At 44.1% G+C, this 1,153,433-nt stretch overlaps 1 protein-coding gene and 1 non-coding gene across 2 annotated transcripts; one reads left to right on the top strand and one right to left on the bottom strand.

The window, feature by feature from the left end:
* Positions 1-52,076: 52,076 nt before the first annotated feature.
* Positions 52,077-890,542, top strand: LOC121289338 (dihydropyrimidine dehydrogenase [NADP(+)]-like). Its single transcript, XM_041208692.1, has 23 exons — positions 52,077-52,183; positions 189,214-189,324; positions 231,244-231,326; positions 363,131-363,218; positions 376,156-376,317; positions 390,683-390,879; positions 400,312-400,393; positions 401,160-401,247; positions 446,286-446,393; positions 447,282-447,451; positions 458,979-459,189; positions 499,395-499,579; positions 545,316-545,531; positions 664,772-664,936; positions 688,583-688,651; positions 691,607-691,690; positions 707,892-708,012; positions 708,307-708,426; positions 748,587-748,729; positions 796,811-796,990; positions 855,887-856,030; positions 861,452-861,592; positions 890,174-890,542. Exons 1-23 carry the CDS (start codon positions 52,145-52,147, stop codon positions 890,330-890,332), a joined length of 3,066 nt encoding a protein of 1,021 aa, XP_041064626.1. The 5' UTR covers positions 52,077-52,144; the 3' UTR covers positions 890,333-890,542.
* Positions 646,343-646,502, bottom strand: LOC121289478. Its single transcript, XR_005945577.1, has one exon. It is a non-coding gene; the product is annotated as a U1 spliceosomal RNA (small nuclear RNA).
* Positions 890,543-1,153,433: the final 262,891 nt, after the last annotated feature.

Consider the following 1,153,433-nt stretch of genomic DNA (forward strand, 5'->3'; position numbering starts at 1 on the left):
AGAGGACATTGAAGGTTGCAGATGGATAGCGATAGGTTGACCGAGTAGGCAAAAATCTGGCTGCTAGAGTACAATGTGGGAAAATCTGAAGTTGTTCACTTTGGCAGGAAGAATAAAAGTGTAGAGTATTACCTAAATGGAGGATGACTGCAGAATTCTGAGGTGTAGAAGGATTCAGGTGTTCTGGTGCATAATGTCACAAAATGTTAGTATGCAGGTACAGCATATAATCAAGAAGGCTAATGGAATGCTATCCTTTATTCCGAGAGGAATTGAACATAAAAGCAAGGATGTTATGCTTCAGTTATACAGGGCATTGGTGAGACCACATCACGAATAACGTTTGCAGTTTTAGTCTCCTTATTTAAGAAAGGATGTAACTGCATTGGAGACAATTCAGAGGAGGTTTACTAGATTGATAACTGGAATGAATGGATTGTCTTATGAGGATAGGTTGGACAAGCTGGGCTTGTTTCCACTGGAGTTTAGAAGAGTTGGGGGTGACTTGATTGAAGTATATAAGATCCTGAACGGTCTCGTCAAGGTGGACACGGAAAGGATGTTTCTTCTTGTGTGTGAGTCCAGAACTGCGGGGTGGGGGGCACTGTTTTAAAATTAGGGGTTGCCTTTTTAGGACAGAGATGAGGAGAATTTTTTTCTCTCAAAGGGTTGTGCGACTTTGGAACTCTGTCTCAGAAGGCGGTGGAGGTGGGGTCATGCAATATTTTTATGGCGGAATTAGATAGATTTTTGTTAGGCAAGGGAATCAAAGGTTATTGGGGGTAGAAGGGAATGTGGAATTTGAAACACAAAACAGATCAGCCATGATCTTATTGAATGGCAGAGGAGGCTCGAGGGACTGAATGGCCTACTTCTGCTCCTATTTTGTATGTTCATATGTACATTTGTGCGTTCAATGTTGTAGAAAAATTCTCATACCTTGGCAGAGTTTTCTCTTGGGATGCCGCTATTGATGAAGATAGCAGTGTGTGCATCCAGAAAGTACTCCCTACAGCCAAGTCCATAATTGTGTCTGAAGCAGCATGGTATTAAGCTGAAGACTAAGGTCAAACTCTACCAGGCCATTTTCCTTACCATCCTGCTGAGTGGCACAGAATCCTGGGTTGCTTTCGACAACACCTCAAAGCTTTGGCATGCTTCCACCAAAGACCTCTGACATTCTTAATGAGAATCCTGTGATGGGTCAAAATCACAAACAATAAGGTCCTTCATCATGCTGGGCTCAACAGCATGGAGACTGCCATCCAGAAAATTAAGATGACCTTAAGTTTATTGAGAGTAGAAAATTGGAAGCTAGCCAAGAGTGCATTGGAATGGCCAAGTCTGGAGATAACAAATGCATAGATGAGGATTTTAGCAGCAGATGTGCTAATGCAGGAGCAGAGTTGGGCAATGTTATTGTGGTGGAAATAGGCAGTCTTAGTGATGGCATGGATATGTGGCCGGAATTTCATCTTGGGGTCAAATACAACATAAGGCTGCGAACAGACTGGCTCAGATAGTTGCCAGCTACAGGAATGCAGTCATTGCTAGGACACGGAGCTTGTGACAAGGACCAGGAAATGGCTTTGGTTCTCCCAATATTTAGTTGGAGGACATTTCTGCTCATCCAGTACTGAATGCCTGACAAGCAGAGATTAATTATAGAGATCAATATCAGTTAATTTAAAATCAGTTAATTTAATCTCATTCTTATATAGCTTTTATAAACAATGCAGGCTTTAGTTTCATGATTATAATGTTACTCATGTTGCGTTAACTAGGATTCTGTGCTTTGTAAATGCATTCTACAGTTCCAGAGGATGTATACAGTAGATCAAGCATGTCCAAACTTTGCGCCTTTGTAGGTCACTATATCAAACCTCAGGTCAGATATAAAGTTCAAGTTCAAGTATTTCAGCTAATTTATACAAAATGCAAGCTGTGGATAATAATCAATGTCATTGTAATGACTTGATGGAGTGGACAGGTTTCAATAAGAAACATATAAACTTTATTACAGAGAGCTTTTCAGGTGCTTGATCAGGACTCTCATTGGAAAGCACCCTCCACACCACCCCCCACCCCACCCCCAGATTGCCTGCACTTTGGGCACATTGGGTGGAGCCTCCCAGAACATCATGTGATCCCTGATAGACAGCAGGAGAGGCTATACCCACAGTTACTACATTTCCTCCCCCTTTAGGTTTTTTACAATTTCTATGTACAGGGAAACAATGAATATCCAACAACATATACATGTATACAATTTCAGGTGATTAAAGATCAAGTCTCTGAGGTGTTCTCCTCAGTCAGCTAGGGTGGCCTATCTCTACCACTTGAGGTTCCTCAGGATCTGGAACTCCAGCATGAGACACATCATTAGAAAGTGGCAATTCTGGGTTTGGCAACTCTACAGAGACATTGGGCATGTCTATTCTAGATTGATCTGTCACCACAGGAATTGACGGCTCGACATTAGTCACAGGCAGAATAGTTGATTGTTGGAATGCCTCTTGAACATGAACATGATCTACATACTTTCAGACAATTCAGTCTTCCACTTGTATTTGGAAAGATAATGGACCAGTCTCTGAGACAATGGTTCCAGGAACCCAACAATGTCCATTTCCAAAATTTCATACGAATATCATGACACCTGCAGTGAATGTTTAAGCTTTGCCGTGTATATCGTGATTCAATTTTTGATTACTCTGATTCCGCTCCACCTTTCCCTCTAAATTTGGAAACACCAGGCTTAACCATGTACGTAGGTGGTGTTTCATCAATAATTCAGACAGTGTTGAACCTGTGTTCGAATGTGGCATTGTTTGATAACTGAGAAGAAAGCTGGGAAGTCGAGGTTCTCAAGTACCTTCTGATAACCTTTTCATACCAGACTTGAAAGTTTGTACAGCTCTCTTGGCTAATCCATTCGATGAGGGAAGGTAAGGGACTGTTTTAATATATCTGATTCCATTCAGATTCATGAATTTCTGAAACTCGGTGCTGGTAAAGACTGTACCATTATCAGAGATGACAATTTCAATTAGGCCATGTATGCTGAAACAGTGATGCAGCTTCTCAATAGTTGCGCTCAGTGTTGGCAGTTTGACTTTGTAAACATCCATCCATTTAGAATGTGGATCTACAATCTACAAAAACATGGCACCTAAGAATGGTCGAAGATAATCGATATGTAGTCTAACCCAGGGTCGACCAGACCACTCCCATAGATGCAGGGGAGCGGAAACAGGCAACTTCTGTTGTTGCTGACAATGGAGACAGTGCTTGACTATTCTTTCAATGTCAATGCCTGGCCACCAGACATAGCTTCGTACAATCATTTTCATCTTGATATGCCTCTATGCACACTGTGAAGCTCTGTCAATAGTGGTTCTCCAACTTGCGATGGGATGACAACTCTTGATCCCCACAACAAAATTCTATTTTGAGAGCTCTGTATTTCTGGCATGGAATGGCCCCAAAGATTCAGATACAGGCGAATATGACCATCCTTGCAAAACAAAGTCTCTGACTTTCAAGAATACTGGATCTCTGTTCATCCAACTTCTAATTTGCTTCACACACAGGCGAAGATTCCAGGAACTTCAGTAATAACACAACTTTTTGTGGAACAGGAGCATGTACAATGCTGCCTGGTAATGGGAGATTACTGAATATGTCCACATTTGCAATGTGTAAGCCAGGATGGTATATAAAAGTATACTCATATGTAGATCATATCAGAGCCCAACATTGTATTCTTGCTGATGCTATTGGCGGAATGGCCTTAACCTCACTGAAGATGGTTTATGGTTAATGGTTTAATGGTTTCTGGTCCGACACAATGTGTCGGTGAAATGTCGTCCATCCTGGTACTGGTGGAATTTCTTCACTCCGAATACCACAAATAAACCTTCCTTTTCTAGCTGGGAATTACTCTTCTTGGCTGTGGAGAGGGTTCCCGAGACTTGGCCAGAGGGCCTTTTCTGATCCATTTTCCATTCTGTGTGATAACACGGCTCCTACACCATAAGGAGAGGCATCACATGTTAATACCAACTCTGTCGATGGGTCATAGTGCGCCAATAAACACGACAAGTGCAACAGTTTCTTTACTTTCACAAAGGCTTCTTCCTGTTGTGAATTCCACGACCAATGGTGATTCTTTTTTAACAAGTGTAATGGTGCCAACACCATTGATGAGTTAGGCAAGAAGCAGCTATAGTAATTGATCATGCCCAAAAAGGACTTAAGTTTGGTTACATTGGATGGTGAGGGTGCACCCTTTATTGCCCTAACTTTCTCTTCTACCAGATGCAAACCCATGGTGTCCACCCTGTAACCCAGAAAAGTAATTTCTGGCACTTGAAATGCATATTTTCCTTCTTTAACCATACGCTGGCTTCCATGAAACTCCTTAACGCCTCCTCCAGGTTGGCCAAGTATTCAATCTTGGTTAACCATGTGATCAAAACATCATCGAGGTATACTTGCACTCGGGAAAGTCCTTGCATAAGGCTCTCCATTGTTCTCTGGAAGATAGCACATGCAGATGATAATCCAAAGGGTATGCAAGTATACTTTTCTTTTATTATTCATGGAATGTGGGCAATGCTGGCTAGGCCAACATTTATTGCCCATCCTGAATTGCAGAGGACATTTAAGAGTCAACCACATTGCTGTGGGTCTGGAGTCACATGTAGACCAGACCCAGGTAAGGGCAGCAGATTTCCTTCCCTGAGGGCATTAGTGACCCAGATGGGTTTTTACAACAATCAACAATGGTTTCATGGTCATCATTAGACTTTTAATTCCAGATTTTTATTGAATTCAAATTCCACATCTGTTATGGCAGGATTCAAACCCAGATCCCCAGAGCATTATCCTCGGTTTCTGGATTATTAGCCCAGTGACAATACCGCTGCGCCATTGCTTCCTCTAAAAGGATCCTTAAAAAGACTGATAAAGAGACTTGTGTGTGTCTATAGTCATGTATTATCTCTTGGTAGGCACGGCTCATTTCCAAATTTGTATAGGACTTGCCTCCAGCCAGCTTTGCATATAAGTTGTCTATCCTTGAAATGGGGTACTTATCTAGTTTTGCTGCCTTATTTACAGTCAATTTATATTCTCCACAGATTCGTATGGTTTGGTCAGGCTTAACCATTGGAACTATGGGTGCTACCATATTGAATGACGCCTAGCTTTTCTAACCGGCACAGTTCTGCATTCACCTTCTGCTTCAATGCATAAGGCACAGGTCTGGCCTTAAAGAAACATGGTGTCGCCTGAGGATCCACATATATCTTGGCCTGCATGCCGTTTAACTTCCCTAATTTATCTTGAAATACCATGTCAAATTTCTTTAGCCATTCAGGAACTCCTCCTGTTTTCAGGTGAAATATCTCTGACCAGTCAAGCTTGATTTTCTGAACCATCTTGGCCCAAAAGACTGGGTCTTTCCTCTTTCAATATTATCACAAGCACCTGGGCTGCCTGTTGCCTGTAAGACACTGGTACTGTGGTGATGCCCTTTACCTGAATAGGTTCTCCAGTGTATGTCTTTAATTTAGCGGTTGTCCGCTCTAGATTTACTGGCTTTCAACGGATCCTTTCACCCGCCTCCAATATTCTCCCTCCACCTGGACCACTCCCTCTGGATTCTTACCTTCTCTTGATCTTTACATTGAGAACTGTCGGCGTGACACTAGTCGTCTCAATTTCTCTGCTCCTCTCACCCACTCTAGCCTGTCTCTCTGTGAACTTGTTGCACTCCGTTCTCTCAGGTCTAACCCTGACATTGTCATCAAACCTGCTGACAAGGGTGGTGCTGTTGTTGTCTGGCGCACTGAACTCTACCTCGCAGATGCTGAGCGTCAACTCGCAGATACTTCCTCCCACCTCCCCCTGAACCATGACCCCACCACTGAACATCAAGCCATTGTTTCCAGGACTGTTACTGACCTCATCTCCACTGGAGATCTTCCTTCCACAGCTTCCAACTTCAGTCTCCCAACCTTGGACGGTCCGCATCTACCTCCTACCCAAAATCCACAAACAGGACTGCCCCAGTAGGCTGATCGTGTCAGCCTGTTCCTGCCCCACGGAACTCATTTCGAGCTATCTTGACTCCATTCTCTCTCCCCTTGTCCAGTCCCTTCCCACTTACATCCATGATACCTCTGACACCCAAGTAATATTAACAATTCCCAGTTCCCTGGCTCCAACTGCCTCCTCTTCACCATGGACGTCCAATCCCTCTACACCTCCATCCCCCACCAGGATGGTCTGATGGCTCTCCGCTTCTTCCTCGAACAGAGGCCCGAACAATCCCCATCCACCACTACTCTCCTCCGTCTGGCTGAACTTGTTCTTTCACTAAACAATTTCTCCTTAAACTCCTCTTACTTCCTCCAAATAAAAGGTGTGGCTAAGGGTGCCTGCATGGGCCCCAGTTATGCCTGTCTCTTTATGGGGTATGTGGAACATTCCTTGTTCCAGTCCTACTCCAGCCCCCTCCTACAACTCTTTCTCCAGAACATCAATGGTTGCTTCAGTGCTGCTTCATGCTTTCATCTGGACTTGGAAAAATTTATTAATTTTGCTTCCAATTTCTAACCCTTCATCATTTTCACATGGTCAATCTCTATCACTTCCCTTCCTTTCCCTTCCTTGACCTCTCTGTCTCAATTTCTGGTGTTAGACTGTCCACCAATATTCATTACAAGCCTACCGACTCCCACAGCTACCTCGACTACAGCTCCTCACACCCTGCTTCCTGTAAGGACTCCATCCCATTCTCTCAGTTCCTTCGCCTCCGTCGCATCTGTTCTGATGATGCCACTTTCAAAACCAGTTCTTCTGACGTCTTCCTTCTTCCATAACTGAGGCTTTCCACCCATGGTAGTTGAGAGGGCCCTCAACTGAGTCCGGCCCATCTCCCGCGCATCCGCCCTCACACCTTCCTCTCCCTCCCAGAACCATGATAGGGTCCCCCTTGTTCTCACTTATCACCCCACCAGCGTCCGCATTCAAAGGATCATCCGCCGCCATTTCCACCAACTCCAGCATGATGCCAACACCAAACTCTTCTTCCCTTCACCCCCCTGGCGGCATTCCACAGGGATCATTCCCTCCGGGACACCCTGGTCCACTTCTCCATTGCCCCCTACACCTCAACCCCCTCCCACAGACCTTCCCATGCAACCACAGAAGGTGCAACACCTGCCCCTTCACTTCCTCTCTCCTCACCGTCCAAGGGCCCAAACACTCCTTTCAAGTGAAGCAGCATTTCACTTGAACTTCCCTCAATTTAGTCTACTGCATTTGTTGCTCCCAATGCGGTTTCCTCTACATTGGAGAGACCAAACGCAGACTGGGTGACCACTTTGCAGAAGACCTTCGGACTGTCTGCAAGCATTACCCAGACCTCCCTGTCGCTTGCCATTTTAACACTCCACCCTGCTCTCATGCCCACATGTCCGTCCTTGGCCTGCTGCATTGTTCCAGTGAAGCTCAACACAAACTGGAGGAACAGCACTTCATCTTCCAACTAAGCACTTTACAGCCTTCCGGACTGAATATTGAGTTCAACAATTTTAGATCATGAACTCTCTCCTCCATCCCTACCCCCTTTCCGATGCCCCTTTTTTTCCAATAATTTATATAGAGTTTTCTTTTCCTACCTATTTCCGTTATTTTTAAATGTATTTCCATCCATTGTTTTATCTCTGCCTTTTAACCTATTTCGATCCCTTCCCCCCACCCCACCCCACCCCACCCCCACTAGGGCTATCTGTATCTTGCTTGTCCTGCTTTCTACTCTTAATGTCCCCATTAGCACATTCCTTAGATAATATCACCACCTTCAACACCTCTTTGTCCTTTTGTACATGACATCTTTTGGCAATCTCCAACTATCACTGGCCCTCTATCCAGCTCTACCTGTCCCACCCCCCCCCCCTTAATCCAGCTTATATTTCACCTCTTTTCTCTTTTTCCTCAGTTCTGTTGAAGAGTCATACGGACTCAAAACGTTAACTGTGTTCGTCTTCGCAGATGTTGCCAGACCTGCTGAGTTTTTCCAGGTATTTTTATTTTTGTTACTGGCTTTCTATTTTTGTTAAGGTATTTGAAAGTGTGCTCTCCTGCCACTGTAGTTTGGGTACCCCTATCCAACTCCATTATTAGTGGCTTCTCATTAACTTGAATTGTAACATTGATAGGTTCAGTTTTTACAGCGGTTACATTACAGGGAATAAATGTCAGTGTCGGCAGCTTCAGGTTCTGTTGTACTCTTTAATTCACTCATGTTGGTTCGCTGCTTTATGGGCTGTTTCAACTTTACCTGGCGTTACCTTACTATGTGACCTTTCTTATGGCAGTAGTGGTGCTCTGCCTCCTTGAATTTACAGGTGTCTGGTCCATGGTCACCTCCACATCGATAACAGTTTAATTTTGAAGTTGCTGCTGAAGTGTTTCTGCTCAGCCTTTCCCTGTTTCGGCCAGCAGACATTGCATCTCGTTTCAATGCTGTGTCTCTGGTTTTCGCACCACGCTCGGTAGTGGGTTCCTGCCCCACATGAAGAACAGCGTCATGTTGTACATGTTGCAAAGCCTGAAAGTCTCTCACAGCACTTTCCATGGCGAGGGAGATTCCTAGAGAGTGCTTAAAGTCGATGTTGAACTGGGGTGTAAACAGTGCTGTGTGCATCACCCTGAACTCCGCAAAACTAATCGGTCCCGCAGCATACCATTTAAAGTGTCCCTGAAGTCGCAGTGCCATGCCAACTGCTTTAGGTTCACCACATAGGTTGCGATGGACTCTCCTGGGGCCCTAATTCTGGAACTAAACTTAAAACGCTGCATTATTATGATGGCTTCAGTTGGAAATGTGTTTTCCTGAGGTCCACCGATTCATTAGAGGACTTATAACTGGGCACGCTCGGGGCCATCAGGTTGTGAATGAGATTATATGTCTATAGCCATATACACTCAAAAGGATGGCTTTCTGCTTTTCCTCTACGGTAATTTTGTTCATTACGAAATAAAACCCGAGGTGCTCTATATACTGGCTCCAGTCTTCCACAGTTGCATCATAAGGATCAATTCTGCCAAAGCGTGGAATGACAGGTGAGTAGTCTTTCCTTTTCTTAAGATTCGATGTACTCATGGTAACCAGGCAAGGTGCGGCGTCGGAGCTATTTTACCCTTGTTGCCAAATGTAATGACTTGACGGTAATAGCAAAATTCTGTAGGTGCCAGATATCTGAAATAAAAACAGAAAATGCTGGAAAAGCTCAGCAGGGTCTGGCAGCATCTGTGGAGAGAGAAACAGAGTTAACATTTTGAGTCCATAGGACTCTTCTTCATAAGAACTCAAAATATTAGCTCTGTTCCTCTCGCCACAGATGCTGTCAGACCTGTTGAGTTTTTCTGGCATTTTCTAATAATAATAATAATGACTTGACAGAGTGGACAGATTTCAACAAGAAACAGATAAATTGTAGCGAGCTTTTCAGGTGCTATATGCGTGATCAGGACTCTCATTAGGGAGCCCCCCCCCCCCTCCATCCTGGATTGCCCGCGCTTAGGGCTCATTGGTCAGAGCCTCCCAGAGCATCACGTGACCCCTGATTGGCAGCAGGAGGGGCTGTACGTGCACCATTCAGTTTTAGAATTTGTTTGCAGCGTGGAATGACAGGCAAGTGGTTTGGCAACAGCACCAAGCCTTTCAGCCTTTCCCAACTTTCAAACCCTGAGAATTCAGAAAGGATGTATCAGCAAGTAAGAAAAACAGAGGCAATTATTGTCCAAGTTTATATTGGTGGCATTGAGCCTCATCCACCAATGCGTGTCAGGAAAATGCAAATACATTGCTCACGATTTTGCATTCATTTGTTTTAATATATAAAAAAATTGATGGCAACATGTTTGTAGTTTTCCAACACGTACCACCAGGTAGACAGTATAAATTCAGAAAGTCGGCCTTTAAAGCGCAAATAGTAACAGAGTAGCTTTGACTTTATCAGCTGGATGCTTCTGCTAGGGCTCAATGGCTGTTTCTAATCAATGGGCCAAAGTTTGAACATCCCTTCCTCCAGTGACACCAGAGAGTAAGGAGCCAATAGGCTTGGAACTGTTAGCGAGAGAAGTACAATGTCTCTATGTTATTAATGCATTAATGTTTGTTTCTCTGTGTCTCAATTTGATTAAAAGAATCCACGTAACCACATGGTGGCAACTGGTGTACTTTTACAAAAAAAGGAAAAATTAAAAAGAAAGGAACAATGTGTATCCTAAAAAAAGAGCCTTTGCTGGAATACACCTGAGGTTGTGCTGAATAAAAAATGAGAACAGAAGTATAGAGAGCAGGAAAAATACTAGAATACCGTTAAGTCAATTCGTATCAAAAAGCCTGAAGATGAAGCTTCATCAAAAGTTTGAACGGTACAGAAAAGTCTGACAAGGAGGGGGCATTCATAGCTTCTCATTGCTTTAGGTCATTGTGAATTTAAGAATATTACTATTTATATCTTTCTCAATATCATTGATAAAAATAATTAACATTAAAGGATTCAACACGGCTCCAAGAAACTCAAGCTATCACAAGACCCCATTCCTTTAATAATTGACCTATAGTTACATAATTACAACCACATCCTAATCTATTCATCAATTGCTCCATAACATCATATCTAAAGTAAATTTATCAATTCTGCACTAACAGTGGGGAGTCACACTTGAAAGATGCAAGGAACAGAGTCAGGATTACAGTGTTGTAAGCCGATATCCAACCATTTTTTTTCTTTATTCTTTCATGGGCAGCACTGGCAAGGCCAGCGTTTGTTGCTCATCCCTGGTTGCCTTTGAACTGAGTGGCTTGATAGGCCATTGCAGAGGGCAGTTCAGGGTCGACCACGCTTCTGTGGGTCTGGAGTCACGTGTAGGCCAGACCGAGTAAAGGCAGCAAATTTCCTTCCCTAAAGGTAATTAATGAACCAGATAGGATTTTTATGACAATTGATGATCCTTTCATAGTCATCACTGAGGCTCGGGGCAAAGTCTTCGGGCTCGCCGATGGGTAAAATGCTGTGCGGTGATGTCGGGCGGGCATCCCAACATCACACGCATCATTCAGACCTTCAGTTCGGCCGGAGTGCACTGAGTCGGCTGTGCGCCCACCAAATGGTCAAAGGCCTATTAGGGCCATTTAAAAACTAATTTAAATAATTAAATGAGCTGACCGCCCAACCTTAAGGTTGGCGGGCAGGCAAAGAGCCCAGGCGGCCTTCCCATTTATCATGAAACCTCATCCACGAGAGGGATGAGGCTTCATGAAGGTTTTTAAAGTTTAATAACAATTTCTAATAAATTTCATTGACATGTCCCAACACATGTGAGGGGACATGTCTTAAATTTTATTTTTCTTTATTAAAATTTTCCAAAATCAAACTAATCTCCCTGAGGCAGCTCTGTGCTGCCTTATTTGACCTGCCCATGTAAAATGGTGGTGCACAGCCAATCGGCTACGCACCTGCCTATGCCCGCTCCCATCCAACCTCCCCCCCACCGCCACCGACGGGGAGAAAATTCTCCCCAGCTTTCAATTCTATGTTTATTAATTGAAGTTAAATTCCACCAGCTACCTTGGTGGGATTTGAACCCTTGTCCCCAAGAGCATTAGTCTGGGCCTTGAGGTTACTAACCCAGTGATGGCATCACCACTACACCACCATCTCCCCCTGTACATTGAGCACAGCTGCCCATTGGAAGGTTTGGATGGATGAATTTGTTCTCTTATTCTTTTGTATGGCAATCGATGTAAAATCTTTCTGAAAATTGAAAAGTCGACAATATCTACAGGACCATCTTCATCCATTCTTTGTTGATTCCTTAGAAATCTTGGCCAGGATTTTTCCTATGGCAGGCAGGCTGGGCGGGATTGGGCAGGGGCGGGCACGGAGCCGATCGGCGCCCGCAATTGGCTGCGAGCCGCCATTTTATGCAGGCGGGCCAATGAAGGACTGCCCAGCGTAATACGTGGTCGATAGAGCTCAGCTCCACCTGTGCAGGCGGGGGGAGGAGGGAGAGTCGGGGGTCAGCTCTGTGCATCAGGGAGATTGAATGGATATGAAATGATAATGAAAGAACCAACTCAAAAATGTATTCAAAGACGTCCTCTCAAGTGACACATTTTTATACATGTTTTTATACTTATGAAAATTAATTAATTCATTAATTTATTTATAAAAGCTTCAGGAAACCTTATCCTGCCCGTGGATGAGGTTTCCTGAAAAACAGGAAGGCCTCTTGGGCTTTTTGCCTGCCCGCCAACCTTAAGTTTGGACGGGCAGCGTTCTTAAGCTTTAATTCATTTCTTAATGACCTTAATAGGCTGTTAACATTTCGGCAGGAAGCACGACCGATGTCATCGCGGGTTATTTTATGCATCGTTGTGTTGGGCCCACCCCCGCACTCCAGCTGGAAGTTCCTGCCCCTTAATTAAGTTGAGACATGGGGGCTGGATTTTCCTTCCAGACATGGGGAACGGAAGTAAGGACCATTTCTGGACCCCGACCCGACCACTGGGTAAAACAATAATCGGTTCCAAATTTGGTGTTTGGTGTTAGAGAAGCGCTTGCTGAGTACTACTGGCAGTGGGGATAGGAACAGATGCAGGACAATTCAAGTGTGGGCCCAATTTAAACTGATCACAGCTGCCATTATTGTGGCTGCCATTTCACTGCTGTTGCTGCAGAGTGAAGAATCACAGATGTGTCGAATTCCAGAGTGGGCGGAGTTTTCCGTGCCCGTTGGCAGCAGGAGTGTTTGGTGGTGTGAGTGGACAATATAACAAGAAGGCCAAAGATCGGTTTCACAACGGCGTGAATCCAGTTTGCGATCGTCTGCTCAGCCAGTCAATAGCAGGCTGCGTTTTCCTCCATCAGTCGTTGGGAACCTCATTGTAATACGTCTGCGTATCATTATAAGCCCAGCTCGCTGGAATCATCCTCCCACACTGGGTCATCCGAGTACGCTGGCATGTTTCACAACAGCACATAAGCAACATGCACCTGGTGAGCTGCACCTTGCTCAGGACTTCAAGGTTTATTTGCCTACCTTGCTTTGGGCAGCACTCAAGGTCATCAGTGCCAGGCTTCACAGGCAGCACCACATCACTTTTAGGGAGGCTCACAGGCTACCAGACCAGCCATAAGGTGGGGGTGGCTTTTTCAATGGCTGCAGGGCAGGATTTGCTTGGGAAAGGGGGAGAAGTGGCCTCAGGCAAGGGAAGAGGCTGCAGGGCGAGGGTTGTACTGGGAATGGGGGGTCTCCCAGGGTGTGTGTGGGAGCACAAGTTGAGCTGTGCGAATGGCCTCAAGATGGTGTGGGCTGAGGGGGCAGTCTCCAGAGGAGATGAGGCCAGATGGAGAGGTATGCATGAGAAAGTGAGTGAGTGATAATACTCCTTGAGCTGACAGTGAGTGAGATGCCAGTGAATGTGTGATGGGCTTGAATGTCTGAGTTTAGAGTGATGAGATGGTTGCCTTAGCTTGGCGGCATGGATGAGATCATTCATCTTCTTTCTGCATTGGATGGCCAACCTCTTCTGTGCAGCATTGGCACTGATCACTGCTGACATCACCTACCAAGCCAGAGTGATGTGATTGCTGCCCCTCCTGCGGCCAGAGTGATGAGCCTCCACACGTCCAAAAGGCGTTCCAGTGACGTATCACTGAATCGGGGGGCTACAGTCTTTTGTCTTTCAGGGCCATGTGTTCTGTGCAGCAGTCCTGGGCTGGAAGCACTGAGAGGTGTGCCTGCGACTGCATTTTAAATATGGCGACCAGCGTGAGGAAGTGACAAGGTGAATGCATGACGGGCAAATGAGATCCCGCCCACCCCGAAACGGGGTGTTTCCTGGGAATGCATGATTAATGAGGCGGGATTGGGATGATACGACGTGAGAAGCTGCCACTGCGGCCGGCAGGTAAAACGTTCTTTTTCCTGCCCGCTACCACACTTAATGCAAATCTGGGACAAGTCTGTCCAACGTCTCAGCAGAGCCAGAGGTCTCGAACCCAGGCCAGGGCAGCCGCTCGATTTGTGGATTTGTTTCCGTTGTTCACCCTTTTATGGGGCCCAGCCATTTTGCTGGGGCAACCATGACTGGCTCCATGCCCCATTCACATGTCCACCTCCATTCAGCTGGTCTGCCCTAGACAGGGGGTGCAATCCATTCAACCCTCCCCCAACATCCACACAAGAAAATCACAACATCCCCCATTAACAAGCTCTTAATCAGCTTTAACCAGCTCAATTGGCCTTCAATCATGGATTGGGTGGGATTGCAGGACTGCTGCCCTCCCCATCCTGATAGAAATGGTCAGCATAGAAAACAACATCAGGACTAGTATTTTTGAACACCGCCTACCTCCATTCCCACTCCTAGCGGGATCTGAAAATTCAGCGATAGCTGACATCTAAGGACATATAAGGCATTCCAATTATCTGCCAATACTCTATATCTATATCTTTATAATACCATGTACATTATTTTGTAATGTCTTCTCTAAAATCGATGTTAAGTTTGTGTGCTTAAGATTTTGTTGCTTTTTGTATAAAGCAACTTAGAACAATCCAGAAGCAGTTCACGATAAATTGATCTAGACTATCAATGTTTCAATAACTCCAACAGCTTTGGCTAATACCCTCTCAAATGGGAGCTTAACTTTTATGTAAACACCTTCTTATCTATCTCAGTAAAACTGAGATTGCATCATCAATCACCTTATATATATAGCTTTTATTGATTAAAATATTTAGGTTACACGACAAATGCAGGCATGCTTTCACGATGAATTTTTTTGAAGTGGATGCGATGGCTGATAAAAAGGAAAGCAGTCCAGTTCAATGTCATCAGCAGAAATAGGGCCCTTTTAATTTAACCGAGAAAGGTTTATCCTGAAAGTTCTTTGCAAAGTTAACAACCCCAGCATTTAGCATTTTGGATAATTTTACTTTGCAAGTGATTGTGAGCAAGTTGAAAGGTCTTTTCTGATTAAAGGGAAATTTTCATTCTGTGTCCAATTCAAGAAAGCAACCTTTAAGCTTTTCTGCAATTATAATGATGACAGTTGTCCTTTTAAATCTGTTCCAGCTTAAGAGTTTTTTTTTTGCTTCTATTATGCTAACCCAAGAATTGAGCTTTTTTGAATGAGACCTGAATGTATTTCTATGGTCTTTCCCTGCCTTTCTCACTGAATTCTTTGAAATGGCATGCTTTCTTGTGAAATAATGTATCCCACGGTATGAAGTAAACATTGCATTTGATCACAGTTACTTATTAAATGCGCCACAATAGAGGAGATTGCATTAAGATAATATTTTAATGAGGATCTGTGTTAACAGCTACATTGACAGAAGAAATTATTTTCTTTAATTGTAATCTCCTTTCTGACCTTGAATGATCATCAGCCGCAGCTATTTTTCTTCTTATAACTCTTAACGATAACTAAAGTTAAGAAGATGTGGAGGTTCTCCTCCAAGGTTAAGGGACTGATGTTCTGCCAAACATTGAAGCTAAACCACCATTTCGGTGGATGTTAAATGCCATGACAAGAGGAGGAAGATTAGGTTTGCCTCTGTTGATATTACCAACAGAATGGCTGTAGCTGAAATTTAGAGGGACTGAAATGGAGCAAGTTGTTTACATCTTATTTTCCTCTTCCAAAAGCCTGGGTACCATCCATGAATAGCAGCAAATCTGTGAAAATTCCTGCTTTGGATCTCCTTCGTGCTACAGTGAGCTAAGAATACAGTAATGAGTCAAATTCAGCCCATTCAACTAAGCCTGTTTTAAAATATGTTTCAGTTAGCTTAGTAAATGTGGGTAACTCCTTAACATTAATTAAGGAATAACTAAGTAACATTTGCACCACACAAGTGCCAGGCAATGACCATCTCCAACAAGAGAGAATCTGACATTCAACGGCATTATGATAGCCAAAGCCCCCTCTGTCAACATCCTGGGGGTTACCATTGACTGAACTGGATCAGCCATATAAGTACTGTGGCTTAAAGAGTAGGTCAAAGACTGGGAATTTTGCAGTGAGTTACTCACCTCCTGACTCCACAAAGCCTGTCCACCATCTACAAGGCATAAGTCAGGAGTGTGAAGGCATACTCTCCACTTGCCTGGAGTGCAGCTTCACCAACGCTGAAGAAGCTTTACACCATCCAAGACAATGCTCTCTGCTTGATTGACATTCCATCCGCCAGTTTAAACATTCACTCCCACCACCACCGATGCACAGTGACAGCAGCAGTTATAAGATGCGCTGCAGCAACTCACCAAGCCTCTTTAGACAGCACCTTCCAGACCCATGACTTCTACCACCTAGAAGGACAAGGGCAGCAGATACGTAGAAACACCATCACCTGCAAGTTTTTCTCTAAGCCACGCACCATCCTGACTTGGAACTATATCGCCATCCATTCAGTCATCATTGGGTCAAAACCCTGGATTTCCCTTCCTAACAGCACTGTGGGTGTACCTACACAAGATGGACTGCAGTGATTCAAGAAGGCAGCTCACCACCACCTTGTCAAGGGCAATTAGGGATGGGCAATAAATGCTGGCCTAGCCGGAGATGCCCACATCCTGTGAATGAATAAATTTTTTAAAATTCGATTAATCTGTAGGAAATCTGAAACTCAATAAAATATCTCCACATCTTTTTTCTGCTTTCAGCAACCAATGATATCAAATTTGTGAGGAATTCCTCCTGCTCACAATTGCCTCCAGTTGCACATTAGAAACTATATATTATAATGTGGGTTAACTGTTGTTATCCCACCTAAACAAACAAAAACCTCAGGTCATTTTCAAGCTCAGTAGAAAATATTGCTTACAGTTCCAGTTTATTCATTCATCAATAGTTGACTTCTTGAACACAAATTCATACAGTTATTTGATAGTGCAGAACTTGAGTATTGCTAAAAAAGGCACATATTGTCAAAGCTTTTCATCTTGCACTCACATCGGGACAATTCACTAGAATACCAAGGGGAGAATTGTCTCCCCGTCGGGGATGGGGGGGTTGGGTTGTGTGGGGGCGGGCGGGGGTGGTCGCGCTGCCGATCGGCGCCCCCGATTAGCTGGGGACCACCATTTTACATGGATGTGCCAATTAAGGCACACGAAAGAACGCACAAATCTCCCTGAGCCACAGAGGTTTCACGTATAAAACAATGAGTAAAGGGAGAAAAAAAATTTAAGGGCAATGTCCCCTCATGTGAAACTGTCACATGATCTGGGACATGTCCATTAATGTTAATAAAAATTTTTCCAACACTTTAAAAAGGCTCATGAAACCTCATCCCACCCATGGATGAGGTTCCATGAAAAACGTGAAGGCCGCCTGGGCTCTTCGCCTGCCCGCCAGCTTTAAGGTTGGACGGGCAGCTCAGGTCAATGATTTAATTGATTGTTAAATGGCCAAGCTGAAAATCTGAATGACACGTGATGTCGGGACGCACGCCCGATGTCACCCTGCGTCATTTTACGCCACGGCAAGCGAGACCCGCCCCCACTCTCCAAGCCGAAGATTCTACCCCAAATGAAAACCAGACAACAATTTATACTGCCTGAGAGTGCAGGTTGGTTGGCACTTGGACTCTGATTGGTAGAGATGTTGCCATGGAGAATGCACCAGTTAACTGATGACTGGCAGTTAACTGCCAAGCTTTGTTTAAATTCAAACCAGGCAGGTAGACTCTGATTGGTCAAGGCATTGCCCCAGGGAATGAACCAGAGATGGCAGTTGCCTATTTTGTTTAATTAAAAAAGGTACAATGTATATGTTCTTTCCGTCTGTAAGTGACAGGGCCATGTGTATTAATATATGTAACTTCTAGCACACGTAAGTGAGCCATACTGCAAGCCTGACTGAAAATCTTAAATTGGTTGTCAGTGTAATTATTAGCACAGTCAGGATTGTTTAGCAAATGTTGTCCAATCATGGAATCAGATCTAATGTTGGACACAATGTCCAACTTACCAACCAATAAGTACTCTCTTCCCATGCAGCATAAATTGTTGTTCCCTTTATATTTGGTATTCTTGCAAATTGCCCTAATGAATGTGATATGAAAAGTTTCAACAACATGTGCCTTTTTTCAGGAATACATAAATTAATGTATTAATTTATATCTAATAAAATTAATTAACATAAATAAATCTAAGTAAAAGTTCTGTTTATCACCTGAAGTGAACATCTTAAAGGATAACAAAACTTCCTTACAGTATAAAGAAAATAAATGACACAGGTAACGATAAGGAACACCCAGTACATCGCTGGCAAATGCCCGAAAATTGTGGCATTTCAACAATTTTCATCTTAATGCTTTAGAAGAAAATGGATTGCTATTGAACTAACGGGTGAAAACGGAGAATGTTTGACTTAACTAAAACAATTGAGTAGGTTTATGCCATGTTCTTCACAGTCACATATCCATTAATGGACAGGATTCTGCCCTTGGCGGGAGTGCTCGGCTGGAGCAGACGGGGGTGATCGGGAAGCCAACTGCCACCCGCGATCGGCTCCGCACCACGATTTCACACTGGTGGGCCGATTAAGGCCTGCCCAGCATGGAATGCAAGCAGCAGCGCTGCCTGTGCAGGCAGTGGGAGGAGGGTGAGCAGGCCTAGTACGATCTTTGCGCATGCGCGTGAAAGAGTGCTTCAATTTCCCTGAGGCTGCTCCGTGCCTCAGGGAGATAAAACACTGTTTAAAAAAAAAATAAAGAAAATAAAATTGTCATAAACCATGTCCTCTCGGGTCACATGAGTTGGGATATGTTTTTAATTCAAAAATATAATTTTTATTTGATGTTTATTTGCTTTAGGAAACCTCATCCCACGCGTGGATGAGGTTTCCTAGAAAATATAAAGGCCGCTTGGCCTTTTCGCCTGCCCACCAACCGTTAAGTCGGACAAGCAGTGTAACTTTGAATTGAATTATCTTCTTAACGCCTTAAAAGGCCTTTTAATTGTTGGCTGTGCACCCGCCAAATGAAATATCACAAGACTGCTTGATGACACTCACCCAACATCGTTGCGTGTCATTTTCGTTTGGGTGTGTTGGGCGTGCGCCCGCATGCCAAGCATAATATTCTGCCAATGTTTCTGAAATGGACGTATATGAAAAATCATAAAGCTGGCTAGTAACAGGTGAGATGGTGGTGTAGTGGTAATGTTGCTGGGCTAGCAACCCTGGGGACATGAGTTCAAATCCCACCATGACAGCTGCAGGAATCTAAATTCAGTTAATAAATTTGGAAGTGAAAGCTAATCACAGTAATGGCAACTATGAAAATATCATCAATTGTCATAAAAACCCACCTGGTTCACTAATATCCTTTAGGGAAGGGAATCTGCCATCCTTACCTGGTCTAGCCTACATGTGGTTGATTCTTAAATGGCCTCACAAGCCACTCAGTTCAAGGGCAATTAAGGATGGGCCACCATCTCATGAAAGAAAAAAAAAACAGGGGTGGGCTGCATGGGACAGGGGGTGTTAGTGAGGTATGATGGAAATCTGGTTTTCCTTGCACACACTGTGGAATTTTAATTCTACAGAGTGCAACTTGTCTCCTTGACAGATTCTCTGCAGTGTGTAGGCTGCAGACACTGTTTTGAAGTTCTAAGTAGCAACCAAAAAGTGTGCATAATTGATCCCAAATTCTTGCCAATTGTTTTATACGGAAGGAAATCTAGATACAATAACATGAATTTAAAAAGGGGTAGTGAAGGAAGTAAGTAAGGAAGGCAGAGTACCTGCTACATGAGCATAAATATGGCGGATAATAAAAAAAATTCTGGCACAAATTGTGCCCAAATTCACAGCTGTTTGGAATGTGTTTCTTTTCTCCCAAATTTCCTCTTAAACTCATTTGTATATCGTCAATGCAAAATCTGTAATGAACCAGTGAGGCTGGGTGTTTTCTTTATTAAAAAATGCTTTCAAACATATTCTGAGATTTATTCATGAGCAGTAACGTGGTAGTGTTTGATTAATACACTAAAAAACCATTTATAACAACCAATTAAATTTTTTCTTCAAAGTTTTCATTTACTACCTGTGAATAACTTAATTTTAAATTAGAAAATAGCTTTTTGTTATAAGATTGGGGTACAACAGTGAGTTCTTTAGTTAATTAGAAAAGAGCTGCGCTTACCGAAGTCAAAACAGCAGAGGGCGCACTCTCTGTAAATGCAGTTGCCGTGCTTGTGACATCATTAACTGTGATGCCCCAGGCAGCTGCCTGTATCAAAGATGGTGCAGACCAAATAGACAGGGAAAACAATACACAATACACTCTGCTCCTGACCTCATTATAGCCTTGATTCAAACATGGACAAAAGAGCTTAACTCCAGAGATGAGGTGAGAGTGATTGCCCTAGACGTCAAGGCAGCATTTGACCAAATGTGGCATCAAGGAGCCCTAGCAAAACTGGAGTCAATGGGATTAGGGGGAAAACTCTCCGCTGGTTGGAGTCATACCTAGCACAAAGGAAGATGGTTGTGATTTTTGGAGGTCAATCATCTCCGTTCCAGGACATCACTCCTCAGGGTGGTGTCCTAAGCCCAACCATCTTCAGCTGCTTCATCAATGACCTTGCTTCCATCATAAGGTCAGAAGTGGGCATGTTTGTTGATGTTTGCACACTGTTCAGCACCATACTGAATTCCAGATACTGAAGCAGTCCATGTCCAAATGCAGCAAGACCTGGACAATATCCAGGCCTGAGCTGACAAGTGGCACACAAGTGTCAGGCAATGGCCATCTCCAAGAAGAGTGAATCTAACCATCACCCTTTGATGTTCAATGGCATTACCATCACCCAATCCCCCACTATCAACATCTTGGGGGTTACCATTGACCAGAAAATGAACTAGACTAGCTATATAAATACTGTGCCTACAAGAGCAGGTCAATAGCTAGGAATCCTGTGGCATGTAGCTCACCTCCTGACTCCCCAAAGTCTGTCCACCATCTACAAGGCACAAGTCAGGAGTGTGATGGAATACTCCCCACTTACCTGGATGAGTGCAGCTCCCACAACACTCAAGAAGCTTGACACCATCCAGGACAAGCAGCCCACTTGATTGGCACCCCATCCACAAACGTTCACTCCCTCCATCACCGGCGCACAGTGGAAGCAATGTGTACCATCTACAAGATGCACTTCAGGAACTCACCATGCTCCTTAGACAGCATCTTCCAAACCCACAACCACCACCACCTAGAACAACAAGGACAGCAGATGCATGGGAACATCGCCACCTGTAAATTCCCCTCCAAGCCACTCCCTACCTTGACTTGGAAATATATCGCTTTTCCTTCACTGTCACTGGGTCAAAATCCAGGAACTCCCTTCCTAACAGCACTGTGGATGTACCTACACCATATGGACTGCAGCGGTTCAGGAAGGCAGCTCACCACCACCTTCTCAAGGGCAATTAGGGATGGGCAATAAATGTTGACCTAGCCAACGATGCCCACATCCCATTAATGAATTAAAACGATACTGTTTCCAATCTCTTCACCACTCTCTCCCACTTACCCCTGCTCTCTTCACTGCTCCCTCCCACTTACCCCTGATCTGTTTGCCACCCCCTCCTACTTCCCCCTTACTCCCTTCCACTTCCACCTGCTCTGATCACAGTTTCCTTCTGCTCCCTCGGCTGCTCTCTTCGGTGCTCCGTCTTGATTTGTTTTCCCTGCTCTCTACTGCTCCCTTTGCCACTCCCTCCTGCTTCCTCTGCCACCTTCCTCCACTCCCTTCTGCTTCCCACGTACACCACTTCACTGCTCACTCCCACTCTCCTCGCCACTCCCATCTGCTCCCATTGTTGCTCCCTTCTGCTGTCCACTTACCTCAGCTCTCTTCACCACTCCTTTCACTGTTTCTTGCTGCCCTGGTTGCATGCCTCCCACGTTGCCCATCTCCCTTCACCACTCACAAGCGGCATAGGGAGGGAGCGGCAAAGGGAATGACAAGAGAACAGGAGTGAGCAAGAAAGCAGGAAGAGTGGCGGAGCAGATGGCAGGGAGCAGGAATCGATGGAATGGACAGCAGGAAGAATGGTGGGCACTGGAAGAGGGCAGAGGATGGGGAGTGAGAAGCTGGGATTGGGTGGTGGGGAACGGGAGGCAGCAGGGAGCAGCCGGCAGCATGGCGGAATGGAAATGAAAGCAGGAAGTTTTGGGAAATGAACGGCAGGTGGCGAACGCACAATGGATGTCAGCAGCAGGCGAAACCGTGCATGTGCTAGCGGAAGAAGTGGAAGCTGACTTCCTGCTCCTTTATGGCAGCAGGCATTACAGTTTTAAAAATAAATCAACCAACTCCTTCTAAACTTTAGTGTCCTTGCGCCCAAAAGTTCCAGTTTAACTTTGGAACCAATTCGAATGCCCGCAAGCAAGCGCATTTAGCCTAAACACCCAATAGCGATTAGTTCACTCAGGAGGTGTGGCTATATTTTTTTGTGGGCCTGCTTCTGAAGCAATGTTTGTAAATGAGTGCAAACGATCACAGAAACTCCAGTTGCATTGAATGCACTTTGCACTTAAAATTCTGCCTATTTTTGCATCTGTAAAGCCAATATCGGGGGGGCTTGTGCTGCCAAAAATAGTGGAATTGAGTAAAGCTTTCAGTCAAGATGGTTTTGATTATATTTTAGAAAGCTTGAAGTAACAGTGATTTTTCTCATTATGTGACATACACTGCTGGTGTAGTGGACATGTGAATGACAGATCCATATCAATATGGCAATGGCAAACCAACTGCAGCCTCATATTCATTTTTTCAGCAACTTACTCACCACATTTCCTATTCCTTAATGGATTTGCTTCTCTTTTGTCATCCACCTTGTTGATTTTTGGCTCTGTATTCTCGGTGCACATTTCTCACTTTGTTCCCTCTCACTTCTTTTTTGATTCTTTTTAAAACGTTGACTTTGCTCTCTGAATGTGGTCTTCTTCCCCATATTAGCTGTTTTGCTCTGGCTGCATTCTTTCTTATTTCAGTCCTATTGTTTCTGTTTTCCTTTGGCACTGTGATTATCCTCTTGTTTCCTGCGAATGCATCATTGTAAACAACAATCCTTTTCCTGAGAGGGGTTCTTTGCAGTTATAGTTGAGAAAATTCTAACATATGCAGAACAAAAATGAAAGCACACATTCACAGTAGCCCGCAAGTAACAAATCAATAATGAGATGCTGCTAGTTAGGAGTGAAACACAACACTGATGCCAATAAGAGAAGTCCATAACAAGGTAAGAGCATCAGTGAGATGGTGGCTAGTGGTAATATCACTGGCCTAGTAATCTAGAGGTCCAAACTAATGGGTTAATGACTAATAGAACACAGGTTCAAATCCTACTGTGGCAGCTGGTGGAGTTTAAATTCAATTAATAAAATCTAGAATTGAAAGCTACCTTCAGTAATGGTGATCATGATGCTAACATTAATATTTGTAAAAAACCATCTAGTTCACTGATGCCCCTTAGGGAAAGAAATCTGCTGTCCACACCTGGTCTGGCCCACATGTGACTCCAGACCTGCAGCAATGACATTGACTCTGAAATGGTATGACAAGCCACTCAGTTCAGGGGTGATTAGGGATCCCCACATGCCATGAAAGAATAAATTAAAAGAAAACAGTACACTTACCAAGCTGAATAAATTCAGGAAAAATCTTAATGACAGATAGCTACCTGGCACTCCTCAACCTTACTCTTAAACAAAAGCGACCCCCTCTTTTATAGTGTTCCAACTGAACATCGAGGTTCTCCAATGGCCCTCCAATTGAATGTTCCAATCACATCCACACCACACTGGCCAATTACGCTGATTTATGTCCATATTTGCGTGCATGCTAATGAGAGGGCAGGACCTTGGAATGTAACTTGAACTTGGCAGAGTGGATATATTTTGGGGTGCAGCTCCCAGGTTAGGTTATGTCCTCACTTGAGACTCCAGGCCCATTATCTCAGTTAGTAGTCAATTTTTAGTAATCCCACAACTGTCAACAAAAATAAGTGCTACAGTAGGAAATATATTTACATTTTAGGGGGGTAAAACCTAGAAAACAATACTTAACAGGGCATTTTCAATTTCAATTCAGAATTGGATTAACAAAATAGGATACCCAAAAAAAGCAGGTTTTATGGTATCAACTCTCTGATTAATAGTGGCCCTCCCACACCTTTTGAATTGCATCCATGAGTCTGTGCAAAGTATAGCTAACCATTTCAACCTTCACAGTGACCTTTATCTTTCATAGGTGCAATTTATGAAGCTGTGAAAAATGAAATCAGTTGCCAAATAACTCAATAAAGCTATGTTAAAATAATAGGCATATACTGTACATCTATCAGAGATACAGTACTTTAAAATGACAACATAATGTGACTTGTGGTGTATCAATAACGCATTGCCACATGGATGACTCTGCATGTGTGTGAACGCCTTTGCTGTTTATCATTGAAAGTAAATAGTCTTTCTGATTCGAGCTGCATTCCTCATTTGCATTATGAACTACGGACACCATGGGATTTGAAGTGTTCATGGAATTATCTAATATTCTAGAATTTCTTTTAATTAGAATGCCAATCCAATAATTACAAAGTTAACAACTAGATATATGAATTAGATTAAATGAATACATTTACTTCAAGTCTTCTTAATGGAGTATTTTGTTACAATTAAAGATGAAACAGTAAGTACATGCAGAAGTGAATTCATTTATGCATTTGAAACTTGAGCTAATCTGACTACAGTTTACATATTTTTATCTGCAACATTTATAAGCAATTGATTTATAGGCACTCAGGAAATTTTACTATAAATTATATGTACAATTATTTTTTTATTTACCTTGTCGTCATTTTTGCCCTTTTCACCTTTGGTGTTTTCTTGTATTATGGACCTCAATATTTCCCTTTGATGTCTCAGTGAAGCAAAATCTTAATTTAGAAATTACTGTATTAGTAAATTTGAACTTCTCTGCTATGACTTATCTATATCTGAAGAAAAATCGTATGTCTGCACAAAATCCTTATCTACAAAACTTTAATTCCTGTTTTCAGGTCTTTTTTGGTCACACTTTTGTGTTGGCATTTTTCCTTTATAAATGCCTCTGTCCATATTATATTGGAAATACCTATGTAAACTTGTCATGCGGTGTAATTGTGTAATCTAGCCACCAGGAGATGTTGTGGAGTGAATTTGTGCACTTTCTCTTACATTAGGCCTGTTTTACTTTTCAATTTGGAGTCCGAATGCATGTTTCAGGTTCCTTTGTTAAATTTGCTTGTGACTTATCATAGCATACACCTTGAACTTTGCAGACAGTTTTCTCAGATATGCAGCAGCCATAATGGCTGTTCTTTAACTGAACAGCTGGACGCTATTTCCACAGGTGTCACTATTAAAGGAACATTTAACTGAATTGGATGATTAGGGTGGAAGGTTGTAGAAAATGGAAGAAAAGGCTCTCACCTTCTCAGCCCTTGCCCGCTCCCTTCTGCCCCTCGCCTTTGCTTACATTCCTCCTTCTCCAAATTGTTTCCATGCTTTCCCTCCTCCTCTGTTAATCACATTCCCTCTTCCATACATTTCTTATTGGTTCCAACTCCATTTCATTGTCCATTGATCCTCTACTCCCTCCTAGCCTGTAACTCTCCTATAGCCACTGAATGTACTTTCTCTCCATCTACTTCCTTACTCTTACCTCCCACTCCAGCCCCCAATTCCCTCTTCCTTTAACTCCTCCCTACCCATTATCTAATGCTGCTCTGCTTTGTGCCTCCCATACTTCTAACTTTCTTCACTCTTCCACTCCCGCCTATCCAGCATCCAATCTTCCATTGCCTCTCAACCCTAATACTCGCCCTGTGTTACCTTCCTCCTCTCCCATTGGTCTCACTTACCACATTCCTCTCTCCTCTTCTGGATTCCTATGCCACAATCTTCCTTTGGTTCAGGATCAGTTGCTCCCTGCTGTCTAACTCCACTGGGCCGAAAGATACGACAGGGTCGTGACTTGTTGCCTAATCACAGGCTATCTATTAGTTTCTATATTGAATGAGAACAGTAGTTATTTGTATGATTACAAGTAATTAAAAGACTGCTTGACTAACTTGAGACCATCAGATGACTTTCATTATTGCATTTCAATAATCATACTGCTTTTTGATGATGTGAGGAAGAAAGAGTGAGAAAGAGAGAGGCAGAGACCTGGAAGTTAACATAGAGGTGGTTGGGGGGGTTGTGGGGAGGGAATAGTGTGCACGGAAACCAGAGGATTTTTTTAGATACAGTCATGGGATGTGGGCATCACTGGCTAGGTCAGCATTTATTGCCCATCCCTAATTGCCCTTGAGAAGGTGGTGGTGAGCTGCCTTCTTGAACTGCTGCAGTACATGTGGTGTAGGTACACCTACAGTGCTGATAGGGAGGGTGTCCCAGGATTTTGTCCCAGCGACAGTGAAGGACCAGTGATATATTTCTAAGCCAGGATGGGGGGGTGGCTTGGAGGGGAATTTCCAGGTGGTGGTGTTCCCATATGTCTGCTGCCCTTGTGCTTCTAGATGGTAGTGGTTATGGGTTTGGAAGGTGCTGCCTAAGGAGCCTTGATGAGTTCCTGTGACGCATCTTCTAGATGGTACGCACTGCTGCCGCTGTGCGTCGGAGGTGGGGGGAGTGAATGTTTGTTAATGAGGTGCCAATCAAGTGGGCTGCTTTGTCCTGGATGGTGTCAAGCTTCTTGAGTGTTGTTGGAGCTGCACTCATCCAGGCAAGTGAAGAGTATTCCATCACACTCCTGACTTGTGCCTTGTAGATGGTGGACAGGCTTTGGGGAGCCAGGAGGTGAGTTACTCATTAAAGGATTCCTAGCCTCTGACCTGCTCTTGTAGCCATAATATTCATATGGCTGGCCCAATTCAGTTTCTGATCAATGGTAACCCTCAGGTTGTTGATAATGGGAGATTCAGTGAAGGGAATGCCATTGAATGTAAAGCGGTGATGGTTAGATTCTCTCTTGTTGGAGATAGTTATTGCTTGGCATTCGTGTGGCATGAATGTTACATGCCACATGTCAGCCCAGTGGATATTGTCCAGGTCTTGCTGCATTTAGATAAGGATCGCTTCAGTATCTGAGGAGTCGCGAATGGTGCTGAATATTATGCAATCATCAGCAAATATCCCCACTTCTGACCTTATGATGGAAAGAAGCTCTTTAATGAAGCAGCTGAAGATGGTTGGGCCTAGGACACTACCCTGAGGAGCCCCTGAAGTGATGTCCTGGAACTGAGATGATTGACCTCCAACAATCACAACCTTCTTCCTTTGTGGTAGGTATGACTCCAACCAGTAGAGAGTTTTCCCCCAATTCCCATTGACTCCAGTTTTGCTAGGGCACCTCGATGTCACACTCGGTCAAATGCTGCCTTGATCTCAAGGGCAGTCACTCTCACCTCAACTCTGGAGTTAAGCTCTTTTGTCCATGATTGAACCAAGGCTGTAATAAGGTCAGGAGCTGAGTGGCCCTGGCAGAATCCAAACTAAGCATCAGTGAGAAGGTTATTGCTAAGCAAGTGCCACCTGAAAGCACTGCTGATGACCCCTTCCATCAGTTTACTGATGATCAAGAGTAGACTGATGGGGTGGTTATTGACCGAGTTGGATTTGTCCTGCTTTTTGTGGATAAGACATAGCTGGCAATTTTCTACATTGCCAGGTAGATGCCAGTGTTGTAGCCATGTTGGAACAGCTTGGCTAAGTGAGTGGCAAGTTCTGGAGCACATGTCTTCAGTACTATTGTCGGAATATTGTTAGGGCATAGCCTTTGCAGTATCTAGTGCCTTCAGTCGTTTCTTGATATCACGTGGAGTGAATCTAATTGGCTGAAGACTGGCACCTGTGATATTGCGGCTCTCCCAAGGAGGCCGAGATGGATCACCATTCAGCACTTCTGGCTGAAAATTATTGCAAATGCTTCAGCCTTATCTTTTGCACTGATGTGCTGCGCTCCCCCATCATTGAGGATGGTGATATTTGTGGAGCCTCCTCCTCCAGTAAGGTCTTTAATGTTCCATCACCATTCACAACTGGATATGGCAGCACTGCAGAGCTTAGATCCGATCCATTGGTTGTGGAATCACTTAGCTCTGCCTATTGCTTGCTGCTTTTGCAGTTTGGCATGCAAGTAGTCCTGTGTTATGGCTTCATTAGGTTGACTGGTGCTGCTCCTGGCATGCCTTCCTGCACTCTTCATTGAAGCAATGTTGATCTCCTGGTTTGGTAGTAATGGTGGAATGTGGGATATGCCAGGCCATGATTACAGATTGTGGTTGAGTACAGTTCTGTTGCTGCTGATGGCCCACAGTGCCTCATGGCTGCCCAGTCTTGAGATGCTAGATCTGTTCAAAATCTATCGCATTTAGCACAGTTGTAGTGCCACACAACACAATAGAGGGTATCCTGAATGTCAAGATGGGACTTTGTCTCCACAAGGACTGTGCAGAAGTCACTCCTATTGATGCTATCATGGACAGACGCAACTGCAGCAAGCAGGTTGGTGAGGATACGATTAACTATGTTTTTCCCTCTTTTTGGTTCCCTCACTACCTCCCCCAGACCCGGTCTAGCAGGACTTAAGTGTTTGGCCAGCTCGGTCTGTAGTGGTGCTACCGAGCCATTCATGGTGATGGACATTGAAGTCCCTCACCCAGAGTACATTCTGTGCTCTTGCCACATTCAGTGCTTTTTCCAAGTGCTGGTCAACATGGAGAAGCACTGATTCATCAGATGAGGGTTGGGGGCGGGGGGGGGGGGGGGGGGGGGGGGGGGGGGTGGCGGGGGGAGGTGGTGGTGGTGGTGGTGGGGGCGCGTATTGGTACATTGTAATCAGCAGAGTTTTCCTTGTTCACTTTTGACCTGATGCCATGAGACTTCATTGGGTTCAGAATCGAGGACTCCCAAGGCAACTCCCTCCTGACTGTATACCACTGTACTGCCATCTCTGCTGGGTCTGTCCTGCTAGTGGGGCAGGACATACCTAGGGATGGTGATAGTGGTGTCTGGGACATTGTCTCTAAGGTATGTGCCTGTGAGTATGACTATGTCAGGCTGTTGCTTGACTAATCTGTGAGACAGTTCTCCCAATTTTGCCACTAGCCCTAAGATATTAGTAAGGAGAACTTGGCAGGGTGGATGGGGCTGAGTTTTCCATTGTCGTTTCTGGTGCCTAGGTCGATGCTGGATGGTCCGTCAGGTTTAGCAGGTCAGCAAGTCCAATTTCACCATGTCTCCAATTATAATTTTAATTCCAAATTTCCTGACTCCAAGCTGCAATAGTGGGTGTGATGTATATGTGCGTGGTGCAATCTAAACTCTATTCTTTAAGGGCAAATGTAAAAATGGCATATTTCGAGGAGTTAGGTTTAGGAAGGAGCCAATGAGAGTTATTCAAGGTGTACCCAGGCCAAGCAAGTGCAGTACTGAGATTTAACAACACTTCCATTGAGTTACTGTTGGCCACAGTCAGACAGGAGGAAGATTATATTCCCCAGCGATAGGAGGAAGAACCCTTTTGCTCTCACCGAAGGTGTGGTTGGCGGTAGCTGAGAAGGTGAACAGCAGGAGCATTATATCCTGTTCTTAAATGAAGTAGAGAAAGTGGGTTTATGGCCACAGCAGATCAGGAAAAGTGAGTACAGTCACTGCTTCACATTCATCCATACAACACCAGCCCCCACCCATCACCTTCACTCTGATTTATCAAGCATACTAAGGGGAGGTGGTGTCATAGTGCTATTGTCACTGAACTGGTAATCCAGAGACCCAGGGTAATTCTCTGGGGACCGGAGGTTGAACCCCACCACAGCAGATGGGAGAATTTGAATTCAGTTTACAAAAAATCTGAAATTAAAAGTCTGATAATAAAACCATTGCTGATTGTTTTGAAAACCCATCTGGTTCACTAATCTACCATCCTTACCTGGTCTGGCCTCTGTATGACCCCAGACCCACTGCAATCAGGGCAATAAATGTTGGCCCAGCCAGTGACACCAACATCCCATGAATGAATTAAAAAAAAAATACTCTATCACATCATTCCTCACACCTACTTAAGAGTCAGGAACACTCATTTTCTATTTCCTTCCTCAGTTTTCACTTATCCATTCACCCCAATCCTGATGATGCATCTGCCTCATAGTCACCCTCACCGAAAGCACTGCATCCATTAGATGAATAAATGACCTACAGTCGCTCAGTTTGTTCTTTTCAGAGAAGAGAGCACAAAATGCAGGGGAGAGGGAGTGAACTGAAATTAGCCCGCTACTAATTGTGTGCGCTTGACAGATGCATAGCAGGATTCCCGGGAGATAAGTGGCACCTTCTGCATTTCTCTCAGTCGGAGATAGTGAGACTAGGAACTCATGGATACCTGGTGACAGAATTAAAACTATCTTTGACACACATGTTGGCTTTATTTCATAAATGGCTGAACTATGAGAAAGCTGAGTATGCTAATTGGCAAGTTTGTTACTTTGTCAGAACTGATTCATTTCCATTTCTTCTGTTCCTCCAGGGCCCTCACAAGTAGAGCAACAGTCTGTGGACACACCTGTGATGATTCCTCAGAGAAGCTCAATCAATCTGAGCAAGCACTATCACAGGACAAACAGCTATGCACCAGTACAACTACTCACACTTCACTGGGTCCAGTTTGACAGTTAGCTGGTGATTCAAAATTAACAAGTGAGCACGGGCAGATATTGATAGGAAGGATAACATTATTTATTCTTTCACAATGATATCAGCAAGGTTGTAAAAACCAGCGTTTATTGCTGATTCCTAATTGTCCTTTAGAAGGCAGTGGTAAGCCATTTCTTGACAACTGAGTAGCTTGCGAGGGCTGTTTCAGAGAGTGAAAAGTCAACCACATTTATGGAATTTGGAGTCACATGTAGATCAAACCAAGTATGGACAGCAGGTTTCTTATCCTAAAGGACATTAGTGAACCAGATAGGTCTTTATGACAATCTGATAGTTACCTGGCCACCATAGCCAAAACTAACTTCAAATTTCCGATTTATTTAATTAATTGAATTTACATTCCCACTTGCCACACTGAGATTTGAACTCATGGCCCCAGTCCTGAATCCAGGCCTCTGGATTGCTCGTTTTGTAACATAATCACTGTGCTAGTGTTCCTGTTATACAGAGAGCCTGCATGAGGGAGCTCAATTCTCACCAAGCTCTGCTCAGAGGGACACCAGTAACCATCATTGAAAAGGTGAATGATAGAGATAGAGCAACAAATTTGTGAGGTAGTTGCAGGTGTGGCACACACACTCTTTAGCAATGGAGAGGACAGAGGAGTCCAACTTCAATACTAGTGGATTGGGGCTCCAGGTAGCTACGAGAATGTTTGCCATGGAGAGAGTGGTCACCTCCATGGAACTTCAAATTAGTCCACGCAGGACATGACCAAGTTGCCCAGGAGATATCTGCTGCTTTAATCAGGATGTCAAATACCTTATTCTTGACCTTATAATGCATCACTTACCTGCACCTGCCTGCACTCCAGAAGAGTGGGAGAAGTGATATGGAGATTGTCTAAGAAAGGAATGAGGGAAAAAGGGGTCATGGAAGTGAGAACTTCACTCAATGACCTCACACATCATCTCATTGCCCCCTCTTGCCACCTCAAACAGTACTTAACTTGCTGCCTTGTCTCCTGATGGCTGAGTCTGCTTCTGCCTGGGTGCCAGTGGAGCAGCCTTCACCAGGGCCCTCAGGAGTGCTGAAACCCAGAGGACACAGGCCAAAAACGTCTCATCCACCAAAGCAGGATTCTGAACAGCAGCCTGTGCCTCTACTGAAATCCAAAGGGATACATGTGGCAGTGTTAAGAAGTGTAAGAAAAAACAATTGTAAGTGCATGCACATGGGTGTTTGACAAAACATCATGTTGCTAAGTTCCTTTTTTAACTGCGGCACATAAAATTTAATGATTTGTAATAAGTCAGCCTCTTTCTCAGCAATCGTTAATGATAAACAAGAATTCATGAAAGGACCCATTGGGGGATGTGGAAAGGGTGTATAATTTGTTGAATGGCTCTTTTATACATAGTGGGATGGAGGGTGGTAGAGGTAGGAGGGTAGGTGGGCAGAGAATTTCATTTTTTTTCTTTTCTTGTCTGACCAACTAACTAAACATTCAAACTTTGAGGGTATCCCTGGCATCCCAAGTAACAAAGAACGCAGCTGGACCTGGCGATGAGCCATTACTCATCATTCTCCTCCTCCACTTCTTCAATGGTCCCCTCATTGGAAAATTGTTGATGAGCGTCTTGGCTGTCCTCCACCTTCAAACCTTGTTGCTGTGCAATATTGTGCAGAACACAGCAGGCCACGATGATTCTGAGACCCTTGCTGGCGAGTGCTGAGGAGCACCTATTGACCTGTCTAGGCACCTAAAGGACATTTTCATTACATATCTGGCAATCATGTAGCTCCTTTTGTACCACTCTTGTGCTTCACTGGTGGATCGAGCAAACTTTAAGTGGCTAATCCTTATCTCCTAAGAGCCAGACTCTAAGTTTGTTTCCTGGAATGACGAGGTCCGGGCTGTTGGACTTCTGCAATGTAAAAGCATCATAGTAGCTCCCCTAGGGAACTAGCACACACATCCATGAACTTTGTCTTAAGGTTGTGCACCTGCTGTACTTTGATGAAATGAAAGCCCTTGACGAATTCTCTTGTTTGCTCTGGTGGTCCTCAGGTTGCCACTTTATGAGAAGCCAGTCAGAGAAGCAAATCTGACTGTCTGCTCATTTTGGTTATTATCATCACAACGTTGACATAAGTCAAAACCCTGAAAAACAATCCATCTCAGACCTGCCTTATACATTTATGTGCAGGTAACTGAGATCCTTGAGATGGTGGTGCCCTGGAAGGAGCCAGTGGCAGGGAGGAGGACTGGGATGACTTTGACAGTAACTGGCAATACATTGCATCTTTTTGAAGGAGGCTGTATAGATCTGTTACCACCTGCCATGTCAATTAGAGCGTGTGGAGGCACTATTCTATAGATAGGTCCAGGAACTTGGGCTTCTCTCTCTGCAAACCACCTGGTAGTGCCTCCTGCGATCTCAGTACCTGTTATTCTCCTATTTGCTGTTCTCCACTCTGTTCTCATCTCTGGTGCATCTGCAGCTCCCACCTCAGCATAAGGTTGCTGGCGTTGATGATGATTGTATTCCTCATCTGATGTCCAATTGATAGCACTCTTTGTGGCCCCCCAACCCTGATGTACATTTGAAAACCATGAAACTTCAGCAATATATATTTTATCACAGGAACTGTGAGCACAATGTTGGTTAGAAGGAACTGAGAAAGCAATTGTAAACATTCATTTCTGGGAATCAGAAGTTTAAACATTCTCATGAGTTTCTGTTCATTGCTTCACTGCTGTGTTTGCCAAAACCCAGGAAATCCATGCTGGAGACTTTAATTTTAAATCCCTGGCAAAATGTCTGCAGATTAACCTTATTGACACATGATAATCATCGCCTCACCTCTGGCAGCAGCTTACTCGCTCGCACCCAAATGAGCCTCTGTGCACATGGTGTTGGCTGTGAGAATTTTTGAAGTTTTAACTTCCTACTTGTCCCCGCCCGCAATCCACCTGTCTTTGGAGGTTAAAATTCCCCCCAGAGATAGAGAATCAGAGCTGCTTTCAAAACCAAATTATTCCAATTGATGCTTCAAAGGAGTAATCTTCATTGAAATCCATAACTTCACTCAGATATGCCTTCACGTGAGATAGTTAATGCATGGGGAAGGAAAGACTTCCTCTGTGTGCTCCAAGTAGCAAAACCACAAAAACCTATGGGTTCCAATTCCTTTATACCTGTTGCCCTGAGAAAATCTAATTCCAGGGTTCCTTTGTTTTGTTGAAAGAAATTGAATAATTTTTCCAGGAAGACAATGCCTCTCTGGCATCCTTTTGTCTAGGTGTGTCCTTTTTTGGCTAATTTTTAAAGTATGCTTAACAGCGAAAACTAATAATGTCATCAGAACTGCTAGTTTGGAACAATTACGGAACATGCTTATGTGAAAGGATGAAAATAATATGAGTAGCAGTTGCTGAATCATCCTGTTAATTTAATGACCCTGCAGTTGCACTCAGCAGCCTTTTTAAGCCAGTTCGCCCACCCTCAAAACAATAACACTAAAATGTTGGCAGGAAAGTCATAGTAAAGCAAAGCAAAGTTGTAGATTGTTAATCAGAATTATTTACAAATATTTCATAGCATAGTAAACATTTGGCAGAACTTACATGCATCAAAGTTAGTTCATTGAACAAAAGAATATTTTATTCATACAACATTGTTTTTCTCCCAATTTTCTCCTCTATTCCCTTGAAGGTACAAACTCCTCCTGAAGTCCAGTTCCTTTCATGCTAACAGCTTCCCAATAACCTGCTAGTGTGGCCATTCTTCCTGTGTAATTGTAGGTACTGAGGGAGGAATCATCCCTGATTTTCACTAATTGTGGTAGCGGGCATAGAAAACACTGTTTTACCCTCAGGCTGCAATGGCGGGTTTTCGCACCGTGTCATCTGTTTCCCACATCATTAATTATTCAGCCACAGGAAACATGGTGTCTTGCTGGCGGGTGGCCTCTGAACCTCACACCACACTTGCTCACTCCAGGTGCCATATCTAAACTGCAGCCGCGCACACAGTTCTCAATGCTTGCAGCCCAGGACTGCTTCAGTGAAGACATGGCCCTAAAAGCCAAGAAGCTTTCAGTGACCCTTCACTGGAACGCCTTTTAGAGGCCCGGCCTGATGTTCTCCAGCTCTGCTCTGGCCACAGGAGGTCTAACAATCTCACCACTCTTGTTTGGGAGGCACAGTGCACAGAAGCCTGGTGCTGATGACCATGACTGCTGCCCGAAGCAATGTTGGCAAGCAAACTTCAAAGTACCGAGCAAAGTGCAGGTCGCCAGGTACACATCGCTTACATACAATTGTGAAACACATCAGCATGCAATCACGCGGATGTTCCCAGATGATCCAGCGTGGGGGGTGGTTTTGGCGAACCTGCTCTGCCATCCAGTAAGATCATGGCTGATCTGATTTTGGCTTCAACTTTAATTTCCTGCCTGTTTGCCATAATCCTTGACCCCCTTATCATTCAAAATGCTTATCTGTTGCATGTTATGTGCAATCTTCTCCTGCAAAACAAGTGGTGTGTTATGATGTCCTTGTGAGATGTTTTGAGAATGTTCCTGAAATAGTTTGTATGCAATGTGAAATGCGTAAGGTGTGGGGGAACAGGGCTGGAATGGTGGTGAATGCAGGAATTGTAGAGATTGTAATTGGAGGAGAAGGAGCTGGTGTGAAATATGGTGCCTTGATTGTAAGAGTAAAGAGAGGTGAGAGTGGGGAGTGTTGCGAGTTGTTTGGCTGCTGGTGTGAGGAAAGAGCAATTCAGGTTAGAAGTATGACTCTTATTTTGACAATTTTAGTTAGATTACTGAACACTTTGCTGCATTGCAGCCATGTCTTGGGAGAAGCAACTGCTATTAACCTCCTCTGCAAACTCTTCTCACTGGTAATGGAAGTGTTGTCTTGGGGGCTGGTTGCCCCCACCCCTCTGATGGAGCAGGATCTCCGTCCTCCTGTTAATAGCCTGTGTCAGGGCCTTGAAAGCTGAATTTGAAAACCTTGGTGTCATTTCTATACCGTTTCCTTATATTTTTTCCCTTTAAAAATATTTTCCTGAAGTTCGAGGCAGAGTGCAGCTGCCCTTTAAGTCTTCTAGAATTCTATCAGCAGCATCAGCAAGAACCATTCCCCATTGAGGCAGGCAGCCAATGAATTACCAGCCAGTACTGGCTGCATTCCTGACTAATGGTACTGGTGATACCAATTTCATGTGGCCTCTGCAATTGAGAACAGGTGTATACAGCACAGGCCCCATCCCCTGTGAGCCCACAATCAAATTTAGAAGCCCCTGTGTACACAGATGCACATTCTCTATGATAAGCTATTGGCAATGAACAATCCAAGCAGGGAGTCCAGCAACTTTTCTTCACCGTCATCCCAGTCCTGGACACTGAAGCCAGCTGTGGCACTCCAACAAGCCCAGAACTGACCAGAAATGAAACTAGGTTCACGTTGGTCTGTGTGGCTTGGCATGTTGGTGCTTTTATCTGACTTGAGAGTGAATGCTGTTCAATCTCACATCTGTTTTCACACAAAATGATGAAAGGTGACTGTAAATTTTCAGTGGGAACTAATATGAAGTCCAGTGACATAGTGAAGTTAATTTTTTCCTCCATCTTGTGACATGTTTTCAGTTTTAAATCAACTTGATGTTATAAACAGAAATTCCGATAAAAACAACTGGATGAGAAGCCAAGTTAACATGCATTATTCTCATGCAGCTCCTAGAGTCCAGCTGAACACTGGAAAGATCTGAACGGATTGGAATGTAAGTTTAACTGCTCTGATTCAAAACACTTAGATAAGTAAGACGAGTTACCTCCTTAAAGAATGTAAAGTAAAGCTTCTCCCCCATCTTCTTTGTCTAGTGAAATTAATTGCCTTGAGTATGAGTGGAATAAACAAGGTTGAATAGCTAAGTAGCAATTTCCCTGTTGTCCAATAATGTGATATTTGCCAGTCTGAGGTGAACAGCCTCTGATGCTAACTAGTGATCATTAGTTTGAGCGCTCAGCGCAACATTAGGTCCTATTAATTTTACCAATCCCAGTCTGACATTAGTTTCCATAGTTACTAAATTTTGCTATCTGAATTCCTTTTTTTTGAAATCCACTTAACCATTTAAATGCACGTCATTTCACTTTCAGAAATATGTTTTTAAAAATTGATTAGATATTGAATACTTTTTTCACCAGTGAGTTGTCACTGATTGCAGTAAAGATGTCATACAGCAAAATATCAAATGTGGTGCTTGGTAGTAAATGAGCTAAAAGCATACACTAAATGTGGCATAATTTTGCTTCATTTTCCACATTCAGTTCCAATGAACAAATATGTCTGTAAAGTACTCAACTACTATTGTTGTCCCAGATATAATAACACAGCTAGTTCAGGCAGAATTTTTATTTTAAAGTAGCACTGAGTTTCAGATAATAACACATTAGAACTTTCATTCAGCAAGTACAAAGAACCAAATGAAGAGGCTCAATGGAAAGCTTGAACCATCAATGTCCTCTACTGCTCTCTTAGGTTGACAGGTTGCAGTTGAATGCCAATTTAATGGATATCGATTTAGTGGAGTCACCCATTTAACAGATTCAATTGGTGGCACTAGAAAATTCACATCTGATTTGTGAAGCGACATTAGGATCTAACATGTGAGGTAAGGTGATGTTACTTGGGCATTAAGTAGATATACTGAATGGGTGGAAGGAAGGTCAAAATCTACAGATCTTTTCCCTTTAGTCTACAGTTTATAGTTTTGCTGCAAAGTTTAGGATAGATAACTGTATAATGATATAATATTATCCATTTGCTTTAAAATCCTTGTATACAGATTAATGCTACTATTTATTAGTAATGGTTTTACATGACAAGATACATTAAAATATAGAAAAACATGAGATGAGTTGGTCAGGTGACAGCTGTGGCTAAGTGGATAACTCTTCTACCCTTGAGTCAGAATTATGGGTTCACATCCCTCTGATATGACTTGAGCACAAAATATAGATTGCCTGACTGTTGCAGTACCCAGGAGGTGCTGCACTGTAAGAGGTTGGGTTTTTAGTAGGTGTTGTTAAAGCATCAAAACAGATTATCTGCTTATTATCATTAAGATAAAAGCAAAAAACTGCGGATGCTGGAAATCCAAAAAAAAACAAAAATACCTGCCAAAACTCAGCAGGTCTGACAGCATCTGCGGAGAGGAACACAATTAACGTTTCGAGTCCGTATGAAGAGTCATATGGACTCGAAACGTTAACTGTGTTCCTCTCCGCAGATGCTGTCAGACCTGCTGAGTTTTGCCAGGTATTTTTGTTTTTGCTTATTATCATTGTTGCCTATAGGATCTTGCTGTGCATGAATTGACTACCATGTTGCCTACATTTAACAGTGATTAAAATCCAAAGAATAAAAGCAAAATGCTGCGAATGCTGGAAATCTGAAATAAGAAAATAAAATGCTGGAAGAACTCAGCAGGTCTGACAGCATCGGTGGAGAGAGAAACAGAGTTAATATTTCGAGTCCGTATGACTCTTCTTCTGAGCTTCTTCTTTAGCTCTGAAGAAGTGTAATATGGATCAACACATTAACTCTGTTTTCAGCATTTTCTGTTTTTATTTTTCTCTTTAAATTGGGAAGGCATTACTTAGGCTATTTGATGCTTTGGAAATACATAAAATAAGGCGTGTGGGCTGTTCTTGTGTAACTTCCAGTGCTTATGTTTACATTATGCAGTTGAAGAACAATGCAAGTCCACAGAAACATGTCCAACGACCAAAAACATGAATCAATAGGTCCAGTGAGAATACCTTTTACAATTTACTGCTGACATATGCATGTTACATACAGGTTAGCTCCAGATGGCTGAGGCATTGATATAACCCACATTCTCAGAACTTTATGTCTAATTAGTTTTAGAATGATGATGATTGTTACTTTCTTAGCAGAGGTAAAAGCCAATTTTCACAGAGTGAGGTCTACTAAATAGGAGTGACCAGTTCGCCTGTTTTTGATAGCATAAGCCATATAAGAGATAAAAGCTGGCCAGGAACCCAGGAGAACTCATCTGATCTTTAAATAGTGTCATGGCATCTATTACCTCTACCTGATCAAGCAGACAAAATCTCAGTTTAATATTTCAGCTGAGACAACATGTCTGAAGATGCTGTGTTCCTTTAGTACTACACTCAGCTCAATGCGTGGAGTGGACTTTGAACCTAGAGCTTTCTGCATGGGTGATACAACTGAGCCAAGAGTATCCAAGAACAATTTATGATGCAAAATGGGCAACAATGAAAGGTGCCATATAAATTAATAATGTGTAGTGCTAGAAATTTCATTGTGCCGCGAGTGCTCCACAGGAAGGTTCTTGTCATTGAGAAGAAGTATTGAGAGAATATGAAGTCATTGTTTAGAGGTGAGAGAAATGAATTGAATTGCTTTAGGCCAATAAGACCCCATTTTCTTATTTCCAGTGACAGAGACCAGGGAGTAGATCACTGTTATTTATACATCATTTACCAGTCAACAAATAATTCTTTGCAATCAAGATTTTACTATAAAACTGGCTGCTATAGATTATAGCTTATTTCTGAGAACACCACATACTGGAAGAAAACTGATTAAATCACCATGGGATTGTGAAGATTTTGGGCGGTACTGAAAAATAGGCAATAGCGAATTGGCAACCTGTTCTGCATGTTTTTTTACCATTGACAATTTGCTATTTCGCTTTATGTACTATTGCCCAATTGAATATCACCCTCCCTGATTGCACAGTTGGTTCCATGTTTATTATATTGCATAAATATTCAATAACCTACAGGACTCTTGGAGATCACTAGAAAAGAATGAACTGGCTGGCCTAGACTGCGAAAATAACAAAAGCTGCCAAAAAAAGTATAGTTGTAGTCATGGGTGACTTGAATAACCAAGTATTAAAGTAAGTCGAGCCATGCAATGGAAGAAGAAGTAAATTTCCTTAGGAGGCAAGAAATTATTTCAAATAAAAACTGCTTAACTTTCCCTTTTTTGGCTGGTCCTGCCACTCACAATTACTCAACCAATAGAACAGGAAGGTAACTTGTTCCCAGGCTACTGCCAATACTCTAGTAGAAGTGCACAACTTGAAATGAGTGAATGCAGTCTGGCTCCTTTATAGTTTTTATTAGTCTGTAACCTTAAAATGGTTCTGGCCTCCTGACACTGGCTTCATTCAGGCAGGCAGTGATAAAAACATTATATATATATATATATATATATAAACAAAAAACTGCTGATGCTGGAAATCCAAAACAAAAACGGAATTACCTGGACAAACTCAGCAGGTCTGGCAGCATTGGCGGAGAAGAAAAGAGTTGACGTTTTGAGTCCTCATGACCCTTCAACAGAACTGATCTTTCTTTACAAGGAGAGGGAAATATAAGTTGGTTTAAGGTGTGGGGGGGTGTTAGGATAGGAGCAGATCATCAAAAGATGTCACAGACAAAAGAACACAGAGGTGTTGAAGTTGGTGATATTATCTAAATGAATGTGCTAATTAAGAATGGATGGTAGGGCACTCCAGGTATAGCTCTAGTGGAGGTGGGGGAGCATAAAAGATTTAAAAATAATGGAAATAGGTGGGAAAAGAAAAATCTATATAAATTATTGGAGAAAAAAAAAACAAAAGGAAGGGGGAAGAAACAGAAAGCGGGTGGGGATGGAGGAGGGAGCTCAAGACCTAAAGTTGTTGAATTCAGTATTCAGTCTGGAAGGCAGTGAGGCCACCCTGCTGATTTTGTTTGGCTAGCACAAGAACAGATCACAGGGAACTCTTGGTATGACAGTACAAGCCTGGAAGAGAAACTATTTGTGTGCAATTGGACATATAAATGGGACAAAGTGAGGACCATACCAGTAAGCTGGACAAAGGAGAGAAAGCAATGGAGGAGGATGGCATGATCAGCTGTGTTGAGAGATCAAGGAGAATGGGGAGGGTTAATGCATCAAGATCATAACAGTAAAAATGATATTTGTGACTTTGATTAGACAACTTCTTTGCTATGGGAGGGTCATAAATTTTATTGGAGCAGGGGTTCAAATGGGGTATAGCAGGGCAGAGGTCTGAGATGTGAAAACATGTCTAAGGACCTTGGACCCGAGAGGATGGAGATCTTAACCATATTTAAAGACATCCATTTCAAATAGCTTTTCTCTTGTGAACACATGCTTAATTTATGATATCTTTCTTAAATTAAAGACAGATATGGTATGGTACTGAGAAGATTGATGAAAGCTTGATGTACTGATGCCTGAAGATTGGCTAATCAATGGACAGTGACTACATGCTTTACTCCCACAAAATGTGTTTTTCCAATAACAGATTCTTATTGTAAGAATAACCTTGCCTCTGTACTGCTAGCAAGCCTACTTTCATGCAAACTGATGCATGTTGTCAATGCTTATTATAGAATAATAACAATGATCACAGTTAGGAGATATCCTTTGCGTTTTTGAAGCAGTATTTCATCAAACATATCCTGATCCATCTGTAAATCATTCTTGTTAGGCTGTAATCAATAGCTGCTAGTGAACATGCTCCATAACAATTTTCATCTTAGAGAGGCGTATCTGCTTGCATGAGATCTTGGTCTGGCAATAGCTATGAAGAGGCGATTTGCAGGATTATTCTTCTAGGGTACGACACCGTATAAAACAATATAACAAGAATGTAAATACTTTGCATTGTATGTCCATAAACATTTTTTTAATGTTAGCCCTTTGATTTTTTAGCAAAGAAACCTATCTCAATATTTTCATTAACTTAAATGCCAATTATAATTAAAAATTACTACAACCTGATCTGACTACACTTGAACCTTTTCTACTAACATGTTCTTAGATACCAACAGAGTTTTAAGAATATTTAGAATATTTTGTGTATGCTTAAAATGTCTGTTCAGTTTTGCAATACTTGTTGGAAATGGGTCTGTAAGAGGCCACTGTAGAGTTAAAAGCTGATGGTTCCTTTATCTGCAATCAATGACCGTGAACAATTGAATCAAGAGCTGAATTGAAATATCAGAAATATTCTGTAAGGTACACTATTTGACTCCCCATCCTAAGTTTTTAATTAGTCACCACTTTTAAGATGATTTGTTGTGCTCAACACCACTAAGATGGTCCTTCCTATTGCATATGACTGTGTACTCTGACATGTATAATTTTCATACTGATAATGATACCAACAATTCTGTTACATTGCGGAAGCACTTATGGACTTATCGTAGATTCTGATGAGTTGACGGTCCATGAATGAAAACATAATGAACAGCTGACATTTCAGATATTGCACTATGGTTGCTCTGAGTATTTATATATTGTGTGGAAAGGGATATGTTGCCACTTGTTTGCGTTAGTTTCACATTCGGACTCCAGTGCAATCTGGGCAGAATTGGTGGATCTGCGTAAAGCATCAAGAATATTAAACATAGGTAAGCTTTGCACAAATCACTTTTCCTCAGGTTTTCCTCAATATTTTATGCTGGTTCAAGATTCAATTCACTCAAACCAAGAGCTGGTTATAAAACTGGCTATGTCCCCAAGTTGAAATTGTGAATCTCTGCTCATTGTTGTTCTAAGAAACTGACAAATATACACCAATAAAATTATTAACTGGTTCAGTATAGTGTTTTATTCCAGAGTCATTTTATATCAGGTTACTCAGACTGGACACCCTTTTTTTTGGTGACAAGCCCATTTTCAATTGTATTAAAACAAATGGTGACCAGGTTACCACTTTCAAATACATAAGGAATACATTTTAATAGAAAGAGAATACAAGAAATAATTATATTCTATTATTTGCTGTCTGATTGCATTTTTTTTACATTTGTAATTATGCAAATAGTTCATGGTGGAAACTTGAGGTATATCCTAATCAGCACATTTTTGTGTGCACTTCTGATGCAATTCTACCCCAAATGGTTACATTTTAAGAATGTGCTAGTCACCAGTGCAAGTTAGTGATAAGTCCCAGCCAATCAATAAAAACATGACCAAAAAGGTATTGTTTATATGGAAGATAGTGGATATGAAGTTATTGAATACTATGTTTATTGCAGGAGTGAAGAAATTAGCTCATGAGTGGTTGTGAGTGGTACAGGTATTCTTCTCAAAAGGAATTGTAAAGGGCTGTTCAACTGCTTCTGTTCAACCCCTCCTATTTCTTCAGTACACTTTGTTGACATCACCCAAAAACAATCAGTTTCCACTACATTGATTACACCTAGCTCTACTTCACCACCATCTCTTTAAATTGTCAGGTAGTGTGTCCGATGTTCGTAGAAACCTAGAAACATGGAATATAGGAGCAGGAGTGGGTCATTTGGCCCTTCGAGCCTGCTCCACCATTCATTATGATCATGGTTGATCATCCAACTCAATAGCCTGCTCCCGCTTTCTCCCTCTATCCCTTGATCCCCTTCGCCCCAAGAGCTATATCTAACTCCTTCTTGAAAACATACAATGTTTTGGCTTCAACTACTTTCTGTGATGGCGAATTCCACAGGTTCACCACTCTCTGGGTGAAGACATTTCCTCTCTTCTCAGTCCTAAATGGTCTACCCCGTATCCTCAGACTGTGACCTCTGGTTCTGGACTCCCCTACCATTGGGAACATCCTTCCTGCATCTACCCTGTCTAGTCCTGTTAGAATTTTATAGTTTTCTATGAGGTCCCCCCTCATTCTTCTGAACTCCAGTGAATATAATCCTAACCGGCACAATCTCTCCTCATATGTCAGTCCCGCCATCCCAGGAATCGGTCAGGTAAACCTTCTCTGCACTCCCTCTATAGCAAGAACATCCTTCCTCAGATAAGGAGACCAAAACTGCACACAATATTCCAAGTGTGGTCTCACCATGGCCCTGTATAATTGCAGCAAGACATCCCTGCTCCTGTACTCGAATCGTCTCTCTATGAAGGCCAACATACCATTTGCCTTCTTTATCGCCTGCTGCACCTGCATGTTCACCTTCAGCGACTGGTGTACGAGGACACCCAGGTCTCATTGCACATTCCACTCTCTCAATTTATAGCCATTCAGATAATAATCTGCCTTCCTGTTTTTGCTATCATAGTGGATAACCTCACATTTATCCACATTATACTGCATCTGCCATGCATTTGCCTACTCGCTCAGCTTGTCCAAATCACACTGAAGCATCTCTGCATTCTCCTCACAGCTCACCCTCCCACCCAGCTTTGTGTCATTTGCTAATTTGGAGATAATACATTTAGTTCCCTCATCTAAATCATTAATTTATATTGTGAATAGCTGGGATCCCAGCACCAATCCCTGCAGTACCCCACTAGTCACTGCCTGCCATTTGGAAAAAGACCCATTTGTTCCTACTCTTTATTTCCTGTCTGCCAACCAGTTTTCTATCCATCTCAATACACTACCCCCAATCCCATGTGCTTTAATTTTACACGCCAATCTCTTATGTGGGACTTTGTCGAAAGCCTTCTGAAAGTCCAAATAAACTGCATCCACTGGCTCCCCCTCATCAACTCTACTAGTTATATCCTCGAAAAATTCCAGTAGATTTGTCAAGCATGATTTCCCTTTTGTAAATCCATGCTGACTCTGACCAATTATGCCACTGTTGTTCAAGTGCTCAGCTATTAAATCTTTTATAATGGACTCTAGAATTTTCCCCACTACTGATGTCAGGCTGACTGGTTTAATTTAATTCCCTGTTTTCTCTCTACTTCCCTTATTAAATGGTGGGGTTACATTAGCTACCTAATCTGTAGGAACAGTTCCAGAGTCTATAGAATCTCCGAAGATGACCACTAATGCATCTACTATTTCTGGGGCCACTCTGTTATGTAGTCTAGGATGTAGATTATGAGGCCCTGGGGATTTATTGACCTTCAATCCCATCAATTTCTCCAACATCATTTCCCTACTAATACTGACTTCTTTCAGTTCCTACCTTCAGCACTGGAAAAAGCAGAAATTTACTCCAATTAAATATTGGGAAGGCCGAAGTTATTGTCTTCAGTATCTGCCACAGACTGCATTCCCTCGCTTCTGAATCTACTCCTCTCCCTGGCAACTGTCTGAGGCTGAACTAGACCGTTTGCCACTGTGGTGTCATATTTAATCCTGAGATGAGCTTCTGAGATCACATCTGCACTATCGCTAAGACAGCCTATTTCCACCTGCAAAACATTACTTGACTCCAGAGATAAAAGCAAAAAACTGCGGATGCTGGAAATCCAAAACAAAAACAGAAACAGAAATTCCTGGAAAAACTCAGCAAACCTGCTGAATTTTCCAGGTATTTCTATCACTTGACTCCAACCTGCCTCAGCTCACCTATTGCTGAAAGCCTCATTCATGCTTCTGTTACCTTTAGACTTGACTATTCCGACACGCTCCTGGCTGACCTCCCATTTTCATTAACTTAAGATCATGCAAAGCTTTGCTGCTTGTGGTCCTAACCGACATAAAGTCCAGTTCACCCATCACGTATGTGCTCAGTGACCTATATTGGCTCCTGTTTAAGCAACACCTCAATTTAAAATTCTCACTCTTGTTTTCAAATCTCTTCATGGCCTCACCCTTCCCCCTCTCTGGAACCCCCTGCAGCCCTTCAACCCTCCGAGATATCTGCAGTCCTCCAATTCTGGCCTTTTGAACACCCACAATTTTAATCGTTCCACCATGTCAACTGTGCCTTCAGCTGCCATGGCCTGTACTTAGGGAAATTCTATCCCTAAACCTCTCCACCTCTTTTTCTTCTTTTAAGATGTTCTTTAAAACCTACCTCTTACATCTACCCAAATATACCTTTTTGTGGCTCACTGGGACATTTTACAACATGAAGCCACAGTATGAATGCAAATTATTGTTGTTTTATACAGTATTTTATTTCCCATGAGGACATCCCATGGGGAATTCACAGGTGGCACAGTCCTTATTTGTTACTCCATCATTCAAAAAGGTGATGAAAACCACTTTTTAACTTGGGTGTCACAGAAACAATTACCACTGGGGAGGTGAAGAGACCAAAAAGTCAACTGAGGATATAGTTCACAATGGCCTGGTACCACACATATAGTTTAATTCTATTCCATATATGGTGAATATGCTGTTTAGGTTACCCGTACAGTATAAGATACAGGCCAAGTTTTCAAAATTGAAGGACCTCTTTGAAGGAACCCATGTGAATCTCAGGTCCCCACATATTAACAGAAAAGCATTCCAATCTTTAAATGTGCAATTGCTCACCACATAAACTCCATCCTGCAGGTCAGTGCTCCTTTCCCTCAATTTAATCATTAAACAGCAGCCTGGGATGCTGCAATTATTTGTGGGAGAAGAGAATATATGGTTACTATGGTAGATCTTGATGAGGAAAAAGGAAGGAGGCTCAAGTGAAACATAAGCACCGGCATGGACTAGTTGGACTGAATGGCCTGTTTCTGCACCCTATATCCCATGTAACCCTATGTAAAAGAATTAAAGTGATGCCAGCTCAGTTAGGAACTTGTCCAGCTTCCTTTTGAACATTTGTAGCAATCCTACACTCACCACATGAGGTGACAATTTGTTGCAAAGTGTGGTAACCCTCTGTGAAAAGAAAAGTCTCCTGACATCTAACCTAGCTCTATGCCTACATTCATTCACATCCCTGGTCTTTTCTTAGCTACTTAACACAAAGCTCCTACCACATTTATCAAATCTAACCCTTTCATTATTAAAAAAAAATACAATCAAATCTCTTCAAAGTTCACATTTTTTTACAGAAACTAAAAGCTCAGGTATAAATCTGATCTTTTCCAGGGCCTCTAAATCAGCCATGACAGTTATCTTAGATGAGCCTTAATTAACCAAGGTCTTACTCAAGGGAAGTTAGTGGTTTTTGTTTTGTGTTTCATCATCTTGTCAATAAATTCTAGAATTCTATTTGCTTTTGCCTTCGCAAATAGTACATAATGTGAACGCTACTATAACATCCAGTTTTTTCCCTGGCTCAACTGCCTTAAATTCACAACCCAGGATGATGTACACATGTTTGCCATTAGCCCTACTCATATGCATAACGTTGCATTTATTTTTACTAAAAGGTATCTGTCAGATACAAGGCTATTCCCCACTGTTTACAATCATCCAAGGTCCTAATACATGGACAATTTTTTTATATCATCAGCAAGCTTGCAGATAGTTCCTCTAATACCTTTATACAGATTATTGATAAATACTGTGAAGATCAAGAAACCTAGGGCAGAATTTTGCCCTCGTTGGGCAGGCTCGGCGGGGGCAAGAGGGAGTAGTTGGGTAGCCCACCGCCGCCCGCGATCAGGTCCCGACAGCGATTCCACGCGGGCAGGCCAATTAACGTTCACCCAGCGTGGCATGCATGCTGCAGTGCTGCATGTGTGGGGTGGAGGGAAGAGGGTGAGCAGGGAACTTTGCGCATGCGTGCAGCTGCGCGCAGGAAAGCTCCCTGAGGCACAGAGCTGCCTCAGGGAGGTGAAACGTTTTGAAAATTAAAAATAAAGAATTTTAAAATGTTAAAATACATGTCCCCTCACATGACTCTGGCTGACCCGAACGAGTGTAAAATGACGCGCGGGAGTTGGCAACATGCCTGCCAACAATTAAAAGGCCCATTAAGGCTATTAAAGTAATAATTAAGCTCAATTTTCCGCTACCCATCCAACCTTATGGTTGGCGGGCAGGTGAAAGAGCCAAGTGGCCTGTGGATTTTTTACAAAACCCCATCCATATGCGGGATGAAGTTTCGATCCATCATTTAAAAAATAACATTTTCAAACTAATTTCTAACATATCCCTGCTCATGTGAGAAGCAGTGATATGTTAGAAATTAGTTTGAAAATGTTTTATTTTTTTAAAATGTCGGATCGAAACCTCATCCCACTCATGAATGGGGTTTCACCAAAAATCCAAAGGCTGCCAACCGTAAGGTTGGACGGGCAGCGAAAAATTGAACTTAATTATTACTTTAATAGCCTTAATAGGCCTTTTAATTGTTGCCGGGTGTACTGCCAGCTCTTGTGCGCGTCTGCCTGCCAAAATATTACACGTGTGCGCGATGATGTCGGGACGCTCGCTCGATGTCATCCACACGTCATTTTACGCTTGCTCAGGATGGGCATGTGCCCACCCAATGAGTGAAAAATTCTGGCCCTAATACTGACTCCCGCAGGATCGTACTAGCAATAAGGCAGAACCAATCTAATTCCTTACCCAACCCAAAATAACACCAACAATTGAAATAGATTCAATCTTGTTAAATGGCCTATTCTGTGGTCCCTTTTCAAAAGACCTTTGAACATTTAGGTGCACAATACCAACTAGGCTATGGACATCCAGCCCAGTAAACTTCATCAAAACATGCAGCCAGGTTAGTGGCACATGGCCATCTTTTCCAAAAGCCATTTGAGAGGTTTTAACAAAAATACATCTCTGTCTGAGTGGTCATACAAAGTAACTTTAATGATTCTTGCTAGCAATTTGTCTCTAATCAAAGTCAAACTAAGAGGCCTACAACTTTCTGGTTCTGATTTATTGCCCTTTTTAAATATTGGCACTGCATGGGCGTGCTTTCCAGCCCTTGGGAACAATCCAGACCCAAGAAAACAGCAAACTGTTAAAATATGTGATCCAGACCCAAGAAAACAGCAAACTGTTAAAATATGTGAGCAGGGGGCTTGCTAAGAACAACTGCTATTTCTTTGAGCATCCATGGGCGAATGCAGAAGTGATATTTAACAGCTGTATAGAAGTCAAAGTGAGAAAGACCATTATTGAATGCGGCATGATTCACAATTTAGCAATCTAAATAGTAGACATGTAACAGGCTGAAGACGATCAGTAGACTGCAGTCCCTAGGAAGAGGAGGAGGTTGAATTACAGGGAGCTGGTGTGCAACCGGATGCATTGATGAGAATTATTACCAGTCAGTCACATGTCCTGCTAGTGTCTGGCCAGTGTTCTATGAAAGAAAACACACTGCAGCCCCTATGACATTCCCAGACATTCCCTCCACTTAAATAAAATCAAAATGCACTGGAAATATTCAACAGGTCAGTCAGCAATGGAAATTAGGGCTAATATTTCAGGTCTATGTCCCACTTTAAGACCGAAACACTAACCCTGTCTTCTTTCTCTACAGTTGCAGTTTGACCTTTGTTGCTGAAAGTTTCCAGAATGTTTTATTTTCATTTTAGATTTCTAGCAACTGCAGTATTTTACTTTTGTTTTGTCCTTTATTATCCTGCATTGCCCTTCCGTCCTGTACCAGAACTTGTAACCTTTACATGACCCTGTCCGGTATTAATTAAATAAATATTATTGCTGTTTATTTGTGGTATTTTTATTATACTAAGTTCTCCAAATTCTATATCCTTGCTTTGTATTGATGACCTGACATGAAGTACTTGCCAGGATCGTAAATCCACGAATGTGTTGAGCAACTATGCTAGCAGGTTTCCGTTAATTACTGCAGCCATGTTGTGATAGTTGCAACTTTGAACCCCCACCTAGGTGATGGATCATAAGATGTGCTGCACTGATTAACAGTTCTTGTCTATGCTCTGTTGCTTCTTCATTCCTTTCAAAAACCTGGCTAGAATGGGAACTTGTGCTGACTATTTGAGATTAAGATTGCCTTGGATTCTTTTCCAGCCCTATTTTGGGTGCTAGGTCTCCCAGCTGGATGTCCTGAAATTGACAGATGAATGATCCATACAGAACCTTTAATGTGGGTGGAACCGGTCATCACTACTCTCTCTGAATGATTGTCTATGTATTCTACCCTGTAGAGATGGCCTTTAATCCTGCCCTAATCAAGCTCCAAACACGTCTCTTGTTTCTGCCAGCAAATCTGCATCCCCCAGTCTGAACATTGACTCAAGAAACTTCAGCTCTCCCATCTCTCATTTATTTTCTGGGAGTGTGGGTTGGGTTTGGCCAATGGGGAATGGTGGTCAGCTGATACTCTAAGGGTAGGTTCCTTATCAAGACATAGTGAAGATTCCTGCTCTGGGTTGTTGGCCTGTGTTCCCTCTGTGTTTCCAGAAGGTTCTATTTTCATTTTAAATCTCAAGCCTCTCCCATCTTTTTCACTCTTTAATTCTTCGAATGTCTTTTTTAGTACAGGGAAATGGTCTTTTAAGTTCCTGCTTAGAAGTTTCCATCTCATCCACTCTGTGCTAGTATTTGTTGGCTCATTTCCTTCTCATGACTTAATTTTCACTGTAAAAGGTTTTTTCTGTTTTACTTTCATTTTTGAGGGATTCAGGCCTGGAACATTGGGCCGTAACCTCCGACAAACGTCACAGAGCGCTGGTCCTCAGGGATTAGAAGAAATAAACACCTACTTACCTGCTCTTAAAATTGCGTTGCCACTTCCGTTCGCCGGAGGTGTTTGGGGCCTGCATCGAAAGACTCCTCACGGGCCCCAGCGAAGTGTCACTCCAGTGGACTCAAGGAGGCCACACCCCCGTTTTTTACAGCACTTGCTGCCATCAAGCAGGTAAGCTTAAAGGGCCAGGGAAATTGACAGGCCAGGAAGAAGGTAAGTGCCTAAGGTAAGTCAGGTGGGGATGTCCAGGGGGATGGGGGTGGGGAGGGTGTCAATCGGAGGTCTGGGATGGTGGAGGGTGTTGGCCAGAGGTATGTGGGCAGGGTGTCGGAGGTTGGATGGGGGGCTGTTGGATGTCATTGTGGCGGGGTTTTTTTTATTTATTCATGGGATGTGAGCTCTGCTGGCCATTGCCCTTGTTAAGAGGGGATTTAAGAGACACCCACACTGTTGTGGGTCTGGAATCACATGTGGGCCAGACCAGGTAAGGATGACAGATTTCCTGCCCTAAAGGACATTTGTGAACCAGGTGGGTTTTTACAACAGTTAGCTATGTTTTAATCATCATTATTAGACTTCTAATTCCAGATTTTTATTGAATTCAAACTCCACCATCTGCCATGGCAGGATTCGAACTCATGTCCCCAGAGTCCTGGGATTCTGGCTTACTAGTCCAGTGACAATACCACTAAGCCATTGCCTCCCCTTGAAGGGGTGGGGGGTGTCGGACATCAGGGGGCGGGGTGGGTGGTGTCAGAGACCAGTGGGTTGGGGGGTGTTGGAAGTCGGGGAGTTGGACATGTGGGAGGTCGGGGGGGTTGGGGGATGTTGGAGGTCAGGGGGTGGGGGGAGTCCCATGTGGGGCGAGGGAATCGGGAGGGGATGGGGGGCAGTCCCATGGGGCTGGTCTGGGTCTTTACAATAGTTACTCGGAAGTTAGAAGAGGTTTTAATTCTAACATTTTCTGGGTAGCTATTGGCGGAACCATGCAAAGTTTGCGATTTAAACAGCATTTTCAGATGGTTCCCAGTGCAGCACAATTGTCCAGAGGAAGTGTGCACTTCTGAGCAATTGCCATGCAGACCCTTACCCGGGAACTTCCTAGAGGGATTCCCAGCGCTTCTTTGGGGTGTCCCCAAAATTCGACACTGGGGAGCTCAGAAGTTACGGGCCATTAAGTTGCTTTCTCTCTTTAAAAAGTGCTGACAGAGTTAATGTTTCTGTTTTCGATTTCTAACATTTGCAGTTTTTTTTTACAACCACAATGAGTAAGAGGGAGTGGATTCATTAAATCCAAGGATACATTCACTCAAAATGGGAGGAAATTAATTTTGTGTTGACTAATTAAAGAACGCTCACAGCAAATCAAGGAAATGTGCCAGCGAATGTTGGCATAATGGCCCGATCTTGTTGTCCAGATAGGCTGGCATTGTTTTAATGAGTGCCACAGTGCTGAACCTACAGATACACTGTGTAATGGTAGTGCACTCATCAGTATAGCATCTTTAATATAAACTGCAAAACGAGATCAATCTAAACAAACACTTTCAACGACCACTTGACACGTTCAGCTTTATGCTGTTATTTGTGCCAACACTAATATAGCCCATATTTGACATCTCCAGGGCCTCACTATGATTTAGAAATATTAAAATAAACACAATAAGCTATGCATCTGTTTTATTATTTGTCCCTAAAAAAAATGAAGCACAACCTTTCCCTTTCCATACAAAACAAGGCTTATCTGACGTTAGGCAGAGCGTGACTGTCGCAAGTCTGCGGTAAAGCGCTGTTGCCATTCGCTAAATTGCTGGCAGTTAGCGATCAATCACCATTTTAAGATCACGAGTTGATCTCGCGAGCAAGAAGCTTTTCCTTAGAAGTTTTCGTTTCTGTTCAGACTCGCAGCCTGCATATCGCAATGTCCCGAATGCTGAGCATTGATTTGCCAGATATTGAGGTAACAGTACTTTAACTCACCCAAGAGTTGCGATATCCGACTCTTTTTACTTCTTTGCCGTTCCTACAGTATGTTTTTTTTAAAAAATACAGCAGTGTCCATTTTATTCCTGGAAGTTTAGGCTGATGAGTCACGCAGATGTTTGGACCGGACGGAATAATATCAGTTCAGATGTGTTATGTTAACTTCTTGTGACCCACTTGCCCCAACTCCCCTTCGCCTCTTCTTCATACCGAGTCATAATGGAAAGTTAACTCTGTTTCTCTCCACAGATGCTGCCAGACCTGCTGAGTTTTTCCAGCATTTTCTGTTTTTATTTCAGATTTCCAGCATCTGCAGTATTTTGCTTTCATCACTCCTCTTTGTGATGAGTGTCTTGTTCTGTTGATAATTGGTTATGACTGTATTTGTGACTGTTACCTCTCATCTACATGCTGCCCCTCCGTGACATAATCCTAAAACATAGGTTTAGGGTACGCTGAGGACACCAGCTCTACCTGTCTGGCACTTTTCTCCATTCCCCAACGTTCCTCTCCCCCCGCACCCCCCCCCTCCCCCTCAGTGTTCAACCTGCTTGTCCGACATCCACTTCTGAATAAGCTGCAGTTTCCTCCAATTAAATATTGGGAAGACTGAAGCCATTGTTTATAGCCCTCACTACGAATTCTGTTCTTTCACCACTCCAATCCTTTCCCTGGCCACTCTCATGGGCTAAAGCTTGACTGTTCACAATTTCAATGTTTCATCTGACCTTAAGATGGACTACTGAGCCCATATCCTCTCCTCTACATAGACCATCTACTCCCATCCCTGTGGTATTGTCTGAGTGAAACTGAAGTCAGCAGAGATCAGGGGGCAAACAAACCATTGGTTGGAGTCATTCTTAACACAAATGCAGCTGCTTATGGTCTTTGGAGGACAATCATCTCAGTTCCAGGATGCCACTGGAGGAGTTCCTCAAGGCAATATGGTTAGTCCAGCCATTTTCAGCTGCTTCATCAATGACCTTCCCTCCATCATAAAGTCAGAAGTAGGGATGTTCGCTGATGATTGCACAATGTTCAGCACCATTCGCAACTCCTCAGATACTGAAGCAGTCACTGCCTACATGCAAGATCCAGACAATGTCCAGGCTTAGGTTGATTAGTGACAAGCAACATTCACACCACACAAGTGCCAGGGAATGACCACCTCCAACACTGAGAACTTAACTACCTCACCTTGTCATTCATTGGCATTAATCCTTGCCAAATTCCCCCACTATTAACATTCTGGGGGGTCACCATTGACCAGAAACTCGATGAACAAACTAAATAGATGTTGGGAGCAGATCAGTATAGTGACTATTTTTGCGATTGACACACCTCCTGACTCCACGAAACCTTTCCAACACTTACAAGGTACAAGTCAGAAGTTTGATGGAAAGGTCTCCGCTTGCCTGGGTATGTGTAGCTGCAATAACGCTTGGGAAGCTTGACACCATCCAGAACAAAACAGCCTGCCTGGTCAGCACTTCCCCTATCAGCCTAAACATCCACTTCCTTCATCTCTGTCACACTGTGGCTGCACTGTGTACCAGCTACAGGATGCACTGTGGCAACTTGACAGGCTTCCTTGACAACAACCGTGTCAACTCCTGACCTCCATTACCCAGAAGGATAAACGCATTAGATGCATGGAAACAACATCATCTCCAAGTTCCCCTCCATCACTATGACTTGGACATATACCATTACTGTGTCAAATACCTGGAACTCCCTAACTAACAGCAATGTGGGAGCACACTCACTACATGGAAGCGGCTCACCATGATCTTCTTTGGAGCAATAAATGCCAGCCTTGCCAGCAGTGCCAGCCACAGCTCAAGCACAAACTAATAAAATCTGTATTTTACAGGTGATGTTAAAATTAGAGTTTGAGCTGTTAATTTGCATTCATCTCCACTACTGCTGACATAAAAAAGGAAATGGGAACAAGTGTCTTCGAGCTGTTGTTGAGGCGAGTCATGTTTCATGTTGACTGGGTCATTTTTCAAAACGTGCTAGGAATTGTTTGTCCCATGGATACTGTACCTGAATACCTTACAGAGGAATCCATGTACAACTGACTAGTGGTTCAATAATTTTCTCATTGGAGAGGGCATGGGGATCATTTAACACCAGAAATTCTAACAAAAATCTGGTATCTAGTTTAACACCAGTAACGTGTGACAACATCTGCTTCAAAATGTGATCCCAAGATGTGTGATTAATTGATCCTGACCAGAACATGTGAAAGTGTGTGTCACTTCTCTAAATTCCCTTTGCCACTGCTCTGACTTCCACATATCATAATGAAGCATTGTTTGAAAGTGGTATTAATCAGCTGAAGGGCTAGGATCATTTGTAGCAACCTGCGTGGCCGGTGTTGTTCTGTTGGGGTAAGGATGTAAGTAGATGTGTGCACTGTAAAGGTCTGATATGGTGCTATCTGGATAAAGCCCAAGCGGCTGTTGTGATGCCAGGATGGTGTTGTGGCAGTTAGGAGATGAAGGTGCAATTACTGATGTTGACCATCTGCATGAAGTCATTAGACATCTTGTGGCACTGCTGTCGGGTTCTCGGGTCCAGGCTTCAGGATTGGCCTCCTTTGGCCACCTGCTTTCTCTCCCCTCTGTGCATGTTCCTTGAGGCCCTCCGTGGACCTATGGCATCACTCCTCCTGCCTACCTGTGCCACTAGTACTTCCAGCACTACATTCAGTGGATTCCTCCATCTACGTCGGTGTTCCCTGTGCAATAAGTTACATTGTGACAATATTTGTGCAGCTTCTCATTAATATACAGCCGGCCTTTAAGAATAGCAAGGTGGCTGTACCATGTGGTCTTCAAGCAATGCTATTGAGCCCTCCTACTGTGCACAGAGGCCTCATGCAGCAGTGCTGGGACCACTTGGGACAACACAATCATTCATATGAGGTGGCTACGTGCAGTTCACATTTTACCTACCTCGGTCTGAATGGGCACGAGCAGGTTGCAAATCATGTTTCCCAGCCTCCAAAAAAGGGGGCTAACCAATATCTTTTGTACGGACTTATTCAACAAATCTTTTACAAGTGGTGTACTTGTAGAAATCCTCACAATTGATTCTGTCTGCAGTACACATAGGCCTTATTTTTGTTCATTTGTGTAATGAACGTTTATTGGTATACTGATGATTAAACTAAAGGCTTAAATCAGGACCTCAATTCTGCCAAACTCTGGGGCCACATCCCCTATGGAGATTTACATGTTACCATGTTAACAGGTTGTTGTGAAATGTCTGTTTAAACTAGTTTCACATTTGACCACGAACTGAATAATGACATTAAGGAGAATATGGTTACTGGATATGACCTAGGTTTTCTTGCCCTTTCCTGTTCCAAAGTTAAACTTTTTTCAAAAGTAAACTGTAGCTGGTATTAATAGGAATCCTCTTAACTCTGACTAAATCATGTGTACTATTTACTATAGCCAATCAGTGAAAGCATGAGAGTCCACCCAATCACTGTGTTTGAACTTTGAACTAAACATGCAAGTTTCCGGCAAAACACGATGCAAAACCTATTTATTATTTGAACAAAATGAATTTATCCTTTCCATTTGTTATTTAATGAATTCCAAGTTTCCTTGGTGCACTTTACTTCAGCTATCAAGAGGCTGAAAATAAACAGTCAACGTTTTGTATTGTTTGTAGCTTTAACATGTAAATGGATTAGACTAAGTGCACTTTGCAAGAATGTATTTATGCACTAACAGCTATCTGCAATCATTTGCAAAATAAACATTGTAAGTCAAAGGAAAGTGTAGTAGGTCAAAATACAGTTGGCATAGTCAGCATCAAACATATCAGGTTATGTATAATATAACAAGATAGAATTTAACAACATTGTACTTTGCCTGTTTTTGTTTTCACCTCTGAAGATTTCTTATCCTATTTATTGTAATAGTTTGTACCTAAAGGAAGGTCTAGAAGCTCCTTCTGATCCACCCGGTGAAGCCTCTGGTTGTTCTTTTCTTTGTGTGAACAACATGTTTGGAAGCCTTATGTAGTAAATATGGATTTGTTAAATGTTGGACTGTACATTTAAGAATAGTCCTGTGACATAAAATCACATGTGTAAACCAATGTGTTAGCAGTGCTGGCTACCTCCACAGTCAGTATAGAGATAGAGATGGAGTTGAATACACATGTGTAGTTGTTGCTGGCTGTATTGTAAATAAGCCTAATGTTTTCACTTAGAAAGTTGTCTGCAGTTCAACTCTTACAAATAGGTGACTCGGTCACACTATAACAAACTGGCAATGAGGATAAATCAGGATAAATTGGAGTTGATACTGTACCTCGCTCAGCAATTGTGAATATCAATGTCTGTTTAAAATAACAGAAGATATACTCACCCAAAATGCCACAGTTTGGTGGAATCGATCCCCTTGAGCGAGCCACAGATGATTGGTCTCAGTATATAGAACACCTTGTGTTCTTCTCTTCCCCCGTGACTTTGTTCGCTTGGAAGAAGAGGCGAGTGATCCTTTTGAGTACTTGTGGGAGCAAAACCTACAGTTTGATTCATAGTTTGATTTTTGGAGAATTGGTGGACCTTGTGAAGGGACGTTTTCAATTCAAGCCCTCAGTCACGATGCAGATGTTCTGGTTCAATTCACGAAATAGAGCCCTGGGTGAGACAATTGCAGGCTACATGGCAAATTTGAAGCAATTAATGGAACATTATGAGTTCGGTGAGACTGAATGACATGCTCAGAGATTGTGTGGTGTGAAAGAAGACACTATTCAGAGAAGATTGTTGGCTGAAGTAAATCTGGATTTAAAGAAGGTGGTAGAAATAATGCTAGCCATAGAAAGCGCTGTAAGAGAATCACAAGCAATACAAGGGGCACAAAATGGTGTGTGCTCCAAACTGGGTGGGTGGGTGGGAACAGTCAGCCGAAAGTGGCGCGAAAAAGTGGGAAACAGTCCCTGCTAACTGGAAAATGAGAAGAAATAACTTAGCAGCTAAATCGAAAAACAATTTTAATAGATGTGGAAACAAGCAGTCTTTTAGTGATTGGCAGTTTTAAAAAGTAAAATGCTACTTTTGTCACAGAAGTGGACATATAATATGAGAGTGCAAAGAGGGATTTAAACAAGTTTGCAAACAACAGAAGACACCTAATGAAATCTACAATGTAGAAGAACCTGAAACAACAAATTCTGATATTTATTCATTGTTTAACATGAGAGTTGGGAAGCCAGAGCCAATATTTGTTACAGTACAAGTGAATGGTAAACCATTAAAAATGGAAGTAATTGGAGAACACACTTACAGATATTTAAATAATGGTTAACATCAATTAAATTTGGAACAGATATCTGCCAAGTTGAATACATACCTTTTAGTTGGATTTCTTCGCCTGTGTATCAGCAGAGCACTTGTCCATTATAGAAACCAATCAGCACAGCTACCCGTGATGGTTTTGAGAGGCAGAGGACCAAGCCTTCTAGGGTGAAACTGGTTAAGAGAAATCAACCTTGATTGACCAGTGAGATTTCAAAAGAAAGAGCCTGGAGAGTCCAAGGGCCGTAACAGGTTGAAAAAGGAATGTGTCAGGACTTGATAACCTGAAGAAATGTAGTCTATCTCAAACAAAAACATGGAAGAAACTCAAGGACACCCTGCTGAATGACGGCGTTTAAGACAAAGTGAGTAACCTTCGCAAGGAAAAGGAACTCCTGTTGAAAGACCTTCACACACTTCACACACTACAAGATTCCCTCAGATCAAAGTTTGTGCCTCTGGAAAAGTATGAAGAGAAACAGAAAGGATTCAGCACCTCTCTGGACAAACTGAAGAACCAGTTGGCAGAGAAGACATGTCAATGTTCAAGTTTCCAGGAGGCAGCCAGCAAATACAAAAAGAGACAAGAGCGAAGTATTAGCTAGATGAAGCCAAAGAGGCTTTGAAAGCAAAAATTGGAGGGCTTTCCAAGAGCTGAGCATATAATGACGTTTTGGGAGACTCAGCTATTGAACTAAGACAAGTTGAGATTCCACCTCCGAGAAATCTGGTTGACAGTGAAGCAAAATGAAGGATGGGACTAAACTTTGTATAAAGACGACAAAAAGGAAGAAGGCTCCGAAAAGACAATAAAATGATCCTGTAGCACCTATAAATACTTGAAGGAGGCTATAAACAAATTATCGAATTGTGCCTACTTTGATATTATTCCAGGCCCTCACAATGGTTTGCTGAAGATAAGGCCTTATCTGGAAGGAATTCTAGATGCTGTAGACAAACATGAAGAAGCTAGCGGGGGATTCGTTGGAGACCAAGCTTGCACGCTTTCTTTTCACTACAGGATAACTCCCCACGTGACGACAGGAGCAACGCCTGCAGATTTGTTGATGAGATGCCGTCTTAGGACAAGACTGAGCTGAATATTTCCAAACTTGGAGGGGAAGGTGGAGAAGGGTCAAGGAAACAAAAAAGCTCCGCATGACTTGCATAGTCGTGAGAGACAATTTACTGTTAGAGAAGCAATATTTGTAAAGAATTTTGGTGGAGGACTGAGTGGTTAACTGGTAAAGTAAGCTCAGTGACCGGACAATTATTGTACCACATGGAAGTGGAGGGCCGGATCACCCGTAAGCATGTGGACCATTTAAGAAAAAGAGAGAAAACCCAACAAGGTATGGTACCACCTGTAACCATTACTGAACCAGTGTTTCCTGTTGAAGATGCTCAACCAAGGACTGACATGCCTGATGTCTCTATCAGAGCGGAAGACATTGAACTGCAAGTGCCCACCGAGGTACCTGATGTTCATGCAGTTCCAGAGAATGTGGTTCCTGAAAATGAATCTGAAGTCATGAAGCTGCAACGTTCCACGTGAACCAGGAAACTATCTGAAAGACTGAACTTGTGAATTTCATGACCTGTCATGAGATAAATATACTTGTAAATGCAATATGTACAGCAAAGTTAAAGGGGGAGGAATGTGGTAATTATGGATTTGTTAAATGTTGGACTGTACCTTTAAGAATAGTCCTGTGACCACATGATATGTGTAAACCAATGTGTTAGCAGCATGGGCTACCTCCACAGTCAGTGTAGATAGAGATGGAGTTCCATACATACGTGTAGTTGCTGCTGGCTGTATTGTAAATAGACCTAATGTTTCCACTTAGAGTGGATCTGCAGACAACTTCTATCACAAATTGGTGACTCAGCCACACTACAACACCTTGAAATTTTTTTTAGATTTTTCGTGGACCAAAGAACTGAGAAAAATGTTATTTTGCTCTGAATCAACTAATTGGGGAACACTGACTGTTCAGTAGTTAGGAACACACCTTTACCAGTGCGCCAGGTCTCGGAACTAGAAAGGGTTACCTGAAGTGAGAGTATGAGGAGCACTTGCACTATTAGTGGGTATTAATGGTATTTCTTTTCTGCTTGATGGCATATCTGGCCCTAGGTCCAAAAGATTGGATATCTCTGTGCTTTATCAGCTGTTGAAAAGCTACATTGAGCTATTGATGATGCAATATTCCAGCTGATCTGGCATTCAAATTAGTTTCTAGTTTCTAAAGCAATACTTGATAGTGCTTGTAAAAAGTGAATTCAACTTTTTTTTAGAAAAATTGGTTACCTGGGGAAACATCACTGTCCTTACAGTAGCTTTAAAGGATCTTGAATGTCACAGTGACAAAGCTGTAGTCATCCTGCTTTACTCCCACATTGAGAAGCGACATCCTTTAATCCCATTCTTCCTACACAAATGGCAGGCTGGGTACTAGCTGCATGTCCTTCTATGATTACTAACGTTAACTCAATCTTTCTGTTTATCAGATGTGATTACTTCACAATTCTATAGAAGATTAATTGAAAACTATATATGTAAATGCAGGGAACAAAACTCTAAGCATTTTACAAAATTAAGTATTTGACAAGTATTCACCAAGAAATAAGATAGACATAGACAGGATTTATTTATTATCAAAACTGGTGGAGACCTTGCTACTGTAATTTATTCCCAGCCCAGTACAATTTGTGCAATTTTTACTGCATTACAAAACGTGTCTAAGCCTGTCATTGTCAAGTGGGAACAATTAGTTGAGAAAAATTAGTTTGATTACTATTTTTGTTTACCAGTTAATTATACAGTATTTGCAGAGAATCTTATCCTTTTGTTGGAGGTGATGTTAAGAATCTCATCTGCGTGCTCACTTTATATAGTCAAGACCCTGTGGCATGATTTGAAGAAGTGTAAGAAATTTTGTCAGGATTCCGGTCAATATTACTTCGATGAATTTCATGAAATAATGAAAGGTATTATTTATTCAGAATCAAAGAATGTTACAGCACTGAATCAGAGGTGGGTGGCCTGAAAGACAAAGATATTTAGGATCCAAACCATGCAATTTCCCAGGAGAAGGAAGGATGGAGAATCCAAGGCTAGAATTATGAGAATACCAGCTACGCTTTACATTGCAACAAGTCACTGCACTTCAAAAGCCATTTGTCTTGTGAAGTGCTTTTGAGATATTTTGAGATGCTATTTATATAATTGTTGTAACCTTTGTGTATACATATTGTATACATCTCAGTAAGTAGTGGTTCTGGCAGTGCTTTAGTCAGGCTTGTTAAATTACCTTTTAAACTTCAGGCTTTTTTTTAAAGGACCTTCCTAACGTGCTGAACATAATTTTGCTGTAAAGATGGATTGGATTTTTTTTAAAGTGCTGTATAATTTGACTTTTTCTAATGATTTAAATAAAAATCCAGACCGCTGTACTCCATTTATCTTATGGGGAGAAATTTTCTCCCTGTCAAGGGGGCAGCGTGGGTGGGTGGGCTTGCAGCCAGTCAGCGCCGCCATTTTACATGGGTGGGCCAATTAAGGCCCACCTAGTGTGACGCGTGCCTGGTAGCGCTGCGCACTGCCTGTGCGGGCAGGGGGTTGCTTGAGTTGGGAGTGCGCTCTTTCGAGCATGCGCAGGAATCTCCCTGAGGCACAGAGGTGCCTCAGGGAGATTAGTTTTAAGGTTGAACAGTTTACTAAAGTGTTGAAATTTTTTTAATGACATGTCCTGTCATGTGACACTGTCACATGAGCTGGGGCATGTGCATTAATTTTAATAATTTTTCTGAAAATTTTAAATCATTCATGAAACCTCATCCTGCCTGTAGATGAGGTTCCATGAAAAACGTGAAAGCCGCCCGGGTTCTTCACCTGCCTGCCAACCTTAAGGTTGGACGGGCAGCTCAGCTGATCGCTTTAATTGCCTTTAAATAGGCCTTAATAGGCCTTTGATAGTTCGGCGGGCCCCACCCCTGCTCGCCAAGCTGAAGATTCTGCCCTATGTTTCTAACTGCTTCTACATCTCTTGAACTGACACCCTGGTTTCTTTAATCAGATGTAGCACACCTGAAGCTCAAAATTAAAAATGCATAACAATGAATCTTGTCCAATATTTATTGTGAAGCGCGTGCACATTTAGCAAATGAAATGAGGCAATGAATATGAATAAACCAAAGTTTGAGGAGTTTTATCAGCACCTGTCAGCCACTTCACAACCTAAAGCATTCCTTGGGAAAGAATACCCTTGTTGGAGGGTATCAAGCATCCTTAGATACTCAGTGATTTCATTCCACCACGGCCATCTCTTGCATTTATTTTAACAAATTTGTAACCAGTCTAGTGGACTACAAAAAGATGACCATCTAGTGAACAGAACACTGCTATTGTTCAATGAGCTAGTCATGAACCAATCCACTTGAATTGGGAATTCCTTTTGCAATGAAACCTGAGTACAATGAAATATTTTACACAGTATCAGAAGAGGTAGAGGAAGGTACCATGAATTCACTTCCTGTGAATGCAGATGTAACCATTTTTAATTTCTGCTTCAAATTAATGTCAGCAGAGATTTTCTCCGTTGGTAAAATTTAGGTGCATCTAAATTTCACCAATTTTTAAAAAAATAAAAAAGGCCCTCCTGACACAGGCTATTTTTTTTCTGCCTCAGCATTTATTATTTTTAGTGAGATCTCCCAAGGGATTCTGCCTGGAGTGAGTGGAAATTGGCTGCTCGGGAAAGGGAAACTGGTGTGTGGTACAGCATGCTCAGACGTACAAAATGTAAGCTATTACAAAGCTTGCCTGACTTCAATCTACTGTACGGATTATGCTAACAATGAAAATGCCTGCACATGTAATACTGGAAAATTGGATGAAGGAATTGGAACCTCAAAAGGGCATGGTGGCATACTCTTCTCACAAAGAAGTGTTTGAACTCACAAGTTCAACAAAAGGATTGATATGTGACCCACAATGCCAAAGTCACAATGCCAAAATGCATGTCTGTTGGAGACAGGAGAAGGATAAAGGGAAAGGATACTGCTACTCAAAATTACAGTGCCCAGTCCTACTGGCACTGAGCCACCTTTCATCAGCAAACTGAGAGTCTCGCTCTTGCTGCTGCATCAGTACGTAACTGATATTGATTAATGCAAGTGGTACCTCTAACAGCAGCCTGGGGTGATCCACTAATAATAAAAAAAAAAATCAGGGTGGGAATTAAGAGTCCTGGTGGTACTGTTCCAATGGTGGAGTTTATTACAGATCAGGGTGTAGCATGCAACACGATTTTGCAGTGTGTAACAGTGGCAGCATGTTAGGCTGAGAACCAGTCTTCTTCCACAAAGTACAGAGAGGTATGAAAAAAACGTTGTGGCCTCTATAAAATGCCTCTATAGAATGATTGAAGGGGAAGAGTAAGGTTCTCACTGAAAAATAGCACATAAGTAGGTATTGAAATTGCGTTTTGTTCTGCTGAAAGCAATGATGTTACAAGACTGTTACCTGGAACTCCTGTGGCCCTAAAAAAAAGTATATCTGCCTTTAAGTTGGTGCCTGGAAATGCTGGATGTCCATTTCACGTGCGTACGATTAACATCAGTCAAAATAGCGAATATCATTGGTGTGATTCACTGGAAATAAGCATCATGTCATTACTGCCTTATTTAAATACGCGGGCAGGTACATCAGCAGAAGTGGTGATCCGGGAAAATTCACCAATGTAAACCACGTGGGGTATGCCATAGTGTGTCTTCGCCATATTCTCTGCCTCTGCCTAAAATTGGTTTGCAGTCAGATAGTTTGCTGATGTTTTTTTTCCCCCTCAATAATGAGAAAGTAATTAATATTTACCCTCGGAATAATTGCCATCGGAGATAGTGATTAGCTTGTTCAATTTAATCCAAATTGGCTACAGCTCATCAAACTCTTAAGTCAGATCCAAAATGCTAAAATTGAAATCAATAACACAAATGAAAACCTGTCCCCATTGCAGAGCAGACGTATGCTCGGATGGTGTGTATTTTTTTTATCAACTGGCTTCCACTGAAGGAACAGCTTAGAAAGCAGCATTTAAAGTAAAAGGATCTAGTCAGATCTGAATTGTGATGTTTCTTTGTCAGGCGTCCAGAAAGAAATTTCTTCATCGAAATGGCATCATTAAATTTACTTTAGGATATCTGTTGCATTGCATGGCTGATTGCGCAAAATGATATATTGATCACGTATTGTGAATGTTGCATTAGTTCTCTTGTTTCTCGTCCTTGCTCTGCTGGGATTGCAAATCCACAGTCTTTGGCAGTTTATCACTGTGACGTGTGTGGTTTGCTGTGAAAATTTTTCATCCAATAACTTGGAAACATTTTAGATCAAGATAACGACACTGGAAGACCGGCTGCTTAATGGCACTGAACGTATTATAGACAACCTGCTGGGAAAAACGGTAGGCCCGAAACCCCTACTGGAGAAGGAGCTATTTAGCATTCTGTGTGCACTTCTGCGAGTTGTCAACTAGCTGTATTTCAGTTCAGCTGAAATTTTACCACAGCTTCATATTCTCTGCAGTCACTTATTACAGTCTGTATTCTTGGATACTTTGGACAGTGCTGATAGCAACTGTTGTGCATACTATTTTGTTTTGGATGGATGGGAGAGGTCCCATGGCACCAATTGAAATGTGCAGGGGAGTTCTCCTGATATCCTGTCCAAAATGTATCCCTCAACCAACAGTACCAATAACAGCCTGAGCATTTATCTAAAAAATGACCTAATAAAAGGCGCCGGAGCCTCAGGTCACAGGTAAATGATGTGGTGGGGAGAGTTTCACGGGGTAGGGGTTGTGGGGAGAGGGGTGCAAGGGTGCCAGCAGCAAAGACAGGAGGTGGCTCTCAGTAACCCTTCGTCCTGATATCCAGTCCCTTGATCAGACACTGCCTTTGAGGGACCCCGCCCCACAGATGTGACAAGCAGACTGCACAGTTTTTACCGGTTGTGCATGGCACACGGCAACAGGCCTGACTGCAGCTGGGTTAAGGGATGAGGCCCTTAACTGGTCAGTAATTGGCCACTAAAGGGTCTCAACTGGCAGTGGGGTGGCAAGGTCAACCATGGGCCTCCCTGCCCAGAACTTGCAGAGGCAGTGTTCTGGTATGCCACCATCCCTCCTAAGTAAATGCCCTACCCACCTCCAAGCTCGCCATGGGCGAGAGCACAAGATTCTGGCCAAGATGTGCTGAATATATTCTGATTAGTACTCACGGCTATTTTGCGCCTTATTTATAATTAGATTGTTAGAACGTTGAATCACTTAAAATGTTATTGCCCATAGCGAGGTATATTGGATGAAGTTAACACTTTACTTGTGATAGCAGGTTTGGTAAAAATTGTGATCATCTGTGCCCAGTGGACTGCTTTCAAATTGCAGTCTAGCGGATTTCAAAAGACAACAATGGCATTACCTAATACGTGCTCCATGGCCTGAATTTTACCCTTGGTGGGTGCGTGTGATTGGCGGGCCTGGGGCTGGTCACGAAACAGGCCCCCGCCCGCAATCGGCCCGCGGTTGCGATTTCACGCTGGCTGGCCAATTAAGGCCTGCCCAGTATGGAATGTGGCTTCCCAATGGTGCGGAGGGGCTGGGCGGGGTCGGGAACCTGTTGTGCACCGGGCCCAATGGCCGGTGGTCGGTTTAAAAGTGGCACAGGCAGCTCCTTGAAGGCTGCCAGGGAAGAACATTCCTTAAGCGTTCCGCAGAGTGAAGCTATGGCCTCAGCAACGGAAGGAGATGCCAGGCGGGAGGGCAGGTAGGATGGCCACTCCTCCTCTTCCCCCCCCCCCCAGTTTTCAGACGAATGCCTCGTGGTGCTGATGGAGGAAGTGGCTGTCAGGAGGGACACCCTCGTCCCCAGTGATGGAAGGAGGAGGCCACTGCACCAGAAGAGCCTGGGAGGAGGTGGCAGCCAAGGTCAGCAGCCATGGCGTTGTGTGGCGCACATGAGTGCAGTGCCACAGAGGGTTCAATGATCTGCTGCGCTCGGGAAGAGAGTACCGTGTTGGCATGGGTCAGTGTATTGAAGCATTAATGTCTGGCTGTCCTCCCGTGAAGTTCAGGGGTGTTAGAGTCTGAGTGCCAACTGTCATTGACATCGGAGCTGGCCAAGGGGGTGAGCCCTGGCTGTTTGGACTGACTGCCTTGCACTTTGAGGGCCACTACTCGCATGTGCCCTGCAAGGTGGGGTTGGCCAGGCTGCAATGGTGCTGCAGGTAGAGAATGGACTAATCAATGCTGCTCTGTCCTTTCAGGAGAAGGTGATCCATAACAACATTGATGGGTCACAGATAGGCGGAGACCTCCAAACCTCCAAAACCTTACCAGATTTGAGCAGGATATCTTGGAGCTGGAGAGGCTGGGATGTCAGATGAAGATAAGAATGCAGTGCACAGAGGTAAAAGTTCAGATGGTGGAAACATTCTTGGGTAGTCTCTTTGATGAGAGTCTCAAACCTGGAGTCCCCATTGATCATTGAAAGACGACGGCACCATGATGCAGATCTCCATTGTCTCACCAGGGCGCCTGGCATGCACAGTGACAGTGTGATGGCTTAAACTAATGACATGCCTTTCTTCTCCCTTAGATTCACTAGCAGGCCCCCTTTTTCAGGATCTCAAAGAGCCACCCCTCACGCCAGAGGATTGCCAGGCTTCACAGCCACCTGCGTCACACCCGCTCTCTGAACCAAGCACCAGTGCAGCTACCAGCATGTTGATGGGCGTTGGATCTTTTGGCCAGAATGACAGTGCACAGCAATGAGGGCACTTCACATGCACTTGAGGTGCAGCAGAGGCAGAGCGCTGGCATTTGGAGGACTGCTGGAGATGAGTACAATGCTGGAGATGAGGATGTTGCTGAGACGAAGGCAGATGATGAGCCCCCGGTGTTGCCCATTAGGCAGCAGTTGCTGGATGTCCAACAGGATGTGAGGGAGGATCTAGCAGAGATCCAGGAGGGTATGTGTGCCATGGTCTCTGTTGTGGAGGAGTCCATGCAGAGCACAAGCACTGCATTGGCCCTCATGGCCGAGCGCACTGCCTCCTCCATTGAGAGTGGTGACTCTTATGGAGAGGCAGCTCCAGGGACTGAATTAAGGGTTCCAGTGGTTGCGCTGGGACCTGCAAGCCCTCACGCAGACCACCTTAGATGGTCAGTGCAAGTGTGGGAGATGGATGAGGCACCCAATATCTCAGGTAGGTGCCTTCCATCATTGGCAAGCAAGGATGGCAAGAGCGACCTCATATTGGCGCATGAGCTGCTTGTCATCTCTGCAGGCTCCTCTCAGGGCAGCAGCTCCTCTGCCAGTGACCATTGCATCTGATGAGGCTGTGATGACTGGAGAGATGCCAGCCATTGCACTGGCTGCTCTCTCCCAGGCAGAGCCAACACAAGCTCCACTGCCCAGTGTATGACTGCCAAGGTCAACAAGACAGCAATGTCAGCAGGCTGCCTCCAATGCCACTCCCAGCGAGGGGGGCATCAAGACCTAACACTTGCAAATGTAAATTTAAGGCACCATGAGCACAGGAGGGACTGGTCACGGGTGATCTTCCGTTCTGTAATGTTTTGTTTATGTTTACTGGTGTGAAAATGAACACCAGAGATGATCATGTTAATTTTTTTTGATTGTGTAAAGTACATAAATTTTATTTTTGTCATAATGGCTTCACCTTTTTTTTCTGGCACAGGGTACGCCAGTATGTAATGCTGGAAGTGAATGGCTCTAAACTTTATTGCACAGGCACTGAGCAGACTTTGGGTTCAAATGAAAGGGTCGTTTCAGACATCCGGGTTGGAGGCAGCAGCCCTGGCATGAGCTGGAAGCAGATCTTTAGCAGACTAGCTGAAGGAGTGTTGGATCAAGGTGTCCCTGATGTTCCTGCCTCCCTGAAGGATTCAGAGGTCTGCCTCCATGCCCTCAGCATTCTCCTCACCATGCTCCTCTTCTGGCTCACTACTGGATTCATCCTCTGTGGACGTGCGTCATGATCCTCTTCCTCCAATGGGTCTCCCCTTGTCAGTGCCAGATTGTGGAGAGAGCAGCTTGCAACTACTATCAGTGACACCTGCTCGGGGGGTATTGTCGTGCTCCCTCTGAATGGTCCAAGCATCAGAAGCACATCTTCAGAAGACCTATGGTCCTCTCTATCACTGCCCTTGTGGAGGCGTGACTCCTGTTATACCGTTGCTCTGCCTCTTGTTCTTGGGTGGCGGACAGATGTCATAGGGCGCCTTTTCAAGGGATACCCCTTGTCACCCGACAGCCATCCATCCAACCGGGCTGGAGCATTGAAGAGCCTCGGCACCTGGGGGTGTCTGAGGATATTGCAGAATCTGTGTCCTGTGGTCATAAACTATCTGTACGTTCATCGACTGGAATCCCTTCCTGTTTATGAAGGCATCCAGCTCACCCGCTGGCCATATGTGCGCAGTCGACTGCACCCTGGTCGCGGGGGAACCCAGCAATCATGGCAAACCCACTGGCTCACTCAGCCTGGCTGGTCTCGTCTGTACGGAAATGAACAGAGCTTCTGTCACCAGCTCGATGTAACAATGAACAGCTGAATGGGAGACTCCACAAAGATCCCCCACTGACCCCTGGAAAGAGCCGGAGGCATAGAAGTTGAGGGCCACTTTTAACCTTCAGGGCATGGGGTTTCCACACATACAGTCGGAGCTGATCTCAGGCCTAATCATCTGGCAAAGGGAGGTCACAATCTCCCTGGAGAGGCGGAGCCTCCTTCGGCATTGTACCTCAGAAATATTGAGGTAGCTACATCGCCGCCTGTAAACCCTGGAAGCAGGATAGTGGTGTCACCTGCGGCCCCTTCTGCCTAGGATTACCTGTTGGCTCTGTGCACCTTGTGCCTGTGCCTCTCCTTGCACAGGTCGCTCCCCTGGAAGCTGAATTGGGACACCTGGCCCCGTCCCCCTTCTGCCCCTCTCTTCTTCCTCAGAGGAGTTGCCTCCAGCGGAGACCACAATCCCCATTACCAGGCTTTCAGAAGGCTGTCTGATACCTGGAAGGTTCCACATTGTCCAAATCCTCTGGCAGCCTTGGAGACACCAAGGACCCTTATAATGAAGCCTAGAAATGCTAAGACTGAAGCTCAGAATGGAAATGAAGCTGTCAAGTTGAAATAAGCAACCAGCAGCAAACTATATCCTAATTCACCAATGCTCACAATGGCAATGCTGCTGACCCTTTTTATCCCGCCCTTGGGTGAGGTTTTGCAAAATGTGGGCTGCCCACCTGCCCGTTTTGCCCATGTAACGAACACGTTGCTCAAGCAATGTAAAATCTCGACTAATTGGCTTTTTAGTGGACTTAAGCAGCCTTTTAATTGATGGCGGGTGTGGCTCTGACACCCGGGTGTGCCTGCCGAGCTGAGAATTTCGGTAAGATGTCGGGGTGTGCACCTGGCGCCTTCTCACGATATTTTACAGCCCATCGGGTCAGCCGCACGCCCGTGAGGAGTGAAACTCTGCCCTTAGATTTAACTTTTCTCTACTCATTCATGACGCCCTTATAGTCTTGCATTGTGGGTTTCGGCACTTCACCTGAATAAATAAGCTTTCTTCCTGAAACCTGTTCAATTCTTGGCCTGCTGTACTCTGCTTCTCTGGCTGGTAGAAATACAGCCTTTTTTAAAAAGAACAGTTTTTAGGCTTCTCTTGTAAAAATAGTGATACACAAGTGGTGGGATTCAGAGTCAGTGGAGCTATTAAGCACATCTTATTTTTGAAAGGATTAATTCAAAGATTCTTGATAAATAATGCTCTGTGCTGTTTATATTACAACTGGATTCGTAGCATGGATAGTGTAGAACTGAAGATGTCAACTGGAAAAGCAAGTGTAAAGCACAATAAGTAGCCATTGTCTATGAGATATAGACAGGGAGAGGCAATGGTGATGGTGTACTTATATTGTTGCTGGACCAGTAATCCAGGGCCCAGGGGACTTTTCAAGGGACATGGGTTTGAATCCCGTCATGGCAGAGGGTGGAAATCTGGAATTAAGAACTCATCTGGGGTTCGCTAAAAATCTGCTGTCTTTACCTGGTCTGGCCTATGTGTGACTCCAGACCCACAGCAATGTGGTTGACTCTTAAGTGCCCCTCAGAAGTGGCCTAGCAAGCCACTCAGTTGTATCAAGCTGTTACAAAGTCTCAAAAAAGGATTGAGGCCGGACAGACAACCTGGCATCAACTTAGGCACTGGAAACGACAATGACGGTCTCAGGCCTGTTGCCTCTGCAAAGTCCTCCTTACTAACATCGGTGGCTAGTGCCAAAATTGGGAGAGCTGTCTCACTTATGAATCAAGCAACAGTCTGATGTAGTCATCCTCACGGAGTCATATCTTACAGATAATGTCCCAGACACCACCGTCACCATCCCCATCCCTGGGTATGTCCTGTCCCACTGGCAGGACAGACCCAGCAGAGGTGGCGGCATAGTGGTATACAGTCAGGAGGGAATTGCTCTGGGAGCCCTCAACATCGACTCTGGATGCCATGAAGTCTCATGGCATCAGGTCTAAAATGGGCAAGGAAACCTCCTGCAGTTTACCATGTACCGCCCTCCCTCAGCTGATGACTCAGTGCACCTCCATATTGAACACCACGTGGAGGAAGCACTGAGGGTGGCAAGGGTGCAGACTGTACTCTGGATGGAGGGACTTCAATGTCCATCACCAAGAGTGGCTCAGTAGCGCCACTACTGACCGAGCTGGCCGAGTCTTAAATGACATAGCAGCTAGATTGGGTCTGTGGTAGGTGGCAAGGAAAACACCAAGAGGGAAGAACATGCTCGACCTTATCTTCATCAACCTGTACGCCGCAGATGCATCTGTCCATGACAGTATCGGTAAGAGTGACAACTGCATAGCCCTTGTGGAGATGAAGTCCTGCCTTCACATTGAGGATGCCCTCCATCGTGTTGTGTGACACTACCACCATGCCAAATGGGATAGATTTCAATCAGATCTAGCAACTTAAGACTAAGCATCCATGAGGCACTGTGGGCCATCAGCGGCATGCAGCAGAATTGCACTTGAACACAATCTGTAACCTCATGGCCCGGCATATCCCCCACTCTACCGTTACCATCGAGCCAGGGGAACAATCCTGTTTCAATGAAAAGTGCAGGAGGGCATGCCAGGAGCAGCACGAGGCATACCTAAAAATGAGGTGTCAACCTGGCGAAGTTATAACACAGGACTACTTGTGTGCCAAACAGCATTAGCAGCAAGTGATAGACAGAGCTAAGCGATCCCACAACCAACGGATCAGATTTAAACTCTGCAGTCCTGCCACATCCAGTTGTGAATGGTGGTGGACAATTAACCAACTCACTGGAGGAGGAGGCTTCACAAATATCCCCATCCTCATTGATGGGGGAGCCCAGCACATCAGTGCAAAACATAAGGCTGAAGCATTTGCAACAATCTTCAGACAGAAGTGCCAAGTGGATGATCTATCTCGGCCTCCTCTGGAGATCCCCAGCATCACAGATGCCTGTCTTCAGCCAATTCAATTCACTCCACGTGATATCAAGAAATGGCTGAAGCCACTGGCATCCACGCTATGGACCCTGACAATATTCCGCAATATTACTGAAGACTTGGGTTCCAGAACTTGCCGTGTCCTTAGCCAAGCTGTTCCAGTACAGCTACAACACTGGCATCTACCCGGCTATGTAGAAAATTGCCCAGGTATGTCCTGTCCACAAAAAGCAGGACAAATCCAACCTGGCCAATTACCACTCCATCAGTCTACTCTCGATCAGCAAAGTCATGGAAGGAGTCATCAACAGTGCTATCAAGCGGCACTTGCTTAGCAATAACCTGATCACTGACGCCCAGTTTGAGTTCCGTCAGGGTCACTCAGCTCCTAACCTCATTACAGCCTTGGTTAAAACATGGACAAAAGAACTGAACTCTCGAGTGAGGTGGGAGTGATTGCCCTTGACATCAAGGCAGCATTTGACCGAGTATGGCATGAAGGAGCCCTAGCAAAACTGGAGTCAATGGGAGTCAGGGGGAAAGCTCTCCGCTGTTTGAGTCATACCTAGCACGAAGAAAGATGGTTGTGGTTGTTTGAAGTCAGTCATCTTGGCTCTAAGATATCACTGCAGGAGTTCCTTATGGTAGTGTCCTCAGTCCAACCATCTTCAGCTGCTTAATCAATGACTTTCCTTCCATCATAAGGTCCGGAGTGGGCGTGTTCGCTGATGATTGCACAATGTTCAGCACTATTCACGAATCCTCAGGTACTGAAACAGTCCATGTGCAAATTAAGCAAGACCTGGACAATATCCAGGCTTGGGCTGAAAAGTGGCAAGTAGTATTAGCGCCACACAAATGCCAGGCAATGACCATCACCAACAACAGGGAATCTAACCATCAACCCCTGATGTTCAATGGCATTACCATCACTGAATCCCTCACTATCAGCATCCTTGGGGTTACCATTGACCAGAAACTGTACTGGACTAGCCATATAAATGCTGTGGCTACGAGGGTAGGTCAAAGGCTAGGAATCGTGCAATGAGTAGCTCACCTCCTGAGTCCCCTAAGCCTGTCCACCATCTACAAGGCACAAATCAGGTGTGTGATGGAATATTAACATAAAAAGGGTCATGAGGACTTGAAACGTCAACTCTTTTCTTCTCTGCCGATGCTGCCAGACCTGCTGAGTTTTTCCAGGTAATTCTGTTTTTGTTGTGTGATGGAATATTCCCCACTTGCCTGGATGAGTGCAGCTCCCACAACTTTCAAGAAGCCCAATAGCATCAAGGACAAAGCAGCCCACATGATTGGCACCCCATCCACAAACATTCATTCCCACCACCACTGATGCACAGTAGCTGCCGTGTGTACCATCTACAAAGTGCACTGCAGGAATTCACCGAGCCGCCTGAGCATCTTTCAAACCCACGACCACGGCCCTATAGAAGGACAAGGGCTGCAGATGGATGGGAACACCACCACCCGGAAGTTCCCTTCCAATTTTCACTCACCATCCTTCACTGTTGCTGGGTCAAACTCGTGGAACTCCCTCTCTGACTGCGCTGTGGGCATGCCTACAGCACATGGACTGCAGTGGTTCAAGAAAGCAGCTCACCACTACCTTCTCAAGGGCAACTAGGGAAGGGCAATAAATGCTGGCCCAGCCAGCGAAGCCCACATCCCATGAATGAATTTTTAAAAATGGAGAGTTATCTTCAAATTCAGAAGTATTGCATCTGTAAATGGTGCAGTAAACATGACAGGTTTTCCTACCTAAATAACCGTCTTATTTATGCACTTCAAGCAACTTCAAGTGAGGAGAAAATGTCAACTCAATTATACAAATATTGCTGTCTGAGTTACGTCTTTCTGATAACTTTGTGGAAACAGGACCTTACTGTCCAGCTTACCATTGAAACATATTGAATGGCATAAAGTTGCTGTATTTGGACAATAGATATGAACTGAACACACCACAAAATCTTGTCCATTTCAGTCTAAGTATCCTTTTAACAATGGGAAACACGGGAATTCACTAACAAGTTCCTTGTGACCACCCCCATCTGTTGAATGGCTGGCTTTGAACTACCATGGTAATAGTGGTGCTTGCTAATTGGGTTCAGGGCAGGCCAGGGCCTCTGTGGAGCCAACCTCCACCACTGGGGCCTCAGTACAAACCCCTTATGCACATGTGGAAAGACACAAACAATGCTGCACATTACTGCACCCTAAGTAGTGGATTAATCACCTTAAACCTAGCAAATGAGAAAGCTATCGCTTGGTTTCGGGGGCCTGCATTCACTAAATAAATAAATAACAAGGTGATAAGTATTAGTTGCCACCAAAAAAATAACTTCCTGGCACTAAAACTTAATTATGATAAGTGTGGAGTCTCATTCCATCATGTTTTAGTTCTGGAAATTTAAAAATTGTAACATTTTAAATAAAAAGCTTTTGTTTATTTTTCCTTTCTGTTTCTCCTGTTTCTTTTTTGCTCTCTTTTTCTCTCACTCTCTCTCAATCCAATCTTTCTTTCATTTTTATTTCTGCTTCTGTACCTGATTTGACATTATACTCACTCGCTCTGATTTACACTTACTTCTCAGTCCTTGCACTGTTAATTTCATACTCCTTCAATCAAACTGGTTTCCAAAGATTACACAGTTGCTTTCCCTTTTTCCCTACTGCTCTATTATCCCTGACACTTTCAGCAACTTGCTACATAAAAATTTAAAAGTCTGAAATACGCAAGAGAAAGTCTAATGAAGATATGCACTGCTGGATGCCCTGCAAAATTTGGTCCAAAGTTCCATGACCAGTTGTTTTGCACTGGGGTCGTCGGATCCAACATTGTGTGATGCTCCCAACTAAACACAGGACTCAGCTATCAGCCGCTTGAGTTAAAATTGGATTCTTCCTGCACTGGCTGAAAATTTCATCCCCAACTCCAGCTGTTCACTGGATACAACTGCCTCTCACAGGAATTGTTACTTCTACAGTAACATCATGCCCTGATGGTTATTTTTCTTCTCTGCCAATGGCTAGTTGTTATATGCCTTAGTCCTTTATTTCTGCAGATCTGAAATCCCCTTCCTTAGAACTGCTCTACTTTCTTTCCACCCCTCCTGCACCTCCCTCAGTGCCTTCTCCTCCTCAGCTCTTCCCTTCCCCCCCCACCCTCACCTTTTTGCTGCATTCACTATCCTTGCTGCCCCATATTGGTTGCATTGGGCCAGATATTTGCTCCTGAAGCGGATAGCTCACGACGCAAAATTTGCTGGCTTGGTGCACCCATCTCTGGAAAATGTGCCTCAAATGGCGTGATTTTCATTCAAGGGGAGGGGAGGAGAGGTAATGTGGGATGGAATTGGACACAGATCATAGGGCTACCAAGAGCCAAAGTGGGCTGTTCAAAAGACCCACCTCATTTTTCTGGGACTTTCTCCCAGTTACTTGATTGAACATTAGGCCCTCTAGCCCATACCCTTCACATCCCTTCAACTGCGCTCCCCACCCGCTTCCTATGCCTATGCATACCAACTCATTCCAACCCATGCACCCTCACCCACCCCGATGGCCCCTCATACCCTCCATGCCAACCCATGTGCTCCCACCCACCCCCAATGGCTCCTTATAGCCCCCATGCCAATTTAGTGCTAAATCATTGCCAACCTATGGCCTCCCATTTTCTTTACACCCATTTTCTCCACTCCAACCCACCCAGTATCCACTATAAGCAGATCTCAGGAGCAATGCTGAGATGAAATAAAATAAAGTTCTAAATATCTATTACAGACTTCATTATATAAAAAAGGTCCTCACTCGTGAAAGCCCATTCAATACATTTAAATCCCCTCAAGTACTTAATCCCTTATAAAAACAAACATTTGATTCAAAACTCCACATCAAAGGCAGCTAATCCTTTAATAATCTCATTGAGCTATCAATCCCACTGTGAATTTACTACACCTCACTGTGATAATGATAGGTTGTGAAAAGCAGCCAAGCATTATTAATGCTATAACGATGGCTTTTAGAATTATGTCAACAAACAGCTATTAAAGCTGCTGCAAAAGATTTTTTTATCAGCTTTCTCTGACATGGGCAGGCTGTTTTTTTTTACAATTTTTAAATAGCCGGCCATTCAAATAACTTGGCAGCTTGACAGATCTATAGACCTTATATACACCCTCAAGAGCACTTACGACTTCTCTAAAGATTTTTAACTCCCACTCTATAGTTTAAGAGGCTTGTTCCATTGAAAATGGGGTCTGTTGAACTCGGCACTGAGTTCAAATGGCCTTGCTGAGTTCAGGTTTTCTTTACATGGGAGTCATGTTCCGCCACCATTACTTTCACTATTCCCCCCAACCCCCAGCAAGAATAAGATCTGTCAGAAATGGATGTGGGACTTCTAGACCCAGGTCCCACCCACCATTCTGAAAGGTCCCAGGAGACTCCACGAAAATCTGGCCCATTATCTTTTTCCCCACCAACACCCCCCCCCAATCAGCTCTGCTTGACCTTCTCTAATTGGTCATGACTACTTGTGTGCAAATTCACCAGAGATTGACTAATATATATTTCTTTTCTTCCCTGTACAGATTCTCAGCTTTGGCTTTCTACCTTCCATAGTCGTATGGCAGAGATTGAGAGCTTGCTGTGTGGTTAATTGTGTACAGCATTCTGTTAATCTGTGGCAGATTATCCTGTTGTAGTTCACTGTTTCAGGTTCTTTGAAATCCTTCCTTCCTTTCCTGTGTGTGCATGCGTGTGTACGTATCAAGGAAACTAGCAAATAGTCCCAAAAAAGCTGATAAGTAATTGCACAAAATACAGTTGGACACCGGCTTATAAACTAACTGGTAGGTGTACTTAATATTCCTTCACTTATATTTGAAGAAGGACAAAACAAATACATGAAAATGTGAAACAGGATAGAAGCATTAAAAGCACAATTCATTCTGATTTTTGATTCACTATTTAGGACTTTTCTAGCATTGTGGTCACAATAAATATGACCAATGCATCATTTTAAATCTAAAATTGAATAAATGCCCTTTTTTATGGAAAAGTCTGCTGTACCATTTAGAAATTAATTATTTTTCTCATATTTTAAAACTTACTTCCCCTCCCCCACCCCCCAGGAAGAACATGTAATTTATTGATGGGAGGGCACAATGTTTATTTTAATAGCTAATAAATTCAAATGTGATTTTTTTTGTTATTCCAGTAAGGGTTGCAGGTAAATTTGGAATAGTACACATTTCATCCCAATATTATCTTCCGTTCCACTCACTCCCACTGTGGCTAAAATCTGAGAATTATCTGGGACATCGTCCCCTAAAAAATCTTGAATTTTGATATTATAGAGGTACATTCTGGTTAATAGATTAATGGAGTTAAAGGAATGCTGGAATCATGTAAGAAATAATTGGGAACTTTAGATGCTTGTGGATTGATGAAACAAGGTGGACAGAATTATCTTCTTCATTCTTAATTATCCCGTGACATGTTGTGCAATACTCCTGAAGAGATGCTTAATCTCCTGTATGGAGCCTGCATGGATGCTATCATTATGTATGTCCTGGAAATAAGTTGAGCAATTTATCATGTAATTCTGTTGTGCAAGAAAGAGAGGCTATGTAACATGGTAAATTTGTTGAATTATAACTTATGTTCAATACTTTTAGTGCAATAAGATTGCCCTTTTCCAAACTAAAACAGATTGTTGTCAGCATATCTTAAGATTTATTTATGGACCAATTTCTGTGATCAACATCAAAATACAGTCCACCCTTGTTGATGGCATTGATGAGACTGAATTGAAACATTGGGGTAGAATTTACCGGTGACAGATTATTTGCGCCTCCCCACAATACCAACATAAAAGTTAGCCTGCCCAAAAACATGGCTGTCCCACAGTACTGTTACACTAAGGATGGCCTTAATAGGGTGAGATTAGAACTTCCATCAGGGTGGACCCAAGAAATCTTTCAGCCAATTTGGTTGGCCAGCAGCTCTGTAGTCCCAGTAGTGCCACAAGAAAGTAGTGGCCGCTGCTGAGACTGCAAACAATCCCAAAGAAGAAGAGATGTCTCCCAGACTTGAGGTAAGTCCAGGAATTTTGGGCAGGCCCAGCTGGGAGACACCAGTGAGGTAGGAGAGGAAGGTGGGGCAGGGCTCAGGTTAGAAAGGCAATGGGAGGGATGGGGGGCTGTACGACTTTGGGGTGATGGTGGGGGCTGCCACAATGGGCACAGGGGAACCCCCAAAGGGGGCACCGCTCCCCCCAACTTCCCGTCTGCACAGTCAAAGTTGCCCTTGTCCCTGCCTTTCCCCTGCAGACTGAAAAATTGTGGTGGAGGCAGATTGAGGCCCTTAAGCAGCCCTTAATTGGAAACCCAGAGGTCTCAATAGGCCTAAGGGCAGGTGGGCTGACCTGATGCTTTACCCACCCTCCACCACCACCCCCCACCCCCATGTAATATGGGGAACAGGGAGGGTAGGTGGTGTGCTGGCCACCCACTTTATTTTACAAACCTCCCCACTTTTAAACATGTCGGGTTGTCAATGAATGTGGGGACTCTGTGTCTATCCTTCAATGTGGCTATTCGCTACAATATTTACTATCTCTCTCTTTGAATATATTTTGTGAGGCAAAATTTGAACAGGCTTTATTTTATCCTTACTAAAACAAAAAGATCAGTTGATGTTTTGGACTGAGCATGGTGAACTTATCTTGAACAAGGACTGCCTGACAATTTACACAAATTCTCATTCTCAAGTCAAATTAACTGGTATTTGCTCATGCTTACAATTCTTTGATATGGCTTGAAGCACTTAACCATTACAAGTTAATAGTTTACTTTTATTGTTTAGTGTCCCAGTGTCCTCAGCTCATCCATCTTCCAGGTGCCTCATCACTGACTTTCCCTCCATCGTAAGATCAGAATTTAGGATGTTTGCTGTTGAATGCACAGTGTCCAATTCCATTTGCAACTGTTCACAAAATGAAACAATATTTGCTCACATGTAGTAAGATCTGAACAATATTCAGGCAAGTAGCATTCACACCACAAAAGTGCTAGGCAATGACCATCTCCAACAAGAGAGTTTCTAACGATCTCCCTTTGATATTCAAAGGCATTACCATCCCTGAATCCCCCCAGCATCGACATCCTGGGGATCACCAGTGGCACAAGTCACGATTACGATGGAATACTCTCCAATTGCCAGGATGAGTGTAGCTGCAACAAACAACAAGAAGCTTGATATCATCCAGGACATAGCAGTCCATTTGATTGGACCCTATCCACCATCTTAAACATTCACTCCCAACACCACTGGCACACAGTGGTAGCAATGTGTGCCATCTATGAGATGCATGGCAACAGTTCACAAAGACTCCTTCAATATCTTCCAAACCCACAACCTCTATCACCTAGAAGGACAAGGGCAGCAGGCACATGGGAACACCACTCACTTCATGTTCTCTCCAAGTCACACACCATCCTAGCTCGGAACGAGATCGCCATTCCTTCTGTATTGCTGGGGCAAAGTTCTGGAATTCCCTTCCTAACAGTACTATGGGTGCTCTTACACTTCAACTGTAGCAGTTCAAGAAGGTGGCTCACCATCACCTTCTGAAGGGCAATTAGAGATGCACAATAAACGGTGGCCTAGCCAGTAATTCCCACATCTCATGAATAAATAAATAAAATTAAAAAAGGATTTAATTTTTCTCTCCATTAAAAACACGTTTAATTCCTTTTCAATCACATCCATGTTCTGGCTTGCTTCCTGGTACATAATGAGAGGCAGTTCTTCTGTATTTAAACCTGCCTTTTAGTTTACCAACCCAGTCAGGCCTCAGGCCAGCATTTTCTGTTCGGCAAGTGGGAGTGGGCCCCGCATGCACCGTGATTGTGTATGCAAGTGTGCTAATGCCGTTGGCCACCAACCGAGCTAATTGCAAAGCCCGGTGTCAGGTTAGTGCTGCACTGTGTCATGCTCCATGTCATTGGCTGCAGGCTTTCTGGCTGGCCTACCAATGCACTAAGCATTTCGTTGTGCGTAGCCATCAGCCCTGTTCTGGGCACCGCTCCATCAAAGTCCTCATCTGAGTCCTCTGCAGCAGAACCCGTGTGTGATTTCGGCCTCCGGTGAGCTGACACCTATTCTATCCCTGTCCCTTGCACTGGCTGTGTGAAGGAATCTAGCCGCAGTATGGAGTTATAAGATTAAGAGTGATTCTGTGGATTAAAAAGCGATTCTGTAAAGTGCATATTAAAGATCAAAAGCAGAGTTCATCTGCTGGACAAGGGTTAAGGAGTTCATAAACGTACCTGGGCATAATTGTGGGCTCAAGAACACCTACAGCCTGCGGCATAGGATATGTTATATCCCCTAACACAAAGCAGCTCATGAAAAACAGAACTGGCCTCTGCCATTCATGGATACATCACTTCGGTAAGGCACTGATAAAGATATATCACCTCAGTAAGGCATTGATAAATTGTAAGTTAGCACAATCTAACAATGGATAACTTTAAACCAGATGAGATTGTGGAATGATTGGAAAGGGGGATGTGTGAAGGAGGGTTAGGTATGAGGATACCAGCACATTCAATGGCCTCATCCCCACTGCTGGCCACAGACTCAGTCATAGCCATTTCAATGATGGAACCATTGGGGTAAGGATGTACAGCCGTGCTGATTAGGTGCTGCTGCCTCTAGTGATGTTCCACCTTGTCCTGAATGAGAGAAAGAGCAAAGTGTCATGCAGACTAGTGGGCTGTTGTGGCTGCCATGGTTGAATAGCTGTCAGTGGGTGGGATTTTCCACACCTGCCTATTGCCACGATCTTCCGGTCCTGCCGCAAGTTGATGGGCTTCTGGCTGGGGCGCCGCCTCGCCCTCAACGGGACCAGAAAATCCCGGCCTAAGTGTGTGGGAGCTGTGAGATGTGGCATAATAGAATTGCCAGTATGATAAAGGCTCTTCTTCAGCCAACAAAATGCAAGATAATTTTGTTGAGAAAGCTTAAGTCGGAATTGGGATGAAATCCATGAATTAAATTTAGCATTTCGTACTACCTTTTCTAGAGATTGATTTGAACAGCAATGTGCAGATAATATGTATTCTTTAGCCTGGGCTGCCCCACATGTGGCTCAGAAGCAACTAAAACAGTTGCTAGCAAAGGATCTTCCTCCCTAGTCACAAATCTTCCAGTTCAGAGAGGGTAAAATTATGAGGCAGTGTGCAGGTGGGACGCCTGCAGTGAGTTGGCAGGCTGTCAGCAATTTTGACACTTAACCAGTGGTAGGTTTGGCACGCTGCCTGGCGATCAATCATGGTTGCACAATGGATGTAGCTGGAGGCAGTTGGTAAGCAATTTGGTAATGTTTACATGCCAGTCACATCACAGATGAGTTGGGCAGAAAAGGTAACTGTTGGATGGATTGTGGGATCTAAGAAACATTATGATTCTCTGTATGTAATGCTCAGCTTATAAACCTCTTTATGATTCTCACCTGTGGTATACACTGAAATGTCATTCATCTGCCTACTCTAACAGCATGTGTTCTTGCAGTTGGCAGATAGATTCCTCATGGTGAAAATTATAATCCGCTTGTATATAGAAAGCCCAATATCAGCTGCAACAATATTGTGACCAGCCAAGCATAGGCTTGAGTGTTAATTGATAATTGGCACATTTAGCTTAGTCGTGTAGTCAGAAACAGTTGGTGGTTTGGTTAATTAAAAAAAGAAAACTGAGAAATTAGTTTTTCAGTGCAGTAATGTGAAAATGCAAATTTAGAATTAATGTTCTAAATCATTCAACTAACATGGCTTCAAAATATCCTAAAAACGTATCATTTAACAATAGTGTGTAAGAGTTATTAATTAGAGAATTGTTCACACTTTTAGCTATCTTGTGATTTATTTTATTCCCAATAAAATGCAATTAAATACATTGCTGCTTGCACACTGGGCTGGATTTTCTGGTGGGTGTCAGAACCCTGACGTCGGGCCCATATGGGGGTCATGTGCCTTCCCATGTTGTCAGTGTGCATGCTGGCACAACTGTCCAGGAGGCAGCCTCCTAATTGGCTGCCTGCGCGCTTGCCATCTTATTAAAGACGGCGGGTGAGTTCCTGAAGCTGGAAGCCCAATCAAGAGGCTTTGCAGTGATGAGAGGCCAGCAGCCCCACCAGGATAGGTAGGAACTGCTGAGACAGGCAAGCGAGCACCCTTGGGTGCCTGCATTACAATCATTGCATAATGAGGCCTGAACCCAGTGCGACCATCAGAATGGAGGACAAACTCCTCTTCAGTGGTGGTTGTGGACATGGTTGTGACCTTTCATTCCTGTGGCCCCCATCATTGGGGGTTAGAGCCTCCAGCTCTGATGGCCACTTGGCCAGCCGTTTGGAGGCCGCCTTGAATGAGCTGGTGGCCACTGCAGACAATAAGGGAGGTGGGGGGTGGGGCAACCCCACTGGTGGGAAAATACCGGCACCGTCACAAAACGGCCACTAACTGGGGCCTTACTTGCCCTAATTGGGTACCTTCTCCGTGGAGCGGGCAACCAGCCCCATTCCCAGACTGCCCCTGGGTAAGTTCCCAGGAAGCAGGGAGTCGTCGTGATGTAGCTCCCCATCATATTCCTGACTCCCTCCAACCCTGTCTCCAGAAGGCTGGGAGAACTCCATCCAATGTACTCCCCAAAGTTACCAGCCCGTCTTCAGTTTTGATTCCTCAAGCCCAGGATCTCCTAAGCAGTGAGTCCAAAAAGTCCTGTGCCAAATGGGGTTTGGATTTATGACTTTTCCTTTAATTAAATTGATGTCATCTACAGAGATTACAATGGGCAGCACAACTTGCTGCTTTAATTACAATTGTCTGTTGCCCACCCACAAACAGCCTGAATGATGTGCTCTAGAGTTTTGCTACAGCCTGTTCCAAACAACAGAAATTGATTTAATCCACAGTTTCCACCTCCAAATTGGCACCGGTGCTTCCTCTAAATAGAAGATAGAGAATAAACAGTTTTGCACACAAATCTTTCCGAACAGTCTTTTTTGCCCTCTTTCATTTGAAGGTTTTTTCTTTATTTGTTTAGCTCCCCAGACCATACAACAGCTACAGCTGAGGGAGGAGGTGAGCTGTCTGGGTATCAGTCCAGACCATGCTGATCTGGATTGGCCTTTAAACAAAATTTCCCTCTCCCTATGTGGAAGCATCTGGTTTTGGCTTAGCCCCTTTCCAGTGTCCAGATAGGAATGCAATGGAGTAAATGATCAATCTGCATCTTGCTGCTGTTTGGTTCCATTGCACTGCATCCATATGCCCCATTATAGATTGCATGAAAAAGCAAACTTTATAACAGCACCAGGGTGTCTCAAGGTGCCTCCTATTGAATAAATTGCTTTCTTTTAGCTTTTTTTTGGCAAACATGGCAGCCAGTTCACACATTGCTGTGTTTTCTACAATTATATGTATTTTTATTTTACATACATATGAACATACAAATTAGGCACAGGAGTAGGCCACTCGACCCTCTGAGCCTGCTCCACCATTCAGTAAGATCATGGCTGTTCTGATTGAAACCTCAGTACCACATTCCTGCCTACTCTCGATAACCTTTCTTCCCCTTGCTTATCAAAAAAACTACCTACTTCTGCCTTAAAAATATTCTGACTCTGACTGCATCGCCTTTTGAGGAAGAGAGTTCCAAAGACTCTCAGCCCACTGAGAGAAAACATTTCTCCTCATCTCAGTTCTAAATGGGTGACCCTTTATTTTTAAACAGTGGCCCCCAGTACTAGATTCTCCCACAAGAGGAAACATCCTCACCACATCAACCCTGTCAAGACCCCTTAGGATCTGATATGTTTCAGTCAAGTTGTTGCTTACTCTTCTCAACTCCAGTGGTTACGAGCCTAGCTTGTCCAATCTTTCCTCATAACGCAAACCCGCCCAATCCAGGTATTAGTTCAGTGAACCTTCCCTGAACTGGTTCTAACATATTTACATTCTTCCTTAAATAAGGAGAACAGTACTGCACACACTACTCCAGATGTGGTCTCACCAATGTGCTAAGTAACTGAAGCATAACCCACTTTAGTATTCAATTCTCTCACAATAAATGATAGCATTCTATTAGCTTTCCTAATTACCTGCTGTACCTGCATACTAGCCTTTTGTGATTCATGCAGTAGGACACCTTGGTTCCTCTGCATCTCAGAGCTTCACAATCTCTCAACATTTAGATAATATGCTTTTTTTATTTTTCCTGCCAAAATGGACAATTTCACATTTTCTCACATTATACTCCATTTGCAGGTCTTTGCTCAATCGCTTAACCTATCTATATTCCTTTGTAGCCTCCTTGTGTCCTCTTCAGATTTTTCTGTCATCAACAAATTTAGCAACCATACCTTTCGTCCCTTCATCCGTCATTTATATAACTTGTAAAAAGTTGAGGCCCCAGCACTGATCCCTGTGGTACACCACTTGTTACATCTTGCTAACCAGAAAAAGATCCATTTATGCCTACCGCCTGTTTTCTTTTAGCTAGCCAACCTTCTATGCATGTCGATATCTTACCCCTTGCACCATGAGCTTTTATTTTTCACAGTAACCTTTGATGTGGTACCTTATCAAATATCTGGTGGAAATCTAAATACTGTACATCCACCGGTTCCCCTTTATCCACAGCATATGTTATTTCTTCAAAGAACTCCAGTAAATTGGTTAAACATGATTTCCCTTTCACAAAACCATGTTGACTCTGCCTGAATACCCTGAATTTTTCCAAGAGCCCTACTATAACCTCTTTAATAATAGCTTCTAATATTTTCCCTATGACAGATGTTAGGTTAACTGGCCGGTAATTTCCTGCTCTCTGTCTCTCTCTCCCTTTTTGAATAAACGAGTTACATTTGCTATTTTCCAATCTAATGGAACCTTTCCTGAATCTAGGAAATTTTGGAAAATCAAAACCAACACATCAATTATCTCTCGAGCCACTTCTTTTAAGACCATAGGATGAAGTCCATCAGGACCTGGGGACTTGTCAGCCCACAGCTCCAACAATTTTCTCAGTGCCACTTCCCTGGTGATTGTAATTTTCCTGAGTTCCTCCCTGCCATTTCCTATTTCTGGGATGTTACTCAAATCCTCTAAGGTGAAGGCCGATGCAAAATACCATTTCAATTCATGTTTTCTCCTTATTTTCCATTATTAATTCCCCAGACTCACTTTAGGGCCAATGCTCGCTATAACTCTTTTAAAAAATATTTACAGAAACTCTTCCTATCTGTCTTTATATCGCTAGCTAGCTTTCTTTCATATTCTAACTTTCCCTTCCTTATCAATCTTTTGGCCATTCTTTGCTGTTTTTTTATATTTGTCCCATCTTCTGACCTGCCACTCATCTTCGTGCAATTATCTGCTTTTTCTTTAAAGTTTGATACTTTCTAACTTGGGGACTTCCTAATTTTGGAAATATATAACAGTGTATATGCATTTAGGGATGTATTGTGAAGACAAATGAAATGATTCAGTCTAAAGGTGTCCAACTTTTTGGAGCAGATGGAAAGAGAAATTTGCATTCAACATTTTTGAAAAAACAAGCCAGGCTGGCAGTTCAATGTCCTAGTTCTAAAGTTCTAATTCCCTCATGTTGGAACTCTCAGTATCTGTACTAAAGATCTAACCATTCCCCATCCTAAAGATCCAAGCCCCCAGAACCAAGGGCTGCATCGTCTGGTCGGCGAGTGGGTGGTGGGGCCTGCTCGCTGACACGTATAGTGACCCGGGGTGACGTCGGGCGGGTGTCCCGACATCACCCCACATCATTTACATCCTCAGGTCAGTGGGTGTGCGGCCGACCTGTCAACGGCCTATTAAGGCCAAAAAAAAAATAATTGAAATCATTAATGGACCTGCCTGTCCAACCTTAAGGTTGGCGGGCAGGCCAGGAGCCCTTGCGAGCTTCAGAAAAAAACATGAAACCTCATCCATGGGTGGGATGAGGTTCATGAGGGATTTAAAAAATTCAGAATATTTTAAAATTAAAGTTATGGATATGTTCCAACTCATCTGACAGTGTCATGTGAGGGGACATGGCATCGAAATTTTTTTCTCAGCTTTATTTAATATTTCAAACCTGAGCCGATCTCATGCATGAAAGAGCGCACTCCTGGCTCAGGGAATTCCCCCCACCCGCATAGGGAGCGCATAGTGCTTCCTGGTGGACGTCACACTGGGTGGGCCTTAATTGGCCGGCCCACGTAAAATGGCGGTGCACCCCAATTGGGGGCGTCAGTTGGAAACCCACCCGCCCATGCCTGCTCCCACATAATCGCACCCCCCCACCCCTCCCCCGATGGTGGAGAGGTGGGGGGGAGGGAGAGAGGGGTGGAATGTTGCCCCAAGTGTAACTCTTCAATTAAAACCCAGCATTTGTAAACTAAACTTTCAGTGCCTCCATATGCTAAACATGGAAAGAAAAGAAGAAAGATTTATTTAGCATCTTCCATGACCCCATGAAGTCCCAGTCTGCTTTACAGCCAATGAATTACTTTTGAAGAGTACTCACTGTTGTAACGTAGGAAATGCAGAAACCTATTTGTACACAGCAAGCTCCCACAAAGAGCAACATGATAATGCTGATTATTTGTGATATTGATTGAGGGATAATTGGCCAGGAGACTGGGGTAATGCTCTTCTTCTTTGAAATAGTGCCATCCAATCTGCATTCACCTGAGAGAGGAAATGGGCCCTCAGTTTCACATCTCATCTGAAGGGTAGCATATCTGACACTGTAGCACTCCATCAGTGCTGCAGTAGAGTGCCAGCCTACATTTTAGTGCTCAAGTCTCTGGAGTGCTACTTCAACTCACAACCTGTTGACTCAGACGCAAGTGTCAACCTATACTAAGCCATCACTTACACACCTCCTCCTTCCTCCCAAAAAATCTAACCTAAAGATAAAAAGGAGGGGGCAAAAATATCAGCCCAGCTATGCAGTAAATGAGCTTTCTTTAGGGAAAAAAAACCTCTGCTAGACTTGATACCGACCAGCTTTTTGATTGTCCTGGCATGCATGGTTCGCCATCATTTTGTCTTTTCTGTTATCGCACAGTTCACAAGGCTCTTTCAACCCCCTTAAATTTCCTGAGCGCAGAAGGCGTTTAGTCTAAGAAAGGAGCAATGTTTTTGAATCAATTAAGAAGCAGCTTTTCTAATCCCCAAGGCCCAGACAATTTGAACTGCTCGAGGAAATCTTCATTATGTACAAGTGTTCAAACAGAAGAAAGGAAGCATAGCCTGCATTAAAGGAGTTTGTATGCTGGAATATGTCCTGTGGGCTTCATCTTATATACAGCATATCTGATATATCTGCTACTTTGTATTTCAATACTCTTGAGTGAAAATGCATGGGGTGCATTGATGGGGTAAAGTTTTACCTGCATCACACGGGCAGTGATCTGGTTGGGCAGATCACAAACCCTTTTATAGAATCTGCCTAATTTTCAATCCATTGGCATTGATGAAGCAAATATGTGGTGGGCTCTATAAAGGGTGAACAACATGGTTACTGTTCAGGCACTAAATATAAAATACTAGCCTGCAGACTCTAACTGTTACATTGCTATTGGAATCCTGAATTAAAAATTGAACCTTTCAAATATTTATTTGTGAAATTATAGAATGTTTATTCTGTACAAGATGTGTTAAGAAGTTGCCACCAGCAAGCCATTACATGGAAAATACAAATTTTGCTTTATTTGACACATTTTGCTTTCCAGTATATTTAGCTTCGGAATTTTTATGAGTTGAAGTTTTATTATGTGCATCTTCTGATGGTGCTGAGGCTGTATCTCTTTAACGTGCATAAACCCAGCGTTTAATGCTTCCTACTCTCCTTGTGCTTGAAGCCATGCAGATGCATACAGAGCCAGAGCTTTCTCCGAGAAGTGGTTGACACATGAAAAAAGCCTGCCCACTGCATAACTTGGAACTGTTTAGCTTCACTTGTAGTCTCTAGTCTCTGGCTGATCTAATATAACTGCAACTTGAAGTGGCCTTCATGTTGTCATATTTTGGATACTAATACAAATTGCACTATGTAGCTGGTGGTGATGCATATGTTAAGTAGTGATAGCACTTGGAGGTTAATTTGATGGAACAACACTAGTTTATCTCCCTAGTTTGTTTGACAAATGGGAGACATTAAGGGTGGTGATGTGAAGTAAATATTATGAATTCTAATTTATGGCATTAACGTGAGAAGGTGGCACAATATTTATGGCACAGTTTCAGGACAAGGTGCTTTAACAGAGAAGCATTGTACAATATTTATGCTTTTGCAGGAAACGCCTTTTTTTGAACAGCATTTATATCTGTCACACTTATTTTTCACCACTTTTTCTTGGATAAAGGTTTGACTGATTTGTCGATTTGAACAAGTACAGGCTGATATTTTATCTGAAGTTCTTGTTAAAATTGAGGATTTGGTTGGAAGCAGTTGTGGCACTGACGAGGAAGCTTACAACAACGGCTTGGATTTTGTGGTAAGAATAACGATGAGGCTAGTCGTGCTCGATTATTAAAGAGTAAATCAGACAGCAACCTGCTACGTCTGCACGCGTGCATTTAAACATGGAATAGGAAGGTTGTCTGGCTTTCTCTGCTTCTCCACAAGTTTACCTACACCATATCTTACTGAGAGATTCAGTATTCATAAATATGGAGGAATAAAGTTCTGGTTCTTACCCAAAGATATATAACCTTGCCAGAAAAGGTTCGGGATTGTCCATTAAAATATGTGAAATTTTAATGGTGTGATAAGCCTTAGCTATTACCAAAGTGACGAGTAATTTACCTCCTCAATCCCCAATGCCTGTCCATCATCTACGTAGCACAAGTCAGGAGTGTGATGGAATACTCGCACTTGCCTGGATGAGTGCAGCTCTCACAACACTCAAGGAGCTTGAGGACCATTCAGGACAAAGCAGCCCATTTGATTGGCAACACATCCACAAATGTTCACTCCCTCCATCACCGGTGCACAGTAGCAGTTGTGTGTACCATCTACAAGATGCACTGCAGTAATTCACTAAGACTCCTTTGACAGCACCTACCAAACCCACGACCACTACCATCTAGAAGACAAGGGCAGCAGATAGATGGGAATATCACCAACTGGAAGCTCCCCTCCAAGTTACTCACCGTCCTGACTTGGAAAGAAACTGTCACTGGAACTCCCTTCCTAACAGCACTGTGGTTGTACCTACACCACATGGACTGCAGCAGTTCAAGAAAGTAGCTTACCATCACCTTCTCAAGGGCTATTAGCAATGGGCAATAAATACTGGACTAGCCAGTGAAGCCCACATCCTGTGAATGAATAATAAAAAAAAACGCTGCTAGTGCAGAAAATTTACTCTTACAAGTGTGGCATACCAATCTTACAGTTTTTAATTATTGTTGGAGATTTTTAAAAAAAATTAAAGCAAATATTTAAAAAAAATTTTTCCTGTCTCTTATCTGTTTCTTTTCCTCTTAATCCCATCTTTCTTTCCATCTCTTTATTTCGCCTTCTGTGCAAGATTTTATATTGAATTAAGTATTCTAACTTGTGCTTCCTGGTTTCGACTCTGCATACTACAGTCAGTATTCTTAAAATGATTGGTTGAAGAGACACATTGTTGCTTGTCTTGTCTACATAGGTCCAGATCCCCTGTGGAGGGCACTGCACTGTTTAACACTCCCAATGACTCTGGCCCAGATTTTTGCCATAACAGGGAGGCTCTCCATCATGGTGAAAATGGGGGAGGAGCCTGGAAATCATAAGTCCCATTCCAAACATGACACTCTATTTTGCAGAGGCAGGACTGGAGTCAAGCAGTGGTTTGCACAGACAGGGTTTATGGAGTCGGCTGGGCACATAAATCATCCGCTGCCTCCACTGAAGTGGTATTTTGGTTAGCCAGGAGAATGAAACCTGGTGTGTCTGGCTGGCCTGAAATTGGTGGATTGCTTGGATAGCCAGGGTACCTTTTTGAGATAATTACCCATTTGAATAGGGCCCAAGGACACATTTGGAAGAGTTCCAACCATTGAAATAAACACAGTCAGCCCTTTGGGATTGCTAAAAGAAAACATGTGTTTAAAAAATGTGTATAAACTCATCGGAACTGTGCTGGAACTATCCAAGCTCTGCCCAAGCTGTCAAAGAACTGTCAAAGGGTAGTAGGTGAGTTGGCATGGAGGGGGTAAGGGCAAAGAGTATGGTGGGTGGGGGGCATGGGTTGGCATAGAGGGTATGCGGGACCAGGGGAGATGTATAGAGCTACACGGGTTAGCATAGGGGGTTTGAAGGGCCATGGGGGTGGGTGGGAGAAACAAAGTCAGATACCCTAACCAACCCCTGCCTCCAATGAAAATTGGAGCTTCAGGCTGCCATTTTTAAAGGCTGGCTTTGCAGAAACTGGAATCCCCCCGTGAAAATCCAGGCCTGTAACAAAAGCCCACATGGGCAGCTGTAAACATAGTGAACGGCGAGTGCTGTTCATCTGTGGATAACTGCAAAGTCCAGGCCAATGTTTTTTTTTATGGCTGGCTGCACAACTTCTCCTATACTCTACCCACATGTATACTGACAATTTAGTGACATGACTCCTATATTCCTTTCTTATGTTTTCCAAGCACAATAATGACAAATTAGTAGAAACATAGGGGCAATGGAGGGGTCGAAAGTTGACAGTAAACTAGCAGGGGCTGATCTAGTATTCGAGTATTGTACACCAGATCCTGCACACCAGCCCATGAATGAAGAGCAATGGGACCTAAACTTCGAAACCAAAAGTAGTCAAATCCAGGGAGCTACGAGAGGGTGACGGGTAAACCTGTGGGATCAGTGAAGGAGGTGAGGAACACGAGACTAGGAATAGCATCAGGAGCTTAAGCGGCTGGTCCAATTCAGCTCATTAAAGGGTGACTGAGTTTTGAAGGACGCGTGCAGTCAGTAGTCACGGGAATTAAACAGAAAGCAAAAATGATTCAGCACCAAGAAGCAGAATCCAGAGCAGAATTGGCACAAGTTCAGTGTTGAGTGAAAAATTCCCAGTGGAGCAGAAAATTGAGTGTGTAGAAACAGACAAGTTACTTGAATAGAGGTAGTCCAGCAGTGAATATTGTCATATCAGAAAGTGGCAGTGGGATTAAAGTTCAGAAGCTATCGGAGAAATGGACTTTGGCTCAAGAGAAAGTGGGTTTCTTTCCAGGACTGACACAGCATTATAAAGCTGAGAGACAAGCAGTGCACTGAAGTACAATATTGAAACTCAGCAGGGAACAGCTGCTCCAGCTCCTGCTACTATTCCTATTCTGCACTCGCTATCTATAACAGTTCATTGGACCATCTCCCTCATCTTCACTGATCCTGTAGGTGGGTGGGAGGGATGGATGGTGTAGGCTGGAGGAGGTTACATTAGACTTGAAACAATTGAGTGGCAGGGCAGCATCATGGTGATCGGGTGCACAGCGTATTGAGCAGATGAGTGCAATCCTGGTGGCGGCAATGTCCAGGAAATCAATTGCAAGCAGAGTTCCAACCATTGAAATGAATTAACCCATAGAATGGGGTTATTAAAATGCTGAAAGTCAGATATTTGCTGGTGATTTAAACTGGGCTTTAAGCTCATTACGAGCGGATGCGAGTGTAACAGTAAGGCATACACTAATAGCATTTGTATTTATTATAGTGCCTTTTTGGTAGCAAAACATCCCTAAATGCTTGGCAGAGGTGTAATCAGATAAATCTAGGTGTTGAGCCAGAGGACGTGTGATATGAAAGTGAAAGTTTGGTTGAAGATGTGGGTTTTAAGGATTGTTCAATGAGATGAAACAGTGGATGGGTTGAGGGAAGAAATTCCAGGGCACAGAGCCTAAGCACCTGAAAACATAGCCAGGAATGTTGAGTTGAAGGGAATGGAGGCGGTTGGGGGGGAAGGTGGGGGCTGTGGTGCACAGAAAGCCAGAGTTGGAAAATTGGAGAATTATTGAAGGGTTGTAGGGCTGGAAGAGATTATGGAGATGGGGAGAACCAAGGTCATGAAATGATTTAAATATGAGTGGGAGAACCCGGAGCTAGTATAAGTCAGCAAGGACAGAGGTGATGGATGTGCTGGATGAGGAGTGGATTAGGATATGAGCAGTCGAGGTTTGGTGAGATAACATTTCCAGTGGGTGGAGAATGGGAGACTGGGCAGGAAAGCATTGGAACAGTCCAATATGGGGTTGACAAAGATATGGATGAGGGTTTTAATGACAGATGAGTTAAACCATAATGCCAAGGTGAAAATAGATAGCCCTTCTAGGTATATGGGGCCAAAAGCATTTTTTGAGGTCAAATCGGGCCACTTTCTACTGGGAACAACCTTACTCAGCCTCAGACAATGGCTGAGGAAAGGGATAGCTGAGGATATGGGCCCAGATTTTACAGCTCTGCTGTGGCATGTCTCCCATTGGCGGATGCAACGAGCCATTTAAATCTCCATTCATTTCGGTGGGACCGTAATATCTAGCCAGGCGGGAGAGGCCATAAAATCTTGGCCATGGATTTTATGGACCAGAAGTGATGGCATCTATCTTCTTAGTGTTTAATTGGATGAAATTGCAGCTCATCGAGAGCACTCTATCACTTGCTTTTTACGATCTTGCCTTGTGCATTTGTTACTAGCTCTCTCAAGCTCCATCTCTCTATATGTCATTTCTATATCACTTGATCATCTCTATCTGTATCTCTTTCCCCTGCAGCACTCTGAATTGAAATTTTCCATAACGTTTACTACCTTGTATACACCTAAAATCACCTTCTTTCTGGTTGAAATTCCTTTATCTCTCCATTGTTTTGTCATAAATGTGACACTTGCAACGAGGGACAAACCTCTCCTCTGCATTGCCTTCCACCAAATAAATATTTAGTTTTATTTTTGATGAATAGAACAGGGTGCAGTAGTTAAGATGTGGTCTGACCGGAGCAATGTACAGTTTGATCCTCTGACTTGAATTCTACAGTTTTGGCCATGTGCTTAAATATTCTCTTGTTGTTCTATTGATTGTCGCACTGGATTGGAATGACATTTTGAGCATTGATGGTACCTAAGGCTCCTTTCCACTCCTCCTTGGCGATTTCAACACCTTTCATTAAATATACATGTGGCCCATTTTTCTTTTCTATGTGGGACACTTTACACCTTGCCTGTCTATATTAACTTTATTTGCCATTGATTGGCACCCAACACGTTTCATTTTACTATTCCTGAAGTTTCTGGGCTGGGTCCTTCGATTACTCTTCCCTTCCTGGTTTAGTATCATCAGCAGATGTAACCATTTTGTGTTTAGCTTTTGAATCCAGTTCTTTGATATAAACTACAATCAATAATAGTCTCACACTGAGCTCTGGGGCAGCTTACCCAGCATGCTGTCCACATTGACTTTGCCCATCAAACCCATTCCTTTGGATTTCTATCCTTCAGTTAACTTATCGATGTCAGAGTTTTGGACTAAATCTTAGCAGCTTTCGGCTTGATTAGTAAACTTTTGTAAGGAACCTTATCAAATTCCCTTTGAAAGTCTAAGTACACAATGCTAATAGGATTTACCACATTTGCCTTGAGTTATCACTTCCTTAAATAATCAAAGAGGGTGGTCAAGCAATATCTTCCCGATGTGTTTTCTGAGCTGATAAATGACCAATGATTGTATTAAATTGCACTAACCCTTCAAATGCTCCCAACAAGAACCTCAGTGACTGTCTTTTACCCGATTCGCTTTCTTCACCCTACACCTTTAGCAAGAAGCAAGAATGAATATTTTGCATAGAGGACTATGTACGTGAGCAAGGGAGAAAACATGACCATGTGCATGACAATGGTACAATGAAATACATGGTCTGGTTCTGAGGCAGTGAGAGGACCAGGAAAGCCTCTGAACCTGACTGACTCCAGTGGATACTGAGAATGTAGGAACATTGCAACATAAGAGCAGGAGTAGGCAATTCAGCCCCTCAAGCCTGCTCCAGCATTCAACTAGATTATAGCTGATCATCTACCCCAAGATCATCTCCCTGCTCTAACCCTGTGTCCCTAGATGTCATTGGTATCCAGAAATCTAGCAAGCTCTGCTTAGAACTTAACTCAATGACTGTGCCTCCACAGCACCCTGGGGTAGAGATTTCCAAAGATTCATCACCCTCTGACTGAAGAAATTCCTCTTCATCGCGGTCCTAAATGACCTACCTCTTATTCTGAGACTGTGTCCCCTGGTTCTCGACCCCCCCAAACCAGGGGAAACATCCTTCCTGCATCTACCCTGTCAAGCCCTGTAAGAATTTTGTACACTTCAAAGAGGTCACCTCTCATCCTTCTAAACTCTAGGGAATACAGGTTCAGTATCCTCAATCTCTCCTCATAGGACAATCCCACCACCCCAGTGATTAGCTTGGTGAACCTTCATTGTACTCTCTCTGTGGTCAGTACATCCTTCCTTAAAGAAGGAGACCAAAACTGCACACACTACTCCAGGTGTGTTCTCACCAAGGCTCTGTGCAACTGCAGCAAGACTTCCTTACTCCTGTACTCAAATCCCCTTGCAATAAAGGCTAACATACCATTTGCCTTCCTAATTGCTTGTTGCACGTTAGCTTTCAATGACTTATGAACAAGGACACCCAGGTCCCCTTTGGACATCAACACTTCCCAGTCTCTTGCCATTTAAGTAATACTCTGCATTTCTGTTTTACCTACCAAAGTGGATAACTTCACATTTTACTACATTATATTCCATCTGTCATTTTCTTGCCCACTCACTTAGCCTGTCTAAATCCCCTTGAAGCCTCTTTGCGTCCTCCTCCCAACTCACACTCCTGCCAAGTTTTGTGTCATCAGTAAAACTTGGAAATATTACATTTGGTCCCCACATCCAAATCATTTATATAGATTGTGAATAGTTGGGGCCCAAGCACTGGTCTTTGCAGTATCCTACTAGTCACAGCCTGCCAACCTGAGAATAACCCATTTATTCCTACTCTCTGTTTTCTGTCCGTTAAGCAATCCTCAATCCATGCCTGTGTATTGCACCTTACCCCATGTGCTCTAATTTTGTTTACTAACCTCTTGCGTAGGACCTTATCAAAAACCTTCTGAAAATCCTATTCGACTACATCCTTGTCTATTCTGCTAGTAACGTACTCAAAAAAAGTTCAGTGGGTTTGTCAAACATGATTTCCCTTTCATAAATCCATGTTGACTCTGCCCGATTCAACCATTAATTTCTAAGTGTGCAGCTCTTACATCCTTTGTAATATATTCTAGCATTTTCCCTACTCTTGATGTCAGGCTATCAGGTCTGTAGTTCCCCATTTTCTCCCTCCTTTTCTAAATAGAGGGGTGACATTTGCTATCTTCCAATCCCCAGAATCTAGAATTTTGAAAGATGATCATCGACTATCTCTACAGCCGCCTCTTTCAACAAGCTAGGATGTAGATAATCAAGTCCAGGGGATTTATCAACTTCCAGCACTACTTTTCTCCAGCATGTCTTTTTGCCAATACCAATTTCTTTCAGGTCCTCAATCTCTCAAGTCCCTTGGCACCCCAATATTTCAGGGAGGTATTTTGTATCTTGGTCTCTGAAGATGTAGGGCAGGGTATTCCCGTCGGCGAGCGGGGGCTGAACTCCCAACGTCACCCTGCCTCATTTAAATTTTCAGATAGGCGGGGGCGCAGCAAAATCAGCTGTGTGCCTGCCAACCTGTCAGTGGCCAATTGAGGCTATTGCCAAAGTCATTGAAGTAATTAATGGACCTGCCCATCCAACCTTACGGTTGGCGGATGGGCCAGGAGCCCTGGCGGACTTCAGAAAAAGCATGAAACTTCATTCACGGGCGGGATGAAGTTTCATGTAGGTTTTAAAAAATTTAATAAAAGTTTTTTAAAAAGTTATGAACATGTCCCAACTCATGTGACAGTGTCACATGAGGGGACATATCAGGGACTTTTTTTTTTCTATTCTTAATATTTTTGACAGTAGTGCCAATCTCCCTGATGCAGCACTTAGCCTCAGGGAGATGCGTGAGCTTTTTCGTGTGCAAACACAGGGAGCGCGCAACACTTCCATGTGGGTGTCATGCTGGGCGGGCCTTAATTGGCCTGTCCACGTAAAATGGTGGCTTGACGCCGATCAGAGACATGCCTCTTGCGCGCCAGCATTTCAACTTCACCCCCCCCGATGGGGGGGGGGAAATCCTGCCCATAGGGCAGAATTTTACATTAGGTGTGTGGGCGTGCAGCCGACACGCCGGAATGTAAAATGATGCGCGATGACATCGGGCATGCGTCCTGATGTCATCGCAAACTCGTGCGATATTTTGTTTGGCAGTTGCGCGCCGGAGTTGGCTGTGCACCCACCGATAATTGAAGGGCCCATTAAGGCCATTAACTATATAATTAAGTTGAATTTTACATTGCTCGTCTAACCTTACAGTCGGCAGACAGGCGAAAAGGCCAAGCGGCCTTTACCTTTTTTAGGAAACCTCTTCCACGAGCGGGATGAGGTTTCCTAAAGCTAATACTGACGAAATGAAAACTTTGTTTTGAAATAAAAACATGTCATATGAGGGGACGTGTTTCATTAAATTTTTAATGTCCTTAAATATTTTTTTCAAAAGTGCTTCAATCTCCCTGAGGCACGGAGCTGCCTCAGGGAGATTGAAGCACACTTTTGCGCACATGCGCATAAGAGTGCTGGACCCGACTCCCTCTCCTCCCCCTCTGTCCACACAGGTAGCCACTTGCGGTCCACGCAGGACGGGCCTTAATTGGCCTGCCTGCGTGAAATTGTGGTGGGGAGCCGATCGCGGGCGGCGGTCAGCCCTGCAACTGCCCCCGCCCGCTTCTACCGAGCCTGCCCAACGACTGGAAAATCCTGGCCATAGCTTTTGCTTTGTTTAGTAGAAATGTGGGTCGGGATGTGGAAGCAGCAGAAGGCCACAGAGGGGATCATGAACGGGCACCAATATGGAGTAGACAGTTTCCTGTGCCAAGGCTATACAGATAGAGGGTGAGCTACCTTCAGATGTTGGGGAGGCAGTGAGAGTTGGTGACCAAAGACTGCATGTCTCCCGAGAGGCTGTGACAGATCTTTGCGCTATGAAGGCGGATGGGGTGACCTGTGGCAGTCACCCAATGCCGGTGATCATGGCCCTATATCTCTGTGCTTCCCATTCGTCCTAGAATCCCACTGGAGACCTGTGGAATCTCCAAACAGCGTACATCACTGCCTTAAGATGGTAACGGATACCTAGAGGAGGAACATGCACTATCGAATCGATGTGGACAGCCAGGCCGAGGGAGCCAGAAGATTCAAAGCCATCACTGGATTGCCCAGGTGTGAGGTCTCCTAGACTGCACACATGTGACCATCAAGGCACCCACAGGTCCGCTAGTGGACTTCATCAGCTAGAATGGATTTTATTCCCTCAACTTGCGATTGGCAATGACCACCACCAGCAAGTCCTGTAGGTGCATGGTACCCTGCAAGCAGCAACAATGCCTACGCACTCAGGCACTCCCAGGAGTCACAGCTTTTCACCCCCCCACCCCCACCCCCACCCCCACACCCTTCCCAAATACCTTCAAGGATAGATTCTTGCCCACAAGGGCTGCAACTGAAGAAGGCTGATACCTGTGAGGAATGCTAGGTTGGAGGCAGAAGAATGATACAACACGAGCACCATCAAGCAGGCCATAGGTCTCCTAAGATGAAATTCCGGTACCTGGATTGTTCTGGTTGGGCGGTTCTGCAGTATGCCCCCAGAAAGGGCCTCCCTGATCATTGGGGTCTGCTGCACTTCACACAACCTGATGCTGCGGAGGGAAGAGGCTGTGGTCATTGAGGAGTCAGTGGAGCACGAAGTGTTCTCAGATGAGGAAGATGATGACCAGCTGCTGCACCTGGAAGGACATGAGGGGCCGCATGGAGGGACAGAAGCACCAGAGACGCCAGGGTGGCGTTTATACACGTTTGATTTGGATGACCTTCCCCACTGCAGCCATCCAATCAATTTAAGGTCCACATTCAGCCTCCACTGTTGCCAGTCAGCTGGGTCCCAAGCCCAAGCTTCCTTGCCCAGTGCCACCTGTTTCTTTTATTCTTTCTTGGGATGTATGCATCATTGGCAAGGCCAGCATTTGTTGCCCATTCCAAATTGCCCTGAACTGAGCGGCTTGCTCAGCCATTTCAGCGGACAGTTAAGAGTTAACCACATTGCTGTGAGTCTGGAGTCACATGGAAGCCAGACCAGGTAAGGGTGGCAGATTTTCTGCCCCTAAAGGACATCAATGAACCAGATGGGTTTCTATGACAATAGTTTCCTGGTCACAATTACTGAGAATAACGTTTAATTCTAGCATTTAAATTCCAGCAGCTGCTATGGTAGGATTTTAACCTATGTCCACAGGCCTCTGGATTAATAGTCCAATGACATTACCACTATGCCACCATCTCCCCGTGGTGTTTTTGCATAATCCAAAAGTCCATGGTCCTTCCTAGCACAGGGCCCCCAATCATACATGGATGTTTGCAGAAAAAAAATCACACTTTTGTTACAGACATAATCAGACAAAAGCAGTAATGCCTTAACTACCTATTCACCTGTGATGCCCATGTGCATCTAATGTGTTTTCTTAATTCCTTTAAGTGTGCTCCTACTTGGTGCTCCGACACATGGGAACACCACCACCTTAATTTTATGGGGGGTAAAATGTGGGAATTCAGTCAGAAATGCATTGGGATAATCAAGTTCGGAGGTAATTAAGGCATGAATGAGGGTTTTGGCTGCACATGAGCTGAAACAGGGGAAACGCCAGGCAATAAGACCATAAGACATAGGAGCAGAAGTAGGCCATTTGGCCCATCGAGTCTGCTCCACCATTCCACGAGATCATGGCTGATCTGATAATCCTCAACTCTACTTTCCTGCCTTTTCCCCATAACCCTTGATTCCCTTACTGATTAAAAATCTGTATATCCCAGCCTTGAACATACCTAATGACCCAGCCTCTACAGCCCTCTGCGGTAAAGAATTCCACAGATTCACTACCCTCTGAGAGAAGAAATCCCTTCTCTGTCTTAAATGGGCAACCCCTTACTCTGAGATGATGCCCTCTGGTCCTAGACTCTGGCACAAGTGGAAAAATCCTCTCAGCATCTACTCTGTCAAGCCCCCTAAGAATCTTATATGTTTCAATAAGGTCACCTCTCATTCTTCTGAGCTCCAATGAGTATAGGCCCAACTTACTCAATCTCTCCTCATAGGAAAATCCCTCCATGCCTGAGGTCAACCTAGTGAGCCTTCTCTGCACTGCCTCCAGTACCAGTATGTCTTTTTTTAGATAAGGGCAATGTTATGGAGATAGAAAGAGGTGGCCTTAGGAATGGCATTAATGTGAAATCAGAAGCTCATCTTGGGATCAAATGTGATATGAAGATTGAACCGAAATGGCTTAATCTCAGACTGATGCCGGGCAGAGGGATGGAATCAGTAGCCTGGGAACGGAGTTTGGAGCAGGGACTGAAAACAATGGCTTCAGCCTTCCCAAAATTTAATTGGAGGAAATTTCTGCTAATCCAGTACTGGATTTTGGATAAGCACTCTGATTAATAATGCTGTGTTTTTTGTAAGATGTCGCCAAGGGGCAGCAGGCAGATGAGAAACAGGAGGAGCCAAGGATAGATTTTTGGGGGACACCAGAGGTAAGGGTGCAGTAGGAGGAAGAGAAGCCATTGCAAGTGATTCTCTGGCTATGATTAGTTAGATAAGAATGGAAATGGGTGAGAGTAGTCCCAGCCAACAGGATGGCAGTGGAGGGGTGTTGGAGAAGGATGGTGTATCAAAGGCTACAGGTAATGTAAGAAGTGAGAATAATTTAAAGTGGTATATTATGCCAACTCAGAATAAAGCATTTTGGGTTCCATGCGCTATAGGCAAAATTTCATTGATCCCAGTATGTTAAATTGGTCTAGAGATAATACATCCCCAGATATCAGTTGTATTCCTGTCTGCATTCCAGAATATTATCAAGGATCTCGTCTCAATCTTACCTTTGCTATTGTTTTTTGTTACTGCTACCAGCAACCACATGTGCACCATGTGTTCCAGTCCTCTGACTGTTCCATCTGCCACCATGTATGCCAGGCTCCGCCCACCAAATCAACCAACCGACCAATCAAAGCAGTCCAGACAGGCACAGACAAGTATTATTATTACAGATTAGACATTTTGCCAGTAAATATCTCCAACTCAAGTAATAATAAAATACCTACTATACATTATAATGCTCCTATACTTTATAAAACAGCTTATGTTTGGAATTAGCATGAACACCTATAACAAACGTGGAACATATTTTAGTTCCATGTTTCAGGTCTTTTTGTTAGGTAGTGAATTTTTAGTTTAAAAATACATTTATTTTAAAAAAAAACTTCCCAAAATACTTCCCTCAAATTGCGAGCTGTGGGATTAACTGGTACTTCCCGCAAAGCCAAAAGAATATATTGGAAAGCAGCCAATCAAGCCAAGTCTGTTGAATGTTTTCCCAGATGCTTATATCTATTAGTAATTGTTGAACCTACTCAAATGTTAAGAGACAATTAACATGTATCACAAGGCTATGAATCAACAATACAATCTAATTGGGATAGCCTCAGTATAGACAGCACTCATCATGGGAGCATGTATTTCAAAAGGTACAGCATCATATGGGTATAAAGATTGGACACTGAATATAGCAGGCAGTTGATATAGCTGTAACAGATGCTGAAAAAAACAAGGTTTTGTGGATACGACTCCTACATAATTCTGCAAAGCACTGTAAACGATATATATTGGGTGGCTACTCTCCTTCCGAGTGTAGTTATTTATTGTTTGGCTTTCTTTGTGAAATCATTCATTCGTGGGAACTCAACTGACTGGTTTGTCATGCACTGTTTCAAAGGTGCTGTGTTATTTGCACACAGCAGATTTAAAGGCATGTTCATGAATGGGTTCAGCAACTTGACTGCTGCTGTTTATTTCTGTGACTGATTATCTGTTCATAAACCTGTTTGGTAGTTCCTCTTATGAATGTGTCTGGCGTGACTGATACTAATGCTCTTTTCGAAGTGACGGGGGTGCATAGTGCAAACCTTATACTTAATCCAAGCAAAATAATTTGTTTGTCCAGAGCATACTAACCCAAATCACTTTATACAAGTGGTCACAGTTTCTTTCATAAATTGAAGCAAAATACTGCAGATGTTAGAAATCAGAAATAAAAACAGAAAATGCTTGGAAATACTCAGTAGTTTATGAATATCTGCGGAGAGAGAAATTGAGTTAACGTTTCAAGTCGAGTATGACTCTTCAGTTTCTTTTCTGATGATAGGTCACAGACCCGAAATGCTGACTGTTCCTCTCCACAGATCCTTCCACCACGTGCTGAGGATCCCCACCATTTTCAGTTCTCATTTCAGAATTCCAGTATCTGCAGTATCCTGCTTTTCGATTACTGTTTCCTTTCTCCACTTCAAACTGTCTGGAGCACCTCTGCAGCGTACACAAGGCTTACAGATCTATGTCACCAACTTTGACAGCATCTATTTACTGGCCTCTGGCGCTTTGCCCACCAAACCAAATCGCCCTACAAGTGCCTGCTTTCCGTAGTCCTGACCCAATACCTTCCCCTAATTTATCTTCCATCGCCCTTCACGCCTTCCTGGAGCTCATCTTGCTCATCAGACCCACCTCTTTTATTTTGACCTGTTGCATCTAAACTACTGATCAGGCAATTTTCCTTCCTTGCACCCATGCTGGCTAATATTATAAATGGTTCCCACTTCCCTCATATTGTACCATTTCCTTTCCAAGTTACTTCCATCGACCCTCTTCGGAAAAAAAAAACCTTGATCCTATTGCCTTTGCAAGCTACCCACCATTTCTAATCATGATTTTCTCTCAATACCTTGCATCATTACTTCCCAAATCTGACTCATTTTCCTGTCATCCAGGATTGATCCTGTACAGTTAGGTTTCCTTTCCGGTTGGAGGCCTTATTCAAAATAACTAGGAGCATAGAATGGATACGGCACAGAAGGAGGCTATTTAGCCTGTCATGTCTGTGCTAGCCCTCTGAAGGAGCAATTCACCTACTACCGCTCCCCTGCCTTTTCCCTGGAACCCTGCAAATTATTCCTTTTCAGATAATGATGGAATTCCCTTTTGAATGCCTGAATTTACCCTGCCTCCACCACATTCTCAAGCACTGTGTTTCAGATCCTAACTACTCTGTGTGAAAAAAGTTTTTCTTCTTGTTGGCATTATTTATTTTGCAAATTGCCCTGGTTCTTGATCCTTCCGACATTGGGAACAGTTTCTCCCTATCTACTCTGTCCTTACCACGCATGATTTTGAACACCTCTGTCAAACCTCCTCTCAACCTTATCTTTTCAAAGGAAAGCAGCCCTAACTTCTGTAATCTATCTATGGTTCCAAGGATGGGGGAACTTCAGTTACATTCATTCTCATGAATCTTTTCTGAACCCTCTCTATTCCCTTCATACTCTTCTGAAAGTATGGTGCCCAGAACTAGACACAATACTCCTGTTGAGACCAAACCAGTGTTTTATACAGGTTGAACATAACTTTGTTGCCTTTGTTACTAATTACATCCCACGTGACTGTGACCATTGTACAACTTTGCTTCTCATCTTCCTTGATCCCTGTCTGCTATTTCAATGGCTGACCCTACAAAACCACTTCAAAGCCATTGTCCATTCTAGTAGAATTTCGCTCCCTTGGTTTCACCCTAGTCTGTCCTGCCCATACTGGCACCATTACCTCTGCAATTTCCCAATGTACCACCTTCTTTCTCATCCATATTCTGCTCCTTGGAAGCAGCAAGCTTCTGCTTGTACACTGATGATGTCCATTCTACCCCTTCACTGCCTGAAGTTGTTAGATTGGTTACATGAGCAGCAATTCCTTCCAGTTAAACAGTAAGAAGAGCAGCCCATGTTCTTTGGCAACTGCCATGAACTCTCTACCTTTGCCATTGATTCCATCTCACTCCTTAGTCATAATCAAGGTTTGAATGGTACTGTAGAAAAGAGCGATGAGACTGATTCCTAATATGAAAGACCTTATAAAGAATGTTGGATGTCTGAGAGGTGATCTAATATAATTTTTAAAGAAAAAGTAATGGGAAAATGAATCTGTAGTATTCTGTTCATTTAAAATGCGAGAACAGGTCTCGGGTACAGCTGCAAATGAGTACAAGGTAAATTGTGACCTGCTACTAGGAAAGAGACAGCAACATGAAATGGATTTTGTGATTATGTAAGGGAGACAAAAACCTAGAATCATAGAAAGAAACAACTGAATGCTATAATTGGATGAATTTAGTGTCTTTCTGAACGGATGAGTTTACTTGGGCAGAATGGTGAAATTGAAAACAAAACAATGCTGGCAAAACTCAGCAGGTTAGGCAGCATCTGTGGGGAGAGAACAGAGTACATGTTTCAAGTCAATAATCTATCATTTGAACTTTACAGCATTTCCTGTTTTTTTTAGCTTAGATTTACAGCATCTATAGTATTTTGCTTTCTTATTGAATGGAATGGTGTTCATCTGCTAACCTCCTGTTGATATGTAAGGGTGGTATTTGGCCATTGTTTGGGGCACTGTATTACATGAAGGTTATAAAATCAATGGAAAAGGATTCATTATCCTGTTACCAGACATGATTGGTATAGTGGTGCGAAGAGACTTGAGAAGCAGGGACTTTCTTCACCAGAGCTAAGCTGGTAAACAGTGACTCAAGAGGAGTTTTTTCTCTAATCACAGAAAATGATTCATTTTCAAGGACTAAGAACATTCTGGAAGGATTTGTGTTTTAAAAGACACCATCCCTTAAATGTTTAATGAAGAACTCTGATCGCTATTCGTAGGAAAAAAAAATCCTTTTATGAGAACCGACAATTAAGCAGTTCTAAAGAAGCTGGAAACCTCGTGGCTCCAGTGGACTGTGTACAAAAGATAGTTCATGGCCCTGAAAAAAACCATGCCTGGGAAAGTTGTTTAAAAGTTGGTTTTGGTTTTGCTTTGAGAAGAAAAAGGACCAACTGCTTGTGAAAGGAAGAATCAGCGTTTTTGCAGTCCAGAGCCAGTGTACAACCGGAAGTGAATATAAACTGCTCCTAAGTTGCTACGTGCTAGAATTGAGTATCTGCAGGTGTTCCTTGAGTCCGCCTGAAAAGCAGTGCAAGGCTCATCCAGTATTTCACAAATCAGCACTGAGCTATCCAACTGTATAACCTGGATGCCATTTCAAGGACTCCACCATCTATCCTTTTCCCTTGAAACACTGACTTTTAACCTTTGGCAGAGTATACTTTCATATTCCATACTGTATGTCAATAAGCTTTTCCTTTCTATTCAACAATGCTGGTTTTATAGTAAACTAAAAAGTTTGTTGTTTATTGAAAGAAGCCTGGTTAAAGTCTGTTTTATTCTGGGTAATGGTAGCGAAGGTAAATAATTGGCCATTTTGCCGAGTCAATTAAACTTTTAAGCTATTGGTGCGACCTGTGGAGTAGTGGGATTAATCAAACTGTACTCTCCTCCTACCATTGTCATAACAAGATTATCAAGTGTTAAAGGGTAATAGATTGTGTCAGTTGGCTGATGAGATGGTAGCACCAAGGCACAAAATTAAGATGCTCACAAGTAGAATTAAAAGGGAGGTAGGAAGAAATTTTAGTGGATGGTTAGAATGTAGAATTATAGTTGAAACAGAATCCATCTTTCCTTCTCAATAGAAAGTGAATAAATGTTGGAAAAATAGGAATGTTAAAGATGTTTTAAAGTTTTTTTTTAAAGAGGTTGACCCAGATCTTCCGATCTTTGGATGATCAGAGACCAGACGTATCCCGAAAGATGTGCAACAGGACCACTTTGAGAAAAATACTAACATTTTCTGACAATGCAAAATAAAGGCTTGGCAAATAGTGAAAAGACTATGAAAGATCTCAGGATCACTGACAAGTTGGTGGAATGGGCAAGCAGATGGCATATGCAATATCATGTGGAGAAGTGTGAGGCAATACATTTTTGGTGAAAAAGCAAGGGATAGAGGTACAAATTTCATGGAAAGATACTGAAGGATATGGAGAAACAAGAAAACTAGAGATACTGATTGATTAATTCCATGCAATTGTGCATGTGAGTAAATAAAACCATCAAAATATAACAATGGCATCTTTGAGTTTTATAAATAGGGACACGGAATAGAGGTAATCCAATTGTAGAGATATTTTATAGAAATAACACAACTGCAATAACTTGCAGTCATATAGTACCTTTAAAACATCCAAGGCGCTTCACAGGAGTTAATCAAACAAAATTTGACACTGAGCCAAAGAAGGAGATGTAGGGCAGGGCATTGAATGGCTATTAGTTATATTTGCCTCTTAGCTCAAAAGTCTGTTGCTGACAATGGTGCAGCAAAGGAAATGGGCATCTAGAACATGGCTGAATAGGGCAACCAACATCATGGGGGAGTATTATGCCCTCTCTCATGGCAGGGAGGGCAATGGTAGGATGGTGTGCGAGCTATCCACCTTCTTCCTGCATCCACCAAAATTAAGTGCAGGGTGGGAAGACCTGGGTTTGGACTTCCCATCCAACCATGAATTGAGGCCTTAAGTGGGCAGTTAATGACCACTTAAAAGGGCCTTCTCCCACTGCTGCTAGTATCAACCCAATGACAGGTGGGCCTGTCAGAGCATGACAAGCAAACCTGTGCGAGCTGCTTGTGCCCTCCCAGGAAGGTCCCTCATTCAAAGGCACTCAGTGCCTGGTCGAGGGACCTGGCATCAAGAAAGGGGGGCTCGCTGAAGCCACTCATGCCCTTGCTGCTGACTTCCTCCCCTGTGATTCCCATACTGTGAACCACCCTCCCTGCCATGACTTACCACTGGCCTGGGTTGCTCCTCGATCCTGTGCCCCAGGTAGCTGATGTTCCCCCAGCAGCCACCACCTCCCTGGTGATACAGGTAAGCAAAAGAACTGCTGGCCTCTGGTTGACCAGTAGGTCGTGATAGGCGGGATTTCTATGGGAATGAGAGCCCTGACAGGTCCATCATTGGGTTGATACTAGCAGCAGTGGGAGGAGGCCCTTTTAAGTTCATTAACTTTCCACTTAAGGGCCTCAATTGGTAGTTGGGTGGGAAGTCCAAAACCAGATCTTCTTGCCCTGGACTTAATTTTGGTGGGGGCAGGAAGAGGGTGGGTAGCTCGCACACCATCCTCCCATTGCCCCCTCCACCATGAGAGAGGTTTTGATCCTGGGAAAGGCCCACCAGTGGCCACTTTACTGGAGGAGGCACCACGGGTCTCCTGTTGGCTTTCCCTAAAATCCTACCCCAAATCTCCTTGACCAATGAGATTTGAGGATTGGAAAATAAATAGCTGAAGTATTGAGAAAAATATAAATTCAATATCAAATTGGGTACAAAGGCAGTAACAAAAAGAAGGAAAGAAAAATTAAATAGTGAAATTGAAAAAAGTGTAAACATTTACATCTTGACATTTGTAAAATCTCCTTAAACAATTCACAACCAGAAGGAATGAGACTCCACAGATAATAGTTAATGTTCAGAGCGATTATTTGGCAATAATGAACACTTATCAAACCACCTGAATGATATTTGCAGTTGTAATTACCAGGCCTGGGATGAGAGGGCTATCCTGTGAGGAAAGATCAAGCACAATGTTGAAGTGATGCAAGCAAGTGATGCAAAGATATATGGGTTTAGACATCTGGCTGCAGAATTGCTGAGGCACTTGGAATGTATTGATGCTGCTATAAGTTGCTCTATCAAAGAAAATGTATTTCGCAGTACAGCCGATACGTTGGTAAGCAGAACATGAAATTCCTATCTATTGGAAGGTTCTTTAGCTTTGCATTTACCAACAAATAAACTTGCAGCTGAATAAAGTTCCAGAACTGCTCAATGAGATTCAAGCGTCAGCCAAGCCACAACTTCAATTTTACACTCCAGTTCCTGCCACCCACATCCACACTGAAAAGCTGGTTGAATATCTGCCTTTACTTCAACCCATACCACAGAGCGTGGGAGTATTGTGAAGCAGCAGCACATGTCTAAGGGTGACCTTTGCAGGGCTCGGGCAATTTGAATTCTCACTGATTTTCATCCAGCAATGAACACTGCCTCTGAAATGCCTGTTCTTTGTGGGGTGGGTGGGTGTAGTATATGCTTATTGTATGAATACTCCTAAATCATGACCAGCCATTGTATTTTTTTCAGCAAAACTAATATAAATATTGGTTTCCCTGAACATAATGCTTTGGACACCTTGATTCTAAATTTGGCAAATACTTGTGAGCACAACCAGAATATATCATAAAATTGTGAGTATTGTGCAAATTCATGGGTGGAAAATTTGGCAATATGTGCTGGCTTTACATAAAACTCTTATGGTAGTACAGTATATCTCAGAATTTATTCTTCTGTACTTTTTTTAAATATGCTGATGCTCTGAACTATCAGTGATGTTAAAGGGCAACTTTACTTCTGAGACATTGATTATGGTGCTTTGTGATACGCTGCAAATGTCATCCTTAATTAACAGAGCTACCCCACTACCTTTCCTAGCTTCCTCTCCTTCAAAAGTGTCAAATACCTTTGAATATTAAGGTCCTAGCCTTGGCACAGCTCCCACTTTCCCCAGTCCTGGTGCTAGTGCTCCATGAAGTAATAACTCATTTCTCCCACACCAATATTTAGAAATGTGATGATGGCTTGTCCATCTTTGCTGATGACTGCCTATATTCAACTCCAATTAATACAGATTGTGGTTTTTCATATGGAGCCAAAGTCAGATTTTTATGAGGAATATTTTCCCACAGCCAGAAAATGGTATGTTCATTTGATCTAAGGCTTGATCTTTGCTTGGGCTCCCTTTTCTTCAGTTAACTGGATATGATTTGCTTCAAGCTTTGCCATGCCATCATGAATCATCTTTTGCTGAGATACTGGATGAGATAAGAATAGACGAAGATAAGGTACTGGGAAGGCTGACGGTACTTAAAGTTGATAAGTCACCTGGGCACATGGGATTGCTGAGAGAAGTGAAGGGCCCAAAAGTTTCAGAAATGCTGGTCAAAATCTTCCAATTCTTCCTAGATACAAGGTGGTGCCAAAAGACTGGATGATTGAAAATGTTATACCCTTGTTCAAGATGCCATGCTAAGGTCTTGGGATGTTGGTCTTGATTGAAGAGTGGACCAAAATATCATGGAAGGAACCTCCTGCCCAGACCCACAATATGGTTCCCTTTATCCTTGCCTTCCAACCCACCAGCCTCCATATTTCACTCTAGTTTCTTCCACATCAGCAAGATACCACTACCAAACACATTACCCCCCCCCCCCCGCCCCACTTTCAGCATCCTGAAGGAACTGTCTGCTCCGTGATATCCTTGTCCACTTTTCAGTCAGCCCCAACACCCTTTCCCTTCCTGTAGCACTTTCCCATGCAAGTACAGGAGATGCAACACCTGCCTTTTTACCCCCTCTCTTCCCAGCATCCAGGGCCCCAAATACTCCTTCCCGTGGAACAGTGATTTATTTGTTCTTCTTTCAATTTAGTATACTGTATTTGCTTCTCATGATGCATTGACTGCTTTACTGAATACCTCCATTCAGTCCACAGTTTCAATCCTATGCCCCATACCCACACTGACCCCTCTGACTTTGGTCTGCAACACTGTTCTAATGAAGTGCAGCAGAGGTCCAAGGAGCAGTACCTCATCTTTCGTAGTCACTGAATATATTTAAGAAGGAAATAGATAGATTTCTGGACTTTAAAGGTGTCAAGGGGTGTGGGGAGAGCGTAGGAGTATGACGTTGAGATAGGGATCAACAATGATCATACTGAATGGAGGAGCAGGCTCGAAGGGGCAAATGACCTACTCCTCCTATTTTCTATGTTTCTTAGATGTCTGTCTTAGACATTTTACAGCCCACTGGACTCAATATTGAGTGCCACAAGTTCAGACCGTAACCACTGCTCCGTTATTTCAGACAGCAGCTGTTGTTAATGATTTTGCTATTGCCATTACACCTCCTGCTGATCCTTCTGGCCCTTGACTTGCCTTATTACTATCTCCCCTTACCTTCTATCATCATCCCATTTGCAATTCAATTTCTCCTGCCTTCCACCCTATCACAAACATCCCCTTTTGCTCTCTCCTCTCTCCCCTCATGTCTCTTATACTCTAGAAACCCAGGTGATGAAGCATAGAACAGAAACTAATCTTTATGCACTTGTAAGAGCATTTATTTACAAAGATACACGCTACAGACATGTAGCTCCTCCCTCAATAAGCACCAATTCAGGCTGTTCCTTTTTATAGGAGCACAAATGAATTCCCAGTACCTGAATAAAATTAAAAACAATTAATATATAATTAACAATGCCTGCTCTATATTTGCTTAAAACCTGTAACATCTATAATTATTTCCAGTGCCAAAAGGTCATGAACTCTGTTTCTCTCTCCCTGAATGGTCTGTGGGATTCCAGCATTTTCCATTTTTATTTTTATTTTTTAATTAGCTGAATGGAATCCCCAGTTAGAGCATTATGTACTTGAATTATGGTAGCTTATAACTGTTTTTTAAGCTTGACAGCTGCAAATAATTGTAGCAATATAGGAAGTAGGCAAAACAATGGGGTATGTTTTCATTATGCCTGAAGATATTTGACATGTTTCTCACTTTTTTGATCATAACTGGAATTTTATTTAACGTAGACTATTTGCCTTGAAGATTTTTCAAGGTACAAATGCTCAAAAGTCGAAACAATGGGAACCACTCTAAATCAATCACCGCATTCTAACATTTTAATGTTTAGTGACAACAGCCTTCCTAAATATTTTTAAGAATATTGTTTTGTATTGCAATACAGTTATAATGAAAGTGGTATGAACCTATGGCCGGGATTTTCCAGCCCCGTTGCGGGTGGGACCTGTCGCGGGCGAGACAGCACCCCAGCCAGAAGTCCATTGACTTGCGGCGGGACCAGAAGATCCCAACGCCGGGCAGGTACGGAAAATCCTGCCCTAAGTGTATCTGGGGAATGAGATGACTTCCCTCCACTTAATGGAGACTCAAAGTGCATTCCCACGACTGTAGGAGAAACAAATTCAGAGCTCTGTGGGTGATGAAAGAGATAGAGGGCCAGAATATTACCGTCGGCGTGCGGGGGGGGGGGGGGGGGGGGGGCTGGACATGCCGACGCGTAATATGACGTTGGACATGCAACCTGACATCATCGCGTGTCATTTCGATCTTGTGTTTGGCGGGTGTGCGCTGGAGGCGGCTGTGCGCCTGCCGAACTGTCAAAGGCCTATTAAGGCCATTAATAAAGTAATTTACATCAATAACAACGCTGCCTGTCCCAACCTTAAGGTTGGCGGGCAGGCGAAGAGCCCAAGTGGCCTTTGCGTTTTCCGGGAAGCCTCATCCACGGGCGGGATGAGGTTTCCTGAAGGTTTTATAAAATTAATAAATAAGTTTGGTAAACTTGACAAACGTGTCCCAGCTCATGTGACACTGTCACATGAGGAGGCATGTTTAAATAATATATTACTTGAATTTTTAAAACTTTTATTGTCCACTCAATCTCCCTGAGGCAGCTCCGTGTCTCAGGGAGGTTGCTGCGCTCTTCCAGGTGCATGTGCGATAGGAGCGCAGGCCCCGACTCTCCCTGCTCCCCCCGCCTGCACGGGTAGCGCTGAGCGCTATGGAACGCATATTACGTTGGGTGGGCCTTAATTGGCCTGCCCAGTTTAAATGGCAGTGCACAGCCAATCGCGGGTGGCGATCAGCTCCCACCAGCTCCCGCCCAGCCCGTCCGACATAGCTAAGATTCAGTCCATGAAGTAGAAAAATGTTGCATATGACAGATATCAGGTGGATAATACAATTTAGAACCGGGATTAATATAGGAGGTTCAGAGGGAAATTGAAAAAGCAAATCGCAGAAGCAAAGAGAGAGTATGAGAAGAGACAGGTAGCTCACATAAAAAGGGAATCCAAAAGGCATATGAATAGCAAAAGGATCGTAAAAGGAGGAGATTAGGGACCCAAAAAGGGGTTTAATAGATGGAGGCAGTGGGCATAGCCAAGGTGTTAAATTAGTATTTTGCACCTGTCTTTACCAAAGAAGAAAATGCTGCCCACGTCATAGTGAAAAAGGAGGGAGTTGAGACACTTGATGGGTTAAATATTCATAAAGAAGAGATAATAGACAGACTGGCTGTGCGTAAAATTGTTAAGCCACCAGGACGAGATGAGATGCCTCCAAGCATATTGAGGGAATAAGGGTGGAGATTGCGGAGGCACTGGCCATAATCATCCAATCCTCCTCATATTCCGGGGTCGTGCCAAAGTACTGGAGAATTGTTCAAAATAAGCGTGTAAGGGAAAGCCTAGCTATGACAGGCCAGTCAGTTTAACCTCAGTGGTGGGGAAGCTTTTAAAACCATACTTTGGGACAAAATTAACAGTCACTTGGACAAATGCGGTTGTAGTATGGAAAGCCAGCATAGATTTGTTAAGGAAAAATCATGTTTAACAAACTTTCTTGAGTTTTTTTGATGAGATAACAGAGGATAGATGAGGGTAATGTGGTTAATGTGTGTATAGATTTCCAAAAGGCATTGGATAAAGTGCAGTACAACAGACTTGTGGCCAAAGTTAGAGCTCATGGAATGAAAGGGCAATGGATACGAAATTGGCTGAGTGACAGGAAACAGAGAATAGTGGCGAAAGGTTGTTTTTCAGACTGGAGGAAGGTTCATAAAGTTCCCCAGGGGTTGGTTTTAGGACCCTACTCTTCTTGACATATATTAATGACCTAGACTTGTTATACAGGCCACAATTTCAAAATTTGTAGATAACACAGAACTAGGAAGTATTGTGGACTGTGAGAATGATACTGTTAAACTTATGTAGGGCCATCTCCAACAAGATGGTCAACCATTGACCAGACACTGAACTAGACTAACCATATAAATACTGTGGCTAGAAGAGCAGGTCAGAGGCTGGAAATTTTCTGGCTTGTGACTCACCTGCTGACTGCCCAAAGCTTGCCCGCCATGACTAAGTCACAAGTCAGGAATGTGTTGGAATACATGCTCGGTTGAGTGCGGCTTCAACACTCAAGAAGCTTGATACCATCCAGGACAAAGCAGCCTGCCTGACTGGCACCCCATCGAGAGACAACATTCACTGCCTCCACCACTGATGCACAATGGCAGCAGCGTGTACCATCTACAAGATGCACTGCAGGAACTCACCAAGGCTCCTTAGACAGCACGTTCCAAACCCATAACTGCTGCCATCTAGAAGGACAAGGGCAGCTGACACATGGGGATACCACCACCTGGAAGTTCCCCTCCAAGCCTGACTTGGAAATATATCACCATCCCTTCACTGTCACTAGGTCAAAATCCTAAAACTCTCTCCCTAACATCACTCTGGGTGTACCTACACCACATGGAATGCAGCGGTTCAAGAAGGCAGCTACCACCACCTTCTCAAGGGCAATTAGGGATGGGCAATAAATGCTGACCTAACCAGCAGTGCCCACATCTCATGACTGAATGAAACAAAAGGCAAGTTAGTGGGATCGGTAGACAACTGGCAGATCAAATGTAATGCAGAGAAGTGTGAGGTATTTAATTTTGGTAGGAAGAATGAGGTTAGGCAATATAAAATAAAGGGTACAATAAAAGGTACAGTTGTAAAGAGGGTGCAGGAGCAGAAGGACCTTGGGGGTGTATGTTCACGAAGCATTGAAGGTGGCAGGGCAGATTGAGAGCACAGTTAAAAAAAAAAGTATTTGGATCTTGGACTTTATAAATAAAGTCATAGTGTACAAAAACAGGGAAATTATGATAAACCTGTATAAAACTCTGGTTCGGCCTCAACTGGAGCATTGTGTCCAATTCTGGGCACCACAGTTTAAGAAGGATGCTAAGGCATTAAAGATGATGCAGAAAAGATTCATGAGAAAGGCTCAGTGGGTAAGGAACTTCAGTTATGTTGACAGATTGGAGAAGTTGGGGTTGTCTTCCTTAGAGAAGAGAAGGTTGAGGTTGAGATTTGATTAGAGGTGTTCAAAATCATGAGGAGTCTAGACAGACAAGATAAGGAGAAACTGTTCCCATTGGTGGAAGGATTGTGAACCAGAGATACTGAATCAAGGCATTTGGCAAAAGAAACATTGGTGACATGAGGAAAAATGTTTTCATGCAGTGAGTGTTTAGGATCTGAAATGTACTTCCTGAGATGTGTGGTGGAGGCAGATTCAATCATGAATTTCAAAGTGGGATTGGATAATTGTCCGGAGGGAAAAAAATCACAAGGCTACAGGGAGAAAGCAAGGAAGTGGCACTCGGTGAATAGCTCTTGCAGAGAGCGGACACAGTGGGCTGAATGGCTTCCTTTTGTGCCTTAACCATTCTATTTTACATTTCTGTGATACGCCACTTGCCTTTGATGTATGCTGAGTTTGGATAGGAACCTATATTTGTATTAGTGTACACCTAAAACAGCTAATGCTAAAGTGGCAATCTAAGTGAAGCAATCTATAGTCAATATATATGACACATATTCTATCTATATCCAGGAGAGCAATCTGCCAATGTGCTAGTATTCTTGGATCTGATTCAGAAATGTGTTTTTTCACATAGAAGTTTGTTTCAGAATAGATGTAAGACTACATTGATTAATATTTACAGGGAGCAGTGATGAAAAATAACCATCAGATACCAGCGTGAACAGGATGGGAAGCTAGGTCTCTGAGGCAAAATATTGCTGATTAATTGCACAATTCAGACCAACTTGAGTTAATCATTTTTAGCAGGATTTTTGAAAATGTTATTTTAAGAATCATTTTTTCCCTTATGATGATAATTGGAATTTTGCAGTTAGTGACAAAGCAACAAAGTTTGCCACTAGCCATGAAGAATGACCACAAAGATCTAACAATCGCTGTGACATGTATTTCGCTTTTTCAGCTTTTCTGATATCAGTTTGTTTCTGCCGCCAAGTCAAAAGGCTCTCCAGGTATCCAGCAACAATAATGGCATCAAGCAGGGTAACCAGCCAATCACATTAAGATAGTCACAAACCAGGCAATTCATTCACTTTTAGTTTTAAAATTTTGCACATAGGAAAATAAATGATTGAGACATGCTGGGACATGCATATATAATTAAGATAGAAGATAAAATATAATAAAACCAACTTAAAAAACAATCACTAATATTTTGTTCTAGCAGAAAGCTGGCACAGGCACGAGGGCTGAATAGCCTCTTTCTGTGCTGCAAGCAATCGATGATTCTACAATTTGGAATTTCTTATAATGGAGAAATTTGATATTGACAAATATAAAAATGCTTTTTCAGAACCAGTGAGACTGTTGAACAGTATTTATAGTCTTAGTGCACTATTTGAAAATGCAGTTATCTCTCATTCAACGAGGTATAACCTTTTCAAGGGTGTTTACGGTGAGACTAAAGGCTGGATTTTGGCTCAAATTGGGAGGTTTCCCAAATTGCTGGACTGGCCTTGGTAAAAATTACCCTGAAATGCATGATGATTCCCCTGGATTGTGGATACAGGGTAAAGCCTGGCCCACTGACTCTAGAAGCAGATGTTAGAAGGACACTGGGATGGGTGAGTGCTGAGATGGGCTGGTTAGAAGGATGGCCTCGGTTTTCTGCAACTTTGTTGCTGTTGTTTTAGAAGATCCTAGGCCCACTGGCTCTCACTCCTCACATTGGCTCACCCCCATGCCCAATCATACAAACTTATGCTGCCCACCCACCACCCTTGGCCCCTGATGCTCCCATGCCAACTCAATAACTCACCCAGAATGCACCACATGAAGATCTTAGGAGCCATGTGAAAATGGAAAAAAACTTCTACAAATCTAATACAGCCCTCGTTATACAGACTTGATAGTGATAAAAACTTCCTATTTATGAAAGCATCAAAGCATTCTAATCTCCTCAAGTGCCAAATCTCTTATCAGGACAAACCTTTGTTTGACCCTAATCCTTTATTAGCTTCTTTAAGCTGTCAATCAAATTGTGAACTCAGAGTCCCTTGCTGAGATAATTGTTGATTTTGAAACTCAGCCAAGTTTTCATAAGGAAAATGTCAACAAAGAACTCTATTGGAACTGCTCAAGCAGCTGCTACAAGCTGTCCTGAAAATCAAAGCAGTTCATCAGAGGATTTTTTAACAATCACTGATAGCTGTAGCCAGTCTTTTTAAACAGCTTAGAGAGCAGGGGATTTAAAAACCTTCACACCATCACAGTTAGACATATTGTATCTTGCATGCCCTTCAACAGCATTTACATCTATTCCATCAATTTGTGACACCCACACTTATTGCAACAACCAAAATGGGGTCTTTTTGAACCCAGCACTATGTTCAAGTGGTCCTGCTCAGTTTGGGTTTCACATCCTGCTCCTTTCCCCTACTGGCAAAAATTGGATCCGTTGGAAATGAGGATAGGACGCATCTAGGACTCGCCTGCCATTTTCAAAGGTCCCAAGAGTCTTCACAACTCTATGAAAACTTGGCCCTAAGAGTGTAAGGGTGGAACTTCCACCAGTTCAATGATTTCCAGTTGATTGCATTTTCATGTGACCTCAAAAGCGCAGTCTCTGGAGAAGCGATGAATCACTGATAGTAACTACTGGATTTAACTGTTCACTTGTGAACGTCAGAAGTCAGTTTTAGAGGAGTAATGGCAGTTTCACCACAATTGCCAATGAGAAATTTGGGCCAGTACTTTGTAATGCCTTACAGGTGACAATGTAGATAGGACTATAGTTCCAGGATTTTAGCATTTTGCTAAAATGGTCATTCTTCATTTTTTTTCTTAGATGGTGAGTATTAGACAATTTGACTTAGGGAGGCATCAGAATTGAGACTGTTTTCTAGCAGGAATCATTGGATTGCAATCAGAAGTACCCAGTCTTCATACTTTTTTTTTTACCTATATCTTAAAATCACCCAAAATTTTCAGTGTTCTACTGCTGAGAGACTTGAGATAAAACCAGACCCATGTGACTCAGTACCATTCTTCTCAGTGAGCGTTCAAAGTGACACATGAGTTTTAATATTTTAAATTATAGAAAGCAATTTTATTTTAGTCTAAGAAATTCTGTCCCATTTTTGCTTCTGTTTAAGAATTTTAAAACTCTTTGGATTTGAGGAGTATTTTTGAAAATGTTCTTGTTTCATAGGTTGCTCAACAGCTATTTAATTGAAGACTGAAGTGACATGAGCATTTTTAGGTTCAGGATTATCTTGTTGACAAGTAGTAGTGTGTCAGACAACTTAAAAGAGCTTCAAAGGAGTTCCCAAGAAGGGTAATATTGGATTTGAAACATTGGGCAGAATTTTGCCATCGGTGAGCAGGAGGCGGGGCCCGCTCGCCAATGCGTAAACTTATGCGGGATGATGTCGGGTGGAACCCCCAATGTCATCCCGCCCCATTTAAATTTTCAGGAAGGTGGGGGTACAGCAAAATCAGCTGCGGGCCTGCCGACCTGTCAATGGCCAATTGAGGCCATTGATAGGATCGTTGAAACAATTAAAGGACCTGCCCGTCCAACCTTAAGGTTGGCGGACAGGCCAGGAGCCCCGGCGGCACCTAGAAAAAACATGAAACCTCATCCACCGGCGGGATGAGGTTTCATGTAGGGATTTAAAAAGTTTTTAAAAATTTTAGTGTAACTAATGAACATGTCCCATCTCATGTGACATTGTCACATGAGGGGGACATGTTAAGGAGTTTTTTTTCTATTTTTAACATTTTTAAAAGTTTCAGCGATCTCCCTGAGGCAGCACTTAGCCTCAGGGAGATGTGTGCTCTTTTGTGCGCATGCGCGAAAGAGCGCACTCTCGCTTTTGGGGAATTCTTCCCCCCCCCCCCCCGCCCACACAGGAGCTTCCAGGCAGACGTCACGCTGGGCGGGCCTAAATTGGCCCGCCCACATAAAGTGGCAGCAGAGCCCGCTTCTCCGGCGAGGATCGGCTCCCTGCCCACCAGAGATTGGGTCGGTCCCGCCCGCCCGGCAGACAGAAAATTCTGCCCATTAACTCTGTTTCTTTCTCCACAGATACTGCCAGACCTGCTGAGCCTTTTCAGCACTTCGTTTTTATTTCCACAAGTCCAGCGTTCGCATTAATTTGCTTTTCACTTAAAAGAGCTGTTATTCCTACTTATGACCAATCTTCAGTTCAGGCATCAATTAAGAGAAAATGTCACCCTGGAAATTAAGAAATTACATCCGTAGTGTGGATTATAACCAGTTCAAATGCTTCATGCAGATGGCATTGTTTTGATATTTTTGCTATTCTGGCATTGTGACAATTGCACGTGACTCTTTCTGGCTCATTCCTGTATTAAATGTGAGTTTCTATTTGTAATTTCCTACATTTGTTTTATTTTGCACTTAAGTCAGTTCTAGTTTTGCTGACATTCTCCCCCAGTGATCAGCAGAAACAATTTGGTAATTAACTCTTGCGACTTTTAACTTTCCTGCCCAACTGATCCTGGAACCCTGAAAAAATTAGTGGGTTTTTAATGTTGGTAATAATTTTGCTGAAAAAAATTCAAACTGTTGATCATCTTTGCAATGCGCTTAGGGGATGAAGTAAGCTATATTGGAAAATTTACACCAATTGGTACATTGCTTCTTAGGGCCATATATTGGAATATGATTGTATTGTTCTTTCTCTGCATTTTTTTCCCATGTAGGTCAAACCATATAGAGGTGGCAGGTTCCATTTATGAAATAATAGGTTTTTATGGCCCTCTGGCAGTTTTCCCGGTTACCTTTTCTTTTGATATCTGTCCCACAAATTTACAGACTTATTAAATTTAAATTTACAACTGCTAAAGGTCGGACTGGTACTGTGGAGCCCTGGGTGGTTAGTCCAGCATCAGATCTACTAAGCGCTCTTAAGGATTTAGAGCTCATAATTTTGTATAAATTAATCCCTGTACCAGGGATCTGTGTGTTACAGTACTTTTGAATGAGTTATGTTGATTCAGAATGCCAGGAGACATCATTTTGAGCTTTATTGTGTATTTCGGAAAACAATTCTAGGGGCCTGAATTTTCAGCTCGGTGGGTGGGTGCGATTGGCGGGCCTGAGAGCAGTCGGGAAACAGACCAATGCGATTGGCACCTGGACCGCGATTTCATGCTGGGAGGCCAATTAATGGCCAGCCAATGTTAAACGCTCGCTGAAAAGCTCAACACTGCCGGGGTGGGGGCGGGAGGAGAGTGGACGATGACGCTTCTGTGAGCGAGCACTGAGAGAAAGCTCTCTGAAGGCAGAGAGCTGCCTCAACAGGCTGCAGACCCGAAAACCAAGAAATAAAGTTTTGAAAATCAGGGTTAAAAAATGTCCAAGCATCACAACATGAACATATGGATGATAAAAATGCTGTCCACAGGTTTTTATTTTTATTTTACTTAACAACGGAACCCTCATCCCGCCCTTGGGTGAGGTTTGATGAAAAATGCAAAGTCCGCCTGGCCGATTTCACCTGTCCGCCCACTGTAAGGTTGGACGGACCATGAAAAATCCGGGTCAATTGCACCGTTACTGGGCTTAACTGCCCTCTTCGTTGTTGGCGGACGTGCTTCCGATTTTGCGCGTGCCCGCCGAGCGAGATATTACGCAAGTGCGGGATGATGTCGGGCTGTCGTTTTACACCCGATCGGGTCGGGCATGCATCTATCTCCCCATGGGATGTAAAACTCTGCTCCTGGGAGTAGAGATTTTAAATAAGGTGCAAGACATGACATGGTATCACGAGCAGAATTGAGAAAGTGTTAAGAACCAGAACTTGCAATCAGCCCGGCTGCATCATCTGAGAAAAATAGTGTGGATAAGCAAAGTCATGGCACTTGGTCAGTTTGAAATCAGCCATGACCGAATTGGCATCACATGATGTGTTTTTTTTTTCAAATTTCCTGCAAATAGTGAGTTCCTTCCCATTTTTATGTGCTTGTGGGAAGATGTAGATCAGGCAAGTTTCTTGCCAAATCAGGAAAATATGAAGTGTACAACGGACAAGTGTGGCCAACTGGAACTCACCCAGACATCTGGAGTTATATGTGCATGACTTGCGTTAAAATGGATCCTTTGTAAACCAGATTGATTGTCACTGTGAAGAGTGACACTTGGCAGTTCCATGGAAAGGAGAAGGAACAGAAAATAAATCCTGTAGGGACAAAAAAAGTCACTTACAATCTTTGACAGGAAGTACACAGACCTACAGTTACATAGAATTTACAGCGTAGCAACAGGCCATTTGGCCAAACTGCTCTATACTGATACCTATGCTCCACATGAACTCCCACCCTCTTCATTTCACATTTTCAGCATAACTTAATTCTTTCTCCTGTATGTACTTAGCTAGATTCTACTTAATGGCATCGATGCTGTTTGCTGTAACTGCACTATGTGATAGCAAGTTCCTCATAATGCTAGAATTTTCTATTTTTGTTACAGTTTCCACTACGATTGGAATAGAATTAGAAGAACTAGTGGTTGAAGCATCATTTTGTTGGCAGTATGTAACATTATTAATTTTAATCAGGTTGCATTCCCTTTTCTCATGAATTATTATGACATTTCATTACTTTTCATATTCTGCTCCTTATACAGTGTCTTTCATTTCTATTAAAGCTATGAGTGTAGGTACATTTCCTGTTGTATGGAAATAGCTGTGTATATTTTTAATAAATGTACTGTACTCCTGAATTAAAGACCATGAAAAGACAGGGTTTTTTTTTTTGCAGTACGATTATAAGTAACAAGACACGGGGGAAAATTTGGATAAGGCCCAAAATTTGGGAGTGCCCGTTCATTGCAATGCAGACAGCAAGTACACTTCTGCTAATTTAAAGGGCAATAGCATGAAACCCAGCACTTAAAGGTGTTGCTGAGTGGCTGCATGTCTCAGTAGTGGCCCAAGTTCATGCAAGGCTAGCATCACTTAAAGCTAATCTGCACTACTTTAAAGTCAGTCAGCATGGCCTGAATTTCACACATGACGCGGGTGCCAAGTTGGCGGGAGTGGGAGCGGAATCGGATGTGGAATCCGCTCCGGGTCACTGTCGCCTTGCAAAGGCGATTTCACACAGGATGGCCAACTAAGGTCCACCCAGTGCAAAAGGTGTCTCCTCAATGGTCGGGAAGGGCTGGGCGGGGGTGGGAGCCTGTCAGGCACCAGGTCCAATGGTGACCCGGCGGGCCCTTTATAACCAGCAGAGGCAGCTCTCTGAAGGCTGCCAGGGCAAAATCTTTGGAGTCTGTCCACTCAAGCAATGGCCTCACCAGCAGCTAGAAACATTAGGCAGGCAAGTGGGGTGGACACCCTGCCTTTTGTTTCACTGGCCAGTGCCTCACGGTCCTTGAGGAGATCGGTGTCAGGTGGGACACTCTAGTGCCCAGGGATGGCAGGAGGAGGCCACCACACGTGACCAAAAAAGCCTGGGAGGAGGTGGCTGCTGAGGTCAGCGGCCACTATGTGGTGTAGCGCATATGGGTGAGTACCGAGTTGGCATGGTTCAGTATGGAGAAGTGGAGGGCTGTCCCCCCTTGGAGTTCAGGGGTGTTAGAGTCTGAGTGCCAACTGTCAATGACGCCGGAGCTGGCCAAGGGGCTGAGCCCTGGCTGCTTGGACTGAGTGCCTTGCAGATCGAGGGCCTCAACTTGAGTGTGCCCTGTAAGGTGTCCCAAAGGGGAGGGTTTGCCAGGTTGTAATGGCGCTGCAGGTAGAGAGTGGGCAAATCAATGCAGCTCTGCTATTTCAGGAGAAGAGAAACCATAACACCAATGAAAGAACTAAGACAGTGGAGGCCCCCAAACCTCCTCATTCTGATGAGGTACGAGATGGATTCCATGGATTTGGAGCGCTGCCACCCATCTTGGTCAGCCGGTTGTGGAGAGGCAGGAATCTCTGACAAAGGTAAGAGCGCAGTGCACAGAGGTGAGTGTGTCAGATTGTGCAAACATTCCTGTCTCATCATTAATGGGAATCTCAAACCTGGAGTCCCCATTGATCACTGAAAGATGATGGAACCATGATGCAGATCTCCATGGCCTTACCAGGGTTCCTGGCTTGCACAGTGACAGTATGGTGACTTAATCTAATGACATGTTGTTGTTCTCCCCTAGAATCGCCAGCTCACCCTAGAACGCTGGACCCCAAAGTGCCATCCTTGATGGCAGAGGACCACTGGGCTTTAGATGCACCTGTGTCACACTCGCCCTCTGAACCAGGCACCAGTGCAGATACCAGCACCTCAGTGGGCATTGGATTGTCAGCTAGAATGTCAGTGCTTGGCAGTGAGGGCACTTCACACATGCATGAGGAGCAGGTGGAGGCAGAGAATGCCCAGGGCGCCGGCAACCGGAGGACTGCTGGAGACGAGGACGATGCTGAACCGAAGGCAGAAGATGAGCCTCTGGAGTCGTCCATTAGTTGGCAGATGCTGGATGCCCAGTGGATGTGAGGGAGGATCTGGTGGAGGTCCATGTTGGATGCGTGTCATGGTCTCTGTTGTGATGGAGTCCATGCGGATCATGAGCACTGCATTGACCCTCATGGTCGAGCACACTGCCTCCTCCATTGAGAGAGTGGCGACGCTCATGGAGAGGTAGCTCCATGGACAGAATCAGGGGTTCCTGGGGTTGCGCTCGGACCTGCAAGCCCTCACACAGGCAATGACCTCAGGTGGTCAGTGCCAGTGTGGGAGATGGATGAGGCACCAAGTTAATGCCCACCATCTGTTTACAATTAAATGTAATTATTATACAACTATACAGTTAACAAAAAATGTACTCTAAGGTTCTCTGACTTACACTGAAGGCCTTGGGTTAGGAGGAGGAAAGGAGGAGAGAGGTTCACTAGCCACAAGAGGCCAGGAGGGCCTCCAGACAGATAATGGGCAGAATTTTACCCCAGTGGAATTTTACAATCCCGCTGAAGTCAATGGGCTTTTGAATAGCTCACCGCATTTAAGGCCTCCCACCCCAGCTGTGACTGAACCATAAAATTACACCCACTGTAAAGGCTGTACAACTTGATAGCCATCATTGTCAATGCAAGCAGTGTCTAGAGGTCTTCAGTATAGTGCAGGAAGAAGCTTAATGACCTCACGCAAATAATCAAGGTCGGTGAATGCATCTTACAAACGTCATATCCATTCAAAGCACCCACTCGTCTCATACACTTTCATTCACCACCTCGCCTTCACTTACCTATAAGCATTCTCCATCAAGTATGACTCATATTTTATATTCATAGCCTCACTTCACTGCTGCTTGCCTCAAATTCATACCTCTCAGCTTGCATACACTGTCACCTGTTCAACAATGACAACACATTAACCAAACACATTTCACCGTACTCACTGATCCATATCTCTTTCTCCTTCAGGGCAAGGTGGCGTATAGCCGCAGACAATAACATCTAACTGATGGGAAGCAGGCAGCTGCATGTCTTTTCTCTTTGGAGGAGTTGGTACAGGCCATCATGCAAGCATCCACAACTGAAAGCATGACCAATGGTGGGGGTGCAACCATTGAAGATGGAAGTATGGTCCTACCTAATCCACCTTCTCAATCCCACCTTTCCCTCATCTCACGATCTATTCTGCTTTACAAGCCATAGATGGTGTAAGCTTGCAACCTTTGCATTCCGAAATTCCCATCATGACAGGCCTATCCTTGTAGCTTTTTCCTTTCCGATACCTAAGAACTGCCACCTGACAGGCACTGGCGTGGGAATATGAAGTCCAAGAGAAACAAGGAAACATCTTCTCTCGATCTCACTCTTACAGCAACCAGCTCAAATATTGGCACCGTGCGCACTTTAGAGGATAGTAGAGAGGTAGGATCTCCATGTGGTGAGTCGCCAGGCATTAGTAGGTTGTAGCCAGAGCCGAGGGAAAGGTCTCGCAGGTGCCAGTTCCTAGAGGGTGAAGCCACACATGGGTTCTGCTCCAGAGGACTCGGTTGAGGATTTCAGTGTGGTGATTAAAAAGCTGATAGGCTTGTACAAGGCAGTGCTTGGTATATTGGCAGGCCTGCTTTTAAAGCCTGCTGTTGCTGTCAAGGAACACAGAGAGGTCAGGCACAACTTGGCACAGGGCTTTGCAAAAAGCTTGGAGCCCATCCTTTCTAGTGTGAAAGTGGTGGCCAACTCCATAAGAACACCATTGGACCCAAGCAAGATGCAGCAGTGATGCCTCAGCTTCCATAGCAGCATAAGCAGAAGCCACACACTCCTGTGTGTTGAAGTGAAAGCTCAGACTGGGGTCCTGTAATCCAACTTGTTGCCATGCAAGCACAGCTTGCTTGCATCATCAGTGCGGATGCCAGTATTCCAATGGGCTTGTGAGCTCCCACACGGCAGCCCTGCAGCCTGTGCACCAACAGATCACCTGGTTTGCTGAGGTACCACCCCAGGGGCGTGGCAGTTGTCCCATGGAGCACAAACCTGCTGCACTCTCTCGGGAAGACAGTTTGTGCTGCCACCACTTGCTGCTCTGCCAGAACCCCTGCTGCTCTCTCTCAGCCAGCCAGCACAGACTGCTGCCAACACACGCTGAGAGGAGGCAGTCCTTAGCCGGGGGGTGGGTCGGGGGGGGTGGGGGGGGTCCTTCAAGGGGGCAGAGCTGCTTGAGCGCACCCTGCATGGTCATGTGCAGCCTCCGCAGCAGACCCCACCCACCGTCCCGCTGTGTTGCAGCCCCATTGGGATAGTGCTCTACAGGCCAGGCAAAAGCGCCCGTAAGACAGGCAATAAGAGAATGCACGAGGGTGTTTAGTTGATTTTTTGTATAGAATATTGGGCGGCATATTTGATAAAGTTTGCTTGGAATATTTGTTTTGTGGTGGCTTTTATTTCAACATGGTGGCCAAAATGATGCTATGATGGTGATGATGATGACTATCGGGGGAGGGTAAGGAGTGGAAGGCAAGGTGTAGAAAACTCATTGCACTTCTACAAACCCGGATGGAACCAGTAGGAATCGATCAGCAACTAAGCTGAAAGTAGTTGATGATCCCTTTAGATTTTGCAGGTAGGTGGATCCTGCTGACTGCTGTTCGGCTGGGTGTATTTAAGAGAGGGCATCAGCTGGAGCAGTGAGGTTGAACATAACAGTGGCAGAGTCAAATTGGCCTTACAAGCTGATTGAGGTCACAATCTGCCTATTCGACATACTTCCAGCGAACGGTCCTAATGCTTGTGCAAACACTTGCACCATAATGGCATCTGGTGGAGGCCATGCCAGAAGTGCACGCTTCCCAGACCCCATTTTGGTATCAAACCACCCACAGCGCCAAAGCTGCAGGTGCAACAAAGCTGAGTTTTGCTGCCACCAACTTGATATACGCCTACACTGCATATCTGAACTCAGTGTTCTGTGCTAACTGAAAATCTAATGGAGCAGTTATGTAACTCCTGTCACTGATGCAAAAATGCACTTTTGTAGCTTTTAGATATATAAAAAAAATTGTGTAAGAACTATAAATTTCCACCTTTCATTTTCTTATCTGGTTTATTTGTAAACTTTGAATATTCACTCGAAAAGAATTCAATCTAATTTTTTTTTCTTGTTTAAAAGGGTTGTATGTGTGTTGTTTGTACGAGTTTGAGTTTATTCCTATACTTGCACTGATCCTTTTGAAGGCTAAGGCTGGAATTTTCCGGCCCTGTTGGCGTCAGCCCTCTTGGTGGGCAGCCGGCGGTCAATATGGTGGGAAGACCAAAACTTGGCTCTGCCCCGGTATGAGGGCACAGTGGGATCATCCAGTGGTGTCCAATCTTGCTGGAAGCTGGCGTGAACTCACTTTGCATCCTTCTTAATGACGTGCAAAGTAAGGCCCAAACAGAACTGTCCCCCCATGCCAGATTTTCCATAATGCCGGCAGGTAAACACGCCGGCCCAGCATATATTTGGACAAGCGTGATGTGCAGAAGTTGGGACTGACCTTCAGGGCTTTGCTCAGATCGTGGACACCCAGGGAGCAGAAGGTGCTGGAGCCCTCCAGCTACTGGATGCTGGAGGAACATGTGCATCGCATGCTGGGTGGATTCTCTTGAACGTGGCTCTGCCGCGAAACAGCTCACGGAAGGCAGGAGGGCTCCATTGATGTCTCAGGTCTGCTTCCGAACATCACGGTCTTGGTGATGGGCTGCTATGGATGATTGGCAAGCTGGGGGGAGGGGAAAGCCCAGCTGTGAGTGGGAGAGGAAGGTATAATGAGTGAGGGGTGGGAAAGGAATGCCTATGTTTGACTGGGAAAGGAAGATGTACTGGGCAGGGGTGGGGGGTGGGTGGCGGGGTGGAGGGAACAAAGGTGTTGGTGGGGATGGTGAGGTTGGGAAGGGGGAGGAGGCAGTAGGGATGGAGGAGGATGTAACGGGGTGGAATGCGACAAGTGGGGATGTAGGTGTGAGGGAGCAGGAAAATGTAGGGGAAGGAGCCCGGAGAGGGGGGAAGGAGCCTGGGAATTGGGGGGGGGGGGGGGGGAGGAAACCGGGGGGGGGGGTAAGGAGTCTGGAGGGAGTAAGGTGAGCGGGTGGTGGAAGTCCAGATGAATGTGCAAGGGAGGGGCCTGTGAAATCAATGGCTGCTTCTTGGGGAGTGAACTGAGGATGGGCGTGGAAGGAGGGAATGGTGAGTGTGAGAGGGGGCAGAGTGAGCCGGAAGGGTGGGAGGGTGAGGGTGCGATGGTAGCAGTAGAAAGGACGATGAAGGTGGTTGGTGAGGAGTTGGAGGCAGACACGGACCCTGGGGGTGGGAAGGAGGAGGGCTGGGAGGCCAGTGTGGATGGGGTGGGATTCTCAGGAAGGTAGGGATCATGCGTGTTCACCTGGACGTCCTGGAAAGAAAAGGGTTTTGGTTGGAGAGATGGAAGTTGATGCCAGGGAGTCGACAGTGATGGGGGAAAGGGGATGGGTGAGGGGAAAGAATGGTGGAGCTTACGAGAAACTTGACTATGACCAAGTTTTTCCAATCGAAAGTGAGCGGAGCCTCATGTTGGACAGGTGCTGCATGGGAGTGTGATCAGTGGGTGGGTGGAGATGCAGGTCAGCTCAGATGGACAACTGAAAGTGAACCCCAGCAGGCAGCATTGAAAGTGAACCCCAGCAGGCAGCATTGAAAGTGACACATCGAGATGAGTGTGACAGAGGAAGGCTCCATGTGTGTGGGAGAGTGCTTACACAAGGCTTCGAAAGGCTCTGCCACCCACACACACACTTCTCCCTCCAGAATCAATCTTGGTCCGGCTGTGTGCAGCCGAGCTGCTAGTGGAGGGACTATAGGGGGAGGACTCATGAAGCCTGTAAATGAAGCTGAAAGACAGCATTACGCTTTATTCAGCGAAAGTGAATATATTTTCAGATTATAAAGTGACAAAATATGTTCACCTGTGCAACCACATGTGATCAGAAATTCTTAACTTTTCTAGGCCGACCACTTCTTCTAGGTGCTGTCCTGACACCTGAAACAGGGGTGGGGGCAGCCTGTGCAGTGGTTGGCCCTGTTGCCTCTGATGATTTTGTCATGCGTCCTCTGGAGAGCCAAGACCTTGAGGGCCCTGGCTTGCTTTGGCTGTCCTCCTGTGGCCCAGCTGCTACCTCTGCAGTGACAGGTGATGAGGTTGAGGGGGTCACAGGCAAAGGGGACTCAGAGGGAGCGGACAGCCTCTGAGATTCCTGAGTGGATGATCCAGGGGTGTCCAGCTGCTGCTTTTCCTCTCTTTGGGTGCTCTGCATTGCCACTGCAGGAACTCACCCATGGGCCAGGACTTTCTGTTCGGGCGTATGTCCAGACCTCACTGCGCTTCATTTTGATCTTTCATTTTGCGGGCGCACACCGGATTCGGCTACGCATCCACCGAACTGTCAAAAGCCTGTTAAGGCCATTTATAAACTAATTAAGCAATTTGACAAGGCTGCACGCCCAAGCTTAAGGTTGACTGGCAGGCAAAGAGCCCAGAGGGCCTTCACATTTTTCATGAAACCTCATCCATGGGCGGGATGAGGTTTCATGAAGGATTTATTAAATTAATAAATATTTATTAAACATTTGATAATGTCCCAGCTCATGTGACGGGGGCATGTGTAAGTGATTTTTAACTTCTTTTAATGTGAAGTTTCAAATTCAACGTAATCTCCCTGAGGCAGCTCCGTGCCTCAGGGCGATTTCTGCGCTCTTTTGCACACATGCGTGAAAAAGCGCAGGCCCTGACTCTCCCTCCTCCCCCCACCTGCACAGGGAGCACTCAGTGCTACTGAGCGCGCGTCACACTGGCCAGGCGTTAATTGGCCTGCCCACATAAAATGGCGGCATGCAGCCGATCGCGGGCAGCCTGCCCGATGGGGAGAAAATTCTGCAGTGGAGTGCAGGTCCGTACGCATCTCTGCATTCTGCTGGATCAGGGTCTCCATGGCGCCTGTCATCCTTCCCATGGAGACCTCCATTTGCACACTTCATCAGAGAGCATATGGACGCACTCATCCGACTCATGTGCTACTCTGTTGAGGGCTTCCAACAGCTCTGTGTGGTGTTCCTCTGCCTCCTTCTGACTCGCCATGATGAGTTGGAAGGCCGAAGCCAAAGGCTTGTCATCTGAGCCCAACCTCACATATGCCTCTTCCCCAGCAGTCCCCTGAGTGCCGGGGAGCTCAGCTTAATTTACCTCCTCCTGCTGTGGACACATGTCTGTACAGTGACCATTAGATTGCGAACCCGAGCATGCTCTAGATCTAGGTCCCACTGAGGTGTGTGCCTCTGTACTGGTGCAGAGTGTGGGTAAGCATAGTGATGGGATTTCCAGGCTGCTTATTTCCACCTCTTCAATGGAGGAGGTGTTCTCTTAGCTGGAGGTGAGGACCTGGATGGAGCTGAGGGCATCAGTCGCTTGGCAGAGTTCCCTGTGAAACAAAGTAGAGATAACTAATGCATGGCAGCAGAGTCAAAAGCTGGAGAGAGAGCACTCACAGTTGCGTTGAGAGAGGGATGATGGGCTGCAGGATCTTCACGTGGGTGTTTGCTGCCAACCTCTCACCACTGCTGCAGGCAAGGTCCATGTCCTCACTGGTTAGCACAATGGCACTCTCCTCAAAGTGAGTGATTGGTGACTTTGGTGGACCTCCTGTGGCCAGAACTTGGTGGAGGACATTGGGGCTGCCTTCCACTGTGTCCAGCAGGCGCCCCAGAGAGGCATCACTGAGTTTGGGGGCTGCTTTCGGGGCCATTTGTTGCCTGGAGCAGTCTTGGTCCGTAGACATGAAATAGGCTGCGCCCTGGCCGGCTTTAAACATGGTGCCCAGAGCGAAGAATGGCTGAGGTCACAGTATGGTGGGCAAATCCGAGCCCATCTGCCAGTGATCTGGCATGTTACCCGTGGATGCATTACTAATGAGGCGGGACGCGCTGGGACTGGGATGATGCGGCGTGAAAAGCCGCCATTGCGGCAGGTGGGTAAAACTTGCTTTTTCTCGCCCGCTTCTGCATTTGTGCATATCTGGGACGATTCCACCCTCATATTTTTGTGTGTGCTCTTTTTTGTTTATTATTTTGAGTTTTGAGAAACCTCTGTTCTGCAGCTTTAACCTTTCCACTTCTTGGCATCTGATATCAACATGAAAAATTCTGAATTGAATATTACGAGTCAGATGTAGAATAAAACTCTCTTTACCTTGCTCCAGCAATATGCGATTTTTGCCTCTGCTTCAAGTGCGGTACCAACCCACTTAGTGATTTTTCTGTTTCACATTGCAACCATCCTTTGGCCTTTTGGAATAAGATTCCCACTTCACTCGCAGAATTGAATTGTGGCCAGATTTGTGCTGTGAACATGAACTGACTCATAAAATGTGTATGGTCAAATTTGACCCATTCATGTGGGTTCCTTCCTGCTAACATGTGTAGAGATTTTCATTCCAATGTTTGGCCTTGATTTTAAATCCAGATCTCAGCAGTGGCATAACTTTCCCTTCCCTCTGCATTACCTAGTCTGTTTCATTTTTTGTCCTGGATGTTTTATTGATCAACCATACTGTTTATTTATCTTTTAGCTATGCATCTCATGTCTAAGTTATATTTATTAAATATCGGTCTAGGTTTTGCAGGACGATTGCATCTTGTGGCATGCCTCTTCAGTTAGTTGTTTGTGCAAGTTTATTTACTGTTAAAAAAATTTTGCCCACAAAGCCATTGGAAGAATGAGCTGACAAAGCAGTGGCGAGGGCAACTGGGCATCTGAGACCTCAGAGGGCAAACAGGGTAAGAAGTGTATCTTCTTAATCAATGCGACTTAAAAATTGAGAATTGAATGGCAGAAGGATTGAGAAGGAGGGTGAATCAGAACGGGTGAATTCAGTGTAGATTTGGGCACAGAAAGAGGGTAAAAGAAAGATTTGACTGAGAGGCAGAAAAGAGACAGAAAGGAACAGTAGGAGAAAGAAATAGAATTTGACATGTTTAAAATCTTCAACAACAATTCACACCCTAAAGGTATGAAACTCCACACATATCAATGTTCACTTCTGGGAAAGAAAGATTGAGTGACAGTGATTAAGAATTATCACATTGTTAAAAGTGTACTCAAGCTGTTAATTGTTAGACTAAACAATTTTTGGTGAGTTTATTGGGAATCAATGTGTAAATGCAGCAACTTCAGAAAAATCTTCCAAGATGAGATGTCACTTTCACATAGTGAATAATACAAGTCGGCCAGCTTGTGGCGATGTGCAATTCGCTGGTATTTTTTCCTCATCACAATTTGCTGGCCAACTTGTAATAATGTTGTGGGTTGTTCACATGCCATTGTATTTTCAGCAAATTCTGGGTAAATTATTTAATTACTTTCAAGGAGCAAAATAATAAACTCATTTCAGAATTTAAAAAAAACACGAAGTAGAAATTTGAAAAATTGAACTTTTGGAGCTGGTGCATAGTTTTAAAACACGCGTCCTTCAATGTAAAGAGAAACAATACAGCATCAGGGTATTTCATTACATAACGGGGAATAGTATAATGGGGACATTTTTTTAGAGTTTAAAAATTATTTTAAAGAACTTTGGAGCCTCTATACTTGCTATGGGATTGATGAGGTATGTCCTACTTACAGGAAATAGGATAACCTAACCTAACCGGCCAATTATCATTCTATCAATCGCTTTCCAATCATCAGTTAAGTAAGGGAATGAGTCATCAAGTGACACCTACTCACTAAAGTGAGCATTAGAATTACCTGACTAAAGTGTTTGGCATCAAGGCAACATTTGGTTGAGTATGGCACCAAGGTGTTCTAGGAAAAGTGGTCAATGGAAGAGGGGAATATGTCAAAAGGAAATCTCTCCATTGGCTAGGATTGTATCTAATGCAAAAGGAGATTACTGTGGCCATCAGTTCAGGGGATCACTACAGGAGTTCTGTAGGAAAATGTCCTTGACTCAGTTGCTTCATCATCACCATTTTTTGCTCAAGGTCAGGGTGGCTGTTTCCTGACAATTAGTGTTTCTCTGTCTGAACTGGACCAGCCCCATCTAGTCATGGATATGGGCAGGGTGAGGGTTGAAGCAGGATAAAGGCTGAATAGTCTCCTGACCCTGCACTGCTTGTGGATTACTCAACACTTGCCTGGATTGATATAGCCACAGCACTTAAGAAGTTCAATGCCAGCTCAGCCAGACGCACTAACTTGATCAGTGCCTCTGCCACTGGACTCAGTGTACACCCCATTCATCACTAGTGGACAGTAGCTGCATTGGTACAATCTACAGGACGCAATACAGAAAACATACCCAAGTAGATCTGAAGCACCTTCCTTCAGATACAGAAAGAAAAAACAAGGGAGTATTTGGGGGAATATTGTGCATGAGATTTCAGATCAAAATGAATGAAAACCCATTTGATGATAAGGCAATGGCATAATAGTATTGTCACTGGACTAGTAATCCAGAGACCCAGGGTAATGGTCTGGGGACCTGGTTTCAAGTCCCACCATGGCGGATGGTGGAATTTGAGTTCAATAAGAATCTGGAATTAGAAGTCTAATGATGACCATGAAACCATTGTCAATTGTTGTAAAAACTCATCTGGTTCACTAATGTCCTTTAGGGAAAAAAATTGGCTGGCCTACATGTGACTTCCGTCCCACGGCAATGTGGCTGACTCTTAAATGCCCTCTGAGCTAGGGCAATTTGGGATGGACAATAAATGCTGGCCTAGCCAGTGATGCCCATCAATGGATTAAAAAAGTGTGGTTGTTTTTAATGATACTTTGCAAGATGTTTGGTCTATAAAGACATTTAGTGACCCTTATCAACTTTCTGAATGGGGCTACAAGCTAGAGAAAAAAATGCTTGCAACCTTTGCTAATAAGCCAAGAGCAGGGTAAATGCAGCAATCAAGCAGATGGCACTCGCTCTTGTGCTTCTACAGAGATCAAGAGAAAATCGGCAGATACCTTACACCTCCACATAACCTTCTGTTAAAATTTTGGGTCTTTTGTATAACTATTATTTCTCTTATTGGTCCAACAGCACTTCCTGTGAGCATCCCTCACTCCCTGCAATCTGGAACCTGTGACTTTCAGTAACCAGCTACTCCAGAAATATATACCTGGTGCATTGACAATTGCCCTGCACACAATAAAATGGTGAATATGAACTCAGGCCAGATTACATCTCTTAACATATTTATAATTAAATGGAAATATGAAATACTATAGCCAACTAAATACTTAGCCATTTAATATGTAAAGCCAAGTAAATTCAAAACAAGTTTTCATTTGGGCAGTTGCACTTTGTAAGAATCTGTTGCAAAGAAATGTTTGACTTGAAATACATCCTGCTTTATTGACAAGGAGAGTTGAGCTGCTTTCACCTTCTAGCGCTATGGTATTGGCATATCATATCACACAGACTCCCCCAAAACCCAGGAATTTACAGAGGACCTTCTTTCTGATAAATCACTAGAAAATGCAAGACATCCAGCTATGTTGATGTGCTTTTAGAAATGAGCTTTTAAACTAGACTTTAGGACATTCGAAAGTTTTATGTGTAGCACTAAAGTGTTTTTAGGAAACTGGGGGTTTTACCCATGAAGCAATAATTTCAGTCTGCAAATATTCACTCAATTCGCCCACTTGCAGATAAATGGCTCTTCTATCAAAGGTGCAACCAAAAATTCATTATGACAACAAAAAATAGATCTTTCAGCTTACTGGTATTGCCTGCAGTTTCCGTCAGTTCAGCTGGCTACAAGTTAAATTAGTGAACTAATCCGATCTAAATTCAAAAATCCCTTTTGAGTAGTCAGATTTACTGAATGCAACTTTTTTTTTACCACTGAGAATCCACTTTCCCAAACTCTAATTAAAATGAAATAGTCATCACACCTTCTTGCAATTCCGAGATTGATTCACAGATCTTAGGCTTCAATTCACAGCAGATCAGAACCAAAATTGAGTGTTATAATTCAGGTATTCTCTTTTTATTTCTTATGATAATGGATAATAATATAGATTGGATAATATAATGGAGAATAGGGAAATGGCGGAGAAACGAAACAATTATTATCTGTCTGTTTACATGGAGAAAGATGCAGAAAATCCCCCAGAAATATTAGGGAACCAAGGGACTTGTGAAAATGAGGAACTGAAAGAAATTCGTATTAATAAAGAGATAGTACTTGAAAAATGAATTGGATTGAATGTTGATAAATTCGCTGGACCAGATGAGCTACATCCCAGAGTGTTGAAGGAGGCGGCTGCAGAGGTAGTGGATGCATAGGTGGTTATCTTTCAAAATTCTGTAGATTCTGGAAAGGTTCCTGCAGTCTGGAAAGTAGCAAATGTAACCCCACTATTTAAGAAGTGAGGGAGAGAGAAAATGGAGAACTACAGACCTGTTAGTTTGACATCAGTAGTAGGGAAAAATGTTAGAATCTATTAGAAAGAATGTGATAACTGGAAACTTTGAAAATAATATGATATGAAAGGCAGAATCAGCGGGGATTTATGAAAGGGAAATTATGTTTGACACATCTGTTGGATTTGTTTGAGGATCTTACTTGTAGCATTGATAAAGGAGAACCAGTGAATGTGGTGTATTTTGACTTTCAGAAGGCTTTTGGTAAGGTCCCACACAGGAGGTTAGTAAACAGAGTTAGAGCACATGGGATTTGGGGATAATATACTGGTATGGACTGAGAATTGGTTAGCAGACAGAAAACAGAGAGCAGGAATAAATGGGTCATTCTCAGGATGGCAGGCTTTACTAGTGGGGTACCGCAAAGGATCAGCGCTGGGGCCACAGCTGTTCACAATCTACAAAAATGATTTGGATGTGTGGACCATGTGTAATATTTCCAAATTTGCTGATGACACAAAACTAGGTGGGGATGTAAGTTGTGAGGAGGATGCAAGAAGGCCTCAAGGGCATTTGGACAGGCTGAGTGAGTGGGCAAGAACAAGGCAAATGGAATATAATGTGAATAAGGGTGAAGTTATCCATTTTGGTCGAAAAAAACAGAAACGCAGGATATTTCTTAAATGGTGAGAAATTGGGAAGTTTTGATGTTTAAAGGGACCTGGGTATTCTTGTTTACGAGTCACTAAAAGCTAGCAAGCAGATGGAGCACGCAATTAGAAAGGCAAATTGTCTGTTGGTCTTCATCGAAAGGAGATTTGAGTACAGGAGTAAAGATGCCTTGCTGCAACTGTATAGAGCCTTGACGAGACCACACCTGAAGTACTGTGCACAGTTTAGTGCTCCTTATCTAAGGAAGGATATACTTGCCATAGCAGGAAGTACACTGGAGGTTCACCAGATTAATCCCTGGGATGGTGGGATTGTTTTATGAGGACAGATTGAAGAAACTGGGCCTGTATTCTTCAGAGTTTCAAAAAAATGTGAGGTGATCTTATTGCAACTTACAACATTCTTACAGGGCGTGACAGGGTAGATGTGGATAGGACGATTCCCTGGCTGCTGAGTCTAGAACCAGGGGACACAGTCTCAGAATAAGAGGCAGGTCATTTAAGACTGAGATGAGGAGGAATTTCTTCACTCAGAGGGTGGTGAATCTTTGGAATTCTCTATCCCAGAGGGCTGTGGAAGCTCAATCATTGAGCATGTTCAAGACAAAAATCGATAGATTTCTGGAGACTAATGGAGATAGCAGGGTAAAGGTGATGTAGAGGTGGATGACCAGCCATGATCTGTTTGAATGGTGGAGCAGGCTCAACATAATGATTGACCTATTCCTGTTCTTATGTTCCTATGCTGCGCATGTTCCATCCATTTGTGCACAACAGTAAGTGACTTTGAAGAGACCACTGGGGGTTAACCCAGAAGTGGCCTCTTGATGCTGGCTTCAGGTAGTGATGTAACCTCTGTGCTGGCTCCATAAGCCCATTTTGGGTGAAGTTAAAATTCGCCTTCCATATCTTAAGCAAACAAATACTCCCACTATCCTTCCAATTAACTACTCTCGTATATTAAACAGACTACAGCTACTAATTACATGTGTATTCATTCCATATAAGCGAGTACAAATAATGATCTATACTTCTGGACTGCTGAAGCTATTTATGTGTAATTAGAGAGATTCATTCCTTTCAACAAATTTGGTGTTTTTTTTTACCTAGTTGGATAAGAGACAAAAGAAGGAAATTTAAAAAAAAGCTCATTATGCTTTTGAGTAAGTTCAAGCCAATTTTTCTTTAACAAGTTTTGTCCTCTTACTATGCTACATTTATTTCCTCCTGTTATCAGCATCCAATGCAACGTGTGTGAGAGAAGCAAATTGTTTTGTAGCAATTTTAAAAGTTAGGTTCAAGCTTTTCTCCCCTTTAGATTTATTGCATTGCTTTATTTAAATAGAATGTAGAAAACATTTCCCAGTGATTGATGGGGAGAGTATTAGCTGTCTTCTTCAGCCATAAATGTGTAATCTGCAAGCTTTGACTGAGTGTTTCAAACACAGCACAAAAAAACAAGATACTTAACATTATCAAACTTAAAATGGTTCAGGCACCTCTATATGCAAGTAAAGGATGGACATAAATGGCAATGATCCTAAAACATTTTAGTTTAGGGAGCTACTGGTGTACACTAAGCTATAAAGCGAAAAAATTAGAGAGTGGGCTAGAATTACTGATCATAAACGGAAAAGCTGCTGATACAGTGACCAGTAGATCTGGTAAATACACTTTTGACGTATTAACCTGAGGAAAGCTACTTCCAGTGCATTACATGGAAAAGAATTAAATTTAATTGACTCGATGATTTTCTTCTAAAGTTTCTGGCATTTGAAACTCCAGCAACGGGTGTAGCTTTAAAATAATTATGGGCTGAATTTTACACTGATTTTCACTGCGTGCCCGACCCAATTGGGCATCAAATCGTGCGAGATGACATCATCCTGCACTCGCGCGATATTTCGGTTGGCGGACAGGTGCGAGTGTCAGAGCCACACCTGCCAACAACTAAAAGGTAATTTAAGGCCATTAAAAGGCAATTGACCAAGATTCCACGTTGGCCATGTGATTTCATGCTCGTCGCACAGGCAAAACAGGCAGGCAGGCAGCTGACATTTTGCAAAACCTCATTCAAAGGCGGCGGGATAAAAAGGGCCTGCAGCATTGCTGTTGTGAGTAGTGAGGAGTTTTGGAGATAGTTTGCTGCTGGTTCCTTATTGGTACTTGGCAACTTTATCTCTGTTCAGGGCTTCATTGTTAGCATTTCCAGGCTGCATGTGAGGACTCAATGGTGTCTCCAAGGCTCCCTGAGGATTTTGACCATGTGGTATAGGGATTGTGGTCTCCGCTGGTGGCACCTCCTCTGAGGAGGAAGAGAGGGGCAGAAGGGAGAGGAGGCCAGGTGTCCCAATGTAGCTTCCAGGTGAGCGACCTGTGAGAGGAGGCACAAGGGGCATAGGCCCAACTGTGTGGGTGGACACCCCATGCCACTGGCTCTGAAGGTCACATTGGCCCTCAACTTCTATGCCTCCGGCTCCTTCCAGGGGTCAGTGGGGGATCTTTGTGGAGTGTCCCAATCCAATGTCCACAGTTGTGTCAAGCTGGTGACAGGATGTGGGTAATGCCATTTATTCATTTCCGTATGGAGGAGGCCAGCCAGGCTGAGTGAGCAAGAGGCTTTGCAGTGATTGCTGGGTTCCCCCGCATCCAGGGTGCAGTCGACATCACACATGTGGCCATCAAAGCACCAGTGGGTCAGCCTGGAGGCCTTTGTCAACAGGAAGGGATTCCACTCCATGAACGTGCGGATAGTTTGTAACCACAGGACGCATATTCTGCAAGTCTTTGCAAGGTACCCTGGCAGCTCCCATGATGCATACATCCTCAGACACTCGCAAGAGCCAAGGCTGTTCTGTGCTTCAGCTCGGCTTGATGGATGGATGTTGGGTGACCAGGACTATCCGTTGAAAAGGTGTCTTATGACGCCTCTCCACCAGCCAAGAACAGAGCAAAATTATGAGTCATGCCTCCACAAAGGCAGTGATAGAGAGGACCATAGGTCTTCTGAAGATGCGCTTCCGATGCCTGGGTCATTCAGGGGGAGCACTACAATACCCCCCAGAGCGGGTGACACTGATCTCCACAATCTAGCTCTGGCAAGGGGTGGGGGGCACTGGAGGAAGAGGATCTTGAGGCAGCTGCACAGGCCCAGAGGATGGATCCAGCAAAGAGTCAGAAGAGGAGCATGGTGAGGAGAATGCTGAGGGTGTGGAGGCAGACCTCAGTAACCTCCAGGGAGGTAGGGACACCAGGGATGCCTTGATCGTACGCTCCTTCAGCTAGGCTGCCAAAGATCTGCTTCCAACTCATGCCAGGGCTGCCGCCTCCATCCAGGATGTCAGAAATGCCCCTGCCATGCGAACCCAAAGTCCACTCAATGTCTGTGCAATAAAGAATCCAGCCACTGCACCCTGCACCAAAAATAAAAGGTGAAGCATACTCAGGCCATCACAACAAAAGCCAATTTACTGTTATTGCCACATTTGAATCACATTGACATGACCATAACTGGTGTTGATATAAACCAAACGTAACTGAACAGAGGACCACCCAGTGAACAGTCCCTCTTGTCCTCATTGTCCCTTAAACTTACAAGTCTTGGTGACCCCCACACCCCTGCACTGGCACCGGCATTGAAGACAGCCTGCTGACTCTGCTGTCCTGTTGGCCTTGATAACTTGGCAGTTGTCCTCTGGCCTGTGGAGTCTGTGCTGGCCCCACCTGGGAGGGAGCAGTCAGTGCCAGGGCTGGCATCTCCCCAATTATTGAAGCCTCATCAGATGGCACAGTCACTGGCAGAGGGATGGAGGAGCTGCAGCTGTCATCCAGAGTGCCCTGTAGGAGCCTGCAGAGATGGCAAGCAGGTCGTGCGTCAATGTGAGGTCACTCTGGACCTCCCTGCTCACCATTGATGGATGAGTACCTAGCTGGGATACTGGGTGCCTCATCCATCTCCCACACCGACACTGACCACCTGAGGTCAGTGCCAGTGTGAGTGCTTGCACGTCTGAGCTTAATCCCTGGAACCCCTGATTCTGAACCTTGAGGAGGCAGTGCGGTCAACCATGAGGGTCAGCGCAGTGTTTATGCTCCGCATGAACTCCTCCACAAGAGACCATGGCAAGCATACCCTCTTGGATCTCCACTAGATCCTTCCACACATCCAGCTGGATGTCCAGCATCTGCTGCCTAATGGACGACTCCAGGGGCTCATCAAATGCCTTCGACCCAGCATTGTCCTGGTGTCCAGCAGTCATCTGGCTGCCAGCGCCCTGGGCACTCTCTGCCTGCACCTCAAGTGAGTGTAAAATGCCCTCACCAATGTGCACCGACAATGTAGCCAACAACCTAATGCCCACCAAGGTGCTGGTATCTGCGCTGGTGCCTGGTTCAGAGTGAGGGTGTGATGCAGGTACAGATGAAGCCTGGCGGTCCTCTGATGTCAGGGGTAGCTCGTCACGGTCCTGAGAATGAGTGTGTACTGGCGAATCTAAAGGACATGTCATTAGTTAAAGCCATCACACTGTCACTGTGCATGCAAGGCACCCTGGTCAGACAATGGAGATCTGCATTACGATGCCATCATCTTTCAATGATCAACGGGGACTCCAAGGTTTGAGGCTCCCATCAATGATGAGACTACACAAAAATGGTGGCACAAGCTGAAACTCACCTCTGTGCATTGCACAGTTACATTCATCTGACACCCCCCGCCTCCCTGCAGCTGGTTACATGGGGAACATGCCGACTCTCCAGTTCCGGGGAATCCTGCTTGAACCTGGTCAGCCGCAGCAGTTTGTGGGGGCCTCCACAGGTCCGTGACCTCTCCAGTTAATTATGGCTGGTCTTCTCCTGAAAGGGCAGAGGAACATGGGTTAGTCCACTCTCCACCTGCAGCGCCATTGCAGCCTGGCCAGCCCCACCGGAGGAACACCTCGCAGTCGTGGCCCTTGAGCCGCAAAGCACTCAGTCCCGGCAGCCAGGACTCACCCCCTTGGCCAGCTCTGGCGTCATTGACAGTTGGCGCTCACACACTAACATCCCTGAGCTCCAAGGGGGGACAGCCAGCCCTTAACGCTTCACCACAATGATCCATGCCAACATATAGGATTATGAGCCATTTCCCAATTTAGAAAAACCTAGGCTACTATCTAGTTTTGTCAGTATTTCTTTACAGATTTTTTGTAATGAGGAGTTTTTTGTCTAATTCTCTCTCTTTCGACACCCTGTTGTTCAGGTGACATTTTGCAGTTGATTAAATATGTGTTCTAGCTCCTTGTGAACGCTGTTACGTTTTTCAGCTGGATTTCTTAATGCTATTAATGTATTTCAGTTTTAGGTTTGCTGTATCTTTCATCTTTGCTGCTTTCCTGTGCATTCTCTCCTTTTGATGCTTTCAGAGGACGTGCGTTGCACCTTCATTCTTGTGATGAATATACATATTGATTCTTTGATTCGATCTGAATTGACATGTGCGCTCATCTGCCGTTTCAAATTAAAGCCAGGCCTTGTGAGACCCCCCTCAACCTTTTCAAATTTGGCTTAAAATCTTTTGTTTCAGATCCCAAATTAACATTCTACAAATCCCAAGATTCAACCGTTTGCACAAATCCTCCTCAGTTGGTGGAAGATTGACATCTTCCCCCATTGGATCCCACAAAATATTGACAGAAATAAGTGTTCACTTAGCTCTTTGCTTCCAAAATCTCCATGTTTGAACTGACTGGCCTACTAATATCAATAGTGATAGTGAAGTGTTATGATCCCCAAAGAGAACTGTAACTTTTAAAAAGAAATTTGAACTTTCAGTTAGTAGCTGAAAGGATGACACAACGAGATTTCACATTTTAAGACCTTTATTGTAACAAGCAAGCTCGGATCAAGGTTATTATTATTTGCGTAGGCAACTTATACTTTAAATTTGTGAACAGAATTGTCTTCCCTTAGTCTTAGCACAAATAAAAATCTGTTATGACCGGTGCAGTTGGTAAATCTCAGAGGGTAACTTTAAACAACTATCATAACCTATAATTTTAAGTATTATTTTTGAGATGCAACTCTAAATTCAGGAATCATACCCCCAGTTCTCGAGGTTTTACATGAAACTAAACAAAACATTTTATTAACTTACACAGGTTAAAATATATACACGCATGGCGAAAAATTACCATCATAACTTTCAGCAAATTCCCAAACTAATCACCATTAAGGCAATAGCAACCCATAAACTTAACCAGACACCAGGCAAAGCATTTTCACATTACAAATTCAAAATGAGGTTCTTTCACTTTGGTTTCTGTGGAGCCAGTTGGAGGCTTGCAGCTGCCTTTTGATCTCACATTGCCTCTGCCCTGCACAACTGAAAACTGCTGAAGTTATACCTACCACCACTGTTTGAATTCAAATTCTCACTGTCTCACCAGCCTCTTTGAACTTCACCTTTTGACAGTGAAACCCCTTTCATAGTACCAATTTTATTAGTGATAAAAACATGTTGCTTGGTAGCTGCTAGAAAGGTATCAATTTTCAGCCCACTCCTTGAATGGTCCATTCAAAAAATGCAAATGCACGCTATCTCCTTTACATATCAAAGCTAGTGCCCATCAAAGAACCCAGACTAGCTGGCTTTAATCCAATTAAGACACACCAACAGACTAAACTTCTATTTTAAAAGAAAAAATATTTTCCAAAATATTACATACATTAATAGCTTCATGAAATCCCCCTCCTTATCAGAAAATGAACTGTCATAATTCTAAAAGACGGATTTTAATAAGCCAGACACACTATTACACTACCAGATGCATACATTATCATAATATATATACACAAGTCCTTGGTATCAACAAAAATTAGTCCAGTTCAGTGTCTGGGTTCTTTTTAAATGTCCCAATTCCCTTTAAGCTTCAAACTCTTGATAATGCATCTGCGAACAGATTTTCTCTTCCAGCAAAATGTATACTATGTAGATTAAATGGTTGAAATAATAGACTCCATCTAAAAAGCCTTGCACTTTTATCTCAAAATTTGTCCAAAAACTTCAAAGGATTGTAGTCTGTATAAACAATTGTATCTGATGGATTGTTTGCAATGTAATTTTCAAAATGCTGCAATGCTAACACCAAACTCAAAGTCTGTTTTTTGATCGTTGAATCTCCACTGTGTTGGACGTTCAACTTCCGTGAAAAATACCCAATCGGTTTTTTAATTCCAGTGTCATCTTCTTGTGACAGTACAACCCCAATGCTTATATCGCTTGCATCAACAGCCAACTTGAATTCTTTGGCATAATTGGGTACGGCCAACACTGGTGTCATAGTTATTACAGTTTTCAAACTATCAAATGACTTCTGGCACTCGAGTGTCCATTGAAACTTCTTGTTCATTTTTAATAGTTTAGTCAGTGGAGCAACCACCTGGCTAAAATTTGGCATAAATTTCCGGTAAAACCCACTCATGCTGAGAAATTTCAAAACTTTTCACTTTGTTGTAGGCACTGGGAAATCCGCGATAGCCTTGACTTTCGCATCCCCTGGAGCCACCTTCCCATGTCCAGTGGTAAGGCCTAGATACATAACTTGCTCTTTTGCAAATTCACTTTTAGCCAAGTTGATCACCAAATTAGCTTCTTGTTGCCGAGAAAATAGTTCTTCCAGATGCTGTAAATGCTCTTCCCATGCCTGGCTGAAAGCAATTAGATCATCAATATAAGCCACACAATTGCTTAGACCTGCAATTACTTTGTTTCTCAGTCTTTGAAATGTCGCAATTGCATTCTTTATTCCAATGGCATGACTTTAAACTGATATAGTCCACTTGGCATTACGTAAGCTGATATCTCCTTTGCTCTCTCCGACAATGGTACCTGCCAATATCCTTTTAGCAAATCAATCTTTGTGATAAATTTTGATTGTCCTACTTTCATCCCGTGGTATGGGATATGAATCCTTTTTTGTCACCACATTCACCTTTCAATAGTTCACACACGGTTTTCCATCTGGTTTCGGTACCAGTACAATAGGCAAACTCCAGTTACTGCAACTTGACTCAATGATATCATTTTGAAGCTTGAAATCAATTTCTTTTTGTACTTGTGATAACTTTGCCAGATTTAATCTATAAGGTGTTGCCTCACTGATATTTCTATACATAGATCAAGTAAAGCTAAATGTGTCTTTCCCAACTTATTTCCACAAATAGGTTTGTGTGACTGCAAAAGCTTTACCAAGTCACTTTGACACTTGCTTGGAAGGTAACTCAATATTTCATTTAAATTTTCAAGCAACCCCTCATTATCCAATTTGATTAGAGGAAAATCAATTTCAGAGTCCTGCACTTTTACCTGTTTCTCATTATCCACCATCACTAACATCTCTTTTTATTCCTCTTCCTTGTCAAAGTACTTTTTAAGCATATTTGCATGACACACCTGCTTCCTCCTTCGGCCTGGGGTATAAAATAATTTACTTCACTCAATTTCTTTTGAATCCTGTAATGTCCACTAAATCTTGCATTTACTGAACCTCTTCGCACTGGTAACAAAACTAGTACTTTCTCTCCAGAAACAAAACTGCGAAATCAACTTTCTTCTCTGCTTTCACTTTCATCACTTGCTGTGATATCTTTAAACTGTCCTGCATTCCTTCCTCCTGAACAATGTTATGAAATACAGTGCCAGCGAATTGGATTTCGACACCCACTTCTTGCCTTTGAACTGCCTGCTTATCTTGTTTATTTTGTTCTTCTTGATGGGCCTTTGATCTCATTATAACACAATCGGGAAACAATCCAGGGTGTTCCTTCTGTAGTACTTCTGTTGAAAACACTTCTACAGGCTGTTCAACTGCCATTGGCATCATCCAGATTTGTGACCCAGCTACATCATTACCCAGAATAAATTGAACCCCTGCAACGGGCAATTTTTCCACCACTGACTATAACTTCACCAGTCTTCCATCTGCTCTTTATATTTACCTTCCACAATGGAATAGATTTAGCATCTCCATGAACCCCACTTATTGTTGCCTTCTCCTGTAACACTCGCTCTGATCAACGAATGTCACTATCCCACAACATTATGGGTTGACTAGCCCTTGTGTCTCTTAACATTTTAACATCTTTACCTACTTCACCCTCTACATTTGGAAAGTCTTTCCCTTCGCATACAAAGTCTTTAGACATTTCTGCAACCTGCTCCTCAGAATTCTCGAATAAACTGTGAACACATTCCCACTTCTTTACCTTTCATTGATATTCCTTGTTTCGCCTGTACACAAACCATTGGTTTTTTCTGTGCCTGAACCTCAGAACCCATAGGACTTTTACTTCCAGAATTTTCTGTACCCGAATAATTCCTACAGATTTTCCCTACAATCTCCAACACACTGACTTTGTACGCCCCCCTTTATTACAATAAAAACACTTCAATTTTCGAATGTCACTTCTGCCTTCAGCACCTTCGTTTTTATTCTGAGGGCAGGGTTTTCCCGTCGGCGAGCAGGGTGGGGGGGGGCCCGCTCGCTGACGCGTAGAATGACATGCGGTGACACCAGGCAGAACTCCTGTTGTCACCACACCCCATTTAAATTTTCCAGTACGTGGGGGCGCAGCAAAATCAGGTGTGTGCCCGCCGACCTGTCAATGGCCAATTGAGGCCATTGAGAGAGTCATTTAACTTACAAATGGACATGCCCCTCCAACCTTAAGGTTGGCGGGCAGGCCAGGAGCCCCAGCGGGTATTAGAAAAAGCATGAAACCTCATCCACGGGCGGGATGAGGCTTCACGTAAGTTTTAAAAAATTTTATTAAAGTTTTTGTAAAAATTATGGACATGTCCCAACTTGTGTGACAATGTCACATGAGGGGACATGTCAGGATTTTTTTCTCTATTTTTAATATTTATGACAGAACAGCCAATCTCCCTGAGGCTGCACTTAGCCTCAGGGAGATGAGTGTGCTCTTTCCTGTGCACGCGCAATGCGCGAAAGCGCGCACTCTCAATTCAGGGATTCCAAACCCCCCCCCCCCCCACCACCCTCGCTTGCATAAGGAGCACAAAGCGCTTCCATGCAGATGTGGCGCTGGGCTGGCCTTAATTGGCCCGCCAATGTAAAATGGCGCCACACCCCCAAATGGGGGCGCTGGTCGGAGGTGCGCTTGTGCACGCCCGCAATTCAACCTCACCCCCAACGGGCGGCAAATCCTGCTGTGAGAAAAAAACTTCCTGGGAACTTCCAGCTACTCCTTCTCTTCCCTGAATGCCTGCCTTCCTTTCACCTCCCCAGTTTTCATCCTTTTCCAATTTGAAAGTGTGACGAAAAAATGGTTTAGCTCTATGAACTAACTCAATCATCAGTTACCTCTGCTGCTTGTCTTACAGAATCAACCCTCTGTTCCTGCACATGAGTTCTCACTACTGAAGGGTTTGAACCTTTAAATTCTTCCAAAAGAATGACTTCCCTAAGAGCTGCACATATGTTGTCTCTATTTTTAGTGCCCCTATCCACTAGTCAAAATTACTTTGTTTTACTCTTTCAAGCTCAATATAAGTTTGCCCAGGCTGTTTTCTCGTATTCCTAAATTTCTGCCTGTGTGCTTCAGGAACCAACTCGTGCATTTTCTATTGTCTACTGGATCCTGGTGACTGCCTGTGCCTGTATGTTTCGAGGGACACCTCCCCTCTTAAAGTCCATCTACATGGCATCGTAGATCACATGGGCCTTGATTAGCTATTCTTGAAACCCCCAACTTTCTTTCATCTTGGAAGTAAATGGACAATTTAAAATATAAATGTTTACAGCCCAACATTCTCAACACCTTCCTGGGACTTTGAAGACTAGTGGTCTAACGACTATTAATCCAGATGTTCCTACAATGCAGTTCTGTTGAAGGGTCATGAGGACTCGAAACATCAACTCTTTTCTTCTCCGCCAATGCTGCCAGACCTGCTGAGTTTTTCCAGGTAATTCTATTTTTGTTTTGGATCTCCAGCATCCGCAATTTTTTGTTTTTATCTATTTGTTCCTACTATGGTCTCCAGTTGTGAACACTATACAACCATCTCTCCAGTAAAGAGCCTGTACCTCCCCTTAATCTTTAACAGGCATGTCACGCAGGCCTATTGTTAAGCAAACTTCAGAACAGGTCGCATGACCCCCTTCATTTTATCCTAAATTAAAAACACAGTCCCAAAACATAATGATCTTATAAACCTCATATTTATAACAGAATGCAGACTCAACCAAGCCAGGGGTTGATAATTCTGTAGTGAGTAACTCACCTCCTGTCTCTCCCTAATCGGTCCACCACCTACAAGGCATAAGTCAGGAATGTGATAAAATACTCTCCACTTGCCTGGATGAGTGCAGCTCCAACAACACTCAAGAAACTCGACGATGGGAATCAGGGGCAAAACTCTGTGCTGGTTGGAGTCACAGCTAGCACAAAGTAAGATGATTGTGGTTGTTGGAGGTCAATAATCTAAGTTCCAGGACATCACTGCAGGAGCTCCTCAAGGTAGTGTCCTAGGCCAACCATCTTTTGATGCTTCAGTAATAACCTTCCATCAAAAGGTCAGAAGTGGAGATGTTCATTAATGATTACATAATGTTCAGCACCATTCGAGACTCCTCAGATACTGAAGCAGTCCATATCCAAATGCAGCAAGATCTGGACAATATCCAGACTTGGGCTGATAAATGGCAAGTAACATTCATGCCACACAAATGCCAGGCAATGATCATCTCCAACAAGACAGAATCCAACCATTGCCCTTTGACAGTAAATGGCATTACCATCGCTGAATCCCCACTGTCAACATTGTGGAGGTTACCATTCACCAGAAACTAAACTGGACTAGCCATATAAATACTGTGGCTAAAAGAGCAGGTCAGAGGCTAGGAATCCTGTGATGAGTAATTCACCTCCTGACTCCCCAAAGCCTGTTCACCATCTACAAGGCACAAGTCAGGAGTGTGAGGGAATACTCTCCACATGCCTGGATGGGTGCTGCTCCCACAAAACTCAAGACGATCGACACCATCCAGGACAAAGTAGACTGCTTGTTTGGCACCCACCATACAGTGGCAGCAGTGTGTATCATCTACAACATGCACTGCACCAAGGCCTCTTAGCACCTTCCAAACCCACGACCACAACCATCTAGAAGGACAAGGGCAGCAGGTACATGGGAACACCACCAGGACGTTCCCCTCCAAGCCACACACCATCCTGACTAGGAAATATATCACTATTTCTTCAACGTCACTGGATCAAAATATTAGAACTCCCTCCAAAACAGCGCTGTGGGTGTCTTGCACCACATGGACTGCAGCGGTTCAAGGAGATGGCTCACCATCACCTTCTTAAGGGCAATTAGGGGTGGGCAACAAATGCTGACTTTTTGAGCAACATCCCGTGAAAGAATATTTTTAAAAAGTCTATATTACACCCTCTGCATTTTGATAGGAAACATACACAACGTTTCTGGACACACTTTACAAAGTAAAATTCTGTGTTGGTTGTGGCATCATGTTGTAATGGGAGCTTTGTATCACGGTAGAAATGTTAGCAACTTAATCCAACTTCTCTCTCTTCCTCACTGAGAGAAACCAGGCTTTAATGTGGCCAATTGAAGATGTTGGTTGTCTACTGGTGAACTGGAAATTCTTGACTCTTTCATGTGGAAGTGGCTTAGACTCTGATAGATAAACCCTGTTCCCACATTTGAATAACTCTTGAGAGCAACTGAATTATCTTCACTTCTATAGTTTCCAAACTACTGACTGATGTCAGATTTGAATCCAGATTTCTCTTTCATGATAATGGAGCCAATGCAAGTATCAGCAGTCTTACCTGACAACTTTGTGAAAATAGATCAGTAGAACATGCATCATTAGCATTTAACCCAGCAACAAAATTTTGCTTGCTCATCACAATATTTTGCTTTAAAATAATTGTCTGATTAATTATTAATCTTTTTATGTGGATGTATCACAGAGTTGAATTATCCTGAGAAATCTGAAAAGTTGATCAAGTTTGCTTTAGAGAATAGAATGACCTTGAAGCTAATTTATTGTAACCACCAACCAAAATGTTGTTTACAGTCATTATCTTTACCTACAGCAAGTCGATAATCACTAATTGTGACATTTGGTACTAAACGCAAGTTGTGCATGTCCTTTTGTGTTGCTGTCCTGTTTTAGCGAAGCCTTTACTTTCAGGCAGATGTCCCAAAATCAGTTTGAGGATCTTCCTCTTCATTTCCTTTCCCCCACCCCGCCTCCATTGGTACATGATTCCTGATTGCCAAAAGCTTCTTCAATCCTCCCTAAACCCATCAATGTGAATGGCTGTGCTGTCTGCATCTTTGAATGGTATTTTGCAACAGAATGATGGGATAGCCTTATATTGAACAATTGGGGCCTGATATTTACAGGAAGGTAGGACAGGGTGCGGGTGAAACCAAAAATGCCTGAAGAACCCAACAAGGCCAGAGATAGGATGATCCTGTCGATCCTCACAGTAGGGCCTCTTGTGCATCTTCCAGCTCTGTTTGCCATTGAGGAGCCAACCGAATGCAGAGCCTGATTGATGGGCGGGAGAGAACACTAGCAGCAGGAGGCTGCAGCTAGAGACCTTTGGGAATGATTCCTGCTGGGAGAGGCGTGGATGGTGAAGGTCAGCAATCGGGGTGGAAGCAGGAAGCTAAGTTTGCTTAAGGCAAAAATACTGTGGATGCTGGAAATCTGAAATAAGAACAGAAAACGCTGAAAAACCTTAGCAGGTCTGACAGCATCTGTGGAGAGAGAAACAGAGTTTCGAGTCTGTATGACCCTTCTTCAGAGCTATGTTTGATAATTGGGGCTGGAGGGAAGGAAGCTCCAACTGGGAGGTGTGGGTGGTGGAGGCCAGAAATCAGGAGGACTGGGGGTAGGGGTGGAAGCTGGAGATAGGGGCTGTGGGGGTTGCTGAAGGTTTCCTTGAGTGGCCTTGGTGGGAAGTACTCCTGCTTCACCTGGGCCACAAGGAGTGCTAGTTACTTTTGAGGAACCATCAGCTGTTGCAACCCTTTCAATGGCGTGATTTCTGACCACTGTGAAACTGCCAGCCATGAGTTAATTTGAAAGCAGGTTCCCATTTGCACTGTAGGATTTAAATATGTTAATAACAGCCCAGCCACTGAATGGTAGTACAATCAAATATCTGGATGGGTGTACATGTAGTGTTGGGGTTGGCTTCCATGAATTTCACTCCTAACCCCCTCCCACCAGTTGCGAGAGGGGGATTAATACTGAGATCATAATTTCTGGGACTGTTGGGGGGTATTGGGGGCGGCGGGGGAAAGCGGGGGATGAATTGCAAGGTTTACGGATCAGTCTACACATTGAACGTACAAGCTGTTCCTGTGCTGCAAATCTGTTTTCAAGGAATGCAGAACGCCTGTCAGTCAACTGATTTTCTACAATGCGAAAGTTTAATTATCGAAGTCAATTAGATTTAATTCAATTTGTGATAATTATACTGCAATAAAATTACTTTTATGTTTTAACAGTTTAATTATCTATATACAGTGGGCATGCTGGGCCCTCAGTTTTATAAGTTTTTTTCTAAAATTTTGGACCCAGCCTTCATTTTGATCCCTTGTCTTTTTGTTGTGCAACTCTGCTGATTTAAAAAAAAAATCTATAAAAGGACCTGCACTTTTTCTATTATGAGCTTGGGTTGACACAGGGTGATATTGCATGTGTCAGTAGATCAGTTTGATAAAGGTCACATATGGCCAAGAGACAGAAAATCCTGTTAACTGTTGTGTTTTTGACGAATGTTTTAATGGGTATTTCAGTATATCAGGAGGCTTGGTGACCATAACTAAAATTAGAACTTTAAATTCCATAGGTATATAGATTGCTCCCTATAATTGACAGACTTCAGAAACTGAAATGAGGGTTCGACCACTGAAGGGTGCCGTAATTATCCAAAATGTTCACACGTGATTGACAATTGCATTCCAAATGCTTGCAAATCAAAACATCTCGGGATTTAGCCTTATTTTTGTATACTTCTAAATGTAGCAGACTGGCAACAATAAAGGAATGTCACACTGGTGAGAGTGCATTGGGCAAACCTTTTTGTCAGATACAAGATACCAAAATGACTGGCTAAGCACATTTTCATTTAAAACAGTTCCTCATTCTGTATCGTCCAATGTTCTCAAAGTAAATAGTGGCCTGGAATTGCTGTTCTGTTGCATTGCTTCTGTTGGTGCAATTTGCACAATTTCGGCATAGCTGTCTCAATATTTTGCGGAAATTTAAGTGCAAAATGCGTTCAGCGCAAATCAAATTTCTGTGCTCTTTTGTCTGAGAAGCTGATCCCTTGCACAAAACTGGCCACACCCCTGGGGTGAATCAATCATTATTGTGAGTTTCCATTAAGTGTGCTCATTTACAAACCTTCAAGCAGGCTGTAAAAATTATGGTGTAAGGATATTAATAGATATGTTTTGAAAGATTTTACTGGAAAATAACGGCGCATTTTTCTTAAAAGTCATATTCAGCCGTTTGAAGTCAGGTTACTCACAAGCAGTGAATTGACACTGATTAAAAAAGCTTATTTTCTTTGCTAAATCCACTCTCATCTGTATTAATAAAACTTTACCAAACTACAGCACAAGCATATCAAGGAATATATTTTAAAGCAAAATTTAAATAAAAACATTTTAAAATGCTGCCCAATTGAGCTGATTCATTGCAGACTTTGTGATTGACAATATGCAATTAAGTTAGGAGGGGAATCTTTTCAAAATAGGCTCCTTTGTGGGCACAGTTTATACTGGAAATGTCGATTGTGCCCATAGTCTGCCCTATTTTGCAATTGAAATTGTTCAAGTAGACATTATTTTTTGATAAGAATAGGTTGTGGTTTTATATCACTAATTTGTAGGTTTATTTCTCATTGTTGAATTTGTGTGCTAATCATAGTGAGAAAGACTGGTCTAGTTTGGCAGAAAGTAACTCTTTTCTCACTGTGCAGCCATCAAGCATTCAGGTTTAAATGAAAACATAGGCTGTTGCAGGGGAAAGCTGCATGCATTTCAGAAACGAGTCTTGAATGTTTAGAGAGAGGACTTTCATCCATTAACCCTGGTTGAATTTAAATACAAGTGCCAGATCTGACAAGATGATATTAAACTACAACTACAATAAACTAAATTTATAAAGTATCTTTAAAGTAGAAAATGTACCAAAGTCATTAAGAGGTACAGTCAGAAGAAATGGATGTCAAAGCAAAGGAAGAGATATTAAGAAGGGTGACCAAAATAAAGACAGAAAATGCTGGTAAAACTCAGCAGGTCTGGCAGCATCTCTGAAGGGAGAAACAGAGTTAATGTTTCAAGTCCGTATGACTCTTACTCAGAGCTAAAGAGAAGTAGAAACGTGATGTGATGGATTTTGTGCTGTTTAAGAGGGGGTAGCACAGGTGGAACAAGATAGGAGGGCAGGACTAGGTGACAGCTATGGTGAGATTGATAAAGATGTCATAGACACAAGACAAAGGGTGTGTTAATGGTAGTGGTAAAGAGTGAAGAACGTGCTGATAGTGGCATAAGGGGAAGAGCAGAATGTGTTAATAGTAGAACAAAGTCAGTGCTCTGTGAAAGCACAATATATAAACAAGTGACAAATGTGCGGGGGAAGGTGGTTGGGGAAAAAGGATTTAAAAAATAACAAATAAATAAAAGAATAAAATAAATAAATAAAATTGGATTAAATAGGGGGTCAAGATGAAGGAGGAGAAAGTTCATGATCGGAAGTTGTTGAACTCATTGTTAAGTCTGGAAGGCTGTAAAGTGCCTAATTGGAAGATGAGGTGCTGTTCCTCCAGTTTATGTTGGGCTTCACTGGAACATTGCAGCTGGCCAAGGACGGACATGTGGGCATGAGAGCAGGATGGTGTGTTAAAATGGTAAGCGACAGGAAGGTCTGGGTCATACTTGCAGACTGGGCGGAGGTGTTCCGCAAAGCGGTCATCCTGTCTTGCATTTAGTCTCCCCATTGTAGAGGAGACTGCATTGGGAGCAGCGAATGCAGTAGGCACAGGATTTCAGGGGTGACCAAAGCTTGGTCAAAGAGATGGGTTTTAAGAATGCTCTTAAGGAAGAGGGATTGGGAAAGGCAGTGGGATTTAAAGAGGAAAATCCAGAACTAACTAACCTATCTACAGCCCAGTTCTTTTTAAACCTGCTTTAACAATTAATCGGGAAATATTTTGTTTAGACATATGCATCACGTTTAGTAAATTCGTCTTCTGATGATTATTCATTTGCAAGAAGGAAGATTAGAGTTCAGAGTGCAAGGAAAAATGACATGCAATTAAAATAAAAATTAATATTTTGAAGCCTGTTGGTATCAAAAATGATTGTCTGTCCCATCTGTCAAACTAGTCTTAATTGTCTTCTTTAACTGTGCGCTTCTCTTTATTTCCCTAAACAACCACTAGCGTATCAACTCCTCTGTCTTTCCCTATTGAACCACAGAATTGTTACAATGCAGGAGGAGGCCATTCAATCTTAATGAACATTCCACTTAGTGTCATTCCCCTTCCTTCCCCCTGTAACCCTGCACATTGTTCCTTTTCAGATAAAAGTCTAACTCATTTTTGAGTGCCTCGATTGGGCCTGCTTCCACCACACTTTCAGGCAGTGCATTCCGGACCTTAACCACTTGCTACGTGAATTTTTTTTTCCCCTCGGATTGCTTTTGCTTCTTTTAAAGCAGTTTAAGTCAATGCCCAGTTGTTCTCGATCCCTTTTTGAGTGGGTGGGAACAGGTTCTCCCTATCTATTCTGTCCAGACACCTCATGATTTTGAATACCTCCATCAAATCTCTTCTCAGCCTTTCCTTCTCCAAGGAAAATAGTCTTAACTTTTCTAATCCATCTTCATAACTGCAGTTCCTCATCCCTGGAACCATTCTCATGAATATTTTCTGCACTTTCTCTAATGCTTTCACATCCTTCATAAAATACACTGCCCAGAACTGGACCGATTAATACCTCTACCAACTGAGGCTGAACCAGTGTCTTCTCAAGTTCAACATAATCTCCTTGCTCTTGTACTCTATTAATAAACCTGAGGATAGTGTATGCTTTATTAACTACACCCTCATCCTGCCCTGTCTTCTTTAATGGCTTATGCATATATACACCCAGGTGCCTCTACTCCTGCACCCCCTTTATAAATGTACCCTTTATATTGCCTCTCCATGTTCCTCCTACCAAAATGAATCACCTCACATTTTTCCACGTTGAACATCTGCCACCTGTCCATCCATTCCACCAACTTGTCTGTGTCCTTTTGAAATTGTACACTACTCTCCTCACAGTTTACATTTCTTCCAAGTTTTATATCATCTGGAAATTTTGAAATTGTGCCCTGTACACCAAGGTCTACATGAAAAAGAGCAAGGGTCCCAGCACTGAACCCTGGGGAGCTCCACAACAAACCTTCCTACAGCCCAAAAAACATCCATTAACCACTACTCTCTGACTAGAATCTTCGGGTCGGCAAGTGGGGGGGCGGGGCCTGCTTGCTGATGCATAAAATGACGAGTGGTGATGTCAGGCGTGCGTCCCGACACCACCGCGCGTCATTCAGATCTTCAGTTCGGCAGGCGTACACTGGAGTTGGCTGTGCACCTGCCAAACTGTCAAAGGCTTATTAAGGCCATTTAAACAGCAATTAAACTAATTGACTGAGCTGCCCGTGCAACCTTAAGGTTGATGGGCAGGCGAAGAGCCCAGGCGGCCTTTGCATTTATCATGAAACCTCATCCACGGGCGGGACGAGGTTTCATGAGGTTTTTAAAGTTTAATAAAAAATTTTAATAAAATTCATCAACATGTGCCAGCTCAGGTGACACTGTCACATGAGGGGACATATCTTAAAAATTTTTTTTTTCTTTATTAAAATTTTCAAAAATCACACTAATCTCCCTGAGGCAGTTCCGTGCCTCAGGGAAGAACGCAGGCCCTGACTTGGCCTACTCCCCCTGCCCGCACAAGGACCACACGGTACTTCTGGGTGTGCATCATGCTCGGCCCGCCTGCACCCGCTCTCATCCAACCCCCGCCACGGGGAGAAAATTCTCCCCTCTGTTTCCTGTCACTCAGCCAATTTTGTGTCCACGTTACTACTGTCCCTTTTTATTCCACAAGCTATAACTTGTCACACGAGCCTATTGTGTCGTACTGTATGAAATGCCTTTTGAAAGTCCATGTACACCAAATCAACAGCATTGCCATCATTGACCCTCTCTGTTACCTCCTCAAAAAACTCCAGCAGGTTAGTTAAATACAAAATAAATCCATTGCAGGTTTCTTTAATCAACCCATATTTGTCTGTGGGACTGTTAATTTTGTCCAGAATTATTGTTTCTAGAAGTTTCCCACCATCGAAATACACCAGCCTGTAGTTGCTGGGCTTATCTTTACACCCTTTTTTGCACAAGGGTGTAACATTTGCAGTTCTCCAGTCCTCTGGCACCACCCTGAGTCTAAGGAAGACTGAAAAATTATGGACAGTGTTTTTGGAATTTCCACCCTCACTTCCCTTAGTATCCTTGGATGAATTTCATCGGCCCTGGTGCCTTATCCACTTTAAGAACACAAAGTGTAAAGGAGAGATCATTTTTTTCCCAATATTACTGTAGGATACTTTAAAGCAGGCTTGTGGAGGCTGTGTTGTGTGTGTGTGTTTGTGTGTATGTATCTAGTTTTATTAAACTGCAGACAGTCAGACTGCAAGGTTTGAATTATCAAAAGGGATTAGGTATAAAACAGACACTTGAAATGGGGATGGGTAAGCTAGGATGAAGTATCAGTAGAGAGTATGAATGGAATTTGCATTTTTGGATGAGTGTCATGAAGCTATTAATGTATAAAATATTGTGGAAGATATTTTTCTTTTGAACTAAAGGTTTAGTCTGCAGGTGTTTCTTAACTGGATTAAAGCCAGCTAGTCTGGGTACTTTGATGTACTAGTTTGAGATGTTAACAGAGAGGTAGAGTATATTTGCATTTTTTGAATAGAGCATTTAAGAAGTGGGGTGAAAACTTGACGCCCAACTAGCAGATGCCAAGCCAAATGTTTATATTACTAATCAAATTGATACTACAAAAGGGTTTTCATTATTAAAAGGTGAAGTTGAAAGGGGATGCTGAGAAAATGAGAATTTGAATTCAGTCAGTGGTGGTAGGTATAATTTCAGTAGTTTTCAAGTGTGCAGAGCAGAGGCAGTGTGAGATCAAAAGGTAGCTGTAAGCCTCCAACTGGCTCCATGGGTAAAGGAACCTCATTTTGAATCTGTAAGGTGAAAATGCTTTGCTTGATGTTTGGTCAAGTCTATGGATTGCTGTTGCCTTAATGGAGATTAGCTTGGGAATTTGTTAAAAGTTATGATAGTGGTAATTTGTAACCATGTGTATATATTTTTTACCCTGTGTAAATTAATAAAATGTTTCAATTAGTTTAATATAAAACCTCAAGAACTGGTGGTCTGACTCCTGAATTTAGAGTCACATCTCAAACATAACACTTAAGATTATAGGTTGTGACAGATGTTTTAATGTTTCCCTCTGGGGGAATTGGTTTACCAATTACATCGGTCATAACAATTGGGGGCTGTGCCAGGATAAATTATATTTCTAATTCCTTGATCGGTTAGGAATTGGTGAATCTTAATTTGAATTCAGGAGTGGTGAGGTATTTTAGAAGTGGTGAGACTGCAGGATGGCTTTGGCAATTGCTAAGTTTTGTCTGGGAGTAGAAGAGATAGCTCTCATTGGGTTGGAGAAAATAACCAAAAGTAAGTTAGCAGAGTTGGCGGATAAGTTAAGATTGGGATTACCTGAGAGGGCCAGGAAATCTGATATAGTTAAAGGTATAGCACAGCATCTGCAATTGGGAGTGAAACCTGACACTAGTGAGTCACAACTGGAGGTAGTGAGACTTCAGTTGCAAATGAAAAAGCTTGGATAAGAAGCAAAGGACAGAAAAATGGCTTTTAAAAGGGAATTAGAAATTATGAAGATCAAGAAGGAGGAAAGAGAAAAAGAGAGAGAAAGAGAATTCCAAATGAACATGTTGGCAGTTAGAAAAGGGACTTCAGTTGGTAAGGAAGGATTTATCTCCAAAGTAGAACCCAGTGAGGATATGTTTAAATTTGTACAAGCTCCTCCAAAGTTTGAGGAAACAGATATTGAAGCATTTTTAATTTCATTTGAGAAGCTAGCTAAACAGATGAAGTGGCCACAGGAAAATTGGACATTATTATTACAGTATATGTTGTTGGGATTTGAGGTGTATGCTTCACTTTCAGAAGAAATGTCAGTGAATTATGATGTGGTGAAAAAGCTATTTTGAGTGCATATGAGTTGGTTCCTGAAGCATATAGGCAGAAACATAGGAATGTGCAAAAACAGCCTGGACAAACTTACATTGAGTTTGAAAGAGTAAAACAAAGTAATTTTGACTGGTGGATACGGGCATTAAAAATAGAGACAACCTATGCAGCTCCATGGGAAGTTATTCTTTTGGAAGAATTTAAAGCTTCAAACCCTTCGGTAGCGAGAACTCATGTGGAGGAACAGGGGATTGATTCTGTAAGACAAGCAGCAGAGATAGCTGATGATTATGAGTTAGTTCATAGAGCTCAACCTTGATGGGATGGTGAAAGGAAGGCAGGTAGCCAGGGAAGAGGAGTAGTTGGAATTGCCTAGGAAGTTTTTTTTTAGAACAAAAAGGAAGGTGCTGAAGGTAGAAGTGACATTCAAAAATTGAGGTGTTTTCATTGTAATAAAGTAGGGCACGCAATGTCAGTGTGTTGGAGATTGCAGGAAAAATCTGTAGGAATTATTGGGGTACAGAAAACCTCTGGTAGTAAAAGACTGGTTTCTGAGCTTCAGGCACAGGAGAATCCAATGGTTTGTGTACAGGTGAAACAGGGAGAATCAGTGAAAGATAAAGAAGTGGGAGGTTCTGAGGAGCAGGTTGCACAAATGTTTAAAGATTATGTATGTGAAAGGAAAGTCTTTCCATGTTCAGAGGGTAGAGTAGGTAAAGATGTTAAAATTTTAAGAGACAGAGAGGCTAGTCAATCCTTAATGTTGCGGGATAGTGATATTTGTTGTTCAGAGGGAGCATTGCAGGAAAAGGTAATATTAAGTGGGATTCATGGAGATTGCTAAATCTATTCCATTATAAACGGTAAACTAAAGAGCAGATGGAAGACCGTTGAAGTTATAGTTGGAGTGGTGGAAAAATTGCCCATTGTAGGGGTTCAATTTATTCTGGGTAATGACGTAGCTGGATTGCAAATGTGGGTGATGCCAATGGTAGTTGAGCAGCCTGTGTTTTTAACAGAAGTGCCACAGAAGGAATACCCTGGATTGTTTCCTGGTTTTGTTACAACGAGGTCAAAGGCCCATCGAGAAGAATAGAATAAACATGATAAGCAGGCAATTCAAAGGCAAGAAGAAGGTATTGAAATGCAATTAGCTGGCACTGTATTTGACAACATTGTTCAGGAAGAAGGAATGTGGGACAGTTCAGTTGACGTGTTTAACTCAAAGTGATTATGGAGTTACTGAAAAATGATTTGCAATTAAAACGGTTACATCAGAAAGCTTATTTAGAAACCAAAGCAAAATGCATTCCAGTATGTTACCTTCGAGAGAATATATTAATGTGGTTGGATCATATCTCAGCAAATGAAAGTTGGATCAGATTGTTATCCCATTCGGGTAGAGAAATGAGATTGTGTGGATTGCTCATGAAATTCCAATGGGGGGACATTTAGGAATTAGGAAAACACAGGAAAAGATAGAGTTTTTTTTTCTTTGGCCAGGATTGCATAGGGATGTAGTCAAATTCTGTAGAGCCTGTCATATATTACAACTAATAGGAAAATCACAAGCAGTGATTAAGCCTTTAATCCCAATATCAAAATTTGAAGAACCTTTTGCTATGATTAATTGTTTAAGACCTCCTCTCTAAGGCTAAAAGTAGAAATCGGTATTTATTAACATTAATGGATGTCTCTACTAGGTTTCTTGAAGCGATACTTTTAAGAAATATTACAACTAAGAAAATTGTGGAGGTATTAGAGCTTTGGAAAGATGGCATCAAACTTTAAAAACTATGATAAGAGCATACTTTCAGAATTATGCACAGGATTGGGATACGGGAATTCTATTCTTGTTACTTGCTATTAGAGACACTCCTAATGCATCAACTGGCTTAAGCCCTTTTGAACTTGTTTATGGTCATCAGGTAAGGGGACCACTGAAATTGATTCATGAGAAATTGGTGGGTAAAAATTCAGAAACTACTCTCCTGGATTACATATCAAATTTCAGGGAAAGATTGAACAGAGCATGTGAGTTGGCTATGGAACATTTAAAGTTATGACAGCAAGTGATGAAAGTGAAAGCACATAAGAAGGCTAGAATTTGCAGCTTTATTTCTGGAGTGAAAGTATTAGTTTTGTTACCAGTACTAGGAGGTTCATTAAGTGGAAATTTAGTGGACCTTACAGGATTCAAAAGAAATTGAGTGAAGTAAACTATTTAATAAATACTCCATGTCGAAGAAAGAAGCAGAGGGTGTGTCATGTAAATGTGCTTAAAAAGTACTTTGACAGCGAAGAGGAACAAAAAGAGATGTTAGTGATGGTGGATGATGAGAAAAAGGTAAAAGTGCAGGACTCTGAAACTGATTTTCCTCTAATCAAATTGGATAATGAGAGGGTGCTTGAAAATTTAAATGAGATACCTTCCAAGCAAGTGTCAAAGTGATTTGGAAAAGCTATTGCAGTCACACAAACCCATTTATGGAAATAAGTTGGGAAAGACACATTTAGCTTTACATGATGTATGCATAGAAATATCATCTTCAGTGAGGCAACAGCCTTATAGATTAAACCTGGCAAAGTTATCACAAGTACAAAAAGAAATTGATTTCATGCTTCAAAATGATATCATTGAGTCAAGTTGCAGTAACTGGAGTTCGCCTATTGTACTGGTACCGGAACCAGATGGAAGACTATATGTGGACTATCAAAAGGTGAATGTGGTGACAAAAGTGGATTCATATCCCATACCACGGTTGGAGGCTTGCATTGAGAAAGTGGGACAATCAAAATTTATCACAAAGATTGACTTGCTAGAAGGATATGGGCAGGTACCATTGTCAGAGAGAGAAAAGGAGATATCAGCTTTCATTTTGCCAAGCGGACTATATCAGTTTAAAGTCATGCCATTTGGTATGAAGAACATGCCTGTGACATTTCAAAGACGTCAAACAAAGTGATTGTTGGTCTAAGCAATTGTGTGGTTTCTTTTGGTGATCTAATGGTTTTCAGTCAGATGTGGGAGGAGTATTCACAGCATCTGGAAGAATTATTTACTTTACTACAAGAAGCTAATTTGGTGATGAACTTGGCTAAAAGTGAATTTGCAAAAACCCAAGTTACGTATCTACGCTATGCCATTGGACATGGTAAGGTGTCTCCGAGTGATGCTGAAGTCAAAGTTATCGTGGATTTCCCAGTGTCTACAACAAATTGAGAAGTTTATGAGATTTCTGGGTTTTACTGGAAATTTGTACCAAAATTTAGCCAGCTGGTTGCTCCACTGACTGAACTATTAAAAAAGAACAAGAAGTTTCAATGGACACTCGAGTGTCAGAAGTCATTCAACAGTTTGAAAACTATATTAACTATGACACCAGTGTTGGCAGTACCCAGTTATGCCAAGCAATTCAAGTTGGCTGTTGATGCAAGCGATATAGGCATTAGGGTGGTACTGTTACAAGAAGATGCCACTGGAATTGAAAAACCGATGGGGTATTCTTCACAGAAGTTGAATGTACAACAGAGAAGGTATTCAACGATCGAAAAAGAGACTTTGAGTTTGGTGTTATGTTGCAAACAATCCATCAGAAAAAATTGTTTATACAGACCATTATTCTTTGAAGTTTTTGCACAAACTTTGAGACAAAAGTGCAAGGCTTTTTGCATGGAGCCCATTGTTACAACAATTTCGTCTTCGTATTATACATATTGTGGGAAGAGAAAAGCTGTTCGCAGATGCATTATCAAGAGTTTGAAGCTTAAAGGAAATTGGGACATTTAAAAAGAATCTGGACACTGAACTGAGTATTTTTTGTTGATACCAGGGACTTGTGTATATATATTGTTATGATAATGCATGCATCTGATAATGCAATAGTGTAGTGAGTATAGGAAATAGTGTGAGATGGGTTATTAAAATGAATCCATCTTTTAGAGTTATGGCAGTTCATTTTCTGATAAGGAGGGGAATGTCATGAAGCTATTAATGTATGTAATATCTTGGAAAATATTTTTTATTTTAAAATGGAGGTTTAGTCTGTTTGGTGTTTTTTAATTGGATTAAAGCCAGCTAGTCTGAGTGCTTTGATGAGCACTAGTTTTGATATGTAAGGGAGATAGCGTGCATTTGCATTTTTTGAATGGGCCATTCAAGAAGTGGGCTGAAAATTGATACCTTTCTAGCAGCTACCAAGCAACATGTTTTTATTAAAGGGGTTTCACTGTCAAAAGATGAAGAGGCTGTTAAGCCAATGAGAATTTGAATAAATTTGTGGTGGCAAGTATAACTTCAGCAGTTTTCAGGTGTGTGCAGAGCTGAGGCTCTATGAGATCAAAAGACAGCTGTAAGCCTCCAGATGGCTCCACAGTGAAAGGAACCACATTTTGAATGTTTAAGGTGAAAATGCTTTGCCTGGTGTTTGGTTAAGTCTATGGGTTGCTGTTCCCTTAATGGAGATTAATTTGGGAATTTGTTAATAGTTATGATAGTAGCAATTTGTAGCCATGTGTATATACATATATTTACTCTGTGTAAATTAATAAAATGCTTCAATTACTTTAATGCAAAACCTCAAGAACTGGTGGCCTGATTCCTTAATTTAGTCACGTCTCAAACATAACGTAAGATCTTTACAACAGGCAAGATAAGTAAGGCAGAGTTATTAAGTTTATTTTTCACAAAAGTGCTGGCCATAATGACAACACGAAAGATTTTCATATTCTTGGAAAAGTAACTTCCAAAGCAAGAGTGAAACAATGGGATTTACAGATCAAAAGGGTGAAAATATATTTAAAGAAAGATGGAAAGGTGTCTGAAGAGTGGCTGTGTGAGATCATGAAACTGTGTGAAACTGACTTGTGGGAAAAGTTTCCAGTTACCCTGGAGTAGTTTGCTGTTCCAGTTACCAAGGTTGTGTTAAAAGCCTTTGGAGTTCCATTTTCGAGTGAGAGGGAGAACGAAACTGTGAAATACCTCCCTTGCAGCAACAATGGGTGCTTGTGGCAATACTGGTGTATGTTTTATAGATTAAGCATCTATTTGGACCCTGGCTTGAAAGGGGTATGTAGTTGGGAGTCTAGTTAAGTGGAAATCTTGTGGGACCTGTTATAAAACTAAATGTAACTGCGTAACTGTAGTCTTGTGTGTTTAAGTTTTCTTTTTTAATGTTTTAATTTCATTTTTAAAATCTCTAATTGTGGTGGTGGTCTCATTACTGCTGACTTCAGTGTACAAACCTTCTCTTAATAAATACAAATTGCAAAATCATTGTGATAGCGTGACCAAGTTTCCCTTTGGGATTTGGTCAGTTTGGCAAATATCACCTGCCATATCTTAACAACTTATTCAATGCCTCTTCCTTATCAGTTGTAAACATTTCTAGTATATGAATTGCCTTCTCTTTCACCATGGACTAGGCAGCATCTTCTTCCTTGGTAAAGACAGATGAAAAGTATTCATTTAATATTTCAGCTCTTCCCCCTGCTTCCAGATGTCAATCACTTTTTGGTCCCTAATCTCCTGATTCCTTCTTTTCCCATCCTATTATTTATATGCCTGCAGAAGTGTTTGGAATTCCCTTTTATGTTAGCTGCCAATCGCTTTTCATACTCCCTCTTTGCTTCCCTTATTTGCTGCTTCACCTCTTTGTGAACCTTCTATATTCAGCTTGATTCTCATTTGTATTTTCTACCTGACATCTATCAAAAGCACACTTTCCCTTCTTTATCTTAATTTCTCTTTCCTTTGTCATCTAGAGAACTCTGAATTTGTTTGCCCTACCTTTCCCTTTTGAGGGAATATACCTTGACTGTGCCTGAACTAGCTCTTCTTTGAAGGTAGCCCATTATTCAGCTACTGTTTTTCCTGCTGATCGCTTAAAATTAATTTGTTTTTATGTAGTATTACATAGATATTAAACCACAGAAACTGGGCATTTGTCCCAGACAGTCCATTTTGTACAAGAACAGTCGTCCCAATCTCATGTGCCCACCCTGTCGCATGTCCCTCAAAATTATTTATTATCCTGCCAAGTAGGTATTAACTGTAAGTTTAGGCACTATTCTCTCCTAACAATAGTGGTGGGGAAAATGCTAGAGTGTATCAGAAACGATGTGATAACAGGACACTTAGAAAATATCAACGAGATTAGACAGAGCTAACGTGGACTTATGACAGGGAAATCATGTTTGACAAACCTACTGGAGTTTTTTGAGAATGTAACTAACAGAATAGATAAGGGAGAACCAGTGGATGTGATGTGTTTGGATCTTCAGTAAGCTTTTGATGAAGTCCCACATAAGGGGTAAGTGTGCAAAATTAAAGTACATGGAATTGGGGGTAATGTATTGGCATGGACTTGAGAATTAGCAGACAGGAAACAGAGAGTTGGAATAAATGTGTCTTTTTTGGAGTGGCAGGCAGTGACTGGTGGGGTATCACAAGGATCAGTGCTTGGGATCAGTGCTATTCACAATATATATCAATGATTTGGATAAGGGAACCAAATATAATATTTCCAAGTTTTCTGAGACATGAAACTTGGTGGGAATGTGAGTGGTGAGGAGGATGTTGAGAGGCTTCAAGGTGATTTTGACAAGTTGAGTGAGTGGGCAAATACATTACAGATGTAGTGTAACATGGATATGTGTGAAGCTATCCACTTTGGTAAGAAAAACAGAATGGCAGGGTATTATTTAAATGGTGATAGATTGGGAAATGTTGATGTACAAAGGGCCCAGGGTGTCCTTATACACCATTCACTGAAAGCAAGCATGCAGGTGCAGCAAGCAGTTAAGAAGGCAGATGGTATGTTGGCCTGCATTGCGAGAAGACTTGAGTACAGAGCACGGTCTTACTGCAGTTGTACAGTGCCTTGGTGAGAACAGACCTGGAGTATTGTGTGCAGTTTTGGCCTTCTTACCTCAGAAAGAATATACTTGCCTTAGAGGGAGTACAGTGAAAGTTCACCAGACTGATTCCTGGGATGGCAGGATTGTTGTATGAGGAGAGATTGGGTCAATTAGGTCTGTATTGACTGGAGTTTAGAAGAATGAGAGGGGATCTCATTGAAGCATGTAAAATTCTGACAGGGCAAGACAGACTGGATGCAGGAATGATGTTTCTTCTGGCTGGTGGGTCTGGAACAAGGGGTCATAGTCTCAGGATATGGGGTAGGCCACTTAAGACTGAGATGAGAAGAAACTTCTTCACTCAGAGGGTGGTGAACCTGTGGAATTCTGTACCACAGAACGCTGTGGAGGCCAAGTCACTGAATATATCTAAGAAAGAAATAGATTTATGGACTCTAAAGGCATCAAGGGGTATGGGGAGAGAGCGGGAGTATGGCGTTGAGATAGAGGATCAGCCGTGATCATATTGAATGGCGGAGCAGGCTTGAAGGGCCAAATTACCTACTCCTGCTTCTATTTTCTAAGCTTCTGTTTATATACATAGCAAACAGAAACAGTCCCAGAACAGAACCTTTCCACCATCTACCTGCCCTTAGCTCCTATTCTTATTTGCCTTCTTTCTAACCAGTTTTAATCTAATTTATTACCCTGTCCCTATTTACATACCTCTGAATTTTCTCCAATAGTTTGACTGCTTGTTAACTTGCCAAATGCTTTGAAAGTTCATGTATATCATGTCCATTGCAAGTCCTCATCCGCCATATCTATCACATCTCAGTGCCAGTTCCTAGCCTAGATACCTGTTAACAAACCACTTCAAATTCTTTCCACAACCTTGTGGAATTAATGAGGCAATGTGAAGGAAGTTGATGCAGTCTGATATAAGATAAATGTCTAAATTCTATAAGCTAGAACAATGTTAAAGCCAGAGCAAATGATGTAGTAAATGTTATGCTGGAATAGAGTATGAAACAAGAGCAAACTATGTATGATTGGCAACATGGGTGTCTAATGGGGAGCTTAAGCCTTACTGTACCGACACAAAATGGTTTCTATAGACAAAGCGTTCTCAATTATGTACACACTTGTTTGTCTGGTGAATAATTTATACCTTCCTCATCTTATGAGTGTGATGAATTTCTTTGAATAGACAGAGGTGGGGTGAATTTCCACAAAGGCTCTCCTTGTCCCCTGCTAGAACTTCAGTGGAAGAGTGGCAGAGCCAGAGAAAAAGAAATTATGGAACCATTGTTTTATGTTGTTTTTCTGGAGTTTCTGCAGCTCAGCAGGAGAACTAGCCCCCCCGCCCCGCTGCCCCCCCACCCACCGATTCCTTTCAAGGATGAATATGCTCAAAGTCATGAATGTATACAGTGTAGCAATTCATAAAACAATCATCAATTCTCTCCATATAACTTTAAAATCTTTTAGATCTTAACCACACTTCGTAAGCGACTTCTTACTAGATGTTGGCTCCATTATTAATTGACACAAGAGCTATTACTGTGCTGATTTGTCATTACATGTCCACATTTGTTTTGTGAATGCCTGATGAAGCTACAAAGTTAGGTAAACTTATGAGAAAAAGGGTCATAAAAGACCATCGAGCATGCCCCAGCCAGACACGATGTTACCATGCACCCTCATCACGCAATCTTCTGGGCAAAAATCACAGAGGAATTGGCTACTTTTTGCCCTTTTTCCACTGAAGAAAATCCCGGTCAGTGGAAAGGGTAAAAACATGTGTGTTTGCTATCACTCCCCTCTGCACCCAGTTCCTGCACATTCTAGCATCAGTTTGAGGGCGTACAGGGAGGGCATTCCCAGACTACCACTGGAATTCTGCCCACCTTGCTCATATTCAGTTCAGTGGAACACAAACTTGACTAAAGATAAAAAGAAGTGAAACAGCAAAAGTGATCAATTCCACAGAGATCCTTCTCTGGTCTGGGGTGTACAGGAAGCCAAGGGGAATTGATTTACCACCAGAATGTAGGGAATTAAGACATTTAGGTCCATAAGTGCGTCCAACAGTGCCCGTTTATTGAGGCATAACTAATTAAAAAACTATATGCTCTGACGTTAAAACAATAGTGTTTAACTGCAGGCAGAAAGCTTGGCATATATCCAGCTGGGAACTGTGCTGTCTGCCTATATTGGGTCGGGAACAAAAATTGTCGTGCCCATGCCTGAGACATGCATCAGCCCTTTTCCATATGTGAATGATGGGGCCTCATGGCAGGATGGCTTCATCCTAATGTGCCTGTGCCAGCTTCTGTCAGTAAAGCCGGACCCCAGATTCAAACCACGCAAGCCATTGCTTCCTGCCCACTACACCCCTTTTCAATGCCGCTTCCTCTGAACTGACCTCCGATTTCTCTTTCCCAGCCCTATGATCCTCCTCCTCGGATCATCCCTGCTGTCTGCCACTATCCCCCTCCTCCCCTTCCAAAACTTTCCCTGACCTCTGAGTCACAGATTAGGATTTTTCTTGGTACTATGAAAGTGGCTTCCTATCCTTTGTTCAAGATGGGTTTTTTTATTGTTTAATAAAAGGTTGACTACAGACCTTTTAATTGCTACCTGACAGTACCAATATTTTTAAGAAGGAACATTGGCATAGACTGGACTTCCCATGCTGGATGTGCCACAGGGAGTGTGGTTGAGGATAATGTTCCAAATCAGGCAAATGGTACTCTGTTTAGTGGGAGCTATGTTTTCTCAGTACAGCTGCTCTGTAGCTGTACAGGCCTGTGGCGTGTAATCTAAGCTTTAACTTGCATCTTATCCAGCTTGCATTTTTTTAAAATAATGTTCTTCACAGATCATGCTGGGTTGATACTTCCTCAAACTACTTTCACTTCAAAACCTTTGGCACATCTTGTGAATATTCTGTACCAATTACTTTTGTTGCTTTTTTAAAATGTATTCATTCATGGGATATGGGCAATGCTGGCTAGACCAGCATTTATTGCCCATCCCTAATTGCTCTTGAGAAGGTGGTGGCGAGCTGCTTCCTTGAACCACTGCAGCCCATGTGGTGTAAGTACACTCACAGAGCCTTGGTGAGTTGCTGCAGTGCATCTTGTAGCTGATACACACTGCTACCACTGTGCATTGGTGGTGGAGGGAATGACTGCTGAAGTGGTGGCTGGAGTGCCAATCAAGCAGGCTGCGCTGTCCTGGATGGTGTCAATCTTCTTGGAGCTGCAGTTATCCAGCCAAGTGGAGATCATCCCATCACACTCCTGACTTTTGCCCTGGAGATGATGGACAGGTTTTGGGGAGTCAGGAGCTGAGTTACTCGCTGCAGGATTCCTAGCCTCTGATCTGCTCTTTGAGTCACAGTATTTATTCTCTTTCTACAAGTTTATAAAAAAGCTTGGAAGCACTTCCATGCAGAGAACACCATCACATAATTTACCTCCACATGGCATGAGTAATCCTTTGTAATCCAATTCTGAGCAGCAGGTAGTCTTAGTGGCTCCAAGCGCCATCATAAAATGTTACAATAGGAGCTCCAGAATGTAGTCAGAGACATATAACCATTCCAGTTTAATCTATGAACAAGACAGAGCACCCTACAGGTTGAAAAGAATGCCGTTAGTAGAGGGCATATTTAGCAGACAATATGGCGAGAAGGCCAAAAGTCGGTTTCACGATGTCGTGAAACCAGTTTGCAATTGTCCGCTCTATCTGTCAGCGGTGGGCCGCATTCCCCACCATCAGACGTCGGGAACTTCACTATAATACATCTGCATATCATTATAAGCCCAGCTCGTTGGAATCAACCCCCTATGCTGGATCATCCGAGATCACGCCGACGTGTTTCACAACTGTTCATAAGCGACTTGCACCTGATGAGCTGCACTTCGCTCGGGACTTCGAGGTTTGTTTGCCCACCTTTCTTTGGGTAGCACTCACGGTCATCAGCATCAGGCTTCGCAGGCAGGATCACATCACTTTTAGGGGGACTCACAGGCAGGTCTCTACCTACCAGACCAGCCATGAGGTAGGCTGACTTTTCAGTTTCTGCAGGGCAAGGCCTTGCTTGGGGAGCAGGGAGAAGTGGCCTCAGGCAAGGGAAGAAGAGGCTGCAGAGCAATGGCTGTACTGGGAAGGGGGCTATCCCAGGGTCAGGGTGTGTGTGGAGGCACAAGTTGACCTGTGCAAGTGGCCGCAAGATGATGAGGGCTGAGGAGGCAGTCTCCAGAGGAGATAAGGCTAAATGGACATGTGAGGGTGTGTGTGTGGAAGAGTGAGTGGTGATGTCCCTTGAGCTCATGAGTGAGATGCCAATGAATATCTGATGGGCCTGAGTGTGTGAGTTTAGAGTGATGAGTTGGTTGCCTTACCCTGGCAGTACCGGTGAGATCATTCATCTTCTATCTGCATTGGATGGCTGACCTCTTGCACTGGCACTGACCACCACTGCCATCGCCTACCGAGCCAGAGTGGTGAGATTGCTGTACCTCCTGCAGCCAGAGTGGGGTTAGGGAACATCATGACAGGCCTCCATGACGTCGAAAAGGCATTCCAGGGATGGATCAGTGAATCAGGGGGGCTGCAGTCTTTTGCCTTTCAGGGCCATGTGTTCTGTGCAGCAGTCCTGGGCTGGAAGCACTGAGAGGTGTGCCTGTGACTTTAAATATGGCAACCGGCGTGAGGAAGTGGTAAGGTGGGCATGATAGATAAATGAGGGCCCTCCCTCTCTCAAAACAGTATGTTTCCTGGGAATGCATGATTAATGAGGTGGGATTGGGACTATGCGATGTGAAAAGCTGCTGCCACAGCCGGTGGATAAAACTTCCCTTTCCCTATCTGCTACCACACGTAGTGCAAATCTGGGATGATTCTGCTCAGAGTTAATTGGGCATCAGTGGTAAGATGACACAAACCATCTTTTTTATTTTTCGTTTAATGTTAATTCTAGGAAGGAAAGATTGAGGGAGATTAGGTCTTCTTTAATTCTGAGGTCAAGGAATGAGCAGGAGATGGTGTGATGACTTTTCATTCCAATGTGAGAATAAAGGGAGGAGGAAGAACATGCAGATCATTTAGAAATTAGCACGCCTCAATGTTTAGCTTTTGCCTATTTTTTTGAAAAAATCACTATTGGTATCGAAACTTGTTATAATTAAATGCCTTACAGGTTGATACATGAATGTAGAAAAAGCAATGTATACCAAACAGCCAAAAAATCAATAATTAGTTACTTAAATTTAGCAGCTGTTGCATTCACCAGTGATCTGTATTTATCACAATGAAAGACCTTTGTTGCATTAAGGTGGAATTTTTCACCTCTCTTGGCAATGTTTTACTCTATTGAAAAACATGTTTGCAGCTACTCTTTAATATATATATGCATTTCAATGTACTGTTGACTCACATTTTTAATCTTACTGTGCATTTTTTTAAACCACTGGGCATTGCTTTGTGCTATCGATTGTAATAATGTATTAACACCAGACTTTATATATATAGGATGCAGTAGGAGAGGCTAAACAATGAGGCTTCTTGACCATTTCTTGGACCCAAAATAGATAATCCTGAATTCCTTGCCCCCATTGAACTTAAACTCAGCTCTGCAGTACATTTTAACCAAACAGGGATTATTTTTAAGACCATGCTACAACTGTTGCATAGTTTGCCTTTCTAATGACGATTGGGTGAAAGTGTTACATCCATCGGAGGGTGCAGATTTCCAGCCCGGTGATGGTGGGGGTTGGGGAGGTGTGGTAAAGTGGAGCACAATGTACCTTTAAGGGAATGCAAGTGGACTAACCATGTGACAGTACTGACCCATCACTCTACAGACTGGACTACTGGTTAATTGTAAGTCTAGAGCTAAAGGTGGTTGTGGAAATATGCAAGGATTAAGTGCTCTGCCTTCTGTTGCAATAAACAATCACAGTTTGTTCTTATGTCGGTGTCTCCCTGTTGTTGATAGTGAGCGATCAACTAACAAGTATATATTGTTGGGGGGGGGGGGGGGGGGGGGGTTGCAATTCGACTTTTCTCGACTAGTGAACTCACAGATCTAAGACATAAAACTGGCGACAAGGATGAAAAATTGTAAGACCCCTGAGTGAGAATCCACAAGATGGGTAAGCAAAACGTTAGAAAGAGAATCTGTACTTAATTATAAAACAGACGGCAATCAGAGCAGAAATCAGTGCTGCAGTTTTAAATTTTAAAAAAGAGAAAAGAAAATAAACCATGCAGAATTGTGATCGTGGGGATCCTGCCAAAACTCAACAAGAGCGCGAACCCCAGCGCAGGAAAGCTGACAGCTGCAGATACAGAGTTGAAAACAAAACGTGACTGCTCTTAAAGCGACAATACATTTAAAGAGCTACATGCAAGGAAAATGGCTATGGAAAGAAAACTATAAGAGACCCCAGAGATAGGGCACCTCTGCGGAAGGCAAAACATGAATCGATCGATGGCAGTCAAGAAAGCCGTGGTAGGCCAAACACGTGAATTCGTCATTAACTGGAAAGCCCATCGGAAGCGCAGTCGCCTTGCAGTTGTTCATGATTTCACAGTTTGGGAGTGTCGATCCATTCAATCCCGTTTCAGATGACTGGTCTCAGTATGTCGAACGTCTAACGTTCTTTTTTATTGCTAACGGCATCATGGGGGAGGAAAAGAAGAGGGTGATTCCTTCGTCGACATGCGGGAGCAAAACGTATGGGCTGATCCGCAGCCTCACTTCACCTAACATCCCCAACTCAAAGACTTTCGAAGGGTTAATAAATATTGTACAAAGCCATCTGAGTCCAAAGCCCTCAATCACTAAGCAGCGCTTCAAGATAAATTCAAGGAATAGGCTTCCAGGGGAGACAATAGTTGACTATGTTGCCATTTTAAAGGCATTAACTGAAGTTTGCGATTTCCAATCATTATTAGTGATATATTGAGAGACCAACTGATATGCGGGATTGGAGTTGATACTATTCAAAGCTAGTTTGCTAGCCGAAACTGATCTAGACTTCAATAAAGCATTAACATTAGCCTCAGCCATGGAGAGTGCTGTTAGAAATTCGGAAGCTATAAGAGATGCACAAAATGGCACTGTCCATCTGGTAGGGCGGGACAGCCAGGCAACAAAAGGCACAAAAACATTGGACCCCACAGAAAGGCGGGAAATGTTCCCTGTGTACAGATCAGTAAAAACCAGCAGTACCACACTGAAAACCCACAAAATGAATGAGAGGTATGTATCCAGTGGGTGATTGACAATTCATACAAGTCAAATACTTTTTCTGCCACCGCTATGGTCATATAAGGTGGCACTGCAGAGATCGGCTGAGACAGTATTTTAAAGGTAAAAGGAGAAATCATGACATATGCCTCACAGAAGAACCAGAAGAAATAGAATCAGATATATATCTTGAAAGTGGGTAGAACCAAGCCAATCCAAGTAGTCATTATAGTCAACGGACAACCCATTAGGATGGAAGTTGATGCTGGAGCGTCATGTCCGTCATTGGAGAACATACATTCAGATACTTGAATAAAGGAGCCTATCCTTTAACATTGGAAGTTTTGGACATTAAACTGAGAACATACATGGGTGAAGAAATAAGACTGAAAGGGTTATGTCTAGTCTTGGTGACAAATGGAGATCAATCTGAAAGGTTACCCTTTGATACTGATAGTTGGAGAGAGCCCCAGCTTAATGGGCTGCAACTGGCTCGAAAATATTAAGTTGAAATGGGCCTAAATTTTTCAAATTGCAACGAAAGGCTTACAGGAATTGTTGCTAAAGTATGCTTCCATTTTCAACAAATTGGGAAGGATTCGAGGGCTACAAGCAAGATCCATGTAGCCCCAAATACAACCCCCAGATTTATAAGAGCCATACCAGTCCCTTATGCTCTATGGGACAAGGTTGAAACCGAACTGGACTGACTGGAAAAATTGGGCATCCTATAACCAGTGCAATTTCCTGAGTCGGTGGCACCCATTATACCTGTACTGAAGCTGGACCAAAGTGTGCATTTATGTGGTGACTATAAGCAAACTGTCAATAAGGAGGCTAAACATGATAGATACCCGATAGCCAAGATTGAGGAATTATATTAGAAGTTGGCAGGGGGCAGCACATATTCGAAATTAGATGTGAGCCATGCCTACTAGCAGGTAGAGTTGGAAAAGGACTCTAGGGAATTCATCACCATTAATATACACTGAGCATTCTATCAATACACACGTCTACTCTTTGGGGTCTCCTCAGCGCATGTTATTTTTCAAAGAACAATGGAAAACTTGCTCCAGGGATTGCTCTATGTTATCACTTACTTGGATGACATATTGGTCATGGGACTGATCGACGATGAACACTTCGCAAATCTAGAAGAGATGCTCAAACCTTTCCCACTAGCTGGGGTATGTTTAAAATGAGAGAAGTGTCTGTTCCAAGCTAATGAGGTAGTTTACTTGGGGCACAAGGTTAAGAGCCTGCATCCTGCGGAAGAAAAAGTCCAGGCCATTCGCTCGCACCTGCCCTGAGAAATACCACAGAGCTTAAGGCCTTCTTAGGCATGGTAAACTTCTAAGGCCGATTCATGCCAAATCTCTCGACTGTGCTGGCCCCATTGTATGGGCTGGTTATGAACAACTTGAAATGGAGTTGGCAAGCCCTGCACCAGGATGCCTTCCTGAAAGTGAAGCAATTGTTAAGATAATCGGCCTTGTCAGTCCACTTTGACCCCAAGAAGGAATTAATTTCAACACGTGATGAGGCCCCTTATGGAATAGGGGCTGTCCTTTCACATCAGATGGTGAATGGCTCTGAACAACTCATTGGTTATACACCTCACACACTCAGCATTGCAGAGTGATGAAATTCCCAAATTGAAAAGGAGGGCTTATCTATTGTGTTCGGCATCCAGACGTTTCATCCATATCTCCACAGTTGCCATTTCCACATTATAACCAACCACAAGCCCCTGCTGGGATTATTTGGAGAAAATAAAGCAATAAGCCCCATCACATTGGCTCACATCCAGAGATGGGCACTAATATTAGCCGCCTATGAATACACTTATTCACTGTTCGGGTAGTCAAATCGCACATGCCGAAGCACTAAGCCTTCCCCTGCCAGCTAATAACGGGGAGGCTCTGATTTCCCAGGAACTGGTCTTAGTGCTAAATTTTCTGGATTCCTCCCCTGTTCAGACCAGACAAATCTGTGAGTGGACAAGCTGGGGCCCACTATTGTCTTAACGTCCGGGAGCAGGTCTTGAATGGTTGATCAGGTGGATCTAAATCCGAGGAGGTGAAGCCCTATTCTGATTGCAAATATGAACTGTTCTGCCAGGATGGCATATTACTCTGGGGAGCAAGGGTTATCGTGCCCCTGAGGGGGCGAAGGCTGTTATTAGCCGAGCTACATAGCACTCATCCGGGCATTAGCAGAATGAAGATGATCGCAAACAGCTATTTGTGGTGGCCAGGCGTGGACTTGTTCAAAATCTGTCCTCAATGCCAGCAGGTGCAAAAGCTCCCCCCCCCCCCTTAGCTCCATTGCACCCATGGCAAAGGCCAGGGGGCCATCGGTGCACTTCCATGTCGATTACATGGGGCCCTTCTTGGACACAATGTTCCTTTTACTGATGGACTCTCACTCCAAATGGATGGATGTCTGTGAAGTTGTCGCCCTCATCAGCTGGAACCATAGAACGTTTGCAGCAGACTATTGCAGTGCATGGGTTGCCAGAGGTCTTCATGTCCGACAACAGGACCGCTTTTACCAGCAGGGAGTTCCTCAGGTTCACAACCCCTATCAAAACCTCACCCCACCACCCAGCATCGAACTGAGTGGGCAGTCCAAACCTTCAAATCTGGGATGAAAAAGGTGGAATGGGATTCCATCGGCACGAGATTGTCCCGGTTCTTGTTTGCACACTGGGCCACATCACGCACAATGATCAGCTTTGCCCTTGTAGAACTACTAATGAAGGGACGTCTCCACACCCGCCTGACCCTTACCCGGCTGAATTTAGAGGGTAGTGTGGAGAAAAGCCAAGAGGCGCAGAAGACCAGGCATGATGGTCATAGTGACGAAAGAACTTTCACGGTGGGAGATGCGGTCCTCGCGACGAACTTTGGAGATGGGCCCAATTGATTGTTAGGTGAGGTGAGTGCAGTAACTAGACCCCTCTCCTATAATGTATCAGTAAACGGCCAAATAATTAGACGATGCGTGGATCATCTCCGCAAAAGAACGCCAATCCCACAAGAAGAAATGCAGTCTTCATGTATGCTTGAGTCTGTTCCGCATGTAGAGGACAGGTCACATGATTTGGAAGTACCGGTGGGGCCTGTGGGACCCGAGGGGGTCGGGGAGACAAACTTGCCAATTTCCACTGAGGAACCTAGTGGACAACTGTCCCCTGAGAAAGAGGTCTCGGAAAAACCAGCCAGGTTGTTGAACTGCGACACTGAACACGTCCGAGATAGCCTCCTGAGAAACTTGATTCGTAAATAGTTATTATTGTAAATAGTTCACATGTTAATTTTGCCAATTGTATACTTTAAGTAAAAGGGGAGGGATGTGGTAAAGTGGAGTACCATGTACCTTTAAGAGAATGCAACTGAACTAGCTATGTGACAGTACTGACCAATCACTGTACAGCGTGGGCTACTGGTTAACATTAAGGCTAGAGCTGGAGGTATTGTGGGAGCATGCAAGGTGTGAGTGCTCTGCCTTCTGTTGCAATAATCAATCATGGTCTGTTCTTATGTCCCACTCGGTGTCTCTCCGTTATTTATAGCGAGCATCAACTAAGAAGTGTTTATGGAGGCGTGCAATTCGAGTTTACTCAACTAGTGAACTCATAGGCTCAAGACATAACAGGGGGAAATGGCAGTTTTGGGCAGAAACTAAAATCCTGCTTGGTGGAGTAGGGAAGAAACAGGAGCATCACGACCCAGCAGCAGTTTGGGGGATGTTTTGGTAGGCAACTCCCAGACAACCACTGGAATTCTGCTCACCTGTTAAGCTCAATGGAGCCCACACTTGCTCAGGGCCAAAAGGCACAGAGGTAATTGATCCCAAAGGGATCGGTTTTCCCTTTGGAAATTAATTATTTTCCTTTACATTTTGAAATGTCTTTCTCCAGGTAGCAACAAATAATCCATTACTGGGGAAAAGCACATCACATTAGTATTCTTTTCTGTAAAAATAACCAAGTAGCAAATAGAGAATTCTAACCCAAGCTTATTAGTCATAGGATCATTCCCGTCAGCACTGGAAGCACCAAAGCTGAAATTGTACACGTTCCTTACAATTATTCTTCTCTTTGCTCTTATTGCACCGGCTTGTGGTATATCCCCAGGGAGACTTGGGGCTTATTACCTTGCAAAAATGTACTTTAAAAATGATGCACTTCTATTAACTTTTTTAGTTCACCATTTATGGAATTTAACCTTTGAAAAAGAATGGAAAAATTATATGACATATTTGTGTTTTCAACAGAGTAGTTCAGTTTCAGAGGAAAATACCCAGTGCCATTAACTTGTCTTCCTCACCACTCCCCTGGTCAGAGGCATTCTATTTTTCCTGGATCCCATGTGAGAGACAGTGGCCAAGATTTCATGTGACGGCAGTGGCCCTGCCAACCAGCCTGAAAGTTGGGGGCAAGCCTGCCTCCGCTGGCCCTGGAAGCCATGATGGAATTTTACACTGTTGATGCAATTAGTTGCCTTCAGCCATGGCTTCTGCCCCTTTGAGGCAGGGTGTCCCGCCTCCAAGAGCTGTCAGCCAATCAGAGGGCCGCAGCTCTTCAGTTCCAGCAACCCCACCAGGGGAAAAAAAAAGCAGTGGTATTGGAAGACGCCCTTAAGTGACTGCCTACCACCTATCCCACCACTGGTAAAATCCCAGTGGAGACGAGAAGGCGACGATACCAGCAGCTTCCCTGATTTTACGCCCCCTGCCTCCCAGCCTGCTCCTGTCTTCAAATTGTTTCCACGATTTACTGATGGCAGCCGACATGGAAGGTGGGTTTCACACACTGGTGAGACGGGAAGACAAGTAAGATACAGTTATACTGGCTAATTGACTGCAATTTATGGAGCTTTTCAAATTTTACTGATGGCACATGAGCAGCATGGGGATTCAGAGCCAGGCCTAGTTAAGGGAGGTGACAAGCAAGCGGGAGCTCAATGTTGGCTCTCCAGCAGCCATCGAGGGAGCCAATGTGCCGTGCCAGGGAGGGTGGAGCAGAGCGGGCACTGGCAACCAAAGGCAGAAGCGGGGAAGAAAGAGCCAGCTCTGCCAGAGTTTTTCTTCATTTCTTCATGGAATGTGGGCATCATTGGCACGGCCAGCTTTTGTTGCCTAGCTCAAACTACCCTTGAACTGAGTGGCTTGCTAGGACATTTCAGTTCCGAGCCATCCACATTGCTGTGGGTCTGGTGTCACATGTAAGTCAGACCAGGTAAGGACAACAGATTTCCTTCCCTAAAGGGCATTAGTGAACCCGATGGGTTTTTTTGCAACAATTGATGATAGTTTCATGGTCACCATTACTGAGACTCACTTTCTATTCCAGATTTATTAATTGAGTTTAAATTCCACCAGTTGCCATTGTGGGATTTGAACGCGTTTTCCCGGATTATTAGCCTTAGCTTCTGGATTACTAGTCCACCACCAGCACCTCCCTACCTCCCCTCCCGTCCATTGGGACAGTGGCGCTTACTTAAAAGAAACGAGTGAGGGGAAGTGGGGGAGACATCTGGATAGAAGGCTGTGCACAAGTGGAGAGGCCCTGGGCCTTAACCACCAGGCTTCAGGACCCGGTTGAAGAGGAGGAGCTGCAGAGAGGGAGGGAGGTCCAGGATCAAAAGTGGAACATCAGCAACAAGAGGACCAGCCTCAAGGTGGGGACATCGGAGAAGGGCACAGAGTGGGGCACCCAAATTGCCTCCATGTGGAGAAGAGGCTACCCTCATGGGAAGGCTACTGTGTGAGGCTCAACTACTTCCAGGTGTCCAAGTGGCCACGTCAGTGAAGACTGCGGCCCGGATTCTCTCCACGACAGAGAGGCTGTCCGTCATGACAAAAATCCCGGAAAAGGCAGAAGATTCTAAGCCCTGACCCTGAACCTGCCATTCCCCATTTTTGAAGTGGACGGGGGGGTGGGGGGTGGGGGGGGGAGGTGGTGGTTGCGGTTGTGGGGGGGGGGCAGAACTGCCGTTGAGCTGGGTTCTCATCAACAGCCTCCACTGAAGTGGGATTTTGAAGAACAGGAGTGTGGAATCTGGAGTGTGCAGATTAGAACAGGTAAAAGGAGGCCTGACCTTGGTGGATTCATTTAGATAGCCTAGGGCACGCCTTTGAAGAGGTAAAGTACCCCTTTGGATAGAGTCCTGGGGCATCTTTGGGAGAGGTAAGGCACCCTTTTGGAGAGGTAATTCACCGTTTGTGGTTGTTAACAGTGGACATGAATATGCACTTTTTAATGCACAACATCATTGAACCTGTCAAGCTGTCAAGGAAATGTTAAGGAGCTGTCCAGCTGTCAAACCGATCAAACCTGTCAAAGCTGTCCAAGCTGTCCAGGAAATGTCAAAGCTTTCAAGGAATTATCCGAGGATACTTGGGGAATTGGGATGGAGGGGGTAAGGGCAAAGGGTGGTGGGTGGGGAGCATATGAATTAGGAGCAGGAGTGGACCACTCGGCCCCCTCCAGCTTGCATGGGTTGACATGAGTTGACTCTACATTGGCATAGGGGGTATGAGGGAAATGGGGGTGGGTGGGGGGCATGGGTTGACATAGGTTGGCATGGATGGGGCATAGGGAGTGTGTGGGGGGGAGGCGAGGGCTGGAAGAATATTTTTTGCGTTATTAGTGTTATTTAAAAACAGTACCGGAGCACAGAGGCAGGCTTTACCCCCAGCCCGCCTCCTCACCTGGGAGCCTTTGCACTTGTTCCAGGGTTGCCTGCCCCGACTGCTGTTTCAGCCTGCCCTACACCCACCCCTCCTCTCCCCCGACTGAAAACCCGACCTGTGGGCGGACATTTTTGAAGGTTGGGTAGAATCTGGGCCTGCAACTCTCCAGGGAGGCCGTCACTGATCTATGCAGCATGCTGTAAGAGAAGCTGAGACTCATGGGGTTGGTAGACACCCAATGCCAGCAGTGCCGAAAATGACTGTGGCTGTAAACTGCTATGCCTCTGGATCTTTCTAGAGACATATGTGGGATCTCACAGTCTGTAGCTCACCAGTGCGTCAAGGAAGTGACCAATGCCCTGTTCAAAAGGGTTGACGAATATATGCGCTACTGCACCGATCTAAACATTCAAGTGGAGAAATCCTTTGGGTTGGGGGCTATTGCTGGATTCCCCCAGGTGCAGGGTGTGATCGATTGCACACGTGACCATCAAGATTCCTACAGACCAGTCAGTGGCCTTCATCAAAAGGAAGGGTTCCACTCTTTGTAGAACTGCTCTGCAACCATGGAAGATGGATCTTTCAGGTGTGTGTGGGCTTTCTGGGAAGGCAGAAGGCAGTCTGGAGCACCTGGAAGGCTGTCGGCAGTACACAGCTGGCATTCCTTTAAATATGACACTGGCACCTGCCAATCGAGACCTGCGACCTAGCTGTATCATTCAGCCCCAATTGTTCAGCCCATAGAAGAGTGAAAGGAATTTTCCTCTATAGGTGCTGGGTATCCTATGCCTGACCCAATACAGAACTAGGTGATTGATTGGAAAATGTTCTATTCAGCAGTATTAATGTTCATTGCCATAATGTAAAAAAAAATTAAAAATCTAGGACTATATAGGAATCAGTATTTACTTTATGCCAACTCAACTGCAGGATGGCTCAATAAACAATGGCCATTGATTGAGAAACTCAGGGAAAGGCCAAAGTAAGATTTAGAATTTGTGAAAATAGACTCTTGGAATAGTTATTACAATGGTTACAGGAGGAATTATAGCAAAATTAAACAGGAATATGAGCAGAAAGTTGATTTTATACTATCAGTTCCATCATGTGCTTCAAATATGTGGAGGCTGATTTTAATGGGAGGTAGGATCTGTGAGAGGGTGGCCTTAAGAAGATACCGACCCAGAAGCCAATGTTAATGGCCGGGTGCATTTTTTTGGAGCTTGTTGGTCTCTTGCACAAACCTGGTCGAACCCACTGCCTTTCTGGTGGGCGGGAATGGGTTATCGGTTGGTACGAGGCCACAGCCAGATTCCCAAAGGAACAGTTCCTGTCACAAAGATAAGGGTGGTCAGATGGAGGGTCAACAGGCCGCTGGAGGAAGCACAAGGCGAGAAAGCCAAGGTTACCCTGTCAAGCCTGAAAAAGACACACGTGCCCCTCCTGGGAAACAAGGTAGCCTTACTTGGATTTTTCAGGCACTTGTTCCAGCTGCTGGCAGATTTGACTTGGTGAGGACACTGACGTTGCTCGTCCTGCTCAGTCCTGGGGTCTGCTCAGTACTGTAGTCAAGCCCCAATTGCTGCAACCAGAGCCTGATCTGTGTACTTGGAGAAGTTCCTTGCTAGCTTTAGACCAATGCCCTTTCCTCCTATGACTTTTAAACTGCCGTCAACCAGACAGAGGAAGGGAACCAGCAGACAAATCCATCATCTCAGTGTAATTGTCTCCCCCTCCTAATTTCTGGAGGGTTTTAAAATCCTACCCTCCCCACTTCAATGTAACATCATGCTGGAATGTAGCCACAACATCAGCATATCCCACTTGTTAATCATGTTAATCTGCATAAAATTTGTAAAAGGCTGGTTCTGACTTTAGAACTTATTACATGCTTGGCCATTTGATCAAAATAAAACCCTCTTTGATCGACAAGTAAACAAAATGCTGCGGATGCTAGAAATCTGAAATAAAGACAAAAAATGCTGGAAAAACTCAGCAGGTCTGGCAGCTGGAGAGGGAAACAGCGTTAATGTTTTGAGTTCACGGCCAGAATTTTACGTCCGGTGGGTGGGCGCGTGTATGACCCGAACGGGCGCAAAATCATGCGAGATGATTTGGGCGAGCGTCCCGATATCATCGTGTGCGATATTTCACTTGACGGGCACACAAGTCGGAAGACTGCCTGTCAACAATTAAGAGGATGATTAAGCCCATTAACGACCCAATTGTCAGCGATTTTTCGTTCAACCTTACAATTGGCAGATGGGCCAATCGGCCAGGCGGGCTTTACGTTTTTGATGAAACCACACCCAAGGACGGGATGAAATCTCTGTTAGGATATAAAGTAAAAATAAATATCTGGGGATTGTTTTTTTTTAATGAGGTCTGCTTTCAGGTGCTTGATTGTGCTGCGTAGACATTTTTTGCAGCATTTTTGGACTTTCATTTATCTTGTGGAGGCAGCTGCCTGCCTTCAGGGAGCTCAGTGGAAGTGCTTACCAGCATCTGCAGTGACGTCAGCGTCAGTGCTGAGCCTTTCTCTGGGCACATTTCCCGCTGGCTAGCCATTGATTGGCCCGGAAGTGGACGCGAAATGTGCTTCCGCCTGCGATCGGCCCCCGACCACGATTTTACACTGGCTGGCCAATTATTGGCCAGTGCAAGATCGCGGTCGGGGGCCAACTGCAGGTGGAAGCACATTTTGCGTCTGCTTCTGAGCCTGCAGATCGCACGCGCCCGATGAGCGCAAAATCTAGGCCCATATGACACTCCTTCAGAGCTAAAGAGGCTCTGAAGAAGAGTCATACGTACTCGAAACGTTGACTCCGTTTCTTTCTCCACAGATGCTGCCAGACCAGCTGAGTTTTACCAGGATTTTCTGTTTTTGTTCCCTTTGTTATATAGCCCAAAATATTTTAATTTGTCTCAAGCTTGGAAATTAATATAAAGTGATCACCTCTCATTTGCCCCTAATCTTTGTTCTTAGGTTAAGAATTCAAGAACATAGGAAGTAGAAGCAGGGGTAGACCATTTGGCTCCTCTTGCCTGCTCCACCATTCAGTAAGATTGTGGCCTTAACTCCTGCCCACCCCCCATAACCCTTGACTCCCTTGTAGATCAAAACTCTAACTCAGCCTTGAACATATTCAATGACCCAGCTTCCACTGCTCTCTGGGGTATAGATTTCCAAAGATTAACAATGCTTTAAAAGAAGAAATACCTCCTAATTTCCGTCTTATATAGGAGACCCCTTATTTTGAAACTGTGCCTCCTAGTTCTGGATTACCCCGGGAGAGGAAACATCCTCTCAGCATCCACCCTGTCAAGCCCCCTCAGAATCTTATATGTTTCAGCAAGATCACCTCTCGTTCTCCTAAACTTCATTGAGTATGGGACTAGGCTGCTCAGCGTTTCCTCATAAGGCATTCTGTTCATCCCAGGAATCAACCCAGTGAACCTTCTCTAGACTCAATGCTTCTAATGCATTCCTGGCTGGCTTCTCACATTCTACATTATCCAATACTCTGCTGCTCGTGTCTTAGCTTGCACAAAGTCGTGTTTATGTCTTGATTTTAAAATTCTCATCGTTGTTTTCAAATCTCTTCATGGCCTCACCTTTCTTTATCTCTCTAATCTTCTCCATCCTCACAACCTTCCAGGGTATCTGCGTTCCTCTCATAATGGCCTCGTCAGCATCCCTGATTTTAATTGCCCCACTGTAGGTGGCGGCGCCTTCAGTTGTCTAGGCCTGAGCTCTGGAATACCCTCTCCGACACCCCTCTGCCTCTCTACCCTGCTCTCCTCCTTTAAGGCACTCTTTCAAACTTACTTCTTTGACCAAGATTTTGATAACCTGACCTAATATTTCCTTATGTAGCTTGGCGTCATACTTGGTTTTATAATGTGCCTGTGAAGCGCTTTTACATTAAAGGAACTACATAAATATAAGTTGCTGCTGTTGTCAAAGGCATGTAATCTTGCTTCATTGAAATTACCTGCCACACAATTGAATGGTCTTGTTGGTTTTTTTAAGTTTCATTGATGGCCAGTTGTGGTGCAAAACAATTAAACTTTTAATTATTTGTACTTCAAAGCCATGTTGGTGTGTGAAAGCTAAGAGCACACATTTCTCATTTGATTTATTTTCATACAATTTTTGTTCTGTGAAAAATTGCCCAACTCTCTCTCGCGCTGGTTATGACATTTTAATTAATTCCTGGATTGAATATCCTGCACTGGTTTACGATAAAATATTATTCTCACCTTCTGACAAAGATCAATAATACCCTATAAAATTTTGCTACCGTGTTGAACCAGGTGCAACAAACCACTTCTACATTGAGAGGAGCCTGTGAATGTTGGCAAATTTTACTTCAATTTTTAAAATGGGTGCCTTATCATCCACTCACTTTTAAAAACATAAATTACATTTCAATTTAGTGGTCTTCACACCCATCCCCTCCAAAATATTGCCTTTTGATGAAGTGGTGGGGACTAGTGGATTAAGCAGGAAAACTGGTTTGCAGACTTTAGTGACTGACAAGTGTCAAAACTAAATCAGATGTATAGAAATGTATTTTTCACCACTAACTAATATTGTGGAAAAAAAATTGGCAAGTGAAATAATATACTCGTACTGACCAGCAACTCAGAATATAAGGATGCTACACTCCAAACAAAAGGTGTTTCAATAAGAGCCTTGTTAGTATTTCTGCCATGCACAGCCTGGCCCGATAATCTCAACATTGTGTTCCTGATCTCATCAAACCACCTTATTTCAGTAAAATACTTTCCCAGAAATACTAAATTGTGCCATAAAATCTACCGTACAAGTTGTACTCTGCAGTCCTTTCTCTGGTCAGCATTTGTTTCAATTTTTAAATAATATTTATGATCCATTATATTTAAGGGACATAAAATGGACTTGAAGGTTTAATTTGCATACCAAATTACAATTTTTTTTATAACCGTTCAGTTTTATAAAGGACTTTAAATTACAATTTGATGACAGATGACATCAATGCTGCTGTAATTTGTACTTTTTTCATTTCAATAATATATTTTAACTCCTGCTCATACCCTTATCCAAAAGCATTTCTCTGCACTAAGGAGAATCTAAATTAGAATACTAATTTAGCAGAAAGTGGACCAAATTTTCATTATGCAGGAAAATTAAACAGAACCAATGCTTTTCATTACTTATTCCCATTTCAATCTTCTTTCCCACAACATAATAGAGTTTTTATTTGCTTATGGCCTCTTGCTGGTATCCTAAAGTAGTTGAATTTCCACTGTTCGCCCTAAAAGTTGAAGTCACCTTTTTCTGTGTCATTGGAGAAATTGAAACAATTAGCTGTGACAAAATGAAGTTGCTGCGCTGTTAGATGCCTGGTGGTTATTTCAAATCCCTGTTTGAGCTTTGAAATAATCTTACTGATTGTATTAATCTTCTTACCCACTGTGCTATAATGTCAAGACCCCCTGATGTGATGCCTTTTATTTTCTGCTAACCTTTTTAAAAGAAAAACGACATGTTGCCCTTTACTGCTCGTGATTTGTTGTCACTGAGTAGTCTTGCGCTCTAACTGTATAGGTATGCACATTGTTTTGGTCTATGCTTTGAGGGCAAAATGTTTGTCCATTAGTGAAGGCTTCGACAAAAATATAAGATGGAAAGTTGATTTCCAATATTATACAGTGAGAGAAGAAAGATCATGCATTTATATAGCACCTTTCACAACCTCTGGATGTTCCAAATCACTGAACATTCAATGAACCACTTTTTTGAAGTTTTATCAATTTGTAATATAGGAAATATGGCAGTCAGTTTAAGCACAGCAAAATTCCACAAATTGCAATGTGATAAAGGCCAGATAATCATTATTGTGATGTTGATTGAGGCCTAAATATTGGCAATAAAATTCTGGATAATTCCACTGCTGTTCTTTGAAGTAGTGTTGTGAGATCTTTTACAGAAAGACAGCAACTCCGATCATGCAGCACTCCCTCAGTCCCACACTGGAGCATCAGCCTAGATTTTTGTGTTCAAGGCTCTGGAGTGGACCTTGAAGCCACAAACTTCTGATTCAAAGTCGAGTGTCCGTATTATGGCTGACATAGAGATGGGAAATGTTTCGCAGCTGGGGCACAATGGTACAGGGGTGACATATGAACATCTTGCATAAGATGAATGTACTCTACTAAATCTGTTAACTATTATCTTTAATACCTCCTGTCAGAAAGAGCTTACCTAAAAATAATGTCCTCTTTGATCTTTGTAATCTTATTGCCGGAACCATTTTTATGATAGTCATCTGAGTACAGAAGTTTAGTTGAAGGTTTTGGTTGGCTTAAATAATAAGGACTGTTGGACAATATGATTGAAAGATTTATGTTAACTGGATACTTCTCCTAAAATATTAAATTGTGATGTGTCTAAGTCAGTGTCCATTCACAAGCCATTGAACAAAGTTACTCGGACAAATTGAACATATTGATCTGAGAATTATATCACTGTATGAAATCTCCCTTTCTGTAATTATTGGAGATTTTATTGATATGAAAGATTTTTGTTTGGAATTTTACTGAATTCCACTGGTAAGAAGAAATGATGCAGTACATTTTTAAAGAGGGAAATATGCTCAAAATAATAATTATTTTCTTAATAGTTAAAAATAACCAAATGAACTAAAATAAGCCACATACTCTTTCTGTTAATTAATATATTACTATTACAGTTCAGACTTTGTTTCAACAAAATAGAACAATTTCAGAATACCATGTTAAATATTTATACACTGGTATCCCGTGGTGTAATTTCAAGATCCTTGTTGTTCTTGCACCCCAAACTCTTGGCTCTGGTTCCTGTATGATAATCAACCACTTCGGCAAACCAGCCATATGTTACCTGTCACTTGGATTAGAATATCCACAGGAACTAGTCGAAATTCGTGCCTGAAAATGTTTTGAATTTAATCTCCTGCAAAAGAATTACATTTCCTGTGACATTGGAGGTAATTTCAACATACCTGCCTGGCAGGAAACTAACGCCATCAGATTGGCTGCCAGTTTGCACCCCACCCAGTTTTAACTTACATTGCCCACAATGGAAATTTAAAATCAGGTAGGGTATAAAGCAAGTGCCTGATCGAGTTTAAAAATGTATTGTACCGTTTCTTTTCACCAGATTTCCCGCTGGGTGGGTTAAGTTAAAGTTACTGCTAAAATCTCTTGACAAAGTTTGACTAAATCTATGATTTTGGAGCTCAAGTATGCTACTTCTGTGGTTCATTTGAACTGGTTAAATTACCAAATGAGCAGAATTTTTACCTCGACGAGTGGTTGTGGTTGTGGGGGGGGGGGGGGGGGGGTGCAGGCCTGGGATCGGCTGCACAACGGTCCAGACCCCAATTAACGGGCAGCCAATGTGAAATGCGCGCTGATAACCTCAACGCTGCCTAGGTGGGGGCGGGAGGAGGGCGAGCGCTGAAGTGTGCGCCTGTGCGTGGGTGCGTTCGGTGAAAGCTCCCTGAAGGTACAGAGCTGAAGATTTTTAACATTAAAAATAAAGATTTCAAATATAAGGACCCGAATCTTCTGGTTGGCATGCGGAAGCAGGCCCCGCTCACCAATGCGTAAAATGACGTAAGGTGACATCGGGCGTGTGTCCCGACGCCATGGTGTATCATTCCGATCTTCAGGTGAGTGGGCGTGCACCGGAGCCGGCTGTGCGTCCGCTGAACCGTCAAAGTCCTGCTAAGGCCTTTTAACAACCAATTGAAACAAGTAACAGAGCTGCCCCTCTAACCTTAAGGTAGGCGGGCAGGCGAACAGCCCAGGCGGCCTTCGCACTTATCGTGAAACCTCATCCATGGGCGGGATGAGGCTTCATGAAGGCTTTATACATCAAGTAACATTTTTTATTAAAATCCATTGACATGTCCTAGCGCATGTGATGCTGTCACACGAGGGAACATGTGAAAAATGAGTTTTAAAATTTTTTACTGTGGATGAGGTTTTGCAAAAAATGCAAAGGCCGCTTGGCCTATTCGTCCGCCCGCCAACCGTAAGGTTGGGTGGGCAGAGAAAAATTCACTTCAATTAATGGGCTTAACAGCCTGCCGACTCCTGCGCGTGCCCGTCGACTGAAATATTGCGCGAGTGCGCGATGATGTTGGGATGCTCGCCCGACATTATCGCACGCTATTTCACGCTTGTGAGTGTCGGGCGTGCGCCCACACGCTAAGCTGAAAAATCCTGCCTTCTATAATTTTGTCCCTAAACAATGGGTTTTTTTTGGGGGGGATCATACATCTTTCCTTGTCAATTTTTATTAATTCTCTGGATGTGGGCATCACTAGCAAGGTTGGCATTTATTGCCCATTTTGCCCTGAGATGGTGGTGGTGGGCTTGCTGCTTTGAACCACTGCGGTTAGTGTGATGAAGGTGATCACTAGTTTTGCTCAGTTGTGAGCATTTTGCGAGGCCACTTCAGGGAGGCAGTTAAGAGTCAATCACAAAGGGACGGGACTGGAGTCATGTAAAGGCCAGACTGGGTAAGGATGGCAGTTCTATTTTTACATCAATCAAACAACATTTACTGTTACTAGCTTTTCATTTCCAGCATGTTTTTTTAAAACTGAGAATTCAAAAATTTTTGAACTACCGTGGTGGGATTTGAGCTCTTAGAGCTGGATTTTCTCCGACCTCGGGCTCAATTCCAGGTTGGAAACCCAGAATTGGCTGTTGCGGCACATTGCTCAAGATCTTCCCAGGAATAGTTAATTATGAATCCATCTCTTGGAACCTTGTCCAATTCAGGATGCTGGGCGAACAAAGGAAGCAGGAGCAAAAACAAAAACAGCTGGAAAAACTCAGCAGGTCTGACAGCATCTGCAGAGAGGAATACAGTTAACTTTGAGTCCGTATGACTCTTCATCAGAACTAAGGAAAAATAAAAATAAGGTGAAATATAAGCTGGTTGAGAGGGGTGGGACAGGTAGAGCTGGATAGAGGGCCAGTGATAGGTGGAGGCAAAGAAGAGATTGCCAAATATGTCATAGACAAAAGGACAAAGGCATGTTGACGGTGGTGATATTAGCTAAGGAATGTGCTAATGGGGACATTAAGGGTAGAAAGCAGGATGAACAAGTGACAGATAGCCCTAGTTGGTGGGGGGGGGGATGGTGGCAGTGGAAGCAGGAGGCCCAATTAGAGGTTTTACAGTGAGGCTCCTTTAGGAGACGTGAATGCTGCTGGCTTTCACACAGCAGGGGCCCCAGCAATGAGATGTTCTGACCAGATGACCTATTCTAGCTGTGGGCAGGATAAATGGACAGAACACTGAAGGACTCGCTTATTCCTTTTTGAATAGGGGTTGTTTATATCAAATTGAATAGGGCAAACAAGGCCTCAGTTTAATTTCTGTTACTGCAGGTCTTCATCATGGGCTCAGACATGAACTTCCTGCTCAGAAGCGAGGATTCTATTATCTTGTCAAATGCTCAATGAAGCTAACCCTAAGATATTCATTAAATTTTGATTTTCTATAAAATGGGCATTTTTTTTCTATACTACTGCCTATATTAAATTGTAAATATTATAACTGATATTAATCCTAACATCCAAAGGTAAGTGAGTGACGAGGAAGTTAGATTCTCTATATTTGGCTCTGTTGTCATTGTGGCCAGCCTCCCACCTTGCACCCTCTGTAGACTTGAGCATGCTTAAAGCTCTGCCCCTAACTTGCATCCAGTCCTGTTCACCCATCAGCCCTTGTGCTCACTGACTTACATTTACTTCATGTCCCTTGATTTTAAAATTTGTGTCCTTGTTTCAAATCCCTCCATGACCTCACCCCTTTCAACTCCCAGGACCCAAACTCTGAATGCCCTCCCGAAACCTCTCATCCTTGTAGGAAATCCCTGAAATTTACCTCATTGACCAAGCTTTTGGTCATATGCCCTAAAATCCCATTAAGTGACTCCTGTAAAATGCCTGGGGTTGTTTTGCTATGCCAGAGGTGCTATAGAAATGCAATTTATTGCATTCATCACTGCTTGGGTGCAGGGAATGTCTCTGCTGTGAAAAAGACATACCTTGAAGAGGTACTGTTCACTCTGCCTCTGTCGAAAACAAAAGCTGAAGATTGTAAAATTTATACACTGTGAATTGGAAGGATCATATAGCTCTTATGAAGCTATCATGAACAAAGCTCTTATAAGCTAGAGTTATACTGCATATATCGGTCTCAGAACAGCATGTTGTGTGGAATGCTGTTCAACCAGCAAGCCTGGGTTACACTGTTCAGTGCACATCACATTAAACTTGCTGAGTATCAGGCTTGAATACTTGTGCAGAGGTTCGTTTCTCCCGACAGCTCATTTTTAATGTTATACAAGCAAAGGCAAGGGCATCGTTTCTGCCATAATGTTGAAGAATCAAAGTAAGTTGATAAATTTCCCAGGAGGTTTAATGGGCTTTTAAAGTATGGCTTTCCAAATGGCTGGTGCTGTACAGTGACTGAGCGAACGAGATGTGTTGTGAAACTACACATGGGAGGTTATCTTAACTTTTCATCAACAAGCTTGGAAGTAAGACTGCTAACTTGACTTCTGAATAAGACTGCTACCCTTTTATTTTTGTTCATTTGCACCCATTACCTCTTCATGCCAGTACGAAATTGGTAGGATAATTGAGTCAGGCGTCACGGGCTGAATTTTTGCCATGGAGGCGGGAAGCAGGAGCCAGGCCTGTTTTTGGGGTGGTCAGAAATCTGTCTCGAAATGGAACCTGAAAATCTGAATTTTGCATGGGGAAACCCTTACTTGATATGGAGATGGATTCCCTGTCCAGCTGGAGCCAGTGGGGGCAGGAATGGACAAAAACTAAAAACTGCGGATGCTGGAAATCCAAAATAAAAAATACCTGGAAAAACTCAGCAGGTCTGGCAGCATCGGCGGAGAGGAGCACAGGTGACGTTTTGAGTCCTCATGACCCTTCAACAGAACTAAGTAAAAATAGGAGAGGGGTGAAATATAAGCTGGTTTAAGGTGTGGGGTTGGGGGGGGCGGTAGAGAGAAGGGGGGTGTAGTTGTTGGGACAAGCAAGCAGTGATAGGAGTTAAGCAAAAGATGTCACAGACAAAAGAACAAAGGTGTTGAAGGTGGTGATATTATCTAAAAGAATATGCTAATTAAGAATGCATAGCAGGACAAGCAAGGTACAGATAACTCTATTGGGTGTGGGGTGAAATAAGACTAAAAGGGCATAAAAGGTATAGATAAATGATCGGTGGAATATATTAAAAATAATGGAAATAGGTGGGAAAAGAAAAATCTATATAAATTATTGGGAAAAACACCAAGGAGGAGGGGGAAGAAACGGAAAGGGTGTGGGGATGGAGGAGGGAGTTTAAGATCTAAAATTGTTGAACGAACAGGGGCAGGAATGGAGTTAGGTCAGGTTAGAGACCCCACAGCAGTCATCGCTGAGACTGCTGGTTGGCCAGAAGGAGAGATCTGCTGATTGTGCCAAAGTCTTCCACAGCACCAGGGGGAAGCAAGCAGGGAACATGAGAGCAGGAGGCCTGGCACCTGGAACAGAGCAGCCTCTTGCTTCATCGATGCTTACCTAAATCTAATGCTGGAGGCCATGAGGGGGAGGAGGAAGGCCCATTTCCCAGAGTGTGGCAGGAGGCAGACGCCTTGTCATGCAGCTTGGGACACTTATCTTTTCAGTATCATCACCCTCTGCCTCAAATTCCTCCTCCTCTCTTACCTCCTGCTCGTCCCTCGATGAGCTTTCTCCTTTTAGGGCCTGACCATCCTCAAGGTCCACAACTCTCTGGAGGGCCAGGCTACCGAGAATGCAGACTGCCGCAATCCCCAAGAGCCTTGCAGGAGGCTATAGGAAGGTGCCATTTGAGCAATCCAGGCAGTGGAATCATATCTTCAGAAACCAAATTGCCTGCTCAGTGGTTGGCCTGCTGAGCAGCTGGCACTGTTTGTATCTCCTCTGTGCCTTTATCTGGGGCTATTGTAAAGAGGTTAGTAGCCATCTCTAAATTCCTATTCCTTTACTCCCTTGGGTCCAACCACACACTTTCGGGCCTTGGTATGTATATCTGACATAGCCTGATGGAGGACAAAGGAGTCATGGCGAGCAAAAATAGAGGAAACTCTTGTTGTCTCAGACCAGTTGGACATTGAGGAAGTGAAGCCCTTCCTGTTAATAAATCCACCTGGCCAGTTGTTGGGTGCTTTGATGGTCACATGGTTCAATTGGTGATGCTCTGCATCTGAGAAATTCCAGCGATGGTGATAAAACTCATGGCCCTGTGTCCCTAAAAGGCCAAGTCTTTCATGAAATGAGCATACTGTCCAGCTCTGGCAAAAAGAGCACCAATGACCAGCAAGATGCAATGGTGTGCAACCATTTTTGAAATGCTGCTAAGATCCACAGTTGATCCTTAGAAGGAGACAGAAAAAATTCAAAGCCACAGTAATACTTATGGCCACTTGCAGGGCATGGTGAGCTGTGCTACAAGGTGTGAAGTCTTCAACAATGAGGGCATAGATATCTCTGTCCATCTACCTGGAGAGTCGCAATCTCCCGTGGCATTGGTTCTAGGCTATCTCCAGGTAGCTTTGTCTTCAGTGGTTGATCCTGTGCAGAGGGTACAGCCTCCATTGCTTTCCTGCCCTTCCTTCCTCTCCCATGCCTTCTTGATCCTGGGATTCTGTCCTTCCCGTGAAGGGCGTTGGCCCTCATTACCACAAGGTCCAAAATGAAACACCCATGCCCCCAATGCCAGCTGGAGGCCCATTCTTAATTTCTATAAACCTGATTCTTCAGGAGGATCTTAATAATACTAGAAAAACTGGGGTCAATGAGAATCAGGGGAAAAACTCTCCGCTGGTTGGAATCATACCTAGCACAAAGGAAGATAGTTGTGGTTGTTGGAGGTTAATCATCTCAATTTCAGAACATCACTGCAGGGCCAAACATCTTCAGCTGCTTCATCAATTCCTTCCTTCCATCATAAAGTCAGAAGTGGGGATGTTTGCTGATGATTGCACAATGTTCAGCACCATTCATGATTCCTCAGATACTGAAGCAGTCCATGTCCAAATGCAGCAAGACCTGGATAATATCCAGGTTTCAGCTGACGAACGGCAAGTAACATTCATGCCATACGAATGCCAGGCAATGACCATCTCCAACAAGAGAGAATCCAACCATCACCCCTTGACTTTCAATGGCATTACCATTGCCCAGTCCCCCACTATCAGCATCCTGGGGGTTTACATTGACCAGAAGCTGGACTAGCTATATAAATTCTGTTGCTACAAGAGCAGGTCAGAGGATAGGAATCCTGTGGCAAGTAACTCACCTCCTGACTCCCAAAAGCCTGTCCACCATCTACAAGGCACAAGTCAGGAGTGTGATGGAATACTTTCCATTTGCCTGGTTGAGTGCAGGTCCAACAACACTCAAGCAGCTTGACACCATTCAGGACAACGCAAGCTGATTGATTGGCACCCCATCCACAAACATTCACTCCCTCCACCACCAATGCACAGTGATGGCAGTGTGCACCATCTACAAAATGCACTGCAGGAACTCACCAAAACAGTACCTTCCAAGCCCATGACTGCTACCATCTAAAAAGACAAGGGCAGTAGACACATAGGAATATCACCACCTAAAAGATCCCCTCCAAGCCACCCACTATGCTGACTTGGAAATATATCGCTGATCTTTCACTGTCACTAGGTCAAGATCCTGGAACACCCTCCCTAACAGCACTGTGGGTGTACCTACACTTTGTGGACTGCAGCAGTTCAAGAAGGCAGCTCATCACCACCTTCTCAAGGACAATTAGGGATGGGCAATAAATGCTGGCCTTGCTAGCGATGCCCATAGCCCATGAATGAATCAAAACATTTGTAAATCAATAGTTATTTTGTATTATGAACTTTAAAGTCTTAAAATGGAAAACTATACTAATTGCAACATATGTTTTTAATAGAATATACTCACGCTAAATCCACATGTGAAGACTTGTGCATCTCTGCGATCTACAGCAGCAACAAAGGTCATTAAAACTCACTGGAAACGAAATTCCAATATAAATTGCTCGGTAAGTACAGCTTCCAAATGTAAATTTAATGCTTCAGTCAGTTCTGCTGCTGAAATATTAAATTATAGAGAATGTGATTGTGATTTTTTTTTGTTTAACGTAAGGGGTATATATAAGTGGAAGGGATTACCAGAATTTTATTTGACTAAAGTATCAAGATTGCATGAACAAAATGTTTGCAATTTAAACTTGTGGTTAGAAACTATTATTTATACTGGATTAGATCTTTGAATTCACTGGTATACGTTATTTTATTTCTGTATTGAAGTTTATGGAGTGATAACAACAACGATATCACAGATCTTAATAAACATTGATACCTGAGTATTGTCAGGGCATTCAGGTACATTGGGCATTAATTACCCACTTAAGGGCCTCAGTTGGGCCATGGGTGGGTGACACAGCCAATGCCTCCCCACTGCACATAATTATCAGTACTGAAAAAGGGGTAATTATTTTACGATCAGTGTATTTACTCTTTCTAAATATTTATTGGCTGAATTTTACTGGCCACCTGCGGGTGGGAAGGCAGGCAGGTGGGCCCATAAATTAGGGTGCTGTGCCATTGGTGGAATTCCCTTCACCCTGCCCATTCCTGACTCCACTGCGATTTTATGAGCAGCAGGGAGGCATTGGGTATGTCACCCGCCCATGGCACATTTGAGGCCCTTAAGTGGGCAATTAATGCCCAATGTGCCTGAATGTCCGGATCCATCGCTGAATGTAAACTGCTTGCAGCAGCAGCAGTGGCCACAGCTCCTTCTGGCACTGCTGGTGTACAGAGCTGCCAGCCTCCAATTGGTTGGCAGCTCTATGAGGCGGAACTTCCTCCTGAAGACAGATAGAAGTCCTGCTTTATACCAATTAAAGGGCTATTGCCTGAAAAATTAAAGAACGTCAAGCCGGCTAAGCAGAGACGGACTTGTTCCCGATATTTATACTGGGGTGCACAGAGCCTGCCCTATTATCCAGACATGGTAATATTTGTTCTTCAGTACCAATATCATTGTGTTTGATTAGAAACTTCCCACATTCCTGCTCATTATCTTCCCTTCAGTGGTAAAGCCAAATTTGAATTTTAGGCTAACAAAACTATGTTTGAACACTACTGTTCACAGAACAAACAGTTTGATCCAAATTTTGTGGTAAAAGTAACAGTGAGGCTATCAGCATTCACCGTTATAAAGAATAAATCCAAGAGCAATTTCATGCGAGCGAATATGTAAAATTAAACACAGAAATCAGGAGGTTGCTGTCCCAGTTCCCTTGACCTTCCAGAAACTCTGCTAGACCAGTACCTCACCCAAAGACTCAGTATTGAAACACCTGAATGGCGTGGACTTATTATACAGGCATGATAGATACCCATTAAATTCACCAGAGAAATATAGGGACTTTCCATTCCATTGTAGGTAAACTTTTAATGGTAGTATAGGCCTTAATTACTGCCAAACAGGTTTTCTGTCACTAAAATTAGCTTTTACAAGTGTGGAGGTTCAATCCTTCAGATTTTAACTATTGTAGGTGATTTTATTTAACTTTTACATTCTATGGGCAGAATTTTACATTCGTTGGTCGGGTGAGTGGCCGATTGTCGCTGGCAAAACGGGCCGCACTGCCATTTTCCGTGGGAGGGCCAATTAAGGCTTTGCGACTCCCATGGAGAACAGGAAAATAGTCGTGGGGGCAGGTGGCCTCAGACTGCCAGTTCCAACGGGGAGCCGGCAGCCTGTTTAAAGAGGGGCCAGGCAGGCTGCTTGAAGCAGTGCACCATGGCCACTCAGAGGGGTAGAAATGCTCCAAGGAGGGCAGAGGAGGAGGAGGTGGAGGAGGAGGGGGGCAGGCTGCAGGAGAGGCCACTGTGCACCCAGATTCTCGGACGCATGCCTTGCTGTCTTCCTGGAAGAGGTGGGCCTGTATGTTCTGTATTCTGAGGATGGGAGGAGGAGGGCTGCCCATGTTACCAGCCAGGCGTGTGAGGAGGTAGGCGAGGCTGTAAGTGCCCATGATGGTGTCAGATACACTGGCACACAGTGCTGAAAACGCTTCAATGATTTGCTGCGCTCCGGACGGGTGAGTACCATGTCTGTCTGGGCTATTTGAGACAGAAGGCAGCCTTAGCCTTTGCCACACCCCACCTCCCCCCCACCCTCCCACCACCATGTATGGCTGCCATTACTGCATAGGGTATCTGTCACACGCTGGGTGGGCAAATGGGTACTGACAATGCTTACATCAGCCTTAGTCGTTGAGGAGAAGGGTTTTCTGCGCAGCATATGTTGGTTTCTGTGGCATTTGAGTAGTTTGGGGGCAAGCTGCAGAGGAGGCCGGTCGACACATACTCAGAACTCCAACACATGTCATATTGATGGTAATGACATGATCCAAGAGGTGCCTCAAGGTCTTTTGGACAAGTCACATCTGCTGGTATCGGTGCCGCACCTATTTGATCCTCCTTTCCATGGGCACTGGGACCCGTGTGCTATTCAAAGTGATGGACACCGAATGTGTCCCAGGGGACCGTTGAAGGAGGGGTTTGGGACCAGCCATACTATCTTCTGGGGACTCATCACTAGTAGCGTGGACAGGAGCCGCTGGAGGCCTCAGATGGCCCACCACTGTGGTTGGGGTGCAGCATGAGCATGCAGAGTACATGAGCGACCTGCCCCACTAAATCCTCTAATGTGTTTTGCAGGCAAAAAGTAACCACAATGCCCGGGAGCACCTGAGGACTGGAGGTGGGTGTACCCTCCTCCAGCGCCTCACCCCATTCGAGGAGCTGGGCAGGAGACAGGAGGCTAGGGCGGCCGGGGCGGCGAGGCTGGGGTCCAGCGGGCAGATATTTGAGGTCCACAGTATCATCCACTCTGTCTGCCCACCATCCAAACCACTGATGTTTGATGCAATTGTTAATGCTGCAATAATGCTCATTCACTTACTGAAGCATTCTGACGTCTGGGTCATACAGGAGGGACCCTCGTCCCTTTGAGGAATAGCCTCTCCACCACCTTATCCCATTTGTGACGACTATCACCGTGGTCTCACTTGCCATTGGATTGCTGCTGCACACCCAATGACTTATTCCATTTTCGGGGGTTTGGGACCTCCACCACCCTTTCGGCCAGTGCGCCCCACATTACTCTGTCCAGGAGGTCCTCAGCACTTCAGCTGTGAACCACATGGCACTCAACTTAGATGAATGACCCCACGTTACTCACCTCTGCGCCAAGGGGAAATGATGCCTTCTGGCCACCCAGTCTATGCCCCTCTTTACGGAATGAAGAGCAATAATATGACCTCTCAATCTCCTGAGTTAGGTGGAAAACGACACAACTGTGCAACTATCCAGGCAACAATGCATCCACATCAGATTCCTCTGCACTCTCCCCACCCCTTTGGTTCTTTACAAGCCAAGTGCTATTCAGAAGGCCCTCTAACCAGCCTGTTTGCATGTGCATTGAATGCTTGGGGCCCGTTTTGGCTCATTTGGACCTCACCAATGTTCTTCTTTTAAGGGTCTTTAAGGGTGAGCTACTTATAAGGGTGCGGGGGAAAGGGATGAGAGGTTGAAGTGAATGAATGCTAACTGATGGGCTGTCCTTGTTGTTAATTTAAGCATCACCACCACAGCGACCCACATGTCCTCAATGCAGCCCCCCCCTCCACACCTGAGGAGCAACATGTGCAACTTGCAGCACATCATTTCAGCCAGCCAGGCACCAGTGCAGACACACACACCTCGGGGATTTTACTGTTGGCTAGTGTCCCAGGTCACAGTGGAGAGGGCACATCACGATCGCTGGAGGAGATGGTAGGGGCAGAGAGTGCCGATGGCTCCAGCAGCTGGAGGGCTGCAGGGAATGAGGCACATGCTGAGTCCGGCACTGACGACTTGCCTCTGGAGTTGTCCCCATTGCAGCAGCTGCAGGAAAGGCAGCAGGAAGTGCGTTTGCATCTGGCAGGGTTGCATGAGGGAATGGTTAAGTTGCTCCCTGCAACGGAGGAGTCTAGGCAGGGTGCATGCGAAGAATCCGACCTCAGGGCAGAGCGTCAGGTTTCCTTCAATGAGAGATTAGCGACTCTCATAGAGAGGGGCTTCCACCAAATGGATCAAAATATGATTGGGTTACACTCTGACCTGCAAGCCCTCACAGCGGTTCTGGCCACAGGTGGTGTTTTCCATTATGGGAGATGTTGTGGACACCAAGCGCCAGCACTCAGTGCCCATGCATCTGCGGTGAGCAGGGAGGTAGATTTGGACCTCACATCGGTGCAGCAGCTGCCTGTTGTCGCTGTGAGCTCCTCTCATGGTGCTCCGGATAAGGGCAGCAGCTCCTCTGCCCCTCTGCCAGTCAACGTTTCTTCCATTGAGGCTGCGACAACTGGGGAGGTGCCAGTTCAGGAGCTGGCCACTCCCTCCCAGGTGGGGCATCACAGGCTCCACGGGCCAGAGGACGCCCGCCAAGGTCACTGAGGCCAACAGGACAGCAGAGTCAGCAGGCTGTCTCTCAAGCCACTCCGAGCGATGGGGCGGCACCAAGATGTAGCACCCGGAAACGAAAACATAAGGCACCTTAGGCACTCCCCGGGTATGTCACTGGTGATTTTGTGTTGGCCTTAGAATAGGGACCCCTTTTTATAACATTGTCGAATAATCATTTGGGCTTTAATTGTGGACAGAATAAAGTCCACCATTGTTACCATGGCTGAGCATCTTTTCATTGTGGTGCTTTTTTCATTTTCACATAATTATCACGAGAGTTAGAGTGGAGATTGATGTTTCTGTACTAAGGCCTTAGTTGCAGCTGATGAGGTGGAAGGTGTAGCACCTAAGTGCCACTTGTGAAAGTTCCAGGCAATGCTGCTCCTGCTGATCCATGTGTGTGGAGCTAGCTGAAGGTTCTTTGGATTAAATTGTCCCGGGTGTCTCTGCTTCCTTGGTGTAAACGCGGGTCGGCGTGCTGCCTCTCATCATCACCCTGTGCTTCCTCATCCTCTGAGGCACTGCTGGATTCATCATGTGCAGCCTCATCCAGGGCGTCAAGGTCTTCATCATCAAATGCATCCCCCTTTCCAGCGCAAGATTGTGCAGAGCGCAGCATGCTACCACTATCACAGAGACACGATCTGGGGGGTACTGGTGTGCCCCCCCGAGCAGTCCAGGCAATGGAAGCGCATCTTAAGAAGACCAATGGCTCTGTCCACCACAGCCCTTGTGGTGCCCTGGCTCCTATTGCACTGCTGCTCAGCTTCTGTTCCTGGACGGTGTACTGGCATCATGAGCCACCTTCGCAGGAGATAGCCCTTGTCACCCAGCAGCCAACCATCCAGCCGAGCTGGAGCACTGAAGAGCCCCGGCACCTGGGAGTGTCTGAGGATGTAGGCATCGTGGGAGCTGCCTGGGTACCTTGCACAGACTTGTAGAATCAGCATCCTGTGATCACACACTACCTGCACGTTCATGGAGTGGAAGCCCTTCCTGTTGATGAAGGCACCGGGCTCGCTTGCTGGCACCTTGATGGCCACATGTGTACAGTCTATAGCACCCTGGATGCGGGGGAAGCCAGCAATGGCCATAAATGCTCTGACTCACTCTGCCTGACTTGCCTGGTCGCAGCGGAATTGGATGAAGGTGGATACCTGTCTGAACAGAGCGCCTGTAACCTGCTTGACACAAGTGTGGACAGCTGATTGGGAGACACCACAAAGATCACCCACCGAGCCCTGGAAGGAGCTAGAGGCAAAGAAGTGGAGGGCAATTGTGAGCTTCAGAGCCGCTGGCATGGGGTGTCCACCCACACAGTTAGGGGAGATCTCAGGGCCAATCATCTGACAGATATAGTTGTCTCCCTTGAGAGTCGGAGCCTCCTTCGGCACTGCATCTCAGTCATATTGTGGTAACTGCTTCGCCACCTGTATACCCTGGCAGCAAGATAGTGGCGTCTTCTGCGGAACCTTCCACCTTGGACAACCTCTTGGTCCTGCGCCCCTTGTGCCTGTGCCTGGACACCCAAAGGTGACACCCAAAGGTGACCCCCTTGGAGGCTGATTGTCCAGTCATGGCTGCCTCCTTATTCTATCCCTCCCTTCCTCCTCAGGGGAGCTGCCTGCACTGGAGAGGTCAGAACCCATAGCCCCAGGCTAAATGGAGGCGTCCGGAAAGCTGCAGGGCTGAAAAAGAATGCTGTCTGCAGAATGCTTTCACTTTACACAAAAACCTCTTGGACATCGAGGAGAACTACTAACAATCACACAGGTATGTTTTAAACACTTTCATTAATTATAACTTAGTGAAAAACATGAACAACCCCTCTTGAGTCCACATATCCCGACATTGCAAAAGTTTTCTTAACTAATTTTCTATCCGCCTTCCCGATGGGCCATTGAGCCGACAGGAAGTTCGCATGAGCCCCTCAAAATCGTACACAATTGGCAAGTTAAGGGGCTTAACGAGCCCTTCAATTAATGGCAGGCGAACTGATGGTGCCTGCCCACGTTGGCGCGTGCTGACGTCGGCACGCTCACGCGACATCAGCGTGCGTCATTTTACACGCTGATGTGTGGGCTACACCATCTGCACATCAGCCGGAATATTCTGGCCTATGTCTTTTATCTGTCAACTCTATCTTTCTTACTCTCTGTTTATTTTCCTTCCTGTGCATGATTTTATATTGAATTAAATATTCTAACTTACACTTTCTGGATCAGGCTCAGCATGCCTCTGTAATGATTCTTTAGTTTGATTGGTTAAGGAGCTTTCTCTGTTCACACAGGTCCCAGATCCCCTGTAGAGGACCACTACACCAAAATGGATTTCTACTCACCACAAGTTTGAGTGCAAATGCCCATTGAAAATCTGTGGTCAAGTGTGACTTTAATGAATGGCTGGCACCATTCATTCGTCATTGATCACAAAATATGGGCTTTGGTTTACATGGCAACAATGATCTTCTTAGATTTCCTGCTTAATTTTTACTCCTTCCTCACTCTAATTGAGTGTCATAATTTATGTGTATATTCATTAATGTAGTATATCTTCGTCATTCAGACTGGAATTGAATTTGAAATATGGTAGATATAAATTCCTCTTTGTGCTGTATTTAATGGACTTGTTTAAATGTTGGCATTACATTCCAGTCTCTGCTATTCTAACCCAGTCATTAATTTGCTTTGTTTTAAATGGATTCATGACTATACTAAAATAGTGCAGAGAGGAACTGATCACTCATCAGCATGCATAGAAGAAATCAGACTGAACTGTCTGGAAGTCCACTGTCCAATGCTGTGTTACTTCTGTGTTTGAACTTTAAAGTGATCTGCATTCGAATATCATTGGCACTTGGTATCAAATAAGCCAGCGGAAAGTTCAGTTATATTTAGCCACTCCAAATTGCCAATCTGAATTTCAAGGACATCATCAGCAAAGCCTCTAGTAAACTAGACACTATTATGTAGAGTTGAACTAGATTCAGATGTATACAATTCTGTCAGCTGATGTAGGAAATAGAAATGTCAAATTGATACAGTGGGGAATATGGCTCTAAAGTGGTGAAACGGGATTATTCACTGTGCTTTGTTTCCCATTAATTGACTTCCCTCAACTAGATGAATAGAAAGATCACCTAAAAACATGCTATTTTAAAAAGCACCACTGCAGGGTTTATTATATTCACATATTGACAAGCACTTAGCTGGATTCAAGAGTGTACACGCTTGTAATTTTTGCGGTCACCCAGAGGACAGAAAGGTTCAATCCTGAGAAAATTTGAACGTTGAAAAGCAAAAGCTAATCTTAGTGCCCATCATGATCTAGATTTTGAATTAAATCATTGACATCAACTTCCATGCTGTGCCTAGCATGTAGTATCAGTACACGGTACTTCTGTTTCATCCAGCATCTTCACCAAAGGCTGCTGCAGTAGCTTCAGGTATTTATCTTCTGGCTAACTCAGCTAAGGTCCACTCTTAGACAATACTGCTACAACATACAAAAGCAAATGCCTGTGGATGTTACATTCTGAAATAAAAACAGAAAATACGGAAAATGCTCAGCAAGTCAGAGAGAAAGAAAGAAATTTAATATTTCAGGTTGATGACTTTTTATCGGAACTGAAAAAGGTAGAGATGTAACAGATATTAAGGAAGTACAGAGGCAGGGAAAACCAGGAATGGGGAGAAAAAAAACAAAAGGAAAGCCTGTGATAGGGTGGAAGGCTGCTTAAATTTAAAGACAAAAGGGGTCAAGGTGCAAGGCAAAAAGGAGTAGTAAAGAAATAAAGGATAGGTCAAGAGGCAGTTTAAATGATAATAACAAAATCATTACCAACATTTACAGTTCGAAAAAATGGGAGTGCTGAACCGAAGGATGAGGTGCAATGTGTTACTAATACGCTCGGAACCTTGGACTGTGTTGCTAATGCACATTTTTTTATGAAACTAAAATGCCCGAAGGGAGAGATGGTGGCTTGGTGTTAGTGTCACTGGACTAGTAATCCAGAGGCCCAGGCTAATATCTTGGAGACATAGGTTCCAATCCCATCACAGCAGCCAGTAGAATTTGAATTTGATTAATAAACCTGGAATTAAAAAGCTAGTCCCAGTAACAGTAAAGGTAACCATGAAATTATTGTCAGTTGTTTTAAAAACCCATCCGGTTCACTAATGCCCTTTAGGGAAGGAAATCTGTCATCCTTATCTGGTCTGGCCTATATGTGACTCCAGACTCACTGCAATGTGGTTGACTCTTAACTGCTCTCTGAAAGTGAGTGACCGAGTGAGTGGCCTAGCAAGCCATTCAGTTCAAGGGCAGTTAGGGGTGCGCATGAAATGCTGGCTTTGCCAACAACACCCATACCCCATGAAAGAACAGGTTAAAAAAAAACTCTGCTGGTTGAGCCAATCAGCAGATCAGACCAAGGTACAACAGCAGACTGGGGAGCTGGTTAGATTTGCTGCCAGTAGTATAACCACACAGGGAGCTGGGGGAAAACCAGCCAAGAGTTTTGCGTTATTTTTTTTGCTGATGCAGCTTTCACATTTTTTGAGAGGGCCGGTGTTTTGCATCTAGGAATGGGCCAGATTGGTCATGCAGCTGCAAAAATTGGAGCTAGGTCAATGTGACAAGTGACACAGGGTTATTGAGCTGCAGATGTGGTGGTAAATCAAGGCCTGTATTGGGATTTCGGATACAAATTCAGTGGCTGATTGGAAAACAGTGGCACAAAAGAGTAGGATTTTTCCTATGGTGGGTGGTCTGGGCAGGAGCCAACTGGTGCCCGTGATCAGCTGGGCACTGCCATTTTACGTGGGTGGGCCAATTAAGGCCTGCCCAGTGTAATATGCTGCCGGTAGCACTCAGCGCTACCTGTGTGGGCAGGGGGAGGTGGGAGAGTTGGGGCCAGTGCTCTTTTGCGCATACATGCGAAAGAGCACAGCAATCTCCCTGAGAACTGTGTCACATGAGTGGGGACATGTTTTTATATATATCAAAATTAATTTATTTATTTAATAACAGCTTCAGGAAACCTCATCCCGCTTGTGGATGAAGTTTCCTGAAAAACACCAAGGCCGCCTGGGCTTTCCACCGAACAGGCCCATCCCCTGCACACCAACCGGAAAATTCTGCCCCAGGTTTGGAAGCACAAAATTATTCAATCAGCATTGGAAGAAGAGACTGAGGAAGAAAGCCAAAAAGAGGAAAGTGAGGAGGGAATAAAGTTAGAGTTGGTGAGCTAATGATGGAGAAGGGCTCAAGAGAAATGGGTTCGGAGCAGAGAGAAAAAGCCAGAGATTGAAAAAAAAATTAAATAAAACATTTTTAAAATACTTCACTATTTTTTGAGGATTGTGAAGGCAATGTGCACAGAGGCAAGTATTGAAGCCAGACAGGGCTGAATTTTTCCAGTTTAGTCATGATCCTGACATCAGCCTAAATTCTTGGTCGGGAACCTAAAAGTGGCCATGGTGGAATGTCAGTTGTGACCTTCCTGGAGACTGCCAGTTAAGAAGCCACCTGTGGGAGCCCTCTCTAATTAAGGATAGTTGGCAGACCAGGTAGGTGGGAGGCCCAATAGGAGGGCTTGCAGCAATGACCAGTTGGAAGCCCTACTGGAAGAGGTGGGTACCACTGAGGCAGGTAGGCAACTGAGAGGGCATCTCAAAATGGAGCAGTATTGCAAAAAATTAAAATCATGCATGGCCACAGCTGTCAGGCCATCATTGTTAATTGTATATTAATTGTGTTTAATTGTATGCAGGTAAGGAGTGTTAACTGGTGATACACTTGAATCCCTATAATTAGATTCAGTCTGAAACTGTGATTGTTGGGAGAGGAGGTGTATGCTTGTACTTAGTGACTTTGTAAATACATATAAAAGTGTGGAAAGTTTGGCTCCATTTCCATCCTTCACCAACTGGCTTTCTGGATTATAACAGCCACCAAGGATGGTGTATGGCCATGACTTTGGCCATCGCATTCCTGTGGGTCCATGCTGGGATAATCGAGTGGAGTTGTTGATGGCCCCCCCACCCCAATTCCTCAGGCCTGGTGCCTGGTGCCTTTAGATATCTGCCGGGCTCTGGCCTCAGTGGGAGGCGGGGGCATCCGCCATTGGGAAGATCCCGACAGTGCCATCAACTCTCCTCCTACTACCTCAGTGATGGGCCTAATTGCCTACTTGCTGCTGACAGGCATGTAGCCTCTGCCATGTTGATTCCACTTCCGGCAAAATCGCTTGGCTGACCTGACGTGCTATTTTCCAACTTTGTTCCTGGTCCCACCACCTAACACACCTCATTGGGACCGGGAAGATTCTACCCACGGTGTCACCAGTGATAGGAACACTCACTAGCAGGTATTACTGTTACCTATTTAAAGTAACTGAAACAAACAGTACCTCTGGGCATTACCAGTATTGCAAAAATCATCACTAAACTATGAACAAGAGGAAAACTCACAAACTTTACCTGCCCATTTCCCATGGTATTGTACATGGGGAATCAAGATCAAGTGTAATCTTCAGGTGAAATCAGGTTGGAAAGTGGTTTAATTAGACCAGGACGTACAGAAGCATTGGGTCCTCATGTTAAAATATTTCAGTATGCCCCAATTCTTATGTTTCCGGTATAATGGGAACTGTCTATCTAGATGGTCTAATTACAGCCCCCTACAGCACCTCCACTAGGAGAGGGTATCATTCTGGTGTGACAAGTTCATATAGGCAATCTCCATTATAAATCTGGACATAGGGCTTATTTTAGGGGGAAAAAAATTGACAGGAAGTAAATGCGAATTTAAGTTTGTTTTAATACAGAACTGATGTTGCTGAGGAGGCGGAGAAGGAAATGTATGTTAGTATGATCTTATAGTTAGAATGGGTGCACTACTGATTTGGGCCAATTATACTAAAGTGTAATTTTAAGTTTAAATTAAATTGGTGCTAAAATGCAGCCAGGAATACAACTGACAGGGTAATAAGGGACCACAGTGACAATTTATCATATTATTGGCATTCATGTTAACTATTTATTGTTGTTTCCTAGACCTTCTGAAATGCACACAAAAGCTGTGATTTTAAAGATAGCTCAAAGGAAAACTTTAGTCTGCTTGATTTTTAAGAGTTGAGCTGCATATCTGCCAGTAGGATTTGAATTAATTGCTGTGTTTTAGCACACAATGTTAAATAGCTTCTTTTGAATTAACTTTAAACAAGTATCGCAAAAAGATATTATTACAATTTTAAAAAATGCCTGCTAGAGAATGCATTGAAAATTTCAAGCCTCTGGCTAGAGTAATCCTTTGAAATCAGTAGCAATTAGATTATTGGAACCATTTCGATTTCCTTCCAAGAAAGTAGTGTTATTTTTCATCTGTGCACTTCTGAAGATCCATCACGAATATGTATTTGAATTGATATGGAAAATTATTATAGCATTCTGAGAATGTTGTTTGTCAAATTTCTTCTGAGGAAAACTGCAAAGCTTTAAATATAACATTTTTATTAGAAAGACGGTAGAAAATTCACAAAGAACTACAAGGCAACAATCCTGTTCGTCCTAAGCAGGCGGAAGAGATGTAGATTGATCGGCAAGTTTGTAGACCCATTTGCGATGAAATGTAACTCTATATAGTGACAGTGCATAGTAAATGAGATTATTGTTGAGTGCGTTTAAATCATTTACTTACCAATGATATCATAGATCACATCCAATTGAGAGTTTTGATATATCAGATTTATTTCGCAAATGATGAAGTAATGAGTGAGAGAGGTATTCGTAAGTGGAGCAAATCCTATTTCTTATGCTTCTTTATTGTTGGATGCAAATAATACATGATGAATGAATAAAACATTTGTTTTATTCATTAGCTATGCATTTTTATGTAGCTTTAATGAGGGCTATTAAAAATGTGGAGGGCTCATTTATACTCATTAGGTTCTGTGAGCTGCATCTAGTTACATGGAAATAGTCAAGACTAGAATAGGCCGCTTTGGTCAGTCCTAGCACTGAATTTTCGAGGCCTGAATTGGTATAGAATGGAGGTGGGTGGCTGTGAAAAATGGTGTCATAATCACATGTCTGGATGTGCCACCTCAGTTTCTGGCATCACCAATTTTTGTGAGGTGAGTGGGTGGGGAGCTCAGGTCTGTGCTCCTTTTCAGTCCAATTAGTATTGTTACGGGCTTGTTAAAGGTCCATCTCTGGAAAGAAAGGTTTGGATTTTCCTGGAGGCACCCAGTGTAATGCAGCTGTTTGCTATAGACCAGCTGAAGGCAGCAAAGACCATGTTGGGGTGAGTCATGGAGGCCAGGAAAGTTTAAAAAGGTGTAAAAGTTCATGTTTTTCATAGTTGAAAGGGCTTACCCCTTTGAAGTTAAAGTTGCAACAGCCCATCTCAGATCAGGGGAGGAGACAGCATTCAGAACTTTGCCAGTTTAGGAGGGGTCATCACCCTCCTGGCGTGGCATGGGCATCGAAGCAGCGGACAAGGCTATTGGACTCCACCTGAGCTCCAGGAAGGCTGAAGATGAAAATGGATGCTGCACCCTCAGAAATTGAGGCCTTTGGAGATGAGCAACAGCCTGCACAGGAAGGGCAGAGTGCCAGGCATCAGGAGGCTAGAGGAGAAGGGCCGAGGGGCACAAAGGAGAAGGAAATACTACCTTGAGCATAGGATCAACTGACAGAGGCAAAGTTATGAGGACATAACTGAGAACTAATGCTGAAGGAGACTCCGCCTCCAGGAAGAGGAACTCCCTTCTCTCCCTTATGAGTGCGAGGCCTTGGCTCCCCTGTGATATCTCGCTTTCCTCTGGTGCAGTGGAAAGCTTTGGCACAAACCTTCTCCCTCAGGACAGCCAGCAGCCTCAGTGATGGCTGCTGTGGATGTCTGATAAGTCCCCACTTCATCTGACCTGCCTCTGTTTCTGACCTCACTAGTTCTAATTGGAAAGGAAACCTGACTCCATATCAATTAACGGCTCATCCGCATGAAAATCTGGACCAGCCATAAAAATAATGTGGCTACGAGAGCAGGTCAGAGGCTGGGAATTCTGCAGCGAGTAACTCACTTCCTGACTCTCCAAAACCTGGCTGCTATCTACAAGGCACAAGTCAGGAGTATGATGGGATACTCTGCACTTGCCTGAATGAATGCAGTTCCAACAACACTCAAGATGCTCGACACCATCCAGGACAAAGCGGCCTGCTTGACCAGCATTCTATCTACCACCTTAAACATTCATTCCCTCCACTATCGACACACAATGGCAGCAATGGGCACCATATACGAGATGCACTGCAAAATTCACCAAGGCTCCTTCGACAGCACCTTCCAAACCCATGATTTTTACCACCTAGAAGGACAAGGGCAACAGATGCATGGGAGCACCACCATCTACCAGTTCCTCTCCAAGCCACACACCATCCTTACTTGGAACTAAATCACCGTTCCTTCACAATCGCTGGGTCTAAACCCTGGAATTCCCTTCCTAACAGCACTGTGAGTGTACCTATACCACATGAACTACAGCGATTGAAAAAGCTGGCTCGCTTTCTCAAGGGCAATTAGGGATAAGTAGAGTGACGGTGGCATCCCATGAAATGGTCATTTACAAAAGACATTTATCAAGTATGGGGTTCAAGCAGTGCATTTTTACTGAAACTTTAACATTGCTGAAAAGCAATGTCGATTTTGGCCAGGCTTTGGGAAGTCAGCTGGTGAGTTACTAGCTGCAGAATTCCTTGCCTTTGACTTGCTAATGTATTAATGCAAGAGGAGGAGGGATGTGAGTGCCCAGAACAGACAGACCCACTGACCTAGTCCATCATTGCTTTGATTTTGAATTTCTCTTTTTTCCAAACTCTTCCATGGGCAGAATCTTTGGCTCGGCTATGCGCCCGCCGAACTGTCAAAGGCCTATTAAGGGCAGTTAACTATCAATTAAAGCAATAAACTGAGCTTCCCACCCAACCTTAAGTTTGATGGGCAGGCGAAGAGCTCAGGCGGCCTTCTCATTTTTCATGGAACCTCATCCACGGGCGGCATGAGGTTTCATGAAGGTTTTTAAAGGTTTGAAAATTTTTTTAAATAAAATTCATAGACATGTCCCAGCTCATGTGACAGTTTCACATGAGGGGACATGTCCTAAAAATTTTTTTTCCTTTATTAAAATTTTTTAAACTTAAACTAATCTCTCTGAGGTAACTCCGTGCCGCAGGGAGATTTCTGTGCTCTTTCGCGTGCACGCATGAAAGAGCACAGGCCCCAACTCAGGCAACCCCTCTTCGCAGGTAGCGATCGGCTGCACGCACGCCGACACCCACTCCCGCACAACCCCCCCCCGATGGAGAGAAAATTCTCCCCCCTGGCTTCCCCCTTTCCTATCTCTGTAAGCACCTCCGGCTTTAGTACTCTTTGAGATCATTGGCTCTTCAAATTCTGGTCTCTTGCACATCCCCAATTTCCATCGCTCCACCATTAGCAGCCTAGGCCTAAGCTCTGGAATTTCCTCCCTAAACCTCTTCACCTCACGGCTCCTCTTTTCTGCTTTAATCAATCCTTAAAAAGTGCCTCTTTGACCAGATTTTTTGGTCACCTGTTCTAATATATTCTTCATTTGGTTTGGTGTCAAAACTTGTCTGAAAGCGTCCCTGTGAAGCACCCCTTCACACCCACATACTCTCCATCTCCATCCATGCCAACCCATGCCCCTGTACTCAACCCCATTGACCCCCATACCCTCCATGCCAACCTATTCTCCTCATACCCCCTGTGCCAACCCATGTCAACCACTTATTCCCATGGCCCTTTATAGCCACTATGTCAACTGAGTGCCAACTCATGCCATCCCCCCATCCACCACCTTTTTCCTTTTCCCCCTCCATGCCAACTCACCTGGTATCCACCATGGACAAACCTCAGGAGCTATTCTGACATAAAATAAAATTGCCTATTGAAGATGTCACTATTAAAAAAAAACTCATTGATTCAATAAATTCAATACATAGAAATTCCTTCAATTAATCTCTTTTGAAAACAAACATTGCACTTGAGTACTTAATCCCTTCCATTATGAAAACAAACATTTCACTTGAGTACTTAATCTCTTATGAAAGCAACCTCTCTGTTCTATAACCGCTTGGAGATGTCAATCAAACTGCTGACTTAACAGGCACCCCACTGTGATAATGTTAGGTTGTAAAATCAGTAATGCAGCATAAATCATATAATGATACTGCTTAGGCTTATCTCAACATATAGAGTGAAATAGCAAGCTCTGATTTTTTTTAAACCCCACACTTTTTTAAAAGCCCAGCAGAGTTAAATTCATCGCTATCTTTGACAGTTACAATGAGCTTTGACATTTCCAATGAGTTTATGCACTTTTTATGCACATTCATCTCTACTTTAAAAATTCCAAATGGCACCTGACCTCTCACATATGGGACCTGACCTCTCTCAAAGGATATCGGACACCTCCAAAAGGGTATATTACTTACCCCAAAGCCTTACCCCTCAAAAAGAGTACTTTACCTCCACCAAAGGGATCCTGATCTCTCCCAAACAGCACCTAACCTCTCCCAAACAGCATCTGACCTCTCCCATAAGGGACCTGACCTACCCCAAAGGGTACCTGACTTCTCCAAAAGAGAAATTACTTCCCCAAAGGGGTACCTTACCTTTCGAAAAGGGTACCTTACCTCCACAAAAGGGCTCTTGACCTCTTCCAAAGGTATCCAAGGACCATATCCAGAGGGGTATCATACCTTTCCAAAAGGCTTCCCTGGCTTTCCAAATGAATCCACAAGGTTCAGACCTACTCCTACCATGTCTAATCTACACACTTTGGGCTTCAGGCACCTATTTCACAGAAATCACACATGAGTGGAGGCAGCTGTTGATTTATATGGGCAATTTAGGACCTGACCCCATTTCCCCTTGCTGCAAAAATGGCGGAGGCTGGGTTTTGGGGTGGGATTTCCAGACAAAGTCTCTCTGTCTGCATGAAAATTCAGGCTCTGGTCTAGATAAAGCCTCATCAGTGGCCCTTAAAGATAGACCTGCCAGCTGCCACTAGCACAGTATGATTTTTAAGAACATACTAACCTGAATATGGTATCAAGAAGAGCAGGACTGTTGCTCCCGACTCCATTGCAGTCTTGAAGACTGTAACCAACTCCTGATCAGCAACCTTCCCATATTGCTGTACCTCCTCCCTCAGGACCTGCTCAATGGTTGCTTCCAGCGAAGCAGCAGCCCAAATTTGGAACCTTATTCATTGGGCGAGCTGTCAATGGATGACCAGCAAGTGTCTGCAGCGCAACTGGCGTCAAGTGAACAAAGCCAATGCCCAATAATGGGGTACTGTGAGGGGAAAACCACTTGATCATTCCTGTGCAAGACTTGTTCCCAGTTCCCTGCCAGCACAAGCCAATTTCTAGACCTGTGGCCCAGTGTTGCCCTTTCGCACTATTCTCAGAGCATGTTTTGTGTTTAAAGCATAACTGCAGCTTGTGCCTGCGATGCACCACAAACGCGCTCCTTTTTTTTTCTTTAATCACCCCTTTCACAAACATTCACTCCCTCCACCACCAACGCAGAGTGGCAGCAGTGTGTACCATCTATAAGATGTACCGCAGGAACTCATCAAGGCTCCTTAGACAGCACCTTCCAAACCCACAACCACTACTATCTAGAAGGACAAGGGCAGCAGATGCATGGGAATACCACTACCTGGAAGTTCCCCTCTAAGCCACTCACCATCCTGACTTGAAAATATATCACCGTTCCTTCACTGTCGCTGGGTCAAAATCTTGGAACTCCCTAGCAGCACTGTGAATGTGCCTACAACACATGAACTTCAGTGGTTCAAGTAGGCAGCTCAGCACCACCTTTTCAAGGATGATTAGGAATGGGCAATAAATGCTGCCCTAGTCAGCAGCACCTACATCCCATAAATGACTTTTAAAAAAAACTTACAATGACATAGAATTTTGTTAAATTGGGTTCCTTTGTGCAGTACATCATGTGGACGTGATCATTGGGAAACGTCATCAGTTTTCCGTGACATTTAGTGTAAGATTAAAGATTTTGCTAATGAAGAGATGTGGAGAACAAAATCTAATTTTAAATGCATGATTAACAAGAATGGTTATGGTCTGGGCAAATAACTTGCAGCAATCTTTCAGTCCTGATGGGTTTCATTAAATAAGCTTTAAAAACTTTATGCTGATGTGCAGACAGTTATGATTGGATTTTGAACATGTGAAAACTATTCTGGAAACAAGGTGTCATGTGGGAAGTTAAGAAATCATTTCTGGAATCAACCTGTATTTCTTTCGGATGTTTTTATTGAGGCATGGTAGAAAGGTGTAATAATAATGCAAGGTGCTTGTCAATTGACTGAAGAAGAGAGCTTACTAGTGTAGTTTGTAACTAATTATAACTTTTCTATTTTGTTTTGTGTCGAAATGCTCATAATAATGTAGACAAGTAGCAAAAGCTGACAAATGGCTTTAAAGTAGCTGGCAAGGGGGAATGATATCCCTATACTTGAAACAAGTAGATTTTGCAACTTAACCTGTAGGCATATCCAACAATCTATTACTCATATTGGAAAGAAAAAAAAAACATAAGGGCAGAAAAGCCTGAAGGGAAAGGGGAAAAGGTTGCAGGGATAACATTAGCAGCATTTTTGTAAGGGCATCTGAAGACCTGCTTCTCTATAAAATCTTGAACTTTAATATTAAAAGAGATGCATTCTGATAAATTCAAAGTACTTTTCTATTCACATTTGATAGATTTTGTTTTTAACCTTTATTTAATAAAGGAAAATATAGTGACATTTGGATTTCCATCAACTTGCATTTATTTATAAAAGCTTTAAAATAAAATTGCTTTGTAGAGATGATTCCTTAACTTCCCAAATGACAATTTGACACAACGGCCTGAATTTTGTGGATGCAGGGGTCTCGCTTCCAGCGATCCGAAGAGTCAGCGGCAACACATCCCCGTCGATTCCAACAGCCCCATTTCATGCTGGAAAGAGCATTAAGTGGCCGCAGGTGGGACTTGCACCCCTCTCTTGGGAGGAAGCCCCGCCTCAGAGAGCTGCCAGTCAATTTTATTGCCTCCAGCTCGCCAGCCCCTGCAGCGACAGCGCTGGAGTGGACTGAAGAAGAAATGCAGGAGAACGCCTGTGACTAAGTCCAGGCATTGGAGGCCCAGGTAAGTTCAAGTGGTCCCAAGGTGGGAAGGGGTGAGGAAAGCTTGTGAGGGTGTGGAGGCGGCAATCAGGGTCATAGATGGAGGATAGAGATCTGGGGGCCACTGGACCTTAAGTTGGGGAGGGTGCCCGACTTCAGAAGGGGGCTTCTGATGGAAGCGCCCCCCCCCCCCCCCCCCCCTCACCTCTTCCAACTTCCCACCTGGGATCTAACTGTTTAAATTTGGCCTTCCCGCCCCCGAGTTCAATCCCTCCGCCGGTTTCACACCACGATTTCATGTGGGTGAGCCAATTAAGGCCCGCCCTGTGTGGATCGTGAGCGGCAGCGATGAGCGCTGCCTGTATGGGCAGGGGGAGGAGGGAGAGCTGAGCCTAGCGTGCAGGTCGCGCATGTGTGAGAAAGAGCGCTTCAGTCTCCCTGAGGCACGGAGCTGCCCCAGGGAGATTGAAGCACTGTGTCAAAAAACAAATGAAGAGAACAAAAACTTAATAAAACACGTCCTGTCATGTCACTCTGTCACATGAGCTGGGACATGTTTATAATTCAAAAATAAAGTTTTTATTTAATGTTTATTTGCTTTGGGAAACCTCATCCCGCTCATGGGTGAGGTTTCCTGAAAAATATAAAGGCTGCCTGGCCTTTTTGCCTGCCCGCCAACCGTTACTTTGGATGGGCAGCATAAATTTAAATGTAATTAGATTGTTAATGGCCTTAATAGACCTTTTAATTACTAGCCGGCATGCAGCCGACTGTAGCGCATGCCTGCCGAACAAAATATCTTGCGTCATTTTACGCTCGGGTTTGTCGGGTGTGTGCCTGCACACTGAGCATAATATCTTGCCCCAAGAGGAGAGAGCAGGACCTTGGTCAAAGAGGAGATTTCAGAAATGTCTTAAGAAGGAGAGGGAAGAGAGGTAGAGCTGTGGAAAAGTTAAGGCAGGATCCCCAAAACCTGGGGCTTAGGTTTCTGAAGACACGGCCACTCAATGGCTGATGTGTGAAGGGCACAGGAGGCTGAGGTCAGAGGGATGGAGTGTTTGAGGAGGGTTTATAGCACTGAAGGAGGCTCCAGAGATGAAAATGGAGAAGACCATGGATGAATTTTAATTTTTAGACATTAGGGGATCTGGATACAACAAGAATGGGAATATTGAGTGAGTGGAACTTCCTGTGGCATAGAATTTTATCTTATTCATTGGATGTGGGCGCCGCTGGCTAGGCCAGCATTTATTGTTCATCCCTACTGCCCTGGAGAAGGTGGTAGTGAGCTGCCTTCTTGAACTGCTGCAGTTCCTGTGGCGTAGGTACACCCACAGTGCTGTTAAGGAAGGAGTTCCAGGATTTTGACCCAGCGACAGTGAAGGGATATATTTCCAAGTCCGGATGGTGTGTAGCTTGGAGGGGAACTTGCAGGTGGTGATGTTCCCATGCATCTGCTGCCCTTGTCCTTCTAGATTAGTAAAGGTCACAGGTTTAGAACGATAGAAGAAGAATTGCAGTGTTTTCGATGAGCCAAAGCTTGAGTATCAGCTGAGGCACTTCTGGGGGTTATCCACTAGATAGTTTCAGGAGGTCAAGTGGAGACTCAACCATGAGCCAGTAAAGGTTGATCTTGGCTCCATCAGTGGCTTCAGGTATTAGCAGTGTTTATCAGTGAACAGTAGACAGCAGAGCCAAGAAAGCAACAGTGGTGATGTCCAAAGACCAAAACCAGTGAAGACCAGAGAGCCAGAGGAAATCAGTGCAGATTTAGGAGTTGGTTTAAGGAATAACTGTTATGGTGTTCAATTGTTTAACTGTTCTGTGTTGACACTTGATGAGTTAAGCCTGGGTGTGGACTCAGAGAAAAGTAAAAGTGGTTGCTGGATGCTAGAGCTGTAAGCATGGAACAGACGTTTTAGAGCACTGTGAATAAATTCCTGTTATACAAATATATAAAGTGGTGTGTAATCTCTATATAGCTCTGAGATATAAAATATACAACAGCTGTAGTCTGGCGAGATGTGCAAAATAGGTATAACTTGCCCAGAAAAAGTTTCTTTTAAATTGATGGCTTAACTGTTTCTTTGGTCTTGCAAAAATGGCATTCAAAGCAGTCAGGTTTTAAGAAGAGGCTTCCTCTGATAAATTGATAATAATTTGGCTTGTCATTTGTCATTTAGATATATTGATCCTGCTCTTTTCAATTCGCCACATAAAATGTTCATTGCCATAGTACCCAACTAACTTCATCTAAAGACAAGAAATGTGAAACTTCCTAGAAGAGAGAAGTCTTAAAATTTCTCCTTGATCTCTAAAAGTTAATTAACATGACAATTTAAACTATTCAGCATGATTGATTGGCAGCATTTCTTTGATTGCTGCACGACTGGAACCAAAATGTTATATAGAGTATTCTCCGATCCTTGAATGTACTCTTGTATCTACCAATTTGTTTTTAATGCTGTATTTATCAATCACCTTTTTAAAGGACCCAGTCAATTGCTTTGCAAGGGAATCAACTCCATTTATATAATATTAATCAAGAGAAAAACTACATTTCTTTCAATTGGTAGATGTGTACCAATTTTACATTTATACCCTGAAATTATATAAACATATTAAATCAACAGCAACAACGTGCATTTTTATAGCATCATTAATGCAATCAATTAAATGATAATGCATATGTGTGGCTGTGTGTGTTTGTTCTATGATATTCTTTTGATTATGAAGTATAAACACAGTTTTGCAGCCTCTCTTAGAGTTCTCAGTCCCAGAAACAGAATCACAGAATCTTAACAGCACAGAAAGAGGCCATTTGGCTCATCATGTCTGCACCGGCTCTCCAACTGAGCATTATGACCTAGCGCCATTGTCCTGCCTTTTCTCCGTACCTTTGCACATTGTTTCTATTCAAATAATCGTTTAATGTCTTGAATGCCTCGATTGAACCTGTCTCCACCACGCTTCCAGGCAGTGCATTCCAGATGCGAACCATTCGTTGTGTGAAAAAGTTTTTCCTCATGTCACACTTGCTTCTTTTGCAAGTCACTTTAAATCTGTGCCCTCTTGTTCTTGATCCTTTTATGAACAGGAATAGCTTCTCCCTATGTACCCTGTCCAGCCCCCTCATGATTTTGAACATCTCTATGAAATCTCCTCTCAGCGTTCTTCTCTCCAAGGAGAACAGTCCCAACCTCTCCAATCTATCCTCATAGCTGAAGTTTCTTATCCCTGGAACAATTCTTGTAAACCTCTTCTGTACTCTTTCCAATGTGTTCACATCCTTCCTATAATGTGTTGCCCAGAACTGTACACAATATTCCAGTTGAGCTCTAATGAGTGTCTTATATAAATTCAGCATAACCTCCCTGCTCTTGTACTCTATGCCCCTATTAATAAAGCCCAGGATACGATACATTTTTTTAACTGCTTGCCCCACCTGTCCTGCCACCTTCAATGATCTATGCACAGATACATCCAAATCTTTCTGCTCCTTTACCCCCTTAAAATGCATCATCTCACACTTCCCCATATTGAACTCCATCTACCCACTCCACCAACTTGTCTATGTCCTCTTGAAGTTCCACACCATCCTCCTCAAAGTTCACATCACTTCCAAACTTTGTATCATCTGAGAACTTTGAAATTGTCCCCTGCACACCAAGATCTAGATCATTAATATATGTCAGGAAAAGCAAGGCTCCCAATATCAACGCCTGGGGAACTCCACTACAAACCTTCCTCCAGCCCGAAAAATATCCATTGACCATTACTCTCTGCTCCATATTTTTCAGCCAATTTTGTATTTGCGTTGCTATTGTCCCTTTTATTCCATGAGCAATAACTTTTCTCACGAGTCTGCTGTGTGGCACTGTGTCAGATGCCTTTTTAAAGTCCATGTGCACCACATCAACAGCATTACTCTCATTGACATTTTCTGTTACCTCTTTAAAAAACTCCAACAACTTATGAATGATCTGCAGTTGCAGTGATGGGCTGAACTTCAACCTGTTTCCAATTTTAACTGAAGCTGGAAGGTCAGTGGGTGATCAACTATATTCAAGGAGATGGCTTGCATATTTAACTATGCTAACAAGGCTGCAATCCATGTTTTCATGCTGCTTTTGGCCTCTTGTTATTGTCGCCTGGGTTTCCTGAGCTATGGGGAGCTTGGGAACTTCCTCATGCAGAGGGCTTGGTGGATTCGGGGGGGTTAGGGGTGGCAGTAAGTGTTTTTGCAATAACCCTCCGGATCCCCAGATGCCTATTTGAGGAACCATCATGTCCAGAACTCCACATAGTGTCCAACCTTCCCTGAGGCCCCCAACTGCCCTCCGCTCCCTCCTCTAGCCTCTCCCGGAGCAGCAGTTATCCCCCTCCACCCCTGCCACTTCCAATTCCCCACCGCCCTCAGTTTGCCCTCTCCCCACCTCTGGTCACCCTGGTACTCCTCCCCCTCCCCTCTGGTTAACCTCTTGCTTGGGTCTTACCCAGTATGACTGCATAATATGGGTGGTGGAGGAGAGGTGGGGTTTAATCCCAAATGGTGGGATTTCCCCCCCCCCAACCACAGGCTTTTTGACCGACTGGCTCTCTGCAGGTCTGATTAGTGAAAATCATATCAACGTATCTAAATGTTTGTTTACCATTTTTATGCATCTCATCCACATTCAAGAAGATCAGAAAAGACTCAGCAATGCTTCCCACATCCATTAATCAGTGCACTACTTTCTACTTGTGGGGTATGGTGGCATTTTATATATGTTCCTAGATGAGTAATCCATATAATGCAAATTCATATCCCACCGTAGCTGCTAGGGAATTTAAATTCAGTTAACTAAACAAAAAAGCTGGAGTTTTAAAGGAAGCTAGTCTCAGTGACAGTGACCATGAGGCTATGGGATTTTTTTTTTAAAAACCATCCAGTTCCCTAATGTTATGTTAGGGAAGGAAATCTACTGCCCCTTGTCAGGTTTGGCTTATATGTGACTGCAGGCCCACAGCAATATGGTTGACTCTTCATTGATCCCTGAAATAGGCTAGCAGACCACTCAGTTGTATAGGGGCGGGTAGTAAAAGCTAGCCTTGCCAGCGACACACACATTTTGTGCATAAAAAAAACCCTGTCCCCAATCACAAATGTTAATGAAGGGAATAAAATGGTAGAATTCAAACATGGAATTGCCGGACGGATAGGCACAGACCTTGGGAGGGGAGAATGCTTTTAAGAATTTTAGAAAAGAAAGGAAGATGCTAGTTATTGAGGCCAGAGGGGTTGAAGTAGCTTTGTTTTTAATGAGGGGGTTGATGATGATGGTTTTGAAGTAGAAGGGGATAGTGCCTGAGGAGATAAAGCCAATTACAATATCAGCTATTATAGGAGCTAGGAAGAGATGTTCAAAGCCTTAATATAAAAATATTCATTCTTTAATCTGTTATATCCACATAAGGGCTTAATAATAAATACATTCATACAATGTAAAAGATTCCTCATGAAACTTATTGTGGAAATATCATGTTTTTTTTTACTGTAACAAAACCAGTGTACATTTTGGTATTGAATTCCAGAATTGAATGGCATATTGATCCTGTGGAATAGATTCTTGTCTGTACTTCAGATCCACTGGATGATGCAGACATCCTCATTAGATTGTGTTAGTCCGACTGGCAGTGACATAATGGTTGCTTGCAACCCAAAGGACGTTACAAAGGTCTTGATTTTCATTTATGAGAGACATGTGTACATTGATTCTGAACTAGGTGATTGCAATTTACTGAAGTGAAGCGACTGAACTCAATATTGCTTTGAGGTGAAAACCAGAACAGACATTTGTGCCTCTGGCAATTCCTTGAATTCAAAGTGAAAAATTACTAAACAAGTGCTGTTGTACTGTTCTCTTGTGAAAACAAACATGACCGATTGATTGTCTACCAAAATAAATATTACTGAGTACTGAAATTCATATAAAACTTAAATAGTATGGGGCTAAAGTCAAACATTTTGCCCATAAAATTTGGGCTATTCATGTGTTGTCTGCGAAGTGAAATTCTACTTAAATTTCAGGTAATGGAAAGATTTTTTCCCATCCGTATTTGAAAATAAATGACTCTGTGGAAGTATGTTTTGTGGACGTGAAATATCTTTTGCTGTCTGCGAAAAATATTGCGTAATTATTATATTTTTCTAAACTGTCCTCAGTATAAACTGTTAAAACAAGCCGGAACATTTTCCCCCCATTGTGGGGGGAAGGGGGGGAAGTGAGGGAGCGGGCCCCGGTGGCCGGCATTCCGATCGGCGCCCCCGGTCAGGTGGGGGTGGGGCGCTGTCATTTTACATGGGTGCGCCAATTTTGCATGCACACAAAACAGCACACACATCTCCCTGAGGCAAAGTGCTGCCTCAGGGAGATCGGCTCCGAATAAAAAGTTGATAGAAAGGTAATTAAAAAAATTCCCTGACATGTCCCATCATGTGACACTGTCACATGAGTTGGGACATGTCTTTAACTTTTATTTAAAAATTTGATAAATATTTAAAAGCCCTCATGAAACCTCATCCCTCCCATGGATGAGATTTCATGCATTTTCCGAGGCCCGCCGCCAACCCTAAGGCAGCTCTTTTAAGCCAACCTAATAAACTAAATCAACAAAATGAGGGATAAAGGAAACACAGCCCCTAAGTCAGGTTAGCTGTAAAACCAAAGACAAAGTTTAAGGAAAACTTGCAAACATTAAATCAAAATGTGATTAAGAGGGTCGATAAAGCGCCCCAATCCTCGTGGTGCCCACCGGGCATGGAAGGCAACCAACCCTAAGGCAGGACGGGCAGGTCCACCAATCAAGTTCATTCGTTTTTTAATGACCTTAGTCGGCTGTTGACAGTTCAGCGGGCGCGCAGCCGATTCGGCTGCGTGTCCGCCGAACTGAAAGTCTAAATGATGCGGTGTGACATCGGGTTGCATTCTGGAGTTAATAGGAATCAGGGGGTGTTGGCGAGTGGGCCAACTGACTGGTAAAACCTACCCTAGATCTTGTATGTTGTGGAAGTGCTTTGCAAGCTAACATTTTCTGGCCGATTTCAAAGGTGCGTAAGATTGGACTGTTGAACCAAGCCTATAACGTTAGTGTGGATATTAGTTCAGAGGTAGGAAGGCAGCAGCAGGGGTTGCTGTGAAACACACAGTGTGTTCCCCAGTATTAATGTTTAAATTTATTTTCTGTACGAAAACCTGATTGAGAGATCGTAGGGAAGGGGTGATGGTTGGGAGGGTGGTGTCTAACCAGAGAGGGAACGGATAATAGGGATCAGGTCATTGGGTGGGAGAGCTGATTTTTAAGAATTCATTTCTGGGTTGTGGGCATCGCTGGCTGGGCCAACATTTAATGACCTTCCCTAATTGTCTTTGAGAAGGTGGTGGTGAACTGCCTTCTTGAACTGCTGCAGTCCTCAAAGCATAGGTACACCCACAGTGCTGTTAGGGAGGGAGTTAGGGAGAGGTGTGGAGGGAGCTAGGGAGGCGGTTGGTGGAGCAGGTTCGAGGGGCCCAGTGGCCTACTCCTGCTCCTAATTCGTATGTTCGTATTTGTATGTTCCAGGATTTTGAACCAGTGACATTGAAGCAACCTCGATATATTTCCAAAACAGGGTGGTGAGTGTCTTGAAGGGGAACTTCCAGGTGGTGGTGTTCCAATCTACCTGCTGCCCTTGACCTTCTAGATGGTAGTGGCCAGGGGTTTGGAAGGTGCTGCCTAAGGAGCCTTGGTGAATTCCTGCAGTGTATCTTGTAGATGGTACATACTGCTGCCACTGTATGTTGGTGGTGGAGGGAGTGAATGTTTGTGGATGGGGTGCCAATCAAGCAAGTTGCTTTGTCCTCGATGGTGCCGAGCTTCTTGAGTGTTGTTGGAGCTGCACTGATCCAGGCAAGTGGAGAGTATTCCATCACATTGCTGACTTGTGCCTTGTAGATTGTAGACAAGCTTTGGTGAGTCAGAAGGTGAGTCACTCACCGCAGGATTCCTAGCCTCTGACCTGCTCTTGTAACAACAGTATTTATATGGCTGGCCCAGTTCGGTTTCTGGTCAATGGTAACCCCCAAGATGTTGATAGTGGGGAATTCAGCCATGGTTGTGCCATTGAATGTCGAGGGGTGATAGTTAGATTCAGTCTTGGTGGAGATGGTCATTGCCTTGCGCTTGTGTGGCACAAATATTACTTGCCACTTGTCAACCCATGTCTGAATATTGTCCAGGTTTTGCTGAATTTGGACATGGACTGCTTCAGTGTCTGAGGAGTTGTGATTGTGCTGAGCATTGTGCAATCTTCAATGAACATACCCAGTTCTGACCTTATGATGGAAGGAAGGCCCTTGATGAAGCAGCTGAAGATGGTTGGGCCTAGGACACTACCCTGAGGAACTCCTGCAGTGATGTTCTGGAACTGAGATGATTAACCTCCACCAGCTACAACCATCTTCCTTCATGCTAGGTATGAGTCCAACCAGTGGAGTGCTTTCCCCCTGATTCCTATTAACTCCAGTTTTGTTAGGGCTCTGTGACGCCACACTTGGTCAAATGCTGTCTTGATGTTAAGAACAGTCACTCTCACCTCATCTCAGGACTTCAACTCATTTGTCCCTGTTTGAACCAAGGCTATAATAAGGTCTGGAGCTGAGTGACACCGGCAGAAGCCAACCTGAGCGTCAGAGAGATTGTGGTTGTGGAGGGGTTGGGACTAGTGTTATATGAGAAGTTCAGTGGTCCAAAGGGAAACACTCCTGTTCCTCCTGGCCCATAAGCAGCACTGTGAAGACATTTCCCTCATGGACTCAATGCTTTCTACCACCCTTGCATTTCCCAAGGCCAGGAAAATTCGACCTCTTGTGGTTAAAAATAGAATTGCTGTCAAAATGAAGGCATGCAGCCTCATAAATGTTTTTAAATCACCAAACCCCCATCTTGCGAGCATATTTGTCACCTGTCCCTTGTCCTGGCTCCGTTAAAACCAGATGGGTGGTTTTCAAGTGAGTTGGGTTCTTGTTTAAGATTTCTGGGGCAGGGTTTTGGGTCATGGTCAAATGGGGTCCCAGTGCTGACTTCACCTAAATTGGCCAATTATTGGCCGGAGGGTGCGCTCACCATTTAATTAAGGTCGGTGCATGGGCTGTCGGAACTAGGGAGCCAATAGAAAGCCTTCCACTAGTGGAGGAGCTGCAGCCTACCAATTTTAGCTAAAGGAGGGAGAGGACATCTTCATTTTGAGGCGCCCTCCCAAAAACTGTTAAAAATTTTGAATTAAAAAATGACCACTACTGCGAGGCTACTGATGTGGAGGGGTAAGCCCCCCCACATCGGGCAGCTTCGTACCGTAGCTGTGGCCAGAAAGGCGGAGAGTGCCTTCAAGCCTGTTTGGAGTGATGCCCCAGCTCCACCCTGGTTTGCCACTAGGAGGCCGCTGGAGGCATCTGGCCTGGCCACAAGGAGCCTGCAGGCTGACTGGAAGATTCCAATCTACCTCTGATAATAGGCCTTAAACTTACCTTAATTGACCACCTGCTGCCAGTGGATGGGCAGCCCTTCCGCCCACAATCCAACACTGGGAATATGGCCTGGGGTGGCATGATGCCGCCAAGCTGGCATGCCAGTCCGCAACGCAAAGTTATACATCCGTCTGTCTCTGTCCTCATCCAAAAATTCTGCCCCTCACTTTTTAACTTACCATCTGAACCAAATCCCAACAATTTCGGGAGGTTAAAATTTTTCCTGTTGATTCTGTGGGTAATTCTGGAACAGCCACTTCTAATTAGTGCTCAGAACGCTAGTTAAAACTGGATGTGACCTGTTTCAGCTGTTAGAACATTTTACCTCCTGGCAAGTATTCCATTATTAAGGAAAACGATTACTTCTGAATGTGTCTTAGTTCAAGCAGACTATAAGAAAAAGCAACAGCCATGCTCCTTAGAAATTGACTGAGGATTAAAAAAATAAATTGTTTTAGGATTAGCCATGAAAACTGGCAAAAGTTATAACATCATGGGAAATTACTATTGTCCTAACAAAACAAAACTTCAATGCTTATTGAAGGTGTTTGCCAGTTTGGTAATTTTTTTTTTTTAGATACTTACTCTAGGGGAAGAAATGGAATAGGCTGGTTCTAATTTAGTTTGCCAGAGTAATCAGGCCCTTCTTATAAAAGTAATACTTGTTTTGTAGCTTAAGTGGTGCAGCAACCACATGGTACACACAAAATGGTGGAAGTCCTTCACAGATTGTGACTTCTTTCATTTGAGTGCCCCATACAACCATCACTTGCTCATAAAGTATAGTATCCCACGTGAGGTTTGTGCTGGGAAATGTACAGATACATGGATACAGACTTGGCCAAACATTAAAGTACGATGAATTAAGATACAGTCAGAAATCAGCTTTGTATTCTTTATTTTGAAGCAGTTGAAGGGCTATCCAGATCAAACACATTGCCTGTTTTTTTTTCAAGTTGGAACATGAGCTGAAGGGAACTGCATACTTCGCAGAAAGAACTGTTGCCCCAAAATCTTTTTAGTAGCTTAAACTGAGTGAAGCACACCATTTCACTTTTTAGAAGAGTTTAATTGGTTTCCAGACAGAGCTTTGAAGCTTTATGACTGGAGGCTGTGCTATCAATTCATCTGAGACAATTTCTTCTAATCCTTTATGAAAAAGTGCCAAGAACAAGTGTAGAACATTCTGGTAAACTGTAAGGAAGTGCATACAGTACAGTTCAGATGCAAGTTCATGCCGGCAGGTATCCCAACAATTAACTTGGTTTTCAGGGCAGACATTACAAGGAGAGAAAACTCTTTTCCAGTGGGAGAAAGTACCATTTTCATGCACATCCGACCAATTGTTTAAACAATTCCCAGGTTTTTTTCTCAGTGGCAAAGGAATGACACTCACAGTCCCATCAGCCTGGCAGAGACCCATGGACTTTTTGCAGGCTTGTCAGTTAAGATTTCCTCCAATCCAGTGTCTGTTCCAGCACAATGTCTCCTACAGGGGATCTATGGCATTTGTGATCAGGGAAAGTGACAATGAGACTCTTCAACTAATAAAATTGAAGTATCCTCACTGAGCTGATTTCAAATATATTTCAGGAGATATAAAGTGGATTTAAATGATATACAGAAAATGAAATAAAGATTGAGAAATGCAGATGAAATTAAGGGAGTGAAATAAATGAGACAGACTAGAAAAGTTTTAAATATGTTAATTTGTATTTCTTTTATATCTCCAAAACTATTTTTTTCCTCTGAGAGACTGAGACTGCACACTTATTAAATTGACTTTTTCCACAACCGGGGAGGTTGTTCAGAGGTAATTATCACTCAGTCACTCCTAAATGCATCAGCCTCAATGTTTTCTTATATTCTTCTTGCAGAGCCAATGGGCAAATACAGCAAGTTTACGTCATTGCAGTCAGTTAAATGCTGAGTCTATCAATGAGGACTGTAATTGCCCACCATGTGCAGGGGCAGGGCATCTCTGTAGGCAACTTCTAGATTGCCTCAACATTATTCTCATTGCAAACTTTTGACCAGTGACATTGACAGAAGCCTGAAATTCATCTTTACTTTCCTTACTAAGCATAGATGCCAATGCAAAGGCGAGAAAAAGTTAACCAACCACTGCTTAAAAAAAATCATAACTTATAATTGTTCCCAGATAAAAGCCAAGTGAAAGCAAGTAATTACATTCAAAGTTGGCTTGTAAATTAGGTTGCAGGTGTACTCCATGGCCAGGATTTTCAACAGCCCGTGAGGTGAGATTGGTTTGGACATGTTTTGAAAATTGCACGCGCGGATGGCATGTCAGTATCCTGACGCTTCTGGGACACGCTGTTATTTTCAATGCAAGGGGCGGGAGCCAAAATCTACTTGCCTCCAATTAACTGCCTGTTAAACTCCATGAGGAGTTTGTTAACAGCATGGGCAGGGCTAGAAGATCATTTTGAAATCGCAGTCTGGTACAACATGGGGAGTTACCCAGTCATGTTAATACTTTTTAAAAAATGCATTCACGGGATATGGACTTCACTGGCTGAGCCAGCATTTATTGCCCATCCCAAGTTGCCCTTGAAAAGGTGGTGGTGTTTTGCCTCCTTAAACCGCTGCAGCCCACGTGGTTTAGATACACCCACATTGCTGTTCGGAAGGGAGTTCCAGAATTTTGACCCAGCGACAGTGAAGGAACGGCGATACATTTCCAAGTCAGGATGGTGAGTGACTTGGAGGGGAACTTCCAGAGGGTGGTGTTCCCATCTACCTGTTGCCCTTGTCCTTCTAGATGGCAGTGGTTGTGCGTTTGGAAGGTGCTGTCAAAGGAGCCTTGGTGAATGCCTGCAGTGCATCTTATAGATGGTACACACTGCTGCTACTGTGTGTCGGTGGTGGAGGGAGTGAATGTTAGTGGATGTGGTGCTAATTAAGTGGGCTGTTTTTTCCTGGGTGGTGTCAAGCTTCTTGAGTGTTGTGGGAGCCGCAATCATCCAGGCAAGTGGAGAGTATTCCATCACAACCCTGATTTGCTGAAGAAAATATTTTGCTAAAAAGGGTTGTTGTGTCAAAGTGGATGTAGTACCTTCTCGTTGGCTAGTTGGTCACTCCTGTGAGCCATGAGGCTGCTGGCCCAATGAGGGTCCCGACTCCAATTTGAAAATCAAGCCCATATTCCCCTAATTCTATTGGAGGAAAATATACATGAAATATTGTAATAGAAAACAGGGTAAAGACATTTTTAAAAGAAGCATTTTGTACTTATCTTCACAGCAGAAGAATATAAAACCCCACTGAAAGACAGAAGACTGAAAATGATTGAAGGGGTAGAACTTACTGCACTCAATATAAATTTTAATATTGGTAATGGAGAAAACAATAGTACATAGAATAAATGAAGCTTCAGCACCTAATAGAGTATTGAAAGACATCGGTGAGGAAATTGCAGAGTCACAATCTTGTCTCAAGCCAACATTTAGCAAATTGAGTTGGTTGTCTGGAAAGCTAATGAGAGGACTCGCTCTACTTTTGAACAAATACACAGTGTTTGAATTGTTCAGTGGAGTGTCTGACAGCAAGTTAATTTTGAATGTGATCAATAGTTATTCAAATCCAGCAAGTTCTGTTAACTGTTTCTGAGGATATTTAAGGAACAGTAATTGCTCTACGCATTTGGAATTTCATGCTACCTGGGTGCTGCTGTTGGAGTAATAAAAATTACAACAAAGAAAATAAGCATAGTATAACCAAGTTATTTACAAAAATTACTTGCATTTAGGATGCAACTGTTTATTGTTTTCCTTATAAGGAACTATATTTATTGCTACTATATTTGAAACAAGGGGGTGAGTTTTACAAGCCTGAAAGACTAATTCATCTCTGCGTGCCTATTTCATCGTGGCAATCTATGGGAAAAGTGAATTATCCAGCATCAGTTTTCAACCTGCCAACTCTGTGAAGGAATACACCCTGGGACTTGATTCTGGGTTCTGGGTTCAATAATTCTTTGCTCTGTGGTCTTTCCCCTGTAAATTTTTCTTTCTCTATCCCTCATTTTTGTACGAAAGCATAGGCGGCTACATTGTGATACCCAATCCTGCATTTTGAGTGCGTGCGAATAATCTAATCCTCTGAGTTCACCCTATCTCCAGTTTGCTGTGGGGTTATTAATAGAATTCGGATCACACCAAAACTGAGGGGTTTGAAAATATGTCACCGTTTATAAAGGGGGAAATCAAAAGCAAAACATCTTTCTGTTTACGGACAGGTGGTGAGAGGAAAATTCAGGGCTGTTTAAATTAAACCACGTCTGGTCCATAACACTTACCATAGACTGGAGAGATCCTGCAGGGATATAAGGTAATTCCAGTAACTAAACTAATTATAAGAAAGGTTGATGTGTTCACTATCCTGGGCATGTTAATAAAAGCATGCCAAAATATCAAAGTTAGTGAACATATATTTGAAGACATTGGGATCTGGGACTAGGCCTGACCCATATTACAAAAAGATATACACAGGCTCAAGGACAAAATGGTTTACAAGAATTATACCAGAAACTGAGAGGGAACAGCTAGCAGAAGTGACTGAACAGGTTGAGGCTCTGCTGTTTAGAAACAAAGCCTTTAAAATTATGAAGTGGTTTGAGAGGAGAGAGCTAGGGAAGGTTCCACTGTTGGGGAGTCCAAAAATAAGCCCCATAAATATAGGATAGTCACCATTGGATTGCTGCTCCACTCAAATGTTTCCTCACCCCAATGCTGCTCCGTATTTCTTGCTATATCTTCAGAGCCCGGCTTCTCCAGAAATGCGGAGTGCAGCATCCATCGCGTTGCTGTAGTGTCTCAGGGGAATGACTGGACATATCCCCTTTTTTTTACGGTACTACCTGCTATATGGTAAGTTTAAATGTCCAGTGTGAATTTGGTTGAATGGATGAATGTCAGTGGATGGGCAAATGAGTGAGTCAATGAATGGTCGAATGGCTAAGGTGGTAGGATGGATAGGTGAGTGAGGTAAGTGGACATGTGGGTGAGGTAAGTGGATATGTGGGTGAGTTGCCATGTGGGTAAGGCAGCATGTGGGTAGGGCGACTATTGGGTAGGGTGGCAGGTGGGTAAGTGAGTTGGGGGGGTTGGTCGTGTTGAGAGGGTAGTCGATCATGGGGAAGTCAGAGGTGGCAGTGGGAGGGGTGGGGAGGCATATTGGGCTGGGAGAGGGCAGCCAGATCTATAGTTACCTGGAAGCTAGACTAGGATTTTTCTGTCTACCATTTCCTGGGTAACTATTGAGGTAAGTCCCACAGAACTGTCTGAAATCTCCGACTCTGGCTCACAGTCGGAGACATTCAAGGAGGGTCCCAGGGCATAAGGAATTGTCCATAGGAAATTCAGACTTCCCGGGCAATTCCCACGGAGGTCGATGCATTGAAACTTCCTCGGGGTCCTGACGTGCATCTTGGGTCGTGTGTCCAGTCTCCAATGATTTGGAGACTGGAAGGTCAGAGCCAATAAATCCAGTAAGGACTTCAGGAGAAACTTTTTTACTTAGAGAGGTGAGAATATAAAATTTGCTACCACAAGCAGTGCTTGTGATGGAATCACTCAGATACATTTACGGGCAAAGTAAGTACATGATCCCTCACTAAAAGGATGTGTTGAAAGGGTCAAACAAGTTAAAGTAGGAGGAGGTTCATGTGGAGCAATAACACCAACACAGACCTGTTGGATGAATAGTTAGTTTCTGTGCTGTAAATTCTAAGTAATTTTATGTATTGTGAAAGATTTGGGAACAAAAAAAGTCTAGAGTGGGAAGGGTAGAAAAGATGCAAAACATATCCTGCACATTGAAGGAAAATGAAGATGTATAATGCAGCCATGTTGTGTTCTCATAATGCTGACAGATTATGTAACATCTGTGGCTGCTCACTTTACATTATGAAATCAAAGTAGGGCTCTTGAAATTTTGCATATGCATATTCATGTGGAAATGTTGCAGTCACAAAACTTGCATCTGTATACAAAATTGTCATCAATTTTCTTCTTTCACCTTTTCATAAAAGTAAACTTGGGACAATTGAAATGTAATTGGAAGAAATTATTCCACATATGGTACATAATGTTCCCCAAGTTTTAATAAATGCTATCTCTTTCGAGAACCTTCCTTTATTTCCTAGCTGCTTTATCCCCCCCACGCAAGTGATTTTCTGCTCAAACTGTGAGCATTATATTGAACTGGTTGAGTTTGCTGATACCCAATGTGAATATAATTGTGTAAAAGAAATTAATCCAGGGATCATGATTGACTACTGACAATTTTCAGATAGACTGTGTTACACTTGTACTGTAGCAAAATGAAGATGATGTCAGGTCAATGCAGCCAGAATTAGTGTTTTATAATGTATACCGTTAGCAATAACTTACATTGTATACAACACCTTTAATGTAAGAAGATATTTGAAAATGCTCCACTAGAGAGTTATAGAGAATTCTAAAGCTTTGGGCCCAGATGGTTGAAATCATGGCTGCCACTGGTAGGTCAAAGGGCATGGGGAATGCACAGGAGGCCAGAGTGGAAGTTTGCATAGTTACTGGCCTTAACTATTTTCGGTTGCTACATTCAACAATTTATTAATATCTATATTCCCAGATCTCTCTGCTCCTTTTACTTCAATGCCTTCCTAAGATTAAATGGCTTCCTTATTTCTCCTATATTGAATTTCATTTGTCATGTATCCGCCCACTGAAGCTTGTTTATGTCTTTATATATTTTGGGTGTTTTCTGCCAGTCCAAAAAATTTCCCTTGACTCCTACCAGTTTATTGTTTTGTGACTGCCTTTTAATGATCTAGATGGATTCTGTTTCTATTTCAGTTATGTCCTTTCTTGCTTTCGTTATGCTATTTCTGATTAACACAGCAACCAGCTACCCTTTCTTATGGAAACATTGAACAGTACAGCACAGGGGACTATATGGCACATTGAGTTTCTGCTGCCTCTTTCAAAGAGCAATCCAGTTAGTCCCGCTGCTTGGCTTTTTCCCTGTAGCCCTGCAGTTTGTTCTATTCCGTCCCCTTTTGAAAGCTACTATTGAATCTGTATCTGCCAACCTATCAGGCAGCGCATTCCAAATCCTAACCATTGTTTGCATAAAAGAGACTTGTTTCTTCCCTTAATACATTTAATACTTTCTTAATACATTGTAGACTAGAATATTTAACTGATAATCCGGATTAAGGATTATCAATGCCTTGGTGTTAAGGCATTTAAAAAAAAATTCACTGGAACAGGCAGCCAGGCTTTGGTTTTAATGTATTTTCTGAAGAATGAGAGAGCCGAAGGAGAAAAAGCTGGAAATAATGGTAGGACATAATGATGTTGTGAGAGATGATTCTTTACCAAGATAGTCAAGGTTAGGTTTTTCAAAGAGAAGGAAATCTAAAAGATTATTCTTCCTTTAGGAGAACCAGCAATTGTACCACTGAGATGCAAAGATGTAGTTGGAAAGAGTCATAGTTTACAATAGGCGGCTTTGGCAAAGGGCACAGTAACAATTTGTACAAATTTGGCAAACTAAATGTTAGAGAAGGAATTTATTTCCTGGGAGATGGATGTTGGAATCTGGTTTCAAATCCCTCAGAAAACTTTTGAGTTTTGCCATATTTGAGCATTTTGGAGGAGATATATTCTACATACGAGTAAATATAAATAATTAGATCAGTAGACATTGTCGCTTGTTAACATTTCCTTCTGACGTTTTCAATGCCAATTGTGTCCACATCAACTTACATTTATGACCGCCTGTGATAAGGTGGGTGACATTGTAGCGGGTTTGAGCAGTCCACCTTTGTCACAAAAGTCTTTGACTTTGCAATTCCCTAAAAAGGCAATCATCAGCAATTTTACGTGGCCCGTGCAATTTAGCGGTTGGCCACAGGCCACTCGGCCAGGCAGTCTTCCCATTTTTAATTGAAACTCAATTCAGGGTGGGATAAACGTCCACCAGAGCCATTGCAATTTGAGTATGTGCGAGTTTAGGCGTGAGTTGGTTGGAGGTGGTTTCAGACAGTTCATCGCATTTTCTGTGTTTTCTGGAGGATTTTTTGGCTTACAAAGTTTTCTTAAAGGCTTTCTGTTGAGTGCCTCCTTCAGTTCATTGCATGTGCCACCTGTATTTCAGCAAATGGGTATTGTCTGCTGTGCTGGAGGGATCTCCTCTGAAGAGGAGGAGAGAGCCAGAAGGGACAGGAGGTCACAAGTCCGCAGGCAGCATCCTAGAGAGCGATCTGTGGGAAGAGAGGCATGGCCAGAGTGGGTGAAGGGCCAGCAGGAAGTGCAAGGCAGAAGGGTCCATTATCCTGCAGTGAGAGTCTACAAGCAACGCTGCAGCTACCCAGACATGTCGGAGGCCCAATGCTGAAGGACTCTCCAGAGACACGGTGGTCTTCATTTGCTAGATGATTGGCCAGAAATTGCCTCAAATTGTGTAGGTGGCCACCCTATGCCAGTGGCTCTGAAGGTGACAGTGGCCCTGAACCAATCTGCTGGCCACAGCTACATCAAGCTGGTCACTGATGCTCTGTTCTAACGGGTCGTGAACTTCATTCATTTCGGGACTGACGAAGCCAGCCAGGCCTACCGAGCCAGGGGCTATGCTGTAATTGCTGGGTTTCCCTGCGTCCAAGGTGCCATAGATTGCAAGCATGTGACCATAAATGTGCCAGCAGGTGAGTTGGGTGCCTTCAGCAACAGAAAGATGTTCCACTCCATGAGCTCCCAGCTTGCTTGCGACCACAAGACACAGATTTTGCAGGTCTGTGCCAGGTACCCTGGAAGCTGCCATGAAGCGTACATCCTGAGAAACTCACAGGTGCCAATACTCTTTGTTGCTGCAGCTCGTTTGAATGGTTGGCTCCTGAGTGACAAAGGCTATCCCCTGAAAAGGGGATGAAACCACTCGGACGCCCAAGGACAGAAGCGGAGGAGAGGTAAAATAGAAGTCATGGCTCTACAAGGGCGGTAATTGAGAGGACCATTGGCCTGCTCAAGATGAGGCTCCACTGCCTGGACCGATCGGGGGAGCACTGCAATATCCTCCAGTGTGCGTCTTGCTTATTGTCATTGTGTGCTGCCCACTGCACACTCTGGCTCTGTCAAGGGGGGGGACCCATTGGAGGATGAAGACAGCGAGGCAGCTCCCCAAGCCGCAGAGGAAGACTCAAGTAATGGGTATGAGGAGGAGCCGGAGGAGGCCCGGGGTGAGGACCTGGATGCGGAAGTGAGGAGCCTTATGGGAGGCATTGAGAGCAGGGAGGCCTTGATTCTCCATTCATTCAGGTAGGCATGCAATGTATGGCTTGAAAGTGAAGGCATGGGTGATGCCACCTTACTGAACGTGCTTGATAAGGCCACCCTGTGACCTTTATATCAAATAACGACCTCTGAAGTAAAGTTTGCAGCCCTTCCAGTCTGTCAGGAGCCACACCCATGCCCAGCATCTATGAAAGACATGAAGTGCATTCAGACCATGACACATAATGGGGAGAGTCTCCACGTCGGCGTGTGGGGCCCGCAGTGATGTTGGGCGTGTGTCCCGACGTTATCGTGCATCATTCAGATCTTCCATTCGGCAGGCGCGCGCTGGACTCGGCTGCGCACCCGCTGAACTGTCAAAGGCCTGTTAAGGCCATTTAAAAACCAATTAATGAATGCTGCCTGTCCAACCTTAAGGTTGACGGGCAGGTGAAGAGCCCAAGCGGCTTTCGCGTTTTTCATGAAACCTCATCCACGAGCGGGCTGATCTGGGAAAAAATTTGGAGGCAGCCACATGTGCTGCTGGGTGCAGAGAGGGGCTGTTAAAAGGCCCATCTCAGAGCTGTGGGCCGTTATCCCAGTTAAAATAAAAACAGAAGGGCCCCCTGCCCTCACCACTCACACCCTCTCAACCCCCCTACACCCTCCCTATGCCCTACCCATGCCACCTCCTGTCCCCCTCTCACCCTTATGGCCCTTGTACCCCCAATGCCAAACTATGGCACTTGCATTCCCATTCACCCACTGTACATTTTACAGAGCCCATGAACGCTATCGTGACTTTATGATGTGCTAAACAAAATGCTTTAAACACAATCATTCATTGGTAACTACACTTCCTTCAAAAAAAAACTCCTATTTACTGGAGGGGAATAAAAATGTCATTCATCCAGACTCTTTAAAGTTTCAATAGCTGAATCTGCAACCGCTTGAAACCTCTTTGTCTTGCGTAAACATTGTGGAATTGACAGAAGAGACCAGAGAGCCAGAACTGTCAACCAAGCAATGTGTTCCCCGGGGCTCAGGTGTTTCAACAGGCGAATGGAATTCTGGGCTCTCAGCCGAGCTTCGTTATGTATTCTTGGCTGAGAGTAGTCCAATGCTACCTTCGGACTATGATGATTGACTCTAAAAATCACAGTAACCATCTTTGATACACCTCCAGTCACTAAAAATCACAGTAACCATCCTTGGTACACTTCCAGTTACTTTGACCAACCCCCCATCCATACTCCTCCCCCTTCGGGTCCCATTGACCTCAGCATTATTAGAGTTCCTTTATGTCTTAATAGTGATTTTTAGTACTTTAAAATAAATGAGCATTGTAATTCTTAGCTCAGAATATCCAACTTGCAAATAATAATTACTACATACCTTTAGCTTTAAATCTCCATTGCGTTTCTCTAATTTGGTTGTTTCCTTGATGATCCGCTCAGTAAAACTCATTGCTTCCCCCCAACAGATGAACATGTATTCCAAATATTTTTGGCCCCAGTGTGAAGAACTTTGCATTTATCCACATTTAATTCCATTTGCCTTCCGTCTGCCTACTCCCCAAGCATTCTCAAAATCTCCTGTAGTGTATCCTGTTCAGCTTTGCAGTCTACCACCTTCACTGGCTTTGTGTCAAAATTTAACATCGAGCAACATAAGGAGGTATTGGAGCAGCTGACCAAAGGCTTGGTCAAACTGGTAGCTTTTAAGGAGCATCTTAAAGGAGGTAAGAGTAAAAGAGAGGCAGCAAGATTTAAGAAAGGAATTCCAGATCATAGGACATTGGCAGCCGAACACCAATGATGGAGTGATTAAAATCAAGGATGCTCAAGAAGCCATAATTAGATGAGCGCACATATCTGACAGTTGTATGGCAGGAAGTGATTACAGAGATGAGGTGGGGCGGGGTGGGGTGGTGGTGGTGAGACTATGGAGAGATTTGAAAACAAGGATGAAAATTTTAAAATCAAGACTTTGCTTGACCAGGAACCAGAGTAGGTCAATGAGCATGGGTTGATGGGTGAACAGGACTTGGGGTGGAATTTAATGCCCCACCAGATGTGAGTTAAGAGACAGGGGGGCCATTTGATCGGGCAGGAGGGATCCTGCCATCTCCCCCAATTAATTCAGGGGCAGGAAGGCTTGAAAACAATGTTCCTGCTCAGGCACCAATTGAGCCCCTCAAGTGGGCAGATTCCTGCTGCCAATTCAGGAAGTAATTCCCCTGTGGTTCCCAGAGATTGGGTTGGTGGGGGTGTCGCCAATTTTGGGTTTGGACTTCGGGCCTCCCACCATCCTTATTAAATTCCACCCTAGGTGTGAGTAATGACATGGGGAGCAGAGTTTTGGATGACCTCAAGCTTATGGAGGGTAGAATGTGGAAGTCCAGCCAGGACTGTTAGAATAGTCAAAAGTTAGAGGTAACGACTGAGGGTTTTAACAGGAGATGAGCTGAGATGGGGGTAGAGTCAGACAATATTATAGAGGTAAAGATAGGTTGTCTTACTGACTGGATATGTGTTCAGAAGCTCCTCTCAGGGTTTGGGAATAGTCTGATCTAGCCTCAGAAAGTTCCCTAAAAAGGGATGAAGCTGGAGGCTAGGAAATGGAGTTTGTAGCTGGGTGAAGACAATAGCTTCAGCCTTCCAATGTTTATTTTGAGAAGATTCTTGCTAATTCAGTACTGGATGTGAAACAAAGCCAGCCTGTAATGTAGAGATAATGGAGAAATCGAGAGAGATGGTGGTAAGGTAGAGCTGGGTGTTGGCTGTTTTTGGATGATGTCCCCAAGAGGCAGCATATAAGTGAGAAATAAGAGGGGGTGAAGGATGGATCCTGGGTGACACTTGAGGTAACAGTGCAGGAGCAGGAAGAGATTGCAGCAGATTCTCTAGCTATGATTGGATAGATAAGGATGGAATCAGGCGAGTGCAGACCCATCCAACTGGATGATGGTAAAGAGGTGTTGGAGCAAAATGGTTTGGTCAACGCAGATACTAATCCAAATCTGTGGGGTCACATGTAACTTTCTACCAGTCTAATGACAATAACTATATAATCATCCTCTGGATACCAATTGTAACCATGATAAAATATTTTTATTGATTCTCACTTTCTTTATTTTTCCTAAAAGCGTGCCCAGGGAACTGTACCAGAACCCTTACTGAATTCCAAATTCCTGCTGCTTGCGAATAAAAACCTTCTGCCGTATCTGACCTTCAGTGAATAATGAAGGAAGAGATGGCAAACATGCTTCTATTTTTGTTTGGTGGTTTCTTGGGTTAATGCAAGTCAAGTTTATGTTCTAGTAAAGATGAAGAAAGTAAGATTGGAAGCAATTTCTATTATGAATATAGTGATAAGCCAGATGCTGCAGGTCATTGTGATTGCTGTGTACAATTCATGGGAAGTCATGATTCAGCAATATACAAATAAATGCAACAATTCATCCAGTGCTGCCCAAGCAGTTGTGGAGGATGAGGAGGTGGAGAAGGTGCAACAAGGTGCAGTAAATCTGAATAATCCTCAAAATATCCTGAATTCACTGTGACCTAGCTGTAACCTCGCATGTTTTACTTTCTTCTGCTGTGAAATGTTTTTGTTAAATGTGCTGTTTCTTTCTCTTGCTGTCTTTTCTTTACCCTCTCTGTTCAGTTACTTACATGGTTTACAATTTGTGCACCATACCTTGATTCTGCTTCTCCTTTTTGGGCTCTGCTTTTACAAATTTTTTCTAATTTTCTTCTGTTTCTATTTTCTCTCTTTTTTTAAAAAAAACTTCATTCAAGGATGAGTAAAGCAGCATTTATATGGGGATTTATATTCACCCAATATTTTTAAAGGTAACTCTCTTTTATCCTGAAACTCAAAACAGTGTGCAAGACAAGAGTATAATCATGGTTATGTATGGGTGTTTCTGTTTACAATATCTTTTAGATTTCTGTGATTTATCTGGTCCTAAGGATATTTACATCTTAACCAGAGTACAAATACTTATTCTGAAGCAGCTAGTCTTTCCAAGTTACCAGACAAATGCCTCAGGGAAGACAAACTATTTAAATGAAAAGTAAGCATAGCATAAATGGTTTTTATGTTTCACACATTAAGGTTTGTATTAGAATGGGGTATTTGCAATCAGATATCTGTGGCTCGCTTCTTGTGTGCATCCCTCTCATACATGGCGAGTTAGTGATAAGATTTCCATGACAACCACATTGTGAATAAGATTGACTTTTGGCAGGTTTATAATGTCAATTTTGATTATGCAACGGAAGCACTTGACAGAATATGTTGCTTGCAAAAGGATCTGTTTTAATGTGTGAGTATGAAAGTAAACACTTACAAGAAAAATGTCTTTACCTGGTTTATTCCAGGGCTATGAGAAACTGGAGAATAATTTTGATGACATCAAACACACCACTCTCAGTGAGCGAGGAGCACTTCATGAAGCAATGAGGTAAGTCCAAGTTGCCATGGCAACAATCACCGATTGGTAAAGGAAAAAGCCATTCTTTATTATTGGGAGGAAGAAATGAGTTCATTGCCACCATTCTGATCTTTTCTCTAAGGTATTAATTTGTCAGTAGAGTATCTTCCCTTGGGGTTGTGCTTAGGTTGCAAGGATGCAGCTAGTTCAGCTTGTGTGTGCAATCAGAATTTAAATAATGTTTTCACTTCAGCTCCCTGCCTCCACAAGACAAAAAAGCTTTTTTTTTGCTGGTCTTCTGCCACTTAAAAGGAACTCAATCATTTTAGCCCAACAGCTGATGGGTATTATGACATTTTCTTCACCCTGGGAATTCTTTATGTCCTTAGAAATATTCTAGTCTAAAGTAATTTTGTCGCAAATTTTATCAATTCCAGTGCTCTGAATCGTAAATTTCATAAAAAGAGGATTATTCACGTTTAAGCCACAATATACCATTTTTATTAAACTTATATATGTGTGGATCATATTATAACTCAAACGCCAAAGTGATGTGTGATTCATAGGTCATTCAGTTACTTAGTGAAAGTGATATTCAGTGCTTTCATGCATAGGTTGATGTTTAATAATCAGTCTGTTGTCACTTTTTTCCTCAAGCTTTTACTAAACTGCAGATATTAGTTTGAGACAAAATTCAGTCGAGCCAATGCACAGTCTCCAGTGAGGAGTAATACTGATTGTTCTGCATTCCTCTCTTGTCAGGGAAGCAGAGGTCTGCACATATATTGAGTTTAATTAATTCATGTACATCTACTGGTTAAGTTATAATGTTAGCTGAGGTGTGAGGAACCATTTATCTCTGTGCTAACACCAAAAAGTTTTTCTTTTAAAAGTTCTCTTTGGTTGTGGTATAATTGCTAGAGGTGCAATGTAAATTTAAAGCAGTGTCACATTACAGAACTTTGAAAGCATTCACACCACTTACCCAAACACATTGCAGCAAGTCACTTATATCATCTTTTTTTTACTGTTGATGTGACTCATTGCATTCGCACAACAATTATGGTATAATTGGCCCATAAGATTAATAGGGTAGGTAAGGTGCGATATTTAAAAGCTCAGCATAGACTTGAGTTAAATTTTATAGCATTGAAAATAACTCAATCTATAAAATGTTATGTTAATGATAAAAATACATCTGTAAATGACAATATTTATAATATTAATATGTGTATCTAAGATTTGTTCATCTTTTTAATTTTCTAATTGTTAATCACTTTTGTCTTTCTTTTTTAACAAAGATTGTAAATCTGTATCTGATATTTTTAGCCTTAGGGGTGAAATCCAAATTCAGCAGTGAGCACAATAGATAATAATGAATGGGCAGCCCTTTTTCCACTGTACCCTGTCATCAATGGTCAAGAAAATTTGGTAGGACGTAAAACAGATTGCTATTCGTTAGTAACCATTTTGCGATACGGGGGTCAGATTTGTATTTCATCACATTTGCATGTCTTTCTCTACTCCCTTCCCTGATACTGGGAGGGTCAGCAACTTAGCGGGTGCAGCGAGGCTGTTGGTGGCGGAACTGGACGTGCGAGGCACTTCCTCTTGTAGGCAGAATGTCTGGCCTCATGAGGTTATGTGGCTGCCCAAATTAGGCATTCATGCGCGAGGAGCATAGGGACTCATGAGGTGGGGACAGGCGACACCTCCACTGTTACCTCACGGGGGTCAAAGGTCTGGGTACCATATTTAAAGGGCACCTGGACTGGAATTCATTCCCTGCAAGCCAGGAGCATTATTATTGCTGCCTAAGAGGAGGATTTAGGAATTATAGCTGCAGCCATCCCCTCTCCACCTGCCACCTGGATCCCTATAACTGCTGCCGCCCCCTCTCCATCTCCTGCCATCTGTTGATCCCTGGAGCTGCTGCCACCCCATACAAAAACGGGCAAATGTCTGAATGCAGACAAAAAGTGGCCCCACAGTTCAGAAATGCCTCCCTGCAGTTTCCCCCCAAGGCCTTCCGGGCAGTTCTGTTTCTCAGGGATGGCATCAGGAGGCCCACCCTCCTGTCCTGAATACTTTTAACCCATGGGAAGCCCTATACCTAACATCGACCACACCGTGGTCTCCACCCACCCCACTGTGATCAGCTTCATCCTCCAGGTTCACAGCAGAGAACTCTCTTGTTGACGCAGCAATGTCTGTGGATGTTTGCACAGTGACTCTGGAGCTGGAAGTCATCAACCTGCACCCTCCTTCAATCACATTTCCCTCAATCACCCTTGACTCTCACTTCATCATTCTTGCCCTGCCTTCATTGACCTTTGACCCACGTCCATCACACCTGACCAGCTATCATTGATCCTTGAGCTCCCCCCCCCCCCCCCGCACAGTGGAACTGCCCCTGGTTACCCTTGATCCACCACCCATCATTCTCGACCCTTCCTCTACCATCCTTGACCTTCCCTCTGTTACCCTCAGCCCTCAGGACTTCAGCAGTAACCTTCCCTGTATAACCCATGATCACTACACAATCATGTTTGACTTACTATCTTTCAAATTGACCTTCCCTGTATATTCCAACTTCCTCTGTCCCTCATGAGACTTTGTAGAGCTGGCATCTGTCTCTCTCCCTCTCTCCCTCCCTCGGTCAGCCATGATCCATCCCCCTTTAACAGCCAGACCTTGATCTTAATCATCAATGCCTCCTCTTTAGCAGTTGAACAAAGCTCCCCAGAGGGAAATAGCAGCTCCTGTGCACTCCAAGTTCATCAGGAAGACTATCTCACCTGCTGCATATCACAGTTAGGTGGTTGTGAATCTAAAGGCAAGTGTTTCTCGTTTGCTGATTACTTCATTGGAAAGATACTCTTAATTCTGGCAATGTTGACTTTTAATGAGCATGCATGACATTAAGATGTATTAAAAAGATGTTCTCACGCTTGCTGTCAAGAAACTCGATCCGTCATCAATCCACTGCCAATTTACTTGCATAGTTTAATCCCACTATCAGGAAGCTGACATTTGGCCTGCTGCACAATGAAGTGCCTGTGCCCACCTCACTTCCCACTCCTTCGAGCTTCATAAGATTCCACTCCAAGACTTCCATCATTTTTTCCCCAAGATTACCACTAGAGTTTGTATATTGTCTGATTTTTTTTTTGTTTTAAAAATAAATAAATTATATCACCACTCTCAGGAGAAAACTGAAGCGCACAGTTTGCATCTCTCGGACTAGGTTCTAAGAGTTGGGAAGAACCTATGTTCTTTGATGATGTGGTGCTAGGTATTAATATTCTAGTGCTCAGTCAGGATGGTGCGTGAATTTGGTCCGTTTTCATTTTCAGGATCTTATGCATGTTTGATTATGACTAAAACATCTCCCCTATATCTGCAGGGAGGATTTTTTTTAACCATGAAAATACTCATAACTTTAAAAAAACCTCCCCGTCTCAATAAAAGTTATTTGCAAAATAGACCTTTTATTTTTTACTTATTTATTTTGCCATATTATTTGTGTGTCCCCATGTCATGTTTACATTGCCAAAACAAGCAGGAAAAAAATATCAGGCACCAGGGATTAAAAGGAAAGTAATTTAAGTTTCTGCAAGATCTTTGTTTTCTGTGAATGGCCGTTGATGAAAATCAAGTTTACAGAGATATGGAAAGAGGAAAGCCAACTCCATTACACAGACCATGTGCATTAGGCATTGTTTTGGATTCCTCCCAATTTATCAAAAATCCTGTCTGAGTGTAATATCCACAAGTAAAACTTCCAATGTGATGCTGTACCTGGTGCCTACACCTTTAAAATAATTCGGTGAAAATTACTGAGTATTAGTCCGACAGCACAATGCACATTATTCAACCCAAATTGTGTTCGTCAGATGGTATTTTCCTTCTTCTCAACAGGGCTGCAGTCTTATTCTGTAGAGTATTTAATCATCTATGCCTGTACCTATTCTTATGACCTTGAATCTTCCAGCTCATTTTGTCCCTACTTCTTCTCACAACGTAGCTTGTACATAAGTATGAGGAATTAAATTTGGATAGAGCTGACTACATGTTAGCATCTCTCGGCTTAGGTTCCAAGGCTGGGATTTTCCAGCCCCGTCGTAGGCAGGGACCTGCTGCGGGAGATTCAGCGGCCCAGCCAAAAGTCCATTGACTTTCGGCGAGACTGGATGACCCCGCCCCTCCCCCCCCTGTGGGTGGGGCCGGAAAATCCCAATTAAAGTGTTGTGAAGACCCTATCTTCTTTGACAATGTGGTACCAAGTATTAACATTCTAGTGCTCGGTCACAAAGCTATGCTAATTTTGGTCCATTTTAATTTTCAGGATTTTTTGCAAGTTTAATTATAACTAAAAACATCGCCCCTATATTTACAGCATCATTCTATTTTTGAATATAGGCACCAGGTAATTTTACAGGTCCTATTACAGATACTTTAACTTGTTAATTGGATAGAGCATACCTTTTAGATTTGAACACTCTGTCATGAAAGGACTTTCACAACCTTTCTCGTTATATGAAATCTGTAGGTGCAAGTAATCTCTGATTATGTATTAGTTGTGAAGCGATGATCCCTGTTCATGAGTCAATTCTCCAGTAATATGGGAAAAATGTACTTCAGAAGACAGTGGTGTTGATTTTCTGGCTAGTGGGGTCTGTACTGCTGATGTGGAAAGGGAATGTAAGGACTGCAAACTTGGGCTGGGATCCAGATTTCTAGGCAGCCTCTAAACCAGACTAAATCACTGTCTTGCAAATTTACATGCATGCTTCATTAAAGTTCTGATTTTTATGCAAATTAAGAAGATGGGTCCAAATTATACCTGTCACTTTATGGGGCATGTGGTACATTCTTTGTTCCAGTCCTACTCAGGCCCCTTATCATGACTCTTTTCGCATTCAAGGGATCATCCTCCGCCATTTCCGCCAATTCCAGCATGATGCCACCAGCATACATACCTTCCCCTCACCATCAGCATTCTGTAGGGACCATTCCTTCCGGGACACCCTGGTCCACCCCTTCATCACCTGCAGCACCTCATCCCCTTCCCACAGCACTTTCCCATGCAATCATAGAAGGTGCAACACCTGCCCTTTACCTCCTCCCTCCTCACCATCCAAGGGCCCAAACACTTCTTTCAGGTGAAGCAGTGCTTCACTTGTATCTCCTTCAATTTAGTCTACTGCATTCGCTGCTCCCAATGCAGTTTCCTCTACATTGGAGAGACCAAACACAGACTGGGTGACCACTTTGCGAAACACCTCCGGTCTGTCTGCAAGCATGACCCAGACCTTCCTGTTGTTTGCCATTTCAACATTCCATCCTGCTCTCATGCCCATATGATCATCCTTGGCCTGCTGCAATGTTCCATTGAAGCCCAACGTAAACTGGAAGAATAGAACCTCATCTTCCAACGAGCTACGTTACAGCCTTCCAGACTTAACATTGAGTTCAACAACTTCAGACCAAGAACTCTCTCTTCCATCCTCACCCTGATATTTTTATCTCCTTTTTTCTACATTCATTTTTATTTTTTTTTTATCCACTTATTATTATTTTTATTCATTTATCTGTGGTTTTATCCCCTTTTTTATCCCCCTTCTATCCCATTTTCTATCCTTCTTTCCCACCACCGACCCCTTCCCCCACCCCATCCCCTACAGGGCCATCTGTTACTTGTTCCATGTTGTTCTTTCATACAATGCTACCCTTGTTCTGCTATTATCACATTCTGCTTCCTTACCTTTATGCCGCTATCAGCACCTTTTTTAGCCCTTACCATAACCATTTACACTCCCTTTGTCCTTTAGTTCATGACATCTTTGTCAGTCCCTCCTTTGCCCCACTGGCCTTCTATCCAGCTCCACCTGCCCCCCCCCCCCCCCAACTTAAGCAGCATGAATTTCATCACATTTCCACTTCAGCTTTAAAGAAGGGTCATACAGACTCAAAATGTTAACCCTGTTTCTCTCTCCACAGATGCTGCCTGACCTCCTGAGTTTTTCCAGCATTTTCTGTTTTTGTTTCAAATTTCCAGCATCCGCAGTATTTTGCTTTTATCAATGTTTAGATGCAGCACACTTTTTAAAAGCTGTTCTGCTTTTCTGTTTTTATTACAAAGTGAAAAAGCTCACACTTAATTCTCCCAGTGTCCTGGCCAATATTTATCCCTAAGATGGGTGATCTTGTCATTATCTCTCTGTTTTTGTGGAGTTTGTGTTCCCTATGTCACAACAGTGAATACAGGCCAAAAGTTCCATATTGGCTTTGGGATGTCAAGAAGTCATAAAAGGTTCTATATAAATGCAAGTACTTTCTGCTTTCATTCTTTTAACAACATCATCTTTTTCAAAGGGACTAACACTGGAAGCTAAACTGCATTTGATCTGCCCAAAGTAAGGCTAAGCCTATAGTTTTGCAGAAGTTGAACCCTATGTTCTCCAGTCCTGTGCTGACAGAGGAAGGCAGACAATGTCCTTATGTCTGTGCCTGAACTTATCTTCATAACTTGATATCCTTCAGATATTAGAGTTTTGAGGGATTTTTTTTTGGTGCGGGCAGGCAGGGTTGGGAAGCGCTGTGGAGAAGGGGGTGGTACGCAAGGAGAAAAAGACCACTGCACAAGCCATACACCAGCTGTCGGGAACAACCTGCCAAAGGCATTGTATGCGACAGTTAAACCTGGGCAATAATGTTTAGTAAATATGTGAAAATAGTTCCATCTGGCAATCTTGCATATGTTATCAGTTGGAACCAGAGGAGAGATATCTAAGAAGCAATCATGGAATGGGAAGAAGTGACTGTTGCCTTTTTCCTTCGACTCCTTACCTGTCAGATATATTGTCAGATTGTTTAATCCTCCATTTGGATTTCCATTGCTTTCTTGCTGGTTTGCCTCGAGTCTTTGCGCTATCGGAACCGAATGACTATCAAGACTTTGTAAGAAATTTTCTTCTCTGTAAATATCTACAGAGTAGAAAGGACATTCTGGTTCTGACATTTGTCAGCAAAATACCAAAAGGAACAACAATTTCTTTACCACAACTGAAACTGGGAAACTGACCTTAGGTTACAAAATTCCAAGTGAATCCTCAGGACTGCCTTGTCAGAATGCCAAGTCGTAGAATCTCACAGCACAGAAGGAATCCATTTGGCTTATTGTTCTTATGCCAGCGCTTTGATGGGTCAATCCAAATAGCTCTTCCTTTAAAGCCCTGCACATTCTTTTTTTCGGGTATGTATCCAATTCGCTTTTGAACATTACTACTGAATCTGCTCCCACTGCCCTTTCAGCAGTGCATTGCAGACCACACCAACCCCTTGCACATTTTATATTCACCTTCTATCCCCTCTGGTTCTTTTGCGGATTAGCTTAAAATTGTGCCCGCTGTTTATCGGCCTACCCACCATCTATGAATTATTGATCATAATTCACTAATTCAGCGAATTGAAACTACTGACAATTGTGTAGTTTTTTTTCTTAAACTCTCATATTCAGAGGTTTCAAACAGTGGGACACATTTGCTTTGAGGAAGTGTAGTCAAGGTAGCTGTGGGAGTCAGTGAGCTGATAGTGGATATTTGTCAATAGACTATAGACATGAGACAGAAAAGTTGAAGAAAGGAAGGGAAGAGTTGGAGATGAACCATGGAGATGAAGAGTGGAAATTGAAAGCAAAGTTGATGACATTTTCTTGTATGGGATGAGAGCAAAACATGGCACTGATACAGTCATCAGTTACTGAAAAAATAAGTGAGGGAGGTGACCTGATTGGACTGGAACAAAGAATGTTCCACATATCCCACAAAAAATGCAAGCGTATAAAGGTTTAAATAGTAAGCCCTTTATTTTTTTTCTTTTTACTCATTTACAGGATGTCTGCATCACTGGCTGGGCCAGCATATATCATCCATCGCTAATTGCCCTTGAGAAGGTGGTGGTGAGCTGCCTTCTTAAACTGCTGCGGCCCATGTGCTATAGGTACACCCACAGTGATGTTAGGGAGGGAGTTTCAAGATTTTGATCCAGCGACAGTGAAGAAATGGCGATATTTTTCCAAGTCAGGATGGTGAGTGGCTTGGAGGAGAACTTCCAGGTGGCTGTGTTCCCCTGTGTCTGCTGCCCTTGTCCTTCTAGATGGTAATGGTTGTGGGTTTGGAAGGTGCTGTCTAAGGAGCCTTGACGAATTCCTGCAGTGTGTCTTGTAGATGGTACACACTGCTGCTACTGTGCATCGGTGATGGAGCAAGTGAATGTTTATGGAAGGGGTTTCAATCAAGTACGCTGCTTTGTCCTGGAAGATGTCAAGCTTCTTGAGAGTTGTGGGAGCTGCTCTCATCCAGGAAAGCAGAGGATATTCCATCACACTCCTGACTTGTGCCTTGTAGATGTTGGCCAGGCTTTGGGGAGTCAAGAGGTGAGTTGCTCACTGCAGGATTCCTAGCCTCTGATCTGCTGTTGTAGGCACAGTATTTATATGGCTAGTCCAGTTCAGTTTCTGGTCAATGGTGGCCCCCAGAATGTTGATAGTGGGGGATTCAGCAATTGTAATGCCATTGAATGTCAAGGGGCAATGGTTAGATTCTCTTTTGCTGGAGATGGTCATTGCCTGGCACTTGTGTGACGCAAATGTTACTTCCAGTTGTCAGCCCAATCCCGGATATTGTCCAGGTCTTGCTGCATTTGGCCATGGACTGAGGAGGTGAGGGGTGTCAAAGAAGTAGTTGTTCAATGTAAGAACTGTTTCAGCCAGTCAAAAGATGGGCCTTCATTCAAGGAAGAGGTGGAGAGCCCTCAGGCTGTCCTGGTGGAGAATGATGATGCAGAGGGATTGGAGTTCCATGGTGAAGAGGGTGAATGCAGATTCAATAGTCACCTTCTAAAGAGAACTGGATATCACCTGAAAGGAAAACATTTACCGGGCTAGTGGGAAAGGGTGGGGGAATGGGACTAACTAAATTAGTCTTGCAGAGCACCGGCTCGATGGGCCAAATGGCTGACTTCTGTGCTGTAACCATTCGATGATTCCATGATAGGGCCAGGGAAAATGTGGAGGAGGGGTTTCTAAATAGTTTGTGTAAAGTGGTACACTCTGTGGATGATCCCTTAACAGCATGATACAATCCTTGTGGCTCCCCCATTTCGGTTTACCCCACCCATAACGGTCGTGTTGTCACTGTTGAGACTCAAAGTTCTGGAATTCCCTCCCTAAACCTCTTCAACTTTCTATCCTCCTCCTATACTTTTTGATGAAGCTATTGGTCACGTGTTTTAGGGCAGAATTTTCTGCCTGCTGGGTGGGCGTGGCCCGACCCAATCTCTGGCAGGCAGGGAGCTGATCCCCGCCGGAGAAGTGGGCTGCGCCGCCATTTTATGTGGGCGGGCCCCCAGCGTGACGTGTGGCAGGAAGCGCTATGTGCTTCCTGTGCGGGCGGGGGGATTCCCCAAAAGCGAGAGTGCGCTCTTTTGCGCATGCGCAGGAAAGAGTGCTTATCTCCCTGAGGCTAAGTGCTGCCTCAGGGAGATCGCTTCCACTTTGAAAAATATTAAAAATAGAAAAAGAAATTCCCCAACATGTCCCCCTCATGTGACAATGTCACATGAGATGGGACATGTTCATAATTTACATAATAACTTAATTAAAATTTTAAAACCCTGCATGAAACCTCATCCCGCCGCTGGATGAGGTTTCGTGTTTTCTCTATTTGCCCGCTGGGGCTCCTGGCCTGCCCGCCAACCTAAAGGCTGGACGGGCAGGTTCTTTAATTGTTTGAATGATCCTGTCAATGGCCTCAATTGGCCACTGACAGGTCGGCGGGCCCGCAGCTGATTTTGCTGCGCCCCCGCCTTCCTGAAAATTTAAATGGGACGGGATGACGTCAGGGGTTCCGCCCGACATCATCACGCGTCATTTTATGCGTCGGCGAGCGGGCCCCGCCTCCTGCTCACCGATGGGAAAATTCTGCCCCTAATGTCTCCTTCGACTTGCTGAGAATTTTTGTCTAACTAAGTTCCTGTGAAGTACCTTGGAATGTTTTATTATGTTAATAGTGCAACGAAAATGCAAGTATTTTGTTGTTATTGATTGTGGAAGATTGAACTATTGAAGATTTAACGTGAACCCTATTAGAATTAGGTTTCAAACAGTTTCCAGTGGACATGTGTGATATGCCTATGCAGAAAATCACATGAGGTCAAAGCAACCAACTTGGTATTAATTTGAAGAATGAAGAAAACGTCATCAAGTAGGTAATCAAACTTTGAAGAAAGTAGATTAATTATGATAAATTAATCAGTTAACTTACATCTGAATTTCATTAGAACACTATTCTTTCTATCCTTTTAGAGTATGTTTGAAGGAGGTATCCTGCAATCTCAGTGCAAATAACAAAGATTATGAACAAATATGCTTTGCATTGTCAAATATGCTGCATTATTTCTGCATGTCAAATATTGAGAGAAATGTGCTATGAATTCATATATTTGTCCTACTTGAAGTCTTCATTGAATTACAGTGATATATTTCATTTGATAACTGAATTTTTCGCCTGGATATGAATTGCTGTTCCAGTCCGCTTGACTAGGAAGTTTTTCTTAAAGAACTTACCTGTTTAGGTCTTGAGTGTTCCCACTTGTCTTCCCCAGCACAGATGTTTAAAATGGCACTTGGGGAATTTAAGAATATAATGAATTTGGTTAGAAAAGAATCACTGGCAAGAAAACTGATGCTTTTCTTAAATCTTGTGAACGACAAACATTTAATTGCATGTCCATATATGGCCCTTATCTCTGTATGCAGAAAAAAATGGTTATTTGCTAGTCATGGAAATGCATTCATTTGTCAGTGTGAGTGCAACATTACTAATTTAGAAGCCTTCCATGTTTTGACTGCAAATATAATTTCCACACATTTCATAACCACATTAGATGTGGATACTGCAACCATTCTGCTGCTGATCAATAACACATTTAGGTTTAAGACTGGTTAGTTGGTTTATTATTTGCATTAGAATTGTGAAAAACTACAGGTATATGCACTCATTTTCTACCATTAATTTTAAACAAATTTCTGTATCACAAATTCAGTGGTGAGAAAATGGTTACCAGCCACCTGATTAGACAATGGATATTAACATCTGAAAAAAATAGTTTTCTTCCACTGAGAGAATTTACGCTGGACCTCTCTAAGAATGATGGAGAGGCTATGATTAGTGTTGTTAGGAGCTGCACTTGAGAATTACCATATGTTATCACAATATTCAAAGGGGAATCGGGTAAGAAACCAGTCAACTTAATATATATCCAGGGGAAGATGTTTGATAACATGAGATGAGCATTGGTTGTAAGAGAACAGAGGCCATAAAGATAAGTCAACATGCATTGAAAAACAACAGACTTTAGCTCCCTGATCTGGTGGAATGTGGAGGCAATTAAACTGGCACATAAGAGTTTTCATTGCATACAACTAATTGAACTTTAAGAAGACATCTGGTAAAATTACCTGTAAGAGGCTTTTAGAGAAATTTAAGGCTCGTGAATTAATTGCAAAATGAGCTAGTTGGATTGAAATCAGGTTAGGTAAAAAAAAAGTGGTAATAAATTGATAAAACTAGAGCAGTTCTCCCAGTGTCCTGGCTAATATTTATCTCACAACCATCTTTACAAAAAACACAAACAGCTGTTTGTGGGACCCTGCTTTCCTACCTAGCAACAGCGATGATGGCAAAAGTTACTTAATTGCTTGTAAAGTGCTTTGGGACATCCTGAGCAAGTGAGAAGTGCCATTTAACTGTAAATTAATTTGTTGCTTTGGGAATTTTTAATGCATGGCTTGTCACTTCCCTCAGGAGATTACATAAATTGGTGAAACCCAAGATGGCGCAGATTTTACACAAGAGACATTTTTCATCTCTCTACAGCCCCATCGTTCAGTGCAAACGGGACAATTGTGAGATGAAAATTGCAAAAATAAAGTTGCCCCTGGCTTCCTGCCCAAGGTCTATCAAATTCAATTGTTGAATGGGCCTCTGTACGATTACATAGGAAATATGGCACAGAAACAGGCCATTTGGCCCAACCAGTCCATGTGGGTCGTTAGTGTTCCAGCTGGAAATGGGCTTGGTGTTCTGCAAATCCTTTGTTGCATTTAAGGCCCCCAATCAGCAACTGTCAAAAATGGCCAGTCCAGCCCAATCAATGGAGCACTATAATTAGTTACGTGGTGTTGTAATATGGTTCTTTAGATATCTCCATGATAAGATCTTGAGACTTGTATATTTAAACATGAACCTTAACCTTTAACTATTTACAGATCCCAGATTACTGTCATGCATGGTGCTGTTACCTCCATGCAGGCTGATTCCAGAGTGTTCTTGCTAGACTGTTCTCTCAGTCTATTACCATGTAACTCTATACATCATACTATGGGTGGGGCTATTCTCCAGTCCCACATTAACCCTTGCTCTGCTGAGCACCTTTACAATATAGTGGCATGCAAGTACATACAACAACCCCCCTTTCTTCACCAAAGAAAACTTTCCTTTCCAACAGAGTATAACTATTTGTAACACAATCTTTGCTTGCTATCCCGCTCCCCCATCTCAAGTCTCTGACTTTATAAATTCAGACAGTCCTTTTTTAAAATTAATTCATGGGATTTGGGCTTTGCAGGCTAGGCCAGCATTTATTGCCCATCCCTAGTTGCCCTTGAGAAGGTGGTGGTCAGCTGCCTTCTTGAACCTCTGCAGGCTTGGCAGTTCTTCCACATCTCAGTCTGTCACATTTGGAGGAATAGTAGCAGTGTCCTGTATTTCTGGTACTTGGCTATCACCTTTTGATTCACTTTTTGTGCTCCTTCGAGTTGCGTTTCTCGTTATTAACAACTCGTCTGCTTTTCTCGGGGTTTGTCCTATTCTTTCAGAGGGGAATGTGCACTCCGTTCATCCCTACAGTGTACTCAAATTTTCTTTTTCTATGGTGGCCGCCATATTCTTGCGCAACGTATAAGTTCCGCAAATGGAACCTTCATTTCCACTTGTTTCACGATTTTAGCCAAACATTTGTTTGCTGTTTTATTTTCAAATCATTTTGCAAACTTATGAATCTTTTCATTCAGCTCAGCTTTTCCTCCTTCTAGTGCCTTGAACTTCAGTGTCGGATTTATGTTTTCTGATCTTATTTCTGTCCTTCCTTTCTCTGCCTGCAACAGAACTTTGTCCTTGTCCTGCATTTTGGTTTCACTGTTGGCCAGGTCTGTCTCTGGCAAAGTCTTAACTTGTTTCAGTTCTGTTATTGTGCAATTCATGGCTTTATTATCCGCTCGTAGCTTGGAAGGTTTTTCCATTCAATGTCTCCTCTTTTCCATTCAACTGCTTCTTTAGCTCTTCAGTCTGTGTCTTGTAGCTTTTAGCTTCCTCATGGAATAATGTACATTGCTGGGTCTTCTCTGCCAACTGGTTCTTCAGTTTCTTCAGAGTGACGTTAAATTTACTTTTTTTCTCTTCGTAATTTTCCGGAAGAATAAACTTTGATCTAGGGGATTCTTGTAACATGTGAAGGTCTTTTAACAGGGTTTCCTTTTCTTTGCAAAGCTCACTTGTTTCATCTTGAGCTTTCACGTAATTGAATGTAGTTTAAGACAGTCTTCATTTCTTCCTGTTTCTGAATGGTTATGCATGCCTTTTGTATTTGATCTTGAAGGACAATCAGTTGTTATTTCAGCTGTTCATTTTCTTGTTGACCCCTTGCTAAATCACTCTGCGCTTCAGTGCATTGTTTCATTGCTACTGATATTTCTAATGCAGCTTTTTCTGAAATAATATTCAACATCCTTTTCTGCTCATGTTTTCCCTTGGCTACATATTGATTATTCAAGGAGTCTTTCAGGTCTGCAACTTCTTTGTGTGCCTTTTTTGCCTGCTGTTTTGCGTAGCTATACATCTGGTTGAGTTTCCCCAACCCTTGCTTTGATTTGCCAATTGTTCATTAGTCCCTCCTGATATCTTTATATCATCTCTGAAATGTGTTTATTCAGATCTTGAACAGCTTGGTTTATTGAAGACTTCAGTTTAATTGTGCATTTTCAAAGGTATATAATCAGCTTGAGTCTTGCGCTTAACGTCTTCCGAACTGGCTGAACTAGCTTTGATGCAAGCATTTCCTTGTAGAACAGCTTCATTTACTCCTTGCAGGTTTTACATCTTTTGAGTTATCCAACACGCTCTGGGGTCTTCTGTTGCCCTTCCTCTGTGGTCTTTTGTTGTCCTCTCTCTGGGGTGATTTGGTGCCCGCCCTCTGGGGGGGTCTCTGCTTGCTGTCATTCTGAAGTCTTTTGAGGCCCTCTCTCTGGGGTCTCTTGTTGCCCTCGGTGGAGTTGCCCTCTCTGGGGTGTCTTCCAATTTTCTGTCCATGGCTGTTTTCTTTTCTTGTAGTTACAGCTTTAAGTTGTGTTGCCTCTTTAAGAGCTGTCAGTGCATTAACCGTTTTTATATTTAGGCTGTTTCTGCAGCAGCCGGTTTCTCTGTCTGTGATTTTCCCTTGCTTTTATGAGTTTGGAGGGCTCCGTGGCAATCATGACTCGTTTTTAAAAAAAAACTTTCTAAAACTTCTGGAACTGCAGCAACTCTTTTCTGGGTGATTCTTTTTTTTTTTAAACTCTGCAGGTCCTTTGAACTTTTCTCTTTTTTGAATGTCCCGCACTCTGGGAGACTCAGCAGGGTCACTTTTTTGAACTGTGCGTTTTGGGAGACAGCCATTCGGCGATCAGTCTTTTTTGTTAACTTAAAGCCACAGCACTTTTCTCCTCTACACTGCCCTTTTTTTTTAGGTGACTTTTTTTTCCAGCAGCTTCTTCTTTACTCTGCAGGTTTTCTTCTTAAACCTTTAACTCTGCCAGCCGATTTTTACGGGATTTTCTTTGAAACCTTCGTTTTTTACTTGCAGCTCTCTATCAGCTGTCCTCTGGTCACTGAACCCTGGGACTGCCACCTATTCTATGATGTGCGTACAGCTTTTTTTTTGTATTCTTGCCCACCGTGTTGTGGACGGATCAGGTTCCTTGACTCTGCACCATTCCAGGTCTTGCAATTTTTGTTATGTTGCTAACTAAGTGTCTTAACTCAGAGTCACTTGGGGGTCTCGCAATGGACTTCCACCTCACTCTGGTGGATTCCTCACTTCCAAGTCTGTAGTGAAGAGTCTTGAACCTTTTCTTCACGTTTTCTTCTTAGGTGTGCATCTCTCTAGTTGGGCTTCAGTTGCTTTGAGTGTTTCATACTTTTGGTTGTTCTTCTGGGTTCATGCATTTACCACAGATCACCATGTTGGATTACGTTTCTATCTCTGATGTGACATCTTGTAGAAGCTCCCCACTACCAACCATGTTGTAGTATGGTTTGTGGTGTTGCCTCAGTGATGAAGTCTTGAGAATTGTATATTTAACTATGAGCCTTTTATTGTTAACCTTTCACTATTTATAAATCCCAGGTTGCTGTTATGCTTGGTGCAGTTATCTCCATGCAGTCTGGCTCCAGAATGTTCTCTCTAGAATGTTCTCTCAGTCTATTACCATGTGACTCTCTGCTCTGCCGAGCACCTTTACATTACAGTGGCATGCAGGCACATACAGCATCAAGCAACATGTGGGAGACATCTTGCTTTTTTGTTGCTTGAAAATTGTTTGTAGTTTCTTTTTATAGTTTGTGGTTCCCGCAACACTTTTAAGAAGCTCAAGGTGTTATTGGCTACTGCAGAAATTAGGAATAATTTTGAATGGTGGAAGAGAAGCGAGTCGGAGAATCTCATGGAGCTGTAGGGAGTTGATGGAGGAGGCAAGCAGTTTGCAGATGTCCCTATGCTACCCTTATGGCTCAGAGTCATCAATCTCCAGTTTACTGAACTCCAGTATGAAAGGAGACGGTGCTTCTCCAGGGAGGCTGTCACAGATCTGTGTCATCTCTCTCAACAAGATATATCCCACTGTCACAGCCGACAATGCATTTGCCTGTTGCAATCAAAATATCAATTAACCTGCAACATTTTTGCCTCTGAATTCTTCCAGGCAGCAACATAGATTATTTACAGCTGCTGTGTGATTGTCCCCAGTGCATCATGCAGGTCTGAGCCTGCTGTCCTGGCAGCTGTTATGTTCATACTCGACCAGTCCTCCATCACCTACATTCTCTGAGGCTACACAGCAAGTCAGAGGCGGTCTGCATAAGCTCAAGGGCTGGCCTCTCCATACCTGGCTTATGACATTCCTCCAAAACCCATGCTCATGGGCTGCACAGTGAGACAACAGGATCTGTGGTCCGCTAGAACCATCATCAAGCAGACTGTTGGAGTACTTGAGTTATGTTTCTGCTGCCTAGATAAGTCCAGTACCTATGTGTAATATTTTGTAATACAGCCCAAAGAGTGTGTTAAAGTTTACGATTGCTGCACTCTTCACAACTCTGCTCGATCTGGAATAACACATAGAGACATGCACTATTGGATGTAAACCTTAAACCTCATAATGAGGAAGATCCGATTAACAGCAGTGGAAGGGCACTAAGTCCAGCAAATAACTAAACTTCTTTTGCAGTTGCTAATTATCTAATACTTCAGCTGAGCTTTTATTGATTTCTTCTCCTCCACCCCCTTCCCACATTAATAATATTGAGCAACTTCTCTCCCAATTCTTACTTCAAACCAAAGATCAATATTGATATACATGACATTGACACCTACAGTTCCATACCTTCCCTTTGCCTATAGAACCAATGGCAGTGCCCACCATCAGAATAAAGATATCGATTATGACTGCACCTCCCCCAGTTATGGTTTACTGCCTTCTGTTGCTTGCCAGCTTGTCCTGCAAGAAGGATGGGCGTGGTTTAGAGTATGGCCCATGAAATAATTGTGAAGCAGCTTCATATAATGTGCACACTGAGAGGGAGAAGCAGCAAGTTGTAAACAAGAGGTACAAGTGATTGTCTGCCAGAATATGCATGCATTGGGAAGTGTGGAGACTGCAGAGCAGCGAAGTGCATTCCAATTCTAACCAAATAAAAGCAGAATGTTATTTATGTCAGTTCCGAAGGCAGTCACAGTTGGGAAGTGTGAGATAGTGAGCAAGAGGAGATGTGGCGAGCTGTCACATTGTGATGTGGAGTGGGAATGTACTGATGGGGAATGCCGAGGAAAAGGTGTGGTATTCACAAACGAAAACAGGTGAGGATACATTTCTCATTGGCTGCCCCAGTAAGGTTAAATCATTGGTGTGTTCATGATGCCTTCACCGGTCTTGCCAATGCTACTGTTTCTTTATCTGACTAATGTTCATTTGTTTCCCCTTGACTAACTTAATTGCTGTAAACCATATTGTTTATCAAGTTAGTGGTGTGGTTCAACAGGAGGTCCTGTCACCATGATAACATGCTGGCAACGTTTAGCTGTGTCTCACCTGTGTAAGCTAATTTGAATCTGACAAAGCAAAACTGATTGCAGCACGTTTGATATGCACATTGGGTGGAATGTGGCGGCGGTGGTGGTGGTGGGGGGTGGGGGGGGAAGGAGAGGGGGGAGGGGAGGGGGGATTGGAGTGGGGGGGATTTTTCCCCAGTTAAGTTGGAGGCAGGAAGGGCCTGACATGGAAATCTTGCCTGTAGCTTTGTAGGAGATGTATCTTGTCAGGTATCAGTCCCTAATCGGGGGAATTGCTTTGAATGGGGGGAAGCGAGGTGGAGGGTGTGGGTGGGGCAGCAAGTGGGTTCAGAATGCGGATGTTTGAGTTGGTGCATTCCCAGGCAGCAATGTGCGGTGGTGCCATGGCAACATCATATTCTCCTCTTCTTCCGCACCCTCTGAAGAGACACTGCACAATGTGTTTTGCTCCTCCTGCAGCTCCAATTCTTGATGCTGTGCTGCATTGTGCAGAGCACCGCACAACACACTAATTCTTGAGACCTTGGTTGGGGTGCATGAAAGGGCACCTCCAGATCAGTCAGGTGCCTGAATCTCACCCTCAGCGCCCCAATTGTTTGCTCAATGAGATTTCTCATCATCACATTGCTTCGATTGTGATGCTTTTGGGCCACATTGCTTGGGCTCCTCACAGTGTCATCAGCCATGCTTTAGCCAGTAAGCCTGTTCCAAGGTGCGAGGAGCTCAGGAGAGGTGAATTGTGTGCAGGATGAATGCATCATGGCAGCTCGCTAGACATCTTTATGCATACATCTGCATAATTACCCTTCTGTAGTCACAGATGAGATATACATTGTTGAAGTTACAGTTCATGAGCACTCCTAGGTGAGCTGGGGGCATCTTGATTACTACATGCCTGAGCCGGTGACGTCCTGTGGGAAATCAACCAGAGCCACAGACCTGAGCACCTGCTCATTCTGACTGGCATCATTGGCTGTAAAGCAAACATAATTGCCTGCCCTGGTAAACATAGCATCAATTACCTATGTGATGCCTTTGTGGAAGTTTGACTGCAAGATCCTTCCAATGCCTCTTGCAGATCCCTGGAAGGAGCCTGAGGCAATGAAGTTGAGGGCAGTGGTCACATTGGCAGCCAAAGGCAAGGGTGTGGCTACCAGGTCTGGTTGCAGCAAGTCTTCTTCCAATAGGCTGCCAATGTCTATGATAACCTGACTGGCACTCTGAACCTCCTGAGGCACTGGTGTTCTGGCATGAGCAGGCAGCTGATCCTCTGCCTGTATGCCCTATGTTGTGGGTATCGCCTCCTGCAAGCTGGAGAACATAGGCCAGTGGAATGGGGGGAGACATGATAGATGAAATTTAGGGCAGAGAAGTTGAAGTGATCCATTTTGATACGAGGAAAGGTAATATAAACTAAAGGGTGCAACTCCAAAATAGCTGTAGGAGCAGAGGGACCTGAGAGTATTTGTCCAAGAATCTTTGAAGGTGGTATGGCAGGTCGAGAAAGTGGTTAATAAGAATGTGGGAATCTGAGCTTTATAAATAGAAGCCTGGAATTCAAGAACACGGAAGTTATGGTGATCATTTCTAAAAGACTAATACAGCGCCAACTGGAGTATTGTGTCCAATTGTGGGCACTGGACTTCAGGAAAGATGTATAACCTTTGAAGAGGATGCAGAAATGATTGACAAGAATGGTTCCAGAGATGAGAGACTTCAGTTATGTGGATATATTGGTGAAGCTGGGAATGTAGAGAGGAGATACGATAGAGGCGTTAGAAATCATGAGAGGCTTGGACAGAGTAAATAGGGAGAAAGTATTCCCATTGGCAGAAGGGTCGAGAAGCAGAGGACACTGATTTGAGCTGATTGGCAAAAGAACCTGGGGCGTCATGAGGGAAAACTTTTTTATGCAGCAAGTGGTTAGGATTTTGATTGGACTGTCTGAGAGGGGAGGCAGCTACAATTGTGGCTTTCAAAAGGGAATTTGATAAGTATTTGAAGAGAAAAATATTGCAGGGCTACGGGGAAAAAGTAGGGTGGAACCAGCTGACTGGCTCTTACCGAGAGCCAGAATGGACAAGATGGGCTAAATGGCCTACTTCTGTTCCGGAATCGTTCTATGATTCCATGGGCTGTATTTTATACCTACCCCCTGCCCCACTATTTGCCACGTGTGTTTTCGATGAGAGGGCATGTAAAATATGAGGGGTGGCAGGCCCACCACCCTCCTGCCCATCCCGACCCAGCCCCATAATATGGTAAGTGGGTGGGTGCCGAAATTGGCAACCTGTCCTACTTTTAAATAAATAATTAACAGGCAATTGAGCTTGTTATCAAGCCAATTGACCCATATTTCATGCTGCTTCATGCCATAAAATGGTTGGCATGAGCAGGGTAGTGGGAGTGGGGATCCCACCTTTGAAAAAAATTCTAAAGGTGGGACAGTTGGGGGTGTGGGGAGGGGGGGGGGCACAGCATTTGTGAAGTGCCTTTTGCACATCAGAGGCACTCCCCCAAGATCAATCAATCAGATTGGCCAGCAGGTCTTGAGGGCGGGACTTCCTCTCAACGTGTGAAGTCCCACTGTCAACCAGTTTAAACTGCCGGCAGTGCATTATTGCTGAGGGACGGGCTTTTTTTGTGCCTATCAGCTGCCATGCAACAGGGGAGGTGAGTGAGCAAAATGTGTCGCTACCTCCATGAAATTCCGCCCATTCTAAGCTGCTCCTTTGTGCACATCCGCTCTTGTGGGGCTGTAAATCTTTCAGTCGAATATGCTGCTGCTCCTGCTGATGGGCATCCCTGCTGCTGCACATGTTGTTGCTGCTCTCATCTTGGTCCCTATCTCAGGTCCAAGATGAGAGGAGCATAAGTGGGCTGCATGTTGATCTGAAAAAGGACAGATGAAAAATGGAGATCAAATGCACAAACCTCTGTTTCGGTTCCAAAGTAGTCAAAGTAAACGCTCAGAACAAGGACTGTAGGTAAATTGGGGAGATTGGAGAGATAGATTGGAAAGTTGGTGATGTAGTGGTAATGTCACTGGACTAGTAATTCAAAGACCCAGGCTAATGCTGTAGGGGCATGGGTTCAAATCCCACCATGGTAGCTGGTGGAATTTAAATTGAGTTAATAAAAAGCTGGAAATGAAAGCTGGTTTCAGTTATGGTGATCATGACGGCTTTCGTTGATTGTCATAAAAACCCATTTGGTTTACTAATGCCCTTTAGGGAAGGAAATCTGCTGTTCTTACCTGGTCAGGTTATCGGGAGTTGACAGGAATTGGAGCTGAGGTTGCATTCAGATCAGCCATGATCTTACTGATTGGCGGGGGAGGCTTAAGGGGCCTAGTGGCCAACTCCTGCTCCTAATTCACATGTATGTGTGACTTCAGATCCACAACAAATGTGGTTGACTTGTTAACCGCCCTCTGAAATGGCTGAGCAAGCCACTCAGTTCGAGGGAAATTAGGGGTGGGCAACAAATGCAGGCCTTGCCATTGACATTCGCATTCTGTGAAAGAATGAATTTAAAAATCTTTCACTTAGGCAAGGAAGCAGGTGTGAGGTCTGAGTACTTCAGAGATTTATTTCCCAGCCATTTGTTCAGCCTCCTTAATTGCTACTGTGTTCTCAACTTTCTTTTGCTGATGAGTTCCAGAAAGCCCAGGAAACCCATGCATCCACAGTTAAAGCTGAAAACTCCTGTTATAATTGCTGTTAATTACTGCTCGACATCGTTTAATGGCAACCCACAACTTTGGAGGGTTTGTGGCACACAGCCGAATGTGCTGCAGTTAAATGTTTAAGTTAATGGGCTGGAACTTCTCAAAATGCTGCCAATTTCAGTGCTTTAAACCACCCGCTCCCTCCCAAACCCACTTGCTCTTTGGATTTTACCGGCGGGATTTTCTGCACCTGCCTGCCGCTGCGATCTTCTGGCTGGGGCGCCGCCTTGCCCGCAGCGGGTCCCACCTGTGATGGGGCCGGAAAATCCCGGCCCTAGATGCCATCATGTTTACTATCCTGGCCTATTTTCTCCCTCTTCTAATCTCAAGACTTGTCAACAACACAAAATCGGCAGAAGCTAAACATCACAGTCTGCTAAAATGTACCCGAACACATTAAACCCTAAAGCATCCTGCCAATTAACAACTTTAACTATTTCATTAGTTGTAGCTATAATACAAATTCACAAGCCAATTATAAATAAAAAGTATGACATTAAACGAAATACTAATCCTATGTATATTTGTACACATGGCTGATGTGTCCAACACCTGTTTAAAAAGATCACCAGCTGCTACTGCATGTACTATTTTAAAGTAATACTCAGCTCCATTGTAAACTGGAACATCATGAAAATGTGTTGCAAGCCAGAAAAACAAAGAATTCTTAGAACTCAAATCTCAGAAACATGTTTAAATTGGATACCTAGCGCTACGAGTGTTTATTCTAATCTAACATTAATCTGTACTATATACAAATTGCATTTGTCTCTAAATGGCTATGAATTTGAAAGCACTCTAGTCATTTAAATGGAATTTCATATATCTAGTAGGTGTATTTTATGCATCATAAAGTCTATTTATAGGTATTTGAGGGACTGTAAATACAAAAAACTAAAATAGAAGTAAAAATGCAGAAGATTTCATGTCCTTTGTGTATCTGGTTAACAACCAAATGGCAAAAAGCAACTTTTAAAAAATACATTGAAAGTATTTTACAGTTGATTCAAGAATAACATTTTGGTTAGCATCATCAATTTGACTTGTATTGTAGTGGTGAAGTTGACATGAATCGCTTGATTAAAGACAGCTGTTTTTTTCCCTATAATTGGAATTATCTGTGGTCCCTGCAGTCTTGCAGTGATATACTAATCAGCACAAGACCATAATGCAGTTTACTATTTGATCTAATAAGAAAAGCACAGCAGGAACTATAATGTTTTTCTTAGATAATGTATTTTATCCAACATACAAACTATAGTGTTGTTGGAGCAAAAACTTAATTTGCCTCCTTTTGGCTGGTTTATTAAAGAGAAAACTAATAATCAGAGCTATAAAATGTGAGCATATTGCTAATAGTGTCATTTTTAAAAATGTACTTTTTTGCTTAAATATTTCCTGTTTAATAGCTCTAGTATTGTATTGGAGAAAAATATTTTCCCTGTAAAATCAAATTGATATGATTCCTCGTCACTTACTGCTTTGTCTTTCCCACTTTCCTCCTGTCTGTTTATCGCATTTTTCTGTCTCTGCACCTCTTGTGATCATCTTTCTCAATTTCTCTTTCTCATTTTGCCCTTTTCTCCCTCTGGCATTCATATTTTCTCTTGCTCTCTCTTTCTCCCATTGCCTCGCTTCCTCTCCTGTGTCCCTTTCTCCCTCTTTTCTTAGACCATCCCCTTCCTCTCTTACTTTTCTTCCTCTCTCTTTTTTACATTCTCTCCTGTATCCATTTGCTTCTTTTATTTACTTTGCCTCTCTTTCATTGCTTCTATCTTGTGATCTACTTCCTCTCCCTCCCCAGCTCTCATCTGTTCTCTCTGTCTCTGTGTGCTTCTTGCTTGGCCTTCTTTCCCACTTCCTACCTGTCCAACGCTCAATTTCTCACACACCACCATCACTTGCTCTCACTCGTGCTTCTAATTTCTTTCTTCCTTTGCCTTTGTTAATCCTTACATGATTGCACCATTTTATTTCTTTCTCTTCCTTTCGCCTCTTCCCCAGTTTCTCTTGCATGTGTATTTCCTTCTCTTCTTCTGTGTGCCTTGATCATTGTATCCTACCCTAGCCAAAGTTTTACACCTCCACTACACTCCTGGGAGTGTGTCAGGAAGCACAGTGGGTTGGGATACCAACGAAAGCCGTGCCCTAAATGACCTTCCCCATGCTGGTATTCCACCAACGGTGGAGGAGTTGTTGGGTGCCCTGCCCACCCTTGGGCCTGTTGAAGCACTTAAATTGTCAATTCATGGCCATTTAAGGGTCTCTTCCCTCTGCCAACTTACCAGTGATGTGGTAAGTTGTGCCCACACCTTGTGATGAGGGCATGAGGGCTGCCACCCCTGCTTGAATGTCCGCCCATTATCCCCTCTGGCCTTCTGGTCACCACTTCCCCTCTTCTCTGGCCTGGTGAGGCTGCCCCACTTACCTTGAACTTTGACCTCCAGCAACACTCCTCCTTAAGGACTGGCCAGTGGCGCTGTTAGGACTGGAGAGCTGCTAGACCTCTGATTGGCCACCAGCTCTTGGAGGTGGAACATGCTGCCTCAGGAGGGGTGTGGGACAGAAGCCATGACCTCATGCATGACAGTAAAATCAGGCCATGGTTTCCTGGGATGTTACAAAAATAGGTGGGAAGGCAAGTGGTGAGGATGACACAAAGAATAACAGAGGGATATAGACAGGTTAAGTGAGTAAACTTGGCAGATGGAATATAATGTGGGAAAATGTGAGGTTATGCACTTTGGCAGGAAGAATAGAAGAGCTGAATATAATTTAAATGGAGAAAGACTGCAGAAAGCTGCAGCATAGAGAGATTTGGAGGGTCCTCATGCATCAATCCCAAAAAGCTAGCATACAAGTTCAACAGGTAATAGGGAAGGCAAATGGAATGTTGGCTTTTATTTCAAAGTGAATGGAGTATAAAAATAGGGAAGTCTTACTAAAACTATACAAGGCACTAGCTAGACCACACCTAGAATACTGTGAACATTTTTGGTCCCCTTATCTAAGGAAAGATATACTGGCAGTGGAGGCAGTCCAGAAAAGGTTCACTAGGTTGATCCCGTGTATGAAGGGGTTTTCTTATGAGGAGAGAGCGAGTAGGTTGGGCCTGTTCTCATTGGAGTTTAGAAGAATGAGAGGTGACCTTATTGAATCAGATAAGATTCTAAGGGGGCTTGACAGGGTAGATGCTGAGAGATTGTTTCCCCTTGTGGGAGAGCCTAGGACCACAGGGCGTAAACTCAGAGTAAGGAATCGCCCATTTAAGACAGAGATGAGGAGGAATTTCTTCTCTCAGAGAGTAAGTAATCTGTGGAATTCTTTACCACAGAGGGCTGTGGAGGCTGGGTCGTTAAGTATATTCAAGGCTGTGATAGACAGATTTTTAATCAGTAAGGGAATCAAAGGTTATGGGGACAAGGCAGGAAAGTGGAGTTGAGGATTATCAGATCAGCCATGATCTCATTGAATGGCAGAGCAGACATAATGGGCCAAATGGCCTACTTCTGCTCCTATGTCTTATGATCTCTGACTTTGCAGCCCCATGGGTGGGGCCACTGTCTCTGTGTAAAATTTAGCCCTTCTGTCTCTTTCTTGCACTGTCTTTCTTTGTGTACTATCTTTTTAATCTTATAGACACACCCCCTCTCATCGTTAGCTCACTCTATTTGTCTGTATTTCTCCCTCTTTGGCTTCTTAATCACATCTGTGTTATTCTAAAACAAAGAAATGTTAAAGGTAACTATAGAAACAGGCAGGGAAATGAAAAGTTTTAAAGCAAAGACTCCATATTGAACTTGGTATCCCTATATATATCCAATGGAATTTTAAAATCTTCTTTGGCATAGGTTGTTTATTAATTCAGCTCAACTCATTTCAGTCTGAAACCACCAGGACCAATGGAGTAGATGTGGTTGCACCGTTCATGCTAGAATCCATCTTCTTTAATATTGAGCTGTGACATATGCAAGTCCTCTGAAAAATTATGACACTGTTGTTAATGTTTAAGCTAGACTTGCACGTTTAAGCATGGATATAATAGCACCTTAGCTTTCTGTTTTCTGAAGATGTTAGCTTGTGCTCCTGCACATTTCCATCTACATTCTGGTACTGCTCCCAAGTGGCTATTCTTCAAAATGTCCCTAAGAGGGATCAGCAGCTTTCCCAATCCAATATGCTGCAAATGTAACTCGGGACTGTACGAACTGCTGGGACTCAAATCCTAGTCCATGTCAATGACTGTTAAATGAAAGGTGACCATCAGACATGCCATTGAGCAGATGAGAAAGAGAAGAAATTGCATTTATACAGCAGTATTCTGCCCTCAGAATATCCCAAAGCGTTTTACAACCAACAAAGTGGTTTTGCTGTTCAGGCTGCATAGGCCTAATGCAGAGGCAGCTTTTGGGTTGGAACGAATAGGATTATAACTGCTAGGGAGGAGAGAGCTTGTTGCACTAATCTTTCCAGCGGAAACAATATACAACAAAGTACTTAACTCTGTTATGGTATAACCCCCTTTAAGGGATCTGCAACAGAGGCTTTCAAGAGTTCTAAAAATAGCTAAAGACATGCATATAGTAATTAGAGATGAATTGTAGATGTGAATGGAGTTAACTCTTTGCCATTTGTTCTCTGTGAGTGATAAAGGCAGATTTTGTGCAAATTTCGAACCGTCATGCAACACACCCATAAAGTGGCTTGACTACATCTTCTGTTTAGATAGGTTTTGCCACCTTCTATTTGTGGATGTCAGCCAGTAGTAGGTAGCAATGAAAATTGCACTAATAAAATGGTTGTATCATAAAATGGTGATATTGGCCTAGAAATTTGTTTACGCTCATTTTCAGGCAGGAACTAAGCCAACAACTGCCATGGTCAAGCTGATGAGTGAGTGGACCACATGATATTGGATCTTGAGTAATGAGAAAGCAACCATTCTTCTGTGAGAACCAGTCAGACACCAAGAGCTGGATTTTCACCAAGTCCGAATGACTGAGGAACCCTTTAAAAATGGCGGCTGGGGCCTGATTCTGGGCTTCCTGACCCCATTCCTGAGGTTCCCAATTTTCAGGGGTGCCTTTTAAGAGTGCACATTTGTTTGGGCCAGAAACCCGCATGCTGCACTCCTGATCTAGCTGTCTCCATTGCAGAGATAACCATGTCCTACCTAGTCTTCCACAATGTTCATGGAGTCGAGCCAGGTTTTAAGTGAGTCATGGTTCATGGCATCCCAGAGGTGTCATGAACCATAGTCTGCATGAGGGAACTTTAAAAGGTAAGTTCAAACGGCCATCCTCATGCCTCTCATGCCACCGTATCCCATCCCCCAGCAATCCTTCTAGCCCCCTATGACACCCATCACACACCCATCCACCCCCCCATGGCCCCTCATGTCCCCTAGGCCAATCTATGCCAAGAGACCAGACATCCATTAGAGTACTAAAACACCTGAGCTGCAGATAAAACATTGCTTGAATGACAATTTAAGCTCTCTGATCTCTGATTTCACCATGTGTATTTACACAAGGTGAAGAGACTTCAGGTGTCTGCAATTTCAGCCATTGAATCTTTAAAGTGTCTAGATGATTGACACTTTTACTACTATATAGTAAAAGGACTTTTTAACAGAGTGGAAAGTTATAAATGAATGATTTTATAAAGATTTTTTTACACATCCTTTTGTCGCTACAGGGCACATTGGTTCGATAGTGTATCGTGGCTCAATGGACATGGAAGTGCCACAGCTTGGCATAGGGGGCATGAGGGGACATGGGGATGGGTAGAAGTGCATAGCTTGGCATAGGGGCCATGAGAGACCATGACGAGTGGGTAGCGGGCATAGCTTGGTGTAGGGGGGCATGAGGGGCCATGGGAGTGGGAGGAGGGGCATGAGTTGGCATGGATGGGGTATGGGGATGGTGAGGGAGTTTGAGGGATGAGGGCTGAAGAGCCTCTCTGTTTTGATTTTAACTGGGATGAAGCCCCGCAGCACAGAAGCGGGCCTTTGACAAAGCCCACCTTGGAATCCAGCTGCCCTTGTCGCCAACTCCAAACTTTTTCCTGGGTCGGTTGGCCCGACTGCTGTCTGTACCTGCCCCTCCCCGACAATGAAAATCCCAATCCTTGTGGGCACTTTTCCCTGAGGGGGCTGAGCAGAGCCAGAAATTTTCCCAACTCCCGCTAACTGTCTCGAGAATGAAAATCCAGGCCCAAGTGTGTCAATTGAAGTTAAGTACATACAGCTGGAGGACATTGATTGAATAGTACTTGTGCAAATATAAAGAGATACTTACTGACACAGGAGTAGAGTAGAGTCTGGAGATTATTTACCTGTGATGTTCCACTCTGTGAAAAAATCTATTCCAAATGAAGACTGGCTCTGGTTTCTTCCTTCACCAACTTGCTGTCAGTAATGTAACACAAAGGGTGAAATGGTCTAAGGTTTGCACTAAGTGTGGTAGCGGGCAGGTAAAGCGAGGTTTTACCTGCCAGCCACAATGGTGGCTTTTCATGCTGTATCGTCCCAAATCTACTGCGTTAATTTTGCATTCCTAGAAAACATGCTGTTTCCATGTCGGACAGGCTCTCATTCGTCCGCCATGCCATCATCTGACCGCTTCATCATGCCGGGCGCCATATTTAAGGTGCAGCCGTGCGCACACCTCTGATGCTCCCAGCCCCCCAACTGCTGCAAAGAAGACATGGCCCTGAAAGGCAAAAAGACTGCAGTCCCCAGGTTCAATGACGCATTCCTCAAGCGCTATTGGATGCAGTGGAGGCTCGCCGTGATGTCCTCTACCCCCACTCAGGCTGTAAGATGGTCAGCAACCTCACTAATCCGGCTTGGGAGGCAGTGGCACCAGTGGTCAGTGCCAACGCCCTGCAAAAGAGGACCGCCACCCAGTTCCACGAGAGGATAAATGATCTTCGTTCCGCCAGGGTAAGTCACTCTTCTCCTCACTCTAAACTCATGCACTCACAAACCCATCACACATCCACGGGGCCCTCACTCACTGCCAGTTCAAGGGACATCACCATTCATTCTCTCACACACGCCTTCATTGTCCTCATCCCATCCATGGGACCAATCACCACCCACAAATGACAGGCATACTTATCATCTGGCCTGGCAGGCGTCCTGCTTACATTCTCTCCATCTGTATTCACGCAGGACAAGCTGGCACACAACAAGAGAGAAAAGTCGCAGACTGGTGGGAGAATGCCTGAAATCAAAGTCCTCATGGGCTTTGAAAATAGAGCCATCCAGCTGGCCGGCAAGGGCCTAGAACGTTCCTGTGCTGATGATAAGGTCGTCAGTGCTCTACCAAGTGAGGATCCAGCAGTGCAACATCCATTAGACAACCATGCTGTGAGTGATGCGTCCGCTTTCACAGGTCACTGCCATGCACTAATTATCTTTCCTTGCTTTTGCAGGCACATCTGCCAAACAGCCAAAGGAGTCCATGACCCAGGGCCTCCAACAAGCCCTGAGAAACCTCTGACGAGGAATCTGAAGGCGCCCTCAATGAAGTCCCATCACAGCGCACACCCACACCCTCCACCAGCGCAGAGACACACACCTCAGTGGGACCTAGCTTTAGAGTAGTCTTGGGATCACAATCTGATGAGCACACCACACTGTGATCCACAGCAGATGGCGGCAGAGACTTCCCAGGTGCTGGCATTCGGAGGACTGTTGGAGGCCAGAATTTTGCTGAGTCTGAGTCAAATGATGAGTCTCTGGACTCGGTCATGTCACAGTTGCTGGAGCTGCAAAGGCAAGCTCGAGAACATCAGGAAGGTTGTCCGCTACACTCCTCAGATTGCAAGGCACGATGGAGGAGTCTGTTCACCTTCACCCTGAGGTGATAGTGCAAACTCACCAAGGGCAACACTGGTAGGATGACGGCCACCGTGGAGACCTTGGTCCAGGATGTCGCTCCTGCACTACTGCAGGGGCTGAACTCCATCACTGATGCCATAGTTAGCCTCCAGCAGTGTGTACACGAGAGGGGTGAGGGGCAGCTCGATCTCACTCCAGCTACCCCTTCTCCTCATGGAGTCGGCCAGGGCCCCTTGGGCATCCAGAGGGAGGAGGATCAGCAGGTGCACACTCTGGGGCCATCCACTAGTGACTCCGGGAGTGTCTGGCCCATCCAAATCCCCTCTTCCTTTGACGCCAGCAGCTCCTGCTCCACAGCTCAAGGAAGATGCTACTGCCATACAGCAGGTCCCCGAAAACAGGCCGGGGCCCTCCAGGTCTCGGCCCTGCAGAGTACACCTGTCAAGGTCATCACAGACAGGGCATAGCAGTTAGCAGGCTGCCTCCAACTCCGCTGTGAATGTCCGGGGAGCACCAAGATGTAGCAGCAGGGATAGGAAGGTTAAATAGATGTAACTCTTTCGAGTACAAACACGTTTCCATCTGTTCCTATTCAGATGAAGTTACATTGTTTCATAGTTTGCCATGGTGAGATTTGAACTCTTGATCTTGGGGTTACAAACCCAGTACCATAACCACTTGGCTATTTAGGCCAAGCAGATAGATGTAACTCTTTCGAGTACAAACACGTTTCCATCTGTTTCAGATGAAGTTACATTGTTTCATAGTTTGCCATTGTGAGATTTGAACTCTTGATCTTGCAGTTACAAGCCCAGTACCATAACCACTTGGCTATTTAGGCCAAGCAGATAGATGTAGTTGCACAGCCAGGACACGGGTGTTCATCACTTGTACATAATGTTCACTATTGTCAATTAATTTCCAAGAATGTCTCCCTGCCTATGGCTCCTTGTTCTGATGAGCAGTGTTCTTGTCACTCAGATATGAAAACTTTCTGCACATGATAAAGGCAGATGTCACAGTCCAGGGCCTCTTCCCTGTGCTTTGTGCAGCCCTTTAAACCAAAATGATGGTCTGGCCTCACACTCTCTGAACACATTACTGATACCTGCACCTCGATGGTGCTTGTCATTGCTGCCAGAATGTTGTGGATAGGCATCACAGAGTTCCGTCATTCTCTCTGCGTGCTCTCAGCACCTTTAAGGTGGGGCTGGCTCCCATCTCTTCAGCATCTGTGACCAGTGATGCTGTGCTGCTAAAGGGGTCAGGTGCTGAAGGCCGACAAAGGATCAGATGTTTTTAATGTTTCATGGCTGTGACTCTATGATATGACCCTGAGCACAGAACGCAAGCGAGCTGCCCACGTCCAGACAGGAGTCAGACTTTCTCAGAGGCTATATGAAGATCTATGGAGTGTCCTCACTGCATGTTGTCATCATCCTCCTACAATTGAGCGACTATTAGGGCCTCCACTGCAACTCCATGACTGGAGCATTATCACAGAGGGTATGTGGGCTGCCATAAACCAGACTGTAGTCAAATATTCACAGGTGCCATATGAGGATCTTATGGTGTCTACTCAGTGCATGTCATCATTATCCTCCACAAATCTAGCAGCTATGAGGGGCTCCCGAGCTTGACTGCCTCGTCAGTGCGAGGACCTCATCGCCGTTGTAGTTGCCTCCTCACACACATCACCGTTGACACCATCCTCATTGAGGAGAATTCCAGCTCCTCTTCAGCCAGCTGCTCTCCCAGTTGCCAGCGCCAGATTGTGAAGGGTGCAGCAGACAACGACGATGCGTGACACACTCTGCAGTCTGTATTGCAGGGCTCCACCATACTGGTCCAGGCGCTGGAACCTCATTCTCAGCATCCCGACAGTTTGCTCCACCAAGTTGTGAGTTGCAGCATGACCCTCATTATAGCGTCGCTCTGCTGCAGTCTGAGGCCTCCGCACGGGTGTCATCTGACACAGGCTCTGCGGGTAGCCCTTGTCCCTGAGAAGCCATCCCTGCAGCCTCTGTGGACCCTGGAAGACGTCAGGGATCTGAGACCAACTGAGAATGTAGAAGTTGTGCACAGTCCCTGGAAACTGTGCACAGATCTGTAGAATGTGTTTGTGGTGGTTGCACACCAGCTTCATATTCAGCAAATGGAATCCCTTGCAGTTGACATGGTTGACCGCTTGTTGCGACAGAGATCTGAGCGCCATGTGAGTGCAGTTGATGGCATCCTGCACCTGTAGGAAACCTGAGATCTAGGTAAATCCAAATACTCTTGCATCCTGGTTTTCCTGGTCCCAGGCAAAATACACAAAATTGTGTGCCCTCACGAAGATGGCATCCATTACCTCATGGATGTATTTGTGGGCGGAGGCTTGTGATATCCCACAGAGGTCACCTGTGGAGCCGTGAAAGGAGCCACTGGTGTAGAAATTGAGCGGCGCTCTCACTTTCACGGCCACTGGCAGTGTATGCCCTCTATGTCCACGTGGCGCCTAATCCTGCAGTAGTTGGCAGATGTGACTGACCATTTCCCTAGACAGCGCAGTCTTCGGTAACACTGGTTCTTGGTCATCAGGAATGAAAGGCGGCATCCATAGATCCTGGGTCTAGTTAGGCACTGACCAACATTGGCTCGCTGTGGATCTTCGGCAGCATGTGCAGGAGCCCCGGCCTCCCCTTCTTCCAGAGGGTGCTGCTCCTCACTCTGCGCAGCCAGATGCCTAAGTTGCTCCCTTCTCTGTCATCTTCGCCATCTGCACACCATGAGGCATACAGCTAGTTCACCAAGCTCCATGATTCTGATGTACTCCTCCTGCACTCCTCTTGGGTGGCCAGAGATTAATGCGCTGCATGGCTGCCCGAATCCCCACTTCCCTCTGTTCCACTCCACCTGACCAATTGTTGGCAGCTTTGCCCATTGGACTGCATGCTGTGCTCTCAGCTCAGGCACAGGCATTCTCCTAACCCGCACTGTGTGGCTGCACTGTTAGCTTGGACCATTGGGGAGATTGGTTCAAACCGGATTGATGACATTTCAAGGGGCTGTGAACACCTCAACAAGTGACTGCTCCACAGCCAGCATTAGCAAGGAGATTGTACAATGTGCCCAGTTGTCCAACTGTCCTGCACTCCTCAAACGCTCATTAGTTTGCAGTCTGTGCCTGAGGGGTGAAAGCTCTGGAGCATTTAAGGTGACTTTGGTATACCTGTATTCCTTGAGTGGGCAGATAAGCTAGAGGCCAGACTCCATGCATAACAATGTGGCTGCGCCTGAACTGTCTCAGCTGCAGAGAAATGATCACTTTATGTAAGGTGTCCCTAATGCGTGACTGAGTTGGTACAATAGGCAGCGTTGATCAGCAGACACTTATTAGATGAAACACATTCTGTTTATTTACAAAGGTACTCAGCAGCTACACTTGTGTACTTTCACATCAAACCCTGTCTCCATATTACTGACCACTAACTACAGACTACTGACTCAGAGGTAGCCCACGCTACTCCTCTATTGGTTACATAAGATCATGTGATCTTCCTTTATAACATCCTTCTTAAAGGTATACTACACATTACATAAAACCATAATTACGACATCCCTCCCCCTTTACTCAGAAAAGCATTTTATATTCACAAGTACAATTTTCTCAAAATAGCAAATTATTTACACAGGCAAGTAATTTACAAATTCAGTCTTTCTGGGGGTTTCCCTATGTGTGTAGAATGTCTCAGCTCTACAGCTTCAGATGCTTTGTCAGGAACCTCCTTTTCTGGAGTTGTCTGAGCATAAGCTTCTTCAGTGGGCACTTGCAAATCTGTTTCCTCAACTCTTGCAGGTACAACAGGCACATCTGATACATCTGTACTGGTTGAGTTCTCTCATAAGGAAACGTTGACCTGGCCATGAATACTGGTGGAATAATTTCTTGGTGATTTGTTTCTCTGTTCCTTAGATGATCCACATGTCTCTGTATGACTTGGCCTTCCACCTTCATGTGATAAGATAGTCACTGCACTTATTTCACCCAGTAACCACTTTGGTCCTTCTCCAAAGTTCTTCACATATACCGTCTCTCCCATGGTAAACTTTCTGTTGTAACTATGCCAGTCATATCTAGTTTTCCGACTTCCCTGACTCCTTTCCACCTTCCTTGCTAAATTTGGCATTATTAAGTTCAGTCTCATCCTGCGACGGTGTTTCATCAATAATTCCGCAGATGTGACACCTGTTGTTGTTTGAGGTGTGACCCTCTAATGGAAAAGAAAGCGTGCTAGCTTGGTTGCCAAGGAATCTCTAGTTAACTTTTCCATGCCTGACTTGAACGTTTGAAGCCTGTCCATTTGAGGAAGGGTGGTACGGTGCAATGTTTACATGAGTAATACCGTTGAGGCTGATAAACCGTTGAAACTCAGTACCCATAAAATGCCATTATCAGATACGTCTACTTCTGGTAATGCAATAATTGCAAAACTTTAATGTAGCTTTTCAATTGTGGCAGAAGACGCTGGTGACTTCACCTCTTTTTGTCCATCCATTTTAAGTGGGCATCAAATTGAGCAGAAGCGCTGTTCCCATGAAAGGACTCACATAGACAATGTGTAACCGCACCCATGGCCTTCCTGGCCACTCCAAAGGGTGTAACAGAGCTGTTGAAGATAACTTTGGCAATTGCTGACACTGTACACAATTCTTCACTAAACTCTCTATTTCTCCATCCAGGCCACCATAGATGGCTGCGTGCCATGATCTTCATTCGGGAAATTCCTGACTGTGCACTATGTAGTTCAATTAACAATGTCTTTTTCCTTTTGGAGGAACAATCACTCTAGCTCCCCACAATAAGATACCATCCTGGCTGGTTATTTCATGTCTTCTGTTAAAGTACGGTTTCATTTTGTCAGATACGTGCTCTTGTGACCAACCATGAAGTGCTTGTTCTTGTACTTTGGATACGACTGGGTCTTGACTTGTCCAGTCTCTGATCTGTCCAGCATATACTGGTGATGCATCTAAGAAATTTAACAATGAAACTAGTTCTTATGGAACTGGAATGTCCTCAGCTTTTTCTTGTAAAGGCAAACGACTCAATGCATCAGCATTTGCAATTTGGTTTCCAGGCCGATGTACAAAAGTATACTCGTATGCTGCCAGGATCAATGCCCATCGTTGTATTCTTGCTAAGGCTATGGGTAAAAAAGCCTTGTCCTCGCTGAACAGTCTCAGCAATGGCTTGTAGTCTGAAACGATAGTAAAATGATGACCGTGTACATACTGGTGAAATTTCTTGATGGGAAGATGATTGATAGGCCTTCTTTTTCTATCTGTGAGCATCCCTTTTCCACTGTGGTGAGCATTCTTGAGACATATCCTATAGGCCGTTACGTGCCATCATCCATTCTATGGGAGAGCACTGCTCCCACTCTGTAGAGGATGCATCACATGTCAATACTAATTCTTTCTTCTGGTCATAATATACTAATAGGTTGGTCAAGTGCAACAATTGTTTCACCTTCATGAAAGCTTCTTTCTGTGGTGTCTTCCAAGACCAACGTTTGTTCTTCTTAAGCAGAGAATGCTGGGGTGCCAGTTGTGTAGACACATTGTGTAAGAACCACCCATAATAAATGATCATTCCTAAGAATGATTTGAGCTCAGAGGTGTTCTTTGGCGCAGGTGCCTCACTTATGGCTCTCAACTTTTGCTCAACCGGGTGGAGGCCATTGAATCTACCCGGTGACCCAAATAGATAACCTCCCTCGCTTGGAATGCACACTTTTCTTTTTTTAAACACACTCCAGCCTGCAAGAAATATTCCAAGGCTTCTTCTAAGTTCTCCAAATGCTCCTTTTCAGTGAGTCCCGTCACTAGAACATCATCTAAATCAACTACAACATGGGGCAGTCCCTGCAGTAAACTTTCCATTGTTCTCTGGAATATGGTGCAGGCTGAGGAGATGCTGGAAGGCAAACGGATATATTGGCACAACCCTTTGTGTGTATTAATTGTGACAAATTCCCGGGAGGCCATCCCAAACTCTAATTGTTGATAAGCATGACTCATATCAAGCTTCATATCAAGGCTGTTTCACCTGCCAGCTTAGCATACAAGTCTTCGATTTTTGGTATGGGATGCATGTCCAGTTTAGCAACTTTGTTAGCTGTCAATTTGTAGTCTCCATGAATTTGAATGCTTTGGCTGGGTTTAAGGGCGGGGATTATTGGTGCTGCTAATTCTGAGAACTGCACATGTTGTATAACACCCAGTTTCTCTAATCTGTCCAGTTCAGTGTTGATCTTTTCCCAGAGTGCATAAGGTACAGGTCTTCATGAATTGTGGGGTTGCCTCTGGATCCACATGAATTTTTGCTTGCAGCTACTGGATCATCCCAAGTTCATCCTTGAAGACTGAGGCGTACTTTTGTAATAGTTCTGGTAACCCACTTGCTCTCAGCTGGAAATTTTCAGCCCATTCTAAATTAATCTCCTTTAGCCAGTTTCATCCAAGGAGGCTTGGCCCCTCACCTGCCACCACCATCAAGGGTAGGCTTACCAATTGGCTTCCGTAATGGACAGTAACTCTGCTAATGCCTTTGTCTTGGATGTCTTCGCCCATGTAAGTTTTTAATTTGGCATCAGTTTCTTCCAAATTTAATTTATATTCATCATAATTCAAATATTTGAAGGTGTGTTCACCAATTATGTAGTGGAAGTTCCTGTGTCTACTTCCATTCTAATAGGTCTGCCTTTTATCTTCACTGTTACATATATTGGTTCTATCTCTCCAGCCTTCAAATTAAATAAAGAATACATATTCTAAATTTGTTAGTTCAGGCTCTTCTACATTGTAGATCTCACAGGGTTTTTCTTTTGTTTGAAAGGCTATCTAATTCTTTCCTTGCACTGTCTCATTACGTGTCCATTTTGATGACAATAAAAACATTTGATTTTTTAAAACTGCCAAATGTTATACAGTTGCTTGTTTCTACCACTGTTGCAATTATTACTTGTTTTCGCTGCTAAGTCATTTATTTTTATTTTTCTGCTAGCGGTGGCTGTTTCCTGCTTCTCGGCAGAGTCTTGCATTTTTACGTCCATTTTGGCTGGGGCTTCTTGCCCAATATGGAGTACGGCACCATTTTGCACTCCCTGTATGGCTTTTGAATCCCTTACTGCACTTTTCATGGCCAGTGTATCTCTAGCGCCTTCTTAAAATCCAAATTTGTTTCAGATAGCAATCTCTTCTGAATCATGTCCTCATTCATACTACACACTAAACGATCTCTGAGCATGTCATTAAAAGATGTACCAAACTTGCAATGTTCTGTTACCTGTGTCAAACTTGCCTCCCCTGGGGCACTATTTGTTGAGTTAAGTTTGAACCATTGCATCATTACCGAGGGCTTTGGTTGGTAGTGACCCTTCATAAGGTCTACCAATTCATCAAAACCTTTTGAATCTGGGGCACTGGGTGCTATCAGACTTCGAATCAAGGAATTATTCACACATGTAGATAAGAGGATTGCTCGCCTCTTCTCTTCCCCCTTAAGGTCATTCACTTCCAAAAAGAATGTGAGGTGTTCAATATAATGAGATGAATCATCTGCAGCTGGTTCAAAAGGATCAATTCTTCTGAATTGTGGCATTCTGTGAGGTGATTGTTTCAATAATTAGGACAGAAATTCTACTTACAATTACCATGTGAGGAAAAGCCCAGTTTCATTTCTCATGATTTCTTCCATTAGATTGTTTTATTCTTGAAGCCAGTTTATTGTACCTTCGCTTTATCCTCACCTTTTTCTTGCTTTTACCTCATTGCCAGTTTGTTGGACCCTAGTCACCAGCTTGTTGTGGGATGGCCGTGTTGGTCTGCAGACACTTCTTAGGTGGAACACATTCTGTTCATTTACAAATGTACACAGTAGCCACACTTGTTTGCTTTCACATCAAACCCTATCACAATGCTACTGACTACTAACTACAGACTACTGACTCAAAGGTAGCCCGTGCTACTCCTCGATTGGTTACATAAGATCATGTGATCTTCCTTTATACCATCCTTCTTAAAGGTATACTACACAATACATAAAACCATAATTACCACGGCCACCCTCCCAATGCACCTCAACCTTGAAGTCCAACAGGCGTCCCTCACGAGCGTTCTGCAATGTTACTGTGTACTCACCTCCGAGTTCCCCTCAAACTACGGCCCGCCAACTGCACGCCTTTTATATGCTGTTGTGAAGTAATGAAACATGCAATCACGTCAAAGTGGGCGGATGATTCAGCCGGCAGTGGGAGAGTGGGGGGGACGGGGAATGAGTCTGGCCGACTAGCTTTAAAATGATATGCTGATGTGTTGCAATGAGGTTCCTGACATCCGATGGTGGGAAATGCGGCGTGCCATCGATGGGCTGAGTGGACGATTGCAAACTGGTTTCACGACATTGTGAAACCGATTTTTAGCATTCTTGCCGTATTGTCTACTCACGTTGCCAAGCACGCCCGATGCCAGCGGGCATGGACGATTCCGACCTAAGAGGCACTTCCCCAGTCACAGAGGGAGCAAACTTATGCAGATATGGATACTGGCTGAGGGCTAATGGCAAGTCTGGTGAAAGGGTGGTGGAGGTGAGAATGAGAGGGGATGATATGTGGCTGACAATGGCCTGCAGTTTTAACGTGGACCCAGGAGGAGCCATCCTGATTTTCCTGGCTCCATTAATCCAGATGCGGAGAAATATTTTTATTTTTACTGGTCGTTCCACACATGATTTGTTTTTAAATTGTAATATTTTGCTGCTGTTTAAAGAGCAAAGTCTTTATCTGAAACAAATTTAGTTAAGTGTGTCTTGTGTGGTTGATTGATCTGCTCATTGACCATGACATTATAGATAATTATTCACTGGAAAAAAATTATTCCTCAATGATATGCAGTTCATGTTGCGATCCTGAATATATTGAATGTTGGGGGAGCTGGCTATCAAATCATCGACAACGATCAAAGAGAAATATTGTAGGTGTTTGTATTGATAGAATCTCGCTGCTATTTGACCCTCTCTACCATTGCTCACAGTGAATCTGAGCTAAGGGTATTGAGGTTATTTCTTGAATGCAACCCAAATTCGTACATGAAGCCATGCCCATTTAGTTAATGTTATACCCCACTATCATTCCAAATGCAGTACAATATTCTGGAACTTAAAATGGGTGTAAATGGTCATATGTCAGGATATATAATCAGGGCCCAGGGATAGGCTGAACCCACATCACTACATTTCTCCTTTCAGTCTTTAAACTTAAGCTTTATTTTAATTAATCATTGTTCATGTACATCAGTTGCTTATGAATGTACAATTGGGAAAGCTTTTCAATTTTTAACATGACTTATACTTACTCTATAAAAAAAATCAAAAGAAATAGAAAATAGACATAAGGCAGAAGGGAACAATTGAAGGTTAGGAAAGAGGTGTGCATTAAGTACATAGACAGCGGAGGAGTGCATGATATGGTCGAATATGAAGAGATTAAGAGAGAAGTAAAAAAAACTAGGAGGGTGTAGAGGAGCTATGAAATTAAATCATCAATTAAAATGAAACAAAATATTTTACAGGCACACCAATAAAAAAAGGAAGGCTGGATATGGGAATAGGACCATTAAGCGATAGGGAAGATAATACCACAGGCAGCAACAGAGATGGCAGGAATATTAAAAAAAATTACTTTGCTTTGATATTTACCAGGGAGATAGAACAGGTGTGCATGACATTGAATGATGAGATGAGTAATGAGATAAGTGCATTTAATTAAAAAAGGAGATGCATTGAATAAACTAATCAAACTCAAAGAGATTAAGAGTTACTATCTTTTATCAAACACCTTACTTGAAGTTCTTTTGACCCACGAATTACAAAAAAATAAACTGACTCACTCAAAATGTTATACTTAATCAGGTTTGTTTGTACCCATAATTATAGATTTAACATGGACATAGATTTGAAATGGTTACAGGGAATAATTACAGATTTAACAGGTTGTGAAAAGAAAATAATAATAAAAACAGCAGCTGCTTTGTTACTTTATTCCCAGCAATTCAACTCTTCACTGATATCCAGCATCAGAATGCTCAAATATGTTACTTTACTTCCAGCAAGTCAACATTTTGCCCATATCTAGCTCAAGTATATTATTATCTGTGGTCATACAATCACTAGCAGTGGCCTTCTTCTGTGGCCGTAGATTTTTCTCCCATGTAGTGATTAGTCAGGGTCTCTCTCTCTCTCTTGCTTTCTTTCTCTCTCACATCTCCCTCCAATGATTAGCGGGGTCTTCTTCCTTCAGTTGCAGTGCAGGTCTCTGAAGTGTTCAACCTTTTATAGCTATTTTGGGGGGATGAGGTTGGGGTTAGATTGTTATATTGACACGCCATGCTGTCCTATGAAGCTTCTTTTAAAAGCACAATATCCAGTTATATTCCGTGGCTTTTGTTTAAACCATGACTTGCATCTACCCAGAAAGTTGTCCATCTTTCAATTTGCCAGGAAAAGATGTTTATATTGTGTTGGAACACATGACTTCACGTTATCTCTATTCAAGGCCTAGTCTTCATAACTAAAACACTAGTGTATTTGGTTGGCCTGTTACAATCTCTCTTGTTTTCCTTGATAACATTTGTTGACGCCGCTTGGCTTGCCGAGCCTTATTTTAGAAAGAAGTTGCACAGAAGTTGCTTTCTCAGTCCAGATCATTTCACTGCAAAGTGTGATGGGATATGTTGTCAATCATTAACCTGAATTTGTTTTGAAGGGTTTTTTTTGCCTACAGAGAATAAAGTTCCCAGTCTGATTAGATTGCACATTGTAAAGGAATCTAGGGAAGAGATAGCAGAGGCTTTAACTACACATATTTGCTAATTCTTTAGAAAAAGGTATAATGCCAGAGGGCTGCTGAATAGCTAATGTAATTTCTATACTTAATAGAGACAGAGCATACTGAGGAAATAATATACTAGTCAGCTTAACATTGGTAGTAGGAAAAATAATGGAATTCCTACTAGAGAGGATAGAGGAACATCTAGAAAAGAAAAAAAAAATAAATAGTCAGCCTGAATTCCAAAGGGGAACATCTTTCTTGACCATCGCTATTGAATGTTTTGAGGAGGTAACAGAGAGCGTAGGCAATAGTAATGTAATTTATTTGGATTTTCAAAAGGTCTTTTATAAGGTACCCCATAATAGGTTAACGAATAAGGTCAGAAAATACAGAGTCAGGGGACAAGTGGCAGAATGGATTGTGAGCTGCCTTCAAGCTAGAAAGCAGAGAGTGGGAGTAATGGGTAGCTATTCAGAGTGGCAGAAGTTAGGAAGTGGTGTTCACAAGGATTAGTGCCAGGACCGCTGCCATTCACAGTTTACATTAATGATGGACTTTGGAACCAAAATACAATTTTAAAATTTGTGGATGACACCAGATTGGATGAGATAGTCAATACTGAGGAAGACTGCAACAAATGACAGGATAATAAACTTGCAGAGGGGAAAATATTGACAGATGTAGCTCAGTCCCGATAACTGTGAGGTAGTACGTTTCATGAGGAAGAACAGGGAGATCACTTATTACATTGAGTCTGGCTAGGGTAGTGGAGCAAAGGGATATCTGTAGACAAATACATCAATCACTAAAAGCTGCACTACAAGAAAGCAAAATAATTAAAAAAAAAAGTAAACCAAGCACTAGGCTTTATTTATAGGGAGACAGAATTGAAAAGCAGGGAAGATATGCTAAACTTGTACCGAACCTCCGTTAGGCCACATTCAAGAGTAATGTGTGCTGTTCTGGTCACTCTTTTATAAAACAGATATAGTGGCACTGGAAAGGGTGCAGAGAAGATTTAAAAGGATGATACCAGCATTGCGTAGCTATACAAATTAAAAAAGGATCAACAGGCTAGGTCACTTTTCTCTTGATAGAAGAAGGCTGGGGTGACCTAAGTAGAGGTCTTTAAAATTATGAAAGTTTTTGTTAGAGTGACTATAGAAAGAATGTTTCCTCTCATGGGGTAGAGGATAACTAGAGGCCATCAATACAAGACAGTCACCAAGAAGCCCAAATAGAAAAAAACTTCTTTACCCAAAGAAGGTGAGAATGTGGAATTCGCTACCACACCGAGTGGTTGAAGCGAATAGTTTGGATGCATTTAAGGGGAAATCAGACAAGCATATGAGAGAAAAAGGAATAGAGGGATACGATGATAGATTTAGATGAGGAAAAATAGGAGGAAGCTTGAATAGAGCTTAAACACTGGCATGGACTGGTTGGGCTGAATGGTCTGTTTCTGTGCAAGTACTTTGTGTAATCCTACGTAATTGTGTAAGTACTTTGTTTTCTGCTGCGACTGAAGCTCCAGTTACAATGTGGGAACTCCACCCTGCTCCTCTCCAGTACAAGCACCATTGGAGGATTACTCATCTTTCAGAGTCTGGGACCATGGCCAGTTTTGTGAGTGGAGTTGCAGTTAGTTCGTGGTCTTGACAGCTAGATGTAAACGAACAAGGAGGTGTGTGTGTATTGTAGTTACACACACAATTCATTTATTCCCTGCAACCTTTTAAGACACATGAGTTGTGTACCCCTAAGTTACAGGTTTAACCTGGGCACAAATGTAGAAGCACTCCAGGCCCATGGTGCTTTTCGAAAGGAGCTCAGCAGCATGTAATGAACAATGTATTCCCCCTCATTTGAGTAGGCTGTTCATGGTTAACATGCACAAGGAATCTCGCCTGAAGGCTGCTTGGCTGAATGTTGAAAAATTGGGTGAGCCAGTTGCTCTTGAAGGGCTGCTACGCACTCTTAAAGAGCAGTTGCCTGCAACTTTCCTGTTGAAGCTGAAGGGAACAATAAAATTGGTTGCATCACATGAGTTGGGAGGACAGTGACTTCAGTCATTGATGGTGTTGCTGAAGGAATACTTTCACAAGTAAACCGAAGTTTGCTGATTACCAACTTTTTGCTTTATTTGTGACCAAAGAAAGAATGTATTTGCTTATGACTGGCTTCGCCCAATTTTCATTGACCAGAATTCAACAAAAGAATCAAACCCAAAAATTAGATGGCTGACTTATAGTGTTTCTAAACCAAAAGTGGGACACATCATATATTGCTAAAATTGAATGGAAATTCTTTCATGTTAAAATGTATCAAAACGTTCCAGAATCTTTATGTGCTTTACACATAGGGCGGAATATTGCGCTCGTTGGGCAGGTGTGCGCCCGATCCGAATGAGTGCAAAATGACGCCTGAGCGTCCCAATGTCATTCGCACCCGCGTGATATTTCAATTGGCGGGTGCACGTGGGAGTCTGCAGCTCATCCACTGACAATTAAGCAGCCTATTAAGGCCCTTAATGAACTAGTTGATCAAACTTTTTTGCTGCCTGCCCAACTGTTCGGTTGGCCATGTGGCCTTTGGATTTTTGTACGAAACCTCATCCATGGGTGAGATGAGGTTTCGACCAGCGATTTAAAAAAAAACTTCTTGCACTCATCTCTAACATGTCCCTGTTCATGTGACAGAGTCACGTGAAGGGGCACGTCTTTTAACATACTCAAATTTTTTGTTGCTTATTTTGCTTATTTGGAAAATCTTCAGCTCCCTGAGGCAGCTCTGTGCCCCAGGGAGCTTTTACTGCCCATACTTCCACGCCCGCCCTCCGTTAATTGGCCAGCCAGCGTGAAATCACGGAAGGGGGTTGATCACAGTTGGCGGTCCGTTTCGTGGCCGCTCCTGCTAGCCCCCACTGAACCCACCCGATGACCGGAAAATCCTGGCCATAGAAATGCATGAAATAAATAAGAAACGTTCCATCAGTGGCTTCAGAGAATACCTGACCTCAGCATCACAGGACAAAATGGGTAGCTGTGATTGTAGTCTAACAGCACTGTTCTCAAGAATAGGTCATCAATCTACTATTACCAGCAGTAGAGGCCCACTAATGAATGCTGCTGCATGTCTTCATTGTGACAAGCAGATATTGCATATTCAAGCTCTTTCATATAGATCAATTGGCTTGACTGGAGAAATGTTAGAAAAGAGCATGCAGCAAGGGGCATTTGTGATTGATGGGTGTCATTGCATGATTGAAGACATGTGCACAAGGCGCTGTATGTAGCCAAAAATGGCTACATTCACAAAACTGTGGAAACTATCAACTTATATATTTTCTTTGTTTTCCACAATGAATCATTTTAAAATAGAAAAAAAAGTTGTTTGGTTGCTTTGTGGCAATAACCTGATGTTTTCCATTGCCATAATGTTTTATACATGATGGATGTGGCCACATTTTGTCTGACTACAACAACATTCATGTCTCCGTGCACATCTGCAGAAGAACAAGATGTGCTCGGAGAAATTCTTCATCTCTTTGTATTATAGGAAACATGGAAAGTATTTTGAATAAAATGAGCATTCTCTGTAATAAAACATAAACCTTTATTTTCTATTCATGGTCACATCTGTTCTGTCCTTTTCAAGTGCACTTAATGTAAGCACACATTCATTTAAAACAAAAAGCAGTTTTAAAGCCTGTCTTTAGTCTGAGCCTTTCTCCCAGGAGGGAGAATATGACGCAAGGCTATTTGATCTTTCAGACATATCTGCTTAGTTTTTAATCCTCATTTTAAGAGCCATCTTTGTGCAGTCATTATTTTTGTGACAACTGGATTTTATCCCCGTTGTACTGCACCTTTAGTGTTGATGCAGCATATTGCTTTTGCTCTGTCTCAATGCCAAATGTATAGTAATACTGCTGCGGATTTCACAGCAATGTGGGAGTTTTGGCACTTGTAGCAAGACCACCTGGAAGAAGCAATCTTGAACTAGTAATGCATTCCTTTCTTGCATTTATCTGCAGCTGTTGGGAAGCTTGCTAAAAAGGTGAAATATTTGTTCAGAAGGAACTAACTTGCTTTACCATAATTTTGTTTATAATAATTGATCAGTGCTGAGTAGTCTGTCAGCTCTCCTCAATCATTGGGAATCTCAGGGGCTTTCAAAGGGCATAAACAAATCTTAATGCATGTATTTGAGTACATGTGCTTAAAGGTTTACCAGCATCTAATCCACAGTACTGTAAGAAGACAATGCACCTGTGGCTATTTGCTTGAATTTCTGCTAAAATTATTGTGCCAATTAGCTCAGTGTAACAACTGAAATTGGCCTTCTCTTGAATATCATTGTTCCACCTACAGCCTGTTGTGTTACTAGCTCCCACTACAGGACAGTGCTCCTAACACAGGGGTCTCTAGCAATCAAAAACTGTGCCTGTAAGATGAGGTACAAAATGATCCCTTCTTGTGTAAATTAATCCTGAAAAAGTGGCGATACTGTATATAAAATGTTGAAGTTCTGTCCTTAACTGATTGCTTTACACATTGTTGGTAAACTAATGATTCAAATTCAGTAGCTCCTTAACTTCAAGCTGTTGAAGTATTAATAAGGCTATCAAATTTGAAACATTATTTAGAAGTCAGGTGAGGACAGAACTACCCTAGTTTGTTATGCCCTGTACACCTGGAATAACTTGCTAACATTCACAATACTAGTTTGCAGTGGCTGCTTTGGTAAGGATTAAGTTTCAGCTTGACTTATTTAGTAGATCACTTGCCTCTGGATCTTGGAAATTCTGGGCTCGGATCCCTATAGATTTGAGAACATAATCTCGGCTGACACTAACTGAGTGCTGCATTCTTGCAGATGCCTTCTTTCAGCTGGAGGCAATGCCAGCCAACATAGGTGGATTTAAAAAATATGGTAATAAATTAACAGCTGTTTGGGGACCTTGCTGTACTTAAATTAACTGCAGTGTTTGCCAAATAATAGCAGTATTTCAGTGGCTGCAAAGTGCCTTGCGATGCTTGAGGACATATCGGAGAGCTATGTAAATGTTACTTTGTTTTTAATTTCTCATATTTACTTATTTGTTTCTGTTATTCCTTCGTTGTTGGACTGATGATCCCCATTGAATTGTAACCTTTCTATGTGACCCTCTGTTATGATTAAACTTGCGGGCTAGGATGTTGATATTACTTGTATTCTATTGGCACTTGGTGGAGAATTATCTCTTGGACAGTAAATCTAGAAATGTAATTAAAAGAACAGGGAACCTCAAAAGTTGTTACTGTTTTGCATACCTTTTTGACCATGGGTGAGTTGCAATGAATGCTTTATCATGCTTATATGAAATTCCTTTGTCCACCGTTTTAATAACAACAGTAATTAATTTATTTTGAAAAGGTTAACACCCGTGTTAAAATAGCAAAGGCAAGAATGTTATACAAGCGCTTCAACATATTCATTACTGATATTGCACAGTATGAGCTTAACACCAAAATAAGGGTGCTATTCAAGCCCATCTGGGGTGGAGTTGAAGAGCTTCCCTCTATGAAAAATACTTGCCAACAAATTTGTGATGTAGCTTCTGATATTGTTGGATTTAATTCTAAATAACCATGCTGCAAACACAGATTTTTAAAGAATATAGTTTAGAATCTGGGTATAATGAGTAAAGTTAATATATGTATACCTAAGTAACTTACATGAATGTAATGACTGTCAATGAATTACCTGGTACAAGATGCACAACTTCGTATGTGCGTATCGTGAGTAAATAAGGGCTCAAAATGAGAATTTGCTATAGGTGCCAAGAAGTAAAAGCGTAAGACCACCAGTAGTTCTTTGCTTTCCATTTTTTTTAAAGAAAGAGATGGGCCGCAAGATTTGATAACCCCCAAAACAAGCACAGATCATGATGCAGGATTACCCTGTGCCTGTTGCTTCCAAAGCAGCTGGTGTGCAAATGTTATGCTGCCTGATAATTTAAATGACTATAGAGTGCAGTAAGTGCTAAGCATGCTGTTGTGTGCCTGCAAACCTGAGCAATGTTGCAAAATCATGAGAGGGTAGTATGAGTTAAAGCGAGTTTACAGTAATTAATGCCAAACAGTGGTTCTTAAAGGGGGCTGCATTCTGGCTGGAGCAGGTGCTGGAAGAAATTCTACAACTGATTCCGACCTGGGAAAGACAGAAGAATGCTCCAACATGGTGGAGTGTGGAGTCCAAGATTTTCCAATGCTACATTGAAGGCTTTGAAGTAGGAGGTGAAGAAGCGATGTCATCTATCCATCAGGGGGCTAGAAAACCCTTCCAGATAATCTTTGCAAAGGCAGCGAGACCAGGTAGCCATGACAGTCAATAATAGGAATCTTACCCTGAAGGCCTGAATTAGTCAGTGATCTCACACAAGTGGTCACTATCAATGAATATATCTTCAAATGCCATATCCCACCTATAGCCTCGCGCATTGTTCAATGCATCGCACCCCCAATCATCTACCAACAGTCTCTCAATCGCAACTTATTCCTAACATTCATCTTTTATTTATTCTTTCATGGAATATGGGTGTCGCTAGCAAGGCCAGCAGTTGTTGCCCATCTCTAATTTCCCTTGAACTGATTGGCTTGTGAGGCCATTTCAGAGTGCAGTTAAGACTCAACCACATTGCTGGGGGTTTGGAGTCACGTGTAGGCCAGACCAGGTAAAGATGGCAGATTTCCTTCCCAGAAGGGTACATGTGAACTGGATGAGTTTTTATATCAATTAATAGTAGCTTCTTGGCCACCATTACTGAGGCTAGCTTTCAAGTCCAGATTTTTTATCAATTGAATTCAGATTCAGATTCCACCAGCTGCTGTTGTGGGATTTGAACCCTAGTCCCCGAGCATAACCTGGGCCTCTGGATTATTAGTCCAGTGATATTACTACGGCACCACTGTCTCCCCCACCTCACCTCTCATAACAGTGGATACCAGTGTTCAAAGGGTTTTGCAGGATCATAGCAGTTCAGCAATCTGCCCTCCAACACTTGACTAGGATTGTTGGGGCACTGCCCTGGAAAAGTGACAGTGACTCTGTGGAGCACAAACCTGCTGTCCTCTGTCACTGGGTGACAGCACTTTTCCCCTGCACCGGTGTCCTTGCTGTTGTCTGTCAGCCAACCAGCCCAGACTGCTAACGCCCACGCTGAAAGGGTGCAATCCAACATTGGGCTGCATAGGGCCGGAGCTGCTTGAGGTTGTCCCTGAAAGGTCACGTGCAGTCTCCCCCACTGGAAGTCAGCAACCTTCCACTACCATGTCGCAACCATTTGGGTAGCAATGCATAGAAACTAGGAAAGATAAATGTGTGTGGAAGACAGGCACTAAGGGAACGCATTGGATGATATTAGATGTTTGTACGCAGTATGGCATGATATAATTTATAAATTTGATTTAGAATGTTTATTTTGCTGCTTTTATTGTTACATTGGGTCAAAGTGGACTCTATGATGGTCAGTTGCAGAGAAAAGGTGAAGTGTGGAAGTGTTGGTGAATGGATAATTAGGCTTGTGTTAATTGGTATCTCCACCAGGCAAGTCAATCGTGGGCAGCCCAGCCAGCCTTTTTTTTATTCTTCCATGTGATGTGGGCGTTGCTGGCTAGGCCAGCATTTATTGCCCGTCCCTGATTGCCCTCGAGAAGGTGGTGCTGAGCCATGTTCTTGTTTCACTGCAGTTTGTATGGTGTAGGTACACCCATAGTGCTATTAGGAAGGGAATTCAAGGATTTTGACCCAGCAGGAGTGAAGGAATGGCGATATAGTTCTAAGTCAGGGTGGTGTGTGACTTGGAGAGGAACTTGCAGGTGAATCTGCTGTCCTTGTACTTCTAGGTGGTAGTGCTTGGAAAGTGCTGTCAAAGGAGGGTGGGTGAATTCCTGCAGTGCATCTTGCATATGTTAAACACTGTGCCACTATGTGTCGGTGGTGGAATATTTAAGGTGGTGGATGGGGTGCCAATCAAGTGGACTGCTTTGTCTTGGAATATGTTGAGCTTCTTGAATGATGTTGGAGCTACACTGGTCCAGGCAAGTGGAGAGTATTCTGTCACACTCCTGACTTGTGCCTTGTAGATGGTGGACAGGATTTTGGGAGTCAGGAGGTGAGTTATTTGCTGCAGAATTCCCAGCCTCTGACCTGTTGTAGCCATAGTATTTATACAGCTTGAGCTCTGGTCAAGGGTAACCCCCAGCATGTTGATAAGGGGGATTCAGTGATGATAATGCCATTGAATGTCATGAGGAGATGGTTAGATTCTCTCTTGTTGGAGATGGTCATTGCCTGGCACTTGTGTGGCGTGAATGTTACTTGCCACTTATCAGCCCAAGCCTGGATATTGTCCAGGTCTTGCTGCATTTAGACATAGACTGCTTCAATATCTGAGGAGTTGCAAAAGGTGCTGAACATTGTGCAATCATCAGCGAATATTCTCAGTTCTCACCTTATGATGGAGGGAAAGTCATTGATGAAGCAGCTGAAGATGGTTGGGCCTAGGACACTACCCTGAGCAACTCCTGCAGTGATGTCCTGGAACTGGGATGATTGACCTGTAACAACCGCAACCATCTTCCTTTGTGCTAGGTATGACTCCAACCAGTGAAGAGTTTCCCCCCGATTCCCCAGTTTACTAAGGCTCCTTGAAGCCACACACGGTCAAATGTTGCCTTAACCTCAAGGGCAGTCACTCTCAGCTCATCCCTTGAGTTCAGCTCTTCTGTCCATGTTTGGACCATTGCTGTAATGAGGACAGGAGGCAAGAGGCCCTGGTGGAACCCAAACTGAGTGTCAGTGAGCAGGTTATTGCTGAGTGAGTGCCACTTGATAGCAATGTCAATGACCTCTTCCTTTACTTTGCTGTTGATCGAGAGTAGACTGATGGGGCCATAATTGGCTAGTTTGGATTTGTTTTGCTTTTTGTGGACAGGACATATTTGGGCAATTTTCCACATTGCTGGCTCAATACCAGTGTTGTAGCTGCTCTGGAACAGCTTGGCTAGAGATGGAGTTACTTCTGGGACACAAGTCTTCAGTGCTATTGTTGGAATGTTGTCAGGGCCCATATTTGTGCCTTCAGCCTTTTCTTGATATCATGTGGATCGAATCCTGAAGATTGGCGTCTGTGATGTTGGGGACCTCCTGAGGAGGCCAAGATGGATCATCCACTCGGCACTTCTGGCTGAAGATTCTTGCAAATGCTTCAACCTTGTGTTTTGCGCTGATGTGCTGGGCTCCCCCATCATTGAGGATGGGGATATTTGTGGAGCCTCCTCCTCCAATTATTCATGTAATTGTCCACCACTGCTCATGGCTGGGTGTGGCAGGACTGCAGTGCTTAGATCTGATCTGGTGGTTATGGAATCACTTAGTTCTATCTATCACTTGCTGCTTCCACTGTTTGGCATGCACGTAGTCCTCTGTTATAGCTTCACCAGGTTGACACCTCATTTTTAGGTATGCCGGGTGTTGTTCCTGGCATGCCCTCCTGCACTCTTCATTAAACCAGGGTTGATCCCCTGGCATGCTGGCAATGGTAGAGTGGGGAATATGCCGGGCCATGAGCTTACAAATTGTGGTTGAGTACAGTTCTGCTGCTGATCACTCAAAGTGCCTCATGGATGCCCAGTTTTGAGTTATTAGATCTGTTCAAAGTCTATCCCATTTAGCATAGTGATCGTGCCACACAACACACTGGAGGGTGGCCTCAATGTAAAGATGGGACTTCGCCCCCCCCAAGGTGGTCACGCTTACCAATACTGCCATGGATAGATGCATCTGCGACAGGTAGATTGGTGAGGATGTGGTCAAGTATGTTTTTCCCTCTTTGTTGGTTCCCTCACCACCTGCCACAAACCCAGTCTAGCAGCTATGTCCTTTAAGACTTGGCCAGCTTGGTCTGTGGTGCTGCTACCAAGCTACGCTTGGTGATGGAGATGGAAGTCCCCATCCACAGCACGTTCTGTGCTTTTGACACCCTCTGTTCAACACAGAGGAGTATTGATTCATCAGCTGAGGGGAGATGGTACGTAGTAATCAGCAGGAGGCTTCCTTGTCCATGTGTGACCTGATGGCGTGAGTCTTCATCGGGTCGAGAGTTGATGTTCAGGGCTTCCAGGGCACTTCCTTCTTTACTGCATACCACCGTGCCACCATCTTTGGTGGCTCCGTCCTGTCAGTGGGACAGGACAGAATCAGAGAATCACAGAACTGTCACGTTGAAGAAGGAGGCCTTTTGGCCCATTGTGCCTGTACTGGCTTTCCGAATGAATATTATGACTCAGTGCCATTCTTCTCCCATTTCCCGTAACCCTGCCCATTGTTTCTATTTAAATAATGTCATGAAAATAAAATAGTTGTCAAATATTGTGATCTACTGTAAAGGTAGGTTAATAGTGGTGTTTGGATAATGTGTGTGTGTTGGGGGCGATTTAATTGAATTGGAGACAACTGGTCTGGAAGCTTTGAGTTATCAAGAAGAAAACTAGATTTGAAATGCTAAGTACGCAAACTTGGCCGAAGTTTTAGAATGTGAGGTGTAAGGAAAATTTGCATTTTTAGATAAACCAGAGTAGTTGGAATTTCAAAGAGATGGTAAGATGTTACACTTAGCCAAAAGAAGCGAAGCCAAACAGGGTGTTTATTCTTCCCAAAGGCTACTGATAAAATTAGTACAATGGACAGAATTTTGCGCTCGTTGGGTGGACACAGCGGGGATGGTTGGGTAGCTGACCACTGCCCATGATCGAGCCGCGACCATGATTTCACGCTGGCGGGCCAGTTAAGACCCGCCCAGTGTGAAATGCGCACTGCAGTGCTCGATGCTGCCTGTGTGGAGGAAGGGGAGCGTGTAAGTTCACGCACACGGGCAGGTGCATACAAAAAAGCTCCCTGAGGCACAGAGATGAAGAGTTTTGAAAATGGAAACTAAAGAATTGTAGAATGTTAAAAAACATGTCCCCTCATGTGACTCTGTCACATTATCAGGGATCTATTATTAATGAAATGTTAAAATTTAAATTTTATTTTTAATTGCTATTGGAAAGCTTTCCTAAAAAGTGCAAAGGCCTCTTGGCCTTTTTGCCTGCCCACCAACCGTGAGGTTGGACAGGCAGTGGAAAATTACATTGAATTGGGACTTTAATTGGCTTAATGGGCGGGTACGTTGCTGACTCCCCCATGTGCCTGCCAACCAAAAAATCACGCGATGATGTCTGGATGCTTGCCTGACGCCATCGCGCATCATTTTATGCTCGTTTGGGTTGGGCGTGTGCCCACCTAACAAGATAAAAACTCTTGCCTCTGTAAAGACTTATATTACGAGAAAAGTAAAGTTACAAAAACATATGGGAACAATGGAATTTGCATTAAAAGGGAGAAACATGTATAAAGGAGATGAGGTTGTGTGTCAGGGCGAAGGAATTCTAAGATCTAACACAAGTGTGAAAAGCCTCCAGCCTCTGTGCATCAAGTTGCTGTCTACAGGAACCTAAGCTGAGAAACTCATTTTGAATATCATTGCCCAGGGTATTGTGTTGCTTTGCCTGGGTCTGTTTAAATCTGCTTGTTTTTACTGATGCCTTAATGGAGGTGTAATTGGGAGCCAGATTAATTAGAGGTTTTAGGAGTTATTATAGTAGTAATTTGTAGATCTATATATGTGCTTAAAACCTTTTCTTTTGCTAATAAATGTTTAATTTAGTTTTCTAAAACCTCTGAACTTGTGGTAATCTTATTACTTCTGAATTCAGGGCATTCATCTCAAAGATGAATGGCAAAGTCGTTGTGATCAAGTTTCCCTCATGGATTTGATCATCGTCTGCCATGTCATAACAATAATCATCTAATGCCCTCTTGAATGTCTCGAATGAACTCTTTAGGACATACCCAAGGATAGTAATGGTGGTGCCTGGGACATTGCCTGTAGGCATAATTCCATGAATATGACTATATCAGGCTGTTACTTGACTAGTCTGCAGGACACCACTGTCAATTTTGGCACAAGTGCCCAGATGTTTGTACAGAGGAGTTTGCTGTTGTCATTTTCAGTGTCAAGGCCAATGGTGGATGGTCTGTCCGGTTTCATTCTTTTCTGACTTCATAGCAGTTTGATACAACTCAGTGGCTTGCTTGGCCATTTCGGAGGGCATTTCAGACCGCATTGCTGTGGGTCTGAAGTCAAATGTAGGCCAGACGAGGTAAGGACGGCAGATTTCCTTCCTCTTTAGCTGGTCATAGTGGCTAGGGTTGTGTCCTCATGATAAGATTGTGCAGCCTGCAAAAAATACAATGAACCTTGACATGTTTCCTGCCAAGTAACGTAGGGCTCCTCCAGAGTGGTCCAGGCAGCAGAACCATTGTTTTAACATCTCAGTGACTTTGTGTGGCAGCTTGGTTTTTGTTATATGCATGTGGCCCACGTGTCGGTTTTGCACTAGACTCGTAAGCCCATTTTGTTAAAGGGTAGCTCTTGTTGCTCAGTAGCCACCCTCTAGTTTGGTTTGTCTAGATGGCACAAAAGCAGATGGCACAGTTACCATTACTGCTGCCAGGCTACTGTTTATTGTCCTACATGATACACTGAATGTGGGTCACACACCAGCTGGACATTGAGGGAGTGGAATATCTTCAAGTTGTGATATATCTCAGATTTGACATGAAGTGCCCACAAAGCTTATGTATGCAATCAGTGGACACCATGGGGAAGCCTGCAATCTTTACAAAGCCAGGTACGCCCTCTTCCTGCCTCTTACTTAGAAAGAATGAAATGTGTTCCCCTCTCTTGGAATGCAGAGCTTCAGTGACCTCCATTATGCAACTGTGGATGGCAAACCATGGCAGATGGTGGAATTTGAATTCAATAAAAACCCAGAATTAAAAATGATGACAATGAAACCATATTTGATTGTTGTAAAAAACCCTTCTGGTTCACTAATGTCCTTTAGGGAAGGAAATCTGCCATCTTTACTTGGTCTGGCCTACATGTGGCTCCAGACCCACAGCAATGTGGTTGACTTTTAAATGTCTTCTGAACAAGGGCAGTTAGGGATGGGCAATAAATGTTGGCCTAGCCAGCAATGCCCATATCCCATGGATGAATTAAAAAAAAACTGGGAGAAATTGAAATATTACCTACTTCAGCCTGGAAGGAGTCAAATGGATAGAAGTTAATTGCAATAGTTACCTTCGCAGGCACAGACAATGCCATCCTCACCCTGCACTGAGGCTGCAATTGTGGCTTCAGCAGATGCCAGATTTCATTGGGGACCTCCTTAGTGAAGTGGAGACATCTGATGGATTGTTCTTTGCTGAGTTTGAGAGAGGAGAATTGTTTCTAGAAAATCCTGGGTGCAAATGACCTCCCGCTGCAAGCGCTTCTATCCTTCTTCCTCCATCTTCCAGCAGCTCATCCTACTCTAATACCCCCGCTGCTCATCCTCCTTGTCATGCTGTAGTTCAAGGGGGATGCAGCTACTGCGCTTTTGTCAGGGAACAAATGGTTTGTGCTGAATCCTTGAAGTCAGGGCAAAACCCGACAGCATGTGCCACACCACAGCCTGTGGACTTAAGTAATTTCTAACTGTGGAATCTGCCAAACACTTCAACAATTGCAGATGGAGCCAGCAGAAATCAATCAGAAACCAAGCTGACGGTAGTTGATGATGACTTTAAATAGCACTGGTCAGTGATCTTTCCTGTTCCTGAACATGGGTACAGCTTGGGGGAGGTGCTCGCTGCAGTGTTGAGCTCCAAAATGTCAGCGTTGACGTCAAATCTGTGGTAAATCAAAAAAATGCATCAAGTTCAGCTAGCAGCAAATGTGCACATCTTGTGGATACCATTTTGGAGACAAAATGATGCTCATAGCACCAAAAAGTTAAGCAGTAAGAATCTAAATTCCCAGCCAAACTCTTTTCTCCCATTAATGTAAGAATAAAATCCCTTGATAAAAAAGAAATGGTATTTTGGCTTTTAATTCAATATATTCAGTATAAAAGTAAACAATATTTTTGTACAATTTAAAAAAAAGATTAACATTACACTGGATACTTCATGATATTTGTAGAAAACTTACCAGCCACTTAAATCAAAGCGCTGGGGACAAGGTGCTCATTCAAATGTGATTCCTCCAGTCTGCCTGGGAGAGGAGAATGATGTTCAAAAAGAATGGCACTAGGACCTGACTTGCTCTGGCAACCATGCCAAGCTAACTGTCAGATGACTCAGAGGAGGTCTGAAGGGCAAATTCATTCACGTTGATTGAGGAGAATGGTAGTACGGCAGACCAGTGTAGTCAGCAGTTTGAGCCCATGTAACTGGTATTCTGAGATGCAAAGTTATGTGATCCAATGGTAGGTGTCTAGATTACATTCTGGCATCGAAAAAGAATGAATTTCTGTGAGGGTTTCCCCCACCTGTCCATCATTACCGTGTTTCCTGAGTCTCATCTGCCAGAGGCCTGGACGGTTTCCAAGTCACGAACCTGCCCCTGGGGCAGAAGGTCATTGATTGTGATTTTCCCTGGGGCATCCCATTAATTAGCCCAGAGATAGGCTCACCACCCAATTAAGGATGGCAGGCGGGCCCTCAAACCTGGAGGGCCAATAAGACATCTTCCAGCTTGAAAGGAGCAGGTGGCTGCAATGAAATGTAAGTAAGAGGGAGGGTGCTTCAATATAGAGGCACCCTCTCTCCAACTGTGGATAAAGGGGAACTGTATTTGGGTTTCCAGAAGGAATTTGATAAGGTGCCACATCAAAGGTTATTGCGGAAAAATAAAGCTCGTGGTATAGGGGGTAACATATTGGCATGGATAGAAGATTGGCTGGCTAACAGGAAACAGGGAGTAGTCATAAATGGTTATTTTTCTGGTTGGCGGGATATAATGAGTGGTGTGCCACAGGAATCAATGTTGGGGCCTCAACTTTTTACAATTTATATGAATGACTTGGATGAAGAGATTGAAAGTATGGTTGCTAAATTTGCTGACGACACAAAGATAGGTAGGAAAGTAAGTTATGAACAGAATGTAAGGAGGCTAAAAGTGACATAGATAGGGTAAGTGAGAGGGCAAAGATCTGGCAAATGGAGTATAATGTGGGCAAATGTGTAATTGTTCATTTTGGCCAGAAGGATAAAAAAGAAACTTATTATCAAAATGGTGAGAGACTGCAGAGCTCTGAGATTCAGAGGGATCTGGGTGTCCTACTGCATGAATCACAAAAGGTTAGTATGCAGGTACAGCAGGTGATTAGGAAAGCTAATATACTGCTATTGTTTATTGTGAGGGGAATTGATTACAAAAGTAGGGAGGTTATACTTCAGTTGTACAGGGCACTAGTGAGACCACATCTGAAGTACTGTGTACAGTATTGGCCTCTTACTTAAGGAAAGATGTAAATACATTAGAAGCAGTTCAGAGAAGGTTTGCTAGACTAATACCAGGGTTGTTTTATGAGGAAATGTTGGACAGGTTAGGCTTGTATCCATTGGAATTTAGAAAACCAAAAGGTGACTTGATTGAAATTTTTAATGTCCTGTGGGGTCTTGACAGGGTGGATGTGGAGAGGATGTTTCCTCTTGTGGGACAATTTGGAACTAGGGATCATGGTTTAAAAATAAGGGGTCACCCATTTAAGACAGAGATGAGGAGAGTTTTTTTTCTCTGAGGGTCATGAGTCTTTGGAACTCTCTTCCTCAAAAGGCAGTGGAAGCAGAGTCTTTGAATATTTTTAAGGCACAGCTTGACAGATTCTGGATTAACAAGGGGGTGAAAGTTAGCATGGGTAGGTAGAAATGTGGAGCAGAGGTTACAATCAGATCAGCTATGATCTTATTGAATGACGGACCAGTCTCGAGAAGCCACATTGCCTATTCCTGCTCCTGATTCATATGTTTGTATGTATGTTTGCATGTAACTTAAAAAAAGTAACTTTTCTTTGGAACAGGAGCAGTAGTAGACTATAGGCCTCATAAGGTTGTTCTGCCATGCAGTACAGTTATGGCTGATCTTCAGCCCCAACTCCATTTTCCTGCTGCTCCTCATATCCCTTGATTCCCTGAGAGATCAAAAACCTCTCTTTCTCAGCCTTAAATATATTCAATAATGGCTCAATCCTTTAAGGTTGCGAATTCTGAAGATTCACAATCCTCTGAGTGAAGAAATTTCACCTCAGCTTAGTCCTAAATGATCAGCCCCTATTCTGAGATTGTGTCCCTGTGTCCTAAGTTCCCCAGTGAGGGGAACCAACCTCTCAATATATACCTTTCAAGTCCCTTCATTATCTTGTATGTTTCAATGAGATCACCTCTTATTTTTCTAAACCCCAGAGAATATAGGCCCAATTCATTGTAGATCACTCTCATCCCAGTGAACCTTTTCTGTACTGCCTTTAATACAAGTATGTCCTTCCTTTGAAGGCCAAAACTGTGCACAATGCTCCCGGTGTGGTCCTACCAAAGCCCTGTACAATTGTGGCAAGGCTTCCTTATTCTTGTACTCCAGTTCCCTTGCAATAAAGGCCAAATTGCCATATGCCTTCTCAATTGCATGCTGTATCTACATGCTAACTTTCAGTATTCCTTGTAAGAGTACATCCAAGTTTCGCTGAACATCAACATTTGAAAGTTTCATGCCTTTTAACAAAATATTCTGCTTTTCTATTCTTACAGACTAAGTGAATAACATCACACGTCCCTGCATTATATTCCATCTGCCACCTTGTTGCCCACTCACTTACCTGTCTATATCTTTTACTCCCACCTAGCTTTATATCATCAGCAAACTTAGATACATTACTCACTGTCTCTTTATGTCATTAAGGTAGATTGTAAATAGTTGAAGCCCCAACCCTGATCCTTGCGGCACTCCACTAGTTACAGCCTGCTAACATGAAAATGCCCTGCCAATCCTTACTCTGCTTTCTGTTCATTAACCAATCCTCCATCCATTCTAAGATACTACCCTAACTCCATGAGCCTTTATATTGTATATTAACCTTTTCTATGGCATTGTATCAAATGCATTTTGGAAATTAAATATAGCTTAAAAAATGGATCTTGCAGCCAGGACACTACTGTAGGTATGGTGGTGGAGGGGAGAATCACTTCTACAGGGTGGCCTGCTGTTACTGCTGCACCCAGGCAGGCAGGGAGTGTTTATAGGTCTGCCTGGAACATTGACCCTCTTGCCTACTGCCTTCCAGGCAACTAAGCTGACCCCCACCGTCTGCAGTAACCTGGAGGCTAACTGGCAGATCCCAGTCGGAGCCCTTTAATTCACCTTTTGTGGCTCTTCATAATCCACGTCAGCTACTGATTAAAAATGGCCCAGAGGCATGATGGAACCGGGGAACCTGCAGGGGTATTTTCATATTCCGCCTCCCTCTGATCCTAACCCTGGCGGGGTCTGAAAATTCAGTCTATCGAGTTTTTTTTGTGGCCTGAACTCTTAGGACATTTCCTACTCTTGCCTTCAGATGTAGAGTCTGTTTTTTGGAAGCGTTATGATCTGTTTAGAGACCAGTAACTTTCTGTATAAAGTAGATACAGTTTGAAATCCCAATTAGCCACAAGATTCCATGGTTTTAAACAAACAAACAAATAAATAAACTTTACTATACAAAGTCAGAAAAGTAAAACATAATATCTATACTATACTCTAACATTCAGAATTCACATGAGGTGAATAGGAATTAATAGGCAAACTGTGGTCGAACACACCATACTACATGTTAAATGGCAGATGCAACCAAGACAGAGCCCATGGATTTCTCAGCTACCCACCCAGACATCAGTGACCACTGTGGTTCACAAAATCTTGTTAAAACCTTTTTGTGTCTCTGACAAGGGATTCCAGTCCTTCATTTTCAAAGATTTAGTCTCTGAAATTTCTCAAAATCCATTCTGACTTAAGAGTGTCTCCACTTCCAAATGTTTGAGTCATTTCTCCTGAGAGTGAATTCCATGGGATTCACAAAGCTGTACTCCCACTCTTATTACCAACACAATTCCAACTCTTTTGCAGACTGCTAGTTTCACTAAACTGGCACTGTTCCTGGGTTTCCCCGAACTCCAGTCTCTCAGCAAACCGAGCGAAAAATGGTTTCCAGGGCTTCTCTGAACCTTAACTGCCTAGCACGGAATCAGTGACCTTCCGCTGCCACTTTCTCATCTCTCCAGGATTTCTGTCACCCCTAACTGCCTGGAGCCTGCTAACAACTCCCAGGGCTTTCCTGTGGGCTGCAAACCACACAAGTTCCAAACTGCAACCCTCAGCTGCATGGAACAGCTCCCAGGGCTTTTTTGAGCCCTAAACAGCTGAAGCCTGCTAAGAGCAGCACCTTTTAGGTATGGAGCCTCTTTGCCTGCTGCAGAACACTCAGATAAATTGAAACCAGAGAACCTTCTTAAGCTCTACCTATCTCCATGATGATGTAGCCTTTCAGGGTTCACTGAATGCCTTTAAACTAATTTAGGTCTAACTCCTAAAACAAAACATCTCTCTGGGCTGCACTTCTTTGCAAACAGTGTCGACATCACGACCCCAGCCCTCCAGCTAAGAAATTCACCTGCTGTTTTATAGCTCTTACCTTTTTAGCTGTTAATCCTTAAGCCAACATGGCCCCAACCTTCTAAGTGTAAAAGACTCCTAGCTGCTTTGGTTGCATTTATCCTATTTTGTACAGTTAAATGTTAATCTTCCCAGAACTAAACATTACCTTTTTAAATATTAACATGAACCATGAACTAGATAATTGATCACAGGAGGCATTTTCTAACCCCTACTGCAGAAAAATCCAAGTTAAATAACTTGTTTACTTCAACTATACCTTCCATTATTTTAATGACATATACTTCTTTTCAAACTTATTTGAAACTAATTTTCTGTAAAACTTTTTGCCAAATATTTTCTTCAGTGAATATCCTTGTCTGCTATCTTGGGTGAATTGTTAAAAAAAAAAAATCCCGTGACGCTGTATTGAAAAGAGTTCTTCCTGGGCCAGGAATTTTCAGCTGGGTGCGGGGGTGGGCCGGACACGCTGGTGTGTAAAATGAAGCGCGATGATGTCGGGCGTGCGTCCTGACATCATCGTGCTGTCTCGTGATGTTTCGTTTGGTGGGCATGTGCCAAAGTTAGCTGCGCACCTGCTGATATTTATAAGGACTATTAAGGCCATTAAAGAAGTAATTAAGTTCAACTTGACGCTGCCCGTCCAACCTTACGGGTGGCAGGTAGGTGAAAAGACCCAAGCGGCCTTTACGTTTTTTAGGAAACCTCATCCACGAGCGGGGTGAGGTTTCCTTAAGCTTTTATGAAGTAAATAAAAAGTTTTTCTGAAAAGTAAAAACACGTGCCATCTCATGTGACACAGTCACATGAGGGGACGTTTCATTAAATTTTTATTGATTTTATTTATTGTCTTCAAAAGCGCTTCAATCTCCCAGAAGGCACGGAGCTGCCTCAGGGAGATTGAAGTGCTCTTTCGCGGGCATGCCTTAACTGGCCCACCCGCATAAAATGGCGGTGCGGAGCTGATCGCGGGCGGCAGTGAGCTCAGCGACCTCCCCCGCCTGCTCGCACCGAGCCTGCCCAACGCCGGAAAGATTCAGGCCCTGGTATCTTTGAAAATATTTATCTCTCAACCAACAGCATTAAAATAGATTATTCAGGCATAACTTCATTTCTGTTTGAGGCACCCACTGTGTCAAATTGCCCACCATGACTACCCTTCATTGACTGTAAAATGGTTAGGGGCATCCTGAGATCATATAAATATATGCCATATAAAAATATCCATCTACCTGCCTGGAATAATCTGGTCACAGGGACGTTTAAAGCAACGGTGATCTTGATGTTCACTGGCAGTTCTCTCCTTGCCCTCGTGTCAGGCTGCAAGTTGTGTTGAAGGAAGTGGCATAGTTCTGTGACCACACCCTTGATGAATCTCTGGCATCTCAGTCTGCTGGGTGAGGTGGAGGGAGAGAAATGATTGCATTCTGAGACATCCAGATGTGATAGAGTTTTTTAAAGGCAAAAGAAGAATTGAGAGCTGTCTCCTTGGAAATAGGGACAAGGTGCTTCAATCGTGGCTGATGATACCCGCACAAAACAACTGTCACTCGCAGAGATTGTTTACAAAATGTAAATGCTTAAACCAATTACCTAATCAAGAGCACAAATTGAGGGTTAGGGCAATGTTTCAGATTGGACTTCGGAGAAGGGAGCTTATCATATGCCCCAAAGAGGTTGGCTGGCTAAAGATGCACAATATTTCTCAGATCTTAGAGAAGGGCCAGGAGGACGGCGCAGATACCAGCAGCAGATGAATCAGTGCAGTCAGGAAGATTAGTGTAGGGAAGGTATTACTGCTCAATGCTTCTATCGAGTTCTACACTTGGCTAGTATAAATTTATATTGGGTATTTATAATACTAAAAATGTCAGTTGTTTTACCTATTTATTTTAGCTAAGAACTACACTATTGGAAACTCTTTTCTGCAAATAAATTGATAGAGCAGCAGATATATTCAAAGTGACAATTTAATTTACTGAATGCTTGTGGTATAAGCCCTTTGTGCTCGTGTTGGTATGAACTTGCTGTGATTCTTGCACTTCCTTTGCATGCGTAAGCTCTTCATAACTGATTGCCTTACTAAGCAGTGTTGTGTGATAAAGCCAACTAATAAGTGGCCTGTGATTCAGAAAGCCTGATACTTGTGCCCAGCACTAACACTGAAGCATCAATGCATTGAATGCCATGTCGTGTGCTTTCTTTGGGCTCATTGTATTCTGATACAATGCCTACAGTATCTTATGCCAGGCTGTGAAGTGGCCCAGAACTGCCAATGACATTATTGTCATTCAGCTGCTTCTTTGCTTTTTCCTGTGTGCCATCACCAGCAGTGGGAGTGTAGCTCCCACAACACTCAAGGAGCTTGACACCATCCAGGACAAAGCAGCCAGCTTGATTGGCACCCCATCCACAAACATTCACTTCCTCCACCACCGATGCACAGTAGCAGCAATGTGTACCATCTACAAGATGCACTGCAGGAATTCACCAAGGCTCCTTCGACAGCACCTTCCAAACCCACAACCACTGCCATCTAGAACGGCAAGGGCAGCAGATGGAATTTGAACACCACCACCTGGAAGCTCCCCTCCAAGTCACTCACTATCCTGACTTGGAAATATATCGCCATTCTTTCATTGTCACTAGGTCAAAATCCTGGAACTCCCTAACAGCATTGTGGGTGTACCTACACCACATGGACTGCAGCGGTTCAAGAAGGCAGCTTGCCACCACCTTCTCAAGGGCAACTAGGGAAGGGCAATAAGTGCTGGCCCAGCCAGTGAAGCCTACATCCCATGAATGAATTAAAAAAAAGTTGTCTTCCCTTAATGTCATCTAACATGTTTGCTTGTAGGACAGTGAATCGCTGCTAAGTTGAATAATCCTTCCCTGACTGTTGTCTATAAGTGCCGTATGGATGTTTTTGTGCAATTCGTGACTGGCTCTGTGTGCTTGGACACCACAGTATAAATAACAGCAAATGTTCCCACCAAAACAGTTGGCAACTCCCCCTCGTGTCTATTCAATCTTCAATCCCAAGGACCGAAAGCTTGACCTAGATACTAATAGGCAATCTAGTTCAACCACACTAAGTTCTATTATTTCACTCTTTTTATTTAGATCTTGCTATTATTCCAGGATTATCCTGGCAGGCAAGGGCAACTCCATCTCTCAGTGAAAATATTTTCCTCTTCTTCTTCCACACTCAACTACATAATACCGCATGAAGATTCATGAATTTCTTCAAGATTAAAGGCCATGGGCTGGATTTTTGTCTGCTGGTGGAGGTGGGATTCAGGTGCAAACCACTGAACTTAGTTTATTTTTACTGGAAAAAACAATTTTCCTCTGCCGTCTGACCCCACACCATTTTTGTGTGGCCTTTTGCGGATAGGGAAGGCCTTGGTTGCAAAATGTACACACACCTCTCCTGAAGTCAGGCTTGCCTTTGTGAGGACACTAAGAAGTTTGGATTTCCTTGCCCATGCTATTTTTATGTGCTGGTGCAGGTTTTGGAAGTCCCAAAAAATGCACCTCCTTGGAGAGTTTGTCACCGCTGCAGGAAGCCTGTTGAGGAACCTGGAATATTCTGACAGGTACATGTTAAATGTTTGGACACCTTCAAACAATACTATTAGATTTTGTATCATAATGTAAATGTGTTTTTAATGCAATGGTTCATCACGGGGCTCTGTCCTGCAATGGTAAGTTGACCATTGCATTTACCATCATTGTGTAAATGTTGATATGGATTGCAGCACTTTTCCCAATGGAGAAAGTGCCACAATGCATTCAAAACTGAGAAAACTATGCTGGCAAACACTCCTGTCATGTATTCGACTGTGATTAAAATGTCCAGTGAGCTTTTACTTTTAAAAAAATTGCCTGATGTTGAATGGTACCACCTGCACCACTCCATTGATTGACAGGCAATTTGCTTTGAAATGGAAAAGTCACTATCTGTTCATTCAGTTTCAGAAGGTACTGGAGCTTAAAGCTAATGTTTTGATAGTCTGGCTATTATGAATTCTTGGCTGTGTTCCAAAATCTGTTGAGTACTTGGCTCTGTTGATAGCTGCTCAGGGGAGTGATTGACAGTTTTAAGAGGTTGTAGTAACATGGGGCAGCATTTTCACGTTGGCGAGTGGGGGATGGGGGAGCATGTGTCCCAACATCACCACATGTCATTTAGATCTTTAGTTTGGCGGACACGCAGCTGCATCGGCTGTGCACCCGCCAAACTGTCAACAGCCAGTTAAGACCTTTAAAAAAGTAATTAAACCAATTAATGGACCTGCCTGTCCAACCTTAAGGTTGGCGGGCAGGTGAAGAGCCCAGGCGGCCTTCAGAAAAACATGAAACCTCATCCACGGGTGGGATGAGCTATCATGAGGGATTTAAAATGTTTATAAAATTTTTAAATAAATGTAATTGACTGTGTCACAGGAGGGTACATGTCAGGAATATTTTTTTCTCCCTTTAATAAATTTTTTTAAATTGAGCCGAGCTCCCTGAGGAAGCACTTTTCCTCAGGGAGGTCAGTGCGCTTTTGCGCGCATGCGCATCTGGGCATTAATTAGCCCGCCCTTGTAAAATGGTGGTGCGCCCCCAATTGCACCTGCACAACCCCCCCCCCCCCCCCCCCCCAGATGAGGGGAAAAGGCTGCCCATAATCTGTCAGTGCGGTTCCTGAATACATGGTTAATTATTTACACAATGTAATGGTCCCTTAGGGGATTCACTTTTTTTTCTATGGGACTGCAGTTTTTCTCTTTGTGGTATCAATGACAAATTTTTGAATGTGAGTTTAATTACATTGTTACAGGTTTATTTATTTTGTTCACTTGCGCCCATTGCTATTGCATAGCTCCTGTTAACTGCATATAGTGGATACTGGGCGACTGGTTAAGGAGGATAAATGAGGGGACATTGAGGGAGCATGGGGAGTTTAAGGTGGAATGGGGGGACGCATTGGGGGTGGGTGGGGACTGAAATTTAGAGGACGATATTGGGAGCTGGGCTGCTGTCCCCAAGAACTGATGTGCCAGCCTGCCTATGCACCAGCAGTCCCTCCACACTGCAATGTGACCCACAAAAAGTAGGTTGAAACTGAATCTTGCTTGAAAACATGCAAATCCCAGGCAAAGTCAGGCATCAGTAGGGCGTGCATTTTGGAAGCAGCAGAAGGGCTAGCCCCGCATTTCGCGAACCTGAGAGGAAATTCCAGGCCCATATGTGCCACTGCCTCTACTCTCTGCTCCTGACTAGCCTCAAGCTCCTGCAATTTCCTGTTACTCTTCCAACTTGTAGATTTGTAGATTGATATTTTTTACTTATGATGGTAAAGATAGAGGGAAACATAGGGCAGAATTTTGGCCTTGATGGGCGGGCGGGCTCCACCAGCTCGGTGGCGGGTGGGAAGCCAATCGCCGCCGCCAAAACAGGCCCCGCTGCCATTTTGAGTGGGCAGGCCACCCGACGGGAAACGCTGTGCGCTTCTTGTGTGGCGGGGGAGGGATTCCCCACTGTCAAAGTGTGCTCATGCGCACGAAAGAGCGCACGTCTCCCTGAGACTAAGTGCTGTCTCAGGGAGAGCGCTGAAAGTTTTATAAACTTAAAAAATAGAAAAATAAAAAAATTATTAATATGTCCCCCTCATGTGACAATGTCACACGAGATGGGACATGTTGATAAATATCACATAGAGTTTATTAAAGCTTTTTAAAGCAGACATGAAACCTCATCCCGCCAGTGGATGAGGTTTCATGTTTTTTCAGAAGCCCGCTGGGGCTCCTGGCCTGCCCGCCAACCTTAAGGTTGGACGGGCAGGTCCTTTAATCAGCTTAATTATCCTCTCAATGGCCTCATTTGGCCATTGACAGGTCAGCGGTCAGACAGCTTATTTCGTTGTCCGCCCGTCTTCCTGAATATTTAAATGGGGCGGGATGATGTCAGGGGTTTCCCCCAGCGTCATCCCATGTCATTTTTGCGTCGGCAAGTGGGCCCCGCCCCCAGCTCGCCGACGGAAAAATTCTGGCCATATTCTTTACAGAGTTTATTTTTTCAAACAGGAGTCTCAATGTTCCTGCCTTTGGCATGAATACATCTCTTCTGAGTAGTATGAATTATTCACCATATGCCAGTCAAAGTCATCGTGTGGTGTGAAATCAGAAGCAGATCACCCAAATATAGCAAAAATACACTGAACATGCCACATCCACGATACCCATTGTATTAATCCAAGTTGCTGCAAAATAAATATTATTCCAATATATGCTAATCTCAGGGGCGAAGCAACAATTTTTACTCTATGAAAAGAGTGTTGATTGGTTGGCAAGTGGCATATTGGTATTCCTGCAAATGTCCTGATGAGTGCAAGACGAAAAGCTTAGACATGTCTCTTTTCTCAACAATGCTCAAGTTCTGTACTACCAAACGACTATGAATATGGATTGATTACACATGATTAAATTTGTGCAGTTAAATCACTTAGACTGCAACAATTCATACTGCAGAGGCAGGGCATCATTCTAACTTGTATTCATGTTCCATGAAGGTTCACTGTACACTAATAGGGAAAGGCTTTCAGTTATATAGAGTCATTCATGACCAAAGGCCATCCCAAAGTAATATCAGCAAAATCAGCCAATTGAGGCCATTGACAGCATAATTAAGCCACTTAAAGGCCCTGCCCGTCCGACCTTAAGGTTGGCGGGTAGGCAAGGAGCCCCAGCGGGCTTCTGAATAAACATGAAACCTCATCTACTGGCAGGATTAGGTTTCATGTCTGTTTAAAAAATTTTTAATAAAGTTTTGTCATATTTATTAAAATGTCCCACCTCATGTGACATTGTCACATGAGGGGGCACGTTAATAATTTTTCTGTTTTTCTACTATTGAAGTTAATAAACCTTTCACCGATCTCCCTGAGACAGCACTTAGTCTCAGGGAGCTGTGCGCTCTTTCACGTGCTTACGCGAAAGAGTGCACCTTTGACAGTTGGGGAATCCCCCCCCCCCCACCCCCCCCCCCCACCGGCACAGGAAGCACATAGCACTTCCCGTCGGGCAGCCTGCTGGGTGGATCTTAATTTGCCCACCCACTCAAAATGGCGGCAGCGCCTCTTTTGGCGGCAGTGATCGACTGCCCACCTGCCGAGCCGGTGGGGCCCGCCCGTCAAGGACAAAATTCTGCCCAATGTGTTTAAGTTTGCTAATGGTACAAAGCTAGGTGGGAAAGTAAGCTGCAAGGACAATGCAGAGACTACAAGGGGTTCATAGAGAAATTAAGTGAGTTGGAAAGAATGTGGAAGATGGAATGGAATGCAGAAAAATGTGAAGTTAACTACTTTGATAGTGAAAATAGAAGAGCAGAATATTTTTTAAATGGTGACAAAGTGGGAAATGTTGGTATTAGGTGGGATCTGGGTGTCCTTGTTCATGAATCACAAAGTTAACATGCAGGTACGGCAAACAATTAGGAAAACAAAGGGCATGTTACCCTTTATTGCAAAAGGATTGTAGTATATGACTAAATTCCTATTGCATTTACATAGGGTCTTGGTAAGGCCATACCTGGAGTAATGTCTACAGGTTTTGTCTCCTTACTTATGGAAGGATACACTTGCCTTAAGAGGGGATTCAACTAAGGTTCACAGACTGATTTTCGGGATTAGGGGATTGTTATATGAGGATAGATTGTGTGGGTTAGGCCTATATTCCCTAGATTTATAAGAATGAGACGTAATCTCATTGAAACATTTAAAATATAAGCTGCTTGGCAGGATGGATGCTGAGAAGATGTGTCCCCTGGCTGAGGAGACTTGATCTCGAGGCTATTGTCTCAGAATAAGGGTTTGGCCATTTATGACTGGAATGAGAAAAAATGTTCAGAGTTGTGAATCTTTGGAATCCATTAACCCAGAGAACTGTGGATATTCAGTACATTCAAGGTAGAGCTCGATAGAAAATTAGATACTAAGAGAAATGGGGAATAGGGCAGGAAGATGGAGTTGAGGTTAAGGATCAGCCATGACCTTAAGGGATGGCAGAGTAAGCTTGAAAGGCCAAATGGCCTATTCATGCTCGTACTTCCGATGTTCTGATGAAAGGTGGCAGCCACTTTGCAGCACAGCAAGATCCCACAAATAGGAATGGGATAATGAATAGCTAATCTGATTTTAATGGTGTTGCTTGAGGGAGAACTCTCCTGCTATTCCTTGAAACAGTGCAGTTAAATCTTTCGCATCCACCTGAGAGAGGAGATGGGGTCTCAGCTTAAGCTTTCGTCTAAAAGCTGACACCTCCAACACGTGGCAGACCCTCTTCAGGATGAACTGTTAGCCTAGATTCCGTGTTAAAGTCTCTGCCATGGGCCTTGAACCCACAAGCTTCTGACTCGGAGGCAGTGTTACCCATTGAGCTGCGGCTGATGTCTCAAAGTTAAACTCAAGAGTGATGGCATCTGACGTTACAGGTTGTGATGTTTATCTGTACAGAAAATAACAAAGTTACACAGATACCTCTTACTTTAAATGAGCTGCTGATTTTGAGAATGGAGATCAACCATTTATTCCATTATTTCTGAATTGGCTTTATTCTGAGACCTAGAACTGACACAGGGTTGAGTCAATTTGGAAAATGTGTAATTCTTAGGGGAGAATTTTCTACCCGTTAGCATGGGGGGTTGGGTGGGAGAGGGCGTGGGCGTGTGCGCAGCTGATCGCCGCCCACCATTGGCTGTGTGCCACCATTTTACGTGGACGGGCCAATTAAGGCTGGCCCAGCGCAATGCGCGCCCGGATGCGCTGAGCTCTACCTGTGCGGGTGAGGGCGGGGGTTGCCTGAATCGGGGCCTGTGCTCTTTCGCTCATGCCCGCAAACGAGTGCAGTTTAAGTGCAAAAAAATTTAGTAAAGGAAAAAAAATTTAAGACATGTCCCCTCATGTGAAACTGTTTAATGAGCTGGGATACCTCTATTAATTTTATTTAAAATTTTTACAACACTTTAAAAACCTTCATGAAACCTCACCCCGCCCGTTGATGAGGTTCCATGAAAAATGCGAAGGCAGCCTGGGCTCTTCGCCTGCCCGCCAACCTTAAGGTTGGACAGGCTGCTCAGTTTATTGATTTAATTGATAGCTAACTGGCCATAATAGGCCTTTGAGAGTTCGGCGGGCGTGCATCTGACTTGGGTGTGTGCCCACTGAATTGAAAATCTGAATGACACGTGGTGATGTCGGGACACACGCCTGACATCACCGCGCGTCATTTTATACCTCAGCGAGCGGGCCCAGCCCCTGGTCACCGAGCCGAAGATTCTGCCCTTAGGAATTTTGAAATCTGCTGCAGAAAACCCTCCAGAAATCAGACTGTCTCTTGTTCATGATAATCCAGCAGCCATTCTGTATATTAAATATGCTAGTAAAAGCATGCCAATAACAAAACTACCAACTTGACATAAAGACTTTTGATACCTTCATTGCCACATTAAGTATTGCTTTCTTTTCAAAGGGAGAGGAAAAGATGTTATTAGTTTAGATTTGAAATGGAATAGATAGTGACAATACTGTGAGTGTTGACTTTCAGAGACGGTCTCATTATCTTGGTATTGGCATTGACCATGTGAAATTTAGTACACATTCTCCAATCACTATGCAGCTTGTAAATATTGCAAGATTTATATAAGATGAAGACTATAGTTCTCAAATAGGGCTTGATACTGTTCAATTAGTTGGAGGAAGTGATTGGGCCATTACAACCATAAAGCTGAAGAATCCTTCAATGTTACAAGTGAGAATGGTATAGTTAGAGAAGGAATATGGACTTTAAAGTATGGCGATGCATGAAAGATTGATTACAAAAATAGTTCCTATTATAATCATATCAAATGTTACTGAAAAAACTAAACTTCACATTTACATAACGACCTAGAATTTGTAGTTGAAACTGTCAGTATTTACTGTCATCACCGTGTAAAGCTGACAACAACGTCTCGAATCCACAGGTGAACAGGTAAATGCAAAAATCAGGAAGTTGCTGCTAGTGATAGCTTGGTCCTCAACCAGGTGCAATGTTGCGATCTTCGCAGATGCAATTAACTCCAAACCGGTGATTTGAAGTGAATTTCAAATTTTTACAACTATTCTTGCTATAAAAATCATTGAAAAAGTTAAGCTTTGTTGAATAAGATGTAACTGACATTTTAATGGTGTACTAAGACATTAATTACTGCTGAGCAACCTCTCTGGCCCTGCAAAGTTAAGTTGAGAGGTCTGAAATGTCATTTCTTCCATTCAAGGATAAAAAATTCCTTGACAAAAGTTCCATAGATTTTTAAAATAATATATTTTTAAGTGTCTTTGTGTTATTTTAGCCCTAGCTTAATCCCATGTGTATGTCCCAAACTTTATTTCTCACTCCACTAGGAGTATGTTGATGTCCACCATTGTTTTTGTGCAATTTTGTAACTTGTCTATGTTATTGCTATGGTAACTGTTCATTCTGGTGAAGAGCATGAGATGTTAATGACTCAACAGGATCTGCATTCTGTAGTTTCACATTTGATATTGCAATCACTTACTCTCACCTCTGAATCACAATATTGTTACTGAAGAGGACTACTAAGAACTTGGCCTGGATTTTTGCAACAACAGATAGCCTGGGAAAATAGTGGAAGAGGCCAAAGTCTAGAAGTCTACCCCAGAAACACAGCACCTTCCATTTTTTCGGGGTGGGGATGGGAATGGGAATGGGCCTTGGCTAGGGTTTCATGGAGGCAGCTGCCCATATAAATCAACAACAGCCTCCACTTATGCCTAATTTTGGTAACCTGGGTGTGTGAAACATGATGTGCGCAGTTTAAACCTGATAGGAGCAGGTCTGGACTTTGTGGAATCTTTTGGAGAATTAGGTTTTGGGGTACCTCTTTGCATATGGTCCTTGGCTACCTTTGGGGAAAGGTCAGGTGGCCTTTTGGGAAGGTCAGGTGCCCCTTGAGAGAGGTAAGGTGCCGTTTGGGATTGTTAAAGTTAAGCATGAATGTGTATAAAAAGTGCTTAAACTCATTAACTGTCAAGTTCACTGGAACTGTCAGAAGTGTCAACATGAACTATCAGAAGCAACTGTCAAAAGGTTCAAAATTAACTATCAGAGGTAACTGTCAAAAGTGTCAAAATAAACTGTCAAAGACAGCTGTCAAGCCAGTTAAAACTTCTGCCCTTTTAATCTTTGCAAAAAAATGTCTAGAGTGTTTTAAAAAACTCATTGCTTGCTATTTCATCCTGTCTGTTGACATAAGCTGGATAGCTTCCCTTACTGGGTTAGTGCTGCTTGACAGATTTTACAACCTTCCATTATCACAGTAGGATAGGTAGGGTGCCTTCCCTTTCACAGTTTGATTAACAGCTCCAAGTGGCTATAGACTCTTTGAAGTGGAGCTATGAATTCCATTGCATGTTTTATAAGGTATTAAGCACTTGAATGAAATGTTTGATTTTCTAAGGATGCAGTTGAAGGAATATAAATATAAGTGAATGGGTTTTCTGAATGAATTTAAAAAAAATAAACTCTGAAATAAACACTTAATTTAATCTTAGAATGGGTCCTGAGGTCTGCTCATGGTGGATGCTGGGTGAGTTGGCATGGTAGGTGTAAGAGCAAAGGGTGATGGTCAGGGACATGGGTTAACATGAGTTGGCACAAAGTTGGCATAGGTGCTATAAAAGGCCATGTGGGTGGGTAGAGTGGCATAGGTTGGCATACATGGTATCAGGCAGCATGTGGGTTGGGTAGAGGGGCATAAATTGGCATAGGAGGGGCCATGTGGGGTGTTTAGAGGTACATAAGTTGGCCTGGAAGGTATGAGAGGGCATGTCGGGTGGGTGGAGGGGCATGATTTAACATAGAGGGTATGAGGGGCCATGGAGGGTGGGCAGGGGCATGAGGTGGCACAGAATGGCATGCATTGAGCATGGCAACTGTGTGGGCAAGTGAGGGAGTGTGAGGGCATGAGGGCTGTATTTTTGTTTCAGTGCTTTTTAAAAAATCTTCGGCACGCGCTGGACCACAGAGGCAGGCCTTCCACGCAGCCCACCTCCACACCCGATAGCCTCCGCACTCATTCCGGGGGTGGTGCACGTGTCTTCCAGAGGACCTGCTCCTGTGGAATGAAAATCCCAAGTTCCAGGACACATTCCCCTGGGTTGGGTTTGTGGAGCCGGGAAATGTCCCAACTCTGTGCTCCTGACCCGGGAGTGAAGGTACAGGTCTGTGTCCTTGCAAGAGAGGGTAGATCAGCTTGATAAGTATAAAGCTGAGCGGGTAGGATGAATACATCTCTAAACCAAAAAGCTCAAACTGAAGAAATGACCCTAAAGGAATTAACAACGAAATTAAGAAGTGAGAAAAAGTGAAAAATACCTACATATGTGCTGCAGGGAGAAAGGAGATGACCTTAAGAGGAAAATAAAACAGCAAAGTGTGGCCTAGAATATAGCTTTGAGTTAAACCTTGATTTGAGCAAGGTTTAAATTAATACAAGATAATTTTAGGACTGGTATTAGGAAATTCTTCTTCACACAAAGTGTGATGAATGTGTGGAAAAGACTTAACAGATGGAATTTAATGACCCTCCCCACCAGGGGGGCAAGATCGGAGGCGGGGGTGGGGGAAGCGCTTGATCGGGCAGGATGGGGACCAGCACGGATGGGGACCTCCCCTGATTAAGTCTGGGGCAGGAAGGCTTGTGGGCATCCTTCCCATCCTGCCGCCAATTGAGGCCTCTTGCCCTCCCCTCGCTGGTGACCTCCTCCCCAAAACCACCATCCTGCCCTCACTTAACTTTCCCTTGGGATCTAACAATGATCCCTGCTCAAGGCCCAAGGGTATTACCGGTAGCAGCCACCACCCCCGTTGTTGCTGCTGATAATAGAAGGCTACTGGCTTCTGATTGGCTGCCAGCTCTCGGGGTTCGGGGTGGTGGCGGGATTTCCAGATTTAGTGCAGCAATTGAATGTCCCCTCTGGAGCTGGGAGCCCCACGTCAGTCTTCCTGCTTACAATCATTGTCTTAATTCCCTTGCCCAGAGATTGGGTTGGCGGGGGTGCTGCCAGTTTTGGTGGTGGACATAGGGACCCCTGACCCAAAGCTAGGGCAGTGAAGGCAAGCACAATGGAAGGGGCTGCTAGCGCCTCTGCTGCCGAAGCTTTCAGAAGCTTGGTGTAGACACTTCTGTCATCAATGATGACATGACCCTCCAAGGGAGAAAATCTGCTGTACATACACAATACATATACCAACGAGACGGCAGCAGTTTGAAAGAAAGCTCCATGTGGTCTTGGAAATGGAGCCCCACTACAGTGGCCAGTCATGTTGGAGTGGCTTGATTTGGCTTGGCTGAATCAACTGTAACTTGGGGGTAATGTGTTGCTCATCTCCCTAATTACCCCTATTCCCAGGTCAGTTCTTCAGCTGGCACCAGATCTGTGAGTGCACAGCCTAGGGGATGAGAGTGTCTGCGTTGGACCTATTGCCACTCAGCAGGGGCCTTTAGCACCGGACTACCTTTGTACAAGAGCAGGTTAAGCCAGCAAAAGCAGGTGGTCTCCTTGGCCTGGAACTTTTAGGTAGTAGAGAGATAGCCAGATATTAAGGATGGCCTAGTTCTGCTGACAGACTGTGACTACCTGGGATCAGAGTTTCCTAAAACTCTGCATTTGCATCATCTCCATTCCCTTCAATACACCACTGATGCCTGGTGCAGATGACCACTTGGAGGATGCAGTCATTATCATTAACTTAAACGTGGAGCAGAATCGTCCCAGATTTGCACCAAGTGCGGTAGAGGCCAGGAAAGAGGTTGTTTTACCTGCCGGTCGCAATGGTGGGTTTTCGCACCATATTGCCCACTTTCCACCTCATAAATTTTGCAATCATGGGAAACATGCTGGATCGCTGGGCGGCTGGCCCCTGATTGGTCCACCGCACCATTACCTCGCCGCTTCCTCATACTAGGCGCCATATTTAAAATGCAGCTGCACTCACACTTCTCAATTCTTGCTGCCCAGGACTGCTCCGCTGAAGACATGGCCCCAAAATCCAGCTTGGGAAGCAGTGGCAGTGGTGGTTAGTACCAATGCTGTACACAAGAGGTCAGCCATCCAGTGCAGAAAGTGGGTGAATGATCTCATCCTTGCTGCCGGGGTAAGTCAGCCACCTCATCATTCTCAACTCACCCACTTACAAACCCATTACACATTCACTGGCATCTCACTCACTGCCAGCTCAAGGAATGTCATCACTCACTCTCTCACACACACCCTCACATCTCTCTCTGGCCTCATCTCCTCTGGAGGCTGCCTCCTCACCCCATCCATGGGTCCACTCAGCACACACCCCTGCCTGCCATCTCTTTCATTTGGCCTGGCATGCACCTTTCTCACACTCTCTCCATCTATCTTTATGCAGGACAGTATCATGCACAATTACCGGGAGAGGTCCCAGACAGGAGGTGGAGTGCCGGACATCAAGGTCCTCACTCCATGCAAGAGTCGAGTGTTAGAGCTGGCTGGAGGGGACATCAACAGTCATTGCGGTGATGGTGAGGTCGGTGGCAAACATCCACATGAGGATCCTGCACCATATCATCCTTCTGTCATCGTTACGCTGATTCCGCTGCTCTGTGTTCAACCCGGCGGCCAAACACTAATAATCACCACTTTCACTCCTAGGCATATCTGACACATCGCCCTCAGGCAACTGTGACCCCAAACACAGTGCAGAGAGCACCTCGGATGAGGAGCCAGAGAGCAGCACCATTGAAGACCACCTACACCCTCCATCAGCACAGCAACACACACCCGGGGGGACCAAGATGCAGAGTAGCCTCAGGATCACAATCCAGTGAGTACACCACACAATCTGTTCCACAGCAGGTGGAGGCAGGGATATCCAAAGTCGCCGGCACTTGGAGGACTGCTGGAGGCAATGAATCTGCTGAGTTTGAGTCAGATGATGAGCCTCTGGTCTCAGCCCTCAATCATTTGATGGAGCTGCAAAGGCAATCAAGGGAACATCAGGAAGGGATGTCTCGAGTACCCCTCAGATTGCAAGAGATGATGGAGGAGTCTGTCCACATTCAGTCTGAGGTGATAGTGCTGGCATGCCAATGCATCAAGGTCAACACTTGCAGGATGGCAACTGCCATGGAAACCTTGCTCCAGGACATTGGTCCTGTACTGCTGCACGGGCTGAACTCCATCGCTGACGTCATAGTTGGCCTCCAACAGTGTCAATGAGAGAGGGGCGTGAGGCATCTCGATCTCAGTCCAGCTACCCTTCTCCTCACGGCATCAGCCTGGGGTCCTTGGGCACCCGTAGGGAGGAGGATCAGCAGCTGCACGTGCGAGTTGACACTTCCTCCTACCTCTCCCTGGACCATGACTCCACCACTGAACATCAAGCCATTGTTTCCAGGACTGTCACTGACCTCATCTCCTCTGGAGATCTTCCTCCCTCAGTTTCCAACCTGATAGTCGCCCAACCTCGGACGGCCCGCTTCTACCTCCTACCCAAAATCCACAAACAGAACTGTCCCGGTAGACCGATCGTGTCAGCTTGCTCCTGCCCCACGGAACTCATTTCTCGTTATCTTGACTGCCTTCTCTCTCCCCTTGTCCAGTTCCTTCCCACCTACATCCGTGATTCCTCTGCCACCTTACGTCACATCAACAAATTCCAGTTCCCTCTTCACCATGGACGTCCAATCCCTCTACACCTCCATCCCCCACCAGGATGGTCTGGGGGCCCTTAGCTTCTTCCTCGAACAGAGGCCCGAACAATCCCCTTCTATCACTACTCTCCTCTGTCTGGCTGAACTTGTTCTCACACTGAACAATTTCTCCTTCAACTCCTCTCACTTCCTCCAAATAAAAGGTGTGGCTATGGGTACCCGCATGGGCCCCAGCTATGCCTGTCTCTTTATGGGGTATGTGGAACATTCCTTGTTCCAGTCCTACTCCGGCCCCCTTCCCACCTATTTCCATTATTTTTAAATCTTTTATGCCCCCCACCCCCACTAGAGCTATACCTTGAGTGCCCTACCATCCATTCTTAATTAGCACATTCGTTTAGATAATATCACCAACTTCAACACCTGTGTTCTTTTGTTCTTTTGTCTGTGACATCTTTTGATTATCTGCTCCTATCACTGCTTGCTTGTCCCTACAACAACTTGTCCCCCTCCACTTCTCTCCCCCCCACCCAACCCCCCACCCCCACCTTAAACTTGTGCGTGGAGGCTTGCAAGATCCCACACAGGTCACCTATGGAGCCCTGGACGGAGCCACTGACATAAAAATTGAGCACCGCGGTCACTTTCACAGCCACTGGAAGCGGATGCCCTCCAAGGCACCCTGGCACAAAATCCTGCAACAAGTGGCGTATGTGACTTGTTCGCTGGACAGGCATATTCTTCAGTGACACTGGCTCTCAGTCATTTGCAGGAATAACAAGTGCCGTCTATAGACCCTGGGTCTTGCAAAGCGCCTAAGAGCGATGACTTTCTGTGGATCTTCAGCTGCATGCACAGCAGGCCTTGCCGCCCATTCATCTTGAGGAAGCTGATCCTCCCTTTGTCCAGCCAGGAGCCTCTGCCACTCTCTTCTTCTTCTCTGCTCCCTGTAAGCCATGAGGCATATCGCTAAATCACCAGGCTGCATGATCCTGACGTTCTTCTCCTGCAGGATCAAAGAGAGAGACGTGTGGGTTAGCATATGTCCTAAGGACCTCCCTTGGTTAAGTCTGAAGGCCCCTTCACGCGCGCCAGAGTGTGTTGGCCACCACTTGCATGGCCAGTGTGTAGTGCATTTCATGGCTGTCCAAAACCCCTCCCACCTCCAGCCCACTCCACTTGACTGATTGGCAGTAGCTTTGCTCATTGAACTGCATGCTGTGCTCTCAGCTCAGGCATTCTCCTAACCCGCACTGCAAGGCTATGCTGTTAGTTTGAACCATGAAGGATACTGGTCCAAACCTTAATGAAGATATTGCAGGAGGCTCTGAGTGCATCCCCCAGTGAATGTGCCATAGCCACCTTTTGCAAGGGGATTCTACAACTTGCCTAGTTGGCCAATCGTTCTGCTGTCCCCTAAACTGCACATTTACAGTCTGCACCCGAGGAGTGAAATGTTCTGGAGCATTTGGTGGCACTTTCATGTTTCTGCGTTGCTTGCGTGGGCAGAAAGGCTTCAGAGGCTCAACTGCAAGCACATCAATGGAGCTGCAGCTGAACGGTCTCAGCTGTGGAAGAATACTCACTTTTGACAAGCTTTTCCAAGTGCGTGGCTGCTTCTCTCATCCCCTCCCACCACACCCGCGGCATGTGCTTGTGTACTTCCTTCAGTCTGTGCTGCCTTGCCCCTATGACCCCCCCCTCCCACTGACCCCCAGCTTCACACGCACTGGACCTCTTGCCCTGGCACTGCACTGAAAGCCAGTGGGCGAAAAGTGACTTGACTGTGCACCTCCCGCCATGAATGCGCCTCTTCCTTGATGTCCTACGGGCGATGTTCGCGAGCGCTGTGCAACGTTGTGTGCACTCACCTCTGAGTTCCCCTTGAGGCTGAGGTCTTCAGGTGCATGCTTTTTGAAGGCAGCCATGAAGCATGCCGTTTTGAAGTCACGCCCACGTGGGCGGTAAATTTGACGTGGGCGGGGCGGGGGGCAGTGGGGGATGAGTCCAGAGAGCCGGGTTATAATGAGATGCTGAAGCATTGAAATTAGGTTCCTGATATGTGGCAGGAAACACAGCCCGCTATTGATGGGTGGAGTGGACGATCACAAACTGGTTTCACGATGGCTTAAAACCGATTTTTGGCCTTGTCGCCATATTGTCGGCTCACGCCCGCCTTGATGCCCGACGCCAGTGGGACCGGACGATTCCACCCGTAGATATTGGATGTACCTGTGCTGAGGAGGGAGCATGAAGACCTAAGACTCTTATTCCTGTCTTTATCTTTTTTATTCTCTTTGGCTGTGATGTTGGCGTTCCACTGTAGCGACACAAGTCGTTATATTGCTATGTAATTCTTTCTTCTTGGTTACGTGTAAGCAATTTTGCCCACAGTGAATTTCCATCAGGGCAATAAAGTGTATTGAAGTATTGAAGAGACAATTGGATGCTGCAAATGGCGAAAATTACATTCTTCTGCAAATTGATAAATTTCTTTGCACTAAATGGCCTTTCTCATCGACAATTACCTTGTGAAGTGAAAGTTTGAAAAAGTATGATTCAATATTGAACTTTGTTTTTAATTTAATAATACCTAATAACATTTGATCATAAATGTCTTGAGTAAAATCGGGTTCAAAAGGTGACTGGATTAAATTACATTTTATATTTTCAGATATAGTGCTAACAGAACAAGAGTTTTCAATTTGGTCAAGGTATAAGGGAGATGTGTACAAGAGATCTTGTCCTAGATTAGGAAAGTGTGGTGGTATGAAAGCTACTGGTTAGGCAAAAGAATGGCTGATGCACGTATCTCTGGAAGAGAATGGAACAAGTGAGTATCAAAGCTGCTGAGGGTAGAAACTGAAATTAGTTCATGTGTCGTGCTTGTCACTGAGAAAAATACAGGAAAAATATCAAATCTGCAATATTTGCAGGGATCAGATCCACTTTTCAGAAAGCAACAGATTTGGTGTACTACATGTTGTCATCCTGGAACTGTTCATTTTTTATCTGTCTGTTATGTGAGCTCCTGATAATAAAGGAAGAGACCCGTGTGCCCCTCCTTTCAAGTCAGTCACTGGCAGGGATTGGGCTAGCAGGTAGGGGCGCAGAAAATTGGAAGGGATGATGGGGGCTGCCGTGCCTATCACTTACCTGCCTGTGCTAATATTTTACCAGTAGCGTGGTAGGTGTCAGACAGCCTGCCCATCCTTGGGCCAATTGAGTCCCTTAAGTGGTCAATGACTGGCCACTTAGGACCTTTACCTGCTGTTGTTATTTTATCTGAAATGGTCGGGGGGGGGTGCTGTTGGAGAGGCTGCCAGGATATGTACCCTGTGGGTTCAGGGGTGACTGGGGGAGGGTCCCTCCTTTTTAGGCACCCTTTGATCCAGAGAAGGGGCCACCCAGTAGCCAGGGATATCCCTGCTAGATGAACCTACTCTCACGCTTTGACTGCTACCCCCACCCTCCCCTGGCACCCCCTTGCTGGGGCCTGGCTGATTAGTCCTGTTGAGCCTGCCTAACTCACCTTGACTCAAGGCCTGCAGCACTGCTCTTGGTCCAGAAGCTACTGCAGTCCCAACAGAGGCCACCGTGCCCAAGGGTCTCTGCTGAGACTAAAGAGTTGCCACCCTTGTAGGTGGAACATCCAAGGAATTGCCTGAACAGGGCAGAAGGAGACTGGCTTGCCTCCAACTTTTCAGCCAGTGGGTGGCCTCCACAATAAATTCCAGCTACTATTTCTCTGGATGGTGGATTCTGCTTTGTTTAACGTTATGGGCCCCATCGGTCCACCGTGATGTGATGGAAGGGGCCATGAACAGTGCTATCATGCGGCACTTGCTTAGCAATAATCTGTTCACTGGTGCCCAGTTTGGGTTCTGCCAGGGCCACTCAGCTCCTGACCTCATTACAGCCTTGGTTCAAATATAGACAAAATAGCTGAACTCCCAAGATGAGGTGAGAGTGATTGCCCTTGACATCAAGGCGCATTTGACCGGGTGTGGCATCAAGGAGCCGTAGCAAAAATGGAGTCAATGGGAATCGGGGGAAAAACTATCCACTGGCTGGAGTCATACCTAGCACAAAGGAAGATGGTTGTGGTTGTTAGAGGTCAGTCATCTCAGTTCCAGGACATCATTGCAAGAGTTCCTCAGGTTAACGTCTTCGGCCCAACCATCTTCAGCTGGTTCATCAATGACCTTCCTTCTACCATAAGGTCAGAAGTGGGGATGTTCGCTGATGATTGCACAATGTTCAGCACTATTTGTGACTCCTCAGATACTGAAGTAGTCCATGTCCAAATGCAGCTCGACCTGGACAATATCCAGGCTTGGGTTGACAAGTGGCAAGTAACATTCTCACCACACGAGTGCCAGGCAAGGACCATCTCCACAAACATTCATTCCCTCCACCACTGACGCACAGTATGAGCAGTGTGTACCATCTACAAGATGCACTGCTGGAATTCACCAACACTCCTTATGTAGCACCTTCCAAACCTATGACCACTGCTATCTAGAAGGTCAAGGGCAGCAGATAGATGGGAACACCACGACCTGGAAGTTCCCCTCCAGGTCACTCACTATCCTGACGTGGAAATATATCCCTGTTCCTTCACTGTCGCTGGATGAAAATCCTTGAACTTGCTTCCTGCCAGCACTATGTGTGTGCCTACACCACATGGATTGCAGCGCTTCAAGAAGGCAGCTCACCACCACTTTCTCAAGGGCAACTAGGGATGGGCAATAAATGCTAGTCCAGCCAGCGAAGCCCACATCCTGTGAATGAGTACAAAAAAGGGTTGGTTGAAATTAGGTTCTGGCTATCTTCACTTTGCAGTAGCTCACTTCTGTAGTGTGTACTCCCGTGTCTCTGGTCCCAGATGAAAATCTGCATGCAGTTTGTGATGTTAATTAAGAGATATAAATATGTAATTCATGTTTAAAGTTATATGTATCAGATGCAATAAACTTGAGTTGCAAATCACTTGCATTGCATTGAAATGTGCTAAGCATTCACATGTTCTTTCATATAAGCTTTGAGAGAGTCTTTACTTTTTTTTAGGAGTTCTTGTATATTTTGGGAAACCCTTTTATTTTCTGTGAAGTCATGGAATGTGTCTTCTACAAACCTTGATCTTATGTTATGGGTTAAATGTAATTTCTGTCATGTATAGAAATAAAAGTGCCAGATATAGTTAAGCTAACAGGGTATCCTGTAAATAATGTATCAGGTAGAGTCAGAAAACTATAATTTAAAGAGCAATAAATGAAAAATGTGGACAATGTAACCAGATTATTCTGTGCTTGGAAGGCTTTTGTGAATCATGTCTGTAAGGTCTACAGGGATCAAAGGATATCAAACACCGTATAACAGCTGTCTCATATTTGATAAAGACTGTAGTTGTGTTAAATAACGTAATGAACCTGAAAAATAAAACCTCCCAGAGTATTGTTGGCATAGTGTGGTTAGACCACAACTGCTGGGGTCGGCAGATGGAATGAGGGCTTTTGGCGTCATTGAGAGTGAAAAGTAATGATCACTCATTTTGCCACAGCAAGTCAATCATCACACTTGATTACTTTCACAGCAGTATATGTTTTGCTTCCCCAGAGTACCTTTTTGGATGAAATAAATTCTCAGGATAAATCTAATAATAACCTTTAACAAAGCAGACAGGTTCAATTAGACATGGACTGGATGGTTGCAAGGGGGAATCCATGCCATTAGGTCAAGGAGTTGTTGCTTGTCTTAATGCAGAAACCTGCAAAATGATGCTACATTCATAGAATAATTCATGAGTATGTTGCAACAAAAAGATCTTTAGTTGGGGTTGGGGTATTTGAGTTAATCTATATATACATTGTGATAACCAAGAAATGATTTGCAGATGCACAGAGAGGTTTGAGTTTGTATTGTTTGACAATCATGAAAGTTTACATTTCTTCAGGTTCAGATTCACTGATAGTCTGTCAAAGCATAGCACCGTTAATTTAACATGTAAAATTATGAGAGATTTGGAGCAGAATTATGTATATGCACAATATGAGGTGAATTTTCAGATTTTAGGGACAGGGCTTCATGTGAGAGCTAAAATTGGGGCTTCAACATTACTTGCTGCATTCTTCCTGTCACCAGTTTTCAAATGGCTCATTTTTGCTAGAAAGGAATTAGTCTCCTCTTTCTACACATGCAGTCCTCCTTTTATTTGTGCAACTTCGGATCCCAGGATGAATTTTTGGACTTTGAGATTCTGTCCACATTGTGAGCTTAAGCTATAAAAAAACTACAGGTGCCAGGCTTTTACCAATAGGGCATTTTTTAGTAGACCTTGTTAACAATGGAAGGTCGCTGTTCATTTTTCCTCTTTGCAGACATACTTAGCTTCATTGGTCTCCATGGGCAGGATTTTCCCCCCATCGGGGGGGATTGTGCGGGAACAGGCGCGGGCGGGCAGGTTCCCGACCAGCATCCCCAGAAGGGGGCGTGCCGCCATTTTATGTGGGCGGGCCAGCTAAGGCCCGCCCAGCGTGACATCTGCCCGGAAGCGCTGAGCGAAAGAGCGATCAGATCTCCCTGAGGCAAAGTGCTGCCTCAGGGAGATCGGCTCAAGATTCAAAAGTTCATCAAAGACAGAAAAAAATATTCCTGACATGTCCCCTCATGTGTCACATGAGCTGGGACATGCCAAATTATTTTTATTTAAAACATTTTATACACATTTTAAACCCTCATCCCGCCCGTGGGTGAAGTTTCATGTTTTTTCTGAAGGCCGCCTGGGCTCTTCACCTGCCTGCCAACCTTAAGGTTGGACCGGCAGCTCAGTTGATTGTTTTAATTGCTCGTTAACTGGCCTTAATAGGCCTTTGACAGTTTGGCGGGCGTGCCCACAGAACTGCAAATCTAAATAACGCGGGGTGACATCGAGACACATGCCTGACGTCACCCCCTGTTATTTTATGTGTCGGCGAGTGGGCCCCACCCTCGCTCGCTGACCAGAAAATGCAGCCCCATATGGTTGGTTGTTTTGTTACATCTTTGTGTAAATTTCCCTGCCAGTATGTTCCTTCATGATTTATTTGTTCTGCTGGTTTTGAAAGGGCATTTTACATAGAGGTAAGGATAGGAATTAATTTGAAGCTTCTGATCACAATGCATAATTAAGGAGAGGAAAAGGAGCTTGTATTAAGCCAACAAATGCAAGTGCAAACAGAGCCTCAGGAAATTTAACCACAGGTGACACTACTTCAGGACCAGCACCTGGATATGCCCAAGGAGTGTTGTCTTTGCAGTCTCTATAATGTGCATATCTGATGGCTCTCCTCAAAGCAGTGAAGGCTAACGCAGCATGAAGCTTTGCAGCTACCCTAGGAAGCAGTCTGCAGTGCAATACAGGTATCAAGCAAGCGACAACTGCTATGGTTTCAGATGTTCATCACTTTTGCTGTGGCAAAGAGGCATCAGCAGGATAGGAAACAGCTTGGATCATCAGGTGCAGAGATGCACATCAAACCCATGTAAACAATAAAGCTATGCATTTTGAGCACACGGCCATCATTAACAGAAAGGCCTGTACTCATACGAACATATGTACAAACATACCAGTTAGGAGCAGGAGTAGGCCACTCGGCCTATTGAAAGGTTTTGCTTCCACCACCTTTTGAGGAAGAGAGATCCAAAGGCTCACAGCCCTCTAAAAGAAAAAAATTCTCTTCATCTCTGTCTTAAATGAGTGACCTCTTATTTTTAAACAGTGACCACTAATTCTAGATTCTCCCACAAGAGGAAATATCCTCTCCATATCCACCCTGTCAAGACCCCTCAGGATCTCAAAAGTTTCAATTAAGTTGCCTCTTTCCCTCTAAATTCCAATCGAAACAAGCCAACCTGTCTAGCCTTTCCTCATAAAGCAACCCCACCGATTCTTGGTAAACTTTCTCTGAACTGCTTCGAGCACATTTACGTCTTTCTTTAAATATGGAGGCCAGTATTGTACACAATACTCCAAATGTGGTCTCACCAGTGCCCTGCACAACTGAAGCATAACCTCCCTACGTTTGTAATCAATTCCCCTCACAATAAATGATAACGTTCTATTAGCTTTCCTGATTACCTGCTGTACCTGCATACTAACTTTTTGTGATTCATGCACTGGGACACCCAGATTCCTCTGAATCTCAGGGGTTTTTGCAGGATCTGTTAATTTAATGGCATGTCATCAATTAATTTGCAGGTGTTATCTAGTCACAGAAATGTTATTATGCCAATTGAGTACCTATATCACAAATCAGATGCCATGTGTAACAGCAGTTCATGGTGCCAGCATTTCTGGAGGTAAAGGGAACATTGGATTGGGGTGGGAGGGGGAGTGGTCCAGGGAAATGGGGGGCATGGTAGGGAGATTATTGGTAATGCCTATGTCCATGGCTGCTGAGTCTACTGAGAAACCAATTCCTTACAGAAGACGATGTCAGACTCCAAACCTGACTGTGTGCAACCTCCATCTGGAAGTACGTCATGCAGCTGAATGTCAAACAAAAGGATAATTTTAATTTCCAGGTAGGGAGATAGTGGGTCTTGTGGACTGCTCACGCAGTAGTTTCTAGCTTCTAACTGCCAGGCCTCATTTACATTCTCTGGACCCAAAAGGTGCATGCAGCTGTAAGTTTACTATGTCACTCAGTGAAGTCCCTGGGGCGGCAGCAGCGGAGTTCAGCAAGGTCTCGCAAGTGGGAAGGGATGGGAACCAGGGACAACAGAGACCCGGGGCTGGGATTTTAGCCCATGCAGATGCCAGGATCAGAGGAAGGTGGGCATTGCATTTTGCTCTGCCTGCCTCCATGCCGGTTCCCTGGCTCCAGCTTGCTGCGGGGCTATTTTCCTGGAGACAGGATAGAAAAGCAATGGGGCTACCCACCCACAAGAAGCAGGTAACCAATTAGCCAAATTAAAGGCCTACCATTAACGGAGGCCGACTGGGATTTTCCAGTTGGCTGCCAGGTTCCTGCTCGCAGTGGGGAACAGTACAGCTGCTAGGAGGTGGCCTCCTGGTGCCGGGCCTGGGGTGGTGTTGATGCAGGGTGACAGCGCTTCAGGCAGGCATAGAGGCCTTTCCCACCTGCCTGGGTGCAGCGGAAGCCACAGGTTGCCCGGTTTTGATTTCAGGTTCGAAAAAGTTGTAGAGAGGGCACTTCTAATTTGGGGTGCCCTCACCCTTACTTACCTGCTATGGCAACCTGCTGCTACTTTCAAGCTGGACGGCCTCTGATCAGCCCTCCATTTTCAGCAGCTTTTCCACAATCCTTAATTGGATGGTGAGCACATCCTCTGGTCATTATTCATTGGCGGCTTTGGGGAAAATCACTGAGTGACTGTCTCACACACAGAAAAATCCTGTCACCAGACTTCTGCTTTCCTGGCCCCACAAGGAAAATTTTAAAACTTAACTTTCAGGGCCTCTGCTTCTTTCTCAACTGTTGACATCATATTTGCTACACCAAATCATTAATAAACCATCAAGGGCCTATGTGTGGCATAGCAACCCAAGTAGAGCATAATAATAATATAAATATTATATAAAGCTCAGCTTTCAAATCCTTTTCTGCCCAGTTTCCACTTGCCACTTATCAACACACACAATATATACTAAAAAAATCTATATGCACATACATTGAAATTATTCTGTTAAAGAAATGAGAATATTTATAAAATAAAAACAAAGTGATGGATATAGAACCTTGTTGCTTACATTACGTAAATTTAGTGTTCTGATCACATTGTTGGATTGTTAGCGTGTAATTCATTTGCTTAGTTTCAAGTCTTCTTTAAGAAGAAGAGTAAAAGTGGAGGCTAGGAAATTAAGCAGACAGTAGCTCTATTGGACATACTGTGGAGTCAAAATCATAGCTGATGAAGAAGGAGAATAGAGGTGACTCACAATTTTATATTAGTATTTTCCATTACTCCTGAACACTCATGCAATATAGATTCATGGATTTAATGAGTATAAATTCAAAATGGACTCATTACCTTAAAACAGAATGAAGAATGGACACATTGCTGAAACACAATAGAGTTGAGAGGTCAGGTGACCTTTTTGCTTTCCTGTCAATATACATGGAACTACACAAGGCTGTGGAGCTAGCCGTCAAGTTTGGTCAAAACATTAAAATGCAAATGCAATTTTGGGACATCTCATTGCGAAATCATTAAAATGCAACAAACCTTTCCTGTGGTTAGTGACAGCCCTAACTTAACCAAGTAATTTAAAAAATGGGTTAATAATACCTCTTGCAGACTTTTTGGCTTTGGAGTGGAATGAATAGCCCTATTCTATCATGATAATGTGTGAAGGGGTGAAACTCATACCCCAGTGTTTGACAACGGCCAAGTTATCAGATACCATTTGTGAGGGCAATGACAAGCAGATACTCTGGCTACCTGACAGAAACTAGGGGCAGAATTGGCCCAGGATTGCACTAAGTGCAATAGCAGGCATGAAAAAAAGATATTTTACACATTGGCTGCGATGGCAGGTTTTCACACCGTATCGTTCGCTTCCCACCCCATTAATTATGCAGCCGCAGGAAATATGCCTTCTCGTTGGTGGACAGCCTCTGAATTGCCCGCCACGCCATTACCTCACCATTTCCTCGCTCTGGGCGCCATATCTAAATTGCAGCCGTGCACACAGTTCTCAATGCATGCAGTCCAGGACTGGCGCAGTGAAGACATGGGGCAGAATTTTACACCTCACGGGTGGGTCCACGCCCAACCTGAGCAGATGTGAAATAGCACACGATGACATTGGGTGAGCATTCCGACGTCATCCCACAGGCCAGCAATCTTCAGGTCAGCGTACGTGCGTGGGTGTTGGAGCTGCGCCTGCCAACAACTAAAAGGCCACTTAAGGCCATCAAAAAAGGCAATTGTTTGTGATTTTACACTGCCTGTGCGATTTTGCGCTCATCACACGGGCAAAATGGGCAGGTGGACAGCCCACTTTTAACAAAACCTCATCCAAGGGCAGGATAAATAGGGTCAGCAGCATTGCCATTGTGAGTAGTGAGGAGTTTAGGAGATAGTTGCTTATTTGAACTTGACAGCTTCAACTCTGTTCTGAGCTTCAGTCTTAGCATTTCTAGGCTTCATTTCAGGACTTCTTGGTCCCTCCAAGGCCCCCTGAGAATTTTAACTTTGTGGACCCTTCTAGGTATCAGACAGCCTTCGGTAACCCTGGTAATGAGGATTGTGGTCTCTGCGGTGGCAACTCCTCTGAGGATGAAGAGAGGGGCAGAAGGGAGAGGAGGCCAGGTATCCCAATTCAGCTTTCAGGGGAGCGACCTGTGGGAGGAGAGGTGCAGGCACAAGGAGGGCAGGGCCAGCAGGTAGTCCAAGGCAGTAGGGAAGAAGATGCCACTATCCTGCTGCCAGGGTTTACAGGTGGTGATGCAGCTACCTCAATATGTCTGAGGTGCAATGCCAAAGGAGGCTTCGTCTCTCCATGGAGACTGTGATCTCCATTTGTCATATGATTGTGCCTAAGATCACCTCCAACTGTGTGGGTGGACACCCCATGCCAGTGACTCTGAAGGTCACAATGGCCCTCAACTTCTATTCCTCTGGCTCTTTCCAGGGGTCAGTGGAGGACCTTTGTGGAGTGTCCCAATCAGCTGCCCACAGTTGCATCAAACTGATGACAGAAGCTCTGTTCAGGCAGTAATGACATTTATTCATTTCCGTACGGAGGAGGCCAGTCAGGCTGAGTGAGCCAGAGGGTTTGCAGCGATTTCTGGGTTCCCCCACATTCAGAGTGCAATCGACTGCACACATCAAGGCACCAGTGGGTCGGCCGGGTGCCTTCATCAACAAGAAGGGATTCCACTCGATGAATGTCCAGATAGTGTTTGACCACAGGATGCAGATTCTGCAAGTCTGTGCAAGGTACCCTGGTGGCTCCCATGATGCTTATAACCTCAGACACTCATAGGTACCAAGGCTCTTCAGTCCTCCACCCGAATGGATGGATGGCTGCTGGGTGACGAGGGCTATCCCTTGAAATGGTGCCTCATGACGCCTCTCCGTCACCCAAGAAAAGAGGCAGAGCAATGTTATAATAGGAGTCATGCCTCCACAAAGGCAGTGATAGAGGAGCATAGATCTTCTGAAGATGCAATTCCGATACCTGGACCGCTCAGGGGGAGCACTACAATACTGCCCAGAGCGGGTGTCACTGATAGTGGTTGCTTGCTGCTCTCTCTACAATCTGGCACAGGCAAGGGGGACTCACTGGAGGAAGAGGGTCTTAAGGCAGCTCCACAGGCCGCAGAGGATTAATCCAATAGTGAGTCAGAAGAGGAGTGTGGTGAGGAGAATGCTGAGGGTGTGGAGGCAGACATCTGGATCCTTCAGCGAGGCAGGGGCACCAGGGACACCTTGATCCAATGCTCCTTCAGCTAGGCTGCCAAAGATCTGCTTTCACCTCATGCCAGGGCTGGCACCTCCATCCCGAGACGTCTGAAGTGACCTTTTCCTTTGAACCCAAAGTCCACTCAGCGCCTGTGCAGTAAGGTTTAGAGCCACTCACATCCAGCATTAGATACTGGTGTCACTTGCACCTACAAAACAAATGAAGTGCAGTTAACCAATAAGACAAAAGCAAAATTTATATCATTTTGACACTGTCTTTGGTGTTAAGGGCCACACCAGTAAACATAGTAACAAAACATTACAGAGCAGAAGATCACCCATGAACTGTCCATTTTATGCACATGGTGCCTTAAACTTACGCTTACGAGTGCTGCATCTTGCTGCCCCCCAACCCTCCTCATTGGCAGCGGCATTGGAGACAGCCTGCCAACTGTGTTGTCCTGTTGGCCATGGTGACCTTGGCGGTCGTCCTCTGGCCAGTGGAGCCTGTGCTTGCTCCATCTTGTAGTGACCGGCCAATGCCACGACTGACATCTCCCCAGTCATTGTAGCCTTATCAGATGCCACGGTCACTGGACGGAGGAGCTGCTGCCGTCATCCAGAGCACCTGAGAGGACCCGGACAGGCAGCTCATACGCCAATGTGAGGTTGCCCTGGACCTTCCTGCTCACCATTGATGGATGGGCACCTAGCTGGGATACTGAGTGCCTCATTCATCTTTCACACTGGCATTGACCACCTGAGGTCATTGCCAATGTGAGGGCTTGCACGTCCAAGCTCAACCTCTGGAGCCTCTGATTCTGTTCCTGGAGCTGCCTCTACATGAGAGTCGCCACTCTCTCATTGGAGGAGGTAGTGCACTCGGCCATGAGGGTCAAATCATGCCCTGCATGGACTGCTCCTCAGTGGAGACCATGGCACACAGACCCTTATGGATCTCCGCCAGATCCTTCTGCACATCCCGCTGGACATCCAGCATCTGCTGACTAATGGATGACTCCAGAGGCTCATCATCTACCTTCGACTCAGCATTGTCCTTGTCTTCAGCAGTCCTCCGTCTCCCAGGGCACTAGGCACTCTCTGCCTCTGCCTGCTCCTCAAGCGAGTGTGAAGTGCCCTCATCACCGTGCACCAACGATCTAGTGCCCATCGAGGTGCCAGTATCTCTGCTGGTGCCTGGTTCAGAGAGGGGGTGTGACGCAGTTAAAGCCCCGTGCTCCGCTAGCATCAAGGGTGGCTCTTTGGGGTCCTGCATTCGAATGCACGCTGGCGAATCTAAGGGAGAACAACAATATGTCATTAACGATAGTCACACTGTTATTGTGCATGCCAGGCACCCTGGTGAGACAATGGAGATCTGCGTCATGGTGCCATCATCTTTCAATGATCAATGGGGAGTCCAGTTTTGAGGGTCCCATCAATGATGAGACTACGCAAGAATGTTTGCACCATCTGAAACTCTCACCTCTGTGCACTGCACTCTTAATTTCGTCTGACACCCCAGCCTCTCCACGACCGGCTGACTGTGGTGGGCGGAGGCTCTCCAGTCCAAAGCATCCATTTTGTATCTCGTCAAGATTAGGAGTTTTGGGGGGGTGGGGGGGCTCTGCCTGCCCTTGACATCTCGATGGTGTTATGGCTCCTCTTCTCCAGAAAGGAGAGAGGAGCATTGATTAGTCAACTCTCTACCTGCTGTGCCATTGCAGTCTGGCCAACCCCACCTGAGGAAAAGCTTGCAGGGCACATCTGAGTCATGGCCCTCAACCTGCAAGGCATTCAGCCCAAGCAGCCATGGTTCTCCCTCTTGGCCAGCTCCGGCATCATTGACAGTTAGCACTCAGACTCTATTACCCCTGAGCTCCACGGTGCGGTGGGGGGGGGGGTGTTGTGGTGGGTGGTGGGTGGTGGTGGTGGTGGTGGTGGTGGTGGAATGGCCAGCCCTTGACACTTCACCACAATGATCCATGCCAACTTGGTATTCACCTTTGCTGAGCTCAGCAGGTCATTGGGCCTTTTGCCGCACAACGTCATGGCTGCTGATATTGGCGGACATCTCCTCCCAGGCTTTTTTGGTCTGGACCTCCTCCTGCCATCCCTGGGTACAAGCGTGTCCTGCCTGACACCGACCTCCTCCACAAGGACCGCGAGGCGCTCACCCAAGAAACGGGGGCTGAGTGCCCACCTGACTTACCCTCCTGCTTGACGTTTCCTGCCACTGGTGAGGCCATTGTTCCAGTCTCCGGACCTACTCTAAAGATTCTCCCCAGGCAGCCTTCAGGGAGCTGTTTCTGTCAGCTTTAAAGTGCCCATCAGGCCGCCATTGGACCTGGCCCCTGACAGGTCCCCGCCCCCGCCTGGCCCTTACCAACCATTCAGAAGACGCATTTCACACTGGGCAGACTTTAATTAGCCACCCAGGGCGAAATTGTGTTTGCAATACGATTGCGGCCAGGAGCAGATTCCAGATGTGCTTTAGCTCCCAGAGACATGGCACCCGTGCCAAACATGAAATTCAGGCCATGGCCCTGAAAGCCAAGAAGAGTCCAGTGACCTATCACTGCATGTCCTCCCCACAACCCCCCCCCCCCCCCCCCCCCCCCCCCCCACACCAGTCTGGCTGCAGGAGGTTCAGCGGTCTCACCACTCTGGTTTGGCAGGCGGTGGCACTGGTGGTCAGTGCCAACGCTGCACAGGAGAGGTTGGCCATCCAGCGCAGAAACAGGATGAATGATCTCATCTATGCAGCCAGGGTAAGGCAACCATCTCCTCACTCTAAACTCACACACTCAAGCCCATCACACATTCACTGGCATCTCACTCACTGCCAGCTCAAGGGACATCACCAGTCACTCACACACATCCTCACATCTCCATCTGGCCTCACTTTTTCTGGAGATTGTCTCCTCAGCCCTGCCCATCTTGAGGCCACTTGCACAGGTCAACTTGTGCCCTCACACAGACGCTGGGATACCTCCCCTCCCCAGTATAGCCCTCGCCCTGCAGCCTCTTCCCTTGCCTGAGGTCACTTCTGCCCCTTCCCCAAGCAAGTCCTAGCCCTGCCGCCATTGAAAAGTCACCCCCGCCTTATGGCTGGTCTGGTAGGTAGAGACCTGTCAGTAAGCCCCTCCATCACTTTTAGTGATGTGGTGCTGCCTGTGAAGCCTGGCGCTGATGACCGCGAGTGCTGCCCGATGCAAGGTGGGCAAACAAACCTCGAAGTCCTGAGCAAAGTGGAGATCGCCAGGTGTACATTGCTTCTGTACAGTTGTGAAATACGTCAGCGTGACCAGATGATCCAGTGTTGTTGGGGATGATCCTGGTGAGCTGGGCTTATAATGAGATGCTAAAGTATTGAAATTAGGTTTCTGACGTGCGGCGGGTGGAGCGGAGGATCGCAAACTGGTTTCATGACAGCATAAAACTGATTTTTGGCCTTCTTGCCAAATTGTCTGCTCATGCCGCCAAACGTGCCCGCCACCAACGGGAGCAGAAAATTTCACCCTAGGTTTCTGATAAGAGACATTTAATAAGGCACACTTTTGGAGGAGCAGGGGAGAAAGATCCAGGCCAGCAGAGGAACAGGATGCTGCCTAAGATCTACCAGCTGGCAGAGAATGTGGGTTGGCCTGTACCTACCTATTTGAATAACCAAACCAGGTTTACACTACAGGGGTTCAACTGCACCTCGACTGGAGTGAAACAAGAGAAACCTGCTACTGTCGGTAGTAAATCACTGTGAATCCATCTTCATCAACCTCCAGACTCTATATATTTCTTCAGTGGACCAGAAAGGAATTACAGGCCTGCAACATTTCAAGACTTCATCTCAGGAGAAGCAAGTGTGACAGTGAATTTTTGGACTTTTAAAACCTAAGTGCATACTGCCTCTTCAGTAATCACCATCTTTTGAGAGAGTGTCTGTGTGTCTGTGTCTATATTAGTGTGTGTCTGTGTCTGTGTCTATATTAGTGTGCGACTGAGTGCAGTTATGACTACATTTTGGGTGTTGAGTATAAACATTTTCTTTCATTTATCTATTCTTAACAGTTGCAGCGCTCTGGGTTAAGACATTTTTTTTTAAAAAACATATCTGTCTTTGGTCAGTCAAGAGGTGCAAAGGGGGGAACCATCCTACCATCTCCCCCTGTCCATAACAATGTTTAAGAATGAATATTTGGTTAAGCATATTTATTACTTTCTGAATCTCAGCTAATGAAAAGAACAAGTGCTGTGTTCAACTAGGACAGTGATGTGGGATGTTCAAAATGCTTTTGATGTTGACTTAAAAAAGTGTAAGTGGCAATTTGAACAAAAATTTATCTAATTTGAACATCAACTTTTTTGGCAACAGAATTAGTAAGAACATCGTGCACTAAATTTAAAATGTTATTGCTAAGTATTGTTCTGTGTGCCATTATAAATTGCAGTGACCTATAGCAATTTTTAAAACAAATTTGTCTCCTTTGTGTCTGCATATTCTTTTGTTGACATTTGCTAAGCACTTGCAAAGTTGAGCCAAGAGATAAATAGGCTCCCAGAATGAGACGGCATCATAAACAACCTCCAGTGTTATTTGTAATCGAAAACAAAAATGCTAATGCACATTTTTAGCTGACATTGGAAACTTCTTAATTCTTGTGTAATAAAAAGAATGTGGCCCAAAAGCAGTGTTACTGTTCTATACACTTCAATCTTATCTATGAATTAGGTGGCTAAGAATGAAATATTGATTGCACTGTCAAATTTTCTAAGATAGTTGTAACTTTGTGAAGACATTTTAAATCCCCAATTGTGTATACTGATCTCTTGTCTTTTAGTTTCAGAGAGTGCTACAATTCTTGGTGTGTTTAAGCTAGTACATGCACCAGTGCTGCATTTACGAAGTAATAATTCTGTGCTCTCACATTAATGGACTGAATGCTACTTTCCCTGTGCTCCTCAAATTGCTCCTTGGGGTAAACAAGTCCAATACACATCTCTGACATTGATTATTTTTTTGTTCATGGAATATTTAAGCAGCAGTTAATGGGAAATGCTGTAATTTACATGAATTACCTGATTCACATCCACACATTAAATTCACAGAATTGACACTGTCATAAAAGGGCCAGGAGGACAGTAGCAGAATTCAAGAAGTGAGAAGGAGAAAGCTTAGAAACATTGCTAAAATAATCAAGAGGAATGGGGATGGAGCAGGAAAGTGAAGTCAAGCATAAGGTCGGCCATGATCTTACTAAATGGTGGTGCAGGCTCAAGAGGCAGTATGGCCTCCTCCTCCTATTTCTTACATTCTTGCAAGTAATATTTCTGAACACAGCATTATGACTGCAGCATGAAGGGGTTTGTTAGTCACTTTGGAGGGGGCAGGAACAGTGTATGCTGAGGCTGCAGTTCACATGTGATATAATCTCAGAACCATTTCAATCCCTAGGATTAGGCCTATAGCCAGTTCTGTCGAAGGGTCATGAGGACTCGAAACGTCAACTCTTTTCTTCTCCGCCGATGCTGCCAGACCTGCTGAGTTTTTCCAGGTAATTCTGTTTTTGTTTCACTCTTAGTAATGTGCTTTCTTCCATCAGGTGTTAGGTTCAACAACAGTGTGAAGCACCTGCTGAAGAAGCAAAGCCGGTTTTTTGATTTTGGGGTGGGGGGTGGGGGGGTGGTGCAGGAGCAATGTACATCCCCAAAGAGCACTACATCCAGAGTCTGGGGGCATGCTGATCTTAATAACAAGTAAAGGGAAAATAAAGACCTCATGGTTGTTTATTGAATCAGGATGCTGGGTATACCGTGGGATGTAGAAAGCCTAGCTTTCTTTGTTTGGCACCTCAGCACAATTTCTCTATAGCTTTTACATTCTCGACAATCATCAGTCAGTTTTGTTGAGGCGCCTGCTGTAAATACAATCGGATGAACATACACTCTTATCCTTATGCTGCTTCATGTACTGTTTCTTCCCAAAAACCATACTGTTCAATGCTGGAAAATCCATTTATAGTGGCCCACAACTTTGCTCACAAAAAGCACAGAAATTCCTTGTTTATGTAGTGGGAACTCTTCCAAGAGAGAAAATTAGACTGGTAAACATTCATTCTTTTAAGTCACCAGGATACATCGTGTGCTTTTTCACTTTTACATGCATGCATTTCTTGGAATTCTAAGTAATGCTGCACTTTTATTATTTTCTAATTGCACATTAGAATTTCCACTGCATTTTGGTCAGAGGATAATTTATTGCCAAATAAAGAAAAAAATAGGTCAGCACTTACGTCACTTGATGATCATCAAACACAAGAGCTTAAAACCTACCCATCGTGCATTCCTTAACAGCAGCTGATATTTTACTAGGGCTACATAGGTATAGCACTAGTGTAATTACCTAGCTGTCAGTATGATAAGTGGGATTAATGCCAGGCTGATGCACTTTAGTCTGCAGAGTGGTTAGAGAATTGCAAAATGGGATTATTATTATAGGTGCTTGTCTGTACCAAGGTAATCACAGCAGTGGAAAAATGGCTGCAATTTACTATAGCATTGCCCTGCCTCATTAACATTTGACATTTTCAACAGCTGTTTATTTGTGAACCAGTTCAATAATAAAGGTAAAACAAATTGGTAAAGACTTTTGCTGGTATGCTGCTATTGTCTGCATCTTATTACAGAGCACTTAAAATATTTGACCATGTCTAATTACACATTTTGATTATTGAAACAATTAATTGATACTCCAGTACATTAAAAGGAACAGCTCTCTTGGCATCAGGATGACACAGTGCCATGCACTGGTGGACCTGAGGATCATGCCCTTGATCCCCTGCCCTCTCTGGGCCATTGTTAGCTGTAGCCTCGTGGAGAGGTTCTAAAAGGTACTTTTGAATATGACACCCCAGGAAAAAGGAATTTAAACAGAGACATGTGGCTTTCATACTCAGCTTGCCCGATTTGTTTGATGGTGATATCACTGCTTGTTTGTCCCCAGAAGATGCTTCCACCTGTGGAAGAGACCAAAACTTAGGGCCATAAACAGAAGTTAATATTTAGCACCAATATGCTGTCTGATCCGGAGTTGGTTGGGGAGGAGGTGAAGGGTATCGCTGTTGTCTCTTGCTGCAGCCAAAGCGAGGTATCGGCCAAAGATCTCTGCAGAGGATAATTTAAGTTCCACAAGTAATATCGCAAGTAATAGTTGAGGCGAATAACATAGATGCATTTAAGGGAAGCTAGATAACTACCTCAGGGATAAAAGAAAAGATGGTTATGCTGATGGGATTAGATGAAGAGGGGTGGGAGGATACTCATGCCGTGTATTAACACCAGCATGGACCATTTGGTTTGAATGGTCTATTTCTGAGCTGTACATTCTATATAATTTTATGTAACAGAGACCATTGACTCTCTCAAACCAAGAAATGACAGCCTCCAAAGCTGTCTTTTCAAGGTCACTGATTTTATAGTGGCCCATCAGTGAAGTTACAGAATTGCACTGAAAGAGAAGGAATTGCCGAACGAAAGCCAAGCCAGACTGCTTTTTTCCATTTCCTTGTGACTGATTTGAGTGCAGCATTGTCAAAGGCTCTTTCAACAGGAAATTATGCATTCTGCAAATCAACAAGGAAAGGAATTGAGTACCAGCCCTGTAATTTCTATGCTCTGGAGATACAAAGCAATTATTGTCTGGATACATCGGGACAAATTTGGGACAGGACCTAAACAAGCCAGATTATTTTTTTAGCTTGTTCCAAATTGCTCCAGAGATGGGGGAGCCTCATTTTTTTTTGTGGACAGAGCACAATCAAAGGTGGATTAGTGGGACAATGCTGGGGAGGGGAGTGGAGGTGGAAAGTTAATTTCTTCATGAGAGTTGATTGCTATCAGAAATTAAGCTTTTACAAATTTCTGCAGGAACCTTTGGCCAATGCAGATCCAAGACCCTTCACCCCTCCCCTACCACCATCCCTTGCTGGAACAGGCAGCTCGCTGCTGCTAAATCTGGTGCACATGCTCACCCAAAGTGTGCAAATGATCCTAGCCACTGGATATTAGACAGGTCCAGGGATGCGTCCAGGGGGCAGACAGAAGTTTTTCTCGGTCCCAGGAGGCTGCCTCAGTAATTTCCTGACCACAATTCCCTGATTCATTAGTAATTCAGTATTTTACACAGCAGTGTTAGTCTTTTGCTAAAAGCACGTATTGGCAATTATGCTTTCCAGACAGTGGATAGATTAAAAAACAAACTTACATTTTGGCATGCTTATCACAACAATGTCACTTGTATTCTGCAAAAACTGCATCTGAATAGCCAAATCAAATATGCATAAGTACTGAACCCTGCTAATAGTGGCTGGGTCGATGACTAGTTGAATAAAGCTGTAATGTCTAGAACATGTAAATTTAATAATACAGTACTTTGATTTTTTTTGGCCAAGTGTTGGAAATTGCAATGTTTTTCATTTCACTTCTGCATGATTTGAAAAAGCATTTAGCCATTCAGCACTTCATACTAAGCATTTTGTTGACAAGATTATCCTGCCAATCATAGTGGCAATATGAAAGGTGAGTAGAAGCCTGAGACACTGAACCTTCTACATATATTATTAGAATGTTTGCTGCTTGCTGACAAAAGGTACAAATTAGTAGTCAAAACGAGTAAAATTGAATTTCTGTGCAAATTTGCATTACTGAAACGTCCATAATAGCATTGTAACAGCAACCACTGAAGCATGTGCAAGCTATTCTATTAGAAATTGCATGCTCTCGCCTTTTAAAGCCTGATCAGATAGATATTCTTATGATCCACCTTTTACAAAATATGTTTCCTCTTCTCCACTCCCAACCCTCTCTCTAGTCAAATAATCACCATCACTTACAACCTAGGCTCTCGAAAGGAAATGGCTATTTTAGTGAGTTACAGCAGTGTTACCCACAACAGGGACCAAAATGCTCAGAAAAAGGTGAAGGAAAGCGAGACACAGGCAATTTGAAAGAGACATTTAAGAAAGAGATAGATAAGACTCTCTCCAGACACTTCTAACATGTATACTTCTAACCTGAAACATTAACTCTGCTCCTCTGGTCACAAATATTGCCTGTCCCACTGAATATTTCCAGCTGTTTATGGTTTTATTTCATAATTTCCAGCGTCTGCTGTAGTTTGCTTTTTTATTAATACTTTTAACTTGTGTTTCATAGCAAAGAAGAAACTTCCGTAAGTGGGCTGATTAGTGTATGAAATGAAATTCCTGCATCTGTGTGTGTCCTGAATAGGAAAGCAGGACCAAAAATTATCCTTTCCTATAGGATCACACGTTCAAGGGTATATGAGTTACTCATCACGCTTGCATGTCATACACTATAAAGTCGTGTCATGGTGATGGCACATCTTTGGCCATGTGCAGTTACCATGATGCAGAAATTGCACTAATTTATGGCGTGACTGGCATATCCCATTACATTCGCCATGTCAAGATTTGCTGGTACTTTTGCACTGCTCCACAGAGATCATCACTGAAAAAGTTGAAGTCATAATTTCATTAGAATCAATGGTAAGTTCGAGTTTGCTGAATTACTATGATCAGCCCAATCACTTAAACCATTACAGAATAGCTCTAGAAGGTTCTGAAGCAGTAAAGAATTCAATCGCTCAGCAGGTTCCTTGAGGGTAGGATTTGTTTTGGGATCTTTAAAAATCTTCAACCTCAATTAAATAATAAACTAAGTCCTTCGATTTTTACCTGATTGATACTATTTTCATTTGAATATTAATGAGCTTGTGCACTTAACATAGTTTGCAACTGATAATGAAATACATTAAGGATTGCATGCCATTTAGAATACAACCCAGTGCATTAGGTCCCATTTTAATGACATATTTTACCATGGATTCGGTATAGATTTAGCAAACAAATTAAACTTAAACTGGACATTCTATCCATATATATTGTGATCCATTTCCACATGAACAGATTGGAACCAGTGTTCCTAAATGTTGTTAAATAACCTGTTTTGTTCTGTGTCGGGCTCAGGGTATGTATCAGTCGTTCGTCACAATGGTCTCGATTCCCCCCCCCCACCCCCCTAACAGTGTCAGCTGTGGCTTAGTTAGCAGCACTCTCACCTCTGAGTCAGAAGGTTGTGGGTTCAAGGCACAAAAATCATGACTGACATTCCAGTGCAGTACTAAGGGAGTGCTGCAATGTTGGCGGTGCTGTCTTTCAGATGAGACATTAGACTGAAGTTCAGATAGATGTAAAACGTCCCTTGGCACTATTTCAAGGAAGAGTTGGGGGGGTGGAGGTGGTTGGGTTATTCCTGGTGTCATGGCCAATATTCATCCCTTAATCAACGTCACAATAACTGATTATCTGATCATTATTACGTTGCTGTGTTATGAGAGTTTGCTGTGTGTAGATTGGCTGCTGCGTTTCTTAATTAAGAACAATGTACTTCAAAAATACTTATTTGGCTGTAAAGGGCTTCGAGATATTCTGAGGCCAAGGGAGCTGCTTTTTCAACTCGCACTGCAAAATATTTAAACCAATTTTTTGAAATATTATGGCAGAAATTCACCACAGGAGGGTGAGGGAACACAAATGTCTAATTAATGATGTTCACCACTAACGTTACCATTGCACTGAATAATAATTTATATCATTGACACAAGTTCATGAGAACCTAAATGCCTGTAGTGGGGAGGGATGGGGAAGCTAAGAAACTGTTCAGATTTACAATCCTTTGTATGTCTGTGCCCTTGCACCACCAATTGCAGGACTGGCATGATCCAAATTAATATAGAAAAGAAATTAGCCAGATAGTTGAGGAGGTGGTACTTTCCCCACAGTTTGACCTGATCAGTGTAAAATGTGTTGATGTGCAGTTCTGGTGCACTTCTTGCACCAGGTTGAATTGGCGGCATTTTATGGGCCCGTCACAGTGGGGGCAGGGCTATAAAGTGCGGCAAGCCGTTCAAAAGTCCATTGGCTTAGGCGGGACCGGGAAATCCCACCAGCAGGTAGGGCTGCAAAATTCCGCCCACCACCTGTATACCAAGCAGCTTAATTGAGGAGAACCTAGGCTTCTTGTGCTCAATTTCTAATTCTTCAACCCTGCACCCCCACCCCCACTGGTTGAAACCCACGCTGCTGTTAGCTAACCTTTAGCAGCTAGGCAGCTGCTTCCTACTGACATCTTGGCCATTTTACTGGGAAATGCACACACTTGTCACCCAGCTCATCTGCCTTTACTGTTAGTAAACTCCTGTGATCTATTCGACTATACCTCTCCGCTTTTCAAATTGTTGCTATTTAGTTTTAAACACAGTCTCCACCACGTAAAGTGTCCATGTTTAAATAAGTATTCCATACATTGTCCAAAAAACAATAAAGCATTATCCATTTTGCATTGATATCAAAGTTGCACCTTATATGTTTTGTTTATTTCAGACAGGAACAGCTGTACTGAGAGTCTCTCCACAATTTAGTTGAAAGCAAAAACTAAGAAAAGAAACCTATCCACTTCTAAGGCACCCAACTACTACTGGAGACAACTCCAACAACAACTTGCATTTATATCACATCCATACACACATCAGTATCACAGTGCAGAAGAGGCCCTTCGGCCCATCGAGTCTGCACCGACATGTGAGAAACACCTGACCTACCTACCTAATCCCATTTACCAGCATTTGGCCCATAGCCTTGAATGTTACATCACTGGATAAAATGACCCCCTGTCCTACATGCCTGTTGCACTTAGGAAATCAGATTGCACACAAATGGGAAAAACCATTAATACCCAGCACCTGCATCCCAATAGCCACAGATGCTTTAGCTACAGATGCCAATAAATTGTGCAACACTAGAGCATCACAGCACAATTGATTGAATACTACTGAGGAACTCTGATATCCCGGGTGACAACTTCCTTTCTCATATCAGCAAAGTGTCAAAGAGAACTTGTCTTACCTCACAACATTGGAAACATTAAAACAGATGTTTATGAAGCTCTCAAGATGACCTTTACACTTTGTAAATATGTCTCCGAAAACAAATGGGAGGTTACTACACCCATTGGGAAAGTCAAGCATTGTGAAAGTATAAAGTAGAAGTATTTATTTTTGCTTTAATCTTAGCAGGACTTAGCACCATTTTGTGGTAATGTACATCAGGGGCCACATTTTTTGGACTCTGGTAAGTAGTATCATAACTGTAGCTGTATTCAAAAGAGTCTGACAGTCCAGTATTATTGTTTTGAACTGCAGATTTGAGACGATCTACTCCTTGGTAAATGAGAGAGTGATTGAGTTGTATCTATATATGGCATTGCACATAACACAGCACTACCCTATTACACCAGCCAATGCACATAGCAGGCATATTGTGTTGGTATGAATACATTTGCTTTTAAGCTGTGGGGCTTGTAATAATGTGAAATCTTGGTACAACATGGAAATAAGAGCAGAATGCTTGGCTTTAAATTGGGAGCTGCGTTACACCTGTGTACTGTGGTCCAGTTATCCCCAGCGTCTAATACTGCTACACCTTAAGACTGCACTTGTGAGCAGCACCATGAGAGAGCAACCTGTAATAGAGATTTTTTTCTGTTTGAAGCATGAATTTTCATGCAATTTTTTATTCACCAAGTGGCTTACTAAAGTTTTATCAGTTTACTATTTTTTGTTTGTATTCTATTGACACAGTTCGGCTGGAATTTTACCCCGCTCCCACCTTGGAAGTGGGCTGGCAGGCATGGAGTGCGATAAAGTTCGGTGGAATGGCGGGAGACGCTGTTCCTGTCGCCTACCGCCTCTGCTGGAATTTTACTAGCAGCAGTGGAGGTGTTGGGCATCCCACCCACCCTTGGGCCAATTAATGCCCACTTAAGAGCCTCCTCCTGCTGCTGGTGGTACTTTATCATCATTTATTTTAGCATGTGGCCAGGTCACCAGGTATGCCCTGGCTGTGGGGTGAGGGGAAGATGGATCCTTTCTATCCAGGCACTCTGTGCCCCACAGAGGACCAATGGGCCACCACCGCTTGATTACCCCTCCTCCTGACTCCCAATTTCTATCCCACCAGCCAAGGAAGCCCGGTGGAGCTTGCCACACTTACCTGATTTTCTGGCTCCATCGATGCTCCTTGTGGAGGAATGCTGCCGTCCCAGCATTGGCCAGCACTCCCAGTGGTGCTGTCGGGACTGAAGAGCTGCCGCCATCTGATTGGCTGTCAGACTTTGGAGATGGAGATCGTGGGGGCAGACTTTAGGCAATTAACTGCCTGACGATTGGAAAATCTGGTTGTGGCTTCCTGGGCTGGAGGGGGGGCATCAGCCCTGACTTTCCAGCCATCTCCACATTAAAACCTGGCCTTAGCAATTTGGTTGTCCAAATTTTATGGAAAATTAATGATGCCACGTATTGCAAGAATTTTTCATCCAGCAATTTCTGAACCTACACAGCTAGCTGAAGTACAAAATGTCAGTGAAGGAAAATTCAAAAACGTACTACATGTCCACTCCTGTTATGACCATAATATGTTGCCCTAATTTCTTCTTTTAAAAATAAAACAGCGCAAAACGTTGGGTTGCCAAAGGTCTTGCTCAATGTGTAGTGGCCTTATTTATTTACTGAATTCCCCTTTCTGCGCTGTCTCAAGTGAGACATCAGATATCCTGACTTTTCCTGTGGCGAATACTTTTGTTCTTCCCTACAGAGCCTGCTCTCCTGCTGATGGAGCCTGAGTCAAAGCCAAACAACAATGACCTGTGTGTAACTCAAACTGCTGGAAGAATTTGTCACCATGACAACATTCACAGCTGTCACAAGTCCCTGGAGAACATAACCCAGAAGCCACATGCAGTATCCCACCAGATGTCTCCATTTGAGGTTTTCAAAAGGTTGCAAGTCTTACCCTCCACAGTGGTTTGTGCAGAACGTTTATTGTCTTCCACTGGAGGCCTGGTTATTATTCTTACTATTCCCTTTTTCTTGCCTGAGAAAGACTTCATTTTCATGATATATGGCTGAGCTTGAAGACTTAAAAAAATTAGGTTGCTGTGTATTCAGTGATGTTAAGGATGATTAGTTAGAGACTTGATCCATAGATAACGCACCCAGAAGGTGTGATTAACAATTGGCAAATGTACAGAAATAATTAAATGGAAAATCAACTGGACCAAAATAGCTAAATGATTTTTTTTAAAAGGACAGAACATTCAAAGATAAATCACTGACATTGATCATTAATGTTTAAAATTGTTAAATTTATTTTTGCCCTTTATGCATTTTTCTATATGTGTACCTGTTGGCATTAGCACCTGCTGTACTGGTACATTCTTGTGTTTGTTATTTCACTTCATTTTTAATTGGTTTAAAATTAAAAATTAATTCCATATTTATAAGCCTAATCAAACAATTGCCTATATAGGTCCCTATTCCTGTTTTCTGGAAACTATATCCCTTAAGATATATTAAGGGAAACGTTGGATAAGACCTGAAAACGAGGCTGCGATCGCAATAAGTAATTAACCTGCAGTCAGCAGGCAAACTTCATGTTGCTTGATAATTTTAATGCTTGTCGCATGCAAGCCAGTGTTAAATATTCTGCTGAGTGACTGCAAACCTGAGCAGGTCTTTCAAGTGTGTGCGAGGCTACTAAAGGCTGCACCACTTAAAGCCAGCCTGCACTGCTTTGAGGGATGTGTATTCTGGCAGCAGAAGGAACTGAAGGTGGCTAAGGAAGAGTGTGTGACCTGCAAGAAGAATGAATATGGCTAAATAGCATGTTCAAAGGCTCCCTGATGCAGCACTGGAAATTTTGGTTCAGTTGGAGAGATTTGGTATTCTTGCGATTCTGTCCTGATGAGTGCAAGATGAAAAGCTTTGACAGCATGTCTCTTTTCTCAGCAATACTATTTGGGGTTGTGTTTATCCTGGCTGGAAAAGGGATGTGCTGGTCACCTCTTCCATTCATCTTGCTCTGCCTCTTCCTCCTCCTCTGTCTCCTCCTCCTCCTCATGCACCTTAGCTGCCCACTACATCCCTCATAGTGATGCAGTTGTGCAGAATACAGCAGATCACAATGAATGATGATACGTGCTCTGGCGTGTACTGTGGGGATCCTCCAGTCTGGTCCAGGCAGCAGAATCATTTGTTGAACAGCCTGTTGGTCAGCTTTATGATATTTTGTGTGGCAGCCAGGTTCCCATTTATATGCATTCGAATCATGTATGGTTGGGTCACACACTGGAGTCATGAGCCAGGTGTTAAACAGAAAGCCTTTATTTCCCCATTTGCCATCTTGTGCTTTGTAGTGATGTCTCAAATACTGAAGGAGCGATGGACTGGCACTGAAAAAAAACACTGAACTGCTGCTAGCAGGATAGTGGGCCAGCATGATGAGTATACTGAGCATGGCTGCATACCAACTACACATTCAGGGAGTGAAACCTTTTGCAGTTGCGATACACCCCAGTATTTTGATGCAGTGCCTGCAAAATGACGTGTGTGCGGTCAATCGCATGCCATACCATGGGGAAGTTTACTATCCTGGCAAAGCAATGCACATGAACTTCCTGCTTCTCCCTAGTCAGAGAGAAACTATCGACTACCCCCATCTGTTGACATAAAGAGCATCAGTCACCACCACCACCACCACCACCACCCCCCCCCCCCCAACCTACTGCTGCAGTGGATGGCAAACTGGGAGATATTGGAGATGTCCCCTACTCCAAGATGATGCAAATAGGTTTATGGCCACAGCATAATTTGCAACTCCTCAGATACTGAAGCAATCCATATCCAAATACAGCAAGACCTGGACAATATCCAGGCTTAGGCTGACAAGTGGCAAGTAACATTCATGTCACACAAGTGCCAGGCAATGACCATCTCCAACAAGAGAGAATCTAACCATCACCTCTTGACAACTGAACTGGACTAGCCATATAAATACTGTGGCTACAAGAGCCGATCAGAGACTTGGAATCCTGTGATGAGTAACTCACCTGATGATTCCCCAAATCCTGCCCAGCATCTACAAGGCACAAGTCAGGAGAGTGATGGAATACATGCCACTTGCCTGGTGAGTGCAGCTCCTACAACACTCAAGAAGATTGACACCATCCAGGACAAAGCAGCCTGCTTGATTGGCACATTTACTCCCTCCACCACCGACGCACAGTGGCAGCAGTGTCTCCCATCTACAAGATGCACTGCAGGAGCTTACCAAGTCTCCTTAGACAGCACCTTCCAAACCCACAACCATTACCATCTAGGACAAAAGCAGCAGATACATGGGAACACCACTACCTGGAAGTTCCCCTCCAAGTCACACACCATCTTGCTGTGGAAATACATCGCCTTTCCTTCACTGTCGCTGGGTCAAAATCCTGGAACTCCCTCCCTAACAGCACTGTGGATGTACCTACACCACATGGGCTGCAGCAGTTCAAGAAGGCAGGTCACCACCACCTTCTCAAGGGCAATTAGGGATGGGCAATAAATGCTGACCTAGCCAGTGATGCCCACATCCCACAAACAAATAAAAAAGCCACCTTCATAGCAAGTGGCCGCGCTGCCCTCACCCTATTTTGAAGCTACAGATCTGCTTGCAAGGGTTGGCATATTTCCGCATTTCCTTTGTTAAATGAAGATGGTGCACACGCTGCTCCTCACTTAGGTCGTGCTATGGGAAATGTTTGGGAAAGACCCTTGATGGAAAGAGTGCTGCTGCTAATCCTTCTCCCTTTTTTTTGTCTTGTCCTTTTCTGCATTGCCTCTGCTCAATCTCCCTGTCATGCTGCAGGGAAAGGGAGGGTTGGTAACTACAGCATCAATGACTGGGAGCAAGTGGCCTGAGCAGAACCCTTAACCTCAGAATCAAGGCCTTCTCCGTGTACACCAGCACCCCCTAACATCAATTTTAGATAACTCTGGCAAGAAAGCTTAAAGCATTTCTACAAACTCAGATAGAGCCAGTAGAAATTATCAGCAAGTCACCTAGGTGGTTGATGATTCCTATATAAGGTAGAGGGACCTTCTTGCTTCAGAATGCATGTTCAACTGTGTGTATGTGTGTGTGTGTGTGTGTGTGTGTGTGTGTGTGTGTGTGTGGTGTTAGCTGGAGCAGTGAGTTTGAAAATCACAACACTGGCATCAGATCAGTGTTACACACTGGCTGCACACTAATGTCTGCAGTGAAACGATGAATCAGGCGTCATATTATTGATCCACTTTGATGTAAAAGCTCTTGTGGCATTCTGTATGGTAAGCTAAAAGACGTGCTATTTTCTAAGGACAGGAACATTGACCAAAATTTTCCTAGTGTGCCTGGAGCCCCAATGACAGGCCAGAAAGCAAAGGGCAACGCAGCTTCAGCCATTTTGGGGGCTTGCGTCCGCATTTTTTGGCCAACCATCAACTAATTTGTTTGCTGCCAGGGCTCCAATCCCTTTAAAGGACGAGCGCCTGCTCCCAAGAGCTGCTGGCCAAAGGTTCGACCGGCAGCTGAGCATTCTCAATGCTGGGGCTGCACCTAGCTGAGAGTACACCAAGGGAGACCTCGTCCCAACCACAGAAGTGGGGTGTGGGGATGCTAGGACTAGTCAGGCAGGCTCTAGTGAGGGTTGTGATGGGGTCAGGGTGGGATGATTGGGGTGCGCTGCTAGAGGCCCTCTATTGGACACTTAATTGGCTCAGCTGGCCCTCTGGGCGGGAGGCCCTTCCCTGACGCTGGTAAAAGGCCATGGTGGCGGGAACACAATGGGCATTCCATCCCTGGCCTTTTCTCACCATTTTACCAGCCCCCCACCCATCCACACCACCACGCATCCCACTCCGCCCCCTCCCAGCCTGTTATATCATGTAAAATGGATGTAGATGGAAGACTAGAATTTGTATTGCCCTGCAGAAGAGTATGATGAGTTGGGTAAAGTGGAATGATCTTTCAAAGAGCTGGCATACTCTGACTGGCTGGCGAGTACAATTTTATGGATACATTAAAAGTCTTGCTTTGGGTCTATTTGTCTTTTATTTCTTGTAATGATACAATATTTGCCTTCACCCTTATTTTGACCTTATTTACAACTATATTGATTTTTTTTTTTAAATCAATGAGCTTATTGAATCCCTTGCTCCGAGAGCAGTTCTATATCATAATAAATGATTCATGAGCAGTATGTCAAACAGCAACCTGATTTGAGTATACCCTTTATTAGTCATTTACCGATATATGTTATGTTGTAAAGTTGTATCTAATTTGACAATATTAACACACACTATCTGTTTCTGTGTATATTTTGAAGACTCAACTCATTACGAGTCAAAACTATAATCAATATTAAGCTACCATTTTGGCACTGCATTTGTGGGATATCTGCACAGGAAAATGCACAGCATGCACAAGGCAAGCAATCGGATATACGATTAACATTGTACATTTGATATCTTTTTAAATGTTTACATGTCATTTTAATTTGGAGTTATATACAATGGAACTAGTCACAGGCAGTTAGTTATAATTTTGAGGCTGACGAATAGTCAAGCCTCAATGTATTAGTAAATTTAGTAACCTCACCAAACATTACATCTGGTTATAAGGTTGTAATGTGCACAATTAATATTTTAATGTTTTGTTCATAATCAATACAGGACTAATACACAATTTTTGAAAATGCATCATTCTGGTGTTAGCTGAGTTGTGATGATAGCACTTTTATTTTTGAGTGAGAAGGTTGTGGGTTCAAGTACTACTCCAGGATTGGAGTATAATCTAGATGACACTTCAATGCAGTGCTGAAGAATTGCTGCATCGTTGGATGTGTCATCTTAAATTGAGGCCCTGTTTGCTTGTTCAGGTAGATGTAAAAGTTTCCATGGCATTATTTGAAAAACTCCATGAGGTGTCTTGTTGACCAGGCCAACAGTCCCCCCTCAACCAACGCCACCATGAAAAATAAATTGCTAGTAACTTATCATCCTTCCCATTTGCTCTTGTCGGATCGATCTGTGTGCAATTGTAGCATGAAATTAGGCTCATTAGCCCTTTTTTTTTGAACGCCGTGAATGCCCTTAGGATTCCAAAATAGCTGGTGTGGTGTTGCATGTACACATTTGGGGTGAATCATACTGGATGCCATATTAGTGAGGGCAGTAACGTGTCCAGCAGCTGGAAATATGCAAAGCAGGTAAACCATGACAGCAATCAGTATTCCGCACTGATTTGTCACCAGAGGTCCATTTTGGAGCTTAGCGCTCTAGGGAATGGTGTGGTAGGTGCTGAAGGACTATTTTGCTGATTTCAAGGCTTTGGCATAAATCACTTGTGGCCAGACATCAGCACAATAGTAGGCATTCCTCTTGGAATACAGCATGACTTAAAGAATGAACATAGGCCACACAGAGCAGGACAACCTGCTGGAAAGGAGAGTAGGAGGAAGAGAAGAAGGAGAAGAAGTGTTCTCATCAGGGGGCCATATCTACCTGGAGTGTTCAGGAAGAGATTCTTCTACCTGAACCTCAGCAATGAACAACGTGTGAGACATCTGTGCCTCAGTGAGAACATCCTCATTTAAAACTGCCACATGCTGTAAGCGCAACTGCAACCTCAGAGTAGGGCAAGGAGCACGTTGCTGGCGGCTGTGAGGATGATCAGGCTGATGAACTTCTATGCGTCTGACTCCGTGCAGGTTGGAGCTAGAGATATTTACAACAGCTGGCCAGTGAGAAGCAGATGGGAGTAGCACACAGTTTCAGTAGGATTTCAGGTTTCCCCATGGAGCAAGTTTCCAATGCCTTGCACGCACATCGATTTGCAAGTGTCGCACGTCAACCCTACCCTATTCTGGAACCAAAAGGGATTCAACCCTCTTGACAGCCAGCTGGTGTCTGACCATAGGCAGGGGATCTGCAAGCTAATGCCAGGTATCCTGGCAGCAGGAGGATGCATTCATCATGCTGTGGTCTGCGCTTCCAGCTGCATTTGAGATGCCATGGGAAACCGCAACTGGGCCATAATGGCTATTCGCTGGCCAACGGCCCCTCTACACAGATTGTGTACAATGAAAGCCATGCTGCACACAAAATGTGATTGAGGAGACCATGAGTGCGCTGCCTGTGCCACTTTGGAGGAACCTTGCATTACTTGGCAGAGCAGGTGCCAACGTTTGTGATAGCAATACTTTGCTATCATGAGGGCACATCTGTTGCCACCAGTTGCAGAGTGAGCAGCAGAGGAGCTGGAATATGAGGAGGAGGAGGAAAAGGAAGAAGGGAGGAGGCAACCTAGACAGCCCCTTTCTCCTCAGACAGCGTGTGAAGAAGTTATCTGAGTGTGATACACTCAGTAACTGCAACTCACATTCACCATTCAGCAAGACCCACGCCCAACTTTCCCTCTTTCACTGACCATCATGTCACAATGTAAAAATAAAAGCCAGTGCAAAATAAATCCAATTTATGAATGAAATCATGCCATATTGTATAAAAATGTCAACTATGTATCACCTTGATACATTCCCTTAGTGCCTGTTTTCCATGTGCCTTTGTCTGTCCCTGCACACCTATGCAGTGCTATCCCAGTATGGCTGGTGGGAGGCTGCTGACTTCAGTGGGGGAGACTGCAGATGGCCTCCAGCAGCTCTGGACCTAGAAGACCTATTTGTGGATTGCAACATCTCAGCATTAGTGGCAGCATTCTGGGCTGGGTGGCTAACAGGTAATAGCAAGGGGGTGCTGATAGGGTGGCGAATGTTGTCTTCCTGAGAGAGAACAGCAGGTTTGTGCTTTATAGAGACAGCGGTCATAGAAATCTGTTGGAGGAGGGATAGATGGGCTGTTGCAACACCCTTTTGCACACTGCGGCCTGAATTTAATGGCGACACAAGTTGCCCCGTGTAATAACTGCAAAGCCATTGGGAATCCTGCCTTGGCCGATTGCAGGAGCCCCGACGGGGATTAAATGTTTCTCAGGCAGTAGTCTACCTGCTGACGGGGTTCCTGGGCCTCTTAAAGGTGAGGGGCCTGCCTCCAAGAAGGCCTCCAGCTTTTCAGTGTGAGCGGTGGCCACTACTGAGATTTTAAGATGCCCTGGACCAGGAGCCTTGAGGAGGCCTCAGAAGAAAGGTGCCTGAGTCTGGCTCACCGGTGAGTCACATGCCCGGTCAGGATTTTGAATGGGGGGTTGTGAGGGGGTTTGCGGTTAAGGGTGGGAGAGCTCATGGTGGAGGGCAGGGGATCTCTTCCAACATGGGTGCCACTTGCTGCTGGGGGCACTTCATAGGGCACGGGATGGCTGATTAGATGCCCCCCCCCCCCGGGAGGCCATCAGGGTGTACCAGCGGAGATGTGTGCGGGGAGATTAAATTCCACCTTGTAATCTACAGCTATGATGACCTCAGTCTACGCTGCCACTGTGGCACTCAGACAACGAGCGGCTACTGCCTGTGCTTCATTGGAAGCTGTGACATCAGCCATCAGGTGCTGCATCATCGTCCACAAGTGTGAGAACAGAATTAGTCACCATTTCCACGCAGGAAATGGTGGGCACCAAGCTCTGTGCAAAACCCTGTTCCAAGTTGATGCTGAACTCTTCTGTGCCCCTTGACATTGACTGCACGCTTTCTGGCAGGCTTCGCAATGCACCAAGCATTTCAATGCACATACCTATCAGCATTTCTCTGTAGGCCGCTCGATCAAAGTGCTTATTCGATTCCTCGACAGGGAACTGTGTGTGACCTCAGCCTTGTGTGAGGTTGTTGAATTTCTTGCGTCACCGAATCCATGTCCTTAGGTGAGCTGGCACCTGACTACAGGCCGCTCATGTCCCACAATGCCCCTGCCACCCTGTGCAGAACTCGCCTCTATACTATCATCTAAATTACATGCAGTGTCAGTATCTGAGCTGGTGGCTGCCAGTGAGAGTGACAGTCCATCTTCATCAGCACTGTCTTTTTCCTGCTCCACCACTGCATGGCCAGGTTGTTCTAGTTGGTATCTAAAAGGAGAAAGGCAGAATGGTAAGAATGTCATGCGGGAAAAGTAATAGGTGCTTATTTACACTATCTACTTACAAATCAGAGGACACTGTGGGATGAGGGGAAGTGGGACTTGAGAAGGAGAATTAGGTATGAGGATATCGTCGTCATTTTCAATGATTTCAGTCTCACCATTGGCCATGGTCTCTGCAATGAACATCCCAACAACGACCAGCACTGTCTCCTCCTGCAGGCACTCTTCTGGTTAGCACCTACTAAACAGTACCTCCATTTTAAAATTCTCACCCTTATTTTAGATGTTGAATAGATTTTGGAGGAATCCAGATCCATGGACAGAAACTTCGACTTGGCAAGCGGAGGCGGGGCCTGCTCGCCGAGGTGTAAAGTGACGCGGGGCGTGCGTCCCGATGTCACCGTGCGTCATTTAGATTTTCAGTTCGGCAGACGTGCAGCCGAGTCAGCTGCGCACCCACAGAATTGTCAAAGGCCTATTAAGACCTGTTAAAAAGCAATTAAGGCAATCAGCTGAGCTGCCCATCCAACCTTAAGGTTGGCGGGGGGCAGGTGAAGAGCCCAGGCGGCCTTCACATTTTTCATGGAACCTCATCCACGGGCGGGATGAGGTTTCATGAATGATTTAAAATTTTCAGAAAAGTTTTTCTTAAAATTAATGCACATGCCCCAGCCCATGTGACAGTTTCACATGAGGGGACATGTCATAAGAAAACTGTTCAAACTTAAAACGAATCTCCCTGAGGCACCTCTGTGCCTCGAGGAGATTTCTGTGAACTTTCGAGTGGTCAGGCAAGCCCCCCCTCCCCGCCCGCACAGGGAGCGCACAGCGCTTCCGGGCACGCACCACGTTGGGCGGGCCTTAATTGCCTCATAAAGTGGCGGCGCCCAGCCGATCGGGGGTGCTGCGCGCCCGTCCCCACACAACCCCCCCTTACAGGGAGAAAATTCTCCCCCGTGGACCACGGTTTAAAGAAAGGCCTCTCCCATTTAAGACAAAGATGAGGAGGAATTTCTTCTCTCAGAGGGTTGTTAATCTTTGAAATTCTCTTTCCCAGGGAGCAGTAGAGGCTGGGTCATTAAATATATTGAGCACTGAGTTTGGTGGATTTTCAGGACTATAAGGGGGTGCAAGGGGGGCAGGGGTGGCCGGAAAATGGAGTTAAGGCCACAATCAGATCAGCCCTGGTCTTATTGAATGGCAGAGCAGGCTCGAGGGATTGAATGGCCTTTTCCTACCCCTAGTTCTTATGATCTTATTCTTCAAATTCCTCTATGGCCTCACCCCTCCCTGCCTTTGTAATCTCCTCCAGCCATACAAACCTCTGAGCTATCTGCGCTCATCTAATTCTGGCCTCTTGAGCATCCTCTTTAATTGTTCCGCCATTGTTGGCTGTGCCTTCAGCTGCCTAGGCCCTAACTTTTGGATTTCCCTCCCTAAATCCTCTCTGCCTCTCTACCTTACTTTAAGGCGCTCCTTAAAATCGATCCCTTTGACCAAATTTTTGGTCATCAGTCCTAATATCTCCTCATGTGGCTCGGTGTCATACTTTGTTTTTTCTTGTCTCTGTGAAGTGCCTTGGCATGTTTTATTATATTAAAGGTGCTATAGAAATACAAGGTATTGTTGTTGCTGCCTCTGGTTGTGTGCCAGCTTATCCTGCATAAGAAAGGGAAGTGTGTCAGTAAGTGTCATGTGATCTGTTTGTGTGAATGTGTCTGTCATGGTTGAATAACTGGCAGTGTATGTAAGCTGTGAGTTGTACGTCTGAAACTTCCAGCAGTGCTGAGTATGTGAGGGTGCAGTAAAGCATATGAATGTTAGGAATGAATCCAGACTGATAGTTTGATGGAGACTAATTGATAGAGATTGTTGGTAGTTGAGAGGTGGGTGTGGTGAATTGAAGCAAGTGGTATAGTTGATGGTTTATAGCATTTGAAGGTGCATTCGCTGACCTCGAGGACCTGTGTGAGATCATTGAACTCCTTGTATCACTGAATCCATGCCCTTAGGGTTTGACTGCTGGCATTGGCCTCCATGGCTATCTGCCTTTTGAGTGTTTAAATGGAGGATCTTCTGACCTCTTGCAGACAGAGTACATGTCTCCTCCTTTTATACCTTCTCCACCAAGGCCTACTTGGCAGCACCCAGAAGTCTTGGAACCCACTCTTTCCCATGTTGTGCCATTCTTCAATGTTTCACAGGTCAGAATTATCTCCTGCATGACTGGCAGCGCCTGTTCCAGCCTCAGTGCACACCCCCTTTAAGAGGTCTAGATTAGCTTTAAGTGGTGCCAGCCGCTCACGCTGTTTGGTCCCCCTGCTGATGATTCCAGCCAATGAACAGCATGGTTAACATTGGCTGATTGCTGAAGACATTTAAATAAACAGGTAGCACAATATTAATAAACTGCCCACTTTGCAATCAACAGACAGGGGCTAATTCCACAGAGTGACCCTCGCATTCATTTTTGGAGGCTATCCAATTCAGTCTCCACGATCTTCATGAAAATAATTTGTATGCCAAGGATTTTGTAAAATAAGAGCCATGTTTTATTATGGTTCTAACAACAACATGCACACTGATGTAACCACTTGTTGGTGATTTATGTCAGTGCCAAATACCTTTTCATGGAGATGCCCCTCTAACGTAATGTAAATGTTAAAGAGTGTTACAGTTTTAATTAATCCTACTGATTACTGTTTTTAACTGATCAATTATCTGGAGCCTATTACTTTTCACCTGATTGAAAATTGTAGATTAATTGCCTTTATCCCCTTTTCAAGACTTGATGCCAATTATGTTCATGCAGAGAATTTCAGGTGGACTTTGAATGATTGGACTAATTGACTGGAGTAAAATAGGAACACATCCACTATTTCATTAGCATATTAACAGGTACATATGCATATCCAGTTGTCAGTTACTAATTCCCAAATGAAGTGTTTTTCAAAAATATACTGCAATGGTTTGATTGCTCATTAAAACAGATCTTTTCCAGAGAACTGCATGAGCCACAAAAGCAGGCCCACTCACTATTCAATATTCATACAGCATGTCACTTAAAATAATGCATGGTCATTGCTGGTTTATTATGTACCACTGGTGCTGCCTTTACAATGTTTCATGTGAGATGTCTCAACTGTTAAAGCTTTAATAAGCTGGACCTTTACAGTCTTCCTCCGAAAAACAGTTCAACCCTCGCGTAACGCGTGCACAGAATTGAACAACTCGTACAGCACAACATTTTTTAAAAATTAATTCCTATTTCAGCAAAGCCTTTTTGAGGCTGAGGAAAAATCTATTTAGAAAGAAGTTTTAAAGCTGTAAATCAGCAATAAAATATGAGAATCTGTTTTGCATATGTTTTAAATAGTTTATTTCCCTAGATCTCTAATGTAAGCTTCAAGCTTGGAATTATTTCTCTATTCATAATCTATATTCTAGCAGTATGACTAAACCTGTATTTGGATTGATATTTATATATTTAGTCCTGTTATTAGAGAGACTATTGTATTTGGAGAGAAATAATCGCACGATACATTTAGCACAAAATAATTATATAAATGGCTAAGATGTTTCATACTGAGTGTTTGGATTTTTTTCAAAGATTGTACAATACAGATTATCTTGGATAAACATGTAAGACTTATGGCCAAGTGCTTTGATCAGGCTTAGTAACATGTCAGTTTGTCAAATAATGTATAAAAGTTTTATTAAATATAAGGAGTTAGATAGTAAATTATTAATTTTACATCAAAAACATAGCATGAAATTATATTAAAGCATTTTATTACACAAAAACCTTGTGCCTCACCTATTCTTTAATTATGCTACATTAATGTAAGCTATTGCATTGAACATAGATTGGAATGTCCAAAAATATGTGCAAGTGGATTTTTTATTCAAGAGAGCCAAAATCTTGGTTTTGTAGATTAAGTGGAAATAAATTAACATGTTACATAAGGTAGGAAGAAGAAAATACCATTCAACCCACTCACTTCGCCTCGTCGGGTCTGCATTCGAAAATGGTCAATGCAGATTCTATGACCTTTGCATCAAGTCTATTTTCTTTGACTGGCTATTACTGAGGAATGTTTGCTTTAAATTAAGTAGAATACATTTCTCTAAACGGCAATCCATTTCATAAACTAAAGCCAAGTAAGTTTGAATTTAGCTTGTGTTGATTCTAGCTGATAGTTTTTCTTTCTGATGCTGCTAAAATTGAAGAATTCGGGGCCAATAGGTATGCTTCAAAATAAGATGAATCCAAGGAAAAGGAGTTAAGAGATAGACAAGGAAAGTAAGAAGGGAGTATAAGGAATTTTCTTTTTAGAAGCTGTTGGTTAAATTTCAGCTTTATCTGGTTTTCAGAAACCTTTTTCATACCGAAAACCCTTAATCAGCATTCCATTGTCTTTGATAACCTGACAAGAAATCACAATTTCTCTCTCATTCAATTGGTCTTCTCAAATATCTCCACATATTGTACTGGTTCGTGCAGTCCAGGTGTTGCAATAAGATGCTGCACAAATTATAGCATTTCATACAGCTATAGGGTAGCCAATTTTTGTCTGGACTGGCAGATAAAGCTTCAGCATTTGACTGTTTGGGATTTGTTTATTCTTCTTGGGGTCAGATTTTTATGAAGGAGACGGGAATCGGAGGCTGGAAAGTTCCCAACCACGGAAACTCACCTCCATTAAAGAGGCCCCAGTCTGCTGTTTGTTCTTTCTGGGGAGGTGGGAGCCGGGTTCACTGCCCCCAGAGGCAGGCCTGAGGTGGCAACGGAAGCAAGCACATGGCAAGACTGGCACGCTAGCAGGCCTGTCTCCTTTTCCTGGGGTATCGGTTCAGTTGCAATCATGACTGTCAGGCCCTCAAGCCTTCACCCCCACACCTCCCCACCATTCCCCACCCATTTCCCATGCCCCCCCATACCCCCTTGCCCGTTCCATGCGCCCCATGCATCCTCCATATGCAATCTTCAAGTATCCATTATGTGCAGAACCAATGAGCTATTGGCAAGTCTTTGAAATAACCCTGAAACTGACAACACAAGCAGAGGCTTTGAAAAAAAAACTGTTCCGCTTACAGCCTTTTAAAATGTAAATTAACTATAGCCATTCATAGAATCGATGGCAGAAGCTTTCATCCACTTCATATCTCTTAATCCTGTGTAAATAAACATACTGGCATTGAAAAAACCATGTCAAAGAAAAAATAACTTATTGCAATGTAATAGAGATGTCAGTCAAGCAAAGCTTGCACTCCCCTCTCAATTTGTGTCAACATTGCATGCTGAGCTAAGTGCCTAGTCATTCTTGGAGTTCAGCCAAGCTTTCAGAATGAGGTCACTGGGGAAAACATTTTTCTGGCCATCTGTTCAGCCTGCTTCTGTTGATAATAGTATGAGGGACTGATCATTTGGGACTAAGATGAGGAGAAATTATTTCATTCAAAGTGTTGTGAATCTTTGGAATCCTCTACCTCAAAGGGTTGTGGATGTTCTATCGTTGAATACACTTAAGGCTGAGATAGACAGAGTTTTGGTGTCTCAGGAAATCAATGCATATGGGGAGCAAGTGGGAAAGTGGGGTTGGAGCCCAAGATCAGCTATGATAACATTGAATGGTGAAGCAGGCTCGACGGGCCATATGGCCAGCTCCTGCTCCTATTTTTGTATTCTTGTGAATGATTATTGGCAGTGGCAGCATGGAGCATGAACCTGTTTTCCTCTTGCAGGATGACAGCATTCCTCCTCCCATTACTGCCTCTCTGCCGGTATCTTTGTTGTGGCTTGTCAGCTAGCCAGCCCAGACTGTGGCGTTGCAGCCAGACTTTCTAGGCGCCAAGCTGCTCAAGGCCACCCTCCAGGGCCATCTTCAGCCCCATCCACTGAAAATAAACAGCTTTCCTCCAGCCACTTGGGAAGCACTGCCTAGGAACACTGGGAAAAAGGCACATGGTAGACCGGCAGTAATGGAATGCACAGGGGTGATTAGTTGAGTTTTGTATGCAATATGGCATGATTACAAAGACGAATTTGGTTTGTAATGTTTATCTTGAGGTAATTTTTAATTTTGCCTTGCGGCCGAGGTGTCACCATGATGTCAGTGACGGAGGAAAGGTAAGTAGTCGCACTCTTTTGTGGTTGGATCGAAGTTACCAGAATCTCACTCAGATGAGTTCTTTACAGCCAAACCAGGCCAAAGGGGTTGTCCTTCCTCATCCCCTTCCTTCCTTTTCCTCCTCCTCCTCATGCTCCTGCTCGCTGTACAGTCGGGGTCAAGGGCTTTCCACCTATGCTGGCGAGATTGTACAGACCCCCCACAAATCTTGATACCGACTCTGCCAAGTAGTGCAGGGCTCCATCAGAGAATTGCTGGTAGGGGAAGTGTAGTTTCAGCATGCAAATGACCTGCTCTATCACATTTTGTGAGGCAGCATGGCTTTCATTGTATACATGCAGTGCTTCAGTACATGGGTTGTGAACATAAAGCATGGCATCAGCAGTTAGCCTTGTTACCCAGTAGTTTACCGTGGTGGGTTAAATGCAGCTGTTACAGGCACTGGCAGCATGACTGCTGCCAGGATATTGGGCATTGACTTGCACGATCCTCTGTCAACGGTCACACACCAGCTAAATGTTGTGGGAGTGGAATCCCTTTTGGTCCTGTTTTAGGGCTGTGTTGACAGACAGCACCCTCAAAGCGACATGCATAAAGTTATTGGCATCCTGTGGCACGAGGAAGCCCACATTCTTACTGAAGCAGCATACTCACTCCACCTGCTTGTCTCCAGAAAGAGAGAATGAAAGGTAGTTCGCTCTCAATGAGTAGAGAGTCTCAGTGACCTCCCTTACACAACAGTGCGTGGCAAACCGCAGGATGTTGCAAATATCTCCATCTGCAGCCTGGAAGGAACCAGACACATAAAGGCTCATTGCCATGGTCACCTTCTCAGCCAATGACAATGCAGTTCTTACACTGCCAAGCCGTTGCTATTGTGGCTGCAGCAGGTGGCAGATTTCGATGAGGGGTTCCTTACTAAAGTGCTGGTGTCCCACACATTGTTCATCGCTGAGGTGCAGGTAGGACAATTGCTTCCTTAAAACCCTGGGCAGGAATGGCCTCCTGCTAAGAGCCCTCCTCCCATTCTCTTCCTCTCCCTTCTGACAGCTTGTCCTGCTCTGATGGTCTCAGTTCATTTCCCAAGTTGTGCTGCATTGCAAGGGGAATGCCCACTTTTGCAGCCACGCCTGGGAGAAACTAGTTTGTGCAGAAGCCTTGGAGTCAGCAAAAAGCCCCTCAGCTCCTGAAACCACCACTCCCTACAGACTACTGCAACTTTAAGCAACTATAGAGAAAACAAAATAATTGTAGAATCAAAGCAGTGGCCAGAAGAAAGGAATTAGGAAACCACCTGTAATAATTTGATGATCCCTTTAAACAGTCTTGCTGCAAGGTCCTTCCTGCTGTTGAACGTGTGTATAGCCGTGCAAGGTTAAGAGGAGGCAATAGCTGGAGCATTGAGCTCCAAAATGGCACAGCTGGTGTCAAATCAACATTGCATGATCTATCTGCTCTGCATTCTTCCACCAGCTATTCACCATTCATTAACACCCTCACCAGCATGATAGCCAGCATAATTTGCCCTAAAACTCACCAAGGCTCCTTCGACAGCATCTTGCGAATCTGTGACCTCTACCTCAAAGACAAGGGCAGCAAATACATGGGAACATCACCATCTGTAAGTTGCCACCAAGCCATACAGCATCCTGACTTGGAAATATATCGCCTGTTGTTGGGTTAAAATCCTGGAACTCCCTCCCTGACAGCACTGCGGGTGTACCTACGCTACAGGGACAGCAGCAGTTTGAGAAGGCAGCTCACCATCACCTTCTTGAGGGCACTTAAGAATGGGCAACAGATGCTGGCCTAGACAGTGACGCCCACATCCTGTGAAAGAATGAAAAGAAAATTGTGTGCGAGACGCCATCTTGCAGCTTTAAGGGAACTCATAAGGCAAAATATTTAGCTTGGCAGTCGGGCACGTGCCTGACCCACTCGAGTGTAAAATAATGTGCGTTGATGTCGAGTGAGTGTCCAGACGTCATCACGTAGTCACGCGATATTTCGGTCAGCAGGCGCACGCCGGAGTCGGCAGTGTGCCTGCCGACAATTAAGAGGTCTATTAAGGCCATTACTAAGGTTATTAACTTAAATTTTTCACAGTTGGTGGGCAGGCAAAAAGGCCAAGTGGCCCTTGCACTTTTTAGGAAACCTCATCCATGGGTGGGATGAGGTTTCCAAAAGCAAATAAAAATAAAATAAAAAATTTAAAATTTAATTAATAACATATCCCTGCTCATGACATAGTCACATGAGCGGGGACATGTTTTATTACATTTTCCATTTCTTTATTTTTTAAAAAAAATTCATCCTCTTCTTGAGGCAGCTCTGTGCCTCAGGGAGATTCTCATGCGCACACTTGTGAAGTACACACTCACCCCGTTTGCTCTCCTCCCCCCACCCGCACAGGCATTGCCTCCGCTCGTGTTCACGCTGGGCGGGCTTTAATCAGCCGGTCAATGTGAAATTGCCTTCCGGCCTCGATCGCGCGTGGCAGTCGGCTTCCTGACTGCCCATGCCTGACCCTGCCGAGCCTGCCTGATAAGGACGGAATTCTGCCCATTGTGACAAAAAAACAGGCGCTTAACAAGCCTAATTTCTCACCCAAAATTTAAGAAGGTTTAAAATATTAGACAAAGCAAATATACAAAATAAAGGCTTTTCAAATGACTAAGAGGTATTTCAAACTTACCTCTTGGAAATGGGGAGGTATTGATTACTCACATTAACCTCAGGTAATAACCAGTTTCCAATGTGATGATGACAGAGAACTAAGTGTTGAAGAGGCTGCTACACTAATCAATCGCCTAGCACCTACAGTACTCAGTGGGGCAATTACAAATCCATTACTCTGGCCCCAAAGGTCTGGAAGCCAACCGCCCCAGGAGAATAGCAAGGTAAAGGCAGGCTTTCCTGATAGATTTTGATTGATGACCCACAGCAAAGCTGAAATTCACTCTCAGAGATTCTCTCCTTTCCCTGTTTGCCTGGATTCTGGTCTCTCATCCTCCCTGGTATGAACTAAAAATATTTATTCTGTATTATTTAATTCTACAGTAAGCAAATGCTAGTGGTCCCGTCAATCGCAACTAATTTTTGAATCGCCAATTGAATCTTGAGCTCCAGCAGTGGGAAGCGGGGCAGCTGTCATATTTAATTTGGAGCAGGAGCACATTTCTTATGGCACAAACATTGTCCTGTGTATCCCAAAACTGCTTGTCAAGTCACGCAATCCACCAAAGCCGATTTGACATTTTAATATCCATTTGTAATATTTTCCAAAAGTAGGCAATGCTCATTTTTGTTAACCAATCCCAAACCATCATCTTCTTTTTCTTCATGGGATGAAAAGTACTTTGTTCATGTACGCAATCAGTGATGAGAACCAACTCCCCCTTCCCTGCCCTTCTGCTCAACCTTTTTAAGCAGTGTTCAATTTTATGGGGACTTTACTCCAAGTCAAGATTAAAATCTTCTCTTGCTTCACTTGGTCCATGTGCTGCTATTATTGATTCTATAGATGAGGGAAAATCCATGAACAGTAAGTGTTTTGTTTAAAGTACTCTTTTTTTTTGGAATGTGTGAAATAAATGATAGTTCAGTCTTTATTTTTGTTGAACCTACATAAGTTCTTTATCATTTAATCTCCTTGTTGTTAGGCCTCTGTGATAATGACACTACTGCACGCTGCAACCATAGTGGACTGGGCTTTATGCCCCACTGGCGGGCTTGAAGGTGGAGGGGCTCGTAAAATCAAGTGGGTGGCCCGCCCACCCCCCAACCTGTCTCAAATCTTGCAGGGGGCAGTAGAGCCATCAGGTGGCCCGCCCACCCTTGGGCCCATTGAGAGTCTTTAAGAGCCTTTTCCTGCCGCTGCCATTATTTTACTGATAGTGGGGTAGGTGGGCGAGAAGTCCACCTCAGTAAGGAAGCCCAGCAGCTTTAGCTGCATGGGCTGGTTGGGTGAGGGAGGGGGCAGCTCCTTTGCTGGTCTCCTGGGTCCATCAGAGGCACCACCACCTCACACCCCCCAGGTCCTACTTCACCCTCTCCCCATGACCTCTCAAATCCAGCTTTCCCCCACCCCTTTCACCACCCCCTCCTTCCCCCACTACTCTCTCTGGGGCTTGCCAGCCTGGCTTCTGCGATATCCTAGACTTGCCTGTGAGTCCAGGCTCCATAAGCTCAGCTTGATGTTCACGGACTGCCTGAAGTCCTAGCAGTGGCCACCGCTCGAACCTGCCGCTGCTGGGACTACAGAGCTGTCAGCCACCCGATTGGCCAGCAGCTTTCCAAGGCAGGACTTCCTCCAGAGACAGTGGGAGAGTCTTGCCATGAAGCAATTAACGCTGATCCCAGCATTAAGTTCCTGAGGGGCAGCCAACAGTATCATTGTTGGGCACCCCCCCAACCGCCGATTTTTAATGGGGGTGGGGACCACGGTGCCTCATAAAATCTAACCGAGTGGTTCCATAGAAACCTTGGATGGTGAAGTGGGAGGGGGTGCAGTCTGCTGCACAGGCCTGCGAGATGCATTTGAGCTGATGAACCAAATATCTAATAAGAAATATGGGAAATTTTCACCCTCAATCTACAGCACCGATTTCTTGATTCTTGTGGGTCCTGGGCATGCTTTAGGTTGTAGCCCTTTGTGTGTCCAGTCAGGCTGCTCAAACTCACAAACATGTTGCTTTTCAGTGACAGAAGCATCCATTAACAAGGGACTGCATGGTCTCCATGTTGCTTAGAAACTGAAGGTTTTTCTTGTGCTTGAAAAGGTCTGTAAAAGGAGTGAGGGAAAGTGCTTTAAGTAAAATCGGTTTCTACTAGACTTTCCTTTCTCTTTAAGCAATCTTACATTGTTTGTGTGGCAAAGCAAGCAACCTATGATGAGATTTCCAGGGAATGAATTCCCCAAAGGACAGAGAGACCTTAAATCCGGCTTACCTGAAAGTATACTATTGCTGCACAGATGTCACACTTTACCATCTGGCGTGTACAAACCACAATAGCTTATGGCTTATCATGGAAAAATAGGTACGCCAGAAAAAAATCTCTTTGTTCAACTTCCTTCTAACAGTCTTGCCCTCCCCATGCATTGCCTGTGGTTAAGTTATACCCAGTGGTTGAACTCACTATAGGGTTCTGGATGCAATGTGAACTGAATTTAATAATCCTCAAAGCTATGTTTTACTCTCTATCCCCGGTGTTGTTGCCGCATCGGAAAACCCTTCATTTCAAATCTGGCACAGCATGCCAAAATTATTCAATATGTTGCTGTACGATATTACCTTGACTTGCAGTTGAGGTCAAATCTCTTTCACTAGGATACAGGTACATTCATTCTGGATATATTCAAGAAAGTTGTAATTGTCTTTACCTTGGTTGACCTTAAAATTTGTACAATAAATAAGCACGTAATACCAAACTTGAAAACGTGTTTCCAATAAACAATAAAACATTGACCATTCTGCTACATTTAGGCTAGTGAATTCAATTGGCCCATTCGGACAAAGGATTAAGAGCTCTTCAGCTTTCTTGTGTATATTTGGCAGTGAATGCAACTTTTAAGTTTTTGTAACATTGACTGCATTCTTGCATTTAAAATAAGTCTGCACCGACTGCCACTTGCAATTATGTCCTCCAACCATGTCAAGATATTCCACTCAAGAACAATTCCTTTCCACTATCGCCCAAAAAACTTTTGGTATAACCCTCCTAAATTGTCAGGAAGAGTTCCTGGACTTTCTGGTTTAAGAGCGTTTCTGTGGGCAGAATTTTTTGTCCTGCGGGTGGGGGCTGGGCACCTGAACGGGAGTGAAATAGTGCCCGATAATGCCGGGTGAGCATCCCGACATCATCGTGCGCTCTTGCGATACTTCGCTGGGCAGGCGCATGCAAGAGGCGGCAGCGCGCCGGCCGACAATTAAGAGGCCTATTAAGGCCTTAATCAGTTAATTAAATTGAATTTTTCATTGCCTGTCCAACTGTTTGGTTGGTTGGTGGGTGGGCGAATAGGCCAGGCAGCCTTTGCATTTTTAGCGAAACTTCATCCATGGGTGGGATGAGGCTTCGGACAGTGAATTTAAAAAAAAGCAATAAAAATTTTAAAAACGAACTTTCCACATGTCCCTGTTCATGTGACAGAGTCACATGTGGGGACGTGATTTCCTTATTTTTGAATTCTTTATTTTTCAGGTTAAAAAATCTTCAGCTCCCTGAGTCAGCTCGTGCCTTCAGGGAGCTTTCACTTAGCGCACACCCGCACGCACACACTTCAGCGCTCGATCCTCCCGCTCCCATCCCGGCTGTGCTGTGGTTATCAGTGCGTGCTTCACCCTGGCTGGCTGTTAATTGGCCAGCCAGCATGAGGTTACGGTCAGGGGCTGAACTTGGGCAGTGGACCATTGCGCGGCCGCTCCCAGAACCACTTGCCGCACCCGCCCGACAAGGGAAAATCCTGCCCTATGTGAAGAACGCAGTCCAAAACTCTTCTGGATATTTGTCCTCCACCTGTGCCTTTTCCATGGACATTGAGAGTAACCACTGTGGGGGAAAGGTTTGTTTGGTTAAGTACAGAGAAAGGAAGGTAACAATCTGTCATGCCTAAAGATAAACTCTAAACAAATTTCCATATTTGTGCACTGAATGCAACACTAATATTGTTAGTACAACAATAACGCAATCAGAAATAGGCACTTTTAACTTTAAGTATTGATTTTTTTTTAGTTTATATTAAACATAACGTAACTAGTTAGTGGTTACTGAGCTGTTTATATTCTATTGTTGATTTGATGCTCAGTTCAAAGGGCGGATGCTGAGGTCGGTGAGAAGGGGGCTGGGTCCACTCGCCGACGCGGGATGGTGTCGGGTGGAATTCCCGACTTCACCCCGCCTCACTTCAATGTTCAGGTTGGCGGGGGCGCAGCCGAATCAGTTCTGTGCCCGCCGACCTGTCAATGGCTAATTGAGGCCATTTAAAAACTGATTGAACTTGTTAATGGACCTGCCCATCCAACCTTAAGGTTGGCGGGCAGGCTAGGAGCCCTGGCAGGCATTGGAAAAAGCATGAAACTTCATCCATGGGTGGGATGAGGTTTCATGTCAGTTTTTAAAAATTTAATAAAAGTTTAATTAAAAGTGATGGACATGTCCCATCTCATGCGACAGTGTCCCATGAGGGGACGTGTCACGGAAATTTTATTTCTCTACGTTTACCATTTTTAAATTTGAAGCCGATCTCCCTGAGGCAGCACTTAGCCTCAGGGAGATGAATGCGCTCTTTTGCGGACACGTGCAAAAGAGTGCAGTCCCAGCTTAGGGAATCCCCCCCGCCCGCACAGGTGGCGCATAGTGCTTCCTTGCGGACGTTTCACTGGGCAAGCCTTAATTGGCCCGTCCACATAAAGTGGCGGCGCACTCCCAATTGGGGGTGCCGATCGGAGATGGGCCCGCACCCTCCCGCTCCTGAACTTCCCTCCCGAAGGGGGGACGATTCTTGTCAAGGTGTTTAATTGTCACAACTTGAAGAGGTTGATCCAAAAGATTGAAAATGGGGTTTTCCAACCTCATCCTGGCGGGATCTGCTGCGGGAGATTCAGCAGCCCAGCCAACAGTCCATTGACTTTCGGCAGGACCAGATGATCCCCCTGATGGGCAGGGCCGGAAAGTCCTGCCCTATGTCAAAATCATCCAGATTGTAAGCCTTTATTAAAACTATTTTCATAACATGAAAGTGTAACTGTGACCAATTCAATTTAGGTCCACATGAACAGTTAATAGTGACTTGACTCCTGTAGCTTGCAAATCGTTCCTAAGGAACAGACAAACCTACTATCCTGATTACTAAAACAAAAGTAGAATTACCCAGAAAAACTCAGCAGGTCTGGCAGCATCGGCAGAGAAGAAAAAAGTTGACGTTTCGAGTCCTCATGACCCTTCAACAGAACTCCTGATTACTATCCTGACTTGAACAAAATCTTTCAACAGGAGATAAAGCTGAATGCAGAATTCATGTCAGGTGAGCAGTGTAGGTAGTAAAATCCTAGTCCTCATACATTGACCCAGAATTTTCTGGAACACGTCCGTTAGACTTTTTTGCCGTATTGTTGAATTTGGAAACATTTTGCACTGCTCAAAATGTGGTGGCAACAGGGCATCTGAGACCTGGGGCAGAATCTTTGGCTCGGTGAGCGGCGTCAGGGCCCACTTGCCAAGGCGTAAAATGACACGCGGTGACGTCAGGCATGTGTCCCGATGTCACCGCGTTTCATTTGGACTTTCAGTTTGGCTGGCACACAGCCGACTCAGCTGTGTGCCCGCTGAACTGTGAAAGGCCTATTAAAGCCATTTAAAGAACAATTAAACTTATAAACTGAGCTGCCCGTCCAACCTTAAGGTTGGGGGTGGGCAGGTGAAGAGCCCAGGCGGCCTTCGCATTTTTCATGGAACCTCATCCACAGGTAGGATGAGGTTTCATGAATGTTTTGAAAGTATTTTAAAAGTGTTTAATAAAATTAATGGACATGTTCCAGCTCATGTGAAAACTTCACACAAGGGGACTTGTCCTTAAAATCTTTGTTTACTTTCACTTATGAAACATTGATTTAAGGTAATCTCCCTGAGGCACTCTCGACCCTCCCCGCCCCCCCCCCCCCCCCCCCCCCCCCCGCACAGGGAGCGCATAGCGCTTCCAGGTACGCGTCACGCTGGGCGGGCCTTAAATGTCTCGCCCAAGTAAAATGATGGCGCGGACCTGATCGGGGGCGCCAATTGAGTCCGCGCCTGCCTCCACACATCCCCCCCGATGGGGGGACAATTCTACCACTGGTGACCAAATGGGCCAAAAGTCTATCCCTTTAAACCAATGAGATTTAAGCATTAAGAAAGAAATAGAGGAATGATGAAACAGGGTATCGGGCAAATTAATGTCAAAACAGGTATTGAAAGAGAAATAAAGATGGGGAAAGAAGGATTAGATTAAGAGAGAAGAAAAGAGACAGAAAGGATAAATAAGAAAAATTGTAAAAAATTTTAAAAATCGAACAACATTCCTGTAGGACTGAGGCGCCACCATTTCAGTTGCTCCCTTCTGGGCCAGACAGGCATGAGTGCCATTGGAGGAATATAAATCTTGCCATTAAATTGTTAAACTCACCACAGAAATTTAGGGCTTTTAACTGGTAATTAGGAGGCAAATGAAACAATTTTTTCAAACACACGCGGAGGTTGAGGACGAGCTGCCATTTTTGCAAGGCTAATGGCAGTGCGACAGAAATCGTTATTCAGATTTGCAAGTCACATGGCATGTCTTCCTCACAACAAGTTGACAGGCTGAATGGCTTCCTGTGTTGTAACTATTCTATGATTCTATGTACGTGTTAATAAGGCCTTGCTCATTAATCTTGCCATTTATCTGGCAGCCTGTTCTGGCTCATTGTATGATTGGGTTTTCCCTTGTAGTTGTACAATAACTTTTACAATTCTCACTTCTTATCAACTGTAGATGCTGGTGGCATTGATCCCTCCGTCATTACTTTAATCCTTTTTTCAAAGACAAAGGAAGATCCTGCCCCTTGTATACAGTGACATTTTAGTCAGGCTACTTTGGGTAACATTAATAGCAGTTCACAAAATTGCAACAGGTTAATTAAAAACACCAGTTGAGCTGTTGAGGTGGATCCAATTAATTAGTTTTGCTGCAAATTCGTTTTATTTATTCGGCATCAAGTTCAAATTCACATAAGACCATGGGCTGGATTTAATGCTTCCCCGACAGTGGGTTTGAAGGCTGCTGAGTGTGTGGGGGAGAGGCCGGGTTAAATCCAGCGAGTGGCCTGACACTGTCTTGCTTCCCACCTCTGCCTCACCGCCATTTTCTATTTACCAGTGACAGGGGTGAAGTCGGATGGCCTGCCCCCTAGTGGGCCAATTGAGGCCCTTAAGTGGGCAGTTAGGTCCTCATCCTGCCGCTGCTGCTAACCCATTAAAATGCTGGAGGGAGGCTTTCCCAATGCTGCCAGAATTTAGCTGGTGACGAGCGAGGCTCATTCCAAATACCCAGGCCTGCATGGGCTGGTGACGGGCGGGTTGGGAGACGGGTGGTGTCCCACCTTAACAGACCCCCTGGGCACATTGGAAGGCCCACCCAAGGTGCCAAGGTGTTACCCACCCCAGGTTGCCCACCCCGTACATCCCCCCACCCCTCCCTGGCCAATAGCCTCTCAAACTTTGCCCTACACTCCTTGTTCCCACCCCGCCCCCATGGTGGGGCCTGCCAATGTGGCCGCAGAGAGAACCCCCAAACACACAACAGTTCCGATCTAATGTCGTATGTCTCCTCCTGGCCCAAAGTACTGGAAAGCCGCCGGCTTCTGATTGGACGGCAGCTCTCTGTTGTAGGGCTTTCCCTGAGGGGTGGAAATCCTGGCCCCAGTCTATTAATGGGTGATTATCGATTAATGGCTGCGGGGCAGTCATTATTCTGCTGGACAGGCTTCCCCCCGCCACCGATATTATAATTGGGGTGGGCAGGAACCACAGCATTCCGTTAGATCCAGCCTCATGAATTTATACCGGCTGATGAAATTTGAACTTTTTAAATATGTTAGAATATTTAAATTGGTATGCATATCATTCTTAGGAATGAGGCGCATTGATACCATTAATCCTGCGCATACTGGTGTTCAGTGCAATGTGTGCAAATAACCCTTTGGGCTCAATGAATGTTATTCTGAGTTCATACACTGTCATATGAAGGGTGTTAGAATTCTACAACCTCAATTAATTTCTATAGCACATCCTATTAACCTATAGGAACATATTAGCAGCAGTAGGCCATTCAGCTGTCTCAACCGTTCAATGCATGGCTGACTGATACCCAGAGTCCATTTCCCCACATTTAAAACATATTGGTTTATAACCTTACCTCAAAAGACTCCATCTCATTCTTGAAAACCTCAGTTTATCCCTCTATTTAGGAGAGAACTCCAGTTTTCCACTACTCCTTGAATGAGAAATATGCTTCTGATTTCACTCCAGAATGGCCAAGATCTAATTTTAAGATTCTGCCCCTTAGTTTTAGATCTTCCCCACCAGAGGAACCTACTTCTCTGGATTTTCAGGGCCTCCCCCAAAGCTGGCAACTGAGTCTGGGGGCAGGAGCATGGAAATTACCAGCTACCGGGCAGTGTGTCAGTTTTTTTTATTCATTCAAGGGCTGTGGGCTTCGCTGGCTAGGCCATCATTTATTGCCCATCCTTAATTGCCCTTGAGAAGGTGGTGGTGAGCTGCCTTCTTGAACCGCTGCAGTCTCTGTGGTGTAGGTACACCCGCTGTGCTGTTAGAGAGAGAGTTTCAGGATTTTGACCCAGTGACAGTGAAGGAACGACGATATATTTCCAAGGCAGGATGGTGCGTGGCTTGGAGGGGAAGTTCCAGATTGTGGTGTTTCCATCTAACTGCTGCCCTGGTCATTCTAGATGGTAGTGGTCATGGGTTTGGAAGGTGCTGTCTAAGGAGCCGTGGTGAGTTTCTGCAGTGCACCTTGTAGTTGATAAATACTGCTGCTACTGTGTGTCAGCGGTGGAGGGAGTGATTGTTTGTGGATGTAGTGCAAATCAAGTTGGTTGCTTTGTCCTGAATGGTGTCAAGCTTCTTGACTGTTGTTGGAGCTGCAATTATCCAGGCAAGGGGAGAGTATTCCATCACACTCCTGACTTGGGCCTTGTAGATTGTGGACTGGCTTTGGGGCATCAGGAGGTGAGTACTTGCCACAGGATTCCTAGCCTGTAACCTGCTCTTGTAGCCACAGTATTTATATGGCTAGTCCAGTTCAGTTTCTGGTCAATGGTAACCCCAAGGATATTGACAGGGGGGATTTAATGATGGTAATGCCATTGAATGACAAGGGGTCTTGGCTGGATTCTTTCTTGTTGGAGATAGTCATTGCCTGAAACTTGTGTGACGCAAATGTTACTTGCCACTTGTCAGCCCAAGCCTGGATATTGTCCAGGTCTTGCTGCATTTGGACACAGACTGTTCTTGGCTCCAGCAATAATTGCCAGGGCAGGTTAAAGGAGGGACAGGAGTCCAACTTTCCTCTCAAATAAGGTCAAATAAAGTAGTTGAAAAACTTTTTAAGAACTCGTCAAAGTTTGAAGTTTAAATGTTTAAAAGAGAGTGTGGGTTACCTGCACCTTCAGAAACAAATGAACTGAAGAGAGGTGGGTAAAGAATGGGGAGCCAGTCATGGCTGCCCTAATTCATCACCCCAGCCCCATAAGAGTGTTTGCTGGGCAGTGGGGGCTTGGCACTTAGTAAGAGGTGCTCTTGAGACTGCGCAGCTGACAAAACTGCTGAGGACAATTGGGCAGTCACCTGCTCAAAAGGAAGGCCCCAAATGGCTGTGAGGGCATGATTGTCAGGTTTTAGGCAAAAAGGCAATGAGGGGAAACACCCTCTATGGGAAGGGCAGAACCCCAGCCATCAGGAGGGCATGGGTGAGGAAAGAGGGCAGGAAAGCAACAGAGGCCAAATCCTCCCCATGGGATCTACCACCAAAGGTGGGGCTATCGCCAAAGGTGACCAAGACCCAGTGTCACAGGAGATTGTAACTCTCCAGGCGGATGGTCACAGACATCTGTGCCCTTGTCACCAAAGACTGTGTACCTCACAGCACTGATCTCCATGCCCTGCCAATGACTGCCACAGTCACTGTGGCCTTGAAATTTCTTTGCTTCCGGTTTCTTCCATAAATCTAACACAGACCTCAGTGTTATTTCAAAAGTGAATTTATACCATTGCATCTTGTTTGTCACTGATGTCCTCTTTGCCAGAGCTGGACTGCACACTCATTTAACAACAGACATGGCCTCACAGGGTCAGAGGGCATTGGCATTCACCTCCATTGCTGGGTTCCCCTAGGTGCAGGGCAGCATCAATTGCACTCATGTGGCCATCAAAGCATCCAGTGATTGGTTAGTGCGATCCATCAACAGGAAGGGCTTCCACTCCCTTAACTTGAACTGGTCAAAACACAAGCTCCCTCCATGTATGCACTTGCTTTCCCAGCTGCTGCCATGACTATTTCATCCTCTGTCAATCCAAATCTGAGACCTTCACCCCTAAAGTATGTGTATGGATCCTAGGGGGTAAGGGAAACCCCTTGAAAACATGGCTATTCATCCCTCTGCAGGCGCCCCATACAGATTTTAGTTATTAATGAAGTGTGCTCAAATTACATAGCGGCAGATTTGCTGCTATCATCTATGATGCCTTTTGGTTACCATTTTAGGAGCTGAGTTCAACCCACCAAAATGAGTGGATTTGGGTCAAGAAGTTCAAAAAGTTTCAAATTCAAATTCAATCCTCCTTTACCCCTCCCACTTCCGGCTTTGATGACCAACCTGCTCCCAGGAGCCTGGTCTCCCATTTAAATATGTTAATGAGGTTGCATGTTCAAGACCATTTCTGTGTTCCAGCTTTAACAGTGGCTGGGCAGGCTTCCTGGCCCTTGGGCAACTGGCAAGACTACTGCTGGAACAGCTAAGTGTCTTTCTAGCACTCCTTGTGGGCCAAGAGGAGCAGGAGTACTTTCCTCGAGTCCACCAAGCTACCTTATTAACCTCCTCCCCACAGTGATTGGACCCACCCCCTTTAGTCTGCCATCCTCCTCGACCTACACTTTCCTCCCTGGCTCCCAACCCATACATCCACCAAATCATGAACAAATCAAATCATGTTCTCCTCCCACTCACCCCTATCCCCGGTGATCTTCTCCCCTTATCCCCGCTCTCCCCCTCCCTTCTCTGCACTTCTTAGTACTGTGAGCCTATCCTCCTGATAACCAACCATCCGCACAACCTGGCTGGCTGCACCAAGAAATGGATTCCAAAAATGGTTATCAGGGAAGTGAGGGAAACCTGTACTCCTGGTTTTCCTGACTGCTAAACTGTATCCTCTCCCTCCTCCACTCCACATAGCCCCCATCCTTCTCTACCTCCCTTTAACCTGGTTGTAAATATCAGGCCCTATATTTGCTGAAACCTGCAGAAGGTTTTTGATCACCAGCTTTGGAAGCACCAGGCGTAAACAAGGCGCAGCAGTAAAGGGTAGAGGCAGAAGTATAATTGTTGCAGTGTTGAAGAGGAAATCAAGGGAGGAAAAGCGGAGGCATTTTTAACCTAACCCGCCTCTTGGGAAACTGATAGGCTTGGGTGCAACCTTGGTTATACACCCTACATGGTTGAAGTAATATTGATCAGGGAGCGGCATTTTACTCATCAGGCCTAATTTTCATGAGTTGGGACGCAGAGTTAGGAGTTTTCCTGACTCCGCAAATCCAACTCAGGAGAAAATGCCCTGAATGGTCGTATTTTTATTTTGGGGCTGGATGCTAACTGCAGTTGGGCCCAGAGCCCCGAAAATGGTGCGGAGGCAGCCATAGGAGTTGCCAGATGCTAAGGTGGGCTGGTTAAAAGGCTGCTCAGGGACTTCATCCCAGCTGTAATAAAAACAATAAAACAAGAAACAGCTCTCTAGCCGTCACCCCCCACAAACTTTTCATGCCAACCCATACCACTTAATGTCCCTCTATCCACCCTCCATGGCTTCTCATTCCCTCCATGCCAGCATAGTGCCAATGCATTGCAACCTACTACCTCCCACTCATCCCATGCATTTTATTATTCCTATGCCAACTTAATGCCAACTCATGACAGCCCATGCCCCCACACCACCACCCATTGCCCTTACACCCTCCATGTCAATTCATCCAATATCCACCGTAGGCAGATCTCAGGAGCCAAGCTTAGATTAAATAAAATGAAGTTGTATTTATCTATTACAGGCCTCAATATATTAAAAGAACTCTTATTGATAAACCCATTTGATACATTTAAATCCCTTCAAGTACTTAATGTTTTGTAAAATAAACAAACATTTGTATCCATTGCCCCACATCAACCAGAGTTAATCCATTTATGACCACTTGGAGCTGTCAATCAAACTGGAGCGTGCAGACCCACCCCCCCACCCTCCCACTGTGATAATGGTAGGTTGTGGATGCAGTCAAGCACCACTAATCCTATAATGATAGTCCTCAGGCTTTTGTCAACAAACATCTATTGAAATTGCAAGCACCATTTTTGTTTCATCTGAGAGTCACAGCAGGCTTTTTTTTCAAAATTTAAAGGACAGGGGGTTTAAACGATATGACAGCTTGACAATTCCACACAGCTTATCCAGCTTTAATGCACATTAACATCTGTTATTAATAATCCCAAAGGATAATTGAACCTCTCCAAAAGGGTACCTGTTCACTCCAAAGAAATCCGGTAGGTTTATATCTTTCTCTCAAATGCCTAAAGCCCACCAATCATGTTTCAGAAATTTGGATGACAAAAGTTTGTTCAGTGTGAAGCAGCTGCACTTTTAAATCTGCTCCCTGTGAACCATGGATGTGTGAAATACCTTCCACCGCTTCCCTCCACCACCCCCATCCCCCAGCTAAAATGTTGGATTCCGGCTTCGAGGCCAGGACTTCCAGAATAGGGGCTCCAGTGTCGTTTTGGGGGTCAGAGCCCTTCTGACTCGGTGAAAACTTGGGCTACTCTGTACATTTCCCACCCAGTTAGTTGGGTTCAAATTACTCTGTAAACCTTGGGAGAAGTGAGACAAAATAAAATTGACTCTGTGGCTTTGGGAAGTACAAAGGTGATTTCTTTTAAAATAAGAAGCAATAACAGAACTTGATTAAATCTTAAATCTTAATTAATATTTGATGTAGCCAGTTTGAGGAGACTTGAAATTTATAAAGTGAGCAAAAGCACAGTGAACCAGCAATACAAATATGGCTAATTTTTAGAGCAAAAGATTAAGGAAATTTTGGCCAAAAGTGACTTTTTTTTTATTCATTCATGGGATGTGGGCTTCGCTGGCTGGGCCAGCATTTATTGCCCATCCCTAGTTGCCCTTGAGAAGGTGTTGGTGAGCTGCCTTCTTGAACCGCTGCAGCCCATGTGATATAGGTACACCCACTGTGCCTAGGTCGATGCCGGGTGGTCCGTTTGGTTTCATTCCTAAATTCTATTTACTCTATCCCTGAATTTCCTTGATCTTTTATGCCAAATCTGTAAAACCTCTGCCAAAACCCTCTGGCACTTATTAACACAGTTCCTTCCATATACAGAAGTATAGCTCTGGCAAAGTTCCAGAATTTATGTTAGTTCTTAACCGACTGGAAATTTACACCTGAAATTTTATGTGCAACAGGACTTAGTCATAGTTTTGATGTTCTATGGTGTCTTTTCCCCACTTTGCTGAGGCTTAAAATGTGTTTTCTGTATTTGAAATGCATCAGAAATATTCCCGTTAAAAAGTCCTAAGACTGTGTTTTCTTAAACATTCTTCCACTCAATATGAATGAATGATGCTTTGATTTCTTTATACTTTAATTTCATGCATAAAGAAAGCCTTGAAGGGATATGGCTTAAATTGAGTGCTTTTCTCAGGGCCCCAATTATTTACACTGATATCCACTTATCTTACGCCGCTTTTCCAGAAAGTTTGATATGATCCAATGAAGGCTAAGGTTTTTGTAAGTTGGGCCGTAAGGTTTGTCCTAACTTTCTGGTCAGGCCATTTCAGGACAATATTTTTGTGTTTTATGGTGGCTGTAGATGCAATCCATTTCCTTTGTATTCTTTAAACAGGCATGTTGGTCATTTTAGTTTACTATCTTTTTCCCTGATGAATTTCACTGCAAGGATGAAAAATATTGCTTTTGATTTGCTTCTATTAGTGAAATTTTTTAAAATATCTTTGCTGAATTTTATGGCTGCAGAAATAGTTCATTCTAATTTGTGGCTCGATGGAATTTTCCAATTTTTCACTTGAATGTGAATTCACTTCTTCGTCTTGCTCAGATGGTAAGAAGGGTAATTTTATCACAGCTGGGTCTAAACAATTTTTGTAATTGATGTTTCTTGACTAGATTACTTTACCTTCCAGATGCTTGAAGTGCGCTGATGCTCCTTGTCAGAAGAGCTGTCCCACTAATCTGGACATAAAGTCATTTATCACCAGCATTGCAAACAAGGTAGGAAATGACTCGTATTTAGGTCCATCTGTAAAGGATAAATGATGTGAAATAGGGCTTACCAGAATTAAATCCCTGAAGCAAAGCTGCAACCAGTTCAGGAGGCTTGATTTCAGATGCCACAGGATGGTAATGGGGTGGTAAACCCCAGGTCAAACCCATCCATTTTATTTCTGTTGAATTGAGGATTAAAAATTTTTGCTCATGCTATTCAGAATTCTCATTGACTTGTAAGCCTTGTGGTATTAAAGAATTTACTTCTGGATGAAAATCTAACCAGACATGATTTCTTCATTTACATGAGCAGTGTGGATTGTATGTTACTTCACATTTATTTGTCTAAGCTGATACCACATGTGAAATCTAGCATGTATTAAACAAAATCCTTGATTCAGACTGTTCCAGTTGACAATGTGATTAAGTGTTCAGAAATCACTGATACAACCTATTTTATTAAAAGTAAAAAAAAAGGCAAAATGTCAAAAGGACAATTTTTAGAGTACATAACCACTACCAAATACCCCCACCCCCGCACCCACTGCCCCCACCCCTGCACCCACCATCCAAACCACATCCCCCCCCCAACCCACCCCACTAAATAATGTCAGATACCCAAAATCTTACCTTTCAACTTACAAAGCTCATGCTATAAAAGAATAAGTGGCTCAATACCAGGCCACTGTAAAAATAATCTTGGCCAGCCAAGAAAAGTAAGTATGGTCCAGTGAAGATTCCCAGCCAATTTCTCTTCACTCCCTTCAGCAAGCTTGACCATCCTTTCAACCTAGACATCAGGTTACATAAGCACATTAATACGCCCAGCTCCACTGTACCACTACCTTTCTCAACACTTCCACTTTCTTTGTGATACCAGACCACTTGGTCATCTAGTGTTGGATAAACAAAAAATCCCTCATTAAATATTAAATAAAGCCATTGCCTTACTTTTGTTAATTCCTGATTTGACTATTTCAGTGCTCTCTTAGCCAACCTTCCCTCTTCCTCTTCTAAAGCCGATGCACATATCTTGACTTGCGCCAAGTCCCATTCATCCTGACTTACATTAGCTTTCATTCAACCAATTAATCCGTTTTCTTTTTATATTTTCATCCTCATGTCAAATCCCTCCATGGCTTCACTGCTTCCTATCACTGTAACATCCTGCAACCCTCCGAGGACGTTGTGTATCTTCCGCTTCTTTTTCCCCAGCCTTAGTGGCAGTACCCTCAGCTGCCTAGGGCATAAGCCCCGTCATATCCTCCCTAAATCTGTCTACCCCTCCAACTCTCGCCTCCTTTAAGATGACCCTTCTACCTCTTTGATCAGGCTTTTGGTCATCTGTCCTAATGTCTTCAGCAGCTCTGTGCCAATATGTCTGATTACACGCGCATGAAGTGATTTGAGATGTGGTTTGGTGTTAAAGGATGTTAAATGTAAGTAAGTTGATATTTTACTAGACTAGTAATTTAGAGAACATGAGTTCAAGTGCCACTGTGGCAGTCTGAGAGTTTGAATTTATATTTTAAATAGTTTAGAAATTCAATAGTTCCGTTTAGGTATTCGTAAAATCAACTATAGGGGTGTTGGATTGCGGAGAACCCATCTTGTTCACTAATTCCATACATCAAAAGAATTCTGATCCCCATGTGACTCCAGTCTTGGCCCATCCCAATCATCCAGCTGTCTCCTTGGAGAAAAACAGCAATTTTTTTTTCATGTTTATTTTTTTCTTTATTCTCCCATGGGATGTGGCAGGGTCAGCATTTGTTGCCCATCCCTAATTGCCCATAAGCTGTATGGCTTGCTGGGCCATTTCAGAGTCCAGTTAAGAGTCAACCATATTGCTGTGTGGCTGGAGTTACATGTAGGCTAGACCGCGTAAGGATGGCAGATTTCCTTCCCTCAATTACATTAGAGGCTGAAACCCTTACAACATTTAAGAAGTATTTAGATAAGCATTTGAAAAGCCATAGCATATAGGGCTACTGGCCAAGTGCTGGGAAATGGAATGAGAATAGATAGGTCCTTAATGGGCAGCACAGACACGATGGGCCGAAGGGCCTGTTTCTGTGCTGTATAACTCTATGACTAGTGAACCAGATGGGTTTTTACAACAATCGATGATAGTTGTCATGGTCACCATTCCTGACACTAGATCTATATTCCAGAATTATTAATTCCCTTTACCGAAAGAATCCTGATCTATGTGACTTTAATTTGATTTTTAACTGTTATCTGTTGTGGCCTAATAAGCCACTCACTTCTATCAAAATGCCATACTGTGATTTAAGAAGGAGGTCCATCACCATCTTCTTAGGACAACAAGGGATGGGCAATAAAGACCAGGCTTGTCAGTGACACCTATGATCCAAGAACAATGTGAAAAAAAAACACCCGTCTTGGATAGAGTTTGGCTTTACAGCCATTTGTTGATGGGCAAAGGAGGCAAGCAAGATAAAACTGAGCTCCTTGCAGGCAATTTCATGGAGTAGGTGTTGAAGCTCTATTTGAGGTCAAAGAAGGTAAGGAGGCCAGGAATACTGATAAGAGAATGTAACCATCAAAGGTAAGAGGCATAAGCTTCCAAAAGGCATGAAGAAACCATTACTTTGACAAATTGAAAGAAGTAAGATTTGTGTTTGCTTAGTGGATCACCTTTATGTTCTATATGGAATTTATTTTATGGCTCATTACTATTTGCATATAGTACTGTAATTTTAAGTTAGTTATATTTTCTCCCTGTATGTTAGTCAGCTCACTGTATATCATTAACAACATTTCTGACTCTTATACTGGTAGGTGTGATCTCCCTTTCTTTTTTTTTCACATTTGGAAAGCTATCTGTTCAACCAAAATTTTAAAAGGCTCATCTTACCTACTGTGACTGTTTTGACCCGTAGCAAAATAACTTCTGCAGCAGATCAAAGTAAGAAAAAAATCACAATGCTTTGAATATAATTCAAAGCAGGATTTTGACACCCTATTATTACAAGGGACTCTATGTATATAGAATTCTGCAGTAGTATTCTTGTTAAATCATTTAAATGTTATAAAGGAGAATTACCATCACGATGCCAACCAGTTAATTTTTTGAAGAATTATAAGGAACTTTATTTTTTGATTTTTTTTAATGATTTCTCTGAAACAATGGCGATATTGTAAACCAGGGATGCCGAGAGCAAATATGATGCTTCAAGTACCACTCTTGCTGAGATTTCGTGCTGTAAAGGAATTAAATATTGAACCTGCCTTATCTCGCCAGCTCAGTAATATACCAGGTGGTGCTTTTATCAATTATGCTATTAAAGGAGTTTCAATTTTTTAATAGATCTGATGATGAAACACCCTATTTAACAAATATTGAACATTATTATGAATGCAAAGAATTGAAGAATAAAGTGTTGGAAATTCATACTATTACAACTGCTCAGTCAGCCAACATTTTCGACGTGTTAACCATGATAATCACAAAGCCCTGCCATTGCAGCCCAGCCAACTTGCCACTTTTCTTGCAGGTCTCCCGCAGCAGTCATATCTTCTTGTACTGGGCTTCGACACTGTCTTTTACCAGCTGAAACCCATTAGATTTTCATCAGAGGGTACCTGTCTTCAGCTATGCAGCATAAATAACCTCTTTTATTGCAATCTTTGAGATATATTTAATGTGCAGAGGCCTTGTTTCATTAATTCAGTGTTCATCACTCTCAAGTCACCTATATATTCTCCTTGCACTATGAATTCCAAAGCACCGAGCTTATTTTATGTGCTTCTGTTGGGGCCTGTGTTCAGCATTATCCAGAAGTGTTAATTGAACATTGCCCTCGTACATTTTACTTCTCACGTCTGGGGGTACACCTCTCCATCTTCAACCTTTCTTAGTCAATCAAAAACACTCCCAGCTTAAGCATTATGGCTTTTCATTTCTTTCTCTCAACTCCTTCACTCGGCATAGAATTTACAGATATATTAATGTGTCCATACTTCCACTACCTCACAATTAAAGTTCATTGTCTAAACTTTACCATCATAGTCTTATGCTGTTTGCTTTTCTAAAGACATATACTTGGACTTTAGAAATTTAATATGGAATCTGACCTTTTCCTGCCATGGAAAACTAACATTGATCCTTAACATTTACTTTTGTGTTCTGTTACAGTTGTACATGTATGTTTGTTTTTTTTCAAAAAATGAAAACCACCTTGCCATCCAAATATTGCAAAGCTTAAGGAGCAGTGGTGGCGTAGTGGATAAGTACTCCAGATGCCCAGGATAATTCTCTGGGTACCTGGATTCGAATCCCACCAAAATAAATAGCGGAGTTTGAATTCAATATTTAAAAAAAAAAAATCTGGAATTAATTGATTGTCATAAAAACCCATCTGTGTCCATGTGACTCCAGACCCACAACAATGTGGTTGACTCTGCAATCACCTAGCAAGCTGCTCAGTTCACAAGGGCAATTAGGGATGGACAATAAATGCTGGCCCAGCCAGGGATGCCTATATCTAATGAACAAAACAAAAATAAGAGAAAGCAGTTCACATTATGGCAATAAATGCACAGAATACTCATGAGTATTAGTATATGATTTCTTTGCAACTTGATTACTGTATTCATATAACAACATTTTAGTACATATGGAAACTATCTACAGAGTGTACAAACTTTGAATATCACCATTCCCCCACACTGCAAGCTACAAGGTTTGTGCAATAAGGTTTGTATTTCTCTTAAAAATGGAAAGGCTTAGTAATGAAGCATTTTAGTTTCATTACTTGATTCAACTTGCTAAATTTGTGCCATTATATTTAAGGCTATCTGTTGCTCATTTTGATGGAGCTGTAGCTTTTCAGCATAGTCTGGCAGCCCCTGTATCCAAACATTTGGGACAGCTGTCCAAAGATCACAAGGACCATGAATGCACCAAGAAGCCATTCAACTCACTGCTTGGTGGACATGCCCAGTGAAGTGAAAGACTCAGGCACAACAAACAGGCTAGCATAATTCTCACAACTAGCTTTCAAAAAACACACACTATTCTATGCTGAACTCTAACCCTGCCCATGACAAACACATAGAAGTGATACACATGAGACATCTGGCAATCAGAATGAGTGACGTTTGACTTCTGCTACATTTGGGGAAAAAACAAGCAGTCTGGGGGCCAATTTTGGAGGCTAGCAAACTATGCCCCTGGCATAGCAACTGATCATGACAGGCACCAGTTGCAACAAACAATACCACCAGTTTTCAGAAGTCTCCTCGATCAGCCCTAACCCTAACTAACCCAGAACCTAGAGCCAGCTAACACTGGGCACGACTTTTCAGTTGGCGTGTGGGGATGGGCCCAACACGCCAACGCATAAAATGGTGTGTCCCGATGTCATTGTGCCATCCCGTAATATTTCATTCAGTGGACACGCCGGAGTCGGCTCAACGTCCACCTATATGTAAACGGTCAATTAAGGCCATTAAGAAAGTAATTCATGGCATTAGTAATGCTGCCCATCCAACCTGAAGGTTGTCGGGAAGGCGAAAAGGCCAGGAAATCTCATCCACAAGCGGGATGAGGTTTCCTGAAGCTTTTATTAAATAAATTAAAAAATTTCTCGAAGTATAAAACATGTCCCATCTCATGTGACACAATTACATTGAGGAGACATGTTTAAATAACTTCTTAAATCCTTTATTTAATTATTTTAACTTCGATTCAATCTTCCTGTGGCAGCTCCGTGCCTCAGGGAGATTGAAGCACTCTTTCGTGCACCATGCGCGAGAGACCGCTGGCCCCGACTCTCCCTCCTCCCCCTGCCCGGGCAGGTAGCGCTGAGCACTACGGCATGTGTATTATACTGGGCAGGCCTTAATTGGCCTGCCCGCGTAAAATGGCGGCGTGGAGCCGATCGCGGGCACTGATCGGCTCCGCCACCGCCACCACCTCTGCCCGCTCCTGCAGTGCCCGCCTGCCACCTGAAAAATTCAGGCCCTTGTTTCCCCCTCTCCCCAAATAACACTGCTTCCAGTGCAGGCAGGCCTGATCAGGTAATGCGTTTCCCTCTCTCAGGCATTGAGGAAGTCAGGACATGCAGTGACTTTACAATTTATGGGATTAGGCACTGTTAGGCAATTTGTGTGTTTGTATACCTGTATATACAATAATTTGAGAAGATTTCTATTTCAAAGCAATGGATTCATAAATATACATAAGTAATAGCTTCATAAATTGAGTGTACATTTTGTGAACCAAAATTAAGTACCTGTCAATTACCAAGTCGGTTAGCATTTTGGATGTTGGAACTGTCATCTATTTAAAACACCCCGAAACAAGTGTGCTACTTTCTCCAAATTAGCTATCACTTTAAACTTGGAGAACAAAAGCATTTGATCTCTGATTACTCGCTCCATGTGAACAAGGCCTTCATTATTAATATGGAACATAAAAGATATTAGTTAATATGATACAGTTGCAGATATGAATTTAGTTGCACTGTGATGTGACTGGTAAAATGCTGGTTTCTAATTCCAAAAACCTGGGGCAGAATTTTATGTATGAAGTCTGGGAGGCGAAGCCCGTACGGCAGCGCTTAAAATGTCGCGTGCTGACGTCGGGCGAGCGTGCCGACAACAGCACGTGCCATCTCAATGTTTATCTGGGCAGGTGCGCGATGAAGCACGATGCACGCCCGCCATTAATTAAAGGCCTTGTTAAGGCCCTCAACTCGGCAATCGACGCTGATTTTGAGGTGCCCGTGCGATCTTCGGCTCGGCACATGGGCGCAACGGGCAGGCGGGTAAGTGATTTTTTAACAAACCTCATCCACGTCCAGGATATGTGGGCTCAGAGGGGTCGTTAGTGTTTTATCTGAAGTATTTATTGCAGAAAGTGCTTTAAACTTCCTTGTGTTGGCAGTTCAGATCAATTTCCAACAGCTTCAGCTCAGCAGTCTGCAGACAGTAATCTTTACTGGGCCTGCAGCTTTCCGGAGGCCTCCATTTAGCCTGGGTACGGCTTCTGACATCTCCACTGGAGGCAGCTCCTCTGAGGAGGAAAGGAGCGATAGAATAAGGGGGAGGCCAGGCGTGGACAGTCAGCCTCCCGGGGAGCCACCTTTGGGAGGCCAGGCGCAGGCACAAGAAGGTGCAGGGCCAAGAGATTGTCCAAGGTGGAAGGGGCCGCAGACGACACCACTATCCTGCTGCCAGGGTATACAGGCGGCGAAGCAGCTACCTCAATATGACTGAGGTGCAGTGATATAGACTGTACACATGTGGCCATCAAGGCGCCAGCAGGTGAGCCCAGTGCCTTTGGCAACTGGAAGGGCAACCACTCCATGAACGTGCAGATAGCGTGTGATCACAGGATGCTGATTCGGCAAGTCTGTGCAAGGTACCCAGGCAGCTCCCATGACGCCTGCATCCTCAGACACTCCCAGGTGCGGAGGCTGTTCAGTGCTCTGGCTTGGCTGGATGGTTGGCTGCTGGGTGACAAGGGCTATCCCCTCAGAAGGTGGCTCATGACGCCTCTCCACCATCCAAGAACAGAAGCTGAGGAGCACAACAATAGGAGCCACGCCTCCACAAGAGCTGTGGTGGAGAGAGCCATCGGTCTTCTCAAGATGAACTTCTGTTGCCTGGACCACTCATGGGGCACACTCCAGTACCCCCCAGATCGTGTCTCTGTGATTGTGGTAGCATGCTGCGCTCTGCACAATCTTGCGCTGGAAAGGGGGGATGCAGTTGACGATGAAGACCTTGATGCAGTGGATGAAGCTGCACATGATGAATCCAGCAGTGGCTCAGAGGGTGAGGAAGCACAGGACGATGATGAGGGGCAGCACGCCGATCCGCTACTACACCAAGGAGGCAGGGACACCTGGGACAATTTAATCCAACGAACCTTCAGCTAGCTCCACACACATGGATCAGCGGGACCAGCATTGCCTGGCGCTTCCACACGTGGCACTTAGGTGCTATATCTTCTACCTTTTCAGCTGCAACTAAGGGCTTAGTACAAAAACATCAATGTCCACTCAAACACTGATGACATATCTGTGAAACGTACAAATGCAGCACAAAGGAAACACCCTCAGCCATGGTCCGAAATGTGGACTTTATTGCCACCAAAAAAAACTACAAATGTCGCTCAGACGCTGATAATGAAACGTTCCCTAATCAAGGGCCAACACAAAATCACCAGTGACAAACCCGTGGAGTGCCTAACGCGCCTTATGCTTACGTTTGCAGGTGCTACATCTAGATGCCGCCCCATCGCTCAGAGTGGCTTGTGAGACAGCCTGCTGACTCTGCTGTCCTGTTGGCCTCGATGAACTTGGCAGCCGTCCTCTGGCCCGTAGAGCCTGTGATGGCCCCGCCTGGGAGAGCGTGGCCAGTTCCAGAACTGGCACCTCCCCAGTTGTCGCAACCTCAACGGGTGCAACAATCACTGGCAGAGGGGCGGAGGAGCTGCTGCCCTCATCCGGAGCGCCTTGAGAGGAGCTCACAGCAACGACAGGCAGCTGCTGCGCCGACATGAGGTCACATTAGACCTCCCTGCTCACCGCAGATGAATGGGCACCGAGCAGCGATACTTGGTACCCAGATCATCTCCCACATTGGGAATGACTGCCTGTGGCCATTAGCGCTGTGTGGGCTTGCAGGTCAGAGCATAACCCAATCAGAAGATTCTCAATCTGTTGGAAGCCCCTCCCCATGAGAGTTGCCAACCTCTCAATGGAGGAAGCCTGAAGCTCTGTCCTGAGGTTCATGCCTTCACTGACACTCTGCTTGGACTCCTCCACCACAGAGACCAACTGAAGCACACCCTCATGCAACCCTGCCAGATGCTCCTGTGCACCCTGCTGCTTGTCCTGACATCTCCAGAGACACACCATCACTGCCGGACTCAGCATGTGCCTGGTCCCCTGCAGTCTTCCGGCTGCTGGCGCCATAGGCACTCTCTGTCTGTGCCATCTCCTCCAGCGATTGTGAAGTGCTGTCTCCACTGTGCCCTGGGACACTAGCCGATGTCATAATCCCCACTGATGTGGTAGTCGCTGCGCTGGTGCATGGCTCACTGAAAGGATGTGACACAAGTTGCAAGTGATGCCCCTCAGGTGTGGAGTAGGGCTCTGGACTTGTTCCTGGCAGTCATGCGGTGGTGATGCTGAAATTAACAACAAGGACAGTGCATCAGTTAGTGTTCAGTCAGTAACACCATTCATCCCTTTCTCCCCCAGGCTCATAATGCGCTCAACCTTCAAGAACCTAAGGAGATGAACATTGGTGGGGTGGTAAATAGTCAAGAGGAGGCCCAAACATTACACGCGCATACAGACAGGCTGGTCAGATGGCCTAAGGAATGTCACATGGAATGTTATGTGGATAAGTGTGAGGTTAAGCATTTAGGCAAGACAAACAAGGTACGGGAATACACGAGTAATGGTAGGACCGTGGGAAGTCACGACGATTACAGGGACCCTGCTGGGCAGATCCGTTAAGGTAGCAGAACAGGAACATAAGGTGTTTAACAAGGTCGAAGCCAGACTTGCCTTTATTAGCTGAAGAATAGAAAGTAGGAAAAGGGAGGTCATGTTGCAAGTGCAGAAAACTCTGTCGAGGCCACATCTGCACTTCTGCATCCAGTTGTGACCTGCGCTTCATGGGAGGGATGGCATTGGAGTGGGGAGAGTGCAGAGGTTCCTGACCTGGATGCATGCTGGCCTGGATAGTTGGAGTGATGAGGAAACATCGCAAACACTTGCAACATTTGCCGTGGAGCACAGCAGATTGACAGGTCACATTATTGACCTTCATACCGTTATGAGGGGCATAGAACGGGTGGACACAAGGCAACATTTCCCCTTGGCGCAGGGATGACTAACGTGGTGGCATTTATTTAAGTTGAGTGTCATGAGGTTGACAGGTGAGGTGCTGAGGACCTTTTGGACAGAGTAATGTGGGACGCACTGGCTGAAAGGATGGCGGAGGTACAAACCCTCCAAAGATGCAGTAAGTCTTTAGATGTGCAGCAGCGATGCCATGGCATGTTAAGCCATGAGGATAGCGGTCACAAATGGGATAAGGTGACTTTGGAAGGTGCTAGAGACGCGCATCCTCAAGGGGCCGAGGGACCTTTGTGTATGACCCACACGTCTGACTGTATCAGTCTGTGAATAAGCAGTGTTGCTGCATTAACGATTGCAGCAACCATCAGTGCTTTGGATGGCGGGGAGACAGAGTGGATGGGACTGTGGGCCTCAAATACCTGGTCGCTGCACCCCAGCCTCACCGACACCTGCTGACCTGGCTGCCTGCCTCCCCCCAGCTCCATGGCCTGCTCCTCGTATGTGGTGACGCACTGCAGCAGGGCGTGCCCACCTCCAGTCCTCTGCTGCTCCCTCATATTGTGCTCTGTTTTTGCCTGCAGAACAGAGAAGAGGATTTATTGGGGCTGATCGCTCATGTACTCTGCACGCGCACACTGCACCACAACCACAGTGGCCCATCTGAGGCCTCCAGCGGCTCCTGTCCACACCACTGGTGATCAGTCTCTGGAAGATAGTACGGCTGCTCCCAACCCCCTCCCCCAACAGACACCTTGGTCACATTCGTTGTCTGTCACTTTGAATATCACACGGGTCTTAGCGCCCATGGCAAGGAGGCACAACTAGGTGCAGCGCCGAGGCCAGCAGATGGCTCTTAGCCACGACACCTTGAGGCTCCCCTTCCACCATCTCATCACCATCAATAAGACATGTGTTGGAATTCTGAGTATGTGTCTAGTGGCCTCCCCTGCAGGTTGCCCCCAGACTACTCAAATGCGACAAACACCAACATATGCTGCGGGGAGAGCCCATCTTCTCCTCAGCCACTAAGGCTGATGTAAGCATGGTAACTATCTGTTTGCCCACCCAGCGTGCGCCAAATGCCCAATGTAGTAATGACACTAAGACGTGAGTGAGGGGCGGCCTCAAAGGCTAAGGCTACCTGCTGGGTTAAATGGCCAAGGTCGACATGGCACTCATTCTTCCAAGGCGCAGCAAATCATTGAAGCCTTTGCGGCACTGGGTTCCAGTGCACTGCACAGCATCATGAGAGCTAACAGCCTCCGCCATCTCCTGCCATGCCTGCCTGGTGACGTAGGGGGCCCTCCTCCTCCCATCCTCCAGAAACAACACTTCCCAACGATGTGACACCTCTTCGAGGAGGACAGTAAGGCAGGCATCAGAGAACCGAGGGGCACATTGGCCCCCCGCTGGCCTACCCTGCAGCCTGCCTCCCTCCTCCTCTGCCCTGCCCTCCTCTAGAGCCCGCTGTGCAGACTGGTTGCTGGCCATGGTGAACAGCCATTGGAACCGGTGGTCCGTACACACCCGCCGCACATTTGAAATTCCCGCTGTATGCGGGAGTCTACAACATGCTGGGCGGGCCTTAATTGGCGGCGCAGCCCGTTTCGCCGGCGGAGATCGGCCAGTTGGGTCAGAGCCGCCTGCCCGACAAACATAAAATTCTGCCCCCGATATCCACTGAAGATTTTGTGTGCTTTAGTTTATTGGCTTTTTCCAATGTTATACTTTTGACATACCTTCCAAAGTTACAGGTAGGGATTTTAACAGCAATTACATTTGGAAAAGGAACTAGGGTTTTTTTTAATGGTGGAGTTGTCAAGCATCAACATTTACTTTTTCAGCAGTGATTGCCCCTCTGAAATATTTCTTGACTGAAATGCTTTGGGGTGTTCTTAGAGCATGGAAATTGCAATATAAATGCGGGTTCTTCCTTTTGCAATGCGCAAGCACATTTGAATATATGAACAACCCGACCTGGATTTTCTGCTCATCGGCGGGCACGGCAGGCTTCGTTAAAAATGCAAAGGCTGCCTGGCCTATTCGCCTGCCTGCTAACTGTAAGGTTGGATGGGCAGCAAGAAATACAAATTAATTAATTGCTCAAGGGCCTTAATAAGCCTCCTAACTGTCAGTGGGTGTGCTGCCAACTCTCGCGCGCACCCACCAACCAAAAGATTGTGAGAGTGCGCGATGATGTCAGGATGATTTTGCGCCCAATTGGGTCAGTCGCACATCGCCCGATGAACGTAAAATCCTGCCCCTGTGTTTATCTTGCACTTTGGCCGATCCCAATCATCCAGTTGTCTTCTTGGAGAAAAACACCAATTTGTTTTTTTCATATTTATTTATCTTTTTCTTTATTCTTTCATGGGACGTGGGCATCATTAGCAAGGCCAGCATTTGTTGCCCATCCCTAATTGCCCTTAAACTGAGTGGTTTGTTAGGCCATTTCAGAGGGCAGTTAAGAGTCAACCACATTGCTGCGGGTCTGGAGTCACATGTTGGCCAGACCAGGTAAGGATGGCAGATTTCCTTCCCTAAAGGACATTAGTGAACCAGATGGGATTTTACAACAATTGATGATGGTTGTCATGGTCACCATTACTGAGACTACCTTTACATTCCAGATTTATTGAGTTTAAATTCCACAACTGCCGTGGTGAGTTTTGAACCCATGGCCAGAATTTTACAGCCTCGCTGTAATCCTAAACTCCATTGACTTTGGCAAGAACGTAAAACCCCGCTGCTGTAAAGTTCTGCTCCATATCCCCAGAACATTATCCCGGACCTCCTGATTGCTAGCCCAGTAACATCGCCAATACACCACCGCGTCCTCAAGTTATCTTATTTTCCTGATGAGCGACTGATTCAACTTCCCTATTTTAAGTTGCTAAAACAATTCTTTACACTGCAGTTTATTTAGCAAGACTTTTTTCCTGTGCTGGTGATGGTTTCTTTAAATATCTATCTTTGCTTTAAACATTATTAACAAATAATGGATTAACATGTCTATTCAAATCATTTATGTATGCTAAACTAATTTAATTCTTGTACATTTTGCTGAAGCTTCTGTTTTTATTGATTTATAGAACTACTATGGAGCTGCCAAAACCATTCTGTCTGACAACCCCCTCGGTCTAACTTGTGGGATGGTTTGCCCAACCTCTGACCTCTGTGTGGGAGGATGCAATTTACATGCATCCGAAGAAGGAGCAATTAACATAGGTGGATTGCAACAGTTTGCCACTGAGGTATGTGCAAAGTATCTGAATATTACATACGTCAGTATTCAGTGACCTTTTATGAACTTGTGTTGATGTAAGTTTATATTTTCATTAGCTATGAATCATTTTTTTCAAAATAGCCGATTAATTCATGCAACCGTAATAGTGACTTTCACACGGTAAAAGGTTATGAATGTTTTCTGACGTCATTTTGTGACATGGGCCAGAGTCTGTGAGTCGGCGTGCAGGGACGTGCCTCGCTCGCCGGCACGTAAAATGACGCGAGGTGACATCGGGCGTGCGTTCTGGTGTCACCGCATGTCATTCCGATTTTCAGCTCGGCGGGCATGCACCAGAGTCGGCTGCACGCCTGCCGAACTGTCAAAGGCCTAGTAAGGCCATTTAAATATCAATTTAAACACTTAACGTAGCTGTCCGTCCAACCTTAAGGTTGGCGGGCAGGCGAAGAGCCCAGGAGGCCTTCGCATTTATCATGAAACCTCATCCACAGGCAGGATGAGGTTTAAAAATTTTAAATAAAATTCACAGGCATGCCCTAGCTTATGTGACACTGTCACATGAGGGGACGTCTTAAGAATGTTTTACTGTCTTTATTTAAATTTTTAAAAATCAGACTAATCTCCCTGAGGCAGCCCTGCGCCTCAGGGAGATTGCTGCATGTGCGAAAGAGCGCAGGCCCCGACTCAGCCTACTCCCCCCTGCCTGCACAGGGAGCGCTCAGCGCTTACGGGTGCATGTCACGCTGGGCGGGTCTAAGTTGGCATAAAATGGTGGTGCACCTACCTGCGCCTGCTCCGCCCAGCCACCCCAATGGGGATAAAATTCTCCCCATGGGGTTTGATCTCACAGCATTAAATGTTTACTATATGCTGTATTGTGACCATAACTCAGTAAGTTTCAAGTTTCTGGTGGATAAGGATAACAGGAGTCCTCGGGTTAAGGTGCTTAATTGGGGGAAGGCTAATTACAGGCAGGAACTGAGGAATCTAGACTGGAGGCGGATGTTTGAGGGCAAATCAACAACTGACATGTGGGGGGCTTTCAAACATCAGTTGATAAGAATTCAGGACCAGCATGTTCACGCTAGGATGAAGGATAAGCATGGCGACTTTCAGGAACCTTGGATAACGAAGGATATTGTGAGATTAGTCAAAAAGAAAAGGGAAGCTTTCATAATGGCTAGAAGGTTGGGAACAGATGAAGCCCGTGGAGAATATAAAGAAAGTAGGAAGAAACTTAAGCAAGGAGTCAGGAGGGCTAAAAGGGGTCATGAAAAGTCACTGGCAACCAGGATTAAGGAAAATCCCAAGGCCTTTTATACATATGTAAAAAGCAAGAGGGTAGCCAGGGAAAGGGTAGGCCCACTCAGGGACAGAGGTGGGAATCTGTGTGAAGCCAGAAGAAATGGGAGAGATACTAAATGAATACTTCTCATCAGTATTCACCAAAGAGAAGGACTTAGCGGTCGATTTGTCTAGGGAAGAGTGTGTAGATAGCCTGGATCATGTTGAGATCAAAAAAGAGGAGGTGTTAAGCGACTTGAAGAATATTAAGGTGGATAAGTCCCCAGGGCCAGATGGTATCTACCCTAGAGTACTGAGGGAGGCAAGGGAGGAGATTGCTGGGGCCTTGACAGAAATCTTTGTATCCTCACTGGCCAAGGGTGAGGTCCCAGAGGACTGGAGAATGGCCAATGTTGTTCCATTGTTTAAGAAGGGTAGCAGGGATAATCCAGGAAATTAAAGGCCAGCGAGCCTTACGTCAGTGGTAGGGAAATTATTGGAGAAGATTCTTCGTGACAGGATTTACTACCATTTGGAAGCAAATGGGCGTATTAGTGAGAGGCAGCATGGTTTTGTGAAGAGGAGGTCGTGTCTTACTAACTTCATCGAGTTTTTCGAGGACGTGACAAAGATGATCGACGATGGAAGGGCAGTGGATGTTATATACATGGATTTCAGTAAGGCCTTTGACAAGGTCCCGCATGGCAGACTGGTACATAAGGTAAAGTCGCACGGGATCAGAGGTTAGCTGGCAGAATGGATACAGAATTGGCGTGGTCATAGAAGACAGAGGCTAGCAGTGGAAGGGTGCTTTTCTGAATGGAGAGCTGTGAATAGTGGAGTTCCGCAGGGATCAGTGCTGGGACCTTTGCTGTTTGTGGTATACATAATGATTTGGAGAAAAAATGTAACTGGGCTAATTAGTAAGTTTGCAGACGACACTAAGGTTGGAGGAGTTGCGGATGGTGAAGAGGATTGTCAAAGGTTACAACGGGATATAGATCGGTTGGAGACTTGGGCGGAGAAATGGCAGATGAAGTTTAATCTGGACAAATGCGAGGTAATGCATTTTAGAAGGTCTAATACAGGCAGGAATTATACAGTAAATGGCAGAACACTTAAGTGCATCGACGGGCAGAAGGATCTGGGTTTACAGGTCCACAGGTCACTGAAAGTGGCAACGCAGGTGGATAAGGTAGTCAGGAAGGCATATGGCATGCTTGCCTTCATTGGCAGGGGTATTGAGTATAAAAGCTGGGAAGTCATGCTGCAGCTATATAGAACCTTGGTTAGGCCACACTTGGAATATTGCATGCAGTTCTGTTCACCACATCACCAAAAGGATGTGGAGGCATTGGAGAGGGTGCAGAGGAGGTTTACCAGGATGCTGCCTGGTCTGGAGGTTATTAGCTATGAGGAGAGGTTGGAGAAACTCGGATTGTTCTCACTAGAGCGACGGAGATTGAGAGGCGACTTGATAGAAGTTTACAAAATTGTGCGTGGCATGGACAGAGTAGATAGTCAGAAGCATTTTCCCAGGATGGAAGAGTCAATTACTAGGGGACATAGATTTAAAGTGAGAGGAGAAAACTATAGAGGAGATGTGCAGGGCAAGTTTTTTATGCAGAGGGTAGTGAATGTCTGGAATTTGCTGCCAGAGGAGGTAGTGGAAGCAGGTATGATAGTGGTGTTTAAGAGGCAGCTTGACAAATACATGAATATGATGGGAATAGAGGGATACGGACCTCGGAAGTGCAAAATGTTTTAGTTGACGGGCAATATGATCAGCGCGGCTTGGAGGGCTGAAGGGCCTATTCCTGTGCAGTAGTTTCCTTTGTTCTTTGTTTTTCTTTGTATTGCTTATTCTGAAGAGCTACATTGTAGGAATTGATTCCCCAGATGCATTCCATGCCATTCCTAAAAAAGGCTCACATGATAAGTGCAGCAGATATAAAAATGTAAGATACTTTGTACATTGCTTTATTGATTCATATTTATTTGTAGAATGGCCAAACCTAATGAACCAGTGACTTTATGAAGTTAATGTAAAAATCAAGTTCGTGAATTCTAGCACCTGTTTTACCTGACTGATTATCTTTTGAGATTTAGCTAATTGACCAGCATTGATTGCATGTATTTCCTACTGACTTGCTTGAAGCAGCAGAAATAAAGGCCTGAATGGGGATTACTGTACCCTGAGGAGTGATGTGCTGAAAGCATTTTCTTCTCCTTTTTAAACAAGTGCACAGTGAGTAGAATGGATAGTGAAAGTTTGTGGGGCAGTTGCAGGTAACTCTTGTGTTGGGGGGGTGGTGTAAAAATCCTCCATATATAATTTTGGTAAATCATTGTTGAAACAGTCTGGCTTCACTGGTCAATAGGTAAAATCAAAATACATGTAATCTCTACATGTACTGTAATCACAATGTAGAGATTAATATTCTGAAATTGCTGAGTATACAGCATAACCTGGATTGACTACACTTAACTAGTACTCTGCATTTAGCTTCAGAATGTGTAATATTGTGCACAACAGGATAGAAACTAATGTTGACAAAGTGACTGAAGGAGTGCTTATCGCATTCATCCAAATTTGTCTTTCTATTTTAATGGAGATACTAATGCATTTAAAACAAACTGGTTAAAGCCTGTGCCAAATCATTTACTTGGAACACATTAAGCATTCACATACTAATAATCATCAAAAATAATTTATGCCCTGATATATTTTGACAGAAACTAATTTCACTGTAAATTCTAGGAAAAGGTGAGATTAGACAGTGTTTTTAAAGATTACTACAACTGCTGCAATATTTCTGCTGTTTAGAAAGCCGTGCACATTTAAATAAAGGTCATAAGGTAGTTCAGTCACAATAAAAATTCTCTGCATGAATTTTGTAGTAGTTTGTGGCAAGATTGAGTATATTTATCTAGTTTATTATTGGTTATACTTGTGTTATTGATGGCAGAGGAAAAAAAATAGCTTTCTGCAGAATATGCTGACATAACATGTGATGGAGTACTTCACACCAAAACCAGTGATAGTATTAATGACAACTGTAAGGTGTCTGTTATTGCAGACGTGGTGCTTTTGACAGTGAACGTCTGTCACCCAATACTGGTAAAGTAGTGATGATTGTGGCTGCCTTTTGTGCAGCTAGTCCGTCTGCATGATAAATGTCAGATTCAGTATTAGAAATATAGGCTTACATAAAGAAAGAAGATTAGGCTTATAATAGGTGTCATGGTTGTGATAAATCCAATAGCAAAATGAATAGTGTTTAGAGAACAGATACAAGTAATAACTTGGGACTTGATTTGTGACTTTAGTCTGTCTTATAATAAGGTTTGTGTAATAAGGTTTGTATTTCTCTTAAAAATGGAAAGGCTTAGTAATGAAGCATTTTAGTTTCATTGCCTGATTCAACTTGCTAAATTTGTACCATTATATTTAAGGCTATCAGTTGCTCATTTTGATGGAGCTGTAGCTTTTCCACATAGCCTGCAGCCCCTATATCCAACCATTTGGGACAGCTGTCCAAAGATCACAAGGACCATGAATGCACCAAAAAGCCATTCAACTCACTGCTTGGTGGACATGCCCAGTGAAGTGAAAGAGCACAACAAACAGGCCAGCATATTCTCACAATTAGCTTCTCTGGTTCTCTATGGTGAACCCTAGCCCTGCCCATCACAAACACATAAGTGGTACATATGGGACACCTGACAATCAGAATGAGTGATGTTTGACTTCTGCTATATTTGGGAAAAAACAAGCAGTTTTGGGTCCAATATTGGAGACTAGCAAACGACACCCCCAGCACAACAAGTGATCGTGAGAGGCACCAATTCCAACAAGCAATACCACCAGCTTTCAGAAGTCTCCTCGATCAGCCCTAACCTTAACTAACCCAGAACCTAGAGCCAAGTAACCTTGTTTCTCCTTCTCCCCAAATAACATTCCATCCAGTGCAAGTAGGCCTGATAGGATAATGCGTTCCCCTTCTCAGGCACTGAGGAAGTTGGGACATGCAGTGACTTCACTATTTATGGGATTATGCACTGTTAGGCAATTTGTGTGTTTGTATACATGTATATGCAATAATTTGAGAAGATTTCTATATCACAGCAATGGATTGATAAATATACATATGTAATAGCATCATAAATTGAGTATACATTTTGTGAACCAAAATTAAGTACCTGTCGATTACCATGTCAGCTAGAGGGCAGGATTTTCCTCCCATCGGGGATGAAGTTGAAATGCGGGCGCGCACAGGCGTGCCTACGATTGGCGCCCCCAAATAGGGGCGCGGTGCGTGACGTCCACACGGAAGCGCTTTGCATTCCCTGTGCAGGCGGGGGGGAAATTCCCTAAACCCGAGAGTGCACTCTTTTGCGCATGCACTCAAAAGAGCGCACTCGTCTCCCTGAGGCTAAGTGCAGCCTCAGGGAGATTGGCTGATCTGTCACAAATATTAAAAATAGGAAAAAAATTCCTGATATGTCCCCTCATGTCACATGAGTTGGGACATGTCCATAATTTTTAAAAAAAACTTTAATAAAATTTTTAAAAACCTACATGAAACCTCATCCTGCCCGTGGATGAGGTTTCATGCTTTTCCTAATTCCCGCCGGGGGTCCTGGCCTGCCCGCCAACCTTAAGGTTGGACAGGCAGATCCATTAATTAGCTAAATGACTCTGTCAGTGGCCATTGACAGGTCGGTGGGTGCACAGCTGATTTTGCTGCGCCCCCGCCTACCGGAAAATTTAAATGGGGCGCGGTGGCATCGGGAGTTCCGCCCGACATCACCACGTGTCATTTTACGCGTCGGTGAGCAGGCCCCGCTCCCTTCTCGCCGACGGGAAAATTCTGCCCAGAATTTTGGATGTTGGTACTATCATCTATTTAAAACACTCCAAAGCAAGTGTGCTACTTTCTCCAAATTAGTCGTCACTTTGCAATTGGAGAACAAAAGCATTTAATCTCCAATTGCTCACTCTGCATAAACAATACCTTAATTATTAATATGGAATATAAAACATATTAGTTAATGTGATGCCATTGCAGATTTGAATTTAGTTGCGCTGTAATATGACTTTTAAAATCTGGATTTTAATTCCAAAAACCAAATCCACTGAAGATTTTCTGTGCTCTTTTTTATTGGCTTTTTCCAATATTATACTTTTGACATAACTTCAAATGTGAAAGTTACCATTAAGGATTTTAACAGCAATTACGTTTGGAAAAGGAACTAGGGTTTTTTTAATGGTGGAGTTGTCAAGAATAAACATTAACTTTTTCAGTTTGATTCCCTTCCATTATGGTTGATTTACTAATATGAAACGAGTAGGCAAACTTGCTGAAATAAAAGCAAAATACTGTGGATGCTGGAAATCTGAAATAGAAACAGAAAGTGCTGGAAAAACTCAGCAGGTCTGACAGCATCTGTGGAGAGAGAAACAGAGTTAAGGTTTCGAGTCTGTATGACCCCTTTTCAGAGCAACTTGCTTTATTCCTTTGTCCAGATTTTAAAGTCAGAAGCTTTTTTTAATTAATTAAGAAAGGCAGGAACAAAGTTATGTTTAATAGAAGTAAGACTTAAATGGGTGAAGTATGAGGCTTCATTGGTAGTATTCACCTCTGACAATGAACTGAGAGTGAACCAGTCAGATGTAATTTGGGTTTTGGGAGCCTATTGATACTGGTTTTTCCGAACTCAATCTTATTTCCTAGGTTTAAATTGAAGACTGCTGGCATTCAAATAGATGTTACCAATTCTGAAAAGAATAGGGAGTTTTAATTCATATTCTCCCTTGAGCGACAACACCAATCAGTATAACTAGCCATTATGTTGCAACCTTTGCAATTCCATGAGGTCTGAATGGATCCAGTGATACTTCTATCTCGTAAAATGTAGCTTCCGCAATCCGAACCTTTGTATAGGTTTCCCAAAAGCCCAATACTGCCCCTATTTATTTCAATAGCCTAGAATTTGCAGTAGCAATGATGCTCAGGCTGTGGATGCTCATCATTATTATTGTTTAAAACTGATACCAACTGCTACATGTGCGCAGTTAAACATGAACATCCAGACGTTGCTGTCTGTGGTCCTCTGCTCCTCCGTAGACTGCAGTTTTGCAGCCTTAGCAGATGAAATCATTTAGAAATCACTGATTTGACTTGGCTTCAACTAGTTACACACTATTCTTGCTGCACAGAACAATAATAGTTAAGCTTCGTTCAATCAGGAGTGACGGTATTTAACACCATGAAGTCTTAATTATTAGTGAACAACCTCCCTGGCCCTGAAAAACTAATTTTATAAGTTTGGAGTCTTATTCCCTCCGGATATTTAAAATTAGCAAACTTTTAATAAAAATAAAAATAATTTTTCAAAGCTTTTTTCTAATTCTCCTTTAATCCTATGTGTACGTACCAATCTTTATCTTGCTTTCTGTACAATGATTAAATGTGATTTATATTCTCCACTTTATACCTCTTGCTTTGTTGTCTATGAGAATTCTTCAATCTAAATCTCTAATCATATTACCTGCTACTGGCTTTGTTGTTGAATGCCGCAGAACCCCTACAGAAGGTGCCAGTTTGAAACAGATGTTAAAAAAGAGGAATTCTAAGCTCTTCAACCTGCTAAGTCTTTATGGTCCGTTTTCTCGGGTACAGCAGTTAGCAATGTTCCTTCACTGCTGACCAGAAAATCTAGACTATCACTATTTATAGGATGTTGGGCTGAATTTGATAGGGCCTCCAGGAGGGAGCAGAAGCAAGGACGTGACCAAAAAAGTGGAAGGGAGGGCAGCTGTGGTGTGCCTGCCACCTTCTGACCACCATGGCATTTTGTGAGCTACAGGGAAGGTGGAGGACAACCTTCCTGACCAGAGGGTTTCACTCAAGTGGCCAATTAAGGGCCTTTCCCCACCACCACAGGGATTTTACCAGTGCCGAATGAGCCCTCTGCCACATGGGGAGAATGCGGGTGAAGCCTGGCCACCTCACTTCTGGTTTGGGACAGTGGTCCCTTGAAGCTCAATAGTAATAGCCACCCTGGTGGCAACATCTCACCTGACTTTGCCAATCCATTCGCCCTCTTGTGATCTGCCTGACTGACTCTGGTGACTTTGACCCCACTTAACTCCTCCCAAGAGTGGCAAGCAGGTTGCGTCTCCCAGTTGGGTGCAGTCGCAGCAGTGGCCAGTGCTCCTGGTGATGCAGCTGAGATTGAAGAGCTGCCAGCCCTCGGCTTGGCTGGCTGCTCTTGGAGTTGGGAATTCGTCCCTTAAAGGGCCAGGAGCCCCGATGGCAGCTCATTAGCTGCCTGATTGCCTCAGAATCCAGTTGGGGCTCCCCAGCTGAGGTATGCGAGCCTGTTATCAGGACCACCGCCACCCCAAAATCCAGCTCTTTGTCTGCAAAATGGCTAATTGTGTTTGCTTGATGTACTTAAAATGCATGATAAGGTGTGATGATTGCAAGTTTCTCACCTAGACTATGGTGTGAAACATTGAATACGCAATTTTATCCCTAGCTTGGGAATTATGAACTTGTGTTCTACCATGGATTACTTCAAACCATGAATATAATTATCGTGTGTGTATATGTATGCAAGTTTTGAATCTACTACCTGTCTTTCACATTTTAAAATGTTTGCTTTGTTATAGATGCAAAACAGGTTTTAAAAAGGGAAAAAGAAAGCTAGACACTTCCAATGGGTTGTCCCTGACCTTGATAAATCTAGCATCTCCCCAGGGAGTGAAGTCTGGATGTACCTTTAGCTGTCACCTACAAAAATGTTCCTCCCTGATTAGCCTCTAATTAATCTACAGTATTGCCTGTTTGTTCCTCTTCCCCACTAGCAAGCAGCTGAGCAGCGGTCTTAAAGTGGCTCATTTAGTAACCAAACAACTTAACTGTGGGTAGGATTTCCCCGCAGTCTTCAGCCTCCCAAAGTCAGAGTCAAATGGGGTCAGAAGCCCCCAATGTGTGGGGAACAATCACCCAATTGTGATTCTCCACGAATTAGCCACTTACTGGCCAGAGGGGTGGGTTCGCTGTCCAATCAAAGATTGTGGGTAGGCTCTCGAAGTAGGAGGGACAAAGGATGCCCTCCTGTAAAGAAGCACCCTTTGTTCTTCAAACTTCGAGAGTCTACACACCATCTTTAATTGGATGGCGAACCTGCCCTCAGGCCATTAATTCGAGAGAGAGAGAGAGAGACGGTGACTCAAAATGGAGGTGCCCTCTCTCCAATTTTTTTAACTTTAAAATAAAACCTATTCTTAGCATGCCTCTGATAAAAGGTCTTAATGGGCTTTTAAAGGGCCTTAATTGACTACCTGTCATTTGCAGGCAGGTAGCTTTGGTACCACTCCACCCATCACCCTCCAATCATGCCTCTGGGAAAATGGTCTGGAGCAAGGCGGCGCTGGCCAACCAGCATACCGGCAGTCGGACAATATTCCATGCCTATCTGCCTCCATACTCGTCAAAGCCTAAATATCCAACCCTATTTTCTAGGTGCTAGTGTACATTTGAGCCATGCAACATGGAAATCAGCTTGTATTTTAATATTTAGACATAAACATATTCAAGTATGGTGATGAAACATGCAATTGAATTGCTATGGCAGTTAACCACTAGCTTAGAAATAAATTCCAAGAACAGTTACAACTTAAGGCCAGGCAGAGCACCTACTGTAAAATCAAAGAGTTGTTCTTTGAAAATAGAGTTCCTGACTTTGTTTTATTTTTTCACTGGGTGTTGGCATTGTTGGCTAGGCCAGCATTCATTGCTCATCCCTAGTTGCCCTTGAGAAGGTGGTGGTGAGCTGCCTTCTTGAACAGCTGCAGTCCATGTGTTGTAGAAATACACACATTGCTGTTAGGAAAGGGTTTCCTGATTTTGACCTAGCGACAGTGAAGGAACGGTGATATAGTTCCAAGTCAGAATAGTGTGTGGCTTGGAGAAAGTTGTTTCCTTGTTGTGGTATTCCCATGTGTCTGCTGCCCTTGTGGTGGAGGTCACAGGTGTGAAAGGTGCTGTCAAAGGAACCTTGGTGAGTTGTTGCAGTGCATCTTGTAGATGGTGCACAGTGCTGCCAGTGTGTGTCAGTGGTGGGGGGAGTGAATGTTGAAGATGGTGGATGGGGTGCCAATCATGTGGGCTGCTTTGTCTTGGATTGTGTCGAATTTCTCAAGCTTTGTTGGAGCTGCACTCTTCCAGGCAAGTGGAGAGCATTCCATCACACTCCTGACTTGTGCCCTTTCGATGATGGACAGGCTTTGGGTGTCAATGTCTTAACAGTTATATTGTTAAGGTTTGATTACATTATTGAGATTAAGAGAAACAGGTGATGGGTATTAATTGTCTTTGAGAACATATAAATAGGGGATAGCTGGGACACTAGGTTGTGGGGAGGATTTCTGTGAGACTGAACAAGCCAATAATCTCTCTCAATAAAGAAAGCCTCTGCGTCTTGGTTTCAGCTTCACCACCTAACTTGGATGTTATTAACAGTGGGGAGTCAGGAGGTGAGTTACTCGCCTCAGAATTCCCAGCCTCAGACCTGCACTTGTAGCCACCGTATTTATATGGCTAGTCCAGTTCAGCTTCTGGTCATTGCTAACCCCCAGGATGTTCCTATTTATGGGATTCAGTGATACCATTCAGCAAAACCATTGAATATCATGGGGAGATATTTGGATTTTCTCTTGTTGGGATTGGTCATTTCCTGGCAATTGTGTGGCGTGAATGTTATTTGCTACTAAACGGCCCAAGGCTGAATGTTGTCCAGGTCGTGCTGCATATGGACATGGACTGCTTCAATATCTGAGGAGTCGCAATATTATGCAATCATGAGTGAACATTCCCACTTCTGATCTTAAAACGGAGGGAAGGTCATTGATGCAACAGCTGAAGATAGTTGGGCCTAGGACATATCCTGAGGAACTCCTGCAACAATGAGATGATTGACCTCCAATAGCTGCAACCATCTTCCTATGTGCAAGGTATGACTCCAACCATTGGAAAAATTTTCCCTGGTTCCCATTGACTCCAGTCTTGACGCCATACTCCACCAAATGCTGCCTTGATGTCAAGGGCAGTCACTCTCACCTCACCTCTGGAGTTCAACACTTTTGTCCATGTTTGGACCAAGGCTGTAATGAGGTCAGGAGCTGAATGGTCCTGGTGGAATCCAAACTGAGTGTCAGCGAGCAGGTTATTGCAAAGCAAATGATGCATGATAGCACTGTTGATGATCCCTTTCATCACGTTGCTAATGATCGAGTGTAGACTAATGGTGCAGTAATTGGCCAGGTTGGATTTGTCCTACTTTCTGTGTACAGGACATAGCTGGGTAATTTTCCACATTGCTGGGTAGTTTCCAGTGTTGTGGCTGTACTAGAACAGCTTGGCTAGGGGCGTGGCTAGTTCTGGAGCACAAGTCTTCAGTACTATTGCCAGAATGTTGTCAGGGCCCATAGCCTTTGTAGTATTGAGCACTTTCAGCTGTTTATTGAATCAAATTGGCTGAAAACAGACATCTGTGATGCTGCGGACCTCAGGAGGAAACCAAAATGGATCATCCACTCGGCACTTCTGATTGAAAATGGATGCAAATGCTTCAGCTTAGCTTTTGCACTGATGTGCTGGTCTCCTCCATCATTGAGGAAGGGGATATTTGTGGACCCTCATCCTTCTGTGAGTTGTTTAATTTTCCACCACCATTCACGACTGGATGTGGCAGGACTGCAGAGCTTAGCTCTGATCTGTTGATTGTGGGATTGCTTAGCTCTGTCTATCACTTGCTGCTTCTGCTGTTTGGCATGCAGCTAGTCCTGTGTTGTAACTTCACCAGGTTGACACCCCATTTTTAGGTATGCCTGGTGCTGCTGCTGCCACGTTCTTCTGCAATATTCATTGAACCTTAATTGTGTAAAGACTGTATAGCATATGTTTGTTATTAATAATTCTTTGTTCATTTTTTTACTGATCAAAAATACCAAGGCTAACATATATCTAAAAATGTGACCATGTATTTTTTGTGGGTTGAGTTGTATTTGAAAAAAGTGCAAGACAGCAAGCTCCGTAATTCCTTTCTACACCCCTCTATCCTTTGCTCCTCCGTCACAGATACTCCTTACACTTAGCTCTTTAGCCACATCTCCTTTATTTCTTTATGTGGCTCAGTGACACATTTTGCCTGATTACCCTCCTGTGAAGTGCCTTGCTACATTGAGGGCAATATATTGATGCAAGCTGTTGTATTTTAACTAAAACCAGGGAAATATTTATTGCAACAGTGAAATGGGATTAAGTCTGTTCTTAGACCAATATCTGTATTGTTTCATATTCGGTTGATGGGTGTGAATTACAATACTGTCTGTGTCTTACACCGAACTTAGTAATAGGAGTGCTCTAGATGGCTTACATGTATGACGATACATGGACTCCTGCACCTTATGGTCAATGTAGTAAGGTTAACCAGTGGCAGTGATGGTTCTCTTATGTGGATGAAAGAACTAAGGATCAATTTATAAGATGTCCAGAAATGCCAATAAGATTACCTGAGAACTTTGGAAATGTGATTTTTACGGTCCTACTGGTGTGAAACTGTCTACTACAGAATGTCTCTCCATTTTTGTTTCAAGGTGTCTAATTTCCAACTTTACTCCCAATTTACAGGGCTATGTTAATGTCAATATGCACCCAACTTTATATTCCACTGACACAAAAGTGTTAGCATAGCTGCAGTCTGGGAGCTCGAATGAACATGAAGTCACAATTGTTTTTCACCTTAGTAGCTACTCATTACCATGGAGAGATCACGTACTATTTGACGGACTCACTCAGTTCCAATCAGCATTTGCCTCAGTAGAATCATGAATGGAATTATCAAAATGAGGAAGTTAACATCAGGTTCCCGAGAGGACCGGAAACCTCTCGATAGAACCTGGTGAAGCATGCTATTACTGGGGAGGCTGAGGGTAACATGGGCACTTTGTTCACTGAGATCAAATAATTCTTTCATGCTTAGGACTTAGAAGTTGCTGCTTGTTCCCTGAACCCAACATTCAAAGCGTAATTTACATGCTTGAGGTTACTTCAAAGCCTTTTGACCTCTGATGCTTAACCTTTAAAATGATCAATAGTTTTGGAGATATACTAATATAATGATACCTGCAAAGCTGCTCCCCAAAATACTTTCAATAATTCATCAGTTTGTATGTGTGTATATGCAAATGTGATTCATGCTCAACATAATATGCCCTTACATATATACAACCATTGTGGTTCTTGCTGAATATTAGGGCAGAGTTTTTAGCTCGGCACGCAAAATCACACGAAATGATCATCCTCCCGCTCCCGCGATATTTCGGTCAGCAGGCACGTGCAAAAGTCAGAAGCCACCTGCCGACAATTAAGAGGCTAATTAAGGTAATTAAAGGTGCAGTTGTCTCAGATTTTTCATGGTCTGTCCAACCTTAGGGTTGGCGGGTAGATGGATTGGCCAGGCGGACTTTGCATTTTTCATGAAACCTCATCCAAGGGCGGGATGAGGTTTCCATTATTAAATGAAAGAAAAACAAAAATCTGTAGACAGGATTTTTATTATCATGTATATGTTCAGGTGACTGATTGTGGTGCTTGCACATTTTTTTCCTGATTTTGAAAACTTAATGAACACTTTTCAAGTCTTCACCTCCCAGAGGCAGCTCTCTGCCTTCAGGGAGCTTTCTGTTAGCGCTCGCCTGTGCCCGCGCCCACACTGACATCAGTGCCCGCCATATTCCTGCCCCCCAGCCCAGCAGTGCTAAGCTTCTCAGTGCGCATTTCATGCTGGCTGGCCGTTAATTGGCTAGCGAGTGTGAAATCGCAGTCAGGGGCCTATCGCAACCGGCAGTCCGTTCCCCGGGCGATCCCAGGCCTGCTGATTGTGCCCACCCACTGACTTAATAATTCTGCCCCTAGATATTAATCAGAGTTTTTAAAATGTCTTTTGCTGAAGCAGTAAAAAAAACATGTTTTCGATTTTTCAATTTCAATATTTTTTGCTCTCATACTCAGGTGTTCAAAGGGATGAAAATTCCTCAGATTCGGAATCCATCACTTCCACCCCCAGAAGAATTACCTGACAGCTTCCATGCTAAAATAGCCCTGATTGGATGTGGACCTGCCAGTATCAGTTGTGCTTCCTTTCTAGCTCGATTGGGCTATTCAGACATTACAATATTTGAAAAACATGAATATTTCGGAGGTTTGAGGTATGTTTTGCGTTTTGTTTACATGACCGTAGTTAAATTGAAAATGCAAAGTTGTGCATTCTGCCTGCAGTTTCATATTGCGCTTTTATCAACAGATGTCACTTTCTTTAACTAAAACGGTGCACTGCAAATCTAAACATCTTGCAGTTGACAAAAATGATTCCCTGTGCTTTTCTACCAGCTCAAGAATATAGTGTTCTGGAATTAGGGAAAAAAGAATCTCCTTATTACCCAATCATCACATACTCGTTTGTTTGGAATTGTGTAAATAGCTGCAAGTTGTACCATATCACAGATACATTGATGCAATAGTGTAGTGTTCGAAATGAGCTATTTTAAGATGTCCATAAAATAAAGACTATATTGTAGTTGCTAAGAGGATATTATGTTAAATTTAAATCATATTTTCTTTCGCTTGATTTTCATTTTTATGAAGCTTACATGTGCACTACAGCGTCATTGGAGAAAGCAGAGCTCCATGTTTACCCACACGAAGCACTACTGACCAATCTCCAAATGCTGGTGACATTTTGGAAGATTGAAAAGAACAGATGCGCTTGTGTTTCTTCCCTGGTCACTTAAGACTGCAGTTATACAGCAGCTATCAATCTGAGACTCATCCTTGCCAGCTGCGATGCACAGATGGCAGAATAGATAAAGAAATCTGCGCATGTGGGCTACGACACAGGAACAGAGCTCCATTCCTCTAGTCACTAATTTTTAATGTTGGGAAAGAGAGGTCTACTTTATAAAAGTGTTAAACAGATTCCACGTAAAGTCTTCCTAAAAAAAAAGTTCCCGGGGCCCAGTAGATTTCTTGTGCACTTATAAAATGTGACTTTTCCCTGTTTTGATCTTATACTGAAGCTGATGAGACTCAGTGTTAGCTGAACTTTTGAAATGGGTCTTGTACTGTGCTTTGACATATTATCCAGCAAAAACCACTTTGTATCCATGCAAGAATGCAGAATAACTATCTTAAAATGTAGACTCGGCCGACTTTCTTTTACATTAAAACGTCCCTTTTCAGCAAAATTTCATAATGGCTGTTTATTTTAACCTGCACTTTTAACATGGGAATGATGCCCAAGAGAATGTCGCACAAATGTCAAAAGTGCAAAATTAAGCCCTCTTATCATTGGTGTTCTGCAAAATCTCCTTCACCTGGATTAGGGCAGAACCAAAACGCTTATAGATTCATCAGCTCGGTGAAATGGTGAAACATCAAGCTGCTTTGAATTTTAAACGATTGCAATGCCCGCAAATGTTTGCTGATGATTGCACAGTGTTCAGCAACATTTGCGACTCCTCAGATACTGAAAGTAGGACAAATCCAATCTGGCTAATTACTGCCGCACCAGTCCACGCTCGATCATCAGTAAAGTACTGGAAGGGATCATCAGCAGTGTAATCATGCTTCGCAATAACCTCCTTGCTGATGCTCAGTTTGGAATTCACCAGGGCCACTCAGCTCCTGACCTCATAACAACCATGAGGTCCAAACATGGACAGAAGAGCTGAACTCCAAAGATGAGGTAAGAGTGACTGCCCTTGACATCAAGGCAGCATTTGGTTGAGTGTAGCATCAAGCAGCCCTAGCAAAACTGGAGTCAAAAATGGGAATGAGGGGGAAAATGTTTTACTGATTGGAGTCGTACCTAGCGCAAAGGAAGATGGTTGTGGTTGTTGGAGGTCAATCATCTCAGTCCTGGGACATTGTTGCAGGAGTGTCCTAGGCCCAACTATCTTCAGCTGCTTCATCAATGACCTTCCCTCCATTTTAAGATCAGAAGTAGTGTGGTTCACTGATAATTGCGTAATATTGTGACTCTTCAGATATTGAAGCATCCGTGTCCATATGCAACAAGACCTGGACAACATTCAGGCTTGGGCTGTTAAGTGGCAAATAACAATCACGCTACACAATTGCCAGGCAATGACCATCTTCAACAAAAGAGAATCTAAGCATCGTCCCTTAACATTCAATGGCATTACCATCACTGAATCCCCCATCTAACCATATAAATATGGTGGCTACAAGATCAGGTCAGAGACTAGGAATCCTGATGTAAGTAACTCATCTCCTGACTCCCAAAGCCTGTCCATGATCTACAAGGCACAAGTCAGGAGTGTGATGGAATACTCCCCATTTGCCTGGATGACTGCAGCTCCCATAACACTCAAGAAGCTCAATGCCATCCAGGACAAAGCAGCCCCATTGATTGACACCCCATCCACAAACATTCACTCCCTCCACCAGTAAAGCGCAGTAGCAGCTGTGTGTACCATCTATAAGATTCACTGCAGGAACTCACCACGGCCCCTTAGACAGCACGTTCCAAACCCACAACCACTACCATCTAGAAAGACAAGGGCAGCAGACACATGGGTACACCCCACCTGGAAGTTCCCCTCCAAGTCACTCACCATCCTGGCTTGGAAATATATCACCATTCCTTCACTGTTGCTGGGTCAAAATCCTGGAACACCCTCCCTGAAAGCACTCTGGGTGTACCTACAACAAATGGACTGCAGCGGTTCAAGAAGGCAGCTCACCACCACCCTCTCAAGGGTAATTAGGGATGGGCAATAAATGCTGACCTAGCCAGTAATGCCCACATCCCATGAATGAATAAAGCAAGTTTTATGACAGTTTCCAGTGTGCAGTAAAGTATGGTTTTGAAAATTTTCCGATAACAACTTGCAAATTTTGCTAATCATGTTCATAAGCGTCCATTACAGTATTAAAATGAATGATATAACATAAAGGAGCCCTGCTAAAATGGGACAAAGCACATTCACGGCAGGGGAAGCACTTTCTACTGAAATGTTTCATAATCCTAAGAGATTACAAAAGGCGATATCCACACATTTACTGGCCCATTTTTAGATTTAAAATTCCAGACTCAAGGTTTGTCCAAAATTGGCCTCAAGCCTTATTGGCATATTTTTGGTGAAGGTGTTGGCTCCTGTCACTCGATCGGGGGCATTCTCCAGGGCAGAATTTTGCCCTTGGCTTGTGGGAATGGCAGGGGCAGTCGGGAAGTCAACTGCCGTCTGTGATTCGCAGCGCACCGCGATTTCACACTGGCGGGCCGATTAAGCCCCGCCCAGTGTGATGCGCGAGTAGCAGCGCTGAGCACTGCCTGTACGGGAGGGGGAGGAGGGTGAGTGGGCCGAGCGCGAGCGAGCGCTGAATAATCTCCCTGAGGCAGCTCCGTGCCTCAGGGAGATGAAGGTATTGAAAAAATTAATAAACAGCAGAAAATGTAATAGAGCATGTCCCCCCATGTGGCTGTGTCACTTGAGCAGGACGTGTTTGTAATTAAAAAATAAACTTTTCACTTTATTTGCATTTGCTTTTGGAAACCTCGTCCTGCCCGTGGATGAGGTTTCCAAAGGTATGCAAAGGCTGTTTGGCCTTTTTGCATGCCCGCCAACCGTTAGGTTGAATGGGCAGTGAAAAGTTAAAGACAGTTGATAGTTTAATGGCCTTAATAGGCCTTTTAATTGTTGGCGGACACGCTGCTGGCTCCGGCACATGGCTGCCAATTGAACTATCGCGCGATTGCACGTTGACGTCGGCACGCTTGGCTGACGTCATCACGCATCATTTCACGCTCGGTCGGGTCGGGCGCGTGCCCGCCTGCCGAGCTAACAATTCTGGCCCTAGTGTACAGGCAATTCTGAGGGCTGGCTGGGGAGGAAACAAACAGGAGGGAGGGGTTGGCATGAGCCAGTAGTACACGAAGATAAGTCTGAGAAAATGCATTTTTGTTGGTGGCCATTGGTTGGGCCTCAGCAAACGGAAGAAGGCCTGAGTAGGGCATGAAGCTGGTTTATCTCTGCCCCACTCTGACCAATTTAGTAGAGGGGTCCTGAAACTGTGCTGGGCCCATTGTAAACATATGCAGGGGCCTAATGCCTCTTTTATGCAATTGCTGCCACCAGGGACATCTGAATATCACTCCATACAGAGTCAGAAATATTTTGGGCATCCTTGAGCCACAGGACAAAACCAAGCAAAACTGGGTAATTTTTTCCACTTTATTTCTGAAAAATGTGGTCTAATTACCTGCAATTATTTAGATATTTAGTATAGGGCGTTATCTGATGATGTGATATCATGCACCTTTACTCTGTTGGCATTATCAAGCTATGTTCTGAAACCACCTGCATTTGCAGTGGGCTGATGAAGGTATGAAAATCTGTAGGAAGTACTCCCAGTTTCCCACTTGTTTAGCACCTTGCTTGTTGTTTAGCTCAGGAGTAGGACAGGAGTTTGAAGCCTCAATGTAGCTTCATGAACATATGCAGAAAGGGGCCTGCTGGGCACAGAGTCTGGAGTATGCCAAAGAAACCTGGCGGAGGACAAGTTCCACTTGGATCTGCAAGGCAGGAAGCTACTTAAAAAGCACTTAGTCTTTAAGGGTGAATCCTTGGCCAGGATTTACCGGTCCCGCCCATGGAGGCCCAGCCCAGGCTATAGATATTCTTGCTTCCAGCTGGCACTTAGGCTCTCGCGAGCCTTTGTACCAGATGCAGAAAATCATTGATTTTGCTCCCTTTATTAGTACCTGAAGGTTTGAAACCAGGGAACATTGGGGGAGATGCATTTGGAGGAAAAGGGGAGATTGGAAGGATGCCAAAAAGGTCAGGCAGCCCATGAGGTGCTCCGAGCCCTGCTGCCCACTCCTGCACCCTAACATCTGCAGAAAGAAGTAACAAATCTCAAATTGGCATATGTTGCTCACAGAGGCTTTTCTTCCCAATGATGGCTATGCCAGCAGCCCGAGGTGACATGTTAATTAGAAGCGAGTACCTGTTTCACCTTTATGCTGGAAGGCTCTTTAGAAGCATCATAATCACAGCATGTCGTGTTTTACATGGCATTGCATGAAAGAAGGCGTGCCAACGTGATCCGCTTTGCCTGTTTGGACCCACCTACCAAGCTGCCACTACCATTTCTGCAGACTCCAGAAAATCCAACAGGGAATGACTGCGGTACCTTTCCTTTCTCATGCTCTGAGTCATCAGAGGGGAGGATGCCAAGCTTTGCCATCTGCTGCAAGATCACCAGCGACTACCAGCAACACAAAGCTTGCATGCTTGCAGGGACAGTAACATGCCAACTGCAGCTTGAATCTTGGCTGCACCTTCTTGCAGGCATTCCGCAGTGATGACCAGCGGCCTGGTGCTTCAGCGTGGCACAGATGAATGCTATCCTTGCCAGCATCAGATGTAACACCATCCACCTTGACTTCAAAGCCATCGAAGTGCTGCATCGCCACGTATCTGCACACTCATGCCTGCACCTCGGGGACCCTTTCCCTTTATCCTGGCCACCACATTGTAATATCTTTCAGCCTTGGCAAGGTTTGCTAATGAATTACAGTGTTTATGGAATGCTTTCCAGCAAATCTCTAAATGTCTGCCCCCCCACTCTCCTTCACTTTAGTTGTCCCCAAACCTTTTCAATTTGTGTTGTGTACAATTTTTAGGAGCAAAGTTCGATAGCTCCCGAAAATGGGGGTGGGGGCTGGTTGGTGTCGTGATGTGCAATTAATCCACGTACATTGCTTTTGATGCGGGTAGCACCTGCATCTTCCTGTTGCATTTTAATTTGCATGATTTCTGAATGCAACCAGTGCAAAATGCACCATTTGAGTGGCTGCATGCCTTAGGAGGAGACTCAAGTATGTGTGAGGCTTGCAGCTCTTAAAGCCAGTCTGCACCCCTTAAAGAAGCGATGCATTCTGGTTGCAGTAGGTGCTGGAACTGTTTTTGGAAAAGAGTCCTAGCTGGAAGAAGAGTGAATTACAGTGCAACAGGTGAGAGAGAATGTTACAAAGTTCTTTGATGCTGCACATGATGGATGATTTGGAGAGGACGAGAGCTATGATCATTCACAGGTGGCCTGGAGGCCCTCCAGACAAGCTTTGCAAAGGCAAGGGACCAAATAACTGGTGCGGGACAGGCAGAGCTGCATGTCCTTCCCTGTGAGAAGTTGCAAGGACATGGATGCAATGCTGCAAAAAAGTGTAATGATGAGTGGGCAAGGCCAGTGAATATATCTTCAAATGCCACATCTCAATAACTGCACTATTCGCCTCAAACACTGTTCAATGCACTATGCCCCATTACTCAACTGTCAATAACCTCCATCAATCATGACTCATATCTAACATTTCAAAGCTTCAACTCACCCTCTCACACTGAGCATTGCTGCAACCCTCAAACCTACATCTCACAACTTGCAGAGACTCACAGCTATTCAACCGCGGCAGCCACATCACCCAAACATTTTGCATCACACTCACTGATCCCCTTCCCTCTTCCTTGCAGGAGTAGGTGGTACACAACCAGAGCAGCAGAGCCTAATCAATGGGGGACAGACTTGGCTTTATGCCCTTACAAATGAGTGAGAAAGTGCTCGTCAGTATTGGAGTGGCCCTTGCTGAACCTGTGGCTAGCCTTGCCGCTGAAACCATAGAAGAAGACGGTATGCTCACATCTAATCCTCCTTCACATGCCCCACTTCCCTCTCCGACCTACAATCTCTTCTGATTTGCAAGCTGCAGATGGTGGAGAAAATGACTCGTGCAGAATATTTGAACTGGGGGCAGAAGTCCTTAAACATTCCCTATAGAACTAGCAACTTTAAAGAACTCTATAAAGCACCAAGTAACTCTATAATCGCAGCAAGAGCTAGTAGAAATGATTCAGCAACTAACCTGCAAGTTGTGCTTTAAATGGTGCTGATGGAGGAGAGCGGGCAGGGCAAAGGGTGGCCTTCATGCTGCTGAGCGTGTGTTCAGCTGCTTGTGTGTTTAAGAGAAGCTGTTGAGCTCCAAAATAGCAGAGCTGGCATTACATGCTGTCTGATGTCATGATCTATCTACACTGCATACTTCTGATGAACGTCCCCTCAGCATGCACAACCATCTTTACAAAATGGAGTCTGGCGTGGTTTGCACCAGAAGTATACATGCATGGCATGGTTGGAGTTTTGGATGGCACTCATAGTGGCGAACGACCATGTGCAAAGGAGATGCACTTTGCAACCTTTGTCTCAAAGCAGTGGTGTCAACTCTAGAACGAACATTTTGCAACTAGCGTTGTAAATCATTAGACAAGTAAATTTAGACATGAAGTGTCAGCACTGTTTGCACTTGGGATTCTAGTTCGCAGTGCTAACTAGAACGCAGTTCTTTTATACCTGTGGATGAAAATTGCCTCCTCGGTTGGAAACAATGAGGTACTGCAATAACAGATAATTCATTTATTTATACCACTGGTATAAAGCCTCATGATGTACAGTTTTTGTACAAACAACCTGCTCTGATATTTCCTTTCACCAGCAATTTAATACAATAGTAAAGGACTAAAAATAATGGTAAGTATACCAATAACACCATTTCATAACATTTAAAAGTTTAGTTCATCATGCAGGTTAACATCTGTGTTAGTGTACAGCAATATACAGAATATGTTTAAATTCAAGCCTGTATAATGCAAATGTTTTGCAATCAATAAAATTTAGTTCTGCCTAACAATACTTCGGGATTTGTTATCGGTAACAGACAAGTTTAACACATTCACATGAACCACCTTTGGCGTCTTTGCAAAAGTGATAGCACTTTTAAAATAAACAAATTAATTCCTTTATTTATACACAAGACAAAAAAACCTTATACTAACCTGTTTCTACAATCACATAGCATCATTCATTCCATCAATATGTTAGTCGACTGGAGCTGTGCTGCTTTGCACTGCTATGTATGATCAAAATTTGACTGAACACTTCATCAAGGATGGGAATTGTGTGAAATGGGGAAAAAAAACACAGGGCAGAAGTTTGCCCTTGGTGGGCGGGTGTGCCCCTCCGGCTCGGCGGCGCGCGGGCAGCCGACCCCTGCCGCCAAACAGGCCCCACCACCATTTTGAGCGGGTGGGCAATTAAGGCCCGCCCAGCGGTCTGCCCGATGGGAAGCGCTATGCGCTTCCTGTGTTGGGGGGAGCAATTCCCCAACTGTCAAAGTGTGCTCTTTCGTGCATGCATGCAAAAGAGCGCACTGCTCCCTGAGACTAAGTGCTGTCTCAGGGAGATTAGTGACAGGTTGAAAAACTCTAAAAATAGAAAAATAAAAACATTATTAACATGTCTCCCTCACATGACAATGTCACACGAGATGGGACATGTTAATAAGAAGCATTGAAACTTTATTAAAGTTTTTAAACACGAACACGGAACCTCATCCCTCCAGTGGATGAGGTTTCATGTTTTATCAGAAGCCCGCTGGGGCCCCTGGCCTGCCCGCCAGCCTTAAGGTTGGATGGTCAGGGTCTTTAATGCTCTTAATTATCCTGTCAATGGCCTTAATTGGCCATTGACAGGTTGACAGGCGGACAGCTGATTTCACTGTCTGCCCACCTTCCTGAAAACTTACATGGACCTGGATGACGTTGGGGGTTCCTCCCAACATCATCCCGCGTCATTTCCCGTCGGCGAGCGGGCCCCGCCCCCAAATTACTAACAGGAAAATTCTGGCCTATATTGTTATCTCGCAGATAGACAGATTTTTGGCCTCTCAGGGAATCAAGGGGAACAGGCAGGGAAGTGGAGTTGAAAGTCAAGGTCAGCCATGATCGTATGGAATGGCAGAACAGGCATGACCGGCCATATGGCTCCTAACTCTTGTGTTCTCACCTGATAAACACCACCTAAAAGCTGAAAAAAGCATCGGCAGAACTGCTATAATGAAAACAAAAAATGCTGGAAATACTCAGCAGGTCAGGCAGCATCTGTGGAGAGAAACAGAGTTAGCGTTTCAGGTCGATGACCTTTCGTCAGAACTAAAAGAAGGCGGAAATGTAAGAGTTGTAAGCCAATGATGGGTTACTTCCTGCCCTTCCCTCTTCCACTGGCTTAAAAACTCTTACATTTCTATCTGCCTTCTGCTCTGATGAAAGGTCATCGACCTAAAACATTAACTCTTTGCACAAATACTGTCCGATCTGCTGAGTATTTCCAGCATGTTTTGCTTTCATTTCAGATTCCCAGCATCCACAGTATTTTGCCTTTGCTTCAATGGAGCTGCTTCTGAGTAGTAAAAATTAATTTAACAAATTAAGCCAATGATTTATGAAAGGTTATAACTGTATAAGGCATGAACTTCAAATATGTATTTTAACATAATTGCTGTATATTTTTGAACTTCTAAAGAGATAGTGAAATCTAAATCAAAATTTATTTTAGTTTTGTAAGATTTTAAATTAAGTTGTGAAATTACCATTAGCTGTCATTCTATCTTGACAGCAAAATATTTTAAAGGCTAAAAAGAACAGAAATGTGATAAGTGTGGATTTGCATTTGAATAAACCCTTTTACGGTCATCAAGGAACCATGAAACATGCTTTCCTTTTTTGTAGCACATCTGAGATACCTCAGTTCAGATTGCCTTATGATGTTGTCAAGTTTGAGATCAAGCTGATGAAAGACCTTGGTGTGAAGGTAATGGAACAACTCAGCCATCTCGCATGCAAAGAGAATGAAGAATGGCTTGAAGTTTACTGAAAATTAACAGCAAAATGTCACATACATTAGTAAAGTGCAATTAAAAGTCGCAGAATTGTCGCATTTGGGAAGGATAACTGCTTTAGTTCAGAGCATTTGTCTGTCTGCAGTTTGAATGCCACCAGTATGGGAAAGGGCAATCAATAGTTCTGTCTTGACTTGGCAGCATGTGATTAATTATCTGAAAGAAACAATTTTTTAAATTGTTGAGAGTATTCAGAATAATTAATGAAAATTTGTTTTCTTTTTAGCGAAGATGCATTTGTAGCTTTGTTTACCATTTTACATGCCTAATTGTGAGGAAGAAAATAACAGGACTTAATCCTTTAAAAGATCAAATTTGTTTACTCAAACAACCAAAAGATGATCAAAATCTGAATTTATAGCTGCTGCATGAAAAACAAAATCATAACCATCACCTTTTTCCACAACAAATTTAAAAATGAGCACCTGTGTCCTGAATATTCTCTGAGCTTGACAGAGTGTAAAACAAACTTTATGTTGAATATTGCAATGGCAAATTCTGCATTTTTAAAAAATTGTAGCAGAGTGTCGAAAAATGCTTTTCTTTAAAGAAAGAAATAAGGGTAACTACTTTTGGAAATGTTATAATGTGAACAAGTATCATGTGTATTTTTTTTAAAAAACTGCTATATGTGAATGCAAAAGTATATGATCATTTTTTATCTTTTGGTCTTGTTAGATTGTCTTTGGTAAAGGTCTGGGAATTGAAGGAATGACTTTGGAGACCTTGAAGCAGGATGGCTATGAAGCAGTCTTCATTGGCATAGGTCAGTGTACCAAATGTATTGACATTGCTGAAAAAAGAGACATGTCTAAGCTTTTCGCCAGATCGTATCAAAAAGCATGTCCCAGCAGCTGTTTGCAATGGGCAGGGTTCAGACCATACACAAAGAGCCCATGTTTGCAAAACTCAAAACACAGCGTCCAACATTAGATGTGATTCTGTGATTGGACAACGTCTACTAAATAATCCTCAGTGTGCTAAGAATTACGCTGACAACCAATTTAAGATTGTCAGTCAGGCTCACAATGTGGCACATCTGTGTGTACTGGGAGCTACATATATTAATACACAGGGCCCTGTCCTTCGCAGACAGATAGAACATGTACATACATTATGCTTGTTTCAGCAAAACAAAATAAGCGACAGCCATTTGCTGACTTATTCTTCAGGGCAATGCCTTGATGATTCAGAGTCAAGTTGCCTGGTTTAAATTTCAAACAAAATGCTTGGCAATTAAGTGTCAGCCACCATCAGTGGTGCATTCTCCATGGCAATGCCACTTGCCAACCAATCAGCACTCTCTTCACATACAGTTGTTTTCCTCTTATATTGGTATTCTTGCGAGTGTCCTGATGAATGCAAGATGAAAAGCTTAGAAATACCTTTTTCAGCAAATGCCTAAATGTATTGGTATTCTTTTTTCCTTCGTCGACAGCCTTTTCAGTATACAAGTGTGCAACTTACTGTCTTTTTTAATTCTTTGATGGGATGTGGGTATCACTGGCAAGGCCACCATTTGTTGCTCATCCCTAATTTCTCTTGAATTGAGTGGTTTACTAGGCCAGTTCAGAATCAACCATGTTGCTATGGATTTGGAGTCACATGTAGGCCTGATGAGCTAAGGATGGTAGATTTCCTTCCCTAAAAGGCATTACAACTATCAATGATAGTTCCACGGTCACCATTACTAAGATTAGCTGTCAATTTCAGATTTTGTTAATTGAAGTTAAATGCCACCAACTGGGATTTGAACTCATGTTCCCAGAGCCTTGGCATCTGGATTACTAGCCTAGTGCTATTATCACTACACCACCATCTCCTCATGGGTTCATTATTTTGAATTGGTATTTGATTGCTTAAAGCCACATAATAAACATTTCACTCCACAGGTAAATCAATTGAAATCTAAAGCCTAGATTTTCATCCCTTCTCACACGTTGGTGCAGAATCGATAGGCCGAAGGGCCTTGTCTGCACTGTGATTCTGTGATCCACGCATTGGGTATGCAGATTCAGGGGAATTCCCAACTCCGTAAACTCGTCTTCTAAAAATGTCTGACTGAACATCAGATTTTCTTTCCAGGATGGTGGGCTTTCCTTGGAGTTGAGCCAGGTGATTCTAGAATGAGTGTGGAGGATGCTGGGTTGGATGAAAGGCCTGCCTTGGTGTTCTGACACTGTATTGAAGTTTAATAAGATAAAACAGAAAAACATAAAACAACCGTCCAGCCCTCACCACATCCCCTCACCCACCACACACTCCCCATGTCCCATTCGTGCCAACCCATGCCACTTCATGCCCTCTGCTCACTCCCCATGGCCCTTTAAAGCCTCTATGCCACCTTATGCCCCACCCACATCCCCATAGCCCTTTATAGCAACTGTGGCAGCTTAGTGTCAACTCATGTCAACCCATGCCCTCCACTCAGCACCCTTTTCCCCTTACCATGCAAACTCACCCATTATCCACATTGGCTAGAGTTCAGCACCCATGCTGAGACTAAATAAAATAAAGTTCCAAGTGTCTATTGCAGACTTTATTTTAAAATATGCTCTCGTTCATAAAAATCCATTCACTACTTTTCATTCCTTCAACTACATTATCCCTTACAATAGCAAACATTTCATTCAGTTGCACAATCATTATAAAAAGATGCAGCAGAATTCATAGTCCCACTTCAAAGAATCAATAACCTTTTAGAACTGTCAATCAAATTGGAATTGCAGGTACCCTACTATGATAATGGATATTTGTGAAATCAGTCATGCAGCACTAATCCAGTAATATAAACCCTAACGCTTAAATCAACAGAGTGAAATAGCAAACAATTTTTTTTTACACTCCCCACAGTTTCTTCAAACAGCCAAAGGGCAGGGGTTTTAAACTCCTTGACAGCTCCTCGTGACAGTTAATCTTGATTTTTGACTATTGTTTTGACAGCTCGTCTTGACAGTTCATCTTGACATTTTTGACAGCTCCTCTTGGTACATCATTTTGAGATGTGTGACAGTTGTTTTTGATAGTTCCAATAAGTTTATGCACTTTTTACACACATTCATGTCTAATTTTAGCGGTCCAAACAGCACCTGACCTCCCCAAAAGGCACAAGATCTCCTCCAAAGTTGTCCCAGGACCATATCTAAAGGGGTACCTTATCTCTCTAAGAGGTACCCTGGATACCGAAACAAATCTACAAAATTCAGACCTGCTGCTAGGAGGTCTAACCTGCGCATGTCAAATTTCAAGTACCTCTCACACCAAAATTGCAGACTTGGGGAGGCAGCTGCTGATTTCTATGGGCAGCTACCAATGTGAAATGTGCATGCAAGAGCCCAACCAGAACCCATTCCCACCCCTGCAAAAACGGTAGGTGCCATGTTTGGGGGCAGGACTTACAGATTTTGGCCTCTTCCACCATTTTTGCACTGACAGGGAGGCTCTCTCCCTCCATAGTGCCAAAAATCCAAACCTAAGTCTGAAGTTTAACTAACAAAACATCTAATGTATGTTTTATCATCCCATACATTAATAAGATCCACTTCAGGTTTATTAGTGCAAACAGCCTACGTAGCCTGAAACAATGTAATATAAGTAGAAGCTCAGCCTTCCACTGCTGCCTGTTTTGATGCGTTGCACGATAGCACAATGGCATCATAAACATGCTCTGTGAATATTATAGAATTTCAATAATAAATAAGGACTTTAATGAATTAGCATATCCTGTTAAATAAATCTTTGGAAAGGCATTGTTCAGAAACTTTCATATTTTAAATTAACAATGAGCCCATTTATTTAAGAGAGCAAAAAATATAGGGCTCAATCACTGAAAATTGCACCACAGGTTAGCATCGTCATTTAAAAAAAGCAAAATAAACACTACACTTAATTTTTTTCTAGGGGGATAGAATTGAAAAGTAGGAAAGTTATGTTAAATCTCTATTGAACTTTGGTAAGACCACATTTAGAGGACTACATGCAGTTTTGGCCACATGTTATAAAAAGGATATAGAGTCCTGGAGAGGGTGCAGAGAAGATTAATGAGATAATGCAAGAAATGTGTGGGTATACATATCAGGAAAGGATTGTCAGGCTGAGCGTCTTCTCTTTTAAAAAATGTTTAATGGGAGTAAACGCTGACAAGTCACCTGGACCTGATGGTCTGCACGCTAGGGTCTTAAAATAAGTGGCTGCAGAGATAGTGGATGCATTGGTTTTAATCTTTCAAAATACCCGAGAGTCTGAAGAAGTCCTAATGGTTTGGAAAAACGCAAATGTAACACCTCTTTTCAAGATAGCAGCAGGACAGAATGCAGGACTATAGGCCAGTTAGCCTAACATCTGTCATTGGAAAAATACTGGATCCATTATTAAGGAAGTAGTCACAGGACATTTAGAAAATCATAATACAATCAAGCAGAGTCCATATGGTTTTATGAGGGGAATTACCTTTGACAAATTTATTAGAGTTCATTGAGGATATAAAGGGCAGGGTGGATAAAGGGGAGCCAGTAGATGTTGTGTATTTAAGTTTCCAAAAGGCATTTGATAAGGTGGCTACATAAAAGATTACTTTACAATATAAGAGCTCATGATGTTGAAGTTAATATAAAAGGATGGAAAGAAGATTGGCTAACAAACAGGAAACAGAAGGCCAGGATAAATGGGTAATTTCTAGGTTGACAAACTCTATCTAGTAAAGCACCACAGGGATCAGTGATGGGGCCTCAACTATTTACAATCTATATTAGTGACTTGAATGAAGAGTCTGAGTGTATCGCAACTAAATTTGCAGAGAATACAAAGATAGGTAGGAAAGAAAGTTATGAGGAGGACACAAAGAGTCTGCAAAGGGATATAGATAGGTTAAATGAGTGGGCAAAAAATTGACAGATGGAGTTTAATATGGGAAGCTGTAAGGTTGTCCACTTTGGCAGGAAGAATACAAAAGCAGAATATTACTGAAGTGGAAAGTGACTGCAGAATGCTGTGGGTCAGAGGGATCTGGGTGACCTCATATATGAATCAAAAGAAGTTAGCTTGCAGGTACAGCAAGTAATTAGAAAGGCAAATAGATTATTGGCCTTTATTGCAAGGAGGATAGAGTATAAAAGTAGGGAAGTCTTGCTAGGATACAATTCATTGGTGAGATACTACCTCGAGTACATGTAAAGTTTTGGTTTCCTTACTTGAGGAGGGATATAGTTGCATTGGAGGCAGTTCAGAGAAGGTTCACTAAATTGATTCCTGGGGTGAAGGGGTTGTCATATGAGGGAAAGTTGAGTAGGTTGGACCTTAACTCATTGGAATTGAGAAGAATGAGAGGTGATCTTATTGAAACATATAAGATTTTGAGGGGGCTTAACATAGGAGCATAGGAAAAAGGAGCAGGATCAGGCCATTTGGCCCCCCCGAGCCTGCTTTGCTATTCAACGAGATCATGGCTGATCTTCAACCTCCACGCTAATTTTTTAAATTCGTTAACAGGATGTAGACCTCACTGGCTAGGCCAGAATTTATTGCCCATTCCTACTTGTCCTTGAAGAGGTGGTAGTGATCCATCTTCTTGAACCGCTACAGTGCATGTGATGTTGGAACGCCTCAGAGCTGTTAGGAAAGGGAGTTCCAGGACTTTGACACAGCGACATGAAAGAACGGTGATATAGTTCCAATTCAGGATGGTGTGTGGCTTGGAAGGAAACTTGCAGATGACGGTGTTCCCATCCATCCGCTGCTTTTCTTCTTCTAGGTAGTAGAAGTTGCATGTTTGGAAGGTGCTCTCAAAGGAGCCTTGGTGAATTCCTTCAGTGCATCTTGTAGATGGTACACACTGCTGCTACTGTGCGTTGGTGGTGGAGGTAGCGAATGTTTAAGGTGGTGGATGGGGTGCCAATCCAACAGGCTACTTTGTCTTGGATGGTGTTGAGCTTCTTGAGTGTTGTTGAAGCTGCACTTAGCCAAGCAAATGGAGAGTATTCCAGTATTCCATTACACTCTTGAGTGTGGCTCGAGAATGGTGAACAGGTATAGGGGAGTCAATAGGTGAGTTACTCTCCTCAGAATTCCCAACCTTTGACCTGCTCTTGTAGTCACAATCCTTAAATAGCTGTTTCAGTTCAGCTTCTGGTCAATTGTAACCCTCAGGATGTTGATAGTGGAGGATTCAGCAATGGTAATGCCATTGAATCTTAGAGGGAGATGGTTAGATTCTCTTTTGTTGGAGATAGTCAATGCCTGACACTTGTGTGGTGCAAATGTTACTTGCCACTTATCAGCCCATATTGTCCAGGTCTTGCTGCATATGGATATGGACTGCTTGAGTATTTGAGGAGTCACGAATGGTGCTGAACATTGTGTAATCATCTATGATCATCTCCACTTCTGACCTTATGCAGGAGGCAAAGTTATTGTTGAAGCAGCTGAAGATGGTTGGGCCTTGGACACTACCCCGAGGAACTCCTGCAGTGATGTCCCAAAACTGAGATGGTTAACCTCCAATGAGTACAACCATCTTCCTTTGTGTTTGTATGACTCTAACCAGTGGAAAGTTTTCCCCCGATTAATTTATTCCAGTTTTGTTAGGGCTCCTTGATGCCAGTCTTGGTCAAATGCTGCCTTAATGTCAACGGCAGTCGCTCTCACCTCAACCTTGGAGTTCAGCTCTTTTGTCAATGTTTGGCTCAGGCTGAATTGGGGTCAGGAGCTGGATGGCCCTGGTGGAACCCACACTATCCCCATATCCCTTGATGTCTTTAATATCTAGAAATTTATTGATCTCTATCTTGAACATTCTCAATGACTGATGCTCCACAGCCCCATGGGGCAAAAAATTCCAAAGATTCACCACCCTCTGAGTAAAGAAATTCCTCCTTGTCTCAAACAGGATGTTTCCCTCTTGGGGGAATCTATTAGGTGGCACAGTTTCAAAATAAGGGGTCTCCCATTTACTAAGTGAATGAAGAGGAATTCTTCTCTTAGAAAGTCATTAATGTTTGGAATTCTCTACCCCAGAGAGCTGTGGAAGCTGGGTCATTGAATATATTCATGGCTAAGTTAGACAGATTTTTGATCAACAAGACAGTCCATAGTTATTATTGGGTGTTGAGAGGGGCAGGGTGGGGTGATGGGCAGTGGGGTTTTGGGGGGAGGGGGGGGCTGCATGTTGGCAGGCAAGAAAGTGGAGTTAAGGCCACAATCAGATCAGCCATCATCTTGCTAGATGGCAGAATAGGCTTGATGAGTCAACCAACCTATTCCTGCTCCCATTTCTAAGATGAATGGGGGAAGCAATTGATGAAAACATTCTTGTACTAAGAATATTTTTCAATTATACTGCCTTACAAGTTCCTTTCAGAACTGTTCAACACTTTCACAATATCCAGTAAAAGCTTCTTCCTGCTGAATACTTTATTCTATTTCTCTTCAGTGCTCCAGGAGCTGGGAACCTTGATTTCCCTGTGTACTTACAATGTGCCTATCAAGAAAATCTTGTAATTATTGAAGGTGCTACAGCATCTGGGCAATTTACAGATTAGATGTCGGAGTGAAATGTTGATTTCCACTTTGCAAAATCTTTTAATTGACCTAATTTTGAATATTTTTCTATGAAATTGGCTTTTTGTATAGCTGCAGCTTTTCTTAAAAGCATTCATTTCCAAGGTTATTTTGAGAGAAAAAAAGGGTGAAGTTCCTCCTGCCAAATATTTTAAGTAAGAAGTCCATATGAATAGAAAACCATGATATCCTGTAATCCACCTCTTTACGAAACTTGACGCCTCACTAAAATTGCCCACCTTCCAAATGTCTTGCTGTTGAAACCAAACGGGTAATTTTTATCTTGATTTTTTTTTTGTTGTGCCAACTCTTTGAAATGTGTTTGTAATGCATAATTCACAAAATATTTTGTGCTGTTGGCAGAGGTTGCCAGGTTGGCCCTGCATGTGGCGAGAAGGGCGGGGGTTGGTTGCAGTCTTCAGTACAGCCTGACTCCACATTTAGGTGATTATTTCTCTTTGAGCTTCTACCCTTTTTGAGGAGGTCTCTTTAAAGACCACTAGTTAAGCCAGATGTAAACTTGGTCACCCTGATTGAACCCAGTCCAGCACTGGCTGCATTCAGGCAATCTTGTTTTGGAAAAGGGAAGTAGACTCTGCATTTCTTTTTGCATATGCATAGGGACTAAAGACTCTTCCAGGCACATACACTGAATGTTTATACTTCAGCCTTTCCCATTCTGGGCATGGCTGGCACCATGCCACTAACATATTGGACATTTCAGACGCCTGTAAAAAGCTTGTCTTTCAGATAAGATGTTAAACCAAAGCCTTTTGACCCTCTTTGGTGGACATAAAAGTTCCCATGGCACAATTTCGAAGAAGAGTAGGGGCATTCTCCTCAATATCCAGGTCAACGTTCATTCATCACCAGACTCCTAAGATTCCTACGCCATTTCCGCCAACTCCAGCATGATGACACCACCAAACTCATGTTCCCTTCACTCCCCCCCCCCACCCCCGGGGGCATTCTGTAGGGATCGTTCCCTCCGTGACGCCCTGGTCCACTCCTCCATCATCCCCTACACCTCAACCCCTCCCAAGGCACCTTCCCATGCAACCGCAGAAGATATAACACCTGCCCCTTCCCCTCTCCTCATCATCCAAGGGCCCAAACACTCATTTCAAGTGAAGCAGCATTTCACCTGTACTTCCCTCAACTTAGTCTACTGCACTCGTTGCTCCCAATGCGGTTTCCTCTATATTGGAGAGACCAAACGCAGACTGGGTGACCGCTTTGCAGAACACCTGCGGTCTATCCGCAAGCATTACCCAGACCTCCCTGTCGCTTGCCATTTTAACACTCCACCCTGCTCTCATGCCCACATGTCCGTCCTTGGATTGCTGCATTGTTCCAGTGAAGCTCAACGCAAACTGGAGGAACAGCACCTCATCTTCCGACCAGGCACTTTACAGTCTTCCGGACTGAATATTGAGTTCAACAATTTTAGACCATGAACTCTCTCCTCCATCCCCACCCCCTTTCTGATTTTTCCCCGCCTTTTTGGTTTTTCCAATAATTTATATAGATTTTTCTTTTCCCACCTATTTGCATTATTTTTAAATGTATTTCCTTCCATTGTTTTATCTCTACCTTTTAATCTTTTTCGATTCCTTCACCCCACCCCACCCCCACTAGGACTATCTGTACCTTGCTTGTCCTGCTATCTACCCTTAATTAGCTCATTTCTTTAGATAATATCACCACCTTCAACACCTGTTTGTCCTTTTGTCTGTGACATCTTTTGGTTATCTCCATCTATCACTGGCCCTCTATCCAACTCTCTTGTCCTAACCCCCTCCCCTTAAACCAGCTTATTTTTCACCCCTTTTCTATTTTTCCTTAGTTCTGTTGAAGAGTCATGCGGACTTGAAACGTTAACTGTGTTCCTCTCCACAGATGCTGCCAGACCTGTTGAGTTTTTCCAGGTATTTTTGTTTCTGTTTTCGATTTCTAGAATCTAGTTTTTTGTTTTTTACCTAAAACAAATTGTCTGGTCATTTATTTTGCTGCGTGTATGGGAGATAATTGTGTGCAAATTAGCTGTCTCATTCTGTGCATTAAAACAGTGAATACATTTGCAAAGTACTTCATTGGCTGTAAAGCACTTTGGAATGTCCTGAGGGCATGAAAGACGCTGTAAATATACATCCTTTTAAATTGTCACAGCATCAACAAATTTCCATACCTCTGACTTAAAACTGACAGCAATGCTAAAGGGCACCAGGGCTAGGGAGGGAAATCATGGGCCCTGGTGTTTCCAGGTCCCTTATTTCACACTGCACCGCCATGCAACCACCCCCCCTCCCCCCGCCCACCCACTTCCGCAGCCCTTAATCCTTCCCCTCAATCACCAATCAATTCCCCATACATCACAGAAGGTCCTAGTAAAATGCTAACGCCTGTTGTTGGCATCTGTAACAAATATTGTAAGATATATATGCAGCTTGGTTAATTAATATTAAGAGCAGCAATGGTATAATGTAGTGTTAGTTTGCTTGCGTCTTCTAGGTGATCCCACTGTGGCAATTAAACAAACAAATTTTACTTTAACAGCATTATGCAATATTTTTAATTTGACAGGAGAATGCCTCATTAGTTATCAGTGCTAGGTCCTCAACTATTTACAATCTATGTCAATGGATTGGATAAAGGGAGCGAATGAATAGTAGCTAAATTTGCCATTGACATCAACATAGGTAAGGAAAGTAAGTTGTCAAGAGGAGGTAGGGAGTTTGCAAAAGGATATAAAGGGATATAGGTTGAGTGAGTGGGTAAAAATTTGGCAGATGGAGTATCATGTGGGTAAACGTGAACTTGTTCACTTTAGCAGGAAGAATAAAAACGCAGTATATTATTTAAGTGGAGAAAGATTGCAGAACTCGGTGGAACAGAAGGATCTAGGACCGGGATTTTCCAGCCCTCCCTGGCACAGGGGATGTGGCAGGCCAGCCAAAAACCCATTGACCTGGAAAATCCCGCCCTAGGTGCCCTTGTACACGAACCACATAGTATGCAGGTTCAGCAAGTGGCTAGGAAGGCAAATTGAATGTTGGCATTTATTGCAAGAGGAACGGAATACAAAAGTAAGGAAGTTTTACTGCAGCTGTACAGAGTGCAGGTGAGACCGCATCTGGAGTACACGTGCAATTTTAGTCTCCTTATTTTTAAAAGGATGTAATTGCTTTAAAAGCAGTTCAGAGAAGGTTCACTGGACTCATGAAGGGGTTGTCTTGTGAAGAAATGTTGGAGTTCAGAAGAATGAGAGGCGATCTTATTGAAACATATAAGATCCTGAGGGGACTGGGTAGGGTGGATCCCAGAGGACCATTCCTCAGGTTGGGGAGACTAAAACTAGAGGGCATAGTGAAAAAATAAGAGGTCTCCTTTTTGAGACAGAGATGAGGAGAAACGTTTTCTTCCAAAAGGTCGTTTGTGTGTGGAATCCTCTTCCCCAGAAGTAGTGGAGGCAGGGTTCTTTGAATTTATTCAAGACAGAGTTAAACGTTTTTTTGTTACACAAGGGGAGTCAAGAGTTGTGGGGAGCAGGCAGGAAAGTGGAGCTGAGAGCACAACCAGATCATCTTATTGAGTGGTGAAGCAGGCTCAAAGGGCCAAATGGCCTGCTCCTGGTCCTATGTTCCTATTTATAACACTGTGCAGACAACAACACTGATTTTGGCAACTGTCTCAACCCTCATTAACACGCACTGCACATTGTGCCACATGAACACAGTGACAGTAAATTGATATTTGGAGGCCAGAATTTTCACATCGGCGATTTGGGGGCGGGGCCCGCTCACCAACGGGAAAATGATGCGGGATGAACCATCAACGTCATCCTGGTCCCTTTAAATTTTCAGGAAGGCAGACGGACAGCGAAATCAGCTGTCCGCCCGCCGACCTGTCAATGGCCAATTGAGGCCATTGACAGGCTAGTTAAAGTAATTAAAGGCCCTGCCCATCCAACCTTAAGGCTGGCGGGCAGGCCAGGGGCCCCAGCGGGCTTCTGATAACACATGAAACCTCAAGCACCGGCGGGATGAGATTTCATGTTCCTTTTTAAAAACTTTAATAAATGTCATGTGATATTTATTAACATGTCCCATCTCGTGTGACATTGTCACATGAGGGGGATGTTAATAATTTTTTTATTTCTCCATTTTTTACGTTTTTGACAGTGTCACTAATCTCCCTGAGACAGCACTTTGTCTCAGGGAGCAGTGCACTCTGCACGCGCGAAAGAGCGCACTTTGACAGATGGGGAATCCCTCTTCCCCCCTCACACTGTCGGGCAGGCCACTGGGCGGGCCTTAATTGCCCCGCCCACTCAAAATGGTGGCGCGCCCCGTTTTGGCAGCGGGGTCAGCTGTCCGCCCGCTGATGAGCTGGTGGGGCCCACACGCCCACCAAGGGCAAAAATTCTGGCCGGACAAAATATTCATTATTTGCAGCCCAGATAAACTTCCCAAGATCTTTTCTATTCTGTAGAATAACTAGAAGACTTTCTCCTGCCTGTGTGCATGATATTATTCAATATAATTATTTCATTTATGAGATGTATTTGGATTCTATTTTATCAGTAATCTCACAGGGTAGAAAGTTCAAATGATGTCTGAGCAACAAAAGGGAATGATTGAACAACGTTGATTTTCACTGCCAGTGAGAAGTATTGGAACTCTCAGGTGTCTCTGTACAATGCAAATTTTAAGAGTCCCAGAGACAAAGACTGAATATTTCACACTTAAATATGTGTTCGCTTCATCAGCAAGCCTGAAAACTCTGCTGCTTATCAGTACGATATATTTTGAATATCTAGTATGCAACACAACTTTATCACGATATTTCATGCCTCAAAAAACTTATAAAAGCAGCAAAATAGAATGGGATAAGAGGTAAGTAGACAGAAGGAAAAGATTGAAGTCAAATGGAAAAGACTCTTGAGAATCGTGTAAAAGAGGTTATTGATTCACTATAAGCCCATTATGCACTCCTGTCGTGGCAATTTCACCTCATAAAGCCTGCTCACAGTAAACTTCCATTAGCAACAAAATAAAAGAAATGCAGCCGTGATGCTACACCCTGTTCACAAGATAATTATGGATGATAAAGGCCGCCTAGCCCAGCTCATCTCATCCATCCAGAATGACATACAAACATACGTATTAGGAGCAGGAGTAAACCATTCAGCCCCCTCGAGCTGGCACCACCATTTGATAGCATTGCTTACATTATACCAGTAACTACAACTCAAAAGTATTTAGTTGGCTGTAAAGCAATTTGGGACATCATGAAAGGTGCTGTATAAATGTAGGTTTTGTCTTCCTCTCATTACACCTGCCTCTGGTACATCAACACAGCATGTCATCAGAATTGTATCTACTTTATGGCATAATGAAAGTTTAGATTGCTATTTTTTATGGTACCAAACCTTAATAGTGACATCCTACCCTAATCCCAATTTCATTTAACTAATGGCGATGAGGATTTGGAGACATGCATGTTTCTGTTTACATTTGTTTAATATATGTGCACCATTAGGTGGAAGCAAAGTCACCATTTAATGTTTGCAGCCTTATTACACTTCATACATTTACGCACAATTCTTTAATAATGTTGATTGCTTTTCAGAATTAGCTGAAAGCTTTGCATTCTTGGCATTTGTTCAAGAAATTTGAAAAGTACTATGGTGAGGCGATGCAATGTTTTTATTTAACTTAGAATAGCAGTGATTTCGACTTAAGATTTCTATCCTGTCAGAAACCATACTGCTCATTACAATTAGTTTCTGCAAAGCATTGCAATAATTTATGTTGTTTTCTTTAAAAGACCCCATCTTGTTAAACTTTCAAATTAAAATCAGGACCTATTTTTTAATATATTTATGTCAAGATGTGTACAGAAAAATATTAATTCATCAACAATTTATAAAGTTTAATGTGCTGTGCTGAAACTACTGTATCCTAATATATTACAAGAATTAATTATGCAGTGTAGAGTTAATGAGTAATGAAAATCAGATATTCTTTAATCCTGGACAAATGGTTAGGTTAGGAAGTATTCACTAAATAAAAGCAAAAAACTGCAGATGCTGGAAATCCAAAACAAAAATACCTGTAAAAACTCAGCAGGTCTGGCAGCATCTGCAGAGAGGAGCACAATTAATGTTTCGAGTTTGAATGACCTTTCAACAGAACTAAGTAAAAATAGAAGATAGGTGAAATATAAGCTGGTTTAAGGGGTGGGGTGGGACAAATAGAGCTGGATAGAGGGCCATGATAGGTGGAGATAACCAAAAGTTCTCACAGACAAAAGGACAAAGAGGTGTTGAAGGTGGTGATATTATCTAGGAAATGTGCTAATTAAGGATAGAAAGCAGGACAAGCAAGGTACAGATAGCCCTTGTGGGGGTGGTGTGGTGTGAAGGGATTGAAAAAGGCTAAAAGGTAGAGATAAAACAATGGATGGAAATGCATTTAAGAATAATGGAAATAGGTGGGAAGAGAAAAATCTATATAAATTATTATATAAATATAAATTATTACAGAGGCCCGAACAATCCCCATCCACCACTACTCCGGCCCCCTCCCACAACTCTTTCTCCGGTATATCGATGATTACTTCGGTGCTGCTTCATGCTCTCGTCTGGACCTGGAAAAATTGATTAATTTTGCTTCCAATTTCCACTCCTCCATCATTTTCACATTGTCCACCTCTGACACTTCCCTTCCCTTCCTTGACCACTCTGTCTCAATTTCTGGTGATAGACTGTCCACCAATATTCATTACAAGCCTACCGACTCCCACAGCTACCTCGACTACAGCTCCTCACACCCCGCTTCCTGTAAGGACTCCATCCCATTCTTTCAGTTCCTTCGCTTCCGTCGCATCTGTTCTGATGATGTCACTTTCAAAAACAGTTCCTCTGACATGTCCTCCTTCTTCCTTAACCGAGGTTCTCCACCCACGGTGGTTGACAGGGCCTTCAACCGTGTCTGGCCCATCTCCCGCGCATCTGCCCTCACACCTTCTCCTCCCTCCCAGAAACATGATAGGGTCCCCCTTGTCCTCACTTATCACCCCACCAGCCTCCGCATTCAAAGGATCATCCTCCGCCATTTCCGCCAACTCCAGCATGATGCCACCACCAAACACATCTTCCCTTCACCACCCCCCCCCCCCGGCGACATTCCACAGGGTTCGTTCCCTCTGGACACCCTGGTCCACTCCTCCATCACCCCCTACACCTCAGCCCCCTCCCACAGCAACCGCAGAAGGTGCAACACCTGCCCCTTTACTTCCCCTCTCATCACTGTCCAAGGGCCCAAACACTCCTTTCAAATGAAGCAGCATTTCACTTGCACTTCCCTCAATTTAGTCTACTGCATTCTTTGCTCCCAATGCAGTTTCCTCTACATTGGAGAGACCAAACGCAGACTGGGTGACCGCTTTGCAGAACACCTTCGGTCTGTCCGCAAGCATTACCCAGACCTCCCTGTTGCTTGCCATTTCAACACTCCACCCTGCTCTCACACCCACATGTCTGTCCTTGGCTTGCTACATTGTTCCAGTGAAGTTCAACGCAAACTGGAGGAACAGCACCTCATCTTCCGACTAGGCACTTTACAGCTTTCCGGACTGAATATTGAGTTCAACAATTTTAGATCATGAACTCTCTCCTCCATTCCCACCCCCTTTCTAATCCCCCCCTTTTTTTCTAATAATTTATATAGATTTTTCTTTTCCCACCTATTTCCATTATTTTTAAATGTATTTCCATCCATTGTTTTATCTCTACTTTTTAGCCTTTTTTGATTCCTTCACTCCACCCCTATTAGGGCTATCTGTACCTTGCTTGTCTTGCTTTCTACCCTTAATTAGCTCATTCCATAGATAGTATCACCACCTTCAACACCTTTTTGTCCTTTTGTCTGTGACACCTTTTGGTTATCTCCACCTGTCACTGGCCCTCTATCCGGCTCCACTTGTGTGTGTGTGTGTCGTCGTCCCCCCCCCACCCCACCCTTACACCAGCTTATATTTCACCTCTCTTCTATTTTTACTTAGTTCTGTTGAAGGGTCATTCGAACTTGAAACATTGACTGTGTTCCTCTCCGCAAATGCTGCCAGATCTGCTGAGTTTTTCCAGGTATTTTTGTTTTTGTTTCACTAAATAAAAGTTTAGAATTAAAATTAAATGTCTTATTCTTCTTAGGAGAAGAGGTATTATGGCATGGATGCATTACTTGATTAATGATCAGTAGCCTCAAAGCTACTGGAGAGATTTGTAAGAAATGATTTATTATTCAGTTGGTATTGCCTCTTTGCTCTAAATTAGAGATTTAAGCACCTTTGTTTGAATTAACTAAATGAAATGCAACATGTGACAAATGGGAGTGCAAATCTGTTGAAAGGTTTGTCAGATACTGATAATGTATGTAGTTTAAAAAAATATGCTGTCAATGGGCTTTCCTGTGGTGCTTTATTAAAATCAACATGACTAGATTATTGGCATCTATCATCCGAGCCAGAAAATTAACATTCTGTGACTTGTGCTGATAACTCGTGTTCAAAACAAAATCATCTGCGAAATAGCAGGACACGCGTGTTATTTTATTACATTCTAAACTTAGGCTCTGTTGGATGAGCTCATTTATGATATCTCCAAAGCTAAGCTGTATGTATGGGCCACATTTTTATTATGTCTATATTTTAGTAAAGATGACCACGATCATGTAATTTCCAAACACAAAAGAAAGGGCATGTTTTCACATAACACCTTTCACAACTACAGATAGTCCCAAAGCAGCCTGCAGCCAATTAAGTACTTAGTGAAGTAAAGTCGCTTTTGTAATTGCAGAGAAATGTGGCAGTCATTTTGTGCACAGCAATGTCTGACAAATAGCAATCAGATGCATGAACAAGATAACTTATTGTAGTGATTTTGGCTGAGGGATCAATATTGGCCCGGACTCCAGGAGAACCCCACTCCAAATTGAATAATGCTATGGGGATATATCACATTCACTTTAAACGCCAAAAGGGGTTCCAGTTTAATATCCCAGTTGAAAGGCACCATATCAGGCAGTGCAGCATTCCCTCAGGATTGCACTATGGCAGTCCAGATTATGTTCTCAAATCTTCAGAATGGGACTTGAACTCACATATTTCTGGCTCATAGGTGAATGCATTGAGCTAAGCCAGATGCCTAACTAACAGATCTGATAGCCATGGATCAATTTTAGGGCGATAATGATCACTTTATGAAATAGAAGTCCACATGTATAATTTCAAAAGAATTTCATCAAAAAAGTGATTGGCTCAAAACTGAAACTTTTATTAAGGAAGTACAAGAATATCTTGTTTGTTATATAGTTGGGTGTAACAAACAAAGACTAATAGTTCATAAACAAATGAGAATACCATCCTGAATACAGGCACCTGATGAATTTTGCGTACAAATCTAAGAAGTTAAAATTATATTGTAACAGAATGACACCACTTTGCAAATTATAAATTCTAACTATGCTTATAAGAGCAAAACAAAACAAGGATTTGTAATTTCACTAACGTTCCCGTAGTTCAATGGGCCAGGTTTTCTCAGAGTTGGGAAGATTTCACGAACCTTTAAAAATGGCAGGTGGGACCTGGATGTGCAAGTCCTGCCCCTATCTCCAACAGATCACATTTTTGCTGGTAGGGGAAAGGGGTCAGGGCATCAATCACACATGAGGGATACCGGGGCAAGAATTTTCCTCTCGGCGAGTGGGGGCGTAAAATGACGCAGATTGACGTCGGGCGGAACTCCCAAAGTCATCCCATGTCATTTGCATTTTTAGGTCGGCAGGGGCACAGCCGAGTCAGCTGTGTGCCCGCCAACCTGTCAGTGGCCTACTGAGACCATTCAAAAAGGAATTAAAGCAATAAGTGGACCTGCCGGTCCAACCGTGAGGTCGGCGCGCAGGTCGGGAGGGCTGGTGGCCACCTGGAAAAGCATTAAACCTCATCCCGGACGGGATGAGGTTTCATGACTGAATTAAAAGATTAAGATTGACTTTTACTTAAAGTTATGTCCATGTCCCAACTCATATGACATTGTTGCATGAGGGGACATGGATGCTTAATGAAATTTTCGAAAGAATAACTTTTTCCCTTTGGGAACCGATCTCCCTGACGCAGCATTTACTCTCAGCATTTGCCATCCCCCCCACCCCCTCCGCCCGCACAGGGAGCGCACAGTGCTTCTGTGCTGATGTCACGCTGGGCGGGCCTTAATTGGCCCGCCCACAAGAAATGGCGGCCTGCCCCCAATCAGGGGCATCGATCGGGGGGCTGCCCACCCATGCTTGCTCCCATACTACCCCCCGATGAGCTGTTTTAACTAGTACCGAGTTCAAATCAATGTCATTTTGACTGTTTAACCCACAGCATAGGAATCATAAATTTGTGGAGTAGACATAAATGCTCTTGAAGGGTAGGAAAGATCCATTTCACTGTCATTATTTGAAGTTTTTTTAAATACCCTGCTCTTTAAATTGGTTTCAGCTGTTATTGATTATTTAAAAAACACTCTGCTGGGCTGCTTTGATTGACAGGGCAGCTGGTGTAGCATTAGCTGGGCAGTTCAAGTAGAGTTTTTTGTTGATATTTCCCTTAGGGAAATTCATGATGAACACCTGGCTAAGTTTGAAAAGTTAAAACCATCTCAGCAGGGGGCTCCGAGTTCACAGTTTGATTGTCAGCTTAAGAGGCTATTAAAGGAATTAGGATATGAACAGAAGTTTGTTCATTTTTATAAGAAATTTACCACCTGAGGTGATTTAGAGACTTTGATGCTTTCATGAATCCGAGCTTTTTTTCTCTTTTTCACTAGCAAGAGCTGTACTACGAACGTACAAAAATAGGAAATAAGAGCAGAAATTGGTCATTGGGCCTCTGAAGTCTACTCCGCCAATCAATATGATCACGGCTGATCTGTTTGTGTTTCGCATTCCGCATTCCCATCTACTTCCGATAACCTTTGACTCCTTTGCCTAACAAGAATCTAACTACCTCTGCCGAAAAAATATTTAATGACCCCGCCTCCACCACCTTCAGAGACAGAAAATTTCAAAGTCACACAAGCCTCTGAGAGAAAAGATTTTTCCTCATTTCTGTCTTAAAAGGGCAACTCCTGATTTTAAAACAGTGCCCCTAGTTCTGGGCTCACAAGAGGAAACATCCTATCCACGTCTAGCTTGTCAATATCTTTCAGAATCTTATATACTTCAATCAATTCACCCCTCACCCTTCTAAACTCCAGTCGAAACAAGCCCAGTCTGTCCAACTTTTCCTCATAAGGCAACCCACTCATCCCAGGTATCAATCTAGTAAACATACTCTGAACTGCCTCCAATTCATTTACATCCTTCCTTAAATAAGGAGACCAAAACTGCACACAATATTCAAGATGTGGTCTCACCAATGCCCTGTATAACTGAAGCATAACATCCTTACTTTTATTTTCAGCTCCTCTTGTAATAAAGGATAGCATCCCATTAGCCTTCTTAATTACTTGCTATACCTGCATACTAACTTTTTGCATCTCATGCACCAGAACACCTAGACCCCTCTGAACCTCGGAATTCTGCAGCCATTCTCCATTTAAGTAATAGTCTGCTTTATTATTCTTCCTGCCAAAGTAAACAACTTTACATTTTCCTACATTATACTCCATTTGCCCACTCATTGAACTTTTCTATACCGGCCTGCAACCTCCTTACGTCCTCATTACAACATACTTTCATACCCATCTTTGTGTCATCTGAAAATTTGGCTATCATGCCTTCACTCCCCTCAGCTAAGCCATTGATATAAATTGTAAAAAGTTGAGGCCCCAGCACAGACCTCTGCGGGACTCCACTCGTCATGTCCTGCCAGTCAGAAAAAGAGCCATTTATGCATACTCACTGTTTTCTGCCAGCCAGCCAATCTTCTATCCATGCTAGCATGTCACCTCCTACACCGTGAGCCTTTGATGTGGCACCTTTTCAAATGCCTTCTGGAAACCCAAGTACAGCACCTCTACAGGCTCCCCTTTATTCACAATGCATGTTACTCCTTCAAAAATCTGCAATGAATTTGTTAAATATGATTTCCCTCTCACAAGGCTATGCTGACTCTTCCCAATTACCTTAACTTTCTCTGAGTGCCCAGCTATAACCTCCTTTAATGATTGATCCTAACAACTTCCTCAAAACAGATGTCAAGCTAACTGGCCTATAATTTCCTGTTTTCTGCCTCCCTCCCTTCTTGAATAGAGGGCTAATATTTGCTACTTTCCAGTCTGATGGGATCTTTCCCGAATCTGGAGAATTTTGGAAAATTAACAACAATGCATCTACAACCTCATTAGCCACCTCATTAAGACTGTTGAATGAAGTCCATGAGGACCCAGAGACTTGTCAGCCTGCAGCTCCACCAGTTTGATCAGTACTGCACCCCTGGTGATTGTAATTTCACCAGGTTCCCCTCTCCCGTCCACCTCCTGATTTACAGCTATTACTGGAATGTATTTGTATCCTCTATGTTGAAGACTGAAGCAAAGTATTTGTTCCTTTCATCTGCCATTTCCTTATTATCTACTATTAACTCCTCATTATCACTCTCTAGAGGACCAACACACACTTTACTTACTCTTATTCTCTAATTTCTTTCACCTGATTAACCCTTTACTCATTCTCTACCGTTCTTTATATTCTGACCAATTATCTGACCTGCCACTCATCTTTGTGCAGTTATATGCTTTTTCCTTAAGTTTGATGCTTTCCTTAACTCCTTTCGTTAACCACAGATGGTGGGCTCGGTCCCTTAGAATTTTTCTTTATAGTAGGAACATACTTATTCTGAGTATTCTGAAATATCCCCTTAAATGTCTCCCACTGCTTCTCTATTGATCTATCCCTTAGCCTAGTATCCCTGATCACTTCAGCTAGCTCAGCTTTCATGCCCACATAGTTGCCCTTATTTAAGTTTAAAATACTAGTCTTAGACCCACTCTTCTCCCGTTCAAACTGGATGTAAATTTCAGTCATGTTGTGGTCGCTGCTACCTAGGGGTGCCTTTACTCTGAGGCCATTAATTAATCCTGTCATTACACAACACAAAGTCTCTGCTGGTTGGTTCCAGAATGTGCTGCCCTAAAAAAAAAATCTGAAAAGCATTCTATGAACTCCTCATCCAGGCTATGACTGCCAATCTGATTTCTCCAGTTTATGTGTAGATTAAAATCACCCATGATTATTGCTGTCTCTTTATCACAAGCACCCAATATTTCTTCTTGTATACTTTGTCCTACATTGTGGTTACTGTTAGAGGGCCTCTTGACCATTCCAATGAGTGACATCTTTCCCCCACTGTTCCTCATCTCCAAACAAACCAATTCTACATCCTGATGTCCTGAACCAAGGTCATCTCTAACTATTGCCCCAATGCCATCCTTGATTGACAGTGCTACCCCTCCACCTTTACCTACCCTCCTATTCTGCTTAAAAATCATATACCCCTCAACATTCAGGACCCAATCCTTGTCATCCTGCAGCCACATCTACATAATGGCTATCAGATCATATTTATTTACTTCATCGTGCACGATCGATTCATTTACTTTGTTATGAATGCTATGTGCATTCAGATACAGAGCCTTTACTTTTGTCTTTTGTTACCTTTGTAACATCTAGTCTTGACTATTGGTGTATTCTTAGGTTTTATCTCTCTGTCCCTTCCTGCTATTCTATAACTCTCATTTCCCGTATTACTATCACGGTATTCTGCCTTGAATCTACCCCTTGATTTGCCACATCTACTCAAGTTTGATCCCTCACCCCCTCCTTCTTTAGTTTAAAGCCCTCACTACTACCCACAAGAACACAGATCCAAGCACAGCTCAGGTGTAGACCATCCCAGTGATACAGCCCCCACTTTCCCCACTACTGCTTTCAGTGCCTCAAGGACCAGAACCTGCTTCTCCCACACCAGTCTATGCGTCATGTATTCATCTCTCTATTCTTATTTGCTCTTTGCCAATTTACATATGGCTCAGTTAATTCAGAGATTATTACCTTTGAGGTTCTGCTTCTTAATTTTGTACCTAGCTTCTCTTACTGACTATGGAGAACCTCCTTCCTTGTCCTGCCTATGTCGTTGGTACCTAAGTGGACCATGATGACTGGATCCTCCCACTCTAGGGCAAGTTGCTCTCTAACCCTGAGCAGATGTCTCAAAACCTGGCATCGGGCAGGCAACTCAGCCTTTTGGACTCTCGCTTTTTGCTGCAGAAAACAGTGTCAATACCCCTCAATATACTATCCTTACTACTGCTACATTCCAGCTTGCTACCCCTGCTTGAACAGCTTCTATACCATGGTGCCATGACCTACCTTCTCATCCATCTCGCAGACCTTGCTTTCGTACACACAGCTTGTGAGCACCTCAAATCTATTTGGCAATTGCAAAGTCTGAGGTTCCGCCACTACTGTCTGCTCGGTCCCATTACCTGCCTCACTCACAGTCACATCCTCCTGCCCCTCATTGCTGACCAAAAAAGACAACCCTATTCTAAGAGACATGATTATCTCCTGGAATAAAGTGTCCAGGTATTTCTCCCCCTCCCTTATTCTGCGCAGTGTCTGCAGTTCGGCTTCCAGATCAGTAATCCTGATCTTGAATTCCTCTAGCTGCTTACACTTCCTGCAGAAGTGTTTCTCATGGACCACCTTGGCATCCAAAACCCCACATTCCACACCTGCAACATTACACCTGTCCTGCCATTGTTAGTTATGTTATTTAATTAAGGAAATCTGCCAGACTTACCTGGTTTGGCCTACATGTGACTCCAGACCCACAGCAATGTGCTTGACTCTTAAATGCCCTCTGGGCGCCCACATTCCATTAATAAATAAAAAAATTTGCCACTCCGTCTCACTCCGGTTTAGTCACCTGTCTCCTTGTGTACCCCTTACTGATCTTACTGACTTTTATCTCATGGCTGCTGAGGTCCTCCCATGGTGGATATTGGGTGAGATGGCATTGAGTTGGCATGGGAGTGAGTGGGGGGCCTGAGTTGGCATTGCATTGGCAGGGTGATATCTGGGGCTATGGAGGGTGAGGGGGTATGAAGGGTGAGGGCTTGAGGGCCTAAAAGCTGCTGAAACAACCGGGGCTAAGTTAGAAGTCCTGCCTCGGCACTTGTCTGTTTCTCTTAGCATCTGCTCCCGGGGTTGGCAAACTCAACTTCATATTGTGTCCGCTGCCCCCTCCAGCACAACCCTCACCCCACCCAGAGCAAAAATCTTGTGATTTGGGGCACTTTTTACCGAGGTGGGTCCAGTGAGTCAGGAAATTTCTTGACCTGAGCTCTCCGCCTTGGTAGCCAGAATCAGGCCCAATGATTCTAATTTTCATGATCCTTTATTGTATCCATGAAAATCTAGTCAGACTATTTTAAATTGAATGTCAATTAATCTGCATTTTGTTTTGCATACTTGTTTTGCTTTTCAACCAATAGTCTTGTGCAGTAAATACCATATTCTGGTTGGTCGTAACAATGTGATTTATAAAGACTAACAACGAGGAGGTCATTATGACTAAATTAATTCAAATAGGCTGTAATACCATCAACAGCTTGAAAGCAGGGAATAACTTAGTGTGTCATGTTGCTTGCCAACCAGAATATCACAAGACTTTTGAAGATCAAGTATGTTCAGCTTTGTTTCCAATTTTAATGATTACAGCTAATCAGAAAAATCATTATTATTTTCGAATACAATATTGTACTAATTTCTCAGCTTTCCCCCAACAATTACAAAATGAAAGGAGCTGCAGCACAACCAATATATTTTGACTTCAGACTTTCAGTATGCAGATTTTTCTTTTTATCTAATACTGCAGTTTTTTTTAACCGTTGTTAGGAATCTTGCAGTTGATATTGTTCATTAAATGCCCTAATGCACAAATGTCCCAATGTGCTGGCTCACAAATTTGCATGCATTTACATAGATAGAAATAGTAGCATGTCAGTTGCATAGCAACAGATAATGGTGCTTTTTTTTTGCAACATGATGTAATATGCTATAAGGTGGTCACGTGGAGAGAATTTCGGACTCGGTTTCTAAATGCACTGTTTGTATTGTATTTGGAACAAAAGTGATAGCTTCCCAACCAGCAATTTCTGTTTTTTTTGTTTTGCAGGTCAGAATTGTTTGTTAGACCACAGTAGTAAGGTAGCACAGTATAATAAGAGCAAAATACTGCGGATGCTGGAGATCTGAAATAAAAACAGAAAGTGCTGGGAAAACTCAGCAGGTCTGGCAGCATTTATAGGTAGAGAAACAGAGTTAACGCTTCAAGCCCAATATGACTCTTCTTCATAACTCTGTTTCTCTCTGCACAGATGTTACCAGACCTGCTGAGTTTTTCCAGCATTTTCTGTTTTTATTATAGGTAACACGGTATGATGGCACGGGTTCAATACCCCCACTATACTGAATCTCGTTCTGATGCCGTGGGAAGGTATTGAATGAAGAGCAGGTGGACTGAATCTCGGATAGAAAACACATTTCCTGGTTTAAGTTTGTGTAAAGCTATATCTTTGTCATTCTTTTTGAGTATAATAATGCCAACTAATACAGTTTTATATCAGAATTGAGAAACTAATTACCAGAATGCGTTTCCTTATTGGGAATGTTTAATTATACCATGATTGTTTTAGAGCCTTGCACAATGTTATCTTTTATTTACACTGCTCCTATCTCTTGACGAAACTTCCCCAGGGCGTTTTGCAGGAGAAGCGCAAATGCCAAAAGGGAATTAGTGGAGAAAGAAGGGGCAGGCTTAGGAGACATTGTGAAAAAGTTTTGAGAATGCTTTTAAAGGGGAGAGAACAAGGCAAAGCGGTTTAAGAAAAGAATTCCAAAAACGCAGGTTTATGGTGCCTGAAAACGTTGCAACTTGTTGGACAGAATCAGAAGAGTAAAAGGTGGAGGGTGCAAACAAGAGGGCTGGATTTTTACGCTCCCCCACCTCCACCACACCCCCCCCCCCCCCACCCCCCACTGCCCCTCCAGACATGTTTTTGGCAGGTGGGACATGTAAAGCATGAGGGGTGGCAAGCCCACCACCTTCCTGCCCACCCTTGAGCTGTCCCCCATAACTGGAGGTAGGCAAGTGCTGAATTGGCAACCTGCCTGCCATATTTGCATAAATAATTAAGGGTAAATTGAGCATGCTAACAAGCCAATTCACCCATTTAATAGGCTGCCCACGCCATAACATGTTTGGCATGGCCGGGCAGGCGGGAGTGAGCAGGCTGCTTTTTAAAAAAATTTTAAAGGTGGGGAAGAAGGTGGGCACATCACCAGGGCCACACACCACCAAGGTGTTACCCCCCACTTTGTTCCTCCTGCCTGATCTTCAAAATGTGCCCTCCTACCACCAACCCCGCCCCCCCCCCATCCCCCCTCGCCTTCCTCCCTGGGCTGCCCAATTCTTTCCCCGTTCAAGACCCCCGCCTTACCTGGGTGCCATGGATCCCTTCCTCGTGGGCTTGCTTGCTGTCCCAGCAGCACCCACTACTCAATTCCGACGCTTCTGGGACTGTTAGATTAGCCGGCAGCTTCCGAGGGCAGGAATTCCTCCCACTGAGGGGCGGGAAGTCCTGCACTGGAGTGCTGCTTTGGGCTGCAGTAGGGTGCTTAAGTTGGAGTTTGGTGACTGTAGGAGATCATTGAGGAGGGAACGAGGTGATCTTTTGAGTACCATTAGTACGGTTGGATAAGTATTTACTACTTTAATCGCTTATAGTTTTTAAGCTCTTATTTTGTGGCTCATCCATTGTAAGGGCTATATTCTGTATCAACAAGGAGCAGGGAAGAAGGGCCCTAGAGTAATTGATATTATTTGATATTAAGTATCTTCCAAAGGTTTAATTTAATTTAAAGGGGTAAGTCATGACAGGAGAGCTCAAAGCCATGGTGTGCTCATCCTACTCTATGTGGGAAGCTGGGAACATTTCCAGTGCCCAGGGCCAGCATTTGTGTATGGGAAGTGACTCCAGCTGCAGCTCCTGGAAGCCCAGGTTTTGGAGCTGAAGTGATGGCTAGGAACACTGTGGAGCATCCGTGAGGCCGAGAGTATCATGGGTAGCACGTATAGAGAGGTGGTCACACTGCAGGCTAAGAGTCCACAGGTAGAAAGGGAATGGGTGACCAACAAGCAGAGTAAGAGGACTAGGCAGGCAGTGCAGGAATCTCCTGTGGCTATCCCACTGCAAAACAAATATAGCGCTTTGGATATTGTTAGGGGGAATGGCCTCTCAGGGGAAAGCAGCAGCAGCCACATTCGTTGCTCCACAGTTGACTCTGCTGCGCAGGGGAGGAGTAAAAAGTGTGGGAATGCAATAGTTATAGGGGATTCAATTGTAAGGGGAATAGGTAGGCGTATCTGTGGCCGCAAACAAGACTCCAGGATGGTATGTTGCCTCCCTGGTGCTAGAGTCAAGAATGTCTCAGACCAGCTACAGGACATTCTGAAGAGGGAGGGTGAACAGCCACTGGTCGTGGTACATATTGGTACAAACGACATACGTTACAAAAAAGTGATGAGGTGCTAAAAGCAGAATATAGGGAGTTAGGAAGTAAGTTGAAAAGTAGGACTTCAAGGTAGTGATCTCAGGATTTCTACCAGTGCCACATGCTAGTCAGAGTAGAAATAGCAGGATGTATTGGATGAATACATGGCTGATGGTATGAGGGGGAGGGTTTCAGATTCCTGGGACATCGGGAACGGTTCTGGGGGAGGTGGGACCAGTACAAACTGGACGGGTTACACCTGGGCAGGACCGGGGCTGATGTCCTAGGGGGAATATTTGCTAGAGTGGTTAGGGAGGGTTTAAACTAAAATGACAGGGGGATGGGAACCTATACAAGGAGTCGCAGGAGGGGAAATAAAGACAAGAGCAAAAGACAGAAAGGGGAATAAGAAAAGTGCTAGGCAGAAAAATCAAGGACGAGAATCTAACAGGGCCTCAGTGAAAAATATTGGGATTGGGACAAGTAATGTTAAAAAGACAAGCCTTAAGGCTTTGTGCCTTAACATGAGGAGCATTCACAATAAAGTGGATGAATTAACTGCGCAACTTGATGTAAACAGGTATGATATAGTCAGGATTATGGAGACATGGCTGCAGGGTGACCAGGGATGGGAACTGAACATCCAGGGGGGTATTCAGTATTTAGGAAGGACAGACAAAAAGGAAAAGGTGGTGGAGTTGCATTGCTGGTTAAAGAGGAAATTAATGTAATAGTGAGGAAAGATATTAGCTCCAACAATGTGGAATCTGTGTGGGTAGAGCTGAGAAACACTAAGGGGAAAAAAGCATTAGTGGGGGTTGTATGTAGACCCTCAAACTGTATTGGTGATGTTGGGAATGGCATTAAACAGGAACTTAGAGATGCATGCAATAAAGAAACATCTGTAATTATAGGTGACTTTAATCTGCATATAGATTAGGCAAATCAAATTAGTAATAACACCATAGAGGAGGAATTCTTGGAGTATATTCTTGGATGGTTTGCTGGACCAATATGTTGAGGAACCAACTAGAGAACAGGCCATTCCAGACTGGGTATTGTGTTTTGAGAAAGGAATAATTGGCAATCTAGTTGTGCGGGGCTCCTTGGGGATGAGCGACCATAATACGATAGAATTCTTCATCAAGATGGAGAGTGACGTAGCTGATTCTGAGACTAGGATCCTGAATCTTAATTAAGGAAACTACTGTGGTATTAGGCGCAAGTTGACTTTGATGGATTGGGAAAGGTTACTTAAAGGGATGACAGTGGATAGGCAATGGCAAACATTCAAAGAGCATATGGGTGAACTGCACCAATTGTTTATTCCTGTCTGGCGTAATAGTAAAACAGGAAAGGTGGCCAAACCATAGCTTACAAGGGAAATTAGAGATAGTATTAGATCCAAGGAAGAGGCATACAAATTAGCCAGAAAAAAACAACGGAGCTGAGGATTGGGAGCAGTTTAGAATTCAGCAAAGGAGGACCAAGGGATTGATTAAGAAGTGGAAGATAGAGTACGAGAGTAAGTTTGCGGAGAACATAAAAACTGACTGTAAAAATTTCTGTAGGTGTGTGAAGAGAAAAAGATTGGTGAAGACACATGTAGGTCCCTTATAGTCAGTAACAGGGCAATTTATAATGGGGAACAAAGAAATGGCTGATCAAGAAATCAGTATTAATAGGGAAATGGTGTTGGGGAAATTGATGGGATTGAAAGCTGATAAATCCCCAGGGCCTGATAATCTACATCCCAGAGTACTTAAGGAAGTGGCCCTAGAAATAGTGGATGCATTGGTGGTCATTGTCTGACATTCTGTGGACTCCGGAACAGTTCCGATAGATTGGAGGGTAGCTAATGTAACCCCACTATTTAAAAAGGGAGGGAGAGAGAAAACAGGGAATTATAGACCAGTCAGCCTGATGTTAGGAGTGGGGAAAATTCTAGAATCCATTATAAAAGATTTAATAGCTGAGCACTTGGAAAACAGTGGCAGAATCAGACACAATCAGCATGGATTTACGAAAGGGAAATCATGCTTGACAAATCTGGAATTTTTCGAGGATGTAACTAGTAGAGTTGATGATGGGGAGCCAATGGAAATGGTTTATTTGGACTTTCAGAAGGATTTCAACAAAGTCCCACATAAGAGATTAGCGTGTAAAATTAAAGCGCCTGGGATTGGGGGTAGTGTATTGAGATGGATGGAAAACTGGTTGGCAGGCAGGAAACAAAGAGTAGAAATAAACAGATCTTTTTCCAAATGGCAGGCAGTGACTAGTTGGGTAACGCGGGGATCGGTGCTGGGACTCCAGCTATTCACAATATATGTTAAAGGTTTAGATGAGGGAACTAAATGTAATGTCTCCAAATTTGCAGATGACACAAAGCTGGGTGGGAGGGTGAGCTGTGAGGAGGATGCAGAGATGATTCAGTGTGATTTGGACAAGCTGAGTGAGTGGGCAAATGCATTGCAGATGTAGTATAATGTGGCTAAATGTGAGGTTATCCACTTTGGTTGCAAAAGCAGGAAGGCAGATTATTATCTGAATGGCTATAAATTGAGAGAGGGGAATGTGCAATGAGACCTGGGTGTCTTCGTACACCAGTCGCTTAAGGTAAGCATGCAGGTGCAGCAGGCGGTAAAGAAGGCAAATGGTATGTCGGCCTTCATAGCGAGAGGATTCGAGTACAGGAGCAGGGTTGTCTTGCTGCAATTATACAGAGCTTTGGTGAGATCACACCTGGAATATTGTGTGCAGTTTTGGTCTCCTTATCTGAGGAAGGATATACTTGCTATAGAGGAAATGCAGAGAAGGTTTACCCGACTGATTCCTGGGATGGCGGGGCTTACATATGAGGAGAGATTGAGTCGGTTAGGATTATATTCGCTGGAGTTCAGAAGAATGAGGTGGGATCTCAGAGAAACCTATAAAATTCTAACAGGACTAAACAGGGTAGATGCAGGAAGGATGTTCCTGATGGTGGGGGAGTCCAGAACCAGGGGTCACAGTCTGAGGATACAGGGTAGACCACTTAGGAATGAGATGAGGAGAAATTTCTTCAGCCAGAGAGTGGTGAGCCTGTGGAATTCGCTACCACAGAAAGTAGTTGAGGCCAAAACATTGTGTATGTTTTCAAGAAGGAGTTAGAGAAAGCTCTTGGGGCGAAAAGGATCAAAGGATATGGGGAGAAAGCGGGAGCAGGCTACTGAGTTGCATGATCAGCCACAATCATGATGAATGGTGGAGCAGGGCTGAATGGCCTACTCCTGCTCCTATTTTCTATGTTTCTATGTAAGTCCCACTCTCAGTCTGCTTAGCCTGCCGGCAGCATGTTATGGCTGTGGGACGGGCTTCTTTTGGTGCATTGGCTGCTGGCTGACTCTTGCATCAGATGAACAAGCAATCTGTGCACCCCCACCCCTTCCTCCACCACCACCATAAAATCCAGCCCAGAGAAAAGTACATATACAGGCACAAATTAGGTTATGGCAGAATTTGAAGATCAACGCTGTAGGTATTGTGAATGGGATCAGGTCACAGTTATGGTTGAGTGGCTCACATATTGTTATCTCTAATACTTATAGATTAATGATTACATTAATTCAATGATTTATTAACCTGTGACAAAGGGAATTTGGCTTCATTGAAATATGGGCTGAATCTTCTGCTTGGCGAGCGGGGGCAGGGCCCACTCACCAAGGCGTAAAATGACGCGGGGTGATGTCAGGCGTGCGTCCCAACGTCACTTCGCGTCATTTAGATTTTCAGTTCGGCGGGTGCCGAATTAAGGCCATTAACTATTAAGAGTATTAAGGCCATTAATGAACTAATTAAGCATATTAAGAAAGCAGCCTGTGCAACCTTAAGGTTGGCGGGCAGGCGAAGAGCCCAGGTGGCCTTCGCATTTTTCATGGAATCTCATCCACCGTTGGGATCAGGTTTCATGAAGGGTTTATAAATTAAATAAATGTTTTCGTTAAAGTTCATTGACATGTCCCAGCTCATGTGACACTGTCACATGAGGGGACATGTCTTCAATTTTTATTTTCTTTATTAAAATTTTTGGAACTTAAACTAATCTCCCTGAGGCAGCTCTGTGCTTCAGGGAGATTTCTGCACTCTTTTGTGTGCAGGCCCCCGACTCAGGGAACCCCCCCCCGCCCGCCCGCACAGGGAACGCTCGGTGCTTCCAGGTGCGTGTCACGCTTGGTGGGCCTTAATCGGCCCGCCCATGTAAAATGGCAGCGCGGACCCGATCGGGGTGCTGATCGGTCCTGGGCCCGCCCCTGCACAACCCCTCCCGACGGGGGGAAATTTCTATCCCTAAAGTTGAAAACTGAGTGCAGAGCAAGAAAGCTATTTAGTTACACATCCAATTAATAAGTTATGAATGATTATACTTGGGGTGTGTCATCTTTGGCTCATTTGCTAACTCTCTCATCTCTGAGCTAGAAGGGTGTGGGTTCAAGACCTACTCAAGAGGCTTAGGAGAGGATTTTGCCCTTTCTCCAGGATTCTGACATCAAGGTCAAGTGACACCCTGTTAGAAAACAATCAACTGGCAGTGATTTTTCCCTGAATTGCCCGATTTAGTAGTCAGAGGGGCGGGCTCGCAATCCAATTAAAAGCGGTGGGTGAGCTCTCGAAGCAGCACTGAAGAAACAGTAGCCTGCAGTCAAGAAAGAGACGGCTCTTCTACTTTAGGGTGCCCTCGAAACGTTTAAATTGAAAAATGTCTTCGGTAGTTAGGCCGCCATTGTGAAAGGATCCGGGACGCAAAATCACACCCTCTCTCAGTACTTTACCTGTTGCACACAACAAAAGGGATGTGCTGCTTGATACAATCCACCAGTCATTGGGATGTACGGCCTACATACCTGGCATCATACCAACACTGAAATTCACTACCTCTATGACTGCAGGATTTTGAACAGCATTTACAGTTCCAAGAGATCATTCCAGCATGGCACCTTCAGCAGAGTATCTGTGGCATCTGTAAACAGGACAAACACTAGTGCGGCTCCTCAGATAATCAGATTGAAAAATCCTCATGGAGTAATACAGAGTCTAAACCAGGAAGTATGAGTTAAAATAATTAATTAATTCTAAAATCATGTCCAGAAAGCAAAATTAATGGGGAGAAAGAAAATTGGGATTAAAAGACCAAGAAAAAAAAGACAAAAACATTAAATGAAAAATTGAAATTATTCAATAATAATTAAATTCTGAAGGAATGAGACTCTATACTTTTAAAATATTTTAAAAAAATACCAGCGAGATTGTTTAGCAGTATTTAAAACTTATCACCATGTTTAAAATTCTCTTGCACATGCATTACCAGCCCTAACCCTTTCCATCATGTTTAGTGGGTATGTACTGCAATTTCATGTCCTTAACTGCCAAGTTCATTGCTGAGGCGCCTGTGTAGTGTAGCTTGTGGAGGAGCAGAGCTACTTGGACAGCAACTTCTGGATTTTTGTGTTTAACGAGGCATGTGAGGACTCCAGAAGTTGTTTCCCCGTGTATTTCATCAAAATAGTGCGTGCTGTTAGTCTCACTGTTATTCATAATGCAAAATCCGAGCTAATGCAGGCCTTACTGAGAAACGTTCCATTTACTGATTATGATTTTCCTTTCAAACCAGAATAGGGAAATTAAGTTAAATTTAGAATTTTTTCAGGTTTAGTCAAGGTGAGCATACATTCTCCAGGTTTCTGTGGATTTTACCGTAAATCGCAGCATACAAGCCAACCCAGCAAATAAGACAATGCCTTTTTTCCGGCCCCAAAAATCGTGTTTTTGCATGTACTCTGTGTATAAGTTGGCATTCCCCCCTCCCCTTTTCAGCAATGACATGCCGTACTCACATTAGTAGTCAGCCTCAATTTGTCACTTCCTCCAAATGCATGTTTTATTTACCGGTACCTTATAACTGGGCCCAAGGGATCAAGCAGGCGATACAGGTTGCCTTGCAAAGGTGCATGGGAGTTCAAGATTTACCCACTCTTTATGTCAGATGCCGATGACATCGCAAAATGTCGACCACCCACACTCACGCTGGCGGTTCACTTTGATACTCGCCGTATAAGTTGTCTGCCATTTTTGGAGGCCATTTTCGAGGCTTCAAAGGTGGACATATAGGCCAACATTTATGGTAAATTCTGTAAACATTTTGCAATTCAAGCTTTGGGTCTTTTTTCAGAATTAATAACATCACTAATTATGTGGCTCATAAAATAACTTTCTCTCCACAGATGTTTCTTTTTATCAGTATAAGACTGAAAATACCACATAACCATACCACATGAGAAATGTTGGACAATAGGAACAATGTGAAACTTGCTTAAACAGCACTATTTATGAAGCTATAGTACCATTAAAGCCCTTTTAATGATGCATTGTATGTGTGTAACATTAGCTGATCTCGTAGTGAGCCTTAAGGATGTTTCATTGAGCATTTTAGAATGGCAATAAGCCAAAATATATTTAGACTAAGTCCAAATGACACTCCAGTAATGAGGTAATGATTGATGACTGCTGTTTTGGTATAAAATCTATCTTGATGTAGCGAGAAATGCATAGCCAGCTGTTCTGCTAAGTTTTATCAAATTGTATTCTGGAATCTGATTAGTTGTATACAGGCTCTCTTTATTTCTGTTTCCAGACATAACTATAATTTATAAATATATGCATGTTAAAAATTTTCAGTTTATTCCGGGAAGCTATTAAAGAAAAAATGTTTACTTCACTGGGAGAATTTATGGATGTCTTTGGAAAACAGAAATGCATATGTGCTACAAAATGAGTAGTCGGCAAATTGAAACAAAAGAGAGTGCCTTAATTAAAACTCGCATCCAACGAAGGTGCTTACCAGCCAGCCAAACAGCTAATCTCTTTCTCTTTCTTTTTATACTTGGACAGAAACTATCTGAATTGATTATTTTATAAAGTGAAATTAATTAAAGAACACCGAATTTCATCTTACATTTCAATCACACAGACATTTAGCAAAAAAAGAATCATGTTGTGAGTTGCCAAATGAAGCTTAATTTTATAACTTGGACTATCAATAAAGGCAGTCTAAAATGCATTGAGGATAAGGAGAAGAAATAATAGTTTAAATGTATTCTTTCCTTGAATTACTGAATGAATTAATCTTTCCATTCGCACTGCAGACATAGAAATCTATAACGTCCTTTAGAAGTGAGCCTAGGACTGACGGTCTGTGTTGTTTCATTTCTGGTCAGGAAATTAAAATTGATCATACCAGACACAGGGGAGTACATTGTAGTATCAGAGCTCAATCTGGTTAACGAGGATAGGGCATGGCTTGTGTTCTACTCAACTGTGCACTTACAGGTTACAAATATTATTGATTGTGAAGGTTAGAGTTTTCTGGGAGGTGGTGTCATGAACTACACTGTTGCACGATTTTAGAGGGGCATAGTCAGGGACAGGCTGACTACAAGCCAGATGGAGCAGGTTATCCTTACACCTGGGAAGAGGGATTTATGCTTATGTGAGTAGGGCAAACCCATCACATAGAAATAATGAATGGAGTTGTGATAGGTTGCTTTATCACAGGTCAACTAACTGCTGCAGAGGAAATACTTTTAATTACCACCCTTGCTGAAAGGACTGTTGTTTAAAAAAAATGCATTAACGGATTTTAGCCTGAGATATGCATTACAGACCAATGCCTGAAACTCTTTAACAATTTAATTTAGTATTATGTAGATTTTTAGTGCAGTAAGACAATAAAATTGTATGGTCAGTTTAGTATCAGTGAGCAGAAGGTTGTTGATGCATCGGGCGGTCTCACCTGCTGGCTGCAGAGCTGACAAAAGACCCGCACTGCCGCTTTTCGGGAAGGCCTGCCAAACCATCTGCCAATCAGGCAGTGGCGAGGCCAGTGGCACGCCTTCCCCTGGAATCAAGGGGAAGTCTTGCCTACCAAGAGGTGCTGGCCAATCAGAGGCCAGCAGCTCTTGTGCTCAGTAGCGCCACAGGGGAGGGTGTGGCTGCTGCTGGAAGGGCAGGCACTTGAGTCCCAGGATCATGGAGCAAGCCAGGTGACAGGTAAGTAATGTGGCGGGCGGGGAGGCTTCGCAGACTGGAGGTTGCAGGGAGAGGGTACAGAAGGGTCGGCAGAAAGGGCAGGGGCCGGCTCTCAGTAGGCCCCCCTTTCCAATGTCGAATTCTTCAATCAGGCACTGAGTGCCTTTAATCAAGAGAGGCCCGTCGGAGGCGACAAGCTGGCTGCACAGTTTTAGCTGTCGTGCATGCTGCATGCGACAGGTCTGCCTGCAGCTGGTTTAGTACCAGTGGCAGTGGGACGAGGCCCTCAAACAGTCATTACTTGGCCACGTAAGGGCCTCAACTGGCAGCCGGGCAGAAAGGTTGACCATGGGCCTTCCTGCCCAGAATTAATTTGGGCGGAGGTGAGAAGGTAGTTGGATTCCGGTAGGTCACTATCTCCCTAAGTACATACCCTTCCCACCTTCAAGTTCGTCACCAGAGAGAGCAGAAGATACTGCCCAGATTGTGTGCTCAAAGCAATATTGATCATATATTATGGAAATGACATGAACTGTAATTATACAAAACGTACTTTAAACGTTTATGTATTTGAGAGTTGCAACAGTAACAATGAAACTTGTGATGAAAACAAGTTGTTTTTTCCCTTAAGATATTCTGACTTTTACAATCGAATTTGGAGATATTTTTGCTCTTCACTTGAAAGGACTGGAGAGATGATGGGGCTAAATTGAATAATCTCTGAAAACAGGCACCTGGATTGTTACAAGTGATTAACTCGTGTCTGATGATTGCAAAACAGACAGCAACTTCATGTTGCCTTTTCACTTGAATGGACTCCATCCAGCCAGCACCAACAGCACTGTTGATTGGCCAAACAACATCAGCAGGAGGCAATATTATGAGTGGCTTAAAGTGGTTTAAAGCTTGCCTGCATCTCTTAAAGGAGGCATTCATTTAGCTAGAGCAGGGCCTGGAAGTTGTGATTGAAGAGAATCTGACCTGGGAAAGTGTGAGGAATGGCACAGCAGGGGACACAGCCGGCTCCAAGGTTTTCAGATGCTGCACTGAAAGTCAGTGAAGGAGACGGAAAGGAGGATATGGGTCAAAGGAACCGTTCTGGACGTGGTCAAAAGGCAATTGGAGCAGATAGCCATGGGGATCAATGCCAGGAGTCAAGCCCCAAGAGCATGAATGCAGTGCTGCAAGAACTTCAATGACCTGTTATACTGGAAGATCAACGAATGCATTGTCAAATGCCATATCCAACCAACTGCACCAGTATCCTCAGCCACTTCTTAAAACACCACACCCCTTCGCTCAACTACCAAAATTCTCTACTACTCAGGATTCGTATCTGACATTCAAACGCTTTACTGCACCCTCACATTCTTAGCATTATCACAAGCCTCATTCTCACATCTCACTGCTTTCACACACTGCCAGCTATTCAACCTTGACAGTCACACCAGCCAAACAGATTGCACAACACTCAGTGACACACTCCCTTGCATGACAAGGTGGTGCACAATCAAAGACAGCAGGAGCTACTCAGAGGGGAGAGGCAGGCAGTCCTGCATGTCCTAACCCTGATAGGGGAGATGATACTGGCCATTATTGGGATGGACATTGCTGAGGCCATGGCCAACAATGGAGGAGAAACATTGTTATTACCTAATCCCCCTCCTCAGATCCAGCTTCTCCCTCATCCCGCATCCTATTCTGATTTACAAGCTGCAGATGGTGGGAGCATGTACCTCTTAAATTTCCTCCATCCCTGCAACACAGTTTTATCCTTGTGCCTTTTTCCCCAGACAGGCCAGGCAGTGGAGGAACACAGTGCCATTGCTTGATTTTGCACTTGCAGTCACCAGCTCAGATACTGACACTACAGGTACGTTGAAGGTAGGTTAGGGGAAAGTTTGCATGCGGTGAGATACCGGGAATAAGTGGGCTTCAGCCAGGTCAAAGGGACAAGGATAACATAGGTACCAGCTCACTGGAGAATGAGGTCGCACACAGGCTCTGCTGTAGAGGACTCAACTTAGGACTTAGATGGGGCAGTCTACAGAAGAACACTGTGAAATCACAACAAACTGATTGCCTCATTGAGAAACCGGCCAGAAAATCTGTGGTCAGTGTCAAAGAGCAGTGGTGAATGGTCAACCCAGCATCAACTTAGCACAAGGCTTTGCTTGGAGCGCACCCTTTCCAGCGTGGAAGTGGTGGACAACTTAATCTGTACACTGTTAAATCAAAACATGACGCAGCCTTTGATGGCCAATGATGCAGCTTCCATTGTAGCACAACAACAGCCACCCAGTGTCTGAATACTGCAGTGGAAGCTCAGCTTCCTATCATGTAAGGTTAACTTGCTGCCACGGAAGCTCAGACAGTCACCATCATGACTGTGGGTTATAGTGTGCAAAGGGGCTGTCAGAGTGTCACAGTAGTCCAGCAATCTGACCTTCAACAAATTGCTGTTGTGCTGCCCTGCAGAGTAGCAGTGGCTTCATGGAGCACAAGCCTGCTGTCCTTGCTCAGAAAGACAACTTCTTTCTTACATCTACTGCCTACAAGTGCCCTTGCTGTTGCCTGTCAGCTGAGACTGCTGCTGCCCCATGCTGAGATGGTCAACTCTATAGCCGGGCCCTCAAGGCCCAGAGCTGTTTGAGATCGTCCTCCAAGGATATCTGGAGTCTCCTCCGCTGAAAGCTGGCAGCCTTCTGACTAACCATGCTGCACCCACTGGCATAACATTACATAGGAATACTAGAACAGCATGCAGAAGACAGGCACTGAGGGAGCGTACAAGAATGTAATTGACTAATGTATGCAATATGGCAGGATTTTATTTATAAATTGGGTTTTTATTGTTGTATTGCGGACAAGCTGTGGTGGTCAGTAACAGAGGGAAGATAAAAGTGTGGTTCTGTGAGTGAATAGAAAATTGGAGTTATTGTTATCATACTTGGATGAGTTTTTCACAGATGGCTCAGCCAGAGAAGACTGCCTAGGTCACCTCCTCCCTACTCTCCCTGCTACAACATAGCTGATGGCAGAGGCTGATCCTCATGATGGTGAGGTTGTGCAACATGCAGCAGACAACAGCAAAATTTGAATGGGGAATTGGAATTGCGGTTTCTGGTGTTGCACTCAGTTGAGTCCTTTACAGGGAGTTTGGGCAGAAAGGCTCCTCCCTTCGTCTTCCTCCTTCCTCTTTTATACCTGTTCCTCAGTTGCTCACTATGTAGCTGGTGAGAAGGGCTGTCCACTTATGATGACGAGGTTGTGCAGCATGCAGCAAACTGCCATGAATCTCACGCACGTCTCCTCCAGAGCGATCCAGGCAGCGGAAGTGATTTTTCAGCATGCCAATTGTCTACTCTATCACATTTCCTGGGGTAGCATGATTTTAATTGTATGCATGCAGCCCACAGGTTCTTTGGTTGCGTACCAGAGTTGTCAGTGGATAGTATTTATCAGCAAGTGGCCACCCTCGCGATTCTCATGGTGGTTCAAATGCAGATTGCAAATGCTGCAAAATGAAGGCAGCATGATTGCTGCCAGGATACCAGGCAGTGACTTGCATATTCCCTTGCCTGTGGTCAGGCAAAAGCTGGATGCTGAGGGAGTTGAATCCCTTTCAGTTCCAAAAGAGGACAGAGTTGAAATGCAGTACCTACAGATCAACGTGCATGACACCCTGCTCCAGAGAATTCTGCAATCCCAGCAAAGCCAAGTGCTTTCTCTGCTTGCTTATCTCTGGCAGTTGTTAGCTTTCTTTGAATAGAGTCATTCAATGACCTCCTTTATGCAACAGTGGACGGCAACTGGACGATGTTGCAAATACGAGCAGCTCCAGCCGGGAAGGAGCCAGGTGCATATAAGTTCATCACCATAGTCACTGTCATGGTTACTGGCAATGTTGTCCCTACCCTGCTCTGAGGTTGCAGTTGTAGCTGCAATGGGTGATATTCCAGTGCCATATCCTTATATATGGCGAGTGATAGAAATAAGATTGAAGTAATCCAAGGATGTGCTGCATGATTCTGCATGAATCTGCATGGGAAATATGCCAGTGTCACATCCTTGATCAGAGATTTGGAATGGGAATCACTGCAGCAAAGGAGGGAGAAAGTAGACTGACCACGCTCCATAAAACACGGAATGGCTTGGTGGGAATTGACAGAAACAAGTACCCAGTGCCCTCTGGCAATGATAGTACACGCATGTGGTAGCAATCCACACAGATAAAAATACCATTTGTTTTCAAGACAGAGTGTATCAGCAATCTTTCTTCTCAAGGACAATCCCAGAGTGGAACAAGCTGCCAGAGGAAATAGTCACAGCCCCATCACTTGAAATCTTCAAGATCCATCGTTAGATTATTTCCATTTAAATGCTTTCCGTATCAGGACTACCATCTCAGCAAGTCATGCCTGGTTTAGTTAATGCTACCCATATAAATGATGGTGGGATATGGATATTAACCTGTGATGTCGACACAACTGAAGCAGAAGCAGTGAGGGGGTCCTTCCTGAAGCACTGACGTGTCACACGTTATTCCTTGTGGCGGTAGAGGTAATGGATTATCCTCTGAGCCACGTTGTATTCCAAGGGAAAGATCTACTTGTGCACTCATGTCTGGGAACTTTATGCAAGTCTTGAAGTCAACAGAAAGTCCTTCAGCACCTACCACATCACTCCCTATAGACTTTTGCAACTTGAAGCAACTATAGAAAACAGCAGACATGTAGAATTGAAACAAAAGCCAGAAGAAATCAACCAGCAACTAACTTGTAATTAGTTGAAGATCCATTTAAAGAGCATTTGGATGTTGGGGTTTCCTTTCTGCTGCTGAACATGGACAGCTGTGCACGGATAAGAGAGACCATTGGCGGCAGCATTGAGCTCTAAAATGGCACTGTTCTGGAATTAAATCAGCATGAGGAGTGAAGGCTGGAGGGCCTAACAGCTCCTAAAATAACTGAGGCAAAGTCTCAGAGAACCGAGGCAAGTCTCCTAACCAACCTACCTCGTCACTCACCTACTTACGTGGTCACCTACGATCTGCTTCTGGGTTTGGTGGGTCTGACTCTATCCTGCCCCTGTCCCCGCCTCCCCAGAGTGAAAATTAGGTCCAATGGGACCCTTAAACCAAGGCGGGTCTGCCAAGTCAAGAAATTTCCTGGTTGCATTCCTTTCGGCCCGAGGGTCTTGAAAAGATTACTGTTCCCTCATCCTTTTCTGCCCTGGCTACATTTCCCCCAGAGCGATTTCAATATTCTTGTCCTCATTTTCAACTTCTCACCAAGGCATCACATTATCATAGATCTGAAATTCTTACTGTGTGGCCCAGTACCTCTGATCTCCAGATAGTCGTACCCTGGAGATAGCCCCTGAGATGCGCTGGGGATCCCTCGGACGTCCCAACGCTTTGGCTACCCGGGAATTGCCTGGGAAGTTTGGACTAACCTCCTGACTCTCCCGGCTACCCTCCCTGACCACTTGACTACCCCCCAACACATCGTAGCCCCTCACCCACTTAGCTGCCATCCACCCCCCCACCTGCCTCCCTACTCTTTTGCCCACTTACCTTAGACACTTACCTTCTTTCCAAAGCTTCTCAAAGTGGTTTTGGACCTTTAAAGTTACCAGATAGAAAGGGGGCGTGACTTGGCTTCCTCCAACAATCCAGCACTTTGAGGAAGGGCTCCAAGAGCAGGACCACTCTGCATATCTGAAGAGGCCCACCCAGTTCGGAAGTCCGGGTGAGAAATGCAGAGCAAGGTAAGTAAATAGGAACGGCGTGGCAATCTAATGGTGATTGCCGCTCCTGGGAAAATTCAGCCCTATGTCTTCCTCTTCCCCTTCATTACCAGCTTCAGGCGAAGGGGTTGCAGTTTACAGCTCTTGCACTCTAAGTTTCTTCCTAAACTTCTTGCTACCTTCCTTGTTTTCCCCACTTCCAATTCACTGTGTCCTGTACCTCCATCTTGGTGTAAGCGGCAGTGTAGAAATGCATGATATCTTTGGTAGTTTTGTTAGGTGAAAAGTGCACTGCAACTGTCACTGACTTGTGATAGAGCTGTGTAAGAGCATGTGTTGATTTTCTTTTACTTGTTTTTGTTCTGTATATAGCCTAGCTTTGTCTTCTGGCATGATTACCAGTGGACACAAGGTAAGGTGTGCTTAGCTAATGTAAGAAGACTGATCAATCATCTCCATATAGTGTACAAACTAAACTATTCTATGTAAAGCACGGGTTGAGACTTGTTCAGTCAATTACTGTAGGTGTAATAGTGGATCGTGTTTCCATTTTCCCATGTAGTTTTGGAAGCCTGCTCTGTAGAGCTGGCTATATTTAATTCCTGATGGTGTTATGTATCCATTTCTTTAGTGTTGCAGTAGGCATGTTTTGTTGTTGCCTTGAGATTTCCTACTTCTCTGCAAGTAGTTATCAAGATTTGATTTTCAGATTTAGTATGAAATAATCACTACATTTGTCTCATCTCTAATGCTAAATCTGAAGTACAATGTTGAAGTGCAAATCCTAACCCTAACAATTTCATCAAAGTGGACCTATGGTGCATCAAATCTAGTGGTTGCGATTTTTTTTATGTCAAGAGGTTATAGTGATGCAAATAGAATCAGTGAAGCTTGCAGTTGCCTCTAATTGTTCAAAATTTAAAACCTTCTGAAAGTGGCAGTCAAAGTATGGAACAGCAATTATGAAATGTCACTTGACAGGAAGGCATATGAGATTGGGATATTAAAAATATATCTGGAGCACTTTATCCTGCTGTGTCAAATTTTGACTATATTTAGAAAAAAAAACAAAGCGCAGAGGATTTACTAATTATCCAACTTCTATTTTTGCTAGAAGGTTTGATGCACTGCATGAAAAAATACTCATATTTACATAAATGATGAAATAATTGAAATACCCCACAATAGTTCACACAATTAATAAGCAAACACAGCAGCCATTTTGCAGCAGGATAATACTACAAACAGCAATAAAGTGAACAACCGGTTGATCTGGACTTTACTTTTGATGGTGACCATTGAGGGAGGAATGTTGCTGAAGACATTGAAAGAATTTTCTGCTCCTCTTTCACTAGAGCCATCAGATTGGCGACACTTATCTGAACGAGACAGTTAAAAGACAAGCAGGGGAAAAAAGAAAATTATCATTGCAGCCTGCTGCACCAACCACTGGCAGCTTAGTGCCTGGAACAGAGAACAGGTACTCTGAGATTGGACAGTGTAGTGAGGAGAAGCTTCAGCAGAGGCGTCCTCCTGGTCAGGGAGAGGCCAGAGGAGCACAGCCATCAGGGTCACCGTTGCCCTGAACCTTTATGCATTTGGGTCATCCCAAGGATCAGCTGCAAATCTGGCTGGCATCTCGCAGATGGCAGCTCATTACGTCATCAGGCAGGTCACGGATGCCCTATTCCAGAGGGTGAGGGAACTGCACCTATTTTGAGACAGTCAGACCAGCACAAACTTAGGGGGCCTTGGAGTTTGCTGCAACCTATGGATTCCCTCAGGGCCGGGGGTCATCGATTACACCTATGTAGCCTTCAAGGCACCAACAGACCAGCCAACCAGTTTCCTGAATAGAAAAGGCCCCAGTCGCTGAATGTCCAGCTAGTCTGTGACCTCAGGCAGTGCATCTTGCAGGTGTGCCCAGTTCCCAGGCAGCTGGCATGATTCCTTCATCCTGTGCGAGTCCCGGGTGCTGCACCTTTCAGGCCAACATCCAGACTCTGTGAGTGACTGCTGAAGATAAGGGTTATCTTCTGAAGAGGTGGATCCTGACACCCGTCCAGTAACCAGACACTGAACCGTAGAGGAGTTAAGACAAGAGTCACCTACTTACGTGAACCTGCATTGAGCAAAACATCAGCATGTTGAAGATGTGCTTCTGCCTTGACAATGGTTGCGTTGATGGTGCCCTCCAGTACGAGCCAGCCAGGGTCCCATGTGTCTGCTGCATGCTGGACAAAGAGGCCTGGAGCTGGATGGGGAGAAGGGACTTGGAGTTCTTTGGAGGAGGTCATGAAGGAAGAACCGGAGGTCGAAGGAGGAACTGCAGAGGATACCAGTGCTCATACATTGGAGGGAAGCTGTCGATGCCGTCTCAGGTCTCACAGTGATTGGCAGGCTGGCATGGTCATAAGGGCCATGCTGATTCAGAAACGCTTCAACTGTGGGCTCCAGGCCCAAGGCAGATGACTGTAAAACTCAAATTCCATCAGAGAGATAAATGATCCAGCTAGCACACACATCTGGATGATCCCAATGCCACCTAGGCATGAAGCATGGGGTCTCCACCACTACCATAGCCCCACATCACAGAACAAGGCCATGGCTCCCTCCCCCCAACCTCCTGCGTTTCTCTCTTCCATCCCCCATCATCCTTCTCTTCAGTCCCCACCACAAGTCATTAATACACAGAAGACTGATAAATCTCATCAAACAATTTTATTGCAATAGTACAAGTCAATGGGAAAAGAAACAGAGATAACCTAGGTTAACTAATAACGTGCCACCTTGCACTCACACCCACTGCGACGAGGCACTCCCCCTGTGGTTGAGGAAGAGGTGGAGACAGCCTCCTTCGTTGCATACGTTTGCAAGCTCCGTGGCTTCCATCCTCATCATGGACGTGCCCATGGGGGCTGCTCCACAGGCTGCTGTAACTGCCACTCAATGCATCTCTGTGCCACCCGTGACACTAAGTGGTCCATGCTACAGAGAATCTCATTCTTTCTATACATATTAGCATGCTGCACCTACAATGCCTGGGTTCCTCCATTGTCGGCCCTTAGGTCTGCAAGTCTTCAGGGATCTCATCTGCCTATAATGCTCCTAAATGATCCTCCTTGCACGTGATACCAACGCCTAGCATCTTCGCCCAGCTGAGCATGGTTCGCCTCTGTCCTCCGAAGGGACGGCCCACAGCTGACTCTGCCTCATGCTCCTCCTCCTCCTCACTCGTGATGTGCCACTTATCCTGTGCTCCCTATTTTATGTTAGCAGTGAGCTTCTCTCCGCTGGTGGATGATGCAAAGCTATGATGTGACGGTGCTGACTCTGTAGAGTCTTGCACATGGAGGACGCTGGCGACCTCTGTGCTTTTGCACTCTGTGGGTCGCCGGCTGCAGGCCCTCTAGGAGTCACAAGAAGATGAGAACTTGTTGATGAGAACTTGAACAACTCAGCAGGTGCATCAGCACCACCAAGCCCAGAGGTAAGAGCGTTTGACAAGGTACAATGCATAATGGACATCTATGTCCTACACCTGAGGATTGAGTATCAAATAGACCCTGCTCTTCTCAGCTTCCAGCTTCACCATTGACTGTGGCCTGCTGTGATAACAGCAAAGCAAGGTTCAGCCCTGCATCCTCCATGTCCGTGAGCTAGTGCAGGTCTGACACTGCGTCTCCAGTTCACGGCATCTCACAGGTATTGTGAGCTCTCGTCTCCTGCAAGATGAGAAGAGAATGATGCGTGAGTAGGCTGGTCTCCCTCAACTCTCACAGCATGACATTGACTTGAGCTGTTGCACTCCTCAGTGATGCCCACTTCCCATTTTAGTCCCAAATGTGGGGGGGGGGGGGGGGCTGACATTTCAGTGATAGAATTGGGTGTTCACTTTGAAAATGTTAGGGAGCATTACCAGCATGCAGTCTGCTGAGCTTGTGTGCAGCTATGTACAGAATAAGAGACCTGTTACCTGGTTGTTGCTTGGCATTCACCTCCCCAGGCCTTATGACAACATTGACGAACTTGCAGCGCTGGAGCCCATATCCTCCAAGTCACTCTGTGAATGCTCACCTCCCCTGCCACCTTCAGCCATGCCTTTTTCATCTGCTGTGGAGGAGGGAGTGTGGGGAATGGTTTTTGGCTGGAGGACAGGTACAAAATATCCCTCCTTTAAGCCACAGGCTTGGTGAGCCCCCCCACCCTGGTAGGCATCTGTAAATATTGGGGCTGTTGGTGCCTGTCTGCCCCTTCCAGCACTGGCCCGATCCCAATCGACTTCCTGTGCAGACGTTTCCATAGCAAGCGGCAGGCCCAGTCGTGGCTTTTCAAAGGGCGCTCCTGTTGTACATGTGCCCCCTCCAGGTTGCTTTTGGTGCTGCCGTTTGGGCGCCGAACCCACCCCCGGGCCAATTAGCTCATCTGTATTTGAAAATTGCGTCGCGTCCATGAGGCTTGAGCGAGGCGGGGTCGGAACTCAAAACTGCTCTGGCAAGTGGGTTCCTGACCCAGAACTGAAAACCAGCCCAAGGTGCCGTCCCTCAAGCTTTTGTTGAGCTTGGGGAGAGGACAGAAATGTCAGTGTAAGAGCAAGGTGGAGAGTTAAAATGTCAAGGAACTGGAAGCTCGGGGTCACACTTGCAAAGTGGATTTCTGTTTGCTGTAATAGTTTGAATGTGAATGCCATTCATGATTACAGCTCTCATGAGTTATCAGGTTTTTCTTTAATTGTAAACAATGCCCACAAGCGCGAAGTTCCTTTGTCATTTAATAAAATAAGCATTCCACCACAATCTGTCTTTGTTCATCACAGTGATTGGAAGTCCACATTAGTCAAACAAATCTGATTACCAGTAAGATACTCATTAGACACAGGTCATGTATGGTCAGAAGTAAAATGCTTCCTGTAAATGCATGAACTTGGTAGTTTAAATCATGCTTCATATATTGCAAATGAGAGTGTATTCAATGATGTGACTTGGTGTAACTCTGGAATGAAATCCTGATCTGACTCTGGGAAGTTCTAATACCAAGTAACATGAGACCCAGTCAAAGAATGTATTGCTGTTTGGGATTGGCTCCTTATGGAGTATACCTCCTGTGAGGTGTGAAGCTGGGCTGTAACAGTGTTAAGTCAAGCTATTGGACTTTTGAAGGCATTTTAAAAACTTATTGCAGTCTTTTTATCATTAAACATTTAACAGCCAAGGAGTAGAACTTGGTGCTTGTGCCGTGGGCATGTATGCTTTGAGTACTCTAGAAAGATAGCAACCGCCAAGATATCAAGGTACCTTGCCAGCCTAGATAAATAATCCATAAATTAATTCTTGCAAATTTTCTACAAATTTGTTCCCAAAGTGCATGTTCCAGTTTTAAATAATGTTGCACTGAGATGTTAAAAAAAATACATTTAACTATAGTAAGAATTCTGTAAAATAATCTCTTTAGAAAGCTCATGTAGGGCTCTGATGTCAGATTCTAAATCAGTTTCCCATATCTAATAAATGGCATTTTAACAGTTATTATGCGATATGTAATTGCAGGAAAAAACTGCGGTTCAACATATACATGCAGTGAATGCGTTCTTTTGTCATGATTTTTAATGTGACATATCTTCACAAATTTAGAAATATAAAGGTCTTTTTAGATAAAGTGCCTCTTTTTATTATGGGAAATAGTCTATGTGAATGCTGTGTCATTGGCATTTTCAACATCTGCAGGCAAGAAGGATTGTGAAATCATCCTGTTCATTCTAAAAATGCAAAGGGCTATACAGATCTCATTCTTGGTGCATTATCATTTAATGGAGCAATCTGCGTTTCAACAGGTTTACCAGAGCCAAAGAGAGATCACATCTTTGAAGGCTTAACAGTGGAACATGGTTTCTACACATCCAAGGATTTCCTGCCTCTTGTTGCAAAAGCCAGCAAACCAGGTAGAACTTTCTGTTTAATTTCATTTAAATATTGCATAATTTGCTTTTGCTATAGGGAGGTCTGCTCACTATTAATTGTGTTGAAATAATTGATTAAAAATGAAATAAGTTGGCTTTAAGTGAAATAAGAGCACTGTATCTTAGATAAAAAAACATAATAACAATAGTTTACAATGTATTAAAACTCTCCTGTTTTGTAATTCTGTAATCAGCGATTTTGTATTTTCTCTATGCAGTATACAAATGTTTTTTTTCTTTCATTATTTTATAATGCAAGTGTCCATAACATAAACTTGTATATTGACAACTGTTGTAGCCTGTAAAGTTTTGTAATTTATGATTTGTCAAACTTGTTTACACTTCCAACAAATCCATTTATATGTATGGAAATATATCCTGCTTAATCTTAATGATGTATAGTCTTAAGAAAAAAAAATCCAAAAACTCAGTTTAATAGTGTAACGACATCGTCCTCAAAACAGTAAGGCTAACTAAATGCATGATCGCATAGTAAAAAGACATTATGATCACAGACTAATAGTATTTTTCTGATTTATTTAGATTTTGAGAGTTTTGATTGCTTCAGTGTAATGTATGTGATATCTGGTGCTGAAATCTGAACCATTCAATGTAGCCTGCAGTCATCCATTGAAGATAAAATAATAGGCCTCTGTGCTGAGGGTGCTGGGTGTGAAATTATGTATATGAATACATTTTAAAAAGGAATAAAAATGCCCTGCAATGAAACAGAATAATTTGATAGTAATATGTCTCATCTCTACCCTCTGTTGTGCAATTTTACATTGCTATAAATACCTCCCTGTGCCTTTGTGATGCCTGGTGTAAATAGCATATTTCTAAGAAAATGATGTTTTTTTTCTCTCCCAGGGATGTGTGCCTGTCAGTCTAGCCTGCCCTCACTACATGGCACAGTTCTCATACTTGGTGCTGGAGACACTGCCTTTGATTGCGCTACATCTGCATTACGCTGTGGAGCTCGCCGTGTGTTTGTGGTTTTTAGAAAAGGATTTACCAATATCAGGGCTGTCCCAGAGGAGGTAAAATTCAACAAGCTTTAACACTCAGGATTTAATACAATTGGGCTTGCCAGATGGAGCATAGATTGCAAGGTTTCAATCTATTAAGTTGTGTGTCCTGTCACTCCATATCTCAAGCTCAGCATTAGACAATTTACTTGTTTGTATAACAGCTGTATTCCAGATTTAATATTCCTCATTCCTTTTCCAACATTTATTAGGCTTTACAATAAGTCTTCATAAGATAGAAAGTAGGTAAATGCTGCTAGCTAAGTAATACATTGTCTTAATGAATTAACATGACGATTTATATTTAATTATCTGCCAGTGTCATAAAACTCATAGTACTGAAGAATTGCAGCATACTTGAATTTAACTTTGAAGGGGGAAATATCTAAATTAGAGCAAAAGTTTAAATATATGATCACAAGAAGTTCAAGAAGCATATTTTAAAGAAGCACGATTTAAGTAGAATTTAGATTTAGCAGTTTCTATTACAAGCAGTGCTGTATGACCCATCCTGCCTACATCTAGGGACAGCAAAACTCTTCTGCTGTTTTGGCAAACATTCACGATAATTTCAATGAGAGCTCACCAGATCAGCACAAATCCTTCTGGGACCTGGATTCACTGGGTTCTGTCTTGACTTGGCAATTTCTGCAGTTGCCTTGAAAACCATCCCTCACAAGATCCTGCTATGTTACAAGGCTTTGTGATGCAGTGGGGTCTTCCCATGACTCCAGCCTGGGATATGCTGCCTCCTGGATCATCAGGCGGCACAGTTCCCAAGCCACCAGAAAGAATTTCTTAATATCCACTCACTAACGTTTCACAGTTACAAACACTGATTGTGTGTTCATCTTGAGCCTTTCTTGCGCCCTTGCATTGGCCTAATAGTTCATTTATTTATGATCTACTAATGTTCTTTTTGTCCCTTGAACTCATTTCAATGAAAGTAGGATCAAAACTGGATATGGTTCTTCAAGCATAGTCTGATTAATTTTTTAAGTGTATGTATTATCTCCATGGATGCTTTTAGTGCTCTCTCTCTCTCTCTCTCTCTTGCCCCCATGAATTATATGAAATGGAACAATAGTGCTGAATCAATACACTGCTAGGCATTCGGATCATTAAAAATATTGAAGTGGAGGTAAATCAATAGTATTAGCAACGCTGCTCTGCTGCCATGATGCAGCCTGTCTTCCTTGACAACCACTGCCAACCCAATTCATAACATCTTCAATATTTGGTCAACTGGCACTGGGGCCAAAAGAAGAGAAATACTTTTGGATCATAAATCACTTCTTCTCCTGCAGATCTTTACGATGATGCCTTTTCTCTGAAAATGGCCAGGAAGATTATTATAAAATGAGCCAATTGGAGTCTTGCTTAGAAGCCCCACAATTAGATATCACAGCATGATATTGACAGGGACTTGGGAACTGATTTCAGGTATGACTTGCAGTTGGAGAAATGTTTGGCAAAAAGGGAAGAGAGTCACGAGCATGAGCTGTATGTTATTATTGGAGGGAATTAAAGTTGGATTGGATAGAGAGTAATATGGAATTGAGCTTTTTAAAGAAAATAATAACTTGCACAGCATATTTATATAGGATAATTCATTATACATCCAAAACCTTCCTTTCTAAAAAGAATTTGTAAATGTTTGTTTCATTATTACAATTGTATTGGAACTAATTTGGCTCCATATTCAATAACTTGTTAAAAATGTCTACTTCTGATAACCATTGAATTGAAGGACAGTTTGAGGAGGAAACTATTGATCTATATAATATAATTCAATTTTTTTTAACACCAGCATTTATAAAAACGTGGTACAATAATTATCTCTTCTGAGGATGAGCAATTTTAAATATTATAAACATTCATTGAACAAAGCCAATAAAGAATTGATCAGAGACAAATGGCTTGAGGTAGAGTATTTTCAACAACTGGTCTGGGCATAAAATGTTAGCTTTATCTGACAGCCATTTGCCCAGAGCTGCAATTTCCAATATTTCCATATACCTAATGCTACTGCTGAATGAGATTTAAAGTAACAAGTAATAAAATTAGACTATTGACAACACAATAAAACCCTCCTATTGTCATTTCTAATTTATCAGCCATAAAAGTAACAAGTAACAAAGTGTACAACTTCCTAGGACGATCCATCTTACAGAAAGGAAGTTTTGCCAATAGCGAAAAAGGATTATAAATGTAATAAAAATTCTTTAAAAATAGTGGGACCAAAATCTTCCGGTCTCCAGATCCTCAGAGACTGCACATGCAACTGGGATGCGCTTTGAGACTCTGTGTAAGTCCTGACAAATTGGCCTACGTGGGAAATGCCTGGGAAGTTTCAACTTCCAATGAGCAATTCCCCTGCTCCCCAGGATCCTCCGTAAATGTCTCCGACTCTGAAATAAGAGTGAAGACTTGGGAGAGTTCTGAGCTACTTACCTGGTTAGTTACCTGGGAAATGTTGGAGAAAAAAACTAGTTTAACTCCTGGGTAACTACAGAACTGACTGTAGTATAAAGGGTGAACAGATGGGATATGCTAATGTATGATGTAGATGATGATGTACCACTGACATCAGTCAATCACGGGCAGAAATATTTGCTTGGCAGGCACTTGACTGAGCCGCTCAAGCATGAAATGACGAGCGTGCCGATGTCAACGCGCAGTTGCACGATAGTTCGGTCAGCGGGCGCATGCCAGAGCCGGCAGCGCGCCTGCTGACCATTAAAAGACCTGTTAAGGCCATTAAGTAATCAATTAAATTAAATTTTTCATTGGCTGTGCAACCTAACACAGGCGAAAAGGCCACGCGGCCCTGGCATTCTTTTTGGAAACCTCATCCACGGGCGGGATGAAGTTTTGGAAATGAAATAAGAATAAAATAAAAACATTAATTTTTCATTAATATCATACCCCTGCTCATGTAACAGAGTCACATGAGGGGACATGTTTTATTACATTTTTATTTATTTATTTCATACCTCTTCACCTCCCTGAGGCAGCTCTGTGCCTCAGGGAGATTATGAAGCGCTCATTTGCGTGTATGCGTGAAGTTCACGCTCGGCCTGCTCATCCTCCACCACCACCCCCCCACCGCCCAGCACAGGCAGCGCTCAGCCTTAATTGGCCCACCAGCGTGAAATTGCAGTCTGCCGATTGCAGGTGGTGGGTTGCTTCCTGACTGCCCCCGCCATGCACCCTGCCAAGAGCAAAATTCTGCCCCATGGGCCGTTGGTGGTGGGCGGGGGGGGGGGGGGGGGGGGGGGGGTGGTTGCAGAAAGTTCAGGAGTGTGCAGGCAACTCTCCAATCAGCGCCCCAGTTCGGAGGAGTGCTGATATTTTACGTAGGCCGGCCAATTAAGGCCCACTCAGCGTAACGTCCACCAGGAAGCGCTATGCGGGCGGGGGAGGATTCCCTAAGCCGACAGTGTGCTCTTTCACGCATGCGTGCTGAAGAGCGCACTCATCTCCCTGAGGCTAAGTGCTGTTTCAGGGAGATCTGCGCCAAATTCAAATATATTAAATATAGAAAAATAAAATTTCCCTGACATGTCCCCTCATGTGACACTGTCACATGAGTTGGGACATGTCCATCACTTTTAATTAAACTTTTATTAAATGTTTAAAAGCCTGCATGAAACTTCATCCCGCCCGTGGATGAGGTTTCATGCTTTTTCTAATTCCCGCCAGGGCTCCCAGCCTGCCCACCAACCTTAAGGTTGGGCGGCAGGTCCATTAATCATTTCAATTAGTTTTTAAATGGTCTCAATTGGCTGTTGACAGGTCGGCAGTTGCACAGCTGACTTGGCTGCACCCCCACCGACCTGAAAATTGAAATGACTTGGGGTGACATTGGGAGTTCCGCCTGACATCACTTTGCGTCATTTTATGCGTCAGCGAGTGGGCCCCGCCTGCCGCTTGCCAACCTCAATATCCTCCCCCATGTGTTACACTCAAGAGAGAGAGAGATTGGAACCGCATGTCTAAGAGCAACGTGCCTACTCTATTCTGTTTACATATAGTACTAATAAACAAGTGTTTAGCAGATACCAAAGTATGACTCCAGTCTGTCTACTAACCACATACCATGCCTAGAGTCCAAGATAGGAGGACCATCTCAGGTAGCAGTGGAGGCATTGATGTAAAAAAACACATGGGTGTTATCGAAGGAACCGCAGAGTGAAGAACACCTTGATATCAGCAAGTAACAAATCGATAGAAGGAGTCTGGCACAATGGACAGAGGTAACGATGACTGTCCTCATGAGCAGTCCCTGCCCATTTGACTTCCTTCAGAGGCCATAGAGATGGCAGCAGGGAGAGTTATGGAAACGCCATTTTCCCTGGAATCAAGCTGCATCAGGACTTCTTGTACAAGAGCAAAAGTTTCAAGTCAGTTCCTTTATTTAAGCTGTAGTTCCAGTAGCAGATGACATTCTCCTAAGGCAGGGGATGAAGGAGTCCACTGCAGACTTTGATGCCATTCTTAAAGCCTTTGACATGTATTTTAGGCCAAAGCGAAACTTAGCAATCAATCTGGTCCGGTAAGGGAGGCAGGCTGAACTCAGGAAAAAGTCAGGTTCTAATGCAGTGTGACTCCAAAGCTTCACATGACTCTGTTGACTGAGTAGGCCCACAGGCAATAGTCCCACCCACAGGAAACCCCCGATAACCAGGCAAAAGATGGGAAATGCCACTTCAGCAGACATTTTGAGATGCTTCCATTGTAGTGCAAAAACTCAGTACAGATGCCTGGACTGCCCAGCAGGGTGCGCTAAATGCTTCTAGTGTGGTAAAACTGGACATTACAAGCAATTCTGCAAATCCAACAACTTTAATCGAGGTAGAAGACAAGGAAATATTTATGGGGCAGGATTTTTAGGTTGGCGGGCTGGCGCGATTAGTGGGTCCAGGATTGGCCGAGGAATGAACCGCTGCCTGCGATCGTCCCCCGACCACGATTTCACACTGGCTGGCCAATTAACTGCCAGCAAACGTGAAGCGCGCGCTGAAATGCTCAGCACTGCTGGGGTGGGGCGGGAGGAGGGCGAACGCTGAATGAAAGCTCCCTGAAGGCAGAGAGCTAAAGACTTGAAAAAAATTAACTAAAAGTTTTTAAAATCAGGAAAGAAATTTCCAAGCATCACAATCCGTCACCTGAACATATACATGATAAAAATGCTGCCCATCGATTTTCATTTCTTTTTTATTTAATAATGGAAACCTCATCCCGGCCTTGGATGAGGCTTCATGAAAAATGCAAAGTCCGCCTGGCTGATTCGCCTGTGGCCAACCGTAAGGTTGGATGGACCACGAAAAATCGGAGACAATTACAACTTTAATGACCTTAATAGGCCTCTTAATTGTCGGCAGACGCCCACCAACCAAAATATTGCGCGAGCCTGGGATGACATCAGGACGCTCGCCTGATTTCGCCTCGCACGACTTTGTGTCCGATCAGGTTGAGCGTGCGCCCGCATGCCGCCCTAAAAATTCATGATACACACTCCATCCAAGAGATGGGAAATCAAGATAAAAATGAAACCGCAGAATTCCTAGGGGAAATTGATAGTCTTAGTCCAGACCATTGGTCAGTTACAGTCCAAGTTGAAGACTTCAGTGCCACCTTGAAGCTGCTGTTAACATATCAGCAGATGGTCTCTACTGGCTTCAGCATACATCATTCATCAAACTTCAAGGTCCAGGAAGCATTGACTTTCCAATTGGAGGCAGGATTATTGCTCCTCTCTGCTACAAAGAGTGACCGATCATTGATTCTCTCTACGTTCTTCACAATCAACATGCGTCCTTATTGAGTGGCAATGTTAGCATACTTCTAGGACTCCTAGGAAAACCAGATGATGCCTACTATTTGAACAACTCACTGTCCTTCATGCAACAGTCTACAACGTTTTATTGAGAACCAGCGTAATGTCAGCCTTCAGAAGCTGATGAAGTTTATACACTCAGCAGCAAGTTCCTTTCTTTCACGGAGACAGTATCCACTAGGCCCTGGGCAGAGATTGAAACTATGAATGTCTCAGTTCTTCATGAAGTGAGGCCAGAGATGGTGGATACAGAAGGTGCTGCAGCAGTCAGTGACCATCACCATGAAGACCTGCTGGACATGAATTGGCTTTTCCTAGAAAATCACTTCTTTGCTCATCACGAGCAAGAAACCCTTGGAATACTGAGCGAGCTGTTGGATGTTGAGGCCCTAGAGGGTAAGTTGTATTTCTAGTTGATAGACGCACCACATCAAGTTTCTGTTGTCTTTTTAGATGAGTCAGCTGTGTGTAGTGGCTGAGCGGCATTCAAATCTTTGTTTCACTGAACCTACCAATGTATTGCCTATTTAATAGTGATATTTCATGAAACCTTATGAAGAATCTTCCAGTGGGGATGCCTTGTCTGAGTCCAGGTGACAGCCCATAGAGGATCACACTGCTAAAGAGCTGGTACCCTCCAGGGGTGAAAGCCAATTGGCACCCATACTTCAGTCCCAGTTGGAAGTCTTCTCTCCAGAGCTGGAAGTCATCACAGAAGCTGTGGCAGAGTCTTTAGCATTTCTGAAGCTGCAGAATCCTGTAGAACAATCTTGTCCCTGAGTTAATTGTCTACAGGAAATTAGTCTTATTATGGAAGATGATATGGCCTTGTTTCCATATCCTCAGCAGGTCTTCCTATTGCTCATGGTGGAGCAACCTCACACAGAGAGAAGTACGGCTCTCTGATCATTGCCTACAGAAAGTAGACAGTCCTCTTGAAATATTGGGAAATCATCCCTTCATCTTTTCCTGAACTTACAGGAATTTTGTTGTCTTTTTTTCCTTCGTCGTCTAATTTCATTGGAATCTTGGATCTTCAATGCATTTTCATTCTTTGATGCTGCAGTGAATGATATGGCTATTACAGTCTTCCCTGGAGTTGAAGATCATTCGCCTTCTGAAGATCTTTCCTTGCGTGCTTCTAGGGAGCAACAAGTTCCTCAGGAAATCCTCAATTCTTCTCTTCTAATCCCAGAGGATCCAAAGGTTGATGCTCTTCAGTCTTCTCTCTTGGATTCCAGTCTTTTGTTGAAAAGGCTTTGTTAAAACCTTACAGTTTAGTCATCCCCCAACCTACACTCTGCTTCCCAGCAGTGCTGCTAAAGTGCTGTCTGATTCTGCAGATGATGATGTCCTACCAGATGCAGAAGAAAGCCTCAGTGTTTCCAAGATGTCTCCCCTAAGGGCCGAGAATACGGTGGGAGATTGAATGCCCAAGAACTTGGGGAGGGGAAGATTAGAGTTAGAGTTGTGTGGAATCTGTGGTTGTAGAAATGGACTTACAGAAATGCAATGTAAATAGTTAATGATATAGTTTCATGCTATTGTTGAAAGTAATATAGTATTCTTGGGGGAAGGTGCAGTGCAAAGGGTTAACAGATGGAATATACTAATGTATGACATAGATGATGAAGAACGACTGACATCAGTCAGTCATGTGTTAAACTCTTACAAAAGAGGTTGGAACACCATGCCTAGGAGCAGTATGCCTATCCTGTAACCTGTTTAGAAGTAATACAAATAACCACGTTTTAAGCAGATATGAGAGTACAACTGCATTCTGTCAACTAACCAAGTACCATGCCGAGAGTCCAAGATAGAAGGGCCATCTCAGAATACTGATTCCCCTCAATCGCTCACTCTGACCCACCCCCAATGACCTCCTGACCTGTCTGTCTCCTCACCCACCTGCAACACCACCCACCTACCATCTCACCCACCAACCCTCTACCCATTTACCCACCTGCCACCTAACCCACCTGCCATCTCACCCACCTGCCACCCAAACCATCCGCCACCTAACCCACCTGCCACCTCACCCACCTGCCATCTCACCCACCTGTCAGCCTGCCCACTTGCCACCTCAAGCACTTATCCACCTCACCCATCCTACCTATTTACCCACTTACCTCACCCACCTACCCACCTGTCCATTCACTCACTCACCCATTTACCCACTCACTAACATTCAGACTGGACCTTTAAATTTGCCATACAGTTGCTGGTGCTGTAAAAAGAGGCATGTCTTCTCTTCCCCTCGACTATTATGCTGCGATAGAGCTCTCTGAGTTGACACTGCACTCCACATTTCTGGGGAAGCCGGGCTTGAAGGACAGGGAAGAAAAGAACAGCACCAGGTCAGGACAATGTTCTAGCAGAGCGACAATCTGATGACAATTGCCCCTCCCCAGGCGATCTGGGCCATGAGTTGGTATTTCTTATTCACTTATGGTCTCCTTTCCACAACGTAGGTTGATCCTTGAATTTTAAAAACTCCTGAGTATGCTTGATTCTCAATAAATTTGCTCATGACTCTCCCAGCTGCCAAAGGCATGTATATTTTTTCTGCTTTGCCACCAAGTTAGGTTTTCCTTTTCTGCCCATATCAGTGGCTGCATGTGTATTGTATTGTTGCATGTAGAATTCAAAATCACCGCAGCTGAAATTTAGGATTTTTTTTGCTCAATGTCACTGTGTTCCTCTAAGGTTTGAATCTTGTGACACTGTATGGCAGTTTCTTTTGACAAATATCAGTTAAAGAAATGATTCACCATGACTAGATGATCACATTAAACATCAGCTGTGCGATCATGGTGTTGGCAATTAATCCTATCTGCATTTTCGAAGGAAGCAGAAGAAATTGAACTGACAGAAATTGAGAAAAGATGGCTTCAACCAACCCATCACATCCCAAACTTCTTCCTTGCATTTCCTTTGGTTTTATTTTGTGCAACTACAGTGTACCAAGTAGCCATGGAGAACTCAGTGTTGGCTACTGTTAGGAGAAGCATCATTGAACTCCATGAACGCCCATTGTGTTATGCTGTATGGTAATATTAGCTGCAATGAGGTCAATGTGTAATCCAGTAGTTAGTCCAATTGGTTAGTACTTGCTATGTGTATTGTGCACAAACAGATCTGTAATATTATTTTGTTGGATCACTCCACTTTCATGGCTGCTGCAAATCCTCTTTTAAGCTTGTCACATTTTTCCCTTTATTCTTGAAACGATCATTTGCTCCTTCTGGGTTTCAACTGAAGTCTTTGAGGTTCTGTATCGACTTCCTTGGCAAGAACAGTTTGCTTACCCTTTCACCTGCTCGGATTTCTATTTTCTCATTGAGTCTCCAATGAATACCTAAGGTTAGTTTTGATGGGGAAAAACTCTGGGAGTACTGGTATAATCTTCTGACGGAAGGAATGAAAGCAACTTCAGTGTGAACTAATGTTGGAAATGAAAGAAAGGGACAAATGGACTGTCCTTTCAGAGCAAAAACACTGGTCGAGATTCCTTGGCTGGACCGGATTTGAGTAAGAAACATAACAAGCAGTAGAAGAGGTGTTTTCATACCAGGTGAAACTAAATGGATCATTGCTCCTTGGGATGCTATCCTGTGGTGAGTATATAGGATTGAGTAATCTCTCTTGCCCACTTTGATCATCAAGAGATGATCAAAACCAAAGCCTCCTTTCAGGAACAAAGTTTAGTTCCATTTATATATTATATAATGCATAATAAAATAGAAGAATCTAATTAAAGATCTCTCTGCTGTCAGGTGACAACTGTTCACATAAGACAGCACCACGCGCCATACATGATTTGCCTGATAATCCATGGCAGAGGAAGTTGGTGCTGACCTTTGGGTACACTTTCCATCAAACTAACTCTTAGCAATTGATAATTTGTCCTAATTTCCAGCAAGCTGAAGTAACCAAATTTCTGGCTGTGAGAGCCACTGTTGCATGGATCTCCATTGCAAAGTTCAGAATTGTAGCAATTTGCAGAGCAACTTGGATTTCACTGCCATCAAATTGCACCATAATGGCCAGCCACAAGGTCTGAGGCTCAAAGATTCATGAAAGCAATCAAGAAATGTGTTCAGACTGCTCAGTTGGACACTTTATCTTGGCAGTAATAGTGCAGGCAATTCCTGTGTAAATAACTACCATCTACGCCTCACTGCACTATGGGTGAAGAAACTGCAACAACTATGCTCCATCACAAATTAAGAATCACAGCACCTCATGCTGTCACATCCAAGTAAAACGATAAGATTGTGAAGAAAAATCACAAGGCTAAGGCAGAAGTGAAGGATTATGCTGTTTGGGATGCCATGCCCAGTCTAGTGAAATCAGGTTTGGTGATCATGCCCTGTGAGGAAAACAAATTCAAGCTATTTGTCTGCATTCTGATTTTCTGACTTAATTCAACTATAACAACTCAAATGACCAGAAATGTGTTTTTCAAATACTACCTTGACTAGATCTCATCATTACTGTTATTCATGCAGACTAAAAATAGTGTTAATTTTAGAGTCTCTGAAGCAGATAATCCAGCCATCTGTCTATTTGCAACATCCCTTTCAGAAATAGAGGAGACCTTTTTCATACCTAAACTGTGATTTTGTTGAAAATTCTGGATGTTTCGTTTTGAAAGTTTTTAGAAAATGTCAGTCTATTTTAAAGGAAGGGCTGAATGGAGTGTACTTATGCAGACACTAGAGGGGGAACTTGGGAGATTTTGTTGCAGAACAACAACCGTCGTGGCATCATATAACTTGTAGGAATCTTTCCTACAAACGTTCAGGGCGGGGTCAAATATGAGTCCTAACCCCACAGTGTCGATACCAGTCACCCGATGTTGATTTTGCTTCGATTGGCCAATTAGAGGCTACAGGGCACGCTCAACATTCAGTTAAGGACAATAGGTGGGCTCCCAAGGCATTGGGGCCAATAGGAGGCCCTGTAGCATGGAAGGTACTGCAGCCTGCCATTGCAGGTAAGGGAAAGAGAGGTTGCCTCTATCTTGAGGCACCTTTCAGCAGTCTTGAAAGGTTTTGAAATTTAAAAATGGTCGCAGTGGCCGTACCACAATTCTGGAGGGGGATCCCATGCACTGAGCGGCCTGTGGCCACAGCTCTGGCCAGATAGGTGGGGAAGAGCCTCCAAGTCTTTCTGGAATGCTGATCTCACCCCCCCCAATCTTCCATGGGAGGCCACCTCCAGGCAGCTGCTCCAGACACCACGAGGAGTCTACAGGCCTACAGAACTGGAAAATTCCAGTCAGCCTCTGACCAGTGGCCTTAACTGTAAATACTTTAACAAGCTAGCCACCACTTGCAGGTGGTTAGCTTGCTCTGCCCTCGAGCCAGCCTTCCCGAAAATGGCCCGTGCGAGGGATGGTGCCAGAAAACAGTCACACCAACCGGCTGTGTGAAGTAACAAGCCTGTCCCCTCGGTTCCTACCTGCATTGGTACCCGGAAATTCTCCCCTTGCTCTTTGGAAGGTCAAACAACAAAAGAAGAATGATAGCTTGGAACTAGTTACATTGCATTTCTGTAATCTTAGATTCTGCATGATGTCCAGAATTTGTAATGCGATGCTTGAGTTCGACATCACACACTAATATTGCCCTGAAGGTCAGAGTTGTCCTGAGCTTAACAATGTTGTTTCTGTCTCTTGTAATTGTCTATTAGATGGAACTAGCAAAAAAAGAAAGATGCGAGTTTTTGCCTTACATGTCACCAAGAAGAATTATTCTGAAAGGTCAGCGCATTTCTGCAATTGAGTTTGTTCGTACAGAGCAGAATGACGTTGGGGATTGGATTGAAGATGAAGATCAAGTTATTCGCTTAAAAGCAAATATTGTCATCAGTGCATTTGGCTCTGTTCTCTGCAATTCTTCAGGTAAGCTATTATAAACTACTGTACTTTCTTTCTAAATTATCTCTGAGAAGCTTTAAAAAGAAGTAAAACTTAATTGTGAGGTTTTATTTCCTCAGGCATTATATTGCTAGATTGTACATCCACAATGGAATATTCTTGACTATTAGTTAAACTGTATTTTCTTCTTTAGTGCCATATTCTACCACTGATGATAGGTTCTGTACTAATTGAGAACTACTGAACCCATGACTGAAATAAAAATAGGAATTGCTGGAAATACTCAGTAGGTCAGGTAGCATTCTGTGGAGAAGGAAACTGAGTTAACATTTCTGGTCAATGACCTTCCATCAGAACATGACTGAGATGTTTCCATTAGGAATGAACTCTCAGCAGGCGCAAACCTTTTCTTAGCACTTAAATTCAATAATCGCAAATATTTTCTGAACAGAAATCTTTCGTTCAATCATTTCTTCATTGGCCTCAGCCTGGTTGAACTGCAGAAAGGATGTGAAATTGGGCACTAAATGAGTGCCATTCATAAATCCTCTTCAACCAAATAAGGCCAGGATTCTAGCGTTAACCATTTACAATGGCCTAATATTTACACAAGATGATTGGATGTGCAGAATTTTTAAAATAATGATAGAATAAATACTTCCATGAATCAGTGAAATTGAAAACAACTTCAGGAATGGTTTATGAATAATCTAGCTGCTTAGCAATATTGTTCTATTTGCGCATTATATTGACCTTACACTAGAATTTTCTTAAGTTTGCCATAGTGATTGCACTGTTTGCATAATGTAGCTTAAACAGCAGCTGCAGGTTTCTGCAAACCTACATAGAAAAAATCTGTGATTTAACGTAAGTAATGTTTGACTCCCAGTTTGTGCTGACACAATACACTCACTCACACCTGTCATGTAACTGATTTTTTTTTCACTCTTGGACAGATAGTCCAAATTTCCTAATAATATAATCAAGGGTCAAATTGCCTCAGTAGAAATAATATGAAAACCCTTCATTTCAACCTGCAGTAAGAGGGAAAGGATTTTTAGAGCATGTTCTGGGACTTTTTTTTCTAATTAAGACTAATAAAAATTAGGAAAACATTTAGAGACTGGTTTATCACTTATAAAAATAAATTCTAAAAGCGTTGTTTGGGGCATTTTAATTAGAAAATGCTTGGCATTGTTTTTTTTTAATTTTCCTTAATGACCTTCTGAATAATTGGGCAACATTCCCATGTGAATAGCTGTTCAAAACGTTGTTTTACTGTAGTTCTGCTTATCTTTATTTGCCAGGTTTCTCTAATGAGTGATGTGATGCTGATTATTGTGGTAAAGAAATGCCTGTGCCCTGATTGGTTGATTGACAATAATAAATCCATGATAATGTTGCACTTCGGTGCACTAAAAAAAAAATCTAAATTGTGCAACTGTGCCCAAGAATTGCAATGTGTAGAAGTACAAGGCAGTGATGACTCTTAAGCAATAACTGTTAACCCTCTATTTTAGAGCTTATTTCCTTTGTATTTGAGTAGTCCCTAGTCATAGAAGTGAATCGTGACATTTTGTGGGGGGAGGGGTGGGGCGGGGGCGGGGTGGAATGAACGGTGTCAAATTGCAGTAAAATCATCTGTACACTGTCAAAAAAAACATTAATGAGCTGCTAAAGCTGAAATTACAAAGACTTCAGAAATTGGTTAAACATCACAGCCATTAAACTGTTTACTGAAGCATTACAGATATACTGCAGCTAATGAGCATCTCTGCTATTTAAACAAGTGCAAACTGAACACACGTTACATGGATGCATAATTAGTTAAGGCATTTTGCATTGATAAGAATTTTAGCCTTTCATCTGCTTTAAATTTTCTCAATGCCACACAGACACACACACACACATACACACAATAGTTATTTCAGTAAGTCTTGTTTAACTTGTAGATTTGAACCTTAACTTTTTCTTTAATTTGTTTTCAGTTGTTTTCCCCACTGAGTCCCCATCTCTTACTTCATGTTTGCTGCCATGAACCCCAATATTACAGATTAGGATCAAATAAGGATCACATTCCATGAGAGATGTATTACTGATCCAGTCACTGCATCAGTTAGCAGGAAGCATGGGGCCAATAGTTCAATTATGGCGCAGTGCCATTGGGACATCTGTTCCTTAAGCACTGAACATAGCTGCACACAAATGACAATACAAGGTTAGCTCATTTGAATATTTAAATTTTGCTCTTGGCACATTGTTCATTACTTTGAGTTGAGAATTCCTATGCCAGCTGCATGTAAACTATTCAGACCTTTAGGGGGAAAGAAATTGGCTGAACAAAATTGAGCCCCAACAGCTGCCTGTGAAAAGTCGGGCCAACTAAGAATATAATTTAAGAACTTGTTCACTGACCTTCTGGAAATGGATGTTGAACAACTGGTGGCCTTTTCTGATACATCAGCTGTACTTTCGGGACTAAGTATCATTTGCATTGCAAATTGGGCTTTGAAGCCGCTCAGGCTGCTATCCTTTAGGGTAGATTCACTAGCATTACCATGTACTCAGGCAATTGAGTACCAAGTAAATCTCAGACCCCTATATTTATTCTTACAAGACGCCACATTTGGGAACTACAGTACTTCAGGTACAATGGCTTTATATCAGTTTCCACATATGTACTGGAATGTAAATTCAGGTGAAGCAAACTTTTGCTATCCCAACACCAACAGCAGAAACCTAATGCTTATGAAACTTAGTATGGCAGGCAGATTGGAGTGGCAGTCTTCCCCGAGGATGTCCTATAAAAGTCTGATTGTGACTCTGACACCTCAAAATATTTAATTTACATGTTTCCTAATGATTTGAAGTTTGGTGTTGCACGTATTTAACTTGCATTCTTATCCTTGAGTGCTACATTATTAGAGGTGCATCCTTTGGACATAAAAGATGTAAAATCAGGATTGCATATAGCTGGACCAGTGGTTGTGAATGATTCCATAACACAATTTGCAGAATGTCTCCTGATATTGCAATTCCTCAAAACTATTCTACCAAAAAAGACAGATTGTCAGGTCATTTATTTTATTGACCTTTGTCCAGCAATCATGACAGAGCTTTAAAAGTAGTTGATTGATTATGAAGGGTTTTTGTAATATTTTGTGGATATGATGAGGCAAACTTATTGTTCCTTCTCTCTTATGGAGTACTTTTTCCAACACAAATTAATAGAATACCCATGAACTGATGTCTCTTATGCCTTATATATCAATTCCTTAAATTAAGATCTGTGCAGATTAAAAGTGCTGAAAGCAACTGGGGTGGAAAATTAGGAATTGCTACTAAAGTAATGAAAAGATTCATCGGGTATTGGATAGCTTCTACAAGTTTGGAAATTTGTCAGCAGATGTGCCTGAACTGTAAAAAGGAACTGAAGGAATTGTGTTATGACCGATGCAGTTGGTAAAGCGGAGTTATTTTTTAAAATCATGGAGGGAAACTTTAAACAGCTGTCGTAACCAATAATTTTAAATGTTATGTTTGAGATGTGAGACTTTAAACTCAGGAATCAGACCACTAGTTCTCGAGGTTTTACATTAAACTAAATGAAACATTTTATTAATTTATACAGGTTAAAATGTATGTACACATAGCTACAAATTACTACTAGCATAGCTTTAAACACATTCTCAAACTAATCTCCATTAAGGCAACAGCAACCCATAGATTTAACCAGATACCAGGCAAAACATTTTCACCTTATGAATTCAAAATGAGGTTCATTTCACTGTGGAGCCAGTTGGAGGCTTGCACCTGCCTTTTGATCTTACATTGCCTCTGACTGCACACCTGAAAACTACTGAAGTTATACCTACCAGCCCCGTTGAATTATAATTCTCATTGTATCAACAAGCTCTATGAACGTCGCCTTTTAACAATGAAAACCCTTTCATAATACCAATTTTATTAGTAATATAAACATTTTGCTTGGTAGCTGCTAGAAAGGCATCAGTTTTCACCCCACTTCTTGACTGCTGTATTCAAAAAATGCAAATACAGGCTATCTCTCTTACATATCAAAACTAATACATTTCAAAGCACCCAGACTAGCTGGCTTTAATCCAGTTAAGACACACCTGCAGACTAAACCTCTATTTTAAGAGAAAAATATTTTCCAAAATATTATATACATAAATAGCTTCATGACAATTGTTATCCCATTAGGTAGTGGTGAAGCCAGGATAGAGGGATTAGGGAGTGTGGAGGGTGGGTGTGGCAGTGGTTGAACTGCAAATTTGGTGGATTTAGCCTATAACAAGTGCCCTTTGTGAACAACTTCACCTGCCTGCCTCTCCCTTCCAAATAACTCTGCCTACATTTTTAAGGGAATAGAACTCAGAGTACTCAGAGCCAGACACAAAATGGGAAACACTTAAGAATAGAGGACTCAGTGGGAACAATTCCAAGAAGAGTCATATTGGACTCAAAACATGAACTCTGTTTCTCTCGCCATAGATGCTGACAGACCTGCTGAGTTTTTCCAGAATTTTCTGTTATATTTCAGATTTCCAGCATCAGCAATATTTTGCTTTTATTTTACTCAGTGGCTAGCATCGAAGGAAGGGCATGTGGCTGGGAACTGAGGAATGTTGACTAGCCCAGACTTACAGACTGAATCTAGAGGCTAAAGAGCTAAAAATGGTAATAGCCTAAGCATTGAAACTGTTTCCCAAAAACTGAAAAATACTTTGTTAGTTTGTCTCAGTAATCATTAAACATCTCATACTTATTGGCCAGGATTTTGCCCTCGTCGGGCAGGAAGCCAATCGCCGCCCGCGATCAGAGCCTGACCGCGATTTCACGCTGGTGGGCCAATTAAGATCCGTCCAGTGTGAAACGCACGCTGCAGCGCTTAGCAGGTGCGTGCAGGAAAAGCTCCCTGAAGCACAGAGCTTCCTCAGGGAGATGAAAGTTTTAAAAATTAAAAACAAAGAACTTTAAATTGTTACAAAACATGTCCCTGCTTGTGTGACTGTGTCACATGAGTAGGGACATGTTATTACTGCAATGTTAAAATTTTTATTTAATTTTTAATGGCTGCTGGAAATCTCATCCCGCCCGTGGATGAGGTTTCCTGAAAAATCCATAGGCCGCTTGGCCTTTTTGCCTGCCCGCCAATCCTAAGGTTGGACGGGCAGCAAAAACATTTAATTCAGTTATTACCTTAATAGGCCTTTTAATTGTTGGTAGGCGTGCTGCCAACTGTGGCACGCGCCCGCCGACTGAAATATCGCGCAAGTGCGCAATGACGTCAGGACGCTCGCCTGACACCGTTTTAGGTTTGTTTGGCTCAGGTGCGCGCAGCCCAACGAGCTAAAAATTTGGGCCATTGTGTTGGTTAGTTCCTAATCCTTGGTGCTTTGCAGGCTTTGGGGCTACATGGGTTAAATTATGATTGCATAGACTGCTTGTATTTCTTCAAGTATAGAATGATAAGGGCTAGGTAGGTAGAGAGAAATCATTTTCTCTGCTAGGGGAGTCTGGCACAATGGAGTATAATCGGAAAATTAGAGCTGGCTCATTCAATGATGATGCCAGGAAGCACTTTTTCACACAAATGAAAACCTGGAACGACCCATTGAAGAAAGATGTTGAGGATGTGGTCAAATGAAAATTTTAAAACTAAGGCTGGGATTTTCCGGACCTGCCTTGGTGGATGGTGAGCTATTCAAAAGCCCATTGACTTGGGCAGGACCAGAAGATCCCTTTGCCAGAAGGGGCTGGAAAATTCCGGCCTAAGACTCATAGATTTTTGTTCGGCAACCATAATAAAGATCATGGGCAGAATTTTGCCATCAGCGAGCAGGGGAGCCATTGACAGAATCATTTAAACAAGTAAAGGACCTGCTCGAACAACCTTAATGTTGGCGGGCAGGCCAGGAGCCCCGGTGGCAAATAGAGAAAACATGAAACCTCATCCAGCGGTGGGATGAGGTTTCATTCAGGGTTTTAAATATTTTAATAAAGTCATTCTGTAAATTATGAACATGTCCCATCTCATCACATGAGGGGTACATGTTAGGAAGTTTTTTTTCTCTATTTTTAATAATTTTCAAAGTGGAAGCGATCTCCCTGAGGCAGCGCTAAGCCTCAGGGAGATGTGTGCTCTTTTGTGTGCATGCGCAAAAGAGCACACTCTCGCTTTTAGGGAATCCCCTATGTGCTTCCTGCCGGACGGCACGCTGGCTGGGCCTTAATTGGCCTGCCCACGTAAAATGGCGGTGCAGCCTGCTTCGCTGGCGGGGATTGGCTCCCCGCCTGCCGTAGATTGGGTCGGACCTGCCCACCTGACAGGCAGAAAATTCTGTCCTATGTGTGGGTAGATGGAGCTAACGTACAGACCAGTCATGATCTAATTGAGTAGTGGAACGGGCTCAATGGCTGAATAGCCTACCCCTGTTCCTGTGTCCGGGATTTTCCCTGCCCGCCAGCGTCGGGCGTATTCGGTGTCGTAAGCAGACAATATGGCGAGAAGGCCCAGAAGTCGGTTTCACTTGTCGTGAAACCAGTTTGCAGTCATCCGTTCAGCCCATCGCTGGCGGGCTGCATTCCCTGCCATCGAACGTCGGGAACCTCATTGTAATGCATCAGTATGTCATGGATGGCCAGCCTGCCAGTCTGACCCACCCCCACCCCACTGCTCGATTAGCTGCCCACGTTTCACAACAGCATATATAAGTCCTGCAGTTGACAGGGGCTGCGTTTCACTCGAGACTTCAAGGTTTGTTTGCCTGTCTAGCTTTGGTCAGCGCTCACAGCCATCCACTCCAGGCTTCACAGAAAACACCACATCACTTTTATGATGGCTACTGGGCAGGCCTCTACCTACCAGGTCAGCTATACGTGGGTGGCTTTTCAACAGCTGCTGGGCTAAGGCTTGCTTGGGGAAGGGGCAGAAGTGGCCCCAGGCAAGGGAAGAGGCTGCAGGACGAGCGCTGTACTGGGGAAGGGGAGTATCCCAGGGTGTGTGTGGGGGCACATGTTGATCTGTGCAAGTGGCGTCAAGATGATGAGGGTTGAGGAGGCAGTCTCCAGAGGAGATGAGCCCAGATGGACATGTGTGGTTATGTAAGTGAGAATGGGTGGTGATGTCCCTTGAGCTGGCAGTGAGTGAGTTGCCAGTGAATGTGTGATGGGTTTGAGTGTGTGAGTGATCAGATGGTTACCATACCCTAGCTGCACAGATGAGATCATTCATTCTCTATCTGCATTGGATGGCCAACCTCTTCTGTGCAGCATTGACACTGACCACCACTGCCATCGCCTACTAAGCTGGAGTGGTAATGTTGCTGCCCTTCCTGCAGCCAGAGCAGGGGTAGAGGACATCAGAGCAGGCTTCCACGGCGTCCAAAAGGTGCTCGGTGGCTGCAGTCATCTTGCCATTCAGGGCCATTTCTTCTTTGCTGAAGTCCTGGGTTGGAAGCATTGAGCTCGGCTGTACTTTAAATCTGGCGCCTGGCGTGATGAAGCTGCGAGGTGACAGCGTGGCAGGCAGATTGGACCTACCCGCCATGGAAACAGCGTGTGTCCCAGGAATGCATAATTAATGCGGCAGATTTGGGACAATACAGTGTGAAAGGCCGCCATTATGGCCAGCGGGAAAAATGTTTCTCCCGCTTGCTACCGCATTTACTGCAAATCTGGGACCATTTCCACTCTGTTTCTGAATACAGGAAGATAAAAAAGAACACATTTATCGACAGCCAGGATTTTAAGTGGAAGATTATAAGGACAAGCTGTTCTGAGATTCAGATGCAGGAGATTATTTTGTCAATATCAAGCAAAACGGCATACTCATGTGGGGTAGCATGGTGTCTTCATTATTTTGTATAATAAAAGCTATTACAAATTGCTGTGGTTGAAATAAAGGAGTCTGATTGTAAATTTTAGACAGTGGTTCCTTGCCTTGAAAGAAATCAACTGAATAATTTGTACCTGTCCTTTCTTTGCCTTTGAAAAGACTGGAGAGATGCATGATTGAAAAACATGAATGTCCAGTTAAGATCACAAGAGGGTACTATTGTTACATTTGTTGGTTACACTATCATATTGTTAGATATTGAACAATGGAAATACAGACTAAAATGAGAGATACTCGGAACACTTACCAGTGCTGCTGTGTCCAAGAGAATATTGAAGACAAGAATCTAAGCTTGTAACAGCATGTGGGAGCTGGTGGAAACAAGGGAGATCCTGGGCAACCAGATCTGCATTAATGCCTGCAGCTGGGTGGAACCTTGGGGTGGATTTCACCGGGCACCATATTTCCCCGCCCCCCCCAACTAAAAAGTTGATAGGGAGCCATCCACCAAAAAGCAGGCTGCCCCGCAGCCATTTTATGCTGAAAGCAGCATTAATTAACTAAGATCAAGACTTCTATTTGGGGAAGAAGTCCCATTTTAGAGAGCTGCTGGCCTATCTCTTTCGGCCCAGCAGTGCGAGGTTTGAATGGTGGCCACTGCTGGGACTACAGGCAATCCCCAAACAAGAGGAGATTATGGAGCCAAGGTAAGTCTGGGGTAACGGCAAGACCTGGAGGGTAGGCCCCAGTGAGAGGGGCTGCTGGGGCCAGGTTTGACAGACTGGAGGTGGAAAGCGGTGGGGTGGGGGGGGGTGGTGGTGGTGGAGTTAAAGGGAGGAGTATGAAATTGGGTGGTGTCTCCAATGGGCACAGGGGCCCCAAAGGAGGTCTCCCCCCAACCCCTTGCCCAACACCAGCTCACGCAGTAAAAGCTGCTGGATTACGAACCTGGCCTGGGCCCCGTCCCATGGGCTTGTGACCCAAACCAGCCACACCCTTAAAAGGCATTCCTGAAAATCGGAAAATCAAGGAATGGGGTTGGAAATGCTGAAATCTGGACCCACCTGCCATTTTTAAAGTGCCCCCAAGTCATCTGGACTAGACAAAAATCCAACCCGTGATGTTCAAATAGGGTTTGCTATTCTGCACCAAAAACACATCCTACCCATTGTTAGAGGATTATTCCAATTAAATAAGCCATGTGGTCATTTTTGATCAATTAAGAGGAAGTGCACATGTTGTCTATAAATCTAATGATGATCTTTTGTATCACCTATTAAGCAGTTTGCAAGTAATTCAACCTATCAATTCCCTATCTGTAACTGGTGGATCAACTTTAATCAACTGACTTTTGGCCAATTGCTCACCATGGGTGACATTTTAACTCACTCAAAATCCATTCAGTTACACAGAGTTAAAAATGATAGATCCTGATGATAGATTTCAGTAACCTCCTCACAACTGATGTCAAACTGGCAGGTCTGTACTTTGCTGGTTCTTTCTCATCTCTGTCCTTTCTTAACTAGTTGAGCGCCACTTACACAGTTTCTGAATTTAGAGGGCTTTGGGAAACTATGATTAATCCATTTGTAATTTCCTCACCATTTTTTAATATACTGGTGTAGAAACTAACAGATCCTGCTCATTTGTCCCATTAAGTCCCATAAGTCCCATTATTTTCTCCATTACCATATTTGCATGTTTTAAATCCACGGTTATGTATTTTCAAGTTCCCTTGCACCATTGGTTTCTTGCCCAAATAGATATTTTCTTTATTCCTTATTTTCCAGAATAGTCTAGCCTGCATTCATCTTAACAGACCAACATGTCCCTTTACCACTTTCTTTTTGCTGATGTATTCATAAAATAATTTATTATTCGCCTTTATCCCCCTCCAAGTGTTTGTTTTTCATATTCACTTCTTGAGCCTTCTGTTTGCTTCTTTTGCATTCCATTGTTACGTGATATAGCTCTCCCATTCCTCTGGATTTTCACTTTTCTTTACACTTGTGTAGGCCTTTGCTTTCAACCTTATATTGGCCTGTAACTTCTGAGCTCTGGGGCATTGTATCTACGAGGTACCCCAAAGATGCCCTGGTTAACACCTGGAAGTCCACAGGTAAGGATACCATGGCAATTACCTGGGAAGTTCAAACTTCAAAATGCCCTGCAATGGGAACTACCTGAAACTAGGATATAAATCACAAACTTTGGATGGTTCTGACTGCCTTTCAGAAATATTTACCCAGAAAAGGTTGGAAGAATTAAAACCACTTCTAACTCCTGGGTAACTATTGTACTGACTCCCACCCTCCACCTGACTACCACTCTGACTCCCCATGGGACTCCTCCCACTCCCACAAACCTCCACGGGACTCCCGATTACCCACCCGCTGACTACCCACGGGACTCCCCTGATTCCCCACAGGATTCCCCAACCACCCCAAGCCCCCAAATCCCCCAACACCGCCATCCCCCCACAGGACTCCCCAACGACTGCCCTCCCCTCTCCCACACTGTCCACCTCTGACCACCCACTCCCCCCCCTGCCCCCACTGACCACCCCTGCAGTGAGTGCCCGACCCTCACCTGCCCACCCCCCCACCCCGCCCCCACCGAACCAAGCGATCACCCACCACCCCCCCCACACCCTCCAAACCCACCCACTTCCCTTACAATCTTAACTGCTTCAAATGGCTGGACCTTTAAGCTTACCTGCTTTATTGCGCTTAGTGCTGTAAAAAGGGGGCATGGCACCCTTAACTCCGACTCTGCGGAGCTCAGCACAAGGCCTCAGGAACCCGCTGCACTAGACAGTTCTCACTCGGCCTGAGACAGATGTTGGGCTAGAAAGGAGCAGCTGGATTTCAAGGTAAGAAACTAGGAGCAGAGTAGCAATCTGACTCCGATTGCCACTCCAAAGAAGTTCATGGCCATTATCTCTTACCTCATTTGTTGACCATGATTGCCTGTCCACAACAAGTGGTACACTTCCCTTATATAAATGGGTGCCAAGTTTTCATTCAGCACACCTGTCTTTATTGGTGATGAGTCCTGTTGGCTCAGAAAGCTTCAATCCTGCTGGAAAACATTGATAAGCTTACCTCAGCGCATGTTAGTTTGCGGAACTTCTAATACAGCAGGTATTCAGTGTTGCTTGGAAGAAACTATAGTGTTTTTATTTGGTTCCTGATTTGAGTGCTGAACACAAGCAGTACCTTTGTCAGAGGCTTTAATAATCACCAGAGAAAACAACTCCTGTCATGTTAAATGCTACAATTTACATGGACCTTGTGAAGAAATCTCTTTATCAGTGATAACAAAGAAATGGATTTAAACTAAATGTTTGGCGATGCGTGAAACTCAAGTGCGTAAAATGACATGAAAAGAAGTGGATAGAAATGTGAGCAGTAAATGCTAAACATTTCTTCACATCAATTTTGATTAAGTGAAGATTGAGCAAATTTCAGATCCAGTCAAACAAACATTTTCAATGTGCAGTGAAACTAAGCTAAATGGACAAGTGACTAGTATAAGAAAGAGTGATAGCGTTCAAAGCTACAACACAGGGCTACTTGCATGCCAAACAGTGGAGGCAGCATGTGATGGACAGAGCTAAGAGATCCCACAACCAACGGATCAGATCTAAGATAAAAGCAAAATACTGTGGATGCTGGAAATTTGAAATAAAAACAGAAAATGCTGCAAAAGCTCAGCAGGTCTGGCAGCATCTGTCAAGAGAGAAACAGAGTTAATGTTTCAAGTCCACATGACTTCTTCAGAGCTAAATAGAAGTAGAAAAGTGATGGATCAGATCTAAGCACAGCAGTCCTGCCACATCCAGTTGTAAATAGTGATGGACAATTAAACATCTCACTGGAGGAGGAGACTCCACAAACATCCCCATCCTCAATGATGGGGGAGGCCAGCATATCAGTGTAAAACAAAAGGTTGAAGCATTTGCAACAATCTTCAGCCAGAAGTGCTGAGTGGATGATTCATCTTGGCCTCCTGAAATCCCCAGCATCACGGATGCCAATCTTCAGCCAATTCAATTCACTGCACATGATATCAAGAAACAGCTGAAGGCACTGGTTACTGCAAAGGCTATGGGCCCTGACAATATTCCGGCAATAGTACTGAAGACTTGTGCTCCAGAGCTAGCTGTGCCCCTAGTGAAGCTGTTCCAGTACAACTACAACACTGGCATCTACCTGGCAATGTAAAAGATTGCCCAGGTGTGTCCTGTCCGAAAGGAGCAGAACAAATCCAACCCAGCCAATTACCGTCCCATGTGTCTACTCTCAATCATCAGCAAAGTGATGGAAGGTGTGGTTGAAAGTGCTATCAAACGGCATTTACTCAGCAAGTCTGCTCACTGATACTCAGTTTCGGTTCTGCTGGGGCCACGCAGCTCCTGACCTCATTACAGCCTTGGTCCAAAGATGGACAAAAGAGCTGAACTCAAGAGGTGAGGTGAGAATGACTGCCCTTGACATCAATGTAGCATTTGACTGAGTAGGCCAGGATTTTCTGGACCTGCCCGCCGCTGGGATCTTCCGGTCCCGCTGAAAGTCAATGGACATTTGGCTGGCCTGCCGCATCCCCTGCGGTGGGTTCCGCCATGGCTTTTGATTGAATTTTTTGAGGAGGTGACCAGGTGTGTAGATGAGGGTAGTGCAGTTGATGTATTTTGTATGGATTTCAGCAAAGCCTTTGACAAGGTCCCACATGGGAGACTTATAAAGAAGACAAATGCACGTGAGATACAGGGTAATTTGATAAGGTGAATTCAAAATTGGCTTAGTTGTAGGAGACAGAGGGTGATGACAGAAGGATGCTTTAGTGACTGGAAGCCAGTGTCCAGTGTGTACCACAGGGATCTGTGCTGGGTCCCCTATTATTTGTCATTTATATAAATTACATAGATGACAATGTGGGGGGTAGGATTAGTAAATTTGCAGATGACACAAAGATTGGCCAGGTGGTTAACAGAGAGGTTGAGTGTCTTGGGCTGCAGGAAGATATAGTCGGGATGGTCAAATGGGCAGATAAGTGGCAGATGGAATTTAACCCTGAAAAGTGTGAAGTGATACACTTTGGAAGGAGTAATTTGACAAGGAAGTATTCAATGAACGGCATTACATTAGGAAGTTCTGAAGAACAAAGGGACCTTGGCGTGTGTGTCCGTAGATCTCTGAAGGTGGAGGGGCATGTGAGTGGGGTGGTGAAAAAGGCATATGGAACACTTGCCTTTATCAATTGAGACATAGATTACAAAAGTTGGGAGGTCATGTTGGAGTTGTATAGGACCTTGGTGAGGTCACAGCTGGAGTACTGTGTGCAGTTCTGGTCGCCACATTATAGGAAGGATGTGATTCCACTGGAGGGGGTGCAGAGAAGATTCACCAGGATGTTGCCTGGGATGAAACATTTAAGTTATGAAGAAAGGTTGGATAGGTTTGGGTTGTTTTAGTTGGAGCAAAGAAGACTGAGAGGGCGACCTGATTGAGGCGTACAAGATTATGAGGGGCATGGACAGGGTGGATAGGGAACAGCTATTCCCCTTAGACGAAAGGTCAGGGGACATAAGTTCAAGGTGAAGGGCAGGAGGTTTAAGGGGGATGTGAGGAAAAACCTTTTTACTCAGAGGTGGTGATGGTCTGGAATGCGCGGGTTGGGAGGGTGGTGGAGGCGGGTTGCCTCACATCCTTTAAAAAGTACCTGGATGAACACTTGGCACGTCATGACATTCAAGGCTATGGGCCAAGTGCTGGTAAATGGGATTAGGTAGGTAGGTCAGGTGTTTCTCACATGTTGGTGCAGACTTGATGGGCCGAATGGCCTCTTCTGTACTGTGTGATTCTGTGATGGAATACTCTCCACTTGCCTGGATGATTGCAGCTCCAACAACACTCAAGAAGCTTGACACCATCCAGAACAAAGCAGCCCACTTGATTGGCACCTCATCCGCCACCTTCAACATCCACTCCCTCCACCACTAATGCATCTCTGCCACCTCAAAGGAGTAGGGCAGTGGGAGCATGGGAACACCACCACCTGTAAGTTCCCTGCCAAGTCACTTACCATCTGGACTTGGAAATATATCGCCGTTCCTTCACTGTTGTTGGGTCAAAATCCTGGAACTCCCTCCTTAACAGCACTGTGGGTGTACCTACGCTACAATGACTGCAGTGGTTCAAGAAGTCAGCTCACCACCACCTTCTCAAGGACAATTAGGGATGGCTTTGCCTGCAGCGCTCACATCCCATGAAAGAATAAAACAAAATTAAATAGCCGAACTAAGAAATGACTCATTGGCACAGGACACATTAACTTGAACAGAATGAAATGTTGCCCATTTATAAAATGGAAAAGGGAAATGTTATGTCTATGAGTATTGACCATTCCGTTATAGTACCCACTCACGTTACTCAGACCATGAATAGATTATTGCCTGTCTGTCTGTCTTTCATCTGTCCTCGATTTGAGGGCTGGCCGCAATATAAATAGATTATTAGTTTACAATTGATTTATATTGACAGGACTATTGTGCTGGCTTCCTTTTAAGTGATGCATTTTTTTGAGAGGTGTGCATAACAACCCCTTAAACGTATTAAACATAGAAAAAAGTTTTAGGAAGTAAGCGTGGCTTAATTAGGAAGTGGCATCCTGGAGAAATGAAACCATTTTTGATGCAATCCTCCTGCAGCAAAAGTATTCCAATCTGGTTGAACATCTGGTGTATCACTCAGGTGCTCTGGTTGGGTTATGTAGAGAACTCCTAATTTACAATAAAGGCCATAATAAGTACCAGGCAAATAAAGCTTACTCTTACTTCAGTGATTCAAAATACAAAGAGCTGGTGCCCGATATACAGCAGCAGTGTGGTAACTTAGGAACATAAGAAATAGAAGCAGGAGAAGTCCATGTGGCTCAATGCGACTGCTCCACCATTCAATATGATCATGACTGATTTTGGACTTCAACTCCACTTTCTCACCCACTCCCCATATCCCTAGATTCCCTGAGAGGACAAAACTCTTGGCTGTCTCAGCCTTAAATATATTCAGTGATGGTGCACCCACAACCCTCTGTGGTAGAGAATTCCAAAGATTCAGTCATAAATGACCAGTCCCTTATGAAACTAAGCCCCCTTGTTCCAGAATCCCCAAACAGAAAACAACGTTTCATTATCTACCCTGTCAAGCCCCTTTGTAATCTTGAGTGTTTAGGAAGTCTTGTGGTACCATGGTAGCAACCCTACCTCAGGTCCAGAAGCTCCAGGTTCAAGCCCCACTCTGGGACTTGTTAGCTACAGATGGTGTGTTTAGGATATGGGTCAATGGGCTGATAATCAGCCTGGAAATCCTTCCATCTCCTCCTCACTATTCCCCAAAGGGAAAACGCATTTCAAAAAAGCCCCTCTCATTCTTATAAGCTCTGGAGAATACAGACCCAATTTACTCAGCCTGTCATCACAGGACAACCCTCACACCCCAGGGACCAATCTAATGAACTGCTGTACTACCTCCAGTGCAAGCATATTCTCCCTTGAACATGGAAACCAAAACTATACAAAGTATTCCAGGTAAGGTCTCATCAAAGCCCCAATCAAATGTCTCTATTTATTTTATTTAGCCTCCGCTGTCTGAAATCTTACTAATAAAACCTTTTACAATGCATCTTGTGCCCTTTTTCAGATTATTTGCGGGGAAAAAAAACATCAGGCTGAATTTTATGGGCAGTGCGGTAGGGGAGAGGTGGGTGTACTGCTCCCCCTGTCCCATCCTCCAGGAATAAATGTTGACCCTGTTAACCAAGGCCACTCTGGAGTGATAACATACCTTAAGGAGCTGAGGGTGGGACTTCCGCCCCTCAGTGGGAGGAATTCCCACCCTTGAGAACTGCTGGAAAATCTGATTGGCAGGCAGCTTTAGACAGCAGGCATCGGGATGAAGAGGATGTCCTCTAGAATGAGGTAAACGTGGGCTTCCGGAGGGATCAGGGAGCCAAGGGAGAGGTGCAAGAAGGATGGAGGGGGTGGGGGTGGTGGGTTTTGGTGGTCAGGCAGGGAGTGACAAGGTGGGGGTAACATCTTAGGTGGGGTGGGGCGTTGATATACACAGAGCATCCCCTGAAAGACGTACCCCACCCCCTTCCCACCTGTTAACAGCTGTGCTGAACAAATGGCCTTCGCATTCCTGCCCGCTTGTCCACACTAACCATATTATGATATGGGCAGCCTAATATTCAGGTCAATTGGCTTGTGAACAAGCTCAATTGCCTGTTAATTGTAAAAAATGGCAGGCAGGCTGCCGATTTTGGCGCCTGCCCGCCTACCGTTTTATTGGGACTGGGTCAGGGGTGGGCGAAAAGGCAATGGGCTAGCCTCCCGTCATATTTGATGTGATGCCCATCCCCGACACCAAACCCACCGCACCCCCCACCTCCCCCACTGCCCCCAGCCAAAAAGACACCCAGTCTGAGGGCTGTAAAATCCAGCCCAAAGAGACTGAAAAATCCTGACTCGCTGCATAGGTCGAAAAATAAATGCGTTTTCAGCAATCATTATTTTTAAACTTGAAGCATTTTTCAAGAAACAATAATTGTTTTTGGCTTCTTATTATAATAAAATCACAAGCATAATTATATTGCCCTCTCTCTCTCTCTGTCTCTCCCTCTCTCTCTCTCTCCCTCTCTCTAACAGTACCTCTTCCTGGATATAATAAAAATATATATTTGTTTCCTTTTTTAAAAGCTGAAATAGATTTTAAAATTCTTCAGTTAAATGGTTTGAAAAAAACAAATGGGTGAGAAAGATGTGCTTGCAGTTGGGCATTGAAATAATCATGTTGATGCATACTGGCATCATCTCTACGCTATATATGTTCTAACCACAGAATTATAAAAGCTTTGGTTATAATATTATTGATATTTCCAGCAATCCTTGACTTGCTGTGTACATATGATTTTTCTGAAGATCCATGCACAAAGGCACCAAATTTGTTGGGGTATCTAACCTTGTAAAAGCCAACAGTTGTCTTTATTTTTTGTAAGCTGTATAAATAACATGTACTGTGGTCTTATAAAATATAAATATGCACTGCACCAAATAGTATTGACTCTATTAATGCAGATGCTTAATTTAAACTATTACAGCATGAAGTATTGTTAAAATAATTGAATGTTGGACTGCGATACAAAGCTGCATTCAAAGGAAAACCCACATACTAATTAAAAATAAATATATTGTAATTTTTGATGTATGTTTTCCAATTTGAGACATCTGAACAAAATAATAATGGGAAAAAAAACATGTCCTTGGGGACTGCAGTCAGAGCAATTAGCCAAGGAATTGATTATTACGAATACTTACAGTTTGCTTTTTGACATTTTTATTCATTCAGTCGAGCAACATCTGAATTCCAATGTTAAATTCTTTTGTTTCCAGAAGAGCAGGGCCAAGATACTAAAAGCAGCAGAGAAAGATTGTCATAAAAATGGATTTGCAAGGCTATTTGTGACATTACAAGTTGACCTTGTGACATTTGAGGCCCTGTAAAAACACTTTAAATCTGAAATGTTCAAGCTTATGTGGAGCTTACAAAATTAAAAGCCGGAGGCAAGATCTGACAAATTCAACTGTGGCCTTAAATTTGGTTCACTTGTAACAAATCCCTTAGGATAGGATGAAAAGCTTGTAGTCCAGTGTTGAGAACCCTCGTGATGCCCTTAGACATCACAGTGCTGTCTGAGAAAGAAGCATCAGAAAAGCTGTTTATTTATATTTTATAGTTTTAGTCCTATTAATATCCTTAGCAAAACAAGTTCCATATGGGCAATTACATATCTTTGTCACAGTAAATTTATTTCACATGGTCTGTGTCTCATTGCTAGAATTACTTCACCTTCTCTTACCCTGGCTTCATGCCTGATCTATTACCCAAAGTGTATTTGTCTGCGTGCATTCTCTTTTCTATCCCCATTCCATAATTAGTCTCTTGTTTAAAATCTTAGGCCTGAATTTTGCTCCCAACATACTGGGACAATTCCTGGCTCCGTCAATCCAATCCAACCCAGGAAAATGTGCCCTGGTAGATCAGATTTTTGGTTTGGTGGGGTGGGGGTGAAAATAAAAGTTGTGGCGGGTGACCCCAAAAGGGTTCGGAGGCTACCAGCTGCGGAGATGGGCTGGGAGGAAGGACAGCCTCGGTGCTCTGACACTTTGTTGAAGATGTAAAGGATAAATAAAACACAAAACAGCCCTCACCGCACACCCACCCCCACACAGCCCCATGCCAACCTATGTCCCTCCGCCCAACCCCAAGGCCCCTCTTACCCTCCATGCCAACTCATGCCCCCCATCCATCATCCTTTGCCCTTTTAGCTTCCAAGCCAACTTACTCAGTATCCATGATGGGCAGACCTCAGAACTGATGCTGAGGTTAAATAAAGTTCTTAAGTATCAGTCGGTGAATGCACTATTTTGGACATAGAACAAACTCATTGATAAAAAAAAAACATTCACTACATTTAACTCCCTTCAAATATTTAATTCCTTATAACAAGCACTTGCATTCATAGTCCCACTTCAAAAACTTTACAAGAACTTGGATCTGTGATTCAAACTGTGAACTGACAACCACCATGCTGTGATAATGATAGCCTGTGAAATCAGTCATGCAGTTCTAATGGTATAATGCTAGCTCCTCAGACTTATGTCAATAGACAGTGAAATGGCAAGCAATGATTTTTTATAAACTGAAGTTTTTTTTCAAATGTTTAAAGGGCAAGAGATTTAAACATTCTGTACATCTTGACAGTTCCCCTTGACGGTTCTCTTTGGCTGTTCCAATCAGCTTGACAGTTTCACTGAATAGATCCATTGTCACGGACATTCATGACTACTTTTAGCAATCCCAAAGTGCAGCTTCCTTCTCCCAAAGGGCACTTTACCTCTCCCAAAGCTGTCCTGGGATCCTATCCAAAGGGTACCCTACCTCTACAAAAGGGTACCCTACCTCTCTATATTAATGTGCTAACTTTAGACTTTCTCCTATTAGGTCTAAAGTGCACAAGTCGTGCTTTGGACGTCCCACTGGCCAAAATCAGATCAGCCTGAAAACAGCTGCATTTTATCATGTGTAGCTGCCTCTGCAAATCATGATGCACTATTTAGTACCTGTCCCCATTCCCCATCCCACAACACCCCTCCTCCGTCCCCCCCTCCCCACCCTGAGAAAATGGTGGGGGCTGGGTTTGGGGGGAGGAGATTTACAGACCCAAGCCTCTGCCACCATTTTCACAAAGGTGGAGAGCTTCTCAATCTGCTTGAAAATTCAGGCCTCAGCTTCTCTTTCCTTGTGAAGGCATTATTTCAGTTGTTTGTCCATTTCTCTCTCTTCTGAATTAACAGAGCTGCTCACTTATGGACCTGTATTTAGTGTTTGTATTGGTGGTAATGCAACATTTACATTAGTTATTGGAATTTCATATTCACCACAGATTATTAGACACACCTTTTCAGTACCACACAAAAATAAAGGAAGAAAGAGCTAATTTCTGAATCTCACAACTCGAAAGCACTTTCCAGGCAATGAATTGTAGTCATTGTTGCAATGTAGGTAATGCAACAGCTAATTTAAGCACATCAAGGTCCCACAAATAGCAATGAGACAATGACCAAACAACCTGTACTAGTGAAGATATTTGAGGGGTAAACATTGGCCATTTCTTTGAAATTGTGCCTGAAAGATGATATCCCTGACACTACAGTACTCCCTCAGTTTTGCGCTAAGAGTAATTGCCTGGATCGTGTGCTTTAGAAAGGAACTTGAAGCCACTTAATGGACTGGAATTTCAAAGCAGGGGTCAGGAACCTGACACCCGGATGAATTCCAGGTCTCAACCCCACACTACATGCAAGGCTATTTTTAAATGTAAATGCCCCTAATTGGGCAAGAAGCGAGTTTGCCTCACAATTTGTGGTGCCAAGAGGCAGGAGCTGTCTGCTTGTCACCAGCAAGAGAGGCAGATGGTAGCCATGTTGGGGCTTGTCACTGCTTTGCTGAAGAGAGTAGGCAGCTCCTTAGAAGACCAGCAGCAAAAAGCCATGAAATAGAGGACAACTGGGCAAAACTGAAGTACTGTGCACATTCCAGTGCAGAATATCGGAGGACCCAATGATTTTAAACATTAAAAAAAATTCCCCTTTGTTCCTCAGTAAACCCGACAGCTGTGCACTGATGTGCACCAGACTATTCGAGTTCATCAAAATTGCCATTAAAAATTGTAGTGCCACCTTTCTGGCCTATTTACAAGCTCTGAAAGGAGCCATTAATTGGAGGCTCGGGATCTGGAAACAATCTCCAGGACTGCGATTTTTATATCACATCTGTACTGGGTCTAGACCCCGCCAGGCATTTGAAAATCTGGCCCAATAACAGACTTAGTGAATGGTCAAATTAGTATTTTCTACTAAACGTGGGCACCTTAAATATTGGCTGTGGCATTTTGAAATAGGCTTTAATATCTCCCAGTAATTTGTTTTTTGGGTATTTTTCAAAATAATACAAATTAAGTGGTTTATACATTATGGAGACCAATTATCCTTTGCTATGCTGAAATAACCAATGCATTGTTGACAGTTTGAATAATGTTTGAAACTAAAGATATTTGCTTAAAGAGGTGCTAACAATTTGAATAACTTTTCGAATTATATATAATTACTCTCTAACTGAGCCTTAAATATGTTCAACAATGAAACATCCACAATCCTCTGGGGTACAGAATTCCAAAGATTCATAACCCTCTGAGTGCAGAAATTTCTCCTCATCTCAATCCTAAATGACTGAGCCCTTAACCTGACACATTGGCCATGTGTTCTCGATTCCCCAGCCAGGAGAAACAACCTCTGTATCTACAATGTCAAGCCCCTTCAAACCCAATATGTTTCAATGAGATAACTCCTCATTTTTCTAAACACCAGAGAGTATAGGTCTGATTTACTCAAGCTTTCAATCACAGGACAACCCTCATCCCAAATTTTCCGTAACCTCCTTTTGTTTGAAAGTACAGAACTTGAGTGTTGATGAAAAAATAGACATGTCAAAGCTTTTCGGCTTACACTCATCAGGACACTTCACAAGAATACCAATGTAAGTGGAAAACAACAATTTATACTGTATAAGAAGAGAGTGCTGATTGGTTGGCAAGTGGACTCTGGTTGGTATAGGCGTTGCCATGGAGAATGCACCAATTGATGGTGATGAGAGTTAACTGTCAAGCATTGTTTGAAATTTAGCACACAAGGCACTGTTCTTTGCAGACAGAAAGAACATGCACACATATTGGGCCTGTTTCAGTTAAATAAAATAAGTGGCAACCATTCGCTGACTCATTTCTCAGGGCAAAGCCTTGCCCAATCAGGGTCAAGCTGCTGGTTTAAATTTCCAAACAATGCTCGACAGTTAACTGTCAATCACCATCAATTGGTGTATTCTCCATGGTAATGTCAATTGCCAACAAGAGTCCACTTGCCAACTAATCGGCACTCCCTTCTCCTACAATATAAATTGTTGTTTTAGCCTTATATTGGTGTTATTGTTAAGCTTCCTGATGAGTGCAAGACGAAAAGCTTTGACATATCTTTTTTTTCAGCAATGCATGACCTTTTTGCTATAACTCTATGCCTTTATTTATAAAATGTAAACTGCTGGCTGCCTTCTTTGTGAATTTATCTGTCTGTACTCATACTTTCAAAGAATTATGGTCAGGATACTGAGGTCGGTAGGTGAGGGGCGGCGCCCGCTCGCCAATGTGTAAAATGACGCGTGATGATGTCGGGCGGAACCCCTGACGTCACCCCGCCTCATTTTAATTTTCAGGTCGGCAGGGGTGGAGCCAAATCAGCTGTGTGCCCGCCGACCTGTCAACGGCCAATTGAGGCCACTTAAAAAGTAATTCAAGTAGTTAATGGACCTGCCCGTCCAACCTTTAGGTTGGTGTGCAGGCCGGGAACCCTGGCGGGAATTAGAAAAAGCATGAAACCTTATCCACGGGCGGGATAAGGTTCCATGAAGGTTTTTAAAACTTTAATAAAAGTTTAAATAAAAGTGATGGAAATGTCCCAACTCATGTGACAGTGTCACACGAGGGGACATGTCAGAGACATTTTATGTTTGTGCATTGACCAATTTTGAATTTGGCACCAATCTCCTTGAGGCAGAACTTAGCCTCAGGGAGATGAGTGCTTTCTTTCGCATGCGTGCGTGAAAGAGCGCACTCCTGGCTTAGGGAATTGCCCCCTTGCCTGCACAGGGAGCGCATAGTGCTTCCTGGCCAGCGTCACGCTGGGCGGGCCTTAATTGGCCCACTGACATAAAATGGCGGCGCGCCCCCAGTTGGGTGCACCAATCGGAGGTGCGTCTGCACATGCCTGCTCCTGAAGTCCCCCCCCCACCCCCCACCCCCTGGTCTTCCCTATATATTGGAGCCCCTACGACTCTGTTCATGTTTTATGCTGTTTTATTATTATACAGAAAAAAAGGTTCATTTTTGCTTCACACCATCAATGTACTGCATTTGAGACGATGCATGCATATAGATAATGCGCACTTTAAAAATACAGTTGTGTGACAATGGTAGCAGAAACAAGAAAGGAATCACTGTACAGTAATTAAATTTCACCTACAACACTGTCAGTAGTTTATATTGTCATTAAGTACAGCTGATCCTTTAGTAACCTCTTTGAGCTGTTAATCAAACTGTGAACTTACAAGCCCTGACTGTGATAATGATAAGTTGTGGAAAGCAGTCAACCTCTAATAATGGTATAATGATAACTATTAGGGTTATGTCAATAAACAGATATCGTAACTGCTGGAACAATTTTTTTCAATGCTCACAGAACAGGCATCCCACATTTTTTTATTTTTTTCAAAGGGTTGGAGAATTAAATAACTTGACACCTTGAGATGTTTTTACCTCTCATTGACACAGGTAGACTGTCTTTCTCAATTTTTAAAGGGCTGGGCATTTAAATAACTTTGCAGCTGAGTTTGGTTTTGACCATAATTTGACTAATCCATTGTAGCAAACAGGGTCCAATGGCATAAATTTGTCGACAGGGCTGGCCTTAGGGAAAATGGCAAGATCATAAAGCTGTCACCTTGAAACTTTATACAAAGAGGAAATGATACCAAATTCAGTTGAATTAGCAAGAAATATAAGTCACAAAACAACATTAAAGATGAGTGACAAATAAATAGTAAACTAATAAATAACAATAACAATTAAAAGACTTTGTTCATCAAGATTCCAAGACTCAGAAGGTGAACCTTTGTGCTTTGGCTGCTGCAAACTCTGATGTTGTTTGCAACAGGTATATATCTTGATTCACATCTTTCTCTGTGGACAGTGAGGCCAGCAAAAATAGCCTGTCATCTCCCATGGTTGATCACTAGTATAGTTTTATGAGCTTCAACTTTGAGAATCTCCATTCACTACCTGCTACTGAGAAGGGCTTGGTTAACAAGATACATGTCGTTGGGACGTTGTCATGAAGTTTTTGTTGTAAATAAATTGTAGAACATCTTAAGGAGCAGTACAGTCCATTGACAGCAGACTTTGGCGATAGCCAAATCTTTCACAGAGGTCAACACCATTAATGTTGACCATCTCTCCCTAGCCCGGATTTTCATAGCATTGTGGAGACACCATGGACCTTCCAAAATGGTGGCCATGATCCGGAATTCTGAAGTCCTGCCCCTCTTTTCCAAAAGATCCCATTTTCACTGGTATGGGAAAGGAGGGGGTGTGGGGAACAGGACTTGCTTTATATGTGAGGGAGATCCAAACTCAGTAGGGTCATTTGGACTCATTGCTGAGTTCAAACAGGCATGATTTTTGCTATAACGAAGGCCTTAACCCACAGTGTTGGAGTTATGAATCTTTAGAGTAGTCACAAATGCTCTTGCGGGGTGGACAAGGTCTGTAGAACTGTCAAGCTACAAAGTTATTTAAATGCACAGCCCTTTAAAAAAAATAAAAAAGGCTGCCTTTATCTGTGAGAGTTGAAAAAAATTGTTCCAGCAGTTACAATATCTGTTTGTTGACATAACACTGATGGCTATCATTATATCGTTATTAATGGTTGGCTGCTTTCCATAACTTAGCATTATCACAGTGGGGGTTTGTAAGTTCACAGTTTGATTGCCAGCTCAAAGAAGTTATCAAAGGATTAACTGTATTTAATGTGAGTTTATGAATACAACTGTTTGCTTTTATAAGAGATTAAGTACTTGAGGGGGATTTAAATGTCTTGAATGCCTTTCATGAATTGGTGTCTTTTTATATAGTGAAGCTTGTAATAGATATTTGGAACTTTATTTCATCTCAATATGGCTCCTAAGATCCGCCCATGGTGGATACTGTGTGAGTTGGCATGGAGGGTATCAGGACAAATGGTGGTGGGTGTGCCAGCATGGGTTGCCATAAATTGACATTAAGGTGGCATGGGGACTATAAGGGGCCATCCGTGTAGGTGGGGGCATGGGTTGGCCTGAATTGCCATGGAGGTGGCATAGGGAGTGGGTGAGCGAGTGATGGCTAGAGGGCATAATATTTAACAAAACAACTGGGATGAAGTCACAGATAACTGAGATAGACCTTTTAAAGTCTTGGTGCTTGGCAACCCAATGGCTGCCTCCAATCTGCATCCGGGGGCAGTGAACCCCCTCCCCTGGAATGAAGATCCAGTCATTCGGGTGAGTTTCTCCAGAGGCACGTGAAGGATTTTGATAATGCTTCTAATTTTTAAGGTTTGTTGTTGGCCTGGAATAACATCTTTGGATTTTATTTTTAACCACCTTTTAAATGGTTCAGTTTGAATTTCTGCTAGCTGGGATACTTTACAGGATGGCAGCTGTTGCTTATGAGAAACTACTCCTAATGGATTTCATGGCTTTAAAGGTACCATAAAGTCTGGCTTCAAGCAGTTGTATGTTGTCTTAGCTGTATCATGGGCAATTAAGAGTCTTTTGATCAGCTTTGAAGAAATGGCTGAATGGTAACTTACTTAGGATGAGATTATCTTTAAACAAAATCCATCCATTGATTTCATTGATTAACCATATCTGTAAGGTGGAACATCTGTATTAGGGGGAAACTCTTATTTCTGTTTTGACATTATGTTCGGAAATGTTATTAACATTTGTTCTTAATGATTTTGGTATCTGTTGGACTTGGATTAAAATATGTTGAAGAGGATGCTACATTGTTTGTAACCACTCTGTATCTCAGCGAAATGTGTCATTTATTCATAATGGAGTGTAAATTCTGGGGGCCTAGGGAACAAGGGATGGACACTTGTCTTCAAAGACTCATAGACTTAGAGGGCAGAATTTTCTCTCCGACGAGGGGGAGGTTTAGGAGCGGGTGCATGGAGGCGCGCCTCTTATTGGCACACCCAATTGGAGGCACGCACCATTTTACTTAAGCGGGCCAATTAAGGTCCACCCAGTGTGACGTCCGCATGGGAGCGCTATGCATTCCCTGTGTGGGCGAGATGGAATCCCTAAACCGAGAGTGCACACTTTCGTGCACATGCGCGCAAAAGAGTGCACTCATCTCCCTGACGCTAAGCGCTGCCTCAGGGAGACCGGCGCTGAATTTAAAAATGTTAACAATAGAAAAAAAAAATTCCCCTGACATATCTCCTCATGTGACACTGTCACATGAGTTGGGACATGTCCATCACTTTCATTAACACTTTTATTAAAAATTTAAAAACCTACATGAAACCTCGTCCCGTCTGTGGATGAGGTTTCATGCTTTTTCCAATGCCCGCCAGGGCTTCTGTCCTGCTCGCCAACCTTAAGGTTGGACGGGCAGGTCCATTAAGTACTTTAATTACTTTGTCAATGGCCTCAATTGGCCATTGACAGGTCGACGGGCGCACAGCTAATTCTGCTGAGCCCCCGCCCACCTGAAAATTGAAATGAGGTGGGGTGACGTTGGGAGTTCCACCCAACATCATCCCACGTCATTTTACGTGTTGGTGAGCAGGCCCCGTCCCCTGCTTGCCAACCGGGAAATCCTGGCCATAGAGATTTACAGCACAGAAGGAGGCCATTCAGCCCATCGTGTCTGTACCATTCAACAAAGACCTGGCTATAATAATCCCACTTTTCAGCGTTTGGCCCATAGTCCTGGAGGCTATGACAACACAAGTGAATATCTAATACCTCTTAAATGTAACGTGAGTTTCTAACTCAACCACCCTTTCAGGCAGTGAGTTCCAGAGTCCCACCACTCTCTGGGTGAAAAATTGCTCCTCAACGCCCCTCTTAGCCTTCTATCTCCTAGCTTAAATTTATGTCCCCTGGTTATTGACCCCTCACTAATGGAAAAAGCGCCTTCCTTTTCACCTTATCTTTGCTCCTCATAATCTTATACACCTCTATCAGGTCCCCTCTCAACCTTTGCTGCTCCAAGGAAAACAACCCCAGCCTATCCAATCTTTCCTCATAGCTCAGACCCTCCAGCCTTGGCAGCATCCTCGTAAATTTCCTCTGACCCCTCTCCAGTGCAATCACATCCTTCCTATAATGTGGTGACCAGAACTGCACGCAGAACTCCAGTTGTTGCCTAACTAGCATTTTATACAGCTCCATAACCTCCCTGCTCTTGTATTTTATGCCTTGACTAATTCAGGCAAGTATCCCATATGCCTCCTTAGCCATCTTTTCTACCTACCCTGCTACTTTCAGGGATCTGTAGATACGCACACCAAGGTTCCTCTGATCTTCAGTACTTTCCAGGGTTCTATCATTCATAGGCCAGGATTTTCCCCTCGGCGATTTGGGGGAGGGGCCCGCTCGCCAAGGGGAAAATGACACGGGATGACATTGGGAGGAATCCCCAACGTCATCCCGCGCCATTTAAATCTTAAGGACAGCGGGCAGACAGCGAAATCAACTGTCCGCCCGCTGACTTGTCAATGGCCAATTAAAGCTCATTAAGATAGTTAAATGCCCTGCCCAGCCAACCTTAAGGCTGGCGGGCAGGCCAGGAGCCCCAGCAGCCTGTAGATTATTAATGAAACTTTATCCACTGGCGGGATGAAGTTTCATTACCATTTTGTAAAAATTTAATAAATTTTATGAGTTTGTTATCAACATGTCCCATCTCGTGTGACATTGTCACATGAGGGGGACATGTTAATAATTTTAAAATGCCTCTATTTTTTGACTTTACTTACCTTTCACTAAAGTCCCTGAGACAGGACTTTGCCTCAGGGAGCAGTGTGCTCTTTCGCACACATGCGTGAAAGAGCATACTTTGACAGTTGAGGATTCCCTCCCCCCGGAACAGGAAGGCCTGCCCACTCAAAATGGCGGCAGGCCCCATTTCGGTGGCGGGGTTCGGCTGCCCACCTGTCGCCAAGCCAGTGGGGCCCGCCCGCCAGCCCAGGGCTAAATTCTGCCCATGGTGTAATCCCTTGCCTTGTTAGCCCTCCCCAAGTGCATTACCTCACACTTTTCTGGGTTGAATTCCGTTTGCCACTGCAATGCCCACCTGACCAGTCCATTGACATCCTCCTGCAGTTTACGGCTGTCCTCCTCACTATTTACCACCCTACCAATTTTCGTGTCACCCATGAATTTCTTGATCATACGCACCATCCCGCCACCCCCCTCACATGACTCTAGTTATATGAATGGGTTGACACCAGATGACCCACGCCCTAATCCAGTGGAAGAGGTCAGTTTGGACTATTTCCAAATAGGGTCTTTATTGGCACAGTTTTACCATGGCTTCTGTAGTATGATTCTTCTATGACACAGTAGAACATCACTTCAGAGATAGAAGAAGATAAAGGCATCACCTGTGTTGGGAACACTCAAGGAATCCTAGGAACTTGAGGGATAAGAGGCTTCCATGTTGACTTCACTGCTTTTGTTAAATATATGTAAAAATCTTGCTTAATAAATTCTACTTAATTCATAAATACTGGTTATTCGTATCTCGTTAGGTCAGGCACAATTAAGGACTGTACTATTAGAAATTAAGAATTTGCAATTTAGAGAATTTAATTAGAAGGGTTTTATACCTTGAAACCCTAAAATTTTACACAGGTGCGACAAGCTGTGATTTCCCGACTCACGCTATCCAATTTGGGAGCGAAAATCTGGGCCCATATGTTAACACACAATGAAGATCCTTACAGTGCCACAACAAAGTTTATTTATGAGGGAGTTGCATCATGTCACAGAAAGCTGCAAAGCTTCACATGTTATTTCATTTTTCAAACAGTTCTTTCACAGACACTCACCATGTCACTGGTTTGAACTTGACTTCTAGATTGTTAACTGTTTCTGCTTTACAGTCATAGCTGAATTGATGCTTTTTATGGTGAGTACACTGAGCTGGTTTCAACAGCAGGTCAACGCTTTGGCTTTCAGCTATCACCATAACTATTGTCAGAGCTTCTCCTTATCCAATTTTCCTGTAGTTTATAAAGGGCCGTGACTTCAGATTGATTGATTTTTTTGTGGAGGTGACCAGGTGTGTAGATGAGGGTAGTGCAGTTGATGTAGTTTAGATGGATTTCAGCAAAGCCTTCGACAAGGTCTCACATGGGAGACTTATAAAGAAGGCAAATGCATGTGGAATACAGGGTAATTTGATAAGGTGGATTCAAAATTGGCTTAGTTGTAGCAGACAGAGGGTGATGACAGAAGGATGCTTTAGTGACTGGAAGCCAGTGTCCAGTGGCGTACCACAAGGATCTGTGCTGGGTTCCCTATTATTTGTCATTTATATAAATTACATAGATGACTATGTGGGGTGTAGGTTTAGTAAGTTTGCGGATGACACAAAGATTGGCTGGGTGGTTAACAGTGAGCCTGAGTGTTTTGGGCTACAGGAAGATATAGACGGGATGGTCAAATGGGCAGATAAGTGGCAGATGGAATTTAACCCTGAAAAGTGTGAAGTGATACACTTTGAAAGGAGTAATTTGACAAGGAACTATTCGATGAACGGCATGGCACTAGGAAGTTCTGAAGAACAAAGGGACCTTGGCGTGTGTGTCCATAGATCTCTGAAGGCGGAGGAGCATGTGAATGGGGTTGGTGAAAAAGGCATACGGGCCACTTGCCTTTATCAGTTGAGGCATAGATTACAAAAGTAGGGAGGTCATGTTGGAGTTGTATAGAACCTTGGCAAGGCCACAGTTGGAGTACTGTGTACAGTTCAGGTCGCCACATTATAGGAAGGATGTGATTGCACTGGAGGGGGTGCAGAGGAGATTCACCAGGACATTGCCTGGGATGAAACATTTAAGTTATGAAGAAAGGTTGGATAGACTTGGGTTGTTTTTGTTGGAGCAGAGAAGACTGAGGGGTGACCTGATCGAGGTGTACAAGAATATGAGAGGCATGGACAGGGTGGATAGGGAGCAGCTGTTCCCCTTAGTTGAAGGGCCAGTCATGAGGTGACATAAGTTCAAGGTGAGGGGTAGGAGTTTTAGGGGAGAATGTGAGGAAAAACATCTTTACCCAGAGGATGGTGATGGTCTGGAATGCGCTGCCTGGGAGGGTGGTGGAGGTGGGTTGCCTCACATCCTTTAAAAAGTACCTGGATGAGCACTTGGCACGTCATAACATTCAAGGCTATGGGCCAAGTGCTGGTAAATGGGATTAGGTAGGTAAGTTAGTTGTTTCTCACATGTCGGTGCAGACTCAATGGGCCAAAGGGCCTCTTCTGCACTCTGTGATTTTGTGAGTCTGGAGTGCCAATTGAGTCGGATTGCCACTCCGCTTGAAAGTGCTTACCTGGAAATCCTGGCGATCCTACCTCACCCAACCTTTCAATTCAGGCCGGGCGAGATCTGTGCAGTGAAGCTCGCTCCCAGGGCCAACAGTCGAGGGCAGCTCAGTCGCAGGGAAATAAGTCACACCCACTTTTATACAGCACTAGCTATCATAAACCTGGTAAGTTTAAAAGCCCAGTCAGGTTTAAAGAGCTTTGACAAGCCAGGGAGAATGTAAGTGTGTAAGGTAAGCAGGTAGGTTTTGGTGGCAGCGGGTGGGGGGCTGGTGGGGGGAGGAGGTGGAGGGCAGTTGGTCCAGGTTGAGTCGAGTTTTTGAGTGCTGGTGAGGAGGCCAGCAGTCAGGCCTGCAGGGGGGAGGGGATAGGTGAGGGGCCTGGCCTTGGGTTTGGGGGGGGTCGGGGTGGGCAGTCGGGCCTGGCTGCGGGTGCAGAAGGAGGGCTGTCTGGCCTTGGGTGGGGTGGAGGGGAGGTCAGCAGTCGGGCCTTGGGCCTTTGGGGATGGGGTAGCAGGGAGTTCGGCAGTTGGGCTTTAGGGGGGTGGGCGGAGGTTGGCAGTCAGGCCTTGGGGGGTGGAGGTAGGGAATCGGGCGTTGGGGTAAGGAGTTCTCGTGGAGTTGGGGAGTCCCATTGGGGTGGGATAGCCGTGGGTGGAGTACCCTGGGGGTGGAGGGGGAGAATCCCTCAGAGGTGAGATATCCCTTAGGGGGGGTTATTCGGGAACTGAGGAATCCCGTGGCAGGGTGCTGTAGCCTGATGGGGTGTGCACGCAGGGGTGTTGTGGGGAGGATGGTGATAGGGTGAATCCTGTAGGGTTGAGGGAGGGACTCCTCTTCGGGGTTTGGGGGGTGGTGATGGGCGTACCACAGGGGACTGGGGTGGGTCAATAAAATAGGTTCCCAGAAGTTAGAAGAGGTTTTAATTTTTCTAATATTTCCTGGGTAACTATTGATGTAACACATTCGGAGCAATCTGAACTTCATGATTTAAATTGCGTTTTCGGATGGTTCCTAATGGGGGGCAATTACCTATGGGAAGTTTGTACTTCCTGGGCAATTGGCGTGCAGTCCTTACCAGGGAACTTCTGAGCAGGTTCCCCAGGGCATCTCTGGGGTGCCCTCCAAGGTATACCGGGGTACACTGCCCTGGAGCTCGGAAGTTATGTTGTAATTTTGTCATGCTATTTCAGTTGTGTTTTCCGAGATAACATTATTATTTACCTTTATCCAAAAAAAACTTCTCACTTGCAAACACACTTGTACTTGAACTTTTCATCGAAATTGTTTTTTTTTTCATTTTTCAGTTTTCATTTAACACCCTCCTGACCAGGGCACGCTGGGTAGTTGCCCACTTTGGCCAGCCCTAGAGCGGGTCATGATATTTGGACCAGCTTGAGCTTCGTTTGCCATCCCAATGTAAAAAACTTGATTCCACTCACTGTAAAATTATAAGTGTATTGAAGAAAAATATTGCGTCTACAATTCTAGCTTTAAGTTGTGAATTCCGTGAACAATTATCTTTGTAGTCTCTGTGGTTAAGTGACACAGACATAGATTCAAGAAAAAGCAATCTACTGCACAAGATGCTGGAAAATCTCAGCAGGGTTCTGATGAAAGTTCACTGACCTGAAACATTAACCCTACCTACCTCGCTCCACAGATTCTGCCTGATCTGCTGAGTCTTTCCAGCATTTCCATTTTTATTTCACAAGATCTGAACCTAAGCCCAGTGCTGCAGTACACTTTAGCAGTGATTTCATACGTTATCACTGGATACATTTACTGTCAACTCATTGCTTTAGCCATTTTCTTGTCACCCCTGCTTCCATTTTCTTGTCACCCCTTATAATTCATTGCAACTACACTTTGGACACGCAATCTGCTTCTTATTCTCCCAGGCCCTGTTGAAGGAACAGTGCACTGAACCACATCTTATGTAAACTAGCTGTTGTAGTGTTAACCATCTGTAACCATTGCCAGTGATTTTCTGCAGTTCATATACATTGGTAATGATCCCAGAATAGTAGAGCAACATCAAAATCTTGTGCTAACAAGCCCCACAAATATATTCAGATGATAAAATTAAAATCTACCCTCATTTATGTGTTGCTATACAGCATTAGTTCCTTCGTGCACTTTTAGCAATGTTCTACAATTACTTAATGTACAATTGTTTATAAGATTATTGTGTTTCGGGACTCTAGCTTTAAAATTAGGGTAAATGAAGGAGGTCATGTTACCTGCTCTGAAGTCTGCCTGACAGTAAGCCTAGGTGAAAGCAAATCATGCGGATGCTGGAAATCTGAAACAAAAACAGAAAGTGCTGGAAAAACTCAGCAGGGCTAACAGCCTCTATGGAGAGAAGGGCAGAGTTAACGTTTTGAGGTCATTGGCCGGGCACAGTGGGCGGGACCGGGAGTGGCTGGGAAATGATACCCGACCACAGTTTCACGCGGGGGCTCTTAACTGGTCAGGAAGGGCTGAGCGGGGGCAGGTACCTGTTGGCCGCCAGATCCAATGGCGACTCGGCAGCTGGTTTGAAAATGGCCCAGGCAGTCCCTGGAAGAACGCCATGAGAGAACATCTCCTCTGCGTCTTCAGCATTCAAGTTATGGGGTCGAGTGCAGCTGGACACGGCAGGCGAGAGAGCAGGTCATGTGGACACTCGGCCCCCATTTTTTGGATGAGTGCCTCACCGTCCTGCTGGAGGAGGTGGCTGCCAGGAGGGACACCCTTGATCACAGAGATGGGAGAAAGAGGCCACCACACCTCACAAAGAGGGCATGGGAGGAGGTGGCAGCAGTGGTGAGCAGCTGTGACGTGGTGTGGCGCACATGGGTGCAGTGCTGGAAGAGGTTCAATGACCCGCTGCGCTCAGGAAGGGTGAGTACCATGTTGGCATGGGTCAGTGTGCAGAAGTATTAAGGTGTGGCTGTCTCCTTGTGGACCTTGGGTGCTAGAGTCTAAGTGTCAGCTGTCACTGACATTGGAGCTGGCCAAGGGTCTGAGCACTGGCTGCTTGGCCTGAGTACCTTACAGCTTGAGGGCCACTACTCAGATGTGCGCTGTGTGGTATCCCTCAGCTGGGGTTGGCCAGGCTGCGATGGTGCTGCAGGTAGAGAGTGGAATAATCAATTCTCCTCTGTCCTTTCAGGAGAAGATGAGCCATAACCAAGCAGAGGGGACATGTACCGGCAGAGGCCCGTCTAACCTCATGCTGCTTAGCAGGTCAGTTGCATAGAGGTGAGAGTTTTGGACTGTGGACTTTCTAGTCTTCATTGATGGGAGCCTCAAACCTGGGCTCCCCATTGGTCATTGAAAGACGATGGCACCATGAAGAAGCTCTCCATTGTCTCACCAGGGTGCCTGGCATGCACAGTGAAAGTGTAGTGACTTTAACTAATGACATGTGTTTGAGCTCCCTTTTAGGTTTGCCTGCATGCAATCCCTCTCAGAAACCCGAAGGACCACCCCTGATGCCGGAGGACTACTGGGCTCCACTTGCACCTGCGTCACACCAGCTCTCTGATGCAGGCACCAGTGTAGATACCAGCACCTTGTTGGGCCTTAAATCGGTGGCTAGAATGTCGGTGCACGTTGGTGAGGGCACTTCATACTTGCCTGAGGTGCAGGCAGAGGCAGAGAGTGCCCTTGGTGCCTGCAGTGGGAGGACTGCTGGGGACCAGGATGATGCTCAGTCGAAGGCTGATGATGAGCGTCTGGAGTTGTCCATTAGGCAGCAGATGCTGGATGTCCAGCGGGATGTGCGGGAGAATCTGGCGGAGATACATGAGGGTCTGCATGCCATGGTTTCCGTTGTGAAGGTGTCTATGCGGAGCAAGAGCACTGCTTTGACCCTCATGGCCGAGCACACTGCTCGACCATTGAGAGAGTGGCGACTCTCTTGGAGAGGCAGCTCCAGGGACAGAATGAGGGGTTCCTGGGGCTGCGTTTGGACCTGCAAGCTCTCACACAGGCAATTACTTCAGGTGGTCAATGCCAGTGTGGGAGATGGATGAGGCACCCAGTATCTCAGCTAGGTGCTCGTCCATCAATGGTGAGCAGGAAGGTCAGAAGCGAACTCAAGTTGGTGCATGATCTGCTTGTCGTCTCTGCGGACTCCTCTCAGGACACTCTGGATGACGGCAGCAGCTCCGACGCCCCTCTGCCAGTGACTGTGGCATCTGATGAGGCTGCAATGAGGGGAGAGATGCCAGCTGTGGCACTGGCCGCTTGCTCCCAGGTAGGGTCAGCACAGGTGTCCGTATGTCACCAGCTTGACGCAACTATGGACAGCCGATTAGGAGACTCCACATAGATCCCCCACTGACCCCTGGAAAGAGCCGGAGGCATAGAAGTTGAGGGCGGCTGTGACTTCATAGCCACGGGCATGGGGTGTCCACCCACACAGTCAAAACTGATCTCAGGCCCAATCATCTGACAAATGGAGGTCACTGTCTCCCTTGAGAGATGGAGATCCCTTAAGCATTGCACCTCAGAAATATTGAGGTAGCTGCATCACCTCCTGTAAGACCATAAGATCTTAAGATGTAGGAGCAGAAGTAGGCTATTCAGCCCTTTGTGTCTGCTCCACCATTCATGAGATCATGGCTGATCAGATAATCCTCAATTCCACTTTCCTGCCTTTTTCCGTTAATCCTTGATTCTCTTACTGATTAAAAATCTATGTCAGCCTTGATTATACTCAACGACCCAGCCCCTACAGCCCTCTGCAGTAAAGAATCCCACAGATTCACTACCCTCTGAAAGAAGAAATTCCTCCTCATCTCTGTTTTAAATGGGTGCCCCCTTACTCTGAGTCTATACCCTCTGGTCCTAGGCTCTCCCACAAGGGGAAACACCTCTCAGCATCTACCCCTAAGAATCTTATATTTTCAAGAAGGTTGCTTCTCATTCTTCTAAACCCCAATGAGTACAGGCCCAGCCCACTCAACCTCTCCTCATAAGAAAATCCCTCCATACCCAGGATCAACCTGGTGAACCTTCTCTGGACTGCCTCCAATGCCAGTATATCTTTCCTTAGATAAGGGGACCAAAACTGTTCACAGTATTCTAGGTTTGGTCTAACTAGTGCCTTGTATTGTTTTAGCAAGACTTCCCTATTTTTATACTCCATTTCCTTCGAAATAAAGTTCCATTTGCCTTCCCTATTATCTGCTGAACTTGTATGTTAGCTTTTTGGGATTCATGCATGAGGACTCCTAAATCTCTCTCTGCTATAACTTTCTGCAGTCTTTCTCCATATAAATAATATTCAGCTCCTCTATTCTTCCTTCCAAAATGCATAACCTCACATTTTCCCACATTATATTCCATCTGCCAAGTTTGTGCCCATTCAGCGTCTATATTAGTGGCATCTTCTGCAGCCCCTTCTGTCTTGGACTTCCTGCTGGCCCTGCGCCCCTGTGCTTGCGCCTCTCCTCATACAGATCACTCCCCTGGCAGCTGCATTGGGATACCTGGCCTCCTCTCCCTCCTTAACCTCTCTTCCTCCTTAATAGAGGTGCCACCAGTGGAGATCCCCATTACCAGGTTAACGGAAGGCTGTCTGATGCCTGGAAGGGTCCACGTGGTGTGAATACTCCAGGGGCCTTGGAGGCACCAAGGAGTCATGAAATTAAGCCTAGGAATGCTAAGAATGAAGCCCCAAACAGAGATGAAGCTACCAAGTACCAATATGTCACCAGCAGCAAACTATGTACCAAACTCCCCACTGCTGACACTGGCAATGCTGCTCACCCCTTTTATCCCACCCATGGATGAGGTTTTTGAAAATGTTGGCTGGTTGCCTGCCCATTTTCCCCATGCAACGAGCATGAAATTCCACAGGCAATGAAAAATCGCTGTCAGTTGGCTTTTTAATGGCCTTAAGTGGCCTCTTGATTAATGGCAGGCGTGGCTCCGGCACCCACTCATGCCCACCAACCAAAATTTTGTGTGAGTGTATGATGACATCGGGATGTCACACCGATGTCATCGTGCCCTATTTTACGACTGAATAGGTCAGGTGCGCGCCCGCCTGTGGGACGTAAAAATCTGCCTCAGGTTACAGGCTTCCCTATAAATCAATGAATATTACAACATACAGCAGTTCTGTGTTGCTGGCAGAGAGTAGAAGCTCCTTGGCTTTATGAGCTACCACAGCTAGAGGAAAGCCAGGAGGGAGACGGTCTCTAGTTGAAGACAGGCATTCTGTGGCCATCTAAAGGTTCCGGGTGATTCATCCTGGCATGGGCAGGCGAAGAAGAATCATTGGAACAGATTTTACTGCTGGTGGTAGATTTAAGAAACTCTCAGAAAACTGAGGGAAATGCCTGGAGGTGGTCACTCAAAGTTATTATGTGGTGAAAGGGGGACCTGGGAGCCTATTGGAAGCTGGGAGCAACTGTGAACTGTTTGCTAAAAAGACTGTAATTCTTTGGAGGGTGCTATGGATGATATAAATATACAAAAAGATTGTCACTCTCTGTGGTTTAAAGTATAAGTTTCTTGTTTAGTCAATAGGTTTTTTTAGTCATTTGTTACATTAAGTTCTAAAGCGTGAAATATTGTTGTCATTCTTTCAGCTAATAATTTGAAGTACAAATCTCTTTAAAAGTTATTGGTCTCTATTTGTTTTCTAAACAAATGTACCATTTGTTTAAAAAGAACCAAAACATAAAATACTGCAAATGCCAGAGATCTGAAATAAAAACAGAAAGTGCTGGAAACAGTGAGCAGGTCAGGCTGCTTCTGTGGAGAGAGTTAATAGATAGGGTTAATGTTTCAAGTCGGTGAGCCTTCGTCAGAGCATTTACAAACAGTCATAGAGCTCAACCATTAATCCTATCTTCTTCTCTCCACAGATGTTGCCTGACTGGCTGAGCATTCCCAGCATTTTATATTCGTAGCACCATTTATTTAAATTCAACAGAAATGTACATAAATATTGCACAAGCACATAAGTAATGTTAGGACAGAAAAATGTTGCATAAATCCAGCCAGATTTGGAACTCAGCAGTGAATCTCAATTCCATTTACTTGCTTTCATACTATTGCTCTCTGTTTGCCTCTACTCCTTCAGTTATTTCTTGATTTTATTTATAGGGGGAAACAGTGGCATAGTGGTAATGTTACTGGACTAGTAATCCAGAGGCTCTGGCTAATCATCTGAGGACATGGGTTAAAATCCCACTGTGGCAGCTGTTGGAATTTAGAGTCAATGACTACTTCTGGAATGTAAAGCTATTCACAGTAATGGAGATCATGGAGCTATGATCAACTGTTGTAAAAACCCATCTGGTTCACTCATGCCTTTTAGGGAAGGCAATCTGCCATCCTTACATGTGACTCACAGCAATGTGATTGACTCTTGCCCCTCTGCCCCCTAAAATGGTCTAGCAAAGCACTCAGTTCAGGGGTAATTAGGGATGGGCAACAAATGCTGGGAGTGCTCACATAAATATTGTGTTATTCCCTGTAACTCTACAAGCCTACTGGCTGATTGGGCAGCAATCCCCTCTCTGAGTAAGAAGGCTGTGAATTCAAAAACTTCCATTGACTTAATGCAGCAGCCACACAATTAAGTGCTGTAATGAGGAACATGCTCCATTATTGGAGGTGACATCTTTTGCTGGAGACCTTAAAGTTAAGCCTGTCAGGTACTGGTGGACGCAAAAGGTTCCATGGCACTCTTTAAAGAGCTGCCAGTTCTCTCAGTACCCTTCCCAATAGTCATCCAATACATATGACAATGGACAGAATGGGTTTTGATGAGAGGTCACAGACCTGAAACGTTAAATCTGTTTCTCTCCTCACAGATGCTGCCAGACCTGCTGAGTGCTTCCAGCATTTTCTTTTTTATTTCAGATTTCCAGCATCCTCAGTATTTTATTTTTGTGTCGACAGGACATGACAGTTAACTTCGTTAAAATTGTGGCTGATCATGGTCTGGTGGCTCTGGTGTTGAGGTAGAAACCTAGCGATTGTGAGTTCAAATACCATATCAAGTCTTTCAGCTGAAATCAATTAATCTGGTAAATTGTAGACTGGCTATGGATAGTTATGACGCGAAAGCTGCAGATTGTCATAATCGTCCAACCGGTACATTAATGTCCATCAGAGAAGGGAAGCTGTCATCCCTACATGGTCTGGCATGTGACTCCAGTCCTGTACTTTAGGTGGGATGTTACCAGCAGGGGTGGGGGCCACTCACCAACGCGTAAAATGACACAGGATGACATTGGGCAGAACCCCCAACGTCATCCTGCCCAATTTAAATTTTCTGGAAGGCGGGGGCGCAGCAAAATCAGCTGTGCTCCCGCCGACCTGTCAATGGCCAATTGAGGCCACTGACAGGATCAATTAAGCAATTAAAGGACCTGCCTGTCCGACCTTAAGGTTGGCGGGTAGGCCAGGAGCCCCAGCGGCTAATAGAAAAGACATGAAACCTCATCCACAGGTGGGATGAGGTTTCATGTAGAGTTTTAAAAATGTTAATAAAGTTGTTATGGAAATTATGAACTCGTGTGATAATTGTCACATGAGGGGACATGTAAGGGATTTTCTTTCTCTATTTTTAATATTTTTAAAAGCCGAGACGATCTCCTTGTGGCTGCACTTAGCCTCAGGGAGATGAGTCCGCTCTTTCGTGCGCATTCTGCCTTGCCCACACAGGGAGCGCATAGCGCTTCCCTGCAGTCGTCACGCAGGGCGGGCTTTAATTGGCCCGCCTGCGCAAAATGGCGGCGCTGTCCCGATCGCCGGCGGTGTTCAGGTCCACGCCCGCCCGCGATTGGGTCAGCTCCGCCCACTGAATGGAAAATTCAGCCCTATGTGGATGACCTTTAATGCCCTTGGAAAAACTAAGATGAAAAATAATTACTCCTTTCTTTGTTTCATCCACATCCCAAGAACAAATTTAAAAACATTGCAATTTTCTGCATGGTTTCTCCCTTGTGTCAGGTGTTAAGATGTTCCAGGCTGCAGGTTTTTTGGGGATTCAATTTTCCCAGCCCTGTGATGGTGCACTTGGAGGTGGGGGTGCTGGGAAAATAGCAAGGAGCCATGTTGGGAAGGCTCTCCGACAAATGGGGGTGCTTCTCAAGGGTGGGTAGATGCATTGGTTGGCCACGGTCAGCCAATTTGCATATTTAAGGGCCTAACTGGGGTCAATTTAGAGAGCCTGTTGGCATTTTGGAGGCCCCCACCGCCTGCGGTGGTTACCTGTTTAATGGAGGCGGGCTGTCTGGGGCAAACTGGGGGCCATTAGGGTTGAAAGCCTAAAGAGTGGCTCAGGGCAGGAAAGGCAACACCAAAGATGCATCTGGAGGGATTTCCCAGCTTCCTCCTCTGATTTATTAATTCTACGACTCCAGAGGTGCCTTCATGTTGAGCTGCCCTCATGGTTCCTGACCTACCTCAGCAATGTCCATTTTTCTCCCAGTGGGGCTGCCAAGGCTCTAGAGCTGCAGGCCCTATGATTGGGGTGGCAGGATCAGGAGTCCTCCAGGTTCCATATGAACATTCAAAGCTATGAATTAGGAGCAGAGTTTGGCTATTTGGTTCCTCGAGCCTGCTCCACCAATTGAGAAGATCGTGGCTGACCTCACTGTGACTTCAACTCTACTTTCTTGCAAAACCTATAACCTTTGATTCCCTTATCAATCAAGCATCAATCTAACTCAACCTTAAAAATATTCAATGACCATGCCTGCACTGCTCCCTGGGGAAGAGAATTCCACAGACTAATGACCCCCTGAAAGGAAACATTTCTCTTCATGTCAGTCTTAAATGGGACAGCTGTTATTTTTTTATCTGTGTCCCCTAGTTCTAGTCTCTCCCACAAGGGGAAACATACTCTCAGCATCCACCCAGTTAAGTTCCCTCTGGATCTTACATGTTTCAATAAGATCACCGCTCAGCCTTCTAAACTCCAATGGATAGAGGCCAAACCTGTTCAACCTGACCCATCCTTAATAGGATGTCCAGCACAGAGGTGGCTTCCTAGTTGGCTGCCTCCTGGGATATCGCCGGTCTCAGTGCCGGCAGGTGCAGGCTCGGGACCACTGTTTGGCCCCTATGCCAAGATCCTGAAGCCTACAGTAAAATCCTGCCCTTGGTTCAGAAATCCTTTCTTCCATCCCAGAATAGGGAATATTTGAATGTAAAAATCAATTGAGAACATGACTTGAACTCTGACTCTCTAATTTTTGTTTTTCAGCTAATTGATATGTCCCATTCAAGCTATGTATTATTAGTGAATTAGATTTATAATACTGGCTAGATTGACTAAAATTACTTGTGCGTACATGTAGAACAAAGTTGCCTAATGGCATTTATTTGTCATTTAATTTATAGAGTTCTACATTTATACTAAGACTCCCAACAACTTCACTCCCTAAGTTCAACAAATATACTAACAAGCTTTAGATTAGAAGGAGGCTAGCATCATTTTTATAGTCATCCAGGCTTGCTTTGTGAATGATTTTCCAGGTCACTTCCTAATTTTTTCCTGATTGTCTTTATTACAGTGAAAGAGGCCATGACCAACATCAGGTTTAACAGATGGGGCTCCCTGGATATTGATACAGAGACCATGCAGACTAGTGAGCCTTGGGTGTTTGCAGGTGGTGACGTCGCTGGATTGGCTAATACCACTGTAGAGTCCGTGAATGATGGAAAACAGGCTTCATGGCACATTCACAAATATTTACAGGTGAGTAAAAACTCTGCAATTTCTTGTCCTTTGCTGGCTTACTACAGAATCAACTGGTCTGTAAAGTAGTCTCTCTCAATGTGACATTTCAGCCTGGTTGTATCTCAATACTGTTAAGTAGTGGAATTTAGTTTATCAAATGCATTGAAATGTATTTGTTTTTGGTATGCTTCAATCATTTAAAACATAGAGTTAATAGTGCAGACCAAAATTGAAATGTTCAAAGCGAAATGAGTTTGTGCTGGTGCAAGGATAAGAAGTTATTTGTTTGATTAATTTAGTCCCAATATTATTACATACTCATGGATTTTCTGTAGCATTGCTTACAGTGAATCAGAGAATATGCTGTCAGCAACTGTCTCTTTCATTCCCAGTGAAGATGGAGATGCATCCCACAGCAAATTTCTGTCACCCTGGAACTGTCAGCCCGCAATGGATACAATTGAATTCAATAAACATTTGAAATTAAAAGTCTGATGATGCCATGAAACCATTGCTGATTGTTGTAAATATCCATCTGGTTCACTAATGTCCTTTAGGGAAGGAAATCTGCCATCCTTACCTGGTCTGGCCTACTTGTGACTCCAGACCCACAGCAATGTGGCTGCCTCTTAAATGCCCTCTGAACAAGGGCGATTAGGGATGAGTAATAAATGCTGGCCTAGCCAGCAACGCCCACATCCAATGAATAAAATAAAATCGATCACCTTATTAAACTCACTATTTATAGTGGTTTTGTACCTGCACCCCTAGGCTCCTTTCCTCCTTTACCCCATTCAGAAGACATTGCCCAGAATTTTATGCTCCCCCACCCTGGGAGCAGGCTGAGAGGCTGGGGAAGAGGGTTTGGGCAGGTGTATGTGAAATTGGATGAAATGGCAAGGGTGTTGTGCCCATTGCCTTCCTTCCTCTGCTGGTATTTTACCAGCGGTGGATGGGCACTTTGCTACCTGGGGAAGCCACCCAGTAAAGCATGGTGGCTTTCCGATGGGTTCAGGGTGTTTGTGGGGAATGTCCCTCCTGATTGGGCATTGTGCCCCACTGGCAAGGACTGCCCTGCTGGTAGACCATGTCCCTGCCCTTGCCATCTGCCCCATCATCTGCACAACCACCCCCCCCTCCCCCCCACCCCCATATCATTTCCAACCCTGCTTCAGGGTTGCTGGTGGAGAAAACTTCTGCAGTCCCAGCAGTGACCATTGCTCCCGATCTCACTGGTGGGACTGGAGAGCTGCTAGCGCTCTGATTGGTTCACAGCTCTTGGATGCAGGACATTTGGCCTCAGAGGAACGGACATTATGACTGAAGGCTACTAATTACCTGAACAATGTAAAATTGAGTCAGCGGAGGTGGGCTTGCCCCTGACTTTTTTGACTGGTGGGTGGGACCACCACTCCCTTGTAAAATCCAAGGCATTTTGTGAAACTGAGCTGAGTCCAGGACTCAAACTAATATCTTCAGTTCTAAATGAAATGAGTGAATCATGTGGACAGCTCACATGTACACATTATCCTTTCTCGCACAACCTGTTTCTTCTCCTCCCAGACCTTCTGACCCTCCACTGATTGATTAATTTCTAATATAGTATCACATTGTGCAGACTTGTGTGGGACTTAGAAACTGTAGCCTATTCTGTCTAAGGTGTACTCCTGAGCAGACAGATTTCCTTTGATATTGGACCCTTTATCAGTCCTTCTAATGTAGGGAGTCAGCTGACTGGGTTCTGGCACTGATCAGGAGAGAGGGGATGGTGTATCTAGGGTCCAGTGTACTCTGAAGTCTTGAAGTCTGTGTCATGATATTTTTGGAATGGGGTGGGAAGCTGTTGGAACCAAAACTTTGAGTGTGTTTTAACATTTTGTAAAATGTACTATGTACATGGTAACTTCAGGCTGGATTATCCAGTGGGCCACGGGACCCTGACGTTGGGAGCAAATGAGGGTCCTGAGCCCACACTTGCCAGGAGCCAGACTATTGCAGCTATTTTCCCAGAGGCAGCCTCCTATTTGGCCTCCAATTGCCTGTCCTAGTGCTCCCTATGCAGTACTATCCCAGTGGTTGCTGCATGGCTGGCGTGAGGCTGCCAAACTGCAGTGGAGGGGTCTGCAGATGGCTTTGGGGGATGACTCAGAAGGCCCAGGTGCAGTCTGCACCACCTTGGCTTGCGTGGCAGCAAAAGGGGTTGGCAGGCTGACAGGCAAAATCAATGTGTGAGTAACAGTGGTGGGTGGTTAACGCTGTCTTTCTGAGAGAGGACAGCAGCTTTGAGCTCCATGGAGTCACAGCGACTACCCAGGATAGCACCTCAGAAATCCTAGTACAATGTTGGAGGACAGATTACTGGACTGCAGTGAAACCCTGCAAGCTCCTTTGCACGCTGTATTCCATGGCACTGATGAAGGCAATCTCAGCTTCCACTGCAGCACTCAGACATTGGGTGGCTGCTGCTTGTGCTGCAATGGAAGGTGTGCCATCGTCCATCAGATGCTGCATTGCAGTTGGGACTACAAGTGCGCAGCCAGGGTTGGCCACTACGTCAATGCTGGAAAGGATGGATCTAAGCCCTCCCCAAAGCTCTGTGCCAAGTTGATGCCACACTTCTTGCCATTCACCACATGCTTTCTGGCAGGCTCCCCAACGCACTAGGCATTTTATTACGCTTGCGCATCAGCATTCTGCAGGCTGTCTATCGAGCTGCTCATCTGCATCCCCTACAGCAGAACTCTTGTGTGACTTTACTCTCTGGTGAGCTGGCACGTGTGCTGCCCTTGCCCATTGTCTTGGCTGCAGCCCCCACATGCCCAGTGTCACATCACCTGTAGACCCCACCTTTCTGTCATCCTCAAAATTATGCGCAGTATCAATATCTAAGCTGGTGGCTGCAGTGTGAAATAGTGTGACAGTGTGCCATCATCATCACTGTATTCCTATGTTTCCTCCATTGCCTGACCAGGTCACAGTTCTTGGGTATCTGAGAGAAGAAAAGCATAAGGGCGAGGTTGTGGTGCAAGGTAGGGGGAAATTAAAGAGGTGAATGCTTAGGCCATCTGCAGCTTGTGAATCAGAAGAGATTGTGGGATGAGGGGGAGGTTGGGTGTGAGAAGAAGGATCAGGTAGGAGGATGCCATGATCTTTAATGGTTTCCACCCTGTCAACTGGCCAGGGCTCGGGCATCCCAATAATGGTAAGCACCGTTTCATCCATGGAGTTAAGAGATGGAAGTGTATCTGTCTCCCTCCAGTTAGCTCCTACTGTCCCTTGCTGTGAACCACCTTGTCTGTGAGTGTCGTGGGAACCATGTGGATAATGTGGCTACCGTTGTTGACTAGCTGTTCACGTGTGAAAGCTGTGAAATGAGGGTATGAGGCTTGCAGCAGTGTTAACTGTGTGAGGTGAGGTGAAGCATATGAATGTTAGGCATGAGTCCTGATTGATAGAGATTTTTGGCTGGTGAGTGATGAGGCTGTAGTAAATTGAGTAGCATCCGAGGCTACTGCTGCAGTCAGTAGGATTTTGTGTTTGTAGTTGCGGCCAATGACCTACACCATTCATATAAGTCATTGAACATCTGATAGCACTGTTTCCAGGCCCTTGGGCTTGAGTCCTGACATTAATCCTCACAACTACCTGCTCCCACTGCCTTCTGTGCATGTGCCTTGAGGACATCCTGACATCCTGTGGATACAGGACATCTCTCCTCCTTTCCACCTCCTCCACCAAGGCCTCCACTGCAGTGGATGTCTTGGAGCCTGCTTTCCACCATGCTGTTCCATTCTTCAATGTGCCCCAGTTCAGAATCACTTCCAGCATGACTGCCAGTGAAAGCTTTCTCTAGCCACAATGCATCTCCCCATTAATAGGTACAGGCCTGCTTCAAGCAGTGCAGGCGAGCTTTGAATGATGCTAGCCACTCATGATATTGTCCCCCTGTTGATACACCCAGCTACTCAGCAGCACATTTAGAGCTGGCTGACATTCAAATCATTGAAATGAGCAGGCAGCACAAAGTTGGCAAGCTGCCTGCTTTACAGCCATGGGTTTATCAAAAATAACAATCCCCACACAATTTTCAAATACCGTTGAATTTACTTGCATGTGCCTTTCACAATAGGGGCAGAATTTTCTGTGCCCATTGGCGTCGGGCATGTTTAGTGGTGTGAGTGGGCGAGAAGGCCAGAAATCAGGGTCACGACGTTGTGAAATCAATTTGCGATCGTCTGCTCAGTCCGTTGATAGTGGGCCGCGTTCCCTGCCGTTGCACATCAGGAACCTCATTATAGAACATCTGCGTGTCATTATAAGGCCAACCCGCTGGAATCACCCCCCCCCCCCCCCCCCCCCCCACCACCACCACCCGCCAGCTGGATTGTCCACCCACGCCGGTAGGAAAACACACCAGTGTAGAACACACCTTGACAATTGTGCCGTGCAGGAGTCAGGACTTACCGTCAGGCCCTTGTTCACATTGTGGACATCTGAGGAGCAGAAGATGCTGGAGCCCGACAGCAACAGCACACTGGAGGAACGCCCATGACATGCTGGGTGGATTCTCATGTACATGGCTTCGCTGCGAAGCAGCTCACGGAAGTTGGAAAGTCACCGTTGTGGGTCTGTTCACACTGGATGATGGTTGAGGGGGGTGAAGATGAAGGTCCAGCTATGTTTGGGAGAGGAAGACGTACCGGGGGATGAGAGAGGAAGGTCTCGGATCGACTGTGAGAGGGAGAAGCGGTGAAGTTGGGGGGGGGGAATGAAGGTATCGGGGTGTGAGGCTGGGAGGGGGGAACAAATGTGTCAGGAGTGTCAGGTTGGGGGGGGAACAAAGGTGTCGGGGAGGTGGAGTTCGGCAGGGGGAAACTAAGGTGTTGAGGGGGTGAGGTTGGGAGGTGGGAAACAAAGTTGTTGGGGTCTGGGCTTGGGAGAGGGAAACAAATGTGTTGGGACCGTCAGGTTGGGAGGAGGGGAGGCGAAGGTGTCGGGGGGGAGGTTGGTGGGGGAGTTGGGAGTACAGGGGAGGGGTGTAACGGAGAAGATGGCAACTAGGGAGGTAGGTGTAGGTAAGGTGTAAGGGAAGGAGTGTGGAGAGGGGAGGGAGTCCAGGGGGAGGAAGGAGTGTGGAGAGGGAAGGGAGTCCAGGGAGAGGATGGAGGTGGAGAGGCGGAGAGATTCCAGGGGGCGGAAGGAGTGCAGAGAAGTGAAGGTGTCCAGGGGGAGGGCAGGAGTGCAGACAGGGGAAGGGAGTAAGGTTGGAGGAAAAATTAAGGTGGAAAAAGGGGGAAGGAGTAAGGTTGGAGGAAGACATGAGGCTGGAGGAAGGAGTTGGGAAGGACTAAGGGTGGCAGAAGAAGTAAGGATATGAGGAGCGGGGAAAGACTAAGGGAGAAGGATTTCTGGGAGGAACAAGGGAGGGGTTGTTCAGGTGAACTTGCAAGGGAGGGCTCTGATGCGTCCATGACTGCCTCCTGGGGAGCTAACTGAGGGTGGACATGGAACGAGGGAATGGTGAGAATGACCGAGGGCAGAGTGAGGTGGTAGGGTGGGAGGGTGAGTGTTGGACGGTAGCAGTAGAAGGGACGGCGAGGTTAGTTGGTGGGGACTCGGAGGCAGACACAGACACTGGGGCTGGGAAGGAGGAAGTCAGTGTGGAGAATCTGGATGGGGGTGGGATTTTCGGGAAGGTAGGGAACATGCACGTTCATCTGCACATCCCCGAAAGAAAGGGTTGTGGCTGGTGTGTCATGCAGGGCAATGGAAGGTGGTACCGGTGGCGGGGCAGGGTCAACCGTAGTACAGGAAAGGAAATGGATAACTGGGGGAGCAGAAAGGATGGGGGAGCAAATGAAATACCGTGCTGTCTAAATCGAAAGTAAAATGAGTGGCGTGATGGACGAGATCAGGTGCTGCATGGGAGTGTGATCATTGGGTGGCCGGAGATGCAGGTCAGCTCAGATGGACAATTGAAAGCAAACCCCCAGCAGGCAGCATTGAAAATGCTCAGGACTTTGAGATGAGTGTGACATGGGAAGGATCTGCGTGCGTGGGAGAGTGCTTGTATGAAGCTCTGAAAGGCCCTGCCATGTACACAGTTCTCCATCCATAATAACTCATCGGCCAGCTGTTCCCTATGCGGTGACAGAAGACGAGGTTGAGGGGGTCATAGGCAAAAGGGACTCGGAGGGAGAGGACAGCCTCTCAGATTCCTCAGTGGATGACCCAGGGGTGTCCAGCTGCCACTCCCCCTCCCTCCAGGTGCCTGGGGGCCCCAGCCTGACTCCTTGAGCGGAAGGAGCACCTGGAGCTACGTTGAGGTGCCCTGTTTCCCGCTCGCGTTGCCACAGCAGGAACTCTGCATGGCTCCAGTGATGGAGTACAGGTGTGCACACGTTTCTGTGTTCTGCTGGACCAGTTTCTCCATAGCATTGCTATTCTTTCCATGGAGACCTCCATGTGCGCAGATATAGGCACCACTTCATCAGAGAGCAGGCACATACACTCCTCTGACTTGCGAACTATTCTGTTGACGGCTTTCAACAGCTCTGCGTGATGTTCCCCTGCTCTCTGCTGACTCTCTAGGATGAGTAGGAAGGTCAAATCCAGAAGCTTGTCATCTCACTCGGACCTCACACATGCCTTTTCCCCAGCAGTCCTCCGAGTGCCGGGGAGCTCGGCTGAACCTGCCTCCTCCTGCTGTGGACACACGTCTGTGCGGTGACCATACCCTGCTCTAGATCTAGGTCCCACTGAGATGTCTCTGTGCTGGTGGACGGTGTGGGTAAGCGCTGTGATGGGTCTTCCAGGCTACTTATTTCCAGCTCTTCAATGGAGGAGGTGTTCTCTTGGCTATAGGTGAGGACATGGATGGAGCTGAAGGACTGGCTGGCAGAGGGTATCGGGTATTTGGCAGAGCTCCCTGTGAACCAAAGTAGAGATAATTAATGCGTGGCAGCAGAGTCAAAAGCAGGAGAGAGAGCACTCACATTGTGTTGAGAGAGGGATGATGTGATGCAGGATCCTTACGAAGGTGTTTGCTGCCAACCTCACTGTCACATCAGGCACTGCCCATGTCCTCACCAGTCAATGTGATGGCACGTTCCTCAAAGTGAGTGAGGGGCCTAATGCGGGCCCCTCCACCGCTGGCCTGGGACCTCTCCCTGCTGTTGTGAGCCAGCTTCTCCTGCATGAAAACAGATGGAGAGGGGGTGAGCAGGACACATGGCACTTGCGTGGAATGTTTGTGTGGTGAGCAGAGTCATAGGCAGGATGAGGATACGAGCTCAAGAGGATATGAACCTGATGGAGATGTGAGGGTGTGTGAGAGTGTTAGTGGTGTTGTCCTTTGAGGTGTGAGATCTCTGTGGATGAGTGTTGGGTTTGTGAGTGTGAGTTGAGAGTGGTGAGCCTGGCGGAGCAGATGAGACAATCCTTCCGTTGCGGCACAGGGTGGTCGCCCTCTTTTGCAGGGCATTGGTGCTGACCACCGCCGGCACCGCCTCCCACGCTGGATTGGTGAAGCTGCTGCCCAACCTGTGGGCAGAGCGGAGGTAGAGGACATCGCGGCGGGCGGCCATGGCGTCCAAAAACCGCTCGAGGAACGCGTCACTCAATGGGGTGGGGGGTGGGGGGGTTGCTGCAGCCTTTTTGCCTTTCAGGGCCGTCCTGTCTTCTTTGCCACACTCCTGGGCTGGGAGCACTGAGAAGTGTGCATGCAGCTGCGCTTTAAATGTGGCCCCTGGCGTCATGAAGTGGCAAGGGTGGCGGGCGAATGAGAGCATGTTTTCCGCGAATGGATATTTAACGCTGCGGGTTTGGGACGATACGGTGTGAGAAGCCGCCATCACGGCCGGCAGGTATAAAGGTTTCCCTGCCCATGACAGCACTTAGTGCAAATCTGGGACGATTCTGCCCTCGGTCTGTTTGGAAAGGAATTTGAGCATTTCCCATTGAATTTGTATTTAGAAGAGAATTGAAAGACTTGAAAAGTTTTCTCAGAGTTTTAAGGAGGAAAAACTGAGGACAGTTTTCAAAAAATGATTGGGGAGCAAAGACAAATAAATCAATATAAAAAATAAATACAATGTAAATTCCCTAAAGGACGGTGAAAACATATTTTATAATGTAAATATCTAAGAATAAGATATTTTCAGGGAAAATGTTTGCTTGCAGATTAAGTGTTGTAAGTTGGTAAGTCACTTGAATTACAATTACACTGTGAATTTTACTTTGTTTCTGTAATAGTAAGGTGTGCTGCTCAAGATGACAACTCACTAATACCTTCTCAAAATACAATTAGAGATGGGTAGTGTTACAACCGGGATGGGAGGCGTGCACATATGATCCAGCCCCACTACTCCGTAAGCTGCACCATTAATTAAAGGTTAATTACCATTAAAGGTTTAATTTTCTCACCAAAACAGCCAATCATCTATTTCCCCTACTGGTGCCCAGAATAAAAAAGTCAAAAGTCTTCAACCAGGCTTCTTTCAATAAACTCAGAATGATTGTTTATTATGAAACAAAACTTCTTTTTAACCTCTTATGGTTAGCACACAATTGTAATTGGAAAGCACAACTATCTATCTCTTCCTGAAGAATTCCCCCAGCACGCACGCGTGCGCACACACACACACACTCACAGACAAACAATGGACAAACAGATAAGGGTCTCTTTGCAGAGATGGGCTTTGGAGGATGGGTGTTAAAAGATAAAGGATAAAGTTCGCAGGGTCTTGACGCTGTCGACCTGAGTGGGTCGCTGGTCCCAGTGGATGACTGGAAGTTATTTCCAACTGGTATCAGTGTTGCAGGTCCAAATGCAGACCAGTTACACTCAGTTGAGGGTTTGCTGGCTACAGGTTGATAGCCACATACAATTTTAAGCAGGGTAAAGAGAGGGAGCCAGTTAGGGTAGCCTTCTTTCCTCAGCATGTTCCTCAACAAGGCTGCTTTCAAAGTCAGCAGGTTCACAACTTAAGCTTTTTTTTTTCTTTCCTCTGCCAAGCAAGCTTCTAGCCTTTGCTTTTCTTCATCTTTTTTCCCCATCAATTAAAGTGACTGCAGTTCAAAACAGACAACCAGATCTTCCTTAAGTGCCATAAAGATCAGGTGATTTTTTGGAAGAGGCTTGCTTGTTGACAGTTCCAAGGTGAACTCATGACCTCTTTTAAAAAAATCCCAGGTCAGCATCCAAATATATAGATAATGATAAGTCCTTCCATTTTGTAAAAGAAATGAGGAGAGTCTCAATAGCATGGAATCTCCCCAGAGTTCGAGAAGTCCTGAGCTGCTGAAGATGCCATTCGTGGTCTGGGTGGCAAGCTAATTTGCAGCTCATGTGTTCGAGTGGAACTAGCAACAGAAAGTCCATGAGTGCACCAGTTCTCAACTTTGTTTTTGCTGTGCTTCAAGTACTGTTTTAAGCCTAAAACGCATTTTGTGAAGAGTAGTTAAAAAAAAGGTTCAGAATCACAAGTCTTCAATCTGCTGAAAGCAAGCCATTCCTGCCTCCCATTGTTTAGCAAACAAGTCTGCAGCTGGGATTTTATGGTCCTGTCTGTAGTGGGAATTATCGCGGGAAGGAGGGAAAATTTGACGGACCAGCCAAAGGTGCGTTGACTTTGGGCGGGAATTTCCAGGACCAAAAAATCCTGGCCTGAAACGCCGCCATTTCAAAACAAGGAGTTGAACTCTCGACACTTGCTTTGTATTGGAACGTAAGGAGCTTGTTTCTTTAAGAGAAACTTTCTCATGTGTGTACTTATATGTTTGGCGGCAGTGGAATGAAGAGTCACTGAACTGGAACCTTCATGCGTTCCGTGTGCTTTTTTCCTGCTTAAAAAACAATGGGCATGTCACTCTCACACTTAGGTTTTAGTAGGATTATGGGAAGTGTGAGAAATTCTATTTCAGATCCAGGATTACCCATAAGCAAAATCACATGGCGTCCATCGATTTATTTTAATATCATGTTAAAAACCAGAAATCAAGACACTGACAGTCACTGCTGAAGGAGAGGGGTAGAGTTGAATGCCAAGTTATTACAGTAAGAATTAATGTGACCTCAGTGTTTAATAGTCCCATGGAGACTAATATATAAATAATAATTTATTTTAATATTACATTATTCATACGTGTAAAGCAGAACATACAATGGGGAATTTAGTCAATATTGAGTTATAAGGTCATCCAAAGAAAAGCCACAATTCTGATCTTTCCGTCTTCCTTATTGTAAATTTTGTGTCTACCAGAGTGTTGGTTCTTTGGCAAATGATTTTCATTTAACTGTTAGGTATATTTTACTCAGATGAAATATGTTTGCAAAAAGAAATGCTATGAATTTTAAGTTGCAAATTTCTTGCCTACCTTTCCTTATAATAAAGGGTTTACTGAAATGTAACAGGGGATTTGCTGAAATGTAATTTGCTTCATGTTTGCATTTTAACTTGTTGTAGTAAGATAATGTTACTTGTCAGTAAATATACCAAGGAGTGGAATTTTCCATTCTGGAAACTAAGTGCGGTGATGGGCGGGAAAGTTGGCGTGATTGTCACTGGACGATGGGGCGGATTTTTGCGTCCGATTTACTGCTTTTCCGCTCACTAATTATGCATCAAGAAGGAGCTTGTCGAATCTTATGGCGGAGTGGGCCAGTAAATTGTCCGCCTTGCTGTTAATCTCATGGGGTCAAAGGTCCTGGCATCATATTTAAAAGGCACCTGGACAGGCATTCACTTGCTGCATTACCATGGTGACCAAAGAAAATAGACCCTTGGCTCCATGGTTCAGTGAGGCCTATCTAGTGATTCTCCTCCAGTCTGTCCAGGAAAAGTGGGAGTTCCTCTTTTGAGGGAAGAGAGCAGGAGGTCCTCCCACCTGAACATGGCAACCTGGGAGGAGGTCACCAGGTCGGTCAGCACCCGTGGGACACAAAAAAGGACTGCCCTGCAGGGCAGGATGCGAATGAATGATCTGATGCATTTCGCCAGGGTAAATGAAACTTCTACTCACTCCAAACTCTCACTCTTACAAGAGCATCAGGCAGTCTAAGGGTTAGAATCCACAGGGATGTCACATACAGCCATCAGCACTGCATGTCTGACAGCCACTTTAAGATCACCATCTCATGTAAGATCCTCACAAACAACGTTTTGATCCCTTACTGGGGAGGGCACGCTCACAGTCAATTCATCTGTCTTTATGCAGATCGCCCACAACTGACAGGAGAGAGTGAAGACAGGTGAGGGGACCCTAGAGATGGGGTCCCACAAGGAGCAAGCAGCAGAGCTTGTAGACGAGGTCAGAGATCATTCCTGCGTGGAAAGCAAAATTGGCAAGAAAAAGTGGAGCAAGTTGCCAAGCATGAACCTCAGCTTCAGCTCCCAGAGGACCTCAGATGACAAGGCAGAGGAAGCATCCGAGGAAGACCCGTCACTGTGTTCATCTGCACCTCCACCTATGAAGATACACGCACCTCAGTGGGTCCTAGTTCTAGAGTAAGTTCAGAGCCACAGCCTGGTGACCACCTCAAGGACATGCATCCACAGCAGGCAGAGGCAGAGACAGCCGAGTTCTCTGACACTCAGAGGAGACCAGGCCCCTGCTGAGAATGCGGGTGGACTCCTCCAACCTGCATTCTGTCTGATGTTGTTGCTCCGGCATGTGAGCACATCGAGGTCATCTTGGGAATGGTGGTGGCTGCTATGGAGACCTTGGTCCAGCAGTTTCTGTTGGATTTGCATTCAGACCTGCACAACATTGCTTTAGCATTCCAGCAGTGTCTAGGTGAGAGGGAGCGGGGCACCTTGACCTCCTCCAGGTGCCCCTTCTCCTTAAGGAGTCAGGGAGGAACCATCGAGCACCCAAAGGGAGGAAGAGCGCCAGCCAGACACTCTGGGGACATCAATCCAGGACACTCCAAGGGTGCTTTGCCACTCCAGATCCCCTCTTCCTGTGACCCCATCAACTCCAGTAGGTCAGGCTGAGGAGGGTATACCTTCCCCAGAGCAGGAGACCCTTCGCAGGCTGTAGCCATCCAAGTGTTGGGCCTTCAGAGGATAGTGGCTAAAGTAATCTCAGACAACAGGGCATAGCAGTCAACAGGCTGCCTCCACTTCTGCTGTGGACATTGGGGCTGCACCTAGATGTGGTAGTAGAGTTAGGAAAATTAAGAAGCTTTGAATGCACAATGGTGGCACAGGTGTTTGTTCACCGTACATAATCTGCACTATTGTAAATATATTTTGCATTTATCCCTCTCCAAATCTCAGGTATTCAATGGCAAATTGATGTGATGCAAGTTCTCGCTTCAGTCAATTCGCCTCCCCCAATTATCTCCTATCTTGTCCCTCAGTTCCATTAAGTCTCATTCAATCTCATGACAATGAATCACCTTTCATTCCATATCTGCGATGTGAACGAAAGCACTTCCTATATGAAAATGAAGACTGGAAAGACATGTGTCCCCTTGCATTTCAGGCAGCCGTTATGTGATCTCATGAGAATTGTTTAAGTTCAACACAGTCAGTGCTTATCCTGATGCTGTCACACTGAAGTTTGTAGTTTGTGAATGTTATAAGTATTTGTCGTGATCAGTATTAGGACTTTTCCACCCAAATGCTCTTTGCAATGGCATTTATATTATGACGTGAGATTTTGGTTATGGCAGTATTCATCACTGAGCTTTTTTTATTCATTCAAGGGATATGGGCGTCGCTGGCTAGGTCAGCATTTATTGGCCATCCCTAATTGCGCTTGAGAAGGTTGTGGTGAGTTGCCTTCTTGAACCGGTGCAGTCCATGTGTTGTAGGTACATCCACAGTGCTGTTAGTGGGGGAGTTCCAGGATTGTGACCCAGTGACAGTGAAGGAATGGCAGTATATTTCCAAGTCAGGATTGTGAGTGGCTTGGAGGGGAACTTCCAGGTGGTGGTGTCCCCATGTGTCTGTTGGCCCTGTCCTTCTAGATGGTAGTGGTTGTGGGTTTGGTCGGTGCTGCCTGAGGAGCCTTGGTGAGTTCTTGCAGTGCATCTTGTAGATGGTACACACTGCTGCTACTGTGCATTGGTGGTATAGGATGGGGTGCCAATCAAGTGGGCTGCTTTGTCCTGCACGGTGTCAAGCCTCTTGTTGTGCTGGAGCTGCATTCATCCAGGCAAGTGAAGATTATTCCATCACACTCCTGGCTTGTGCCTTGTGGATGGTGGACAGGCTTTGAGGAGTCAGGAGGTGAATTGCTCATCACAGGATTCCTAGCCTCTGACCTGCTCTTATAGCCACAGTATTTATATGGCCCGGTTCAGTTTCTGGTCAATGGTGACCCCCAGATGTTGATAGTGGGGGATTCAGTGATTGTAATGCCATTGAATGTCAAGGGGAGATGGTTGTATTCTCCCTTGTTGGAGATGATCATTGCCTGGCACTTGTGTGGCGCAAATATTACTTGCCAATTGTCAGCCCAAGCCTGGATTTTATCCAGGTCTTGTTGCGTTTGGACATGGACTGCTTCAGTATCTGAGGAGTCACGAATGGTGCTGAACATTGTGCACTCATCAGGGAACATCCCCACTTTTGATCTTATGATGAAAGGAAGGTCATTGATGAAGCAGCTGAAGATGGTTGGGCCTAGAACACTACCCTGAGGAACTCCTGCAGTGATGTCCTGGAACTGAGATAATTGACCTCCAACAACCACAATCATCTTCCTTTGTGCTAGGTATGATTCCCATGGACTCCAGTTTTGCTAGGGAGCCCTGATGCCACACTCAGTCAAATGCTGCCTTGATGTTAAGGGCAGTTACTCTTATCTCACCTCTAGAGTTCATCTCTTTTGTCCATGTTTGAACCAAGGCTGTCATGAGGTCAGGAGCTGAGTGGCGCTGGTGGATCACATACTGGACATCAGTGAACAGGTTATTGCTAAGCGAGTGCTGCATGATAGCATTGTGGTGACCCCTTCCATCACTTTACTGATGATGGAGAAGAGACTGAGGGCGGGGGTGGTAATTGGCCATGTTAGATTTGTCCTGCTTTCTGTGTACAGGGCATACCTGGGCAATTTTTCACAGATGCCAGTGTTATAGCTGTACTGGCTAGGGAGTGGCAAGTTCTGGACCACAAGTCTTTGGTACTATTCCAGAATATTGTCAGGGCCCATAGCCTTTGCAGCATCCAGTGCCTTCAGTTGTTTCTTGATATCACGTGGAGACTGGCATCTAAGATGCTCGGGACCTCCAGAGGAGGATCATCCACTCAGCACTTCTGGCTGAAGATTGTTGCAAATGCTTCAGCCTTATCTTGTACACTGATGTACTTGGCTCCCTCATCCTTGAAGATGGGGATATTTGTGGAGCCTCCTCCTCCAGCTTAGATCGGATCCATCGGTTGTGGAACCGCTTAGCTCTGTCTGTTATTTGTTGCTTATGCTGTTTGGCACGCAAGTATTCCTGAGTTGTAGCTTTACCAGGTTGACATCTCATTTTTAAGTATGCCTGGTGCTGCTCCTGGCATGCCCTCCTGCACTCTTCATTGAACCAGGGTTGATCCCCTGGCTTGATGGTAAAGTTAGAGTGGGGGATATGCCAGGCCATGAGGCTACAGATTGTGGATGAGCAAAATTCAGTGCTGCTGATGGCCCACAGCACCTCATGGTTGCCCTGTCTTAAGTTGCTAGATCTGTTCAAAATCTGTCCCATTTAATTTGGTGGTTGTGCCACATAAGACGATGAAGGGCATGCTCAATGTGAAGACGGACTTTGTCTTCAAAAGGGTGGACAGTGGTCACTCCTACTGATACTGTAATGGACAGATACATCTGCGGCAGACAGGTTGGTAAGGATGAGGTCAAGTACGTTCTTCCCTCATGTTGGTTCCCCCACCTCCTGCAACGAACCCAGTGTAGCAGCTATGTCCTTTAGGACTCGGCCTGTAGTTGTGCTGCTGAGCCACTCTTGATGATGAACATTGAAGCGCCCCAACTTGATTGCATTCTGCGGCCTTGCCACCCTCAGTGCTTCCTCCAAGTGGTGTTCAACATGGAGGAGTACTTATTTATCAGCTAAGGCAGACAGTAAGACCATAAGACTGTAAGACGTAGGAGCAGAAGTGGGCCATTCAGCCTGTCGAGTCTGCTCCGCGATTCAATAAGATCATGGCTGATCTGATAACCCCCAAATCCACTTTCCTGCCTTTTCTCCATAACTCTTGATTCTGTTGCTGATTAAAAACCTGTCTATCTCTGCCTTGAATATACTTAACGACCCAGCCTCTACAGCCATCTGCAGTTAAGCATTCCACAGATTAACTACCCTCTGAAAAAAGAAATTCCTCCTCATCTCTGTTTCAAATGGGCGCCCCCTTCCTCTCAGATTATATCCTCTGGTCCTAGACTCTTCCACAAGGGGAAACAACCTCTCAGCATCTACCCTGTCAATCCCCCTAAGAATCTGATATCGTTCAATAATCTCTCATTCTTCCAAACTCCAATGAGTACAGGCCCAACCTATTCAACCTCACCTCATCAGTAAGTACCTCTATACCTGGGATCAACCGAGTGAACCTTCTCTGGACTGCCTCCAATGCCTGTATATCTTTTCTTAGATAAGGGGATCAAAGTTGTTCACAGTATTCTAAGTGCGGCCTAACTAGCGCCTTTTATAGTTTTAGCAAGACTTCCCTATTTTTATACTCTATTCCCTTTGAAATAAAGGCCATTATTCAATTTGCCTTGCCTATTATCTGTTGAACTTGTATGTTAGATTTTTGGGATTCATGCACAAGGACTCCCAAGTCTCTCTGTGCTGCAGCTTTCTTCAGTCTTTCTCAATTTAACTAATATTCAGCTGCTCTATTCTTCCTGCCAAAATTCTTAGCCTGACAGTTTCCCACTTTATATTCCATCTGCCAAGTTTTTGCCCACTCACTTAACCTGAATATATCCCTCTGTAGACTCCTTGTGTCATCCTCACGACTTGCCTTCCCACCAGTTTTTGTGTCACCCTCAAACTTGTCAATAGTACATTCACTTCCCTCATCTAAGTCATTAATATATTCGTAAATAATTGAGGCCCCAGCACTGATCCCTGTGGCACTCCACTAGTTACAGGTTGCCATCCTGAAAATGCCCCCCTTATCCCACCTCTCGGTCTTCTATTAGTTAGCCAATCCTCTAACCCACGCTAATATACTACCACCAACGCCATGGGCTCTTATCTTATTAAGTTCCTTTACGTGCGATACCTTATCCAACGTCTTTTGGAATTCCAAATATATTACATCTACTGGTTCCCCTTTATCTACCCTGCTTGTTACCTCCTCAAAGAATTCTAATAAATTTGTCAGGCATGATTTCCCCTTCATGAATCCATGCTGACTCTGCATGATTAGATTATGTATTTCTAAATGCTCTGCTATTACATACTTTATAATAGACTCCGACATTTCCCCAATAACAGATGTTAAGCTAACTGGCCAATAGTTACCTGTTTTTTTGTCTCCCTCCTTTTTTGAATAAGGGTATTACAATGGCCATTCTCCAGTCCTCTGGCACTTTTCCAGAATCTAAGGGTTCTTGGAAGATTACTACCAGTGCATCCACTATCTCTGTAGCTTCTTCCTTTAATATCCCAGGATGCAACCCATCAGGTCCAGGGGATTTATCGGCCTTTAGCCCCATTAGTTTCTTGGGTACCTTTTCCCTAGTGACAGTTATTGTATTTATTTGCTCCCTGCCTTTTGCCCTTTGATTATTTATTGTTTTTGGAATGCTATTAGTATCTTCTACTGTAAAGACTGAAGCAAAGTATTTATTCAGCTCCTCTGCCTTTTCCTGGTTCCCCATTATTATTTCCCCAGCCTTATTCTCTAAGGGGCGTATGTTCATTTTGGCTTCTTTCCTCCTTTTTACATATTTAAAGAAGTTCTTACTGACTGTTTTTATATTACTTGATATTTAACCCTCAACGTTTATTTTCTCCCTCTTTATTATTTTTTGATCATCTTTTGTTGGTTTTTTTAAACTTTCCCAATCCGCTGGCTTACCACTAATCTTTGCCACATTGTATGTTTTTTCTTTCAATTTGATACTGTCCTTAACTTCCTTGGTTAACCATGGTTGGTTTGTCCCCTCCCTTGAATCCTTCTCCCTCACTGGGATAGATCTTTGTTGAGAGTCATGAACTGTTTTCTTAAATGTCTGCCATTGTTCATCAGCCATCTCTTCTGCTAAACTGCATTCCCAGTCCACTCCATCCAACTCTGCCCTCATTCCATTGTTATTACCCTTATTTAAGTTTAGCACAGTTGTTTCCGACCCAAGTTTCTCACTCACAAACTGAGTGCTAAATTCTACCATATTATGGCCACTGATTCCCAGGGGATCTTTTACTCTGAGATTATTTGTTAAACCTGCCTCTTTAAAAATGACCAGATCCAAAATAGCCTGATCTTTTGTTGGATTCACAACATATTCTTCTAGGAAACTGTTCTGAATAAACTCTATTAATTCTTGTTTGTGTCTCCCTCTGCCAATTTGATTTTCCCAATCTACATTAAGATTAAAGTCGCCCATGATTAATATACTGCCTTTTTTACATGCCTTCATTATCTCCTGATTTATTCTCTGTCCTACAGTATAGCTACTGTCAGGGGACCTATAGCCTACTCCCACCAGTGTCTTCTTCCCCTTGTTATTCCTTACCTCCACCCATATGGATCTTCTGATCCAAGATTCTTTCTTGCTATTGTACTTATTCCATCTCATACTAACAAAGCTAACCCACCACCCTTTCCTTCCTGCTTGTCCTTTCGAAAAGTCACATGCCCCTGAATATTTAGTTCCCAGCTTTGATCTCCTTGTAGCCACATCTCTGTAATGGCTATAAGATCTAGGTTAACCTCTATTTGTGCTGTTAGTTCATTCATTTTGTTCCAAATACTACATGCATTTAAGTAAAGGACATTAATTTTGCCTTTTACCATTTTCCCCCCTTTGACCCTATTTGCTGCTTTTTTTTATGTTTGTACAGTCTGTCCCTTCCTGTCACACTCTGGGTATCATCATCTAAATAGCTACTCTGCAAGGCTGCCATACCCTTTTGCTTTGTAAGCTTACGTATCCCTTGTCCAGAATCTTTGCCATTTCCATTTGGTTTAAAGCCCTCTCTACAGCACTAGTTATTCAGTTTGCGAGTTCACTGGTCCCAGAACAGTTCAAGTGAAGCCCATCCCACCAGAACAGCTCCCTTCTACCCCAGTACTGGTGCCAGTGCCCCATGAACTGAAATCCATTCCTCCCACACCAATCTCTGAGCCATGCATTTACCTCTTTGACTTTATTCAAGTTTTAACGTGGCTTAGCTACTAATCCTGAGATTATTACCTTGGAGGTTCTGCTTTTTAATTTAGCTCCTAACTATTCAAATTTTTTCACCAGTACCTCCTTTCTTGTCCTATCAATGTTGTTGGTACCAACATGGATGACAAAAATTGGATCCCTCTAATCCCACTCCAAGTTCCTTCTTAGCCCTGAGGAGATGTCCTGAACTCTGGCACCGGGCAGGCAACACAGCCTTTGGGACAAATGCTCATGGCTGCAGAGAACAGTATCTATCCCCCAAATTATACTGTCCCCTACCACTACTATTTTCCCATTTCCTCCCCCCACTTGAATGGCTCCTTGTATCACAGTGCCGTGGTCAATTCGTTCATCCTCCCCGCTCTCATTCACACAGCTGGCAAGAACTTTGTAAATGTTTGACAGTTGCAAGGGGCCGAGATTCCTCGAACTCTACCCCTGGATCCCCAAACCTGATTCACCTGCAGTCACATCCTCCTGTCCCTGATCACAGACCAAATTTGAATTACCTAATCTGAGGGGTGTGACCACCTCCTGGAGTAAAGTGTCCAGGTAACTTTCCCCCTCCCTATGTGGCACAACGTCTGCAGCTCAGACTCCAGCTCCTTAACTCGGAACCAAAGTTCCTCGCACTGCAAACACTTGGTACAAATGTGTTCGCTGTGGATCAGCTTGGCGTCCAACAGCTCCCACATGCTGCAGCAGCAACACATCATCCGCCCTGTCATCCTATCATATTTTATTCAATTTATTAATTAATTACTCTTGTATCCCCATTTTTTACACTTTATTATAATTTTGTTTGTATACATCACATATACATGGGAATCAGCAGGAGATTTCCTTGCCTATGTTTGATCTGATGCCATGAGACTTCCTGGTGTCCGGAGTTAATATTAAGGACTCCCAGGGCAACTCCCTCCCAACTGTATACCACTATGCTGACACCTTTGCTGGGTCTGTCCTGCCATGGGACAGGACATACCCAGGGATGGTGATGCTGGTGTCTGGGACATTATCTGTAAGGCACTTAAGAGTCAACCACATTGCAGTGGGTCTGGAATCATATGTTGGCCAGACCAGGTAAGGACAGCAGATTTCCTTCCCTGAAGGACATTAGTACCATAGCCTTTCATGCCCCCCTTCAATGTTATTTTGTCTCTGCATTTAAGGTTGAACATTATTCCTTTATTTCACCAAGGTTCATTAGACAGCACTTTCCAAACCCACGACCACTACCATCTAGAAGGACAAGGGCAGCAGATAGATGGGAACACCACCACGTGGAAGTTCCCTTCCAAGTCACTCAACATCCTGACTTGGAACTATATCACCATTCCTTCACTGTCACTGGGTCAGCTCCCTTCCTAACAGCACTGTGGGTGTACCTACACCACATAGACTGCAGCGGTTCAAGAAGGCAGCTCACCACCACCTTCTAAAGAGCAACTAGGGATGGGCAATAAATGCTGGCCCAGCCAGTGAAGCCCACATCCCGTGAATGAATTTTTAAAAACTCTCCCCATGCATGATGCTGAGTAATGGAAGTTGGTTCCAAATGTGTGCCATTTGAAATGCTGGCTAGACGGAAATGAGTGTGTGCTGTCAGAGGCGTGTGGTCATCCTGATGAACCAGTCTACTTGCTTGAGAGGATCACAGTTTACTCCTGAACAGCTGCCTAGTGGGGATTCATGGAATCATTCTGTGAAGTCAGAGAATGCAAATTGGTATTGTATTCATTGCATGACTGTGCACTCATTAACCTAGGGTTCATAGAAAGGATTGGCCTTTGTGAGATGGTCAATGTCGAGGACTGTCATGGTATGAAAGCGATTCTCCAGCACATCTCCTGAGCACTCAGCAGTATCTATGAAGGGAATAAGTTAGCACTGATTGCTGTATCAAACCTGACTGGGCCTCACCTCTCCCAAATCCCAAGGCAATGCAGGATGTAAACTTAATAGGCTTACGATGAATACAGAGTAATGAGTGTTTGTCAATAATCACACTACACTATCGTCCTGTTGAACCACTCTCTGTGGACAATGCGAATATAATTGCCGGCTTTAGGTGCAGGCTGTCGTGTAACAGATCACTGTGTTCTGATGTCTAATGGCATCTTGGGGCTCAGTATCAAGATGTGGCCTCAGTATTAATCATGCATAAGAAGTAGCATTTGGAGAGATGGTACAGTCCAGAAGTAGCTCCCTCTTGAGATGGGCAAGCGCTAACCATTGACAATTGTTTTTTGTCTTAAAGCCGCCTTGCTAAGCTGCTGTCATACTGCCATGAGTGTATCCATGCGTGCAATGGCGTCTCAGCCTGCTCGTAAATACTTGCCTTCACCCTCTTCCTACTGGAATCTTGTAATTATGATGCTGTCATGGGCACACCTGCCACGTCTTGCCCTTGCATCCTCATGTGGCTCACCTGAATCCTTGCCTTCTTCAGATTCATGCCCTTCAACGTCCACTTCGTACAAGGAGACGTCTACCTCTTCCATGTCTCCATGTGGCAACAGATCCCCCCCTTTGCAGCGCCAGGTTGTGCAGGGTGCAGCAAACAACAATGATGCAGGATACTCTCTGTGGTCAGTATTGGAGAGCCCCACCTGAGCAGTCCAAATATCTAAAACGCATCTTTAAGAGGCCAATAGTCTGCTCTATTAAGGACCTTGTGGCTGAATGTGTAGCATTGTACCTCTCCTGAGATACGCTCTGTAGATGACGAATGGGCATCATTAGCCATGTCTGTGGGAGTACCCCTTATCAACGAAAGGCTAACCCTCTAATTGTTGAGGTCCCTGAAATATCTCTGGCACCTCTGAGTGTCTCAAAATGTATAAGTAATGTGAGCTCCCTGGGTACCTAGCACAAACATACTGGATCTGCTTTCTGTGATCACAAATGAGCTGGACATTCAAAGAGTAGAATCCTTTTCTATTAATGAATCTCACAGGCTGCTGCCAGGGAGCTCTCAAGGCCACATGTGTACAGTCAATTGCACCCTGCACTTGTGGAAAGCTTTCTTCATCATTGTGAAACTGCACACAATGGTGAGCTTTCTTGAAAAGGGCACCTGTCACCTCCTTATGTATTTGTGTGTGGCCGATTGTGAGATTTTGCAAAGGTCCCCAGTAGGCCCCTGGAAGGATCCACAGGCAAAAAAGTTCAGAGCAGCAAAAAGTTCAGACAACCAAATTCCTTAGATGACTGACCTTGCCCTGCACACCATAATATGCACAACCTTCAACAGCCCTGAGAGGCCTTCCCGTGCCCAAGACCAGGACCAAGACATGTGTGCCATGTGGAAGCCTCTAACATGTTTCTTGAACTGCGTGATTGTAAGGCAAGCTCTAAAATGGTGCTGCTGATCTTTATCTTCTAACCTCCCTCATCACCCAGCAAATTCCTCCCATCCTCCTCCATACTCACCACCTCCTAATTCCCCTTCCTCCCAGCACTACTAGCCTCCTCTTTTGACCTTGAATCAATCATTATCCATGTGGATATTCCTGTTCTCCCCTCTGAAGCCTTCAATGTTGATGTCCCTATGTCCTTTGTCAACCTGACCCCCCCCCCTTTTTGAGGCCACATTCACCTTGGCTTTCCTGGACCCCCCCACCCCCCACCACTATGAGACCATCCAATACCCCCTCATGACCTTTCAGCTACTGACTTACAGGATACAGATGCCTCGCCTGAACATTATAGTGCTCTCTGTCTCACAGTACCATGGCACTAACCCCTAGGACCAAATTCCTTAGGTAACTGACCATGCCCTGCAGACCACAGCATGCACAACTGTCACTGTCCAGAGAGGCCTTCCCCCACCCAAGACTGGGACCAAGATATGTGTGCCATGCAGAAGTCTCTAACATGGCTGGTACAGCTCCAGGTCACCTCTTCAATCTGGCCCTGCCAGCCCCAGGACAGTCTCAGAATCTCCCTTGGACAGTTGCATAGCTCTTGACCCAGGACAGCTTTTCACTACTCCACTCTGTTCCTTGACCCCCCCCGGCCCTGCATTGGGCTCCTCCTTCACCTCCTGTTTTCAGCACCGCACCCCACCCACCACACCGGCCCCCCCCCCACCCCCCCAACCCCTCCACCAATTCCCCCACCCCCAGTACTGTCTTGGCTTCCTCCTGCCCTTCTGTGCTCACCCCATCCCAGTACTGCCTTGGTCTCCCCCCTTCCCTCCCATGTTCCCTCCTCACCAGTCCTGCCTCTGTCTCCCTCCTCCCCACTGGTATTGCCTCCCATGCCCAGCCTTGGCGCAGCTTATGATACATGCACCTGAAATCTTGTAGCAACACTCTTAAGGATAAAGGAAAGCAGCGTCCACGTGCCTCAACATCATCATTGTGCAGGAGTGGCAAATTCCAGCAACGTCTTTATTTTGGCAGCAAAACAACAATTGATGAACAGGAACAAATAGCTAAACATTTAATTATTAAATATTTAGCTAACAGGATTGAATACAATGGCGGAAGATGGATTTTCTTTTAATTGAAAATGTTATTTCTCTCAACAGAAATGTTTAGCTATTTGCTGTATTTTTTTTTAAATGCAATAGCTAATAAGAAAGTTCAACAAGATTTGAATGTGTTAAACCTGTATGGTTTTTTTGGTTGCAATGTGTGAATTTTCTTCCACTTCTACTTATTTCTATATCAGAAGTGTTTTGCCACCTACTTGCTATCTACCCTACTGCTATATGAAGCTGTTGGTTTTTTTAAAATCAGGATCGTTATTAAAACTATCCTTCAAATAAACGATTCATGATACATACGGGTAATACTGTTTCTAATACAACAGCTACTGGAGTGTGGGTTTAAAATATTTAGGATTGTTCCATGTTCTTGTTTATAAATTATTGTTCAGACAGTGATCTGCCTTTTCCCTTTCATTCAACAAGAACGCTGATTCCTATTGTGCTCAGTTGTGATCGGGCTGAAAATGTGGGGAATGAGGAACAGAGTGGAATCGTGAAAGACTGTCCTGGGTCAAGAGTTATAAGACTGTCCGAGGAAGAGTCCGAGACAGTTCCTGGGGATGAAGCCACACTGTCAGGGGCATATTGAAGACACTGTCCTGGAGTGGGTGGGCTATGTTAAAGGGCTGTGCATGGCACACATGTCTTGGTCCCGGTCTTGGGCAGGAGGAGGACTCTCTGGACAGTTGCTGGTTGTACACATTCGCCAGGACCACAGTGTGTCAGAACAACTCATGAAGGTAGAGAGTGAGGAAGCCACGAAGGGACTTGAACGTCGGGTCAAGAAGAATGATTCACTGGGAAGCTAGTGGAGTTTGTCAAGGACAGAAGTAATAGAATGGTGACTCCAATTCAGATGTGGACACACAGACAATTGCATTCTAGATGACACATAGTTTACAAATGTGTGAAGCAGGGAGAAGTTGGAGAAATTCAACTACAAATAACATTGCGGGTTAGGTAAAAGCAAAATGCTGTGGGTGCTAGAGATCTGAAATGAAAAACAGAAGGTGCTGGAAAAACTCAGCAGGTTTGGTAGCATCTGCAGAGAGAGAAACAGAGTTAATGTTCCGAGTCCGTGTGACTCTCCCTTGTTCCGAAGAAGTCATATTGGACTCAAGACATCAACTCTGTTTCTCTCTCCACAAATGCTGCCAGACCTGCTGAGCTTTTCCAGCATTTTCTGCTATAATTGTGGGTTAGGTGTTTGGAAAGGGAGAGAAGCAGAAGGGTAGAGGTGGGAAGCACTGCAGAGGTGAAAGAAAGCAGTCTTGATGATTGACTGGGTGTGGATAGAAAGCTGAACTTAGATTAGTGAAGCAATATTCCAGGTTCCACAGCTCCCATCTGGCCCTCAGGTGACAGCTTGGAAAAGAGTTGTTTGTAGAGGTCAAAGAGGACAGCTTTGGTTTTTCTAACATTAAGATGGATTAAGTTAAGTATCAATATCAGTTAGGTAACTGAAGAAGGTGGCAATAACAATGGGGTCAAAAAAAAGTATTAAAGAAAGAGCAGTGTGTCAACAGCAATTATTGACTCCAAATGCCCAAAAATATCGCCAAAGGGGGTCATATAAATAATGAAGACGTAGGTGCTAAGGATGGAACCCAGTGGTACTCCAGAGGAAATTATCTAACCTCAATAAGAAAAGCCATTTGAGGTGATGTAGGGCTCGAATTTCATGGAGTTGGGGATAGTCTGCAGAATAAAATGGCAGCCGGGACTCAATTCTGGGATTCCCAATCCTGTTTCCAGGGTTTCTGATTTATAGTTGAGCCTTTCAATGGTTTGGATTGCGAGCCCACACCCTGCATTACCGACCTGGCTGGCTCGATTGAGGACATTGAGGCATGTCCTGGTGCTCTGCAATTTTCATGGAGTCAGGCTAGCTGTTTCAACACTCAGAATGTATAATGAGGCTTGGTTGAGAGCCCAGAAATCCATTAAACTGTTGAAACAGCTGAACCCCAGGGAAAACATTGCTTGATTGACAGCTCTGGCTCTATGATATCTTCTGCCAGTTGCACAGTGTTTACTAATACAGAATAAAGAGGTTTCAAGTGCTTGCAGTTTTGGCTTGTGATACTTTAAAGGGTCTGAATGATTGACACTTCTATTGGTATGTAGTAAAAGGGAGTGTTTTTAAGAAAGTGGAAAGTTATCAGTGAATGACTTTTATTAAAGCTTTTCTTACACATCCTATTGTCACTACAGGGTACATTGGTTCTATATAGTGTCTAGCGGGTGAATGAGCATGAAAATGCCATAGCTTGGCATGGGAGGACATGAGCAGCCAGGAGAGGTGGTTGGGGGCCATACTTTGGCATGGGGGACTTGAGGAGCCATGGAGATAGGTGGTAGGGCATGAGGTGGCATGTATTGGGCATGGGGAGTAAGTGCAGGGTGAGGGAGTGTGAGGAGCGAGGGCCTTACGTTTTCCCTATAACTGGGACAAAGACCCACGGCACAAAGGCGAACCCTTTAAACAGCCCACCATAGCACCTGGCAGCTCCTATTACTGCCTCCGAACTTTTTCCCAGGTCGGCTGGCCCAATTGTAGCCGGCACACCACTCCCTACACCCCACCTCAGAATGAAAGCCCCATCTTTCCTGACACATTCTCCCAAGGCGGGCGTGCCGAGCCTAGAATTTTCCTGCTACCCACCTCGAAAATGAAAATCCAGGCAGTAATATCTATAGTGTGGCAGTGGAATCAGCAAAGAAGGCAGATGGCGGAGGAGAAGTGTTCACTGTGAATGGAATTGTCAAAAGTGTTAGTGGGGATGGGGCAGAGTTCAAGGAGGAATAATGAGCTGTCATATAAGATGTCACCGATGAATGTGACCAATGCTGTGAGTGGTACAGAAGCTTGATTGGAGTGCTGAACAGAGTTGAAGGAGGTGGGTGCATTGTTGACAGCAAAAAGCATCTTCCAGGAATTTAGAAAGGGAAGGTTGGAGATATATCGATAGTTGGAAGGTATGGAGCAGTTGAAAATATATATTTTGACGGGGGATGTCAGAGGTTTTGAAAGATGGAAAGATTGAACCAGAGAATAAGAACAGGTTAATGTTAGTGATCATGGGACCAAGAAAGGGAAGTTACTTACAATTGTTTTTCACAAGCTGTCAACATGACAATAATGAAGGACAGTAACTAATAAAACACAGAAATTCTGGAATACCCAATTGAAAAAATGCTTTGATAATCTTGTCAGTAAAAGGTTTAAATATTTCAAATCATTAATTGTGATCTAATTATTGGTCATTTAATCAGCATTTGGTTGTTGCTCTCACAGATCCGGGTTGATACCCAGATTTTCACAGTTAAGTTCACTTGTTTCATTGTGCTATAAGGAGAGTGCTAGGCAGACACCAGGCATTAACTGTAAGGGTTTCCCTAATTTTAGAGATAAAAAGCTTGGAAACATGGGGCAAAATTTTCAAGTCGACAGGCGGGTGTGATCGGTGGGTCTGGGAGCGGCCGGAGAATGGACTGCTGACCATGATTGGCCCCCCGACCGCGATTTCACGCTGGCGGGTTAATTAATGGCCTGCCAGCATGAAGCGTGCGCTGAAAATCTCACCCCTGCCAGGGTTGGGGCGGGAGGAAGGTGGGCACTAATGTAATCGCAGGCATGGGAGAATACAGAATGAAAGCTCCCTGAAGGCAAAAGAGCTGCCTCAGGGATCTGAAGACTTCTAAAGTATTAAATAAAAATTTTTAAATCAGAACAAGAATGTCCAAGCATCACAGTCACCTGAACATAAAAATTCTGTCCATAGATTTTTTTTTTTAAATTTAATTATGGAAACCTCTTCCCGCCCTGGGATGAGATTTCATGAAAAATGCAAAGGCCGCCTGGCCGATTCGCCAACCATGAGTTTGGTCGGACCATGAAAACCCTGGGACAGTTACAACTTTAATGGGCTTATTTGCCCTCTTAATTGTTGGCAGATGCGCTTCCAACTTTTTCATGTGCCCGCCGATCGAAATATCACGCAAGCACAAGATGATGTTGGGACGCTCGCTCGCCCGACGTCATCATATGCTAATTTACGCTCAAGCGGGTCAGGCGCACACCCGCATGCCAACCTGAACATTCTACCCATGGAACCTGGAAGTTTCTCAGGTGGAAACCGGTGGATAGCCAAGAGATTTTTTTTTAAAAAGAGGGAACAAGAAAATGAACATTAGTTTGAAATAAACAGGTCATTGGGGTCACTGGGTAAATGTACTGTTTACTTTGAGAATGAGACTTCCTGAATGAGTGGCTCAATCACCAGTCTATACTGACCTCAACAAGCACTATGTGCTTCAGTAGCCTATGGCTGTGGAGCGAAAATACCTGCCAGAGTTCTCACTTTGCAATCAAGTTACAACTTGTGAAAAGTGTTGCATATTGGTATTGGATAAGGATAGGATACAGCTTGGCAGTGATGCCATGTTGTGAAGTACCCTGCCAGCTCTCACTGCCATACTCAGGTTATCATTGGCCAGCAGGAGGATGTACTGGAAGGCTGCAGGTGCCAATGGAGCCATACATACTTTGTTGCACATCTCATCAATCACTTTCTCATGCTTTTCAAAACTTTCTACTGCAGGAATCACTGGAACAAGCAGCTAAATAAGGTCGCAGGGCATGGCATCCAGGCATAGAGGAATCCAACATTTTATGGATTCCAAGCTGTCCTGAAGAATTAAGGGGAAATAAACTGCTGTGTGCTCCAAGGAAGAGTCATACAGACTCGAACTGCTTACTCTGCTTCTCTCTCCACAGATGCTGCCAGACCTGCTGGGTTTTTCCAGCATTTTCTGTTTTTATTTCAGATTTCCAGTATCCACAGTATTTTGCTTTAATGCTGTGTGTCTGTGTCAGGAACTGTCAGGAATTTCACTCCTGCTGTCTGGAGAGAGGGGGGCAATGTTGCTCAGTGCCAACTCTCTTCCTTGACTACAGAACAGTCATGTAAAAGGGCAATTACAAAGTCTTTACTTTCTTAAAGGAACTAATCCTTCAGAATGAATTATAGTTGAGGAAGAGGATTTAATTTGTCATCTTGCTTTATGGATACTACAAATTCTGAAGTGACTCTTGAGTCTACAGGTCTCATTTGTAGAAAAATAAGGAATGCCTTTTCTTCCTCACAGGCACCAATGGAGTGCGTGGCCGGTTCTTTAGCCTCTGTAACAGGCCTTCAGTCACGCCGGTCTCAAGGTTTCCCTCTTGCCAGCCGTTTGCTCCAACAAACTGGCATCCCTTCTAGTACTCCCAGGCTCCAGGGCCCTTTGAGTGCTGACCAATTCCATTAGCACAACCCCCAAGCCCCACAGTGCTCATAAAGTTTTGAACATTCCTTCTCAATGTTCCCAGAACACATTCTCCTCAGTGGTGCTGGGGCCTTGTGCCATCCCCAGTCCTGAGTTGCCAGAAACGTGTACAAAGTGCGACTGGATCCTGAAACCCCATTCCAGTGCTGAGGGATGAAATACACAGGGAATGCTCCAATACCGATATGCCAGTTTCCCTGATACTAATTCTCGGTGCCCAATTCTGACTCACTGAACAATACCACAGGAAATTTAGGTTGTATTTTCTGATTTATAAACCTCTTAAAATGTAGCCAAAATTACTCTCAAGACATTTGCTATAAGAAATGATGGGCTGGATTTTCTGGTAGGCATTGCGACCCCTGTGTTAATAGGTCAATATGGGAAACCAGAGCCCGTTCATGTCATCAGTGCGCCCTCTGGTGCAACCTTCCAGGAGGCTGCCTTCGTGCGGTGGGCTTCTGTTGCTGTTAGCCCAATCAGAGCGCCCGATGCAATGTCAGGCTGGCAGCTCCACAGGAAGAGGTGTGTGCTGCTGAGGCAGGCAAGCGAGCATGAGGCCACCTCAACGTGGCATGCCCTCAGTTGCCCGCATGGATGTTATAAATTAAGCTGGCCTGAAGCCAGTATGGCCATCAGGTTGGAGGGGAAACCTTTCCGCGGACCAATTCATGATGGGGCTGAAGCCTTTCATCCCCGTGACACCTTCAATGGGGCATGGACCCTTAGCCTCTGATGGCTCCCTAGCCTGCAACTGGGTGGGCTGCCTTGGTAAAGCCGGCAGCCTCCACACCTGGTTGTTGGGGGGTGCAATCCGACAGTGTACAATGTCAGCTCCGGCACAAAAATGTCCCCTAAGTGGGGCTAATTGGACTAATTAGCCACCTACCTCCCATGGAGCAGGCAGCCGACCAGGTTCCCAGCCGATCCCTAGGAAATTCCCCAGGAGGTGGGCATGGATCAGCCTCTTTTCCCAAGGGACTTGGAAAGCTCAGGTTGATGGTTCTAATATTTTTACCCAAGTGTTAGATTTGTGAATGAATAACTGATGCTATAAAATAAGAGGAAAAAGTTACAAGTACAGCAGTATGGTTGCATTTTATTTAATAAGCTTACTAGGGACAACCTGAAACTGAATCCTTCAACTTTATTTAGTCTCTTTTCACCCTTTCTCCTTCATGGAAAAAATGCCCTGCCATCTTAAACATAACTGAGTTCATTTCTGGTTAATTATTGAATTAAGACTGTCTGTATCAGTTGAAAGGAAGGCTAAGAATTTATTTCCGGATTAAATTACCTCTTGTACACTGCAGGGAGAGAAAGATTACACATCACTTTGCTTTTACAGTAATGGAAAATGGAAGAGGATATGAATCAATGGAGAATATCTAAACCATTTTTGAGTAAATTGAATGATGCATATTTAGATCAAATGAACTGCTTCTTGATAACTGAATTCAAATTTTCCATAATTCTTTCAGCACAGATGGAAAGAGAAACAACTTGCACTTATATAAACTGTATTGAGTATTTAATTTACGTTAAATAAATTAACCTTTGATACTTTGAGTTTCTGAACATGAACTATAATATTTGTATCATCATATCTAGTGAATTATTGCTTTTGTTGTTTCATTAGTTAACAGTGTAAGCACAAGTAGGTAGCAAACTACATTTGAATATTCATACATGTAGTCAAGTTGTCATTATTTTTGGTGATAGAACTGAGCACTGGTGTGAGGCATGCGGCACCTTCAGAGGAATGTTGGAAAGTGCAGGACTGGAAATGTCTTTCTGACCAGATCCAGATTTCAAAAACAGAATAGAATTCTATATACTACAAGTGATTTTTTTTTTAACCAAATGCCTGTTCAACTCTCTGGTAAAATAAATGGTATTATTAAACTCAATCACCTTCTTAGAGACCATTCCAAATATCGACCACCCTGTGGGTGAAGTAGTGATGAGCTCAGCCCTAGGTTTCTTTGTTGCTGTTCTTGGTGCCATGGGGAATAGTTTTTTGGGGTTCAATGTGCTGATATATTTACAGATCTTGAATACCTCAGGACCTCCTTTCAGCTTTCTTCTGCCCATGCCAAAATATTTTTCAACAAATACATTTATGAAAGAAGCCAAAGTTCACAAAGCCAAATACTTAAATGAAATAATGAGACACATTGTATGGGGCGACATCGACTTTACGATGTTTGAGCTACGACGAATGGCACTTACGATGTTTATAAATTGACACCCTGTTTTGAGTTTCCCACTTCAGTTTCGACTTTACGATGCTGTGTCAGCGAAGTCCCTGACTAAGATGCTCAGTTGCTGTACCGATGCCGTTAGTACAGCACTGTACTATATTTCCATATGTATTTTTAACTTGGATTTTTTAATGTCAATATGATTGCTATTTACAACATAAATACATTAATGTTGCTATATTACTCATCTATAATTGATTGAGTACAAAATTCTGGGTTATTTTGATAGAGTATCTGTCCTTGGTTCAGGTACCATTCCCCCATTTATAACATTTTTCTTATAGGAAAATCGGTTCCGAGTTACGATATTTTGACTTAAGATGTGGTTTGCAGGAATGAATTGTGTCGTAAGTCCGAAGACTGCCTGTATTACGTAAAAAGAATTTCAAGCTCTTTGATGAAGTACACAAAACCTGGTCTTTCTGCCTCCAACCCAGTTCATCTCTTCTTCATTGCAAAATATCTATTAGTTTACTTTCAAATATGTATTAAATGGTATAATAACAAGGTAAAGCTGAAGGGAAATTTAATAATGTCAAATATCTGAAGAATTTTGCCTCTAAACAACAACAACAACTTGTACTTATGTAGTGCTTAATTTTAGTAAAACATTCTAAAGACATTATCAGAAAAAGAAAATGAAACTGAGCCACACAAAGATTTTGGGGTAGGTGACTAAAAGCTTGCACTGAGCCACAACAAGAGATATTAGGACAGGTGAATAAAAGAGGTAGATTTTAGAGAGCAACTTAAAGGAGAGGGGTAAAGAGATTTAGGAAAGGAATGCCAGATTTAAGAGCCTGGACAACTGAAGGCACAGTCACCAGTAAGGAAACAAAGGAGATCAGGGCAAGAGGCAGAAAGACTTGGGAAAAATGTTCTGGCCTACCAACCGTCTGGTAATGGATTTCTGACAGTTTATTACATTCTTCAGCAGTGCAGTCTAGCAAGTGATGGTTAATTCAGACTTAAAAATACAAATTACAATATTCATGACAGAACACTTTTGGAATGGGGGGAGTTCCACAGAAATAAGCAGTGTTTGACGCTTCACCGGTGATGTAGTGCATTGCCTGTTTAGATTGAAAAATAATGCTGAAATACAGCTACAGCACCTCGTGATTTTAGCATAAACTTTGAGGTTTTCCATATGTACTCACCATTCTGTTGTGAGCATTGATATATGCCAAACATAGTGATTGTCCTAAGACATTTATTTGTATGCATTTCTTTTCTGAGCTGTAATAGAAGAGTTGGAGGAAATAACAAAACATCATTTAAGATAAGAGGATTTTAAGGTGGCTGGTGAGGATGGGAGTGCTGCAAAATAGTGAGGAGGATGTTATACCTTTGTGAGTATGGACTTGGATTTGGCTGAGTCACAGAAGGGCAGACCTCCATTTTGCATTTTTTACTGTCATCAACATAGGATATTGCACTCATGACTTTTCTTTAACACATATTACCTATCAGTCTATTGTAAAACTCTTTCATTTGCATACATCCTTCCTGTTATTTTAACAGATGGAAAGGCTGGAGCCATTTCAACAAAAAAGGGACCAGATGTTTCAATGGGTTGTCTTGAATCAAATGAGCCCGTCATTGTAATTGTTATCCTTAATGGGACATTAAATGAACCATTTAGAGAGGCCAAGAAGTTCACGTAAGAACTTTAATGAAGGGATTAAAAAACACAAGAGTCAATTCAGTTAATAAATTTAATTCTGCTGTTTTAAAAAAAAATTTGGTTATTCAAAATTTTAGTTACTGAGTAAAGAGGTGGCAGGGGAAAAACGTTTTGCTGGAACTGTGGGAACGCAATGGCCAGATTGTACAAACTGGTGGGTTTAGAGTTGACATTCTTGTTCAGAGCTGTGATGCTGTGAGCTGAATTTGGATTATGCACTCTCAGATGTGCAGTCAACCTGATTTCCCAGGATGCATCAGCACTGTTCAGTCAGCGATATCAGATATCTTCCCTTAGCTTCCGAGCAGAAACTGTCAGAAGCTTCTAAACATTATCTGAAGAGTCAGAAGACAAATTTCAAAAGTTTTACTGAGGTAAAATTCATATTGAGCATTTTTCTTTCAGAAACAAATGGTCTGTATGAGGAAGAAAGAGATGACTTCGGATAACACCCTTCTTTCTGTTGTGTTCTATAAACTATAGAAAGTGAGAGACACAGAGACTGGGATCGGAGGAGAGCGAACGCACTGAGAGAGATAAAGAGATATGTTGAAGGAGAGAATTAGTTTTATTTGTTATGTAATATCCTTTCAATTTTTTCCAAAAGCAATATTGAATTAAGAAAGCTGCTTAATTACCGCACCCATATTTTGTTATCTCAGAAAAGGTCAATGACACTTTATGAGACAGAGGGAGACAAAGACAAAAATAGAGGGAAAGGAAAGCTAGAAAATTCTTTCCTTACTACAACATGATTGTGAAAAAAAAATTGAATTTTGAAAGCAAACAAACCTGAAAGAGGCATGTGGGAATGTGGAGTGGGAAGGGGAGGGGAGAAGAGAGAAACTGTTGGAGGGTAAGGGGACATCTGGCTTCGCATGACCTTATCTTGTGCAGATTGAGTGGGGCTTGGGGCTGTGGATGGACGATAAAGAGTGCGGTGAGTGTTGGCAGAGTAAAGTAGAAAGGGAGAATAATGGACTAAGTAAGTAGATCGGGGGGGAAAGACAGGGGTAATGTTAAGAGTGAGAGTGTGGCATGTAGAAAAATGAGTACTGAAAGATGATGGGTAGAGGTACAGTGGGAATGGATAGGTGGGTAAACATAAGTGCTTGGTAGATGGAAGGTAAGTGGAAAAGGGGAAATGCTATGGTCACATTTTCTCTGCAATCCCTCATTCCCAGTGCAGCCAAGAAGTGTTGTTGGCTCCCTTCCTTAGCACACTATGCTATACCATCTGAAAGGAAAGGGAAATAAAAGGAAAATTAAGGGAAGACAGATGGAACTGAGGGAAAGAATCAGAAAATCGAGAAATAGCAGCACTGGGCTGAATTTTCCCTACCCTGGGGGGCGAGCTGAGGAGAGCGGTGGTGGGGGGAGCGGGGGGAATAGTGGGGAGCTGCAACGAAATGTCTCACTGATGCATTCCTTCTGCTGGGGACCTTTCTCAAGTGCAGGCTGGGAAGTGGATTGGCTGCCTATTCACAGAGGTAAGCAGCTGATTAAGATGCTTAAGGCTCAAGTTAGGGGTAACTTTGTGGCCTCATCGGTATTTTGTCACCAGTGGAGTGTCCCCTCCTCTGCTTTATGCAGAGGCTGCCAGCTCAACGGAGGCCACTTGGAACAGTTTTCTCTCTGTGCCCAGGGGCTTAATGGTTTCATAACCTGTTAATTTCTCTTTGCATCCACACATCTGAGGGCACCTCCATGTTGAGGCAGCCCTGCCTCTCCTGGTGGTACAGCCGGGCTCCAGTGCTGCTGGCTGGCAACATTGGGCTGATAGCATTAGGAGCATGCCTACCATCCCAAACAGCGTAGTGAGTGCAAGGGTGGCTAATTGGGAGGCCATCTCCCAGAAAATTGTGCCACCAGTCATTGCCAGCAAGTACAGTTCAAGACTCCCATTTGGTTCCGACGTCAGGGTTCTGAGGCCTGTGTGAAAATCCAGATCATTAATGAACAAGGACAATAACATGTTCTCAGCTTTGAATGAAATGCCGAGGCAGGTCAACAAGCAATAGAATAAAACGTGTTGTGGACACTGTACACTGCTGTAAGTTTAACAATTATTTTCTAGGGCATTTTGCTTTTTGGTAATACCATCACCCTAAACTTTGAGTTCTTCCAGCTCCAGGCCTGTAAGGTTGTTCTGCTCTCCACTGTGCCAGCTCTGTGAGGGCTGGAAGCGTCAGGTTTCTTGTCTAGCTCTCCATGCTGCTTTTTCTATCTTTCCCACTCCTGAGCCCCGAGGTGATTTTTCAGCACCCCTCTTTGCTGCACCAGGGTGAATAGTATGGGCCAGATTTTCGTCACTGAGGCAGTTAGCTTGAGTTTGGAAATTTCCTGACTCAGCGGACCTGCCTTGGTTTAAAGGGCGCCAATGCATTCAGATTTCCCTCCAGGGATTCGGGGGCGGAGTAGAGTCAGGCCCACCGACCACAGAAGCAGATCGTAGGTGGCTATGGTAGCAGGCCTACCTCAGTTTCCTGGGACTTCGTTCCAGATTTGTAGAAACCGTTAAGACCTCGATGCCTCACCTCACACCTCCTCACACCCCCACCCACTCCCCATGCCCCCTCCATGCCACCTTCTGTAGTCACTCACCCAGCATCTACTATGGGCAGACTTGGAGCCATATGGAGATGAAAAACGATGTACAATCCAACAGATCTCTCACCCATATACACTTGATCCTGAAAGAAAAAAGCTCTCATTCATGAAACCCATTCAAAGATTTTAAATTCCCTCAAGTATTCAATCTGTTGTAAAACAAACACACTTCTATTCAGTGCACACATAGGGAAGAATTTTCCCGTCGGCAAGTGGGGCCAGGGCCCACTCGCTGACACGTAAAATGACGCGCGGTGATGTCGGGCGAGCATCCTGACATAACTGCGCATCATTTAGACTTTCAATTTGGCAGGCGCACACTGGAGCCGGCTGCGTGCCCATCGAACTGTCTAAGGCCTATTAAGGCCATTTAAAACCTAACCAATTCAATTTAATGAGCTGCCCGTCCAACCTTAAGAGCCTAGGTGGCCTTCACGTTTTTCATGAAACCTCATCCATGGACGGGATGAGGTTTTATGAAGTGTTTTAAAATCTAATAAAAATTTATGCATTTATTCTTTGACATGTCCCAGCCCATGTGATAGTGCCACATGAGGGGACATGTTTTAAAAGTGTTAAAAACCTTTATTTACAACTTTAGCACTGAAACAAATCTCCCTGCGGCACCTCCGTGCCCCGGGGAGATCTCTGCGCTCTTTCGCACGCATGCGCGAAAGAACACAGGGAACCCCTCAGGGAATCTGCCCCCGCCCGCACAGGGAGCGCTCAGCGCTTCCGGGCTAGCGTCATTCTGGGCGGGCCTTAATTGGCCTGCCCATGTAAATTGACGGCACGTCCCCGATCAGGGGCGCTGATCAGGTTTGTGCCCCCGCCTGCCTCTGCACAACCCGCCCCCCCCGACTTGGGGAACTTTTTTGGCCATAGAGACCGATAATCCATTCATAGCCTCTTTAAACTATCAATCAAAATGTGTACGTCTCCCCACCACAGAGATAAGTGCTTTTGTTGCTATTGAGACTCAGCCAAGCATTCATAATGACTGTGGCTGCAATAACAGCTCTTAGGAAGTGTACTCTATTGAAACTGCATTAACAGATGGTAATGGTGTTCCCTAGCCTATGCTGGATTGCCTCTAAATCAAAGCAGTCCAGCAGAGGGATTTTTAAAAACTCTAACTGACAACTTCAGACTTTTATTTTTGTTTTGTTTTTAAAGAGCTGGGGAATTAAATAACTTCAGATCATGACACTCAAGCAAACTTTATCTGCCCTTCAAAAGTGTTTACATGTACTCTATGGATTTGTGACTCCCACACTGCGGGCCCTTGAAACAGCGAAAATGGGGTCAGTTTGAACTCAGTGCTAATTTCAAAAGGCTGTGGTCAATCCAGGTTTCCCACCTGTGTAGGTAACACACCCCCGCCCACCCCCTCCAAATGCCCGACACCATGAAAATCCAGCGCAATGACCTTCACCCCTTACTTTCCCTGCTGTCACCTTGATGCTGAGAAAAGATCACAAGCTGCGTTTTTGGCCGTATCCCAGGAACTGACTTCCAGTTCCTGAAAACATTTACTACCTTCTTTAGCAAGCTGGTGCTTTATGGAATTTAAAGCCAGCTCCCTAGTGACGGCCAGGAACTTGCCTGTAGACCTTGTCTTGCAAAAGTGGATTCCCACTAATTGCTTTTCTGGCATACAGCTTCTATTGCAGTCGGAGCTCATTAAGCATTTTAAATAAGTAGAGCAGGTTTCTTAGCTTAATGCCAGGAAAGCAATCATGGAAAACAGGCTTTGCTTTCCTTCTCTTCATCCCCTTAAATGTTTTTTTTTCAGATCGCAGGCCCCTGAAAGATTGTCGCATCCCAGTTTCCGACACTACATTCCTTCCCTGGTATGTCCGTGTGACTACTGGGCTTAGCTTACAAGCTTTGGCCTCCCCTACCCTTATCCACTCTTCCAAGCCCTACCACCCACCTCTCGATTGCTGCAAGGTTCCTAACACAACAGTAGTCCCAGACACCACAATCCCCCTTCCACAATTCCTATCCCACCAGAGATACTACTCCTAACTCTGTCCCCAGTACTTGTACAACCTGTTATCCTTATTTCAGTGATTTGTTTTTTTTTACTCTCTTCTTTCTCACCACCATTTTGGGGGGGCCTATTTTCACCAACCTCACCTCTTTCAATGTACCAGGCTCCATTAAAACGCAAAGTATTTTCAGAGCCAGGGAAGTGGCTCATGCCCCATTGACTTTGTTAGCCCTGTGTTGGGTTGTCAGAGATTCAGCTCCTTAAGAGCAATTAGAAATTCCCAGCATTGGCACGTCCTGCTTTAATTGGGCTCCTGCCATTTTGGAGTGGGGAGTCATAGCAAATGCCCAGAGGAAGCCTGGAGTAGTCAGGGCTTATGTATATACACACAGTTCAATCTCTGGGGGGTGTTCCAGATGGAGATTCAATGCAGCCTTAAGGTGAAGCAGGGTGAGAGAATGTGAAATAATTGGACCAGGGCACCACATGTTATTCAGTTCTCATTTTGAAATCATTCACCATGTTCTTATTTTTATATAATACTTTGAATTTATATTGTTACTATAGTTTCATTGGAAAGAATCCAATTAGTGTGTGCAAATATTGGTTATCAGCCTTTCTCTCTGCATATTTTGTCTTTCCCATTGCCTCTTTGGCATTTTCAACTAGAATTTATCGGCCTTGAAAATTGACATTACACACGTAATGAAAATCACTCAATCTCTCTTTTCTCTTGCCTCTCCTCTCTCTCTCTCTATTTTCTCTCACATCACCTTCCTCCCGGCCCCCCATCTGCACCCCACCTCCCTCTGCTTTTATATGATTATTAAAATCTACTAGTTGATTTCCTAGGACGTTGTACACATGGGCCTAGATTTTCATCCGCACGCCGGGTGTGCAGAGTGGGGAGAATTTCCAGCTTTGCGAAGCCGACTTCTAAAAATGTCTGACTGAACATCAGATTTTCGGTCCGGGGTGGCAGTGTTCCCTGGATGTCAGGCCAGGCGACCCTGGAACATGTGTGGAGGATGTCGGGGACAGAGGCAGGCTGAGCGGAAGGCCTACCTCAGTACTCCAGCACTGTCTGTATTGAAGATTAATAAGAAAACGGAAAAACATAACACAGCCCTCCAGGCCTCATCCCTCGCACCCCTTCACATCCCCAAACACTCCACAAGCCCCATCATGCCAACCCATGTCATCTCATGCCCTCTGTCCACTCCCTATGACCCCTCAATACCCTCCATGCCAATCTATGTCCCTCTTCCCACCCTTCAATGGCCCTTTATAGCCCCTCTGCCCTCCCCCATAGCCTTTCATTGCCGTCATGCCAACATAGTGCCAATTCATCCCAACCCATGCCTCCAACCACTAGCTTTTGTCCTTACACCCACCATGCCAGCCCACCGAGTATTCACTCACGCTGGGATTTAACAAAATAAAGTTCCAAGTGTCTATTGCAGGCTTTATTTTTTAAAAAGTACTCTCATTCATAAAAACTTGTGTTCCATATTTGCATTTCTTCAAATATGTTATCCCTTACAGCAACAAACATATCATTCAGTTGCATAATCCCTTATAAAAATAAGCATTGGAACCCATAGTCCCACTTCAAAGAGTCCTTAATCACTTGGAGCTGCCAATCAAACTATGAAATGGCAAGCAGCCAGCTGTGATATTGGACCACTGTGAAATCAGACTTGCAGTATTAATCCAGTAATGGAAGTACTAAGGCTCATGTCAACAGACAGAGTGAAATAGCAGGCAATCAATTTTTTACACTCCAGAGAGTTTTTTTCCTCAAAGAGTTGGGGGGGAGGGGGGGAGCAGTGGAACAGTCGTATTGTCACCGGACTAGTAATCCAAAGACCCAGGGTAATGCTCTGGGGACCTGGGTTTGAATCCCACCACGGCAGATGGTGGAATTTGAATTCAATAAAAATCTGGAATTAAAAGTCTAATGATGACCATGAAACAATTGCCGATTATTGTTAAAACCCATCTGGTTCACTATGTCCTTTAGTGACTCAGATCCACAGCAATATGGTTGACTCTAGCAAGGCACTGTTTAACCACCACCTTCTCAAGGGGAAGTTAGGGATGGACAAAAATACTGGCCTAGCCAGTGATGCCCACATACCATGAATGAATTAAAACAAGTTAAAGAGCAGGAGGTTTAAAAACCTTGACAGCACCCTTTGATAATTCGTCTTGACACTTTTGACAGTTGTTTTTGACAGTTCCAATGAACTTCACAGTTCCAATGAGTTTATGCCCTTTTTATGCACATTCATGTCTACTTTAAGAAATGCCAAAGGGCACTTGACCTCCAGCAGAGATGTTCTGGGAACATATCCAGAGGGGTATCTTACCTCTCCAAAAAGGTATTCAAATGAATCCACAAAGTTTAGATCTTCTCCTATCAGGTCTAATCTGCACATGTCGGGTTTCAGACACCTCTTACACCAGAACCACACATGAGGGGAGGGAGCTGTTGATTCCCGTGGGCAACCACCTCTGCAAAATGCACATGTGCAAATCCCGACCTAGGCCTAATCCAGACCCTGCAAAAATGGTAGGTGCCATATCTGGGGGTAGGACCTCTGGATTCGGGCCTCTTCATCGTGGCAAAAATCTAGGCCATGGAGCAAAGATGAAGCACTGTTTGCAGGTTGTGAAAGATAGAGGGCAGAAAATAATTAAGCCAGGGCTGAAGCAAAACTGTGAAGGTAGGATCTAGAGCAGGGCAAATGGAAAATGTACAGCAGAGTAGGGCAGGATTGGTTTGGTAGAGTGGGGATAGAGGCTGGTGGGCGAAACAAGGAAACTTATAGCAGGCCTTGAGGTTGGTGGAGGGATGGTGTAAATTATAGTTAGTTAGAGTTCTACAAGGATGGAGGGTCTGGAAAATCGGAGGTCACCAGAGTATGTCAGATCATTGGGAGGCTAAACAGCTGTCATAGGAAAAATGCTGGAATATATAATTATGGATGTTATAGCGGGGCACTTAGAAAATCTTAGTGCATTCAGGCAAAGTCAACATAGTTCTGTGAAAGGGAAATCATGGGGAGAATTTTCTCCCCGTCATGCGGGCTGGGTGGGAGCGGGTGCAGGTGGGCGCGCAGCCGATCGCCACCGATGATCGGCTGCGCGCCGCCATTTTACTTGGGCGGGCCAATTAAAGCCCGCCCAGCGTGACGCACACCCAGAAGTGCTCCGTGCTACCTGTGCCAATGGGGGGAGGAGGGAGAGTCGGGGCCTGCACTCTTTTGCGCATGTGTGTGAAAGAGCGCAGATATCTCTCTGAGGCACAGAACTGCCTCAGGGAGATTAATTCCACATTTAAAATTTGAAATAAAGAGAAAAAAAAATTATTTACACATGTCCCCTCATGTAACAGTGTCAGGTGAGCTGGGACATGTTTATATATTTCAATAAAATTTTTAATTTATAAACCCTTCGTGAAACCTCATCCCTCCCGTGGATGAGGTTCCATAATAAATGTGAAGGCCGCCTGGGCTCTTCGCCTGCCCGCCAACCTTAAGGTTGGACAGGCAGCCCTGTTAATTGCTTCAGTTGGTTGTTAAATGGCCTTAAAAGGCCTTTGACAGTTCGGCAGGCACGCAGCTGACTCTGGTGCGCGCCCACTGAACTGAGGATCGGAATGACGTGCTGTGACATCAGAATGCACGCCCAACGTCACCGCGTGTCATTTTATGCATCGGCGAGCGGGGCCCACCCCCGCATGTCGATCAGAAGATTCAGACCCATGTTTCACTAATTTATTAGAGCTCTTTGAAGAAGTAGCAAGCAAAATGCAAAAAGGGGAACCTGTTGATGTGGTATGCTTAGATTGCCAGAAGACATTTGACAAAGTGCCACATCAAAGGTTACTACACAAAAAAAAGTTCATGATGTAGGGGGTAACATATTAGCATGGATTGAGGTTTGGTTAACTAACAGGAAATGGAGAGTGGCCCTAAATGGGTCATTTTCAGGTTGGCGAGATGTAATGAGTGCTCCGGGGCCTGAACTATTTACAACCTATATCAATGACTCGGATGATGGGATCAAATGTATGGTTGTTAAATTTAGTGATGACACAGAGATAGGAAGGAAAGTAAGTTGTGAAGAGGGCATAAGGAGTTTGCAAAGGGATATGGATAAGTTAAGTGAATGGGCAAAAATCTGGTAGATGGAGTAAAATGTGGGAAAATATGAACTTGTCAACTTTGACAGGAAGAATAAAAAGCAGCATATTATTCAAATGGGGAGAGATTGTAGAACTGAAGTACAGAGGAAACTGTGTGTCCTGGCACATGAATCTTAAGGGGCAGAATTTTACAGCAGGTGGATTTTATGTTCCCGCTGAAGTCAATGGGGTTTATAATGGCTCGCTGCATTTTACAGCCCCGTCCCCACCGAAACAGAGCTGTAAAATTCTGCCCAAGAAGTTAGTATGCAGGTACAGCAAGTGATTAAGAAGTCAAATGGAATGTTGTTTGTTGCAAGGGGAATGGAATATGGAAATAGGGATGTTCTGCTCCAGTTGTACAGGGCATTAGTGAGATCACATCTCGAGTGTTGTGTACAGTTTTGGTCGTCTTCTTTAAGAAAGGACATAATTGCATTGGAAGCAGTTCAGAGAAGGTTCACTCAACTGATTTCTGGAATGAGCGGGTTATCCTATGATGAAAGATTAGACAGGTTGGGCCTGTATCTATCGGAGTCTAGAAAAATGTGAGGTGATCTTATTGAAACATATAAGATCCTGAGGGGCTTGACAGAGTGGATGCAGAAAGGGTGTTTCCTCTTGTGGGAGAGATTGAAACTAGGGGACACAGTTTAAGAATATGGAGTCACCTATTTAAGATGGAGATGAGGAGAAAGTTTTTTCTCTCAGAGGGTTGTAAGTCTGTGGAACTCTCTTTCCCAGAGAGTGGTGGAGGTAGGGTCATTGAATATTTTTAAGGCTGAATTAAATAGATTCTTGTTTGACAAGAGGGTCAAAGGGTTATGGGCATAGGAAGGAATGTAGAATTGAGGCCACAATCAGATCAGCCTTGATCTTATTGAATGGTGGAGCAGGCTCAAAAGGCCGATTGGCCAACTCCTGCTCCTAATCATATGTTTGTATATTTGTAGGTTTGTAAAGCATGTGGCAGAACTGTTGGAATGACTGGGATGGGGAAAGGTTGTAGGTAGAGCAGGGAAGGTGTCCCAAGGAGAGGAGAATGAATGGTCAGGGGAGAGTACAGAAGAGGGGGAAGGGAAAAAGAGATGGAAAGAACAGGAAAGAGACAAGAAGAGGGGAGGACAAAACGAGGTAGCCGAAAATAAAAATGAAATTGAAAGAACTGATTAAATGAAAATGGGTGATTCATCAAAGCAGCCTTACACAAAATGTGGAGAAACACAATAAATAACTAAATTAAGGAAAGTTGATTATGGTGGGGATAAAAGAATAAAATAAATTGGGGAGAAAGTTAGCATTAAAATTAAAGTATAGCGCGAATAGATTGAAAGGGTCTTTATGCATTAGCAATATTAATTAAATAAACATCCATGCTTCTGTCAACAAAATTAATTAAAGATAACAGATTCTCTGGGGGAAATTAATTAAAGATCGGACCTTCTCTGGGGAACTTAATTAATTAAAATAAGAGATTCTCTGGGGAAAATTAATTAAAGATCGGGGATTCACTAGGGAAGGTTAAATACAAGGCCGTCAATCGGCTCATTGGCAAAGCATAGGGAAAGGCAGTGCTGGAAATCAGCTTTTTCCTCTGATTATGGAAGATTGGCCAAGAATGATACATTACAGGTAATGCCAGACCAGCAAGGCATGTGGGATTCGAGAGGAGGTTCATCAGCAGGGGGAGATCATCAGCCAGCGGTGGCAAACAAAATGGCTCAGTCACCGGAGTAACCATTTGACAATGCTGGGGGCAGCAGCAGCAGCAACACCACTACCATTAATTAGGAGAGGGTGGTGAGTGGGAGGCATAAGAAGCTGAACCCATATAATTCATCAAAAACAGGAGCCGGGTACACAAAAACAACTGATTTTACTGCTCCCTAAGGCAACGTGCCTTTGACTTTACCATTTTCTGTGCACAGACTGTAGCGATTTTTAAGTGCTGTAGTTAGAATTGGCATAACAACAATCTTTTAATAAAAACAGAGTGTTGGAAATACTCAGCAGCTCTAGAGGCATCTGTGGGCAGATAAACAGAGTTAACGTTTTGAGTCCAATATGACTCTTCTTTGGAACTGACTCAGTAACTGACCCATGTGAATATGTTACCCTCTACACTATGAGCTCTTATTTTATGAAGCAGCCTTTAATGTGGCATCTTATCGAATGCCTTTTGGAAATCCAAATACATCACAGCCGCAGTTTCCCTTTTATCCACCTTGCTTATTACTTCCTCAAAAAGCTTTAATAAATCAGTCAAGCAATATTTTCCTTTCACAAAAGTGTGTTGACACTGCCTGGTTTAATTATGATTTTCTAAATGTCCTGCTATTACCTCCTTAATAATGGATTCTAGAATTTTCCCTGTGATGGACAGATGTTAGGCTAACTGACCTATAGTTTCCTGCTTTCTGTCTCTCTTCTTAGAGGTCACATTTGCAATTTTCTAATCCGCTGGGATCTTTACAGGATCTAGGGAATTTTGGAAGATCACAACCAATGCATCTACTATCTCTTCAACCACTTGTTTTAAGACCCTAGGATGGAAGCCATCAGGTCCAGGGGATTTGTCAGCCTTTCATTCTAATAGTTTTCCCAGCATCCTTTCCATTGTGTTGTGATTGTTTTAAGATCCTCCCTTTCACCTCTTGATTTTCAACTATTTTTGGTATGTTTTTGTGTCTTCTACAGTGAAGGCAGACACAAAATACCTGTTCAACGTTTCTGCCATCTCCTTGTTTCCCATTATTAATTACCCAATCTCGCCCTCTAAGAGACCAACACTCACTTGGGTCCACTTTTCCTTTTTAAATACTTGAAATTCCTACTCTGTGTTTTTATATTTTTAGCTAGCTTTCTCTCATGCTCCAATTTTCCTTCCAATTTAATATTGTCCTTAACTTCCTTAGTTAGCCATGGATGGGGCATTTTCTCATAGAGTTTTTCCTTCCTAATGGAATATACCTTTCCTGGGAGTTATGAAATATCTTCTTAAATATTTGCCACTGCTTCTCTACTGTCCTATCTTTTAACCTATTTTCTCCGTTCACTTTAGCCGACTCTTGCTTCATACTCTTATAATTGCCTTTATTTAAGTTTAAGACACTAGTCACCCTCAAATTGAATGTGAAATACTGTCATTTTATGATCACTGTTGCCTAAGGGCTCCTTTACTATGAGGTTATTAATTAATCAAAAAGACATTCTGCCTATTACACAAGTGAGTAATGTGGTATATGAATTTCAGTGCCAGTGTGATGCCAGGTGGCCATATGTGCCAATGACTGGTGGATCATTTCAAACAGCATATCCGTTCAGCTGTTCGCAATAGGCAGACTACTGACCATACTCAACCAGCCCATTCTTGCAAAACTCACAACATAATGTCTAACATTAGACATGATTTCATGATTGGACAGCATTGCTGAACAATCCCGGGTGTCAGGAAGATATAGTAATTTTCATAATGTTATTGAATTCATTGTAGAGCAATAGTGAGGTGTGTGTGTGTGTGTTCGTGTGTTCGTGTGTGTGTGTGTGTGTGTGTGTGTGTGTGTTTTGATGTGTCAGAAGGTAAGCTAGGTTTGAAATGTAGGTAAACATGGGTAAAGTTTTAGAATGCAGGGTATAAGGGGAACATATGCATTTTTAAATAAACCAAACTAGTTTGAATTCAAAAGAGGGCGTGAAATGTTTCACTTAGCCAGGAGAAGTTAAGAAAGAGTGTGTTTATTTTCCCCAAACTTTACTGATAAAATTGGCCCTGGGATAGATTTTTATTATTAAAGAGGTAAAGTCCAAAGACACAGTGAAACAATGGGAATTTGCATTCAAAAGGTAAATCTATATAAAGGAGATGAGGCTGTGTGTAGAAAAGAAGGATTTTTAAGATCCAACAACTGTGAAAAGCCTTTAGCCTCTAAGCCTCAAACTTGCTGCCTGCAAGAACTGAAATTAAGAAAACTCATTTTGAATTTGACTGTTCAGGGTTTCATGTTACTTTGCCTGGGTTGTTTAAAATATCTGTCTTTTGCTGTTGCCATAACAGAGGTGTAACAGGGAGTTAGATTAACTAGGGGAGCTAGGAGTTATCATAGTGGTAATTTGTAAACCTATTTATGTGCGTGAAATCATTTTTTTCTATTTAATAAAGGTTTAATTTAGTTTTATAAGAAATCTATAAAACTTGGTGGTCTTATTACTGCTGAATTCAAAGCATGCATCTTGAAATGTATGCAAATTGCAAAATAATTGTGACGGTTGTTTCGAATTTCCCTTTGGGATTTGAGCAGCTCAGCATTTACCATCAGCTGTGCCTTAACATGGGTGTACTAAGAATTACATTAACAATCAATTATCAGTCAGGCTTGCAATGTACACTTGCTAGAAGCTACATACATTCATACGCAGGAATCTGTTCTCTGCAGATAAAAAAAATGCCCAGACATTGCACATTTTTTTGAATTAAACAACAGCATGGGGTTCACTGGTGCATTCTCCAAGGCAATGCCTTGACCAATCAGCGTCATCTTGCCAATCAATCAGTACCCTTTTCTCATGCAGTATAAATTGTTGTTCCCTTTGAAATTTGGCATTCTTGCATCTGCCCTGATGAGTGCAAAGTGAAAAGCTTCAAAAGCTTGTGATCTGTTTTTAACAAGTATTTGGGAGTCGGTACACCATTGTATTATAAATAACAAAATGCTTTGTTTCTAAATTTAAATTATTTCAAAATCATAGTTTGTTAATTTATGTAACAAGTTGTTCTTTTTAAATGAATTAGTAATTTCCTTTTTTCCATTTACAGTCTTTACATGGTTGTCACATTTCTGAAAAGCCTGAACTCCCCCTTTTCTACACGCCTATTGATCTCGTGGACATCAGTGTAGAGATGGCTGGCTTGAAGTTTCTGAATCCTTTCGGTTTGGCCAGTGCCCCTCCAACAACCAACGCTGCAATGATTCGAAGAGCATTTGTGGCAGGTTGGGCCTTTGCTCTGACAAAAACATTCTCTCTCGATAAGGTAAGATAACGTAAGGCAGAAGAGTAGACAGTCAGCCTCCAGCTTACCTATGCGGCAGTCATGACATATATAGTTATGCTAAAGTTTGAGCATTCTTGATGGCACCAGACAATAGTTATAACTTATGTTAGGATTAGTCTTTTCAAATGTATTTTGCTTTTTATATTCTGAATATGTGGATATGAGCAATATCATAAACTATAAAACCCTGCACCTCAAGTTATTCAGGAATTTCTATTATTCCTAGTTCATAATATTAGTCTTAATTAACATTGCTCAGACCCCAGCTGGGGTATTGTGTTCAGCTCTGGGCACCATTTTAGGAAGGCTGCCAGGGCCTTGGAGAGGGTGCAGAAGTGATTTACTATAATGGTACCAAGGATAAGTGGATTCAGTTATGCAGAGAGGCTGGAGAAGTTGAGGCCGTACCTTTTAGAGCAGAGGTGATTAAGAGGAGATATGACAAGTTTGTTCAAAATTATGAAATTATATTGATGGAGTAAATAAGGCGAAACTGCTTCTAGTGGCAGAAGGGTCAGTAATCAGAGGACGCTGATGTAAGCTGATTGACAAAAAAATATCAAAGGCAACATGTGAGAACTTTTTTTTTACATGTTATAATCTGTAATGCACTGCTTGAATGGGTGGTGGGAGCAGATTCAATAGTAAGATTCAAAAGAGAAGGGAACATTTACAGGACAATGGGAAAAGAGCAGATTAGTTGGACTAAATGGATAGCTCTACCAAAGAGCTGGCACAGACAAGATGGGCTGGATTTTACCCTGGGCTTTGGGACACCATGCCCGCACATGCTGGCACACGCCAATGATAAATTCTTCCCTGAGGTAGCTTATTAAGGGTGGTGGGTGGTCTCACAATACTGTTGGCCCAATCAGAGAGCCAGGACTCTCTGTGGCCCAACCAGGAGTGGTGGACACCACTGAGGTAGATTGGAAGTGTTCAAAATCAAAATTGGTGAGGGGCAAAACCTGTAGGCCCCCTGGAACGGAGGGGAAACTCCTCCAGGGAAATTGTTTGGGCTGCAGATGCAGCCTTACCCATCTGCGGCCCCATCATTGGGACACAGAGCCTCTGGTCTCCATTAGGCTGACCTCCACACACAGCAGGGGGCAGTTTAGTTGGCAGCAAAAAGCCAGCGAGGCCACAAAATCGTTCCAAAATATAAAAATGGTCTGCCTTCCTCGGTGGCGTGGGCAGCCAGCCTGGTTCCCCACCTGCCCAGGGTGGTGGGAATGCATGAGGCAGCCTTCCCAATGTGGTTCTCCCCTATTTTCCGAGCCCCCGAATCTCCAACTCCATATCCACGGGTCTGGGAGAATCCAGCCCAGTGGTCCAAAGGGCCTCTTTTTGTGCTGTTTCATTGTACGATAATGTTAGGTTGCTGTTACAGAAATAAAAACAGCAAAGCATAGTCAGAAAGCACTGAGAGCTCAAAATGGATAATAAGAGAAGAGATTCTTTACAGTTATTTTGATTCAGTTTCAGATATCAATGTCTGTTGGTTTACTGTATCAGCATCGATAATATTTTAAACTAAACTTTTCAGATTTTTCATAATGAATATGGGCAGGCTTTTATGTTTAGACATTCTCTGATCAGAAGGAGGAATAGTGGCCAGAATTTTTTCGCTCAGCATGCGGGCGCGCGCCCAACACCCCCGAGTGTAAAATAACACACGATGATGTCGGGTGAGCGTCCTGACGTCATCATGTACTCATGGGATATTTCGCTCAGTGGGCGCACGTGGGTGCCGGAGCCGCGCCCGCCATTAAGAGGCCAGTTAAGGCCACTAAAAAGTCAATTGATGCCGATCTTTTGTTGCCCGTGCGAAGTCGCGCTCGTCACACAGGCAAAACGGGCAGGCGGCCAGCCAGCAATTTCAAAAACCTCATCCACGGGCAGGATAAAAAGGGTTAGCAGCATTGCCAGTAGTGAGGAACTTGGTAGATAGTTTGCTGCTGGTGGGTTATTGGTAGCTTCATCTTTGTTCGGTGCTTCAATCTTAGCATTTCCACGCTTCATTTCAAGATTTGTTGATGTCTGCAAGGCCCCGGAGGATTCAGAATGTGTGGACCCTTCCAGGTATCGTACAGCCTTCCCTTACCCTGGTAGTAGGGATTGTGGCCTCTGCTGGTGGCACCTCCTCTGAGGAGGAAGAGAGGGCAGAAGGGAGAGGAAGTCAGGTGTCCGAATGCAGCTTCCAGGGGAGTGACATGTGGGAGGACAGGCGCTGGCACAAGGGGCACAGGGCCAGCAGGCAGTTCAGTGTGGAAGGGGCCGCAGAATACGCCACTACCCTGCTGCCAGGCGGCAATGCAGCCATCTCAATATGTCTGAGGTGCAATGCTGAAGGAGGTTCCACTTCTCAATGGAGTACGTGACCTCCATTTGTCAGATAATTGGGCCTGAGATCAACTCCGACTGTGTGGGTGGACTCCCCATGCTAGTGGCTCTGAAGGTCAAGGTGGCCCTCAACGTCTATGCCTCCGGTTCTTTCCAGGGGTCAGTGGGGGATCTTTGTGGAGTCTTCCAATCAGATGGCCACAGTTACGTCAAGCTGGTAACAGAAGCTCTGTCCAGGTGGGTACTGACCTTCATTCTTTAACGTACGGACGAGGCCAGTCAGGTTGAGTGAGCCAGATTTGCAGCAGTTGCAGGGTTCCCCCAGGTCTAGAGTGCCATCCACTGCGCACATGAGGCCATCAAGGCACCAGCAAGTCAGCCGGGTGCCTTCGTCAACAGGAAGGGATTCCACTCCATGAATGTGCAGATAAGATGCATATTCTGCAAGTCTGTGCAAGGTACCCTGGCAGCTCCCATGACACGTACATCCTGAGACACTCCCGGGTGCTGAGGATCTTCAGTGCTCCAGCCCGACTGCTGGGTTACAAGAGCTATCTCTTGAAGGTGTGACCCATATTGCCTCTCCGCCACCCAAGAACAGAGTCAGCACAGCGTTACAATAGGAGCCATGCCTCCACAAGGGCGGTGATAGAGAGGACCATAGGTCTTCTGAAGATGCGCTTCCGATGCCTGAACCATTCAGGGGGAGCACTACAATATCCCCAGAGCGGTTGTCACTGATAGTGGTTGCATACTGCCCTCTCCACAATCTGACACTGGCAAGGGGGGACCCACTGGAGGAAGAGGATCTTTACGTAGCTACATAAGGCACAGATGATGAATCCGGTGGTGAATCAGAAGAGAGGCACGGCGAGGAGAATGCTTAGGGTGTGGAGGCAGACCTCGATAACCTCAAGGGAGGCAGGGACACCAGGGACGCCTTGATCCAACGCTCCTTCAACAAGGCTGCCAAAAATCTGCTTCCACCTCACGTCAGGACTGCTGCCTCTATCCCGGATGTCTGAAGTGACCCTTTCATTTGCACCCAAAGTCCACTCAATGCCTGTGCAATAAAGTATCCAGCCACTCACGTCCAGCATTACATACTGGCGTACCCTGCACCAGAAAGAAAAAATGTGAAGTATATTCAGGCCATCAGAACCAAAGCAAATTTAATGTTATTATCACATTGAAAGCAGAATGACTGGTGTTGATGTCCACACTAGCAGACATATAAACCAAACATAAATGAACAGAAAATCACCTGTGAACTGTGCCTCTGGTGCTCATGGTGCCTTTAGCTTACATTTCCGAGTGATACGTCTTGATGCCACACACACACACACACACACCCCCCCCCCCCCCCCCCCCCCCACCCCCCAAGCGGCATTGGAGATAGCCTGCTGACTCTGTTGCCTTTTTGGCCATGATGCACTTGGTGGTTGTCTCCTGGCCACTGGAGCCTGTGCTGGCCCCGGCTAGGAGCGAGCGGCCAGTGCCATGGCTGGCATCTCCCCAGTCATCACAGCTTCATCAGATGCCACGGTCACTGTGGAGGGGAGGAGGAGCTGCTGCTGTCATCTAGAGCACCCTGAGAGGAGCCCGCAGAGACAACAAGCAACTCGTGCACCAACGTGCGGTCGCTCTGGACCTCCCTGCTCATCATTGATGGACACCTAGCTGGGATACTGGGTGTCTCATCCATCTCCCACACTGGCACTGACCACGTGAGGTCAATGTGAGGGCTTGCAGGTCCGAGCGCAACCCAGGAACCCCTGATTCTGTTCCTGGAGCTACCTCTCCATGAGAGTCGCCACCTCTTCCAGCAGGACGGTGAGGCACTCATCCGAAAGCGGGGGTGGGGTACCAAGTGCCCATCCAACCTGCCCTCCCGCCTGGCATCTCCAGCCGCACCCGACTCCATTACTTGAATGTTGAAGGCGCAGAGGAGATGTTCTTCCATTGCAGTCTTCCAGGGGCTGCCTGGGCTGTTTTTTTAAACTGGCTCCCGGCTTGCCATTGGACCGGTGGCCAACAGGCACCCACCAAGCCTGCCCCTTCCCAACCAGCGAGGAGCCACATTTCACGCTGGGCAGGCCTTAATTGTCCCGCCAGCATGAAATCGTAGCCAGGGGTCAATTGTGAGCGGTGGGCCGTTTCCCCGCCACTCCCAGACCTGCTGACCCCACCCGCCCACCAACCTCAAAATTCTGGCCAGTGTTTCAGTGTTTTACATAGTGACAAATTGAGTTGTGACTATATAGATAGGGATAAGATTCATGTTGCATTTGAAATAAATTTAGATAATCTATTTGGAAATTTGGTAATCTTTTGGAACAATCTATGGTCTATGGTTCTGTGATTCTGTGATTCAATATCCTGCATTTTGCTTTGAAATGTGTATCCTAGCAAAAGCCAAGCAGCTTTGGGAAAATTTTCTTTTGCTGCCCATTTGTTAGGTTTCTGCAAAGAGAATGTTTCTGTTTCTTAGCACCAACATCACACTCCTGAGCATAAAAATATCATAAAAAGAGAATTATCTATACGGCAAAAAGTGAGGGCTGATTCAGCTTCCGATCTTAACAAAGGTGGAATGGGAGGTGGGGAGGGACATGAGCAACCATCTGCTTTCAGGAGATGGTTCAATTGCTGAAATCTTTTGAAGTGGCTTTGTGGCTCTATTTTAACAGTGTATCTGTTTTTAACCCACACCAGCCAGGTAAAAGGCAGTGTGAAGGACTTGACCCATTAGTTGAGCGCCTTTACAGCGATGCATATGGCCAGGAGGAACAGGAGTGTTTTCTTCAGTCCCAACAAAATGCCTGGCAAATTCCCCACAATCTTGCTTGCCTGGACCACCATCTTGGCCCTGCTGATTACCGTCTCACTCACCCCCACAACCAAAGTGTCGTTCCCCTTGACCACCATCTTACTCCTCCTGACCGCCATCTTGTTCCACCAACCACCATCTTGCTCAGCCTAATATCTATCCTCACACCCCAACTAGACCCCAGACCCCCAGCTCCCTGTGCCCGTTCCTCAATTTCTCCCTGCTTCCCTGCCTGCTCCCCCACTGAATCAACCTGCGCCAGGTTTCCTCACCAGACAGGCAGGCAACCCTATCCATCAGGCTGGCTGTCAGGTGGGAAACCTGGGGAAATCATTTAAAATATATCCTTGTTCTGCAAACCCGGTCCAGTTTCCATGGTAACATAGTGAGCCTGCAAAAGTCTTTAAAATGTTTTTTCTACAATTTGGTGACAAACATTTTTTTTTGAAAAGAGGTAAGCAATTTCAAATCCAAGCCTGTTTCTGTGTTTCATCTGGTTGAAGATAGCTTAAGAAGGTAATTTTGAAAAAAAATCCATTCATAAGGCAGAATGATCATGTGGAGCTATCACCCAAGTTCCCTGTATGTGATCCCATCTGATGAAGCTCTGTGCCAGCTGTGTAATATCAAAAAATTACTACATATACATAAAGGGAGTTGTTGTTGACCTGTTTGTTTTAAATGCTTTGATAACATTGTTGAAATAGCATGCGTAGAAGTTTTATGTTATAGCATTAGCAGCATAATTTAGCCCCTCAAAGTTTTAAATAATTCAGGTTGAGGGGGGAAAACATTCAAAATGTCTTGTGTCAGATGAAACGAGTTGGGCAGAGCCAGTGATGGATCAGATTATTCATTGTGTGTGAAATGAATAGATTAATTGAATAGGTTAAGTGGCCTAGTCTTATTCAAGATTTTCTTTTAATTCTTAAATTAGGCCATTGAGCAGTGAGATATTTTTTCCCTAATCAGCTAGAATGTACAGGTCAAGATGCTGCAGAGAAGATTGCAAAATATGAAAAAAAAAATGATTAAGAGGCATTTGGTCTTTCAACTCCACCCTATCTGAACATGGGGAAGCCCATATTCTTCATCTAATCAACCCTCACTCACACAATCTCTTGGGAGGAACGCAAAACCTGAGAATAAACAATTTAGGCTATTTTAGAAGAAACAGTGGAATTAACGTCCAATACCTAAAGCCAATCAAACAAGTACCAGGGGACCATAGTAACTCATGTATGTGACTTGAATCATAGAATAGTTTTTTTTTGAATTTGTTCATGGGAAGTGGGCATCGCTAGCTAGGCCAGCATTTATTGCCCATCCCTAATTGCCCTTGTTCAGGAGGAATTTAAGAGTCAACCACATTGCTGTGAGCCTGGAGTCACATGTAGGCCAGACCAGGTAAGGATGGCAGATTTCCTTCCCTAAAGGACAGTAGTGAACCAGATGGGGTTTTATGACAATCGGCAATGCTTTTGAGGTTTTTTAATTCCAGGTTTTGATTGAATTCAATTCACTATCTGCTATGGTGGGACTCAAACCCAGGTCCCCAAAGACTTATCCTGGGTCTCTGGAATGCTAGTCTAGCGATAATGCCACAATGCCACTAAGTTACCCACTGTACTCAGCAACTTGCATTTAATAATACAGGGAAATTAATTACTTAAATAATATCCAAATTTACTCACTTTTTCATTTAGTCCAAAAAAATCATTCCATATATAGTACATGCTTTACAGCACCACCAGATCCTCATTAGTTCTTATTTAATTTTAATCTCAAGGTCTAAACACTCCCACTCCACCCCCCGCCCTTTCCCTCCAATGTCTGGCCTTGTGTCCTGTTGAATTCCAGGCCTCACTGAAGCTACAGGACCTGCTGACCCCTCTTTCTCGGGCCTGCTGACCTCTCTCTCTTGGGCCCAACATTCCCTCTCTCAGGCCCACCGACCTCTCTCTTTCTCTTTCAGGCCCTCTGAGCTCTCAGGCTCACCTCTCTCTCTCTCTCTCACTCAGGCCCACTGAGCTCTCTCTCTCGGGCCCACCAACCTCTCTCATTCAGGCCTGGCAACCTCTTGCTCAGACCTGCCAACCTCTCTCTTGAATACCACCACCCCTCACCCCATCCCACCCACCACTCCAGACTTCCCAAATACTAAGCTGCGGCGATCCTTGCTGCTCCTGTGCCAACCAGAGAACATCGGCCACAAGATGTCACTTCTGGTTTCTGGCCAGTCTTGTAAACGGAGATCGGCGGTTGGAGGGTGGGGGGGAAGGCAGAGAAGAGGAGAGAGGGACAAAGGAGGAGAGAGTGCGGCAAAGGGAGAGAGAACAAAAGAGAGAGATAGGATAAAGAGAGAGGAAAAGGGAGAGGGGGTAATGGAGGAGAAGGGAGGGAGAAAGAATAGGGAGGAGAAAAACAGGGAGGAGGGCAGGGGGCATAGGGGAGGAGAAAGGGGAGGAGAAAGGGGGAGGGAAAATGTGGGGAGGAGAAAGGGGGAAGGGCTTGGGGGGGAAGAGGGGAGGGAGAGAGGAATAAGCAGGGCAGGGAGGGGAGTTGGGGGAGAGAGGAAGAGAACTGTTATAATCTGAGGGAAGTGGGGCAAATGGGGCTTTTTCAGGTTTGCATTTACTTTGATAAGTCCTAAAGTGCAAAAGACTGAGAGACCTTCCTGCCGGGATTTTCCGGTCCTGTCAGCGGCAGGCCCCATCACTGCTGGTTTTAGAAAATCCCACCCTCCTCTTCAGGCACCCAGGGCAGGATTTTTCCCACAAGCTTCAGGCTCCTGACATCAGTGTTAAATAGGGGCCAGAAGCCTGCATTGTGGGGATTGCTGTCTGTGATTTTCCCTAAATCTTTCAAATCCATTTACTCTCTTTGACCAAGCTTTTGATCATATGACCTAATATTGCCTAGGTTGGCTCACCCTACCTGAAAAGTTTGACTTTTGAAAGTTTGCGGAGTGGGGCAAGAGAGGGAGGAAAGAAAATTTCCCTGGGGTGGGGTGTAAATTGCTATCGGTGGGGTGGCAGGTGGGGGAAAAATTGCTTGGTGGGGAAGTACATTGCTCTGGGGAGGTGGGTTGATGGGGAGGGAACAGCTGCAATCTGGGTAGGAAGGGGTTGTGTGCATCGAGGGGGGTGGCGGGCATGCTGGGCAGGTTGTGTTGCACAAGTTATAGGTTATGAAGAAAAGCATAAAAATACCTCATCAAAACAGGGTTTGCTTTTCCTAAAGTTAGCTTGGTTTTCTGATGTTTGAAACCATCGAAATTCAGAAATATGGAAAATAAACTTACTGATCGTTTTTGGTGTCTGAATAAGTGATGCTGCTAATAGCAAATGTTTGGGGCAGTTGATGATGTTGATGTCAGTTACGATACTTGTAATGTTGAATGATAGCTAAGTGATTGGTTTTGACTGCAACTGATGTTAAACGGTAGCTAAATGATTGCTTTTGAGCACAGTTGGTATCAAATGAATGCCAATGATTGCTGTTAAACGCAAATGACGTCAAATTTTTCAGGGAGGGCAATAGGGGACGAATTTAAGTTTTATGTAGGTTTAGCATAAATTCTGATTTTTCAACCGTATGGCCTAGATTTTCGCAATGACGGAGAGCCTCTCCACCGTTGCGAAAATCATGGAAAAGGCTGCAAGTCAGAAATCCTGCCACCCATCATGGCACCTACAATATTTGTGGGGTTGTTAACGGGCCCGGGTTAAGATTTGCACTTCTGTGTTTCACCGTAGCATTTTCCCATATATATCAGCAGGTGACTCTACTTACATCTAATTTTGGTGACCCAGGCGTGTGGAACATGATTCTGCATCGCCAACCTCCTCACCTTTTCTCAGAAAAAAAACAAATGGGTTATAGTAAGCTCTATAACATGGTATCCTTTAACTGTCAAAATTTTTATTAAAGTACCAAGGGAAAGATTATTTAACAAATTCAAAGCTATGGGGGTTCAGGGGTGGGGTACAAAGGGAGGCAGTAGTGTAGCGGTAATGTCACTGGACTTATAAACCAGAGGCCCAGGCTAATGCTCTGGGGACACGGGGTCAAATCTCACCAAGGCAACTGGTGGAATTTAAAATTTAGTTAATAAATCTGGAATTAAAGGCTAGTCTAATGGTGGCCAACAAACCATTGTCAATTGTCGTAGAAACCTACCTGGTTCACTAATGCCTTTTAGGGAAGGAAATCTGCTGTCCTTACCTTACCTAGTCTGGGCTATATGTAACTCCAGGCTCAGAGCAATGTGGTTGACTCTTAAATGCCACCTGAAATGGTCTAGAAAGCCACTCAGATGTATCAAACTGCTGCAAAGTCTACAAAAAAGAATGAAACCAGACAGACCCATCAAGCATTGACCTAGGCACTGGAAATGACAACGGCCAACCCAACCCTGCCATGTCCTCCTTAATAACATCTAGGAGCTTGAGCCAAAATTGGAGAGCTGAACCACAGAATCATACCTTACAATGTCCTAGATACCATTATCCAACCTCTCTGTGTATGTCTCATATCACCGGCAGGACAGCCCCACCAGAGGTGGTGGCATAGTGGTATCGAGTTGTTCTGGGAATCATATGAGCAAGGAGCAGGAGTAAACCATTCAGCTCTTGAGCCTGCTCCGCTGTTCAATAAGATCATGGATGATCTGATAGGAACCTCAAATCTTCATCACGCCTATCCCCGATAACCTACCACACCCTTGCTTACCAAGAATCTATCCACTTCTGCCTTAAAAACATTCAAAGACTCTGCTTCCACCACTTTTTCAGGAAGAGAGTTCCAATGACTCACAGCCCTCTGAGTGAAAAAATTTCGTCTCACCTCTGTTGTAAATGGGTAACCCCTTATTTTTAAACAGTGACCCCTAGTTCTAGATTCACCCACAAGAGGAAACATCCTCTCCACATCTACCCTGTTAAGTCTCCTCAGGGTCTTATATGTTTCAATCAAGTCGGCTCTTACTCTTCTTAACTCCAGTGGATACAAGCCTAGTCTGTCCAACCTTTCCTCATAGGACAACCCGCCCATTCCAGGTGTTAGTCTGGTAAACCTCCTCTGAGCTGCTTCCAACATATTTACGTTCTTCGTTAATTAAGGTGACCAATATTGTACACAGTACTCCAGATGTGGTCTCACTAGTGCTCTTTATAACTGAAGCATAACCTCCCTACTTTTGTATTCAATTCCCCTTGCAATTAATGATAACATTCTATTAGCTTTCCTAATTACTTGCTGTACCTGCATACTAACCTTTCGCGATTCATGCACTAAGAAGCCCAGATCCCCCTGCACCTCAGAGCTCTGCAATCTCTCACCATTTAGATAATATGCTTCTCTTTTATTCTTCCTGCCAGAATGGACAATTTCACATTTTTCCTCATTATACTTTGCCCATCCACTTAACCTTTCTGTATCTTTTTGTAACCTCCTTATGTCCTCTTCACAATTTACTTTGCTACCTATCTTTGTGTCATTGGCAAATTTGGCAACCATTTCTTCATTCAAATCATTTATAGAAATTGTAAATAGTTGAAGTCCCAGTACTGATTCCTGTGGCACACCCCTTGTTACATCTCACCAACCTGAAAAAGATCCATTTATGCCTACTCTCTGCTTCCAGTTAGCCAGCCAGTCTTATATCCATGTCAATATGGTACCCCTGTACCATGAGTTTTTATTTTCCATAACAACCTTTCATGTGGCACTTTATCTAATGCCTTCTGAAAATCTAACTACAGTACATCCACCGGTTCCCCTTTTTCTACAGCACATGTTACTCCCTCAAAGAAGTCTAATAAGTTGGTTAAATATGATTTCCTTTTCACAAAATCATGTTGATTCTGCCTGATTACCTTGAACCTATCCAAGTACCCTGCTTCTTTAGTAATAGCTTCTAACATTTTCCCTATGACAGAAGTGGCGCTACTGAGCCATTCTCAGTGGCGGACATTGAGAACCACACCCAGAGTTACTTTGTGTCCTTGCCACCCTCAGTGCTTCTTCCAATGAATTGTTGTTCAACATGGAGAAGTACTGATTCATCAGCTGAGGGGGTGGGGGGAGGGGGGTGGTGGGGAACGGTGGTGGCGTTGGCGGTAGGTGGTAATCCGCAGGAGGTTTCCTTGCCCATGTCTGACTTGATGCCATGAACGAAAGAAAGCTAGCCAGAAATATAAAAACAGGTAGTAGGTATTCCAATAAATATTTAAAAAAGAAGAGTTAACAAATTGAGCGTTGGTCCTATAGGCCAGCTAACTGGCCTGTAGTTCCCATTTTCCATCTTCCCTTTTTGAATAGTGGAATTATGTTTGCTATCTTCCAATCTAATGGGACTGTCCCCGAATTTGGGAGTTTTGGAAAATTAAATCCAATGCGTCGACTATCTCACTAGCAACTTCTTTTAAGACCCTAGGATGGAGTCCATCAGGACCCGTGTACTTGTTAGCCCTCAGCTCCAACAATTTACTCAATACCACTTCTCTGGTGATTATAATTTTCCTGAGTTCCTCCCTCACTTCCATTCCCTGATTTGTAGCTGCTTCTTGGATGTTACTTGTATTCTCTGTAGTAAAAGCTGATGTAAAAATCCTGTCCATTTCATCTGCCATCTCATCGTTTTCCATTATCAATTCTCCAGACTCACTTTCTATAGGACCAATGCTCACTTTGTGAACTCTTTTCTTTTTTAAATATTTATAGGAATACCTACTACTTGTTTTTATACTTCTGGCTAGCTTTCTTTCGTTTATGGCATCAAGTCAGACATGGGCAAGGAAGCCTCTTGCATATCACCACCTATCGCCAATGCCACCACCTCCCCCACCCCCACCTCGTCAGCTGATGAATCAGTACTCCTCCATGTTGAACACCAATTGGAAGGAGCATTGAGGGTGGCAAGGACACAGAGTAACTGGATGTCGTTCTCAATGTCCACCACTGAGAATGGCTCAGTAGCGCCAATACTGACCAACCCCTCTGGAGATAACTGCTAGACTTGGTCTTTGGCAGGTGGTGAAGGAGGGTAAACCCACCTGACCTCGTCCTCACCAGTCTACTAGTCGTAGATGCATCTGTCCATGACAGTATCAGTAGGAGTGATCACCGCCCAGCCTTGTGGAGATGAAGTCCCATCTGCCCATTGAGAATACTCTCCATTGTGTTGGTGGCACTACCACTGTACTAAATTGGATAGATTTTGAACAGATCTAACAATGTAAAACTGGTCATCTATGAGGCGCTGTGGGCCATCAGCAGCAGCAGAATTGTATACAGCCACAACCTGTAACATCATGGTGTGGCATATCCCTCACTTTACCATTATGACCATGCCAGGAGAGCAACCCTGGTTCAATGAAGAGTGCAGTAGAGTATGCTAGGAGCAGCACCAGGCATACCTAAAAATGAGGTGTCAATCTGGTGAAGCTAAAACACAGGACAACTTGCATGCCAAATAGCAGAAACAGCAAGCGATAGACAGAGCTAAGCGATCCCACAAACAACGGATCAAATCTAAGCTCTGCAGTCTTGCCACACCCAGTCATGAATGGTGGTGGACAGTTAAACAACTCACTGGAGGAGGATGCTCCACAAATATCCCCATCCTCAACGATGGAGGAGCCTAGCACATCAGTGCAGAAGATAAGGCTGAAGCATTTGCAACCACCTTCAGCCAGATGTGCTGGATGGATTATCCATCTTAGCCTCCTCCGGAGGTCCCCAGTATCACAGATGCCAGTCTTCAGCCAATTCGTTTCACTCCACATGATATTAAGAAATGACTGAAGGCATTTGATACTGCAAAGGCTATGGGCCGTGACAACATTCCGGCAATAGTACTGAAGAATTGTGCTCCAGAACTTGCCACGCCCCTAGCCAAGCTGTTCTAGTACAGCTACAACAGTGGCATCGACCCAGCAATGTGGAAAATTACCCGGTATGTCCTGTCCGCAGAAAGTTAGACAAATCCGACCTGAGCAATTAACACCCCATCAGTCTGCTCTCGATCTTCAGTAAAGTAATGGAAGGGGTCATCAACGGTGCTATCAAGCGGCACTTGCTGAACAATAACCTGCTCACAGATGCTCAGTTTGGGTTCCTCCAGGGCCACTTAGCTCCTGACGTCATTACAGCCTTGGTTCAAACATGGACAAAAGATCTGAACTCCAGAGGTGTGGTGAGAGTGACTGCCCTAAACATCAAGGCAGCATTTGACCAAGTGTGGCATAAAGGAGCCCTGGAGTCAGTGGGAATCAGGGGGAAAACTTTCCACTGGTTGGAGTCATACCTAGCACAAAGGAAGATTTATTGTGGTTGTTGGAGGTCAATTATCTCAGTTCCAGGACATCACTGCAAGAGTTGCTCAGGGTAATGTCCTAGGCCTAACCATCTTCAGCTGCTTCATCAATGACCTTCCTCCATGATAATGTCAGAAGTGGGGATGTTCGCTGATTGCACAATGTTCAGCACCATTCGTGACACCTCAGATACTGAAGCAGTCTGTTCATATGCAGCAAGACTTGGAATACATTCAGGCTTGGGCTGATAAGCAGCAAGTAATATTTGCATCACACACGTGCCAAGCAATGACCATCTGCAACCACCTCTCCTTAACATTCAATAGTATTACCATCACTGAATCCCCCACTATCTACATCCTGGGCTTTACCATTGATCAGAAACAGAGCTGGACCAACCATGTAAATACTGTGGCTACAAGAGCAGCTCAGAGGCTGGGAGTTCTGCAGATAGTAACTCAGCACCTGACTCCCCAAAGCTTGTTGACCATCTGCAAGGCACAAGTGGAGTGTGATGGAATACTCTCCACTTGCCTGGGTGAGTGCAGTTCAAACAACATTCGAAGCCTCACACCATCCAAGACAAAGCAGCCTGCTTGATTGGCACCCCATCTATCACCTTGAGCACCCACTCCCTCCACCACCGATGCACAGTGGCAGCAGTGTGTACTATCTACAAGAAGCATTGCAGAAACTCACCAAGGCTCCTTCGACAGCACCTTCCAAATCTGCGACCACTACCACCTAGAAGGACAAGGGCAGCAGGTGCATGGGAACACCACCATCTTTGGGTTCTCCTCCAAGCCACAGTCTGCCCTGAGTTGGAACTTTATTGCCATTGCTTCGTTGTCACTGGATCAAAATCCTGGAACTCCCTCTTTTACAGCACCATGGGTGTACCTACATCACATGGGCTGCAGTGGTTCAAGAACGTGGCCACGCCACCACCTTTTCAAGGGCAGTTAGGGATGGGCTGTAAATACTGGCCCAGCCCACATCTCAGGAATGAATAAATTAAAAGAAAATCAGAATAAACCTTGGGAATAGATAAGAAAGGCTGAAGGGTAGGGAACAGCAATTATTTTCTCGAGAAGCTATGTTGAAATGAAGGGACAAAACACAATGGGACTGGATTATGACAAAGATTCTATGCTTCATTTGTATAAAGCCTTGATTCGGCCTCACGTGGAGTACTGCACAGGAAGCTCAGGAAGGTTATAGTGGCCTTGGAATGGCACAGCTTAGATTCTCCAAAATGAAACCGGGTCATAGAAGGTTAAGTTATCAGGACAGGTTGTATAAACATGGCTTGTATCCCCTTGAGTATAGCAGATTGTGTAGTGTTTCGATCAATAGCCTGTAGTTCAGCAGGATATCTGCTTCATCTGGGCAGAATCGAAAGAAACAGCACTATAGATTGAAGAAGTTTAAGTGTGACTGAGTTGTGCCCATAATCACTTGACACTGGTGTATTGCACGATCTTCGAAGCTGGTTCAATAGTGCACTCCCTGCCACAAAACTGGCCCCATCCCCAGGTCGCAATGGGGAGTTTCCACCTGTTGTGCCCGATCTTATGTGTTCATCACATTGCGCCCAGAATGTTGTGTGCACAGGCGCCTGCGATCACATGAATCCAGAATTAATGACCTGACCTGCAGTCACAAGCAGTTTATTGAAGTTTGAAATAAAAACAGAAAATGTTGGAAATACTCTTCGAGTCAGGCAGTTTCTGTGTAGAGAAAAACAGAGTTAATGTTTCAGGTCAATGACCTTTCATCAGGACATTGAAGCTTGACCTGGGTCTCTTCCTCCTGGTGCTGCTGCAATTATTTTAAGTTCAGTTTAAATTAGTTTAAATTCAGTCAATTGATCTGCTCTTGATGCATACAGCCTGTCACCAGCAAGTAATTGAATTCACACAGGTATGTTCTAGTCTTCTGCAGTAATTGGTTAATTGTAGACAGCAATGACTATTCTGTTGAAGCCATTGAAAAGTAAGAACAGGAGCATTAAATCAGTCAGTTGGTCTGCCTTGCCCTAGCCCACTTTAGATCAATCAGTTTAAGAACTTGAAGAATGAATTATTTCCTTATTCCACACTTCTGGATTCATAGATGATTTTATGTTCAGGCTTATATTAATAAATTTACCCAGAAACTTCCGTGTAACTTCACCTTAGTAAAACCAATGCAGTGTCCAGCACATTCTGGGTGAATTTTGCTGATTGTACCTCAGCGGAAACTGTACACGAGGTGTATAAAATGTTAGAAGATTTGATGGGATAGATACAGAGAGACTATTTCCTCTGATGAGAGAATCAAGAAGGAGGGGACATAATTTTCAGATTAGAATTAGACCATTCAGAAGGAAAATCAAGAAGTTTTGTTTCCACACAGAGGATTGTGGAAATCTGTAATTCTCTGTCCCAAAAGGCTGTGGGTTGAAGCTTTCAAGACTGAGATCAGTAGATTTTTGTTAAACCAGGGAATGGAGCCAAGGTTGGTAAATAAGGTGATCTACTTGAATGACGGAACAGGCTTGAGCAGCTGAATGGCTTACTTCCGTTCTACTGGTTTGAGGACTGAATGAGGTAACTCAGGCTTGGTGAAGTCTCTCATAAATTCTTATATAAATAATCTGGATTGAGAAACTCAGTATAAAATTGTCATATTTTCAGATGAGGGGCAGTGGAATTGGAAGATGCAGCTCAGGGATTTCAGAATGAGTTGGGCAAAACATGTAAGTGGGTCCAACAGAAACATGTAATTTAATTTCTAAAGTTGCTACACATAGGAAGGAAAATTTGGCACGCATGTTTCATAAATAATTTTGAACTAGCTACTTTTATAGTTGAAAGAGACTTAGGGCAGAATTGTCCCAGATTTGCAAAAGTGCTGTAGCAGGCAGAAAAAAGGACGTTTTATCCACTGGCCGCAATGGCGGGTTTTCACGTCGCATTGTCCCATTACTGGCGCATCCCGCCTCATTAATAATGCAATCCCCGGGAACATGCCTGATCGCTGGGCGGCCTCTGATTTCCCTCAGGCCTTCAGAGTGCCTATTGGACGCAGTGGAAGGCCACCGTGATGTTCTCTACCTCCATTCTGGGCGAAGACCAGCAAGCAAGGTTACCAATCCAGCATGGGAGACAGTGGCAGCTGTAGTCACCGCCAATACCCTCAGAAGAGGACAGCCACCCACTGCCGAAAGAGGATGAATGATCTCCTCCATTCCACAAGGGTCAGTCACTCTTCTCATCACTCTCAACTCACACACACACAAACTCATCACACATTCACAGGGATTTCACTCACTGCTACTTCAAGGGACCTCACCATTCACTCTCTCACATGCACCTTCATCCTCCCTGCGGACTGTGTCTTTATCCCATCCATGGCACCACTCACCACCCACACATGCCAAGGATCCTTCTCATCTTGTCTGGCAGGCATCCTGCTTATGCTCTCTCCATCTGGCTTTATGCAGGACAAGCTGGCACACAACAAAAGGGAGGGGTTGCAGACTGGTGGAGGAATGTCCACCATCAAGGTCCTCACGGACTTTGAAAATAGAGTCATCCAACTGGCCGGCAAGGATCTGGGCCATTCCTGTGCTGATGGTGAGGTTGGCGCTGCTCTACCAAATAAGGATCCAGCAGTGCAACATCCATCAGACAACCATGCTGTGAGTTAGTTCTCCCATTCCGCAGTCCCCTGCCATGCACTAATTTTCTCTCCTTGCTGTCGCAGGCAGGTTTGGGAAGCAGCCAAGAGGGTCCATGACCCAGGTCCTGACACAAGCCCGGAAGACACCTTGGAAGAAGAAACTGATGACACTGTCATTGAAGACCCATCACAATGCTCACCCACACTCTCTACTAATGCAGTGACACACACCTCAGTGGGACCTAGTTCTAGAGTAGCCTTGGGGTCACAATCTGGTGAGCACATCACACCATCTGCAGAGGCCGGGATTTCCCAGGTTTCTAGAACTCAGAGGACTGCTGGAGGCTGGAAATCTGCTGAGTCAGAGTCAGATGAGGAGCATCTGGGCTGGATCATAACTTAGTTGCTGGAGCTGCAGAGACAAGCTCGGGAACATTAGGAAGGGATATCCGCTGCACTCCTCAGATAGCGAGGCATGATGGAGGAATCCATCCGCCTTCAGTCTGAGGGCTGGTGGCTGCCATGGAGACCTTGGCCCAGTATGTCGCTCCTGCAATTCTGCGCTGAACTCCATCACTGATGCCATTTTTGGCCTCCAAAAGGGTGTATGTGAGAGGGGTGTGTGGCAGCTCGATCTCACTCAAGCTTCCCCTTCTCCTCAAGGAGTCAGCCAGCGATCCTCGGGCATCCATAGGGAGGAGGATCAGCAGGTGTACGCCCCAGGGCCATCCACCCAGGTGACTCCAGGAGCCTCCAGCCCATCCAAGCCCCCCTCTTTCTGTGACCCCAACAGCTCCAGCTCCATAAGCCAAGAAGGGTACCACTGCCACAGTCATCACAGACAGGGCGCCGCAGTCAGCAGGTTGCCTCCACCTCCATGTCTGGGGAGCACCAAGATGTAGCAGCCGGTTGAGGAAGGTTAAGAAGATGCAGTTGCACAGCCTGGGCACGGGTGTTAATCACTTGTACTTAATGTTCACTGTTGTAAATAAACTCCCAAGAATGTCTCCCTGCCTATGACTCCTTGTTATGATGAGCAGTGTTCGTGTCACTCAGATGTGAAACCTTGGTTCCTGTATAAGACAAAGGCAGATGTCTTAGTCCAGGGCCTCTTCCCCGTGCAGTGTGTAACCTTCAGAACAAAGTGATGGTCCAGCTTCACACTCAACGGACACATTACAGGTGCCTGCACCTCGATGGGGCTTGTCATTGCTGCCAGAATGTCGTGGGCATGTGTCATAGAGTTCCAACATTCCTTCTCTGTGCTCTCAGCACCTTTGAGGTGGGGCTGACCCCCATCTCTTCAGCGTCTGTGACCGGCTGACGCTGTGCTCTTGAAGGGCTCAGGTTCTGAAACCTGACAAAGGATCAGGTGCATTTAAAATTTCACGGCTGCGTCTCCATAATATGATCACCGAGCGCAAGCGAGCTGCCCTTAACCAGACAGGAGTCAGACATTCACAGAGGCTATGTGAAGATCTATGGAGTGTCCTCATTGCATGTCATCATCACCCTCCTGGAATCTAGTGACTATTAGGGCCTCTGCTGCGTCTCCATGACATGAGCCTGAGCACTGAGGGTATGTGTGCTGCCATCAGCCACACAGGAGTCAAACGTTCACAGATGCAAGGTGAGGATGTCAGGATTGTCCTCACTGCATCTCGTCATCATCCTCTATGAATCTACTGGCTGTGGGGGCATCCCAAGCATTCCTGCTTCGTCTGGCCAGTGCGATGGCCTCATCACCAGCAACCTCATCTTCGAGGCCTTCATCATCACCATCCCCTTTGACGTCCTCCTCATTGGAGGAGATGTGCAGCTCTTCCATCTCCTCCTCAACCAGGTCCTCTCCCCCAGTTGCAGCACCAAGTGGTGGAGTGCACAGCAAGCGATGATGGTGCGTGACACACTCTGGCTATTGTATTGCAGTGCTCTAGCAGATCTGTCAAGACAGCAGAACCTCATTTTCAAAATGATTTATAATTTGCTCCACCAAATCCCAGGTCGCGGCATGAGCCTCGTTTTACCGTTGCTCTGCTGCAGCCTGAGGCCGCTGCATGGGTGTTATGAGCCACGTCACCTGTGGGTAGCCCTCACCTCCGTGGAGTCAACCCTGCAGCCTCTCATGACCCTGGAAGATGTCAGGGATCTGAGACCTGCTAAGGATGTAGAAGCTGTAGACACTCCTTGGGAATCGTGTGCAGGCCTATAGGATGGGTTTGTGGTAGTCACACACCAGCTGAACATCCAGCGAGTGGTTGGCCTTGCAGTTGATATAGTTGATTGCTTGTTGCCATGGAGATCTAAGCACCACGTGTGTGCAGCCGATGGCAACCTGCCCCTGTGGAGACTGAGATCTATGCAAATCCCAGGGCTCTTGCTTCCTGGTTTTCCTGATTCCGGGCGAAATGCACAGAGTTCTGTGTCTTCATGACCTTCTGGATGCACTTGTGCGTGGAGCCTTGCAAGATCCCACACAGGTCATCTGTGGAGCCCTGGAAGATGCCACTAGTGTAAACACTGAGCGCCATGGTCACTTTCACGGCCACTGGCAGTGGGTGCCCTCCATGTCCCCGTACTGCCAAATCCTGCAGCAGGTGGCATATGTGACCCACCAGTTCCCTAGACATGCGCGGTCTTCAGCAGCACTGGTTCTCAGTCATCCGCAGGAATGTCAAGTGCCATCTATAGACCCTGGGTCTAGCAAAGTGCCTCCAAGCGACAGCTCTCTGTGAATCTTCAGCTGCATGTGCAGCAGGCCCTGCCACCCCTTCATCTTGAGGGAGGTGCTCCTTAGTTTGTCGAGCCAGGTGCCTCCGTGCTCTCTTCTTCTTCTCTGGTCTCTGTGAACCATGAGGCACATCGCTAAATCATCAGGCTCCATGACCCTTATCTTCTCTTCCTGCAGGATCAGAGAGACGTGTGGGTTAGCAAATGTATCCGAAAAACCTCCCTTGGTCACCCTTGACACATGCAGGAGAGTACTGGCCACCACTTGGATGGTCAGTGTATAGTGCGCTCAGTGGCTGTCCAAAGCTCCACCCACCTCCACCTCGCCTCATTTGACCGATTGGCAGCAGCTTCAGTCACTGGACTGCATGCTGTGCTCTCAGCTCAGGCGCAGGCCTTCTCCTAACCCGCACTGCAAGGCTGCACTGTTAGCTTGAACCATGAGGGACACTGGTCCAAACCTTAATGAAGACATTGCAAGGGGCTGTGAGTGCCTCCACCAGTGACTGCACCATGGTCACCTTTCGCAAGGGGATTGTACAACTTGCCCAGTCAGCCAATTGCTCTGCTACCCCCAAAAATGCACATTAATTTAAGTCTGTGCCTGAGGGGTGGAAAGTTCTGGAGCATTTGCTGGCAATTTCATACTTTTGTATTGCTTGCGTGGGCAGAAAAGCTTCAGAGGCCCGACTTCCACCCATGTTAATGGAAGAATGCTCACTTTTGACAAGCCTTTCCAAGTGCGTGGCCGCTTCCCTCACTCCCCCTCCCCGGCATGTGCTTGAGTGTTTCTCTCAATCTGTGTTGTACTGCCTCCAGAACCAACCCCCCCCCACCCCCCAACCCCACAGCCTAACTGGCGCTGGTACCCTTGCCCCAGCACCACACTGAAAGCCAGCTGGGATAAAGCGACTTTCCTATGGCCCCCCACGAGTACATGGTGCCTCTTCCTTGATGCCATCCAGGCGATGCTCACGGGCGCTGCTCAAGTTTGTGTGTAGTCACTGCCCAGTTCCCCTCGAAGTTCAGCTCGCCCGGGTGCATGCTTTTTAAACTCATGCCAACATTGGCAGGTATATTTGACGTGGAGAGATGATTCTGGCGAGCAGGGCTTATATTTAGATGCATATGTATCAAAATGACGTGCCTGATGTGCGGTGGAGGTAAACATGGCCCACCATTGACAAGTGGAGTGGACGATCGAAAACTGGTTTCAAGAAGGCATAAAACCGATTTTTGGCCTTCCTGCCATATTGTACTCCCCCCAGCCTGCCATGACGCCCGACACCAAAGGGGCTGTAACTTTTTGGAGTCAGTGGGCAGAACTTGTCCCCCATCGGAGGGGGAGGTTTAGGAGCGGGCGTGCAAAGGCCCTCCCAACGTGACGTCTGCACGGAAACGCTGTGTGCTCCCTGTGCAGGCGGGGGAGGATTCCCGAGAGTGCGCTCTTTCACCCATGTGCACGAAAGAGCACACTCATCTCCCTGAGGCAAAGTACTGCTTCAGGGAGATCAGCCGTACATAATAAAATACTAAAAATAGAGAAAAAAAAATTCCTGACATGTCCCCTCATGTGACACTGTCACATGAGTTGGGACATGTCCATAACTTTTAAAAGCACTTAAATTATATTTTTAAAAACCTACATGAAACCTCATCCTGCCCTTAAGGTTGGATGGGCAGGTCCATTATTTACTTTAATGACTCTGTCAATGGCCTCAATTGGCCATTGACAGGTCTGCGGGAGCACAGCCGATTTTGCTGAGCCCCTGCCTTCCTTAAAATTTAAATGGGGCACGGTGACATTGGGAGTTCCGCCCAATGTCACTGCGTGTCATTTTACACATTGGCGAACGGGCCCCCCCAGCCCCACCCCCCACCCTGCTCGCCAACAGGAAAATCCTGGCCAATGTTCATTTGCGAATTTAACTTTTAAAGAAAAATTTTATTTTGGATCATGCTCTGGGAGACCCTTTTATTGATATAAAAAGTAACTAGCTACAAGGATGTAGGGGCTCTCTCAGATCCTTATCCAGACAGCTTCCAAAGTCGTATGATCACATAGCTGTTACACAATCTGGTTCTGAATTGGTTACAGTCATCTTGCCTCTAATGTTCTGTCTGGTACTGACTCAATTCCTTTCCATGGCAACTGCTTGTGGCTGAGCTGGACCATTCACACTCCTGATGTTGTATTTATGATGAGCTTCTGACCACACATCAGCTTCACCCACTTCTGCCTCTGGAACATCACCTGACTCCTCAGTTCATTTGCTGCATTTGCTACCTCTAGACTTGACTATTCCAATGCTCCCCTGGCTGGTCTCCAATCTCCCACCCTCCATGAACTTGAGGCCATGTAAAACTTGGCTGCATATGACTTTATACACACCATGACCAGTTCATCCATCATTTCTGTGTTTACTGACTGACAGTAGCTCCGGGTCTAGCAAAGCCTCAGTTTTAAAATTCTTATCCTTGTTTTCAAGCCCCATCATGGTTTGTCCCTCCGCATTATCTCTGTAAACTCCTCCAGTCCTACAACCCTCTGAGATATCTGCACTCCTCCAATTCTGGGCTGTTCCAAATCCCCAATTTAAAAAAATCTCATTCATGGGGTCTGGGCATCATTGGCTAGGCCAGCATTTATTAGCCATCCCTAATTGCCCTTGAGAAGGTGGTGAGCCACCTTCTTGAACCGCTACAGTCCATGTGGTGTAGGTGCACCCACAGCACTGTTAGGGAGGGAGTTCCAGGATTTTGACCCAGTGATAGTGAAGGAACAGCAATATCGTTCCAAGTCAAGATGGTGTGTGCCTTGGAGGGGAACTTCCAGGTGATGGTGTTCCCATGTGTCTGCTGCCCTTGTCCTTCTAGGTGATGGAGGTTGTGGATTTGGAAGGTGCTGTCAAAGGAGCCTTGGTGAGTTCCTGCAGTGCATCTAATAGATGGTGCACACTGCTGCCACTGTGCATCGGTGGTGGAGGAGGAGTAACTCACCTCCTGACTCCTCAAAGCCTGGCCACCATCCACAAGGCACAAGTCAGGAGTGTAATGGAATACTCTCCACTTGCCTAGATGAGTGCAGCTCCAACAACACTCAAGAAGCTCAATTCGCCAATAGCAGCTCTGCCTGGGCCCTAAGCTCTGCAATCCCCAACCTGTCTGCCTCTCTACCTCTCTGCCTCTTAAAACTTACCTCTTTGGCCAAGCTCATCCATTTTAATATCTCCTTATGTGAATTGCTGCCAAATTCTTTTTGGTAACATTCCTGTGAAGCGCCTTGGAATGTTTTCTTTCATTAGTGCCACTATATAAATGCAAGTTGTTGCAGCTGCTGGATCCTCTTTCTCCATGTTCACCTCCGTGACCATCGCATTGACTGCCTGTGTGCCTGCCCCATTTTGTCAAAGTCACCCAGATTATTTTTCTGGCAACAAGCCTGCCCCATTTGCTTATGCCTCATTTGGGCAGACGTGTTGCTGAAACTTACCAGCTGGAAGCCCGCTTATCTTTTTCACTCAATTAAATAATGGAAATTGCTAGCATTTGAAAGGATCTGGCCCAATTAAGCACATGGAATCAGGAATAGCAGGTATGGATTAGTGTGGATAAGTGCAAGATAGTGCCTACTGGAGGAGGAAACGTACACAAAGAAAGGCCCTGTTTTGAAGTAAACCAGAGGAGAATGGGGAGCCAGGTAATGAGTCCATCAGGATATGATCAAGTGTCTCCCCTTGAAGGGGTGACATTACTGATATTTTCAGGGAGGAGTGGTGTTGAATGGAAGTGCCCCAGTTTCTGTTATGCATGATTGACATGGTATCTCAGTACAAAGTAATTAAATTCGTAGGTGACATCAAACTATAGGATGCTGTAAACTCTGAGAGGTCAGCCAAGTTCTCATTAGCTAATCTTGATACAGTTTGCATCTAGCTGACCGGTGGCAATTACAATTAGGTACCATATATGAAAAGTCCAAATAGGATCAAGGAACTTGTACACCATGAAAGTGATCAACATCTTACGAGGTGAAAGTTGAAAGGACGTAGAGCTGTTGACTTATCATCATGTCTAAACCATGTGTGTGACAGGAATAAACAAAATAAATAGGATGCAAGCTCAGTTAAGCTCAAATCCCCAGTGGTCATGCTGAAACTGAACAGTGTCTTGACCAGACCACAGAATCCATAAAGTTTTCTGGTACTCAAGACATGGGGCCACCTGAGACCTTGAAGCAGTAGAAAACCGAGCATTGCAGCTGCTCCTCAGAGTATAGCAGGGAGTTCAGAGTGACTTCCAACTGTGTTTACTTGCGACATTGGAATTTATGGCCCTAAAAAGACAGAAAAGCTCCTTCTTACCAACAGAGGACTATACTGTGCATTAGCTAGTTTAGTACTCCTGCCATTTTGAAATCCATTTCCACCACCTTCTCAAGGGCAATTAGGGATAAGCAATAAATGCTGGCCTAGCTAGAGATGCCCACGTCCCGTGAATGAATAAGAAAAATATAATCGCCGTTCTTTTAAAATGCCCTTTTAAAATTGAATGCACTGTCTGAAAGGGTGATGAAAACTCGTTCCCTTCAAAAGGGAACTGGACATATAAATTATAAGAAAGAGTTTCAAGGTCTATGGGGAAAGAACAGAGGAGTTGGCTTAATTGGAAAGCCCTTTCAAAGAGCCAGCACAAGCGGGTTTGGCTGAACGGTCTCCTTCTCTGCTTTATGATGCTGTGGTAAGTGTGTTTCCTAGTCTAAGCATTTTGAGAATATGTAGCTTAGTGGATTGTAATGGGAATTTAGAAGGTACGCTGATTTAAAAGGAGACAAGTGAAAGCAGCGGAAAATGTAATAGTGCGGTGTGAGGCTGATATTTGAAAAGCCATTTGCTAATGCTTTTCATCATGTTTTGTTTTGTTTGTTTTATTTCTAATCATGTTGGTTGTTTGTATATAATGTTTAGATTTGATTCCTTGTTGCTGGAGTGAAGTATAAAGTATTCTTGGGGAAAATGTGAGAGGCAGGATATGATGAAGGGGTGAGGTATTGAGTAGGTATGATTTCTAGGGTATATGGTTATTGTGCCTCTGGAAATAATTTGAGTTCAGGCCTATTGAATCAGTCACAGCAATCACAATAGTATACTCTCAGACAAGGGAACTCTGCTGGCTGAAAGGAGGATTGCCACAGTCCACTTTCTGGGTGGAGTCTCTTTTTTAAATCTTTCTCTTACTCTTCTTCTTAGGCAGTCCCTTGGGATCAAGGATGACTTGATTCCACTCCAGTTTGATGGGTTCTGAGTTGGCTGATAAGTCTAATGTGTGATCTGCAGATTCTGCCATATATGAGGCAGGTGGTGCTTGAAAGGTCGGTAGATGAGCTGCGTGAAGGTTTGTGTGCTCTCTCTGATGCCTCACCTTCTCCTTTGAGTATTTCTGATAAAGTCTTTCAATGTGTTTGCTGCTGAATGAATCTTCTCCATTTAGATCGGTCACAGGCCAGGGACTCCCATGAGTGTGTGGGGATGTTTGACCTCTTCAGGGATGCTTTGAGGCATCCCTAAAATATTTCAGCGCTCATCCTGGGTGACTCTTGCCATGACTGAGTTGTGAGTGCTTTGGGAGTCTGGTGTCAGGCTTATGAACGATATGTCCTGCCCATTAGAGCTGGTTTTGAGTGATTAGCGCCTTGAGGCTTGTCATGTTGGCTTGGGGAAGGCACTGCTTTTGGATCACCTTTCTTGCCACTGGATTTGGAGGATCTTGCGAAGGCAAATCTGGTGGTACTTCCCCAGTGTTTTGAGGTGCCTGCTGTACATTCTCCAAGACTCCAAAGCAGACAGGAGCACAGGGATCACTGCTGCCTCATGAACCAGGACTTTAGTCTTGGGCTTGAAATTCTGGTCCTCAAATACTTTTTTTGTCAATTGGCCGAAGGCTGAGCTGGCACGTTAGAAGCAATGATGAATTTTATTGTCAATGTCTTCATCGAGAGGAGGCTCTCAAGATATGGAAAATGGTCCATATTTTCCAGGATCTCACTATTAATCTTAATCAATGGGGAGAGGTTGTCCATTTGGAGCTGTTTGGAAGAAGGCCTTTGTTTTCTGGGTGTTTAGTAAAAGGCCCATTTTCTCCCGTGCTTTGGAGATGGAGTTGAGAATCACCATTGTTTCTTTGTTTCTTACCATTGTTCCCATGGGTATGCGAATGTCAATACTTCTCACGAGTTGTATCCCTTCCTGTTATCACACACTGTAATTCACAAACATGCTAAATAAGATGTTCCTGTTCCTAATAGTTCAGGTCTTATATCAATTGGTCCCAACACCATATTGCCAATGCATACTTTTTTGTAACTGGTCAATCAGCTATCATTAAAATCTGAGATAAAAGCAAAAAACTGCGGATGCTGGAAATTCAAAACAAAAACAAAAATACCTGGAAAAACTCAGCAGGTCTTGCAGCATCTGCGGAGAGGAACACAGTCAACGTTTCGAGTCCAAATGGCCCTTCAACAGAACTAAGTAAAAATAGAGGAGAGGTGAAATATAAGCTGGTTTTAAGGGGGGTGGGTTGGGCTCTACTTGTCCCACCCCCCCTTAAACCAGCTTATATTTCACCTCCTATTTTTACTTAGTTCTGTTGAAAGGTCATTTGCACTCGAAACGTTGACTGTGTTCCTCTCTGCAGATGCTGCCAGACCTGCTGAGTTTTTCCAGGTATTTTTGTTATCAATAAAATCTGGTAGCTCTGAAGTCTATTCCTTAATAGTGTATCCTTTGTAGCAGCAATTCGTCTCCTCTTAGCTCTCTTTCCACTCTTTCATGCTAACTTTACTTGGATGTTCTCAAGTTGGGTGCTGCTACTGCATGAAGCCAATATAGGCTCGGTTTTCTGAAATAAGATCAAATGGGCTGAAGGGCCTTCTTCATTCTAACTTATCTTGCAAAATAAATTGAGTATTATCCATGTTCAAGCAGATTATGTCCAGCTTGCACAGTTTCTCCTACCGTGTTCTCTAGGAGATGGCAGCTATCGTTGCATAATTCAGTGAGTACTTAACTGAAAGTATATTAAATTCCAATTTCACAACATTATGTAATGCAGAAGATCAGTGTTGTGTGTGTATGTATATATATATATATATAAAAATGGCAAACATCTGATCATATGTTACTGCAAGAAGTTGGTTGAGATTATTTTCGGTATTCCAATTTTCGAGCTAAGAACTGTCATTCTGCCTACGTTGTATTAGCTGGGGCAAATTGAGAGCATCACAACATCTGTGAACTATGGTACTTTGGCATTTTAAATTTTGATCATTTTTATATGACAAAGGTTGTTTCTTCATCAAAGTACTATAATATGAATTAGTAACATTTCAGAATACACTTTTGATGAAGTGTGATTCGCCTTGCTCGCATACGAAGACAAAATGAAATGCTTACCAAGGGACTTAAATGAGAATTAAAGCTCTGCCTGAACATCTGCTTGAAATTTTATTATCCTATCCTACAGACGTGGTTACTCCCTTGCCGTGCAAGTAGATTGACAGCTGAATACTGCAGTAATTTCTGGCTCAAATATGTTCCAATGAACTTTGCTTTTTTTTAGAAATTTAGTACATGTTCTTCAGTTCTTTTTGATAAATTCGTGACATTTGTATAAGAGAGACTGAATGGGTGGAGAGCATAATATACTGTTACTGATTATACATGGCCATCTTGCATTGAAATGCCAGCTGGTATCTCAGTAAACAGAAATGTTATTATTCTTTCATTATTTGTGCTCTATGTAAAAGGTGTACGAGTTATGAAAGGGCTTCTTGGGGATATACTAAGCAGGCTGTCAAATAGCAAAAAAGCAGACGGAATTGCTTTGCACCAGTAATTTGACCCATGGTAAATTAATTGGTTTAGATCTTAGGTTGAAATTTCTATTCCATAACATTTTTTTAAGACCCTAAATTTTAAAACTACAAAGAACCATATTTTCTAAAATTTAACAAAGAAATTAGAAGTCAGTGAATAGTGGAGTACCATCAATAGAAAGCAATTTCCTTCAATTTTTATTGCGATTCAGAGACATTCTTTCATGTTGAAATATGTTTATAAAGTTAACCCACTGAAAATGAAGCTTGTTAAAGACTGCTAATCATTTGTTAAAGGACACTCAATAAAAAACTGTGAATGGTGAATGGGAGGCATAAATATGAAAGTTGAGTTTATTAACTACAAACGCATGAAAGAAGGGCAAAATTTCAACAGAGCATTAACAAATAAATATTATAGCCATATTTTCAGCCCCATATAGCATATGTGCAGCCACTGTTACCAGCCATTGCATCCTGAGGAGAGAGAGGTCAGTCGTGACTCAGACTACCTCAGGCATTTGTTCGGGTTCAGCAAAGAGATTGTGACTCAAATGTACCATCTGGTCCTGCAGGAACAATCAGCCATCCACACTGTGCTACCAGTTGTCATCACTGCCCTTAGATTTAATGCTCCATTTATGCTTTTGTGCCATTCATCGCTGCATTAAACAGGTAACTGAAGCTATGCTTCAATACCTACCACCTGCATACACTTTAATAATGGCTACCAGTAGAAGAGGCCTCTACAGTTTTTCCAACTTGTTGGCTTTCCAAATTTACAGAATATCATTGAATGCATTATAGCTATTTCTGAACCCAAACCCATGTTGTGTCTAAATACTATCAACATGCAAATGATTTACAACCACAGGCGCAAAATAATGTTCATTTCCTGGGAAGTTTCGACAGTGCTGTCATTTTAAGGCAATTAAACTTAGAAGGAGAGATAGAGAGGCGACTCCTGGAAATGCAGATTGTGCGTTGCAACATGCTGATGATATCTTTGCACAACCTGTTTTTGAGCAGAAACTAGATATAAGAGTAGTCATATATGAATCAATACTGTCATTCAGCAAACACTTGGAGTGCTGAAGCAATACTCTAGATGCATGAGAGGTGGTGGGGTTCTTAAATTGTGCAAGAGTTGAGTAGATAAAGTTGCAGGAGCATATTGAATGCTGCATAATATTGGCCTGAATAGAAGCTTGACCATAAAGTTAGATGAGCAATTGGATTGTGTGGAAAACCAAAAGATGCTCATACCCAAAAGCTACCAATGGCATAAGACACCAGGAAGGGATATGTCTCACTGCTGTCTTTTAGTCACTTTACAGTTGACCACTATCTCTCTCTAATGGAACAGTTGAAAATTGTGGAACTCTTAGATGCTTTTTAACTGCATATTTTTAGTTTGATCGACTTTAGAATTGAAGACCAAAAATATATCTTAAGTGACATAATTTTATTATTGTGAGCATATGATAATAACAGTGTGTCTGCAAGATAATTGAAATACTAATTCATATCCTTTTATGTGCAATTTATTCTTGTGACCTATTATGCTGTGCCCTCTGAGAAAAGGGAGTAACAGTAGTGGTTGACTAATGGGCAAGCAACCTATGATTTGGAAGCTTGCACACCTGACTAACTGTATCTATATGAGGATTACCCTGTGCTGTTGGCAGAAAGGATTCTTTACTTTCTGAAGGAGTGCCCACAGCTATTTATATAAGTCAACACCATGGCCCCGAACTGCTACTTACATCATTGCCATATGATTGCTGCTGTTTGTCTCAGTGGATTCCAATGCTTACAGTCACCTTCTCGTACCACCACCCCCTCCCGCCAAACAACCTCATCCCACCACCACCTCCCACAGTGCACTGCCCTGAGAGTGGAACAAAAGGTCTCCACAAAGTTTTGAATCCTCCCTTGATTGAGACAATTGTCTGTAGCAATTGCCTAAGTTGGCCTTGAGTACTTCTTGAGACTTGAATTGCAAAGCATACATAATAGTGAGATATTCCGCCACTGCTGTGGTTATACTCTGTTTGACAATGGTCACCATTTCAATTGCTGCAATCTGAATGGCAGACTATACTGCTGACAATTGTCCATCCATGTATTGCATTGCCGTGGGTAGAGACCCAAGTGCTTACTCAATAAGAGTTGTATTTTGTTGCAGTCCCATTTATGTCTTTGTCATGTCATCTCAGGACAGCCATTCAGTATTCTGCGCACCTCTGCCCTGCAGCTGCTAGCCCCTCAGTAGGCATCTACCATATCTTATATTAACTTAATCCCTCACAAAATAAAGTACATTAATATTAAGTAAAGATTGAGAACCTGCCACAGCCATTTGCCTGTTAAATATACTTTTTTCTGGAAAAAATTCTCATTTTTTACTGGTAGGACTTCTACTTGACCAAACTGAGAGAGAGCTGCACCAACTCCTCATCAGTCCTTACCCCCTGGACGCTGAGCTGATCACGTGGCCCCTGTGCCTAAGCATTTGAAAAGTATAAACGATAAGACACATGTTCTAGGCCAGGGTTTGTGGAAGAGGACAAGTAGTTCTGACGTCAACGACCTTCCAGAAAAGGAGCTGATAAGAGGATTTTTTTTACTCTTCTGCCAGATCAGCCAGGTTTGTAGGCAAGCGGCTATCCAGTGCCACATTTCCCTACCCACACAGAAGGGAATCAAGATTATGTGGGTGTCTGTCAGCATTAAGCAGATTGCCTCCAGCAAGATCAAGCACTTGGATTACCCATGGGGCCCAAATCCTACTCTGTCATAACTACAGCAGAGGAGTAGTATTGTGGGTTTTCGGGTCCAGAATTTATAATTAATAACATGCCAATTAATTGCTTGAGGCAAGCGAAAGAAACATTATTGCACTTTGTTCCTGGATTGCTGGATTTTCTCTTGCTGCCTTTAACTAATTTGGATTTCATAGGAATTTCAGCAGTGAAATTGCAAATACCTGCCAACTTCATTTGGATTTATTTTCTACAATAAGAGAAAACGGTGTCTATAATAAATATACATGCATAAGGAGCAAGCAAAACTCTGGATGGTTACATTTAATCTGATTTTTTTTCTGGGTGCTTTGAAGCTAATGGAGCTATTACGACATAGTAAATTACATTAAATTGATAAAAATCTATACTTGAAAGAGCAGACATCGGAAATGTATCTGTTATTGAATTATTATACAGGTTAAATATATCAAAAGCTCCCTAGAATTTAAAAGCATGCTTAATTCTAAAATAATTTTATGGGTTGGGATTCAAATGGCCCCCACTGTGTTTTAAATTATGCAAAGGAGAATAGCCACTGAAGGATTTAAGTTTAGCAGCAAAAATATGTGACTTTAACACTGTGCAATACTTCAGCAGTGATGAACGGTGGACAACAGCATATTAAAACCACTGGATACCTGACTGCTAAATGTAAATATTTCCAGGCTTAAGCAAGGATAGCACAGCAGAACATTTATATTTATGTACTTGTTTTGTGCATTCCCCTTGCAATCTTGTTTTTACTTTATCATCATCACCGTGTAACATAGCAATGCTTAATGATCTGATGTCTCATTCTACAATTCCTGCCTTAGACTTAGGATTCATTCCTCTTTATTTTACTCCAATATATGCTTTTTAGTTCATGTAAACCATGAATTCTCAAGCAATCCTGATAACAAGTTGTCCGTGAAAGGTTTGAATCCTGGAAAAGAAAATTAGTAATACACAAGGCTAGAACAAAATGCATTGTAAACTCCAATCTGGAGGAAACAGTACTATATGTCACTGAAATGTTCTGGACTGCAGGCAGCACAATCCACTATTTAGTGTTGGAATGTGCAAAGCAGACATGGCTGTCACAGCAGTCAATAAGAACTGAGAGGTGCTGACTAATTGCCTGCTAATTACACAGTAAATTGTCTAATTAAGCTGATGGTTAATTAGGGTGTGCTAGCACACCAGCCTTGTGGAATTTTTGTCTGATGCCTGAGAAGTGCCTTATATGTAATTGGCACACAAGGAGAGACTGGCAGAAAACATAGCTCGAGTTAACACAGAGGCATTTTATGACAGAATCAGGGTGTAGTTCAAACAAAGAGTTGTCATGTGCAGTTGAGCTTACGCTGGATACCGGAAGCCAATCTGTGATCCTGGGCAACAGGAATATTTTCCTCAAAATCAGACAGCTGTGCCATTTTACACAGCATTTAGTGAATAGCCATTTTCATGGAAGCAAAAATTGTACATCACTATGAATCCCTGAGAAGCTAAATCACACAATCATTAAGTTCAGATACACAACTTACAGTTGTATACACATGCCTATTATAGTAATTAAAAATTAATAGCAGTAGTACTTCATATACTGGAAAAAGACTAGAATTCCAGAACTAGATGAATTTTAGTTATTGTTTTCTGAAGAGATGTGCAAAAACAAATAATAAAATAAATAAAACTTGCTTGTTGTAGACATCAAAGCTTTTATGATTTATTATGAAACATACTTTATGATTTACTTATATAGCTTTTTAAATATTATTAAATATTATATTAATATTAAATATTTAGAAGTCAATATTCACCCTCAGAAAACACATTTGCACCCTTTGTAAAGTAACAACTGAGGCAGATATATATTTACATATTTTGCTGAAGGATATCAGAATACAAATGTCTCCTGGTTGCTAGAAATTATCCTGAGAGAAACCATTTTCACGATTGCCTTTTGAGCTTTTTTCAAGCAGGCAAACAATTAAAATGAATAATATTTAAGACCAAATTGCTGAAATCCTTTACTGTTCAATAAAATTGAGCTGGCATGACATCAGTCTGAAATGGCTGACAGCTCAGCTGCATACCTCGTTCTTCTTTCAAATACAGCAAAGTTAAGCTGGAGGTATTATTTAAGGAAAATAATAACAATAATAAATAAGGAAAAAATGCGTTTTGTCCAGTTTCATGTGTAAAATGGCACAACAATGTCAAATTCTGGTGGGATGGTCTGCATGTGAATTCAGGCCGTTGCTAAATTTGACATGTCGTTTTGCGGGCATCCCTGGCAGCTGCGTACAAAATATTGTTTTGGGTCCTCTTGTCAAAATTGGTTACAGCAAAACAGAGCAGGGGTTGGATCTCCTACAGTGGTTGACAATGCTAAATTGTCATGAGGTTTGAAAGGGAACTGGAGAAAATTACATATTTGTTGATAAACCTAATTAGTCCCTATAGGTACAAAGATATTAATTTTGATTATAAAATAAATGTTCGTACTTGGGATTCTTTAACAGCCTCTGTGGCTGCCAATGAAAGGTATTTTTTTTTAATTAAGAAATTAATCATTAACCATTGTTATGCGGTGAAGAGAAGCAGGACTGGGATCGGTAACCCTACCCCCACTCGAGACTTATCGTCAGGCAGTTGATGGTAAGCTCCAATGCTCATCTTAATCAAATGGCCTTTGAAGGGGCAACAGGTTCTGGCAACTCAAGCAAAATATGTTAATGGGACTGGAAGACCAACTTTAGACCTTCTGTTTGTAGGACGTGCCATTGGCATGCTGCTCATCCCAGACCCAAAAAAAAGCAATAGGTCTTCTTCCTGAATTGCTTCAGTTATTTTTTGCAGAGGTTTTATATGACCTAGAGGCTTGTTGCTAAGTGGCTTCAGGGGTAAGTTCAGAGTCAACCAAGGTGGTTTGGGACTGGAGTCTCACATAGGCCACACTGAATAAGGACGGCAGGTTTCCTTCCCTAAGGGCCATGAGTGAATTAATTGGATTTTTACAGCAACCCAACAATTTGTACTAGCTATTTCTTTCCAAAATGAAGTCAAATTCTGAAATGATGATGGTGGGATTTGAACACACATGACAGGATTTGGGGTCAGGACTTGATGTTGGGATCAAATTAGGGTCGCAATGTCGCACTTTGTGAGGAACAGTCAACTGGCAGTGGTTTTCCATGAATATGCCAATTAGTGGCCAGGGGGCAGGCTCACCATCCAATTAAGGTTGGCTGGTGGGATCTGGAAGTTCCAAGGGGAGGTTCCCCAGCACTGAATTAACTAAGAGAGAGAGAGAAAGAGTGCAGCTCAAGATGGAGGTGCCCTCTCTCCAACGGTTTGAAATTTTAAATTAAAAATGTTCTCAGCAGCTGGGCTGCCATTATGGAGTGGGGGCCTCCAGCTGAAGCCAAGCAGGCAGGGAGGGCCTCAAAGCCTGCCTGGAGTGCTGCCCACCCCGATCTTCCTCTGGGAGGCCGCCTCTGAGCAGCTTGCTTAGTCCTCGATGGTTCGGGGAGCCCAGAGACTGACTGGAAAATTCCTGTCTGCCTCTGATAATAGGCCTTAAGTGGCTATGTAACCCCCCTTAATTGGCTATTCACTACTTACAGGCAGGCAGGGAAAAAGGATTAGAGATGGGATGTTGCTGGCAAAACAGTAAGCTAGTCGGCGGCACGAATTTTCACGCCTGCCTGTCTTCGCGCTCATCCCAGTCGGGGTCTTAAGAATACTGTCCAAATTCTCTGGATTATTAGTACGGCCTCTAAAATACTAATCCAGTAACGTAACTGCCAGTATTACTTTCGAGGCAATATTCTCATAAAGCCTCATTCATGGCCTTGTGTAATTAAAATCAAAGGTATTTAAAATCAGCTCCATAATGTTTTTTGGGGGAAGGTTAAAAAACGTCATCTTCTGGATAGTCCATAAATAGATGGGATACGTGTGAGCTGAGCCAGTGATGATGAGTAGCGTTGCCATGAATTGCTCTTTGGGCCTGTGCTGTTTACAATCTAACAAAGTAACCTTGCTGAAGGATTGAAAGCAGAATTTTCACTACAGTTGACAACAAAAATTGAACCTGGCTTTGGAAGGGACCTGGTGAAGGATAGCAGCTGGAGAATATTACTTGTAGTTAAAACAAAGTATTCACAAAGGTACAAAAATATTAATTTAAATTACAAAATAAATGCTTGGTTACAGTAAAGGAGGAAAAAAGGACTCAGCAACAGTTATAGAGCAGTCTTTAGAATGCCCCTGCAATGTGGAATGGCATTTAGTAAACCTAACAGAACACTACAATCCATTGCAAAGAACATTATGTTTATCCGGCATAGTGCGTTAGTGATTGATGCTCTTACAGTATTGCATACAGTTTTGGTCATGATGCTTCCAAAAATATATTAATGTAGTATACAGGTTGGAAAAGCAAGAGCAGGGGTAGTTCACAGACTTCAAACATGATGCAATAAAGGTAAACCAAAGAAAATAAGATTATCTTCTGCAAAACACGTTGTGAGGAATTGGACACAGAAATTCTATAGTAGTTGACAACAGAAAATTGAACAGAAGCAGGTTGCCCTTTAAAAAGTACCTGAATGAGCACTTGGCACATCATAACATTCAAGGCTATGGGCCAGGTGCTGGTAAATGGGATTAGGGTAGGTAGGCCAGGTGTTTCTCACATGTCGGTGCAGACTCGATGGGCCAAAGGGCCTCTTCTGCACTGTGATTCTGTGAAAATACTGCGGATGCTGGAAACCTGAAATGAAAACAGAAAATGCTGGAAAATCTCAGCAGGTCTAGCAGCATCCGTGGAGAGAGATACAGAGTTAACATTTTGAGTTTCTCTCTCCACAGATGCTGCTAGACCTGGACAGAATTTTGCCCTTAGCATGCGGGCTTGGTGGGGGCGGTCAGGAAGCCGACTGCCTGCCGCGATTGGCACTGCACCGCGATTTCATGCTGGTGGGCCAATTAAGGCACGCCCAGCGTTGAATGCGAGTGGCAGCGCTCAGCACTGCCTGTGCGGGGGGGGGCGCACAAGCAGGCCGAACGCAAACTTTGTGCATATGTGCGAGAGAGCGCTGCGTAATCTCCCTGAGGCACAGAGCTGCCTCAGGGAGATGAAGTGCTGTTTAAAAAGAATGAAGAAAATAAAAATGTCATAAAACATGTCTCCTCACGTGACTCTGTCACATGAGCAGGGACATGTTTTTAATTCAAGTGTAAAATTTTATTTGATTTTTATTTGCTTTTGGAAACCTCATCCCGCCTGTGGATGAGGTTTCCTAAAAAGTGCTGAACTTAATATTCTGCCCTTGCTGTTTTTACAGCATTTTCTGTTTTAATAACAAAGTTGAACCTGGTTTTGAAAGGGACTTGGAGAAGGCTAGCAATTGGAGAATATTACTTACCTGTGGATAAACCTCACAAATTCCCACAGGTAGAAAAACATTAATTTTTATTATAAATTAACTGTTCTGACCTCGGTAACAGTAAAGGAGGAGCAAAAACTCAGCTGTGAGGAAATGTAATGCTTACTTTTAATAAACGAGGAATGTTAAGGAGAAGCTACTAAGTTCTTTATTAATAACGGCATAGAGTACAAGAGCAGGAAAGTTATACTGAGCCTATGTAAGACACTAGTTAGACCTCAGCTGGGGTATTGTGCACAGTTCTGGGCACCACTCCATAGGAAGGATGTGAACGTATTGGTGAGAGTGCAGGAGAGGTTTACAAAAATGGTTCTAGGGATGAGAAGATGAAGAAGATAGATTGGAGAGGTTGGGACTGTTCTCCTTGGAGAGGAGAAGGCTAAGAGGAGATTTGATAGAGGTATTCAAAATCATGAGGGGGCTGGACAGAGTAGAAAGGGAGAAACTGTTCCCATTCATAAAATGATTGAGAACGAGAGGGCACAGATTTAAAGCGATTTGCAAAAGAAGTGAAGGCAATGTGGGAAAAAATCATTTTCACACAGCGCGTCGTTCAGGTCTGGAATGCACTGCCTGGAAGTGTGGTGGAGGCAGGTTCGGTTGAGGCATTGAAGAGGGTATTAGATGATCATTTGAATAGAAACAATATGCAGGGTTACGGGGAAAAGGCAGGAGAATGGCACTAAATCATAATGCTCATGTGGAGAGCTGGTGCAGACACGATGGGCCGAATAGCCTCCTTCTGCACCATAACAATTCTGTGATTCTGTGAGTTGGTAAAATAGGAACTCTGTGGGCTGGATTTAGTGGCCAGTGGCAAAACAAGGGCACTCACTGCTGACTTCAAGAAAAGCTCCTCACAAAGATCTAGTGATTTCTCTAGCATTGATTTCCCCTTTCCTGATGGGAGTTTAAATCTGGTGCCGAGTCAAGGGAGTCTCCAGGCGTCGCCGTTAATGATGTCAGCAAGCAGAGTAACCAGTCAGTCATAATGAAGTATTCTCGTAGGGCAGAATTTTCTGCTTGGCGCACTGGAGGCAAGGCCTCACACATCAGCGCGTAAAATAATGTGTGGTGACGGGCAAGCATCCCGATGTCACCGCGCGCCATTGCGATATTTAGCTGGGCGGGCGTGCAATGAAGTTCAATGCGTGCCCGCCATTAATTAACGGGCTAGTTAAGGCCCTTAATTCGTCAATCGACGGCAATTTTCAGGTGCCCGTGCATTGTTAGGGTCGGCGCATGGGCACAACAGGCAGATGGGTAAGAGACTTTTTAATGAGCCTCATCCACTGGCGGGATAAGAGGGCTCAGTGGGGTCGTGAATCTAGCCTGTGAAGTATTTATTGCAGAAAGTTTTCTAAACTTGCCTGTGTGATCTGCAGCAGTTCAGAATGAATTCCAGCAGCTTTCTGTGTACTTCGAACCTTCAGCTCAGCACTCTTCAGTCAGTAATCTTTATCGGGCCTGCAGCTTTCTGGAGGCCTCCCCTTAGCCCGGGTACGGGTTCTGACATGTCCATTGGCGGAAGCTCCTCTGAGGAGGAAGGGAGGGCTAGAATAAGGTGGAGGCCAGGAGTGCACAATCAGCCTCCAGGGGAGCCACCTTTGGGAGTACAAGTGCATGCACAAGGGGCGCAGGACCAAGAGGTTGTCCAAGGTGGAAGGGGCCACAGAAGACGCCACTATCCTGCTGCCAGTGTATACAGTTGGCAAAACAAAAACAGAATTACCTGGAAAAACTCAGCAGGTCTGGCAGCATCGGTGGAGAAGAAGAGTTGACGTTTCGAGTCCTCATGACCCTTCAGCAGAACAGTTCTGCTGAAGGGTCATGAGGACTCGAAACGTCAACTCTTTTCTTCTCCGCTGATGCTGCCAGACCTGCTGAGTTTTTCCAGGTAATTCTGTTTTTGTTTTGGATTTCCAGCATCCGCTTTTTTTTGTTTTTATCTATACAGTTGGCAAAGCAGCTACCTTAATATGACTGAGGTGCTGTGCCGAATGAGGCTCCGACTGTCAAGGGAGACAGTCAACTATATCTGTCAGTTGATTGGCCCTGAGATCTCCCCTAACTGTGTGGGTGGACACCCCATGCCAGTGGCCCTAAAGGTCACAGCTGCCCTCAACTTCTTGCCTCTGGCTCCTTCCAGGGCTCGGTGGGTGATCGTTACGGTGTCTCCCAATCAGCACTTGAGAGAAAGAGAAAAAGTTTCTTGTTGAGGCGTGGGATGAGCCGAAGGATAAAATGAAACTGGGGGCACACGCAGCTTTGAAAAAGGGTACGGCGGTGCTGCCGGAGGGAGAGGTCGAGTGTGTTCATATGGCGGCGCATGGCACTGAGTGTGGATTTCAGAATGTGACGGGAACAGCAGTCCGAGAAACGTTTTATGTCCCGGAGATACCTGTAATCAGGGGTGGGTTCGAAACATGAGGGGTGGAATTTCAGTTCAAATCCATGTGGGGTAAGTCGGAGATGGAGACAGTCACTGAGAAAGGAGATATGGCTGTGAAAGCGGGTTTTAGTAAACACCTTGTCAAACACCAGGAGGGAAATGGAAAGCAAGGAAGGTGAGCAGGGCAAAAGAGAGGAACGGAAATCTTGTCGCAGAAAAGAACAGAACTTCTTCAAGGAGGTAGGCATTTCTTGAAGAGCAGTGGCAGTCAATTAAACACAGAGATAAAAACAAACTATTTCAAGGTGTTTACAATGAGATTAACAGTACAAGAAAGAAAAGAAAAATTTGAATTCATGTGGTTTTTTTAACTATCACTGGATGTGTCAAATCACGACCAATGAAGTGCTTTTGAAAGAAAAACAGAAAATTCTGGAATAACTCAGCAGGTCTAACAGCATCTGTGAGAGAGAAACAGTTAACTTTGCGAGTCCGTATGACTCTTCTTCAGAGCCAAAGTCAGCCAATGTTGTGCACAGTAAAATCCCACAAATGGCAATGTGATAATGACCAGATAATCTGTTCTTTTGTGATGTTCGTTAAGGGATACATGTTGAGCAGGACACCGGCGATAACTTCCCTGCTCTTCTTTGAAATAATGCCATGGAATCTTTTACACCCACCTGAGCAGGCAGGTGGAGCCTCAGTTAGTATCTCATCTGAATGATGGCAACTCCAACAATGCAGCACTCACTCATTACCTTACTGAAGTGTTACCCTTGATTTTTTGTGCTCAAGTCTCTGTAGTGGGACTTGAACCCAGAACCTCCTGAGTTGGAGGCAAGAGTGCTATACCAATTGAGCCGTGGCTGATACCCTAACCTGCGATATGAATGATGACATGGATTTAAACTTGATATGTGAACTCCAATGCTTCATTGTTTGCACCTAAGTGAACCCCAATGACAAAAAGCTTGGGTACGCGTATACAAAAGTATTGTAAATTTCTAGGCAAAGCTGCTACCTACAGTAAGCATGGAGTCACCTTGTAGCTTATATGATAAATGAGCTTCACAGACTCTTTGCAGGAAAGTGGCAGAAAATTATTAGAATGGTTAAGATTTTGAAGAACAGAATAAAAGATTGGATTTGGAGTATGTCATGATTGCGAGGCAGAATGGCATTTAACTTCTTGTTGGATTGTTAAGTCCTCATTTTCTCAGGATCTCATTGTTATTTCACCATGACGTCTTTTCAGAGAAGCAAATATGGTTTGCATCTTTGTCAAATTTAACCAAATTTCATACTATTTTCTACTTCTTATGATGGACTTGATGGGCTGAATGGCCTAATTTCTGCTCCTATGTCTTATGGTATGTTTTTATAGCAGACTATATTGAACAACATTGATGCATTGAAGGAAAGAACCATCTCTAGGTACATTAGAAACAGCATTTTCTACCCAGTCAACCATGATTAGCATATTGGTGATTGATTGGCATCCGTCCATCTTCAAGAGATGATGGGAATGCCATCTCAGAATTTGGTGAGGTCAGATGAGATAATCTGCTGCCCTTTCTTTGAAGGCCGAACAAGCCGATTTTAGAAAGGCATAGTTTGTCACAAGTATCACACCTGAAGTTGTCCCTTTCTGGTGATGCGGGATGATCTCTGCTGACACCTTGGCCAGGATTTGCTGGTCCTGCCTACCGCAAGACCGAAATTCCTGCCCAAAGTCAACGGACCTTTGGCTGGTCCGTCAAGATTTTCTGTCCTGCCCGTGACAATTCCCACCGTGGGCTGGACTGGAAAATCGCAGCCCTTCTTTGCGGGGCTGCTGTCTGCTTTTGAAATCCTGAAGCCACATGTCGTGGCGGTGGTGAATTCCGGCCCACAGCTGGTGTCGCCATTTGTGCCGACTGTCAGCTTGAGTTTTCCAATTGTTGCGATTGATGTTGAGGGCTTCCATGTATTTTTTGACAACATCCTTGAGTCAGAGCTGTTGGTGCTCTGCTGGTCTCTTGGAACTGGCTACCTCCCTATTGCATATCCTTGCGAATGCAACCATCTTCCTCCCTATGCACATGCTCAAACCAGTTCGGCAGGTCTGAAGAAGTCTTCATAGTCCTACATAGGTTATCTGCAAGGTTTTATTGACTCTTAGAACTATTTACAAACATAAAGTAAAGGGCACAAGCTAGGAGTTGTCTCCATGCTTGAGGGCGCACATGGCTCTGTCCAATACTAGGCTGACCCTTAGTGCAGGTCATGTGCTGTCTTACATCACTGTTTGGGCAGTACAGTCCTACAGTAACCCTATATGTTTCAGACCCTTATACAGTTTTGGTTGTCCAGGTTTTGCTGCCATAGAGCAATGTGCTGAGGGCTTATCAATAAGCATCCTGGTACTGCGTGTCATTTTGTTGTTTCTCCATTCCCATTTTATTATTTGACCAAAGTTGGTGGCTGCCTTTCCAGTGTGTGCTGAGCGCTTCGTCAAGAAACAGGTTGTCTGTCACCGTAGATCCAAGGTTGCTGGATTTTCTGACTACTTCCAGTAGTGCGTTGTTGAATCTGATCACAGAATGGGGTGAAACAGGGCTGGGTCTTGGCATCTTTTTCTCTACCCTACTAACCTATGCTTTCCCTGCCGACATGGAAGGAGTGCACCTCCACACATTTTCAGATGGGAAACTTCTCAACCTGGCAAAACTGAAAACCAAGGCAAAAGTGTGGTATGTCCTGATCAGATAACTTCTGTATGGTGATGATGCCTCACTAATTGCCCCGACAGAAGACCAGCTTCAAAGGCTCATGGATCGTCTGCCCCCTGCTTGTATCATGTTCTGCCCCCTGCTTGTGTCATGTTCTGCCCCCTGCTTGTGTCATGTTCTGCCCCCTGCTTGTGACATGTTCTTCCTCCATATTGATGTCAAGAAAACTGCAGTTATGGGACAGGATTTTGTGTCTCCACCTGTGAGCGTATTGGTAGTGCTAATATTTTCTACATTTTGTACTGATGTATTGCCATTCACTGATCAATGTAACAAAACATGTTGTTCTTCCACATCTTTGATAAAAGATGAGAGCTTGAGACCTTATCCAAACATAGACCCAAATGAAGCCTTATAATATATACAATATACGCTCCATTGGAATTGTTTCCCACTTTCAAGTCATTTCAGCTTACTATTGCAGGAGGATTTGCCTTTAGTCAGGTACTTATCGTACACTTAAAATTGTGAGCATCATTTAACTTGGAAAGACTCTTTTTTCTGTTTGGAGTTAGGTGATATTTGTGTCCAATAGAAAGGGCTATGCAGTGGATATTATTCTAAAATAAGTTTAGATTTTTGGACGTTCAGAAAGTATCATACCTCACTTTGCACATTTCCGTAGCAGCCACCAGTTTTAAAACACATACTCGCTTACCACTGAGTGGTGGCATGAATATTAACTTATCAGAATTATTTTTATATTCAGATATTTCACAGAGCCTTACTTTTCTCGTTGAAAAGCATTTGACAGGCAGACTACCAAATAAGCAATGTAAAACAGCACACCACAGCATCAAATGGAATTTTACGGTCCAAGCAAAGATTCATCAGAATCTCAGTCTGGATTTAAGTTTCATCAAAAGCTAAAGGCTCATCATCAATCCAAACAACTGCGGGGATATGGTATAGCCGTGTTGCACACTTGTGTTCAGAGAAAACATTGTGGAACTAATATTATTGTTGGTGCACTAACGCATGGGGAAGAACTTTGTTCACATAATGCTATTAGAAGCAGCATTCCTCCCCCTTCAGGTACCAAGCTCTAAGAAGGCATTGGTGACCATGGACTTCCATTGGATTGGTCCACAATTATGCTTGTCAAAATACTGCAGCAGTTTACCCTTGCCTTCTGTAGTATGGCTGACCAGGAGACTCCCCTGCTCTTTTCCACCTGCTATCAGGCATATTTGAAGGATTTGCAGGCTGATAGTCAACCTCTTTAGCCATGTTATGAACACACCTTCCATAGTCATCAAGTCCTGAAGTGGGACTTAAATCCAGAGCTTCAGGCCCAGAGGTAGGGATGCTACCACTACACCTCTCTATTAGACAAATCACTCCATGAACAAATTCCTCCACTGTGGTTTTGAGACTAACGTAATGGCCCAGATCTTCCGGTCTCCAGGCCATCAGACTGGACGGTACCCATAAGATGCTCTTTGGAGCTCAGCTTGGAAGTCCCAATGCACTGACTCTGTGGGAGTTGTCTCATCAGAAATAGGGGTTCCAAACTTGATCGAAAGATTTGAGCCAATAATTTTCCTCTGAAGGCCGACTTTCTTTATCAGGTGCAATAAAGGCCCAAGTGTAGTGAATGCTCCCTTTACATTGAATGGTTTCTTAAATTATCTCCCATGCTAGCTTTTCAAAAAAAAAAGCTATTTTTGTCAGATACAAACTGAAGTAGTAACTGTGCCCATTGTAAAGATAAGATTCAAGATAAATTAGAACAGATAGCATGGCACAGGGAACCTATCCCTTTCTTGAAATGAACAAAATGATAGCTTCTCAAAAACTGCGTGGAAAAGGATCCAATTTATCTCAGTGAAAAAGAGGCTTATACTATATTCTCATTTAGTAGGTAAAATGTAATTGGAAATGGATTTGGGTCTGCAGCTTTCATCTGAGTGGAATAAGGTAGGCTGCAAGATTCTAATTCATAGCGCCACAGGGGCCGGTACTGTGGAAGACCTGAATCTCAAAATTATCAGCCAGACGGCATCGGCTCACTTCTGATGTGGCCCACACACTTGGGGCAGAATTTTTCGCTGAGTGGACGGGCGCACGCCCAACCTGCTCAAGCGTCAAATAGCGTATGATGACATCGGGCGCTAAATTCGTAGGCACGCCCTCCAACAATTAAGAGGGCAATTAAGCGCATCAACAGTGCAACTAACAGAGATTTCTCGTTGCCCATCCAACGTTATGGTTGGCAGGCAGGTGAATCAGCCAGGCGGCCTTTGCATTTTTCATCCAAGGGCGGGATGAGGTTTCCGTTATGAAATGTAAAAAATGTATGGACTGAATTTTCGTCATGTATACATTCAGGTGTCTGATTCTGATGGGTGGACACCTTTGTCCGGATTTTAAAATCTTTATTTATTGCTTTGAAATTCTTCAGCTTCCTGAGGTAGCTCCCTGCCTTCAGGAAGCTTTCATTCAGTGCTCCCCCCAGCGCCTGCGCTGATGTCAGCTCCCACCCTCCTCCTGCCCCCACCCCTGTCAGTGAGTGTGTTACAATGCGTTTGGGTGATGTGTCTGCCTTCCTGCCTTAGCTAAACAGCTGGAGGTATGTTGAAGCTGCTAGAGATAGCTGTGAGAGTGGCAATATTGGTAAGTGTGTGAGGGTGAGGTGGAGTATCTGAATGTTGGGCATGAGTCATAATTGCTGATGGGTGAGTGATGGGGCAGTTGTACTTTGAGCAACGTGTGATGGGTAGATGTCGTGATCAACCATGTGAGGTCATTGAACTTTTTACAGCACTGCAGCCATGTTCTCCAGACCAGACTCTGGAAATTGACCTCCATGACCACTTTGCCCTGTCACCTTCAAAGGGTATGACTTGAGGGTCTCCTCACCCTGTGGAATTATCACCTCTCTCCACCTCTGTCACTTAGGCCTCCACTGCTGCATACGAGAATACGGAAGCCCCCTGGCCTGTTACTGTGTTACCAGACTGCTCCCTTGCATCTAGGCCTTTTTGAGACTGTTCCACCAGTTGCCACACCCCTTTAAGAGGTAAAGCCTGTCTTTAAGAAGTGCAGGTTAGCTATATGTCATGTTAGCCATGCATGCTGTTGGACCCCCTGTTAAGCAGGCAACTGGTCAGCAGCATATTTCATGCTTGGTGATTTCCTCAGTGAGACCAGGAGCGGGGTAATCGTGCTCCGCAATCCCCATGGCTGAAAACTGCCATATTGAATTTTTCCTCCATCAACGTCTCCAAAATAATCTCAGCATTGAGTCTTTACGTGTTTACTTGTGCTGTGAAAGAAATTCAAGCCTTCGCCCCAACACCTGTCCAATTCAATATAAGAATGTGACAGTTTATAATATATTGGTGAATAAAAAGTTTTATTATCCTTACAAAGCTTGGTAGATAGTCTGAATGTTTTATGCATATTTTTCCTTTCACAATTCTGAATTGATGGCAATATAATTGAGCTCTTTGCCTAATTGCAAAGCTAATAAGTACTGCAAATGCCCTCTTTGGGAAAATGCAGGTGACCCTCTTCCTCTTTTGAGAGAGATGTACCAAGTTCAGAAATTACTTGTTCAATTAACAATTCATTGCCATTGATTGGCACCAGATGCAAATGGCGATTGCTGTTATCTGATAAATGAAAAACCTGGAACACTCTCTTTATAAATTTAAACCTCAGAAGACATTCTTGGCTTTATTGTCTATTAGGCGTGATCCATAGTTTCTTTTTACACTTGTCATTGGCAGCAAATCATTTCTACTTTGCTGCAGCTGAAAGAAGTTCCATTACCAATTATCAGTCTTCTTTCTATGATCAAACAATACAAATCCTCTAGCAAGGTTGGAGCTTTCTTTAATGTTTATCAAGAATGTTTATCGCTTAAGTGTGCAAAGTTCCCTGGCTGTCAGTTACTGAGGGCTTTTTGACAATAGATCTATCTTAATCAGGTTGACACTGGTTGATCTTCATTGTGGCTGTCAGTTTATGCAAGCTTTTAAATCTAAAAGTGATGTTGAGTGCTGTGGAGTTACTAATTCCCGTGACACTTATATTAACTGTGGTCTCATCCATCTTTTGGATAAGGTGTTAACCTGAGACCCCGAATGTCACCTGAGGTGCCAGTGAAATATCCCATGGCAATATTTTGTAGAGGAACAGGGGAGCTTCCCCATGTGTCCTAACCAACATTCATCCCTCAAACTATGATCATTAAAACAGTTAATCTGGCTATTTATCCAATGGTTGTTTGTGGGACTTTATTCTGAGCATATTGGCTGCTGCATTTCTTACATGACAGCAGTGACTACACTTCAAAATAACTCATTGATTGTGCAGCACTTTGGGATATCCTTTTTTAATCAATTTACAGAATGTTGGCGTCGTGGGCTCTGTGAGCATTTATTGCCCATCCCTAATTGCCCTTGAGAAGGTGGTGATGAGCTGCCTTATTGAACCGCTGCAGTCTGTATAGTGTAGATACAAGTGCTGTTAGGTAGGGAGTGCCAGAATTTTAAGCCAGCAACAGTGAAGGAACATCAATATATTTCCAGTTCAGGATGGTGAGTGTCTTGGAGGGGAATTTCCAGGTGGTGGTGTTCCCATGTACCTTCTGCCCTCGTCCTTCTAGATGGTAGCGGTTGTGGGTTTGGAAGGTGCTGTCTCAGGAGCCTTGGTGAGTTTCTGCAGTGCATTTTATACACACTCCTGAAGTTATATTAGGTGCTATATAAATGCAAGTCTTTTTTCTCATGACTTTAAAAAATGTAAAGCCTCCTCCAGGCTTGCTACAAGCGCTGGTGCAAACAATTTTTAGGCTTGATAGTGTTCCTGGTTAAAATGTGAAAGTTAGACTAATCTAAGTGCAGAGAGAATTCAAATCTAACTTGGCAATAGACCATTCTTCCACTTGCTGAAATTGGCTCAGCATACTGGGGTTGATTTCCACTCTGTGCCAGATGATATTGAACTAGTTAGGTGACCACAGGAACCCAGGTCTTGGCCAGCGCTCAAGCAATTGCAACATCTCCACTTGTGGCACCCGAAACAATCCACTGTAAAAGAGTTAAAAACAAAAAAACTGCGGATGCTGGAAATCCAAAACAAAAACAGAATTACCTGGAAAAACTCAGCAGGTCTGGCAGCACCGGCGGAGAAGAAAAGAGTTGACGTTTCGAGTCCTCATGACCCTTCGACAGAACTTGAGTTCGAGTCCAAGAAAGAGTTGAAATATAAGCTGGTTTAAGGTGTGTGGAGGGGGGCGCGGAGAGAGAGAGAAAAGTGGAGGGGGTTGGTGTGGTTGTAGGCACAAACAAGCAGTGATAGAAGCAGATCAACAAAAGATGTCACCAACAATAGAACAAAAGAACACACTGTAAAAGAGTTGTTGATTCAGACAGATTGTGAGACTAAGCCCAGGCTTTGGCGTGGGCTTGTGATAGCAGCGTTCTTTCCATAAGCAAAATATCAAAGCATCAATCTAATCATTGGGTTTCTTCAAGGAATCATTCAGGGTTATTACTTTACTGTCAATGGTCTGGATCAATATATGGCTAGCTCTATATCTAATGGATCCTGCAGTTTCACTGCCAGTTATGGCAAGGCACGTGGCCTACAGAATCCTGACCCCCATACTGTTGAAATTAGTGGGCAAAACCTGCTCCCAAGGGCAGTGCATAGACAGCAGTGGAATACTAGGCACTTGGGATATGACCACACATGATTCTTTATGGCTGAAAATTTCAGGCTTTTTGCCTGACTAGCAAAATAAAGGAACCAGCTTGTTTTTGGTGACCAAGTAGAAGCAATTCCACAAACCCTTAAGAGCTCCCCATCAATAGTAATATTTGTAAATTTAACAAAAATTGTGTGATGGTAGTCTTTTACCTTTCATGCACCAAGACTCAAAAATAAAAGTGGAATTTCCAATCAGTTGGCACTGGTCTTTTTAAAGCAACAATTCCCCCCCCCCCCCCCCCCCCCCCGCCACTGTATCTTAACTATAACTTCTAATCTGTGGCTATATCATTAACTAATGAAAGCTGCACATAACCCAGCTAATGACCCCAGCTAAATACAAATAACTTGGCTTACATCTATAAACAGTGTTACAGGGGTACACTGTAATATAGTAGTGATCTGCCCAAAGACAGTTCCTCTGCTCCGTACTCCATGCTTCACAGTCTTACATCTTCCCCTTCAGTTGCTTGCAGGAAACTCCCATTTTCAATTCCAATGAGCAATACAACTAAGGAAAAGAATACATTGAGGTGGTTTTCCAAAGCCTTCCATGTGTGTGCTTAAAGGAAACACAATGTCCTCTTCCTGAAGGACCTTCCGCCTGGAAGCAGCTGTTGTCCCTCGAGATTCTAGCTCTTCTGCCATCGCCACAAAAAATTCACTGGTTCTGCCATTGACCATGGCTCACAACCCTGAGTATGGGACCCTTTTACCCTGTGTCTGTTATAAGAATTTAGAAAATGTGAGAAATAAAACAATGATCCAGCTTCAATGAAAGTATAGTTCAACTGTTGGTGGATGATGATGATCCAGAACTTTGGGGCTAATCATGCCACCACCTCACCTTGAGGAGGAGTAAATGCAATGATGTTGTGGCCATAGCGCACTGAAACAACAAATAATCGATAATGGAGGACACCCTCTGTTGATGGGTAATGGGAATGTGTGATAATCAGGTGTTTTAGAAAATGCTTCAAGATATACCATTTATATAAATAGTGGATTACTGTTTAGTTATAACCAGTGATTTGAGAATGAAGGCAACAATTACCTTTAAAAAATTAATTGTGACGAGCACTTTGTACAGTAAAAAGAACCAAGAGGTGTTAGTTTTCTTCTGTCAGCTTGGTGTCTGGAATGCATGGCAACGTACCAGCATGCTTAGGCATTTACAAAATTAGTTTCCACTTGGATAGCATTTCTCTTTGATTGACATAGGTGGGGAGGGCCAAAGAATTAGGAGAAAAGGCAGGGACTGGAGTGCCCATCACCTTCCTTACTTCCCACAATTAAGCCAGGGGCGGGGAAGGTCAAGGGTGGCCTTTCCACCCAATGGTCTATTGAGGCCCTTAAGTGGCCAATTAATGGCCACTTAAAGGCCTTGTCCTGTTGCTGCTGCATTCTAGCATTCAGCAAAAGCTGGCAGCCGCTTTCTGGGCTCGGTAGAGAGCCTGGCCTGATAGTGTGCCCTGCAGCCCATGGAGGGCTGCCACTGCTGAAAGACCCTTCCTTTCCCTCATAACCGAACCCTCCCCCCCAGCCAGGCAGGCAACGCTGAGCACTACAAACTCACCTCAGTACTGGGACCTCCTTCCATCTTCTTAGGCCTGAGCCTGCTGCAATCCCAGCAGCAGCCATGGCACTACTGGGTCTGAACAGCTGCTGGCCCTCTGATTGGCCAGTGGCTCTTGGCGTTGAGATCTCTGCCCTTAAAGGAGCAGGAGCCCCAACAGCAGGCAGTTAATTGTCTGCTTGCCATTGAATTCCATTAGGATCCTGGAAATGGCTGCAGCAGGTTTGCCTCCATTTTTCTAGTTGGCAGATTGTGTCTCGCTACGTCCATTAAATTCAACCCACGGTGTGCACACATTGTCCATAGGAGTGACCGTTTCATTAATCTAGGCCAAGAGATCGAGGATTTGAGTCACCCACATATGTGCTGATATACTTCTGAAACTTAATCAGCAAAAACTTTAAAAGAACAGAGCATTGCAAATTTATACTATTTGTTGGATTATCAAGCACAAGCAGAAAGATTGCCAACCCTGTGATCAATCCACCATTCCAGATTCCGTTAATAAGTCAGGTTGGTAGTTTAGACATTAACGATGCTCTGCAGCACTGAAAAGCTGCCTACCTTAAAGCATCAGTCGACTGTGAAGGGTTATTGGCTTCTATTTTCCATACCTAGATGTGTTGGCATCTCAACCCCAAAGAAGATAGCCAATGAACAATACACTAAACATGAACATAATTACAGAAATAACTGAAGCCACAAGTTGCACGACAGCTGCATGGATATAACAACTTACTCTCATGCTTGTGTTGAAGGAATAAAAATCATTTTGTATTAGTTCAGTTATCCTTAACCCCATCGTGTGAACCTTATTCTGCAGCCTAACCTTGGAGCCACCTTCTACATGTTTTTCCGTACATTCTGTCATCTGCAGATAACACTGTGGAGTGCTGCCAGGAGGATATGATGCTGCAAAAGACATAAAGGCATTTTTAAAAATATATTCTGAAAACCCTGACTCCATTGATCTCCTGGCTTCAAAGAAATTCTCTAGCTAGTCGAGAATAGAAGCACGATTGATGATAGGGGCAGAGATAAGTCAGCTTTTTCTATAAATGCATGTAATGGACAGAAATGATAGACTGGGTATGTGAAAATTCCGAATTTCTGCCCCTAGTGTGTGCCATTAGTAACGGAATGGAAAATTTACCCTTTGTGTACCAATGAGTTTGCTAATATGTACTTTCTTTAATAAACGTACACTTAGAAGGACAAGGGCAGCAAGTGCATGGGAACACATTCACCTCCCAAGTTCCCTCCAAGTCACACATCATCCTGAACTGGGGATATACTACCATTCTTTCATTACCTAGCAGTGTTGTGAGACTACTGTGACCAGGTCTGCAGTGATTCAAGAGGAATGTCCTCCACCATCTTTTCATGAGCAGCCAGGAATGGCCAATAAATGCTAGCCTGGCCAGTGAAGCTCACATTCCAAGAATTTGAAAAAAGGCTAGTAACTAATGTCTTGCATGTGTTCACAATCGCCCCTTGCTGTTAAGTTTTACAATGTCAGGCTGTTGCTTGACTAGTCTCCGGATCAGTTCTCCCAACTTAGGCATCAGTTTCCAGACATTACTGAGGAGAGTTTTGCAGGTTTGACTGAGTGTGCCTCCTGGTGAGTCCTGATTTGATGCCTGGGTCATAGCTGAATGGTCTATTTTTTCTCTAGCAATTTTCTGCAACAGTGGCTTGCTAGGCCACATCAGAGGGCAATTAAAAGTCAACCACATTCAGTTGTGACTGGAGTTACATATAGAGGCCAGGTCAGATGGCAGCAGGTTTCCTTGCATACCAGTTTGGTAATGACAATCTGACAGCTTCATGAGCTGAATTTTCCCAACGTAGAATATTTTTGGAAGCCGGGTCCACTTTCAGGTCCATAGCCCAGTCACAAAAGCAGCACAACTTCTGGCTCAGTTTTCAGACAGGCAGCTCATTAACAGGTGGCCTCTGGGATTACTGTCCAGTTTGGGGTAACTGGTGGGTTGTGGAGGGGTGGAATTGATTGAGCGTTGGCCAGCAGCCTTCATTGTGTCTGCAGTGAGAGTGCTGATGAGGAGAATGCAGCAGGAGAGTAAGGGGGTATGAAATGGAACTGTACTAAGGTTGATGGGAGCAACAGTCAGTATCTGTGACATTGGTCTCCAGGAGCTAACCATGCACTGGGATAGCCTGTATGAAAGCAGTAGCAAGAAGCTTGGTGTCCAAAGATAGATAGAGATATTGACAAGTTGGTGAAAAATTGTGAAACGTGTCTCCAATTGGGAAATGATCCAACTAAGGTTCCTTTCATTCCATGGTCAAACAAAGGAAAACCATGGGAACAAGCACATGTTGAATTCATTGAAGTGGAAGGGAAAGAGTAACTTGATTTGGTCAATAGCTATAGCAAATGGATAAATGTTGAGTCTATGCCCAATACCACAAATGCAAAACTATTTGAGAATTTGGTTTGTAATTTATGGGTTGCCAGATGTGTTGGTGTCAGATAATGGTCTGCAGTTTGCATCAGAAGTGTTTGAAATATTTCTGAGTAAGAACGGAGTCAAACACACCTTAATTCCGCATAACACCCAGCACCAAATGGTGCTGCAGAAATAAGTGTGCAGATTGCAAGTAGGTCTTTGCTGAAGTATATGCTGGGTGACAAGCTAGGCAGTAATTTTCATTCTTCTCTTTGACACAGACTAGATAATTTTCTGTTCCCACAGTCCAAAACAGGTTGCTCACCTTACAAGTTAGTGTTTAAACACACTTATTGGAAGAGGTTTAGTTTGCTTAAGCCTGACATCAATAGCAAGGTAAAAGAAAAGCCAGACAAAGTGAAGATGAGTCATAATGCACGAGGCATGAAAAGGATGGTATTTTACTGTCCTGAGTGGGTTTGAAGGCGGTGGGGGGCCTGTGCCCTGCCCACCACCTACCTGCCCACCCCCAACCTGTCTCCCATTTAACATGAGGCAATAGAGGCATCGGGTGGCCCATCCACCCTTGGGCCAATTAATGACCAATAATGAAGAGTTAATTGTCTCATCTTGGAGCCGCTATCTTTCCACAACAGGGGAGGCCCACAACAAACTGGTAGCCCTGCAGCTTTAGCTGCACAAGTTGGTGTTGGGAAAAGCGGGGATGCCTCCTTTGGGGATCCCCTATGCCCATTGGAGGCACACCCACAGTCTTACCCCCTTTAGCCCTCCCCCACCCAGTCTCTTAAACCCAGACCCCCAACCTCCTCACTCCTGCCAGCCAGGCCTTGCCCATACCTTCACCCCCACCTCTGTAACCTGTTTCTTTGGCTTCTGGCTGTAGTCCCAGCTGTGACCACCACTCAAGCCTGGCACTGATGGAACACCAGAGCAGTCAACCATCCAATTTGCTGGCAGCTCTCCAAGGTGAGGCTTCTTCCCCAGTTGGGAAAGGAAGTCTCAACCTTAGCCAGTTAACGCTTCACCAAACATTAAATGGCTCCGGGCATTTGGTCACTGTGGGGAGGCATTCGGGTGGTGGGCGGGAAAACTCACCATCTGAAAAATCTTGCCCAGACAGTTCAGTGCTGGTCACAAGGTTATGGTGAAAATTCACCAAGATGGTAAGAGGAAGTATGTGATTGGAGTTGTTGGGAAGAGAATAGGTGCATTTGCATATCTAGTGAAGATTGGAGAGCGACCCCATCAATGTCATATAGATTGTTTGCTTGAAAGAGGAAATCTGAGAAAGGGAGAACATGAGAAACCACCTATAATCCAAATTCCTCCTAGAATCCCAAGCGAAAGTCAGAAAGTGAAAGTCACAAAGAAACTGAAAGTTTGGTGGTATCACAGAATCCACCAGTAGAGCAATGAGAATCGGGGTCTTTGATTAAGACAAATCAATCCATGTTACAATCCCAACCATTAAGTGGAGGTGGTAGTCAAAGTCAAAGTTCAGATTTGACACAGGAATGTTGAGACAGCAGAGTCAAGCTAATGGAAATGGAAGGAGATGCCCAGACAGAAAGAGAAAGAAGCCGGCTAGGGTAATTGAAAGTGTGTATTAAGGAAGAAAAAATAAGTTATTATTTCACAAGTAGTGACGAAAAGAATTATATTTTTGTTAAATGCTTATTGGTGTTCAGGAAATTTTTTTAACATGTAAATTAATCTGGTAATTTTGGATATATATGTTTTGGCTGTAATTACAGGGAAAAAACAAATATGCAGCCCAAATCTCAAATTCCAGTTATTGTTACATATGAACATTTGAATTAGGAGCAGTAGGCCACTCAGCCCCTCGAGCCTGCTCCGCCATTCAATAAGACATTGACTGATCTGAATGGAACCTCAACCCCACATTCTTGCCTACCCTCAATAACCTTTCACCCCCTTGTTAATCAAGAATCTCTCTGGGCTGAATTTTGCCGTCGGCGAGCAGGGGGCGGGGCCCGCTCGCCAATGGCAAAATTACGTGGGATGATGGGGGAAACCTCCAACGTCATCCCGCCCCATTTAAATTTTCAGGAAGGCGGGGGCGCAGCAAAATCAGCTGCGGGCCTGCCAACCTGTCAATGGCCAATTGAGGCCACTGACAGGATCATTAAAACAATTAAAGGACCTGCCCTTCCAACGTTAAGGTTGGCGGGCAGGTCAGGAGCCCAGGCGGCGCCTAGAAAAAACATGAAACCTCATCCACCGGCGGGATGAGGTTTCATGTAGGGATTTAAAAAGTTGAATAAAGTTTCAATGAAATTTATTAACATGTCCCATCTCGTGTGACATTGTCGCATGAGGGGAACATGTTAAGGAATTTTATTTCTCTATTAATGTTTATACAGCTGTCAGTGATCTCCCTGATGCAGCACTTACTCTCAGGGAGATGTGCGCGCTTTCATGTGCATGCGCGAAAGAGTGCACTCTCGCATTTGTGGAATCCCCCCCGCCCGCACAGGAATTGCATAGCGCTTCCCACCGGGCGTCACGCTGGATGGGCCTTAATTGGCACACCCACTTAAAATGACGGCGGGGCCCGCTTCTCCAGCGGGGATCGGCTACCCCACCGCTGGAGATTGGGTCGGGCCTGCCCACCCACCCTCCAGGCAGAAAATTCTGCCCTCTAGCTCTGCCTTAAAAGTAATCAAAGGCCAGAATTTTTCCGTAGGCGAGTTGGGGGCGGGACCTGCTCGCCGACGCGAAAATGACGTGTGATGACGTCGGGAGAAACCCCCGACGTCATCCTACCCCATTTAAATATTCAGGAAGGCAGGCAGACAATGAACTCAGCTGTCCGCCCGCTGACCACTGGCGGGATGAGGTTTCATGTCTGTTTTAGAAAACTTTAATGATCTTTATGTGATATTTATTAACAAGTCCCATCTCATGTGACATTGTCACATGAGGGGGACATGTTAATTTTTTTTATTTTTCAATTTTTTAACTTTATAAAACTTTCAGTGCTCTCCCCGAGACAGCACTTAGTCTCAGGGAGCTGTGCACTCTTTCACATGCATGCGCAAATGAGCGCATTTTGACAATTAGGGAATCCCCCCCCCGCCCCCCCCCCCCTCCTCCTCCACACAAAGTGCATAGCAATTCCCTTTAGGTGGCCTGCTGGGCAGGCCTTAATTGGCCCGCCCACTCAAAATGGCGGCGGGGCCCATTTTGGCGGTGGCGATTGGCTGTCCGCCCGCCACCGAGCCAGTGGGGCCTGCCCGCCCATCAAGGGTAAAATTCTGCCCAAAGGCTCTGCTTCCACTGCCTTTTGAGGAAGAAAGTCCCAAAGACTCACAATCCTCAAAAAACTCCTCCTCATCTGTCATAAATGAGTGACCCCTTATTTTTAAACAATGACCCCTCGTTCTAGATTCTCCCACAATAGGCAACATCCTCTCCACATCCACGCTGTCAATACCCCTCAGGATGTTAAAGGATTCAATTAATCGCCTCTTACTCTAAACTCCAGTTGATACAAGCCTAACCTGTCCAACCTTTCCTCATAGTAAAACCTGCCCATTCCTTGTATTGGCCGAGTAAGCCTCCTCTGAACTACTTCACATTTAGACCTTCCTTTAAATAAGGAGACTTACAGTACACAATACTCCAGTTATGGTCTCACCAATGCCCTGTACAACTGAAGCATAACCTTTTGTAATCAATTCCCTTCACAATAAGTGATAGCATTCAATTAGCTTTCTTAATTACTTGCTGTACCTCCATACTCACCTTTTGTGATTCATGCACTAGGACACCCAGATCCCTCTGAATCTCAGAGCTCCTCAATCTCTCACCATTTCAATAATGAGCTTCTTTATTATTCTTCCTGTCAAAATGAACAATTTCACATTTGCCCACGTCATACTCCATTTGCCAGATCTTTGCCCACTCACTTAACCTATCCATGTCACTTTGTCGCCTCCTGACATCCTCTTCACAATTTACTTACTATCTATCTTTGTGTTGTCAGCAAATTTAGCAACAATTCCTTTGGTCCCTTCATTCAAGTCATTTATATAAACTGTAAAAAGTTGAGGCCCCAACACTCATCCTGTGGCACACCGCTCATCACATCCTGCCAACCAGAAAAAGGCCCATTTATGCCAACTCTGCTTCCTGTTAGCTAGCCAAACTTCTACCCATGCGAATGTGTTACTCCCTACAACATGAGCTTTTATTTTCTGCAATAACCTTTGATGTGGCACCTTATCAAATTTTTTTATGGAAATCAAGTATAGTACATCCACTGGTTCCCCTTTATCCTCAGCACATGTGACTCATTCAAAAAAGTCCAATGGATTAGTTAAGCATGATTTCCCCTTTACAAAACCATGTTGACTCTCTGATCGAATTTTTCCAAGTGCCTTGCTATAACATCTTTAATAACAACTTCTAACATTTTCCCTATGACAGATGTTAGGCTAACTGGCCTATAGTCTCCTGCTTTCTGTCCACCTCCCTTTTTGAATAAAGGAATTATATTTGCTATTTTGCAATCTATTGGAACCTTCCCCGAATCTAGGGAATTTTGGAAAATTAAAACAAATGCCTCAACTATCTCATTAGTCACTTTTTTCAAGACCTTAGGCTAAAGTCCCTCCGGACCTGGAGATTTGCCAGCCGTCAGCCCCAACAATTTGCTCTATACCACTTCCCTGGTGATTGTAATTTTCAGAATTCCTCCCTCCCTTCCATTTCCTGATTAACAGCTATTTCTGGGATGTTACTTTTGTCCTCTATAGTGAAGACTCAAGCAAAATATCTGTTTAATTCAACCAGCATCTCCCTACTTTCCGTTATCAATTCCCCAGATGCTCTCTCTATAGGACCAATGCTCACTTTGTTAACTTTTCTTATTTAAATATCTGTAGAAACTGTTACTATCCATCTTTATATTATTAGCTAGCTTTTTCTCATACTCTAATTTTTCCCTCCTTATTAATCTTTTTGTCATTCTTTGCTGTTCTTTATATTCTTTCCAATATTCTGACCTGCCACTCTTCTTTGCGTAATTATATGCTTTTTTAAGTTTGATACTGTCTAACTTTTTTAGTTAATCAGGGATTGTGGGCCCTCCCCTTAGGATTTTTCTTCCTTATTGGAATGTATATATTCTGTGTGTTCTGAAATATCCCTTTAAATGTCTGCCATTGAACTTCTATTGACCTATCCCTCAACCTCATTTGCCAGTTCACTTTAGCTAGCTCTGCTTTCATGACCTGATAATTTCCCTTAATTAAGTTTAAAATACTAGTCTTGGATACAGTCATTTCTCCCTCAAAGTGAATGTAAAATTCAATCATATTATGCTCGCTGCTACTTAAAGGTGCCTTCATTAGGAGGTTGTCAATTAATCCTATCCCGTTGCTCAATACCAGGTCTAGTATAGCCTGCTCTCTGGTTGGCTTCAGAATGTGCTGTTCTAAGAAACTATCCTGAAAACATTCTATGAACTCCTCATCTGCTTCGTCATCTATGCTACCTTTGCCCATCTGATTTTTCCAGTCTATATGTAGATTAAAATTCCCCATAATTTTTGTTGTATCTATCTGGCAAGCTCCCATTATCTCTTCTTTTATACTCTGTCCTACTATGTAGTTACAATTAAGGGGCCTGAAAACCACTCCTATAAGTGACTTCTTGCCTTTATCATTCCTCATCTCAATCCAAACTGCTTCTATATCTTGGGTTTCCTCATCATAGTTCATCCCTCTCTAATGTGCTAATACCATCATTAATTAACAGAGCCACCCCTCCACCTTTTTCTAACTTCCTGTCCTTTGTAAACATCACATAACCTTCAATATTCAGGTGACCCTGTAACCATGTCTTAGTAATGGTTATCAGATCATATTTATTTATTTCTCTTTGCGTTATCAGTTCATCGGTTTTGTTTCAAATGCTATGTACGTTTCGATAAAGAGCCTTTAGTTTTGTCCTTTTATTATTTTTGTAGTGTCTAGCCTTATCTGTTGATTTACTCTTAGATTTGTACCCTCTGTCCCTCCCTGTTAGTTTATCATTCCCCACATTAATACCTGTCTTTCCTCTTTAGTTCACCACATCTTCCCAAATTTAATCCCTTGCCCCCATTATTCAGTTTAAAACCCTCTATTTCCCTAGTTAGGCAGCTCGTGAGAACACCAGCCCCAACACGATTCAGATGTAGACCCCACTTTCCCTGATACTGGTGCCAGTGCCCCACAAACCAGAACCTACTTCTCTCACACCAGTCTTTAAGCCACGCATTCATTTCTCTGATCTTATTTGTCCTATGCCAATTTGCATGTGGCTCAGGTAATAATCCAGAAAATATTACCTTTGAGGTTCTGCTTCTTAATTTGCCAATGTCTTTGGTACCTACATGGACCACGACTACTGGATCCTCCCCCTCCCGCTGCAAGTTCCTTTCCAGCCCTGAGCAGATGTCCCAAACTCTGGCACTGGGCGAGCAACAAAGCCACCTGGACTCTGACTCTTTGCTACAGAAAACAGTGTCAATCCCCCTTACTATACTGTCCCCTACTACCACTACATTCCTTTTCGCTCCCCCAACTTGAATGGCTTCCTGTGCCATGGTGCGATGGTTGGTTTGCTCACCCACCCTGCTGCCCCCATTCACCCAAATGAGCTGAGAACCTTAAACTATGGACAATTGCAGAGGATCACACTCCTGCACTCTTGCCCTCTGAGTCCCCTTAACTTCCTCACTTACAGTCACATCCTCCTGTCCCTGGTCACTGACCATATCAGAAGACCCTATCCTAAGTGGTGTGACTGCCTCTTAGTATAATGCATCCAGGTAACTTTCCCCCTCCCTGATGTGGTGCAGAGTCTGCAGCTCAGCCTCCAACTCAATGAGTCAGAGCCAAAGTTCCTCAAGCCACAAACACTTACTGCAGACGTGTTTGCCTTGGCTCACAACATTATCCAGGAGCTCCCACTTGCTGCAGTCTTGACACATCACCTGTCCTGCCATCCTTAATGTGTTTTAAATAATTATTTAATTATATTAATCACTTATTTATGTTGCTTTTTTATAAATTTTATTAACTTTATCACCAAATTATGTACTATTTTAAACCTTAAGGATAGAATAGAACTTACCAACTTACTAGATACTCACTAAACAGCTAGCTCCTTTCCCTGCAATGGAGCAAGAACCAATTTCTTTGCAGTTAGAAAGAGGAAATAAACAATCCCTTCTGCCAACTCCCCTCTCACCAAACTCCAAAGCTGCACTAAAGAAACCTGAATTTATAGTAAACTGAACTGGGGCTACAGTAACCAGATTCAGCCAGTTAGCTAATTGACTACTCAGCTCCTACAGTTGAGAGTGAGTTTACCATGTCTAAACTGCAAGAAAGAAAGAACTTAGCCTGTTTACTTTTTTTATAATAAAGCTCCTCCCTAGGAGTGGGGGGAGGAGGAGAAAGGTGGAAATAACCTCCCCATCTGAGATGTTAAAAATGAAGGAGAGGAGGGAGAGGGGTAGAGGACAGGGAGGCACAGGAGGGAAAGGGGAAAGTCTAGGTGAGTGTCTCTGGGCAGACGATGGACGATGGGTGGGGGCCTTGATGATCTTCCAGTAGGGGGAGGGCAATGTCTTCACCAGCCAACACTGGGAAAAGACTGGGCGGGGGAGGGGTGGCAGCAAGATTTTTTTTAACACAAACACACACACACACACACACACCCATTTTTCTTCCCCAAGTCCTTAGGACAGTCTTCTGCCCTCCCCCTACAAAACACAGTCTTTAGCAGCCCCCACCTGAACAAGTAGAAGGTCCAGACACCCACCTAGGATGTTATTATTCTCGGTCCTGGCCTCCTGGCCTTCCTGTCCTGTAGCAGCAGCAACAGCAGTTGTTCTTCCTCTCCCTCACTCTCCTTCTCTCCTTTGGTTCCTCCAAAAAGAAAGGCCCTCCAACTTCCCCAGGCAATGGAGGAGGAGAATGATGATGACAGCAGGAGCAGCAGCAGCAAAACACAGCCTCCTCTCCTCACTCCCTAGCTCCAACTGAGGCGACGATTCCAACAAGCTCGCTAAGGAGATGTAACTCTTTTAGGAGTCAACCAATTAAACTAAATGAACAAAATAAGGGATAAAATAAACATAGCCCCTAAGTCAGGTCAGCTGTAAAACCAAGGACAAAGTTTTAAGGAAACTTATGAATATTAAACCAACATGTGATTAAAGGGGTTGATCAAACACCCCAGTTCCCGTGGTGCCCACCGGGCACGGAAGGCCTCGAGGGTGCCGGCAGACGCCGCGTGCTCCCTCTCCAGGGACACCCGGCCGCAAACGTAGCCGTGGAAGAGGGCCAAATAATCAGGCAGGACAGCCCCCTCGATCGGCCGCTGCCTGGACCTATTAATGGCCAACTTGGCCAGGTGCAGGATCAGGTTCACGAGGAGATCCTCCTCCTTCCTGGCCCCCCTTCGCACCGGGTGTTAGCCTGTTTACACAGTACGTTCCAGTTATTGCTAATTACAGACCAGATTAAATTTTAAGAGCAAATTTAAGAACAGAATTAACACTTAAAACTCCCCAAAACAAAAACAGAATTACTTGGAAAAACTCAGCAGGTCTGGCAGCATCAGCGGAGAAGAAAAGAGTTGGCGTTTCGAGTCCTCATGACCCTTCAACAGAACTGAGTGAATATTAGAAGAGGGGTGAAATATAAGCTGGTTTAAGGTGGGGGAGGGGAGAGAAGTGGGGGGGGGGTGGTTGTAGGGACAAGCAAGCAGTGATAGGAGCAGATAATCAAAAGATGTCACAGACAAAGGAACAAAGAATTGTTGAAAGTGGTGATATTATTTAAACAAATGTGCTAATTAAGAATGGATGGCAGGGCACTCAAGGTACAGTGGGGGTGGGGTGGAAAGAATAGCAGGGCATACAAGATTTAAAAATAATGGAAATAGGTGGGAAAAGAAAAATTTATATAAATTATTGGTAAAAACAAAAGGAAGGGAGAAGAAACAGAAAGGGAGTGGGGATGGAGGAGGGAGTTCAAGATCGAAAGTTGTTGAATTCAATATTCAGTCTAGAAGGCTGTAAAGTGCCTAGTTGGAAGATGAGGTGCTGTTCCTCCAGTTTGCATTGGGCTTCACTGGAACAATGCAGCAACCAAGGACAGACATGTGGGCAAGAAAGCAGGGTGGAGTGTTAAAATAACAAGCGACAGAGAGGTTTGGGTCTTTCTTGCGGACAGACCACAGGTCGCCCAGTTTACGTTTGGTCTCTCCAATGTAAAGGAGACCACTTTGCAGAACACCTGCGGTCTGTCCGCAAGAAAGACCCAAACCTCTCTGTTGCTTGCCATTTTAACACTCCACCCTGATTTCTTGCCCACATGTCTGTCCTTGGCTTCCTGCATTGTTCCAGTGAAGCCCAATGCAAACTGGAGGAACAGCACCTCATCTTCCGACTAGGCACTTGACAGCCTTCCGGACTGAATATTAAATTCAACAACTTTAGATCTTGAACTCCCTCCCCACCCCCTTCTGTTTCTTCTCCCTTCCTTTTATTTTTTCCAATAATTTATATAGATTTTTCTTCTCCCACCTATTTTCATTATTTTTAAATCTTGTATGCCCTGCTAGTCTTTCCACCCGACCCCAACTAGAGCTGTACCTAGAGTGCCCTGCCATCCATTCTTAATTAGCCATTTGTTTAGATAATATCAACACCTTCAACACTTCTTTGTTCCTTTGTCTGTGACATTTTTTGATTATCTGCTCCTATCACTGCTTGTTTGTCCCTACAACCACCCCCCCATCACTTCTCTCCCCCCCCACCCCCCACCTTAAACTAGCTTATATTTCACCCCTCTTCTAATATTCAATCAGTTCTGTTGAAGGGTCATGAGGACTGGAAACGTCAACTCTTTTCTTCTCCGCCGATGCTGCCAGACCTGTTGAGTCTTTCCAGGTAATTCTGTTTTTGTTTTGGATTTCCAGCATCCACAGTTTTTTGTTTTTATACTTAAAACTCCCCTCTCACCAAGCTCCAAGTCTTCACTCAGTTAGTCAGCTGCACTCTGTTTTGTTAAGTATTCTTGGATGTTGGTTTAGCCATTTGTATTTTGGGAAATTATGCATTTGTACCAATTTAATGTTTCTTTTAAGTGGGGAGGGAATGCAATATATTATAATAGTTGAGCATTTTGTTCCATTGCCCTATCTGCTGCCTTCTCTGTCAAGGAGGTGGAAATAAAGTTGTTCAATAAGGGCTGCCTGTTGTTCAGCATGTGTTAGTCTTACTCAATGTGTCATATACAACAGCACAACCCCTTTTTGTGCAATAACTTCCTTGCTTCCCAACCCACCTGTGAATCCCTGAGAAAATTCCCTCCCCACCTCCCCCCGCACCCCACCCCACCCCCAACCCAAGTAACTTCTCTGACAGCAGCTTTTTCTTCAGGTTTATTTTCCATGAACTGAAGCACTTGAAAAACATTGGAGCAGAGAAAGTTAAAGCTAGCTCCAATGTAAGTGTTCAAATCTTAAAAGGGACAGAATGATTTCATAGTGTGTTGAAATTTCTGTGATTAAAATTTACGGGTTCACAATGGTTGGAAATGATGCCAGTGCAAAACTGTTTTTGAAAGCACTGAAGATGCTTATGCTGAGAATTATTTAATGCACCGAATAACTGGGATCCCCACTGTGGGTTCCGCCAAATTAACAGCTACCGATGGGAAAATCCCTGGTGTTAGTTTCTTGCAACTTTCCAAACTTATGAGAAAATGAATGAAGTGAATACTGGCTCTAATTCCTGTATGCTTCTGGTAACTTCAATCATGTTTGATATGCGAATATATGACGTGCACGAATGTGGATAACTAACAAGTCAGCTCCGTTAAAACATAGTCACCATGGTGAAAATGCACTTGTAATTTCAAATTCCCAACTAAAAATCAAAATGTGCATTTCAAGATAGCTTTCTTCTTAAAAGCAAGACAATGATGTACCTATTACAATTTTTGCTGCTTGATTATGCAATCAAGTTAATGGTTTTAATATAGATTAGCTGGCTCTCATCCAAAGTAAATTACGATAATTAAATTGAGGTAATAGAAAATAATTTAAACTCATAATGACAGCCCTGCTTGGATATACTTGGCTTGGTCCTCTATAACATGTACTATTTTCTCTTCACTTTTTGAGATGTCTTTAAAATATATATTTATGTTCTGTATATTGTGTCCAGTTTCTCAGGTTTATTCCATTTCTTTTATGCATCCATTTTCAATTAGATATACTTGCATAATTTTCTCTATCACTGTTTCTTAACTGGCACATGCTATGCTTTGTGGTTTGATAGGTTTCTATTTGATTCTGCTTTACCTTTAGATAATGGATCAGATTTTAACTCTGGATCAGCTTTGAGTTGGCAATTGAGTTCTATTTAAGACTCACCTGCTTTAGTTAAAAACAATAGACACAAAGTACTTTAATTTTTGGGCCTCATTAAAACTTCATTGATGGGTTTTGCTACTGAATTTCCTGACCCAAACAAAAACATGGGATATATTTCCACCAGGTATGTCAATTCAGTACTTCAGTTATTTGGATGGATTGGAAAAGTAGGGTTGTTTTCCTTGGAGAAGAGAAAGTTGAGAGGAGATTTGAAAAGAGATATTCAAAATCATGAGGGGTCCGAACAGAATGGATAGGAAGAAACTGTTCCCATTGCTGGAAGGATTGAGCACCAAAGGACACCAATCTAAGGTGATTAGTAAAAGAAGCAACAGCAGCGACATGAGGAAAAACCTTTGTACCCTGCGAGTGGTTGGGATCTGGATGCACTCCCTGAGAGTGTGGTGGAGGAAAATTCAATCATGGTTTTCAAAAGAGAATTGGGTAATTATTGGAGAGAAAAAATGACAGACCTAACAAGGAAAAGGCAGGGGAAGGATAGGTTAGTTGTTCTTGCAAGGAGCTGGCAGAGACACAGCGGGCTGAATGGCCTCTTCCTGTACTTTAACCATTCTATGATTCTATGATAGGGTCAGCCAAGAGCCTATTTTTAGCAGGAATGCACATCTCAAAGGCAGTCCTCTGTGTTCTATTCTGTTTTCATTCATTTGCAAAGTGCTGGAAGTGCACTGTACTGTTGGAGAAAGTAAATTGGATTTTTCAAGGAATCACTCATTTGCAGTCTGCCCCCATACAGATCAGTGGAAATGATGAGTTCCAGCCTCAAGGGAATGGCTGTGGCATAGGCGGTGTGGTATATGGTGCCCTCCCTCAGGGTGTCAGCGCATTTGCTCCTTCAATCAATACCCAGTAGAGTGTTAAAAACTAGCTGGGCCAGAGCGCCCTGTCAAAACCGAAGTGCAGCAGTCCACAGCCAGGCGCTTTCAAACTCAGGAACCCAGGAGTTGTCTACCTGCAATCATCTTCTGGGTCCTGAACTACGGGAGATTTCCTTCAACTCCGTTATAGCCTCTGGGCAGGACTTCATTGGGTTAATAGAATGATAAAACCTTCTGTTGGGAAAAGCATTACGAGCTGAATACTTTGATGTTAAGAAATTTTAGTTCAATCTTCTGCTTGTAAATCAAGTCATCATCTTTTTAGCATTTGGGAATTTGGTGTATGGTCACATTTTATTGCAGTTAGTTAGTCTGCATTGTCAGAATATCAGTGATGTAGAGGTTCATTCCATTGTATGAGTGCTCTTTAGTGCAGAATGAAGGGAGTGAAATTGATAACAAGGACTGTTTATGCTGAGGGTCTTTCTTGCCACTTTTTCACTGAGCAGGTCAATGAAAATGCTGAGAGATCAATTGCTCTCAGACCCCCCTGGCTGCCAGGCATTGGTGCTACTGTTCAACTTTCTGGTTCTTCCTCACCTCCACCGAATTCTCAGTGTTGCTTTGTCATCTTCAATTCAATTCTTCATGCGTATACATGTTATGTAGAACGCAGTACAGTATTATACCGGGCCCACTTTGTCTAGGGCCTGTTGCAGGGAGCCTGCAGAGCAGTCAAGGAACTGCAACCTTCGATTCAACATGTGTTTGTTCATTGATATTTCTGCTAATGCTATCACTATTACAGTACATGTGCTGCTCAAGTGTGGTGGGGAGGGGAGTCATCAGCCAGTGTGAACCTTGTGCCCCCAGCAGCCATGTTCTGACATTCGGGAAGGGTATAACAGTGGGGGAGATGCATAAATATCTCTGAATGAAAGCACTGTGGCAGCTTCCAATGAAACTGACACAGACTTGCATGATTCTTTGGCTGTGATTACGCACCAGTTAGACATAGGTGGAATGATGGCCTTGCCTATGGGGGGAAAAAAACTTCGGGTCATCTTCTGGTGTCCTGATGTCTGTTGGTGTCCATTGGGAGAGTATCCTAAAATAGTTGTCAGTTTTGACTGAGGGGAACAAACTGCACTGGTGCTCGCTGTGATGAAACCAGCTCTTGTGATGAAGAGCTGGGCCAGTTGTGCAGCAGGTACTTTTGGGTTTGCACCATTCCGATTTAAGGAAGCGGATCTGAGGGTTAAAAGAGCACTGATTGGCTGTTTGATGCAACCACACAGACTTGGAAATGCGGATGAAGTTTCCATAACATCCTGGGAGGAGCCGGAGGTGAGAAAGAGATGACTTTTACAGTTACTAACCAAACATGAAGCTCTGATCCAGCAGGCAGCTGCACAGATCTAGAACTGCCTACGTGGTGAGACACAGTTTCCTCATGCACAGCTCCCCTGAGATGTCCAGGAAAGTGACTTGTGGCTTATAGATCTTCTGGACTGAGGTAAAAGAAAGAAAAAACTTTCATTTGCGTAATTACCTCAGGATGTCCCAAAGCACTTTATAGCCAGCGAAGCACTTATGAAGTGTAGTCACTGCTGTAATGTAGGAAACATGGCAGTTAAATTGTGGACAGCAAGCTCCCACAAATAACAATGAGAAATGATCAATCTGTTTTAGTGACTTTGGGTCAATGGTAAATATTAGCCAGGACACTCAGGAAAACTCCACTCAAATTGTACCATGGGATCCATCTGAGAGGACAGATGGGGTTTAACATCTCATCTGAAAACACAATTCTGACACCTCTCAGTACTACACAGGGGCATTAAAAATGTGGTTAAGTCTTTGCAGTGGGACCTGAACCCACAATCTTCTGACTCAAAGGCAAGAGTGCTACCACTGAGCCAAGGATGACACCCCACAAACAGCCTCATTGCCCACCTAACAGACCCAGCTGCTGCTCATCCTGGTTGTTAGGGTGGCTGCTGCTTTTGCTATTTTTTGACTGTTTTGTCCATCCAGAATAAAGAAATAAAAATGGCACCCAATATTAGCTGAAGTACTAAGTCAGAGTAAGGCATACAAAATCAAGAAGACATCTCCAAGAACTGAAATGCCTTGGCAGTGACCCGAAAAGCACAGAGATCCTGTTAATCACGATGAGTGCAGGTGAGGTAAAAAAAATCAGTTTCTCAAGCCATGGGGAGAAACTGCAGAACAATGGCTGTGCAGGTCTTAGAACAGACAGGATTGAGAGGCTAACCTATAGGTATGAAAGGAAATCCATGAGCTCCTCTCAACTACTGAGAGGCACTTAAGCAGGCAGTGGGTTATGGATAGACCGAGTCTAGCTGGTTATGGATAGAATAAGTCCATGACTGTCATTGTCCTCCAGGATAATCCTAAAATAGTTGTCAGTTTTGACTGAGGGGAACAAACTGCACTGGTGCTCGGTGTGATGAAACCAGCTCTTGTGATGAAGAGCTGGGCCAGTTGTGCAGCAGGTACTTTTGGGTTTGCACCATTCCGATTTAAGGAAGCGGATCTGAGGATTGTTCTGGAGAATAGGTAAGGCTGAGAGAATAATCATTGATTTGCTGGGAACAGAGATGGTGAAAATGGAGCCATATGTGAGTTCGCCATCGCAGAGATAACATGATAAGGAGTAGTCAGGAATTTGAAGAGTAATATTATTAGCTACCTTTTACCATGGATGATTGGTGAATGTAGGGAGATTGAAGGATGCCTAGGAACATTAGTTAAACTTAGATCATTCGTATAACACAAATAAGAGAGTGCTAATAGCAACAATAATTGACATACCTAACCAATTCTAAAAGTCAATTAAAATTGAGAATGCAAAATTTAATCCAAGATGTGTAGTTAAAAATTAATTCTAAAATGTTATTTTGGTGATTGTGTTTGAATTATCTAGAAACGTTTATAGTTTTCCAGAACAAAATAGATGAAAAACATCAATTCTGAGTCAATGGGTTTGCTCTTTATTGTGAAGCTATTGATGGAAGTCTTCCTTATTAGCATTTGCAATGTTGTTAATGGGAAACTGAAAATAACACTTCATTCATAATTTCCTACCTACTTAAAAAGGTCCCTGAGAACATAACTGTCCTAGATTCTCCAATGTAAAATATTGTAATATTCAACTTTTCAATTAAATGTCAATGGTCTGGTAGTTTAAGATTTTTTGGAAATATTTTTTCCCCTAATTCTGACTGTCACCCTTCTTTGAATTACTCGTGGAGTTTTAATTGATTAAAGTTTCATTTGGAGGCACTGATATCATGTGTGCAGGTCTTCAGGAAATATCTTGTCACAGATGAGTAAGAGTAAGATTAAAAACTCAACTGCCAGCCGCTCAGTACTCAACATGAAGCATGTCTTCAGGCTTTGACTTTTCCCCTTGGTGTCATTAGCATTTTCATTTTGAAAAAAAAAATAAGGGTCTGTAGTGCACGCAGTAAAAAAAAATTCAACCTGTGGTTTAAATTATTGATTTTTTGAATATTGAAGCAGTATTTCAAATGAATTTTGTCAGACTTTGGGGAGGAGATTTCAAAAAGTAATTTGATATAAAGGAATGCTTGTATATCTCCCAGATACCCCATCAAAGTGTGTGATCTTGAACCATTTCCTATCTGGGTAATAGTAATTGAGGATTTGAGGTATATCATATTTTGATCAATAGCAGTATAGAAAGTTCAGAGCCAATGAAAAATATAACCAATATGTGTTTTCATGGTCCTCAACATACCATGGCCAAGTTCAGCTTACCAACAGGGGAGTACCAATAAGGTAAATGAGTAGATTTAAATTGTCAAAACTGAACTTACCAGTTTTGAAATATTAAATTTGAGTACAAATAGGTTGAATGTTCTTAATGAGGAAATTCATTTTCCTTCAAGGAACAAGAAACGTGAATCTGATCTCTGTCTCTCTCACTCTCTATGGGCTGGATTTTCTGTCCCTCCACCAGCATGTTTGAAGGTTGTGGTGGAGTTGGTGGGGGAGGGGGGGATCGTAAAATGCCGCTTCTGGCACCTTCCCGCCTGCCCTCAACCTGTCTCCCATTTTACAGGGCGTGGTGGAGACAAGGGGGCCCTGCTCTCCCCTGGACCTATTGAGGCCCTTATGTGGCCAATTAATGGTCACCCAAGTGGCTCATTCCACTCCCCACCATTATTTTACCGCAGCAGGGCGAGGCTTAGGCCAAATGGGTAGCCTGACAGGTTTTACTGGGTGAGCTGGTGTTGGGCAAGAAGGAGGGGGACCGGACCTCTTTTCGTGGGCCCACCATGCCCACCAGAGGTATCCCCTCGCAAGATCATACCCTGCCCTGTTTCAATCCTCTTCTCTGTAGCCCCCTGAAGCTCTGCATCCCCCCCTCCCTCATGCCCCTTGCTAGGACCTGCCAGCTGGCCCCCACTGATACCCCTGATTTAGCTTCCATCTGGCTTCCATAACCTCCTCTTCTTTGGTTTCTGGCTGCAGTCCCAGCAGTGGCCACCGCTTGAACCTGCCAATTGACTGGCAGCTAAGGTGGAACTTCCTCCTGAGATGGGGGCAGAAATCTCATCCTAAGCCAATTAATGTCCCTCTGGGCATAAAATAACTGTGGGGCAGCTGGCTTTTTCTTAAGCGGGCTTCCAACTGACTTACGTGGGAGGCGGGGAACATAGCATCCCTTAAAATCCAGCCCTCTCTTTCTCCCTCTCTCTATCTCCATCTCTCTAGCTCTATCTCTGTCTCTCTAATTTCTGTACCTTGATTAATAAATTCATATCTCAACTAAAAACGTCAGATCTAAAGACAGGAAACTAAGTTGCCATAAAGTCATTTGTCATCCGTAGAAATCAAAGAGAAGTAAGTACCAATAAATGAGGAGGCCATTTGGCCCATCTCATCCTGCCATAGAAATGAATGATCTTCCTGTCCTTGGAACAGTTTGAGCTTTTTCCTCCACTAGTATAATGGTAGACCATTTCAGATATTAATTACTCTGTATGAAATGCTTCTTGATATCAGTACTGAATTTATCTATTGCTAATATATGTTACTTATTATAAGCTTTTTGTTTACCTTCAAATTTGTACATTAACTTGAAATAGAGCTCTGGATTAAAGAAACAAAGCATTGATCCAGAATACAAAGGTTATGCTTCAGTTGTACAGGCACAGGTGAGACATTTGTTGTACTGTGTACAGTATTGGTCTCTTTATTTAAGGAAAGATGTAGATGCATTAGAAGTAGTTCAGAGAAGATTTACCAGACTAATACTAGGAATGGGAGTGTTGTCTTATGAGGAAAGGTTGCACAGGTTAGGCTTGTATTCTCTGGAGTTTAGATGAATAAGAGGTGATTTGATCAAAACCTTTAAGATCCTGAAGGGTTTTGACACAGTGGATGTGGAGAGGATGTTTCCTCTTGTGGGAGAATCTAGAACTAGGGGTCATGGTTTAAATATAAGGGGTTGCTTATTTAAGACAAAAATGAGGAGAATTCTTTTCTCCTGGGGGTCATGAGCCTTAGGAACTCTCTTCCTCAAAAGGCAGTGGAAGCAGGGTCTTTGAATATTTTTAAGACAGAGCTGGATAGATTCTTGATTAACAGAGGGGAAAGGTTAATGCAGTAGGCAGGAGGTCACAATCAGATCAGCCATGATCTTATTGAATAGCGGAGCAAGCTCGAAGATCTGAAAGGCCTACTCCTGCCCCTAATTCGTATGTTCACTTGTATTCCTAGATCCCTTTGTTCTTCTATTCCTTGAGTTTCTTATTTTCTAACATATGTACGTGAGGTTTCTCTTTATCCTATCAAAGTGCATGACCTCATTTATTTATTTTAAAGTTCATTTGCCAATTAACTGCCCGATCCACAAGTTTTCTAATGTCTTCTTGTGTTATGTTCCGTTCTTCCTTAGTGTTTGGTCTACCTCTCATCTGCAAATTTTCATATTAAGGAGGCAATTGAAAGCAATTTTTTGTGGCCTGTCCACTTTTATGGTTGGCGGACAGGCCAATCAGCCAGGTGGTCTTTACATTTTTGCTCAAACCTCGATCCAGGGCAGGCTGAAACCTGGGGACTTTTTTTTTACGAGGTATGCCTTCAGATGCTTGATTATGCAGCATGGACATATTTTGCAGCATTTTTGTTGTTTTGTTTATTCTGTGGAGGTCTGCAGCTCCCCGAGGCAGCTGTCTGCCTTCAGGGAGCTCAGTGGAGGCACTCACCAGCGCCTGCTGTGATGTTGGTGCCGGCCCTCTTCCCACCCCCCACTGGCAGTGCCAAGCCTTTCTCAGCACGTGTTTCACGCTGCTTGGCTGCTAATTGGCCAGAGAACATGAAATTGCAGTCGGGGGCTGATGGCGGTTGGGGGCCCACTTCCTGTCCGCTCCCAGGCTTGCCCATTGCACGCGCCCAGTGAACAAAATATTCAGGCCATTGAGTTGCCTGTTGCTAAGTCAAAATCCTTAATGCAAATGCAATTAGGGATGGGCAATAAGTGCTGGCCTAGCCAGAGACACCCATATCCCATGAATGAATAAAATAAAAGATAACAGCTGGGACAGCATTGATCCTTGTCAAACACTGTTTTCTACATTCCTCCAATCCGATTGACAACCCTTTACTCATACTCCTTGCTTCTTTTTTCTTAACCAGTTTGCTGTCCCTGACTCCACGTGCCCTAAATTTTGTTATGAGTCAGCTCATAACTGTAACAACATACTTGCAATTTAACACATAGTGCTCAACTCTGAGATCACGAATACGCATAATAAGTATCAAAGCACCACCTCTTTTTCATATCGATCATGCTTTTCATTCCTGTACAGAACGTCAGTGATCTGGCACATGTGTGCCTTTACTTCTCCCCAGCTTATGGTGCACAGATTCTCTCAGCTGAAGTGATCCTGAGATATAAAAATTCAGGGTAGTGGACACAAACCTTCATGGCCACAAAGAGAGCAGTGCTGCAAGATGATTGTCCATTGAAATCTTTATGCAGCACCTTACTTTATGCAGCCCAGTTGTAGCTTTTGAGAAGCAAACTGTTCTGACGTTGAGCTCCTTGGAGAAGTCCTCATAAGACTTGTGTTGCTAATAAATTTCTGTGGTGCATGTGGGATAACATCAGAAAAGCTGCATTCTTTTCGCACGTTGCTTGACTTCCTTCCTTTCAGTTAGTGCTGCTCTTCCCCTCTTCAATAATAATGCCATAGAGTGGAATGGCCAGGTAAAAAATCATAGCAGATGGTGTAGGCTTTGTTGCAGGGTAAAAAAAAAGTGAAAAGAAAAGATTGAATAAAGGTTTCCAAACAGTAACAATCAGCAAATAAAGTTTGCAGACTCTTCAAATCTTACAATTCCCTCACTTCTCACCTTGAGCAGATGACACAGGAGGGTGCTGCACAGCGATATTTGGGATAACTTATCCAGAGTGAAAAAGTGGTGGGGGGCTGGTTGTAGGAGGAGATCCATGAACTCACACCTACAGTGCTATTAGCTGACAGACTTACGTATGCAAATAAACTCAATTGGGACTTGGTAAGCAAGGCGCAGGAAGAACCAAAATCATTGAGGAAACTTGGCAAGTGCATTAAAGGCACACAAGTGGCACTAATGTCTTAAATCTGTCTTTACCCTTTTAGGAACTAGAGTGTGTTTTAAGTAAGTTATCTTTGTATTGGTGAGTGTTAGGAATAAGCTATAGCTTTAAGTTTAAGTTTAATTTATAGGTTTTATTTATGTGTTGGAAAGGTGAAGCCTGGATTTTTGGTTTCATTTTAGAATGGAGTCAGCAGGTCTGTGGGTTTGTTTGTATATCTGCATTTTAATGAGGTTTTATGATCCTTGAAGTGGTTTAGGGAAGTTAAAACAAAGTAGGGAAAGCTGCTGTTGCCTAGCAACAGGGGGCCCACAGAGATAGAGAAACAGAGAGCAGTTTGAGTTGTTGGTTTTTATGCTGTAAGGTAAAGGGAGCAGTTTAAGTTTCTGTCTAGTTGGACATGCTAACAGACCATTGAGGAAGATAAATCTAAGAACCTTAGATGAGTTGCTCTAATTTTAAAGTAATGGTAAATTTTGAGTGGGTCTGGATCTCAAGGCAGATACCAACTTGTCAGCAGTCTACTGGGAGAGACAGCTGCAGGGAGAAGGTCCTAAAGGTAAAGGAGAAAGGTCCCAAGAAGACCTTTAAGTTAAATCAAAGGACAAGGACAGGAATCTAGAACAAGACCCTGTTCCATGAAGTTAAAGTAAGGATCACAGGAAAAGGCTCCAAATTAAAGAGAGAAAGCTACGGGGAGCAGAATCAAGATAAAGTGGGCTTAAAAGACTCCTGAAGATCTGAGGAGACAGCCAAATTTGGTGACTCCTTACTGCGGGCCTGTGAAGTAGTGGTATTCTGTTGGCATGGCTGAGTATCTGAGACAGGGCGTGTGGAAGGCAAAGCTTGAATGTGTGTGGTGAGCCAGGGGAAAGGAACACCAGAAGGAGAGGTTGAAACCCTAGAGGTGGATGGTTGTGGAAGATAATCAAATAAAAGCACTGTTTGGGAGAAGATTCCAAAGTAAGTTCTTCAAGAGTGGAGATTGGAAACACCCGTGTGAATGACAGAGTTTCCATGAGGCCGATTGACTCACAGTGTGACAAGCATGTGGGGGGAGTTAATGAGAGATGCATAGCATCTGATTGGGGTGGCATCTGTCGCTTGATCTTGGCATGTGGTGTGTCTGACCACAGGTTGCCTATTGGTTTACATGGACTGTATACTTACTGTGAATATTAGAATTTTTTGTAACTTGTGTTATTCTTAAGAGTCTGTATATATCCGGAAAGTTGTGATTGTGGGTAAAGGAGTAAAGTGCAATGTCGTTCATCTTTTTCTTGTTTAATAAATGTTTTTTTTGTTAAAAATATATCAGCAGACTCTGTGGGAGGAATCGTCCCAGATTTGCACTAAGTGCGGTAGCGGGCAGGCAGGTAAAAGAATAAAAAAACAAAAAAACTGCGGATGCTGGAAATCCAAAACAAAAACAGAATTACCTGGAAAAACTCAGCAGGTCTGGCAGCATCGGCGGAGAAGAAAAGAGTTGACGTTTCGAGTCCTCATGACCCTTCGACAGAACTTGAGTTCGAGTCCAGGAAAGAGCTGAAATATAAAAGAATACTTTACCAGCTGACTGCAATGGCGGCTTTTTGTATCATCCCAAACCTGCCACATTAGTTATGTATTTCCAGGAAACACGCCGTTTCTATGGCGGGCGGGCCCTCATTCGCTCACCACGCCATCACCTCACCGCTCCATCATGCCAGGTGCCATATTTAAAGTCCAGGCACGCGTACACCTCTCAGTGCTTTCAGCCTACAATTGCTGCAGGGAAGATAAAAGGCAAAAAGATTGCAGCCCCTAGGTTTAGCGACGTGTCACCGGAATGCCTTTTAGATGCCGAGGAGGCCCACCGCTATGTCCTCTACCCCCACTCTGGCTGCAGGAGGTGAAGCACCGTGACCAACCAAGCTTGGGAGGTGGTGGCAGTGGTGGTCAGCGCCAACATCCTTCTAAAGAGGACAGCCACCCAGGACCGCAAGAGGATGAATGATCTCTTCCATTCCACCAAGATAAGTCACTTTTCTCACACACTCAACCCCATCGCACATCCACAGGGCCCTCATTCACTGCCAGTGCAAGGGACATCACCATTCACTCTCTCGCACTCACCGTCATTGTCCTCATCCCATCCATCGCACCACTCACCACCCACACATGCCAGGCATACTTATCATCCTGCCTGGCAGGCATCCTACTTACATCCTCTCTGTCTCTATACATGCTGGTGCACAACAACAACAGTGAAAGGATGCAGACCGGCGGAGGAATGCCTGAAATCGAGGTCCTCACTGACTTTGAAAAAAGAGCCATCCAGCTGGCTGGTGAGGATCTGGACCGGTCCTGGGCTGACGGTGATGTCAGCACTGCTCTAGCAAGTGAGGATCCAACAGTGCAACACCCATCAGACAGCCCTGCTGTGAGTGATGTGTCCTCTTTCACAGGCCACTGCCATGCGCTATTTATCTCCACATGCTTTCGCAGGCACATCTGCCAAACAGCTGATGGAGTCCATGACCCAGGGCCTCCAATCAAGCCCTGAAGAAACCTTCAATGAAGACTCATCATACTGATCACCCACACCAGCACAGAGACACACACCTGGCTGGGACTTCGCTTTAGAATAGCCTCGGCATCACACAATCTGGTGAGCACATAGCACTATCTAACCTACAGCAGGTGGCAGCAGGGACTTCCCTGGCGTCTGGCACTTGGCGGACTGCTGGAGGCACAGTTTTTTTCTTAATTGGCTCATGGAATGTGGGCATTGCTGTCTAGGCCAGCATTTATTGCCCTTGTCCCAAGGGTATTTAAGAGTCAACCACATTGCTGTGGGTCTGGAGTCACATATAGGCCAGACCTGGTAAGGATATTGGTGAATCAGTTGGGCTTTTATGACAATCAGCAATGGTTTTGTGGTCATCATCAGACCTTTGACTCTAGATTTTTGTTGAATTCAAATTCCACCATCTGCCTTGGTGGGATTCGAACCCAAGTCCCCGGAGGATTACCCTGGGTCTCTGGAATACTAGTCTAGTGACAATACCACTCTGTCACTGCCTCCCCCAGTTGCTGGAGCTGCAAAGGCAAGCTTGGGAACATTAGGAAGGGATGTCCGCTGCACTCCTCAGATTGCAAGGCACGATGGAGGAGTCCTCCGGCTTCAGATGGAGATGATAGCACTGGCATGCCAACATGCCAAGGTCAACACTGCAGGATGGTGGCCGCCATGGAAACCTTGGTCCAGGACGTCGCTCCTGCGTGGGCTCAACTCCATCACTGATGCCATATTCGCCTCCAACATTGTGTACGTGAGAGGGGTATGGGGCAGTTCGATCTCACTCCAGCTACCCGTCTCTTCAAGGAGTCAGCCCTTGGGAACCCATAGCGAAGAGGATCATCAGGACCCCGAAAGCAGGCCGGGGCCCTCCAGGTCTGAGCCATCCAGAGGACGTCCACCAAAATCATCACAGAGTGTAGCAGTCAGCAGTTGCCTCCATCTCCGCTGTGGATGTCCGGGGTGCACCAACACGTAGTGACAGGGTTAGGAAAGTAAAGAAGATGTATAGCCTGGACACGGGTGTTAATCACTTGCACATACTGTTTGCTTTGTCAATACACTCCCAAAAATGTCTCCCTGCCTATGGCTCCTTGTTCTGATGGGCAGTGTTTGTGTTACTGAGATGTGAAACCTTTCTGCACAAGATAAAGGCAGGTGTCTCAGTCCAGAGCCTCTTTCCCGTGCTTTGTGCAGCCTTCAGAACAAAGTGATGGTCCGGCCTCACACTCTCTGGACTCATTACTGATGCTTGCACCTCGACGGTGCTTGTCATTGCTGCCAGAACGTAGTTGGCAGGTGTCACAAAGTTCCATCGTTTTCCCTATGTACTTTCAGCACCTTTAAGATGGGGCTGGCCCCCATCTCTTCAGCATCTGTGACCAGTGACGCTGTGCTCCTGAAGGGATCAGGTGCTGAGGGTGGACAAAGGATCAAATGCTTTTAAAGTTTCATGGTTCCGTCTTTGTGATATGACCCTGATCACAGAGCGCAAGTGAGCGGCCTTCAGCCAGATAGGAGTCAGACTTTCTCAGGGGAATGTGAGTGTTTTTGGAGTGTCCTCACTGCATGTCGTCATCATTCTCCTGTAATCGATGGACAATTAGAGCCTCCACGGCATCTCCATGACAGGAACATTTATCACTGAGGGTATGCGTGCTGCCATAAGCCAGACTGGAGTCAAATGTTCACAGATGCAAAGTGAGGATCTACAGCATCTCCTCACTGCATGTCGTCATCAGCCTCCACAAATCTAGCAGCTTTGAGGGCCTCCCGAGTGCGCCTGGATCATCTGGCCAGTGCAAGGGCCTCATCCCCATCAACGCTGCCTTCGAGGAGCACCTCACCCTCATCCCTGTCGGCATCCACCTATCCGACGAGACCTCGAGCTCCTCCATCTCCCCCTCAGCCAGTTGCTCTCCCAGTTGCAGCGCCAGGTTGTAAAGGGTGCAACAGATGACGATGATGCGTGACACCCTCTGCGGACTGTATTGCAGGGTGCCTGACCGGTCCGAGCACCGGAACCTTATCTTCAGCATCCCAATGGTCTGCTCCATCAAATTGCGAGTTGCAGCGTGAAATTATAGTGTCACTCTGCTGGAGTCTGAGGCCGCCGCACAGGTGTCATCAGTCACGGCCTCTGTGGGTAGCCCTTGTCCCCGAGGAGCCAATCCTGCACCCTCTGTGGACCCTGGAAGACTGCAGGGATCTGTGAATGACTGAGGATGTCTGAGTCGTGAACACTGCCTGGAAACCGTGCACACACCTGCAGGATGCGTTTCTGGTGGTCACACATTCAGCGAAGGGAATCCTTTGTGGGTGATGTAGTTTCACCACGTGTTGTGACGGAGACCTGAGCACCACATAAGTGCAGTCGATTGCACCCTGAAGCTGTGGGAACCCAAGATCTGGGCAAATCCAATCACTCTTGCATCCTGGCTCTCTTGGCCCCGGGCAAAATGCACAAAGTTGCGCCCTCACGAAGGTGCCATCTGTGACCTCATGGATGCATTAGAGGGTGGAGGCTTGTAGGATCCCACAGAGGTCACCTGTGGAGCCCTGAAAGGAGCCTCTGGTGTAGAAATTGAGCGCCGCTGTCACTTTCATGACCACTGGCAGTGGATGCCCTTCATGTCCCTGTGGCGCCAAATCCTGCAGCAGGTGACAGGTGTGACCAACCAGTTCCCCAGACATGCGCAGTGTTTAGTGACACTGGTTGTCAGTCATCTGCAGGATTGAAAGGTGGCGTCTATGGACCCTGGGTGTCGCTAGGTGCCAGCCTGCGATGGCTCGCTGTCGCTCCTCAATGGCGTGTGCGGGAGCCCCAGCCGTTCCTTCTTCCTGAAGGTGCTGCTCCTTGCTCTGCGCAGCCAGGCACCTCTGTCACTCTCTCCTCCGTCGTCTTCGTTCTCTGTACGCCACGAGGCATACAGCTAGTTCACTAGGCTCAATGATCCTGATGTACGCCTCCTGCAGGATAAAAGAGAGAAATGCATGGGTTAGCTTGGATGGACTTAGAACCTGTCCTGGTTAAGTGTTAAGGCCCCTTAACGCATTGCAGAGAACGCTGGCCACCACTTGGATGGCCAGAAATTTGTGCGCTGCATGGCTGCCTGAAACCCCACCCACTTCCGCCCCACTCCACCTGACCAATTGGCGGCAGCTTTGCCCATTGGACTGCATGCTGTGCTCTCAGCTCAGGAGCAGGCATTCTCCTAACCCATGCTGCAAGGCTGTCCTGTTAGCTTGAATCATCAGGGAGACTGGACCAAACCAGGATGCTGACATTGCAAGGGGCTGTAAGCGCCTCCACCAGTGATTGCTCCATGGCCAGATTAAGCAAAGAGATTGTACAACATGCGCAGTCGTCCAACTGTTCTGCAGACCACTAAAATGCTCATTACTTTGCAGTCTGTGCTTGAGGGGTGAAGAGCTCTGCAGCGCGTGGTGACACTTTGATGCCTCTGCGTTGCTTGAGTGGGCAGATAAGCTAGAGGCCTGACTCCAATCACATCAATGTGGCTGCACCTGAACTGGCTCAGCTGCAGTTTTATATAAAGTGTCCCGAGTGCGTGGCCACTCCCCTCAGCTATCCTACCCCAAACCCTGAATGCTTGTGCGCTACATTCAACCCCTGGACTGCCATTGTCACCCCGCACCCCCCAAGTCACCTCAACCACAGGGCTGCCCTTGCGACGCGCCTCAAGCTTGAAGTCCAACAGGCGACCCTGGTGAGCACTGTGCAACGTTACTATGTACCCACCTCCGAGTTCCCCTCAAACTGCAGCCTTTTATATGTTGTTGTGAAACATGTTGGTGTGCTTTCTCGTCAGCATGGGTGGACCATCCAGCAGGTCGGGGGAAACAATTCCAGCAGGCAGGCCTAACAAAGATATGCAAATGTACTACAATGAGGCCCCGATGTCCAATGGTGGGAAATGCAGCCCGCCAATGGCGAGCTGAGCGGACGATTGCAAACTGGTTTCATGCTATTGTAAAACCGATTGCACCATAATGTCTGTCCATGCCACCAAGCATGCCCAACACTGGCTGGCACAGGAAACATTGGCCTGAGACTCAGTTCGGTCGCCACCCTCCACGTTTCTAAACAAAAAAATAAAGGTTAGGATCAATCAAGCCAGGTTGCACTCAGGGATCTGACTTGTCAATAGTAACATCAGCTGGGATCATAATGCCCACTAAAAGTAATTCCTACACCATTTCAGTGCTTCCAAGGAGGTCTGAAAAATGGAGGAATGCTCAAAAGGAGTTTTGATTAGAGAATCTGTGCTAAATGCCGCCACCCTATCTCCAAACTTCTGCAATCTTCAAATGCAACTCCTAAGGGAAGCATGAGACTGGAGATTTTACTCAAATTTAAGATGTGTCACAAATCATTCCCAGAAATCATTGTCCTTTCATTATGAATCTAACTCACTGTGTTATTTGCTCCAATTTCTCAAGCGTTTTGTGAGCTTTCAGTCAAATGGTTGCCTCTGATTGGTGTTAGAACTTCTGGCAATTGTGATAAACTGATTGCCTGTGATTCATTCTCAATGGAGCAAATATCAAATGAAGTTTTAGCCATCTTCAGCTAGGAACTTGTGCCCGAATTGTCCCATATTGTAAGCACGGTTTGAAAGTTTTTTGAGGCAAGAATTGATCACACATTTTCCAAATTCCTTTGGACAGAAGTACACCTCAAATAAAGTCCTTTTGCTTACAGTTCATCAAGCACCATCTACTGCTTTTTTTTTCAGTTTTTGCCTGCTTGTCAACCACCATAGACATAATTTGATGACCTAGGTGCACCAGGCTTCTACTCGTATTTTCAATTGTTAACCAGTAAACAGATGATATGACCACATTGTGCTTATTTGCAGTTTCCCAATGGTGTCACCCTGCTGCATTGCTGTGCAACAGGTATCATGCTACTTAGTTCTGCTATTGGCCCACTGGCCGGGTCACTTTAAGGCACTCAACAAAAACCCATGTCTGACTATTACTTAGTCATCATACGAGTGGTCTTCCAATGGTAAAGAAAAGACATAACTTGCATTTGTATAGCTTCTTTCATTGCCTTAGGATGTCCAAAAGTATCTTACAGCCTATTAGATATTTTGAAGTGTAATCACTGTCATAATGTAGGAATACAAACATGTATCTATATAACCAAGATTGGCTTTCTAATGTAGCCAGTAGTAAGCCCCAGACTCCAGCTGGGCTCAGGCCAAGAAGATCACATTTAATCCTGCAGAGCATCATGCCTAATCTGAGTATTTAGATATTGGATGTTTTTACAGCTCCAAAGTGTTTGACTAGATACAGAAAGTAGGCAGCCCAAAAAAAAAGGAAATCTAAGTGCCAAGTGCTTTAATGATTTTCCATGAACCTGAGGCAAAGGTGAAATCTAAGCTGCGTAATTCTTCAGTCCCAGTGATGGAGCATAGTTTAATGTTTCCAACATCAGTTCCATTATAGCACTGCTTAAAAAGGACAGAGTCAGCTTAAAGGCGAGCATTGTTGAGTATCACAGTCAATAACATCGCCTAAAGCCAGATACCAAAAGTCCTTTGAATTGTAATAACCCAGCCAGCTGAATGAGGATCTGGATGAGAAAATGTTAAATACCTGCATTCACAGCTTGAACCTGGAAAAATTTTGCCCAGTGGCCCTGGATCTTAAAGCCCATCCAATGATTTAGCTACTCTTTCTGGCTAATCTACTTCCTGTCAAGCCTCTGAGTGGAAAACAGCAAACGTCTGACTATCCATAATGCTGAAGTTAGAGTTCAATAACTGAAAGCCTGCATGATAACTGTAAGCCAGTACCCCCTCTGCCAATCTTGACAAAGATCATGGCAGTCAATGAGTACCTGTTGCAGCATTTCAATTGCAACTGCCACTTACGTTCAGAGGGGTGGTGTAGTGGTATTATCACTGGACTAGTACTCTGGGGACCTGGGTTCAAATCCCATTGTGGTATTGTGAAATTTGAATCCAATAAAAAAACCTGGAATTAAGAGTGATGATAACCATGAAGGTTTAACCTGGACCAGAAGGAAATCAGCTGTCCTATAAGTGACCTGGCTTGGCCTATATGTGACTTCAAACCCATAGCAATGTGGTTGACTCTTAAATGACCTAGCAGGCCTCTCAAGGGCAATTAGGCATGTGCAATAAATCACATCCTGTGAATGAATTTTTTAAAAAACCGTCAACTTAAAGTGATGGTTGCTGTTTTGAATCTGGCAACAGACGTAGGAATACAATTCGACAGAGATGTCCTAAAAAGATGGGCACTCAATGCAACAAAAGATGCAACAAATTTGGAATACTATTACTATGTTACTATGATGTATGGCAATATCAAAGAAAGGAAATGGCACCTTATTTCTTTCTGCTGTATTATTCTTCATTCTTTGTTCTCCACATACCTAATTCTCCATGCTCTTGCCTTCTGCATAATACCTAAGGATTGCTTACGTCACTGACTTTGGGTATTTCCATGTTTTGCACTTCATAGAATCATAAATTCGTTACAGCGCAGAAGGAGGCCATTCAATCCGTTCTGTCTGTGCTGGCTCTCAGCAAGAGCAACTCTGCTGGCTCCACTCCCCTGCCTTTCCCCATAGCCCTGCATTTTTTTTTTTCTCTTCAAGTGCTAATCCAATTCCCTTTTGAAAACCACAGTTGAGTCTGTCTCCACTACACTCTCAGGCAGCGCATTCCAGATGCTAACCACTGGCTGCATGAAAAAAAAATTCCTTGTGTCGCCATTGTTTCTTTTGTTAATCATCTAAAATCAGTGAATAATGGAAACAGATTTTCCCCATCTACTATGTTGAGATTCCTCATGATTTTGAACCCCTCTACCAAATCTCCTTTTAATCTTCTCTTCTTTAAGCAGAACAGTCCTGCTTCTTCAATTTATCACCACAATTAAAGTACCTCATCCCCAGAACCATTTTTGTAAATCCTTTCTGCACCCTCTGTAATGCCTTCCCTCCTTTCTAAAGTGTGTTGGCCAGAATTGGACACAGTACTCCGGTCCAGGTTAAACCAGTGTTTTGTAAAGTTTTTTCATAACTTCCTTGCTTTTGTACGCTATGGCCAGGATTTTACAGCCCTGCCATGGCATGTCTCCCTCTGGCAGATGCAGTGAGCCATTTAAATTTCCATTCAGTTTGACAAGAGCGCAGTATCCCACCAGGCAGGAGGGGCCCTAAAATCCTGGCATATGTCTCCGTTTATAAATCCCAGGCTCCCATATCCATTGTTAACCATCTTCTCAACTTGCCCTTCAACCTTCAATGCTTTGTGCGCATATACCCCCAGGTCCCTTTGTTCTGGCAACCCCGACCCCCCCCCACCTTATCCTGTGGGCTATATTGCCTGTCCTCATTCTGCCTACCAAAACATACCATTTCACACTTCTCTGCATTAAGTTTCATTTGTCACTTGTCCACCCTTTCCACCAGCTGTCTATGCCCTCCTAGGAGGCGGTAGTGTAGCAGCATTGTCACTGGACTGATAATCCAGAGACCAGGTTTGAATCCCACCATGGCAGATGATGGAATTTAAATTCAATAAAAATCTGGAATTAAAAGACTAATGATGATTATGAAATGATAGTTGTAAAAACCCACCTGGTTCACTAATATCCTTTAGGGAAGAGAATCTGCTGTCCTCACTTGGGCTGGCCTACATATGACTCCTGATCTTCAACGGTTCAGCAAGCCATTCAGTTATAACTCACCACCTTCTCAAGGGCAATTAGGAATGGACAATAAATGCTGGCCTAGCCAACAATGCCCACATCCTGAAAATGAATTTTAAAAATTCCTCCTCAGTTCACAATACTGCCAATTTTGTGTCCTCACGAAATTTTGAAATTGCTCCCTGTACAAGTCTGGGTCAAGAAAACTATGATCCTAGTCTGGTCGCCTGGGGAACTGCAGTACACACATTTGTCCAGTCCAAAAAAGCAACCATTCATCACTACTTTGTTTCCTGTCACTCTTTCACCCAATATGCTGCCACTGTTCCTTTTGTTCCAAAGGCTTCACCTGTGAAGCTGGTTGATGTATTATTATGTTGAAACATAATGACCAAAAAGAAGACTAATATCATGACAAGAGAGTACACACAGCCACTAACCAATTTTTAAAAATGGCGTTTACCGAGTTATTTATTCCTGGTCTAACATTACATATGCAGAAGCATGAAAGACATATATTGCACTTTTTTTTCTAAAGATCTCTGCATCACCTTCTTAGATAAAAAGATGGAGCATGGCCACATGAGGGTGCTGTATGTATATACATTTATAAAGGTATGGGAAAGGAGAGGTCAGAAGGTTCAAGATTAATAGGCCTTAAAAAGGTGGTCGTCTCTAGTTCTTGTTTTTCCCATAATGGCATGATGACTTTATCTGTGCCACTGTTTTCAGTATGAAGGATAACTTACTTTTATCAGTGAAGAACCTACAGGTGAGTAATCTAGTTTTTTGATGCAATGGGTCATTAATCACAGATATCGTTCAAAGCATTTTTAATTGTGTGTTAACCAAATTTAGATTAAGCATCATAATTCTAAGCATTATATAGAACAACTGCTAAATATTTACACAAATCAACTGGCCTTTTATTTTTAAGATGTGCAGGGACAAGACATTACCAGAAAATCTAAGTCACTGGTGATGCAATAGTTGAGTTATGGCGGGCTATTAGATTATCTTAAATAATTGATAGATAGCATCTGCTAGTGGAGTATAGCTAATGAGGCATGGATTGTGATAGTTTTGTCAAATACATTCATTTTTAAGTTCAAATCTGGATCACAAACAACTGTATTGAAAGTTATACGAGTTTTTTGCATAAAATGCAGCTCAAGTTTGTATCTGGCACACCATTTACGTAGCAACATGGCGTGCATTACATGAAGTACGAAAGCATATCACTGTATACCAACAGAGGATTTTTCCGTCGCATCTATTTATAACGATTAATGCTTGGTCTTTTCTAGGTCACTATAATTATATGCTATAGCGATTTACTGTTGGAAATGAATAATCTTACAGCTTCATGGAATTCAAATTGCTGGTGTTATCAGCTATATCAATTCTTCAGTTTCTAAATTGTTGTGATGTTTTGGAATGAACAAAAGGATTCTTTTAGCAGTGAATTAGCAAAAGATTGTACTGTAACATAATTGCTCTTAATATCACTACCTTATCAGTCTTCGTTAAGCAGAGGAAATTAGCGGTATTCAAACACAGAAAATAGGTCCTCCAGTGTTTCATAGGAAATTTAAAGCAATCTAATGCTATATGGATCTTTTAAAAAAAACTGTTGTTCGCTACTATGGCCAGGATTTTCCAGCCCCACTGTAGCGGGACCCTCCCCAGGAGATGTGGTGGGCCAGCCAAAACTTCAGTGGGGCCGGAAGCTCCTGGCAGTGGGCGGGGCCAGAAAGTCCCACCCCATGTCTTTTAAAATATGAAAAAATAGTACCGGTTGATTGGATAAATAGGTGGTCCACGAAGTTTTCAATTAAAATTGGCCCAGATCTTCTGAGGAGCGGCAACCATCATCAGATTGTCACTCCCCTCGAGCATTCCCCAGCTCGGTGCCAGCTCCGCCTTTCTGCTGGGACCTTCCGAGCCCAGCGCTACCAGAAATGCGGAGTACTGTGCCCCTCGGGGAGCTCTGTTGCGGTCAAGTGGAGTCGGGGAAGGCAGGACATGTCCCCTTTTCAGGACACTGGCTGCCATATGGTAAGTTTAAAGGGCCAGTTTGAAAGCTGGTGAATGGATGAATGTGCGAATAGGTAGGTAAGTGGGTAGATGGTAGGTGGGTAGGGTGGCAGGTGGGTGAGATGGCAGTCTGGTCTGGGGGATTGTCATGGGATCAATGTGAGTGACTGGAGGATGTTATGACGTGGCAGATGATATGTGCCTGGTGCACCAAATCCACAAGGGAAACTTCGTCACGCTATCACGGTAGTTTTGCAATTTGCATTTATTATGAGATGTATGTACTGAATTCAGAAGTAATAAATCCACAAAGACCTTTACAGATGAAAAAAAATAAAAGATGTCAAGCACATACATAAGACTACAATTACTACTATAATAACTCCTAGGGCAGAATTTTACATCCCGCGGGTGAGCGAGTGCCCAACCCGATCGGGTGTAAAATAGCATACAATGATGATGGGTAATCGTCCCAACGTCATCGTGCACTCACGTGACATTTTGGTGGGCAAGCACGTGCGAGAATCAGCAGCGCACCCGCCAACAATTAAGAGGTCTATTAAGGCCATTAATTTGCTAATTAGGAGAGATTTATCATTGCCCGTCCAACCTTACAGTTGGCAAGCGGGTGAATCAGCAAGTCAGCCTTTCCATTTTTGAGGAAACCTCATCCACGGGCAGAACGAGGTTTCTGACATTAATTTAAAAAAAAAATGTTTTGACATACTTTTTATTATATATCTGCTTATGTGAGTGAATCCTAGATGGGGACATTTTTTATCAGAATTTCCAAATCTTTATTTTTGATTTTAAAATTCTCTGCCTTCAGGGAGCTTTCATTGTGTGCTCCCCTGCACCTGCACAGACTTCAGCACGAGCCCTCTTCCCGCCTCTACCCTAGCAGCGCTGAGCCTTTCGGCATGCTTTTCATGCTAGCTGCCAGCGTGAAATCGCAGTCAGGGGCTGATTGCAGCAGGGGACCGTTTCCTAACTGCTCCCAGGCCTGCCCACCATGCCTGCCCGACGACCCGAAAATCCTGCCCCTAAAATTCCTAATTAACCTGACCCCCCAGTAACACTCGCTTTAAGGCAACGGTCCACAATAGATTTTAGATTTAAAACAAACTCAGCAAGTTAACACAATACCCTGGACCGTGGAATTCCAAATGACTTTTCTCCAGCTTCAGATTCATTAGGATAGCAGACCTATGCACAAATAAGGCTATTTCATGATTAGATCTTATTTCCTATTAGATCTTACTTGGCTTTCTGACACATAGGGCGTAATTTTCCCAGATTTGCACGAAGTGCGGTAGGGGGTGCGTAAAACGACGTTTTAGGGTTTTCATGCTGCAACGTCCCAAACTGACCATGTTATTTATGCACTCGCGGGAAACACACCACTTCTATGACGAGTGGGCTCTCATTCCCCTGCCTGCCATCACCTTGCCGTTGCATCACGCCAGGCGCCATATTTAAAGTTCAGCCGCAAGCGCACATCTCAGTGCTTCCAAGCCACCACTGCTGCATGGAAGACGTGGCCCTGAAACTGAAGAAAACTGCAGTCCCCAGCCCTCGAGTGCCTTTTGGATACCAGTCGGGATGTCCTCTACCACCACTCTGGCCTCAGGATGGGCAGCAACTGCACCCACCTGGCTTGGGAGGCGGTGGCAGCGGTGGTCAGTGCCAGAGCCCTTCAAAAGAGGACAGTCACCCAGTGCCGCAAGAGGATGAATGATCTCCTTTGTTCTGCCAGGGTAAGTCACTCTTCTCATCACTCTCAACTCACACACTCACAAACCCATCACACACCCACAGGGCCCTCACTCACTGCCAGTTCAAGGAACATTGCCATTCACTCTCTCACACTTACCGTCATTGTCCTTACCCGTCCACGGGATCATTCACCACCCACACATGCCAGGCATAATTATCATCTGGCCTGGCAGTTGTCCTGCCTACACTTTCTCCATCTGTATTCATGCAGGACAAGCTGGCACGTAACAAGAGGGAGTGGTCGTGATCGGTGACGGAATGCCCAAAATCAAGGACCTCGTGGACCTTGCCTGCCAGGTTGGCGGTGCTCTACCAACTAAGGGTCAAGCAGTGCAACATACATCAGGCAACGATGCTGTGAGTGATGTATCCTGTTTCACAGGCCACTGCCATGCACTAATTAGCTCCCCTTGCTCCCACAGGCACATCTGGGAAACAGCTGATGGAGTTCCTGACCCAGGGCCTCCAGTCGAGCCCCAAAGAAAGCTCTGAAGAGGAATCTGAAGGCACCCTCCTTGACGTCCCATCACAGTGCTCACCCATACCCTCCACCAATGCATAGACACAGACCTCCATGGGACCAAGCTTTAGAATAGCCTCAGAATCACAAAGTGGTAAGCACATCGCACTGTTTAATCCACAGCAGGCGGCAGCAGGTACCTCTCTGGCATCCGGCACTTGGAAGACTGCTGGAAGCAGACTCGGTCACGTCGCAATTGCTGGAACTGCAAAGGCAAGCATGGGAACATCAGGAAGGGATGTCTGCTGCACTCCTCAGATTGCAAGGCACAATGGGGGAATCCATCCACCTTCAGGCTGAGGTGATAGCGGCGCCATACCAACGCACCGAGGTCAACACTGGTGCGATAGCGGCCGCCATGTAGAGTTTGGTCCAGGAATTTGCTCCTGCACTGCTGTGGGGGCTCAACTCCATCACTGATGCCTTTGTTGGCTTCCAACAGTGTGTACGTGAGAGGGGTGCCGGGAAGCTCGATCTCACTCCAGCTACCCCTTCTCCTCAAGAAGTCAGCCTTGGGCACTTAGGCACCCATAGGAAGGAGGATCAGCAGGTGCGCACTCCAGGCCCATCCATCCAGGTGACTCTGAGAGTGTCCGGCCCATCTGGCTCCCCTCTTCCTCTGATCTCAGCAGTTCTGGCTCCAGAGGCCGAAGTGGGTGCCACTGCCACTGCCACAGGACCCCGAAAGCAGACCAGGGTCCTCCAAGTCTCGGCCTTCCAGACGACGCCCACCAAAGTCATCATAGACAGGGCATCGCAGTCAGCTGGCTGCCTCCACCTCTGCTGTGGATGTCCGGGGAGCACTAAGACATAGCGGCAGGGTTAGAACAGTTAAGGAGAACTAGTTGCACAGCCTGAGCATGGGTGTTAAACACTTGTGCATACTGTTCACTATTGTCAATAAATTCCTGAGAATGTCTCCCTGCCTATGGCTCCTTGTTCTGATGAGTAGTGTTCTGGTCACTCAGATATGAAACCTTTCTGCACAGGATAAAAGTCAGGTGTCTCCGTCCAGGGCCTCTTCCCTGTGTTCTGTGCAGCCTTCAGACCAAAGTGAGGGTCCAGCCTCACACTCCCTGGAAACATTACCAATGCCTGCACCTCCACAGTGCTTGTTATTGCTACCAGAATGTCATGCGCCTGTGTCACAGAGTTCCATCATTTTCTCGGTGTGCTCTCAGCACCTTTACGGTGGTGCTGGCCCCTATCTCTTCGGCATCTGTGACCAGTGACCCTGTGCTCCTGAAGGGCTCAGGTACCAAAGGCGCACAAAGGATCGGATGCTTCTAAAGTTTCTTGGCTGCGTCTCTATGATATGACCCTGATCACAGAGTGCAAGTGAGCTGCCTTCAGCCAGACAGGAGTTAGACATTCTCAGAGGCTACGTGAAGATTTATGGAGTGTCCTCACTGCATGTCATCATCATCCTCCTGCAATCGGGCAATTATTAGGGCCTCTACTGCCTCTCTATGACAGGAGCATTCTCACAGAGGGTATTCATGCTGCCTTAAGCTAGACTGGAGTCAAATGTTTATAGATACAATTTGAGGATCTATGGAGTCACCTCACTGCATGTTGCCATCATCCTTCACAAATCTAGCAGCTATGAGGACTTCCCAAGTGCACCTGCCTCGTCTAGCCAGTGTGAGGGCCTCATCCCCATCAGCATCACCTCCAAGGATCACTTCGCCCTCAACCCCGTCGGCATCCTGTTCATCGGAGGACACCTCCAGCTCCTTCATCTCCTCCTCAGCCAGCGCCTCACCCCGTTGCAGCGCCGGGTTGTAAAGAGTGCAGCAGATGACGATGATGCGTGACACCCTCTGCGGACTGTATTGCAGGGCTCCACCAGACCAGTCCAGGCACCGGAACCTCATCTTCAGCATCCCAGTGGTCTGCTCCACCAAGTTGTGAGCTGCAGCACGACCCTCATTACACCATCGCTCTGCTGCAGCCTGAGGCCACCACACAGATGTCATCTAACATGGTCTCTGTGCGTAGCCTTTGTCCCCGAGGAGCCATTCCTGCAGCGTCTGTGGACCCTGGAAGACTCCAGGTATCTGTGACTGACTGAGATGTGGGTGTTGTGCACACTCCCTGGAAAGCCTGAGCACACCTGCAGGATGCGTTTCTGGTGGTCGCACACCAGCTGCACATTCAGCCAATGGAATCCCTTGCGGTTGATGTAGTCCATCATGCGTTGTGATGGAGATCTGAGCACCACATAAGTGCAGTCAATCATACCCTGAGCCTGTGGGAAATCTGAGATCTAGGTGAATCCAATCGCTCTTGCATCTTGGCTCTCCTGGCCCTGGGCAAAATGCACAAAGTTGTGTGCCCTCATGAAGATGGCATCCGTGACCTCATGGAAGCATTTGTGGGTGGAGGCTTGTGATATCCCACAGAGGTCACTTGTGGAGCCCTGAAAGGAGTCACAGGCATAGAAATTGAGTGCTGCCATCACTTTCATAGCCACTGGCAGTGGATGCCCCCGTGTCTCCTTGGCGCTAAATCCTGCAGTAGCTGGCAGATGTGACCGACCAGTTCCCTAGACATGCGCAGCCTCCACTGGTTTTTGGTCATCAGCAGGAATGAAAGGTGACGTCTATAGACCCTGGGTGTTGCTAGGCGCCAGCCTGCAATAGCTCGCCATGGCTCTTGGGCAGCTTGTGCGGGAGCCCCAGCTGTCTCACAAGTTGCCTCAATGGCAGGGCTGCCCTTAACCCCGACCCCCCAGCACCCTTCAAGCTTGAAGTCCAGCAGGTAACCATGCTGAACACTGCCAACGATGCTGTGTACTCACCTCCAAGTTCCGCTCGAAGTGCCAAGTGCATGTCGCAATGCATTCCCACTGACGTGAATGGACGATCCAGCAGCGGGGGTGGGGTGTGGGGTTGGGGGGGGTGGTGGTGGTGGGGTGGGGGGGAGGGGAGAGGAGAGGGGGGAACGATTCCAGCAGACTGGCCTGATAATATGCTGACGTATGACATTGAGGTTCCTGATGTCTGATGGCAGGAAATGCGGCCCGTGATTGTCAGGCTGAGTGGACAATTGCAAACTGGTTTCACGCAGTCATGAAACCAATCGCGCCATATTGTTCGCTCACGCTACTGATCAGACCTGACACCAACGGGCAGGGAAATTTCCACCCATAACCTTTCATTCTCCTTTATATATGTTTCTCTCTTTTTAATATGTAAATTCTATTGTTCCATATGTCTTTGAAACTGTACCTTCCTCAATATAAAAACTTCCATGTTGCCACTGTATATTGTTAGTAACCTTGCGAAAATAAACACATCCCTTAGTCTTGCTTATCTGGCTAGTTGTAAACAGACTAAGATCCTTTTATCAAAAAATGCAAATTCCCTTCATACCTTACATGCTAAGCCAGCATCCATGTTTACTCATTATCATGTCAAACACATAGCTTCTTTTGATGATTTAAAGCTTGCATTCTACTTGACTACAAAATGTGATTAAATCACACACAAACCCAACTATACTTACCCCCATAAACCTACTTTACAATAAACCAGAAAAATATTATGAAAAAATGTTATTTTCATGACAGGGGTCATCTCTGTTGTTACCCAGAATTTAGACTAAAGTTTAATCTGTCCCAATCTTACGCAGGTAAGTACTGCGGAATTGTCCAAAGTCTCCAACTTTACCTCAGAGTCAGAGTCAGAGACATTCCTGGAGGGTCCCAGAGAGCAGGGGAGTTGCCCATCAGAAGTTGAAACATCCTGGGCAATTCCTATGTCATCACATCAGGACTTCCACAGGGTACATCTGGTCTCCAATGATCCAGAGACCAGAACATTTGGGCTGTATATTCTGTTTTTATCATTGTGAGTGTTGATATATTGTAACATTAGTGTTAGCTTAGCATAAATAGAAACTGTTGCAGACAATTAAGTGCCTGGACAAGATTTCATGTCAAGATGTATCAAGTAAAATATTTAAAAAAGGTATTTCTTAATTTCTATACTTTGAGAACTTAATTTCAACTACCTTATCATTTCCTTATCAATTATTAGAAAAGGTGAGTTATAACATTTATTAAAATATTAGACAAACATATTATAATATCTGCCCAATTTTTCCAGGACCCATTCATTTGCTCATTTAAAAAAAAAAAGCAATAATAGAATTGTTTTCATAATAAAGAGGATTGCAATTGTGATGTACAGGCTGTTAAAATTTAATTTAAATTTATTGCCCCATCTCCAACCTTTTTAAAGTCCTTGAATGTGTTGTCACCTCCCAAATCCATGTCCATCTTTCCTGCAACTCCGTGTTTAGATCCCTCCAATCAAGTTACTGCTGCTTCTCAGTACTGAAAAGGCCTTTAGCAAAGTCACAAATGGTATTCTAATTGACTATAACAAGGGTAATCTATTCATCCTTCACAACCTGTCTGCAGCCAGTTGACCACAAAATCACTCTCCATTGGGTGGAGCTGCACTCACCTGATTCCATTCCTATCTCTTCAGTCAAAGTCAGAGAATCATATGCATTGCTTCTCTTCCCACTCCTTCACAAATACCTCTGGAGTTTCCCAAGGATCTATGCTTCACCACCACCCCCCCCCCAACCAACCTCTCCCAACGTATTGATCATCTACACACTATTCCTTGGAGGCCTCAGCTGAAAACATGTCAGATTTCACACTGACAACACCCACCTTTACCACACCACCACCATTATCCCGTGACTACCTCTGATTTGTCACACTGCTTGTCTGGCATCCAGTATTGGATAAGCAGAAATTTACTCCAACATTTGGAAGACTGAAACCATTTTCTTGGGGCCCCAGCACAATTTCCATTCACTACCCACCAGCTCTCCCTAGCCACTGCCCAAGGCAAAACCAGACTGTTCACAATAATAGGCATCCTATCTGACCCTTAGCTTCTAACCCCACATCCACTCCATCATCAACACTGCCTGTTTCCACCTTCATAACATCATCTGTCTTTGCCTTTGCTTCAGTTGAATCTGCTGCTTAAACCTTCACCCATGTCTTTGTTACATCTAGACTTGACAACTCCAATGTTTTTTTGCCTGAAATCCCACCTCGTACCCTCCATAGAAAACTCAACTCATCTAAAAAGCAACTGCTCATACCCTAGCTCACACCAAGTCCCATTCACTCATCACCACTTTGCTCGCTGACCTACAGTGGCTGCTGATCTGGTAACACCTTGGTTTTAAATTTTACAGTCTTGTTTCCAAATTCCTCCATGGCTTTGCTCTTCGCTACCTGTGTAACCTCCCCCAGTTTCCTAACCGTCTGAGATCTTGGTGCTTCTCCAATTCTGGCCTCTTGTGCTTTACCTTTGATAGCCATACCTTCAACTGCCAAGGCCCTAAGCTTTTCAATTGCCTCCCTAAACCTCTCTGCCTTTCTGTTTCTCTTGCCTTCTTTAAGGCGTTCCTTAAAACCTATTGCTTTAACCAAGCTTTTGGTCATCTGTTCTAATATCTCCTTTTGTCGCTTGGTGTTAAATTTTGTTTTATAATCACCTGTGATGCATCCTGGAATGTTTTATAATAGTAAAGGTGCTTCATAAATACAGACCGTGTTGTTATAACATTCCATTTTTGTTTAACTGCTTTCAGAATTTCCAAAACCATCTAAAACATGAGGCAGTTTCAAAATCTGTGCTACATGAACATGTACATGACATGTATTCCTTTTTACATTACTGGGCGATGTATCCAGTTAGGCACAGACTTTTCATTTCTGTGATCTATGCTTGAATCCACACCAGACTGATATTGTGTCTATCTGCTGGCTATGTATGTCTGGCGTGACATACATTTGGATAGTCCCAGCTCTACTTCCTAGCTGGCATAAGCCCAAAGCACTAAATGATATGGAATTGACAATCTCACGCTGAGAAGCCTCAAGGTACCTGATGTAGAATTGGATAAATAAACAAGGCAGAGTTGTCCTAAAGTGGTTAAGACTGTGAGTTTTAATTGGGCAAAGTAGTGCAAATTTTACTGCACAAAATCCACACTACTACATCTGATCTTGAGGGTACTGGGCATTCACAAGAATAATCAGATTTGTAATGTATCTTTCAACAGAAAACATAAGTTCAAAACCTGGAAAAAAAAGACATTTTTACTGCTTATTCCCATACGGTTATGCAGAAGTTAAATAGGTGACCAGTGTATGCTTCTTAGCATCAGTGAAAAAATGAAAATGAAATAGATAAAAACCTGTACAGGACTTCAATACCTAAGAGCCATCAAAAAGAATTATCATCATTATATTTTCATTACTTTGTGTCGATCATTTAACGTAGAAGCATAAGGTAAACAAATGCAGGTAAAAGACAAAAGTGGCTTGAGACTCCTCTTTGCTGTTTGAAAAATGGCTGTTCAAGATCAGGTGAGCTCTCACAATTATGGACGTTTTCTCCCATTTAGCTTCTACTTATTTGCTGCTGATATTGTTGCTAGTGACGTCCAGCAGGAATTTCCTCAGGGCTTCTCCCACTTGGCTGTCATAATGTGGGCAGGGGATCAAGGAGCACCCTAGTTACGCTGTTAGTTCAAGGTTTCCACCACCTTCCTGTTGAAGTTAAGGTGTCTGATTGCAAGAGTCCCAACTCTCCCACTGATAGTTCTTATGCTGCCTCACAGTCAGAGCTTAATTCTTAAAAATACATTTGCAAAAACTGCAATATCAGTAAGCCATCAGAATATTCTTTTAAATTAAAATCTGAGAATTCAATTTCAATTCAGAAGTGGCATATACTAATCCCCAGTAAAGCCAAATATATAAATTTGCCTTCACATAACAGTAATTATATATGAATGAACCTTTTAAGTTTTTAAATAGCTGTAGTTCATTTCAATGAAATTGTGTTAATTGGGGAAAAACATTCGAAGGGTATTACAGCACAATCGCCCAAGAGCCTCATGATTTGCTAGTGTATAATCCCTCAGGGAAAAAGCCTCCATATCCCCATACGCCCACCACCTTTGTTACAGTATAGCAGATATAGCAGACTTCCTCATATTTAACTATAATATCCTTCCTGGCTATGATTGTCATATGCTGGAGGATGAAACAGGCAGCAAAAGTATTTGGGTAACTTCTTAGGACTGTACTGTGATATGTAAAAATATGCCACCTCTTGAGTTCTCCAAAAATCTGTCCTCATCTTCCTCCCCTTCCTCATCTACATGCAGCCTCCTGACAATGTCAACCCTAGGCAATGGGATCATCTCCCATATACAATGCTAATAGCACCCAGTTCCACCTCTGTTCATTTGAAATAGGGTCTCAAAAAGCCATAATTTCCTCTAGCTAACCTTTTGAAGAGTCAAAGTCATTGATGTCAGGCCCAGATCCTAACTCTGGTCATTTTCACAGTCACTGTTTGGGATAACCAGATTTTTTGCATCTTTGATATCCTGTTTGACCTCAGATGAGTTTCCAATCCTGTAGCCTCTCAGTCACAATCCTACCAACTTCCATCTTTGTAACATTACCTACTTACCTACCTCCGCTTTGCCTTTCCTACTGCTGCTGAAAGCCTCATTCATCTCTATGCCACTAGCGGATTTGTTCACTTCAGCACACATGATAGGCTTGCCTCCTATCAACAATAGCAACTTATGTATGTAGTGCCTTTCACAGAATAAAATATTCTAAGGTGCTTCTCAGGAGCATTATCAAACAAAATTTGACACCAAAATACATAAGGTGATATAAGGGCAGATGATCAAAAGCTTAGTTAGGGATCGGCTTTAGGAACATAGGAAATAGCAGGAATAGGCCATTCGGCCCCTCAGATTTGCTCTTCCATTCAACAAGATCATGGCTGATCTTTTACCCCATGCCGCTTTCCCCGTATTCCTTGTTATCTTTAATATCTAGAAGCATGCTTTTAAGGAGCGTCTTAAAAGAGGAAAGAGAGAGCGAACAAGGGAAAGGTTTAGAAAGGGAAGGCAGAATTTTCCAAGCCCACTGGCATTGGGCATGCTTAGTGACGTGAGTGGACAATATGGCGAAAAGCCCAAAAATCGGTTTCACGGCGTTGTGAAACCGGTTTGCAGTCATCCTCTCTGTCTGTCAATGGCGGGCCATGTTTCCCGCCATCGGACATCGGGAGCCTCATTGTAATATACCTGTTTATCGCTATAATCCCAGCTTGCCAGAATCATCCCCCACGCTGGATCATCCAGGCGAATCAGCGTGATTGCACACTGACTTGTTTCATGACATCGGGAGATCGCAAAAATCTGTTTCACGTGGTCGTAAAGCCAATTTGCGATCGTGCACTCCATCCATCAGTGATGGGCCATGTTTCACACCGCTGCATGCCGGGAAGCTAATTTCAATACTTTAACATCTCATTCTAAGCCCTGCTCACCGGAGTCACCCCCCACCACGTTGGATCATCCGGGCACATCATGCCGATGGGCTTCATAACTGTACTTAAAGGACGTGCACCTGGTGAGCTGCACTTCGCTTGGGACTTTGATGCTTAATTGCCTACCTTGCTTTGGGCAGCACTCGCAGTCATTAGCGCCAGTCACAGACAGCACCACATCAGTTTTGGGGGGCTCACAAGTGGGTCTCTACTTATGAGCCCAGCCATGATGCAGGGGTGGCTTTTGAACAGCTGCGGGGCTAGGGCTTGCTTGGGGAAGGGTGGAAATAGCCTCAGGCAAGCAAAGAGGCTGCAGGGCTAGGGCATTAATTGGGGAAGGGGAGTATATCAGGGTGTGTTTGGGGACACATGTTGATCTGTGCAAGTGGCCGCAAGATGGTGAGGACTGAGGAGGCCACTGTGATGAGGAGATGAGGCCAGATGGTGATGTGAGGATGTGAGCAAGAGAGTGAGTAGTGATGTCCCTTGAGCTGCCAATGAGTGAGATGCCAGTGAAAGTGCGATGGACTTATGAGTGTGTGAGTTTAGAGTGATGAGATGGTTGCCTTACCCTGACGGCACGGATGAGATCATTCATCCTCTTTCTGCACTGGACGGCGAATCTCTTCTGTGCAGCGTTGGCACTGACCACCTCTGCCACCGTCTCCCAAGCTGGACTGGTGAGTGTGATAGGCCTCCCGAGGCCAGAACAGGGGTACAGGGCATTGTGGCAGGCTCCAACAGTGTCCAGAAGGATGCCCAAGGATGCGTCACTGAATCAGGGGGCTGCACTCTTCTTGGTTTTTAGGGCCATGTCTTCATCGGTGCCCTCCTGGGCTGGAAGCACTGAAATATGTAAACGCAGCTGCGCTTTAAATATGGCGCCCGGCATGAGGAAAAGGCGAGGTTACGGCATGGCGGGCGAATCAGAGACTGCCCAGCAACAAATCAGCATGTTTCCCGGGAATACATAATTAATGAGACGGAATTGGGCCGAAACGGAACAAAAATCTGCCATTGAGGCCGATGGATAAAACGTCCTTTTTCCCGTCTGCTACCACATAGTGCAAATCTGGGACGATTCCGCCTGGAGTTCCAGGTCTGCAGACCGTGCAGTTGGAAGTATGCCTGCCAGTGATGGAATGATTAAACTCAGAGACGCTCAAGAGGCTAGAATTGGAAGAGTGTACATATCTCGGTGGGTTCTACGACTGGAGGAGAACATAGAGATAGGGGAGAGCAAGGCCATGGAAGGATTTGAAAATAAGGATAAGAATTTTAAAATTAAGGCATTGCTTAACAGGAGCCAATGTAGGTCAGTGAGCACAGGGGTAATGAATGAACTGGATTACATGCAATTACAACATAGGCAGCAGAGTTTCAGATAGTTTACAGATTGTACAACATGGTAGGCCAGCTAGAAGTGTATTGCAGATAACAAGGACATGGATGAAGGTTTCAGTAGCAGATGAACTGAGGCAGGGATTGAGTCGGGCAATTTAACAAGAGGTGAAAATAGGTGATCTGAGTGATAGCACAGATATGTGATCAGAAGTTCATCTCACATCAAATATGATACCAAGTTTGCAAACAGCCTGGTTCCCAATATTAGTCGGAAGTCAGTTTTGCTCATCCAGTACTGGATGTCAGATAAGCAGTCTGACAATTTCAAAACGGTGGAGGGGGATGGGAGAGGTGGTGATGAGCTCAAGGTGGCTGTTGGCAGCGCACATGTAAAAAGTGTTTTTGTTTTGGATTTCCAGCATCTGTAGTTTTTTGTTTTTATAAAAGATGCTGTGTTTGTGGATGGTATCACTGAGCAAAGCCTGTAAATCAGAAGTAGGAGGAGGCCAAGGATAGATTGCTTGGGGACAGCTGAGGTAGCAATGTGAGAGTACAAGTGATTCTAGAGTCTGGCTAAAACTTGGATAGCTAAGGATGGGTTCAGGCAGGCATAGTTCCATCCAGCTGGGCAATGAAGGAACGTTGTTGGAAGAGCGTGGCGTGTCAATCATGTCAAAGGCTTCAGACAGGACGTGAGGATGAGAAGGGATAGTTTACCTTGGTCACAGTCACATAAAGTGTCATTTGTGACTTTGATAAGAGTCGTTTTGGTCCTTTGGCCTGATTGGAGGGATTGAAGCAACAGCTCTGGGAAAGATGGACATGAATTTGGGAGGCAACAAGGACCTTGAAGAGGAATGGAAGGTTGGAGATGGGGCGGTATTTTACAGGGACAGAAAGGTCACTGGTTGGTTTTTTTTGGGGGAGAGAGGTGATGGATGGCAGATTTGGAGGAGAGGGGGACAGTGCATGAGGAAGCGAAGTTGGGAGTCAGCAGTTTAATGGGAACAAGGTTGAAGGAGCAGCTGGTGCAGGGATCTCACAGACAAGATCAGCACAAAGAGGATTAGCGGAGGTAGGAGAAAAACTAAGGAAAATGCAGGTCCAGGGCTTCAAGGAAGTATGGCCACATAACCTTCTGCTCACATCACATCATGCATCAGGCCTCACTCGTCACACCAGCAGTTCTGAAGAGAGTCATATTGGACTTGAAATGTAAACTGTTTCTTTCTCCACAGATACTGCCAGATTGCTGAGTCTTTCCAGCATTTTCTGTTTTTATTACAGGTTTCCAGCATCTGCAGTATTTTGCTTTTAATCATTTATTCTGTTCTCATTTACTTACATTGACACCCGGCGTCAGGGGCCCGAAATGTATACATTCAATTTCCACTTTCCTGAGTTTAAATCCCCCCACGAGTTGACTCCTCAACATCTATGTATCTCTTCTAACCCTGCAAACTTGCACATCCAGCCTGTTTCATACCCCTGAATCATATTTGTTATATATCCAATCCTCCTTCGCTCCATCATTGTCAGGGATGTCTGAAAAAAACCATCAGACCTGACACTCTGAAATTCCTTTGATAAACCCTTCTGTCTCTCCACCTTTCTCGCCTCATTTAAAAGATTCTTTGGGCAGAATTTTCCTGGCCCCATGGTGGTGGGCTTAGGGGCGAATGGGAGTGCAGAGAAAATAGCACAGAGCCAGGTTGTGACCACCCCCCACCAATCCCCCCGGCCGGAACATCCTCACTGCCCGATTTTCCAAGGCTGGGCAGGAACACAGATTGCTTTTTTTTTATTCACTGCGAGGATTTGGGCATCGCCGGCGAGGCCAGCATTTATTGCCCGCCTCTAATTTTGCCCTTGAGGAGGTGGTGGCGAGCTGCCATCTTGAACGGTTGCAGTCCCTGTGGTGTAGATAAACCCACAGTGCTGTTAGGGAGAGAGTTCCAGGAATTTGACCCAGCGACAGTGAAGGAAAGGCGATATATTTCCAAGTCAGGATGGTGTGTGGCTTGGAGGAGAACTTTCAGGATCTGCTGCCCTTGTCCTTCTACACGGTCGTGAGTCTGGAAGGTGCTGTTTAAGGAGGCTTGGTGAGTGCCTGCAGTGCATCTTGTAGGTGGCACACACTGCTGCCACTGTGCACCGGTGACTGCTGGAAGCTCCATCTACCATAAAGCTGGCTGCCCCTGTAGCCCAAATGCTGCTCTGAATTTTTACTTTAAATTGATGCCTCCGAGACCTCCACTGCCGCATATCGGAACCTAATTTGAATACTTTAGCATCTCATTATACACCCTGCTCAATGGAATCATCCACCCATACTAGATCATATTGAGTCGCTTTTGCATTCTCCAACCTGCCTCAGCAGCACCCAGCTCTCATGGTGGAACTGCCGAAGCTCTGGAACTCACAACCCTGTGACTGCAATGGCAGCATTGGGATCCCTCTTCCCACCCCACCCTACCACCACCCTTAATAGGATTTGAGCACAGAGGGTGCCAATTAAGAGCCATCTGCAGGAAAGTAACTTTCCAGCTTGGCCTCCGGCAAGGCTGGGCTCGGCACCCCACTCTGGTCCCATTGACAGGGCCTGAAAGCCTGTGGGAAAATTCATCCCCTTAAAACAGACCTGTTTGAGTAAGCTTTTGGTCACTTCTCCAAATCTCTACTTCTTCCGCTTGCCATCTGATATTTCTTATGCCTTTATGAAATGCCTTGAGACATACTTCCATATTAAAAGCCCTACGTAAGTGCAATTGTTGTTGACAGCTCCTGCCATCTGCACAAGCTGAGATTATTCATTCATTCATTAAAAAGATCACACATTCAGTAGGCAACTGAAAAGTTTGGATTAGTATCCTACCACACAGCCATCTACCATTCAGTTCCCCTCCTTTTACAATTTCCCCATGGGCTAGAATTGTGAATGATAAATGAGTTGTAGGTGATGCTTGATTAATAGGCACACACGATTGTTGTGATGCACAGCACCTGCACATTAACAGATGAAGCCTTTTTTGCAACGCTAATATGTTCTTAATAGGTGTATGTATGAGTACATGGCTGGAGTCAATTAATCTTACAATATTGTAGGAGTTTAAAGTGGCAAAGAATTATTCTGCTGCTCTTACAACATTGTTGGTATCAAGTTCCTGATAATTCTGGCCGGAATTTTCGGGTGCAATGGCGGGCAGGGGGACATAATATGGCGAGAAGGCCAAGAGTCGCTTTCACGCCTTCATGAAACCCAGTTTGCGATCGTCGTCTCCACCTGTCAATGGCGGGCCGTGTTTCCCTCTGCCGCATGTCGGGAACCTAATTTCAATACTTTAGCATCTCATTATATACCCTGCTCATCAGAATCATCCACCCATACTGGATCATCCGGGCACTTCGGTGTGATTGGGACTTCGAGGTTTTTTTGCCTTCCTTGCTTTGGGTAGCACTTGCAGCCATCAGCGCCAAGCTTCACAGGCAGCACCACATCAGTTTTGGTGTGGGGGTGCTCACGGGCAGGTGTCTTATCTACCAGACCTGCCTTAAGGCAGGGGTGGCTTTTCAATGGCTGCAGGGCAAGGTCTTGCTTGCAGAAGGGAGAGAAATGGCCTCAGGCAAAGGAAGAGGCTGCAGGGCGAGGACAGTACTGTGGAAGGAGAGTATCCCAGGGGTATGTATGAGTGCACATGTTGACCTGTGCAAATGGCCTCAAGATGTTGAGGGCTGAGGAGACAGTCTCCAGAGGAGATGAGGCCAGATAGAGATGTGAGAGTGTGTGTGTGAGAGAGTGAGTGGTGATATCCCTTGAACTGGCAGTGCGTGAGATGCCAGTGAGCGTGTGATGGGCTTGTGAATGTGAGTTTAGACTGATATGATGATTGCCTTACCCTGGCGGCACAGATGAGATAATTCATCCATTTTCTGCATTGGATGGCCAGCCTGTTGTGTGCAACATTGGCACTGATCACCTTTGCCACCGCCTCCCAGCCCAGAGTGGTGAGACTGATGGGCCTCCTGTGGCCAGAGTGGGGGCAGAGGACATTGCGATGGGCCTCCACGGCGTACAGAACGAATCCCAGGGATGCGTCACTGAATCGGGGTGGGGGGCTGCACTCTCCTTGGTTTTTGGGGCCATGTCTTCAGCGGAGCAGTCCTGGGCTGCAAACATTGAGAAGTGTGCGTGCAGCTGCAGTTTAAATATGGCACCGGCATGAGGAAGCAGCGAGGTAACCGTGTTGCAGGCAAACCTGTGGCTGCATAGTGAATGAGGCAGAAATGGGGCGAAGTGGCGTGAAAATCCGCCATTGTGGCCGGAAGGTAAAGTTACTTTTTTCCCTGTCTGCCACCGCACTTTGTGCAAATCTGGGCGATTCCACACTCTGTTTCTCCAGGCAATGGGCGTGGTAATGTTAATGATAATGTGTTTCATGACATCTTTGTCATTTAATCTCTTATGCCCTCCAACCTATCCCTGATCTTCTATTCTGCTCCACCTGCCCCTCCCATAGTCAACAGCATAAAATCCATCATATTTCTATCTCTCTCTAGCTCTGAAGAAGAGTCATGTGGACTCAGATTGTTAATTCTGTTTCTCTCTCCACAGATGCTGCTAGGTTTGCTGTGTTTTTCCAGCATTTTCTGTTTTTATTTCAGATCTAAAGCATCCACAGTATTTTGCTGTTATTTACAGGATCATTGCAATTACTCTTAGGCCCTGATTTTTGTGGAGCCGTGGAGAGTCTTCCAACCTTCCAAAATGGAGGGCGGGACCCGGGATCTGGAAGTATGGCCCCATTTCCGCTGGATTAAATTTTTTGCCTATCGGGAAAAATGAGTGGGCCCTGACTCACATGAGGGAAACCCAAACTCAGCTGAGCCATTTGAACTCCGTGCTGAATTAAACAGATCACAATTCTGCTGAAACAAGGGTGTTAACCCGCAGTTTGGGAGTTATGGAACTTTTAGAATAGATCTAAATGCTGTTGGAGGGTGGAGAAGCCTGTAGCGCTGTCAAGCTGTGAAGTTATTTAAATGCTCAGCTCTTTAAAGAAATCAAAATAAATTGGCTGTCTGTGTCGGTAAGAGGTAAAATAAAATCTGGTGTAGTAGTTGCAATAGTTGTTTGATGACATCACCCTAAGAGCCATCATATGTCATTATTAGTGCTTGGCTGCTTTCCACAACCTATAATTATCTCAGGGATGGGTGGAGGCATGGGTTGGCCTGGAGAGTGCAATAGCTCATTGAGGGGGTGGTGCTGGGGACAAGGGAGCACAAATTGGCTTGGAAGGTATGAGGGGCCATGGGGGTGGGTGGGAGTAATGAGTTGGCATGGATGGGACAGGACTGTGCGTAGGAACATGAGGGGATGTGATTGGTGAGGGCTAGAGGGCCTAAACTATGAGCAAACAACTGGTGCTGTTTAAACTAGAAAAAAATTGAACCTGTCAGTGAGAGTTGGAAAAAAAGCCTCTGCTGAACTGCTTTGATTGACGGGTCATCTGGTGCAGATTAGAAAAAATTTACCATCTGTATGTGCAGTTTCAACAGAGGTCTTTTGAATTGTAAATCAGGGGAGAGCGCAAACACAGTCCCCCACTACCACAAATTTTGCAGTCGCGTATCCCGCATTTGGGGACATTGCAAGCTTCAGCACACCCGAAGTGCAATGGGCTAGCTTTGTCCTGGGAGAACCCGAATGCTTCGTTGAGTTTCAAAAGCTACAATTATCTCAGCAGGGTGTTCTGATTTAACAGTTTGAAGAAGCTCTTAAAGGATTAGCTGTCTTTGATGTGGGGTCTCAAGAGACGTTTGTTTGCTTTTATAAGAGATTAACCACCTGAGGAGATTTAAAAGCTTTGAACAGGTTTCATGAATAGAATTTTTTTTTCACTATCAAGTAGGTATGAGTGAGAGCTGTATCCAATTGTTAGAATATTACTTTTCCATCTCCACATGGCTCCTAAGGCCTGTCCATGGTAGGTGGATACCTGGTGAGTCATTATGGAGGTGGCATGGGGGATATAATGGTGCATGGGTGGAGGGGGTCGGTGGCAGGGTGGGTGGGGTCATGAGTTGTTTCTAAAACAACTGGGACAAAGGCCCAGAGAACTAAGGCACCTCGGGTCTGCTTCCGGGGTCAGCAGGCCCAACTCTATTCCACACCCGTCTCCCCAGAGACAAAATTGCATCTCACAAGGTCCTTTAAATTGAGGCGGATTTGCCAAATCGGGGAATTTTCTGACTCGAGCTATCCACCTCGGCAGTGAAAATCTGGCCTTGGCCAGAATTGTGCCCTCATTGGGCGGGTTTGGCGGGGGGAGCGTTGAGAGTTCGGAGTTGAGAGTTTGGGGGTTCGGAAGCTGACCGCCACCCACGGTCGGCCTGCAACGGTGATTTCACGCTGGTGGCCCAATTAAAGCCTACCCAGCGTGAAATGCGTGCTGCTGCAGCACTGCCTGTGTGTGGGGGGAGGACAGCGAGTGCGCAAGTTTGTGAATGTGTGCGAGTGCGCACAATGAATGCTCCCCGAGGCACAGAGCTGTGAGTGAGGTTTCCTAAAAAATCCAAAGCCATTTGGCCTTCTCACCTGCCCCCTTGTAAATGAGTCCAGAACTAGGGGACATTGTTTTAAAATTATGGGTCACCCTTTTAGGGCAGAAATCAGGAGAATTTTTTTCTCTCTGAGGGTTGTGCGACTTTGGAACTCTCTGCCTCAGAAGGTGGTGGAAGCGGGGTCACTGAATATTTTTAAGGCAGAGGTAGATAAATTCTTGTTAGGCAAGGAAATCCAAGCTTATCAAGTGTAGAACTTGAAACACAAATGGATCAGCCATGATCCTATTGAATGGTGGAGCAGGCTCGAGGGGCTGAATGGCCTACTTCTGTTCCAATTCCGTATGTTCGAATGTTCGTATCTATATTCTCCTACAGTTTCTCATAATCATTGTCAAAATTTGCAAAATACCAACATGATTTTGGAAATTTGTGAAATTCATTGATGTATTAAATGGATAACATGGATGCCTGCAGCATCATACCATCTAATTTCAATTAACTTCTTTTGATTACCTACTCTTCACTTTATATCTTCTAATCATTTCTCTATCTATATGCAGTTCTAAATTCCCTTTATTGCCATATGCCATATTAGCTTGGCCATCAATCTCTTATTGGATGCTTTCGGAAAATCCATATATATTCACGTTTTTTTTAATTCTATCATGGGATATGGGTGTCCCTAGCTAGGCTAGCATTTATTGCCCTTCTCTAATTGCCATTGATGAACGTGATGGTGAGCCACCTTCTTGAAGCGCTGGAGACCCTGTGGTGTAGGTACACCCACAGTGTTGTTAGGGACTTCCAGGATTTTGACCCAGTGACAGTGAAGGAACGTCGATATAATTCCAAGTCAAGGTGGCGAGTGATTTGGAGGGGAACATGCAGGTGGTGGTGTTCCCATGCGTCTGCTGCCCTTGACCTTCTTAGGTGGTAAAGGTTGCAGGTTTGCAAGGTGCTGATGAGGGAGCCTTGTTGAGTTCCTGCAGTGCATCCTATAGATGCTACACACTGCTGCAACTGTGTGTCGTTGGTGGAGGGAGTGAATGTTTTTTTAATTTGCTCATGGGATGTGGGCATCGCTGGCTAGCATTTATTGCCCATTTTTGGAGGGCATTTTTAAGAGTTAACCACATTGCTGTGGGTCTGGAGTCACATGTAGGCCAGACCAGGTGAGGATGGCAGATTTCCTAAAGGATATTAGTGAACCAGATGGGTTTTTACGACAATTGACAATGATTTCATGGTCACCATTAGACTTTTAATTCTAGATTTTTATTGAATTCAAATTCCACCATTTCGTGACGGGATTTGAACCCGGGTACCCAGAGTCTCTGGAATACCAGTCCAGTGACAATACCAGTCCACCACTGCCTCCCCATGATGTGGTGGATGGGGTGCCAATCAAGTGGGCTGCTTTGTCCTGGATGGTGTCAAGCTTCTTGAGTGTTGTGGGAGTTGCACTCATCCAGGCATGTGAAGAGTATTCCATCACACTCCTGACTTGTGCCTTGTCAGGCTTTGGGGAGTCAGGAGGCGAGCTATTCATACAGAATTCCCAGCCTCTGCCCTGCTGTTGTAGCCACAGTATTTATATGGCTAGCCCAGTTCAGTTGCTGGTCAATTGTAACGCCCAGGATATTGATAGTGGCGGAATTAATGATGGTAATGCCATTGAGCATCATAGGAAGATGGTTAAATTCTCTTTTGTTGGAAATGGTCATTGCCTGGCACTTGTGTGGCATTGTTTTACGTAGTATTGACAGCAGAGAAATAGGCTATTTGGCTCAATAAGTCCATGTTGGTGTTTTTGCTCCACATGAGCTTCCTCGCAGCATCTTTCATCTAACCTCATCAACATATCCTTCTATTCCTTTTGCCTTCATATGTTTATCTAGCTTCCCATAAATGCATCTACACTAGTCGCATCAATTATTTCTTGCGTTGGCGAATTCCATATTGTAACCAGTCACTAGGTACATAAGTTTCTCCTGAATTCCCTGCTGAATTTATTAGCAACTATCTTATATTTATGGCCCCTACAATTGGAAATATCTTGGGCAGAACCTTGTTGAGCCGTTGGGGGTCTCGTCTCCCAGTTGGAGAGTGGCGAGAGACCCACTCTGACTCTTTTTGGGAGGGCCCACTGAACCACAAGCTATTCAGGCAGCGGCGAGGCCAGCGCTGGGCCTCTGCCTGGAATCAAGACCCCAGGCTCGGAAGTCTCACCTACTGAGAGTTACCCAGCCAGTCAAAGGCCGGCACACCTTGTGCTCAGCAGTGCCACAGGGGAGGTGGTGGCTGCTGCAGGTGGAACAGCTAACAGAGTCCCAAGATTGCAGAGCGACCTACCTCCACACTCGCCACCAGCGAGAGCAGAAGATTCTGCCCCTTCTCTGCATCTACACTATTAAGCTCTTTTATAATTTTCATGACCTCCAACAGGTCACCACTCAATCTTCTCTCGTCTAGAGCAAAGACCCCCAGCCTGGTCAACCTCTCTAAATACATGTAACCTCTCAGTCCTCGGATCATTTTATTAAAACTTCATGTACCTTCTCCAGCGCCTTGTTATCCTATTTTATACAATAGGGACCACAACTGTTCACAGTACTCCAATTTTAGCCATCGTCATTGTTTCTTTTTCAAAGCATTCTATAAGTTTGATCAAACATGAAATATCTTTCAGAAACCCATGCTGACTGGCCCTGAAGTACGATAATTCATTGTCTTATCCCATTCTCCCTTTTTTGATGAGAGGTGTCATATATGCCACTCCTCTGGCACAATGTTCCTTTCCACAGAAAAATAATTATAGGCAGAATCTGTGCTTATTTTTCCAGGTTTCCCTTAGAATCATTGAATGTTCACCATTTGTTGACCGTTGCATTCAAACTCATTACTTAACTCCTTCTATGTGGTATCTGCTTGTGACAGAGAGTCCAAAACGAGTCAAAATTGATATGACGTGTACATTCCGAAGGGGAATAGACCTTTCTAAACTTTGTGTTGCTGACAATCATTTTAGCAAATGTAAGAAGCATTCATTTTATGCTTTGTACTACAATTTATTTCAAAGTAGAAATCAGTACGACAGTTAATTTTTTAATCTAATAACAAGAAATGTATAATTTACATGACCACAAACTGTATCAACTCACAAAATATGGGATATGTGCTGATCCAGTAAAACAATAAAAATGTTTCCAAATACACATTTAAAACAAATTGCATGAAGACGCAATTGTATACAAATAAACCATAAGAGCATGATGACCAATAGTTGAAAAAGATTGATGATGTAAAGAATTTTTTTTTATGCAGCGGCTCAGTTTCCTAATCCTGGGCGTGTCTGGAAGGCAGGTGTCATGTGTAGGCTGTAGCGTCACCTGACAGGTGGCAGAAAAATCAGAGGGCATGTCATGCTCATGCCCTCTGGGGGCTGATTACAAGGCCACTCACGGTGCCCTTGAAACAAGAACTCTCTTGGCTGCAGTCAGATTAACCACAGCAAATGCAAGTATAGAAAATAAAGGGAAATTTACCTCAGCAGCTCAAATATGATTAGGCGAATATGTTTTATTGTTAACTAACACTTCTTCGAAATGAGTTTATCTCTGATGAGCAATGGTTGACACAATATTTTATCTGCATGAGTCAGACCAATATGTTCTTGCTACTGATGCAAAAGCAAAATACTACAGATGCCAAAAAACCTGAAATAAAAAGAGATGATGCTGGAAATTCATTTGTCCATGCCTTTGTTACCTCTAGACTTGACTTTTCCAATGCACTCCTGCCTTGTCTCCCACGTTATACCCTCTAAACTCGAGGGCATCCAGAACTCTGCTGCCCATGTCTTAACTCACAGAAAGCATTGTTCCCCCAACACCGCTGTATTCACTGACTTATGCTCGGTCCCATTTTGAACTTAGAATTCTCATCTTTGTTTTCAAATACCTCCATGGCCTTTCCTCTCCTTTTCTCTGTAATCGACTCAAGCCCCGCAACCCTCCAAGATATCAGTGTTTCTCTAATTCTGGCCTCTTGTGCGTTCACAATTATAATTATTCCATCACTGGTGGCCGTGCCTTCAGTTGCCCGAGTCCCAAGCGTTTGAATTCCCTTCCTACACCTCCTCCCCTTTCTACGTCGCTTTCCTACTCTAAGACACTCCTTAAAACTTACCTCTTTGACCAAGCTTTTGGTCATCTGACCTAATATCCCCTTATGTGGCTCAGTGTCATACTTTGTTTTATAATGCTCTTGAGATGTTTCATTACATTAAAGGCAGTATATAGATCTCTTGTTGTTGTTGTTGAAATACTCAGCAGGTCAGGCATCATCACCGGAGAGAGAAATGTTTCAGGTTGATGCATAGGCAGGATTGATAGAAAAATCTGAGCAAAATGAGAAAATTGTGGCTGGACTGTTTCTCAGATGCATTCCCACTTTCAAACATTCTTGACGTGGTCAAACTGGCACCAGCTACCTGCCTGGCAGTGGTAAGTAGCTAATTAGGACAGTCAAGCAGGGAGGCAGTGGCGTAGTGGTATTGTCACTGGACTGGTAATCCAGACAACCAGGGTAATACCCTGGGGACCTGGGTTTGAATCCCACCATGGCAGATGGTGGAACTTGAATTCAATAAATATCTGGAATTTAAAGTCTAATGAAGACCATGAAACCATTGTCGATTGTTGTAAAAGCCCAACTGGTTCACTAATGTCGGTTAGGGAAGGAAATCTGCCATCCTTACCTGGTCGGGCCTACATGTGACTCCAGATCCACAGCAATATGGTTGACTCTTAAAAATGCGCTCGGAACGAGGGTAATTAGGGATGGGCAATAGCCAGTGACACCCACATCCCATGAATGAATATATTAAAAAAATCAAGTGCCCACTTGGAGGAAAATTAGTGAAGTCATCCGGATCGTCCTGACATTGGATAGGCCCCTGCCAACTGATGCCATAGCCCAATGGGTGCCTGGAGACAACCTCCAGGCAGCAGGCTGGGAGGGACATCGACACTTCCTATGACTACCCAGCCCCCCCCCCCCACCTCCCCAATTATTGAGCCATGGAGATCAGAGGGCTCCAGGCACAACCAATCCTATGGAGGTGTTACAAACATAAGAAATAGAAGCAGGAGACGACCATATGGCCTGTCAAGTCTGCTCTGCCATTCAGTGCGATCATGACTGATCTTGGGCTTCAACTCCAGTTTCCCATCCGTTCCCATATCTCTTGGGTTCAGCAGCATTCACTTCCCCCGGAGTGGCTACTGGTTGGGCAATGCTGTAGGCCCTCTGATTGGATCACTTTCCTCAGGAACCTGCCAATTGTTCTTAATTAGAAGGCAAACGGGAAGGCAGCCAGTAAGGAGGCTGCCTCCCAGAAGATTGCACTGGCAAAAGCTCTGAAGACGTTTGAGGGTCAGGTTGACCATATCATCCACATTGCAGTCCCAACCCCCAGCTAAAAGTTCAGTCCATTAACTTCATTAGTCTCTCCAGAGCCTGACCTGCTGAGTATTTCCAGCATTTTCTATTTGTTTTTAGTTATTTATGGGATGTGGGCTTTGTTGCCCATCCCTCATTGTCTTTGAGAAGGTGGTATTGGGCTGTCTTCTTGAACCACTGCAGTTCCCATGGTGTAGGTACATCCACTGTGCTGTTAGGGAGGAAGTTCCAGGATTTTGACCCAGCGACAGTGAAGGAGCGGCAATGCGTTTCCAAGTCAGGATGGTGAATAGCTTGGAGGGGAATTTCCAGGTGGTGGTGTTCCCATCTATCTGCTGCCCTTGTTCTTGTAAATGGAAGTGGTTGTGGGCTTGGAAGGTGCTACCTAAGGAGCCTTGGTGAGTTTCTGCAGTGCATCTTGTAGATGGTATGCATTGTTGCTACTGTTCATCGGTGGTGGGGGAAGTGAATATTTGTGGATGGGGTGCCAATTAAGCAGGCTGCTTTATCCTGGATGGTGTTGGAGCTACACTGACCCAGGCAAGTGGAGGGTATTGCATCACACTGCTGACATGTGCCTTGTAGATGGTGGACAGACTTTGGGGAGTCAGGAGGTGAGTTACTCATTGCAGGATTCCTAGCCTCTGACCTGCTCTTGCAGTCACAGTATTAATATGGCTCGCCCAGTTCCGTTTATTGTCAATGGTAACCCACAGGATGTCAATAGCGGGGATTATGGGATGGTAATGGCATTGAATGTCAAGGGGTGGCGAGTTAGATTCTTTCTTATTGGAGATGGTCATTGTCTGGCACTTGTGTGGTGCGAATGTTACTTGCCACTTGTCAGCCCAAGCCTAGATATTGTCCAGGTCTTGCTGCATTTGGACATGGACTGCTTTAGTATCTGAAGAGTCGCGAATGGTGCTGAAGATAGTGCAATTGCCAGCGGACATCTCCACTTCTGACCTTATGTTGGAAGGAAGGTCATTGACGAAGCAGCTGAAGATGGTTGGGCCCAGGACACTACCCTGAGGAACTCCTGCAGCGATGTCCTGGAACTGAGATGATTGATCTCCAACAAACACAACCATCTTCCTTTGTGCTAGGAATGACTCCAACCAGCGGAGAGTTCTCCCCCTGATTCACATTGACTCCAATTTTTCTAGGGCTCCTTGATGTCACACTTGGTCAAGGTGCCTGGATGTCAAGGGCAGTCACTCTCACCTCACCTTTGGAGTTCTGCTCTTTGGTCCATGTTTGAACCAAGATTGTAATGAGGTTAGGAGCTGAGTGACCCTGGAGGAACCCAAACTGAGCGTCAGTAAGCAGGTTATTGCGAATCAAGTTCCTCTTGAAAGCACTGTTGATGATTCCTTTCATCACTTTGTTTCAGTCTTTGCCACTACTGTTTTAGATTGGGAGTCATGATTCTGAAAACTGGTTCTTGCCCTCAGCAGTTACCTTCCTTGCTGAAGTGATTTGATCTGGCTGCAACCAATTGATTCAGAATCAATTTAAGCTAGTGAAAACATTGAGTGACAGATTGCACAACCACTAGGATACCACAGTGCTATTCACGGGAAATTTAGTGTGAAGAGAATTGTTGTGGGATCAGACATGAAGTGCAGTATTATCAGACAGAAAGAGAGAGCAAAAGAAATAAAAAGACTCATTGTTTATCCAATGATAGTGTTATGACATAGAGTAAGGGAACAAGTCAGTTAAACATTATAATCTTAATACTCAATGGGAGCCTGCAGGTGTCGGGTGAGTCCAAAAATGGATGAAGAACCTGGAAAGGTAGGAAACACAAAGCTTCAGCTGAAGCTAACAGGAGGACACCAGTAGCACTTTCTAGCTACGTTTCCTGACCAGCAGTTTTCCCAATGGCAAGCTTGGCTAATAGACAGAAGGGAACACTTATGGCAGGAAGTCACAGCATCATTGGGATTCCCACTCCCCCACAGCACTGGGAAGTCTGGAAATTAGGATGGGAGTGGGAGGGCGGTGGTGGTTGAGGTGTACAATTTGTTCAGGAAGAAGAGGCCTGTGGTTGGGAGCAGCGAGGCCTAAGGCTTCTTTCACAGAATCACAGAATTGTTACAGTGCAGAAGGAGGCCATTCGGCCTATCATGTCTCCACTGGCTTTCTAAATGAGCATTATGACTCAGTGCCATTTTCCTGCCTTTTCCCCACACTCTTGCACATTGTTTGTCAAATAATCATCTCGTGCCCTCTTGACTGCCTCGATTGAACCTGCCTCCACCACACTTCCAGATAGTGCACTCCAGACTCAAACTGCTTGTTAGGTGAAAAAACATTTTCTCACATCACACTTGCTCCTATTGCAAATCACTTTAAATCTGTGCCCTCTTGCTCTCAATCTTTTTATGAGTGGGAACAGTTTCTCCCTATTTACTCTATCTAGCCCCCTCATGATTTTGAACATCTCTATGAAATCTCCTCTTAGCCTTCTCCTTCCTAAGGAGACTAGTCACACCCTCTCCAACCTATCTTCATTACTGAAGTTTCTCATCCCTGGAACCGTTCTTGTAAACCTCTTCTGCACTCTCTCCAATGCATTTGCATCCCTCCTATAGTGTGGCACCCAGAATTGTACACAATACTCCAGCTGAGGCCGAACTATCATCTTATAAACATTTAGACATATAAAATTGCCAGAAAAAGCAGCAAGCCTGAGGATTGGGGGCAGTTTAGAATTCAGCAAAAGTAGACAAAAAGATTGATCAGGAAGGGGAAAATGGAGTATGAGAGTAAACTTGCAAGAAACATAAAAACTGACTGTAAAAGCTTCTATTAAATATGTGAAGAGAAAAAGATTAGCAAAGACAAATCAGAAACAGAGGAGATTATAATGGGGAACATAGAAATGGCAGAAGAATTGAACACATATTTTGGTTCTGTCTTCACAAAAGAGGACACTAATAATTTCCCAGAAATGTTAGGGAACCAAGGACCTAGTGAGAGGGAAGAATTGAAGAAAATCAGTATTAGTAAAAAAAATGGTGCCAGAGAAATTAGTGGGGTTAAAGACTGAAAAATCCCCAGGGCCTGATAATCTACACCCCAGAGTACTAAAGGAAGTGGCCCTGGAAATATTGGACGCATTGGTGATCATCTCCCAAAATTCTATAGACTCTGAAGCAGTTCATACAGGAGGGTGGAAGATGTAACCCCACTATTTAAAAAAGGAGGGAGAGGTAAAACAGAGAATTACAGACCAGTTAGCCTAACAACAGTAGTGGGGAAAATGCTAGAGTCTGTTATGAAAGACGTGGTAACAGAACACTTGGAAAGCATTGGGTGTGTGGGCCAACACATGGCAGACGTAGTATAATGTGGATAAATGTGAAGTTATACACTTCGGTGTGAAAAACAGAAAGGCAGAGTATTATGTATATGGTGATATATTGGGAAATGTAGATGAACAAAGGGGTCTGGGTGTCCTTGTACACCAGTCAATGTAAGTGAATAGGCAAGTGCAGCAAGCAATTAGGAAGGCAGACAGTATGCTGGCCTTCATTGCAAAAGGATTTGAGTTCAGAAGTAGGGATGTCTTACTGCAGTTATACAGGGCCTTGGTGAGACCACACCTGGAGTATTGCGTGCAGTTTTGGTCTCCCTACCTAAGAAAGGATATACTTGCCATAGAGGGAGTAGAGCAAAGGTTCACTAGGCTGATACGGGGAAAGGCAGGACTGTCGTATGAGGAGAGATTGGTTTGACTGGACCTATATTCACTAGAGTTTAGAAGAATGAGAGGAGATCTGATTGAGATGTATAAAATTCTAACAGGGCTAGACAGACTAGATGCAGGGAGGATGTTTCCCCTGCTGGGGAGTCTGCAACCAGGGTCCACAGTCTCAGGATACGGGGCAGGCCATTTAGGACTGAGATGAGGAAAAAATTCTTTACTCTCAGAGTGGTCAATGTGTGGAATTCTCTCCCACAGAAGACTGTGGAGGTCGGGTCACTGAGTATATTCAAGAAAGAAATTGATAAATTTTTGGCTATTAGGGACATCAAGGGGTATGGAGAGAAAGCGGGAATATGGCATTGAGATAGAGGATCAGCCATGATCACATTGAATGGCGGAGCAGATTCGAAGGGCCAAACAGCCTACTCCTGCTCCTAGTTTCTATGTTTCTATTATGTAAGCTCAGCATATCTTCCCTGCTCTTGTACTCCACATTGAACTTATCTGCCACCCATCTGCCCACTCCACCGACTTGTCTATGTCCTTTTGAAGTTCTACACTGTCCTCCTCGCAGTTTACAATGCTTACTTGAGGGCCTTCAAGGAGCACTCGTACTCTTTCCGTGACCAGGAGGAGTGCTGAAAAAATCACTTACTTTGTGGAGCTGGCAGGTCCCACCTCACCTTTACTGCCCGGTTTCCAGACCACTGGGAAACCTGGGCAGCAACAGTGAATTTTATATCAGGCTTCCAATTGTACTTTTGGAGCCAGATTTAAATGTGTTAATTATGTGGGTGTACTCGAGCACCCGGATCTCCACAGCAGGAAAGAAGATGGCAGAGCAGCGCTCGATGTGTAAGAGACATGTTCCCCATATTTGATATTTGTCTCCTTCAACCACAACATCATCTCCATCTGACCCCCCTACCAGACCACCACCATCATTGTACCCAATTCTCTCTGCACCTGTTGTGGGTGGAGTGAACATCAAGGCTAATGAGGGAGTGGGAAATTTGAAAGTTTCCATGGGCAGGATTTTTCCATCAGTGCGTGAGGACACCTGACATGCCAAAGCGTAAAATGACGCGTGATGATGTCGGGCATTCGTCCCGACATCATCACTCACCATCGCGATATTTCATTGGGCAGGTGTGCGCCAGAGTCGGCTGCATGCCCGCTAAAATGTAAGCAACCTATTAAGGCCATTAAGAAATTAATTGAGGCACTTGAGAATGCTGCCTGTCTAACCTTAAGGTTGGCGGGCAGGCGAAAAGCCCAAGTGTCCTTCGCGTTTTTCAGGAAACCTCATCCACGAGCGACATGTTTAAATAAATTTTTAAATTGTTTATTTAATTGTCTTAATATCCATTCAATCTCCCTGAGGCACGGAGCTGCACAGGTAGCGCTGAGTGCGACTGGTCGCGTATTACACTGGGCAGGCCTTATTTGGCCCGCCCCCATAAAACGGCACTGGGCGGTGATCGGCTCTGTGCGCATCCCTGCTTGCTCCCACCCTGCCCGTCATAGGAAAAATTTTGGCCCATGAGTGGGTATTACTTGTAATGAATAATTGAGATTATTGACAGGGTGTTGTTGCTGTTATTTCAATTGTGTCAATGATGAACTCTAGTTCATGTTAGAACACAATATATGCACTCTATTAAGAATGTATATATTATCCTATCCCTGTCATATCTGGAGGTGTTAATCAACAGATATGAGATTCATAAAGAGAAAAGATATTCCTGTACAGGTAAATGGACACATATAAATTTCTTCTGCATAGATTCAGCACTCATCCCTGTTGTGATTGCATTATCCCTACAGATAATTAGGGTGATTGTTTTTTTCAATATATTAAAAAGTCCCATTCATTTGATACCAACTTTGATCTGTATGGATAATATTGAAGAATAGAAGGTTACCTACAACATACATTTGAGTTTAGGTAGGTCCTCATGTTGCTGCATATTAAAGGAGATGTGTAATATTTTGCAAGTAGCTTTTTTTTATCTGCAGATAACTTATACTGCTTTAGTTACACAATATGGCCCGGGGAAAAGCAACATCTTTTTTCTGTGAAAACTGGGATTTGTCAGGCTTTTTTGAGTTGCTTGTGCATGTGTGAAAACACAAGCTGTGACCTTGCTGATCAAATCTGTAACACACTATTTGCCTGGTAAGTCAAATTTTTATGCTAAAAGATTTATTCCTGTCCTACTTCTGGTGTGCTGAAATTATAATATATACAGATGTATGAAAGCTAAGATTCATCAAGTAAACAATAATTCAAGTTGCAATGCAAATACAGTGTAAAATTCGATTTCAGAAAAATTATTCTAGGTGCTTTATTTTTTAGTTGTTGGAAATATAATTTCAACTGTCTTTATATCACAATTACATCGCATTGAATTAGTGAGTCTGATAAATATATTGTATGTTTCTCTGTGCTGTATTCTGTAAAAATGATTCAAGTAAGCCCAGTATTTTATGTCCAATAAATGAGGTGAATAATTTAATTACGGTTAAAGTCTTGAGGTAGACTGGAATATTTAGTATAGGTGGTAATGGCAGTGACAACTATGTTTTTTCCTGGTCAGTTTAAAGACGACAGACAAATTTCATTTTATATGAGAATACATTCAGTTACCAAAGACCATATGATGTTTTGAAAATAGGTGAAATAGATTGAAGTTTCTTTTTAATGAATTTGCCACTGCTTTTCAGTCACCACTTTTATCTATAGAGCTTTCGTCTATGTTGATGGAATTTGGCTTCTAAATCTGAGGAATTGCAAATAAAATTAACATGGCTTCAACAAACACTTTAAACCACTTACCATGTAAATCTAGTGTGAAAATTATTTCATCCTATAAAATGCCAGCATTTGACAGATACAAAGATAAATAATCCTATATTATGGTAACTGTACGCTTTATCAAACATATGCAAATCAGTACTAATTAGCACTAATTAAGGTTATTTTTGCCTATCTCTCTGGAAAACTGTCTAAATGTTATGCAATCTAGTTAGCACACTGATTATCCTAATTGTTTTATATTGCTTGCTTCTTAATTAAAATATGTAAATTGTGGTTAATTGGTAAATAGTAAAGGAGTTAGGTTTGACTCGTCAGCAAAAAAGCAGGGTTTATGCACTCAATGGATAGCAATAGATTTTACGGGAAGTTAACAAGCAATGTTGATTTCTTTTCTAAATGATTCCTCGTGCAACTTCATTAGTGACCAGCTAGCTATAAGGTGAAATATTTAACTTTATAAATGAAAATGTAGGACAGCAAATGACCAGCTGAACCATTAAGCCTGTCCTATGTTGACGTGTGACATTTACACTATAAACTCCATTGCACTCCTCCCCTTTCCCTCCCTACCATTGCAAATTAAGGGCTATGGGACCAAAACTTTGGTGAGATAGGAGCAAAATGCTGTCCTGGCAAAACAAAAAGGATCATATTTTTTGAGTCAGACCTATTCTGCTTTCCACAGAAATTTCTGCTTCAGGTGGAAGTTGCCATTTTACATCCATTGTTCACTGGCACACATATGCTTATGATATACATGGCATATTTTGTCAGAGTTCCCACAGTTTGCATCTGCATTGGATATTATTTCTGTTTGCATAAGCTAGACACAGATACATGATAAATGAGGCCTAGCTTCTCATGGACAGACCCAGTTGGCAGAATTGCTGCACAAACAGGCCTATCCAGTTGAAGTGCTTACTGCCTAGAAAATATTTGTCCATTTCTCATACATGGGGAATTTGCTTGTTTTCTTTTTGTTTGCTTTGGGGAGTCATTGCCCTGCCAGAGTTAGGCACTTTCTGGTTCACAGCATATTTTTGACTCTCATCCACAGTGAGAGATATTATCAAGCAGCATGGAGTTCCTAATGGAAATACGTCCTTGAGTAGCATCAAGGAAGGATAAATCAACCTGCTATTACACTTCTGACCCCCTTTGACACCCTCCCCACCCAACAATGCATCCAGATGATCTTATGAGGAACTGAGGGAAGAACTTGACCTTCAGCAACTTCAGTTCACTTAAGGAAGCCCTTGATGATGTGTCCCATTTCCTGCCGAATGACCTGTAGCCCGTCATGTAATCAAAACTTAGTTTCAGTGATTGGAAAGTATGCTCCTCTAGAGTAAAGGGTTAACTCTAATGATGGCTGCTGAGCATGTGTGTAAGGAGCTATGTCACAGTGATGTCACTCACTGAGAGGAGATGAGTGTGGAGCATCTCCAAATGTAGCTCCAGCCACGTCTTGGTCTTACTTAACCTTTGTAAATAGTTATCATGTAAATAAATGTTTTGAGCAAAAGACCATTGCCTCGAGCAAGATCTCTTCTAGGTTACGAAGCCAATGAATTCCAAGATAAACCGATAATAACAGAGCTCCTATGCAAAACACTTATGTTGTGATCGCTGCAGCGCTTTAAGGGAAGTCTGGAAATGTAGTCCCAGTAGGAGGTGGGCTGGCTGCTGAGGAACATAGATCAGAGCCACAGGGGGAATCACTATTCAAAAGACTCTTCATTCATAGGAAGATCATCAGGACATTTTCCTCCAATAAAAATGACGCCTTTAACCATATTGTATCATAACATCGCCCCAACCTTTCTCCATTCATTCTGTACATAAACATCTTTCTTCCTGGGCCTTGTTATCTTTACCAGGCTCATTGGACAACAGACCAGTTTTCAGTTTCTCCTGGAACAATATTAACAGCAGTAAGTGCTTTCTGGCATGGCAAGAGAAGGGCAGAGATCAGACAAAACCAGAAGTACTAGTGTTAGAAAAAATAAAAACAGAGGAAGCTGGAAAGACTCAACAGGTGGGGTAGCATCAAGGGAGAGAGAAACATGGGATTACTGTCTCTGGTTGCTGATCTTTCATCTTGAGTTGTTCCAGAATTTTCTGTTTTTATTTTGGATTTCTATCATCTTTTGATTTTTGTTTTCTATTAGAAGGACCCTGTGACATAATCTTGTGTTGTTATGTGGTGCAACATGGAAGGAGGGCCTACAAGGGGATACTAAACATTGGTTCCAAGTGGAAGAATTAGAAAGCTGTTGCTTGCTGGTGCACTGTGAATGATGGCTTGTCATTAAATTTAAGTGGAGCTTTGTGCCATCTCACTAAGATACATTTTGCATATCATTAGCCAGTTTTCTCCCCTTTTCAGCTTTTCCAAATGACTTTTTCACTGGGTTTTCAAACCATTATCACCTTTCTTTTGGCATTCCGAATTCCTACCTGTTGTTCTTCGCCTCCACTGAAGCCAATGGAAAGGAAAGCCAGGCATGGTATATAAACAGTGGGAAATCAAGACTGTCCAGTGTGTATTCCCATCAAAGATGAATTGGATTTCCAGCATATTTGAACATGTAAATGTGTTCATAGCAAATTCCTAAATCTGCTACTTTAATGGATGTGCGAGCACATTCATTTTGAACGCATATCACACATCATGATTTTAACCCTATAATAGTTTCTAACAAAGATATTGGGCGGACTCATCTCAGAATCGCAATAAGTGCAGTAGCAGGTGTGAAAAACGATGTTTTACCTGCTGGCCACAAGGGTGGGTATCGTCCGCTTCCTGCCATGTTAATTATGCAGCCACAGGAAACACACCGTCTTGCTGGTGGGTGGCCTCTGAATCACCAGCCATGCTGTTACCTCATTGTTTCCTCACCCCGGCTGCCATATCTAAACTGCAGCCACGCACTCAGTTCTCAGTGCTTGCAGCCCAGGACTGCTCCCGTGAAGACATGGCTCCGAAAACCAATAAGAGTTCAGTGACCCATCACTGGAATGCCTTTTGGAGGCCCACCCTGATGTCCTCCACCCTCGCCCTGGTCGCAGGAGGTCCAGCAATCTCACCACTCTGGCTTGGGAGGTAGTGGCAGTGGTGGTCAGCGCCAATGATGCACAGAAGAGGTTGACCATTCAGTGCAGAAAGAAGGTGAATGATCTCATCTGTGCCGTCAGGGTAAGTTAACCATCTCATTGCTCTAAACTCTCACATTCACAAGCCTATCGCACATTCACTGGCAACTCACGCACTGCCAGCTCAAGGAACATCACCACTCACTCTCTCACACACATCCTCACATCTCCATCTGGCCTCATCTTGTCTGGATACTGCCTCCTCAGCCCTCACCATCTTGGGGCTACTTGCTCAAATCAACATGTGCTCCCACACAGACCTTGGGATACCCCCCTTCCCCAGTACAGCCCTCGCCCTGCAGCCTCTCCCCTTACCTGAGGCCGCTTCCACCCTTCCCCAAACAAGCCCTAGCCCTGCAGCCATTGAAAAGCCACTCCTGCGTTACAGCTGGTCTGGTAGGTAGAGACCTGTCCGTGAGACCCCCTAAACGTGATGTGGTGCTGCCTGTGAAGCCTGGCGCTGATGACTACGAGTGCTGACCAAAGCAAGGTAGGCAAACAAACCTTGAAGTCCCGAGCGTAGTGCTGCTCGCCAGGTGCATGTCGCTTATGCACAGTGATGAAACCCATCGGCGTGATGTACCAGGATGATCCAGTGTGCAGTGTTGTGGGGGGAGGAGGGGGGTGATTCCAGCAAGCAGGGCTTACAATGAGATGCTAAAGTATCGAAATTAGGTCCCCGACATGCCGCAGCGTGATATGTGGCGCACCATTGATGGGTGGAGTGGATGATTGCAAACTGGTCTAATGGCCACATGAAACAGATTTTTGCGATCTACCAATATTTTCCGCTCCCGCCCGCTATGACGCCCACCGCAAATGGGAGCGGACGATTCTGCCCATTATCTTTTATGAGACTCCCTTAACATGAGAGTAATTCATAACAGTAAAGAAGTCAAAATACAAACGGTGTGTATTTTGTGACATCGAGTAAAAATGGGCACAAAGTATTTTGGAGCTAAAATTGGCATAAAGTATATTCATTACAATGTTATTTTGTTACAAAATGCTTAATATTTTTCTTGTGTAATGTTAATCAATGCAAGATGATTGTGAGCATGTTATATTATGTTTCCACCACGGGCTTTAGGTATGTTATAGTTATTCTCCATGTAATTTTAATCCTCAAGATCTTTTGTTTCTACGACTAACAAATTAACTTTACTATGATTTACCAAGTAAGGTTAATGTTGAGGTTAATTTAAAAGTTAAAGTAGTAATTCTACATGCTATTTGGTCCTTTAACTGTCAAATTACAGCACTGAAGTGGATTGTATCGCAGTCTCTAACCTCTGAAATGTATGCAGAGCATCAGCATATTGGGAAATGTATAATTACATCTTCGCTTATTCATAGAAAACAGGTTCAAAATCATTTTCATCTTTGAATGCCTGCAGGTCTTTGAAGTGATTGCTAATGTTTGAACTTTTGTCTGTGATTTTATTATATCCTTTTATCTATAATTTTCTACATAATGGTAATGTCACAGTATATTATCCATAGATATATAATATATACAATCTTTTGAAGTGTTGAATTTTTAAAAAAACATACTTAAGCCTTCATTTCCTTATGATTCACCTGTTTTTTTTTAAATCTAAACACTGATTAGATAAAAACTTGTAAAGTTAATTGTACACAAAAGCTTATTAGGGTAGTAATTTAAGTGTTTTTTTTATGGTACAACACCCAACAGGTAAATCTAAAAATATGTTTTCTCTTAATGTTCCTTGCTCAACTGTCGTCAGTTGTGGGATCTTGATAATAGTATTAATTAAGGCATAGCATAGCAGATCAAAGTGCTGCCTATTACTGTATACTGGTTACATGAACTTCTAGCTCTGCGTCCACATGAAACCATGGGTCTGAAACCTATACTCCATCCTGCTGTAAATTTGGTGCGAGTTCAGTGGAAAAGTCACAAATTAGCCCACAGCCTAAATATTCCCCAGCAGTTTTCATGAAGTTTTGCTGGGGCCAAACATCCACTTGCACAGCTAAGGCAAATTTATCAGCATTCTTATGAAGGGGCCAAAGGCATTTCCCTTGGGACCCTTCAGAGCAATCCCTTCCACCCTGCCTCCAGGAACCCAAGATTTCACAAGCTACCATATTTTCACACAAGTTTGTTGCTTGGCCAGTAAATAGTCTAATGTGGAGGGGAAATAAAAAGACCAAATTATAAGGAAGAAATGCACAGCATGCTGATTGGCCTAGAATGTTTTTTTTTAAACCTTGATGATGGATTGCCCCTTTACTGATATGTATGTTCATATTTAACAGGATATTGTGACCAACCTTTCTCCAAGAATTATACGTGGAATGACTTCAGGCCCTGTCTATGGCCCAGGACAAAGCTCCTTTCTGAACATTGAACTCATCAGTGAGAAGACATGTGCATATTGGTGCAAAAGCATTAAGGAATTGAAGGCTGATTTCCCAAATAATGTGAGTACCATATCTAATTTGAGCTGTCCCTTTATAGTTGACCCTATGTTTATTTTAAGTGAACTGACATCGCACTTAACCATGAATTATCATCTTGGATAACAAACTGTGACTATCATTAGAATTCTTTATACTTATTTTTAAACAGTCATCTGCCTGACTTCAGTTCTTCAGGTACTTTTTCTTATGTGTAACACAGGAATCCTGCTCCCATTAGCAGACTATGTTTTCCAGGAACGTATTGTTACTCAATACACAAAATAATCTGGGATTTGATGCCAGGAATGAATGTTGTAAGGATTCCAAGGCACAAATCCATTTCTTGATAGTAGGTTCATTCACAGAATGCAGCATTACACATTTCTGCCTTCCATCTACTAACAATCCCAGTGTCCCAGTGGTCCCTTTTAATACTCTTTTGATAAAACAAAAAGGCGGCCTGGGAGTCTGTGAACCATCTTAACCATTTATTGCATGAGACTGCTGTCTGCAACACCCCCCATACTAAAACCCCAGTGGAAAAGAGGAGGAAACCCATATAGGCAGCAAGTGAAAGCACAGTGGAGAAACTGCTTCTTCTTCAGCGCTCCTAAAGAAAACCCTCTGCATCGAACGAAAAGGCACGGGTGATGATTCCACCAGGCAGTTCAAATTTTGAGCCGAAGTTCCCAAGGGCGGTATCAGGGCATGGGGTAAATGTGAAATTCCTTCCAAATGGGGCTCAGTTTAGATGGGAAAGTCCATTTTAATACTACTCTGAGTACCAATTAAAAATAAACAAATAGACAAATTAACTAATTAACTCATTGACAGCCCCTTAAAAGGGCACTGTGACAAAAAGGTCTCAAGCATGCCGGCGGACACCGCATGTTCCCTCTCCAGGGACACCCGGGTGCGAATATAGCTGGGGAATAGGGGAAGACAGGGTCTAACTACTCCCTTCACATCCCGCTTCCTAGACCTATTAATGGCCACTTTGGCCAGGCCCAGGAGCAGACCCATGAGGAGGTCCTCTGATTTGCTCACCCACCTCGCCCTGCCTCAACCCTGCCGTACCGGATCACCAAAGATCAGGAGCATGGGGCTGAGATGCATGCAGAATTTGAGGCGCAGGCCCTTCAAGTAATCAAAAAGGGCCTGCAGCTTCTGGCAACTCAGGTAAACGTGTAACATAGACTTCTCAAAGCTGCAGAATTACAGATGGCCTGGGAGTCCGTTAACCATCTTAATCTCCTACGGTACGGTACCTCTCCATGCAACACCCTCCACCCCAAATCCTTGATGGAAAAGGAGAGGTCTCCCGCGTAGAGAGCCCTCCACTGGGGAGCCCCGCCACCACTGGGCGACAGGATGGCATGCCATGGCATGTCCGGATGGGTGCCAAGGAATTGGAGGGTGTACAGCAGCAGCAGGAAACCCCTCTGCGCAGAATGGAAAGGGACGGAGAGTATTTCCATGAGGTGGCTCAAATTGTGGGGCCGAGGCTCCCAAAGGAGCTGTCAGGACACGGAACCAATGTGACGTTCTGTCGGAACAGTGGTCACTTCAGATGGGAAAGTCCGTTTTTATACTCTTTTGAGTACCAGTAAAAACAAATGGATAAATTAATTCATTGACAGCCCTTTAAAGGGACACTGTAACAAAAAGACAAGTCCCTTTTCTACACTTTTGAAAAACAAAATTAATAAATTAAATTAAAAATCAATAAATCAAAGGGGTTGACAGCCCCTGGTGGGGCACTGTAACTAAAACAAAAATCTGAAAGGAAACTTACAAAATTAAATCAAAATGTCATTTCTGGGAGGTGAAGATGTGCCCCAGCCCCCGTGGTACCCACCGATCACGGAAGGCCAAGTCTTTTTTATATGTGGTCAAGATACTGACTCAATCAATACCCTGCACTGTTTATCCTTGACCTTAACAATGCACTTGACACATTAACAGTGAGAATGCATATGTTCTTCGTCTCTGGTTTGCGCAGAGGATTTTCATAATGTCACCATGTCACTTCAGAAGATAATTAATAGCATTCGTACGAGACACTTGTTGTTGAGGTCAGTCAGACAGTTAGTGAACGGGTTAACTAGACAGACGTTTCAGTTAGCTTCCTTTGATTCATTGCAGAACTTTCAAATAAATGCTGCTCAGAAGGATTAGCTACCAATTCCTGCTGGATCCAATTCCAGCAGAAGCAGTTTTGCATATTCTGCCTTTCAGGCTGCATTTGATGTAACTAGTTTTAAAGCAACTACAATGCTTGTTAGTTTTGAAATCGTGCAAAGATATGCTAAAATGTAGCCTTTTATGATTTGAAACATGACCAGTCAACTTCTGTTATGCTGAAGTTATGCTTAAATATGGATTATCAGTTTGAGCAACAGCTTAATAATCATTTAGAACGTGCCTGCGTCTTTGTAAACGCAGTTATCTACTGTTAAAACTAAAGGCCTGAATTTCCCAATATCCCACCTTAACTTAAGTGGGAGATCAGCAGAAGACTCCAAGAAGTGTCAGAAATAACTATTTTCTGCCATTTCTCTAATACTTTTGTCAATGATAAGCCAGGAGATCGAGGCAGCCCCCAGGAAATTTCAGGGCCAAGATCTTATACTAAGTAGTAAATACAAAGAAAGTAATTATCCCCAATTTTTATTGTACAGAAATTGTGGGCTGTGTTTTTCTTATAGCAGCAGTGTAGTGGTGGGACAGGGAGTACTGCCTGCCCCTCAGACTCGGCCTTGCACTGGCCTCCATAGGCTAGAAGCTATGTGGGTATACCAGAAGAACCCCAAATATTGAAAGGGAAAAGATAATTGCAATGCTATCCCACACCCTTTCCACTGGACAATTTTATATACATATTGCATGCTCCTTTATTGCTTGTTCATTACAGTGCAACATGCTAACCAACTACCAGTAGGCTGATGCTCTACACCTTCTCCCAGTCTGTGTGAGGCAATCCTTCACCACCATTTAAGTACCTAGGTTTTCGTTATTTGAGGGTAGTACTTTTCTGAAAGATTGCGGGACTAATAATTCCAATGTGTACCACCAGCCCCACAACGTCCCTGTTCAGGGGAAACTGAGCAGCGTCGGAATGCTTCTAAGACTCTTGAACACTTAAAGGAAGAGTTGGCTCTCTGTTAATGTTTAGAACGATAAAAACAAAATTTTAAAAGTCTCTTGGCAGTCCAATTAACTAGCTGGGAACTTTTCATAAATTTTGCTTTACATTGGGTGCAGTTTTACAGCAGCAGGCTTTCAGTTGAAGCAGTGTGAGACTCCATCCTTTGACTGATCTCATCTCACTTGCATAACAATAACTTAATACTTGAATAGCAAGCACAGTTTGCTTCACTGCAAATTTGAAATTACTTTGGATAGACACAAAAATGCTGGTAACGTGGTCGCAGTGCCATGTCATCTGTACTATTGCTCTCTCGGTGCTTCAAGTGCCTATGTGCAAATGAGTTGCCGTCACAAAATAATCCGAGGTCAACTCATTTAAAAATATTGCTGTTGTCCTTTGTGCAAAACATGTGATGCAGTAGGAAAACCACAGGAATCAGACCTGATGTCAACCATCCAGCTAATGGATGTCATGCATGCTATAATTCCCACTCACTTGTTCAAAAAGGGGACATAAAGGAACATTATTTATCTGCTATAATGGAGGGAGCACCCTGGAAGATAATGGAAATTGGCCAATAATTCGGAGTGAGAAGAGGCATACATGATTTTTGTTTACATTTTGTTTTGTTTCAAATCCTTTATCATTCTTAAGGTGACTTAGCTTTGAAAATATAATTAATGTAAAGAGAGCCGTAGAAGTTTCTCCTTCACTCCTCTAACAGCTGATCAGTTTGCTTCTCTTGTTGAACCTAGTTCTCTTGCATCCTTCTCCTTCAGCAGCCATCTCCCAGCTGATTTGCAGACTGACTGAGAAGTGCGTCAGACGTGCACCTGCCAGTTTAAATCCCAGTGTTACCACATCTGTCCACCTACCTGTTTAGACAATTGCTTCTTGTATCAGCAGTATTATAAATACTGGCTCTAGCAGCATATGGAGCCTGAAATAACTGTTTTAGTTAAAGGCCAGCTAATAATCAGTGGTTTTATTTAATGAATAGTTAAAAGAAAACCTGTGCTACATACTTCTTCCATGTAAAGATCTATGCTGCACCTTGAGTCCAACCTGTTTGAGTTCCGATGTTCCAAAGATGCAATAATCAATTGAGGTTATGTCAAACTTCATTTAACCATGTCACATTTTATTTGATAACACTCCTATGCCTTTTGGACATTTTGTCATGTTTAAGGTACGATGTAAATGCACTCTGTTGTTGTCTCATTTGTATTCGAGGATATCTTATGACCACTCAAAGGTTTAACTCACTGATTAGTGTGGGAGGATGTAAATATGATGGGGATAAAGACTGGAGGGGAGACATAGAGTAAAGGGTTAACATCAGAAGCCTACATGTTGCTGATGTAATAATAATGTCAGATCACATGACTGAGAAGTAAGTGCGATCTGGAACCTTGTGTAGAGGTCCAAATGTGTAAATACTAACTTAAATAGAGAGTAATGGTTGTAATAAACTACAAACTCGAGCAGCATACCTTGGGAGAACAGACAATCCCTAAAACCCCTGTAGACCCCAAACACACCACGGAACAGTTAGCAAATTATTTTTGCACTTTGAATGATGGGAGGAAAGTATTTGCTTTTGACCCAGTGAAATTCTGCTTGCTTAGCGACTAATTCTTGGGTCTGCTTTCAATAAAGTTTTTTGGACCATTTGTGTAGGAGTAGCCTTCATAACAATAACTACACGTGTGCAGGTTTGGAAATGCAGGCAAATTGATATTTGTAATTAAGTCTTTCTAGTCACCCATTATAAGATGGTTTTTCTACCACATTGAATTAGCAGATATGATTTATTTCATTGAAGTAGCTAGAGACTTTTGAAGTGTTCAGGCTTCGACGACCATGGGGACTCTCTGCATCAGGTTACAAAGCCAGGGAATGCTTTCCCGTTCCTCAGCTGATGAAAGAACCTCCAGAGTCTCTAGGCAAGTGTAACTCAAAAGCAATTGAGTTGTTAAAGTATATTTTGTTTTACTCATGGACCAATATGTAACTGTTTGTATACAGAGTCCTCATTGTATAATTTTGTAATAGAAAACACATTATTGAAATTTCTGGTTTTAAAACAGACATTCCTCATTAGCCGGCTTCTGGAACTACCTGTTTAAAAAAAAATCAAGGCATTCACTCTTCTACTTTTCCCGAGAGGTTGCATTTTTTAGCAGCAGCTGTGCTCTATGCACTTGTGTACGGTTTCAATATTTTTCCCCATGAGGCACATGTATTCTTTTTTTCTTCTCATCATTACTGATGCAGCTGCTTTGGCAATGTTATAACTAACCTATAGCTACCTGTTTTTAACAGTAAACCTGACTGGAATTTTGACTTCTATTTCTCGCTATGTAGCATTATGCTCGATCACTTGCTTAATTGTTTTCCACTGCGTTACTCCTAGTTTTCAGCATAATTCAATTTCACCACAGGAGTGACTTTATCAGTATGTTTCTATTTGTCAGTACTTGGAACATTTATTTTAGTTCAGTAGTCAACTGAGCAATATTTTAGCAAGTCACTAATTACAGCAGGAGCAGTGTATATTTATTTTGCAATCTAGTTAGGAATTCCCCTCTCGTTTGTAATGAGTATGGATTTATAGGATTATTCCTCCTGAATAAAAGCTAATATTGCATATTGTATGCATCTTGCATTGTTACATATTACTGACATATGTGAATGTAAATTGAAGTTTGTTTAGCTTAAACACTCCACTACAAAATCTCCAAATATTTAAAGCCGTTGAACATTGACATCATTGACTACATGACTTGTTTCCTGGATAGTTTGAGGTACTAATGCTTTCATGAAATTGTATGCCTTGGCGTTATAAAATGTGGAGACAAAACTAGACAATGAGGACTATTTGCATCTTTGACATTTTTCCTAGCAAACTCACTTTCACCAGCAACTTTGAGTTACCTTCTTAGACTGATTAACATCTAAAGTTCCAGTGTCTTATCTTCAGTTTACTAAATTTCATCTTTGCAAGAATAGAAGTTCTGTTAAATGGATTTTTTTCACATTCTGTAATCTTAACAGTGATAATTTGTTGTAATCCAGTGCATTTCTTCCACCTGATCTGTGTTATCTTTGGAGCTGCACACAAAAGATTTTGAAGCTTTTTTAAATGCAAGCCAGACAAAATTGAAGGTCAAAGATTAATGTTTCTCAAAATTATTCATAAAAAGGAAAATCTTATATAATGGGAAGGCTTATAGGTCAAGGCTGTCAGCCGTTCTGCATTGATTGTCTTTATCATTTCACAGAATCTGCTTATTACATTGGCACAGAAAGAATAGATTTATGGGCTGAAGGTATATTGGCCTCAGTGCTTAATATGTCCATATCCACCTAGATTGACAGTTTCTACAGAAGAGAATTCCCAAAGAGACCTATGTTACTGGTGTCGGTGGATGGCATCACTTACTTCATGCTTCTGTTAATAAATTGATAACAAGATAATTCCTATGCCTTTCAGAGACATGACAGGATTTGGAACTGTTAACCCTCTTATTAATAGTACTTCCCATTCTGGGAATAGGCAGATGCAAGGGACTGTTACGTCTCCCATATTTTTGGCTGACTGAAACAGCAAAAGAAAAACTGAATTTGACATATTGGCAAAGTGGAGTAAAATAATATACAATGGTACCAGTTTAAAGTCATTTAACAATGTTCTTTTTATCTGCCTCTGTATGAAAGTGCACTGAATGACATTTTTAAAAACCATTTTCTTATCTTTTAATACAAGAAACAGCAAGGTATACTTCCCATCACATTTTATAAAAGCAAGTCTTCAGTTTTCAGTCCTTTATTTTGTGCTACAGTGTTTGTTCTGCTGCACTGTTTTCATAAGGTGGGTTAAATGAAAAGACTATCGCACCTCCAATGTGATTTTGTAATTGTTTGTGTTAATTTAAGCAACTTTTACAATAAATCAGAACAGTGAGGATATGAAAATAATACTTACAAGAAAATGATGTGCACAATTCAATTTTTACTACGTAAAGTTTTAAAACTGATACTTGAAAAAATTTAGTTAGTAAGAATTTAGTGACTTCAAAAGAAAAGTATTGCAGTTGCTCATTTTTTTCATTTTTACTTTAGCTCCCTCACAATATTTCCAGATCAGGCACAAGCTTTTATTAAATTTTCTCCAAATATCATTAAACAAAGACAGGATACACAGTGAGCCCCAACTGAGTCAGCCTGTTCAGTTAGACTGCGCAGTCCACATCACAAGTGAGTTATAAAAGTTCTTCTATTCAAGTGGAACAAATTTCCTATTCAATGAAATATTGTATTGTCCCTTCATTCATTCTACATGCATTAGTTATGAAAAAAATGAAACCTATTTTGGTCAAGATTTTCTCATTAATCCGGACAGGTCAAAAAACCTGGCCCCTGCTGCTGTCCAGGGAGATATTAAACTGTTGTGGCAAAAAGACTGCAGTGTTGCTTTTGAAGCATTTATTGATTCATTTGTAACATGGGGCAGAATTGTGCCCTTGGCGGGGGTGCTCGGAGGGGTAGGTCGGGAAGCCGGTTGCCACCTGTGATCAGCACTGGACTGTGATATCACACTGGCGGGCCAATTAACGCCCGCCCAGCGTAAAATGCGAATGGCAGCAGCTGAGCACTGCCTGTGGCAGGGGGGTGGGGGGAGGGGGGAGGGGGAAGGGGCGAGGAGGATGAGCAGGCCGAGCGCGAACTTCATGCATGTACGCAGGTGAGCGCTCCATAATCTCCCTGAGGCACGGAGCTGTCTCAGGGAGATGAAGAGATACAAAAGAAATAAAAATTTAATGCAATATGTCCCCTCATGCGACTCTGTCACATGAGCAGGGACATGTAAATAATGAAAGATTAAAGTTTTTTATTTGCTTTTGGAAACCTCATCCTGCCCTTTGTATTCTCCTGGTTTGAGCCACAACCATCAGAAGTACGTATTGGGAAATTGCAGGCCCATTGATCAAAAGTTGCCGGGGGGGGTGGTGAGTGGTGGTGGTGATGGGAACACAGGGTGGTGTGAGCTTGCCATGAGCAAACTAATGGTTGGTGGGCAGGCAAATAGGCCAAGTGGCCCTATTTTTGTAGGGTGGTCGAGTTGTGCTATTAGTGATGGAGTTGACCTGCAGACATTTCTTGGGTGGAAACATTAAGTTTATTTACAACATACTCAGCAGCAACTACACGTGTGCTTTGAACTCCAATGCTTTCTCTACACTGACTCCTGAGGTAGCCTGCGCCACTCTCCTGTTGGTTATTACAGATCATGTGAGCTTCTCCACCAAGTATTATTCTTAAAGATACATTGCACATAAATAAAACCATAATTACTACATCCATGTTGACTAATGAAAACTGAATAGAGTTGGCTCCCTGCATAACTTCATTCATGTTGTCTATTAATGGAGCTGCTGTTAGCTTCACTGGATTCCATAGAACTGAAAATCTGCTCCTTCAGAATCACAATGGCTTACTTTAGTTCTGATCCTAAAGGTGAAGGCCTGATTAATGTGGTAATATAAGAGCTCACAGCAAGCTCACATCACCCCCTTGTCCCCCACCCAACCCCAACGCCCTGCAACTTCTGATCAGTCGACCTGCAATTTTCCAATATGTGCTTCTGATGGTTGTGGCTCAAACCAGGAGAATACATTTGCTAACTCATCCTTCTAATGGTAAAGTTTGACTTGGTTTAACATAAGCAAGTGGAGAACAGGGGAGAAAAAACAAAACATTTGTAGATTTAAAATTTACTGATTTGCTAAAAGTGTAATTGAATTTACATGTGCTCTGCAATGCATACAATAAAGAATGCATTGATAGTAGTGAAACGAGACACTGTAAATTCTTCCCAACTCAATATTTCTTCTCTCTTGAGCTTTGTCAAGCATTTTTCAGTGTGAGTCTTTAGCATTTTGCAGGTTTTTTTTGGCTTGCCTTTTCAATCTGGATCATCGATATGTTATCTCCGCTTTTAGGGTTCTTAGAACTTCAGATATTTATGAACTTCCTTTGCAACAATATAGCAGCCCCTTGAGCAGCTTGCAACTGTAGGTGGTCGTATTTTCTACATGAAAATAAACCTTGACATTTAACAAACTGTCAATAATTTCAGCGACAAATTGGAAAACTTTACCAATTGTGCAGTCTGTCTATGTAGATGTCATTCTTTGCACAGTTTACAACCTCTGCAGCATAGGAAAAAGTAATTTCCCCAAGTCAAATGAGTCACTTCCAATAGTTAATGCTGTAGAATCTGTAGATTGATTGATTAGTGTTTTCACATTCAATAATTGCCTGAGCCTGGTTGAAAATACCCCAGCTTAGCTTTGCTTCTCCTCCCTTTTGAATTTTCTTGCTACAAGTTCACTTCCATTACCGCAATTGTTACAGACCCACAATATCCAATTATATTGAGGAAAATAACTGATGTATGTCTACTTCATAAATTTTTAGAGGTACAGGTTGCTAGCCAGCAATGTTCCTGTGGCACTTTTACATTCCTCTCTAGACCTGGAGTAATAGATTGCAGTGAAACTGAAATCAGACCCCAAAGTACAATCCTTTGGCCTAGACCAGTCACAAGAGCCAGTCTCATGACCCCTGTAGGTTATTGATATGAGCCATGAAATCTTACAGGTTAATGTCAGCTTCCTTGACTAAAATCATGGTTCCCTTAGCATGAATCAGTCAGCCTTGCCATGCCTGTTTGAACAAGGAGATTAAATGGATGGGCCCTTGGAGACTGCAGTTATGCACCTTTATTTTCATGTTCTTTAAAAAGAAACGTGCCATTCAGTGTGCATCCAACATGGGGAGATTTTTGTTATTGCAGCACAGAATTTCCAGGAAATTATGTGTAAGTGACACACACCATTTTCTTCCAGCAAGACAGAATTTTCTGGGTCTTTTTGCTTCACACTGCTTCCCTCACAGAGACAGTGAGAAATGAATCATCGTTGTTCCCCTTAAAGTCAACAGTCATTGCAAATTTGCTGCTTTGATCATTGCTGCCACTTGGACTGAACCAGAACAGTGCTGGTGACCTGGTAGTGACATGATTTATATTGAAGGAAAAGAACAAAAAGATATTTAATAAGCTCAAAGTTAAGTATTAAGCTAAATTCATGGCAATGTATTTGTCAGAATAAATACAAAAATATTAATAGAAGTCAGAAAGGGTGATTACAATGAGTGGTATTACTATCAACTGTAGGTTTTCAAGTGTCGGATGTTTCCAGGACTGGAAAATGTAGTACTCTCTCCTTTCTGCCCCTCTCCCTTCCTCCCCAGCCAAACAATCTTTTGATAGCTGCATTAAATGCCTGCTGTGGGACAAAGTAGTCATTGGCATGGAATGCACGGTCCTGGCTCCAAGCACCAGCAACCGGTTCCTGGTTGCCAGGAACCTCCTCAAATTTGGGAAACTGGGCTTTCATAGGGTTTTTAGACAGCTCCTGTCAGCTCCCTTTGTTATTTTTGACCAGCCAGGAACTCTTCCTCAGCATCTTCCATGGTAGGGTTCTATGGGCCACTTAGTACACCTGTTAGTCTTCTTAGCTAGGATGATACAGCCGTGCCTGGAAAGCCAATAGTGGGCTCACTGGCTATCAGAGGGATATTCCCCAGAGCCTGCCAACTGACTCCAGCTACCAGGAACATCAGCCCAACTCCAAGAAGACAACAACAGCAAAAAAGCTTCACGGGAATCCTGTCAAACTAAATTTGATAGCAGTCTACATAAGGAAATAGGGAACCAAAAACTTGGTCAAAGAAGTAGATTTAAAAGAGAGAGGTGGACAGAGGCAATTCTGGAGCCTAGTGCAAGACAGCTGAAAGGAGGCATTGCCGCCAATAGTGAAGTGATGAGCCCAAAATTGGAGGAGCAGGGAGATTTTGGAGGGTCGTAGAGCTGGAGGATGTTGCAGAGATAGGGAGGGGAGAGGCGTTGGAGGGGTTTGAAAACTAGGATAAGAATTTTAAAATTAAGGTACTAGCCTGGGAACCCAGGTAGGTCCATGAGCACAGAGGTGCTGGATGAATGGAACGTGGTGCGAATTAGCATGGGGGCAGCAAAGTTTTGGCTGAGGTCATGTTTACGAAGGATGCAAGGGCTACCTCTAATTTCTCCTAAGGTTTACATTACCAGGTTTTGTTCTGGATTATCACATTCACCAGTAACTGGGGCCGGGATTTTCCGTGCCCACTGGCGTGAGTGGACAGTTATGGTGCGATCAGCTTCACGACAGCATGCGGACCACGTTTTCTGACATTGGACATCAGGAACCTCATTGTAATACATCTACATATCATTATTAGGCCAGCCCACTGGAATTGAACCACTCCCACCCCCCCCACATCCGCCCTCAAACCACATGCTGGATCATCCGCCCACGTTGGTGGGAAAACATACCGACATGTTTCACAACAACATATATAAGGTGTGCAGTTGGTGGGCTGCAATTCTGTGCTTCACTCGTGACTTCAAGGCTTGTTTGTCTACCTTGCTCCAGGCAGCACTCTCAGTCATCAGCACCGGGTTTCACAGACAGCACCACATCACTTTTAGCAGGATTCACGGGTAGTTCTCTACCTACCAGATCAGCCACACGTGGGTGGCTTTTCAATGGCTGCAGGGCAAGGATTTGCTTGGTGAAGGGGGAGAAGTGGCCTCAGGTAAGGGAAGAGGCTGCAGGATGAGGGCTGTACTGCGGAAGGAGGGTCACCCAGGATGTACGTGGGGGCACATGTTGGTCTGTGCAAGTGGCCTCAAGATGGTGAGGGCTGAGGAGGCAATCTCCAGAAGAGATGAGGCCAAATGAACATGTGCGGGTATGTGTGTAAGAATGGGTGATGATGTCCCTTGAGCTGGCAGTGAGTGAGATGCCAGTGACTGTGTGATGGGCTTGAGTGTGTGAGTTGGAGTGCTGAGGTGGTTGCCATACCCTGGCTCCACAGATGAGATCATTCATCCTCTATCTACATTGGATGGCCAACCTCTTCTGTGCAGCATTGGCACTGATCAACACTGCCACCGCCTACCAAGCTGGAGTGGCAGTGTTGCTGCCCCTTCTGCGGCCAGAGCGGGGTAAAGGGTATCACAGCAGGCCTCCACGGTGTCCAAAAGGCACTCAAGGGCTACAGTATTCTTGCCTTTTGGGGCCATGTCTTCTTTGCTGCAGTCCTGGGCTGGAAGCGCTGAGCGTGGCTGTACTTTAAATGTGGTGTCTGATGTGCTGAAGCGGCAAGCTGATGACTTGGCAGGCGAATCAGAGCCCGCTCACCATTGAAACGGTGTGTATCCCGGGAATGCATAATTAAGACGGTGAGTTTGGGACGATACAGCCTGAAAAGCTGCCATTGCGACCAACAGGCAAAGCGTAGTTTTTCCCGCCCGCTACCACACTTAGTGCAAACCTGGGACAATTCCACCCTGGGTAGCCATTAACAAAATGAACCAAAAATAAACTATCACTAATACCACACATTCGAGCTAAAAGAAAAAATCTTTATACAAAAGATTTTGAAAAATACTGAATGTAGAATGATATTTGTAGCAGTTTTGTTATTAGGCAATCTGTCTATTTCAAGAATTACAGTAGGTGGAATTCTCAGCACACATTAAACAGTACTTTGAAATAAGAAAAGAGAAAGAGATGCAGAAACAGGTCAATCAACACTGACGTCTGATGAAGGAGCCCAGATGAAATATTACACTCTTCCTCTTCCAGATGCACTCCATTATTTTTTGGATTTTTTTTTCACATTTCCTGCATGCATGTTTTTCTATTGCACAAACATTCTGATGTTTGTGATTGTTTCATACTGGAAGGATGAAGGATGTATGTTTTTTTCCCCCCACCTTTTAAAGGTATAATGTGTGGGCAGGACAATTGGGAAACACACCCACTCTCAGAAATTTCAGACCAGGGCCCTATTTACTCCTTGGCCTCCACTATGTAAGGAGAAAGTGGCAGCTAGCAGGCAGTAAAGTCAGATGCCACACACTGGCAAGGAAAGGAAAAATTTGCAGGATAATGGGGAAGGACCAGGAAGTGGGACTAATTGGATAGCTCCATCATGACCTGGCAGAGGCATAATAGGCTGGATTTTCACACCAAGGATGGGAAACAGAGGTTGTGACTGTTTCCAGGTCCCAAATCCGCACCTCAAACCAAGGAGGAAACAGTCACTTATTGTGATTTTCAAGGGCACATCCCCTTAATTGGCCTGAATTCAGGTTCTCCATCCAATTAAGGGGCAGTGGGCCAACCAGAAGCCTTCCAGCTTGAGAGGGGAAGCAGGCTGAAATGGAAGAGCGAGGGTGCTTCAACATGGAGGTGCCTTCTCTCCAACTCATTAAAATCATTAACTGAAAAATGGACAGCAGCCAGGCCACCAGTGTAAGGGTTGGGGGGGTTAGTGGGAAAGGACCCCTCTACATTCTACACCCTACATGGCAGCTGCTCCTGTACCCAGGCAGGGAAAAAAGGGTTCCTAGGTCTGCATGGAATACTGGCCCCTGGCCTGATGACAAGTGCCCACCTCCAGGCCCTAAACCTGACTCTGTTGGTGTGGGAAACTGGCTGGAAAATTCCAGTCGACATCCTTTAATTGACTTCAATTAAGCTCTTATTGAGCCTGATTGGCTGCCTGCCTAGTATCGGCCAGTCACCCTGACACCCTCTATTCTGCCTCCAAGAAAATGGCCCAGGATGGGAACCTGTCTCTCTCTGAACTTACTGCACTCCATTCTCTCAGATCCAACCCTGACATTGTCATCAAACCCGCTGACAAGGGTGGTGCTGTTGTTGCCTGGCGCACTGACCTCTACCTCGCGGAGGCTGAGCGTCAACTCGCAGACACTTCCTCCTACCTCTCCCTGGACCATGACCCCACCACTGAACATCAAGCCATTGTTTCCAGGACTGTCACTGACCTCATCTCCTCTGGGGATCTTCCTCCCACAGCTTCCAACCTGATAGTCGCCCAACCTCGGACGGCCCGCTTCTATCTCCTACCCAAAATCCACAAACAGAACTGCCCCGGTAGACCGATTGTCTCAGCTTGCTCCTGCCCCACAGAACTCATTTCTCATTATCTTGACTCCCTTCTCTCTCCCCTTGTCCAGTCCCTTCCCACCTACATCCGTGATTCCTCTGCCACCTTACGTCACATCAACAATTTCCAGTTCCCTGGCCCCAACCGCTTCCTCTTCACCATGGACGTCCAATCCCTCTACACCTCCATCCCCCACCAGGATGGTCTGAGGGCCCTTAGCTTCTTCCTCGAACAGAGGCCCGAACAATCCCCATCCACCACTCTCTCCTCCGTCTGGCTGAACTTGTTCTCACACTGAACAATTTCTCCTTCAACTCCTCTCACTTCCTCCAAATAAAAGGTGTGGCTATGGGTACCCGCATGGGCCCCAGCTATGCCTGTCTCTTTATGGGGTATGTGGAACATTCCTTGTTCCAGTCCTACTCCGGCCCCCTTCCACAACTCTTTCTCCGGTACATCGATGATTACTTCGGTGCCGCTTCATGCTCTCGTCGGGACTTGGAAAAATTTATTAATTTTGCTTCCAATCTCCACCACTCCATCATTTTCACGTGGTCCATCTCTGACACTTCCCTTCCCTTCCTTGACCTCTCTGTCTCAATCTTTGGTGATAGACTGTCCACCAATATCCATTACAAACCCACCGACTCCCACAGCTACCTCAACTACAGCTCCTCACACCCCGCTTCCTGTAAGGACTCCATCCCATTCTCTCAGTTCCTTCACCTCCGTCGCATCTGTTCCGATGATGCCACCTTCAAAAACAGTTCCTCTGACATGTCCTCCTTCTTCCTTAACTGAGGTTTTCCACCCACGGTCGTTGACAGGGCCCTCAACCGTGTCCGGCCCATCTCCCGCACATCCGCCCTCACGCCTTCTCCTCCCTCCCAGGAACATGATAGGGTCCCTCTTGTCCTCACTTATCACCCCACCAGCCTCCGCATTCAAAGGATCATCCTTCGCCATTTCCGCCAACTCCAGCATGATGCCACCACCAAACACATCTTCCCTTCACCCCCCCTATTGGCATTCCGCAGGGATCGCTCCCTCCGGGACACCCTAGTCCACTCCTCCATCACCCCCTACTCCTCAACCCCCTCCTATGGCACCTCCCCATGCCCACGCAAAAGATGCAATACCTGCCCCTTCACTTCCTCTCTCCTCACCGTCCAAGGACCCAAACACTCCTTTCAAGTGAAGCAGCATTTCACTTGCATTTCCCCCAACTTAGTCTACTGCATTCGTTGCTCCCAATGTGGTCTCCTCTACATTGGAGAGACCAAATGTAAACTGGATGACCGCTTTGCAGAACACCTGCGGTCTGTCCGCAAGAATGACCGAAACCTCCCTGTCGCTTGCCATTTTAACACTCCACCCTGCTCTCTTGCCCACATGTCTGTCCTTGGCTTGCTGCATTGTTCCAGTGAAGCCCAACGCAAACTGGAGGAACAACACCTCATCTTCCGACTAGGCACTTTACAGCCTTCCGGACTGAATATTGAATTCAATAACTTTAGGTCGTGAGCTCCCTCCCCCATCCCCACCCCCTTTCTGTTTCCCCCTTCCTTTTTTTTCCAATAAATTATATAGATTTTTCTTTTCCCACCTATTTCCATTAGTTTTAAATATCTTAAAATCTTTTATGCTCTCCCCACCCCCACTAGAGCTATACCTTGAGTGCCCTACCATCCATTCTTAATTAGCACATTCGTTTAGATAATATCACCAACTTTAACACCTATGTGTTCTTTTGTTCTATTGTTGTTGACATCTTTTGATGATCTGCTTCTATCACTGCTTGTTTGTCCCTACAACCACACCCCCCCTCCACTTCTCTCTCTCTCTCTCTCTCTCTCCGCCCCACCCCACACACCTTAAACCAGCTTATATTTCAACTCTTTCTTGGACTCGAACTCAAGTTCTGTCGAAGGGTCCTCATGACGAAACGTCAACTCTTTTCTTCTCCGCTGATGCTGCCAGACCTGCTGAGTTTTTCCAGGTAATTCTGTTTTTGTTTGGGAACCAGGAAACCGGCATGTCAGCTGCCAAGGCTATTTTAAGTTCCCTCATATCTCTGATCCCAGTGGGGGCCGAAAATCCAACCCAATGGGCTGAATGGCCTCCTTCTGTGCTGTATGATTTAAATTAGAACAATTTGAACCGGAGCTGGTGCCATTTTTCCTTCTTGTGACCCTAAGGAAGGAAACCAAGCCCTTGTATTCAGAACTAATTTAAGATTTTGATTTGCAATTTGGAAAAAGGTCAAAAGTGACCAGTATTCTTTACTGCAGTCAGGAGAATGCTGAGTACTCACTTGGCAGATTTAGCAGGTTAGCCTCAAGGGCAGTAATCACTTTAGAAGACTGTAAGGTTAGCTATTTAGAGGGTGACTTATGCTGCAATATGGAAGATAAAAATTACGCACGCCCACAGAACATAGCAGAAGGATTGGAACACTGATTTAAAGGCAGTGGAAATAATTAATTTGCAGTGCATAGGGAAAGTGACCGAGTGAGCAAGTAAAGTGAATCACAGCACCAAAACAGAATAATCTAGCTGCTAAGTCAAATCTGATTGTTTTGCTTAGAGTATTAAACTCAATCACTGCACAATGTTATTGGAAAGCATACAGCATATGTACAAAAGGTGAATTTGCAATAACAACGCTACCCAGTGTCTTCTTGTATTAGGGACTGAGCAAATAATGGCAGTAAATTAATCAGAAGGTTGTGTGTTCAAAGAACCATGGAATACTTACAGCACAGAAGGAGGCCGCATCTCGTTGTCGCCGTGTTGGCTCTCTACAAGAGCGTCTCAGCTGGTTCCACTCCTCTCACTTTTCCCCGTAGCCCTGCAATTTTTTTCCTTTTCAGATAATTATCCAATTCTCTTTTGAAAGCCACAGTTGAACCTGAATCCACCTCACTTCCAAACCGTGTAATCCAGATCCTAGCCACCTGCTGCGTAAAAAAGATTTTTCTCATGTTGCCTTTGTTGCTTTTGCCAATCACCTTAAAGCAATGTCCTCTGGTTCCTGACCCTTCCAACAATGAGAACCATTTCTACCTACTCTGCCTAACCGCCTTTTCGATTTTGAACACCTCTCTTAAGTCCCCTCTCAATCTTCTCTAAGGAAAGCAGCCCCAGTTTCTCCAATCTACCCACATAATTGCAGTCTCCCATCCCTGGAAACATTCTTGTAAACCTTCTCAGTGCCTTCACATCTTTCCTAAAGTGTGTTGCCCAGAATGGGACACAATACTCCAGTTAAGGCTGAAGCAATGTTTAATAATGGTTCACTATAACTTGCTTTTGTACTCAATCCACTATTTATAAAGCCCAGGATCCTGTGTGCTTAGCTGCTTTCTCAATCTGCCTTGTCACTTTCAATGATTTGAAATTGTGCTCTGCACTCAAGTCTATGTCATTAATATAGATAAGAAAAGTAGTGGTCCTAATATTGACCCCTGGGGATCCCCACTATATACCATCCTCCAATCTAAAAAACAGCCTTTCACCACTACTGTTTCCTGTCACTCGGCCAACTTTGTATCCATGCTGCCTCTGTCCCTTTTGTTTCATGAACTTTAGATTTGCTGACAAGCTTGTTATGTGACACTTTGTCAAACACCTTTTGGAAGTCCAGATACACCACATCAATTGCATACCCTCGTCAACCTTTTCTGTTACCTCATCAAAACCTCAAACAAACACAATTTGCCCTTAACAAATCCCTGCTGGCTTTCCTTAATGAATCCACCTTCATCCAACTGGCTGTTGCTTTGTCCCCGACTATCGTTTCACCAGGCAGAATTTTCAGTTTGGTGAGCAGGAGCGGTCGGTGGGTCCAGGATCGGCCAGGGGATGGACCACTGACTGCGGTCAGCCCCTGACCACAAATTCACGTTGGCTGGCCAATTAACAGCCACCCAGCGTGAAGCGCATGCTGAAAGAATCAGCGCTGCCAGGGCAAGGGGCAGAAGGAGGGTGAGCCCTGAAGTCAGCACGAGTGCGGGCGTGCGCTCACTGAGAACTGCCTCAGGGAGCTGAAGACCTGAGCAACCTAAAATAAAGGTCACAGAAACCGAAAAGAAGTGTGCAAGCTTCATAATCAGTAACCTGAAAATGTAGGTACTGAAAATGCTGTCCACAGAAATTTATTTTAATTTTAATTTATCATGGAAACCTCATCCCGCCAGCAGATGAGGTTTCCTGAAAAATACAAAAGCCGCCCGCCCGCCAACCGTAACGTTGGATGGGGAATGAAAAATCTCTATTAATTGTGCTGTTCATGAGTTTAATTGTCGGCGGACGTGCTTCCAAGTTTAGCACATGCCCACCGACAGAAATATCGTGCGAGTGCACAATGATGTCGGATCGCCTGCCCAACATCATCACGCACTATTTCATACCCAAGCGGGTCGAGTGCTCGCCTGCCCGCTCAGCGAAAAATTCTGCCCATAGAGTTTTCCCACCATAAGATTAAACTGACTGGCCTCTAGTTGCTGGGCTTCTTTTTATACCCTTTTTTGAACAACCTTTTACTCTTTATATGGCTATAGAAGACATTGGATTCCCCTTCTAAGTTAACTGCCAATCTCTTCCTGTAATCTCTCTTTGCTTTTCTTTTTTTTTCACTTTCCCTCTGAGCTTTCCTTATTCTAGAAGAATAAGTACAGCAGATGCCTGGGACGTTATCACCTCCATGGCAGCGTTTGACTGAGTGTGATATCCACTGGCAAAGCTGAACTCAATGAGAATCATAGGGAAAACTCTCCATTGGTTGGAATCATACCTCACACCTTTCCTCCAAAGCAAGGTCAGAAGTGGGGATTTTCGCTAATGATTACACGTTCTTCAGTACCAGTTGCAACTCCTCAGTTATTGAAACAGCCCATCCCGCATGCAGCAAGATCTAGACAACATTCAGGCTTAGGCTGATGTATCATGTACCATTCGCACTACACAAGTGTGAGGCAATGACCATTTCCAACAAGAGAGAATTTAACCATCTCCCCTGGACATTTAACCTCATTGCTGTTGTAATGGTGTTGGTTAAAGAATGTTAAGTCTGTTTAGGAAGTCTTTGTGGTCTTCTGTGAATGTTAACAGCAAGCCTTTATTGACTACTTGTAACTATATACATATATGCAGTAACGGGTATAGGCCAGAAGCTATCTCCATATCTAGGCCTTAACATGTCTCTGTTCAACATCACAATGAATCTAGATCTTGGTAATGTGCCTTCTTACATGCCTGCGTGGATGGTACTGTACTCAGTCCCACATTAACCCAGTAAAAACCAGACCCTTATACTACAATTACCATCTCTGAATCGCCCAGCATCAACATTCTGTAGGTTACCATTGACCAGGTACTTTTCTGGACCAGCCATATAAAAACAAAAGAAGGTTAAAGGCTGGAACTTCTGAGGTGATTAACTCACCTAAATCCCCAAAGCCTGCCCATCATCTACAAGGCACAAGGCTAGAGTGTGATGGAATGTACCCCGCTTGCCTGGATGAGTCTGGCTCCAGAGACACTCCAGCAGCTCAATACCGCCCAGGACAAAGCAGCCCAATTGATTGGCAGCCCATCCGCCACCTAAAACTTTCAATCTCTCCACCATTGACACACATTGATAGCAGTGTGGGTGCACTGCAGCAACTCACCAAGGCTCCTTCAACAGCATCTTCCAAACTCACGACCTCTACCACCTAGAAGGACAGGGGCAGCAAACACATGGAACCATAGCCACCTGCAAGTTCTCCTCCAAAGCCACACACCACCTTGACTTGGAACTGTATCACCATTCCTTCACTGTCGCCGGATCAAAATCCTGGAACACCATCCCTAACAGCACTGTGGGTGTACCTACGCCAGTTGGACTGCAGTGGTTCAAGAAGGCGGCTCATGACCACTTTCTCAGGGCAATTAGGGATGAGCAACAAATGCTGCACTTGCCAGCAATGCTTCCATCCTTTGAATGAATAAAAAGTAAATTAATTAAAAGAACATTTTATTCTCACACCACAGTAAATAATAGATAGAAACTATAATTGACATTATTAATAGCAAGTTGATTATATCAAATGAGACTTTGGAGATAACTTCAGCACTAAGATAAATGCTATATTCTGGTTTTAATTGGTTATATGCTTTTTAAAAGTTCATTCATGTGATGTGGGCATCGTTGGCTTGGCTAGCATTTATTGCCCATCCCTAGTTGCCCTTGAGAAGGTGGTGGTGAGCTGCCTTCTTGAACCGCTGCAGTCCATGTGGTGTAGGTACACCCACAGTGCTGTTAGAGAAGGAATTCCAGGATTTTGACCCAGTGATATTGAAGGAATGGCGATATATTTCCAGGTCATGATGGTGAGTGACTTGGAGGGGAACTTCTGGGCGGTGGTTTTCCCATCTATCTGCTGTCCTTGTCCTTCTAGATGGTAGTGGCTGTGGGTTTGGAAGGTGCTGCCGAAGAAGCCTCGGTGAATTCCTGCAGTGCATCTTGTAGATGGTACACACTGCTGCTCCTGTGTGTCGGTGGTGGAGGGACTGAATGTTTGTGGATGTGGTGCCAATCAAGCAGGCTGCTTTGTCCTGGCTGATGTCAAGCATCTTGAGTGTTGTGAGAGCTGCACTAATCCAGGCAAATGGGAAGTATTCCATCACATTCCTGACTTGTGCTGTGTAGATGGTGGACAGGCTTCTGGGGGAGTCAGGAAGTGGGTTACTCATCACACTATTCCTCACCTCTAACCTGCTGTTGTAGCCACAGAGGGCAGGATTTTACATGTCGGCGAGTGGGGGCGGGGCCTGCTCACCGACATGTAAAATGACGCACGTTGACGTCAGGGGGAACTCCTGATGTCACTGCACCCCACTTAAATTTTCAGGAAGGCGGGGGCGCAGTGAAATCAACTGCGCACCCACCTGCCTGTCAATGGCTAATTGAGGCCATTGACAGAATCATTTAACTAATTAAAAGACCTGCCCATCCAACATAAAGGTTGGCGGGCAGGCCAGAAGCCCCAGTGCGAATTAGAAAAAGCATGAAACCTCCTTCAAGGGTGGGATGAGGTTTAATGTAGCTTTTAATAAATTTTAATAAAGTTTTTGTGAAAATTATGGACATGTCCAAACTCATGTGACATTGTCACATGAGGGGACATATTAGGGAAATTTTATTTTTCTATTTTTAGGTTTTTGACATTTACAGCCGATCTCCCTGAGGCTGCACTTAGCCTCAGGGAGATGAGTGCGCTCTTTTGTGCGCATGTGCGAAAGAAGGCACTCTCGATTTTGGGATTCCCTCCCCACCCCCACCTGCCAGGAAGTGCATAGCGCTTCTATGCGGACGTCACGCTGGGCGGACCTTAATTGGCCCGCCCACACAAAATGGCGCCGCGCCCCCAGTTGGGGGGCGTCAATTGGAAGCGCACCTGTGCGTGCCCACCATCCAACTCTCCTCCCAACAAATTCAGCCCAGTATTTATATGGCTAGTCCAGTTAGAAGTTTCTGGTCAATGGTAACCCCCAGGATGTTGGTACTGGGGGAATCAGTGATGGTGATGCTGGTGAACATCAAGGGGCGATGATTGGATTCTCTCTTCTTGGAGGTGTCATTGCCTGACACTTGTGTCCTGCGAATATTATTTGCCATTTGTCAGCCCAAGCCTGGATATTGCCCAGGTCTTGCTGCATTTGGACATGGACTGCTTCAGTACCTGAGGAGTCGCGAATGGTGCTGAGCGTTGTGCGATCATCAGCGAACATCCCCAGTTCTGACCTTATGATGGAAGGAAGGTCATTGGTGAAGCAGCTAAAGATAGTTGGACTGAGGACACTATCGTGAGGAACTCCTGCAGTGATGTCCTGGAGCTGAGATGACTGACCTTCGACAACTACAACCTTCTTCCTTTGTGCTAAGTATGATTCCAACCAGCGGACAATTTTCTCCCTGATTTCTATTGCCTCCAGTATTGCTAGGGCTCCTTGATGCCACACTCTGTCAAATGTTGCCTTGATATCAGGGGCAGTCACTCTCAACTCACCTCAGGAGTTCAGCAATTTTGTCCATGTTTGAACCAAGGCTGTAATGAGGTCAAGAGCTGAGTGGCCCTGGCGGTACCCAAACTGGGCGTCAGTGAACAGGTTATTGCTAAGCAAGTGCCGCTTGGTAGCACTGTTGATAACCCCTTCCAGTACTTTACTGATGATGGAGAGTAGACAGATGGGGCGGTAATTAGCCAGGTTGAATTTGTCCTGCTTTTTGTGTACAGCACATACCTGGGCAATTTTCCATATTGCCTGGTAGATGCCAGTGTTGTAGCTGTATTGATGTGGATGGTTGTATCATCAGATCAGATGTGATGCAGACAGGGAAATTGGGAGAATGGAATGGAATCCTTACAGGAAGCAGTATGTGAGGAGATGTAGTTAAGGTAGCTGTGGGAGCCTGTGGGTTTGTAGTGAACACTAGCTGATACCCTATCTCCATAATTGGATATAGGAAGTCGAGGAAGGAAAAGTCAGAGATGGACCAGGTAAAGGCGAGGGAAGTGTGGGAAGTAGAAGCAATTTCAATGAAATTTTCCAATCCATGGTGAGAGCAGGAGGTGGCACTGATGCAATCATCAATGTGGCAGAAAAAAAGTGTTGGAATTCCCATGTGGGACTGGAATAATGATTGTTCCACATATTCTACAAAAAGGCAGGCATAGCTAGGACCCATGCAGGTGCAGAATTACAGAATTGTTACGATGTAGAAGGAGGCCATTCGGCCCATCGTGTCTGCACCATGTCTGTACCCATAGTAACAACTTGTATTTTGAGGAAGTGAGTGGAGTTGAACCAGAAATTGTTTAGAGTGAGAACAGGCTCAGCCAGGTTGAGGAGCCTGGATCGGGTCTGGTTAGGTCCATGTTCAAGGAAGGAGCGGAGAGCTCTGAGCCTGTCCAGGTGGGAAATGGAGATTGGACGTCCATAGTGAAGAGGAAATGTTTAGGGCTAGGAAACTCGAAACTGTTAAAGTCACTTGGGGCATTGGAAGAATCACGGATGAAAATAGGAAAAATCTGTACAAAGGAGAAAAAAAATGGAGTAGGGATAGGAATAAATAAGTTCAATGGAACAGAAATAGGCTAAAATAATGAGTTGACCAGGGCAATCTTGTTGATGGATTGTGGGAACGGGGTAGAAGAGGGCTGTTCGGGATTAGACCATAAGACCATGAGACCTAGAAGCAGAAATTAGGCCATTCGGCCCATCGAGTTGGGGGGATTGTGCGGTTGAAATATTCAATAAAAACACCCCAAAAAGCTGGTTTACAAGCTACAGAATACATTTGTTGGTGTAAAGTAACTTTTTCTCCGATATTATTTGTTAACATTTCTGTAACAGATGTTCAATGAAATTTCTTTTTTTAGATTATTATTGCCAGCCTCATGTGCACTTACAACAAGAATGATTGGACAAAACTTGCAAAAATGGCAGAGGTAGGTATTTTATTTATACGCTTTCTATTTCACTACAGAATCACTTTGAACAGTTTTACTGAACTTCACAAAAACATTTTTGGGGCACAGTGTATTAATTATACATGAACTTTGAACATTTTGCGCTATTTCCAATTTTATTTTATATCGATCCATCAAAATTAGATGAATTTTAGTTTAAGCAGCTACTGTTGTTAGACAGGTTGGGAAGGACAACTAAAAAAATGGGAAAGGCTGGCACTACCCATTCCTAGTTGCCTACAAATGGTGGTGGACATATTTCTTGAAACCCGTGCAGTCCAGGTGCTATTCTTTGCCTGATACAACTGAATGGCTTTCTGGGCCACTTCAGAGGGCAGTTAAAAGAGTTAACCACCTTGGCATGGGACTGAAGTCATGTACACGCCAGACAGGTAAAGGACAGTAAGTTCCACTCCCAAAAAAGCACTGGTAGTCCCTTTAGAAAATTTCAACAGTTTTAATGTATGCCAACTTTTTATTTCCAATATTTTTTAAGATTGCATTTAATTTCTGCAACTTTCTGACAGATAATGATACTGCAATTTTAAGGATCATCATTTTGAGAATATGCCAGCCCTTATGTAGAACTACCAAATGTGACCCAATGTATTCCAGACCTGGTGATGAGTGGGGTTATATTATTCCGATATGATTTAGGAACTGTGCTGTCATGTGTAGGTTTGCATGTATAGTCAGAATGCCACACCACTCACTACTGCACTACAGTCAGTGTGCCAAGCAGTAATATATCACCAGTTACATGAGAGGTGCAAGAAATACATTCAGTGAAGCTTCAGCACTGGACTCTAAAAGTTTGATTATTTTGGACTTCTGGGAACCAAGCGACATAAGAAACAGCTAAGTTGGTTGTGTGCAATTAACGTTCACATCTGCTTCCCTTGGACAAAAGGAGGTGAAGATCGAGAATGTACCAAGCTGGAAGAGATTAAGGATTTTACTGAAGACAAGGTCAATAAAAGTGATGAGATGAGATGTTATTGAGCAGGCAGGTACCTGCAGAAATTTTGTGGTGATGGAGGGCTAAAGGTTAGAAAGGATTTTCAAAGCCCCATTTTTTAAAAATTCATTTTATGGGATGTGGGCATTACTGGCTAGATTCAGCATTTATTGTCCTTCCCTAATTGCCCTTGAGAAGGTGGTGGTGAGCTGCCTTCTTGATTTGCTGCAGTCCCTATTGCACCTAACTTGAGGTAGAACATTTTTCAGGGGTGGTTACGGAATCAAGTGAGGTTGGAAGGGGAATGTGGGTGGCAGCATATACGAGGAAGTCATCAGAGATGCTCTTGTCTGTGATTGAGATAATGGGAATGGAGAGACTGGGTGAGATGGCCAGGTCAAGGGCATGGCTGTGCATATGGGTAAAAGAGTTTAAATGGTGGGAGAGGGTAAGGGAATACAGCCATTAATTTTCCTTTTTAATGAAGGTAGAATTAAAATAAAATGAATTTCATTGTTCTCCTGTGGTGTGCATCTGATCACAGTAACATGAAATAGTAAATGACTGATTTCCTATATTTTGTTTCTTGCTACCACATTTCTCATGGATGTACAAAATCCTTGGGTTAGCATGTGATCCATCTGAAATGTGGGGTGCAATTTTAACACCTAGTTGGGTCAGGTTGGAAGTTAAAAATTTCAAATCTGAATCCAACCTGCCTCGAACTGCCCACTACTGGTATAACAGAAGCGAGTGTTTCAAAAACCTCGAATATCAGCTCCCTCTAGTTACAGCTATTGACTGCGAATTCTCATAATAATGATCCTTAAAATTGCTAGCCATTTTCTCTGTGAACCTTGCAAACTGTAGTACAAAATCTCAGATTTAAAAAGGCTTACTGAAGGGAAATTAAATTAAACATTATTAGTAATTGGTTTTGTGATCGTAAGCTCCAGATCCATTTTAAACCTGTTTGGCCCAATTGACCGTGAAAGCTGTAGCTAAATTCTGGCTTAACGTGAGCTTTACTGTCTAAATGCTGACTATGATGAATGACTTTATCATGCAGCTTGTTCCTTTGCTTTCTGTAAGGCATAAAATGCTTATGATTTTTCACATCTCTAATGGCTATCAGTTTGAGAAGAATAATAAATCTACACCCAAGCTGCCAGGGCATCATTAAAGAGGGGAGCCCCTGCCACTGGGAGGCTGCCTCTCAAGAGATCCATTGGGATCAGGGGGGAGGGGGGGGTGGGTGTAGAGGTGGTGGTGCCGGAGTGTCAGTAGTATTGTTACCCAGGAGTTAGAACTAGTTTTAATCCTTCTAACTTTTCCTGGGTAACTATTCTACTAAGTAAGTCGGAATCATTCGAAGTCTCTGACTTGAAATTGGAGTTTCTCAGGGTTCCAAACACAGGCTAATTGCCTTCCCGGGCAGTCCTTGCATGGAAACTTCCAAGGAAGGGTCCCCCAGTGCATCTTCCGAGGCACCGAGGAGAATTGGAGACCTGGGGCCATCAAAAATTAGTACATTATTTTTTACTGTGCCAGCATTTAAGTTAAATGACATCATTTTTCTTTACAAAGGAAAAAAATCTATTACCAGTGAGTTGAATTTGTTTTAGGATCATTGTATTTGTATTGTAATTCGACAATATTTTCCTTAACTGATTCTCGCTTGATTTTTAAAACTTCAGTAATCCAATAAACCACATGCTTTTTGACGGTGAACACATGCTTTCAGCAAAGGTGAGCAGTCAAAATTACAAAACCCGGAAATAGAATACAAAATTTGCTCTTTATTCAAACTTCCCATCCAATTGAAGTGTATCAGGCCAGCTGCTCTATCTTTCATTCTGTAGAAAAGATCTAATTACTTCTATCATATGTTGGCACAAGCTGCTCTGTTCAGAGAAACAGTTTGGCGCCTTGCATTTGTGACATTGCAGTGTACTCAAATTCTTCATCCTTGGTAGGATTCTGGTGCGGATGCCTTGGAATTAAACTTGTCCTGCCCACATGGCATGGGAGAAAGAGGAATGGGTGTGGCCTGCGGACAGGTACATCAGCTTTAATCACTTTTGCATTCTGTCAAAACCATAGACTGCTGTATTGCCGTGCTTCTACCATAATCTCAGCATGAGTACTCAGATGGGACTTAAATCCGGGTCGGGATCTGGGAGGCCCAAGCCCTGTGCTACAATACCTGGAGCGGCCTGTTGGGGGAAAAAAACCTCCATCTGTCCCTTACGTGGCCATTGATAGAGGAGAGAGGAAGCCCTGCAATTTGTTAAAATAAAAAAAAACAATTCAATGTGGATCCATTGCTAGAGAAAGGAGAGCCATCACAATGCCCCTCAACCCAGCATGCCACCTTCACCAGGCTTTATAGCCTGATGCCTATGGCTGGCATGCAGAATGGTGCAGATGCCTGCTATGGCATTGAAAGAAGGGACTGCCTCTTGACTGCATGAGTTTGGTGAGGTCACCAGCGGATGCTCCAGGTTGCCACATCCTGGCACTTTAGCTCATTTTGAGGCCTAGTTATTCTTTTGAAACATTTATTATGTTCTTAAAAACAATATTTTTATAAGGTGTAAGAATATATATAGCATTTCTCTGCTTTCCATTTATTTATTTTATGGTTGGTTGGTTGGTTGACAGTGCTTAAAACGCAAAACAAAATGGATGTGAACAGACATTTTCGATGCATTTGCAATGTTCAGCATACGATTTACTGGAATGCTTGAGAAAAACACTAGTTAAGATTAATGAAGGTATAATATTTAGTTTTACCATGTGCTACACTAGGAACTATTTTTATCCCTCATTTTAAATTTAAGAACAAATATTAAGCATAATTAAAATAAAATAGCAATTATTATGCCCTTTTATCAAACTTTTGGATCTTATTTGAATATATTTAGATGAATGATAACTGCCAGCAGTAATCTATTCCTTGTATTATCTGGAGGCAGGAACTAGTTATTCCTGTCCATGACCTCCTGTAATCACATCCAGTCCCCATGCCTTTTTTTCTGATAATCCCATAGTATATTTATCAGCATCCTTCAGCTCCATGCTGAGTCCTCTTGCAGTGTGAATCTCGGCAGTTCAACTTTTTCCCTGCTCTTCAAATGTCACTGGAAAATCTGAAGGACAGCTGCCTTTAATGGTTTCAATCTTAGTCCTTCATCTATGGACTATTCTGGCATCACTATTTCTGCCTGAAGTAAGCCCTCATACTTCATTGCTGAAACTGTCTCCAAGACACTTGCTGGTAGATTTTGCCTGTAAGAGGGGCTTGGGTAGCAAATGTGCTTGCCAATTCCCCAGTGATCACAAAGCAGGTCCACAACATTTTCAGGCCAGGCCTTATTAACACAGGACTAGTCAGCTGCGGGCAGAAAATGAATGCAGCCCACTGACTCTGAGCCACCATTAAATCAAGTGCTCTATGGGCTGTCGAAGGGTCATGAGGACTCGAAACGTCAACTCTTTTCTTCTCCGCCGATGCTGCCAGACCTGCTGAGTTTTTCCAGGTAATTCTGTTTTTTTTTTTGGATTTCCAGCATCCGCAGTTCTTTTGTTTTTATGCAAGAAGGTAGTCCTGGGGAACTGACTCTCGGGAGGGGGAGGGACCCACCATGGCATCGGTCCTCATTTTCCTTCTGTTTTCCTAATCCCACAAAAATTAACTCAAACTGACCTGTTGGGCTCTTCCTCGGCTGGAGAGCCAGCTGATACAGGGCAGTGCGTGTGCAATGTACACTCCTCTCAATACTGTCTGAAAATGGAATTAGGGGTTCTTCATGTGTGCTTGGACCTCGATTTGAGTATAACAGGATCTATCGCCTGCCTCAGGTGAGGAAGATAGGAACAGCCACATTGTCAGCAGGAAGGGGGCAGCAAGCCATTCCCCAGCAGGCAGGAGGCCTCAAAATTACCCTCAGGTTTACTTTTTCATACGAAGCACTTCTTATACTCTCAAATCTCCATTAGGCCCAAGACTGTTCAAGAACTAATGATGCCTCCAAATGTGGAAACTGCTTTTGCCACCCCCTGCCCCTTGTGCTTTTAGCCCATATCAGTGATAAAACTTCTGTTAGACGATCCTTCTCTCAACCCCAGTCAGCAACTTCTCTCTCTGGGATCAATAATATGGGCTGTCAGAGTCAGCACAATTAAAGGGCTCCATATGCTAGGAATTAGCTGACTCTACCCAATAGTACAAAGTCAACTGACTTGCATATTTTTCTGGCAGCTTGTGCAAATCAATAATGATGATTTAGGGACAGAGTCAAAACTTCATGCACCATGATTCAGTCAAGAGCTACTGGCTACCCGTAGAGTGCAAGTTCATTGTTGGAAAGCAGGAGCATCAGAGCAAGGGTGACAGCAGAGCAGTCATAGCAACAACTGCAAGGAAAGGGTGTTTTTTAAATTGAGACTTCTTTTTCAGCACCTATTTCCAACACATCATGTGACCTTTGTGTTGGACAGCCACACTGTGATGTGCTCAGTACCTTGGAAACGTTGTAGGCATTTCTCATCAATATTATGGGGAATGAGTCAAGGGCATTTGGCACTTAGCATCAGGTTATAGTGCTCCTCATGTTCAGTGACATGACTGTTGTATGAGCATGAAAAGCTCCTAGTTCAGATCTAATGTGGTTAAATGCGGTGAAAAACATTCTGCAGCAGCTTCCTTAATGAGCCAGTGTGACGTTTTTCCATGTCCCACACCAAACATTCTCAGACCTCTCTGCAGGAAATTGCCAATTAATTCAGAATTAGAGACACATATTGCCCATTGGAAACTGGTTGAGACTAACCAACTCATTTCACATGAAACCCTTACAGGCAGGGAATATAGCAAACGTTCATCCCATCCATCTAGGTTAGCTTTGATGCCAAATCCTAGAAGTAAAACAGCAACAGCTTGCATTTATACAGCGTTTTTAACATAGCCAGGTTGCCAAGGCACTTCACAGGAGTGTTATCAAACAAAATGTGACACCGAGCCAAATAAGGAAATGGTAGGACAGATGACCAAAAGTTTGATCAAAGACCAAGGTTTTAAGAAGCTTTGTAACAGAGGGGAGAAGGGTAGAGAGGCAAGGAGGTTTAGGGAGGGAATTAGAGAGCTGAGGGCCATGGCAGCTAAAGACTTGGCCGCCAGTGGTGAAGCAATTATAATCAGAGATGCTCAGGAGGCCAGAGTTGAAGGAATGCAGCAATCTTGGAGAGTTGCAGGCCAGTGCTGCATGTTAAACAAGTAGCCTGATAATTTAGAGACAGTAGAGGGATCAAGAGAGATGGTGATGAGGTGGAGTTGGATGTTATCAGCGAATGTGTTAAACCTGAAGTCTTTTAGGATGATGTTCCCAAGGGGCCGTATGTGGACAAGAAACCGAAGTAGACCAAGGATAGATCCTTGGAGGGCTCCAGAGGTAAAGGTGCGAGAGCAGGAAGAGTAGCTAAAGTAGATGCTTCTTTGGCTATGACTGGATAGATATGAAAAGAATCCTCCTGGACAATGGAGGGGATATGTTGAATGAGGTTGGTGTAGTCAATCCAATCAAAGGCTGCAGACAGGTCAAGAAGGACGAGGAAGCAAAAGAAAGACATGCAGCAGGATTTTCCCGTCAGCGATTTGGGGGCGGGGCCGCCTCGCCAAGGGGAAAATGACATGGGATGACATCAGGAGGAACCCCCGACGTCATCCCAGTCCATTTAAATCTTTAGGAAGGCGGTCGAGCAGCGAAATCAGCTGTTTGCCCGCCGACCTGTCAATGGCCAATTAAGGCCATTGACAGGCTAATTAACCTTGTTAAAGACCCTTGCCCGTCCAAGCTTAAGGCTGGCGGGCAGGCCAGAAGACCCAGCGGACTCCAGATTATTCAAACCTTCATCCACTGGTGGGATGAAGTTTCATATCAAAAACAAAAACAGAATTACCTGGAAAAACTCAGCAGGTCTGGCAGCATCGGCGGAGAAGAAAAAAGTTGACGTTTCGAGTCCCCATGACCCTTCAACAGAACTGAGTAAAATTAGGAGAGGGGTGAAATATAAGCTGGTTTAAGGTTGTGGGGGGTGGGGGGGAGAGAAGTTGGGGGTGTGTGGTTGTAGGGACAAGCAAGCAGTGATAGGAGCAGATCATCAAAAGATGTCACAGACAAAAGAACAAAGAGGTGTTGAAGGTGGTGATATTATCTAAATGAATGTGCTAATTAAGAATGGATGGCAGGACACACAAGGTACAGCTCTAGTGGTGGTGGGGTGGAAAGACTAACAGGGCATGAAAGGTATAGATATAGAAATAATGGAAATAGGTGGGAAAAGAAAAATCTATATAAATAATTGGAAAAAACAAAAGGAAGGGGGAAGAAACGGAAAGGGGGTGGGGATGGAGGAGGGAGTTCAAGATCTAAAGTTGTTGAATTCAATTTTCAGTCCAGAAGGCTGTAAAGTGCCTAGTCGGAAGATGAGGTGCTGTTCCTCCAGTTTGCGTTGAGCTTCACTGGAACAATGCAGCAAGCCAAGAACAGACATGTGAGCAAGAGAGCAGGGTGGAGTGTTAAAATGGCAAGCGATAGGGAGGTTTGGGTCTTTCTTGCGGACAGACCGCAGGTGTTCTGCAAAGCGGTCGCCCAGTTTACGTTTGGTCTCTCCAATGTAGAGGAGACCGCATTGGGAGCAACGAATGCAGTGGACTATGTTGGGGGAAATGTAAGTGAAAGGCTGCTTCACTTGAAAGGAGTGTTTGGGTCCTTGGACGGTGAAGAGAGACGAAGTGAAGGGGCAGTTGTTGCATCTTTTGCTTTTGCAGGGGGAGGTGGCGTAGTTGGGGGTTGAGGAGTAGGGGGTGATGGAGGAGTGGACCAGGGTGTCCCGGAGGGAACGATCCCTACAGAATGGGGGGTGAAGGGAAGATGTGTTTGGTGGTGGCATCATGCTGGAGTTGGCGGAAATGACGGAGGATGATCCTTTGAATGCGGAGGCTGGTGGGGTGATAAGTGAGAAAAAGGGGGACCCTATCATGTTTCTAGGAGGGAGGAGAAGGCATGAGGGCAGATGCGTGGGAGATGGGCCGGACATTGTTGAGGGCCCTGTCAACGACCGTACGTAGAAAACCTCGGTTAAGGAAGAAGGAGGACATGTCAGAGGAACTGTTTTTGAAGGTAGCATCATCAGAACAGATGCGACAGAGGTAAAGGAACTGGGAGAATGGAATGGAGTCCTTACAGGAAGTGGGGTGTGAGGAGCTGTAGTCGAGGTAGCTGTGGGAGTCAGTAGGCTTGTAATGGATATTGGGGGACAGTGTGTCACCAGAAATTGAAACAGAGAGGTCACGGAAGGGAAGGGAAGTGTCAGAGATGGACCATGTGAAAATGATGGAGGGTTGGAGATTGGAAACAAAATTAATAAATTTTTCCAAGTCCCGACAAGAGCATGAAGCAGCACCGAAGTAATCATCGATGTACCGAAGAAAGAGTTGTGGGAGGGGTCCGGAATAGGACTGGAACAAGGAATGTTCCACATACCCCATGAAGAGACAGTCATAGCTGGGGCCCATGCGGGTACCCATAGCCACACCTTTTATTTGGAGGAAGTGAGAGAAGTTAAAGGAGAAATTGTTCAGTGTGAGAACAAGTTCAGCCAGACGGAGGAGAGTAGTGGTGGATGGGGATTGTTTGGGCCTCTGTTCGAGGAAGAAGTTTCATGTCCATTTTTTAAAAATTTAATAAACTTTATGTGTTTCTCATTAACATGTCCCATCTCATGTGACATTGTCACATGAGGGGCACATGTCAACAATTTTAATAGTTCTCTATTTTTTGACTTTTCTTACCTGTCAGTAAACTCCCTGAGACAGCACTTTGCCTCAGAAAGAGCACACTTTGACAGCTGGGGATTCCCTTTCTCCCCCCGCACAGGAAGCGCTGTCGGGCAGGCCACAAGGCCCGCCCACTCAAAATGACGGCAGGCCCATTTCGGCGGCGGGAGTCGGTTGCCCGACCCCCGCCGAGCCAGTGGGGCCCGCCCACCCACCAAGGGCAAAATTCTGCCCATGCATTTCCATTACATTTTTTGTGAGCACAGGACGTCCCAAAACACCTTACAGCTAATGAAGTACCTTTGAGCTGCAGCCACTGTTGCGATGTAGGAAATGTAGTAGCTAAATTATGCACAGAAAGCTCTCACAAACAACAATGTAATATTGACCAGATAATCTGTTTTTGTGATGTTGATTGAGCGATAAATATTAGGCAAGACACTCCCCTGCTCTTCTTCGAAATAGTGCCATGGAAGCTTTTCCATTCATTTGAGAGGGTGGATGGAGCCTCGGATTAAGGTCTCGTGAAAGATGGTCACTGTCGCATATGATCTCAGTGATGACAGTGCAGTGGTAGGAATTCAAACAAAAAGTTCCGGGAAAGGTGGGCATGGGCATGGGAGATGGCAGCACATTCAGGAGCTTTGGAGAAGAAGGGAAGGTTGGAGGTGGTGTTGGCCAGGGGCTGCAGCCGAACTGCTGACATACAGGCAAAAGCAACTTTTGAACTGAAGTAAGCTGAGTTCAGTTGCTGTCCTGAGCTGGCTGGAACCAGTTTGAATTAGCTGTTTCATGAAAAACAAGGGAAATGTGATAAGGCACAAGTCCTTATTTAGAAAAGGAGTAATGAGATAATGCTACCTAAGTCCTTGGGACAGAGCCAATAAGGAGAAGACATGGGCTAGGCGAGCATGCCTAAACCAACGAGAGAGAGAGACAGCACAGCTTGAAGAGATAAGATTCAGAATAAGAATGGAGAATCTCGGGTGTGGAGCCAGCGAAGACTCCGGAGAACAACCATCGTGGAAGTGGAAGAAGCGATGTAGAGATGACGTCAAAAGAGAGCATCAGTTCTCCTTTTTGGGTATTAGCTTTTATATTCTGTGACCACTCAGGGAGTGTCAGAGAAACCTAGTGGGTGTGCATTTAGATCCTAGTTTGCATATAAAACTGTATAACCTGCTGTAAACTGCATATCTATTTCTAACCAGACATATAGGCTATATGTATATGATCCAATGATGTGAATAAAATGAATTGAGAGTTAAGAGAGAATTGACTCTTCTTCTCTTTGTACTAAGCCAATAACCGTTACTAGTGACGTCCGGTCAACAGTGGGGTAGTTGTTTGCAAGGACAGAGGGGTCAAGGTAAATAGCACACTGCACTGTTTGGTGTTTTAAAAATGGGCATCCATTGGTTGAGAACCAGCTTCCACATGCTGCCGGTGCTTTATTAGCTCCCTGGGCATGGCACCAGCTAAATAAGTAATCTTCTCCATGGAATCCTTAGGGTTAATTAATGTTTATATTGGCAGTCCAGATCTAATCTCAACTACACTTTGGTGAATTTGTACCATTTATTGTGTATGGGCGAGATACAAGAGCATCTTAAAGAGTCCTGTTGTGTTTGTGGAATGATTTGTGATAGATTTGCCAGTACAGCAACAGTATGTGCACTTTAAAAGAAAAGCAATTCATTGTACAAAGCATTTTTGAGATGTTTCTGCATGAAAGGTCCTATCCAAATATTATTAGGATATATAAGTATGGCGAAATCCTTGATGTCTCTAGACAGTTGATAATGACTGCCTTAATTGATGACAGACTAAATCAGCTCATTTAAACAGAAACTACTGGATGTTTTAGTTATTTAGAAAATTGTAGAAAGAATTGTGTTTGAGTTTAAGTCCTGTCAAAGAGCTAATTTATTGGTAAACCAACATTTGGAAGAAGTATTCAATGCCAGCTGTTTGGTTCATTATAATTTTGCACAACTTATCCTGTGAGTAATTTATTTTTAGCCATTATATATGAAATACTAATTTCATGTGGATTTGTGTAATCTACTTTTTAATATATATGTAGACAGATTTTTTCTTAGAAATATCCATCTTTAGAATAGTGGGAGTGTTTTATGCTTGATCTAAAATTTAAGATGACAGGTCAGTTTTTCTTTAAAACATAATTTAAAATGTATAAACACGATAGGACTGAAATGTTATAGTGCCATCCATCAATGCAAATGCTGGCTAGCAGAATTATGCACAACTAGCATAATATTAGAATATGTTAAAGAAAACCCTTTAAAAATGGCTGCCAAAACTTTCTGAACATTTCTGTTTCATTTGAATGAACCCAAATATTTGATTGATTCTGTTGCTTCGATGGATGAGAGTTCAGCAGAAGAAAAAGACCTGTTTGCAGCGTAGGTTGATGTCTCGTGTGATGTTAAGTCAAGCCATGGTTTGCATAACTAATTGCAAAACTGCATATGAAGTTAGGAAAGGAGGGATCGATGGAAGTATCGGCTTGGTGCCGCGCTCACATGTCCTGAACACACTTGACTCTGCTCTCCTTAAATGTCGAAATGACTTGATGACAAAGACTTTTCCATTTGGGTCAGTCCAAGGTTGTTTTTTCCCCTTGTATTGGGATCCAGCTTGCAAGCCCTGCAGTTGGCTTTCAGATTGCCTTTATATCTAAGTTTGGGATGTCCCTGTGGTGCAAGTTCCCGTGCTTAGCTACTACGGAGTACTACCCTTTGTGTGCATTAATTCTCCATGCTAACCAAATGACTGATCCAGCATTGCTGAACTCTGATGAGAATGCTCTTGATGCCAGGTAATGAGCACTTGACAAGAGCCTCAGTGTTGGGGATTTTGCCCTGCCACCTGATGTTGCAAATTGATCTCAGGCCGCGAATATGGAATACTTCTAGTCGCTTTATGTGATGCCAGTAGGTTGTCCAAATCTCGTATCCATAAAGAAGTGATGTAAGAACCATTGCTTGGCAGATTTTGACCTTTATTCTGGGGACAAACCCCATGCTCTTTCCAAAGTCCGTGAGCAGAATTTTACACTCCCGCTGTCGTCAGTGGCATTTATAACGGCCCGTCGCATTTTATGGCCCAGTCCCCACCGAAATGGGGCGGTAAAATTCTGCCCTGTTAGTGAGTCTATCTCCCAAATACTGAGCTTGCTTTTGCGAGGCAGTGGTTGATTTTGTCATCCAGAGCAGTGTTATTGGAGAGGATATTCCCAAGATAGCACATCTTTTGTACTGGAAGGAAGGGTGTGTTGTTGATAGTGACTTTGTGGTCTTGGAGTACTTCACCCAAGTATTTAAAGAAGAGCTTATTCTTGTTTTTAGCAAAGGTATTTACTTCTCGTGTATATAACCATAATATATTTGACTTCTCTTTCAGAACTGAAATATTTCTTTAAACAATGCATGTAGAATGATAATTATACTTAACATATGTACACAAACATTGATAACTTGTTTATTTAAGCTTTATACAAGTAGCAGTAGACCAGATTTTACTATTCTATAATTTAAAACAAATCTTTTTCTCATTACCCATTGAATGTAACATAAAGCAACAATTTAACTGCTAGATCATCTTGTGAGTTGATCTGTATAATACATTGATTGATATATGTAACTCTTTTTTTAATTGTATATACCAGGAATTAGTAGGAAACACTTCTTCAAAGATTTTTAAAGTTTTGTAAACAAATGACTGTTCAAAACATTACACCATTCTTCACACGACACATGACGTTTGTTCAGATCTCCAGTATGTGAGTGAAATAGCTAGCTTCTCATTTATCGCATTCAGTGCTAATACCTATACAAAAGACAGTCTAATTCATTTCTAGGACTGTTGGATATGAAGTGCTCAAGATGAATGATACAGCTGCATTATGCACACATTGGTCAGTATTATGCATATGGTTTGAGCAACTGATGCATTAAAGCGTTGGGTAGATAAACCTGTTGCACTTTACATTCTGCTCATGCATGTTGACAAACTGAAGTCACACCAGCTTGAATTGAAATGAGCAGCAGGATCGGGGAAAGAGAGGGGATTTTGTTTAGGATGAAAAAAATGCGTCTGCACCATTTTAAAAACAACTGTCAAAGCTTTTATTCACACCCAATTGGAATTAAAATATCTATTGTTAACTTTTTTGTCACGTGCATACATCAAAATGTATGTTCCTTAATAAATGACCATGTTTTTTTCACTCACCGTTGCCTGTACATTTGTGCAGTCCAAAGTGTAGTAGAGTGTAATTTTCATCCTATTCCCATGGTCATCCATAATCCTGGGGATGGTTTCCTTTTCATGTTATGCGGGACAACGTGGGCTACATTTTACTGGGGGAAGGGGGGGGGAGGTGTGCGTGGTGGTGTGAATGACTGGCTCCTCCTGGAAGGAAAGCCATAACATGCTGCGGGTAAGCTAACTTGACCAACAGTGGGACTTCCGCCCCTCACTGAGTCCTGCCCTCAGACTGGCTGGCAGTTTCAACAATCCTGGCAGTGCCAATAGCTCGTTAGTGGGTGCTGCTGGGACTGTAACCAGCCCCAAGCAAAAGGCCTAATGGATCCTGGAGTGAGGTAAGTCCAAGGTGTTAGGCAGGGAGCATTTGGTCAGCTTAGGGATGGGGGTGGGGGTGGTGGGCATTGGAGAGCAGGCGGGGTAGGAAGAAAGGGTGAGGGGGTGCTATCTTTGAGGGAGAGCTTCCCTCCCCAAAGCGCAAAGGGAGGGCTTCCCTCCCTAAAGTGCAAAGTGCATCCCCCAAAGATAGTATTCCTATTTCCTTCCCACCCTTTAAAATAAATTTTCTTAAAAAAATGGCCTGCCCACTGTCGCCTGACTGCCCTTGCCCAGCCATATTATGGCAGCATATTATCGGGGTCAATTGGCTTGTCAACAAGCTCAATTAACCCTTAATTATTTATTTACATATAGCTCGTGCCGAGTGAGCTCGGCGGTGGGTGGGATGGTGGTGGGCATCCTATTTATGTGGCACCCTGCTTCCCCCCCACTGCTGAGAACATGCCCAGGGGGGGTGGGGGGTGGGGGTGTGGTATATAAAACCCAGCCCCATATTTCCATGCTCAACTGGGCATCCACGAACCTGGTAGGATTTTAGAGCCTCTGTGCTTGGGGAGATTGCCGTGGGCGGGTGCAACATTCTGGTCTAGTTTAGGATTGCCAACTACAAATTAGGTGTATTCCTGGAAATTTCAACCCATGACTGGTCACATGCTCCAGGCATTAGTCAGCCAATATATCAATTCTTGTGATGCACTGCCTTCTTATGCAAATTGGAAACCAAAAAGACGCATTACCTAATTGGATGATGCTTAACTGTCAGCCAGACAGTCCCTTTTTTTCCCATTTTCAATGTTTCTATATCTGGCAAAGAGAAGTGTTGAAAGAAAATAAAAAAAAAACTTTTTTAACGTCCCTAAGATATTTCTCCAGAGTTGCAAAGAGCAGTGTCCTGGAGATTGATCTTAAATTCCTGGAGACATAGGTCAATCCTGGAGGGTTGGCAACCCTAGTCTAGCCAAAGATTCTAAGGCTGGAGATGCTCTTTTCTGTTATGCCCTTGCTATTGGGTTCCAAGTTCTAAAAACAACTGAGCTACCTATTTTCAATTGGCATTTTAGCACAGCTTTCAGGGGCCCACATTGATCCTGTACAGCAAGGACAACTTTCTACAGGTGCAATTGCTGACTGCTTAGATATGCAGCAGGATTTTCATGGGCCAATGGGGGCAGGAATGGAGGTGGGCAGGCATGCAATTTCGCATTGCCAGTCAGTGTGCTGGTATGCTGGCACCATTTCGACCCCGTGCCATTTTCCTGGAGGTGGGATCGGGGGTGGAAGGGCTACCCACCTCCACCATGGTTGTCCGGGAGCTGTGGCCATTTTTGATACAAATTTGTTAAATTTTCTGAGAGGGTACCTCAAGATAGAGGTGCCATCTCTTTCCCTTACCTGTGACGGCAGCTGCAGCTCCTTCCATGTTCCAGAATTTCCTACTGACCCTGCAGCTTCCAGAGCCCATCTGCTGTCCTTAAATGGATGGCAGGCATGTCCTCTGGACATTATTTGGCCAATGAAGGGAAATTCACAGCAAGGTGACTGCTCTTGGCACAGTCGGGACTCCCATTTGACCCTGATATGGATACTGACCCAAAACCCTGTCGCTGAAGTCAAGAACGCAGCTCCCCTGGCTTACAACCTGTCTCCTAGCCTGAAAGCACATGTCAATCTCATACTAGCCAAAGCAATTGTACAGAACACAGCAAGGTACTGTGCCAACAAGCATTAGGTAAACCTATGCAAGAAAATACAAACTGCTAGAGACAATGGTAATCATTGCGCTATGTCTGAGATATCAAAAACGCATCCAGCCCCAGCATCACCAAAGTTACTCCTTTGAAATCCACAGATGTGAAAGTACTCATTGTCAGGAACAAGAAAATGGTCTGCTGTATAGAGCACTACTCAGGACTATACTCACGTAAGATGAATATCTCTCTGCCTGAGCTTGATGATCTTCTGTAGCTACCTGTCATGTATGAGCTTGATGCAGAATCCTCATTACTTGAACTTGGAAAGGTTATTGACTCCTTAACAGAATGGAAAACACTTAGAAGTAACAGAATAGCAGCTGAGCTATTCAGGTATGAAAGTTTCACCTGCAGTCATACCTTCATGACCTCTCCTGGAAAGTAGGCTCTGTCCCACAGGATATGCGTGACGCAAACATCACCACCTTATACAAGAACAAAGGCGCTCAAGGGGATTGCAACAACTACCAGGGCACCTTACGCCTCAGCGTTACTGGGAAAACCTTTGCCAGAGTCATTCTAACAAGGCTCCATCAACTAGCCAACAGAATATATCTGGAGGCACAATGTGGCTTCAGAGCAGGCAGAACCATGGTAGACATGACCCTCTCCCTACATCAGTTTTAAGAGAAGTGCAGACAGAGCAAATACCACCCTACCTTGCTTTTATAGATATCACAAAACCATTTGGTGCCATGAGCAGGATAGGTCTCTACTGGGAACTGGAGAAAATCAGCTACCTTCCCAATCTCTGCAGTCTCGTATGGTCCTTCCATGATAACGTACACAGCACCATTCAGTTCGGCAGCCCCATCTCTGACAGTTTTGAGCTCAAAAATGGAGTTAAACAGGGTTAGGTCTGAGCCCCTGCTCGGTTTGGTACTTTTCCTCTGTCCTTCTGACCTATTCTTTCGCTGTCGACATGGAAGGAGTGTACCTCCCCCCATGACCAGACAAGAAACTCCTCAACCTATCAAGACTGAAATCTAAGACAAAGGGTGAGGATGAGGTTTCCGTGATGAAATAAAATTAAAATAAAAATCAAGGAGAGCGTTTTTATCATATATGTTCAAGTGCCTGATTGGGATGCTTGGACATTTTTTTCTGCTTTTCAAAACTTTATTTGAGGATTATCGGGTCTGCAGCTCCCTGAGGCAGCTCTCCGCCTTCAGGGAGCTTTCTCTCAGCGCTGTCCCATACCCACGTTGATGTCAACTCTTCCTGGCCCCACCCCGGCAGCACTGAGTTGCCCAGCACGTGTTTCATGCAGGCTGGCCGCTAATTGACCAGCCAGCATGAAATCGTAGTTGTGGCCGATCGCGGTCAGCCAATCGCACCCACCCATCGACCTAAAAATTCTGCCCAAGGTATCAGCAGAGATCTTTCCACATCGCCAGCAAGGGACAATTTCATGCGATACTTTTGGCAGACTATGCCCTTCCAGAATCGGCTTGTTCAGCCATCAAAAGAAATGCAGCGGATGATATCATCTCCCCACCAAAGTTCTGAGGCTGCATTCTCTTGCAGATGGAAGGATGCCAATTAAATAAAATCGACTCAAAACATAAAATTTTGTCCATGGAGTCTCTGGCTGAATTAATAGAGTAGACCAGGATCCTACCAGAGAGCATCCAAAAATGCTGATGTGACAAAGGGAATGTGGGCATAAGTAGCATCTGCCGTTCCATCAGAGCCTCCCAGTGCTGTGGAACAGGCAGAATCCTGGCAGGAATAAATTTTGATGTCGATATGGATTTCCGGGAGACATTCAAGAAAGTTCCGCAAAAGAGATTATTAGCAAAAATGGAAGCACGCAGAATTAGAGATCACCTTCTAATGTGGGTCAGTAATTGGTTTGCAGGAAGGTGACAAGATTGGAAATAAAGAGAACATTCCTTGATCGGTAATATGTGATAAGTGGGGTTCTCCAGGGATCTGCACATGGGCTTCAGATTTTCACTATATGACTTAAATAAAGGAAGAGAGAGTTGTATGTCCAAGTTTGCAGCTGACCTTGTGCCAGGAGACTCCTTAAGCTGTGCACATGAGAGCAGGAAGTTACAAAGGGACACAGCCAGACTATGAGTGGGCAAAACTATGGCAGGTGGAGCTCAGTCTTCGTAAGAGTGAGAGACTAGCAATTGTGAAGGAGCAAATAGATTTAGGTGTTCGTGTACACAAATTGCAAAATGCTTAGTGCTGAAATGCAAAAGGTAATAAAAAATGTTGGCCTTTATTTGAAGGGAGTTTGGAAAATGAAGTTCAGGAAGTGGTGCTTCAGTTATACAGAGCCCTGGTCAAACCTCACCCAGAGCACTACATTCATCTTGGGGCACCGAATCCCTAGAAGGGGTACAGCACAAATTCACCAGAATGATACCAGATCTTAAAGGGTTACTTTATGAGGATAGGATGTATAAACTTAGTTTGTCTTCCTTAATTAGAAAGTTAAGAGGTGATCTAATTGATAAAAAGAGAAACAATTTCCTCTTGTGGTAAAATCTGGAATAGGATGGCATATTCATTAAATCAGAGCTGGGCCATTTACGAGTCTAAGCATGAAGCATTTTTTACACATAAATGTTAATGTAAATCTGAAACTCTTTCCTCAAAAGGCTGTTGCTACTGGATCAATTGAAATTTCCAAAACTGAGATCAATAGATTTTTGTTAGATGAGGTATCGAGGGATAAGGAACTAAGGCAGACAAATAAAATTAAGGTATAGATCAGCCATGATCTAACTAAATGGCAGAACATGATCGAGGGGCTTAATGGCCTATTCCTGGACCTAAGTATTTATTGTTAAGTTGGGTGAAATGTTCTATGGTCCTGAAAGGACCCATATTCCTGCCACTGAAAGAAAGACTACTAATGTCACAATTGAAAAATGAACACCATGGCCTAGAAGTTAAATTGTGGGGTTTTATGGGAGAAAGGACCGATACGCATGCTACATGTGAGTCCTTTGTCTACACATTAAGTATACGACATACCATATTGGTTAAGGCACCAAACAGTTTTTGGGAGTACCCACTGAAACTGGATTTGGGTCCGTTGCTTATGCCTACTGTCTGTTTCAGGCTCCTTTGTACAATAGGTTTGCAACTGATTGCAACAAGCACTGTGCATAGCACAGAGTGCTACTACTAATTGTGAACATAGCAGTGGTACTTCCACTGCTCCTGGCATCACATTGAAACCATAGGCCCCTGCCGGCCATGCTTACCTTTCCCAATTGCCTTCTCTCACCAGTTGGGTGTTTATAATTGGCTTTAGTATGTGGGTAAGGAAATTTAATCCCTGTTGTTGATCACTGTGCAGTGATCCATGGTAGAAGTGTGCAAATAATGGGACAGGAGTAGGCTATTCAGCTCCTCAAACCTGTTCTGTGACTCAGTTTAGATCATGGCATATCTAACTGAACAACCAGTAAAGATGGGAATAGGCTGTACTGTGTTGTTGCTCTACCCTGGCTCCATCCCTTCCCATGGTTGAACACTCACTGTAAAGGCTCACATGTGAATAAATGGCACTTGAGCAAGGACTTAGAGGGTGATTAGTGTACATGAAATTGTAACCAAGAAGAGAATCCAAGCTTTCAAGAGATGGAAAAAAATTGGCAAGAGAAGAAAGGAGACGATTTAGTGTTTTTTTCTTGTTACCAGGACAAAGATGAAAGATGTTATTATTTAAAAAAGGCTTTAATATCTAAATAGATAATTCAAAGCAACTGATCTGTGCCAATCAGCATTAGCTACAGTAGGCAAGTAGTACTATTATTGCTGTAAATTCCATTATAAATGGAGGCTGAGTCATTCGGCTTATTCTGTACACAAGAAAAATGTAATTGCATTAGATGATATTATTACGGCTCTGCTGTTTGCTGCTGTGATCTGAGGATCAAATAATGAGATGGTTACAGTGCCTTCAGTGTCGCATGCAGTGTGGGCAGATTGGCAGCATTGAGCTGTGCCAGTCTCTCTGCACAGCTTTATCAGATTAGTTTCTCATCTAGTTCTGTAACTGACCCATTTGAACAGGATCCAAAGCTGGTGCGAAACATCTGCCGTTGGGTACGACAAGCTGTTAAGATTCCATTCTTTGCCAAGCTGACCCCAAACGTCACAGACATTGTAAACATAGCGATGGCAGCTCAGGAAGGTAAGAAGCTATAGTGGGGACTGACTGCGCAGGGATGCAAAATGCTACTCGGAGAATAATTGTTTTTCTTTTAATTCTTTTCTATTTCTGGCTTTTATATTCTTGTAAATTGTTTAAGTGCTTCAATTTTAAAAATACACCTTTTATTTTAATATTGTCCTACTTCGATTGTCCACCTGTGTCATTAACTTTGAAATGATTGTTGTCTATTCTTTAGCTATTGCAATTCAATCCAAGTCAAAAAGGTATCTTTCTGTGGATTGGAATTTAATTAACTGCTGCCTTTTCTCACAGGTGGTGCAAATGGTGTTACAGCAACCAATACAGTCTCTGGGCTGATAGGAGTACTTGCAGACGGTACACCAGTGCCTGCTGTTGGTAGAGACAGGCGAACCACATATGGTGGTGTATCTGGTAAGTATTGCCCTCATCACCGTACAGTGTTTCCTTAGAGATGGTAGAGAAACTGGGAGGCTCTTGTAGCAATTTATAACATCATCTCTCTACCAATGCACAAACCTTGCTGACTGATGGTCAACAAGGCTAATAGTCATGACAGTTGGAGGAGATTGAGTTTGAAATACCAATTTCTTTTATTAGCACAGCACTGCAGTAAAGTGGAGGGAAGAGTCACTGTAGAATTGAAAAGAAAAGCACCTTGAAGTCTGTGTTGCAGAGATATGTTTTAATGTACTATCCTTTCACATTTATGTTTTGCGTGCATATTAGAAAAACAAAACACACGGGGCAGAATTTTCTGTCTGTCAGGCGGACGGACCCGACCCAATCTCCGGCGGGCGGGGAGACGATCCCCGCCAGAGAAGCGGGCCTCGCCGCCATTTTAATGGGAAGGCCAATTAAGGCCCGTCCAGCGTGACATTTGGCAGGAAGTGCTGTGCGCTTCCTGTGCGGGCCGGGGGTGGGGGTGTGGGGATTCCCCAAAAGCGAGAGTGCGCTCTTCTGCGCATGCACACGAAAGAGCACACATATTCCTGAGGCTAAGTGCTGCCTCAGGGAGATCGCTTCCACTTTGAAAAATATGAAAAGTAGAAAAAAAAAATTCCCTAACATACCCTCCTCATATGACAATGTCACATGAAATGGGACATGTTCATAATTTACATAATAAGTTTATTAAACTTTTTTAAACCCTACATGAAACCTCATCCCGCCAGGGCTCCTGGCCTGCCCGCCAACCTTAAGGTTGGACGAGCAGGTCCTTTAATTGTATAATTGATCCTGTCAATGGCCTCAATTGGCCATTGACAGGTCAGCAGACCCGCAACTGATTTTGCTGCGGGCCTGCCTTCCTGAACATTTAAATGGACTGGGATGACGTGGGGGATTCCTCCCGATGTAATCCGGTGTCATTTTACATGTCGGCGAGCAGGCCCCGTCCCCTGCTCGCCGACGGCAAAATTCTGCCCATGTAGACTTTGCCTTTGTCATGTATATTGTGAGCCAAAAGAATCATTATCATCATCTACATGCTTTCATTTCTGCTAAGATGATAACTCCCTGTACTTCATCACATTTACTTAAAATTAACTACTTTGATAGTTTTATAAGATAACTATTACTGGAGTTTATATTCAGATAAATGATTAGAGACTGTATTTCTTTGAGTTATAGAGTGCAAAAGTGGGAAACAAAAAGTGGAAAAAATAAATTTTCTGATGCAAAAACAGAAAATATTGGAAATGTATAGCAGGCCAACCAGCATCTTTATCAAAGCCATTAAATATGCAAGGGTTAGTTAGCCCTTAATAAAAACAGAAAATGCTGGAAAATCACAGCAGGTCTAGCAGCATTTCAGCTAGATCTTGCTGCAAGACCTGCTGAGATTTTCCAGCATTTTCTGTTTTTGTTTCAGATTTCCAGCATCCATAGTATTTTGCTTTTATTTTAGTTAGCCCTTATTTTGTTTACACATGCCGCACATTTCCAGCCTTTTATTGCAGATTTCCAACTTGTGTGTTAATTTTCATATTTCCCCCCCACCTCACCTCCAACCCCCAGTGCCTACATTTCTCTGCAATGTGTTCTTCAATGGTCAATTCTTCCTGCAGGGAGCCCATTTGATTTTCATATCTGGCTAAGGCTGTGCAGAAACAAAAAACAAAATGTGCTGATTATTCTCCTGCTTAAGATGGTACTAGAATTCAAGCTGTTGAGTTTACTATTTAAAAAAAATCTGTTGGTATGAATAAAATGGAGCAAAACATGTTAATTTTGTTATTTAAGCAAAGCTTATCCCCCGCCATGAGCATATTGCTGTTAATGGAGGTGCTATATGTGTTAAGCTGTGATAATAGATCAGAAGTTTGCTGTTGCCTGCCCTACATTAATCTTCAATGTTCAAGTTTGCTTGATGACAACAGAGCAGACAATGGAAAATGCCAGGTACTGGCTTTGAAGTACTATACAGCCATGGCTTGACATTTCCACAGAATAGAAGTTTATGAGATGCATTATTTTACACTTGGGAGTTCCTGCCGTTTTCCAGGCGGCTTTGCATTTACTGACTGTCTCAAAATGGGGCAGTGATTTAAATCTTTGAACCACATTGTCTCCATTCTCGCTTTTAGAACAAACATTGCTCTTAGTCAGCATATTAAAAAAAATCAAATATAGATACTGTATTTCACTGTCACGGCATGCTTGTTGCTGCTTAATGTAGCAGCACGTTTCAGTTAGTTGTTGCAACAGCTGGTCACATTATAGACTTACATGGGGCCAGGTTACTGTACGTCAAATTAATTTTTTAAAAAAACAGAAAGAACCAAGATCTTAGTACTGTCAAGATTTCAGTTTTATTTTAAATATTTTCTAAAGGCCAGACCTTTAAATCTCAGGGGCTGTATCAAGCACTGAGCTGTGAATTTAACCATAGGGTAACTGCTAATGATAAGGAAACATTCCAAGATGAGGCTGCTGTAATACAGTCATTGGATTAGGCTATCAATCACCCTAGTCCTCGGGGAACAGGAAGGGAGACAAAATAGAGAAAGGAAAATTAGGAAAGGTGGGCATGACTAGAATGCAATTCCCCACTATCTTTATCTGATAAACTATACTATGTTCTGCAGCTTTTAAATTCAACCATGTCTAAACACTGCTGAGATTTTAAGAGTCGTGTTTCAACTGTATTCTGTTTATAAATTAAGAAAGTAACAGTTAATAGAACAGAAATGGAACTTAACCTAGTTTTTAAAAAAAAAACTTAGACTCTTTTGGAGGATTGTTTTATCGTGTATTTAAACGAATTTCCAGAAAGATTCATGACATACATGCCGGGAGCCAAATATTGACAATCATGCTCTGGTAAGCAAAATGGAGCTCGCTGAATTAACACAGTTCACGTCCTTGCATTCATGCTGCAACCCAAGCATGAAACTATTATCTCACAACATTAAATTGAAACCCATGTGTGATCTTTCCCTTGAGTTTGGTACTACGGACAAAATGGTTTGGTTACTCTGTCCATCTGCATTAGGGATTTATCAAGCACCTTAGGCCTTGGACATGTGTGGATTAATTTTTAAGACAAAAAGATTTCTGGTCTTTATCACTTCTGTTCCCTGTTGAAAAAAATTACAGGTAACCTTTTGCATAGCACATCCAGTTTTTGTGGAGCAGAAGGAAAGTGAACAAAGCTGATTCCTTTAGCATACTTTGCCTTGGGATATTATTATTACATCTTTATGAAGTCTTCAGCTTTAGCTATGAAGATCACAATCAGTGTATCTTTCAGAAGTGAGGTGGAACATATGGAAAGGGTGTTCCAAAGAGTGTGTTAGAGGGCCTAGAGAATGGCTGAACATTTAAAAGAAATCCCTTTTTCTGCATATATTTCTTAGAAAATTGTATGAAATCTTGTGTTACAGAATACATGTTGCATGCTGATCGGTCATACAGTTGATTGAATTTTATCAGATCCATCTCTTATTTTGCCCATCCATGAACACAATTATATTTATATTATATTCCTTGTTGCAGTCCTACTCCGGCCCCCTTCCACAACTCTTTCTCCGGTACATCGATGATTACTTTGGTGCTGCTTCATGCTCTCGTCAGGACTTGGAAAAATTTATTAATTTTGCTTCCAATCTCCACCCCTCCATCATTTTCACGTGGTCCATCTCTGACACTTCCCTTCCCTTCCTTGACCTCTCTGTCTCAATCTCTGGTGATAGACTGTCCACCAATATCCATTACAAACCCACCGACACCCACAGCTATCTCGACTACAGCTCCTCACACCCCACTTCCTGTAAGGACTCCATCCCATTCTCTCAGTTCCTTCGCCTCCGTCGCATCTGTTCCGATGATGCTACATTCAAAAACAGTTCCTCTGACATGTCCTCCTTCTTCCTTAACCGAGGTTTTCCACCCACGGTCGTTGACAGGGCCCTCAACCGTGTCCGGCCCATCTCCCGCGCATCCGCCCTCACTCCTTCTCCTCCCTCCCAGAAACATGATAGGGTCCCCCTTGTCCTCACTTATCACCCCACCAGCCTCCGCATTCAAAGGATCATCCTCCGCCATTTCCGCCAACTCCAGCATGATGCCACTACCAAACACATCTTCCCTTCACCCCCCTTATCGGCATTCCGTAGGGATCGCTCCCTCCGGGACACCCTGGTCCACTCCTCCATCACCCCCTACTCCTCAACCCCCTCCTATGGCACAACCCCTTGCCCACGCAAAAGATGCAACACCTGCCCCTTCACTTCCTCTCTCCTCACCGTCCAAGGACCCAAACACTCCTTTCAAGTGAAGCAGCATTTCACTTGCATTTCCCCCAACTTAGTCTACTGCATTCGTTGCTCCCATTGTGGTCTCCTCTACATTGGAGAGACCAAACGTAAACTGGGCGACCGCTTTGCAGAACACCTGCGGTCTGTCCGCAAGAATGACCCAAACCTCCCTGTCGCTTGCCATTTTAACACTCCACCCTGCTCTCTTGCCCACATGTCTGTCCTTGGCTTGCTGCATTGTTCCAGTGAAGCCCAACGCAAACTGGAGGAACAACACCTCATCTTCCGACTAGGGACTTTACAGCCTTCCGGACTGAATATTGAATTCAACAACTTTAGGTCGTGAGTCCCCTCCCCCATCCCCACCCCCTTTCTGTTTCCCCCTTCTTTTTTTTCCCAATAAATTATAAAGATTTTCCTTTTCCCACCTATTTCCATTATATAAAATAAAAAAAAACCCACTAGAGCTATACCTTGAGTGCCCTACCATCCATTCTTAATTAGCACATTCGTTTAGATAATATCACCAACTTTAACTTTAACACCTATGTGTTCTATTGTACTATTGTTGTTGACATCTTTTGATGATCTGCTTCTATCACTGCTTGTTTGTCGCTACAACCACACCAACCCCCTCCACCTCTCTGTCTCTCTATCTCTCCGCCCCCCACACACACACCTTAAACCAGCTTATATTTCAGCTCTTTCCTGGACTCGAACTCAAGTTCTGTCGAAGGGTCATGAGGACTCGAAACGTCAACTCTTTTCTTCTCCGCCGATGCTGCCAGACCTGCTGAGTTTTTCCAGGTAATTCTGTTTTTGTTTTACAATTATATTTAGACTTGGATAAAACATTCCTGAATACTTATAACATGGAAATCAGGCATGGTGTAAATTTCCTAATGTTAACGCTAAAAGTAACCCATTTATTTTAATTTATTTTTGTTCCGTCAGTATGACTCACTTTTTCATTCAAAGTTACAAATTAAGTATTGTGCCAGAAAGTAGTAAAGAAGATTCAAACTTTTGACTCACAAACCTGATTGTTGTGCAAAGTAACCTAATAGGCTAACAATTTAGCGATAATTGCTGATAACTTAAAAGCGGTTGATATTTTGATTAACATGTTTTGCTTTATCACTGTCTATCCCCTCCCCTCCTGAATGAAACCCTTACATTTACACATTCACTATTCTTCAAGATTAGAAAACAGGGCAATTTCTCACACCTCACAGCTGCCATGAATACCAACTTTCAGTTTTGCCTTGATCTCCAGATGGCCCACCAGAGACTAGTTTACTTGATCTCTATGGGGAATTTCAGCATGAATGTCAGTTGAGACTGGGATTCAGACTCTAGTTTTATAACCCAAAGCTTGAGTGATATAGCCATTAGTCTCTTAGCACATTTTATTTAATGTCCCTTTTATGGCTGAAAGAAATGGAAATGCAATTTTCCTTCTAGTTTAGTCAGCGTAACAATGTGCAAATTATGAATTTTATTAAGTCTCTAAAGTAAGGTTCACCATAGACACTTAATGGTGCACAGAATTGCTTACTTTATCTGCCTTCATTATTATTTCCATTTCACCTGCAAAATTCTCCCCTCCCTTCTCAATGTATTGACTTGTGCTAGGACATTTTGATTCATACTTCGTACCTCATCAAAGTGACTGTTCTTCATATGTGAGACAGTGTATGTCTAGGGAGCACCATAGATGAACATGATCCGGTCCTCATAACACGTGCACTGAATGGTTATGTGGAGTGGCAACCCTGGCCAATATTTTCCCCTCTCTACCCGAAGGAGACTATGGTGAACAGTGGCATTCCTACCAGAACCTAGTTAAGATCAGTTAGCCTCAGAACTGGTCACGGACTTAACCAGGAACTCAACCTGGGACTTTACAACTCTATAGTTCTTTCTATATTTTTTTTATAATACTTACCTGGGATTTATACAGAGTTATGTAGAATTCACTGAACAGAAACAAATCATTTGACCCAACAGGTCTATGCTGATGTTTGTGGTCCCCACCTTAGTTTACCTCACCATGTCAACATATTCTTCTATTCCTTTCTCCATCATTTACTCCCTAGTTTCTCCCTTAAATGCATCAATGCTATTAGCCTCAACTGCTCCTTGTGGTAGTGAGTTCCACATACTAACCTTCCAGGTAAAAAAGTTTCTCCTGAATTCTCTGTTGAGTTTATTAGTGTCTATCTTATGGGCGGAATTGTCCCAGATTTGCATGAAGTGTGGTAGCGGGCCGGCAAAACAACGTTTTACCCGCCGGCTGCGATGGCGGGTTTTTACAACGTATCATGCCAAACCTGCCGCGTTACTTATGCATTCCCGGGAAACGCGCCGTTTCCATGGCAGGCGGACTCTCATTCGCCCGCCACGCCATCACCTCGCCACTTCATCAGCCGCCATATTTAAAGTCCAGCCGAGCGCACACATCTCATTGCTTCCTGCTCACAACTACTACAGGGAAGATATCCACGAAAGGCAAAAAGATTGCCAGTTTAATGACGCGTCACTGGAATGCCATTTGGACACCATGGAGGCCCGCTGTGATGTCCTCTAACCCCACTTTGGCCGGAGGAGGGGCAGCTACATTACCACTCCAGCTCGGTAGGCGATGGCAGTGGTGATCAGTGCCAATGCTGCACAGATGTTGGTCATCCAATGCAGATAGAGGATGAACGAATCTGTGCATTCAGGGTCTGGCGACCATCTTATCACTCTAAACTCACACACGCAAGCCTATCACACGTTCACTGGCATCTCACTCACTGCCAGCTCAAGGGACATCACCACCCATTCTCATACACATACCCTTATATGTCCATCTGGCCTCACCTCCTCTGGAGATTCCCTCCTCAGCCCCCACCATCTTGAAGCCACTTGCACAGATCAACATGAGCCCCCACACACACCCTAGGATTCCCTCCTTCCCCAGTACAACCCTCACCCTGCAGCCTCTTCCCTTCTCTGAGGCCACTTCTCCCCCTTCGCCAAGCAAGGCCTAACCCTACAGCCATTGAAAAGCCACCCACATATGGCCGATCTGGTAGGTAGAGACCTACCCATGAGACCCCCCTAAAAGTGATGTGGTGCTGTCTGTGAAGCCTGGCGCTGATGACTACGAGTGCTGACCGAAGCAAGTAGGCAAACAAACCTTAATCCACGAGTGAGGTGCAGCCCACCAGGTGCAAGTCACTTATGTGCCATTGTGAAAGATGTCAGTTTTCCCACTGATGTGGGCGGACGAGCCAGTGGTGGGGGAGGGGGCGGGTGATGAGTCCAGCGCGCAAGCCTTATAATGAGATGCTGATGTATTAAAATGAGGTCCCCAATATCCGATGGCGAGAAACATGGCCCGTCATTGGCGGGCAGAGTGGACAATTGCAAACTGGCTTCATGACGTTGTGGAACTGATTTTTGCCCTTCTCGTCATATTGTCCGCTCACGCTACCAAACACGCCCGACGCCAGCGGGCACAGAAAATCCCGGCCTATACTTATGACCCCAAGTTTTGAGCTCCTCATAAATGGAAACTTATTGCCTATGCATACTTTGTCAAAACCTTTCATGCTGTTAAAGACCTTTATTAGGTCACACCTCAGCCACCTCCCAGGTCTGGTACTTTCACCATTTTCATCAGAAACTTCCCAAGACTTGTTGATTCCCTTAAATTCCTGACTTGAAAACAATCAGGTATTTAGGGTCATACTCTTTCTTTTTGTGCTAATCTTACTGAAATTAGATATGATCAAAAGGGAATTAATGTCAGTCAGAAGTACTAACCCACTGTTTACCCATGTTTAGTGCTGATATGAAGATTCCTAACCTTCAAAAATTGGATTAATAAAGATTAGCAAATGAATTTAGGAAGGCTGCAGCTGCACAGCCAAATAGAAACATGAATATTTTCCTCCAAGTTAAGCTAAAGTTATTGCATTAAAGAACTGGAGCATGTAAATGAGCCAGCAAAACAGATGCAGAAACAAATAGCTGAGAGGAGTTTATTTGTCTCAGTGGATGTGCGTTGGGCCATTTGTGGTTATATTGCACTGGAGGAGGAGGAGAAAAACAACCTAGATATGCAGAACCATATGAAACACATGCCTCTCTGCAATTATGACCACAGGGTCAAATCCATTGCAACTGAGAAAGCCCCCTAAACATGATAGAGGATACATGAAGGAAGCTAAGCTCACCAGGGAAGCTGCGACTGAGGTGTACTGTCTGGTTTGTGAAGTCTTGGAGGAACATCTAGATATCTGCAATAACCTACTAACGGCAGTGAAGATCCTCAACATTAATGCTATAGAGCCCTTCTATGTGTCCACATCATAGGGGATAATGTGGAAGCTCAGTGACTTCCTCAAGGCAACTACTGCTTTCTTTCCTGAAAGAATCACAATCCAGGAAATGCGGTAAAATTAATTCTTTTTTCAGTTCTGTAGTTATTGTAAATTGCAAGCTTGATGCGGGTTGACGCATCTGCCTCCTCGGAGCTTCTCTTTGTCTGGAATGCATGCCCCTGACTATGAATTGCTCTTCTAATTGGAAAAGTGGAATTGGTAGGTAGTTTCTATTGGCATGCTGAAGGAATTCAAAGATCCCGCAGACTTTACCTGTGACAAACCTGACACAGTGAGAAGCACCTGGCTTGCTGAATTTCCTGTAGGCTCAGATGTAATATGCATTCTAAAGTTTATAGAACTCAAAAAATGGACCAATATTTCTGGAGTTTTTGAAGACCTGTACTTGTCCCCTTCTATTTCTCATTTATGTGTTGCCCTTCAACACAGCTTCAAGTTTCAAAAGTATACTGATGGCCAGTTCTCCCTCCCCATTACCTTTCTTGACCTCTCCACTCTCTATGTTGTCAGACTGCTTGGGCAGGATTTTTGGCACCTTCCTGCTGCCGGGATCTTCCAGTCCCGCCGCAAGTCAATGGACTTCTGGCTGGGGCGCGCCTGGTCTGTCCGCAGCGGGGCTGGAACATCCCGGCCCTTGTCCGACATTCAGTCCTGGATAAGACATTTCCTCTGATTTAATATTGGGAAGACTGAAGCCATTGTCTTTGTTTCCCCCAATGCAAATTGCATTCCCTAGTTACTGATACCATATCATTTCTATGCCTCTTTCAGGCTGAACCAAACTGTTCACAACTTGAGTGTCCTTTCTGAGCCCATATACTCTCCATCATAAAAACTGCCTCCTTCCACATCCATCACATCACTCTCCTCCGCTCTGCATCATTCCATCTGCTGCTGAAACCCTCTCCATGCTTTTGTTCTTTCCAGACTCAACCATTGTAATGCTATTCCAGCCAATCACGCACCTTCCATAAAGTTAAGCTCATCCAAAAATTTGCTGCATGTATCCCGGCTGGCACTGAATCCTAGTCATCTGTCACTCCTGTGCTCACTGGTCTAGATTGGTTCTCGATCCACCAATGCCTCAGTTTAAAAATACTCCTCCTCATGTTCAAATCTCCCCATGGTCTCACAGCTTCCTATCTCTGTAACCAGGTTCAGCCCCACAACATACAGAGAACTCTCTGTTCTTCTTCTTCCTTCTTCACCTACCTCCATCACCTGCAAAAGGCAGTTGTGCCTTCAGCCATCCGTCCATTTAGTCACCAATCCCCACTGTCAGCTCTGGGTGGCATTTTCCGTGCCCACTGGCATCGGGCGTAATCGGCAGTGTGAGCGGACAATATGGCGAGGAGGCCAAAAATCGGTTTCACAACATTGTGACACCAGTTCGCAATCGTCTGCCCAGCCCATCGGACATCGGGAACCGTGTTGTAATAAATCTGCATATCATTATATGGCCAGCCCGCAGGAATCATCGCCCTCTTGCTGGATCATCCACCCATTTGTCGTTTCACAACATACATATAAGGTGTGCACTTGGTGAGCTGCACTTTGAGGGGAACTCAGAGGTGAGTGCACAGTAACGTTACGCAGCACTCATGAGGGTTGCCTGTTGAGCTTCGAGGTTGAGGTGGCTCGGTGCAGGGGGCCGGTGGGGGCAAGTGCTGCCTTTGCAGCTGAGGCGACTTAGGGGAGGGGTTAAGGGCTGCCCTGTGGTTGAGGTGACTTAGGGGAGGCGGGTATGGGCTGCCCTGCAGTTGTAGGTAGTGAACAAGCACGTGCGGGGTGGGGGGAAGGGAAGCGGCCATGCATTAGGGAAACCTTGTATACAGTGGCCATTCCTTCGCAGCTGAGACAGCTTAGACGCAGCCACATTAACATGCGTAGAGTTGGGCCTCTAGCATCTCTGCTCAGTCAAGCAGCACAGAGGCATGAAAGTGCCACCAAGTCCTCCAGAGCTTTTCACCCCTCGAGCACAGACTGCAAAGTAATGAGCGTTTTATTGGACTGCATAATAGTTGGATGACTGGACAATCTCCTTGCTATTGCTGGCCATGGGGCAGTCACTGGTGGAGGTGCTCGCAGACCCTTGCAATGTCATCATCCCAGTTTAGGCCAGTCTCCCCCATGGTTCAAGCTAACAGTGCAGCCTTGCAGCATGGGTTAGGAGAATGCCTGCACTTGAGCTGAGAGCACAGCATGCAGTCCAATGGGCAAAGCTGCCATCAATTGGTCACGTGGAGTGGGGCAGAGGAGGGAAGGGTTTTGGGCAGCCATGCAGCGCACTAATATCTGGCCATCCAAGTGGTGGCCAGCGCTCTCCAGGATGCGTTAAGGGGCCTTCAGATTTAACCAAGAGTGGTTCTTAGAATACCCAAGCTAACCCAAATGTCTCTCTCTCTCACCCTGCAGGAGGAGTATATCAGGAGCATGGACCCTGGTGAACTAGCTGTTTGCCTCGTGGTGTACGGAGAGTGAAGACAATGGAGGAGAGAACGACTGAGGCTCCTGGCTGGGCAGAGTGAGGAGCAGCACCTTCAGGAAGAAGGGGCGGCTGGCTCTCTCGCACATGCCGCTGAAAAGCCAAAGCGAGCTATTGCTGGTCAGCGCCGAGCTAGATCCTGGATTCTATAGACACCCCCTTTCATTCCTGCAGATGACTGAGAACCAAAGACTGCGTATTTCTAGAGAACTGGTTGGTCACATCTGCCAGCTACTGCAGGATTTGGCGCCAGGGAGAGCATCCACTGCCAGTGGCTGTGAAAATGACCACAGCGCACAATTTTTACACCAGTGGCTCCTTTCAGGGCTCCAAAGGTGACCTCTGTGGGATATCACAAGCCTCCGCCCACAAATGCATCCATGAAATCACGGCTGCCATCTTCACGAGAGCACGCAAATTTGTGTATTTCGCCCTGAATCAGGAGAGCCTTGATGTAAGAACAACTGGATTTTCCCAGATCTCAGGGGCAGAATTTTCCCATTGGTGTATGGGGGCGGGCCCCACACACCCACACGTAAAATGACGCATGGTGACATCGGGCGAGCGACCCGACATCACCACGTGCCATCGCGATATTTGGGAAGGCGCGTGCGTGCTATAAGTTCGGAGGCGCGCCCGCCATCAATTAACGGGCCAGTTAAGGCCCTTGAGGCAGCAACTGAATTCGATTTTTCACAGCCCATGTGATCTTCAGGACATCTCATGGGCACAACGGGCAGGCGGGTAGGAGACATTTGTATAAACCTCATCTACTGGTGGGAAAGAGGGGTGAGTGGGGTCACGAATGTGACCTTTCTGGTATTTAAGTGTGAAAGTTACTTACACTAGTCTGTGTGAGCAGGAATAGTTCAAAACTCATGCCAGCTGTTTGGACAGGAGTAAAAGGCTTGGTCAGGACTCTACAGTAAAGATCATTTCAGGGGCCTGCAGCTTTCAGGAAGCTTTCACTTAGCCTGGGAATGGAAGTTGTGCTCTCCACTGGAGGCACCTCCTCTGAGGAGGAAGAGAGGGTCAGAAGGGGGAGGAGGCCATGAGTCCACATTCAGCCTCCAAGTGGGAGGAGAGGCGCAGGCACAAGGGGCGCAGGGCCAACGGGAAGTGCAAGGTGGAAGGGGCTGCAGAAGATGCCACTTTCCTGTTGCCAGGGTATACAAGTGGCGAAGCAGCTACCTCAATATGCCTGAGGTCCAGTGCCGAAGGAGGCTCCATCCCTCAAGAGAGAAAGTCAACTATATCTGTCAGATGACAGGCCCTGAGATCTCTGCAAACTGTGTGGGTGGACACCCCATGCCAGTGGCTCTGAAAGTCACAGCTGCCCTCAACATCCATGCCTCTGGCTCTTATCAGGGGTCAATGGGTGATCTCTGAGGAGTCTCCCAATCAGCTGTCCACAATTGTGTCAAGCTGGTGACAGACGCTGTATTCAGGTGCGCACTGACTTTCATCCACTACCTCTGGGATGATGCCAGCCAGACAGAGCGAGCCAGAGGCTTTGCAGCCATTGCTGGCTTCCCCCGCATCCAGGGTGCTATAAACTGTACACACGTGGCTATGAGCAGGTGAGCCCGGTGCCTTCATCAACAGGTAGGGCTTCCACTCCATGAAGGTGCAGATAGTGTGTGATCACAGGATGCAGATTCTGCAAGTCTGTGCAAGGTACCTAGGCAGCTACCATGAGCTTACATACTCAGACACTCCCAGGTGCTGAGGCTGTTCAGTTCTCCAGCCCGGCTGGGTGGATGGCTGCTGGGTGACAAGGGCTATCCCCTCAGAAGGTGGCTGATGACGTCTCTCCATCATCCAAGAACAGAAGCTGAGCAGCGGTACAACAGGAGCCACACCTCCACAAGGGCTGCGTGGAGAGAACCGTTGGTTTTCTCAAGATGCGCTTCTGATGCCTGGACCACTCAGGGGGTGCACTCCAGTACCCCCCAGATCGTATGTCGCTGATATTGGTTGCATGCTGCGCTCTCCACAACCTGGCGCTGGAAAGGGGTGATGAGGAAGACGTAGACGCAGTTGCTCGTGATGCACACGATGAGTCCGGCAGTGAGTCCGAGGATGAGCACACACAGGAGAACGCTGAGGGGGTAGACGCTGACCCGGTCATACTCCAGGGACGCAGGGACACGTGGGAGGCTTTAATCCAAAGAACCTTCAGCTAGCTCACCATGGATGGACCTTCAACACATGCCAGGGCTGCAGGCTCCATACTCGATACCTGAGTGCTAAATCAGCCTGGATACTAACATTAACTAAGGCCCTTCTCAATAAAGCTCAATGTCAAACAACTCACTCATAACAACATGGGTTCCCATCCACTTGCAGAAGGAAGGAATCACCCTGAGACATGGCAACATGTCAAAATTTATTGAGTGAACAAATGTAACTTCATAAAGCAAAACAAAAACAGTGTAGAACATCATACCAAGTCCTCCAGTAAGTATTATGGCCAACGTAAAAGCACCAGTGAGAAATCCGTGGTGTGCCTAAAGTGCCTTAAATTTACGCTTACGGGTGCTACGTCTAGTTGCTGTCCCCTCACTGGCACTGGCATCTGAGACAGCCTGCTCACTGTGCTGTCCTGTTGGCCTCGATGACCTTGGCGGATGTCCTCTGGCCCACGGAGTATTTGATGGCCCCGCCTGGGAGGGAGCGGCCAGTTCCACAGCTGGCTTCTCCCCAGTTGCTGCAGCCTCATCAGATGCCACAATCACTGGCAGAGGGGCGGAGGAGCTGCTGCCCTCATCCGGACCACCCTGAGAGGAGCCCGCGTAAACGACAGGCAGCTGCTGCGCCGACGTGAGGTCGTTGACCAGCTGAGGTCAATGCCGCTGTGAGGGCTTGCAGGTCCGAGCGCAACCCCAGGAGGCCCTGATTGTTCCCATGGAGGAACCTCTCCACGAGAGTCACCACTCTCTCCATGGAGGAAGCATGGTGCTCAGCCATGAGGCTCATTGCATCGGAGATGCTCTGCGTGGACTCCTCAAGCACAGGCACCATGCCATACTTAGCTTCATGTATCTCTGCCAGATCGTTCCGCATATCCTCATCCAATTCCAGCATTTGCTGCCTCATGGACGACTCCAGAGACACATCATCAGCCACCAACCGAGCATGTACCTGCTTCCCAGCAGTCTTCCAACTGGCGGTGCCCTGGGCACTCTGTTTCTACCCGTACCTCAAGCGAGTGTGAAGTGCCCTCACTGCCGTGCCCTGGGACACTAGCCAAATATCTACTTCCCACTGAGGTACTAGTATCTGTGCTGGTGCCTGCCTGGCTGAGATGGTGTGACGCTGGTGTGTGGATTTGCTTGGGGGCTTCAGGGGTGAGAGGTGGGCCCTCTGCCTCCTCCTCCCGGTCCTGCTCCGGTGATGCTGAAAGGAAGAAAAAGGACATTTGATTAGTTACAGTGCTGACAATGTCAACTTGCATGCCGATCCCCCAGATTATTATGTGCTCATCCTTCTATAATCAATGGCAAACCCATGTTGCTAACTTCAATCACTGAGCATTCAGTAGTGCCATGGCTTCTGTGACACACATGGTGACCTGAGTGCTCGCCAAACATACCTCTCCATGGCACCCCAGCCTCATCACCACCAGTGGACCTGGGGGCACAGCACCTCTCCAGATCCATGGCCTGTTGCTTGTAAGGTGTTAGGATGGCCAACTGGGCCTGTCCTCCGCCAGTCTGCATTCATTCAGAGGCATTGTGCGCAGTCTTCTCCTGAAAAGGAGAGAGGAGCATTGATTAGTCCAGCCTGAACCTGAATTCCCATTGCATCCCTGCCAACCCAGCCAGAGTGGGACATTGCAGGACTCCAGTTCCTTGTCACCATGCAGCTGCCACACACTCACACAAAGAAACCAGGGCTGACCCCTCCGCCATTGCCCAAATGCTGCCTCCTTCACATGTGGCACCACAAGGTGTAACTTTGCTAAGCAAGGAGGCACAAGCATGTGGAGCGCAAAGACCAGCAGATGGATTGGTGCCCCGCCATCTGGAAGCTCCCCTCCCAGCATGTTAGCACCCTGACTTTGACATGCTTCCCAGTTTCAGCACTCTGCCTAGTGCAGACCCTTGACTTTCAACCCCATTCTATACTCTGGATGTCAGTGTCAGACGTGCTGTGGATGCAGAACCCATTCTAGCTCATCCCTCTTAGGGTGAACTGGGCATGGGCATTCTCTGCTGGTATGCCCAGCGAGGGATACATGCTGTGAGGGATTCACTGCTGTTACTGTACTCAGAGTTGCCGGAGGGAGGAGGGGAGTTGGGGGTGGGGGGGACGGCTGCATTAAGTGATTTGAGGCAACGTGGTACCCACCCTTCCCGAGCGCAGGGGATCGTTGAATCTTTTGCGTCACTGGAGCCATTATACCGCATCACATCATGGGAGCTAACACTCGCGGCCGCCTCCTCCCACACACGTTTGGTTGGGTGGGGAGGCCTCCGCCTCCTATCCCTCGGAAGAAGGACCTTCCGCTGTGCAACCACCTCCTCCAGCAGGGCAGCTTGTCGGAAAAATGAGGGGCACACTGCCCTACCCTCTGGCCTGGCCTGCCCCGATGGCCTACCCTCCGGACTTGCATGATGCACATTGCCCCTCTGCAGAGCCCTTCTCCCAGCCATTGTGAGCAGCCTTTCCAAGGCTGCCAGACCTTCATTTAAACAGGCTGCCAGGTCACCATTGGACCCAGCCACTCCTTGGAACACCCTTTCTATATGTTCCACCTCACTTCTGAAAGATACACTGATTGTGATCTTCATAGCTAAAGCTGAAGACTTCATATAGATGTAATAATAATATCCCAAGGCAAAGTATGCTAAAGGAATCAGCTTTGTTCACTTTCCTTCTGCTCCACAAAAGCTGGATGTGCTATGCACGGGAGTCGTGAACTGCGCTGGGTGGGCCTTAATTGGCCAGCCCACATAACATGGCGGTGCGGACCCGGTGGTGGGCGGCAATCTGATCTGTACCCACTCCCGCACTGCCCGCCCGACATGAGGAAAATTCTCCCCCAGGTTTCCTACTGGTTCAGGTTGCCATCTACTTCACTGGCATGGCGCTCAGGAGGTCCTCATAGCTGCTAGATTTATGGAGTTTGATGATGACATGCTGTGAGGTGACCCCATAGATCCTCACATTACATCTGTGAAAGTTTGACTGCAGTCTGGCTTATGGCAGAGTGAGTAATCTCTGTGATAATGCTCCTTTCATGGAGATGCAGTGGAGCCCCAAATTGTCACTCCACTGCAGGAGGATGATGTTGACATGCAGTGAGGACACCCCATAGATCTTTACATAGCCTCTGAGAATGTCTGACTCCTGTCAGAGGGCAGCTCGCTTGCGCTCTGTGATCAGGGTCATATTATCGAAACGCAGCTGTAAAACTTTAAAAGCATCTAATCCTTTGTCCCACCTTTAGCACCTGATCCTTTCAGGAGCACAGCGTCACTGGTCACAGATGCTGAGATGGGGGCTAACCCTACCTTAAAGGTGCTGAGAGCACACAGAGAGAATGACAGAACTCTATGGTGCCTGCCCACTACATTCTGGCAGCAATGACAAGCATCGTGCAGGTATCAGTAATATTCCCAGGGAGTGTGAGGCTGGACCATCACTTTGGTCCGGTGGCTGCACAGAGCACAGGGAAGAGGCCGTGGTCTGAGACGCCAGTCTTTATCTCGTGCAGAAAGGTTTCACACCTGAGTGACCATAATACTGCTCATCAGAACAAGGAGCCATAGGCAGGGAGACATTCATGGGAGTTTATTGATTATAGTGAACAGTATGTACAAGTGATTAACGTCCATGCCCAGGCTGTGCAACTACATTTTCTTAACATTTATCCCTCTTCCGCGGCTACGTTTGTGGCCGGATGTCCCTGGAGAGGGAGCACGTGGTGTCTGCTGGCACTCTCGAGGCCTTCCGTGCCCGGTGGGCACCGCGGGGACTGGGGTATTTTGTTGACCCCTTTAATCAATTTTGATTTAAAGTTTGTAAGTTTCCTTTAAACTTTGTTCTTGGTTTTACAGCTGACCTGAATTAGGGGCTGTGCCTGATTTATCCCAATTTTGTTAATTTGGTTTTAACTCGAAAGAGTTACATCTTCTTAACATTTCTAACCAGCCCCTACATTTTGGTGCTCCCCAGACATCCACAGCGGAGGTGGAGGCAGCCTGCTGACTGCTATGCCCTATCTGTGATGAAGTTCACAGGCTTCCTCTGGAGGGCTGAGTCCCTAAGGGCTCTGTCCTGCTTTCGGGGTCCTGCTGTGTGGCAGTGGCACCCTCCTCTACCTGTGGAGCTGGAGATGCTGGGGTCACAAGAAGAGGGGATTCGGATGGGCCAGACACTCCCGGAGTCACCTGGTTGATGGACCCAGGGTATGTGCACCTGCTGATCCTCCTCCCTATGGGTGCCAGAGGGCCTCAGGCTGACTCCTTGAGGAGAAAGGGAAACTGGAGTGAGATTAAGCTGCCAGCACCACTCTCACTTATAGACTATTGGAGGCCAACTATGGCATCAGCGATGGAGTCTAGCCCATGCAGCCATGCAGGAGCGACTTCCTGGACCAAGGTCTCCCCGGTGGCCATCATCCTACCAGTGTTGATCTCAGTGTGCTGGCATGTTGACGTGCCGGTGCTCTTCCCTCAGCCTAAGGCTGGACAGACTCGTCCATTGTGCCTTGCAATCTGAGGAGTGCAGCGGACATCCCTTCCTGATGTTGCCGAGCTTGCCTTTGCAGCTCCAGCAACTGAGGCATGACCGAGTCTAGAGGCTCATCGTCTGACTCAGACCTAGCAAATCTCTGGCCTCCAGCAGTCCTCCATGTGCAGGGGACCTAGGAAGTTCCTGCCTCCACCTGGTGTGGATCAGAAAGTGCGATGTACTCACCAGATTGTGATCTCGAGGCTACACTAAAGCTAGGTCCCACCGAGATGTGTGCCTCTGCGCTGGTGGAGGGTGTGGGTGAGCTGTGTGATGGGGCTTCAAGGAGGGTGCCTTCACATTCCTCTGATGTGCCTGTGAAAGCAAGGAGAGATCATTAGTGCATAGCAGAGGCTTGTGAAACAGGACACATCACTCACAGCATGGTTGTCTGGTGAGTGTTTTACTGCTGGATCTCACCGTCAGACAGGAATGGTCCAGATCCTTGCCGGCCATCTGGATGGTTCTGTTTTCAAAGACAGTGAGGACCTTAATTTCAGGCATTCCTCCACCAGTCTGTGACCTCTCCCTCTTGTGTGCCAGCTTGTCCTGCATGAATAGAGGTGGAAAGAGTGTAAGCAGGATGCCTGCCAGGCCAGCTGATAAGTATGCCTGTCATGCGTAGGTGATGAGTGGTCCCATGGACAGAGTGAGGACAATGAAGGTGTGTGTGAGAGAGTCAATGGTGATGTCCCTTGAACTGGCAGTGAGTGAGGGCCCTGTGGATGTGTGATGGGTTTGTGAGTGTGTGAGTTGAGGGTGATGAGAAGAGTGACTTACCCTGGCAGAACAAAGGAGATCATTCATCCTTTCGTGGTGCTGGGTGGTGGTCCTTGTTGGCAGGGCGTTGGCCCTGACCACCGCTGCCATCGCCTCCCAAGCCGGATTGGTGATGTTGCTTCCAATCCTGCAGCCAGAGCGGGGATAGAGGACATCACAGCGAGCCTCCACTGCATCCAAAAGGCGCTCAGGGGATGCGACATTGAACCTGGGGGCTGTAGTCTTTTTCCTTTTGGAGCCAAGTATTCCATGCAGCAGTCATAGGCTGGAAGCGCCGAAAGGTGTGTACGCGGCTGCACTTTAAACATGGTGCCCGGTGTGATGAAGCGGCGAGGTGATGTTGTGGTGGGCAAATGAATACCTGCCCACCATCGAGGTAGCGTGTTTCCTGGGAATGCATAATTAATGTGGTGGGATTGGGATGATACGGCGTGAGAAGCCACCATTGCAGCTGGCAGGTAAAACATTGTTTTTCCCGTCCACTACCACACTTAGTGCAAATCTGGGACGATCTGTGTAATTTTTTGTTTGATTTTCCTCCTTGTAGCAATTTGGGATGTTAAAGAAGCTATATAAATGCAAGCTGTTGATTTTGCTGTTTTCAGATTGAAGGTTTAATTATAACACTATGCCCCCTAATAAAAATAATCCTCCATGTCAACTGTGCACTAAAACTAAATAGTTAAGCACCTGAAACAGCACCATGAAGAAAATACCTGTATTTTAATCTGCATAACTGCTGTAGAATTTGGCGTTGCACAGAACAAAAAGCTTATTTCACAACTGTGGAGTTCTAAGGACTCTGAGCAGACACACTGCCCCTTTGAAAATTGTTGCCCTCACCCAAGAAGCAACTGGCACATCAAGTAGGGGAGAAAGACTCCTCAAGCTGGCAATAGCACTCAGTCACCACAGACTTGGATGGGGTTGACTCATACCCCCGGCCCTCGCAGTGCACAGCCAGAGGACTCCCAGCAGACTGCCATTTAAATCCTGCAGCCAGCGAATACACTTACTTCTTTCACTAGGGACTCATTTAGAAGGAGTGGCAGGTTAAGTGTCACACATCTGAAACAAAGCACATTCACCAACATGTGCCAATTCAAGCAGCCAATGCTCGCGCTGGTATGATAATGAAAATACATGTCTTGCACTTGACTTCAGTGCTGTGTTGCATATTTATTTGTCATTTGATTGCACTATAGCAGGAAGCCAGCACTGGATAATGAACACTTGAAGAACCAAATATGAAAGTGTGGGACAAGCTGGTTTGGACACAGTTATTTAGCATATGTGATTTTGCTTCTTAAAGATATGGTGCAGCTGAGGCACTATTTGGAAGGCATCTAAAGTTAAAGTAAAGCTCATCTGTCTTTCTCGCTGCATTGCTGGTATTGCTGATAATTTCTCATTGGCATTTTCACCCTCTTAATTTTGCCATTTTGCCAATCATGGAGCTACATTTCAGGGCAAACTTATGGAGCAGACAGCAATTGACAATTATTCAGGAAATCCTTAGGGTGAGAAATTGTTCTGTAAGACTGTCCTTGATCAGCCCAGACGTTGAAGCACTACTTCAAGATATCAATGGCATGTTTGATCATTGTGGTTGAAACATGAGCTTTGTTGCACTTGTTCTGGTTGATTTATGTGTTTCATAAGCCTTGGCTGCCATTCATCCATCTTTATTCCACTTCAAATAAAGGCAGTACAGATAAAGGCTTTGTAAGAGGTACATGATAGCCAACATGTAGCAATTTTAGAAAGGGTTCCTAAAACAGGTGTTATGCCCCTGATTTACATATGTTAGTGCCCTAACACCTGGTTCTATGTAACTACAAGAGCACTTGAAGTTGGAGTCAGAAATATTTCAGACTCCCATGGGCATGAAAGACAGCACCATGAAATTCATTTCTAGGTCATATGATGGAACAAATATTCTTCCCATTTTCTTATGGAATAAGTAAGTCTTACTGTAGTTATTATCGGGACTTGGTGAGGCCACTACAGAATTACTGTGTACATTTTATTTTCCTTACCTAAGGAAAGATATACTTACTGTAATAATTGTAGCTTTAAGGAATGTAGTGACTGTTGCTTTAAGACTTATTGTGCTGTATAGTATCACATGACAGTGTGAACGAATCAGCTCTAAGTGCAGGGAACCTTAGAGTGGGAGTTCTCCTTCTAGTTGTAGAGCTTGATGGAAGCATGTAACTGCTGCTTCAGCCTGTAAACAAAGTTCTATGTTTCTAATAAGAAACCAGTCTGGAAAATCATGTCCATTACAAACTGGCAAAGAGGATAAATTGGGTCCGGGATTGCCCCTTGCCCAGCTACTGTGAGTTTCTTGTTTAAACAGAAGAAAAGGAAGATGTACGCTCATCTGAGATGTACTCAGAAATGCCACATTTTGGCAAGATTGACCCCTTCGAACCGTCCACAGAGGATTGGTCTCGATATGTAGAAAGTCTCAGGTTCTATTTCCGGGCAGACAAAATAATGGGAGCTGAAAACAGGAGAGCCATTCTCCTAAGCAATTTGCCAGAGTAAAACCTATAATTTAACCCGAAGTTTAACAGCCCCGAACGCCCCCGATTCAAAGACCTTCGGTGAATTGATAGACCTCGTTAAGGGTCACTTTCAACCCAGACCATCAGTCACCATGCAGAGGTTCAGGTTTAATTCAAGGATTAGAGCCCCAGGGGAGACCATTGCTTACATACGTGGCAAAATTGAAACAACTGACTGAACACTGCAATTTCAGAGCAACCTCTAAGTTGCTCAGGGATCGTTTGGTATACGGTGCGCAAGATGATGCTGTTCAATGACGATTATTAGCTGAAGTAAACCTCAATTTAACAAAAGCACTGGAAATAGCGCCGATGTTGGAAAGCGCCAATGGATGTGCAGGGTGCACAAAATGGTGCAGTTTTCCAGTTGGGGCAGGGACGGGCAGCTGGAAGTGGTGCGAAAAGCCAGTACTCCACCGCAAAGTAGGAGACAGTCCCCGCTACCCGAAAATTTGAAATAAATACAGGAAACAGCTCAGCAGCAAATCTGAAAATGAATTGTTACTGATGTGGAAGCAATCATGCTCTTGAAACTTGCCGTTTTAAAGAGGTGGAGTGGTATTTTTGCCATAAAAGAGGGCAGATACTGAAGGATTGTAAAGCAAGATCGAGATAGACTCCCAGGCAGCAAGCTAAGTTAATTGAAGTACATAATGTGGAAGAACCAGAAACCACCAATTTTGATATTTACTCCCTATCTAATGTAAAAATAGGGAAGACGGAACCAATCATTGTTACTCTGCAGGTAAATGGAAAACCTTTAAATGATGGAAGTGGACACTGGTGCTTCAACCACTGCAGTGGGAGACATATTTAAACAAAGGTACTCAACAATTGAATTTGGAGCAAACTTCAGCCACATTGAAAACTTGTACTGGCAAAGCTATCCAAGTGAAGGGTATTACAACTGTACCTGTTTATTATAAGCATCAAACAGCACAACTCCCAGTGATAGTGGTAGAAGGCGAAGGACCAAGCCTTGTAGGTCATAATTGGTTGAGGGAAATTATCCTCCATTGGCTAGTGAGATTTCAAAAGCAAGCAGGAAGAGTTCTTGAGTTGGGAAAGGAACAAGACAAGGTATTTCAGAAAGAGCCTGGAGAGCCAAAGGACCTTAACAGGATGCAAAAGGCGTGTGTAGCCAATCAGCAACCTGAGGAAATGAAGACTGAAACAGCAGCAGAAGAGACTCAAGGAGATTCTGCTGAATTACAGAATTCAAGATGAAGCGAGTGAGCTTTTCAAAGAAAAGGAAAACCGATTGAAAGATCTTCAAAAACTACGAGGATCCTTCAGGTCAAAGTTTGTACCTCTGAAAAATTACAAAGAGAAGCAGAAAGAATTTACGTCACTCTGAACAAACTGAAGAACCAGTTGGCAGAGAAGACGCAACAATATTCAAGGTTCCAGGAGGAAGCCAACAGATACAAGAAGGAGACAGAAGAGCTGAAGAATCAGCTGAGTGAAACAAAAGAGGCCTTAGAATGAGAAGTCATGGAATTGTCCAGAATGCAAGTGGGTAATGAAGCCATGGGTAGCTCAGCCCCTGAACGGAATTAAGTTGAGATTTCGCCTGAGAGGAGCCTGGCCAACTGTGAAGTCAAAATGAAGGATGAAACGAAACTCTGTGGTAGACAGAAGAAGACAAAATGGAAGAAGGTTCAGAAAAGACAATGAACAACCACCCGCTATAGGTTCAACACCCTCAGAGTTACATATGAAGCGACACCTTCTAACGAGATTAAGCCTGCACTTCCCAACTTAGAGGGGAAGGTGAAGAAAACTCAAGGGAATCAAAGAGCGGCTGATGATTTACATAGCCATGAGCGAGAATTTACTATAGGTGAAGCAGTATATGTATGAAACTTTTGTGCTTGATCGAGTTGGTTACCTGGTGTAATAGTTTCTGTGACCAGACCCTTGTCGTACCATGTAGAAATGGAGGGCCAGATCACCCACAAATACATGGATCATTTGAAAAGAAGGGAGATACCCCAACAAAATGATATTCCACCTGTAACTAATGTAAAGCCTGTGGTCCCTATTGAAATTGTTCAACCAAGGATACACATATCAGATGTCTCTGTTGGAGTAGATAACACTGAACTGCCTATGTCTAAAGAGGTACATGATGTTGCTGTGGTTGCATATAATGTGGATTCTGTAAGAGATTCGGAAGTTGTGGAGCTACAATGTTCCACCCGGATCAGGAAACCATCTGAGAGATTGAATTTATACTTCCATGCCCGTGTATATATTTGTAATGTCATGAAGGTAGATGTTCTTGTAAATACAAACTGTACAAAATTTTAAAGGGGGAGGAATGTAATTGCAGCTTTAAGGAATGTAGTGACTGTAGCTTTAAGACATATTGTGTTGTATCGTATCAAGTGACAATATGACCAAATCAGCTCTAAGCGCAGGGAACCTTAGAATGAGAGAGTTCTTCTTCTAGTTGTGGAGCTTGATGGAAGCATGTAACTGTTGCTGTAAATAAAGTTCAGTTTTTCTAATGAGAAGCCTGTCTAGAAAATCAAGACCCTAACACTTACATTGGAGGGAATGCAGCGAATGTTCACCAGATTGATTCCTCACATAAGGGGATTGAGCAGAGGTTGAATATACTTGGCACAAATCCTTAGAGTTTAGAAGAATGTGAGGTAATCTCATCAAAACGTATAAAATTCTCAAGTGACTTGGCATGGTAGATGTTCGCAGGATATTTCCCTTGGCTGGAGAGTATAGAACCAGGAACATAGTTGTAGAACAATGTGTCAGCTATTTTACACTGAGATGACAAGTAATTTCTTCACTCAAAGGGTTGTGAATCGTTGGAATTCTCTACCACTGACAAAGTGTAAGAATATAAGAAAAAAGGTGCATGAATAGACCAGACAGCCCCTCAAGCCTGTGCCACCATTTTATTAAAACAAAAAAACTGCGGATGCTGGAAATCCAAAACAAAAACAGAATTACCTGGAAAAACTCAGCAGGTCTGGCAGCATCGGCGGAGAAGAAAAGAGTTGACGTTTCGAGTGCTCATGACCCTTCGACAGAACTTGAGTTCGAGTCCAAGAAAGAGTTGAAATATAAGCTGGTTTAAGGTGTGTCCGCCCCCCCCACACACACCTTAAACCAGCTTATATTTCAACTCTTTCTTGGACTCGAACTCAAGTTCTGTCAAAGGGTCATGAGCACTCGAAACGTCAACTCTTTTCTTCTCCGTCGATGCTGCCAGACCTGCTGAGTTTTTCCCGGTAATTCTGTTTTTGTTCCACCATTTTATTAGATCATGGTTGTTCTGATTTTGGCTTCATCTCCACTTCCCTGCCTGTTTACCATAACCATTGATTACCCAATAGTTCAAAAATCCATCCACCTCGACCCTTAATATATTCAATGACAGCCTCCACAGCTATTTGGAGTAGAACATTCCAAAGATTGATGATCCTCTGAGAGAAGAGATTCTTCCTCATCTCCATCTTAAATGAGTGACCCCTTATTCTGAAACTATGCCCCCTACTTCTGGATTCCCCCACAAGAGGGAACATCCTTTCAGCATCTACCCTGTCAGAACCTTATATGTTTTAATAAAATCACCTTATTTTTCTAAACTCCAATGCATTGAGGCCCATCTTTTTCAAATGTTCCCCATAAGACAAGGCCTTCATCCCAGCATCAGCTTAGTGAATTTTCTCTAAACTGCCTCCAATTTAGGTATACCCTCCTTAAATAAGGAGATGAAAACAGCCTCTTTAATCTCCTGTACAGTTGTGGCAAGACTTCCATGCTTTTATACTCCATCCCCATTGCAATGAAGGCTTACGTTCCATTTGACTTCCTAATTTCCTGCTGTACATGCATGCTAACTTTTGTGTTTCTTGTATAATCCCTCTGCACTGCAGCATTTTATTGTCTCTCCCCATTTAAATATTTGACTTTTCTATTCTTACAAAGTCTATTCTTACAACCTTCCATTCTCTCATATTATCCTCCAACTGCAAAATGTTTGCCCAGTCACTTAATCTATCTATATCCCTTTGCAGGTGCTTTGTGTCCACCTCACAACTTGCTTTCCCACCTTGTTTTGTACTGTCAGCATGTTTGGCCCCTTCTTCCAAATTATTAATATAGATTGTAAAAAGTTGAGGCTCCAGCACTGATCCCTTTGGAATACCCGACTGGTTACTAAGATGGAAATGACCCGTTGATCCCAACTCTCTGTTTTCTGTTTGTTAGCCAATCCTCTAATCATGCTCATATATTACCCTCAAAACTGTGGGCTCTTACCTTGTGCAGTAACCTGTTATGCCTTTCAGAAATCAAAATAGACTACATTGCTGGGTCCCCTTTATCCACCCTGTTCCTTACATCCTCAAAGAACCCTAATAAATTTCCCTTTCATAAAGGCATCTACTTGATTGTATTATGATTTTCTAAATGCCCTGCTGCTGTTTCCTTAATAATGGATTCCAGTATTTTCCCAATGATAGAAATTAATTGGCCTATACATTTCCGCTTTCTGTCACCCTCCTTTCTTGAATAGAGGTGCTACGTTTGCCATTTTCCAGTACGCTGGGGTCTTTTCAGAATCTAGCGAACTTTGGAAGATTACAACCAATGCATCCACTATCTCTGCAGTCACTTCTTTTAAGACCCTCGGATGCAGTCCAATTAGGTCCAGTGGACTTGTCAGCCTTTAGTCCAGCCTTTGTTGGTTTCTAAATCTTCTATCGTACCTCTAAGCTTCATAACATTGTATGCCTTTTCATTCAATTTGTTACCACCCTTAACTTCCTTAGTTAGGCACAGATGGTTCAACCTTCTTCTAGAGTTCCTTTCTCAATTTGTTGAGAATTATGAAATATCTCCTTAAATTTCTGACCCTGCTTATCTACCATCATACCCTTTAATTTATTTACCCAGTCCAATTTAGACAACTCTGTCCTTGTACCTTTGTACTTGTCTTGATTCAAATTTAACACACTAGTCCCAGAGCAAAATTTCTCACCCTCAAACTGAATGTAAAATTATATAATGTGAAAAACAGTAACATCGGCAAGTCATATTAAATTATTGTGGCACGGTTTATTGAACAAATCAATTATATAAAGACAGCTTTAACCACAATCAAAGCATTTTAAGACCATTAAATTCATTGGGTGGGATTTTCTGCACCCACTCACCACCAGGATCTTCCAGTCCCATTGCAAGTCAATGCACTTCTGGCTGGGGCGCCGTCTCGCCCGCAATGGGTCCCACCAGTGACAGGACCAGAAAATCCCGGCCATTGTCTTTGGCATCCAATGCAAAGAGCTCATTGACCTCATTCTCAGTCACTTTGGCTGTAGCATCACTGTAAGGATCCCACTCTGGATCAGATGTGGGCCTTTCACTTTCAGAATTATCGCTCCACAACGAATCATCTCTCTCTTCATTCATTGAGTTGGAAATTCTGCAATTTTTTGAACAATATGATGATCCTTGTGCACCGATGGTATGCCATGATTTGGTAATGAAGCCGCACAGAACATTAAGCGGGGCAGCATGCATATTTCAACTTTTTGCGAAGGTCTATTCTCTATTAACTGTTCACCTATTCCATTCAGCGTGAACATGATCCTTGAGTGGCTTGTTGAGGCAGACATCCTCACTATGGATGTTAGCCCCCCCCCCCCCCCCGGTATAACTGCAACATGGATGTTATTTCTTCACAGGTAACTCTTAGTCTCATTGGTTGCATGGAATCTGAATACGCCTCACACTAATAAGCTGCATTCTTTACATAGGCCACCGGGATGCTATTCCACGCAATATCAATCCATAACTTCACTCCATCCTCATCCATCTAGCTGTTGTCATGGACGTGCACAAAAACTCCTGTGGGGAACTTGATGTTCAGCATGGTTTAGCATTTGAAAATTACAGTAGGCTTTAATTTAGTTCCATTGGCTATTCAGGCTAGCACTGCTGTGAATCTTGTCTTCCTGCCCTGTCATTTTGGCTAGAACTGTTTGCAAAACTTTCCACTCCACAGTATGGCTGCTGGCATATCGAAATCCATGGGCATTTCATCCATGTTGCCAATGTGACTTAATGTGTACTCATGCTTTGTCTGATGATGAATCATTGGAAACTGGTCATTTTGGCAGCAAAATCTTCTGCTGTTCCATGAGTAATATTGGTCTTCTGTGGCAATACTGTTTAATTCCATAAAGCAGCTACAGCAAATAGCTGTTGGTGTGAAATTGTTGCTGGACTCAGCGTTTGATTTGGCCCACTTAAGTATGTCTATACATGTTGCATTTCTGGTGATAATTTAACCGTTCTGACAATTTTCCAGAACCCATTCTGATACATGCTCCTCAAGATCAGGTCAATGTCTGGTCCCGGTTCTCAGGGTTCATTTGGACTTTGGCAACTTCTGCAGAGCGGATTCCTTCTCCATTCCAGTTTTTCACTAACACCGAATACTCTCATACAGTACAGTTATTTGATGAGTTAGCAAATGTTATGACTTACAGCTTGAAAACAGCTTCATACTTCATTCGTTCTGCTGGAGCACTCATTTCTGTTTGTCATTCATGATGCCATGTGTGGTCTTCTCTCCGTGGGCGTGCCTTAAACTCCCGCACATTTTCTTTGCAACACAGCCTGCTTGAGCCCACGCATGGACTTACAGAATAAGGAAGTAGAACGTGCATTTATTGAGGCCAACTACTATTGTGAGTATGGCACTTTGGAGCTGAAAATTGGGAGGTCAATTTATATGACGAGTATATTCAAAAGCGTGATTTTTGGCACTAAAGGGGTCATCTTATATGCCAGCTCGGCCTAATACATGCTGATCTACAGTATGTAGGTAGGGCATTGTGAGTTACTCACCAATGCTAGTCTGGGTGTAGCTCTTTGAAGCCACCTATGGGCAGCAGGTGGAATCACAAAGTTTGGCTCAGCCTTGCACTGAGCATGATTTTAAATCTCTTTGCTATGACTAGAAGCCGAGCAATCCATCTTTCTATCATTAATTTCTTAACACTAACTTGTCACCTCTGTCATTTTAAAAAGATTTTTTAACAGCACAATTGTGGATGAGTGCTGGGGACCCAGATTAAAATCCTGCCCTTGACATTGGAATTCAGCTGTTCCCATCTTGCAGGGTCTTGCCTAGATTTCTAGACTAAATGCCTCATTCTAGTTGTGCCTTCCATTAGGTACTGTAAGAAGATAGACTGGCAGGATGATTTATCCCATCATTCTGTAAAATGTTGCTCCTGTTGGTGATGTAGAGGAGAGAGTAGAGCTAATCTTGGCTGAAAGACAATGGACTGAAATTTCCCAGCACCATTGGAGACAGACTGGGAGGTGGGAGGGCTGGCAATATGCCTGGGGAAGGTATCAGGGTGGGAGCTGGACATCTTCCTGCTGCTATGTCATATTGCCAGCAACGGGAACCTCAGTGGCTCAGCCACTCACCTGGCAGCCAATTGAGCCATTTATAATTGCCCAGTTATGGGGTACTTCCCACCTGAGCAGGCATTTTTCCCATGTTGGTAGCGCCCGCCTCCCCTTGTGAGTGGGTTCCCAGGATGGGGATGGCCTTCTTTGATGGGGACATCATGGTCCACAGAGGGTCCACCAGGAGCAATGGCCGCCCCAGCACCCAGGACGCCACTGCCATACAAACACTGCCTTCCCCGATTGCCAGAGCCTGTCAGCCTGACCTCAGTATCTCCAAAAAAGCCCACCTGTCTTCGAGGGCACCTTCCTTTTGATGCAGCCTCAGCAATGGCCACCACAAGCCATGACGATACAGGCCCTGTGAATGGGCTGCCAGTCCTGGGGAGCAGGCCGCTGCCCTTATTTGGATGGAAGCCCCACCACAGCCTGTTAATAGGTCATCACCGGCCACCCAGGGTGGGCTCCCGCTTTTATTCCCGGTGGAGGGGCTTGATCATCTTTGGCAAAATTCAGCTCAGAGATGGGACCACAGCTGAAATAGAAAAACAAAGAGACATATACGAAAATAGGAACTATATAGACACATAGGGCAGAATTTTTACATCGGCAGGCGGGTGTGCACCTGACCCGCTCAAGAATAAAATGATGCGCGTTGACATTGGGCAAGCGCCCGACATCATAATGTAGTCGCGCGATATTTCGGACGGCAGGCGCGCTGGAGTCAGCAGTGTGCCTCCCGCCAATTAAAAGACCGATTAAGGCCATTAACAAGGACGTTGAAACAAATTTTTCACTGCCTGCCCAACCTTACAGTTGACGGGCAGGCAAAAAGGCCAAGTGGTCTTTGCATTTTTTTTGGAAACCTCATCCACGGTAAGGATGAGGTTTCCAACATCAACTACAAATAACATAAAATTTTTAAAACTTCATTTATAACATGTCCCTACTCATATCACTGAGTCACAAGAGGGGGCATGTTTTCTCATGTTTTTCAAATCTTTATTTCTAATTTTCAAAGCTGTTCATCTTCCTGAGGCAGCTCTGTGCCTCGGGGAGATTTTCAAGCGTGCAATCACGCATGCGTGAAGTATGCGCTCGCCCTCCTCCTCCGTCCACACAGGCAGAGCTGGGCACTGCCGCTCGTGTTTCACACCGGGCGGGCCTTAATTGGCCTGCCAGCGTGAAATCACGGTCCAGCCTCAATCGCAGGCAGTAGTCAGCTTCCCAACCGCCCTCACCCGCCCAACAAGGGCAAAGTTCTGCCCATGTAAATCTATCCTATGGGCAGAATTTTTAGGTCGGGCGTGCAGGTAAGCCTCTGGCCCGATTGGACACAAAATTGCGCGAGATGATGTCGAGTGAACGTCCCAACGTCATTCCACGCTCGCACGATATTTTGGTCGGGCAGGTGCAAAAACCGGAAGCACGCCAGCCGATAATTCAGAGGCCTATAAAGTTGTATTGCCTCCGATTTTTCGTGGTCCCTCCAACCTTACGGTTGACGGATGGGCAAATCGGCCAGGGGGAACTTTGCATTTTTCATGAAACCTCATCCAAGGGTGGGATGAGGTTTCCATTGTTAAATTTAAAAAACGAAAATCTATGGACTGCATTTTTATCATGTATAATTTCAGGTGACCGATTGTGATGCTCGGACGGTTTTTTCATGATCTTACAAACTTTATTTAACTGTTTTCAGGTCATTAGCTCCCTACCTTCAGGGAGCTTTCATTCAACATTCGCCCGTGATCGCGTTAAAGTCAGCGCCCGCCTTCCTCCCACCCCCACCCCAGCAGCGCTGAGCGTTTCAGCACGTGCTTTACGCTAGCTGGCCGTTAATTGGCCAGCCAGTGTGAAATCGTGGTCGGCCGGTCAGTGGTCCTTCCCCGGCCAATCCTGGACCCACCGATTACACCCATTCACCAATGATAAAAATTCTGCCCTAGGTCTCTGTGCACACTGTTGTATTCTCTATTTTCATCACTTTACCTATTTACAATATATCTCATTTGTTTTTGGATTTGTAATCCTTTCATGATCCTTTTGCACAGCAGTTAACTAAGCTCTTACTTCTTACACAAGAGTTGAAGCTGGAAACCTGAAATAAAAACAGAAAATGCTGGAAGTACTCAGTAGGTTTAATGAAAGGTCATCGGCCTGAAATGTTAATTCCATTTCTCTCTCCACAGGCTGCCTGTACCTGCTGAACATTTCTTGCATTATTTGTTCTTATTGCTTTTTTTGCCCTCTGAGAAGAATAGTCAGCAGACAAATATCTTCCTGCGGGAAGGTTTTGGGATAGTGATGGAGAAGGAGGAGCGCCCAACTTATATAACTGTTATATCCCTGTGTCTGTTGTTGCAGATCCTCCAGTTTGTAGGGCATAAGAGAAGATCTTACAACCATGAGGAATCTAGGGAGTAAAACTGAACTTCAGTAGTAGGTAGCAGATTGGTCACTTATTATATACACTGCTTGGAAATGAAAATCAGGCTGGCATATGACAGGTGGATGGTTCGCTACCACCCAATTTTACGTTCCTGACAAAATTGAATTTTAACCCCATGGCCCCCGAGTTTCTTAGGTTTGTTAAATGCTTTGATTGAGATCAATATTTTCTGAATGTTATCATCTCCCCCAAATGATCACAACATGAGAAGCAAGTGCACAGAGCTAAATGACTATAGCCATCTGCAGAAACGTAATTATTTTCCCCCCATTAATGATTTTGGACTTGAAATGCACTGAAAATCCAATAGCACTTGTGCAGAGACGAGAGAAGCACAGAATAATTTAAACAGTTCAGATTCAGCTACATAATTATTGTGAATTAATGATTTTACAAACTGATGTTAGCAAGCTGAGAGATTGAACATTGGGAACAGTGGTTTGAAGCTATTTGTGCTTATATGAAAAGATTGTTTCCAAATGAACCATTACTCAGTTACTAGACTGAGAACCTATTACTGCTTTAGAGAGTACAAGGTAATCATTGGCATTGATGAACTCAAGTCACCTCAGCATTTGTGTTGCTTGGCATGTGATGAATTCATTGTTCAGCTGTGAGTCATATTTATCATATAGTACCATATCAAGCAGAACGACAGAAAGTCTAAGATTAATTGTACTCTTTGTATTCTGAAAATAGCATTTTTAAGAATGGAGATTTTACCCTTAAAGATTGTTGTCAAGGCAATGCTTTGGCCTTTAAAAAGAGCATTTTTCAAAGTCTTCTTGTTACTCCTGACAGTGGTGGCAGTATCTATTTGAGCATATGAGCCTAGAAATTTGACCGTGCCTGTTCCCTAGCCACTAAAAGGAGCTCCGAAGCCAGGAAGCGAGCCGCATGTTCACATTCACCACCAGCCATATTGATAGGAAGCAATAAATGTATGTGCTGTGCCCATGACTGAAACAGGTGGTCCATCCTCTGCAGGTGCAAATAAAGGGCCTAATGCCTGTGAGGCCCCTTTCGCAAGTTTGGTTAGGCCGCAGCTAACGATTAGGCTTTTAAAATAAAATTATCTTAATATAGAGCTGGAAGAAGCTGCCAGCTGCTTCCAGCCCCACCACCTTCTGATCACTGCCACTCTCCCCCTTCCTTCCTTCCTTCCTCCTCTCCCACACATCCTACACTCAGACTGCCACTGCTCTTTCTTCTCCAATAGCTGTCACTCCCTTTGACTATCACTGCCTGCATCCCCCCCCCCCCCCCCCCCCCCCCCCCCATCCCACCACGCACCCTCATTTGGTACAACTCCTTTCCCTCCAGTCACCTTATTTTCTGGCAATGTTGCATCCCCTGCTCCTGCTCTTATCTTCCCCCATCACCCCACTTCCCCACGAGGTCATCCCATTCCTCACTCACCTGAGGGCTGCTGCCGGTGTCCAGAAAGCCCAGATCATCAAGCCCACTAGGTCAGCAAGCTACCTGTTACTCTCTACAGGACACCAGCTCAATGGAAATCAGACTATGGGCTCAATATCAGGGCATCTCAAGACTTGCAACCAGGAGCACCACCCACCACCACCACCCCCCGCTAACCTCTCCCCGCTCCAAGGGGGCGGAATCTTCTACTCTGAAGCCTAAGTTAAGTGGCGGGCGCAGAAGTGTGAGTGATTCTCGCTGGGGGACAGATGGCTAAAAACTTGGGATCTTGCGCTGCTCAACTCATTACTTATGCATCTGGGCAGAGTATGAGAAATCTAGCGGCAGGGCTGGGCAGGAAGTCGCCGTCCCTGGCATTACTTCATGGGGTCGAAGGTCTGGGCACCATTTTTATAGGGCACCTGGACAGCCTCCCTCCTTACACCCCCCACCTTAGCCCCCCCTCTCAGGTCCAGCATCCTGCATCCTGTCCACCCTACATCTCGCACCCCCCCATTCTCCCAGCACCACCCACCCAGCTTTCAGCATGTGTGTAGCTTGTGCTACCAGTATCCGATATGAATGAAGTTATGATCGATCCCCAGGAAGGCAAAATCAGCATCTACTGACCTCATAGTCATGCAAGAGGTGAAACTCACCAGGTGCACGCCACTTATATACTGTCCTAAAGGTGATCATTCCAATTTCCTGCTGAGGGAAATTAATTTGGCAGGGGATCTTAATTCTGTGAGGTGGCCTTTTAATGAGCATGCATGACATGCTAATGAATGCAAAAGAGCTTCCCGACTTTGCTCGCCAGGAAGCTCGACACTCCTTCAACCCACCTTAAAGTCCTGAGAACAGAATTCCAACAGTTCATCCCAATGATTTTTGGCCTCCCACAAAATTAAGTTCCCTCACCTGCCACGTGTCCCACTGTTGGTGGGACTGGAAGATTCTGCCCCAAATTTCTGGGCCATGTTGTATCTAAAATGAAAACTCCTCGTTGAGTTTATTTCTTAAAGTGTTGAATGTTGACCTAATGTTGTGCTTCAATACTCCCTTTTTCATTTGGATACCTATGGGAGCATGAGGTTGAAGAATTGACTCTTTTATCTTAGCTAAGTGGCTTAACAATGTTTTGCATCTATAGCCGGAATTTTCCAACCCCCCCCCACCCCCCCCATGGTGGGTTCCCCTGTGTCAGGTACCCCGTGGCAGTGCCAGCAAACCATTGAAATCCCCATTCACATCAGCGGGACCAGAAGATCCTGCTGGTGTGAGGGGCTGGAACATTCTGACCTATACATGATTTTGTTTTAATGGACATACAATATTCTAGTAACCACCTATCAGTTATTAAATGGTGATCTTTTTGTACTTTTGCCACAGTTATAAATTATCTTGTGTGATCATGGTTTTAAAACTGCATACGAAATAGGAACAGAAGTAGACCATTCGGCCCCTTGAACCTGCTCTGCCATTCAATAAGATTATGGCTAATCTGTTTGTGCTTCAAGTTCCACTTTCCCATCTACATCTGATAACCTTTGATTCCCTTGCCTAAAACAAATCCATCTACCTCCACTTTAAAATTTTTCAGTGGCCCTGCTTCCACCGCCTTCTGAGGCAGAGAGTTCCAAAGTCGCACAACCCTCTGAGAGAAAAGAAATTCTCCTCAACTCTGTCCTATAAGGGTGACCCCTAATTTTAAAACAGTGTCCCCTAGTTCTGGACTCACCCACAAGAGGAAACATCCTTTCCATGTCCACCTTGTCAATACCTTTCAGGATCATATATACTTCAATCAAGTCACCCCTCACTCTTCTAAACTCCAGTGGAAACAAACCCAGTCTGTCCAACCTTTCCTCGTTTGACAACCCGCGCATTCCAGGTATTAGTCTAGCAAACATTCTGTGATTTACATCCTCCCTTAAATAAGGGGACCAAAACTGCACACAGCATTTGAGATGTGGTCTCACCAATGCCCTGTATAATTGAAGCAGTACATTCTTACTTTTATATTCAATTCCTCTCATAATAAAGGATAGCATTCCATTAGCCTTCTTAATTACTACTGTGCCTGCATACTAACTTTTTGTGACTCATGCACTAGAACACCTAGATCCCCCTGCACCTTGAAATTCTGTGGTCATTCTCTGTTTAAGTAATTCTCTGCTTTTTTATTCTTTCTGCCAGAGTGAATAACTTCACATTTTCCCACATTATATTCAACCTATCTATATCCATCTGCAACCTTCAATGTCCTCTTCACAACTTACTTTCCTACCTATCTTTGTGTCACCTGCAAATTTAGCTACCATGCCTTTGCTCCTCTCATCTAAGTCATTGACATGGTCCCAGCACAGACCCCCGCGGGACTCCACTTGTCACACCTAGCCAATCAGAAAAAGACGCATTTATGGGTAATTAAAGAGATGAAAGCTTCCTGCATCCTCCTTTCCCTTTCCTACCACTCCCTAATTGAACTGACATTGGTAATCTCCAAATGTTAGTAGAGACAAAAAACTACCATCTAGGAAACAAAGTTTAAATAGATTGGTACGAGTAAAATAATCTCGTGACAGATGTCGTCACATTTAATGAAACCTGACTCCCCACATACTCAGAAGTTGCACATTTCAAAGTGCTCGAGAGCAATTTTATTAGTGGGTTATTAATTAAGGAGGAAAAGAGTCATTCACAGTTTTTCATTAAAAGAGGCATTTACCCCATATATCAGTATTTTGGATTCCCTAAGGTAACAATGACCTTTTAGTTTCTTTCCTTCACTTTATCTACTCCTTTGCAATTTATAGAATTCAAGATTGTTGAGGGAAGGCATAAACTCTCAGTGCTTCTTCTAAAAGCAGACCCTGTGCTCACCAGGTTCAACAATGAGGCAGAATGCAAGCTGGTTCTCCACAAAGTGCATTCCTTCTCCTGCCTCTGTCACCACTTTCTGCCTGTGATCACAAATACCATGTTTCAGCCAGTGCAGTACATTTTAGTATGCACCAGTAGCTTAAATGTACTATGATGGATGTATCTGAACTCATGCTTAAAAGGAAGAGAGGCAGTGATGTTGTGTACTTTAGAGTGTTAGCACAGCCAGGTGTACTAGAGCCTACTTTCCTTTCTATGTCTTCACTTGAAAGAGCAACATGGTAAGAAAGGTTTTAGTGTGTGCTTCACTGACAGCGAATGAGGGAATAAAATGAGAAGAAAGAGTAGCCTAAGTTGGTGCAAAGAGCCATGAGTTGGGGACTGTGCTATTTCCTCACCTCCTGCACCCTCTATTGCCTAATGTTCCAGAATCTCAATAGCTTCTTTTCCATAGAAAGAAATCTCAAGTTCAGGAGTCGTCCTCCTGTAAATGACTCACTGTTTTTGTGGGGTGTTCCTCCTGCAAAATGCCCCAAACGTCAAGATGCAGCACAGTAAATAGCCAAGTATTGGCTTACAGTCCATTGTGGGTGTGATGTACATACAACAGACATTCATATTAAATTGAAGGAGTTCTTTGGACCACATGGATGCATTGATGTGAATGAAAGAATACTTCCAGGTGAAAACTTTCGAAAGCAAAAACAGAAACAGAAATACCTGGAAAAACTCAGCCGGTCTGGCAGCATCGGCGGAGAAGTGCACAGTTGACTTTTCGAGTCCTCAAGACCTTTCAACAGAATTGATGCAGTTCTGTTGAAGGGTCACGAGGACTCGAAACGTCAACTGTGCTCTTCTCCACCGATGCTGCCAGACCTGCTGAGTTTTTCCAGGTATTTCTGTTTCTGTTTTTGTTTTGGATTTCCAGCATCTGCAGTTTTTTGCTTTTATATTTGAAAACTTTCGAAATGTAGCCATTGTAGTGGCGCAAATAATTTGTATCAGATCCCACAGAAAGCAATCAAATAAGTGATCAGATATTTGTTTTGGTGAGCTAAGAGAGAAACATTGGTCTGGACACTTGGGGTGATGATGGTCTGCCCCGCCAGCTGGAGAGTCGGCAAGAACCCTACGCCACCTCTTCTCGAAAAGGCCCACTGCATTAAGTGCCAAATTGGGCAACAGTGGGTGTTCCCCAGGAAGTCCTCACTCTGAGAGCTGCTGGCCAATCAAAGGCCGGCAGCTTCTCATTACTCAGTAGTGCCACCAAAGAGCTGCTGGCGGTTGCTGGTAATGTACCTAACTGAGGCACAGGATTGCCGAAGGACCAGGCCACAGTAAAGTGATAGTGAGAGGGGGGAATTGTGGGGTTGGGGGAGCTGGGGGTCAGCAGCAAGGGCAGGGGGTGCTTCTCAGCACTTCCTACATCCCCCTCCCCAACCATCCGTGACGCTGGGTCCACCCCCTAGAAGCCCACAAGCAACCTGCCAGGGTTTGTTGTTTGAGTTTCCTGGATGGCGAATACCCCACCCACCACTGTGTGGAAAACAGCAATGGCAAGATAATACCTACTGAAGCACCTCAATTGGTATCTGGGTGGGAAGGCCTTCCGTGAGCATTCCTACCCCACACTTAATCAGGGAAGAGGTGGGAAGGTGGTGCAGTCCATGGCACTGCCCCCCCAAAAACTCACCACCAGTGCAGGGTATTAAATTTCACCCTTTGAGAATGTCTCTGCTTTTCTTCAAATATTAATATGAATATTAACATCCATCTAAGACGGCTAGTTTGGGAGAGGTTTGAAGTGGTGTCATGGTTTATCATCCAGAAGACAACACCTACCACACAACAGCAATCTCTCAGTGCTACACTGAAGTGCCAACCTAGAATGTTTTTTTCCTTTATTCTTTCATGGGATGTGGGCCTCACAGGCTAGGCCAGCATTTGTTGCCCATCCCTGCTTGCCCTTGCTGGATCATTTCAGAGTCAACCACATTGCTGTGGGTCTGGAGTCACAAATAGGCCAGACCAGGTAAGGGTGGCAGATTTCCTTCCCTAAAGGGACATTAGTGAAATAGGTGGGTTTTTACAACATTCAGTGATAGTTTCATGGCCTGAGACTAGCTTTATATTCCAGATTTATTAATTGAATTCAAATTCCACCAGCTGCTGTGGTGGGAGTTGAACCCACTTTCCCAGAGCATTACCCTGGGTCTCTGGATTACTAGTCCAGCGACATTACCACTGTGCCACCATTTCTACAGTGGGGCTTGAACTCTCAACCTTTGAATTCAGAAACAAGAATGAGCCAAAGCTGACGCCACAATGAAGTGATCACAAACTGTTACCTGGGCATGGGGTGGGGCAGAATAAGTGTCTCTCTTACCCCTCTGGATTAGAATTTCCTGTGTGCTTCAGAAGAAGTAGAAACTAATCCTGTTTCCTGGTTCTGCCCTGTTTATCAACAAAACCTTCCACTTCCCCCACCCACTCTTCTAATCGCCTCCAAGCTGGCATTACTGTGCAAGGGGTGTGCATTCGCAATATCTAGGTTATAATTTTCCCCCCAGAAGCTTGCTGCTAGTAAATTTCAAAAGTCACAATGCCCGCCCTTTAAGCTGTCGTAGAACTTTAAATCTTGTCACAGAACCTGAATTCCCAAAGGGCAAGCTTCAAATTACAGATGTTTTCTTTGCATGAAACTCACTCACATTGTGAAACTTAACTTGATCATGAAAATTGATGCAAGATTAGTACAGTATGGGTCATGCATGATTTGGGCCTTCTCCCATTTTAAGTCAGGTGTGCACTTGATCAGAGAATTTAAGCTTTTCTCTGACCATAAAGCAGTGGTCCAGCCAATATTGGTTAATTTGCCTCAACATTTTAGCTTCCTAGAAGAAAATTTTACTGGGGGAGGGGAATGGGGGTGGGGTGGGTGGGGTACCTCTCCAGTGTTTGAGCAACCAACCCTCCATTATTGATGCTCTGGGGGTGGAGAAATCAGGCATTTAGATTTAAATACTTGTTCAGAGATCTATTTTGGACCTCCTTGAAACAAATCAGTTCCACAGCCTTGTGGCACTCAATTGGACCTGCTTCCAATGCAAGTATATGCCTCCTTAACTAAGGAGGCCAAAACTGCACTTTAGGTGTGTTCTTATGAATGTCCAGTACAGTTGTAACAAAACTTCACTACTTTTATATTCCATTCCCCCTTGCAATAAATATCAACAGTCCATTTTCCTTCTTAATTACTTGTTTTACATGCATGCTAAATTTTTCTGATTTATGTACAAGGACATCCAGCTCCCTCTGTACTGCAACATTCTGCAGTCTCGCTCCATTTAAATGACATTCTGCTTTTCTATTCTTCCTGCCAAAGTGGACAACCTCACATTTTTCCACATTATACTCCATCTTTCAATTTTTTGCCCACTCACTTAACTATTCTATATCCCATTGCAAACTCTTTGTATCCTCCTCACAACTTACTTTCCTACCTATCTTTGTGTCATCAGCAAATTTGAATCCAATATGGTCTGTTCATTCATCCAAGTCATTAATATAGTTGCAAATAGTTGAGGCCCTAGGTCAGCTCTGAAGAAGTTCCTGGCATTAATGTTAACGGATGGTCTTGTTCTACTTTAAAGATTGGCCACATCCTGGGTACGACAAGGCAAGGCCTGCTGGCTGAACCTCATCTATGTTGTATTTGGTTCTTATTTTCACAGTGCTTTGAAAATGAGGTTTTACAATTCCATTGATTGTACCTTTTAGAATGTCAGTTGTTTCAAGGGGTTTACATGGCAATATTTGCATTCATTTTATTTGGTTCATAACCACTCTTCAGCATCCTTCAAACTATGCTGACTTTCCAAAATGGACACCCATAGATCTGGGAAGAGAAGAACTGTTCTCAAAGGAATAAAATGGTTGCCGTTTCAGATAACCTTTCTCCATATGTGAATACCTTGTTTAAATTCGATAACTTCTCTTAGTACAGTATAATCAATTTAAATTCCTTTATTAATTCCAGAAAAATGGATATGTTAATTATGTCCATCCAATGCAATTGGAAGTGCATTATGATAGGATTTTTCTGCTTGTCTGTTCCATATGAGGTCAGTTTAGAATCCTACACCCTATATAAAAGTAAAATTGGCACCATCTCATGCTGCGATACATGAAGCCACATAACATAATTCTTAACGAGAAGCAGAATTCCTGGGACTATGTTATAATATTGCACTTAAATTTCATTTAAATTATGACACTTTTTGTAAAGTAAGATAAAAATATTTCTCTGAACTTTATTGTTATAAGTGAATTTTTTTTCATCCTTTTTACAGTATCAAAAATAAAACTGGTGGCTTCAAAGTATAATGCAAGAGCATTTAAAGATTCAATACATTTGTAAATCAAATCTTTTTTGGAGAAAGATGTATTTTAATTTCATTTTTTTTTGTATTATGTTCTTCGCACATGCAGTGTAAAACATATCACATTGAGTTTAATAGAAAATGAATATGTTGAGAATCATCATAATACAAACACTTTAAATATCACAAATTACTTTGGTTACTATACATGAGATTCATGCTAATGTGCGATCTTTCTTTCTAGGGATTGCAATAAGGCCAATAGCTTTACGTGCCGTATCTTCTATTGGACAGGCTATACCAGGATTTCCAGTTCTAGCTGCTGGAGGGATTGATTCAGCTGAAGCAGGACTACAATTTCTGAATTGTGGTGCCTCCGTATTGCAGGTAAATTTTATTTATCCATTGGAGTCATACAATGCTCTTGCAGTATGATTGCTACTGCACTTCTGAGAAGTATCTGAGCTGCACTGTCATGCTTTTGAATTTTGGTATTAAGTCATTGGAGCAGTCGCTGTAAACACAGCAAATGTAAGAGATAATTCTATTCATTTATCGGTTTTGAGGTACTGCAAGCAGAACAGCATCAAGAGAGGCTGCCTGTGGCTGTTGTTAATAAACAGCTTGCACTCTACAATTGCAGCAAACACCAGCAATATTATTTTTCTGTTATGGATTTTCTTTGGATTTTAATCTTTCTATGCCGAATCAATTTGTGTAACTGAGCTAATTCTGCCCCAGGTACACCCGGGTTTGTGAAGTTAAAGAGGGTAGATAAGATTAACCGATCTGGGGGACAGTGATTAGTTTTGGAATGATGATCTCGAAGGCCGAGGCAAGGGAATGATTGAACAGTTCAGTCATGGCAGGAGTGGCATGGCGGGTAGAGTGCCAAGCTTACCTTCACGTTCTCCCACAAAGAATGATCAACACGTAGAGTGGACTTATGGATAAAATATAACAACAACTTATATTTATATGGCACCTTTAACATAATGAAATGTCCCAAGGTGCTTCACAGGAGCATTATAGAACGAAGTATGACGCTGAGCCACAGAATAAGTCAGATAATCAAAAGCTCGGTCAAAGAGGGAGGTTTTAAGGAGCGTCTTAAAGGAGGAAAGCAAGGTAGAGAGGTGGAGCGCTATAGGGAGTCAGTAGCTAGCGAATGGAGTTTGGAGTGGGGAATTAAAACAATGGTTTCAGTCTTCCTCTTTTTAAGTGGAGGAAATTTTTGCTCATCAAGTACTGAATGTCGGACAAATAGGCTGATAATAAATAGTCAAAGAATGATTTAAGAATTGGCAAAAAAAAAAAATCACATGAGCATCGTTTTTTTTTTATATGGCAGGTTGTTGTGATCTGGAATGCATGGCCTGAAAGAATGTTGGAAGCAGATTCAATAGTAACTTTCAAAATGGAATTGGATAAATACTTGAATGGGAAAAAAAATGACAGGGCTGTGAGGAAAGAGCAGTCAGTGGAGTGACATCAGTTGAATAGCTCTACCAAAGAGCTATCACAGTCAAGATGAATAGCCCCTTCACTGCTGTATCATTTTATAATTCTAACCAATTGAATGCTTTGATGGGGAAGAGACTTTCAGAGTAATTCTGGATAGATGAATGAATGTGGTTTTAATAGTCTTCCATATCCATGGGCAGAATTTTCCGGTCGGTGTGTGGAGGGGGCGGGCCTGACACGCCAATGCATAAAATGACGCACGATGAAATCAGACGCACGCACGCACGATCAATATTTCATTCCACGGGCGTGTGCTGGAGTCGGCTACGCGTCCGCCGAAATGTAAATGGCTCTCTTAAGGCCATTAAGAAATTAATTGAGCCACTTGAGAACGCTGCCCGTCCAACCCTAAGGTTGGCAGCAGGCAGAAAGCCCAAGACCCTTCACGTTTTTGAGGAAACCTCACCCACGAGCGGGATGAGGTTTCCTGAAGCTTTTATTAAATAAATTAATTCATTTTCATAAATATAAAAGCATGTCCCCACTCATGTGACACAGTCACATAAGGGGACATGTTTAAATACATTTTTAAATCAATTCTTTAATTATTTTAATATCCATTCAATCTCCATGAGGTAGCTCCATGCCTCAGGGAGATTGCTGCGCTCTTTCGTACATATGTGCAAAAGAGCACTGGCCCTGAATCTCCCCAAAGCCTGTCCACCATCTACAAGGTACAAGTCAAGATTGTGATGGTGTACTCTCCACTTGCCTGGATGAGTGCAGCTCCCACAACACTCAAGAAGCTTGACACCATCCAGGACAAAGCAGCCTGCATGATTGGCACCCCTTCCACAAATATTCACACCCTCCACCACCGACGCACAATGACAGAAGTGTGTACCATCTACAAAATGCACTGCAGGAACTCACCTAGCCTCCTGAGGCAGCACATTCCAAATACACAACCACTACTATCTAGAAGGACAAGGGCAGCAGATGCATGGGAACACCACCGCCTGGAAGTTCTTCTCCAAGCCACTCACCATCCTGACTTGGAAATATATCGCTGTTCCTTCACTGCCGCTGGGCCAAAATCCTGGAACTTCCTCCCAAACTGCAGTGTGTGTGTACCTACACCACATGGATTGCAGCCGTTCAGGAAGGCAGCTCACCACCACCTTCTCAAGGGCAACTAGGGATGGGCAATAAATGCTGGCCCAACCAGCGATGCCCACCTCCCACAAATGAATTTAAAAAATTGACTGAAGGATTATATTGTACAAAACACTGGTTCAGCATCAACTGGAATATTGCAACCAGTTCTGGGGCTCACACTTTGGGAAGGATATGAAGACTTTAGAGAGTATGCAAAAACGATTCAGAAAATACTTCCAAGGATGAAGAACTTCAGTTACAAGGTTTGATTGGAGAAAATGAGGCTGTTCTCCTTGGAGAAGAGAAAGTTGAGAGGAGACTTGATAGAGGTATTCAAATTTAGGATGGGGCTAGACAGAGCAGATAGGGAGAAGCTGTTCCCATTGGTGGAAGGATAAAGAACTAGATAGCACAGATTTTAAGGTGACTGGCAAAAGAAGCAATGGCGAGGTGAGGAAAAGCTTTTTTTATGCAGTGAGCGGTTAGGATCTGGAATGCAGTGCCTGAGTGTGGTGGGAGCTGGCATTCAAAAAGGAATTGGACCATTATCTGAAGAGGAAAAATCTGTACGGCTACAGGAAAAAGGCAGGAGAGTAGCACTGGGCGAATTGCCCTTGCAGAGAGCCAACATGGGCGAAATGGGATGAATGGCCTCCCTCGGTGCTCTAACCATTCAATGATGTTATTTTATGCATTTTTGGATTTTATTTAACTTGTTTTACTGGGACATGGTTGACAATTTTGAAGCCTGGAATATTGCCAATGGCCCAAAGGTGGATTTCAGTTAGAAGATTAAGTGGCAATTACTGCTGCTCAACATTTTTTCTCACTGTTTCTCTCATAATACAGTTGATAATGCTACTTGTTAGGAACTTTTGCAGGTTGGTACTTTGGATGCTTTGAGGAGGAGGAGCGGACATGGCAGAAGTGCATGGTTATAACTGAATTCTTGCTCCAGGTGATAAACTCAAATGGTCTGTTATTCAGGCAGCAGAAAATAACAAAACCACTCTCTAGAAGGGAAATTCAGGGATAAACATGTTCTACAATAAATTTTGGGGGTGTGCCATGTTGTACATTGAACTTCCCATTATTTTTGAGTGGGTCAGTGCAAGGCTTGTAAAAATTAAGAATCATATTATTTTAGTTTTCTTTGTACCATAGTTCTCAGGAGCTAATTTTGTTTTGGACATGGAGGATATTTTATGAAGTGGTCAAGCCTACTTTTAAACATGCACAACAATAAAGAAGGGATGGTCAATATTAGGGTTTGGATTTTTTTAATATATATTTCCCTTGGCTGAAACATGCTTGAATTCATTACACGTGTGCCTTTTTTTTAAATTAAACTCATGATCAGATTCCTACAAAACAGCTGCTATCTCAGGTGGTATTCTTGTGCACCTTTACTGATTCTTAATAGTTTTTCTCTTCCTGCTTCAGATACCATGCCCGATTAGGGCATTGGCGACCATGGACTTCCATTGGATTGGTTCATGATTAGTTCAGATCTGTTGAAGGGTCATGAGGACTCGAAACATCAACTCTTTTCTTCTCCGCCGATGCTGCCAGACCTGCTGAGTTTTTCCAAGTAATTCTGTTTTTGTTTTGGTTCATGATTATGTTTGGCAAAGTGCTACAGTGGTTTGCCATTGCCTTCTGCATATGGCTGACCAGGAAACTCTCCCACTCTTACCACCTGCCATCAGGCATATTAGAAGGATTTACAGCTGATAATCAACCCTGTGAGCTGCATAATGAATGCACCTTCTATGGCCATCAAGTCTCAGGGTAGGACATAAACCCAGAGCTTCTAGCCCAGAGGTAGGGACGCTACCACAGCACCACAACATGTTCACGCTCAGAATAATTTTACCCTTGGTTAACTCAATAATGTTTGAATTTAACTGGCAGCACTATTAATAGGTAAGATAGAGAGCAAGAGAGAAACAGAAATGAAGAGAGAGAGAGAGAAAGTAATAGAGAAAGAGAAGAACAAAGACATAAAGCTGGATTTAATGGTCGTGGCGATGGACCCATCCATAGGCTATGCATCTATTCCTTGGCGCTGCAAGGCGGTTAAACGTCAATCAGACACTTACCTGGTCAGCGTCAGGTTCTACAGGACCGGGCCACCGGGAGTGGTGGCCGTTGCCAGTACTGCAGTAGACCCCAGGATGAAGAACAGCCATGGAGCCCTGGAACTCCGGTAAGTGGGTTGGGCTGGCTGGGGCCAGTCAGGCAGACCCTGGATTGAGGGGGAGTTGGTGGGGGATAGGTGGTGGGGGGTAGGCAGGGGGGGAGGTTGGTGGTGGAGCAGGATCTGCTAAAGGGCAAGGGGCACAGGGTTTCTTCCTGCAGGCGTGATGGTTGTGCACAGGCTGCCCAAGCAGGAGGGGCTCATTCCCCCAGGCCGCTGACAGGTGTATCAGAGTATAAATGGTGTCTTGCCCATGTGGCATAACCCCCACCCATCACCGGTATTCTACCAGGCAGCAATTTGTCTAGAGGCAGGAAGGCTGTTTTTGACCCTTCCCACCTTGGAATTAATTGGAGGGAGTCAGGAAGGCACTGGGCTGTCCACCCTCTGCTATCCTGCCCCATAATACGGCCCCTCCCCTGCCTCCAGCCCACTCATGGGGAATTAAACTCCACCCATGGAGAAAGTTAGAATGATAAATCCATTTAGCTGAATTTTCTGGGCCCTGAAGTGGCAAGCATGAGGGAAGGGAAAATAGGTGGAAGCCATGTGAGGATGTCTCCCCAACGCATTCCTGCTGGTGAGGAAATTTCCCAGGGGCAGCCTGAGAAGCAGAATGACTGCCCACTCCAGCGAGGCAGACAGCCAATTCAGATGTTTGAGGCTGCAATCCCAGTCAGTGGCAACTTTATGAGCTTGCTGACATTTTCCAACAGGCAGACCAACCCCCATCACGTGAAGTGGCCACCAACTCAATGCTGGATGTTCTTCAGAGTTTGAAGCCCCATGTCTCAATGCAGAGCTGCAGGCATGAAGCACTGCACCCACAGGCAGAAAAGACTGCACCCACGGCCCAAACAATTCATCAGGAGGGCCCACCATTAGGGGCCTAATGGCTTTGCCTGCTCAATTTTATTTTAGATACACCCCTCCGAGGGTGCCTCCATGTTGAGGTACCCTCGCAATTGCTGACCTGCCTCAGCAGCGCCCACATCCAACAGTGGCTCTGCCAAGACTCCAGAGCTGCCTGCAATGGAGAGAAGTGAGATTCCTCTATGACTGTCGCAAGATTAGTGAGTTCCTTTCCACTTGCACAGGTAAGCAATGGAAGCATCTTTGTATTCTTGCACAATCGTTCCTTGCTAACATATAGACTGAGGGAGTTGCATAAGCTTCTTGACCAGGCATTGACCTCCAGCCTTGTAGACCTCAGCTGGAATAGCATCAGCTCCTGGAGCTTTACTGTTGGACAGGAGTTTGATTGTGTTTGTGGTTTCTTACAACGTGAGAGGATCATCAAGAGAGCAGCTGATGATTGCTGTTGATTGCTTCTTTATTAATGGATGAAGGCCGATTGAGGATGTGGTTAAATTGCTCTTCGCACCTTTCTAGAATTTGGGCTTTTTCTGTGAGAAGTGTTGACCCATTCGGCGCTGAGGATTGGTGATGAACCAGTAGACTGGTGTCCAAAAACATATTTCAGAGCATTATAGAACCTCTTTCAGTCTTTGGGGTCTGCATATGACTAAAGTTAGTCTGCTATCTGATTCAGCCAACTGTCTTGTAGTGGACAGTCCAGTGGATGTTCCAGCCTGCATCATGCTTGGATAATGATGATTTGTCATTGAGGTAAACCAGGGGAGGTGAAGTTTCTCCTTCAGTAGCTTTGGGATTACCTCACTGTGTTCACCAAACCCATCTTGATGCTTACAAGAGGTAAGGCCAGGGGGCTAAGAACACTGGAGTACTCTATATCCCTGAAAGTTACCCAGTCATCCTCAATGCATTTTCACTGTATGCAGGCAACCCTCGAGTTTCTCTGAGAGAGATACCTTCATGACTGGCTGTTTGAGCCTTGAGACCTTGCAACACTTTTGGACCTTCAGGCCCTGGAGGCATCCAGGGAGATAGATAATGTTTGGCTTTGAAATGATAAGATGGTGGTTAGTTCAGCAGTCAGTTCCGTACATGGCTTTTATTACAGCAAATCATGCCTGCCCCCCTGCCTGGTGATGTCCTGGTCGATTAGATGCCATTGCATAGAATCGGGGAGCATCCAAGACATCTTAACTACATAGGAAACTGTGTTGATGATGAAGAGCTCATGCTCAGCACGCAGTTGCAGGAAGAGGAGTCCATTGCTGTTACAGCTGCCAACCCCCTGTTTTTCCTGTTGTCCCCCTCCCATACCTGGTGACCTGCACCGACTCTTGCATTGAAGTCACAAAGAATGATTAGCTTGTCTGACTTTGGCATAGTAGCAGTCAGGGAGCGGCAGTTATCATAGAATTTATCCTTGACCCCATCAGGGTTGGTCAGGGTTGGCCATGGTAAGGGCATACAGACTGATGAGAGTTTCTTGGCTGTTGCAATGCAGGGGAAGTTTAAGCACCATCAGACGTCATTGCCAGCCCTTTGCGTTTCTTGGCATCTTGTTTGATTATCAAGCCTGCCTTTTAGCATCTCAAGCCCTCATCTTCCCTGGAAGGTTCCCCTGAGTATTGCAGCATAGTACTCTGTCATTTTCAAGGCACTGCTCCTCTGCATCCCATCAAATGGGGATAGTGTATTCTGCTAGTGTAATCTCCTCTGAAGAGGAAGAGAGGGGCAGGACGGAGAGGAGGCCAAGTGGGAGTGGGCAGCACCCCAGGGACAGACCTTTAAGAGGAGAGGTGTGGGCTTGCTTGGTGCAGGGCCAGCAGGGAGGTCAAGACAGGAGGGCACGCCGAAGACGCCATGACCCAGCATCCAGAGTGTTCAGGCAGTGCTCCAACTACCTCCAGATGTCCAAGGTCCAGTGCCGCAGGAGACTCCGCCTCTCCAGGGGCACAGTGACAGCAATATGTCACATTGATAGGTCCAGAAATTGCCTCCAATTGTGAGGACACGCTCAGCAGAGAAAGTGCTGCTGCTCTGGGGTGCTTTTATCCTGCCCGTGAATGAGGGAGTGATTAAGATGTGAATTCTGCCCATCCGTTTTGTCCGTGCGACGAGCTAAAAATCGCACGGGCAACATAAAATCATGCTCAATAGGCTTTTAAAGGGCCTTAATTGGCCCTTTAATTGTTGGAGGGCACTGCTCCAACTCCCGCACGTGCCCACCGACATCAATATTGTACACGTGCGCAGTGATGTCAGGGCACACGCCCGACATTTTTTCGCGCTTTAAAGGTCACAGTGGCCCTCAACCTATCTGCCTCTGGTTCTTTCCAGGGCTCAGTGGGGGATCTGTGTGGCATTTCTCAATCAGTTGCACACAGTTGTGTCAAGCTTGTGACTGATGCTATCTTTAGACACATCCACACGTTCATCCATTTCCGGACAGACGAGGCGAGCCAGGCGGAGACAGCACGAGGCTTTGCTGTGATGACTGGGTTCCCCCGTGTCTAGGGTGTAATAGATTACACTAATTGCACCATCAAGGCACCAGCAGGTGAGCCGGGAGCTTTTGTAAACAGAAAGGGCTTCCACTCAATGAACGTTCAGATCGTCTGTGACCACAGGACACAGATTCTCCAAGTTTGTACCCGGTACCCTGGGAGCTCACACAATGCTTACACCTTGCGGCACTCCCAGGTACCAAGGCTGTTTGTGGCTCCTGCACGAGCAGATGGATGGCTCTTGGGTGACAAGGCCTACCTCTAGATAAGGGACTGACGACCCCACTCCATTGCCCAAGAACTAAGGCCGGAGAGAGATACAACAGGAGTCATGCCTCCACAAGGGCGGTGGTGGAGAGGACCACCCATCTCTTGAAGATGAGCTTCAGATGTCTGGACCGGTAAGGGGGAGCATTGCAGTATCCTCCAGAGCATGTCTCCCTCATAGTCATCACATGCTGCACCCTACACAACCTGGCTCTGGCAAGGGGGCACGCACTGGAGGCTGAGGAAAGTGAGGCAGTTCCACAGGCCACAGAGATGACTCAAGTGATGGCTCAGAGAAAGAGCTGGGGAGATGCAGGGTGAGAACTTCGAGACAGGGCACAGGAACCTTCATGGAGGCAGGGACACCAGGGGTGCTTAGATCCAGCGAACCTTCTGCCAGACATCCAAGGATCAATGCCGCAATGCTCCATTGCTAACAATCAATAAATTAAATCAATAAATGAGAACCCAACCCAGTACGCGAGCACCACACAATTTTTACAAGCCTGTGCTGCATCTGGCACCTACTCATATCATCCAGCCAACTCAGCCCACTTAAGTCAAATAAATGTTAATGTCACTTCACATGAACAAACAAAGACCAGACAAAGTGTCCATCCCTAATACAAGCATCAAAATAATTAACGCAAATAATGTCACTCGTGAAATGCCCCTGTTGTGCTCAGGGTGCCTTCAACTTATGCCTGCGCCTGAGGGCCACTGTCTGGGTGCCCCCCCCGTTGCTGACTGTGGTGTTGGTGGCAGCCTGCTGACTCTGCTGTCCTGGTGGCCCTGATGACCTTGGCGGTTGTCCTCTGGCCTGAGCTGACTCCATCTGGGAGGGTGCATCCAGCCCATGGCTGGGCACTCCTCAGTCATCATGACATCATCAGAAGCAGTGGCCACTGGCAGACAGGATGGAAGAACACCCTGAGAGAAGCCCATAGAGACAACAGGCAGCTTGTCTGCCAGGTATTTGCACCTCCCTGCTCACCATTGATGGATGGGGCCTGGCAGGGAGACTAGGTGCTTCATCTATCTCTCACACTGACACTGACCTCCTGAGGTCACTGCCTGTGTGAGGGCTTGCAGGTCCTAGTGCAACCCCAGGAGCCTCTGAGTCTGCTCTTGAAGCTGCTTCTCCATGACAGTCGCCATTCTCTCCATGGAGGTGGCTTTGCGCTCAGTGTTCAGGGTTAATGCAGAACTCACGTTTCACATGACCTCCTCCATGACAGAGACCATGGCATGCAGACCCTCATGGATCTCTACCAGTTCTCCCCGTGCATCCCGCTAGACATCCAGCATCAGCCACCAGATGGAGGACCCCAGAGGCTTGTCATCTGCCTCAGACACAGCATTGTCCTGATCTGCTGCTGTGACCCCATTGTCGGCTCCCTGGGACCTCTCTGCCCTTACTAGCTCCTCATGCGATTGTGATGTGTTCTCACCACTGTCCATTACCCGCGGAGCCAAATAGCTAATGCCCACCGACGTGTGAGTATTTGCGTTGATACCTTTTGCTGAGAGGCGGTGTGACACTGCTGCAGGTGCGATGTCTTCCTCGGAGCTCAATGGGGGGTCCCTGGGGTCGCCGGCAGGCCCTGTGGATGGTGCGCCTGAGGGAGGAAGGCCAAAGATTTAATCGTAATAGTCACTATGCATGCTAGACAGGCTGAGGAGACAGTGGAGACCTGCTGCATGGTGCCATCTGCTTCAATGGGCGCTCTGGCTATGACAGTTCAGTTTCTGATGAGATGAGCCAGTTATGTTTTCAGTAACCACCGCACACGCATCTGTCACCTGCACTCTCACCTTCATCCGAAGCCCCCGCCTCACCACGACCGGAGGAGTGAGCTGACCGGTGGCGTTCCAGCTCCAGTGCCCCTCTTTCATGCTTCGTGAGGATGTACAGATTTGGCACTCCTCCTGTGGTACTCCGCAGCGTTATGACTGATCATCTTCTGACAGGGAAAAAAATAGCCTCATTATTGCTCCATCTCCCTCCAGGTTCTTTCCTGGTTCCCACCCACTCAGGCATTAGGTGGGCCATGTCACTGTGACACATCTCACCCTGCAACACACTGAGGCTAGTTGTGCTGACATCCCAGCCGTGGCAGGGCGGACTTAAGTGCCAGTTGGCATCCACACTCTTAGGCCCCTGAACATTCTGAGAAACGGGCACCCGATTAAAGTTCTCCGCACAGGTTCATGCCATTTCTGTACTTAGCCTTGCTGACCACTGCAGATCATTGAACCTTTTGCGGCACTGAAGCCACGTGTGGCACATCACGTCGTACTCTCTGACCTGGGTGGCATCCTCCGTCCAGGCCTTCTTGGTCAGGTGGGGCGGCCTTCTCTTGCTGTCCCTGGAAACTAGGATATGCCGCCTGGCACTGACCTTCTCAACCAACATTCCCAGGCGTTCATCTGAGAAATGGGTAGTGGGGGGGGGGGGCGCGGTGGTGGGTGGAGAGTGCCCACCCGACTTTCCCTCCAGCCTTCCATGACCGTCAGGTGCTGAGGCCATGACTGGACACCAGGACATTTGTTGGATAGCTTCCAAACAGCTCCCTCAGCCTCCCCCACAACTCCTGGAAGCCTTCAGGGAGCTGCCTCTTCCATTTTTTGAACACCCCGCCGAATACGCATTGGACCCGGTGCCCGATGCATTACCACCCCCAGCACATGGGAAACAAATCAGACAGTTGTGTTTCATGCTGGGCGGGCCTTAATTAGCGTAAGACCACATTGACAGCGCAGACTGGGCAGGGAGCGGGTTTTACATCCGCGCCAATTTCAAGGGTAGAATTCAGGCCATGATGACCATGGCTTCTGCGTGAATTGCATTATAGCAAGGGAGAGGTGCCCAACATCAGCCTTTCTCATTTGTCCTGACTTACCTTAGCCCAATAGCAAGATGAGTCTAGACAGCTGGAGATAGATCCGGATGCATAGGGTGACCAGACTAGGCACTTGACACAAGTGAAGAGGAAGAAAAAGTCAGTAGTGTTGCTTCACAATCCCCTGAGAATATTCCATCTAATCCTCTCCCTCCTTCCCTCTGTCTTCTCCAGTTTTGTCTTTCCCACTGTCCCTTTTCCTGTCTCATTCTTTTTTCACTCCTTGTGTCTCTCATTCGCCCCATTTCCACTCTGTCGTTTCAGGATTGCTCTTACTTCCTCTTCCTCAGACCATAATGACTGTGCAGTGCCCCAGGACCTTGAAGGTTCAAAAATCTGTTTGACTGTTTTATCTTGTTTCTAATATTAGAACTCACAGCAACGACATCACGTAAGAGGATTTGTTCCCAGGATATTTTATCTGGGACCTAATTGCTGGAACATTTACCACACTCTTGTTTATAATAATGGGCAGAATTTTGAGTTCGGTGGGTGGGCACGGTCGGTGGGCCGAGTGCGGCTGGGAAACGGGCCACTGGCCTTGATCAGCCCTTGATCGTGATTTCACGCTGGCGAGCCAATTAAGGTCTGCCCAGTGTGAAACGCAGCTCCTCGCTGGTCGGGAAGGGCCGAGCTGTGAGGGTGGGGGCCTGTCTGCTGCCGGGTTCATGGTGACCCGGCAGCTGGTTCAAAAGCGGCCCAAGGAGCCCCTGGAGAGCTGCCAGCAAAGAAGACATCTTCGGTGGTGTCAACAGGAAATTATGTCTTCCAGTGCGGCTGCAGACACCAGGCAGGAGGGCAGGTTGGGTGGGCACCTTCCCTCTGCCACCCCCCCCACCGTTTTCTGATGAGTGCTTTGTGGCCCTCCTGGAGGAGGTGGCTGCCAGGAGTGACACCCTTGTCCCCAGGGGTGGAAGGAGGAAGACAGCACACCTAATAAAAACAGCTTGGGAGGAGGTTGCAGTGCTAGTCAGCAGCCATGATGTTGTGCGGCAGGTTTAATGCCCCTCAGTACTCAGGAAGGCTGAATACTGTGTTAGCATGGATCAGTATGTTGAAGTGTTAAAGGTTGGCCGTACCCCCGTGGAACCCCGTGTTAGAGCCTTCGTGCCTACCATCAATGATGCTGGAGCTGGCGAAGGGGGTGAGCCCTGGCTGCTTGGACTGAGTGCCTTGCGGCTCCAGGGCCACAACTCAGATGTGCCCTGCGAGGTGTTCCTCAGTTGGGGTTGGCCAGGATTCAGTGGCGTTGCAGGTAGTGAGTGGATCAATCAATGCTCCTTTGTCTTTTCTGGAGAAGGCAGCCCATAACAACATCGAAAGGTCACGGACCAGCGGAAGCCCCCCAAACCTCCTGATCCTCACGAGGTACAAGCAGGATGCCTAGGAGATAGAGAGCCAGCACACAACTCAGTCAGCCAGCCACGGGGAGGATGGGATGGGCGTTAGATCCTTGGCCAGGATGTTGGTGCACAGCGGTGAGGGCACTTCACACTTGCTTGAGGTGCAGGCAGAGACTGCCCAGGGCGTCAGGAGTCAGAGGGTTGCTGGAGACCAGGATGATGCTGAATCGAAGGCAGATGTTGAGCCTATGGAGTTGTCCATTAGGCGGCAGATGCTGGATATCCAGCAAGATTTGCAGGAGGATCTGGCGGAGATCCATGAGGGCCTGCATGACACGTTCTCCTTTATGGAGGAGTCCATGTGGAGCATCAGCATTGCGTTGACCCTCATGGCCGAATGTACTGCCTCCTCCATTGAGAGAGTGGCGACTCTCATGGAGAGGTAGCTCCAGGGACAGAATGAGGGGTTCCTGGGGTTGTGCTCGGACCTGCAAGCCGTCACACAGGCAATGACCTCAGGTGGTCAGTGCCAGTGCGAGAGATGGATAAGAGACCCGGTATCCCAGCTAGGTGCCTGTCCATCAATGGCGATCAGGGAGGTCCAGAACTATCTCAGGTTGGTGCACGAGCTGCTTGTCCTCTCTGCGGGGTCCTCTCAGGGGGCTCTGGATGACAGCAGCAGCCCCTCCGCCTCTCTGCCAGTGGCCGTGGCATCTGATGAGGCTGCAGCAGCTGGACAAATGCCAGCTGTGGCACTGGCCACTCCCAGGTGGGGCCAGAGGACGACTATCAAGGTCATCGAGGCCAACAGGACAGTAGAGTCAGCAGGCTGCCTCCAATGTCGCTGCCAGCGAGTGGGGAGCACCTAGACATAGCACTCACAAACTTAAGTTAAAAGTATCATGCACACAAGAGGGGCTGGTCACGAGTGATCCCCTGTTGTGCAATGTTTTGTTTATTTTAACTGGTCTGGGGTTGAAGACCAGAGGAGGTTCTGTTAATTCCGTTGGACTGTCAAAATGAGATCAATTTTCCTTGGTCGTAAAGGCCTGAGTGTGCTTCACCTTTTTTATTTAATATGGTGCAGGCTGCGCCAGTATGTAATGCTGGATGTGGGTGGCTCTAAACTTTACTGCACAAGCACTGAGTGGACTTTGGGGTCAAAGGAAAGGGTCATTTCAGACATCCGGGATGGAGGCAGCAGCCCTGGCATGAGGTGGTAGCACTTATTTTGCAGCCTGGCTAAAGGAGCATTGGATGATGGCATCCCTGGTGCCTCTGTCTCCCTGGAGGTTACAGAGGTCTGCCTCCTCGCCCTGAGCGTTCTCACCATGCTCTTCTCTAGACTCACGACTGGATTCATCTTCTATGGTCTGTGGAGCTGCATCAAGATCTTCTTCCTCCAGTGGGCCCCTTCTTGCCAGTGCCAGATTGTGGAGAGCGTTGCATGCTACAACGATCAGTGACACCCACTCTGGAGGGAGTATTGTAGTGCTGCCCCTGAATGGCCCAGGCATCAGAAGCGAAACTTCAGAAGACCTATGGTTCCCTCTATCACCGCCCTTGTGGAGGCGTGACTCCTGTTTTACTGCTGCTCTGCCTCTGTTCTTGGGTGGCAGAGAGGCATCATGAAGCACCTTTTCAAGGGATAATGCTTGTCACCCAGCAGCCATCCATCTGGTTGGGCTGGAGCACTGAAGAGCCCTGGCACCTGGGAGTGTCTGAGGATGTACACGTCATGGGATTTGCCAGGGTACCTTGCATAGACTTGCAGAATCTGCATCCTGTGGTCACACACAATCTGCACGTTCATCGAGTGGAGGCCCTTCCTGTTGACAAAGGCACACGGCTAAACCACTGGCACCTTGATGGCCACATGTGTGCAGTCAATTGCACCCTGGACGCGGGGGAACCCAGCCTCTGGCTCGCTCTGCCTGGATGGCCTCTTCCATAAGGAAATGAATAAATATCATTACCCAGAGCTTCTGTCACCAGCTTGATGCAACTGTGGCCATCTGATTGGGAGACTCCACACAGATCCCCCACTAAGCCCTGGAAAGAGCCAGAGGCATAGAAGTTTAGGGCCACTGTGACCTTCAGAGCCACTGGAATGGGATGTCCACCCACACAACTGGAGGTGATCTCAGCCCAATAATCTGACAAATGGAGGTTACTGTATCCCTTGAGAGGCAGAGCCTCCTTCGGCATTGCACCTCAGAAATATTGAGGTAGCTGCATCACCGCCTGTAAACCCTGGCAGCAGGACGGTGGTGTCTTCTGTGGCCCCTTCCACCTTGGACAACCTGCTGTCCCTGCGCCTCTTGTGCTTGCGCCTCTCCTCCCATAGGTCGCTCCCCTGGAAGCTGCACTGGGACACCCGGCCTCCTCTCCCATCTGCCCCTCTCTTCCTACCAGGGTTACAGAAGGCTGTCTGACACCTGGAAGGATCCACACAGTTTGAATCCTTCAGGGTCCTTGGCGACACCAAAGAGACCTGAAATGAAGCCTGGGAATGCTAAGAATGAAGCCCGGAGCAGAGTTGAAGCTGCCAAGTACTAATAATTCACCAGCAGCAACTATATACCAAACTCCTCACTGCTCACACTGGCAATGCTGCCGACCCTTTATATCCCGCCCGTGGATGAGGTTTTGCGAATTGTCAGCTGGCCTCCTTCCCATTTTACTCATGCAACAAGTGCAAAATCGTATGTGCAACTTAAATCGGCATCAGTTGCCTTCTTAATGGCCTTAACTAGCCTCTTAATTAATGGCGGGCACAGCTCTGACTCCCACTTACGTCTGCCGACTGAAATATCACATGAGTGTGCGATGACGCCGGGACACTTAGCCAACATCATCACGCGCTATTTTATGCCGGAGTGGGTTGAGCGCACGCCCACCCACTCAGCAAAAAATCCTGCCCAATGAGTTTTACAGTTACTCTTCGGCAAGAATTTCACGTCCCATGGGTGCAAAATCGCTGAGGTGATTTCAGGCGAGTGTCCTGATGTCATCACGCACTCATGCGATATTTCCCTCAGTGTACACCCGCAAAAGTTGGAAGAACGCCCGCTGACAATTAAGCAGGCAACTAAGGTCATTAATGGCCCAATTGTCAGCGATTTTTTTGTGGCCCATCCAACCTTACGGTTGGTAGACACGCCAGTTGGCCAGGCGGCCTTTACAGTTTTGATGAAACTTCACCCAAGGACGGGTGAAACATCCATTAGGACCTAAAATAGAAGGAAATATCTGGGGACTGCTTTTTCGTGAGGTATGTTTTCAGGTGCTTGATTGTGTTGCAGTGACATTTTTTGCAGCATTTTTGGGCTTTCTTTTATCCTGTGGAGGCAGCTGTCTGCCTTCAGGGAGCTCAGTGGAAGTGCTCACCGGCATTCACGGTGATGTCGGTGCCTGCCCTCTTCCCGCCCCCACCAGCAGCAATGAGCGTTTCTCAGGGCGCATTTCACGCTGGCTGGCCGTTAATTGGCCAGCTAGCTTGAAATTGCGGTCAGGAGCTGATCACAGTCGGGGGATGGTTTCCAACCCACTCCCGGGCCCACCGATTTCGCTCGCCCGACATATGCAAAATTCAGGCCTTAGTTTATTAATTTGTTCTGCTCATTGACATCATTGCGCTTTTAATATTACATGAAAACCATGTCATCTCTTTTTCAAAGTAAAAGATTAAAAGTTTAAAAATGTATTAAAAAAAGCAAAACAAAGCAAATAAATTGCCAAGCAATTGAAGGTGCAGAATATGTTTAAAACATTACGGTGGCCCTCTGACACAAAAGATATTTACGAAAGTTCTATCATTGGCAGTGATTGTTACTGAGGCGCGAGTTTGGATCGGGGATGGGATGGGAGGTAATGGCTGTAAAACTCAGAAATACAGATTTCCCCAAAGGTTGAAGCATTTTCACTACAGGGTGCATTTTAATTTGTTTCTTCAGACTTCGTTCCCCACTGCTAGCCTGAGCAACAGGCTTAGCTGCCTGTCAGGCGGGAAATCCTGTGGCACAAGGTCGCAGTCGCGAAGCAGATGGTGGTGGTGGGTGTTAATTGTACAGCAATTGCATTTAATTGTATGCAGGTGGTGGGCATTAACTGGGCATTCACTTGGGCCCCGTATAAATAGGAACAGACTGCAATCGTGGCTGCCGGTTGAGGAGGTGCATGTTTGTAATGTGTATTTCTGTAAACAAATGCTTAGAAAAGCGCGTAAAGGTTTGGTTCCAGCTCTCGTCCTTCACCATGTGGCTTTCCGTAATATAACAGTGGGGGAGGAACATGAATAATCAGGGTGTGGCGGGGTGGGTGCGCTTGGTGGTAAAGAGACTGTGCAGCAGAATGCTGAGATTACAGGGGTGGAGTGATCATGGGGAAGGAAATCACAATTGTTGATGGATGGGGAATGGTTTACAGGGAAGGTTGTCGAGCTGGAGGGAAAACACTCTTGATCCTCCTGGCCCACAAGCAGTGCTGTACAGGCACTGATGGATGCAGGCAAGAAAGTGGAATTGAGACCACAACCAGATCAAACCATCATCTTATTGAATGACAGAGCAGACTCAAAGGGCCGAATGGCCTACTCCTGCTTCTAAGTCCTATGTTCCAGCCCTACTCAGTTCCTTTCATTTGCCGCATTTCTCAAGGCCAGGGAATTCTGGCTGACAGTAGTTATAATTAGAAGTCAGATGAAAATAGAGGCATATAGCCTCCTTAAAAGTGTAATGATCTCAGTAGAGAGACCATTAATGGTTTTTTAAAATACAGTAAATCCTTGTTTGACGTTACCCCTTTTAACATTGTTTCATTTTACCATTGGTAAGTTAATGGGGCCTGTAATCTCATTGGGCATCGCAAGATTAATTTTAACATTGTTTCCCGTGTGACCCGATTGGCATCATTTTGGAGCGACCTATCCCTGCTCCCTGAGTTGTGGCTTCCTGCCCCGCCTACCAATCCCTGACCTCCAAGTTGTGGCCTCGTTCCCTCCCTGACCCACCCTGTTACTGAACCTCCCACTCTCTGGCTCACCCGCTCCCACTTCCCTCTCCTGGAACTGCATTCCCATTGAAGATCCAGATCCGGTCCAAAGCCGGAGCTCCAATGCTGTGGAAGCACGAGTCCCAATGGTGCGCAAGTGCCAAGCTGGGGCTGCTGCAATGCATGTTCTTTTTTTCAAATGCTCCTGCCTCGCTGCTCTTCACGTGAGCCCTTGTTCACAGTGAAGGTTCAGGAGAGGGAAGCGATGAGAGGATGAGTCAGTGAGGCAGGGAGGCCACAACCCGGAGGTCAGGGAGAGGAGAGAACGCAACTCAGAGGTTTAGGGAGGGGGAGAATCTACAGAGACCAGCAGAATCAGGGAATAGGAGATTTAGGAAGCAGGATCAGTGGTGAGCAGGAGGTACTGTCAGTAGAAAGTTACATGTTCCTTTTCTATTTTTAAACAATTTTATAAGTTATTTCATTTACTGATGTACGAATTTAGCAATGTAAAATATTTCAACTTAGAGGGCATAATGTTTTAATATTTGCTTTATTTCTGATAAAGAAAGCCCTCCAGAGTCTAACTACAATTTCAACATTGATTCCTATGAGAATCGGTGTTTCACTTAAAGCCATTTCACTTAAAGTCGTGATTTTCAGGAACATAACTTTAAGTGAGGGCTTACTGTAGAAGAAATATGAATTCCCAGTTATTTACTAAAGGAATGAATCCACAAGATTCTATGGCTTATAGCAGAAGAAATTTTACAATATGGGAGTCAACAAAGACCAAATACTGCCATTTTTATTGACTGAAGCAGTTCCTGCCTTCTCCCTAAAGCCGGAATATTTTCTATTCCTCCAAGTTCCCTGTGTGTTTACAAATGGAGATCTATTGCTCCCTAACTGCCAATGTGATATGTCATACCCAATCGCCAGAACCACCGCTTCCATTATTTTAGAAATCTTCTGGTCCTCTAAGTGTGACCTGATGGCTATTGGGGTGCTGGTTTGAAATCCGTCCATTATTATTACCTCCCTCACATTCTCAAAACTCTCTCTTAACTTCACTGCTCGAATCTAGCTGCCAAACAACATTTCTTTCTCCTTGGAAAAATCTACAAATGTTCAATTCTGTCTTTTCTTCAAAATCTGAAATTTTAATTGATATGCTTTGGGGACAAGCTCATAAGCATTACATACCGCTATTTTAACTGTCCCATAATTTGAGGAGTTCTTCTGAAAGACTAGAATAAATATCTATTGTTTTCCCAACCAAACACACTGCCAAATAAGAGTCCATGTGTCCTTTGGCCAACCTACCTTTGCAGCCACTTTTTCAAATGAGATAAAATATCCCTCAACTCTGTCCCGATTGAATTTAGGGACTAGGCAAAAATGCTTTGTTAACTCAAAGCTCAGAGTGGGACCCGACCCATCATCTGAACTATTATCCTCTCTTTCGCCCCGTAACCTAAGCTTTTCTTTTGACAATTTATACTGTCTGATTTCTTTCTCTCTTTGAAATTCTCTTTCCCTAACTCTTTCCTCCCTTCTTAACTTCTCTTTCTGGCGTTCAAGTTCAAGCCTTTGCATTTTTCTTTCTTTCTCAAGTGCAAGTTTTCTCATTTCTTTTTCAAGTTAGAGTTTTCTCTATCGGGTTCTACCTGGGTCAGGCTTTTCCTTCTTTCAATCCCAGATGCTGTGTTATTACCTCAATTATGTCTGCTCTTTTAGCCCCTGCTTTTAACTCTGACTTCAACTTTCCTGCTGATGCCATTAAGCTATTCTTGATTTTTTTTTTACATATTCATGGGACATGGGCGTCGCTGGCTAGGCCAGCATTTATTGTCCATCCATGATTGCCCTTGTTCAGAGGGAATTTGAGAGTCAACCACATTGTTGTGAGCCTGGAGTCACATGTTGGCCAGACCAGGTAAAGGGGGCAGATTTCCTTTCCTAAGGACATTGGTGAACCGGATGGGTTTTTAAGACAATTGGCAATGGTTTCATGGTCATCATCAGACTTTTAATTCCCCACTTTTATTGAATTCAAATTTCACCATCTGCTGTGATGGGTTTTGAACCCAAGTCCCCAAAAGCATTACCCTCGGTATCGGGAATACTAATCAGTGACAATACTGCTCTGCCACTGCCGCCCTGCATTGCTGCAAATCGTTGTAAATCAATCAAAGATATCTCTTGCCTCTCCAGACAAGTCATAGCAGTCAATGAAGCCATCATGCTTTACAATAAGTCTAGTAAATTTCACCATGAGATCTTGTTAGCCTTAACCCTAACAAGTCCCAGCACCTGGATCCATCTGTTGATTCAAAATCCTGCAAAGAATGCCCAATTTTGTTGCGATCTTGGTAGAGACCAGTCACTTTTTTTTAAAGTAAATGAAATTCAAAACCCTGCTTATTTATTAAATGATTAATAGTCATTTGGTTGTACAGAACTTGAGTATTGATGGAAAAAAGAGACAAGCTATCGAAGCTTTACATCTTGCACTCATTAGGACAGCTTGCAAGATAAACCAACAGTAAAGAGAATAACAATTTATACTGCATGAGAACAGAGTGCTGATTGGTTGGCATGTGGACTCTGATTAGTAGAGGCGTTGCCATATAGAATGCAGAACCGTTAACTGCCAAACTTTTGTTAAAATTCAAACCAGGCAGGTCGACTCTGATTGGTCAAGGCATTGCCATGGGGTATGAGCTGTGAAATGGCTGTCTCCAAGCTTTTGTTTAGTTGGAAAAGGTGCAATGCATGGTCATGCCCCTTCTTTCTGCAAAGGACAGGGTGCTGTGTGTAAATATATGTGGCCCCTAGCATGCGTAAGTGAGCCTCACTGCAAGTACAACTCATAGGTAGAATTTTCTGCTGGCATTGGGGGGGGGGGGGGTGCAAAGCAGGAATGGGCGTGGATCCGATCACCGCCCACAATTCGGGTCCGTGCCACCATTTTACGTGGGCGGGCCAATTCAGGCCTGCCCAGCATGAATCGCGTCTCCCAAGGACAGCGAGAGTGGGCGGGTGGCGGCGGGACTGCAATGACCACTGGGTCCAATGGCGACCCGGCGGCCTGTTTTAAAAAGCTGCTGCAGCCTTTCAAAGGCTGCGAACCATGGCCAGTGGAAGGGCTCTCCAGAGCACTGCTGGTGAGCAGGCCAGGCTGGGGGGTGGAGCAGGTGGGCCACTGTGCCCCTCATTTTTTGGATGATTGCCTTACTGCCCTCCTCGAGGAGGTGGCAGCACAGTGGGAGATCCTGGTACCTCAGGACAGGAGGAGTAGGCCCCGCACATGACCAAACGTGCCTGGGAGGAGGTGGCAGAGGTGGTGAGCTCCCATGACGTGGTGCGGCGCACCTGGATCCAGTGTCACAAGCACTTCAATGACCAGTTGTGCTCAGGAAGGGTGAGAACCTTAATAATATAAAAGCAAAAAACTGCAGATGCTGGAAATGTGAAACAAAAATAAAAATACCTGGAAAAACACAGCAGGTCTGGCAGCATCTGCGGAGAGGAACACAGTTAACTTTTCGAGTCCGTATGACTCTTCGACAGAACTAAGAAAAGATAGTAAAGAGGTGAACTATAAGTTGGTTTAAGTGGGGGGGGGGGGCGGTGGGACATGTAGAGCTGAATGGAGGGCCAGTGATAGGTGGAGATTGCCAAAAGATGTCATAGACAAAAGGACAAGGAGGTGTTGAAGGTGGTGTTATTATCTAAGGAATGCGCTAATAGGTGACATTAAGGGTAGAAAGCAGGACGAGCAAGGTACAGATAGCCCTAGTGGGGGGTGGGGTGGGGGGAAGGGATCGAAATAGGCTAAAAGGTAGAAATAAAACAATGGATGGAAATACATTTAAAAAATAATGGAAATAGGTGGGAAAAGAAAAATCTATATAAGTTATTGGAAAAAAGGGGTATCGGAAAGGGGGTGGGGATGGAGGAGAGAGTTTATGATCTAAAGTTGTTGAATTCAATATTCAGTCTAGAAGGCTGGAAAGTGCTTAGTCGGAAGATGAGGGTGAATACCATGTTGGCATTCGTCACTTAACCCAGCAGCTAGGCTTTCCCCCCTGGTCCCCCCCCACCCCCCCCAAGTCTGAGTGTAATGACTGCATTGAATCATTGACGACGTGTCCTTTGCTGGGTGGACCATCAGATATTGCCCATGCCGAGGTCACCCTGAGAGGGTGGTGAAGAGATGGGTTCTTCCTCCGCAGCATGTGGCACACTGAGATCCACATTACTGTTTTGAGGGCAACCTGGAGGAGCTACACCTAGGCACAGTGCTGGAACCCCAGGACATTTCCAAGTCAAGATGATGACATGCTGGGAGGGGAGCTACAAGGTGGTGTTGGCACCGATCGATCTACTCTCCTCTGTGCTTCACGTGCATGTGCCTCCTTGCTATAGAAGGTTAGACAATGTGGTGCCTAATGGGTTGAAGGCAGCATATGGCTAAGGGGATGGGGGGGTGATGGGTGCGGGGGACAGGCCTAGCATCTTTGTGTGAGTGTGCGACAGCAGTGGGGCGAGGAGACACTGGAGCCCTGCAATGTCCCACTCTGGTTGGGATGGGCTGTCCACGAAGAGAGTCCAGGTACAAGTAGCACTAGTCAATGCTGTTCTCTCCTTTTCAGGAGAAAAATGCACATAATGCACTGAGCCCTCTTATCCCATGCGTGAATGAGGTTTATACAAATGTGTCCTACCCACCTGCCCATTGTGCCTGTGCGCTGACCCGAAGATTGCACAGCCGCCAAAAAATTACCGTCGATTGGTGCCTCAAGGGCCTTAAGTGGCCGGTTAATTAAAGGCGGGTGCGTGTCAGAGATCAATGCGCACCCGCCCCATGAAATATCGCGATTGCGCATGGTGACGTCGGGACGCTCACCCGACTTCACCGCGCGTCATTTTACGTGCGTGCATGCAGGGCCCGCCCCCACATACCGACAGGAAAATCCTGCCCATAACCTTAAATTGGTTTTCAGTGTAATTCTTAGCACAGTCAGGATTGTTTAGCAAGTGTTGTCCAACCGTGGAATCACATCTAATATTGGACACAGTGTTTCAAGTGTTACAAGCATAAGCTGGTTGTGTATGGTCAGTACTTTGCCTGTTGGGAATAACTGAAGAAACATGCTGTTTTATATGATCCACCAGATTAACAGTCAGGCTTGCAGTGTGGCTCATTTATGTATGCTAGAAGCCATATATATTCATACACAGGGCCTTTACCTTTGCTGACAGAAGGAATATGTCCATACATTGTGCCTTTTCCAAATAAACAAAAGCTTGGGGGAACAGTCATTCCCTGGTTCATTCCCAAAAAGAATAAATCTACAAGATTCCTTGGTTTATAACAGATGCTTTTACTATATAATAGTCAACAAAGCAAACACTAAATACTATCCATCTAATACTCTTAAATCCAGAATTAATGATCTAAACATGAATTACAGGCAAATTGTAGTTGAATATAAACTATAAATTGCACATTAAATGGGAGATACAACTAAGACAGATCTTACAAATTGGTTCAGCAGACCTCTCAGATATTAGTGATCACAGTCCTTCAAACGTAGACTTCCTCACGAGGAATTTCAGCTTCTTCTAGGAGTTATTCTAATCCTTAGACAATAGCAGCTCACAATCATCCTGAGTTCCATGGGCACAGCCTTCACCACAAATGGCACACATCGGCAGAACCTGCTCAACTCGATCTGGATGGTGTAGGTCCACAACTGTTATCTTTCAGTAACAGAAACAACTGCAGCAATGTATTCTCTTTGCTTATTCTCAGCTTTTCAACCTAATCCCTTCTTCTTGAGTCCTCTTCTGCTTGTTCGTTCTGCTCTGGTGGACACAACAATTGCTACTACTGCTTGGACTGCTCTGTGTCCTTTTATATCTTTCAATAAGCTTTAGATTTGATTTCCCAATCTCAGCTTGCTCCTGATTTTCTTAGAGACTGGGAAGTTCAGTTTCATTTCTGTGTTTACCTTTTCTGCTTTCCCTTTCAGTTTCACAAGAACACAAATAGAAGCAGGAATAGACCATATGGCTCGTTGTGACTGCTCCACTATTTAATATGATCATGGCTGATCTTGGCCTTTAACTCCACTTTGCTGCGTGCTCTTCCTATCCTTTGATTCCCTGAGAGGCTAAAAATTTGTCTACTTCAACCTTAAATGTTTTCAACAATGGAGTATCCGCAACCCTCTGGGGACAAGAATTCCAAAGGTTTACAACCTTTTGACAAAAGAAATTTCTCCTCATCTCAGTCCTAAATGATTGGCCTCTTACTCTGAGACTGTGCCCTCGTGTTTCTGATTCTCTGACACGCGAAAACAATCTTTCAGTGTCCACCTTATCAAGCCCCTTCAGAATTTTGTGGACTGAGTTTTCCCCCGGTCGGGGTGGAAGTTGATGGGCGGGCGCATGCAGGCGCGCTTCCGATCGGCACCCCCGTTTGGAGGTGCGGCGCCATTTTACTCTTAAATGTTATGAGAGTTTCTGACTCAATCACCCTTTCAGTCAGTGAGTTCCATACTCCCACCACCCTCTGGGTGAAAAAATCTTTCCTCAACTCCCCTCTTAGCCTTCTACATCTTACCTTAAATCTATGCCCCTTGGTTATTGACCCCTCTACTAATGGTAAAAGTGCCTTCCTATCCACCCTGTCTCTGCCCCTCATAATCTTATACATCTCCATCAGGTCCCCTCTCAACCTTCGCTGTTCCAAGGAAAAAAACCCCAGTCTGTCCAATCTTTCCTCATAGCTCAGACCCTCTTGCCCAGGCAGCATCCTGGTAAATCTCCTCTCCACTCTCCAGTGCAGTCACGTCCTTCCTATAATCTGGTGACCAGAACTGCATGCAGTACTCCAGTTGTGGCCTAACCAGCGTTTTATACAGCTCCATAACCTCCCTGCTCTTGTATTTTATGCCTCGGCTACTAAAGGCAAATACCCCATACGCCTTCTTAACCACCTTATCTGCCTGCCCTGCTTCCTTCACAGATCTGTAGATAGTTCTTTAGGGTTTTTGTGAGACCACATCTGGAGTGCTGTGTGAAGTTTTGGTCTCTACATTTAAGAAAGGATATACTTACAATGGAGGCTTTTCAGCGAAGGTTCACTAAGTTGGTCCCTAATATGAGGATGTTGTCCGATGATGAGAAGCTGAGTAAATTGGGTCTTTATTCTGTGGAGTTTAGAGGAATGAGAGGTGATCTCATTGAAACCTACAGGGCTGGATTTTCCCGTCGAGAAGCGGGAGCAGGGCCCGCTCGCTGACACATAAAATGACGTGCGGTGATGTCGGGCGGAACTCCTGATGTCACCGCGCCCCATTTAAATTTTCAGGAAGGCGGGGGCGCAGCAAAATCAGCTGCGCTCCCGCCGACCTGTCAATTGCCAATTGAGGCCATTAACAGAGCAATTAAAGTAATTAGTGGACCTGCCTGTCCAACATAAAGGTTGATGGGCAAGCCGGGAGCCCCGGCGCGAATTAGAAAAAGCATGAAACCTCATCCAAGGGTGGGAAGAGGTTTCATGTAGGGTTTTAAAAATGTTAATCAAGTTTTTTTGGAAATTATGAACATGTTCCAACTCATGTGACATTGTCACATGAGGGGACATGTAGGGGAATTTTTTTTTCTATTTTTAATATTTTTGAATGTAGTGGCAATCTCCCTGAGGCAGCACTTAGCCTCAGGGAGATGAGTGCGCTCTTTCGTGCGCATGGGTGAAAGAGTGCACTCTCAATTTTAGGCATTCCACCCCCCCCCCCAACCTGCACAGGGAGCCCATAGTGCTTCCCTGCGGATGTCACGCTGGGTGGGCCTTAATTGGCCTGCCCACGTTTAGATATTCACTTGCATTGTCATAGCCTCCAGGGCTATGGGCCAAGCGCTGGAAAATGGGATTAGTGTAGTCAGATCTTTGTTCACCGGCATGGACACGATGGGCCGAATGGCTTCCTTCTGGCTGTAAACATCAATGAGTCTAACTGTAGCAAGAGAAATTTCAGTTCAGTTTCTGTTTTGAGGTAGGGTCTGCCTCAAAAACAAATTAAATTTAAAAGTATATATTCCCTCACAATAGGTTTTGCTGACCAACCTGCTCCCTGTGAGCAGATTGGTCTCTCATCCCACCTGTTTGAAAACCAGAAGTGAGTGGGTCAGGTTCCGATTTCTAACATTTTAACTTCCCACCAACCCAAACCTACCCATTATTCATGGTTAAAATATATCCCATAATTTCTGTGGTTGAGTAACACCCTGATCCGTTGCAGGATCAGCAAGTTGCTATTTGCATTAATGTTCAAAATTTGTCACTGTATAAATCCTTTGAGATTCAAGCATACAAAAGCAGCAAATGCCTTAAAAGGAGTTCCAATCAATGTGTGGCACAGTTGTAGAGCAGATGAAAGGGACTAATGTTAGAATTGCCTGAAAACTACTAAGAAATTCTCGGTTTGATTTATTTTGGTATTCAGTTACATTAGTACTAAATATGTTGTGCAGGAAATCCACCTTTGATGTTTTTGTGGCAAGGTGATTTGAAGCACAGACAGCTGAGCTCATAACAAACTGTTTAACCAGTTTATTAGACTAAAATAAGAAGATGTTCCAATTAGCAGATCAGCTTGAAAAGAGAGAAAATCCAAAATAATGAGTTGTTAAGAAAAACTGGAACAATGTAAGAGGATTTTCACATGAATGACCAAAATATAATTATCTTGCACTAGTTACACTCTTAATGAACAAAACAGTTGCAACTGGTGGAACTTTTCTGCCAAAAAATGTTTATGACTATGTATTAAATATAATTTGGGCAGAAAATGTTTATTACTTAGAAATTCAGACCTAAAAATATTTATTCATCTATGGATGAAGGAAATTTAACATTAAACCATTGTTGTGAAAATCTGGTTCATGGGCCTGAATTTTTCAGTCATCTGGCGTGCACGATCGGTGGGCCCGAGAGCAGCCGGGAAATGGACCGCTGCCCGCGATTGGCCCCTGACCGCGATTTCACGCTGGCTGGCCAATTAGCGGCCAGCCAACATGAAATGCGTGCTGTAAATCTCAGCGCTGCTGGGGCAGGAGGGCTGGAAGAGGGTGGGCGATGACGTCACCGTGGGCAGGGGTGAGCGCTGTGAGAGAGCTCCCTGAAGGCGGACAGCTACCTCAGGGAGCTGCAGACCTTCAAATGATCAAATAAAGGTTTAAAAAGCTGCAGAAAAAAGTCCACGCCTCACAATCAAGCACCTGATAATATACCTCATAAAAATGCTGTCCACAGATATTTATTTTTATTTTATTTCATAACGGAGATTTCATTCCACCCTTGAATGACGTTTGATGAAAAATGTAAAGGCCTTCTGGCCGACTTGCCCGTCCACCAACTGTTAATGGGCTTAATTGCCTTCTTAATTGTCAGTGGGCGTGCTTCTGACTTTTGCACATGCCTGCCGAGTGAAATATCATGTGAGTACGCAATGACATTGGGATGCTCGCCTGACATCATCTCGTGTGATTTTACGCCCGATCAGGCTGGGCGCGCGTCCGCCCACGGGACATAAAATTTTGCCCCATGTTAATGCTGTCCATCGATGCAACCCTCAACATTTATGTTCGATGGAAACCTGGCATTAAATTTTAACTGAGATGTTAAATCTGCCCCGTTTGCTTCAGAATATGACTTTTAACTTAAGGAATTAAAGTGTTAAATGCAGATAAATGGGGGCATCTGGTTAAGAAATTGGTAGGCATCTCAACTGAATGCAATACAAACAAGTTTGGAGTTAATTGCAGTTAAACACCAACTTATATTTATTGTGCATGTTCAGAGGAGGAAGCATATAACTTAAACAATGAATGCCCCATCTCTGGGCTTCTAATAGAACCTGAAGGTTTATATTTGCTTCAATAAAATATTTAAGTTGTGTATGTAATTCTCAGATCAATAAAGCCAGATTGTTAACAAGATAGTTCCTTAACAGGGCCTGCAATTCTGGAGAGAGGGTCATTAATCTCCATTAGAATTATAAATAATTCATATGGGTTATGAAATCAAAGAGTTGTGTTGAAGATAAACTAAGTTGTTTACATTTCTGTTTGAGACCATGTTGCAATAGAGACAGACTATGGGGGTGGAAGATTCCTTTGTTTAAATTATCTGTGTGTGTTTACTGAAGGAAGAAAGCTGTTTTGGTTTTGGACAACAGGCAAAAGCAGGTTGTAGTTTTGCTGTGATGCAGATAGCATTTCACTAGATTTAGAGGGCCCACAGGAGGTGGTTAGGCCTGCACTTCATACAGGGAAAATACTAACTTCATCATTCACCACATGGAATGTGGGTAGGACTCAATCTAAGTTTGGATTTTGTGAGAGGTAAAAGCAGCTGGAAGATTTGCTGTAGCTTGCAGCTAGTGGGAGAAATATGTAGTGGTTCTCACAGAGCCTAGTGGCAGAAAGTAATCAGCAGAATTAGTTTGGACAAATGCAGGAAGACAGTTGGGTATCTGCCAACAATTTGAGAAAGGAGCTGAGGCTCCACAGTCGTGAGGTCAGTAAAGAAAAGGTGGTGGTTCGCTTTGCCAAAAAACTAATGCAAAAGCCCAGAGAGTGAATTCCAGAGGGCTGTGGCATACTTTTGGGTTGGTCTCTAAAGAAGTGAATGCACCTTCAAGATTGTTTTCTTTCATGGGATGTGGGCATTGCTGGCTAGGCCAGCATTTATTGCCCATCCCTAGTTGCCCTTGTTCAGAGGGCTTTTAAGAGTCAACCACATTGTTGTGGGTCTGGAGTCACATGTAGGCCAGACCAGGTAAGGATGGCAGATTTCCTTCACTAAAGGACATTAGTGAACTAGCTGGGTTTTTATGGCAATTAGCAATGGTTTCATGGTCGTTATCAGACTTTTAATTACATATTTTTATTGAATTTAGTTCCACCATGTTCCATGGTGGGATTTGAACCCAGGTTCGCAGACCATTACCCTGGGTCTCTAGCACACTAGTCCTGTGGCAGTACGACCATGTCACCACCTTCCCCTGAATTGGTGGAATATATATGGGAATTCTTGGAGGGTGTAAAAAGTAAAGCTGAGTTCACAATATATTTGGTTGTAAACCATGATGTTAAGTTAATAGGGCTTACTTTGTTTAATTCTTTTTGACAAAATAAAGTGTGTTTTGTTTTAAAATATGAAGTCTTGTGGTGTAGTTCTGTTGGTTAATTGCTGGGTGTTTAGATTTCTTCTTAACGGCCCCTAAGGGGATCATAACTCCATGTAACAACTTTAACTATGGTGTCCACGGAGCTAGAACCATAGAACACTACAGCACAGAAATCAGGCCATTCGGCCTTTCTAGTCTGTGCCGAAATATTATTCCGCTAATCTCATTGACCTGCACCCAGTCTATCACCCTCCAGACCTCTCCCATCCATGTATCTATCCAATTTATTCTTAAAACATAAGAATGAGCCCGCATTTACCACGTCAGATGGCAGCTCGTTCCACACTCTCACCACTCTCTGATTGACGACGTTCTCCCTAATGTTCCCCCTAAACCTTTCCTCTTTCACCCTAAAGCCATGTCCTCTCATGTTTATCTCTCCTACTCTAAGTGGAAAGAGCCCACTCGCATTTACTCTGTCTATACCCCTCATAATTTTGTAAACTTCTATCAAATCTCCCCTCATCCTTCTATGCTGCAAGGAGTAAAGTCCTAACCTGTTTAATCTTTCCCTGTAACTCAACTCAGATGAAGTAATATTCACTATCACGAGTACGGTGATGTCCGGAAATGGGAATATACATCAGGAAAGGATTGACAGGCTGGGCTTTCTTTCTTTTGAATAAAGAAAGCTGAGCTGTGACCTAACAGTGGTCTTTCAAATAATGAAAGGTTTTGATAGAGTAGATAAAGAGATTCTTTCCTCTTGTGTGGAAGACCATAACTAAAGGCCTTCAATATAAAATAGTCACCAAGAAATCCAGTAGAAGATTCAGAAGAAACTTCTTTACCCAAAGAATGGTGAGAATGTTGTAATATTCTTGGCCTTGTTGAGCTAACATCGAATATTTACAGAGTCTGCTGAGGTAAGGAAAATGTCAATTTTATTGGAACACATCTTATTCTGAACTACTTCTCAACATGAGGTCTACAAGAGAGAGCAAGGTTAAGAGACATTGCATCACTTCCTACGATGAGATTTAGTGTGTCTCATTAGCATATCACAGTTAGAATTAATCACTTATACTACATCTCCCCCTAAGCCTCTGACTTCAATTTCTTCCTACATCTGTGTTCAAAGAGGTCCATCCCACGACGTTCTCATGGCTTTGAGGGAAAGGAAGATGACATCAGTAGTTCTCTTGACTCCTGACAATGAATAGCACAAATCATACATTTTGATTTCATCTCTTCCAACGATTTTGAGACCTGGCTACCAAACAGTATACCTTGCTCTGACTCAGCATTTTGTGATGCCCAAATGTCCTTGTTGTAATTGTTGCGGTATGTCAAGACTTGGAATGACCAATCGCTCATCATAGATGAGTCAATCATAAACTTATACTCAGGTGTCCTCCCTGTTCATAGTGCTGTCTGAGAATGAGATTGTGTGGCATATATGCTAGACATCCTTTGACGCAGTCCTTTCTGATCTGAGCACATTCTTCATCAGATTTCTGTGTATCTCTGATTTCATTCAGTCACTGAATTGTTGTTGGTAGAGTTGTGGTTTTTGCCGATGCAACAAGGACGATGCCACCTTGTTCAGGCCTTACCACTAGGATATCTCCTATAGTATGCTTTTTCTCTGAATGTAGCCTGTCTTTGTATCAAATCTCATCATCCTCAGTTTGAATCATATCTCTGGAGATATTTTTGCTATTGTATTAGAATTTAAGAGTGTCACCAAGGGTTTGTGGTCTTTCTTGAAGTGGAGACCAAGGACATAATTGGCAAACTTTTCACAAACCCGTGTAGAAGCTAACGCTTCTTTCCCTATCACTGCATATATCTATTCAGTGTCAGTCAGTGCACGAGATGGGTAGTAAACTGGCCTCTGCTTTCTATTCATCTGTATCTGAAAGAGTACAGCTCCGAATCCTGTAGAAGAAGCATCTGCAGCAATGATAGTGGGTAGCTCTGGGTCATAGTGAGCTAAAATATCAGGTGATAGCAGCATCTCTTTGATTTTCTCAAAAGGCCTCTGTTGTGTTTCCTCCGAGCACCTTGTATTGTCTTGTCATAATAGCTGGCGTAGTGGCTTATTGACAACAGTTAGGTTGGACAGAAACTTTCCAATTTGGTTTGCCATTCCCGTGAATCTCTGGAGCTCAGTCACGTTCCGAGGAGCTGGGAACTCCTTGATTGCTCTTATCTTCTGTGAGTTAACTCTGACACCAGATGCATCCACAGTGTGCCCAAGGAACTTAACAGTCGGCTGCGAGAATTCGCATTTGTTGTTGAATGTAAGTCTTGCTCTCTGTAGGCATTGCAGCACAGCTCGCACTCTTGTGTCATGTTCTGTCTGAGTGGATCCAAGGACCAGGAAATCATCCATGTGACATATGACTCCATCCAGCCCTTTTAGGAACTTGATTTTGTCCTCTGGAAGATTTCTGGTGCTGATGTGATGCCAGAGGGTAATCTGTTGAAACAAAACCTGTCAAAACAGTGTAATGAAGGTTGTGAGCAACTTAGATTCTTCATCAAGGGGTAGTTGTCAAAGTCTACTATTTGCACCTAGCTTCGTGAAGATTGAACTCTTTCCCAATTTTGCTAAGCTCTTGTCCACAGCTGACATAGGATGAACTTCATGATCACTGCATTGTTCAGCTGGGTAAGATCTACGCAAATTCTGAAAGGTCCATTGGGTTTTGACATTGGGACCATCCCCGAGCACCAGCTTGTTGGCTCTGTCACAGCTGAAATAACCCCCGCTTTAACACAGAGTCAATTTCCTTCATTACCCTTGGCAACACTGGATGAGGAACCTTCCTGGGCGTAAACAGACACACTGGCTTCATTTCAGGACGTGGACTGATGTGCTGTGATGTCTTCAGCTTACCTAGTCCTGTGAACAGATGTGGAAATTCAGCTCTGAAGTTTTTGGCTGATCTCCTCAGCTTTCTAGTTCCTTTACTCTGCAAGTCAGATGCAAGTCCGCATAGGCTTTCCTGTTTGAGAGTGAACAGTGCTAGTTCAGGATCACATATAAGGTTTCAGTGATTTTTCACTCTCTAAATTGAAGGATTGAATTCAGTTGTCCTATGACCTTGAGCTCTATACCTCCTGGCCCGTGTAGTTTTTTGCATGATGGCTGAAGAGAACTTCTCTCCAACCACAGTTCAGCATTAGAAAGAACCAAAACTGCTGCTCTTGTTTCCCTCTACTAGGATATCAGCATATAGTGGCTTCCGCTTGGTTCCTGAATCTCGTCAAGGAAGGCATCTTAATATCATTGATATCTTCTATCTCATGGATGTTGCCTGGGATGAAACATTTAAGTTATGAAGAGAGGTTGGATAGACTTGGGTTGTTTTCGTTGGAGCAGAGAAGACTGAGGGGTGACCTGATCGAGGTGTACAAGATTATGAGAGGCATGCCCAGGGTGGATAGGGAGCAGCTGTTCCCCTTAGTTGAAGAGTCAGCCATGAGGGGACACAAGTTCAAGGTGAGGGGCAGGAGGTTTAGGGGGGATGTGAGGAAAAACCTTTTTACCCAGACGGTGGTGATGGTCTGGAATGCGCTGCCTGGGAGGGTGGTGGAGGCGGATTGCCTCACATCCTTTAAAAAGCACCTGGATGAGTACTTGGCATGTCATAACATTCAAGGCTATGGGCCAAGTGCTGTTAAAAGGGATTAGGTATATAGGTCAGGTGTCGGTGTAGACTCGATGGGCTGAAGGGCCTCTTCTGCACTGTGAGATTCTGCGATTCTGCCACCTTTCAAAGGCTTTTCTTTTTTTTCTTATTCTGTGCAGGCTTCTGGCTGTAAAAACAGCATTTGCCTTCTTTGATGAGACAATTTTTGCACCTGTGTTTGTTCCCGCCACACCGATTATAGTTAGCTGGGGCATTTGATGGATGCTCTTCCTACCTCCCCTGTTTTGGTATGGCCACCTTTCTGCTTGTAAATTTAACATACTCCACTGAGTCAGTCATTTTTGGGATATGGTTCTCCCTGTCACCCAGATCACTGATCGATCTTGCTTCCTGCTTGTCTGCTCAGTTAAATTGCCTTTGTTAAAGTTAAATCATCTCGACTGCAAGTGGTCAGACGATGTTTCATCCAAGTCTCTGACAAAAATTCTATCCCTGATTAGTTCATCTTTTAACCTGTCTTATCACAATTCTCTGAAAGTCTATACAGATCATTGATAAATCCCCTTGTCATCGGGCGCGCTTGATAAATCTAGCCTGCTCGACAATGATATTCTATCGCAAATTGAAATGGGAATCAAGTGCTTTTATTACTTCATCGCATGTAGCTTTTTCTTCATTGATATCTAGCCTGATTTGGATATCGTCTGTTCAGCCACCCATCATATATAATAGGGTACTGACCTGCTCACTTTTCGGCTTTGCCGTGAGGCTTGATGCAATGCAATACCTGGCAAATCTTTGGTGCCAGCCAATTCAGCCACGCTTCTGCCTGACTGAGGCCTGTTAGCTGCTCAAAGCTTTCTGGTAATGGCAGAGACTTTCCATACCTGTCTTTTTAGTCTCTGCTACCACATAATTTTCTTGGTCTCGTTGTGCTAGCACAGAATATTTACAGAGTCTGCTGAGGATAACTTGATTGGAACACAATTTATTCCAACCAATTAAATTGCTTACTTATAGAGCTAGTGCAGACATGATGGGCTGAATGCCCTCCTTCTGCACTGTAAAAAATTCTGTGATACTGTGAGCTACATCTCACCATGAGGTCTACAAGAGAGCAAAATCATGAGACATTGCATCACTTCCTGTGTTGATGTATACTGTTTCAATAGAATATCAGACATTGAGAATTAACCCCTTATATTACAGGGAGTAGTTGAAGCGAATAGTATAGATGCATTTAGGGGGAAGCTGGAGAGGCATATGTGGGAGAAGAGAGTAGATGGTTATGATGATAGGTTTAGATGAGGAAAATGAGGATTGAGTGGAGCATAAACACAGCATGGACTAGTTGGCCTGTTTTGTGCTATATACCCTATATATTTAACTTGCATACTTGTCTGGAAATATACATTGGGTATCTGTGTGCATTATTCTTCCCAGCAAGCATACCATACCTGCACCCCGCCAACACCCCCATCCCCTTCACAATTTCTCTCCATACGTTAAAGAATGGAAAAATATATATATATGTACATGCAAATTTCTGATATCTGTTGTTCCCACTTGGTGAAGGTCCACACTGGGGGAGTGCATTCATAAAATTTATCACAGCAGATAGAAGCCGAGAGGTAAAATTTTGCAAGGCTTCTGCCAGCATGAATCCTTGTAAAATCGAGTACGGAGGCTCATGCATCGAACGCACAATGTGGCTTATTTTTGTGGTGAACAAATGTGTGCCTTTTATTAGCCACACCGCCAATTAGCATAGGATTGGCTGGAGCTTTTGAAAATTATGGTAATGGCTTCCATGCTGGCTTTTGCATTTCTCTTGCCTCTTTCTCCCCTGTGGTGCAGCTGAGCTGAAATAAAATGAGTACATGATGCACTTGGCTGAACGGGCCTGAAGAAGTAGGCTTTTTAAAGCCGAAACTGAATTTTCACTACTGGTGCTAAAGTTTAAAACACTTCTTAAAATCACCGGCTGGCTTCATCTGCACCAACGCCTGTCACTATGGATACCACACTTTTAACACAGTGAGGTCTTTAGTTAACAGCCCTTTTATCTTCAACCATCTTGGTTGTAGCTGCTATTCTACCTGCAGCAAACAAAGCTTTCAGGATACAAAGTCATTCAGGGACTCCAAGAGCGCTCCACAATTTGAAGGAGAAAGGTGAACAAAGATGTGGACAACTAAGGCGGGTAGCGTTGCACCTCAGTTGTTTTGTATGCATCTCTCATTATTCTAGGACCCACCTTTGCAGATGAAACCTGCCAACCAGGGCACCTCAGATGAAACAAAATACTTCCAAACCACCACAGGGAACATATGCCAGACCAGGCAATCTGCTATTGAAAGACACATTAAGCAAATGACAGCTGGAGTATCGCGTTCCTCAGGGATACGATGCATCAGCTGGATAGATAACAGAACTTTTACTGGGGTGGCAGTGTTCCCAAAATCACAGGAAATTGTTGATGGCATGCATGTAACCATCCAGGCTTTTCTCTATCAATCCCAAGGGCTGCTTGAACAGAAAGGCCTTTCATTCCATCAGTGCTCAGGTTGTGTCAACCCACAGAAACTTAATCATGCAGCTTCATGTCCTTGAAGCATTTATTAAGGCTTCATGAGAGAACCTGGGCTGGATTTCCAAGGGGCCACAGGATCAGCTACCTGTGTGGTTAGAATTTAAAAATCGGGATCCCGATGGTCGTCTCAGGATCCTGACGTGTCCCGGACAGATTTGAATTTTCATAGGGCCAACGGAGGTGTAGAGAAATTGGAGCCCACTCACCTTCAGTTAACGGCCCCTTAAGCTCCTTGATGAGCTTGTTAAGAAACCCGTGTCTTCACAATTGCAAACTTGAACCTTTAATTCGATGAATCAAGCAGCCTGGTGTACATTAGTGCACAGCTATCGAGTTTGCTGAGGGGCCCATCAGAAACTTTTTCTCCATTTATTTAAAGATGACCTTTCCTGGACCTCCTTGCACCATTTCCAGAGCTCTACAGTAATCCAGCCTTCTTGGCCCCTTGAATTGTGTGGACACTGCTGGCCCTCTGGGGAGCTGTTTCCTTGGCAGGGCAGCGACAGCCTCCAACATGACTCCTGCCTACCTTTGCCACTGGTGCCGGGCACGCAGCGCCTGGTCTCTGAAGGTACTTGGCACCTTTAATTGGGCATCGAACTCACCTCCTGGCCTAGTAGGCCATTTAAATTTTAAAAATAGCGTTGCAAGAGCGATGCAGGTTGGAGGGGCAGGGTTTGGATCGAAAATTCATCTGGGTGCTGGGTTCCCAACCCCGCTTTGAAATTCCGGCCCCCTATGTCTGGGATTTGGCCAGCAACTAGCCATGGGTTTACCACATATGCCAAGGTGCGTGGCAGTCGTGTGATTTTGCCATCCATTGTTCCTGTGATTACAATGCTGCAAGTTTTCTGAAAACCATTGCAGGGTGTGCTTTACACTCTCAAACCATGTCATGGCGGCCCTTGGCTCTTCCAGTAACTCCTTTCCATAGGCAGGCTTAGTTGTGTGCCAATCCGTAAGCCTAGGCTGCTATTGTAGCCAGCTGCTTCTGTTTGTCTGCTGCCACCTCTACTTGCTCCTTCTGCTACTTGGTTTTCAAACTCCTTGCCTAAATGCTGCAGGATATGTGGATCTTTCTTTGTACCTGCATTGTATGGAGTGTTGATGCAGCATGCTATGAAGCGCTAAATTACATGGTGCTACCTCGGCCTGCCAACATTTCTTTGGAAGATTGTAAAGAATGAATAAAGGTAGATGATTGACAGTGATATCAGGAGAGAATGTCTTCTAAGATAAGATGTCAAGGTGTTGTGAAAATGTAACTAAGTGAATGAAATGAGACTAATAAAAATAGTATACTTACCTTGTAACCCAACATTCTTTAAGATAAAAACAAAATACTGTGGATGCTGTAAGTCTGAAATAAAAACAGAAAATGCTGGAAAAACTCAGCAGTGGAGCTCTGGAGAAGGGACATACGGACACGAAACAGTAACTCTTGTTATGTGTGTCACTGCTTCATTGAACAGTGCTGGAGAACATACCAAGAGCAGCACTAGGCATACCCAAAAATGAGGTATCAGCCTGGTGGAGCCGCAACACAGGACTATTGCCATGTCACAGGGTAAGCAACATACAATAATTAGAGCTAAGAGACCCCACAACCAATGGATCAGATCTAAGCTCTGCAGTCCTGCCCACATCCAGTCATGATGGGAATTCAGATCAATTCTGTAAATGAGCGTTAGGCACCCTAGCTCTCACCCCTCACCCTCTACCCACCTCCATGCCCCTTCTAAATCCCCATTCCCCCTCCATACCTCCATTCCCCCTCACATCCCCTTGCCCTGTCCATGCCCCCTCATATCCCCCCAATCCTCCTCCATAACCCTCATGTCCGCTTACCCAGTATCCGCTATGGACAGAACTCATGAGCTCTATAATAACATTGGAAGTCTTTGAGAAGCTATAAAACATCATCAATAACTCAGGAGGCTCAGGATTTATAAAAGGCCATTGCTGATATCCACAGTCCCCTGGACTAAGATCCCCTTCCCAGATGGGCACACACTGGCAATGGCCAGCTAGGTCAGTGGAAAACCAGGGGCAGGATTTGGGGGTCATCTGGCGGGCGCACCCGGGAGCAGCTGGGAAATGATCCGCCACCCGTGATCGGCCCCCAACTGCGATTTGACGTTGGCTGGCCAATTGACAGCCAGCCAGTGTGAAAGGTGCACTGAGAAACTCAGTGCTGTCGGAGGGGGGTGCAGGAGGAGTGCTAGCGCAAAAGTCTGTGCGTGGGCTGGGGAGGGCGCACTGAAAGCTCCCTGAGAGCAGGGAGCTGCCCCACGGAGCTGAGGAATTGGAAAATCAGGAATATAGATTTTGAAAATGTGAAAAACATGTCCCCACATAGGACTCACTCACATGAACAAGGACAAAGTAAAAATGCTGTCAAAACGTTTTTTAATTAATGTTGGAAACCTCATCCCGCCCGCGCATGAGGTTTCCTAAAAAAAATCCACAGGCCGTCTGACTGATCTGCCCGCCCGGCAACCGTAAGAAGTGGGAAGCTAATACCGTAGCTCAGTTAAAGAGCCACAGCAAAGCCCGCTTCTTTAACAGATGACATTGAGACATTGGACATGCTAAATGAGATTCATTTTATCTGTAACTTTCATCCAGGTATTTTGGGATTCAGATTTTACTACTCCTCAAATACTGAAGCAGTCTATGTCCAAATGCAGCAAGACCTGGACAATATCCAGGCTTGGGCTGACAAGTGGCAAGTAACATTCACGCTACACAAGTGTTAGGCAATGACCATCTCCAACAAGAGAGAATTCAACCATCGCCCCTTGATGTTCAATGACATTACCATCACTACATAACCCATTATCAACAGGCTGGGGGTTACCATTGATCAGAAGCTGAACTGGACTAGCCATATAAATACTGTGGTTACAAGGTCAGGTCAGAGGCTAGGAATCCTGCAATGAGTGACTCACCTCCTGACTCCAAAAACCTGTCCACCATCTACAAGGCACAAGTCAGGAATGGAATGGAATACTCCCCACTTGTCTGGATGAGTGCAGCTCCCACAGCACTCACGAAGCTTGACATCATCCAGGCCAAAGCAGCCTGCTAGATTGGCAGCACATCCACAAACATTCACTCCTCCACCACAGTAGCAGCTGTGTGTACCATCTACCAGATGTACTGCAGGAATTCACCACGGCTCCTTTGACAGCATCTTCCAAACCCATAACCAGCACCATCCAGAAGGACAAGGGCAGTGGATAGATGGCAACACCACCACCTGGTAGTTCCCCTCCAAGTCACTCACTGTCCTGACTTAGAAATATATTGTTGTCCTTCACTGTCGCTGGGTCAAATTCCTGGAATTCTCTCCTTAACAGTACTGTGGGTGTACCTACACTACATCGACTGCAGTGGTTCAAGAAGGCAGCTGACCATCACCTTCTCAAAGGCAACTAGAGATGGGCAATAAATGTTGGCCTAGCCAGCAAAGCCCACATCCCGTTAATTAATTGAAAAAAACTAAACCAAGTGTGGGCATCATTTTTGCTATAGTTCTTGCAGCAGAATATCCAAAGCATCATCTTCAAATGGGGAAGATCACCCAACATTTCTCCTCACAATGTTGTGTTTGATTGCAAGATTTGGTTTTCTTTTTGTCATCATAAAAGACCCTCATTCTTTAATGATAAGCAAAATCTTAACCAGATTTCCAGTGGCCTGTCAACTGTGTGCTTCCTTCGCTCCCTGAGCGCCAGTAAAGCCTATGAAAATGAATAGCAGGGTCTGACTGTGTAAGATTCACCTAGGCCCCACTCAACGTTCCTTCTAAGTTCCCACGCAGGCCGAGTACAAGTCAGCCCCTTTAAATTACCGCGCCTATGCAAAAATAAGTAAAGGGCCTGTGCACTGAAATTAATAGGTCGTGCAGAATGAAAAAAAAATTAGGGCCAGGATATTTAGGTTGAGGGGGGTGGGGCCCACTCGCCGACCCGTAAAATGACGTGGGACGATGTCGGGCGGAACTCCCGATGTCACCCCGCCTCATTTCAATTTTCAGGTCGGCGGGGGTGCAACCGAATCAGCTGTGCACCCGCCGACCTGCCAACAGCCAATTGAGGCCATTTAAAAAGTAATTGAAATGATTAATGGGCATGCCCGTCCAACCTTAAGGTTGGTGGGCAGGCCGGGAGCCCCAGCGGGCTTCAGAAAAAGCGCAAAACCTCATCCACTGGTGGGATGAGGTTTCATGAGGGTTTTTTAAAATTTTATAAATGTTTGATTAAAAGTGATGGACATGTCCCAAGTGTCACATGAGGGCACATGTCAGGGAAATTTTATTTTTGCCCCTTCACCATTTTTAAATTTGGCGCCGATCTCCCTGAGGCAGCACTTAGCCTCAGGGAGATCAGTGCGCTCTTTTGCGTGCATAGGGAGCGCATAGTGCTTCCTGGCGGACGTCACGCCCATGTAAAATGGTGGCACCCCCCAAATTGGGAGCATCGATCGGAGGCACGCCACTCCTGCACTCCCACCCCACGGAGTGGGGGGGGGGGGGGGCATTCTTCCTTAGAGGTTAGTGTGGTCCCACTTTTCTTGCTATTACTTTGCTCTCACTCACACTCACAGTAGTCCTGCCAGCAATTTTCACTACGATCACAAAATCAGGGTAAATTGAGGGCCAATTTTCCAAGTTCACCAATAAGAAACCTCTTGTGCTGATAATTGCTGCATTAGTGATGGAAAACCAAGGACAGTGCAGACCTGGCTTCCTAATATGCATCCATGCAATTCTATTCTAATAGACTCCGACTGGTATTCAATAAGTGCAGGGAACCATTCGGTCTGAATAAATGCTTAAATTAGTGAGGTAATAATTTTATTTCTAGATGCTCTGGCATATTCTATCAAAGAATAACAAAAGCAATATAATAGAGTGCTTGGACTGTAATTGCCCCTTCAGAGGGGTATCTTATGTTGAGTTAACAATCTGCAAGTATCATGCATATCAGGAGTAACATGAGTGACTGAGCATGGGAAATCTGATTGAGGTATTAATTGCTCCAAGTAAAGTGGAGGATATTCTACAGACAGAGGTCCTCAGCGTACATCACCATCTCAGAAAATCAGCCCTATTTTATGAGGTATCTTGGTCATGATACCTCACCATTTACATGGGCACATTATTTGTTTTGTGGATGCAGGTTTCTGTTCTGAATTTAAATACCTTTAACAACCCAATTTGGTTGCATTCTGTTATTGATGCTCGACATAGGATTGTGTTTTTGAAAAGTTGTGTTTATAATTTTTAAAATGTTTACCTCTCTGTGGAACAAAGCTGCAGTTTCTGAAAAGCATTTCTATCACATAGTTTGCTCATAAATATGCGATAGGATCATAAGGTCATCAGAAATAGGGGCAGGAATAGGCCATTTGGCCCATCAAACCTGCACCACCATTCAGTAGGATCATGGCTGATCTGATCATGGCCTTAACTCCACTTTCTTGCCTGCTCCCAAAACGCTTGGCTTCCTTATAGATCAAAAATCTGTCAATCTCAGCACTGAATATATTCAGTGATGTTAGGAATCAACCACATTGTTGTGAGCTAGTCATATCACATACAGGTCAAACTAGGTAACTATGGCAGATTTCCTCCCCCTAAAGGGTATTGGTAAACCAAATGGGTTTTTGTGACACGATGACAGTTTCATGGTCGTCGTGATTGATATTAGCCTTTTATTGCAAATTTTATTTGATCAATTGAATTTAAATTCCCCAGCTGCAATGGGATTTGAATTCATCTTTCCAGGTCATTAGTGTGGGTCTTTGGATCACTAGCCCAGTAACATAGACACTGTACCTCTCCACTGTGATGTTGAATAAATTGATACACACCTTACTTTCAGAATCAAAAGATGTCTTATTTTTAACCTTGTACAAATGCTGCTATAAGTTCTTCAGAGGTGTAAAACACCATATTTCTCATTTTCCAAATACTGTGTCTTCAGAATGCTGCACAGATGCTGGCTTTCAGAAGTAAATAACAGCATAAAAATGCAATCAGAACTGTATTTGATTAATGATGTTTTATTTAAGTTTGAGTTAAAACCTAAATGTAATCATAGACTTAAGAACACTTAGCCAACCTCAAAACAGCACATGATAGCAGCTTCCAATTATGTGGCTTGCATATAAATTAAGTTGCATCAAATGTTTATGTGTGTAACCTCTAACACCTTTGTTATGCATAAAGTATCGGTTTTTTTTTCTTTTTTCTGCGTCATCCAACAGATCGCAAGACAGAGAATTTTCTCCCCATCAGGAGGGTTGTGTGGGGGCGGGCATGGGCGTGCGCACAGCCGATCGCCGCCCGCGCCTGCCATTTTACGTGGGCGGGCCAATTAAGGCCCGCCTAGCGTGAAGTACGACCGGAAGTGCTGAGCACCCCTTGTGACTTGAGCCTGAGTAGGGGCCTGTAAGTAGGTAAGTAAGTAAGGCACAGCGCTGCCTCAGGGAGAATAGTTTAAGTTTTTAAAATTTTAATAAAGGAAAAAGAAAATTTTTAGGACATGTCCCCTCATGTGAAACTGTCGCATGAGCTGGGACATGTCTATGAATTTTATTTAAAAATTTTTCAAACCTTTAAAAACCTTCATGAAACCTCACCCCGCCCGTGGATGAGGTTCCATGAAAAATGTGAAGGCTGCCTGGGGTCTTCGCCTGCCCGCCAACCTTGAGGTTGGACGGGCAGCTCAGTTTATTGTTTTAATTGATAGTTAACTGGCTTTAATAGGCCTTTGACAGTTCGGTGGGCGCACACCCGAGTCGGCTGCACGCCCGCTGAACTGAAAATCTGAATGGCGCGCGGTGACGTCGGGACCCACGCCTGACGTCACCATGCGTCATTTTGCACCTTGGCTAGTGGGCCCTGCCCCTGCACGCCACGCCGAAGATTCTGCCCATGGTCTCAGATGGGGTGGGGAATCTATATCTTGTTACACGCAAGAGATCACAATTGTGTTGGATGCGCCAGATGTCTTTACGAATGTGCCCTCAAATTGTTTTGTGGCATGTGCGGGCAATTTATTTAAGTGCATGTCCCCTTTAAATTTTTTGCCTGTCCTGAGGACAAGTGGTAATTTAAAGCAGTTGACTTATGCACTGACTGAGCAGAGACTTGAAGGCTGCTGTCATTTAATTGTATGTTTGTATGACACAGGTACATATGCACTTTTGCTGGAGATGCAATAAAGAGAGCAAGGCAGAAAGAGACAAATAATATTTCACGTGGAATAATTGATCAACTATTTGCAATTAGTTATTTCAAAGTTGCTCAAAAAAATAATTATCCTATCTATGAAGTTTTGAAGATGTCCTGCGGTTTAATTTTATTCATTCCTAACAGAAAGAGATACATTAATTTTAAATAGTTGAACATTGGATTGAGTCAATCCCCTACCCATAGTAATGTAGGGCATAAAAGATCATTTAGTTTTGCTTTTTGATTAAACATTCGAGCTTAAATTAGTGAGCTTTTAGCATGATTAGTTTTGTAAATAAATGTTTTTGACCTGCAATACAATCCAAAGTGGGAGGATACTTGACACGTGTACAGGGACCAATAATGCAACAGAAGCGCGTAACGCACTGTGGGTATTTGAGCCCTGTTTCAGTCGGACACAAGGGCTAGAGATCTACTTCATTTTCCATATACAGTTCAGAGGACAATGCAGGCAAAATGCATTTTGTGCATTGAGCGCCTTTGCCTCATCATGTGCAAGGCTGACAAAATCCCAAGCTTCATGCTAATGAGAGAGAACCCCATTTGCACCTGACCAGTGCTACAGATGCTCAGTTCTGTTTTGAAATGGAGGCTTAAAGGGAGACATTAGAACATAAGGTCATAAGAAATAGGAGCAGGTGTAGGCCATTTGGCCCATCAAGCCTGTCCCACCATTCAGTAAGGTCATGGCTGATCTGATTGTGGTCTTAACTCCACTTGCCTGCCTGTCCCCCATAACCCTTAACTACCTTGCCAATCAAAAGTCTGTCTAACTTAGCCTTGAAAATATTCAATCACCCAACCTCCACTGCTCTCTGTGGAAGAGATTTCCATATGTCAATAACCTTCTGAGAGAATAAATTTCTCCTCACCTCCATCTTATTTTTAAACTCTGTCCCTAGTTCTAGATTCCCTCACAAGAGGAAACTTCCTCCCAGCATCTATCTTGTTAAGCTCCCTCAGAATCTTATATGTTTCAATAAGATCACCTCAGTCTTCTAAACTCCAATGAATATAAGCTCAACTTGCTCAACCTTTCCTCATAAGACAGCCCCATTATCCCAGGAAACATCCAAGTGAACCTTCTCTGAACTGCTTCCAATGCAAGTCCTTCGGTAAGGAGACCAAAACTGTACACAGTACTCCAGGTGCAGTCTCACTAAAATTGGCAAAAGTATATTGATGACAGGTCCTCCTCTGCACATAGGGTCATCCTTCCTACAGGACTTCCATCTGTATGGACTTCAATGTTTAGTCTGTGAATTGGGCCATCCTTCCTGAAAACATTTAAACAAAAAGTAGACACAATTTTGAGAACATTTAGCAGTCCTTGAATAGCTGCTGGCATCCAACACCTCCGTCCCATGACCTTACCAGTTTCCCAGCACACCGTGTGCTATATATATATTGAGAACACTGTCTAATTATTTTCATTAGCTGAGTTCTTGGGCTAAATATTACAGTGGTGGGGGGGGGTTGCAGGAGGAGATCAGACTGCTCACTCTCCCAGAAGCAAAGTCAGCGTGAAGCCAACCCGCTCCATGCCGGCCTGCCCCGCAGCCATAAAGCGCTGTGGGCAGGCTAAACAAGGGCCAAGTGGGACTTCCAACCCTCACTGGGGAGGAAGTCCTGCCCTCAGGGGCTGCAGGCGTATCGGATTGGCTGGCAGCTCCATCAGTTACGGCAGCGCCAAGAGCGCATTAGTGGGCACTACTGGCACTGCAAGAGGAGGAGGAGGGGGAAGACCCATGGATCCTGGAACGAGGTCAGCCTGAGGTCTTGGGCAGGTAGGGTGTGGGCAGGTTAGGGAAGGGGAATGCGGGCAGTGGGGGTATGGCAGGTTTAAGGCTGTGGGTGGGTAGGAAGAAAGAGGGAGATTCCATCTCCTCCAGTTGCCACTTGCCAGTCGGGGTGATGGACCCCTCAGATGGAATCCCCATTCCTTCCCGCACTTTGAAGAACTTATTTTAAAAATCAGACTGCCTACTCCCACCCAACTGTTCACACCAACCACTTTATGATGTGGGCATCATACTATCAGGGTTACTTAGCTTGGTAACAAGCTTAATTGAGCCTAGATTATCTATTTAACTATGCCAAATGGAGTACCAAATTCAGCACCTGCTCACCCTGTCCCCCCCGCCCCCCCCCCCAACCCCGGTATTATTGGGGTGAGCTGGGGGGTGGGGAGGATGGTGGTGTGACGGGCACCTGCCCTATCAATGTACCCACTCGCCAGAAACACACCCAGCAGGAGCATGTAAAACACAGCCCAGTGTTGTAGGATGAAGTCTGCTGCAGCTCCATAGTTGTGCCCAGCCCTTGGTGCTCATTATTCATCCCAAAGAAGTATAGGCCACCTAATATACACTAAAATGGCACATTTGTGAGTATTAAGGAATCATCACTGGTGACATAACAAGACTAAAGCAATAAATGGTAATAAGATAACAACGAATGTTAAAGGAAATGTCAGGTATAACAACAACTTATATTTGTATAGTATCTTTAACATAATAAAAGTTCCAAGGTGCTTCACAGGAGCATTGTAACTCAAAGTATGGCACTGAGCCACATCAGATAAAAGCTTGGTCTAAGAGGTAGGTTTTAAGGAGTGCCTTAAGAAGGAAAGTGAGGTTGAGAGGCGGAGAGGTGTAGGGAAGGTATTCCAGAGCTTGGGGCCCAGGCAGCTGAAGGCATGGCCACCAATGGTGGAACAATTATAATTGGGAATGCACAAAAGGCCAGAATTAAAGCAGCAATGATATCTTGGAGGTTTGGGCTGGAGGACATTACAGAGATAATGAGGAGCAAGATCATGGAGGGATTTGGAAACAAGGATGAGAACTTTATAGTCAAGACTGGGAGCCAAAGTGGGTCAGCAAGCACAGGGGTGATAGGTGAACAGGACTCGTTGAGACTTAAGATACGGACAGCAAAGCATTGGATGACCTCAAGTTTACAGAGGTTAGAATATGAGAGACCAGTCAGGGTGAATTGGAATAGTCGAGTCTAGAGATAATGAAAGCATGAATGGGGGTTTCAACAACAGATGAGCTGAGGCAAGGTTTTTCTATAAAAATACCAAGCAAGTAAAGAAGGAAAGTCCAAAGGATGGCATAATATTAAGTAATCAAGGAACGGGAAATGCGCAAGATGAATTTTTCTGCTCTGTGTTCTCGAGGGAGACCATAGATATTCTCCCAATTCTGAAATTGAATTTCAGGAAGAGGGATCGAGAATTGGGAACAGAGAAAGTATGAAAAGGAATAGAAATTTCAGATAAAGCAGCTGCTGATAGTTTGATTGAGTTAAAGGCTGACCAGGGCTGCATGTACTTCATCCAGGGGTATTTAAAGAAATGGCCAGTGAAGTTGATTACATCCATGCCATTATCCTTAGGGAATCATTAGAAATGGAAGTGGTGCTCGAGGTTTAACTGATATAGCATCAGCCTTTAAAAAGAGGAAGGAAGAAAATCCAGAAAATTAGAGGCACGATGACAAACCTTGCGAACAATGGAAATTCTGTGGACATGATGACTTATATTTCAGCAAAGCTTTTAGTGCTGTCCTACACAAGCAATGATGCGGTAGGAAGGCATGGGTTAGAAGGCAATGTGCTGAGGCAGTTTGAAGAGAGGCTAAATCCAAGGAAGCAGAAGGATTGTGTGAATGGAGATGCTTTGATTGCTGTATACAAAGTATTTAGATGATTTGGAACTGGGGCACAAAGCAAAGGGCTGGATTTTTCTTGGGGTGGGGAGATGGGGTAGGTAGCGGGGTGGGAGTCCCAGGAAAATAAGGGAGAGCCACATCAGAGAAACTTCCCAATGCATCCCCACCTCCAGGAGGGTTTCCCAGAGGCAGGTGGGGAACCAGGTTGGCTTCCCACTCCATGAAAATAGAGTGAATTAGGGAAATCAAGACCCCACTTGTTGAATGTGGGTATGATTATGTTTTCTGTATGCATAACCAGAGGGGAAATGATGCAAAGTATCATGTGATTCAGTCTCAGCCTCAGTCTGCTTTGAGGAAGCAAACTGATAAGACATATGTATAAGTCCAACTTTATACTGCCACTACCAACTTCTCAGTTCCTTACTAAATGAACATACGTAGTTCTGTCGAAGGGTCATGAGGACTCAAAACGTCAACTCTTTTCTCCGCCGATGCTGCCAGACCTGCTGAGTTTTTCCAGGTAATTCTGTTTTTGTTTTGGATTTCCAGCATCTGCAGTTTTTTTGTTTTTATATACGTAGGTTGTATGCTGGCCAACCCCTTATAGATGATTGGTACCTTGATGTTTATTTGTTAGGAAACACAAGGAAAAGAACACAACACCACTTAGGAGTCAGTTTGCAATGGCAATAGTATTTTCTGTCCAGTGGAGTCACACCCCCATCTGTACCCGTCATGTGCAGGGGCCAGAGACCGCCAGCTAATTGAGGTGACCATCTGGCAGCAGGCCAGTGGCCATAGGAGCCAAAAATGGGGCTGTGGTTTTGAAAGACCAAAACCACACCCATCGCTGTTCATGTGGAGGGTTTTCCCTTCCGCTCTGATAACCTACCGGCTTTGGGCCTCTTTTTTTGCTGAGCTCAATGCAGGCAACCAAAGATGCCTCCAATTTGAGGCACCCTCTCACTCGCCTGCCTGCCTCAGCAGCCCCCACCTCTCTGAGAGGACCTGACATTGCTGCGGGCCCTCTGATTGGGCCTCCAGCCCTCAGAAAACCACCCATCATCCTTAGTAGGACGGCAGGCACAAAGGGGCCAGTTAGGAGGCCACCTTCCATAAGGTTGCATTGACTGGTGCACTGACAACTTTAGTGAACCGGGTCCTTATGCCTACCAGAAAATCCAGCCCCAAAACTCTAAATTTGCATATTATCCTAAATTTTAGTGGTGGGGAGGGCAACTAATCAATAAAAACCAGTCGATCTGGATAGGTGACTGATCAATGGCAAATGGCATTTAACATGAGCAAAAACAAGGTAATGGGACTAAGAAAGGGAAATAAATAATGGGAGAATAAATTAAATGGTTTCAGGATGCAAGACAACACACACAAGGGACCTGGGGCTTTGGTAGATATTTCAATAAAATCAACAGTGTAATGTTATTGTACAAAAAAGAAAGTCAACCAGATCTAGGAAATAAAGTCAGAGGGAAAGGTTACAAATCCCAGCAGATGATAATGAACCTGTACAAGACACTGGCATAAACACAACTGGAATATTATGTTAAATGCTGGTCACTAAAGTACAGCAAGGATACTCAGGCATTAGAGGCAACGCAGAAAAGGGCAATTAAAACAAATTGCTTGATGCATCTAAAGCATGAGGAGGATTTGAAAAGCCTGAGTTTGTTTGCTTTGGCGGCTCAGGAGAGATGGTTCAAATAATCAAGGTTCTTAAAAGAATAGATAAATTGAATTTTGATAATTTGCACAGTGTTGGCCCAAATTCTAAAAGCAAAGGACATTAGCTCAAGTCTGGAGAAAGGTATATACAGTTGGGATTCAACTATTTTGCACTGAGGGTGATGAATTTGTGAAATAAAATGCCCAGGGAGTTAAAGGGGGCAGGTAATGTGGAGAAATTAAGAAGGAATTGGATAAGGACACACAATTGAGAGCCATTAGTTTATTGAAAGCGTCAGGTGAACTGTGGAGTATTTTCTAGTCCTGTGCTTTCCTATATTTCTATGACTTCCCTGTTTATTTCAATGCCTTTTTATAAATGGTGATCATGCATTTGAAGCACATCGGGTACTATTTCATAATGCTGCATTTATGAATAGCTTAGAATATAACATACAATAAATGGATTGTAACAGGACAACACTTAAGTAAATCTCAGGGTTTTTAGATAGAAGCGAGGGCTTGGTTCATTATTCACATTATTCAGCATCCTCAGTAAGGATCTTTTTTTTTGCCAACAGCCAAAATGGTGTACCTGAAAATATGTATTATAAACAAATCAAAGTAACTGTATACACAGCGCTAAATTAACCTGTGTCCTTACAGGTGTGCAGTGCTGTTCAGAATCAGGACTTCACATTAATTGATGACTACTGCACAGGATTGAAAGCCTTGTTGTATTTAAAAAGCATTGAAGAGCTGCAAAAATGGGAAGGACAGAGCCCACCAACAATATCTCACCAGAAAGGAAAACCTGTGCATAAAATTGCTGGATTAATTGGACAGGTATGATCTTTCTCCATCCTTTCTTCCTTTCTCTCTGTCTTTGGCTCCACCTCTTTTGTAAATCTTTAATATAAATGAACCAGATTTTTATACATTGGTTCTGAGGTAGATAGGGAAGTTAACGTAGAGGGAAACGCCATTAACTACAGGGATCAAGATAGTGTGCAAGTTCTAATTCACCACTAGTTCACTTCCAGATTCCCCGTGCACCTGTGTTAACTGTAATTATTTAGGGTTTTGTCAAAATGTTCAGCCTTATTATTGTGCTACCATATTCATACACGCATTTTAATGCAAAGAACAATTAAAATTTCAGTCTTCATGTTACAATTATTTAATATTTATTGACTAACTTTAACAATTCTGAAGAATATACATGCTAATATTACCATTGAAATTCCATTGAATGCTATTTTTGTCATACTAGTTAAAAAGTTTGTGAATAACTTAATAAAACGAAGCAGAAAGGAATCTTACTAACTGCTGCACTAAAAAATTAGCATTAATTGGAGTTTCAACCCATTAGTGTCAAGCATATATTAAACAGAGCTTACCCATTAGCTGGAAGCAACAAGGCAGTAACATAACTTGGCTCTGTGAATGTTAATATATAAAGCCTTAACATGTTTGTAGGCAACTCCTTCTATTTACAGTAAACATGTTTGAGTTTATGTTAACATAGTGGAGAACGAAATTGCAGATGAATGTATTAATAGTTATTATTACTCAATTTTTTCCAGTGTAGTTTTAGCGTTAGAATGATATGAATTGGAAGTGCAAACCTTGAGCCAGTAATGAATATCATCCAGTTCCTAACATGTTAAGAGCCCTGAACATACTCTTACGCAATGTTCATTTTTAATACTACCCCATGTATAGTTACCTAATGTTTACCTGTTTCAGAGGTTTTGTTGGTGGACCTCTTGGCCCAAAAATGTCAGTTTTTCCAGTGGATTTCACAGTAACATCAGTCCAACACCAGAATAAGGAACTGGGCTGCGACACAAAAACGCCAGATTCTAGCTTTGTGTCAAAAATTCTGAATGACCTTCTGAATGCAGCCTCAGCCTGCTGCAGTAGCGTTGGAGCAGGACTAGCTACAACAGGAATTCCCACTTTTCTGAACTCCAATGAGGCCCTTTATTGGCCATAGCATCAGGTATACCAGGTGTAAAAACAGCAGTTCAATTTCTAACCCAGCATTCCTGGACGGTTTTGCACTCTCTGTGTTCTTGCTATTAGTATTGCATTCTGCACTACAACCAAAAACAACAACCCTCCACTTAAATTGCATCTTTAACATAGACAGGGGCACTTTAAAGAAGAGAAAAAGAAACACCGAGTACAAATAGAGAAGGGTGTTTGGAGAAATGGCCAAATAGACGTAGAAGAATAAGAAAGGAAGGAATGCATTATTATTACCACAACTTCTTGTTGAAGCTGAGTAAGCCATAGCATTGAAGAGGAAATTGGTTAAACACTTGAAGAAAATCACAAAAGGATGCTGGGAAAGATTAATGAGAAATGGGATTTTAAAAATTTGTCTTTGTGATGTGGGAAACACTGGAAGTGCAATACCTATTATCGATCTCTCATTGCCCTTAGAACATTGGAGTTAACCATGTAGTATGTGGCTGATATCATTTGTAGGCCAGACTGCTGAGCTTGCATAGGTTCTTCCCTGAAGGACATAGAATGATTACAACTCAGAATAGCACAGAAGGAGGTCATTCAATCCGTCATGACATTAGTCATCCAGTTGGGCTTTAACAATAATCTGCCAGATTTTATGGTTATTTTATCTGGTACCGACCCAGAAAAGTACCAGATTTATTGAATTCAGTTTCAGAGCTTGCTATGGTGAGATTTAAATTAATGACCTCTAACTTGCTAGTTCACTGCCACATACCGCTACTCTCAGCTGCAGTGTGGAGTTGGCCAAATGACCTCATGCAATTCTGAAATTTCTATGATTCTGTGATGAGACCCATCAAGCTGATTTAAGAGGGTTACTGTAACATACATTTCTGGGCTGAGGATATTATTTTGTCTTTACGGGTAGCTGGAGTGCCTTCATTCAGTGCTTTCATCTTCCTGATGGGTTTAATGAAAACATACTCAAATGGTCTATAATTCAATAATTAGTATTCAGTCTAAATGGCTTTTAGTATAGCCTCAACCACAGCTCCATCTTCAGATTTCTAGTAGTCGCATTTCCAGCCTGGAACTCAAATTTAGACCATTTTAAAGATGCACAAAGTGCCAATGTACTTGTGTTCCCAAACCTCTCACAGCCTGCCATTAAATTCTCAATAATTTTGTAAACTGAACCTTTTACCTTTAATCTCTTATGGTGGAGCAATTACAGCATATTTCCAGTCAGCCATGATTAATTATATTATTTTCAATGTTTGCATTTATTTTTAATTTACAGAAAAATAAGTTATAAATGTAGTCATGATATGGTTTGATCATTGTTTTGCCTAATTTAAAAACATACAAATCCCAGAGTCAAAAATTCACCATGCATGAAAAATAGCACTAAAAAATGAATGACTATCTCAGTCATGCAAGATTTACCTATCTACAGAAAGAAAATTACAATTGAATTGTTTTAGGTAACTTCTCTTTCTCAATTCAGTGTCTATATTTTTATTATAATGTTAAAATTGGCTCTTTGTTGCAGGTATTGCACGTTTGAACAGCATGAGCTTGAATGTCGCCCTGTCTTGTCTAATTCTTCCAGAAACCGTTTATTAGTAGCTCACTGATGTTACTCCAGAGATTTGTTTGCAATTAATGTCCCAGAATGATTCTTCTGGCATTTGCCTGAAACACCACCCCTGTCTGTTTCAACAAAAGGCTTCAGCCAACATCACAGATGAGCTGTAGATGAAACATTCTGTTCACAAACTGCCAGAGACACACAGTGGATTTTCTGGGGAAAGGCTTGAACTGAATCAATGCTTCCAAATCACAGCCAATAATGAATTTCTTAAAGATAATAATTGCAAGTTAACAACATTCTTTTAAAATGTTATTGAATGTTGTTCACAAATAGAATCAAGCTAATTTTGGGTTGCTTCAGAAGCTTGATTTGAAAGTGCCAACTTGAAACTCTAAATCAGGGCATGCACAAGTATTGCCCACAATCTGTGTAGATTGGGATGTCACAATTCATAATTTATCGTGAAATAAAAACAGGAAATGCTGGAAATACTCAGCAGGCCTGGCAGCATCTGTGGAGAGAGAAACAGAGTGAGATGTGACTACTTCAGACTTAATGCTCCAGCCCTACAACCTCAGCCGTGCCAAAAGCCCTGTGTTCCTCCAATTTTGGCCTTTTGCGTGTGCTCAAATGTCCCCCAGTCCTTTATTAGCAGCTGTGCCTACAGTTGCCATAGGTCCTAAGCTCTGAAATTCTTTTCCCTGAACCTCTTCACCTCTCTGCCTCCCTACTCCTTTGGGATTCTCATTACAACCTTGATGACCTGATAATTCTTTTTGTAGCTCAGTGGAAAATTTTGTCTAATAACATTCCCGTGAAGAACCTTGTGATGCTTTAGTACATTAAAGCTGCTATATAAAGGCAAGTTGTTTTTATGTCAGAGGAATTTTCTTAATCATTTTATTTTTTTTTAATTGGACCATCAAGAGACACAGTGGGCTGAATGGCCTCTTTCTGCACTGTAACTTTTCGATGGTTCTAATATACATTCACATCTATATTTTATAAGGCAATGCATGTATAGATGTACACCCACAGATATAATTTATGGAGGTTTTCTGTGTTGGAATTTTGCAGAGCTTGTGGGAAGAATAAATTGATACATCTGGGTTTCTTGACAATAACTTTGTATTCTTAACTTGAACTGTTCCAGTAACTGCTGCAATGGAACACAAAGGGGAGTAATGAATATTGTTGAGAACCAGCACAGCAAAAAAAAAACTGAGAATGATGCAGTTGAGAATGATTGAATATTGGCCATCAGTGTTCTCTCATACAAAAGACAATTATAATGTATTCAGTTGGCCTTTAAACATCCTCACAAGCTTTCTGTTAGCAAAATACTTTGCATTCAAGTAAGCTATACATAAAGTTATAAAACTGCATTGCTGCCCAAACCAAAACAGTGTTTTCTCATTCAGTGCATATTTACCATATTACAGAAGAGAAGGCACAGAGTGCAAATCAAACTTCTGACCAACTTCAAAGAAAGTACCATGGTGGCTACTGACTTGAGTCTATACACTACATCAATGACACAGAAGCTAGGGGACAGAAAAATGCTCTGTTTCTAACATTCTAATCACATCCTTTCCCCTGTAAAGATCTGTTTTAGCAAATGCTAGCTGTGAGTGCCTCGTGCAACTTCAACTTGTTTAACCAGTGCATTTATTTCCTATATGCCCTTTTTCACTTGTTAGAGAAGCGCCATAGCCCCAGGAACAGCAATCTGGGCCCTTATAAATGAACCTCAACTTAGTGTTCAAAAGGCAGTGGCTCCTGGGTCAACACATTTTCAAGACTGAGATGTGCACTTTTTTTTTGGTTAAGGGTGTTGAGGAATATGAAGGTAAGACATATGAAGGGGGTGAGGAGAGTCAGATACAAATCAGTCATGATCTGAACATGCCTGAGGGACTGAATAGTCTACTCCTTTTCCTATGTACTAGCCTAGAGATACACATCAGTGGGTTTTAGTGAGTTGGATGAAGCACAGATGCTTAATATCATTTCGCTGCCTCTTCTTGTGCTCTGACTTGAGGCTTGTGGTTACTTACCTTTCAGAGATACAAATTCTTTCCACAATTATGTTCTTGAGCGTTTCACTACTATTTAATAACTCTTTATGGGACATATTGTAGAAAATTCCTCGCATAGATGTCGTTTGTCGCATAGATGTTGTTTGAGCATTGTTCAATTTGTTCATTTGTTCCATATTCACACCTTTCTGACCACCATTTAACCCTCAACCAACGCCACCGAAACAGTTTATCTGGTTGTTAATAATAAAAACAGAAAATGCTGGAAATACTCAGCAGGTCTGGCAGCATATGTGAAGAGAAACAAAGTTAACTCAGAAACCGTTAACTCTGTTTTCTATCTCCGTGGACACTGCCAGACCTACTGAGTATTTCCAGCATTTACTGTCATTATTTCAGATTCCCAGCAACTGCAGTATTTTGCTGTTGTTATCTGCTTAAAACAAAAGCAGAAGCCTTAACCGTATTCAATTAAACTAAATCCTAACCTAGTTTTTGGATTGTGTACAAGAATATCATATTTTACAATTACAACAGTGTCTTAACACTTCAAAAAAAAGTTCTATATTGGCCGTAAAGTACATTGAGACCTCCTGATGCTGTGGAAGGGGGTTTATAAGTGCATGTCTTTATTTCTTAACCACTGTTTGCTGAGGTGGGCAATAACAAGAAGTACCTTGGCTCAGATTTTGCAGTATTAATGAAGCTGTCAGCATTTGTGACTGGCAACAACTTCTGGAGTCCATACATGCGCAGTTAAACGTGGAAATCCAGAAAATGCAGTCAGTAATTCTACACTTCTCCATAGGGTTTACTGTTGAAGTATCCCCTGCCCACCCCCCACCTCGCCCCCACCCTGCTCCCAACTGTAAAATTAGAAATCACTGAACTGATGAGAACTTGCCTTTTTACACTAATAGGCCTGAATTTTTCCCGTATCGACCAGGCTCAGGGGGACTGGGCGGGGGTGGTCATGGAGCCAACCACCGCCCGCAATCAGCTCCGCACCACCATTTTACACAGGCGGACCAATTAAGGCCTGCCCAGTGTAATACACAAGTGGTAGCGCTGAGCAGCGCTACCAGTGTGGGTGGCGGGAGGAGGGAGTGTCGGGTCCAGCACTCTTTCACACATGCACATGAAAGAGCACTTCAATCGCCCTGAGATATGGAGCTGCCTCAGGGAGATTGAAGCGCTTTTTTAAAAAAAATAAATAAAAATAGAATAAAAATTTAATGAAACATGTCCCCTCACACGACTGTTTCACATGAGATGGGAAATGTTTTTATTTTTCAGAAATTTTTAAAATTTAATTCATAAGCACTTTAGGAAATCTCATCCTGCTCGTGGATGAGGTTTGCGAAAAAAACGTAAAGGCCGCTTGGCCTTTTCGCCTGCGCGCCAACCATGAGGTTGGACGGGCAGCGTAAATTTGAAATTAATTAGTTCCTTAATAGCCTTAATGGGCCTTTTAATTATCGGCTGGCGTGCAGCCAACTCCAGCGCGTGCCCGCCGAACGAAGCATCGCGAGTCACATGCCCGATGTCATCGCGCGTCATTTTACATGCCGGCATGTTGGGCCCACCCCCGCACGCCGACTGTAAAATCCTGGCCATAGCCTTCCTATAAAAACTCTTTAAAAAGTTGCATCTTTTTGAATGAAGTGTAATTGGATTTTTGATGTCAGACTAAGTTCGTAATTATTGCTATAAACCTTTCCGGCCCTGAAAAGGTAATTTTATATTTTTGATATATTATGATTTTAAAATTTCCACATATTTTAGTTCTTTTTTAAAGTTTGTTAATGCTATTTCAGATTCTACTTTTATCCTGTGTGTATTTTCCAATCACTTATTGTGGTCTCTATAAAATCGAATTAAAAGTGAGGGATAATCAGTCCATTTTACTTCCAGGCTCACTAGGCAGGATTTTACGTGGGACCCGCTTGCTGACATGGAAAATGATGCGCGATGACGTCGGGGGCTGAACTCCCGATGTCACCGTGCCCCATTTAAATTTTCAGGAAGGCGGGAGTGCAGCAAAATCAGCTGTGGGCCCGCTGACCTGTCAATGGCCAATTGAGGATATTGACAGGGTCAATTAAGTAATTAAAGGACCTGCCCGTCCAACCTTAAGGTTGGTGGGCAGGCCACGAGCCTCAGCGGGAACTAGAAAAAGCATGAAGCCTCATCCATAGGCGGGATGAGGTTTCATGTAGGCTTTAAAAAATTTTAATAAAGGTTTTGTAAAAACTATGGACATGTCCCAACTCGTGACATTGTCACATGAGGGGAAATGTTAGGGAAATTTTATTTTTTGATTTATATCATTTGATATTTACAGCCGATTGCCCTGAAGTTGCACTTAGCCTCAGGTAGATGAGTGCGCTCTTTTGTGCGCATGCACGAAAGAATGCACTCTCGATTTTGGGATTCCCCCCCCGCCCGCACAGGGAGTGCATTGCGCTTCCTGGCAGATGTCACACTGGGCGGGCCGTAATTGGCCCGCCCACATAAAATGGCTGCATGCCTCCAATAGGGGGCGCTAATCAGAAGAGTGCCTGTACACGCCCACCCTTCAACTTCCGCCCCAACGGAGGGAAAATTCAGCCCACTGTCTGGGAGAATACTTTAATGTAATTGGCTGTTTACCTTGCTTGATAGCATCAGCATTGCTGAATGTCTGGAGATCCCCCTGACTTGACACGAGATTCAAATGAATGTTAGGAAAAGGGATGGCCAAACGTCTGAAAATCGCTAAAATTAGTTATGGCTTCTCCACATGCCACAAAATCTGACCATATTTCAAACAGGTACCCTATGTTACTGAGGAACCAAGCATCCAACTTATTCATCTTCGGTAAGTGGGGAATTTGTAATTCCTTCAATATCTGCAATACGCAATCACGTGCATAATAATTTCAGGGCAACAGATTTCACAAATTAATATTGCCTTCTGTTGATAAATGCCACAGAATGTTGCACAGGTCCTTCAGTTGTATTAAGAGTAAAGGGTGGCCTGTAATCTGCAAAACCACATCTTTGGAAAAACTCTTTTCACTTCTCTTATTGCAACATGTCGACACTGATTTTAATATATTCACCAGACAATTAAAACAGGATGTTTATGATCCATATAACATAGCAGTGAACTATAAGCTGATTTTTGACATGTCTCCTGACATTACTTGGAAGGAGCCTACAGCAAAAGTGGTGAATGCCATCATCACTTTTACCATGACATAATGCCAGTGTTGCTCATCAGTGGCTGGTTCAGGAGATGGTACATTTCAACTATGACTTAATTAGTAAAGCAAAGCTCCTCAGACATTGTTTCTTAATGATGTTAAAAGATGGCTCTCTCACCAATAGTAGACATGCTGTTTTGATTTGTAGTGGGCCCTGGTGGTCATCATCCTGAGGCCTCTGACTTCCCAAGTCTTTTAGTGCTGCTCATCCTCATCCGCTTCCTCTAACATGGCTCAAGAATAGATTCACCCACGCGATCCTGAGAACTAAAACAGTTGAGTTGCTTTTCACGATCTGCACCATACAGGGCGCCTGCTGAGTCTTCCCACTACCTTAACACCATCTTTATAGAGGATATCATGACAGCAATGTACACTGGAAGGGCAATGGGCTGGATTTTTGCTGCCAAGGTGGGTAGCTCGGATCAGAAAATTTCCTGGCTTGGCAAACCCACCTCATGAAAAGGAACCCCAACTTCCATGATTTCCACTCGGGGTGGGGGGGGTGGTGGTGGTGGTGCGGGTGCAAGTGCAGGATAGAGTTGGACCCTTTGCCCCAGATGCAGACCAATGGGGGCCATAGGAGCTGTCTAGTGGGTTGTTTAAAAGGCCCACTGCCTGTGACTTTGTCCCAGTTGTTTTGTTAAATATAAGACCATCTAGCCCACACACTTCACATCCCATCAAACCCCCTACCCACTCCCCATGCCAACTCATGCCCCCCACTCACCCCCATAACTCGTTATAGCCTCCATGCCAACTCCCTGATACTAACTCATGAACTCAGCACTTAGTTCAAATGGCTTAGCCGAATTCAGGTTTCCCTCATGCCTGATTCAGTCCCTGCCCTCCTTCCCCTACTGGTGAAAATTGGATCTGTCAGAAATTGGAGGGGGGTTGCTTCCTGATCCTGGTCTGCCTGCCATTTATAGAGTCCACAGAATTTTCACAAGCCGGTGAAAACCTGGCCCAATATGTCTAAATTTGAATGTTAGCCTTTTGCTTAACAGGCAAAAAAAGTCATTAATGCTGGATATACGCAGCAGGTCTGCAGTTCTGAAGAATGGTTTCACTTTGGGCTTTGGACCTGTGGTTTCCCTCACCTCATGTCTGGGACTGTTGTGGATTCATTTGTTAGAGATTGATGACAGTGATTAGTCACTAACTCTATTATATTGCATCACGTGAATCTGAGGCTGGGAGTAGGCAAACTAGGGCCTGAAATATCCCCCTGTTGGGGGGTGGGTGGCGGCGGGTGGGAACCCAATTGGCGGCCCCGATCAGGGACGTGCCGCCATTTTACGTGGTCAGGCCAATTAAGGCCCGCCCAGTGCGAAAGAGTGCAGAGATCTCCCCGGGGCACGGAGGTGCCGCAGGGAGATTTGTTTCAGTGCTAAAGTTTTAAATAAAGGTTTTTAACACTTTTAAAACATGTCCCCTCATGTGGCACTATCACATGAGCTGGGACATGTCAAAGAATAAAAGTATAAATTTTTATTAGATTTTAAAACACTTCATGGAACCTCATCCCGCCCGTGGATGAGGTTTCATGAAAAACGCGAAGGCCGCCTGGGCTCTTCGCCTGCCCCCCGCCAACCTTAAGGTTGGACGGGCAGCTCATTAAATTGAATTGAATAGGTTTTAACTGGCCTTAATAGGCCTTTGACAGTTCAGTGGCTGCGCGCCCGCCAAACTGAAAATCTAAATGATGGGCGGTGAAGTCGGGACGCACGCCTGACATCACCACACGTCATTTTACGCATCGGCGAGTGGGCCCCGCCCCTGCTCACCGACGGGGAAATTCTTGCCTTGGTGACATAGGGAAGAACTTTCCCACCATTGGGGGCCGTTGCCATTTTATGTGGGCGGGCCAATTATGCGCTCCCTGTGCGAGCATGGTGGGGGGGGAGTTCTCTAAGCCGAGAGTGTGCACTCATCTCCCTGAGGCTAAATTCAAAAATGTGAAATATAGAAAAATAAAATTTCCCTGACATGGCCCCCAGCTCGCCAAACTCAATATCCTGCCCATTGTTTTTGTTCATCTGGTAATTCCTATGGTCCTATAAAACTGCAGCATGCATTTTGTCTCAGCAGGAGGTGATTGACTTGCTGTATATTCCTGATATTTTATAGTTTTGTTCAAGATTTCCAACGTTTACAGGGCTTCTTTTTACTTTTAAAAAACATCGAAGCCTGTTCTTTTGTAACACGCATTAATCCGATTTAGTCTTTGGAGGTATTTAGGAGAAATGTCCAAAAATGCACAAGTAGACTTTCAGTGCACACAAATAAATTCCTACACATTAATGCACATTTAGGATGTGCCCTATTTGTACTGCACAGACCAATTTCAGCTCCAAAATATTTTTTTGTAATCGGTTCTGTGGAGCTGGAAGATGGCTAGAAATGTTTTGTCGTCAAGTTAAAAGATGGGAAAATTTGCTATTTTCAATGTCCTAAGATTGTGTTTTTCTTTGACTTTCTCCCCTTTTTCTTTTGCTGAAGGCACCACTTGCACTGTGGTAATGTTCCAGGAGCAATAGTGATCATCCAAACCTTTGTTTAAGTGATTATTTTTCACCTAGAACCCTGTCAATTAGTGCTGGTGGGATTATTTTTTAACATTATGGGCCATAATAACCACCTGCTTTCCATCCACTTCTATTTCCATACAATTGGCAGGAATGAAAAGTCTGGTTAATTGTTTCTTCCCTAATTTAGGAGTGTGGACACAGATTGTCTTGTCCCCATTGCAGCCCCAGTGAGCTTAGAAAATTTCTCTTTTGACGGTTTCATCTTAATGTCAGAAATGCACACTTACTTCTCTTGACTGAATTCTACTTTCCACCCCTTTGTAACCTGTCCTTGCTGGCTTAATCGCTTGTGAAGTTGTCATTTCTATAAATTGCCATAAAATTAAATTCCTGCCCACTTTTTTCATGGATTTAAAACACTGCTGGTTATATTTGTCCTCTAGTCATTAATGTGAATGAAAAGGTTAATGCATGTATAAAATAAAGCAGATCAGTTTTATACTCACAGAATCATAGAATTGTTACAGTGTAGAAGGAGGCCATTCGGTCCATTGTGTGTGCACCGGCTCTCTGAGCATTTTGACTTGGTGCCAATCTCCTACCTTTTCCCCGTAACCCTGCACATTGGGAAGAATTTTCCCCCCATCGGGGTGGGGGGGTGGGTTTTGCAGGGGTGGGTGGGAGTGTGAGCACGAATCCAATCGGCACCCCCAATCGGGTGCATGCTGCCATTTTATGTGGGCGGGCCAAATAAGGCCCCTCCAGCACTCCCTGTGCGAGGGGGGTGGATTCCCTGAGTCAAGGCATGCACGCGAAAGAGAGCAGAAATCTCCCTGAGGCACGGAGGTACCTCAGGGAGATTAGTTTAAGTTGTGGAAAGTTTAATAAAGGTGGAAAAAAAATTTAAGGATATATCCCCTCATGTGAAGCTGTCACATGAGCTGGGACATGTCCATTAAGTTTTTCAAAAAATTTTTATTTAATTAACAAACCCTTCATGAAACCTCGTACCGCCCATGAATGAGGCTTCATGAAAAATGCGAAGGCTGCCTGGGCTCTTTGCATGCCCCGGCCTACCTTAAGGTTGGACGGGCAGCGTTCTTAACAACCTAAATTAGTTTAATAGTGGCCTTAATAGGCTTTTGACAGTTTGGCGGGCGCGCAGCTGCATTGGCTGCGCATCTGCCAAGTGACAATTTTAATGATGTGTGGTGGCGTCAGGATCCATGGGCACCCCCCCCCCCCCCCCCAGTTCACCGACGGGAAAATTCAACCCATTGGGCAAAATTTTGCCCTTAATGGGCGGGGGGGGGGGGTGGGGGGGGCCCCACCGGCTCGTCAGCGAGCGGACAGCCAACCCCCACCACTGAAACGGAGCCCGCCGCCATTTTGAGTGGGCGGGCCAATTAAGGCCCGCCCAGCGGCCTGCCAGACATGAAGTGCTGTGCACTTCCTGTGCCGGGGGGTGGGGGGGATTCCTCATCTGTCAAAGTGCGCTGTTTTGTGCAGGCACGCAAAAGAGCGCACTGCTCCCTGAGACGAAGTGCTGTCTCAGGGAGATTAGTGACAGTCTAAAAAACTTAAAAAATAGAAAAATAAAAATGTTATTAACATGTTCCCCCTCATGTGACAATGTCACATGAGATGGGACATGTTAATAAATATTACATTTATTAAAGTTTTTAAAAAGGAACGTGAAACCTCATCCCGCCAGTGGATGAGGTTTCAAGTGTTATCAGAAGCCCGCTGGGGCCCCTGGCCCACCCTCCAGCCTTAAAGGGCAGGGCCTTTAATCACTTTAAATACCCTGTCAATGGCCTCAATTGACAGGTTGGTGGGTGGACAGCTGATTTTGCCGTCCACCCGCCTTCCTGAAAATTTAAAGGGACCGGGATGACGTTGGGGGTTCCTCTTGACGTCGTCCCATGTCATTTTCCCGTCGGCGAGCGGGCCCCACCCCAAATCGCCGATGGGAAAATTCTGGCCATTGTTTCTATTTAAGTAATCATCCAACGCCTTACTGAATGCCTCAATTGAACCTGCCTCCACCACACTTCCAGGCAGTGCTTTCCAAACCCTAACTACTCGCTGTCTGAAGAAGTTTATTTCTCACCTCACATTTGCTTCTTTTGCAAAACATTTTAAAACTCTGCCCCCTCGTTCTCGATCCATTTACGAGCAGGAACAGTTTCTCCCTATCTACTCTGTCCAGACTGCTCATGATTTTTAAAACTTCTATCAAGCCTCCTCTTAGCCTTCTCCTCTCCGGGGAAAACAGTCCCAACTTCTCCAATCTTTCCTCAAAACTGAAGTGTCACATCCCTGGAACCATTCTCGTAAACCTCTTCTGCACTCTCTCTAATGCATTCACATTGATTTTTCTTCATTTACATTAGCAACTAGTAGAAAATTAACCTGTTGATCATTTTCAACATTGTAGTAAGTGCACTTATACCAGCACAATTGCAGGGTTTGGCAACAAATGCCCCATACATTGCATTGAGTTATATCAAGTTTAAAACATAGAGATTAGCCATTTGGCCCAATTGCCCTATGCCAGCGTTAACACTCCACGCAAGCCTCCACCCAATTCTATTTCATCTAATCCTATCGGCATGATCTTTCATTGCTCCTCCATCATATGCTTCCCTTCATGTGCTTAACTAAGCTTCCCTTTAAATGCATCTAAGATAACATCTTTGTCATGAGTTTTCTTTGGTCAGGATATTGAGGTCAGTGAGTGGATAGGGCAGGGCCCGCTCACCAACACGTAAAATAACGCGGGATGACGTCGGGCGGAACTCCCAACGTCACCCTGCGTCATTTCAATTTTCAGGTTGGTGGGGGTGCAGCCAAATCAGCTGTGCGCCCGCTGACCTGTCAACGACCAATTGAGGCCATTTAAAAACTAATTGAGCTAGTTAATGGGCTTGCCTGTCCATCCTTAAGGTTGGCGGGCAGGCTGGGAGCTCTGGCGGGCTTCAGAAAAAGCATGAAACCTCATCCATGGGCGGGATGAGGTTTCATATAGGTTTTTAAAATTTAATAAAAGATTGATTAAAAGTAGTGGACATGTCCCAACTCGTGACAGTGTCAGGGAAATTTTATTTCTCTACATTTACCATTTTTAAATTTGGCACCGATCTCCCTGAGGCAGCACCTAGCCTCAAGGAGATGAGTGCGCTCTTTCGCGTGCATGTGCAAAAGAGCGCACTCTCAGCTGAGGGAATACCCCACCCCCCCTCCGCCCGCACATGGAGCTATGCGCTTCCTGGTGGACGTCATGCTGGGCAGGCCTTAATTGGCCCGCCCACGTAAAATGGCGGCATGCCCCCAATCAGGGGCGCCAATTGGAGGTGCACCCGCACATGCCCGCTCCTGAACTTCCCCCCCAAGACAGAAGGAAAATTCTGCCCTATGCAGTACCTTATCCAAGGCCTTTTGAAAATCCAAATATGTTATATCGACTGCATTACCCTTGAATACTCTTTCTGTTGCTTCTTCAAATAAATCAGTAAGGTTGGTAAAGCCCAGCCTCCCTTTTTGAAATCTGCTAACTGTCTTTTGTTACATTTTCGGTTTCTAGACATTTTTCCTTTACATCTTTGAGTAAAGATTTCATTTATTTCCTACCACATGTAATTGTGCATCTGCTATCTCTTCCCTAACTTCATTTAATATGTGGTGATGCCATCCATCTGGGCCTAGGTTTTGCCCTCTCTAACCCATCCTGACAAAGGATTTTATCATTTCTCTTCTTCTAAGATCTCATTAGTCTCCCTAAGTAAATAATAAGGCAAAATGTCTATTTCATCATTGTGTTTATGTTGCATGTTTTTGGAGTAGTTTAAAAACTGTAGCTCACAATTTTGCTTCTTAGGATGAAATATTGAGTTGGTAGTTACAGAGAGTATCACATTTTCCAACAATTGCAATATTGCCCTTTCAAGAAACAACCTGATGGATTTCTGAATTTGGCAATATTCTGTACATCTCTAACTGTGGTCGGTTCTGATTTAAGTCAGCCATATGCCTGACAGATTATGCATATCACCAATACCTCTCATTAAAATGGCCACAGTTCACCAGTTCCAGTACCTTCAAGGATCTCAGAGTGAATTATTATGCAACAAAGATCCTGATGTCATGCCGAACATGAGACAGGTCCAAGGCAGCTTTGGCTTAATGAGGCTAAGTGAATGTCTCCCCTGCATTATAGCTACACGACAGTCTTTGAGCATAGTATTTTTTTTTCTCCATAAGCCTGGAACCTTTTGCACTTTTTTCACATTTATGCATTTTACATGTTATCCATTTTGATATATTGCATGGCATCGAAGTATAGAATAATAGAATATTCTAAGCATAGAATAACACAAACCCTCTGTTAAATTAACGGCAGCTGGGCAAAGAGATATATTTAGGTTTTCAAATTTAATTATGGCATACCACAGTACATTTTGTATAGATAAATTACAGTGCCATTGTGGCTTTTTTAAAGCTAGTTGTTTGACATATTCTCTAATTAACCATGCACATTTTGTTTTTCAAGGATTATATCTAAGCTTTTTCATACAGATTACTATCACCTTCCACTAACTACCTGAAGTGGAAACTGGGGAATCAGTGAGTGTGACTGATACAGTAAATCCCCCGCATGCATCACATCTAACTCGTTTCACATCTGAGAGATTTCAGTAGTAACCCTCAGGGAACAGACTGTATTTTACAGCTTGCAGCATATGACCATGTTTTCTAACACATTTAAAATAAATAAAACTCGATCTTTGAGAGAATAGAAATAAATTAAGAACGCGGTGACAGTGGATTTATGTGTTTTTTGAATCAAAACTAATATCATACTTTAGAATGGTGTAAACAGCATAGAACACACCGTGGCTTATGATATGTGATGCACTCTGCAAATAACATGCACTTTTTCTTGTCACAGTCAAACCATAACATTGAGTCTGGGCCTATTGTCCAATATATAATGGCATATGAAGATATTATTTCAAGGGATACGTATTATAATTGTTTATATATAGTGTGCATTCATTTATGAAGTACATCTATGTTCCAGGCCTATTTGTCAAATGGTGTGCACATTAAACTGTCTGTGCAAAATTATAGTAATTTGCTGACAGTTCTGTTCAACTCACTGAATGCTTTGTTTGATTCTGAGAGTGTACTTTTCTGATATTTTAATCCATTACATTTAGGTGGTTCTAATAGTTTTATAAAAACATTTATCTTAACATAATGTAATCGCAGGGTACAAATTGTTTTGAACAACCATGTTCAAGAATTTAAATTATGTTCTATTTTCTTTAGCCTAAGCCTTACTATGTATAATCAATTTCACTCTTTTGAGACAATATATTACTATAGAATAAACGAAAATTGAAAAAGAATCATCATATCCTGTAACTATTTCTAAATTTCTTTGAAGAAATATATTCTCTATGTGGATTGATTATCTTATTTATTACCTGGAATGGGAAATACTGTATTTTGTTTTATTGATCCAGTGAGAAGGCAAGAAATGAAACCTTTTGTTTCTAATGGAAAACTTACATGAAAGCAAAAGCTGGATTTTTCTCATCAGGGAAGAATAGCAATGGCCCAGTAAGCAGTTGGGGTCAAATTAGAAAGCAACAAAGCCTCTACTAGGCCCTCTTCCTCTAACTGCAGGGTCATTTGGTCATTAGCACATCTGTCTTAGGCATATAGATAATCACCACCAGATGCCCCATGGATGGGAGAGAAATGAGTCATCGCTACCTACTGGCATTTACATGCAACAGACAGGAAATGGAAATGTGGCCACTGCAAGGCTGGGGATCCAGGTCAGAGTGCAGACCCAGAAGTAGGCCTCAGCATGCTATTTGCCTGCCTTTTTCACTACTATCTCACCAGCCTTCACATTGAGGACACTTTCCTTGTATTGTGTGGCACTAGCACTGTGCTAAATGGGAATGAGCTGCAGGTCCAGTAGCTCAAAACAGGGCATCCAAGAGCAGAGCTGCATTCCTCCACAATCTGTAACTTCATGGCCTGGCATATCCCTCGCGCTACTATTATCTTCAAGCCAGGAGACCAATCCTGGTTCATTGAAGAGTGTAAGATCATGCCAGGAGCAGAACCAGGTATAACTAAAAAATGAAGTGCCAACCTGGTGAAGCTACAACGCAGGACTACATGCATATAGCATTCTATAGACAGAGCTCAATGGCCCCACAACCAACAGATCAGATCGAAGCTCTGCCCCGGTTATGAATGGTGGTGGACAATTAAACAACTAGCTGAGGAGGAAGCTCCACAAACATCCCAGTCTTCAATAATGGGGAAGCCCAGCATATCAGTGCTAAAGGGAAATTTGAGGCATTTGCAACCGGAATATGCCAAGTGGATGAGCCGTCTTGACCTCCTCCTGAGGTCCCCATCATCACAGATGTCTGACTTCTGCCAAGTCGATTCTTCCATGTGATACCAAAAATGGCTAAAGGCGCTGGATACAGCAAAGCCAATGGGCCCTGGAAACATCCCAGCTGCCTTACTGGAGACTTGTGCTCCAAACCCTTAGCCAGGCTGTTTCAGTACAGCTGCAACACTGGCAACTGTCCGACAATGTAGAAAATTGCCACCTATATCCTGTCCACACAAAGCAGGACAAGTCCAATCTGCCCGGCTACCACCCCATCAGTCTACCCTCACCCTTCAGTATGTAATGGGAGGTGATATTGACAGTGCCATCAAATGGCACTTACTCACCAATAGCCTGCTCAACAATGCTCAGTTTGGTGGCCACCAGGGCCAGTTGGCTCCAGACCTCAATATAGCCTCGGTCTAAACATCGGCAAAAGAGCTGAATTCCAGAGCACTTTGATATTAAGGCAGCATTTGTCAGAGTGTGGCATCAAGGCGCCCTTGAACAATTGAAGTCAATGGGAATCAGGGAAAATCCACTGGCTGGAGTCATACCCGGTACTAAGGAAGATGGTTGTATTTGTTGGAGGCCAATCACCTCAGCCCTAGGACATCACTGCAGGAGTTCCTTGGACATATCGCTTATTGTTACAGTTTGGTTTGGCTTGGTTCAACAGGCAAATATGACAAGTGATTTGGTGCTAAGCTTAAAGCAAATGACATGTGCACTTTCTGCCAGAATCACCACCTTCATAACTCACCAGGCGGAAAGGATCCAGCAGCTCAGGAGGACTCAGAGCCTTTTTTGATTGGAAGGGTTTCTGGAGTACAGGGTATCATTGATGATTCCCATTTGGTTATCAAGAGCTCATGTGACAATCCCAATATTTTCATGGATTCTGTGACAGACAGGGTTGAGAGAGAACTGAGACCCCTGTTCCCCTCTCTTACTGTCCATAATTAGTGTGTTTTTGAAAAGGAAGTTGTGAGTGTTTCTTAACCCCTAATTGTACAGTCAATTTGGAACAACCAAAAGCACACTTTTCGTAGGTTTAAATTAAGAAAATCATTTATTCAAACGTTCACCCTGAAAATCTAACACTACAGGCGGAATCATCCGGTCCTGTTGGCAGCAGGCGTCATGACGGGCGTGAGCAGACACTATGGCAAGGATGCCAAAAATCAGCTTCACGCCATCATGAAACCAGTTTGCCATCATCCGCTCCGCCCGTCAATGACAGGCCATGTTTCCTGCCGCTGCATGTCGGGAACCTAATTTCAATACTTTAGCATCTCATTATAAGCCCTGCTCGCAGGAATCATCCCCCACACGCTGGATCATCCTGGCACGTCAACATTCAATCACGCTGACGTGTTGCACAACTGTACATAAGTGACGTGCACCTGCCGACCCGCACTTCACTCGAGACTTCCATGGCATCATCAGCGCCAGGCTTCACAGGCAACACCGCAACACTTTCAGGGGGGCCCACGAGCCGGTCTCTACCTACCAGACCAGCCGTAAGGCAGGGGTGGCTTTTCAATGGCTGCAGGGCCATGGCTTGCTTGGGGAAGGGGGAGAAGTGGCCTCAGGCAAGGGAAGAGGCTGCAGGGCAAGGGCTGTAGTGGGGAAGGGGCGTATCCCGGGGTGTGTAAGGGGGCACACGTTGACCTGTGTAAGTGGCCTCAAGCTGGTGAGGGCTGCGGTGACAGTCAGCAGATGGGATGAGGTCAGATGGAGATGTGAGGGTGTGTGTGAGAAGGGCGATGTCCCTTGAGCTGGCAGTGAGTGAAATGCCAGTGAATGTGTGATGGCCTTGTGAATGTGTGAGTTTAGAGTGATGAGATGGTTGCCTTATCCTGGTGGCACAGATGAGATCACTCATTCATTTCCTGCACTGGATGGTCGACCTTGTGTGTGCAGTGTTGGCACTGACCACCACTGCCACCACCTCTCAAGCCAGAATGGTGAGACTGATGGACCTCCTGTGGCCATAGAGACGGTAGAGGATATTGCGGTGGGCCTTCACGGTGTCTAGAAGGCATCCCAGGGATGCATCACTGAATCGGGGTTTGCACTCGTCTTGGCTTTTGGGGCTATGTCTTCATTGGAGCAGTCCTAGGCTGCAAACATTGAGAAGTGGCGCCTGGCATGAGGAAGTGGAGAGGTAATGGCGTGGCAGGCAAATCAGAGGCTGCCCGCCAGCGAGACGGCACGTTTCCTGTGGTTGCATAATTAATGAGGTGGGAAGGGGATGATACAGCGCTAAAACCCACCATTGCGGCGGCGGGTAAAACATCCTTTTCATACCCGCAACTGCACTTAGTGCAAATCTGGGACGATCCCGCCCTACGTCACTCACTTAACACTGACACGCAGACACACTCAAAGAAAATGCAGATAGAGAGGATAGTGCACTTTTACAAGTTACAAATAAACGAATAGTTTGTAAGTCACATGATTGGCTCGTCTTGGTGTAGGCCTGGTGAAGAAGAAGTTCTTTTCTACTCCTAAGTTTTTCTAGGAGAATTCAATGACTGGTCATCTATCAAAGTTGTTGCAGGATTCCCTTGAAGAGGTGGATTTTCAGCAGGTCATGAAGTTAATTGCTTGTAGTCTTAATACTTCAATGTCCACTTTCTGCATCAGTGGACTTAAAAAGGAACAGGCTTGGAGATCTTATGATGTTGCAGTTTCTAGTTTTAAGGTATGGAAGTTGCTGTCTTTGCAGCTACTGCTGCTTCTTCTTGTGTTGTTTTCAGACTGCATGCTTTCTCCCTGGTGCTTGGAGTAAATAAGATTGATTATCTGAAGATAGTTTTAATCAGGTGACAGAATGATTTGAAGTTCAAAGCCATTGCTACACAATGGGGGATGGATGGTGGCCATTCACACCTACTTATGATTTAACTGGTTTATGCAGCTCTCTTTTTTACATATCGAGCTCGGAGACAGTGGGTATGGTAATCCATTGAGTTTGAGTTTCAGGTAAGTCCACAAACAATATGAGATGTGAATTCCACAAATTGCTTTTTGTTTTTGCATGTCCATTCAAAGGCAGGAGGTGGTGCCCCACCCATGGTCCTGAACTTTTAGGTTGGTGGGCGGGTGCAATTGGTGGGCACGCTCCATCGGTGGGCCCGGCAGCGGCTGGGAAACAGACCGCCGATGGCGACCGGCCCCCGACCTCGATTTCACACTGGCTGGCCAATTAACGGCCAACCGGCATGAAAGGTGCGCTCAGCGCTGCTGGGGTGTGGGCAGGCGCTGACATCAGCGCGGGCACAGACAAATGCTGACAGAAAGCTCCCTGAAGGCAGAGAGCTGCCTCAGGGAGCTGAAGACCTCAAAAGCATTAAATGAAGTTTTTAAAATCAGGGGGGAAAAAAGTGCAAGCACCACAAGCAATCACCTGAACATAGACATTATAAAGATGTTGTCCAAAGATTTTTGTTTTTCTTTCATTTAATCACGGAAACCTCATCCCAGCCATGGATGAGGTTTCATGAAAAATGCAAAGTCTCCCTGGCTGATTCGCCTGTCCACCAACCGTGAGGTTGGACAGACCACGAAAACGCGGAGACAATAGCACCTTTTATTACCTTAATTGGACCCTTAATCGTTGGCGACTTTTGCCTATGCCCGATGTCATCTCGCGTAATTTTGCATCCGATCAGGTTGGGCGTGCACCCCACGCCAAGCTAAAAATTCTGCCCATGGTCAATCAATCAGCTTTCCAGAGACTTGAGACAGTTCTGAATTTATGCAGAAATTGTAAAAATCACCTGACCCTGAGCAGCCATCTTTTCAGCTTTTTAACATGCATTTTTCAAAAAGAGAAAGCAGTTACAGAAAATTCTATATTGAATGCAGACCATGTTTAAGGTTATGAATATGTCATGTCTTTACTGGGCTTGACAACTGGAATGGGTTTTCCACCCCAAAAATGTGCACATTTAATGAGCAGAGAAATATAACTATGGCTCTCAATGGAGCTTCCCAGGGAGCAGCCATGATACTTCTGCAGCAGGCCATCATACTGCAATGATGTGAAGGGCCTTACAGAACGCTTGGTTGGCATTTGGGAAACCAGGGCCACTTTCTGATGAATGGTCATCAACCTGAAATGTTCACTCTGTTTTTCTCTGCACAAATACTGCCTGACCTGCTGACTATTTCCAACATTTTCTGTTTTTATTTCTACCTTTTGAGCTCCTGGTTCACCGAGTCAATCAGAATCCCCCATATAGCAGCGGAACAGCGAAATCCATGTTACTATCAGAGTTGCTGTTGAGCACATCATAGGCATAATGATGCAGTACTTCTATAAAAGCGAAATACTACTGGAGACCTGAAATAAAAACCGAAAGTGCTGGAAAAACTCAGCAGATCTGGCATCATCTGTAGAGAGAGAAAAACAGAGTTAACATTTCGAGTCCAACATGCCTCTTCTCCATAACTGAAGAGGGGTAGGACTGTGTCGGGTTCCATGCTGTTGGAAAGGGGGGTGGGGGTGAGATGGAACAAAAGGGGAGGTCAGGAATTGGCTAAAGGGCAGGGAGATTAAATACCAATGATGTAATGGAGCAAAAGTCAAAGAGAGTGGTAACAGCAGGAGTAAAGAATCAAAGCATGAGTCCAGAGTAGGTATTAATAGCAGAATCTTCAGAGTCAGCTCTGAAAATAAAACATGAAAATAAGATACAAACTGGCACTCAAGGAAGAAAAATCAAAATGGTTAAAAATCAAAAGAGTTCATGGTTTGAAGTCATTGAAAGGTGTCCAGAAGGCTGTAAAATGCCTAATTGGAAGATGAGGTGCTGTTCTTCCAGCCTACGTTATGCTTCACTGGAACATTACAGCAGGCCAAGGATGGAAATGTGAGCATGAGAGTATGATGATGAATTGAAATGGCAAGTGACCGGAATGTTGTGGCCATGCTTGCAGATTGAGCAGAGGCGTTCCGCAAAGCAGTCACCCAGTCTGCATTTGGTCTCCCCAATGTAGAGGAGACCACATTGTAAGCAACGTGTACAATACACTAAATTGAAAGATGTACAAGTAAATCACTGCTTCCCCTAGAAGGAGTGTTTGGGGCCTTGGACAGTGAGGAGGAAGGAGGTAAAAGGGCAGCTGTTACAGCTCCGGTGATTGTATGGGAAGGTACCATGGAAAGGGGATGAGGTGGTGGAGGTGATGAAGGAGTGGACCAGTGTGCCATGGAGGTAACAGTCCCTTCAGAATGCTGACAGGGGAGGGGAAGATGTGTTTGGAGGTGGTGGAAATGGTGGAGAATGATATTTGAATGTGTTGGCTGGTGGGGTACAAAGTGAGGACAAGGGAAACCCTACTGTGATTGTGGGAGGGAGGGAAGGGATGAGTGCAGAGGTGCAGGAAATGGGTCAGACACAGTTGGGGGCTCTGTCAACCACAGTGCGGGGTAGGGTGGGAATCTTCGGTTTAGGAAAAAGGAAGACATAGTGCTGTCATGGAGATACGTCAGAGATGGAGAACCTGGGAGAATGGAATGGAGTCCTTACAGGAAGCAGGGTCTGAGGAAGAGTAGTCGAGGTAACCATGGGAGCCAGTAGGCTTGCAATGAACATTGGTAGGTATTTGGAGGAAGTGAGGCAAGTTAAAGGAGAAATTGTTCAATGAGAGAACAAGTTCAGTCAGGTGAGGGAGGCTGGCGGCGGATGGGAACAGACCGCGTCTCCATTCAAGGGAGAAGAGGAGAGTCCTCAAACTGTCCTGGTGGGGGATGGAGTTGTAGAGGGATTGACCATCCATAGTGAAGGGGTTAGGGCCAGGGCCATTTCAACAATTGGCCTGAAGAAGTGTCATATTTGACTCGAAACATTAAATTCTGTTTCTGTCTGCACAGATGCTGCCAGAGCTGTTTCTATTTTTGTTTCTGTTTTTATTTCTATTGTTTTTAGGCTCTCTTCACAGCTTATTGATCCTAAGCATTGATCCATGTTTCCCCCTTATTTGAATTCTTTTCACTGCTTTTATATCCTTTTCTAAGTGTAAGGAGTGCTACTTTACTAATACTGCACGCCACCTCTGCTGTAATATGCCTTTAAGACATCACCAGAAGGAAGTGTGTCATTGGATCCATTACAACAATCTCATCAATGCTTTTGAAACTATCTGTCACTTTCTCGGACCGATCACTGGTAGAACTTCTTGCATAACCTAATATTCGATTTCCAACTGCTGCCATGCACTCTTTATGTTTTCAATGCTCAATCAATTATCATACAGCAAACGTGTTTTTCCAGACCCATCTTGTGCAACGATATGCCTGATTTTGCAATTTGTAGTGTCAAATTGCATTTCATTGTTCTCCTCAATTTTGAGCGCATTGGTTTGTAATTTGTCTGTAACCTTGACACATTCCTACTTGTGATGCAGCTTCCTTTTCCATTCTCAGTCTCAGGAAGCAATTAACCAATCAGTAAGTGCCAAGGAATATTTCAGTTTAGCTGCTTTTGTATTAGAATTGTGACTAATTTGAGGGACAAACTGCGTACATCGCATAAGAAGGTTAATGTCACATATAGAAAAGATGTTAGAAATGTCCATCCGCCATGCAGGGAAACGATAAGCTGGTATCGCAATCCTAGGAATAAATATACGGGGCTGGAATTTGTGGTTGTGATGATGGTGAAATTGTCAGTGCTCACCGTTTTTATTCTGGCAGCCGCACATGGGCAGATAAACATAGAAATCTGGGAGTCACTTTCAGCGATGCCTTGTTCCAATACACCTACAACACTGGCACCTGCTCGGCAATGTGGAAAAATGCCCAGGTGTGTCCCGTCCAAAAAAGCAAGACAGATCCAACCCAGCCAATTAACACTCCATCAGTCTACTCTCAATAATCAGTAAAGTGGTGGAAGGGGTCATCAACAGTGCTATCAAGCAGCACTTGCTTAGAAATAACCTGCCCACTGATGCTCAGTTTGGGTTACACCAGCATTCCTCAGGTCCTGACATCCTTACAGCTTGGTTCAGACATGGACAAAAGAGCTGAACTCCAAAGGTGACGTAAGAGTGACTGCCCTTGACATCAGCCGAATTTGACCAAGTGTGGCATCAAGGAGCCCAGTAAAACTGGAGACATGAGAATTAGGGGAAAAACTCTCCACTGGTTAGAGTCATATCTAGCACAAAGGAAGATAGTTATGGTTGTTGGAGGTCAGTCATCTCAGCTCCAAGACATCACGGCAGGAGTTCAGGAGTTCCTCAGGGTAGTGTCCTTGATGCAAACATCTTCAGCTGCTTCATCTGTGACCTTCCTTCCTTCATAAGGTCAGAAGTGGGGATGTTCGCTGATGATTGCACAAGTTAACCAATTACTGTAATTCACTTAGCTTATTAAAGAAACCATAATTCCACACCTAAGCTCCAATAACTGTCAGTAAATAGCTGCCAGTCACTTTCTTTAGTTCAACTACTCTGCATATCCTCCATGTAGCACTCTATCCACTCAACCAAGTGTAGTGTTTTACTACCAGGATTATAAATGTGAGAGTGCAAAGAGTGAGTCAGTGCCCGATAATCCCAATGGGAGGTTTGGTTCATTTTGAGGACTCAGAAGCATTCAGCCAGTGGGCTAAAGGTTAAAATCAAGCATCTCAAAGCAGCTAACCTTCTCCAGCACAATATTGGGCCATCCAAGCTAGAAGAGGTAGGACGGAGAGCAGCACAGGGTCTTTTCTTACTTTGTAATTAACTTATGTTTCTTATTCTCACTTTTAGAGTGCAGATCTAGATCTTGCTGTAAAATTAAGGGTGCACTGCATCTTGCTCTTACACTCCCTGTTATTTTTAAGAACTTGCTAGATTTTCACATTAATTGCCTTTTCAACTCATCATAGAAAGCTAATCTTAGAATCTTTTAATGGTGCATTAATTGTTAATGTAATGTCAGTCAACCTCCCTAGCCTGAAAGAAGAACAATTTAAATGGTTCAACCGCATTCCAGGGAACATAGGAGCAGGAGTAGGACATTTGGCCCATCAAGCTTGCTCTGCCATTCAACTGGATCATAGCAGATCATCTACCCCAACACCATCCACATGTCCCTTCATGTCATTGGAATCTAGAGCTCTATAGACCTCTGCTTTGAACATACTCAATGACTGAGCCTCCACAGTCCTCTGGGTTAGGGAATTCCAATAATTCACCACCCTCTGACTGAAGAAATTCCTCCCCATCTCAGTCCTACATGGCCTACCTCTTATTCTGAGACTGTGTCCCCTAGCTCTAGACCCCCCAACCAGGGATAGCATCCTTCCTGCATCTATCCAGTCGAGCCCTGTAAGCATGTTGTGCACTTCAACGGGTTCACCTCACATTTTTCTAAACTCTAAAGAATCCTGGCCCAGACTCCTCAATCTCCCATCATAGGACAATCCTGCCATCCCAGGGATTGGTCTGGTAATCATTTGTTGCACTCTCTTAATGGCTAGTATACTCTTTCTTAAGTAAGGAGACCAAAACTGCACACAACACTCCATGTGTGTTCTCACCAAGGCTCTATACAACTGCAGCAAGACTTCCTTACTCCTGTACTCAAATCCCTTTGCAACAAAGGCTAACGTGCCATTTATAATAAAAACAGAAAATGCTGGAAAAACTCAGCAGGTCCAACAGCATTTGTGGAGAGAGAAACAGAGTTAATGCATAACACTCTGAAGAAGGGTCATACAGACTTGAAACGTTAACTCTGTTTCTCTCCCCAGAGATGCTGTCAGGCCTGCTGAGTTTTTCCAGCATTTTCTGTTTCTATTTCAGATTTCTAGAATCCAGAGTATTTTGCTTTTATTCTAACATGCCATTTGTTTTCCTGATTACTTGTTGCACCTGCATGTTAACTGTCAGTGACTTATGGACAAGAACACCCAGGCCCCTTTGGACATCAACACTTTCCAATTTCTCCCCATTTAAAGATAAGGAGGTGGATAACTTCACATTTTTGACATTGGGCAGAATCGTCCGTGCCCAATAGCACCAGGCATATTCGGTGATGTGAGAGGACAATATGGCAAGAAGGCCAAAAATCAGTTTCACGATGTTGTGAAACTAGTTTGCAATCATCCACTCAGTCTGTCGATGGCGGGCTGTGTTTCCCACCGTTGGACATCGGGAACCTCATTGCAATACATCATAAGGCCAGCCCGCCGGAGTCATCACCCCTAGCTGGATTGTCCACTCATGCCGACAGCATATAAAAGGCGTGTACTTGGCGGGCTGCAATTTGAGGGGAACTTGGAGGTGAGTGCACGTTGTGGAGTGCTCGCAAGGGATGCTTATGGACTTCAAGGTTGAGAGGCGTTAGGGGGTGAGTGGGGGCAAAGGCTGTCCTGCAGTTGAGGCAACTTTAGGGAGTGGGGCAAAGGCTGCCCTGTGGTGTGACTTTGGGGGGAGTGGGGGAGCAGCAACGGCTGAGCTGCGTTTGAAGGTAGTGCACAAGCATGTGCGGGGTGGGGGGGGGCGGGAGCAGACATGCATTAGGGACACCTTGTATAAAGTGACCATTCCTCTGCAGCTGAAAGAGTCCAGGTGCAGCCACATTGACAAGCTTGGAGTCAGGCCTCTAGATTATCTGCCCACTCAAGCACCGCAGAGGCATCAAAGTGCCACCTACTTCTCCAGAGCTTTCACCCCTTGGGCAGAAACTGCAAGCTAATGTGCGTTTTGGACTGCAGCACAGTTGGACGACTGGGCACATTGAACAGCCTCCTTGCTAAAGCTGGCCATGGAGCAGTTACTGGTGGAGGCGCTCACAGCTGCTTGCAATGTCAGCATCCCGGTTTGGACCAGTCTCCTCCATGGTTCAAGCTAACAGTGCGGCTTTGCAGTGCGGGTTAGGAGAATGCCTGTGCCTGAGCTGAGTGTACAACATGCAGTTCAACGGGCAAAGCTGCGACAATTGGTCAGGTGAAGTGGGACAGAGGGAAGTGGGGTTTCGGGTAGCCATGCAGTGCATTAACCTCTGGCCACCCAAGTGGTGGCCAGCCCTCTCTAGGATGTGTTAAGGAGCCTTCAAACTTAACCAAGAGGGGTTCTTAGAACAACCAAGCTAACCGACGTGTCTCTCTCTTTCATCCTGCAGGAGGAGTACGTTAAGAGCATGGAGCCTGGTGAACTAGCTGTATGTCTCATGGCATACAGAGAATGGAGACGACGGAGAAGAGAGCGAATGAGGCTCCTGCCTGCACAGAGGGAGGAACAGCACCTTCAGGAAGAAGGGGTGACTGGGGCTCTCGCACACGCTGCCGAAGAGCCACAGTGAGCCGTTGCTGGTTGGCGCCAAGCTAGACTCAGGTTCTAGACACCACCTTTCATTCCTGAAGATGACTGAGAACCAGTGTCACTGAAACTGCACATGTTTAGGGAACTAGTCAGTCACATCTGCCAGCTACTGCAGGATTTGGCACCATGGGGACATGGAGGGCATCCACTGCACGTGGAAGTGACAGTGGCTCTCAGTTTTTACGTCAGAGCTTCCTTTCAGGGCTCCACAGGTGACCTCTGTGACATATCACAAGCCTCCACCCACAAATGGCATGAGGTCACAGATGCCATCCTCACGAAGGCACATGACTGTGCATTTCACCCAGGACAAGGAGAGCCAGGATGCAAGAATGATTGGATTTTCCCGGATCTCGGGTTTCCCACCGGCGCAGGATGCCATTGACTGCACCAACATGGTGCTCTGGTCTTCATCACAATAAGCAGTCAACTATGTCAACCGCAAGGGCTTCCATTTGCTGAATCTGCAACTGGTGTGCGCACAATCTGCAGTACCCGCAGAGTATGTCTGATGACACCGGGGAGACAGCCTCAGACTGCCGCAGAGTGAAGGAGGTTCAAGCTGCAACTTGCACCTTGGTGGAGCAAACTATCTGGATGCTGAACATGGGTTTCCGGTGCCAGGACTGGTCTGGTGGAGCCCTGCAATATAGTCCGCAAAGGGTGTCACGCATCATTGTCACCTGCTGCACCCTTTACAACCTGGCACTGCAACGGGGAGAGGAGCTGGCCGAGGAGGAGCTGGAGGCCTCCTCCAATGAGGAGGACGTCAATGGGGATGAGGGTGAAGAGGACCTCGAAGGTGACGATGACAGCAATGAGGCCGGTGCACTGGCCTGACCAGGTAGGGATGTGCAGGAGGCGCGCATAGCTGCTAGACTTGTGGAGGATGATGATGACATGCAGTGAGGAGACATCATAGATCCTCACATTGCATCTGTGAACATTTGACTCCAGTCTGGCTTATGGCAGCGCGCATATCCTCTGTGAGAATGCTCCTGTCATGGAGATGCAGTGGAGGCCCTAATAGTCACTTGATGCAGGACGATGATGATGACATGCAGTGAGGACGCTCTATAGACCTTCACATAGCCTCTGAGGATTTCTGACTCCTGTCTGGTCGAGGGCAGCTCACTTACGCTCTGTGCTCATGGTCATATCATTGAAATGCAGCCGAAACTTTAAAAGCTTCTGATCCTTTTTATGTCTTCAGCACCTGACCCCTTCAGGAGCACAGCGTCACTGCTCATAGATGCTGAAGAGATGGGAGCCAGCCCTACCTTAAAGGTGTTGAGAGCACACAGGGAGAATGACGAAACTCTGTGATTCCTGCCCACTACATTCTGACAGCAATGACAAGCACCGTCGAGGTGCAGGCATCAGTAATGTGTCCAGGGAGTGTGAGGCCGGACCATCACTTTGGCCTGAAGGCTGCACAAAGCACAAGGTAGAGGCCCTGGACTGAGATATCTGCCCTTTTCTTGTGCAGAAAGGATTCACATGTGAGTGACACAAACATTGCTCATAAGAACAAGGAGCCATAGGCAGGGAGACATTCTTGGGAGTTTATTGACAATAGTGAACATTATGTACAAGTGATTAACACCCATGCCCAGGCTGTGCAGCTACATTTTCTCAACTTCCCACCCCTGCTGCTATGTTTTGGTGCTCCCCGACATCCATAGTGGAGGTGGAGGCAGCCTGCTGATTGCTACACCCTGTCAGTAATAACCATGATGGGTGTGCTCTGGAGGCCTAGACCTGGAGGTCTCCGGCCTGCTTTTGGGCTCTGCTGTGTGGCAGTGGCACCCACCTCAAGCTGTGGAGCTGGTGCTGTCGGGGTCACAGGAAGAGGGAATTCGGATGTGCCGGTCACTCCCACAGTCACATAGGCGGATGGTCCTGGAGTGTGCACCTGCTGATCCTCCTCTCTATGGGTGCCCAAGGACCCCAGGCTGACTCCTTGAGAAGAAGGGGAAACTGGAGTAAGATCATGCTGCCCCACACCTCTCTCACATACACACTGTTGGAGGCCAACTATGGCGTCAGCAATGGAGTTCAGCCAGCGCAGCAGTGCATGGGCAATGTCCTGGACCAAGTTCTCCATGGTAATTTCCATTCTACCAGTGTTTACCTCAGTGTGTTGGCCTGCTGGCACTATCACCTCAGCCTGAATGTAGATAGACTCCTCCATCGTGCTTTGCAATCTGAGGAGTGTAGCGGACATCCCTTCCTGATGTTCCCGAGCTTGCCTTTACAGCTCCAGCAACTGTGATATGACCGAGTCCAGAGGCTCGTCATCTGACTTGGACTCAGCAAATTTCTGGCCTCCAGCAGTCCTCCAAATGCCGGACACCTGGAACGTCCCTGCTGCCGCCTGCTGTGGATCAGACAATGCAATGTGCTCACCAGATTGTGATCCCGGGCTACTCTAAAGCTAGTTCCCACTGAGGTGTGTGTCTTTGCACTGCTGGAGGGTGAGCGCTGTGATGGGACATCAGGGAGGGTGCCTTCAGATTCCTTTTCAGAGGTTTATTTGGGACTTGATTGGAGACCCTGGGTTGTGGACTCCATTGGCTGTTTGGCAGATGTGCCTGCGAAAGCAAGGAAATATAATTAGTGCATGGCAGTGACCTGTGGAACAGGGCACATCACTCACAGCATGGTTGTCTGATGTACGTTGCACTGCTGGATCCTCATTTGGTAGAGCACTGCTGACCTCACTGTCAGTACACAACCAGTCCAGATCATTGCTGGCCAACTGAGGACCTTGATTTCAGGCATCCGTCCATCGGTAGCAACCTCTACCTCTTAGATAAAAACAAAAAACTGCGGATGCTGGAAATCCAAAACAAAAACAGAATTACTGGAAAAACTCAGCAGGTCTGGCAGCATCGGTGGAGAAAAGAAAAGTTGACGTTTCGAGTCCTCATGACCCTTCAAACCTCTACCTCTTGTGTACTAGCTCGTCCTGCGTGAATAGAGATGTAGAGAGTTTAAGGAGGATGCCTACCAGACCAGATGATAAGTACGCCTGGCTTGTGTGAGTGGTGAGTGGTCCCATGGACAGCTTAAGGACAATGACGGTGTGTGTGAAAGAACGAATGGTGATGTCCCTTGAACTGGCAATGAGTGAGGGCCCTGTGGATGTGTGTTGGGTTTGTGAGTGTGTGAGTTGAGAGTGATGAGAAGAGTGACTTACCCTGGCAGAATGAAGGAGATCATTCATCCTCTTGCGGCACTGGGTGGCTGTCCTCTTTTGTAGGGCATTGGTGCTGACCACCGCTGCCACCGCCTCCCAAGCCAGGTCCCACCTGTCATATTCTTGCCCACTCACTTAGCCTGTATAAACCTCCTTGAAGCCTCTTTGCATCCTCCTCATAATTCCCATTCCCATTGCATGTAGTCAATTGTTGTGAAAGATTTTCAAAATGTTCAACCTATTTTTTAAATTCTTACATTTCTTTTGTCCCTTTTCTCTTTTTCTCTTAATCAAATCTTTTTTCCCGCTGTTCCTGATCTGACTCTAATTCTCCCTCCTTCTTGGGGTCCTCGGTTTCTTTCTCATTTCTGAAATCTTGTTGTTTGAGATATGCTGTTGGGCCCATTGTTCCTCACCATGGGCAGAATTTAGCCCTTGTTGGGTGGACTCAGTGGTGGCGGGGCGGGGGCTGCCCGCGATCGAAGCTGAAAGGCGATTACACGCTGGCGGGCCAATTAAGGCCAGCCCAGCTTGAAAGGCGAGCGACGGCGCTCAGCGCTGCCTGTGCGGGCAAGGGGCAGGGCGAGCGAGGCAAGGGCAAACTTCAAGCATGTGCGCGTAGGCGCCCTTGATAACCTCCCTGTGGCACAGAGCTGCCTCAGGGGGATGAAGAGTTTAAAAAATAAATAAAGAAATGAAAAATGCTATAAAAAAAAACATGTCCCCTCATGTGACTCTGTCACATAAGCAGGGACATGTTATTAATTAAATTTTAAAATTTTTATTTGCTTTAAGAAACCTCATCCCGCCCGTGGATCACATTTCCTAAACCTTTTCACCTGCCCGCCAACCGTAAGGTTGGATGGGCAGCCAAAAATTAATTTTAATGGCCTTAAATAGGCCTTTTAACTGTCGGCGGGCGCGCTGCCGACTCCGGCGCACGCCCACCGAGCAAAACATCACGCCACTATGCGTTGATGTCGGGACGCTCGTCCGATGTCAACACGCATCATTTTACATTCAAGCAGGTCATGCGTGCCTGCCCGCCGAGATAAAAATTCTGCCCCATGGTATTATTAGCTGACAAAGATTTCGAGTCCATGAGATGTCCTGCCCCAGCCCATCACTTTAATTTGGTTTGAATCCCTTTATAATCAACACAATGCAAAATGATGCCACACTGGTAAAACAATGGATCCTTCATTAGTTGCAAGTAGGTATAAAATTTGCATTTTATTGGGTAAATTAACATTCCCAGAATTAGAAATATTACCCATGCAAAATGTTGTTACAACATAACATTGTACTGCCTGAAGACTTTATCAGCTCAAAAGACAGTCTAAAGAAGATTATAAGAAAATTGTCCAGATACCGATCATGTTTTAATTCACCATTATTGGTCAGTTGTATAGAATAAAGATAGGGATTTTAGCATTCAGGACTTTACAATGAAAGTGTAGTGGGAGGTCTAACAGTTTCTTTTGGATAGAAGTTCCAGTTCTGATTTTGAGCTAGATTGGGATCAATGCCTTGATACTTTTCAATTTGAAGGGTAATTAGTTCAACTGCTTCACTTGGTCTATTTCTGCACAGAATAGCCCAACAATAGATGATGCACATATATATTGAGGGTGTGGTGAGGATTTCATAAAATTCCAACTAACGCCAACTCCAAGGATGTGATTGGGTAAAGGGAAGGCACTAAGGGCTGTCAGATTCTTCACTGCTAGGTTCCTCGTAATTATAATTTATTCTTTCATATTAATTTGTAAACTTAATAATCAATCAACGAAAGAAGCTCTCTTTAATGTTTCCAATGAATAAGAAATTGAATATCACCTTGTTGATACTAAACCCACCCATGGCATTCAGTGGCAACAGCGAGCAAAGTTTCATTGATTCATCAAACTCTCAATTCCCATTGAATTTGATAGGGGTTGGGGGGCACAGGCGTGAAGCAGTTTGAATTAACTTGCAACTTTTTGGGCCAGTACGATGGCTGAGGAGTGCAAAGATCCAGGAAATCATTGCACAGCATGAGTAACGGCAAAAGTCAATCAATCATGCCAATTACCTATGGCTTCTAAACTAGAATAATGACATATACTATAGGTGTGTTATTACTATGGTGCAAGTTCACAGGAAAATCCAGGCCATTATTAAATTAACTGGTTCTTTTCACCTTACTATTCAATGATTACAGCAGTGTATTGTTTTAAGCTATCATGCCTTTCTAACAGGAAATGCTTCCTGCTCCCCTGTCACCCCCATCTAGTTCCTTTTGCTTGTGCTGGCTCACTCAAAGTGTCAGCCTCGGCTCAGTGGTAGCGCTCTTTCCACTAAGTCAAAAGGTCATGGGTTCAAGCTCCACTCCATAAACTTGGTGACATAATTTAGGCTGACACTTAAGTGCCTGTATTGATGGAATGCTGCACTGTTAGAGGCTCCATTTTTTAGATGAGACGTTAAACTGTCTCTCCTCTCAGGTGGACATAAAAGATTCTTTGACACTATTTGAAGCCCAGGGGAGTTCATCCCAATGTCCTAGTCAATATTTATCCTTCATCCAACAGATTACCTGATTATCTCACTGCTGTTTGTGGGGCCTGCCAAATCCAAATTGGCTGTGGCCTTTCCTTCATTGCAACCATGACTACAAATCAAAAGTACTCCTTGACTGAAATGCACTTTGGGATGTCCTGAGGTCATGAAAGATACTATACTAATGCAAGTCTTTCCTTCTTTCTCTAGGCCATTATCTCCTGCTTTTGAGGGCCAAACACATGGCCTTATCTCTGGTCAGCTACTTTATGTTATTTAGGGAAGTTGTGAGGCCTGTGGTGACCCGGTGTACAATTTTCTTCCCACATCCTGATGCTGTAGAGAAATCCTTGAATCTCTAATCAGCACTTGCTTGCACCAGGATTCAGAATCAGTGGAAGAATTAAACCCTGCATCAGTTCACCCTATAATGATTATAAGGATTAACTATATCTTTAGTTCTGTGTTGTCTTAAACGTACCTTTCTGAAATATGAAAAGATTTTTATTCTTCCATATAAAAAACTAATTTGCATGTTTACATCTACAGTGGAAAGGGAGAGGTTTACAGCACAGAAGGGGGGGGTGGCATTTAGCATTTTTTGTCTGTTCCTCGATCTTCGCTGGAGAAATCTAAAACTAAATTCATTCACCCAGTCTCTCCCCACGGCCCTATATCTTCCTCTGTTTCAAATATTTATTTACTTTTCCCTTAAAATAATTGCCAGTCTCTCCCTCAACCACTCTCTATGACAAAACATTCCATGCTCCAGCAACACCGTGCAAAGAAATTTGTCCCAGCCACTCTCCTCGTTCTCTCTGTGCCAATTCAATGACTCCCCAAAACTTCATAATTTTTTTTAAAAAGCACCCTGATCAATCCCTTCTTAACCTTCTCTGCTTTTAGTGGAAATTGCCCATATGTGAAGCTTGTCCTCAGAACTGTAATAATTCTAACCCTAGCACCATCCTGGTGACCCTACATTGCTTTTATGTCCTAAACTATGACAAGTCTGAGTGACATGAGGCAAATGAATTTCACCCATGCCAGTTCAGATTTACTGCACAGAGCATGGCAAAACTTGCTGTGCGATGCGCAAATCTTCATCTTCCACGGGGTTCACCATGTCAGTAATTGCTTCTGCCATCTTAGTTCAAAGTCTCCTCTCTCCACAGTGGTGACTTGCTTCCAGTGATGGGTAAGCGGCTACAGGATGGAAATGCTGAGCACTTAAAAAGAAACTCCTAAAGCATTCAAAACCTACTTCATAGTAGAAGCATACTCAGAAAATTCAATTTAAACTCTAAACAGGTTTCAAAACATCCACTACATAAAAAGATAGCTACAGCTGTGTCTGTGGGGCTTTGGTATTATCCAATGGGTTTAAAATAAAAAGAACTGTGCAATACAACACGCAAAAAAACGAATAAACTTTCTGAAAAGGTCTTTAAGTAATGGCTCAGATACTTTATGTCTCTAGTGCCATGGTGCACATTCTTTGCAAAAAGGACCTTCTGCTCTCTTAAAATTTGCATTCAGTCTTAGTTTTCACAACTCAAATGAATTGGATCAACTAGAAAACCAGTTTGCAGTGCCCAAGGAGGCTGCTGTTATCCTAGCAGAGGAACAAACCTAGACACCCTAACGCCACAATGCAAATGGGTGTTTTGATTTGCACGACTGGCCTCAGGGTCAAAACAAGAAATAGAATATTTCCCATGGGAAGATTATTGAAATTTTCCAGAAAGTAATCATAACCCTTCTAAAAAAAAAAAAATCATTTCCTTAAAATATAAATGGTTTCTACCCTGAACTTGCTCCTTGGCTGCCCAGCATGCTGTGAGCTTGAACGCTGAAACAAGCGGCAAGTGTCCAAATGTGAGTATCAGGTCAAGATGGGTTCAGGTGCAATCGTGGGTCAAAAAATCTGTTGACATTTACCATCAGGGCTCACACATAAGTTGGAGGGCAATCAGAATTTGTGGAATTATGCCACACCGAGGAGTCAGAGCCTGCAGAGGAAATCCAGTAGGAACTAAACTGACAGCATTGACCTTTGCACAGATGCCAACCAGTACCTAATCCAAATGGCTCTTCCTTGTGTGACACCAGATGGTGAAGGACCAACATTTCTCACTCTCACTGCTCCCCTGAAACTTTCACTTTTAGTTGATGGTGGTTATGTTTAGTTTGGTCTATCTCAAAACAATTTAACAGCCAAACTGGTGGTGGAATATGAGAGGCAACTTCTGTTTTTCCTTCCATGCAGAGCTCATAATCATTCCAGTGGAATAAAAATGTTCTTTGAAATAATGAATCACAGAGAGGCTGATTTTGGTGCCAAATACATTCGTTCCACAGACCACCTACAGTCTGCCTTGTTATCGATTGTACCCAACGTCATGTAATATCTTTCACAAAGCTTCTGACAAAATTCGGTCATCCCTGAAAAGTTAAACCAAGCAATTGACATAAAACCATTTTCAATCTTACATCCTATTGTTAAATTTAGGGAACTAAATGCCTTCCTTGTTCTGACATTCCAGGATCTCAGCAGCTCAGGAATTGTCTTAGTTCACACAAGCAACCACACATTCCCCCTGTACTTATCTCAATTAAGCTAGAAAGGGTATCTGAATGATCTCCAGGGTGTGGTCGACCCTGCCCTTTTACAAGCCCCAGATCGAGCTGGCCCTGTTGGTAGTATCTGGAAGGATCTTGTGCTAAGGGTTACGAGTGATAGTCAATGCTGGATCTAGCAGACTCTCCGGCAGCATAGCAGATTCTCCACCTGTGACAGTGGAGGAACTATGACCTCGGAAGACAATGGCTAGCTGGTGCCAGGCAGAGGTTCCTCCGCGAAGAGGCTTTGTGTTCCCCTCAAACCTATATGAGGAAGGCATCAGGAACCCACATCAAGCTTCCCTTTTCCCTAGCCAAATATGGACAGTACAAACAAATCTTATCACGACAACAGCATGGATGGGGTTAGCACCACTGGTGTGGCGAGGCTAACAGCGAAGGACACTCCAAAAACGAGGTCATCCACTGTTGTTATGATCGGAAAGTTTTGAAGGCAATGGTTGCCCACAGCACTCAGCATGGCACTTAGACAATGATGACTTATCCTAATAATTCTCAGGGGTAGAAATTTGTCTCGGGCAGTGACGCAAGACGTGTGGTATCAGATTGGCTGCCCATTATGCACAGCACCTAATATTCAGTTCCACTGCAGTCAGTGGAATTAAATATGATGCACTTGGTATAACAAGGTGGCTCGTCTTTTTCTCTCATTGTTGACTTCTGTCAAAATCCAGCAAAGACCATTTGAAGTAAGAGATACCGTTCAAGTCAGGAGGGTGGAAAGCATCCCAAGGCTGCAGAAAGATGGGCACTCATGGCAATATTATAAGAAGACCATGCCCCTCCACCCCTACCCCTCTCCCTAACATTAGGCCCTGTATCTCTTCCTGAAGGCTCTGCAGCTTATGAAGAACCTCTCTTTTAAACAGTACAAAAAAACTTCGGGACCCCCACCTCTCCACCTGAAGTCCATTCTCCAAGCCCACCACAAGAATGTTGAGATCTTGACTGAGGAGATGACACAGTTCTTTCATAAACTTCTAAACCACTGCTGTCTAATCATCCCCAGAGTTATGCCTGGAACGAAAAGCCTGCACTTTTGACTGAGTGCACTTCATATGCCACCTGACATAAGGTCAGCTCATTCCTTGCTATTACTGGCAATGCTCAGACATTTGCAATGCTATTGGAGAACTTAATCCAATACCCACAGAAGACAAAATTCTGAAGGTTGCAGCTAAGCTATCTAATGGATCATTTGTCTTTACATCCAAGTAGAGTGAAAGCTCTGCTGCAGACCCAGGTTGATATGAGACAGATTTCTGTTAAATACCTATTATGCCAGCAATAATTAATTTAGCAAACCTAAGGTGTGCAATTCAACACAATAAAGGCCACTTCCTCCCAACAGTAATTTGGCAGCATGTAGTAAGAAGCCATTGAGTGTGCCTCCTTGTTTATGTTCAACAGTACAACAGCTTGCTTTCATGTAGCATCTTTTAATGTAGTAAAAGCAACCCAAGGCATTTCACAGGAATGTTATCAGATAGAATGTGATACTGAGCAACAGAATGAGATATTAGGACAGATAACCAAAAGCTTGATCATTGAGATCAGTTTTAAGGAGCAGCCTAAAGAAAGATTAAAAAGTGCGGACATTAACTTCCAGGCTATACTTTCTATCCATTTACCTCAATATAATTGTATTTCAGTGGACTTTGAAAGCTGTATGTGATAAAGAAAATTCAGAAATGTTTTGAACCATAGGTTAGTTTTATTTATAGTATAAACAGAAAAGAAAACTACAAATTTATTTGATCTTTGCTGTAGAAATACCACTATAGTTATCAGTGGATGATGTATCAGCTATCTGTATGGCAGAACTTGGGTTGTATAATTGGGCTTCTTACGTCAAACATTTGACAGATATCAGCTTTTTGAGGATATACGAACTTCTTGCATAGAATTTTCCCCTTGGCAAGCGGGCACATGCCTGACACACGCTCAAGTGATATCGGTGATGTCGGACGAGCATCCCGCCGACAATTAGGAGGCCTATTAAGGCCATTAAAGTAGAAATTGATGGCGACTTTTTGCTGCCCGTCCAACATTATGGTTGGCAGGTGGGTGAATCTGCCAGGCAGAATTTGCCTTTTTGATGAAACCTCATCCAAGTGTGGGATGAGGTTTCCGCTATTAATTAAAAATAAAGTAAAAGTGTTTGGACAGAATTTTCAGCATCTATATTTTCATGTGAGTGAATCTGATGTGTGGACATTTCTTTCTGCAGTTTCAAATCTTTATTGATTGGTCTTAAATTCTTCAGCTCCCTGAGGCAGCTCCCTGCCTTCATTGCATGCACCCCGCGCCCACACAGACTTCAGCGCTCGCCCTCCCGCTCCCACCCTGGCGGTTCTGAGCCTTTTAGCGCATGTTTCACACGGTTGGGGGCCAATTACAATCGGCAGTTCATTCCCTGGCTGCTCCCAGGCCTGCAGATCGTGGCCATCCCCCCTCCCCGCCGACCCGAAAATTCTACCCTTATTTTTTACTGGTGAACTAAAGGGCCAACAACAGAAAGACAAGCTACTACTTAATAAATGCTTGCCTCTTCCCACATGCATCAGATGTCAAGGGTAGGTTCTGAAGGTCAAAGGTATGCTTGGCAAATAAAATTTACATGAAATTAGAACCAAATCTGAGAAGAATGTAATGTATTCCTGTCACTGAAATACCTTGTGGTACATCCAAAACTGGTGATTTTTTTGAATCAGTCAAACTTTTCAAAAAGGTCATTGGAACAAAGAAACAGTAGGCCACAGCGGCTGCAGCAGTTCAAGAAGGCAGCTCACCACCACCTTCTCAAGGGCAATTAGGGATGGGCAATAAATGCTGGCCCAGCCAGCAAAGCCCACATCCCGTAAATGAATAAAGAAAATAATTTAGTCCTCAAGCCTGTTTCAAAAGTCACATGATTCTTATTTATCAGTGCAACATTTTTGTGACGTTTCCCACTAAAAGGTCTATCAAGAGGGCACTTCAGTTTGACCAGGCGGCTGACTTCCCTAAGATGCTGGGCCTCATTGACAATAGCCATGCTCCTACCATGCCTCTAATAATCAAAAAGGCTATCATTTCGTCAAAATACAAATGATGTTGAATCATGAGTATAAAATAGTGCCGGTGACTGCATGACACTTCAGCCGAATCTATGGCATCCATGGTGCTTTCACGTTCAGCCAGTATTGTTTGATGGAGCAGACAGACTTGGATTTGCCCATCCACATTCCTAGTCAAATCCATTAAAAGTAGCATGGGTGTTTGCCACCTTTTTTCTCTCTCTTGGCAATGCTTCAATTACAAAAGTTAGTGAGCAACTTTGTTGTAAACTTCAGTGGAGTTTTTAAGAAATGCACAAGGGTATTGCTGAGAAAGACATTTTGTCAAAGCTTTTCATCTTGCCAATTTAAGATTGTCAGTCATGCTCTCAGTATGCTGTATTTGCATGTACTGGAAGCTACGTATATTCATACACAGGGCTCTGTTCTTTGCAGGCAGAAAGAACATGTACACACATTGCGCCTGTTTCAGCTAAACAAAATAATTGATTTGCTGGTTCATTTCTCAGGGCAATGCCTTGACCAATCAGAGTCAAGCTTCCTGGTTTGAATTTCAAACAATCCTTGGTAGTCACCATTAACTGGTGCATTTTCCATGGCAATGCCTCTACCAATCACAGTCCACTTGCCTACCAATTAGCACTCTCTTTTCATACAGTATTAAGTTGTTGCTCCCCCTGCCATTGGTATTCTTGTGATTGTCCTGATGAGTACAAGATGAAAAGTTTTGACAAAATGTTTTGTTCCAGCAATACTCAAGTTCTGGACTACCAAACAGCTAGATGCACAATAGAGAATTGATCTATTTAGTGTTCCCGTTCTTCTTGGGGAGAGGCTCTGAACTTGAGTATGGTGCCTCTGCTTTTGGGGTCCAGCTGAGGGGCAAAACTAAACCTGTTTCCCATTGCTGGAACGTGGTGCACAACCTTTCACTTCAAGGAATCTTAAGTTCTTATATTACAGTGATGTTTAATGAATTAACGGAGCTGGAGGTTTGGGACTAAAGACCCAAATATTGGTGGAGAGGCACATGGTCATAGCAAGCTCCATGAATTGTTTTTTTCTTTGGATTTTTTCCTGCCGCAAGTTGCTGGAAATGTGAATTGATAACGGTGCAACAAGGTCAGCTGGGCATCTGGGGCCTCATGAACATCAAGTCCAATGGTCTGTTTTTTGATCAATATAAGTTATGGATAGAGAAAGAGACACAATAAACAACAGAATGAAGAAATTGTGAATTAGAATCACACTAGAGATAGAAAGAAAAATAAAGAAAGGGAAAGAAAGATTGGATTAAGAGACAAAAAACAAAAATGACAGGAAGGAGAGGTAAAAGAAAGGCAAAATGTAAAATTTTAAAAACCTGTAGAAACAACTTACTACCTGCAAGAGTTGGGATTCCATAGCCTCAAATGTTCCTTTTCTAGGCCAAGGTTGAGTGGCATTTTAGAACCATGAATCATATTGCTAACAGGGCTCTGATTACATGAAATCCTGGTGCTAAATAGTTCTGACCATTCATATTGATGGTGCACAGCCAGCAATTCCTTGATACTCATGGGGCCATTGACAGTGAGCTCCTGTTTTTGCAAGGCCAAGAGTGGAGAAAATTGTTCAGCAATCTGTGATAATTCTTAACCCATGGCATATTTCTTCCTCACCACAAATCACTGGGGGTTTTGTTCACTAACAATGGCAGGTGCCTTGAACTCGCTCTTATTTTTCCCGCAATTTCTGGACCACCGTGTCTGCTGTTTTAAGAATATTTTCTTTCTTCTGAAGTAAGTTATCTGTCTCTGGACTATGCACTTTTAAAGTTTTGCTCTTAGGTTGTGGGCTAAGCTGGAAAGGCCGTATTTACTGCCCAGCTCTTGTTTCCCTGAGAAGCTGGTATGTCATATTCCATATTTCTTTAATATGTGTTATGTCTGCAGCCTGTAATATGACTGCCTTAATGGAATGTGTTGCGGTTTCATGCTCCAATCTCACAAGATTTCCATCGACATTACAAGTATGAAATTGAATTCAATGGTGAGCTTCTCTCATGTCACAAACATGACCATCTATAAAAGCGCTGAAAGTTATATCATCTGAATGTGATTAAGCTGCCAGTGCTGCAGTGAAAACTGCTCATCCAGTGCTGGTACTCTTTGATGTGCAAAAATCATGTCAATTCATGTCAGAAAGACATGAATGTCTTACTTTTTATATTTTATGCTTCTACTTAATTGATAGAATGAACATTTTTTGAGCTACCTCTGAAAGGTTTGACTCTAACTTTCAGACCATTGCCAGCCACTTCTGTCTTCCCCTTAATGTCTTGAAACCATCTGAACTCCAGACAGTACAATCTGCTTGGCCGGCTTGCCTCACTTTGTGGCTCATGGGCCTTTAATTATTATGAGGCGAGACCTCCTCTGTTCTCCAGGAGTATGCCCCACCTCAAAAAGCTGCTGGCCAAGCAGTGGCCAATGCAAGTACTGCAGCTAGGCCAAGGAGGAGATGGTCAGCGACGGCCCCAGACCTCTTGGGATCTCAGGCAGGCCCCGGTGAGAGGGGTGCGGGGGCCATGTTGGAAGAGCACAGGAGGAGGATGCACATGGGGAAGGAAAACTGTGGGGGCGGGGTGGCTGGCTTTGAGTGGCACCATGGACCCAGAAGGGAGGCACTCTCCCTCCTTTACTGACCAACAGCTTGCAGAGGAAAACCTCTCTGACTGCATGTTGGGCGCAGGCTTCTCCCGGCAGCCGTTAAATCTGAGTGGCAGTGGGATGAGACCCTTAAGTGGGAATTAATTGCCCACTTCAGGGCCTCAATTGGTCCATGGGCAGGTGGCCCACCTAATGCCTTTCCCGCAGTTTGTAAAATCATTGTGGGGGCAGGGGCAGGTCATCTGGTGGTAGGCATGCCATCAATGGCAGGGCACCCTAGTTTATAGGTCCATCCATCTGTTTCCCCACCCATGAGTGGCCCATGAAATCTAGCACAGGCTGGGGTCTAACCTGGGTTTTGTATAGCTGAAGCAGTACTTTTAACTCCTTGTATTCTCGTTGTTGAGATATAGAGGCTAAGATTCCATTAGTCTTTTTAATTATTTTTTGCACCAATCCATGACAGTTAAATAATCTATATATATGGATCCCCTAGTCTGTTTGGATCTCTACTGTTTCTAGCTTTACACTATTTAGAAAGTACCTTGTTCTATCCTTTTTTTGGTCTAAAAACCTCACATTTGATTGCATTGAAATCCATTTGCCACAGTTTCGCGCATTAATTTAATCTTTTTGTAATTTTATACTGGTTATAATGCTGCCTATTTTTGTATATTGGCAAACTTAGGTATGTGGCTCTCTATCCCATCTTCTAACCCATTAATGAATATAGTGAATAGTTGAGTCCCCATCACTGATCGTTCTGGGACACCACCAGTCACATACTACCAACTAGAATACCTACCCATTATGTCTCCTGCCACTCACCCAATTTCCCAACCAGGTCAATAATTTGCCCTCAATTCCAGGAGCTTCATCTTCAGCTAACAGTTTTTTCTGAAGGACTCCCAGAAGTCTATATAAATAACATACAAAGACACTCCCCTGCCTACCATTCCAGTCACCTCTTCAAAAAAAATCAATCAGCTTCATCAGGCATGACCTATCCTTTACAAATTCATGCTGGCTCCCTCTGATCAGCTGAACATTTCCAAGGTGTTCAGTTGCCCTAACCTTAATTATAGACTTTAGTAATTTCCTTGGCAACAGACATTATGCTAACTGGTCTATACATCCCTGCTTTCCCTCAGCACTTTCTTTAGATAACAGAGTGATGTCCAATTATCCAATCTAATGGTTCCAGTGGCAGACCATAGGATATCTGCAATGTTCTAACCCACTCGCTTGGAAACCCAGGTATGGAAACCATCTGGGCCCGGGGGCTTCTCATCTTCAGTCTCATTATTTTTTTCATTACGTTTTTTTCATTAAGTTGCTTATGTCAATTAGGGTGCGCATCTATCATTGACTCAAAATTAGATTCTTAGGGTTATCTGTTTAAAATGCTGATGAAAAGTAATTATCTAACATGTTCTTTATTTTTTTTTCATTTATAATATCACCATTATCAGTTTTTATGTTGCTCTTAACCATGCAGTTTTTCTAATATAATTGTCAAAGTTGGCTGTGTTGATTTTGATATCCCTCGTAAGTTCTTTCTCATGCCCCTTTTGTGTGGCCCTTACTAATGTTCCACACCCTGCTCGAGTTCCCTTTCCATTGACGTTCAAAGTTTTGGTCAGTGTATACAGTTCAACCTCAACCTGGATTATTGCTCACATTAATGACTGCTTAACTACTTATTATTCCCCACTCATGCAGGAAGAAATGAATAGAATTACATAGATATATGCCACTGTGTAGAGGGCATAGAATATTCCTGTTGTATAATGAGAACAAATTATTCAATCATCCTCAATGAACTGGAAGAATTCCACTTGCATTACTTATACCATTGTGGGAGGCTAAGAAACAAATGCAAAATAGAAAATGGTATATAATAAGTACTACCTGCTGACATGGCAAGTGTATTAAAAGCCCATAACACAATCTTGCCAACCATAGGTCTGCCAGAGTTGCCAGAGAGGCTGTTTTCGCCAGTCCTAATGCTATGGTTATAATTGGAAGTTGAGTCATTTCCAGGAGTAACCAAGCAACTTCGCCTAATAGCAATTAGTGCCAATTAACTGTCCCATTAATCATTGTTGTCTGTGAAGCCGTTCCCCTCGGGAGAATAAAGGGAAGCAGTTCATTACCCCCTGCTATGATTTAGCAATGCTATACTCATTTAGCGAATTTCCCAGATTATGTTTCCTAGATATTTAACCCTTAGTCTATTGCTAATCTGAGGAGCTGCATTTAACAGAAGCAGGGATAAAATAATTTGAACTCTTTGGAAGCCTTAACATGGTGAAATGTGATATTTCTTGCATTCTCCATCTATTATGCTTTTGTCAAAAAGAATTCAAAAGACAGAAAGAAGGATTTGTATTTAAATATCACCTATCATGACCTCAGGACATCTCAACATGTTTTATAGCCAATGAATTATTTTTCAAATGTAGTCATGATTGTGGACTAAATATTATTCATGACAATGGGAGAAACCCATTGTTCTTTTGGTATTGCTGTGGAGTCTTTTGCGTTCTCCTGAGAGACCAGACAGGGAGTCAGTAATAACGTCTGAAAGAAAGTACCTCTGACATTGCAGTGTTCCCTCAGTACTGTACTGAAGTATCAGCTTATTTAAAGGGCCAAAATTTGCTACAGGAATGAACAATAAAGCCAGCTTAGCTTCTGAGCAGGGACAGAACTGGTCTCCTTGCATGTTTGTGGCAAGACCTCCATTCTGTCTTAATGTAAGTACGCTGATGATTGGGACCAGCTTTACTGAACCAGCTGGGAAGCTGCAAGAAATAGTGGCAGACTGAGAGATGCAAGAAAAAATGACCATTGCTTTGGACAGTGCACTTTGATCTGACTGTCGACTACCTCAATGTAAAATGTAAAACATACTTTTCCTTCTACAGAGAAAGTTCATTGCAACCGAGCTAGTAAAAAAAAATCTTAATCGTCACATTGTGTTCCCCTCCCCCCACCCACAACACTGTAACCCACACCTACAAACACAAATGTAAATGAGCATATTAATAAGTCAGGGATGAGGAATGGATATTCAACTCATCAGGGGTGACCCCTCTAGTACTGTAACTCTTCCATCAGACCACCCAACTGTATTTTGAACAGCCAATGATTTTCCCTCTGGAAAATGAATCTAAATAATATTATTATTATTTGTTCAATGTTTGAAATGATGTAAATTCTAAAAGTCAAATATATATCTACTTGTCATGCCGTAAACAGTATTATACCCTGATAATGAATGATATGCAAAATCTAATTCGACTAACAGACCATTAGTGGTACACTTTGATTTTTTTCCTGCGAACAACATCGTACATTGATGTATCAATGTATCATGGTAGTGTTTCTAGATTGACTTACTAATAATACCACAAATTGGCTTTCTTTATTGCATCTTATGTGTAAATAATTTTGAAAAGTTGAAACATATGGTTAATATCAAAATCTTTGGCTTATAATACTCTTGAGAGTCACATTATGGTTCTTTAATGTAGCATCAATGTAATATTTAAACTTATGAGCATCTCAATTAGCTAAGAGTTGGCTGAGAATCAAATATAAGCATTGTGCCTTTTCTTCAATGACGGTTGTGAAGGCTTCCCTGGTTTAGGGTTGTGCAAGGTACACCAGATGATTCATTATACTGTCAACCTCTAACTAGCACCTAATACTTTTCAGAAGATGGAAAGAGGTTTTAACTGAAAATGTTCATTATCTACAGATGGGATGGATTTAGCACCTCTAGTGGGACCAAATACATCAATGATAAGACCCAAGGGAAAGACATGGCTAAAATATCCCATATAACCAGAATGCATGCATCTGTCACAAAAAACTGCTTTGGTTGTGCTAAAAACAACAACAACAATCATGTAATGTGCGTTGTTTTCAATTTCTGAAATCTCCTGCATCTCAATGGACAATTACCAGAGTTGGTTTTGTGATTTTTCCATCATTAAAATGGCCGAAGAAATCTGTTTTGGGTATGTTGAAAATACCAGCCATTAAGAAAGGCCTGTATAAGCCTCTGCACATGCCCTTAAAACAAGCAAATGTATTGAAACCCACAACAGAAACAAAAGTACCTGGAAAACTTAGCAGGTCCAACAGCATCTGCGGAGAGGGACACAGTTAACATTTCAATTCCGTAACACTCAATTCAGAATTGTGCTAGAGCTGATGGGTGTACCTTTCATCAACTTTCAGATTTTCTAATATCCACTAACTTTTCCAGCTTTTAAATAGTATTGGGAAATGTTACTGTTCTCCCAAATAAAAGTGTTAAGTCTTGATTATAACTCAGTGTGGCAGCCATGCGGTTGGCAGGCAAGGTAGATGCAAACAGTCTTCTACGCAGCAGCATGAATCTTGGAAGACTTTAACTGTTTTGTGCTTGGGGGTGGGGTGTTGATCTTTACACTGAAAGCATGGTCCTGTTGGGCCATTAATCAGCTTGAAGCAGGACTTCTGCCCCCATCGGGGAGGAAGTCCCACCTCGGACAGCTGCCAGCCAATCAAATGGCCAGCAGCTTTCTTGTCCTAACAGTGCCACTGGGAGTGGTGGCCATTGCTCAGGACTGCAGGCAGGAATGAGGGAAGCGTTCAGCGATGGAGCCCAGCCTTAAAGTTGAGTCCAGAGGTCCAGGCTCTTTTCAGGGCCAGGATGGCAGGTGCCAGCAATAGAGTGAATGTGGGTATTGTTAGGGCGGGGGGAAGAGGGGAAACAGGGCAAAGGGGCCTCCCATGGGCATAGGAAGCCTGGAAAAGAGGCACCGCCCCCCACCCCTTTGCCTGGTCACCAATGGGCCTGATTTCCCAGGGCGGGCTGGACACTTGGTGCTGGCCTCTACCGCCCCGGGTAAATTCTCAGTGGGAGGAAGTCCTTAAGCGGTCACTGACCAGCCGCTTAAGGGCTTCAGTAGGCCCACAAGCAAGTGGGCCGCCTGACACCTCTGTTGGTATAATTGCAGCAGATGTGGGTAGGCAGTGGGCGCAGTGCCACTGTCATGGTTCCCATACGTTATGGACCCCACTCCAGCCTGCCTGCCCACCCACCCCATCATCCTGCTGCCGGGGGGCTGTAAAATTCCATCCTGTGTATCTGCATCTATGTGTGCACGTGTAGTTTTTTTTTCTTTATTCATTCACAGGATGTGGGCATTGCTGGCAAGGCCAGCATTTGTTGCCCATTCTCAAATTGCCCTTGAAACTGAGAAGAGTCAACCACATTACTATGGGTCTGCAGTCACATGTAGGCAAGACCAGATACAGACAGCAGGTTTCCTTCCCTAATGGGCATTAGCAAACCAGAAGGGTTTTTACAACAATCGATGATAAACGTCATGGTCACCATTACTGACTAGCTTTATATTTCAGATCAACTGAATTTAAATTTCACCAATTGCCATGCTAGAATTTGAACCCACATCTGGATTACCAGTCCAGTGACATTACCACTATGCCACGATCTCTCCCATGTATGTGTATGTGCTTGTGTGTAAACAGATATCAATTTTGAGCATTACACTGATTACATACCTACTAAAACTTCATAGAATTTTTACAATTTGTACAGAAAATAAAGTTCAAATAGCTTATCGACTTGAGAAATGGAGAAACAAATGGAGGGGAGAGAAATCCATTTGTATAGTTCAGCTTCAAGCAGGCTATATCAATTCCCTGGGGGCAGGCAACACCACAGGCCACTAACTGTGCAGCCGGTATGCCACTCAATAATGATATCAAATGTTTACATAATGGCACTAAGCGAGCAAATTTCTCTCTCAGACTGTCTTTCCTTATTCTATTTGAATTAGGAGTTGAATTTTGATGGCTTCTAGGGCAAAAAGAATGGTTTATTATCATTGTCTGCATTTCATTGCAAGTTAGAAAATGGAAACTTTCTCGTTAAATATCTGAGAGGCAGCGAGAGAGATTGACACAGTCAAAGGCAGAACACAAACATACTTCCAGGAGCCAATTACAAAGCACTGAATTTAATGTTGATAGAAACCTATTTGAAATTTACCACCACCAATGCTGCCTGACCTAGAATCCTCTTCCTCAATGCAGTCAGAACCACCTTTACCATTTTCTACAAACAACAATTTGTATTTAGGTAACAACTTTAACAAGTAAAGATCATTAACCGTTAATAATTATAAATTGTTAACAAATATAACCAGAATCTAACCATCGCCCCTTAACATCCAATGGCATTACCATCACTGAATCCCCCACTATCAGCATCCTGGGGGTTGCCATGAACTAGAAACTGAACTGGACTAGACATATAAATACTGTGGCTACAAGAGCGGGTCAGAGGCTGGGAATTTTGCGTGAGTAACTCACCTCCTGACTCTCAAAGCCTGCACAGCATCTACAAGGCACAGTTCAGGATAGGATAGGATACTCTCCCATTTCCTGGATGAGTGCAGCTCCAACAACATTCAAGAAGCTTGGACAGCATCCAGGACAAAGCAGCCCGTTTAATTGGCATCCCATCCACAAACATTCACTCTCTCCACCACAAACGCACAGTGGCAGCAGTTTGTACCATCTACAAGATGCACTGCGGCAACTCCCTCAGGCTCCTTCGGCAGCACCTTCCAAACACACAACCTTTACCACCAGGAAGGGCAAAGGCAGCAGATGCATGGAAACACCACCTGCAAGTTCTCCTGCAAGCCATTCAACCCATCCTGACTTGGAACTATATCTCTGGTCCTTCACTGTGGCTGGTTCAAAATTCTGGAACTCCATCCCGAACAGCACTATTGGTGTACCTACACCATATGGACTGCAGTGGTTCAAGAAGGCAGCTCACCACTACCTTCTTAAGGGCAATTAAGAATGGACAATAAATGCTTGCATAGTGGGCCCACATCCTGTAAAAGAATAAATAAAATAAAACAGTGTCAGCTAACATTGTATCCAGGAGGAGTAGTTGGGTGATTAACTGTTTAGTGGGAATATCAGGTCAAGGGAGCAGGAGGTGGGTTTTATAGACAGGATGAACTCTGAGACAGCAAATGTTTTGAATATGAGCTTTATAAGATTGCTATGTTTCAGGTCTGTGTCTTTATTTTAGGATAAAATGAAGAGGGTCATGTGACCTGTTCTGAAGTCTGCCTAACAGCAGGCTGGTGTGACATGGCTGTTAAAGATTAAAAGAAGGTCCAGGTTGTTTTGCTGGAAAGAAGGTGTAAGGTGTTCACACTTGGAGACAATGGCAGCAACATCTGTGTTTAAAGTGGTTAGTCTGCTAGTCTCCAAAGTCCCAGGAAGGCATTGAGAATGTTGAATTATTAAAACTTATGATTAAAACTGTCCACTTTCTTCCAAGATGAAAGAGAGTTGGTGTTTCAAAGATAACTAGTCAGCATTTCTTCCTGGATACAAGGCCCATGTGATTCATGGTGTCAGGGAGATGGGCTTTGAGAGGGAAAGGGTTTCTAAGATACCCCTGAAAACTCACAGAAACAGTCAGTCTGTCAGGATTGAGAGAGAGGGTGAATATACAAGCCAAAAGTATCTATAATTCTTCATACACAAATGTGGGTGGGAGCTCCTGATCAGATTGAAAAGACCAAATTTGTGAGGATTTGAAATGAGGCTGAAAGATTTGCCTAGCTTATTCTAGATGCACAATCTCCAAGAAAACTCCTCACCATATAAGACAGTTCTGGGGTTAAAAGTTACCAGGCTGGGAAAGGAATAGAACTAAACCCTTGGGAGCTGAGAATCACTTTGAATTGGTTCAAAGAGAATTTAATAACTATTTAAGCAACAGTGTAACAGTGTAAGAGCACTTGTGAAGTAGGTTTTTCAGATGCGTTAAGAGTAAAAGAGAAAGATCTGTTCTGTAGTTTAAAATATAAGTTGCGTACAAAAATAGTGTTTTGTCATTGGTGCTTTTAATTTGTTTGTTACAGTGCAAGTCTAAAAATGTGTCATCCTTTCAGCTATCAACTGGAAGTTTGAATTTCTTTTTTTTAAGTTACTGGTCTCTGTGGGGATAATAACACATAACTCAAAGAGGGAGATGGGAGAGAAACTCGAGAACAATGGGAGTTCAGAGTTAGGGCAAGGGAAACCTTGGAGGAGGTTTTTCCCAATGGGCATGGGCAACTGATTGGCTGCCCTCAGCATTAGTGATGAAGAAGTCCATGAGCTTGGCGCACTTGTTGGTGGTGACAATGGATGAGATAGGGGGAGGGGTTTATGAGGACAGTTTGCAACAGAGGAAAAAGCCTGGTGTCAACTTAGCATTCCAGGAACATCCTGGGATAGAGAGCAGTTTTTGCAAACAAGAATAGGAGCTGATATTGTTTTGCGTGGTCCAAAATGATCTGGCAGTGAATGGCTAAACCAGTTGACTGACATATTCTTTCAAGTCTGTATTCCTTGGACAACTGGAATGGAGATAAGGGCCATATCAGAAGGAACAGCCAGGGTGAAGGAGAATAAGGGTTTTGTGGGGACAAGGGCATCAGAGGTGGAGGTGAGGATGTGACTGAGCAAATCAGTAGCTGTAGAAATGTTAGACATAGCTAGACTGAAAGCTCAATCGTAAATGAATTAGGCGAGTGTTTTCTCAAGGGCATGGAAGTTGGATTGGGATGGGGAAGGGGGATATGAGTGGAGAGCAATACAAAGAAGTGATCGGAGGTAGCTTTATCTGTGATTGACATGATTGAAGTAGCAAGGCCATGCGAGATGGCAAGGTCAAAGGGGTGGCTGTGCATCTGCGTAGGGGAATTTATATGGAGGGAGAGGAAAAGGGTAAGAGGAGAGTCAACTCAGAGGAGACACAGCATGATGAGTTGAGATGGCAGCTGAAGTCACTGAGGATGAGAAGTCATTCAGTGCAGAGGGTGAGAGAAGAAGGCAGTAGAGATACCTTGGTGAGAATTTTTTTATGGTACCTGGGTGGGCAGTAGAGAATGAGGATTTTAAATGAGAGGTCAAAGGGGTAGAACAAGGTAAGCTGCTCACAGGAGGAGAAAGCATCAGAGAATTAAGGGGACAGGCCAAGATGTGATTTGGTGATCCACATCATCAATCTGCAGAAGAAGTGGTGAAGGTATAGCCAAGTGAGGAGACTTCATCCGGGGAAAAGGTTTCATAACCTGCTCAGCCAGGTTTATGTCAAAGCCATGATGTCAATGCAGTCATCCACAATAAGCTCTTAGATAGCAATGGCCATGTTCATAGGCATTCTGGAGGGGGATGCAGAGAGGAGTTGTTAGAGATCCACTGGCAGAGTCCATGCTGACCGCACTGGAAAGGAAGGGTGAGTTGGGTGGAGAATTTCTCCTCAACTCCCCTCTGGTCCTTCTACCAGTTACTTTAAATCAATGTCTCTGCTAAGGGAAATAGCTTTATTTTATCCACTCTATCTTAGCCCCTCAATTCTATACACTTCAATTAAATCTCCCCCCAGTCTCCTCTATTCCAAAGAAAACAACCCCAGCCTCTCCAACCTTTTCTCATAGCTAAAATTTTCCAATCCTGGCAACATTCTTGTAAATCTCCTCAGTACCCTCTCTAGTATGATCGGATCCTTCCTGTAATGTGGTGGCAAGAACTGTACACAGTACTGTAGCTATGGCCTAACCAGTGCTCTATATAGCATAACCTCCTTGCTCTTATATTATATTCTATAACTTGACTAATAAAGAAAAGTATCTCATATGCCTTCTTAACCATCTATTCAGCTACCTTCAGGAATCTATGGACATGTAATTCCAGGTCCCTCTACTTCTCTACCCTTCTCAGATTCCTATCATTTATTGTGCATTCCCTTTCCATGTATGCCCTCACCAAATGCATTATCTCACACTTCTCTGGATTGAATTTTATTTTCTGCCCATCTGACCAGTCCATTGATATCTTCCTACAGTCCATTGCTTTCTTACTCACCATCAACCATACAGCCAATTTTTGTGACATCTGCAAATGTCATAATTACGCCCCCTGTATCTAAGTCAAAATCATTAATAAAAACAAAAAAACTGCAGATGCTGGAAATCCAAAACAAAAACAGAATTACCTGGAAAAACTCAGCAGGTCTGGCAGCATCGGCGGAGAAGAAAAGAGTTGACGTTTCAAGTCCTCATGACCCTTCGACAGAACTTGAGTTCGAGTCCAAGAAAGAGTTGAAATATAAGCTGGTTTAAGGTGTGTGGGTGGGGGGGAGAGAGAGAGAGAGAAGTGGAGGGGGTTGGTGTGGTTGTTTGTCCCTACAATCACACCAACCCCCTCCACTTCTCTCTCTATCTCTCCCACCACCCCCCCCCACCACACACCTTAAACCAGCTTATATTTCAACTCTTTCTTGGACTCGAACTCAAGTTCTGTCGAAGGGTCATGAGGACTCGAAACGTCAACTCTTTTCTTCTCCGCCGATGCTGCCAGACCTGCTGAGTTTTTCCAGGTAATTCTGTTTTTGTTTTCAAAATCATTAATGTATACCATGAAAAGTAAGGGGCCTAATACTCAGCCCTGCAGAAACCCATTGGAAACAGCCTTCTGATTATAAAAACGCTCACCACTTTGCCTCCTGCCGCTGAGCCAGATTTGGATCCCACTTCCCACTTTCCCTTGGATCCAATGGGCTTTTAATTTTCTGGCAGTGTGGCATTTGAGGCTTTGTTAAAGCCTTGCTAAAATCCATGCAGACAACGCCAAACACGGAACCCTCATCGACACTCCTTGTTACCTCTTCAAAAAGTTCAATCAAGGGAGACAAATAAGACATGACCTTCCCTTAACAATTCCATGCTGACTGTGCTTTATTAATCCATAGCTTTCTAAATGGTGATTAATACTGTCCCTCAGAATTTTTCCAATAATTTGACCATCACTGAGATCAGGCTGACTGTAATTAAGTTACATAGATAGATTGGAGAGGTTGGGGCTGTTTTCCTTGGAGAAGAGAAGGTTGAGAGGAGATTTGGTAGAAGCATAGAAAATCTTGAGGGGGTCTGGAAAAAACAGATGGGGAAAAACTGTTCCCATTAGTGGAACGATCGACAACCAGGAGGTGCACATTTAAGGTAATTGGCAAAAGAAGCACTGAAAACATGAGGAAAAACTTTTCACGCAGCAAATGGTTGGGATCTGGAATGCACTGCCTGAGACTGTGGTGGAAGCAGGTTCAATCAAGACATTTAAGAGGGAATTGGATTATCGTCTGAAAAGGAAGAATGTTCAGGGCTACGGGGAGAAGGCCAGGGAGTGGCAGTAAGTAAATCGCTCCTTTATAGAAACATAGAAACTAAGATCAGGAGTAGGCCATTTGGGCCTTCGAGCCTGCTCTACAATTCAATATGATCATGGAAAATCCTCTTATCTCAATGCCATATTCCCGCTTTCTATCCATACTGCTTGATGCCCCTAATATACAAAAAACTCAATTTCTTGCTTGAAAATACCCTCAGTGACCCAGCCTCCACAGTCTTCTGTGGTAGAGAATTCCACAGGTTGACCACCCTCTGAGTGAAGAAATGTTTCCTCATCTCAGTCCTAAATGGCCTGTCCTGTATCTTGAGACTGTGGCCCTTGGTTCTAGACTCCCCAACCAGGGGAAACATCCTCCCTGCATCCAGTCTGACTAGCCCTGTTAGAATTTTATACATTTTAATCAGATCCCCTCTCATTGTTCTAAACTCCAGTGAATACAGGCCCAGTCAAACCAACCTCTCCTCATACACAGTCCTGTCATCCCCTATTGAACCTTTGCTACACTCCCTCTATGGCAAGTATATCCTTTCTTAGGTAGGGAGACCAAAACTGCATGCAATACTCCAGGTGTGGTCTCACCAAGGCCCGGTATAACTGCAGTAAGACATCCCTACTTCTGAACTCAAATCCTATTGTAATGAAGGCCAGCATACCATTTGCCTTCCTAATTGCTTGCTGCACTTGCCTATTTACTTTCAGTGACTGGTGTACAAGGACACCAGATCCCTTTGTACGCCCACATTTCCCAATATATCACTAGTCTGCCTTTTTTTTTCACACCAAAGTGTATAACTTCACATTTATCCACATTATACTGCATCTGCCATGTGTTTGCCCATACACACAACTTGTCTAAATCGCCCTGAAGCCTCCTTGCATCCTCCTAACAACTCACAACCCTGCTCAGTTTTATGCCATCAGCAAACTTGGAAATATTGCATTTGGTTCCCTCATCCAAATCATTTATATATGTTGTGAATAGCTGGGGCTCAAGCACTGATCTCTGTGGCTCATCACTAATCACCGCCTGCCACCCGGAAAAAGACCCATTTATTCCCACTCTCTGTTTCCGGTCTGTCAACCAATTCTCAATCCATGCCAGTATATTACCCCCAATCCCATGCGCTTTAATTTTGCCCACTAGCCTCTTATGTGGGACCTTATCAAAAGCCTTCTTGAAATCCAAGTACACCACATCCACTGGTTCTCCCTTATCTATTCTACTAGTTACATCCTCAAAAAACTCCAGTAGATTAGTTAAACATGATTTCTCTTTCATAAACCCATAATGACTTTGTCTAATCCCGTTAATGCTTTCCAAGTGTTCTGTTACCATGTCTTTTATAATACTCTAGCATTTTCCCCACTACTGATGTTAGGCTAACTGGTCTATAATTCTGTTTTTCCTTTCCCTCCTTTTTTAAATAGTAGGGTTACACTTACCACCCTCCAATCTATAGGAACTGCTCCAGAGTCTATAGAATTTCGGAAGATGACCACCAAATACATCCAATATTTCCAGGGCCACGTTGTTTAGTACTCTGCGATATAGCTTATCAGTCAGGCCCTGGGGATTTTTCAGCCTTTAACCCCATTAATTTCTCTAAAAACCTTTTTTTTTTAACTAATACTCATTTTCTTCAATTGCTCCCTCTCACTAGACCCTTGGTTCCCTAACATTATTTGTGTCCTCTTTTGTGAAGATAGAACCAAAATATGTATTCAATTCTTCTGCCATTTCTTTGTTCCCCATTATAATTTCCCCCGTTTCTGACTGTAAGGGACCTACATTTGTCTTCGCTAACCTTTTTCTTCTTCACGTATTTCTAGAAGCTTTTACAGTCATTTTTTATGTTCCTTGCAAGTTTACCCTCATACTCCATTTTCCCCTTCTTGATCAATCTTTTTTCTGCTTTTGCTGAATTCTAAACTGTTCCCAATCCTCAGGCTTGCTGCTTTTTCTGGCAATTTTATATGGCTCCTCTTTAGATCTAATACTATCCCTAATTTCTTTTGTAAGCCATGGTTGAGCCACCTTTCCTGTTTTATTCTTTGCTCCAAGCAGGAATGAATAATTGTTGTAGCTCATGCACATGTTCCTTATATATTAGCCATTGCTTATCCACTGTCAACCCTAAGGTTCTCCAATCCATCATTGCCAACTCGTGCCTCATACCCTGGTAGTTCCCTTTATTTAGATTCAGGACCCTAGTTTCAGATTCAGCTTCTTCACTCTCCATCTTAATGAACAATTCTATTATTTTATGGTTGCTCTTCGCCAAGGGACCCCGCACAATAAGATTGTTAATTAATCCTTTCTTATTGCACAATACCTTGTCTAGGATAGCCTGCTCTCTAACTGGTTCCTCAACGGATTGGTCTAAAAAAACTATCACATACACACTCCAGGAAATCTTCACCTCGGCATTATTGCTAGATCAGTTTGTCCAATCTATATGTAGATTAAGTCACCCATGATTACAGTTGTACCCTTATTGCATCTGTCTCTAATTTCCTGCTTGATGCCTTCCCTTATATCTCCATTACTGTTTGGGGGCCTATAGACAATGTTTTCTGCCCCTTGGTGTTTCTTATCTCCACCCAAACAGATTTCACATCATGATTTTCTGAACCAATATCCTTCCTCACTATTGCATTGATTTCCTCCTTTACCAACAATGCTACCCCACCTAATTTCCCTATTTTTCTGTCCTTCCCAAATGTTGAACACCCCTGGATTCCCACCCTTGGTCACCTTGTAGTCATGTCTCCATAATTGCAACTATATCATAACCGTTTATATCTATTTGTGCTGATAATTCATCTACTTTAATGTGAATGCTCTGAACATTAAGATACAATGCCTTTAGACTTGTGTTTTTAACCTTGTTACTCATCTTAGCTTTAGTTTGCACTATGACTCCATTTGTTTCACACCCTTGTTTTTTCTGCCTTCCATTTTTGCTTCTTACTTTTCTGTCTTTTGTTTCTATCCTTGTTTCCCCCTCCTCTCTCCCTGCTCATGTTCCCATCCCCCTGCCATTCTAGTTTAAACTTTCCCTGACAACAAACAACGCCCCCCCCCACCACCAAGTACATTGGTCCCGGTCGTGTCCAGATGCAACCTATCTTGTTTATACTGATCCCACCTTCTCCAGAACCAGTCCCAATGTCCCAGGAATCTGAATTCCTCCTCCCTACACCATTTTTTCAGCCACGTATTCATCTGATATCTCCTGTTATGTCTACTCTCACTAGCACGTGGCACTGGCAGTAATCCTGAGTTTACTAACTTTGAGGTCGTACTTTCTAATTTACATCCTAACTCCCTATATTCAGCTTGTAGGGCCTCATCCCTTTTTTTTTTACCTATGTTGTTGGTACAAGTATGTACCATGACCACTGGCTGTTCAACCTCCCCCATCAAAATGGCCTGCAGCCTCTCCGAGACATTATTGACCCTGGCACCATGGAGGCGACATACCATCCTAGAGTCTCCTTTGCGGCCACAGAAACACCAGTCTGTTCCCCTTACTATTGAATTCCCTATCACCATAGCCCTGCCACTCTTCTTCCTCCCCTCTTGCGCAGCAGAGCCAATGGTAGTGCCATGTACTTGGCTCCTGCTGCTTTCCCCTGAGAAGTCATCTCCCCAACAGTACCCAAAACGGTATATCTGTTAGAGAGGCGGGGGCGGCCACAGTGGACTCCTGTATTACCTGCCTTCCTCTACTCTGCTTGGTGGTCACCCATCCCCTTTCTGCCTGTTTAGTCTTTACCTGCGGTGTGACCATCCCACTGAACATACTGTCCATGATAATCTCAACATTGCAGATGCTCCACAGTGAATCCACCCATAGCTCCAGCTCTAAAATGCGGTTAGCCAGTAGCTGCAGCTGGACACACTTCCTGAACACATGGTTGCCAGGGACACTGAAAGTGTCCATGACTTCCCACATAGTGCAGGAGGGGCATATCACTGGTGAGAGCTCTGCTGCCATGACATCCCTTTAGATTAAGCTCGTTAGTTACTCCCTTTAAAGAATACAAATTACACTCGGGGCCTTATTCCACTCCAAACACTCCGACTACAGTCCAAAGTCCTCACCTTATTTTGTTTAAGCTAATGGACTGCAGCAGTTTAATTGGTAGAAAAAGTAGAAGTAGAAGTACTCACCTGACCCTATTTATCAATCAGCTGCCTCCCCTGTATCGCGTCGCATTTTGAATCGTGACATCCTTGCGCCGCTTTCAGCCCCTGGAACTCTCACTCTGTCCTCGAGCCACTTTCAGCTCCGAATCTCCCTGGAACTCTCGCTCTGTCCTTGTGCCACTTTCAGCCCCGGGACCACCACCTGCTCTTTTTAAATCTCTGCTCTTACTCTCAGCTCCCGTTCTTTTTAAACATTACCAAGGCTGCCGCTCCTCTCACACTGCCTCCCGGTCCCGCTGTGGGGGACCACCAGCTGCTTTATCTGCTCCACCTTTCTCGTGCTGTTTTATCTGCTCCCTCCTCTCACACTGTTGTATTTGACCCCCCACTTTCGCAGAGGTCTGTTTTGAGCTTCAGAGACCCAGCATAGACACAACAGGCCGAATGGCCTCCTTCTGTACTGTAACCATTCTGGCATTCTGTGATAATTGCTCAGTCTATTTCTCTCTTCCTTTTTAGGCAACTTTATGATAGTAGTCCTCTAAAACTATGCTGCTAGCCAGAGAGGATTGGAAAATGATAACCAGAGCATCCTTTGATACTCTTACCTCACAAAAATATATCCATTCCAAACTTAAAATCTCCTATCTTCCTACCATCCACTGCCTTTTGGGAGACAGATTTCCAGATTCCCACTACTGAATGAAAAATTGCTTCCTGATTTCACAACTGAATGGCCTGGCTTTAATTTTAAGATTATGCCCTCATGTTTTTGATTCCCCCACCAGAGGGAATAGCTTCTCCCTATCCCTTTATTATTTTGAAGATGTCAAAATCATGGTCAGATTTGTGGAATTTGATTCTCAAGGCATCAGTAAAATTCACAGAATACCATGTAATAAAAATTGAATTTGAATGATTTAGTCATATGTGGCCCTGATGTTGAACTCTATGTGACATGCTCAGCTCCACCTTTATAAAATACAGTAATCTCAGATTCTCTACCAGCAACAACATGGGATATTTCCTGGTAATATACTGAAACATTAAATCACTGGCTTCCTGCCAGTGTCATGTGGCTCCCTGGAATACTCCCCCTATCACACGTTTGTCAGTATGAGCAGGGCCATGGAACAGCTACTAGTTTGAGCTAATTCCTCAGTTAGTTCTGTCTTTCTTTGTATTTTGTATGGGCTGAGTCCCCAGAACAGAAGGCAGCATGGGCTGGATCTACATTGTTTGCAGCCCTATCATTAACCCTTCGAATATGGCTCCTCCCTGGGAACAAGGAATGGATGAACCTATACTTTACTGAGCTATCCAGTCCAAATGTTGAAGCTTTTTTACTTCTGGTTTCAAATGAAGGAGACTGAAATGTGAAGGAGACTGAAATGTGCACCCCAGATTTCCAACAGTTCACTACTAATCTGTTTAAAATGTCCTGAGCCAGTTCTTAGCCCAGCTGATTGAGGTGCTGGGGGAGCAAAGCACATTCAATTATTTAAAAGCCTGATGGTAGGTGATGCGGTGAATGTTTAAGTCTCTGGTTAAGCCTGCGCCCTGGGGCAGCCCTCTTCCACCGGCAGCAATACTGAATCTTTAATGAAACAATTTTTGCCAGGCCCACACTGAACAGATTGATACTCCATCTCAGAAAGTAGCTGCTCCATCATTGGATTAACTGCAACTGATTCCTACCAGGCCAGTTTTCCCCAGTACAAATCTACTGCATCTTCTTCGAAGAATTGTTTTCAATTTCACTCCCGGTGGAGTCACTCAGAAAAGGGAAAAACCGGCAGTTTCAGCTTTTCTCCCCCATTTTAAATGTTCTTTTCTGTCCTACAGAAACAATAACATCAAAGTGAACAAAGTACTTTGCTGAAGCTGTTACAAAGTCGAACAAAATGCAGCCTTTTGAATTTTCTAGTCTCTGTTAATGTTTAATATTAAACATTATAAATACATGCCAATTGTCAGGACCATGTGTGTATAGGTTTTAGTAAAAGCAAACTAATTTAATCACTTTTCCTTTTAATTGGCTATTTTTCAGCATTTGCCCAGCTTTGGTCCCTACTTGGAACAACGCAACAAGATTATAGCAGAACATAAACTGAAACAGAAGGAACTGAATGAAGTGATCCAGGAACATGATGAAGCACCATATACAGTCAAGAAACCCATTCCAAGAGTTCAGGTAATAAGAACAAAAATAGCAAAAACCTGCAGCTAAGTAACACCTTTAATGTAGAAGAAAAGGGCATAATATGCTTCACAGAGATATATGGAAAAATCGAACAGCAAGCCAGAGAGTGAGGTATTAGGAGGGGGTGACGAGAAACCTGCTTGACAAGCTGGCTTTTAAGGAGGGTCTTAAATAAGGAGAGGCAGGCAGAGGAGTTTAGAAAGAGAGTACCAGAATGTGGGACTTAAATAGCTGAGGGCATTGCTGCCAATGGCAGGGCAAAAGGAAGGGATCCTGGCACAAGGGACCAGGATCAGAACAGTTATAGGAGGATTGTATGGTTGGAGGAAGTTTCAAGGGAAGGGACGAGCAAGGCCTTAAAAGGAATTTAAATGAAAGAACGAGAATTTTAAATTTGAGGTCTTGGGTAACAGGATGGTATTTAGGTGAGCAAAGAGATGGGTGATAAGGGAGTGGGACTTGATGGGAGTTATGATACAGAACGCAGTGTCATGGATCAGCTGAAGTTCACAATAGTGGAAAATGGCAGATCAGTCAGGAGTGCATTGGAATAATCAAGTCTGGAAGTGACAGAGCATGGATTAGAATTTCAGCTGTATACAGGCAGCATTATGCAGGTAAATGTAGGCATTCTTTATGATGGGGAGGATCAGAAATCAGTTATAAACAGTCTGGTTCAGCCAGAGACATGAGGCAGATAGGGAATGGAATCAGTAAACAAGGATACAGAGTTTGTTGGATCCAAAGTCAATGGTTTTGGCCATACCAACACTTAGCTGGAGGAAGTTGCATCTCATCAAAGACTGGGCAACACAGGTAGAGTTGAGGGGCAGAGATAAGAGATGGAGAGGTGGAATCTGCATTCATGGGCTGAATTCCACTCCCCCACCACCCCCACCCCCCCGCCTCCCCAGTTGGGGGGGGTTGTGTGGGGGGGGGCGGGTGGGAGTGAGTGCAAACCCATTTGGCAATCCCGATCGGGTGTGCACAGCCCATTTTATATGGGCAGGCCAATTAAGGCCCACCCAGCGTGACATCCGCCCAGAAGCTCTGAGCAATCCCTGTGCAGGCGGGGTGAGTCCGGGCCTGCACTCTTCCCTGTGCTTGCCCACGAAAGAGTGTAGAAATCTCCCAAAGGCACAAAGGTGCCTCAGGGAGATTTGTTTAAGGTTCAAACATTTAAATAAAGAATTGAAAATATTTTAAGACATGTCCCCTCATATGACAGTGTCAAGGAACATTCATTAAAAAATGTGTTTAATTTATAAACACTTCATGAAACCTCATCCTGCCTTTCGATGAGGTTCCATGAAAAATGCGAAGGCTGCCTGGGCTCTTCGCCGGCCCACCAGCCTTAAGATTGGACGGGCAGCTCAGTTAATTGATTTAATTAGTTTTAAACAGGCCTTAATAGGCCATTGACAGTTCGTCAGGCATGCAGCTGAGTCAACTGCACGCCTGCCGAACTGAAAATCTAAATGACGTGCGGTGACATCAGGACACCTGCTCGATGTCACCGCATGTCAGTGAGCGGTCCCTGCCCCCACTCGCTGACTGGAAGATTCTACCCCTGCATCTTCAGTTGATGCTGCCAAGGGGAAACGTGTCGATGACGAAGTTGGGGGAGCCAAGAAAGAGATCTTTGGAGGTTTGTGAGTTGTAGCGGGCAGGAAGAGTACCAATTTTGGAGAAACTGTGGCTAGAATCGGATAGGTTAGAATGGAATCAAGTGAGGTTAGTCCCACTGAACTGGAAAACATAGGAAAGGCATTGGTGGAGGATGGTATGGTCCAAAGGCAACCAAGGTCCATGAGGAACACATTCACAGATAGTGTCATTTATTACTTTGGTTAGGGCAGTTTTGACCTTGTAGCAAGGGTAGGATCTTGTTTGGAGAAATTGAGACAGAATTGCTGGAATGAATTTGGGAAACAACATAAGAACATAAGAAATAGGAGCAGGAGTAGACCCTTCAGCCCCACAAGCCTGCCCCGCCACTCAATAAGATCATGGCTGCTCTGCCCCAGGCCTCAGCTCTTTTTTTGTGCCAGCTCCTCATAGCCCTCTACTCCTTGATATTTCAAAAATCTGTCAACCTCCTCTTTAAATACTTTCAGTGATCTACCCTCCACAACTCTCTGGGGTAAAGAATTCCAGGCATTTACTACCCTCTGGGAGAAGAAATTCTTTCACATCTCAATTTTAAATGAGTGTTCCCTTATTCTGTAACTATGACTCCTAGTTCAAGGTTCCCCCACTAGTGGAAACATCTTCTCAACATCTACCCTGTCAAGCTCCCTCAGAATCTTGTACGTTTCAATATGATCACCCCCTCATTCTCCTGATCTCTAATGAATAAAAGCCTAACCTGTTTAGCTGTTCTTGATGAGTCAACTCCTTCACCCCAGGAATTAGCCGAGTGAATCTCTTTTGAACTGCCTCCAATGCCAGTATATCCTTTCTTAAATATGGGGACCAAAACTGTACACAGTTCTCCAGGTGCGGCCTCACCAACACTGTAAATTTGTAACAAGACTTCCCCATTTTTAAATTCTAACCCCGTAGCAACACAGGTCAAAATTCCATTTGCCTTCTTAATTACTTGCTGCATCTGCATGCTTACTTTCTGTGTTTCATATACAAGAACACCCAGATCCCTCTGTGCTGCACTCTTTTGGAGTCTCTCTCCATTTAAATAATAGTCTACCTTTTGATTCTTCCTACCAAAGTGCATGACCTCACACTTTCCTACATTAAACTCCAAGTAATGCATCCGAGGGCTATTGAAAATAAAGTGAGATAGGGCATCTGGCAATAGTTTGAATGTTCAAAAGGATGATGGATGAATTGTTTGAAGAGGTGGGTGATGATAAGAATTTTGAAAAAGTGAGCGTCAATAACAGAAAAGATGGAACTATTTACATTGTTGGCTCGTAGGAAAGGAAGTTGGGTTGTCAGTTTTGAAGTCTATAAGATCCTCTACTGGTTGTTCAAGGGAGCAGGAGAGACAGGTTTAAGGAGATAGTTGACAGTGGAGAACAAAATTCTAGGGGTTATATTTGCTCTCCAAAATGATACTGGATTCAAGCATGGATTTGGCAGAGAAGAGTAGGCCAGACAGACATATCTTGGATGTAAACAGAGTATGTTCCTCCTTACTCCTGATACCTAAAGGGGGGTTGGATTTTAAATCCCCCAAAAATGGACGAGTTTAGGTCAAATGAGAGGTCACAGTGTTAAAAATCTGAATCCTGACTCCAATCCGCCCTCTTCCAGTTTTAACAAAGGAGACAAGAAGGCAGACAATCAACCCACCCCCAGGAGGTGGGTTAGCAATTTAAATATTATATCAGGTCTGTGTGCTTCATGTCAATCCACACTTTTAAATTTAATTCTGCTGCCGATGTTTCCCGGGCCTCAAGAAACCCAGCAGCTGAAGGAAGGTGAGAACTGTTGGATCCAGGAGTTAAGTGTCTTCCCACTTTCTTGCTGGATCCAGTTTGCCTAGTCCACACCACCCCCCCCCCGCCCCCCCCACCCCCCTGCAATTGGATATTCCCCACCCTCAAACCTTCTCATCTCCCCTCATCTCCTTTCAAGGCCTCAGTTCTCACACCACACCTCTCCACTGATCTCCCACTCCTCCGACCTCCAACTTTCCCCCCCCCCCCCACCTCACACTCCCAGATTTCAAACAGCAACACCCCTCCCCATCCAAGCTCCCCAAATCCCAGCCTCTAATCCCACAGGGCTCTGATCTCCAACTCCACTGGCTCCAACCTCCAATCTCTGAGTCCTCACCACCTTCACAATACCCCTGCCACCAGCCTCCAAATCCCACCCCCTGTGTCCTGGCCTCCGATCTCCATGCCACCCACAGCCTTCCTCCTCCATACCCAACTCCAGGAAATGGAGAAATTTATGTCAGTCAGGTCTTGTCAGTAAACTTGGTAGGACCTGAGGGAAAACCATTCTCCTCAGTTTCCTGACCCCCAAAGCGGCAAACCCCCTGACTGCATGCCCCCCCCAACAGCCCCCCACCCCACCCACCCAACAACTCCTTCCCTGCCTCCAATTAAAAATACAAGACCCTTGACTCAAATGAATCAAGAATTGTAAGACTTAGAAGCTACATAAATGCAAAATAATGTACAGTGCTATCTTTTGCTATATTTTTAGTTTTATGGCTACATTCCAGTCCTCTTCAAGGCTGTGACTTTTTAATGACTCAGAAATGTGCATCATAAAATGAGAATTAAACATAGCTGTAGGTTTTTTTTTTAAGTGGCCCTTCTCAGTCGTCAGCAGTGAACATGGTTCAAATTTATGGCCATCAGGAATGATTTCCTCAGGCTTCTCCCGCTCAGCCGCTGTAACATTCTCCAAAATTATCATGGTGTTTTGGGAGATGCGCCCACACCATGTTAAATGGATAATAGGGGAGAATAGTCTTAGGGAAGACTACTCAAAATTACATTACATGAAGCATTCAGATAAGCAAGAAGTAACATTTACACCACAAGTACAAGGTAGTGATCATCTCCAACAGGAGAGAATCTAACCATTTCCCCTTGACGTTCAACAACATTGCTATCGCCGATTCCTCCACCATCAACACCCTGAGGGTCACCATTGGGCAGAAACTGAACTGGACCAGCCACTTAAATACTGGCTACAAGAACAAGTCGGAGACTTGGAATTTTGTGGGGCGTTACTCATCTCTTCACTCCCCAAGGCACAAATTAGGAGCATAATAGGATACTCTCCCATTACTGATGCACCATAGCTGCCATGTGTGTTACACACAAGATGCACTGCAGAAACTCACAATGACTCCTCTGACAGCACCTCCGAAACCTGTGATCTCTACTGCCTAGAAGGACAAGGGCAGCAGGCACCTGGGAACACCAACATCTGAAAGTTCCCCTACAAATACACCCCAAACTGACTAACTATTCTTTCATAGTCACTGGGTCAAAATCCTGGATCACACTACCTAACAGCATTATACGTGGATCTACACTACAAGGGCTGCAGTGCTCACCACCACCTTCTAAAGGGCAATTAGAGATGGGAAATAAATGCTGGCCTTGTCAACAATGTGCACATTCCATGAAGAAATAGAAAAATGCATTGTGAGATAAAAGATGCAGCAAAGTTTCTTAAAAAAGGAATGATTCAGTCAAAGAACTGCTAGATTGATAAAGTAATTGTTAAAAAAAATCAAGATTTGGTTAATTGAATTTTATCACTGTCAGAAATAAAGGCTTTTTTTATTAATATGTAAATATTCCAAAAATACAATATTAGAATACTGGCCATTCAGTTCATGAACTGTACTGCACTAGCTCACATTTCTGTATGTTTTTGCCATTCCAAATTACATTGAATATTTCTCGAATCCTTATTCAGGAAATAATTGGCAGAACTCTGCCACTCATTGGAACCTATGGCATGCTGAATAGCGAGGAGCATGTTTTGGCTTTGATCAATGAAGAAATGTGCATTAACTGTGGAAAATGCTACATGACTTGCAATGACTCTGGTTACCAGGTAAGAAGGCTTTAATAATGAGCACAATATATTATCGCATGTGATTTATGGGGTATTTGGATGTACAAATTGAAACTCTCGTGTACATCTGTTGCAAGGAAATCTTTAGCAGGTCGCAGTTTCCTGGGACCAACCAAACTGAAGACTTTATAGCCTACAGTAAAGAAATTCACAAAAGAAAATGCACAGATAAATGAACATAAGTGAATTATTCATTTAAATAATAAACTGTTAAAACTAAATCCTTTAGCAGGATAAATGTTACTTTCATTTGGGACTGCGCTGTTAGTTGCTGTTCTTAAACAATTTTTTAACCAATATAATAATGGACAAATTGAGCAACAGGAGTGCAATTAAATTCAGCATACTCTCACTTATTTATCCTGCACAGACCATTGCATCAGCCTTATAATTTAAAGGGGAAGGTCACAGTCACTTTTGAAATTTTTCTGTTTTGCAGATACCACAAGTCCTCTACACCTCTGCATTGTCAATGTGATTTGATCTACTCACAAGCTTTTACATCCTACTTTCCCTCCTTTTCCTTCTGAAGGGATTGAGGCCTTTCTGGAGCACCCGTAAATAGCTGGTAGCTCATCCATAGGATGTTAGAAAGTTTACGGCATAGAAAGAGGCCACTTGACCCATCATGCCTGCGTCGGCTGAAAAAATGAGCCACCCAGCCTATTCCCACTTTCCAGCATTTGGCCCATAGCCCTCCAGGATACTGCACTTCAAATGCATATCCAGGCACCTTTCAAATGAGATGAGATTTTCTGCCTCTACCACCCTTTCAAGCAGTGAGTTCCAAACCTGGGTGAATTTTTTTTCCTCATCCCCCCTCTAATCTTTCTACCAATCACTTTAAATTTATGCCCCCTAGTCACTGACCTCTCTGCTAAAGTAAATAGGCCCTTCTCATCCACTCTATTCAGGCCCCTCACAATTTTGCACATTTCAATCAAAACCCCGCCCCCCCCTCACCCCCAGCCTCTTCTGTTCCAAGGAGAACAACCTCAGCCTATCCAATCTTTCCTCATAGCTGCAATTTTCCAGTCCCGACAACATCCTCGTAAATCTCCTCTGTACCCTCTCTAATGCAATTACATCCTTTCTGTAATGAGGTGACCAGAACTGCACACAATACTCAAGTTGTTGCCAAACTAATGATTTATATAGTTCCAGCATAACCTCCCTGATCTTATATTTTATACTTCAGCTAATAAAGAAAAGGATTCCATATGCCTTCTTAACCACCTTATTGACTTGTCCTGCTACCTTCAGGGATATGAACATACAAACATATGAAATAGGAGCAGAAGTTGGCCATTCTGCCCCTCGAGCCTGCTCCACCATTCAATAAGATCATGGTTGGTCTGTTTGCGTTACGAGTTTCACATTCCCATCTACCTCCAATAACCTTAGATTCTTGTTAGGCAAAGGAATCAATCTACCGCTGCCGTAAATATATTCAGTGACCCCGCCTCCATGACCTTCTGAAGCAGAGGGATCCAAGTCAAACAACCCTCTGAGAGTGAAAATTTCTCCTCATCTCTGTCCTATAAGAGCGACCCCTAATTTTAAAACAGTGTCCCCTAGTTCTGGACTCACCCAGAAGAGGAAACATCCTTTCCACATCCACCTTGTCAAGACCATCTGTGGACAATCACTCCAAGGTCCCCCACTTACTCTAAACTTCTCTGTATCCTCCCATTTATTGTGTATTCCTTTGCCTTGTTTAACCTTCCCAAATGCATCACTTCACACTCCTGGGTTGAACCCCATTTGCCACTTTTCTACATTTTCTACATTTACATCCAACTTGTTAAAATATATCACAAAAAGCAGGGGACCTAGTACTGATTCCTGCAGAACCCCACTGCAAACAGCCTTCCGGTCATGAAAACGCCCATCAACAATTCCCCTTTGTTTTCTGCCACTGGGCCAATTTTGTATCCAGGTTGCTACATACCCCTGGATCCCATGGGCTTTTATTTTTTAAGCAATCTGCCATGTAGGACCTTGTCAAAAGCTTTGCTAAAATCTATATAGATCACATCAACTGCACTACCCTCCTTAATCATCCTGGTTACTTCCTCTAAAAATTCAATCAAGTTAGTCAGACACGGCCTTCCCTTAACAAATCCACGCTGACTAACCTTGATCAATCTGTGCCTTTCTAAGTGACAGTTTATCCTGTCTCTCAGAATTGATTCCAGTAATTTACCCGCTATCGAGGTTAGACTGACTGGCCTGTAGTTATTCGGCCCCTTGCTCCCTTTTTAAACAAGGTTACAATGTTAGCAGTCCTCCAATCCGCTGGCACCATGCCTGTATCCAGTGAGGTTTGGAAAATGATGGTCAGACCTTCTGCCATTTCCTCCCTGGCTTCTTTTAATAGCCTCAGGTACATTTCATCTGGCCCTGGTGATTTATTCAATTTCAAGGATGCTAATTCCCTTAATGCTTCCTCTCTCCCTGTGTTAATCACATTCAAGACTTCACACAACTCCTTCTTAACTACAATATCTGCATTGTCCCCCTCTTTCGTGAAGATGGACGCAAAGTATTCATTAAGAACCATACCCACATCTTCCGCCTCCACACACAGGGTCTTTTATGGGCCCTTAGTTATCCTCTTACTCTTCATGTATTGATAAAACATCTTTGAGTTCACCTTGATTTTGCTTGCCCATATTCTTTCATACCTTCTCTTTGCTTTCCTAGTTTCCGTTTTGTTTCTACCTCTCCACACTTTCTATACTTCTCTTGGCTTTCTATAGTATTGAACACTCAGTGTCTGACATAAGCTTTCCTTTTCTACCTTATCATACCCTGTAAGCTCCCTGACATCCAGGGGGTCTCTATATTTGGCCATCCCACTCTTTTTCTTTGTGGAAGCATGTTTCGTCTGAACCCCTTGAATCTCCCCTTTGAATGCCTCCCACTGGTCTGACATTGATTTACCTTCAAGTAGCTGTTTCCAGTCCATTTTTGCTAAACCACTCATCAGCTTAGTAAAATTGGTTTCCCCCAATTCAGAACTTTAATTCCTGTTCTCTCTTTGTCCTTTTCCATAATTATATTAAAACTAACTGAATTATGATCACTATCACCAAAATGCTCCCCCACTGCCATTCCTTCCACCTACCCAGCTTCATTACCTAAAACGTAATTACCTCTCTTGTTGGACTTGCTATATACTGGCCAAAAAAATTCTCCTGAATGCAGCTTAAGAATTCAGTTTTTCACACTAAAACTATCCCATTCAAATGATTATTTTTTGTTTGTGAGCTCAGATAATGAGTCTTATCAAACTGTTCAACTTCTTGGTATCTCAGCCTTGACCGTGCCGTCATATGCATCTGTACTTCCAGCAGGGAAAGCTGGACATGCAGGACTAGGAGCTCTGGCTGATAGGATTTTATTTTTTCTCCTTTTTACCTCAAGGACACTGAAACCAATTTTAGCTCTCCTTACTGCCACTCTTAACCTAATACAGGCCAGATATTTAACCTTCTTGGTTACTCTCTAAATAGGCTCACCAATCTTAAAGTTCTGTTTATAGTCGGTCCTATTTCAGACTATGGTGCTTTGGAATTCTTCACGTGCAGAACTATTAACAACTTCAACATATACCAAGCAACCCGACGTCATCCTGTGCTTGCGCGATCTTGGTCGGAAGCACGCCCGCCGACAATTAAGAGGCCAATTAGTGCAATTAAAGTTGTAGTTGTCCCCGATTTTTCGCGGTCCGTCCAACCTTAAGGTTGGCAGACAGGTGAATTGGCCATGTGGCCTTTGCATTTTTCATGAAGCCTCATCCGAGGATGGATGAGGTTTGCATTATTAAATTTTTAAAAATGTATGGACGGAATTTTTATCACGTGTATGATCAGGTGACTGATTGTAATACGTGGACATTTTTTTTCCAGATTTTAAAAACTTAATTTATTGGTTTTAATGTCTTCAGCTTCCTGAGGCAGCGCTCACCGTGCCCGTACTTACGTCAGCACCTGCCCTCCTCCCACCTCCACCCCGGCAACACTGAGCATTTCGGTGCACGATTCACGCAGGCTGGCCGTTAATTGGCCAGCCAGCGTGAAATCGCAGTCGGGGGCCGATCGCAGTCGGCTGTCCATTCCTCGGCCACTCCCAGGCCCACCGATTGCACCCATACACCAGTCTAAAAATGCTACCCGCAGCTCTGATGTCTCCAAGCTTTATGCCTACATTTGACTGTTCTCATGTGCCTAGTCTTAATAAATGAACCCACAACGTGTTTACCCAATCCCTTATGGCATTATGGTGCCTTATATGATTATAATAACACAGCAGGACTAGGTCAAGGAGGGATTTGAGAACAAGGATGAGAAATTTAAAATTGAGGTGTTGCTTAACTGGGAGGCAGTGTAGATCTGTTAGTACAGGGGTAACGAGTGAAGGGGAATTGGTGTAAGATTTTTGGATGAACTCAAGTTTATGGGAGATAGAATAAGGGTGGGCAGCCAGGTGTGTGTTGGATTAGTCAAGTTTAGAAGTAACAAAGGCATGGATGAGGGTTTCAGCAGGAGATGAGCTGAGGCAGCTGAAGGCCATGTTACAAAGGTGGGAAAGGCGATCTTAGTGATACATGGATATGTGGTCAGAAGTTTATCTTGGAGTCAAATATGACAGCAAAGGTGTAAACAGATTAGTTCAACATCAGTCAGTTGTCTTGGAGAGGAATGGAGTAGGTGACTAGGGAATGGAATTTGTGTCCGGTCCCAAAAACATTGGCTTCAGTCTTCCCATTATCTAGTAGGAGGAAACTTTTGTATTGTATCGGATGTCAGACAAGCAGTGTGACAGTTTAGGGACAATGAAAGACTCAAGAGAAATGTGGTGTGATGTAGAGCTGATTGTCATCATTGTAAATGTGGAAACTGACATTATGCTTTTGGATGATGTTGCTGAGGGGCAGCGTGTAGATGAGAAACAGGAGGAGGTGAAGGATAGTTGCTTGGGGGGCACCAGAGGTAACAGTGTGGGAGCAGGAAGAGAAGCCACTGTAGATGATTCTCTGGATATATGGAACCATGGAGAGGTGATGGTGTGATCAATTGTGTCAAATGTTGCAGACAGTTTGAGGAGGATGGGGGGCAATTTATCACAGTTACATAAGATGTCTTTTATGACTTTAATAAGAATAATTTTGGTGCTGTGGCAGAGACAGCAACATGCTTTGAGGGATCCAAACATGGCATTGGATTTTACAGCCCTCCTACCAGCATATTTGAAGGCAGGTGGGCTCATAAAATAAAGCTGCTGGCATGTCAGCTGCCTTCCCACCCATCCTTGACCTGTCTCCCATATTAGGGTGGGCAGGTAAAGCGAAAGGCAGCCTGCCTCCTCTTGAGCCTGTTGAGGCCCTAAATGGCTAATTAATGGCCACTTAAGGGCCACATTCTGCCTATACTGCTACATTACATATGGCACGCTTGGCCTAAATAGCCAAGTGGTTATGGTACTGGGTTTGTAACCCCAAGATCAAGAGTTCAAATCTCACAACGGCAAACTATGAAACAATGTAACTTCATCTGAAACAGATGGAAATGGGTTTGTACTCGAAAGGGTTACACTATTAAGTTTGGCCTGAATAGCCAAGTGGTTATGGTACTGGGTTTGTAACCCCAAGATCAAGAGTTCAAATCTCACAATGGCAAACTATGAAACAATGTAACTTCATCTGGAACAGATGGAAACGTGTTTGTACTCGAAAGAGTTACATTACATATGGCACGCTTGGCCTAAATAGCCAAGTGGTTATGGTACTGGGTTTGTAACCCCAAGATCAAGAGTTCAAATCTCACAGTGGTAAACTATGAAACAATGTAACTTCATCTGAAACAGATGGAAACGTGTTTGTACTCGAAAGAGTTACATTACATATGGCACGCTTGGCCTAAATAGCCAAGTGGTGGTTATGGTACTGGGCTTGTAACCCCAAGATCAAGAGTTCAAATCTCACAATGGCAAACTATGAAACAATGTAACTTCATCTGAAACAGATGGAAACGTGTCTGTACTCAAAAGAGTTACAAAGGAGCAAGTGCTCAAAAGAGTTATACAGGAGCAGGTTTTTGGGCTTGGCCTAAATAGCCAGGTGGTTATGGTACTGGGCTTGTAACCCCAAGATCAAGAGTTCAAATCTCACAATGGCAAACTATGAAACAATGTAACTTCATCTGAATAGGAACAGATGGAAACGTGTTTGTACTCGAAAGAGTTACATTACATATGGCACACTTGGCCTAAATAGCCAAGTGGTTATGGTACTGGGCTTGTAACCCCAAGATCAAGAGTTCAAATCTCACAATGGCAAACTATGAAACAATGTAACTTCATCTGAAACAGATGGAAACAGGTTTGTACTCGAAAGAGTTACATTACATAGGGCACGCTTGGCCTAAATAGCCAAGTGGTTATGGTACTGGACTTGTAACCCCAAGATCAAGAGTTCAAATCTCACAATGGCAAACTATGAAACAATGTAACTTCATCTGAAACAGATGGAAACAGGTTTGTACTCGAAAGAGTTACATTACATAGGGCACGCTTGGCCTAAATAGCCAAGTGGTTATGGTACTGGACTTGTAACCCCAAGATCAAGAGTTCAAATCTCACAATAGCAAACTATGAAACAATGTAACTTCATCTGAATAGGAACAGATGGAAACGTGTTTGTACTCGAAAGAGTTACATTACATATGGCAGAGGAAGGTGGAGAAAAGGCAGGCAGCCCAGTAGCTTTCACTGTGTGGGCTGCTGTCAGACAGGAAGGTGCGGGGTGTACTTCCTTTACAGGGTCCCCTGTGCCCATTGGAGTCACCTCCCCCCCACTGCAAGATCATAAATCCACTTTCAGCCTCCCCCGTCGGCCTCTAAAACATGACCCCCACCTACCTGCTTACCTCTCCTCACTGGGACCTGCCTGGTAGGCCTGCCTAAAATCCCCGGACTTAACTGAAGTCTGGGAGCCATGCCACTTCTTCTTTTGGGACTGCTTGCGTCCCAGCAGAGATCACTACTCGATTCTGGCATGGCTGGGAAGACCGAGCTGCTGGGCCAATCAGATTGGTGCACAGCTCTCTCAGGCGGGGCTACCTCCCAGATGGGGGTGCAGAAGTCCCCCTTTGACTCAATTACCGCTGCCCCCATCATAACATCGCTGTAGGGCAGCCGGGTTTTGGGAGGGCAGGCTGACCACAGACTTTTCAGTTGGTGGGGGGCGTTGGCTGCAGAGAATATGCCCCCCACCAATCCAGTAGAATCCACTCCATGGGGTTCTGGGAAAGAATGACACAGATTTGAGAGGCAATAACATGTTTAAGGGCTTTGGAGAGGAAAGGAAAGGAAGACTGGAGATTGGGTGGTAATTTGCAGTGAAGGAGAGGTCAAGAATTTGTTTCTTTGAGGAGAGAGGTTATGACGGCAGATTAGAAGGAGAGGGGACAGCACGTGAGTAAAGAGAACCGTTAACAATATCAGCTAACGCGTTTAATATTTTCTCTTTCATTTTAAATGACTTTTCATCTGATGCAGTACCACAGAACACATTAGAATCAAATAAAACCATTCTGGATCAGTATTGAATCTATCACGTGCAAAGAATGTACTGTACTAATTGAACTGAAAAGCACAAGGAACTGTAGTCGGCCGGCTTTAAATGTTACATGCTTCCATCAGAATGAATTTCTAAAATATTCTGTTACCTCCATTTCGGACACAATGAACATTTGTCCTTACAGGTCAGTCACTAACAAATAACTATAAGCTTCAGAGTTGAAGACATATGGGGGTGAAATTAGATCTCATTGCACCTGCTTTCTCGGTGGAAAACCGGGTGGGGGAACAGAGGTCCAATTAGGCAGACTACTTCCCATGCCAAAATAACATCAGAAACATGTTTAATATCGTACAGGTATGGCTGCTGCCGAGACAGAGACTTGATCTAACAGAGACATTATGCCTCATGAATATACCAATCAGGGGCCTAAACCCTGTTTTCAGAGCCATCCTGTAAACTTATTTTCTCTGAGGGCAAATTTGGTAGGATTCCAGTGGGTATGTAGGTGACTATTTATTCTTTCATGGGATGTGGGCATTGCTAGCAAGTCCAGCACTTGTTGCCATCCCTAATTGCTTTTGAACTGAGACGCTTGCTAGGCCATTTCAGAGGGCAGCTAAATGAAGTGAGAGTGACTGCCCTTGATATCAAGGGTGCATTTGACTGAGTGTGGCATCAAGGAGCCCTAGCAAAATGAATGACAATGGGAATCGGTGGAAAACTCTCCACTGATTAGGGTCATACCTAGCACAAAGGAAGATGGTTGTGGTTGTTGGAGGTGAGTCATCTCAGCTCCAGGAGTTCCTCAGGGTAGAGTTCTCAACTCGACCATCTTCAGCTGCTTCATCAATAACCTTCTTTCCATCATAAGGTTAGAAGTGAGGATGTTCACTGATGATTGCACAATGTTCAGCACTGTTCATGACTCCTCAGATACTGAAGCAGTCCATGTCTAAATGCAGCAAGAGCTGGACAATATTCATGCCACACAAGTGCCAGGTAATGACCATCTCCAACAAGAGATAACCTAACCATTGCCTCTTGATGTTCAATGGCATTGCCATCACTGAATCCCCACCATTATCGACATCCTGGGGGTTACCATTGACCAGAAACTGAACTGGACGAGCCATATAAATACAGCGGCTACAAGAGAAGGTCAGAGGCTAGGAATCCTGCGATGAGTAACTCACATCCTGACTCCCCAGAGCCTGTCCACCATCTACAAGGCACAAGTCAGGATTGTGAAGGAATATTCCCCACTTGCCTGGATGAGTGAAGCTCCCACAACAGTGAAGAAGCTTGACACCGTCCAGGACAAAGCAGTCTGCTTGATTGGCAACACATCCTCAAACATTCTCTCCCTCCACCACTGACGCACAGTAGCAGCAGTGTGTACCATCTACAAGATGCACTGCAGGATCCCACTAAGGCTCCTTAGACAACAACTTCCAAACCCACAACCACTGCCATCTAGAAGGACAAGGGCAGCAGACACATGGGAACATCACCACCTGGAAATTCCCCTCCAAGCCATTCACCATTCTGACTTAGGTATATATCTCCATTCCTTCACTGTCACTGTCAAAATCCTGGAATTCCCTCCCTAACAGCATTGTGTGTGTACCTACACCACATGGACTGCAGCGGTTCAAGAAGGCAGCTCGCCACCACCTTCTCAAAGGCAGCTAGGGATGGGCAATGAATGCTGGCCTAGCCAGTGAAGCCCACAGCCCATCAATGAATAAAAACATTGCTGTGGGTCTGGAGCCACACGTAGGCCAGACCAGATAAGTATGGCAGATTTCCTTCCCTAAAGGACATCAGTAAACCAAATGGCTCTTTACTACAATCAATGGTAGTTTCATGGTCACTATCACTGAGATTAGCTTTATATTCCAGATTTATTAACCAAATTCAAATTTCACCAGCTGCCATGGTGGGATTTGATCCCATGTCCCCAGAGCATTAGTCTAGGTTATTAGTCCAATGACATTATCACAATGCCACTATCTCTCCCAGGTGACTGCTAAGGTTGATCTGTACCAGGAAGTTACTGCTACAAATAGGACAAGTTACTGTGACATTTGAGTTTTGGACACATTCCTGGCTCAGGATTTCCTCTCCTTGCATTTTCTCTCTGCTTGCTTTTCAAGGGGGTTGCACTTTTTTTAATTTGCTTGTGCCAGGTGCAGTGATCCTGGGCGAGCTTCTCCCAGGACTTGAAGCCAATACCAAAACTCCTAAATGAAGCCTTCAGAGTGTTCTTGTAGCGCTTTCTTTGACCGCCATGAGAGTACACCTCAGATTCAAACTCCCCATAGAAGATTTGCTTTGGTAAATGAGTGTTGGGCATTCTGGCTACACGACCAGCCCAACTGATTTGTGACTGTCTCAATATGGTGTAGATGCTTGGCATGCCAGTGAGCATCGCAGTGTCTGGTATTTTGTCCTGCCATCTGATCATCTGAAGCTTCCGAAGGCAGTTCAAGTGAAAGTGGTTGAGTTTCTTGGTATGACACTGCTACACAGGCCAAATCTCACATGCGTAGAACAGAGTGGGCAGGGGTATTACTCTATAGACCATCAGTTTGGTAGGCAGACCTACTCCTCTTCATTCTCAGACTGATGTTCGAAGTCTGGTAAAGGTTACTTGCTTTGGAAATTCTTGCATTTGGTCTCGTCATCAATATAGACAGCTTGAGAGAGTGTGCTGCCAAGATAACTGAACTTATCTACTGCCGACAGGTTCCGGTCATAAACTGAAACGTTGGGATCCATGCAGTCTAAGCAGCAGTCCTTAACAAGGCTACTGAAGGTTGCCACCAAAAGGTTAAGTTTGTTGAAAAATACCTACCTTTATGTGGAGCTGAAGGCAGCAATGCTCCCACATTCATCCTTGCTTCACTGGCCAGCTACCTGGGAATGCACAGTTTGCCTATGCAGTTTGAAATGAGAACAAAGACCCAAAATCAATTGAGCCACAGGCATATCTGTTCCAGTGGAGAAATTGCTCCCTGAACCCCATTTTCTGCCAGCAGGCCAATGAAAACAATTCTCTACATCAGGTTGTTTATTGTTCAGCCTTTATGGCTAACCCCATGAATCTATCAATCATTCAGACAACTTTGAGGTTGGAGGGAATTTCCTGCACTTGACCATGGATACATTGCTGCAACAATATTGAACTACTCTCATCAGAGCATACGGTTGCCAGCCAGGAATTAAAAATTAATCTCCTGAACGCTGCCAAAAGTGACCCGGGAGAAAAATCAGTCAGACATTCAACAAAAGTTGCTTTTTTTAAATATATAATTTTGTCTGAAAACTTTTGTTTTTTTGTTGTTAACACAACGGAGATGGGTTTAGATAATATCACCAACTTTAACTCTAACACCTATGTGTTCTATTGTACTATTGTCGTTGACATCTTTTGATGATCTGCTTCTATCACTGCTTGTTTGTCCTTACAACCACAAACCCCCCCCCTCCACCTCTCTGTCTCTCTATCTCTCCGCCCCCCACACACACACCTTAAACCAGCTTATATTTCAAATCTTTCTTGGATTCGAACTCAAGTTCTGTCGAAGGGTCATGAGGACTCGAAACGTCAACTCTTTTCTTCTCCGCCGATGATGCCAGACCTGCTGAGTTTTTCCAGGTAATTCTGTTTTTGTTTTGGGTTAGAAGATTGTTTATCTGAGCTGGTTATAGGTAGGAGATCATGTGATTGAACCTCCAGGTACATGTCCACCCTGAGTTGGGAACCTTATGGGCGGGATTTTCCAACCCCTCTGCCCGTTGGGATCTTCCAGTCCCGCCAAAGTCACCGGAAATTTGAATGGCAGCTGTATCCACCGTGGGCTAACCTACCACAGCGGGGCCAGAAAATAGGAAAAGCCTATAGCTGCGCTTTCCTGCTTTTTCAATGGCCAGGATATTGCCATTGACATGCAGGGCGGGCCCGACATGTTAACGTGCAAATTGATGCGAGATGCCATCAGGCATGCATCCCAATGTCATCGCACGTCAGTTGGATAATTCGTTTGGTGGAATTGCGCCGGAGACAGCTGTGCGCACGCCGAGCTGTCAACGACCTATTAAGACCATTAAAAAGGTGATTAACCTTATTAGCAATGCTGCCCGTCCAACCTTAAGGTTGGGGGGCAGGTGAAGAGCCCAATCGGCCTTCGCGTTTTTCAGGAAACCTCATCCACGGGCGGATGAAATTTCCTGAAGGTTTAATAAAATAATTAAATACATTTTGCTAACTGTACAAACATGTCCCAGCTCATGTGATACGGTCACATGAGGAGACATGTTTAAATAATTTTTCCATTCATTTATTCAAAACTTTCATTATGAACTTAATCTCCCCGAGGCAGCTAAGCGGGCCTTAATTGGCCTGCCCACGTAAAATGGCAGTGCGCAGCTGATCGCAGACGGCGATTGGCTCCGCACCCACCCAGCCCACCCAACATAGGTAACTCTTTCGAGTACCAACACGTTTCCATCTGTTTCAGATGAAGTTACATTGTTTCATAGTTTTGCCATTGTGAGATTTGAACTTTTGATCTTGGGGTTACAAACCCAGTACTATAACCACTTGGCTATTTAGGCCAAGCTCCCAACATAGGTAAGATGCAGCCTAATGATTCCATGTCCTAGTCTCAATCATTCTCTTTGACAACTCATTCCAGCTGTTCCTACCCTCCCTGTAAAAAAAATATATACTTTATGCCCTTCACAACTCTGAACCTTTCCCTTCTTATAGTTAACCCAGAGACACATAGATGAAGATGGTTTGAGGCAGCTTCAGAAGTCTTTACATGAAAGATAACAAAGATATTTAAACAACCTTCAGAAAATTCTGATTCACTTTATTAAGCCACCATTTTTGATTTTACTATAAGCTTCACAGTCTGTACTTCAGATGATGTTATGTAACCTGTCACTATAGTAACAGCCTAGATTACGGTAAATGATCACCATAATATTACCTATCTGCCTTCAGGACAGATAAAAAAGAGACTTTTAATTTCAATTTAAATTAATAGAAAGAGGTGCATAGTAAATAAGCATAGTAAAAAAAGAATAAGGTTTTTCCTCTTACAAGAGATAATAATTAAGCTTGGCTTTGGCCAATTACAATTAAAATTCAGATTTGTGCCTCCTGTGGACAGCAGTCCTTGGAGCACTGGAAAATTCATTACTTCTTTATTACATTCCCTGCATATTATACTTTAAGTACCGGACAAACTCTTTGCTGTGTGGTTATTCAGTAGAGTTTTACATTGCATTTGCTTCTGTCACATTTAATATAAAAGCAATGCAGAAACGGAGAGCAGTGGCAACTCCAGTGTAGACTCTGTAAGGCTGTAGCCTCAGATCAACTGCAGCTGCTGACTTCAATCATGTTTATGAATTACAACATAATTCACCAAAATGGTTGCAGTAAAAGCAAAAACTTTAATCAGTCCTGATTGTATAATTTGTGTTGATGTTCTTTTGAGTATATTAATTACTGTGCATCAGAAAGTAAGAGCAGCAGTGTAACTCATTCTAACTAAACCAGCATTAGCTCTCCTTCTTCATCTACTTCCTGAATTTGGCGCATACAGAACATGTAGTCTTAATCTGTGTTGTTACTCTGGGAATTCTATGGCTGCGCTCATTTGAGTAATTTTTCAATACATTCTAAATGTAGGCCCTTTTGTAAATACTCTAGCTTAATTCATGGCTTAAGGTGGGTAAAGTCTTATGATAATATGTTAAAAAGGATCAGTTTAAGTTCATTAAAATGGTAAGAGTTACTAGCTTGGCACCATAATTCATTTATGCACTATGCTGAACAGCAGCCCGACTATAATGCTTGAAACTACACCTCCTCTGGAAGCTGAGTGACTGATCTCATTCTTATCAGGCACTCAGCAACAGAGAGAAATTGAGATCAAATAATGAGTTACTGGCTTCAGCACCTAACCCAGAGAAACAGAACTAACTAGTTAACCCCTTTTGCTTAAAGGCTGCCTGAATAAACCAGAAGGAAAAGCTAGTAAAACTTGGAAATGATTGGTACTGGTCTGAACTGGAGTTCAATTTTAAGGTATATAAGACCAGTTCGGACCAGTGCCAGTCAATTCAAAGTTTTACTGATTTTTCCTTCTGGAGGGGAAACTAACAACTATCAATCTAGCCACTCTGTCTCTCAGAGTTAATTCTCTTTTTCTTGTGCATTTGATTGCCTATTAACATCTTTACATCCTCAAGCAGTTAAAGGAATAATTTAAAACCAAATAGGACGTAAAAATATTACATCTTCTAGCAAGCTGAGGTTTTGCTAATGAAATATACTGCTAACTTCATGCAAGTGTTAGTAGCTTGTTGCTCATTCCTTGGAACCAGATGATTCAGATTAATAACAATTATTTTTAAATCAGGACAGTGGGTCAATAGCATGAATGTACTAATTAGAATTTGTGAATCAGAAATTTGCCCTTTTTGCTATCTGTTTCTTTTCTCCTGTCAATAAAGAACCCAAAACATCAGAGTGGTTCTGCTCCAATTTACCGGTAAAAAAATATATCTACATTATGTGGTTTTTAATTAAAGTTTATACATGAGAGAATCTCAGATAAAAATCACATAAATGTCACCTTAACAGATGGTCTGCAGCCTGTATTTTAAGAAAGTAGCGAGGTGATATGCAAAACTGAATTTATGGAAGAGTTACAGGTTATCTAGTGGGACAATATCTGCAGCTTGATCAAAACCATGTAGTGAAAGGAGGGGAATCTTCACTATAATACAACAGCTGTGACACTTCCACTGTCGAATAATAAGAACATGAGAGGACAGAGAAAATTCATCATGCCCTGGAGAGGTCAGGTTTTGCTTGCACATTAGGGATTCCAACAATATAGCTAACATCTGAGACCCTTGTTATCAATGAGACATTTTCCTATTGAAACCACATACAGTGCTGCTGTTATATGATTATGTAAAACAATCATAATCAATGTGATCACACGTATGGCACAGGCTCCTTTTTCGGCCTTTCCCCTCACCTCATAGCAGTCACATCAACCTGCCAATATACTTCTTTGTAGCCGTTTATGAAACAAATGAAAATTTATCTGCCAGAAGAATTGCATTAAAAAATCACATCATTTACTAGTGTAAAAATATCCGACATATATTATTATCAAATCGGTAACCAAGGTGTGAATCTGAGGACCTTAGCCATAAATATTCAGCCTAAGGCCTTTCATTAACCTATTAATTCTTTCCCTTCCCATCCAACCTACTAGATTGTTTTAAATAAAATATGTGGCCACTTAATTTTATTATTCTAAAGTATATTTATTTACAATTTCAAATCAAAATTTAAGTGTTGTACTTACTGCACAATAAGTTGCACAGAAATGCCCTATAAAATGAGACCTACATGTCCTAATAAAACTGAAGCAACTAATTTCTATAAATTATCGTTCTGAAAAAATTAGTCACTCTATTTACTGTGCTGACTTTTTGACATTCTTGTTTATTCAGTCCGATAAAGCTTAAAAGGATTTTCACACTCACTAGCGAATGTCGGTGCTATCTGCCTGCAGGGAATCAACATAGTCTGTGTAGCACCGTTTTGAAGCAGCACTATGCAGACAAGGTTTTAGCCTGAAGTGTTTAAACACTGGTTAGCATGGGTCATGTGTGCTGGGGCTGCACAGCCATACCAGGGCATTTTTGGCAGCACTTCTCACAACCATGAAGAGTGTAGAGGAAGATAGGAAACGGGGCAGAGAGGAAGTGGAGATGGATTGATAACTTAAGAAATAATACAAATGAGATGAAGGAGACAAAGAGAAACCAGACAAAGGAATAAACAAGCGAAAATTGTGAACTTATACTGCAGCGAAGGATGTAGCAATGGCCCTGTTTTCACAGCACTGCAAACAGGGAGCAATGTTTTCAATGCCTGCTCACTTTACCATGAAATCGGGGAAGGCAGAGGTTCATGCACACATCATCAAGCACTGGTTACTGGCCACTCTCCATCAATGTTTCATTGATTAATGAGGACTGAGAAAACAGTTGTTTTTTTCCAGTCGTTAAAGTGTTAATTGTTGCACAGAGGCTGCCAGAGCCTCTTCTAACATTAGCAATTTACTCTTCTTGGGCTTTGCACGATTGCTGCTTTTGTATGAGAGTCAATGCCCTTCATCACCTTGTCTGGCCTTTTTCACTCAAAGTGCATTTATGGATGCTTTTTTTATTTGCAGCAATTTTGAATTGCACCTGTTAGCCACATGCAGAGCTGAACCATGTTCATTCTGACAATTGAATGTGTTCCTACCGATGTAATAATCCATATAACAGGGGAGGGGATTTTAATATTTTGGCAATATTTAAGGTGAATGGTAACAGAAAGATGCCATGAGGAAAGACTTTTTTTATGCAGCAAGTGGTTAGGATCTAGATTGCATTGCCTGGACAGTGTGGTGGATGCAAATTCACTCAAGGCTTTCAAAAGACAATTTGATAACTTTCGAAAGAGAAAATAATTGCAAGGCCCTGGCAGAAAAGGCAGGGGAGTGGGACTAGCTGTGTAGCACTTATAGAGAGCTGACACGGATATGACAGACCAAATGGCCTCCTTCTGTGATGTAACCATTTTATGATTGTAGTCGAGGAGACATCTGCCATTGGGAAAATGTTAGGCCAGAATATTACGCTTGTCAGGGCTGGCGTGCGCCCGACCTGAATGAGCATAAAATTATGCGTGGTTACATTGGGCAAGCGTCCCGATGTCATTGCGAACTCGAGCGATATTTCAGTTGGCTGCCACGCACGGGAGTCAGCAACACACATGCTGACAATTAAAAGGCCTATTAAGGCCATTAAAGTCATAATTGAAAGAAATTTTTAACTGCCCATCCAGCCTTATGGTTGGCGGACAAGCGATACGCCCAAGCGGCTGATGCATTTTTTTTTAGGGATGATGTTTCCAATAGCTATTAAAAATTTGAATGTTTCATTAATAACATGCCCTGCTCATGTGACAGGGTCACATGAGGGGACATGATTTTTAACATTTTACAATTCTTTTATTTTTCAATTTCAAAACAGTTCATCACCCTGAGGCAGCTTTGTGCTTCAGGAAGCTTTTCCAGAACGCACCTGCACACATGCGTGAAGTTGCATGCTCGCCATCCTCCCCCGCACCCCCCAACGCAGGCTGCGCTGAGCACTGCTCTGCGCGGTTCATGCTGGGCAGACCTTAATTGGCCCCACTGAGCCCGCCCGATGAGGGCAAAATCCTGTCCTTAGAGTCTGTTATAAAGATGTAAAAGCACAGCACTTAGAAATGCGTAATATATTCAAGCAGAGTCAGGATAGCTTCACGAAGGGGAAATCATGCCTGACAAATTTATTAGAATTCTTTGAGGAGATAACAAGAAGGAGAGATAAAGGGGAAATAGTAGATGTAATATATTTGGATTTCCAATAGCTGTTTGATAAGGTGTCGCACGTAAGGTTACTTTATAAGATAAGAGCCCATGGTGTTTGGGGTAGTATATTAGCATGATAGAGGATTGGCTAACTAATGGAAGACAAAGAGTTGGGATAAGGGGCACATTTCCAGGATTGCAACTTGTAAATAGTGGAGTGTCAGAGGGATCAGTGCTGGGGCCACAATCATTTACAATATATATTAATGACTTGGATGAGGGAAGTGAATGTATTATCACCAAGTCTGTGGATGACACAAAAATCGGTGGGAAGGCAAGTGCTGAGGATGGCCCAGAGTCTACAGAGGGATATAGACAGGTTAAGTGAGTGGGTAAAAACTTGGCAGATGGAATATAATGTGGGAAAATGTGGGGTTATGCACCTTGGCAGGAAGATTAGAGGAGCTGAATATTCTTTAAATGGAGAAAGACTGCAGAAAGCTGCAGCACAGAGGGATTTGGGGGTCCTTGTGCATGAATCCCAAAAAGCTAGCATACAAGTTCAGCAGGTAATAAATGGAATGTTGGCCTTTATTTCAAAGGGAATAGAGTAGAAAAATATGGAAGCCTTGCTAGAACTATTCAAGGCACTAGTTAGGCCTCACCTAGAATATTGTGAACAGTTTTGGTCCCCTTATCTAAGGAAAGATACACTGGCATTGGAGGCCATCCAGAGAAGGTTCACTCGGTTGATTCCAAGTATGGAGGGATTTTCTTATGAGGAGAAGTTGAGTAGGTTGGGCCTGTACTCATTGGAGTTCAGAAGAATGAGAGGCGACCTTATTGAAATGTATAAAATTCTTAGGGGGCTTGACAGGGTGGAAGCTGAGAGGTTGTTTCCCCTTGTGGGAGAGTCTAGCACCAGAAGACATAAACTCAGAGTAAGGAATCGCGTGTTTGAGACAGAGGTGAGGAGGAATTTCCTCTCTCAGAGGGCAGTGAATCTGTGGAATTCTTTACCGCAGAGGGCTGTAGAGGCTGGGTCGTTAAGTATATTCAAGGCTGAGATAGACAGATTTTTAATCAGTAAGTGTTATGGGGAAAAGGCAGAAAAGTGGAATTGATGATTATCAGATCAGCCATGATCTTATTGAATGGCGGAGCAGACTCAATGGGCCAAATGGCCTACTGCTGCTCCTATGTGTTATAGTTTTACAATGCAAAACATGCAGGACAAAAGCAACAAGAGTAGGACAATTAAAGATCTGACCTTTTGAAAGCATTCTGGGTTTAAAAGGCAGAATACTTTTCTGAGATGCTCCTGCTCAAACCCCCTCTGTCCGGCTTCTTATCCAACTTCTAAGAAAAAATATTTTTGACTAAGCTTCCAGGAATCACCTCATTTCCTCCTTCATTTTCTCAGCAAACATTCTCTTATCTATCTCTAACCTCTTCTCCTTCATGAAAGATACTATGCTAACACAAGTTATTGTTGTCAAGTAGAATTGGTCATCTTCGTCCTGTTGGGAGCTCATGGTATTTGCTGTTTGCTGAGCTATGGCTCAAACTCCTGCTTCTCAGTTGTCTCATGTGTGCTCCCCTTGGAGGAAGATCAACATGCTCTCTTTGGGGTCAATGTGAATTCAAGGGAAGTTCTGAAACAAGCCAACCTTCTGTCACAGAGTTTGCTGGTTGGACATATTGGACGGAATTTCATGCCCCCCTCCACCCACCACCCCGAGGCAGGTTTGATGGCAGGGAGGCATTTAATTGGGTGGGAGGGTGGCATGTGGGGGCCCCGCTGCCTTCCCATCTCATCCCTAATTAAGTCTGGAGCAGAAAGGCTCATGGACAGCCTTCCCGCTCTGTCACCAATTGATGCCCACTTAAGGGCCTCATCCCACCGCTGCTGATATTCACCAGCAGCGAGCAGGGACTTGCCACGTGGGGCACTCAGTGCCCGATCAATGGATTCAGCATTAGGAAGGGGCAGGGGGCCCCTTTAGTGAAAGTGCCTGAGAGGACATAATTTCCCAGAAGGAAAACCTATTAAAACTTGGAAATGAAAGATACTAGTAAAACTTGTCCAAATAGAACTGATCTTGTATACCTTAAAATGGAACTGATTTTTACTGAAATTCGACGATTTTAACTAGATTTTCCGACTGGGGGCCTTCCTGAAAGTAGGCGATGTGGAGCTCTCGTCAGATCTCTAGCAGTGGATAAGGCCCCTGTTGCCTACATGAAATTCCACCTTGTGAGTGTCAGGTCTACAGAGACATCTGGAGGTAGAAATTGGACCTTGTTGATTCTGTTTTACAGACTTTCTTTCTGAATCCAATTCATAGTTCTAAATTACAAACAGTGGTTTGTCTCTGTATTGTTTCCTTGGGCTATCCCCAAACTCTACCCTCATCCCAACCACCACCACAAAACCCCATTTGACCCGAACAAGTATCCATTACTTTCTTTCCTTCAACCACTTTCTAACCCATTCCCAAGATTTACCCTGAATTCCCACAGATTTGATCTTAAGTAGCAGCCTTTCATTTGGAACATTGTCAAATGCCTTCCAAAAGTCCAGTTCCACTGCATTGTAGAATTTTCTACAGACCCCTTGAGGTGTTATTTTCTCAAAGCAATGAAGGAGATTGTTTTGACAGGAACTTTCTCCTCTGAATCTATGCCAACTGCTGATCATTAGATTATTCTCATACAGATAATCATGAAATTTACTCATGATAATCAAAGTTGCACAAAATAAAGAAGTAAATGAGGCTTAATTGAAAATGGAGACAACAAAGAGATTGACACAACATAAAACAAAAATAAATGGAAAACCCACTCTATTCACTAAATGGTGGAGATTTTCTAAATATGAAACAGAATACCTGGGCCTAAAAGGATCTTCAGCTGCTGTATATAATCTAGTTGTGAAAAAATTAAGATTAATTAGGATTTAATGAAACTAGGTGAAGGGGGATTGCCAGTTGAATGTTGCATTAACTATTATGTTACCTTTGAAAAATTTTTAAAAATTTAGAAACTATACTTTTCCATTACATATTGTGTCCAAGCTCAAGTCTTCACCTGTAATACTTCAGAGTACGGTAAGGATTTCACCCTGTCACAAGGGACCAGGTAGTATCTTGAGACAGAATAAATCATAGATTTGGTCGGACAGAATGGATTATTATGCCCAGAGTCAATAAGAGAATGTCAGAACCATCAATTGAACAAATAAGATTTTCAGTCATGAACAGTATACCCGAGTTGTCCAGCAGTGCTAAAAAAAAGGCTAAAAGCATCCGTCACATCAGTTGCAGATGACTAAGTGCCATTATTGTATTATTTGCTTCTTGTGGATCCCTATTTCTTGATTTTTTTTCTCCTTTTTTTCTATTTCTCTCACTTCTTTCGCTTTCTTTTTTAACTCTTCACAGTCCACTTGGCTCTGTGATTTTTAAGTGTTTTTCTCCACCTTGTAAAAGCCAGAATGCAATGGCAGGTCTATCTCCATACTGCCTGTTTGTCCTTCGAGACAAAGATGACCATGTTCACCATCTGCGCTGTTTGGTAGCGTTCTATGAGTAGGTAGGTGACTGCCAAGGCCGATTTGTGCCCAGAAGGTTCACTATAAATAGGACAGGATACCACAGACGATTTGAGTTTTGGACAAGTTTCTGGCTCAGGATTTCCTCTCCTTGCGTTTTTTCTCTGCCTCTGATAATGCGCTTGCTTTTAAAGAAGGTCGAAGGTCGAACTGTTTTTTATTTGCTTGTGCCAGGTGCAGCAATCCTGGGCAAGCTTCTCCCAGGATTTGAAGTCGATATGAAACTCCTAATTGGAGCCTTCAGCGTGTCCTTGTAGAGCTTCCTTTGACCGTCATGAGATCACAACCTAGGCTCAAGCTTTCCATAGAAGATTCACATTGGTAAGCAGGTGTCAGGCATTCTGATATGTGACCAGCTCAACTCAGTTGTGACTGTCTGAAAATGGTGTGGGTGCTTGGCATGGCAGCTTGAGTGAGCACCTCAGTGTCTGGTATTTTGTCCTGTCATCTGATCTTCAGAAGCTTCTGAAGGCAGCTCAAGTGAAAATGCTTGAGCTTCTTGGTATAACGCTGCTACAGTCCAGTCTCGCATTTCTTGAGCTAGTAAGCAGGACAATTGCTCTATAGACTCACAGTTTGGTGGACAGACTTACTCCTCTTCATTCCCAGACTGATGTTCTAAGTCTGCCAAAGACTACACTTGCTATGGCAATTCTTGCATGTGTCTGCTTATTAATATAGACAGCTTGAGAGTGCTGCCAAGGTAAGTGAACTTATCCACTGCTGATAGATTCTGGTCATGGACCTTAGGTTCGAGATAAGGCCTTCCTGGAGCGTCCGGTACATTACTTCGGCTTTCCTTGTATTGATTGTAAGGTTGGCATTGTCACATGCATTGGAGAACAAGTCCATGCTGCTTCCAAACTTGCAACCAGAATGCCAAGAGGTGAGATGAAAACTTGCCGGCTTCTCTTCATCAGAAATTTCCCTTGATGTTCTGAAGGGCCAGAAACCTGAGATATTAAGAGCCCAACTTCCAGTCCCTTCGCCATTTCCACTCTAGAATCATTCCACAAAAAGGAGCTGAACTTCTGGTCTCCTACCACTTTAAAAGAGGGCTTTCACTTGTGTAATGAATGCTGAGAAATCCAATTCCAAATAGCGTGCTCTTGCTGTTTCCTCCCTGGCCACTGTATGAGACTGAACTAGATTGCTGACAACCATGGCTTTCATCTGACCTTGAGCTGAACTTCTGACACCATATCCTCGCCATCACCGACCGCCTACTTCCACTTCTATAACATTGGCAATTATGGCCCACCTCAGCCCATCTGCTACTGATACTTATGTTACCTCCAAACATGACTATTTGAAAGTTCTCCTGTCCAGCCTCCCACAACTTCCATCCTTCAGAAACTTGAGGCCATGTTGTGGAGTGTCTAAAAGACACTCGAAACAGAGTCAACAGTAGGTAGATTCAGCAGTTCTTTATTTAGTACAAGTGTGCACACATGGGAAATGGTCTTTCAGAATGATGTAAAGGGCAGTTTGAAGTTACAGTTTCTGTTGGTTATGGATACCATATTTGGGATAACTCATCATTAACTCACTATGTTTTTATCTTGTATGTCTAATTGTTACATCCTTAATTACAAATTAGTTTACAACATAAACTTGGAATGACCTATTCATTACCTCCACAGTTCTGGAAGAATTTGTAAAGCAATCATGGAATGACCTGACCATTAGCACAAATGGTGTTCCAAAACATGTACTTTGCTTATCTATCCTGATGTTTCACTGCAGTGCCTAGCATTCTGCAAATCTTGACCTGGAGGTATTATTTATAGTATATTTTCTTACTGCAAACATTTTTAAAACTTATATCCACAACTTGGCCAAGCCTGGGTAATCCCATGATGCATCCTGATATGCCTCTTCAAGTCATCTAAGACTCTGCAGCCTGTACCCAGATTTGCATCAAGCCCTTTTAACCCAGTGCAGGTGCTTGCTGACCTACATTGGCTCCAATCAGGTAAGACCTTCCAATCTCCACACAAATGTGAGGAAGTAACGGAGGGAATTTTACGCCCTCTCCCGCCAGCGGGACTTTTCCGGTCCCGCCGAAGTCAATGGACTTTTGAGTGGCTTGCCACATTTTACAGCCCGCCCCTGCCGAGAAATAGATAAAAAGGGAGAAAATGGAATATGAAAGTAGACTAGCAGTAGAAGATAAAAACAGATTGTAGGAGCTTTTACAAGCATGTAAAAAGGAAGAGCTTAAGTGAGTATTTTTAAACCAGGTACTTCACTCCTGTAAGAGTTACTAATAAAATAATGGGGATTGTGCAATGAGCTTTATTCGAGGTGAATTGAAAAGGCTTTGTATTTTGGGTACAGCAACAGCCAATGTGTGAAGTTACTAGACCTGAGAATATTAATGTGTAGACCTGAGAAAAAAACTTTTTGAAAAGTCTGAATGTGATTCTGAGATTAGTAATGCAGTTTCAACAACGAATATAAATTCAAAAAAGGTTCAAAAGATGGCAGTAATTCTGAAATATTGGTAATCCCATCACCTGCCTTCTCAAAAGCAGGGACGTTATGCTGAACCTTTATAAAACTCTGGATAGGCCTCAACTAGAGCATTGAGTCCAGTTCTGGTCACCATATTTTAGGAAGGATTTGAGGGCCTTTAAGAGGGTGCAGAGGAGATTTACCAGGATGCTTCCAGGGATTAGCTACAAGTTTAGGTCAGAGAAGTTGGGGTTGTTATCCTTGGAACAAAAGAGATTAAGGAGAGATTTGATAGAAATGTACAAGCTTATGACAGCAGACAAAGAAAAGCTGCTCCCATTAGTTGGTGGTACATGGGCTTCTTCTGCTTCAGGTGCCATGTTTTACAATTTTGCTGATCATGGCTGACAAATTCCTTGGTCCTTGACAGCAGCCAACATCTTGGTGTTGTTCTCAAATCTTATACCTGCTATTCTTCTTAAACTATCACTGTATTTCCTCCTTTGTCTTTCTTGTGTTTTGCTACCAGGACTAGGGGACACAAATTTAAGTTTTGGGCAAAAAATGCAGGGGAAATGTACTTTTTTATGCAGCGTGGGGTAATGACTTGGAACACGCTGCCTACGAGAGTGGTGGAAGTGAAGATCAATGATTTCAAAAGGAGAATTGAATGGGCACTTCAGGGAAATAAACTTGCAGGCCTACAGGGTTGAGTGGAGGAATGTGACTGACTGGATTGTTCTACAGAAAGTCAGAGGCCTCATTCCCAACCTTGCTACCAGCATCAGCCTGTTTTGCCAAAGCAGGCTTGGGGGTGGCTGTGCTATCTGCCTTGTGAGGGCAGGTAGCCAAACATTAAGAGCCTTGTTAAGCTCAATTAAAGGAAGTCGATTGGAATTTTCCAGTCAGCATCCAATTTCCTGAACCGACAAGGGACAGTTTATCAGTACAGGCACCCTTCAGCAGGCCAAAGGGCCCCCTCTCTATCTGCCTGGGTGCGGGGTGTAGCCAGAGGCCACCCTCCTGTAGGGACGTGCAGTTTGCAATAGACAGAGTACTGACCGTACTCAACCAACCTATGCTTGCAAAACTTAGAACATAATGTCTAACATAAGGTGTGATTTCACAATTAGGCAGCACTTTCTGAACGATGCCAAGTCTGCTAAGATTTACACTAACAACCAATTTAATATTACCAGTTGGGCTTGCAACGTAGCTCACTTATGCTTACTAAAAGCTATATATATTCATATACAGGGACCTTTTGCAGGCAAAAGGAATATGTCCAGACTTTGCATCTTTTTTGAATAAATAGAAACATGGGGGATAATAGCTCCCTTGACATTCTTGCATCTGTCCTGATAAGTGCAAGATAAAAAACTTTGACGGCATGTCTCCTTTTTTTCAGCAATACTCAAGTTCTGTACTACCAAACAACTATTCAATACATTGTTACCTAGCATATGACTGCAGCACGACAGTGAATGTGGCACCCCCAGGATATATATTCATATAACAGTTAGTTCCTACCTCTTTACAAATAGTACAATAATATAATAGGGATGTAATAACAGGGCACATATAATTCATAACATGGTTTTCAGAGCTAACACTGATTTATGAAAGATAAATTGCATTTGACAAACCTATTAGAGTTTTTTGAAAATATAAGTAGCAGGGTAGATAAGGGAGAACCAGTGGATGCAGTATATTTGGATTTTTAGAAAGAATTTGTAAAAGTATCATGTAGGAAATAGTTACACAATATTAGAGCTCGTGGGATAGAGGTTAAAAATTCAACAAACATTGAAGATTGGATAATGGACAGAAAACAGACAGTAGGAATAAACAGATTTTTTCAGTATAGCAGAGTATAACTGCTGCAATAGACAGCGTGAATGTTGCAAGAATCTGTGCTGTGCCCCAGCTATTTACAAACTTCATCAATGACTTCGATAAGGTGACTGAGTGTACTGTATCCAAGATTGCTAACGACACAAAGCCAGGTGGAAAAGTAAGCTGTGAGGAGGATGCAAAGATGCTAAAAAGGAATATAGACTGGTTAAATGATTGGGCAAGAAGGTGACAAATGGAATACAATGTGGGGCAGTGTAAATTATCCACTTTGATAGGAAGAACAGAAAAGCAATTTTTTTTAAAGAATGAGAGAGCTAGTAAATGTTAGTACTTAAGGGATTGAGGGCCCTTGTACACGCATTACAGAAAGTTAACATGTATAGCAAGCAATTATGGAGGCAAATGGTAAATTAGCCTCTATTGCAAGGAATTTGCGGCATTAGAATAAGAAAGTCTTGCTGCAGTTATGTAGAATTCTGGTGAGTCCATGCCTGAAGTACTGTGTTCGGTTACCTAAGCAAAGATGTACTTACCCAAGCAGAGTACAATGAAGATAAAAACAAAAAAACTGCGGATGCTGGAAATCCAAAACAAAAACAGAATTACCTGGAAAAACTCAGCAGGTCTGGCAGCATCGGCGGAGAAGAAAAGAGTTGACGTTTCGAGTCCTCATGACCCTTCGACAGAACTTGAGTTCGAGTCCAGGAAAGAGCTGAAATATAAGCTGGTTTAAGGTGTGTGTGTGGGGGGGCGGAGAGATAGAGAGACAGAGAGGTGGAGGGGGTTGGTGTGGTTGTAGCGACAAACAATCACTGCTTGTTTGTCGCTACAACCACACCAACCCCCTCCACCTCTCTGTCTCTCTATCTCTCCGCCCCCCCACACACACACCTTAAACCAGCTTATATTTCAGCTCTTTCCTGGACTCGAACTCAAGTTCTGTCGAAGGGTCATGAGGACTCGAAACGTCAACTCTTTTCTTCTCCGCCGATGCTGCCAGACCTGCTGAGTTTTTCCAAGAGTACAATGAAGGTTCAGTGGGTTGATTCCTCGTGTGAAAGGGCTGTGCTGTGAGGAGAAATTGAGTAGAATGGGCCTATATTCTCTGAAGTTTAGAAGAATGAGAGATGATTCCATTGAAATGATTAAAATTCTTGGAGGGTTTGACAGGGTTGATGCTGAAAGGATGTTTCCCTTGGCTGAACCATAGCCTAGGGATAAGAGGTGGCCACTTAAGGCTAAGATGAGGAGCAATTTCTTCACTCAAGGGGTTGTGAATCTTTGGGGTTCTCTACCCAGAGGGCTATGAATGCTCACTCAATGAGAATATTTAAGTGAGAGATCAATAGATCTTTGGGCATGAAGGGACTCAAGGGATATGGGGCTAGGACAGGAAGGTGGAGTGGATGTAGAAATTCAGTCAAAATCTTTTTGAGTAGTGGAGCAGCCTCAAGGAACCCTATGACTTACTTCAGCTCCTATTTCCTGTGTTCATATGTTCTAACACTGACAATTTAAGCTTTAAAGGCTAACCCTTGCTATATCAATCGCATGTAATATTTAATTATGATTTTTTTTAAAAAACTTAAACTTCAAGTATTTCACGATCTGTCTGGTTTTGTGTCATCTAACTGACACCTCCTGAGTTCAAAGCTGTACACTCTATTGTTGGCTGACAACAGTTCACATTTGTAATTTGTCAATTCTCTGCTAGTTGAGAATAGTAGAATACTAGAATACTGAACCATGCAGAGAAACATAGATGCTACAAAACAGCATGGAACCTTAGACATGAAGTCAACATGCCGGCGTCTATTCTCTCAGTACAGAACATCTGTCACATTTATTTCAGTTCCGAGGCTTGTAATGGTTACTGTCCTTGATATAATTTACCATGGGCTGCTCAAATTCACAAACTACTTATTAGTTAAATTTAATTGGCTTAAATGTCATTTTTTGTTGTAGCTTTTTAAATGAAAGATACAGGGTTATAAGTTTGTCTTGGATGGGAGTGCAAGGTGGGTGACAGGTGACTGACAGCCCATTTTTCAATCTGCCTAGTTTTGTTTCCCATTAACTTCAGCGGAAAAGACAACCAGGCGGGGTGCATAACAAGCTGCCAGTTTTACTATTGCCCATCTTGTGCTGCACCACAAGACAACCTTATGCCCTCAAATATATCTGGAAGGCCTTGCCAAAATCATTTTTGCACGTCCTGCTTTGATATCTGGTGGCTCTGCAGCCATGGAATGACGATGAAATTCAGCTGTATTTTAACTTTTAATACTTCAGAAGTTGTTTGCACAGAAATTGCCACATGATAGAGGCCATTTGGCCCGTTGCAGTGCTAGCTGCGCTAATTCCCATTTCCCTGACTTTCCATGTACCCTTGAACATTTTTGCTTCTTCAGCTGTTGGATTCCCCACATTCCTCTTTTCCCCACCTCCTTTACCACTGTCCTGTCTGCTGAAATGGTTGCAGCTGGTATGACTGTTGTGTGTTGATTCTTACTGTCACAGTGCCCAGGCTGATGTGAGTTGACATGGATGTTGAAGTCCTCGCAACTCAGATTCAACACTGACTGAACATTGATCAAAAGTGTATTTCATTATAACAGTATAGTCGTGAAGTGATCAGTTCATGAAATGAGATGGTGGGATATGGCAAAAATGATTACATTTAATTTCACTTTAGCGTTCGAACAAATGACAAAGATGGGGGAAGGGAACAAAGAATCCATGTTCACCTCTCAGTGCTGCAGCTCGCCAACAACAAGCACAGAAACAATTTAAAATGTGCAAATCCATCCTGATATGTGGGCCAGCGTTTATGAATTGAAAATAATTATTACGTGCAGATAAATTTATATTCATCGCTTACTTAAAGAATTGGGAAATATTCCAATTTTCCTTGAAAAGGAGTTACAGTCTGGAATTATTTCACTGCAGATTAAATTGTTGTGCTCCTCTTTTTCTTATATTTAGAATATAGAAATATTCTTAAATTACTCAAATCTGATCATCCTTTGTGAATTTTTTACTTTAACCCTTTCTGCGCTGAGAATTATTTGTTCCGCTTTGGGCTGGATCAGACTGCGAATGCAGCAGCTAGTATAATTTGTCGTGTATAATGGTTCTCCAATATTTTGAAATGGATCAACGAGTGACATTATTGTATATCTGATACAATCTTGTTAATAATTCTAGCTCTGCCTCTCAATTGGCTGGGTGTAATTTCATAAGTTGAGATTGGTAACAGCGTAACTAAACAAATAAATAAATACTCATTTTGAAGCCTTGTGCAAGGTCACATCTCAAGCCAGCAGAATCAAAAGATGGCTTGTACCAGTGTGCACTGTTTCTTAAATATCCCATTTAAATCCATTTTACAATTTATCAGTATTAGTTGCAAATTAGCCCAGAAAATCACATTATAGATGAATACTATTGTATGGTTCATTAATTGTGTCCATTGTTTTGTCTGGTTACACCTCTTGTGATCTTGTTTCCTGCTTTATAAATGTAAGGTGTTGTGTGTTTTGCTGTGTTTTCATTCCAGTCTCTTTATCTAACATTTTTTAAAATTCTCTTTATAGGCCATAACCTTTGACCCTGAGACGCACCTTCCTCGAGTTACAGCTGACTGCACAGGTTGCACTCTTTGTTACAGCGTCTGTCCCATCATTGATTGCATTACAATGATTCCCCGTTTAACACCTTATGAACCAAAGAGAGGTATTCCTTTGGCAGTCTGACGAGTTTGTTGAGTTGACATGGTCCAGCAGTAAAACATGACTTAACATCCATATCTACCTAATAGCATTGATTTAGTCATTCATGATATAACATGACAAATTGCTGTTATTTCCAAAGTATTGATTTTCACTTACTAATCCTAGTTGCTGCGACCTTGCATTCTCCAATTAGCCAACTGCAATTGAATAAAAGAGTTTATGTTTTAAAAACTGTTCTATGTTAATAATCAATAAGCAATACATTTAATGTCAAACACATAATAAGGCAATGGCAAAATTCGCTTACGGTATACACACCCTTATGTACAATTTGCACTCTACAAATGAATTCTACAATGTGCTTTCACTATGCCTGTATTAGTGGTTCTGTATTGAAAATTAGCAACAGAAAATGAAAACTGAGCACCCCCCCTCTATTATTTTATGACAGCTATTTCACATAATAAGGAATACATTTATTAATGTAGAGGAACAGAGACATTTTCAGCTTAGTAATGTGACTAAAATTTACATTCTTCGCTCAGCATGACACATTTTTTCAGCATGTGAAGTATCATTACATTATATTGATAAAGATATCTGCTTTGAGCATCTCTTTGGAGCCTGCTGATTCCATTTAAGACCATAAGACATAGGAGCAGAAATTAGGCCATTCGGCCCATCGAGTCTGCTCCGCCATTCAATCATGGCTGATAAATTTCTCAACCCCATTCTCCCGCCTTCTCCCCATAATCTTTGATCCCCTTACCAATCAAGACCTATCTATCTCAGTCTTAAATACACTCAATGACCTGGCCTCCACAGTCTTCTGTGGCAATGAATTTCACAGATTCATCACTCTCTGGCTAAAGAAGTTTCTCCTCATCTCTGTTCTAAAAGGTCTTCCCTTTATTCTGAGGCTGTGCCCTCGGTTCCTAGTCTCTCCTACTAATGGAAACATTTTCCACACGTCCACTCTATCCAGGCCTTTCAGTATTCTGTAAGTTTCAATCAGATCCCCCCTCATCCGTCTAAACTCCATCGAGTATAGACCCAGAGCCCTCAAACGTTCCTCATATGTTAAGCCTTTCATTCCTGGGATCATTCTCGTGAACCTCCTCTGGACCCTCTCCAGAGCCAGCACATCCTTCCTGAGATACGGGGCCCAAAATTGCTCACAATATTCTAAATGTGGTCTGACCAGAGCCTTATAAAGCCTCAGCAGCACATCCCTGCTTTTATATTTTAGTCCTCTTGAAATAAGTGCCAACATTGCATTTGCCTTCCTAACTACCGCGTCATTTAACTCACCTAGATCCATAGAATCTGCTGGTTTCTGCCAATAATGTTAATTCTCATAAATTGAATCAGACCCCAGATTTTTGTAAATCTATTATGAAATCAATTACTGGAAAAGTTGATATCTAAACTGCCAGAGGAAACTAAAGTTTTAATTTAACCTGATAAATACCATAGTTTTCAAAACAATACCATAAATCTATAGGAATAAAAACAACTTTGAAAGTGAATAAATTGCTAAAGCAAGAGGATTTTTTAGTGCTATGTAAATTAACTTGAAGCGATAATGTGCTTTTATACATTGCAGCCTATGCAAATTATACTACATGCAAATTTTCTATTTTGTCTATCTAATAATTAATTCTTATTAGTCTGATTTTGATGTTGAATTTACTGCACAAACATATTTTTTGGTGTCAATTGCCAGTGAAAATTAAATTGAATTTATTGTTTAAGTAGCAAAGGATTTGGGGCAGGGTTTTTCATTTTGGTTCAGGACTCTGACATTGGGGTCAGATGCAGGTCCCAACCCCGCACAACATCAAAAATAGTCACCCTGGCATCAATTTTGTCTCAGTTGGTCTATCAGTGGCCAGAGGGCATGCTCGCCGTCCAGATGAGGACAGTGGGCAGACCTTCGAGGCTGAAGGGCACAAAATGAGGCCTTCCAGCATGGAAGCAGCTGCAACCTGACTTTGCAGGTAAGGGAGAGAGGGGGCACTTCCATCTTGTGGCACTTTCCCTGCACCTTGAAAAGATTTAAACTAAAAAATGGCCACAGCTTGCCGGACCAGCATTGCAAAGGGGATATTTTCATGGTAGCCATCTTCTGGTATCTTATAAGTTGACTACACTCAACATATTTTGCCCTAGTACACATTGTTAGAGGTTCAGTGTTTTGCTGGTTCAGAGCTTTACCAAGTACTTCCTTATATTTCAAAGCAATGTGATTAAACCTAATCCAACAACAATGCTCCTTTAAAAAGAAGCTGTGTGAAGATTTGGTTTTGGAGTTCAGTACATTTCATAGGGCTAAGTGGGGTAAGAAATATGTGGCGATATCATTTGTGGAATGCAACCAGTCAAGGAGGAATGATTCAGATTGTAACGCTAAGATTTTGACCCTAGTTCTTTTTATTCTTGGATGCTTTGCTGTTGTTCAATTTTTCTCAACAATTCAATTAAATTAGGGAGTTTACAAATGACAGCTGCTTTGCGGGCTTGTATTTTGAATAATTTGTTTAATAAATATATCAATAGTTACTAGTCCTCTCTTTCATTATTTCTTTGTACCATTCGATTATATCTTGTTCAAAATAAAAAAAACTAATTTAAAAAATTCTGTGCTATTTTGATCAGCTTTGTTTCCATTAACCAGTGATGTGTATCAATGCTATATTAAGCCTTAAGACATAATATTAGAGAATTGCAACTTGCAAAAATCCATCTGTTTTATATTCCATTGTAAAATTATTAACATCTATTTTTTAATTTGAAATTAATTTTCTTCCAAAAAGTCATGGTACATTTTCGGTCGGATCAAAATTAATTTTGCAAAACAACAGAAGTACTCCATTTTCTTCCAAAATTCTTCACTCAGCCAACATCGCAAAAAACACACTTAATTGCTGATTGTAAGGTCTTGCAGGATACAAACTGGCTGCCATGTTTGCCTGTACATCAGTAACTGCACCTAGAAAAAGTAATTGAGGTGAATACCTTCAAAATATTTCTCAGAGACATGATGAAGCACCATATAAAGGCAAGTCTTTCATTCTTCTTTATTCAAAAGCCTTAAGGAGAAAATATTAGCTGGGTATAACCGCATAATTAAAAATCTGCAGCCACATGCTTCTACCACATTATCACTAGAGTCTTTTGAAGAATTAGTTACAGGGCATCGTTTAATGTTCCCTCACCTGAATCTAATTTTCATATTAATTACAATAAATAGGCTATGTTTGCTAAATAAATAATAATATCTTTGCATCTTCAAAGAAATACTGCTTTCAGTATATCTTTAATGATTTATAAAACTGATGTAAGGTATATTTGGATAAACTCTTTTGCGTTATAACAATTAAAGGGCAAAATAAAGGAACAAAACTGCACAACACTCAATCTTAAATAATTTATCACAGTTTGTATCCACTTTTACTTAAATTGCATACTGTTTAAATTAAATGTTTTATTATTCGCTGTTTCTAACATGGAGAGTCAGTGTCTTTACAAATTGGAAGTGTAATGGTGACATCAATGCATTCCAAAGGTCAAACTATAAAGGTTAATGAAATATTCCGAATGAACCATCAAGTGTTAGTGTAATAAAATGTTCTGTTTAGTGCTGTGTAGCTACAGGTTTAAAAACAAATCCCAGTGAGCTGTATGGCTTAAAGATAGTGCCATGCACATCACAAGTCCCAGTGAGCTGTATGGTTTAAAGATAGTGCCATACACATCACAAGTTCTTCAATTCACAAGACTGCAGAGATAATTACAAATGAGGAAGGTCCTTCTGCCCTTCCTAATTCATCTTAATGTCACCTTATTGTAGCATCCAGTTGTTTCTTAAATGATTCCTATGCTATTCTAATTTCCACATGTTCACCACTGTTATCATGTAAATTTCTCGATACCAGTGCTAAAAATAAGAGTTTGAACCCGTGTCCTCTAATTAATTTAAAGCAATATTCAAGTTAAGTGTTTCCATATCCATTAAAATCTTAGACACCTTTATAAGATGAACTCATAGGGCTGAATCTTCTGGCTGGCGTGTGGGTGGCAGAATCCACACGCCAGCGCTTAAAATGTTGCGCGCTGACATCATGCGAGCGTCCCAACGTCAGCGCGCGGCATCGCGATATTTCGGTCGGCAGGCAGGCTACGCAGCGGGACGCACACCCACCATTAGTTAAAGGCCTTGTTAAGGTCATTAACTCTGCAATCGACCAGGATTTTGAGGGGCCCGTGCAAACTTCGGGTCAGCACACAGGCCCAACAGGCAGGCGGGTAAGTGATTTTTTTTTTACAAACCTCATCCAGTGGCGGAATGAGGTTTGATATCGGATTTAAAAACTTTTAATAAAGTGTTTGTGTTCTTCATTAACATGTCCCATCTCGTGTGACATTTTCACATGAGGGGGACATGTTAATGATTTTTTACTTTTTCTATAATTAGAGTTTCACAGAGTTTCAACATTCTCCCTGAGGCAGCACTTAGCCTCAGGGAGATGAGCGCGAAAGAGGAACCCCCCCCCACCCCCGCCCGCACAGTAAGTGCATAGCGCTTCCCGTCGGGCGACACACTGAGCGGGCCTTAATTGGCCCATTTCGGCGGCGGCAATCGGCTGCCCGCCCGTCAAGGGCAAAATTCTGCCCCTAGTTTCCTCCTTTCTCGGCTGGACACCCCAAGTCTCTCCAGTCCTTCCTCTTAGCTCAGGCTCTTGACATTTGGAATCATCTTTGTGGATTTCCTCTGTACTGCTTCCCAGTGTACGAGTGTCTCCCTTATTTCTTTGCAACCAAAAATGGACACTGTATTCAGGGTGGATTTACACAGAGCTCTATGAAATTTGACCACTTGCTCCTGAAATACTTTACTGCTTTGACTACATAGTTCAGTATCTTAAACAAAAACAGAATTACCTGGAAAAACTCAGCAGGTCTGGCAGCATCGGCGGAGAAGAAAAGAGTTGACGTTTCGAGTCCTCATGACCCTTCGACAGAACTTGAGAAAGTTCAAGTTCTGTCGAAGGGTCATGAGGACTCGAAACGTCAACTCTTTTCTTCTCCGCCGATGCTGCCAGACCTGCTGAGTTTTTCCAGGTAATTCTGTTCTTGTTTTGGATTTCCAGCATCTGCAGTTTTTTTGTTTTTATATTATTATTTTAGTTCAGTATCTTGTTGACTTTGTGCTTTGATTTTCTGCATGAGTTGAACATGCTTAGCATAGAATCTGCTGACAATCATAGATCTTTCAGGATCACCCTTAACTATTTCAGCAACCCACCCAGCCCCCTTACTCAGTGGATCATTTTCCACCATATCTGTTATCTCCAACGTGATGCCACCACCAAACACACCTCCGCCCACCTCACCTTTCAGCATTCCAAAGGGACCACTCCCTCCGTGATGCCCTGGTCCACTCCTCAATCACCCCCAACACTCCATCCCCATCCAACAGTGCCTTTCCATTCAAGGGCAGGATATGTAATACCTGCCTTTTTACTTCCTCTGTTCTCACCGTTCAAGGCCCCAAACACTCCTTCCAGATGATACAGTAATTTACATGTACTTCTTGTAATTTAGTATACTGCTTTCACTTCTCACAATGTGGTCTCCTCTACATATGGGACATGTTACGAGGCTATGCCTCTTTATTTTAAAAAATATGATTTTTCACCTTTCAACTGACTGGAAATTTTGCAATTTGAAATGTGACAGAACAAACTACTTAAAAATGCAAGGCCACCTTCCAAGGTGAAGGTGAAAGACAAACGAATCACACACAGGGGAGTGCGAAGAAATTCCTCCTCATCTCTGTCTTAAATGGACGACCCCTTACTCTGAGATTATGCTGTCTGGTCCTAGACTCTTCCACAAAGGGAAACAACCTCTCAGCATCTACCCTGTCAAGCCCCCTAAGAATTTTTTGGCCAGAATTTTCCGGCTGATGTGCATATGGTGTAGCCCACATGTCAGCGCGTAAAATGACGGGCGCTGATGTCGCGTGAGCGTGCTGATGTCAGCACGTGCCATTGCGATATTTCGGTGGGCGGGCGCGACCAATTTGCACGCCATTAAGCCCCTTAACTTGCCAATTGTGTACGATTTTGAGGGGCCCATTCGAACTTCAGGTCAGCGCATGGGCCCAATGGGAAGGCGTGTAGGAGATTATTTAAGAAAACTTTTGCAATGTCAGGATATGTGGACTCAGAGGGGTTGTTCATGTTTTTGACGAAGTTAGAATTGATGAAAGTATTTAAAAGTTGCCTGTGTGATTATCAGTTCTCATCGATTTCCAAGAGCTTCTTGTGTACTTTGAAACCAGTCTGTAGACAGTAATCTTTATCGGGCCTGCAGCTTTCTGGAGTCCTCCATTTAGCCTGGGATATGGGTTCTGACCTCTCCACTGGAGGCAGCTCCCCTGAGGAGGAAGGGAGGGATAGAATTTGGAGGAGGCCAAGAATGGACAATCAGCCTCCAGTGGAGCCACCTTTGGGAGGCCAGGCGCAGGCACAAGGGGCGCAGGGCCAAGAGGTTGTCCAAGGTGGAATGTTCCACAGAAGGCGCCACTATCCTGCTGCCAGGGTATACAGGTGGCGAAGCAGTTACCTCAATATGTCTGAGGTGCAGTGCCGAAGGAGGCTCCAACTCTCAAGGGAGACAACTATATCTTTCAGATGATTTGCCCTGAGATCTCTCCTAACTGTGTGGGTGGACACCCCATGCCAGCGGCTCTGAAGGTCACAGTTGCCCTCCACTTCTATGCCTCTGGCTCCTTCCAGGGCTCGGTGGATAATCTTTGCAGTGTCTCCCAATCAGCTGTCCACACTTGTATCAAGCAGGTTACTGACGCTTTGTTCAGACGGGCATTGACCTTCATCCACTTCCGCTGCAACCAGGCAAGTCAGGCACAGCGAGCCAGAGGCTTCGCAGCCATTGCTGGCTTCCCCCGCATCCAGGGTACAATAGACTGTACACATGTGGCTATCAAGGCACCAGCAGGTGAGCCCGGTGCCTTCATCAACAGGAAGGGCTTCCACTCCATGAACGTGCAGATAGTGTGTGATCACAGGATGCAGATTTTGCAAGTCTGCAAGGTACCCAGGCAGCTCCCACAACACCTACATCGTCAGACACTCCCAGGTGCCGGGGCTCTTCAGTGCTCTGGTTTGGCTGATGGTTGGCTGCTGGATGACAAGGGCTATCCTATGCAAAGCTCATGACACCAGTACGCCATCCAAGAACAGAAGCTGAGCATCAGTACAGTAGGAGCCAGGGCACCACAAGGGCTGTGGTGGACAGAGCCATTGGTCTTCTCAAGATGCGCTTCCATTGCCTGGACCACCCAGGGGCTGCACTCCAGTACCCCCCAGATCGTGTCTCTGTGATAATGGTAGCATGCTGTGCTCTGTACAATCTTGCGTTGGAAAGGGGGGATGCAGTTGATGATGAAGATCTTGATGCCCTGAATGAGGCTGCACATGATGAATCCAGCAGTGGCTCGGAGGATGAGGAAGCACAGGGCAATGATGAGGGGCAGAACGATGACCCGCATTTACACCAAGGAGTCAAGGACACCCATGACAATTTAATCCAAAAAACCTTCAGCTAGCTCCACACACATGGATCAGCAGGACCAGTATTGCCTGGCGCTTCCACACGTGGCACTTAGGCGCTACATCTTCCACCTGTTCAGCTGCAAAAAAGGGCTTAGTACAGAAACATCAAAGTTCACTCAAACACTCATGATAAATATGTGAAAAAGAAAAATGCACCACAAACAGAACACTCTCAGGCATGGTTACAAAGGTGGACTTTATTTTGTCCAAAACAAAAACACACAGCCCTTATTAGCGATCACAAAAATACGGGTCCCTATTCTAAGGCCAACAAAAAAATCACCATTGACATACCCGGGGAGTGCCTAAGGTGCCTTATGCTTACGTTTGCAGATGCTACGTCTAGGTGCCGCCCCATCACTCAGAGTGGCTTGAGAGACAGCCTGCTGACTCTGCTGTCCCGTTGGCCTCAGTGACCTTGGCAGGCATCCTCTGGCTCGTGGAGCCTGTGATGCCCCACCTGGGAGGGAGTGGCCAGCTCCTGAACTGGCACCACCCCAGTTGTTGTAGCCTCAATGGAAGAAACGTTGACTGGCAGAGGGGCAGAGGAGCTGTTGTCCTCATCCGGAGCGCCATGAGAGGAGCTCGCAGCGACTACAGGCAGCTGCTGCACCGACGTGAGGTCCAAATCTACCTCCTTGCTCACCGCAGATGCATGGGCACTGAGTGCTGGCGCTTGGTGTCCACAACATCTCCCACAATGGAAAACACCACCTGTGGCCAGAACCGCTGTGAGGGCTTGCAGGTCAGAGTGTAACCCAATCATATTTTGATCCATTTGGTGGAAGCCCTTCTCTATGAGAGTCGCCAATCTCTCATTGAAGGAACCCTGACGCTCTGCCCTGAGATCAGATTCTTCGCATGCACCCTGCCTAGACTCCTCCGTCGCAGAGAGCAACTTAACCATTCCCTCATGCAACCCTGCCAGATGCAAACACACTTCCTGCCGCCTTTCCTGCAGCTGCTGCAATGGGGACAACTCCAGAGGCACGTCATCAGTGCCGGACTCAGCATGTGCCTCAGCCCCTGCAGCCCTCCAGCTGCTGGAGCCATCGGCACTCTCTGCCCCTACCATCTCCTCCAGTGATCGTGATGTGCCCTCTCCACTGTGACCTGGGACACTAGCCAATGGTAAAATCCCCACCGAGGTGTGTGTGTCTGCGCTGGTGCCTGGCTGGCTGAAATGATGTGCCGCAAGTTGCACATGTTGCCTCTCAGGTGTGGAGGGGGGGGCTGCATTGAGGACATGTGGGTCGCTCTGGTGCATCAGTTAGCGTGCATTCACTTCAACCTTTCATCCCTTTCCCCCCAGCCTCATAAGTAGCTCACCCTTAAAGACCCTTAAAAGAAGAACATTGGTGAGGTCCAAATGAGCCAAGACCGGCCCCAAGCATTAAACGCACATGCAGACAGGCTGGTCAGATGGCCTCAGGAATGCCACATGGCATGTTATGTACCATGGGAGTGGGGAGAGTGCAGAGGTACCTGACCTGGATGCATTGTGGCCTGGATAGTTGCGGGGCTGAGGAAACATCACAAACAGTGGCGACATTTGCCATCGAACAAAGGAGATTGAGAGGTCACATTATTGGCCTTCATTCCGTAAGGAGGGGCATAGACCGGGTGGGCAGAAGGCAACATTTCCCTTTGGCGCAGGATGAGTAACATGGTGGCATTCATCTAAGTTGAGTGCCATGAGGGTCACAGCTGAAGTGCTGAGGACCTTTTGGACAGAGTAATGTGGGGTGCACTGGCTGAAAGGGTGGTGGAGGTACAAACCCTCCTAAGATGAAATAAGTCTTTGGCTGTGCAATAGTGATCCAATGGCACATTAGACCATGGTGATAGTGGTCACAAATGGGATAAGGTGACTTTGGAAGGTGGTGGAGACACGATTCCTCAAGGGGACGAGGGTCCCTCCTGTATGACCCACACGTCAGAATGTCTCAGTCTGTGAATGAGCATTGTTTCAGCATTAACGATTGCAGTAACCATCAGTGGTTTGGATAGTGGGCAGACAGAGTGGATGGGACTGTGGACCTCAAATACCTGCTCACTGGACCCCAGCCTCGCCGCCCCCGGCCACCCTAGTCTCCTGTCTCCTGCCCAGCTCCATGGCCTGCTCTTCAAAAGACATGAGGCGCTGCAGGAGGGCGCACCCACCTCCAGTCCTCTGGCGCTCCCGTGCATTGTGGTGAGTTTTTGCCTGCAAAACACATAAGAGGATTTATTGGGTCTGCTCGCTCATGTAGTCTGCACATGCCCGCCACACCCCAACCACAGTGGCCCATCTGAGGCCTCCAGCGGCTCCTGACCACACTACTGGTGATCAGTCCCCAGAAGATAGCATGGCTGGTCCCAGCCCCCTCCCCCAACGGCCACCTTGGACACATTCGGCATTCATCACTTTGAATATCACACAGCATTTAGCGCCCATGGCAAGGAGACACAACTAGGTGTGGCGCCAATGCCAGCAGATGGCACTTGCCCAAAATATCTTGCGGCACCCCTTGCACCATCTCATTACCTTCAATATGACATGTGTTGGAGTTCTGAGTATGCGTCGTGCGGCCTCTCTTGCAGGTTGCCCCCAGACTACTCAAATGCCACATAGACCAACATATGCTGCAGGGAGAACCCTTCTTCTCCTCAACCACTAAAACTGGCGTAAGTACGGTCAGTACCCATTTGCCCACCCAGCGTGCAACAGATGCCCTATGCAGTAACGACAGCAAGACATGGTGTGGGGGGGAGGGTCAGAGGCTAAGGCTGCCTTCTGGGTCAAATGGCCAAGACAGACATGGTACTTACCCTTCCAGAGTGCAGCAAATCATTGAATTGTTTCCTGCACTGAGTGCCAGTGCGCCGCACATCATCATGGGCGCTGACACCATCACCCACCTCCTCCCATGCCTGGCTGGTGACATGGGGGGCCCTCCCCCTCCCATCCTCTGGATACAGAAGGTGCCAATGGATGCCCACCTCTTGCAGGAGGACAGCAAGGCATGCATCGGAAAATCAGGGAGCACCTCCCTCCCTCTCTCCTCAAGCAGGCTGCCTGGCCACTCTTTATGCAGACTTCCGTTCCCCCATTGGAACCGGCAGTCAGAGACCGCCCACTCCCACGACTATTTTCCCATTCTCCACGGGAGTCGCTTATCCGTGGAGCGGGCCTTAATTGCCGTTTCTTCAGTGGCAATCGGCCCCCCGCCTGCCGCCGAGTCGGTCTTGCCCCCCTGACCGGCAAACGGAAAATTCTGCCCTGTATGTTTCAATAAAGTCGCCTCTCATTCTTCTAAACTCCACTGAGTCCAGGCCCAACCTACTCAACCTCTCCTCATAAGAAAATCACTGCATACCCAGAAACAATCAAGTGAACCTCCTCTGGGCTGCCTCCAGTGCCAGTATATCTTTCCTTAGATAAAGGGACCAAAATTGTTCACAGTATTCTAGGTGTGGGCTAACTAGTACCTTGTATAGTTTTAGCAAGACTTCCCTATTTTTATACTCCATTCCTTTTAGAATAATGGACAAAATTCCATTTGCCTTCCCTATTACCTGCTGAACTTGTATGCTAACTTTTTGGGATTCATGCATGAGGACTCCTAAATCCCTCTCTGCTGTAGCTTTCTGCAGTTTTTCTCCATTTAAATAATATTCAGCTCCTCTATTCTTCTTGCCAAAATGCATAACCTCACATTTTCCCACATTAAATTCCATCTGCCAAGTTTTTGCCTCTTCACATAACCTGTCCCTATCCCTCTGCAGACTCTGTGTCATCCTCAGCACTTGCCTCCCCACCTACTTTTGTGTCATCTGCATACTTGCCGATTGTACATTCGCTTCCCTCATCCAAGTCATTAATATATATTGTCAATAATTGTGGCCCTAGTACTGATCCTTCTGGCACTCCACTAGTTACAGGTTACCATCCTGAAAATGCCCCCCTTATCCCAACTGTCTGTCTTCTATTAGTTAACCAATCCTCTATCCATGCTAACATACTACCCCAACAACGGGGGCTCTTCTCTGATTAAGTAACCTTATGTGCAGTACCTTATCGAACGCCTTTTGGAAATCCAAGTACATTACAATCTACTTTATCTATCCTACTTGTTACCTCCTCAAAGAATTCTAATAAATTTGTGAGACATGATTTCCCCTTCATGAAGCCATGCTGACTGCTTGATTATATTATGCTTTTCCAAATGCCCTGTTATTACATCCTTTATAATAGACTCCAACATTTTCCCAATGACGGATGTTAAGCTAACTGGCCTATAGTTACCCTGTTTTTTTGTCTCCCTCCCTTTTTGAATAAGGGTGTTACATTGGCAGTTTTCCAATCATCTGGGAGTTTTCCAGAATTTAAGGATTCTTGCACGACTGCTACTAGTGCATTCACTATCTCTGTAGTTACTCCCTTTAATATCCTAGGGTGTAATCCATCAGGTCCAGGGGCCTTATCGGCCTTTAGGCCCATGAGTTTCCCCAGTGCTTTATCCTCAGTGATAGTTATTGTATTTATTCCCCCCCCCCAACTTTTACCCCTTGATTATTTAGTATTTTTGGAATGCTATTAGTGTCTTCTACCATGAAGACTGATTAAAGTATTTATTCATCTCGTCTGACATTTCCTGGTTCCCCATTATTATTTCCCCAGCCTCATTCTCTAAAGGGTCTACCTTCAATTTGGCCTCGCTCTTCCTTTTTATATATTTAAAGAAGCTCTTATTGTTTTTATATTACTTGCTAGTTTACCCTCAAAGTTCATTTTCTCCCTTTTTATTAATTTTGGTCATCTTTTGTTGTTTTTTAAAACTTTCCCAATCCTTTGGCTTACCACTAATCTTTGCCACATTTTATGTTTCTTCTTTCAATTTGATACTATCCTTAGCTTCCTCGGTTAACCATGGTTGGTTTGTCCCCTTTCTAGGATCCTTCTTCCTCACTGGGATATGACTTTGTTGCGACATTCTGTTCTTCCGTTCCCTCCTAGTTTGGTATCTTCTGCAAATTTCACTACTTTGGATTGAGTTTCTGAACCCAAGCCATTTATGTATATTGAAAACAGTAGTGGGTTCCAGCAGTCAACCAAGGCACCTCACATTCCTCCACTCTGGCAGAAGCCAACAGTTGAGGTGCTCATTATTTCTTACCCTTCAGCCAGTTTCTTAACCATCTTATCTTACCTACATTATAATAGTGACTACACTTGAAAAATACTCTGATGACTGTCAGGTGCTCTACAACATCATGAGTTTATGAAATAAGCTATTTAAATTAAGTCTTTCAGAGTTTATCAGAGTTTATATTTCACCTCTTTTCTATTTTTCCTTAGTTCTGTTGAAGAGTCATACGGACTCAAAACGTTAACTGTGTTCCTCTCCGCAGATGCTGCCAGACCTGCTGAGTTTTTCCAGGTATTTTTGTTTTTGTTTTGGATTTCCAGCATCCGCAGTTTTTTGCTTTTATCAAAGTTTATCCTGCTATTTCCAGAACCTACAAACATACAATTCTTTCAAAACTGTGAAACATTACATTTTCATAGAAAACAAGGGCCAATTATGGGATGAAGGGGTTGTCTTATTAGCAGAGTTTGAGCAGGGTGGGCACCAGCGTTTAGAAGAACGAGAGATGATCTCATTGAAACATACAAAATTCTGAGGGGACTTCTCAGGGTAGATGCTGAGAGGCTGTTTCCTCATGAGGGGGAATCTAGAACTAGGGAACACAGTTTGAAAATAAGTGGTATCTCATTTAAGATGGAGATGGAGAGGAATTTCTTCTCTCGGAGGAATTTCTTCCACAGGGAGCAGTGGAGGCTGGGTCATTGAATATATTCAAGGCTGAATTAGACAGATTTTTGATTCACAAGGGAGTCAAGGGTGATGGGGGATAGGCAAGAAAGTGGAGTTAAGACCACAATCAAATCAGCCACGAACTTATTAAAAGGAGGAGCAGGCTCAATGGGCTGAATGGCCTATTCCTCTTAAAACCATTGTTCCATAGAAAAGTTACAGCACAAAAGGAGGCTATTTGGCCCATCTTGTCCATGCCAGCCCGAGGACACCCAGGTGCCCTTTCTAACCCCATCTTCTGCACCCAGCCCATAGCCCTGCAGCTTACAGCACTTAAGGTGCAGATCCAGGTACTTTTTAAAAGAGATTAGAATTTCTGCCTCCACCACCAACTTGGGCAGTGAATCCCAGACACCCACTACCCTTTGCGTAAAAAAGATCTTCCTCATATCCCCCCTACACCTTCTGCCACTTATCTTGAATCTACGTCCCCTGGTTCTAGAATTCTCCACCAAGGGAAACAATTTTATCCTGCCCACTCTATCTATTCCCCTCATAATTTTGTACACCTCAATCAAGTCACCTCTCAGCCTTCTTTGTTGTAAGGAAAATAACCCCAACCTATCCAATCTCTCCTCGTAGCTACACTTTTCTAACCCTGGCAACATTCTTGTAAACCTCCTCTGCACTCTCTCCAGAGCTATTACATCTTTCCTGTAATGTGGTGACCAGATCTGCACACAATACTCCAGTTGTGGCCTCACCAGTGTTTTATACAATTCCAACATTTTATCTTTACTTTTATATTCTATACCTCTGCCAATGAAGGAGAGCATTCCATATGCCTTCTTTACAACCTTGTCTACTTGAACTGCTGCCTTCCAGGTCCTGTGTACTTGGACGCCAAGATCTCTCACTTCATCTACCCCTCTTAGTATATTCCCATTTATTGTGTAATCCCTGTAACTGTTTGACCTCCCTAAATGTATGACCTCACACTTCTCCATGTTAAAATCCATCTGCCACTTTACTGCCCACTCCACCAACCCATCTATACCATTTTGGAGATTATGGCGATCCTCTACACTATCCACTACTTGGCCAAGCTTTGTGTCATTTGCAAATTTCCCAATCATGCCCCCCGCGTTCACATCCAAATTGTTAATTATAACTCAAACAGCAAGGGTCCCAACACCGAGCCCTGTGGAACACCACTTGAGACAACTTTCCATATGCAAGGGCATCCATTGACCATTACACTTTGTTTCCTGTTACAAAGCCAACCTTTTATCCAGTTTGCAACTTTACCCTGAATCCCATGGGCTTTTACTTTCCTAACCAATCTGCCATGTGGGACCTTGTCAAATGCCTTGCTAAAATCCATGTACACAACATCCACTGCACTACCTTCATCAACCCTTCTTGTCACTTCTCAAAGAATTCAATCAAATTTGTGAGGTAAGACCTTCCTTTAACAAATCCATGCTGACCATCCCTGACTAGTCCATGCCTTTACACATGACAGTTAATCCTATCTCTCAGGATTGATTCTACTAATTTGCTTACAACGTTATTGACTTGTCAGATCAGCGGGAACATTGTAAATATTGTCCAGCTGTTGTTGACCCCGGAATGGATGGTCCATCATGGGCTTTCCCTTCGAAAAAAATTGTCATTTTTGCTGCCTATACCCAGTTTCCTATATTGAAGCATTGAAAGCATGGAGTGGATTCACAAGACACAGCCATGGAGATGACATTGTCTTACTATCACTACCTGGTACAGATATTCTGCCATCATGTAGTTAACTGATGAGACAGTGCCATGGTCATTATCTCATTCACTTGCCCTCTTGCTACCCATTCAGGTCCCACACATTTGCACAGTGTCATGGCATAACAGTGTGACGAAATGGGAGTAAATCAGTTGGGATGTCTGTGGTCGTGGAGCAGTGCATGCTACCTTGGAGTCACAGCAGCAACAAACATGGCACCAAGCATTTGTGTAGATCTATTATCTTCACCACACCTTAAAAGTAATCATTGATGATACAGTGAAAAAGGTTAGTGCATGTAGGCATACAAAAGTGAATGAGAGCACTATAAATTGAATGGCTCATGACCTTTTCCGCCTTACATTTTTATTGATAGAATGTCTCGCAGAGGAGATGCGGAGGAAGGGATGGGTCCAGCTGCTGAAAGCTTTTCTGATCAGGACCTTTAAGTTTTGGTGGAAAAGGTCCAGAACAGGAGGGCAGTCCTGTACCCTGCTGGCTGGCATAATTCACCAGCAACAACCAAGAAGACCTGCATTCAAATTGTGGCTGCAGTGAGCACAGCATGGCTTACATCTGTTCCTATTTTCTATGTTCCTATGTCCTATGGATTCAGTGGCAGAAAAGGTTCAGTGACCTGCTGCTTCCCAGCAAGGAGAATAGCTTGGTTCATCTACACAGAGGTTGAAGGGAAGGGTCACATCTGCATGCTGCAGCTAAGGTGCTAGACCAGGCACACGCTTCTGCTCCAGCACTGAGCCTTATATACGTGAGCTGTTCAAGTAGATGCACACAGAACAGATGTGAATGAGCATTGTGATGTAAAGAGAAATATCACAGCATGCACTATATAACAGGCTAACATGAAATCATGTTGTCATTGCAGTCAGAAAAGGCAAGGAACACTAAGGAAATGGCCCAGACTGAGGTTGGCTCAGCCAGGCTAAAAATAATTCACTTGGTCGAACAGATGGCCATGGAAATTGCCAGGGTGTCTGAGCAGCTGTCTTTTGGTGATGGTGAATCGCCGTCAGCAGGTGATAAAAACATTGTTAAAATCACCATGGAACAAGGTGGTAATGGTGGAGGTCGTGATGTCAGTTCACTGAGCTCAAGGGGACGTTGGCTTGACAGGGAGTAAAAGGATGGGGTTGTGTCATACGGACAGCACAAGTACGGTCAAACACAATGATGTGCACCAGCGCCTGTTTTCACAATGTGATGCACTATACTTAAATAGGTCCGCCTGTGTCTTACACAGGTCCCAGCTCTGCTCACTCACACCCCCTCCCTCTCCCTCAGCCAGATCATCCCTAGGGCATCAAGAGGAGGAAGAGATGTCTGAGGAGGCTGCATTACACCTGATTAGCCCACTCTGCGCCGACTTAGGTACCAGCACTTCGGAGGGATGTAGCGCACATGTAGAGTCAGTGACAGAGTGTGAAAGTCAGCACACCAGGGTGCAGGAGGAGGTTTCAGAGTTAGAGACATCTGTGCACAGTCCCCTTTGGTGGAGGGAGGAAAGTCATAGTGATGCTTCAGTGGGCAGCAACGTGGAGCCTCAGGAGTGATCTTTTGGTGCACAACATTTGGACAATCAGCAGATGTGTGGACATCTGGCAGAGTTATCTGAGGCAGTGGGACCTCTAGGACAGAGAATAAAGGCATCCATCACCATCATGAGCTCCATATTGTCCCAGGGCTCAACCACATGATCTCTACTGTCATGGAAGGACACATGTAGCAGCAATTGGAGTGCATGCAAGAGCAGCATCTCAACCAGGAATGGGCACAAGCCTCCCCCAGAAGCCTAGATCAATCTGCTCAGAGTATGAGTGCTGACATCTACAGAATACATGAGGAACTGTGTACCCTTAACAGGACGGTTGCACTCTTTGGCACACCGGTTACTGGAATGGACAACTGCTGTGCACCAGCAGCTAGCCCCATCAACCATGCCTGAAGAGCCAACCCAGGGCTGTGGAGGTTACATGAGGAGGATGAAGGTACCGGGAGCTTCTCAGCACCCTCATCCTCTTCCAACTTCCCGGCCCCTCCACCAGACCCCTCATCTGCTCCACAGGAATCAGTGACGATGGCTGCCCATGCAGTGATTAAGAGGCCGCAATCTGAAGGAAGTCCCCACTGGGTGCCTGCACAACAAGGCAGGCCACCATGCTCCTCATTGCCATACAAGCCAAAAAGTAAGCAGCCTCCCTCCACCTCCTCCAAAGGTGGTTGGGGGGTGGGGGGGGGCACTTCGTAGGAGTGTGTGTGAGTGCAGGGCACTGTCTTGCCTAGAGCACTAATGGTTCGCTGCGGTTACACTTTTCACTTTGTTTATATCAGATTTAAGCATTTATTGAATATTTTTACATGCACTCGTAGATGACTTGGTATGTGTTTGTGCACTGGAGAACTCTGAAAGAATGGTAACATTATGAAAGGCATTCTTACCATGATAATGAAGGCAGCATGCTGAGGTCCATCTTGATGCAAAGTCATCAGAAGCAATAGTGTGACCACATTTGTGACGCATTGAAGGGCTTCTTCTTCCCTGGTCTATAAAATAAGAATCCAGAGGTCAAAGGCTCAAGCATTGAGATGCTCTTTGCATCTTTCATTGTCTATCCAAACTTGACTTTAAGTTAGGCTCAGTGATCAGACTCCATGAACAGATGCTGGGCTGCAATTACATCCCAAGCATGTGTGCTGGGTACAAGGTACTGATCTGTATGCCGCTGTCATGCATTGGCCTAGGAGTAAGCATCGCAGTTTGACATGCCGTGTATGCTCCGCTACTTTGGCTGCATTTGCATTCCAGGTGGCAGAGGATGTGCTTTGTCAGGGAAGCAGTGGTTCATATGAGCCTGGAATGTTGCATATGGCACCCAGCTCAGAAACTGCACCATTAGCCGGAATCGATGTGCACAAGTTTTTCAAAGAGCTATTGTTACACACCCTGCACAATTTGTCTTATCTGCATGTTTGCTGGCAAATACATCCTATCAGCATGTAAAGGTTGTAAAGTATTAAGTCATGTCACCCTCGACACTGTGGGTACTGTTTGACTATGGACAAGGTGTCGGCTTTTGCACTCGCCAAAGGCACTCACGTTTATGCGAGGGGCCAGGTTGTGAAGGATTTCTTACCAAGTATATTTGTAATATGTTGAAGCCCATGGTTATGTTAGTGAAGGTTTCAACCATTTTAATGCAGCTGAGTCAAACTCATTGATGTTGATTCTCTCCCTTTTGTGAGATGGACGTTCCCTGAGTAATAGTGGCATCAATGTACAGGTTCTTTGCTTGGAAGTTGCTCACCAGGGACTGGCTGATGGCAAGTGTGAGATAGGAGTACCTTATGTGAATTGATTTTGCACAAGGACACATCTGGCAATGATCCCCTTCTGCACAGAGTCAGCCCTGGCTACATGAACATGCCTCCCAGCTGCTCTGCCATTCGCGGCCTCCTCGTTCCCCTCCGTTTAGAAATCATCAGAATGGACAGGGACTTCCTCCTCCTCATCTTCCTCATCTTCTTCATCATCCTCCTCCTCAGAGGTTGGAGCTCTGCTCGTGGCCTTGTTATCATCAATTTCTAAACCCCACAACTGCACAATGTTGTGCAGCATGCAGCACACCATTACTATGCTTGGTGCCCTTGCTGGGGCATACTGCAGGCTTCCACCTGAGTGATTGAGACACCTGAAGCGCATTTTTAAAATGCCAGTAGCCTGCTTTACTGTACTCCTTTGACAACATAGCTGCTGCTGTAGTTGCATTCTGCCTCAGTTTGAGACACCCCAAAGGTGATCATTAGCCAGGTTCCTAAGGGGTAGCCCTTGACCCCTAGAAGCCAACCACAGATCTGCGAGGGTGCCTGAAATGGCTGACGGAATTGGGAACTCCTTAGCGCAAACAGGTTGTGGCAGCTACCAGAGAACCTTGCACACACTTGAAGGAAGACCTTGTTGTGGTCACACACCATCCCATACATTGAGTGAGTGGAAGAACCTTTGACTGACGAAGGTGTCCAAATTATGAGTTGGAGCCTTCATGGCGACTTGGGTACAATCAATAACACCCTGCTCCTGAGGGAAACCTGTGAATTGGTCAAAAGCTGTGGCTCTTTGCATCTAAGAACCCAAATTTACAAGGAAATTAATGTGATCCTCCACATGAGCAGACAGGGCATTAGTTAGCTTTAATGTAGCTGTATGCTGCTGACTGGAATATACCAGACAGCTGCCCCCTGGCAAGATCCTGAGGTATAAAAATTGAGAGCAACGGTTACCTTTACTGACACTGGCAAGACGGAGGGGTGGGGGATGGAGTGCTTCAATAGAGTGTGGCTCCAGATGTTGCTGAACCATGTGACATACAGTATGTCTGTCACCACCTCACAGCTTAGTCTCAGTCACCTCAGGCACTGGTTCTCCATCATATTGTGGTATGGTGTGCTAGGTCTGTACATCCCTCCCAGCGGGTAGGACGTGGTTGTCCTGCCTCTCCTTAACCTCCTTCCTGGTGTGCCTCTTCCTCCTGACCTTCTGCTGTCTCTCTCTCTGGCTGCTCACATTGATTTGGCTTCTATGGCGTCGATGTGCGAGGGTGCCATGCCCATCTTATATCTTCCTTTGCACGAGGCGCAATGTGCCCTTCTCAAGCACAAAGTTCTTCCTGGCAGCTGGGCGCATGAGTCAGCAGGGGCAAAAAAATCTGCCCTGCGTATCCAGGAGACCCACCCTCCTAGAACGTTAGATTAAAGCAAGATAGTTTGAATTGAGATTTTGCTAATTCTGGGACAGTTAAGACAAAGTTTAAAGTAAATTCCACAGGGGTACCTGCACCTCTCCACCCTGGCTAAACAAAGAAATGCACAAAGTTCAGACCTACTCCTACCAGGTCTAATCCGTGCATGTCACATTTCAGGCACCTGTGAGACCAAAATCCAACTGGAGTGGAAGCAGCAGCTGATTTATATGGGCAGCCATCTCCATGAAACACACATTCACAAACCCCATCCCGGGCCCATTCCTGCCCCCGTTAAAATGTTAGGTGCCATGTTTGGGGGCAGGACATCTGATTTCTGGGCGAGAATTGTAGCTCCATCGTAGTGAAAATGAAGGCCTAACATTGTAGAGATTCTAGGGGCAGAATTTTGCCCTCATTGGGCAGGCTCGGCGGGACGGGTGGTTGGGAAACTGACCACCACCCGCAATCAGGGCTGAACCGTGATTTCACTCTGGCAAGCCAATTAATGCCCGCCCGGTGTGAATGCCAGCTGGGGAACCTCCGAGAGGGGGCGGGTGGAGGCGGGGGCCTGAGGTCCTCTGGGTCTAATGGCTGGTTCAAAAATAGTGCAGGCAGCCCCAGGGAGGCTGCCCGCGTTGGAATTGCAGCAGCGACATGGCTGCAAGCAAGGATGCAGAGACCAGGTGGGAGGGCAGGTCGGGTGGGCACTCGGCCCCTCATTTTTCTGACAAGTACCTCGCCGTCCTCCTGAAGGAGGTGGCTGCCAGAAGGGTCACCCTTGTCCCCAGAGATGGGAGGAGGAGGCCACCGCACCTCACCAAGAAGGCATGGGAGGAAGTGGCAGCCCAGATGCGCAGCCATGACGTAGTGCGATGCACCTGGGTGCAGTGGCAGAACTGCTTCAATGACCTGCTGTGCTCAGGAAGGGTGATCACCGTGTTGGCAAGGGTCAGTGTGTTCAATTGTTTTGGGCTGGCCATCCCGCCGTGGAGCTCAGGGGTGTTAGAGTCTGAGTGCCAACTGTCAATGCCGCCGGAGATGGCCAAGGGTGTGAGCTCTGGCTGCTTGGACTAAGTGCTTTGTGGTTCGAGGGCCATGGCTCGGATGAGCCCTGCAAGGTATTCCTCAGGTGGAGTTGGCCAGGCTGCAATGGTGCTGCAAGTAGAGAGTGGACTAATCAATGCTCCTCTGTACTTTCAGGAGAAGACATCCCATAACAATATTGAGAGGTTGCAGACTGGCGGAGGGCCCCCACACCTCCTCACCCTCTCCAGTTATGAGCAGGAGGCCTTGGAACTCAAGAGGCGCCATGCACCTTAGTCAACCAGCCGCGGAGAGGCTGGGGTGTCAGATGAAGATAAGAGTGCAGTGCACTGAGGTGAGCGTTTCAGATGGTTTAAACATTCTTGTGTAGCCTCGCCATTGTTGGGAGCCTCCAGACTGGATTCCTCATTGAACATTGAAAGACGATGGCACCATGATGCACAACTCCATTGTCTCACCAGGGTGATTGGCATGCACAGTGACAGTGTGGTGACTTTAACTAATGACATGTCCTTCTTCTCCCTTAGATCTGTCACAAAGCAGTGAAGCACAGCACTTCTAGGAGCTATCCCTGACCCTGGAGGACCACCATGCTCCCAAAGCACCTGCGTCACACCCACTCTCTGAAGCAGGCACCAGCGCAGATACCAGCGCCTTGGTGGGCATTAGTTTGGCAGCTAGTATCTCAGTGCACATTGGTGAGGGCACCTCACACTCGCTTGAGGTGCAGGGGGAGGTGTAAAGTGCTCAGGGCGCTGGCAGTCGGAAGAGTGCTGGAAACAGGACAGTGTTGCATTGAAGGCAGATGATGAGCCTCTGGAGTCATCCATTAGGCAGTAGATGCTGCATGTCCAGCATGATGTGCGGGAGAATCTGGTGGAGACCCAACAGGGCATGCGTGCCATGGTCTCCATTGTGGAGCAGTCCCTGCGAAGCAAAAGCACTGTGTTGACCCTAATGGACGAGCGCACTGCCTCCTCCATGGAGACAGTGGCGAATCTCATGGAGAGGCTGCTCCAGGAACAGAGTTAGGGATTCCTGGGGTTGCGCTTGGACCTGCAAGCCCTCACACAGGCAATGACCTCAACTGGTCAGTGTCCGTATGTGAGATGGATGGGGCACCCAGTATCCCAGTTAGGTGCCCGTCCATCAATGGCGAGCAGGGAGATCCAGAGCGACCTCACGTTGGTCCATGAGCTGCTTGTCAACTCTGCAGGCTCCTCACAGGGCGCTCCGCATGACGGCAGCAGCTCTTCCGCCGCTCTGCCAGTGACCGTGGCATCTGATGAGGCTGTGGCAACTGGGAAGTGCCAGCCATGGCACTAGCTGCTCCCTCCCAGGCAGGGCCAGCACAGGCTCCACTGATCAGAGGACGACCGCCAAGGTTATAAAGGCCAACAGGACAGCAGTGTCAGCAGGCTGTCTCCAATGCTGGTACCAGCGAGTGGGGAGCACCTAGACTTAGCATCTGCAAACGTAAGTTTCAAGCACCTTAAGAACAAGAGGGACTGGTCATGGGTGATCCTTTGTTCCCCCATTTTGTTTTTCTTTATTTAATGGTGTGACCACCGACACCGGATATTGTTCCATTCAAGACTATGAGTTCCAACATTAAATTACATTTGATTTAGTGTTATTGGCCTGAGTATGTTTCATTTGTTTTGTAGATGCAGCGTAGGCCAGTATGTAATCCTGAACATGGGTGGCTCGAAACCTTATCGCACAGGCACTGAGTGTATCTTGGGAGCAAGGAAAGGGACATTTCTGAGATCCAGGATGGAGGCAGCAGCTCAGGCATGAGGTGGTAGTCCTCATTTGGCAGCCTAGCTGAAGGAGCATTGGATCAAGGTGCCCCTGGTGTCCCTGCCTCCCTGGAGGTTACCGAGGTCTGGCTCCAAACTCTCAGCGTTCTCCTCAATATGCTCCTCTTCTGACTCACTACTAGACTCATCATCTGGGGCCTGTGCATCTGCGTCAACATCCACTTCCTCCAGTGGGTCCCCTTTTGCCAGTGCCAGATTGTGAAGAGTGCAGCATGCAACCATTTTCAGTGACACCCGCTCTGGGGGTATTGCAGTGTGCCCCCTAAACAGCCCAGGCGTTGGAAGCACACCTGCTGCCACCCTTGTGGAGGCATAGCTCCAGTTGTACCACTGCTCTGCCTCAGTTCTTGGGTGGCGGAGAGGCATCATGAGTCACCTTTTCAAGGGATAGCCCTCGTCATCCAGCAGCCATCCATCCAGTTGGACTGGAGCACTGAATAGCCTCGGCATCTGGGAGTGTCTCAGGATATACGCGTCATGGGAGTTGCCAGGGTACCTTGCACAGACTTGCAGAATCTGCATCCTGTGGTCACACACTATCTGCACGTTCATGGAGTGGAATCCCTTCCTGTTAACAAAGGCACCCGACTGACCCGCTGGTGCTTTGATGTGTGCAGTCGATGGCACCCTGTTCGCGGGGGGATCCAGCAATCACTTCAAAGCCTGTGGCTCGCTCAGCCTGGCTGGCCTCGTCTGTAGGGGAATGAATGAAAGTCAATATCCACCTGAACAGAGCTTCTGTCACCAGTTTGACGCAACTATGGACAGCCGATTGGGAGACTCCACAAAGATCCCCCACTGAGCCCTGGAAAGAGCCGGAGGCATAGAAGTTGAGGGCCACTGAGACCTTCAGAGCCACTGGCATGGCGTGTCCACCCACACAATCAGAGCTGATCTCAGGTCCGATCAGGTGACAAATGGAGGTCACGGTCTCCCTGGAGAGACAGAGCCTCCTTTGGCATTGCACATCGGACATATTGAGGTAGCTGCATCGCTGCCTGGAAACCCTGGCCCCTTCTGCCTTGGACTTCCTGCTGGCCTGTGCCTCTCCACCTGCAGGTCCCTCCCTGGAAGTTGCACTAGGACACCTGGCCTCCTCTCCTCCTGCCCCACTCTTCCTCCTCAGAGGAGGTGCCTCCAGCAGAGACCACAATCCCCGTTACCGGGGTAAGCGAAGGCTGTCTGATACCTGGAAGGGTCCACATGCTCCGAATCCTCAGGGGGCCTGGAAGACACCAAGGACTCCTGAAATGACACATAAAAATGCTAAGAATGAAGCCCTGATCAGTGATCAAGCTGCTAAGTGCCAATAAACCACCAGCAGCAAGTTATCTCCAAAACTCCTCACTACTCACAGTGGCAATGCTGCTGACCCTTTTTAGTCCCACCCGTGGATGAGGTTTTGCAAATTGTGGGCTGTCTGCCTGCCCGTTTTTGTCCATGGAACGAACAAAAAAATCGCTCGGGCAATGTTAGATCGCCATCAGTTGGGTTGTCAAGGGCCTTAACTGGCCTCTTAATTAATGGTGGGCGTGGTTCTGACTCCCACGCGTGCCCGCCGACCAAAATATCATGCGTTATTTTACACTCATTTGGGTCAGGCGCACACACGCTCAACGAGTGAAAAATTCTGCCCCAGGCGTAGAAAGCTAACAATGGGGTAGTGTAGCCAAAGGCTGAACTAAGGATCCAGTGACATGAGTTCAAATCCCAACATGGCAGCCAAGTTGTTCCAATAGAGCTACAAAATTGGTATGTACCCAACAATGTGGAAAATTGGCCAAGTATGTCCTGTCCAAGAAAAGCAGAACAAATTCTACCAAACCAATTACTATCTCATCAGACTACTTTCAATCATCAACAAAGTGATGGAAGGTGTCATCAGCAGTGCTATCAAGCGATACTTATAAAGCAATAACCTGCTCACTGATACTCAAATTGGGTTTCCCCAGGGACATTCTGCTCCTGATCTCATTACAGCCTTGGTTCTAACATGGACAAAAGAGGTGAGATGAGAGTGACTGTCCTTAATATCAAGGCAGCATTTGAACAAGTATGGCATCAAGGAGCCTGAGCAAAATTGAAGTCTCCACTGGTTGGAGTCCTACCCAGCACTAAGGAAGATTGCTGTAGTTGATGGAGGTTAATCATCTCAGGCTCAACTCATTGCTGCTGGAGTTCCTCAGAGTTGTGTCCTAGGCCCAGCCATCTTCAGCTGCTTCATCAATGACCTCCCTTCCATCATAAGGTCAGAAGTGGGGATGTTCGCTGATGATTCCACAATGTTCAATTCCATTCACAGCTCCTCAAATGCAGAAGCAGTCTGCGTCCATATTCACCAAAAACATTCTGGCTTCGATTGATAAGTGACAAGCAACATTTGTACCACTCAAGTGTCAGGCAATGACCATCTCCAACAAGAGAGAATCTAATCTTCTCTCCTTGACAGTCAAGGGCATCACCATCGCTGAATCTCCGACTATCAACACCCTGGAGTTATCATTGACCAGAAACTGAACTGGACCAGCCATATAAATACTGTTAGTACAAGAGACTGGGAATTCTGCAGCAAGTGGCTCAACTTCGGACTCCCTAAATTCTGCCCACCATACAAAAGGCACAAGTCAAAGCATGATAGAATAATGTATCAACTTGCCTGGATGAGTGCAACTCCAACAACACTCAAGAAACTCAACATCATCCAGGACAAAGGAACCTGCCTGATCAGCACCCTATCCACCACCTTACACATTCACTCCCTCCATCACCAATGAATAGTGCCAGCAATATGTACCAGATACAAATTGCGCTGCAGCAACTCACCAAGCCTCCTTGGACAGCGCCTTCCAAACCCATGACCTCTATCACCAAGAAGTGCAAGGACAACAGACACATGGGAATCCCACCATCTGCAGGTTCCCTTCCAAGCTACACAGCATGCCTGCTAGAAACTATATTGCCATTCCTTCACTGTCGCTGGATCAAAGCCCTGGAACTCCCTTCCTAACAGCACTGTGGGAATACCTGGACCAGATGGACTGCAGAGGCTCAAGAAGGCAGTTCACCACCACCTTCTTGAGGGCAATTCTGGATGGGCAACAAATATAGGCCTTGCCAGCGACACTTACATCCCATGAAAGGATTTAAAAAATGTCCTTTAGGGAAGATGATCGGCTATTTTACCCAATCAGGTCAAGATGTGAACCCAGATCCACAGCAATGTGTTTGACTCTCAACTGCCTCTGAAATAGCCTAACAGTCCACTGAATGACGCTCAGAAGTGAAGGAACTGTTGGTCTATAATATGAAAATGAAAATAAGAATAATAACAGTACCACATAAAGGTAATGAAAAATGGGTTTCTTGTTTAATTATAAACTTGTACTGATGAATAGGCAGTTTCAGTATGGTTATCTTTTGAAATAGTCAAGTACCACATACACCTAACATTTTTGTAAACTGTCATTTATGATCGGATTATTCCACATCACCTGAAGAGTTTTTGAGTCCTACAATTATCATACCACCAGTCTTCCTCTATCATATATTGTCAGGTACTGTCCTTGCAAGAAGTGCGTGAAATCAATAGATTTGTGCAAATTGACAGGAAAATGTGCAAGTTACATACAGGATAACAAGGCATAAACAAGGCAGCAGCACATGGAAGAATTCGGCTGACATCATAAACTGGAGGAATGAAGTTGGAGTGATTCATCAAAGTTACCTCAATGTTGATGTGTTTCATTGTTGAAACACACTTCAGTCTACGTTATTGTACATGATACATGGAGATAGAGCTTGTGAGAGTAGTTTTTACTTCTGTGTTTTCAACAATTTTTATCTAGCCAGAAGAAGGCAGTATAGCAGGAAAAGACAGATAGCAGGTGGCCACAATTAAATCACATGATGAACTGAAGTGCAGCAATATCACATTGTTTGCACTGCAGGGATTTGAACTCTTGTATGACTGCATGTTACAGAAAATTTTGTACATTTTATATGAGCAGGAACAGGAGAAGTGATCATATTACATGCATGATGTGACAACTGACGAATATTATAACCCATGTTCTATTCTTCATTTGCAGTTTTACAATTTTATTAAACTGGAAATCTGATCCTTCTCATTTTGCTCCATATCTACGATTTGAAAAACAAAGGCTGCAAAATTTGGATATGTAGGCCTGAAAAGGGGCAGGTGGTATTTAGCGCATCCATGGTTCTTGGAGGCAACTATACGTGTTAAAACACAGCTGCTTTCAGTCAGATCCAATTTTCATTAGTGGGGAGAACAAAACATGACATGTGCACTTTAGACCTATTGGGGAAGGTCTAAGGTTAACAGAATTGTTTGGAGAGGTAGAGTATCCTTTTGGGGAGGTAAAGTACCCTTTTGGATGTGGTCCCAGGACACCTTTGAGAGAGGTAAGGTGCCATTTAGGACAGATAAATTGCCCTTTGGGATTGTTAAAATTAGACATGAATGTGTGCAAGGAGCAGATAAACTCATTTGAACTGTCAAGCGTGCTATGAAAGGAGCTGCCGAGAGCACTTACAAGGCAACAATCAAGGAAGCTGTCAAGCGAGCTGTTAAGGGACCTGTCAAGACACTTAAATCTCCTGACCTTTAAATATTTGAAAAAACTGCCGTGTTAAAAAAATCAGTATTTACTCTTTCATTCTATTGGTTGACATAAGCCTCAGGGTTATCAAGATAGGATTAGGACTGTATAACTGATTTCACAACTATCATTATCACAGTGGGGTGCCTGTTAGTTCACCACTTGATTGACAACTACAAGTGAAGAAATTTAAAAGTAGTGAATGGGTCTTTATCAATGAGAGTTTTACTTTTTAAATAGTGAAGTCATTAATACTTCATTTCCACTCAGCATGGATCCTGAAGTCTGTTCATGGTGGGTACTGAGTATATAGGGTGTAAGGGCAAAGGATCAGGGGCACGAGTTGGCATGAATTTGCACTAAGTTGGCATAAGGGCTTAAAAGTGCCATGGGGGGGGTTGGTGGTGGCATGAGGTAGCTTGGGGGTTGGCATGGATCTGGCATGGGGAGTGTGTGGAAGGTGAGAGCTAGAGGGCTGTTTGCAGCTGGAATAAAGTTCAGTATCACTAAGGCCAGCCTTTCACCCAGCTCACCTCCACACTCGGCACTCCCTGTGCTGTTTCCGAACTGTTTTCAGGGTCAGCAGGTGCAACTCCCATTACATCACCCTCTCAACCCCCACCCCAGAACGAAAACCGTAACTTCCAGGGCAGTTTTTCAGGAGTTGGGTTTGCAGGGCTGGGAATTTTTCTGGCTCTACGCTGTCAACCCGGGAGCGAAAATTCAAGCCTTAGTGTCCGTACTTTCAGTGCGATGGGTGTTGTTTGGAGTTCAAAATGGCTTCTGCATATTTGTGCACACAAGCAAATGTGGGAAACACTGGAAGACATTTTGGTGAGGTCATTAGCTTGGGCACTGGGAGCGTGCATCAGAATTATGCAGAATAGGCAGATTGTGAGGTCCATTAATTTGTAATGTTGATTGGACCAACGTGGTGCCATTTCTGACTTCAAATGCCGAACATGCATTCAGCAGCAGAAAGGAGGCATCCCAACTGGTGCTATGTAAAGGAATCATCGACTACTCACAGGTTAGTGATTGATTAATTTCAACTGGCTGCTCAGTTAGTATAAATATTCCATGCTTTGTGCTTTTCTTTAAAATCAGTAAAGTCTACAGAAGTAGTGTGGCAAATGGCGAAGGCCTTGGTTCTCACTTCAAGGATTCTGCTCCCAGTCATGGGTGTTATAACTTCCATCCTGCTTGAAGATTTGGTTGGGGGCGGGGGTGGGGGGGTGATGGAGAGCCAGATGGGCTCTCAGCAAGAAACCATATCCACCCGGGGTCCTCGGTGGACAAATCTCCGACCTCAACCAAAGAGAGGAACAGTGTGTGCATCTGTGCTTCACCCAAGGAGGTGCTCCCTGAATTCTGCTAGCACTTGCAGGAAAAGCAGGACATGGAAGGCATTGCCAATAGCTGGAAAGGTGACCGTGGCTACTAACGTCTCATCAGGGTCCTTCCAGGTATGAGTTGGGATATCGCCAACATCTCACAGTTCATTGTCCACTCTTGTATAAGGGAGATGACTGACACTGTACACAAAGAAAGGCAAACAATGCACATGGTTTCATCAGGATAGTGAGCTTCCCCATGATACCATTGACTGTAAACACATTGAACGGGATTTTCCGCCCCCGCTTGCAGTGGGCGTGTTCAGTGGCGAGATTGGAGAATCTCGTGAGAAGGCCCCAGTCGCGTTTCCCAATGACATAAATCCATGATTCTCCCCTCCCCCGTCAATGGCGGGCCACATTTTCCACCGTTGAACATCAGGAACTTAATTTTAATAAATTTTTATCTAATTATTATAGCCACCAAGTCAAATTTAAATCCCACATCGGCGTGATTTCACAATGATGTGGTTTACAACTGCCTTTAAAAGACGTGAACAAAAACAGAATTACCTGGAAAAACTCAGCAGGTCTGGCAGCATCGGCGGAGAAGAAAAGAGTTGATGTTTTGAGTCCTCATGACCCTTCGACAGAACTTGAGTTCGAGTCCAAGAAAGAGTTGAAATATAAGCTGGTTTAAGGTGTGTGTGGCGGGCGGCGGGGCGGTTGGGGGGGGTGGGGTTGCGGAGAGAGAGAAGTGGAGGGGGTTGGTGTGGTTGTAGGGACAAACAAGCAGTGATAGAAGCAGATCATCAAAAGATGTCACCAACAAAAGAACAGAAAAACACATAGGTGTTAAAGTTGGTGATATTATCTAAACAGATGTGCTCATTAAGAATGGATGGTAGGGCACTCAAGGTATAGCTCTAGTGGAGGTGGGGAAAGCATAAAAGATTTAAAAATATTTAAAAATAATGGAAATAGGTGGGAAAAGAAAAATCTATATAATTTATTGGAAAAAAACAAAAGGAAGGGGGAAACAGAAAGGGGGTGGGGATGGAAGAGGGAGCTCAAGACCTAAAGTTGTTGAATTCAATATTCAGTCCGGAAGGCTGTAAAGTGCCTAGTCGGAAGATGAAGTGTTGTTCCTCCAGTTTGCGTTGGGCTTCACTGGAACAATGCAGCAAGCCAAGGACAGACATGTGGGTAAGAGAGCAGGGTGGAGTGTTAAAATCTTCTCCGCCGATGCTGCCAGACCTGCTGAGTTTTTCCAGGTAATTCTGTTTTTGTTTTGGATTTCCAGCATCCGCAGTTTTTTTGTTTTTATATTTAAAAGACGTGAACCTGGCAACTTCAACTTTGAGGGGAATTCAGAGGCGAGGGCACACGACTTTGCGCAGCTGATCCAAGCAGCTCTGCAGATTCAGGGAGGCACAGGCAAGTCTCTGGAACAGCTACTTTGTGGCTGGCTTGTGGTGCTGGGGCAAGGCCGACAGTGCCGGGGAGAAGTGGGAGATGGAAGCCTCGGGGCAAGGCCGACAGTGCAAAGGGAGAAGGGGGAGAAGAAAACAGCTGGGCTAATGGCAAAGTATATCAAAGGTGAGCACCCCACCGCAGCTGAGAGCATTTAGCTTAAACTCAGTTGACATGCTTGGAGCAGCCTGGCCAAGCAATTGTGCCCAATCGAGCACTAATTCCTCACAGTGCCAATGATTGCTCCTCTACTATTAACCCCTCGCACACACACTTTAAACTCGGATGAGTGCAATGGTGCTGCAGGACCACGGTGTGACTGCAAGTCTGAGTATCCTGTTGGGGAAGGCGACTATTGAACGCTGATGGAGAGGTGTGTTCCTAGTCCCTTGCATTATGTTTTAGTTGACTTTAAAACGTCACCTTCATGGTCCAAGCAAACTGCAAAGCCTTGGAGTCCAGGCTAGGAAAATGCCTGCACCTGAGATGAGAGTTCAGGATGCAGTCGAGTGGCAGAGCTGCCGCCACTCGGTCATGTGGTGTGGGGCAGTGCTGGGTGTGGGCATGGTGAGCCATCATGCGTACTAAACACTGGGCAGCTATGTGGTGGCCTGGACTCTCCAGAATACGGTAAAGGGCCTTGGAGAGGCAGCCTCAGGTGATGACTTGACCAAGCATGGTCCTTAGGAGGCAGTGGCATTATGGTATTGTCATTGGCCTAGTATTCCAGAGACTCAGGGTAATGCTCTAGGGACCTGGGTTCGAATCCCACCATGGCAGATGGTGAAATTTGAATTTAATAAAAATCTGGAATTAAAAGTCTAATGATGACCATGAAACTGTTGCTGATTGTTGTAAAAACCCATCTGGTTCATTAGTGCCCTCTAGGGAAGGAAATCTGCTGTCCTTATCTACATGTGACTCCAGACCCACAGCAATGTGGTTAACTCTTAAAAATGCTATCTGAATGAGGGCAGTTAGGGTTGGACAATAAATGCTGGCCTAGCCAGTGATGCCCACACATCCCATGAGTGAATATATTTTTTAAAAATTGCTTGCACTTGAGTCTCTTTCTTTGATGCTGCAGGAACATGGATCCTGGTGATCTCGCTGTCTGCCTCATTGCTTTCGGCAGGGGAGAAGGAGAAGAATGCGATGGAGGAGCCTGGCTTGCCAAAGGGAGGAGCACAGCCCTGAAGACCTAGGAGCAGCCCGGCCTCCTCCACACGCAGAGGATGAATCCCACAGAGCTGTCGCTCGTAGGCACATCGCTAGATTCAGGGTCTACAGATGGCATGTGTGCTTCCTACAGATGAGCACGAACCAGTGTCGCCAACGTCTATGCATGTCAAGGGAATTGGTTATGCACATAGCCAACGTCTGCAGGACTTGGCACCTCAGGGACTCGGAGGGCATCCACTGCCATTAGCAATTAAAGTTACCACTGCACTCAATTTCTACAGCAGAGGCTCCTTCCAGGGCTCTGGTGGGGACCTTTGCAGGATCTCGCAAGCCTCCACCCACAAATGTATCCAGGAGGACATGGATGCCTTTTTTGCCAAGGCACAGAACCTTGTCAATTTCGACAGAGATCAGGCAAGCCAGGAAGCAGGATTGCTGGGATTTGCTGAGATTTCCAGATTCCCACAGGTGCAGGGTGCCACCGACTGCACCAATGTGACTCTTAAATCTCTCTGGCAAGCAGCAGTCCAGTATGTGAACTGCAAAGGCTTCCACTCTCTCAATGTTCAGCTGGTCTGCGACCATAACAAATGGATCGTGCAGGCGTGTGCAAAATGTCCCAGAAGCGTCCACGACTCGTACATCCTCACCAGGTCTCAGATCCCTGATATCTTCCGGGATCACACAGGATGCACAGTTGGCTCCTCGGGGTCAAGGGCTACCTGCAAAGGACGTGGCTGATGATGTCCATGCAGCGGCCTCAGACTCCAAGTGAGAGAAGGTACAACGAGGCACATGCTGCAACCAAAGTTTGGTTGAGCACATCATTGGCATTTTGAAAATGACGTTTTGGTGGCTAGACAGATTTGTTGGAACACTGCAGTACACTCCCCACAGGGTGTCGCACATCATAGTGGCTTGCTGCGTGCTATACAACCTGGTGATGCAAAGGGGGGGAGGACCTGGATGATGAGGAGATGCAGGAGCTGCAAGTCTCCTCCAATGAGGAGAAAGTCGAAGGGGTGAGGGTGATGAGGTCCTGGAAGGCAAGGTTGCAGGCAATGAGGCCATTGCACTGGCCAGACGAGGCAGATGTAGACCTACGGCTCTCATTGCCACAAAATTCCAGGAGGATGATGATGAGATGCAGTGAGAACACTCCTGAGATCTTCATGTTGCATCTGGGAATGTCTGACACCTGTCTGGCTAAGCACAGCGCACATACGCTCCATGAAGAGACTCATATCATCGAGACGCTGCTGAGATACAGCAGCCACATGGGCTTTAAGACAACTTGATCCTTTGGCAGGTTTCATCACCTGTTCCCTTCAGCACCACATCTTCAACTCTCAGGAATGGTGTCGGGATTGGGGGGCCAGCCCTGCGTCAAAAGTTCTGAGAGCACACAGAGAACAACATGGAACCCAGTGACGCTTGGGTACAAGGCTCTTGAGAAAACACAAGCCACATGGCAGTGCACACATCATGAATTTCGACAGTGACTTTGAAGCCGGACAATCACTGCGCTCAAAAAGTTATACTCTGCACAGGGAAGAGGCCCTGGACTGTGACAGTAGACTTCGTTTTGTGCAGGAAGCAGGGTTTCACACCTGATTTACACTCACACTGCTCAACATAACAAGGAGACATAGACAAGGAGACATTCTTGGGAGTGCGTTTACAATAGACAACATTAAGTACAAATGATTGACGCCTGTGCCCACGTTATGCAACTAAATCTTCTTGACCTTTCTAACCCTGCCGCTCCATCTTGGTGGTCTCCCGACATTCACAGCGGAGGTGGAGGTGGCCTGCTGACTGCTACGCTCTGTTGGCTTTGATGACCTTGGTGGTCGTCCTCTGGAGGGCTGAGACCTGGAGGGCCCCGGCCTGCTTTCGGGGTCCTGCTGTGCGGCAGGGCCATCCTCCTTGGCCTGTGGAGCTGGAGCTGCCAGGGTCACAGGAAGAGGAGATTCGGATGGGCCAGACACACCCAGAGTCACCTGAGTGACTGGCCCCCTGGGGGCGTGTACCTACAGATTCTCCTCCCTCTGGGTGCCCGAGGGCCACTGGCTGACTCCTTGAGAGGAAGGGGCAGCTGGAGTGAGCTTGAGATGCCCAGATTCCCTCTCACATTAATACTGATGGATACCTGCAAGTGCCTCAGCAATGGATTGCAGCTCCTGCAGCAGTGCAGGACCGATGCCCTGGACAAGGTCTCCATGGCTGCTGCCATCCTACCAGTTTGGCCTCGATGCATTGGCATGCTGGTGCTATCACCTCAGCCTGAAGGCAGATGGACTCCTCCATTGTGCCTTGCAGTCTGAGGAGTGCAGCAGACATCCCTTCTTGATGTTCCTGAATTTGCCTTTGCAGCTCCAGCAACTGAGCTATGTCCAAGGCAAGCGGCTCAGCAGATTCTGCACCTCCAGCAGTCCGTTGAGTGCCAGAAACCTGAGAAGTCCTTGCCTCCGCCCGCTGTGGATCAGACAGTGATGTGTGGTCATCAGACTGAGACCCCGAGGCTAATCAAGAACTAGGTCCAACTGAGGTGTGTGTCTCTGTGCTGGTGAAGCGTGTGGGTGAGCGCTGTGATGGGTCTTCAATGTCGATGTCTGTAGATTCCTCTTCTGTGGTGTTCTCAGGGCTGGAGTCAAGGGCCTGGGCCATGGACCCTTTTGGCTGCTTCCCTGATGTGCCAGAAAAGCAAGGAGAGATAATTAGTGCATGGCAGGGGACTGCGGAAAAGGGGACCTCACTCACAGCATGGTTGTCTGATGGATGTTGCACTGCTGGATCCTCACTTGCTGAACACCGCCGACCTCACCATCAGCACAGGGATGGGCCAGATCTTCGACAGCCAGCTGGATGACTCTATTCTCAAAGTCCGTGAGGACCTTGATGTCAGGCATTCCTCCACCAGCCTGCGACTTCTTCCTTTTGTTGTGTGTCAGCTTGTCCTGCATGAATACAGGCGGAGAGAGCGTAAGTAGGATGCCTGCAGGCCAGATGATAAGGATCCTTGGCATGTGTGGGTGCTGAGTGGTGCCATGGACGGGATGAGGACACGATCCACAGGGCAGATGAAGGTGTGTGTGAGAGAATAAATGGTGATGTCCTTTGAACTGGCAGTGAGTGAGATCTCTGTGGATGTGTGATGGGTTTGTAAGTGTGTGAGTTGAGAGTGATGAGAAGAGTGACTTATCCTGTCAGAATGGTGGAGATCATTCATCCTCTTTCTGCACTGGGTGGCTGTTCTCTTTTGCTAACCATCACTGTCACTGCCTCCCATGCTGGATTGGTGACCTTGCTTGCTGGTCTTCACCCAGAGTGAGGATAGAGGACTTCATGGAAAGCTTCCACTGTGCCCAGTAGGTGCTTGAGGGAGGTGTCACTAAATTTGGAACCAGCATGTTTCCTCCCTTTGGCAGCCATGACTTTCCAGCAGCTCCTGATCCCTTGGATCCCTGAGCAGGGGCTCCCTTTAAATATGGCACCTGGATTACTGAAGGCCGGAGGTAACAGTGGGGCGGGCAATCAGAGGCCAGCGATCCAACATGAAACCTGTGCCTCTGCATTTTTTCACAAAGTGCCGCATAGTTCGGCGAAAATATCCGCCATTGCCGTCGGCAGGTCAAATGCCGCTTCCCCTGCCCAATATCGGACTTTGCCGATTTCTGGCACGATTCCACCCATTGATTGGCAGGCACTGCAGCTGGATTCAGGGAAGGACAGCATCCACAAGGAGATCCACTCCCTCAATGTGCTTCTGCCATAGCACATCATGTAGGTCAATGGCTGATATCCTGGCAAGAGTCATGATGCCTTTATTCTGTGCCATCAACAATTAAACCACCATGAGAGACCATAGGATGGCTACAAGGTAACAAGCGCTATTGCTGACCACCTGGGACATGCTGGATGGTAAGCACTAACTGCTGACCATCGGTGTCATGACTGTACTCAATCCATGCAGATGTGGGCAGCGTGCATAGAATGAGATCCATGCTGTAACATGAAATGTCATTGAACGGACGATTGGGCGCTTAAGCAACACTTCTGTTGCCTGGATTGCTCTGGAGGAGCCCTGCAGTACTCGTGAGTCACGATTCATTGTGGCCTGATGTATCCTGCTTAACCTCTCCACCATGAGTGCGCAGCCTTTGCCAGCATGTATTCGGCAAGAGGCTGAGAAACAGGAGGAAGGGGCAGTGGAGGAAGGCAACAACAACTCATCCCATTTCTGGTCAGGCTATGATCAGCCCATCTGACGGCAGCACCAGTGGAATGCAATCCTGATTCGCTATTCAACAACAGTCAAATACCTTACCCTCTGTACTGATAAACACTGTATCCTTTTGGCCATAATACTGAACTGAAAGTCACTTCAAAATAAATATTTCAAACCAACTTTACCATCAAGCCATTCAATATTCTATACAATCAATGCTATGCATTCCCTTAGTGCCTATCTTCTGTGTGCCTTTGTCTGTCCAGTGTTTTTTTAATTTATTCTTTCATGCAATATGAGTGCCAGTGGCAAGGCCAGTATGTGTTGCTCATCTATAATTGTCTTTAACAATGTGGTAGTGTGGTTCTTGAACCATTGCAGTCAATCTGGTGTGGTTATACATATAGCGCTGTTAGGAAGACAGTTCCAGGATTTTGACCCAGTGACAGTAAAGAAATGGTGATATAGTTTCAAGTTAGGATGGTGTGTGGCTTGGAGGGGAGCTTGCAGGTGGTGGTGTTCCCATGTGTCTATTGCCCTTGTCCTTCTAGTTGGTAGAGGTCACAGCTTTGGAAGATGCTGTCAAAGGAGTCTTGGTGAGTTACTACAGTGCATCTTGTGTATGCTGCACAGATGGTGCACACGTACACATGGTATATGGCTGTACACAGTGCTATCCCTGTGGCTGCAGCATGGCTGGTGAAAGGTTACCGACTTTCAGTGAGGGAGACTGCAGGTGAATGACGATTTCAAGCAGCTGTGGCCCTAGAAGGCCCAGCTTTGGACTGTGCCACCTCAGCATAGGTGGCAGCAATCTGCGCTGGCTGGATGAGAGGCAACAGCAAGGCACTGTCAAGTGGCAGGGATGTAAAGATAATCATCCTGAGAGAGGACAGCAGGTCCATGCTCCAGGAAGCCACTGCTGCTCCCCTTGGGTGGCACCTCAGCAATCCCAGAAATGAACACGAGTAGTTGAACAGCTGTGAGAGCTTTCATGACCCTTTGAGCACTGGTATCCACAGCCCTGATGGCAGCAATCTGAACCTGCAAGACTACAATCTCAGCTTAATGTATCAGTCTGAGCTCTGCTGAAGCACTCAAGGTGATGCATGACTTCTGCTTGTGCTGCAATGGAACATCAGACACGGCCAACAGACATAGCATCGTGGTTGGGTTCGCAAATGTCCTCATGGAATTGGCCACCATTTCCACACTGTAAAGGTTGAGCTCTAAGCTCTGCACAAAGTCCTGTGCAAGATAATACATGCTCCTTGACAGTTACCACAGATAGGCCTGCCAATGCACCAAGCATTTATGTGTACATTCCTCTCGGTTTTTTTCTGTATGTCGCCCCATTGAAGACTTCATCTGACTCCAGACCCGTGTGTGGCCTCACCCTCTGACAAGCTGGCGTGTGTGATATCCTTTCTCTCTGCCCTGACTGCAGCCCAATCACTCATGCCTGGTGTCTTACCACGCGTAGGGCCTGTCTCTAAGCTAGCATCTAAAGTACACCCAGTGTCAGTATCTGAGGAGCTGGCGGTTGCAAGAGTGACTGTTCCTTCATTAGTCTCTTCATCTCTACCACTTTTTTCTCCTGCACCACTCCCTGGCCAGGTGGCCCTTCTTGAGTATCTGAAAGTAGAAAGACACACGGGTAGGGTAGGGTGAGAGGAGTTGTGAGGTAGTAGGGGTAGTGAGGTGGTGATGGGAAAGCAAGGGGTTGCATGTTTACACCATCTGCAGTTTGTAAACCAGAAGAGCTTGTGAGATGCGGGGGAAGTGGGATGTGAGGAGGAGGATTAGATATAAGGATACCATTATCTTCAGCTCTGGCACTGGCCGCAGCCTCGGCTGTATGGCAAACACTGCTTCCTCCATCAGGTTTGTTGCAACTGCAGCCGATGTTATTTACTCAGCAAACGAAATCCCAGAGAGAAACTTGTCTTACTGATCAGAACTTTTTTTTTGTATTTTGAAAATGAGGGGCAAACTACTGATCTCAGAAGCATAGAATCTCAGTAACACTTACTGGATTTTAAAATTAAAATATTTGTTAATAGGAAGAAAGAAAACTTAAGCACACAAGATTAAAATTACACAGTTAAAACAGTCTTACAAAACATTCCCCAAAAAACCCACCTGATTAGAACACACAAGTAAACTACTTGACGACTGCTCCCTTATAGATTTTTAACCATAAAAACCCAGTGATATTACCCAAGGCAAAAACTGCTGTTACTTTAATAAAGTATACCACACAACTTCTCAATCTCTTCCACTCGGCTGTGGAAGTCCAAAGGAAGTTCAGAAACAGACTGCTTTCTGAAAAGAGAGACTTTTCTGGCTTGAAACTGAATTGCTGCATCAAATTCACAACTTTTCTCAGCACAGAGCTGGTCTCAGGACATCTCCCCCACACAGTAATCTCAACTCAACTGAACATCTTTCCTTTAATATGAAGGGAAAAGAAATATATTTGACTCCATTGTCCGAAGCACTTCCTTGAACTCAACTTTATTAAAATATAAACATCTTTCATATCTTCCTATTGCTTCTCCTTGCTTACTTATGAAACCTTTGTGTGTTGTGGAAGCTTGACACTTCTAAATTACCCTTTGAAATTTAACAACTGAAAAGTCAAGCCCTTATTTCCCACCTAATGTAAATTTTAAAACCCAACCTATTTACTCACACAAAACAAATACCTGGAAATACCTGGAAAAACTCAGCAGGTCTGACAGCATCTGTGGAGAGGAACACAGTTAACGTTTCGACTCCATATGACTCTTCGACAGAACTAAGGAAAAATAGAAAAGAGGTGAAATATAAGCTGGTTTAAGGGGGGGTGGGGTGGGTGGTGGGACAGGTACAGCTGGATAGAGGGCCAGTGATAGGTGGAGATAGCCAAAAGATGTCATAGACAAAAGGACAAAGAGTTGTTGACGGTGGTGATATTATCTAAGGAATGTGCTAATAGGTGACATTAAGGGTAGAAAGCAGGACAAGAAAGGTACAGATAGCCCTAGTGGGGGTGGGGTGGGGGGAAGGGATTGAAATAGGCTAAAAGGTAGAGATAAAACAATGGATGACATTCAACTTCACAATAGCCTCTCATTACAAATGCATGCATCTAGCTCCTTTACCGTTCATCTCTCAGTTTCCACAGACAATCTGTCTTTGCTAGCCTCCCCACAGTTTAATTAATTATGGACAGACACACACACACACACACACACACACACACACACCTTTACAGAGTACCATCATCGTCCCAAAAATATTTTTAAAAATAACATCCACCTTCACAGGTTGAAAACATGCCAGTTAGTTAGTTCTGGTTATATCCTGCAAGAGAGATGGAAATGCATCAGTGAGTGTGGTGCAATATGTTTGGCTGATGTGGCTATCATTGTTGAATAGCTGAAATGTGTGCAAGCAGTGAGATGTAAGTTCCAGGCTGCATGGCGCTAAGTATGTGATGGTGAAGTCAAGTTATTAATGTTGTAAGGAACATATATTTTTATTTCTGTTGGACTGTTGTAAAGAACGTATCTTTTTATTTTCTAAGATAAAAACAAAAAACTGCGGATGCTGGAAATCCAAAACAAAAACATAAATAAAAATACCTGGAAAAACTCAGCAGGTCTGACAGCATCTGCGGAGAGGAATACAGTTAACGTTTCAAGTCCATATGACTCTTCAACAGAACAAAGGAAAAATAGAAGAGAGGTGAAATATATGCTGGTTTAAGGGGGGAGGGGGTGGGGGGTTGGGACAAGTAGAGCTGGATAGAGGGCCAGTGATAGGTGGAGATTGCCAAAAGATGTCATAGACAAAAGGACAAAGAGTTGTTGACGGTGGTGATATTATCTAAGGAATGTGCTAATAGGTGACATTAAGGGTAGAAAGCAGGACAAGAAAGGTACAGATAGCCCTAGTGGGGGTGGGGTGGGGGGAAGGGATTGAAATAGGCTAAAAGGTAGAGATAAAACAATGGATGACATTCAACTTCACAATAGCCTCTCATTACAAATGCATGCATCTAGCTCCTTTACCGTTCATCTCTCAATTTCCACAGACAATCTGTCTTTGCTAGCCTCCCCACAGTATAATTAATTATGGACAGACACACACACACACACACACACACACACACCTTTACAGAGTACCATCATCATCCCAAAAATATTTTTAAAAATAACATCCACCTTCACAGGTTGAAAACATGCCAGTTAGTTAGTTCTGGTTATATCCTGCAAGAGAGATGGAAATGCATCAGTGAGTGTGGTGCAATATGTTTGGCTGATGTGGCTATCATTGTTGAATAGCTGAAATGTGTGCAAGCAGTGAGATGTAAGTTCCAGGCTGCATGGCGCTAAGTATGTGATGGTGAAGTCAAGTTATTAATGTTGTAAGGAACATATATTTTTATTTCTGTTGGACTGTTGTAAAGAACGTATCTTTTTATTTTCTAAGATAAAAACAAAAAACTGCGGATGCTGGAAATCCAAAACAAAAACATAAATAAAAATACCTGGAAAAACTCAGCAGGTCTGACAGCATCTGCGGAGAGGAATACAGTTAACGTTTCAAGTCCATATGACTCTTCAACAGAACAAAGGAAAAATAGAAGAGAGGTGAAATATATGCTGGTTTAAGGGGGGAGGGGGTGGGGGGTTGGGACAAGTAGAGCTGGATAGAGGGCCAGTGATAGGTGGAGATTGCCAAAAGATGTCATAGACAAAAGGTCAAAGAGGTGTTGACGGTGGTGACATTAGCTCAGAAATGTGCTAATATTTACTATTTACTATTTAATATTTAATATTTACTATTTGCACATTTCTTAGATAATATCACCACCGTCAACACCTCTTTGTCCTTTTGTCTATGACATCTTTTGGCAATCCCCACCTATCACTGGCCCTCTATCCAGCTCTACTTGTCCCAACCCCCCCTTAAACCGGCTTATATTTCACCTCCCTTCTATTTTTCCTTAGTTCTGTTGAAAAGTCATATGGACTCCAAATGTTAACTGTGTTCCTCTCCGCAGATGCTGTCAGACCTGCTGAATTTTTCCAGGTATTTTTATTTTTGTTTTTGTCTTTTTATTTTCTGTTGGACTGTGGATTAGAATTACAATGGCTGCTGGTTGAAAGATATGTCCACAGGAACAGAATGAGAGATACATACAATGTTGCTGCCCTGGAACAGAGCGTGCCATGAAAGACAGGATGGTGCTGAAAAGGAGTCCTGGACCAAGGGAGCTGCCTGACAATGGCATTTTAATTGGTTCCTGACCAGATGGCCAAAGTTGTGTGTGAAGAGCAGGGCAGCAAAAAGCTCCTAGCCTGCTTTTCCTTGTATCTCCATAACCTGCTCCCTTTCTGAAGAAACCCATATGAAAAGGAAAAGGGGAAAATCACTGTTAGAAACATTGAAAAGCAAGTTCTCAACCAGTGAACTAAATACTGAAAGTGCTGGAAGACCACCTCGTGTCATCAACAAGAACTGAAAGGAATTTTGGAGACATCTATCAAAATCAGCCCATCGAATCCTGTACTCCAGATTATTGAACTGTTTTACCCCACCCTTAAAATCCATGTTTTGTGTGACTTATGTGTCTCATGTGTATATAGGGATTTAAGAGGGGGATAGAGTTTAAGTTATATTGTTAGAAGTTAGCAGTTCATATTTCATTCTTTTGCCACTAGTTAAAGATAATTTGTTCGATAAACAGCTATTTACTTATTAAGTTAACCTGATGCTCATATTCTGTTAACTTAAATTAAACAGGTAGGATTGGGGCAATCTGGTGGCTTGGTTAAACTTTTTAAATTTGTCGCGGCTCAAGGAACAGTGGGGCTTGATATTACAGCGCAGTATCCCCAGTGATTTGTGACAATGTGCGGTAGCTGAGTGATGGTGGATGTTGAATTGAGCAGGGCAGGTAGTACAGTTGTAAAGCTAGGTACTTAAGGACCAATTCACTGACTGTGACTACTCAGCAGGGATCATTAAACTTCTTCCTGCACTGCATCCAGTTCTGGGGCGCTATACTTCTTACATTGACAGCAATGACTATCTGCTCCCATTCCCTTTGCAAAGTTTGTCTGGAGGGTTGCTTGGTGTCCTGTGATTTGAGAACCTCTCTCCCCTTGTCCACCTTCCCCACCAAGGCCTCCAGTGCTGTGTCAGAGAGCCTTGGAGCAGACACTCTGCTCTGTTGCACCATATTCACTCTCCTTAAAGGTCATACACTGCCCCAGGCACTTCTAGCACCTGCAGCAATCAGAATGTGCTTCTCCGTTAAGAGGTGCATGCAGGCTAGCTTATGCAGTGATGCTAGCCTCACACAAAGTTGGGCGTTGTGCTCTGTGTGCAGCACTCAATAGCACATTTGGATCTGAACTCCAGGCTCCTGTCATTCGAAGAAACAGGCAGCACAAAGTTTTCACACTGCCTGCATCAGAAGGAGCAGGCACAAGTTATTCCCACATTGCAATTCCAACCATTTTTGGAGGCTATTGAATTTTGCTCCCAGAATTTCCCAAAATGAGCAGATGGATCATGGATTATCTCAGGTTTTCACACATGTTAAGTACACAGCTTTATATATTTTCAGATTTGAACATAGACTGCGAAGACAACCCAGTTATGCCAAGAAATGTGTCATAAATGGTTTACAAATTAGGCAGATGTCCAGGAATTATGTAACTTCTGTTCCCTCCATTCCTTCCAGTTTTCTCCCCTGACTGAACAGACAGATATATTCCTGTTGACAGTTCCATTGTTATTTGAAATTCTCTGGTACTTTGCCCAGGGTAGTTATTTTTCATTAGAGTCTAAATGACCAGTGTCAGCAGGGGATAACAGAGCTGAACCTGATTCTCTCCTCACCCAACAGCTAAACACACATTCCCTCTCTCTCTCTTTCTCACTATCTCTCTATCCGGGTGGGAGCTTTCCGCTCCCACCAGCAGAGGGAATAGTAGCGGGCAGGGTCTCCAAATTTGGCATGATGGCAAAAGTCAGTTTTCTACCGACAGGAAAATAAGTTGGAATTTCACCCTCGCGATGTTCATGGCAGGTCAAGTTTTCCGCTGCTCCATGTCGGGAACTGCATTTGCATCCCTTTGCATCTCACGAATGCTCATTAAAAAGCCAACTCGCCGGAATCACGTTCGGACTCCAAAACTAGCGGATAATTAGATTGGTTTGATTCAAGACTAGATATGAATGGCGTGAACCTGGCAATCTGCACTTCATTCGCAACTTTGGGGTTTGTACAAACAGCGCTCACCTACTTTTCACTGCGTTGCTCTCACGGCTGGTGAAGTGTGGGTCCATGACTAGTTTTTTTTTGAAAAATATACTTTATTCTTAAAATACCTGGAAGAACATTCCAAAACATTTCAAAATCACAATCACAAAAGTACAATCAGATTCAACTTTTACACATAGATCACAAGGTGCATCAATACAATCAATGAATATTACAATACATTGGTCAATGCAGACAATCAGACAGTGGTATTGGAGTTATCAACATACATCATGTTGCAATCTGAAGTGCTTCAATACAATTATAATACAATTAATATTCAATGCAGACATTCATTTTGAGCTGTGCAGCCCGAGGGGCTCTCAACAGTTCCCAGTCCCTCGGTGCACTGTGGCAGAAAGGTCTTAGACAGTGACTTTTCCCCATTGCGCCTTTGCAGTGGCTGCCCCAAGCTTTAATGCATCCCTCAGCACGTAGTCCTAGATTTTGGAATGTGCCAGGCTGCAACACTTGGTTGGGGACAACTCTTTGCGCTGGAAGACCAACAAGTTTCAGGCAGACCAAAGAGTGTCTTTCACTGAGTTTATGATCCTCCAGCTGCAGTTGATGTTTGTCTTGGTGTGTGTCCCTGGGAACAGCCCGTAGAGCACAGAGTCTAGTGTCACAGAACTGCTCGGGATACACCTCGACAGAAACCATTGCATCTCTCTCTCCAGACCTTCTTTGCAAAGGCACAATCCACAAGGAGGTGAACAACAGTCTCGTCCCCACCACAGCCACCTCAAGGGCAACGTGCAGAGGGGGTGAGACTCCTGGCATGTTGGAAGGATCTGATGGGGAGGGCCTTTCTCACCACTAGCCAAGCTACATTTTGGTGCTTGTTGGACAGTTCTGGCGATGAGGCATTCTGCCAAATGACCTTGACAGTCTGCTCGGGGAACCATCCCACAGGATCCACCCTCACCTTTTCCCGCAGGGCCTCTAAGACGTTACGTGCTGACCACTGCCTGATCGACTTGTGGTCAAAGGTGTTTCTGTGGGTCCATGACACGTGTTTTAAACCTAAATGAAGGTAATTAGGGAGAGTATGAAGGCAGAGTTGGCTAAGGTGAACTAGGTTAAAAGGTAGAGTTATAGTGGCAGACCTTTAAGGAGATATCTAATAATGCTCCAAAAAGATTTACTCCAGTGAGAAAGGCAGGCTCTTTGAGAAGGACGCATCATCTGTGGCTAAATAAGGAAATTAAGGATAGTATTAAATTGAAAGAAACACTGTACAAATCTGCAAAGATTAGTGGTAGGTCAGAGGATTGGACAGATATTAAGAACCAGCACAGAAGGCTAAAAAGATACTAAAGAGGGAGAAAGCAGATTATGAGAGAAAATTGGCTGGTAGTACAAAAACAGATAGCAAAAGTTTCTACAACTTTTTGAATAGGAACAGAGTAACTAAAGCTAGTGTTGGTCCTCTAGAGAGAGAGAGTCTAGGGAACTGACAATGGAAAACAAAGAAATGGTGGAGGTGTTGAACAGGTATTTTGTGTCTGTCTTCATGTTAGAGGACTTAGAAAACTTCCCAAAAAATTCTTGAAAATCAAGAGATGATAGGGGGGTGAACTTAATACAATCACCATCACCAGTGAAAGGGTGCTAGGAAAATTATTAGGACTAAAGGCTGACAAGTCCCCGAGACTGCATGGCCTGCATCCTAAGGTCTAAAAAGAAGTGGTGGGACAGAGAGCAGATGCATTGGTTATAATCTTCCAAAATTCCTTCGATTCTGGAAAGGCTCCAGTGGACTGGAAAATAATTCATGTAACACCTTTATTCAAGAAAGGAAGGAGGCAGAAAGCAGGAAATTATAGGCTAACATCTGTCATGGGGAAAGTGCTAGAACCCATTATTAAGGAGGTTATAGCAGGGTACTTAGCTAATCAGCATTTGATCAGGCAAAGCCAATTTGGCTTTGTGAAAGGGAAATCATGCTTAACTAATCAAGAGTTTTTTGAAGTAACATTCAAGGTGGATAAAGGGAAACCGGTAGATGTGATGTATTTGGACATTTGATAAGATATCACATCAAAGATTACTACACAAGATAAGAGCAAATGGTGTAGCGGGTAACATTAGCATGGATAAAGGATTGGTTGGCTAACAGGAAGCAGAGATTAGTGATGAGTCTTTTTTGGACAGGAAAGCTGTAACTAGTGGAGTGCACAGAGATTAGTACTAGGGCCTCAGCTATTTACAATCTATATCAATAACTTGGATGAAGGGAGCGAATGTATTGTACCTAAATTTGCTGATGACACCAAGATATGGAGGAAAGTAAGTTATCAAGAGGAGGTAAAGATTCTGCAAAGGATACAGACAGGTTAAGTGAGTGGGCAAAAATTTGGCAGATGGAGTATCACATGGGTAATTATGAATTTGTTCACTTTGGGAGGAAGAATAGAAAAGCAGTATACTATATAAATGGAGAAATGCAGAACTCGGTGGTACAGAGGGATCCAGGTGTCCTTGTGCATCAATCACATAAAGTTATTATGCAGGTCCAGCAAATGATAAGGAAGGCAAATGGAATGTTGACATTTATTGCAAGAGGAATGGAATATAAAAGTAGGGAAGTTGTACTACAGCTGTATAGGGCCTTGGTGAGACCACACCTGGAGGAATGTGTGCAGTTTTGGTCTCCTTGTTTAAAATGATATAATTACTTTGAAGCAGTTCAGAGAAGGTTCACTGGACTCATTCCTGGGATGAAGGTGTCTTACGAAGAAAAAATGAACAGGTTAGGCCTATACCCATTGGAGTTTAAAAGAATGAGATGTAGTTTTATTGAAATGTATGAGATCCTGAGGGGATTTGACAGGATGGATACCCAGAGGATGTTTGGGGAAGACTAAAACTAGAGGACATAGTTTAAACATATGGGGTCTCCCTTTTACAGAGATGAGGAGAAACTTTTTCTCCCAATGGGTCATTGATGTGTGGGATTGTCTTCCTCAGGAAGTAGTGGAGGTTGTGTCCTTGAACTTATTTAAAGCAGAATTAGGCAGACTTTTGTTAGGTAAGGGAGACAAAGGGTTACAGGGGGGCAGGCAGGAAAGCAGAGCTGAGACGATAACCCGATTAGCTATGATCTCATTGAATGGTTGAGCAGCCTCGGAGAGCCAAGTGGCTTACTCCTGAACCTATGTCTCTATGCCTATGTCCCTATGTTCAAATCCCACCTTGTCGATGATATATTCCATGTTGGGAGATCAACTAACACTGAAATGGCAATTATTCTCAGTGATCTTATAAGTGCTGTTCAGCCTTTGGATATGTGCGCAAATAAATCTTTCAAGCACAGGATCCGTATGAAGTGGAACAATTGGATGTTGCAAAGTGAACAATCATTCACTGAAGGTGAAGCGGCCTCACTAGCAACATTGTGCCAATGGGCCACAGACATGTGGAATGAACTTGATCCCAATATTGTCAAAAATCCATTTCTAAAATGTGGAATATTGGATCCACTCGACAATATCGAGGACGGTTACTTTGTGGAATGATGATGCGGAAGTTCCCATACCAATTATGATGATAAAGATAAGAAAGGTTCACAAGATGATGTTATACAACCAGACTAATGGGTAGTTTGGTGATTCAGATAGTGATCAGAGTGTTGGATGAAATGTATATAATTTGAAAAATAGTTTGTAATCTCATAAACAAATAATGTTAGAGAATTAATATGAATTCTTTACTGTTGTTGGTTTTTAATTTATTCCATCATGACAGCATGATTTGGGCACAAATTAAGCACATATGTCAATCCCTCAAAAACACTACCCAGGTAAAAGTTAATCCCCTAAAATTTGGCCTAATAAATTGGTTTCAAAAATTCGACTTTTACACGAGTATATTTATTTTTAATTAAAACATATGAACTGGTGCCATTAGAGGGCAGTGTTGATCTTAATCCCATTAACCACAAAACAGTATCCATATCTTAGTTGAATAAATATCCATTGTTTAGAATGAACACTGAAAGATCTATGTGAATTCGTGCTGAAATCCCAAATTAAGCAAGGCAGTCTCAAGCTAGAAATTCAAAGTTAAAATAACAAAATGCCAGTCCATTATCAAAGTGTTACAAATAACAATGGCCCTAAAATCCCTTTGGGTGCACTAGTGCAAACATCACAGGGTAGAACATTAATCTGCATTTGTTCAGTGATGCAAATCCCATCCCAAATTGTAGGGGCAAATTACATTATGGGGTACATCAATCATGCTTCAGTGGCACATGCCACTGGCCAGAATGCCTGGTGAGCCCTCGCTACCCAAATGGCTGAGAGGGCCCATTGAAGAATCTTCTCTCTCAGCCTTCTGCTCCCAATGGAGGTAATCTATCCCACTGAAATTAATTACTGAAATAAGCTTAGAATACAGGACTAGTTTCCTGCTAAAAAAAACCAGTAAACTTTATTTACAGACTCCAGATGAGGCTACATGCTTGTTCCAAGACCAAGGCTAAATAGCTCTGCCCTTAAGATTCCCTGTGCTTAGGGCTGATTCATCTGTACAATCACATGATCTCCATAATATTAAGAAATGGTTTAACTTACAATCATTACATTCCCCCCCACTTTAATTTTGTTTTGCCCTCTTATTCACAAAAACAGCTTAACCCATATTATATACAATTATATACAGTTCCTGCCATTATAAGTTTAGTCTTTTGAAGAGGTTTTCAGATTTGGGTAGAGCGACACAACTCTACAACTAGAGGTTCTCCCATTGGATCGACTTGCACAGTAACTGCAGCATCAGGGACATCCTTAGATAATGGCAGTTCAGAACTATTTACCTCAGCAGAGACATCCGATATGTCTATTGTTTGTTGATCTGGCACCTCAGGGGTCGAAATTCAGACTTTGATTTCAGGTGGATTAACAGGTTATCGGTTCTCCACTTCTGAGATGATCCACATGTTTCCTAATAAACCGGTTTTCCAATTCGACTTGATAAGATAAATGTCCTATTTCAGAGATGATTTTACCAGAGACCGATCTCGGTCCAGTTGTAAAATTTCGTACAAAATCTCTCTCTCCCACATTAAACTCTCAATCTTTATTGTGAATGTCATGATTCACTTTCTGACTACCCTAGTTTCTCTCCACCTTCCTCTCTAAATTAAGGAAATCTAGACTCAGTCTTGTATTAGGTTGGTGCTTCATTAACAATTCGGAAGGTGTTAAACCAGTGGTCGCATGAGGAGGAGTTGTGTGATAGCTGAACAGAAATCTTGAAATTCATGTTTCTAACATTCCCTCTGATAGATTCTTCATGCCTATTTTAAAAGTTTGCACTGCTCTTTCTGCTAACTGATTGGACGAGGGATGATACGGTGCTGTTCTCACATGTTTAATCCCATTTAGGTTAATGAATCTTTGGAATTCAGTACTAGTGAAAGCCATACCATTATCTGACACAATAACTTTAGCTAAACCTTGAACACAAACTTTGGCGCAGTTTTTCAATGGTTGCAGATGATGTAGGCTTCTAACATGTCCATCCACTTTGAATGTGCATCAATGATTACCAGGAATATGGTGCCTAGAAATGGACCTACATAGTCTATATGCAGTCTAACCCAAGGTCGACCAGATCACTCCCATGGATGCAGTGGAGCTGGAAAAGGGCAACTTCTGCTGTTGTTGATACTGGATACAGCGCGCAACAAGTTTTCTACATCGCTGTCTATACCTGGCCACCAGATATAACCTTGTGAGAGCATCTTCATTTTCGAAATATCAGGATGCGCATTATGAATTTCTCTTCCTTGTACAGGGATAACAACTTTTGCTTCCCATAACAAGATATCATCTTGACAACTCAGTTCGGATCTACATACAAAGAATTATTTTAATTCTTCAGAGGCTTGTGCATTTGACCATGCTTGTAATACTTGTTTACAGACTCTTGCTAAAATTGGATCCCAATTTGTCCAATTCTTTATCTGTCACGTGCCGACTGGTGAGGAGTCCAAGAAATTCAATGCAAGTACTACCTCTTGAGGTACTGGAACATGTATAATATTATCTGGTGAAGGGAGAGGACTGAGGATGCCTGCATTTGTTATATGCACACCCGGCTGGTGCATAAAAATGAACTCACATATGCCGACAAAATTAAAGCCCATCTTTTTCAATTTGCAAGTATCCTTTCTCGGCTGCAGAAAGGTTCTGGCTTCTCAGATTTGATTTATTTTTTCTTCTTTTTCTGTTTGCCATGTGGGTTTTCTCTCATCATTCATTTTGATGTCACAGTCGGCCAAATCTCTCCCTGGTGAAATCTTAACTTGTTTCAGTACGGGGGTTGAGTTACTCATTCGCATCTTGGAAATTTCCATGACTTTTCTTTCTAATGCCTCTTTTGTCTCCATCAACTGATTCTTCTGCCTCTTGTTGGTATCTTTTGGCTTCCTCCTGAAACATTGAACACTTTTTTTTTCTTCCAACTATTTCTTCAGTAGGTTCAAAGTGGCACTGCAGTTGATTAGCTTCTTTTCATGATTTTCCCGTGGAGCCAACTCTGTCCTGAGGGTTCCTTGCTTCCTGTGAAGGTCCTTTGGTTCTTCTATCTCATTCCAAAAGACACCACCATTTCCCCTTGTCACCTCAGGGTTTCTTCTTGCACTGACCTGAAAAATTTCTGACCAGTTTTGTTTGATTTCTTTCAAACAATCATGGCCCAGAAGGCTGGGTCCTTCTCCAGTTACTGGCAGCTGAGCCATCTGTTGCCTGTATGATACAGGCACAGAGGTGATGCCTTTCACCTGTATTGCTTCTCCTGTGTACGTTTTTGACCGAGCAATGGTTTTCTCCAAACTCAATGGCTGGGTACCTTCTCTGAGGTATATAAAGCCGTGTTCTCCCACCACTGTGGTTGATGCTCCTGTGTTGACCTCCATGAGCAGAAGCTTTCCATTTACTTGAAGTGTAACCGTGATTCATTCAGTTTTCCTGGCCTTCAGATTGTGTAGAGAATAAGCGTCAGACTCAGCAACTTCTACCTCTTCTATATTCTGCATTTCATTTAACTTGACCTGCTGTCTGAATGACTGCCTTGATCTAGTCCTGCACTGTTTAACAACATGACCTTTTTTATGGCAGTAGTGGCATTCTGCCTCTTTAAATCTAAGACTTCGGGTGCATGATTTCCCCCACAAGGGTAATACTTTAACTTCTGGATTACTGGTGAGCTGTTTCCAGTATTTATTTTTATTTTCCTTGCGGTACAGACCGTGTCCTGCTTCACTGTAGCCTCCCTGGTCTTCATGCCACGCCCGGCAGGAGGCTCCCGCCCTGGTTCCAGCATGGTGCCATGTTGCACACTCTGCAAAGCCTTTGAATCCCTCTCAGCACTCTCCATTGCTAACGCTATCTCCATGGCACACTTCAGGTCTACCTCAACTTCTTCAAGTAAATGGCACTGAAAGGTGTCGTTGTTTATGCCACAAACCAAATGGTCATGCAACACGTTGTTTAAAGCATCACCAAGGCCACAGTGCCCTGTTGACTGTTTTAACTTTGCAATTTACATTGCAATTGACTCACTGGGGCCCTTACTCGAGAGTTAAACTTCAATCTTTGCATGATCACTGAGGTTTTAGGCTGAAAACGTCCCTTCATGAGGTCCACTAGCTCGGTGAAGGATCTGGAATTTGACGCGTTCTGAGCCATCAAGCTATGGATTAGGTTATACATTTTGCTCCCACAGGCACTTAGGAGAATTGCCGTCTGTTTCTCCTCCACCGTTATTTTGTTAGCTACCAAGTAGAAACCTAATTGCTCTATGTATTTACTCCAGTCCTCTATGACTCATACAGGTCAATTCTGCCAAAGAGAGGCATTGCAGGTGAGTATCCTTCTTTTCTTTCTTCCATTAAAATATCGGAATACTCACAGTCATGAGGCGAGGCGCTATTTATCTTCATCATCAATTGTAATAAACTTGGAGTGCAGAACTAGTTTCTTGTAAGAAACAGTAAACTTTATTTAGACTCCAGTTGAGGCTGCATGCTTGTTCCAACACCAAGGCTAAATAGCTCTGCCCCTAAGATTCCCCGTATTTAGGGCTGATTTGTGTGTACAGTCACATGATCCCCATAACAGTAAGAAATGGTTTAACTTACAGTCATTACTATTATTTTTCTGTATTAAACATTTATGGCTTTCTAAGGCTGCCAACAAAGCTCAAGCCCACTATCAGCTTTCCCTGAAAACTTAGCAGAGTAGAAGGCCTAGATGTTTATTGGAATGGGGTACACACCTTGTGGGCAAAATCTGCCCATGTTCTCTCCACCAGAACATAAAAGAGTACATTATTCTGGCCCCCTGGGAGAGCCTCACATCCTCCCCAATCCCAGGAAATTGAGGAACTAATGTTCTGGAATAAGGACTAGTGTACGGCTGTAACAACAGGAGGCACCATGCATCCAATACCAAGTGGTTGGATTAGATTCAATTTATGCTCAGTATTGAGTTTATCATTTTCAAGCTCAGTTGTTTTGTGGCAAGGAAGCACAGAATGAATGCCTGGCATAGAGAGAAAGGGCATGTCATCAAGTAGGCATTTGTGTACCAACTGGAAAACAGAAATACAGAGGTTTCAGAGCACATGGCACAAGGTCATGCGCCAGAGAGATGAGACAATGGCAAAGTGGTGGGACAAACTGTAGCAGTAGACCATATAATCCAATAACAGAAACCTCAGGAAACATGCATTGGGAGAATTGCTTTTAAAGCCCATCCTCTGCCATTTTGTGTTTTATATGTCCAGCATTTGTAGCTTCTATAGCTCTGAGTACAGTATTTATGGTTAAGAGGTTTAGTTACATTTCACTCCACCTTCTGCTCCTTAAAGGTAGTTCTTTCCATTCTGCCTCTTATTTATAGTCTGAAGAGGTTTGTGTATGTAAACTGGGTTTTGTTACAATAGTGGAAAAGCTCATGTTGGGAGAAGTGTATAATAGGCTTTACGAGGCAGGTGATCACATTAAATTTATTTAGTATTCAGTAGCTTTTATGTTTTATTATTTTTTCTATGCATTTTCAGGAATTTATTTCATACAAGTAGGCAGCGGCTGAAGCACAGGGAGCAATGTGCACATTAATCACAAGTGTGATTGGGCTTGTCAACAGTCTGCACATTCACTCTTGAAGGAGACCGAGTGAAGTGAAGAAAAGCACCATTTTAGTTCCAAAACATGGATTGCTTGTTTAATTGTTATTCACATTCTTTAAAAATCTGGATGTAATTTGTATAAAGATGAGTAACCTTTTCAATACAATGAGAAAATGGAAACAAAGAGAGGTTTGTGTGGTGGCATCAAGAGTGGTAGGAGTCTGGTGAAGCTTGACTCGGGAGCAGAGTGACAGAATATATTTATGCAAACATGAAACAAATGATCCACAACATTTTTTTTAAAATTGAGAGATCAGCAGTCAGTGTAAGTATGGCATAGGAAACAGAATTTACTGGAGTTGGACCACAGAGTCAGGATAAGAGAACAGCAATAGCAACGAGCATTAGAAATATTTGTGTGATTGACCTCTTTCACCTCCAAGAAAAATTATAGAAATTAGAAATTGGAAAGGCGGTAGCAGAACTAGAAAGGCATATTCCTGAGGTCCCAGTATTAAAATAGAACAGTGCGAACCTTCATTCAAATAATTGGCTCTGCTGACCTACCCAATATTTCAAATCTATCAGCCTGTTTTCCACACTGGACTGGACTAAGGAAGAACAATGATTGATTAATTTATTGGAATTAAGCACCATTAATGTCCAGCCACAATAATAAGGCTTTCATTCCCCTTTTCCATCTAACATTAGCATTTACACCTATAACATAGTTACTCTTTCATAACCTGATGCTTGATACATGATACACCTTTAAGACAAGTAATACCCACTAGCAGTGTAGCACGGATTATCTCTATGTGGGAGAGTCTTGAGTTAGCCATTGATGAGTGCAGACAGAGTTTTATGTTGTGAGCACTCAAGTGTAGTTGTAGAGTTTAGTTTGTAAATAAACAACATGTCTTTATTCTAACAATGGCCTGCTGATGTTCTCTGTCTCTGTACTAACTCGGTCACCTCAAACAAAGCGTGCAACCTAGATCCTTTAGCCAAGGGCACTGGATCCAGCATACCCAAACACCCCAACATGCACATCAGGAAAAAGGAGGGGGTTATGAAGTTAAAAAGCAACAGCAGCAATCCCTCTGCTCTTCCAATTACAGGAGGAGCTGAGCCTTAGACATGGTAATCTGATCAAGGAGATTAATACCGAGGACAATACACCATGACATTTAATTAGGCTCATTAAACATGACCTATCATTTGCAATGCTTTTGTTATCTCTGGACTCAACTATTCCAATTTTCTCTTGAACCTGTTCCCAACTACCACCTTTCATAAACTTAAAACACATCTATAACCCCTTCAGTCCATATCCTAATCCTCACAAGTCCTGTTCACCCATTGCCCCTGTGCTTGCTGAAATGCATTAGCGGGACAGGAGCCAATGTCCTTATTTGGTTCCAGTACAAAGGAGGCCATTCAGCCCATTGTGACTGTTCAGTGTGATTTTAAAATTCTCACCCTTGGGTTCAAATACTTCCCCTCTTATCTCTTTAACCTTCTCCAGCCTTTCAATCCCTGGTAACTCTGACTTATTGTTCCTTTCCCATTTACTTTGTCCTATTATTGGTGGTTGCATCTTTAGCTTTCTAGGCCCTTAGCTCTGGAATTCCATCCTAAAATGTCACATCTTTCCTTCTTTAAACCCTACTTCTTTGACTTTTCTCACCACCTATCTGCCTTTCTGTGTCCTAGATGGGCTTGGTGACAAGTTTTGTCCGGTTATGTTGCTGTGAAGCTTGTTAAGATACTTTACTGTGTCAATGTGCTACATTAATATAGCTTGTTGTTCCTATCATAATGCTAATGTTAAAAATCTTATGTTATACATCATATTTTATGACTCTTATCACTTACAAATTAAAGAGAGAATTTTCCCGTCAATACCCTTTTAGCAATGTTGCAGTGAATTAAAATTTGTATCTCTGTGATGGCTTCTGTTGTCTTGTGTGATTTTCATTCTTGAATGCATATATATGTCTCAATAGTACTGCCATCTCTGGAGGGAAAGTTGACAGGAGCTGGGTAGCTGGGCAGCAGAAAGAAACTGAAGCATAACCTATTTAAAATGGCAATCTCATTTAAGCATCATGGGATGCCTGAACCTACAGGTATTACATTAGCTCTGTGATACTTTCAGTCCTCCCAACCAGTCTCAGCAAGTGTGTCATGAGCACTCACTCCTTAAAATTTTTTCCTCTTCTTCAGTCCTGGGGGAAGTGGAAGCTGTACCATTGGGATGGTCTTCACCTGAACCATGCTGGGACCAGTGGTCTGGCGAGTCATATAACTAGGGTGGCAGAGAGGGCTTTAAACTAAACAGTGGGGGCAAGGGTTCAAGTTTGGGAAGATGTGATAAATTAAACAGAGAAGGAAAGGCAAAACAGCAAGGTAGAAATAATGGAAATGATGATCAGAGTGTGGCAGGAAGGGATAGAGTGTACAAACCTAAGAGTGCACTAGCAGATAAGGCTAGAGGTTACAAAAAAAGTTAAAAGACAGAACTAAAAGTCTTGTATCTGAATGCATGTAGCATTCAAAATAAAATAGATGAATTGACAGGACAAATAAGATTTGATAGCCATTACAGATACATAGCTGCAGAATGACAAAGACTGGGATCTGAATATTCAAGGGTACATGACAAGGACTGGAAGCTAGGAAAAGTAGGGGGGTAGCTCCGTTAATTAAGGATGACATTGGTACAATAGAGAGACAGGACCTTAGTTCTGGAGATCAGGATGTAGAATCAGTTTGATTCTCGTCGAGCCGAAAATTCTCCCCAAAGAGGTTATCATGGGGGTCTTAGAAAATCTCAATGCAATCAAACAGAGTGAACATGGGTTTGTGCAAGAGAAATCATGGTTGACTAATTTATTGCAGTTTTTTGGATAAGTAACAAGCAATATGGAAAAGGAGAACCTGTGGATGTGCTGTACTTAGATTTCCAGAAGGCATTTCACAAGGTGCCACATCAAAGGTTACACAAAATAAGAGCTCATGGTGTAAGGGGTAACATATTAGCAGGGATAGAGGATTGGTTAGCTAACAGGATGCAGAGAGTAGAAATAAATGGATATTTTTCAGATTGAAAAGATGTGATGAGTAGATCAGTGCTGGGGCCTCAACTATTTATAATTTATATCAATGAGTTGGATGAAGGAGCTGAATGTATGGTTGTTAAATTTGTTGATGGCAGAAAGATAAGTAGGAAAGTAAGTTGTGAAGAGGACATAAGGAATCTGCAAAGGAACATAGATAGGTTAAAAGGGCCAAAATTTGGAACATGGAGTATAATGTGGGAAAATGTGAACTTGCCCAGTTTGGCAGGAAGAATAGAAAAGCAGCACATTATGTAAATGAGGACAGATTGCAGAACTCTTGAGGTACAGAAGGATCTGGGTGTCCAGGTGTATGGATCAAGAACATTTAGTGTGAAGGTACAGCAAGTGATTAGGAAAACAAATAGAATGTTGTTGTTTATTGCAAGAGGAATGAAATACAAAAATAGGGATGTATTGCTATATTTGTACAGGACTTCGGTGAGATCACGTCTAGAGTACTGTGTACAATTTTGGTCTCCTCATTTAAGAAAGGATATAAATATATTAGAAGCTGTGCAGAAAAGGTTCATTCAGCTTATATCTGGAATGGGGGAGTTATCTTATGAGGAAAGTTTGAACAGGCGGGCCTGTATCCATTGGAGTTTAGAAGAGGGAGAGGTGATCTTATTGAAACATATCAAATTTGAGGGACTTGACAGGGTGGATGCTGAAAGGATGTTTCCCCTTGTGGGAGAGAGTAGAACTAGGGGACATGGTTTAAAAATAAGGGGTCTTCCATTTAAGATGGAGATGAGAAAAAAGTTTTTCCTGTCAGAGGGTCGTGAATCTTTGGAACTCTGCTCCCCAGGCAGTGGTGGAGGCAGGGTCAATGAATATTTTTAAGACAGGGGTTGATAATTTCTTGACGAACAAGGGAGTTAAAGGTCATCAGGGGTAGGTGGAATGTGGAGCTCAGACCATAATCGGATCAGCCATGATCTTAGCAAGTAATTAAGAAGACTCATGGAATGCTATCTTTTATCACAAAAGGAATTGAACATAAAAGTGAGGGTGTTATGTGTTACACTTCAGCTATACAGGGCATTGGTGAGACCGCATCTCAAATACTGTGTGCAGTTTTGGTCTCCTTATTTGAGGAAGGATGTAAATGCATTGGAGGCGGTTCAAAGGGTGTTTACTAGATTGATACCACTGTTTATTTTATAAAAGTGAATACAAGATCCTGAACGGACTTGACAAGGTGGACGTCGAACGGATGTTTCCTCTTGTGGGTGAGTCTAGAACTAGGGGCCCTTGTTTTAAAATTAGGGGTCACCCTTTCAGGACAGAGATGAGGAGATTTTTTCTCTCAGAGGGTTGTGTGACTTTGGAATTCTCTGCCTCAGAAGATGGTGGAGGTGGGGTCATTGAATATTTTTAAGGCAGAGGTAGATTGATTTCCTTGCCTAACAAGAATCTAAGGTTATCGGGGTGAGATGGGAAAGTGGAAATCGAAACACAAGATCAGCCATGATCTTATTGAATGGTGGAGCTGGCTCGAGGGGCTGAAAGGCCTACTAGTAATTTGTATGTTCGTAGTTCTCTGCCCAAGTTGAGGTCTGGCTCATGGCGCCACAATCTCCACTGTGGATAACCCAAAATCCAGTACGGCTGGAATGGGTTGTGAACCCTGTGCTGTGGGTACCAATCAGGTCCACACCAGCTGTCCAGCCAACTGAGCCAACCAGCCCCCCACGAGGCAGCCATGAGGCCTCTTTTAATTCACCCCTCCCCCCTCCCTTAACACTGGAGTTATAGCCATCATCAGTCCACAAATGAGGCCACAGGCTATCCTGTGAAGGTATATCCCATGTATTGAAGTGGCCTGGCAGCTGTGGCCACTGTTTATTTCATAAAGTGAATACCACTTCAGAAAGCTCCCTTCTTACAGCAACAACTTCGACTTGAACACCCTTTACCTCATTACTCCACACCCCATCCGGCTCACTCTCAGGTGTCACCCCAGTGCCGGGCAAAGTGGAAGATGCCATTCGACAGCTGAGAAACAACAAATCTTCTAGAGCAGATAGAAACCCTGCTGAAATTCTGAAACACAGCAAAGATACACTCCTGGCATGGCTGCACAACCTCATCTCCCTCATCTGTGGAAAGGAGTGAGTGCCAGGGGATTTCATGGTTGCTGTGATCATGACTATAATCAAGAAGGGAATCAAGTCTGACTGCAGTAACTTCAGTGGAATATCCCTGGAAAATCATTGCAAGCATCCTCCTAAATTGTCCCCTCCCAGCGGTTGAAGAGCTCCGTCACTGTGGGGCCACTCCAAGAAAAATGCAAGGAACTGCCCAACCACTTTACATCACGTGAAAGCCTTTAACTCAGCCAATTGTGAAGGCTTATGGTGAGTATCCTCCTCAAATTTGGCTGCCCTCAGAAATTTGGCACCATCCTCCGCCTTCTCCACAATGACATGCAAGGCATGATCCTCACCAATGGGACCATCACAAACCCTATCTGAGTAGAGACTGGGGTCAAACAAGGCTGTGTCATCACACCAACCTTCCTCTCCATTTTGCCCACTGTAATACTGCACCTTACCTCCAGCAAATTACCCACAGTTGTGGAGATATTTTGCAGAACAGACGGAAAACTGTTCAACATATGCCACCTTTAATCCACAACCAAAGATTTTTCCAACCTCAGTCATAGAGCTTCAGTATGTGGATGGCGTTTGTGTGAATACGCACCCAGAAACTGAGCTCCAGGTTATTGTCGACTCCTTCTCTGAAGCATATGAGAAAATGGGCCTTTCACCGAATACCTGGGAAACTAAGGTTTGTTCAAAACAGCTCCTACGGCATAACACCTCCCTGTATCGATTATCAATGACAAGATTCTGGAAAATGTGGATCATTTTCCATAACTTTGGGAGCCTTCTCTTGACAGAGGCAGGCATAGATGCCAAAATTCATCATTGCCTCCAATGTGCCAGCTCAGCCTTCACCTAACTGAGGCAAAGAATATTTAAGGACCAGGATCTCAAACCCAAGATTATGTCATGGTTTACTGGGCAGCTGATCCCTGCACTCCAATATGCTTCAGAGACTTGGACAACCTACAGCAGACATCTCCAAACACTGGAGAAGAACCACCAATGGTGCCCTCACAAGATCCTCCAAATCCAGTGGCAAAAAAGGCGTTCCAACAGCAGTGTCCTCCCCCAAGGCAACATTCTCAGCTTTGAGGCGCTAATCACTCAAAACCAGCTCCGCTGAGCAAGACATCTCGTTCTTATGCCTGACACGAGGTCCCAAAGCTACTGCTTTACTTGGAACAAGGTCACAGCAAGGGACAGCAAGGAGGACAATGAAAACATCTTAACTATGTCCTCAAAGCATCCCTGAAGAGGTCAAACATCCCCACCCACTCATGGGAGTCCCTGGCTTGTCACTGACCACACTGAAGATGGTTCATTCAGGAAGGCACCGAATACATCAAGAGACTTTGTCAGGAACACATCGGGGCAAAGCCGAGGTGTCGTTGAGATGCACAAACACCTCAACAACTCATTTACCTGACCAGTCAAGCACCACCTGCCCCATATGTGGTAGAATATGCAGATTGCGCATTGAACTTATCAGCCATTTCAGAACCCATCCAACCAGAGGGGAAGCACATCATCCCTGATCCCGAAGGATTGCCTAAGAGGAAGAAAATGACAAACGCAGCACCCACCTCTGGCAGTGGGGCTGCTGTCCTTCCAAGGCAATCCATCCATTCCAATTCCCAATCAGATGGTCTGCAATCTCAGGAACCTGCAATCTCAGGAACCTGCAATCTCAGGAACCTGCAATCTCAGGAACCCATCTGCTCTCCTCAGTTAGTTTGCGCACACTGAGACGCCATTTTAATTGGCCATGTCAAGAAAGGTCTCCCAGGCGGCTGTGCTAACTGAAAGATCAAGGTCAGGACCTAGAAATGGTCCCAACCCATGATTATTTTTAAAGAGGACAACTTTCCATCCTTTTAGTCCGATCTCTGATGCCATATATTACTATGAATGCAAAAAAAGCACATCACCAACCTACTCTTTGGGCACTGAAGTCATCAATTAATACTTGAAGTATACAAGAAGTTGACTTGCCTTTTGATTTTACTGAGAGAATGCGCTTCAGCTCTGCTTCCAGGAATGAAATTATACAAATTTGCTGGACTGTTCAGAGGACTGAGCAATGAATGAACACAGGAATAACTTAGTGTAGTACACAGCGAAGCATACAAAGCAGACAGTCAAACATCTAGCAAAATTTGGGGCAGAGTTATGAAGGTGATCAAAAAGTCTAATCAAAGAAGTAGGTTTTAATCGAGTGTTAAGGGTGGTCTGGCAAGATGAGTAGATTAGAAACCAAATCCCCGAATGTGGAGTCATGATGGCTGAGGTCTCTGCTGCAGGTGGTGAAGAAGAAATAATTCTAAGTTTTTTTAATCTCAAGCTGTTGTGGAATCTTGCTGTGCACAAACTAGCTGCTGTGTTTCGTCCATTAAAACAGTGAGCGGAATTTTCAGTGCCCACTGGCATTGGGCATGTTTGGCGGCTTGAGCGAACAATATGGCAAGAAGGCCAAAAATCAGTTTCAAAACATCGTGAAACCAGTTTACAATCGTCCGCTCTGCCCGTCAATGCCAGGCTGCGTTTCCCACCATCGGGTGTCGGGAACCTCATTGTATACATCTGCATATTATAATAAGGCTAGTTCGTCGGAATCATCCCCCCCATGCTGGATCATCCAAGCATGTCGGCAGGAAAACAGGCTGGTGCAGAACATGTCTTGACAAGTGTGACTTGCAGAAGTCGGGATTTACTGTCAGGACCTTGCTTATATCGTAGCCACCTGATGGAGCCCGACAGCGGCGGCACACTGGAGGAACGTTCATGACATGCTGGGTGGATTCTCATGGACGTGGCTCCGCTGCAAAGCAGCTCACGGAAGTTGGAAAGTCACCATTGAGGGTCTGCTCACAACAGATGATAGTCAACGGGGTGGAGTGGAATGTCCAGCTGTGTTTGGGAGAGGAAGATGTATCGGGGGTGGGAGAAGAAGGTCTAGGAATGACTGGGAGAGGAAGATGTGGGGGGGGTGAGGTTGGGGCAGGAAGGAGTACGGGGGGGGGGTGCAAGGAGGGGGTAACGGGGAAAAGATGGCAACTGGGGGAGGTAGCTGTAAGGGGGGGAGGAAGTTGTAAGGGAAGGAGTTTGGAGAGGGGAAGAAGTCCAGAGAGGGAAGGAGTCTGTGGAGAGGAAGGAGTCTGGAGAGGAGAAGGAATCCAGTGGGAGGAAGGAGTCCAGAGAAGGGAGCAGTCTGCGGGGACAAAGGAGTCCAGAGAGGGGAGGGAGTCTAAGGGGAGGAGGGAGCCTGGAAAGGGGAAAGAGTAAGGGTGGAGGAAGAAGTAAGGGTGGAGGAAGGAGTTGGGAAGGGGGATGGAGTAAGGCGGGAGGGGGAGGTAAGGCTGGAAGAAGGAGTCAGGGAGGGGGTAGGGGTAAGGCTGGAGAAAGAACTAAGGGTGGATAAAGGAGTCGGGAGAGGGGAAGGAGACCAGTGGGAGGAAGGAGCAAGGATGGAAGAAGTAGTAAGGCTGAAGGAAGGAGTCGGGAAGAAGGTAGGAGTAAGGCTGGAGGAAGGATTCAGGAGGAGGGTAGGGGTGAGGGTGGGGGAGGAGTCTGGGGGTGTGGAGTGTGAGGGGGCGGAGTTCTAAGAGAAAGATCCCGGGGGATGGAGATGTCCAGGTAAATGTGCGAGGGAGGGCTCTGTTGAGACCATGTCTGCCTCCTGGTGAGCAAACTGAGGGTGGGCACGGTATGAGGAAATGGTGAGAATGACTGAGGGCAGAGTGAGGCTATAGGGTGGGAGGGTGATGTTGCGACAGTATCAGTAGAACAGAGTGCAAGGGTGGTTGGTGGGGACTCAGAGGCAGACAAGGACCCTGGGGGTGGGAAGGAGGAGGTCCAGGAGGGTAATGTGGATGGGGGCTGGATTTTTGGGAAGGTAGGGAACGTGCACGTCCACCTGTACATCCCTGAAAGAGAAGGGTTGTGGCTGGTAAGTTTCAGTGGGGAGGCGGAAGGAGATGCCAGGGGACTCGACAGTTATGGGCAAAAGGAAATGGGTGACTGGGGCTGGGGGAAGGACAAACTGTAGCACTACCATGCTGGCTGAATCGAAAGAGAAATGAGAGTGGTGGTGGGCGAGAACATGTGCTGTATGAGAGTGTGATCATTGGGTGGGCAGAGAGGCAGGTCAGTTCAGATGGACAACTGAAAGCGGACCCCAGCAGGCAGCATTGAAAATGCTCAGGAAAGTGAGATGACTGTGATGCAGGAAAGACCCATGTGCATGGGGAGATTGCTTGCACGAGGCTCCAAAAGGCCCTGCAACACACACACTCCTCTCTCCAGAATCACTCATGGGCTGGCTGTGTGCAGCTGAACTGCTAGTGGTGGGAGTGATGCAGTGGAAGGAATCGCTAAGCCTGTAAATGAAGTTGAAATATGCCATTACACATTATTCAGTGAAAGTGAATATATTTAAATATGCTCACCCATGCAACCAACTGTGATCAGAATTTCTTAGCTTTTGAATGCCTTAGACTTCTAATTTCTGCCCTGACACCTGCAGCAGGGATGGAGACAGCCTATGCAATGGTTGGCCCGATTGCCACTGATCCTCTGGAAAGCTGAGGAATTGTGGGCCCCAAATTGCTTTGGCTGTCCTCCTATGGGCCAGCTGCTCCCTCTGCGGTGACAGAGGACGATGTTGAGGGGGGTCACAGGCAAAGGGGACTCAGAGGGAGCAAACAGCCTCTGAGATTCCTGGATGACCCAGGGGTGTCCAGCTGCTACTCTTCCTCCCTTCGAATGCCCGAGGACTCCAGTCTGACTCCTTGAGGGGAAGGACCACCAGAGGGATGTCGAAGTGCCCCATTTCCCTCTCACGTTGCCACTGTGGGAACTCACGCATGGCAGATCTGCGCGCATTTCTGCTTTCTGCTGGACCAAGGTCTCCATGACATCTGCCATCCCCTCCATGGAGACCTCAATGCACCATGGGCATCACTTCATCTGAGAGCAGCTGGATGCACTCCTCCATCTCGCATGGCACTTTGTTGAGGGCTTCCAACAGCTCCGCGTGATGTTCCCCCGCCTTCTGCTGACTTTCTAGGATGAGTTGGAAGGCCGAATTCAGAGGATCATCATCTGACTCGGACCTCACACGTGCCTCTTCTCCAGCAGTCCTCTGAGTGCCAGGAGCTCGGCTGAACCTGCCTCCTCTTGCTGCGGTCATGTGTCCATGTGGTGACCACCAAATTGTGAACCCAAGTCTGCTCTAAATCTAGAGATGGGTATCTCTGTGCTGGTGGAGGGTGTGGGTAAGTGATGTGATAGGTCTTCCGCACTGCTTATTTCCAGCTCTTCAATGGAGGAGGAGTCCTCTTGGCTGGAGATGGCGACGTGGATGGAGCTGAGGGACTGGCTGGCTGAGGGTGACTGTTGCTTGGCGGTAGAGATAAGTAGTACATGGCAGCAGAGTCAAAATCAGAAGAGAGAGCATTCACAGTTGTGTTGAGAGGGGGATGATGTGGTGCAGGATCCTCAGGCAGGTATTCACCACTGACCTCAAGGTCACTCATGCACGGTCCACGTCCTCACCAGTCAGCGCATTGGCACGCTCCTCAAATTGAGTGAGGGGCCTAATGGGGGCCACCCCACTCCCAGTCTAGGACCTCTCCCTGCTGTTGTGAGCAGGCTTCTCCTGCATGAAAGCAGAGAGAGCGTGAGTAGGACACATGGCACTGTGTGGAACGTTTGTGTGGTGAATGGAGACATGGACGGGATGAGGAAATGTGTTCGAGAGGATATAAGCCTGATGGAGATGTGAGGGTGTTTGTGTGAGTTAGTGGTATTGTCCCTTGAGTTGTGAGATTCCTGTGGATGTGTGATGGGTTTGTGAGTGCGTGAGTTGAGAGTGGCAGAACGGATGAGATCATTCATCCTCTTGCGGCACTGGTTCTTTTGCTAAGTGTTGGCACTGACCACCGTTTCCACCGACTTCCAAGCCACATTATTGATTTAGCTGTCCCTCCTGAGGCCAGAGCGGGGCTCCACTGCATCCAAAAGGAGCTCAGGGGAAATGTCATTAAACCAGGGAGCTGCAGTCATATTGCCTTTTGGGGCCATGTCTTCTTTGCAGCAGTCCTGGGCTGGAAGCACTGAGAGGTCTTCATGCCGCTGCACTTTAAATATGGCGTCTGGCGTGATGAAGCAGCAAGGTGGTGGCATGGTGGCAAATAAGAGCCGTCCCGCCGTTGAAACGCTGCGTTTCCCAGGAATGCATAATTAATAAGGCAGGATTGGGACAACACGGTGAAAAGCCACCATTGTGGCCGACAGGTAAAACGTCCTTATTCCTGCCCGCCACCACACTTAGTGAAAATCTGGTATGATTCCACTCAGTGACTCAGCTTAATTGGTTGTTAAGCACTTTGGAGTATCCTGAGGTTATAACTGGTAGTATACAGATACAAGCCTTTCTTTTAGATATTTGAGGGGGGAGAATGTGGTGCTGAACCAGAAGATATTAGAGACATAGGGCGGAATCGTCCGCTCCCATTTGCGGTGGGCGTCATAGCAGCGGGAGCAGAAAACATCGGGCTTCACCCAGCAATGGGGGGCGCGTTTCCCACCACCGCACATTGGGAACCCAATTTACTTTAGTATCTCATTATAAGTCCTGGTCACTGGAATCATCCCCCCACACTGGATCGTCCAGGCCGATGTGTTTCACAACCGTACATAAGAGATGTGCACCCGGCGAGCTGCACTTCAATTGGGACTTCAAGGTTTGTTTGCCTACCTCACTTCAGGCATCACTCGCAGTCATCAGCACCAGGCTTCACAGGCAGCACCACATCACATTTAGGGGAGCTCACAGACAGGCGTCTACCTACCAGACCAGCCATAAGATGGGGGGCTTTTTAATGGTTGCAGGGCAAAGGCTGTACTGGGGAAGGAGGGTATCCCAGAGTGTGTGTTGGGGCACATGTTGATCTGTGCAAGTGGTCTCAAGGTGGCAAGGGCTGAGGAGGCAGTCTACAGCAGAGATGAGGCCATGGAGGTGTGAGGGTGTATGAGAGAGTGATGTCCCTTGAGCTGGCAGTGATTGAGATGCCAGTGAATGTGTGAGTGTGAGGGTATGAGATGGCTGTCTTACGCTGCCAGCACAGATGAGATCATTCATCCTCTTTCTGCACTGGACGGCCAGCCTCTTGTGTGCAGCATTGGCACTGACCAGCAATGCCACCGCCTCCCGGGCTGGAGTGCTGTGGTCTCCTGTGGCCAAAGCGGGGGTGGAGGACATCACAGCGGCTCTCCAAAAGGCATTTCAGTTTTGGGCCTCTGAACCCTTCTTGGCTTTCAGGACCATATCTCCACTGGAGCAGTCCTGGGCTGCAAGCTTTGAGGACTGTGTGCATGGCTGCAGTTTAGATATGGCACCTAGAGAGAGGAAACTGTGGGATAACGGCTGGCGGGCGATTCAGAGGCTGCCCTCTAGCGAGAAGGTGTGTTTCCTGTCGCTGCATGATTAATGAGGCTGCAAGTGGACGATATGTTGCAAAAATCCCGCCATGTGAGTTATTCATGCCCACTACCGCACTTAGTGCAATTCTGGGCCGATTCTGTCCTTGGCCTGGGATATGAGAGTGAGGATTTTGAAATCAATGTTATGGGGTCAGGGAACTATTGGTGGGTCACTGGGAGTAGGATAATGGCTGAGCGGCTTTGGACAGGAATGAAATGCAAGCGAAATGGTCATTTTACCCATCAAAACTCACCCCTTGAGTTGCCTCCATCCCACAATCTAATATCCATCAGCATTTTGAACATGTCCGCACTGCCTTGCCTGGCAAATAATGGTTAAAAAAAAAAAAAAGATTTGAGTAACATTCTTCCGAATATCTGGTTTTAATTTACTTTTTACTGATTTGAGCTGATGCCCAGTGGCTATACAATTCTATTTTTAAGTAATATTGTGTTATCTGTACTCTTTATAAGTTTATGTGCTGAATGAGGTTGTCCCTTAACTTGATCTCTAGACTGCAGAGTTTGACATTCTACAATCATTCTTAATTCTCTTTGATCATCTCCTTTACACTCAGTATCATTCTTACTGTGCTTTATGTTAATTGTACATACATTGCGTGTTTAAGTTGTATTTAGGTGATGGGCATTAATTGGGGATTCACCTGCTGAAACTCAGCAAGTTGAAATTGTGGTTGTTGGTTTGGAGGTGCACCAAATATATGTATGCCTCTGTGAATAAAATCTTGTAAATGTATAAAGAATTAGTTGCACTGTTCAATCCTTAACTGCTTGGCTTTCTGAGCTCTAGCCTTTACTGCACCCTTTCCAAAGGATCTACATCCTTTCTGTGAACAGAGTTGAACGCAGTGCTCCAAATTTGGTGTGACTAAGAAAATTAAAAAGTCCAGAGAATCCCTTTGTGTGCAATTTTGATAGAAGAGGAACAGCAGCACAGAATGGAGGAAAAGAGAGTGAGGCTGTATTTGAGGAGAGAGTGCCCTACAGGATCTTACTCACTCCCAAAACAATTTTACAGAGCATATAAATCCTGTGGCAATCTCAGTGTGCAGCTCTGTGTTGTGAGACTGTGCTTCTCCCTGCCAACTACAATGCAAAAACCTGGGGCCATGATCATCTTCCTGGACAGCTCTAACTGTAGCTGTGAAACTGATAAGTGCAATCCGCTTTTATGCTGCAGGCTCATTTCAAGCAATAACAGAAGATCTGTGCAACATAGCCCAGATGATATCAAGGTGAACATCAGAAATAGGAGCAGGAATTGTATACCACATGGCCCCTCCAGCCTGCTCGGCCATTCAATATGATCATGGCTGATACTGTACCTCAACACCCGCCCACTCTCTGTACCCCTTGATTCCCTGAGAGATCAAAAATCTTATCTATCCCATCCTTGCATATATTCAACGATGGAGCATCAGTGACCCTCTGGGTTAGAGTATTCCAAAGATTCACAACTCTCTGATTAAATAAATTTCTCCTCATCTCAGTCCTAAGTGATCAACTTTTATCCTGAAGCTTTGCTCCTGTGTTCAGGACTCCCCAGCCAAGGGATACAGCCTCCCAGTGTCAAACTTTACACCCCATTCTGAGGGCTACTGCTCGCAAATGGAGCACTTTAAGATATTTAACGTCGTTGCCAACCTTGGGTGCTCCTAGGTTAGGTATAGCATGGTTCACACCATAATAAAGCTTCCCCTCCTCTGTCCATGTTAATTGGAATTGTTGCATTTTTCACATCAACCATCCTTGTCAGTTCTGTGGGAAAAGTTGGCAATCTTGTCAAAGTAGCATTTCAGAGAAATTGGTGATGTTTTGGGTTCCGGCACCATCGTTTCACATCCTGTGAGTCCCTTCAGCTCAGAGCAAAAGGTGGAATGCCTGTGCATTCTGCTGGTTTGAATAGCTCTACACAAAATATGTTGTGTACCTCTCAGTGCGTATGGAATTTAAGCTTTTCATAAGCACAGCCTTCAATATACAAGAATACCCATTGTGTATATTTTAGAGAAGAAGTGGATATTTGAAAACAGAAAGATTGACAATCTCTCATTCCATTATCTGGATAATCCATCTAGTCTTTGTAGTGCAATGCTTCTCATGTTGTGACTAGTAAGAGGTAGATGGCATTCCCGGCTGGTTTTTGGACCACTGATAAGTTGGAGGGGTGTTGTTACACTTTCTCCATGAACACTACAGGCATCTACTTTCTTTATGTATTCGCTATGTATCTGAGCTCGTCAAGGTGAATGCTGGCATTGTTGGGAAATGGAACATCTTTTCCACTTTGCACTAGTGGCAGCATCAAACACTCTCAGGTAAGATGTAATCAGAAAATACATGGAAGAGCAGATGGTTAGATATGAATTACAGATGTGCATGTGCTCCCATGTTGTTTGGGGGCCAGGATGTGCATGAGTGGCACAGTAATGAGCACACATACAAATCCCAAAACCAATGAGAGACCCCAAACACGTCCAGAATTCAGCCCTGACTGTCTTGTTATCTTGTGAAATATAGAGAGGGTACCCTAACTCCAGCATGGAAAAGATACAATAGTGCATAGAGATAAGAAGACTACCTAGGGGGCCATCAGTAATGAAGAATAATGAGCAATTGCTGTTTGTGTTGTAAAGTAATGGAAAAACTACATGTGTGCTCTGATGTATAGGTGAGCAATATGTAAGATTATGTATAAAGCGTATAAATTCTGAAAGAAAAGTCAATATAAATGTAAATACATTTCTGATACATGCAGAGTAATGATAATGATGATCTCAGTTATCCTGATATAGATGGGGAAAATAATACTGTCATGGGGAAGGGAGGGAGGAATTCACGAAGAAAAAGTCCTTGATCAGGATATTTCAGCCCAAGGAGACAGGAAGCAGTGCTGGATCTGCTTCTGGGGAATGGAGTCGAACGTAAGTGGATCATGTTTCATTGGGGATGCATTTGGGAAACAATGATCACAATATCATTAAGTTTAGATTAGTTATGAAAAAAACGTGGGACAAATGAGAAAATATTCAAATAGGTGGGCTTTTAGTGTGTTGGCTGAGGTGAAAGATTGGCAGGTAAAACAATGGGAGACCTTCAAAGAGGATATATTTTGGGTACAGGCTAGATACATTCTTATGAGGGTGGAACTCAGGGCATTCAGAGCAATAACTCTGTGAATGATTGAAGACTTGAAGAGTAATATGAAACAGAGAAAGGGGGCTTAAAATAAATGTCAGACTCATAATAAAGACAGAACTAAGCTGAATACATAAGGTATAGAGCAGATACGCAAAGGAAAATTAGAGAATATATGAGAACAGATTAGTGGGTAACATAAAAAGGAATCCAAAATTTTTCACTAACACTTAAATAGTAAAAGGGTAATCAAAGGAAAGTTGTGGGGTGGAGGGCTTGATTCACGACTAAAAGGGAGATATTCTTGTTAAGGGAGAGGGAATGGCTGAGGCACTAAAAGGATGCTTTGCATCTGTCTTCACTAGAGAAGAGCATTCTGTCAATGTAGCAGTAAAGTGGCAGTGGCGACTATGGTAAGGATAAAAATGGATAAGGAGGTGGAACTTAAAAGATTGGCCGATCTCAAAGTACAAAGTCATGCAGCCCAGAAGGGATGCATCTAGGTTACTGAGGGAAGTAAAGGTGGAGATAATGGAAGCTCTGACCACCATCTTCCAATCATCCTTTTATATGGGTGCGCACAGAGGACTGGCGAATTGGGAATGGCACCCCTCTTCAAAAAAAGAGGAGAGGTAAACCCAGCAATTACAGGCCAGTCTGCCTAACATCAGTGTGGGGAAACATTTACAGACAATAACCTGAAACAAAATTAATTGTTTTTTGGAAAAATATGGCTTAATTAATGGCAGCGCAGATTTGTTAAAGGCAATAGATTGAGTTCTTTGCTGAAGTAACAGGGAGGATTGATGGAAGTGCAGCTGATGTTATATATATGGGCTTTCTAAAGGCATCTGATGAATAACCACAAAATGGATCTACTGGCAAAATGGAAGCCCATGGGATAAACGAAGCAGTGATAGCATGGATAGGAAATAAGCTAAGAGGCAGAAAGCAGAGTAGTGGTGAATGGTGTTTTCTAGACTGAAATATTAGTGTTTTCCAGGTGTGGTTATTTGGGCCAGTGCTGTTTTGATATCTATTAATGAACTGGACTTGGGTGGACAGGACATCATTTCAAAGCATACATATAACATGAAATATGGAAATGTAGAAAGCAGTGAAGTGGATAGGAACAATCTTCAGGTGGACCCAGACAAATTGGCTAACTGAGCAGGCACATGGTAGATGCAGTGTAATGAGGAGACATACGAAGTGACGCATTTTAGTAGGAAGAATGAGGAGAGGCAATATGAACTAAATGATGTGATTTTAAACAGCTTGCAGGAACTGAGAGACCTGGGGGTAAATATGCACAATCTTTGAAACTAGCAGGTCATCACTTACTTCCAACTCCATAACATCAGCTGTCTCCACCTTAGCTCAGCTCATCTGTTATTGAAACCCTCATCCATTCCTTTGTTGCCTCTATTCCAATGTTCTCTTGTCTGGCATCTCATTTTCCATCCTCCATAAATTGAAGTTAATCCAAAACAAAGCTCTGAAGAAGAGTCATATGGACTCGAAATGTTAACTCTGGGCAGAATTTTGCCCTCGATGGGCAGGTGGGCACCACTGACTTGGTGGCAGGCTAGCAGCTGAACTCTGCTGCCGAAACAGGCCCCGCCGCCATTTTAAGTGGGCAGGCCAATTAAGGCCCACCCAGCGTGCTGCCCGATGGGAAGTGCTATGTGTTTCCTGTGCGGGGGTGGGGGTGGGGGGAGGGATGGCCCAACTGTCAAAGTGCGCTCTTTCGTGCATGCGCGTGAAAGAGTGCACTGCTCCCTGAGACTAAGTGCTGTCTCAGGGAGATCACTGACAGTGCTTCAAAGTTTAAAAATAGAAAAATAAAAAAATTATTAACATGTCCCCCTCATGACAGACGGAGTTCCGCAGGGGTCAGTGTTGGGACCACAACTTTTCACTTTATATGTTAATGATCTAGATGAAGGAACTGAGGGCATCCTGGCTAAGTTTGCAGATGATACAAAGATAGGTGGAGGGACAGGTAGTATTGAGGAGGCGGGGAGGCTGCAGAAGGATTTGGACAGGTTAGGAGGATGGGCAAAGAAGTGGCAGATGGAATACAACGTGGGGAAGTTTGAGGTCATGCACTTTGGTAGGAAGAATAGAGGCATAGACTATTTTCTAAATGGGGAGAGAATTCAGAAATCTGGAGTGCAAAGGGACTTGAGAGTCCTAGACCAGGATTCTCTTAACTTGCAGGTTGAGTCGGTAGTTAGGAAGGCAAATGCAATGTTGGCATTTATTTCGAGAGGTCTAGAATATAGAAGCAGAGATGTGTTGCTGAGGCTTTATAAGGCTCTTGTCAGACCACATTTAAAATATTGTGAGCAATTTTGGGCCCCTTATCTCAGGAAGAATGTGCTGGCCCTAGAGGGGGTCCAGAGGAGGTTCACGAGAATGATCCCAGGAATGATAGGCTTAATATATGAGGAACGTTTGAGGACTCTGGTCCATACTCGAAGGAGTTTAGAAGAATGAGGGGGGATCTGATTGAAACCTACAGAAGACTGAAAGGCCTGGATAGAGTGGACGTGGGGAAGATGTTTCCATTAGTAGGAGATGACCCGAGGGCACAGCCTCAGAGTAAAGGGAAGACCTTTTAGAACAGAGATGAGGTGAAACTTCTTTAGCCAGAGAGTGGTGAATCTATGGAATTCATTGCCACAGAAGGCTTTGGAGGCCAGATCATTGAATGTATTTAAGATCAAGATAGATAGGTTCTTGATTGATAAGGGGATCAAAGGTTACAGGGAGAAGGCAGGAGAATGGGGTTGAGAAACTTATCAGCCATGATTGAATGGCGGAGCAGACTCAATGGGCCGAATGGCCTAATTTCTGCTCCTATGTCTTATGGTCTTACGTGACAATATCATACAAGATGGGACATGTTAATAGATCTCACATAAAGTTTATTAAAGATTTTTAAAACGGACATGAAACCTTATCCCGCCAGTGGATGAGGTTTCATGTTTTTTCTATTCCCCGCTGGGGCTCCTGGCCTGCCCACCAACCTTAAGGTTGGACAGGCAGGGCCTTTAATTGGGTTAATTAACCTGTCAATGGCCTCAAATGGCCAATGACAGATCGGCGGGCAGACGGCTGATTTCGCTATCCACCCGCCTTCCGGAATATTTAAATGGACCAGGATGCTGTTGGGAGTTCCTCCTGACATCATCCATGTCATTTTCCTGTCGGCGAGCAGGCACCGCCCCCAAATCGCCGACGGGAAAATTCAGGCCTCAGTTTTTTTCTCTCCACAGATGTTGTTAGACCTGCTGAGCTTTTCCAGCATTTTCTGTTTTTGTTTCATCCAAACCTCCGCTGCTTGTGTCCTAACTAGCACCAATTCCTTTTCATCTGTTATCCCTTTGCTTGGCTCTCAGTCAAACAACACCTCACTTTAAAATCCTCACCCTCATTTTCAATTCCCTCCATAGCCTCACCCCATCTATCTCTGTAACCTCCTCTAGCCCTAGTATCTCCAAAATGTCTGTGCTCCTCCAATTCTGGCCTCTTGAACATTTTAATGCCTCCCCTTGTGATGGCTGTGCTTTCAGCTGCTTGGGCCATAAGCTCTGTAATTTCCTCCCTCAGCCTCGTTGCCTTGCTAACTCTCCCACCTCCTTTAAGATGCTCCTTAATGCATAGTTTTAGGTTACCTGTCCCAATAACTCCTCAGTGTTTGATAACACTCCTGTGAAACACCTTGGGACATTTTCTTTATTAAAACTGATAAATAAATGCAAGCTATGCAGTTGTTGCTGGTAAAAAAGCACATGGGATCCTTGACTTTACAAATGGAGGCTGAGTACAAAAGCAAGGAAGTGAAATTAATCTTTCATAAATCATTGATTAGGGCCCAGTTGGAACATTGCATCGAATTCTGGGTGCTGCAATTTAGGAGAATTAGAAAGGGTGCCAAGATGATTTACTAGAATAGTAGCAGGGCTGATTGAGGCTTCAGCTATCTGAAGCTGGGGGTGATTTCCTTAAAGCAGAGAAGATTGGGCTGAACTTAGTAGAGATGTTGTAATTCAAAGGGTTTTGATAGAGTGAATAAGTAGAAACTGTTTCCAAAGCCGGAAGGGTCAGTAACAAGGGCGTACAGGTTTAAGGAGATTGGTAGAAGAACCAGAGGTGAAATGAGAAGATGATTATTTTTATATATGCAGCAAATTGTTCTGATCTGAATGCATCGCCTGAAAGGATGCTGGAAGCAAATTTAATAGTAACTCTTGATAGCAAATTAGCTAAGTATTTGAAGGGGAAAAATCTGCAGGGTCATGGGAAAAGGACAGTGGAATAGGGCTGTAATTAGATTGCTCTTTCAAAGAGGCCTGATGGGCCAAAAGGCCTCCTTCTGTGATGTATCATTCTAGAACTTAATGTAACAACCTTATACAGTAGGTAGATATTATAATGCTCTCTTAACCTAAACCAACTTATCTGCTTTACTGGCTCTATTTTATGACGTTTGTCCAGCTGGGAATTTAGTACAACATGAAGAAATGTTTCTACAGCCATTTGTTCACCTTTGACATGTCAAAGAGGAGAAACAAAGAAGCAGGCAGAGAAACAGAGCTCTACAGTAGCAACCACATGAGCAAAAGTCAATAGAAGTGTAACAATCAGCAGGGATGGGCTGGGCAAAGAGATAATTGTTTAACATAATGTGAGAAAAAGGGAAAATGGTTGACCTGAAATTTAGGTCAGTTTTGTTTCATTAAAAAGATTATACTCCAGAAAAAATGCTCCCAATGATGGATTTATTGTCAAGTATTCAGGTGCAAAATCATCTTGAGTGGGTGCTGAGACATAACCTTTCTTCACCATGCTACTATGTGCAGTGGTTATGTTACTGAATTAACAACCCAGAGGTCATTAGTTCAAATCACACCATGATAAATTGTGAAACTGAATTTAATAAATCTGGTCATTTGCAGGCTATTGTTACAACAAAAAAAATCAGCTGGTTCATTAATGTCTTTCAGGCAAGGGAAGCTGCATCCTCTGCATAATCTGGGCTGGCATATATGTGACTTTTCTCCAAACTATTTGGTTGACTCTTAGTGGCCATCAAAGCAGCCTATTAGTGAGAGAAAACAATACGACAAACAGAGCTGATTTCACCACAATGGTTCAAGAAGGAGCTTCATCACCAACTTCTCCTCGCATTACTATTCGCTAATGCTATTACAGGTCGAGTATCCTTTATCCAAATCCCTTAGGGCCGATTGCATTTCAGTATTCAGATACTTTTAGTTTTTGGATGTGACACAGCTACTCTATATACAGCACACCTTGAACTGCTTACATTACAATAGCCTAAGTCGAGGCTCGCTATAGTCTATAAACACCAGGTTGTTTCTCCATCTGCCAACTCTCATATGCCCTTCTTCTTACTTGTTAACACTTATTACATCTGCAATATAATATTACATTGCTTTATTAACATACAATTTAACTACATAGCTGTTCAAAAAAACATCCGGATTTTGGATGTGTTTGGTTTTCTGATGTACGGAGAAAAGATATTCGACCTATAGTTCATTAACTGGTCCATTGGTTAGTTTATTTGCACTCCCTCTAAGCTTATGGATTCACTAATCTTAACCATGACTATTGACAAATGAATTACAGACAGATGAGCTGAAGTAACCTGACTATTAAAAACCCAGGACTAAACTCTAATCAGTAAACCTGTTTAGATTTAGTAACTAAGACTACTGGTCAGGGCACTGAAATTTAGAAATCCCAACAATTCAATTAAATAAACATCAATATTTATTACTTAACATAATGTAACAAAGATAATAGGGTTGATTTTCCATCAAGTCTCCCAATTGTTTGTCATAATATCAGCAGAAGATCCAGTAACATTACTGTGGAGGATTGGGAGAACCCCCAAAGAGATTATGCCCCTAAATATTTATGTTATGTTATAAATAGAATAAAAAATGTTTTCAGATTCAAGAATTAAATTATGTAAGTATATAAAATGCAAATTCTGAAATATGACATGGTAAATCCATATCAACAGGATTTGATAGCTCCTCCTTTGCCCATGTGGATTGCGATGTTATTATTAAACAGTTATTTTAAATATGAAAATGTTGCAACATTGTGAAGAACTGACTTGCATGTAGTAATTGGATGCATAAACCAACATGTTTACCATATCATAATAGCAATCCGGCAATGTAATTTATTCCAGGTGAAGTGCATTGAGACATTTGAGAGGTGTGAGGAGGAGCAATATTCTTTATACTAAACGTAGCAACAACTTGGAAGTGTAAACTCAAAACGAATGCTGGATATATACAACAGGCCCACCAGTGTTTGAGAAGAATAGATAAGCATTTTGGCAGTGAAATCTGGCACCAGGAAAGCACAATTGCAAAGCACAAGTGTTGCTGGGGAAAGAAGTTAGGAATATACACAAAGTGGTAAATGGTGTGAATGGTTGTCAGAAAGGTGTAGAATTTCACTGAGATACAGGTAACCACAAACAGTCTAACGGAAGGGTAGAAGTTCAAGCGGAATACACAGGCAATGAGACAGAGTCTGAGGCCAGTGCTGAAAAAAGGCAGCAAACACACAATTGCCAACAAACAAGGAAAGGGGTAAAAACAAAAAAACTGCGGATGCTGGAAATCCAAAACAAAAACAGAATTACCTGGAAAAGCTCAGCAGGTCTGGCAGCATTGGCGGAGAAGAAAAGAGTTGACGTTTCGAGTCCTCATGACCCTTCGACAGAACTGTCGAAGGGTCATGAGGACTCGAAACGTCAACTCTTTTCTTCTCCGCCAATGCTGCCAGACCTGCTGAGTTTTTCCAAGGAAAGGGGTAACACTGCTGGTGAATTAGATTAGTGGGATAAATGAAAACATTGACTATTAGAAGAAAAGACTAACACATGTGGATGGAAAGTGGTAGTAAAAATAGGAAGTGTTGTGGCCCCCGAGGGGGAACTGTAAACCAAAATAACCAAATTTACCAAATGAGTCCCAAACAAAAAATTATCAACAAGACTTCACTTGCTGCAACTTTTACTTTAACACGAATCTGAATCAACGTAAACAAAATATGCTTTAGCAGGCAAATGAAACTCCAAATGAAAAGGTAAATTTCATGCCAAGTAGTCAATACCACAAAGATACACCTTACACAACCACAAGCATTCAGATTACTCCCTGAACAAATGTGGCACCATGTAGCTAAACAGTTCAATAATATGATGCTCTTCATTCATGCAGCGGAGGTCAAGAGTTCTATCCAACAACATTTTTGAGTTTTATAGGTACGGTCATTTTTCGCAAGGCACTCTTCTACAAACCCTCTCTCCCTTGAATCACAACAATCCTGATGGTAGCTATAGGGAGGCGAAGGTGTAGTGGTGTTTTCGCTAGACTAGTAACCCAGAGACCCAGCATAATGCTCTGGGGACCTGGGTTTGAATCCCATCACAGCAGATGGTGACATTTGAATTAAATAAAAAGCTGGAATTAAAAGTCTGATGACGACCATGAAACCATTGTTGATTGTTGTAAAAACCTATCTGGTTCACTAATGCCCTTTAGGGAAGGAAATCTGTTGTCCTTACCTGTAACTCCAGGTCCACAGCAATATGGTTGACTCTGAAATAGCCTAGCAAGCTGCTACAAAGACACGAGAAAGGAATGAAACTGGACGGACCAGCTGGCATTGACCTAGGTACTGGAAAAGACAGCAGCAATTGCAACACTGTCAGCCCTGCAAAGTCCTTCTTACTAACATCTGGGGGCTAGTGCCAAAATTGGGAGAGCTGTCTCACAGGCTAGTCAACAGCCTGACATAGTGATCCTCACAGAATCATACCTTACCAATAATGTCCCAGGCTCCACCATCATCACCCTTAGATATGCACAGTAGTATACAGTCAGGAGGGAGGGAGTTGCCTTGGGAGTCCTCAACATCGACTTTGGACCCCATGAAGTCTCATGGCATCAGACCAAACATGGGCAAGGAAACCCCCTGCTGATTACCAAGTACCACTCTCCCTCAGCTGATGAATCAGTGCTCCTCCATGTTGAATCTCACTTGGAGGAAGCACTGAGGGTGGCAAGGGCACAGAATGTTCTTCAATGTCCATCACCAAGATTGGCTTGGTAGCACCACTACTGATCGAGCTGGCCAAGTCTTAAATGACATAGCTGCTAGAATGGGTCTGCTGCAGGTGGTAAGGGAAAAGCATACTTGACCTCATTCTTGCCAACCTGCCTGCTGCAGATTCATCTGTCCATGACAGTATTGGTAGAAGTGACCACTACGCAGTCATTGTGGAGACAAAGTCCCACCTTCACATTGAGGATACGCTCCATCATGCTGTGTGGCAATACCACTGTGCTAAATGGGATAGATTTTGAACAGATCTAGCAACTCAAGAATGGGCATCTATAAGGTGCTGTGGGCCATCTGCAGCAGCAGAATTGTACCCAAACACAATCTGTAACATCATGGCCCGGCATATCCCCAATCAACTATTACAATCAAGCCAGGGGATCAACTCTGGTTCAATGAAGAGCATAGGAGGGCATGCCAGGAGCAGCACCAGGCATACCTAAAAATGAGGTGTCAACCTGGTGAAACTATAAAATAGGACTACTCGTATGACAAACAGCATAAGCAGCAAGCGATAGACAGAGCTGAGTAATCCCACAACCAACGGATCAGATCTACGCTCTGCAGTCCTGCCATATCCAGTTGTGAATGGTGGTGGACAATTAAACAACTCACTGGAGGAGGTGGCTCCACAAATATCCCCATCCTCAATGATGTAGGAGCCCAGCACAAAAGTGCAAATGATAAGGCTGAAGAATTCACAACAATCTTCAGCCAGGAGTGCAGAGTGGACAATCCATCTCGGCCTCCTCTGGAGGTCCCCAGCATCACAGATGATAGTCTTCAGCCAATTCGATTCACTCCACATGATATCAAGAAATGGCTGAAGGCACTGGATACTGCAAAGGCTATGGGTCCTGACAATATTCTAGTAATAGTGCTGAAGACTTGTGCTCCAGAGCTTGCCGCACCTCTAGCCAAGCTGTTCCAATACAGCTTCAACACTGACATCTACCTGGCTATGTGGAAAATTGCCCAGGTATGTCCTGTACACAAAAAGCAGGACAAATCCAACTCAGCCAATTACTGCCCCATCAGTCTACTCTCGATCATCAGCAAAGTCATGGAGAGGGTCATCAACAGTGCTATCAAGTGGCACTTGCTTAGCAATAACCTGCTCACTGATGCCCAGTTTGGGCTCCGCCAGGGCCACTCAGCTTCTGACCTCATTACAGTCTCAGTTCAAACATGAACTCCCGAGGAGAAGTGAGAGTGACTGCCCTTCACATCAAAGCAGCATTTGACTGAGTGTGGCATCAAGGAGCCCTAGCAAAACTGGAGTCAATGGGAACCAGGGGGAAAGCTTTCCGCTGGTTGGAGTCTTACCTAGCACAATGGAAGATGCTTGTGATTGTTGGAGGTCAGTCACCTCATCTCCAGGTCATCAATGCAGGAGTTCCTCAGAGTAGTGTCCTTGGCCCAACCATCTTCAGCTGCTTCATCAATGACCTTCCTTCCATCATAAGGTCAGAAGTGGGGGTGTTTGCTGACGATTGCACAATGTTCAGCATCATTCGCAACTCCTCAGATACTGAAGCAGTCCACGTCCAAATGCAGAAAGACATGGACAATATCCAGGCTTGGGCTGACAAATGGCAAGTAACATTCACGCCACAAAAGTGTCAGGCAATGACCATCCCCAACAAGAGAGAATCCAACCATTGCCCTTTTGATGTTCAATAGCATTATTGTCACTGAATTCCCCACTATCAACATCCTAGGGGTTATCATTGACCAGAAACTGAAATGGACTAGCCATATTAATACTGTGGCCACAAGAATAGGTCAGAGGCTAGGAATCCTGTGAAGAATAACTCGCCTCCTGACTCCCCAAAGCCTGTCCACCATCTATAAGGCACAATTCAGGAGTGTGTTGGAATACTCCCCAGTTGCCTAGGAGTGCAGCTCCTACAAAACTAGAAGAAGCTAGACATCATCCATGACAAAGCTGTCTGCTTGATTGGCACCGCATCCACAAACATTCACTCGCTCCACCACCGACGCACAGTAGCAGCAGTGTGTACCATCCACAAGATGCATTGCAGGAATTGACTGAGGGTCCTTAGACAGCACCTTCTAAACTCATGACCACTACCACCTAGAAGGACAAGGGTAGCAGATAGATAGGAACACCACCACCTGGAAGTTCTCCTCCAAGTCACTCACCATCCTGACGGAAATATGTTGCCATTCCTTCACTGCCGCTGGGTCAAAATCCTGGAACTCCCTTCCTAACATCACTTGGACTTTAGCGATTCAAGAAGGCAGCTCACCAGCACCTTCTCAAGGGTAGCTAGGGATGGGCAATAAATGCAGGCCCAGCCAGCGATGCACACATCCTGTGAATAAATAAAAAATTAAGCTTTTTAAAGTTTCTTTTCAAGCGACCAACCAATAACACCCATGTTCATTCTTTGGCCACTTTTGGGAAAACACCTAGCTCTTTAGTGCCTCAGAGTTATTCACTCAGCTTTCCAGGTTTTAGACATTTTTTTAGCCTTCTCGCACAGCGCCTCTAAAAGTTCCTGTCTCCTTTTCTGCCAGACAGAAAACTGAACTCTTCCTGAGAATGATTTGCTTCTTCTCCTCACAAGAATTCTCTACATTCCTCTTTCTGTCTCTGTCTGCTCTCTCTTTGTGCCTGCATCTATGCATTGATTGCCTTACCTCCAGCTCCTCTGCTTTTAGCTCTCCTTTGTGTCTGCCAGCTACACAGCTTCTTTCTTAACTGTCTTCCTGTTGGTACTGCTTCCAGGTCAAGGGTTGCCTGGTTACATGGACCAGTATTTTTATTATACAGGAAAATTACAATTGATTCATTTACCATTGATGCAAATGCTGAAAAGCCCTTTCCAAACATTCTTAAAAACAATTGCAGATTCCAAAGAGCTTTTAAAGAAATGACAAATTTCCCTTGATAGACTGCTTCCAGGTCAAAGGTTATCACAAAAGGTAAACCTGAAATAAAAGAAAGATATTAGAAATACCTGGTATGAAAAGCTCAGGTTATTTTGAGCTAAAACCTTAATCAGAACAGGAAAAAAAGACAGGAGTATTTTTAGAACTGATTGAAATAAAGGGAGAGGGGAAGTGGGTAAAAAGAATTATCTAGAGTGATCTGTGATAATTGTTTGTTCAAAGAGACAAATATTGTGTTAAGTAGTTCATGAACAGATTGTTTAAAACAGAAAACAAACTACCTTGGATGCTGGAAATCTGGAAAAGAAAACAGGAAATGCTCACAGGCTGCATCTGTGAAACACAGGGTTAACGATTCAGGTCAATGACCTTTCGTCAGATTCTTTGTAAAGCTGGAAAGAGGTTAAAAGGAAATGTTAAATGCTAAACACGGGCCATCTCAGTCAGGTTGTGAAAAGTTGTTTGAAAGCAAGCGAATTAAATAGCTCCAAAATGCAAAGGAACAAAGAGAGACATAAATGGAGGATCAGTCTTCATTTGACAGTGTTTACCACTTTGTGTCACACAATCATGCATGAGTTATCTGGCTATCCTCACTTGTGATAAAATATCAGGTTTGCTTTCTGCGCAAAATCCTTTAACGACTTGTTGTGGTAATATCTATTCTTTGAGATCTAATTACAAACAGCTTAAACCTGTGTCTGATTTGCTGTTAACATTTCTCTAATAGCTTCAATATTTATTCCTGTTCCAAAGGTTCATGCCTTGAAGCCTTTGTATTGCAGCATGAGTCCAAATCAATGAAGTGGATGCAAAAATTGTATTTGCATTGATATTCAGGGTAGAAAGGAGAGATTAGATGTTAAATATGGTTTGCCGATCTTTCTCAAAATGTCAGCTCATATTTGTGCTTTTATTCAAATTCTTGGTTTTAAATTGAATTAAATATAGATATGATAAATCAGGCTTTTTTATCTGGTAAAAAGTAATGTAAAACAGTTCTTGAATTCCAATGTAAAATTAAGCATGCAAAAATATCATCCACCTCTCAAAAGTTATCAGTGTAACCATGGTGATGTGAGTATGTTGTTTAACAGAAGTGTAAAATTAGATAAAACTAAAAAGATTGAAGAATAATAAAGACCCTGAAAGCCAGTATCTAGATGTTTCCAATACCATCACGTCCTTTTATTTATCAGCATCCTGTACACATAATCATGAGGTAAGCATTGATTTTAGTTCGTCCATCCAGAAAGATTCTACATCCCTGAACCGCAGCATCCAACTGTTTTCTTAAATAATTTCTGGGTTTTTAAACCTTCATTACTTCAAAATTTTTAAAGATTTTGATAGAGTAAATAGAAAGAAACTGTTTCCACTGGCAGGAGGTTCTGTAACCAAAGGAAATGGGTTTAAAATAATTGGCAGAAAAGCTAGTGGAAAGATGAGAAGATTTTTTTTTCACTCAGCGAGTTGTTATGATCTGGAATGCACTGCTTGATAAGATGGTCGAAGCTAACTTAGTAGTAACTTTCAGAAGGGAATTATTTACAAAGGAAAAGTTTCCAAAGAATAAGGGAGCGAGATTAGTTGGTGACTCTTTCAGATAGCCAGCATAAGCACAATGGGCTGAATGGCCTCTTTTTGTGCTGTATCCTTCTAACCAGAACTCTATTCCCAGAAGATCCAGTTATCAGTCCTATATTTATCTTTTAATACTTTGAACCTGCCTTCCCTTCTCCTACTCTTTTAATTTAAGCTTGATGCATTCTTCAACTCTACATTTTTCATACTGTTAGTGCTTACTATGTTCCACACTTCTGTAAGGTTACCTCGCATTCACCTCCTTCCCAAGATCAAAAGCCATGCATCTCCAGTCTTTTCTCATACCTTAGTCCTCTAATTTTGTGTATTGACCTAGGCTCAGTGGTAGCACTCTTGCATCTGAATAAAAAGGTTATGAGTTAAGACCCACTCCAGAGATTTGAGCACATAATCCAGGCTGATACTTCAGTGCTGTACTGAGAGAGTGATGGTGCTGTCTTCCAAATGAGACAGTAAAAAAAAGCCTCAACTGCCTTCTCAGATAGATGTAAAAGATCCCATTACACTATTTGAAGAACAGAGGTGATTGATTGTCTTTTATCACCAGGGCTGGAGTTTTATGGCCCCTCCCATTGGTGGGATTTTCCAGTCCTGCCGCAGTAAATGGACTTTTGAATGGCTCGCTGCATTTTATGGCCCCACAGCCACCGCGATGGGGCAGCAAAATTCCACCCCAGGATTGTAATCCTAACACAGGCAATTGAGCATTCCTTTCATTTTAAAAATAAGAGAAAACGCTGGAACAGTCAACAGGTCAGGCGGCATCTGTGGAGAGAGGAAGGGTCGGTTAACATATCAGTGTTGCTGACTTTTGTCAGAACCCAGCTGAGTGTTTCCAGCATTTTCTGTTTTCGTTTCAGATTTCCATCTTCTATGCCATTTTGCATTTTCATCCTTTAATTTAAATGTTGCCTCTTGCCTCAGTATTAGTGCGCACACATATGGCAAATGCTTTGCTAGTATTTAACAGATTAATTTTTCTGTAAACGTTAAGGAGGTTAAGTTGGCCTGTTCCACGCTCGTTTTTTGGTGCGGCACGACCTCCTAACCCTCCAAAGTGGGGTCCAATGATGTGTGGCACGTACTTCTAACAGGAAGTGCGCAGGGCCCCTTCTTAGTAAAGAGGTTTGCGTGCACGCAGCTAATGACCACCAGCAGCAGGTAAAGCAGGAAGATCATGGTGCGAATTTGTATACAATAGTGATTTCACACTAGCATTTCCACCCTCCAACTCCTTACTCAAGGCAATACCCTGTCTTAAGCTCACACAGCTGAACATGACATTAAACAGAATGAAAGACCCCCCACCAGCACTATTTAAAAGAGTCCTGAAAGACATACAGGCTAGTTGCTGTCTTTTTTTGTCTTGCTGGTGCAAGTGTGCATATTATTGGAGCTTTCAAATACTTGGCTAAAGTTTGAATAGCCTTCAGGGAGTGATCTGGCTGTTGCTGAAGTAATTTTTATTTTGTTTAAAAGATTGCGCTTTAACAAGTCGCTTCCAGCCAAGGGTCACCATGTAGGGCTTCCTCTGGGAATCATGAGTGCGAGAATAATAAAGAGAGGCCCTCCAGGGCAGGACAAGCTGCTAGAAGAGGGTGGAGGAGCTGGGGCAGAAAGGATCTCAGTAGGAGGACTATATTCACAGAGACTCTTTAGGGAAGAATTGCCTTGCCTCAACATCAGCAAGGACCAATGCATGAGATGCTTTCCTTTCACAAAAGAGGTTGCAGCCACACCTACAATTACAAAGCAGGGCAAGGGCAGTACGCCTATTGGCCTTGGACCTTAACTTTTATGCACAGGGGGCAGGGTCTTACCCTTGGCGGGGGTGCTTGGTAGGGGCAGCTGATGGCGTTCTGGAAGTTGACCGCCGCCTGTGATCGGAGCCGCACCGCAATTTTACGCGGGTGGGCCAATTAAGGCCCGCCCAGCGTGAAACACGGACGGTAGTGCTCAGCTGCCTGAGCAGGCAGGGGGAGGAGGGCGAGTGGGCCTAACGCAATCTTCGTGCATGCGCCCGAAAGAGCGCTTCAATCTCACTGAGGTATGCAGCTGCCTCAGGGAGATGAAGCGCTGTTGAAAAAAAATGAAGAAAATAAAAGTGTCTCTGTCACATGATCAGGGACATGTTTTTAATTCCAATGTGAAATTTTCATTTTATTTTTATTTGCTTTAGGAAACCTCATCCCATCCGTGGATGAGGTTTCCTAAGAAGTGCAAAGGCCACTTGACGTTTTTGCCTGTACACCAACTGTAAGATTGAATGGGCAGTGTAAATTTAAAGTTAATTACCTTTTTAATGGTCTTAATGGGCCTTTTAATTATTGGCGGGTGAACTGCTGACACTGGTGTGCGCCCGCCAAACAAAATATTGCGGGACTACACCATGACATCGGGACACTTGCCTGATGTCATCATGCATCATTTTATGCTCGGCTGGGTCAGACGCATGCTTGCCCACCGAGCTCAATCTTCTGCCCCTGGTTTCTTCCAGGCTGCTGCTGAAGATATAAGGTGCCTCTCACAGTTCACTGGGCACTACGGCATAAGGGATGTCAGTGAGGTTCTCTATACACAGAGAGACAGCTTCAGCTCTTGCTTTCTTGCCCAACACAAGCAGATGGAGCAAGGACAAGGGTCTGGACAAATTCCAGGCATTCCCATGGTGCACGATGCAAAAGTGACTGCACACACATTGTCTTAATCATGCCTCATGTGAATTCAGCCATTTTCATGAAGCGAAAGGGATTCCTGTCTCAATGTGCACCTGGTGTGCATCCAAAGGCAGAGCATCACTCAGATGAATGTCCATTATCCTCACAGCAATCATGATTCCTCCATTCTTCAGCAGTCCTCTGTGTCATCTGTATTTGATCCATCATGACAATTCTTTTTTTAATTCATCCATGGCATGTGATCGTCACTGGCAAGGCCAGCATTCATTGCCTGTCCCTAATTGTCCTTGCTGAGTAGCTTGTTTGGCTATTTTAGAGAGTGAAGAGTCAACCACATCATGTGGGCTTGGAGTCACGTGGAGGCCAGACCAGGTAAGGACAGTATATTTCCTCCCCTTAAGGACATTATTAAGCTAGATGGGTTTTTAATGATAATCTGGTAGTTTCATAATTATTATTAATGAGACCAGCATTTTATTCCAGATTTATTAATTAATTGAACTTAAATTCCCCCAGCAGCCTTCGTGAGGTTTGAACTTATGGGGAGAATTTTTCTTATGTTGGGCACAGAGCTGCCTCAGGGAGATTGAATAGATAATAAAAAAAACTTTAACAGATGATTTTAAAATTTATTTAAACATATCCCCTCATGTTACAGTGTCACGTGAGTTGGGACATGTTTGTAAAGGTGGGGAAATTATTTTATTGATTTTATTGAAGCTTCAGGAAATCTCATCCCGCCCGTGGATGAGGTTTCCTGAAAAACGCAAAGGCCACTTGGGCTTTTTGCCTGCCCGCCAACATTAAGGTTGGACGGGCAGCATTCTTAACTGCTTTAATTAATTTCTTAATGGCCTTAACAGGCCGTTGACATTTCTGCGGGGGTGCAGCTGACTCTGGCGCGTGCCCGCTGAACAAAATATCGATATGACGCACGATGACATCGGGACGCACGCCCGACATCATCACGCATCATTTTACGCATCGGCATGCCGGGCCTGCCCCCACACACCGACTGGAAGATTCAGCCGTATGTCTCAGGAACAATGGCCTGGTCCCCTGGGTTACTTGTCCAGTAACTTTAGCACTATGCTCAAATGCTGGCTCCTGAGTGCTGGGTGTTATCCACTCACGGCATATATCACAACTCAGGCCTGGATTCCACATACAGCTGTATGACAGGCCTACAATGAAAGCCAGGCTGCAACATTAAACATTCGGTGTCCTTAAGCAAAATTTCCACTACCTGGACTGTTCTAGAGGAGCTCTGTTGTTCTCAGGTGAGCGAATACAAAGATCTATATTAGTATTTGCATGCTGCATAACCTGGCTTTTTTGAGGGAACAGCCATTGCCACTACCTATCAAGCCAAGGCATTGAGGACAGGAAGTGCAACAGGAAGTGGAGGAATAGGAAGAAGAAGAAGAAAAGCTACAATGTGGACAATTCCTGCCCCAGTTCTTAGGTGATCAAATAGTTCATGTGCGAAAACCATTAACCTCAATAACAGGTCCCATTCACCAACAGATATCATCCTTGGGGGTGGGAGGAGGGGAGGGGGTAGATTTCCCAGGCTTTTGGATGTAGGTTTAGAGGTGGGGAGGGTGCAGCAGGAAAGAAGACAGCTGCCCAGTTCTCTGGCATGTTCCCGCCTTCTCCAACTTTTCCCAGACTTGTGTGCAATGTCAGATACCAGCTTGGTAGTGACGGGAAGCCAATTAAATTTGTTAATGAGGCAATTAGCAGCCATTTTCCCAACAGAGCACAGGACCCACTTGATGCCTATAACTCGTCAACAGGGGGCAAATGAACAGCAGGAGGTCAGAGCAACATGAAAATCACAAGCAATCTGAATGGCAAAAGGGGAAAACAGTAAGTCTGAGGTCATTCATAGGCAGAGGCTTACCACTGCAGGGGTATATCTCATTGAGACTGTTGTCACAGATGGTGCTTGGGGTGGAGAATGCCTGTTGGCTCCATTTCTCTCTGCTCCCTTTCATGTCATACATCAGCAGTACTCTCACTGCCCTCTAAATCATGCCAACTGATTCACCCTCCCACCCCTCCACCCACTTATCGTACCTAATTGGACACTGATCCCAGAGGCAGCTGGAAGATTGAACCAGAAGGTGCATCACTCTCACCCCATGATCTCATGATTATGGACCCTGAAATAAAACCACCTCCTGTTTAAGACATAAAGTGGCAAACCTCGGATCACTATCTTTTCTCTATCTGTAACCATCAAGTTGTACTCTACCCAACAACACAAAAATAAAAGTCAACTGAAAATGCACATTGCAATTCAAATTTATAAAGTCAATCATTACATATGCATCCTCAAATAATCACCCTTGTGCATTCCCTTGTACTTTTTGCCTCTCCTACTACCCCCACGAGGTGCTTTGCCATTTGCTGCATTATTACTTGTGGAAGGCTGCTGGTTTTCACTTGAAGGCTGTGAATGTAAGATCGAGTGACAGAGTATCTTTATCTTCACTGTCTTTCTCCTCTTCCTCCTCTGACTGGGAAGCTTCCAGTTTTTGGGTATCCAAAATGTAAAAGGGTCAAGATTTGGATTGTTGTGAGGGGAGAGGAGAAAGTAAGAAGCATGTGCTTACATTCAACTGCAGCTTGTGAGTCATAAGATTGTGGGATGAGAGGAGGAGATTTAGATGTGCGGATCCCCTCATCATCGACCCCTCCTGTCTCCACCATTGGGGTTAAAACTTGTGTAGGCTCATTTGTCCTCCTCCAGCTCTTTCTTGTTGATCCTGTAATGCACACCTTCTACTGCAATGAAGAAGGAAGTGTTTCCATGAGGGTCATGCAATATGTTTGATAACTATTCTACCATCCCAGCCAGATCAGTGTGAGATCTGAGCTGTGGGTATGAGGCCTGCAATGGTTCTGAGTGTGTGAGGGTGAGATAAAGCATATAATTGAAGAGTGGAGTACAGGTTGATAGAGATTGTTGGTAGGTGAGTGATGGGGGTGTAATGAATGAGGCCAGTGGTGCAATGGAGGGATTATGCCATTTGAAGATTAACTCACTGATCGTAACAACTCATGCCAGGTTGTTAAGCTTTTTTCCTGCACTGCATCCTGGTTCTTGGAGTATATGTCTCCGAGCATATGCCTAGAGGGCCTCTTTCCCACTCCCTCTGCCCCCACCCCACCCCCACAACAGATAAGGGATCCCTCTCTTGCTTGCCATGTCTGGCACAAAGACTTCCAGTGCACTGTCAGAAAACCTCGGTGCATGCTTCCTCACATGTCCTGCTACTCCTCAAAGCATTGCAGCCCAGCTTCAATTTTCAAAATGTCCAGTCCAGTCTGATCCAATCTGATCCGATCCTATCCGATCTGACCTGATCCAATCCAACCCAATCCCTCCTTTAAGGCTGTCTTTAAGTAGCCCTGGCCACTCTCAATTTCGAACCTGCCGATTATGTGTTCAGCCAATGAACAGCGAGGAGAGTGCTGGCTGCACGCAGAAATGATTTAAATCAGCAGACAGCACAAATTACCTGCAATGCAATGAACAGGTGAAGTCATGCAGTGTGATACCCGTGCTCATGTTCAGGGGTTAACCATTACTGTCCTTATTATTTTAACCCTTAAGATAACATTCACCATTTCATTGTACCTGGTCGAATCTCTACTTTCCTGGGAAATGTCAACAATTAGTAGGGCCACATGAAGCTCAGAGCATTTGGAGCTGCAGTGAGATGACCTTTGACAATGGTGGGTAGGTCACAGGATTGATTCTGATGAGCCATGCTTTTTAAGCCAGTAACCTTTGTGCTAACCTGAACAAGCAGGCTGGTTAGGAAACAGCCGGAGTGTGAAATCTGAAATGACACCACTATTTATACACTGTCTGGTTACGCAGAACATTTACATTAGATGCTTATGGGCGTTAATAGTTGCAACACAAATGTAATTCAATTAGTGGATTACTGGCGGTGGAAGAATGGGGATGCTGTTTGTTAATCTACGTAATAGTGGGAAATAAATAATTTGTTATATTGACTCATTTCAGGGAGTGCAGAGAACGTGACTTGAATTAAATAAGATTGAACTCAAAGTTCAACATTAGTGGTGTAATTCTCCACATTTGTCCAGGTTTTTACCTTTAGGCGCAGCAATGGAGGACAGTGAACAGTCAGAAACTGGAACTGATTTCTTATTTGCTATCAGGAGCGGTGTGTGGATCAACTAATGGTGTTGCTAGTTTAATTAGCTACCAATATGCACCAGTGTACACTCCTCCAGCTATATAAAATGTATTATTGGACCCATTTATAAACCTTAATGGGTTCTGGCCATTTGCCAAAAGCCCAGCTGTTTCACAGACAGCGAGAAGGTGGTAAATGGCTCCTAATCTGTTTAGAAACAAATGCCATTGATTGTTGGGCCTGTGCACAAAAGACGACATGACAACCAGCAGAATATCAAACACTATTCATACATCATTTATTTTGCAGTGTTAGAATGATTTTCTGTTTTGTGGGTGGCACTGATTGTTTCCCCACCTTGTTCAGGTTTTATTCCAAAAAAAAAACTCCTCAGTTATTTTAAAATGTAAACCAGGGCAATCAGCACGTGTAAATAAATAATGGTGTACATTCTTGTCTGACAGTACTCTGGAATAGTGAAGAGAAGATGCTTCAATCCCTGCTTCTTTAGATGTATGCTTAATAATTAAAGAGGGAGCGGTGCTCAGTGGGCTATAGCGGGTTACTGTGAGCAGCTTTTCTCTGTTTCCCAGTCGAGCAATTTTTATCTCGCAGCTTCAGGGTTTTAGTTTCAGCTGAGTGGAAGGCCACAAACAAAAAGCAGCGCTTAAGCTGCCTGTTACAACTTCCGAGCCAGAGTCAGTGCCGAATATGTGCCAAATAGATGACGCTAGCAACAAAGGCTGAGAATTTTCTATTAGTAGCAATATTTAAGTGGATTTAATAGCCATTTGTATAAATGTTTTATAATGACAAGTCCAAATTAGGATGGAATTAATACCAAAAGATTGTGGTTGCTGGAGATCTGAAGTAAAGCAGAAATGATGAACAGTTCTAATGAAAGGTCACAGACCTGAAATGTTCACTCTGTTTCTTTCTCTACAGATGCTGCCATTCAAGTATATTCCAGCATTCTCTGTTTTCTGCTTTGGATTAATACCAGTTCATAGATACTATCCTTGACTGCTATCGCAATCATTAAGGCACAATTGGTTCAGTAATTAAAGGGTGGACAGTGAGAGAACAGTTTTGACACAATTTCCAAATAAGAATAACAATTATAAACATATGAGTTGCATAACTAAAACTGAAAATAATAGAAAGATGCAGCAGATCAGGCAGCATCCATGGAGAGAGAAACTGAGTTAATGTTTAATGCAAACTAGGCTTGCACATCAATGGCCTTCCATTAGGACAGGAATATTTTAGAGATGAACGACCTTTCAGCAAGTACATACCCAGGAAGAAAGTGAGCAGGAAAAGAGCAGAGGGGCAAGGCGCGTGATAGCCTGGAGAGGCTGTGTGATTAAATGACAAAAGCAATGATGGTGTAAATGCGAGTAGAATGAACGTAAACAGGGTAAAAGAGACAAACAAAAGTCCTGCAGCGGAGAAGAGCAGAACTTCTCTAAGGTGGGCATTCAAAAGAGAAATGGCAGTGAATCTAAAGCAAAATACTGCGGATGCTGGAAATCTGAAATAAAAACAGAAAATGCTGGGAAACTCAGCAAGCCAGGCGGCATTGGTGAAAAGACAGAGTTAATACCTCAGGTCGATGGATCTTTCATAAGAACCAGAAGATGGTCTGTCAAGTAGCCAGCTTAAAATAGTCCTCAGTGCCATATTTTCTAAGTGCAGCCAGCAGCCTATATAAGAATGGATGTACAAATATTATTGGAACTTTTACAGAGAACAACAGCTTATTTAAAACTTGAGCAGAAATACAGAGCAGAAACATTGATTAAGAGCTAATCATCTAATTCTTCCTCAACTTCAGTCCCTTTTTTATTCATGCATAGGATGTGGTCATGTATGGCAAGGCCAGCATTTATTATCCATCCCTAATTTCCCTTGAGAAGGTGGTGGTCGTGGGGGTCTTGTGGTGCAAAGGGTAGCATCCTGCCACTGAACCAGAAGCTCTGGGTTCAAGTCCCACTCCGGGACTTGATGGCCAAGGAAGGTACATTCACAACACAGCCAAACAAGTTGAACATCAACTTGTAAGTTTTTACAACATACACCAGCAGGAGAGAATCCTAGTCAGCCATGTCCACCTTCAATATCCATAGCTTCACGCTACAACATGCATGTAAAAATGCATGTTGCCATAGCAACTTGGACTCCATGGTGGTTGCCAGTTGGCTGGACAGCCAGTGTGAATCAGATTGGTACCAACAACATAGGGTTCCATCCCATTCTGGCTGGGGTGGATTGGGGCCTGCCTCCTTGCCCTAGCTGTGGGGGAAATTATGGCACTATGGGTCAGACCTGCCTTCGGATAGAGAACTGAAAAGAAGGTGGTACTGATCTACCTTGACAACTGCATGGTTTGCTAGACTATTTTAGAAGGCAGTTAAGAGTCAGCTACATTGCTGTGGGTTTGGATCACCTATAGGCTTGACCGGGTAAGGGCCAGCTTATGGAAATTGAAATGCCATTGAGTCTTGAGCTTCTACAAATATCGAATTTCAGAGGTGCAACTGTGGAAGAATTCATAAACGTATTTTTCCTTGAACTAATACCGACCACAAAGGTCACAGCAGCTACTAATTTATAGGCTATTTCCTTCCGCTGAGCACCTTCATAAAGTTATGCAGGTAACATCCAACCTTGTTAAACTGCATGACATGTCCCACATGTGCCTTGCTTAGGAGTTGTTACAAGTCATCAGCAGCAACCGGAATTACAGTAATTATTTTATACCAGTGATAATGTTGGTCTGCTACCTTCTTTTAGCTCCACTTGCCTCATTTATAAAAATCAAGTGGCTGATTTCTAGGTAATTAAACTGATTAATTTTAATTGCAATTTCCATTTGATTTGATGCCTTACTGCTGGCAGTACCTTGCCTATAAAGAAGCAGTGAGTTTCCACATTAGCGGGCCTGTTTTAGCATTGAAAATCATTAATACTCACTCAGAGCAGAATGCAGTCCAGTATTGCCACGAGGAGAAATGAAGCAACGTCATCATGGCTATGTCCATAGAAAAATCATTGAGTCGAGTTAGTTTGAACTGGATGAAACTATATTGAGGAATGGATTTATTCTGCTTGCATGCCTTGATGAAAAAAAATGTTTTCAATAGCTATTAAAAAGGAAACACTTAAAACATATGGGGCAGGGTTCCCCCCCTCATCGGGCGGGCGTGGAAGGTGGGCCAGGGAACGGCCACAAGACGGACCACCGCCCGTGATCGGGCTCCGACCGCGATTTCACACTGGCTGGCCAATTAACGACCAGCCGGCGTGAAATGCGCGCTCAGAGCCTCAGTGCTGCTGGGATGGGGGCAAGAGGAGAGCAAGCGCTGAAGTCTGCGCATGTGCGGGGGAGCGCGCACTGGAACCTCCCTGAAGGCACAGAGCTGCCTCAGGGAGCTGAAGAATTTTTAAATGAAAAAAATAAATATTTTACAAATGATGTAAACATGACCCCGCATGTGACTCAGTCACTTGAAGAGGGACATGTTAAAAATGATGTTCAAAATTTTTAATTTTTTTCTTTTCTTTACCATTGGAAACCTCATCCCAACCGTGGATGAGGTTTCATAAAAAATGTTAAGACCGCTTGGCTTATTCACCCGCCCGCCAACTGAACAGTTAAACGGGCAATGAAAAATACAAATTAATTGCTTGTTTAAGGGCCTTAGTAGGCCTTTCAATTGTTGGCAGGCGTTCTGCCACCTCTCGTGTGCACCCACCAACCGAAAGATCACGAGAGCGCATGATGACATCACCCGACATCACCGTGCACTATTTCACTCCCATTTGGGTTGAACACGCACTTGCCCACGGGATGAAAAATTCTGCCCATGGAGTATGGTACTTTACACTTAGTGCTCACTTTCATCTAACTGACCTTCAATTAATATGAGTTAATGTTTTTTAATTCCTCAATTGCCCATAGAAGCAGGATATGATGACCTGTGTGTGGTACAGACCTTGAGAATTGCGGAAAAAGAAGACATGTTGTTGAAGCTTTTTTTCTTGCACTCAACAGGCACAAGAATACCAAGTTGTTGTTCTCTTTGAGATTTGGCATTCTTGCATCAGTCCTGATGAGTGCAAGATGAAAAGCTTTGACAGCATGTCACCTTTTTCAGAAATACTGATGAGACTTCGGCCGGAATTTTCCGCTCCCATTGGCAGTGGATGAGTTTGGTGGCATGAACAGACAATATGACGAGTAGGCCAAATATCAGTTTTACATCGTCATGAAACCAGTTTGCTATCATCCTCTCTCCCTTCAATGGCGGCTGCGTTTCCCGCTGTTGCACTTTGGAAACCTAGGTCAGAATTTTTTCGTTGGCGAGCTGGGGGCGGGGCCTGCTCGCTGATGCTAAAATGACGTGGGATGACGTTGGGGGGAACCTGCCCCATTTAAAAGTTCAGGAAAGCGGGCGGACAACGCGATCAGCCATTGACAAGATATTTAAGGCAATTAAAGGCCCTGCCCGTCCAACCTTAAGGTTGAGTTTTGATGAAAACTGAGAGTTTTGATGTATAGAATAGGTTGGAGAGGAATTGCCTCACAGGCGCTCCCCAATCAATCAGCATAATTCAGGCACTAAGCCCCTCCCACCACCACCTTGTGCTCAGGGTTTCTGCCTGAGTTCTGCTGAACTTACAACAGCTGACCTGCAGTTCTAACTCACTAAAGGAATTTGAGTAATATGGTGGAAAGCGGCAGTGATTTATCAGAAGGGATGGTTTATCTGGATTCAGTGGCCTTTTCCAAAATCCAAAACCTCTTAAGACATTCTTTGTATTTCCACTTATGCAAAAAAGGCACTGAATGTGTCCAATTACAAATTCTGCCACACACAACAGGACATTACTTTAAAATAAATAAAAAAACTGATTGGAAAATCTTTTTCACTAGATCAGTAGTTAGATAGCCAGTGAAATATTGACCAAGTCGGGTTACTCCTTATCCAACATGTGCTTTGGATGGATTACAACATATATTTGCTTTACAAGTTTTATTCTACTTGGAATGATCCTAATTGCAGCTGGGAGAAGGTGTCAGCTTTAAGACAAGCCTTTCCATGAACTTGCACAGATCTTTAATTAAGCTATGTTTGAGTCTGAATTTAGTTTCTTGAACACTGACCTGTTATCTTTGTAAACATGCGTTAACATCGAAATAAAGCTGTTCTGTTCATCCACGTAGATCACAGGATTAAAGTTTTTCAACTGTCTATATGAAATCTTATACATACATCATAGCAGAGAGCACAAACTAACAGGATTGTTTTACTTAAATTGCAAAGTCAAAATATCAGTTTTCTCCCAATCCTTCAAGCACAGCTTTAGCTGATGAAATACATCAATCACTCTGGATGTGTGTTCTTTGGAGCCTTGTGAACTAACGGCCTCTTCCTTTTGAGCACTGATCCACCACACTCATCATCAAACAAATATTTACTTCTATTTGCACCTTGCAATATCTCCCACTACAGCATCCACTAATGATCATCTTGCATCGGAATTATTTTTGGCATGTTGTCACAGAGTGAACCACTGCTGTGGAATGAATACTGATTAATACACACCCCCGCTGATTGAAAGATTCTCACAATTGAGTTCCTTCGTTTATGAAGGATACTCTTTACTACAGTTCTACCAAGTTTAGCATCAGTACAAAACTATTCCCAGGAGTGCAAATTCAGTGTCAAAACTGGATCTCCTTCCCTGATTAAGGAGCAGTGAATCTCCTTGGAGTGTAAATCTAGTGCAGCAGCTTCATTGCTTTGTGGAGTCCTCAGTGGATCTTTTGCCACCCACACGAGCTTTGCAAACACAACAAATTTTCATTTACATCCTCCTTTCCCTGCTCTCTAAACATTTACATTTCTAACTTTTGGGAGACAATTTACAGATACTGTTATTCAGTCAAGCACAGAGTTCTCTCCAAAACAGGACAGTTCAAGCTATGGACAGGCATGAGTCAAGCATTGTAAACAGGGTCTGTTCAGTTGGAACACAATGACTGGTCTTGGACTGGAAGCATCGACGTAAATGCACTTTAAAAGGAAGCTTGGGTAGGTTTTGAACAAATGTGCAATGTCACAATGACTTGCATAGTTCCTGTTCAGAAAGTTACTTTGAAAGATCATTGAACAACCATGCCAATGTGACCACCCTTAATGCCACCATTAGCATATTCCTTAGATAATATCACCATCGTCAACACCCCTTTGTCCTTTTGTCTATGACATATTTGGCAATCTCTTCTTTGCCTCCACCTATCACTGGCCCTCTGTCCAGCTCTACCTGTCCCATTCCTCTCAACCAGCTTATATTTCACCTCATTTCTATATTTCTTTAGTTCTGTTGAAGTGTCATATGGACTCGAAAAGTTAACTGTATTTCTCTCCGCAGATGCTGTCAGACCTGCTGAGTTTTTCCAGTTATTTTTGTTTTTGATGCCAATGTGACTGCTGTATTCAATTAATATTTTAAATCATGCATAAATATCACACCATATTGTTGAAAACTGGGAAGGAATAACAGGAATGGCTCGTCCACCATTATAAACGATACAAACTATCCTCATTTCCAAAAAGTACATAATAATACTTTTATTAAGCTCCAGTAATAAGAATTGATAATGTCTAATTTCCCCAAATATGGGCTGGTTTTACACCCTTTTTTTAATATTGCTTTCCACTCTGTTCATCTGAGCAGGAAGAATGGGACAGTTTGTTCCACATACGTTGTTCTCAGGCATACTGGCATTTAAAAGCTGTCCAAGTTGTCTCTCCACATTTCACTGTCTGCCTCACTCACCATTGCGATACTTTGAATGTGATGAAGTTGCTGTATTTGTGTGGCAGATACAAGCTAGCTCATCACAAAAATGTGATGTGCTTAGTAGTCAAGTGAGTGGTAGTATTAGTACCCTGTTAACGATGGGATAAATGTTAATTAATGGTAATCAACCTTTCATCAACTGGAAGTGTTAACTCTTGTTTTTCTCTCCACAGATGCTGAATGACTTTCTAAGTAGTTCTAGCATTTCCTGTTTTTATTTCAAATGACCATCCTGAGCCAACCTACTTTTCTGGGTTGGGCCAGGGGAGTAGTGGTGGTTGTTGGCCACTCACCAAGCCCAGCGGGAGCCCCATCACAAAATGTTGCCTGGCACTGCTGAAGAGGAAATTGACCGTGCTACTGTAGTGGCATAGCCAATGTTGGCAACACCTACTTCAATGGATATGCTGGAGGTGAACCGGGAAACCCATGTTTTCCTGCTTCCACACCTCCCTGTCCTGCATAGAGAGGTGCAGAAGTGGGTTAACTCACTTTGAGAAAATCATTCATCCAAATCCAGATCTCTCACTGTGGCTCAGATGTCACTTGTTGACAGGTATATGGCATGAGTAAAGCACAGCACACCAATCCGAATCCACCCCTATCCCACTGTAAATTCCTTCCAAGGCCCTCATTTACTATGCAGGCTACATAACACTGCCACTGATAGGTTTATTGCCATTGAGAGGGAGGAATATACAATTTTGCTGCAACCAGTTAAGAGAAAACATCACATTTCTACAAGAATTACAGAAGAAGCACCATAGGTGCCTCGGGGATGTCTGCAACTGGAAGGTCTCCCAGGTTCTCACCCAATGCGAAACAAGAGCAACCTGGCTGAGAACACCAAACTGTGAATCTACCAAGCCTGCTTTCTCAGTGCACTCCTCTAGAGTGGTGAGACCTGGACAACATGTGCATCAAGGCAGGAGAAAGGGCTGAACAGTTTCCACCTTTGCTGTCTCAGAGGATTCCTCAGCATTTCTTTGTAGGACAAGGTCACCAGCTCAGGGGTCTGCTAATTCCATCAGCATGCATTCATTGCTAAGCCAATGACATCTACGCTGGCTCAGCCACATTCATCAGATGGATGATTGCCATATACCCAAAGACCTTCTGTATGGTGAACTGGCCACTGGCTCACGACCTTCTGGACATCCACACCTCCACTACAAGGATAAATGGAAGCTGGATATAAAGAATAAAGATAGTGAACATTGACACTGACAGCTGGAAGACAGTCGCTGATGGCTATAACCTCTGGAGGCTGACTGATTGGAAGGGACAAGCAGATATGAAAACCTCAGCTGGCCGCGAATAGGGCCCATGGAAAACTGAGGCCAGTGAATCATGCACCTTCTCAGGCCACAGTCTTCCTCTGCAGCAAATGTGGCAGATACTGCCATGCCAGAGTGGGGCTCCTTAACAGAGAGTTGACCACCATAGCGCAAACCATCACCTTATGAGTTGGAAGGCTGCCACCATCTTCTTTGACATAGTACCACAGGATTTTTTACATCCATCTAGGGGAGCAGCTGGGTCCTCAGTTTAATGTCTCATACAAAAGACAGCACTTCTGATAGTGTAGCACTCCCTCAATACTGCACTGGAGTGTCAGCCTTGTTTTTGTGCTCAGGTCCTGGAGTGGGACACGAACCCACAACATTTTGACTGCCAGCTGAGCCATGGCTGACACACAAAGCTGGAGATATAGTCATACAGAAAACTGGAGCTAAGAGTAGAAAATGAGGATAAGTCGATAATAGATTGGAGGAGCTCCCCAATAATTAAATAAATTACTGTTTTTAGACATTGCGTGGAAAACATTCTCTATGCAAATAAGCAACATAAAACATTTGAACTGGTGAAAAATTGGCCAAAATCCAAATTGGGTGGAGAGTTTACCAAAACCAGAAAGTAATCTGATGGATGTTTGAAGGATGCAATAGGAAGGAATAAATGAGACTGTAAAAACATTGTTCACTGTTCTCACATAAGAAAAAGGGCTGGACCACAACAATAATTGTTGCATTTATTGATTAAACAAAATATGTTTTGTCAATTCATGCATCAACATAGTTTAAAACAAAGGCTGTAAGACTGTTAAGTACAAAATCTTTTATTTATTTTACCTCTAAATAGATCGTCTGTCATAAGTGTGATCTATCCTTGTGTAAGGGATATGGCTTTCAATCATATACAGATCCAAGATTCAGTGGACTCAGCTAATTTATCAATCCGATTGTACAGTTGAAAAATAATTTGCATAACATTTTATAATACTGAAATTTTACTTAAAAGTAAGAATCCTTGTATATGTTACTAACTACCCGAGTATAACATAATTAAGCCTCTATCGGCTTGCACCAGATACAAATCTTCAATTAATGTAGAAAGCTGAGAAGCACTGCTGATTGAGATTGAATTATTTATGCTCAACCCTTACTGCCTCAGGCAGGTCGCGGGGCTTTTTCTGCACTTAAAGAAAATTACTCCAAATTATTTCTTAACATTTCATCTAAAATAGGAATCACTGAGAAGCACAACTGGTTGTTTCTGTTATTAAAGAAGAAAAATTATTTTTATAACGATGAAACCCTTACATATAAAATGCAAATTGCACATCCAGGACCCGAGAGATGCAGTCTGTTAGATCATTGCAATTTTAAAGTTCTACATTGCCACCTCTCTGGACTCTTGACTACTTCTTGTGCTGCCCAACAACTGCCTAGCAATATGTCCTAGTGAGTCATAACTTTTGTAGCTAAAAATCAGGACAACATAAGCCATCCTTTTTGACCTCTATCAACCTCCCCTCTGCTGAAATCCTCATACTTACCTATGTCATCTTCAGACTTGACTACCCCAATGCTCTCTTTTCTGGCCTCCATTCCCCAACCCCCATAAACACCAAATTAAGACTCAGCTCCACGTGTTTTGTTCAGAACTAAATCCTGCTCATCCTTCAACCTCGCTCATCTATATTGAGTCCGGATCTTCTACTTCGAATCATTGTGCTCATCTAATTAATTCCGTTATGCTTGTGCAATTTCCTACAAACCTCTTTGCCTCAGAACCTACTTCTTTAACTTCAAAAAGACTCTGAAAACTTGATCAGAGATGGGATTTCAATCACACACCCAAATCTCTTCCTTTCCTTTACATTCATTTTGTTCCTCCCACCTTTTCGTGAAGCATGCGGAGAATGTTTCTTTGTGTTAAGGTACTCCGTAAATACAAATTCTTTACCTTTCCCCAGCCACAAAAAATTCTGAAATACAAAGGACTTGCAAGCAATCCACCTCTGCATTGGGCTACTTTGCCCTTTTACTGATCACTAGGATGGGTTGGCCCAATTACAGTCTGGGGTGATTAGTTCAGGAGAAACATTAGTGTCCACATAGCACCTTCTATAGAAAGGCGTGGATTCATGAGATGAATTAGTAAAGAGATGCAGTAAGATTCCTACCAGGTGATTTTCACTTTGCGTAAACATCGGGCACTGAAGGTGGTCATGCCACCCACCTGATGTCCTTGGTGAGGGGCCCCGGGTCAGTTTGAGGGCTCGGCCTGGCCTTATTTTCATTTGATTGGCAACTGAAACATTGCTCACAGGCGACTGTCGATCAATGGTAGATGAAAAATCTGGCAGCCCCCAGAAGTAATGAGTTAAAGGAGGGAAGGTAGAGTGGGGTTGGGCACAGGTGTCAGCAGCGCAAAACTAAATTTACCTGGGGCCAGAAGAATTCCATGAAATAAGCAATTGCAGCCTAGGCTTTCTGACCATCATTATTTTAATACTGGTGATAATCCAATCTATCATTACAGAATTGATTTAATGGGTTTCATGGTATTTTTTGAGCTGAGGAGGGGGAGGGGGAGGAAGAGCTTAATCAAGCTTGTGCTACTCTTTTAACACTGAGCCAAGTAAGTGCACAAACAGGGACTGCCACTGGTCTACAGCCTGCTCTGTTATTATTGGGGAAAGAAAAGGGTCAGTAAATAAGTTTGGAAATTATTTTTTTTACAAGAGCAATTAATTTTCCTTATGTAATAAGACTTCTTAAGAAAGATCCTTACGTAACAAGCTGTTAGCAGAATGCTGTGCAATAATTGCCTTTTACTAAATTCATTCTTATTTTGAAATCTTTGGCAGCTATTAAATACGTAGAAAGGGAACCCAAGTGCAGAACTCCCACATAGCTTTCCTCACCTACCATTGCAATATCATCAGAAGGTTTTCTGACTTCCCACAGAAATGGGCCATTTACGACATCCAAGCTTGAGTGGAGTTTACAACAAACGGGAGAACCCACAAAAATTCCATGCATCGATCTATGAAATTAATGTATGTTGCACATGAATGATCTTGTCTTTGATAACTTGATCCATTACTGATTTTAGTTTTCTGATTTTAAACTTACCTTTAATTTTTTCATGTATTTTGTTACAGATAATGTGGAAGTAAAAACTTAACAGAAATTGATATTATAGATCATGCAAATTTACTGTTTGGGTTACTTCTTCCTAAGTGATCTGTGCTTTTATTTCAGTTTATGTGTTCAATATATTGCAGCAATGTCTAGCAACAGTTATAGAGTCTTAAACAACAATTATAATTATAGATTCTTTTCCCCTCTTATGGCTCCAGAGACCCTGCGTTTGCTTTCTTTACCTAGCCTTACTGCGAAGGTGTTTTAATTTTCCTGCACCTTTTGTGTGTCTCAAGTAAAAAAATGCACTTGAGCATTTGCAGAAGTTTCCTGGTGCAGAAGTGAGTTCTGTTGACACTCAGATTCAAGGAGTAAGATAACGTGGTGAGTGCAGGCTGACTAAGTAGTAGATGTGCGTCGACACCAGTGCCCTTGTGAGGTAAGTGAACTTCTTTCTGCACAGTGTAGCAGTTCCATGGTGGTGGATGTAGCAGCGTACCATGGACTGTCCCTGACACTTCCTTCCATCCAGCTTGCACCACTCAGTTCTGAAGCTTCCCGCCCTCAGCATTTACCAATTTTCTTCTGGTCCTGCCTCTTCCGGAAGGACACATATGTGTCTCTTACTTGGCTTGAACATAACAGCTGCAGCTTTTGCGACACGTGTTGATTTCAGTGTCAAGTGATAGATAATGCTGGTGATTGTGGAGCGTGGATATGTGAAGCTGTCAACAACCTCCAGATCACATTGTCAACGTTCATAGATGGCATTATGGCAAGGTCCTGGACCATGACATTTGCCTTCCAGATGATGATGGTCAAACCAAACTCTTTGCAGGCATGAGAGAGTCAGTCCATTTGCTGCTGAAGGTGTTTCCTGGTATTTCCTAGAGAACAGGGGAGTTATCTCTCGTGTCCTGGCCAATACTTATCCTTCAATCAACATCACAAAAACAGGTCATCTGGTCATGATTGCATTGCTGTTTGTGAGGATTTGCTGATCACAGTTTGGCTGCTACATTTTCTACATTACAACAGTGACTACACTCCAAAAAAAGAATTTCATTGATTGTAAAGTGCTTTGGGATGTCAGTAGTCATGAAAGGTGCTATATAAATGCAAGTCTTTCTTTCTGCCTCAACGAAAACAAGTTCCAAAACCCAATGATGTTTCAAGTAAATAATAGGTGTTTTCTTTTCTTAAAATTTAGCTTTGATTTATAATGTTACACTGTGTATACCTTTTGTTTCCTTATAAATAATAGCAGCAACTCCAACGTTGCTAAGTATTAACAAACATAAATCTTGTCAGTACAGTGCATTATGAGGAATGTGTATTTGCAAAATGTGCACATGAAAATTTATAGATATGACAAATAAATTTCTATATGCATGAAATGGCCCCATCCAAGCCAGACGCTACAGTATAGTAATAAAGGTAGGAACTATGCAGTGAAGGAGAATCAAGGATCATTACACATACACATCAATCGCAGTGACAGGCTAATAATAATGCTTCTTTTAATTGAGTTGTGAAAAATATTGCATAATGATGGGAAAAAAATGCAAGAGAAGGAAATGATGGATTCAACCCAGAAGTCTTTCTCGTTGAAAGAAGTACTTGATTGTATACTGATTTAAGGTTAAACACTCATTTTACTGTTGAATAATGTGTCATGCCCCAATATATTCTGAACTCAAAACCATTTTTCGTATTTTTAAAACTGACTCAAAGGGCTGCAAAATAGGATCACCTGACTTCCTTTCTGGATTGAAACCACTCTCTTGTTTCAAGAGGGAAGAAAAGGAACCTTCCAAACTGATGTTGAATGAAAGCCTTTTCCTGAAACTAATATAAAATGGTCATTTCAAATTGAATGGGTCATTCAAACACAAAGACACCGGCTGTCTCAAACTTTCAAGGTGTGAAACTCACAGCACAGGATGTATAGTCCAACTAACTACTCACTTTATTTAGAAAAGGACTTTGAACTTGTAAAAGTTCACAAGATGAGACAGCCATTTTTGTTGCCTGCCTTTAAATCAGCAAGCAGCTGCTTTGAGAGACAGAGAATTCCACCAAAAATTTTCTAACTAGCTGCAAGCCATTCAAGCAGACAAGGAAATAAACAGAAGGGCTCTTCCTAACCTGTTCCAAATTCAGAATCATCTGAGAACCAACCTCATAGAAACTTGACTACAAGAAACTACAAAGCTTACTGAGAATCCTTTGCTTTATCAGACTTCCAATTGGCATTAAAGCTTCATCTCCATCTCAGAAACTACAGGCCTGCCACAAAAGGAGCTGAGTTAATGATAAGTTGCAATCATATTGCTTTATTTTCATCTGTATCTAACCTTTGTGTGTGTGTGACACTGTGTTTTAAATTCCATGGCAACTGTGTGAGGATAAATAGCCTCCTTTATTTTTAAATTCACAAAAAAACCTGCTGCTGATTTTTTTAAAATTTGGGATTCTTACCCTGAGGTTAAGAAAACTCTTACACAAGCATACTGATTATGGGCAGTGAAAGGAAACCCGTGACAAATGACTGTAATAAATACTGATGTGGAAATAACACTTTTTATCCCTTATAGCATCATCCGATCTAGGGATTCCAGGCTCCCTGGATCAGCCATTGACTAAAACTTTCAGCTTTCGCAAATTGCTGTTAAAATGTAAACTTGGAATATAGTGTTGAACCTACTCAGATGTCAGAGGTAATTATAATATTTAACCCAAAACTACTAAACAGCTAATCAATTCTAAATACAAAAATTCAAAAACATACTTCACCTGATCTAATTCTGTCTTCAACTTATCCCCAGTCTGTCCCTAATCACTTTATTTTACTTTTTGCTGATGTGACCTCTTTTAATGTCATCAGTTCTTTCTTTTCAAACTTTACGTCCTTTTTATCTTCTTCTTTCTGAGTTTTCTAGGGGGGGAACACATGGGCCTGAATCTTGCGTTCCCAGTTCAGGTGTGCGCCCAACCTGAACGCATGTGAGATTGCGCAAAAAGATGTCAGGCATGCGTCCCAATGTCATCGCGCATGCGTGCAGTATTGAGGTCGGCGGGTGCGCGCATTAAGTGGGAGTAACACCTGCAAACAATTAAAGGGCCAATTAAGGTCATTAAAAAGTCTACTGACCGCAATTTTATGTTGCCCGTGTTGCCCGAGTTTTAGCTTGCTGCACGAGCAAAATGGGTGGGTGGAATTCATGTTTTAATCATTCCCTCATTCACGGGCAGGATAAAAGGCCCCCTTGAGCAGCAGCACTTTCTCCGTCATTACCAGTTCTTTGCTGTGTGAGTACGGAGTTGTCCAAGAGTTTCTTGGCAACTCATTTGATTGTTAAGCCCGTGTTTCAGCTCCTCATCTTACCTGGAAGGTTCCCCTGAGTATTGCAGCTCCGTGCTCCTTCATTTTCAAGGTACTGCTTCTCTGCATCCCATCTAATGGGGATAGTGTATTCTGCTGGTGGAATCTCCCCTGAAGAGGGAGGGAGGGAGGGAGGGGAAGGACGAGAAGAGGCCAAGTGGGAGCGGGCAACATCCCAGGGTCAGACCTTTAAGAGGAGAGACACAGGCTCACTTGGTGCAGGGCCAGCAGGGAGGCCAAGGTGGGGGGGCATGCCGAAGACACTACTACCCAGCGTCTACAGTGTTCAGGCAGTGCTCCAACTACCTCCAGATGTCCGAGGTCCAGTAGGGCAAGAGACTCCGCCTCTCCAGGGACACAGTGATGGCAACATGTCACATGATAGGTCCGGAAATCACCTCCAGCTGTGTGGGCAGATACCCCATGTTGATGGCTTTAAAGGTCACAGTGGTCCTCAACTTCTCTGTCTCCGATTCTTTCCAGGGATCTGTGTGGCATTTCTCAATCAGCTGCACACACAGTTGTGTCAAGCTCATGACTGATGCTATCTTTAGACATGTCCACACGTTCATCCACTTCCGGACAGATGAGGCGATCCAGGCGGAGACAGCATGAGGCTTCGCTGTGTTGGCTGGGTTCCCCAGCATCCAAGGTGTAATAGATTACACTAATTGTACCATCAAGGTGCCAGCAGGTGAGCCGGGAGCTTTTGTAAACAGAAAGGGCTTCCACTCAATGAACGTTCAGATCGTCTGTGACCACAGGACACAGATTCTCCAAGTTTGTGCCTGTTACCCTGGGAGCTCACACAATGCTTACATCTTGTGGCACTCACTTGGTGGCTCCCGCACAACTGGATGGATGGCTCCTGGGTGACAAGGGCTACCCCAAGATGAGGGACTGATGACCCCACTCGATCACGCAAGGACTGAGGCTGGGGAGAGATACAACAGGAGTCATGCCTCCACAAGGGCAGTGATGGAGGGGACCATTGGGCTGCTGAAGATGAGCTTCAGATGTCTGGACCAGTCAGGGGGAGCATTGTAGTCTCCTCCAGAGCGTGTCTCCCTCACAGTTGTCATATGTTGCACCCTGCACAGCCTGGCTCTGTCATGGGGGCCCACTGAAGGCTGAAGAAAGTGAGGCAGCTCCACAGGCCACAGAGAATGACTCAGCAATGGCTCCGAAGAAGATCCTGGGGAGGTGCAGGGTGAGGACATCGAGGCAGAGGACAGGAACCCTCATGGCAGCAGAGACACCAGGGATGCTTTGATCCAGCGAACCTTCTGCCAGGCATCCAAGGGACTGATGCTTGTCAAGCCAATGGCACTGCCTCCTTTGCTAACAATCAATAAATGAGAACCCAATCCAGTATGCGAGCATCACACAACGCCATACATTTACAAGCCTGTGCTGCATCTGGCACCTATTCATACCATCCTGCCAACTCAGCCCATTTAAGCCAAATAAATGTTTGTTACTTCACATGAACAAAGAACAAACAAAGCATCCATCCCTAACACAAGTCAAAATAATTAATGCAAAAAATGTCATCTGCGACACGCCCTGCGGGTGTTGCGTCTGGGTGTCCCCCCATTCGCTGACAGTGGTTTTGGAGGCAGCCTGCTGACTCTGCTGTCCTGGTGGCCCTGGTGACCTTGGCAGTCATCATCTGACTGCTAGAGCCTGAGCAGGCTCTGCCTGGGAGGGTGCATCCAGCCCAATGGCTGGGCACTTCTCAGTCGTTATCAGATGCAGTGGACACTGGCAGAGGGGCGGAGGAGCTGGTGCCCTCATCCAGAGCACCCTGAGAGAAGCCCATAGGGACGACAGGCAGCTTGTCTGCCAGGGTGAGGTGGGTTTGCACCTCCCTGCTCACCATTGATGGACAGGGACTTAACAGGGAGATTAGGTGCCTCATCCATCTCTCACTGGTGAAGGCTGTGCGCTCAGTGTTCAGGGTCAACATAGAGCTCATGCTCCGCAGACCCTCATGGATCTCCACCAGTTCTCCCTGTGCGTCCCGCTGGACAGCCGCCAGATGGAGGACTCCAGAGGCTCGTCATCTGCGTCGGATGCAGCATTGTCCTGATCTGCCGCTGTGACCCCACTGTCAGCTCCCTGGGACCTCTCTGCCTTTACTAGTACCTCATGCGAGTGTGATGTGCTCTCACCACTATCCATTACCCGTGGAGCCGAATAGCTAATGCCCACCGATGTGTGAGTACTTGCATTGATACCTGGTTCTGAGAGGCGGTGTGACACTGCTGCAGGTGCGATGTCTTCCTCGGAGCTCAATGGGGGGTCCCTGGGGTCGCCGGCAGCCCCTGTGGATGGTGCGCCTGAGGGAGGAAGGCCAAAGATTTAATCGTAATAGTCACTATGCATGCTAGACAGGCTGAGGAGACAGTGGAGACCTGCTGCATGGTGCCATCTGCATTGGAGCTTCAATGGGCGCGCTGGCTATGACAGCTCTGTTTCTGATGAGAGGAGACCGTTATGTTTCCAGTACCCACCGCACACACATCTGTCACCTGCACTCTCACCTTCATCTGAAGCCCCCGCCTCACCACGACCGGAGGAGTGAGCTGACCGGTGCCGTTCCAGCTCCAGTGCCCCTCTTTCGTGCTTCGTGAGGATGTACAGATTTGGCACTCCTCCTGCGGCACTCCACAGCGTTATGACTGATCTTCTCCTGACAGGGAAAAATAGCCTCATTATTGCTCCATCTCCCTGAAGATCCTTTCCTGATTCCCTCCCCACCCTCCTACTCAAGCATTAGGTGGGCCATGTCAATGTGGCACATCTCATCCTGCAACGCACTGAGGCTAGTTGTGCTGACATCCCAGCTGTGGCAGGGCAGGCTTAAGTGCCAGTTGGCATACACACTCTTAGGCTCCTGAACGTTGCACACAGGTCCATGCCATTTCTGCACTTACCCTTGCTGAATGCAGCAGATCATTGAAACTTTTGTGGCACTGAAGCCACATGTGGCGAACCTCATCATGCCCACTGACCTGGGCAATGACCTCTGTCCAGACCTTCTTTGTCAGGTGGGGTGGCCTTCTCTTGCTGTTCATGGGCCTGGCACTGACCTCCTCGACCAGAACTCCCAAGCACTCATCTGAGAAACGGTGGGCGGGGAAGAATGCCCAACTTGGCCTCTAGCCTTCCATGACATCACTGCAGGAGTTCCCCAGGGTAGTGTCCTAGCCCCAACCATCTTCAGCTACTTCATCACTGACCTTCCTTCCATCATAAGGTCAGAAGTGGGGGTGTTCGCTGACGATTGCACAATGTTCAGCACCATTCACAACTCTTCAGATACTGATACAGTCCATGTCCAAATGCAGCAAGACCTGGACAATATCCAGGTTTGGGCTGACAAGTGGCAAGTAATATTCATGCCACACAAGTGTTAGGCAATGACCATCTCCAACTAGAGAGAATCCAACCATTGATCCTTGACGTTCAATGGTATTACCATCACTGAATCCCCCACTATTAACATCCTGGGGGTTACCACTGACTAGAAACTGAACTGGACTACCCACATAAATACTGTGGCTACAAGAGCAGGTCAGAGGCTAGGAACTGTGTGACAAATAACTCACTTCCTGACTCCCCAAAGCCTGTCCACCAGCTGCAAGGCACAAGTCAGGAGTGTGATGGAATACTCCCCACTTGCCTGGATGAGTGCAGCTCCTACAGCACTGAGGAAGCTAGACACTGTCCAGGACAAAGCAGCCCACTTGATTGGCACCACATCCACAAACATTCACTCCCTCTATCACTAACTCACAGTAGCAGCAGTGTATACCATCTCCAAGATGCACTGCAGGAATTCACCAAGACTCCTCTGACAGCACCTTCCAAACCCATGACTACTACCGTCTAGAAGGACAAGGGCAGCAGGTAGATGGGAACATCACCACCTGGAAGTTCCCCTCCAAGTCACTCACCATCCTGACTTGGAAATATATCACCGTTCCATCACTATCGCTGGGTTAAAATCCTGGAACTCCCTTCCTAACAGCATTGTGGGTGTACCTACACCACATGGACTGCAGCGGTTCAAGAAGGCAGCTCACCAGCACCTTCTCAAGGGCAATAGGGATGGGCAATACATGCTGGCCCAGCCAACGAAGCCCACATCACATGAATGAATTTTTAAAAAATGACCGCCAGGTGCTGAGGCCATGACTGCACACCAGGGCAGGGTTGGATTGCTTCCAAACAGCTCCCTCAGCCTCCCCCACAACTCCTGGCAGCCATTCAGGGAGCTGCCTCTTCATTTCTTGAACATCCCGCTGGGTCCCCATTGGGCCCGGCACCTCACGAGTTCCCACCCTGGCACAACGAAAACACACCCGGCCTTAATTGGCCACCCAGCGTGAGATTGTGCTCACACTACGAACTAGGCAGGGAGTGGGTTTTAGATCTGCTTTCGGCCGCGCCAACTTCGGGCGCACTCCAAGGGTAGAATTCAGGCCATGGGTATGATTAATGACTTTTCTTCAGCCAATCAAGTGCCAGGCATCTGGGGCGGAATTTTTCGGCAGCAGGACTTTATGTTCCCGCCTAAGTCAAATTAGCTTGTAATGGCTTGCTGCATTTTACAGCCCCGTCCACTGCGCAAGGGGGCCATAAAATTCCAGCCCTGAGGTTTGACTTAGTTAAAAAAAGTTAAAAGGTGCTAAGTGTGAACTCGGCTCAGATGGTAGTTCTCTCGTTTCTGAGTCAGGAGGCTACGTATTTAAACCTCTCACAGATTTGAACACATAGGCCCCATCGTGGTGGGAATGGGGCCGTAAAATGTGACGAGCCATTCTAAACTCCATTGACTTCAGCGGAATCGTAAATCCCGCTGTCGGAAGTTTCCACACATAATCTAGGCCAACACTTCACTGCATTACTAAGGGAATGCTGCATTGTTCAAGTGCTGTGCTTCAAGTGAAAGGCTAAACCAAAGCCCTGCTTATCTGTTCAGGTGGATATGAAAAATTGCATTGCATTATTCATAGAAAAAGAGGCTATTCTTCTGGTGTCCCAGCCAACATTCTTCTCATGATCAGCACTACCAAAACAAATAGTTTATCCAATATATATATAAAAACAAAAAACTGCAGATGCTGGAAATCCAAAACAAAAACAGAATTACCTGGAAAAACTCAGCAGGTCTGGCAGCATCGGCAGAGAAGAACAAAGTTGACGTTTTGAGCGCTCATGACCCTTCAGTTTATCTAGTTATTCATCATTGTGCTGCTTGTGGGACCGTGTTAGCCAAAACTATGTGCCGAATTTGCCTACATAACAATAGTGACTGCATTTCAAAATGGACTGGTTGCGAAATGCTTTGGGACATGTTCATGTCATGATGTGATGCCATATAATGCAATTGTTTTCTTTGAATGTCAAACCAGAAAGCATGGCCACTGGACAGGCTACCACCGAAAGGCTGCCCCTAATAACACCCACGAGTTCATACCTGGTTAAGGTAACTAATTCACAATACTATTCAATTAAAGCTAAGATATTGGTGGTAGCTTTCACCATCAGTATCTGCATGATAATCTGGTGGAACAGATTGTCCGCCTGTTGTAGATCCCGCCTGATATTATCACTTGAAATTATGGGTTCTACAACAAACAGATGATTATCTTCCAGATGATGAAGATGAAAATTAAACCCATTATTTCATAGATTAGTGAAACATTAATGTTTGTAAAGATGTAACTTAATATTAAACTGTAGAATATGGTTTTATTCAAGTTAATAAGCAAAATAATATGGTGACTTTATGTCCAAGTTTTTCTATTCATGCCTGACTTTATTTATTGAGAGAAGACTTCAAAACTATAGAGCTCCTAACCAAGATCTGCTGCACCAGGTCATTCCAGGTTCCAGTAAATAATGCCCTGATATTACTCTGAAGGTGATCTTCAACTGAGTTTATAAAGGCTTGAATGGTGATATTCTGGCATAGTGAAACAGGAGATGCAAGATTCTTATGTTAGCAAGAGAGGTGAATTGCTAACAATGCTGTCCCATAACACAGCAAGATATTTGCTTTATAGCTGTAAGCCCTTTTACCCTTTCTTGGGGCAGAAGGCAGGAAAGCATTCTTACAGAGTATGCTGGTGGAGATGGTGGTGTAGTGGTGCTGTCAATGGACTAATAATCCAGAGGCTCAAACTAATTATCTGGGGACATAGGTTCAAATCCCACTACAACAGCTGGTGGAAATTGAATTCAATTAATAAATCTGGAATATAAAGCTAGTCTCAGTAATGATGATCATGAAGCTATCTTTGATTTGTGTAAAAACCCAACTGGTTCACTAGTCCCCTTTTAGGGAAGGATCCTTACCTCGTGTGGCCTACATGTGACTCTGGATGTAGATGCTAACTGCCCTCTGTCAATGATCTAGCAAGGTCAGTTCAAGAGCAATTAAGGATGGGCAACAAATGCTGGCCTTTCAAGAAAAAAAAGGATCCAGTATTATAGAGCAAAAGTTTTCGTGATTGGTTGATGCGTTATCACTTGTTTTTTTACTCTACTGCCCAAGGTGGATTTCATTCCAACAGGACTTTCCTGAAGTTTGTGGCCTGACTTTTACAAGTTGGGAAGATGGTGGCATAGTGGGAGTTCACTAGAATAATAATCCAGAGGCCTAGGCTAACACTCTAGTACACGGGTTCAAATCTCACTACAGCAACTAGTGAAATTTATATCTAATTAATAAAAAATCTGGAATTGAAAACTATTCATCACTAATAGCGACAGTGAAATTGTTGTAAAAACCCATCTGGTTCACTAATGTCCTTTAGGGAAGGAAATCTTCTGTCCTTATCTGGTCTGGCCTACATGTGACTCCAGACCCACAGTAATATGGCTGTAGCAAGCCACTCAGTTCAAGGGCAATTAGGGATGGGCAACAAACACTGGCCTTTTCAGCGATGCCCAAATCCCATGAAAGAATAAGTGAAAAAAAAGACTTTGAAAATATAAAGAAACGTGATTGAAGTAGCTTTGTCTTTGTGGAAACAATGAAGGACCTAGTCACGAGCATCTCTTAAGAGCAAGGATAGCAAAAGCTTATATCTATATAGTGCCTTAAATGTAATGAAATGTCCCAAGATTTTTCACCGGAACATTATAAGAAAAATTGTTTGGACAGGGATTAGCCCCTATGTATACAATAATCACAAAAATAAAAAGCCTGGTATTCCAGGCACTCCTCTGTCAGGCAATGAATTGGCCAATAGTCAGTTGCCTCATGACTATCCACACATCAGTGCATTTTACTTTGTGTAGTAGCATTCAGAGGCGGAGGCTCAAATAAAAAGAGTGGGGTTGTGCAAAGAACATGCTGGACAATTATGTTTTCAAATAATTTTTGGACAACACTGGAAAAAGTGTTAATATGATTCAGATAAGCATGAACTTAACAGGATTCCTAAATACATTTTTATAATAATGCCCTTAGCTTATTTTCTACCATCAGACTATTGCTTCCATCAAAACGTGACTTGTCTGGACAGTTGGATATTTTGCAGCACACAGAGAGACAATTTTGAAACAGTACTTCTGCCTAGTGAAACACTTATATCATGCACTTGAAATGCAGATATAGAGAACAACACACTCGACTGTATAGTGAGATTAATGACCCAGGTATCACAATGCAGGGAGCTGTGACATTTGAATATTAAACAGATCAGTGAGAAGAATATTCCAAGGAGAATAACACACTTATTTTATTCAGGGCTGTAGGCTCAAATCCTGCTACAAATATCAGTTGCTTTGACAAATATTTCAAAAACCAAAATATTTGATTGTTTATGAGAAACACGATCTTTTAAAGAACTTATTTCCTTTTTTCTAGTAAGAGTATAAGCATTTACCTATGCAGTAGTAATCCGCAGGGATTCTAGAAATGTTTTCCATCTAAGGCTTGTATTCAACATACTTACTGCGTTGTTAGGCTTAAGTTCTTTTTGCTTGTAAAAAAGGGGGATATATATTGGTACATATTATTTCACATTTTTATTTTAATGTTGCATATGTGAAGCTATATATAATAATCTACATAATAAAATATCTGTAACAAAAAATATATTTTAAAATATGAAATAGAAAGGAAGGAAATTATGAAGATATTATTTTCTAAGGAAAATTGCAGAATGGAAAAAGACCTCCAGCTCTGTTCATGTGACTACATAAAATCATTGGCACTCTCAGTTTTCTCTCCCATTTTTCCTACGACTTCTGCTCAATCCCTCACAAAACCCTACCCTCTTCAAGCTTATTTCACCTGGGAGACCTATTCTCTATTCTCTTTACCCAATGCCTATTAACTTCCTTTCCTATCTGATGTCCATGCCGGCTGCTATCCTAAGTGATCCCCTCTCCTCAGGCATCTTCCCCTTTCCTTTCAAATCATTAGCCTCTTCAAAAACCCAACCTCAAGATCTTTAACCTTGTAAATTGCCACTCTGCTTTTAATCTCCTTTCATCTTCAATGTCTCCAACAACACCTTGTCTAATTCTCTCCAATCAGGTCTCCACTTGCCTCACAGCAACAACATATTCCAAACCAATTACATTCTTTGTGACTGTGGTGCTTTGAGCCTTCTTAAAGTCCTTGGTTTCTCTGCAGCTTTCAACAGAGTTGATTGCCCCATTCTCCATCTTTTATCTGATGTTGTTTTCCATGCGAATGCCTTGATTAAGTTCCATTGTTATCTATCTGATTGTAGATACAGCTTCTTAATCAATGGCTTTGCTTCCAACCCCTACATTATTATGACTTGAGGCCCCTAAGGATTCATCCTTGGTGTCTTTGGTGACCTGATCTACAGTAATGAGGTCAGTTTTCACATGTGTGCTCTACCTCTAACTCTACCTCTGTATCACCTCTCTTGACTTTCTTTATTGCCTCTGTGTTGTCAGGCCATTAATCCAGCATAATATCATGGATGAGTTGTAACTTCTTGCAGCTAAATATTGGGAATTCAGAAATCATCAACTCACCGCACACCCTCCCCACAGTCTCCATCCATTATCCCAACCATCATATCAGGCTGAACCAGACCGTGCATAACTTCACTGTCCTGTTCAATAAGAACAGACCATTGACCCCATATCTTCTCCATCACAAAGACTGCCAGGTTCCAGCTCTGTAACATAGTGCATCTCGAACCCTACCTCAACCCAACAACTACTCTCCCTTGTGCTCCAATTCTTCCAATGGTCACCTGGCTGGCCTCCCATCCTCCACCTTCATAAAGTTCAGGTCATCCAGTGCACCATATTGAAAAGGCATGACAGTCAGCAATAGATAGATAATACAATGTATGATAGATGTGACCAATGTAGGTTCTCCTCTGTTTCAAATTACATATATTCTACCTGTTATACCTATTGGGGTGAAGGTGAAGCTATGTGGTCATCCCTATAAAATTTTCAGTATATTTGAACGGCATAGAGTTTTGAACTAGTTAAGGTGGAAAGTGAAAACATGCTTGTCCACATCAGAATGCTCACTAAGAATAGGGGCAAGCTATCTGGAGCAGACTCCTATACTCAAGAGAATGTCCGTTACTGCTTGTATGTTGGTTACTTATGGTCTGTCCCCTGACAGGGCTTCTTATTTCCTCATAAAATGAAAGTGAGTTTGCTTCAAAGGAATCAGATCAGACCATTAATCAGATAAAAAGCTAAGTATCTTGTCAGCTGGACTTGTCACAGTTTTGTTTGTATGGAAGTATTGAGAATCACTTGGGATGGGTATCTGAGTCAATCTTTCAAAGCTGATAAATATAGAAGCTTCTGCTTTCAACCATCAGCTCCACTCATAGCAGTGAGATGGAACCTCATGGTGCCTAAAAGTCCACATCTGGTACTCAGTCAAGGGCACCAAGGAAAGAATGAACTACGAAACACAAAGTATATTGTTATATTGAAGGCAGAAGATTGTTTATTAATATGGGTAAAATTTAAACAATGTAATTTTCGATAGCAGTTAACAGTCTTCTGCCTTCAGTGTAACAAATCACAGACTTATTTTTGCTACTGTATAATTATAAGTGTTACAAAGTACAGTATTGATTAGTCATTCTAGCCTGATCTGTGCAGTATGTTAGTTTGATGCCCTTCCATTAACTTAGAGGGATCATATATACAGTAATGTTCCATATTATTGCTGGTGCACACCCTAATGGTTAAAAGGTTCATTTTTCACGCTGCACCACGCTAGCTCAGATATTTTGCACATAAACTTAAATTTTGTATTATCTGAAGCACAGGATTGCCCTTAGAAACTAGATTTTGTAGAGAATAGCCTGACTTGTAATACAAGGCATCAGGAAAAAGGCAGTGAGTGGCTTCAGGAGAATGAGTCTCGTAGAGACAAGAGTAAAGACTCAAGAGCTTTAGATATCAGAGATGTGATTATAAGGAATACCTCAGACGTGACTGAAGGTTTCAAAGACATTCGAGATGGAAGACAGATTGTACGAAAGAGGCATGGAATGAATTGCTAAGGAAATAATAATGTGTTCTTTCATTTTTTCAAAAATAATTTATCCCAATTGAATAAATTGCCAGGTTCAAACATTGCATTTTGTTATGATCTCATTTAGGGCTACATGCACTATAGCACCAATCTTCTTCAGTTCTCTGCCCAAAGGGCAGTCCAACCCATAGCACCACAGTCTCCATCATGAGTAGGGATGTCCCAAATCCACCCCAGCAAGAATGAAGATTGAACCCCATGTTGTTGGCACCAATCTGATCACTACCAGCTGTCAAGCCAATGAGGCCTCCTAGAGGTTTGAGTTGCTAGGACAACATATACTTTTAGATGTAATTTTGTAGCCTGGATGTATGGATCGTGATGGTGTCCAAAGAGGCTCCAATTTCTTTCCATCACATCACTGATCAGGAATTTTTCCTGCTCTTACCAGCTACCATTGGCATATAGCAGAAGTATTTACAGGTTGATACTCAATTTGTTTGGCCACATTACGAATGCATCTTCCTGGCCATCAAGTCCCATTGTAGGACTTGAACCCAGAGGTTCTAGCTTAGAGGCAGGGACGCTACCCACTGCACCAAACACCTCCTCCTGTTGTGATAGGAGACCACAAATTACAAGCTGGGGCTCAGATAATCACACTGAGATGCTAAAATAGTGCTTTAATATAGATTGTGTAGGGATCTGAACCAGGAACATAGTGCTGCACTGGAGTATCATCAAATGGATATTGGCACTCACAGCAAAAAGGTATGCTATGTTTGACTTAAGAGCTATGAATTGTTGTAATTACCAGCAGTGATCAAAGAAAAAATGTATTTGCAGGGGAAAATCCAACACTTGAGGGATATTCTACAAAACTAACTTAATGATGGTCAAAAATACAACAATAAAGTAGGAAATAAACTTTACCTGGAACTGAATCCTCCTGTCTTTAATGCCTACTTGAGCAAGCAAAGTCTCAGGACATGCGCTGCCTAGCTTTTATCTCAACAGGGATGCAGAAGGAAAGAGAAAGAAAAGCAGGCGCCTTGCTAAGGCATAGAAAGCCTGAGCAGCTTGGAAGTGCTGTGGGGAGGAAGGACTGTATTATGTGTAAATGAGGATGGAGGCTGAAAGAACAGAAAGTTGAGGGGAAGATCAACTATGGGAGTGTTCCATTCTGTGATATGAGTATCTGTGCCCCAGATTATTCTGTTTCTCTGAACCATTTAGACATTATTTTCCAAGGAGGATGCGACCTCCTTATTCATCCTACCAAAATGTATTTCTCTATATTGAAGTCCACTTGCCAATAATATACCCATTCTGCAAGAATATTAACATGTTCCTGTATATTGTCACACTTCTTCTCTGTATTTACTTTACCTGAATTTGGTGTCATCCACAGATTTTTAAATTGTACTTCCAATTCCCAAGTCCAAATTGTTTATGTAAATGTTGAACACCAGCACTGACCTTTGTGGAACATCACTTCCCACCTTTTGCCAGTCTGTGTAACGATCTTTAAAACCTACTCAACCCAGGTTAGGGAACCCAATGACTGGACATTTCCAGATCCTGACCCTGCTTCGCATCAACATCAGTAAGGCGACAGAATTTTAAAATGCAAAGGGCCTAATTGGCCTGGTGTGACTATTTGAGTGGCGATGGGGTCATTCAGATGTGAATGCTTGCTGGATAATGTCTTTTTCTGCTGCAAATTGTGTTTTGTTGTCATCTGCCATAGGGCTGAGAGCTGCTTAGGCAAATTGCTGATCGCTGTGAGGCCTGGGATGGCCTTGGCAGTCTTTCTCTAATGCTTGGGCATTGGGTTCCCCAGCAGCTCCTCCTTAGTCCTCCTCTCCCTCTCCTTTCCCCTCCCCATCCACCTGTGAGGAAAAGAGGCACTTCAGGTCCTCCTCTTCATCCAGCCGCAATCCTCTTTATATAGTCATATTTTGCAATCTGTAGCAAATGACTATAATATGAGGCAGCCTGGTTGGCTCATACTGGGGTGGAGGGAGGGGGACCGGGGATCACCTGAGTGGTCAAGGCAATGGAAACACATCTTCAAGATACCACTGGTCTGTTCAATACAGTTTCATGTTAGTAGATGCCTCTGGTTATAATGTCTCTCTCCATCCATGTCTGGATACCGGACTGGTGTCATGAGCCACCTCTTCAGAGGATAACCCTTATCACCAAATAGCCACCCACAGAGCCTGGATGTTGGTCTAAAGAGGTTGGATGCCTGGGGCCTGGATAAAGGAATCATGACAGCTGCCTAGGCACATGCCTGCTTGATGCACTTCCAACTGGACATTCAGTGAATGGAGCATTGGCTGTTAAGGAATGTGGTTGGCTGCTCTGTCGGTGCCTTGATAGCTATATGGGTGTGATCAATGATTCCCTTGGACCTGAGAGAATCCATAGATGGCAGCAAACTCCAATGCCCTCTATACCTGCGCTGGCTCAAAATAGATGCAATTCCCCTCTGGAATAGGGCATCCGTGACCCACCTGATGGTGTGGTGAGCTGCTGACTGTGAGATGCCAGCCTGGTCCTCAGCTGACCCGTGGAAAGATCTGAAGTGTAAAAACTCAGCACTACAATGACTTGGTGGCTGAAGGTAGGGAACTGCCATGGTGGCTGCAAGACATCAGCTCATTGTGGACCAGAATGCAAATATCCAGGACCATCTGCTTGAATAGGTGCAGTCTCCCATGGAACTGATGCTCTGTCATCTGGAGGTAACCAACTCTGGTTAGTGACTTCTTCCCTTTGCAATCCCTTGCTGTGCTCCTCTAGCCTCCTCCTGGCCATCTGCTGAGGCCCCTCCTTGCTACTCTGTCCAATGTCAGAGGAGCCTGCTCTCATTTCAACTCCCTCAGCTGTTGGTGGTTCATTCACCAGGACTTCCGCTGCCAACATCTCCTGCCAAGCGGAACCAGCAGCCGCATGTCCCTCTCAGGAGTCCTATCACTCATTGCTCAATTTTTGAGCATCGCAGTACCAATGACGGCCACTGGTTGCACAGCTGAGCATCATTTTCTGCTACTTAAACATGTTGACCATTGTATCTATTAGATCTCATGGCCCTCCGCTGTGTTGTGCTGCACCCTGACGTGTCTCAGACACTGTGTGTTCCCCCGCACCCAATTGAAAATTTAAGGCCTGTTGACGAGCTCAGCAACCAGTTAATTGGAGGAGCCCAGGTTCCTGCTTGCTACCTCCCACCCTCCCTTTGAAAATCATGTTTTGGAGGCACTGGATCCAGTGATGCCCTCCGGGCACACAATCTTCAATGTGCATCCACACCCGTTCTTGCCTCCAAAATGTGAAAATCCAGCCCTATGTTTCCTGTTTTATCCAGGTTGCTATCCAATCTGCCACTTGACCCCTGACTCCTTATGTTCTGAGTTTAGTTATGTGTTTTCTATGCAATGCCTTATCGAAGGCCCCTTTTGAAAAGCCCAAAAATATTATGCTTACTGCATCACCTCTGTTCATCCTTTCTGTTGCATCTTCAAATAATTCAATAAGGTTGGTCAAGCGTTATCATAAAATCAGACAGTGTTGTATGATAACACCCTACTCTACTCTTCAAGTGCAGAGGAGATTGATTTTAAACCAACATTTCATCTATCATCTGCCCACAGTTGTGATGGAAAACTCACCTGGGTAAACACAGTCACTTTTTAATAATATTAACAGTCTGCACAGATTGCCTGTGGGAAAATTTGCCCATGGTTCACCCATAGGCACATTCATAATGTGTTGCGCAAAGGAGCAAAATTTGCTTTGTTCACATGCGTCTAATCGTGCCAATAATTACAGATTCTTTGAGCCCAAAATCATGATTTCTCTACTAAGATGAGCATGTATTACTAGAAGTAAAGTTTGCAATGTAATAAAAACATCAAAAAGTTACAAAATTTACAAACAAATGATTAAACTGTACAATTGCAGCTAGTGTCTGAAATTCCTGAACAGTAATTTCCATTGAGAGCCTGAGCCTAGGTAAGAAGCCTAAGCTCTACTTTCATACAGCTTCCTCAGACTCACTACCATTAGCTGAAGAGGTTCAGGCCAGCAAGCCACAATTACTAGTACCTGCGTTGATGGCTGTTAATGTAACTGTTTGAAGATTGACCACAAAAATGACCACTGTGGGAGGATCTAGCACTGTTTCAAAATAGGGGGTCTCCCAATTAAGAAGGAGATGAGGAATTTCTTCTCTACCCCAGAGAGCAGTGATCACTGAATATATTCAAGGCTTAGTTAGTGTTGGATCCTGGTCACCAGTTTGTTGAGACTTATGGATCCAGGTTGCACACTTGTTTTGGGATGGCCGAGTTAACAGATCTTAGGTGAAACATATTCTGCTTATCTACAAAGGTACTCAGCAACTACACTTGTGTGCTTTCAACTCAAACCCTGCCTCCATACTTCTGCCTACTAACTCAGGCTACTCACTACAGAGGTAGCCGGCGCTACTCCTCTATTCGTTACATAAGATCATGTGATCTTCCTTTATAACATCCTTCTTAAAGGTATACTACACATTACATAAAACCAATAATACCACATTTAGACAGATTTTTAATGGACAAGAAAATCAAGGGTTATGAAGGTTGACAGGAAAGCGGAGTTAAGGCCACAATCAGATCATCCATGACCTTCTTGAATGGTGGAGAAGGCGCGAGGGGCCAAATGCCCTACTCGTGCTCCTTTTTCTTATGCTCTTATATTCTTTTTGACAGAGCATGCCTGACATTGCTGGTCTCACTTCCCCTTAATACTGAAAAGCGTGAACACTTCAAAATTTTCTGAGGTAATTTTTCTGGAAACAAAGCTGTTCATTTCAAAAAGCTCTCTACAGAATATTATTGACGTCATAAATAACATTTCAAAGTTGGATTCTATATTATTATGTATTTTAAATGGTTACTGCAAAGCCTCATTTTGCAGTTCATACTGAGAACTTAAAAATGATTCTTTATATAAACAGCAATTGCTAGAAAGAATGTGCCATTAGTCAAGTGCCTTAATTTGTTCCCCATTAAAGGCACTGTATAAAATGTAAGTTAATGCTATTGAGATTATGAATAAAAGACCTGAGTTTAATTGTCTTATGAAATGAGTCCGCCTAAATATAATTAAACTATTGTAGATATAGGGCTGAATTGTGCCATCAGCAAGCAGGGGGCTGGGACCAGGGTTCACCCGATGTCATCCCGTCCCATTTAAATTTTCAGGAAGATGGGCCTGCAGCAATATCAGCTGTGCACCTGCCAACCTGTCAAAGGCCAATTGAGGCCATTGACAGGGTAATTAAAACAATTAAAGGACCTGCCCGTCCAACCTTAATGTTGGCGGGCAGGCCAGGAGCCCCGGTGGCAAATAGAAAAAACATGAAAACTCATCCACCGGCGAGATGAGGTTTCATGTAGGGTTTAAAAAACTTTAATAAAGTTTGAGTGAAATTTATTAACATGTCCCATCTCATGTGACATTGTCACATGAGGGGTACATGTTAAGGATTTTTTCATTTTTCTATTTTTAATGTTTGTACAAGCGTAAGCGATCTCCCTGAGGCAGCACTTAGACTCAGGGAGATGTGCGCTCTTTCGTGCACATGCATGAAAGAGTCCACTCTCGCTTTTGGAGAATCCCCTTCCCCCCGTCTGCACAGGAAGCGCATAGCACTTCCCGCTGGGCGTCACGCTGGGTGGGCCTTAATTGGCCCGCCCACTTAAATTGGCAGCGAGTCCCGCTTCTCCGGCGGAGATCGGCTCCCCACCCGCTGGAGATTGGGTCGGGCCCGCCCGCCCGACAGGCCCATAGTTTGTAAAGAATGAAAGATGCTAATAGCAAAAGAATAAACTGAAACTTCACATGTGTCTCCACCTCAGATTCAAAAAGGTTGATGGACAATTAAGCCCTTCTCCCCATTTTGCTTAGAAATTTATGTATGCCCATGTAATATTTATCTGTAGTGGATAAGGAAAGCACTACGGGCGGAATCAGAATGGTAATGGGCATGAAAAACGACATTATATCCACCAGCCGCAATAGCGGATTTTGGCACCATATCGTCTGTTTCCCAGCGTGTCCCACCTCATTAATAATGAATTCATGGGAAACAGACCGGATCGCTGGCGGCAAGCTCAGATTTGCCCGCCATGCTATGATCTCAGCACTTCCTCCCTCTGAGCGCAGCCTACTTCATGTCTACAGACAAGGACTGCTCCAGGCGACAGATGGCCTGTAAAGCAAAGGTGAAGGCAGCTCTCAAATTTAGTGATGCCTACCTGGGGCACCTGCTGGATGGCTGCGGTGAATTCCTCTACCCCACCCTGGCTGTAGGTGGTCCACCGGAGTCACCAATCTGGCTTGGAGGCGATACCAGTAGTGGTCAGTGCCAACAGAGCACAGAGGAGGTCAGCCATCCAGTGCAGGAAGGGGATGAATCTTCTCATCTGTTCATCTACCCCTCATCACTCTCAACTCACACACTCACAAACCCATCAGATATCCACAGGGATCTCACACCTCAAGGGACAACACCACTAACTCTCACACACACCCTCACATTTCCATCAGGCTCATATCACCTGGAGCTCGCATCCTCATCCCGTCCATGGCTCTGCTCACCAACAAACATTCCACGCGTCCTTTCAGCTGCCATGGCATTATTCCTGCTCTCACTCTCTCCATCTGTTTTCATGAGGAAGAAGCTGGCTCACAACAGGAGGGAAAGGTCCCAGACTGGGGGTGGAGTGACTGACATTAGGTCCCTCTCGTGCCTTGAGGAGTGTGCCATCGCACTGACTAGTGAGGACATTGACTGTGCCTGCGGCGATGGTGAGGTAGATGATGAACACCCTCATGAGGATTCTGCACCCCAACATCCCTCTCTCAATACAACTGTGAGTGCTCTCTCTCCTGCTTTTGACTCTGCGGCCATGCATTAATTATGTCTATTTTGGTTCACAGGGAGCTCTGCCAAGTGGCTGATACCCTCAGCCAGTCCCTTAGCTCCATCCAGGCTCTCACCTCCAGCAAAGAGCTTATCTCCTCCATTGAAGAGCTGGAAGTAAGCAGCCTGGATGACACATCACAGAGCTTACCCACACCCTCCACCAATGCAAACATACCTTGGTGGGACCTAGATCTACAGCAGGCTCAGGTTCACAGGTTCACAGTCTGGTGGTCATCACACGGACATGTGTCCGTAGCAGGAGGAGGCAAGTTCGGCTGAGCTCCCTGGCACTCGGAGGACTGCTGGGGAAGAGGCATCTGTGAGGCCTGAGTCAGATGATGAACCTCTGGATTCAGCCTTCTAATTTATTGTGGAGAGTTAGCAAACGGCGGGGGAACATCACGCTGAGCTGTTGGTGGCCCTCAACAGAGTGGCTCGCAAATTGGAGGAGTGGGTGCACCTGCTCTCTGATGAAGTGGTGCCCACATGTGTGCACATGGAAGTCTCCATGGGAAGGATGGTGGACGCCATTGAGACTCCAGTCCAGCAGAAAGCGAATATGCGCTCAAACCTGCACTGCATCGCAGTAGCCATGGGTGAGTTCCTACAGTGACAATGTGATGGGGAAATGGGGCACCGCATCATCCCTTCAGAGTGCTGCTTCCCCTCAAGGACTCAGCAGGGCCCTCAGGGACCCCAAGGGAGGAGGAGCAGGAACTGGACACCCCTGGGTCATCCACTCAGGAATCTCAGAAGCTGTTTGTTCCCTCTGAATCCCCTTTGCCTGTGACCCCCCTCAACCTCGTCCTCTGTCATCGCAATGGGAGCAGCTGGCCCACAGGAGGACAGCCAAAGCAAGCCAGGGTCCCCAAGCCTTGGATCTCCAGAGCACACATGCCAAATTCAACAGGGCCAGCACACTCATCCCGCTGTCCAGAGCATTTCCAATGTTGCCTGCTGGAGCTCCCTTTCAGTTGTCCATCTGAGCTGACCTGCATCGCTGCCCACCCACTGAGTGCACTCCCATGCAGCACCTGTGCCCGTCCAACACAAGGCTGTGCTCACTTTCGACTTTGAAAAGATGATAGTAGTCAAGTTCCTCATGAGCTCCCCCATCCTTTCCCCTCCTCCAGTCACCCATGCCCTTTCCCCCATAGCCATACACCCCACTGGCATAGTCTTCAACCTCCCCACCTTAACCCTCCACACCGGACCCTTGTCATTCCAGGCTGTCCAGGTGAACGTGCACGTTCCCTACCTTTCTGAAAATTCCACCTCATCAACATTGACCTCCCTGACCTCCTCCTTCCTACTCCCCATGTCCATGTTTATCTTTGTGTCCCCACCAACTGCCCTCGCTGTCCCTTCTGCCGATACTGTCGCACCCTCACCCTCCTAACCTACCAGCTCCCTCTGGCCTTGTTGCTCTAACCATTCCCTCCCACCGTGTCTCAGTTTGCTCCCCAGGTGGCAGTCATTGACTCCACAGACCCCTCCCTTGCACGTTCACCTGGACATTCCACACCTCCCCAACACTCCTCCCCCCTTACCCGTTTCTCCATCCTTACTCCTTCCTCCCCCATACTCCACCCTCCCCCTGGACACCTTCACCCTTCTGAATTTATTCCCTTACACTTTGCTCCCCTCTTACACCTACCTCCCCACTTGCACCATTCCACCCCAATAGCCTTCCCCTTCTCCAGTCTCCCTCCTCCCCTTGTACTCCTTCCTATCCCCATACTGCCTCCCTGCCCTGGACAACCTCCTCCTCCCCCAACCTCACCCTGCCCTGACACCTTTGCCTCGACCCCCTCCTCCAACATCACTTCCCCCCAACTACAGCTTCATCCCCACTCCCCCCCCCCCACCCGACCCTGGTGCACCTTCTTCTCCCACTCACACCTAGACCTTCCTCTCACCATCCCTCCGCCTCACTGATCATCTGTACCAGCCGATGACGAAGTTCTGAAGCAAATCCGAAGAATCAGCGGAAGCCATGGAAGATTGAGCGAGTCCATGGTGAAGTCCATGAAGTTCCAAAGCCCCAGCGAAGTCGAAGCTGCTGCATGGAGACCTCCCACCTTGCAAGAGCTGCTCCATGGCAGTGTCATGCGCTTGAGGATCCACCCAGCATGCGACGCATGTGTTCCATCAAGGTCTGGTAGCTGTAGGTTTCTGGCATCTTCTTCTGCCCGGATGTCTAAGGTTTGAGCAAGGCTGTAACAGAAGCCCTAGCTCCTGCCGGCATAATGGTAAATCGAGCATGGGGGGGAGGGACGATTCCAGTCAGGCCTTCCTTTCATCCTAATAGCGAGATACAAATCGGGTTCATGCCAGCCTTCAGTGGGATTTACGATCCACTTTGGCGAAAACCAGTGGGTGATCCAGCTGTGATTTCATGCCAGCGTGAATCTGATTTCTGCCCCTCCCGCCGAATTTTCCTCCTCCCACCCCTGCCCCGCCCACTATGACTCCCGCCGCCAACTGGAGCAGAAAATTCCGGCCTATACCTAGGACTTCCTTTGAGCTATTTGTAAAGCACCAATTGGAATGATCCCTGCACCCAAAGATAGTGGTCAGTGATAGCATCTAAATATTCAGGATGAGCTGCCCATACCCTTGTGCCCCCAATAGCAGCTCTGCCAGTGGAGGCGCACAATATTGGTTTGCCTGCCTTGCTGCTGCAGCTCTCAGTTAAACCCCGGACAAGAGACGGGGAGAACAGAGTTGGGGGGATGAGCGATTTGTGGTTTGTGGTGGTTTGGAGGGGGTTGGAGGGGGATGGAAAATTGATTCTGGTCAGCAGCAATTCCAAGTAATCTGGAACCAGCAGGGCCAGACACTTTTTTTGATGCTTATCCCAATATAGCAGGCAGTACACTTCCAACAAGGCAAGTAGTAATACTCACCGCCCTGCTACTTTGGAGGCTTTTGTAAATGTTTCATCTTTGTTAAATGCGTGTAGCACCACTGAATTTCTAGGTTAATATTTCAGGTTAGCAAACCTAGCCAGTTCATCTTGTAGATGTAACATTCTGAACCTCAGTGAGTTCTTCTGTGTGGAAATCATGAATATAGAATCAGTGGGATCGCACAGAAACAAAGGAAGAGGAGCAAACCATTTAGCTCCTTGAGCCTATTCCAATGTTCGATGAGATCATGACTTAATTACATATTCATATAGACTTTTGCTACATATTCCTTAATATCTTTGGTTCACAAAAAATATCTGTCTCAGATTTCAAATTAACAATTAATCTAGCGGCAATTGCCATTTGTGGAAGAAAGTTCCGAAGTTCCACCACCCTTCATGCGTAGCAAGTTTCCTAATTTCACTCCTGAAAGATCTGACCTTAATTTTTAGATTATGCCCTCTAGTCTGAGAATTCCCAACCAATGAAAATAGTTTTTCTCTATCTACCCTTTCTGTCTCCCATAATATCTTGAAAACTTTGATCAAGCCAGTCCTTCACCTTCTAAATTCAATGAAACACAACCCTAGTTAGTCTAATCACTCCTGTTAATTTAACCTTTAGAACCCAGGTATTATTCTGGTAACATTCGCTGCATTCCTCCTAAGGCCAAGATATCCCTCTGAAGGTGTGGTGGTGTGGTGGCCAGAATTGCTCCAGGTGTGGTCTAACCAGGGCTTTGCATAGCTAAAGCATGACTTCTACCCCCTTGTATTTTAATCCTCTAGATATAAATTCCATTAGCCTTTTTGATTATTTTCTGTAACTATTTATGACAATTTAATTATCTATGTGCGTGGACTCCCAAGTCTCTTTGCACTTCCACTGTTTCTAACTTTTCGCCACTTGGAAAGTAGCCTGTTCTTTTTAGGTTCAAAGTGGATGACCTCACATTTGCCTACATTGAAATCCATTGCCACAGTTTTGCCTATTCACTTAATCTATCAGTTGGTAACTTTCTGCTTCCATCTATACTTCTTACAATGCTGCCTAATTTTGTGGCATCAGCAAACTTGTCTTTGCAGCTTTCTATCCCATCCTTTAAGCTGTTAATAAATACGGTGAATAGTTAAGGCCACAAAACATATTTTAAAAACACTTACTCAGTTTGATTTTCCCTGCAATCCGAAACATTTGAAATACAATGAACGGCTGGAAGAGTAAAACTTATCACTTTTCGCAAAAGGAAACAAAATCAAAGCTTAAAATTGTGTTGCAGTTTGTTTAGGCAGAGGGAATGCTGCTGAATCAAATGACAATAACATTCCACAGTTCCAGAGTTAAGGTTTTCAAAATAGACAATTATTCTTTCATGTAGTGGGGATGTCAAATTAATGTCTCACTATCAGTTTCATAAGTCCCTCTTAAACGCCATATAATATTGGATCAAAAATGTTTCTAAAGAGGTATTTCTAGCCCCGTCTCTATCAATCAAGTGGTCTAACCTGATAGTATCTCCTTCTAGGAGCTCCATTTCATCGTAATAACTGCAGGGTTACAAATTCTCATAGTGAAGTGTGCCTGCTAGGATTCAATTTTATATTGTCTCTGGTTGCGTCGGGCCTAGCAGCATTTATAAATCTTTTTCCAATATTGGATTGTGAGACTCCAGGGTAAATAGAGCACAATTACATAATTGAAAAGCTGTTAGGAACATACTGGTGTTTCACCCAGCTCTCTGAGCTTTTCTAAAGTACAATAGTTATGTTGGTTTGACTTCTCTTGCATCTTATTCAGTCAACAATTTCTTGTTCCCTCTCTCCCAAAAATCTGAAATCACAAAGATAGCTTACAAAGGAAAATTTAAAAGCACAATTACCACTGAGTGAGTGACCATTATCAGTTACTCTAAATAGGCAATTTCAGCTTTCAATATGGGCAATAACATAGCATTAATATATATGACTACATTAATTTTTCTCTAGTTTTAAGTATTCCGGACTGGAAAATCCTCAGATTTGACAAATCTTGCACATAGCCAAATTCTACTCTGCCATTTACTTCTATTCCTGAATAATGGTATATCCAGGGTCAGGGAATGTCATTTATTTTACATTCTTTTCGCCAGTACCTTGGGAGCCCGCACTGTTGAGAGCAGAGGGCAGAAGACAAGACGCCAGACAACAGCTTAAGAATGCAGCTGGTGGTTGCCCTCCAAAAGTTAACACTATCTGACAGATTCACTGCCCCGCCCCAGCACACCAACCCCAAAACATTTTAAAAGGAGCAACCTGAAAAAAGTAATGATTTATCCTGGCATTCAGATCACTGTGTGAGAAAGAGATGGGACCACTGGGATTCCAGCATGGGATTTTGTGCCATGGGCTCGATCTCCATTGATTCATGTGGGGTCGGAGATAATTCCACCAACTCAGGTCCTATTTGAAAGTCTTGTCTGGTCCTTCTCTGGGTAGAAATAAGGCATGTCCAAGTCCCACATCATTTTCTTCCTTCACCTTGTTTCTTTTTAACTTTCCAGTCTGCCTTAGAGCCTGAGGAATTGCAAAAATTTCTCTAATTTGGTCTCTACTACTTTTTTCTAATATAAGGTTGCTGGACTTTGGCTACAAAATATATGTTACGTTTGAAGTTAGGTAATGTGATGCTCATGAACAAGGAAGTTGTTATGGCACACATTATTTTGGAAATTATGAAAGCAAAATTAAAAACATGGGCAAAGGCATTACATGGTGTAACGCTAAGCCATACAAACTGAAAAATCCAGGTATGAGTTCTGGTTATGGGTTAGTGTGGTAAAGTGGAGTACCATGTACCTTTAAGACAATGCAAGTGGAATAACCACGTGACAGTACTGACCAATCACTGTACTGCGCAGGCAACTGGTTAACTGTAAGTCTAGAGCTGGAGGTGGTTGTGGGAGCACAAAAGGATTTAGTGCCCTGCCTTCTGTTGAAATAAACAATCATAGCTTGTTCTTATGTCGGTCTCTCTCTGTTATTGATAGCAAGCATCAACTTGCAAGTATATATTAGGGGGGGTTGCAATTCGAGTTTACTCAACTAGTGAACTCATGGACCTAAGACATAAAACTGGCGACAGAGTTGAAAAATTGTAAGACCCCTGAGTGAGAAACCACAAGACGGGTAAGCAAAACATTAGAAAGAGAATCTATACTTAATTTATAAAATAGACAGCAATCAGAGCAGAAATTTTAAATCTGCAGTTTTAAATCTGAAAAGAAAGAGAAAAGAAAATAAACCCTGCAGAATTGCAATCGCAGGATCCCACCAAAACTCAATAAGACTATGAAACCCAGCACAGGAAAGCTGACAGCTGCAGAGATGGAGTAAAAAAAAAACGTGACTGCTCTTAAAGCGACAATACATTTAAAGAGCTACATTAAGAAAAATGGCTATGGACAGAAAACTATAAGAGACCCCAGCGAGAGGGCAACTCTGCGGAAGGCAAAACATGAATCGATCGACGGCAGTCAAGAAAGTCGTGGTAAGCCAAACACCTGAATTCATCATTAACTGGAAAGCCCATCAGAAGTGCAGTCGCCTTGCAGTCGTTCATGATGCCGCAGTTTGGGAGTGTCGATCTATTCGACCCATTTCAGATGGCTGGTCTCAGTATGTCGAACATCTAGCATTCTTTTCTACCGCTAACAACATCATGGGGGTGGAAAATAAGAGGGTGATTCTTTCGTCCACATGTGGGAGCAAAACATATGGGCTGATCCGCAGCCTCACTTCACCTAACACCCCCAATTCAAAGCCTTCAACGAGTTAATAAAAATTGTACATAACCACCTGAGACCAAAGCCTTCAGTCGCTAAGCAGTGCTTCAAGTTCAATTCAAGGAACAGGCTTCCAGGGGAGACAATAGCTGACTATGTTGCCATTTTAAAGGCATTAACTGAACATTGCAAATTTGGAACGCTCATTAGTGATATGTTGAGAGACCAACTGATATGCAGGATTGGAGTTGATACTACTCAAAGGCGTTTGCTATCCAAAGATAACCTAGACTTCAGTAAGGCATTAGAATTAGCCACAGCCATGGAGAGTGCTGTTAGAAATTCGGAAGTTAAAAGAGATGCACAAACTGGCACCGTCCATCTGGTAGGGCGGGAAGACTGGCAACAAAAGGGACGAAAACATTGGACCTCACAGAAAGGCAGGAAACACCCCCCATGTACAGATCAGTAAAAAAACAGCAGTACCACAGTGAAAACCCACAAAATGAATAAGAGATATGCATCCAGTGGGCGGTCGACAATTCAAACAAGTCAAATGCTTTTTCTGCCACTGCTATGGTCACATGAGGTGGCACTGCTGAGACAGTATTTTAAACACAAAGGGAGAAATCGTGAAATAGATCTCATGGAAGAACCAGGAGCAGAATTTTTAGCTGGGCAGGCGGGCGCTGCCCGACCCACTCAAGCTTTAAATAATGCGCATTGACTTCGGCCGAGGGTGCTGACATCAACGCGCACACTCAATATTTCGCTAGGTGGGCGCACGATGGAGACGGAGGCGCACCCGCCATTAATTAAGAGGCCAGTTAAGGCCCTTGGCACACCAGTTGTCTCCGACTTCATGTACCCGTGCGATTTTTAGTGGCGCTGAAGGTCACAGTGGCCCTCAACATCTATTCCTCCAGCTCTTTCCAGGGCTCAGTGGGGGATCTTTGTGGAGTGTCCCAATCGGCTGTACACAGTTGCGTGAAACTCGTGACAGGAGCCCTGTTCAGCCATGCATTGGCTTTCATTCTTTACCATACGGACGAGGCCAGCCAGACACAGCGAGCCAGAGGCTTTGCAGTGATTGCTGGGCTTCCCCCGTGTCCAGGGTGCAATCGACTGCACACATGTGGCCATCAAGATGCTAGCGGGTGAGCCTGGTGCCTTCATCAACAGGAAGGGCTTCTACTCCATGAATGTGCAGATCGTGTGTGACCGTAGGATGCAGATTCTGCTAGTGTGTGCAAGGTACCAAGGCAGCTCCCATAACGCTTACACGCTGAGGCATTCCCAGGTGCCGAGGCTCTTCAGTGCTCCAGCCCGACTGGATGGATGGCTGCTGGGTGACAAGCGCTAATCCCTCAATAGTTGGCTCATGACACCGCTCCGCCATCCAAGAACAGAGGCCAAGCAGTAGTACAATAGGAACCATGCCTCCACAAGGGCGGTGGTAGAGAGAAACGTAGGTCTTCTCAAGATGAGCTTCCGATGTCTGGACTGTTCAGGGGGTGCACTCCAATACCCCCCAGATCGTGTGTCACTGAAAGTGTGGTTGCATGCTGCACTCTCCACAATCTGGCACTGGAAAGGGGGGACGCAGTGGAGGTAGAGGATCTTGATGCAGGTGCACAGGTAACAGATGATGAGTCCAGTAGTGAGTCCGAGGACGAGCATGGTGAGGAGAACACTGAGGGCATGGACACTGACCTGGGTAACCTCTAGAGAGGCAGGGACACCTGGGACACTTTGATTCAACACTCCTTCAGCTCGACTACCAAATAGGAACCACCACATGCCAGGGCTGCAGGCTGCATACTCGATCCCTGACAGGACCAGTTCCTTGGTCAACAATATACATTATTTGCCTTTGCAATAAAGTTTCAGGAGACACACATCCATCATAACATCATATTGTACCCTGCACCTACAGAAGAAATGAAGCATACAGAGGCCAATTACACAAAATAACATCTCATTTACCTGTGAATGTGAAACATTGCAGAAATTAACATTAACCGATGTTTTCCATCACACAATTAAAAAAATAAAGAAAAATGGGGGAATCAAATATCACCCATGATAAGGCCGTGTTGTGGTTAAGGTGCTTTAAGTTTGCACTTGGTGGGCGCTACGTCTAGGTGATCCCCCTCGCTAGCAGCGGCATTGGAGACAGCCTGCTCACTCTGCTGTCTTGTTGCCCTTGATGACCTTGGCAGTCGTCCTCTGGCCCATGGAGCTTGTACTGGCCCTGCCTGGGAGGGAGTGGCCAGTGCCACGGCTGGCATCTCCCCAGTTGCCACAGCCTCATCTGATGCCACGGTTACTGGCAGAGGGGCAGAGGAGCTGCTGCCATTATCCGGAGCGCCCTGCGAAGAACCCGCAGAGTCGACATGCAGCTCGTATGCCAATGTCAGGTCACAGTATGAGAAACAGTCTGCAAAATTACCTCTATTTGTAATGTCAGGCAGGAGACCGAGTATCCTTGGAAGGAACTGGCTGGGAGAAATAAACCTTGAGGGCCCACTAAGTTCCCGATTGCAAACCAGAAGTGTTACTGCAGAAAAAAATGAGCGCACAAAGACCCAACGGGAGAAGCCCATAGAAGTGTTACACCAGGATAGAGATCAAGCTGAAGTCAGCATCCTTTGGAAAGGAAAGGAAAACCTATTAAGGGACTTTTGTGCACTACAATATTCAACCAGCTTCCAATTTGAGCCACTGAAAAGATATGAAGGAGAAAAGGAGAAGTTAAACCTGTCGCTGGCCAAGTTAAGGAAAAAATTACCCAAGAAGAGGCTACGATATGAGATTCTCCAGGGAACTATTAATGAGAATAGGAAAGAATCAAAAGAGCTGAAGCAGCAGCTGCCTAAAAGCCCTGAAGTTTTAAAACTAGTAGCTCTGACATTCTAGCCAAATACCTAACACCCACCGAGGTTCTGGTATCTGCGTTGGTGCCTGGAGACCGGGTGTGTGACAGGTTCATATGAAGCCTGGCTGTCCTCTGGCATCAGGGGTGGCTCTTCGGAGTCCTGCAATTGAGAACAACAACATGTCATTCGTTTAATTCATCATACCGTCACTGTGCATGCTAGGCACCCTGGTGAGACATGGAGATCTGCATCATGGTGCCTCGTCTTTCAATGATCAATGGGGAACCAATTTTGAGGCTCCTATCAATGATGAGACTAGACAAGAATGTTTGCACCATCCAAAACTCTCACCTCTATGCACTGTACTCTTACCTTCGCCTGACATCCCAGCCTGTCTGTGGCCAGTTGACCAAAGTGCCTCCGCCTCTCCAACTCCAAGGCATCCTGCTCGAATCTGGTTAGGATTAGGAGATTTGGCGGTCTCCGCTTGTCCGCAACCTTTCAATCTTGTTATGAGTCATCTTCTCCTGAAGAGGAGCATTGATTAGTCCGCTTTCTACCTGCAGCATCATTTCAGCCTGGCCAATCCCAGCTGAGGAACACCTTGCAGGGCACACCTGAGTAGTGGCCCTCGAGCCGCAAGGCACTCAGTCCAAGCAGCCAGGGCTCAGCACCTTGGCCAGCTCCAGCATCATTGACAGTTGACACTCAGACTCTAACACCCCTGAGTTCCATCGGGGGATGGCTGGACCTTAACACTTCATCACACTGACTCATGCCAACACGGTACTCACCCTCCCCGAGCACAGCAGGTTATTGAACCTTTTGCGGCACTGCACCCATGTGCGCCGTACGACATTGTGGCTGCTGCTGATCTGTGATGCCACCTCCTCCCAAGGGCTTTTTGTCAGATGCAGTGGCCTCCTCCTTCTATCTCTGGGGACGAGGGTGTCCCTCCTGGCAGCCAATGTCTCTAGGAGGACTGTGAGACACTCGTCCAAAAACCAGGGGGCCGAGTCCCCACCTGGCCTGCCCTGCCACCTGACGTCTCCAGTCGCTGTTGAGGCCGTAGCTTCGGTCTTCAGAATGCTGCAAATATGCTCTTCCCTGGCAGCCTTCAAGGAGCTGCCTGTGTAGTTTTTAAATCGCCTGCTGGGTCGCCATTGGACTGGGTGGCCGATAGGCCCCCACCCCCACCCCCTCCCAGCCCTTCCCGACCATTGGGAAGACACGTTTCATGTTGGGCAGGCCTTAATTGGCCAGCCAGCATGAAATCCCGGTCGGGGCCAATTGCAGGCGGCAACCTGTTTCCCACCGGTTGAGGGTCCACCAATCATGTGCACCTGCCGAGGCTAAAATTCAGGCCCTGGTGTCATTGACTGCCAAAGCTAGCACATGAAGAGGGGCCATTTGGAGGTCTGAGCTCCTCCAATCCTGACCTTGCACTATTTCTGACTTCCACATCTCCACGTTTTCTGGCCATGCCTTCTGCTGTTATGACTATTATGTGTTGGAATTCTCTCACTAAATCTCTCTGCTCTCTACCAGTCTCTCTCCTACCACTCTCTCTCTATTTCACACCAAGGCACTTTCATCAATCTCCGCTGTGTTTGTTGATCTACACTAGGAACCAGCTGAACAGAACTTTGATTTTAAAATGTCATCCGAACTACAAATTCCTCCATGGCTTAACCCCTCCCTATTCCACAATCTCTTTCAGCCCTACAAGCCCATTAGATATATATGCTCTGCCAATTCTGGCTTCTTGATCATTCCCAATTTTAAACACTCTACCACGGACAACCATGCTTTCAGCTGATCATAAATCAAAGAAAGTTAATGTTCAGGCACAGCAAGCAATTAGAAAGGCAAAAGGTATGCAAGCCAATATTGCAAAGGGTTTGGAGTATTGAGTAAGGAAGTCTTGTTGCAATTATTTACTGCTTTTGCATTACTGCACCTGGAGTAAGTGTAGTTTTGGCTTCCTAACCTAAAGAAGCTTTATACTTGCCTTAGAAGGGGTGAAACAAATGCCCACTAGGATGAGACAGCTGTCTGATGAGAGGGATTGAATAAAATAGGTCTTTATCATCTGGAGTTTAGAAGATGAGAGCTGGTCTGATTGAAACATGAAATTCTGAGAAGGCTTGACAGGTTGGATGCTGAGACACAGTTTGCCTTGGCTTGAAAGTCAAGGACAAGAGGTTACAGTCTCAAGGTAAGGGTCAGCCATTTAGAACTGAGATGAGGAGAAATTTATTCTCCTTTGAGTTGAGTGTTATGAATCTTTGGAATTCTCTACCTCAGAGGCCTGTGGGTGCTCAGTCGATGAGTATGTTCAAGACTAATATCAACAGATTTTTGGACGCTAAGGGATCAAAGGATTTGGGGATTTGGTGAGAAGAGATGTACAAGCTCAGCCATGATCGTATTGAATGGCGGAACAGGCTCGAGGGGCTATATGCCCCACTCCTGCTTCTATTTCTTATATATTTTTTCTTTTAATTGCTAAAATTAATAATAATAGTAATGTCAGTGCTAAAGGATTGAATGATTGTTTTTTCGAGTTCTTTTTCAAACTTGCAATATATTCTTATAAAGGTCAGGAAGTAAAACCTCCCCTTCACTGTTTCCCTCTTGCGTTAATGTTTTCCTGAATATCTTACCAACAACAAACCTTGTTCTGCACAGCACCATTTGGTGAACGTAAAGCAGAGAAAGCTACAGTTACTACTCACTGCTGAGGAGAGAGATTACCATACAGTGATTCAGGCATTGTGTTTGTCTGCATAAAATTGAATTCTAATCAACAGTGACAAATTGCAGGAATTAGTATTTAGAAGTTAGTTTTTCACACTATTGTGCAAAGAACCAGGTTATGTATCACCCTGTCTGGTATACAGTGTTTAGAGTACTTCACCACTAGGAAAGGACAGTGCTATACAAGCAACAAGTGGAGGGAGAGAGCAGAGTGGGAAGGAATTATGCAATCAGTAACATGCTGGCTTTCTATCTGTGGGATTTGGATTTGAATTCAGTTCAGAATGAGAAATTACTGATCTTTCCTTTTTTTCTACTGGCTATAAGGGTCCTACAGGAACTGTGTTTCACTCCCAAAACCTCTCTGCCTCTCAACCTTTCTCGCCCTTTTTAATGCAATGTCAAATTCCACATAATGCTAACAACATAAGTGATTGTTAACTAAAATCAAAGCCCATGGGATTGAAGGCAAATCATTGACATGGTTAGGAGTTTGATTAGGTGTACTCAAATTAGAAGGAAGTCAATAGTTGTATTACACAGGATCTGCGCTGAAGCTTCAAACTATTCACAATATTTATTAATGACTTAGGTACAAAAATAGAGATCCACACATCCAGGTTCTGACACAGAAAGGTCATGTAGACAACAGCATAAAATTACAAAGATAGATTAAATTGATAGATTAAATGAGTGGAAAAAACTGTGACAGATGGATTTCAACATACTAAAGCACGAGGTCATCCATAATTGCTCATTCTCTCACCTGCCTTATCCCACCAGCTGCTGATATACTCATCCATGCTATTTTTACGCCCAGACTCAATAATTCCAACAACTGCTTTCCTGACTGACCGTCCATCTTCAACCCTCCATAAATTTCATCTCATCTGTTACCCTCTGCCCATATTCTAACCTTCACAAGGTAACGTTCATCCATCACTCCTGCGCTTGGGAACCTACACAGGTTCCTGGTCCAACATCACCTCAAATTTAAAATTAGGATCCTGATATTCAAATCTCTCCATGTTTGGCCCCTCCTCATCTCTGTAACCTCCTTCAGCCCTACAAACCTCTCTGAACTCTACGTCCCTTTAATTCAGATCTCTTGTGCATGCCCAATTTTCTTCACTCCTCTATATAGCCAGCAATGCCTTCAGTTATATAGGCCTTAAACACTGGAATTCTCTCCCTCCTTTCTCCACCCTGCCTCCCTTTCCTTCTTAAAACCTATCTCTTTGACCAAGCTAGTGATCATCTGATTAGCATCTCCCTGTTTGGTTCTGTGCCAAATTTTATCTGGTAATGCTCATGGGAAGTGCCTTGGGACATTTTATTGCATTAAAGTCACTATATAAATGCAAGTTGTTGTCACTGAGTTTTGATAGTGCCAATGGCATTCTGTAAATAAGGCATCAAATGTATAGCATAATCCAAAAAAAAAGGTCCTAAGCAGGGAAAAACCATACTGCACTACTGAAGTTGGGTTTAACAAGTATTCTTTTGAGTAAAACAAAGAGGCTTTACTCTACATCTTAGCCATGCTATGTCTAGCCTGAGAGTGGTCAATGCTGATTCTGAGCACCCAAAGAGGGAAGGTGGTTCATTTCAAGCATTGACATTCCTCATGTTGATAAGCATAAACTATAACCAACATGAGTCTTAGATTGAAAATTGGAGTAAGCAATTGACTTTCTCAAAAATCAGCATCCAGACTGACCTGGGTTTGTTAATTTGACAAAAAGAAATGCTTAAACTCTTTAAATAGAATAAATTAAGTGATTCATTGTAAAGAAAGACCATGTCCTTCATTAGCGAGATTCTAGCCATTACAGTTGTTATTAGAACAGTTTTAAAGCAGACACAGACTAGTGTAATTTAGGAACATTACTCTTGCTGGAGCTACTTCCACATCGCTAACAATAACAGAGATCCTCACTTTATATCAGCAGTCTGCCATTTTGAGTGCTGCAGCACCGGGCTGACAGCTTGCATGATGCCATGACACTTAATGCGGTGCTGACACAGCATTCGCTGAGATCATGTTCCAACCAGTATGTCAGTTGTGGTTTGTACTGAAAGTGAAAAAAAAACTCACAAAAAGAGCAGATCTTGAATTATTCATGATGCATTATGATTATATATATTTTATGAAACAAGTGCAAATCTTCATTGAGGGTCCTTCACAGCGTTTAGTTAAAGTGAAGAGAAATCATGCACTCTTGCACTTCATTTCACTATTGCTTAAATTTGAAATTTTTGGCAGAGCAGGAGAAACCGCTTTTTTGCCCTGTAATTTGTAACACCTTAAAATTAAACATAAAGGGCTGTATTTTATATTTAAAAATTGCTCTATAGGGATTTATCTTTCAAGATAAAGCTGCGGTGTTATCACTTAAAACATCAGTAAGTTCCCTGGAGGATTGATGCTGTTTCTGAAAAAACTTCTACTTACAAAAGCATTGATATAGATAGCTTTTGTACCATTTTAAAACTCTTATTGGAAAGGAAATTGCCGAGGACTAAGGATTACTGCATATGATGGTGTGAATGCACTGGTATATCGCCATGCTAATGCCACAAAGCATTAAGGCTATCTTTTTCTCATACCCGCTTTCAATTAGGGACAAGCAGCAGCGCTGTATACTCCATTGACAAGCTAAAAGGAACAAAGGCAATCATGTTTAAGATGGGGGTTGTAATGGCAGAGCGGGTTGGCACAAGGTTTTGGAACTGATTGGCTTGAAGTTTTCCAGTGTCGTGCGGGCTCGGCGGGAGCGGGGGAGGTGCAGTCGCGGACCCTCCCGCCGTCCGCGTTTGGCTTGGCACCACTATTTTAGGCCCGCCCAGCATAATACACAAGTAGGAGCGCTACCTTTGTGGGTGGGGGGAGGAGGCAGAGCCAGGTCCAGAGTGCTTCAATCTCCTTAAGGCAGCTCCGTGAAAAAAAAAATAAATGCAATAAAAATTTAATGAAACATGTCCCCTCATGTGACTGTGTCATGATGACATGAGATGGGACATGTTTTCATTTTGTAAAATGTGAAAAATGTTTTCCTCAAATCCCCTCTAAGCTTTCTGCCCCTTACCTTAAATCTATGCCCCTGGTTATTGACCCCTTCACCAAGGGGATTAATTTCTTTCTATCTAACCTATCTATGCCCCTCATAATTTTGTACACCTCAATCAGCCTTCTCTGCTCTAAGGAAAGCAATACTAGCCTATCTAGTTTCTCTCTTTGGCTGAATTCTCCAGCCCAGGCAACATCTTGGTGAATCTCCTCTGCACCCTCTCCAAAGCAATCACATCCTCCCTATAGTGTGGCGACCAGAACTGCACACAGTACTCCAGATGTAGCCTAACTAACGCTTTATACAACTCCATCATAATCTCCCTGCTCTTGTATTCAATGCCTTCACTAATAAAAGCAAGTATCGCACATGCCTTCTTAATTACCTTATCTACCTGTCCTGCTGCCTTCAAGGAGCTATGGACATGTACACCAAGGTCCCTCTGATCCTCTGAATTCTTAGGGTCCTACCATTCATTGTATACTCCCTTGCCTTGCTAGTCCTCCCAATTCCTCCTCACCTCACACTTTTCAGGGTTAAAGTCCATTTGCCACTGTTCTGCCCATCTGACCAGCCCGTCCATATCATCCTGTAGTCTAAGGCTCTTTGCTATTCACCACATCACCAATTTTCAAGTCATCTCAAACTTACTGATTAAAACCCCTACATTCATGTCTAGATCATTAATGTACATGTGGTAAAGTGGAATACTATGTACCTTTAAGAGAATGTAGTTATGTGACCATACAACTGTATTGACCAATTGCTGCACAGCGCGGGCTTCTTTGGTAACTAAGTCTAGAGCTGAGGTGATTGAAGAAGCACACATGGTGTTAATGCTCTGTTCTTAGTTCTAATAAACCACCAATGTTTGTTCAGTTAATTCGTCTCTCTGCCTGTATTGTTTCAAGAGCCAACTAATGTGTTACTATCAAGGGCGCAGCTAATGTTCGTCGGAAAAGCGAACCTGATAACTAAAAACATAAAACTGACAATGAGGATAAATGGGATCAATCGACAGCAATCAAGAAAGCCACATTAAGCCAGAAACATTACTTCACCACTGCCTTGAAAGCTGTTTGAAAGCGCTGTCTCCTTAGTCATTGAGTATGCCGTAGTTTGGGCATCTTGAACCATTCAAACCCGGTTCTGATGACTGGTCTCATTACATCGAACACCTAGTGTTCTTCTTTATCGCTAACGACATCGCGGGGGAGGACAAGAAGATTCCTTTTGTCCTCATACAGGAGCAAAACATATGGACTCATATCCACAGCCTCAAGTTGCCTAACACTCCCGATACGTAGACTTTTGACGGGTTAGTAGACATTGTAAAAACCACCTGAAGACAAAGCCCTTAGTCACTATGCAGCTTCTTAAATTCACCTTGAGGAATACGCTTCTAGGAGAGACAATCACTGGCTATGTAGCTGCTTTAAAGGGATTAACGGAATGTTGTGAGTTCGGAACTTCAATTAATGACATGTTGAGAGGCCGACTGATATGCGAAATCGGGGGTGATTGCTATCTAAAACTAATCTAGACTTCAGTAAGGCATTAGAATTGGCAACAGCCATGGAGAGCACTGTTAAGACCCAGCGGCAACAAAAGATACTCAAAATGGTGCCATCCATCTTGTAGGGCAGGAAGGACCGGCAACAAATAGTGCGATAACGTCGGACCCTGGGAATGCCCACTATGTACAGACTATTGAACGACAACAGTACTACAGTGAAACCCCACAACATTAATGAGAGAAATGCATCCAGACAGCCTGCAGGCCATCGACAGTTCAGAAATGTCGAATGCTTTCTCTGCCACCACAATGGTTACATAATGCGGCACTGTTAAGGTAAGCTGAGACAGCATTTTAAAAACAAAGGTAGAAATCACAAAATCTGTCTCATTGAAGAACCAGAGGAAGCAGAATCTGACAACTATTCATTAAACAACCTGAAAGTGGGTAGAACTGAGCCAGTCCAGGTAGTCATTAGAGTCAATGAACAACCCATCAAGATGGAGATCAATACTGGGGCATCAATGCCTGTCATAGAAGAACATATGTTCAGACACTTGAATGAAGGAGTCCTTCCTTTAAGTTTGGAAGAATCAGACACTAAATTAAAAACATATACGGGTGAAGAAATAGAATGAAAGGGATATGTCAAGTCCTGGTGCAATATGGGGATCAGAGTGCAAATTTACCCCTTACAATGGCAGCTGGGGCAGAGTCCAGGTTAATTGGTTGCAACTGGCTCAAAAACATTAAATTGCAATGGGCCGAGATTTTTCAAATCAGAATGAGAAACTTACAGAAATTGCTACAAAAGTACGCTTCCGTTTTTAGTGATGAGCTAGGAAGGATTAGTGGGCTACAAGCCAAAATGCACGTAGACCCTAACACAACCCCCAGATTTACCAGATCCAGACCAGTCCCTTATGCTCTACGGGACAAGGTCGAGACCGGGATAAACAGGCAGCAAACGTTGGGAATCTTACAATCAGTGCTTTTTTCTGAGTGGGCGGCACCCATAGTACCCGTATTGAAGCCAGACCAAGGTGTTTGCTTATGCGGTGACTATAAGTTAACTGTAAACAGGGTGACCAAACTTGATAGGCATCCGATACTGAAGATTGACAAATTATATTTGAAATTGGCAGGGGGCAGCAGATATTCAAAACTTGACATGAGCCACGCCTACCAGCAGGTAGAGTTGGAAGAAGGCTCTAGGAAATTCGTGACCATCAATACACATCGAGGATTGTATCAATATACTCGACGACCCTTTGGGGTCTCATTGGAGTGTGTTAGTTTCCCACGTACCATGGAAAATCTGCTTCAGGGACTGACCCATGTCGTTGTTTATCTGGAAGATGTCTTAGTCACTGAACGGACTGACGAAGAGCACGTAATTTGGAGGAGGTGCTGAAAAGCTTCTCACAAAAAGGGGTGCTTTTGAAGCAAGAAAAATGTATTTTCAAAGCCAAAGAGGTAGTTTACATGGGCCATAAGGTCAATGCGCAGGGCCTGCATCATGTGGAAGGAAAGGTCAAGGCTGTTTGTGAGGCACCTGCACCAAGAAACACAACAGAACTAAAGGCCTTCTTAGGCATGATAAGCTACTATGGTTGATTTCTCCCAAATCTATCAAATATACCTGCTCCATTATATGCATTGCTTAAGACAAATCATGAATAGATTTGGCAAACTCCGCACCAGGAGCGTTTCTGAAGGTAAAGCAATTGTTAAGATCATCGGCCCTACTGGTCTACTTTGACCCAAAGAAAGAATTGATCTTAACTTGCGAAACATCCCTTTATAGGGGCTGTAATTTCACATCAGATGGCGGATGACTCCGAACGACTCATTGGTTATACATCTCGCACGCTCAGTGCTGCAGAACAATGATATTCTCAAATTAAGAATGAGGGCTTGTCTGTAGTGTTTGGTGTTCAGAAATTTCGTCAACACCTCCACAGTCACAATTTTAACATTATATCCGACTACAAGCCTCTGTTGGGATTATTTGGGGAAGATAAGGCGATATACCCCATCACACCTGCTCGCTGTGTCTCAGCTCCTGCTCTTTTTAAATCTCCATTCAGACTCTCAGCTCCTGCTCTATTTAAATCTCCACTCTATCCGCTCACTCTCTTTTCAAATCTCCGCTCTGACTCTCAGCTCCAGCCCTTTTTTAATCTCCGCGTTCTCTGCTCCCACTTTTTTCAATTCTCCACTCTGAATCTCAGCTCCCACTCTTTTTAAATCTCAGCTCTGACTCTCAATTTCCACCCTTCTCAAATCTCCCCTCTCTCATCTCCCACTCTTTTAAAATCTCTGCTCTCTTAGCTCCTGCTCTTTTTAAATCTCTGCTTTGGCTCTCAGCTTCAACTGTTTTTAACAGGAAACAGAAAGACAGAAAGTAAGAAGCAAAAGTGGAAGGCAGAAAAAAATACAAGGGCAAGAAACAAATGGGGTCATGGTACAAAATAAAGCTAAGATGACTAACAAGGTTAAAAAGACAAGTCTAAATGGATTGCATCTTAATGCATTGAGCATTTGCAATAAGGTAGATGAATTAATAGCACAAATAGATATAAATGGTTATGACATAGGTGCAATTACGGAGACATGGCTGCAAGGTGACCAAGGATGGGAACTGGACATCCAGAGGTATTCAATATTTAGGAAGGACAGATAAATAAGGAAAGGAGGTGGGGTAGCATTGTTAGTAAAGTAGGAAATCAACGCAATAGTGAGGAAGGATATTGGCTCGGAAAATCATGATGTGGAATCTGTTTGGGTGGAGATAAGAAACACCAAGGGGCAGAAAACATTGGTGGGGGTTGTCTATCGGCCCCCAAACAGTAATAGAGATGTAATGGAAGGCATTTTAAGCAGGAAATTAGGGGTGTATGTAATAAGGGTGCAATTGTAATCATGGCTGACTTTAGTCTACATATAGATTGGACAAACCAAACTAGCAATAATATTATTGGGGAGGATTTCCTGGAGTGTGCACGTGATGGTTTTTTTAGACCAATATATTGAGGAGCCAACTAGAGAGCAGGCTATCCTGGGCTGGGTATTATGCAATGAGAAATGATTAATTAACAATCTTGTTGTGTGGGGACCTATGGGGAAGATCGACCATAAAATGATAGAATTATTCATTAGGATGGAGAGTGAAGAAGCTGAATCCAAAACTAGGGTCCTGAATCTAAATAAAAGGAATTACGAGGGTATGAGGCGTGCGTTGGCAATGATGGATTGCGGAACCTTACTAAAAGGGTTGACAGTGGATAGGCAATGGTTAATATTTATGTATGCATGAATTACAACAATTATTCATTCCTATCTGGTTCAAACATAAAGCAAGAAAGGTGGCTCAACCATGGCTTGCAAAAGAAATTAGGGATAGTATTAGATCCAAAGAGGAGATATATAAAATTGCCAGGAAAGGCAACAAGCCTGAGGATTAGGAACAGTTTAGAATTCAGCAAAAGTGGACAAAACAATTGATCAAGAAGGGGAAATTGGAGTATGAGAATAAACTTACAAGGAACGTAAAAATTGACTGTAAAACCTTCTATAAATATGTGAAAAGAAAAAGATTAGCAAAGACAGTCATAGGTCCCTTACAGCCAGAAATGGGAGAAATTATAATGGGGATCAAAGAAATGGCAGAAGAATTGAACATAAGAGGATAAAAATAATTTCCCAGAAATGTTAGGGAACCAAGGGTCTAGTGAGAGGGAGGAATTGAAGAAAATCAATGTTAGTAAAAAAAATGGGGTTAAAGGCTGAAAAATCCCCAGGTCTTGATAATCTACATCCCAGGTTACTAAAGGAAGTGGCCCTGGAAATATTGGATGCATTAGTGGTCATCTTCCAAAATTCTATGGACTCTGGAGCAGTTCCTACAGATTGGAGAGTGGCAAATGTAACCCCACTATTTAAAAAGGGAGTGAAAGAAAACACAGAGAATTGCAGACCAGTTAGCCTAACATCAGTAGTGGGGAAAATGCTACAGTCTATTATAAAAGACATGCTAACAGATGACTTGGAAAGCATTAACGGGATTAGACAAAGTCAGCGTGGATTTATAAAAGGGAAATCATGCTTAACTAATCTACTGGAGTTTTTTGAGGATGTAACTAGTAGAATAGATAAGGGAAAACCAGTGGATGTGGTGTATTTGGATTTCAAGAAGGCTTTTGATAAGGTCCCACAAAAGAGGCTGGTATGCAAAATTAAAGCACATGGAATTGGGGGTAATATACTGGCATGGATTGAGAATTGATTGACAGACTGGAAACAGACAGTGGGAATAAATAGGTCTTTTTCCGGGTAGCAGGCGGTGACTAATGGTGTACCGCAGGGATCAGTGCTTAGGTCCAGCTATTCATGATATATTAGGGAAACAAATGCAATATTTCTAAGTTTGCTGATGACCCAAAACTGGGCGGGGTTGTGAGTTGTGAGAAGGATGCACGGAGGCTTCAGGACAATTTAGATAAGTTGTGTGTGTGGGCAAACATATGGTAGATGCAGTATAATATGGATAAATGTGAAGCTAGACGCTTTGGTGTGAAAAACAGAAAGGCAGAGCATTATTTAAATGGTGATATATTGGGAAATGTGGATGTACAAAGGGATCTGGATGTACTTGTACACCAGTCAATGAAAGTAAATAGGCAAGTGCAGCAAGCAATTAGGAAGGCAAATGGTATGTTGGCCTTCATTGCAAGAGGATTTGAGTTCAGAAGTAGGGATATCTTACTGCAGTTATAGAGGGCCTTGGTGACACCGCACCTGGAGTATGGCATGCAGTTTTGGTCTCCGTACCTAAGAAAGGATATACTTACCACAGAGGGAGTGCAGTGAAGGTTCACAAGGCTGATACAGGGATGGCAGGACTGTTGTATGAGAAGAGATTGGTTTGCCTGGGCCTGCATTCACTAGAGTTTAGAAGAATGAGAGGGGATCTGATTGAAACATATAAAATTCTAACAGGGCTAGATAGACTAGATGCAGGGACAATGTTTCCCCTGGCTGGGGAGTCTACAAACAGCGGCCGCAGTCTCGAGGTAGAGGGCAGGCCATTTAGGACTGAGATAAGGAAAAATGTCTTCACTCAGAGGGTGGTCAACCTGTGGAATTCTCTACCACAGATGGCTGTGAAGGCCAAGTCACTGAGTATATTCAAGAAAGAATTTGAGAAATTTTTGGATATTAGGGACATCAAGGGGTATGGAGAGAAAGCAGGAATTTGGCGTTGAGATGGAGGATCAGCCATGATCATATTGAATGGCGGAGCAGGCTCGAAGGGCCTAATATCCTGCTTCTACCCTTAGTTCCCATGCTTCTATGTGGCTGTATTGACCAATCGTTACACAGTGCAGGCTTCTTGGGTAACTATAAGACTAGAGCTGGAGGCGATTGAAGAAGCACAGTTGGTGTTAGTGCTCTGTTATTAGTTCCAATAAATGCCAGTTTTTGTTCAGTTAATTGGTCCCTCTGCCTAAATTGTTTCAAGCACCAACTGATCTGTTAATAGCAAGGACACAGCTAGCATTCGCCAGACAAAGCAAACCTGATAACCAAAAACATAAAGGTACACCACAAACAGCAAGGGATCCAGCACCAAACCCTGCGGTATGCCACTGGACACAGGCTTCCAGTCACAAAAACAACCTTCAACTATCACCCTCTGCCTCTTGCCACTAAGCCAATTTTGGATCCAATTTACCATGTTGCCCTGGATCCCATTGGCCCTTACCTTCTTGACCAGTCGCCCATATGAGACCTTACCAAAAGCTTTAGAAGAAGTCCATGTAGACTACATCAACTACACTACCCTCATCTACACACCTAGTAACCTGCTCGAAAAATTCAACCAAATTTGTTAGACATGATCTCCCCCTGACAAAGACAAGCTGACTATGCTTGATTAGTCCTTGGCTTTCCAAGTGGAGATTAATTCTGTCCCTCAAAATTTTTTCCAAAACTTTCCCTACCACTGATGTTAGACTTACTGGCCTATAGTTGCTTGGTTTATCCCTAGCACCATTCTTGAATAATGGTACCACATTAGCTGTCCTCCAGTTCTCTGGTATCTCTCTTGTGGCCAGAGAGGATTTGAACTCCAGCACATCTTGCCATTGAGTAATAGGAGTCACCATATAAATGTAGCAATTACCATCAGTGTTAAGCCAAACACCTATGATATCAGTAATTACTGATTACTGAGCAGTAATTTCAGAGTTCTGATTAATATAGACTTCTGAAAATTTCTCAAATGCTACTAAAATGCTCTTCAAGGACTGTTTACCCTGTGTGTTACAGTACTATGGACATGCCGAATAAGAGTTGTTATCGCTGGTAGTAGAATAGAAAACACACACTAGATCGAGGATAATTTATTGCAAACATGCGTTTTGCTAGACCTCATATTTAACAAGAATTGATGCAATGATTCTAGTCTGTTTACTTGGCTGGTGTTTGAAAGATGAGCGGCTGTATACTTCAGGTAAAACCTGCATGGTGGATAGATTCACTGCACATAGTGTCAGGTGGCAAGCAAGGTTACCAACACGTCTCACTGAATGGTTCTACCAAACCAGGTACAATCAACTGGAAATGATGGAAGAGATGTGACTATATGGAGGCTCAATTTTGGCAGGTAGTTTGTAACAGCAATGCCTTCAGCACTCCACAGTTAGACCACAGCTAGAGTACTGCGTAGTCTTTGCAATAGCAAAATTGGACTACAGAGGGTACAAAGGATTCACAAGGATGTAGCCAGGATTGTGGATAGGCTGGAAGTGTTTTCTTCCACACAGAAAAGCCTGAGGGAAGATTTAATTGAGGTGTATAAAATTATGAGAGGCCAATATAGAGTGCATAGGAAAGACTTATTTCGCTTAGCGGCGAGGTCAATAACAATAGGGCATGGATTTAAACTAACTGGTAAAAGGATTAGAGGGGAGTTAAGGAGTAATTTTTCACCCAGAGGCTGGTGGGGGTCTGGAACTGACTGCCAGGAAGGGTGATAGAGGCATTGCATTTAAAAAATACTTGGATATGCACTTGAGATGACATACAAACACACGAATTAGGAGCGGGAGTAGGCCACTCAGCCCCTCAAACCTGCTCCACCATTCAATAAGATCTTGGCTGATCCGATTGTAACCTCAACTCCACATTCCCACCTACCCCTGATAACCTTTCACCCCCTTGCTTATCAAGAATCTATCTAGCTCTGCCTTGAAAATATTCAAAGACTCTGCTTCCACCATCTTTTGAGGAAGAGAGTTTCAAGGACTCACGGTCCTCAGAGAAAAAAATTCCCCTCATCTCTGTATTAAATGGGTAACCCCTTATTTTTAAACAGTGATCCCTAGTTTTAGATTCTCCCACAACAGGAAATATCCTTTCCACATCCAACCTGTAAAGGCCCCTCAGGATCTTATATGTTTCAATCAAGTCACCTCGTACTCTCTAAACTACAGCGGATATGAGCCTAGCCTGTCCAGCCTTTCCTCATAAGACAACCCTCCATTTCAGGCATTAGTCCAGTAAAAACAAAAAACAAAAAACAAAAAAACTGCGGATGCTGGAAATTCAAAACAAAAACAGAATTACCTGGAAAAACTCAGCAGGTCTGGCAGCATCGGCGGAGAAGAAAAGAGTTGACGTTTCGAGTCCTCATGACCCTTCGACAGAACTGAGTTCTGTCGAAGGGTCATGAGGACTCGAAACGTCAACCCATTAGTCCAGTAAACCTTCTCTGAACTGTTTCCAATGACATAACATACTAGGCTGTGGACCTAATGGGGTTGGACTGGATCATTCTTTTTCAGCCAGCAGAAACACAATGGGCCAAATGGCCCAATTCTGTGTCTCAAATTTCTATGGTCCTATGAAAGCCTTCACACAAGATTTAATATCTGCACAATACTGTAAGTGGCCGTTGAAGTCACTACTGACCTCAATGCTTGAGTACATGGCTCCTTAAGCACTGGGAACATTTGCTGTGCTAGCCAGCTTGCTGTCCAGAAATATTTCAAGGAGGTCACAGATGTTTTTGTCAGCAGGGCCAACAATTTAACCGTTTTTGTCATTGATCAGCAGAAACAAATGTGGCACCATTCTGCAAGCTTGCTGATTTGTACATTGTGTGCACAATGCTGTGCTTTATATGAACTGAATGGAATATTATTCTTTCAGTATAACAATTATCTTTTAAAAATTACCTGAAGTTTCTCTGCAGGTCTGGGTCACTTCATAGGTGGAGTACACGCTTATCTGTTTGGCTCAACTCGCCTTCACAAATGCTCTCGGATCCAACAGAGTTGCTAGTTTGCGAGGTCCAGTGAAGGGAGTTCCTGCCCCTTGTCTTCATCCTCGTTACATAGTCATATCTGTGCCATTTTCCAGAGGAGTTTCACTGGTCTCCTCTCAGGGCAATAGCGAGAGACTAAGAGAACCCTTGAGGAATGCTGGCCTCAGTAATTTCCTAAACTCAGTCTTGTTATCAAGGAGATGTGCCAAGTGGAAGAACATAAGAGATAGAAGCAGGACCTCCAATTCGGTGCTGCCATTCAATAAATCATGGATGATCTTCTATTTCAACTCCCACTTTGCCATCTTCTCTGTATCTCTTGATTCCCTTAATATCCAAAAATCTGTCAATGTCTGGAGACTATGTTTAACAACTCAGAATCCAAAACCTTCTTGGATGGGGAATTCTAAAGATTGACAACTCTTCGAGTGAAAAAATTTCTCCTCATCACAGTCCTACAAAATCAACCCCTTATCCTGAGTTTGTGACTCCCTAGCCAGGGGAAACCTTCTCTCAGCACCAACTCTTTCAATCCCCTTAAAGAATGTTCAATCAGATCATGTCTCATTCTTATAAACTGTGGGAAATATAGGCCTAGTCTATTCAATCTGTCCTCATAGTTCAAACACCTCATCCCAGGAATCAGTCTAGTAAACCTTTGTTGCACTCCCTCTAAGGCAAATATATCCTTCCTTAGGTAAGGAGACCAAAATCATACACAGTACTCTTGGTGAAGTCTTGCCGCAGCCCAATATAATTACAGTAAAACTTCACAGTTAATCTTCACCAAGTCAAGTGCTTTCCTCAGAGAGATAAGAACCTGAGGTAAAACCAGTTTAATTCACTCCTTGGCGCTTCAACTAACAGCAAGTTGTAGCACAACATTGCCAGAGATTGGAACAAGGTACCTGCCTTTGGCATATTCGTGACCAAGGAAAATCTGTCAACAACAATGGGGGACAATAATAGTAAGCACTTTTAAAATTAGATTTTAAAAAATTACAATACATGGCATAATATTGCAACAACATTTCTATTAATGTCCCAAGGCATTTCACAGAGGGCCATTAGACAAAGATGAACAATAATTGTATATATTTTGTAGAACAATGGTGGTGCCAGTTTAACTGTAAATCCATCATCTTTACACAGTTGATTGAGATGAGCATCTTATTGAGATATTACAAATTTGGAATAGAAAAACAAATTGTTTGTTTTAGTTGATATAAAATATTATTTCTAGACTTGCAAATACATAGTTACATCATTATTTGACTCAAACCTATTTTTACAGGTAAATAAAATTTTGAAATATTATTCTCCAATATGCACTTTCAAATCCTTTTGCTATGTTGGTCACTGCTAATTATGTTGCATAAGGTTCAAAATGGGGTAATAAGTAATGGGAATAGAAGTGCCAAACATATTTTGAACTTTTTCACTTTCTTCTCTTTCATGTGTTAATGAAAATTAGGAAGGCCTTTTTAAATTAGTGGCTGTGTTCTGTACAGCAGTCTAATTCTGTTATCTGGTGATTGGGCTAGTCACTGTTTTCTTCGCTCTTGCATTCACAAACGTCATTTCAATGAGCTTTATAACAAAAGAATTCTTCAGGTATTTGGCGTCGGTAGTAATTTGCATATAAATACAAGATAATCCAGAGTCTGAACATTTTTATAAATGAATAGAAAAGGCATTCAACCTGCAAACAGATAATTGCTTTGCAAACTGTCCAGAATTGGGCAGTATTTTTTCTTTGGAGGAAATAGAGATGTGACGAGCCGATAAGGAAATGGGAATTACTATTCCCACAGCTGTCAATAATTAATATGTTATTTACACATGCACAAGCCTACATCACAGCTTTCAAGATTTCATTTACACTTTGACACTAGCACAGCAGCGTATTTAGCTCCAAAGTGACCTGTTCATTAGTCTGCTGCTGCACATCAATCACATCTAGGTACAGTCTCACTTATGAATGTACAGGGCTTGTTACATCCCAGAAATAATTAGGTAGCTTTCATGCAGCCCCTTTAGCAAACATGGAGACAGCTGGCCCGCCTGGACAATAAACACCGCAGGGAAAATACACTTTTTTGTTGGATTAACAAATTTTTAAAAAAATATTTGAGGCATAAAATGGAATTGGCTTTCAGTGCATTAGCAATACTATTTAGAAGGCCCAAGGACCACTAAAACCTTCAGACTTTATATGAGAGAGGCAACTAGGCATTGTCTGGCTTGGTTTTGTTCATTTATATTCATTGATAAGTGTAATTACTCCCTGTTTTTTGTCCCCTTTGGATCCTCTGCAGTCCAGCTAGAGATTGGTTGGTAGCACTCATCAGTGGCTGATTAAACTATTGATCTCTTGTGTAGATTTTTGGTAGCCATATCTTAGACCGCTGAAGTGGATTTTTTTGGGAAGGGTATCAAACTAAAATTACACGGGTGCTAATCTAATTTTTTACAAATTCAAAAAAAAGCATTGACACGTGACCTTCAAAATATTTTGTTTGGAAGGATTGTTATTATCTGATTTTCATTTCTTCTCTGGGACAGATCAGCAATATTGGTCTGAAAAAGCAATTTCCTGCTGCCATGAAGCAATTAGCAATAATTTAAGGAAACTGGTTCGAGTGTTTGCAGATCACGCAGACCTGTACTCATTAGCAAGGAAGATATGGCTGCAGCAATGGCTCAGCAGGTTAAGACACTAAGCAATAAAGCAAATACAGAAGAGGCAGGTCTCAAGCATCCCTGATCAGAGTTAGCTGCTTTCAATCAGCATAGCACTAGGACAATAGATTTGGCCTCAATGCCCCTGACTATGGGGGGGAAAGATGTCCAGAGTTCTTGCAGATTGCATTCCAATGACAGCCAGAGGTGTGTGTTTGTGTGTGGAAGGATATTGGCTGAGAATAGAATTGTATACAAGTGACCTGCTGACACCCAATGGTGGCAAAGTTGTTTCCACTGTACCATTGTGAACAACCCACTTATCGGTAACCAGCACCATATCCCCTTTCATAGTGAATGTCAACCTTGCCTGAATTTAAACTCCACAGCCAAGGTTTTTTATTCTGCTAAGGGTCCTGGACAAGAGTTGCAAGTGCTAAGAGGGAAAGAATCTTAATGTAAAATTTAGCATGATCTTTCCTGCTACTTGCTGCTAAAGGTGAGCTTCCACCTAGGGTCAATTCAAGTCCATTTTTGCCAAATCTCAAAAGTGACAGTTATAATGTCAAAGTGATTCATAATTGGCCTGGCAAAAATAATGGTTCAATCCATGTTCAGCGATCAAGTTCAGAATGAGAGCCTTGTGTAAAGGCTTATAGATAATCCAAGATGATTCTTGTGAATGGTAGTTATACTGTTTGCCTGTCCATTGCAGTGGCATTGATGACCCTTTCTTCTTTTTGGCTGTTAGCTTCCGTGGGCTGAGTGAATGCCCTGTTTGCCTGGTCTCTGGGCAATATGGGATATTATTCAAGTGCCTGGCAGCCATTGACATGTGGTAATGGTTCCATTTTAGCAGTTAAACATATATATGTTTTTCTATATGTTCTATTTTCCTTTGCAGCTTGACTGGGCACAATGGGATGGACCAACAAATCCTGGTTAATTTTTCCCACGCCTGAATCCAAATGAATTCTCCTTTGCATATTTTAACATTTTCCACCCCCTTATTTCTCACTTGAAATCCCCATTCTCTACCCCCCACCCAAGTAACATAAACATTTTCTAGCTGAGATATCTTCACTACTTTCCTCCCTCAGCCTTTGCACTGAGCAACTTCTCACCCTCAGTGAATTCCAGCTCCATTTCAATTCACCATGTTCTCTTTCATCTGAGTTCACAGCATTCTTATCCTTACTCCTTGACCTTGTCATCTCATGTGCTTCACTACACCCATTGTATCAACCGCAAATCACTTCCTTGTATCCCCCTCCATATACATTCTTCTTCCCCTCTCAACACCATTTCCTTTTGTGGCTGGCCCTGGAAAAACTCTCTCGCAGCTCACTTATGATTGCATTTTCAAAATGCCAAATCCATTCATCATGACATTTCTGTAGCTACTGATCTGCTTTGCCACACCCTCACCTCCAACCTTGATGACCCAATCCTCAGTAAAACCACTACCCTCTCTCATACTAGCCATGTACCCAGAATGGCCTATACCTCCACTCCCTTAAGTCCAAGGAACGCAGAATTGAAAGGATATGGCAGGCAACAATACCAACTTGTATTTATATAGCACCTTTAATATAATAAAACATCCCAAGGTGCTTCACAGGAACATTACAAAACAAAATATGACATTGAGCTATATGTGGAGATATGAGGTCAGATGACAAAAGGGGTTGGACTTATGGGGTGGCTTAATGGAGTTAAATGAGGTAGCGAGGCGTAGAGGTTTAGGGAGGGAATTCCAGAGCTTGTGGCCCAGACAACTTAAGACAAGGCCACCAGGGGTAGTTTGATTAAAATTGGAGATGCTCAGGAGACCAGAATTAGAGGAGCGCAAATATCTCGGAAGGTTCTGGGGTTGAAGGAGGTGAGAGCTAAGGAAGGGAGATGCCATGGGTGGGTTTGAAAATGAAGATAAGAATTTTAAAATCAAGGTATTGCTTGACCAGGAGCCAATGTGTGTCAGTGAGCACAGGAATGATAGGAGAATGGGACTTGGTGCGAGTTAAGAAACAGATAGCAGAGTTTTGGATAACCTCAAGTTTACAGAGCGTAGAATGTAGGAGACCAGCCTGGAATGTTTTGGAATAGTCAAGTCTCAAGGTAACAAAGGCATGGATGAGGTTTTCAACAGCAAGATTAGCTGAGCCAGAGATAAATTTGGGCAATGTTACAGAGGTGGAAATACAAGGGGCGGAACTTTCCTTGCCCACTGGTGCCGGGCGTGCTCGGTGACGTGAGCAGACAACATTGCGCGAAGGCCAAAAATCGAATTCACAACGTCATGCAAACAGTTTGCGATCGTCCGCTCCGCCCATCAACAGCGAGCCACGTTTCCCTCCATCAGACTTTGGGAAAATCATTGTAATACATCTGCATATCATTATAAGGCCTACACCCCAGAATCACTGCCCCCCACCACCCCCCCACCCACCCCCACCTCTCCACTGGACCGTCCACCCACGCCGACGTGTTTCAGAACAGCATACATAAGGCATGCACTTGGCGGGCTGCACTTTGAGGAGAACCCGAGGTGAGTGCACAGTAAAATTGCACAGCGCTCGCCCAGGCCTCCTGTTGGACTTCAAGGTTGAGGCACATTGGAGGTGTGGGAGCAAGGGCTGCCCTGCGACTTGAGGTGACTGAGGCATGGGGGCAAGGGCTGCCCTGCGACTTGAGGTGACTGAGGCATGGGGGCAAGGGCTGCCCCATGTTTGAAGATAGTGAACAAGCACGTGCAGAGAGGAGGAGAGGGAAGCGGCCACAGATTAGGGAAAACTTGTATAAAGTGACCAATCCTCTGCAGCTGAGACAGTTCAGATACAGCTTGGAGTCAGGCCTCTATCTTATCTGTCCACTCAAGCAACGCAGGGGCATGAAAGTGCCACCAAATGCTCCAGAGCTTTTCACCCCTTGGGCACAGACTGCAAACTAGTGTTTTAGTGGACTGCAGAACAGCTGGATGGCTGGGCACGTTGTGCAATCTCCTTGCTAAAGCTGGCCATGAAGCAGTCATTGGTGGAGGCGGCCACTGCCCTTTGCAATGTCATCATCCCAGTTTGGGCCAGCCTCCCCCATGGTTCAAGCTAACAGTGCAGCCTTGCAGTGTGGGCTAGGAGAATGCCTGCCCCTGGGCTGAGAGTACAGCATGATCCAATGGACAAAGCTGCCAACAATCAGTCAGGTGGAGTGGGTTGGAGGTGGGTGGGGTTTCGGTCAGCCATGCAGTGCACTAAGCTTTGGCCATCCAAGTGGTGGCCAGCACCCTCCAGGATGTGTTAAGGGGCCTTCAGACTTAACCAAAAGAGATTCTTACTATACCCAAGCTAATCCATGCGCGTCTTTCTTTCATCCTGCAGGAGGAGTACATCAGGAGCATGGAGCCTCGTGAACTAGCTGTATGCTTTGTGATGTACAGAGAGTAGGGATGACAGAGAAGAGAGCGACAGAGGCGCCTGGCTGTGCAGAGGGAGGAACAGCACCCTCAGGAAGAATGGGTGGTTGGGGCTCCTGCACAGGTTGCTGAAGAGCCACAGCGAGCCATCATTGCTCTGTGCCTAGCCTAGGCTCAGGGCCTACAGACAGCACCTTTAATTTCTGCACAGCCTGCACATGTCTAGGGAACCGGTCGGTCACATCTGCCAGCTACTGCAGGATTTGGCGCCACGGTGACATGGAAGGCATCCACTGTTAGTGGCCGTGAAAGTGACCACGGCGCTCACTTTCTACATCAGTGGCTCCTTTCAGGGCTCCACGGGTGACCTCTGGGGGATATCACAAGCCTTCACCCACAAATCCATCCATGAGGTCACAGATGGCATCTTCACGAGGGCACATAAATTTGTGCATTTCAACTGGGACCAGGAGAGCCAGGATGCAACAATAATTGGATTTGCCCAGATCTCAGGTTTCCCACAGGTTCCCCCAGGGTGCGATTGACTTCACTCACATGGTGCTCAGATCTCCGTCGCAACAAGCGGTCAGCTATGTCAACTGCAAGGGATTCTATTTTCTGAATGTGCAGCTGGTGTGCGGCCACAACAAACATATCCTGCAGGTCTGTGCATGGTTTCCAGCGAGTGTCCATGACTCCTACATTTGCAGTCAGTCACAGATCCTATGGGTCTTCTAGGGCCCACAGTGGTTGCAGTGTTGACTCCTCAGGGACAAGGGCTAGCCACAGAGGACGTGGCTGATGACACCCATGTGGCGGCCTCCGACTGCAGCAGAGCGAAGGTGTAATGAGGCACATGCTGCAACTCACAGCTAGGTCCCTTCAGGATACTGAAAATGAGGTTCTGGTGCCTGGACCGATCTGGTGGAGCCCTGCAACACAGTCCGCAGAGGGTGTCACACATCGTCGCCACCTGCTGCGCGCTTTACAACCTGGTGCTGCAATGGGGGGAGGAGCTGGCTGAGGAGGAGATGGAGGAGCTGGGGGCCTCCTCCAAAGAGGAGGACGTCAATGGTGATGAGGGTGAGGAGGCCCTTGAAGACAACAATGATGGCGATAAGGCCGTCACTCTGGCCAGATGAGGCAAGCGTTCTTGGGAGGCCCTCATAACTGCTAGATTTGTGGAGGATGATGATGACATGCAGTGAGGAGACACCATAGATCCTCACATTGCATCTGTGAATATTTGACTCCAATCTGGCTTATGGCAGTGCACATACCCTCTGTGACAATGCCCCTGTCATGGAGATGCAGTGGAGGCCCTAATAGTAGCTTGATTGGAGGAGGATGATGATGACATGCAGGGAGGACACTTCATAGGTCTTTGCATAGCCTCTGAGAATGGTTGACTCCTGTCCAGCCAAGGGCCGCTCACTTGTCCTCTGTGATCAGGGTCATACCATGGAGACGCAACCATGAAATTTTAGAAGCATCTGTTCCTTTGTCCGCCTTCAGCACCTGACCCCTTCAGGAGCACAGGGTCACTGGTCACAGATGCTGAGATGGGGGCCAGCCCCACCTTAAAGATGCTGAGAACACACAGAGAGAATGAGAGAACTCTGTGACGCCTGCCCACTGCATTCTGGCAGCAATGACAAGCAACGTCGAGGTGCAGGCATCAGTAATGTGTCCATGGATTGTGAGGCTGGACCATCACTTTTGTCTGAAGGATGCACAAAGCACAGGGAAAAGGCCGTAGACTGAGACACCTGCCTTTATCTTGTGCAGAAAGGTTTCACATCTGAGTGACAAGAACACTGCTCATTTGAACAAGGAGCCATAGGCAGGGAGACATTTTTGGGAGTTTATTTGCAGTAGTGAACATTATGTACAAATGATTAACATCCGTGCCCAAGCTGTGCAACTATATCTTAACTTTCCTAACTCTGCTGCTACGTCTTGGTGCTCCCCCAACATCCACAGCGGAGGTGGAGGCAGCCTGCTGACTGCTATGCCCTGTCTGTGTGATGTAGGTATACCCACAGTGCTGTTATGGAGGGAGTTCCAGGATTTTGACCCAGCGACAGTAAAAGAACAGCGCTATATTTCCAAGTCAGGATGGTGAGTGGCTTGGAGGGGAACTTCCAGGTGGTGGCATTCTCATCTATCTGCTGCCCTTGCACTTCTAGGTGGTAGCAGTTGTGTGTTTGGAAGGTGCTGCCTAAGGACCCTTGGTGAGTTTTTGCCGTACATCTTGCAGATGGTACACACTGCTGCCTCTGTCGTTGGTGTTGGATGGCGTGAATGTTTGTGGATGTGATGCCAATCACAAGTGGGCTGCTTTCTCCTGAATGGTATCAAGTTTCTTCAGTGTTGTTGGAGCTGCACTCATCCAGGCAAGTGGAGAGTATTCCATCACATTCCTGTCTTATGCCTTGTACTCAAAATGACTGACTTAAATCAAGTCAGCTTGATTTAATTAAAAATCTCCATTAAGGTGAAATGCATTACTAAGCTTGCTGTAATTTTGTAAATCTTAATGAAAAAAATGAAACATTTTAAGGCATGGCAGCCTGTCAACCTGCTTTATACAGTGATGTGTTTGTTCACATTATTATTTACTTGGATCTCAGTTAGCATTTCAAACAAAGGTGGATTTGAAACAAAATTATTGTAAATGCTTAATAGAGAGAAATGCAATAATTATTTGCATTTGCAAATGAATATAAAAAGAGCTTCATGTTCCGTATAGTACCCCTGTGTGATTTCTCCTGAAAAGTTGAGTATTTTTAATGATTTTGTGCCTTGCTATTAATGATTCTAACATAAAAATAAACATGAATAAACATGGTTGAAAATATCTCACACTGTTCCATCCAATTAAATTGAAATTGTGGCATGATATTATCATAGAATTATTATGTAGAATTAGATCAATTCATAGTGGCTTTAATTTTCCTTTATTATGGAACAGACTTGTTAAAGATCTGTATGAAGCTTGTTTGGTACTTTATGAAAGGTATTAACCCATTAAATGAGTTAACATTGCCAATAAATTCATGGCCAAAGGAATCTCATACAAATGTTTTTCACATGCTTGTGTTCTGGTGCATAGCTTCACCTCAACAACATTTTGAATAATATTTCTAAAGCATTTCAATATAGTTTGAAAATAATGCAAAAAATGCATTGATGTTGTAGAGTTAATACTGTCACTGCTCTTAGTACTTAGACATGGTTTGATCCCTTGTCAACATTAGTATTCGACCTTTAATCTTCCTGGTAAAATATAAAAGTTGCTGGTGGAAATTAATGATTAGCCGTTTTCTAACTGTATTCAGAGGTCATACACTGACAGATTTTGAAATGGGATAATATCCAAAATTACTTCAGGAATCTAATCTCTCAGAGACCATCACGGAAATTATTTCACTTAAGGAAGGTGTCTAAATATTGAATTTGCAGCTTCAAGTGGATCCTGATAAATGAAATGTTTTCCTAAATGGCATGAGAAAAAATCTGAGACTGAATGGATTTTGGTGTATGTAAGATGTCACACCAGTGACAGAATGTTACGACAGCTCTTTCATGAGCACAGACAGAAATTGTTATAATGATGTTTTTATAACTGAATGAACATCAGCAATGCCCCCATCATAGATTGCTACCTATCACTAGATTACTGATTTGGGTCATCTAACTGAAACTTCCAGTGGACTATCATATCCAACATAATAGCAAAGCAATGCCTACAGGATTAGAATATGAATTGTGATACAAATTGTTTCAAAACTAAAGTTTCTTTATTTAATAACACTTAGGAATCACTTATGGACATGACAGATACTCTAATAGTTTACACTGTATTTGAAAACTATATTAAGTTTGCACCATTGGGTAGGATTCCTTGATTTCTCTTTGAAGTGTGAAAATGGATCCTTTGCAATCTGGGTCAAGTTAACTCTCACCCTCCCCAGCTTGTGGCTAGAACATCAGTGGACAATCGCACAATTGGAAAATGAAATGAGGGTACAACATATTAGGAGGGCCTGAGGACTGAAGCATGAGAAATATGGATGGAGGGATTTAAGGCTGGATTTTCACTCTCACAGGGCAACCCATGAATTTATTGGCACATTATTTTAAGAGGCCCACATCACAGTGCCCAAAGCTGGCAGAGATATTAAATGCATCCTTTTTGCTGTATTTATGATGGCACAATGACCTGTAACATAACTTCCTGGCCTAATGCTTGTCACAGGTCACACTTGGATGCATCCATAAGATTTAACATGACGCCGGAAGACAAAAGCATCTACTCCTAATTACCCTGTTTATAGGCTCTTGATGGGCATTTTTGGAGCAATGCTCTGGCAGCCTGTGCCACTGAAGGTAAATATAGGAGCTCAATATCTATGCTACTGGAGGGCTTCAAAGGGCCACCAGCAGGAAAGCTCAGTTAAACCAGTCTGTTGTTCATTGTTGCATCCATCCATGGACCAATGTCTTATCTGTGAAGCCCATTCATCAGCATCTCCATGGCCACCAGAGTGACTTCTACCACCTTGTTAAAGGCAAAATGCTGCGGATGCTGGAAATCTGAAATAAAAACAAAAAATGCTGGAAAAACTCTGGAAAATGTTCTACCACCTTGATGGTTTTCCAAAGTGCAGGGGCTTATTAACTGGAGTCATGCAGGCCTGTGGCTCCTGGGCACAGGAGTAGCGGCTCTCATCCTCTAGTGCTGCCTTAATGCTCATGTATTCAAAAGAACACCTTGCTCACCTTCCAACATGACTTTGTGGCCAGGACGAGCCTAGAAAATTCAGTTCCATCTCATTGGGAATCATAACATTGGAAGGATATATTGGCCTTGAGGGGAGTGTAGTGTCAATTTACTAGAATTATGCCTGGAACCTGACGGTTAAATTAGGAGGTGAGATTACACAAATTATTTTCATATGGAATTTAGAAAATTAAGAAGTGATTTAATCAAAATTTTTAATACATTAAGGGGGGCTGACAGGGTAGATATAGGGAAACTATTTCCATTAGTTGGGGAATCTTTCAGGAGCGAACTTAGGAAACACTTCTACATACAAAGGGTGGTAGAAGTTTGGAACTTCCTTCTACAAATGGCAGTTGCTAATTTTGAATCTGAGGTTGAAAACTTCTTGCTAACCAAAGGTATTAAGAGATATGTTATGACATGGCAGGTGGTGCGTGCTAAGCAGATCAAATACATGACAGAAACTTGATTACACGGTCACAACTGTTTTGCAATTTGTATTTTATTGAGATGTGTGCCCTGAATTCAGAAGTAACAAGACTACCACAAGTTCAGAGGTTTTTAAAAAACTAAATTAAACAAAAGAAAAGATTTCAAGATCATACAGAGGTCTAGAAATTACTCCTATAATAACTCCTAATCCCCTAATTAATTTGGCTTCCAGTCACACCCCTGTTAAGGCAACAGTGAAAACAAATAGATTTGAACAGGCCCAGGCAAAACCACACAATACCCTGGACAGTCAAATTCAAAATGAGTTCTCTCATCTCCAGTTTCTGTCGACAGCAACTTGATGCACAGAGGCTGGAGGCTTTTCACACTTGTGTTAGATCTTAGAATTTCTTCTCCCTGACACATAACCTTATCTCCTTTACACATGTTTCTCCCTTTTCAGTGCAAATTCTGTTGTTCCAATATGTCTTTGGAACTTTCCCATTCTCATAATATAAATCATAGTACTAATTTTATCAGTAACGCTTGGGGAAAATAAGATCATAAGACCATAAGACATAGGAGCAGAAATTAGGCCATTCGGCCCATCGAGTCTGCTCCACCATTCAATCATGGCTGATAAGTTTTTCAACTCCAATCTCCTGCCTTCTCCCTGTAACCTTTGATCCCCTTACCAATCAAGAACCTATCTATCTCAATCTTAAATACATTCAATGACTTGGCCTCCACAGCCTTCTGTGGCAATAAATTCCATAGATTCACCACTCTCTGGCTAAAGAAGTTTCTCCTCATCTCTGTTCTAAAAGGTCTTCCCTTTACTCTGAGGCTGTGCCCTCGGGTCCTAGTCTCTCCTACTAATGGAAACATCTTCCCCACATCCACTCAGGCCTTTCAGTATTCTGTAAGTTTCAATCAGATCCCGCTTCATCCTTCTAATCAAGTACTCCATCGAGTATAGACTCAGAGTCCTCAAACGTTCCTCATATGTTAAGCCTTTCATTCCTGGGATCATTCTCGTGAACCTCCTCTGGACCCTCTCCAGGGCCAGCACATCCTTCCTGAGATATGGGACCCAAAATTGCTCACAATATTCTAAATGTGGTCTGACCAGAGCCTTATAAAGCCTCAGCAGCACATCCCTGCTTTTATATTCTAGTCCTCTTGAAATAAATGCCAACATTCCATTTGCCTTCCTAATTACCGACTCAACCTGCAAGTTGAGAATCCTGGACTAGGACTCCCAAATCCCTTTGCACTCCAGATTTCTGAATTCCCTCCCCATTTAGATAAACACACTGCTGGCTTTGCTTCTTCTGGCTAGCTGTAACATCGTACCATCTCTTTGAAATTCAAACTAACTTAATTTATCCACAAATGCAAACATTCCTCATGCCTCACATTCTAAAACTTCAGCCGAATTTACATATTTAGCATTTCAAATCCAGCTTCTTTTTGGTTACTCAAAAGCCTCCGAAACAGCTGTCTCCAATTCAATTAAATCCCACACACACAGAGACTATACAAAACCTACAAATAACCTACTTTTACAATAAATCACAATTATATTATGAGGATTGTCATGACAGATAAGAGTGGGACAAAGACAGGTTATATGGGGACAGGTTACAAATAAGTATTATTTTATTGGATGGTGGAACAGTCTCAAACGGCTAAACAGTCTCCTCCTGTCTCTATGTTTTTATGGAATGGACCTTACATAAAGTGAAAGGGGTATTGCAGTATCAAAATACTGCTAGAATGTTTGTGTGTGATCATTAGCACAAAATCCTACAAGTAAATCCCAAACTCCCTGGCATCTCATACCTTTGATCCTCAGGCCATCCACTATTGCATTCTTGTTTGAAGAAAGGACAAGAATGCTTAATAGAGGGCCTATAGGTCACCACTGATGTGATGGTTGATGTCACCCTTGTGGAGCAGATATATAATGAAGTTCATGCTTCAAATAGTGTCACCATTGAAGACACCACTGGCATTCTGAAGGAGATGATCCAAAGCCTGAATCATCCTGCACTATAATCTGGGGAAGGCAGTCAGTGACTTGCTATGTGTTGGATACCCTATACCATTGACACCGGTATACAACTGAAGGAGCATGAATTGGACAAGTAGAGGAGGAGCAGAAGACAAGGTTTCAGAGAGAGAGGGTGTCCAGGATTCTATTTTCTGAAGCATCTTTGAAACTCTCTCCTGATTGTCTCATTTAGTGTCACACCTCAGTTCCAATTCCCCATCTTGCCCAACTTTCCTAGAAAAACTGTCACTGAATCCACCCACCAGATCTCAATATCAGTATTCCACTGACTAATAAAACTCTCTGCATAAAGCACAAGCTATAAGCAAGAAACTGAATGTGTGGATTTCCAATTTGAAATTGTTGACCTCATTCTTTCCACTACGGTGTTTCCCCTTTCTAACAGTGGATGACCATGGTGAATGGCTTCTTTTTCTTTATTCGTTCATGTGACGTGGGTGTCACTGTCAGGGCCAGCATTACCCCGGATCTCTGGATTACCGGTCCAGTGACAATACTACTTCGCCACTGCCTCCCTTCTATGTGATGGGTTTGTGAGTGTGTGAGTTGAGGGCGATGAGGTGGTTGACTTACCCTGGTGGAAGGGATAAGAACATTCATCCTCTTCCTGCACTGGATGGCTGACCTCCTCTGTGCTCCAGTGGTGCTGACGGCCACTGCTGCCATCTCCCAGGCTGAATTGGTGACTCTGGTGGACCTCCTGTGGCCAGGGTGGGGGTAAGGACATTGCAGTGGCCTTCCACTGCGTCCAGCAGTCACCCCAGAGAGGCGTCACTAAATTTGGGGGCTGTCGTCTTTTTTGCTTTCAGGGACATCTGTTACCTGGAGCAGTCCTGGACTGAAGACTTGAAATAGGCTGTGCTCTGGTGCACTTTAAATATGATGTCCGGAGTAAGGAAGCACTGGGGCCCAGGCAAATCCAATCCCGCCTGCCATCAATCCAGCATGATTTCCATGAATGCATTATTAACGGGAGCCCGGAATGGGACGTTACAGCGTGAAAAGCCACCATTGTGGCCTACGAGTAAAATGTACTTTTTCCCACCCGCTACTGCACTTTGCACTAATCTGGGATGATTCTGCCCAAAGAGAGAGCAAATCGGTTTCTTGACTACTCTTATAAATCCTTTTGTCCCTAAGCTTTATTAAGTGCAGAACTCTCTTCAATTTCATTTCTATTACAGTAATATTTTAAAGCTGCATTTGACCATGGAATTTACACAAATGGAGTAAATGTCGGTCGGAAACTAGAATATTATAGATTATTCTGGGATCAATTTAATGATGCAGCTGCTTATTTGTCTCATGTGGATTGTGATATGTTATGTTATATGATCTGGGGATCCATATTATTTATTGAACTGATAAATGTCCGATCACAGAGTGCTTTCTTCCCCTGTCCCCCTCCTCCATCTCCCCTGGTACAGTTCATGATTCTCAGCCAATAGAGAAAACGGGTAAACTGCTCCCAAATTTGTCTAATGCTTCTTTATATCTGGGATGACTTACCATTCAATCACCCACCCCTCCTGTGGGAAGTGTTTCAATGCCTTCCTCTGACAGTGGAAACAAAAACAGAGCTTACCATGACCATACGTTCTACTATCCATGGGCAGGATGTTACGATGTCCAACCCATGCCTCATTACCAGTTTGCAATTACTACATACTGTTCACATATATATCAATGAATTAACAATGAGGCGTCATTAAGGCTGTAACGATGGCATTCAGTTCCAGCAGAAGATTGAACACAGTGATTTGATAGCATTCGAGTAATACTTTTAAGCTCGAAAAGACAACTTGGGATATTGGCATTTATTTTTGATTTGTGGGAATGGTGTCCTAAAGATAGTGCTTTGGTTGTTATTATAATTTGTAATATTGATTCAATTCTTAAATATTCCAATGTGAGAAGTAAAGGGTTTTCAAAATCAACATGGCTGTTACCAGTATCTCACCCTTGGAGGATTACACAGGTTAAATAGTAATAAGTTAATGTCTAGTATTTTGAAACATGAAGGCCTTTATCATTCTCTTCCACTTATCTGTGAAGCAGAGGCACCGAAGAAATAAAGTAGTCCATTTGTTCAGATTATTGCGTGTTAAAGTGTAACTAAATGATTTATTTAAACAAAACAATGACGATCTGTTGCTATAGTTACACAGCACTGCAAATCCAAAATTATACAGAAGCGAAAAGAAAGTGGATGAACTTTCCTATTGCGATAAAAGCTAGTAAAGCAGCTTGACAGATATCTGCATTGTAAACCAATCCTGTCCTGCATACTCCAGAATGTAAAGCCTGAGGCCTGACATTCCTCTCTTCCAAAATTATGTAACTTCAGGAGAAAGTGCTAAAAGGTGATTCATCACATTAATTTGAGCACTTATCTCCCTTTTTAAAAAATTGCTGCAAAAAGTGGAGGGAATGTCCAATATTTGATTAATAGGCCATGCACAATGTCAATTACAACAATGAACTTGTGCAGCTACAACATCAAATCAGAAAGAGAATATCTAACTCCAAGGTAGAACTGGAGTTAGTGAACTACACAGAGGGTACGATTTAAAGCTTTTCACCGTCAGGAAAAGTGCAGTTTTTCTGTCCAGGAAGTTCCCCTCCAAGCCACACACCACCCTGGCTTGAAAATATGTAGCCATTCCTTCACTGTCGATGGGTCAAAATCCTGGAACTCCCTTCCTAACAGCACTGTGGGTGTAGCTACACCACATGGACTGCAGAGGTTCAAGAAAGCAGTTCACCATCACCTTCCCAAGGGCAATTAGGGATGGGCAATAAATGCTGGCCTAGCCAACAAAGAATGAATAAAAATAAAAGCAGGTGCAGTGGCCATTGGTAGGTATTATGATCACAGTTGAGACCAGAAAATTTTATTTTAAAAGATGTAATTTGAAATCCCAGTTATTTACTGAAAGAATGTAGGTTCTATGGTTTAAAACAAAGAAATGTTTTACAATACAAGAATTAAACAAAGCACACACTAAATATTATCCTGGGTAACTCCCTATACTCTAAAACCTGGAATCAACATAAGTTATACATGAATTAACAGGCAATTTGCATTTGATTAGAAACTATAAATTCCACATTAAATGGCAGATACAACTAAGACAGATCTTCCAAATTGTTCAGCAGTCCGCTCAGTATATATGTCATGAAGCTCCGTCGCAAAATCCTTCAAAACTCTGCCTTCCTCACAAAGAATTCTTCTTCTAGGATTTATCCTAATCCCCAGCCAACAGCAGCGCACAACCAATTTGAGTTCCATAGACACAGCCTTCAGCAAAAATGGCACATTTCAGCAGAACCTGGTTAACTCTGCTTACAATGATCTACAGTGTAGATTCGCCAATGTTATCTTCAAGTAACTGAAACAGCTGCAGCAACTGTATCTTTGCCCATTCTCAGCTTTTAGAACCAATCTATTTAAATGGGACTGGAAGGCACAAGTGGTAAAGGGGTCAATCTTCCAATTTCAAATATCCATCCAAAATTCTAATCTCCAGGGCTGTGTTCTGGTTTCTTGGCCTGGACACCACCAAAGGGCTAATATTTAATCTGGCAGATGCTACTCACTTGGTTCCATTGATATACTAGGCCCAAATTGAGCTTAAAGTACAGGAATTCCCAGCAAAGGGAGTCTGCTACACTGGTTCCAATCCCACTCACCAATTGTGGGGGGAGGTGGTGATACAGTGGTATTGTCGCTGGACTAGTAATCCAGAGACCCAGGTAGTGCTCTGGGGACCCAGGTTTGAATGCCATCATGACAGATGGTGGAATTTGAATTAAATAAAAATCTGGAATTAAAAGTCTTATGATGACCATTGTTGATTGTCATAAAAACTAACTAATGACCTTTAGGGAATAAAATCTGGCCTACATGTGACTTCAGACTCACAGCAATGTGGTTGACTCTTGAATGTCCTCTGAAATGGCCTAGCAAGCCACTCAGTTGTATCAAACCATTAAAAAGCCTCAAAAAAGGAATGAAACTGGACAGACCACTTGGCATTGATCTAGGCACCAGAAACGACAATGGCAAACTCAGTCTTGTTGACCTTGCAAAGTCCTCCTTACTAACACCTAGTACCACAATTAGGTGACTTGTTTCACAGACTAGTCAAGCCACAGCCTGACATAGTATTCGTCATGGAGTCATAGCTTACAGATAATATTCCAGACATCACCATCCCTGGGTATGTCCTGTCCCACCTGCAAGACAGACCTAGCAGAGGTGGAAGCACAGTGGTATACAGTCGGGAGGGAGTTGTCCTGGGAGTCCTCAACATTGACTCCAGACCCCATGAAGTCTCAAGGCATCAGGTCAAACATGGGCAAGGAAACCTCCTGCTGATTACTACGTACCGCCCTCCCTCAGCTGATGAATCAGTGCTTCTCCATATCAAACTCCACTTGGAGGAAGCACTGAGGATGGCAAGGGTGCAGAAGGTGCTCTGGGTGGGAGACTTCAATGTCTATCAGCAAGACCAAGCTGGCCGAGTCCTAAAGGACATAGCTGCTAGACTGGGTCTGTGCAGGTGGTGAGGGAACCAACAAGAGGGAAAAACATAATTGACCTCATCCTTACCAACCTGCCTGCCGCAGATGCATCTGTCCATTACAGTATCGGTAGGGGTGACCACCGCACAGTCATTGTGGAGATGAAGTCCTGCCTTCACATTGAGGATACCCTCGATCATGTTGTATGGCACTACCACTGTGCTAAATGGGATAGATTTTGAACAGATCAAGGCTGGGCATCCATGAGGCGCTGTGGGCCATCAGCAGCAGCAGAATTGTACTCAAACAAATTCTGTAACCTCATGGGATAGTCAGTATGGTTTTGTTAGGGGAAGGGCATGTTTTACTAATTTAATCAAATTTTTTAAGGAAGTAACAAGGAGGATTGATGGGGGTAGTGCAGTGGTTGTTATCTACATGGATTTTAGTAAGGCATTTGACAAGGTCCCACATGGCATTCTGGTGAAAAAAAAATGAAAGCCCATGGGATCCAGGATAATGTAGCAAGCTGGTGAGAAAAGTAAAAGCCCATGGGATACAGGGGAATGTGGCGAGTTGAATCCAAATTGGCTCAGCAACAGGAAGCAAAGGGTAAAGTTTAACAATCCCTTTGTCCTTTAGCTCATGACACCTTTGTCAATCCTTCCTTTGTCCCCACCTATCGCTGGCCTTCTATCCAGCTCCACCTGCCCCACCCCCCCCTTAAACAGTACAAATTTCATCACATTTCCACTTCTCTTCAGCTTTGAAGAAGGGTCATATAGACTCAAAACATTAACTCTGTCTCTCTCTCTCTCTCCACAGGTGCTGCTGGACCTGCTGAGTTTTTCCAGCATTTTCTGTTTTTGTTTCAGATTTCCAGCTTCCGCAGTATTTTGCTTTCATCTTAGTATTTAATTCACTGCCACTCCTCTTCCAGGAATGCTTACCTTGAAGAAGTACTGCTCTTCTCTCTCACAGGATTTCCATTTGTCACTTTCACCCTGTTCACCATCATTGCTTTCTATTTCCCTCCTGGTTTTTGATAAGGTGTTTGTTTATCAAAACTTGCTTTCACAGCCATATTTCCTTCCTCAGTGACTGTCTCCCTCTCCAACTTAACCCACGTGGATTCCAATTGAAGCTCTATCCCTCATGTTTTGAAATCACTCAGTATTACAGGTATCTCTGGGACATACAACGCTCCTCGGACTGCTGTTCTTGCCAAATCCTGAGATCCACACTCAGTGCCATGTGCCATATGAACACACTCGACCTCTCCCTCCAGTAGCACTGACTCACCCAATCTCTAAGCTGTCCTTGTCCCCAGTTTCATTTTATTCTTCGTCTCATCTGACTCCTTAACAAGAAACTTTGTCTCTTTCTTTCAGATGCTAAGGAATGCAAGCTCCAACAACTCATTGATACCAATGCCCATCCAGGACCCTCCACCCTTTCCTGTCCCTCTGACCCCATCCCGTCTTCTAATCCCAGCTCTTGCCATGTATTCACTACACCCTCTGACCTTCCCCTCTCTGATGCTGAACATTCTGTACTCAGCAAAGTACTCAGTTTCATACCCTTATGCCCTCACCTCAATGAATTCTGGGCTCGGCATGATGTTGAACTCTTCTTCTGCTACCTTCGTCTCAGTGCTCACTTCTTTGGGCAGGAGTCCTCCCCCCATTGCACAGGTCCTTTCACCCGCCTCCAGTATTCTCCCTCCACCTGGACCCCTCCCTCTGGCCTCTTACCTGCTCTTAATCTTTTTGTTGAGAACTGCTGGCATGACATCGGCTATCTCAATTTCTCCGCCCTTCTCACACTTTCTAACCTGTCTCCTTCTGAACTTGCTGCACTTTGTTCCCTTAGGGCCAACACTGACTTTGTTATCAAACCTGCCAACAAGGGTGGTGCTACTGTTGTCTGGCTACTGACATCTACCTCACAGAGGCTGAGCGCCAACTCTCAGGCACTTCTTCCTACTTCCCCCTGGGTCTTGACCCCACCGCTGAACACCAAGCCATTGTTTCCAGGACTGTCACTGATCTCAACTCCTCTGGAAATCTTTCCTCCACAACTTCTAACCTCATAGTCTCCCAACATTGGACAGCCCGCTTCTACCTCCTCCCCAAAATCCACAAACAGGACTGTCCCGGTAGACCAATCATGTCAGCCTGTTCCTGCCCCACGGAACTCATTTCTTCCTATCTTGACTCCATTCTCTCTCCCTTTGTCCAGTCTCTTCCCACCTATATCCATGATTCCTCTGATGCCCTACATCACATCAACAATTTCCAGTTCCCTGGCCCTAACCGTCTCCTCTTCACCATGGACGTCCAATCCCTCTACATCTCCACCCCCATCAGAATGGTCTGAGGGCTCTCCGTGTCTTCCTTGAGCAGAGGCCTGAGTAATCACCATCCAACACCACTCTCCGTCTGGCTGAATTTGTTCTCTCACTGAACAATTTCTCCTTAAACTTGTCTCACTTCCTGCAAATAAAAGGTATGACTCTGGGTACCCACATAGGTCCCAGTTATGCCTGTCACTTTATGGGGTATGTGGAACATTTCTTGTTCCAGTTCTACTCAGGCCCCCTCCCACAACTCTTATTTCGGTACATCGATGACTGTTTCGGTGCTGCTTCATGCTCTTATCTGGACCTGGAAAAATGTATCAATTTTGCTTCCAATTTCTACTCCTCTATCACCTTCACATGGTCCACCTCTGATACTTCCCCTCCCTTTCTTGACCTCTCTGTCTCCATTTCTGGCGATAGACTGTCTACCAATATTCATTTCAAGCCCACCACCTCCCACAGCTACCTCGAATAAATCTTCTCACACTCTGCCTCCTGTAAGGACTCCATCCCACTCTTTCAGTTCCTTCGCCTCCATCACTTCTGTTCTGTTGATGCCTATTTCCAAAACGGTGTTTCTGAGATGCCTTCCTTCTTCCTTAACTGAGGCTTCCCCTACACTGTGGTCGATTGGGTCGTCAACTGTGTCTGGCCCATCTCCCGTGCCTCTCATGCCTTACGTCATATCAGCAATTTCCAGTTCCCTGAACCCAACTGCCTCCATGTCTTTGAGTCATGTGGACTTGAAACATTAACTCTGTTTCTCTCTCCACAGATGCTGTTGGACCTGCTGATTTTGTCCAGCATTTTCTGTTTTTGTTTCAGATTTCCAGCATTCCCAGTATTTTGCTTTTATCAAAGGGTAATGATTGATGGCTGTTTTTGCGAATGGAAAGTGGTTTCCTGTGGTGTTCCACAGGGCCCAGTGTTAGGGCCCTTGCTGTTTGTTGTATATTTAATAATTTGGACTTAACTGTGATTGGGAAATTTCCAGATGACACAAAAATTGGCTGTTTAGTTGATCGTCGAAAGAATAGCTTTTGTCTCCAGAACGATATCAATGGTTTGGTTGAGTGGGCAGAAAAGTGGCAGATGGAATTCAATCCGGAAAAGTGCGAAATAGTGCATTTGGGAAGGGCACACAAAGTTAGGGAATATACACTAAATGGGAAGTTACTGGGAGGGGTGAGGAAGTGTCTGCATTCATGTCTGCAGGTCCCTGAAGGTGGCAAGATAGGTGGATAAGGTGGTAAAGAAAGCATATGGAATGCTTTCCTTTATTGGACAAGGTATGGAAAACAAAAGCAAGGATGTAATGACGGAACTGTATAAAACACTAGTTAGGCCACAGCTGGAATTTTGTGTACAGTTCTAGTCGCTACATCACAGGAAGGATATAATTACTCTGGAGAGAGTACAGATGAAACCGGGCTTGACTATTACAGATATGAGGAAAGATTGGATAGGCTGGGGTTGTTTTCCTTGGAACTGAGGAGGCTGAGGGGTAACCTGATTAAGGTGTACAAGATTATGAGGGCCCTAGATAGAGGAGACAGGGACTCCCCTAGCAGAGAGGTCAATTACCAGGGGGCACAGATTTAAGGTGTTTGATAGAGGGATTAAAGGGGACATGAGAAAAACATTTTCACGCAGAGGGTGGTAGGTGCTTGAAATTCACTGCCTAGTTTGGGGGTGGAGGCAGAAACTTTCAACTCATTTAAAAGGCACCTGGATCTGCACCTAAAGTGCTGTAACCTGCAAGGCTACGGACCAGGCACTGGAAGGCAGGGTGAGAATGGGCAGATAGTTTTTTATTTTTTTTTTTGCAGACATGGTGGGTTGAATGGCCTCTTACTGTGCTGTAACTTTGCTCTGGCTCTATGGCTCTAATGCCATTTTCTGCAATCACATGTACAGACACATTGAGGTAACATAACATGTTGTTCATGGCATATGTGATTAATGTGGTAATCATATTGGCACTAAGTTAAAATGCTCAGAGAGCTGGTGCAGGCACGATGGGCCAAATGGCCTCCTGCACTTCCTGCTATACCTTAACAATTCTGTGATATGTGGTTCTGTGCAGTAATTGCCTTCTAAACTCTCCCAAGCTTCTTTACATGGAACAGATTGCTTGAAGTGGTTGTTCCATGCTGTTCTCTCATGTTATGTACCAGCTTAGCATTTGAACTTAAGACAGTGATTTGGTTCTGTGGCAATTGCTTCCTATTGTACGTTCTCTCCTTCATAGGGTGTTTAATGTAAATTTCCATAATCACTGCTGTTTTTATTTCCAAACCAGTTCTCTTCTCATCCATATATATTCTTCGCGCCATCTCACATTGGTATTCATGTATTAGTCTTACACTCTTTTTTAAAGTTGTGAAGCTTTTTCCAAATCCCCTGACAAGTCTTCAAAATCATTTGGACATTTTGCACTTCTTCCTGGACTCTTTGCATTAGTGGCCTTCTGTGCTCCACAACCTGAAATGTCTGTGTATTGTTCCATTCCAGAGGTTACCAACACAGGCAGGTCTTTCCTAATCAAATTTGATTTCACCAAAAATTATGCACTCCATAACTGGATTAATATATTTCTTGACTTCTACATAGGGTAACCAGCTCATTAGCAGTCTGAGAAGCATCAAAGCATAAATATTGCAGATGACCCTTGATCACTTAGTCCTGTTCCGATAACAAAGCCAGATTTTCAGAAATCACTTGTTCCAAAATTGTTTCTTTCAATGACATGGTTAGTGATCTGTTTTTCTGGCCTTGATGGCATTTTTATGTGTGTAATAATTATATCCATCGCTAACATTAAAATAATATGCTGTATGTCAAAAATATCTATATCACCACAAAATTAGCTTTCATCAATAAAAACAATTAATACTGATTTCCATTTCATGTAACAGTTAATAGGATATCTCATGCAATTGATGGGTGACCTAGAGATTTCATTATATGTAACTTACGCCCTTTTGCTTCTCTGTTGGAAACACTGAAAAATAAAATTTGTGTGGGAATTAACTGGATCCCAAACTTTTCTTTCAGTTTTTATGATCACATCAGCTGGACCTGACCCAACTGCTGTCCCTGAAATATTAGAAGTATTTCCATAGTTTTATTAAAGCTGAATTATAACCAAATTGCAAGCACATTTAACATGGGATGTCAAAAAGAAAACTGTTTGAAACACTTAAATCTGCAAGCTTTGAACCACCCAAAGTGAATTCTTCATAATAATCTGCAGTCCAAGGGTGTTTCTCTGCATGAGTTATCAGTTTTTCTTATATCTTTCCATTGCTGTAATAGGGAGGAATATTATTGGATGACTTATGATTATAGGAATATGAATGTACAATCTTCCTTCTTTGGTGCAACAATAATATCCTGGTGAACTACTTAAGAAAAACATTCCGTGATACATTAATGTCTCCAGGTTCATGTTACAATGTTAAAACTAGAAATTCCAAATGCTAAAATGTGTTCTCAATTATGTATCATTTGCAGCCTTTAAGCCTCTGAGGAGTAAAGGAATGAAAATATGTGAACAAAATATAAAGTGCAGCAAAAGAAGCATTGACTCAATCAAAAATGTACTCCAAAATGCATGGAATATGGAACAATAGATACAATTATAATCTTATTCAATCACTTCTGAATAACGTCTTAATGTGAAATCATAGGTAAGTAATTTTTACGTAATTAAAAGAAAACATGTTTGCGTTATATTCCAGTGACAGTGATGTTAAGTTTAAGCCACCATGAGAAAATATTTTTATCCAGCTGGTTAGGCACATAGGCCCTTAAGAGAAAACTACAAAGGTTATTTACTATACCATATTATGATAAAGGAATAGAGCAAAAGGTAAAGTTACACAAAGGCTCATCTTAGCCCTTAACTCATCCTGGTAGGAAACTCATGGAAGCAGATAGATGAGCACCACCCTGCCCTACCCTATTCCACCCAATCCCTTTCCACCAACCCCCCCACCCCCCACCCCCACCCACCACTCTCGCATTTTACAGCCCATTAGATTTTATTTCATATTGGCTTCAATTTAAGGATTGCCTTCATTCTTAAAGTTGCAATTTTTAAAAATTATTTTGTTCACTCCAGGAGTTAGGTGGAAGGATGTCTACTGTAAATAAATAACTGTTATATCTGACGTAGGGAGGCGGTTAGCTCAGTTGGTTAGATGGCTAGCGTGTGGTTCAGAATAGCGCAACTGGGTGGGTTTGACTCCTGTTCTGGCTGAGGTAGATTTGGGACCTGCCTCCTTGCCCTGTCTCTGAGAGTGGAAGGCAATGGCAAACCACCATTGACAAATTAGCTGTAATGGATGGATCAAAAAAGTCCAATAGTTGAAAGTAATTATCTGATAGGAATTGATGTTCCTCTCCTAGCCACGTTAGGCCAGAAGCTCACCTAAATCTCAAGGCAAAGATGGGCACTCAATGATATGAAGAGTTAGTGCTCACCCATAAAAGGGAGTCCTGAAATAACCTGTAGCACAAGAGTTAAAAATACCCCAGAGTATATAATGAAGTGTTTTAAAGTGCAAGGGGAATGGAGCTTATAAAGAGAGAGTGTGAGAGAGGAGTGGAGCTTTAAAGGAGAATGAGAAGGGCTTTAAAACAGAAGGAGAGAGAATATTGCAATGGTGCAAATGAGACCAAGAAGTTGACAAGCTGGCAGCTGGTAAACATTGAGCAGTGATTGTAATGCTACCAATGTACTTTTCCTTAGTGCAACATAATCCAGAATGAAAAAACAGTAAAAACTGGGAAATAAGAATACTGGTCTGAACTGCTTTTATATATCTTAAAATGGAATACCAGTAAAAACTGGGAAATAAGAGTACTGGTCTAAACTGGTTTTTCCTTCTGGCACTAAATCTTAATCAGCGACTTCACTGAAATGACTACCCGTAAGAGGAAAACATGTGTTGGTTGGCTGCAGGGTTGGGTTAAGAGTCAGATGGCATTCAAGTGGCCCTGTACCTCTTTGTGCACGTTGCTGAGATGGCATTGCAACTGATTCAGTTATGCCCTTTGCTGCTGTGATTGCAGGCCCTGTATGCTTTCTGGCACATTAACTTGTACAGGAATGCTGGATGAGGCTTTATCATGAGACAGCAGGTCATCTTTGCTTATTCCTGATTTGCCCTTGCTGCTGGGCCCTAATTTCACCGTTTGGATGGGGACAAGCCTTTGGGCCGCATCGACACCCATGAATCTCTGCCCTGTGGGTCTTACTTTCTGATCCCTCAGAATGTTGAAGCCATTTATGAGAGTCCCTTGTAAAGCAACATATTTATAGGTGATAGTCCAACTGGATTTAGAACCTGTGCCATTATGAGCTTTGCTGCACATATTTGAAGAGTTACTATACGATATGTATAAGACTCCAGTATAGACAACCATTCATCCGCAAGTTAGTGGGCTGTGAACACCACTCCATTATGGTCCTCCACCATCCATATCCTGATGGGGGAGGGGTCATCACTGACCAGAAATCTAAACTGAACAAGCCACATAAACTCATTTTAAGCACTGTGCCGTTGTCAGCTCTGTGCTAGCAGCCGGGCATTTAAGCCTTTACTTAGCCTAAACCAAAATTTCACCCTTAAATTTAACCAATGAGCAAGTAACTGATTTATAGTTCACACCTCATGTAAATTGGAACCTAATTTTAATTCCCTTTACTCTGAGTACTCTGACCAATAAATAAAAACATTACCATTACTATTGCACTTCTCAGAAGTAATAATACAACAGTTTGTCTACATGCAGCCCCAAAAACACTCCTTACAAACACGAACTAAAAGCTAGCCACATAACTGTGTGGAAAGCCTACAGTTTTCATTTGTTTCCTGAAACTATGATCAAAATTGCCACAAACTTGCTTGAGCAGCAAAAGACCATTTCATGTTGAAAACATCTCTTTTATTTCATGAAGCTCCAAAGCTGCTTTCCCATAAACATTAAGTATTCTAAGCTGGCATTAAAGGGCACCGGGCATTTCTTTAACTCTAATCATCTGGGAATAGAGACAAAGGGTGGAATTGTCCCAGGAATCAGCAAGCCAGGTATCAGGTGGGGAACGCAGTGTTTGACCTGCCGACGGCAATGGCGGCTTTTTCAGCTGTATCGTGCGGCACTTTGCTTCAAAAATGCAGAGGCACGGGTTTCAAGGCAGCCTCTGGTTCACCCACCTCGCCATCACATCAGGTCTCCAGAAACTGGCTCAACATATTTAAAGAGTGATTTAAAGCAGATAACTCTGTAACCAGTAAAAATGTGTTGTTTTCCTATTATGGGGCCCAGTTCCCTGTTGGAGGGTGAGCGGTAGTGGTGGTGGATGATCACTGTTGAAACAGAAGGGGCAATATCATATGGGGAGTATGGACCTATACTTAGCCTAAACCAAAATTTCACCCTTACAGGGCTAGGGATCAAAAATGCTGGAAAGTTATGGCTTCCAAAGGGAGGAAACATACTGCTGCCAAACTTAGCGATGCCTCCCTCCAGCACCTACTGGATACATTGGAGGCCCACTGCAAAGTCCTCTACCCCAACTCTGAGCAAAGACCAGCAAGCAATGTTACCAATCCAGCATGGGAGGTGGTAGCAGCAGTGGTCAGCACCAATGCCCTGCAAAAGAGGACAGCCACCCAGTGCCAAAAGAGGATGAATTACCCTCCAGGGTAAGTCACTCTTCTCATCACTCTCAAACTCATACATTCACAAACCCATCACACATCCACAGGGATCTCACTCACTGCCAGTTCAAGGGACTTCACCATTCAGTCTCTCTCACACACTTTCATCTGCCCCACGGATTGTGTCCTCATCCTGTCCATGGCACCACTCAGCACCCACACATGGCAGGCATTGTTTTCAGCTGGCCTGAAGGTCTCCTGCTTACACTTTCTCCATCTATATTCATGCAGGACAAGTTGGCACATAACAAAAGGGAGAGGTCACAGACCAGTGGAGGAACACCTGACATCAAGGTCCTCACAGACTTTGAAAATAAGCATCCAGCTGACCAACAACAAACTGCATGGTGAGGTTTGCAGCACTCAACCAAGTGAGGATCCTGCAGTGCAAAATCCATAAGACAACCATGCTGTGTGTGAGTTCCCTTGTTCTGCAGTCCCCTGCCATGCACTAATTATGCACTAATTATCTATCCTTGTTTTCGCAGGCACATCTGGGAAACAGCTAAGGGGTTCACAAGCCAGGTACACGACTCAAAGCCTGAAGACACCAAGAAAGAGCAATCTGATGACACCCTAATTGAAGACCCATCAAAGTGCTCACCCACGTCCTCCACCAGGACAGAGACACACACCTCGGTGGGACCTAGTTCTAGAGTAGCCTTGGGGTCACAATCTGGTGAGCACATCGTACTGTCCGATCCACAGCAGGCAGAGGCAAATAACATTCACGCCACACAAGTGCCAGGCAATGACCATTTCCAACAAGAGGGAATCTAATCATCGCCCCTTGACATTCAATGGCATTACCATTGCTGAATCCCCCATTATCAACATCCTGGTGGTTACAATTGACCAGAAACTGAACTGGACTAGCCTTATAAATACTGTGGCTACAAGAGCAGGTTGGGAAGGGTTTAAACTAACTCAGCAGGGGTGTGGGAAAGCAAAGGGAATATTAGAAAGTAATCCCATGGTGCACAGAATGCTGGGCGAGGCAGATAGCACTAAAATAGAGAATAGTAAGTTAATAGAAGGAGCCCGAGTAAGGAAGCAAGTAATAAAGTCTAAATCAGGGTTACACTGCATGTATGCGAATGCACAGAGTATAGTTAATAAAAATGGGGAGTTACAGGCACAGATTGCCTTGTGGGATTATGATGTTGTGGCAATAACGGAGTTCTGGCTTAAGGAAGGGAAGATCTGAGTATTAAATATTCCTGGTTACAAGGTGTTCAGAAAAGATAGGAAAGGGAAAAAAGAGGAGGGGTGGCGTTTTTGGTTAAGGAGAGTATTGCAGTACTGGAGAAAGAGAATGTGTCAGAGGATTCAAGGACAGAATCAATTTGGCTAGAGCTAAGGAATAAGAAGGTTGCAATTACATTGCTCGGTATAATATATAGACCATCAGCTAGTGGGAAGGATATAAAGGAACAAATCTGCAAGGAAGTTACAGAGAGGTGTAAACACCATAGAGCAGTTATAATGGAGGACTTTAATTACCCATATACAGACTGGGATAGTGGTAGTGTAAGAGACAGTGACGGACAAGCGTTCCTAGATTGTGTTCAGGAGAATTTCCTACAGCAGTACATGTCCAATCCAACAAGAAAAGAAGCACTGCTAGACCTGTTTCTTGGGAATGAGGTGGGCCAAGTAGATAAAGTGACAGTGGGGAAACATTTAGGGGACAGTGATCATTGTATCATAAGGTTTAGGATGACGGTGGAAAATGACATTGGTCAATCCAGAGTAAGAATAATCAACTGGCAGAGAATGGACTTCAATGGGGCAAGAACAGAGCTAGGCCGGATAGACTAGGACCAAAGGTTGGTGGGAAAAACAGTAGCTGAACAATGGGCTACCTTCAAAGAGGAGATGGTTAGGCCACAGTCAAGGTATATTCCCTCAAAAGGACAAACAAATACACAGCTCCCTGGATGAAAAAAGAGATAGAAATTAAGTTAAAGAAGAAAAAGTGTGCTTACAACAGGTGTCAGATGGCAAACACAACTGAGAACCAAGCTGAATACAGAAGGTTCAGAAGGGATGTGATAAAGCAAATACGAGAAGCAAAAAGGGATTATGAGATAAGATTGGCAGCTAACATAAAAGGAAATTCCAAAGTGTTCTATAAGCACATCATTTGTAAAAGGGTGGTAAAAAGAGGGGTAGGGCCTATTAGGGACCAAAAAGGGGATTTACACATAGAGGCAAGAGGCATGTCTGAGGTGTTAAATGAATACTTTGCATCTGTCTTTACCTGTGAGGCAGATGCTGCCCAGGCCATGGTGACAGAGGAAGAAACTTAGCCAATAGAAGGGTTTAAAATATTATAAAGAGACGGTATTGGATAAGCTGTCGGTACTTAAAGCTGATGGCACCAGGACTGGGTGAGATGCATCCAAGAATATTGAAGAAGTGAGAGTGGAAATTGCAGAGGCACTGGCGGTAATCTTTCAATGTTCCCTGGATTCAGAGGAGGTGCCAGCGGACTGGAGAATTGCAAACATTACCCCCTTGTTCAAAAAAGGTTGTAAAGATCTGCAATTACAGACCAGTAAGTTTAACTTTGGTGGTGGGGAAACTTCTAGAAGCATTTATTTGGGATAGAATTAATAGTCATATGGAAAAAGGTAGAACGATTCCGAAGAGTCAGCATGGATTTGTTAAAGGAAAGTCATGCCTAACTAACTTGCTGGAGATTTTGAAGAGGTAACAGAGATGGTTGATGAGGGCAAGGCTGTTGATGTGGTGTACATGGACTTCCAAAAGGCTTTCGATACAGTGCCACACAACAGACTTGTGAGGAAAGTTATAAGTCATGGAATAAAGAGGACAGTAGCAACGTGGATACAAAATTGGCTGAGGGATAGGAAACAGAGTAATGGTTAATGGGTATTTTTCGGCTGGAAGACGGTTTGTAGTGGAGTTCCCCAGGAGTCGGTATTGGGACCCTGGCTTTTCCTGATATATATAAATAATCTAGATCTTGGTGTGCATGGACAATTTCAAAGTTTGTGGACAACACAAAACTTGGGAGAATTGTAAACTGTGAGGAGGACAGTGTAGAACTTCAAAAGGACATTGACACATTGGTGGACTGGGCTGATAGGTGGCAGATGAAGCTCAATGAAGAGAAGTGTGAGATGATACACTTTGGTACAAAGAACATAGAGAGGCAGTATAAAATAAAGGATACTATTCTAAAGGGTTTGCAGGAGCAGGGAGACCTGGGTGTATATGGACATAAGTTATTAAAGGCGGCAGGCAGGTAGAGAGAGCTGTTACTAAAGCATACAGTATTCTAGGCTTCATTAATAGGGGCATAGAGTACCAGAGCAGGGAGATAATGGTGAACTTATTTAAGACACTGTTTAGACCTCAGCTGGAGTATTGTGTACAGTTCTGGGCGCTACACAAAAGGAAGGATGTGAACACATTGGAGAAAATGCAGAAGAGGTTTATGAGAATGGTTTCAGGGATGAGGCACTTCAGTTATGAGGAAATAATGGAGAAGTTGGGACTGTTTTCCTTGGAGAGGAGGAGGCTAAGAGGAGACTTGATAGAAGTTTTCAAAATCATGAGGGGGTTGGACAGAGTAGATAGAGAGAAATTGTTCCTGCTCATAAACAAATTGAGAACCGGAGAACACAGTTTTAAATTGTTTTGCAAAAGAAACAAATGTGAGGTGAGAAAAAACTTTTTCATAAAGTGAGTAGTTAGGGTTTGGAATGCACTGCCTGGAAGTATGGTGGAGGCAGGTTCAATTGAGGCATTCAAGAGATCATTGGTGATTATTTAAATAAAACAATGTGCAGGGTTATGGGGAAAAGGCAGGGGATTGGCACTAAGTTAAAATGCTCAGAAAGTTGGTACAGACACGATGGGTGGAATGGCCTCCTTCTACACAGCAACAATTCTGTGATTCAGCAGCCAGGAATCCTGCAGTGAGTAACTTATCTCCTAACTCCCCAAAGCCTGTCCACCATCTACAAGGCACAAGTCAGGAGTGTGATGGAGTACTCTCCACTTGCCTGGATGAATGCAGCTCCCACAACACTCAAGAAACTTGACACCATCCACGACAAGGCAGCCCACTTGATTGGCACCCCTTCCACAAATATTCACTCCCTCCACCACCAACAGACAGTGGCAGCAGTGTGTACCATCTACAAGGTGCATTGCAGAAACTCACCAAGGTTCCTTAGGCAGCAACTTCCAAACCACGATGGCCAGCATCCAGAAGGACAAGGGCAGCAGATACGTGTGACCACCACCGCCAGGATGTTCCCCTCCAAGTCACTCACCATCCTGACTTGGAAATATATCGCCATTCCTTCACTGTCGCTGGGTCAAGATCCTGGAAGTCCCTCCCTAACAGCACTGTGGGTGCACCTACATCAGAGGAACTGCAGCGGTTCAAGAAGGCAGCTCACCACCACCTTCTCAAGAGCAATTAGGGATGGGCAATAAATGCTGGCCCAGCCACGAAGCCCACATCCCAAAATCAATAAAAAGAAAGGCATGGACTTCCCAGGTTCCCGGCACTCAGAGGACTGCTGGAGGCCAGAAATCTGCTGAGTCCGGGTCAGATGAGGATCCTCTGGACTCAGTCGTACCTCAGTTGCTGTAGCTGCAAAGCCAAGCTCAGGAACATCCAGAAGGGATGTCCGCTGCACTCCTCAGATTGCAAGGCACGATGGAGGAGTCCATCCACCTTCACTCTGAGCTGATAGCGCCGGCATGCCAATGCACCGAAGTCAACACAGCCAGGATGGCAGCCACCATGGTGATCTTAGTACAGGACATTGGTCCTGCACTGCTGCAGGAGCTGCAATTCATTGTTGGTGCACTTGCTGTCACCCATCAATATTAACATGAGAGGGGATCAGGGCATCTCAAGCTCACTCCAGTTGCCCCTTCCTCTTAAGGAGTCAGCCAGGGGCCCTCTGGCACCCATAGGGAGGACGATCAGCAAGTGCACATCCAGGTGCCATCCACCCAGGTGACTCGAGGAGTGTCCAACCCATCTGAATCCCGTCTTGCTGTGACTCCAGTAGCTCCAACTCCACAATTCGAGGAGGATGCCACTGCAACACAGCAGGACCCTCTGAAAGCAGGCCAGGGCCCTCCAGAGGACGCCCACCAAGGTCATCACAGGCTGTCTCCACCTCCGCTGTGGATGTCGGGGAAGCATCAAGACGTAGCTGCAGGGTTAGAAAGGTCAAGAAGATTTAGTTACACAGCCTGGGCACGGGTGTTTATCACTTGTACTTAATGTTCACTATTGTAAATACACACTCAAGAATGTCTCCTTGTCTATAGCTCCTTGTTATGAAGAGCAGTGGTCGTGAAAATCAGGTGTGAAGCCTTCTTTCCTGCACAAAACAAAGGCTATTGTCACAGCCCAGGGCCTCCCCCCTGTGCAGAGTGTAACCTTTTGCATTTAGTGACTATCCAGCTTCAAAGCCACTGTCCAGATTCGTGATGGGTGCACCTCCATGTGGCTTGTGATTACTGCAAGAATCTCAAGTGTCACTAGGGTCTGCGATGTTCTCTATGTGCTCTCAGCAGTTTTGAGACAGGGCTGCCCCCTATCTTGACACCATTCCTGACAAGTGAAGGTGTGGTGCTGAAAGGAACAGGTGATGAAACCTGCCAAAGGATCAAGTTATCTTAAAGCCCATGTGCCTGCTGTATCTCAGTAGCATCTCGATGATATGAGTCTCTTCATCGAGCTTGTGTGTGCTGCGCTCAGCCAAACAGGTGTCAGACATTGCCAGATGCAATGTGAAGATCTTAGGAGTGTCCTCACTGCATTTCATCATCATCCTCCTGGAATCTTGCGGCAATGAGGGCCTCATGAGTACTTCTGCCTCGTTTGGCCAGTGCAATGGCCTCATCGCCTGCAACCTCGCCTTCCAGGATCTCATTACCCTCACCCCCTTCGACTTCCTCCTCATCGGAGGAGACGTGCAGCTCTTGCCTCTCCTCATCATCCAGGTCCTCCCCCCTATGCATGGCCAGGTTGTATAGCATGCAGCAAGCCACATGACATCCTCGGGGGAGTGTACTGCAGTGCTTCACCAGAACCTCAATTTCAGGATGCCAATGCGTGTGCTCAACCAAACTTCAGGTTTGCTGCTAATTTTCAGTTGTTGAAACGTGCCCATTATGTTTGTTGTGTGATATCCCAATAGATCTAAATAATATCTTGTCAGGAGGCTAAGACCTCACACTGCATATTTTTTAAAAATATATTTATATATCTTCATGGCTAATTTCTAACATGTAAAAAACTGAACAATGACCTTTTAAAATGGCTGGAGTTATATCTGTCCGTGACCCTGGCCATATCGAAGAAATTTGCACCCAATGACCCCTCGTGGGCTGCAGATGTCAAATTCAAAGGGAACTATACAATGGCCATCTACACTTCATAAGCAAAGCCTGGCCAGCCAGAGCCAATTTGTATGCTAGGGCAAAGGACCATGCACCCTCCTTTTAAGCTTAATGGTTGGAATTTTAACAATCTGAGGGACCCAGACAAAGGGATACACCCCCTTTGCCAAAGTCAAAGTGGAGAGGTGAGAGTCATGTGCTATGATCCCCATCTGGTGGAGCCACTAATATTGCCTGTGGAGCTGCAAAGCTTAGTCTGCCATCTTTTCATCTATCTAGCAGCAGCACAGAAAAAGAGGGGCTCTGCCAATCTGAATACCTAACCCCGTCTACACTGTTTCCACTGGAACTTCTATACCATCGCCTACAAGACTGATTCATCTCTGCGTGCCTATCTCATTATGGAAGTCAGCTCTACTGGAAAAGTGAATTATCTAGCATCAGTTCATCCTGCCAACCTCTGTGAAAGAATACGTAGTTGTACTTTTATTCGGGGCCCTGGACTCACGTGAAACAATAATTCTGTTCTCTGTGGTGTTTGCCTTGTAAATCTTTCTTTCTCTATCCGTCTTTTACTGTATGAGTGTAAAGGAGGCAACAATGCTACCCTCTTCCTGCGTTTGAGTGTGTGCAAATGAACTAACCTTCTGAGTTCACCCTATCTCGAGTTTGCTGTGGGGTTATTAACAGAAATTGGATCACATCAAAATCGAGGGGTTATCTTATAAAGGGGGAAGCAAATCAAAACACCTATCTGTTTATGGATGGGTGGTGAGAGGCGAAATCAGGGCTGCTTAAATTAAACCCCCTCCTGCCTGTACCTATAATATTAAAATGATGCATACCTAAAAAGGGGTCGTAATTCTGTGTGTTGATTTATCTTAGTGAAAAATTTAATATGAGCACAAAACAGGGTTTTCCATTTAGGATGATGTTTTGCTGTAATTATTATCAACAGAAGAAAATGCCACCTAAATTTTCAACTTGTGCTACCACAGGATCAGGGGTAGGCCATTCAGCACTTTGATCCTGTTCTGCCGTTCAGTTAAATCATGGGCAGGATTTTTAGCTTGGAGTGGTCGGGGAATGGACAGCCGCCCAGGATCAGCCCCTGCCAATTAATGCCAGTCAGCGTGAAGCATGCGCTGATATGATCAGCGCTGCCTGGGTTGGGAGCGGGAGGAGGGTGAGTGCTGAAGTCAGCGTGGGTGCAGGGGAGTGCTCACAGACAGCTCCCTGAAGGCAGAGAGCTGCATCAGGGAGCTGAAGACTTCAAAAGTAACAAAGAAAAATGTTCAAATCCAGAAAAAAAAACATCCACGCAACACAAGCAGTCACCTGAGCACAGGCTTTATAAAAATTCTGTGCATAGCTTTTTATTTTGTTTTATTTAATGACGGAAACCTCATCCCGCCCTTGGATGAAGTTTCCTGAAAAATGCAAAGGCCGCCTTGGCCGATTCACCCGCCCGCCAACTGTAACGTTAGACGGCAGCAAAAAATCCCAGTTAATTGCGTTATTAATGGGCTTAATATTCCTTTTAATTGTCGGCGGGCACGCTTCCGAGCTAAGCGGGCCCCCGCTCACTGAAATATCGCACGAGTGCATGATGACATCAGCGAAAAACTCTGGCCTATGGCTGAACTGGTTATGGTCTCAATTCCACTTACCTGTCTGCCCCCATAACCCTTCACTGCCTTGTCTATCATATATCTAACTCAGCTTTGAATAAATGCAAAATGACCCTGCCTCCTCTGCTTTCTAGGAAAGTGAATTCCAAAGACTAATGACCCTCTGTGAGAAAAAAAATTCTCCTTATCTCTGCCTTAAAGCTGAAGTTTCAAATATTCCTGGTAGAACACAGGGGGTGACCAGACAATATGGCAGGATGACCAAAAACTGGTTTCGCGACGTCGTGAAAGCAGTTTGCAATCGTCTACGATCATCAATGGAGGGCCACGTTTCCTGCCGCTGCATGTCGGGAACTTCATTGTAATACAACTGCACATCATGATAAGCCAGCTCACCGGAATCACCGCCCCACACAGGATCATCCGAGCACATCGGTGTGAATGCATGCCAACGTGTTTCACAACTGAGCATAAGCGACGTGCACCTGGCGAGCTGCACTTTGCTTGGGACTTCGAGGTTTGCTTGCCTACCTTGCTTCCGGCAGCACTCGCTATCATCAGCACCAGGCTTCGCAGGCAGCAGCACCATGTCAGTCTTAGGGAGCTCACCAGCAGGTCTCTACTTGTGAGACCAGCTTTATGACCAGTAAGGCAGGGATCGCTTCTCAATGGCTGCTGGGCTAGGGCTTGCTTGGGGAAGGGGGAGAAGTGGCCTCAGGCAAGCGAAGAGGCTGCAGGACGAGGGCTGTACAGTGGAAGGGGGAGTATTCCAGGGTACGTGTGGGGGCACATGTTGATCTGTGCAAGTGGCATCAAAATGGGGAGGGCTGAGGAGACAGTCTCCAGAGGAGATGAGGCCAGATGGAGATGTGAGGGTGTGTGCGAGAGAGTGAGTGGTGATGTCCCTTGAGCTGGCAGTGAGGTGCCAGTGAATGTGTGATGGGCTTGTGAGTGTGTGAGTTTAGAGTGATGAGATGGTTGCTTTAACAAAAACAGAATTACCTGGAAAAACTCAGCAGGTCTGGCAGCATCGGGGCGGAGAAGAAAATAGTTGACGTTTCGAGTCCTCATGACCCTTCGACAGAACTTGTCGAAGGGTCATGAGGACTCGAAACGTCAACTCTTTTCTTCTCCGCCGATGCTGCCAGACCTGCTGAGTTTTTCCAGGTAATTCTGTTTTTGTTTTGGATTTCCAGCATCCGCAGTTTTTTTGTTTTTATATACATATTAGATGGTTGCCTTACCCTGGCAGCACAAATGGGATCATTCATCCTCTTTCTGCATTGGATGGTGTACCTCTTCTGTGCAGCATTGACGCTAAACACCACTGCCACCACCTCCCAAGCCAGAGTGGTGACAAAGATGGGCCTCCTGCGGCCAGAGCAGGGGTGTAGGGCATCGCGGCAGGCTCCAACAGTGTCCAGAAGGCATCCCAGGGATGCATAACTGAATCGGGGGTCTGCAGTCTTCTTGCCTTTTGGAACCATATCTTCTACACAGCAGTCCTGGCCTTGGAAACACTAAGAGGCGTGCGTGTGGCTGCACTTTAAATATGGCTGCCGGCAAGAGGAAGCAGAGAGGTGACGGTGTGGCAGGTGAAATGAAGACTGTCTACCAGTGAAACAGTGTGTTTCCTGGGAATGCATGAGGTGGGAATGGGACGATATGGTGCGAAAACCACCATTACAGCTGGTGGGTAAAACGTTCTTTATCCCACCTGGTACCACAACCCCGACACTTAGTGCAAATCTGGGATGATTCTGTCTTTTGATGATTGTGACCTGATAGCTAGATGGATTTTAATTGTATTGCTTTCCACTTGCAGTGAAAGACAATTTTAAGCCGTTAGGGGAATGAACTCTTTTCATCCCGGCTGCTGCTAAGTACTGTATATTCCACACAAAGCATCTCTTCATCTCCAGATCTGAAATAATATATTAAGTTATATTATTCTCACTCTAAGTATACTCAATTACACAATGATTTCCTGTGCAAAGCTGCACAATATTGCTCTGCCTATAAGCAGTATAACGGAAGTATTTACAATATGTTTGACATTTGCTAAGGTGCAGTTACAACTGACTGCTGTTTGCTATTGGCTTTATTGATTGAATACGACGCACGTTGTGTGGAGCTTTGTTTGTCCTGTTATATTAGGACATTTTGCTGTAGAAGTTGCATTTATTATCTAGCCCTGATCGAAATACCTGTGTTAATCCAAGTGCTGCTTCAATGTTTAAAATATAGATTTCTGCAAATAAAGCTCCCTAAAGACCAAAGCTCTCTAGCTGTACACGTCAAAGCATTTTCTGTGTTTTTTTTAATACAATTATGATATTCTGCAGATTTATCCTCACAGAAGAAGACAGAGCATCCATAACCTAGGAAAATTGATCATAGGAATAGGGGAGTAGGACATTTAACTGCATTTCACCATTCAATTAGATGAAGGTTGATCTGTGATTAACTCCTTAAACCCGCTTTTGCCCCATATCGCTTAATTCCTTTGGTTAACAAAGTTCTATCAATCTCAGATTTAAAATTTATAATTGATCTAACATCAATTGTCGCTTGTGGAAGAGAATTCCAAACTTCTACTGACATGTGTACAAGTCTTTCCCAATTTCACCCCTGAAAGGACTGGCACCAGTGGATTCAAGCTTAGCCTGTCCAGCCTTCCCTCATAAGACAACATGCTCATTCCATGTATTAACCTGGTGAACCTTCTTTGAACTGCTTCCAATGCATTTACATCTTTCCTTAAATAAGTATGCCAATACTGTACGCAGTACTCCAGATGTGGTCTGACCAATTCCCTGTATAACTGAAGCATAACCTTCCTACTGTTGTATTCAATTCCTCTTGCTTTAAACAATAACATTCTATTAGCTTTGCTAATTACTTGCTGCGCCTGCATACTAACCTTTTGCAATTCATGCACGAGGACATCGGTCTAGTTATGATGACAGTTCATCTTAAATTCTGTCCATTTGTGTCCTTATGTGCATCATGTGTTTTTTTGACTCTTATGTTCAAATGATGTCTTTGATCATACATTGGAATGGTTTATTGTATGGATGGGGAATCTTTTTTATGTCATGTGCCATTCACACATAGACAAAATCAATCGTGGCCACACACACATAAGGCAAGATTTTGAGGTCGTCAGCCGAGAAAGGTGGGCGGGCCGGGATTGGCCGGGAAATGGTCCACTGCCTGCGATCGGTCCCTAGCCGCGATTTCATGCTGGCGGGCTCATCACTGGTCAGGAAGGGCTGAGCGGGGGCAGGAGCCTGTTGGCCACTGGGTCCAATCACAGCCGCTTTAAAAATGGCCCAGGCAGCCCCTGGAAGGCTGCCAAGGAAGGACACCTCCTCTGCGTCCGCAATATCAAATTTAAGCAATCGAATGCGGCTGGTCACGGCAGGCGGGAGGGCAGGCCAGGTGGGCAATTGGCTCCCCTGCTTTTTGGACTAGTACCTCGTTGTCCTCCTGGAGGAAGTGGCTGCCAGGAGCGACACCCTTGTCCCCAGGAGGAGGAAGCCACCGCACCTCACAAAGAGGGCATGGGAGGAGGTGGCAGTGCTGGTGAGCAGCCACATGGATGCTGTGCCGGAAGCACTTCAATGACCTGCTGCTCTCAGGGAAGGTGTTGGAGTGGGTCAGTGTGCAGAAGTGTTAAGGGCTGGCCATTTCCCCTGTGGACATCAGGGTGATATCATCTGAGTGCCAACTATCAATGACGTCAGAGCTAGCCAAGGGGGTGAGCCCTAGCTGCTTACACTGAGTGTCTTATGGCTCGAAGACCACAGCTTGAATGTGCCCTGCAAGGTGTTCCTCAGCTAGGATTGGCCAGGTTGCAATTACATGCAGGTAGAGAGTGGACTAATCAATGCTCCTTTATCCTTTCAGGAGAAGGTGAGCCATAACCAAGCAGAGAGGGCATGCACAGGCGGAGGGCTTTCCAACCCCCTGCTGCTCAGCAGATTCGAGCAAGACACCCTCAAGCTAGAGAGCCGGCATGCTCCCCATGCAACCGGGCATAGAAAGGCATTGGTACCAGATAAAGGTAAGAGCGCAGAGCACAGAGGTGAGTCTTTCGAATTGTGCAACCAATCTTGTGTAATCTCTTCATTGATGTGAGCCTGGAACCTGAAGTCCCCATTGATTGTCTTCTGCAGCCCCCTCTTGGCCTTCCTGCTGGAGCTGCTCCCCTTGTGCCCGCGCCTGTCCTCCCACAGGTCGATCCCTGAAAACTGCATTGGGGCACCTGGCCTGCTCTCCCTTCTGCCCCTATCTTCCTCCTCAGAGGAGGTGCCACCAGTGGAGGCCACAATCCACATTACCAGAGAAAGAGATACCTGGAAGGGTCCACACGGTTTGAATCCTCCGGGGTCCTTAGAGATAACAAAGAGTCCTGAAATGAAGCCTGGAAGTGCTAAGAATGAAGCCCCGAACACAGATAAAGCTGCCAAGTACCAATAAGTCTCAAGCAACACTATTGATACTGACAATGCTGCTCACCCCATTTATCCTGCCCCTGGTTGAGGTTTTTGAAAATGTCAGCTGGCCGCCTGCCCATTTTGCCCATGCAACAAGTGTGAAATTGCACAGGCAATGTAAAATCGCCATCAACTGGATTGTTAACAGCCTTAAGTAGCCTCTTAATTAATGGCTAGTGCGGCTTCAGCTCTCGGTCGCGCCTGCCAAGTGAAGTATCCCGCAAGTGCGCAATGACGTCGGGATGTTCAACCAACATCACTGCGCACTATTTTATGCCTGATTGGATTGGGCACGCTCCTATCTGCATGATGTAAAATGCTACCCATAAAAAGAACTTAATTGAGTTTTTTTTTAAAGAGAATACAAAAACGTTCAACTCACCCACTGTTTTAATGCAATGGCTGAATTTAAATATTATATTTTTAAATATTATCATAATTTAGCTGACTCTTTTATCCAAAGCAAGTTCATAATGATGATAAATGCCAATTTGAAGGTGCTACTGTTATAGGTCTATATTTTTAGAAATCTTGCTGGGGGCCAGATGAAATTGAGCAACGGGCTGGATCTGGCCCTTATAGGTTTTCCACTCCTGGTTTATTGATTTATTTAGCAGATGATAGTTCATCATAGAAAACTTCAATGTTTGACATAGCACATAAAGTGGTCCTAACTCAAATTTGACATCCTGTAAATCAAGTCCTATGTTTTGGAAACCCTATGTCCTCTGTTTAATTAGATTAGGGTATGAAAGGTTGTTTGATTTGTTGCAACAATATCAAACTAATCAGGCAGCTGTGTGGTATGTGGCTCGATTTGATCAGTGAAAACAAAATGTCTGAGAGCTTTGTTCATGTGTTAGTTTTGAAACCCACAGAGTTAAAAGCAGTAGCTGTGAGGCAGCAAGAGAAATCTTGTGAGAAAAATGAATCCTTAAGAGAGAATTAGATAAGTGAGAAGGAAAAACAGGCTTGCATTCACATAGTGTCTTTCACAATCAGATGACATCACAAAGCACTTTACAACCAATGAAGCACTGTACTTTTGAAGTGTAGTCATGTTTGTGATGTAGTAAACAGCCCTCTCTTCTCTTAGGCAGCCCCTCAGGAACAGGGATGATCTGCTTCCATTCTGGTTCAATAGGTTCTGAGACGGCTAAGTCTGATCTGTTGGGCAGATGAAGTGTTTGGAGGTTTATGCATTCTCACTGACTTTGCCTTTGCGTGTTCCCAATGAAGTCTCTCAATGTGTTTCAGTGCCTTCCTGAATAAAGCTTCTCCTTTTCAGTTGGCCACAAGCTAGGGATTCCCATGAGTCAGTGGGGTTGTTTGATCTCTTCAGGGATACTTTGAGGACATCCCTGAAGCATTTCTGCTGTCCTCCTGGGAGTCTCCTGCCACAACTGAGTTCCGAGTAGAACAGTTTCTTCAGGGATCTGGTGTCAGGCATACAAAGGATATGTCAATGCAACGGAACTGGTTTTGAATGATTTGCACCTCGACGCTGTGCATGTTGGCTTGGGAGAGGACACTGCTGATGGACCGCCTTTCTTGCCAGTGGATTTGGAGGATCTTGGGAAGGCACCGAGATCCTGGGCCTCAAATATTCTCATCACCTCCAAATGGAAACAGCAATGTGATCGTGGCCAGATAATGCTGATTGGGGGATAAATATTTGCCAGGGCACTGGAAATAACATTGCCTGCTCTTCTTTGAAATAGTGTCATGGGAACGGTAACATCTCCAGAGAGGACAGGTAGGGTGCCTTACAGTAACAGAACTTACAGAGACACCCAAAACGAAACGAAAATATTTCACAGCTCCTGCTATTTTTATCAAATGTAGTTTATTCATTTTTACACATGCTCTTTGTTTTATGCCTTGTTTTGCTATTTTTTTTTGCAAACCTCTGGTGCTTGTGTTCATTTCAAAAAGAAATTTTGTATTCTGGTGCAAAGCTACAATAAATCCTGTAAGCAAGGACAGAACAAAGAGTGCCCACTTATGGGGCATTCTTCAGTTAGACTGCAGAGAGAACAGGCTGAATTAGAAAAATTAAATATGCTAAAATTCAGCAAAATGGAAACCATGACTTGCCAAAGCAGAGTAGGTTATTTCTTCTTAGTTCCTGAGTAAGATTTCTCTGGGTGGAATTTAATGAAGGTGGCAGAAGGGCCTGATGCCCACCACCAAAACTGGCAGCACGCCTGCCAACCCAATCTCTGGGAGCCATGAGGGAATTAAGTCCCCTGCCTGTGGGAAAGCTGTTGCCAGGACTCCTGGCTCCCCAGGGCCATTTAATTGGAGTGCAGCCCCCAGTAAGGTGGAAATCCCACCCCGAGAGCTGCTGGCCAATCAGAGGCTGATGCTGCGTTCTTCTGTTTAGCACAAACATGCCAATTGCACAACAAAGATTGGTAGAAGAATAATGTGGGTTCTTTATTTGAAGGTAAGACTATATACACACAATGATAACTGGCAGGCTATGTGGAACATGGTTGGTCAGTATAGGACTGTCATTCTATTCTGTCTACAAAGTACATGGGCTGTCTCATGATGGATAGCGATAGGCAGCAGTTTTAGAAACACCCCTTAAGGTGCATCACAACTCCTGGCAGCACCATCGAGAATGGCAGCTGCTGCCAGTAATACACTTGGGCCTTCATCAGGATTCATCATGGATCCCTGGCAAAAGGTAAGTGACAGCAGGATTAGAGTCGTGGGGAGGGAGTCACTGGTGATGGGGGAGTGGAGTCAGAGGAAATGGCAGGGGATGGCTCTCAGCGCGTACACCCCCACCCTCGACCCTGCCCCCAACCTTCCCAATACTGTGTGCCTCGATCAGGCACATAGTGCCTTTGAATGGGGGGCCTCTCCGGGTTTGTCTGTCAGTTTCGCCGCTTGGTGGGTCTCTCCTGCCCGACACTGGCTGAACACCAGCTGTGGTGGGATGAGGCCTTTAAGTGAGCAATAATTGCCTACTTAAGGGCCTCCATTGGCATCCGAGGGTAAAGGCCGCCTGCAAGCCGTCCCGCCGCAGACCTAATGGTGGGGGTGGGGGGTGGGGGGGGTGCTGCGGAGGTGGGGGGGTAGGTAGGGAGGCAGTGTGGTCTGCATCCCACACCCTCCTGCCCAATCAAACAGTCCCCCAGCCTTGGAACTTGCCTCTGGTGGGAGCCATTAAATTCTGCCCAGAAGTCTTCCTGTGCCCCAGCAACCAATTATTGTCAAACTTATAAAGCACCTGATCTGTTATCATTGTCTCTGGCCATTGTTATTCCATATAGAGAACAATTTAAAAAAACACAAATGATTATCTAAATTATAATTCCCAACACTATTAAGCACATTAGAATGGTAGCCTGGTTGCAAGATTAATCTAATGGCTACAATGCCAACAGATTTATTGTGCAAAAATAATTCACTTTAATTTTATGAACAGTTATATTCCAAATGCTCCAACATTCCTAACTAAATCATGTTATTATTTTGTATGTGTTCGTCTTTAGCTCTGGTGAATGACCACAGTACTGGAAGAACAATGACATACTGTGTGATGAATATCTAGTTCATGGTTCATGTTAATATTTTAGAGGTAATTTTTAGCTCTGGGAAGATTGAAGTTCAATGGTAGAAAATGGGATAAATGACACTAAAGCAACTTGGAGTCCATTACTCTTAAAAGGTGGGGCCATGTTGGCTTAAGGCTTTGACAGCTAGAAAGGTAAGATCATAAATCAGCAGGTGGGCTTACTTAGCTGAAGAACTGGAGATATGATGTCCCCACTGCTAGCAAAGAAGTGTAGTCCAGAGCTATGTATAATTGGGAGTTATAGCAGGCTACATTGTCATGGAGGTGGGTGGAGGTTAAGAAGTTTCCCTGGTTTCAATTTATCAGTTTGTTTGCTGGGAGCAGGAGAAAAAGCTAGAACGAAAGGGTGCTGCTGTTGTCAAGCTCCAGGCGGTTAGGGCTCAGGAGGAGTCCTGTGGAGCTGAGAAGGTGGTTAAAAGTCACTGGTTCCATGCTGGAGAGAGTTAGGGCTCAGAAGAAATCCTGGAAGACATTTATAGTTTGGTGAAGTTGGGAGACTGAAGTTGAGAGAAACCCAGGTGTAGTACCAGCTTAGTTAAGCTAGTGGTCTGAGAAATAGCTGAAACTGTGCTGGTAATTAGAGGTGGATGTGCAGCTTTGTAAATCCTGTGGAAAGCAGTCTCAGGAGAAGAAATTGAGCCATTGGGATGTGGGCAGTTATTGAGGTAATACGAGTTGGAAGGGCTTTTGAGGGAACTCAGAGGCTAGATCCTTGAAGTTGAGAAGTTGAAATCCCTCGTGAGGAAGACAGAGCTTTAACGAATTTTTGTGAATCGCAATGGCCGCTGCTGTCTGGGTGGGTTGCTGCCATGTAATGTGCAGCAGAACTGGGGCCCACTTGCTGACATGTAAAATGACACAAAGTGACATTGGGCGTGCGTCCCGATATCTCCCCGTGTCATTTAGATTTTCAGTTCAGTGGGCGCGCAGCTGAGTTGGCTGCGCACCCGCCGACCTGTCAACGGCCTATTGAGGCCATTAAAAAAGAACTTGAAATGATTAATGGACCTGCCTGTCCAACCTTAAGGTTGGCGGGCAGGTGAAGAGCCCAGGAGACCTTCCAAAAAAGCACAAAACCTCATCCATGGGCAGGATGAGGTTTCATGAGGGATTTAAAATATTCAGAATATTTTTAAATAAAAGTAATGGACATGTCCCAGCTCGTGTGACCGTGTCACATGAGGGGACATGTCCGGAAAATTTTTTCTAACCTTTAAAAATTTTTTAGAACTTTAACCGATCTCCCTGAGGCAGCAATTTGCCTCAGGGAGATCTGTGCGTTCTTTCACATGCATGCGTGAAAGACCGCACTCCCAGCTCAGGGAAAACCACCACCCCCCGCCCACACAGAGACGCATAGCACGTCCGAGTGGACGTCACACTGGGCGGGCCTTAACTGGCCCGCTCTCGTAGAATGGAGGCACGCCCCCAATCGGGGGCACCAATCGGGAACCTGCCCACCCGCTCCCGCACAACCCCCCCGACGGGAAAGTGCTGCCCCATGTTAATTCTGAATGTTGGTGTAGAAGATAGATTTGTAAATTGGTTTACTTCTTTGACTTTACATGGTAGTTCACTTTGTTTGTTTAAAACAATGGAACCTTGTGTCTTTCTTCTCCTCATTGGGTAACTGTGATTTCAAACTTTGTCTGCTTAAAACAAAAAGTTACTTATTCGTAACCAAATCGTAACAACTGTCTTTAACATAGTAAACTGACCAGTGCCAATTCTCATTATCTGAATCTCTCCCAAGTGTGCTTGAGCCTGAGATAGAAGAAACCAGTGAGGTAGGTGGCAAGATGGTGTAAGGATCTTAGCCAGGGATGGATGTACTTGTTGCTGTGGCTCCTCATATAAAACAAGGTCAAAGGATGGGACCCCAGTGGCTTTGTTAGATCTGCAGGAAAGGGCTATAGAGGTTGAGAAGGGTTGAGCTTAACTTCTCAGAATGAGGGAGACAGGGAGATGGAAGCTCGTGTGACTGTGTTGGGGGCCTGGGCTTTGTAGCTGGGGCTGATGTCGTCGATGTACTTACTCAGCTGACCCCTCCCCACAACTTGACGCTGATCACCACTAAAGGGTGGTTGGTGATGGGTAAGTGGTTAGTGAGGGCAGGGGGTGGGGGGGGTGGGGGGGCGGTGAAGCTGGGCTTTACAATGGAGGGGGAGATAATGGCAGTTTTGAAAGGGAGGGTAAGAGTTCTTGAGGAGAAGGAATCATTTACAATGTCAGGCAGCGAGAAAGCCAGGAAGGGAAGTTGTATGGATGGGAGTTTACTAAAAATGGGGCTGAGGAAGGAGGAGGTATGCCTTATGGGTGAGATCAGGGAACTTAAACGGTACAATAATTTTACAAAAATATTTGTAGATTATAAAATTAATCTTTTTACTAATATTTGTGGTTTTCATCCATTTGTACCCAAATATTTTTATGTACATGTCAATAAATTGAGTTATTTATATAATTATTATTTAACTTTGCTATTATAGATGTGCACGTGATTGATAGCTACATTTTATTTTGCTCCGAGCATTTGAAACAGAAAATTAAAAGGAAAATAAAATTCACTGCAGTAAGCCTGAACCAGCTAATGAAAATAAATTGCTGTTTTAGTGCATATTTTGTAAAAAGAAAATTTAGTTGAAACATACATTTAAAAAAGAAAGTGATTTCAAGTGATTTCAAAAAAAATTATTTATACCTGTTAATTATTCAAACTTGAAACAAGCATTATTCACTAATAAAGTCAGGATTGAATGGGATAAATTATTTTATTTTTAAAAGGTAATTTGGTTAAATCCCTTTACATCAATCAGAGTCTGTGTTTTAAATGTTGCTGTTACCACATAGATATTATTACATTATGTTCTGGAGGCAAATTATTGGAAGACTCTGAATTATAGCAATCATTACGTTTCCCACAAGGACATTCAGGGTTATGATCATACATTTTTAATGAAGTCAATTTAATCAATTTTAATGTTTGGGTTAATTTCTTGCAAACCATAAAACAAATTTTTTGTAAAATTATTATACCGATTTTCAAATTCTGGTATTTTGTGTTGGTTCAAGTCAGCAGGTAATTTATATAAAAAAAATTTAATTGCCTTGCTCAAATCAGCAAGCATTGTATGAATAAAATATATATTTGCACCTCTAATGGTACAGAGCATAAACAGCTTTTTGAAACATCTGACGTCTGCTCACCAAGTGATAATGGAAAAGAAAGAGGAGTTGGAGATTTCTAACAAAGTGGTTTGAAAGGGCAGCATCATCAAGGATCTCTTAGCTTATAGTTCAGCTACGGCTGTGTAGACAGTGGAATTGGAGTGTCAAAGATAGCACTGAGAATGTGAGTCTGTTGGCAGCTTTACAATGAAGAAAAATTTGCATAATTACAAAAGGAGCAATTGTAATTGATAAGCTTGTCTATAAAGATTGTTTTTCTTTAAATTCATCATAAATGTCTGTGAATATTGATGTTGATTCACATATATACTTCTATCTGTGGCTATTCATAATTGTCTGCTTTTTGTTTATAGAAATTCCTTGACTGCAAACCATAAAGTCTTAATGATTTTAATTCAGATATAGGAATAATTCTATTTTGAGTGTTAACAGAAAATCAGTGTTTGCCCTCTATTAACAACACTGTAAAAGGCAAATGGATTGCTCTCCTGAATTTCAGCTGTCATTCAGAATTTCATAGATTCAGATTGTCATGTCTTGTGATGTACCATCGCGTTTAGGCACCTCTCATTCTGATAAGCTAAGCATATGGCACAAAACTATGATACAAAAACAGCATCACTCCTTAAACCCTGGGATGTTCCCCAGCCTGCCTTCTTCATGTGTCAGTCTTCTGTCCAGTTAAATGGTATTAAACCATTATTATGTTTTAAAACTGAACTTGATGGCAATGTCACAAGTTGATATTCATGCTCATGATATTCATCATATTTCTGACATCTCTAAAACCGCTTTTTTCACCTCTGTAACATTTCTTGACTTTGCCCCTGTCTCAGCTCATCTGCTGCCAAAACCATCATCCATGCCCTCATTACCTCTAGACTCGACTATTCCAACGCAATCCTGGCTGGTCTCCCATATTCTACCCACTGTAAACTTGAGGTTGTCCAAAACTCTGCTGGCTGTATCTAAACTTGCAGCAAGTCCCGTTCACCTATCAGTCCTGTGCTCACTGATCTACATTGGCTCCAGTTACACAACATCTTGATTTTAAAATTGTCATCCTTGTTTTCAAATCCCTCCATGGCCTTGCCCCTCATTATTTCCTTAAGCTCTGCCAATCCACAACCCTCCAAGGTATCTGTGCTCCTCTAATTCTGGCCTCTTGTGCATTCTGAATCATAATTGTTCCACATTGGTTACTGTGCCTTCAGTTGCTTAGGCCCAAAGCCCTGGGGTTCCCTCCATACACCTCCCCTCCTCACTTTCCTCCTTTAAGACACCTCTTAAAGCCCACTTATTTGACCAAGGTTTTGGTCATTGGTATAGGAACATGGAAACATAGAGCAGGAGCTCTTTGAGCCTGCTCTGCCATTCAATAAGATCATGTCTGATCTGGTTTTGTCTCACCTCCATCTGCCCCCCATAACCCTTGACTCCCTTGTCTATCAGAAACCTGTATAACTTTCTGCCTTGATTAATTTCAATGACCCAGCCTCCACTCAGGCAAATAATTCCACATACTAACATCCCTCTCAGAGAGAAAAAAATTCTCTTCATCTCCGTCTTAAATAGTAGACCCCCCTATTCTTAAGCTGTCCCCCTTTGCTGGTTCTGGTCTTTCCCACAAGTGGAAATATCCTCCTAGTATGTGCCCTGTCAAATCCCCTCAGGATCTTATATATTTCAATAAGATCACATCTCATTCTTCTAAACCCCAATGGGCATAGGCCCAATTTGTCCAACTTTTTCTCACAAGATAAGGCCCTCCTCTCAGGAATGAGTTGCGTGAACCTTCTGTGAGCTGCTTTTAATGCAATGTTATCTTTTTCAAATAAGAACACTAAAACTGTCCACAGTATTCCAGATTTGGTCTCACTCAGGCCTTGTACAGCTGCAGTACAATTCCATACTTATATATTCCAATCCCCTTGCAATAAATGCCAATATTCCATTTGCTGTACTTGCATACTAACTTTTTGTGATTCTTGTATCAGGACAACCAGATCCCTTTCTACCACCAAGTTCTGCAATCTCTCTCCATTTAAATAGTATACTGATTTTTTTATTCTTCCTGCCAAAGTGGACAAGTTCACATTTTCCAACATTATGCTAAATTTTTGCCCACTCACTTAACCTGTCTTCTCCCTTTGCAGACTCTCTACCTCCTCCTAACAACTTACTTTCCTACCTATCTTGATGTCAGGGGACTTGTCAGCCTTTAGGTCTAATAGTCTTCCCAGCATCTTTTCCCTAATGATGGTGGCTGTTTTATGCTTCTCCCTCCGATTCAGCTCTTGATTTTCAAGTATCTTTGGGAAGTTTTCTAAGTACTCGACAGTGAAGGCAGACACAAAATATCTGTTCAACGCCTCTGCCTTTCCTTGTTTTCCATTATCAATTCCTCAACTTCACTCTCTAGAGAACCAACATTAGTTTTAATTATTCTTTCCTTATTTAAATACTTGTAAAAACTCTTATTCTCTGCTTTTATATTACTAGCTAGTTTTCTCTCAAAGTCTGCTTTCTGCCTCTTTATTATCTTTTTAGTCACTCTTTCCTAGTTCTTAATATCTGTCCAATCCTCTGACCTACCACTAATCTTTGCAGATTTGTACAGTGTTTCTTTCAATTTAATACTATCCTTAATTTCCTTATTTAGTCACAGATGATACGTCCTTCTCAAAGAGCCTGCCTTTCTCACTGGACTAAATCTTTTCTGAGCATTATTAGATATCTCCTTAAAGGTATGCCACTGCAACTCTACTGTGTTACCTTTTAACCTAGTTTCCCAATTCAGTTTAGCTAATTCTGCTTTCACACTCTCCATAATTACCTTCATTTAGGTTTAAAACGCAACTAATGGGGCAGGACTTTCCCCCTGTTGGGGGCGAGGTTGAAGGGAGGGCACGCACAGGTGTGCTTCCGATCGGCGCCCCCGATTGGGGGTGCAGTGCCATTTAATGTGGGCGGGCCAGTTAAGGCCTGCCCAGTATGATGGCCGCTCGGAAGTGCTATGCGTTCCCTGTGCAGGTCAACTCATAGTTGACCCTGACCCAGAAAAATGGGTTGGGGTCATGGCAGGTTCAGTCCGGTGGGCAAGAAACCTGTCCTGACTGACATTGATGGGAACTTCCTAGGAGGAAAATGCAAAGAAGGAAAGAATGTACACTTATATAGTGACTTGTATGACCTCAGGATACCCCAGAAAGACTGATGGCCAATTAAGCAGCTTTGCAATGCCGTGTATGTTGTAAAGAAGGGAAATATAACAGTCTATTTGCACAAGCAAGCTTTCTCAAACCCAATTGAGACATATGGCCAGATAATCAGTGTTAGTGTTGTTGACTGAGGGATAAATTCCAGACACTGGGAGGGATGCCTCTGCTTTTCTTCAAATAATACCATGGGCTGGAATTTTCCAGCCCCATTGGTGTCGGGCATCATGGCGGGTTGGGGGAGGTGGGGACAATATGGCGAGGTGACCAAAAGTCAGTTTTACATCGTCATGAAACCAGTTTACGATCGTAGACTCCACCTGTCAATGGCGGGTCACGTTTCCCGCTACCCTATGTCGGTAACCTAATTTCAGTACTTTAGCATCTCATTATAAGCCCTTCTTGCTGGAATCATCCCTCCATGTGAAATTTACCTCACATGTCAGCATGACTTCAGAAAGGCCTGCTTCACGACTGTCTTTAAAAAGCGTGCCCCTGGTGACCTGAACTTCAGCGGGGGGAGAGCTCAGAGGTGAGTGCGCACCACATTCCACAGCACTCACGAGCATCACCAATAGGACACAAGGAAGAGGCGTCGTGCATTCACAGGGGGCATAGGCAAGTCGCTTTTTCCAGGCTGGCTTTCAGTGCAGTGCTGGAGCAAGGGCTCCAGTGCGTGTCAGGCCTAGGGGTTTTGGGGGTTGGGGTGGGGGTTGCAAGGCAGCACAGGCTGAAGGAAGTACACAGGAACATTCTGGGGAGTGGGAAAAGTTGGGGGGGGTGATGGGATAAGGAAAGCGGCCACACACTTGGAAATGTTTGTCAAAAGTGAGCATTCTTCCACAGCTGAGGTCGTTCAGCTGCAATTCCATTGACATATAAATACCTGGCATTGAGGAAAATTGCCCAGGTATGTCCTGTATGCAAATAGCAGGACAAATCAAACCCGTTCATTTACTACACTATCTCTTGATCATCAGTAAAGCAATGGAAGGGTTCATCAACAGTGCTGTCAAGTGGCACTTGCTTAGCAATAACCTGCTCACTGATGCTCAGTTTGGGCTCCGCCAGGGTCACTCAGCTTCTGACCGCATTACAGTCTTGGTTCAAACTTGGACAAAAGAGCAAACTCCAGAGGTGAGATGGAAGTGACTGCCCCTGACATCAAGGCCGCATTTGACCGAGCGTGGCATCAAGGAGCCCTATTAAAACTTGAGTCATTGGGAATTGGGGTGGGGAGGGGGGTGGAATTCTCCGCTGGTTGGAGTCATACCTAGCACAAAGGAAGATGGTTGTGGTTGTTGGAGGTCAATCACCTCAGCTCCAGGACGTTAATTGCAGGAATTCCTTAGGGTAGTGTCCTAGACCCGACCATCTTCAGCTGATTCATCAATGATCTTCCTTCCAGCATAAGGTCAGAAGTGGGGATATTCGATGATGATTGTACAATTTTCAGCACCATTCGCAACTCTTCAGATACTGAAGCAGTCCATGTCCAAATGCAGAAAGACTTGGACAATATCCAGGCTTAAGCTGACAAGTGGCAAATAACATTTGCGCCACACAAGTGCCAGGCAATGACCATCTCCAACAAGAGAGAATCTAACCACTGCCCCTTGATATTCAATGGCATTATCATTGCTGAATCCCCCACTATCAACATCCTGGGGGGTTGCCATTGACCAGAAGCTGAACTGGACTAACCATATAAATAGTGTGGCTACAAGAGCAGGTCAGAGACTGGGAATCCTGCAGCGAGTAACTCACCTCCTGAATCCCCAAAGCCTGTCCACCATCTACAAGGCACAAGTCAGGAGAGTGATGGAATACTCTCCACTTGCTTGGATGAGGGCGGCACCAACAACACTTAAGCTTGGTACCATTCAGGATAAAGCAGCTTGCTCGATTGGTACCCCTTCCACAAACATTCACTCTCTCCAACACCGACAAACAGTGTGTAGCATCTACAAGATGCACTGCAGAAACTCACTGAGGCTCCTTAGGCAGCAATTTCCAAACTCACAACTGCTACCATTTTGAAGGGCAAGGGCAGCAGATAAATGGGAATACCACCTGGAAGTTCCCTCCAAACCGCTCACCATCCTGACTTGGAAATATATCTTCATTCCTTCACTGTCACTAGGTTAAAATCCTAGAACTCCCTCCCTAACATCACTGTGGGTGTACCTACACCATAGGAATTGCAGCGGTTCAAGAAGGCAGCTCACCACCACCTTCTCAAGGGCAATTAGTGATGGGCAATAAATGCTGGCCTAGCCAGTGAAGCCCACATCCCATAAATGAATAAAAGAAAAATCAAGGTCCTCACAGGTTTTGAAAATAGAATCATTTAGCTGGCCAGCGATGATCTGGATCAACCATGTGTTGATGGTGAGGTCAGCCTTGCTTAATCGTGAGGTTCCAGCAGTGCAGCATGTATCAGACAACCATGCTGTGAGTGAGTTCTGCAGTTCTGCAGTCCCCTGCCATGCACCAACTATCTCTCCTTGCTTTCGGCTGGGAAGCTGCTGAGGGGGTCCACAAGCCAGGTCCTCGACTCAAGCCCCAAAACACCTTGAAAGAAGAATCTGTTGACACCCTAATTGAAAATCTGTCATTGTGCTCGCCCACATCCTCCACCAGTGCAGAGATACACACCTCAGTGGGAATTCGTTCTAGAGTAGCCTCCAGGTCACAGTCTGGTGAGCACATTGCACTGCCTGATCCACACTAGGAGGAGGCAGGGACTTCCTCAGTTTGCAGCGCTCGGTGGACTGCTGGAGACCAGAAATCTGCTGCGTCTGAGTTAGATGAAGAGCCTCTGTACTCAGTCATACCTCAATTGCTGGAGCTGCAGGGCATTGGCACTGACCACCGCTGCCACTGCCTCCCATGCTGGATTGGTGACCTCACTTGCTGGTCTTTGCCCAGAGCAGGGGTACAGGATATCATTACAGGCCTCCACTGCATCCTGTGGATGGCCAAGGGAGGTATCACTAAATTTGGGGGCATAATGTTTCCTCCCTTTGGCAGCCATGACTTTCCAGCAGCTTCCGATCCCTTAGAGAGAGCTAGCTCAGTGCAGGGGCGTCCTTTAAATATGGTGCCCGGATTCCTGAAGGCCTGGGGTGATGGTGCGGCTGGTAATTCAGAGGCTGCCCAGCCAGCAGTCCGACGTGTTTCCCTGGAATGCACTATTAATAATGTGGGATGCGCCGAGAATGGAATGAAATGATGCAAGAACCCACCATTGCAGCCGACAGGTAAAAAGTCTTTTTAGCTGCCCGCTGTTGCACTTGGTGCAAATCTGGGATGATTCCACCTATGGGAGCCAATACGTGCATTTGAGAGGACAGATGGAGCCCTAGACTAATGTCTCATCCAAAAAGAAGATACATCTGACAGTGCAGCGCACACTTAGTACTTCACTGAAGTGTCAGCATAGGTTATATATTCACTGAAGTGTGAGCCTAGGTTATATAGTCAGGTTTTATGTCAGCCTATAATATATGTTACACCTCCTTCTTGCCCACTGTAAAGGGACAAAAATATTTCTACTATTGCCATTCACACCTCCTCTGGACCCATATTTTATTTCTTTACTCTATTCTACTTCCTTTTGACTTGCACATTCATCCCTTTTTCCAATGAATCACTCCTGCCTATAAAAAGAAAGACACAGTGGCAGCAGTGTGTATCTTTTACGAGATACGCTGCAGCAACTCACCAAGGCTTCTTCAACAGCATCTTCCAAACCCGTGACCTCTAACATTTAAAGGGACAAGGGCAGCAGATGCGTGGGAACACCACCTTCCGCAACTCCCCGCCAAACCACACACCATCCTAACTTGGAGCTATATCACTGTTCCTTCATTGTTACTGGGTCAAAATCTTGGAACTCTCTTCCTAATAGCACTGTGGATGTATTTACACCACATGGACTGCAGCAGTTCAAGAAGGTGGCTCACCACCACTTTTTCAAGGCAATTAGGGATACGCAATAAATGCTGGCCTAGCCAGCGATGCTCACATCTCGTGAAAGAATAAAAAAAAACTTGCCTTTATATAGCACCATTCATAATCTCAGGACATTGCAAAGTGTCTTACAGTCAATTAAATACTTTTGAAGTGTTGTCACTGTTGTAGGAAACATAGTAGCCAATTTTATGCACTTATGATTCCTGTAGAGATCAATAACTTTAAAAATATATGTGAATTTCCCAGTGACCAAAGCAAGGCATCACATGACAAGGTTTCATGTTTTAAGACTTTTAATGAAACAAACAAACTAAAATCAACATTGAGTAAACATTACTTATTACTCATACACTAAAGTACAGAAAATGTATAGGAACCAGCTGTTTCAACAAACTTAATGGAATTCTGGGCTCTCAGGGAAGCCTTATTATGTATGTTTGCCTGAGAGCCGAAACAGTTATTAGAGTTGTTAAACACCTGTTCCCCGTAGGAAACATTGTTTGATTGACAACTCAGGTTTTCTGAACTCTGCTGTCAATTTCACAGTGTTTGTTTCCACAAGTTAAGTCATTTCAAGGGTTTGTGGTTTGTGGTTTTTGATGCTTTAAAGGGTCTGGATGAGTGACACTTTCAGTAGCTTGTAGAGCAGACAATTGTGCAGCATAGGGAGAAGCTTCGTTTCAAAGCATTTTTTTATATATTCCAATATACACTTAATGGTTCATTGGTTCTATGAAATGTACATTGATCAATGGGCATAGAAGTGCCATTGATTGGAATATGGGGAATTAGGGGCTATCGGGGGTGGGTGGAGGGCATGAGGTGGCATGGATGTGACATGGGGAGTGTTTGGAGGATGAAGGAGTTTGAGGGGTAAGGGGTGGAGGCCATTTATGTTTTTCTTTTAACTGGGTCAAAGTCTCACAGCACTGAGACAGGCCTTTTAAACAGCTCGCCTCAGCACACAGCAACCTCTGTGGCTGCCTCTGCACTTCTTCCCAGCTCAGCTGGCCCAACTCCAGCCTGCACCTGCTCCTCAGAAATGAAGATCCGGCCATTGCAGGCACTTTCTCCCGAGACAGATGGGCCAAGCCGAGGAATTTTCCCAACTCCACCTCGAGGATGAAGATCTAGGCCTGAGGGTCTATATGCAGCAAGATAGCTGCCTCCTTTTTTGTGTCTAGATGTTAAAAATTGCACCTTACTTTCAATAAGTTTTAACCAAGACCCCTGTCCCCATGACAACCAGGTCACATATGCTTGTCTCTGGACAGCTTTTGCATGAGGTCACATGGACTTTCCTGCAGGCTTATCTCATAGGAGGTCATCTCCTCCTCTCCGAACTATTCCATTTTATCTTGTACTAAATGAGACAGTTTAAAACAGATCTGTTTTATAAAGTCTGGCAATTGTAACACACAACAAAGTCCCACAACAGCAATGCGATAAGGCCAATAATCAGTTTTTGTGGTGTTGATTGAGGGATAAATATGGGCCAGGACACCCAGAATTACTCCCTTGCTCTTCTTCAAATTAGTGCCATGGGATCTTTTACATTGACCTGAGAGGAAAGGTAACATCTCAACTGCAAGTCACTGGAGTGTTAGCTGGATTTTTGTACTCAAGTTCTGTATTGGGACTTAAACCCACAGCCTTCTGACTCATAGGAAAGAATGCTATCAACTGAACCACATCTGATGCTTACCATTTATCCCCTGTTTTATTCTGCCTGACCTGCTATTTCCAGCATTGTCTGTTGTTATTTCACACTTTATGTTCAAGTCTCTGGAGAGGGGCTTGAACTTACAATGTTCTGACTTGGAGATGAGTGTGGTGCCACTGAACCAAGACCAACACCAATAAAAGCCACATCTTAATATTCAAATAAGTAAACTTGCAGAGGGTTTACTTAAATTTACTTTATCCAACCTAAGTGGCTACAAATTATTAAACTCAGCAGAAAGCTTTCAGGGAAAAATAATCTTAAATTTACTACAGCCATCAACCATTTTCAAAGCTCTTATAGTGCAATGGAAAGATTGCCTCAGCAGAATGTTGAAATAATGAAGTTTATCAACCTGAAATGTTAACTGTTTTTCTACAGATGCTGCCAGACCCACTGAGTATTTCTAGCACTTTATGTTTTAATTCCAAAATCCACGATATTTTGCTTTTGTCTCAGCAGAAGATTGTGATTTAATATTGTAGCAGCCCGTGCCACAAAATAATGAGTCCACAGATATTAATATAGGGCAAAAACAAAAATACCTGTAAAAACTCAGCAGGTCTGACAGCATCTGCGGAGAGGAACACAGTTAACGTTTCGAGTTTGTATGACTCTTCAACAGGCCTACGGACTCAAAACGTTAACTGTGTTCCTCTCCACAGATGCTGTCAGACCTGCTGAGTTTTTACAGGTATTTTTGTTTTTGTTTTGGATTTCCAGCATCCGCAGTTTGTTCCTTTTATTTTGATATTAATATAGGCTTTGGTTCTGAAGCCCCTCTTATAGAATTTGAAATCTGGGATCAATTGCAATTGAAAAAATATATACTTTGCTATTTTGGAATCAGATTTTATTGACCCAAACATGTGAACGTTATTTTTCTTGAAGTACATTTGAACACATTTCCATTCTTGCCTTGAATTCTTCCTTGCATTTGACATCCATGCATCTGCCCTGACAAGTAGGTCAAAAATCTTCGACAGTGTGTCTCTTTTTTCAGCAATCCTTTCTTTGATTTTCTTTTCCCTATCCCCAAATGAATTATGAACATAGAGTGCAGAAATCCAAATGCATTTCTCCACCTGACACTTCATGATTAATTTTTTTAAAAACTTTTTTACAATTAATTTACTGTGTGATATATTCAGATCCACTTCTTGCATACTTAGAATTAAATATGAATTCTCCCAGGAATCCATTCCGCTTTGTCAATGGCCTGGTCACTGGCTGAATGAGCTCATTTAAAAATTGTCCAAAGTATAAGATTATTTGATCCACTGTGCATTAAGGACATGCTTGGATCTTTGACAAATATCACAAACTAAAATGTGGAACTGATAGAAAAAAACCTCAGCATTTATTAAATGAACATGTCACTATAACCATCAATTTCATTTCAATCTTCACTCAAATAATTGGGTACATGCTCTGCTTTCAAAAGTATTTGACCATTTTAGTTTAAAATTCATTCATTTTTATGCCCATTTTATGATATTTCATACTGTTTTCTGGTAATTTCAGATTTCCAGAAATCATCTTTGACCGATTGTTGAACTTTAAATGAATAAAGGAAGTCACCATCAGACATCTTCTTTGGATATGATAGAATCTAGACAATCATTATCCATGTATAACATATATGATAGCAGATAAGGCATGCTTCCTGCTTATCACACTTCTTTCCTATCTGTCATACTTCATCTTCACACTTCAACTATTCACCCAAATTTCTGGGTCACATTTGAAAAAAGAACTACAAAGAAGAAATAGCAGAAATTTGAATTAGGAGCTGTCTGTAACCTCTGATGATTTTTGGGATCTTAAAAATAATGTTAGTTATTTGACGCAGGAGCCAGAATGTCTGTAGCCTCTGGATGGCTTTTGCATTCATACATGAAAAAAAAGTTCAGGCCATGACATGAAATACAAATATGCTCTGAACTCACACATTCTTTGCTTAACAGCAATTAATCTGTTTGGTCCTTAGGGGGCAGCTTTACCTTTCCAGAATATTGACCAATATTTTAAGGTAATAATGTGAGGCTACTAGCATTAAATCAGGCAGCAAATTCTAGTGTCCACAAATGCACAGTGAAACATTCAAATCCAAAAATTTACTCTGCTCCTTCACAAGCTTCACTTCACCAGTACTTGTCCAATAGACTTGACATTGGAATCCATGTGATGGTTTGACGAGGTGAGGCTTAACCACTAAAAACACCAGAAAAAGTTAAGGCTTGTCTATTCACATGCAAGTACATTTTTATTGGCATAATAATTCTTAATTACTGTCAAACAACCTCTCTGGCAGTGAAAAATATATTTTACAATTATGGAGTCTCATTCCTTCAGATTTTAATTATTGTTGGAGTTTTTAAAAAAAATTAAAATAACTTCTAAGACATTTTGGCCAGAATGTTAAGGTCCTGTTGGGGCAGGAAATGTGGCAAGCTATTCTAAACTCTGTTCATTTTGGCAGGACCGTAAAATCCCACTGTGTAAAATTCCACCCTTTGTTTCTTTAATTTCTCTGAAACCCTTGTTTCACTCCCTCTATTTTGCTTTCTGAACATGATTTTTCACTGAATTAAATACTCTAACTTACACTTCCACATTTAAACTCTGCGATGTTTCAGTAAGGATTCTTCAATCTGATTGGTTGAAAAGGCACTTTGTTTTCAAGAAGGAGTTAGATATAGCTCTTGGGGCAAAAGGGATCAAAGGATATGGAGAAAAATTGGGAACAGACTATTGAGTTGGATGATCAGCCATGATCATAATGAATGGAAGAGCAGGTTTGAAGGGCTGAATGGCCTACTCCTGCTCCTATTTTCTATGTTGCTTGCCCAGCTCACATATGTGACAGACCCCCACTAGAAGGTTATACCCTGATGACAGTGAGGGCTTAATTTTTATTCAGGGGTTGGGAACCTAATGCCCAGAGCATTTTGAGGACCTGACCTGACCCTGCATCAGTGGCAGCGATGTGATGCAATTTTCAAAGTGTCAGCTATTAAGTTACACTGAGGTGAGTTTGGCACCCAACTAGTAGCACCAGCAACCGGTAGGTGGGTTGGGCATGGAGGGGTTATTTAAAAGGAAAACAGTAGCCATGACCGGATTTACCATTGCCTTTGGAAATGGATGAGCTGGGAGAGCAGAGGGCAGGTGGTGGTGGTTTGGGCCACCATCCCCAGGCAGTTGCATGGGCAGAATTTTCTGGGTGACATGTAGGGGGTGGGCCCCGCACGTCTACGTGTAAAATGACGTGTGGTGACGTCGGGCGAGCATCCCGATGTCACCGTGATAGATCGTTGGGCGGTTGCACAATGAAATGCGACGCGTGCCTGCCATCAATTAATGGGCTAATTAAGGGCCTTAAATCGGCAATTGACACCAAGTTTCAGGCGCCGCTGCAATCCTCGGCTCGGCGCATGGGCACAACGAGCAGGTGGATAAGTGACTTTTTAATAAAACTCATCCTCGGGCGGGATGAGAGGGGTCAGTGGGTCAATTTGGTCTGTGAGTATTTATTGCAGAAAGTTCTTTAAACTTGCCTGTGTGATCTGCGGCAGTTCAGAATGAATTCCAGCAGCTTTCTGTGTACTTTGAACCTTCAGGTCAGCACTCTTCAGTCAGTAATCTTTATTGGGCCTGCAGCTTTCCGGAAGCCTCCCTTTAGCCTGGGTATGGGTTCTGACATGTCCACTGGAGGCAGCTCCTCTGTGGAGGAAGGGAGGGCTAGAATAAGGAAGAGGCCAGGAGTGCACAATCAGCCTCCAGGGGAGCCATCTTTGGGAGGCCAGGTGCACGCACAAGGGGCTCTGGGCCAAGAGGTTGTCCAAGGTAGAAGGGGCTGCAGAAGACGCCACTATCCTGCTGCCAGGGTATACAGGCGGTGAAGCAGCTCCCTCAATATGACTGAGGTGCAGTGCCGAAGGAGGCTCCGACTGTCAAGGGAGACAGTCAACTATATCTGTCAGATGACTGGCCTTGAGATCTCTCCTAACTGTGTGGGTGGACACCCCATGCCAGTGGCTCTGAAGGTCACAGTTGCCCTCAATTCTATGCCTCTGGCTCCTTCCAGGGCTCAGTGGGTGATCTTTGCAGTGACTCCCATTCAGCTGTCCATACTTGTGTCAAGCAGGTTACTGATGCTCTGTTCAGATGGACATTGACCTTCATCCACTTCCGCTGGGACCAGGCTAGCCAGACACAGCGAGCCAGAGGCTTCGCGGCCATTGCTGGCTTCTCCCGCGTCCAGGGTGCAATAGACTGCAAGGCAACAGCAGGTGATCCCAGTGCCATGCTCAACAGGAAGGGCTTCCACTCCATGAATGTGCGGATAGTGTGTGATCACAGTATGCTGATTTTGCAAGTCTGTGTAAGGTACCCAGACAGCTCCCACTACGCCTACATCCTCAGACACTCCCAGGTTCTGTGGCTTTTCAGTGGTCCGGCTCGGTTGGATGGATGGCTGGTGGGTGATAAGGGCTATCCCCTGCGAAGGTGGCTCATGACGCCTCTCCGCCATCCAAGTACAGGAGCTGAGCATTGGTACAATCGGAGCCACGGCTCCACAAGGGCTGTGGTGGAGAGAGCCATCAGTCTTCTCAAGATGCGCTTCCGATGCCTGGACCGCTCAGGGGGCGCATTCAGTGCCCCCAGATCGTGTCTCAGTGATAGCGGTAGCATAATGCGCTCTGCACAATCTTGTGCTGGAAAGAGGGGATGCAATGGACGATGAAGACGTTGACGCAGTGGATGAGGCTGCACATGATGAGCCCAGCACTGATTCAGAGGATGAGGAAGCACAGGGCAATGATGAGGGGCTGAACACTGACCCAGCACAACACCAAGGTGGCAGGGACACCCGGGAGACTTTAATCCAATGAACTTTCTGCTAGCTCCACACAAATACATCAGGAGGACCAACCTTGCCTGGCGCTTCCATACTGGTACTTAAGTGCTACATCTGACACTTCATCAGCTGCAACTAAGGGCTTTGGACATAAACCTCAATGTCCACTAATGCATTCATGACATGTCTGTAAAACATACAAATGCAGCACAAGGAAGCCACCCTCAGCTATGGTAACACATCTGGATTTAATTTTATCCATCATATGGTCCAACAAAACGAAAGCAAAACATTTTTACAACAGCAATAACTAATAATTCCCTAATCTCGGGCCAACACAAAAGCACCAGTGATAAATCCGTGGTGTGCTCAAGGTGCCTTATGTTTACGTTTCCGGGTGCTACGTCTTGGTGCCGCCCCATCGCTCGGAGTGGCATCTGAGACAGCCTGCTGACTCTGTTGTCCTGTTGGCCTTGATGACATTGGCGGCCATTCTCTGGCCCATGAAGCCTGTGCTGGCCCCGCCTGGGAGGGAGCTGCCAGTTCCACAGCTGGCATCTCCCCAGTCATCACAGCCTCACTGGATGAAACGGTCACTGAGGGGGTGGGTGGGGTGCAGAGGAGCTGGTGCCTTCATCCGGAGCACCGTGAGAAAAGCTTACAGATATGACAGGAAGCTGCTCCGCCGATGTGAGATCACCCCGGACCTCCCTGCTCACCGTAGATGGATGGGCAACGAGCTGGGAAGCTTGAAGCCCACATCATCTCCCACACTGGCACTGACCAGTTGTGGCCATTAGCGCTTTGAGGGCTTGCAGGTCCGAGCGTAACCCCAGGAGGACCTGATTGTTCTCCTGGAGGTGCCTCTCCACGAGAGTCGCCACTCTCTCCACGGAGGAAGTATGACGCTCTGCCATGAGGCTCATTGCATCAGTGATGCTCCATGTGGATTCCTCCACCACAGAAGCATAGTCTCATGCAACACTCCCAGATGCTCCAGCACACCCGGCCACATTTCCTGCAGCTCCTGTGTCACGGACGGCTCCAGAGGCACATCATCAGGCACCGGCTCAGCATGTACCTGGTCCCCTGCAGTCCTCCAACTGCTGGCGCCATCGGACTCTCTGTCTCTGCCAGGTCCTCCAGTGATTGTGAAGTGCCCTCTCCACTGTGCCCCGGGACACTAGCCGATGTTGCAGTTCCCACCAATGTGCTAGAATCTGTGCTGGTGCCTGCATCACAGAAATGGTGTGACACAGGTGATGGATCAGGGCTCTCAGGTTTGAAAGGGCGCATCTACAATCGAGCCTAGTCACTGATGATGCTGAAAATAACAAGGACAGTGGATCAGTTAGTGCCCATACAGTGACACACTCCATCCCTTTCCCCCAGGCTCATTATACACTCAACCTTCCAGAACCTAAGGAGATGAATATTGGTGAGGTAGCAAATAGTCAGGAGGAGGCCCAAACGTTACAGGCAGATACAGACAGACTGGTCAGATGGCCTAAGAAATGCCAAATGGAATGTTATGTGGATAAGTGTGAGGTGATGCACTTGGGCATGATAAACAAGGCACAGGAATACGTGAGGAATGGTAAGACCGTGGAAAGTAAGGAGGATCAGAGGGACATAGCTGGGCATGTTGACAGCCCCGTTAAGATAGTGGGGCAGGTACATAAGGCGTTTAAGAAGGTAAATGCCATACTTGCCTTTATTAGCCGAGGAATAGAATCTAGGAACAGGGAGGTCAGGGTGCCAGTGCAGAAAACTCTGCTGAGGCCACAGCTATACTTCTACATGCAGTTGTGATCTGCGCTTCACGGGAGGGATGTGATTGGAGTAGAGAGAGTGCAGAGGTCGTTGACCAGAATGCATGCTGGGCTGGAGAGTTGGAGTTATGAGGACACAGCAATGACTAGGGATATTTGCCCTGGAGCAGAGGAGATTGAGGGGTGACATTATTGAGCTTCATAACATTATGAGGGGCATAGATAGAGTCGACAGAAAGGAACTTTTCCCCTTGGCAGAGGGATGAGTAACCTGGTGGCATTTATTTAAGATAAGGGGCATGAGGTTGATAGGTGGGGTGATGAGGAACTCTTGCACACAGTAATGTGGGGCGCACTGTCTGAAAGGGTAGTGGACGCAGAAACCCTTCTAACATGTAATAAGTATTTGGATGTACAGTTGTGATGCCATGGCATTCAAGGCCATGGGGATAGTGGTCAGAAATGGGATAAGGCGACTTTGGAAGGTGCTTGACATGCACATCTTCAAAGGGCCAGGGGACCTTTGTCTATGACACACACCTCTGACTCTATCAGTCTGTGAATGAGCCGTGTTGCTACATTAATGATTCCAACAATCATCAGTGCTTTGGATGGTGAGAAGATAAAGTGGATGTCATTGTGGACCTCAAATACCTGGCCGCTCCACCCCAGCCTCACCAACACCTGCAGACCTGGGCTTCAAGCTTCAGGGCCTACTGCTCAAAATGGCTCAAAATCAACATATTGGGCCTGGCTGTCTCCAGTCTGCAAATGCTCAGAGGCATTGTGAGCATTTTTTCTCCTGAAACACAGAGAAGACCATTCATTGGGGCTAATCGCACATGGACTCTGCACGTGCACATCGCACCCCAGCCACAGTGGCCGATCTCAGGCCTCCAGTGCCTCCTTTCCATGCTACTGCTGATCAGTCACAAAAATATAGTATGACTGCTCCCAAACTCGGCCTCGTCCTCCCCCCCCCCACCCCCCGCCCCCCCCCCCCCCAACCAATGGCCACCTTGGACACATTCTGCATCCTTCACTTTAAGAAACACACGGTCTTAGCTCCCATGGCAAGGAGGCGCAACTAGCTGCGGCGTCGAGGGCAGAAGGTGGCTTTTGGCCACGACACCTTGAGGTTTCCCTTCCACAATCTCATCACCGTGAATAGGACATGTGTTAAAGTTCTGAGTATGCACCTAACTGCATCTCCTGCAGGTTGCCCCCAGACTAGTCATGTGTGACTGAGAGTAACACATGATGCGGGGAGAACCCATCTTCTCATGAACCACTGAGGCTGATCTAAGCATGGTCACTATCCGCTAGCCCACCCAGCGTATGTCAAATGCCTAACATGATTCAATGCAGTCACAACAGTAAGACTTGTGGGGGAGAGCCCTCAAAGGCCAAGGCTACCTGCTGGGTTAAATGCCCAAAATCAACATGGTACTCGCCCTCCCAGAACACAACAAATCGTTGAAGAGCTTACGACAATGGATCCAGATGCGCCGCACCACGACGTGGGAGCTCACCACCTCCTCCCAGGCGTGCTTCATCATGTGGGGGGGCCTCCTCCTCCCATCGTGGGGAAACAGCATCTCCCCACATTTGTCCCCCCCCCCGCTGGCCTACCCTGCAACCTGCCCAGCTCCTGGGGCAGGCCCTGCAGCCTGGCCTGCTCTCCTGCCCTTCCCTCCACATTGGCCTGCTGAGCAGGCCCCCTGCGGTTGGATCTGCAGCTGGCCATAGCGAACAGCCCACAGGAGGCTGTCAGGCCTTCTTTTAAACAGACCGCCGGGTCGCCATTGGACCCAGCGGTCTGTACACGCCCGCCGCAAACTTCACACTCCCGCTCTCCACGGGAGTTGGAAATGCATTGGGTGGACCTTAATTGGCCCACCTGCGCAAAATGGCAGCACGGTCCCGCTCACGGGCGGTGATCAGGTCCGCGGCCGCCCGGGTCAGCGCCTGCTCCACCCACCTGCCAAACGGGAAATTTTGGCCCATGTTTTTCTGATGCTTTCCTCGAGTCCCTGATTGAGGCAGTAGCAGACAGGATAGCTGTCCTCTTCCATCCATCTGGAAAAAGAGTGCCGCTGAGCCAAACCAAGTAGGCATGGCTCAAAGTGATCACAGAGCCAGCACCCTCACATTCTTCTCAAGAGCCCAAACACTCCCTCCTCTCAAAAGCAAGCCTCTCAGCTCTGACGATGGCAACTCTGTGCCACTGTGTAAGCAACTGAGTTCCAATCTCCCTTTTTATACAATATTTTCACACTGTTTCATGAGCGCTAATTGTTCCCCGTTGTGTTCCCGTCAGCTTTGCTCAATCGTGTCCCAGACCGCACCGTGTTTCTCCATGCTTGCCATTTGAAAACTGCTCATTGTTGCTTCCCATCATCCTAGTGAGCTTTACAATCAGCTCAACAAGCAATTAATTGGAGATGTGCACCACATTGGCAGATCGCCGCCCCACCTTCCATTTGAAAATCTAATCGTGTCATGAGGCATCAGCGACCAGTGACACCTTCCCAGTATGTGACTTTCCACACTACCTGCTACTGAAACTCCTGACTGAAAATTCAGCCCTCAGTATCCACTCAAAAAGCTCATGAAAATCCTGTGGGCAGCTGTCAGTGTAATAGAAGGCAAGCGTTACTTGTTTGCCATTGACTGCAAAGTCTGTGTCAATCTATTTTGCATTGCAAGGTCTTTTAAAATCAGCCTTTAATCTGACTTGCCACAGTCAATGTGATTGGTAATCCACAAGTATATAAGTTTCATGTCTAGCATGTCCATTGTACTCCGGACATTACACGTCTGAACGTGTAAGGAAAGCCAGGTGTTTTCTTCTGGCATTTATGACCTAGAAGATCTGGGCTTAGACATTGGCTCATAGCTGAAGTGACGCACAATTCCATTACAGTGCATGCAGCACTAGCCTCACAAAATGACTGCACGACCACGACAGCCAGGTCTGCCAACCTCTTTCACTGATTACTGTCAAACTACAGGCTTCAAGCATCAAATGTGGCCTGCCAGTCCCAGGGGTAAATTGATTATTAGAAAAGTCCAGGGAAAAGGTAGATGGAAGAGGAGGGATGGTTTAATGTGGGGCCAGGAGTACTTCTCTCCTGACTCCACAATAAAGTAAAACAGCTCCAACTTATCTTTCCACAGGCAGCTGCTAAAGCCAGCTAGTTTTGCTTCCAATTTCCTGAAGAAACTTGGCCACAAGATGCACGCTGCACACTGTTGCCGTGCTCAAGTGGATTTTGCAATGTAAAGGGGCCAACAGCTGTTACAGGCCCTAGGCCCCCATGGGAGAACCTTTATCAATATGGTGGGCAGTGCACTTCCAGTGCAGAGTGGATTTCTACAGTCCTTTTGCCCTTCACTTTAATAGACCATTAGGTGCCTGTTTATGGATCCTGGTCTCTCTCCGAGATTAAGAGCTAGGAATTTACAAACAACTGCCAATCTAAATAAGCCTCCCACAACAACCAGTTGATAACTGATCTCAGTGTATACCGATTTGAACTATTGCCTACATAAATCATCTCCGTCATCATGGTAAACATTGCAATGATTCTGCAGTTACCAGGGTACCCAAAGCAATGCCACAAGAGATCAGCTAGTTCAATTATAGAACTCAATTCATAGTCTCCAACAGCTGAATTTTGCTCTCTGTGAAAATGGCTATAATAACTCTTAATTGTAAACTGAATTGAACTTCATAAGCTTTTTAAATTCTGCACAGATTAACTTCAATGTATGAGAAAGCACAAGAAAATGATTTAACAGCGGTTACTTTCCATTGCAGAGACTAAATTGAATTATCATTCTTTCATTTCACAGAGAGAATAATGATATTTGCATTTTAGAAATAATTTACACTAAGGTTCAATAATCTGAGAGGTTTTGCTATGTCAGTGTAAACTGTTATGACTGCATGCTTTCATGCACAGAAAAATTAGCCTCCATTTTACAACAATCTGATCAGAATAAAAATAAGGAAAAGTAGTGTATAGAGGCTTTCAATTAAATATATTTATAATATATATAAATAGATACATTGATGCACAGCATCTCCCCAGTGTTCTTGAAGGTGGCAGAATAAAAGTGGATTCAATCAGAAGTCTGATGAACTGACATTTCCAGCGAAATGCCGATATTTTATTGCTTTCTCCCCTCTTAGTAATGTGTTTCAGGAATATAAGCCTATTGGATAATTACAGTCTCCTAGTTAGTCAGTTTAACCACCTCTTCCCTCACCACAATGGGAAAAATTTTACACCAATGGGATTTTATGGTCACAGAATTGTTACAGTGCAGAAGGGGGCCTTTCGGCCCATCATGTCTGCACTGGCTCACCGAATCAACGTGATGACTGTGTCATTCTCCTGCCTTTTCTCATCATTTCTATTTAAGTAATCATCTAATGCCCTCTTGAATGCCTCGATTGAATCTGCCTCCACCACACTTGCTGACATTGCGTTCCAGACTCGAGCCACTTGCTGTGTGAAGAAATTTCTTTGCACATCGCATTTGCTTCTTTTGCAAATCAATTTAAACCTGTGCTCTCTTATCCTTGATACTTTGGTTCAATGGACTTTTGAATGGCTTGCCGTGACAGGGTCATAAAATTCTGCCCAATGTCTGGGACAGCATCAGGCAGGTTAAATCAGCAAATATGTGAAACTCGACCCAACTCACCATGAACGTGCCTACCCCCAGCTTAACGGGGTAGATTTGAGGGCACCCCCTAGATCCATTATGGAGCATCACGTCATTAATTTCACTCTTTAAATAAAATTACGTTCCTTAAATTCTGGGAGCCATTTGAATTTAACGGCTAAAGGTTATATCGCCGAGGCTCAGGGAACCCAGCAGCTTAAAGGGAGGCAAAAGCAACTGGATTGAGCATCTAAGTTCTTCCCCAGATAATAAAAATAGAAAATACTGAAAATAATCAGCAGGTCTGGCAGAATCTGTGGAGAGAGAAACAGAGTTGACGTTTCAGGTCGATGGTCTTTCATCCGAACTGGGAGAAGTTAGAAATGTAACAGGTATCAAGCAAGTGAATGGGGTGGTTTGGGGGGGGGGGCGCCGTTTGGAAAAAGAACAAATGGGAAGGTGTGTTGTAAAGTGTCAGACAGGACAGATTAAATGGGAAAAGGGCTGATGGTGCAAAGCCAGAGGGGGTGGTAATAGGAGAAGTAAAGAAACAAGAGATGTGCCTAGAGAAGGTGTTGACAGCAGAATAGAGAACAACTGCTCCTTGAAAAGAAAGAGGAAAACAAGACTGAAACCAAAACCTGTAAAGTGAAAGGAAACAAAATGGGGGCAGAGATTATGTTTTTCTTTATCTTGTGATAAATAACAAGATCATCGGCTTTTGTAATACTGGTTGAAGGATAAGTATTGGCTGGGGCATCAGGACTTTCTGTTCAACTTTGAATAATGCTGTACCATTTTTCACAACCACCTTCAAGGGCAGACAGAGCCTCTGTTTAATATCTCACCTGAAAGATGGCACCTCTAACATCCTCAGATACTGTGCTGAAGTGTCAGGCTAGTTAATATTCTCACATCTGTAGAGTGGGGCTTGAACGTGTTTCTTTCTGAATTAGATGAGAATGCCAGAATTCAGCCCATGCCGAAGCTAAACTTCTAACTAAAAGCAAAAATTCCAAACCAGAGTTACTAGCTATGAGTATTCCTATAGCTCTGGTATTAAAATGTAATTATACTTTGATTTTCCTGACTGCTGCTCAGGGTCAGTGACTCTGCAGTGCCCTCCCAGGCACAGGTTGCCCATTAGATTATGTGAATTACTCTGTCTTTCTGACCCCACAATTTGGGACTGGGTGTAGAGCTTCTGTTTACTTCTGTAGTTTGTCCCTAAAAGTTTCCTCTTTTGAGGGTCATAGCATGGAAGAGGCTGGCACCTCTCTGTTACGTTGTCAAGACAGACATTCTTCATGTGTTAGCTCAGCCAGTAAAGGAATCAGAGACTAATGCTGTTCTCATTCAACGGTGTGAATTTTGTTCTCATTATGGGACAGGGCATAAGTGGGATGAGGTGTGTGGGGGTGTTGGGGGGGTAGGTGGGGTGGATAGGGATGTGGGGTTGGTGGTCAATCCTGCTTTGGCTGTCTATGTCAGCCAACTAATTGCAAGCAGGGGAGAGAGATGGTAGTGTAGTGGTAATGTCAATGGACTAGTAATCTAGAGGCCCAGGCAGAATGCTCTAGAGACACAGCTTCAAATCCCACCATGGTGGCTGGTGGAATTTAAGTTCAATTAATTATGAAATCTGGAATTAAAAGCTAGTCTCAGTAATGGTAACCAAAGAAACTATCATCAGTTGTTGCTAATGCCCTTAACAGAAGGAAAACTGCCATTGATGACCTGATCTGGTCTACCTGTGAGTTGAGGCCCACAATAATGTGGTTGACTCTGAAGTAGTCATAGCATGCCAGTCAGTTGTGAAAAGGGATACTGTGGTTTTAGCTGAACCAGATGGACTGCAGCAATTCAAGAAAATGGTTCATGATCTTGACAATCACATTTAGGGATGCCAGTGATTCCCTCATCCCATGAAATAATTTTTTTTTGGAGCCACTGGGCCATCCATCCCTATTAAGGATGGTGCCCACAACCAAGAGTTGTGGGCCAATCAGAGGGCCAGCAGCATCAGCAGCAACACAGCAAGCAGTGGCCATTGCCAGGACTCCACCTGGAAGAAGAGGACAGCATGGGAGCAGGCCACCTTCCCAATCAGCTAAATGGAATCTTGGGGTTGGGGGAGAAGGGATCAGTGGGGCAGATGGTGCCACTGACAAGTGGGCAGCCATTGTCCAGTGGGGAAGAGATCCTCCTGGGAGGTTTCCCCACATGGCAGAGAGCTCACCGCTGCTGGTAAAATGTCATTGGCGGTGGAAAGTGGCCCTCAGTTGGCCACTTAAGTGGTTCAATTGGCCCCTGGGCAGAAAGGTCATTCACCACCTCTCCCACTGCTGGAAAGATGGCATGGCAGTGGAAAGATGATAGCTGGCCCACAACCCTCCTCTTCCGGCCCCGCTCCCACCATTGCCACCACCACCCCCCCACCTTCTGCTCTCCCTCACCATGTTATGGACCCCACAAACTCCCAGCCTATCTGCCAATAGCTTGTAAAATTCAACCCTGCGTTCCTCATGCCCATTTCCAATTGGAATCATTAAGTATTTGTCAGAGGTAGGCTTATTTTTCCTTCGAGTAGCCCAGGATCACAGAGGCCAATTTTTTATCACCCATATGACAGCCTGTCTGAGATCAGTCAACTGTTCACAGTCCAGGAACTGAACCAATTATTTAATGCTTCACTGAACTGCCGGCGAGTGTATTTTTACCGTTTAAGTCAAAATGTCAGTACATTTATGGAAGTACAGGCTGTCAATTGGATAATAAGAATCAATAAATGTATAAATTCACACTCCAGTTGCTTAAATAGCAGATTAATATTGACCCATTTTCATCTTCGCAACTTCTAATACCTTGTGTAAATGTCATACCGTAAGCTCTGCCAGCAGTCCTAAACCGCAGTACTAAATGTTTACTGACAAATAGTGGCATAGTTCAGTACAAATAAGTTACATTATGAGATTTCAAAGAATCATTTATATACGTTTATATTTAGAAAAACAAAATTGTGCATAGAAGCTTATAAACATTTATAAACTTAAACATGTATATCAGAGTAGAGTCAATGTTCAACTCCATATAGTTGCCTGTTTTTTTGTTTTATTCTTTCACGGGGTGTAACGCTGGTTAGGCCAGCATGTATTACCCATCCTTAATTGCCCTTGAGAAGGTGGTGATGAGCTGACTTCTTGAGCCACTGCAGTCCATTTATTGTAGGTACACCCACAGTGCTGTTAGGGAGGGAGTTCCAGGGTTTTGATCCAGTGACGGTGAAGGAACGGTGGTATATTTCCAAGTCAGGATGGTGAGTGGCTTGGAGGGGAACTTGCAGGTGGTGGTGTTCTCACAAAACTGCTGCCCTTGTCTTTCTAGGTGGTGGAGATCGCGGGTTTGGAAGATGTTGTTGAAGTACCCTTGGCGAGTTTCTGCAGTGCATCTTGTAGATGGCAGATACTGCTGCTATAGTGCATTGGTTGTGGAGGGAGTGGATGTTGAAGGTGGTGGATGGGGTGCCAATCAAGCTGGCTGCTTTGTCAAGCTTCTTGAGTGTTGTTGGAGCTGCACTCATCCAGGCAAGTGGAGAGTCTTGCATCACGCTTGTGCCTTGTGGATGATAGACCAGCCTTGGGGAGTCAAGAGGTGAGTAACTCACTGCAGAATTCCTAGCCTCTGACCTGCTCTTGTAGGCGCAGTATTTATATGGCTGAAACAATACAGTTTCTGGTCAATAGTAACCCCCAGGATGTTGATAATAGGGGATTTAGTGATGGTAATGCTATTTAATGTCAAGGGGGCGATGGTTAGATTCTCTCTTGTTGGAGGTGGTAATTGCCTGGCACTTGTGTGGCACGAATGTTGCTTGCCACTTATCAGTCCAAGCCTCAGTGTTGTCCAAGTCTGCTGCATATAGGCACGGACTGCTTCAGATATGTGGAGTCGTGAATGGTGCTCAACATCGTGCAATCTTCAGTGAACATCCCCACTTCTGACTTTATGATGGAAGCAAGGTCATTGATGAAGCAGCTGCAGATAGTTGGACCTAGGACAATACCCTGAGGAACTCATGCAGTGATATCTTGGGTCTGATATGATTGATCTCCAACAGCCACAACCATCTTCCTTCATGCTCGGTATGACTCCAACCAGCGGAGAGTTTCCCCCGATTCCCATTGACTCCAGTTTTGCTAGGGCTCCATGCCACACTCTGTCAAATGCGACCTTGATGTCAAGGGCAGTCACTCTCACCTCATTGCTTGAGCTCAGTTCTTCTGTCTATGTTTAAACTAAGGCTGAAATGAGGTCAGGAGCTGAATGGTCCTGGCAGAGCCCAAACTGAGCATTAGTGAGCAGGTTATTGCTGGGTAAGTGCTGCTTGATAGCACTGCCGACAACCCTTTCCATCACTTTGCTGATGATCAAGAGTAGATTTATTAGGTGATAATTGGTTGGGTTGGATTCGTCCTGCTTTTTGTGGACAGGGCATACCTGGGCAATTTTCCACACAGCTGGGTAAATACCAGTCTTGTAGCTGTACTGGAATAGCTTGGCAAGGGCATAGCTAGTTCTGGAGCACAAGTCTTCAGAACTATTGCTGGAATGCTGTCAGGCCCCATAGCCTTTGCAGTATCGGCTGCCTCAGCCATTTCTTGATATCACGTAGGATGAATTGAATTGGCTGAAGACTGGCGTCTGTGATGCTGGGGACCTCCGCAGGAGGCTGAGATGCATCATCCACTTAGTACTTCTGGCTGAAGATTGTTGTTAATGCTTCAGCCTTATCTTTGCACAGATGTGCTACTCTCCCCCATCATTGCAGATGGGGATAATTGTGGAGTATCCTCCTTCTGTTAGTTGTTTAATTGTCCACCACCATTAATGATTGAATATGGCAGAACTGGCAATAGGGGAATTTGGCAATGGGGGCATTACAACTATAAAACAGCATTAGAAAAAAGCTTAGTTCTGTAAAATACTCACATTATGCACCTTTTCTTATGCCTATTAAGAAAAGTGACAATTACAGTAATTGCAGCCTCAAAATACTAGGATAGGAACAGAAAACAGGCAGATACTCTGATCGTTGAAACTAAGATAATGGGCTGAATTTTCAGGTCTCCCTCCCTTGGGGTCGTGAACAGAAGTGGGGAAGGGCCCAAAAATATTGGAGCCAGCTGGCATATTAGTTTCAGGACGTTGTTTTCGATGCCGGCAATGTTCACCAGAGCGAGGGCAGTCCGGGACAGCGATCCCACTTTTCTCCCAATTGAGGCCAATTATGTACTTGACAAGCTTGTTAAAAGCTTTGAAGAGGGGAGGGGTTCAAATGCTGAAGGGTGCATATGGGTTTCAGCTAGTGGCCTTTGCTGATCAGGCACAGAGTGGTGGCCCAGTTATAGCTGGCCCAGGGAATTACTCTGGCCTCATAAGACAAAGGGGGACTTGACATTTGGTAAGGTGGTGCCCTTGACACTGCACAGGAGAGTGGGTACTCATCACCTGGGCTTTGAACAGCATTATCACCTACCCTTGGAATCACCAAGGCAGAAGTGCAGCCAACAAGGCTTCCAATCACAATGGGGCAGTGATCTGCCCAAAAGGCTATACCTTGCAATGGGGACATGACTGTCAGATTATATGCCCAACGGAGATAAAGGACAACACCCTCCAAAGGAAGGATGGAACACCAAACAGCAAGAAGTCATGGGAGAAGAGAGAGGGGCAGGAAGGCAAAAGAGGTCATATCCTTAAAGTCTAATGCTGAAGATGTAGGAACCAGGGCTGCAAGAGACTGAGGCTGACCAAGCAGATGGCCGCAGACATCGGTGCCCTCAGCGCCTAAGACCTCTCACCTTGCGGTACAGGTCGGCATGCCCTGCAAGTGGCCATCAAAGTCACTGTAGCTTTAAACTTTTTTACTTCTGGCTCCTTGCACGGATCAGCTGCAGGCCTTGATGACATCTCACAAATGGCAGCACACCATAGCATTTCACAGGGCATTGATGCCCTCATCTCGAAAGCCGGGCAGTACATTCATTTCATGACAGACATGGTCTCTCAGGAAGAGAGGGCAGTGGGGTTTGCTGCAGTCACTGGATTCCCCTAGGTGCAGGACCATCAAGGCACCTAGCAACTGGCTAGTCGCATTCATTAACAGAAAGGGCTTCCACTCCCTCAACATTAAATTGGTCTACAACCACAAGTGCCTCCCCCATATGCACACTCATTTTCCTAACAGCTGCTGTAACTCCTTCATCCTCTGCCAGTTTACAATGCCTCAGATCTACACTTCAACCCCCAAAGTGTGCAAATGGATCCTAGAGGACAAGAGAAAGAAATGCCTACCCACCCATCTATGGGAGTTCCAGACAGAGGCCATAGGGCTTATGCCACCTGCCCAGAAGAACGACCAATGAGCAGACCATTGAGCTTCTTAAGATGTGATTCTGGCCCTTGGGGATGGTGAGGCCTAGGAATGAGACTGCTCATCAGAGGAGCAGCAGGAGCAGGAGGTGAGAGAAGAAGAGCAAGAGGAGGCAGAGCGAGATGGTAGTGAACAGAGGGATGCCCCTGCTGCATGACAAGATGGGTGGGCAGGGCTTATGGCATGAAGGACTCCTGAGGATACCATAAATGTCAGGGATCTCCTGATTCTAGAAAAGCTTCAGCTGAGCCCCTCTGACCCAGGTTGAGGGGCACGGCATGGAAGGAAGTCTGAGTTACATGCGCTAACAGAGGCATGCAAGACTCAGCCTGGAACACGCCAATGAATGAAGCACACCTGCCCAGTGGCTTTGCCCTCACCGTGAAGAGTAGCTACCTCTTTCAACACCTCATACATTTTCCCTTCACAGCAGCAATAAAAGGAGCCTCAGGCATCTGACTTAAAGTATTATCACTTACACAGTGTAATGAGAGAAAAGCAGTAGACAAAGACAGTATGAAAACACCCCAGTGACCCAGTCAGTGCCTGAGCAAACTAGTAGCTTCCTTCTGCCACCTTAGAGGAAGAGGACCTTCTTCCTCTTTCTCTTGATCCCCAGCATTAGATCCAGGTCGGTATCAATAAAGCGAAGGCAGCCGTGGCCTGGGTACCAGGCATCCGGCTCTCCTGTGACATCTTTCTTCTCTCTGCACTGTGGATGATTTTGGCAGAATCAGCAAATAACTTGCCCTGGGACAACCAGCAGCCTTGGTGATGACTGCTGTGGGGAAGCTTAAATCAGGCCCCACTTCATCTGGCCCACCTCCATTCCTCCCCATCTGCCATAAGACGACAAGAACTATCTCCATTTCAATTAAAAGCTTACTCCCATGAAAATCAGGACTTTAATTTCACACCAGAGGCAGGTTTTTGATGTGAAAACAAACCTGCCAACTGTTCCCCATGTCCTTGGAGAAAATTCAGTCTTATCAAACAGCACTGAATGCAAAAATGAGGCGGCAATGATAAATTTGTTCAAGATATTGGTGGAACACAGCTGCAGAAACATGAGTGCCATATTACAGAAAGTTTGGAGCCATGGAGGAGGTGCTATGTAGATTCACTGGGATGATGACATAGATGAGAGAATAAGAATAGGCAAGGCTTTATTCGCTGCAGCAATTTTTTTGACATCTAAGACAGTGTTAAGTGTTAGCTAGTCAACTAGTTAACTAGTCAACTTAGTTTTGTGAGATTGACCAAGAACAACAAGACAATATGCTCTCAAGCAAGTAATTTATTCAAATTTCTGTACTTATAAACAAGCAAGCTGAGTCGAGAACCAATGTGTATCTCAAGTCATAATTCTTGAGACCAGTTTATGTTGGTTGCATGAATGTGCTCAGCAACAAAACCATTCTAGCACATTATGCTAATGTAGTAATGCCTTATGTGAACTACTGGTTGACTCCTCTAAAGCTCTTTCATGAGGAAGGGAAACAAGGGGCAGCAGTATGGTGCTGATCTTTGTGATGAAGATTACTGAAGAAGGCTGAGTTGCTGTGGCAACATCCACTTTTACATGCATGTAGTCTGGAGCTTTTGGATAGTGATGGTCAAGACTCCAACTTCCTTTCCATCACATGGCTGACCAGGAATCTCTCCCACTCTTATCGTGTGTGTTGGAAGAATTTGCAGGTGGATAATCAACCTGTTTGACCACATTATTAATGCATTTTCCTTGACCATCAAGTCCTGGGGTAGGACTCAAATCTGGAACTTATGGCTCAGAAGCAGGGATGCTACCTACTGCACTACAAGATCTTCAAGAAATCCATGGGCACTTTGGAATTAGATAAGGATGGAGCAGAGGACTTTAAGGACACAGTTGTTTCTGGTAGAGATGGAGCCTAGGATTGTCTTTGCCCTGCAGGATGATCACTGTAGCCTTGAACTTTTACAGTGGTGCTTTGAAGTATCTCTCCCTGTACCTTTTCAAGCTTTTATCTTGCATGAGTGCCAAAGCCTGCTCCCTCAATGTTATGTCACAAATTAAATTCTCTGTGACTGTCAGTGCACTGTGGATCCTCATCCTATGTGATTTCTATATAGTGTCTCATGGTATGAATCATCAAGCCATTCGCCTCAAATATCTTTTTTCTCACTGGGTTCCATCTATGGAACTGTTCTTACATTCCATTCTGTGATTCCATTCCTTACATTCTGACCATAGCCAGCACATCTCCATCAAGATATAGCAATAGCACTCAGCTCTAACTGCTCAACAACTCCCTTGACTACCTTTGCCATATCACCTTGTCCTGCAGTCAATCATGGATGAGTTGCAACAGTTCAACATAAGAAAAACCAAAGCCACCATCTTCAACAAACACAATCCTCGTGCTGCTGATTTTTCCTGCTCCCTGATCATTCACTCAAGTTAGATCTGACTGTTCACAACTTTGCCATCCTATTCAACCCTCAACTTACTTTGAACCCCACATCCTATCCATTACCAATGATGACTATTTCCATCTCCACTTCTGCCTGAGTGCCTTCTCTGCTGAAACCTGTATACATGCTTTAGTCACCTCCAAACTCAATTGTTCCTTCTTCATCTCCCATCTTTAACAAAAACCCAACATATTGTTCATACCTTGTTTTCAAGAGCTACTTGTATTAAGTACAAGTGAAGGTAATCATAATCACTATTCCAGAATTCAGAAGGCAGTAGGCATGCTCTTCCCTGTTGCTTTCCCAGACTATACTACTTTCCAAAGTCTTATCACTATCACTCACCTTTTACCATGAGCATATAAAAACTCAAATATAGAGCCTTTTTTGATTATTTAAAATCCTAGCATGAAAACAAATATATCAATAATTCAAATTAAGCAAAATAAATGGGACAGCAGAACAGTACTAAAATGTTAAATCGTCAGATAATTTACATTCAGCAATAATTATGTTTAATAACACTTACATTAAAATACTCACTTTGCTTTTGAATTTATAACATGTTAATAAGACCATTTAGATTTAAGAATGGTAATAAATGATAGCCTGAAGAATGTACGAGGAGCAGTCGATATTGCTCAGTATTGAAGTGTTCCTGTGTTTCCCACAGCTTTTTGGAATCAGAAGCATTGCAGTTATGTTAGAAAATGCTGGTAATACTCAGCAGATCAGGCACCATCTGTGGGGAGAAGAACAGAGCTAACGTTTCATATCAATGAACTTTCATCACCCTGAAATGCTAACTTCTTTTTCTCTCCACAGGTGTTGTCTGATCTTCAGAGTATTTCTAGCATTTGTGGTTTTTATTTCCTATTTCCACCATAGAACTATAGAAAAGTTATGGTGCAGAAATAGGCCATTCAGCCCATCATGTCTGTGCCAGCCAAAAAGAGAAAAAAGGAACTAGCTGGTAATTTTAATCCCATTTTCCAGCACCTGGTCCATAGCCTTGCAGGTTACAGAACTTCAGGTGCAGATCCAAGTACCTTTTAAATGAATTGAGCATTTTAGCTTCAACCACCAATTTAGGCAGTAAATTCCAGATGCCCACCACTCTCTGGGTGAAAAAGCTTTTCCTCATGTCCCCTCTAATCCCTCTATCAATCATCTTAAATTCGTGCCCCCTGATAATTGACCTCTGCTAGGGGAAACAAGTCTGTCCTGTCTACCCTATCGAGGCCCCTCATAATTTTGTACACCTCAATCAGGTCACCCCTCAGCCTCTTCTGTTCTGAGAAAAATACCCCTAGCCTATCCAATCTCTCTTCATAGCTGCAATTTTCAAGCCCTGGCAACATTTTTGTAAATCTCCTCTGTACTCTCTCCAGAGTAATTATGTTCTTCCTGTAATGTGGTGACCAGAAGTGTTCACAAAATTCCAGTTGTGGCCTAACAGCATTTTATACAGTTCCATCATTACATCCCTGCTTTTGTATTTAATACCTCATCCAATAAAGGAAAGCATTCCATATGCTTTCATGACCACTTTGCACACCTATCCTGCCACCTTCAAGTGTCTATGGACATACACTCCAAGTCTCTTACTTGCTCAACCCCTCTCAATAACTTCCCATTTATTGAGTATTCCCTTGTTTTATTTGCCCTCCCCAAATGCATTACCTCACATTTTTCTGGATTGAATTCCATTTGCCACTTCTCCACGCATTCAACCAAACTATTGATAACATGCTGTAGTTGACAGCTATCCTCTTCACTATCAACTACATGGCCAATTTTTATGTCATCTGCAAATTTCCTAATCATGCCCCCCATATTTAATCCTAAATCATTAATATATACAACAAACAGCAAGGGCCCCAACACAGCCCTGTGGAACGGCACTGGAAGCCGGTTTCTATTTGTAAAAACATCCTTCAACTATTACCATTTGTTTCCTGTCACTGAGCTAATTTTGGATCCAACCTGCCACCTTTCCCTGTATCCCATGAGATCTTACTTGCCTGACTAGTCTGCCATTTGAGACCTTGTCAATTGCCTTACTAAAATCCATGTAGACAACATCCACTACACTACCCTCGTTAATCCTCCTTGTTACTTCCTGAAAAACTTCTAGTAAGTTAGTAAGACGCAATCTCCCCCCAAAAAACTGTCCCTGATCAATCCATGCCTTTATAAGTGATAGTTTATCCTGTCTCTCAGAAATTTTCCAATAATTTGCCCACTAATGAAGTCAGACTGATTGGCCTATAATTTCCTGGCCTATCCCTTGCACACTTTTTAAATAATGGTACAATGTTCGCAGACCTCTAATCCTCTGAGACCTTGCCTGTAACTGGTGAGGATTGGAAAACGATCCTCAGAGCATCCATTATTTCCTCCCTGGCTTCCTTCAACTGCTTGGGATACAATCCATCTGGCCCTGGTGATTTATCCACCTTCAATGATGCCAGTCCCTCCAATACTTCCTCTCTCACTCTGCTCATTGTATCTAATATTTCACACTCATCCTCTTTAACTATAATGTCTGCATCATCCCTCTCCTGAGTGAGGACAGATTAAGAACCCTGCCCACATCTTCCGCATCAACCCACAAGTTACCATGTACATCTCCGATAGGCCCTACCTTTTCCTTAGCTATTCTCTTGCTCTTAATGTTTTGGTAAAACGTCTTAGAATTTTCTTTGTTGTTACCTGCCAAAATCTTTTCGCATCCTCTCTTTGCTTTCATAATGTCCATTTTTACTTTACCCCTGTACTTTCTATATACCTCTAGGCTTTCTACAGTATTAAGTCTTTTGTGACCATCATAAGATTTCTTTTTCTGCTTTATCTTGGCCTGCATGCTTCTGGATAACCAGGGGGCTCTAGATTTGGCAGTACCACTCTTCATCTTTGGGGGGATATGTCTACGCTGTGTCTGTAGAATCTTTGAATGTTTCCCACTGATTTGACACAGTTTTTCTTTCAAATAGTTGTATCCAGTCCATTCTCACCAGCTCACTTCTCAGCTTTGTAAAATTTGTCTTCCCCCAATTTAGAACTTTTACTCCTGTTCTATCTTTGTCCTTATTATGATGCTAAACCTAACTATATTATGGTCACTATGTCCAAAATGATTCTCCACTGTTACTTCACCCACTTGCCAAGATTCATTTCCTGGGAATAAATCTAGAATTGCATCGCCTCTCGATGGGCTTGTTACGTGCTGGCTACAAAAATTCTCTTGAATGCAGTTTAAGAATTTTGCAGCCTTTGTGCCCTTCACTGTTCATATCCCAATTGATATTAGGGTGATTGAAGTCCCCAACGATTACTGCCCTATTGTTTTTGCACTCAGAAATCTGTCTACATATTTGCTCTTCTATCTCATTTCCACTATTTGAGGGTCTATAATACAGTCCTAGCAACCCTTTTTTTCCTGACCTCAACCCATATCACCTCATTTGATGCTACACATCCACCTTTTTGATCCCTCTCCCTATCCTGGCTGAAAATTCTATATCCAGGAATGTTGACCAGCCATTTTTGCCCCTCCTTAAGCCAAGTTTCTGTTATTGCGATGGTATCATGTTGCCATGTGTCTATGTGGACCCTCAGCTCATTGATTTTATTTGCATTTAAATATATACCTTTTAACACTGCCAAATTCCTGTGCTTTTTAACCTGTGCTGCCTCTGTATTTCTGAATCACTCACTAATTCTCCATCTTCCATTCCCTGCTCTGAATTTGCTATCAGGTTCCCATCCCTCTGCCAATCTAGTTTAAATCCCCCCCAACAGCACTAGCAAAACTCCCTGTGAGGATGTTCATCCCAGTCCTGTTCAGGTGTAGACCGCCTAGCTTGTACAGGTCCCACCTTCCCCAGAACCAGTTCCAGTGCCCCAGAAATCTGATGCCCTCCCTCCTACTCCAGCTTTCCAGCCACATGCTTATTCTCTCAATTCTCTTATTTCTTTACTCACTTGCACGTGGCACTGGGAGTAATCCTGAGATTACTGCTTTAGAGGTCCTACTTTTCAATTTCCTTCCTAGCTCCCTAAAGTCTGTTTTCAGGACCTCATTCCCTTTCCTATCTAAGTCATTGGTACCAACGTGGACCACGACCTCTGGGTGATCACCCTCCCCCAGAAGAATGTCCTGTAGCCTCTCCATGGCATCTTGACCCTGGCACCAGGGAGACAACATACCATCCTGAAGACACGTTTATGGCCACAGAAATGCCTGTCTGTTTCCCTTACTAATGAATCAACTATTACTACTGCCCTTCCCCTCTTCTTTCTCCCCTCCCGTACAGCCTTGGTGCCACAAACGTGGCTCTCACTGCATTCCTCCGAGGAACCCATGCCCTCACCAATTTTCCAAAATGGAAAAACAATTGATGAGTAGGACCCCAGGGGACTCCTGCATTACCTGCCTAATTTTCTTGGACTACCTGGCAGTCACCCATTCCCTTTCTGTCTCCAGGCTCCCAAGCTGTAGTGTGACCACCTTTTTGAACATGCTATCCGCATAGCTCTCAGCTTCACGGGTCTGCCACAGTGACGCCAGCCGCTGCTTGAGCTCCGAAACCTGGAGCTCAATGTTCTGCAGCTGGTGACACTTCCTGCACGTAGTCATCTAGGGCAATGGTAGCATCCATAACTTCCCACATAATACAAGCCATGTGTTCCACATGACCGAGCTGTCCTGCCATTTAATTTACTCCTTTTGCATTAACTTTATTTTACTTTGGCTTACTTATGCAACTTTATTTTACCTGGCCTCGACAACTTTATTTCTCTATTGCTTGTGATTCTTACTTAAACGTAAGTAGCTCTTTCTTTTAAAAAGAATGTGCTTTTCTAATTCTCAGCTAATTGATGACACCCCCTAACAGCAATTTCTCACCAACCAATGAACTTTAGTTCCTCCTGTGATGTTAGGTGCTAGGTACTGCTGACTGCCTGGCTCTGGGTCCTCCTCTCGCACTCTCCTCCAGGTTCTGCTGACTACCAGTACTAGGATCCTCCTCTCGCACTCTCCTCTAGGTGTTGCTGACTACCTGTCCCAGGATCCACCTCTTGCACTCTCCTCAATGTGCTGTTGACTGCCAGTCCGAGGATCCTCCTCTTGCACTCTCCTCTAGGTGCTGCTGACTACCTGTCACAGGATCATCCTCTCACACTCTCAAGATGCTGCTGACTGCCAGACCCAGGAACCTCCTCTCAAACTCTCCTCTCAGCATCTACAGCAATAAAGCTATCCAATTCAAAAACAAGTTATTTTATGGTCAGTACCAGTACTGTATGTTGTCCTGAGTACTAACATTTCAAGAATACCACACTACCACTTCAAATTAGAGCAACTGTATTCAAACTGGTAAGGGAGTATATTTCTACATTTAATTCCAAATTAGTTTCTGTGTGAATTAAAAATGCATTTATTCTGAATGTGCACTTCAGCAAAATAGTTAAATCTACAAATAACAAGCGATGTGCTAGTCAGATTTAAAGCTTGTGGGAAGAATGTATGGAAGAACAAACAATAGCTGAAATGCATTTCTGAAAAAAATATGTACAGTTGATGAAAGAGCTTTAAAGGTTCTTTTTATTTTATTTTAACAAACCTACAAGATCAATTAGTGATACTGTACATATCACTAGTATCAATTAGTGGCTATTGCACATATCACTATTTTTCGCAAGACTTCTTTCAACACCCTGAGACATTATCACTCTAAAGCAATGCTGGCAATTGGGGGTTAACATGGAAAGCACCAAGTGTGACTTTACCAATAACTGTGATAAAATCAGTTGACAATATCAGAAGTGGAACAATAAGGTAGTCTTTTTGGTTGTTATGTAATAATAGTAGAAGTTTCTGGAACAGCAATCTAAGGTTTTGGAAATGTTTCACAAAAAACATGATAAATCCTAATATAATCATTCTGTAAGACACTGCCAGTATTAATGGCCTTAATAATGGATAGTATCTTTGTCTTAGAACTGTCTATATAGCTAAGCACAAATACTTAAAATGAGAAACCTTGGAGAAATAACCTTTTAACATTTAACTTCTTGATACTAAGTCAGATTCTACTTTAGAAGAGAAATTAATTTTTAAAAGATTGATGGTAAAATTTTCTGACATGCACAGTACAGGAGGAGGAGGAATAATTCATGCTCAACATTATTTCCAACTGATTTCACAAAATATGAAACTGCTTTCAAAAGATGAACCAGGTGATCACTGATTTCAATGCCTCATATTTAATTATTATGGTGTGCAGTTGGTCTTCAGCGAAATGGGCAAGGGAAAGGCTGCAGCCTGATCTTTTTTCTTGATTGTGGGAGACAGAATTGGGTGTAGTGTAAAAGAGGCTATGCATGTATGTGGAGTTAAGTCACAGGTCAGCCATGGTCTCATTGAATGGCAGATCAGGGTTGAGGGGCTAAAACTCCAGTTCCTATGTTGTCCATCGCATGCATTTACCAAGGACAAATTTCTCCACTGCATGCTGGTCACCATCACGCACCCTACAACTGCTGAACCACCCACACTTCAGGTCTATGTAAAATGAGGGCCTATTATCCCTCTCTATCACTTTTCCTGAAAATTTTGGGGGTCAAAGGATTAGGAAGGACTGGGATGGTGAAGAGAGTTGAGATGCTCTTCACTCACAAAAAAATCCCATATGGTCAGCATCTCAAATTGCCTCTCCTCATCAAACTCTGACTGCCTGGCTTCATGTGACAATCCCTGTTTAGAACTGTGGGCAGAGGTGCGAAGGCAGGTGTTTGGCACCTCTAAACCAGACAGCCCTGAGTTGCTAGGGCTTGTCAGCCTCAGTTCGTCAACCAAGAACTCAATACTACCGAAAGCCAAGAGGAGCATAGGAAGTGGAGGGGTGAAATCAATACGGAAATTAGGAAAGCAAAGAGAGGACATGAAAGAATATTGGCAAGCAAAATCAAGGTAAACCCAAAGATATTTTATCAATACATTAAGAGTAAGAAGATAACTAAGGAAAGAGTAGGATCCAGAAAAGACCAAAAAGGTAACCTATGTGTAGGGGAAGAAGATGGTGGTATGGTTCTGAATGAATACTTCATATCCGTCTTCACAAACGAGGGGGACTATGTAAATATTGTAGTTAAGGAGAAATGTGAAATATTGGATGCGATAAACATAGGGAGAGAGGAAGTATTAATGGGATTAGCATCCTTGAAAGTGGATATATCACCAGGGACAGGTGAAACGTACCCCAGGCTGCTAAAAGAAGCCAGAGAGAAAATGGCAGAAGGTCTAACTCATTTTCCAATCCTCACTGGATTCTGGTGTGGTGCCAGAATTTGGAGGACTGCTAATTTTGTACCCTTGTTTAAAAAGGGAGCGAGGGATAGACCAAATAATTACAGGCCAGTCAATCTAACCTCAGTAGTGGGCAAATTATTGGAATCAATTCTGAGAGACAGGATAAACTGTCACTCAAAAAGGCACAGATTAATCAAGGACAGTCAGTGTGGATTTGTTAAGGGAAGATCATATCTAACTAACTTGTTTGAATTTTTTGAGGTTGTAACAAGAAGATTTGATTAGGGTAATGCAGTTGATGTGGTCTACATGGATTTTAGCAAAGCTTTTGACAAGGTCCCACATGGCAGTCTAGTTAAAAAAATGAAAGCCCATGGGATCCAGGGTAACGTAGCAAGCTGGATACAAATTGGCCCAGTGGCAGGAAACAAAGGGTAATTGTTGACGGTGTTTTCACGACTGGAAGACTGTTTGCAGTGAGGTTCTGCAGGACTCAGTACTAAGTCCCCTGCTTTTTGTGGTATATATTAATGACTTGGATGTAAATGCAGATTCAGAGGGATCTGGTGGTCCTAGTGCACAAATCACAAAAGGTTAGTGTGCAGGTACAGCAGGGTAACTAGGAAAACTAATAGAATGTTATCATTTATCATGAGGGGAATTGATTACGAAAGTAGGGAGGTTATGCTTCAGTTGTACAGGGCACATCTGGAGTATTGGTCTCCTTATTTAAAGAAAGATCTAAACGTGTTAAAAGCAGCTCAGAGAAAGTTTACTAGACTAATGCCAGGAATGGATGGGTTGTCTTATGAGGAAAGGCTGTATCTGCGGAATTTAGAAAAGTAAGAGGCGAGTTGATTGAAACTTTTAAAACATGAGGGATCTCAACAGGGTGGATGTGGAGAGGATGTTTCACCTTGTGGGAGAACATAGGATTAAGGGGTCACTGTTTAAAAATAAGGGGTCGCTCATTTAAGACAGAGATGAGGAGAATTTTTTTCTCTCAGAGGGCTGAGAGTCTTTGGAACTCTTTTCCTTAAAAGGTGGCGGAAGCAGAGTTTTTGAATATTGAATATTTTTAAGGCAGAGCTAGATAGATTATTGATTAACAAAGGGGTAAAATGTTATCAGGGGTAGGCAGGAATGTGAGGTTCAGGTTACATTCAGATCAGCCATGATCTTATTGAATGGCAGAGTAGGCTCAAGGGGCCGAGTGGCCTACTCCTGCTCCTAATTCGTATGTTTGTAATTATGTTCACATGTAGGGAGCATGATCAAGAAGTTTGTAGATGAGAGAAAAACTGGCCACATGTTTGATAGTAAGGAGGGTAGCTGTAGACTACAGGAAGATACCAATGGGCTGGTCAGGTGTGCAGAAAAGTGGAGATGGAATTCAACCCCGAGAAGTGTGAGGTGATGCATTTGGGGAGGTCAAACAGGGCAAGGAAATACACAATTAATGGGCGAATGCTGAGAGGTGTAGAGGAAGTGAAGGACCTTGGAGTGAATATCTACAGATCCCTGAAGATACCAGGACAGGTCGATAAGGTGGTACAGAAGGCATATGGATTCCTTTTCTTTATTAGCTGAGGTATAGAATATAAGAGCAGGGACATTATGCTGGAACTGTATAAAGCATCAGTTAGGCCACAACTTGAGTACTGTGTCACCTCATTACAGAACGGTTGTAATTGCACTAGAGAGGTACAGAAGAGATTTGCAAGTATGTTGCCAGGATTGGAAAATGCAGATATGAGAAAAGATTAGAAAGGCTGGGTTAGATCCTAAGATGTAGGAGCATGTAGGCCATTTGGCTCATCGAGATCTGATAATCCTCAACATCAATTTCCTGCCTTTTCCCCATAACCCTTGATTCCATTACTGATTAAAAATCTATCTATCACAGCCTTGAATATAATTAACGACCCAGCCTCTACAGCTCTTTGCAGTAAAGAATTCCACAAATTGACTGCCCTCAGAAGAAACTCCTCCTCTTCTCTGTTTTAAATGGGCACCCCCTTACTCTGAGATTATGCCCTCTGTCCTAGACTCTCCCACAAGGGGAAACAACCTCTCAGCATCTACCCTGTCAAGCCCCTAAAAATCTTATATGTTTCAATAGGGTTGCCTCTCATTCTTCTAAACTCCAATGAGTACAGGCCCAACTTACTCAACCTCTCCTCATAAGAAAATCCCTCCATACACAGGATCAACCTAGTGAACCTTCTCTGGACTGCCTCCAATGCCAATATATCTTTCCTTAGATAAGGGGACCAAAATTGCTCACAGTATTCTAGGTGTGATCTAATTAGTGCCTTGTGTAGTTTTAGCAAGACTTCCCTATTTTTATACTTCATTTGCTTTGAAATAATGGCCAACATTCCATTTGCCTTTCCTATTAGCTTTTGAACTGTATGTTAGCTTTTTGGGATTCATGCACAAGGACTCCCAAATCCCTCTGTGCTGCAGCCTTCTGCAGTCTTTCTCCATTTAAATAATATTCAGCTCCTCTATTCTTCCTGCCAAAGTGCATAACCTCACATTTTCTGACATTATATTCCATCTGCCAAACTTGTCCCCACTCACTTAACCTGTCTATATTCCCTCTGTAGACTGCTTGTGTCATCTTCAACAATTTGCCTTCCCACCTATTTTTGCGTCATCTGCAAACTTGATGATAGTACATTCACTTCCCTCATCTAAGTCATTAATATATATTGTAAATAATTGAGGCCCCAGCACTGATCCCTCGGGCCCTCCACTAATTAAAGTTTGCCAACCTGAAAATGCCCTCCTTATCCCAATTCTGTGTGTTCTATTAGTCAGCCAATCCTCTATCCATGCTAATATGCTACCCTCAACACCATGGGCTCTTATCTTATTAAGTAGCCTTATGTTGCAGTACCTTATTGAATGCCTTTTGGAAATCCAATTACATTACCTTTACTGGTTCACTTTTATCTATCTTGCTTGTTACTTCCTCAAAGAATTCAAATAAAATTGTTCGGCATGATTTCCCCTTCACGAAGCCATGCTGACTCTGCTTGATTAGACTATGTATTTCTAAATGCTCTGCTCTTACATTCTTTAAAATAGACTCCAACATTTTCCCAATGACAGATGTTAAGCTAACTGTCTTATAGTTACCTGTTTTTGTCTCCCTCCCTTTTTGAATAAGGATGTTACATTTGCTGTTCGCCAACCGTCTGGGACTTTTCCAGAATCTAAGGGTTCTTGGAAGACTACTACCAGTGCATCCACTATCTCTGTAGCTACTTCTTTTAATATCCTAGGATGCAACCCACCAGGTTCCAGGGGACCTATCGGCCTTTAGCCTCATTAACTTCTCTAGTACTTTTTCCTCTAGTTATAGTTATTGTATTTTCTTCCTCCCCACATTTTGCCCCTTGATTATTTAGTATTTTTGGAGAGCTATTAGTATCTTTTACCATGGAGACTGAAGCAAAGTATTTATTCAACTCCTCTGCTATTTCCTGGTTCCCCATAATTATTTTCCCAGCCTCATGTTCTAAGGGGCCGATGTTCACTTTGGCCTATCTCTTCCTTTTTATATATTTAAAGAAGCTCTTACTGTTTGTTTTTTATATTACTTGCTAGTTTACCCTCAAAGTTTATTTTCTCCCTCTTCGTTTTTTTGGTCATCTTTTGTTGGTTTTTAAAACTTCCCTATCCTCTGGCTTACCACTAATCTTTGCCACATTTTATATTTTTTCTTTCAAATTTGATGAAGTCCTTAACTTCCTTGGTTAACCATGATTGGTTTATCCCTTCCTCGAATCCTCCTTCCTCACTGGGATATATCATTGTTGAGAGCCATGAACTATTTCCCTAAAAGTCTGCCATTGTTCATCAACTATCTTTTCTGCTAAACTGGTTTCCCAGTCCACTCCAGCCAACTCTGCCCTCATTTATTTGTAGTTACCCATTTTTAAGTTTAGTACAGTACATAATATGATAGAATTCTTCATCAAGATGGAGAGTGACGTAGTTGATTCTGAGATTAGGGTCCTGAATTTTAATAAAGGAAACTGCGATGGTATAAGGAGCGAGTTGGCTATGATGGATTGGGAAACATTACTTAAAGGGATGATGGTGGATAGGCAATAGCAAACATTCAAAGAGCGCATGGGTGAACTGCAACAATTGTTTATTCCTGTCTGGTGCAAAAGCAAAACAGGAAAGGTGGCCAAACCATGGCTTACAAGGGAAATTAGAGATAGTATTAGATGCAAGGAAGAGGCATACAAATTGGCCAGAAAAAACAACAAATCTGAGGATTGGGAGCAATTTAGAATTCAGAAAAGGCGGACCAATGGATTGATTAAAAAGGAGAAAATAGAGTACGAGAGTAAGCTTGCAGGGAACATAAAAACTGACTGTAAAAGTTTCTATAGGTACATGAAGAGAAAAAGATTGGTGAAGACAAATGTAGGTCCCATAAAGTCAGAAACAGTGGAATTTATAATGTGGAACAAAGAAATGACTGACCAACTAAATACATACTTTGGTTCTGTCTTCGCAAAGGACGACACAAATAACATTCCTGAAATGTTGGGGATCAGGGTTAAGTGAGAGGGAGAAAGTGAAAGAAATCAGTATTAGTAGGGAAATGGTGTTGGGGAAATTGATGGGATTGAAGGCCGATAAATCCCTGTGACCTGATAATCTACATTCCAGAGTATTTAAGGAAGTGGCCCTAGAAATAATGGATGCATTGGTGGTCATCTTTCGAGATTTTATAGACTCTGGAACAGTTCCCACAGATTGGAGGGTAGCTAATGTAACCCCACTATTTAAAAAGGGAGGCAGAGAGAAAACAGGGAATTATAGACCAGTCGGTAGTGGGGAAAATTCTAGAGTCCATTATAAAATATTTAATAGCTGAACACGTGGAAAACAGTGACAGAATCGGACACAGTCAGCATGGATTTATGAAAGGGAAATCATGTTTGACAAATCTACTGGAATTTTTGGAGGATGTAACTAGTAGAGTTGATGAGGGGAAGCCAGTGGATGTAGTTTATTTGGACTTTCAGAAAGCTTTCGACGAAGTCCCACATAAGAGGTTGGCGTGTAAAATTAAAGCGCATGGGATTGGGGGTAGTGTATTGAGATGGATAGAAAACTGGTTGGTAGACAGGAAACAAAGAGTAGGAATAAACGAGTCTTTTTCCAAATGGCAGGCATTGATCAGTGGGGTACCGCAGGGATCGGTGCTGGAACCCCAGTTATTCACAATATATATTAATGATTTAGATAAGGGAACTAAATGTAATATCTCCAAATTTGCAGATGACACAAAGCTGGGTGGGAGGGTGAGCTGTGAGGAGGGTGCATGGATGCTTCAGTGTGATTTGGACAAGCTGAGTGAGTGGGCAAAAGCATGGCAGATGTAGTATAATGTGGATAAATGTGAGATTATCCACTTTGGTTGCAAAAACAGGAAGGCAGGTTATTATCTGAATGGCTATAAATTGAGAGAGGGGAATGTGCAACGAGACCTGGGTGTCCTTGTACACCAGTCACTGAAGGTAAGCATGCAGGTGCAGCAGGCGGTAAAGAAGGCAAATGGTATGTTGGCCTTCATAGCCAGAGGATTTGAGTACAGGAACAGGGATGCCTTGCTGCAATTTTACAGGGTCTTGGTGAGACCACACTTGGAATATTGTGTGCAGTTTTAGTCTCCTTATCTGAGGAAGGATGTACTTGCTATAGAGGGAGTGCAGCGACTAACAAGACTAGACAGGGTAGATGCAGGAAGGATGTTCCCAATAGTGGGGGAGTCCAGAACTAGGGGTCACAGAGGATATAGGGTACACCATTTAGGACTGAGATGAGGAGAAATTTCTTCACCCAGGGTGGTGAGCCTGTGGAATTCATTACCACAGAAAGTAGTTGAGACCAAAATATTATATGTTTTCAAAAAGGAGTTAGCTCTTGGGGTGAAAGGGATCAAAGGGTACGGGGAGAAAATGGGAGCAGGTTATTGAGTTGGATGATCAGCCATGATAATAATGAATGGGGGAGCAGGCTCGAAGGGCTGAATGGCCTACTCCTGTTCCTAGTTTCTATGTTTCCAACCCAAGTTTCTCACTCTCAAACTAAACGCTAAATTCTACTATATTATGGTCACTGTTTCCTAGGGATCTTTACTCAGATTATTTATCAAACCTGCCTCATTACACATTACCAGATCCAAAATAGCCTGATCCCTGGTTGGATTCACGGCATATTGTTCTAAGAAACTGTACACTCTATGAATTCTTGCTCGTGTCTACATCTGCCAATTTGATTTGCTCAAACTACATGAAGATTAAAGTTGCCCATGATTAATGTACTGCCTTTTTTACATGCCCTCATTATCTCCTGATTTATTCTCTGTCCTACAGTATAGCTACCATCAGGGGGCCTGTAGTCTTCTCCCACCAGTGTCTTCTTCCCCTTGTTATTTCATACCTCCACCCATGTGGATTCTACATCTTCCGATCGAAGATCCTTTCTTGCTATCTTACTTATTCTCATATTAACAAAGCTACCTCCCCCATTTTTCCTTCCTGCCTGTCCTTTCGAAAAGTCACGTATGCCTGAATATTTAGTTCCCAGCTTTGATCTATTTGTAACCATGTCTCTGTAATGGCTTTAAGATCATACACATTAACCTCTATTTGTGCCATTAATTCATTTATTTTGTTCCGAATACTATGTACATTTAAGTAAAGGGCCATTAATTTTGCCTTTTTATCATTTTTTCTCCCTTTGACCCTATTTGCTGCTTTTTTTTATGGTTGTACACTCTGTCCCTTCCTGTCACAGTCTGGGTATCATTACGTAAATAGCTTCCCTGCATGTCCTTTTGCTTTGTAAGCCTACATATCCCCACTCCAGAACCGTCCCCAACTCTCTTTAGTTTAAGCCCTCTCTACAGCCCTAGTTATTTAGTTTGCCAAAGCACTGGTCCCAGCACAGTTCAAGTGAAGTCTGTCCCACTTGAACAGCTCCCATCTACCTCAGTACTGGTGCCAGTACCCTGTGAACTGAGACCCATTCCTCCCACATCAATCTCTGAGACATTCATTTAACTCCTTGACTTTATTTACACTATGCCAGTTTGCCTGTGGCTCAGGTAGCAATCCCGAGATTATCACCTTGGAGGTTCTGCTTTTTAATTTAGCTCCTAACTGTTCAAATTCTTTCAGCAGAACCTCCTTTCTAATCCTATCAATGTTGTTGGTACCAACGTGGATGACGGCAACTGGATCCCTCCCCTCCCACTCCAAGTTTCTCTCTAGCCCTGAGGAGGTGTCCTTAACCCTGGCAATACAGCCTTCAGGACTCATGCTCACAGATGCAAAGAACACTATCTATCCCTCTAATTATACTGTCCCCTACCACTACTGCGCTCCTATTTCCACCCCCGACTTGAACGGCTGCCTGGACCAGTTCACTCTTTCTCCCTGCAGTCCCCACTCTCATCCACACAGCTTGCAAGAACCTTGTAACTGTCGGACAGTTGCAGGGGCCAAGGCTCCTCGAACGCTATCCCCTCGTCCCCAAACCTGCTTCACCTGCAGTCACATCCTCTTGTTCTTCTTTTAACAGAGAAGGCTGAGGGGAGATTTGATTGAGATGTACAAAATTGTGAGGGGCCTGGATGGAGTCTACTTACCTTAGCAGAAAGGTCAGTGACTAGGGGGCATAGATTTAAAGTGATTGGTAGATAGATTAGAGGGGAGATTAGGAAAATTGTTTACACCCAGATGGTAGTCCGGGTCTGGAACTCACTGTCTGAAAGGGTAGTAGAGACAAAAACCCTCAACTCATTCAAAAGATGTCTGAATATGCACCTCAAGTACCGTAACCTGCAAGACTACGGACCAAATACTGGAAAGCGGGATTAGGCTGGGTGGCTTGTTTCTTGGCTGGTGCAGATACAATGGGGCAAGTGGCCTCTTTCTGTGCCCTAAACGTTCTATGATTCTACTTTCTCTGAATTGGCAGTCTACCTAGGAGAGGGTAACTGATTTCAAAAAGCAAGGTATATGTCGGCTGTTGGTGCAGGGATCACAAATAGTGCCAATGATTTGGATGGCGATGTTCAGGGTAGATGAGGCTCTTCTGCCTGATCAGCTGCTCACCTAGGAGAAGAACAACTTCAATTCAAGCCTGCATCCTTTCAGCTGCTAAGCTTATGGCACACATTGCACCAGTGTAACATCAGCTGCTTTGGACCAGGGGGAGGGAGAGGCTGTGTACAAACCCCGCCCACTTAAATATACTCAATGTGCAGGTTGTTTAGCAAGTCATCATCAAACAAAATGCAAGACATACCAAGCTTGTGGCGAATGGGAAAGTGATGACGGGGACAGGTGGAGGATGCTACTGGCAGTCTTCAGTTATAACCCGGCATACAGTGATAGTTGCTCTCCACAAATCTGGGCAAATGTGGAGTTCTTATCCTCCTGAAGTCACAAAGCAGACTTTTCCAGGTATAGTGCTGCTGTTCCCAATTCAGGGAAGAGGAAGGAAAGGAACCATAAACACAACCTGCCCTTCTTGCATTTGCCAGATTACTGTTCCTGGCTGGTCATCCATTCACTACAGTCAAAATGTAAAGGACGAGATTACTAATGATCGTATGAAGCTCAGTTCATGAAACGGAGGAAGGCTCGTAGACAATAACATGAAGCCAGAGCGTAGAACAACCCTCAAAGCCAGAATACTGAACAGCCACAACATCAACATAGCCACCCTAAGCCAAACAAGGCTCCCTGAGGAACATCAACTTGAGGAAGTTGGTGCAGGATACATATTTTACTGGATTGGAAAGTCCCAGGATCAGCCTCGACAATCCGAATAGGCTTGGCTATTGATGTGAAGTATTGCCACTCACCAGCATACAACACTCATTAGCACATATTCTCCAACAATGACACATATGCCTGAATATTAGGTCGGCGGGCAGGTGCGATCATAAGAACTTAAGAAATGGGAACAGGAGTAGACCATTTGGCCCCTTGAGCCTGCTCCGGCATTTAGTAAGATCATGGCTGATCTTCTTGTGTTTCGATTTCCACATTCCCATCTAACCCCGATAACCTTTGATTTCCTTGCCAAACAAGAATCAATCTACCTCTGCCTTAAAAATATTCAATGACCCCGCTTCCACCACCTTCTGAGGCAGAGAGTTCCAAAGTCGTCCAACCCTCGGAGAGAAAAAATTTCTCCTCATCTCGGGCCTAAAAGGGCAACCTCTAATTTTAAAACAGTGCCCCCTAGTTCTGAACTCACCCACAAGAGGAAACACCCTTTCGACATCTGCCTTGTCAAGGCCATTCAGGATCTTGTATACTTCAATCAAATCATCCCTCACTCTTCTAAACTCCAGTGGAAACAAGCCCAGTCTGTCCAATCTTTCCTCATAAGACAACCCAGTCATTCCAGGTATCAATCTAGTAAACCTCCTCTGAACCGCCTCCAATGCAATTACATCCTTCCTTAAATAAGGAGACCAAAACTGCACACAGCATTTGAGGTGCAGTCTCACCAGTGCCCTATAACTGAAGCATAACATCCTTACTTTTATGTTCAATCCCTTTCATAATAAAGGGTAGCATTCCATTAGCCGCCTTAATTTCTTCTTGTACTTACATACCAATTAACGTCCAGCCAGCGTGAAACACGTGCTGAGAAGCTCAGCGCTGCTGGGATGGGAGCAGGAAGAGGGCGGGCGATGATGTTTCTCTGGGTCAGGGTCAGCACTGAGAGAAAGCTCCCTGAAGGCAGAGAGCTGCCTCAGGGAGCTAAAGACCTGAAAAGTCAAAATTAAAAGTTTCAGAAACTGAAAGAAAGTGTCCATGCTTCTTAATAAATCACCTGAAAATTTAGCTAATGAAAACGCCATCCACAGAAATTGATTTATATTTTATTTCATCACGGAAACCTCACTCCACCCATGGATGGGGTTTCATGAAAAATGAAAGGGCCGCCTGGCAAATTTGCCCATCTGCCACACATAAGGTTGGATGGACCACGAAAAATCAGAGTCAATTGCTTTGTTAATGGGCTTAATTGCCTTCTTGTCAGTAGGCACACTTCCGACTTTTCTGCACGCCTGTCGACCGAAATATCGCGCAAGCGTATGATGACATCAGGATGCTTGCCCGACGACATCTTGTGCAATTTCTGGCCAGATCGGGTCAGGCACCCACCCACCTGCCAAGCTAAAATTCTGCCCATAAAGATGAGTTCAAAGAAGCATTCGACGATTGCCACAGCAAGATTATTAGAATACTACCCCACCTGGACAAACTTATTATTCTTTGTGATTTCAGTGCCTGAGTGAGCACAGACTGTAATACATGGAGAGGAATACAAGGGCGCCACATATTGGCAGAGCAGACTCCAATGGCCAGTTCCTTCTCTCCAAGTGCAGTGAGTTTGACCTAAACATCCCAAATACTGTGTCTTTCAGCAAGTAGACAAACTGAAAACAACCCCAATTCCAAACACTGGCACACGCTTTGTTATTGTACAACAGAGATCTCAAGGACATGTGCCCTACCCGCTCCCTGACAGGTGTGCAATGTGGACCTGACTAGTGGCTTGTCAGGAATATTGTGTTTTTGAAGATAAAATCTCAGGCGCTTCGGCACAGAGCCAAGCTACAAAGGAAGCTTGATGCAACTGTTCTTAAAGACATGGCCAAAAGACAAGAACTGGAACAGAAACTAGCCATTAGAGTTGCTGATATCCCAGAGGACAATATTGCCATTGAAAATTCTTGGAATAAGTTAAAGGAGTTACTTACAGCACAGCGTCTGAGGCCCCAGGGTTTGTTAAACATTGTCATGAGATATGTTGTGTGCAATGTGGACTATTAATCTTTAATCTTATTGGCTGGTCAGATATATATTGGTACAGATATATATATATATCTTCAAAAGAGGTTTTGCCAAGCAAAGACATTTACTTTAAAATGGCTACAGAAGTCACCCTGAGCTACAAATTTCCCAAGCCTGGAAACTTCTGAACATGGTTTGGCTAGGAGACATGGTTACAGGAATTTCCCTGATGGACTTCACATCTGTCATTGTCTAAATTCACCAAAAAACATAAGGACAATGGGCCTCAAGGCTTTCCAGCCCCAGAAACTGCCAGGAATAATGAGGGGCCAACAAAGTGCATTATGCAAGGAGGATGCTAAGGACCCCTATCCCGTTTGATAGCATCTTGATAGCTTTGGCAAAAGGAGATCAAAGCTCTTGTGTACCAATAGCAACTGTCACATGACAAACTCCCTTGTGAAAAGCTATGACATTAAACTTGTCTGTTGTTTACTGTAATGGAAGAAGTCATCTGCAGAATGGGTCCGTAACATTATATCTCTCCCTGCTGTTTTCAAGTTCAGTGCCCTATCTCTGTTACGTTTTGGAATATATTAGAGAGATAGAGAATTTCAATCAAACAGAACTCTACTTGCTTATATAATACTGGGGTCAACAGGCTGAGAATTTCCGAAGTAGACTTCAAAAATTCCAAAGCAGTGTTTCCATGAACAACCAGGACCACCTTTTAAAGAACTGCCTCAACCACAAAAAACAGCAAAGGACTCAAACAGAGAACAGTATAGTTTTTGCCTTTTTGTCATTGAATCTTAATTTGGCCAGAAGTTAAACTCCCCTACTTTATAAGCTTGTGTGTGTGTTTGTGTTATGGCGGTCAGGACATACGCTTACCTTTTCAAGGTATTTTTACATCTTTGCCTGGGTGATCTTTAGCACAAAACTAAACTAAACTTTTATGTTTTTAAACTCAAGAAAGCCAGTTGGGTTGAGTTCTTTGCAATCAGAATTCAAACAGTTAAGTGCATACACTGAATTAGTGCATTTATCCTTTAAATTAAAAAAAAATCTGTTACAATCAATCAAGGAGTGGGAAAAAAAGGGCAATGTCCTGGCGCCTGTCTACACTGGGTCGTAACAACATAAACACCAAGACTGGCTCAACAACAATTACCAAGACATAGACAAGCTTCTAGACGAACTGCACAGTGCTCATGGATTTTACATTTCTGACAAGAAATCACCTGTAAGGAATGTCAGATACCATTGAGCAAAATACATGCTGCAGGCCAAACTAAGAGAGATAAAGAACCAATGGTAGGAAAACAAGGCTGATGAGCTTCAAGCAGCTGCAGATAAGAACAATCCGAAAGCTCTACCTAAAGGTCTGTGATCAGTCTATAGCCCCAAAACCAACAGTGTGACACCCAGCCTCTCAGCAAATGGCAATCAGCTCCTAACAAATAAGCATGAGATTCTCTATCATTGAGCAGGGCACTTTAGCAATCTCCTAAACCAACAATCCATTGTGTGCAATGATACCATTTAGTCACTTCCACAGCAGCTGCTCTGGAAGATCTTGCTCTTGATCCTTCTCGAGTGGAAGTCACAAAGGTCACCAAGCAGCTCTCTATGGGCAAGTCGCCCCACCTGAAGCATTCAAGTATGGAAGGACTCACGTGGTAAGGAAACTCGCTAGTCCCTTCTCCCAAATCTGAAACCAGGGTGCTGCGCCCAAAGGCAACAAGGATGCCTCATCTCTAAAAATGGAAAGGGAGCAAGTCCATTCCTTAGAATCATTGTGGAATATCACTTCTTTCAAAATCAGGAAAAACCCTTGCAAGGGTTGTTCTTCATCAGGTTGTCACTCACCTTAACGACTCTGTGTACCCAGAATCATAGTGTAGCTTCCATGCAGGAAGGAGAACAGAGAATATGATCTGTGTAGCATGTCAAATTCAAGAAAAGTCCCGCAACCAGGTTAAGGACCTCGAAGTGGAGTTTATTAACCTGACCAAGGTTTTTGGTGCAGTAAACTGCAGAAAGCTCATGGAAGGTTTTGTACAAATATGGCTGCCCTGAAAAGATGTTCTGTGTCATTCACATATTTCACAATGGCATGATAGCCAGCGTGATGTGAAGTGGTACGTCATCAAATGTCTTTCCTGTCACTAACGGCATCAAGCAAGGCTGTGCATTGGTTCCAGCTGTTTGCCATATACTTCTCAGCCATGCTCCAGTACACACTCAAAGATCTTGACACAGGAGTACATATTCAATTCAGGACAGATGGCAGCCTCTTAAAATGCAAAGACTCAAGGATTGCCTAAAGGTTACTGAACAGCTATTGAGTGAACTCTTACTTGTGGGTGACTGAGCTCTCATAGCACATACTCAGAGGACATTTAGCTGCTTGTTGATCCCTTTGCCCTAGCCTTAGAACACTTTGGCCTGAAAATAAGCCTGAAGAAGACAGAGATCTTGTACCAGCCCATCCCCGGCCATGTACTCCAAGACCCCACAGTCACTATCAACACCACGTGCCTCTTTTCGGTACAGTAGGTTTGCTATCTTGCAAGTATCCTCTCCAATAACACTATGCTGGATGATGAATTCAACCATCGTCTTGGAAAAGCAAGCTCAGCGTTTGGCAGGCTCACTCACAGACTTTGGAAAAAGCATGGAGTTTGTCTCAGTAAAAAGATCAAAGTCTACCAGGCAGTGGTTCTTAAGTCACTTCTTTATGGATGAGAGATTTGGACAACCTACTGGCATCACATAGAATGCTTCTGATTGCTTTATCTATACTGTCTGAGATAAATTTGCAACATCAGGTAGCAGGACAGAATCCCCAACACTGTGGTTCATGCAAAATGCTGCATACCTGGCATTGGGAACTTTTTTTTTATTCATTCACGGGATGTGGGCTTCGTTGGCTGGGCCAGCCTTTAGTGCCCATCCCTAGTTGTCCTTGAGAAGATGGTGGTGAGCAGTCTTCTTGAACCATTGCAGCCCATGTGGTGTAGGTACACCCACAGTACTGTTAGGGAGGGAGTTCAGGATTTTGACCCACCGACAGTGAAGGGACAGCGATATATTTCCAATTCAGGATGGTGAGTTCAGAGTTCAGCTTCACTGGGTTGGTCATGTGGTTCACATGGAGAATTAATGCATTCCAAAGGTAGTACTCTATAAACAGCTGAGCACAGGAATCCACAACACAGAGTGTCCCAAACTTAGATATAAAGACAACCTGAAAGCCAACCTCAAGAGCTTGCAAGCTGGATCCCAATACATGGGGAAAACAACATTGGATAGGCCAAATGGCAATGTCTCTGTCATCAAGCGATTTCAACATTTGAGGAGAACAGAGTCAAGTGCTTTCAGGACAAGCGAGTGCGGTGCAAAGCCAATGCCCTCATTCATCCTTCCAACATTATGCAAATCGCGACTTGGTCTAACCGTCACACATGAGACATCAAACTGGACTGTAAACTATTTTTTTCTCTTGCCGAACACTCATCCATCAAAGGGAAGGGGAGAATCCATCTTAGCATGTTGAAATTTTTGAAATTACAAAACCAGATTTTTCAAACTGTGTTCACCAAAAAAAACTTTTAAAAATAATAAAAGTTACATTTCACATTAAGAGAACTTACAAGTATTTAGTTGCTTACTAAACAGCCTGAAGTGCTCACAGCTGCTGCTACTGTAATTTAAACAATTTTTTTCTCAATTCCAAGTTCCTTTCACCCCAAATGGTACCCAGTCTCTTGCACATGTTGATTAATCCACTGTGCTTTTCAAAACTTTTCCATTTTTATTTCAGACTGCCAGCGTTCTAAGCTTTTCTATTAATCATTTATTTTGTTTTCTGGTTTCAGTATCTTCATCCCTCTTTCATTGACTCTATTTAAAACTTTATTTCTACTTCACTTACTCACTTCACTCAATCCCTTTCCAGGAATAAGAAGTCCTTAGACTATACTGTTTCAATGCAGAATTAATTGCTCTTTCTGATGGGTTAGATTGATTTAATGGCCTTTAATGACTTTCACCTTGATGGTTGCCATTTCCAGATGAATGGAAAACAAAGAGCAGCTGAGTTTTTGCACCTTCATCTGAAAACATACAGCAATTTTCCATGAGGTTCAATTTTTAATTAAGAATCCATTGTAGCAGAATTTTTAACTCAGCATGAGCTATGAGTTGAATTGAATTGAAAAACTTTTCTGTAGGAAAAGTAATTCTCATTTCTGAAAAAGTATGCAACACTTGAAACAAAATGCTTCTTATATTATGCAATGGGTAGAAAGGGGTCAAGTTTTGGATCAACCATCTTCAGCTGCTTTATCAATGACCTTCCTTCCATCATAAGATCAGAAGTGGGGATGTTTGCTGATGATTGCACAATGTTCAGCACCATTTGTGACTCCTCAGATACTCAAGCAATCCATGTCCAAAGGCAGCATGACCTGGGCAATATCCAGGCTTGGGTTGACAAATGGCAAACAATATTTGTGCCACCCAAGTGCTAGGCAATGACAATCTCCAACAAGAGAATCTAACCATCACCCCTTGGCATTCAATGGCATTAGCATCACTGAATCCCCCACTATCAACATCCCAGGGGTTACCATTGACCAGAAACTGAACTGGACTAGCCAAATAAATATGGTGGCTACAAGAAGAGGTCAGAGGCTAGGAATCCTGTGGCAGGTAACTCACCTCCTGACTCCCTAAAGCTTGTCCACCATCCAAAAGGCACAAGTCAGGAGTTTGATGGAATACTCCCCACTTGCCTGGATGACTACAGCTCCAACAACACTCAAGAAGCTTGGCACCATTCAGAATAAAGCAGCCCGCTTGATTGGCACTCCATCCACAAACATTCACTCCCTCCACCACCGACAAACAGTGGCAGCAGTGTGTACCATCTACAAGACGTCAGAAACTCACCAAGATTTATGAGGCAGCACGTACCAAGCCCATGACTGCTATCATCTAGAAGGACAAGAGCAGCAGATACATAGGAATATCACCACCTGGAAGTTCCCCTCCAAGCCACTCACCATACTGACTTGGAAATATATCGCCATTCCTTCACTGTCGCTGGGTCAAAATCCTGGAACTCCCTCCCTAACAGCATTGTGGGTGTACCTACACCATGTGGACTGCAGTGTTTCAAGAAAACAGCTCACCACTGCCTTCTCAAGGGCAATTAGGAATGGGCAATAAATGCTGGCCTAGGCAGTGATACCCACATCCCATGAAGGAATAAAAAAGAACACAGGTTTAATATGAAATGTCTATGATGCAAAAATTGCCAACCTATGATTTGAATCCTGACCTCACAAGGGCTTAAAGGTGCACCTCATTGTAATTGTAGTGAGATCCTATTATGAATAACATCTCTGATTGAGAGATCATTGCTTGATCATGTTGGAAGTTCAAATTTTCTGTAGTAAGACCTTAAAGGTGATGTCATATTTTAGGAGATTACTGTTTAATGGCTCCTAGTATGTTTTTACTGCCAAACAAGATGTCAACTACCAAACAGGCTGCATCATCTACTCAGATTTTTTGTGGTAGAAGTGCTGATTGAGCAAGTGTTCTGGGGCAAAGTGACGTTCTTTGCCAAGCCAATGCACTGGCACACCACAATATCACAGGCTGAGTAATTGATAATACATATAGCATCTCACACTATCAGTGAATTTGGATTCAACCCTGGAAGAAATTGGCAGTTTTTGCTAATCAAACAACAACAAATCATGATATTATCTAACGTTTCAGACTGAGGTAACATACAGGGAGTTTCTCATGAAGAAACCAAATGTTCCCAAGTTCAAAGTTAGTACTTTCCTTCAGAAGCTCTTCTTTCTCATTGTGCTCATTCAGATGCCTCCAAAGTATACATGAAGTACATTATGCTGTAAACTCACTTCAAATGCAGCCCAGAGAATAGTGTTGTGATCCACGTTCACCTTAGATCTCTTTAGGATTATCCACAAGAAACATTTTCACAACCCAATGGGTCACAGAGCCAGATAACACGCAGAATCATCTTGACACAGAGTCCATTAGTCTTCCGGTATCAAAAGTTTCTGTACATTTTACGGTCATCCCTGCTGATCTAGAAGGAAATTGCAGGAAGTCTAGAGGAATTGGCCCAAAGAAACTATACTAATTATGTATCAATTTTACTTCATATTATCATGGAATGGATAACTACTGGAATGGAAAGGTGTAGTAACACACACTATCAACCTGTCAACAACAACCCCACACAAGTCATGAATGGGGAGAGAAATCATTGGGCATTAATCTTTCAATTTCTTTTTGCCATTATTAGCCTGCACTCACTGTCACGATTTATTTTGAGGTTTTTAAAATTACTCCTTCGGTGACACTAGCAAGGAGCAAGCTGTCCTGAGAAGTGAACATACTCTTTAGATTAAAAAAAAAACAATAAAACTGCGGATGCTGGAAATCCAAAACAATTTGGATTTCCAGCATCCGCAGTTTTTTTGTTTTTTTCTCTGTGTTTAATTGACTGCCACTGCTCTTCAAGAAATGCCTACCTCCTTGAAGAAGTTCTGTTCCTCTCTGCGACAAGATTTCCGGATTTCTCTGTTGCCTTGTTCACCTTCATTGCTTTCCATTTCTCTCCTAGTGTTTGACAAGGTGTTTACTAAAACCCGCTTTCACAGCCATATCTCCTTTCTCAGTGACTGTCTCCGTCTCCGACTTACCCCACATGGATTTCAACTGAAATTCCACCCCTCATGTTTCGAACCCACCCAGGATTACAGGTATCTCCGGGACATAAAACGTTTCTCGGACTGCTGTTCCAGTCACATTCTGAAATCCACTCTCAGTGCCATGCGCCGCCATATGAGCACACTCGACCTCTCCCTCCAGCAGCACCGCCGTACCCTTTTTCAAAGCGTGCCCCCAGTTTCATTTTATCCTTCGGCTCATCCGACGCCTCAACAAGAAACTTTTTCTCTTTCTCTCAAGTGCTAAGGAACGCAAGCTCCAACAACTCATCGACACCAACACCCATCTAGGACCCTCCACCCCTGCCTGTCCCTCCGTCCCCACCCCATCTTCCAATCCCAGCCCCAGCCGTGTATTCACTATACCCCCTGACCTTCCCCTCTCCGATGCTGAACGTTCAGTGCTCAGCAAAGGACTTAGTTTCATACCCTTACGCCCTCACCTCAATGAATTTCGGGCTCGGCATGATACTGAACTCTTCTTCCGCCGTCTTCGTCTCCGGGCTCACTTCTTTGGGCAGGAGTCCTCTCCCAGTTCAACGGATCCTTTTACCCATCTTCAATATTCTCCCTCCACCTGGACCCCTCCCTCTGGATTCTTACCTTCTCTCGATCTTTTCATTGAGAACTGTCGGCGCGACATTAGTCGTCTCAATTTCTCTGCTCCTCTCACCCATTCTAACCTGTCTCTCTCTGAACTTACTGCACTCCATTCTCTCAGGTCCAACCCTGACATTGTCATCAAACCCGCTGACAAGGGTGGTGCTGTTGTTGTCTGGCGCACTGACCTCTACCACGCGGAGGCTGAGCGTCAACTCGCAGACACTTCCTCCTACCTCTCCCTGGACCATGACCCCACCACTGAACATCAAGCCACTGTTTCCAGGACTGTCACTGACCTCATCTCCTCTGGGGATCTCCCTCCCACAGCTTCCAACCTGATAGTTGCCCAACCTCGGACGGCCCGCTTCTATCTCCTACCCAAAATCCACAAACAGAACTGCCCCGGTAGACCGATCGTCTCAGCTTGCTCCTGCCCCACAGAACTCATTTCTCGTTATCTTGACTCCCTTCTCTCTCCCCTTGTCCAGTCCCTTCCCACCTACATCCATGATTCCTCTGACACCTTACGTCACATCAACAATTTCCAGTTCCCTGGCCCCTACCGCTTCCTCTTCACCATGGACGTCCAATCCCTCTACACCTCCATCCCCCACCAGGATGGTCTGAGGGCCCTTAGCTTCTTCCTCGAACAGAGGCCCGAACAATCCCCATCCACCACTACTCTCCTCCGTCTGGCTGAACTTGTTCTCACGCTGAACAATTTCTCCTTCAACTCCTCTCACTTCCTCCAAATAAAAGGTGTGGCTATGGGTACCCGCATGGGCCCCAGCTATGCCTGTCTCTTTATGGGGTATGTGGAACATTCCTTGTTGCAGTCCTACTCCGGCCCCCTTCCACAACTCTTTCTCCGGTACATCGATGATTACTTTGGTGCTGCTTCATGCTCTCGTCAGGACTTGGAAAAATTTATTAATTTTGCTTCCAATCTCCACCCCTCCATCATTTTCACGTGGTCCATCTCTGACACTTCCCTTCCCTTCCTTGACCTCTCTGTCTCAATCTCTGGTGATAGACTGTCCACCAATATCCATTACAAACCCACCGACACCCACAGCTATCTCGACTACAGCTCCTCACACCCCACTTCCTGTAAGGACTCCATCCCATTCTCTCAGTTCCTTCGCCTCCGTCGCATCTGTTCCGATGATGCTACATTCAAAAACAGTTCCTCTGACATGTCCTCCTTCTTCCTTAACCGAGGTTTTCCACCCACGGTCGTTGACAGGGCCCTCAACCGTGTCCGGCCCATCTCCCGCGCATCCGCCCTCACTCCTTCTCCTCCCTCCCAGAAACATGATAGGGTCCCCCTTGTCCTCACTTATCACCCCACCAGCCTCCGCATTCAAAGGATCATCCTCCGCCATTTCTGCCAACTCCAGCATGATGCCACTACCAAACACATCTTCCCTTCACCCCCCTTATCGGCATTCCGTAGGGATCGCTCCCTCCGGGACACCCTGGTCCACTCCTCCATCACCCCCTACTCCTCAACCCCCTCCTATGGCACAACCCCTTGCCCACGCAAAAGATGCAACACCTGCCCCTTCACTTCCTCTCTCCTCACCGTCCAAGGACCCAAACACTCCTTTCAAGTGAAGCAGCATTTCACTTGCATTTCCCCCAACTTAGTCTACTGCATTCGTTGCTCCCAATGTGGTCTCCTCTACATTGGAGAGACCAAACCTAAACTGGGCGACCGCTTTGCAGAACACCTGCGGTCTGTCCGCAAGAATGACCCAAACCTCCCTGTCGCTTGCCATTTTAACACTCCACCCTGCTCTCTTGCCCACATGTCTGTCCTTGGCTTGCTGCATTGTTCCAGTGAAGCCCAACGCAAACTGGAGGAACAACACCTCATCTTCCGACTAGGGACTTTACAGCCTTCCGGACTGAATATTGAATTCAACAACTTTAGGTCGTGAGTCCCCTCCCCCATCCCCACCCCCTTTCTGTTTCCCCCCTTTTTTTTTTTTTCCCCCAATAAATTATAAAGATTTTCCTTTTCCCACCTATTTCCATTATATAAAATAAAAAAAAACCCACTAGAGCTATACCTTGAGTGCCCTACCATCCATTCTTAATTAGCACATTCGTTTAGATAATATCACCAACTTTAACTTTAACACCTATGTGTTCTATTGTACTATTGTTGTTGACATCTTTTGATGATCTGCTTCTATCACTGCTTGTTTGTCGCTACAACCACACCAACCCCCTCCACCTCTCTGTCTCTCTATCTCTCCGCCCCCCACACACACACCTTAAACCAGCTTATATTTCAGCTCTTTCCTGGACTCGAACTCAAGTTCTGTCGAAGGGTCATGAGGACTCGAAACGTCAACTCTTTTCTTCTCCGCCGATGCTGCCAGACCTGCTGAGTTTTTCCAGGTAATTCTGTTTTTGTTTTATACTCTTTAGATTGTTGCAGTCCTTTTAAGTGAAGGCTAATCACACTGGTCTTGATTGGGAACTTAGGATATTGACTCAGTGACAATGAATATAGAGTGACATGTGCTCATTTCAACATGGTCGAGAAACTGGAAGTGACACTCACACTCATACAATATTTCATAGGATATTCTGTTCCACTCCCAAATTAAGAATTGGGGATGGTGGCAAGGCTGCAAGGGGTCTTAAACTGAGTCACTCGCCACACAGAAACCAACTTCTGCCCTGCTCTTCTCATCAGTATTGATATGATCAACCCAGTTCAGTTCTGCTCAGCAGTGACTCCCATGAGGTTGATTCAGCAATGACAATGCCATTGAAAGTCATGGATAAATGGCTGAATGTTCTAGATAATCATTAGCTGGTACCTTTATGACATGGGAGTCACTTGCCACTTATCAGCCCAAATCTGCACGTTATCCAGATTCTGCAGGAGCTAGAATGGATTTCTTCAACGTCTATGAGATTGTGACTGGAACCGAACACTCAAACCAGCAGGGAACAGCCCCAAACCTGATCTTGCAATGGAAGAATGGTCATTGATGAAACAACCAATGATGGTTAGGTCAGGCAGAATGTTCAGGATACCTTGGGCTGCAATGACAGACAACTAACAACCATAACCTCCCATGTGTCAGGAGTGAATGCAGCCACTGAAAATTTTCTGACCCATTGACCTACACTCTGCTGCAGCTTTTTGGCAAAACACTCAGTGGAATGTTGCCTTGATGTTGAGAGCAGCTACACTCACGACCTTTCTGGCATTCAATTCTTGCATCTATTTCTTCATCAAGGCTGCTATGTCCAGAGCCAAGTTTCTGGGATGTTCTTAATAATCAGACTTTTGCAAAAAAAACCCACATCATGTCCAATATCAGATCTGTGTGACCCTGTGTTGTTTTAGTTCTGAAGTAATATTCTCCCTCAATTTTTTTAGCTGACAACGTCTGCATTTATGTGGTGCCTATAATGTAGTAAAACAAAGAAATTTGACCCAAGTCACCTAAGGAAATATAAGGACTGATGTCCAAAACCTTGACCAAAGAGATAGGTTATAAGGAGCATCATAAAAGGAAGAGACTAAAAGCATCACTTGAAGCTTTGAAAGAAATTTATTGTTAATTTTATCTTCGTTTTGAAAATACAAATTTCAAATTACTAATCATCATTAATAAAAATGAGGGCAAACAGCTGTATTCTCTAGCAACAAGGTCACAGGTATAGTTATCTTTTCTCATTTCACCACCTTTCATATTATATCAAGCTTTTATCCAACAGGACCTCTTCAGAGTTATCTCTTTTGAGGTAACAAGAAACATCTACATTAAAAATTACAAAGTAAAAATTATAATCCTCTTTTAAAGATATCAATTGATCCAAGCACCTGCTCTGCAGGCACTCTCTTAAAATAACCTTACAAGCTCCAGGAGAATTGATATGGACTGTCAAATGTCCTATAAAGTCTCTCGATGTCTTCCTCAATGATTACAGTCCAAAATAACATCCAACAATCATACTCAGTGGAAAGAGGTACTTGCTAATTTTTCAAGGTTTTCCAAAGAGTCAGGCTTCTAATGTAAGGTTAGGGGTCTAATTGCCAAAATCATAGATCAAGAGTTTTACTGTGACACTTGAAAAGAAACATTTCATATTTGCACCTCGATTCTTAGCCCCAGAGCCAAAATGATTTGCCATGGTGTAGATATGGAGACATACAGAAACCATTTTGCATCTGATAGGCATTTTTTGCAATTTATATGGGTTATAGCCACCTTTGTACTGTGCAACAGCCATTTCTGAAATAGATTATATGGCTCCTTTTTGCTGAGATTCAGAAGGCTAATGCTATTGCCAATCACTTTTCAGATGTTTACTAACTTGTATTAAAGACCTTGCATATATATGACCCATTATCATGTTCCCAAAGCGCTTCGCGACCAACACAGTGTAATCATTTATGATGTAGTGATGTTTTACTAGTTTAAAAAGGTCACAGTAACAACAGATCAATTTAAAGAGCACAGAAAGGGCCTGCTTAATAATTAAGACTTCTGATTTTAAGGTTGTTAAATCTGATAATTGCCTCCAAAATCCATTCCAATTTTTTTTATTCATTCACGGGATGTAGCCAGCATTTATTACCCATCCCTAGTTGCCCTCGAGAAGGTGGTTGTGAGCTGCCTCCTTGAACTGCTGCAGTCCATGTGGTGCAGGTATACCCACAGTGCTATTAGGAAGAGAGTTCCAGGATTTTGATTCAGCGACAGTGAAGGAATAGTGATATATTTCCAAGTCAGGATGGTGAGTAACTTGGAGGGGAACTTCCAGGTGGTGGTGTTTTCATCTGTCTGCTGTCCTTGTCCTTCTAGATTGGTGTAGTCATCTCCTCTCAATCTTCGCTTCTCCAAGGAGCACAACCCCAGCCTATCCAATTATTTTCTCAAAGCTCAGGCCCTCTAGCCCAGGCATCATTTTGGTAAATCTCCTCTGCATCCTCTCCTGTGCAATCACATCCTTCTGTTAATGTGGTGACCAAAACTGCACACAGTACTCCAGTTGTGGCCTAGCCAGCATATTGTACAGTTCCAGCATAACCTCCCTGCTCTTGTATTCTATGCCTCAGCTAATTAAGGCAAGTATCCCATATGCCTTCTTAACCACTTTATCTACCCAGCTACCTTCAGGGATCTGTGGATATGCACACCAAGGTCCCTCTGATCTTCAGTATTTTCCAGAATCCTACCATTCTTAGTGTAATCCCTTGCCTTGTTAGGCCTCCCCAAGTGCATTACCTCACACTTTTCTGCGAATTCCATTTGCCATTGCTCTGCCCACCTGACCAGACAATTGATATCCTCCTGCAGTTTACAGCTATCCACCTCACTATTTACCACCATACCAATTTTCATGTAATTCGTGAACTTCTTGATCATACCCCTCCACCCCCCTACATTTAAGTCCAAATCATTTATGTGCACCAGAAACAACAAGGGCCCCAGCAGAGAGTCTTGTAGAACCCCACTGGAAACAGATTTCCAGTCACAGAAACATCCCTCTACCATCAGCCTCTGCTTCCTGCCTCTCAGCTAATTTTAGATCCAACATGCCAGTTTGCCTTGGATCCCATGGGCTCTTACTTTCTTGACCAGTCTGCCATAAGGAACCTTATTAAAAGCCTTGCTGAAATCCATGTAGGCCACATCAAATGCATTACCCTCATCAACACTCCGGATTACCTCCACAAAAAATTTGATCAAATTTGTCAAACTTGACCTTTCCTTAACAAATCCACACTGACTACCCCTGATTAATCCATGTCTCCCCAAGTGCAGATATATTCTGTTCCTCAGAATTCTTTCTAGTAATTCCCCACCACTGAGATTAGACTGACTGGCCTGTAATTTGGTGGTCTATCCCTTCTTTCCTTTTTTAATAATGGGACAACATTAGCAGTCCTCCAGCACCTACCTGTGGCCAGAGAGGGTTTGAAAATTACTGCCAGGGCCCCTGATATTTCTTGCCTTGCCTCCCTCGACAGCCTGTGAAACATCTCATCTGGGTCTGCGGATCTATCTACTAGCTAAACCCGCTAGCACCTCCTCTCTCTATGCTAATTTACTCTAATATTTCACAGTCCTCCACCCTGCTGTCTATACCTGTGTCATCCTTTTCCATTGTGAAGGCAGACACAAAGTGTTCACTGAGGACTGTACCCACATTGTCCAGGTCCACACACAGATTACTTCTTATGGTTCCTAACTGGCCCTACTCTTTCCCTAGTTATTCTCTTGCTCTTTATATATTTAAAAATCTCCTTTGGGTTCTCCTTTACTCTACACACCAATGATTTCTCATGCACTGTCTTAGCTTTCCTAATTTCCTTTTTAAGTACCCCCCCCTGCACTTTTTATACTCCTCTAGGGACTCTGTCATATTGACAACTCGGTATCTGCCATAAGCTTCTCTTTTTCTCTTAAGCCTAACCTTTATGTGCCTTGACATCCAGGATTCTCCAGACTTGGTTCCCCCCACTTTGTCTTTACAGGAACATATTTGCCTGTACTCTCGCTATTTCCTCCTTGAATGTCTCCCACTGCTCTGACACAGTTTTATCTGCATGTCGTTGCACCCAGTCCACTTGGGCCAAATCGTACCACATCTTAGTACAATTAGCTTTCCCCAGTTTAGAACTTTTATTCCCGGCCCAATCTTATCCTTCTCCATAACTATCCTAAATCTGAGTTATGGTCACTATCTCCAAAGTGCCCCCATACTCATACACTTTCCACCTGCCTGGGCTCATTTCCGAATATTTGGTCCAGAACTGCCCCCTCCCTTGTTGGGCTTTCTACTTACTGGCTAAAAAAAGTTCTCCCGGGTGCTCTCTCCCTACCTTGCACACTAGAACTATCCCAGCTTATAATTAGGTAGTTAAAATCCCCTATTATTACTGTCTCATTATTCTTACATGTCTCTGAAATTTGATTGCATATTTGATCCTCTATCGCTCCCTGACTGTTTGGGGGCCTATAGTACACACCCAACAGCATGTTTGCCCCTTTTTTTTTTAAACTTCTATTGATATGGCCTCATTTGATGATCCTTCCAAGATATCATCCCTCCTCACTGCTATAACTGATTCCTTGATCAATATTGCAACCTGACCTCTTCTTCTATCCCCCTCTATATCTCGTCTGAATACCCTATATAACCAGGAATGTTGAGCTGCCAATCCTGCCCTTCTTTTAGCCAATTCTTGGTCATAGCTATATCATCATACTCCGAAGTGCCTATCTGTGCCCTCAGCTCATCTGTCTTGTTCCTCAGGCTCCTTGCATTAAAATATATTCCATTTAGCCTTGCGAAACACATCTCTTTCTTATCTAGCCTATGTTTCCTCTGCCTTCCAGGCTCACTCACTAGCATTTTAACTTCTAATTCCATCTCAGCTTCTCTCCCCTCTGAACTACTTTTCAGGATCCCACCCCCCTGCCAATTTAGTTTAAATCCACCCCAACAGAATTAGCAAACCTCCCCGCGAGGATGTTGGTCCCGTTCCTGTTCATATGTAACCCGTCCAACTTGTACAGGTCCCACCTCCCCCAGAAATGGTCCCAAATGCCCCAAGAATCTAAAGCTCTCCCTCCTGCACTCTCTCTCCAGCCACACATTCATCTGCTCTATCCTTCTGTTCCCATATTCACTATTGTGTGGCACCGGGAGTAATCCGGAGATTACTACCTTTGACATCCTGCTTTTTATTTTCCTGCCTAACTCCCTAAAGTCTGCAGGACCTAATTTCTCTTTCTTCCTACATCATTGGTTCCAACATGGACCACAACCTCTGGTCATTCACTCTCCGCCTTCGGAATGCCCTGCAGCCATTCCGTGGCATCCTTGACCCTGGCACCCGGGAGGCAACATACAATCCTGTAGTCACATCTGCAGCTGCAGAAGCGCCTGTCTACTCCTCTCACTAACGAATTCTTTACCACTATTGCCCTTCCACACTTCTTCCTCCCCCTTGAGCAACTGGACCACCCACAGTCCCATGGCCATGGCTCTGGTTGGCCTCTACAGATGAACCATTACTTTCACTGTTTTCCAAGGCTGAAAAACAGTCTTCAAGTGAAATGCACTCAGGGATTCCTTCTTTTTTACGCAGAAGGTAGTGGGTGTCTGGAATTCGCTGCCCAAATTGGTGGTAGAAGCTGAAACTTTAAACTCTTTTAAAAAGTACCTGGATCTGCACCTAAAGTGCTGTAAGCTGCAGGGCCATGGGCCGAGTGCAGGAAGGTGGGATTAGAAAGGGCACCTGGGTGTCTTCGGGCTGGCATGGACAGATGGGCCAAATGGCCTCCTGTGTTGTAACTTTTCTATGGTTCTGTCTGGTGGTCACCCATTCCCTCTTTGCTTGCATTTCCTTAAGCTGTGGGGTGACCACATCCTGAAATGTGCTATCCACGAATCTCAGCTTTATGAATGCACCGTAGTGCCCCCAGCTGCCGTTCAAGTTCCAAAACCCAGAGCTTGAGTTGCTCTAGTTGGAGGTGACCTCCTGCGTACATGGTCGTCCAGGCCACCAGTAACATCTAGGATTTCCCACATAGGGCAGGCTGTGCAAATCACTGGACTGAACTCTCCAGCCATATCTTAACTATATAGACTATGGACCCTTGCTTTTATTTTACCCTTATTGCTACTTGTGTGTAGACTAGATGCTAGATTCTCTAGATAGATTGGATCCTCTAGGTGCTGCTAACTACCTGTCCCAGGGTCATACTCTCATTCTCCTCTAGGTGCTGCTGACTGCCTGTCCCAGGGTCATCCTCTCGCACTCTCCTCATCACAATCATGTAATTTCTTCATGCTGATATGGTTGCAACTGTCTTTAGTGGAAGATCTGAAACAGCCCAGTCACAGGGATTCATTTGCCATTTTCTTTTTTGCCTTCAGTCCATCATGTACGTATTGAAAATAAGTTTAGTGAACAATTTTCATATTTATGTTGGCACAATTATTATTATGGCAGGTTAACAAACAGAATCTGCTGCTAAACTTGCCCTTTCCCATTTAATGTCAATGGTATTTTGCGTTGGAAGTGCAAGATGGAAGAATTTTGAAATGAAGAGCGCAAAGTCTTAACAAAGCAGTGGAAGTTAGAATGGTAAATTCAAGTCAAATCAGGTACAGAAAGCAAAATAGGGAGAAAGCGAAATAGGGAGAAAGCGAAAGAAATTTCATTGAAAGGAATTTTTTCTAAAACAAACTTAAAAAAAATCAACATATAAAACCAAAGGGAATGAGGCTCCACATTTGCAATAGTTAATTTTCAATGCCACCTAGGTTGACTAGCAGTAATCCACACATATTATTAAAAGGGTACTAAAGTCTTGAAATGCCAACTTTGTGATGTTACTTCATATCTACTGTACAAGTACAGGAACTGGTCAATTAATGACCAATTAAGGGTCGTTTCCCACCCAACATCAATTTTCAGGCTGGTGGAAAGAGTTCAGGGGCAGGGGGAAGCCTGGAAAGTGACACTGCTCAGTTCTCAGGCAGGAAGGCCTCCATTTTTAAAAATAATGAACAGCCTCTTTCAAATTTGGGCGTCCTTCCCCACAAGATCTGGACCCTGTGGGTGCTCCCTCCCCCCGACCTCTCCACTACCAACCCCACTTCCCTTTTCCCAACTACCCTTCCACCCCCAACCATGGGCCTCCCTGCACCAAGCCCACGCTTACCTGGTCCTGGACTCCTGGTACTTCGACTCTGGGGGTTGTTTGCGGTCCTAGTCCTGTCCATTGTAGCTCCTGGCACTGCTGGGACTAGAGAGCTGTTGGCCAATCTCACTCTGAGGCAGGGCGTCCTCTCCGCTTAGGGGCAAACTCCTGCCTCCAGTCAATTAATGCTCCAACACCTCAAATCTATAAGTACCTTAAAGGAGAAGGTTAAAAAGAACTAATTGACTACTGAGTTGTATGGCAAAAGTTACAGAATTTAAAATTGGAGGAGAGGTAGTGGTGTAGTGGTATTGTTGCTGGATGAGTAATCCAGAGGCCCAGGGTAATGCTCTGGGAATGTAGGCTCAAACACCATGGCAGATGGTGAAATTTGAATTCAATTAAAAGTCTAATGATGATAATGAAACCATTGTCAATTGTCGTAAAAACCCACCTGGTTCACTAATGTCCTTCAATGAAGGAAATCTGCCATCTTTACCTAGTCTGGCCTACATGTGACTCCAGATCCACAGCAATGTGGTTGACACAAACATCCTCAGCTGTATCAAACCACCAAAAAGCCTCAAAGAATGAAACTGGATGGACCACCCGGCATCAACCTAGGTACTGGAAATGACAATGGCAAACTCAGCCCTATTGGCCTTGCAAAGTCCTCCTAACTAACATCTGGGGGCTTGTGCCAAAATTTGGAAAGCTGTATCACAGACTAGTCAAGCAACAGCCCAGACACCACCATCCTGGAGGTGGCGGCACAGTGGTATACAGTCGGGAGGGAGTTGCCCAGGGAGTCCTCAACAGGCCCCATGAAGTCTCATGGCATCAGCCCAAACATAGGCAAGGAAACCTCTTGATTATCAGGTGCCACACCCCTATCACCTGATGAATCAGTGCTCCTCCATGTTGAACACTATGCTGGACACACAGAGTGGCAAGGATACAGAACATGCTTCAATGTCCGTTATTAAGAGTGGCTCGGTAGCACCACTACTGACTGAGTTGGTCAAGTCCTAAATGACACAGCTGCTAGATTGGGTCTGTGGCAGGTGGTGAGGGAACCAAGAGGGAAAAACATGCTTGACATCATCCTCTCCAGCCTGCCTGCTGCAGATGCATCTATCCATGACAGTCTCAGAGGAGTGACCACCACACAGTCCTTGTGGAGACTAACTGCTGCCTTCACATTGAGGTTACCCTCCATCATATTGGGAGGCACTACCACTGTGCCAAATGGGATGGATTTTGAACAGATCTAGCAACTCAAGATTGGGCATCCATGAGGTGCTGTGGGCCATCAGCAGCAGCAGAATGGTACTCAACCATAATCTGTAACCTCATGGCTCAGCATATCCCCCACTCTACCATTACCACTGAGCCAGGGGATCAACCCTGGTTCAATGAAGAGTGCAGGACGGCATGCCAGGATGAGCACCATGCATACCTAAAAATGAGGTGTCAAATTGATGTCAGGAAGCTATTAATGTATACAACAGTATTGGAAATTAGTTTTTTAAAAAAAGGGTTAGCCTGTGGGTGTGTCTTAATTAGATTAAAGCCAGCTTGTCTGGGTGCTTTGATGTATACTAGTTGAAATGTAAGAGAGGTAGAGTGCATTTGCATTTTGTTGAATAGAGCATTCAAGAAGGGGAGCAAAATGTAGCACCTAGCTAGCAAATCCAAGCAATGTTTATGTTACTAATAAATTTGGTACTACGAAAGGTGTTTTATTGTTCAAAGAGGTGGAGTTCAAAGGGGCTGGTGATACAGTGAGAACTTATATTCAATGAGATGTGCTAGGTATAAAAGATAGCAGTTTCATGCGTGCAGAGCAGAGGCAATGTGAGTTCAAAGCCTTTAAACCTACTACCATGTCTGCAAAGGAACCAAAGTGAAAGGAATCTAATTTTGAATTTGTAAGATGAAAATACTTTGCCTGGTGTCTGCTTAAAGTCTATGGGTTGCTGGTGCGTGAATGGAGATTAGTTTGGGAATTTGTTTAAAGTTATGATAGTAGTAATTTGTAACCAAATGTATATATTTAACTTATGTAAATTAATAAATGTCTCATGTAGTTTGATATAAAAACCTCTCGAGAACTGGTGGTTTGATTCCTGAATTTAGAGCTGCATCTCAAAAGTACCACTTAAAAAATAGGTTAGCAAAAAGAGTCAGTGGGAACCAAGGGGAAAACTCTCTGCTGGTTGGAGTCATACCAAGGACAAAGGAAGATGATTGTGGTTGTTGGAGGTCAATCATCTCAGCTCCAAGACATCATTGCAGGAGTTTTCCAGGGCAGTGTCCTAGGCCCACCCATCTTCAGCTGCTTCATCAATGGCCATCCTTCCATCAAAAGGTCAGAAGTGGAGGTGTTCGCTCATGATTGCACAATGTTCAGCACCATTCATGACTCCTCAGATACTGAAGCAGTCCATATCCAGAAGCAGCAAGATCTGGACAATATCCAGGCTTAGGTTGACAAGTGGCAAATAACATTCGTGCCACACAAGTGCCAGGCAATCACTATCACCAACAAGAGGGAATGTAACCATCTTGACATTCAATAGCATTACTATCACAGAATCCTCACTATCAACATCCTGGGGTGACCATTGACTATAAACTGAATTGGACTAAACAAATAAATACTATAAGAATAGGTCAGAGGCTAGAAATCCTGTGGTGAGTAACTCACCTCCTGACTCCTCAAAGCCTGTCCACAATCTACAAGGCACAGGTCAGGAGTGTGATGGAATACTCTCCCCTTAACTAGATGAGTGCAGCTCCAACAACACTCAAGAAGCTTGACACCATCCAGGACAAAGCAGCCTGCTTGATTGGCACCCCATCAACAAATATTCACTCCCTCCACCACCAACGCACAATAGCAGCAGTGTGTATCATCTACAAGATACACTGCTGAAACTCACCAAGGCTCCTTAAACAGCACCTTCCAAACCCATGGCCATGTCCATCTAGAAGGTCAAGAGCAGCAGATACATGGGGATACCACCGCCATGATTGTATTGAATGGCTGAACATGCTCAATGGGCTGAACGGGCTATTCCTTTATTATGAACTTATGATCAAGAGGGAGAGTACAGCAAAAATTCGTCAGGGTGATGTCTGATGTTCAGTGCAGATGGCTATCCAATGATAGCCTTCAAAAGTGAATTGCAGGGAATGGGGAGATAACTAGGGAGTGGAACTGAGTTGCTCTTTGAAAGAGTGGCACAGAGTTTGTGGTCTGAGTGGCTACTTGTGCTTTACTATTCTGAGATTTCATGATATGAGGAAATGCAAATATGAAGAAAGAAAAAAATTGAGGCAATGTGTATTACAATAGAGATGAAAGGCTGATTTGATAAACGTTCAAAATTCTTAAGGGATGGACAAGGTAACTAGAAACAAGATTTCCAGTGATGGGATATTCTAGAATGTGGCAAAATATGATTGAGGACAGGGAATAGGAAAAGCATTATTGCTGTGAAGCTGAGGAATGTACTGAGAGTTACTGATTGAAGCAGAAACCATATCAATATTTAAGAATATATTAGATATGTGGTTGAAGATTATAAAAGATATGGCAACAGAGCAAGTGCATGAGATTAAGATTACTTCTTACGTGGAAAATAAACAAAACAGACTGGTTGGTCCAAACTGCTTTCTGTATTGCATTCCCTGTAATTCTGCATAAATTTTCCACCTGCATGACTTGTTTCATTCTCTTGATTTTGATACTGAATTGATTTGCAATCTTGCCATCCTGTGCTGCTCACATTTCAAACCATAAATTTTCATCTTCAGAGACTGCTTGCTTCAAAATCCATACCATCTGCCTTCACCCCTACTACTTAAACCCAACTCCAGTTGAAATGCTCATGCCTTTTCAACTCTCCAGGCTCCAGTATGCCACTGTTCTGATGGTCCACCTCCCATCGTTTACCCCTCGTAAACAATTTCATCCAAAACTCCTCTTCATGTCCTATCCAGTATCATATTCCACTCCTGACTGAATCTGAAACTGATATAGATCATCAACTCCTACTTCAAATTTAAAATTGTTTCAATCCTTTCATGGCCTCCCTTCTTCCCATCTCTAACCTCTTCTGTCCCCACAAACACATCCATCCCAATTCCCTATTCTTCTGATTTTAGCCCCTTGGTCTTGGGATCTCATTTTGCCCTACTGTAGTCAAATGCCTAAGGCCTGTGGTTCTTCAGTTCATTTTCTAAACCTCTCATCTTCTGAATCTCCCTCAACTCCTTTAAGGCTATCCTTAAAACCCAGTTTTGACCATTTAGGTACCCTTCCTAATCTTATGTTCTCTGCATCAGTTTTTCCTTACACTTGTGAACTACCTTGCAACATTTTTCTACATTAAAAGGAGCTAAATAATTCTTTTCTCCACAATTACTCAGGCCATCCCCTAGAATTACTTATTTTTCCAGTTGTATTAACTGTTCCTGCCCTACTCCATACCTCCTTAAAATCCTGCACTTTCCAATCACAAGCAAACCCCATGCAACACAGGTCCCTTCCTTTTGAAATGTTCCAATCTGCAACTGACCCATTTGCTTCAAGAAGGTAGCACATTCATCCAGTGCCTTTAATATAACATATCTTAAGACACTTCACAAGAGTGTAATCAAATGTTTGACAAGCCACAATAGGTCAGGTTGCTAAAAGCTTGATCAATGAGTTTGATTTTAAAAGAATCTCAAAGGTAGAAATGGAATTTCAGAGATTAAGGCACAGGCAGTTGAAAGCGATGATGCAGCAATGACAATCAGGCATGCACAAAAAGTGGTGCAGAGATTTTGGAGGGCTTTGGGATAGGGAGGTAACGGAAGGATTTGAAAACAAGCTTAAGAATTTTAAGAATTTTCTCCTTTCTCGGTGACTATCTCCGTCTCCGAATTACCTCACATGGATTTCAACTGAAATTCCACCCCTCATGTTTCGAACCCACCCAGGATTACAGGTATTTCCGGGACATAAAACATTTCTCGGACTGCTGTTCCCGTTGCATCCTGAGATCCACGCTCATTGCCATGCGCCGCCATATGAACACACTCGACCTCTCCCTCCAGCAGCACCTCCGTATCCTTTATCAAAGCTGCATGTGCCCCCAGTTTCATTTTATTCTGCGTCTCATCAGATGCCTCAACAAGAAACTTTTTCTCTTTCTCTCAAGTGTTAAGGAACGCAAGCTCCAACAACTCATCGACACCAACATCCATCTAGGACCCTCCAACCCTGCCTGTCCCTCCGTCCCCACCCCATCTTCCAATCCCAGCCCCAGCCGTGTATTCACTATACCCCCTAACCTGCCCCTCTCCGATGCTGAACGTTCAGTGCTCAGCAAAAGACTTAGTTTCATACCCCTATGCCCTCACCTTAATGAATTTCGGGCTCAGCACAATGCTGAACTCTTCTTCCGTCGTCTTCGTCTCCGGGCTCACTTCTTTGGGCAGGAGTCCTCTCCCCGTTCAACGGATCCTTTCACCCACCTCCAATATTCTCCCTCCACCTGGACCCCTCCCTCTGGATTCTTACCTTCTCTTGATCTTTTCATTGAGAACTGTCGGTGCGACATTAGTCGTCGCAATTTCTCTGCTCCTCTCATCCATTCTAATCTCTCTCTCGCTGAACTTACTGCACTCCATTCTCTCAGGTCCAACCCTGACATCGTCATCAAACCCGCTGACAAGGGTGGTGCTGTTGTTGTCTGGCGCACTGACCTCTACCTCGCGGAGGCTGAGCGTCAACTCACAGACACTTCCTCCTACCTCTCCCTGGACCATGACCCCACCACTGAACATCAAGCCATTGTTTCCAGGACTGTCACTGACCTCATCTTCTCTGGGGATCTTCCTCCTACAGCTTCCAACCTGATAGTCGCCCAACCTCGGACAGCCCGCTTCTACCTCCTACCCAAAATCCACAAACAGAACTGTCCTGGTAAACTGATCGTGTCAGCTTGCTCCTGCCTCACAGAACTCATTTCTCGTTATCTTGACTCCCTTCTCTCTCCCCTTGTCCAGTCCCTCCCCACCTACATCCATGATTCCTCTGACACCTTACGTCACATCAACAATTTCCAGTTCCCTGGCCCCAACCGCTTCCTCTTCACCATGGATGTCCAGTCCCTCTACACCTCCATCCCCCAGCAGGATGGTCTGAGGGCCCTTAGCTTCTTCCTCGAACAGAGGCCCGAACAATCCCCATCCACCACTACTCTCCTCTGTCTGGCTGAACTTGTTCTCACACTGAACATTTTCTCCTTCAACTCCTCTCACTTCCTCTAAATAAAAGGTATGGCTATGGGTACCTGTATGGGCCCCAGCTATGCCTGTCTCTTTATGGGGTATGTGGAACATTCCTTGTTCCAGTCCTACTCCGGCCCCCTTCCACAACTTTCTCCGGTACATCGATGATTACTTTGGTGCTGCTTCGTGCTCTCATCGGGACTTGGAAAAATTTATTAATTTTGCTTCCAATCTCCACCCCTCCATCATTTTCACGTGGTCCATCTCTGTCACTTCCCTTTCCTTCCTTGATCTCGCTGTCTTAATCTCTGGTGATAGACTTTCCACCAATATCCACTACAAGCCTACTGACTCCCACAACTACCTTGACTACAGCTCCTCACATCCCGCTTCCTGTAAGGACTCCATCCCATTCTCTCAGTTCCTTCGCCTCCGTCACATCTGTTCCGATGATGTTACCTTCAAAAACAGTTCCTCTGACAAGTCCTCCTTCTTCCTTAACCGGTGTTTTCCACCCACGGTTGTTGACAGGGCCCTCAACCGTGTCCGGCCAATCTCCCGCGCAACCGCCCTCACACCTTCTCCTCCCTCCCAGAAACATGACAGGGTCCCCCTTGTCCTCACTTATCACCCCACCAGCCTCCGCATTCAAAGGATCATCCTCCGCCATTTCCGCCAACTCCAGCATGATGCCACCACCAAACACATCTTCCCTTCACCCCCACTGTCGGCATTCCGTAGGGCTCGTTCCCTCCGGGACACCCTGGTCCAATCCTCCATCACCCCCTACTCCCCAGCCCCCACCTATGGCACCACCCCATGCCCTCGCAAAAGATGTAACACCTGTCCCTTCACTTCCTCTCTCCTCACCGTCCAAGGGCCCAAACACTCCTTTCAAGTGAAGCAACATTTCACTTGCATTTCCCCCAACTTAGTCTACTGCATTCGTTGCTCCCAATGCAGTCTCCTCTACATTGGAGAGGCCAAACGTAAACTGGGCGACCGCTTTACAGAACACCTGTGGTCTGTCCGTAAGAATGACCCAAACCTCCCTGTCGCTTGCCATTTCAACACTCCACCCTGCTCTCTTGCCCACATGTCTGTCC

The sequence above is a fragment of the Carcharodon carcharias genome, chromosome 16 (genome assembly GCF_017639515.1).
Source record: "Carcharodon carcharias isolate sCarCar2 chromosome 16, sCarCar2.pri, whole genome shotgun sequence".
Classification (NCBI taxonomy): Eukaryota; Metazoa; Chordata; class Chondrichthyes; order Lamniformes; family Lamnidae; genus Carcharodon; species Carcharodon carcharias.

What these genes read in the sequence shown, in the direction of transcription:
- LOC121289338 (XM_041208692.1), top strand. Translation starts at nt 52,145, where the DNA reads ATGTCCCGAATGCTGAGCATTGATTTGCCAGATATTGAG. An exon ending in TGCAAAAGCCAGCAAACCAG is followed by an intron (nt 446,394 to 447,281) that starts GTAGAACTTTCT and finishes TTTCTCTCCCAG; the next exon opens with GGATGTGTGCCTGTCAGTCT. An exon ending in TCAGGGCTGTCCCAGAGGAG is followed by an intron (nt 447,452 to 458,978) that starts GTAAAATTCAAC and finishes ATTGTCTATTAG; the next exon opens with ATGGAACTAGCAAAAAAAGA.